A 1,153,433-nucleotide genomic window follows, 5' to 3' on the forward strand; every position below is an offset into this window, starting at 1 on the left:
TGGGCAGTTGTTCATCAGTATCCTTGATGAATTTGCTCCAGGATCCCCAACAGGTATGCAACTCTACATATGCTCAAGTCCCTTATATAAAATGTTATATTTGCAATAAATTACACACATTTTCCTATATATAAAAACCTCTGTATTCTTACAATACCTAACACAATGTAAAATATTACATCAATAGATATTATTCTATATTATATATATTATATTATATTGCTTAGGGAATAATCACAAGTAAAAAAAATCTATGCATACTCAATATGATGCAATTAGAAATATTTCTGTTTCCTCATCCACCCCTTGCATTCTTTGTAACCCAACCTTGTCTATAACTTGTGGCAATCCTCCCACTTTAGGCTCCTGAATGCTGGCATTACAAGCGCATGCCACCGCTCACAACTAAAAAGAGTAGATTTCTTCGTAAATTGAATTGTGGGATTATGAGATCTGCAGATGTAGAAGTCTGATTGGAGTTTTAATTCACATTTCTCCAGTAATTAAAGATGTTAAATACTTTTCAGTGTGTTTGGCGGCCATTTGTATTGGGATGCTGTAGCACGAATTGCTAGAAGGTCTTGTTAACAAAATCAAACCTGGAGCCAGGTATTGTGGTGAACACTGGAAGATCAGAGAAACAGAACAAGCCACAGCCACCTCACCTTGCCAATTCCCCAGCTGATCTCGTTTCCTCAGACTGGAAGTTTCTGAATTGTCATCCAAATGGATCTCAGCTGAACTGCTACTCAAAAGCCTAAAAGCTTAACCAGCCAAATGCTTCTAGTTTCTGGTCTTCATGCATTATATACCTTTATACTTTCTGCCATCACTCCCTGGGACTAAAGGCTCACTTTCTGGGATTAAAGGCATGAGTCACCATGCTTGGCTGCATCCTTGAATACACAGAGATCCAGGTAGATCTCTGCCTCTGGAATGCTAGGATTAAAGGCATGTGCTACCACTGCCTATCCTCTATGCTTAATATTGTGGCTGTTCTGTTCTCTGACCCCAGATAAGTTTATTAGCGTGCACAATATTTTGGGGAGCACAATACCACCACAGGAATCCATTAATAATGAAGATTACCACTAACTAAAGATAGAAACTCATGAAGGGAATAAAACTGTTTATGTAAAGTTTATTATATGTATTTATTTAATATTTTGTTGAGTTTGTAGCTCTCTCAGTGTATGTTTGTCTGTATGCGTGCATGTGTTATGGTGATCATGTAGAAGTCAGAAGACAACTTGTACCTTCCACCAAGTAGGCCCCAGGGAATGCACTCAGTTTATCAGCCTTGGCACCAAACACCTTCACCCACTAAGATATTTTCTTGGTCCCTGTTACTTAGAAAGAAATAAAAGTTTCAGATACAAATCCATAATGGCAATTCATCAACAAACATTATTGTAAAAGGACCAGGCAAAACAAAAACCATTTGCTGGGTGATGGTGATTCAGCCTTTAATTTCAGCATTTGGGAGGCAGGGACAGGTGGATCTCTGTGAGTTCAAGCCCAGATTGGTCTATAGAGCAAGTTCAAGGACAGCCATAGTTACACAGAGAAACCCTATTTCAAAAACCTAAAAAAACAAAACAAAACAAAAACAACCAATTAAAAACAAAATTATTGATTTGATATTTCCAAATCCGTAAGTCCCTAAATCAAAGTTATCAGCTATGTGCCTTTGGACAAGTTACCCAGCCTCCCAATTCCACACTTGTAAAACAAGATTTGTGACTACCTCAGATCAGCACGAGGGGTTGCTGTGGAGGCTGGGGGATTGTGACTGTGCAGTAAACAACAGTGGCAGTTGGAAAAGGACACAAACTTATGTCCACACAGAGTTTTGCATGTCAGTAGCACCTCTATTCATAACCGACAAACTTGGTAGCATCAAAATATCCTTCAGGGCGAAACAGGGAAGCATCGGGAACAGCTTAGCAGACCGGGATGCTCCTTGACTTGGGCTATACCCATGTCATTCTGCAAACTTAGGACCCATTCCTGAGTAAAGCCACGGAAACAAACCACTGATATAAGTAATTCCCATTAGCAACCTTTCACATCACCATTTCTTTCTTTAAACAATATTTTGTGTTGATTTTCTGAAAATTTCATACAACTTATTTTGAACATATTTACCTTCCTCCATCAACTCCTCCCATAACTGCCCTCTTACCCTCCATGCTTTCCCACCCAACTTTGAGATTCCTTTTCCCCCCAATTAAGCCCAGTTTGTATTGTCCCACTAGTCTTGAGCATGGGCCTGCTCTGATGTGGGGTCAGCCTGCCAGGGTCACGTCATTAAAGGAAACTGACTCTCCCTGTCCCGGCAGCTATTGAGTGCCAGTCGCTCCTCAGCTGGTGATGGGGTTTTGTGCCTACCTTCCATGCTCCCCTCATGTTGGATTTTGTCTAATCAAAGCTTGCACAGACCCCCTACATATCACAGTCTCTGTGAGTTCCTATGGACACCTGCCCTGCTGTGCCCAGAAAACACTATTCCCTTGTTTTGACCTTTATAAAGGAAGCCCAAAACAATAATCAGGGTCCTTGAGTATCTTTACTCATGTGGTCTGCTGTTATTCTTGACAGTTTATCTGACCTGTTCCAGTACTTTGCTTTCAATGAAGGTTCCTTACTACATTTCAACCTGTGTGGACTTTGATTTCACTCTTGTATAAGAGCCAAGAACCTGGAAATACCTGGTCTAGATCACTGGTAAAAAGGGGATGAGTAAACTATGGTAACATGATAGAAGATTATTTAATAATAATAAAAAGAGCTATAAAAATGTGAAAAGAGGTAGAGAATTCTTTTAAAGTTTTATTATCAAATAATGTGTGTGATATATTGGTCTATGTGTGGGTATGTGCATGTGAGTGAGTACAGGGAACAAATTCAAAGTTTGTAGTTTTTAAAAATCAGCTCCCCTCCTCCCTCTCTCCCTCCCCCTCCCTTGTGTGTGTGTGTGTGTGTGTGTGTGTGTGTGTGTGTGTGTGTGTGTGTGTACCTGTGAAGACCAGAAGAGGACCCCTAACAGGTAGATGTGAGCCCTCGATGCGGGTGCTAAGAACTCAACTTTGATCTGAAAGAGTAGCAAGCTTTCTTAGCTGCTGAGCCATCTCTCCAGCCACAGGAGACATCATAAGTATATTTTTATAAGGAAAAGAAGGTAATCTGAAAAGCTCCATATTGTAAGTTTACAACCATATGAGATTCTAGAAGGAGCAAAACTATTGATAGTAGAAAGATAAGCAGTCCTCTTAGGTTAGTGGTGAGGGGTGGATAGATAAGGGGTTGTATCCTGCATGACCCTGCAAGGGTGAGTACCTGACATTATGCATTTGGTAAAATTCCATGGAATGTACAAAACTGAGAGAAACCTACTTGGAATTATGAATTTTAATTAATAATTGTATATGAAAACCGGTTCAGTAGTTGTAACAAATGCACCACATTAATGCAAGGTATTAATAGCAGGAACTTGTGCTAAGAGGAAGAGGGAATATTTGAGAACTTTCTGAAGCCTAAAACTGCCCTGAAGAAAAAAAAAGTCTGAGAAAGCTGAGGCAGGAGGATTGAAATTCAAGATGTACCCTGGCTACAAGAGTGAGTTCAAGTATAAAGTTAAAAAAGAAAGCTGGGGACATAGCTTGTTGGTAGGGTGCTTGCCTCACTTGTGTGAGGCCCTGGGTTCAATTCCTGGTACAGGGAAAGAACAAATGAATACAAACCCTACTGAAAAATGCTTAAATTAAATGCTTTCTTAGTTTGTATTATATTATTCCCTAACTGTGTGCTTGCTATCTATGAACATTAACCCCAGGACACATTATAAAACTGCTTTTATTTTCAAACCACTGAGGTTGTGGCAGGTGTGTGAGTGGCCATATGGATCCACCTATGCCAAGTTTTAACGAGCTGTGGAATCATTAGGGATCTTGTTAGCAAGGGACCTTGCTGTAGCAGGTCTCAGATGGGGCCTGAGATTTTGTATTTCTAAGCAGCTCCCAGGGATGCCGCTGCTGCTGTTCAACAAATCACCTTTCCGGGAGCAACTGTATAAACAAAAACAGCTATGTTTGTTGCCTGGCTCAAGGTGAAGACCTTTCTGTTGTCTCAGCCAAGTTCTGGCACTGGATATTCATATCTCTCATGCAGAAAGATGGCTGGTTGTCATTGCCCATGACATGTCTGTTTCCAAACTGAAGATCCGGGTCCCAAGCCCTGTTGGCAGCTTCAGATTATACTTTCTGTACACAAGTCAGCTAGAACCTCAGTAATGCCAAATAACAAACAACTCCAAAGCTCAGAGGTTTCAAAGGACTTGAATGTATTCCACAGGCAAACAGGGGGGTTGTTGTTTGGCGGACCAAAGTTGGGTTCTGTTGGATTTGGGCTAGACCAGCTCCATGGATCTCTTCCCTGTGCTCACAGCTGCCCAGGAAACAATATTCTAATTATCACATCAAAAACAGAAGGGTACAAGCCCAGTTACCTTGACACATTTCAAGCTTCTACTCACTTGATGTCACAAGCATCCCACTACCCACAGCAGGTCTCACAGCTATGCCCAGCTCCAAAGTGGTGGGGCCATGTCCCCACGTACAGTGAAAGCCATTGCAAGACTGTGGATGAATAACTGTTTTAGCTACGTGCAAAGTTGAGACCTGCAATTTGCTCTGGCACATTCTTTCAACAGAGTGGGAGAATTCTGTTCAGATAACCATCCCACCTACTACATGCAATCTTGTCATTTCCTAAAGCTATATCTAACATAGCAAAGTTGTTCCCCATATCTCTGAATAGGCTTTCTGTCACAGTTGTCTGTCTCAGAATTAAAAGACACGTGGGCTACATACCTATTAGACAACTAAAACAAACGCACCAACTCCCCCACGCCAAGCCAGATGTGTATGTGGAGTGTGTTTGCTTTCTTGGGCTATTGTAACAAAATGACAGTCTAAGAAATGGGATATGTCACCACAGCCTCTGCTCTGAGCCCTTGTGATGAATTCTAGGCGTTCTACATGCTTTCGCACATGTAATTTTCACTACAACCTCTGAGCTAGGTACCCTTTTACTGCAGTTTAATGGATGAGAAAACTGGTGGAAATCAGTAAACAAGAACTAAGCAAGCTAGTAATGTGGCCAGGTTTGAACAGAGGCAAAATGACTCCAGAATCCTTTGTAAAAATAATGTCTGCAGATCTGGCATCCAGCTTCCCCAATGTTAGCATCTCACATACCTACAGCATGAGGATCCAATCTAAGAAATTAACATTGAGAATTTCTTGACATTGCTAATTGAACTAGAACCAACATGTGAGTTCTGCCTAGTCACCCACTAATACCCATATTCTGATCCAGAGTTCAGATTCTGGCCCAGATTTCCATATTGACTTTGGTTGTGTATTACCCTAGTACTCTGAAATCTGTAACAATTCTTTAGTTTTGTCTATCATGACCTTTACACATTGGAGAAGTACCTGCTAATTATCCCACAAAGTGTCTTTTGTTTGAGATCTGTCTAATGTTTTCCCATAGTTATATTGAGCTTATAAATTTTCTTGGTTATGTACATGGGTGATCATGTGTCCTCCCTAGGGCAACATATCAGATATACATGATGTTAGGTCATTTTTCTGCTGGCATTAACCTTGACCACTTGGTTAAAATTGTTTCTGTTAAAGTTGCTGGGTGGTTGTTGTTGCTGCTGGTTTTTTTTTTTGTTGTTGTTCTTTTTTTTTTGTTTTGTGTGCGTGTATGTGTGTTCGTATGCGTGTGCGTGTGCGTGTGTGCGTGTGTGTGTCTGGTGCATGCACATGAGTGTGAAGGTACAGTGCCTAGCACATGCAGCACTAACAGGAAGACATTGGGTATCTTCATCATTCTCCACCTTATTCTCTTGAGGCAGATTTTCTCACTAATCTCAAAGCTCACCACTTCAGCTAGGCTGGTGGTCAGTGAGTGCCTGGGACCTGCCTGTCTCCAGCCTGCAATGGTGGGGCTATGGACATGTGAAGCTTATGTCTTGCTTTAGTGAGTGTAGGAGAGTCAAATTCAGGTCCTCATGCTTTCTCAGCAAGTGGTTTGACTGATGGAGCCATCTCCCCATCCCCTGAGTTTTTTTTTTTTCTTTTTATAAATAGTACATGTAAATAGCAATTTGAGATTTTTCAAATGTCATGCTTTGCCCGTTCCTCTTTGCATCTACATTTGGCCCACACTTGCAACTGTGTGATGGTGCCAAGTGGCCATTTGATGTGTTCGTTGTTCTCATCCCTTTTTTTTTGAGGCTTGATAATTGGATTTCTGCTGTTGGGAGGAGCTGCTTCTTTCTCATGTCTTCTTTTGTTCAATTCCTTATCTCTTTACTGTCCTGCTAGGACCCAGGGAGCATCCCAGGGTATTTTTCCCTCTTTGCTTCTCCCTCTTTTTTCTCTATTTTCCCCTCTACTAGTAGCCTGATAAAACAAATCTACCACCAGCATTTGTGATTTAGGAGTTATGTACTTTTAAAGGACTCAAAAATCTCACCAGGGCTGAAACCTGGGAGAAGCCTGCTTTGGAAAGATACAGTTGTTCACGTCACTAAAGAGCAATCTGGGGCCAGGTTTCCTGATCCTCACCTTGTGGCAAGCCACAGGAATATGAAATAGAAGTCCAGCTGTATATTATAAGCTGTTCCTTGACCAGACCAAGGGTCAGTCAAGTGGGAAGCCAATTAGTAGGGGCTATTGGTGTTAGGCAGCTTAATATTCAGTTGTGCCTTGCGATGAACTCCTTGTGCTCATAATTCTCCTAAAATATGTATGTGCATGTGAACCTCCATTTCAAAGTACCTGGATAGTCATGTAGACAGAACATTCTTCCACTGAGCTCCAGGCCCCTCTTTAGCATTTGTTTTGGGTATCTGCCTTTTGCAAATACCCTCCCTGAGCTACTTCCCAAGATAGAGTTAACCCCAAACAAAGCCTTAAAAGACAAGCAAGGAACAGAGAGCTACTAGGCCATCTGTTAGATGCCTGAACAGCACCCACCCCCAACTTAGGTAAAATGTCCTTTCTGAGACAACCAGTCTCACAGGCCAAGTGCCTGCCCACTAGATGAACAAGCTTTGTTTCTTGTGCAAATCAAGCCCCCCTCCCAACTTCTTAGATCAAAGGGATTTTCCTCTCAGCAGGCGCTTCAAGCTGTGATGCAGAGTGACTCACTATCAGTACTCCTTCCCCACGCTGTCAGGAAACTGGCGGCAGAGGAAAAAAGTGACAGTTTTAACTTTTAGTGACCCACAGACTTTCCCTACCCTATCACCCATAAGTGTATAGTTGAACACATTTATGATAGACTCGTTATGCTTTCAACCTAACCACAGTAAGGATATATTTCTAGCACATAAATTTTTTTCCTGATTTATTCCAACTGCTAACTGACTCCACTCATCTCTCTCCTTTGGGGTTGCAAATAAAATGGCCAGGAAGCCTCTAGTGGGGACCCTACAATCTCGTGTTGTATACAAAACATGAGGTGTTGCTGCTTGGGATAGGATATAGACCAGTTCTGAGAGAAGGAGGTGGAAATTAAGGGAACCAAGGGAATTAAGAGAAATGAGAGAGTTGAACAGGTGTCTGAATGATGATGACTGACGAATAAACGAATTGTAAGAAAGAGCTCCGTGCAACTGGATTCATTCCCGCACTGATGGTAGTGTCTCTCCTGGAATTGTGTAATATTAAGGCTGGACCCTTAACTATTATACAAAGTCACCTGAAGAGTTCAGACCTCTGGCCTAGTGGCCCCAGAAGTTCTAGCTGGTCGGGAGCGGTGGTGGTGGTACTGTGTGTGTGTGTGAGGGTATGATATATTTCTGCCTCACAATTACTTGTCTGAGCTCCCACCCTATGTCATATTTTAGGATTTGTTTGGCCAATAAGATTGCAGCACACACTCTGGCCTCAGTCCCTGCTTGAGCCTTGCCTTTGATGTCACAATCTGACCTACAGACATTAATCTGGCCACAGCCACTCATAGACCAGACGGCAAGGTCAAGAGGACCATAGTAAGATGTGGAAGAGAACTGATCCTCAAGCCAAGATCAAAGCTGGGGATAGGCCTCAGACTTGCCATTCTCTGGCTCTAGGACCGGCCACAGAGACGGCACTGCCACACCCTCTAGAACTGTCAGACTTCCAGGGCTTCTCCTTGTTTGAGGACATTAGCCATCACATCAAAGAAGTAGGAGCCCAACTGGTAAAGAAAGTGAATGCCATCTTTCAGCTGGACATCACCAAAGACGGGAAGACTGTTCTGCAGTGGACCATTGACCTCAAGAATGGTTCTGGGGACACATACCTGGGATCTGCCCGGCTTCCAGCAGACACTGTCTTCATCATCCCTGACTCTGTCTTCATGGAGTTAGTTGTGGGTAAGATGAACCCACAGAAGGCTTTCCTGGCTGGCAAGTTCAAAGTGAGAGGCAAAGTTTTCCTTAGCCAGAAGCTAGAGAGGATCTTCAGAGACTGGGGCAAATTTTAAGCATGCAGAATACCCAGGCAAGATAAAGACTTCTGGCATCTTATAATATTGAGTGGCAATCATGCTTAAACTGAAGATTAAAGGAAACAATAGCCAATATTTTTACTCATATTCTTCCTATTCAAGTTCGATTGATTTCCTGCTGATGTGTGTACATTTGCTGGGTTCTGGGACAGTAAAAAGTGTTGGAGTGCAACACCTAAAACCTTTGTCCTTTCATTTTCTTAGCTGTGTTTATTCTTTGATTGAGGTGGAAGCTGCAGAGCTGGTGAGGTAGGGTTGGTTGGTATGTGTCTCTCACTATTTCCCTGATCTCTAAGGCTTTCACCCCTGTATTTGGCTCCGTGTTTTTTATTTAATAAGACTGCCTAGAAATTCTGCTGCATTTGATATGTCAAGGTGAGGGCCACATGGAGCTGAATGGATGGTTCTGTTTGGATTTTAATGCTGATGATTTTCTAAGGTATATATCTTAATATATATATGTATATATCATTATTATATATATTATACATATATTAAAAATATAGAGCTTTTTTTAGTAGTTTGGAACTTTGGGAGAAAGAAGTGAGCATATGGGCACTATGTGTGGTAATTTGGTTCCAGGAGGAGAGCTTAACTCGGTCTTAGGGTGATCCCCACCTGAGATCACCTGAGAAGTTGATCCCCACAGCTTTGTGCATGGAACCTGGCAATAGTGTAATGGTGTTCCTGGCATAGTGTAATCCTTTGATGGAATCAAGTGAGGAAAGTTGAAGGACATGAAAGATATTCAAGGTCAGTGGTTTTTAGGCCTGATCATGTAGCAGAATTGTCCAGAGGTGTAGTTCAAATTCAGATGATGAGAAACTCAGTTTCTTCTCAGTTGGTCTGGCTTGGGGAGATGTGAATTTCTTTTATGTTTCCATTTCGATTAAACTTTTGCCTTTGAAGAACTTTTGTCCTCCTTTGTTTCATGGGAAGGTTTTGGTATTGAGCATTGTTGTTCTATGCAAAACCAGTGAGATGCTGTCATTATTTAAAGACAGGTTATATAGTTCTTTCTGAGCCATTTCTAAAGCATTCATGTTATTGGGAGTTTGTGCATTGAGCATTTTAATAATCAAGTTCATGCAAAGGTTTTCCTCTTTCTGGTAGCTTTTCCCATATGTTTTCATGGACTGGTATGAAGCCAACTACAGCTGATGTGGTCTCCTTGTGAGTGAGTGTGTGTATATCATTGGTTCACATGTGGTCTGGGCATATCTTTAAATATGTGCAACACAGACATTCTGGGGCTCATATGAAAGATATGTCAGAACTTTTCTTATTGATCAGGTTTGCCTTCTTAGTCTATTTTACACTGCTATAATGAAACACCTGAGATTGAACACTTTATACAGAAGAGAGGCTTATTTGACTCATGGTCTCAAAGGCTAGAAATTCTCGGAGCATGGTACTGGAATATTCTTACCATCTAAGAGGGGCTTTCTGCTGTGTTGCAAAATGGAAAAGGGCATCACATGGTGAGATAGAGGTTTGCTAGATCAGGTGAATTTTGTCTCTTATAAAGCCACTAGTAACATCTCGATGGTCCTACACTTATGACCTCATCTCATCCCGATCATCTCCCAAATATTCTACTTCCTAAGACCAGTATCATAAACTTGGGGATTCAGTTTCCAGGGCATGAATTTTTGGAGACACATTAAAACCATGGTACCTACCCAGTGTCATTTCATTTTAAAGTAATATCCCAAGGCAAACACACACACACACACACACACACACACACACACACACACACACACACACGTATAGGTACAAAAATGCATGTGTGAGCCAGTGAGATGGCTCAGTGAGTAAGAGAGACTGCTACAGGGTTAACAACCAGAGTTTGATTTTTAGAACTCACACAGTGGAAGAAGAGAACCAAACCTACTCCTACAAATTGTCCTGTCGTCTCTACACACAAATAAGAATAACCATTTTTAAACTTAAAAACATTGGCTAAATGTAGAGAATAAGTGATTGAGGGGTGTCTAACCCCAATGGGTACAGCTACAATGCAACCTATATAGGGAATGTTGCAGAAGGGGTGTGTGTGGAAAGACTGTTAAGGGCCAGGGGACTGGGACTCCTGCCACAAGGTAGGTGTCTTCTATATATGATGTGGAAGTTGCACCCGTGAAAGCTCAACCATGTGGCCACCCAAACAAGACCTGCACAGTGATAATACTAGTTGACTTGATGATGTGGATGGAGAAAATTTCATAAGGTCCCACTCCCAGATGAAGAGCTATAGGTAACCAAAGGCTACTGAGAGAGGAAAATTCAGTCTTCTTCAGAAATCAGCCCTCTGAATTAGGTTATCTAATCCCATGTGGTCAGCCTTAACTAGACACAGGTATATATAACACTAAATGGACTCAGTTATATATACTTAGTGTACACACACACACACACACACACACATACACACACACACCACAATAATTAAAAAGAGGTCATGAGTTTGAGAGGGAGTGGGGGACATTGAAAGAGTTGGAGGGGTAGGGGAGGAGTGAAATGGTATAAATATAGTACTCACATATGAAATTCTCCAAAAAAATTAAATAAAAAAGGAAAATAAAAAGCATAAAAGCTTGGTTTAAACATTAACTGTAGCTATATTGGTAATTACTTAAAATTGAAAGTAAAGCAAACGTCCATCATTAGGTGATGGGATGAACAAATTTTGGTATGCCATACTATGGAATACTACTTAGCAATAAAAAGAAATGAATTATTGTTGCACACCCAGCAAAGCAGATGGAAATAAGAAAATAATTATGTTGATGAGAAAAAGCCAGAGAGAACTGAGTAAATACTATACTATTATAAAATACTAGAAAATATGAGAAAAATAACCATTAGAAAATGCAAACTGTGGTGACAGAATGACCAGTTTGCCAGGAGATGAGAATGGGGTGGGGAAGCAAGGGGGGAGGTGTTATAAATGGTCCTGAGGAAACGGGATGATGGATGTAGTCATTATCTTTGCGTGGCGATGGCTTACAGATGATCTATAGACCAATACACCCAATTGTACACTTTATATATGCAATGTACAGGTACTTACATTGTCCATATCTCAGTGCAAGCTGGTAAAGCTGCCTTTAAAGGCAGCCTTTGTTCACAGTAAGGATATTTCTGAAGAGGACTCAGGATTAGCCCTGTCTTGGGGAAATGAGACCTTTGACTTCCTCATGTGGAGGAGAAGGTAAAGTAATGGCTGGTGCTCACAGAGCATCTCATCCTTGTGGGAAGGAAAGGTGGTTTGTCCAACTGATGCTCTCTCTGTTGAATAGAGTCCACCCCATGGTAAGAAACTGCTAAGGGTCTGGGTGGTCACCTGGCATACATCTTGGCTTCTTTTCAACCGGGGATCATGCAATGATAACTACGTGGTGGTGTTCCTGCTGTGTCCTGCTCTCATGGCAGCTGTGGAGATCTTGGAGGCTTCGCTCTGTGAATTCTTGGTTCAGAAAGGCCAGGCTTCCTCCAGCCAGGCCATATGAAGGTGGGCAGATGTATGCGATACTGTGTGTTTACCTTCCCTTGAAAGGGAAATGGCCAACCCAAGCTCAGGTACTCTGAGAACCTTTCTCATGCTGTTGAGTTGGCATTAGCCTCCACTGATTGGTCCTGAGGCAAGAGCTGCATAGGACAGCTAGAGGAGAGTCTATGCTTGGAGTGGCATCTGACCCATGGCCCACTCTAACTTGAGAGAAATAAAACCAAAAATGAACCTGACTCAATTAGGATCCTTCTTCGAGAATCTGGAATTGAGCAAACGAGAGACTGCGCTGTAAACAAGCAGTGAGAATGGATCCGAAAGGCTGGGGTATGCGAGACAGACGAACTCTCATGGCAGACGCTGGAGACAGGAGCAAACAGGAGCCTTGAGTAAGCAGAGGGAGCAGGTCAGGGCTTAGGAAACACTGCAGGAAGCCCTTTGGAATTAACGAGAAATAGTGTCATGTCCTATCTGTGTCACCGACGGTTACTGAACCACTCCTTGTCCCAGATGCCTCATCTGGAAGCTGTAGCCCATGCACTGCCAGATTGCCAGGGAGCTACAGTCAGGACATGCCTAGCATGGCCACTCACCAAGCTGTATGTATTTTCCATAAGTGTGAACTCCCTTCTCTTCTTAATGAGAAGCAAGGTGGGTGAGTGGGGGCTTTCACTGGCTCCCTTTCCTCTCTAAAAGAGCCCATGCTTGGGGTTTCTCATGCTGTGCTCCAGGGACCTCTCTGCTTTTTGTCTTTGCTCAGACAGTGCTCTCAGAAGGTCACATCTGGCAGGAGTAGACATCTGTTTTGTTTGGTCAGCACAAAGTTGGCCAGGGCAGTGTTTTTAAAGATTAAGACATAAAAATGAAAAAATTAGAATTTGTCCACATTGAGCCCATGTTTCTGCCAGGCAACAACTCAGGGGTAGTGGGAGGGGGTGTGGGGGTGGGTGGGGTGGGGTGGGGAGGATAGTCCTCCAGAAAGACCCAGCCCCACTCTGCTTGCTGCATCCTTGGTGCCGAGGCTGCGTTAGTGGTCTGGTGCAACAATGTTCACACTGCCATTTCCTCAAGCTGTGCCTACTCCCTGGGACCCTGACAGGGTTCATTTATGGAATAGAACACAATGGGATTGCGTCTTGGGAAGTGTTAAGCCCCCCCCCCCCAAAAAAAAAGCTTGGCCAAGATAGAGAATGAAGAGAGAGTTGCCATTTGCAGCAGGTCTAGAGAGCCCAGGAGTCATTCAAAGCAATGCCCTCCTCCAATAGAGGAAACTGGGGATCTTATTCTGGGGGCACTGAGCCTACTCACATACCCCTGGGGCCCATTCCTGAGCATGCTCAGTTTAAGGTCATAATTTTTTTAAAGATTTATTTATTTATTTAAATTTATTTGTGTGCGTTGTGCTTGTATGGTGTGTGTGTGTGTGTGTGTATGTGTGTGTGTGTGTTTGTATTTGTGTGTGTTAAATCTGTATGCATGTGTGGTGTGTCTGTGTGTCTGTGTATGTGTGTGTGGTATATGTGTATGTAGTATGTGTGTGTGTGTGTGTGTGTGTGTGTGTGTGTGTGGTATGGTGTATGTGTGTGTATGTGTAATGTAATCACACAACTGTACGAGTATTCATACCCGAGTATAGGCGTGCAGAGGCCAGAGAAAGACACTGGGTGTCTTGCTCTCTGCTCCCCATCTTATTGCTTTGAGACAGGGTTTCTTAGTGGTAGTTTATTATCACCATGGTTGGCCAGTGAACTCTCAGGATTCATTTGTCTCTGTCCTCCCAATTTGGGATTACAGGTGCTTACAAGCATGCCTGACTTTTTACATTGACAGTGGAGACCAAAACTCAGGTCCTCATACTTGCTCAGCAAAGTGCTCTTACTCATGAAGCTATCTTTCTGCCCTTATTTTTGAATTTTTGAAAATAGGTGTGTGTCTGTGTGTCATCTGTGTATGGGTTTGTGGACATGAGTGCAATGCTTTTGGAGCCATGAATGTTAGCTACCTAGACACTGGAGTTACAAGTGCTTATGCACTGCCTGGCATGGGTTCTGGGAACTAAACTTGGGTCCTCAGGAAGAACAGCAAGCACTCTAACCATTGAGCAACCTCTCCAGCTGCTTATGGAAAAGCAAACAAAAACAAACCTGAACCCAAAACAGTAGATACATTTTGGGGCATGCTTAACTCAAGGCCCTGGGACATGTTTCAAAGATTAAGATGGCAGACAGGGCTGTGTGTTGGGCCATGCTAAATTCTGAAATTTAGCATGAATTTAGCTGAAAATATATAAAAATTTATAGCTGAAAATAAAGGACAAGACCCTTTAAAGAGGCATTGTTATGGTGGGTCTGTCCCCGTAGGGATCTGTCTTGCTCAGTTGCTAACACAGCTCCCTACAGTAAGTGGCCTTATTTTTCCCTTAACTGAAACACTCTGCTTGAGTTTTTTTCCCATGGCCATATAACAAACACTGCAAACTTAATGGCTCAAAACAATATCCATGCATTAAGTCACAATTCTTGCTGACGAGAAGTCCAGGTGGGCTCAGCTCCCAAGGATGACATCGGGGAATTGGCTAGGCTGTGTGTGCCTTGAGTGAGACTTCATAGGAAAATGAACACTGCACTCACTCAGATTAGGCAGGACCAGCTTTTGGGGGGTTCTCATCTGCAGAGTGAAAAGTGCTGTGTGGAGTCCTCATGCTCCAAATTTCTCTGAGTAGTTCCACCCCAGCCTTCTTTGTCTACTTTACAGGGCTCATGTGGTTACATTGGGCCACTGTAGTTCCACGATAATCTCCCTTTTTTAGTCTCCACTGAAAAGTCAATTGTATCCTTGGAATCCCTTTGGCCTATAAGGGAACACTTATCCAGACCCTCTCCATTTCATGCAAAGCATATGGTTGGGGGTTATAGCTCAAGGATAGAAGTGTCACTCTGATTGGTTTAATAAAAAGCTGAAAGACCAATAGCGAAGCAGGATTTCCAGGCACAGAGGATGCTGGGAAGAAGAAGAGTGGAGACTCTGGGAGATGTGAAGACACCCAGAGCAAACAGGATGAGCACTACGGAGATGAGGTAATAAAGCCATGAGGCAGAAAGTAAATGAATAGAAATGGGTTAATTTAAGTTAGAAATAAGCCTAAGCTATTGGCCAAGCTTTCATAATTAAAATAAGTCTCCATGTCATTACTGGGGATCTGACTGGCCAAAAAGTCCGTCTACATTACAGACCATTGTCTTAGGGTTTCTATTGGTGTGAAGAGACACCATGACCACAGCAACTCTTATAAAGGAAAATATTTAATAGAGACTGGCTTACAGTTTCAGAAGTTTAGTCCATTATCATCATGCTAGAAAACAGTGGTATATGGGCAGACATGGTGCTGGGGAAGGAGCTGAGAGTTCAACATCTTGGTCCACAGGCAGCAGGAGACTGTGAGCCACACAAGATGTAGCTTGAACATGTATGAGACCTCAAAGCCTACCTCCACAGTGACACTTCCTCCAACAAGGCCATACCTCCTAATAGTGCCACTCCCTATGGGCCAAGCACTCAAACACACGAGTCTATGTGGGCATTCCCATTCAAACTATTACAAACATTTAGGGAAAATTTAGTTTTTTTACTTCATCCCTTCCTTCTCACCCTTCTCCTCAAAGCATTCTGTCTTTGCTTCTATATAATCCCACAAGGGCCAACATATAGGTTGGGTATGTTCAGCCCTCCTTTTGCTGTTTTTATTTTGTTTTGTTTTTCCACCAGAATAAATGTTGATCATAGCTGCTATTCCCTACCTTGTGTTTTGACTTATTTCATGGAGTACCACATAAATCTCTATTTTAAAAAAAATGCTCCCCTCAGAGGGTCAGGAGTGGGTGACTTGACCATGTGGAAATTTGTTCCCATTTGCTGATATTCTTTGGAAAATTTGTCATGAGGTGCTGCTTCCAAACTGAAGGAACAAGATCAGCCCCTTTTGCTTGGGGATGGTGAGTATTTTCTCTTACTGTGTTCTTTGGGTTGTCAGTGTTCTGGGATACAGGATGTGGAGAAGATGCCTGCTAAGGGGCAGAAAAACAGTGGGGTCCCTGGAGGTGCCTGGGACATTGCTGCCTTTGATCCTCTTGTCTTATGTGTGTGTGTGTGGGGCGGGGGGGGGGGGGGGCGTGTTCCTCTCTGTCCACAGACCAACAGAGAACTCTGTGGTCTGGTAGACTTAAGGTGAGGGTGGTGGGAAGCGCCTGTCAGTCATTGGCCCTTCCTTCTGGTGACCTCGGAGTGTTCTGGTGTCTGAGTGGGAACCCAGGCTGCAAGCAGGAGTCAGCAGGTAGAAGAACTACATCATCCATTATATCTGCCCTGTGAGGAACTGGCTGGAGCAGCAGAGCATGCAGTTGATTCTTAGATCTCTTCACAGGAATCTGGAGTTTTCTCAGGCCAGGGATATTCTGTTTATTTGCCTAAGGCAGGAAATGAAGGAAATTTTATTCTGATGAAGGATAAAATTTTGTCACTCTGTCAAAGAAAGGCACAGGGTGCCCTTTGGGAGCCACCTCCTTCCCTGTATGCCCAGTTTGCTGTTAATGAGGTTCACACTGGACAGTTTTTCTCTTTTTCTGCTGAGGGGTAGGGAGAGGGAAATCTGGCTTGGGTGATTACCCTGTGCTAAATAGGAGGCTCAGAGGTGTGTGTGTGTGTGTGTGTGTGTGTGTGTGTGTGTGTGTGTGTGTGTGTGTATCATTGAAAAATAGCTCCTCATTACCTGTTTTTAGCTTGTACTAATTTCTTTTCTGTTGTGATAAAAATACCCCAGCAATAGCACCAATTTAAAGGAAAAAAAAGATTTATTTTGGCTTACAGTTCTGGGGGGATAAAGTCCATCATGGTGGGGCAGACATGGCAACAGGAACAGTAGCAGGAGCAAGAAGCTGGTTAATCCCAGTGCATCTGCACACAGAAGCAAAGAGCCAACAGCAGGTAGGGTCAGGCTACAAAACCTCAAATCCCTCTTCCAGTAATGGACTTCCTTCAATAAAGCTCCATCTCCCAAAGGTTCTGTAGTCTTCCCAAATAGTGCTGCCAGCTGGGGATTTTCATATTGAGACCACTACACAGTTGCTTCATGCCTACCACAGACCATGCACCATCAATTCAATGAAGAGGACCTGGGAAACATTTTGGAGGATGAGATCTGGACACTGCAAGAACCTAATTCAATCCACAATCGACCTGTCATCGTTGTATAGATTGACTCGATCATTTAGCAAACACTGATGAATCTTCCAGTGTCAGGTCTGTGTTGGCAACAGCATGTAATGGTGCTAAAATCCTTTCTCTCACCCAGGGTGGCAGTGCAGCCCTGAAAGGAAAGGGGAAGCCAAGCTCAGAGAGGCTAAAGGTCCATGTGGACTATGAGTTAAGAACAGAGCTTAGAATACATCTTCCTTCCTCCCTGCATCACCTCATTTCTCTCTCTCTCTCTCTCTCTCTCTCTCTCTCTCTCTCTCTCTCTCTCCATATATATATATATATATATATATGTGTGTGTGTGTGTGTGTGTGTGTGTGTGTGTGTGTGTGTGTGTGTGTTGTGTGTGTATAAAATCAGATGGGACCTTCAGAAAGTGATTGGGCATGTGGTCTTTGCTTATGACTGGTGGGGTATCCAAGCAGTGATTCATGTAGCTTATTCTGTAAAGTCCTCATTGACAAGAAGGACCTCACTAGAGGCCTTGGACTTCCCAGCTTCTAAAACTGTGAGTTGAACAAAACTTTGTTACTCAGTCTATGGTTTTCAGTTATGGTGGTAAATGATTGATTCAAGACCAGGGGCTCCTTGGATTTGATGCTCTTGTAGCTGGTACCTGGGTCAAGACTTGAATGTTAGCAGTTAATCTGGAAGGTGATTCCAGGAAGCACGTGTTCAGAAGTTGGCATGAGAGGGGGGAGAAGGCAGGTGACAAAGGGCTCTTTGCTGAACAGTGTAACTGGGACTCAGTCCCATAACAAGACCTAGCACAAACACACCCCTGGATCCTCTCACCAAAACACACCCCTGGATCCTCTCACCAAGGTAAAAGAAAGGTGCAGAATTTTGATACCAATTCTCACAAGTCTTCTACTGTGACAGTTGCTGATTTACATGCTTTGGGGATCTGCCACATATGCAGAGTGGGCTTCAAGCCCTGGGAAAAGCCCAGGAAGGTAGAAGAAAGCTGGGGTAGAAAGAAATGTTGAAGTCCAAAGAAGAATCAAAACAAGTGGTAGATTAAGGCCAAACCTCAGCAGAGCTCTGACATGCAGATGCAGATGCTTTAGTGTGAGGACTATGGGTGAAGGCTGCCAGGCTGGACCTTGTTCTGACCCCTTCCTAGCTATGGAACATGGGCAAGCTGTGTGTGTGTGTGTGTGTGTGTGTGTGTGTGTGTGTGTGTTGGTGGAAGTATTAAGGCAACTTCATGTAGTTAAAAGGGAGGTTTATTTTTTGGGGGTAACTTACAAGTAAAGGGATAGTTTACAGGGTCTGGGAAAGGTGTAGTGCATTCTAGCAGTGTTCTCTGGAGAACTCTGCTCAGTCTACCTCCAGTGTCCAGGATCCAGGAACTGGCACATCTGGATCTCAGGTCTTAAGGGCTCCTCTCTCAGCCCCGCCTTGTAGGCATGACAGTTACTGGAAGCCTGAATGGGGGTAGTACTTCCAGGTCAAAGCTGGAACAGCTACCCACTATATCTCCCCCTTTTGTCTAAATAAAGAAGTTCTAACCTAATGCAAAATTATATGCAATAGGAATGATTATTAAATATTGTCCAGAAGGAATAAGGGATAATGGCCTAGACAAGATGGAACTACAACCAACACAATATCAAACAAGGGACACATACTAAAATCCAGAGAAGTCTGGAGCATGGGTAAATGGCACATTACAGAGATCATTCCAAAAGGTGCCCTATCCTGAAGAACCTGAATCTAATACTTAATATGTTCTAGCTAAGATAGAAGATTGTAACTATAACTGTTAAGTCTTCAATCCCATCAAAGACCTGAGAAGGAATATAATAATACCTGAGAAATGGGAGAAGGGTGCAAGCAACTTTTGGGAGTCTTGTGAGAGTAGACAGAGAATGCTGGCAGCCTGGACAGTCACCTAATGTTTCTCAGCATCGTTGGTGCATTCAAATTGGCTACAGGCCTAGAATATCTGGCAGACTACTTTCAGAAGCAGGAATTCTGAAAGACCATCTTACCCTGTCTTGGCAGAGTTCAGTAGTCGCTTTTTCTTGTGTCCCACTTGTCCAGAAAGGACAGCATTTGTATTGTCAGCAGTTGAGGCAAGAGCAGTTCTTTGCCCAGTAGGCCATTTTGTGCCAAGAAGAAGACAAATTTCCAAATGGAAATGTCTTAGAAGCCCAACTTTCTCTTGGGATAAAATTGGTGCAGCCAGGAGCAATCTCACATCAACAGGATTCTAAGTTATTTAAATGTCATATTCTCTAGGTCCATGAAGTGTTTGAAGATTACCTGTCTATCCAACCTATGTATCTGTAAATCTAGATAACCTAACTAACATAACTATAGAGATGACAAGTATAGGTGACTATAAATCTCTAAGTCTTATCTACCTAAATAACCTAAGGACTAAGGCTTCATGTAAACAAGGTAAACAGTCTATAAACAAATGTATGGTAAAAGGACAATGACTTCAAAATTGTGACAATACACAAAATATCTTAAACAGAGGTAGGAATGTATAGTTCAATATGAAATATGACAATAATCCTAAATATATATATCCATATACAAAATATCCTAAACAGAGGTAGAACAGAACATACATACAGTATGACATATAAATTTACATTTGTATCAATATACAAAATATTTCAAATAAGAGTAGAAATATATGTACATTACAACAAATATAGTTCTGTATTTGTATCAATATACAAATTATCTTAAACAGGAATATAAAAATAGTGTGTGTGTGTGTGTGTGTGTGTGTGTGTGTGTGTGTGTGTATCCATTCACCCATCTACCTACCTACTCATCTGTCTTTGTTATTTGGTCTTTTAAAACAAGGTCTTACCATAGAGCCTACACTAGTTTTGAACTTACAGTCCTATCTCCAACTCCTGAGTGCTGGGATTTCAGGCATGCACCACTGCACCCAGCATCCCTCTCTCCCTCCCTACCCTCCCTCTGTTTCTTTCTTCCTTCTTTTCTTTTTGTATTTATTTGCTTATTGGATTTTTTGAAAGGGGTGATAATGGGACTTCCTGGAGCCCTGGTCTTGTCCTATTTTTTTGAGCCTATCATGTAAGTGTGTCCTGAGATATATAGCAGACTTGTACTTGTGGATACTCACCTTCAATAAAAAGTCAAAAGAAATAGAACTATACATGGGTGCATACTCCTGTAATACCAGCACTTAGGCAATTGAGACAGGAGGAATGCTGAAAGTTCAAGCCAGCCTAGGCTACAGTGAGTTCTTGGCCAGCCTGGGCTACAGATGGGGAGACTCTGAGGCAAGTATCAGTGCAGAGGCGAAGAACCAGGAAGGAGTTCCTTAGAGGGCCACATGCTGAACCATGGCAGGACGTGCCCATGAGTGACTGCTGAGGTTTCTTATTTACTTTTCGTTGGAGAAAAAATTCTTGTAGACCTGTGACTTGGCTAATCACACAAAACATCTGTGACTGCCTAAAAATATGTTTTGTACCATTTTGTGGAGCACAATATTTATATAGTCTAGCAGTGTAATTAAATTGATGTTTGGTTAACTCTTGAAAACAGCTGGAGGCTCCCAAAGGCCAGATGAGATTTATAGGCGGCCCAGGCAATGGGCTGGAAGGGGGCTCTCGTGAGTCATTCCCACAGGCTCGTGGTTGGAGCAGCTACAGAGATGATGCCAAACAGCTGAGGAAAACACCAGGCTGGAGGGCTGCTTGGCTGCCTCCAGGGCAGATGGGTGAATGATGGTTATTTCCATGTTCCTGCCTATAACCTTGTTTCCTAAAGAGAAAAGGCTAGAAGAATCTCACCTTCAAGTGCCTTTTTTGTTGTTTTTTTTTTTTTTTTTTTCTAAGGAGGCTGAAGGGATGGGCATTGGTGATGCTAGATTTTTCTGGAGATGGCCACTGGCCTTCAGATGAGTTCTATGTACTGATAGTTTAGCCAGTGGTGTTAGGGCTGGTGTGCTGGCCCTTGCTACCCACCTGGAAAATGCTTTTTAAGTTAGAGGGTCACATAGCTTCTCAGCTGAATGAGTTTCTCATTTGAGCTCTTGTTGGCCTGCAAAACATGATTGGAGTCTGCTGTGGGCACACTGAAGATGGGATCTCCATTGAGGCCTGGGACTCTGTGAAGACATTGGAGCTCTTGTAAGGTCACCAAACATGAGCCCAGAGAGTGTGGGATTCAGGGGTATCCTGTCGTGGGTGGTTTTGGCTTTTTTTGGGGTCCACCACCCAGCTCCCAAATAAATTACACATGGAGGCTTATTCTTAATTATGAATGCCCGGCCTTATCTTGGCTTATTTCTAGCCAGCTTTCCTTAACCTATCTCGTCTACCTTGTGCCTCTGGGCTTTTCCTGTTCTCTTACTTCTGTAAATCTTACTCTTACTCTCATTCCATAGCTTGCTATGTAGCTGGGTGGCTGGCCCCTGGAGTTCCCTCCTTCTTTGGCTACTTCATCTCTCACTCTTCCATCTTTTTTTTCTTCTTCGTCCCCTCCCAGATTTCTCTTTCTATATATTCTCTCTGCCTGCCAGCCCCGCCTATCTCTCTCTTGCCTTGTTATTGGCTGTTCAGTTCTGTATTAGACCATCAGGTATTTTACACAGGCACAGTAACACAGCTTCACAGAGTTAAACAAATGCAACACAAACAAAAGTAACACACCTTAAAATAATATTCCCCAACAGTATCCTCTGGGAAGACTAAGAAGCCTGGAATTAGGAAGGAAGTCCAGGGATAGTGATGTTCCTTTTGGCCACCATTTTCCTTTGGGATTTTAGCTTTTGCTTGAAGAAAAGGGACAAGTCACTGATGCCCCCCAGCTCCTTACCATTCAATCATTTGCTTATCCATGCACTCTGTGATAGTTATCAAGCACATACTGCCTAATGTATCTGTCCTTTGCCATATCTCAGGGTACATTAGTGGGCAAAAGGAACATTTCCCTCTCTCAGGGAACTTCCTCTGCGGCTCCCAGCTACACACTATATGAGGGTTCAGAACGAATTGCTGTGGGATGTTCTGTATGTCCTGTGGGAGCCCGTTCTTGGGTTCCTCATGGCTTTACCCAGCAGGTCTGCATAGAGGATGATTAGGACCACGGGCCTGAGTGCAGGTGTCTGAGATGATCTGCACTTGGCTGTGCTGGGGGATGGTCTGTATGTTAAGTTGCTTTGATTGGTCAATAAATAAAACACTGATTGGCTGTGGCTAGGCAGGAAGTATAGGCAGGACTAACAGGAGAAATAAAAGAACAGGAAGGCAGAAGGAGTCACTGCCTGCAGCAGCCGCCAGGACAAGGAAGATATAAAGTACAGGTAAGCCACGAGCCGCGTGGCAAGGTATAGATTTATGGAAATGGGTTAATTTAAGATATAAGAACAGTTAGTAAGAAGCCTGCCACGGCCATACAGTTTGTAAAGCAATATAAGTCTCTGTGTTTACTTCGTTGGGTCTAAGCGGCTGTGGGACTGGCGGGTGACAAAGATTTGTCCTGACTGTGGGCCAGGCAGGAAAACTCTAGCTACAACGAATAGCTTGGGGGGTCAGTCTACCTCATAGTCCAGGAGGGAATCAGGTCAAATTTCCTGAAGGATAAGGTCCTAGAAAAGACAGGGAGATAACACAAGGTGGGGCAAAGGTGATAAAATTCCAGGCAGAGGAAACAGAATGCATGTCTTACCTGATGGTTCGTAGAAATGGATAAATTCTGGGAACCCAAGAAAAGGTCAGTGAGACTGGATAATGGAGACATGGTGGTTAAGCATCATTGCCATTTTAGTAAGACTGAGATGCTTGGGAGATCAGTAAAGAGCTGGGTGTGTCTGTGACGGCTTTTCCAAGACAACAAGATCACAAGAGCCAACGAATAATCAATCCCATTACTGATTCATAATATGATAACATTATTAGGAGGTGAGAGGTAGGAGGTGGGGGTCACTGAGGGCATGTCGTTGGGAGTTACATCTTGTCATGGTTCTTTCCTATATTCCCTCTGCTTGCATCCTGTTTGCTTTAAGATCAAGATGCTCCTCTCTCACATTTTTCCCCATTGCCCCAATGTTCTGCTCAAGTACATGGTGTCAAGCTACTGTGAACTGAACCTATGAAACCATGGGCCAAAATAAAACTTTCTCTCTTAAGATTATGTTGAATATTTTGTCACAGTAACAGGTGCGATGACTAATCCTGGAAGTCAAAGACAGAAGAAACAGAAGGCTGGGGAGGGCCAAGAGTCAGCCATGCACGGGCTTTCAGTGTAGGGAAATGACTAGCAGTTATCTTCTTATGGTCTGGGCTAGGAAGCCCCTTCAAAGCTCTGAACCTCACTCAGATTTTGTATTCTGGAGGAGATCATTGGAGTAAGGGGTGGATAGCTCCAATTTGGATCAAAGACCCTTAAAGCTGAAAGTTCCAGAATGGTTTAGGCTTCTTTTGTTCTATTTTGACATCTGTGATCCTAGATTCCCCCAAGCCCTGGAGATCAGTGTCGTGATGGAGAGGAGTCTGTGACTTCGCTGAAAGGACAGTGATAAAGGAGGTAAGCTTGAGACTGTGCTCTCAGAAACCCAGGGCTGTATTTGGGTGTCCAGGCAGCAGCCAATAGGCTCTGAAATGGAGAGTCACGAGTGATCACTTGGTAAGAGATAGAGCACATGCATCCATACCAATCTAGTCCCTCACTCTCTTTTTGTAAAATAACCAGTATGCAATTACAAAGGCTTCACTCTAATGAGTTTATTTAATCCGCATTATCTCCTGAAGGTCTCATCTCTAATCCGCATGGTTATATTAGACTTCAACCCTTTTGATAACTCACCAAGTTATTAAGAAATGAACATGAGTTTTGAAGGGGATAGCCTATATTCTAACCATGCTCTTGCTTACCTTGGGGTCAAGGCCCATCTCTCTTTGGGATTTAGTTAAAATGGATTAGTAAACACTTTCATTCCTCTAAGCCAGTGGTTCTCAACCTTCCTAATGCTGTGACCCTTTAATACAGTTCTTCATGTTGGGGTAACCTCCAACCATAAAATTATCTCATTGCTACTTCATAAGTGTAATTTTGCTAACTGTTATGAATCATAATGTAAATATCTGATATGCAGGAATCTGATATGTGACTCCCCCAAAGGGGTCGTGGCACACAGGTTGAGAACACTGTTCTAAGCTTTAAAGTTCTTTAATTCTAGTCCAATCTCTTGGAGTCCCTTTTCCTTGTCCTTCAGAGAGGAAGTTGGGGTGGTGGCTGGTGAGGGCAGGCTCCATATAAAATAAACTGCCATAAATGATCATGTCTAGAGACAATCATTCATCCATTCTTTCTTTCTTTCTTTCTTTCTTTCTTTCTTTCTTTCTTTCTTTCTTTCTTTCTTTCTTTCTTTCTTTCTTTCTTTCTTTCTTTCTTTTCTTCCTGACCAAAGTTTCCCCTTCATCCTCTCCTCCCAGTCCCCCCACCTTTCCCCTGCCTTCCCCCATCTACTCCTCCTCTGTTTCTATTCAGAAAAGGGCAGGCCTCCCATGGGTATCGACAAAACATGTCATATCAAGATACAGTAAGACTAAACACCTGCCTTGTATTAAGGTTGGGCAAGACAGCACAGTATGAGGAATAGGGTCCCAAAAGCCAGTAAAGAGTCAGAGACAGCCCCTGCTCCCACTGTTAGGAGTCCCATAAGAAGACCAAGCTGCACAACTGCCACATACATGCAGAGGGCCTAGGTCAGTCCCCTGCAGGCTCCCCGGTTGTTGGTTCAGTCTCTGTGAGCTCCTATGAGCCCAGGTTAATTGATTCTGTGGGTTTTCTCATGGTGTCCTTGACCCCTCTGGCTCCTACAACCCTTCCTTCCTCTCTTCAGCAGGATTCCCTGAGCTCGACTTAATGTTTGACTGTGGGTCTCTGCTTCTGTTTCCACCAGCTGCTGGATGAAGCCTCTCTAATGACAATTGGGCTAGGCACCACTCTATCAGTACAGAAGAGCATCATTAGGCATCATTACATTGACATTTTTCCCCTTCAGTCATGTTTGGTTCTAGTCCAGGCCTTTCAGCCTCTGGGGTCTGGTGCTCCACACAGTGTCGGGGTGGGCTCACTGGTGACATTGTCTCAGGCTGGACCAGTCATTGTTTGGCCACTCTCTCTACCTCTGTGCCCCCCTTACCCCTTACCAGCCTTTGCAGCAAATCCCCTAGGCTGGACAGACTGTAGGTTGAAGGTGATGTGGCTGGGCTGGTGACCCAGTCCCTCCACTGGAGTCTTGCCTCATCTCAGGAGATGACCAGTTCAGGCTACATAACTGCAATTGCTTGGAGTCTTAGCCAGGGTCATCCTTGTAGATTCCCTTGCACCAGGTTTCTACTTGACCCTGAAATGCCCCCCTTTACCAGTCATGTCTTTTAGTACTCTCATCACCTCACCCCACCCTGACCTGATCCCTCATGTTCCTATTCCCACCCGCCCCCAGTCCACCTATGAAATCTCTTCTATTTCCTCTTCCCATGGAGATCCAAGTGTACCCTTTAGGCCTTCCTGGTTACCTAGCCTCTCTCGATCTGCAGCAAGTTATCTTCTATTTTACATCTAATATCCACTTATGAGTGAGTACATACCATGTTTGCCCTTTTTGGTCTGGATTACCTCACTCAGGCTGATTTTTTTCTAGTTCCATCCATTTGCCTACAAATCTCTCTCTCTCTCTCTCTCTCTCTCTCTCTCTCTCTCTCTCTCTCTCTCTCTCTCTCTTTTGAGATAGGGTTTCTCTGTGTAGCTTTGCGCCTTTCCTGGAGCTTGCTTTGTAGACCAGACTGGCCTCGAACTCACAGAGATCCGCCTGCCTCTGCCTCCCAAGTGCTGGGATTAAAGGCATGTGCCACCACCGCCCGGCTTGCCTACAAATTTCTTGATGTCATTGTTTTTAACAGCTAAGTAATCCTCCATTGTGTAAATGTCCCTCATTTTCTTTATCTGTTCTTCAGTTGAGGGACATCTAGGTTGTTTCCAAGTTCTTGTGCAGGTCTCATGCAGCAACCACAGCTGCTGAGCTCATGAGAAAAACTTCCTGGCATATAGAGAAGTCGTTGCTCTGCTGTAATCCTCCAGGACCTCTGGCTCCTACAAGCTTTTCCTCCTCTCCTCTGCCATGTTCTCTGAGCCTTTGGGAGGAGGGAAGACACAGGCATCTCATTCAGGTGCGGTGAGGTTGTATTTGTGCGCTAATAAAGCTTGCCTGGAGATCAGAGGAAAAAGGGAAGCCATTATAAGTAAACAAAGAATCAGGCAGTGGTGGCACATGCCCTTAATCCTATCACTTAGCAGGCAGGATCTCTGTGTGTTCAAGGCCACAGTGGAAACAGAGCCAGGTGTGGTGGCGCACGCCTTAATTCCAACACTAGTTAACCATGGAGGTCTGTAGGTCTGTACAGACAGACAGAAAGTGACAGAGCTGTGTAGGAAGAGGAAGTGATGTAGCTGGACAGAGAGAGCAAATCAGATGGCAGAACAGCAAGGCATATGTGCGTGGGTAGACACTCGCATTTGGAAGTAACTCGCATTTGGAAGCTGCAGAGTTGGTGAGGTAAGGTTGGCTGGTGGCTCTCATGATTTCCCTGATCTCTCTAAGGTTTTCAGCCCTATATTTGGCTCCATGTTTTTTATTTAATAAGACCATTTAGAAATCCATCTACATTTGGTATTGAGCACACCACTGTCACTTATTCTCTGTACTTTGATCATTTGTGTTTCTGTGTGATGACCTCTGCCTATTGCAAAGAGAAGTTTCTCTGAGGATGAGAGAGAGCTTCACTCATCCAACAGTGTCCATGAACGACATTTCTTAATGCTGCATTCTTAATGCGGTAGTGGGCAGGTGCTGTCAGGATGAGCAGAATCCTATGACCTGCTTTCAGGCAAGTTACATAGGTTGGAGAATTTCTTTGTGGCCAGCTAAAGGTGGGAGAATATTAGAGTTTGTATGACCTGTCTTGAGGGAGTTAAAGAGGAAGTGGATGAAAACCAATAAATACATATCACCATCTCACAACCACAGTTTGTTTGCTCTGTCTCAGGTGAGTACTTTCTATATTCGCTTTCCATTTATGTATCTCCTCAATTGGTGGTTCACAATTATCCCAAATGCATGCAACATGTGCTTGAGACATAAGGGGAAGAAGAAAAAAAAAGTTTTGCAAGTCCTAATTCATTCTCCATGGGTCTGCACTGGATACTCCAGGTTTCTGCTGATGTGGCTTGCAAGTTCCTAGGAGTTGTGAGAGGAGAACTGTCTCCCTCATCTCACCTAGCTGCCAGGGCTTGAAATTCCATCCTCAGAGCCCTCTTTCACATCCTCTGTTAAAATGATTCTCACTCCCCTCTTCATTAGAGATAGCTCCAGGATTTTCATCCACAATACTGATACCCAGTGTTTAGGTTTTGTTGTTGGTATTTTGATATTCAGGTGTGTATAGGCGACAGAAACTAAACATTTGATGATAATAGGAAGCTCAAGTTCAAGACTGCTGGGATGGGAGAAAAGCATGTTGTAGAATCAGTGCAAGGCCATGTCTGCTAGGCATATGCTCTATTACTTAATGACATTCTTACTCCTAAATGTGGGGACTTTGACTATGAACTCAATGAGTTTAGGATTATGACTCTCACTAACACACATCTGTCCCAGGACAAGAGCCTTCAGAAGCTCTTGTCTTGACACAGGAAGTAATCTCTGTTTAAACACTAGAATTTCCACCATCTTTATGCAAGCCTTATATGTAAATGGAATGCATTGATCCATTCCCCACACCTCAGTAAAGCATGCAATATGACTAGTTTTTTTTTTTTTAAACCTAGAGGAAAAAAAAGAGAGAACTGTGTCAGCATTCAGATTCAAGATAGCTGTGGATGTGTTCACTGTCTGTTGGTCACGAGCTCACTCAACTTCAAAGCAGGCCCTGCAAAGGGAAGACTCTAGGCCACCATTGTCTCTATTCCTCATCTTTGGCACACTTGTTCTTCGGGATGTGTGCCAAAGTTCTTGACTGGTGAGGACTGAGCCTGGAAGAAGAGTCAGAGGCAAGGCTCAGTTTCCTCCATGCACCTGGGGATAAGCTTTAGCTCTGGGAGACGAGACTCAAAGATCTTCATTGCCCCTCCATTAAAGAGATGCCCATGAGACCCCTCTGAAAAGGATTTGTTTCGTTTTCTGGACAGAGGATCATTCTGAAAAAGGCACAGAAAATACCCCAGGGGACTTCATTTTTAATGGCATAAAAACCTCAATGTCCAATATTCATCTTTCTGAATGCAGAGTTTAGGTAAGAACTGTGCTGGCTAGTTTTATGTCAACTTGACACAAGCTATAGTCATGTGAGAGGAAGGAACTTAAACTGAGAAAATGCCTTCATGAAATAGGACTGTAGGTAAGCCTGGGGGCATTTTCTAATTAGTGATTGATGTGAGAGGGCCCAGTCCATTGTGGGTGGGGCTACTCCTGGGCTGGTGGTCCTGGGTTCTATACAAAGCAGGCTAAGCAAGTCCTGATGAGCAAGCCAGGAAGCAGCATACCTCCGCGACCTCTGCATCAACTCCTGCCTCCAGATTCCTGCCCTATTTGAATTCCTGTCTTGGCTTCTTGTTCCCTTGGACTGTGATATGTAAGCAAAATAAACATTTTCCTCTCCAAGTTACTTTGGTCATGGTGGTTCATCACAGCAATAGAAACCCTAACTAAGATAAGAATATTGCAAAAAATGGCTACCGTGTCTTACAGTGTAACTGTGTGGCTTCTCCCACCAATATAGGGGCTGGGCTGTTGTCCCCACCCCTTTGATTCTGGCTATCCAGTCTGGGCTGTGTCTTCTGTAGTGGTGCACACCTCTGCATGCTCTCTTTAGGACTCTGCCTCCAGCATGTCATTTTGCCAGGCTACCCTTTGAAAGGATGACAGAGTCAGTTTGTCAGAGACAGAGAGTCATCTTAGTTTTCCCTTTTGTTGCTGTGATAAAATACCCTGACAAAATAAACCGAAGAGGGAATGGGGTTATTTCAGTTCACAGTTCTTAGTTACAGTCCATCACTGCAGGGCATTCACAAAGCTTGAGATAGCTGGTCACACTGCATCTATAGTCAAAAAAACAGAGGGCAAAGGGTGTATGCACACATGATAGTGCTCAGCTTACTCTCCTTTTCATTCGGTGTAGGACCCAGTCCATGAAAGAGTGCTGCTCACACTGAGGGTGGTCTTCCCACTTCAGTTAACCTGATTAAGAAAATCTCTAACCAGCTCATCCACAGGCTAACCTAATCTAGACAATTCCTCACTGAGACTCCTTTCTATTGTGTCAAATAACTTATCATTGCATCCTTGTTGAGACCTTTACATGAGAAGCCCAGACAAGATCAGCAAAACCAACTTGAAGATGAAAAGAAAAATAGCCCAGTGAGCATAGCCTGAACTCGTGATTCGTAGAATTGTGAGCTAGATAAGTTGCTATTGTTTTAGAGTAATATGTGTACTTGTCGGCTTTCTGTTACTGTGACAAAACGCTAGAGGCAACTTAAAAGTAAAGCAAAATCTTTGGCTCATGGTTTTGGAAGCTTCAGCTTGCAGTTGCTTGGCCCTCTTACCTTTGGGGCAGTGGTGAGGCAGGGAATGTATGATGATAGAGCAATGCTGTTCTCATCATGGCCAGGAAGCAAGGAAGTAGGAAGAGGCAAGAGTTCCAACATTCCATTCAAGAGTTGCCCCCGCGGTCCCCCCCCCCCCCCCCCCCGCCCCCAGTGACCTTATTCTCTTCTACTCCTTTTAAAGGCTCCATCATTTCCCAAACACACCATAGCCTAGGAATCAAACTTTAACAAGCAGGTGTTTACAGGACCCTTATCCAAACCATAGCCCAGAGCTGTAGGTGGGTGATGATACTGCCATTTGGGTGGGAGCAATGTATTCCAAAGGCTAGTGGATGGGTGGTCATGGTAGTCACACCAGGCTATTCACAAATCTCTGTCACTAACCCTATTTCTTATAGGAGGCAAAAAATAAAAGCTTAACAGAAAGAGGAAAGTAGAAAGGAGCCCCCTCTGCTCTCAGGTCGGTCTCTGAGCTAAGAGCCCACACCAGTGCCCTGCCTTGTACTTCTCCTTCAGCTGTGCATCCTCCGTTCTGACTCCCACCTTTTGCATTTTTTACAGAAGCATCTGCTCCTCAGCTTTGGGCGCCTGCATTTCAAAGCTAATACTGTTTCACAAAAGGCAGACTCTAGAAGCAGAGAATTCATGTGTCTTAGCTGTTCAGCTGGCTTCTGAGCCATCCAGGAAGCAGTGGAAACCTGCCTCCATGTTGCTCTAAATAGGAAATTAGCACACACAATGTAATGAAATTGCCCCAAATTGGAAGGATTAATGTAAGGATGCAAGATGGACGGGAGCAAAAACCGTAATCAGGGACAATGGCAGGTGATGAATGGAGGAAAATGAGAACTCCTTGGGCGACACCCAGAACTGCTTCTATATTGCTGTTCCCTCCCTACATTCCTCTCCTCCAGGCTCCTAAGCAGATTAGGTTTATCAACTACTTGTCACTGCCTGTCTTGCACCCCATTCGCAGACATAGGATTGGCTGAACTCACAGAGCCTTCAGTTCCCCATGCTTTGAGCTTTACAGACCTCTGATTTCAATACTGGGATGGTCCTGACCTTGGTTGACTCCCAAGTGGCCTGTCATCATCTTCCAAGCTTGTAAAAGCCAGGCCCTGTATCTGCAGGGTTTTCTTCCTGTGCATGCAAGAACCAGGGTGATGACGTTGGTTGTTGTTTCCCTGGGAGGACATAATGTCTACAAGACTATTGACACGCAAAGCTATTTTCAACCTCAATCCTAAGATGGGGGAGGGAAGTCTGCACCCATAGTTACCATAGAGAGAAGTGGGTTTTGGATAACACATAGGAAAGAGGGCTTTTTTTTTTCTTTTTTTTTTTGAGTTTTAGTGTCTGGGGAGTCCTGACCTTTATGACTTTTCAAAGTTAGTATTAGACTCTTTAGGAGATAGTTATGAACATGGTAACAGGAATTTAGGGGTGAGGCCCAACACAGGAGTTTTGTCTGAGTTGCACTGGGATGAAATGATGAACCATTTTATATTCAATGGATTGATTAGGCTTATAACATGACTCAAATTGCTCTTCAGAGAAATGGACCAACTCTTGTCCTTACAGCTGTGTCCCCGTGTGTTCACTTGCTTACCTCTGTCTCAGCATCAGGAGTTACATGGGCATCACTGTTGAAATCTGTGTGTCAGTTTCCCAGAAATAGTAAACTGGCCAAATTTGATATCTGTGTTTTGATTTTGTGGCTTACTTACTTGCCTTTTTTTCCCTTTGGGAGTATTAAAGGTTGAGTTTTCAATGTCTGTATGTGGTATCTATTGTTTTTATGCTCTTGACTATACCTAAATGGAAGTATTAATTAGTAGGACATTGGTCAGTTGAATTATCCTTAAAAATATAGTGACTGTTTTTTTCTATAGGTTGTATATAATTTTCCCTGGGTTGAACTTGTCTTTTAATTTTGAGGTTGTGACAGTACTTTTTCCATTTAAAAACTTAAACAATTGATATTATTAAATATTATTGTAAGATTTTTCTTTTACAGTGCATAGAGCAATTATATTCCCTCCCACGATTTTGTGAATCTGAACTCTTCATTTTAGTTTTATCTATGAAATCTAACTCTTTGCAGCAGCTGCAATTTATTTTGGGGCTTACTGTAAGGTAGACACCTAACTGTAATTTTAGGATGTAGCATTTAGATTCTTTGATAGGAACATGGTTTCACGCTTCCTGGGTAGACAAAAGAAAGAAATGGACTGCAGGTACTGCCAGTGAGCTGAGGATTAGCTATGTGCTAAATTGGTCCCAAACATCATCTATGTTGGAAGTTGGGTGCATATCCAACTATTAACAAAATGTGACAACCAGATCAACCAGCAGACCAGGACCTCAGAGAACAGGTAGGGTAACCATACTGTACAAACCACTCTGGACAACTTGAGGGTAAATCGGTACCATTCTTGGATTATCACACTGCCTACAGAGGACTGATTTACCAGCCTTTTAAGACTGAGGATTAAAGTCTCAAGCAGTGACTTTCTCTCAGGAAACTCAGGATCCTGGGTGAGCAGAAGGTGGTTTAGCTTTTCAATGAGTATTCTCTCTTTCTGGAGTGGAAGCAGAAATGGGGAAGAATTAAAGAAGAATGAACATTGTTCCCCTCGAGATAGGCATGATTCCCTAGAGAAAGATGCTAATCAGCTTTTCCTCCTGTAACAGAACAATCCAGATAATCAACTTAGAAAGATTTTGGTCCATGGTTTCAGTCCATGGTCATTTGGAGGGAGGGAACCACAAAATGGAATTCCAATATCCTCTTCAAGGCCAGACTCCCAATGACCTAATTTTCTCCCACTAGATTCCCACCTCCTGGAGCTTTCACCAACTCCCCACAGTGCCATGGGCTAGTGACCAAATCTTTCACAATGAACCTTTGGGTAATATTTCAGATCCCAGGTGTAGCAAAGGAGACTTGAAAACATGACCCATTTGGGAGGAACCTGTTTGGGATTAGTTACTTAGGGCATCTATGTGCATTTTAAGGAGCCCGTTTGCACACACATAGATCTCGGCTACTTCTGAACACACCAATGGATTTCCCAGAATGTAGTAGTCTCACTTAAATAAAAAGTCAATTGGATCAGTGTGCATATACTCATGTGTGTGTGTGTGGAGGTGTACATCTGGAGTACTTGTATGGTGCTCTATGTGCACACTGAGGCCAGAAGTCTACTTCAGATTTCTTCAGGAGCAGTCCACCTTGTCTTTTGACAGTCTCTCACTGGTCTGGATCTCACTGACTACATTAGGCTGGCTGGCAGTAAGACCCAGGGATCTACTGGTCTCTTCCTCCCCAGAGTCAGGGTTATAAGAATGTAACACCTCTACCCAATCTTTTACGTGGACTGTGGGGATGGGATACAGGACCTCATGCTTACACAGCCAGCATCTTACTGATTGAGCCATTTATTCAGGCCCTGATTGTCTTTGGAAGTGGTGATTGCTTCGAAGATGCTTCTGTGTCTCTTTCCCTCTCAGGTCTGGAGCCCAGAAGCCACAGTAAGATGGTGTAGGAAATGCAAACATGACCATCAGCATTTGGCCTGCAGGCTGCTCAGCAATATGCCCATTTGAGTTTTTCTACAGAAATACTGCTGCTGCCAGGCTCTCAGTGTGGAAGTCACTGTATCCCCACTACTACAGTGGATGACGAGAAGGGGTGGGGATGACAGCATCATGACTGGCGTATAAAACGAAGACAGATTTATGCTTTTAAAGTCAACTTACTGATCAGGGTAAGGTTGTAAAGTTGTTTTTGATATATGACAGCTTTCCACCTATTTTCATCATATGGTAGATATGGAAGTTCACTTCACTGCCCCAAGATACCCTTACCTTTTGCTTTGAAGGGTATAATTGTAAAATGAGTACCATCTGAGGAGGAAAGGTCTCCATGAAGAACAGAGTTTAAAAAATTTTTATTTTGTGTATATGACATTTTGATTGAATGTATGTAAGTGAACTAAAGGTATTCCTGTATCCCATGAAGGCAGAAGAGGGTACTAGATCCCCTGGAACTGTAGTTACAGGTGGTTGAGTGCCCAGTGCATGCTGGGAACTGAACTTGGGTTGTTTGTAAGATCCACAAGTGCTTTTAACCTCTGAGTCCCCTCTCTAGCCCTCAAAACAAAGGATTTTGTTGGATTTCCATGGCTACTGTGATGACTTTAAATAACATAAATGTTTTTTCTAAGACTTCTGGTAGTCAGGAGTCTAATACCAGTCAGGGCAGGGTCTTTTTATAGGCATGAATGGAAATTCCAGGAAAAATGGCAAAATGTGTTTAAATTAGTATGGTACTCTCTCTTCTACTCCATGCCCCATCTGCCCCCACCTGCTCCATATACATGTCCCTTCTGGTCATCTTGGTAGACTTACAACAATAGTTCAGTCATTGAGACATTATTTTTTACATGCATGGTGCTACACATGATATGTAGCATGTAGGACATGAAGTGTTCCTCCCCAAAGACTCCATGTGCTAAAGGTGGGAAGTGATTGGATCATAAAGGATCTGACCTCACTAGTGGATTATTGCATCAATAGAGTCATAATGGGAGGGGGTGAAAGCTAGGTGATAAAGAAATGTGTCACTGAAAGAATACCCTGGGAGGGCACAGCTTATCCCTGGCTGCTTCATCCAGTGCTTTATTTGATTTATGATTTGAGCAGTTTTGCTCCATCATGCCCTCTCATCTCCTTGCCTTAGACACAAAAATGATGGAACCAGCTGACCATGGACTCAGACCTCTGAAACCATGAGTTCAAATTCTCTTTTAAGTTGTTTGCCAATATTTTGTCATAGTGACAAAATTGAATAATACATCCATAATCCCAGTCAGTATTTGAGAGACTGAGACAGAAAGATTATGAGTTTGAGGTCAGTCTAGGCTACATATCAAGACTGTTTCAAAAAAAGATCAGAACCCAGGAAGATATTATCTAAATAATTTGCTTTCTCTTGCTATAACAAAGTTCTTGAGTCTGATGAGTGTATAAAGATAAAATGGTTTTTTAGGCTCACAGTTTTGAAGATTTGATGGTTTAGCTCTGATATTTGTTGGGCTGTAGTACAGGATCTTACAACAGGTGGCATCATGATTGAAGTGTTTCCAAGAGGGAAAGATTATATGGTGAGACAGGAAGACAGAGAACCAGGAGCCCACTGCCTATGGTGGGACACCTTGCACAGCCTTGGTGCAGCAAGAGGGGCTTGGACCTGCCTCAACTGAGTATGTCAGGCTCTACTGACTCCCCATGGGAGGCCTTGCCTTGGAGGAGTAGGAAATGGGGGGTGGGTTGGGGGGGAGACTGAGGGGTGGGAGGAGGGAGGAGAGGGGAAATCTGTGCTTGGTATGTAAAACAAATAGAAAATTTTGTAATTAAAAAATATGATGGGAATAAAAAGAGATGCAAAATCTTGAAGTTATTTGTATCTGCTGGGTGGCTTTGCAGCACAGTAAAGTTTGAGAGCCACTGGAATAGAACATGCTATAGAGCTGACCCATGGGAGAAGGAGCAGGGAGAAAGATGGGGTGATCATCCGCCAACTCTCTTCTCTTACTGATTGAGGTCATTTGGCACCATGGACTGCAGCTCCCCTATGCATGGTTTTGAGCAATGTTCCCTGGTTCTAGAGAAAGCTTTTAGAGAAACTACAAGATGAAGATGCTTTGGGTGGGGGTGCTCTCATTGTACCTGGGAGCTCTTCAGAATGATTGCTAGTAAACTGAAGAGGTTAGCTGAGGGTGCAATGGGGACAGCAGTGGAATATGCTACAAAAACTAAGAATTCCCACTCATGACCAGGCTGTTCATGTAGATCTCATCCATTTCTCCGTGTCTTTTTTGGGGTCCCGTTTTCCAGGTAGCCTCACTGGTGATGTGAGTAGCAGTCCAGTCATCCTTGTTCCACATCTAGCATCTTCCTATGAGTGAGTACATACCATATTTGTCTTTCTGAGTCTGGGTCACCTCACTCAGGATGATTTTTTCTAGATCCATCCATTTGTCTGCAAACCGTATGATGTCATTGTTTTTCTCTGCTGCGTAGTGGGAACAATGAAGGGCGACGGTCGAGGGAAAGAGAGTGGGAGATCCTAGCTGGATCAAGAAAAGAGAGGGAGAACAAGGAATAGGAGACCATGGTAAATGAAGACCACATGAGAAGGGGAGGAAGCAGAGAGCTAGGGAGGCCCACGGAGATCCACAAAGATACCCCCACAAAAGACTGCTGGCAATGGTCGAGAGACAGCAGGAACTGACCCACTCTGGTGATGGGATGGCCAGACACCCTGTTAGTTGTGCCATAAACCCCATCCAAGGAAGGTCTGAGGAATCTGGATGCAGACATCCACGGCTGGGCCCCTGGTGGAGCACTGGGAGTCTAATTAGTGAGAAAGAAGAGGATTTATATGAGCGAGAATTGTTGAAGCCAAGGTTGGATAAAGCACAGGGACAAATAACCAAATGAATGGAAGCACAGGATCTATGAACCAAAGGCTGAGGGGCCCCCAACTGGATCAGGCCCCCTGAATGGGTGAGACAGTCATTTGGCTTGATCTGTTTGGGAGGCAGCTGTGTGTTGGTGCCGGGTCCTGGGCTCATTGCATGAGTTGGCTGTTTGAATCCTGGGACCTATGCAGGGACACTTGGCTTGGTCTGGGAGTGGGGGACTGGACCTGGCTGGACTGAGTCTACCAGGTCGATCCTGGTCCTTGGGGGAGACCTTGATCTGGAGGAGGTGGGAATGGGGGGTGCGGTGGGGGAAGGGGGAGGGGGCAAGAGTGGGAGAACAGGGGAATCTGTGGCTATTATGTGGAACTGAATGATGTTGTAAAATAAATTTACTAAAAAAAAAGTGTAAAAAAAAGATGATGTAATTAAAAAAAAACTAAGAATTCAGTTGTTTCTATATATACTAGAGGTGCGCGTGCGCGCGCGCACACACACACACACACACACACACACACTGTGCAAAGCCATATGATTATTTTTTTAAAGCTAACTTTGGAAAGACTATTTAGACCCCTTTCACATTTGAATCAGCGTAGGATAGACTTTGCACACGCATTTCCTAGGCAGATGGTTGCAGGGTAACATCATTTTGCCTCGTCACCTATGCTGTAACTTGTGCAGGGAGACATGAGCTTTATTTGTCTGCAGAAGGTGTCTCAAGGCAGGTCAGGTTGGGCATGAAGGTGGAGAGAAGGCGAGTGTTCTAAGGGGAACATAAGCAATGTCCCAGTGGTGAAGGGTTTGCAGGGCTGGGCAGCACAGAGCGTTGTGCTGTGCTGTGGCTTTTCGCATGTCAAGATCTGCTGGCCCATGTGCTTATTCTTTAACACTGATCCTCCCTAAATAGCTTAGCAAAGGAGCTGGCAGAATTATTCAGGGTCCTAGCACAGCTCTTGTTACAACCGAACTGAAGTGCCAAATGGGAAATTGAGGCAAAAGTATAGCTCTCTGTAGCTGTGGGAAAAACCTAGGTGAAGTTCAGTGAACTTTGAGATATGGGGTCTCCTCCAAGTAGGACATTCTAGGTCTTCCATCTGTCTATGTAAAAGGCAAGTTGAGGTACACTAAGTATGATGACTAACTCAAGGGGTGGCATATCCTAATTGTCTAGAGTTAGTGCTCCCCAAATGGCATCTGAGGACTTTGGTTTTTATAGATGAAAAGAAAACAAGTAAAGAAGGAGTTGACAGCAAACTAATTGTTACAATTGTATTGGTTAACAACAAACTAGTTGTAGCAATTGCATTGGTTAACAACAAACTAGTTGTAGCAATTGCATTGGTTAACAACAAACTAGTTATTGCAATTGCATTGCTTGACAAGACCAACCTAGGACACTGATGGGTAGCCAGTTGTTAATGTGCATTCAAGGATAGAATTTAAGTAGTAGGAAAAATATTTTTTTGTGTGTGCAAGGACAAAGACTTTTGGGACATTTCAACTTTGTTGCATGTGGCTTGAGAAAAATATTTTCTCAATTTCCTTGTCAAATTGCTGGTGGTGGGGATGGATTCTCACAAGGCCGGATGACAGTAAAACTCACCACTATAGTGTTCCTGTCACCTCACATCATAACCCCTTGCTCCAACTCTGACAACTCTCAGATGTGGTCGTTCGGAAGAAGATGCTGAGGCAAAGTGAGGATGGGGAAGGCTTCCTGGTAATGAGCGCCTGACAAGGAGAGAGGAAGGAAGAGGGTTGGGTAGCAAAGCTGTGAGACCCCGAAGAAGACCTCATGAATTCTGTACTGGCCAAGGCTGCCCATGAGAGGATTCTTACATTAGATGGAGGTCCTAGGACCTTCCTCTATCACTGTCTTCTCAGACTTTGGCCAGCCTTGCCCTGAGAAGAATATGACTCGCCTTGACAGTCATGGTGGATGCTGAGCAGCAACAGGGGGTGATTCTCAGCTGGGCCAGTGACACAATTTGCAGTGCCCCCTGCAAAAGGAAAGCAAGGGTATTTTGTATGAAAATTAAGAATGTTACAGTAGTGACAGCAGCATTGACAACTCAAGTCTGGGCTCTTTTGATTATGGAGCCCAGAATGACTGTGTGTACCACATGCCCATCGCTGAAGGCAGCCTTCCCGTCAGCTGACTATATGGCTGATGTGGTGCAGCGTGCCCTGTCTGCCACCCCACATCTGTACGTTGGGCCCTGCTCTCTGATGTCTCAAGAGGTATTTCAGGCTACCCTTTAGTGTCACCCCTAATGTGGGGCTGTCAGACTACCAGGGGAACCTTTTGGCAGGGCAGGACAGTTCTCAAGTCTGCTTTGTGCAGCTCCTCAGGGGATTTCTGGTGATGCTGAGATGCAGTTGTGTACAGAGATCTATGTTCTGTCAAATTCATTCTATTGGTTTTCCCTGCTCCACTTCCTTCTTTCGTTCAGTCTTCATAAGATCCCCAAGTAAGCCTCAGGGATGCCCAGCATCTGAAGGATGCCTAACAATGAGAATGTAAGCCACTGACTAAGAGATCCAAAGATCCCTTTTGGAGCCCAAGTCTAAATAATGCCCTCATTTCTCCTAGAAGGGGTTTGTGTTGGTTATTAATTAATCAATGATTAATTCTTTTAGTTCCCTGATCCATTTCAAGAGGACATTAGTAATCTTTGCAAGCAATATCAGCTTCTTCGTTCTCAGGCCCATGGCCAGCCAGAGACACCAACTCTGGAGTGAGTTTTCCACAGAGCCATGCGTCATCTTTGGGTTTGTTTGGCAGCTGGACCAGAGGTAAAGAGGGTCCCTTATTGAGAATACATATGGCTTTTTGTCCACTTCTGCTTCCCTCTCTCCCTTCCACAAACTCTGTTCCGAAGAATACCTCATAAAATGTCAACCCCAAATTGACACCTCCTGACTCTGCTTCATACAGGACCTAGCATTGCATGGTAAGATGACAATGTGTATTACCAGCATACCACAACTGGGGGCTCTTACTGCATCTTAAAATCCTAGGTTTAAAGATGAGAGTTTTCTGTGTAATAGCCCTTTAGCAGCAGCCTCACAAAGCATGCAAGGTTCAGAGCGATGCCTGCCCTCATTTCCCAGTGACATCTCCATTCAGCAGGTGAGAGTTTTTGTTTCCCTTTGCATTGGTGTATAATTTATATAGAGTAACACACACAGATTTAAACACAGTTCCATGAGTTTTGACACATACATAGGCTTGTGTGAACACCCTCCTCATGATAGGAACTATCTCCTCACATCAGAACACTCTTTTGTTCTTTTTTTTTTTTCCCCAGGTAACCACACATGCTCCTTTGGGGCAATCCCTGTTCTGATTGCCATCTCCACAGCTTTGCATGGCCTCTTCTATGATCACACATGAGCAGAATCCTGCCACATGCACTCCAGTGTGTCTGGCTTCTCTTATTTAGCATGATTTTGAGATTCATTCAAGTTGCTGCATGTATCATTAGTTCTGCCCCCTTATGATTGAGGATTATTCCAGTATGGGTGGTATACTGTGCTTTTCCTTTTGGTGGACATTTGGATTATTTTTATCTTACATCTACAATAAGCATCCATGTATAACCAATTATATGGATGCATGAAGATGTTTGTATGTATGGATAGAAAAAACACACCATTTACTTTAGGCCAGGAGTAGTTACTGGGCCATAGGTAAACATGTTTAACTTGATAAGAGGCTATAAAGCAGGTTTCCAAAGGGATTCTATTTATTTACCTTCCCCTTTGTGAGAGTTTGGTCCTCCTTCCTTCTTCTCCCCTTCCTCCCTCCCTTCTCTCTGAAACAGGATATCACCATATAGCCCAGTATGGCCTTGAACTCATGGTTCTCCTGCCTCAACTTCCCAAATTCTGGGAATTGAAGATTGGCAGCAATTACTTGATTGCCTATTAACCAGGTACACATTAGAGCAGGTGGTACTCTTGGAGTTTCTCATTCTTTCCTATCAAGTTTCTCCAGTTCCATGGAAAAAGAGGAAGAAGGAGGAGGAGGAGAGAATAAGAATAAGAATAATGATAATAATAATAATAATAATAATAAGAAGAAGAAGAAGAAGAAGAAAAGAAAGAAAGGAAGAAAGAAAAAGAAAAGAAGGAAGGAAGGAAGGAAGGAAGGAAGAAAATCAGCAGCACACATTGGGAATAGAGAGTAACCAGAAATAGCTGTCTGAATACCAATGAAGTCTCATTGTCTATCCCAGAGGCTGAAGGAAACTTCTCCATGGTGTTTGATGCTAAAAACTAAGTCTGAAAGTTAAATTGAAGTCCATAAAGATGCTACACCTGTGCCCCAAGGCAATGAGGCCTACTCCTCCTGCCTAGATACTTCAATCCATGACTCTAAGGGACTTCAGCCTGTCCCTGAGAAGCTTGGATCTAGTCATAGCCCTTGTTGAGAGTCCAACTCAGGTACAGAGCAAAATAAGGTCGTGATAGCAGTCAGTTACTAGAACCTTATTTCCTTAAGCAGCAGCCAAGAAAAATTAAATTACACAGAGCAGGGAGCCTGGGTCACTTGCTCCCTGGTGATGAGAATTTGGCCGAACACACTCTTCTTTGCCAAGGGGAGTTTTGTAATGTTTTGTGCCTCTACCATGTGTCCCTTTCCATGGATGAAGCAGTAGCTGGCTGTTCCTTAGATGGAAGAAGGAAGTTTGAATTTTCCAGGAAAATAATACTTCACCTTTCACTTTAAGCAGTTGCAGGAGATGAGCACACACAGCATTCACATGAAGGCAACTGCTCACATACCAAAGAGGGTGCCAGCAAGCGGCAATCATGATTAGAAATATAAGCATCAAACTGTAGGAAACCGTCCAGAAGTAGCAGTTCCTCCACTACCCGACACGGAGATTAGCACGAGAGGGCTGACGAGGTGATGATGAAGTGGGGGAGACTTTTGGCTTTGTATCACATCCATTGGCAGAGTGAGCTGCTTGTCCTGTCTATTTATTTTGCGAGAGGTTAGCAAGGGGTTACCGAGATCTGTACCTCAGACCCTTTCACAGCCCCACAGCTGCCCACTGGGCCCTGCTGTGTAGGAGCTATGAGATGGCCTGCAGGAGTTTGCCCCTGACATCTGTCTTCAGTAGATCTATGCAGCAGAGGGTGGGTGCAAAATTGTGGAAAGATGCTACACAAAATGATAATGGGGAGGACACAGACCTTGGAGTATAGGGGCTATGACAGTGGCTTTGCTAACTGTTCATGCTGTCAAATTTCCTTCTCAATATCTGTGTTCGCATTGGTGTATTAATGTTTCTCTCAGCCTTGGTCAGAGAAACTTATTTTGCAGTGGGCAGTGATGAATGTAGAGACTCATAACTATTTATAACTAAATGAAGGGCTGAGATATCTCAAGCAATTAGACATTCAAATAGTAGTGGGGTTAATACTCTGATAGAGGTAAACAAAGACAGGGAGGTAAAGGTGGACTGGAGTTCCTAGACACTTACGTAGCTTGTTGTGGTCCCAGGACTGGTTCTTTCTAGTCTCCTGTGGGGCATTTTCTTAACTAGTGATCAATGGGGGAGGGTCCAGCCCATTGTGGGTGGGGCCACCCCGGGCTGATGGTCCTGGATTTTATAAGACAGCAGGCTGAGCAAGCCATGAAGGAACAAGCCACTAAACAGTATCCCTTCATGGCCTCTGCATCAACTTTTGCCCCCAGGTTCCTGCCCTGGTTGAATTCTTATCTGACTTCCTTCAATGATGGTGAAAGGCAATATGGAAGAGTAAGTAAAATAAACTTACCCTCCCAAGTTGTTTATGGTCATGGTGTTTTGTCATAGCAACAGTAACCTGAGCTAAGACAGAAATTGGTACCAGGATCATGGAGTATTGCTGTGACAGATCTGACCATATCGTTTGGGGGAGGGTTAGAAGGACTTTGGAGCTTGAGTTGGAAAAGCCAGCGGATATTCAGAGTTGAATGACTTAAGACAAATCTGAGAGCAATGCAGACAATGGAGGCCTGACTTGTGAAGTTTCAAAAGGAATACTCTATTGAGATATTTTGTGTTAAGAATCTGTGGTATCTGCTCAGCCAGAGCTGAAGAATCAGCTGTGATTAACAAGAGACCAGAACCACTAAAATAAAACTTTTGCTTCCCTGGAGCAGTGGGTGCTGGTCAGCTGGGCCTGGAGAATGACTGTGATTACCAAGAGAGCAGCAGCATTGAGGAAGACTCTGCTGGAAAGTGTTTCCTCAGGGTCAGCAAGCAGAAGCTGTGGTCTAGAAGCAACCGAACTTGGTAGTGTAAAAACCAGGTGGTGCTAGTTTTGAGGGGATGAAGGGATCATAGTGAGCAGCTGAGGCTTGGCACAGTGTGGCAGGGCTGGAGTCTCTGAGTTGAGTCCAGGAGAGGCTATCGGTGAAAGGGCAGCACAGTTGCAGTAGAAGACCCCAGCATTTTGGAGATGCCAGTACCATGGGATAACTGCCTAGAAGAGCATCAGCCATGGACTGGAGCAGTGCTGAGCCTAGGAGACAAGCTGTGTGGGTGAAGAGGGTGGAGCCAGAGAAGTGACCCAAGCCCTGGATAGGTCAATAAAATGGCGAGTGAATCTTAGACTTTGGACACTGAGTTATTTACACTATTGAAATTTGGTTTTGCTTTGCTTTGATTGTGGCTGTGACCTGCTTCTTCACTCTTAGAATTAAAGTATTTAATTTATTTTTGAATTTACAGGAGCCCACAGTTAAGAGACTGAACTTCTAAAGTGTCTGAAATTTTAGACAGTGGGACTTTTAAAGTTTGTAATATGTCTTATGTTGGAACATTAATGTTAACATTGATATTAAAAATAATATGAGAGCTTGGGGGCAACAAGAAAGAAAAGGTGATGTCTTAATAAGTGGTGTGTTTGTATGTCAAGTAGAGAGAGGGGTCAATTGTACTGGCTGGTTTTTATGTCAACTTTACACAAGCTAAAGTCATCTGAGAGGAGTGTAGCCTCAATAGAGAAAATGACATCATAAGATCTGGTTGTAGACAAGCCTGTGGGGCACTTTCTTGATTAATGACTGATGTAGGAGGGTCCTATCTCCTTGTGGGTGGGGCCACCCCTGGGCTGGTAGTCTTGGATTCTATAAGAAAGTGGACTGAGCAAGCCATGAGAGTCAGTTCGGTAAACAGCCCTCCTTCATGGCCTTTGCATCAGCTCCTGCCTCCAGGTTCCTGCCCTGGTGCTTTTAGTGATGGACTGTGATGTGAAAGAGTAGGTAAAATGAACCCTTTCCTCCCCATGTTGTTTTTGGTGATGCTGTTTTATAACAGCAATAGAAACCCCAGGATACCTAGATAGCTTGCCTACTGTGGTGTTGTGTCTATAGAGGCCCATTAAGTACTCAAGCGGCTGATAGACCCTAAAGGATGCCAGACTCCTGAGTCTCTCTACTCCTAACCCTGTTCTGGTCATTCTGAAGACCACGGTGTAGAGAGAAAGATATTCTCTTCTTCTGTATAATTGATTCTGTAATGCTTCTTCACAGTGCTTTACAGATCCATGTGTCAGTTCTCCATCTTGTCTACACATTGGATGTTGTGGGTGGGGTGGAAAAAAGGAGAACGAGAAAGGGAGATTTTGAGGAACTGGCTTATGCAACTATGGGGCTGGAAAGTCTAACCAAGACAGAAGACTGGATATTCAGGTAGGAATTGATGTTACCTTCATGAATGCAAATCTCAGAGAGCAAAACACTGGACTGGACCTTCAGATAGGACTTCTGTGTTGCAGATGTTAGATCAAATTTCTGCTTCCTTGGGAAACTTTGCTGTATGCTCAAGGCTTTCAGCTTATTGGACTCAGCCCTCTCTTATTGTGGAAGAAAATTTCTTCTACTTAGAATCTATTTCTCCAAAGGTTAACTATATCTAAAATATGCTTCCAGAGCAAATAGCATCTAGATAAGTGTTTTAATAAACAAGTGGGCACTACAGTCCAGTGGTGTTGACATATAACATTATTCTTTACCACTGAGGACTCTTAAAAGTGTGGAATTGGAACTAGATGTGAGCCAGTCATTTTGGGATTTTTAGCCATCTTTTTGTTATTGAGTTTCAGTTAGATTCTGCTGTTATCTGAAAGAAGATGTATGATTTATATTTTCTTAAATGTGTCAGGGTTTTTTTATGGCCCAAAATGTGATCTATGTCCCATGTGAGCTGGAGAATATGTATTCTGTTCTTGTTGGATGGACTACTCTACAGATGTCAATTCCATCGTGCTGATTGATGGTGCTGTTGAGTTCAATTATGTCCCTACTGATTTTCTGCCTGCTGGATCTGATCACTTCTGCAGAGAGGAGTGTTGAGATCTCCAATGAAGCTGTGGATCCTTCTGTTTCTCCTTGAAGTTCTATCAGCTTCTGCTTCATGTTGTAATATTCTGTTGTTAGGCACACACATGTTAAGGATTATTATCTCTTTTTGGATCATAGACCTCTTTTTCATTATGCAATGTTTCCCTTTAACTTTTATAACTTTCTTTTCACTAAAGTCTGCCTTTTTTGAAATTAATATAGTCACTCCATCCTTTTCATCAGTGTTAGCACGATACTATTCTCAATTTATATACTTATAAATACAGATAGTTACATACATATATCTGGAGTGGGATTTTTGTAGAAAACATGCAGATAGGTCTTTATTTTTGATCCATTTTATCCAGTTTTATTCTTTAACATACTTAGACCATGGACATTCAAGGTTATTATTAATAGAATTAGATTAGAATCTACCATGTTTGCCTTCTATTAGTCTATTTTTGAATTTTTATATAAAATGAGCTTTCTTTTAAAGATTTTTGATTAATACATAATAAAATATGTATTTATGGAGTACAGTGGGTATTTCAGTGTGTGGACACAATGCATGATGATCAGGGTAATCAGCATATCTATTACTTCAATCATTGATCATTTCTTTTTGGGAAGACACTGAAATCCTCTCTACAAGCTATTTCGAAATGTACAATTAATTGTCAAGCCACAGTCACAGTTATCCTACCATGCTATAGGATGTTAGACATGATTCCAGTTACACTCTGTACCCATTAACTCTTCCTTCTCCGAGCTCCCCTCTACTTCCCAGCCTCAGATAACCAGTTATACTCTAGAAAATGGTTTGTGTTTCATGTCTTTTTCTCATCCCAGTATTTTTTAGAGTCGTGTGTTATTGTGGATATTATTAATTAGTTTTTTTATACTGATGGTTATTATTTGTGTACTCAGGTATACCACACTTTATCTTTCTGTTAAAGTGTTTTAGTTATTTCCAGATCTGAGCTACTGTGAGGAAATGTACTCTGCACAGCCTGCTGCTTATCTTTGGGGAATACACTATGCTAGCAAATTCGATGTCAACTTGACATCAGCTAGAGCCATTTTGGAAGAGAATCTCAACTGAGAAAGTGCCCCCACCAAATTGGCCTGTGGACAAGGCTGTGGTACCTTTTCTGGATTGACGATTAATGTGTCCAATTCACTATTGGCAACACTACCCCTTGGCTGGTGATCCTTGGTACTGTAAAGAAGCAGGCTGAGCTAGCCACGGGGCAAAGGCCAGTATTCCTCCATGACCTCTGTATCATCTCCTTCCTCCCAGGTTCTTGTCTCGCTTGAGTTTCTGCCCTGATTTCTTTGCTGATGAACTATGATGTAGAAGTATAAGAGAAATAAACCCTTTCCTTCCCAAATTACTTATGGTCATGATGCTTTACCATAGCAATAGGAACCCTAACTAAGACACACATTTATTTATCTAGGAGTAGACTTGCTGGGTCCAACTGACAGTTAATCCTCATGATACATGATTTTGTATTTCTGAATTTACTCATTTGCTAACACAGGTTTGCAGCCCCTACATCAATGCCTGTGGCACTCTTGTGGTCATTTGTGGGCATGTGCAGAGGGGTAGAAATTTTGAGTTCCTTGAATTACCTCAGCTGAGGTTGAACAAGGCAGTCCTCTGTCTTGTTTCAGCACTCAAACTGTAGGCAAAGTCCCTTTCAGTGCACTTAATGACACTGGTTACATTTTCTGATGACTCTGCAGTTTAGAAGGTCCCCAAACGCAGTTTGTATTAAGGTCCTGAATAGTGTTTCCATGAGCAAGAAGGCTGGGATATTACTTATGGAGAAAATGTATGTTGAGCTAGATAAGTTATGTCCAGGCATGAATTACAAAAACATATACAAGACAAAGTTATTTATGACTGGCTGACCAAAATATTACTGCTAGAAGCTATCAGGAACCCAAACCTGTGTTTCCCGAAGGAACAATGGTACAATATTTTCAAATTCATTATTCAAAGTGACTTTACAGAACACAAGCACTATGAATATTAAGAACCAACTATAAATTCAGTAGTTTTCTCAGGTCATTGTACTATCCCAGGAGCTCTTAAATTTCCCTTTATTTTTAAGCCATACCCACATCAAGTAAATCATCATTTCTAGTAGGTGGATGCCTTAAAACTTCTTGTGTGGCCATAAATCACAACTGACACTCATTACCATTGATGAAAATCTAGAGACAGAGGGTAGGATACAAACAGCCAGGAACCTGCATGTGTGCACAGCTGTCACTCAGCAAATATCAATTTGACTTGATTGTGCTCTCTTCTGTCTCATTATATTCAATTTTACCTTATGTATGACCCATGCTTATAAAACACAACCAGTTGGAGAAACAGCATTCTCTTTCCTGGAGTATAAATGATAGGGACTACCACCAAGTTGGAACTCATTCACGAGCCAGACTTAGCAAATAAATAAATAAATAAATAAATAAATAAATAAATAAATAAATAAATAAATAAATAAATAAAATAGATGACAGGTTGGGAAAGAGAAGAAGGATTACTGAGCAGGCACACACGCATTTCTCATCACCTGTGATCTCCAGCAAAGGTGGGACGGAACCTCTGCAGCAATGAGAAACTCACACAGGGAAACAAATGTGGGGATTGATTGCCAGATGCAAATGAACAGCCTGTTGTCATCAGTAACTCAGCATCTCCTACTCACAAATGCAGCAGTTCCAATTTCCATGACTGTTGGCATGAACTCAGCCAAAGAAACAAAACTTCCAGTCTCTTAAGACTTTTTGGTTGTTGCAATGATTATAATCACTCAAGCAGTGAGTTTTTAAGAGCCACCTCCCATTCACCATGATGTGCCAGCACTATCCATGTTTCATGACCTTCAAACATCTCATGAAATGATCTGTGTATTTGCCAAGTATCTCCAATGTAGACAGATTTTTATTTGAGCCACCAGCTCACAGATAACAACACGGAGACTTGTTATTAATTATGAAAGCTCAACTTTAGCTTAGGCTTGTTCCTATTTCTTATAACTTAAATTAATCCTTATCTTTTCATCTATATTCTTTTATATGGCTCCATTACCTTTACTCTGTACTGCCCATCCTGCTTCCTCTATGCCTGGCCGAAGAATTTGCCCTTCTTCTTCCCAGAGTTCTCTCTCTGCCTGGAAGTCCCATCTATACCTCCTGCCTACCTGTTGGCTGTTCAGCTTTTTATTACACCAATCACAGTAATAATACATCTTCACACAGTGTACAACTCTCCCACAACTCTCCCAGCTTTAGTACTCAGTCTAGAATTGGATATGGCTAAAGCAGAAGGTCTGTATTGCCCAGTGATTCTCAAAGTGAAGAACCCGGGGCAGTAGCATCATTACAACACTACACATGGTTAGACATAGCAGTACTTGGAATTCACTCCAATAAAGTTAGACGACATACAGGATTCTCTGTTAAATTAAGTTTCACATGAAAAAGAATTTTTCAGAATAAGTACATCCTATGCAGTGTTTATGACTAAAATTTTTACCTGTTCAGGTGAAATTAAAACTTCATATATGTTTAGAAATATGATAACAATATACTGTACAGAGATATGGATTCAGAGCCCCTTGGGATGATGTTTGGCAGTGTTTTTCTTAAATTTTGCTTTAATAATTTGTTTTTGTATGTATGAGGGTTTTCCCCAAATGTATGTTCACCATATTTGTGCATGGTGACTGGAGAAGGCATTGGATCCTCTGGAACTATAGTTACAGGCAGTTGTGAATCACTATATGGGTTCTGGGAACTAAAGCAAAGTCCTGTGCAAGAGAAGCCAATGCTCTTAATGGGAAGCTCAGCTGTGTTTCAAAGAGCCTTCTTGGTGATTCTGACACATGCTAAGGCTTGAAACCTCAAGCTCTATATTTAGCTTCCTACCTTGTCTAGGTGATACAAGAAAGAGTTAATTCTGTTGTGGTCTCTTCTAGGGGGTCGATTTTTTTTTTTTTTTTAAATAAAATGACACATCTGTAAATCTTTTTTTTTAAAACTCAAGTTAAAACTAAATTGTTCATTATACAGTTTATTTCTAATTCATGTTTGGCAGAGCCCCAAGTATAGAATCTTCAGAATTGGCCTTCTTTCCAGATACAAAGGAGAGCCCCGGTTTGTAGTGACTGTGCCTTTTGCAGCTCACTGCTGCCACCTGGGACCTCAGACCACATATGATGAGGCCCTCTGTTCGCGGCTCATGGTGAGACTAGGGCATGGTACTCCTGGTCTTTACCACTGCTGTACAACAGTGTCTAGTGATTCTCTTAGCTGTAGGAGTGTGCCCAAGTCTTCTGCCTACTGGATAAAGCGAAAAACGCTCTGCCCCAGACCATTCTTGATATCAGGATGCCTCCTTTTTAATAAATTTAAAACAATGAGATTATAATGTAATTACATTTCTCCCTTCCCTTTCCTCCCCCCAGACCTTCTCATAGCCTCTCCTTGCCCTTTTTCAAATTCATGGCTTCTTTTTGCTCATTAATTGTTATTGCATGCATATATTCATACATTCCTAAGTGTAAACTGCCTAGTCTGCATAGTATTAATTGCACCTATGTTTTCAGGACTGACCATTTGGTACCATGTAACTAGTTGATGTACTCATTCTTTCATTATTTCTTCCACTCTCAGCATTCCATAGTTGCTTGTGGCTCTTTATGTAGGGTTGAGTCCTCGTGGTCTTTCCTCTGTGCACTTTGGCATGTCTCTTGATGTCATCCTTGTTTTACTCATTTTGTGGCAGTCATATTGTTGAGATTTTATGGTTATAGCTTTTGGCATTCCTAGGAGACACAGTCTCACAGCAAACTCTCTGATCTTCTGCATCTTACAATCGTATCCCTCTTCCACAATGTTCCCCAAGCCTTATGTGTGGGAGTGTTTTGTAGATGGATCCAATGGGCCTGGGCTCCATAACTCTGCATTTTGATTGGTTATGGTTTTCTGTTGTGGTATTCATCTATTGTAAAGAGATGTTTCCTTGATGGGGTGGGGATGAAGGATGCACTTATCTTTGGGTACAAGGATAAATGGCTAGGCTATTGTTAAGAGATTATGCTGGTTTAATCAAGTAGTGGTTGTGGGTTCTCATCCAACATCCATGACTTCACCAGCACTGAGTACTTAACTAAGCATTCAGGATCAGATATGTTTTCCCTCTTGTGCAGAGGGTTTTAAGTCCAGTTAGAGAGTGGCTGATTGCTGCCAAGGTTTGCATGCCACCATTGCACCCTTAGGATTACTGTGCCATGCTGGCTGCTGATGTGATTCATAGACATCATAGCTAGGTAGGGCTCTTGGTTGCCTCCCTCTTTGAAAGCTTGCATGGCACCTTCTGGTACCATGAAAGCTCGTCCTTAGGAAAGAGATATTCCTGTCAGTTCCATCTCAGGGGTACCTGGGATCTGTTTCTGTAGTGCATGATGTCTTCAGAGATAGGGACTTACCTTTCACCTCTGTGGGGCAATTAAGGGCAATAGCAATAGGCTGTATGTTTTGGGCATCTCTTGGACAGCCTTGGCCAACAACTCACAAGAGGACTTCTCATGTTTAGCATTTGGAATTTTGTTAGTTGGCCTTTAGTTTTTTAAGGGATCATTATCAGCCTAAATGAGAAAAGTTTATTAAAATTATATATGTATGTTTATACACAGAAATGTATGTATTATAGTTTTTAAAAGGTAAATAGTTAATAGCATGATTCCTTATGCCTTTTCATTCTTAGTATAATTTTACCCCCTTTTCTCCTTCTCCTTTATTTACCATCCCTTCCACTCCCTAAAGAGGCCCCGCTTTCATTTCCCTGATAGGATCACTTGCACAGTGTTATTCTCCTCTCTATTGCCTCCCCTCTCCTGGCAATGGTCCTTCCCCGGTTTCTGTTATTACTCCAGCTTATATGCTCATATCTGAAGATTTGAAGCTAGGAGCCTCCAGTGAGAGAGAACATGTGATATTTCCCTCTAGGTCTGGGTTATCTCACTCAGTATGAGCTTTTCTAATTCCATTTATTTACCTGAAAAATTAATGATTTCATTTTTCTTTACAGCTGAATAGCATTTCATGGTGTATATGTACCATATTTTCATTATTACCATTCATTAGTAGAAGGGCATTTAGGTTGTTTGCATTTCCTAGCTATTGTGAATGGAACAGCAACAAACATGGCTGAACAAGTATCTGTGAAGTAGGATGTTGAATCCTTTGGATGTCCACCATGGACAGGTATAGCTGTGTCATATGGTGGATTTATTTTTAGTATTTTGAGACTTCTCCACACTTATTTCCATGGCTGCACCAGTTTGCAATCCCCACAATAGCGATGAGGGGCTCCCCTTTCCCTGCACCCCCAGCTTGCAATCCCCATGATAGCAATGAGGGCCTCCCTTTCCCCTGCCCCCTCCAGCATTTGTTGCCAGTTGTTTGACTTTGCCATTTTGACTGGGATGAGATGAAATATCAAAGTGGTTTTGATTTTTCATTTCCCTGATTGCTGGGGACAATACACACGTTTTGGAGATATTGCTTAGCCATTTTTTACTAATCTTTTGAGAACTCTCTGTTCAGGTTCCACACCCATTTTTGAATGGGTCATGTTTTTGACTCTTTGTTTTTTGAGTTCTTTGAATATTCTGGAAATTAATCCTATGTTAGATGTATATCTGGCAAAGAGCCTCTCATTCTGTGGATTTCTCCTTTGTTTGGTTGATTCTTTAGCTGTGCAGAAACTTCTTAGTTTTATGAAGTCCCACCTGTCAATTGTTGGCCTTAATTCTTGGACAAATGGAATCCTATCCAGAAAGTCCTTTCCTACACTTTTATCATATAGAGTACTGCCTATGCTTTTCCCCAACAGTTTCAGGTTTAACTTTTAGGTCTTTGATTAATCTGGAGTTAGTTTTTGTGCAAGGTAATAGATACAGGTCTAATTTCATTACTCTGTGTGTGGGCATCCAGTTTTCCCATTACTATTAATAGAAGGTGATTTCCTTTCTACAGCTTATGTTTTTGGCATCTTTTTCAAATATCAAGTGGCTAAATTTATGAGTAAATTATGTTTGGGTCTTCAATTTTGTTCCATTGGTCTACATGTTTGGTTTTGTACCAGTACCATATTGTTTTATTACTATGGCTCTGTAATATGTATTTATTAAAAAGAATTCATCCCTTTTATTAAATATAGATTTTTTCCTCATTCTCATACAATATATCCTGATTACGGTTTCCCCTCCCTCTACTCCTCCCAGCTCTTCCCCACCTCCCCTCCCATCCAGATCTACTCTCATTAGAAAAGAACAGGCTTCTAAGACATAAGAACAAAACATAACAAAATAAAATATAATAAGATAAAACAAAAACCATCATACTGAAGTTGAACAAGGCAAACCAACAGAAGGAACAGCACCCCAAGAGAAGGCACAAGAATCAGAGACCCATTCATTCACACACTCAGGAGTCCCATAAGAATACTAAACTGAAAGCTATGATATATACACAGAGGATCTGGAGCAGACCCGTGCAGGCCCTGTGCTTGCTGCTTCAGTCTCTGTGAGTTCCTATGAACTTCATTCAGTTGATTTAGAGGGCCTTGTTCTCTGGTGTCCTCTATCCCCAATGACTCTTACACTCTTTCCACATCCTCTTATGTGGGATTCCCTGAGCTGTGAGGGAAGAGACTTTATGGAAACATTCTGTAACGTTTTTCTCTTTGTGTAATGTCTGGCTCTGGGTCTCTGTATTTGTTTTCATCTGCTACAGGAGGAAGCTTCTCTGTTGAAAGCTGAATAAGGCACTGATCTATGAGTATAACAGAATATCATTGGGAGTTCTTTCATTGTTACTTTTTAAAAGACAAGTATTATTTGGCTTTACCCTAGGTCTCTGAGCCATCTAGTCTCCAGTTCTTGGTCACCCAAGCACTGTCAGATAGTCCATCTCATGGAACAATACTTAAGCCAAGTCAGACATTGGTTGATTATACCCACAAGCTTTGTGTTGCCATTGTCCTAGCATATTTTGCAGGCAGGACAGATTGTAGATCAAAGGTTTTATGGCTGGTTTAGTGTTTATGTTTCTCTTGGTAGCCTGCAGAATATCTTCCCACACCAAAGACATAGAACATGGGGATGAAGGTTCTGTGTAGACACCACCTTGACTACTCCATGTTCAATGAGTTGTGTGGGTGTTGTCTTCAGTACAATGGGGCCTTTCTATTACTTGGTGGAGAGCAACCTATTGGCAACATCCTGGGTTGTTTAGTGATTTCCACGAACCCCTTTGGCCAAGAACTCAATTGGCTATAACCCAGTCCCCATTCTGGAAGCTTCATTTGGTGACAAGAGATGGACTCGATTTCCCTCATTATTTGGAGACTTCATTAGAATCACCTTTATGTATTTTAGGAACTTTCCACTGTACTAGGTTTCCATACCACTCCACAAATACCTCTCAATTCTGTCTTTTCCCTCATTCCCTCCCTCAACCCCATCTCCCCTCCTCTCCCTACCTGATTTTCCTATTCCTATCTCCCCTGCCCCTAGTCCATCCATAAAATCTATTCTGTTTCCCCCATGAGTGAGATCCACATGTGCCCCACCCCCAGTCCCAGTCTCTTCCTCTACTTAACCTCTCTGGTTCTATGTACCTTGTACCTTGGTTTTCATTTATTTAATGGCTAATATCCACATATAAGTGAATACATACCATAGTTATCTTTTTAGGTCTGAGTTACCTCACTCCAGATGATTTTTTCTAGTTCCATTAATTTGCCTGCAAATATCATGATGTCATTTTCTTAAACAGTTGAGAAATATTCCATTGTGTAAACGTACCACATTTTCTTTATCCATTCTTCTATTGAGAGATATCTAGGTTGTTTCCAATTTCTGGATAGTGTGAATAGAGCAGCAATGAACATGGCTGAGCAAGTGTCTCTGTGGTAGGATATAGCATCCTTTGGGTATATGCCCAAGAGTGGTATAGCTGGATCTTGAGGTAGATCAATTCCCATCTTTCTGAGGAAGTGCCACACTGACTTCCAGAGTGTCTATACAAGCTTGCACTTCCACCAGCAATGGAGGAATTTTCCACTTATTCCATATCTTCACCAGCAAGAGCTGTCATTTGATTCTGATCTTAGTCATTCCAACAGGTGTAAGATAAAATCTCAACATAGTTATGATTTACATTTCCTTGATGGCTAAGGATGTTGGACATTTCTTTAAATGTTTTTCAGCCATTAGAGATTCCTCTATTGAGAATTTTCTGTTTAGATCTGTATCCCATTTAAAAAATTGTATTATTCTTTTATATATAGATTCTTGAGTTCTTTATATATTTTGTATATTAGTCCTCTATCAGATGTGGAGTTGGTAAAAAAATCTTTTCCCGTTCTGTAGGCTATTGCTTTGTCCGAATGACTGTGTCCTTTGTCTTACAGAAGCTTCTCAGTTTCATGAGGTCCCATTTATTGATTGTTGACCTTAGTGCCTGGTAGATTACATTTATTGACCTTTGTATGTTGAACTATCCCTTCATCTCTGGGATGAAGCCTATTTGATCATGGTGAATGATCTTTTTGATGTGTTCTTGGGTTAGGTTTGCAAGTATTTTATTGAGTATTTTTGCATCTATATCCATAAGGGAAATTGGTCCATAATTCTCTTTCTTTGTTGGGTCTTTATATGTGGTTTGGGTATCAGAGTAACTATGTCCACATAAGATGAATTTGGCTATGTTCCACTGTTTCCATTTTGTGGAATAATTTGAGGAGTATTAACTCATCTTTCAAAGTCTGGTAGAATTCTGTGCTAAAACCATCTGGCCCTTGGTTTTTATTTTTTTGGTTGGGAGACTTTTAATGAATGCTTCTATTTCCTTAGGGGTTATATGTCTGTTTAAATTGCTTATCTGATCTTGATTTAATTATTAAGAAAATTATCTATTTCTTTTAGATTTTTTCCAATTTGGTTGAATATAGGTTTTTAAAGTATGTCCTTATGAATTTCCTTGGTATTTCTTGTTAATGTTTCCCCTTTTTAATTTCTGATTTTGTTAATTTGAATATTCTTGCTCTGTCTTTTAGTTAGTTTGGATAAAGGTTTGTGGATCTTACTGATTTTTCTCAAAGAACAAACTCTTTGTTTCATTGATTCTTTGTATTGTTCTCTTTATTTCTATCTTATTAATTTCAGCCTGGATTTGATTATTTCTTGCCACCTACTCCTTTGGGTGTGATTTCTTCTTTTTGTTCTAGAGATTTCAGGTATATTGTTACATTGCTAGCATGAGATATCTCCAGTTTTTATGTAGACACTTAGTGCTATGAACTTGCATCTTAGAACCACTTTAATTATGTCCCATAAGTTTGGGTATGTTGTGTATTAATTTTTATTCCATTATAGAAAGTTCTTAATTTTTTTATTTCTGTATTGATCCATTTTTGATTCAGTAGAGAGTTACTCAGTTTCCATGAATTTGTAAGCTTTCTGTTGTTGTTAATATCCAGCTTCAATCTGTAGCAGTCTGATAGGATGCAGGAAGTTATCTCGATTTTCTTGTATTTGTTGAGACTTGCTTTATGTCTGGGTATGTGGTCACTTTTAGAGACAGTTCTATGAGGTGCAGAAAAGAAGGTATATTCTTTTGTGTTTGGGTGAAATGTTGTGTAAATATCTGTTTAGGTTCATTTGGTTTATAAAGTCTGTTAGCACCATTATTTCTTTCTTACTTTCTGTTTGGTTCACCTATTAGTGAGAGTGGGGTATTGAAATTTCCCACTATCAATGAGTGAGAGTCAATATGTATTTTAAGCTGTAAAAATGTTTCTTTTAAAACTTGAGTGTTTTTGTGTTTGGGGCATTTATGTTAAGAACTGAAATGTCATCTTCATGGATTTTTTTCCTCCCTATCTCTTCTTACTAGTTTTGGTTTGAAGTCCGTTTTGTTAGGTATTAAAATGGCTGTACCAGCTTGCTTCTTAGGTCCATTTGCTTGGAATATCTTTTTCCAACCCATTACCCTGAAGTAATGTCTGTCTTTGATGTTGAGGTGTGTTTCTTTGTTGTAGCAGAAGAATAGATCCTGTTTTCTCATCCATTCTGTTAGTCTGTATTTTTTTACTGGGGAATTAAGACCATATTGTTTGGTAATTGTGAATTTCATTTGCATCTTCACATTCTAGCCTTCCCTCTCTTTGAGTGTTTACTTTCATTTCAAAGCATCTGTATTCTCTAAAGTCTGGTTTAGTACATGAATTTTATATTTTCTTCTCTTTAAAACTGTTTGCGCCGGGCGGTGGTGGCGCACGCCTTTAATCCCAGCACTCGGGAGGCAGAGCCAGGTGGATCTCTGTGAGTTCGAGGCCAGCCTGGGTTACCAAGTGAGCTCCAGGAAAGGCGCAAAGCTACACAGAGAAACCCTGTATCGAAAAACCAAAAAACAAAACAAAACAAAACAAAACAAAACAAAACAAAACAAAACAAAACAAAAAAACTGTTTGCAATGACTATTTCAACATGGAATAGTTGAGCTAGTGCCTACCTAGATCCTTCATCCCTATAGACTAGTGTTTATATGGTACTGGAAGGGACTCTACATTGCCACCAAAGGAGAAAGATCAACACCAACACAGATACAAACTCTTCAGTCTACAATGATAACATGCCTGCAAGATGTGTTCGTTCAATAATAGCACAAAACTTATGGGAATAACCAACAAGTATCTGATTGGATTTAAGGCCCACTGCATGAGATAGGACCCATTCCCATCACTGCGTGCATAGCTAAGAACCAGAGACCAGAAAGGCCAGGGACCTAGCACAAAACTGGCACAAAACAGTAGCATACTACTGTTATGCTGATGGAATGTAGCCATACAATGACTTTTAACAGCATTCTGATATACTCAATAGATTTCAAGATGTTACAATAGAAATAAATCCTGGCACTCAAATGTCAGACATATCAATGATTCTCAATTAAGATATATGCACAATGATTTTCAATTAAGGACAGACTGAGTTATAAAAGATAAAAAGGAAAACAATATGGAGAGATCTCTGGAAAAAAATAATTGCAGGTGATCTCTACAACACCCCAGTAAGCCTTGAAAGAACTAGTGATTGATTGCTAAATGTAATGAAAATAGTTAGTGGAAATTGTCAACCAGATTTTACAATATAATATGAAGGAAGTCTTGAGTAGCAATCAGGATTCAGTAAAAATTCAAATCAGAGGAAAAGTTTCAGGCTTAAAAAAACTATTTGAGTCATCAACAGATTGAGAAAAATGAAATCTGTGAAGAATAAGCAATATTTCAAAAAGTAGAACTGTTTCAAGAGGGTAAGTGGAGACAGTTTATGCTTACAATTGACTTATATTTTAAGCCCTGTTTGTCTCAGTGCTGACACTAAACATATTATTTTGTTAGCTTAGTTAATCCTCACAGCAACTCTGACAGATGGTTATGAATATCATCTCTATTTACAGAAAGAAAACCAAAGCAACTGGTCAATTGATCACATTTACTGTTGCAGATCACAGTTGCTATTTGGTAGAGTCAGAATTAAATATGAGGTTATAAAACACTCAGCTGATGTAGTCTGGTATATAATTGGAAATTATGTGTCCTTACAGAACTCATGTAGGGGCTTAATTTCCAGTGGAAGGTATTTTACTATTAATGTTGAAACTTCAGCTCATTATTTGATAGAGGTGGAAATGTTGGGAAAGATTTAGAGAGATTTAGTCATCAGGATGGAGGTTGAATCACTGAACATCAATACTCACGGCTGGATCCTAGTAGCTTTATAAGATGAGGGGGAGGATAATGATAGTCACACTCTCTATATCTTGGCATATGGTGCCTGCCATTACCCACAAACCATGTCTGCAAAAGGCCATTGTCATACAGCCTATTAGCTTTTGTGCTTCCTGAACTGTAAGTCAACATCAATCTCTCTTCTTTATAACAGTCTGTGATATGGTGTTATTAGTCACAGAAAATGAAGCAAAATACCGTACTTCACCAAGAAAAATGAACAGCAATATGCATGTCATAATTAATTTAAAATAGCTACACTTAATTTATATTTATTAATTTAAGCAAACAATAAACCCAAATTTAAATATTTATATGCATTTGTATATTCTTCAGGTATTTATAATAATCCAGGAATATAAAGAATATAGAAAGAAATGTGTGTGTATATATATACAAAAATACTTAAACATTTCAGCAATAAGATATTTCTTTCCATGACATTAATAAAGAGAAGATATTTCTACCAATGAATTTGTAACAAAGCCAAGTGTATACAAATTATATGAGGAATATACTGTTGGGCATGTAACAGTGAAAAATATATATTTGTGAATGTTTATGATGATATTAAAAAAAAGACCATATTGTGAGGTATCAATGACCAATGATTGTTGATTCCTGTTATTTTGTTGTTGTTGTTGTTGTTTTTTGTTATTGTTGTTGTTGTTTTTTGTTATTGTTGTTGTTGTTGTTGTTGGTGGTGTGTGTGTGTGTGTGTGTGTGTGTGTGTGTGTATGTTTCTCTTCTTTTAATTTTTCTGGCTTGAGATTTTTTTATTCTCTGTATTCTCATAGATGTAGTTAACCTCCTTAGGTTGGAGCTTTCCTTCTATCACCTTCTGTAGAGCTGGATTTGTAGATAAATATTGTTTAAATTCAGCCTTATCATGGAATTTCTTATTTTCTCCATATGTGGTGATTGAAGGTTTTGCTGGGTATAGTAGTCTGGGCTGACATTTGTGGTCTCTGAGTCTACAGCACATCTGTCCAGGCCTTTCTGGCCTTAAGAGTTTTCATTGAGAAGTCATTTGTACTTCTAATAGGTCTTCCCTTATATGTTACTTGAAATGCTCTTTTTACCTTGCAGCTTTTAATATTCTTTTCTTTGTTCTGTACATTTAGTGTTTTGATTATTATGTGCTGAGGGAACTGTCTTTTCAGTTCCAATCTATTTGATGTTCCATATGATTCTTGTACCTTACTAGCATCTCCTCTTTTAGGTTAGGAAATATTTCTCTTATGATTTTGTTGAAAGTATTTACTAGGCCTTTGAGCTGTGTTTCTTCTTCTTCCTCTATTACTATTATTCTTAGATTTGATCTTCTCACAGTGTCACAGATTTCCTGAATATATTGTGCCAGGAGTTTTTTAGATTTAACATCTTATTTGAGCAATGTATCCATTTATTCTATTATATCTTCGGTGTCTGAGAATTGTAGAGGTAACCAATCGTATTATTAAAATAAGAAACACAGAGCCAAGGTAAAAGAGAAAAGCCGAGAGGTCAGAGCTCAGAGATAATCTTACCTCCTGCAGTGCTCCTAGCTTCCCCGAGAGAGGGAGGTACTTCCTGTGTCCCTGTTTAAATAATCTTTCTGTTCTGCCTTCTCATTGGTTGTAAACCCAACCACATGACTGCCTCATCACTGCCTGTAAGTACCGCCCTCCAGGTCTTAAAGGCGTATGTCTCCAATACTGGCTGTATCCCTGAACACACAGAAATCTACCTAGCTCTTCTAACCACCACGCTCTTACTATGGCTCTAATAGCTCTGACCCCAGGGCAACTTTATTTATTAACATAAAATTAAAATAACATTTCAGTACAAATAAAATATCACCACATTTCCCCTTTTCTATTTTAATAAAAAGAAAAAAGGCAAAAGGTTATAACTAACAAAAGAAAAACTATATACAAAAGTACAATAACTATATACAATATATACAAGTAACAAATACCTAAACGATATCTAGTCCATTTGTATTTGACAAATCAGAGAAAATAATTCCCTTATCTATCCTATTTTAGTAAGTCCAAAATGTATCTAATTCACTTTCTATCCTAATTAATCTTCAACTATAACTAACTAATCTTCAACTCCCTCAGAGACCCAAGAAGGAAATAATATTAGCTAACAAAAATAAAAACAAGAAGTGCACAAAAGCAGCTTCCAAAAATTTTGTGAGTTGACAGAAACAGCCAGCTGCCTGGACAGTCACCTGAGGTTTCTCTGCAGTGTTGGGGCATCATCTTCAGCCTATAGGCTTATGGTATCTGACAGACTCATTTGTGAAGTAGGTTGTACACAAGGTCAACAGTTCAACCTCACACTGGGTGAGAGCAGTCCATGTACCAGAAACACCTGAATTCCACTAGTGTCATGTCATGATTCAGGATTGTAAATTCTGGAAATTGTTGATGGTTTTTGAATTCAGCTGTCCATTCTTCTTGGCTGTGTATATATGGCTTCATCTCAGCATCCCCTTCTTCTCCACATCCCTCTATTAAATGCCAGTCTACTATTGAGAGGCATGAGCTTTCAGTTGTTGTTCCATTGCACACCAGAAGCCATCGGCCCACTGCCTGTTCAGCTGTCTTTGAAGAAAAGGACACTGTACCTTTTCTGGATTGTGAGGGCCACTTCAGGGATGGTGCCATATTGTCCTGGCCTCAGAAGATGCCGTCTGATAAAGCCATAACCACACTTGTTTTGGCAGGAATCGGTAGTCCTTTGTTTCATGTTCTGTCTGTCCATTTTGTCCTGTTGATACGAGGATACTTTGTTGTCCAGTGGCTAACTTTTGCCACAATGAAAATTAACTCCATATGCAGTTTCTTCAATGCCCATATTTTCTCTGAAGTAGATTGGTACTGCCAGGAGCCGACATGTCTCAAAAAAGAAAAATTTCTAAGTTATTAAAACATTTTAAATGCCATATTCGGTAGATTTCTGAAGGGTTTGAAGATGACCTGTCTAAAATATATCTGCTCAATTTTTAAAACATATCTAATATGACTACAATTTCTATTGTAATGTCTAATTACTAACTTTCATTTCTTTATATCCTAATAGTTGGTAATAATGTAAAGTATTTAAAACTAGTAATTGTCTTTTTCTTTTCTTTTCTTTCTTTCTTTTTTTTTTTTTTTAAAACAAGAACCTTAAATCTAATCTCCTTTGCTTAGCCTTTTTCCTAACCCTTGACAACTTGTAACCAACCCCCCTAAACAATGAAAATTATCCCAGACCCAAAACCCATTAAAAGAACCAAAAAACCACCCGCCCCACACCACTTCTTTGGCAATGTGGGTGTCATATTCTTAAAATTGCTTCCTGCTGGGTATGGGCGAAGTTATCTTTATCCTGAAAGAAAAATTTAGGTTAATTGTCAAATTCTAGGAAAGGTAACTATATCCTTCATTATTATCCAGTCCGTGTGTATTGCCAAAGTTCAGGGTTTATCTCAAGTCCTTATTCAAGTAGTCTGTGAGACTGGATCATCTCAGCTAGTCATCTCAAAATTGCTCTGAGCACCTTGTAGTTCAAAGCTGATCTGTAGATGATGTTTGTCAGTTTAGTGATATTATTATTGTCCACGTGGAATTGTTGTTGTTGTTGTTGTTGTGGGGCCCCATTTTCTTCCTGGAGACTTCAGTTGATGTTAGGCCTGGCCATGATTTCCTGCAGAAAACTGATAAGAGACTCGAACAGAAAGACATATATATGCAGCTAATTGAAGCCTTTTTTTCTAGAATTAGTTAGTACTCTATATGACCATTCATATCTTAACAAAGTTTAAAATGTATATATCTATATATATTAATCTTGTAAATTTTGATATAAAATTTATACTTTAAGAAAAGTTTAAAGAATCAGAATAGAATCAAAGAGTTGAGATTAGTAATAGAATAGTCCCTTAATTAATTTGGCTTTTGTCCTGTCCCATAGCAGAAAATGGCTCTTTTATTCTGGCATGATACAGGGAGTTTGTATTTTCATTTTAACAACATGCTTGAGTTTAAAGAAGGAGAGAGCCATTCTCCAACTCCAAAGTCAGCTTTAAATTTTAATTGAATTGGGACTATTAGAAAACCAATAGTGTTAAATCTTTAGAGAAAAGCACAAACAAACATTTAAGAAGACATAAAATTTTTTAGATAATATATACCCATATGTCATATACTCCCATATACTCTGTTTCCTGGGATAGATGATTTGTCCCTTTTCTTCAGTTGTCTCATTTGTCTTGTGTCCTTCAGATTCCTTAACCTTCATTCTCCTAAAAGACAAAAACAAAAACCTTCCCCCAAGACTAATTTTGGGGATGTTCCTTTTTGGCAAGTTATTATCTGATTAAATGAAAAGACATGTGTTACAGGTACAAGTTAGTTTAAATTGGATGTTCATGCTGGTTGATGAACTATCACCTCCTCTAATTAAGAGGTTTTTCTTGTTCAAATCGAACCTTGATCAATTTTGATGGTATCCACAGCTTATCTTCTCCTGTAGAAACAAAAGCAAAACCTCGTCCCCAACGTAATACATACCCTGGCTTCCATTCTGAGGTCAGCACATCCTTAAAGTATATAGGCTGATTTAATTCTGTAGTTTTTTCTATTACCCAATGTCTCTCTGCAGCTGTTGTTCCTTTCTCATTGGCATTCAGAAAATTCAAAGTTAATAGAGCATTATGCAGTCTATTTCTGGGGGTTTTTGTTACTCCTTTCTGTTTATTTAGCATATCCTTTAGAGTTCTGTTTGACCTTTCTATAACTGCTTGACCTGTAGGATTATGTGGTATACCTGTAATATGCTTTATATTGTAATAAGCAAAAAACTGTTTCATTTTAACAGAGACATATGATGGAGCATTGTCAGTTTTGATTTGTGAAGGTATACCCATGATGGCCATAACTTCTAGCAAATGAGTGATTACAGAATCAGCTTTTTCAGAACTCAAAGCAGTTGCCCATTGAAATCCTGAATAAGTATCAATGGTGTGGTGTACATATTTCAATTTTCCAAATTCTGCAAAGTGAAACACGTCCATCTGCCAGATTTCATTCCTCTGAGTACCCTTTGGGTTACATCCTGCTGGTAATGGTGTTTGATTATAGAAAGAACAAGTAGGACATTTCTTTACTATTTCTTTGGCTTGTTGCCAGGTTATGGGAAAATCCTTTTTTAAACCTTTACTATTGACATGATGTTTTTTATGAAATTCTGAGGCCTCCAGCACATTTCCTATCAATAATTTATCAATCTCATCATTGCCTTGTGCTAGAGGGCCTGGCAGACCAGTATGAGATCGGATGTGAGTTATATATAAAGGATGACTCCTTTTCCTGATTGTATCTTGTAATTGAATAAATAGTGAAGTTAATTCTGAAGCATCAGGGATAAATTCTGCAGTCTCAATATGTAATACCACTCTTTCAGCATACTGAGAGTCAGTTACTATGTTGAGAGGTTCTGAAAAATCCATTAATACCAACAGAATAGCATACAATTCTGATTTTTGCACTGAATTATAAGGACTTTGTACCACTTTACTTAAATTTTCTGATTTGTAACCTGCCTTTCCTTGTTTATTGGCATCTGTATAAAATGTACGAACTCCAGATATGGGTTTTTGCCGTACAATTCGAGGCAAGATCCAATCAGCTCTCTTTATAAAATCAATTCTGTTGCTTTTGGGATATTTGCTGTTAATTTCTCCCAAAAAATTACTGCAAGCTCTTTGCCAAGGTTCACTTTCTGTCCATAATTTTTCAATGTCCTCCTTAGTTAAAGGTACGACAATTTCTGCTGGGTCTATTCCTGCTAATTGACGAAGTCTCAATTTTCCTTTCCAAATCAAGTCAGAGATTTTTTCCCCATAAGTTTTTAATTTTTTATTTGGTTTATTTGGTAAAAATATCCATTCCAATATAATATCTTCCCTCTGCATTAATATTCCAGTAGGGGAATGCCTAGAAGGTAAAATAACCAAAATGCAATCCAGCTTTGGATCAATACGATCCACGTGCCCTTCATGTACTTTCTTTTCTACCAAGGCCAATTCTTTCTCAGCTTCAGGTGATAATTCTCTTGGACTATTTAAGTCCTTGTCACCTTCTAAGGTTTTGAACAAATTAGTCAGTTCATCATTTTTTACCCCAACAATAGTTCGTAGATGAGAAATATCTCCAAATAATCTTTGAAAGTCATTAAGAGTCTGTAGTCTATCTCTCCTAATTTGCACCTTTTGGGGTCTAATTTTTTGTAGCTCTATTTTATATCCTAAATAATTAATAGAATCTCCTCTTTGTATTTTTTCAGGAGCAATTTGTAATCCCCAGCAAGGCAAAATTTTCTTTACTTCTTCAAACATTCTTTCTAAAGTATCTGCATTTGAGTCAGCTAGTAAAATATCATCCATATAATGATAAATTATAGATTTAGGAAATTTTTTACGTATCACTTCCAATGGCTGTTGTACAAAATATTGGCACAGAGTTGGGCTATTTAACATTCCCTGTGGGAGGACCCTCCATTGAAATCTTTTAACCGGTTGAGAATTATTATAAGTAGGCACTGTGAAAGCAAATCTTTCTCTGTCTTTTTCTTGTAAGGGTATTGAAAAGAAACAGTCTTTTAAATCAATAACTATGAGAGGCCATCCTTTTGGTAACAGAGTAGGCAAAGGAATTCCAGATTGTAGAGAGCCCATCGGCTGAATTACTTTGTTAATTGCTCTAAGGTCTGTTACCATTCTCCATTTACCAGATTTCTTTTTAATAACAAATACAGGAGAATTCCAAGGGCTGGTTGACTGTTCAATATGCTGAGCATTTAACTGTTCTTCTACCAGCTCTTCTAAAGCCTGGAGTTTCTCTGTTGTTAAAGGCCATTGCTGAACCCATACAGGCTTGTCTGTTAACCATTTTAAAGGTAGAGCTGTTGGTATTTTTGGAAGATTATCAGTTGTTGTGCCCTGTTCTTGTATAATATGGATGGCTGGTGACCACTCAAAATAATGCCTTCTAATATTTCTCTCAGAAACATGTGCTAGTTTATGATTTGTTTCTGAGATTGGAGGGATTTTAATCTGAGTATTCCATTGTTGCAACAAGTCTCGACCCCACAGGTTCATAGCTATGTTAGCCACATATGGTTTTAATTTTCCTCTCTGTCCTTCTGGACCTATACATTCGAGCCATCTTGCACTCTGTTTCACTCCAGATAATGTCCCAATTCCTAACAGTTGAACGTTTACCTCTTGAAGAGGCCAAGCTGGATGCCAAAATTCTGGTGCAATTATGGTAATGTCCGCACCTGTGTCTACCAGACCAGACAACAAAACACCATTTATTTTTATCGTTAATTTTGGTCTCTGTTCATTAATAGAAGTTTGCCAAAAAATTTTCTTTATGTTTTCTCCTGAATTTTCTATTCTCTCTTTTTCATCATCCTGACCAGCATGATTTATTCCAATAGTCATTTGGTTATTTAATCGCTCAGAGCAGGGATTTCCTCTACAGCTGCAGGAAAGGTTTGAACTGGTTTTGCTATGGGGGCCTGCATGAGGCCCCTCCGGGAGTTTCCCGAAAACTGAGGCAAAGGATTACCCTGTCTGTCCTTTGTTGATCTACATTCGTTGGTCCAGTGTTTTCCCTTACCACACCTTCTGCATACTCCAGAAGGAAGGGGCATTCTGTTGCCATTGTTCCTTGAAGAAACATTGCTTCTAGGAAGGACCTGTTTACAGTCCCTTTTAAAATGTCCTTGCTTTCCACACCCAAAACATCTAACACTCCTCAAACCTTTTGAAATTACTTCTCCTACCCACGTATCATCATGCTCATCAGCTTCAACATTAATTGTTTCTCTAATCCAATCTTCCAAAGGTGCAGATCTTGCCCTTAATGGCCTGATTATTCTTTTACATGCTGCATTCGCATTCTCAAATGCCAAAGCTTCAATTATTGCCTTACTAGCTTCTGATCCTGAGACCATTCTGTTTACTGCTGAAGCCAGTCTTTCTAAAAAATCTGTGAAAGATTCTTTTGGGCCTTGCATAACCTTTGTGAATGACTCAGATTTTTTTCCTGGTTCATCAACTCTGTCCCATGCATTCAAGGCTGCCATTCGACATAAAATTACGGTTTGAACATCATATAAACATTGTGTTTGTATTGAAGCATATTGGCCTTCTCCAATAAGCTGATCCTGACAAACTTGTATTCCTTTATCCCTCCATTGTGTTTCTACGTTTCTAGCTTCCTCCTTAAACCACGTTAGAAATTGAATTCTCTGGCTGGGTTCCAGAACAGCTTGTGCAAGGTCCCGCCAGTCCTGTGGTATAATCCTATTATATGTTGACCAAGAGTTTAACATTTGCTTTACATATGGGGAATGCATGCCATAAGATACTATTGCCTCCTTAAACCTTTTAAAATCCATCAGTTCAATTGGAGCCCAGATATTTTGTGTAGCCATTTGATCAGGCATCTGCTGTACGGTTACAGGATAAATTAAGGATGACTGTGTGAAAACAGGCTTTCTTTCTGTAACCTTATGATCCAAACTTGAACCAACTTCACTGTTAAAATTAACAGGTTTTTCTAAAGCTGTTATCCTGGCACTTAAATCGACTATCTTTTTAAATAGTAAAATGAGAATAAGCATGGTGATAAACTGCATAATTCCCATAATACTAATCTTTTCATATAGTTGTTCCATTGTCAGACTGCCTAAAATTTCAAACAAAACCCAATTTTCTTCCAATGTACACAGGAAACCCATTTTTTTTAAATGTGGAAAAAATTTGTCTTTTAAATAGTTTCCTTTATGACTTACCAAATCTGCGTAGAACAGTAGAAATCCGAGCGAATTTCAAAACAGCCACCTAGAGTCCTAGGTGTAAATCCAGAGAGAGAGAGAGAGAGAGAGAGAGACAGACAGACAGACAGACAGAAACAGAGAGACAGAGAGAAAGCAAGAGAGAAAGCGAAAGTGAAAGTGAAAGTGAAAGTGAAAGCGAAGGGGTAGCCGGCTAAAGCTTAAAGCCAGCCACTTGTTCCCTCTTGAGCCGAGTCAAGGCTTGGCTTTACAGGCAGGGGCCCTGTTTAGCAGGGCAGGCCTGAGCTGTTTGTAGCACTGGCTTTAAGCAAGCAGCTCACAGTCCAGCCTGAGCCCAGACCTGGGCCGGGGCTAGGGAGCCGGCTGCTCCGGCTAGGGAGCCGGACCCAAGCAGTTTTTAATGGATTCTTGTCACGTTGGGCGCCAGATGTAGATGTAACCAATCGTATTATTAAAATAAGAAACACAGAGCCAAGGTAAAAGAGAAAAGCCGAGAGGTCAGAGCTCAGAGATTATCTTACCTCCTGCAGTGCTCCTAGCTTCCCCGAGAGAGGGAGGTACTTCCTGTGTCCCTGTTTAAATAATCTTTCTGTTCTGCCTTCTCATTGGTTGTAAACCCAACCACATGACTGCCTCATCACTGCCTGTAAGTACCGCCCTCCAGGTCTTAAAGGCGTATGTCTCCAATACTGGCTGTATCCCTGAACACACAGAAATCTACCTAGCTCTTCTAACCACCACGCTCTTACTATGGCTCTAATAGCTCTGACCCCAGGGCAACTTTATTTATTAACATAAAATTAAAATAACATTTCAGTACAAATAAAATATCACCACAGAGAATCTCTCTTCTTTCTCTTGAATTCTGTTCATGAAGCTTGCCTCTGAAGTACCTGTTTGCATGTATAAATTTTTCATTTCCAGAATTGGGTTTTCTTTATTGATTCTATTTCCATTTCCAAGTCTTAAACAGTTTTATTCATTCTACCACGTTGCTTGTTTATATTTTCCTGGATTGATGTAAGGGATTTATTCATTTTCCCTTAAGGACCTCCATTTCTTCATACAGGCTGTTTTAAGGTCTTTTTCTTCCACTTCAGCTATGTTAGAGTATTCAGGGCCTGCTGTGGTAGGGTTGTTGGGCTCTGGTTCCCTAACAGGAGTCTGTAATATACCTTCAGATCTGGAATTGTAATCCCTACAACATTGTTCTTTTTGTTCAGAATTGTTTTGGCTATTCAGGTTTTTTTTTGTGGTCTCCTATGAACTTTAGAATATATATGATTTCTGAGAAGAATGAGATTGGGATATTGATTGGTATTGTGTTGTATCTGTAAATAACTTTTTGTAAAATGGTCATTTTGGGTTGTTAATTCAATCAATCTCTGAGCATGGGATGTCTTTCCATTTTCTAGTGTCTTTTTCTAACTTTCTTCAGAGATTTAAAGTTTTCATTGTAGATGTCTTTCACTTCCTTGGTTACATTTATTTCTAGATATTTTATTTTCTTTGAGAATATTGTGAATGGGAATGTGTCCACAATCTTCTTCTCTGTGTATATTTGTTGGTGCTATGCAGAGAAACTATCGATTTGTGCCAGTTGATTCTGTATCCTGTTATGTTACTAAAGTCTTAGAACTATTAGTCTGTGTAATAGTAATAACAGTAATAATACTCATCATTTATTGAGCACTTACTACATACCAACCATTGAATAATATCTTTTCTATAATTTGAATACGTTCCCAGCAGGCATATGGGATTTAACACTTGATGCAACAATGTTAAGAGGTTGGAAAATTTGATAGTGAGTAGTTTGAAATTTTTGGCATTATGAAAAATTAATGCTAAAAACAAATGGAGTTGAGGCTACACTTTGCTGCTTTTCATTGTCTTGTCTTTGTGGCATCTTCCTCTATGTATGGCACAGCAAGAAGGTAGTCAGCAGATGCTGTGTGAGAAGTATGTTTTTTGTTTTTGTTGTTAATTACCCAGTCTCTGGAAATTCCACTATCACAGCTCAACATGGACTAAGGCGGCCTCATTCTCCAAGAATTCTTCAGGACAACCTTGTGGACTCAGGACATTTTTTCTCATGTTGAATCAATAAAGCTAAGACTTGTCAAGGGTTTGTAATTTGTCCACTGCCTCACAACTAGCCAATGGAAGGGCTAAGACTTGAACCCTATTTGGCCAACTCCACAGCAGTGCTGAACCACAATGCCAACTGATTCGCCTTTGACAGAAAGTTCCCTGAGAATCGGTGCTTCACTGAAGGCATTGTGACAAAGTGAAGGAGCATTAGGAGTAAGGCAAGGGTTTTTTCACGCAGAGCAGGAACAAGGCAAGGGTATTCTCTCATACACCCATTTCAACATATTAGAAATACAAAGGTATGCAATAAGACAAGAAAGGGAAAGCAAAAGTATACAGACTGGAAGACAGAAAGAAAACTACCTTTGATCATGGATAAGTGATTATCTACAATAAGTAAAAGAAAAAAAGAGAAAAACACCTGGAACTAATATTACAGCAAGGTTGCAGGACACGTGGTTAATACACCGTTGCTTATATAGTTGCAACAAATGAGGAGAATTTGAAATTAAACACATATTATCATTATATCAATAACCACTTAAATGACATGCTTAATTTTAAAAAAAATTAGGAAATTTATTTGGAAAACACTTGATTTACTATTTTGTATTGATACCGTGTTAAAAAGAAAAGATAAAGACTCTGCCCTTAAGATTAGACTAGAACGTGGAAGACAGGGGAAAGAAGTCATGCAGAAATGCACAGTTGATTCAGATGCTGTGCAAAGATGAGTTTGCTGGAGCTGGTCATCTCTCCTCAGTATCCAAACTCCCTGCCTCTTACAGAGCCCATGTAGTGCAGTACAAAGCAATGCCATATGTCCATTTGTCTGACTTCAGTGAACCAGGGGATAGACCTAACACTTAAGCCAACTGGAACACCTTTTTGTCTTCTACACATAAAGTCATCTAATGTGATTACTGTGTTCCTTGCTGTTTGGGTAGATTGTAATACTGTTGAATATTTGTAGTGAAATGACCTCATAAATAGTGAAATGACTTAAGACAAAGGAACGGAAAAGGGATCTTACAAACAAACAAATGGTGCTGGAACTACAGGACAACCCCACATTAAAAAATTCTCTAGGAAAGCCTCATTCAAGAAATTTGTTTTCCTGATTAGAATAAGTTGCAGACATGATACCTGCTGCAGACTCAATGTCTGCGCGCTCCCCAGAATTTATGTTCTTAAATCCTAGCCCTAGTGCAATGGTACCGGGAGATGAGGCTCTTAAGAGGTGGGTAGGTCAGAAGGGTCAAGTCCTGTGAATGCTGTGACATGATGGCCCTGCCACTTGTACATTTGCTTCATGAAATAAAAAAGAGAGTGATCCTGGTAGGAGAGCTGACCAGACAGTGCCTCTTCCAGCACCTTGATCTTGGACTTGCATTTCTAGAAGCGCGAGAGACACGTTGTTTAAAAACCACTTCAGCTATGGTGTTCGAGCAGTAGCCATCACAGACAAAGACAAAACCCCTCATCCATTCCTCTTCCCTCTTTTGTTATTTAACAAAAGTCTCCTTACATAACTACTGTATAATTATAAAAACCAGGAAGTGGGATATTTATAGAATATTGTTTTATAACCCATAGACATTATTTAGATGTTGGTCCTTTGTGGCCAAACTGAAAACAAAGCAAAACCCCAAGCAGATCCTGGCTCGCACACTGCGTTTAGCTGTCACATCTTCTTAAGTCTCCTACGATCAGAAACTGTGCCTCAGACTTTATCTTTCATCACCTTGACTTTTTTTGAGGTGTTCAGGCCAATTATGTTGTAGACTCTCTCTTTATTTGACTTTGTCTGATGTCTCCCTGTGATTAGATTCCGGTTGTGCAATTTTGACAGGGATAGATGGAAAGGCCCTTGTCTTCCTCTGAGCATCCTGCGAGAGAGCACAAGCTGTTGATTTGTGGTGTTGTGGAGGGGCTAGCTTCAGTTGCTTGGTTAAGTGGCCATTTCCAGGTTTCTTCTTTGCAAAGTCACTGTTTATAACATCTGAAGATGGAGGTATTTTGAGACAAAGCAAATATCCTATTACTTAAACTTTCAGCATGGTAGTGAATTTTTACCTCACATTTCATAAAGACTTGAATGCTCTGAGAGGTGGAACAGCTTGTCTGCTCATGATGACCCATGAAACTCAAGGCAGGAATTAGTCACTCTGGAGTGTGCCTCTTCAGCTAGTTACCAATCTCCTCTGAGCAGTGGAGTTCTGAAAAGCTTTCCTCTGTGGGATAGATCTGCTGTCGGTGTCTCATTCATATACCTTCAGCCCTTCTGAGTGCAGCACCTGACAACCTGGATGACTGCTGCTGCCTGATCTGTCACTCTGTGGCTATAATAAGTGCCTAGCAGTGGCACCCCTTGGGGCAGAAGCCCTCACTGACTTCTATCCCTTCTATATAAAGTATTCAAATCACTGATTCATACCAAGCTTTCTTAAAAAGTTTTGTGTTTTCTCCCCATTCTGGTTTCTTCTCTCAGTTGATCACAGATCCATCTACCAAACATATTGCTATAGAAATTCCTCAGCAGCATTGATCTGTAGGTGGGAAGCTCTTGTGTGTGTTCTACAACCTCAGAAGGACCCCCACAGGATGCAGGTGAAAGTGCCCATGGCAGTGACCTGCTCAGTATCTGCCTTCATTGACTTCTATCACATTCCTTCTAAATAAGGTATTCAAATCACTGATCCATACTAATCAGTTTAAGGTTTCTTAAAAATTTTGTGTTTTCTCTCCATTCTGGTTCCTTCTCTCAGTGTTCCTTAAAAAAACCATAGTCCCTCTAGATGAACACAGTCTGCAGCTTGAGTTTGAACAGGCTAGGATAGAACCTGAGTTTTTAGAGGGTAACCAGAGCCCATGTACATAACATCACTAAGTTCTGAGGAGCAGACCCGAGATTAGATCTTTTGATGCATGAGAAACACGATTGAGAGCATGTACGTGTCAGAACAGGGAGTTTGAAATGTCTGAAGCCAGCATGGTGGGTGTTCAGGAAGAGCAGTAATAAATGGGATGTAGAATATTAAGTTGGCTTTATGTCATGACATTGGGGTGCATCTCAAGTAGGGCCCCTGGGAAGCAGAACCTCAGATGACGACCTGTGTACATGTTTTATTAAGGTAGGTCTCTAGAGAGAATGGAGAAGGGAGTAAAGTGATCATAATGGAGAGTGAAGCAAGGGTAGGACAAGTTCCAGTCTTAGCTTTTACCATGAAAAGTTATGGAGTATGACTCACACTATGGTCTTGTACCACCTTAAGCCAGGAAGTGGGGTTTTCCTACTCTGTAGTAGATGAGGACTGGTACACAAATATCAAGGTGTTCCTTGATTTCTTTTCACCAAGTACTGCTTTTTGGAGTACATGGGCACTGAAATAGGTTGCAGGTTTGAGCAATAGAAGTGAGAAGAGGTGCTGACATCCAGAAATAGTATATCAATTTGGTTGGGTTGCCATAGCAAAACAGCACAGTTTAGGAGATTTGAATAGCATAATTTATTGCTCACAGTTCAGAAGTATGGAAGTCTGAGATCAAGGTTCTAGGAGTAGTTTTGTGAGCTCTCTAAGTTACACATGACTGTCTTCCCACAGTGTCCTCATTTGCCACCCCCTGTAGATGAAATTCTAAACGGACTTATTAAATAAGAAACACAGAGCCGAATACCAAGTTAGAAGTCCAAGAGATCAGAGTACTAGCCAATAGTCTTTAGCTTACCCGTCACTGCCATCCTTCCTCTGAGAGAGAGCCTTTCTCCTGTGTGACCTGTCTTTTTATTGCCTTTCTATTCTACCTTCTCATTGGCTCTAAACCTAACCACATGATTTCCTCATTACTGCCTGTCTATACAGACCTCCAGGTCTCTATGGTTCGTACTGGGATTAAAGGTTGGGGTCACCAGCTTGGCTGTGTCCTTGACTATGCAGAGACTCTGCCTGCCATGTCATCAGATTAAAGGCATGTGCCACCACCGCCGGACTTCTGCTAAATGGCTTGCTTTTAGCTCTGATCCCCAGGCAACTTTATTTATTAACATACAAATAAAATCACATTTCAGCACAAATAAAATATCACCATAACTGCCCCCCCTTCTGAGCACATGCTTCCTTTGTGTCTTTCCTCCCCCTCATAAAGATGCTGATTAGAATGGACAAGGGTCTCATCCTAACAGCCTCATTTAACATTAGTCAGACATTTAAAGGCTCTAATCCTTCAAACAGTCACATGAGGAGTTGGACCCTCTACTCACAAATTTTAGGAAGATACAACTTGGTCCATAACAGATGTAAAAAGTTCTGAAGGCATTTGGATAGAAGTCCAACAGTATCAGAATGAACATATGTTTGGGCTTTTGGTAGTGGCTTCACACTGTGACCACTTGACACTGTGGACTCATAGTGAGTGTTCCCTATGTCTGATCTATGCCTGCACAGACTACCATGGCCAAGTTCTCAGTCCTTAGCCATTGTCTGGGACTGGGGACTCTATTACAGTAGAGGGGCTGCTGAAAGAGCCTTGCCCATAACTTTGCAGGTGGGGAAAACTGAGGCTGCTGCAGATAGAAAACCTCCATGGAAACCAGGTTCTTCATGGTAGAACTAGGCTTGCCTTCCAGTTCAGCAGGGGCAAAGCTATGGCTTCCTTTGGATGCATTTCCTCCTCCTCCTCCTCCTCTTCCTCTCTCCTCTCTCTTCTCTCCTCTCTCCTCTCTTTTTTCTTTTTGGTCTGAAAGTGTGGGTGGTTTCTTTCTCCCACTGGATTTAAGCATTCCTTCTCTGGCTGCTGAGAATGCAGCCTTTTTTCTTGGGGTTAATGGTATTTACAGCAGCCTGAGACACCCACAGGAACTTGACACTCAGCTGTTGTAATTAAGCAGCCCCATAAGCAAAGCTTGTGGAACTTTCTTGACTGGTTGAATATTTATAAGCAGGCTTATCTTAATTAAGATTGCTGAGTGGCTGAGCTGGAATGGGTTTTCCTTTTTCATGTATTTACTTTGAGCTGGGAGGCAATGGCTATTCAGGTTTCTGGAGGGACAGGTAGGAAGCTGAGTGATCAGAAGGGCCACCTGCTAAAGATGGGAAGGGGCAGTAGCTCACTTGCAGGCAGCCCCAAGGGGCTGCTCCTGAGAAGTGGTTTTACGTGACCAGAGAACTTCTGCTTAGCTTTGAACTTGTCTCAGATTTCCTTTTGAAAGAGGCAACTTCTGTGATAGCTGTGGCTCTGGGACCTCCTTTGTCCACTGGGGATAAAGCCCTCTGCTCAGCAGAGTCAGCTTTTCTCCCTCCATCTTGACAATCACAGCAAATGCCCTATGAGAAGGTCTTAGGCAGAGCAACCAGCTCATTCATCCTGGCCTGCCTGGGAGTTCTTGTTCTTAATTTTAAAATAATTACCTTTATTCTAGAAATTCCTTTAGCTCTGTTTGGCTACTCTATACTTAAGCCAAGAGAATGAGACTCAACACTGGAGAGTCAATCACCCTTTTGACAGTCTCCAATCCCTGTCCCAAAGGGAAACTGATGCATAATAATTATATATGTTTATTTGTTACAATGTGGTGTTTTGATATATGTACAAATTATTGAATGATTAAACCAAGCTAATTAACATATCCATCACCTCCATACTTAGTTCTATGGTAGGGTTGAAATCCATGATTTAAGAAGCTCTAGAGAACCCTGACCATACAGATTCTTAGTTTTAGTTGATGACCTAAATCTGGGTAAATTCTAGATTCTGCATTTTAACAAGCTCCCAAATAAATTCTGGGCCTATGACTACACAAATCTAAACCAATCAGCAAAAACAGGGCACTAAGGTTTGTAGTGTTTGTGTTAGTGGACATTTCTTCCCTACCCACCAGTTCCCCAATAACCGGCATGAAGACTTAATATTAATTATAAATGCTCAGCCAATAGCTCAAGCTTGTTACTTGCTAACTCTTATGTTTAAATTAACCCACATTTCTTATTTATGCTTTGCCATGTGGCTTGGTACCTTTTCTCAGTACAGCATGCCCATCTTTCTTTTCTTTGCATCTGCTTGCTAGTCCAGACTCTATTCTCTTTCCCAGAATTCTCAGTTTGGCTCTCCAACCTAACTTTATTCTGTTTAGCTATTGGCTGGTCAGCTTCTTTATTAAACCAATCACAGTGACATATATTCACACAATATAAAGGAAAATTCTACATTTCCCCCTTTTTGTTTAATTAAAAGGGAAGGCTTTAACTTTCACATAGTAAAATTATATACAATAAAAGCAGTTATTAAGTAAGAATTATAGTTACAATATCGAGTCCATTTGTACTTGGCAAATTTAGAGAAAATATTCTATGACATATCTTTGTGAGTCTGAAGTTTTATACCTAATTTCTTTTTATCATAACTAAGGAAAACTTTAACTATAACTATCTAGTCTTCAACTCCATCAAAGACCCCAGAAGGGTGAAATGTTACTAATGACAGGGACATGTGGCTGCTTGGACAGTCACCCAAAGTTCTTGGGTGATGTTGAGGCATCCATCTTTGGCCTACAGGCCTAATATATCTGACAGACTTTTCTGTGAAGCAAGAATTTTGAAGGACTGTCCTACTTTGTCTTGCCAAAGTTCAGCAGTCACTTTTTTTGTGTTCTGCTTGTCTAATTTGGACAGCATATTGTCAGTAGTCAAGGTAAGGATAGCTTCTTGCCCAAATGGCTAGCTTTTGCCATAAGGAAAGCAAACTCCATGTGGAGGCTTCTTGATGCCCGTCATCTTTTCTGAAGTAGATTGGTGCTGTTAGGAGCAGATATGTCTTTCTGTCATGAAAAGTCTTATGTTATTAAAACATTTTAAATGCCATATTCTGTAGGTTTTTGAAGTGTTTGAAGACAACCTATCTAAGTATATCTGTGTATGACCTTGAAAACATACCTAGTATGACTATAAGCTTGACTATTTTTTATTTAATTATACATTACATTTTTAAATGAATAGCATAAGCACAAGAGTAGAAATATACATACAGTATAACAAAATTAAATTTGTATCAATATACCAAAATCCATACCAATGTGAAATATTTAAGACTAGTAGTGGATTTTTTTTTTTTTGGTTTAAAAGTAGATTCAATAATCTACCTTTTATCCTGTTTCTAAATCTCCCCTTTTTCTTTTCAGAATGAGATCCCTGAGATCTTATCTCCTTTGTTTAGTTTTTGTTTTTTTAACCAACCCTACTTAAATGATAATAAATATTCATAATCCATCTTTTGGGAATGTGTGCATCATTCTCTAGATTACTTCCTGTTGTTTGGGGCTGCTAGTTATCTTTGGGGGAACCTTAAGAAAATCAGGATAATTGCCTGGAGTATTCTGTGAGGGTAGATGATCTTAGTCAACAGCATTGAAGCTGTTCTGGATGTTGGGTCACCCATGCCACCCGTTTTTATTTGTGTCTGGTCCCCTTGTTCTGAAAATACATAAACTTTTAAAGGTGACATACAATCTGTATTAATACAAGTATAGACTGTGCATTGTACACAAGTCAGCCAAAGATGATTTATGTTTGAGCAGGTAAAATATATGTTACATGTTTTGTAGTTTTTCTAGGTTTATTTCTTTATGACTGTAGCCAGGATTTCAGGGCTCTTCCTCGATCATATCTGATCATCTTTAACCTTGAATGAATCCACAGCCTTTTATTTTCTGTGGGAACAAAGGCATAACATCTTCCCCAAAGTAATACATTTTATTGATTTACTTTTTGAAGTTAAGACATTTTAATAATATATAGGTTGGTTTAATCTAGCAGTTATCATAATCTAATGTGTGTTAGCAGCTTTTGTTTTTTTAATTAGCAACCAGAAAATCTAAAGACTACACAATAACATACAGAATTTAGACTCTCTGTGTATTTTCAATCTTTACATGGCTTATTATTTTTTTTTTACTCTGTTCCTTTTTTAAGGACTTTACTATCATTTTTAAACTTTTTAAAAAAATCTATGACTGTATCTATCTTTTCTCTTTTCTATCCCAAGCCTATGCATATTTTTAAACACACTGTAATCCATTTAGAGGTTTTTTCCATCTGGAACTGTCTTTACTGCCTAACTATAACCTTGTCTGTCTGTAAAAGCAAAACCCCAAACCTGCCATGCAACGTGCTGGTAGAGCTTGTACTGGTGGCTCAAGCCCACAAGCAACAGCTGCGAGATGACTCTCTGTACCACAGCCCATGTGTGAGACTATGGGAACCCACCATGCGGCTTAGCTCATCACATGCTGGCAGCTGCCAGAAGACATGTCTATATTACAACTGGCATGAGACTGTGAGAGTACGAAGCTGTAGCACAAATCCTAATTGATCTTAATAATAAAAACCTGGAGTCAGATATCAGGGTGAAAGCTGAAAGATCAGAGAAGCAGAGCAGCCAGCCACTAGAAAGACTTCTTATCTCTAGGACAGATCAGGGAAACAGAGCAGCCAGCCATTAGAAAGGCTTCTTACCTCTAGGAATCCTCAGACTAAAAGGACCTGAGCTCCTGTCTCTTCCTGCTTTATATTCCTCTCTTCACCTAGTCATATCACTTCCTGTGTCCACCTCCCTAGTGCTGGGATTAAAGACATGAGATACCAAGTGTTGGAATTAAATGTGTGTGCCACCACTGCCTGGCTCTGTTTCTCTTTTAGACTGGATCAATCTTATCTAGCCCATGGTGGCCCTGAACTCTGATCTTATTCAGGCAAGCTTTACTTATTAGATCACAAAATATCACCACAGGAAGTCATGCTTGGCTCTGTTTTTGTATGTTTGGAACCTTTAAAAAAAAGCTTTCTCAGATCTTATGTGGAAATTCTGGCTCCACATTGGACACCATTTATTGGTGGACATCTATTTCCCACCTGCTAGATCCCAAATAACCAACACAAAGACTTAATATTAATTACAAATGTTCAGCCAATAGCTCAGGCTTGTTACTTGCTAACTCTTACATTTAATTTAACCCATATTTCTTATCTATGCTTTGCCACATTACTTGGTACCTTTATCAGCATGGCATGCCCATCTTGCTTCTCTCTGCATCTGCTTACTAGTTCAGACTCCACCCTTCTCTTTCCCAGGATTTTCAGTTTGGCTCTCCCACCTAACCTTATTCTGTTCAGTTATTGGCCAGTCATCTGCTTTATTAAACCTGTAACTGTGACATATATTCACATAGTGTATAGGAATATTCCACAGTGTTTGTGCATGGAGGATGCTTTTTCACACTTTTCAAGGGTTGAAAGCAAAGAACCGAGGTGTAAAAAAACAAATCCTTCATGTCTTCTTTCAGATGTGGATTCTAGCTTCTAAGTTTTAGATTTGTGTGTTTAAGCTGGAGTACATATAGAAGCCAGTTGACTAGAAAGTTGCTCCTGGGACATGTGCATTAAGAGGGGTTTGATAGAACACAAGTGATATGGAAGCAGAGAGGGAGAATACTGAGAGTAGTTATGTTTAATCAGGAGAGTTGTGGAGGCAGTGGGGGAGCACTGTATTTGAAAATGATATGGAAAATTACTGCTTTTAAAGCCAATTAAAAAATGTAAGCTAACAAAAGAGTTAGAAGAGAATACCATACATAGCTGGGTGTGCTGTGGGATGTTCTGTATGTCCTGTGGGAGCCCTTCTTGGGTTCTTTGTGGCATTACCCAGCAGGTCCGCATAGAGGATGATTAGGACCATGGGCCTGAGTGCAGGTGTCTGAGATGGTCTGCACTTGGCTGTGCTGGGGGATGGTCTGTATGTCAAGTTGTTCTGATTGATCAATAAATAAAACCTGATCGGCTGTGGCTAGGCAGGAAGGATAGGCGGGACTAACAGAGAGGAGAAATAAAAGGACAGGAAGGCAGAAGGACTGACTGCCAGCCGCCGCCATGACCAGCAGCATGTGAAGTCACCGGGAAGCCACCAGCCACGTGGCAAGGTATAGATTTATGGAAATGGATTAATTTAAGATAAAAGAACAGTTAGCAAGAAGCCTGCCACGGCCATACAGTTTGTAAGCAATATAAGTCTCTGTGTTTACTTGGTTGGGTCTGAGTGGCTGTGGGACTGGCGGGTGACAAAGATTTGTCCTGACTGTGGGCAAGGCAGAAAAACTCAAGCAACATGGGTGTTCTTCTTAAAACCCAAGGATTATTAAATAAAAATCCTATATATTGTTGTTCAGGAAATCCCCAAAGGCCCCAAAAGAATAACGCTCTTATAATTCCTCTTGATTGCCCATCCTATCTTGCTGATAAGACTTTTTCTGAAAACATCCCAAACTCTACAAGACACAGAGAAATCAAGCTGGAACTGAGTTGTAAGGAAGTCTCCTTCCTGATGGCTAGCTTTCATTGTTCTGGAAGGTGCTGTGTAGGCTGATAGGGGAGAAAAGGCATCAATGGTCTTAACCAGTTGTGAACCCTATGAACTGCAATGTCAAAGTTGCAGGCAAGATTTACCTACCTGCGCAATAGTGGCACAGTTATGTGGGTAGCCAACCAGCCTCTGATTAGGTCTGAGGCCTGTATCATAGGAGGGCATTGATGCCTAGCACCGTAAATCTTGTCAAAAGCCCATGGATGAGGAGATCCTAGGCCATAATAGGAATGTACTATTGTGTAGCTTAATTGATACGGCCCCAAATTGCCTATTAAATATTTTTTATTTATGCCCACAGACAAATGGTACTCTCAGCCTTAGCTAGAGGTTACTCTTTCAAATGAATGGCAGTGAATGTAGAGACTCACTGTTGCTATAGGTGCTGAGAATAAGATGATTGTGGGTGAACCCTATACCACCTAATCTAGGTCTCAGGGAACACTGTAGAAGAGAGGATGGGAAGAATGTAAGACAGAAGACAGAGAGAATGGTTGCTGTGGGAAGCCAGCTGAGAGAACAGCTTCCACATATTACCCCAGCATACTCTTGAGGAGAGAGGGATAAGAGATTTCGATGGAAGGATAGAAGGGAGAGAAACAGATAGAAACAGGATAGCTCCAGAGGGCCTGGATCCTTATCCACCGGTTCCTCCTGTCTCTTCTAAAGGGCTATTTTTAGGAATGCCAAGGGGTGGAGCAAAGACCTCCCCCTAGCTCAGCCAAGTGTAGACCCTTGTAATCACCTAGTAACCATGCACATGGTCAAGCAATCCTCTAATGCAGCTCTACGGGGTAAATCAAGCTCGGATCTCACTAGGAAACCTTTGTGGGCCTCCAGAGGTTGCAAAGTACTGCCTTCTGGTTCTGACACAACCATTGTAGTATTAATACTATAGCAGCTGGGATTGCCTCTGATGAGCGCATGCAAGACTGAGCCTGCCACTGGTTAGTCATTGATTCAGGAGGGGCTCATGGGACCCTACTCCTCCATATTGAACTATTGGATACAGATGGAGTTTGGGTACAGGACAGTCATTGTCTTCAGTTGTGTACCCAAGGGTGAGCCCACCAGCTGCCAATGGACAATTCCAAACCTATGGTCATGCAACAGATTAAAATCAGTTGGTCACAAAACAAAGGCATGAATGTGAGAAAGGGACTTTGTAGACGAAATTCTAAACAGTCTTAGTAAATAAGAAACACAGAGCTAAATACAGAGGAAATAGCCAAAGAGATCAGAACAAGAACCATGACTACCTTTAGCTTACACCAGCAGTAGCTTCCCCCAAGAGAGAGTTTCTTCCTGTCTGACTTGTCTTTTTATTGCCTTTTTGTTCTGCCTTCTCATTGGCTCTAGACCCAGCCACATGACTTCCTCATCACTGCCTGTCTATACAGACCTCCTGGTCTCTATGGTTGGTATTAGGATTAAAGGCTCGTCTCACCAAGCTTGGCTGTGTCCTTGACCACACAGAGACTCTGCCTGCCATGTGATCGGATTAAGGGCGTGGGCTACCACTACCTAACTTCTGCTTAATGGTTCACTATGACCTCCGATCTCCAGGCAAACTTCATTTATTAACATACAAATACAATCACATTTCAGCACAAATAAAATATCACCATAAGTAGGCCAGCCTAGGACATCACCAGCATCCATTTCTTCTACATGCATCCCCCATACTTAGCTGTGGCAGCAATAAAGCCACCAATTGTTGCTGCCTCCTCCACTGGGAAGGATGTCTATGTTTGTTCCCCCCGAACTTGGGTTCTATGACTGCAGAGAGGATGTGGTGCTGGCTTTTCCCTATGTCTTGGGATGTTCTCTACTGTACTATATCTACTATTCACTGAGGAAGCCCACCTGGCCTACAAGAGGCCCACGACAGGAGAAATCAAAGTCCCAGGCTACAGCCTGCCTAAGCTCCTCACTGACAGGTAGTCCACATGGGAGCCAAGGGCTGAAGTCATATTACCTTATGTCCTTTGTCCCCAGTGACCTGATCCCATAGGGAGAGAGATGAGCTGGGTACACCCTGCCTAGGCCACAGATTTGTAAGCAAAATAACTGCCTGTGGTGACTTTATGTCACTAATGTTTACTCTAGGGTATTTTTCTCGGCATCAGTCAGTAATTGGGGGTTCTAGGACAAAGGAGCAATCACTTCTTTCTCCATAGTGGCTCACATGAAGCCCTCCTAGGTTTAGGGTGTCTGGAACTTAAGGAACCCAAGACAATGGGAGAAAACATAAACATGTCCTGCAGCAGCTGGATGGGAGGACCCCTTGGAGAGCATTCACACACACTTTGCAATTTCCTACTTGATTCAGAGTTGCTTTTGCCAGGGGTAGAGTACTTAAAGGCAAGTGTAGAGAATATTTGTTACACTGTAAGAAAAAGTCAACACCTGGCCTTGTGAGCTTTAGATGGAAGCCATTACTCCTGATGCCACTAACAGCCAAACAGCATGGACGACTTTCCTCTTATGAATGTGCTGTGTAAGAGTTGTTTCATGGCTTTTTCTTTTAGAACTCAGGGATTTGGGGTATGTCCTCTCATATTCCAATGTTTTGGGTTTTTTTTTGTTTTTTGTTTTGTTTTTGTTTTTTGCCCTGAAACTGTTCCTCAGGTAGTCGGTCTGCTAAAGACTACATACAACTCCCAGGGAATTCCCCAAATTCTGCTCCCTTATACACAGCAGTCAGCTGTAATATCCTATTTGCAAAATGGGATCCCACCTTTCTGGCTGTGTTTAATAGGAAGGGGAGTTAAGGTTGAGCTTGAAGGCAGCCTTTATCTTAGAGTAGAATCCTCCAGTGAGGACCAGAAAGCTGCAAGAGAAGGATGTAAACAACATGTAGAGCAAGGGCCTGGGACTAGGACAATTTCCTTTACCTATGACTGATGCTTCCTGGATTCTGACTGCTGTTGTTGTTGAGGTCTTTCTAGATCCTAAGAATGAGCTTCTGGTATTATATAAGCTATCTGATCCTATCCTTGTTTCCCAACACATTGTAGTTTGCAGAACTGCTGGCTCGGTGGATCCTACCTCTTGATTTATAAATGTAAAACAGGCTGTAAGAGGATGCCTGAGCCCATATTTCTGTTAGCCCTCAGGTAGGCTCTAGGGAGAGAGAATGGCACGAGTGTGCCTCCATCTGTCCAAGCCCCAGTAGTCTGCAGAGAACTACATCATGGGACAATCCCAGTCTCCTCACAAGGTACCATGGCAACCATGGATCTCAGCTCCCCTGTGTACTAAGCTTCAACACTTTTAGTTCCAAACAAGGAAGGAAAAGAAATCTACCCAAATTTATTTTCTCTCTTCAAAGGTCATTTTTTTATTAGAGGGAAAATAATAACAAAGACACAGAATTCTTCTAAAACAGATCTGAAGGCACAGTGACCTTTAAAGCAAGGTGGAGAGACCCAAATAAAAACAGAAACAAGTGAGTTCAACTTCAAGATGTTCATTACCGGAACCTAGTAATGCTTTTACCAGTGCCAAAGATGGCCTCTGAGTGGTGAATTAATTACTTTACCAGACAGACATGTGATTATCAAGTACCTACTATGTCTCCTGGGTCAAGCAAATATGAGAGAGGAGTTTCTGCTAAATGCACCCATAGAATCTCATTTCCCACTGTATGCCTGCTCTCTATCTGCCAGGAACACCAAAAGGCAAAAGGAAGTGTGAGATGCTATCCATGCTCACACCGGGCTAGGAAAGTGTTCATAAAACAATATGTTCTAGCAAAAGTGGTACATCCATTGTCCTTGTGGACGGTACTGATAAAGTCTGTCTGTGACTCTGAAGAGAGAAAGGGGTCTTGGGCTGGAGTCTAAAGGAAGGCTTCATGAAGGAGGTAATACTTGACTTGTCTCTTAAATGAGAAATTATTGCTGAGTGGAAAGATATAGGGAGAGTGCTCTAAGGTGAGGGTAACTGGTCCAGCGAGTTCAGAGATTGCGCCTGTGTATGCAAGGGCATGATAGCACACAGACATCACTCTCTTAGTAGCTGAATTGGCTGCATGCCTGGACTGGAAATGCAGGCTGGATTGTAGAAACCTAAAAGATTATGCAGGTTTCATGTCACTCTTCATACAAAGTGAAGCCACATGAAATTTTGGAATTAGGAGTGACACATGCAAAATATTGTTCCATAAAAGCTCCAAGAGCTGAGAGGGAGTCCACAGAGCATTTGATATGATATTATAGAAATCCCAGGGTAGAGGGCCTGGCTCTGGAGGCAACAGAATAGAGAGTGAACCTAGCTTGAACAGGTTATTGCTTAGATCCAAGCAGAGTCCAAGAAATGGCATTGAACTGTATCTATCTAAGGGAAAAGAGAAGATATATAAGCAAGAGAGCCCACAATAATCTCCCATCAAATCTCCAAAGAGAGAAAGGACAGGGCCACACATGTTGTTGGTGTCCTGTACAACTGCCCTGGACACACAGGCCATGCCAAGTGCTTGCTGGTATAAGTACTTCCGCTTTCTACTTGAGGGTACTCTTCGGTATGTTGGGTCAAAGTTGAGCAGGTTGGTTATTATCCCTAAGGATGATGGTATTCGATGGGTAAATATCCTCAGCCCTTTGTCCGTGCCTCAAGGTGGGAAAAACCCTGAGCTGTGTTATGTACTGTCTCCTAGTATCTCCAGTATGGCTAATCCTCAGAAGTTTCTGATAGCTAACACAATTGATCCTGAATCTCCCATTGACTGTCTTCCCTCACTTCCCACTTTCCCACCACTCTCATGGTGCTTTTAGGGATCACTTGTTAAATAAACTGTTCACATTCAACTTTTTTCTGGTCTTTTTTTTTTTTTTTTAACATCTCAATGTTCATAAGATCATAAGTGTGCTGGTTAGTTTTTGTCAATTTGACACAAGGTAGAGTTATCTGGGAAGAGGGAACCTCAATTGAGAAAATGTTGCCCTCGGATTCATCTGTAGGCAAGTCTCTGTGGTATTTTCTTGACTAATGATTGATGTGGGAGGGCCCAACCCACTGTGGGCGGTATCACCCTGGACAGATGGTCCTGAGTAGTATAAGAAAGTAAACTGAGCAAGTCATGGAGAGCAAGTCAGTAAGTAGCATGCATCCATGGCCTCTGCCTCAGTTCTTGCCTCCAGGTTGAGCTCCTGTTCTGACTTCTCTTCACGAGGGACTGTAAGCTGTAAGATGAAATAACCCTTTTTGTTCACACAGAGCTTTTGGCTATGGTGTTTATCAAGCAACAGGAAGCACACTAGGACACTCACACTCTGCAACTCTCTATCTAGACATTCTCCTTCAGCACGAAACAAGTTTACATCACTGCTCTTCAGAGCAGGAGCTCATAGCCTCTGCCATCTGGGTAGGGAGCTCCCTGAGTACAGGGTACAGCTAACATGCTGTGTGGTGCCTCTGAGTTCCATGCATGTTTTGGCTTACTATCCCCCTTTGAATGTTGTAGTGGTGGTGGTGGGGTCTGCTTTTCATTCACCAGAAGATGCAGTGTAGCAGGAATCTTAAAAGTTCTTATTAATAAAATCAAACCCGAGGCCAGTTATTGGTGTGAATACTGGAAGGTCAGAGAGACAGAACAAGCCACAGCTATCTCACCTCACCAGTTCCTCAGCCGGTCCTGTTTCTTCAGACTGGAAGCCTCTGAGTCCTCATCCAGAATGAATCCCAGCTGAACTGTGCTGCTTCAAGGCCTGAAAGCTTAACCAGCTGAATGCTTAAACAGCCACATGCTTAACCAGCCAAATGCTTCTAGTTTCTGGTCCTCATGCCTTATATACTTTTCTGCTTTCTACCATCACTCCCTAGGATTAAAGGCTTGCTTCCTGGGATTAAAGGCATGAGTCACCATGCCTAGCTGTTTCCAATGTGGCCTTGAACTCACAGAGATCCCAGATGGATTTCTGCCTCTGGAATGCTAGGATTAAAGGCATGTGCTATCACTGCCTAACTAGTTGCTTTTCTGTTCTCTGAACCCAAATAAGTTTATTAAGGTACACAATATTTTGAGGAACACAATACTACCACAATGCAGGGATGTACTCTTGTCAGATTGACACACTTGGTAGCTCAGTGGCTAGAAGAGGGTGGCACATGGCTGCTTTTTGGCATTTGGGAGTGATGTCAGATTTCAGAGTAGGTGGCAGCAGAGTCCTGGTCATATCTGTTGAAACGACTACACTCCTGTCTTCAGTGTTGGAGGTGAACCTTAGCCCCGTTCTCTGGGGGTTTGAAACTCTTTTCAAGCCCTGACTGTTTGCCAACTAGCTAGTGTCCTCACCATCGAACTTGGTTCCTTCTATTGTCATGTTGCTCCTGAAAACACTCTCATAGGTTTGAACACTTAAAGCTGACAAAGAGATGACTCACAAACATCAGAAATCCTCTTGTGGGCACACTTCAGAGAAGTAATTTAAAAATATTTTTATTAATTCTTTGAGAATTTCATGTAACATATTTTGGTCATATTTAACTCATAGTCCTTCCCTTAGCTCCTCCCAGATCCATCTCCATTTTCCTACACTCTCCTAACTCTGCATCTCTTTAAAAATTCCACTAGGTCTAATTTGTACTAACAATATACTCCTAGGTGTGGGGACATCTACAGGAGTGTAGTTGGCAATCAGGGGCCACACCCTTGAAGAAAACTATCAAGTGCAGTAATTTTTAGCTTACCTGTGTAAAGGTTACTTTAACTCCTGTCTTTTCTTGATTATTTTATCTGAACCTGACCCAGCCGTGGTTCCCTGGAGTTGGAGGCTGATAGGATTGAGATGATTTCTAATAAATGATCTTAGTAACTCTGCTCAGACCAGTGGGGCATTCACACACCTAATAGACACCAAAATGTCAAGTGGGATGTAATTATGGATTTTGAATTACGAAAAGTAGTTCCAAATAACTACAAATGTACTCGATTATTGTCCTTTGGGTAGTGCAGTTTACTGCTAAAAGGCCAGTGGGAGCACTTTTCTTAGGCAATTTCAATCCCACGAATGTTTTGAAGTTTCTTTGTCAGGTTACTATGAAGCTCAAATCTCACCTTGTGTGGGTGTAAAGTAGACCTTTGTGACCACAACCACCAGAGGGAAATCTTCACTGTTTCTTTTCATGTTCTCTCTGCAGCAGAGCTTATTGAGAAGGTGACTTTGAGTGCCAAGGACAGCCATAGCATAAATAACAAGCCATATGTGATGAGCTTTCATAACAGTCAAGTGAGTCTCGACAGCCTTTTCCATCGCAGAGACCTGAGGGGGCTTAGAGAAGGTGTTCCACTCCAGTGGCCATTGTTAGCATCAGAGATGAAGGAATCCCTCTGTGGATTAGCTGAACCCTTTGATGGAGCGACAGAAAGGGGAAAGGAAAGGGACCGGGTAAAGACACCAGATAGGGCAGTCCTACAAAAACATCTTCATCTAGATTGTTCTTTGGACTTTCTATGTAGGACAAGACATATTTATTGAAGTTCCTGAAAACTGGAACTTTCTTAGAGGTAAAATAATGAAGGTATGAGAGCCAGAGGGAGATATCAAGGTGAAAGGGGAGCTCACCAATCACAGCATGTACAGGCAAGATACTCAAAAGGTGGGATGAGGCAGTGGGTGTAACACATGAGGGGTCAGCTTAGTCTCACTTGTCCACATTGAAGACATACTGCCAGGTGGCATGTTACCATCTTGTGCCAAACAACAGCAAGCAGAGACATTCTAGGTGGGATCAGTAATCATGGCTACTTGGGAAAGAGACAGAGTAGTGTACCAGGTAGCTGATGACATCAGGGGTTTGATTAGCTACTGATACATCTAAGGTAACATCTTGGTACCAAGGAGCTAATCAGCACAACAGAATCTCCATCCAATCTGCTGACAAGGCAAAGGCAGCACACTGCCACTGCTGCTCAACATTGTATCACCACAAATGGTATGAGAGTTGGGTGACCAAGTGACTAGTTAGGAAAAGCTAAGAAAACTAAGTGACAAGTTATTAGAATTTAGACTTCTAAAAGGGGTCTGATAGAAAATACTCAGGGAAAAGTCAAAAGATTTCTCAAACATCAGCAGCAGTGGGTGAGAAAATGTAATATACAATAGGATTCCTTAGCCATAAAACTATAAAATACCTGATAACAAGTATAATGGCTGATGTTTAAGATGTGCAGACAATGAGTCCTTCCTAAGTGCAGAGTTCCCGGCAAGTGAAGAGCTGAGCTGTGTTTCGAGACAATGTGTTTTTTAATTCTCACTAAATTAATCCATAAAATTCCAGTGGTATTTTTTATAAAGCACATCATGAACAGAATAAATTGGCCAATTTCTTTTTAAAAGCTGAGCAATACAAGATTCTTGTCTTGGCAGGTATACAGGTAAACCATGAGATCACGCACAACAAATGAACAGATGCACAAGGTGCTACTATAAAACAGGAGAGTAGAAACACATGGTTGATAATCCTGGGGAAGAAAATTTTTCTTAGTAAAACACAACATGCAGAAAACATATCTGACAAATTTTGACGAGCTTGTATCGAAATGATGTCTTCTATGTAAAAGCGATGATATAAAAGTCAATGTAACACAAATAACCAGAACATATTTATAGTGATACAGTTTTATGAAAATATCTGTTACATTAAAAGAATGGGACTTTGCGGGATCTCACAGTTGAGTTAATAATACACCATGTCATCACTTAAGATTTAGCCTGACAGCCTACTCTGTACTCAGCCTAATTGTTTAACATGCCTTTAAGAGAACAATGTAACAACCTACCTGACTTGCCTTGGACTTCCAATGTAATCAGCTTTTAAGTCCTAAGCTAACTCATACCTGTAATCTTAAATTATGTGCCCTCCCATGCCCCTGACCCAGGGTGATGTACATGTGTATGCTGTGGTACTCATTTCCTGAAAGCAGCTGACAGGTTGGAAGCAATCTTATACAACAAATATCCCGTATAAACGTTAAAAGCAACATGGATATAACTTCATCATGGTATGTCTGCAGAACTGTGTGATATCTGGGTCAGTTGGGATCAGTGACTTCTGCTGTAAAACTCCATTAAGTATTTCTGTAAAAAATTCTTCATTCCTTTTCCGTGTGATGTTTGCTGGTCAATAAACACAGAGCAAAGCCCTTTTGTTAGGGACAGAGGGATAGCCAGACAACAACAGGGACATAGACAGGTCAGATAAACAACAGATAGATTATAGACAGGCTGGTAATTGCACTACTGACGGATAGAAAAAGATATGGTGGGAAGGGAGAGTGGAGAATTCAAACTGAAGTTGGCAGTCAAACTAATCTAAGAGAAAGTGTTGTGTTTTTATTCCTTAAAGTGACACTGACAGACTTTGGTGCCTCTGAAATTATCTTTAACATATTTAACTAAGCACAGATAATCGCAACATATGTCTTAGTTAGGGTTTCTATTGCTGTGAAGAGACACCATGACCATGGCAACTCTTATAAAGGGAACATTTAATTGTGATGGCTAACTTACAGTTTCATAGGTTTAGTCCGTTATCATCATGGCTGGACATGGTGGCATGCCGGCAGACATGATGCCAGAGAAGGAGCTGAGTGTTCTACATCTTGATCAGCAAGCAACAGGAAGTGAACTGTGTCACTGGGCATAGCTTGAACAAAGGAGACCTCAAAGCCCACCCCTACTGTGACACACTTCCTCCAACAAGGCCATACTTACTCCAACAAAACATATCTCCTAAATAGTACCACTCCCTATGGGGGCCATTTTCTTTCAAATCTTTACAATGAGTTTAAAGGTTGTAAAAATGAACATGTCTGAATCATAAACTCCCAACTACAAATGAAACATCTGTTTTGCTTCTCTTATTTTGAACTCATCTCTTCCAGGCTTCTATAAGCCTACTTATGGTAGTAAACTTACTATGATGTACTATATTAATCAGTTTCTTTAGGTTTATTTTTGGTGCTAATTTTCTAATATGTGTTGTTCTTCATTTCTCCAAGATGCTACTAGCAGTGGGGAGAGGCTGCAGCATGTGTGGGCTGCAGTGGACAGGTAGAGGGTTCATTTGTTGTTTTCCAGATTTTCCCTCAGGTTCATATCAGTTAGGGGATTGTTGGTGCCCAGATACAGCTGGTCTTATGACCACCAGTCTGTTGTAGTTGGCATCTGTGGCTGGGCCTAGGTTCTGGTTTGGTCATAGGTTCTGGACTCCCATACAGTGACCTTTTCTGGCTGACCCAGCTCCACAGATGTCCTCACCATGGCTTCATCTGAGGTTTACTATTTCCCAAGCTGTGCGGTCCATCTTGCATCCCTCATCAATGCGACCATTTGGAAAATTCTGTGTCTGCTTCCTAGAGGCTGTAGAGGATTCTAAGTTTTATCACTTTGGATTGGTGGCAGATAAAACAAAACAAAACAAAACAAAACAAAACAAAACAAAACAAAACAAAACAAACAGAATGTTCAGGTAAATTGCAACTTTGGTTAAACATAACTAACCTTTTTAGTTCAAGAACTTCCCAATTGTTGCATGTCTCAGATATTGGGACATTATTACACTATAAAACCTGTTCAATATTTTTTGAGCCAGGAGTCTTGCAGTTTTGTTTGCTCAAATCTACCAACACTAGGCAGGTAGGATTTCGAGGCTTCTTTGGAGTGTTTGACTCAAGTCTTCCATTATTCTGCCTAGGTATTCTGCATATTGGGTTGATTCACATGGACACTTTTCAGCTGGGGCAGAGGGCTGAGAAAGCAGCATCTCCTCCCATACTTTGGTTGGGAAGTGAGGCTGAGGATCTGCTGTCATTTCTCTGCCCTCCATTTCTACGCTGCTTTTAACTCCTTCAGCCCAGAGCAATGAAGCTAAGACGGACATCTATGACAGATACAAGGACTCTGTCCTTCCCTCCCATCTGGCTGGGCTTGTCTTAGCTCTTCCAGGATCTTTAAAAGGCAAGAGACAAAAGAATTCAGAAAACCTCCTTCTGTCTTCAAAGACTGGATTGAGAGTCTATTATCTTACTGTGAGTTCAATCCCTCCTTTGAAGGTCAGAAGCTGAACATTAATTCTTGGAATTATTGCTACAGATAATTCTAAACTCCCGTCCTGGTCTCCAGCTCCAAGGGCAGCTGAATTCCTCTGATCAATTAGGAAAAGACTGAGAAGTTATCGTTTTCAAGAAGTCAGAAAGTGGCTTGTTACACAAAATTAAAGTGGAGCTGCATCCAAGATTTTATTTAGCTCATTAATTATTGAAGGAGCCAGTCGGTTGTTAAAAGAGATTCAAACCAGAACTTGGGTTACAGAGAGTTGTATTATTTGAGATAAAATTCATGTACATTGCTTAAGATATAAAATATTTACATTGTTACTAGTTGTTTGTCTTCAAAATAATTGATACCTCTGTACACATAAAATATCCTCATTAATAAGAAGTCAGTCAAACACATACATACATGCAAGCAAGTGCACCCCCTACACACATCTGTAAAATTAGATAATTCCTTCAGGTTGCCCTAAGTCACCCAGTGCTCATCACTCTGCTAAAGTAATATCCAGGTATTCCTTTCTCCTAGTCTTCCACATTTTATTCTGACAAAGTATAACCTCAAAAATTGGTGTAGCCCATTACAGTTACTAAAAGGTAATTCAAAGAAGAGCTGTGGGTGACCAATAAATAAAAGATAATGCTCAACCTCATGAGCACATGAATAGAAAACATTAAAACAACATTGGAGTTTTACTGGTTAATATGCTGCATGGGGAGGTAGAGACTCCTGTGCATGGACGTTGAAAGAGTAAATTGGTAACATCTTTTGGAATATGATTGCTGTGTCTGTGAAACTTTAAGTGTTGGTACATTTGAGCTAGGAAATACATTTACAGGCATATCTTCCAGAGAAAGAGACACAAGCATGTAATTGAGTAAGTGTGAAAGTGTGGAGGAAGATTGCAAGTTCAAGGCTGAACTCAGCTTCCCAGGCAGTGGGATTATGGATGTGTACCACCAAACTTTGCTTCATTTCACTTTTGGATTATGCAAACTACTTCACTGAAGTATAACAAAATTTGAAAGCTGCCCCAAAGCATAAAGTCAAGTGTCAACTTTTCCCCAAAGTATAGGGTCAAGTATTATTGGGAGATAATCTTTGTTTGTATGTTGGTATATTTTTTCCCACCCTCCATTCTCTCCATACATATGTAGGTAAAGAAGTGTTCTAACACTGTGATAACAGTAATGAAGATTTTATTCATGGCTAATGTTATGGTTGCCAAGGATATAGACAGTCATAACAAGATGCAAAGAACAAATTCAACTGATAGTGCATGGCCAACAGGGGATTCTTAGAAAAGAACAGATTGAGGGAGTGAGTAGATGAAAAATTACTTGGATTAGACATCAAAGGTAGCAGGATGCTGTAGTTTGAACATTTGTCCCCTAATGGTGCATGCCATGGAGTCTTGGGCTTCAGGGCAGTTCTATTGGCAGGTAATGGAGTCTTTATAAGAAGTGTATCCTACTGGGAGGCCTTTGGGTCATTGAGAATGTGGCACTTTGGTTTAGTCCTACTTCTCTTTGCTTTTTGTCTCATGACATTAGTGGTTGGCTCCCATGGCATGTCCCCTACCTGTTCCCATCAGTACCCTACTAGAGTTCTAAAGTAATGGGCCTGCCTGATTATGAACTAGAAATTCTGGAACTATGAACCATAAACCTTCCATTTTTATAATCTAATTGCCTCAGCTACTTCATTATAATAATGGGAAATTGACTAACACATAATTCTTTTTTTTATTAAGAAATTTTTTAATTCATTCTACATACCAATCACAGATCCCCCCTCTTACCTTCTCCTACCTCTCCAACCTCCCCCTGCAACCCACCCCCATTCCATCCTACAAGAAGGTAAGGCCTCCCATGCCGAGTCACTAACACATAATTCTTAATGAACCAACTTAAGATCTTTTTAAAGGGAGGCTAGGGGATCAGATATGAGAATTATTTCTAAACTGCTTCTTTGTGCATGAATATTGTACTGTGCAGGTCTGGTATAGAGGAGGGCTCAGGAGGATCTGCCTACAGTTTATCCAAGGACAGTCTTTTGTCAAAGTAATAGAAACAAACAATGTATTTATTTATAGAAGACTACCACTTCTTGACCTAGCTCTCTATATAGTCTTATAGTATAATATTAAAAAGAAAAATAGAAAATAAGAGTTGAAAGAGCAAGAAATAGCAAGCCATTTTTTTTTAAATGTCAAGGTCTCTCTATGTACCTAGGTTAACCTCAAATTTGTGATTCTCCTGTCGCAGCATCCCAAGTGCTGGGATTATAGGTGTACACCACCATGCCCAATTAAGCTATCTTGAGAAGGTAAAGAAAATTGAGTATAAGGAAAAACTTTCCCTTGAGAGAAAGAGAGAATGTTGTGTCAGAGAGGAAAGGCTGATAATAGGAATATTAGATACACAGTTTTCTCATAGTCCTGCTCACAATACAGTGGTTCTCAACCTGTGGGATGAGACCCATTTGGGGTCACATATCAGATATCTTGCATATCAGATATTTACATTATGATTTATAAGAGTAGCAAAATTACATTTATGAAGTAGCAATGAATTTTGTGGCTGGGAGTCACCACAAAATGAAGAGCTGTATTAAAGGGTCATAGCATTAGGAAGGTTGAGAACCATATAGTACCTCTTGATAAAAAGGGAGAAAATAGCCTACTTTTTTTCCTGGCTACAATACTCATCTCTAAAACCTCTATAACAACAACAACAGACCCAAACCAACCAACCAACTAACCAACCAACCAACCAACCAACCAACCAACCAACCAACCAACCAACAAAAAGCCAGGCTAATAAGCGAAAGACATAGGAACCTTCAGAACTGAAGATCACAGGGAAAATGTGTTCTTACACCTGAGTACTGAAAAGTGGGAAGCTACCCAGTAGCCTAAGTAGGCAGAGATTTGATGAGTGGAATGAACTGGTGTGGTAAAAAGCAGGGCCTGTCTGTTTAGAATCTTCTTGGCATGCATGTGTCTGGCTCTTTTCTTCGTCTGAAAGGAGGGTTTTATGACCCACTTGGAAGGAAAGTCAGCAAGCTCTTTCATGGAGCATGTGAGAAAGGGGCAAAGATCTGCTTCCTTTGGCTGCTTCTTGAGTGCCCAGGTGTCATGTTGGGGTAATGTGTTACCATTCCTGTCAGGACGTAATATTAAACACTGGGATTAGGTTTTTTAGGTTCCCCGAAGAAGCATTACATTTTTACAGTTGATGCCATATAGAGCCTATACTCCAAAGAAGGCAGCATTTAAATTATTGAGACAGAAAAGAAACTTGGTGTTGGAGGTAAGAGGCTCTGTGTTTAGTTTGTTGGTCTGAACCAATTTGTTGGACAGCCTTGAACAAGCCACTCTGATTTCTGGTCTTCACTCCACTTACCAGCATGGCATTGGCTTATTCTCAAGCACCTCTGGGCTTATGTCAAGTTATCATAAATGAGCTCAGCTCTCCTCTGGTCTTGGGCAGTCTTAACATCATTGCAGCTGGGCCAGTGCATCTGTTGTTGCACGCATCCAAGAGGAAGGCTATCTTTTTGGTATCTCTTCACTCAGTTCTATCTGGTAGAATCCTTCCTGTTTCCCCATCCCTCCAGCCTTGGATTTCCAAGTTGATGGGTGCTAGTGTTTACCTGGATGAACTATGGTGCTTGGAAGGTTTTGAATGGGGAAGGATTAACCTGAGGGAAAGAGCACTATGATGACTTAGTGTGGGCAGCAGGACAAACTATATGCAGATAGGTAGAACTTAATGGAGGTGGTCCCTCCTCCCTCCATTTTCCCTACCTTCTCCCCTAGGCTGGCTCCCCAACCCAAACTGTGCAGTTCAATTATCTTTGCTGATAAAGACAGACGACAGTCATTCCACTCCGGAGGAGTGAAAGGAGAAACTGCTGGTGAGTCATCCACAGACTTCTAAACCTCCCTGGAAGCTAAGCCATGGTTTTATGACTCCTGTGCTCTGCAGAGACTCATTTCCCCCACTGGCGACCATTACAGTGCTTTATATAGCACAGTGAAACAACACAGCACATTAACCTTTGCGGATGACAGTCAGACCATGCCTACGTAAGCAGAGGGCTCTGATGCCAACGTGCGACAATGAGACTATTTTAGTGCAGATTTCTTCATATAGCTCACTCCCTGGGGCCTCGGGGATACTCGGGAAGAATCATAGATAACAGTACTGGCTTTGTCTCTTTCTCGTGGAGGTGGTGACGGCTTATCACTCATCGATGGACAGTACAGCAGGATGCCAGCAGCTTATCTATCTGGTAGCCACTTCTGCAGCCATCTTGCTTATCATTTCTCCCTGGGGTTTTTGCATTAGCTTTATGGCTTGGTTCCCTGTACTGACTTTGGCCTTGTGTCCTATTTCTAATTCATCAACCAGTGGGACCCTTTGAAATTAAAGTTAGATCACGTCGCTGATGCCACTTACTCAGAGAAGGAGACAAAGTCTTTCCAATGCCAAGTGGGCTCAGGCTGGCTGCCTCAGCAACTTTTTCTCTCTCTTCGCCTGGCCCACGCTTCTTCGAAGGACCTTGGCACTGTACAGAATATTCTTCAGGAGCCTTCTGCAGGATTCCCTCCCTGACCTACTTCAGGCTGTATAATTTTTCCCTCACTGTGACTAAATACAGACAGAAACAACTGAGGGGAGGAAAGGCATGGTCATCACAGGGGCTGTGTTGGCCTTGGCAGAGCATGAAGTAGAGACTTGATCTCATGAGGCTGATGGGATATAGAAAAAGCAGGCAGAAAGGAAGCAGATATAGCCCTCAAAGGCCCACACAGCTAAGCTAAGCCTTCTGAAGGCCCCACAGGCTAAACATAGCACTGCAAGCTAGGGACAGAGATTTGACAACAGGGGCCTGTGGGAGACTCTTCAGGTGCAAATGGCACCAGGGCCTTCCTTCAAATGTTGCCTTATCAGTGCAACATGTTCAGTCTTCCCTGAGCTCCCTACTAATGGAGCAAACCTATCCCTTACTCCTTCTTTTCATGTCTACCCACATCTCACAAGCTAGTTTTTAAACAGAAAAGAAACAATCCACCGGATGCTGTCACAATCACCAGTTTTACACACCACATTTAAACAAACAGCATTGTTAGTGTTACATACACTTTCCCATACACTTCCACTGTTGCAAGTGGAGACTGCACCGGGCGGTGGTGGCACACGCCTTTAATCCCAGCACTCGGGAGGCAGAGGCAGGCGGATCTCTGTGAGTTTGAGGCCAGCCTGGGCTACCAAGTGAGTTCCAGGAAAGGCGCAAAGCTACGCAAGAGAAACCCTGTCTGGAAAAAACAAAAACAAACAAACAAAAAAAAAACCAACCAACCAAACAAACAAACAAAAGAAAGTGGAGAATGCTGTCCATTTTCTTCTTTGCTATTTGGAGCATATTCTTTAGATCAGCACTTCTCAGACTTTATCGTACCCAGGAATCAGCTGGGGATCTTTTAAAAGCGTGTATTAGTAGAAGGAAAGAATGAATGTCATTGCCACTCTCCCACACATGTACACGGTGTACTGGGAGCACTTCTACGCCCTCTACTTATACACTCTCTGCCCTCCCTCCTTTCCCCCCCATACCCACAGCGTCTTCCTTTTGATTTTATAACCTTTCCTTCCTCTTAAGTCCATACACAGGAAAAGATATATAACGCTTGATTTTGTGAGGAGAATGGCTTACCTCAATACAATTGTGTCAAGTTTCACACATTTTCCTATACATTTTTAGTTTATAATAGTTTTATTATTTAATAGTTTTATTTTTAATAATTTTAGTCTTATTTATGGCTGAAAAAAATTCTACTAGCTATATAATGGAATTTGTGTGTGTGTGTGTGTGTGTGTGTGTGTGTGTGTGTGTGTGTGTGTATCATATTTTCTTCATCCATTCATCCACTGATGGGCACTTAGGTTGATGGTATAGCTTGGCTAGTACAAACAATGCCTTGATAAGCAGGGAGGACTCTCTAGACTAAGTGGACTTTGATTTGAATGGGAATTTGAAGCTTGTTAAGCTTTGGGATGGGACCTGAGGATCTTTAGCAAGCGATGCCGGTGTCTTTGGTCCATGACCTACCTGTACCTGAAATCACAGGGCTGGAGACCATGTGGATCTGCATTTGGAGATAGGTTAACCAACTGTCTTCTTTACAAAGCCAATTTAAAACCACAGGACTGAGCCATCAGTGAACCAGAGAAGAACTTTCAGTGACAGATTCTTGGGCATCTCCCTCACAAGTTATAATTCAGTAGATCAGAAATGCTCTTCAGGAGTCTTGCTTTTAATAAAACCTGTCTAGTGGGTCAGGCGGTGGTGGCGCACACCTTTAATCCCAGCACTTGGGAGGCAGAGGCAGGCGGATCTCTGTGAGTTGGAGGCCAGCCTGGTTTACAAAGCAAGTTCCAGGAAAGGTGCAAAGCTACACAGAGAAACCCTGTCTCAGAAAAACAAAACAAAACAAAACAAAACAAAACAAAACAAAACAAAACAAAACAAAACAACCAAAAACCTGTCATGTGATTGAACAAGTGGTCAGGATGGGTCACAATTGATGGTGAGAAATAAAAATTTTCTAATGTATACAAATTTCATTCTGATTTTGCTAAATTATTACTTAATGAGCACAAGATGAAATTGGCATCTCAATTGAAAATAAAAGAAATTCTCATTGATGTCATTTGGTTGGCCTCTAATAATTTAATGATTTCAACAGATAAAAAAGAAAAATGTGTATAATCACTTCAAACTTCTCATTTGCCACTTCAGATTTCTCTTTAGGGTTATGGAAACGATACCAGCACAGGACAAACAATTCCAAGAGCAAAGTAGTCAGTGACAAGAGCATTTTCCTTCCCACTGGATGTCCAGCCTCATTGCTTGGAGGGCACTGCCAACTCTGTCATGTGAATATTTTTCAGAACACGTTCACATACCCACTCTAAAAAATAAACATGTTTAACACTTTCTACCCATCTTTTTCTTGTCACTGTGGTCTTGATTAGTCATGCTTGCAAGATGTGTTTTGACCTTGGTATCTCCAATTCCACCTGCTTTGACACCTTCCCCTTGAGTGGTGGGAGTTATGGTTCTTTCCCTTCAATCCAGGTGGTTTTGTGACTTATTGGAAGTGACACAGTATATATTCCAAGGCTTGATTATAAAATTGCATACAGCTTCTAGCTGGTTCTTGGGGAGATGTTTGCTCATGAAAACAAGTCTATGCTGTAAGAAAATAGACCACACAGAGATGCTATATTTAGAGTTTTGTCCAACAGCTCTAGCGGAACAGCCAGCATCAATTTCTAGAAATTTGAGTAGGTAAACTTTGGGTGATTTTGGCCTTCATCATTTCGGGCTGCTCCAACATGAAGCAGAGATGGGCCACTGTTGGGCCCCAGCAAACAGTACCCCAAACGATAGTGCTTTCACATGATAAGTTCTGGCACATTAAAGCACATGAGGAAGACCTTTGATGCTGTCTCAGAAGCAAGGGCTTTCTGACCTTCTCTTGTTTCCCCAACCTAAGTGCAGGGAGGGATCGCCTTTGAAGTTCCCTTATCTGACTTAGGAAACATCTTCTAAAAGAAATGCAATTGTTTTAAACTCCTTTCCAGGAATGATTATCCACAGAAGAGACGGAAAGTCTCCACATCCAGACAGACTTTTCATCTATTCTTCTGAGGCAGCTTTGAGAGCTCACCCCTGGGATATTCCACATACATATGCATGGCATTTGCCTTCCTTTAACTCTACCAGGACCTAGAACAGCTTTGTCCCCAGCTGTCGTCTGGTCTCTGGGCTTATTCACAAACCATTTATTGTCTATCAAGATTGACTACACCTCTCTCCATTTTCTTTTCCTCTGTGAAGAAGGGTCTTTAAGTTTCTGAATCTCATTGGACTATTGGATAACGGCTCTTTTTTGTGATGCTGTTAATAAATCTGTATATCTCTTCTTGTGACCCTGTCTAGTGTCCCCTAATTTCAGCAAACTTCTGGAGCTTTCCCTTTTACCATGCTGCAATGAATCTGGTGACAGAATTCCCTGATCTCATTTGAAGATAGATGAAGGGGTTAACAGAAGGATGGAGGTCTTGAACCTGCTGCTTTGTACTAGGCTAGTCTGTGCAGTGCTACAATAGCAAACAGATCTTCACAGCATGCAACCACATCATCCATCTTTATTTCTTACATTATTGTTCAACGAAGGTCAAGAGGTTTCTCTCCAAACTGTGGCTCTGTGATCCAGTTTTCTTCTATGTGATGGCTGTGTTTATCTTTGAGAGTCTTCTGAGTCTTGTTCTATAGTTTATCTGATCAATGCAATAAAACATGTACTCCAAGACTTGATCCAGCTGTTTTTTGGGAGATGTTTGCTCATGAAACCAAGTCTATCCTTTAAGAAAATAGAGAGACCACACAGAGGCATCATATTTAGAATTTTGTCAAACAACCCTAGCTGAGTTGCATCCAGCTAGGATGGATAGAGGATAGAGGACCTGATAGGAATTTGTGTAGCATGGTTTTGAGCGAGCTACATCACTTTTGCTAACAATCCATTAGCTAAGGCTCAACTCTAGGTTCAATTCATTAGCTAGAGTTCCATCCTAACTGCAAGGAAGTCTGGGAAGTGTAGTTCACCTAGGTACCTAAGGAAAGAAAACTAGCTTGGCTAGCAACTAGCCAGTTTCTGTTACCCAATCTCTAAATTTCTTTGCTGTGGACAGAGACAACATTACCAACCTCATTAGGTTGTTCTAAGAATTAAAACAGGAGAAATTCTCTCATCTCTAAAGGTTTTGAAAGGACTACATTTTTAGTTACAATCCTGCAACACATAGTGAAATGCCAGTCAGCAATGTACCACATCTACCATAATCCCATTAGATTCATAATGGAGCTGAAAATTCTGCTTAGCTAATATTTTTACTGTATGTTTAGGTACACAAATGCTGTGTTGCAATTGCCTACAATAGACAGTACAGGAGCGTGTATATGTTTATAGCCTAGAAGCAACAAATTATATACTATATCCAGGTTTATAGAGGTAGGCTGTATTATCTATTCAAATAAATATGTTCTATGATGTTGACATAATGACAAAATCATGTAATGATGAATTTCTCAGATATATTCTAGCCATCTAAGCTCTGTACAGCTGTATCATGATGTCTCCTGTCAGAGGCAAAACCTAAGGTGATGGAACTCTTCATCATCAGTCAGGGTTTTCATAGATAATGGATGATGATATGCCACTGGCCCATACCTGGGCAAATCTGAACATTAGATGGGAACTCCTGGAAATGGTATTAACCCACAATTGTTTTTGGCTCAGGAGGCAGAACAATGAAGTACCAAAATCAGCCTCTGCCTGATGTTATTCAAGCTCTCAGAGCAGAGTCTCAGGAACACAGCTGGTCCCTCACCAGGCAACGCTCAAGTGGGACATTAGGCAGAGATCACTTCTTTCTCCCTAGTTTCCTATGATAATGGTTTCCATGGCAGCCTGTGTGCCTCATGTAAACAAGAGCAAGAAAGAAAGACCAGCTCAAGGAACTGAAAACATGATGACTCTTTCAATTCCAGTAGCCACAAGGTCTTCAAGTCTATGCCCTCCATGAAGTACTTACACTCTGAGGAACCATGGCCGAACTACTGTTAAAATAGACATGATGCTGGCAGAGTGGTCCCGTGGAAGCCATGTGTGGCTCAGGGAAGGAACGACTCTGAAGTGGCTCTCTCAGCTGTCTAAATCGTGAAGTGGAGACAGAGGTGCTTCTCCTGTGACTGCTTGAGAAGCAATGAGCTACAGTCTCATCATTATGCAGCTTAAAAATTTCAAAGTCGTTTTTCTGATGGCAAAGTTTCTAGGTAAAATTTGTAAAAATATGAGAAAGCATATATATATATATATATATATATATATATATATATATATATATACCTTCTAAATATAAAAATAATTTCTATGTCTAACTTACTTACCCTTATTGATGGTGGGGAGGCTGTGCCTTCTTGGCTGGATAAGATACCCAAGTATGCTTCCCAAACCTGAAGTTGCTCACAGTACTTGCTCTGTCTGAATGTTGAGCAAGCATCTCTGCAGCTTCATAGAACATATTAGAGGACTTAAAAATGTCAATTCTCTTTGACCTTATAAATCTCCCATGATTCTCTTCTAGAGATAGAATCTTTGCTCAGGTACAATACCTGCTCCAGTATTCATGAGGCCCTGGGTTTTATCTCCAATATATAAAAATATATATAATCCTAACCACAGTCTAGATTTATAGCCAACCCGTTAAGACTGTTTCAAAGTTATTTATAAAGGCAAAGAGTTGAAAATTTAAATATAAGCTTTTATTGGTAAGTAAATCACACAGCATTCATGTAGAAGAATATTTTGTGACATGGAAGAATAATATTTATGTTGTATTTTTAATGACATAGAAAATTCCGTCCTAAAAACATACAGGATAAGGAATGGCATTTATGGTTTTATCAAAGCTGAGTTCAAGTATACAAAATAATAACAAAAAAGACATAATTCCAAACAAACTGCATTGTACCTGGGAGACAGAGTGTGAGAAACTTCTTTTCTGTGCATTTATGTGTATTTGAAAGTAATATGGAGACAGATAAGAAAAGCAACTTCTTGGTCCCTAGTCTGAAGGGGAAGAAGCCTTCTTCTGAGTAGTATAACTGAGAAAAGACAGACATTCAAAACTTACCCAATGCTATCTGGATTTTAAGATGGAAATAGATTCTGAAAATACCACAAATGAATCAGATTTTAAGGCAAAAGTTGTCTTTCTTTCTTTCTTTCTTTTTTTTTTTTTTTTTTTTTTTTTTTTTGTTAAACTTTGTCCTTTCAGTTAGAAATTATGATGGGCTAGTAAAGGGGCAGTAGCAGATTCTCTTTGAAGATCCATGACTTTACCAGCCTCGGGTAGTTGATTAGATTTCTAGTACTAAGCATGATTTCCCTCTGACTGAGCAGACCTTAAGTCCAATTAGACTTGGTTACTGCCAGGATATGAGTGCCACAATTTCACCTTAGGGATATCTTGCCATGCTGATCATTGCTGTGATTCATAGGTATCACAGCTGGATAGGACTATTAACTACTTCCCTCCTTTGGCAGCTTTCATAGCACCTTCTGGTACTAAGAGAGCTAGACCACAGGAAGGGGGATTCTAGGTTTGATCCAGGTTGAATATTCAGAGTCCCATGTTTAAAGTGTCTGGGGCCATTAGCTACTCCTGAGAGGCAATTAGGGGCAACAGCAATAACCTATATTGTTTCAGGAGTCACTTGGACTATCTTGACCAAAATTTGGAGATGTCTCATGCTTTGTATTGGCATTTTTGTTAGTCTGTGACATTTGTGTGGGGCATTGTCAGCCCTAGTGATTCACTCATTATACCCATAGATAAGTGAAGTTATCACTCTATTTCAGAGCAGGTTCTCTTCATAGCAAACAAAGACCATTACAGAAAACCACAACTGGTCATAATGTAGAGATCAATTGGTTGTGAGGTGCTCAGCCCTAATAGATATATCCACAATACAACTTTTGCACCAAAGACTCAGGGGACATCATGGAACAGGGGACAGAAGGATTGTAGGAGCCAGAGAACTTGTAAGTCTTTTGAGAGATTGTGTCCCCTAGAAATGACAGGGAAGCTACATAATGAACAATAAAGCTGTCTAAACAAGACTTGAACAATGACAATAGCAATAGATAGATAGGCTAACACAGAAGGGGAAATAATCTCATAGGGTCCTACCCCTAAACAAAGAACTACAGATCACTAGTCACTGCTGAGAGAGGGAAAATTTGTCTTTCCCTAGGATGATTCCAATACAAATTTTTCAACTCAGAAATCACATACATGGCCCTCTGGATAGTTGAGACAATTGTTTGGCTTGAACTGTATAGGGAGTCCCCAGGCAGTGGGATCAGAACCTGTCCCTAGTGCATGAGCTGGCTTTTTGGAACCTAGTGCCTATGGTGGGACACTTTGCACAGCCTTGGTGCAGGAAGGAGGGGCTTGGACCTGCCTCAACTAAATGTACCAGGCTCTCCTGACTCCCTATGAGAGACCTTGCCTTGGAGGAGGTGGGAATTGGGGGTGAGTTGGGGAGAGAAGGCTGGGGGTGGGAGGAGGGAGGACAGGGGAATCTGTGGTTGATATGTAAAATGAATAGAAAAATCTCTTAAAAATTTATTAAAATAACAAATCAAAAAAATCACATACACACTAGCAACACTAAACAGATTCAGCAGTGTATGTGTTATATGTAGCAATAAAAAAGAAAAAGGACAATCAATTTGAGAAAGCATGAGGATGGGTATTAGAGGGCCTAAAGGGAAGAAAGGGAATGGGGGAAGTTATAGTGATATAATTATATTTTAATTAAGACTTAAAAAAGAAAAAATATGCTAGGCGGTGGTGGTGTACACCTTTAATCCCAGCACTTGGGAGACAGAGCCAGGTAGATCTCTGTGAGTCTGAGGCCAGCCTGGTCTGTAGAGCAAGATCCAGGACAGGCACCAAAACTACACAGAGAAACCCTGTCTCAAAAAAACAAAAAAGAAAAAATATTCTTTACTTGGAATATTCTGTAGAGAATTCACCTTAGTCCCTGGATTGCTGTTATATCAGACTGTGGCTGAATGTTGGATTGTAGCTGGAGTTTTCTCCAGTCCCACTTGGGCCTGCAGCCGCTCAGACCCAAGTAAACACACAGAAACTTATATTACTTATAAACTGTATGGCCATGGCAGGCTTCTTGATATCTAGTTATATCTTAAATTAACCCATTTCTATTAATCTATAAGTTGCCACTGGCTTGTGGCTTACTGGTACTTTACATCTTGCTTCTCATGGCAGTGGTGGCTGGCAGTGTCTCCTGACTCAGCCTTCCACTTCCCAGAATTCTCCTCTCTTCTTGTCCCTTCTATACTATACTTCTTGCCTGGCTACTGGCCAATCAGTGTTTTATTTATCAATCAATTAGAGCAACACATTCACAGCATACAGAGCGATTGATATACACAGCATTGGATAGTCTGTAGATAGATATTACCAAGATTCATGGCTCTCCTAAAATTGTAATTCAGTGTATCCATGCACATACATTTTACTGGGACTGAAATCCATAGCTTTTATGGGATTCTCTAAGATGCCTTTGTATCTCCAAAAGTATTTGAGGCTCTATAAGTGAGTTCCATGCATCTGGGCTCTTAAGCTCTTCAAAGCCAAGTGATTATACTTAGGAGACAGAGGATAGAAGCTCTCTCTAGCTCCTGTCTTTGGATGACTGATGCCAAGGATGACCCCCTAGTACAAATGAATCAAATTGCAATGAGAGCAAACTCATGTTTAGCTGCAATGCAAACGACATCATAGTATTTGAGACTGTGTTTTACCACAAAGTCAACCTCCCCCTGGCTCTGGGAAAGCTGCCTTGTAAACCAAGTTCTTAACTGTATATGGTAAAACAAGAGAGCAGGAGAAAATCTTCCCCAGGGAAGAGCCCTCTAAGTGGTCATCCCAGAAATCCTGAATACACAGTAATATTATGAGGGCTGGGCAGGTTGTATTTATATATTTAGGAATATACATATATATATGTATATTTATATATTTAATGAATTTAAATTAATAAACAATTTTGTTAAAAACTCTCATAGCTTTTCTTTCTGGACCTCAGTTGGATGGGTTTTAGCTGAACAAATTTTGCCTTTATATCCAATCAGTGGGGAAAATTTTAATTTGTTTTATGTTTGCAGAAGGTTAGGATAATTAATATTGTGGAAATAATTTCATATATGATTTGAGGGATTGCTGTAAATATAAGATGATGCATTAGCTTAATTTTCTCCAGTGAATGGCTTACCACCCATGCCAGCAGATGTGGCTCATAGGTAATCAGTGCAGATGCTTCGCTAAAGAATTCATAGTGGGTTATGAGAGGTCAGTGGCAAAACACCTCCATTAGTTCTGGCTTGATTGACCCATGTTTACAGTGACTTGTGGATAGTTGTAGACAGTTTTACTATCCGATTACTACAGCTTGAATTTGTCCCTCAGAAGTTCATACTTGGGAAACTTAATTCTCAAATGTATATGTTAATGTTTTTGGAAGTCCTTTAGGAAGCATTTCTGATTGGATGAAGTCATGAGGGGCAGCTCCTGTGATGGCACTGATGGCTTTCTAAGATAAAGAGAACTGAACTAGCATGCTTGCTATGTCATGCCCTTTGATCCTGCCACTGTGTTACGATGCAGGAAGATGGCCCTCACCACATGCCAATCAGACAACAGTGCCATACTCTTGGACTTCCTGACTCTGTAAGAGCAAACCAAATAAACTTCTATTTCAGAAAATGCATGATCTCATTTCAAATATCTGAAAGCAGGCTAAAGTACTTTACGGAGAAAATACTATTCAGAATGGAGAGGCCAGAGTTTTAGAGCTGCACTGGGCACCAAGGATATGTGCAAACAGATTAAATCACCGTTTCTACTGGGATAATTATCTGGATTCTTATCTATATAAAAGCACTCTGAAGTTTGTTTTGATTTCTCTGACTCTATTAACTGCAGAAGTTTGAATGACCCTGAAGAAGTCTTGAGGAAGTCTTGGAGGCAACCCAAAAGTATCTATGTCAGGGAAACACTTTTTTTTCCCTTAATACGTGGCTCCACATTGTGGGTAGAGTAACAGATACATGAAAAGGTCTTCAGTCAACAGCACTGAAGCATCTCCATGTCAGTGTGCCATGTTAGGTGCACAGTTCTCTTACTTTTCAATAGATAACTTACAGTTCACAAAATCCAAAGCAGATTTACCGCAGTGGCAATCTGGCAAAAAGTTTATTGTCTCCTTCAGTTGCTTACCAGCAAATTTTGCTTTGAGCTACAGAGTGTTCTTGGTGGATGAAATATACAGCAACCCTGTAAACCATGACCCAAGATCAGACACTATTTATAATCATTTCTCAGTGGAGCAAAGGAGAGAGGACCACAGAAGGGGGATACTTTTGTGAAAAATGAAGCTCGCTAATGAAGGTTTTGTTGAGTCCAAGCCAATGATCTTAGACACTATTTGACTAGAAAGTGAATATTCCACAGTGTTTCTGAGTAATATAATTTCCATCATGAATTATCATCCAGCACAAGTATTGTGCTCATCAGGAAAGAAAAGCATGAGGAGCTTCAGGGCTGGTGGAGGTCTCCAGTGGCCAGGATGTTCTCAGGAGACCCACATAATCACTGGACTGTCATTCAAAAATCTGAGATAATCATTAAATATCTCCTATGTTTGTTTTTTTTAAAGCTCCATGAAACATTAAAAAGAGATGCTAAAATTGTTCATGTCCTAGTTTCATTTCCTGTCTCTGTGATAAAATACCTTGACAAGGGCAACTTCAGGGAGAAATAATTTGTCTTGCAATTTCAGGTTACAGTCCATCATAACAGGTAATCACAATGGCAGCGGCTTTGAAGAAGCCGTAGTCAAGTGCAGAGAATAAAGAATCAACACGTGCAAACCCAGGTTCAGCTCACTTCCTCCACTCTTTCACAGTTCAGGGTCTCTGTCTGAGGGACCAGTGCCACCTTGACTTTTGAGACAGTGTCTCTCGCCAGCCTGGAGACCACTGAATAGGTAAGGTTGGCTGGCCTTACAAGACAAGTACTTTTGGCTGACTGAGCTATCTCCCCAGTCCTGTGAGTTCATTTTTAATTGAAATAAAAAACTGTAGGAGCTATATCTTAAAATGACAGCACTCAACAAAGGGCAAGCATTTTAGAACACATTCAAATACTAATCCATAGCATTGGTGGGGATGCAGGCCCACTCAGATACTACCATTATAACAACAAATGACACAATTATTTTTGGAACTTGGCAAGGCAATGAATAGCAAATACTTTACAGCTTAAAAACTCTTTGTGTCCTAGCCTTTATTTGCCCAATAATTTATATCAAGGAAATTACTAAAGACTTAGTTCCAAGGTTATCACCAAAAAGATAGATTTTTTTAAAAATATAAAATGTGAAAGAGATGCAACACAAAATGGGTTGAATAAATAACTTTTGTGAAAGTCATGCACAGGAAATAATTGGCAAGCATTGAAAAGATGTTATTAAAAAAGGATTTTTTAGCTTTATGAAAGATGAAGTATTAACAGAGACCCAGCCCTATACAAGGAACTACAGGCAACTAATGAGTGCTGAGAGAGAGAATTAGCTTCTCCCAGTGATGATCACATTAATTTGTTACCAGATAAATAACAAAATGGATTCAGCAGGTTGTATTTGTGTGTGTGTGTGTGTGTGTGTGTGTGTGTGCCCACGTGTGTGTGTGTGTGTGTGTGTGTGTGTGTTGTGTGTAACAATAATAAAGAAAAAGAGGCCATCAATTTGAGAGGGAGATGGGGTGGGGGAGACCATGGGAGAAATTGGAGAGGGGGAAAAGGAGGAAGGAAATGACATCACTATATTTTAATTAAAGTATATTAATACAAAAAGTTTAGATAATAGTTTGCTGCATGAGTGGACAGTGCTGCTCTAGGAAGCCATAGGTTATTAAGTGAAAAGCCAAGTGACAGATGTAGAATAACTTTCTAGGAGTTAGAGGCCTTGCAAGATTTTCAGAAATCCCCAGAACAATGCAGGCTATGGCCATTCTCCTTGGCTGCCAACCAGAACTGTGATGCCAGTGCCCTATTTCTGATGATATCACATAGTTTGGTTACATAACACATAGGAATCCACCTGAAACTGAGCAATAGGCTTCCTGTGCGGTCACTGGTTTTCATAGCACCAGAAGATGCTGTGCAGGCTGCTGGGTGAGAAGAGCCATCAACAAACTTACTATGTTGTGATGCCTTCATACACAACATCAACCTGCCAGGCGGGATGTGCCCACAGGTTAAAAAGAAATACAGGGTGACCTCACTTTATAGTATATGGGACTTGGCAGTGGGTAGAGATGGAAGAAAGCTGTTAGACTTGTGTCTAGGGAGGTCACATGGCATGGAGGCAACATGTCTAGAATGCAGTCCTCCAAAGGCTGGCACTTTCTCACCCTTCCCTCCCACCCTACTCCAATTTAACCCCTCTAGTTCCATTGTTTCCTTCAAAGTCTTTATAACATGGATTTCTTTCTCCTTTCCCTTGAAAGCCCCGAATATAGGGACTAACTACTTCCCTGACATCTACATGGCTTCTAAATACATATAAAAACTTGAAGATTCAGAGCTAACATCACATTAATTTGTTACCAGATAAATAACAAAATGGATTCAGCAGGTTGTATTTGTGTGTGTGTGTGTATGTGTGTGTGTGTGTGTGTGTAACAATAATAATAATAAGAGGCCATCAATTTGAGAGGGAGATGGGGTGGGGGAGACCATGGGAGGAGGAGATGAGAGGAAATGCGAAGTCTGTCTTTCTGGGTCTGAATGAAACACTCAGAATGATTGTTTCCAGCTCTATTCATGTACCTGCAACTTTCATAATTTTGTTTTTCTTAACAACTGAATAATATTTCATGTTTGTAAATGTACCACATTTTCATTATCCATTCATCAGTTGATGGACATCTATGCTGTTTCCATTACCAGCTCTTGATTTTTTCCCTGAGGATATACTTTTTTTAATTAAGAATTTTTCTATTCATCTTACATATCAACCACAGATCCCCCTCTCATCCCTCATCCTGCTCCCCACTAGCCTCCCCCTCAGCCCACCTCTCATCCTCTCATCCAAAAAGGTAAGGCCTACCATGGGGAGTCAGCAAAGCCTGGTACATTCAGTTGAGGTATTACCAGCTGTTGTAAACAGCAGCAATAAACATGAGTACTTGTCTCTGCAGTAGAAGATAGAGTATTTGGTGTTAGATGCCCAAGAGTGGTATAGATGGATCATGTGGTAAATCTATTTCTAGCTTTTTGAGGACTCGCTCCACTGATCTCCATAGTGGCTACACTAGTTTCCCACCAACAGTGAATAAATGTTTTCATTTTCTTGCATTCACACCAGTATTTGTTGTCATTTTTTAATTAGTCATTCTAATTAGAGTCAGATGAAATCTCAAAGTAGTTTTAATTTGCATTTCTCTGATGGATAAGGTTGTTGAACATTTAAAGAAAAATGTTTCTCACCCATTTGTATTTCATCTTTTGAAAAAAAAAATCTCTGTTTAGTTATATGCTCCCCTTTTAATTGGGCCATTTATTTTTATTAATATTTAGTGTTTTAGTTCTTTGTATATTATAGATACTCTCTGTCAAATATCTAGCCAGTAAAGCCATTTCCCATTCAATAGACTGACTCTTCACTCAACATGGATTATATTTTGAAAGCTCCTGTGGACAATTCTCCCTTTCAGTCCCATATATATGCAATAAAATATACTTGGTGTGACTGATTTCTTGGGGAAAACATGTGGGACATAGTTTTATACTGTGTCACCCTGGACAAGGGGCTTATTATCTATTACTTTGTAACAAATTGTCCCTAGGATTACAGCATTGGTTATTTCACATCGTTTCTGAGAGTTTGGCAGAGATTTAGCTTGACTTTGATAACTCAGGGTCTCTTATGTTGCCCAAGCTTGGCTGGCAGGAGTCTGCTTCTAAGCTCATTCATGCTGCGGCGAGAGGAGGATTAGCTTCTCACTATGTGATGTTCTCCATGAAGTTTCTTAATACATAACTCATAGCCCTGACTATAGCGCGAAAAGAGAGGGAGCAAGGGAGTGAGGGAGTGAGACAGAGGAGATACACAAAGAGAGATCTCAAGACCAAAATCATGGTGTTTCATGAAGCAACCACAGAAGTGGCAAGCTAGTTTTCTGCTGTGGCACACAGATTAACCCTAGTGCAGTGTCAGAGGGAACTTCACAAAGATAAGGTTTTTGGAGGCACAAGGTCAAGGGTCATCTTGGAAGCTGGATAGAAGAGAAAGCTGTATAAGGTAAGGGAGGAAGTGAACCATGATGTCCTGAGAATAGAAATTTGGAGATCTCCTTCACCAACCCCACATCTGACAGAGGACTGATATCCAGAATATATAAGGAACTCAAGAAATTAGACATCAAAAGGACCAACAGTCCAATTGAGAAATGGGCTTTAGAACTAAACAGAGAATTCTCAACAGAGGAATCCCAAATGGCTGAAAGACATTTAAGGAATTGCTCAACTTCCCTAATCATCAGGGAAATGCAAATCAAGACAACTCTGAGATACCACCTTACGCCTGTCAGAGTGGCTAAGATCAAAAACACTGAAGACACTTTATGCTGGAGAGGATGTGGAACTAGGGGAACTCTCCTCCACTGCTGGTGGGAATGCAAGCTTGTACAACCACTTTGGAAATCAATATGGCGCTTTCTTAGAAAATTGGGAATCAATCTCCCCCAAGATCCAGCTATACCACTCCTGGGCATATACCCAAGAAATGCTCAATCATACCACAAGAGCACTTGCTCAGCTATGTTCATATCAGCATTGTTTGTAATAGCCAAAACCTGGAAACAACCTAGATGCCCTTCAACTGAAGAATGGATAAATAAATTGTGGCACATATACACAATGGAATACTACTCAGCAGAGAAAAACAACGACATCACACGGTTTGCAGGCAAATGGATGGATCTAGAAAAAATCATCCTGAGTGAGGTAACCCAGACTCAGAAAGACAAATATGGTATGTACTCACTCATAGGAAGATGCTAGATGTGGAACAAGGATGACTAGACTGCTACTCACATCACCAGTGAGGCTACCTGGAAAACGGGACCCCAAAAAAGACACGGAGAAATGGACAAGATCTACATGAATAGCCTGGTCATGAGTGGGAACAATGAAGGGCGACAGTCGAGGGAAAGAGTGGGAGATCCTAGCTGGATCAAGAAAAGAGAGGGAGAACAAGGAATAGGAGACCATGGTAAATGAAGACCACATGGGACGGTGAGAAGGGGAGGAAGCAGAGAGCTAGGGAGGCCCACGGAGATCCACAAAGATACCCCCTCAAAAGACTGCTGGCAATGGTCGCGAGACGGCAGGAACTGACCTACTCTGGTGATGGAATGGCCAGACACCCAAATAGTGATGCCATAAACCCCATCCAAGGACTGAGGAATCTGAAGGCAGACATCCACGGCTGGGCCCCTGGTAGAGCACTGGGAGTCTAATTAGTGAGTATGAAGAGGATTTATATGAGCGAGAATTGTTGAAGCCAAGGTTGGATAAAGCACCGGGATAAATAACCAAATGAATGGAAGCACAGGATCTATGAACCAAAGGCTGAGGGGCCCCCAACTGGATCAGGCCACCTGAACGGGTGAGACAGTCAGTTGGCTTGATCTGTTTGGGAGGCAGCTGTGCATTGGTGCCAGGTCCTGGGCTCGTTGCATGAGTTGGCTGTTTGAATCCTGGGACTTATGCAGGGACACTTGGCTCGGTCTGGGAGGGGGGAATGGACCTGCCTGGACTGAGTCTACCAGGTCAACCCCGGTCCTCGGGGGAGACCTTGATCTGGAGGAAGTGGGAATGGGGGGTGGGCTGGGGGGAGGGGTGGGCGAGAGGGGGAGAACAGGGGATTCTGTGGCTATTATGTTGAACTGAATGGTGTTGTAAAATAATAATAATAATAATAATAAAAAAAACCAAAAAAAAAAAAAAAAAAAAAAAAAAGAAATTTGGAGATCTCGGGATTGAATGGTGGGATCAACAGTGCTTGAAGTTTCAGTTTGGAGCTGATTTTACCTATATTTTTGAGGGTCACGTGGGCTAGATTAACACATATAAAGGACATGGGATTAGACTAAACATCTCACTGCCCATAGAGAAAAACTGGGCTGTTAGAGGAAACCAATTTACTAATGGCCACTTAAGTAAGACATGTAGCCTGGTGTTCAGCTTTATTATTTTAAAGGGGCCATGTCAGTGCTTGTCAAAATCCAGAAAATTACTAATCTGGCTCACCTACCCCAGATAAACTCTATTTTTTCTTTAAGCTGCCCTTTTAAGGTATTTTTTGCCGTAGCAACGAGAAAAGTAACCAATAAAGGTGGTTTTTTTTTTTTAATGTTGCTCTGCCTCGTGATATCAGGGAAAGAAACAAAGTAAGATGGCATCAATAAGTAGGAGAGAAATTGTAAAAAAAAATGATGTAATTACAAAGTTATATTTTTAGTTGGGAATATTTAAAAGGGATAATATTTTGGATAAGAAATAAGTTTATTTGATAAAATAAGATTTTTGTCCCATGGTGAAATGACTGGATTTTTCTTTTCTGAAGTAAAATAAGAAAAGATAAAGACAAAATCAAAATGCTTAAGGACACCTCAAAAGGTCTGTGCGAGTCACAGAAGGCTGTGGAGGATGAAACTTAAAGGTTACATTGTGTGTGTGTGTGTGTGTGTGTGTGTGTGTGTGTGTGTATATATATATATATATATATATATATATATATATATATATATATATATATATATATGTTTGAAAGTTGTTAAAATATCCAAGGTCAAAATTCAGTACACTAGAATCTAAAATCTCATTCTCTGTTTAAAACAATGTAATTTTCTTAAGATACTGAATTGTTCTTGGTAACATTTATGAGAACTGATTTAAAAAATTTTTTATGTTCTATTGAGATAATTTCTTGTTTTCTGCTAAGCTTGTCAGACTTTTAACTACTTGGTACAGTAGTTGAAATAAAGGTTTATTTCAAATCGATTTGTTTTTGTCTAAGCTTCATCTAAATGTTAGTTATACAAGAGTTAAAATTAAAATCCATTGCTTATTCTTCAAGACTGATAAAACTGTCCTTCTGGGTGTCCAAAATGTGGAGGCCAAGACAAAAGAGGACAATGGAAATAAAGTATCAACCAATATCTTGGCTCTTTCCTTTCCAGATCATCCAAGATCCAGGGCATGAGGGAATCCCATTAAGATGGCCATACAACCCACTCTCTTGATCTGAGAGACCATAGAAACCCAAGAGTTTGGGAAAGTCACACGGTCAACAAGACCCTGATTCATATCAACAGGTGATATACTATGTGGAGGAGAAATTAAAAGAGCCAAGAGGCTCCCTAACAATCCTATAGGCTCCCTGAATCAACTTTGAATGAACTTAACAGTATTTTAAAAAAAAAAACCCAAATCAATGTTGTTTTAAAACTTCCATTAAGAAAAGTATAATTACAAAACTAAATTTGACTATCACCTCCCAACCAGGATTCTCATCCTGACCTGGTCCAGCTATGGAACCCAGTATCCAGCTTTATGGTTTTAAAGGGACTATACCAGTGCCTGTCAATATCAGGGAATTACTTACATGGTTCACCTGCCCAGGACAAAACTCTTTTTTTTTTTTTTTTTTTTTTTTTTTTTTTTTTTTTTTTTTTTTTTTTTTAGGAAATACTCAAGAGAGCACTGCTGGAACAGTAAACCAATTGAGGTTTCTCTTCAAAAGGGACCCCAGGGGTCAACTTCAGATAAGCAACTCTATGGACACAGGCTACATGACTCTTGCTTTTAACATTGACCTCATAGAAGGAGTCTGAATAACACAGCTGTGCTCACTTGTGCATTAAGGTAAAACTTCTGTTGACTGCCATAAAAACCTTTCAAAGTGTTCTGTTCTTCCATCAGAACTCATTCACCTTGCTCTTAAATAAATAAAAACCAACTCTCCTCTTAGTGATCCCTCTATTATTACTGGAAATATCCCAACGGTCAGATAGGCCTGTCATAGTAATTTTTAGATTTTACCTCCATTATCTGTACTTTAATCTTAATCTTCAAAAAAGGTCCCCTAATTCTTCCTATTATTATTATTGCATCTTAAAGACCTCTCACAGTATCAACAAGCAATTGGTCTACATTAATTGGCAATATCTAAATTTGCCTTCTAGCATGCCACTTTCTGTCTCATGGAGGCTTCCAAACCACCACCACCACCACCAACACCACCACCACCACCACCACCACCATCACCACCACCTCCCTTCACCCAATGGCACAACAGGCTCTTACCTTCTTACTGTTTCTCTTCATGAGTGGAACACTTATTTCATGACAGGCCTGCGTCCCTTCAATGGTTAGTAAGATTGGATTCTTCTAGAATTCTTCAAATAGCTATTCAGTAAAGATAAAAGCCTGTCTCTCCTGGACAAGATCTTGAGACATCCCTGGATCCAATGGAACAAAACTGTGGGGCTTCTGGTCACTGTCACTTGTTATTTATACCAATAGGCACCCATCCTCAATCTACCCAGTCTTGGTTTTCCCATCAATATTAATACTGTAGTTTTCTCTCTCTCTCTCTTCTCTCTCTCTCTCTCTCTCTCTCTCTCTCTCTCTCTCTCTCTCTCTCATAAAAACACACACCAACATGCACACATATATTCAAACACACATATGTATATATGATATACATGATAACATATGGGTCATTTTAATTTCATATAATTGATATAAAATCCATGGCTATATTTGAAGAAATAACCTATAAAACTAGGAAATTAAAATAATAAGTATTTTTCAGCTTTTCCAAGGATGTGGTTACATTTACTATGGTATTACATCTCATTTGACTTATCATAAATGGAAACTATCCTAAGTAGAAAACACATTGAGTTCAGCAAATACATTGGATGTCACAGTTTGGCAACATAGTATACTGTAGGGTGCTCCCTTTCCTCCTCATAACTGAGGGGATGGTGATGGTGGGTGGGGCTGACAGGGAGCTGAAACTTGCTCCTTTATGTCCTATTGGAGCTCAGGAAAAAGTCCAGATTATAAAAGGAAAGTTTCAAAAAACATAGTATAGACTGAGCAGGTCTTATGTACTGATGTATTTAAAAATATGTATGCATGCATGTATGTAACAAAAATGATAAAAAAACATTAATCTGAAAAAAAGAGGGGTATATGAGAGGGTTTGGGGGGAAGGAAGAAAAGAGGAAATGATGTAATTATATTTTATTTTCAATAAAGAATAGAAATAACTTTTTTAAAAAAGAAATTCTCTCTATTCTCCCAAAAGGACACTTTCTATTAAATGTATTTTGCTTTTGTACCAATGTAAAGTCCAAATCTTGAAAAACCATACACTCAATATGGAATGGTCTTTTTCTTTCAAATAGCATTAAATGGGGATTCAGTTTTTACCCACAGAAGTTAGTTTTATTTCTCCTCCTCCATTCTCAGCATTTCACACCCTACAACCTGCCTCTCCTAATTCCTGATCTCTCTTTAATGTTAGCTTCTTCTTTAATTTCTTCTTTCTCTCTTTTAAATTCATTTTTCCAGGACTGTGTATGGTGGTTGGGGGGCGGGGAAGGCCTCCCATTGGCCCACAGGGAGTGGCACTATTGGAGGTGTGGCCTTGTGGGAGTAGGTATGGCTTTGTTAGAGGGGGTGTGGGCTTTGAGGTCTCAGAAGCTCAAACCAGTTCACTTCCTGCTGTGGGCAGATGAAGATGTAGAACTCTCAGCTCCTTCTTCAGCACCATGTCTGCCTGCATGCTGCCATGCTTCCCACCATGTTAATAATGGACTAAACCTCTGAAACTGTAAGCCAGCCCCAGTTAAATGTTTTCCTTTAGAAGAGTTGCCGGGGTCATGGTATCTCTTCATAGCAATAAAATCTTGACTAGGACACTAAGTCTCTCCACTTTCCATTCTTTTTTTTTTCTCTTTTAAAATAAAATATTAAAATATAATTACATAATTTCTCCTTCCTTATTTCCATCCAGTCCCTTCTGTGTACTGGTGCCCTTTGCTCCTTCTTGAAATCATGGTCTATTTTTCTTTAATTGTTATTGTTACATGTTATTGCAAAGAGACATTTCTTTGATGAAGGGAGAGAAGTACAATTATCCGTGCAAATAAGGATAAATATTTAGAATGTAGTCAGGAATTATAGCGTTAGTAAAGCGGTAGTAGTAGGTCTCCTCTGTGATCTATGACTGCTTCAGTAGGTTTCCAACACCAGACATGACGTTCCTCCTGTTGAATGGGCCTTAAGTCCCCAGGACTCCTTGGAGCTGGGATCACAGTCTCCAGATGTCAAAGGTAAGTGGAAGAAAACGTCAGGAACTTACTGGATTATGTAAGGTCACATTGCAGGGTTCGTGGTGGCTCTCCTGGCCCCTCCCCTCTTTCATATCTTGCACTTTGGTATATAATTCAGGGCAGCCCATCACCAAAGATACTACTGGAAAATTCTCTTGTTCTTCTTTTACTCGGGTCCAGCTGTGCCTTTCTCCTGCTCTCCCCTGTCACTTACCTTTGACATTTAGAGACTGCCATTGGAGTACCAGTCAGTGGTCTAAATGTTTGCTTCTCGAAGGCCTCTAATGAAAGGCTCAGAGAACATTCAAGGATATTAAAAGATTAATGCTTTAAAAACCCAATTTAATACATGGACGAGCAGGTGCTTGCCTGTCCTCCAGCTTGAAAAGAAGTGAGTCATTGTGCTCCCCAGCAGTCAATTTCCTGAGAGATTATCTTGCAGGGACAGATCAATCAGCTTCTGGGGACACACCAGGATTCAGGACTGTTTTCCCAGCTCCAAGGAATCCTAGGGATGTTTGATTTTTTTTTTTCCTTACTGTAACCCAAAATTTATCTCTGAATGTCCCGTGTCATCAGTCCTGAGAAACCACTAGTAATTCTAGGTAACATGTAATTCTAGAATTTTAGTATTTTAGAAAACATTTCCAGATGCAGTTTGGGATGTAAACATCCAGGATAAGCCTAAGCAGGCTCACTGTGAGGAAAGGCTATGCAGGAGGCTGAGAATGCTTTCACACATACTCAGCACCCTCCACCCTGTTCCCACCCCCATGCCATTCACTTCTATGGTATCTGTGCTTTCATGCAGTCCTGATGTGGCCCAAGGGAATTCCTGGGTTCACCTCTGTCTCCCAACTCCCCAAATAATGCCCTGACTTGGTATTCCAGCCTTAGTTTAAAGTCTGCAGTGCCAGGAGCAGGCCCTGATGGGAGGAGGAAGGCTGCCATGATGAAAGTCTAGGTTGGTTCTGTCCAGCAGCTATCCCACAGTAGCATCCCCTAGATGCCCTCACTGCTAGATCTAAACAGAAGAGTAAGTGAGATCTAAAAGACAGGCCATAGGCTGTAATGAGTGTGCCCCATTGAGACAGGCCATAGGCTGTAATGAGTGTGCCCCATTGAAACAGGCCATAACCTGTAATGAGTGTGCCCTATTGAGAAAGTACCACGGGCTGTAATGAGTGTGCCCCATTAAGACGGACCATAGGCTGTAATGAGTGTGCCCCATTGAGACAGGGTCATGTCCAGCTGAAGCTCAAAGCTCTTCTTTATAAATGGGTGAGGTGGGGACATTGGGTCTCAAATATTTTCTAGCAGAGTGTTCCTACTGTGGAGACTTTTAAAACTTAGGAGATTTTTAGAGCATTATTTTGAAGTGATGGAGCCCACACCATGAGACCAGACACACAGTTTACATGAACGTTTTAAGCAGTTAATTTAAATTATGACTCTACACAGGAATGTACACAAATTTTCAAGAGGTCCCAGAAGAATGCATGCTCCATGTCGCACTTGTAAAAAGATTAAATACAACTAAAATGGAGGGCGGACACTGGGGAGATCTCAGTGGATAAGGGCATTTGCTTTGCAAGCAAGCACGAGGAACTTGAGTTAGAATGCCCAACACTTGATTTTAGCCGAACATGGCTGTAAACCCAGCATTGGGGGGCAGAGATCGGTGGATCTTGAGAGATCTGACCCAAAAGGCAAATTTCTGGTTCAAGTGAGAGAACTTGTCTCAAGGCAACCAGGTGGAGAGCCATGGGGAAGATATTTACTGTCTTTTTCTGGCATTTGTATGTGCAGCATATATGGGCATGTATCCCTCTCCTTGTTAATGTACTCTCACATTCAACATGCATGCAACACACACACACACGCACACACACACACACACACACACACTTATCTAAATAAATAATCAATATAGTTTTGGAAATAAATATGAGTTAAAATTATATGTAGCATAAGAAAGTAGTTGTTTTCTCTCATATGTGGAGTCTAGGTATAAAATCTGTATGAATATGGAAAATGAAGGTAGAAGGGAGAATATGTGAGGAAAGGAAGGGGTCTAAGTAGGAAGGGTGGACAAGATGGGGTAATGGGGGAAAAGAAGGAACAATATATTTACAATATATTTTCTCTCATATGCAGAATTCAGATTTGGCTCTATACAGACATGCACACTTGTCCCCAGGACATGAAAGCAGAGGGTAACTGATAGGGGAAAGAAAAGGGGCCCATGGGAAGAAGAAAGAGGAAGAAGGGAGAAAGATGAGGAGACGAATATGAACAAAGTACAATGATATATATTTATTAAAATGGATAATTAAACTCATTTTTATGCTAATTAAAATTAATAGTAGAGTATTTCCCAGCACCCAGCCAACAGGTGAGAGACCTGTAGACAGGCTGCACGAACACCCTTGACACCCACTAGACTCTGTAACCTCTACAACTCACTCTGCCACCTACACCCACTGATTCTATCATGCTCCCCTTGGCCAAACATCCACCACAACATCAGCAGCCCCTATACAAGCATCACCTACACCAGTTGGAAGAACAGTCTCAGCGGCACAGGCACAACCCACACCAGTAGGAAGAACAGACTCCTTAGGCATAAGTAAAGCCCACACAAGCCAGAAGAACTAAAGGATATGCTTCATTAGGCGCTCAAACCCTGACAAACCTCTGCTGAGACAACCCTCCTGGACCTGAGGACCAGGCAACCACTAGAACACTTGGCCGTTCAGGCCAAAAGACAATAAAGGAATAAAAGACCCATCCAACAAAGACATTACAAGAATTAACACCTGTATCTGTAACTATCCCAAACCTAGATGGGTAAACGACAGTGTAAGAATACATGCAACAACATAAAGAGCAATATGGCACCACCAGAACCCAGTGGTCCTACAACAGCAAGAAATGAACATCCCAACACAGATGAAGCAGAAAAAAAAACAACCTTAAAAATAACTTCATGAAGATGATAGAGGCCCTTAAAGAGGAAATGGAAAATTCTCTTAAAGAAATCAAAGAAAAGACAAACAAAAATTTGAAAGAAATCAATAAATCTCTTAAAGAAAGCCAAGAAAAACAAAACAAAACAAAACAGTTGAACAGGTGAAGGAAACAGTTCAAGACTTGAAAATTGAAATAGAAGCAATAAAGAAAATATAAATTAAGGGAATTCTGGAAGTGGACAATCTGGGTAAGTGAACAGAAACTACAGATACAAGCATCATCAACAGAATAAAAGAAATGGAAGAGAGAATCTCGGGTGTTAAAGATATGACAGAGGAAATAGATTCATCAGTCAAAGAAAATGTTAAATCCAACAAATTCTTAAGAGAAAATATCCAGGAAATCTGGGACACTATGAAAAGACCAAACCTAAGAATAATAGGGATAGAAGAATTCCAGCTCAAAGGTACAGAAAATATATTCAACAAAATCATAGAAGAAAACTTTCCTACCCTAAAGAAGGACATGGCTCTGAAGGTACAAGTAGCTTACAGAACACCAAATAGACTGGATCACAAAAAGTCTCCTATCCACATAATAATCAAACCACCTAACATACAGAATAAAGACTATTAATAGCTGCAAAGCAAAAAGGACAAGTAACATGTAAAGGCAGATTCATCAGAATTATACCAGAGTTCTCAATGGAGACTATGAAAGCCACAAGGTCCTGAACAGATGTTTGACAGACACTAAGAGACCATGGATGCCAGCCCAGACTACTATTCCCAGCAAAATTTTCAACCACCATAGATGGAGAAAACAAGATATTCCACAACAAAACCAGATTAAACAATACCTATCCACAAATCCAGTCCTACATGAAGTATTAGAAGGAAAACTTGAAACCAAGGAAGTTAGATGCATCGCAGAAACACAGGCAATAGATAATCTCATATCAGCAAAACCCAAAGAAGGGAAACACACACACACACACACACACACACACACACACACACACACACACACACACTACCACCACTACCCCCCAAACTAAAAAATAACAGGAAATAACAATCACTTGTTGCTGTAGGGCTTCTCTCCAGGTTCCACCAAGCCCCGCAGTCCCACAATCCACATATAAAATAATCACTCAGACGCTTATATTACTTATAAACTGTATGGCCATGGCAGGCTTCTTGCTAACTGTTCTTATATCTTAAATTAACCCATTTCTATAAATCTATACCTTGCCACGTGACTGATGGCTTACTGGTGTCTTTACATGTTGCTTGTCCTGGCGGTGGCTGCAGTGTCTCTCCCTCCTTCTTCCTGTTTCCCCAATTCTCCTCTCTCCTTGTCCCGCCTATACTTCCTGTCTGGTCACTGGCCATCAGTGTTTTATTTATATAGAGCGATATCCACAGCAATCACTGGTCATTAATATCTCTTAATCTCAATGGACTCAATTCACCTATAAAAAGACACAGGCTAACAGGATGGGTATGAAAACAGGATCTATCCTTTTGCAGCATATAAGAAACACACCTCAACCTCAAAGACAAACATTACCTCAGAGTAAAGGGTTGGGAAAAGATTTTCCAATCAATGGACCTAAGAAGTAAGCTGGTGTAGTTGTCCTAGTATCTCATAAAATAGACTTCGAACTAAAATTAATCAAAAGAGATGAAGAAGGATATTTCATATTCATCATAGGAAAAATCCACCAAGATGAAGTCTTGATTCTGAACATTTATGCCCCAAATACAAGTACACCAACTTTTGTAAAAAAAAAAAATTACTAGAGCTTAAATCATACATCAAACTCCACACATTAGTAGTGGGAGACTTCAACACCCCACTCAAACCAATAGACAGGTCTGCCAGACAGAAACTTAACAGAGAAATAAAGGAACTAACAGATATTATGACTCAAATGGACTTAACAGGTATCTACAGAATATTTCACCCAAACACAAAAGAATATACCTTCTCAGCACCTCATGGAACCTTCTCTAAAATTCATCACATACTTGGACATAAACCAAATCTCAACAGATAAAAAAATTCAGAATAACCCCATGTATCTTATCAGATCAGCAGGGAATAAAGTTAGAATTCAACAACACAAACTACAGAAAGCCTACAAACTTATGGAAACTGAACAACTCTCACCTGAATCACCATTGGGTAAAGGAAGAAATAAATAAAAAAAGACTTCCTAGAATTCAACGAAAATGAATGCACAACATATCCAAACTAATGAGACACTATGAAAGCAGTGCTAAGAGGAAAGTTCATAACACTAAGTGCCTACAAAAAGGATTTAGAGGAATCTCACACTAGTGACTTAACAGAACACCTGAAAGCTCTAGAACAAAAAGAAGCAAACTCAGGAGGAACAGGCAGCAGGAAATAATCAAACTCAGGGCTGAAGTCAATAAAATAGAAACACAGAGAACAATACAAAGAATCAATGAAACAAAGAGTTGGTTCTTTGAGAAAAACAGCAAGATAGACAAACCCTTATCCAAACTACCCAAAAGGCAGAGAGAGAATATCCAAATAAACAAAATTAGAAATGAAAATGGAGACATAACAACAGACACTGGGGAAATCCAGAGACTTATGAGATCATACTTCAAAAACCTGTACTATGCAAAATTAGAAAATTTAAAAGAAATGGACAGTTTCTTGATAGGTACCACATACCAAAATTAAATCAAGACCAGATAAACAATAGACCTACTACCCCTAAGGAAATAGAAGCAATCATTAAAAGTCTTCCAACAACAACAACAAAAAAAAAAAAAAAAAAAAAAAAAAAAAAAGCCCAGGGCCAGATGGTTTCAGTGCAGAATTTCAAAGAAGAGCTAATACCAATACTCCCCAAATTATTTCACACAATAGAAAAAGAAGGAACATTGCCAAATTCTGTCTATGAGGCTACAGTTACCCTGATACCCAAACCACACAAAAATATAACAAAGAAAGAGAATCAAGACCAATCTCCCTCATTAACATTGATGAAAACATACTTTAAAAAAAAAAAACTGGCAAACTGAATCTAAGAACACATAAAAAAATCATTTGCCATGACCAAGTAGGCTTCATCTCAGAGATGCAGGAATGGTTCAACATATGAAAGTCTGTCAATGTAATCTACCACATAAACAAACTGAAAGAAAAAAACCACATGAAAGAAAAAAAACACATGATCATCTCATTAGATGTTGAGAAAGCCTTTGAGAAAATTCAACACCCCTTCATGATAAAGGTCTTGGAGAAATCAGGGATACAAGGAACATACATAAAAGTAATATCCAGCAAGCTGACAGTCAACATCAAATTAAATGGAGAGAATCTCAAAGTGATTCCACTAAAATCAGGAACAAGACAAGGCTGTCCACTCTCCCCATACTTATTCAATATAGTACTTGAAGTTGTAGCCAAAGCTATAAGACAACAAAAGGAGATCAGGAGGATGTAAATGGAAAGAAAGAAGTCCAACTTTTGCTATTTGCAGATATGATAGTATACATGAGTGACCTCAAAAATTCTACCAGGGAACTCCTACAGTTGATAAACACCTTCAGTAATGTGGCAGGATAAAGATTAACTGAAAATAATCAGTAGCCCTCCTATATACAAATGATAAATGGGCAGAGAAAGAATCAGAGAAACAATATCCTTTACAATAGCCACAAATAATATAAAATATCTTGGGGTAACTCTAACCAAACAAGTGAAAAACCTGTATGACAAGAACTTTAAGTCTTTGAAGAAAGAAATTGAAGATATCAGAAAATGGAAAGATCTCCCATGCTCATGGAGAGGTAGGATTACCAGTAAACATGGCAATCTTACCAAAAGCAATCTACAGATTCAATGCAATCCCCATCAAAATTCCAGCACAATTCTTCACAGTCCTCAAAAGAACAGTACTCAACTTTGTATGGAAAAACAAAAATCCCAGGATAGCTAAAGGAATCCTGTACAATAAAGGAACTTCTGGAGGCATTATGATTGCTGACTTCAAGCTCTACTATAGAGCTATAGAAATAAAAATAGCTTGGTATTGGCATAAAAACAGACATGTGGATCAATGGAATCAAATTGAAGACCCTGACATTAACTCACACACCTATGAACAACTGATTTTTGACAAAGAAGCCAAAATTATACAACGGAAAAAAGAAAGCACCTTCAACAAATAGTGCTGGAATAATTGAATGTCAACATGTAGAAGAATTCAAATAGATCTATATCTATCACCATGCACAATACTCAAGTCCAAGTGGATCAAAGACCTCAAAATACATCCAGTTACACTGAACCTGATGGAAGAGAAAATGGGAAGTAGCTTTGAACACATTGGCACAGGAGACTACTTCCTGAATATAAAACCAGAAGCACAGAAACTGAGATTGACAATTAATAAATGGGACCTCCTGAAACTGAAGAGCTCTGTAGGGTAAAGGACATGGTCAATAAAACAAAATGATAGCCTATAGAATGGGAAAAGTTCTTCACCAACCCCACATCTGACAGAGGGCTGATCTCCAAATATATATAAAGAATTCCAAAACTAGACTCAAAATACCAAATAATCCAATTAAAAATGGACTACCGACCTAAATAGAGAATTCTTAACAGAAGAATCTCAAATGACCAAAAGACATTTAAGGAATTGCTCAACATCCTTAGTCATCAGGGAAATGTAAATCAAAATGACTCTGGGATACCATCTTACACCTGTCAGAATGGCTAAGATCCAGTATTGTAGCTGAAGTTTTCCTGTGCCTGCTTGGCTCCCATGGCCCCTGCAGCTGTTCAGACCCAAGTAAACACACAGAGGCTTATATTATTTGCAAACTGTATGGCCATTAGCTCAAGCTTATTACTGACTAGCTCTTACACTTAAATTAACCCATAATTCTTATTTATGTTTAGCCACGTGGCTTGGTACCTTTTTGTTGCTGGAGGGCTTCTCTCTAGGTTCCACCAAGCCCCGCAGTCCCAAAATTCACATATAAAATAATCACTCAGATGCTTATATTACTTATAAACTGTATGGCCATGGCAGGCTTCTTGCTAACTGTTCTTATATCTTAAATTAACCCATTTCTATAAATCTATACCTTGCCACGTGGCTGGTGGCTTACTGGCGTCTTTACATGTTGCTTGTCCTGGCGGTGGCTGCAGTGTCTCTCCCTCCTTCTTCCTGTTTCCCCAATTCTCCTCTCTCCTTGTCCCGCCTATACTTCCTGTCTGGTCACTGGCCATCAGTGTTTTATTTATATAGAGCGATATCCACAGCACCTTTTCCTAGTTCTGCCTTCACATCTTGCTTCTCATGGCAGCGGCTTGCAGCGGCTCCTGGCTCAGCCTACCTGTTTCCAGAATTCTCCTCTCCTTTTGTCCCGCCTATACTTCCTGCCTGGCTACTGGCCAATCAGCACTTTATTTATTAACCAATCAGAGCAACACATTCACAGCATACATATATCTACAGCACAGTATCTATCTTAGCATTACCTGGCTGAGCTGTCCATCTTAAGTCTTGTTCTCAAAATCACAATGCAATAGATAATGCTCTCTTGTGAACCTGAGGTCTACAAAGAAAGAGGGAAAAGTTTACTGATGGGGCAGGTATCTATAGAAAACAAGACCAAGTGTGCAGGGAAAGGGGCAGGAGGCTGTGTTCAGGATAATGTTTCTATGGGTTACCATAGCTAATCTGTCAGGCATAATGTGTGCACACTAGCAATGTCTATATGTATTGATTCTAATAGTGGGGAACTTGGAATGACTGTTTGCTGAATGACTTTTTTCAGATGCCTTCACACTACAGTGATGAACTGACTGGTTAGATGGAGTTCATTCATTTCTATTTTGCCTCAAGATTTATTGTCTATTGAGCAAATATTGACTTCTTGAATTACACTGTAATGTCTTCTAAAATAGAAGCCATTGATGTATCTGGTGACTTAATGTATGGAGGAAGTCTATCCATCAGTAGGAAGACCAAGCACAAAAGCTTCCTTTCCTTTAGAGGGTGGTCTCTGGTAGCAGGACCAATGTTCTTGGAGCTTTTTAGAGTCTTACCTCTGTTCCATAGAGTCTGGAGCTGGGAGACAGGGCAGACAATGGTGTGCTGGTGAGTGTTCAACAACTGGATCTCTGGAAAAATTAATAGATTTATATATATGTATACATTTGTATATATTTTTTGCTGGTGTCTAGGATGTATAGTATGCAATTTAGAAACAACAATAAAATATTTAATGGTCTTTTCTACAAGTTTCATGCAGTCAGTTGGTTTTCACAGATTGTTTTTATTGCCCATTGCAAAACTCTTACATTAGAAGCAACTTGTGGGTGAAGTGATAAATAAGTCTAGCTCCCGCATGAGTATTAGTCGATATTTGTGGTTATATTAAAAGTAAGATGAAAACAAGGCCAAAGAAAGATGCATGGCAGAATGTCACCGGCTTATTGATGGTGAGCATCTTCTTTGCTGAATCAGATCAGTTTTTAAATCTTGAAAGACGACTGGCCTGGTGGTGATGAGTTATCATTCAAATCATGAAAGATGGCTTCCTTAACCTCTTTTCAAAAAATGTTTCTTTCTATTACACTGTGATAGCTCCAAATAGACACACTTCAAGCTTAATCTGTACTATTAATATTTCTGTTCATCATTGCTTAAATCCAGACAGGTGACAGGCCCAGAAGTGTAGAACTCACCTATTTCTGTGGTGTAAATACATCCAACATGGCAAATTTTCAGCCACAGCATCACACCAGTGAGAGAGGCATGAAGAAGATGTCTACAGTAGCACACTCTCTACCCTGTGTCCATGGTGTAAGTCCAATAGAAATGAATAGCCACAAGATGGCAGTAATGGAAATGTATGATAAGACAATTAGGAAGTGCTTTTTTGTAACTTTTATTTTGCACGTGCGCACGTGCGTGTGTGATGTGCATGCATGTATGCATGTTTGTTTGTATTGGTGCATATGCATGTGATAGCCTGAGGTTGATGTCAGGGGTCTTCCTTGGTGGCTCTTTGTCTTATATATTGAGATAGGTCTCTTGCTGAACCCAGAAATTGCCATTTGGGTTATTCTAGCTAGCCAGTTGGCTGTAGGATCTCTTGTCTATGCCTCTCTAGAGCTGGGATTGCAGAGTGAAGCTGTAACCACTGGGCCTTTATTTGGGTTCTGGGGATCTAAACTCCAGTCCTCAGGTTTGCATAGCAAGTTCTTTGCCCACTGAGCCATTTCCAAAGCCCTATAGCTTATTTTAGTGCATTGTCCTTGGTCATAAATTTCATTGTTAAACTATGATTGTGTTTCATAACTGGTTTGCAAATTCCTGAAAACTTGACAGTGAGTTTATGAGCTGATAGGAATCTCTCCAGGGCACCCATGAAGCCCAGAAATCTGTTTTCTCAAAAGCCTTCCAGCAAAAATTCTCAGGATGTGGAATTGGGTTTTCTCACTGCATCTTTGATAGACTTTTATTCAAATAAGCAGTCTCAGTTTGACCTTTACGGCATAAAACAGATCCTAATGGTTATGCAGAAGGCTTCTTTCCTTCTAGCTGTTGCATTTTGGTAGCTGTGGGCTTCCTGCCCTCGAAGGTTTCTATGGCTTCTTAACACTCCCTGCCCCCTGCCAACATGCTTTTCTTACTTTCCACAGGCTTTTCACCTACATCCCCTGCTCATCTGATGCTTTGTTCACATTGGTTCTCTGACTTCCAGCCAGGTTAAGAAATACTCCTGAGAACATGGGTGTTGCATGTAGGTCTGGCTTCAACAGGATTCCCAGGTTCTTCTGTGAATTCTTCTGCAGGACTTTATGGTGGTGTTTTATTTGTACTGAAATGTGATTTTAATTGTATGTTAATAAATAAAGTTGCCTGGGGGTCAGAGCTATTAGAGCCATAACAAGAGCATGGTGGTGGTGGCGGCGGCGGCGGCGGCGGCGGCGGCGGCGGCGGCGGCGGCGGCGCACGCCTTTAATCCCAGCACTTTGTAGACAGAGCTAGGTAGATCTCTGTGTGTTCAAGGATATAGCCAGCATTGGAGACACACACCTTTAATCTCAATCCCAACCATAGAAGACCTGGAAGTCTCTACAGACAGGCAGTGACGAGGCAGTCATGTGTTTGGGTTTACAACCAATGAGAAGGCAGAACAGAAAGACTATATAAAGACAAACACACAGGAAGTAGCTCTCTTTCGGAGAGATCTCTTGTCTCATACAATACATCATGACCACAGCCTACCCTCCCTCCACCCCTCCCACTCCTCTCCCCCTTTTCCCTCAGATCTACTCCTCCTCCATTTCCTTTTAGAAAAAAAACAAACATGGCATAACAAGATGCAATAAGATTAGGCACAAACCCTTATATCAAGGCTGGACAAGGCAACTCAGTAGGAGGAAAAGGGTCCTAAGAGCAGGAAAAAGAGTCAGAGACAACCCCCACTCCCATTGTTAGGAGTCCCACAAGAACAAGCCAAGCTAAACAACCAGAATGTATGCAGAGGACCTAGAGCATCTCCATGCAGGCTTCATGGTTTCTGCTCTAGTCCTTGTGAGCCCCAGTGAGCCCTGCTTAGTTGATTCTGTGGGCCGTGTTCTCCTGGTATCCTTGACTCCTCTAGTTCCTACAACCTTTTTTCCCCTCTGCAGAGTTCCCTGAGTGCCGCCTAATGTTTGGGTGTAGTTCTCTGCATTTTGCTCCCATTACCTGCTAGAAGAAGCCTTTATGATGAGGATTGGGCTAGGCTATAAGTATAGTAGAATATCATTAAGAATTATTTCAAAAGCTTTTTTTCTTTTCTTTTTTCTTTTCTTTCCTTTTCTCCCTACGATCCTCGGTCAGTCATGTTTGGTTCTATCCTAGGTCTCTGAGCCATCCATCTTCCTGTTCCTGGACATCCAGGCAGTGTCTGGCATGGGCTCATGGGCTTACTCTTGTGGCTTGGGCCTCAAGTATGGATTGCCCAGAGTCTGGGGAAGATGCTATGTTCAGCATGGGATATCTGAGGGAAAAAAAATCTATGTACACTATGACCTTATGTCTGTTAACTTTATTCCTCTAAGACAAAATTTTATCTTTACAGCTACAGCTCTGTCAGGCATTTGGAGCAGGAATAAATCTAGATACACCAAGCTCTTTGTCCATCTACTTTATTTCTCTGGAATGAAATCCTGTCTCCATAGCTTCAGTTCTGTCCTGACACTGAGTTCTTTGTCCTCTTTTACTGCCCTCTTATAGTCCTGCTAACAACTAAGCTCTTATGCTTCCAGCCTCATCTTTATCCTCTGTTTCTTCACCCTCCATCTCTACTTGCTCTCTACTCATGGGTCTGATGAACTTTACAAGAGTTCTGCCTAACCATCTACAAAACTTCTGTGTTCTTCTCTTCTCCCTGGTCTAGCCATTCTATCTGCACTACAGAAAATGCTAGTTTCTTCTTCCCCTGGCCAAGGAGTTCTCTACCTCCTCAGGAATGTTGCTCCACCCTACTTTTCACCTTGATATTTAAAAACCCCTTTTGCTCTCAGTCACTTGCTCTGGAGAGCCACTAGGTCTCAAGACAAGGGGATGGTCTGAGCTTCATTTGCACAAGAAACAAAGCTATGCAACTCCAGCCAGCATGTCTTTGCCTACATGACCTTATCCAAGTACTGGCTCAAGCAGGAAGTTCACACACACATTCTATAGGAATTGTGAGCACAAGAAATTCATAACAAGGCACAGCTGAATATTAAGCTGTGTAACACCAAATAGTCCATACTAGATGGCTTGCCACTTGAATGGCCCTTGGCCTGGTCAAGGTATAACTTTAATATACAGCTGGACTCCTTATAACCTATTCTTGTGGCTCACCACACTCAAGTTAGGCCAGTCATTAAACTGGCCACTCGCACAAGCTCTGAGCCACCTTTGCTGTTGCCCCTGTATATCTTGCAGGGACCAAGGCAACTCTTATAAAGGAAAGCATTTAACTGGGGACCTCTTACAATTTCAGAGGTTTAGTCAGTTATCACAATGGCAGGGAGCGTGGTAGCATGCAGGCAGACATGGTGCTAGAGAAATAGCAGAGAGTTCTACATCAGATCTGAAGGCAACAGGAAAAGAGAGAGCCACTGGGCCTGGCTTGGGCTTTTGAAACCACAAAGCCCATCCCCAGTGATACACTTCCTCCAACAAGGCCATACTTATTCCAATATGGTCACACCTCCTAATTGCTCCCAAGTGGTACCACTCTCTGATGACTAAGCATTTATACTTATGAGCCTTTGGGGTTAATTCTTATTTAAGCCATCTGTGATGACAGGGGTCTCATTGGCATTTCAGGATTCTGCTAAGGTCTGCATTCAGCATCTCATGCATGGGGTGTTTATAATTACTTTTAGGGAAGCAGCTTTATGTGCCATACAGTTCATCAAATGTCTCATATACTCAACAGGAGCAGATTTCAAATCATTCAGTTTGCTCTCATTAAGCAGAGTAGTTCCAATGATGATTCCAAAGGCCCTGATGATTGTGGAGTCATATAGGTGATGTAGAGTTGCCTGTGCTGGATGTGATGACATCTCTGCTGGGTGTGACAATAGTCTCATTTTGCCATTGCCAGTTCTCATTTACTGACATTTGAGCCTACTTTTGTGGGATTCCAGCATCTACTGAAGAGCAGCTGAGGCATCCAGCCTCATGGATTGAGCAACTTCTAGATTCTTGGACTTTCTGTTCATATCCAGCCATTGTTTGATTAGCTGGACCACAGAATATCATTCTAATAAAATCATTCTAATAAATTCCATTTCTCTCTATATATATATAGAAAAAGAAATTCATTCTATAAATTCTGCTACTCTAGAGAACTCTGACTAATATAAACCATTCCTCTCAAAGTTCAGAGATCTATGTAGAAGAGGATTAGAGCCAGAGAGGATGAGGACTCTAAGAAAACAGTGTCTTGCAGACACAAGAGGACTGATGCACACGCAAACCTACAGAGTCTGTGGCAGCATGCACAGGGCCTGAACAGGTTCAAGCCCAGCACTGAGACAGGGAAGTGGACATGGGCTCCTACCCCAACCAAGAAAAATTAACTGTAGTTGATAACTGTCTGGAGAAGGGAAAATCAGTTTTTTTTTTTCCAATGGAATGTCTCTGGGTATATCTACCACACTCCATATCCAGGAGTATTTGGCCAAAGCAAAATGAACTCGGTATTTTTGTCGACTTTTAGCTTTACTTTATTTTGGCATTATTTTTATCTTATTGGTCTTTCCCCATTTGTTTTAGTGTTTGGGGTTTGTTTTGTTTGTTTCTTGGTTTTTGGCCTTTCCTTTTTTTTTTTTTTTTTTTTTTTTTTTTTTTTTTTTTTTTTTTTTTAGTATGGAGGTTGGGAGGATCTGGGAGGAACTGGGGGAGGGAAAAACATGATAATATATATTGCAAGAGGGTTTTTTTTCTTTTTTCTTTTTTCTTTTTTTAAGTCAGGGACTTGTAAAAAATTTTCCTAGGTGGACATAGTGGTATACATTCGTAACCCTAGCATACCAGGAGGCTGAGGCAGGATAAGCTTGAGGCCAGCCTGGGCTACATAGTTACTTCCAAGCTGCTATAAGCGGTTTAATGAGACCCTTTCTTAAAATAACACCATCAAGGTATAGCATTTGAATTTGATTCTAAGCCTATAGAAGGCTTAAGCCAGGAAAACTGCTGTGCAAAGATCCTTGGTTGCTATGTGGAGAGTGGCTGTAACAAGCAAGAATGGGAACAGGGAAATGTTTAGAGCAATCTGAAGTATCGCATCACAGTCACATCAGAATGGAAGTGACTGGGTTTGGGAGACATCATGGATATAGAGGAGCTTGGACTGTCTGAGAGATTGTGGTAAACTATAACATCAATAGAATACACTGTCATCTTTAAGAGAAGCACACTGGGGTCCTTTATTGCTATGTCTGCTAATATCTCATCAGTGTTGGCCAATCTACCATTTTCTGCCTTTCTTAAAGACTCATGAATGCAGGAAGTACCCAGAATCTGTGCTCTAGGAAGGTGGCTTCTTACCTAAATAGGTAGCTGTGGAAATGTCACTCAGAAGGCACTCCATAGAGACTGTGTATTATCCTCTGACCAAGCTCTATGAGTTTAGATTGATAATCGTTGATCACAAATTAAGAATTAAGAATAGAGAATACTCTTCTGGTCATTGTTTTTACATTGAAATAAATGCAGCTCTTATGCTATACCCTCATAAACTTTCATCCTGTTGGGACTAGGTGATTGGATCACCTGCAGGAACCTGCAACCCCAGTTGTCCTCACCAGATTTGGTGTGTGTGCTTTGTTATAAGTCTCAAGATAACTTTCCATGGGCTGCAGCCTGCAGGTTGCTTGGCCCATGGTTAAGTTGTACATATTCTTTCAGAATATACAGAATAGGAAAAATAATAGTGGGGTTGTTATTCTGGACCATATATTTTTATTATTAATTACAATTGTTTATCAATAATTTATATATATATATCATTATGATTACTTAACACTTCACTTTCTCTACCTCTTTCCCTCTTCTGTCTATCACCCATCCTCCAGACAAATTTGTTTCCAACATTCAGGTTTTTTGTCTGGTTTCATAACCCACTGAATTGGAGGCACCTATGTGGCCATGGTTTTGGAACTATTCACTGGAGCATGGTAGACTCAACATTGCATATGCAACTGAAGACATCAATGCTTCCTCTTCCAGAATATATCTGTAGCCACCAGTTAAACAGTAAGTAGTAGGGCCCTATAAGCTGCCCCTCATTCATGACTAACTGTTGGCAATAAAGTCTTGTATGAGCTTCACTGCTGAGAATTCATGATTTCAATGACCGTGTTGTGCCCAGAAAATAGCATTCTATAGCTCTCCCCATCTTTTGTCTATTACATTCTTTCTGATTTCTCTTTTACCATGTTCTCTGAGCCTTAGAGAAGGAGGTATAGATGTCTTATTATGGTATGTCTTAGTACCTTGAATGGCCATGAGATTGACTCCCATTCATTGCAAAGAGAAGCTTCTCTAGTTGAGGTTGAGAGTAGCATTTGCCCATGCTTGCAAGGCAATTTTATGCTATATTTTTTTTTTTGCTAAACAGTATTAGAAAATTCCTTCCTAGGATCTATACCTTCCCCAGTCATGTGTTTTTGACTGGATTTTATAATACCAGACACAAATTCTGTCCAGCAGCCATCAAATCCAATCAGAGAGTAGTTGGTTACTCCCACAACCATCAAGCCACTATTGCACAAATGGGCATGTTGTAGGTTAGGATTATAGTTAGTATGGTTCACCTTTTCTTCCGCAGTAGCCTGCACAACACCTCTGGCACTACAAATGATAGCCAGCACAAAGAAAGTTTCCAGCTCATTTCTAGCTTGATTTCTCTGTATCTTGCAACCAAGGTGCATGGTGTCTTCAGCAATGGGCTCTTATCTAGTTCTGCTAGACAGCCAAGAGGAAAGAGCCTGTATTGTTCTGGGGACTTCTGGGGCCTCCTTGAAGGTATCTTATCCAGCCTTTACTGTGCAGTTACTTGTGATTTTTAGGAACAGCATTACCCAGCCATATAGGGTATTTCACTTCTGTATCTTTGCTCTTTGATATACCCTTCATTTTAGCTAATTCTCTTCTCATCCCTTTGTCTCCTCTCCTCAACTTCCCTCTCTGCTTAAACATTTTCACCCAAGTATTCTCCCTCTTTCATTTTGCTTATCCTTTGCTATCTTCTACCATAAAGTCCGATGGTTCCTATCCATTTTCTTGACTTCTATCATTTACTTCAAGTTAAACACATAAAACTAAAGAGTTGATAGGATTTGCATATGAGTAAGAATAAGTAGTATTTGTCCTTCTGGGCCTGGGTTACCTCACCCAGCATATTTTTTTCCAGTTCTGTCCACTTATCCAAAGATTTTATAAATTGATTTTTTTTAGCCAAATAAAATTCCATTGTGTGTGTATACTACATTTTTATTACCTATTCATCAGTTGATGGACATCAAAGCTGGTTCAATTTCCTAGCTCTTGGGAATAGAGCAATAATGAACATGGATGCACAAGTACTTTAGTAGGATACAGAGTACTTTTGTGTATGTCCAGGAGTGATAGAGTTAGATCACATAGTATTTGTCCTATTCTATTTCTAGGTTTTAAAACATTTTCTTACATCTATTTATCCCTCTGTGTGTACACGGGTAAGTGGAGGTTGGAGAAAAACTGTGGGTGTTGGTTCATTTCCCTTACCATGTGAGTCTCTGGGTTTAAACTCAGGTTGTTAGACTTGGTGGCAGTGCCCTTATGTACTGAGCCAATCACACTGTTCCTATTTCTAGTTTTTTTTTTTTTTTTAGAAACCAGAGAACTAATTTCCAAAGTGGTTACACAAGCTTTTACTCCATCCAATAGTGTTTAAGGGTTCCCCTGTCCTTATAACCACACCTAAACTTATTGACACTTGTATTCTTAATGATGACCGTTGAAATGGAATGTTAGTTTTAATCTGCATTTCTTTGATGGCTAAGAATGTCTGACTCTTATTTTAAGTATTAACTGGCCATTTGTATTTCTTTTTTTTTAACAACTCTCTGTTAAGATTCATAGCCCATTTTAAAATTGGGTTCATATATGCCTTTTAATGTTAAGGCAATCTTAATGTCACAAAACACTGTGAGCAGGTGGAGGAGAAGGCTTTGGAGAAATGTGAAAATAGAGCATCGATCAGGTATAAACTTTTTTTTTTTTTTAAGATTTATTTATTTATTTTGTATACAGCATGTATGACCAGAAGAGGGCACCAGATCTCATTACAGATGGTTGTAAGCCACCATGTGGTTGCTGGGAATTGAACTCAGGACCTCTGGAAGAGCAGTCAGTGCTCTTAACCTCTGAGCCATCTCTCCAGCTCCAGGTATAAACTTTTTATTTAGAAGCAGATACAGAAAAAAATTTATTAAGTGGAAGTTAGACTTATTTCAAGGTAATTAGCCAATTCCAATGCATCTAAATTTGTGTATGTGGACACTATAGAAATCAGAATGCTCTTACTGAAAGACCTGTGTTCTGGCTTGGTTTGTGCCACTGCAAGCCAAGGGTAGAACCATTATGCAGAGTCGGTATAGGTTAATGATGATGTCAGACGAGACTGGCAACACCATATTGGTTGTTATAGCTAAGCATTAAAGAACATGAAATCCAAAGACCAGAAGACTGTCTCTAAAGGGTTCTTACTCTGTGCCTGTCCTTCTACTACCTGCTTTGAGTACCACCCAGCAAATCCTCCCCTTTGGGGGAACTGGGGCTCCTTGCTGTGTCACATACATGGAAACGGGCCATACATCTCGTAAACATTTGCTGGTCCTCTTGATGCCCATCCTAAGTGGATAGTAGCCATCCCCTTGGCTGCTTAACTGGTTAAGCAGTTCGACTGGTGTGAACATTTTCTTTGTAAATCTTGAAGCTGGAAATTTCCTTCTTTTCCAATTAGCACTAGTTTATTTTAAAGTATTTCCTGGTGTTAAACCTTAGTAAAGGTTTTGTAAAACTAACATAACAGAGTCCAGAACAACAATATAATGAATGAATGAATGAATAAATAAATAACTGTTTTAAACAATAGCATTTAGCAAAACAACACCATCGAAACATTCGACAATGTAATAAAATTTGGCAAGGAGCATGGCTGAGGAACAGTCTCAGAAAAGGCTTGTCAACCTGAACCTCTAGGCAGTATTTACAGTCAAAAAAGTATTCAGAAATGGAGTATCAGAACATCTGGATTTGGCTAAAAGTCATGTAAAAAAGACAGGTCGCTCCTCCCCCACTAACTTCTAACTAGGTAGTAAACATGTCCAGAATGACCTTATACTGGGTTTAGAAGTGTGTTTTCCCATGTTTTACAAACAGCCTAGAAACTTCAACAGACACATAAGAGAACAGAACAGCAGAGAAATGGGGTGCATTTCCTCACTGTCAGCTGGAGGAAAGAATGCTGGAAGGATGGAGGAGGGAAGGATGCTGGAGGGATGTAGGAGGGAAGAATGCTGGAAGGATGGAGGAGGGAAGGATGCTGGAGGGATGTAGGAGGGAAGGATGCTGGAGGGATGGAGGAGGGAAGGATGCTGGAGGGATGGAGTAAGCACTGAAGGGGAAAGACCTATTATCAGTGAGAAAGGTTGCATGAAAACACCTATCAGCATGGAGGGCTGAAGAAATTTGGGTATATTCTATACAGATTTTTCAAAATATAAGTGATATTCTCCATGTAATTTTGAAACAAAATCAACTATTTCCCTTGTCAAATAATATTTTTATGTCTTGTTCTTTGAAACTACAACCTAAACCTGTTAAAGAACACTTCTCACCCTCTGATTGGATTAAGAATTACCATGACAAACAGACCTGGGCCACCTTTAGCCAATGCAATATTAACTTTCTACAGTTTTGTTTGCCTGCTTATTGTTATTATTTCCCAGTGCCAGGGACTGAACCCAGGCTCTCACACATGCCAGGTAAGTGCTCTAGCTCTGACCCACGTCCCTGGCCCTTATTTACCTGTTAATCCAGTGTTACTAAAGCATCCATCTTAAGAACTGGGCACCATTTATGAGTGGTCCCCTCTCAGGCAGTAGGCATATCCTTCTTATCCACTGTACTGACTAGCTTTGTTTTTGAGCCTCGAGTTTCAGATGGAAGTCTGGATGCACTGTCTTGAAACAATCAGAAACAAAAACAAAGGTACCACAAACCCTTATGAGGATTTGCATTCTCATGTATTTTGAATAATCTGTAGTTGTGGTAAGTCTCTATGAAAAAAAGTACTTGGATTTGATATAAATATACATGTTTCTCTTTGGAAGTGCACAGTTTACAATTTTATTCATTCATTCATTATTAAAGATTTTTTTTAAGGAAAAAATGTACTTACCCCTGAAATGATGGCAAGATTGTCCCTTAAAAGACAGACTCTACATATGCCAGGCAGCATTGCCACAGTGCCTTCAATTAGTGTCTGTCCATACTCACAGTTGCAATCTAACACCAGAGGACTACTTCCCGGGCTTCAGTTTGGCCTTTGTTTTTTTTTTTATCAGACATTATGAGCTTCCTATAGACAGTGTTCCCACTAACTGCCCCACTTTAAATATTTGGCAACTTTACATATATATGTATACACACACACACACACACACACACACACACACACACACACAGAGAGAGAGAGAGAGAGAGAGAGAGAGAGAGAGAGAGAGAGAGAGAGAGAGAGAGAGAGAGAGAGAGAGATGGAAGTTTTCCTGTGTCCTGCCCTGTCCTACAGCCGTTCAGTCCCAAATTAACACATGGAGGCTTATATTAATTACAAACTGTATGGCCAATGGCTCGAGCTTATTGCTAGCTAACTCTTTCATCTCAAATTAACCCATTTCTATAAATCTATATGTTGCCATGTGGCCATGGCGTTAGTGGTCTGCTGACATCTTGTTGCTCCTTGGGTGGCGGCTGGTGTCTCTCCCAACTCTGCCCTTCTTCTCTCTGTATCTCTGCTTGGATTTCCTGCCTGGCTGTAAGCTTTCTTGTCATTGGCCAAAACAGCTTTATTTATTATCCAGTGGGAGCCACACATACTCACAACATACAGAAAGACCTCCTGCAGCACATATAAGATTTGGTGTAGAAAACAATTCAAAAGATGGCTTACCACTAACAGCAGAGTATTCTTAAGCCCCACCACTAAGGGCAACAGAGGATCTGCAGCTAATATTCTCCTCTCCCAGCCCCTTCATTTGCAACCAATGGCCTCAGGCCACCTGGCATTTGTTTTTGATGATAGTCTTGAACCCTTTGGGACCTAGTCAGTATTTTCTTACCCTGAGTTCTTCTATGCTTATAGGACATTGATATGAAATAGTTTGGAAAAATATACTAAAATATACTAGTTAACCCATAGAATGTTTAAGAGGCTGACTACAGTCTAACCATTAATTACAAAAATAGGACTTTTAGGGGCACTGTAGGAAAATATATAATAATGTAATGTTTATACTTTATATGACCTACAGGCCTGACTCATTTTTACATCTAGGGTATTTTTAGTTATGGAAGTCATGAAGTTAGTATGCTTTGGGAAATATCATGTGCTTTCTGAAATATCTAGATTGTGGCAGGGTCCTGTGCTATTGTTCCCTTTGCGGGAGGGGGCCAAGTAGATTCAGAGTCAACAACACAGACTCTGGTAGAGTGTTGAAACAACAAGCTCAGTTTATTCAGGAAGAAGTAAGCCTTATGGACCCTTCACTCCACCCTGGGGGAAGGTCTGATGAATATGCATCTGCTGTCTGCTGGTGTGACATGGCTGCCTCTCATTGATCCAGGTCATCTCCAGATAATGTCTCAGCTGCTGTTGCTAAGACCCTTAGGAAGACGCAGGTTGGTTCTCAGAAAGTATCTTATTACTGGTTTGGGCTGCCTGTCTCTCAAGGCTGTTAAGGATGAGTCATCCCACACTAGATATCATCTGAAGCTCTCATCTAGTAAACAGTTTCCCCAGTTGGGACACCAGAAGTGAAGCTGTCATACAGGGATTGATCATGTCATGTCATAACCACTGACTTCCAATAAGAATATAGAGAAAAGACCTAAAAACTAATCCGTTGGATTGTAATCTGTCAAGTTAGGCATTCTTCCCCCATTTGGGGATGGATCTCTGAGGGGTAACTCAAATCCAAGAGTAGCTGCAAACCCTCAATGCACCTTTTTTCCATTTTGTCTTGTTACCTACGCCTGAAACAAGGGATGGGGATATCCTGGGGTGGGGATATCTTGGGTTAAAGAATGAACATTTAACAATGAAAACAGATTGAAGTAGTTTTGCTTTCTAGAGATAGAAAACAGGAGCAATAGGCCCTCCTTCATCAGACAGTGAAGGACAATCTCAATCTCACATTCAAGTCATAAACTTTCTTTGATGGCTCATGATCATCATTATGAATATCAATGACTACTTTGTCCTCTAAAGTAGTGAACCAAACTGTTGCAAAAGTTCCATTCTCTTTTTTGTTCTCTTTGAAGAATCAGGTTCTAATGGTACCCAGGGGGAGAAGCACACATGGGAAGGGATCATCCTTAATGCCATTGTTGCTTGTTAGAAAATGGGCATTCTCAAGAAGATAGTTCTTATGTGAGAGATGTTGTCTAGTTATTTAGTTACCTGTCTGATGCTACCGGAAGTTGAAGTCTTCAGAAGACAGGTCCTTGTTTTTCTACCCATTTGGACAGTGTACAACATATGTACTTCACACCCATTTGAATATTACTTACCAATAAACATGTGTTATATGAACCATTTAGTCCTGACTCATCTGAAGCATTCTTTATATCTGGGAATAAAGAAACATCATCAGTAAGATAAATATTAGATGCCTCTTGGCTAGCAAGGAGAAGCCAGAAGGACAGAATTGACTGGAGCAGACCTAGAACCCCCAGCACATGAAACAATATCAGTGGAACCTGTGCAACCAGTCCCTATTGGTGAGGCCTTTACTCTGACCCCATTCCAGTAATAATTAATGAGTGGAAGTTAACTGGATTCTGAGTCAAATGCACAGCTGCAGCACACTTCAAGCTCTACAACTGGTTTGTGCACTAAGAAGAGCCTGACTCTAGAGGAAGTTACATCATGGAATGTTCTTGAGGACCTTGTACCCTGTTGTGATGTATAGTAGCTGCATTGCTCCAGAATTTATGACAAGGAGCATCTGTTGCAGACATTTACACTAAAATATAAATGATGTCTTCCTTCCAGTCTTGGCAATCAAAGGCTGTTTTGACTGTTCCATGGTATTGCCTGTATCTTCAGCAGTCTTTGAGCCTGAACAGAAAAATTTCACAAACATAGATATATTTCTCTTGACAGGCTGGATACCAACATGTAGGTGGGAAGTTTAAGGCTGCCCTTTGAAGTGACAGAAGAAAAATGAAAGGAACATGTCCATATTTTGTCTGCTGTTTGCTTCCTTCCTTTATGAACACATGCAATGACTTTCTGTCTACTTATACACAGACACATATCATTTTTCCTTCTTCCCCTTTTAAAGAGAAAGGTCTAAGATTGTCATTTTCCATGTCACATCACACTGAGATGGTTCTGGCCCCTCCCTCTATTTCTGTGCTAATTGGCTCCCTGAGCTACAACACACCAGATGTGTACTGAATAGAATGAGTGCATCTGGAGCAGTCTAAACATGTCCCTTCCGGAATGGAAACCAGCAGAGGACTGCCTTGGATGGTTGGCTCTGGCTTGAAGAGAAGCCCATGAATGAAAGAATTTCCATTGCTGTTTGTCACATAGACCCAAGGAGCAGGAACCTACCTGTCCTGAGTCTGGCAAAGTCTTTGGGTTGCGTAAACCATCAAACTGGATGCTCTGCCATTGCTGACAAAAACTTATAGACCTTTATGACCTCTTGGTTAGTCAGTCTGGGCATAAAGTGCTTAATATCCATGGGGCCATCCTTCAGTGGACTTGCAATTTGGTTAGAGAAATCACTTAAATCTAAAAGCAAAACATGGTTAAACAAAGACAAAGCCCAAACCAAACAACAAAGTAACCGGTCACCCTACCAAAATACAAACCAAAAGCCAACTGTACACCAACCGCCATTCTACTGTTCCCCGCTTCTTCCTGTAATATAAACAGTTTCTTCCATTCATTTGTGAGGGATGGGTCTAGGGACTTGTGGATCCTCGAGCTGGAGATCATTAGCACAGTATGACATGCAGAGAAGATCCTGCTGTAGGTGCAGGGGCATTTTCACAAATCACAGCACACAGTGAAAGTTTTACAACCAGCTTTCTCAACACCACATTTTCTTCGTGGAAGGGGAAAATGCCTGTATTTAACTTCTGCCTCCTAATCTTAGGTTGACAGAAACCAGGAAACTGCTCAATTTCATGTGTTTACTTCTAAATGTTCCATCTTAGCCAAGTGTCTGGCTGTTCCATTCTGTAAAAGCAGAGTTCTACCATCATGCCTCATATTTCTTTTCTCTCTCACTGGGTTGGCTGATGTTCATGTGCAAAATGCAGGCTTTCGACAAATTGCATTCTGATTGACTGACCTGGATTTCTGCTGGGGAGCTGAACAGGAAAGCCAAAGGAATTTGACCAAACTCAATTTCCTGGGCTCTTCTCGTGTTTTTCAGAAGTAGCCTAGACCTGTTTTATTAGAGAAAAAAGGAATATTATTTGAGAAGAATGGTACAAGCCAAAAATCACAGTGAAGAAGGTTTTGGAATTGGATGGGATCTCAGCTTATTTACTCTAAACTTTAAAAAAAAAATTCAATTCATGATCTTCTTTGGACAATATCTGTTGAGGGCAAGCTACTAAGTTCATAAAACCCCAGACTTTTAAATGTCTTGAGCTGGCTTTTTGACTTTCTCTTCATCCTGGTATTTGATAGTTTGAATCCCTCCAGAGTTCATATTAAGATCTACTGCTGTATTGGGGCTGGAAAGATGGCTCAGCAGTTAACAGCACTGGTTACTCTTCCAAAGGGCCTGGTTCAATTTCCAGTACCCATAGGGGAGCTCACAACCATCTGTAAGTCCAGTTCCAGGGGATCTGATGCTCTCTTCTGGTATTCATGGGTGCCAGGCATCCACATACATACATGTAGACATACATGAACACAAAATACTCACATACATAAACAATAAATCTAAAAATCTAATGCTGTATTAACAGGTAGGATCTTTAAGAGGTGATGAGGTCATGAAGACTCTATCCTCATGAATGGATTAATGCTGTTATTGTGGAGTGGGTTAGGTGCTATGAAAATGAGTTTTCTTTAAGAGCATACTTTCTCTTGCTCCATCTCTCTTGAAAGTACTTGCTTGCCCTTCTGCTAAATTATGATGTAACATGAACACTCTCACTGGATGTTGTTGAACATCTTAGCTTTCAGAACCATGAGCAAAATACACTCCCATTGTTTACATTACCCAGTCTCTGGTGCCCTGTTATAGCAGAAGACACCTTATGAATCGGGATCCTAGTAGTCAAGGTGAGTTCTATAGACTTCATAATGATTCATGCTAGAGCTGTGGTAATACAGTTTTACAAAAGTGGGGAGTTGGTGAAACACAGAGACTTCTGACCTCCTGGCTGTTGAGTGGACCCTGTTCTGAGCCATTACCATTTCAGCCTTCCCTCACCACAATGGTTTCTTAAGATTTTAGACCCAAGAAATCTAATAGTACTGTTTCCCTTGGGACTATTAATGATGTTTCCCCTAATATCAATGCTTTTATGCTCTCCTTATTTTTGAAATAGCCTTTTCATTTTATAATTACTTAAATTTGAGTGGAAAGTACAAAGATATAATTGAGTTTTCATGTGTCCTAAACCCAGTCTCCCCTAGTATTAATTTTCAATATTAGTATGGCTACTTGACACAATGACAACTCAATACTTACACATTATTTATAAAGTCTATACTTTATTCAGGCTTTAACCAGAAGTCTTTTTCCCCTGTCTAAGGATCTTACAAAAGATACCACAGCACACTTAGCCTTCACGTCTCCTTACCTTCTCTTGCCTATAACAGTTTCTTGGGCTTCTTTTGCTTTTGATACTCTTGACAATTCTGATGAGTATTGATGGGCATTTTAATGGAATTCTTCCTCTATAGTTATTTGTCTGGTTTCTTGTCCTCATGGCTAGATGGAAGCGGTATGTTCTCAGGAGGAACACAACAGAGGTAGGTGATGTTGACTTCACATTGTATCAAGGGTACATACTCTCAAATTTACCTCTCATTGTTGATGTGAACAATTATCACCTGTCCAGGGGATCATTTGTTGAGCTTTTTCTTCATTCCATTAGTCTTTCTTCTTGTTTCTCCTCCAGTGGAAGGAAGCCACCATGACCTAACTCAGCAAGTGGAGAGGTATGCTTCATTTCCTTGAAATTGGAGTGTCTACATAAACTATTTGAGTTTGTTTTAACACAGATATTTGTCTCTTCCCCTTATTTTAATTGTTCACACATTTATTTATATCACTGTGGATGCATGGATGTTTATTTTATATGTTTAGCTTTAATTCAATACTGGTTTCTGTGATGGCTCCAATTGTTTCAGTTTTGGCGACTGGGTGCTTTCGTTGACTCTTGTGTTTCTTTGATATTTCACTATCACTGTGGATTGTTTTTTATTATGTATTTTTTGAGAACACCTTACTTTTCGGTGGTAATATGGTACTGCCAGTTCGTCTTGTATATTTCCTGCTCTACCCCTCGAATCAGCCACTTTTCTAAGGCTCTTGCTTCTCTGTTTGTTCTCAAAGACACATAGAGGAGCACCCTGTCTTTCCAACTGCTTTATTGCAGACATCTCATAGGTTCCTAATACAGTTAGATATTTTTCATCATGTCGTGCATTGCGTGCTGTACCCTCCTGACATCTGAGTTTTGAAATTTGCATAACATCTCAACGTTTGTGCTCTAAGATTTTATGGAATTTGTTTATAACAGTGCTGTGCACTCATCATTAAGCACGGTGGTCTGCTTAATGATGCCTCCTAAAGATGCCCATTTCTTTATCTCTGGAATCTATAAGTAGATTATTGCCTAATATGGTGAAAGTGATCTTGCATATGTGAATAAGGTAAGGATTATGAGATGAAGGTATTATCCTGGATTATATAAATGAAATACAACATAATTCTGAGATCTCCTACAGAAAGCCAGACTCAGCACCTAGTGTGTGACTACAGATTGCCTCCAGCACCTGGGAAGGTAGGAAAATTGAATCTACCCTGAAACTTCCTGAGAGAAACCTGTGCATGATACTCTGTCGCCATGATAATTTTACTCTTGTAATGCCAAGAATCAGAAGGGAGTCAAGTTGTGTCCTTTTAAGTTTGTGGCCATTGATTTTAAGTTTGTGGCCATTTGTTTTCAAAGAGATTGGCATTAATATACATTTGTAGAACTTGAAAATGAGATGCTACTCATGACTTGATTACTAAGAAGCATTATCCAACAGAACTTGTTTTCTGACTCCGTGCTGTTCAATATGGTAACCAATAGCCACATTTGACTTTTGAGTCCTGAAAATGTTGCAAATGCAATGTAGAAAAACTGGATTTTAAATCTAGTCACACACATCTAGGAATTGCCATATTGCATAGAACATTTCTAGTCTCAGCTCTCATGACTTTAACATTATTCTTAGCCTTGGACCAATTCCTATGGCTAATCCCAACCCATGTCAGCTACACTTCATCAAAATGCAAGTGTAGGAATGAGAAATAAATTCTTACTGATCTATGCCACTGTGATTTTCAGAGTGATATTTGGTTCCATATGACTAATGCACACTTCTGATTGAATCTTCCCACTGCCAAAGTCACTGTTGTGAAATACACATTGTGAAATATATTGCATTATGGCATCTGATTCATCCCGCAGAATACAGCTCCAAATATTTATCCTGAGTATAAGCCCTGCCTTGTCAGCCTACGTCTCTCACTCCCTTCTCATTCTGCCATGCCTCTGACTCACTTGACATCCAGAGCACTCAAAGATGCAAAGCCTGCTTTACCCACTCCTTCCCTCTAATTGGACTCTCAACTGATGCCCACTTCTTGTTTTGTTGATTTCTGCTTATTCTCTAAAGTCAGCTCAAATGATACTGCTGTGCTTCATTCTCCTAAAAGCAGCCCATTTGTGTCTTGCCAGGCTTCAGAGATGATGCTGTTAGGGTACTTGCCTCATCACACTGTATCAGGTTGTTTCTATAACCTGACCCATGATGACACACTATTTGATTCGTGCTTGGGTCACTTATGTCTATGTCATACTCATTTCCTGGCACAGAGTTGTACAGCCTCAAAGCAGGTGTACTGAACAATTCAAAGGGTGTCACCTGGAAAGCTGCCCTTCCAGGCAGTGTAATAAGCTTGAGGACATCAGATCAACTCTTAAGATGTGTTGCTGAGTTCCCAGAGCCGCTTCGCCAGAGAAGGACTTTATGTCTGGCAGATTCTATGCTGAAGACTTTGCTCTGCTCCAGAGCAGATGGATGGCAAGTTGAGTTACACCTGGAGCAGGGGACTGAGAGTCAAGGGAGCTAACTCCAGGGGTGTACCAACTTTCCTCTTTACTCTTCGAGCTTCATGGTTTTTTTTGTTAGTTTGTTTTGTTTTTGTATAATGGCTTGTACAATGCAGCTCTTGGGGTTTGGGAGTTTTCTCAGCCTTTGCCAACAATTGTTCCAATACACACACACTCTATAGGCATCTTTCTAGAATCCTCCACATCTACCACCCCCCCCCCCCAGGAAGTGAGGAGCCATGAAGTAAAGGCTGGTGGGTTAAAAGAGTCAGTCCCTTACTAAGGACACAGGACTTTGTTCTCACCAGTTTTTCTTAAGCATGTGCTTTTATTATTACTGGATAAAAAGCACACACCAAGCATGAGCACTTATAACAATAGTTTGTGATTGTTCTTATGCTTTTATGGGTTGGCTGATATTGTGTGAGCAAGCGTCACTCAGGGTCTCTTGTACAGGTGCAATCAGATGGTGACTGGGTTGTAGTTGTCTGGGCGCTAAGCTAGGCTGAATGTCTGACATTATTTATAAGGCTGAGAGATGATGCAGGAAGATGGCTGGTACTTCCAACAAAGCACCAAAGACTTCTGTGTGGCTTCTCCATGTGGCATGGGTCTGTTACTATACAGTGGCTGGATTCTGAGTGGGAGTATCCTAAGAAGAGAATCAACCAGAAGCTGGGTGACTTCTAGTGCTCAAGTCTCAGAACTCTGAAAATCTCATTGAGTCACATTCTTGAAGGACTCAGTCACCAAGACTTACCACCCTTGTGGGACAAGGCTGAGACCTCATCTCCTGAGAAGAGGAATATTGAAGCATATGCACACACCTTTAATCTGTTTCAGCATGGCAATGTACAGATACATATTGGACTTGAGAAATCTTTTAAGACCTAGAAAGGTCTAGGTAAATATATTGAAATATTTGGGGCTGCCATGGGATAATCCCAAGGGCAGAGAGGGTGAGGGTCTCCATTTCCTCCCATCTTTAATCAGAACATCTCTCGGAGACTTATCTTCAGATATTAAAAAAAAAATGAAAGCGTCCCAGGGCTAATAAGTGCAACATTGAGCCTGGCACTGGTGAGGTATGGGTTACACATCTATTGCAAATGAATGTATGCTAAGCGAGTTGCTCCCTGAGTCACCCTAGGCCAGCCTAGGTGAAGACACAGTGGTGGGCTTAACTTGACCTTATAGATTGAGGCCTAGAGCACAGGCAGAATCCTAGTCTGTTTCCTGTTGCTATAACAGAATATCATAGACTGAGTAATTAATAAAAAAAAAAAAAAGTTTACTTGGCTCCCAGTTCAAGTACGATGAAAGTCTAAGTTTGGTCAACCATATCTGGTTGTCCTCTGGTGAGTGTTTTGTGGCAGAGGCCAAGCAGACAGGTTGGGAAGAAAACAAAGGGGCTGAATTCACACACTGGCTAACAACTCATGCCTTCAAGGAAGACATTAGTCAGTGTATACCCTCCTGACTCAAACACCACTTAATACATCCCACCTCTTTATCTTGCCATATTGAAGAGTTAAACCACCAATGAGTTTTCACGGGGGGGAAAAACAATTTAAACCATATTCTAGCTACAGCCATAGAACTGGAGGTCACTGGAGGGAGCTGTCTTTGCAAACAAAACAAAACTCCAATCAACAAACGAACCCATAGTTGAAGGCTTTGTTGAATTTTTCACTATTCTTTATGTTCCTCACTGTCTCATTAGCTTAGTTTTCCACTTGGAACTGGTCTGCAGGCACACCAGAAGCTCTTGTCTCTCATCTGCTCTCTGGAGTATCATGACCTGAAAGGATGCTAGCAGAAAGCCCTTTGTAGAAGCCCAAGAGTATTAACTTCTTGTGATGTTCATAATCATTCACCCATTTGACTGTGAACTCACTGAGTCTAGGGCTGGATTTCCCTCACTGCTGTGTCCCGCTTGGTGTTGGATATGCATGCAGGAGACTCAATAAGAGGTGAAGGAATTGGAAAGCTCCAAATTGCCCTGTTGTTTCCTTAGAAAGTCTGCAAGCAGCTCTGAAGTCAGTGCTTTGAAGATGTTTTGTTCCTAAAAGGGAGAGGATGTCTCTTTTCCTTTGATGGATTGGTGGCCATGCAGGAGGGAGAAGGGGTGACTCACTTGCAGAGGTCAGGATGGGTAGGGAGGGGAGGAAGCCTTGGCTGGCTGTGTGCTTGGGGAACTGCTCCAAGGCTGGGCTTGTTGTGATCCTTGCCTGCTTTTAGTCATAGGGGTCATTAAGTCAAGGCACATGGACCTAGCTCTCTCCCCTAAAAATCATACGAAGGATTGTCAGGGACAGTCCAGGTCCAAAATATGTCTTAAATTTGTCATGATTCAATTTCCATTTTTAGGTGCTCTCTCTCTGCATATGTATATTTTATGTGTCTGAAGGAGGCCTGGGAATTAGATAACTTGAGGACTCTTGGCTGGCTGGCCACATGCTCTTGGCTCTTCAGTGTTAATGTCAGTGGAAAAAATGCAAAAGCAATAACCAGTCCCCGGGATGACAGTCTTCACCCGGTCTCTTCCATCTCCCTGCAGTTAGTGGCTTGTTTCTTTTTTAAGGATGACCAAACCAAAGGCTTGGGAAGCTCAGTTGTAGACTACTTACTGTGCACAAGGCCCTGACTTCAACCATCCCAAATGACCAAGTTGAAAGTTCGATCTGGTGTACGTGACTATTCCAGTGAAAGATCAGGAGCAAGAATAATGGCTATTTCTGTCCTGGCAGGAAATTATGAGATCTGGCGTCTATCTTGAGCCTAAGGCAAGAGACTTGGGGTGCAGAGGCTTTTCTGGGAGGTGAACCTTACAGGCAGTCATGAGGAACAGGCAAGATAAGAGAACGAAATTGAGAATGTGTTGCTGTGAGGAGCAGGGCGTGGCTTTGTTCAGATTTCTGAGAAGCACAGAGAATGACCCTGAAAGATGGGGAGGCTGACATGCTTACCATTTGGTCCTCACTTTCCTGTTGATTGTGGTCTTCTCAGGCAGGGTACTACCTTTCTGGCTACCTCACTGCTCTTGGGTATGGTTGAGAAGGTTCTTGCATTGTTGTAGATCACTCTTTGGGAAATCAAAGCTCACATGGTATATGCTTGAGGTGAGCATTTTCAGTTTGAGGGAGTCTTGTGATCAAGGGCTTGTCCACCAAGCTGTCTAGGTCAGAGGTGGACTGAGTAGCTCTAACCATGTAGAATCTTACTTTCTGACACTGTCTTGAACCATCAGAAATAAAGGTTCTTTGCTTGGATGCCAAGATTACCCAATTTTATGGTGTTTAAGATAGAATTTTAACCAGAAGACTCACTTCTATTTGTCTCCTGTAGGCTCTAATTAGATTATATTTAGATTTCTGAGGCCAAAAGCTGCCCACAGTCTATTATCCAAAAGAGACATTGCAGGTCATGCTTGTTTTTTTTCTCAACTTCCCCCTCTCTCTCCTCTCTCCCTTCCCACCTCTCCTCTTTTTCTTTCTTTTTACTTCACCCATTTCTCCTTTTTCCCTCCAACCATCTATTTTTTTGCAAGCTATTGTTTATCCAATCTCCAAATATGCAGAGAATTTCAAGATTTCCTTTAGCTGCTTTTAGTTAACTTCCATTGTTAGCATATAGATTTTGCATGTAGAACACAAAATTCATATGCATTGAATTATTTTACATTTTCTTGTTTATGGCCCAGAACATGCTCTTTTTGGTAAATATCTCATGCATGCATGCAAATAATGTATATTTTTGCTATTGTTGGAAGTTTGCAAAGTTCAATTAAGTTAGATTCACCTGCATGCTCTCTAGGTCTTCCGTGCCCTCAACTGCTCTCATACCTACTTGTGTTCATTTCTGAGGTAAGACTGATAATGTATCCATGTGTAATTGGTATTGGTCTAGTCTCCCTAACTATTGTTTGGTTTGGTAAATTTGATTTTGTATTCTTAGGTAAATACATATTTAGGATTCTTTTGTCTTCTCAATGAATTGTTCTTGTTGTCATTATATAATGATCCTCTTGATCCTTGACAATGGTACTGTTCTATGTCTATATATTAGCAATATATTAGCCTCACCTTTTAATGTTTTGGCTAGGGTTTTGATTTGCTCTAGACATTTTTATTAGTTCTTTGAGAGCTTATATGTGTTTTGATTATATATTTCTCCCATCCCTCAACACTTCCCAGATCCACCCCTCTTCCCTACCCACCTAACTTTGTGTCCTTTTAAAAATTAAACTCTTCAAGACCAATTTGGGTTGAGCAAATATTCTCTGATGTTCACTCCTCCACTGGAGCACAGTCAACTTATCAGAGGCTGCGCTCTTAGATAAAAAGGCAACTGTCTCTTCCTCTCCCAGAAGCTTCAGGGCTAGTGATGCCCAACTCACCTCTTCATGCTAAGATTTTGTCTGACTTGGGCTTGCCGAGGCTGTGTGCATGCTGTTGCAATTACTGTGAAGTCATGTGTGCAGATGCCCTACTGTATTCTGAAGATAACATTTCCTTTTAGTCATCTACTGCCTCTGGCTTTTACTCTCCTTTTGTTCCCCTTTCCACAAGGATCCACAAGAGTGAGGTATAGGATATAGATTACTTTCAGGGCTAAGAGTTCTGAAGTCTCTTAACCTCTGTACCATGGTCAATTGTGGGTCTATGTGTTAATCACCATCTACTGCAAACAGAAGCATCTCAGATGAGGGTAGAAAGATGTGTTAATGACAAGTCATCAGGAGTCAGTTTCATACTGTGTCCTTTCAGCAGCATAGTAGTAGTGGGTTTTCCCCTAGGTGCTATGACTTGTCATCAGTTCTTGGCCCAGTAATGGTGCTAGGCATAGTGTTCCATCTTGTGGAGCAGAACTTAAATCTAATAAGAAATCACGGTTACTGCCATGATATTCATGCCATTATTGCACCACTGGGCATGTCTTCCTAGGGCAGACTCTATTATAGTTCACAGGGTTCACAGCTGGGCATTACTGATGAGCAGTTCTCTCCTCCAGTAGCTTGCATAACATCTCCAGCAGTGTAATAGTAGTAGGTTCTCCCCTGGGCCTAGGGCCTGTCTAGCCATAGGTTCTTTCCCTTTTATTGCCTTTTTGGATTTATTTAGCAGTTATATGATTCCATTGTATCTCTTATTAGCTTATTTTTGTATTTCTTGTTAGATAGTTACTCTAATTTTTATATATCCTTACTTTATTACAGACTATCTGATGTTATGTTATACCAATTCAAGTACAAACCAAATGATAAATAATTTACTCTCTGTATTCTCTTGTTTTACTTCTGTATCTACTTTATAAACTTCAAAATACCATTAATTTTTATCATGATATTTAAAGATATTAAAAATAATATCCTTCATATTTATTCTTTGCTTTTAACATTTTTACCCCCTTATGTATTTGTGAACCCAAATTTCCATGTTCTAGCATATCATTTTAGCTTCATGAATTTCTCTTTAACATTCATTATATGGACAGTATACTGGTGATGAATTCCCTCATCAATGATGAGCTGGTATCATCAACTGATAAAGTTGGCTTTGCTCCAGTGAAAGGCCGCATATCTGAGAATATTTTCACAGCACAAATGTATCTTGAAGACTTTTTTTTTTTTTGGTTTTTCGAGACAGGGTTTCTCTGTGTAGCTTTGGTGCCTTTCCTGGAACTCACTTGGTAGCCCAGGCTGGCCTCGAACTCACAGAAATCCGCCTGCCTCTGCCTCCCGAGTGCTGGGATTAAAGGCGTGCGCCACCACCGCCCGGCGAAGACTTTTTAAAAGAACACAAAATTGGGTGGGTAGGGAAGAGGGGTAGATCTGGGAAGTGTTGAGGAAGGGGATTCATGTCTAAAATTCCTGATGTTCCTCCTTTAGTCCTTCAATGTTATCATCCACTGATTTCCTCTTTGTATAGTTTTTGATGACAAGTTGTAATTACCTTTATTTCTTCTTTGCTTCTTTTCTCTGTTTTTGCAGTATAATTTTTTAATCTCAACAATTTTCTCTGCTTGTACATGGATGTGTGGGTGTGTTGTCCTATGTGTGCTGTGTTGTCTTAATCGGGGTATAAAGAGCCTCTTGCAGCCACAGTTTCTAGTCCTTCATTATGTTTTAGAGTCTTCTTCACCATTTTCTTTCTGTCTTTTCTCTTCTTGGGATTTCAACTTCATCCATGTTAGACGGCTTGACATTGCCCTGTAGATTGGCATGCTTTGCTCACGTTTTCATTCTTTTTTCTTTTTGTGTTTTAGGCATGTGGAAATTTAACTGACCTGTCTTCAATTCATTGGTTCCTTGCTTGGCTGAGCCCAGTTTACAATAAGACCACAGAAGGAATTAATACCTGACATCTTGTCTTAAATTGCCAGCATTTATATTTGATTATTTTTAAAAACTCTGGTGAAATTTCCCATTTCCTCTTGCATGCTGATTACTTTGATTATTTTATTAAAAGAATCATAGTCAATTTAAAATGTCTATGTCCGATAGTTCCAACAGCTAAGTCATCATCTTTCCATTGGGTTTTATGTTCTTTCTCATTTTTTAATGCATTATGTGTCAGATATGGGTTACATAGAAACAGCAGAGATTGAAGTAGATAGTATTTGCATGAGAAATGGACATGCCTCTCCACTGAGCTCTTGGCTTGAGTGGTTGTTGACTCATCTACTCAGTGACATAGTTTGGAATTTAACTTGTTGAATTTCCTTCACAGGCCTAAAATTTCTTCATCACGGCGCTGCCGTGATCTTGTGTTTAATGTGGGGGTTGGAGTTCTTAAGGGGTTGTTTCAATGTTGCTGTTTTCCATGCAGCTTCCAACAGTCCCTGTGGCATCCATCTTCTTTTAGACTTTGAACTTCTAGTAACATTCTTTGTTGTTTTTTTACTTGGTGTTCATTCTTGGGTTGGGAGTCAGAAGTATCTCACTTTTCCTTCTCTTGCCTTAGACATAGGCATAGGCTTTACACCTGAGCATGAGGGATAGATTTTCTTTTCAGTGACTCTTCCTATGGAACTTACCTGTAGTTTGTATCTGGGTTGAGTCTTGGTTGAGAGAGAATTTCCTGTTAACATCCTCTGCTTTGGATTGGTGAGGGATCATGAGCTTAAGAGTATTTTAGTCTCCAATCTGGCAATTGAGAAGTATTGTTTCCTGTGAAAGGATGATCAGGGAAGTGGATACTGTCTTGTTCTATACTCAGTGGCAGGAGCTCAATACCCATGCACCTGTGCCATCCTGAGGACTACATTCTGTTTTCTCTTGTCACTTATTTTCTTGTAAGACTATGGTGAAAGTCCATGGCAAAGAACTCAACCTACCCCATGTCTGGGGATCCCAGCAGCTCAAATGGATATGTTAGGATCCATAAACATTTAGCTGATTTCATCTTACATACTTTTGTGGCCACCTCTTCTTTCTGTGCTCTGACAAAGGTGAAACATTTGTGTCCTGTCTCTCTTCAGAGCATCTTTTCACCCTTTGGGATCTAGTTTCCTCACTAGTCATGTGACCTTGGCACTGATAGACTCAAACCAAGGTGTGGTGTTGTAGATTTTTACATATCCCAAACTGTTAAACAAGGGACGAGTTTCTCTGGTGGCTTTCTACATCTTCAATGGAAATAGGGCAACTGTTAATTTAATGTCAATTACAAGCAGAAAACTGTGTCAGGGGACACATTGCTTGTCTCCTTAGTTGGGCCATAGCAAGTCTCCTTAATTGGACAGCTTTGGGCATGCTTTTTTTGACTTTCGTACAAAAGCACTTCCAGGGTTTATCTTTTAACTCTAAGTATACATACTCATTGAGAAAACACGGTGGTATTCCAGTTCTTTACTCAGCTTTCTAGGGCACTGTCACCCTGGCCCCAGTCCACAACCTTCCCCCAAGGAGGCAGATGGTATGTGTAATTTTGCTTCCTCGGGTCAACAAGGTAGAGTGGAAAAGCTCAAGTATGTGCCCTGCCTGCTATCTCCTCGGTGGTGTAAATAAGGTCAAATGCACCTTTTTCACTCAGGATTGGTTGTGCCTTCTAATAGTGTGACTTGAAGCCTGATCTCTTCAATTCTGGGTCCCAATTTCTTGACTGTGGGTGGTAATTAACACAGAGACCGACAACTTGCTAAGGTGCAGAAAATAAGAGCCTGTGGCATGCTCAGCCCCAAATGGGACATCTATCTTATCTTCTTCTCCCAAGGCTCAGGGGTTAAGAACCAGAGAAGGTGAATGAGTACAAGGAGTCATTGGCAGTTAATAGCTGCTGGGAGAAAGTCAGTTTTCTTTAAGAGTGGTGCCTCTGATAGGTCAGTCATGTTCCAGTGGAAGGCCACACATCTATGAATGTATGGACAGCACAAACTGAACATCTATATTATACTTCTCCCAAGGTTCAGGGATCATCACTGAAGATGGCGTGAGAGATTGGTAAAGATAGGTGGGGGAAAAAGAGGATAGAGTTAGATGACTGGGAAAGGGTGTGGTTATGGAAGCAGTTGTGGCAGGAGTGAAATCACATGCTATAAAATTTTCAAAGAACTAATAAAAATGAAACAAAAATTATCCAAGTATTAATTAAAATATTTTTATAAATATTTTTGTTTTATAATTAATTTAATTTTACATATCAGCCACAGATTCCCCTGTCCTCCCTTCTCCCACCCCCAGCCTTCCCCCCAATCCACCCCCCATTCCCACCTCCTCCAAGGCAAGGTCTCCCTTGGGGAGTCAGCCCAGCCTGGTAGATTCAGATGAGGCAGGTCCAGTCCCCTCCTTCCTGCACCAAAGTGTCTCAGCATAGGCCCTAGGTTCCAAAAAGCCAGATCATGCACCAAGGGACGGGTCCCAGTCCCACTGCCTGGGGGCCTCCTAAACAGTTCAAACTCATCAATTGTCTCACTTATCCAGAAGGCCTGGTCCAGTTCGATGGGGGTGCCTCAGCTACTGGTTCCCAGTTCATGTGTTTCCACTAGTTTGACTATTTGTCCCTGTGCTTTTTCCAATTATGGTCTCAATATCTCTTGCTCATATAATCCCTCCTCTCTCTTGCCGATTGGACTCCTGGAGCTCCACCTGGGGTTTGGCCATGGATCTCTGCATCTGCTTCCACCAGTCACTGGTTGAGAGGTCTATCATGACAGTTAGGGTGTTTGGCATACAAAAAACACACCTCAGTTTCAAAAATAGACACTACCTCAGAATAAAAGGCTAGGAATAGTCTTTCCAATCAAATGGTCTTAAGAAGCAAGCTGGTGTAGCTACCCTAATATCCAGCAAAATAGACTTCAAACTAAAATCAATCAAAAGAGATCAAGAAGGACATTACATAATTAAAATATTTTAAAAGAAATTTTATTTTTTGAAAAAGCTTCCATTTAAATATCATGATGAATATACTGTCTTAATGATTTTAATGATGATCTTCCAAGTCTTGGCGATTGTCTTTTAATTTTGAGGAGCCCAGAAAGAGTGACAACAGATAGCTTTTAGGAGAGTGGGAGGGGTATGAGTAAAATCTTAGCAATGAATGACAACAAGCTAGAATGATCTGAATTAAGGGAACCTCAATTGAGAAAAATGCCTCCATGAGATCCAGCTGTAGGGCATTTTCTTAATTAGTGATCGATGGAGGAGGGCTCAGCCTGTTGGTGGTGGTGCCATTTCTGGGCTGATGGCCCCAGGTTCTATAAGAAAGGAGGCCGAGCAGGACATGAGGAGCAAGCCAGTAAGCATCAGCCTCTGTGGCCTCTGCATCAGCTCCTGCCTCCGGGTTCCTGCTCTGCTTGAGCTCCTGCCCTCACTGCTTTTGATGATGAACGGGTATATGGAACTGTGAGTGAAGTAAGCCCTTTTCCTCCCCAAGTTGCTTTTGATCATGTTTCATTGCAGCAGGAGCAACCCTAACCACGACAGCAAATCATGTAAATCCACTGATGGTGGTATAAGTGGGGCAGGCAGAAATGGTAAGAATAATTAAGAGAACAATTGGTGCAGATGGATTGAGTGGATGAGCTTATCCTTTAAAGCAATTTCTCTGAAGATAATTAGTGAAAAGCATCCCATGAGCTGCAGAGACAATGGGGTTAGTGAGGTAATGTGTTATGTGTAAATTCTGTTTAAATAAAGTTGATTTCAGAATCAAAAGCTATTGTTTCAGAGCAGAAGTTCTCAAACTTTAGATATTTGTGCTCTTTTTGATTAGATTAAAATCTCATGGTGTTCTTTAGAAGTTCAAAAATTTTAAAATAAATTAAGCTAGTGAGAGCACATCAAAACCCTGGCAGTTCTAGAACACGCTGTCTCAAATTCAGAGGCCAGAATCATAAAACAAGTACCTGGTTTTTAATTAGAATATGTATTAACTCTTTTCCTTTTGTGTGTGTGTGTGTGTGTCTGTGTCTGTGTCTGTGTGTGTGTCTGTGTCTGTGTCTGCGTGTCTGTGTGTTTTAAAGACAAAATATTGTTGATTTACAGGTGGTGCTTTTTTGGCTACCCACATTTCATTTAGTCTTGTTTATCAACTCACTCTATATTCTTACTTCAGTTCGATTTTGTCTCTCTTTACTTTTTGTCCCAGAGGAAGTTTTTGGTATATATAGTTTATTTAGTTTATTGAGCTTCATTCTCTCTCTCTCTCTCTCTCTCTCTCTCTCTCTCTCTCTCTCTCTCTCTCTCATACATACACACACACACACACCTCTAATAAAAACATATGATGTCATTTTGAAATTTCATTGGCAAATTTATATAAACAGTTTTTAAAATTTGTTGAATACTCTGAATATTCTGTTTTCAACCAGCATTATGTTTTTAAATTTATTTTTGAGATTGTAATATAATTACCGCTGTCCATTTTGGTAAGTCTATTGTATTGTCCTTGTTTTGCCCATGCTTGGAAGTCATATTGGTGAGACTTTATGGGCATACCTTCTGATATTACTAGGAAGCATAATCTCAAGCAAACTCCCTGATCCTCTGGCTCTTAGAATCTTTCTGACCCCTTTTCCACAATGTTCTCTGAGCCTGAGGTTCAGAAGTATTCTTGTGCCCACAGATAAGTGTAGTCTTTACCTTTATCAAGGAAACTTCTCTTTGCAACAAGTGGATACTACTACAGAAAACCACAACCAATCAAAATGCAGAGTTGTGGAACCCAGTCCCAATGGACACAAGTACAAATTATGTTTTTGTATGTTGATATTTATCTTGGTTTAGGTAATTTTTCTTATTATCATCTAAATTCTCATCCTACTAAAGTGCTACAAATTAATTTTAACTTTCTATTTTTGCTACTGTTCAATGAGATCTGTCCACAGTAATCTTCATTAATGTTTCAAGGATTCTCTTGTCTATGGCTGTAACTAAAGGTCCTAGATTATAGGCCAGATTGTATGTTCTCAGCCACCTAAGTCTATCCTAACGGCTACTCAAAGATTATGATGTTCCCTTCTGTTATTTTGGTTCCATTAAGAGTCGTTGCTCTGAAACATGGGTTGGCAATGGTTTCCTAAGAAAGGTCAAGAACAAATATTTCAGGTTTTGCTCGCCAAGGAGCACAGTGATTAATATTATGCACGCACTTATCTGACCATCTAAAATGCAAGCATTCAAATGTGTGAAAATAAATTATTTTGATCTATTTTTTTCTGTCCCTGTAACTGAATACCCCAGAATGAATAATTCATAATGATAAGGAGCATCTTGGACTTGGGGTTCTAGAGCCTATAAAGTCCAAGATGGTGGCACTAGGTCTCCTTGGCACCTGGTATGGGCCTGCTTATTGCATTATGACATTGCAGAGGATATGACAGGTGAGGTTGAGCAAGGATGTTGGATGAGGCCTCTCTGCTGTAGATATCGTTCTGTATGCTGTGAATGTGCTGCTCTGATTTTGTTGATAAATAAAACACTGATTGGCCAGTAGCCAGGCAGGAAGTATAGTATAGGCAGAACAAGCAGATTCCATTCGTCATATATCACTGACACATGAAATCCTGCAGATTGAGTCCCGATATGTGAACTTTGGGGGCATATTCAAACCTTATCCTTATTATTAGCTTTCTCAGAGTGCAAAGGTAGAAACTGGATGGATTTGGCTTGTGTGCTATAGTTTACTTAACCTTCTTCTAGTATGAATTTAATACTTAATAGCTAAATCAATACACATACCAATACATTCACATGGGGACTTTGGCAATGTGAGAAATTGGTTTGTTAGATAATTTTTTGGCATAATTGGCTAGGGGACATCATGGTCCACTTCTATATGGCTACTGTGACACTGGGTGTTAGCAGCACAGAGATGAGACCAATGCCAGTTCCTACCCAAGGCAGTCTCCACTGCTGTGGATATTGCTCTATATAATAAAACACTGATGGCCTGTGACCAGACAGGAAGTATAGATGGGACAAGGAGAGAGGAGAATTGGGGAAACAGGAAGAAGGAGGGAGAGACACTGCCAGCCACCGCCAGGACAAGCAACATGTAAAGATGCCGGTAAGACACCAGCCACTTGACAAGGTATAGATTTATAAAAATGGGTTAATTTAAGATAAAAGAACAGTTAGCAAGAAGCCTGCCATGGCCATACAGTTTATAAGTAATATAAGCATCTGAGTGATTATTTTATATGTGGATTGTGGGACTGCGGGGTTTGGTGGAACCTGGAGAGAAGCCCTCCAGCAACACTCCACCGCTTTTCCCTTTTAGTGGGTGCTGTGGTCCTTCTTTGGTGAATGGACACATGGCAGTTGTATCTCCATCAGGTGTTTGCAGAGTCTTATCTCCTATACTTCTCTCTAGTGCAGCATTACAATGAATGTGAAACAGTCATTGGATAGGGTCTCTCTAGGATTCTCAAGGACAGAGGCTGGAGGTGTTTGGAGACACAGTAGAAGATGGAAACATAAAAAGTGGACAGTCAGGGAAACATAAAATCAGGGGTTGTCAAGGATTTGGCTTCTTCTTTCTAAAGATCAGGTCAATGTGAACTATGGGCAAGGCTGATATGGCAGAAAGAACCCATGCCAGGCAAATTCCTAAGACAACAGGAAGTGTTAGGGTTAATAAAGTAGGTGGAAAAAGTTAAAGACTGGGTAAAAGCAGTTTTCCACTAAACCCTGTTCCCAGGCATGATTTGGTCTGGTCAATTTCCATCATTTCAATGGGTCTGGCATCATCCTTTCTATGACACTTCACTATTTCTGGATAAGGCAGCTCTAGAATTTCTTTCTCCAGTCACTCAGAAGGTACCTGGTGGGAGGTGGCTGTCTTGGAGGACCGTCAGTCTTTTATGGGTATGAGAACAACTGTTTAGGGGATGGTTGGTTGCAAGGAGGGCAAAGTGTAGATGTCTTGTTAAATAAGAAGCACAGAGCCAAATACAGAGTTAAAAGCCAAGAGGTCAGAGCAATAGCTAAGAGCTGAGATTAAAAACCTTACCCTTCACTGCCACTGCTGTCCTACCTCTCCGCAAGAGACCTACTTCCTGTGTGTTTGTGCTTTTTATTGACTTTCTATTCTGCCTTCTCATTGGTTGTAAACCCAACCACATGACCTCCTCGTCACTGCCCATCTATACAGACCTCCAGATCTTCTATGGTTGGTATTGAGATTAAAGGCGTGTGTCTCCATGCTGATGGTATCCTTGAACACACAGAGATCTGCCTGTCATGTGATTGGGATTAAGGGTGCTACTACTGCCAGACTTCTGCTATGGCTTGCTATTAGCTCTGTCCCCCAGGAAACTTTATTTATTAACATACAAATAAAATCACATTTCAGTACAAATAAAATATCACCATAGCAAAGTGTGTGTGTATATGTGTGTGTGCCTCTTTGTATCTCTGCCTACCCCCCCCTCTCTCTCTGTATATGTGTTTGTAGGGATTAAGAAAAACTCCCCCTTTTAAAGATTGTCAAATTTGTATAGAAAATGCCCTTCTAAAGCTTGTTGTCTACTCAGATTCTCACCAGTGTGGATGAGCCCGGCACTCATCTTCTGCTCTCTCTCACCATCTCACCAGTGTGGATAAGCCCAGCACTCATCTTCTGCCATCTCTCACCATCTCACCAGCATGGATGAGCCCGGCACTCATCTTCTGCTCTCTCTCACCATCTCACCAGTGTGGATTATCCCGGCACTCATCTTCTGTCATCTCTCACCATCTCACCAGCATGGATGAGCCTGGCACTCATCTTTTGGCGTCTTCACTGACTCTTGCTGTTTCCTCACCTGGATGATGAGATTCCACCTTGTGCTTCTCCCTGGGGAGCACACTTCCCACTCCTTTCAGCATCACTCCTATGACAGAAAGCAGACATGACAGAGAAGAAGGAATGGCAAGTCACCCGAATTCTTCAGACCCAGTGTCCTCCCGAGTTGTTTCTTGAGGAGTCCTGAGGAGTGTCTGGCAGGCCCCACCTCTGAGGGACAGACTTATCTCATGGCTGGAGCTGTTAGAGATGTTGGTGTAAGTGGGGCTTCCTTTCTAGGGGTTTCTTGTTTACCACCTGCCTTTGTGTTTGTGACTTTATAACTATGGTGTTTCACTAGTGGAGCAAGTCATTAAGTGGGGGTCCTCTCTGCTGGTTTTCTAATCGACTGACTCAAATATTCTAGCCTTTACCTAGAGCAATGACTCAGGAATGAAATCCCATGATGCCCTGAAGCTCAGACTTTTTTTTCTTTGCCACCAACATACAGAAGGCTCAATGAAACTATTGTACTGTTCCAATGTCTTCAAAGTGGTTCTGTGGATAATAGTGTTCATCCTCTGCAGAAAAGGGGCACTGTGGAGGGAGAAGCTCAGAGATAAGATTCTCTGTATAAACAAAGCTTACGAGGGAGCTAACCAACCATCTACATGCTGTGGGATGTTCTGTATGGCAAATGTGTTGCTCTGATTGGTCAATAAATAAAACACTGATTGGCCAGTGGCTAGGCAGGAAGTATAGGTGGGACTAACAGAGAGGAGAAAAGAAAGAACAGGAAGGCAGAAAGAGTCACTGCCAGCCTCTGCCAGGACAAGCAGTATGTAAAGGTGCTGGTAAGCCACGAGCCACGTGGCAAGGTATAGATTTGTAGAAATGGATTAATTTAAGATATAAGAACAGTTAGCAAGAAGCCTACCATGGCCATACAGTTTGTAAGCAATATAAGTCTCTGTGTTTACTTGGTTGGGTCTGAGCGGCTGTGGGACTAGCAGGTGACAAAGATTTGTCCTGACTGTGGGCAAGGCAGGAAAACTCCAGCTACATTTACATGCTTAAATATTTAAATTCTAGCCTCAGCAGAAAGAAGAACATATTATGAGACGTTGATAACCTCTTGCATTACTACAATCTGTGTAATATGGTGCTCACTGAAAGGTGTTTTATGCCCCTCTGGCCTTTGATGATGGTGCTTTCTGAACTAGAAACTCCTTCCACCGCACTCTTTCTAGACAATTCTTCATACAGGTTTTATATCATTCTTATATGCCTCATGTTTGTTCCTATGGTCCTCTGTACTTCCCCATCATGGGGCTTGTCCCATTGGGTATTGCTTTGCACTGACCAAAATCCTCAAATAGATCAGAAATAGCTGCTTTATTGCTAAGCTTACAACCTGGAGCCACATCTGAATCAGGCTGAATGGAGTGGAAATGACCAAAGGCAAATAGCCTCAGTGAGCGTCCTTCTAGAGGATCCAGGTCAGAAGACAAGAGCAATCTTCAAGCCAGGGAGACCATGGAGGAGTGAGGAGAAACAGAGGGGCATTAGTGGAGGACTGGTTGAATTCCAGATGTTGACTGTTAACCTTGTTAGGATGTCCCAAATCCCTCCCTCCTGCTAAATGAGGATGAGGAAAGATAGGCAGGGTTTTCATGGCAGTGGTATAGGACAAAGCATCATTATCAGGGATGAGGAGGAACCAAACTGGCTTTAGAAGCTCACTATAGGTTACTTGGCCTTAACAGTACTGGTTCAGGAGATGTAGCAAACTCAGAATTAGTGAGTTGCTAGACACTAGGTGGGTTCAGATTACAGCAAGGTTAATCCAGGGATTGGGTTGTGACATGCAGGAGCCAGGCCCCTTTAGTAAAGTAAGAGGTTTTCAGGGTTCAAGAGAAAGAAAAAATCATTTAAAAAAATTAGGTTGAGTTATCCCCAGAAGACTCTGTTAGAAGGATATCAAGGCAAGTGCTTTACTTGAGAGGTAAAAACACAGCTGTAGGGGTGTGGGAGGTAGGCCAGGAAGAAGGGTTAAGAAATAAGTCTCCACTGTGGGTACCTGGAGCTTTGTTCTGCTGGGGGCTCTGGCAGCCAATGTGAAGCATGCATCAAGGCTGATCCCCTGGGTGAGGGAGGGATTATTTCAGTGGCCACTGGTAGAGAGTGTTCTCCAAGAACACTAATTTCTTCTCTTTTGTATAGAGCAAAGTGGCTTTAGCTCTAAAGCCAGTCCCCAGAGTAGTGGGGTTTCTGGCAACAGGGTGTTGGCATCCTAAATGGATGAAGCTTGGGGCTAGAGATGGGATCAATGCAGCTGCTAAAGGCTTTGGTGTAAAAGACTCATCTCTTGGTGCACTCAACAGGGCCAGACTTGAGTATTTGCATACAGCATGTCTATGAGACTGCCTGAGTGGCCTGCTTCTATCATTCTCACTGATTTGAGTGTGGCTGATTTTGCCCAGGATTCTCACTCAACTGTGACTTCAGTAGAGAACCACCTGATTACTCTGCAATTCTTTTTTTTCCAGGGGCTGCTGAATAGAAGGCTCTTAGGGATATTGGCCAAATGGAACTAAAGTCCAGTCTGGGAGCATGAGAAATCTAGTTTCATTCTTCTACACAGTTCAATTTGACCAGTACCATTTGTTGAAGATACTTTTTCCACCCAAAATATATTGTTGACTTCTTTGAAAAATATCAGGTGGTTGTATGACTATGGGTTTATATATAGGTCCTCACTTCTATTCTGTTGATCTATGTGTCTATTTTATGCTTGTACGAAGCTATTTTCATTACTATAGCTCTGTAATATAACTTAAAATCTGGGATGCTGATACCTCTAGCATGTTTTTTTTTAATTGTTCAGATTTGATTTTGGCTATGCTAGGTCTTTTAAGATTATGTCCATCACTTGATGGACAGATAATGGAAATGTGGTACATTTACAGAGTAGACTTTTACTCAGATAGTAAGAGAAACAAAACTATGAAATTCTCTGGTAAATGGATAGAACTGAAAACAGTTATTCTTAGTGAGGCAATTCAGACCCCAAAAGGCAAATGTCACATGTTATTTTTTCATTTGTGTATTCTAACTTTGATATTTAGATGTGTGTGTTTTACTTGGAAAACTCATAGAGGTCAGGAAGCTACTAAGGGACCATGGGAGGAGTGGGGTGGCTTTCACAGGAGTGGAGATAGAGACAGTGATATAAAGGGGAAGAATGGAACAGGAAGGAGTAAATGTGGTATGGGAGGACAGTGAAGAAGAGGGAAGTGGAGAGGGATAAGTAACACTAAAGACCTTTTGAAAAAGTAATATAAAATTCACTATTATAGAAGTTTCCTAAAATATATACATATTCATATATAAAAAGTCTAATGGAGCTACCTTATCTAGTAGATTACCCTATCTAGTAGGACCATGTTCCTACTAGCCATCCAGACAAACAAATATAAAGAACAGTGCCAGAAATTGGTTACCTTTTTGAAGCTGTTGCACAGTGGAGTTCCATAGACCATCAAATATAACCAGGCTACTGCCAGTGCTCTTTTGTTACCTTCTGGAACTTGATGATAAGACGCCATCGCTGAAGACACCACAATCTTAAATCATAGGATGTAGAGAGATTCATTTGGTATTCAGCTGTAAGCTTCATCCCTACATGGTAGGGATACTGGTTGAAGATGCTGTGCACACTACTAGAGAAGAAAAGTAATCACCACTCTTACCCAGCTGTTAACTCTGAGAGAGGGCATGCTACACTTACGACTAGCCTGACAATACATGTCTATTGTGCAATAATGGCATGAATGTTATAGGAGTAACCAACCAATTTTAAAAAATAGGACAATACATAACCAGCACTAGTATTGGGGTCAAGAACCTATGGCTAGAAATTCATAGGCCCCAGGGGATAACATACCACTAAGTGGACATAATATTAAATCTACCCCTAATAACTTATTGTTATATCCATAGGTTAGTACATCTTGCAGTCTTCATTAGAGAAACTTCTTTTTGGAGTAGATGGTGATTAACACAGAGATGCATAACAGGCCAAGGTATAGCAAGTAAGAGACTGTGGAGTGCTCAGCCCTAACTGGTACATCTACATCATAGCTCCCCCTCCATAGGCTCAGAGGTCATCGTAGAAGGGCAAGGGACTACCCAAGCCAAAGGGAGTGTATGACCTCATTGAAACAGTGTTTTCTGGACACAACAGGGCAAGTGCACAGATGAACTCTGTGCTGTTAAGATTTGTCAACTTGACACAATTAGAGTCACCTGGGAAGATGGAAGTTCAGTTGAGAAATTGTCTTCAAGGGATTGGCCTGTGAGAATATCTATGGTGGAGCATTTTCTCAATCGCCAATTGATGTAGGAGGTCCCAGACCAGTGTGGGTGGTCATCCCTAGCCATGTGGTTCTGGACTGTATAAGAACAGTATCTGAGCAAGTCAGGGAAAGCAACCCCGGAGACAGCATTCTTCTGTGGTTGCTGCTTCAGTTCTTGCCTCCAGCTTTCTGTCTTGAGTTCCTGCCATGACTTCCCTTAGTGATGAACTGCTACCTGAAAGAGTAAGATAAAATTAGCCCTTTCCTTCCTAAGTTGCTTTTTGTCAGGATTTTATCACAACAGCAAAAAACAAACTAAGATAAACAGCAGCTGAGACAGCATGTAAAAAACCTGCACGAGCTCAAGCTAGACAAAAATCCCAGCATGTCGAGGGAATGTGGGTACTAAGTTCTACTTTATTTAATTGACTATTAGCAATTGATAGTTGCTGGGAGAGGGCTAGTCAATTTTATTTAAGGGTGTTGTCTAAAGTAGACCAACTATAATCCAGCAAATGGTGATACACCTAGAAGAGCATGGGCCATATAAGTTGGAATTTATTCTTTTGTATTTTTTAAGGGGCCAAAGAGATGGACCTCATCTGTCTCTTGGATTAACCTGGGAAATACCAAACCCTGGAGCAGTTTAGCATTTATAGGCACTATTTTCTGTGGAAACTGAATACAAGGGCATCCTTTACACTCTGTGTCCCCTCAGCAAGGTCACAACTGGGCCACATGATGACATTTTCAGGAAAGGCAATAAGAGCTTATAGTAATGGAAGCAAACCTACCACAAGGTCTTAGACCTTACTATACCATCAAATATGACTGAAGAATGCCTGGCAACTATAAAATCTTGTGTCTTTATCAGGTGCTGCTCCAGAAATGACTTCAAGTCTCCATGGCTTGATTTGCTAAGAGAATAGATCTCTGGTTCTCTACACACACACAAACACACACAAAACAAACAAACAAACAAAACCCCACAAACACAAATGAGCAGCAATGCCATGTTAGTTTGTTGATAGTTTTGATCATATCACTAAGAATAAAAATATCATGAGCATCTAAATAAAAGCCCCATGAACCTAATGGCTTAAAACAACCATTTATTTATTTAGCTCAAAATTTTCTGGCTCAGTTGGAGGGTGCCTTGGGCATGCTCAATTAGATACTATTGTCAGCTCTTAGGATGGACAAATTCTGGCTAGTCTAGGACATTGGTTGGAATGATCCAACAAAAAGACAAGGCTACATGTTTCATTCGTGGCCTGCTTAGTCTCATTAGCATGGCATCTCAGAGGACCAGCACCTCATCAGTCTCTGTGTGTGACACTTGCTGATACACTGTGGGTCAAAGCAGTCACATGGAAGCCCAGGGAAACATGAGGTGGTGTCATATAAGGGTGTAGATACCGAGAGCAGTGAACAAACTGGAAAGAGTGGTACAACCGTGAATGGCTATGGAGATAATTTAGAAACCTCTAGTTTTAATGACTTCCCAGATTAATTCTCATAACTGCTCCATAGCACAAGCAACACTGCCATGAAGTAGGGAGTCAAGAACCCACAGAACCAGATAGTTTCCATAAATGCATGAATCAGAGCTATAAAATGAGAGGGAATGCTTGGAAGGAATTCAGGCTCCATTTTCTCAACATATTTTTAGTCCATCCTCTTTTGGTAATAACAAAACTATTGACTGTGTAAGGGGCTGAGGAAACAATGTAATGGTGGAGCACTTGACCATGAGATCATAAGTTTGAACTCCAGTACCACAGAACAAAGCCCTCATGGACTGGCTAAGTTATAACAAAAAGAGGCTCTCTGTCTCTATCTCTGTGTCTCTGTGTCTCTGTGTCTCTGTGTCTGTCTCTGTCTCTGTCTCTGTCTCTGTCTCTCTCTCTCTCTCTCTCTCTCTCTCTCTCTCTCTCTCTCTCTCTCTCTGTGTGTGTGTGTGTGTGTGTGTGTGTGTGTGTGTACAGTTGCATTTGGTGTGCATGGGTGTGGAGGCCAGAAGTCAATGTTGGCTATCTTCTTCAATTGCTTCCACCTTCCCAGAACTAGGATTATAAACACTGCTGTGACCAACTTTTTGTGTGGGCACTGGGATCTAAACCCAGGTTTCTACGCTTGTGCAACAAGAGCGGTGTCCTGTCTGAAAGAAATTTATTTTGGCATGGCTCAGGGTCAAAGGGTTGTATCTGATGATGGTCTTGATAGAGTTCTGAGGTGATAGAGAGTGTCACATGTCAAGAATCAGAAACAATGCATCCCCTTCCTCTCTGTGTGTGTGTGTGTGTGTGTGTGTGAGAGAGAGAGAGGGGGGGGGGGGAGAGAGAGAGAGAGAGAGAGAGAGAGAGAGAGAGAGAGAGAGAGAGAGAGAGAGAGTCCTTTTTTATTAAGCCACCAGTGGTCAATCATAGGGTCTCCATCCTCATTTTATTTCATTATAATCACTTTTTAAAAGTCTCATTTCTTAACATCATAGTTGGACTAAGTTTCTTCCTTCTCAATTTCTTACCGTGGCAATTAAATGCCAATATGATTTTGATTTTCTTAGGGGATAATTCATGTTCAAATCTTATTTACACATTGACTATTCCCAGCCCCCATGTCTGAATGGCATGCAGCTTTAAACCAGTGTCTCTGCTGGAACAATTACTATTACTATGAATATTTCCTTAACTCTAAGAAAGACAGGTAGCCCTGGAATGAGGACCCACACCACTATAAAGAACACTGTTTTCACTCCAGGCTCTGTAACCATCAATGCTAACACAGGGCAACCTAGACTTGGGAGTCTCCCTTCCTTCCAGCTCTGACTTCAGTTCCACTAACAATTTTCTGTCTCCTCCTTCACTTCATTACTGTATGTTTCCATTTGTCACCATCTGACATGGGTTGTCCTTGCTTATTGCTTTTCTGTCTGTCCCATGAAAACAAAAGCTCCATGGACTTTTGTCTGTTTTTGTAGCTCCAGTCACCTGCTGAGCATTTAATGAATACTTCCTCAGTGAATGACATTTTCTATCATTGTTTTCTTGATTATTGAAGTCAATGTGGTACAAGGAATGGCTTCAACATGGTCTCCAGCCTCTCTCTCAGCTTCCTCTGGTTTTTCTGTGAACAGAAGCTGTGTTGATAGAATGGAGCTTCCTCCCATGAATGGCTATCTTTCCCCCACTCTATTTCTATTATTAGAATTTCTCTTGGCCAATCTGAAAGATGGGCAAAATTTCATCATCTGGGGAAGGAAGGTAGAGGATGGGAATATAGGTCCAAAGTTTAGGAAGGTTTGGGGAGACCTTTGTTCAGGGACCTCCCACCACTGAGTCTAGAACATGAAGCACTGAAACTAGAAAGACACTTGGTCCATGGCAGATTAGAGAGGAAAGCTCTCTGTGTGTGGTCGGTGTGAGGTAGGCAGCTCAACACACCTCAGGAGGCCTTACCTGAGGGTGTTTGGATTTGTTCCTCACACCTTGCAGGTAAGGGGGGGTAGAGGCCCCAGAGAACGCTGCTCTGTGCCCAGGAACTAGTATATATCCCCACCTTCTCCATTCCCAGTCAGTTGACGACCCACCAAGCCTTCCTATGCTGCTCTCGTTTCAAAAGCATGAGCAAATGTTTCTTTACTAGACCAAAGTTTAACTTAACAACTCCTGAAATATAACACACACAAGTCCCCAAACACCTAGAAAACAGAGGAAAAGATTAAAGATTCATAAAAAACAAACAGACAGACAAAAGCTATTGGGAGGCTAGAGTTCAAATTGTTCACTAGAGTGTAAGGTTCCCAGGCATCCTCTTGATAAGCCAGCTTAAAGTATATAGACCAGGGGGACATAATGCATAGACCTGATAAGCCCAGTAGTCAGAGAAGAAATGACATTTAGTGGGACTGAATCTCACGTGTGGATCTTGTTGGAGCTGGGGTAGGGTGGGGGTGATTCTGTAGCTTGTTTTTGGCTCCACAACCCGCTCCCAAAACTGATTATTTTTCATCTTTCTAGAGGAAAGTGGGAGCAGCCCAGGCTGTTTTAGATCAGGGTTTACAGACTGGAGATACAGAGTGTCTCCAAGGGCCAAATGTTTGAGGCAGACTTTGTTCCTGTTTGGAAAACCAGGGCTTTTTGGATGCGAGTATTTCTCATAAAATACCAATTCAGTGGTTCTAACTCTCAGAGAAGTTACAGGCTTGGATTCTTTCTTGATATGCCTCAAAACTCATCCAGATGACTAGCTGAGAATGGCGCATGGCTTTCTCAAGCCAGGAGGTTAGTCTGGTTAACTCTCCCATGTCCTTATGGGGTAGGTGGTATGTCACCACTAGGGCTCTCCAAAGGGTCCTGATGCAGACAGTGTTTCTCTGAAGGAGATGCTCTGTCCTTCATCTGTGGGTTGATGAGTCTCCCATCCCAGCTCCATCCCTGGAACCTGGCAGAGAGTGAGGCTTACCCTCAATGTTAGAGCATCTGGGAATGTGACTACATCTTCAGACTGAGTTCTGTGTTACATAAGGACACTGCTCAACTTGCTTTCCTGAAATGCCTTGGTTTAAAGCGTCTAAGACCAGAGGGACATGATTCTCAGGAGGGACTTACTGGAAACAAACATGTTTTTCACAGGTATCTCTCAGGCATCCATCATCCAGGGGACACCTACTAAGCAAGGAGGCTGAGGAGAAGGGAGAGATGGTCATATGACTGGATGCTCAGCCCTCAGAACTAGAAGCTGACCGTCTTGGAATGGCTCTACTTCTGAAGGCAATCTGCTGGGTTATCCAAAGAACAAGAAAGGGATGGCATAGAGATGTCAAAAGGATTCACTGTCAACTCCAAAGTCACCTCTCTAAACCCAGTGATGATCACCAGGGAGGCAGAGATACCTTCCTCTGAGGGGAATTATTTTTACCCTATTCACGACATGTCCCAAACTTTCTGAACTTGTCCAACTGCCTTATCAGTCTCTCCTAATGTCCAACAGCATCTTACCCTTCATACATCCTAACACAAGCCTCTGACCCTTCCCATTGCATCTCCTCTTCTGTGTCTTTCTTGTCTTAGCCAGCAGCAAATCAACCCTTTCAGGAGTTCAAGCCAAATACTTTTCAGGCACCCTGGACTTTTCCCTTTTATCCATGCAATGTGTCAGCAAAATTCTAGTGGCTTGACCTTCAAAATACACTAGGATATGCTCACTTTCTTATGGTTTCTACAGCCACCATCCTGGTACAAGCCATCTACTGTCATCTCTGCTGAGGAGTGTTGAATTGTAATGGTCTCCTATCTGGTCAGCAGAGCAGTTAAACCACTTCACATAGAAGCACAGGTGGGATTGTCTGTTCAGCCACTACTATGCAATAGCTTCTCATTTTATTCAGGGTAATATCAAATTCCTAGCCATGGCCTAGAAGGCTTTGTATGCCTTGTCTCTGACTTCACCCCTCAACCTGCTTTGAGATTGCCTCCTTCAGGATCTTTGTGTTCAATGTATATTCTGATGCTGCTAATTCTCCTGGAACAGGCATGTGGTAGTTCTTATTTCCTTCATGGCAGCAGAGACCTTGGTGTTTTGCTCAGTCTCATGGAGGCCAGGCAGACTGTGCTTAACTCCTTAGTCTTTACTTTTTTATCACTTGCTTATGGATTCTCAGTGCAAAACCTGCCATGCTCTCTTGATATGATTATGGCTTTCATGTAACAGGCCAGGTGGAGCTTGGAGATATTTGTAGATTCTTGTTTCACATATGGAGTTCTAGTGGACCATGGTGTTAACTAACTTAATGACACATGTGTATTTATACCCCCTCTGTTTTTGTTAGCACTTCTCTGCTGTTCCATGTATTTACTGGGGGTGGGGTTAGGGTTGCCTTCCAAATAAATTACTTGCTCTAAAAATCCTCATTCGTACTGGCTTCTAGGGTGCCAAATGCAGATAATGTCTTTAAGTCTCTGCAAGTGTGTGACTGCTCAGGGTCTAGTTGATGAGACCCTATCATTTGGTGACCAGAAGCACAGCCTGCCAAATTCCTCTTTTCCAGAGAGACGATTTCTCTTGTCTCCTGCATGGGTAAATAAATATGGTAGGCTTTGAATATGAAAATGGATACTTTATGTAGACCATGTGATCACTTTCTCTTTCTCAGCTGATTCAAATGGACCATCCTCCTTGGAATGAAAGATTTATGTGTTCATCATTCAGTGAAGAGAAAGTTACTCCTCATTCTCAAAGAAACTTGGGACCTCAGAGCCCAGGCTTTGAATAGGATGTTGGCGACCATGGCTGACATGAGTCATCTTAAATTCAGTGGCTAGGAACAATGACTCTCTTCGTTCATTAGTTAGTGATCTGGGGAGGGTTTCGCAGGGCATGCTGCCTCATTTCATGTCAAGTTGATTAACACAAGTCAGAGTCATTTGCCAAGAGGGAACTTCAGCTGAGGAAATACCCTGACTAGACTGGCCTGTGGGGCAAGCCTGCAGTACATTTTCTTGGCTGATGATTGATGTGGAAGGGCCCAGCTTGAGTTCCAGCCCTGACTTCCTTTGATGATGGACTGTGATGTAGAAGTATAAGCCAAGTAATCTCCTCCCTCCTCCCCAAGTTGCTTTTAGTCATTGTGATTTATTACAGCAATAGAGACCCCAAGACACAGGGACAGCACATTTCTGCTCCCAAAGCTTCAGCTGGAGCAAGCACTTCAAAGCTGGAGACGTGGATTTCTTCCTCATTCCCATGACCAGAAGCAAGCGCTGGGAGACTTGAGCAGCTGGGGTGGGGACATCAGGTCCCTTTGGGCATCTCTTGGTCTACCTATGTAGTAACGTCAGCGTGCGGACTTGATAGTGATCAGACACCCTACAGCAGCCCTTGGCTCAAAAGGTGAATGTCTTAATGAGAGACAGCTTCATAGAAGCTGGATGACATTTTATGACTTGGTCTAGATAATTACAGTGTCTCTTTTGTTACATCCTGATGGAGGGTGTTCCTTGTGGCCAAAGGCTTATTTGTCTGTTGTGAAAAAATACCATGCAAATGGAAAGATTCACTGGGCAAAGATAATGGAAGAGTCTTTGCTGGTCTATAGCTGAAACCCACTTTTCTCTCTTTTTAGGAGATTGGGCACATCTTAAGCCTTATGTTTAAATGAGCCTTCACACATGCCTTGATATCGATGTTGTTGAAGACAAAGAACTGCTATAGTTTGGGTTCATGTGTTAAAGGTGTGATCCCCAGCCTATGGTACTATTGGAGGGTAGTGGAACATTTAGGAGACTGAGCCCATTGGAAGGAAATGAAGTCACTGGTGGTGTGCCCTTGAAGGAGCTATCGTAACCCCAGTCTCACTTTTCTTCATTTCCTGAGAAGCTTCCTTATCACATGGCATCTTGTCATGCTTCCACACAGACTCCAAAGCAACAGGCTGAGTGAGAATGGGCTAAACCTTCAGACTGCGAGACAAATAAACTTTTCCTCATTTGAAGTTAAATTGCCTCCGGTATCTTGTTACAGAAATGAGAAGTTGACTTATACAAGAAGATTTGGGGTAGTAAGAAGAAGGAGGGAGGGACGAGGGAGGGGTGGCTTCAAGCTGGCTCTGTGTCGTGTCTGTGCTCTGGGATCATTTGGCACATCTATCTGGAGATCTAGAGACACAGGCAAAAGATTTTGTTTTCCCAAGGACCTTGTGTGAGAGGCTGAGCACAAACCATCACAGTTAAGGCTCCCAGCAATTGAAACACAACACCACCTATGAAAGTGTGGGACCTTGTCAACTAGGTTTGGGCATCTTTGGGAGGAGGGACATGCATGGGCTATGTGTAGAAGGCCATACCTAATAGTGATGGCCAGGGAGTGTTGCAGGTGGATACAACAGAGAGGTAGGGTTGTTCCTTTTAGCCTGTAAAATAGTTTGTGACCTTCCCAAAATTACAGAATGAGATTGGGGTGTGTGTGTGTGTGTGCATTCCTGCAGCACCAGGTCTACGGCCGAAGCTGGAAGGACTGGCGATGTGCAGACCTCGTGGTCAGCCATGGGTGTTCGGGAAGGGAATGCTAAAAATGCAATTACCGCGTGGCCATGTTTGGTAATCATGTTGACAGAGGTGTGTGTGTGTGTGTGTGTGTGTGTGTGTGTGTGTGTGCGCGCGCGTGTGTGCGCGCGCGCGAGCGTGCGTGCACTTGCGCACATGCGCCTGTGTGCCTGTGTGCATACGCGTGTAGTTAAAAAAGTAGAAGACAAAAACTGAGCAGGTAAGATGAACATTTTTACTGAGAATCCACATCCTTCCAAAGTAGGTTGCCTAGCACACAGAATGCCCTAATAAGGAAGACCCTCTCTCATAGCATGATGGCTACATCAGAAGCCTGCAATCTCTGTGGCTGCTGTGTGAATCTCAGTAAGAGAGGAGATGGGAATCTGGGTCTGTAAAAAAACCAAATGGCTTTGGCATTTCCCTAAGGAAGATGCATTGCTCTGGAGATATCCTGGAGACATTGCACCAGTCCTGAGACTCTCTGGAAGGCAGGCATTACCATTGCGCAGCATGATTTTTTAACAACACACACAGTGGAATTTGTAATTCTTCCAGGGAAAAGCATCAGATTTCTAAAATGCTATAGTGTTCCATATATTTTTATTATTAAAGGTTAATTTTTCTGAAGGCTGGAGATGTGGCTCAGTGACTGATCACTCATTTAGAATGTATGAGGCCATGGGTTCCCCCCACCCAGTACCAAAAACAAGAACAAATAAGCAAATTACATACATACTTTTGGATATCAGTGAGAAAACTGACTGAGCAATAAGATCAAATCTCTCTAGATCCCAACACTCAGATGTCTCTAATAGTAGAGTACATAGGAGAGGTATGTTACCATGTCAAACCCAAGCATTTGCATTTCCTTCCTCTTTCTGTGAAGGGTCGTCATCCTCCTCAGTAGAGAGAATGGTGGGAAAGAAGTTTGGACAAACTGAGAATGAGCAAGATGATGTGTATAAGAGAGGGTGAGGGCTACCTCTCTGTGAAGGGGAGAAAAGAGAGGAAGCTAGTGAGGAGAGAGAGAGTGGTAAGAGAGGCCGGAAAGGAGGAGAAAAGACTCAGGTGCTGGGAAACCTGGGTGTGGTGAGCAATTGTAAAGAAGACAAGGATTTCCAAGAACCTGTAACGTGGAGTAGAATGTTGAGGAAAGGAATGGACAGCAACAGACGATTATGAAAAAGTATTTGTCACCACAAATTCTCAGAAAATTGTAAAAGTATACATCCAATTCTGGCTTGATGGTGAGAGCAATTTGACAGCTGAAGAGGACTTGGTTTTATTTGGGATATTTCTATTCCCTATATAGCCCAGCATTACTGTAAAGCCAAAGCAGATCTTATTCTCTATGTTGTTTTATGACCTGATTTATTTCATTTAACAATACATGTGGAGCATGACCTTTAATGATCATATAATACCCTAGTGTATGAACAAATCATAATTTACTAAGTTGATTTCTCACTGGCCATTTAGATCATTGTCAGAATTAATATCATGAGCATGGCTACATGACCAAGGTTAACCTAGAGTCTCTGTATAATGCCATCAAAATTCTGGGTCATATTTCATGGCACTAAAAAAATTCATTGAAAATTTCATGTGGAGCCACAAAAAGACCTTTCTTAAATATTGACTATTCTAAGAAATAAGAATGACAAGGACACATGCTCAACTATGTTCATAGCAGCGTTATTCATAATAGTCAGAACCTGGAAACAATCTAGATACCCCTCAACCAAAGACTGGATAAAGAAAATGTGGTACATATACACAATGGTGTAAAAAAAAATCACATCATGGAATTTGCAGGCAGATAGATGGAACTAGAAAATATCCTGAGTGAGGTAACCCAGACTCAGGAGGACAAATATGGCATGTACTCACTCATAAGTGGATACTAGATGTAAAGAAAAGGATAACCAGATGGCAACCCAAAGCTCCGGAGAAGCTAGCTAATAAGGAGGACCCTAAGAGGGACACATGGATTGCCCTGGAAAGGGAAAATAGATGAGATATCCATGAGTAAACTGGGGGTGGGGGGCAATGGAGGGTGAGGGATGAGGGATGAGAACATGAGGGATCAGGATGGTCGAGCTGAAGCAGGGATGCAGTGGGGGAGCAGTGAGGGAGATACCATGATGGAGGGAGATGTCATGGGGATGGGGAGAGGCTGGGTGCTGGGAAGGTTCCCAGGAATCCACAAGGATGATCCCAGCTTAGACTACTAGCAATAGTGGAGAGGATGCCTGAACATTCAGATCAGTGAATACCCTGTCATCACAGAGCCTTTGTCCAGTAACTGATGGAAGCAGATGCAGAGATCCACAGCCAATCATCAAGCTGAGCTCCAGGAGTCTAGCCGAAGAGAGAGAGACAAGGGATTCTATGAGCAAGGGGCATCAAGATCATGATGGGGAAACCTACAGAGACAACTAAACCAAACTAGTGGGAACTCATAAACTTAAATCAACAGCTGTGGAGTCTCCATGGGACTGGACTAGGACCTCTGCATAATTGAGAAAGTTGTGTAGCTTGATCTGCTTAAGGGACCCCCTGGCAGTAGGATCAAGATCCAACCCTGGTGCATAAAGCTGGCTTTTTGGAGCTCATTACCTATGGTGGGACACCCTGATGCAGGGAGAAGGGGCTTGGACCTGTCTTTACTGAATGTACCAGGCTCTTTGGACTCCCCATGGGAGATCTTGCCTTGTTGGAGGAGGGAATTGGGGGCAGGTTAGGGGGTGCAGGAGGGGCAGAAGAAGGGAGATGTGATTGGTATGTAAAATGAATAAAACAATTCATTAATAAAAATAGGAAAAAAAAGCCTAACCAAAAGAAAAGAAATAAGAATGAATAGCTCACAAGTACATTTTATGCACATTTATAGTAGTTTAAACATACAACAGTTTTGCTCAGATACACTTGAAATTTATACACATGCATGCCTGCTTGTGTATATGTGCACAATGTGCATACAGTGCTTACGGAAGCCAGAAGAGGATGTTAGATTCCCTGGAGCTGGAGTTACAGATGATTGTGAGTCACTTTATGTGGGTCCTGGGAATTAAGCCTGGGTCATCTGCAAGAGCAGGATGTGCTCTTAATTGCCCAGCCATCTCTTCAGCTCCCACATATATTTCTTGAGATAGAATCACTGAGTCAAATAAGAATAGTTTTAACATATAGAGCTGGACTTGCAAAAATCTTATTCCTTAGTGTAAGTCTAGAATACTGATTCCAAATTACCTTCTCTTATTCTGTTATGTCCTTACAATTTGAGTGTATGCTCCAAAAGGTGCAGCCCTTACTGGGCTTTTGTATAGCATAGATCCAAACACATGACAGGAACTCAGTATGTCTGATTAATGAGTGATCAAATATATTTGAATGGCTATTAGATGGATGATAGGTGAATCACAAGGTTTCTACATATTTATACCTTTTGAAGGCTGGCATACTGCCAAACACAGGGTCAACACCTGATGCTAACCATCATGAAGAGGTGTCTGTTCATCTATGGCAGTACTAGAAGTTAGTAATTCTCTAAGATTCAAGAAATCATTAAGAATCTTTTCACTTGAAAATATCTAATCCTATTATTTTGTGAGTGGTTATTCTTCTTGGAGGATTGACTGCCAGTGTTCTGCACACCACTCATCCCAAGGACCTCTGTTGGTAAGTTTCTCTTTAAGGAGAGACAGCACAAATAAATATTTATCTTCTTTGATATTGGAGCATTTAATCTTTTGGATCTCCCTTTACCACTCTTTGCTGTGAAGACTGAGGTAGGGAGTGGGTGGGAGACATCTAGCCTGGACTCTGGTGTAGAGCTGACCCTGAAAATGGTGGACACACTTGAGATTGAGCCTATCCCTGCTCACTATCACCTTGATCTGATCTGTCACCCTTCAGAAAAGTGGTAAATAATAACATGCTGTTAGGTTTTGAGTTTAGTATTCTCTGTGCTGTTTTGATATATAAAGTTTCCATCTTACTCAGGAAACAGGACAAGGTAAGGAGACAAGCAGAGGTAAAGTAATGTTCCTGACATCTCACAGTTCTGAGTAGTTACCTGGTTGGGGAAAGTATGCATACAACTTCATTTCTTGTCATTGGGAATATTCTACCCAAGTGTCACAGCCTTTCTGTCCAAGCAGCACAGAAATGGAAGCACATAGATGCTCTGTCTAATGGGGACTGCCAATTTTCCTGGACATTTGTGACATTCTTGGTAAAGGCAGGAGTCATTTCATCACAGTCTTTATGACATCGAGGCTGGGAAAGGCCAACTATGCTTAAGAAAGTCCTCTGAGGTCAGCTGGACAAAGTGTGTTACTGCTGCCAGACACTACTATAAGCATGAAGCTAGTTCATAAAAATTCTCTTACCCACATGAGGACAGAGCCTTACTGAAGAGGAGTCAGAGGGACATAGGTGACAAGTGAAAGCAGAACTGGTGGGAAGACACAGTGGTTATCTAAACAGGGTCAACACGGGGAAAGGAGGACCAAGGGTCCCTTTAAAATACTCAATCCAACATCAAGTCTGCTGATTCCCAACTTTGAGGGACCCTCCCATCCCCAGGGGTTAAAAGCTGTTATTTTTGCTTCCTCCAAGGTTTAGCCGTCTCTTTACTGGCTGTTCAAATCTTTGTTTGTCCCAGGGAATAAGCCTAGGAATTCCACAGATGACTACCAGCAGCCCTGGTTACACCGTGAAGCAAGGACAGTCGCCAAGGTAGAAAATCAGGTTGACAGTAAGTGTAAGCCCTTCTATTGAAAAGCTTCCCATCTATCCCCACTTAGTCTGCTCAACGCTGAAATCTGAAAGAAGGGCCAAAAGCTTGTTTTCTCCACTATCCAAAGAAGATAAAAGGCTTATGTGATGGCTCTCCTCCAAGAGAAACTTATCAACTGTGGTCCTTGGAATGAGTGGTGTGCAGAACACTGGGAGCCAATTCTCTGGGAACTATAACCCAGTCTCAGGACAATAAATCTCGTCTAGATCAGGTATTTTCAAGTGAGCAACTACTTTCTTGGATGCTTGTTGAGTCTAAATATGGATGCAATCCTTTATTTGGTTTGTATTTGTATATACATTTATCCCCCAGTATCCAGGAGGAGTTGGCTTCAAGACCCTCTGACACCAAACTTAACAAAATGCTCACTTTTATATTAAATAAAGTATTTGGATAAATGCATAAATCCCTCCAATACTTTAAAACATCTCTAGATTACGTAGGATACTTCATACAACATAGATGCTATGAAAATAGCTGTATATGCTATTATGTAGGGGACAATGACAAGAAATATCTGTTCCTGTCAGGCTTTTCAAAAGTACAGTGGTGTGAGTGTGAGGGTGTGTGTGTGTGTGTGTGTGTGTGTGTGTGTGTGTGTGTGTGTGTGTATTAGAGTCATTTTTTGATGTTGGCTGAATCTGTGGATGTGGAAATCAAAGATCTGGGGGATCAACTTCAGATTCAAAGAAATGTAGCAAGTTCCCCCAGCCAAGCACAAACATTGGTTCTGCCCTTTTAAACCCCTTCATTCCGATTCTCTTTCCATTTTCCCCAGCTATGCTGGCAGCAAAGAAGAGTGAATGAGCTCAAGTTGATGAGTTTTTCCATTGAACATAGAGCTTTTGCTCTTAGCTTCTTCCTTGTGATCCAGACCTCAAGTCTAAATAGCAGCTGCATGCAGCCTGCTGTGAAGGATAGCCGGTAGTATTTAGGGAAAGGGTTTTTTTATTTTCTGAGAGATTGTGCCTATTGCCAGTGGCTTACCTGGAGGACCACAAGGTACACAGAGCAGAGCCCTGAAGGAGCTATGGCAGGCACACATGGGAGCCTGCAGACATCAAATGCACACCCCAAGAGAGCAGTTCACTTTCACATCTCTTCGAACAGTTTCTTCATGTGAGTCTGAATAGAAGCTTGAAAAATGACATCTGTGTGGCAGATACCATGCTTGCAGCCTCTGGAAGATCACGACAAAAATGCCTGGTCCTTGACCAGACATGTGACTTTGAGTGAGTCACTTAACCACAAAGAACTTCATCATCTAAAGTACACAATGGAGACCAAAGGTAAGCTAGGTTGTGTTAGTATGCCTCTATGTCCAGCACCTACTGGGCATACAGTAACTTTCCTATCCACATGCTTCACCATCACGTTCTTTGCCTTTGCTCTGGGTTACCTACATGGATGCCTGTCAGGCAGCCGATGGGAAGGACTGTCCTAGCAATTTGTGCTGGTTTGAATTGTTGCCTTTTTTCCTAAGGCATCCAAGGTCATCTTCTTAGGAAGTCTGAGAGACAAACCTCAGACTGTGTTCATTCTTTTCCAGATGAGAAATGGAAAAATGTGACCAAGCATCCAAGTGTTTGGTCTATAAAACACTCAAAACATTCAGATGTTTGGTGTTGGGAGAACTAGGGGCCATCTAAGCACGTGAGTGTCGCAAAATCAACTGACCTTGGGGTCTTTGGTTTCAATCCAGTTACCGAGAAGTAACTCAAGAATTGTAGTTTAATCTGCTTCTTCTCTTTCATGGAAACATTCGAATTTTATTCTCATTGTAAAAGGTTAAAAAGAAGAAGTTTTTTTTGAAGTTAGTTGATTTGCAGTGGCTAGGTGAGATTCTTAGAAACTTTATAAAGATTCAAATTTTGAGACTGTCTTCTTAGTTTGACCAAACATGGTCCTAAGGAAATTCAGAACCTATTTTAAGGAAAAAATTAGTTATTTGTTTTCAAGATAACACTATTTTTTAAAAGTTACATCTTTTATTTACCTGTTAGCATATATATATATATGCTAACATATATAGAACATGTATGCTTTCAGTACATTACAAAATAGGATGCCATAATATTAAATTTTCTCTCTTAAAAACTAATTTCCTCCAAAAAGCCAGTTCATATGTTGGGGACAGATCTTGACCCCACTGCTATAGGCCACAAACAGACCAAGCTACACAACTGTCACCCACATGTAGAGGGCTTAGATTGGTCCCATGCAGGCTCCATAGCTGTTGGTCTAGAGATGCTTTGCTTAGCTTTGATGCAGGGGGCAGGAGCTTGGTACTGCCTCAACTTGGTAGGCTATGCTTTGTTGACTGCATGGGAGGCCTTACTCTTTCTCAGAAGTAGATGAGGGGGTAGGAAGGAGGTAGGGGAAGGAAATGGAATGAGAGGAAAGAGGGGAAACTGTGGTTGGTATGTAAAGCAAATAAAAAATTAGTGAAAAAAGAAAAAGCAAAAAAAAAAGTTAGAAATTTCTATTAACTCTTCTTGATTTGAGACAAGGCAAAGTTGGAGTTTTTAAATGACCATTTCATAGCATTCTAGGGTATTGAGGTATATTCTGAACCCAGGAGTTTAGTCCTTGGCCAAGACAGTACGATAGTCGTTTTTGTTTATTTGCTTGTTTGGTTTGGTATTTGTAGATCTATCATCTCACTTTGAAAATTATTTTTGATTAAATGACACTTCTTTTAGCGGAGGCTTCTAATTTACAAAACACATCCATTCTTTGATCAGTATGTAAATATTTCCTTGTATAAGTTTACTTTCTTCTTGTATATAGTATTCATAGATTGTATTCTATTGAATAAAAATAAGTGGTGTCAGCAAAAAAAAATCTACTTTGCCTTCATCCATGGGGGTAGAAAGTGACTTGAACACCTGAGACCCACCTGATAACTTTCCACTCATCCAACTGCTGGTAGCGTTTCTGTCCATTCCTTAACTCCTGCCTCATCCATGTAACTTACTTTGGTCAATGAGATGTTAACACAGCTGATGTATGACTCATAAATGTGTAAACAATGGGGGCGAGGTACATGTGGAGGTCAGAGTGGAAACAGTATTAGGGGGGGAACAGAAGCAATCATGGCTGCCAAAGTATTTGAGTCCATTGGAAAGTTCGGCCTAGCTTTAGCGGTTGCAGGAGGCGTGGTGAACTCTGCCTTATATAACGTGGATGCTGGGCACAGAGCTGTCATCTTTGACCGATTCCGTGGAGTGCAGGACATTGTGGTAGGGGAAGGGACTCACTTTCTCATCCCTTGGGTACAGAAACCCATTATCTTTGATTGCCGCTCACAACCCCGGAATGTACCAGTCATCACTGGTAGCAAAGATTTGCAGAATGTCAACATCACACTACGCATCCTCTTCCGGCCGGTGGCCAGCCAGCTTCCTCGCATTACACCAGCATCGGTGAGGACTATGATAACCGGGTGCTGCCATCCATCACCACAGAGATCCTCAAGTCGGTAGTGGCTCGCTTTGATGCTGGAGAATTGATCACCCAGCGAGAGGTGGTCTCGAGGCAGGTGAGCGATGACCTCACAGAGAGAGCAGCAACATTTGGGCTCATCCTGGATGACGTGTCCCTGACACATCTGACCTTTGGGAAGGAGTTCACAGAGGCAGTGGAAGCCAAACAGGTGGCTCAGCAGGAAGCCGAGAGGGCCAGATTTATGGTGGAAAAGGCTGAGCAGCAGAAGAGGGCAGCCATCATCTCTGCTGAGGGTGACTCCAAGGCAGCCGCGCTGATAGCCAACTCACTGGCCACGGCAGGTGACGGCTTGATTGAGCTGCGCAAGCTGGAAGCTGCTGAGGACATTGCTTACCAGCTCTCCCGCTCTCCGAACGTCACCTACCTGCCATCTGGGCACTCGGTGCTCCTCCAGCTTCCCCAGTGAGGCCTCCCCTGCTTGCACCTTCTTGGGCCAACCAGGCCAGGGCCTCCATTATTCTGAATATACTTTCCTTCTGCCCCACCCCAGAAATCACTGTGAAATTTCATGATTGGTTAACATGGAGGAAATAAAAGCAAAATCACTCAGATCTCTAATTATCAAATGAAGCTTTTGTTGTTCTACTTTTTTTTTAACCCATTTTCATATTCAAAATTGTCAAGTGCTTATGCAGACTGGCTCTGAGCCTTTTGGAGCCTGCTGGCCTTCCACCCTAGGCATTGACAGTTGGCAGAAGAAAGGGCAGTATGTGTGATCGATGGGAACACAGCTGGCAGCCTGAGTAGACCCATAGCCTCCATCCTGTCGTATATTGAAGATTCGAGGACAGTGGCACACACAGTTGAACCAAAAAGGCAAGCCCTCAATTTTTCCAGCCATTTGAACACAGATGCAGCTGGGGAGGGCCAGAGGAAGTGGTCTATCTTAACCATAAGGCCCATTCCCCCTAACTGTGACCAGCAGAAGCAGGTGTGTACAAACAGGGTATGGAGTGAAGAATCTGCCTATCAAGGTGAGTGGGCCTGATTTTGCCACCCTCACCAGAGTCCTAAAACTGGGATGGACTTGGAATAGTACAAGAGGCCTGGATTGAGATATGAGTCCTGTTGGAGACTTCCTGTCCACTCCCCACATTGGTCCTCTCAGATACCCAATGGGATTCCAACTTGAAGGATTGCATCCTGCCGGGGCTGAGCACACCTACCAAGGACTTGTGCATCTGCCTTCCCACGCCTGCTCTAAAAGATTGTCCTTCCTTCTGGAAGGCTAGAGGCCGGTGCTCCAAAGGAAGCAATCAAGGGAAGAAAAGAGTGTAAGAGGCTGCCAATAAATGACACCCAGACCTTAAAAAAAATGTAAACAATGTTTACACATTGTAGCTTGTTCTTTTTCTGCTCTTTGGATAAACACAAGGACTTGCCTGGCCTTCCTGCTAGAATGCTGCACTGGAAATGGACTCACATCATCCTTGACACCAACCAAGACTGACAGACACAAAACCTGCCAATCTACAGTAGTCCAGTTTCATGGACAGAACAAGACAAAGATTGACATCAAAATTCATCTGACCAACAGCCCCAGGAACAACAGTAGCTGTTTGAAATGGCTGAATCTGGAGGTGTTTTGTTCTGGGCACAAGGGTAGCAACTGACAACTGATACATGTGAACCTTCTTCTGGCTGTGTGACAAGGTGCAAGCTACTTAATCCCCTAGAGCACCATTTTTCTCATCTGAAGTGTGGAGAAAGTCATTCTTATGTGGCAGGATGGCTGAATAATTTGATGCATATTATTACTGCCTAATTAATAAAAAGTTTCTTTGTTATTGTTCTACCATCATCTTTATCAATAGAAAGGGAAAGAGTGAAGTAGCTGATACCTTATTACACTAACATGACTTCTGGGGAGACTCTTGTTTAAGGTCCTTGAGTCTCAGAGATCTATCCACAGATAGCCCTGGGATGTCTTGCCTGGAACGTAATTTTGCTGCTAGGAAAACTTTTTCAATGAATTTTGATCTCATTCATCATCATATATATATAAAAGTATCAACAACCAAAGACATCTAGAGATTGTTCTAGACCAAGTTAGTCTTTCTAATCCAAAACTTCAGATAGGCAGGCAAAATCACTGATAATCTCTTAGTGGAACATTTGACGAGAAGGGCACACTCCATAATCCAGGTTTATAACCCCCCTGCTTCATTGGATCAGTTGAAGTAGATATAAGAAATTGATTGTACTTGATTGATGGAATTGTGGAATTCTCCTTTTGGATCAAGGTTGTGTTTGTGTTTAAGAAATAAAAGATCTAGTCATTGAGAAGTAAGATCATATCTACACTATCTAAATGTGATCCTGTGCTGAGACTTCTTTATTTCAAAGATCTTCTTCAAAAGAAATCTTATCCCCGCATCCAGTGTTAGAACAAGGCTGAATACATAAATAAAGTAAGTGGATGAATAAAGGAATGGATGAATGAACTAGCTTATCCTTTCTACTTGGTGGTACGTTTTCTCAAAATAGACAAGACCATGGATGATGCAGGCTTAGACATGGAGAATATCTACACAGAAAAGAGCTTGAGGAACCACGTTGTGACTTCTCTCACTGATAAAGTCTTGACACACTAATGTAGTTTGACCACACAGGTGTTGTGGTCTGAATGTGAAATGTCCCCCATAAGCCCCCATGTTCAAATACTCAGTTCCCAGCTCCTGGTGCAGTTTTGGAAGATTATAGAACCTTTAGAAGGTGGAACTTCATTGGGAGAGACAGGTTGATGAAGACCGGCCTTGAACTTACATAACCTAGCCCCACTTTCTGCTGGCTTTCCCCTTCCTGACTGTGGGCACAAAGTGACCAGCAGCCTTGTATTCTTGACTCTGTCTTTCCTGCCATGATGGACTGGATCTCTTGAATGGTGAGCCAAATGTAAGATCCCTTCCTTCTGTTGTTTTCGTCAGGAAGTCTGTCACCACAAGAAGAACCGTGCCACACAAAGCGGGAATCTAGCTGTTGTATCTGCTATGCCAGCACTCTGCATTCTGGCCTGCTGCTCCCTCACCAACTATTCCCTTCTTATGCACCAAGTTGTAAGTCATAGCCAAGGCAGTGTGTGACACTGATCCCACATTCCCTGCCTTTCAAGTGTGCTTTTCCTTTGAAAAATTCGAGTTTTCTCTAAAGTCCAAATTTCATAATTATACATGGGCATATACTTATAGAGTTGCCTATTTACATGAAGTGATATAAAATGGGAGTATATGTAATATACAACTACCTCATAAAATAACTTTCTATACTCGTGAATTAGGCCCTGCCCATCTCACTGAGGCTGTATTGTTTCCATGGTAACTCATGCACTGCAAAGTGGAAGGGGAAAAGAGAAACTTGAGAGATTTTTTTAAGCCCAGGCACTAACATACAAATGTAAATAGCCTATGCCACTAGGTGCAGTATGGAAAGGATCATAACAATTTTAATTGACACTTGCTTCGGAAAACCCATATAGGTCACTTTGCAGCATCCCTGGTTGCAGAATTCTCTCTGAAGGTACAGAATGGTCCAAAGACCAATGGCTACCTGCTACTGGCAGACACTGAACTGATATGATTAGGTTTCCAATATTCTGTCTGGAAAGACTTCAAAGACTACTGGGAACTTTCAGCTTTCCACCCCCCCCCCCCCAATCTGCCTGCTTACATCAGTCAAGCAAACTAAGCTCCACCCACTTGCCTGGGGCTCATCCCAGAGCTAGTCAGATTAGCAGAAAACTGAGCTAGAGACTTTCTCACTCCTGTTATTTTCCATTGCCTTGCTATTCTCCACCTTTGCTCTCCACCCTCTTCTTTTGCTTCCCTCATGCTTTGATCCCCCCTCCTCTGTTTTGCTGAGGTTTCTAGCGTTCACTTTCCTGAGACTTTTTCCTTTAGTATAGATTATCCACATAACTCGTTCTTCGCAGGCTTTTGTTGCCATAGACACTTGCTTTCCCATCCCTGCCACATCCTAACATTCCAGAGGACAGAAAACATCCATGTCTTTCCAGCTCCAGGCACAGTGGGTAACACAGGCCTGATTAACCAGCTTAAGTCAGGAAACCTCACATTTCAACATACATAAGAACTCATTCCTAGATATTCTCAGTGTGTAAGCCTAGGTTTAGATAGACCAAGAACTGGCATTTCTAGTAAGCACCCAGGCGATGCTGATGTGGTTGGACCAGAGGCCACACTTGTAGACCACTGGCATAAGTTAAATGTGGACCACTGATCAGATGTCATCTGTTATTTATTCCTCTAGTACACCTCTTTCAGTCTCTCTTTGTCCCAGCCCCCATCCTCCATTTACCTTCTAAGCATGCTGCATGCACAGCTTTGCATTCTGTTGGCTTAACCTACCCACAGGAACATATCCCAATGATGATTGTTCTCAAGCTTTGAAGGGTAACATTTTCTTGAGGACAACTTTGAAGGGGAAAGAGAGTTTCACTTCTTCTGAATGAAATGGAAGTGAGTCTGAGCATTCTAGCTGGAAAAGCTGTATTGTCTTCAGCAGGTTCCGTGAACCTCCCAGGAATTCTCAAGACAAGGCACGGCACAACTGCTTATGTGCTTGCCCACTACTGACTTCTGTAATAAACTCCTCTTCTCCTTCCCACCATCGCACAAACCTGCCCCCTGCTTCTCTGGGATTATCCTCTTGAAGAAATGTCCTACACTCAAGTCCCTAACTCAAAAGTCTTTCTTTTGAGGTAGCCCTCCCTAAGAGATGTGACATGATTTTTTTGTTGTCCTCTTCTGAGAAGTCATGGCCCACAATGATAAATCTATGGAGCCATCATTAGCTTTCCAGATAAAGCTCTGAACATTGTATAAGTCACAGAGCAGCAGAGAAGGCAACCCAAACTGAGAACAATTTATGGAATTGGGTTTTATGGAAGACTACATTCTAAGCAAGGGCTCAAGTGTTTGGGTTGGAATGGGTTGGGTTGGAAGAGCATGCAGAAGATATCTAGTATCAACCATGGAAGTTCTTTGTATCTAGCAGAGGTGTGGAACTTTCAGTTAAGTAAATTTAAAACTTGGTTCTGTTGCTAAGAAGGCTTCAAAGCTACTGGGTTAGGACCTAATGCCTTTTCCCAAAGGAGGTGTGAGCAACACATCCTTCTTCCACATATATGTACTATGTTTGTCCCTATCTTGGCAAGAGGAAGTGGGCAATGTATATGTAGTTCTAAACAGTCTTATTAAATAAGAAACACAGAGCCAAATAAAGAGTTAAAAGCCCAAGAGGTCAGAGCACTAGCAAATAGCCTTTAGCTTGCCAGCCGCTGCTGTCCTTCCCCTGAGAAAGAGACCTACTTCCTGTGTGTCTGTATTTTTTATTGACTTTCTATTCTACCTTCTCATTGGTTCTAAACCCAACCACATGACTTCTTTGTCACTGCCTGTCTATACAGACCTCCAGGTCTCTGTGGTTGGTACTTGGATTAAAGGCATGTGTCACCAAGCTGGCTATGTCCTTGACCACACAGACTCTGTCTGCCATGTGGTCAGATTAAGGGCATATGCTACCACTGCCAGACTTCTGCTAAATGGCTTGCTATTAGCTCTGACCCCCAGGCAACTTTATTTATTAACATACAAATAAAATCACATTTCAGCACAAATAAAATATTACCATATTTCCCCTTCTATTCTAATAAAAAGAAAAAAGGAAAAAAGTTATAGCTAATATAAGAAAAACTATATCCAATAAGTACAATAACTATATACAATATATACAAGCAATAAATACCTAAACAATGTCTAGTCCATTTGCATTTGACAAACTCAGAGAAAAAAATTCCATTATCTCTCCTATTTTGGTAAGTCCAAAATGTACCTGATTCACCTTCTATCCTAACTTATATTACTAACAGAACTATTTTATAATGTCTTTCAAATTTATACACTTACACCTCTTTAGTGAGTTTCTTTTCTAAAATTCTTAATAAGGAAAACTATAACTATCTAATCTTCAACTATAACTATAACTATCTAATCTTCAACTCTAACAATAACTAATCTTCAACTATAACTATAACTATCTAATCTTCAACTATAACAATAACTATCTAATCTTCAGCTATAACTATAACTATCTAATCTTCAACTATAACGATAACTATCTAATCTTCAACTATAACTATAATTATCTAACCTTCGACTCCCTCAGAGACCCAAGAAGGAAATAACATTACCTAATAAAACAGGGAGTGCAAACAAGCAACTTCCAAAAAAGTTGTGAGTTGACAGAAACAGCCAGCTGCCTGGACAGTCACCCGAGGTTTCTCCACAGCACTGGGGCATCATAAAACAGCAGGGCTACAGTGTCCTTGGCATGGAGATGGAACATTGAGGCTCTGTGCTTCAAGGCATCGGCCTCTCTTCTTTTATGGAGTTGGAGGGAGCTGAGGCCCAGTAATGGACATGCACAGAGCCAGCCAGCCCTGTTGGGTGAGGCCAGCAAAGAACCATCACTGTTTCCTCTACTCTAACAGCAGTTTAGAGTAACCTTGAGAGGAAACACAGAAGGGAGACAGGAGTCAGGGAGCAGACCTCGCTGTCTAACTTGGAGCTGGGTAAAGTCTGCCTGAATGGAATGCTTGGGACTTCTCCATGATATGCTTTGTTTGTGTTTTTTCCTGCTTATTACACACACACACACACACACACACACACACACACACACACACACACACACACTGATGATTGTGTAGAAAATATGGATGAAATTAAAAAGGCCTTTCTGTGAGTCAGGGTTCAATGCCTTGTCATTTTTAGATGCTAACTATCTTCAGGGCACTGGTTCTCAGTGATCACGGAAGGGTGGGGGAAGATTTTTAGGTTGCATTCTTATATTCTACCTCTAGAGAATTTGGTTCAATATATCCAGGGTAAGTCCTGGCATCGGGATACTTTTTATGTGATCCTTGGGTTACTTTGTTCCGATGGTATTCCCATGCTAGGGCACATTGGCCTGCATGGTAGGGCACTCACAGCAGGAGCCACTGTGGCTAATTCTGGCGTTTTGAAGACTAAAGGACAGCCAGCAAAGCGTACCTGAATCCCTTTGGGGTTGTAGATACAACAGCCCACATGCTTGCAAAATGGAGAAAAGACCAGAAATCTCTAATGTGAGCTCCCCATGATGGGAACAGAGGAGCAGGCAAAAGCCCAGCTAGACTGAAATAGCTGTAAAGACCTTGCCTGCAGCTCTTTCATATGAACTTGAAATGCCCCAAGTTCTAAAGTTCCTCAGGGGAGTAATCAAGGCAACTGCTCTCCTTTTTTCTATAAAGCCATGTATCATCCCTCCTCCCCGATGAGATTTTCAAGGACACCCCTGCTCTTAGCCCTATTTCATCTTGGAAAAAAAAAAAAGAGAAAGAAACAGAGACCAAGGAAGGATTTGCACAAAGTAGAGGTGATGTCCCAGGACAGGAAGAACTTGGAAGAAAAGGGGAAGCCTGGGAGAAGATGCAGCAGGAGAAAAGCTGGATGTGGAAGAATGAAAAGAGGGAGGAATGGAGAGGATGCAAAGGGATCGGAGGGCGGGTGAGGCATGGAGAAGCTCTCATGACTTACTCAAAATTCCCCAGGCAGATACAAGCAGAGCAGAGCTGTCATCTTAGGAGCCCAAGAGTGGCAATTCTACCAGGTGAAAAGCAGATCAACTGCTAACATCTCCCGACTAGATTGTCACCCATGTCACCTTTGGAGGAAACTTCCCTTCTTCTGGTCTTTGATTCATTTCACATTCATAGATGCTTTGCTTGGGTTTAGCCTTGACACCCACATTCATCTCTGTATCATAACCTTGCTTTTGACTACTGACCTCTGCCTGTTCCTCCTTGCCTACAGTGTCATCTACAGATGGCTCACCAAGGCCCATGCGTTATTTCTGTTCATGCATTCTCTTATATGTACATTTATTTCACGACCACCACACACAGATCCAACACATCTTTATTGAGCCAGGAGTGGTCCACACAGCACTGCTCTTTTGTGACTTATGATCTTGTGTACCAGTTTGGAAAATCATCTGCATGATAAAGTCACTTCAATATACCCTCATCCAGGTTCTCTGCCAGATTACATCAGAGTCTCAGAACTGAGTCCAGCTGGTATGGCAGTCATCTGGGCTTGAGGACTGAGGAAAGTCACTTTCTAAGTGCTGCTATTCTTTGGATCCTTATTATCCCCACCTCCTGTGCAATAAAGGCATGGAACGTACCTGAGTTTCAATTTCTTCCCTGGTAGCATCTCTCTTGCTCCTACAGCTGCTGGACAGCTCCTTCCATGGCTTCTGATACACTACTTTAGCCATGGTTTTAACCTCTGCAGCTGTAGTAATGTCAATTCCCCTCTGCACTTCTATCACTGGAGGTGGAGTGGCCTCACACTGAAACTGTGCTGGTTAGTTTTTGTTAGCTTGACACAAATGAGGCTCCTCTGGGAAGAGGAAACCTCAGTTCAGGAATTTTCCTCCATCAGACTGGCATGTAGAAAGGCCTGTGGTGGCATTTTCATGGTTAATGATTATGTGGAAGTGTTCAGACCATTGTGGGTTAGTGTCATGCCTGGGTGGGTATAAAAGAACACACTGAAAATCAAAACAACGTTGAGATTTCATCTCCCCGGTCAGAATGCTGGAGGGGCTCTGGGGAAAGGGAGTCCTTTCACTGTTGGTGGGATGCAAACTTGTACAGTCACTCTGGGAATCAGTGTGGAGAATTCTCAGAGAGATAAAAGGAAGTCTACATATGACACAGCTGCTATACTACGCTACTTTGGGCCCAAAGGGCTCGACATCTTATTCCACAGATACTCGTTCAGTCACGTTCATTGCTGCTCTGTTCAGAATACATAAGAAATAGAAACAACATGCAGGTCCTTCAGTTGATGAATGAATAATGAAAATGTGGTACATATGGAATACTATTTGGATGTAAAGAAAAATGAAATCAGGAACTCTGCAGGTAAATGGATAGAACTAGAAATGATCATTTTTAATGAGATAACCCAGACTCAGAAAATTAAACATCTCATGTTCTCTCTCATTGGAGGCTTCTAGCTTCAAATCTTCAGATGTGAGTACATATCATATAGTAACTACAGAAACCAGAAATGTAAACTGGAAATAATGCCAGGATAGTGGGGTTGGGGAGCAACAGAAGGGAATAGCAGTATATGAGACCCGATGTGGGAAATGGGAAAGGGGGGGGTCTATAATTAAGGAGAGTGGATGGAGTTAAATACAGAAGGAGAGAGAGGAGGGCAAAATATCAGTAAAGGTGTCTGAAAAAGTCATAAGGAATCATACTATTAACTATCTACCTAAAAATAGTCTAACACACACACACACACACACACACACACACACACACACACACACACACACACCACACTGTTTAAATGAAGATTTCTCATCTGGGCTGGCAATGCTCCCTCTAAGAGCCAAAGAAATAAAGAAGCCATATTTTGAGTTGTTGGTCTGGGTTGTCAAGAGACTTCTAAAACACACAGGCTGTTGCTATTGCCTTTGGTTGTCCCACATGAAGGTAAGTAAGTACCCACTGTTGAAGACACCATGCACTTCAGATGCAGAGCCCAGAGGCCCCTGGGCTGAATCTAATCTGAATGCCTACTTCCTGAGGACCAGCTTTCATGGTACCAGAAGGTTCCATGCAAGCCTCCAAAGAAGGAAGCAACCAACTGTTCCACTCTGCTATGACAACTATTAAACACAACAATGACCTGTATGGCACTATTACTGTAAGGGTGCAGTAGTGGCATGTATCCTTGGTGGCAACCAATAGTTCTTTAATTGAATTTCAGACTGGCTCAAAAAGGGGGAAATCATACTTGATATTGGAAATATAGTCAACCACCTATGGCTAGTGAAGTCATGGATCTTGAAGGAGAACCTACAACTACCAATTTGCTAAATAAACATAATTCCTAACTACATTTTACATATTTGACCTTGTACCCACAGATAAGTGTTGTCTTCAACCCTCAACAAGAAAACTTCTCTTTGCAACTGACAAAGACAAAAGCCACAACCAATTAAAATGTAGAGTTGTGAAGACCAATGCCAATAGATACACCTACAAAACAACTCCTACATCGAAGTCTCAGGAACATTGTGGAAGAGGGGACAGAAAAGTTGTAAGAAGCAGAGGATCAGGGAGTTTGTTGTTAGACTGTATCTCCTAGTAATGCCAGAAGCTACACCAATAAAGCCTCACCAACATGACTGCCTAAACATGAGCTGAACAAGGACAACACCCATAGACTGCCAGAGTGGATGGGGAAAGCCCATGAGGCCTCAAGCCTATATACAAAGGACTACAGACGACTGAGGAGTGCTGATAGCAGGAGAAACAATCTTCCCCAGAGTAGAACACGTCAATTGGTTATCTAATACCAAATGGATAGCCCTGAAAACACATATACAAATAACTTTATACAGGTTGATACCTGAATGCATGTAACAATAATTCATGAAAAAAGAGGCCATGAATTTGAAAGAGAGCAAGGAGGAGTATAAGGGGTCGGAAGGAGGAAAAGAAAGGGGGAAATGATACAATTATATTATAATTTCACAAAACAAAAGAAGAAAAAAAGAGGAAAAGTTATAGCCTTCATTTTATGACTTACCCTTTTATTTTCCCCAATTTTTAGCTAAAAAAAAAAAAAGCCAAATTCTTTCTGTATAGATCAAGCAATAGAAACAAAAACAATATTCTTAAGTTAAAAACAAAAAAAGCAAGCTGAGGAAGCCACGGGGAGCAAGCCACCAAGCAGCACTCCTCCGTGTCCCCTGCTTTGGTTTCCGTCTCCAGGTCTCTGCCTTGGCTTCCTTGCCCTGGCTTCTCTCAACAATGGACTGGGATCAGGACATGTAAGCCAAGTTAACCCTTCCCCTCACCAGGTTGTTTTTGGTCATAGTGTCTTAGGCTTGTGTTTCTGTGATAAAGACCTTGACCAAAAACAGCTTGGGAAGAAAAGGGTTATTTCAGCTTACAACTCTCAGGTCACATCCCATCAGCAGGGACGTCAGGGTATGGACTCAGTTAAGGAACCAGGAGGTAGGAACTGAAGCAGAGGCCATGGAGGATCACTGCTTACTGATTTGTAACCCTGGCATGCTCGGCCTGCTTTCTTATATAACTCAGGACCACCTGCCCAGGGGATGATACCACCGACAGGGGACCTGACCTTCCCACATCAGTCATTAAATCAAGAAAATGCCCACAGATTTGCCTATGGGCAATCTGATGGAGGTATTTTCTCAATTGAGGTTCATCTTTCTAGATAACTCTAGCTTGTATCAAGTGGACAAAAAGAAAAATGCCACTCTATTCCATCCTCCTGCAAAAAGCAACCAACCAGGACATGGAGTTTATCACAACAAATGGCAGTAACTAGGACAGTCACTAATGTTTATGTGGATTCCAAGCTGTTCATCATCTTGTAAACAGCCCCCTGTAATGAATTCCCTCTGTTAGAAAGAATGTGCTTGTGGTGGTTCCTGTTTTCCAGAGGGGCTTGCCTGGCACAGAGTCCACTGTAATGAATGACACCTGTGTCTTAGCAACTCCCCATCCCTTGTGAGGTGGTACACAAGGTATCCAGGGAGGCAGCACAGGAGAGTGCTGGAAGATGATGTTGTCCTCCTGCACTGGAAATACCCAGATTAGGTATGGTAATAGGTAGTCCTTATTTGCACCCACACCACCTGTCGAGTGACTCCTGGCTGCCACTTTCCACCTGCTGAACTGAATTCTCTGGTTCAGAAACTGTAAATGTAAAGAAACTCCTCCAAAGCTCCACTTTTATCCTCGTATAACCATGTAGCTATAACCACACAGAGGGATGAGTGGATTTCTTGTGGGTGCAATTACAGCTCCACCTATAAGATATGGTTTAAAGAAAAGGGAGAATGTCCCCTCACCACATGGGAAAGTGCCAGAAAGAACAACCTGCCCATTGGAAAAGCACCAGCTTACATGTACTGCCCTCAAAAATCATAGTGGCTTTGGAATTAGGATGTAGGTCAGTGAATGAAGCATTGTGGCTCGTCAGAGAGTGAAGGACATGGGCCTTTGACTTTTAGAATTTAGGATTTTGTGAGGATCCACACTCAGTAACTATGGTTCAGTACTTAACTTCCAAGTCAAGTAGCATTTTTGTGTGCGGTAGCTGCAGAAGGTAAAGCTTTCATGAAATGAAAGCTGCCACAGACGCAGCATGTCTCAGGCACTCAAAAGCAGAACATTTACCTGGATCCTTTCCTCTTTCTTTCCCTTCATCCCCCAACTTGAGATAAGAGTCCAGCAGAGGAAACAGAACCAAGACCTGTTTGGGTTTCCAAGTAGCTTTGTGTTCCTTTATCTCTTTCCTTTCCCACTAAGCCAGGGGCCTGGCTGCTGGCTGTGGGTATTTACTTTCTGCAACTCTAAAAACATGTGGCTGTTACCATCTTTCCTTTATGTATTTATCTTCAGACAAGCTCCTTCAGGACAGGGACTTCCCTTTCCCATAATTCCTAAGCTTCTTCCTGAACCCTTCATAGATGAGCAATACATATGGCTTTATTTCAATATTTCCAGTGATGACTCTAACTTTTGAATATGCACAAGTTTTCCAAGGTGGAGATTCTCTGGGGTACTTTGCCTGCAATTGAGATCCTGGCCAGCAGATGGTGGTAGAATACTGGGAAATGCTGTTGGAATTATTTCTAGCCTCAGTCACAAGGATCTGAAGTTGTATCATTCACTTGACCTGGAGCAAAGAAAAGAATCCTTTATCAAAACTACATTGTAAAATATCAAAGCCATCCTCAATTAACAGCATAACCTGTGATCCCTCTACCTAGCACTTGGTATCCTATCTGTCTGTCTTATCTATCTATCTATCTATCTATCTATCTATCTATCTATCTATCTATCTATCATCTATCTATCTATCTACCTACCTAACTACCTACCTAACTACTTACCTACCTATCTACCAGGAAAGAGAGAGCAAGAGGGAGAACATCTTTCTGTGCTGCTAGGTTACCCAGACTGGCCTTAAACTCCTAGACTTAAGCAATCCTCATGCTTTAGCCTCCTGAGTAGCTAGGAATATAGGTAAGTGCTACCATACCCGGCTCAGAATAAACTCTTTCTCTTCTTCCTTCTCTTTCTTCCTTCCTCCATTTCTGCCTCCATTGCTGGGGATAAGACCAAGGGCTTTGTGTATGCTCGACAAATGCTTATCTTGTTCACCCAGAAGTGTGTGTGTGTGTGTGTGTGTGTGTGTGTGTGTGTGTGTGTGTGTTGTATGTTTTGGAGACAGGGTTTCTCTTTGTTGCCCTTGCTAGCCTTGAACTTGAACTTGTTCCTGTCTCAGCCTTCTCAGCTCTGGAATTACAGATAAGCACCACCACACCTATTGTGCTTGATATTTTAAATTAATCCTTTTCACTTTTGCCTTTATTTTTATCCCATTCACATTTACAAATGCCCTTTGTTATCCTATGACCTTTAACCTTTACTTGGGATGCCTACTTGAGTTCATTTACTTTCTACTTTAATTCTGTAGGTCATTTAGTAAGATTTTGCTTTCTGTGGACCATTTAATCAATTAATGTAACATTCTTTTACTTGCCTCAAAAAAAAAAAAACTTTAGAATTTGCTGGTCTGCAAATTTTTACTGCCCCCCTCGAGAGGTTGTATTTTTTTCATATGACTGGAACTGTGCAAAATGGAGGATAAGAAGAGAAGGAGGAGTAGGAGAGAGAGAGAGAGAGAGAGAGAGAGAGAGAGAGAGAGAGAGAGAGAGAAGTGGGGGAGGGAGGGAGGAAGGGAGAAATGGAGGAGGAGAGAGAAAGGAAAAGAGAAAGGGAGAGAGCACATTGTGGTTGTTTCTCTGAGTAACACAGGATGATGCTTACCTGTGAAATCTCTCTGCTTTTCTGAGAGCAGTCTGTCAATGCTGGGGTCTGAGAAGGTAAGATTGGTGGGAAAGAGCAAGCACATCAGCCAGTGTCTGCTGATAGCCTTCCCTTCACTGAAGTGCTCTCAAGTTTTGAAGCTGGAGCCCCTCAACATCTTCTTCCTTGGGACATCATCCCCATGAAGAGGAGTAGAATGTGCTCCCCACAAATAAGAGCTGGGGCTTTGAAGTGGTTCTTGGTGAAAGGAGGCAAGATTAGTGGGGGAAAAAAGGATTAACAAAGAATAGTAGGATGTGATGCCATCCTGTGGCAGATGGCCTGGGGTGTTCTGTACACTATAGCCAGGCGCTCAAATCACCATCTCCCGCTATGTAACAGCTCATTCTAAAATTTAGCAGCTGAAAGCAACCATCATTTTGTGTCTCATGATTTTGTGGGTCAGCTGAGACCAAACTCAGCCTGGCTGGTCTTTTGAAGCACACTCACCAATTCAGATCACTTAGTTGTATTCAGCTTCTGGGTAGGCTGGTCCTGAGCTTGCGGCTTGACACCATTGTTGAGCCTTGGCAGGGATGGCTGGAGGATGGGGCAGGAAGATGGCAAAGCAGAGATCGCCATGTGATCTCTCCAACATGGTACAATGGAGAAGTCAGACTTACCACATGGGACTTCTGGGGTTTCCTGAAAGGAAGTTCCAAGAGTTCCAGAAAGAAGCTTACAGTCCCCTGGCCCTGCCTTGGGCTCCCAGAGTATCACCCTGCTGCTCAGTCCTGCCCCTCACTGAGAGGAGTGGGAAAGGGGAGTTGTGGCCATCTTTCCTCTACTTCACCTGCTCTATAGAGGCTCTTTAACACCATCCCCACCTCTCCATATTAGCCCATTTACATATTTGATTTTCTGCAGATTCTTAATCTCTCCACACCTGAACAGAATTCCTCGAGAGCAGCGAGTATTACTTTCTTCATTAAAGGACCCGCTAAGCACATAGAAATTGGTCCTGAAACATTGTAAGTACCCAACTAATCATTGCTGAGTGCCTTATCTTGCTTAATCCTCTTACTACTTTTTGAAAAACTTCTATTATCTCAATTTTACAGATGAGAAAATGAGGCAGAAAGAGGTTAATATACTCACCCAGTCACATAGTTATTGACTGGCAGAGCTACTGTTTGAACCCAGGTCTTTCTGATGTATTTTCAAGGTCATGAACAAGGTTTTTTTTTTTCCCCCCAGCAAAAAATTCACTGCATAAGAGGGCCTGCTCAGAATGGTGGATGTGGCCTTTCCTAGGCTCTTAATCCGAAGCAGTGGTTGGCCGTGGGAATAAAAGGTCCTGGCAACGGATTTATCTTCCATTCTAGCTTTGCTTTCCACCCCTCCACCACGATCTATTTTGAGAAAACACACGTGAAGGAGAAAATCTGAGGGGCAACAGTGTTGCCTCTGTGTTTGTGCCGCTGAGCCTCGGTAGTCAATGCAGGACTTGAGGGCGTGAGAATGCCTCCTCTCTGGACTGTGGGCTCAGCCAGGTTGAGCGGTGAGGAGCATGGAGACAGCCTTCGACACCACCGTTGAATAATTCTGGGTAATCTCTTGGCTATATTTAGACACGATCCATGGTCTCTGTGTTTGCTAAGTAGATGACACACCAGAGGGACAATGCCTCCTCAGCCACCCCACACAGGCAGAGCATTGTGTCTATAACCATGCCTTTCCTGTCCCTTCTGTCTCTTCTCTATTCTGGATGTCAAGCTCCCTGGACACTTTTATTCTGTCATCCCTGCAAACTCTTCAGCGGTATGACATCATATGACCTTGTCAAATCTGATGAAATCTTTCCTCTGTCTTTGGGTGCATGTGTTTTTCTTCAGGATGGGGGATTGGGATTCTAGCAGCTGTAGAAGTTCTCTGCAGACTGTCATCTGCTTCTCCTTTCTCCTTGCCCACTGTCTCCTTCACTACAGTGCATCGCTACATAGAGAAATGGCCTGAAGGTGAGGTTGGTGACCGGTGATGCTGGAGTTCCAGGAGGGGGGCTTGGTAGAGTAGACAGGGATGACAACAGCTGGCCAACACAAGCCATGTTAGTCGTTTCTCAAGAGTGAGAAGTCAGAGAGAAAGGAGTATTCTGGATCAACAGTTCAGGGTCATAGTTGTGGGACCATCTCTTTTCCACGGTGGGGGAGGGAGTGTGAGGCTGTTTGTTCACATGTCGGTAGAACAGGAAGCAAAGAGCTTAGACAGTCCAGGCTACCACCCATAAGGCCTGTCATCTAGTGACTCAACTTCCTCCTAGTAGTTTTCATAACTTCCCCCCAGAGTACCATCAAGTGTTCAAACATCTAGGCCATCACACAAGCCATGATTCACGGGGGATGGGATGAGGCTGTGCTGTGGGTGGTGGTAAGCTATTCTGAGGCAGAGGGGGGCAAAATTCACAAAACCAAGGATGGGGAACAGAATTAGGTTTGACCAGAAGATTAGAACATGTTAGGCAGAGCTGAGGTCTTGGGGAAGGGCTCATTCATTACAGACCCCTTCTTTTGGTGAGTATTTACTGAGTATCTATTGAGTGTACCCAACTCTGCACCAGGCACTGGGAATGAAGAGTGAGGACAACAGCAAACAGCCATGATTTCCTAGTGTGTGGGAACCGGAGTTAACCAGCTGACAAGAACGCAATCACAGTGTGATGTGTGACAAGAGGAGGGCTTGAGAGGCATGACTTGGGAAGGGGGACTTCTGAAAGAGGTGAAATAAGGCTGAGTCAGGGGCAGAGCTCCAAGCAGACAAAGGGGGGTTTAGGAAGGCCAAGAGGGCAGAGAGAGCTGGTATGTTTAAAGGACTGGGTGGAGGCCCTTAACACAGTGATTTCTCAGCAGGATCCTGCGTACCCAGCAGCAACTGTTGTAATTCCTATCTCAAAACTTCTCAAATGTGCTGTGTGGCTTCTGACTCTGGGGAGAGGACGCTGCCACGCTTACTTAATCCCATGCTTCTGGAAGCTTCTTCCAGGAAGACTGCCTGGATTCTTCTACTGGAACCAGCCATGCCAAGATGCTATGTACACAGCACCAGTAACCATCATTTGTGTGTGACATGACTGCTCTCATGACCACAGGGCTCTATCATTAAAGATAGGTTTGCTTTTCCTTCATCTTTATAGTCTCAATGCCCAGAACAGGGCCAGGCACATCCTACAGTGAAATAAGTAGTTATGACTAGTGGCTGGAAATACGGCTTCAGTAGTTCGGAGTACTTGCTTCTCTGGCAGAGGACTCAGATTTGGCTCCCAGAACTCACACTGGGCAGCTAACAGCCTTCTGTAACTCCAGCTCCAGTGGGATCAGATGCCTCTGGCCTTGGCAGGTTCCTATACTCCTGTGTACATATTACCACATAATGTATATGCATACACATAATTTAAAATAAAAGTAAATCTTTAAAAGTTGTTATGACTAAAGGGAGTTTCAGAGTCAATTGCTTCATTTGGTAGCTTAGTACCTTGCAGGGCTTGAGAATTTAGACAGGCCATAGTGAGAATGGCTTGTGTCTGCTGTATGGTGGTCCTTAGTTTGGAAGAATTGATGTTTAGGTGAGCCAAAAGCTTGTGTCTGGAATCATTTGAAGCTGTTGATTCCAGCTGTTGGTTGGGATCTCAGCTAAAGTCACCAACTGCAATGTCTACATGTGGCCTGTCCTTGTAGCTTGGGCTTCCTCATAAGACAGCGGCTTCACATAACGCAAGGCTCCAGAGTTAAGGGTCCTCGAAGGACCTTTAATCATAAAAGTTGTGTGAGCTTTTCTCAGTGTGTCCTGAGAATTGCCTTATGTGACCACTTTGAGATCTAATTGAGCCTCTGCTCAATCCAGATATAAATACCACTTATCCAAGAAGGAGTAGGGTTTCCACGGGTCTGGCATCCCTGGTGATTAGTTGTAATAGATTGGCTCTGGGTTCTGCCGTACCCATCCTTTGTTCTGTGGATGCTGCTGTGATCCTTTCCTGGAGGAGTGCTTACAGCATCAGACCAGCAGGAGGAAAGGAGGCTCAAACATCTGTCCGATAGACTTATAGACACAGAGGACAAGGGAATCTTTCAGGGCGCCATCATCCTCAAGGGGGAGAAGCAGTTTGGGGTCCGGGTACATTACGGAGGGAGGGAGCCTCCTAACGTGATGAAATTTTACAAACAGAAAAGACAGTGCTGAGAAGTCAGCTCATTTTCCATTACCTCGGGGGAGTTAGAGTTGAGTCCACTCCTGCAGCTGCTAGGGCCGCGGGAACTGGAGCCTGTGTGTTTTCTGAACAGTTGAGTTAGAGAAGGAGAGAGGCCTCTGTGCCTGGAGTTCAGGCAAAGCCACTCACATCCTGGCCTTGAACAGCAGCAGTGACCTCATTGTGTCTGAGTCAATCAGAGAGAGGCAGCATCTGGCCATGGAGTGTGGAGAGGTCAGCCACACTGTTCCACATCAACCCTGCATCACGGCTAGAGATTCTGAGGTGTCAGTCCAAGGGAAGGTCTGGGCTTTCTCTAGAGTAAATGTTTCTGGTTGTGCTGGGGAAGCTCAAAGCCTCGCCCTTATGTGCAGTCTTCTGTCATTAAGGCTCCTATCAACTCACCTTTCTTCTATTGATGTAAAATTTATGTAACATAAAACTCACTCTCAGCTAAAATGACTATCCAATTCCACATAGGAGCACTGTTAGAATTATTATCCCTCACCAAGCCCTAAGCCAGCACTGATCTGCAAACTCTGCCTTAGCCTGTTCTGGGTGTTTCCTGTAGGTGGAGTCATATAGTATACACAAGCCACTTTCCATAGCTCTATGAGAGAAGATGGGAAGGTGATCAGCTGTTACATGCTCAACATGCCAGGGTCAGCCCTTGAGCAGTGGGAGCCTGGGCCAGGGATGGCTTTCCATCTTCCTTATTTCACACAAGTCCTCTGACAGTCCCTTGGGAAAAGAGCTAGCTGCTCCCAGAAGTGGCCAGCCCATAATTCATCATCCTTGGATTTTCTTTCTTCCTTCTTAGCCCCACCAACCCTGTTCTGTGAGAACCTTCCTCTAGCCCCAAATAAAAGCAAGCAACTTAACACGACTTACTGCAAATAAAGCCTCCCTCTTCAGACTGTCTGCCAGAAAAACATTTGGGAAGGGCTCTGTGGCCTTTGCAGGTTGGTGACTGGGGCAGGTTTGTCCTGGGAGAGGGGCAAAAGGCCTTAAGATCTGGATTCTGCTTCAAACTTAGCTTTGCCTTTCAGTGCCCTTCCTAAACACTATTCTCTTTGTGCCTTGGTCTGCTCATCAATAGACTGGGGTTAATGCCAGGACCCACTTACAAGGACACTGGAAAGTTTAGTGGTTGTATGGCAGTGCTGGATTGAGGACCAGGATGGAGTCAGTGTCATGTGATCATAATGAATGAACCCTTCCCCTCAAAAGTTTCACCAAAGGGTCTGGTTACTTTCACATCATCTTTCTTCATTCTTAACACCCCAGATGCATGCTATCATTGTGGCAGCTGTTCTGGCTCCATGGGACTCATTTTAATAAATATTTTTGCTAATGCAATATATTTTGATCATATTCATCCCAATTCTTTTCTCTAACTCTTCCAAGATGTACCCCTACCTCTCCACTGGAAAGTATCCTGCAGCCTGCTGGGAAAAAAGAAAGTTATCCACAGTCTTACTCAGCCGTGAACCCTGTGAACTACAATAAGGACCACAGTGGCAAGATCTAACCATGGATGTAATAGTGGCAGGTCAGTGATGGGGTAAGTAACTGCTTTCTAAAGCCAATGGCTTTAAGGCCTGCTCCACAGGAGAAAACATATGCCGGATACTGGAAATCTGGCAAAGAATAAGTATCAGTGGAGTGCTCAGCCACAAATGGGACATCTATCATGCCCCCAAGGCACAAGCCAGTCAATATAGAGAGGGATGCAATTGACTAGCTCCCACCTCAACTGAGGAACTACTGACAGTTGATGGCTTCAGTGGGGGAGTGGTTAGTTTTCTTTAAGGATGTGGACAATGGTCGGCAAACCATACTCTGTAGTATATGGACAACACAAATTGGAGTCAATGGGTTTTTAACAACAACAAAAGAGGATAAGAGGCTTCTTGTACAGGCAACCACAGCTGCTGTGAGTTCATGGTTTTAGTGGTCCTGTCATGACCAGAAGACACTGTTTTGCTCTGGTTCTTCCCAAGCTTTGGCTTTTACAATCCTTCTGCCTCCTCTTCTCTAAAGGTGTCTGAGCCTTGGGGACATAACAGATGTCCCATTTGTGGCTGAGCACTCCATGGACACTTATTCTCTATACTTTGACCAGTTGTGAGTTTCTGCATTAACCATTGTATAAAGAGACACTGTATAAAGAGACTTCTCTGATAATGTCTGAAAGTGGTATTAATCTACCATAGAGATATAAATTTAGAGGGCAGCTAGATACTATCTTCATTAAACAAGATAATAGTGGTAGGTTCACCCCTGGGTCCTGTGACTCTCCAACTACAGGCTCTTGGCCAGATTTCCAGTACCGGGCATGTGTTTTCTCCTATGCAGCAGGCCTTAAAAGCCATTGGCTTTAGAAAGCAGTTATTTACCTGTCTCACCACTATTACATCCAGGGTTATATCTTGCCACTATTGTCATTATTATAGTTCACAGGGTTCGTGGCTGGGTAAGACCATGGATGAATTTTTTTTTTTAAATTCCAGCAGGCTGCAGGATACTTTTCAGTACTATGAATGCTAGACACCATGGAGGAAGCTTCTTGGTCAGTACTGATTTGATTTTCCCATGACCAATTTATGCAGTGTCTTTAACAAAAGAGTTTTATTATCAAATTTTGGTGGACAACCAAGAGCAATGGCAGCAGCCTTATTGTTTTGGGCATTTCGAGGACACCTCTGACCAATGACTCTAGATGAGGTATCCTACATCTGCACTAGGCTTTTTATTTGGCAGCCTATGACTTCTGGGATGAGCAGAACCCTCCATGTATAGTAGCTCCAAGTAAAGCATTTAATAAGAACACCTACACACAGACTGTATAAAGCAATAGGTTTCCATATGCCCTTTCAAACATCCTTAGTGTTAGTTATTCCTTCTCCAATTTTCTCTTCTGCCATACCCTCCCACTTATGACTCTTAAAGATCAAATACTAAATAAAATAAAATAAAAATTCATTTCCTCAGCAGCCCTGTCACATCTCAGGTGCTCAAAGGACCCCAGGGAACTTGTGACTCCAGCACAATGGCAGTGCAGACAGAGGACATTGCTAAGCTCATCAAATTCTGGGAGATGGCACTGCTCCTGCTGCTCGGAGATGCCCCTTGCTCTTTGAATTTGTGTTACCCCTCCCCATCGATGCCTTTGTTCATCATCTTCCTCATGTCTGAATTCATCATCCACTGGTGGCTTCCATTCTTCAAACCTTAACCATGCCTTTGGAAGGGAAGGTACAATCCCAGGCTCTAATCTTCCTCCTCCTGCTTCCTGTGCCTCACACTGTTAGTTGGCCTGTCTATAGTCTTGGTTCTACTCTGGGGGGTCTGGCTGCATTGGGCTCCTTATATTTGCCTGGGTTTGAATTCACTCTACTTGGATTTACTCTGCATGGCTGTTAGGCAATAGCAGCTGCCTTGGGGTAGTTCTTCTCATGGTGATGGCTGTGAACAAACACATGTTTCTGCTTTAGCCCATTGACCACAGCAAGGCACCTGGGGAAGCCCAAATCCAAAGGTAGAGGGGAGTCATCTCTACATTAGTGTGAGAGACCAGAATTTAGTAAGGCTAGGGATGGGTGCAAGGAAGGATGGTCTTGAAGCCAGTAACTGGATCCACCCCTGATAAGGAAGTTTACCGTTCTGCTCTCAGCCACCTTTTCTTTCATTCCCTGGTGGTAAGGTGTCAAGTCCTCTGGTTTTTCCACAATTAACTGTGTTCCACAAGGGACTCTTCACAGCTTCCCCTGTACTCACTACTTTCTATGAATACCACCAACCTCAGTCCAGTTTTGAGGAAGGTACTACCTGAAGTCTCAGTAGTATAGCCAGAAGCCTGCTTCTTCAGATTGGTGAATTTTTTTTTTTTTTTTTTTTTTTTTGGTTTTTCAAGACAGGGTTTCTTTGTGTAGCTTTGCGCCTTTCCTGGATCTTGCTCTGTAGACCAGACTGGCCTCAAACTCACAAAGATTCGCCTGCCTCTGCCTCCCGAGTGCTGGGATTAAAGGCGTGCGCCGCCGCCGCCGCCGCCGCCGCCGCCGCCGCCGCCGCCGCCGCCTCCACCACCGCCCCGCCAGATCGGTGAATCTTTAATGATGGTGTTTGGGGCAGTGTGAGAGCTACATTTGGAGCTCATTTATCCTTATTAATATGCACAAACAGAAGTTGGCTAATAATGTTTCCTGTGTGAGTCATGGAATACACCTGCTTAGAAGGAGCCTTGCTAGGTCTAGACGTCAGGAGGCCTGGGATAAGGGCATGCCCTTTCATGGGTCCCTTTGCAGAAGCTCTCCCTGTTTCTGGGCCTCTCAGTGTTCTCATATTCAATAGATAATCAGGTTTATGGTTTCTGGGACCCTGGCTGGCTCTGAGACATTATGGCCCCAAATCATCACCATCCCTGCTCAAAGCAGCAGTTGGTCTTGCTTTTTGGTCTCTATCTCTATCTCTAAAACCTTTCCAACCTCTAATCCTTGTTTTCTGCCAGCAGAATTGATGTAAAGGTTCTGAGGGAGAAGGCCGACTTTAAGGCGTGCCTACTTCTTCCAGAAGGTGTATCTATGGAAACCTGCATACAGACTCAGGTGTGGAATCCTAGAACATCAATACCAGGTTGTAAATACAAGTCAAACTCAATCAGATATCAGGGATATTGCCAGAACAAATTTAGGATTACCTCAAAGGTACAGGGCTTTGGCAATTTTAAAGGCTCTGATATTGCCTCCTGGGGCCCATGCCCAACTCATCTACACCCACCTGAGTATCAGAACAATGTGGACTTTAATTTTCTGCAGAGAAACCATGTGTTTTTCTCCCCCAGGAACCAAATTGACTAGCATTTACCCAGAATGATTTGCTGCAGTTTTAGCAGCTCCTGTTTGAAGATAAGGATGTTTCTGAAAGAGGCCCAGAAATAGCTGGAGAAAACAATCTGTTTGGTTGCTTGCCTGCAACAACAATAGAAGCAGGTGGAGTGATTCATAGCTCGCAGGGAGACTGCTCCCCGTGGGATCCTGCCTGGGCAGCTCTACTCTGAAAGCGTTTTCCAGGTCAGGGTATCTGAAAAAAAGGTTGGGAACTAGATGGGGGGAGAGTTGGAAAGGGAGGTTGTGAAACATGGTTGGGGGTAGCGAGGGCTGCAGGTGTACTGCAGGCAGATGGGCAACAGGGTGGTTGATGGTTTTCAGACACACACACTAGAGGGAGAAGATCTACCCTGAAGAAAGTATCTCCCAGAGCTAGGGTTCTTGCAAATGAGCCAGTCTATAGGCTGTTACTGGGGTCTGCCTTTTTAGATTCTGTGCCTGAAGTATTTACTGTGGATCAAGTGCAATGTGAGACTCTAGGCATCTGGAATGAATATGCTGTCCTGGTTGATTTTATTTATTTATTTATTTATTTATTTATTTATTTATTTATTTATTTATTTATTTATTCATTTATTTATTCATTTATTTATTGTCAACCTGATATAAGTTACAGTTATTTGGAAAGAGGAATCTCAATTGGGGAAATGCCTCCATCAGATTGCCTGTAGGCAAGTCTGTATTTTCTTGATTAATGATTGATGTGGGATGGCCCAGCTTATTGTGTATGGTGCTAATCTGGGGCAGGTAGTCTTGGGTTGTACTGAGAAAGCTATGAGGAGCAAGCCAGTAGGCAGCATTCTTTCATTGTTTCTGCTTCAGTCCCTGCATCTAGGTTTCCACCCTGACTTTTTTGATGGTGGACTTTGATATGGAAATGTAGGGAAAATAGACCCTTTCTTCTTGTCTTAGTCAGGCTTTTTATTGCTTTGAAGAGACACCATGATCACAGCAGCTCTTATAAAGGAAAACATTTAATTGAGGCTGGCTTGGAGTTTCAGAGGTTTAGTTCATTTTATTATCATGGTGGGAAGCATGGCAGCATGCAGGCAGACATAGTGCTGGAGGAGGAGATGAGAGCTCTACATCTTGATCCTCAGGCAGCAGAAGGAGACTGCCACATTAGTCCTAGCTTGAGTGTATAAGACCTCAAAGTCCACCTCCATAGTGACACACTTCCTCCAACAAGGCCATACCTGCTCTAATGAGGCCATACCTCCTAATAGTTCCATTTCCTATGGGCTACTCAGTCAAACACATGAGTCTGTGAGGGCCATTCCTATTTGAACTACCACACCTCTCCAGGTTGATTTTTGTCCTGGTGTTTCATCACAGCAATAAAAACCTAAATGAGACAATGCCCTTGAAGCACTAAGGTCTCTGATCCTAATTCTTTCTGATATGATTTGTGACACAGTGACAGAGGTTTTGCACCGTGCTGGTGTCTGCTCTTCTTTCCTCACTAAACCTTAGCAGGTAGGCCTTACAGTCCTTATTTTGCAGAGAAAGAGCGTCAAAAAGTGTCCTTTAGGTTATAGCCAGTTAAGTGAGGTCCTGGAAAATCATCCTTGAGGCCTACACAATCTATCAGTGAGCACACGAGCAATTGTTAAGTATTTGAGCAATTGTTAAGTATTTAGTAGCCACATGTGGACTTTAAGTTTTGCAGAGAGACCATGTATTTTTCTCCCCCAGGTGGTAAACTGACCAGTCACATCCCCCTCCTCTGACGACAGAAAGACCACTGCATACCTTGGTTCTGGGCTGCAGAAACTCAAGTGTGTGAGCCTTCTACAGCTGGGAAAGGTAGTATCTGCCAAACTCACTGCAGAAGTTGTTGAAAGACTCAGGGATATTGATAAAATATACTACATTGAAATAGAGCGATTTTCTTCAAATCTTTGCTCGTTGTAACTTCTAAAAGAATACAAGATGAAACAAAATAAAAGAGTGAGTGCTTGAGTTAGCTGCCACACATATGCCACTACTTATAGAGTGGCACAAGGGAAATTTGTTCTGGCCTGTGTCCCCTGGTATGGCTGGCCTGGAAGTCTCTGTTGGTGCCACGGCTACATGCTGGCAGCAGCTGTTTGAACTTATGGGTGCCTTGCTGATAAATTGGGAAGACAAGACACCCTGAGTGTGGTTACACAGCTCCTGAAGCTTTACTAGATGAGTAAAGACCACAGCACTGGCTCTGTGTACAGAATGCTGCTGCTCTCTCTAGAGCAAGCTCATGGTGCTTTCCACCAGCATCATCCAGTGCTCAGCATCCCGCAGAGGAGGGAGTCCAGGCAAGGGACTCCTGAGGGAGGGAGGCCATCAGGGGGAGGACTGCAGATAGTTCTGGACATATCCTGGCTCTAACTGGCATCACTGAAAAGGCCCACACTAGTGCCCTGATCCAGAGGTTCCAGTGAACTTAGTCTTGGGGTGACCTGGGCATAAGGAAGGCTTTACAGCTCTTCACATGATTGTATTTGTGATCATATTCAGGGACACTGCAGAGTTATAACTCCCCTCAATGTACAGGATAATTTCAGGCTTGAGTCTTTAGCCAGATTATTGTTGGGAAGAAGATCGGCATATCTAACCTCAGATGCCCCCCAGGAATGGAAATCTGTCAGCTGTTTATCCACCAGGGAACTCATATCTAGAATATACGAAGAACTTAAAACTGAAACACTAGAAGCACAAGAAACCCAATCAACAGAGGGGAAGTGAACTGAATAGACAAAAGAAGAAACAGAAATGACAAATAAACCCATAGAAATATTCAGCATTCTTAGTCATTAGCGAAATGAAAACTATACAAGTGGCTACCATAAGGGAACCAAAATCATGCTGGCCACGGTGGGGGCAGAAAGACCATCTCCACAGCTGATGGCAGTGTTTATTAGTACAGCCTCCATGGGAACTGGTATGTAGGCCCTTCAGACAAATTAAAAATAGAAATACTGTATGACCCAGCTGTGCCAGTCCTGGGAATGTACACAAAGAGAACAAACAGCATAAAATAAGATATTTGCACATCCAATTTAAGGTGGCAATATTCATAACTCTGTGCTACAGCATCAGCCTCATTGCCCATCAGTGAATGATTGGATAAAAAAAATGAAATGCAATGTATATACACCATTGAGTATATAGTATTCAGCCATAAAGAATAAAATCATGTCAATTTCATGACACAGAACACAAATGTCACTTCAGCAGCTACATGAATGATGCTGTTGATTTCACTGGCAATGCCATTTTATCCACAGAACAAATTTTACTTAAATTAACAGTAGTAAAACTTCAATTTCAAACATAAAAATATGTAACAACAAAGGAAAAAGCAAGAAGTATCTTGCTAGCAAACAGATGAGCAAGTTCTCTGGCACTCAGACACTGGCTGAGACATAGAGAAGCTGTGTTTCTGTTAAGATACAAAGTGCGGCTTAGGCTTTATTTCTATTTAATAAGGCCTTCTACCATCGATTAAATGAAGGAATGTATCTTTTTGAAGAGATTTATATTCTATAAATAAACATTGGTTGTAACAATAAACTTGAGTTCTAACTATAAAAAAAGGACTAAAATCATGTCATTGGAAGGAAAATAAATAGAACCATCACATCAATTGAAATAAGGCAGATTCAGAAAAACAAGTACACACATTTCTCTCTCACATGTAGAGTCCAGGAGAGAGAAACAAGCAAGCAGGAAGGAAAAGTTCTAGGTCAAAGGGAGAAGGATAAACAAGAGATGGCAGAGGGGTCGATATGAACTAAGTTCATGATATGCATGTGTGAAATAGCCCAACAAAATGTTCCTATTGTTAACATACACCAGGAATAAAGAGAAAGAAGATGCTTAGCCTTGGCAAATTGCTTATTTTCCTGGGAACTCTGAATACACACACACACACACACACACACACACACACACACACACACACACACACACACACACACCATGTCCCAGTGATTTATATATATATATAAATATTTATGCATACACACAGACACATACCTATCTATCTATCTATCTATCTATCTATCTATCTATCTATCTATCTATCTATCTATCTGAAACTCAGTAGCCTTTCAGAGGTTTTTTTTTTTTTTTTGCATTTACGGAAGGATACCATAACCCCCAGGACAGCCTTGGCTTTGAATGATCTTTGTCCATGCCCCACTCAGGTGCTGCAGAACTCACATACCACCAGACCAGAGCGCACCGGTCAGTGGAGGATGCTGTTTGGGTACAGGATCAGCCTTGTGTGCTCCGGAGTGGCACCTGAATTGCATTTCTCACATATTCCCATGGACCTGCTGGTCTCCACCTTAACCCTAAGAGCACAAATGTAGCCTGTGTACAGCCTATGACTACCTGGCTTGGCCTACAAGCACAGTGGTTATGTTCCCAGTTTGGAGTCAGGGCTTCTGGGTATGATTACCCACAATTTCCCCCTGGTCCTGCCTATTATCTCCGTAAATCAATGGGTCACATTCGAATTCCTGAAGTGCTCTTATGCCTAGATGAACACCATACAGAGATGTCTTTGATTGACTAGGACTGGCCTGGATGCTGGGAATCTTTAGAGCCCAGTTTCTCTATTTGTCCCTCGTTCAGCAGCAGCCTTGGGATTCAGAATTCAACAGAGTTAGAGACTCTAGTGGGGAGTCCAGAAATGGGTGTACCAAGTGCTCCCGGTGATTCTAATATGACTCTGACAGCCACTTGTGTAAGAGGGAGGGGTGGATCAGCCCTTGTTGGTTACCTCTTGACCACGGCTGAGCCAGTGGAGGGGTGAAAATGGCTGCCATTTCTCAGGTGTCCCTAAGTAATAGCAGGTGTGTCTGAGGAGGCCCCACAAAGCAGAAGTCCACAGGGCCTCAGAATCTGGGAGCTCCCACACTTTAGGGCTGGCTGCTCTGGTGGGGCTACCTTTCAGCTCCCAATGTAGCCACTGGCCATTTAAAATCGCGGATGCATACTTTTTTCCATTGTGTGGTGTGGTGCAGACTTCCCTTCAGAGTCCCTTTAGGTGCCAGGAGCCATGTCTCTTGGCTTATCTAGGACTGTCTGGGACTCATTTCCCTGGGACAGATCTCTTATCGCTGTCTCCTCATCTCCTAATTGCAGCCTAATTGTGTAGAAGTTGGAAGGGACTTGAATTTTCTCTACCCTCACAGTGAATCCCCCAGAGTATATATAGTATTCACAATTCCATTTCCTCCTGATAGGGTATGGCCAGAGACAGCGAGCCAGACACCTGGAATCACACAGCTTTTCCATAACTGACTCAAGTCTCAAAAACCTATCTCTGGTCCCAGTGGGCTGATTGTACTACATTACATTTCAGGGGAGGCTTCTTAGCTTGTCCCTCATGAGCCATTAGTCTGCTACCTTGAGGATTTAGTCTGGATTCCAGGCTAGAGAGTGATCACTGCTGGGGATATCTACTATTCAAGACCTGCGAAGTGAAGTTTGTAAATGTGTCTTGAGATGCTGAGGCCACGGGATCCAGCAGCATCCCCTGTGATGGGCAGGCTCCTAGCTGTGGCTGGCATATTGTTTCCTCCTCAGGTCTAGTAAGAAGCAACCCCAGGCAGATGGCCAGCTTCCCAGCCACCCCTAGAGAAAGACTGCTCACTTGCGTAATCATTATCTCCAGACTGTCCTGGAGACACAGCTCTGGGAAGGAGGGAAATGTTTTTCCAGGATAGCACCTGTCAGGGATGGACTTGGATAGAGGGGTATGTTGATCTTTTCAAAGTCATTGAAGGCCTTGGCCAGTTGCCTGGGGGTTCTTTGTTGTCTCAATGGAAGCAAAATGGCTATGTTTTCTTCTGTACTTTCACCTTATCTAGGTTGGTAGCAGTAGACGGGCAGAGAGCAGCATCCAGCAGAAGCTTCTAGATGCTCCGAGGCCACAGGGCAACGCATGCCTTGACCTGAGGGGGATCTGGACTGGCACCTGGTAGGCACCATAGGCACACACTGGTGATTCCGGTCTGCTAAGGGTAGCGATGGGCTGAGGGACTGTGTTGTGGCTGCGGAGCTAGCACAGCCACTAAGAACAAGGCAGGCACATGTCCAGACTCCAGTCTTTCTTCCTACATAGGAGCTGTGGGAAGTTAGGAAGCTATATAGTTGCTTGATGACTGTTTCCTCAATAGTAAAATGGAAATACTAATATTTTGTTGTGATGAGTAAATTAACTACTGGATACAAAATCTTTAGCTCAGTGGTTGGCAAAGAGCTTAGCAATGAGCATTTTGCTTCTAGATAAGGGTGCGGTTTGCTGTGAACCTTCCCTAAAGAAAGACTGCCAACTGACATGACAGCTGTCGACTTTTGGGGTGGGCTGCTCATAACAAACCCCCTAGTATACACTCAGCTCTTGGGGAGGAAGTGTGGTGGCAGAAAGAATTGTAGGAATTAATGTTCAGATCTGAGTTTTTAATCAAACCTTTGAATCAAACCATGAGAAACATGGGGACCCAAGGGCAGGTGAGAATCAGCCCTGCAAGAGAAACCTATTTAATGCTGCAGGCTCTTGAGGATTTTCTGAGTGGAGGTCACTAGTGTTTTTTCTAATTGTGTCCAATTTCTCTGCTCACAAAATCCTGAAAATGTTTCATGTCATGGCTCTGCCGAGCAAAAGCAGGAGATTAAATAGCCCTCAAGGAAGTCATATTTGATAACTTCTCAAATCATTGCCTTTTGTTTGTTTGCTTCTCGGCTATTAATAATATTCAGTGTAGGTCCTTGTGGGAGGACTCACCATGCTAGACACAGCGTGAAGATGCTGCATTATCCCTAGTCCTCTGTTGAAGAACATGGTTCATAAGATGCAGGATCCCAATGTGAATTAAGGGGGTTATGGGCGATTGGAACTAGAATGCCTATGGCTTCTAACAGAAAGCTGTTTCTACTGGGATACCACTTTCTAGCTCAAGGACCCATATTCTGTGCCTCCTTCAGATGACTCTCTGATGACTCAGGTCCTCCTCTGAATGCAGAACTCTTCATGGCTATATCCTCAGCTCTGAATATCACCTCAGTAATAAAATATTACTTTGCATTCATTTCTTATGTACATGCTATGTGTATAAATAAGTTTAGGGATATGTGTGCATACGCACACACGTGCGTGTATACACATGCACACTTAACCTCTGTTCCCAGAACACATCACCAATGCTTCCACTTAGTAATAATTTACTTCCTCTTTATTAAGAGTATTTGTGTGTATCCCTTCCCTCCCTCATCATCGTCATCGTCGTCTGCTTGATAATAAGGTCATGGTATTTATAAACCTTGCAGTTCCAAGAGCACCCCACAAATGCTGGTTAGATACATGACATTTGTCTTTAGACCCTTGACACCTATAAACAATGATTAGGGACCCTACATGATTACTGAGCTCTTATGCATATTTGTGAGGACACAGAGATACAGCCCAGGCCTTGGCTCTCAATGTGGAGAGTGTCATCAGCAGGTGGCCATAAGCTCTTGACCTGTCAGAGACTCACCTTTCTGAGCATGATCTGTGTCAACCAGCCATGGGACAGCTTTGCAAGCAACATTTATTCCAGAACTCCCTGCCAGATTCTCAGGCTTTGCTGGATATGCCTTGGGGTTTGGCTTCTTGGGTCCAATCCTACATCTTTGCCTTTCCTTTTATGGAATTAGTCTCCAGGAAGAATGCAGCTTTCCAAATTCCATGGTGTTGACTACCTCCTCTGTAAAGTTAAGCCTATGAAGTTTTCAGAAGAAGGAAGGCTGAAGAAAACTAACTACCAATACATGTTTGAGAAAATATTGTCAGGAGATATGTGGCTTACAGGTAAGTAATAACGGTTCTGAGCTAAGGGTGTAGCCACCAAGAGAAATCCCCATTCAGCTCTTTTTTTCCCTATCCGAAAGAAAAGGGAAGCCTGATAAAACTAGTCAGCAAGTCTCCTTTCTGGGAACTCTCTCTTTCCTCTCTTTCTTCAGGGATTATCTCTTTCTAATACTCCCCCATGTATCAGTAAGCTATTGGAGAGTAACAAGTCATACCAAGCTCAGCCTTCTGGTTATAAGCCTTTGGACCTCATGTCTTTATCTGTCTTCTTCAGATTGGATAGGCAGTGTGTGTATGACCCTAGCTGAGTATTTTCACTTGGTTGGTGGGAGGTCTTGAGTATAAAATCTCCTCAGTTAGTACAAGTGCTGAATGTCTGATCCTTAGCTATTGGAGCTACTTTGGGAAGTTCTGGAAACTTTAGGAGGTGGGACCTGGTTGGAGGAAGTGGGTCATTAGGGGAATGCTTTGAGGATTACTCCTGGTTTCCCGGACTTTCTTAGCTTTTTGGTTCTTGTTCGCCACAAGGTAAAGATCCTCCTCTACCACATACTCTCGCTGTCATGGCGTCCTACCCAGTGTTTGCAGCCAAGCAACCATAAACCAAACACTCCAAAACTATGGGAGAAGATGGGGCTTTTGAGCGGCATCCTCCAACTCTCCAAGACTCGTTTCCTTCTTAGTTTTTTGTTTCTCATTCTTTCCTTCTTTGATTTTTGAAATATAATTTTTATTGGTCTGCTTTCAAGGTCATTAACTCTTTTTCCATCTTTGTTTGACTATATAGCCCATGCAGTGAGTTTTTAAAAAATTGGTTATTTTATTTTTCAGTTATAAAATTTGCATCTAGTGCTTCTGTTTATTTGCTGATTTCCTGCCTTCCCTTTCACTTCAGCAATGTTCAGTCTTGTTTTGAGGAGTTAAATGACTACCAAGTTTCTGTCAGATGAGACCAGCATCTTTGTTTTCTTACTATTATTGTTGGATGTTGCCATTAAGAGGCATCATGAGGCATGGTGGCACAAGCCTCTAAACCCAGCACGTGGAGGCAGAGGCAAATGGATCTCTGTGAGTTTGAGGCCAGCCTGGTCTACATAGAGAGTTCCAGGACATCCAGGGCTACACAGAGAGACACCGCCCCCCCCGCCCCGCCCCAAATTGTAATTTTCTTGATTTTTCATATGCTAAGAAATTTTGAATTAAATTTTGGAAACTTGGAATATTTGTATTGTGAAACTCTGGATTTAGTTTTATTTTCCTCATGAAAATATGAAATAGAGGCAGGGGGAATACTTCTCAATTTATTGTATGAAATCACTATTCCCTTGACACCAACACCACAAAAAGAATAATTCAATAAAGAAGATGACAGATCAATATCCATTGTAAATATACATGCAGAGATACCCGGCCCAATATTATCAAATAGAATTAAGCAGCACTTAATACAAAGCATATTCCTCAACAGAGCTTTGTTTCTGGGATTCGAGGCTGATTTCACATTTGAGAAGTAACTTAACCCACCCATATTAATGGGCTGATGAGGGAAACAATAAGAACCTCTGAAGACGAAGCATCTGGGAAGAGTCAGCACTTCCGGTGAAGAATGAGAAAAATGAGAGCAGTGCGGAGCTTCCTAAAATCCATACACAAAGCCCGCAGCTAGCATGGTAGAGCTCGCCCGAGGAAGACTGGATGTTTCCACCCAGGTTCTAGGCACAAGGCAAGGGCGCTCTTGTACCCCGACTCCTACTCAGCATTACAGGAAATCCCAGTGAGCCCCAAGGTAAGAACAGGAAACCCAAAGCAAAGACCAGAAGAAAGAACAGACTCTCTTATCCAAAGACTACACGGGTACCTTATTTATTTTTAAAACGTATTTGGTGCTGCCATGCACAAGTCAGGTTTCATTATGGTACTCTTCAAATGAACTTCATTTGTGTTTCTTTTACTCCCCTCCTCCTGCTCTCCACGCGAGACTTTCCTTTGTGTTCTCACATCACGTGTGCCATTTGCTCCCACCCACTTCTCAACACCCCTTGTTTTTTTCTTAGGTCTCCTCTCTAATTTCCCAACTGATCCCCATATTCATAACCTATTCTTTAAGAACATGCAAATGTTAAAAATTAGGACCTGGAGCTGGCGCACGCCTTTAATCCTAACACTATGGAGGCAGAGGCAGGTGGATCTCTGTGAGTTCAAGGCCAGCCTAAACTCATAGAGCTAGTTCCAGGACAGCCAAGGCTACACAGAGAAGCCCTGTCTCAAAAAACCAGAAATAGATGAAAATTAGGATCTGCATATGAGATAGAAAAATAGTTTTATTTTTGTGAGATTTTGGTCATCTCAAGATAACCACTTTCCTGCAAAATTCGTAATTTCATTTTCCTGTATAACTGTATGTGTTCCCCACTTTTATTATCCAGAATTATTGATGAATAGTGCAGCAACAAACATGGATATGCAAGGGTCTCTATGATAAGGTACAGGGTCCTTTGGGCATATGCTCAACACTGCTCTAGCTGGGTCTAGCTGGTAGCTCTATCTTCTGATTTTCTATGGACCCTGAATATTATTTCCATAACGGCTGTGCTAGTTTACAGTAAACAAGGGCATCACATCCTTGTCAGCATTTTTTTTGTTGTTGTTGTTTTGTTTTGTCATTTCCTTTCTTCTTCTTTCTTTTTACTTTTAATGTTTTAAAATAATGGTTTTATGTGTTCTTTGATAATTTCATACAATACGTCTTGGCTATACTCATTCCCTTCCCCACAAACACCCCCAGATCCTTGCCCACCTCCATCATTTGTTTTATTGATAATAGTCGTTTTTAATGTGGGTGAGATCAAATCTTCAAGTAGTTTCAATTTTTGTTTCCCGTATGGTGAAGGATGCTGAGCACTTACAAGAATATTGGCCATTTGCATTTCTTCTTTTGAGAACTGTCTGCTCATTTCCTTAGCCCATTTATTGATTGCCAGTTTTTGGCTTTGTGTTTAATTTTTTTAGTTCTTCAAATATTCTAGACATCAACCCCCGCCTGAGGTTTTCTCTCATCCCAATGGCTACCGCCCTTTCTGCCCACACTTTCCTTTGCTGTGTGGAAGAAGCTGCTGAATTTCATGGAGTCTCATTTGCTGATTCCTGCAGCTGTTTCCTTTGCTACTGAAATTGTGCTCTGAAAGTTACTACCTAAACTTGGAACCTGATTGTATTTTCATGTTTCTTCCAGCAATTTCAGCATATCAGGTTTTTAAGTTCAGGTCATTTGGATTTAGCTTCATTGTGTACATAGTGCTTAATATGTATTGTACTAGGAAATCAATCTTCTGAGGCTACAAGAGCTATCTCTGGATCTCAATGTCTATTACATGTTAAGATTTTTGAAGACTTGTGTCTGTCCCATGTTTAGCTTTCCATCCATCAGGCATCTGATTAGCAGTCCATCTCTTAGTTGAGTTCTCCAAGTCTGTGGGGTACCAGCAGCCTATGTGTGACAGCTTGTGACTGAGCCCAAGAGCCAAACTACCTGATGTGGTTGCTCTTCTGAACTCTGCTCTGTCTATGACCTCCTTAGTATTTTCTAATTCCCTGGAGATTACCTTTTTTAATTCTACTCCCCACCCCCCACTTCCCCCAAAAAAATCCTCCACCCCTAGTGCTGTGTTTATTTTGCACTGCTGCTTCCTCCTCCTAAAAGAACGCCTATCTAGAGTCAAGCAGATTGGAAGGAGGGAAGAGAGAAGAAGAAAAGGGAAAATGAGAAAGAAAGAGACCGCCAGGGTTAACTTCCCCATCCTGGGATTACAGTTCCTAAAACTGGTAAGGAAGTTCTCTGGCTAGGACTTCCAGGCTCCTGCAGGGTCTCTGTTTGCACCGGTGCCAACCACTGGCATTTGACTATTCTGAAGCTGGTACAAGACTCCCTTTTCTTCCCGCAGGTCAGACTAGAGAGCTGATCCTAGAGTGAGCCATGCCCTGTTGGTTTGAAAGAGCAATGAACACTTGATCTCAGTGGCTGATGCTGTTTGGGGAGGCACTGCAACCTTTAGGGGGTGGAGACTTGCTGGTGGAAGCACATCACTGGGGATGGGTTCTGAGGGGTTATAGCCTCACTGTATTTCCTGTCTTTCTCTGTGCTTTCTACTTCCTGTTCTCCCTTTCTACTTCTTCTCTGCTTCCTACTTTTAACTGAGATGTGATCTCTCAGCTTCCTGCTGCTGCCACCATACCATGCCTTTCCCACCATGATGCCTCTGGAACCATAAGCCAAAAGGAGCTCTTTGTCCCTTAAGTTGCTTCTGGTCATGTTATTTTATCACAGAAGCAGAAAAGTAACTAATACACATGCCATTTTATACATTCAGACTTCGGGGTGATAGAGTTCGGATCAAGTGTGGTGATATATTGTGTACCCTAATAAAATTTGCCTGAAGATCAGAAGACAGAACAAGCCACTAGATTAAACATAGATGCTAGGCAGTGGTGGCACACACCTTTAATCCCAGCACTTGGGAGTCACATGCCCTTAATCCCAGCACTTGGGAGTCACATGCCCTTAATCCCAGCACTTGAGATCTCATGCCTTTGCTTGGGAAGCACACATGCCTTTAAGCCCAGCACTAGAAAAATTGAAACAGGAAATGATATGGCTGGGTGGAGAAAGGTATATAAGGTGTGAAGAGACAGGAACTAAAGGCTTTTTCAGGCTGAGGAGTCCTAGAAGTATGAGGTGACTTCTTCCTTTGTCTCTCTGATCTTTCAGCAATTACCCCAATATCTGCTCTGGGTTTTCTATTATAAGACCATTTAGCAATTCGTGTTACAATCAAGAAATCCTGGAGGAAACCAAAAATAGAACTGCCAGCTTGATAGCACTTGAATTCCAGTCCCCTTCCCCAATCTGTCCATTACTGTTTGCTTTTGAAATCAGGAAGCACATGCTCCATGGATTCTTTACAGGGAACACTGCTTTCAGAACAGGCTGGGTGTATGTTCTCTATTTTATACCTACTTGGGACCTATCTTGGATCCTTCATGCCTTTTAAGGGTGACATTCATTTATACCCCTCTCCTTAAAAAAAAGATGCTTTGGCCCTTTCATCTAATCCAAAGTGTCATCCAACAACTACTAAATTCCGGTAGAGAATGGAATGTAGTAAAGGTCAACAAAAGCATTGTGAGTCACAGACTCTCTTCTGCTAAGGATAGAACAGAATCTCCAGTCCCTTCCCCCGTGACTATTTGTCAGGCAAGGCCCTAAGCCTAACATCTGCTCAGCAAGATTTATATAGCCAGTATGATACCATATATATAAATATAAAGAATTAGAGTCTCTGTTGGTGACTGAGTATTTTCCAACTCTTTAGAGAGATAACAGAAACAAAATAAGGACAATGATGAAACACAGTTGTGATAAACTGCCCAATTAGAGCAGGAAAGAGAAATATTCAAGCAGCATTTGCTTGAATAATTGCAGTCCATATTGATATTACATTTTAGGAAATGAATTTGGAGGGGAAAAGCACCAAAGAAATACTAAAATATTCATACATACTTGTGAATTTATGCTAAGACAATAACTTTAAAATGAAGTCATATGCTCAAAGGGATTTCTTAAAGGATCATTTCTAGCCATCAGATATTAGACATCAAGCCCAATGTTCCCTAACTGAGGAACATTTTATTAAATTAAGGCTCATAAATATTGTGTTATGGGATGAAGCAACTTCAACTGAATATTTAAGTATGTGAAGGGATGCAAATATTTGCAACACCTTGATGGGTCAATACTATGCAATTTTAGTATTTCTCTGTATTGGAATAAATGCTACCCAAATGAAATACACATGAAAGAGAGTTTTAACAGAACATTACCAATTATGTAAAAATAAAAACACTTCATGTTTGTATTTCACCCAGTCTCAATTAATAACATATATTCATCTTTTACATTGCTGCATTATGTAGTAGTTTTGAACAGAGTTTTCTTTTTCTTTCTTTCTTTTTTTTGGTACCAAATTACTATGTAGTCTCAGCTAGTCTTGAACTTCCTATGGAATCCAGGCTTCTCTTTAACTCATGATTCTCTCTCTTTAAGCTCTGGAGCACTAGGATTACAAACGTATGTACCACCAGGCCCAAAATTTTTGAGATTTTTAAAGCACACATATAAATTTGAAATTAAATTAATTTTGCACCCCCTCCCCCAATCTGTAGTGCTGGAGACCAAACTAAAACTCAGATCCCAACACATGCTAGGAAAATACTCCATGACTTGGCTACATCCCCACGGCTCGGTGCTTCATCTTTAGGCTTTGTTTCATAGCAGTAGGAGAGTTCCAGAGGAGAATGGAACGGTAGTAGTGGAAGGTGAGTATCTGCTGTTCTGGGATCTTTAACACAGCTTATTACAGGAACACTGTAAAAGAGAAAATGGTGTGCTCATCACTAACCACATTTAGCAAATGCTGCAAAGGCAGTTTATGTACCTCTATACTCAACCCTTTCAAAGGGTCTAAGGATAATTGGACAAAGAGGGCAAAAATGCAATGAAAGAAAAAGCATTTCCCTGAAACTTCTGAAAGACATCCTCATTTTTTTATCACCAAAATCATATTCCAACAGTGATTTTTAAATGACTATATATGGTAACAATATAGTATGTTTTATATTACATATAATTACATGTTAAATTATAATATATAGTTATAATTCATCAAATTTAGTTCAGGAATTATTGTATTGCGTTGACTCTCCTTATCAAGTCTCTTTATATATTTTTTTAAAGTTCAGAGGAACTTTAAGTTGGTGCCCTGTCTGAAACTTTTGAATAATCCTAGATTTTGATGATTTTTTTTGTCTAGTTTCTTAAAGTTTCTTTTGTTTTGTTTTGTTTCCGAGACAGGGTTTTTCTGTGTAATAGCTCTAGATGTCCTGGAACTAGCCCTGTAGACCAGGCTGGCCTCAAACTTGCAAAGATCTGCCTCTCTCTACCTCCTGAGTGCTGGGATTAAAGGTGTGTGCTACCACAGCCTGGCTTAGTTTCTTAAAGTTTTAGATTTACGCCTTTAATTCATTCTTTGAGAATTTTGTACAATATATTTTGGTCTCCTGCCAGACCCAGACCCATCCACTTATGTTCTCTCTCTCTCTCTCTCTCTCTCTCTCTCTCTCTCTCTCTCTCTCTCTCGCTCTCGCTCTCGCTCTCGCTCTCGCTCTCGCTCTCGCTCTCGCTCTCGCTCTCTCGCTCGCTCTCTCGCTCTCTCGCTCTCGCTCTCGCTCTCGCTCTCCCCTTTCAAAGTCCTTGAAATCTAGTTTCTGCTGTTCATATACTCTCTTGGATGTGTGGCTATCCACTTGTACATCTTTGACCTATGAGTGCTATACCCTTAAAGAAAACCGAGCCTTCCTGTTCCAGTATTCATTTTATATTTAATAATTATGATCAGTTTTAAGTTATATTTTGTATGAGGGGTATTGCTTAGGTTGAAGTTGATCTTTTGTGAATGAATGTCAAACTGTCATTTGAAAAAGCGGCCTCTCTTCCTTTGGATTTCTGTTGTACCTTTTGTAAGTATTGATTCCCTATGATTGTGTCAATACACTTTTGGAGACTCTGTTCTACTGTATTAATTGCTGTAGTTTTATTAAGAGTGAGTTATGGTGATATTTTATTTGTACTGAAATGTGATTTTATTTGTATGTTAATAAATAAAGTTGCCTGGGGGTCAGAGCTAATAGCAAGCCATAGCAGAGCTGGGCATTCGTGGCACACGCCTTTAATCCCAGCACTTGGTAGGCAGAGCTAGGTAGATCTCTGTGTGGTCAAGGATACAGCCAGCATTGGAGACACACACCTTTAATCTCAATACCAACCAAAGAAGATCTGGAGGTCTGTACAAACAGGCAGTGACGAGAAGGTCATGTGGTTGGGTTTACAACCAATGAGAAGGCAGAACAGAAAGTCTATATAAAGATAAACACTCAGGAAGTAAATCTCTCTTGGCTGAAGAGGCTAGCTGCAGCAGATGGGTAAGGCTCTTAGCTCTGATCTCTTGGCTTTTTTTCTTTGCATTGGTTCTGTGTTTCTTATTTAATAAGACAGTTGGTTACATCCACAGTGAGTCAGCCAGGTAAGCTGGTATCTGCATGTAATCCCATCACTCAGGAGACTAAGGCAGAAGAATTGGGAATCCCAGGCCACTGTGGCCTACATAGTGAGACTCTGGTTAAAGAATCAAAACTAAATGTAAGTCTAAATATCAGAAAGTTTGTAAAGCTTCCACCTTAGAAAAATTATGTCAACTATTCCAGCTCCTTCAGCTTCTGTATATGAAGGCTGGAATTTGACTATACTATATATTTTTCAAAAATTATTTGAAAAAATCCCATGAATTATAACTATCAAATATGTATTCACTTGTAGAAATGAACCTTCTACAGTCTTTTGATAAACTTCACCAGGTCATAAAATGCAATCCTTGAAATATACTTATTTATTCAATTTACCTTTAAAACTATTTTTAAACATATGTATTGATATATAAAGCTAACTAAGAGTAGTGTCTTTTTTTTGTAATTTTATACACAGGTTTTCCAGTTATGGTTAAACTAGCTTCATTGAATGGATTTGAAAAGCTTTCATCATTTTTTATGGTCTGGGAGAGTTTAATATAGGAATTATCTGTATTTTTCTACTGACTGAGTCTCTGCATGTCTAAAAATATCTTTCTTTTGCCTTGACAGGTGATGGATATTGTGTCTGGGCTGGGAGTCTTGGAATACTGGCCTCATTCAATCATCTTTAAGCATTTTTTTACAATCTTACCTCAAAGTATCCATGTCTATCCCATTCCTTTCCCATTGCATTAATCTCTCTCTCTGTCTCTCTCTCTCTCTCTCTCTCTCTCTCCCTCCCTCCCTCCCTCCCTCCCTCCCTCCTCTCTCTCTCTCTCTCTCTCTCTCTCTCTCTCTCTCTCTCTCTCTCTGTGTGTGTGTGTGTGTGTGTGTGTGTGTGTGTAATATTTTCTCTTTCATAATGAGAATTCAGGAATTTCATCAGGAAATGTCATGAGAGGGTCTAGTTTTTTTTTTTTAAACATATGATTAATTCTGCTTGGGTTCCATTCCTTTTTACCTGAAAAATGAAAAACTTTTTCCTACTAAGACAACTTTTCTTTTATGATTTCCTTATTTATGACTTCTCCATGTGTTCCCTTCTCTCCATTTAGTAAAAATTTATTATTAACACTCAGATACCCTAGATCTGTCTTCTGGGTCTCTTTTCTTAATTCCTCATGAATTCCATTTGTCAGGTATTCCTTCCACTTGACCTTCAAGTAGTCACTGGGTTCTTAGCGAAGAATTTTCTCTTTTCACTGAAATCTTTTGAATTTTTAATTTAAGAAATAAGCATCTCAGTTCTAGAAAAAGCCTTTTGTTCTGTGTTTAATTAAGTGCCCTTTGGGAGTTCTCATTTGTTTTTCGTGTAAGTTCGTCTGTCCCTTCCATTAACTCTAATAAGTCATCTGCTCTCCCTGTTAGCTCACACTGCTCCCCTAGCTTGCTGAATTTCCCTAATTTAGAGGCTCTCAACCCTGACCACACAAGAACAGCCCACTAGGGGGGCCTTGCAGTCTCAGTGCCTCTGACACAGTGCAACTAATTAATGAGGAATTTCTCATAGTAGAACTTGGGCACTGGTACATTTGAAAATTCCCCAGATGGTCCCAGGAAAGCAGCTGCAGGTAGGCAGCCCTCTTTTAAATGGGTCTCATTCCATTTGCCCGCTCATGGGTGTGAATTATCACCCATAGAAAGGCGAGCAGGGAAAGCCAGTGACTCTCTTCATAGGCGATTGTGCCTTTCAAGTTGTGGAGTTGTTCCAGATGGAGAGTAGGGAAGGGGAAGTCAGCAGGCGAGCATGCAAAGCAGCCATACGCAATCCCAGAGTCCCCTCTGAGGCTCCACTTGGCAACTAAAGACTTAGTCATAATTTAAGCTTTGCATGGATCAGATCACTAGTATAAATGTAAATCGTTCACAGTCATAAATCAAGTGCACTGCGAATCTGACACACATCGACGTACCAGCATGGGCAAATCTCAAATGTAAAATAGTAAGTGAAAGTAGGCGGGCTCAGAAGACTGTGCGCAGTATAATTCCATTTATATGTCATTCTGGAAGATATACACCATGGGGACAGAAAACAGATCTGTGGTTACCAAGGCTTAAAGTCAGAGGGAGAGATTGGCCACAGAGGGGTACTGGAGGAAATTGGGTGATATGAAATTCTATAGCTCGATTGTGGTAGTGGTTATACATTAGATGCATCTGTCAAAACTCATAGAACTGTGTATTAAAAATGGCACATTTTGCTACATGTGAATTATACCTTTAACTCTATTGGGAAGGAAAATAAAATTCCTGTACTTCCTCTATTTGCCATACCCTATAGCTTCCCTAAAGCCTTTTGGGCTTCTCAACTTTTGTCCACTGCATGGGCTATACCAAGAAATTCCCCTTTAACGTTTGTGATTTGGGCTGGATACCATCTCTCCCCGGAAAGCCATTTCCTTGCTGGAGTCTCCCTGTGTTTCTCTTAACACAACAGTTCGAGCTCTCCCACCTCTCCTAATGTGGTTCTGAGGCACTTGTCCCTTTGTTTTGACAGCCTGTTTAGAACATATAATCATATTTACCTATCCACCAGCAAATACAGCCTTGGAAATTTTACTGGAAGCCCCTTTAAAACCATCAACAAATAAGCCAGCTATGTTACTCAGTCATAGAATGTTTGCTTAATATATATAAAACCTGGCTTCTGTCTCCAGAGAAAACCCATATTCTCTCTCTCTCTCTCTTACATACACACACCAAAATCATGAAGTGTTCTTGCTATTAATTGCCAAACCCTCAAACTAGACAACATTAGAACATGTGTGCTGCCTCACTTACAAACCCATATGGTGGACACCTAGAGGGAGATATTTAAAGACGGTGCAAGTCCATGGTCCATAGCACCTCATCCATTTTTATGGGTACATTCAGCAAGAATAGTCGCTCTCTTTCCTTTCTGTGCTTGACAATATAATTTCAGAGACTGGTGAAAAATGTCTTCAGCTCTAGAATCAATACTTCTGATTATGGCTGCCTTTGTGCTCATCTCTCCCCAGTGGAAATACTGCCAGGGAAGATGGGAAGATGTATGGAAGCCTCCTGTCTCCTGATATTTTAGCTCTTGAAAATCTGTCTGTTCTAATCAAAAGCTGCATTTATCTTCAAGACTTTGAAGGCAGGAGTGTGGGTTAAGAAAAGAGCGATGATAATTTTTAGGCGTTTGCTCGAAAGCTCTTCTGAACAAATAAGAAGCCGCCGCCGTCACCTACCTCTATTTCAGAATCACATCTCTTTCCCTCCATTGATTGCCAGGTATCTGTACAAGCACTCAGTATAGCTAGGAAATGCCTCACTTCCTTTTAATTTATACAACTCTCAAAGAATTTGCCTTCAAGATTGAAGATGGGCTACCTCCTCTGGGAGGAGGGGCTTCTCTCACTCCTGGTGGATGACGTCATTGAAATGTTGCCATCCTGGCTGCACCTTCAGGCTTGCAGGAAGAGTCACTTTTTCTGTTTTTATACTGATTTACTTTTTGTCTTAAAAATTAATTTCTTTACATCCCTACAATGGTGTCCTCTCCCTCCTCTCCTCCCAGTCTCACCTCCCCACCTTTGCCTGCCCAACCCACCCCTTCTCCTTTCTAGTCAGAAAAGGGCAGCCCTCCCATGGATATCAACAAAACATGGCATATCAAGTTACAGTAAGACTAAGCGCCTCCCCTTGTATTAAGGCTGGACAAGGCAACCCAGTATGAAGAATAGGGCCCCACAAGGCAGTAAAAGAGTCAGAGACAGCCCCTGCTCCCACTGTTAGGAGTCCCACAAGAAAACCAAGCTGCACAACTGTCACATATATGCATAGGTCAGTCCCATGTAGGGTCCCTGGTTGTTGGTTCTGTCTCTGTGAGCTCCTAAGAGTCCAGGTTAGTTGATTCTGTAGTTTTTCTTGTGCTGTCCTTGACCCCTCAGGCTCCTACAATCCTTCCTCCCCATCTTCTGCAGGATTCTCCAAGCACAGCCTAATGTTTGACTGTTTCCATCAGTTACTGGATGAAGCCTCTCTGATGACAATTGGGTTAGGCACCAATATATGAGTATAACAGAATATCGTTAGGCATCATTACACTGACATTTCTTTTTCCTCCAGTCGCATTTTGTTCTATCCTAGGTCTCTGGGCCATCCAGTCTCTGGGTCCTGGCACTCTAGACAGTGTCAGGGGTTGGCTCAGTCTTGTGGCATGGGTCTTAGGCTAGACCAGTCATTGGTTAGCCACTCCCCCAATCTCTCTACCACTCTTACTCCAGCACATCCCGTAGGCAGGATAAACTATAGGTGGAAGGTTTTTGTTTTATTTTGATGGAGCTGTGGAAGCTTGTTATTGTTTCAGGCTTTTTCTTCATTTTTTTTTCAGAGTTGCATCTAAGTTCTGAGAAGCTGCAGAGGGTCACAGTGTTCAGGGGTGGAGGAATAAAAGTGTATCTCAGTCTGGATTGTTCTCACCACATACCTTATTTTAGCTCTGGGTCATTCACTCATGTGGATTGCTTCTCTGATTCCACCATCATATTCTTCAACCCAGTTAATCTTCTGTCCCATCTCTCTGCCACTCAAACAGTTTTGGGGGGCCTTTGTTCTTACAATCTCTGAGATTATCTTAACCCATCCTCTTAGAAGCCCTTTGTGACATCTTTTCTATCTTAGGTCCCCGAGGTATGGGATAAGTCTGTGCAGCTTTGGGGTCATCAGAAATTGAAGCATCCAGTTCTTGGCTCCCTGGAGCTCCAGGTACAACCTTGAATGCCTAATCTAGCCAAATGGAGATGGGTGAGTTGTGGTCTTAAAATGCCTTTCTTGGAGCCTAGTAAGAGGAATCAGGCCACTGGGTTTTTGGGTCAATCTCTTGCTCTGGTCCTTCATGGATAGCTCTGTCTTGACTTCCTGCTGTCAGACAGACACAGGGTAAAGAAGCCCCTCTGTACACACTGCTACCACATGGGCTCAAGTATGTGAGGGCCAAGTGACCATAGACTGGACCTGCTGCAGCCATGTGTCAAATGAATCTTTCCTCCCTCAAGTACTCTGTACCAGGCATTTTGATCACTGTTGAAAACTATGTCAAAGTTGAACGATACTAAGTCACCACTGTTGTTGGCTCAAATGGGTTTATTAGTTCACACTAAATTGGCATGAGAATGTGTGTGCATGCTTTTGTGTGTGTGTGTGTGTGTGTGTGTGTGTGTGTGTGTGTGTGTGTGTGTGTCTGTGGGGTAGTAGTAGGAGTAGACTATACTATCAAAATCATAATAGATATTTCTCATTCTATCTACCAACTTTGTAAAGCTTATGTTGAAAATTTTTTTAGAACAGTCACCATTCCTTCCTGATGACCTGTAGTTGGTTTTGCAAACCACTTAAAAGCCCTTGCATTTGAACATTGCAGAGCAATTGTTGCTAAACCACTGCTAAATCCTTCATTTGCAAGATTGTTTAACACGTCAGGAAAATGCTCCCAAATGTTACCATATAACACACATTTATGGATAAAACACTTAGTCTGGTAGGACAAATGCACATACACTGGGGATATCTACTTTGGAAATGCCCTCTTCAGGGATGGAGGTATTCCTCAGTGGTAGAGTGCTTTCTTAACATGCAAATGCCCCCAGTTCCATCCCAAGTACTGAAAAATAAAAGCTGTTTTCATAGCATGCCTTAAAATGTTTTCATTTTATTTTATGTGCATGGGTATTTCTCTGCATATATGTCTGTGCACCATGTGTGTGCAGTTTTCACAAAGTCTAAAAGAAGGTGTTGGATCAACTGGGACTGGAGTTACAAACAGTTGTGAGCCACTATGTACATGCTAGGAATTGAACCCAGGTCCTACAGAAGAGCAGACAGAGCTCTTAATCATGGAACCATCTTTGCAGCCCCGAGCATGCTTATTTAAACAACAGGGTTTTTTTTTTCCCACTTTTGCTTAAAATGTCATCTTTACCATGAATAGACAGGTAAGACACTTCTCAAAAGAAAGTATTTGTTAAATGGCAAAATTGTGATAGACATTTGTCATCACATGAAGGGAGAGAAAAGTTAGTATACTTGTCTTTTTTAAAGCAATGTTTCTTATTAATTTTTTTTGAGACTTTCATGCAATGTTTTAGGAAATCATGCAAATAATTTAAAATCAGACATATATTTTAAGTCCTTTGCCATGAGAAAAGCTACCATCTTTATGTAGCTCACACGAAAGAGCTTCGTGGGCAGTCTCCTCTGATTATGAAATAGAGTACAAATTCTATTTGACCTCATGGGCATTCATTAATAAATTTTCTAACACTGTTGACATTCTATAGTCCTTGGTGCATTTTGAGATGCAAAGGTATTTGTCACAAGCCTTTACCTATGAGCAATGGTCTACGTGTTTTATACCAAATACTCTTTTGGTAACTTTACCCCAGAATTCCTGCATAATCTCATAAGACTGTGTATTTAACTAAGACATCAATTGCTAAGATTATCCTTCCATGCACATCTCTATTATAGTGACTCACCCAAAGTGTCTCTTTGTGGCTTTCATTAATGAAGGCAATCTGGTAAATCTCATAAGCTAAAACTTGTTAGAAACATCTGTACTTGATCTGCTTATAATCTCCCACACGGAACGCTGGTTCAGATGCTCCGCTCTTCCAGTCTTCCTGTGAGCAGTCCAGTGGTGTTTGCTGACCAAAGGATCCATGTTTGTCGGTTGCCATGTTGTCTTCTGTCCATTCTCTTAGCCACTTTTTCTTTGTCAAGGAAGACAAAGTTATTCCAAGTCGGGTTACTTTGTTCAGTCACTGGTATGTTTTCAATTTATGAAGCAGTGGATGGAGATTTTAAACACCACAAGAAACAAAACCTTCATGCTCACTCCTTGGTTTTGATGTTGTTTTTTTTTTCCCCCCAACAACTGTCTTGTTAAACACGATGGTTCTGTGCAGCTATTCTCAACAGAGTGTGGCCCTACAGAAAGTACCTTGAATATTTTCCTTGTATTTCTAAGGGAAATGAATGTATGGGGAGAACACAGTGCATTAAACCCAGTGGATGGTGTTTTAGGTCATTAGGACTTAATGTCCTGGAATTCCAATTAAGGGAGTGTTTGTGGAAAAAAGCCACCGTCAAATCCTTTGGATTTCAGGGTTTGTAGTCTTCCTTCATTTACCTAGTAAATTTAATAGACTATACATTCATTGTAATCCTGTGCCATTCCTTTTATTAACTATAAGAAGACTAAGGTTTTTCTGTGTGTTTTTGATAAAAATAATATATAAACACAGATTTCAATATTTAATTACTTAAAATATATATATATATATATATATATATATATATATATATATATATATATATATAATTTTTACCCCAGTGAAGTGCCTGTCTTGTGTCCTGTGTGTGGACACCTTACTGTAGAGATGGTCACAACATAGCATGGATCTTTATTTATAGCTTTCATGGTAGCAAAGCTTTTTCATTGAGAACTGAGGAACTGTAGAGAGGGGTAATTATGAAGCCTAATTTATATCATGATTTCAAATGGGTTCAGTGCACACAGAATTCAGTGGCAGTGGTAGATTGTTCTCTTTGTTACACAGCATTAATATAGTAGAGCCTGACTAATTCTGAGGGGCATGCCCCAGGTCCCTATAGGTCCTTCATCCTAGCTTATGGGAAATATCAACATAGACCTGAACCAAGCTCAACCTGTAGCCTGTAGTTGAGTCTGGTTGAATCCAACAGAGTTATTGTTGACCTTCAGAATCATGAGTGATATTTAATGGCAGATAAACTTTAGCATGTGACTGTGTAAATTTTTCATCAGCTTCGAGTACCATAGTACCATAGTACTCTCTTAACCTAAGTCCTGTGCAGTTAAGAATATAGATAGTTGGAGGCACTTGAACATTCTCTGAACAATTGTGCCCCAAATTATCTGATTGTGGCTTTGTTTCCCATGAGACAATCCTCACATTCTATGAACCAGTCCCCAAATACACCATCCTTTTTCATTTATATCTTTGGGGTAGAAAATGGATACATGTGAAGTTGGTCAGAGAACAAAGTTACAAAATGTGTTATAGAAATAAAGGGATTGATATAGGAATTGAGACGTCCATGAACACGGAAGGAAATGGGAAATCAGTCTTCTGAGGGCTGCAGCTTCAGGATGGAAGAAGCAGTCATAACTCAGGATGAAAAGGCTAGAACTCTTGAGGATGTCTGTGAAGCCTAGTGTCTAACATGTGAGATCCAAACAAGGTTTGCTAAGCACTCATTTTTGATAACACCATTCCAGATGCCTTCCCAGGAACTCTCACCTCGTGCTTACTGGTTTACTGCTGCCTTCCTACTCATAGTCTTCTCATTGGTCTTGAGAGTTTCTCATGAAAATCCGAAGGCCTCAGGGAAGCACTAGAAGACGAGGCTCTTCATCCTTGGTGGAACCCTTGGTGGTGCAAGCAGACAGAAGATGGTTCTGTGCTCAGTCTGCCAAGGCTTTGCGGACCTAGTCTGTTCGGTTCATTCAGTTCCTGGATCTACTCAGATGTTAGCTGGTTGTGACAGAGGGGATGTCCAGAGCCCCATCATGCTCACAGCTACCCATGGACTTTCCTCCTCAGCGTGTGGTGCCATGCTAGGTCTCACATCTGTCTCCTCAGTTTGGCTTCAGGTTCCCTGGGGGAGGCGGGGGCACTCTCTTTTATCTATCTTTGCTTCTTCAAAGACTAGCATTTTTGTGTAATTTAGTACACCATCTGTACATAGAAATAATTGGATGTTTTTCTTTTTAAATTAACTTGTTTTGATTTGTAAAGAAGAGGAGGTTGGGAAGGTCTTTACCAAATTACACTAAAACCATGAACGTGATCCCCCCTCCTCCCTGGCATTAAGGTCATGCATATTTTGCATCAGAGATTTTTGCCATCCTCATCAAAGCTGTTTCCTTGAGAGGCATGGGTCTGGTTTGTCTCCTCGACTCCAGGCAGGGCTGCACTCCAACCAGATGGAAGATCGTCTTTCACTACTTATTTATTTAAATTGAAAGATTTCACTCTGGCTTTTGAATTTGCTTGAGGATATGAAGAAAAGAGATAGTGGTCCAATGTTGTTGCAGCACTACAATCTCCAGTCCACACAACTTCCCTGGGATCTGGTGGAATATTTGCATTTAAGAGCAGCCCTCTTGGGCTGGTTGCTGGAATTTGCTTTTACTCTCAACCCGTCCAATCCGTCTCTCCCAGCTTCTAAAAATACACTCTTATTTTTTGCACTCCTTTCAACTTGAAACGGACATAGAACGCAGACATCTCACACTATTTACACTCCCAGAAAGCTGTCAGCAGAGGCGCTGGGGAGACAGTGCTTAATCTTGGGAAGAAAATAGAATGTATACACACCCGGCCGAGTGAAATGTTGTACATTGGCCTTGGCTCTGACTGCCCCTATGTGTGGTAGCAGCTACCATGGCAAGGCTATGAATCTCTGCTGTTGTCACAGACTCCTGTCATCTGGGACAAGTACTAAGGTTTTCCTGCTCCACAGTCTCTGAGACCAGCCAACCCAGCAAATCACTGTTAGTCTGAGTTTCTGGATCGGCCCTGTTTGTTGACTCCATTATTGAGGAAAACTATTTCCTTCAGCCTCCTTTCTTGGTCTCTTGTCTCTGCTAGCCTAAGATGGCTGTTTAGCAGGAGTTATGTGGCATCGTGGACAATGGTGTCTTTGCAAAACCTCATGAATGCAGCTGGGCATTTGCTTCAAGCGTGTGTCAGAGGGTCATTGGCAACCTTGGGGGCCAGGGCGCATTTTGTTATAGCCTTGGATGTAAGTGCAATTGCTGGAGCAGGATAGTCCCAGCAAAGTCAGACAATTCAGCCCTGCTCCAGATGTATGTGTGAGTCAGGGCAAGAAGAGCCTGTGGCAGTGAGCATATTTGTGCATCAAACAGTGTAGACCAGAACGACCCTAGTAGCAGTATTCATCAGCCTCTCTGCTTTAGTTTAGATCTTGACTATCCCCCAAACCCATATTTTGAAGGGTTGGCACCTCTGTTCTATGGTGCCATTGTGAACAATGGGACTTTTATAAGGCAGGGCCCAGTGAAAGGTTATTGGAGGCATGCCTTGAAGGGGATAGTGGGATCCCCAGTCCCTTCTCTTTCTCTCTGTTTCCTGGCTGCTCTGAGTAGCCTCTTCTGCATGCTCTTCCCACTGCTTTGCTACAGGCCCAACAGCAATGGAGCTAAGTGGCATGGACGGAAGCCTCCCAAACCGTGAGATGTAGCCAAGAGCTTTTCCTTGGGTGTTTTGTTACAGTAATGGACAGTTGACTAGTCCAGGCCCCACCTGGAAGTATTATAAATATTCATCAACAGTAGAATTGATTGATTATCTGAGCTGATATTAATGTGCTCTATTATCACCACGAAGATAATGAACACAACTTAGCTTCATGTCACAACAGGAAACACTCTAAGAGCCTAATGCAGAACATGGAAACCAGGCATGTAAGCTTCATCCGGATGTTTTTGTGCTCGAGTCCATCCTAGGGTGTCGGAGAGAAGAAACAGTGTGTGCTGTTCCGAAGGTAGGGTGGGGGTGGTTGGAGCATGAGCAGCTCAGAGGAGGGGTATGCGACGTCCTTCTGTCCTGATGGCAGCTACACTTGCGTGTCTGTTTTATGTAAATCCATTCTCACTTGTGTACAATCCTGTGAAAATGTTACACTCCACTAAGAAAACAGTATAAACAATAAAAATACAAGCCCGTGACAGCCCAGCTCACTTTCCTGCCCCCACCCCCTTCTGCTTTTTCACAGATTGGCTCTCCACTGACAAGAGGAGCTGTTGACAAGCACTCTGCTCGCTCTTGGTGCCTGGCAGGATCTTCCAACTAGTGAGTTCCACCCACCCCACCAGTCCTCAGTCCTCAATCCAAACTCCGTACCCCCCTTTTCTTTCTAATCTTACCATTGCAAATGCGCACCAGCCCACTCCAGTTCCCCTGCCGGATTCTTCGCCCACTTCAGACCCATTGCTCTGACTGCTATCCTGCAGACAGGACCCTCAGGAGGCTGGCCTCGTGTCTCAGCAGCTCTTGGTTCCTACTGGACCTCTAACCAACAGCATCTCCTCTTCCTCTTTGGCATCTGAAATTTCTAGACTGCTTACGACTTTCAGACGATAGCATTGAACATTCCTACTACAATGTTACAATGGAAGAGGCAGGCAAATATTACTTGTAATCCATCCATCAAGCAGACCTTTTATTAAGGGCCCCTGTGATCCAGAGAAGCTTCATCTAGTGTCCCCTTGGGAGTAGTCTTCAGACTTGACCTTAAACTTTTGAAGAATGGGTTACACATTTTGTTTTCCCTTTTGGTTTAATAATCATATTCCGTCATTTCTTGACACAAAACCATGAAATAAGAGACTTATTTAGTTCAGTTGTTTTTCAAACTTAAAAAAAGATTCTCCCCAAACTCTGCTGTCTAAATTAAAAGAAAAAACACTTAAGAGAAATTAATTGTTGGGCAATGGGGACAGGAGACTTCTGAGGCCTTCTCAGTGTCCCCCAGACAGTCCTCATCTTGGTGACAATGAGGTTCTGAGGAGCTCATGTTTGGGAATTGGGTGTTTTGTGTAATCTTCTCATCTTCTGGTCATGATTTGGGCTCACCCTGGTTGTACTGGCAGAGACTGACTGACGCTCTCCCTGCCAGAGAAGAGCTCTTTCCTCTATGGCATGGAAGCCATTCCTATTTCCATTTCTCCTCAGTATTTGCAAAACACACCTCTTTCTCTGTTTCCCTCTGAGACGCTCCTGCCTGTTATACACATGTATGATCAGGTGTATGTTTGCATTCTGAAGACTTGAAGGCCAGTTTCTCCTCAGGCATATGTCATCCCTGCTTTAGGTCTAAAGGTTTGTCAGGGAACATTGCTGGGAAAATTAGTCTGGATCTCTGGGCCTTCACCAAGGAAACTGAGTGTTGACTTCCCAGATCAGGGGACCTGGTTTAGGTTCAGATAGAGGATATAGGGGCCATCTGAGCTTAGATACTGCAGTTGCCTCTATTCTGAATTAGTTCATGAACCTGTTGAGTTTGGGGGATATGCATACATCACTGGACACATGAGCATTTTCAAATGGTGTATGTGATCTGGGGCTGGCATAGCAGATCTGTAATACCAGTGACCTGAGAAGCCAAGGTAGAAAAATGCAAGTTCAAGGCTTACCTGAACTACAGAATGAGTTCAAGTCCAGCCATGGAATATTTAATGCACCCTCATCTCAAATAAAAATGAAAAAAGAATTGAGGATGTAATTCAGTGGTGGAGTACTTGCCTAATGTGGGAAGACCCTGGTCCAGTCCTTAATACCACAAAAGTATGTACATGCATGTGCATGTACCTGTTCATGTGCCCCCCCCCTCTCTCTCTCTGTGTGTTGAAGGCCTCACCAGCCAAAATCTCCAGGCATACACCTGGAGTCAAACAAGATTAGGCAAGCTTCTGTAGCATTGACAAGAGCACACAGGGAGCCAGGTGTCTCAGAAAGAGGACACAGGCATGGCCCTACAGAATATGTGCCTTTTGAGCTTAGATAACTTGTTGCTTTAGAGCCACCATGGAAACACACCTCTGAATGGATGAGTGAGGAGAATTTCAGAAAGCCTTAACTGAGGAGAGAAGACCCACCTTGGATATAGGTAGCACTATCCCATGGGCTGGGGTGCTTGAGGTACTCAGTTGAGTAAGAATGAGAAGTGAGAGTCAATAAAATGGCTCAGCAGGTGAAGGTGCTTGCCAGACAGGTCTGGTGACAGGAGTTCAAACCCTGAACTCCTGTAAAGGTAGAAGGAGAGAACTGATTCCTGAAAAGTGTCTTCTAGCCTGCACATGAACAGCATGGCATGTGCACTCACACATACATCCTTTCATCCATATGCAGAATAATAATAATTTTTGGGAAAAAAAAAGGAGAAAACGAGCTGACCACCACCATTGCTCTCTCTCTTTCCTAGTGCTCCTGCTGACACGTCTTTTCTGTTATAGCAGATAAACCCTTCCTTCCTTCCTTCATTCCAAGTTGTTTTTGTTGGTTATTTTGCACAGCAATAAGGGAAGTGACTCATATTCAGGTCTTGAGGATGTTGAGGCTAGCTCTGGGTTGAGTGTTATCGGGAAGAAGGAACAGCTCTGATGTTGAAGGTATCTGGACAATTGTTACCTAGGCAACATGAGGATTAAAATGGGACTTGTCACTGATAAAGAAACAGAAGATGCTTATTGGTTAATTTTGTGTCCCTGGGTGTCCGTAGCTCTAATTAGCTTTACACACAATTATAAAAGGCTCTTGTATTTCACTCTGGTCCTCAAGTGGCCTACTCTAAGTATCATTTATAGTTTGTGAAACTTGTTCATACTCAACTGGAAGCATTACAATTTTCTTGCTGCTTGGTGTCAACTAGAGTGGTCATTAAAAAATACATTAGTTCTTTGAGAATTTCATACAAGGTGTTTTATTTATATTCATCCCCTCAGCGCTTCCCAGGTCCACCCTCCTTCCATACTCATCCAGTTTTGTGTCTCTTCTTCCTCCCTTTTAACCCATCAAGACCAATTTGTGCTGCCCAAATATTTTTGCTATGTGGTCTTCCACTGGAGCATTGTCAACTTACCAGGGGCTACACTCTTGGAGAAAGCTGATCTCACTCTCCCAGAAACTAGCAATTATCAATAGCTTCCTCACTAGGGGTAGGACTTCCTGCCTAACTCCCTTCTCAATGCTTGGGTTTGGTTTGTCTTTGAGCTAGCACAGGTCTTGTGTATGCTGTCACAAATGCAGTTAAGTTCATATGTGCAATTGATATGTCCAGAAGCCACCATCTCCTTGTAGTCATCCACTGCCTCAGGCTATTACACTCTTTCTTCCCCCTCTTCCACTATGATCCCTGAGCCTTTGGAGGAGTTGGTGTGGCATAGGTTCCATTTAGGGCTGAGTATTCTGCTGTCTCTTATTCTCTGTGCCTTGCCTAGTCGTGGGCCACTGTATAATCAATCACTATCTACTGCAAACAGAAGCTTCTCTGATGGGGGTTGAGAAATGCATTAATCTATGGGTAGAGTGATAGGTCGTCAGGAACCAGTCTAACACTATGTCCATTTAGCAGCATAACAATGGTGGGTTCTTCCCTGGAACCTATGACCTGTCTAGACATAGGTACTTAGCCTGATAATAGTGCCAGGTGTGGATTTTATCCTTTGGACTAGGCCTTAAATCCAATCAGAAAGTGATTGGATTCTCTCATGATGTTTGAGCCACTATTGTACCAGTGGGCATGTCTTGCCAATCCAGTTATTACTGTAACTCCCAGAGTTCACAGCCAGGTATAACTGATGATCACATTTCTCTTCCAGTAGCAGGAATAGCACCTCCCAGCACTGTGAAAGCTGAAAGGGATGAAGCTTCCCAGATGAGTACCAGCTTTATATCTTCGTGTTCTATGACTCAAGCATGTGGTGTCTTCAGCAATAGGGACTTACCATTGAGTTCTGGAGGGTAGCCAAGAGCATTGGCAATAGCATGAATTATCTGAGGGTCTGTGGGCTCTCTGGCCAACAATTCCAGAAGAAGTCACCTATTCCTGAAACTAGGCTTTTTATTTGTTATTCTTTGATATCTTCTAGGGGCTTTATTGTCTCATTATAGGGTAAGGAGTGGCCATTTTAACTTCCACCCATATTTTGCTGTATCCACGTCCATATTCATTCACATATATAATATAATGCAAGTATGGTATTAAATGATAGAATGTGCATGCCAATATATAGTATAGTGTATTTAGCACATATAATCAGGAGGGGCAGCCCCACATAGACACTAGTACTAGGGGCTTTGGAGCAGAAGCCTGGGTTTCTAATTCTTTAAGCAAATTTCTTGATTGTGCAAGTTACTTTCCTGTTGCTGCGATAAAATGTCCCTAATAAAAGCAACTTAAGGGAAGAAGAGTTTTTTGGCTCACACTTTGAAGGTAAAGTCCATCATCATGGAGATTTGGCAGCAGGAGCTTGAGGTGTCTGGTCACATTGCATCCACAGTTAGGAAACAAGGAGTAATGAATGTTCACTCTCAGCTTCCTTCCTCCTTTTCCTTCAGTCCAGGACCCTGCCCATGAAATGATGCTACCCACAGTTAAGGTGGATCTTGCTACCTCACTTAACCTAATTTAGATAATCATTCATTGGTTTGCCCATAGGTTCTTCTCCCAGGTGAGTCTAGATCCCAATACATTGATAATATTAGCCACCACAAATATTAAGTGGTAATGCCATGAAGCAAGAGGTGAACTCCTGTTCTTACATGCTAGAAGGAAGGAGTTAAGCCCAGTTTTCAGAGTGTGTGTATGTGGGGGGAGGGGAGGGAGAGGTAATCTCTAGAAGAGCTTTAGTCAAAGAATTAGATAGGAACTTGTCCCTTTGATTTGCAGATAAGGTGAAGGGATGTTGTAGTTGGCTAGGACTTAGGATTTGTGAGCAAGCATGAAGACCAGAAAGGAGAGGGGCAAGGTGTATGTCTATAGACAGAAGCAATGACATTACCTGAGGACCTGTGGGACACACAGATTACCAGACCTCACCTGAGACCCATGGAATCTGAAACTATGAAAATGGAAGCAGTACAAGAGCCATCACAAATGCTTCAGGTGACTTAGGTGCTCCTTAAGGTTGGAAACCTCTGCTGTGAATGTGCAGGGCTCTTCAGTACTGGGCTGGAGGGAGGACCCTGTGAAGGTATGTCCACACTGTCTCCATGTCACTTTAGAGCATAGCTAGCCGCCAGGCCTATTTATTCTCTGCTCTTGTCATGAGGGGGAAACACCATGGTGTGTATCCATGAAGAGGCTTCAGGCCATATAGAGGACTTACTGCTGTGTCTCCCACTATACCTGTTTCTGTGAGGGTCAAAAGTAAAGAAAAGAAGTAAAAAGAAGTTTACATCAATTTTACATAGATCTAGATATTTCTGGGAAGAGGAACTCTCAGCTGGGGGATAGCCTCCACCAGACTGGCCTGTGAGCATGTCTGAGGGGGTATTGTATTGATTCCTGATTGATGTGGGAGGACCCATGTCATGGAAGGTAGTGCATTCCCTGGGCAGATGGGTCTGAGTTGCATAAGAAGGGTAGCTGAGTAAGCCAGGGGATTACACCAGCAATCAGCCTTTCTCCATGGTCTCTACTTCAGTTCCTGCCTCCAAGGTCCTGCCTTGAGTTCCTGCCTTGGCTTCCCTAGAGGATGGACTGTGACTTATAAGCTCTTTCCCCCACTAAGTTGTTTTTGATTGGTGTTTTATCACAGAAACAGAAAACTATCTGAGATGCGTAGAGACAAATCTTCAAACCAAAAGGTTTTTTATTAGGTATAATAGAATATTAGGGTCATCTGAGATTATGGCGAGAGACCAGAATGACGTAGAAGTATGCCTGAATTATGTAGGAAAGAGGCCGTTGAGGGAAGATGTAGGAACAATACAGAACATTTCGAGAATGGGCTTATTTTTCTTTGGAGCTCTTCACAGAAGCTTCCAAGCCCTGATTGGCAGGTAGAGTATCTATGGAATATAGTTAGTCTTAATGTCATAGTAGGCTGCTTTGTGGTCAGCTGCTGGTTATGATGATTTGAATTAGAACAGCTCCCATAGGTTCATATATTTGAATACTTGGTCCCTAGTTGGTGGGCCTGTTTGGAAAGGATTAGGAGGTGTGGCCTTATTGGAGGAGGTATGGCCTTGTTGGAGTATCACTTGGCATGTCACTGGGGGTGGGCTTTGAGGTTTCAAAAGCCTACACCACTCCCAGTTAGCTCTCTCTCTGCCTCATGGTTGTTGTCTTAACTTGTAAGCTCTTAACTACTGCTCCTATGCTATGCCTTCCTGTCTGCTGCCATGTTCCTCTACACGATGGTCATGGAACTGTCAGCAAATGCTCAATAAACTCTTCCAGAAGTTACATTGGTCACGGTGTCTCTTTACAGCAGTATATTGTAAATAAGACACTGGGTAAAGCTATGTTGTGGTTTGAATGAGTCCCATAGGCTCATATGTTTGAATGTTTGGCCCCAGTTGGTAGAACTGTTTGGGAGTGATTAGGAGGTGTTACTGGGGGTGGGATTTGGGGTTTCAAAAGCCAATGCCAGGCTTAGTGTGTGTATCTTTCTTTCTGCCTGCTGCCTGTGGATCAGGATGTAACACTCTTAGCTGATGCTCCAGTGCCATGCCCGTCTGCTTCCTGGCATGATGATCATAGACCAACCCTCTGAAACTGTAAGCAAGCCCCAGTGAAATATTTTCTTTTTTAAGAGTTGCCTTGGTCATGATGACTCTTCACAGCAATAGAATATTAACTAAGAAAAGCTAGATTTCCTAAAAGTCACAGCCGGTCTCCTCACTGGAGTAGTGACTTAGGAGGCAGTGTCTGAAACAATCTGTTATGACCTAAGCATTTTTGCTGTGGCTTCTTACTTGTTTTATATAGGTATAACAAGAATGTATTTGCTTCTGTGCTCAACTTCAAATGTTGATTTTTCAACTGGATCCCTGATCCTGGGAAACATGTGAGGATAGCATGCCTTCAGGCTTATGGTAGAACCTAGGAGTTCCACTTTTAGTGCAAATTAAGCCCAGTGAGACCTCTGTATTGTGAGAGTGAATAAGTCCATAAGAAAGCTGTGGCTCTGGGTGCCCCTGGAACACAGTCTCACTCAGCTCCCAGTTACTGGAAGACATTGTACAAAGCACTTCTTTGCATCTCCATTAGCCCATGCTGTCTCCCTGGGGTCTCCACAATTAGGAAACAGATGTAGAAAGAAATGAAGTTTATTATGTTTGGGGGCAGCCAATTTCTAGATGGCTTTGGGAAAACATGGACTAACTGATGGTAAAAAAACAAAAAAACAAAAAAAACCTCATTTTTACTTTTTCATGCCAAGCTTCTCATTGTATTGGATTTAGTTATTTATTTAAAGTATCTTTCATTGGTGCGTATTCACTGTACAAAGTGACAGGTTCCATATGACATTTTGACCACACATATGTCATTTGATGACATTCATTCCCCACTACTCTCTTCTGTATCTCCTTCCCCCGTTTCCTTCCATTCCTTTTCTCTTCCATTTTCCTGTTTACATATACATGTCTATGTGCACACACATATGTGTATATATAAAGTAATCTATATTCCACAGATGATAAAAGGCATGAAATACTTGTCTTTCTGTGTCTAGCTTATTTTGCCAAATATGATAGTTTTCAAAGCAATCCATTTTCCTGCAAATGACGGTTTTCTTATTTATGGCTGAATAAATCTCTATGTGCTTATACACCACATTTTTCTTTATCCATTAATCTGATGATGGACACCCATGCTGATTCCATAACTTGCTTATGGTGAACAGTGTCAAAAGCAACATGGAGGAAGGCATCTCTATACTATACTAATTTCTCTAGGTTCTGTAAGGTGTCCCCAAGGTGATTCAAACTTGTACCCACTCTCTGAAAACCCAGTGCTCTTCTCTGGGTTTTAGAAACTTCAGACAAACTAATATTCACTACCATGTTTCTGCCTAAAATTCCTTTTTGGTTAAATATAGTGAAAACATCAAATATCCTTATCTTACAGAAAAACAAACCAAACACACAAAACACAAAGCAAAGCACTAAATATACTTAGTTTGAAGTCAAAGTAACATGGTCTTATGTGCATTATTTGTTTGTTTTAAGTGTGTGCGTGTGTGTGTGTGTGTGTGTGTGTGTGTGTGTGTGTATGTGTGTGTGTGTGTTCCCAAGTTGCAGGTACCCTCAGAGGCCAGAGATGTCTAGAGTCACAAGTTGTTATGAACTATGACACATGGGTCTTGGGAACAGAATTCAGATCCTCTACAAGAGCAGTATGTATTTTTAACTGCTGATCCTTCTCTCCAGCTCCAGTCACTTTGATTTTTTTGAAAGACATCTGTTCAGTGTTTTTGTAAAAACTTTAATATTGTCATTTATACTAGAGCCAAACTAACATGAAAAGAAAAACTTAAGTTTAATGCTCACAAAATATATTCAGGAACTATAAACAGAAAATTGCAGATCACCATAGACATTTAAAACAAATCTAATATTGGTAATGGAGAAGTATACTATATCTATACATTATAAAATTTATTATTAAGGAGTACATTTTTTTCTCAGTGTTGAAATTGTGTTGAATCTGCATTGATCCACAGAGTCAATGTAATCACAATGAAAATCTCAGAAAGCTTTTTTATTTTTTGTAGATGTTGACGAACTGATCCTCTATTTTGCATGGAAAGCTACAAACAAACCAAGAAAGTGGCATACAGCAGCATTGCCAACACAAATAATGAAGAAGAAAGATGGAGGACTAAGGTTACCTCACTAGAAAGCTACAACTATCAAGAAATGTGATGTTGGTTGAAGAGGAGACAGATCATAGGGGGAGAACGAGAAGCCCAGAAAGACTATATAAATGCAATGGGAGTGTGGAAAGTTAGTCTGGTAAATGGCACAGGAACAAAACACAGAAGCTTGTATATGAAAAATAAGATAGTAAGTAAAGACACACATACACACAGAGACAGAGAGACACAGAGAGAGACAGAGGAAGAAAGATACAGAGATATACACCGAGAGAAGTTAGTATACGCACAAACCCTACATATTTCCCAAATTACCTCAAAATGAATCAAAGTCCTAAATGTAAAGCACAGAACTAAAAATTCCAAGAAAAATAATGAGAATTAAAACTTGTTTGTTTTGTGATAAAACAACAAAAGCATATTAATATATTAAAAGAAATACCAATAAATTGGACTTTATTGAAATAAAATTTGTCACATAAAAAACATTGCTGATAGAATATAAAGATGGGAAAAAAACCTTTGCAATGCAGATATCTGACTAAAACTTATTTCTAAACCATGAAAGAACTCTTAATGCTTGCCCATGTAAGTGAAAAAACTCATTTAAAATGAACAAAAGACCTGAACAGATACCTCACCAAAGAAGATAATAGATGGGAAATAAGCCAGTAGAAAGAAGTCAATAATGTGTATTATTACAGAACTTAAAGTCAAAATATCCTTGATGTGCCATGGCGTATCTATTAGAATGGTTAAAATCTAAAATCAGACAATGCCGAATGCTAAAGAGACATTGAACAACATGAACTATCATTGCTGGTGTAACTGAAAAATGATAAGCTGCTTTAAGACAGTTTGTTCACTTATTAAAAGATAAAGATTGTTTTTCATATGATTCAACAGTTATGATCATTGGAATATACCCGAGTGTATTGAAAAGTGTCCACACAAAACCTGCTCCTGAATACTTACGGCAACTTTACCTTTAATGGCCAATATATGGAAACAATTGGACCTCCTTCACAGGCTTCAGGGATAAAAAAAGTCATAGTGCATCCCTATGGAGAGTAAAAAGTCTCATTCATTCAAAGGGAATCTGCAGCTGGGCAGTGGGGATGTACACCTTCAATCCCAGCACTCAGGAGGCAGAAGCAGGAGGATCTCTATGAGTTCAAGGCCAACCTGGTCTACAAAGTGAGTTCCAGGACAGCCAGGTAAAGAACCCGGGAAGCCTTAAATGCACACTAGTAAGTGGAGGAAGACAGTCTGCAAGGTTATAATATGATTGCAACTATACATCATTCAGGAAAAGACAAAGCTATGAGGACACAGTGGTCACCAAGGGATCAGGCAGAGGGGGTGAAGTAATTTTGTCAAATACAGCAAAGATATTAGAGCAGTTTAAGTATTATGGTAGTGATACAATATACCTGACACTGACATCATGTAATGGTTTACATGGATAGACTTTTACAGCACAAACCATGAACCCTAATATAACCCTACCCCTTTTTGTAATTTTTTTTTGAGCTATGGTCTTACTATGTTGCCTTGGCTGGCCTGGAACTTGCTATGTAGACCAGGCTGGCCTTGGGCCAGAGATGCCTGCCTCTGCCTCCAGGGTACTGGGATTAAAGGTGAGTGCCATTATAGCTTTCCCTTTTTAAGTTGAGTATCAACACCTCTCCAGAGTCCCCTGGTGGAGTGTTTTAAGTTGGTTATGTAAAAGCCTATTCTCTAGGCTGTTTTTAATTTGGCTTCTCTGTCATTGTCCTGCCTTCTGACAACATCAAGCGCTGTCTATCATCAAGTTACCAGACCTACCAATAAGTTGCTAACCCTGTCTGTTTTTCAGTCCAGTGATCCAAACTAGGGTAGCAGGCCCATCTGGTTGGGACTTTTCATATCAAGAGTGGTCAGAGGAGCATCACATGTAGCTATAAATTGAAGCTGGAGAACCATTGGGGTTATCGTTTTCATTATTCAACAACCCCAGTGAGCAGTGTTTTCAGTGTTTGGCTTAGAACTGCTGGGAACTCCTTGTGGGTGAGGTCTTTCCCACCATATTACGTACACAAGTAATGATGGAAATCTGGTACTGTGTTCATGCATCACACAGGTAGAGCACTTGAAGGTAGAAGATCCTCCTTGATGTTGCACAGACTCACTGTCCCCTGCCGTGGATATGTAGAAAGCAGTTGGTAGTTGTCAGAAAGACAATCATTTCCACAAGGGGATATGGGACTACAAAGGTCCATCAAACAGAAATAGCTCTTTTTATTTGATTTAGGCAAGAACCAAGGAGTGGAGAGAAGAAAACATTTGAGGAAGTCTTAGTTTGTGTTTGTTGAGCATTTATGAATCAAGGTCTTTGGGGGAATAAGACACTTAGCCAGAGGGTGCTGGCTTTGACACTGTCTGCCTCTTTGCTATGGTCTGCATGTGTCTCCCAGAATACATGTGCTAGATCTTTTATCCCTAGAGTGACAGTGTTTGGAGATGAGGCCTTATGGAAAATGATTAGGTCATGAGGGCTTAGATCTCATAAGGTATTGATGCCTTATAGATAGGACTTTTGTGGATTGGCTCATTCTCTTATTTTCTTCTACCACATAAGGATGCAAATTTTGTCTCTCTCTTTCCCTGTCTTCCACTGTATGGGGACTGAACAAGAAGCCCTTCATAAGACAGCAGCAACTTAATCGTGAACATCAAAGACTCCAGAACCATCAAGAAATAAAGTTCTGGTCTCACAAATTAGTTAGCTTGTGGTAGTTATAGCAGTACAAAATGAACAGAGACACTCCCAAAGTCCAGCCTATTTCTGCAGTTAGAAAGCCTCCAGGCTGGGGCCCTACAAGGTCTTCACTGAGCACAGGCTGCCGAGGGGCAGACCCAGGGGCTCTGGGCAGCACTGAGGATGCAGCTTTAGAACTCCAGTCTGAATGTGGTGGGAACTGGAGGAGAGGCAGATGGAGGCAAACCTTTCCCATGTTGCTTCTGAAAACAAATTTTCTACATCTTCCACGTACCACTCTTTCTGTTAGCAAGTTCTCCATGCTTTTTCTAAAGTTTTGCTTACATGTTTCCTCAACTAAAATTGGTCTCCTTTCAATTTTAGAGTCAACGGGTGTTCTCTTTCCTGTATTTTCTTTTGGACCAACCCTACCCCAAGTAGCATATTTGAAGTTAAAGTTTCAATATTAGAATTTTGATGAGACACAAATATTACATCCAAAGTGCTGTCTCACAGCAATGAAATTTAAATATGGATGATATGAATCTTATACATAAAGTATATTCAATTTTTTCTTTGAATTGATAGTCCTTGACTAAACTATTTTTGAGAAATTAGAAAGTTTACAATCTTAAGGCAATTCTACAATTTATTTTCCATTTCTCTGCAGCATTTATCAATCTAAGAAGGATGTTGGGGAAGTGTATAAGAAAGACCAGGGTAGGGAAAGCCCTAAGAGTAGTGTAGGAGCCTGGGATTAGAAAGCCAGGGCAGGCCGGGCGGTGGTGGCGCACCCCTTTAATCCCAGCACTCGGGAGGCAGAGCCAGGCGGATCTCTGTGAGTTCGAGGCCAGCCTGGGCTACCAAGTGAGTTCCAGGAAAGGCGCAAAGCTACGCAGAGAAACCCTGTCTCGAAAAACAAACAAAACAAAGAAAGAAAGAAAGAAAGAAAGAAAGAAAGGAAGGAAGGAAGGAAGGAAGGAAGGAAGGAAGGAAGGAAGGAAGGAAGAAAGAAAGAAAGAAAGAAAGAAAGAAAGAAAGAAAGAAAGAAAGAAAGAAAGAAAGAAAGAAAGAAAGCCAGGGCATTATACCCTTTGGCTTGATTGGCAAGAAGAGCAGTTTCCAGAAACTGGAAGGAGAAGGTCTATGCAGAGAGGAACTCTAAGAGAAGGTATGACCTTCTGTAGGAAGACATTGCCAGCTTGAGGGGGAGGACTTTGATATTCCTTTCCTGTAAGCTCCTGCTGACTTTCTATGTTGGTCAAATGCAAAAACACAAGATGGATGCAGTAGCACATGCCTATAATCACAGCACTCTGCAGTCCCAGGCAGGGGGATAGCAAGTTTGAAGATATCCTGGGGTACATCCTAAGTTTGAAGTCAGTTTGAACTGTATAGTGACCCTGTCTCACTGTTCAACATATTCGTGTATATAAGCCAGAAGACAAAGGAGTCAGTAGCTTTGATCCAAAGAGGTCAACCTCTTGAACAGAGATCTGGAGGAGATGTGGCAACCGACTGTATCCCTCCAAATATCATATGTTCAATGCTAACATTTAATTTCATGCTACTGGGGACTTGGGCCTCTAGAAAGCAATTAGGTCAGGATCATGGAGCCCTTGAAAATGGAACTATGGGCCCCCAAAGCACCCATTTGACCTTTTTCTGTCGTGAGAACACAGCCCAGCATGATACCAGGTATGGTCTAGAAAAGGGTTCTCCCTGGCACAAAACATGCCAGCATCTTGAACATAGGCTTCTCAATTCCAAAAGTATGCAATAGAAATGCTTGTTGTTTTAACCATCAAGCCTGATACTTTGGTTATGTCAGCCCCAAGGACTCAGACAAGGCTAGTAGAGAGAGAATCTAGAGAAGTGAGCAGAAGGCGTTTGACAAAGGCCCTCTTTTGTCTCTTAACACACATTCTCATCTGTCATCTGGGTGAAGTGTTCAAAGAATACGCAGAGTCCTACTGCCAATTACATTATATGAGGTGACATTCGTTTGGCTGCCTGCCCAGTTGAAATCCTAAATGTTAGACACTTACTGGTATCTGTTTTCAATTCAGTAGGACCATGATGCATTTCTGAAGGAATCATTCCTCCTTTGGTGCTTCTAAACCCAGAAAGACTATGAACATGGTGCTAATAAGCAAAAGTTTTTCAAGTGGTTTATGAAGAGTAACCATGAGATGGGACATTTTTTTTTTCATTTTGGCTGTGACAGAGGGAATATTACATTTAGATGTTGTTTTAAATTAGATCACAGAGAACACCATCACAATTTCATATAATGTAGGCTCCTGGCCAGTGGTATACATGGGCATCATTTCAACATGTAGCAAGGCAGCATCTAGGTGATGAGACATGTTGAGAAGCCAGGGAATCCTGTGTGCATGGCCAGTGGCACTTCTGCAATGAAACTAGATTTCTAAGCAAAAACAACACTGTGTAGGAAACCATGGCATAAACAACAGATTCCCTAAGTCTAGGAACAGTAGCTCTGGAAGATACATTGCTAGAAAAGAAGATAGATTCTTGCCTGCCATAAGTATGTGTTCCCATGAGAACAGAGCACTGTTCCCACCATTATGGAACATTCTAATGTGATCAAATTGCTACCAAGTAGTTGCCATATCCAGCATAGCTGAGGCCAGGTGAAAGCCAGGGGTAAAGCAGTTGTATTGCTGCTCTCCATACATGATCATCTTCTAATTGAGAGCCATTTGGAGAGGGGAGGAGGATTGAACATTGGTTAATGAATTCACAACTCAAGGGTTCCCGCTCTCAGACCACTGAGCTACTTAAGCCTGTGATATATCTAGATTCTTCTGGCCGTTTCTGCTGTCAAAACAGAGTTCCTGAGATAATTTCTATCTCGGTGAGAATATGGAGTATCCCTTGTCTCTTCTGGGTGTGTTTGCATTTAACAACCAGTGTTTCTGCTTATGTAGAATTTCCTGTTCGATCATTTGGAAAGTGGGAGACAACATACTTATGCACCAACTGCTGGAATAACGTGAGACTAGGTGGAGAGCAGCCGTTCTCTGAGGTGGTGGGTGAAGGAGGAAAGACATTTTAGTAGCAAAGGAAAAAGAAAGCTTAAGAGAGCAGGAGAGTGCCAGAGAGAGTCCATTCAAGAGGGCCTGGCGCCAGGTGGGCAGTGCTCACTTCCAGGTGGGGCATGTACAGCAACTCCCAAGGAGAGGACCAAGGCTCAGGTAAAGTCTTAGAAAAACAGGCCTTGTATTTTCAGTACCAGAAAATTTAGAGAGCAGAACATGGTGAAGAAAGGAGAGAGGGAGAGAGGAAAAGAAAATAAGTGATGTAAGGGACAGAATCTGTGAGTAGCAGATAAAAACCAAAGAGAGAAAACACAGTTAATGCTGGACTTGACCTTAAGCATAACTGCATGGACACCTGAACTTCTCCACATATATACACACAGAGAAACACATACAGCTTACAGACACACACACACACACACACACACACACACACACACACACACACACACCAAGTGATCTCAAGTAAATGATTTAATGGCACAACTCAAATTTTAGAAAGAGATAAACAATCCAAAACTTAGAAAAGTCCATGGAAAGAAATAATAAAGATTAGGGTAGAAGCTGATAATAATAATAATAATAATAATAATAATTACAAAAACAGAATCAGAGAAACAAAAGATTCCTTCTTTGAAAAGATAAACAAGATTCACAAACCCTTTACCAAACTAGACAAAACCAGAAAGATATGAGATTGAAGGTATAACAGCAGGTACTAATGGAATTCAGAGTGTTATTAGGGGAAGGTCTGAAAAACCATCTTCTAGTAAATTATAAAATCTAGACTAAATGGGCAAGTTTCTAGACACTTATGAACTACCAAAATTAAACCAAGAGAATATAAAAATTTAAATAAATCTGTGATGAGTAATGACATTGCAACAGTAATAAAACGTCTCCCAACTAAAATGTCCAGGCCCAGATGGACTCACAGTTGGATTTTACTGGATCTTTAAAGAAGAACAAACATTGGTGTTCTTCAAACTATTCCACAAATCAGAAAGAGAGAGAGTACTACCAAGCTCATTTTGTAGAGCCAGGATTATCCTGGAACCAATACTGGGTCAGGCCACATCAAAGAAAGAAAATTTCAGGCCAGTCTACCAGATGAACGTACATGCAAAAATTCTCAATAAAAGACTTGCAAATTGAATTCAGCAACACATTAAAAAGATCATTCACAATGACCAAATTGACTTCAGTCTACGGATATAAGGATGGTTCCGTGCATGCAAATCTGTAAATACAATACAGCGTATAAATAGGATCAAGAACAGAAATTACACGATCATTTCAACATATACAGAAAAAGCCTTTGACAAACTCTAACATCCCCTCATGATGAAAAGCCCCAAAGAAACCTGAAATAGAAGGAGCATACGTCAACTTAATAGAGGCTGTATATGACAAGCTTAAAGCCAATGTGATATTACGCAGGAGAAAGAGATCACCCCTCAGATCTGGACCAAGACTGGGTTGCCCTTTCTCCCCACTCTTATTCACCATAGTTCTTGAATCTTTAGCTAGAGCAGTAAGACAAGAGAATGAAATGAAAAGGGTGCCGATAACAAAAGTAGATGGGAAATTATCTATATCTGCAGACTCTGAGAACTTCCAGCCGAGCAGCAGGACACAAAAATCAACACATAAAATCAGTATTCTTATATACCAATAATGAACCTGCCATGAAGGAAATAATGAAAGCAATTTCATTTTCAGTAGCTTCAAAACACCCATAATAAACAATGTTAACCACTGCAGCCAAGTCTTGACTTTCAGAGACAGACACAAGCAAAGGTATTCTGAAAAGGATTCCAAAAACTAGGAAACCATTTCAAGACTTGACAGCTAGGAATGCATACAATTAACAGCTCCTGCACAGCAAAGGAAACAATTACTGAAGAGAGAGCTCACAGAACGAAGTTCTTCGCTAGCCATTCATCTGACATAGGATATTCAGTTTCTAGGTTATACAAAGAAGTGCAAGAGTTAAATAACAAATAATCCAACCAATCAATGGGCAGGGGCCATCAGTAAGCAGTTCTCAAAAGAGGAAATACAAATGGCCAATAGACATATGAAAGATGTTTATCATCCATAGTTATTAGAAAAATGCAAATTAAAACTACATTGACATTTCTTCTCACCACAGTCTGATTGGCAATCATCGTATGCTGTTAGGATAATGTAAACCAATTCAACCCAGTGTGGCCATCAGTATGGGGGTTCTCCAAATAACAGAAAATAGAACTGTCATGTGATCTACCTAAGCTAGCATTCTGCAGAGATTTTTGCACAGACCTGCTTATTGTAGCATTACTTACAATAACCAAGTTACTGATAAGGCCAAAGAAAAAGTGTACAGCATTGAAGTAAAAGCTGGACTATCTGGTAGTGGGACAAAGGAGAAAGAGGAAGGAGCGGGTGTGGGGGTGAACGTGGTTTAAGTTCATGACATAGCTTAATGAAAAAGACTATGTAACCCACCACTCTGTGTAATGAATGTACACACCAACTAAAGGCAAAAGCAAGTCACAATTGTACTAAGTCTGACTCATCCCTTGGCCATAAAGGTAACCACTAAAGCACTGAGTGGTATTTAATTTGGGTTCTTTTTTTTTTTTTTTTTTTTTTTGAGACAGGGTTTCTCAGTGTAGCTTTGCACCTTTCCTGGAACTCACTTGGTAGCCCAGGCTGGCCTTGAACTCACAGAGATCCGTCTGCCTCTGCCTCCCGAGTGCTGGTATTAAAGGCGTGCACCACCACTGCCCGGCCTAATTTAGGTTCTTGTCTCTTAAAATTTTTATTTCAAGTGTCTAGTTATAGAGGAACTTGAAGGAGACTGAATTGTAGACATTATCAACCAATATCTCTAACATGAGCAATGGAGAAAGATCGGGCCTGTGGGATCAGGAAACTCAGTGTTCAAAGTTAAAATCTCCTAGGTCCCAGAGGTCTCCTAGGTTGACTTGGGGCAACTTGTAGACTGGCAAGATCCAACTTTCTTCTTCTGTAGTTGAGGGACAAGAGAGACTGTCCCCCGGGACTTGGGATGTTAAGTGTGCTTGCAGGTGAATGGAACAGTCCTGTGGGCACTACCCTGCCCTCTGGGAATGCTGTGCCATCCATCCCTTTCCCTTCACTGACCTAGAGTTCATATGTATGTGTTTTGTCAAAGGGTTTCAAGGTCCAGGCCTCAAAAGGGAAGCTGAACATTAAAAAGCAGAGATGTTAGATAAAGCTGTGGCTTTTTCTCAGTGAAACCCATCACATCATTCTGTGAAGATGTGGTTCATTATTCTCAGGGTGCTGTAATTAGTCTTAATGATCTGACAGGAACTTCTGAGCAATGATTCCTAATAAAGCTTCCAGGACTAAGGTCAAAACCACCCACAGCCTGGGCTATTCATCTTGCTCTCAAGCTCATCCATGTGTATCTAGTCTATACGTGCGGTTCTTAAACCCATCTTCAGGGGACTAATGTAGTGATATTCTATTATGAACAACCTTGTTTTTAGCTGAGAACTATGTTTGCCTCATTTCACAAGAAAAATAGGAGCTGATATCCCTCAAGATACATGGATGGACCAATGGCTTACAATAGCTTGAACTGAATGAGAGATTTGTATGCTTCACGCATATAGTTTAATCAGTTACTCAGAGGATTCATTTGGTGTCCCAGCTGAGTAATTGTGTGATGGTACACTTGGCTTTTTACCTGAACCTTTCTCTGACCAGCACAGCCTCACGAAGAGCTCTCTATTCTGAATTATCTTAATACTCACTGTAGCTCCATAATTGCTCATGTACCTGTTATAGACATACCTTGACCTTCTTCTTGATGGCACAGGGATAGCAGAGTGCCCTGAAAAGGCCAGTTACCATTTTCTCAGATGTCCTTTCTGCTAAGACTTAAATATGCAACTGATCTTGGCTTTTGGAGTCAGGCATGGGAACAGGGAGTCACCTGAGAGCTTTAGAAATTCTCTGCACCATGCTTGTGTTTGCATAGTATACATGAGCGTGCAGTGCCAGCAATCTAATGACCAAAGGGATAAAGAACAGATAACCACAGAGAAGCCAGAACAGTCCCTATAACAAAGTTTCAGACTTTGATGGGCCTTTTGTAATTATGATACCATAAGAGTACAGTGGAAGTGTTGGCATCAATTACTGATGTCATAGTTATCACACAATACATCACTCACATGTTTTTGTAGAAGAAAGAAATTTCTGTGCATGCAATTATTTATAGTTCACATTGTATTATAGTTCATATTATACTTCATAATAGTAAATAACTATTTTCCTAGTTTATGTATCTAGTATACTATATATTTTATTATCATTTTGAAATATATGTCTACTTATTTAAAAAGCAAGGGGAAGATGGGGGAAAATGGGAGAATAACATTAACTGGTGATGGGAGAGGCAGGGTGATACAAAAGAAGAGGGAGATGGGAGGGATATAGGATATTAAGATAAAATAATGTAGTTTCCCTATGGATTTTTCAAAAAATAACACCCCAAAGTGCTATTCATGCTACCTAGGGAGAAAGGCAAACAATAGTCCTATCTACCTGTAAAGCCTGTAGACTACAATAGACTATAGGTACCTCCGAAGTACCTTCAGTGATGCAGTAGTGGCACTTCTACCTTAGGAGTAACCAACAGCTGTCTAATTGGACATAAGGCCTGCATTGTGGGGGAATTCATGCCTGATACTGTAAACCTAGGCAACCATCCGTGACTGATGAGATCATGGAACCCAGAGGAGAACCTACAACAGTCACATTGCTGAACCAGTGTGATTTCTAATTCCATTCTAAAAACGTATCCTTATACCTGAAGATAAACACAGACTAGGGTCACCCAGGGAGAAGGAACCTCAAATAAAGAATTGTCTCCACCGGATAGATCAGCCTGTAGGCATGTCTATGGGTGACTTTCCTAATTATGTCTGATGGCGGAGGGCCCAACCCACTCTGGGGGATGCTACCCCTGGGCAGGTGGTCCTGGGTTGTATAAGAAAGCAATCTGAGCAAGCCAGATTATACCTCCACCAAAGAAGCTTCTTTCTGTAGCAGATAGGGACTATTACAGTAATCTTCAGTTGGTCAAAATGCAGAAAACAAGAGACTGTCTGCAGCATTCAACCCCAGTTGATACATCTACAACAGAGCCCCTATGCCCAAGACTCATAAAAACTTGTGGAAGAGGGGATGGTAAGATTGTAAAAGGACCAGGATATCTGCTGAGAGATAGTGTCTTTTAGATATTATAGGAAATCTGCATCTAAGAGGTAAAAAGTCATCTAAACAATATATGCATAAGGACAAGCTCCCTGAGAAATTTTTCAATCCCAAGTGGTCAAGTGGTCAGCTCTAAACACATGCACATAGGAGCAACATTTAATGGATTCAGTAGGTTCTCTCTCTCTCTCTCTCTCTCTCTCTCTCTCTCTCTCTCTCTCTCTCTCTCTCTCTCGTGTGTGTGTGTGTGTGTGTGTGTGTGTGTGTGTGTATGTGTGTGTATTTAAAGAAGAAATGGTCATGAATTTGAAAGAGAATGGGAGGAGCTTGAGTGTGGAAAGAGAAGTATTGGAATGGTGTAAATATATAGTATGAATGTAGGGAATTCTCAAAAAAAAAAAACCTAAAACTTAAAAAAGCAATTTAAAAAAGTTTATAGCATTCTACTTATGTGTATTCATTTCTGTGATAGCATTCCTGAACAAAGCAACTTCAGGCAGGAAGAGTGCATTTTGGCTCAAGGATTCCTCATTTCCTTCCTTTTGCCGCTATGATAAACACCATGACAAAAAACAGCTTGGGAAGGAAAGGGCCTATTTCATCTTATGCCTCCAGTTAACAGTTTGTCACTGAGGGAAGTTAGAGAAGGATCGAAGGATCTGGAAGCAGGAACCTGGAGGCAGGAACTGAAACAGAAACCATGGAGAAATGCTGCCTACTGGCTTGCTCTCCATGGCTTGCTCAAATGGTTTTCTTATACAACCCAGGACCACCTGCCCAGGGGTAGCATCCCCCAGAGTGGGTTGGGCCCTCCGCCATCAGACATAGTTAGGAAAGTCACCCATAGACATGCCTACAGGCTGATCTATCCGGTGGAGACAATTCTTTATTTGAGGTTCCTTCTCCCTGGGTGACCCTAGTCTGTGTTAAGTTGAAAGAAACGATTCCCACAGAGGAGTCACCATGTCACCATGACAGGGAAGGCACGACAGGCAGGAACATAAGGTGACTGGTCACATCACAGCTGCTGTCAGAAAGTCGAGAGAAACGAATGCTGACTCAGCTCAGTGTCCTTCCGTTTAGTAAGGACTCCTGCCTACAGGATAGTGTAGTATGTTTAGAGTGGCTCTTCCCATTTCAATTAACTCGGTCTTTAAACTCCCTTGCATACATTCCAATAGATGACTCTAGATCCTGTCAAGATGACAGTCAATAGAAACCATCACAGGAAGTATACTTCTTCTACTTAATAATAGCAGTATGTCCTGTTACATTGGCAATGGCCTCAAACATCTGGTATTTACTGTATTTCTTGATCGCATCAAGTGTCCATGTTGTTAAAAACCTTTACCTTCTATGTTTCTGTAATAATGTTCATACAATGCCATGATCCTAAAGAAACACTTCTCAGAATGTATCCCTATTAATGAAGGAGATGAGATTGTAGTTTGGTTGGTCAGCTGACAGGGCCTAGCATTGCCCCCTCCAAACCTCTTGTTATATAATCAGTGCCCTTAGTTGTAGCCACTTTTGATCGATGCTAGCATTTGATAATAATTTCAAAATATTACTCCTCATTCCTTGTTAAAAGAATACAATTCTGTTCATTGAGGAAACCCTCTGTCCTTGGTGGAGTTGAGTCCAGTCTCCATGCTAAGCTATGCTGGACAATGGAGTAGAAAGTGAGGACTTTTGGGGGGCTGTGGGAAGTATTCCCCTTCCCTGATAAGTGAGGAGCACATAAACACAGAGGCTCTGTCCAAGTCTTCCTCATGAAGAAGACAGTTGCATAGGATATATTGCCGAGGAGCAAAGTGCCCTCAAAGCAATGGCAGAGAGGACATCTTTGAGTTTCTGAAATGAATCCTGAACTATCTGCATTTAAAGTTTTAACAAGAACCATTTACAACTATTTGATTTGTAGCCATAGGTTGGGAGATCCCTGCTAAAGAGACTTTTAAAGTGCTCAGGCCTTGTCTAGGGCTCTAGCAGGTGGTAGGGGCCAGGTAAATTTTCACAGTGATGTTGACCAGTTTTCCCCTTTAAACAAAGAGAATGCATATCATGTTTTTAGAGTGATGGGGAAATTCAATGAACTAAAATGTTCAACCAAGTAAGAGAGCTATTGCCTTGATTGGGACAACTTAAAACTATGGTTTGGCCATGATGTGATACAAAATAATAGAAATATCCTAGATGATCATGGGAGTTGATGAGGACAGGAGAATAGTGGCTTCAGCATAGTCAGGGAGAGCCTGAGCACCTCATGATTGGATTCACATGCTATGGGATGCCTTTCTGTATGCTGTGAATATATGTTGCTCCCATTGGATAATAAATAAAGCTGTTGCAAGGCAGCTTAGAGGCAGGCATGAAATCCAAGCAGAGATACAGAGAGAAGAAAGGAGAGTGGGGAGAGCCACTGAGCCACAGCCCAAGGAGCAGCAAGATGCCAGCAGACCCGTAATGCCACGGCCATGTGGAAAAACATAAATTGATAGAAATGGGTTACTTTAAGATAAAAAGAGCTAGCTAGCAAGAAGCCTGCCATAGGCCATACAGTTTATAAATAATATTAAGCCTCTGAATGATTATTTTATAAGTGGCTGCAGGACCGTGGGGCCAGGTGGGACCAGAGAAAATGTACCACTACACCCACACCATAAATGGCAGGAGAGAGGAACTTTTGATATTACTAAGAGGATGGACAGGGCCACTGTTAGAAAACAGATGGGAAAACAGTAGAGATTGATCCCTGTGATTTGCTGGTGAAGTATACCAGTGACTATTTTTTTTTAATCACTGAGCTCAAGAGATTGGTATGACTTGGGGAAAAAACTGTTGTGTAATTGTGTGTTTGGTTGTTGCCAGCACCTCCTTAGCCAACTTGTCTGCACCTGTTAGTAACTGCCTTACATTTATCTGTTCTCCATGTATAGGCAACCAATATGGTGTTTAACACTGAATTGGACAGATAGTCAATGAGTCCATACTCTGTGCCAGGCATGGTGCTAGGTATTGGAGGATTAGCAATGAACGTTGCTGAAAGGCTACTTACATGAATCAGGGCAAGCATCAGATAACCCTTGGCAGGTCATTGAGGCTCTACCCAAAGAGACTTCCTGCTGATCCGTGTTAACCACTAGAGGGCAGAAGAGGAGACACTTGCAAGTTCTTGTACTTTCAAGAGTTGGAGACCAGGCTCTGGACACCTGAGACCTAAGAGGGAGATAGGGGTGGGACTAGGACTCCTTGGAACTGTTTCTGAGTGCTGTTCTTGCTTTTGGTGTCCTTCTCAAGGCATTCCATAAACTGGAAAATATCACCCAGTCATGTTAATTATGACAACAAGAGACCGCTCTCAAATTACCCCTGTGTCCAAGTTCTGGGAAACACAAACTTTTAAGCTGTAAAATATTTTCTTTTTTATAGCAATGAACCACTTTTATAAAAACCCCCAGTGCACCCATAGGTTCCCAGGAAAATGGAATAGGTGGCTTCTCAGAGGTAGCTTCTTTTCCTTGCCCTTGATTTGGTTCAGGGTATTTATGAAATGGTAGATTTACCCCAGTTGATGAGAGAGTGGTCAAGTTTGGTTAACATACAGCGTTTCAGCTGCATCAGCTTCTCAGTCCTCAGGGACCCATAGCCGAATAACTAATTAAATGGCTCTGTGTATTGGGAGATGGCCTCATGCCTTTATGTTACACTGAACTTTCTCTTTTATGTTTGTTAACCTTTAAGCATGGTCACTCCACAATAAACAGAAAGCCTCACAACAGGAAATCGTTTCCTCTTGTGGGGCTTGAAGTGGTACCCGTCTTCAGCAGAGAGCCCAAGTGTGCCACCAGGTTCTAGTGGGCAGAGGTGTCCAGGGTACCAACATAATGTAGAGGACTTGGCATGTGAGACAGGAGAGAGCGGAACTCCAAGACATGAAAAATCCTACAGTCTTGTTTGTGAGGAGCCTTGTGAGCAATGTGCTGTTCAAATAGCCTATGGAATTGCTTGCATGAATCACTGGCTCCATCATTCAGGAGTTACATCCTAAGCATTTTAAAAAGATGCCAGAGGGATGGGCAGAATTGAAAACTGCTTATCTCCCAGTATTAGTTGCCCAGTGACTAAGTCCTAAACATTCCTTGTTTAGATTCTGGGAGAAGCAAGTATCAGCTGATTAAGAGTGAGGGGCTATGAAATTAGGTTACCTGGCCATGTGTTTATGCAGGGTGTAGGGTCAAGGGAGCGAGTGATTAAAACCTTGAGTTTATTTCTGCAATCAGAGATGTGCTTTGCAGTTGGAAATCTTTTCGTGTTCTCAGGGAAAGTGAGAGACATGTGGAAAGTATAGATAGAAAGTTTTATGATGATTGCTAAGGAATTTCTTCTGAAAAGCCATTTCAAGAGGAAAGTGGTGTTATGTGTTCAGGTTGGAACAAGAAAATGAAATCTTCTGCTGCCTAAGATAAAAATCAACCTGTGGAGAACAAAGAAGAATTACTTGTATTTGTGGCTTAACAGGATTGCAATTCTGGGGTAACAAAATTCAGGCCATCTTGAAAATGTGTTTTGGGTTTTAAAAACAATATCTGTGCTTATTCCTCAAATAGCAAGGGGGGGTGTTAATTACATCTATTGTTTGTCAAGAATGGGGATTGCTGCTGCAAAGGTCAAGCTGTTCTGTAGAGAAAGGACTGGGCATGATCTCAGCAGTGTAGGAGACAGGGTTAGGGGGCCGAGGGGTGGGAGGCTTAGGGAGGTGTATGTGTGTGTGTGGGGGGGACACTTTGAACAAAGGCCATGAGTTCTGTACTGACCTAACAAGACAGTCACAAGGCTAGGAGGGAGCTTCTGTCCAGCTCAGATGATGGCTAGGGGCTTTGAGTCCATGGTTTGAAAAGCTTGACTTTGCCAGCAGTAGCAATGTCCAAATAACAAGAATGATTATGGTATGATTAGAAATCCTGAAGCTTTTTCCAAAGGCTGAACCATTTATACAGATGCCAGGTTCAGTGCAAGAGCGGAAGGGAAACTATGCAACAGTAGGTATTGTATCTCTCTCTAACTGTGAAACTTGGCAAAAAGCAAGTAGCCAGTAACAGTAAAGTGTGTGGGGGAATTATGGCAAGTGCAGACTTGAAAATGTTTACTTCGAACAGTTTTTGGTGACAATGCAAAGTGTTCATGATATGGTGTTGACACAAACTTACACAAACAATATAATTCTACCCCTATTTTTAAAGCCTTTCTTTGCAGATAAAAGAGATTGGAATGAAATATGCCAAATGTAATATGTTGGGTGGTGTGATTATGAATGATTCTAATTGTCTTTTTATCCTCACTCTATTTTTCCAAAGCATTTTTTTTCTTCTTCCATGATTAGAAGAACAGTACAGTTTTGTTAAAGCCAGGGAAACAGAAGCCCAGTGCCGTGCTCTAGCTGAGATCTGAATGTTCTCACCCAAGTCCGAAATGTGTTCAGTGTGTGTCGCTTTAGCACCGACTCAAGCAGTTGGACCAGTTTAGCGTGGACCAGCGTCTCCAAACCCATTAGCCAAAACGAACCTGTCCCTTTTGCAAGTTGGTTGTCTCAGATCTTTTGTTTCAATAACAGAAAGCTGAACACATCCCTAGCGATGATTTTGAATCTCTTTCTCTTTAAGTTAAACTGCCTTTCCCTGATCATAGCCCCCCGGGCATTCTCCTGTAATCATCCTCCTCTATCTAGACTCTTCTTGATGGCTGGAATTGGGTTTCTCTTTGATAGAGCCCCCACCGTGGGCCTTTCTGATCCCTGTAATGTCCTGTCTTGGACATATGTGGTACCTCACACCTACTTACAGAACTGGATTATAAATACAAGACTTGGATATGATATTAGGGGCCACAGGGAGAGAAGTGAAAAGATAAAAAGCTAGTGACTCATGATTTTCTGGCAGGGTGTAAGAGCATTTTTTTTTTCTTTACCTGGTCCTCTATGGTGTGAGAATAAAGATGCCCCCTTTGTGACACAAAGCTTTCAGTGGGTTAGCGGAAGTAGAGTGTGTTGGATGGCTTTGGATGTGGAGAAGCCACTTATTACTGGTGCTCTCCCTCAAACCCTGCCACTCTGTAATTCCTTACCAGCCCCACTATGGGGACCATCTTCGTGAGTGTGGACTGAGCCAGTTTGGAGCATCTGATTTCTTCCCATGGTGTACCTTCCATCTGCTTGTTGCAAATTTCTTTACTGTCTGGGATCATAAATCCTCCTGAACTGGGAGATTTATTAAAGTTTGTATTCCCTTCGATGCATTGCCCTTGGAAGGTACTAAATAAAACATGTTTAATGAACTTTAATTTCCCTTCCTAGATAACCTTTTTTTTTTTTTTCCTTTTTAATCACAGCAATTCCTAAACTCCAATGCAAATGCTTCCTGTTTACTCTAAAGCCAGGTCCTGAGGGTTGGCATCTGGAAGGTTAAACCAGGACAGGACTTGGAGACAGAGGCAGAGGCTTTCTGTAAGTGAGTGGGGGAGGGAGGGTGAAGGGATGCTGGCATTCACCGGGACCATTCACTGTTTGGCAGGTGTCAGCTCATCTTCAATGGTGAGGAGAAGATGTGAGTTTATCCCTCACTTTGAGTCACTCATTGAGATATATCCTTATATTTGCACAGCTCCTGGCACCCAAGAAATGTTGAAATATTTATTTACCATAAGATTCACCCATATATCCAGGCCACTTGATTGCTCTCATCTAAGTTTGTTAACAGATATGGAAGGATGGAACAGAAGCCAATTTTTAAGTTATTCATAGATCTGGAGTTCAAGGACACTTTCAGGATAGTAGTGTGGCAGCCTTCTATGCTATATTCAGAGCCTTAGAGAAACAAGACTTATTCTCCTGGTTCTGGAGCTAAACCCTAGCTAATACTGCACAGTGAAGCAAACAGAACCCATTCAGGAGGTAATCATGAATTCTGAGCCAGCCCAGAATTTAAGGTTTGTCTGTCCGTGGCCCTGGCCATGTAATGGTGTAGCATTAAGTCATCCCGCTTACTTGTCTCTAATCATTGTCCTCCTGCCTGGGGATAAGTCAGAGGCTTGTGACCTTGGTTTCCTTCTGGAGCAAGGTGAGAATTTGTGTTTTTATGTAAATCAATCCTTGTGTTTTTCTAGCATAAATGCTAATTGGTAATAACCAGTTGATAATAAGTCTGTTGATTTAGAAGCCTCTGGAGAAAGCTCCCTCTTTTAATCTGCAAATAGAGCATGTCACATTTGACGGTGAGGTTGCTTGTCATCTCATAGTGGTGTTGGGCTGTGTGTGTCTTGCTGGAGCATGACTCACAGGATGAGTTTGCCTGCCACCGGATGTCACAAATAATGCTGCTATTCAAATGAGGAGGGATGCTAGAAGCAGGATTCAGAAATTTTATTATTTTTTTAATTGAAAACCTTATTTATGTGTCCTCAAGAATATCCCAAGCCCCCTCCAGGAGAATATACAATGCTCTCTATTTAGCTGGTGAGGCAGAGGCAACAAAAACCCCATTATGTGTAATACCTCTGAAGCCAAATTACAATATTTACCTCTGCATGTGAACTTGACATGCATAATTATCTCTGCTTAGAACAGAAAATGGGGGAAAAAAAAGTTCAATGAACAGCCATGTGTGTGCTGAATAATGTTGTTCCAACAGAAGCCAAGTTGTGGGGGAGGACTGGAGAGGAGGAGGAGAATGGGGAGGAGGCAGGGAGCACAGCTCAGGGGTATCCTGGGGAGAGGGAAGAGCAAGAGGGAGTCTCTGGGCATGGGAACAAGACTGGAGAATCACCGCCTGGAGCAGAAGGGTCTCTCTTGTCCCATCAATGGCAATGGGATGTCCATCAGCAGTCACACAGCTTTCCCCCTCCAAACCATCCAGTGTCCCCACCATTCTGCTATCAAAATCAATGTAAATGACAGCAAGAGAGCCAGACAAGCCCAGTGCAGTCCAGTCCCACTGCAGATTTGGAGCTGATTCTCTCTCAAACGCTCGATGACCAGCAGATAATAAGAAAGAGTGCTTCAAATACTCCTGTCTGAGTGTACTGCCCCTCAGCCAGCTCTGGCCTCCCCACTTCCTAGACCAGCCCCCAAAGGGTCAAAAGTGTGGATTGTCAAGATCTCTCCATTTTTTTCCCTGGCTGGCCACACAGAGGAAGGGATCTAAGGTAAAGGAGGAAACTCACAATGGCTCATTTTTTTTAGAATAGACTCTGTCTTGGTCTCTTACACAGCACCAAGCAGGTAACAAGAGTGACGACCTGACCCAAAGCATCACCAAACAGATGTCCACACCAAAGCAACAGCAGCATTGATCCCTGAAAGAGGAAGGCTAAGTGCTCAAAGTTTTTACTAGTGTGTAATTGACTGATGGGTAACGCTGGCGTAAGTATTGATTTTTAATTAGCTATCACCTCAAGACACTGCCATCCAGATAGCATCTTCAGAGAATCATGAAGTTTTGCTCTTACTTCATCTATCACCCTATCCCTGAAAGGAAAGCTCCGGGGACAGAAGATAGAACATTCTAACACAACCTAGAAATAAGCTCAGCTTTCTCAGCTTGGAGGCTGCTTGCTTCAAGTGCTGAAAAAGACACCCTCTGGGGACACGGTCTCTTGAAGGCAAGCCAAGGCTCCAGTTCCCAGCTAACGCTTGCTATGCCTCAGCCCCTAATAACTTTCAGGTGCTACCTTGGACGTGAAGGAGGCTGTGGTTTCTTTGCAGGCCTTTCTTCTTCTGTTTTGCGTTCACGCCTGACCTAGCCTCTTAGGCACTATAGAAACCAACTCCCCAAGACCCAATTGTTGAACATGAGTTTCACTGCTGGGAATCAGCTGGATAATGCTCAGGACTTGAAGGCAGTTTTTACACACCGCCATCACCATAAGTTAAGTTATGTTAAGTTGAAAGTAATACATCACATGAAAAACCAAGAAAAATAACATTAACTCGTGATATCCTTACTTTAGCGCACTTCCTGTTGCATCTAACTGTGAGGTTACTAGTGTCTCTTGAATATAAACGCATATCACTATGGATGCTGCATCATAACTCTTCCTAACTGTGACATCACCGTGCAGCTTGGACTTGTCCACCCCAGGAGTATTCACACCACAGAATGGCAATTATGACATTCACTGCTGCTCGGGCTTCTCAGGGAGACAGATACTCAACAATGAGAAACACAGTTGTGATGTTGCACACCTCCAACCAATACACGGCAAGAAATCCCTGGACCCATGTTTTGGTTGTCATCTTCTTGGGGTGCTTACTGTCACTCATGGGTAAAGGCTGGGTGGGCTAATAAATAGTCCACAGTGAGCACAGTTGCCCCCACAACAAGGAATTCTCCATCCCCAAATGTCAGTAAGGCCATTTTAAGAAATGCTAAGCTAAGCAGGCAACACAGGTCAGCCTTCCGGTGCTGAGACCATGAGCGTACAAGGAAGTCCAACCACGAGCTTATAGGGAAACAGGACAAAGAGAGAGTGTGCTGTCTGAATGGTGGCACTGGGAAAACCAGAGGTGGGTTCTGCATGGAAGTTTTGAGGAGTTCAGTGTGTTTGTATCACCCCTGAAAAGGTGTTGGCAGCAACTGACTTACCAACTCTCAGGATGCTCCCCCACCCCAAGCCAAAGGATCAAGGAAAGCAGCCAGGCAGGCCAGGGGCTAGAACATTCAGAAGAGGTTAGTATCTCCCAGTAGACTGTGAACTAGGTAAACTGATATTACCTGCAGAAAGACCCTGCTTCCTGCATGCTTGGAGTCATTTGTTCTTGGAAATGCACAAATGCAATCTAAACTAGCAGTGCTGACATCACTTCCTATGTGTCTGAACATATGGAACCCTGGAACCCTCTTTCTGTGGTGAGTCCTACAGTAAGGGCACACTGGAAGAATGTGGGCTCCTTGTCCAGTGGCTCACCACAAGCCTTTCCATGTATCCCATGTATACAATTTCAGTAAACTGTATACCTCACCTGTTGCTTTGGTCTCTTGACAACCTACCCCTCTGCCCTGTGGATGCTCAGACATTTGTAGCTCAATCATTATCAGCCAGCTAGCTGAGGTTCTTTGATTATGCCTGAACAGAGATCATGGGTAGGTGAGGAGAACCTGGCAAACCCTGGGCCCTTGAGTATTCAAAGCCTAGGGACTGTATTTGCAGACCCAGAGGCTCAGTGCTCAAAACTCTGAGAACTAAGGGCCTGCTCTTACAAGGCTTTAGATACCAAAGCTTTAAGCTCTAGACACTCAGGTTGGGGCTTATCACTCTGGCTCTAACCACCAGCAGTTCTGGTGCCTGTCAGTTATTATAATCCTCAGCTTCCAATAGCAGGAGGCATTGATAAGAGCCACAAGTAACAGTGGGTGGTGCCATCTAATGCTCAGATAGACATTAAGTGCTGGAGTCTCTGGCTTTGACAATGACATGTTTTATAATGCTCAGGCTAGAGTGTCTGAGACCCTTGGCCCTTAAACTTTGATACATCCATTGAACTCTTCATGGGCATGTACCTTAACTTCTCTGGCTCTCCATAACCTTCTATATTCCTTCTGTTTCTATTCTCTACCCCATCTTTCTGTTTCTCTACTTCTACTGTCCTTCATCTTTGCCACCTCTATTCCCTATTGTTTTTGTCCTAGCTGCTTTCTCTTTGTCACTACTAGGGTGGCAGCCACTGTCACCACCACTGATGTTGCCTCTTTTGCTCTGCTGCTGCTGCTGCTGTTCACTCTTCATGTTACCAGATCAACCTGTTCTACTAAGGATGATGATCAAAAACAGGCAAGAAAAAGGCATTCAAGAGAAGGCTTTTGGTCAGCCTGATGGTGGACACCAGGTGGCGTGCTGGAGGGCCGCGCCGGAGGTTTGAAAAGTGAATTGAACAGCATGCTTACGTAGGCAGAAGGGCAGCGCAGTGGCAAGGTTATCTTTTCCACCAAGCAGAGCAGAACCTCGTGCAAATGGAAGGCTTTATACGCACCAGTCATAGGTCTGTGCTGGGCCAGCAGCCTGAGAAACTGCTGTTCCGATAGCTTGGGCAAATGGCTACAGAGTTCTGCAGAATTCATTGCAATTTGAATGGTTAACAAAAGCGCAGTGCAAGCCATTCAAATCAGTCATAGTTGGTAGAGTCCCTTTCAGCGCTGTACATTAGCAGCAAGCAGCTGTGCTTGCCACGTGGTTTCCTCAAGGTGTCTGTGAAACGTTCCAAGCAGCGGATGCACTAGTATGACAATAGTCTGACTGGCTGTTTGGTTTTAGCCTTTTGGTTAAGGTGGCTGGGACACCACCACCAGATTTTCTCAAATCTGGTGGAACACAGAGACCGCGGTGATGCCTGGCAGGTACTAAGAGTACTGAATGAATGAATGAGTGCATTAATGAACTCTAACTGGATAAAATAACTTTCTCAGTATCCCATGGTGGAATAGTAGAATCCTGCCTCTCCTCCTCCTTATGCCCCTGCCAGTGTTCAAGCCCAGCTGGAATCCTTGTGGTACTGGCCTCTCCCGTGCCCAGCACCACCAGGGCAGGGGCTTTGTCCTTCATGGGAGCAAGTGTGTGCTGGTCACCATGTAGGGAGGTTAGCCAAGGGCTTTTCACTTGGTAGGAAGTCAGCAATACTGAGTCAACAATATGTGTCTCCCCCCGCCATGCTGTCTGCTTAGGTTTTTGAGTTGGCATATGGAGTTTTGTGTGGCTGTCCCTATTGTTTCTGTAAGTTATCGATCTTTGTTCTTGCTGATAATTTTAATTTGTAGTTTTAGTCTTCCATAGTCAAGAAGTCCAGTTCACATGTACAATTAAAGACAGGGAGCTGATTCTCACTCATGCCACTTATGTCCAATAGAGTCACTGGGACACTAAATTAGTACCAAGCCTTCATTCCTGGAGAAAATAGAACTGGCCTCCCATGAGTTTGTGGTCTCAAGTCAGAGGCATCCAGCCCCAGTGGTGGAGCAAGGGCTACAGGGCTCTGAGCTGTGGCAGTGTGGTCCAACCCTAATCTACTTTTGGTTATTGAAATTTTAAGCCAGCAAGCAACTCAAGCCAGTTTGAATCACCTTTATTATTGCCATTTTCATGCAAATGACCCCTGATTAACTTATCCATTTAGTGAAATGCATTTTTACTGTATTGCAGAAATAAAATGCAACTGGTGCTATTTTATTTCTGATAGCGGGAAACTCTCCATCTAATGCCATGTTTTTACAAAAGAATGCTTTTATGAAAGCAGCCTTCCTGACAGACAGGCAGAAACATGTATTGAGTACCAACCGTACCCCAGGAACTAGAGCAGGCTTATAAGGTACTCATCTTACAAAATGAATACCCTCCAAGGTTTCATGGCTTAAGAGAACTTCAACTTTTTAAAAATCGTTCTCTGTGACATGGGAAAGTAATTTTATTGTTAATGTTTGATGTGCTTAGCTATCACTACAGTAATACTGCATTTTCTTAAAGCAAGTAAAAAGCCTGGTGGTACGAAATAGCAATTTATACACAGGCTGGGGGGTGGCTTTGAAGGTCTCAGCTGATCACTGTCTTGTGTCTAGAGTGGGCTAGGGTTTGGCTGGTCTGGAGTGGCTATGGCTCGGTGATTGGATTATTCCCTTGATGTATGCAGGTTGGTTAGAGTGGTTCGGCTCCAGGCTCCAGCAGCTGGGTGTCTGGGCTACATCATCTTTTTCAGCTTAGTCTAGCTGCACATGTCCTTTTCACAGTGACAACAGAACTATAGCACGGGAAGGGGAACATAGGTGAGTCACCAAAGGTGTAGGCTACTTCCACCTCCTTCTATTAGTTGAAATAAATCACATGGGTAAAGTCAAGTCAGGGGGATGATAGCTCTTTGGTGAAAGATATTACAAAGCATATGGATACAGAGAGAGCAAAGAGTTGAAATTAATACTATAATCTGCTGTGCTGTTTCTCTTAGGTCTCCTGGAAATCCAGCTGAATATGGCTGGAAATCACTTGAGTGTCCACTTCTTTTGGTTGCTTAGCTGAACTTGGCATTCTTGTCATGACTTTTTTCTCTCCGGGTCTTGCTTTTCTCAAATGGGGTGCATGGCAGGCACAATCTGTCTGTGATGGGGACTGAAAAGCTGGAGCTGGTACTTTCATAATGGGCTCTTATCGTAAGCTCTCTGGGGGCACAGCTTACATCATTCCAAGTTGCACTCTGCAAATTGCTAAGTTCCAGAGAAGTGAATATTAATGGAAACACATTAGGCACGAGGTTGTCTTGAAGTTGAGCGCTTGTTCCCAAAACCACCCTGAGAAACTGTTTGCATGAAGCTGATTTTGTTCATTCTTTTGGTGGGAGGACATTCTGGTAATAGGATTGGACAGGCTACATTATTTCCTTTAATGCCTTGCTGGAGAGAGATTGATTTTTCTTGATGTAAAGTACTGATGCATCTCTTCCATTAAACAAATTAAACTGCTTAGGTCAGGAGGGCTACAAGAAGGAGCAGTGGTGTGTTGATAAATGTTTAACAACCAGCTCTCTGCAAGAAAATGCCCCAGTTTGTAGGATTTGTCAATTCCCATGGCATAGATCTGTTCACTGTTCAGCTGATGTAAGGCTGCCAACCTTCTGATGGCTCTGATTGGAGACTGGTGAGTAGATACATCTGTATGAGCCTGCTCTACCGTCACTGCCTCTGATACTGTGACAACAAGGTGGGAAAGAATGGACTCGCTTGCTGGACAGTCAAGGGGCGGAACAGACAATACAAGGGCTCTGTGTAGACTTTCTTGGAGGTAAAGCCAGCACAGGATGAGTCAGGCTGTATCTAGAGTGCTGATGGAAGAGGGGTTTTCCAGGATGAGGCTATTTGTTGCTACAAAGCTGCTGTTTCTCTTAGCACTTCACCCCCATGAACACAATTCCTCTTTATACAAGCATGTAAGCAGGACTATACTGGAAATACGGGGCAAGAACTAAACTTGTAGTAAGACTCCAGTTGAAATCCAGGCACTTTAATCTCAAGTCCCTCTTCGAAATGAAGCTGAGTCTTCCATGGTACCTGAAGAAATTAAAATTAGAACAGCTCTAATTTCTTCTTCTTCCCAAAGATACCCCACCACTCTGCCAGGTTATCCACACCTACATTCTGCATTTGACAGGTGGATATTTCTGCAAGAAGTCGTGAGCATTGGCATCTCTGAGGCTGAGTGTTGCCCTGCCTACCCGTGTCATGACTTCTACCTGACGCCCCAGCCAAAGGTTCTATACAAGGGTAGAAGTCTAGCTTGCACTTGCTCACAAAAAACGTGTGGAAAATCTTCAGGGATTTCTCAAGCCTTTATGAAAAATTAAGTAACACAAATATACAACTAAACACTTTATGAAAGATAAAAGGAATAAATACTCACCACTCATCTCTTCTGAGGTGCGTGTTCTGCAATTTGTGCTCTTGGGGTTATTTATATCTGTGGCACCTGTCTAGAAATGCTTACAGGAGGGTGGTCACTGAGTATCCTTTCTAACTTCATGTGTAGGACATCACAGAGGTAGCAGAAAGTCACCAACTGGCAGGAAGATTTGCACCATGGAGACCATCAAAGCAAAGCTTGGTTTATGATTTTGTTGTTGGCTGGAGTTGAGAAGGTACTGGAGAAGACGTCACTAATGCAGATTAAACTTCAAAGTCTTGGCCATGTGTGTGTGGCAGTAATAGCCCAACATTGTGTGAATATGGATGTTCCCAATATTTGAAATTATGATTTTATATAGTCAAGAAGTCTCTCATGTTACCAATGAATAGGTGACATCCCAAAACTTTGTATCACCTCTGTCTTTTTTGTTAGCAAAAAATTACCAACAGTGGACCTATATTCAGATAGCAATTGTAATAAGTTGACTACAAATCCAAGAATTAGAAATTTGATGAAAAACTCAAACCAATGAAAGAATTTTTATTTTTAGCCAAGATGAAGTAACTAGACAATTCCATAATTATAATATGAATATAATATATAAAAACAGCTTCTTTAATGTAAAGAAAGTAAAGAAACAGGAGGATTTCATGACTGCGCAAGATTGTTGTGAAGCAAAACAGCAGGAGGTTGTAGTAGTGGGACAAGACAGAACCTGGCAGAATCCTTGAGTTAAGGAGCTAGAGATGCTGGGTAGAGAGGTCAATGTGGCTTTGATATCAAAGAGCTTCAGGGAGGAGACAGCTCTTCAGAGGCAGCATCCTTCCACAGGTGTGCCCAAGTGTCCACTGGTATATTCACGAGCACAGCAGCTCTGCAGTAGCTATTCTTTACCCACCTGGCAGGTTTAAACATGTAGGGCTATGTATATACACTTGTTATAGGCTCTCAGTACATTGGTATGATAGGCTAAACTAGATACGTGTGGCTTGAAAGGCCCTTCTTTTGATTTTGAAAACACAATAGTAGATCAGACTTATCTATCAGTTGACACCCACACACCTTTAAAACTATCTCACCTGGACAGTATGTTTTAGTTTGCTTTCTATCACTGTGATAAACACCATGACCAAAAGTAACTTGGGTGAGGAGAGTTCATTTGGCTTACACTTTCGCATCACTGTACATCACTGAGGGAAGTCAAGGCAGGAACTCAAAGCAGGAGCCTAGAGGCAGGAGATATAACAGAAGCCATGGAGGAGCACTGCTTACCGGCTTGCTCCTTCTCACTTGCTCAGCCTGCTTTCTTATTCAGTCCAGGACCACCTGCCCAATGGTGGCATGGCCCACAATGATCTGGATCCTCCCATATCAATCATCAATAAAGAAAATGCCCCACAGGCCAGTATGATAAAGAAATTTTCTTAATTTAGCTTCCTTATCTTAGCTTGTATCAAGTTGACAAAAGACTAACCAACATACAATGAAAGAGCTCATCTTCATTTATTCATAGCTTTGGATGCAGCCATCAAAATGATGGAGGCAGAATGACGTGCATTGTTTTGCAATGTACCAACAGCTAATAAGAGATACACTTGGAATAGGTGTCAATCAGGACCAGGTAGCTGAAGCTAAAGTTGCACTGTCATTAGGTTCAGATATGTGGACAAACTGAACCAAATTAGCATTTCTCAAATGTACAATCATTTAGAAACTTTTAATGAGTATTTCAAATTATAACTCAAAATGAACAAGCCCTTGCCTGAAACTCAGTATTCTCATCTGTACTATAGGATTGCAGATGCCCGTGTGACTTAAAAGTCTCGAGCAAGCAAATAACAATTCCATTTAGTGATGTAAATGTAAGCACCACTCTATAGCATGAAAGTTACCCAGGCAAGCTTTGGAATCAGACAGGCATGGCAGGAAAATCTCAGATGTGGGGCCGTTGCTATTTTTGAGCCTTCATTTTCATATAAAACATCCACAGCCCCTCTAAGAACAATGGTGTATGTAAAGGTCTCAGCACAGGTGAAACTGAAGTAGAACTCACTCTGTGTGGGGCACACCTCCACATACCAGGGTATGGCTTAGACAGAATCAAAAGCATAGTCGTTTTTATTTTTATTTTTATTTATCACACATCCTAATCTCTTCTCATCCAACCACTAGATGAGAATATTTGTATTGAAAAGATCGAACCAAATTTTGTTGAAATGTACTCAGCAGGACGTTGGGATATTAAATGCAACACTGTTCTCAGCAGCAGCAGAAAGCAGAGGTGTGGTGTGTGTGTGTGTGTGTGTGTGTGTGTGTGTGTGTGTGTGTGTGTGTTGTTTCACTGTGCCATGTACTGGAAAAGGTCATTTCAAACTCTGTAAGTTGAGCAGGGCCATAGCACATGGCTGGTGGTTCACTGCATTGCTAACAAAGACTCACACGTTCAAATCTGGGAGATTTTCTTTGTCCTCCCAAAGGACAAAGAACTGGGCTGACTCAACATTTTTTATTTTAATTGTCTTTCCACAATAGTGCAAATATGCCTCAACCATTTGAGTGTGTGATGGAGTTTTCCATATGAGTGTGTGATGGAGTTTTATATTTATAACCTTCAAGGGTGTGATAGGTGCCCACTCCCTGCCCTCCGTTGATCAACTCATACATACAGTTCAGCTTCCACACCCCGGATTATGGTGATATTTTATTTGTATTAAAATGTTATTTGTATGTTAATAAATAAAGTTGCCCGGAGGTCAGAGCTATTAGCAAGACATAGGAAAGCAGGGTAGTGGTGGCATACGCTTGTAATCCCAGCACTAGGTAGGCAGAGCTAGGTAAGTCTCTGTGTGTTCAGGGATACAGCCAGTATTGGATACACATGCCTTTAATCTCAATACCAATCATAGAAAACCTGGGGGTCTATACAGACAGGCCGTGACGAGGTGGTCATGTGGTTGGTTGGGTTTACAGCCAATGAGAAGGCAGAACAGAAACATTATAAAAAGACAGACACACAGGAAGTAGCTCTGGTTCGGAGAGGTAGGACCACTGCAGGAGGAAGGGTAAGGTTTTAGCTCTTAGCTCTGACCTCCTGGCTTTCTTCTTTGCATTGGTTCTGTGTTTCTTATTTAATAAGATGTTTGGTTACATCTACACCAGATTTGCATGTCCTTCTCAGATTCATTATTTTAAGGAGAGGATTCTGTTAGGAGTTTTAAGGAGCAGTCTGCAAACCCAGGGTGCTAGGAAACCTGAACAGGAGACCCCAAGTATTTTAACTCAGAAATAATAAAGCTTTAGATGCTAAAAATACTCTACAGTGTAAACACTTGGGATTTTAATTGGCCTTCCAGCGCGTCACAAATCTATCACAGCCATTTCAATCTGCTGTGGAGTGCCATGCATCATCTCTGAGCATCTCATGACAGTGATCCATTCATGGCTCAGAAATCCATGAGGAAGGCAAATTAGATCTCTGCATCTGGTTAAACAAAGTGCCTTTAGAGAGTCCATTGCCAACCTCTTAAGTTTTAGGGTTTAAAATTAAATAGGTATAAGATAACTTTCACAATAAGAATGACAAATGGATGAGACCCTGGTGTTACCACCAAGCTTAAGAATCAGAATTCTGTGGGTCCTTCAGAAGCTCTGTGGATCCTGTTCTGATACAGCCTCCCTCCAGGCCTGCAGAGGGATAGCCTTGAAGTCTGTGCTTGTAGCTACCCTACCCACACTCAGATTGTATGAAGTGTGTATGTACCTTTCCCAACATGTTCAGCTCTGCAGGCTTCTTCACTTGGTAATGTGAGTCATTGTCTATGTTTTCCTTTAAGACTCGCTGTTTAACATTGCTCTCAAGCCCTCCCACTTCATTTTGGGTTGCAGTAGGTCACACATTTGAGTTACTGTGTAGTTGGTAGTTGTCCTCTATATGGCTACAGCATTCACTGCCTAATGCTATGGTTTCCATTTCCCGGTTCTTTCTTGTTTCTTCTTCTTCTTTTTTTTACATTTATATTCTTATTTTTTTGGATTTTTTCTTTTTCTCTTCCTTCCTTCCTTCCTTCCTTCCTTCCTTCCTTCCTTCCTTCCTTCCTTCCTTTCTTAGCTTCTCAAATGACTTGGAAGTTTTGTACTTTATATAATTTGGGTTCACACTGTATATCTTACTTTTTTCCCCATTGCTATAATGAAGTACCAGAGACTTTGTATTAGTTAATCAGAGTATTTAACTCACAGTTTTTGAGAGTAAAAGTATAAACAGGATGATATCAGCTCTGGAAAATGCCTCTCTTGTTCATACCACATCATGCTGAATGACATGGAGATGCTTGGACTGATGTTTCCATTCCTTCATTGCCTAGATTGTGGAAAACATTTCAACATGCTGGGGAAAATAGGCCTATAAGTATATGCAGAGTGAACCTTACTTTAGGAACTTAGTCAAATGGGGATGGGGGCACTGAGAAGGGCCACTTTTTCTTTCTTATAGGAACCCCTCATACAGTACCTAACCAGATTCCAAGAAAGGTATCTTTTGCTCTCCCACTTGTGGCCCTCCCAATGGCTCAATCACTTCCCATTAGGCTTAACCTCTTAGAGGTTCCTCAGCACAGCCGTACTGAGCACCAAAGCTCCCTATACAAGAGGCCTTGATAACGAATTCAAACCATATCCAAACCATAGCACTGTGGGGATGCTAATACCCATTCTAACCTTTAGAAGGCTTGACATTATTTATATCTTCAAGGCTTCTCCTAGCAGTGCAGATTTGAACACATTGACTCAGCTTACTTCCCTTAAATGCACTGGATTTTTGCAGTTTTAATTCAAGCTTGGTTTTTAGTTACCCCCATCCCCCACTGTATATTTGAAAACATATTGCTTTTTGTATGCTTGGCTTGACTTACTCATATTTTCCTCATGTTTGCCCACCCCTCTTTTGTGTATTTCCTGCCTTCTTTCTGGATTTTTTTTTTTTGCCTAATGTATATCCTTTGGAATTTTTTCTTTTTGAACATCTAATTATTTTTATTTTATGTGTATGGGTGCTTTGCCTGCATGTATGTCTGTCTAGCAACTGTGTTCAGTGTCTGCAGAGGCCAGAAGAGGGGATTGGATGCCCTGGAACTGGAGCTTCCATATGGGAGCTGGGAAGCAACCCAACTCCTCTGCATAAGTACTCGGTGCCTTGAACCACAGAGGCATGTCCAGCCTCATATCCTTTGGAATTTTATTTAGTGAATCCGTATCCATGTGTCTGTAACCATGTTTATTCTGTCTTCTCAGAGTAAGTTTTACTACACTTATAATCCTAGGCTGTCTTTTCCTTAGCAGATGAAAAACGTTTAGGTCCTGTTTGTACTACATAGTTTCTTATGGGACCTGAAACATCAGCCTAAAGATCTTTGTGGGTAACTTTCTCAGGTTTAATTTCAGACTGTGTCCTTGATGTTTCTATAACTTTACCATGTACATGATTTTCTTCCAATGATCCTGTCTGGATTTTTTTTCTTTGTTGACTCTCTACATGAGCTCTAGAAAAGCTTGGGTATGGTATCTTTGACTATTGCTCCATCCTTGCTCTCTCTAGCAGGGCTGAGGCTGTGTCAGGGTGTGTAGGACACTCATGTTGAGCACAGAATTAAAAAAGAGGAGCTAAAATATTATGTAATTGAAGCAAATCATATTTTAATGTGGCAATTCTAGAAATAAAATCCAATTCTGGAAGCAGCATTGTCTACCCATGCAGGGTACCTCCACTCAAATACACACACACACACACACACACACACACACACACACACACACACACACACTGTTATATGTGTGTTACATATGTGTATATGTGTATGTATTATATATATGTATGTGCATAACAATAATTACTAAAGGAAAAAAGGAAAAGAGGGCATGCATTTGAGAGCAATCAGTGTATAAAGAGAAGTAAGAGCGGTTGGAGAGAGGAAAGGGAGGAAGGATAAATGTAATACAATATATGAAATTCTCAAAACAAAATAAATAATTTAAAAAATTATATTTTGGAATTGGCTTACAAACTAGTGAGTTTCCACAGTCTCTTCCCATACATCCTTAGTTTATGTTGGCACACCTTGTAAACCCCTTCTCTCTCCTTAAACATTTAATCTCTAGTATCCCCTACCTCTCCTTTTGTATCACATGTACCACTCTCCCTTCCAATGACACTCTTAAACTGGGTTGCAAGGCAACAGGTTTCCATGTTATTTTTTTCATACACCCTTCAGTTCCGTTAAACCTCCACTCTGTCATTTTCTTCATCTCCCCAATTCTCCCTGCTAAAACTTCCCCTCCCTCAGTAGTGCCCCTCCCTACTTGTTTAACCTATATTCTACTCTCCTGTATAGTGTCCTGGCTTCCTATGTATTCCAAGCTAAACACACAAAGGTTCCAAAGCTAGAATCCACATATAAGAGAGATCATGTGGCTTTTTTTTTTTTTTGGCCTGGAAGCCCTAATGGCCTCCAAAACAAAACAGGCTATTACCACTGCTCTTAGCTGTCCATCATAACTAGATGACAAGGCTCTATTCCTGAAAACATCACACATTTTTGTTGCAAGACATAGAAAAATCAATCTTGAAGTGACCTGGAAACTTCCTTCCTGCTGGCTAACACTCATAGTGCTAAATGCTATGCAGGTCACTGAGGAGAAAAGGCATTAATGGTCTTACACAGTGCCAGACCTGCTATACCACACTATGGAGCTTCCACGCAAGATGTGCCCACTGGTACAACACTGGCATGACTGTTATGAGGGTCATCAATTGCTTTCTTGTTGGATCTGAGTCCTGCTCTGTAGGAGGCAATTGTAGTACTGTAAACCTAGCCAAACGACTAAAGGACACTTACTACTATTTTTTTTTAAATGGTCATGTTGTCAAACTGCTTTCTAAATATTTATATTTATATTTATACCCATAAATCTACTCTTAACTTTTTCAGAGAAGCTCCTTTTTGCAGTAGGTGGTGTTAATGCAGAAACTCATAATTGTTCAAAATTATAATAGGCAATTGAAGGTATTGCATGATGTACCTACCCACTGTAATGAACTGGTCCACTTTTCAATTGACTATTAAGTAAGTGCATGATGAATGGGCCTTGTGTTTAATGCCAGTTCTCAGTCTTGTCAAGGGAAATAACACCAAGAAGCTGGTCCAGGCTTTGTAGCTCACATGCTGAAATATGGAGGAAGATGCTGAAATGGCATGAAGATGGTCAGATTTTCACACTTTGGTGCAAACAAAGGACATATATTAAAAGTTAAAGGAACATCTCTAGGCTAGCACTCCATTACCAAGCCACATTCCTACCCCACAGGCATTTCTCCCATCCAACTGCTAACCAGGCCTGACCTGGCTTAACTTCAGAGCATATTCATGATGGTAGCGCTGTAGAGCCAAAAGACATTTCTAAGAGAAACTTCAAAAAATTGAGATGATTTACCTTACCTTCTTTTCTGCAGGTCCTATTATTTGATTGTCAAATGTCTGGTCTAGCTGGAGCTCCCTGGAGGCATAGTTTGAGATAGTTGCCAGGTTGCATCTTCTTCAGCTTCATTCCTTGATGAGAAGTAAAGACAGCCTTGAGGGCCGCTTGATTGGAAATGTGATCCCGGAGGCTCAGATTCCCACAAAATCTCCTGTGTGGCCTAAAAATAGTCTCCATCTATGTATATACACATGGACACCTTTAACCATGCATGGCATGTGTGGTATGGCATTCATGTGCAGTGTATATGCATGTGTGTATGGGAGGGAGGAAGGAAAGAAGGCAACTTTGAACAGATGCTTTCTGAGACCTTCCATTTTAAGTCTTCAGGGATGGTGAGACAAAATTAAACAATTAGGCTTCTTGGCACTTGCTTCTGTGAGAATTCAATTAATATTGGACAGTCATGTGAATCACAGCTTATATACAGCCCAGTTCTGCACTGTTTTTTTTTCTTAATGGTCACTGATATATGTACTATTCATGACTAGAATTTTCTTGAGCTAGAGACTGGTCCACAAATTTATCACAAACATAGGAAGAAATCTGTTCCAGCCACATGATCACGGGTACTTGCTTTATCTTTATTTTTCAGATTGAGATACTGACATTTTGTAAGATACTTCAGTTGTGTTAAAAATTTATATGATGGCCAGCATGATGGTTCATCAGATAAAGACACTTGCTCCAAGGCTAATAACCTGGGTTCAATTCCCAGAACCCACACAGTGGAAGGAGAGAACCAACAAGTTGTCTCCTATCTTTACACACATACTGATGCATGTGGGCCTGTGTACACACACACACACACACACACACACACACACACACACACACACACACACAAAACACATACATGCAGTAAATAAGTGCAGGAAAAATTGATAAGGCAACTGAAGAAGAAAACTGAGGTCATTATTGTATAGAAGGGAAGTCAGACAGTCCTTAAACATTTGTCACTGGAGACAGAAACAAATTTTAGATAAACCATTGTGAGTCCTGGTCAAGTTCACTCACTCTATTGCTTCAGTGGCTCAAGTTAATACATCTTCCAGACAAGCCCCACAGTCTAGGTTTTATATGATGGGTTTAAAACAAAGAAACAACAGCCATTGCCCACAGTAACTTTAGAGAGCTTCTATTCTGCTATCCTTTGGAAAGCCAACCATATCCCCTAAGAATGGGATTGCAAGCCTAAACCATCACTGTGTGCTCCAAGAGGCTGCTGTAGTTCATCTTCAGGCCTCTTTGTCCTTCAGGCAAGCTGAGAAGATACAAGGCAACAACAGGTCATTCTGCCTCATTAGTCCATATTCATCTTACTCACTACACCCAGAGTTGCATTTCCTCCATAAAATATTATTGAAAAAATCTCCATGTATGTTATCAAATGTTATGGATACTAGGCTTAGTTGATTATTTAGATTCATAGAAAACCAAAACAACATCCAACATCCAGTGGTTACCATGCCAGACAACAGAGCTAGGGAACATTTATCACATGGAGTCCTAATGGAGAACACCAGTCTCCACTACACATAACACGTTTGCCAATGTCGAGGAGTGGAAAGAAGTTCTTGAAGTCCTGGCTTCGGGCTCTTACTAATCCTCTTCTAATAAATCCATATTTTTATGGATTGTAAGCTTTCTTACTTGGCTATTCCCTTTGGCTCTGTAACACAATGGTCCTCTGAAGCCCCACTGTGGCCTTGGCACTTTCATTGCTTTAGCAGGAATCATCATTTTAGCATCCCTGTTTCCATTTTGTCATAGAATACGCCCTCCAGCCAGTTTCGAGGTGTTGGATGAATCTGCACGGCCTGGTGTTTAATTTTATATAAATGACCATAGTAAGTCTTGCCAGTTGGCTGTGTATGCCCAGGGCTGGCAATAGGTGCCAAGCAGGTGCAGTTTTCAGCCGGGTTGGACATGCAATGAGTGTGGAAGGAGAGCCAGGGCCTGGATTTGCTGATAGAAATAGCCGAGTTCAGACCTGTTTTTTCTGAGTCGCTTGACTGCTTTTATCATATGAGCAGATCAGAAGATAGGGCAGAGACCTCTGAAAATGATTTGTGGTGATTTTGAAAAAAAAAAAAAAGAGTTTTTCAGTTCACTGTCACTGCTTCTACTAGAGGATATGAACCTTGCTCTTCTCCTTGGATCTTGTGGGTTCCCATGTTTTTATTGCTATGTAATAAGTTTCCATCCACTTAGCCTTATAGAACCACACTTGTTTCTTCACTCTGTAGGTCAGAAGCCCAACCCTGCCCTCCACGTTCTCCGAGTGCATTCTAAGGTTAATCCTGACATTGACCAGCAGAGTGTATTGTCTGGAAACTGCTTTCAAGATCCTTCCGGCTTTTGACAGAATTCAGTTCTTTGTGATGATAGGACTGAGTCCCTGTTTCCTCACTGACTGAACTAGGGGACTCCCCCTGCTACTAAAGGCCACCTCCAAGCCTTTCCACGAGGCTCCTGCCACCTTTAAGGAGCAGAGGTACACTGGGTCCATTCATTCTTCAGGTTTCCAGATTCTCCATCTTCTTCCATCAGCTAGAACATTAGAGCTCATGGGATTATATCATGCCCATTTGGACAATATTCCCATCTTAAGGTCACTTATGCCAGAGAACAGAGCTTAAGCATACTCTTGGTTTTCATTAAGGTGGGACAACTTTGAGATGTCATCTGAGAAGCTTTACCACAGCTTGTGACAGATTGACTGCAGAATCTGGCAGGAATGAACCAGTGTGGTTTCTAAACCTACATTATAACAGATGCTCCATCTTTTTCTGAGCTCACATTATTATGTGTATTTGTGGCCTGCTGAACACGAGGTCTACTACTCCATGAAGTGAGGAGGCAATCCACATATATATGACTGCCTGACAGCCCTCAATTCTGACTCAGCTCAGATTAGGTTCTAGGCCCAGAAGTGACTATCCTTAGATAAATCTGTCCCTCACTCAGAGACATTCCCAGTTGAGGTCCTAGACAGGAAAGGCGAAAGAGGCAATTCCTGCTGTACCCTTCTCTGGTCAGTTCCTGATACATGAGTAGAGAACCATAATAATATGATTGTCGCAGTCTCTATGTTAGGATACAATTTATTATGCAGCAATAATTACCAGCACAAGTAGAGGTAGAATGAAATCACCATTTTCTCATTGCCCCTTTATGGAGTGAAGAGCTGGTATAGAGTGAAATCACTATTTTCTCATTGCCCCTCTATGGAGTGAAGAGCTGGCATAGAGTGAAATCACCATTTTCTCATTGCCCCTCTATGGAGTGAAGAGCTGGTGTAAGGTGGTGTGTTAGCTACTGTCACCACTGTAAAAGAAATAATTGAAGGAAGAATGGTCTCTTCCAGTTTCCACTTTCAGAGGGCTCAGTCTGTTATCGCTTGGCTCTGTGTTTCTAAGTTAGTGTTGAAGAAGAACATTTTTGTGCCAGGAGTATGTGGCAGAGGCCATTTACTTCCAAGAAGAAAGGAGGCAGGACCAAACTATAGCAGGGAGGAGCCCGGGCATGATACAGCCCCAAGGGCATGCCCTAGGTGACCACTTCCTCTAAGTAGGTCCTGCTTTCCACAGTCCACCACCTCCCAGCAGTCAAGCTTAAATCCATAATTAGATTAAGTTATGAGCCCTTCATTAAACCAGAGCCCTTGTAATCTAATTATCTCTGGGAATGTCCTCATAGACACAAAAAGATGTGATGGCTAATATTCTGAGTATTTCTCAAGTCAATGACGTTAACAACCAAGATTAACCTTCATCAGCTTGCTTAGACATGTACAAAAGGCACACAGGTCTCCAAAACCCACCAGCCACCACCATCAGTTCACAGGAGGTGTGAGAGGCATACATGCCCATCCAGGTCTGCGAGCAGAAGAACTCAAATTCCAGGTATGGCAATTTGCCAGGCACAACTCTCGATGTATTTCTACTAGCAGACTTCAGGCCATTTTTAGACCCGGGTACAGTTTTGTCATGTTTATTTCTTCTCTGACTAAAATTCTGCTACCATTTTTAAAACTAAATTTGTTTTTAATTTTTTTATTTTTGAGATTATAACAATATCATTTCCTGCTTCCCTTTCCTCCTTGCAAACCCCCCTATATAACCTCCTTAATCTGTTCCAAATCCATGACCTCTTTTTTCATTAATAGTTGTCACATGCATATATGTACACATGTACATATGTACACACACACACACATATATATTCCCATTTTTTAAAGGACAACATCTTATACAGTCAAGCCTGGCCTCTAAATATACATACACACATATATATGTATATATATATATATATACATATATATGTGTGTATATGTTTATATTTATTTTTATTATTTATTATATTTATTTATTTTTATATTTGTATGTATTTTATATATATAAAAATCTGGGCTGTACTTAAACTCTTGATCTTCCTGCCTCGGCCTCCTCAGTTCTGTGAAGACAGGTTTGTTCCACCATACCTGACCTATCTGCCATTTTTTATTGGCTTTTAACTTATTTCAAGTGTGTCACTAGCGATGCAGATGCTTCTGAATGCTGTACCCTTACCGAACTTTTTGCAGCACTCCCCGTGGGTTTTTGTTTTGCATGATTCTGCATAGCAGGGTGATTTAGGAACACATAGGCCATACTATTGAAGATCTGACTTTAAGATCCTGGGGGATCTTAGAGCCACAGGTACATTGTCTTAGAGGCAGAAACAAGCCTATTGTCTGAGGAACTGCGGCACCTGAACAGCAAAAAGGACAGAAAAGAGATGGCGAGACAGACAGCCCTGAGGGCTGGGTCATAGGAGCCTTAGAGTTGGATAGAACTTGGTGGTAAAGTGATTCATACCTGCTGCATTGATATAGAGCCATTGGAGAGGAGAAAGAAGGGAAAGACCATGACCAGTGTCTTCTCACCATGCTACCTGCTGTGGCTGAGTGATGGTAGGTCCTTACAGGAACAAGGGGAATATGAAACTGGGTTTCTTCAACAATTTTAATTTACTTTTTTTTTTTTTTTCATTACCTCAGATCCCAGTACAGTGCTCAGGGGTTGATTAGGGATATCTCAGTGTTAGTCCTGAGGGCTTTTCACCATCTCACTTCTACCTCCACCCTGAGGGAAGAGAACTGTGTGTGTTCTGCTGTGCTGAAATGTTGTATGATATTATGTTGATCATGGCAGAGCTGAATGGGAAACCATGTCTAATTTTTGATTGATTGCTTGGCAGTGGATGAAGGCATACATTTTCAATTTCTGGGGGAGTGATGCTTACATTTCTAGATATTTAATGATCCCCACATTGGAGGGATTTGAAGAAATCATCCCTTTCTCCCTAGCAATGCCTGCTCGTGAGCATTACAAACTCTCTTGCCTGCATGCTGGGAATTTTCCATTGTGGCATTGTTGCCCCTCAGAAAATTTTGAGTCCTTGGCATGCTAATGCTTCCGACGACAAAGTGGAGCTTTCCTCTTTGATCTCCTTTGATCCCTCCTGGGATGTCTTTTCTTGGCACTAGGATGAGGTTTTAACAGTCTGGATGTGGAAGCAGTGGGGAGACTTCACTTGGCCTATGGATGGTCAAAGGGAAGTAACTGTGCTCGGCTTAGTGGATGGGGAAACTGAGGCAAGTGGGAGGAGGCTGTGACAGCAGCAGAACTCCAGACATCCTCATATGTTCATGAATTAATTGCACTTCACTTCTCTAGCTGTTGTAAACTATAAAGATATCAGCTCTGCACAGGCCTTAGCCATCAGCCCCAGGGGACTGCTGGTATACTGTCGTTATGCTGATGGTGTATTGATGGTATGCTGATGGTGTATTGTTGATATAATGATGGCATACTGTTGGTATACTGATGGTGTATTGATGGTATGTTGATGATGTATTGTTGATATAATGATGGCATACTGTTGGTATACTGATGGTGTATTGATGTATACTGAAGATATATTGTTGGTATAATGATGGGTACACTGTTGGTGTACTGATGGTATACTGATGGTATATTGTTGATATACTGGCAGGATACTGATGGACTGCTTCTTAGGACTTTCATGTCTTCATTTTCTGTGACTACTATTTAGAGATCATGTGGTGAAATGGAAATCCCTTTTATTCTTCTTAGAGTTTCCTTTCCCCAAGCATCACTATTTCTTTCTCTTGGGATAGAAATATGATAAAGAAACTCACAGGGATCTTCTCTCAGACATGCCAAGCTCAGTCCATCATCTTCTCACCACTATCATTCAAGTACCAGGTATCTTCTAAGATCTGGGTGCTTCTGGCCTCATTCTCCTGAATCTTAAGCAACATTGGATATCCTACATGTTTGGTTTGGATGTAAAATGTCCCCCACAGGTTCATGTGTTTGAACATGTATTCCTCAGTTAGTAGTGCTGTATGGGGGAGTATATGGAACCATTGAAAGGTAGAGACTAGCTGGAGGATGTGGATCTCTGATAGATCTGCTTCTAGATCTATCAAGATGTGAGGGAGGAACTCCAAGTTCCTGCTCTCACAGATAATCTGTGAGGTCAAAATGAATGCCACCTTTCTTGGGTTGCTTCTGTTAGATGTTCTATCACAATGAAGAGAAAGGCAACTGATTACCCTGTCTCTATAGTTTCATGATCTTTCCATTTATGTATAAAAAGAAATAGATTCTCACAGTCATGTGGGTAAATATAAAGAAAAATGAAGTGGGGGTAGAATAAGGGAAATGTACTCAAGAATACAGAAAGGTCTCAAAATGGCTGAAGAACTAAGCTTCAGAAATGGGGATAAGCTAGTTAGTTCTAAGAATGGGGCTGGTACAAAATGTATATCCACCTACTTCTCTGCTTCTCCCTGTCCCTCATCTTCTTCCTCCTTTTCCCTCACCCTCACCTCCTCTTCCCCCTTTTCTTCCCTTTCTTTCCTCCCTGTTGTTTCTATTCAGTAACTGTTTTCCAACTAGCACCCTCCAGAGTTCACTTACTCATTTCTGTATGCAAAAATGGTCCCAGTGGGGAGGCCCTCTCTTCAACCCATCATGCCCATTGGCCCGTGTAGTGGATCAGATACTTACCGTTCAGTTCTGGGGTAAGAAGGCTGGGTTTTTGAAACAGGTACAAAACCCTTAAGTTGGTATCCACCAAGGATCAATCGACTGTGACACGAAATATTGATAAAATGTGATTGATGCCCATCCCTCTTGGGTGCATGAAAAATGTGTTCGGGGTGGAGAAGAAATTGGCCTTTTTAATACAACTTAAGTTCAGCCCTACAGAGCTTAAAATCTAATCATTCTTGTGTTACTATCTATGTCTGAATCTCATCTCCTTTCTGAGATGGATCCCTGTCAGTCCATCTCTCAAACAGTCCCTGTTTGACCTGCCTTCTCCAACAATGTCTGCCTGAAGAGATCAAAGGCATCAGTGTCTATGGTGCTGCTTTAAATATGAAATCTCAATCTGAACATTTCATGAAGGACATTTGATTCAGTTAAATCATGCCAGAGCTGTGCAGAGGAACACCATCCCACCAATAAAGTGTGGTTTCAGTAAAATATTTATGTGGCAAGATGTTTAAGACACTGTTAAATGGAAAAAGTGAATTCTAAATGGTTCACACATTATTATTCTGCCTGTGAGTGCACATGTATATGTGAACACACACACACACACACACACACACACACACACACACACACACACACGAGTCTTTGTATTTGGGAATACGCTCACTAAAAAACCACCAACAGTACAACATAGATGCTAAGATTATCATTAGTGTGTGTGTGTGTGTGTGTGTGTGTGTGTGTGTTCTTTTGTGTGGGTGTATGAGTGTATATGTGCATGTGGAAAACAGAGATTGCTGTAGGGTGTCTTCCTGGATCTCCTTATTTACTGAGGCAGGGTCTTTCAACAAACCCAGAGCTATACTTATCCAGCTTGCTGGGTCACATGTATTCACCTCCCAACAGCTGGGTGGGATTACCAGCTGGCTGCCACACCTGCCTCGCTTTTGCATGGTTGCTAGGGATCCAGACTTGTAGGACAAGTATTTTATCCACTGATCTGTCTCTCCAACTCCAGGTGGTAAGATTATTGGTGATAAAAATTTTATTCTGTTTGCTGAGCTTTAATTCTTATATTTTCAAGCATCAGATATAAGGATAAACTACAGTTTTTAAAGAGTCTGCCACACTAAGTATGTACAAGAGGCTTAGTAAATAATTGTGAGTCCCCTTAAATCCTATGTGGAAAGTTTTGGGTAAGTTCATAGACGCCCGTGTCTGTGTCTGTGAGCATGAGTGAAGTGATTGCATTGTACTGAATGGCTTTCTTGGGTACAACCCTGTAGGAAGAAGTAGTTTATTTGAGAAGTGGTCTCAGGAAAGAGAAAAGGGAAATAAGACAGAGAATAGAAGAAAGCCAACAGTGGGTATGCTGCTTACCACACTTTGGGGCAACTGGGACTTCTCTCTTAGGGGCATCTAGAGTACAGGACTGTTTCCATCTATATTGGTTTAAGGCTGTTCCAAAGTGGTGTTGACTCTATAGTCCTTCCAGTCTCCATGTGCCCAGGCACAGGAGTTCTGACGACCAGATAGGGCCTTTGTCTTGGTAAAGACCCACAGCACTTGCAATTGGATAGCACCAGTATGCATAGGAATTATGAATTTTGAGAGGCTATGGCAGGTATCACCAACATTCACTGCCATTGCACTCTGCCTCTTCTTTTCCTTAATTTTTGAGTCTTGCTATGCACCCAAGGCTGGCTTAGAACTCACAATTCTCCTGAATGAGCCTTTTATAATTACAGTTGGATACCACCATGCCTGACCATTCTGTCCACCCTACCTCCACCTTACCTTTGAGACAGGGTCTCCCTACTTAGTCATAAATGTCCTAGAACTCATCATGTAGACCAGGCTGGCGTCAAACTTGTGACAATAGTGCTGCTTTTATCTCTTGAGTGCTGGGATTACAGGCACCCAGCACCGCTCCCAACAGTACTCTGCCTTCTTGGTAAGCACCTTCCTACCAAGTTTTACCCACAGTTTTTCTTGATAGGTATAGAACTGAGATTATTGGGTTTACTTATAATGGTCCATGTGATATTGTTATTGACAACCACTTAAGCCAATTAAAAGTTTTAAGTCCATTTTATTGATGGCCAAACCAAGAGTGGGCTTGTGCCTCTGAAAGTGTCTTGGTGCTCAAGTTCAGGGATATGGAATTTTTAAAGGCAAAACCCACAAAGACCACAATCTATATCAAAGTTATATGAGGGTCAGAGTAATCTAGAAATGTCCATTCCTGGCTGAGCATAGTAGTTATTTTAGATACAACTTGACAATTATTTTGGTTAATACATCTGGACCTTGGCCAAGACTATGAACATCTCAAATGTGTTGCTAAGGCAGATATGACCATTGGGTGCGAGGGAGGCAGAGGGATGAGAACTATCTAAGTAAACACAAAAATTGAGTCAGAACATGATAGTGTTACCTTAGTCATTTCATACTGACAGAATATGAGTGAAGGGTTGCTTACAGAAATGTGGATGCCCCCCAAACATCCATGTTTTAAAGTCTTCTCTCCTCACAGATCATGGCTTCTCCATAGTCACATAGAAGGAGGTCACAGCTCTACTTAACCATTACCAGTTTATATACTTTACCACCTCCAAAGGCCCTGAGGACATCTGGTGTTAGGTCAAAATGCATATTAATGGCTGGAATCCCAGGTGAGGGTCCAATGACCCTCTTTATCCCTTCCTTCTTGGAGGCATCAATTGCCAACTGGTCAGCTCATGACTGTCTTTTATAAGCAGCTGACTTGATAAAGGTGGAGACCGTTTTTGATGGGAGAAACCTGTAATACAGTACCTGGGCTTGGTATAACTCTGTTGTTGAAGACTTAAACAACTCCCATGATGATTCTGGGAACATCCAAAGCAAAGGTGTAAAATCTGGGCCAGTGAAACTGAAAAATGCACCACGAACACATGATAGCAGAAACTGAGAGATGTTTATTTATGCATTTGGCAAGGTCTTTTTATTTTAATGGAGCATTTGAACTCTTCTACATATAAGGCAGAATTTTATCAGCCCAACAAGTCTATAAAATCCTTCACAACTCATTTTATGGTGTGTTTGAAATACTTCAGGCTAAGTTATTTGTTGATAATTTGTCTTTTCTTTTTGATGTCTCAGCCAGGGATCATCTTCCCCAAAATAGGATTCCTAACTTCTTGGAGACCTGTGACCATTGTTTGTTAGCAGGACACATAAATATTTATTTATTGGTGCCATCCTAGTAGCAGCAGAAGTCTGTATCTTAGGTTTAGTAGAAACAAAGTCTTTCAGAAGGAGAATCCCAATTGTAAGGTGTAAGTTTTCATTTTACAATTCAGAAGACAGTCCCATGTCATCCATCTAGTTCAGGGTGAAACTCTGCCATTTCTTCCAGTAAAGTAGCCTATGTGAATGTTGACTGGTGTCTTTTCCTGCTTGGGTGGTAAATGATTCAGTGAGTCATGCTAATCATCAGCTCAGACTCCTGTGGTCAGACTCCATGGAATCTCTTTCATTGACCATGATGTGATTGGAGGGGTTCTCAACCTCAATAGCTTTCCTGGGCCTTTTAAATTCATTGTATTCTTTCAGAAAAGCAAGGACAATTAATTACTTAAAGACAATTCCAATTAACTAGAACAAATCATTATGAGTTCCTAAAATAAAGTTTTGCTGTGTCATAGAGCCAGCACACTCCAGTTCTCAAACCAGGCTATCTGCCTCCTCTATGGGGGCAATTTTGAGGATAAATTAAATGATATGTGTAATGAAACCACTCTGTGGTCAGGTTTAATTTTTAAGAGATTAGATGTTCAGAGAAAGAAAGGGCAAGTGGCCATTTAGAGAATTAATGAAGAATGCTGGCTAAGGCATATCTAAAACATGCTAAGGCTACCTGCTAGCCAAGAAAGGCAAGCTTTAATAGCAGAGTCTGAAGACAGAGTCCTGTGCTCAGAAGAGCTATATAAAAGCACTTTGTACATGTATTGTTTAATTTAAGATGGAAAAGCATGCTGAAGGCACGGGGACCCTTTATTTTCTACTGGTGAATACATGTGTTCCTTTGTTTAAGGAACTCGGGTAGAAGGTGGAAAAGGAAGAGGACAATCTCCTGCTTGCTGATGTAACTCCTGAAACTCAGGTGGAGAGAGGCCAGTGGTCTTTATTATTATCACATCAGTGTATCATGTTCTATCCCACACTGACTCCCTTGTAGTACATCAGTTACCTTCCCCAACTCAAGCTCTGTACTTCTGCCTGCTCCTATCACATTGGTGCCATGGGGCAGTGAGGATGGTGGTGGATGCCTTTAAAGGAAGAAGAAACTGGATCTATCCTATAGCCAGAGAGGCCATTTGCCATCTACCCTCTCCCTATCCACTCCTCCTCCATCTCCATTCAGAAAGGATCAGGCTTAAACTATGCTTGCAGATATGTGAACATGTGTGTGTATGTGCATGTTGCTTGTCTCCAAATGAAGTTTGTATTTTTGTTGAGGTCTGTGCCAAATGTGGATACTATTGGCTTCCAGTAGTAAATTTTCGTCTTTTACGTTTTCAGACATCTTTAGTTTATATCTCCCCTGTTTTCTTCTTCACTTCCTTTCCTTCTCTTCCCCTCCCCTCCTCTCCTGCTTCTTCTCTTTTCTTTTTCTTCTTTCTTCTCATCCTTCTTTTTTATTGCCCATTAAGGATTTCTGTATCCAAAATCAACCCAGATGACATAACTTCTAGAATATCTGCCATCTGGTAAGTGCTTTGTGTCAATGGGAAGAATCTTATAGTAGGCCTATAGAGTAAAGTGCTGGTGGCAGTTGATATTTGAGATAGAAATGAAATCAGATGCTATTATTAGCATCTCTCCAGGGTCTCATGACCACACATATCCACACCCAGTGTGTGTTTACAACAGCTAGTACCTCACTTCTCTGGTGGAAGACTGCCCTAGGCCTCTGGACAGTTCTGTCTGTATGCCAAGACATGGAAGTACTTGAGAGTATGTTTTGGTTTTAATGAAACTAACAATGAACAAGAAGATTTGACAGGAAGCCAGTGTGGTGAGAAGCCAAGTTTTTAATAGGATTCTGCTACCTTCCAACTTAGATTTTAATATATTGAGACATCATTTGTATTCAGCCCAACATACCCCCATGAAGATAGTGAATGTTCCCATTATCATGAACGTGTCCTTGTACCCATTTCCACTTAATTCCAACCTCTCCAGTACCACAGATGACTGCTTTCTCGGGTACATTAGCACTGTTGACATTTCCCTGCTCTAGAACTTTATGAAACTGACATCATTTATTTCCTCTGTGTCTATACTATTTCCTTCAACACTGTTTGTAAAACTCTGCCACATCTTTCTTCACAGTGATAATCAACACTCCTGCTATAAAGTAGCATTTTACTGCACCAACAGACTACAACTTCTACGTTCTTCCTTCTGTTAATGGACATCGGGGTCATATACAGTTTGGAGCTTTCATGAATAAAGCTGCTATGAACATTCATGCATGAGTCTTTCTGTAGACGATAATGTTCCACATAGCTTTTCTTCCTCCCTGCCCTACTGCATTTAAATACCTACTTCATGTTGGTTTGGAATAGAAAATACTTTATTCCTCTTTCAGTGTGTCCTGTACAAGACCTTGCAGATTCAGCCTTTAGAAAAGGGCTACTCAGAAAGCCAGCCTTTCTCCCACAGGCCACCTCTTCCTTCAGTCAACCCCACAGTCCTTATGTTAGCCTAGATCCTTCCCTCAGGAGATTTCAGCTCTTCCCCTCCCACCAACTTACCAGCACGACTGTGCAAAGTGTTAATTGGCATTTTATTTCCTCATTGCTGGGAATGGAACCTGGGCTTCACACATGCTTTCTCTGCCCCTCAACCATGTCTCCAGTGCAGTCTCTTTGCTGAGCCTCACACCTGTCAGCCTGACTCTGCCGCTGCTGCTTGTCGTCCCCCTTTATCTAGGTGGAAGCCCTAGACTCAGTCAGATCCTTTCTCCTCTGTTTAGTTTCCCCAGCCCATTGCTCACAGCCTGCAAACCTGAGACCAACGGAAGGTAAATGACCTGTCCAAGGTTCCAAACCTGTCGAGAGGGAAGCCAGAGTATGAACTTGGTGTTGCCTTGCTTCATAGGCCACTTGCTTTCTACCCTCATGTTTTAGAAAAAGTTATAAATAAACCCTTGAGGTTAAGAAGAAGGAAACTGCAGATCAGAAGTCTCTGACTCCATACATTTTATTATAATTACAATGAAAAGCAGATACCCTCAGGGCACAAGCAGCCTGTGTGGGAAGAGAGATAAATGACTGGACCTAGATTCGCAAGGGGGCTGCTTCTACAGCGGGCAGTGTGAGAAGTACAGCCATGCAAAAGCGTGGCTGCCTAGAGTGCCCTGCAAGGACAAACGGCCAGGAAGATGAAGTGGGGGTGGGGGGTGTTTTATTCTGTCCTAGTCTTACAAAAGAAAAGTTCTTTTTAGTAAAATGTAACCTGGGAAAGCAGAACAGAGGTCAAACAAGGAGAGCTGGAAGTTGAGACTTACTGAGAGATGATGGCCTTCTTTTCTGCACCACCCCGTGACAAAATGGAAAAGGCTGTAGTAAAACATCTGGCTGATGTAACTACAGTCACAGAACAACGTTCTTTAGAGCCTGGAGAAGCCCCAGGCTCTAGGAACACCTGGTAGATGCACTTAAAAGTTGAATATACTCTTCGGCAGGCTCCCCTGGTTACCTGGCTTAACTGTCATGCTGTGGACATGTCTGGCCTGACTACCTCTCAGCTTTCTGCCAGTCTTTCTGAGGACTGGGAGCAGGTGGAGACAGCCCAGCTGCTGAGGAAGGCAGGACCACCTGCATTATCTGGACAGACCTCTCCTATAGCAGTGTGCGGTTGAGAGGGGTGCAAATGTCTTAGGGGTGAGTGAGCGCATGTGGAGACTTGCTATGGTGTGTTAAATTGCCAAATGGAATACTGAGGATATATAGTCTGTCCGTGTGATATGATGATTGTGTTTCTTCATCCAAGAATCAATGTAACCTAAATACTTCTGAAGAAATGTGTCGAAACTTGAATCACCTCTATTTTTAAATTTTCATTTCTGTTCCCCAATATTCACCAGTAGACATCTCTCAAAACTAGCCAACTGAAGAAAGATGAAAATGAAACTTAAGAAAGTGGGTTTGAAGCAAGTCCCGACTGACAGAGACAGAATAAAGGCACCATAGAAATAAGAAAGGAGAAGGTTGAATAATGGGGGACTCATTGACTGTGCATCATGATTTTCCTGGCCCTGGTCAGGGAAAAACATAGAGGCAGAAGGACACTGGCCATGTGTTCCACTTTGAGTTTTAGTTGTTCTGATTGGGCAAAGAGGGAGAAGAGAATCTAAGTTTTCTCCTCTATAGTCTTACTGTTCCTGTGTAGCTCGATAATCATACAGATGGATTTTTTGGACCCACAGGATGGAAAGTCAGTGAGAAAGTCCTGGAAGATGACAGAATTTCCATATTAAATCATAGTGACTTGTAGCCAACTGTTACAGAGAAAGTCACCCAATAACTTGGGACTAGATTCTGCACCAGGAAGTATTGGGTTAAGAGGTCAAAATGAGAAAATGAGACCTCAGGCTCTAATGGGTTCAAGAAAATGGACCATGGCTTCACCATCCACTGCAGCCACCAATGGAAGTAGATAGCCTGAGAGCAGATGGACTAGAGGTTTCCTAGAGAGGCCAGAGAGATACAGCAGTACCCATGTTACCAGGGCTTGGAGTCTGGGCTAAGTCTTTTCAGGTTACTAGCCTCTTATTTAAAAAAATTAAATAAAACCCCACACAGACTGCAAAGTATTGAGAAGACTTCATTTAAGTCAAAGAGATAGAATAGATTGGAAGGCACCGCAGGAGAGCAGAAGGCCATGGGAGTGAAGATGCTCATGGTCCCCAGGTGGGCCTTTTTATGGGGTATAAAGGAAGGGAGGCTGGTAACGAAGGTTCTCTATTTTGAATAATAGATTAGATCATATAGTTATTTTTCCATTGCCCGTATACCTTCCCATAATGCATCTGATTTTAATCATATGCATACTGGATTATGCATTGGCATAAGATAGCAAACGGGGATTTGCCTTAAAAGCTTGCTTGAGGATCAAGTTATGCCTTACTGTAAATGCATCCAAAACTAATTTAGACTGCACTGGCCTTTATTTTCTTCTACTTGGACACAAGCATGGTACGGTTGAATAAAATCTGTTGAAGTTATGTACTTTCTAAGGAAAGCAAACATCCATTTCATTGTTAGAGAGTGTATATGTAGGCTGATACAAGTGAAGGTCCTAGGTTTCTAACACACTTCAAGGTGCATTGTTCAGTGTGTGTGTGTGTGTGTGTGTGTGTGTGTGTGTGTGTGTGTGTAGTACATGCAGGCAAGGGATCTATGATTCCAAGTGCATTACTATTAGCAGATAGGAGTGCATATAGTCCAAACCAAGTGAGGTCCGAGGTTAATAAAATATTCCCTATGCTGGGCTGCCTCACCTGGATCTATGTGCATGGATTGGAGATGTTCTCTCTCTCATCACCAAGGAACTCTCACCTTAAATATCATGAGACTCTGAGATAGACTAGTGAAGCAGAAGAATAAGCATTCACTTGGGGCATACTGAGTCAACTAAGAGTTTTTAGTGGGAAAATAAGCGATGAGATGTGGGTATCCTGACCTATGTTCTCTGGCTTTGGTCTGAAGGTAAGGCTGAAGATGGAGAGGCACTTAGCAATTTCCCTTGGGAGATATGGAAGGGGCTGCTTCACAGGAGGTAGCTGGATCAACACCGAAGACATTTGAACAGATTTAGACAAAAAGAGAGTTCAGGTCTATCCCCTAGGTTCTCCTCTTCTTCCCTGTGGCACTGAAGTGAAGGCGAAGTCCCACAGTTTGTGGAAGCTAATGGTGGTGAGGAGTTGACTATAGGAGTGAGTTACCACGGCAGGAGCTTGAGAGTCAGTTCCATAAGAGGCAAACATCACTGTGTCCAAGTCTCTTAGATCAGAACTAGTCACAGATCTGGATGCAAAGAACACTGGGAAATGCAGGCTTTGCTGAAGGTAAATGGAATGGTTAGTGAATGCCTAGCAAGGTTGTGGCTGACTATCTTAGTTGTAGGAAAAGCAGTTGCTTCTTTGAAGGTAGAGACTTAGAATTTTTCAGTTTATGAATGAGTTATGTGCATGGATGCTGAGTCAAAGAAGTGGAATCTGCTTCTTACAGAGCCAGGGATCTTGTGTGGAACCAGCATGAGCTGAGATGGAGTCAGGTAAGCATGGAAACCCTTCAGGTCCTACAGAGTCAGCAAATGTAGACATAAGCAAAGATGCCCACTGGAGATATTTTTTTATCTGAAAGGACAAAGTCAAATAATTGAACATGCAGGTATATATAGAAGTATCAATATAGTCATATATGAAAATATTGGAGTGAGGTCCATTACTTTATATAGCTAATGCATATTAATAACTATAATTAAAAATAAAATAAAGGCAAACACTGAAGGCCAAATTAATAGAATGCTCATCATCAAGGATGTTTTTCATTTACCTCTTAGAGTGGAGATATGTCAAGTCCCTAGGGAGGTTAAATTTGTTATTATTGATAAGAAATATATGCTTTACCTGGTCAATCATGAAATGAATTAGATAATTTGTTTAGCTGAGCTGAAAATCCATAATAACTAAGTCTTGGGATTCCTCTTGATGTGCTTGTCATCCACATCCATTGAGCTGTTCTTGTCTGAAGTTCTGATATGATGACTTCAGGAGACAGAGCACCTTTATAACTGTGCTTTGTTGAGAGACATAAATTGCATTCTATTTGAAGGTCGGAGGGCTATATGTCTTCTAGTTTCATGAATCTATATTTGGCAATAGCTTGCCTTTAAAAGAAAAAAGAGTGCTGATCAATATTAATTTAGCTGAAAAACCTGCATGGAAATAACACACAGGTAGATAGTGTGCACTGGCTGAATGGGACATTAGGGCCTGGTGGTGACTAGAAACTGAAGGCCACATGTCCAACAGGGACATTTGAACATTTTTTTTAAATAGTGATGAGAGATAATTTAGTTGGGAAAGAGCTTGCCATGCAAATGTGAAGATCTGGATTAGATTCCCCCATTCACATAAAAAGTCAAGTGTGGCTTGTAAATTCAGAACAGGGGAGGCAGACAGTCGGATCCAATTATCCACTAACCAGTCATCCTGGACTAACTGTCAAGCTTCAGAGTCCAGGAACCAGTCTCAATAAACAAGGTGGACAACCACTGGAGAATGACACAAGAGATCGACTTTTAAATTCTACACATGTGCACACACGTACAAAGATACACAACACAACACACACACACACACACACACACACACACACACACACACACAGAGGAGGGAGGGAATGAGGGAGGAAGGGAAGGAAGGAAAGAAGGAAGGGAGGGCAGGAGCCAGGAAGGCAGGCATTATACTCAGCAAACAAAAATGCCAGGAAGCAGGCTTCCAGTTTGTAGTCTCACTTTAACAGCTGATCCTTTGAAATGTTAAATGTACATTATGTAGAAATAACTTTTAAAAATATTTGCTGTTGGAGAATGACTTCTTTTCCATTTTCCTTTCATGAACCACTCTGAAGTTCCAAGGGGGCTCAGCAGACACCGGTACCTCAGATTACCTTAGAAAAGAATCAGTTAACTATTCAAAATGTTGCCAAAAGAGAGGTGAATTCACAGTTGGGCATTCCAGCCCCACATTTTTCTTCACCAGGAGATATGGGCAATGAGAATTTTTTCACAGGTATAAATTAAAGTATTCCTCACTGGTCTCTGAATTTAGTAAAAAGCAGATGGAGAATTGCCAAGAAGAACATTAGAATTGTATATAAAAAGTTCTCAAGATAAAATGACCCCTTGGCAAATGTCTCCCAGGTAGTTTTGAGCAATGTGGCCTGGCCTGTCAGGGTTCTGGTTTCAGACCTCTCAGAGAGGGACACAGTGATACTTTGGGCTCAGTGCTCCTTATCTTTGGAGAAAGTCAGGTGTCTGGGGAGTATGGCAGTGGCTTCTAGGGTATATTTACAGAGTCCCAAGTCCAAGTATGGGATGTGTAGGAGGATCTGTGCAGATGTTAGACTGAGAAGATGTGGGCTGTACTAGTTACAAGCTGCTGTCTCCCACCCTTCCATACTCAGGTGTGTGGATGGGACCTGGCTCAGGACTACCCCACCGCCTGCTTTCTGGTACTCTCCATCAGTGGCGCGCCAGCAGAAAACACAGAACTGGAGGAGAAGGGCCTGCTCTTTCCTGTTTGCTTCTTGCTCTAGCCTTGCATCTCCATGCTGGCAGAACTGTTTGTTTCTATATAGCAACAGCTGGGTGTATTTTGCAGTTTTCCCAACAGTTATACAACCACCCCAGACAGCACCCCCAGCCAGTCAGTGGCCCCTTCAGAGTCCATCAGAGTCCAGAGCCAGGGTGACCCCCTCTGATCTCAGAGGCACCAACACTGATTTCCAATGCCCCCCCCCCCAGTACTACAGTAGGGATCCCTTCCTTAGTCCTTTAGGTTTCTGTCATCCCAGCCTCTTTTCTATGTTCCTATGGTCCTAATGGCATTGTCTCTGCTTCCTGTTGCTCCGCTTCATGACAAGACACCTTGGTGTCCTGTTTGGGTCCTGTTGCATCTTCAGTATGTGATTAATCATTCTTAATAGTTCGTTATCTTTGTGAAGGGAACTAGTTTGTGTTTTGTCTCCTGACTGAATAATAACAGATAGGATGAGCATTCAGAGGGACAGGCGAGGGTACAGTTACAGAATTGCCTCCCCTGTGTTTGTACTTAGAGACATCCAACTCAGGTGCGTGGTCCATCCTTTGGGTATTCTGATGGGTGTTTCCCATCAGCTACCACTTAAGGGGCCCGCTCATTTCTCCATAATGAGAATGGACTTTAGTCTTATGGGCATTTGGTTACAATCACAAGACCCCAAAAAGAAAAACATTCTTCTATTAATCCCAGTGTAAGGCCCATCTTGACAGATAATAAATTCCATCTAATGTAAATCTCTTTTTAGTAGTTTAGTTTGAGAGAACTTCCCAGATAAAACAGTAACTCTGCCCGAGGGAGTATGAGCCTCTGCCTGCATCCCATGGACAATAACAGTGGGAGAAAGTAGACTGATCTCTGGACACTGGCCCATCCTTTTTAACATGAAGTGATAGACAGGCTATCCAGGATATGTTTGTTTCCCTGGGGCACTTCATTTTTATTTCTTCCCTTAGTGTGAGATACAAAGAGGCTGTATTGGTACTTTCTTCCTTGATGTGACAAAATGCCTGGTAAAAGCAACTTGAGAAAGAAAGGTTATTTAGTCTCACAGTTCAGGGGAGACAGTCTAATGTGGTGATATTTTATTTGTGCAACCCAATAAAGTTTATCTGATAATCAGAGGAAAAAGCCAGCCACTATATTAAACATAGAAGTCAGGCAATGGTAGCACACACCTTTAATCCTATCACTCGGGAGGCAGGGATCTCTATGCTATACTGAGAACAGAGCCAGGTGTGGTGGCACATGCCTTAAATTCTAATACTAGTTAACCATGGAGGTCTGGAGCTCTGTACAGATAGACAGGAAGTGACACAGCTGGGCAGGAAGAGGAAGTGATGCAGCTGGACAGGAGAGCAAATGAGATAGCAGAACAGAAAGGCATATAGGTGTGGGTATACAGGAAGTAGGTCTCTTTGGAGACTATCAGTGAGGTGAGGTTAGCTTGTGGCTTTCCTATTCCTCTGATCTCTCAGGTTTTCACCCCTATATCTGGCTCTGGGTTTTTATTTAATAAGACCATTTAGAAATTCGTCTACAGTCTAACATGATGGGAAGATAACTGTCAGCTGCAGGAGGTGGTTGGTTACATTGTATCCATGGTCAGGAAGCAGAGAATAATGGATGTGTGTGCTCAGCATCTTCTATTTATTTAATCTGGGACCACAACCCACGGATCAGTATCACCCACATTTAGGATGAGTTTTCACCTCAATGATCTAATCTAGATAACCTCTCACGTTCATGCCCATGTCTCCAAAGTGGTGCTAGCTACTCAAATTAACAATCAATTTAAATCATCACACATATTCACCCCTCGTGGCAAATCCTCCTTGCCTGCCCAGAGGAAGCCATACACAATTCTGGAAGTACAAACAATAATATGAGTCAGATTAATCCATACTGGGATCACACATTTCATTTAAGTAATAGGACTTACAGGCAAAGCTTGCTAGAGCATACCAAACTAGCCATAGTGGTGATCATCTGTATTCCTGGCACAAGGAAGGCTGACAGAGGAGGATTATGAGTTCAAAATCTGTTTAGGCTACTTAACAAGACTTTGTATCAAAACAAAAACAAAAACAAAACAAAATATCAGCAGAAAATGTAAGTCAATTTCATACTCATGAAAGAATATGTGACAGCTCACTCCTAATGTCCACACTCAAATTAACAGTAATACTACCCAAGAATAGGACTTATTTTTACTAATTTATATACTAATACTAATTTATATCAAGTTTCACTTATAAGTAAAATCAAGAGTGTTTCATGTAAGTTGTAATGTGCCTGAGAACTTTGCATCACCTTTTTGGGGTTCCTTGGGAACAAAGGTGGTGCTCTCAAGTCTGGCTATAATTTAAGCAAGTTGGCTTAAGATAATGGCAGAATTCTTTGAGAGAATCACACCATAATTTATTTCAATAATCCTAATGGGAGTTTGTCTGTAGTAAATAATATCTCCCTAAAATTCAGGTTCACTCAGAACCTCAAAACATGACCTTATTTGGAATTGGGGCTTGCAGAAGTTATGAATCACAATGAGGTCACATTGGCTAGGCTGAGTCCTGATCCCGTGATGCAGCAACTTCAAAGATCCTTTGTCCCTGCTTTGTTTTCTGTAGTCTCCCCCCCTCCCCCAGGGGACTGTATCAAAGGCTTGCTAGATGAGCACTCTACCACTGAGTAAATCCCCAAGCCTTGATGTCATCATAAGAAGCAGAAACAAACACAGAGAGAGGAAAGAGCAGCTTGTAATAATGGGGACAAAGAATCAGGTGAGGATCACACTAACCAAGGGATGCCCTTTGTAGTTTATAATACTTTATTAAGAATTTTATAGATAACTGAAAGAGTTTGAAAGTTCTCCACACAAACAAGCGATAAATGTCCAAGCAGATGGAAATGCTGGTCACCTGGTATGATCTGCACATTGTGCACATGTCAAATTATCACCCTACCCCTTACACATGCGTGAATAAACATAAAAACTTTTGACGAGAAAGGGCATATATAACACTTTTACACTGAAGACTACAAATACTGGTGTTAGAAGTCAAACACATCGCGGTAAGAGGAGAGATGTATTATGGAGTTTAAAAGTTCAATAAAGTGGAAACACAAACTCTACCTAAATTTACCTCTTGAGTTACAAATCACAAGAATGCAGTTAACCCAGTTCCTTCTCATTGTTTTGATGTTGACCATGTTAACAGGAGGCAACCTGTGTTCATCCCCTATAAAAGCCATGTTCCCCACCTCCACCTTCCTCCTTGCCTCACCCTCTCCCTGTCTCCCTCGGTCCTCTTTTCTCCCTGATTGGTCTTTTCAGAGGCTTGACAATTTTGTCAATCTGTTTTTTTTAAAAAAACAAACAAACAAACAACAACAACAACAACAAAAAAAAAAAACCACCTACTTCTGGCCCAAATGATTGTCTTGACTATGTCTCTGCTTAAAAATTTATGCATTTTCATTCTTTCATACTTATTTCTATCTCATTTAATATTACATTCTTTTAATAAGCTTTTAAAATTGGCTTTTTGGTTCATTTCTTTTCAACATGGTTACTTAAATAAGTGTTTAAAGTATTTTATTACTGCTTATCTAGGTATATCCATATTTACATTTCTTTTTGGTATCTCTATTATCTTATTGTATGTCAGTCAAGGCTGTCTCCTTCAAATCTTCTCATCTGTGGTTTGTAACTTAGTGTAATAATTATAGGAAAAGGTATAGTAAAATTGGACAATTTGGGAATGGATTATAGTTAAAACAGTAAATTTGAGGTTGTGGCATGTTTTAGATTATTACATTTCAGTCTAAAACTTTTTTTTCTGAGAGCAATATAATATTTCTAAACATGACTGTGAGGCTATGAGAAACAAGGAGTTTCATTAGAATACTAATTAAAGAAATGAGAAGCAGAAAGATTCCAAACATTTATAAAATCAACAAACGGTAGGAATTAAGGCACACCTTCCACTAAGGACTATTTTTTTTTTTTTGCCTTTATCTGCTACAGACACCAGATAAAGGTAAAAAAGAAAATTATAGGCCAATATCCATGATGAACATAAATGCAGTTTCTCAACTGACTATTTGCAAATCAAATTTAACACGCCATCAAAAATACCATTCACCACGATCAAATTGGCTTCATTTCAGAAATCACACAATCATTATAATAAATGCAGAAAAGGCTTTTGACAAAAGTCCAATATCACTTTGTAATAAAAGCTTTAAAGAAGACAGGAATAGAAAGAAAAAAGCTCAAATAACAAAGACCATATACAACAAACCACCAGTCAACATTACACCAAATGAAGGAAAATCTCAATGCTTTTCCAACTTAAGAATAAGACAAGGGTACCCATGCTCTTCACCTTTATTCAAAGTAGTCCTTGAGGATTTACAACAATAAAACAAGAGAAAGAATAAATAAAAAGGATACAAAAAAGAGAGGAAGATCTTAAAGTATCCCTCCTTGTAAATGATATGACCCTGTACCTAAGAAACTCTAACGTTCTACCATAGGACTCTTAGAACTGACATACACTTCCAGAAATTTGGCAGGATGCAATTATCAACATAAAGAGACCACCCAGTAGCCTTGCTAGATAGCAGGCAGTAACAAACATACTAAAAAGAAATCAAGAAAAAAATATCATTCATAATATCCTCAAAAACACCTTACAATAAACCCAACAAAGGAAAGGAAATGCCTCTATTATTAAATATATAACATAATATATAAATAGAATATAAATATATTATTAATAGAAATAAATATATTATTCAATATATGTTAAATATATTAAAAATATTGAAGAAATTGAAAAAGGCAGTTGGAATTGGAAAGACATTCCAATGAGTCATGAGTCAGCAGAATCAATATTATGAAAATTGCTGCATCACCAGAAGCAATCTACAGAATCAGTGCAATTATCCCCACCCAAATTCATGATATTCTTCACAGAAATAGAGAAAACAACCCTAAAATTCATACGGAAGCACAAAAGTCCCAAGGTAGTCAAAACCAAAGCAAAAGAGCAAAGCAGGAGATATCACCACTTCTGTTTTCAAATTGGACACCAGAGCCAGAGCAATGACAATAGAAATACAGAACAATAGTATAAAGGACAAGTATACAAGCCCACATGGCTACATCTGCTTGGCTATTGACTAATATGCCAAAAATACACATCAGAGAAAGACAGCCCTTTTAGTAAACAATGCTAGGGAAATAGTACTTGGTTATCCACAAATAGAACAATGAAACTAGATCTACATCTCTCACCATGTACAAAAATCAACTCCAAACCATCAAAATCCTTCCAGTAAAACCTGAAATCCTGTTACTGTTGGGAAAACACTTCAGAACATAGCCACAGGTAAGGAGTTTCAAAAAAGGATTCTGGAAACAATCCCCACAACTGAGAAATGAGATGGCATTAAAGCAAAAACATTTCTGTACAACAAAGGAAACCACTGAATGCAGAGACAAACTCTGCAGTGGGAGAGAGCCTGTGCTAACTGTATACCTGACAGAGGGTTGATATCTCTAAAATACACCAGAAACTCACAACACTACATAGCAATGAATCAAATACCTTCAACAAGAATGAGGCTGATAAAATGAGCAGACAGTGTTCAAAAGTATGGTACTAATGTCCAATAAATATATGAAAAAAATCCAACATCAACAGCCAACAAATGCAAATTATATCTCAGTCAGAATGACAACCATTATGAAAACCAGTCAGAACAAAGGCTGACAAGGGTTCAGGGAAGAGGGAGGGAGCCCTTTAAGTGACAATGAGGATGCAAATTCGTTTACCCATTATGAAGTCATTGTGGTGATTTCCTAAAACCTAAAACCTTATTTACTATTTCACCCAGATATATTCCTGGTCACGTACCCAGAGGACTCCAAGTGAGCATATCACAACAGCACTTAAACTTCGATGTATATTGTAGCATCGTTCTTGACAGCTAAGTTATAGAATCAGCCCAGATGTGTTTCAAGAATGAAATGGATAAAAATGTAGTATATAATGGAATTTCTTATCCATAAAAAAGAATGAAATTAAGTTGTTTGCAGGAAAATGCATGCAACTAAGGATTATTATGATAAGCAAATAAAGGCAGAGCAAAACTGACAAACTGCATATTTTCTCTCATTTGTAAATCCTATATTTTATACACATATGCAAAGTTTTATGTATCTATGACATGAAAAAAATGTCTAGGACCCCAGGAAGAGGAGGGGTACTCGTGGAATAAAAAAGGGAAGGAAAATAGAGGTGAATAATATGGTTAAAGCATGTCATGTGCTTGTATGAACAGATTCTCGTGAAACCTAGCAATATATACAATGGATACTAGCAATAAAAATATTTATGAGCTCAGTAGATAATAATGTAACTATATCAATAATCAGGACATGTGAATACACTAAATTTACTAAATTAATTAGGTTGGGTTAAAAAAACCTAACCCAAATATGCATTGTCTACCAGAAACAATATAGAACGCACAAGCTCATATAGGCTAAAAGCAAAGGGATGGAAAAAGATATTTCATATTAACTCAAGCAAGGAAACAAAGGTAATTGTTAATTTCAAACATATTATTCTTTAGGGCAAGAAAAATTATTAGATATTGTAAAGACATTTCAAAATGATAAGTGGATAAATTCTCTAAGAATTAAGTTTTTATTCACCTAATAAAAAGGCTTCAGTCGGGATATATTATATGAGAGAAGAATAAATTAAAAAATAAGGTAAAACTTTTAGAACTATAAAGGGAAATAGAGAAAATCACAGAGTACACAGAAATCAGACAGGATATGACTGATCTGAGTAGGGTCATCAGTCAACCTGATATTTATAGAATATTCCATCAAATAATAGCAGAATATACATTTTTCCCTCTGGCTCATATGACATTTTTACCACACTGACCATAAAACATTCCTTAGTAAATGAAAAGAAATAGAAATCACATAAAATATGCTTAGGAATCAAGTTAGAAATCAATCACAGAAAGATTTCTATAAAGCTGTAAAAAATTTCAGAACATAAATTAAGATTACTTAAAAATGATATTATATTTCTTGGTAATTTCTGAGCCTCTGGTTCATATATTTGTTTAATTTAATTGGGCTTTTGTCTGCTTGCTTGAGGAGTGTGTGTGTGTGTGTGTGTGTGTGTGTGTGTGTGTGTGTGCACAAGCACAGAGGATCAACCCCAAAGCCTTGTGCATGACCCATAAGCACCCTACCACTGAGCTACAGCCTCAGTCCAAATTGATTTAACATAAAGTGTTGGCACAAAATTTCAGGTTTCATTAAATTTCAGCTTTGGCCTCAGTGTTGTATTCTGACCTATTATTTGGCTTTGCTGGATCTCAGTCTTTGGAAATGAAGTCTGTTCCCTGTCTTATCACTCTGTTTTACAAAGTCCAGTAACCAGTTTACCACAAACATATGATTACATAAGTAACCCTTATATCTCATTGGAAACAATGGTGTTGCTTGAAACTTAAGTAGTCAATAATAATAATAATAATAATAATAATAATAATGATTATTATTATTATTATAAAAAGCCCGGAGCCAGATATTGGGGTGAAAACTGAAAGATCAGAGAAGCAGAGCAAGCCATAGCTAACCTCACCTCACCAACTCCTCAGCTGATCCTGTTTCCACAAATTCTCAGACTGAAAGCCTCTGAGTCCTCACCCAAAAGGGTCTCAGCTGAACTGCCTTTTTCCTATCTCCTCACATCTTATATACCTTTCTCTGCCCAGCCATGTTACTTCCTGGAATTAAAGGTGTGTGTGCTTCCCAGTACTGGGATGAAAGGTACGTGCTACCACTGCCTGGCTCTGTTTCCAGTGTGGCCTTAAACTCACAGAGACTCAGACAGATCTCTGCCTCTTGAATGAGAGTGATCGGATTAAGGGTGTGTGCCACTACTGCCTGACCTCTATGTCTAATCTAGTAGCTGGCTCTTTCTTCTGATCCTCAGGCAAGTTTATTAGGGTACACAATATATCACCACACAATGGCACCAATTAAAAGAAAGCATGCTGTTTAGATTTCTTCTTATTATCTGAATTTCTATTTCCAAATACAGCTACATATGCTAGCGATAACTTAGGGCAAAAAGTATGTACATGATGAAATTCCATTAAAGTATGGATGCATATTAATTATTATGAGAGTAAGATGTTGCAGTTAATTATTATGATTTTTAATATTTTTATTAGTGTATATTAATTGCACACAATAATGGTTTTTGTGCTATTTTCATGGGTGTTTGTAATGTATTTTGGTCATAGTCTCATCCCTCTATTAGCCTTCTTTTGTCTCTCTCCCACTCTTGCTAATAACCTTGTTCTTCAAGGAGCTCAATTTTTACTTTTGTGTGAGCCTTTTTTTGGGTGTGTGTGTGTGAGACTCATTGACAGGAGCCTTTTACCATTAGCTACGCCACTGAAGAAAATGTCTCCCCCGTCCCACCTATTAACTGGCTACAGATCCTCAGGGCAGAGTAATTATGATTTTTCAAAGAGGATGTTAGGACTGGGAACCGACAGGCCACTCCGGCCAAGGAAGCAGGTAGGCTAACTGCATATCTTCACCTCTCATCAGCATGCCAGATTCTAGGTCCATCTGCTGTGGATATCACTCTATATAAATAAAACACTGATTGGCCAGTGACCAGGCAGGAAGTAGAGATGGGACTAACAGAAAGGAGAAAGAGGAAACAGGAAGGCAAAGGAGAGACACTGCCAGCCACCACCAGGACAAGCAGCATGTAAAGATGCCAGTAAGCCATGAGTCACGTGGCAAGGTATAGATTTATAAAAATGGGTTAATTTAAGATATAAGAACAGTTAGCAAAAAGCCTGCCACGGCTATACAGTTTATAAGTAATATAAGCGTCTGAGTGATTATTTTATACGTGGGTTGTGGGACTGCTGGGCTTGGTGGGACCTGGAGAGAAGCTCTCCAGCAACATCCATCTTCCAGTTTTGTGTTCAAAAATGAATAAAGCAGAAGGCAATGGAGGGACATTACTAGCTAGAAGGAGTAAAGCTATAGTCAGCATTCTTTTGGGGGTGGAGTGGGGGAGAGGTGCTTCTTTCAGCTTAAAGTTTATAGTCCATTACTTAGGGACACCAAGTAGGTGTCTGGAAGTCAAGCAGGAATCTGGAGGCGGGAACTGAAGCAGGAGACCATGGTAGAATACTGCTTACTGGCCTGCTTACATCATTTGCTTAGTTTTCCTTTCCTTCTTTCTTTCCCTCCTTCCTTCATTCCTTTCTTTCTTTTTAATTAATTTATTCTCTCATTATTACATCCCAACCACAGTTTCCGCTCCTTCTTCTCCTTCCAGTCCCTCCTTCCCATCCCCACTCCCCATCCACTCCTCCTCCTCTGTTCCCCTTCAGAAAAGGGCAGGCCTCCCAGAGATATCAACCAAACATTGCATATCAAGTTGCAATAAGATTAGGCACCTCCCAGAAGAAGGGGAGGAAGGATTGGAGGAGCCAGAAGGGTTAAGGACACCACAAAACCCCCACAGAATCGACAAACCTGGATTCATAGGGGCTCACTGAGCCTGAACTGACAACCAGGGAGCCTGCGTGGGTCTGACCATATATGCTATGGTTGTGTAGCTCATTGTTTTGTGGGACTCCTAACAGAGGGAGCAGGGGCTATTTCTGACTTTGGGGACCCTTTTCCTCCTACTGGTTGCTTCATCCAGCCTTAATATAGTCAGCATTCTTTAGCCACCCTCAGACTACAAGATACACAAGAGGCTCACGGAGGACCTTGTCAGACACTGACAACAGACATTCACGTAAGCAGCAGTGACATGCTAAAAAGTCTGCTCCGAAAGAAACAAAACGGCAAGCCAAAGCCCTTCCTGCTTCAGCACTGGGTTTTGCCGCATGTTAATGGATCGAATCAGTAAGAGCCATGGTTACTTTCAGAGAAAATTGGTGGAAGTTGCTAGAAAAGGGACCAAATGGTTTATCTTAAAATGTAAGTTTCTTTAGTAGCTCAAGGGAAGAATGAAAGTAGAAGAGGCCAATGGAAATCCAGAGATCATTTTGTGCTGTGGGAAGCTATTTGTGTCTCCCCCACTGTTTCCATAGTCATGATGGAGAAAGACTTTTTTCTAGTATTTTTGCAATACAGAAATTTCGTGTAGAACCAATTCTGACATATATTCCCTTCATCTTTGCTTCTATCTGCATAAATATCACCATGTTACCTGTCTCAGAAAATATTTATTCTCTTTACAGCAGAGAAAGTTTTAAGTTTGTTAGATTGTTTTGATAACTGGGTTAAATAAATAAATAAATAAATAATATAACATAATTATATAATATAAATTAATTACATTATGTATATAACTATATAAATGTCTTTACAATATTGAATAATTTTCCTTTCCCTAAAGAAAAATGTTTGAAATTAACAATTACCTTTATTTCCTTGATTATGTTAATATGAATTATCTTTTTCTATCCCTTTACTTTTTGTCTACATGAGTCTTCATATTTAAATATGGTTTCTCAAAATGAATGAATCAATTAATTAACCTGGTGGTGCTGTCACATGCATTACCAAGTCCAGCCAGGTGTTTGTACTTTTCACTTAACAGAAGAAATCTTTTTACTATCACTACATGCAGTATAATGAATGTAATAAACTGGCAGCTGAAGCCCATCACGATTCCAACAAACTTTTAAAATATGGTATCAAAATTCCAACCAACAACAATTATACTGATGACTGAATTTTTTGGTCAGTGTTTCTGATTTATTTGTCTGTGAAGAAGTTCATTTAAAATTCTGTGATCTTTGTTTGCCTTGATTGAAAGAATGATTTAGCATCTAGTCTGTTGAATTTGGCCACGTGTAATGTTTGATGTTCTCCCTCCAATACTCCTTGAAAGGATGAGAAGATAAGTGAAGGGATAAAATAAACCCTAACTACCATCATGTTCAATATCAATATCATTGGGGGCTTGGTTTTAGCTGAAACAGAAGGAATCATTTCAAAACAAAAATATAAAAACAACACATGACAGACAAAACTGCTTAAGCATAAAACTGCCCCAGAAGCACCCCTAAGCACTGAAAATTAGCATTCACCTATGCCCATTCAACTAAGTTCTCAGTCTGCTTAGGTCCTGTGTGACTGACTTGTGTGTGAACTCCTAAGAGTTGGATGTGCATCCATTGCAATTCATTTGCTAAGTGAAACTGCAGACTTGTAAAGTATGCATGCCTATAAGAGGTTAAGGGAGCAGTAGTAGGGCATGGGTGGGGTGTTCACAAGACTTGGAAAATGAAGACCTGGCAGAGTGTGTGAAGTTAACAGCCAGGAATGAGAAAACAGCCAGACAGACGGCAGGAGGCACACCTTGATAAAGAATGGTCTCAGTCTCATGGGAAGGAAAAAGGCTCTCAAAAATCTGATGAGGCTGTGATATATTTATTAAATCTCTTCTTATTATGATTATAAACATTGTATAAATACAGTTGCTAATAATGCAGACTATGTGTTCAATATTTATTATGTGGCAGACACTGCCTTAAGTATTTTTTTATGCATTAATCTAACTTTGCTCACAACTCTTTGAAGTAAGGGCTCTAACTGTTCTCATTTCATACATGAGTGAACTAAGTTGAAGAAAGGCTTAAGCCACTCTCCCAAAGTCACACAGCTAGTGAGTGACTAAATGGATCAATTAAGGATATTATAGCAGAATTCTATTGAAAAATTTACAACTAAGTAGTCAACATGTTCATTATCTATTTTAAGAACCGTGTGTTGTTATAATTAGCTGAAATGTTTTAATACTTTTATACCATTGTGTGTGTGATATATAGTTTTAGTACAAGTGTGTGTGTGTGTATGCATATGTAGATGGATAAATGTCTATATCAGGTGTCCTCTATCATTCTCCACCTTATTTTTTGAGATGAGATCTTCAGTGAACCCAGGGCTCATGGATTCATGTAATTGGTAGGCCAGTGAGCTCCAGGGATTCACCTGTCTCTTCCTCCCCAGCTAGGATTGCAGGTACATGCCACTTCACTTGGCTTTTTATGAGGGTTCTGGTAGTATGAACTCAAGTCCCCATGTGCCAGGCTCAGTTAGAAACATTTCATATATCTTATTTAATTTTTACAATTCCATCAGTAGGTAATATTATCTCATTATTCAGATATGAAAACTGTTGGCTCCTGAATGTCAAAGATTTGCTCAGAGTTATGATATGCAGTGAAGTTGTGGTCAGGTGGTGTCTTAGTAGGATTTTTGTTGCTGTGAAGAGACACCATGACCATAGCAACTCATATAAAGAAGACATTTAATTGGGGCTGGCTTACAGTTGTTAAGGTTTAGTCCATTATCATCATGGTGGAACATGGCGACATATAGGCAGACCTGGTGCTAAAGAAGGAGCTGAGAATGGAAAAGGAGCTATATCTTGACTTGCAGGCAACAGGAAGTGGTCTGAGATACTGGGTGTGGCTTGAGCATATAGATGAGACCTCAAAGCCCATTTCCATAGTGACACACTTTCTCCAAAAAGGCCATACAAACTCAAACAAAGCTATACCTCCTAATAGTGCCACTCCTCATGAGCTTATGGGGGCCAATTACATTCAAACTACCACATAGCACTCCCTGGTCCCCATCAGTTTGTAACAATATCATAATGCAAAATGCATTTAGTCCAACTTCAAAAGTCCCCATAGTCTATCACAAAATCTTTTCTGAGATTCATGCAATCTCTTAACTGTAATCCCTTATAAAACAAACAAAACAAAACCAAAAACCAAATCACAATCTTCCAACATATAATGGCACAGGATATACATTACTGTTCCAAAACATAGGGAAGGGAGAATATTAAGGAAACACTGGACCAAAACAAGACCGTGTCAAAAAGCTCTTCAGATCTCCAAATCCTTTCATCTTTGTTGACTACAAGATACTTCTTTCTCTTGGGCTGGATCCATTCTTTGTTATCAGCTTCTTGAGCAGGCATCCCATGGCTCTGGCATCTCTAACATCTCAGGGCCCCCTAAGGCAATCCAGGTTCATACAATGGCCTCTCTAGACCTCTATTCAGGGACACCTCTGACACATGCCTGGCCTCAGGAGCTTTCCTAACAGAGGCAAATTCCATAACCTCCTTTTTCTATCCTTAACTCTGAAGCCATGACCACATGGCCGAAGTTGCCAAGTTCTGTTTACTGGGGCTGGAACATGGCCCCCTTGTTCAATTACATCTTCATCAGCTTTCTGTTTTTGATGGTTTCCTTCTATTGTTTTAATATTATTTTAAGGTGCTTTTTTTTTTTTAATGTTGCAATTGTTTAACTCTATGAAGCTGTGTTACTGTGCCTATCTAAACACCTTGGTCTAATAAAGAACTGAACAACCAATAGCAAGGCAGGAGAAAGGATAGGTAGGGCTGGAAGGCAGAGAGAATATATAGAGGGAGAAAACTGGGAGAAAAGAATAAGCAGCCAGAGAAAGAAGAGGACTCTAGGGGCCAGCTACACAGCCAGTCAAGGAGTAAGAAACAATGGTATACAGGAAGAGAAAAGGCAAAACCCAAAGGCAAAAGGTAGATGGGATAATTTAAGTTAAGGAAAGCTGGCAGGAAACAAGCCAAGCAAGGCCAGACATTTATAATTAAGAATAAGACTCCATGAGTGATTTATTTGGGAGCTTGATGGTGGGCCTCCTAACAGAGCCAGAAAACAAACAACAGCATCCATCACTGCCTAAGCTTGTCTGTCCTGAAACTGGATCTGTAGACAAAGCTGGTCTCAGACTCAGAGATCTGCCAGCTTCTGCCTTTGGAGTGATGGGATTAAAGGTGTGAGCCACACCCAGCTCTAAGCTCTTCTTTAATTTGTTTTCACAAATTGGAAACTTAGCTGGGTGAGATCTTGCCCTGAGGTTACCACTCCCTTTACTCCATTTCTTAATCTTTTTATCTCATTGAACAGGACTTAGCTCCATTCCACTTCCTGGTATCTTTTTTTTCTCCTCAATCTGTACATTTCGTTTTTCACTTGCTCAACTTGCTCCTTTTTATTATAAATCTGTATAAGAGTGATCAGTAATGCTGGGCGGTGGTGGCGCATGCCTTTAATCCTGGCACTCGGGAGGCAGAGCCAGGTGGATCTCTGTGAGTTTGAGGCCAGCCTGGTCTACAGAATGAGATTCAGGACAGGCACCAAAACTATACAGAGAAACCCTGTCTTGAAAAATGCCCCCCCCAAAGAATGATCAGTAATAACCACACAACAGAGTCGATACTAGACTGTTTTGAGATTTCCTCTGACAACAGAATTAATCCAAATCTCTTCACACTTTAGCCTCAGGTAGACTCTTCAGACAAAGGTAAAAATGATCCACATTTTTTCCAATTACTAAGAATGATCTCTAGGCCACATATTAATATTCTTCTCCTCTGAAACCTCTTGAGCCATCCCCCAAGTTCAAACCATTCTTAGCACCATTGTCTTCCATGCTCCTACTAGTATGGCCCATTAAGGAATGCTTAAAACATTCCACTGCTTTCCTAATCCAAAGTACCAAAGTCCAAAATCCTCCAATGGTCAAGGTTATCATAGTAATATCCCACTCCTGGTACCAACTTCTCTGTCTTAGGGTTTCTATTGCTGTGAAGAGACACCATGACCATGGCAACTCTTATAAAGGAAAACATTTAATTGGGTGGCTTATGGTTTCAGAGGTTTAGTCCATTATCATCACGGTGGGACATGGCATCATGCACACAGACATGCTGATAGAGAAGGAGCTGAGAGTAGAGAAGGACCTATATCTTGACTTGCAGACAACAGGAAGTATTCTGAGAGAGTGGGTGTGGCTTGAGCATATATAAAACCTCAAAGCCCACTTCTACAGTGACACACTTGCTCCAACAAAGCCATACAAACTCCAACAAAGCCACACTTCCTAATAGTCTTACTCTCTATGAGTTTATGGGGGCCAATTATGTTCAACTACCACAGGCAGGCAGGCTCTAGACTGCTTTGCTATCACTCTATCACTTCTCATGTAACAATACATTTTCATGTAATACATGTACATGTATACATGTAGAAAGATATAGAACAGATGCAGATCTGAAAATAGGTGGATAGTAAAGTACAGTTTCATATTATATCCTTAGGACAAAGTAAAAATAAGATCTTTCTTTTCATTTTTCGCTATGAAATAGTCTCCACTTTAGGAAGAATCACCTGATCTTGGATAGTGAGGACCAGCCAGACTAAGTTATCCAAAGGTCAGCACAGCAATCATGTGGTGGCTCCACACCTAGAGTACTATCCACCTGGGACCCTCCATCCCTGAACTGCAGGTACCCAAATGTGAGAAGACAGCAGTTAGAAGGTGCTTTGTTGTGGCCTTGTGGAAAAGAACATCAACAACTATTGTGTAGTCTGAGTGGATCCTCATCATATGGGACTCTTGTTCTCTTTTGCAATTTATATTTTTCAGTTAGTTTTAAAATCAAGATAGAATTCATGCATCATAAATTTCAACTCAGTCAAAAGTGTGGGACAGAGGGGATGGCTTGGTGTATAACCATGAGGACCTGGTTATTCAGATCCCCAGAACCCACCTAAAAGCTGATTATGGCAGCACCCACCTATAACCCCAACACTTGCAGGGCAGACAGGAGGCTCTTGAGGGTGCACTGTTCAGCCAGTCTAGCCAAATTGGTGCGCTCCAGGTCTAGTGAGGGATCCTGTCTCAAAAAAACAAAAAAGGTGATAGGTGGTAGGAAGAGATACTCCATACCAATCCCTGGTCTCCATTAGGATACACACAGGGAAAAGCCTCTTAGCCTACATATACACACATTCAGACACACACTTTTTTAAAAATTAAAGTATGATTGAGTGGTTTCTAGCATATTCACAAGGATATGGCAATATTTCCTCTACTTAATTCTGTAACATGTCATTATCCCCTATGGAAAGCCTGTCTTTAGCATTCACTATCCCTCATCTATCCAGTAAGCCTCTGTCAACTGTAGATCTCTGTGTCTGTGTAGAGTCCCATTTTCTGACTATTTCATGAAAATTAAGCCATATGATATATGAATTTCTCTGTTTTCAAGGTTTACCTAGCATTGTAAACACATATTACTCTTCACTGCTGATTAGTCTTCCACTGGATGGATATACTATCTTTTCTTTATTCATGTGTCAGTTTGTATAAAATTAGATTATTTTTACTTCTTTAGTAACCATGAATTGTCCATTTAGATGAATTTGCATACAATATCTTAGATGTATTTAAGATTGAAAGTCTTCTGGCACAGGATCCCCCTGCATATGGAGAGAAGGCCAAACTTTTCTCCTTTAACATTGCCACCAATGATACAAGAAGGTTCCAATTCCTCTGCCTCCTCAGAGCACTTGTTACTGTTTGTGATTTGATCATAGCCACCCCAGTGGTTGAGAAATCTTATCACATTTATGACTTCGAGTTGTGGTTTCCTAGCAGCTGAAGGTATTTAAATTTTCTTTTGTTTATTTTCCATTAGAATTTTAATAATTCTTTAATTTCTTTTTGGGGGAGGGGGTTTGGCTTTTTGAGACAGGTTTTTTTTATGCAGCTTTGGAGCCTGTCCTGGAACTCACTCTGTTGACCAGGTTAGCCTCGAACTCATAGAGATCCGCCTGGCTCTGCCTCTCGAGTGCTGGGATTAAAGGCGTGCACCACTACCGCCCGGCTTGAATTTCAGTAATTCTTTAAGAATTTCATACATGAATAAAATGTTCTGATCAAATCTGCCCCTGCCCCTTTCCTCTGGCTCCTCTGATCCCATTCCTCACCATTACTACGTCTCCCTTCCAACTTCATGTACTCTATAAACCCCCGGTCCCATTTTAGCCAGCAGTCTCCGGCTGTGAGTTCATGTGTGAACTGTGCTAGCACTTCTGGAAAACAATTGTTTACCACAGTCTTCTGCCACCTCTGGCTCTTACAATATTGTTGTCACTCTTAGGCAATGATGTCTGAGCTTTGGGGAGAGGGGATGTGATAAGGTCCCATTCGGGGCTGAGTGCTCCACAGTCTCCTTTTCTCTGTACTGTGACCATTAAATGTATTTTTTTTTTTAATATTTAGTTTTAAATTCCCCCCTTTTGGGGGAAATTTTGCCTTTTAAAGACTGAACAGTAAGAAATTTTTATGTATTAGGGATACTAGTTCCTTCTTAGTGATAGAATTTAGAAATATTTTCCCATTCTGTAAGTTTGTCTTGATAGTTTCCTTTGAAGCAGAGTTATTTTTCCATTTTGATAAAGTACAGTTGGCCATCTTTATGTTGCTGTGCTTTGGCGTTGCCCTGGTTAGCCTTGATTGTCAACTTGACACAGTCTAGAGACATCTAAGGAAAAACCTCAATGGAAGAATTGCCTGTGGGTGAATCTGCAGCCACTCTTTCAATTGATAATGGATGTAGGAGGACCTAGACCACTGTGAGCAACTCCATTCTTGGAAAGGGGGTTCTGGGGAAACTAGCTAATCATGAGCCTGAGAATAAGCTACAGAGGGAGCCAAAAAGCAGAGTTCCTCCACAGTTCCTGCCTGGAGTTGCTGTCCCAACTTTCCATGGTGGTAGATTTTTGATCTGGAAGGATAAGCCAGATTAACTTTTTCCTCTCCAAGTTGCTTCTGGTCAGAGTGTTTCTTCAGAGCAACAGAAAAGTAGCCAACACAGGTGTTACCAAAGAAATTATTAGTCTGAAAGATTTGTAACTATATTTTTTTAAGAGTTTTATCTTCTTACCTCTTTTATTCAAGCGTGATTAATTTTGAGTTAGTTATTGCATCTGATGTAAAGTCTGGCTTCAGTCACCACTTTCAGTATACAATTATTCCAGTACCATCTGTTACAAAGGCTCTTCTTTAGTTACTGGCTATTTGATACTTTTAGTAAAATAAATTCATTGAAAATGTGTGCATTTATTTAGACTATCAATTATATCCCATTGATCTGTATGTTTACAGTTTTGTCAATGCCACATAGTGTGGATTACTGTAGCTTTGTAGTAAGTTTTCAAATCAAGAAGTGTGAGTTCTCCAACTTTTTATTTTTCAAGTTGGTTTTGGCTAGTTCAGTCCATCTCACAACCATACAATTTTAATAATAAACCTTATTTTACTTTTATTAATTTAAAATTTTAAATATATTTACACCATTTCCCCTTCCCTTTTCTCCCTCCAATGTCTTCTGTATACCACCTCCTTGCTCACTCTCAAAACCATGGCCTCTTTTTCTTTAATTGTTATATGCCTAAATATTTATTGGTCTGCTTAGTGTTATTTGTATGTCTATGATTTTAGGGCAGACCATTTGGTATTGGATAACCAAAGAGGAGACTCATCTCTGGGGAAGACCATTTCTTCTACTCTCAGCAAATTCCTCAGTAGTCCCTTGTCTGTGGGTGGGGCCTAATGAGATTTCCCCCTTCCATGTTAGGAGGTCAATTGACATTACTTCTTAGGTAGACCTTAATTTTCAGAGCTGCTTAGATTGGAGAAAAATGGAGCAGAAGGCAAAGAGCATCCCCATATAGCCCTTTCCCTGCGATATGCGAATCCTCCCTCACGTAGAAGCCCCATACCAGAAGAGTACATTTGCTGCATTTGATGAACCTATATTGACACATCATAATGCAGCCTAGTGTTTATTATATTTGGGTTCACTCTCAGTGCTGTACATCCCATGGATTTGGACAAATATGTAATGACATGAATCACTACTATTGCATCAAGCAAAGTAGATTCTCTGCCCTGAAATTCTTCCATGTGCCACTCGCTACCACTGACAACCACTAATCTTTTTACTGTCTATGTAGTTTTGCCGTTTCAAGAGTGTCATGTGTGGCTTCTTCAGATGGTCTGCTTTCACTTGGGAACATATTTAAGTTTTCCTGTATGTCATCTCCTTATTTGATCGCTTAATTGCTTTATGTACTGAATAATGTTCCACCGTCTGGATGTGCCACAGCTTATTTATGCTCTTTACGGGGACAGAAGATTCCTAGATTGCTTCCAAGTTTTGACAGTTTTGAATAAAGCTGCCATCAAACCTTCCTGTGTAGATTTGGTGGGGGCATCAGTGTTTGACTCACTTACACCACTGATGCTGTTTTTTATTAAATTCAGTAGCTGCCCCTTAAGCCACTGCTGTCCTAATTGGCCATTGCAAATCCACAGCTACCAGGAGCAGATTGGCCACCCTGGCCATAGTCAGGCAGGAATTCTGTTCCCTCAGAAACCAGCTCGATCACAGCTGCTAAAGGGAACTTTATTTAGATCTCTATCCCTCTACAGAACTCATCAATGGTTGAGGTGAAATTCTGCTTGCTTTGAGAGGCTGAATAGCAAGGAGCTAACCTTCTTTCCTAGCTCACGGCTCCCTAAAAAACAGAGCATCCTTCTGCTCAGCCCCCACTTAAGGACCCTAACTACACCTGGGTTCTCTCTACCACTTTCTGTCAGCTACTTGCTGGCTCAGCCTTCTGACCCCAGATTAATTTTACTTCATCAAACAAGTTTAAGACGTCTTTGCACCACGAGACAAATATTTCACAGCATAATCAAATGTAACACATTTTAAATTAATATTCCACAACACATTTAGGCAGACGCATTAGATAGGGTGGTTGTGGTTTGAATATGAAGTACACCCCGGGAGCTCCTGTCTTTAAACAACAACTTCCCAGCTGGTAGTTTGGGAAGACTGCAGAGCCAGTGGGAAACGGGGCCTAGCTGGTGCATGTAGGCCACTGGGCCAGTCCTTTGAAGGTTGTCTGTCACTCCGGTTGTGGTGTACTTCTCTCTGCGCCATGATCAACAATGATGTGAGAAGCAGCGGCCGCACATGCCTACTGGCACACGCCTACTCTGCCATGCCTGCCCTACTATGATGCATTGTGCTCTCTTAAAATAGGAGCCAAAACAAGGCCTTTTCTCCCATAAGTTATCTCTGCCAGGGGTCTGTGTTACAGTGACAAGTAGCTAACAAGAGTGTACAATTTCTGCCGGGCGGTGGTGGCGCAGGTTGAGCCAGGCGGATCTCTGTGAATTCCAGGCCAGTCCGGTCTACAGAGCGAGATCCAGGACAGGCACCAAAACAACACAGAGAAACCCTGTCTCAAAAAACAAAAAAACAAACAAACAAAAAAAAAAGAGTGTACAATTTCTGAAATGTATGGAATGAATATGTTCAGTTTTGCTTGCACCTGCTCATCAGTCTCCCGATGAGGCCATACCATTTTGTATTCACACCATTAATGGAAGAGAACTAATGGTTCCCGTCATCATCGGTGTTTAGAATCAACTTTGGGATTTTTTATTTGAGCCGTTCTAACAGCTGATAGTAGTATCTTATTGTTTTAATTTGCAATTTTATGATGACAAATGATAGTCAACACATTTTCTATGCGTAATTTACATCTGTGTGTCTTTGGTGAGGGGCCTGTTCAGGTTTATTGCCCATTTTAAAAATGTTATTTCTTACTGTTAAGTTTTAAGAGTTGGCATATTTCTGACAGCAATTCTCCCCCTCCCCCTCCTGTTTCTTTCCCCCTTCTTGTTTATCCTCTTTCTCCCTCTCCCTTTTATAGCTTCCTCCTTTTCCTCTTCCTTTTGAGACAGGGACTTGCTGTGTGGCCTCAGTTGGCCTCAAACTCATGACCCTCAGTCTGAATACTACAATTACATATGTGTACCACAACATGGGGCTAGACCACACTTCTTTATCAGCTATGTCGTCCCCAAATGTGACTTGTTATCTCATTCTCTTGACAGTGTCTCTCACAGAGCAGTTTTCCATTTTGATAAAGTTCAACTTATCAACTATTTCTCTCCTGAATCATACTTTTAGTCACTATTTCCTGGGTCACATAGACTTTCTCCTGTGTTACTTTCCAAGCATTTAGAGTTACGTATTCTACATTTAGGGCATTGCCCTGCTTTGGATATCCTCTAAAATCCACACTGAAATTTCACAGCCCTCCTAATGGGGCTAAGGAGGCAGAGTCTTTAAGTGATGAACTGGTCTGAGGGCTTTGCCCTAACGAATGGATCTTGCTGTCAGTGGGAGGGGCTTCCTGATAAGAATGTGCTCCCATTTCTTCTCACTTGTTCACTGCCAAGGCTGACTCAGTACAAAGACCCTCCGCAGATCTCAGTGACATGTTGTCAGGCTTCTCAGCTTTCCAGAACAGCACACTAAAGACACTTCCATGGTTTATAATTTATTCAGTCTTCGCTAGTCAGACACAGCGGCAGAAATGCTAATAATCATGTGGGACTTCATTTCTGTGAGAAGGCTGAGGCCCCTGTTCAGATTCACCTATTTTCACTCAGATATTCTGCTATTTAAATACCGTTTATTGAAAACACCCTCCTTTCTCCACTGGTCTGCCTTTGTCCTTTCCTTGGAGATCAGTTGAGTATATTTATGTGAATCTATTTATGGTTTCTTTGTTACATTCCAGTGAGCTCTCTATTCCTTTGCCAGCACCATGTTGTGAGGATTATTGTATGATTATTTCAGTTCTTCATGTCAGGTATTGTGGGTTCCCTGACTTTGTAGCCCTTCAATATTTGGTTGGATATTCTGGATCTTAACCTTTCAAAATAGTTTAAGACTTAGTTCCTTTAGAGCCACAAAATAACTATCTAGATTTAAATTGGACTTGATTTGCAAAATTAGATCTAGTCAAAAAGAACTGACATTCTAGCCATCACAGTTCTTTTTTGTGTGACAAGGACAGCTAATGTTTCTTTTTTAAATGAAATCCTGAACACACTACACCTGTTCAGATATCTGGCCACCAGGAGTCCTCTGTATTTGTGGTTCCTACACATCTCCCACTTCCTTCTCACCTTCCATCTCTGGCAGCCATTCTTTAATTTTATATCTCTATGCATTTACACCTTGGTTTTGAAATTCTGCATATAAACATATTAAGAGCATATGGCATTTTCTTTTTGGCATCTGCCTTCTTTTATTGTACATAATATCCTCCAGGTCCAACAATATTATTACAAATGGAAGGATATCCTGACAAGTCATATTCATAGAGGTACACACACATACATACATTTCCCCACCCCTCATCAGTAAAGGATACATTCCAATACCACCTTCAGTACCTGAAACCACAATAGTGCTGAGCACTATGTGTAGCTAGAGTTTTCCTGCTTTGCCCACAGTCAGGACAAATCTTTGTCACCCGCCAGTCCCACAGCCGCTCAGACCCAACCAAGTAAACACAGAGACTTATATTGCTTACAAACTGTATGGCCGTGGCAGGCTTCTTGCTAACTGTTCTTTTATCTTAAATTAACCATTTCCATAAATCTATACCTTGCCACGTGGCTGGTGGCTTACCGGCAACTTCACATGCTGCTGGTCATGGCGGCTGCTGCAGTGTCTCTCTCTGCCTTCCTGTTCTTTTATTTCTCCTCTGTTAGTCCCGCCTATACTTCCTGCCTAGCCACGACCAATCAGGTTTTATTTATTGATCAATCAGAGCAACTTGACATACAGACCATCCCCCAGTACAGCCAAGTGCAGACCATCTCAGACACCTGCACTCAGGCCCATGGTCCTAATCATCCTCTATGCAAACCTGCTGGGCAACGCCACAAGGAACCCAAGAAGGGCTCCCACAGGACATACATTAACATCCCACAGCAACTATGTGTAATAATTCATAGACTATATGTATACACTGTAACTGTTGTATGTAGGACTCTGTACTGGTGATGGAGATGGCCACTAAGTGGCTAATAGGAAGATAGTGTGCATTGCATAGGCATTTTGGACAGCAAGGTGAGTTGTCTTCCCTACTAGACAGAAGGATGTTTTAAAATTCCATCATCTACTTAGTATAGCACACAATTCAGACAAAAATTGTTTTCTAAAAGTTTCCATTCAATATTGTCAGGCTGGTTAATTATATAACCTGCACAAAGTGAAACCAAATATAAAAACACAATATTGTTTAATGTTCTATTAATTCCTTCATCCATTTATAGACAGTAGGGTTGTTTACAAATCTTGGTTCTTGTGAGTAAAGCCACAATGGTGCCAGACATAATCATATGGACATACAGATGTCTTTTTGAGGTGGTAATTTCATTTTCTTTGAGTATGTAGTAAGAAGAGTGATAACTGATTCATTACTCATTCTGTTATTGTGTGGGAAACTCCGTACTGTTTTCTACAATGGGTATATCTATTTACATTCCCACCAACTACCTGCTAGGATTCCTTTTTCTGTCAGTTCATTATCTCTTATCTTTTGAGATTATAATATAATTTCACAGTATATAATGCATTCTAAGTTCGTCTGTTTTCCTGCAAATATTGTGAGCTGAGTGATATTCCATTGTCTATGTGTACCAGAGTCTCATTACCTGTCCTCCTCTTGATGGACAAGTAGTTTGGTTCTATTTCCTTGAAGCAGTAGGCATAGGGCTTCAAATATCTCTGTGACAGGGCACAGAGTTCTCTGGATGTATGTCCAAAAGTAGCTGGGTCAGATGGCAGCTCTATTTTTAATTTTTTGAGGAGCCTTCAAATTGTTTTCCATAATGGCTGTATTAATTTGCACCCCTACAGTGAGTACTTGCAATGTATGATAGAATTCTATTGCTAATATTTTATTAAGGATTTTTTTTTTTGCATCAGAAATACTGGCCTGTCATTTTCCTTGCTTGTGATGTCTCTGTCGGGATCAGATGTCAGGTGATAGTGGACATGTAAAATACACAGGGAAACATTCCCTTTTGCTCTGGTTTTGGAAGGTTTAATAATTCCCTTTTGGATGCTTGATCAAATATAGAGATAAATTCTTGCCAACCTTGGCTTTTCTTTATTGGAAGACTTCAGTTACTTCTTCAATCTCTTTATTTGTTACTATTCTTTCTAAAATTTTACTTTTTCTTGATTCAATCTTGGTAGACCATGTTTTTCTGGAGAAAAAAAAAAGAAGCAAAACATTTATCCTCAGTTATCCATTTTCTGGCCAGTCATTGTTCACAACAGCCCCTCATGATTCTTTTCATTTTCTAAGTGTCTTCGTGTGTTTCCACTTAGGATTTTAGGTGTGTGGGCTTTGGCTCTTCTCATCCTGGTCTCACTGTGGGTTTGTTCTGTGACTTCAAAGATGTGCTCTTGGTTTCTTTGACTTCTTAATGGTTCTTCTGTTCTTGATTTATTTCCATTCTCATGTTTATTAGCTCCCTCCTTCTGCTAATGTTTGCTTTGGCTTGCTTGCCTTCTTCTAGCACCTAGAGGCACAGTGTTAGACTATTTATTTGGAAGCTTTTCCTGTTAATGGAGGCATTAACCACCATGAACTTGGCCTCTAGGAATGGCTTTTGCTGCCTAATACAGATCTGACTATTGGGTTCCCATTGTTATTTATCTAAATATAATTTTAATTTTTTCACTTTTTCTTTCTCCATTTGCTTTTGAAGGACATGTTTAATTTTTATATATTTAACTTTATCCTGATATTCCTCTTATTATTATTATTACTATTATTTCTCTTATTATTGGAGTTGGAAATAATTCTCAACATGAGTCAATTTTGAATTTATCTTAGGCATGTTTTGTGGCCTAACATATAGTTTATCCTGAAGGACATTGCATATGTGCTTGAAAAGAGTATGTATTCTGCTAGTGATGAATATAACACACTATATGTGTTTTTAGACTTATTTTGTCTGTCTAAAGTACATCTCTAGTTCAATGTTTCCTTTCTTATTCCTAACTTTTAAACTAACCACTGTTCAAGACGAGTTATTAAAGTCCCTTTGTTGAATTGTTTTATTATTTTTTCCTTTATGTTGGTTAATATTTGTGTATTTAGGTAGTCATATGCTGTTTGCATCTGTATTTACAACTATTACATCCTCTGGATGATTAACCTCTTTATCATAAAATCTGGCCTTCTTTCTCTCTTGTAAAAGCTTAAAGTATATCTTATCTGATACATGTATAGTCATTCCTGGCCTGCTTTAGGTTACTGTTTACATGGACCATCTTTCTCTATCTTTCAACTCTACCTACTGTGTTGTTCTTAAAGTGTGTCTACTGTTGGCAACATTTAGTTGGACTTTGTTTCTCATTATTAGTTCTGTGTCTTTAAATTGGAGCATTTAATTCATTTACATTCAGGTTTGCAGACAGGCAAAGACTTACTTCTACTACTACCTTGTTAATTGGTAGTAGTCTGGATTATGCATTTTATTGTGCTTTCTTTAAATTTTTTGACTATTAATGAGCTAACTGCAGAAAGACATTTGATTGTAAAGGCTGCTAAGTTAAACCAACATATATATTTTTAAAGGTATCTTGACTTCAAAATTTGGGTCTAAGGATACACTGCTTTGGAAAAAAGGTTCTGCTTTTATTTCCACAGGAAATTAGAGGCTGTGAATTCATTGTGTGTTAAGAAAAATCAGATTTGCCGGGCGGTGGTGGCGCACGCCTTTAATCCCAGCACTCGGGAGGCAGAGCCAGGCGGATCTCTGTGAGTTCGAGGCCAGCCTGGGCTACCAAGTGAGTTCCAGGAAAAGGCGCAAAGCTACACAGAGAAACCCTGTCTCGAAAAACCGAAAAAAAAAAAAAAAAAAAGAAAAATCAGATTTGATTGAGTAAGACTCCTGAAAAATCTCCAATGGGAATAGATGGCCCAGATGATCCAATGTTTCAGAGTGCCTCTGTTGCAGTTTCCTCTGAGTTCTGCATCTAGAAAGGCTTCAAGGCTGCTGGCTGAGATGATCCAGCCTCACAGACTACTCCAGTCAGGACTTGACCATAATCCTAAATTTTTTTAGGGTCCCCTAAAGATTACTAGTGCCCCCAATCAGCAGGAAGTAGCCTAGAAAACTATGCCTACATTCTCAAAAAACAGATTATGGATGTTTTCTTTGTTTAGGGGATTTGGTTACAAATTGTTATTGGTCATAGTCAATCTCTTTCTAAAAGAAAAAAGAGGGATATGATATAGAAATTATAAAAAAGATAGATTATTGAATCTACTTTGATAAAAAAACAACTGTTAATCTCAAAATACTTTACATTGATATAGATTTAATTCATTAATACAAATTTAAAGTTAATTTTGGTATACTGTATGTATATTTCTACTCTTGTTTAAGGTATTATGTTTATGCAACTCATTTAAAATTGTAATGTATAATTAAGAAATACAGATTAATAATTAGTCATCTATGATCATCAAACTTATAGTTATGTTAGTTAATTTTCTAGGTACACAAAGATATTTTTTAATTAGATTAGTAATCTTCAAACACTTCAAAGACTGACATAATATGGCATTTAAAATGTTTTAATAACTTAGACCTTTCTGAACAGTGAGATATATCTGCTCCTGGCAGAACCAATTATTTCAAAGGAGATGATGGTCATTGAAGAAACTCATTTTAGAGTTTGCTTACAACATGGAAAAGGCTAGCCATTTGGGCAAGAAACTGCTCTTGCCTGAATTGTGTGACAATGTGTTGTATAAACTAGACATGCAGGACCCATGAGAAAATGACCATTGAACTTTGACAAAACAGGGTGAGAGGGTCCTTTAGGTTCCTGCTTCACAGAAGAAACTGTCAGACATTCTGCAGGACACAGAGAAAAGTGACTGGCAAACTTAGTGACTTGCCAAAATAGGCAAAACGGTCCTTCAAATTTCTTACTTCACTGAAAATATGCCAGAGACTCTAGGCCTGTGGATTGAAGATAGATGTCCCAACATTACAAAGGAACTTTGGATGACTGTCTAGGCAGTCAGATGTCTCTGACATTTATAGAATTTTGAAAGTTGTTTGCAATACACTTCCTGTTTACTCAGATAATACCCTTCTGGGATCTTTGATGAAGACTAGATAGTTATAATTATAGTTTTCTTTGGTTATGATAAGAGGTAAATTAGATATGAAAGTTTAGACTCACAAATATAAGATAGATGATAGAATATTTTCTTTAATTTTGCCAAATACAAATAGACTATATATTATAACTAATTCTTAATTATAATTTTGATAAAATTGATAATTTTTTTGTTATTTATAATTTTACTATGTTAAAATGAAAACCTTCCTCTTTGATTAGACAGAAAAGGGGAAGTGCTGTAGGATGGTCTTTCTGTACGCTGTGAATATGTGTTGCTACCATTGGTTAATAAATAAAGCTGTGTTAGCCTATGGCAGGGCAGGAGGGAGCCAAGTGGGAAATCCAAGAGAGATAGAGAGAGAAGAAAGGTTGAGTCAGGGGGACACGATCTAGCCACCCAAGGAGAAACAAGATGACAGCAGATAGGTAATGCCATGGCCATGTGGCAAAACATAGAATAATAGAAATGAGCTAACTTAAGATGAAAGAGCTAGCTAGCAAGAAGTCTGAACCATAGACCAAATAGTTTGTGATTAATATAAGCCTCTGTGTTTATTTGGGACTGAATGGCTGAGGGATTAGGCAGGATAGAAACTTCTGTCTACATAGCACTGTGTACTCCTTAACTGTATATCTAGCTACAGTTTATTTTGACCAGAAATTCTGAAGATTCACACAATACCATCATAGTCAATGTCTATCCTGAATCCGAATTTGACTGTGGATTTACTCCAACTAGTGAGTTTCATAACTCAATATGCTTTCATGATAATAATGACCACTCCTTTGTTCTAGAACTGAGGTAAACCTTCCCAGGAAGTCAATACTGTTGCTACTCAGAGCAGTCACCCCAGCTGGCTTTTCCTTTATATTTATGCAGTCAAGTCAATCAGTCATGAAAGGGCTTAGATTCATTTTGTCTGTCTAAAGTATAACTTTAGCCCAATGTTTTCTTCCTTATACCTATTTTGTTAAACTACCCACTGTTCAAAATGATATGTTAAAGTCCCTTTGTTGAATTGCTATTTTTTCTTTCTTCATGTTGATTAATATTTGCATATTTAGACACTCCGATATTGTTTGCATCTGTATTTACAACTGTTAAATCCTCTGGATGATTAACCTCTTCATCATAAATCCTGGCCTTCTTTCTCTCTTGTAAAAGCTTGAAGTATATCTTATCTGATACATGTATAGTCATTTCTGGCCTGCTTTAGGTCACTGTTTACATGGACCGTCTTTCTCTATCTTTCAACTCTACCTACTGTGTTGTTCTTAAAGCTTGGGGTTGTCTCCATTCTTTACTCGTCATGAACATAGCCTTGAACATACACACAGCTCTGCACATGCATGTGGCTTTCTATATTCCCATGAATGCTGGTGTTTTCAAAATCCCTTATGGACATCTCTTTGTCTAGTTCTTATTTTTAAATTTTTGGTTAGCCTACTTTTATCCATCTGTTATTCACTGCCTTGGGCATGATGTTAAACAATTGCTGTTGATTAGTTCCAACAAATTCCCACAAGCAAAGGGCAATCTGTATTGGTTGAGCTCTGAGTCAGGTTAAAATGAAGAGGAATTTTTCCGAGAATGTGTGCCATGATGGTCGTTTGCCCCTTCCTGTGGCTGCTAGTTTTACATGGCACTTGGTCACAGGCTATTGGTTGTCAAAGGCTTCCATGGAGGTAGAAAGCGTGAGTATGAAGGGGGCAAGCTAAAAATCCTGCTAAACACATTGTTCTTTCCCTGTTCAAGCCACTTTTTCTTGACCAAATGCTCCATGTATTGATAGAAATCTTTGATTGGTTTCTCAGAGGCCCATCGAAGTAGCTTCTGTCTCTCTAAGTTCCCCTTGTTGCTATGGAGGGAGATATTTTAGGGCAGACTCACTTTATTCTTGGTAGAAGCTAATGGAACTTTGAGCAAGAGGTGAAAGCTGGTTCACATGAGGCTTTGAGGTGCAGCAGGCATCTGCTAATCAGCCTCTCACAGTTCTGGCTACTGCTGAGTGGGGACTCGGAGAGCTTGCTGTTGTGAGCACACAGACCTCATAATTTCAGTGCCTCGGAAGTTTCTCTTAAATATACAGAGAGCAGAAGTCATGCTTTAAGAACAAAACAAAACACTTGAGCACCATGACATTTTTGAAACTGCACTCCATCAGTATCATGATACTCAATATATCTGACTAAGGATGTCTTCATGGAGCCCCTTGAGTCATCAGAAACATACTGCATACCAAGACTCTGTTATGTTTATAGGATATGGTGATTTAAAAGGTTACAGATGCAAATCTATTTGATTACAGATAACTGGCTCTGCTTGATTTATGTATTTTGCTAACAGTAGGATTGGCACATGGATTGCTGTGTGGTTTTCTACTCTGAATGGCAACTAAGGTTACTCGCAGATACAGCTTAAAGTCTTATAATCCTTGAGGCCTTGTCTGGTAGATTTATGTTTATGGATTGGAAATATCCACTGGAAATAAGAAAGTTCTGAAGTTGAACAATGCACTTAAACACGCAATTTCCTGCAGATGGGGCATCTGCTCTCCTTTCTACACTGCTCACTGCTTATTGCTTGAACACAGCCTACTTACTTTCTCAAATCCCCAGCCTACACACACACACACACACACACACACACACACACACACACACACACACACACCCTCTGTTAGTCATTCTCCAACTCAGGAACATGGCAAGTAACTTCACCAAATAGGTGAATCTTACATTAGTCATCCTTGTAGAAAAAAAAATCCACCAATGCTACTAAAATTATTAGGTAGAATTTTTATGAGAGGTATATAGTTTCGAAGTACCCTCAAATATTTAGTTCTAGTGATCAAGATTGATATCACCAATAAGACATAGTAGTGGCATCAGAAATCACTCTGTAGGGTGCACTTGGAAGGACATGCCATCTTTCCATTGCCCCAAATGTATAACATCAGTCAAATCATGGGAATAAAGCAGAGAAATTTAAACCAAGTCTACAAAATAAATTCTCAGTGTGCATCAAATGTGTCAAAGTCACAGAGAGAAAAGACTAAAGAACCATCACAGAATGGAAGAAATTAAGGAGAATTAGAACTAAATGAAACATGGGGTCCTGGGCAGGATACTGAATCAGAAAAATGGATGGGAGAACATTACATAAAAGTTTGTTGAGGCCGGGCGGTGGTGGCGCATGCCTTTAATCCCAGCACTCGGGAGGCAGAGCCAGGCGGATCGCTGTGAGTTCGAGGCCAGCCTGGGCTACCAAGTGAGCTCCAGGAAAGGCGCAAAACTACACAGAGAAACCCTGTCTCGAAAAACCAAAAAAAAAAAAAAAAAAAAAAAAAGTTTGTTGAGTACTGTTGTATCTATGCCTGTTTAATTGCTTTGATTTTGATGCTGAAGATGCCCAAGGTAGTATCATTCTATGAACACTGATGAACAGCTGTCAGCAAATCTCTACCACTCCTGCCACTTTCTTCTGTAAGTCTCAAATTATCTTTAAAAAAAAAAAACCACCCAAAACTGAACAATCAGTGGCTGCACCCATTTTTACCAGTTCAATGGACTTTTATTCCTTTAGTATTCCTTGTCAGTATAAACTCAAAAATTGACATTTTTGAACTTAATTCAATGAGAATATGACTTGTGTAGACTAAGGGTTGGAGCACATTGAGAAATAAGGATAATGTGGAGGCAGGATTGTATTCTCCTAGTCTCATGATACTTTTTCAAAGGCTAAGTTACATACTGCTTTGTGTTTGAAATGCATTATACACCGATGTGATGTTGTCAAATCAACATGGTTTACAATGGATGTGGGATTTTACTTGGATACTTTTTTCCTTCTCAATGCTGTGTATAGCTAGAGTTTTCCTGCCTTGCCCACAGTCCGGACAAATCTCTGTCACCTGCCAGTCCCACAGCCACTCAGATCCAACTGAGTAAACACAGAGACTTATATTGCTTACAAACTGTATGGCCGTGGCAGGCTTCTTGCTAACTGTTCTTATAGCTTAAATTAATCCATTTCCATAAATCTATACCTTGCCACATGGCTCGTGGCTTACTGGCATCTTCACATGCTGCTTGTCATGGTGGCGGCTGGCAGTGACTCCTTCTGCCTTCCTGTTCTTTCTTTTCTCCTCTCTGTTAGTCCTGCCTATACTTCCTGCCTAGCTACTGGGCCAATCAGTGTTTTATTTATTGACCAATCAGAGTAATTTGACATATAGACCATCCCACAGCGGAATAGAAGCCTTGCTATTTACCCCTACATGTTTGATGATGTAGCTGGAATTCTTCCTTGGGGACTTCTGAATCTATTGCCTAGAGTTCACTTTAAGATCTTAAACCCCGGGGATTTATATTTAAGAGGTGTTTGGATACATATGAGATGTAGAAAGTTGGAACAACAGAATGGTCCATGTAATCTTGAATGAGCCACGAACATGGGCAGTTATTGGTATGGTTTGGCTGTCTTTTGAATCTGTTTTCCCCAAAGCTTGGGGGACACATGCTAGAAATGTGCTCTCTTTGATGAAGCTGAAATGACAGGATGTTTCAGTGGAGGTCATGGTGGCGCCAACCTTGTAATGGGTTGTGCTGGCTCTTTGGAGTGCTGGCTCTTGAGGGATTGGAGAAGCACCATGAGAGTAAGTGTTCATAAAAGGAAGTCAGCCTGCACGGTTGACCTTGTCTTCACCTGATTGGTTCTCATTTTGCTTCTCCACCATGTTGCCACACAGTCAGGGACCTCATCAAGGACACTGATACATCTGTTTGAACCTCCAGCCACATACTTACAAACCAAACAAATTACTTTATAACTTTCTTAGCCTCTGGCATTTATGTTGTAGCAATGCCGAATGAACTAAAAACACTTACAAAGCATCATTTGTCTAACCTATGAGTGCATATAAACCTAATCCATGTGTCTCAATCTTTAGTGTGTAAAAGAACCCACTATAAGTTTCGCTAAAAATGAAGTTGGTGAACCCAAGAGCCATTTCTAACAGTCTCTCTTGTGATGCTGCCTCTAACTGTTGTTGGTCCTTGTTAGTTCTGTGATCGTGTCTTGAAAGGAAGGAATTTCATTTTCAATAGGGGGGAATATTAGGTACCTACAGGCTATATGGCTTGATCATAAACATCTGAGGAAATGTTGCCAATGAAGCAGACTCGGGAACCCTGAAAAGCTGCTGTGACGTTGTGTCATTTTAACCTTGCCTTAAAGGCAGCATGAGAACCAAGGAGCCTGGATTTCACCTCAGTTTAGCCTAAGCCAGTCTAGGGCAGATACCCCGAGTAGGGAACACCTTCTAGGAATACAGATCCCCGCAGGAGGATGGTTACCACGGCCACCAGGGGGCGCACCACCATAGCATTTCCAGGCCTGCAGCATCTGGTTTGAGTCAATTTGAGAGACTACTAACATGTGAATGAGACGGGATTTAAAACAAACAAACAAACAAACAAACAAAACCTATACAGCACAGCACTGGATAATGTGAAGCCATCCAATTGTCTCCAGGTGTCTCTAATAATGAAGACTTTAGGTAGGTTGCATATTTACAACTCTCAGATACCTGACAGCTGTGCTGGTCTTGTGTTAAAATAAATTGGGAAGGCAGGTTGGAATTGCAGTTAAGAGCACTTTCCAGTGATTATTCTTCTTAAAATAACCTAGAGCTGTGCCAGAGGCAATTGACTTGGGTGCTCCTTTGCTTTGAAAGTTTTACGTTTCCAAAATGCTTCACTGCTGCCTGTAAAATGTTTTACTGAGGAAGGGCCATGGTTGGTCTAATAATCAGCAGGGAAACTGAGGCACACGGGGAAGAAGTGAACCATGCTTTAGATCTGTACCTGGATTAGAACCAGAAGTTCAGCTTCCTGACTAGGCAGCCTGGCTGACGTAGCTGCTTGACACCCTAGGGCTCCTTGGAATGGGAGTTTCCAGCCACAGAGCAACCCAGTTAAGGCTGAGAGAATGAATCGCTGGTGTTGGAAGGCTGGCTAGAAGGTCCCACTGAGTCTCCTGCTGTCCTGCCAAACTGAAGCCTTGTTGGCTGTATAATTTATCTGCCTTAACTGCTTGCCTGTGAACCGATAATTTTAATTATTTTGTAAACTAAAAACTAGGACATATTGATGGGAGAAGAATTACCAAACTACAGGAGCATATAGAGACAAAAGTGAAAGTCTCTTTGCATTCTTCAGTTCTCATCCAAATCCTGTACTCCATGAATAAACACCTAATATCCATCATGTATATTCATATACAATATACACACGATATAGATTGCATTTTATATACCCACATGTGCACATATATACATTATAGATCTGTGTTTTAAACTTTCAGAGGACAGAAATTAAGTGGGTACAATTTGATCAATTTGTTCATTATGTCAGGAATGTTTTTAGACACACAAATATATAAACTCACATATATAGGGAGAGAAGTGCTTTTGCTGAACCTTAAAGGAATGGGATTATGCAACGCATACTATGGCTTCTGATTTTCACTTATATATATCATAACCTGTCAAGATGAGATACTGAAAAAACATCTTGATTAAAAGCATGAGATTCTTAGCTGGGCACAGTGGCCACACCTGCAGCCACAGCACTTAGGGGAGCAAATAAGGAGGATTGCAGGTTTGAGACTGGCCAGGGCTATGTAAAAGAGTGTCTGAAAACATAAACATAAATCCCAAGGGACTCCTAAATCCAGTGTTCTGAGGACAACAGTATGCTTTGAGGCCCACCCTGGTCTTCTCTACACACATAACATCATGTCTGCTTGAGCTTACATAGCCAAAATAAAGAGACGTTGATGTGTTTTCCTTCTAAATCAGTGGTTCTCAACCTTCTTTATGCTGTGACCCTTTAGTACAGTTCCTCATGCTGTGGTGACCCCCAATCATAAAATTATTTTTTATTGCTATTTCATAATTATGATTTTGCTGCTGTTATGCATTATAAGGTAATTATCTGTGTTTTCAGGTGGTCTTATGTAACCCCTGTGAATGGGTCATATGACTCCCAGAGGGGTCGCCACCCACAGGTTGAAAACCAAATGATCTTAAGAGTGCTCAAAGGGCTCAAATTGTGAATGCTTAATTTTTCCTTCTGAGCATTTCAATCTCTTATTTCCATGATTCTGGATTATTTTATGGAGCTTATTTTTCACATTCAGGTGAAACAAGGGATGCAGACATCTCCATAGAGTATGCTGGTGTGTGGTCCTCAGTTCTTCAAAACACTCCAAACAAGTCAATTGAAAATATTGACAAGGAGGAGCTAGGTCTTTCCTTTTTAGATTTTCTTCCAGGACCCACACAAAGTGCCCACCTAACTGTTGCTTTCTCACAGCAGCAGGTCTCAGCCTTCTGAAGAGTCCCAGGAAGCATGAGAATAATACAGCTGACTAGGTAGGCCTGTACCCCACTGCCCAGGGTGGCTGGGTGGACATCTCTGACATACTCACATGGACCTGTAACACAGGCTAACATTGGATTACAGGGAAGGTCTATGATTATGAGGGACGGAGTGTGCATTTTTGCTGAAGGCATCTGTTCTATTTTCCTCTCCTCCCCCATCTCTCCTCTCTTAAAATAAAAGGGGTAGAACACACAGGGGAAATGATTGTACTGACTTTCCCCATGAAAAGCAACTTCTAACGCGGATGTACTTCTTGAGAATTCCTCCATGCTCATCTTTAAAAGTATGGCACCCCGTTATCCGCCAACCCATCTGTTGACATGTGTCACTGAAGTGACCCTTTTGCCAATCCTCATGTGGTACAACAGGTTTGAGAAGCAGCCAGTGACTGCTTTCAATTTTAGCTAAAGTTCCTTGCAAAACTAGCTGGCCCGGGAGGTCATTTGTCTCTGGTCCAGAGGCGGTGGTTTGATTATTCTTGGCTCGAACTGAACTTGGAAGGGAACTGAAGCATCAGGTAGGAAAAAAAAAAAGAAAAAAGAAAAGAAAAAAGAAAAAGAAATCCTCCATACCTACAGAGCATGAGGAAGAACAAACAAATGCGTGCCACCAGTGTGGACAGATTTCATGGAAACAAAGCAGAGTGACTGAAGTTCAAGGACAGGTAACAGTGACCTAAAGTGACAGGAATAGGGAGGAAGGTTGTCTTGTGGAAGGATTATTGCTTTCAAAAGAGATGGTGGGGAAAAAATGCCCCGGGCTCTATTTTGGTACTTATTTAGCAGGGCGCATGTACACATCTGACTTTGTGGAGTAAAGAATTAAGCTGTGCACATTCTGATGTGTGTGTGTGTGTGTGTGTGTGTGTGTGTGTGTGTGTGTGTGTGTAATACCTCATTAAAGTCCTTTTTATAAAGAAGAAAGCTGTGGTTTAGGCCATGAGCCAAGGGAAGAAAACTATAGTCATCCATGTGGTGAGTCAAAATTCACCAAACAAATGCATACAATTGGAGAAAGAATGAAAAAAAATTAACACTTAAATTAATGATAAAATAAGAGGTCTCTTTTGACTCCAGTAGTAAGCTGAGCACCTAACACAGGAGGAGCCCATGCTGTGGACATGGCATTCTCGATATCCACACACCACAGAGGAGTTTTTGTACTTAAAAATTGCTGTTGTACAGCTTTTTTTTTTAAAAAAAAAAAAATAAAGGCAGAGGGCAAGGAAAGTACAGTGTCTTCCTCAGTAAAAGTGAGGAAATGTGTGTGATGGGCAATATGAAGAACACATGTGACCCACACGTGAAGGGTAAACTGGTCAGTCCTACCCATACAATATACATACAAATGGCATATCCTTAATTCCCAAGACCCATAGAAGGTCCTACATCCAAGGTCTGTCGCAGAAAGTTTTTTTTTTTTTTTTTTTTGTTTTTTTTTTTGCCTTTTTCTCCTTCTCCCTAAAATGACCCCCGTGGACAGCTTGTGAACTTCCTTGCTCCAGCCAGGCCTCTGTGTTCCTGGGCAGCACAGGGAGGAGTCATTTCTTCATGCAGGTGGCTGCTTTTCTTATTTCTCCTCCCCTCCCTTCTAAATCCTGGCTTGTCTGTTGAACACCACTGGCAATGTTTGGTGTTATGGAGACACAACCTCACTTTGTTGTGGAGACTGCTCCGTCAGGTCTGGGCACTGTGGGTGAGGGGAGATCAGAGAGCTTGGTAAGGCTGCAAAGAGCCCAGAACAATCTGCCTTGTCTTGGAACAGTGGAGGCCCCACCTCACTGGCTGAGGAATGATACCAAGCCAGTGTTATCATAGGAGGGACTGTTGTCTGCTACTGTTGTTTATTACTGTTGCTGTTTTGTTTCAGATGGAGTTTCACGGTGTAGCTCAGGCTGGCCTGGAACTATGTTTATAGCCCAAAACAGACTTCAGATTTGTGATCCTTCTGTCTCCATCTCTTTTTAGGGTTTGGGATCACAGAAGTGTGTCAGCATGCTCAGTTTTCTGGGAAGGCTTTTGATTTTTGTTGTTGTTGGTAGTGCAATGGCGGGGCTGTGAAAACAGTGAATTACTTCTATTCCCTCTTCAACACTGCACGCAACTGCACGTGAAGGACTTTATTCTGAGTCCTGCTCCTTCCAAACTTCTGTTTCCCGAGGAGAATTCCTGCACAGATGCTCTCACCCTAGGAATTAGGGGGCCTCTCTGAGCTAAGGCACTGTCAGGAGGGGGACCAGAGATCTCTGCCTTTCGTTCCCAGTGATGATTGGCAGCTCCAGAAGCTATTTTTCAGTGTGCTTAGCCTCCCCACCTCCTTTTACGCTGAGATTTCTCAGAACAAGTATCAACTAGCCAAGCCCTCTCTGTGGGCCACAAGAGTCTCCTCTCTCTTCCAGGGACTCATCAGTTCCTAGTCCTTCTCCCTCCCTCCCTCCCTCCCTCCCTCCCTCCCTCCCTCCCTCCCTCCCTCCCTCCCTCCCTCCCTCCCTCCCTTCCTCCCTCCCTCCCTCCCTCCCACCCCCTAACCATACCCAGATCACACAATTCCTCCTGCCTATGGTGTTTTCTGCCCCCAAGATGACTTAGTGTTCATTCCCTGACTCAGTAAATTCCAGGTCGCGCGCCCCCCCCCCCCCCCGCCCCCACTCCTGCTTTTCATACAGACACCATAAGAGTGTCTTTCCTAGCACAATGAATTACTCTGAACTCCTCAAGGGTCTCAGAATGCTTGACGGAGGTGGCCTAACTAGAGAATTCTCCATCACATTCCAACTTTGGATGGACCTGAATAGTTTGAATTCCTCCTTTGGTCCCTGGCAACTTAAGCAAAGGTAGGCTCACCTAGGCATTTCAGGGAAGGTGTGCTGGACACGGGGCAGCCAGCGGAGAGTAGGAGGGAATAAACTACACAATGGGAAATTAAATCTTCCGCTCTTGGTGTGTGTGTGTGTGTGTGTGTGTGTGTGTGTGTGTGTGTGTGTGTGTAAAATGGCCCTTCCGTGGAAAGGAGACCAACTGTGGCCACTCCCCATTTCCCCAGATGTTATCAGGGAAGCTTCTGACAGTATGTGGGGTGGAAGGTCACCTACTGCTGATTCTGTGGGTCCTTTGGGACCTAGGCATGGAGAAACCTGTTCACAAGTTCCCTCCTCCCTTCCAACCTCCCAGGGCTAGACTGCTCAGTCCCAGGAGCTTCCACACCGCCATCCAAGCTATGCATCTGGTTTCTAGGGTCATCCCTTTTAGAATAAGACTTAGGTTTTCAGCACCACGTGTAAAACACATCTCTTCCTCCTTTCTTCTGGGGCTGTGTGTCTTCCAGTCTGCAGGCACCTGGGAGGAGGAGGCAAAGGAAGTCCAAGCATGGAGAGTGAGCTGTGCCTGGGATCACTAAGTGTCCTGTTCAATGGTCACCTGCTGTAGATGGAGGCGGAGACGTTAGCTTCCACACCTTAAACAGGCAAGGGTAGAAGAGCCCAAATGAGGGGAATAGGGGCCTAGGGCTTAATCTTGTGAGATAGGCTGATGATCCTTATAGAAGACCAGGAGCCTCCTTCCCAGGGATCTTGCCAGGGCCCCCTTTTCTTCAGCCACACATTGGACTTGCTTCAGTTCCTCAGAGAGCGAAATGTGAACCTGAGCCAGAGGGGGGAGCCAGGACACCCCTAATAAGCCAAAAGCCCCCAGGAGACCAGTTTTAGAACTTGAGCCTGGCTCACGGGGATCCCCACCAGGGGGCAGAGGGGAACCCCGGAGGCCCTCGGGAGGAGGCAGGACCCAGTGGTTAGTAGTGGCCACCTAGCACACTCTCACGCTCTAGCTGAAGGCAGCGGATGGAAGAGGGCCAAGGGAACCCTCCTTTTCTCTGAAAGTTTCAGGCGAATCCTTCTTGGTAGAGATCTGTCTACCCGAATCTCGCCTTGCAGGGCTCAGTCCGGCACCACCGCTTTCTCTGGGCACCAAAGGGTTGAAAGGCTGTGCACTGGGCTCCCTCCGCAGCCCAGTCTCCTCCCTGCGCCCCCTCCTCGCAGAGCTGGCCAGAGACCCATAGCCTCCCGGGCGCTGCCCCCCACCCAACCCCGTGAACCCCACCCCCCTGCCGTCGACCCGCTGGGGAGGGCTACGGGAAGCTGCTCTCGCCGGTGCCGCGGACGCTCTCCGGCCGCCGCTGGGCTCCGAGTCCCCCGCGCGTGGACCGTGGAGTAGGGGGGCGGCCCCGCAACGCGCTCCCGAAGCCCGAGGCCAGGGCCTGCTCAGGGTGGCCAGCGGCTGGCCCTCCTCTCGCCGGTCCTTCCCCGCTCCTCCTCCCCAGCCCCCGCCACCCCCGCCTCCCGGCCGCCCCCGCCGCCGCCGCCCCAGGCCGAGCGCGGGCGCGGAGCGTGGGAGCCATGGTGCGCGAGCAGGAGAGGGACCCTGAGCGCAAGGAGGCGGCGGCGCGGGCGAGCGGCGTGGAGGAGGAGGAGGAGGAGGCGGCGGGGGAGGAGGGACTGAGCGATAGCGACGAGGGCGACGGCGTGGAGACGGGCAGCGGCCGGGAGGAGGGAGAGCAGGAGGCGGCGGCCGGGTGGGAACGCAGCGAGGACGCGCGGCTGCTGCGCGCAGGGCTGCCTCCCGCCGCCGTCCCCGCCGCGGCCGCCCGCGACCCGAGCGGACGCCGCCCGCCGGGGACGCCGCCCGGCCGCCCGAGGATGCCGCCGCCGGGCGACCAGGACCGCGCGCGCCGCCGCCGCCGCCGCCGCCGGAGGGACCTTCTGCTGAGCCAGCTCTGCTTCCTGGCCTCAGTGGCGCTGCTGCTCTGGTCGCTGTCGAGCCTGCGAGAGCAGAAGGGTGAGTGCTCCGCCGCCTGCCCCGAGTGGGCGCTGCGGCTCCAGCGGCTCAGGCTCCCCGGGCTCAGCGCTGGGCGGCTGCGCTTCGGCTCCGGTCACACCGAACAAGCACGAGGACACCCAGGTCTCTCGTAGGGCTGGGGAGGAAGGGGTCTGGGCGCTAGGACGGCTGCGGTGGAAGAGCGGCCGACCCCCTCGGGCACCCTGAAGACCTTTACTTGTGATTCTTGCCTTCTGCCCATTTCCCACAACCTGAGGACTGGTGGTGGCGGTGGTGACAGGGAGTCTCACCCTAAGCAAAAACCCTGTCACCACCAAGGCCAGTAATAAAGTTGTTCTGGCAGCAGTCAGTACCTGTGCAGGTAACCAACCACCTGTACTCCTGGCTTGCTGAGGGCTTGCAGGGCTGGCTGACCGGCTCACACCCGGTTCTCCACGTGTTCCCCACAGAGAACAGGTGGGGTGGACAGCAGAGAATGCTCCTTGCCACCGTTTCAGTCCAAGAACAGGTGCTGGGAACTTCGGACAGGAGAAAGTGAGAGCTACCAGCTGGGGTTTAGGAAAGGGCATGTTCTCTTAAAGGGTCGCTCAACAGGAACACATGGATTCATTTCTCAAGGCTGGCTTCCTTCCCCGGACTTGATGCTGGGGATGGACCACTCTATGCTGTCCACTTTTTCCTGGTGCCTTGGCTGGCGGTACACACACACACACACACACACACACACACACACACACACACACACACACACACACACACACACGAGACTTTGGTCTTATCTTTGCCCTTGGCTTTTCTGGAGCTAAAATAGATATCGAGGAGAAATGTGCTCCAAACAGTTGTCTATTGGAAACAATTTGGACTCTGGGATGCAGCTGTGTAAAAGAACAAAATAACACCACGGAAAGGAAAGACTTGGGAGAAAAAAAAAACGGTTGTAAAATGATTTTGTATCCTGGCTTTTCAAGTGTCAGGGTTTGTGGGGAAGCAGACAAATAAATGGTTGTGGGTGGACTAAAACAGTTACGGATATATGCTGTACTGTTGAGATAGACACCGATCTGATAAGCTGTGCTTTGAAGCACACAATAAAGGCATTTTGATAGTGATGGTGACATTTTAAAAGATGCCATCAATCAAGACAGGGATTCCCCTCACATTGGCTGGTGTGTGCTTCATGGTGAAACTCGAGGGTCATTCTAGACTTAGCAGATCTCTCTACAGACTTCATCATATATGGTAATAGGAGAGAGGCAGTCCTGGTTTTCAGTGAAGCCTGTAGACTTGACGAGCCTCTCCATTGCTTTGGAATCTCAGATTTTCTGGCCCTGGGTGCTGATACGGGGGTGGGGGTGGGGGGTGGCTGTGTTGTTGGAATGAATTGAGACTTCTCTCCAAGGGCAGATTCAGACCTACTAAGCAGTGTCCACTGACGGTCACCAAGAGGCTTGGTAGTTTTTCTGAGTGAAAGCCAGCAGATAGTTTATGCCTCCCTTGGCAAGAGCTATTCCAAGTCAATTACTTGGTGGCCGTTTCCCTACAGGTTGGGGCCCTTGTGAGTGACAGGCTTCTCAGCACTTTCCAGGACATAAAAGACATTGTTTTTTCCTGGATGGTGACTGTGACTGACTCACACAGTGAAGTGGATCCATTGCAGGGGGCTTCAATTCCTAACCACCACCAGGAGCTGGAATGGCTGGGCTGATGGGGTAGCGCGCATTGCAAACTTGGAACCTGATGACTAGACTTTCATTTTGAAGTAGTTTCCCTGACAATGACATTTCTGTCTGGGTGCTACTGACTCAGATTTTATTCTGTAGCATACCCCCATCTCTACCCTTTTCTTATTAATCTTTCATATTCTCTTTCTCACTGTCACTTTCTCTCTAACCCCCCTGTCAATGTCTAGTTTGGGGACCCTTGGTTCCCAGCCCTTGAAAGACTTAGTTGGGAGAAACCCACCAGTTCTAAGGACCCTGCTACCCAGGCTCTGCTTATCCCCTCCACCCCCAGCTCTATGGCTTGCTGGTCCTAATTCTTTCTCTAATCACCTTCTCTTCCATTAGATGCTGCTGTTTTCAATAGGGGAGGCACAGTCGTGTTGCAGCAGCAAGGCATAGTTTTCTTTCAAGATAATTTTAAACAGATTAATTACTGCATAGGACTCTTCCACTGATATCTTGCTTGGGATATGCCATTGAGGATTATAAACATCTGAGTAGTGACTCTTACCCCGAAAACTTCAGGACCATCCTACATAATGTCCTTTCAGCATGGGCAAAAGGTTCATAATTTTGCCCCACTTTAAAGACACTGGGACTCACAAAAGGGCGATTGAGTAAAGTCACATAGGAGTTGAGAAGTGGAGGGACAAACCAACTTGAGGTGACCTGCTCTTTGTTCCCAGTTGTGTTCCTTGCTTTGGGGTGCAGCAGTGTGATGTTTATATGGTCATGTGGGGTATGGTCCTAATGACCAAAGGTAATATTTTACCTTTAAAGGCAATTATTAAAGGTAATTATTAAAGATAACAAGATGACCCTCCAGAGGCTTGTTCCCCAAGGGTCTCCCCTATTCTTGTTCTTTTTCTTTCTTAATAAAAAGGGCAGTTAGTTCTTTTTATAAGAAAGTTCAAATAGAGGTGTGTGGAAGTTATGTTACATAATGTCTAACATTTCTAATCATGGAATTTGGGCTCTCTTTCTTGATTTCTAAGTAAATGCGGATTGGGTTATATACTGAAAAGTTTGGTTCTATTTGCAAAGGTTTTTTTGGTGCTCAGTATTTGGTTAGAAGAAGTATAGCAAATAATCTATACTGGTTCTTTTTTTTTTCCCTGTGTAGCTAGGACATGAGGATTGTTTAATTTAGGTCAGGAAGAGTTAGTGCTGGAATGAAGGGAATTCTTAATTCTAACTACAACAAAAGCAATAATAATAATAACAACTACAGTTTGGGCATCTCAAGTGCCAGGAACTGTGCCAAGCATACTTTATGTGCATTTACCTCATCTGCAAATACTGTCTTCAGTCCTGTGAGCCTTCAGCAGGGGAGACACAGGCCCCAGGTGCCCTGTTTAGTTGTTACTGATGAAGATCTCCTTTTTGATCTCTGTGTTCAAAGCCAATTTAAATAAGGTGTTAGATTTGCTAATGAGGGTTTTCATTTATTCTTGCCATGAGAATGGATTATGTTTGTATATATCGAATAGCTTAGAAGTGTTTCACTTTTCTTGATATAAACTACATGGCCATCTTTCTCCAGAAGTAGGGGTTCTAACTCAGGAGCAATTATATACATCTTATCTAGAAAGTTCTCAGGGTGTAACTAAGAAAAAATAAACATTTGCACACACACATACACACATTTGTGTACACACACACACATACATATATGGCTATATATTTTGTAGTTCAGTTACTCTTGCTATTTAACAAATTAGCCCCAAAGTTGATAACAACAACTGTTTAACTTTTTTGCCCATGGATGCTTCGGTTCAGGGATTTGGATGGGCATGTTTGGGATGGCTTTTCTCTACTTCATTATGTCATAGGCCATGGCTTGGAAGAGTGCAAGACTGAGCACCTTGACAGTTGGCTCTGGAATAATCTGAGACAACATCGCTCCCATTTATCGGGGTTGATGTGGATGTTGACCTAGACCAACATGTGACCTTTCCATGGGACTCAGTTTGAACTTCCTCAGAGCATGGCAACCAGGTTCCCAGAGATAGCACCCCTGACAGCAAGATGGAAGTGCCTGGCAATTTTATGCTCTAGCAGAAACCACAGAGTGCTGCTGCCATGCTGGCCTTCTGCTGGTCAAGGCAGGAACAAATGCCACCCAGGTTGAAAAGGTGAGGACAAAGAGTCACTGTTTTCTCAGTTTAATGGGAGATATGATTTTGGAAAAATCTGGAGATCTGGGAGGATCGTAACGTAGGAGTGAGTGAAGGCATTTCCCCAAGTGGCCAGTTGTGAATAAAGGAAGAATATACATATACATTTGCATGTAGACATTTGTATGTGCACCCATGTGGACATACACTGTATATACATGCATATGTATAATGCCTTTGAATGTCCACCAGTCATGAGAGTATTGCCATTAATCTTATGTGGGATGAAGACAGGAGGTAACCTTTGAAGAAGGAGCTACAGTATGGATTTGAACTGCAAATTGAGAACCCATCTTTGCTTCCTGGAATCCCTCATCAGAGGGCTTGGGGTGAGCCTACAGAGTCCCTCCCTTGATGTCCCCTTCCTTAGCCTTCTCTTTTCTGATCTCACTTGGACTTTTCTGTTGCGTCACAAGGGTGTGACCTTTTTGGGCCCAGATTTCTCACATATGCTGGTCCCACTGTACTGCTGTGTCCACCACAACCAGCTAGTCCTTCACTCTGCAGTTACTTAATCTTCCTGCAAGGCCAACATCTTCTGGACTGTATTAGATTCCCACTGTGTTCTGTTGATTATATTTATCAAAGACGGCAGCTATCTATTTGTTTGGTCGAGTAACATTCCTCTTCACTGGATTCTGAGCTCCAGGAGGTCAGAGACCCTGTGATCTAGTCTGACATCTGTCACCCCCATCATCCAGCCCATAATAAGAGCTCAAAATGTATTTGTTAGAGAGAAGTCCTTCTGATTTCTGAACTTCAATGCCTGCGATAAAAATAAAAAAGCAAAAACAAAACAAAACCCACCATGTTTTAGGGCCCCACTTGCTGGCATGTGCTTAGTTTCTTAATTTCTAATCCTGTAAATTTGATGTTGTTTGCCCGTTTTTCTTTGGAGAGCACTGAGCTGGCAAAAAGTGGCAGGCTGTACCCAGTATCAGTTGGAAAGGGGTAGGATTTGAACCTAGGGATGCCTGTGTCAGAGCTGCATATGGCTGCATTTTCAGCACTGGCAGAGAGGAACACAAGCCAGGGATTCACCCTGCCTTTTTCAGTCAGCCAAGGAGTAAGGAGTAACAGAAGGTTGGTTTCATAGAAGCAGTATTTTAGAAACACGTTGCTTTCAACCTTTTCTATTTTCCGCACAAACATATATAGAAGTGTTTCTTTCCTCCTGCCTTTTCTTAGCTGCTCATCAACCCAGATTTTTCTCAAAGATTTCCTCTCCTCAGAAGCCTCGAATCCTTGTGGGAAGATTTTTTTTTTTTTACCCCGGAGGGTTGGCAAAGCCAAAAGAATTGCAAAACTAGCTGTTTGCTGAACATTCCAAGGCCTGGTGGAAGCCGGCTGATAGTGCAGGACTTTGGCAACTCTCGCTTCTACAAGGAGTGTTCCATGCGCACAAGGAAAATCTTTGTGTATGTGTTTGGGTAATGGAGGGGAGGCTACTACATAGACTGTCCGAATGGAGAAACTGAGGTATAGGGGATTAAAAGAAAATGTCCCCGGAGTCACTCTGCGAGTGAGTTATGATCTCAAGAGGGTGACTTGAGGATTTCTGGTTGATGGCTGCCAGTTTCTGATTCTGTAGCGTTTATTTGACAGCCTGTTTTAGTCATTGCTTGCAGTAGTTTCAAATGAGGTCCTGCTGTGTAGGATCTGAGAATGTGAAGTTTTGAGGACACAAATGAAGGAAGGTTTGTTGTGATCCAAGGGGGTGGTGGGCTGAGGGCTTCCAGCATTCCGCTTGCTCTTCTCTCAGTCTGCTTCTGGCTTGGGGTTGGCCATGCTCCTCACTGTGGCTCATGTTGGGTGCCACCATTCTTCGATGGCTTCCTGGTCCCCATCACTGCCTTGGTTAGCTGTCTTTGTGAACTTCTTTTCAGTGGATTCCTTGGAAGGGGCCCTTCCCAAGATCCCAAGGGCATCAGATCCAGGGATCTCTGCCTATGCCTTCTTTAATCAGGCATTTTGCTAGTTGTTGGGGTGACAGTCCTATCTGAGATTGACACCCAATGTTAGTCTTCGGGCTTTGTGGGAAGAGGGGCACAGAATGGCTATTTATTTATTTATTTGTTTATTTATTTATTTATTTATTTATTTATTTATTTATTTATTTAGGTTTTTCGAGACAGGATTTCTCTGTGTAGCTTTGTGCCTTTCCTGGAACTCGCTTTGGAGACCAGGCTGGCCTCGAACTCACAGAGATCCACCTGCCTCTGCCTCCCGAGTGCTGGGATTAAAGGTGTGCGCCACCACCGCCCAGCCAAATGGCTATTTTTGAGAAACCGTTGGCGATATGAATGAGACCTACAGCATGCCCTGGAGGAGTATGTGGTGCTTCAGAGGTGCTAGGACCTGAAAACTCATTTCTATGAGTTAGGAAGACAAACACTCCTAGAAAACTGAGAAAGTACTGTGGGCAGGCAGCAGACAGAGATGTAGCTGCAGAGGGCCAATAGCCACAGATAACATTTTCCACCCTCAATTGTCAAGTGGAGAATTGGAATTTAAAAATAGTGGAGATGTCATTTCTTTTTAATAGTTGGATTGGCAAAAATTAATGGATCCAAGTGTAGTTAACCACAGCGTGGAGGCTGTGCGGCTAAGCTGTCGTTTGCTGTTGTTTTTGAACCACATACATGCTTATGGAGTTAGAGCAGCTGCATGTATTTTTGAACCCTGGGTACAAACTTAGTGGACTCTGACCCAGATGTGGACCATGGGGCTGGTTGGCTGAGGCCCTTTAAAGTCTGGGGTTTAGGATTAGAAGGGAACTCTGGGAGTCAGGAAAGACCGGTGCTGGTTGCTTATTTAAACCCTGCAATCTAGCACCCATTCTTTGCTTTTCAGTAGCTATGTGTTCCTGAGAGGGTGAGCAAGTAAGATCAGCTCAGCTGCTACCCAGCTTGGAGAGTTTCCCATCTGTGGCTTTTGAAGTGTTGACAGTGCTCCTTTTCATTTTTCCCTTTACGTGTCCACGTTGTTCTGGCTTAGGAAGGGGTAGCTTTACCTTAGGGACCTGGTCTGCAACCAGAATTTGAATCCCCACAGGGCACAAAGGAACAAAGGGTGGCGGGGAGGCCTTGGCAACCCGACTGGCCTTACACGTCTGCACCAGGAGGTCAATAATGCCACTTTCTAGACGGAACGTGAAGTGTTCATTTTTGGATAGTTTGAGGTGGCGAGCTGGTGGGACATGATGAAGCTGACAGTTGAAAATCGGGATTATTAGCAGTTGCAACCACAGACAAGGACTTGTGAGGAGTATACTGGAAGGTGAGAATTACCTCTTCGGCAAGCTCATGTTCTTCAGACTTCTCTGCAGTGCCACCTGGGAAACTCTGAGCTTCACTTGTGTCAGAATCTTACCCAGAGATACTGATGGAATGTTCCAGGGTATGGTGTGGACATTGGTTTTTAAATGGTAATACAGTTGATGCCAGTGTATAGCCAAGACTGAGCCCTGCTGGGGTAGGTTCAGATGCAGCACTCACTGTATTATGACTATGTAAAGGCCCATTGTCTCTGATCTGTGAAATACACTGAACTCCATTTTTTCTGTTCTGGATGAAAATCAATATTCTTTTGCTTAGTTTTCTAAACCGTTGTCACAATTTCATCCTGAACTCTCTTCCCCTGGCCTCATCTCATGTTCATATGTACGCTGACATTAAATGCTCCATCAGAGTTTCTTTGGGAAGCGATCTGCACATGGGTTCTTCTGGCCTTTTCTTGTCTGCCAGGTGACTTGGTAAGCCTGCTATCCAGATGTCATCTTGCCACCTCCCTTCAGCTCTCTGCCGGTGTCATCTTCCTAGAAGCCATGCCTGCATCTCTCTTGGATTATCCCCAATTGTTCTTTTGGATCTCAAACATTCCAAGTGCCTCTGCACCAAGGCAGGAAAGCACAGGTTTGACTCCTTGTATGCTTGATCCTTCTTCTGACCCATGTGCCAGATGGATTGGGCTCATAACTTAGGTTACACACCTGTAATCCTAGAACTTGGGAGGGCTGAGCAGGAGGGTTAGGGTTTTGAGGCTAGCCTTAAATCTAAAAATAAAAGGAAAATAATTTAGGATGGGCTTCATTTTCCCCTGGGGTCTGATGATGTTGCTTGGCTATCTTTCTTCATTGATGTCTCTAAGAAGCCTGATGGTGTCCTGTTTTTTCATTGTTTTTAGACTCTGTTTCCTTTTTCTGAGACAGTTGCTTGGCTCCTCCTGTGTTATTTTCTCGAAGTGTCAGTGAGTTAGAAGACTAGTACGGGTGTGTGTCTGTCCAGTCCCTTAGGTCTTCCACCAGATTCTTCTAATCTGGACGTGCATGTCACCCAGGCCTAGGAACTTCCCCTCGGTAGTGTTCTCATCCTTGTTCACTCCCTTTCTGGGTTGTCTGTTACTGGGTGTATGAGTTCCTGAAAGCATCTCCTTTTCTACCTTTCCCTCCCTCCCTCCCTCCCTCCCTCCCTCCCTCCCTCCCTCCCTCCCTCCCTCCCTCCCTCCCTCCCTCCCCCTCCTCCTCCTCCTCCTCCTTCTCCTCCTCCTCCTTCTTTTTTTCGAGACAGGGTTTCTCTGTGTAGCTTTGGAGGCTGTTCTGGATCTCACTCTGTAGCCCAGGCTGGCCTCTAACTCACAGAGATCCGCTTGCCTCTGCCTCCCGAGTGCTGGGATTAAAGGCATGCGCCGCCGCCGCCGCCGCCGCCGCCGCCACCGTGGCCGCCGCCACCACCACCTGGCTCCTCCCTACTTTTTTCACCCTTTTGACTGAGCTTTTCTTTGTGTTTTGAGATAGTTTTGTTATACAGCTCAGGCTGGCCTTGGATTCATGATCCTTCTGCTTTAGCTTCTCAAGTGCTGAGTGTACAGTCACTCAAGTGCTGAGTGTACCCTGGACTTTTGGTCTGATTTCTATTAATGTTATTTATTTAATTATATTAACACATGTGGGTATTTTGACTACATGTATGTCTGTGCATCACATGTGTTCCTGGTGCCTGAGGAGACCAGAAGAGAAATATGGATCCCCTAGGATTGGAGTTACAGAAAATTGTGAGTTGTCATATGGGTGCTGGGAATCAAACCCAGGTCCTCTGGCAGATTCTTAATCTCTGTGTTCTTAATCTCTAGTTCTTAATCTAGTGTTATTAATCTATGACCCATCTCTCTAGCCCCTCCACAAATTTCCCTATCCAAGAATTTCCCTCTCGCTTAAACAATCTTGGTTTAATTATTCACTATGGTGTGTGTGTCTGCGTGTATGATGTGTGGTGGGGAAGCCTGCATGTGGATTCATTGGTAACCTTATGGAATTAGTTCTCTGCTTCGACCTTTAATGGGTTCTGAGGATCTCACTCAGGTCATCAGGCTTGCACGGCAAGTGCTTTCAGCCACTGGGACATCTTGTGGTCCAGGTTTCCAACTCTTACAATGGCTTCAATCCCAAGAGCTGTATTTCCTGTGGGAATGACTTTAGTAGCTCCTTCTTCTTTTATCCATCTGAATCATCTCTCCCACTTCTAAGTATCCACGTACTAGTTTTGAAGATTCCCTTTGTCTCTGTGGACTCTTCTATAAGTGGTTCTTGTCCATCTGCTTTGTTCCATTTTCCTTACCGGTGTCTTTCAATGTCAGAAGAACTTTGGTGTCTGAGCCTGCCTTGTGTGTGGGTGGAGCTGTTTCCCTGGAAGCTCACCTGACTGGGCCATGTCACTGGGAAGGGCTTTATGTGTCTCATTTTCCATCTTTGTCAGGGGTTAGTCGGATTTATTACAGTAAGATCACTGTGTCCTGCCATCAGCGAGGAGACCTGTTCTCTCAGGGAGTCCAGTGAGAGAAGAGGTTTTCTTCAGCCAAAGCACTTTCTCTTACTCCAGGACTTAGGTCCTCCCAACCATGACTGTGAAGGGGTTCTATAACTTATTTGATGACAGAACCCAGGCTATCCCAAGTTATTTAAGTCAGCATGCCTTCCTCCCTCCCTCCTCTTCTCTTTCAATTTTAGCTACTATACATAAGAAAACTAAAGGTGGTGGGTAGGAGGAATGGAAAACCTTTTCTAATAGAATTTTTTAATTGAGTGAATTGAAGAGTCTCAGATAGGTGGAAAACAAGATACAGAGACCCCATCGTATATGTTTTCTAGTTAGCTTCACTGTAATAGTTTGCAAAATTATGGCATAATATTATCAGGAGGATGATGACCTCCATCCAATCCACCTCTCTTACTCTGACTATCTTTATTGTGCATGCAGGTGCATGCTTTCATGTGTGTGTGCATGTGTGTGTGTGTGTGTGTGTGTGTGTGTGTGTGCGCGCGTGCACGCATGCTCACGTGCATGTGCACACTGGATTCTGCACAATTGTATAACTCATGTGGGTTTGTGTATCTACCACCAACAGTCAAGGTAATGGAGAAGGATCCCTCTTATGACAGCACCATCCATACCTATTAGTACAAAAGGACCAGTGGCATTAAGTAATTGATAATCACCTACACTCAAATAAAGTCAACTTTAAAAATCAAGATTTTTAAGAATGAGGGAAAATCACCACCAAGACTATTACATTCTGCACAAAATTTTGATTATACATTGGGGCAGAGAAATGATCACCAAGTTCATTTACATTTGAGAACTGAAGATGTAGACTGCCTCCTGTGTTTGCAGAGTTACCAATCTGGGAAGTGGAAATCAGAACTGAATGTGAGGGGAAGGTTGTTCTTGGCTTGTTGAGGGTTTCTTTAATGGATAGTTATTTTCTGTCATTTGTACAATATTTTTGAATGAAGGACGCATGAAAATGGCTTCTTCAGATAGATGGACCATTCAGGCAGTTTTTCCATATTGCTTTCCTTGGTATTTGTTTTCTGGAATATTAGACATGGAGGCACTCTTAGGGGCCACTGAGTCTTAACATCTGATTTTGTTAGAAGTGACACGAAAGAAAATTGCCAATTTCACTCTTTGCTTGAAAAAAATAGAAGCCACTTAAGAAAACAGCACAGTTAAGGGAAGAGTATAATGAATGAAGATCAACTTTTGGCGAATTGTCTCACATTCTGAAATGTTACTGAAGTGCTGGAGTCTCCTGGGAAACTGTTTGACATTCAGGAAAGTCAGTTCATGGGAAAAAAAGGGGGAGTCACTGGACGAGCTGCTTCATGTAACAAGTAAAAGATGTGCTGACGGAGGAACAGTGGCTCTCAGGGCACTCCTTGTTTAGCTTTCTGCGAGTTTGTGTTATTGTTTCACTTCCGTCTATCTTGATGTAATCAATAGGATAATGGGCTCTTTGGAAAATGAGTCGCCCTGGATTTTCTTTTTCTAGTGAGCAATGTTTGAGTTTATAACTTTCCAACTTTGTTTTGTCCTTGGACATTGATCTGAACACCGGTTGCTAAGGAGAGCGTCCTAGGACCTTAGCAACGAAGGATTTGAAAATCAAACCTATAGCCTTTGGAATGGGATTTCAGGTTGATGTTTAAAATCAGATAGTTTTGGGGCTGTGAAGAGAGAGTAAACTCATTGCACCCACTTTAAACAAAGCTAGGCAAATTTAGATCAGTCCTATTATTTTCTAACATTGTGATATTATTACCTCCCTTCAATATGTCAAAATTGAGATTAAACATATATAATGGTTTAGATCTTTAAAATTTTTGTTTGTTTGTTTGTTTGTTTTACAATATAGGGTTTGTCTGTGTTTGCCCTGGCTGTCCTGAAACTTGCTCTGTAGACCAGCCTGGCCTTAAACCCAGAGATCTTTCTACCTCTGCCTCCCGAATGCTGGGATTAAAGGCATTTGCCATCACCACCCATCAGATCTTTAAATTTAAAAAATCTATCACCTATATATCTATCTACCTATCCATCCATCCACCCACCCATATCTATCTATCTATCTATCTATCTATCTATCTATCTATCTATCTATCTATCTACCTACCTACCTACCTATCCACCCACCCATATCTATCTATCTATCTATCTATCTATCTATCTATCTATCTATCTATCTATCTATCTATCTATCTTCTATATATATCTATATATCTATTGTGTGTATATGTAAGTATGTACGTGTGTACATGTATTCATGCCACAGCATAGGTGGAGAGGTCAGAGGATAACTGGGAAGCTTGAATTGTCTCCTTTTACCATATGGGCGGGTCCTAGAGATCAAACTTAGGCTATCAGGCTTAGAGTCAAGTGCCCATACTCACTAAATCATCTTGCAGGTTCCTACATTTTAAAAATAAATTAGTATGTTTTAACTTAAAATTGCGTACAGTAAAACTGATCGACAGTCAGGACACAGATAATATGTAACTCTCCCTGCAGGACTCCAGATTGTCCCTTTGTAGGCACGTTCTCCTTTCATCCACTACCCTGATTCATTGCCTGTCACTGGAGTATTTGATTTTTTTAAGAATGTAGCCAAATGTAACGACACACACCTGTAATGCTAGCCCCAGGGAAGTGTAGACAGAAAGATCATGAGTTTGAAGCTAGTTGAGGCTAAACAGGGAGACCCATCTCAAAAGAAAAAGTAAAATAAAAATTCACGTTTTGCAAACGGAATCCAACACTCTAATAACAGTTTGTTTCTTTTACTGAATATCATGACTTCACCTAAGTTGTCTTCTGAATCGGGAACTCACGTGTCCACTTCTTGTGGCCGAGTAACCTTCCGTTTGCAGGTGTTGGAGGGTTTATGCCGTTACCTGTTGTAAGGCACTTGAGTTGCTTCCAGCATGATGTTTACTGTAGTTTTTCATAGTTATATTTTACAGTGTGAAGGGATGTCATGTCTCATTTTCATTTGGTGAGAAGCTATTTTTTTTCTTTTTAAATAAGGGATAGGTATTGAAACTTCTCGAATGCCTTTCCTGTAGGAATGAATTGCCTATCTGAATTTTTTCCTTAGTTAACATACAATGGTTATTCAGAATGGACTGTGTGGAGTGGCCTCTGAACACAACAGAGCCAGTCTCGTACACCAAGGATAAGCCACAGTAGCTCAAGAAATGGTTTGCAGTTTATATTTCTTGGATTTGATTTGCTAAAATTTTAGTGAGAACTTTTATGGTATGATTGCACAAGAAAATAGTCTACGATTTTCTTTCTTGGTGCTGCCTTTGTCTGGTTTTGCTGTCAGGGTAATACTGGCCCACAGAATGAGTAGGGAAATGCACCCCCGCACCGCCCCGCCCCACCCCCTCGCTCTTCTGTCTGCTGGAAAAGATTGGAATGGACAGAGCGTTTCTTTTAGCTTGTCATCAGCATTTCTTCAGGACATTAAAGTTAAGATACAATTTTAACATCTGCATAATTGTAATAAAATAGCATTTTGTTTATTTGAGAAAGGGCCTTGCTATGTAGCTCAGGTTAGTCCTCTAGCCTCAACCTCCTAAGTGCTAGAGTTATAGGTGTGTGTATCTGCCATAAAACTCATGCTACTTTGGTTTGGTTTGTTATGGAAACCAGTGTTTCTGGAGCACTTAGCAGGCCTGAGAGAGACATTGTTCCAGGTGCTTTTTCTGTCTTAACTTCCTTACCTTCCCCCATAACCCTATGGAATGGGAAACATTTTCTTTCTGTTTTACAAGCAAAGGAAAACAGGAGACAAAAAAATTGAAGTAAAATTATTGATGTTCACAGCGTTTCTATATAACCAATTTAGATTAGAACCCAGCCTGTTTGATTCAAAACCACATCACATACCACACATGGTATAATCTCTTTTGATTATACTATGCCATACCTGATTCATTTGAGTTTCTATTTGATAACATTTTATTTCTGAGATAGGGTCTCACTCTGTAACCCTGGCTGCTTTGGAACTTGCTATGTAGATCAAGCTGGCCTCAAACTCATAGAGATGTCCCTGCCTCTGCCTTCTGATTGCTGGGATTAGAAGTGTGTGCCCCTACACCTGGCTTTCTTAGGTTCTCTATTTGACATCATGAGGCATTTTCCATAGGCCCTCTGTGGTGAGAGTCTGGTGCAGAATCTTTGCCAGTATCTGACAGTTTCTTTAACTAGAATCTTAGAAACGGTATTTCCTCGTTAACAGACATGTCTGTCAGAGAGGCTCATAGTAACTGCTCTGTCAGCTTCCAGGAATGTGAACAGGTTTGAAATCCCTACAACCATGCTTGACAGCTTTGGATTCAATGTCCACTTGCCAAAAGTGAGTGTTATAATTATTGTGCGGTGCATTTCTTCAGCACTGGGAATCAAACCAAAGCCTCTTATGGATGCTAGGCAAGTGCTCTGTCACTGAGCTACATACATCCCAGCACTTACATAGTTCTCATTCACTTTACTGTGGAAGAATGGAATCTCACTTCTTTTGTTTGCCTTTCTCCTCTATATTTTATCCATTTATATCATTTTATTTCCTTGTGGAAAAGATTTGTTTATGTGCCATCTCAATTTTCTTTTTTCTTTTAAGAAAACAAATTCCAGGTCAGGATTATATGTTTGTGTCACCACATTCAGGTCTGCATTTCTATTTAGGGGATAATAGTTTTTCAAAGATAATCTATAAGAGTTTTATATGTATCCTGTATATCTTATCCTCTCAGAAGTTTTTATGGCTTACTGGTGTCATTTTCATCCAGTTCAAGTTCTCTCTCTTTTGCATATATTTATCTTTATTTTATTCTTAGATTCAAGATCTGAATCATATTTATCCCACATAATCCTTCCTGTTTTTTTCTTCCAACCTGTATGGTTTAACTTAAAAAAAAATTACTCTGTACTTCATTTGGGGTTCATCATGGTTGAGCTGAAGATGTGAACACATCCACAGGCTTGCCTGTTAATTCTAGTATTGTTTGTGGAATCATCTTGACCCACGCATTTCTCGAATCACTTCGGTCTGTGTTTATTCCTCCTGTGCTGCTGCTGGCTGTTTTTAAGACATTTATTTCACTCCACTTCCTCATTAATTAATGCTGTAGTTTATTAACATGTTAATTATCTGGCAGGGTGAGGCTCCTGTCCTCTTGTTTTGGAAAAAGTCATTTGCTGCTATCATCCGTTTATCTTTCTAAGTGAACTTTAGAATCTCTGTGAAATTTCCATGAAATCCCTTTAGGATTGGGCAAATCTATAAATAGTGTGTGGAAAAATGGCATTTTGCAGTGCAGATTTCTCTCACCCCTGCTGCGCTGTTTTGTTTGATCAGGCTTTAAGGAAGTTAGCTGGGAGTCATGATTACTTCCCTATTTCTTTCCTGCATTTGTTTGTGAAAGTTATTCTGCTGTGTATTGATTTATCATTGCCATTGTTTCATTCTGTGTACATTTAAAATGTTTCTTCATAACATTTTATTCTTTTAAAGGTTTACTTTTGTTTATGTGTATGTGTTTCTGTATAAGTGCATGCCACGTGTGTGCAAGTGCCTGTGTAGGCCAGAAGAGAGCATTCTATGCTCTGGATCTAGACTTCATAGAAGGTAGTGAGCTGCCTGATGGGGGTGCTGGGGACTGAACTCGTGTCCTCTGCAGGAACAGTATGCACTCTTAATAACTAAGCTATCTCTCCAGGCCCTGCATTGTATTCTTAAGATTTAAAAATTATGTAAATATAATTATTCTACTAAAGCAGTAGTTATCAGCCTTCCTAACACTGTGACCCTTTAATACAGTTTTAAACAGTTCCTCATGTTGTGGTGACCCCCCAGCCACAAATTTATTTTCATTGCTACTTCATAAGTGTAATTTTGTTATTGTTTTGAATTATAATGTAAATATCTGTGTTTTCCAATGTTCAGAACTGCTGTGCTAACAGAACATAGCAATAAAATGCCTTCTGATGTGATTCTGTTATACCTATACATCAGTGCCTCACCCAACCCTCATCAGAGAAACTTCTTGCAGTAGATGGGAGCTAACACAGAGACCCACAAATAAACTATGTACAGAGAGTGAGAGACTTGGCAGCCTTTGGTCCTAATGGAGATGACTTCATCAAAGCCCTCCCTTCAGAGCTCAGGGGTCTATGGGAAAGAGGAGGCAGAAAGACTGTAAGAACCAGGAATGATTGGATGACTCCAAGGCAACAGTGTCTTCCATACACAACGGGATTGATAAGCATATGTACTCACAGGGACTGTGGCAGGATGCACAGGGTCTGCACAGGTTCAAGCCACAGGGGGACCCAGCACTGAGAGGGAGAAGTAGACATAGACTCCCATCCCTAACCAAGAAGCTATGTGCAATTGATACCCAATGGCAAAGGAAAGATTAGTATGCTCCAGTGAAGTTTCATTGGGTACGTTAACCACACTGCAGGACAAGGCAGCATGCCGAGGAGTAGTTGGCCAATACAAATCGGTATTTTAATAAACTTTTCATCTCATTTTGCTTTGTTTGGGTATTTTTTGCTTTATTGGTCTTTTGTTTTGACTTCTATTTTTATGCAGTTTTTTTGTTTCTTTGTGTGTATTTGTTTCAGTTTGATGTTTGTTTAAATAGAGAGATAAGAACATAAAGTTGGGGTGGATAGGAAGGTGGGGAGGACCTGGCAGGAATTAGGAGAGGGGAAAACATGGTCAAAATATATTGTATGGAATTATTTTTCCAAAAAAAATTATGTAAATATAGTAGAATTAATTTCTTATGCAAAGCAATGACATCAAATTTTGTGGTAATTTGCTATCAGCTAAGGAACTTTTGGACCAGTTCACGACTGAGTATTTATTGATCTGTTACAGAGTTTTGTGTCCAGTTCTAGTGTCTCTGATGTTTATGATCAGTCATGGACATTGAATGTGAATAAATGCCTGGGTAATGCCTATTGAAGTGTTTAGTACAGCATGATGTAAGTACATCTCCACAGTAAGCCAAGACTAGATGGCCATGATAGATGTTTTTTCCTTTGAATTTGATTTGTTGGGACCTTCTCTGAAAAAAGTACGCTCTTATATTAATGAGTTTATATATTTATTGACTAGACTTGGGTGTCAAAATAACATTAACTTTATAAAATGAATTGACAACTTCTGTGTTTGTTTATGTCACAGAATATGTTGTCAAGCATGGAAATGAGCTTGATAGTTAGAATGAGCCTGTCCTGGGGGTCTTCTTTGGTAGCAATTTTGTATAAACTGCAGTTTCTTCCATCTGTATTTTCCTATGTGGGCAATTTCCATTTTCCCAAAGAATTCTCAATTTCATTAAGATTTTAAAAATGATCAAAATTATGCATTCTTATTTGCTTTGCTATTGTAGTTATGATTGTATGATCTTCCCTCAGCACTGAGGTAAGCTTTTCTGTTTCCCTTGATTCAATCCAATGCTATTTGACTGACTTTATTAATTTTTAAAGATTGGCTGATTATAGTGATCAGCTTTGCTTTTCTAATTTTGCTGACTCAGTTTCAGCTGCCATATTTCTGTAAAATCTTCTCTTAATCCCTTTATCTCTTAATATGTTGAATTATGAGTATTGTCTTGATTAGTGGTCCATTCGATTTTATGAGTAATCAGACTTTTGATATATATATATATATATATATATATACATATATATATATATATAACTATCTTGTAGTTATTGTTTGTTCTTTGCAAATAGTAGTATGATTTCCATTTTATTTCCTCTGTAATTATTTAATATACTGATTCCTCAGTTGTCATGGTAAAAAATATATATATATATATATATATATATATATATATATATATTCCAAGTTCTAGTTTTTTCTCATTTTTGTCTGGAGAATATGGCCATTATATCTTCTCATCTGTTTCAATTCCTCCTTTTTTTTCAAACAAACAAAAAAACTTTTTATTTTTATTAAGCATGTGTCCCACTCTTTACTCAAATATTTTTATTTTAATATATACATTCATGATAGCTGCTGCTGAATTAGATAGATGGATTATAAAATAAAGACATAAGTATAATTTGTTCAGTGGGTACATGTTAAATGAATGAATGAGAAACAGAAAGTCCTCAGATTAACTCAGTATATGTTAATAAATCAGAATAGAAAACTGTTGCTGTTCTTAATCTGTATGAGAAAGATGTAGTAATTAATACTATAAGACCATTATTAACAATTTTCAAAGTCAAACTTGAAAATGATACAGCAGAGTCTATTCCATCCCCTTAGGACTCATCCTTATGGTGGGGACCCAGAGTCCCCTAGTTTTTTTTCTTTTTAAGTTTAGTTTATTTATTTTACATCCCAACCAAAGTTTTCCCTCCCTCTTCCTCTTCCATTTCCTCCCCATCCCCTCTGTCCCTGCCCCCATCCACTCCTCCTCTGTTTCTGTTCAGAAAGAGGCAGGCCTTCTATGGGTACCAACAAAACATGGCATATCAAGTTGTGGTAGGACTAAGCACCTCCCCTTGCATAAAGGCTGGCAAGCAACCCAGTATGAGGAGTAGGTTCCCAAGAGCCAGCCAAAGCATTAGGGACAGCCCCTGTTTCCACTTTTAGAAGCCCCAGAAGTAGAACAAGCTATACAACTGTCACATATATGCAGAGGGCCTAGGTTGGTAACATGCAGGCTCCCGGTTGTTGTTTCCGACTCTGTGAGTTCCTATGAACCAGGTTAGTTGTTTCTGTGGGTTTTCTTGTGATGACCTTGACCCCTCTGGTTCCTACAATCCTTCCTCCCCTCGTCAGCAGGATCCCCCAAGCTTTGGCTAATGTTTGGGTATCTGCATCTGTCTCCATCAGTTACTGGATGAAGACTCTCTGATGATAATTGGGGTAGTCACCAATTGATCCCTGGAGAAGGCCAGTTCAGGCTATGTTGGCATTATTGTTAGGAGTCTTAACTGGGGTCATCCTTGTAGATTCCTGACCCCCAAATGCCCCCCTTTCCAATCATCTTTTTCAGTACTGTCCCCTCCACCCACCCCCTAACCCGATCCCTCAAGTTCCCATCCCCACCCAGCCCTATCCACCCAGGAGATCTCTTCTATTTCCCCTTCCTAGAGAGATCCATGAGTCCCCCCTTGGGTCCTCCTTGTGACCTAGTCTCTCTGAGTCTGTGGATTATAGCATGGTTATCATTTTCTTCAATTCTTAAAAATACGAACTGTTTGTAATTCAGAAAACTATTTGTTTGTCTATCATATCAATCACTTTCTCTGTTACTTTTTTCTTTTTAAGACAGTCTCACTATGTAGCCCTGGCTAGCCTGGATCTTACTATGTAGACCAGGCTGGCCTCAAATTCTCAGAGATTCACCTGCCTCTACCTCCCATGTGCCACCATGCCTGGCTCTGGTTTTTCCCTGCTCATGTTCTAGGAGGCTCTGCATTATTTTTCTGCTCGGTGATGGGATTTCCAGCATAACTGTGACTTCTCTTTCATTTCTCTTTATGCTGTATGGTTGCATTTCTTTTATCCATCTTATGCCTGTCCACCTCTAAGTTAGCCAACTCCATGATAATCTTAGCCTCACTGTTTTGTGATCGATTTTTTTTTCTTATAGCTCCTGTTTCTTGAACAGCATTGAGACTCCATTTAGGTTCTCTTTAGAAGTTTCTTTCTATACAATACATTCTTCTCTGTGGAAAATATTACTTTTCCTTTTTTTTTTTTTTTTTGATGCAAGGCATTTTCAGGAGACTCAAGGCCATTGTCCTCTGACTGAGGAAGTCCAGGCCATCCTTTGAAAAACTCTCCTGTGCCTCCAGTGTCCTTCTCCACCCTCACATGGCTCCAACAGTCCATTTACTTGAGCATCAGTGATGCTGAAAGACTGACTGGTTGGTGGGTGTGGCTTGGCCAGCTGTCCAGCGTTTGAGGATCCCTGCCCTACTCTGAAGTCTGTTCCTTCTGCCTAGTGTTGTGAGTATGTGGTTGGGACTTTGTTCTCTTTATTATTTTCATCAAGAACTAATTCTTCCTAGTTCTTAAACCAGAAACAGTGTATGAAAGTTCCGCCTCTTCTCTGGTTTACAACTCCCTAGCGCTCTCCATTCCTCCTCTTTTCTCTTAATCTCTGGAAAGCAATATATCAGCATCCTGTTTTCTGTCTGGTTAATTTGCATTTCCAGGAAATGGGGTCTCTGAATAGATGAGTCTAAAATGCTATGCTGATAGGGGTGGAGGTGCCCTTGGAATCATTTCCTTTCAGTCGCAAAGCCTGCATTTTCTGAGCTTACACCTGGGGGTCAGTGTGTTCTCTATGGTCCACCTGTCACATCCCATTTTTATGTCTCAGGGCCTTCACACTCAGCATCTTTTTATGTTTTTCTATATCCCATTCATTGGGAATGTGGAGAAAGTGAACTATTTGCTACAAGCTAGCTGACATTATATTCCAGAATGCTTCTTCAGGCTTCAGCTTGAAAATGTCTGCTCATTAGAAAGAAAATTATCTCTGCAGAACCCCAGGGGAGGCCCCACTCCATCATCTGAGTTAACGTCAGTGGTCATTTTGAATTTACACTTAATGATTAAAAGGTGTTTGAATGTTTACCCTGGTCCAGCAGTTCTCATCTTTCCTAGTGCTGTGACCCTTTAATACAGTTCCTTGTGTTGTGGTGACTCTCTAGCCATAAAATTATTCCATTGTTACTTCATAACTGTAATTTTGCTACTGTCATGAATCGTAATGTAAATATCTGATATGCAACCCAAAGGGGTCATGGTCCACAGGTTGAGGACTTCGGTCCTATTCTAAGTATCTCTGAAGACAAATCACTAAACATTGCTGCCTGGGGACCTGGACAAGAGGTTATTTCAGTGTGTTATTCAGGGTTCTCCCGAACTGATAGGAAAAATAAATAAAAAATAAAAATGTATGTACCTATATACATATTTTATTTATAATATTTTTAATTTTTTACATGGTCTGGGCAGTGCAATGATAGCTATCTCACACTGGATAGACCAAGAACCCAGTAGTTGTCCAGTCTACAGTTCTGAGTGTCTTGCCAGTCATGATCAGTGCTGAAAGCCCGGAGGACTCTTGGAGAATTACTGTCTTTAGTCTATACTGGAAGGCGAAGAAGCTTATTCTAGCATCAGTGAAGGAATGTAGCAGTGGCAGTCACAGCAGAGATAAACTTGCCAGCAAGAGGGAAAGTAAGCAGGCAAAAAAGAAAGCTTTCCTTTGTCCATACCCTGTTTTCTCGACTGTCTCCATTTTATGGTAAGTCTTCCCACTTCAAATCATCAAATGTAGAAAGCTCCTCACAGGAGTGCCCAGGGGCTTGCACTGTAGCTGATTTAAGACATAGTCAAGATAGCCAGCTGTGGTGGTACACATCTTTATCCCTTGCATTAGGGAGGTAGAAGCAGGCAGATCTTTGTTAATTTGAGGTCAGCTTGGTCTACACAGGGTGGCCATGGATGCATGGTGAAACCCTGTCTCAAAAAAAAAAAAGTCAAATTGACAACTAAAATTATCCACTACACCTAGCATGTTAGGTGCAATAATGGCCCTTCATAGATGTCTGTGCCCTGGTCCCTAGACCCTGTCATTTTGTTGTGCTGCACGGCAGTTAAGGGGAAGTCAGTTTCCAGATGGAATTAAGGTTGACAGCTGATCCTGAAGTGCTGAGATTATCATGATTATCAAGATGCTCTAATGTCATTACACAGATGCTTTTTGGCAAAAGGGGAGGAGGGAGAATCTGCGTCAGAGAAGGGGATGTGATGGCCCAAGCAGAAGTCAGAGTGGTGTGACTCTTGGCTTGAAGATGGAAGGGGACCACAGGCCAAGCACGGCAGGCAGCAGCTGGGAGCAGCGGAACACAAAGGATTCTGTTGTGTAGCTTCCGGAAAGAACATAGTGTCGGGCATGTGGAGACCTGCTGTGGATTCTGTGTTCTAGAACTGTAGTATCGGAGGCTGTGCAAAGGCTCCAAATTAATGATAACTTCTTAGAGCAGTGATGCAAACTCCTCTACTCAGTGTATTAAATATTGACCACAGTATAACTTAATGCAGACACCAGAAGTCCGTGTGGGACTACGTGCACATTTCATGGGGCTTTTGTGTTACCATCTCTGTAGTGGGTAGCCATTCCAGCTTGGATCTGGAAGTTCCAACCCCATTGAGACTCTGGCAACTGTCATGCCTACGAGGTGGGGCCAGGGGAGGCGCCTGGAGACCCGAGAGCTGGATGGGCCAGCGCTCTCTCTGTGTGCTCAGATTCAAGATCCAAGCTGGAATGGCTACCCACTACACATCTCTGTGTAACTACTTGAGGGCCATATAGATATTGTTTCTTCAGCTGTTACTTTCCCCCAACTAGAATACCAGCTCCCTAGGAAACGGCACCCCTACACAAATCAATAATAAGATTAATACTTGAAAATAAGGATTTCCACATCACAGACTGGTCATTCTATTAACTAGCTCCCTCACAATTGTCTGTGGTTGATTCTTGAAATTGTGTCGGTTGTTGCCGCTGTTATTAGACACTTGTTCACGACTCTGTTCGAATCCCTTCATCTTTTACCTTGCCATTGTTTTTGCAGTAATTCCACAGACCTGCACAGCCCAGTCCAGCTCTCGATGGGTGGCGCTGACAGGTTCCAGGACTTTCACACAGTACAGATCTTGCTCCACTAGACCACCCTCTGTAGAGTTTCTGAATGGCTGGCAAGTTTCCTGTGCATCTGTTGTCAAGTGTCCCCATATTGTCTCTTCAGCCTCAGCTGATGCTTCTCCCTAGAACTGTTCTTCAGTAGGCATCTCCAGAAGCTCTCCAACAGATGGAGATAGGAACAGAACAGGAGGGACACAGTGAAGGCTAAGATGAACATCCAGTGTGGATGGCAAAGCGGAAGGCTTGTTGATAGCAGGCTGAGGCGTCTCCTTCCAGTGTGTCACGTGACATACTTCCCCTTTGCAGTAGCCACTTTGCTTCCCTTATCGGCTCCTCTTGAAGGCTGCTTTGGCGTCCTCACACACTAACTGCTTCTGGGATGACAAAATCGGAAGGGAAACACAATTTTACCCCTTGCCTCCGTCTTGCAAAGATCAGCGAGAAGTTGGGGTGGGGGAAATAATGGTTCCCCATGGTTGTACAAAACTGCAGTGTTAATTGAATTAAAAACCACAGTGCTGAGGGAGGAGAAGCATGTTTGGGCTAAGACAGATCTGGACAGTCTTTTCGCCTAAGATGGCAAAAAACATCTTTTAATCTTGATCCAAGAAAAACATAAATGGATGCATCTTGTCCTGCTGGGTTGGGATGCTCATGTGGGTGTCTGGGTGCTGTAAGTGTCCCTTGGTGAATTTTTTCCACCCTTGGACTTTATCTTTTGGGGAGTGGGGGGTGAATGGTGTGGGGGAGGAAGGGGAGACACAGGAAGCACACTTGCCTGGCGCTCTCTCCTGATGAGCATTCCAAGTGTCAGCATGGAAGGAAGGTTTCCTTTAGGAGAGTTGAGGAATGAAATCTTTTATGTTGCCATTGTACAGGGCTGGCTGGGACCATTCTGCTCTTGCATCTTCACAGAAACACCCAGGTACAGGAAACTTAGCCCATTAATTCAGTGGCATTGCCCAGCACAGAAGTACTTGACAGAGAGCTAGGAGGCAGGAGGTTCTAACCCCTTTCTGGAAGTGGTCTTCTACGTGTTCTCTTTTGTCCTCATCTGTCTAGTGTGAACCTGTGTGTTCAACTGTGTTGTGTTCACAACACTACATTGCTCAAATTCTATCTTTAATTTGAATCCATTAGCCTCCTGGATGATGTGGGAAATGTGCTTCCTTCTCAGGTGAATTTACAGCCAGAGCAGTAATGCTTTGCCCCCCAGCATGCCCCTGATTCATCCTTCATTTTTATTTCACAAGAATTACTCTTGTAAATGTGATCTTCTGTTGGTTTCACAGGGCCATTGAGATTGTATGGCTCAATGGATTCCTTCTGTATGCCATAAATTTTTGCTCAGTGGTTTTTGAAGTGAGATCCCAGGACAGCAGATGGCATCTCCTGGGGGCTTTGTTAGTGTAGGTTCTTGGGTCCCACCCTGGCCTGCTGAATCTCTGGGGGGAACTAGGCAGCTTTGTTCTCTGTGGTCTTATGTCGTATCAGAGAAGTGTGAGAAGTGTTGCTGGTAAACCAGGGGAATAGAATTCTGCCCTTTGTCCTCCCAACTCCAATAAACACATGTTTGTTCTTTTTTTCCTTTGAGTGGCTGTTACAGTTTGGATCTAGACTGTAGTGCAGAGGTTTATATTTTGAAAGTTTAGCCCAGTCTCCTTTAGGGAGACTGGAAGCTTCAGGTGGTCAGACTTATTGGAAAAGAGGGAAGTCATTGGAGGAACCCTCAGGAAGGAGATGTTGAGACCACTGGCCCCTCTGGTCTCTCCTTTTGCTTTCCAACCACCATGAGGAATGCCCTCCTCTAGAGGCATTCAGGCTGTGATACCACAGGCCCAAAGAATCAGGTCCAAAAGGTCATGGAGTGAAACCTTTAAAACCATAGGCTAAAATCAACTCCTCCTCCTTGTAAGTGGTTTACCTCAGGTAATTTTTCACAGTAACGAAACTTATTAACATGATTCAGATCCATCTGTGTTAGAGAAACAACCGTGGCTTCCTTAAGAACTTAATGATACCAAGAGAGAAAAAAAAATGTGAACCTGCTTCAGGTAAAACAGAGAATAAGTCTCTCTCTTTAACTTCTTGAATAACAGGATCAAATCTGGAATTTCCCAGGAAAGGCTCCTTTGCTGACCTCATGGGACCTGTAGGTTCATAGGTACACCCTGAAATGAGGCGCTGGACCTAGTATTTCTCAGGGACCTGGGGGAAAACAACAGCCACGATTAGTCTGCCATTTATGTGTGTGGCATCTATTTTGATATGTGTTCCTGGGTTTTGATCCCAATCCCCATGATTATGATAGACACCATCCAGTTGGGAGCATGGTTCTGAGACCTATGTAGGCTTCAGTCCTACCTACAGGGATTTGTTCTTAGAGTGACCAGTCTGAGCCTAGGAGAGGCCAGAGTTTCCATCCCTGGTCATTTCTGCAAAAGTTAACTAAGCATTGTGCATTGATGGACAGATGCTTACATGCACACATACACACCCCTTGTCATCATCTGTCCCCAGTGGAAGGTGTTGAAGTGTCTGTGTATCCAGCCCTAACTGGCACTTCTCTGAAGAATGCCATGACAGCTTGAGAGCCACCATAGCCTTCTCCTTATTGTGAACATCTCACACTGAGTTAAACACTGAGAGGTTCACATTCCCATTCTTTAAGTGCTTTTCACCCATAGAACACTTGACTCATTTCTTACATCCTTTGATACCTAGTAAAGCTCATTAGTGTTCCATCAGGACCATAAGATGCCCTGGCACAAACATGCATTGTCAGGATGTCCAGCCTTGGTGGCCACAGGATGGAGACCCTGGCCCAGAGCTATAGCCACTTAGGAAGGGCTGTCCTTTGCACATGTACTTGTCATTCTGTATATTTGCTTGGCCTCCTCTTCGTGCAGACATCTATCTGGGGACTCTGGGTCCCTAAAAGGTGGAGGGTAAACCTGAGTTTTCACTTATAAGCTGTGTCTCCATCTCTAAGTGTGAATATTGCTGAAGAAAAACTTCTGGGACAGCCTCTTATACTATGTTTCTTTCCTCTTTGGTTACCTAGGTTTAATATCTGAGCATCCTAGATTCCTGTGTCTTTACTATGCCACACCCTGGAAGCTGGGTCTCTGATTCTGTTTCTGTCCTTCATACTGTCCCTCTCTCAGCTGTCTCTTGTGTATACTCTTACCTTATCTTTCATCAGGTCTAGATCTTGTCACCTCTGCATCTCAGATTGCATTCCTCCTGATTGTTGGACACATCACACAGCATCCTAAAGCAGTGATGTGCTGGAGGCACATTCTTATGCTGAATACCCTGTCATAGCCCCTTCCTCCCCCATTACATGAAACTAGAACCATGTTGCCTGTACTTGAAGCGTCCATCATTCAGTTCTAGCCGACACTGTTGATGCCCATCCCATCCCATAAACTGTAGGGTCAAGGTGCACCTGGGTGTTTGATAATAAAAGTATCGGGTGACAGACCAGATGACAACATGCAGAAAGAACTAACAGAACAGCAGGCTGGAAGACGTTTATTGTCTACCTTCTTTTATAGCCTGACTCAGCTCCCGTCTTCTTGACACCTACTCCAGTAGTCAGCTTCTTTGGGGGAAGGGCTTGGTCATTATTTAATATAGTTAAGCTGACTTTGAGAGTAGGAGCCACTCATTTCTGATCCCATGGTGGTAGTGCTCAGACACAGTGCTTGTTCTGGAGATGCTCAGAGTCCAGTGAGAAGATAGACATGTGTAAGCAAAAGGCTCCTAATGCCATGTGTAAAGTCCCCTAAAGAGTAACATGGGAAGGCACTAGTCTGACTGTCAGGGTTAGGATCTGACACATAGAAGAGCTGCTTTGTGTTTCCACTTTTCAATGTGATATTTTCAAATTAAAATATTTAATCAAAAAATGTAAGTTATTTTCATTAAAGATGCACAATGTGATATATATAAAATATAATGATGACATATGTATATACATAGTGAATATATACATACACACATACATACATACATAGGTATTTAACAACACAGTCATCCAACACTACTCGTAGTAACTACTTGTGCTACTGTGAAGAAAACACACCATAATCAGTTGGGCGTGTCCTGGTATATATACAATTTATTTATCCATTGTAAACATATGGTGTTTCATTGTATTTAGGCAGTAGCAACCTGTACCTTTCATTTGGTATGTTACTTATTATCATTCAGTTATTATGAGAGCGTTTTAAAAGAGTGGTTCCCCAGGATATCCTATGCACCCTCAGCTGTGCCCTTCACCCCTCCTCCACACTACTCTATGCAAGAAAATGCATTTCCCAGAACCCTTACCTTCCATTTTCTAGGTTGATTTGGTCAACATGATGTATGGAGTTGGGGAAAAGGAAGGTCCTCTCTCTCTTATCCCCTCCATTTCTTTCTACTCTTTTTCAGGGAATAGCCCTGACAGTGACTGTGACTCCTTTTATGCTAGAGAGCCCTGGCCCTCATAGCTTGGTTTTCTGAGCTCCTATAACATTGTAACAGTTAATCATTGTCAACATGACAGGATCTAGAATAACCATGGAAACAAGCCTTTGTAGATGTCTGCAAAGAATTATGTAGATTATATTAATTGGAGTGGGAAGACTTACCCTAAATGTGGGAGGTACCATTCCATGGGATGGGGTCCTAGACGACACAAAACGAAGGAAGGTAGCTGAACATGAACATTTTTCACTGCTTTCTGGTTGCAGATGATGGACTCCTGCTCCTCCCAGCATGCCTTCCCCACCGTGATATGTCCCCTTGAAGCATAAGTCAGCATAAACCTTCCTTTGAGTTCTTTCTCGCCAGACATTTTGTCACAGCAATGAGAAAAGAACACGATAAAGCACCTTCTTAGTTCACCTCTTTCACCACAGTGGAGATGTTGACAGTTTTCTCCCATTGATAGCTCTGGATATGCATCCCCTTTGGTCATGCTCTCACTTATCAGTACAAATCCCCTGAGTTCAATTCCTGCCATTTGAAATGCCTACTGTGATTTTGATGTTCGTTACTAATGTCCGCCTCATTCATATGGAAATAACAGATCATTTTGGTTTTCGGTTCTTCCCATCCACGGTGAACACTTGAGTTACGTTTTACTATTTTCTCAATCACAAATGGCATGGGTGTTGAGCACCACTGTGCAGAGCCCTTAGTGCACATGCCTGAGAGCAGTTTCTCCAGGTAACACCAAGCAGTAAGATCACCAGGGTTAGCATTGAATTCTCCTCGGGTGCATTCTGTCTTCAGTCTCTATCAAGTTCATCTACAGGAAGAAGTCTGCTAAGCAGCTGTGGACTGAGTAAAATGAATGGATTTCTACTTACAGAAGGAGAAAGCATTGGCCAGGTGATCTCCAATGAAAGACTCCCTGGCTTTTTAGCTTACCTTTTCACTGTTCTTCCTGATCATAGTGTACATTACTTTGGGGGCTCATACCCTGGAGAGATTGGAATGAGACTCAGGGCCTGCTGCTTTATATAGGATCCAGATTAGCATGGATGCTTATAGTGAGTCCTGTGGCTGGTCTAAGTAGAATGTTACAGAGAAGTCCTGTTTTCTTCTTCTGGGAACCCAGTGTACATTGTGATAGAGGAAAGTATTGTGACTATGGGGGTAGGCATAGGTATTGGTAGAAATCAATATAGGTTAGGACCACTAGTATCCCAGGAGAGGTAAGCAGCTGTTGCCTGGAGAATCATGGAGTCTCCATCCCTCTCTAGGGGTTGATAAACCAACCAGTCCCTGTTTCATTATGTACTTCTATCCTCTACCTTATAAAATTTCTAGATAAGGAGAAATCTTAAAATGTGTATTCGGGACACATTGAAAGGTCAATAGTTATGACAGCCAACCCACTGTTGGACAGGGATACATATGTTGAAGAGAGAGAATATTCCTTGGGGGTTATATTATTGTATTAGCCCTTTCTTGCTGTAAGAATATACCCAAGGCTTGGTACTTTATAAAGAAAAATGGGTTTGGGAGCCTGATCCAAATAGCATAGTTTTATCTCTGGTAGACAGCCCCAGCTTCAGGATGTCATGGCAGATGTACACTCAAGAGGAAGAGACCACAGAGGAAGACAAGAAGCCAGAGAGCAAGATGGGCTCAGTCTTGTTCTTCTTGGAACAACTCACCTTCATATGACACTTCATTGTCTACAAAAGTGTTTCCAAGGGTGGCTGCTCCAAGGACCTGACCGCTTCTTAAAGTTCCCATTGTCTTCTAATGTCACCATCCTGGACACCAGGAATCCAAAACATGAGTCCTGAGAGGACACACCACATCCAAACACTGGCAAGAAAGGTCAGTGTCTCAGCAGAGGGGGCTGAAATGTTGGCAAGGAAACATGCTGGCCACACAGCAGACATTTGATGCATATAGTCTTTATAAACACAGCACTTGCCAATTGTACACATGTCCTTCTTCCTTAAGGTCTGACTTTAGAGAACTCCAAGTCTCAGGTATGCACATTCATTCACTTGTCCCTTCCTACCCAAAGTGAAGGTCTTTCTGTGGTCAGACGTCTAGGGACTTGTGTGCCTGCTGCTGGGACAGGCAGGTGTGAGGCAAACCTTGGAGTTAGATGGAGCGAGTGGTCAGGGACAGCAGAGCCGCCTGCTTTTGTCCTGCTTCTTCAGTCTGCCTTTAGCCACTTTGGCATCTGCAAGTCACCTTGAAAGGGATTTCATGAGAGCTGCCTTCTGAGAAGGCCTGGTGTGGGGTCCCTGTACAGTCTGAGGGAACTTCTCTCTGGGGTCAGCCTCTATTCATGCCACATGCTGGCCCAGCCTGAAATACCTGCAAACTGGAATGGCCAGGCTGGAGCTCAGGGCATCAAGTAGATCTTGCATATGTTCTCCTTGAGTAGTTCAGCTGGCTCCCCCTATATCCATATCCATGGATTCAGTTACCCATGATTTAAAAAAAAGATCTAGAAAAAATATGATGTCTGTGCTAAAGTATATGGCTTTTAATGTAGTATAACCAATGCTTTCTGTAGAATTCATGGTATTCACTGTTACAAGTAAAACAGTGACTTAAATTTTATGGGGAAATGTGCATAGGTTGTAAGGACTTGGTACTTCTTTGTCTTTTAGTACCTGCAGGGGGTCCTGGAACCAGTCCACCATGGATACTGACGGGTGATGGCTGTCTGTCCCTGGTCTAATGTTAATGTGGACATGAGAATGGCTGGGTTGAGAGAGAAGTTGGGGAGGACAGATGTGCTGCTCTCATGTGGGACTCTTGGTTCTGCCTGTTCCATCAGTCCCTCCAGCCTCCACCTCTCCCTCTGCTGGAAGCATTCGGCTTCAGCTGATTTTACTTTGGGTAGATTCTATGAAAGCCTGAGCTGCCGAACGTTTCCTGTGGCTTTTCTATTTTCAACTTGAATAGGAAGTGACAAGGACAACTTCAGAGGAGGGAGAGCATGATTCACTCTGTTTCTTTAAAACTGCTTGTGGAAAGAGAGAAGAGAGAGGAGAGAAAAGAGAGGGAGACAGAGACAGAGCGAGGGAGGGAGGGCATGATTCACTCAGTTTCTTTAAAACTGCTTGTGGAAAGAGAGAAGAGGGAGGGGAGAAAAGAGAGAGAGAAGAGAGGAGAGAAAAGAGAGAGAAACAGCGAGGGAGGGAGAGCATGATTCACTCTGTTTCTTTAAAACTGTTCGTGGAAAGAGAAGAGAGAGGAGAGAAAAGAAAGAGAGAGATAGAGACAGTGAGGGAGGGAGGGAGGGAAGGAGGGAGGGAGGAGGGAGGGAAGGAGGGAGGCAGAGTAAGATAGAGAAATGTTATGTACACACAAGAAATGCACCTAGCGTAAGTGTATAGATGCATTTTTTAAACCAAGCACACCCTTGATAGGCATAGATTTATTCTACCCAGTATTGTGTTATTTCAATGTAATCTGGGGGTACTCCTTTGCTGAGTGTCATGTATGAGAGATTCATCCATGTCCTCATTGGTGGTAGATGATTCCCGATAATTGTCATTTACTCATGAGAACTGATGAGCAGCTGGTGACTTCCTGTGGTTTTATGTTATGAGCTGTGCTGCTCAGAACATTCTTGCACACGTCTTTCCATCTTTCCATGGACACATGTCTGCATATCTACCTATCTCTGCAAAGTGGAGCTGTGCCTGCCTGCACTCTGATGCGGTGCCTCAGCAGTCCCTTTCCTCAGTTTCCTGTCATGTTTGCTGCATGGAAGGCCTCGTGAGAAAAACACAGCCAAGAGTGGATCAAAGTGTGTGTGGGGTGTGGGGGGTGGCATCCAGCACTATGGTGCCATAGCCTCTCACTCTTGATGAATCCTAGCACCATGCAAGGAAATGCCTAGACAAGGGACACACCAGAGGCACATGAATTGCCTTATGGAGGCAAAACAATGATTATTATTATTATTTGATGCTCCTATCCTCTTCCTATTCTTACACACACACACACACACACACACACACACACACACACACACACACACACACACACCCCTTGCCCTGTGGTAGTAAGGCAGGCAGGGAAATTACAGTGAGGATAAAAGTGTTAATTATCCCAGAGAAAGTGCGATCACAGTAGCCACAGCTCTTCAGAGAAATGCTTATTAAAGGGAAATGGCAAGTATGAGTCTTCCCAAAATGACTGTATCTAGGGTCTTCCCTGTAAATACCGCCTCTCTCATGGTCTCTGTGCAGGATTAGAAAGGTGCTAAACTCATAATAAGTGGTGTGAGGACCAGACACCCGGAGTAGAAATAACAGGGCAGCACTTTCTCCAAATGCAGCACCCTCTTTTTAGCCACACCCTCTGTGACTGGGGATCCCACCGCTTGCTTGCTGTCTGTCTCTAAGGTAGCTTTGAGATGGGGTGAAGGCTTGTTCCTCACCTGAGGCCCTGTTATACACAGGGAGGGCAGGGTGTGGCTGGTAGGAAAGACATTTACTTGAGACATTTGTTACATTGCTAGAGAACAATGTCCTTTGGTCAACAATGTCCTGTTGACCCCTCTCTCTTCCATTTGGTTCAGCTCAGGCATGGGTAGCATCTTGAGAAGTCAGTATGTATCTGTGGAGGGCTGGGATGTCCCAGGTAAATTGGTTTGATTTTGACACAATAATCCTATTGTATTTTTTTTTCTCACCCTACCTGTTGATCAGAGTGTGAGAACTTACTCAGGGTCAGAGGATCTGAGCTTGCTTTACCCAGCAGGGCTGCATAGTGGATGATTTGGCCACAGGTGTGGGTGTGTTTACCAAATGTTTGGAAGGGTCTGCACTTGTCTGTGCAGTGTGCTTTGATCTTGTAAGGGGGAAGTCTTTTGCCTCTCCCCTTGGCATATTATAAAAAGCCCCTTTGAATAAACTTTGAGGCTGTTGGGTATTGACCCAGGCCTTCCCAAAGCTAATCTGTGTTTTTGTCTTTCCTCTGGTCAGCTAGGTCTCTCTTTCTATCTATCATTTCTTAATTCCTCTCTCCTCCACCTAAGAACCCTTCAAAACATAGGAGTAGGTTGGAATTGGTCTCCCACAGACCCCCACATCAGAAGTTTGTGAATTTGGTCTGAGATCACAGAACATGGGGTGGAAGGGAAGGATCTGAAAGCCTATTTTGTTGTATACCACGTGGCTCCATCCTCAGGGCCTTGTGGAACATCATAGCAGCTGCTGGAGCCTAGTGGTTCAGTGTCTCTAGAAATGGAGGCAACACCTGCTGTGCCTTTCTATGTGCAGTGTCTCATGGCCTGTTCTTGTACAGAGCCTTGCTCCCAGCCAGACCTGGAGACTCCCAGATGCTGGCTAGAGGGAAATCACAGGTCCCTCTACCAAAGTGGCTACCAAAGTGGCTGGACATTGGTGTGAGATTCCATGCAAGCAGCTTTGACATAAATCGTGGGCTCTAGCACATAAAGCTATTCTGGGAGAGGTCCCAGACTGGCTGGGTTTAGCACTCAGATCCAAGGAAGTGAGGGAACTGGGTTTTATGTCACCATCAACCTCCCCTTCTCTATCTTTTGACCCTGGACAGCCTCCTGTCCTTGAAAACTCGAATGGCTAGGGCTGGGAAGCTGCCATCTTGATGGCAGACCATCCCTTGGACTGTGTGGGGTGATGTGTTAGCTGGTATGGAAAGTGATTTCGGGCTGACCTGCATCTCTTCTCTCTGGCTGTCTTCTCACTCGCTGGCCCAACTCCAAGGGCCTAACAAAGGATCAATTTACAAGGTATAAAAAGGCTGGTTTATTAGGACCCTTCAGTGAGTATCTCCAAAAAATCCAAGGTCTTGGAAGATTATGTGAATCAATCAATAAATCCATATATTAATAAAGCACCATTTCTTCCTTTTCCTCTGAAATCCATCCTCGACCTACACAGCTAATTGCTAGGGCTTTCTGTCAGCTCAAGTACTGATGTGGCCACTTGAGCTTACATCGTTAGGGATGGAAGCAGAGGCTTACAGGTTGCAGTTCATCATTACAGCCATATTCAGAGGAGGTCTGAGGTTTGTGATGTATTTCAATAGCACATAGCCCCTCAAAGCCACACTGTCTTGTCACTGGGCAGAGGAGCAATGGCTCAGCAGCACATATTTGCATTGTGGACACAGACTATCTTCCTGGTAGGTTCCACATCCCAAGTTACTGGGAACTCTAAGGACATGCAAACTCTTCACAGTAAACCAAACTGTACATGTGCAGACAGGTGCCAGGAAGCCAGGGAGGCAAGCATAGGTGCTTATACAGGTGTTTACCTCCCCACCCCACCCCTTGATGGGTGCCAAATAGGATAGAACCCTGACCTCCTCCCAGGGAGTCATCTGCTGCCTCTGGTTAGCACCACTGTATTCTTAACACTTAAAAGCAGGAGAGACAGCTGGGAATGTTGTCTTGGCTAGAGTCTAGTAAATCCCACTGGAAACTCCAGAACACAAGGATGTCATAGAGTTGATCTAATCCTGAAGCAAAGGGTCACCTCTTGTATTTCCCAGCCTTCTGCTCACCATTTCCTAGTCCCTGGCTATTCCTGGCATGGGGTGAATGCCTCTGAAAGAAGGCAGATTCTCTGGAAGACAGGGATAGCTGGAAGCCATGAGCAGCCAGTGATCATTGCAGCAGGATGGTGTCTGGACAGGGAATGGATTCTAGTTGACACCGGTTGACACAGGAGCCCCTGTGGGCCTGGCCTGCCTTAGGTTTTCATCTACTGTCATTGTGAATCGTTTTGTGAACTCCCCTGGACCAACCAGTTTACACAGTACCATTCAGTAGGTTTGGGGAAAGCAGACCTTCCATAACCAAGAGCACTAGGCAAGTGGACAAAGCAGCTTGAGATATGGCTGTTGGGTAGGGCAGGATGTGGTAGCCCCAGATGTCTGGTGACCCTGTTTGAGGCCCATCAAAGCTTAGTCATACACCCCAGCTTAGAATAGCTACTATGAGACACCAGGGTTGTATGGACACCATGCAGGTCTGGGCAATTCCTCAGGTGCCACCAGAACTGTGGATTTTCCACCCCTAGTTCTCCCCTCTGGCCCAGGACCATTTTCTGCAGATGGCCTGGATCTTCTTCCACCAACTCCATCACTCCATTCTTGGGATCAGGCTGTTGATTAGGAAAAGCATACTGGTCTCACACAGATCAGATGAGGCATCCAGGTCTGAATTCTGAAACAGTGAAAAGTACTCCCTGAGCATGCCCAGGAGCATTTCCCAAAGCCAACAGGGATGAATTGGGAAGAATGGATTGTCAATAGCAATCATGGCATGGTTGGTGCTTATGGTGAAAACTTTAGCTCTTGGCCGTCTTGGCGGAGTTGGAGACACTCCTCCCAGGCTGGTGGCTCTGCATTCATTTCAGAATCTTTGACAATATGCAGAGAAATGGCGATGAAGAGTGAATCAGCACCTCCCAGATACTGGGGTTTATATTACTGCAGAGTGGCTGCTTTTTGTCTCTATGGCAAAGGGGTGATGAGAAATGAGTAATAAGGACAGTAGAAATGCTGAATAACAAGTGAACTTGAGCCCAGCAGGCCGCACCTTTGAATGGCTCCCTTTGATTGGCCCAGGATACCCAAGGTTCCTGGACGGGTCCTTTGGAAAAAGTGATTGGCTTCAGCTTATCTCTCTACCTCAGTGGGATCAGATCTCCTTGCAGGCTCTCATCCTCACAGGGGGTTTTCGTTTTGAGTATAATAATAATTTGGTGGAAAAGCAAGAGGAGGTGAGGTGAAGTGTGAGGTTGTGAGTTGGATGTACTGAACCCAGATCCATCCAAGAGGAAGATTAATTTACAACTCAAAGGGAGGGGTGCTGGCAGTATCTGGAGCCAGTCTGTGTGCCCTGATAGGAGGAAATGAAAACCTCAGGTTTTGTCTGTGTTTCGGCTTCATTCATCCACTTCCACATTCACAAGGTTGAGAGGTGTGAGGTGAGACCAGTTCTGCTTGTGTTATGTTGGAGATGCCCCATATAGATTGGGGTTTGGACAATAGAGGGCTGGGTAATGGAAAGAAGCAATTTTTCCACTCTTTTTCTCAAAACCGTACCCAAAGCAGCTGGGATTGAAACTGACATTTCCCACACACGGCAGTGTTTGCTAGTCAGTACTCACTCAAGGGGCACATTCTCTCATTCCTTGCTAAATAAAAATGTTCAGAAATGGTGAACCATGGCTACTATATATATATATGTCTAAAGAATTCATTTACTTCATTTTTAATGAGGAAACTGGTAAAGTGATGCAAACATGTCCAAAAAGAGTACAAAGAGCAGGTGGTTACCAGCCAGGGAGAGTAATCAGTGTGCAAATGGAGGCAGAATTGCTTTCCTCTTCAGTGGGGGAGGGAAAGTTAATTAAATGTACTCTATGAAATTAGCAAGTCCAGGTAATTATTTTGCGTCATCAATTTACAATGTTGTAAAATAGCTCAAGGGTAATGAAAAGTTAGAATCATATAATTTGGAAAATGTACTGTCAACAATACATGATTTTTCTATTGAAGCATGAGATTTTTCCCCTCAGTAAAATCCAGAAAATATGCTAAGGAACTACCTCTCTGTTTATTTTTTAAATGTATAGATAGAAATAATGTTTTTAAAAATAAAAATTTGATATTTTCTCTTGTTCCCTGGCGGTGTTGCCAAGTTCAGGCTTACCTTGAACTTCAGACTTTCCTGGGAGAGACTTATACTAGAATAAAGGCATATGCTTAAGTAACTTGAAGAGTTATTTAAAAGAGAATTACTGGATTTATCTTGCATGCTTTCCCAGGATTTGTATTGATGAGTCTAGAGTATGGTCATAAGAATATATGTATGTATGAAGTACATAAGATGCTGAGCATGGGACTGGCCTCAGAGTAGCTCTCCATGAGCCAGAAGTGAAGAGTGTCATACAGCCTGAAGAGCCTCACATCAACAGCTGCTATGGTAGATGCTGGGAGATGTGGGGAACAGCACGTTTGGAAACATCTAAATAGTTGCAGAACATGATCTCAGCACTCCCAGTGACCACCCGGTTTTGTACCTGATCTTTTTGTGCTTTATCCTCAGCATGGGTAAAATGACAATAACCAAATTCCTCCCAGGGAAATGTGACTCCTTTTCAAATGTATCATCCTTTACTTTCATTTACCAAGCCCTTCAATTCCTTTTGCTCTTATCTGATGTTTCCTTTCATTCTATTATTATTATCTGATGCTGGCCTTCCTCCCTCCATCTGCAGTGACTCTGCATTCATCTTAGCTCTGTAAGCATTCCTTTACTGCTTTCTGAGGATCATAAGCCAGATGCTGTGGGAGATCTGATGCTGAGCTTGAAGATGGACATCAATTAGAAACTTGCACTGTTAAGTGTATGATAATAAATAGAGGAAAGTTTTAGAAGGAGTATACTACATGACTATGCAAGAGGAAACGTCAATTTAGTCTGGGAGCCAAATGAAGCTTTCCTGAGGAAACAGTAGTTGGGACAAAAAAGGTGTCTGAGGAACAAATAGTAGTGACATTCATAAAGGCAAGGTGGTGGCTTTTGCCAAGGACAGTGGGTTGCAGGAGGCTTGGTGCACACAAGAAAGACTGAGTATGGAAGGTCTGTGTGCTAGCAGGAAGTAGATGAAACCTAGAGTGACCTGGATGAGATGGGGGCAGGGAGGCATAAATAAGCAGTTCTAAGTTGCAGTAAGCAGTTGAGTGTCTATTGTCAGGGTGAAGGGAGATCCTTGAGGATTTTAAGCAGGCAGGGAAATGACATAACCAGCCAAATCTTTTGTAAAGATCATTGTGACAGCTATGTGATGTAAACAAGACACCCTGAAATTGCTCCTAATCTAAAAGCAAGAAATACTGGAGAATATCATAGCATGGGTAGGACTAAGCTTACAGAGAAGGAGAAGATATTCCTGGAACTGAAACCAAATTGAAAGACCAACATTCATGGAAGAAACATGCTGTCACTGACTGCTTCATTTTTCTGGTGGTATGTTGTCAATAGACAAGAGATATACCTTTAATTAAATGACTAGGGATAAAAGGTAAGGGTGGGGTCCTCATGGATTGAGGACCTAGATACAGTACAGTCATCTAAGAGAGGGATACTTTCATTAGTAAAAAAATGCCATATAGTAACTTTTCCTTCAAAAGAAAATGTTGGGAAACTTCTCCCTTTTGACCTGGGCTTTGGTTGGGAATGGAAGTGAATGGAAGTGCTTTGTTCTAAAAATGTCTTGCCATGGACCTGTCACGTGGGTTTGAAATTCCCCTTTACTCTATTTTCACGACTCTAGATATCCCATGCCAAGACCTAAACATAATAATAGGCCCAACATCTCTGAAATTCTCTTAATTCTAAAGAACTTAATCCAACAGCATGCATAAACTAAATAAAAACATTTTAAGCTGCATAGAGCAATAGTGATGGTATAATTAATTTGAGTAGATAGTCAGAATTAAAACACATTCTTGTGCTTTGAGGGGAAGAGAGTAGATATTTTCATGAAAATATAAATTTATTAAGTTAAATGTGTAAGTGTACATTAAAATTATGAGGTGTTACTGAAGTCTAAGAATAGGGAATGTGATTTCCAAATGCAAAGAGGATAACAGTTGGCATATAGAACTTTGTTGGTCCAAAGAAGAGAGCAAAAAACAATGAGAAGAAGAAATATAGGATAAGAAAAGTGAAGATATAAAACCAGAAGGTAAAACCAAATTCAATCAATAAATAATAATTGTAAATGGATTAAATTTAGAACAATTTCCTACTGAATCATAAAAAAATAAATTTCATATCTATATTCTTTACTACAGATAGATATAATATAAGGACATAAATGACACCTCTTCCTATAATTATCCCAAACCCAGATGGGTAAATGGCAGTGTAAGAATATATTCAACAACATAAAGAGCAATATGGCACCACCAGAACCTAGTGATTCTACAACAGCAAGACCTGAACATCTCAACACAGATGAAGCAGAAGAAAATGACTTTAAAAATAACATTATGAAGGTGATAGAGGCCCTTAAAGAGGAAATGAAAAATTCTCTTAAAGAAATCAAAGAAAAGACAAAAAATTGAAAGAAATCAACAAATACCCTTTTTAAAAAGCCAAGAAAGCCAAGAAAAAACAAACAAACAGGTGAAGGAAACAGTTCAAGACTTGAAAATTGAAATAGAGGCAATGAAGAAAACACAAACCAAGAGAATTCTGGAAATGGAAAATCCGGGTAAATGATCAGGAAGTACAGATGCAAGTATAACCAACAGAGTTAATACAGGAGATGGAAGAAAGAATCTCAGGCATTGAAGATACAATAGAGGAAACAGATTCATCAGTCAAAAAAAATGTTAAATCTAACAAATTCTTTTTTTTTTTTTTTTTTTTTTTTTGGTTTTTCGAGACAGGGTTTCTCTGTGTAGCTTTGCGCCTTTTCCTGGAATTCACTTGGTAGTCCAGGCTGGCCTTGAACTCACAGAGATCCGCCTGGCTCTGCCTCCCAAGTGCTGGGATTAAAGGCGTGCGCCACCACTGCCCGGCTAAATCTAACAAATTCTTAACACAAACCATCCAGGAAATCTGGGACACCATGAAAATACCAAACCTAAGAATAATAGGGATAGAAGGGAAGAATTCCAGCAAAAAGGCACAGAAAATATATTCGACAAAATCATAGAAGAAATCTTTCCCAACCTAAAGAAGGAAATGCCTATGAAAGTACAAGAAGCTTACAGAATACCAAATAGACTGGACCAAAACAAAACAAAACAAAACAATACAAAACAAAAGTCCCCTATCCACATAATAATCGAACCACTAAACATACAGAGTAAAGAGAGAATATTAAGAGCTGAAAGGAAAAAGGCCAAGTAACATACAAAGGCAGACCTATCAGAATTATACCTGACTTCTCAATGGAGACTCTGAAAGCCAGAAGGTCCTGGACAGATGTAATGCAGACACTAAGGGGTTTTTCTTGTTATTGCTAATTGTCCTCCATCTTTCTCTCTTGAGTCTGTTCTTAAATTATTTTATTAATGAGACTAAGAATCCTGAGAGGGGACCCTGATTTCCCACAGTAACATGTGGCACTCCAGATGAGGCTCCCCCAAATTTTCAGAATCAGGAGTGGTTTTGTGCCAACCAGAGGGTGAGCGATGAGTAAATGTGAAGACAGCACCGACTGCCCTCCGCAGAGGGCTTTATGGTGTTCTGCTCTTAAGCCATGCCAAATTTAGAAAGAATTAATCCTAGCTACTATAACTTACAAACCGTATCTTCTAAGATTTTTGATCCTTTTATGATAACACGTAGAACACAAACACATGGTAGTTTTGTAAAAATATTCTTTCTTCCCCCATGTCTTGCTTTGTAGCCCAGGCTGTTCTCAAACTCACAATTCTGCCTCTGCCTTTTTAAGTATGACATTAGAGGCCTACCTCACTTTGTCTGGCCTCAAAATGCTTTCTTTATATTCTTGTTACTGTTTTTAAATGTTTTTTTCTAAGCCCAAGCACAAATATACACACTAGCCTAGGCTGACAGAGCACCAAGAGTCTCAAAGTCACCCTCTACCACCTCTACAGCTGTCCCACTGGAAAGTCTCCAGGGCTGGCCCTTTCCCAGGATGTTTTATACTTAACCCTTTAAAGAATGGATAAGAGTGACAGTTCTCAAAAGAAAATCACAAATGGCCAAGAAGGATTTTGGTTTTGTTTGTTTTTATGTTCAATATCCCTAGCTATTGGGAAAATGTAAATTTAAAGTACTTTGAGTTACCACCTTATTCTGATCAGAATGTCTGTCACCGAGAAATCTGACGAGAAATGCTGGCAAGCATATGGAGAAACGGGAACCCTCTGCACGGCTGGTAGGAGTGCAAACTGGCCTAGCCATTGGGAAAATCAGTATGGAGAAACCCAAAAAATTAAAAGTAGAACCGCCATATGACCACTTACACCATTCCTTGGTATGTACTTAAGGGATCTCCGTGTTCATATTTGCTCCATTCACAATAGCAAGGAATTGGAATAAATGCAGATGCCCCTCAACAGATGAATACAAAATGGGATACATAGTCACAGTGTAATTTTATTAACTGTAATGAAAAATAAAATTATGGGAATTTCAGGACAGTGGGTCTAGAAAGTATTATATTAAGCAAAGTGACCTGAACTCAGAAAGACAAAAACTGCATGGTCTCTCTCATATGTAAATTACTTGTAATATATGCATGAGTGTGTATAAATGAGTACAGAAGAAGGTAAAGCACACAAGAGCTTGAATGGAGACCAAGACAGAGTGAAAAGAAGTGATGAGAAAGGGGGTTGGAGCCAAAGGACACATGTGATATGAGCATGGGAAGGAGACCTGGCTGGGGGTATTGGTGGAGTGGAGGGCAGGAGATGAGTGGGGAGGAGAATCTGCTAAGACACACTTTGTTCACTTTGTTTGAAAATGCCATCATGATAGCTAATATTTTGTATGCAAATTAAAAAATTAAAAACCCTGTAGTATGTCCAATAGGGAAACTAGTGGTGGTGGTCCATCATTGTTGCCAGCTTCAGACATCATGCGTAGTTGTAAACTCTGGGCTCTCTGCAGTGGGCAGCACAGCAGACTTTTCTACTATCAGCATCAGCATAGTTCTGGGCGAAGCACTACACTATCTTCATGATAGCTAGGGATGTGCCCAGCTCTATTATAATCTTAGGGGACTTTATCAAGTGGAGTCTGTTGTTGACTGAGGTCATTATGCAGTGCACAACTGTAGTTTACTACGCCACAGTACAGAAAGACTAAAAATAAATGTGTCAATTATTCACTGTAAGAAGTTAGAGGAAAGAACAATCAAACCCAGAGACATTCAAAGGGAGGGACTAATCCATGTGAGTACATCCAGTTAACTAGGAAGCAGAGCTTGCAATCCATAGAATCATCAAAAACAAACCTGGTTCTTCATAAAGAGCAGTGAAATACACTCCTTGGTAAGTTTAGTCAACAGAAATGGCTGGTATTAGACAAGAGCAGTGGGTCATAGATGTCACTGTTCAAAGAGGTCATTGTCAGTGTGGTAGGGAGACCCAGGCAAAGCTGGAATTGTTCTAGACAAACATATGCTGACAGTGTGATCCAAGAAGGAACTGAACATTTATAGGAATGTGCAATGTTAAAATTTTTATCAGTAGTGTAAAATACCTTTATGTGTTTGTTTAAATTTATTAATGGGGTTTACCTCACAAATAGCTCAAAGAATAAAAGATGTGATTTGCAGAATAAATGTAGAAAGACATTTCAGAAATTCAAATGTTCTCTTCTCTCTCTCTCTCTCTCTCTCTCTCTCTCTCTCTCTCTCTCGCTCTCTAGCTCTCCCACATCCTCCCATCCCCCCTCTCTTTCTGCAAAGCAGGGCTACTAAAAAGTAGAAGTAGACTATCAAAACCAGAAAAGAAATATAGCTATTAGTTTCATATTAAATAAATACTTATTTTAAAGTCAAGAACAGGCAACATTGATCATACTATTCCTCTTAATCAGTATTTTATGTGTTTGTAAGTGATGTAATATGTCAAGACAAGTTAAAGATAAAACCATTTCCTCAGGCTGATTAGGAGCACTGGTTGCTCCTTCAGGAGACCTAGGTTCAGTTCCCAGCACCCACAACCAGTCTGTTTCCAATGACTTACAACCATCTGTAACTCCGGCTCGGGGATTTGTCTTTCCCCTTCTGTGGGCTCCAGGCACACACACGGTGAGCATACATACGTGCAAGCAAAACAGTCACCACTAAGGCAATCAGTAAACAAAAATAAGTTGAATGTCTACACATCAGTCATGTTCAATAGGCAGATATGTACCATTTAGAAAGGAGGGGCATATGCCCCCTTGGCTGCCATTTCTTAGCATGGGGTCTTTCCTGATTAGCTGCCCTTCCCATTCAGGCACACCCATACCCTGCACCTAATTCTGACCTTTCATACCAAAACTGCCTCCTCAGTTGCTTCGCTCAGTGTTTGTCTGACTAAAGGGAAATTAAGGAGGGGAAAAGGAAGAGAATCTAAGTCCAATTCCTGAATGTCTTCAACACTTTCTAGTGATCTGTGACTTTCTCAGAACACTCTTTCAGAGGGAAGGGTATAATCCAGAGGTAATAATTTTGTGGCTAAAAATATGAGGCTCCCAGCCACTGAAATGTTCAATCCTGGCAGCAGTAGACAGCTCCCAGCTCTGTGTGGAGCAGCAGCCAACAGTCACATGTAGCTGAGTGAGAACTTGAACGGCGGAATCCAGATTGTAATATGTCCATCAGACTTTGAAGACAGAACACAGGAATATGAATATTTCAATAATAATCTTGTACTGATTATGTGTTACAAGGCTATTTTTGAGGTACATGGGTTGTTTACATTTTTCTTTTAGAAAAACTTGACATTCTAAGTGCTAGGCAATGTAAGGTTCTATGTAGGGCTTGCCTCTGTTCACATTTTGTTTCTATTGGCCGACAGGGCCTAGAGCTGCTTTTCCTAATTGTATGGTTTGGGGTGAGTGTCTTATTTCTTTGTGTCTCCCTTTTCTGTTTTGTAGGCAAGGATGGTAAGTCTCATGTGCTCCACAGGAGGTTGAGAGAAGTGGGGTAACTCATCTTACAAGGGCCTATTTAAGTCATGGTAAAGCATTACAGAATGTACACTGGATGCTTTTGTTTCTTATCTGCCTGTCAACTTTTGTTCGGGAACACAGCAGACTTCTACAAATGGAGAAAAACAGAGGGGCTTGGAAAAAAACTAACCACAGTTCTGGGATCTTGCTTCATTGATTGGACCCAGCCATGTGAACCAGCCTCTAAGCAAGCTTTGATATTGGTCTTCCTCACAGACTTCTACATTTACAGAGAATCAATTCTCTATGCCCAGTGTCCCACACTCCTAGTGGGCTGGGAGGATAGGCTAGTGGTAGAGTACTTGCCTGCCATGTATGAGGGCTCTAGGTCACAGCCCTAGCACATAAACTAAATAACAACAAAGGCTTTTAGTACTGGTTATACATGCAGAGTGCAATGAAACATAAAAATACAAATATATAGATAGCACACTTAACTTTAAACATTTTAAATACTGAGGACCAAGTGTCTTCTTTGTAAATACAAAATAAAAATTAAAAAATACCAGAAAAAAAGAGCAAACAATAACTTAGAGTTGAATGAATAGGACTTATGGCATGGAGCAAGCATCGTTTGGATGTTTCTGCTGCTGCTCATACTCTGTGTCAGTTTGTGTTTTGTGCTTTTAGTTACATGAAACATTTCCAAGAGCTCCTCAGATGCAACACTCTTTTTCCTCATGGCTGCTTTCATTGGGTGTGTTGATAAGTTTGCCTTTGCTAATTCCTGGCGCTGCAGTCTAGCCTGACCAACCGTACCATGTCATCATTCCCATGGGCAGCCATGTCTTCCACAGCTCCATCACCTTGTGGCCACATCTCCCTTCTGTGGCACCACTTTCCACTGCTTTGCTTCACTTCTATCTGGTGGGCAACATCTTAACATTATCCATCTTGCAAAATGTCACATGGGCTTAATGCCTGGGAGATGGGAGGAAACACAGCTTCCTAATCTGCTGCCCGGTTGTAATGGGTAAGCTGATGCAGTGCCCCTTCAAGACCAACTTGGAAAACTTGGATGTGTGGGTCACTGATCAAGAGGCACGTGCTATTTGAATGATGATTTGAGTTAGCAAATGCTGAGCTTTTGGTTGATGTACAGTAGGAGTGAAAGTAGAACTGTGGTATTGGGGTACTAATGTGATCTAGATCATAGTCACTGACACTGGCATCTTTCAGGACTGCAAAGTGAGGGCTGTGTATACTGAGCATGTTTATTGGAAGAGAGACCCCTCCATATCTTTCATCCCTCATCTGCACTACAAGGGCTCCTTTCCTAATTGCATTCTTCTAATGCTATCCTGTGCAAATTCTGAGCATGTGAGGGTGATGTGCGGGGCCAGCCGTCGTTGAGTCACTCAGCAGCCATGTGCCCAGGCCCCATTCTACACTGGGCTAAGGGCTGGCCTCTGGTACATTTTCTGGCAACTGAAAGTGCCTGAAATTGCTCTCATTTTTGGTTTTTGGCAGCTAACTTTCCAGCATATTTTCCAAACCACTGCTTATACCATTTGCAGAAGGTTTTAAAGTTGCTCCTCACTTGCACAACTTTTCCAGTATCTTGATGGTTGAGATATACACGTTAGGAACATCAGCTCTTGAGATTGGGCTACAGGCCCATTTTCTAAATAGGACAATCAGCTAATGGACAGGGTCTAAACTTGCATCGCTGCTGGTTAATTATTCAAAGCAGTGTTTCATCAAAGCCAGTGCTATTTCTCAGCACCATCTTTCCTCCGTGTTTTTTAATTGACCTAGGAATTATGGCCACCATGGTCTACAGGGTGTGTTTGGGTTTACTTAAGATCAGATGTCTTTGCCTGGAGGGTTAAATTCCACTACAGAACTACCCCAACCAGAATAGAGGTGTGGCCAGAGGGAAAAGTTCAACTTAGAGAAAAGAAAGAAAGAAAGAAAGAAAGAAAGAAAGAAAGAAAGAAAGAAAGAAAGAAAGAAAGAAAGAAAGAAAGAAAGGAAGAAAAGACCAACCAACCAACCAACCAAAACCAGAACTGTTGCAATAGCAAAAAGGTTTTAATCATTTTATGGTCCTTCACCATTAGATGCTTTAAGTTGTGTTGGCAAATAATGCATTTGCTTAAGATATTTGAAACTCATTTTAAGTGAGCCTCTCTGGCTTTCAGTGTGAAGGGAACTGAACTTTCATTGAGCAATGACTATGATGGAGGCTTCTGCATATCCTACATGGTCCTAACAGTAGCCTTCTAGTTAGGAGTTATTAACTTCATAGAGAAAACTAAAGCCTAGGCTGGAAAATAAAAATGCTGAAGGTCAGTCTCATATCTTTATATATTGGAATTGAGTTTTAATATATTAGTTTATCTAGTCTCAAATTCCTTATACCTTTCCTTGTGGCATAGTAAATGCTTTAGCGTATGGCTACCAGTCTCCTATCTTGGCACTATTGCAGACATCACTAATTGATAGCCTATCTATTATCTCTACCTTATGACATGCTGCTGCCTTTGAAGGTGTTGAATAGTGCTCAGAATAGAAATTCCATTTGACCCCCTTAAAGGATAGATAAGGCAAGCAAAGAGATTTTAGGGAAAGTTATCCTAAAGAACCAGTGGGATATTGATGGCAGGCAGCTTTCAGGCCAATGTGATCCCTCATTGCTGGAGAGAGCACTCCTCCTGCCTGGCATTTTCTTAGTCCCATTATTTCTATATTAGGGGTAGTAAGGGAGAGCTAAAGTATTCCCTGAGGAATAAGCCACAGCCAGCAAAGGAAAACAAGCACTTGTGAATTTAAATCCTGCATGTTCAGCCAATGTCTTGGCTTGGGTTTCCCTAAAAACAGACATTCAGATAAGTGCTTCAGTACAAGGAGGTGACCCAAGAAGCAGACCGAGGGAATGAGATGAGTGAGGCAGAAGGACAAATAAATACCATTATACTAATGTGGGCATGCAACACACACACACACACACACACACACACACACACACACACACACACACACATATGGGGAGTGTGCAAGCATCTGTGTGCATACATGCATATATGTATATACATACATATACATATATACAGATCACATGCTCCCCAATTAATATGGAAAGCAAGTAGACACCTGTGTGCATACATGTGATTCACATGCATGGAGAGGCCAAAGGTCAAGTTCAGGCAATTTCCATGGTTATTCTTCACCTTAGTTTTTGAGACAAGGTTTGCCATTGAATCCAGCAGGCTGTCTGATAAGTTCCAGGGATTCATCTGCCTCTGCCTTCCCAGCACTGGCATCACAAACACATGCTGTTATAACTGTCTCTTACAATGTCCTCATGCTTTCAAAGCCAGCATTTATATTCTTAAGCTGAGTACTGCAGTGGGCTTGTGAGACTGAACCTTAGTGGGATCTCAGAATATATATATTCTGAGCTTCAAGATCATCCCATTGCAAAGCAAAGAAGATGGGGGATTTCTCCACCAAACTAGTCCCCTACAGGTTGAGGGGGCTTCTCATCCCCCCCATGCCCCTGATGAAATCTCCTTTTAATTCACAGATGCTGGGGACAGTCCTTGTGAGAAAGGTGCTGGGAAGCAGGAGCAAAACATGGAATAGAAGTGACATGGGCCCCCATATGGCTACAGAGGCTGCTTCTCCAGTGTCTGTCTTCTCTCCCTGTGGCTCGGAGGGATGCTTTTCTAAATGGCCTGCAAAGAGCCAGGCTCGCCCCACCTCCCTTGATATAGAACGTCACCAAGAGTTTCCATGTTCTGAACTGCGAATGCCATGTACACACCCCTTAATGGCTTTTCTCTACACCTAGGCAGCATGCCGAGTGGTCGCAGCCAGCTCTGTGGATTTGTAGCTTATGGTGACGGTTGATTCCATCAAAGACAGCACAGAGTGCTGCGTGTAACTCCTAATAAATTCCTCGTTATCTTTTACAACCATTATGGGAGAGCATCATTCCTCTGGCTACAGCGGGCCATGTCAGCCAGAGCAAATGTTACCCTAGATAGCCGTGGATCCAAGATTAAAGAGGTGTCAGAGCCAAAATAACTGCCTTTGAGATGGAGCCAAATAGTTTTGTACGGCAGAAGGGCAGATTGAAGGCAGGATGAACTCAGATGGTTTTTGTGTTGGGGATACCCTCAGCTTTGGAGGGTCCCGGCAGCTATGGGTAGCAATATCTTTGCCACCAAGGCTTGGAACAAGAAGAAAAAGCCATGGTGGTGACAGGGCAGTAATCCACGCATGGTAATAGGCGCTAATTAACCCAGACAGCTGATTTTAATAATTTTCGTCATCTGTGGAGACCAGCTAGCTGGCAGAGTAGCTCCATTCCATCTTTTCCAATGAACGGATGCTTAGAGCTGTTCTTTTATCCTGCCTTACCTCTCTCCTAGCTTTAAATTTTTCCTACAGATGGAATAGGGGGTATGCCTCCCAGAAACCCCTGCTCCTTCCCTTCAAGTTGTTTGGGTGTGTTTGTTTGCATGGGACATTGTCCCATTTGATGGTGAAAACTAGCAGCCAGCAGCTCCATGGATTTTTCAGTAACTTTTGTCTGGAGTTCTTGTGATACATTTCTGTGGCTCCTCCAGTTTGGGGATGTTAGCTTCTATCTAAAGTAGGTATGTGCACAGCTTTGTACCACACTCCAAAGCCATAGGCAGAGGTGGCACTTGTTTCTTCAGTGACCTGGTAGGAGCAGTGTGCGCGCTTAGGTTTCTGTCATTATGCAATAGGTACGTTGCCTCTTAGAGTCAGGCGAGGTCAGTCATGCGGCAACATGTGGAGCAATTCCTGGATGTTTGGTCTTCCCACAGGATTAGGCAATGGCCCTGTTCCTCATGCATCCCTCAGGGCCGCAGCTGGAATGGTGCCATTTATAGAAGGTATTGGCCATTGTCCCAGGTGGCCTATGGACTCATCTGCCTGTTCCTGTAGGTGGAGGAGGGGCTGTAATTAAATTTCACATCTCCTGGGGACTTGTTGGGCTATCTCAAGGAGCAGGCCATGTCCTGCTAATTTCAACCAGTGACCCCCAAACGTTGAGGGTAAATGACATCTCTATCACTCTTGGTTATGGAAACCAGCCATTTTTAGGGCCTTTCCAGCTCAGGAGAGGAAAGACATGCAAGAAAGTGTTTGGGATCTGAGGAAAGCCTATGTGTAGCACATGTAAACAACTTTCTTGCCAGGTGTCACCTTGACACTGCTCGCTTCTACCCTTGGGGCCTGAGTGCTCTCGGGAGTCAAGTCATAAAATCCTCTGGGTTTTCAGTATCCTTCCCTGTAGTCTGACCTTCACTGCTCTGATTATTTCATTAATGTTAATTTGGACTCATCAGTGTCTTTGCCTGTAGGAATCAGGTGTATACCAACCATGACCTTCCAAGGTCTTGGCACAGGTTTGAGCATGGCAGATCTGTGTGAGCTCACCTATGCCTTGCTCAGTCTGGCAGGAAGAGAGCTGAGCTGATGGAATGACTCTGCTGTTTCAAGCTGCTAGACAAGATGGAAAAACCAAGCATGCATGTGGGAGAGGAAAGCATGATCCTCCATTCTGGGCCAAAGAAGGGGCCTTGAGTCCTAAGGGAGGCCCTCACAGGTGAGGGATGTCTGGATGGTCTGCTCCTGGTATGGTATGGGTGGGGCTTAAATAAGAGAGAAAGGAGACCGGATCAGCTGGGGCTTGCCCATGGCCAACTGCAGTGTGCGTGTTTTGTGTCTATGTCCCATGGCTTTGTGAGTAGTAGGAGGGAGTGGTTGGGACTCCGAGAGCTTAGAACTTCTCTTGTCTAATACACAGTCCACGTTCTCCTCCATTCCAGAGTGGCATGAACTCTGGACTATTTTGCCAGGTCTTCTTGGTTCTCAAGGTAAAATTGCTTTTTGTATAAACTTGAGAAATTTTTACACTGTATGAACAAACTCCACATGTGCATGCCTGTATCTAGCCTGACTTTGGCTAGCTTCCAGCCAGGACTCTCCTAGTGTACTCTAGTGGGGTAATGTTCCCCAGGCACCCTGCTGTCTGTCCACAAATGATGTGACACTAGAGCCTGTCTGCTTCTGTCTAGTCACCCAGATGTTCATGAATAGATCCCAAGAACCTCTTTCAGTCTTAATCCTTTTTTTCTTATATTGGTGAATGAACCCAGAACTTCATGCTTGCTCAGTGAACATTCTACCACTGAGCTTTTATTTTGAAACAAGGTTTCACCAAGTTACCCAAGCAAGCCTTGAACTCCCTCTGTAGCCCAGGCAGTCCTGGATTTTGTTGTCCTGTGGTCTCATCCTCCCAGGTATCTGGAGTTACAGGCCTTCAGGATCGGTCTGGCTCTCTCTTACTCATCCCTGAGCTGAGACTGGAGCAGAGAGACCTGAACTTCAGTGGGAAAGCCACCTGCCAGGCTGTACCAGATGAGGATTTCTGAGAAAGCATTTCAGGCACGGGTTCGGGGCATGGTTTGGGGACAAAGCCAGTGGATCTGAGCATCGTGGAGTCTTGTCATTCCTCAGTGACAGACTCAGCAGCCCCTTCCAGTTCAATAAAACCAGAGCCCCGTGGCTCATGCAAGTGATGACAAGTAGTAATAATTCACAAACAAAAGGAAGGAATTCTTTTGTCTTCCTGTCTCATGCTTTGTAGGCAGGGTGGCCACAAATGTTGTTTGGAGTGAGGAGACCCAGGAGGACACTCGCATGTCATGGGAACTCTTTGGGTTCTGTTGTGGAGAGGTAATGGGGTGAGGTTGGGTTCCCTGTGCCATCCAGTCTTTTCAAAAGTAGCCTCGTGGTCAGAAACTTGAATTTTGAAGACAACTACCTGGGATGTGGGCTGTGCCACTAGCCCTGTGGCTTCCAGGAGTTTATTTAACCTCTCAGTGTGTCAGGTTTTCTCTTTAAATGCAGATCATGATAATAATAGCAATAATAATAATGCTTACACTTCCCACACTGGTTGTGATGAGCTACATACCATATCTAAATCTACCCTATGAAAACCACTCAGAGGACTATCTGGTACATAATTACTGCCATATAAGGGTCATCTGTTACTATTAATTATTCCTATATGCTGGAGAAAGGATGTATCTGCTCTTACCCGGAAATAGTAAATGTCTTTGATCCACTGAGTGGGGATTTACGGGGCATTATTATTTCTAAGGGATGAAAGTTCATTGGTGATTACTCAGCAAGTCTCCCATTCACAGGTGTATTTGCATCTGGTTTCCATAACTACCCTCTAAAGCAGGGGATATGTGTATTGTTTTTCTGCCTAAGGACTTCAGTTCCATTATTTCTGTGTGGTGACTGGTCAGTTTAACCTTTGCAGACACTACTGGAATTCAGCTGTCTGAAGAATGGAGAGGCCCTCCCTTCTTCCTCCCTCCCTCCCTCCCTCCCTCCCTCCCTCCCTCCCTCCCTCCCTCCCTCCCTCCCTGTCTTCTTTCCTTTGGCTCTTCAAATGCAGCCCTCTTTAGGGTGGTTCTCGATGATTTCCACCTTGTCTCAGGGCCTGAGCCTTGGATGAAAACAGAATGTCAGCTATGGTGTAGAAAGCTGTTCAGGGAGAATAATGGATCTTTGGATGGATTTTCATCTTTGTCTTCTCCATGTGACGCCCCCCTCCCCCAAGTAGGTAAGAATAAAGCATGTTGCATAGGATGGGCCCATAAACATGGGTTTAAAGTCAGATGTAGCCACTGGCAGGCATGTAACCTTGGACAGGTAACTCTGCACTAACTTTATTTAGGGAGGGAGGGAGGGAGAGAGAGAGGGGGAGGGGGAGAGGGAGAGGGAGAGGGAGAGGGAGAGGGAGAGGGAGAGGGAGAGGGAGAGGGAGAGGGAGAGGGAGAGGGAGAGGGAGAGAGAGAGAGAGAGAGAGAGAGAGAGAGAGAGAGAGAGAGAGAGAGAGAGAGAGAGGCTGTGTGCATTCAGTATGGAAGGCAGGACCACACTCAGCATGGAGTACATGGAATTCAGCTGGTCCACAGGATGTTTGCTTTTTGGAAGCTTCATTCAAATGTAAAATATCTCCTTAGTGAATTTTTATCCATTGATGGATTCAGCATCTAAAAGGAGTGTTGAGCTGATGCATGCAGCAACACTGAACATTCCATGTTAAGTTAAACCAGCCATTCACCAGAGACCATGGGTAGGAGTAGGCTGTGTCCAGTGTAGACACATCTGTGAGCTCAGGAGGCAGGTTAGTGGTCACCAGGGTGCACAAGTAGGTGGCAAAGAGGGGTTGCTGCTAGGTGCCTTTTTGCCATGATGAAAATATTCTTAAATTAGATGTTGGTGAAGCAACCTTCCACAACTCTGAAATACTTTTAAACAGGTTTAATTGTGTGCTTTTGCCTGAGTGAAAATCACATGAGTAAATTTTATATCATAAGTTCATAATTTATATAATAAATCATATATAAGTAAAGTTGATAGAATGATTTTTATAATTACAACACATTGAAATGATAGTATTTTTGGTATGCCAGGCTAAACAAATATGTATTAGAATTAATTTCCCCTGTTTGGTATTCCCTTTTAATATTTCTGCTGGAGGCTCTGGAATTACTTACATGGCTCACATTATATTTTTTTGGCGTTACCACACCCTCCCAAAGGACTATCCAAGCTCCAGAATTGTATTCCTCCATGAAACCTGTCCCCAGGTTTGAACTTCTGATGACTCATCTGGCATAATGATTAAAACTCAATTTTGGGGAAAAAGTCACTTAGGTCTGTTTTTTTTTTCTCCTTCTTTTTAAACATCATTTGCAAAAGTAGGTTTTAAAAGAGAAATCCTGGAAGGAGTGAGCCTCAGAGCTGGGCTCTCACTTTGTCCTGTTCTGTGAGCCGTTCGAAGAGTTGTCTATAACCATGGACAGGGCTGATTTAAAAAATTCATAGTCTGAGCTAAACAAAGGTTTCTTTAATTGATCCTCCCCTGAGCTCCAGGCTGAGAGAAATAGGCAATTGATTCCTTGGTGGCCAATGGGCTCTGTTGATGCCTGGGATTCCTCTGTCCTGCCTACTTTTTCTGGAGACCATAGGAATATCATGTTTTCCTCTAAAAGGTCAAACCTTGACCCTCAAGTACACCTGCAGTGAGGGCTGAAAATGACCTCACTTTTTGAGTGGGTCCTCCTGTAGAATTTATTTTTCTAACTGTTTCTTCTACCAGCTGCCCTTGCTGGGCATTGTGGGAACACTCAGAAGTCTGTCCATCTGTGGAACCAAGCAACGTAGCCATATTACTCCAAGAAACATACCTGGATTGCCTTTCTCCTGATGTGACAGAATACCTGGAAGAAATGAACTTAGGGAAGAAAAGGTTTCTTGGACTCCTTCCTGGCTTGAGGGTGTAGTCCATCATGGCAGGATGTCATGGTAGCTGGTCACCTTGCATCTATAGTCAGGAAGCAGAGAGGAGCGAATGCCAATGCTCAGCTCTCTCTCTCTTTGGTAGTCAGTCCAGGACCCCATTCCAAGGGATGGCGCTGCCCACATGTGGCTTCCTACATCCATTTCCCAATCTATATTTCTTCATAGATATCCACAGAGGCTTGTCCCCTGGGTGAGGGTGGACAATACTGAGCATCAATCCAGAGCTCTGGGCGTGGTTCTCATTTCTGCTGTGAGAGTATGTTTCCTCTGCCTTCTGCTTGTACCTTAAAGGACGATCAGTCTGAGGCTGGGCCAGGAGCCCTCTGCACTCCTCTGTTCCTGATACACTTGGGAAGGTGTCTGCACTGGTACCAGTGTTCACAGTCTTGGGGACCCACGCTTCCAGGAGCTGGCATGCAGCTCTTCTCCAGCCAGTTGCCTCCTATCCTATGAGTCCTTCCTGCTCATGGCAAAGCCATAGAACAAAACAAATACCAAAGTTTTTGGTAGTCCCAGTCACAGAGGTTCAGTCGGAGAAGCAGGGATGAGGAGGGAGATAGGAATGAGCTTTAACTTACTGAAACTTTCTCACTATGCACAAAAGCTTTCAGGGATCTCCAGAGAAAAACAGGCAGGCATGGAGGCTACATGGCCATGATCAAGCACAAGGTCAGGGCAGATCAGACTGATTTGTGGAATACTATGCAGATTGCATCCAGGCCCATCTGGTGCTTGTAATAAATCACCAGTGAAATAATCCAGCTCACCAGAAGGCTTCCATTTTAATGTGAGTGCAGGGATAGAACCCAAATCACAAGCAAACTAACTCGATGATTTTCCTAGGCACAGCGATATCCTGAGGACATATTGAAAATAGAGCTGCACAGAGGGAATTTGCCCCTGGGCAGGATTATTTGATGGCCAGAGAGGACTTTTGTCCATGTGGCTTTGCTACTAAGGCTAAGCCCTCTAACACCTCTGATGAGAAGATGGGATAAACTCCTCTAGAAGAGGGCCTGAAGCCAAGATACAGCTTGAGATGCTGGAGGAGTGGCATGTCCCTTGAGTAAGGATTCAAGTAGGCATGGTTATGGAGCAGGATGCCCCCTACTGCCTGATGCCACCAGCATGTCTGTTTCTTGGTGAGGGGTATGTTCAGGGTGCTTGGCTACAGTGGGTACCAGAACATGGTCACCACAAGACCCTGAGGCAGAGTAAACATTTTAGAAGTGCTTCTGAATGGCGGTACGCTCTTTGCTCTCATCAGAAACCCTTCTGGCAAGGGGTAGACACACTCCTCTGACTCAGTGAGTGCCTGTCTGTCATGCCTGTCATCAGCAGAGAGGTCAGCCAGAGACATAGATCAGGGTAGCCTTGGGAGTAGGGCACAGCAAGGAATGACTTTCTATATAGTACCTCAGATGCCCTCAGCCCCTCATGTGGCTTCAGGATGCTACAGAAAACAGAAATTCATAATACCATCATGGCTTCAGTGAGCATCTCTGAGGCAAATGTTTCTTTCAGAGAGCATCCCTTTCCAGTCTCCTTCTTCTCTTCTGCTGAGGTAGTGTGGAGCTGCCTGCTAGGCTGCCCTGATGGACAAGGTGCTCTCCTCATCCAACAGACGGTCACAATTTGACCTGATGTGGGCCCTGAGAAGGAGGAGAGAGACTTTGGAGCGAGTATTTACTACTGTTATGAAAACTCTTCTTGTCTGAGAAGGCAGACTTGTGGGACAGTTCACACATGGAGGGCCAGCTTCTCAGAAGCTCCCGTGGCAGTAAGGTCACAAAGGTCAGAAATAAACAGGTGCCAGATAGGAAACAAAGTGTGCTAGTTCATGGCAATGCTATGCCAGAGCAGAAGGCATGGTACTTCATATTGTCAAAAATAAAACAACTGACATGCTCGCTTTACCTGGTGATTCCGTCACAGCTGTTTGTAGTAGCGTATGGGGGCATCAAGGCTGGAGTAGTGGAACAGATCCGTGGTCACATCAAGAACCCAGTTTTATTTTCTCTTCCCTTTCCCTTGTGTTTGCTTCATCTCAAAGCCAGCTTCTCTCTAATGGCAAAATGGTTCCAGGCCTCACCTCTTCACATAGAAAGGGAGCGGTACATGGCATCAGCAATTCTGTCTGAAAAGCCAGAGGACCTTCCTTCCTTCCTAGATGCTATCAGCAGACTTCCTTTCATGTCTCACTGGGGGTTACTTATCACTCCCAGACCAGAGATGCAAATCCCTCCGACTCAAACAATAGTGGCCCTCCGATGAAGTTGAGGCCAAGCCACCCCATCTCCTCAATAACCTCCTGCTGGTACAACAGGGATGGGTAGAAGTGATCTTGAGAAAAAGGCAATGTCCATGATATCTCCCATGGGGGTTACCAAGTACCAACCCCACCCTGTGCCTGACATATCTGTGCTGTCACCACCCACTCACCTTTCTGCCTTGGAGAGAGAATATGTAATTCCAAAAGAGACAACATGCTCCATTCATTGCCAGAATCCCTTTTGTTACTACCCCTTTATAATGTGGTGTGGTGTGGTGTGATGTGTGTGTGTGTGTGTGTGTGTGTGTGTGTGTGTGTGTGTGTGTGTGTGTCTGTCTGTCTGTCCGTCCATCCATCCTTTGTTTCCTCTTATTTCTTGGCCATGGAAGCTGTGATGGACAGGGTGTCTCACAGTATTCAGGACTGGCCCAGTGTAGCTTTGGGAAACAGAATGTGAGCTAGAAAGCAGGAAACAGGCAGCCTGCAAACAACAAACCACACTGAGTGGGACCAGGAGCTCACGGCTAGGTGCAGATGGCAGAAACCCAATACTAAGTATTGAGTTTCATTTTCAATGAGCATTTTCCAAGGGGAAGTCATTGGAAGCCTGCCGCAGAGACTTGTCAGAATTCTGGGAAACAAGCGGTAGAATGTAGGGGTCCTCTTAAAGTCAGCATAGGGGAGGTATTGCCCCCTGGGTGAATTGTGAGTTCTAATCAATCATGCTTTCAGTTCAGACAGTATGTGGTGGTGGGTAGCACCTTGCTTTCCCCAGCCTGTCACTGTCGGGCTCAGAAGTGTCCCCATTCCCCAGCTTGCCTTTCCTCTTGATGGACCTGGGACTCAGGCTGAGGCAGGAGGGCCTGGAGCTGATCTTTTTTTTCCATTAGCCCCGAGTGTTCTCCTGTTGCTGGCTTCAGTTTCCAGCTTGGATAGGTGTGTGTGTGTGTGTGTGTGTGTGTGTGTGTGTGTGTGTGTGTGTGTGTGTCCCAAAGAGAATGGAACGGTGAGAGCAAAGTGACTTTTTGTTTAAACAGAAAGTGCACCACCAGTCCCTTCCTCCACTGTCCTGGCCTCTTTGTAAGGTGTCAAGGGGGTTATTTCTCTTCTGGAGTCAAGTTCCATGGTAAGAGGAGTGAAGGAGGAAAACATCATTAGGATGTCCATCATGGCTCAGCACCAATTGAATCTTCCACTTGCTTCAAGAGACTTTGCATCCAAAACAAGGCCAAGGTTACCTTTTAGTCGATGACATCATTTGGATTCCCTCTAGACACCCTGTCTGCTCTCCTTGGGTTCCAGTCACAGCGGTAGTGGGCAGGTCACTATGAATTCAGACTCTCATTGAAATGACAGGGTATGCCTTGTTTCATTCTGATAAACCCTTTCTAGATGCGTTGGCCCCCCACAGCAGGAGCTGGCTTGACCCACTCAAAATACAGGCTGGAATTGGTGGAGTTCATGATGTTAGGGGTAATTCTACACTGGTGGGATTCTAGAAACACAACATTTATCCTTCAGATGGACAAATTGGGAAGGCTTTCTGGATACATCACCGAGTGTCTGGGGGCTTATGCCTTAGGAGTCAGGGCCTCCGTGATGCATCATGGTCTGTTTTCCCCCTTGTCTTGACTTCCAGTCTTTCTCAGCCTCCTCTTCCCTTCCCTCCCCCTCAAAATAAACTACATCCATGTCTTTGTCTTCTTAAATTTGGCTTTTGTGGAACTCAAACCAGGGCACTTCCCGGTGTCGCCAGCACTGTGTTGCCATCTAAAGCATTCCCGCACCACCACCATGGCGTTTGAGGCGTCCCATCACTTGAACGTGCTGGCCCCTGGCTGTCAGCTGCCCAGGCTGGCTGAGTATTTGAGGAGCTCTGCTTGGACTAAGTCAATCCACTTTCAGTGGCCCAGCTTCGCCTGGAGTTGATCTCTTTATCCCCTATAGTCATCTTAATCCACAGTAGCCCAGTGCTCTTACAGATCTATTCCTTTGTTTTATAGATGGCATTTGAAAGGCTTACCATTCATGACAGAATGAGGAACATTTGTTCAGGAAAAAAAAAAGAGCTCTCTGCACCATGGTAGATGTAGGATGAAGGCAAGTTGGTTTAGACAAGAACAGTGCTGGTTTATTCTTTTAGTTTTCCTCAGATTTTACATGAAATGGGACTTTGAAAAAATGAATCATGGATCAGATGGGAGCCTTTCCATTGCTCTTACAGAAAGACCAACCTAGGCTGGTTTAGGCTGCAGACAGAAATCATTGAAACATGTGACTGAAAAGCTCACGATTGTCTTGGATTCATTGTCCAAGCCAACATATGATGTCATCTGGACCTTGGCTGCCTGCCTCTTGTTCTTGTCTCTGGTCACCTTTGTGTGCCTGATGTGTTCTTGCACTCAGAGCCTCTGGGATTTCCTAGCATCATGTTCATGTTCACTGAGAAAGAGTGGATGAAGATCTGTTCGGGGACTGGCCTGGTTCAGTTATAGCCATTGATCAGAACCAATCGTCATGGCCTTTTATTGGTGTGTTAGTCAGTTTTCTACTACTATAGCAGAACAACTGAGGCGATTAACTTGTGAAGAGGAAAGGTTTATTGTGCCTCCTAAGTTTGGAACTTTCTGTTATCAGTTGACTAGTTGCTTTGATTCTGTGGTGAGGTAATTCAGCATGGTGGGACAGACATGGGACAGCAAAGCTGCTCACTCATGGTAGCTGAGAACCAAAAGAGAGAAGAGGGGACCAGCATCCTAGGTCTCTTTTAAAGCATGCATCTAGTCTCCTAAAAACTCCCACTGGGCCTCACCTCCTCAAGTATCAACACATGGGCTCTAGGAGGACATCCAACATCCAAACTGTTGCAGTTGCTCATGCATTCCATGCAGGCTGCACGGGTGGATGGAGCTTCCTGTCAGAATTTGTAGACTGGATGTGGTAAAGGGTTGCTTTCAGAATGGAAATCTTAGGTTGATTCAAATTAAGGGAGAAGAGATGTGAAAGGGGCGTGGTGAGTATAAACCTCAAATTTCCAGTGTAGTTAGCTTTGTGTATTTCTCAATAGAGATTGATTGAATCATTCTGTGTAAGACCTTCCTAGAGCCCAATGAGAAAAGGATAACCCTGTCAGGAAGCCCATGACCTAAGTACGGTGATGAAAAATATATGTGGCTGGCACTCATGCAATCATTCAGATGCGTTTCTTACACTCTGTGAGGCTGTGAACTGTTCTTCCTCACTATTAATGTTCTGTCCTTTTGTCCCTAGTCCCTGTCATCCCCCACCACCCCCAGGGAGAGTCCTGATACTTCCTGTCTTTGAAGAGCCTTGTCCTCAGGACCACAGAGGAAAAAGTGCCTTTCATTTCTCCTCCCTCAGCCCGATTCTCTCGTGATGCTTTTATCATTGGTGTGAATTAAGAAGAGCCCAGGGTGAGGGGGCGTCTTAGTCCCTCCCCTCTTCTGCAGCAGGGGGATGGCGCTGCCTGAGAGGAGATGCAGGCAATTTTGTACTTGTACCCGACAATAAATTGGAGTTTATTCAAGCACAGATGATGGAAAAGGCCATGCTTTTGAGGAGCCAAATGATGTAGTGTGACCAAATTCTACTCAATTGGAAGCAAAATGTGAGTTTTAAGAGAAACGAAGGAACGTATTAGTCAGAATTTCAGGGGTCAAATGTGTTCTCTGTATGGAAAAAACAGTCACGGGGTACACCAGCAGTGCATGACTTAGCTGGGATGGATGGGATCATTTGAAGCCAGAATCTGCAAATTCTTCTGAACAATGTGAATGCATGTGTCTTCAATACTTTATTATGTGTGAAAATGATGTATTTTACTGGGGCCTTGTACCTAATTTTGTATTTCTATTTTACATTTTTAAAGAAGGAAGCTTATATAACTTTAGGCCCTATAAAATCCAGAAACATAAATTTAAGAGGTAAAAATAAAAAAGTGATTTTAAAATTGTTTTATTTTTTTCATAGAACAAAATATCTAGATTTTAATGAATACCATAACATGAATGAACATTGTTTTATTGAGTAGACATGACTCAATACACTTAATCATTTTTGAACATGCGCCTTTCCAGAAACATGTGTTTGGAGCTCTACTTTGTGTTCCAGTTAGAATCGAAGCTTAATGGCTAAGATAAGTTGGCAAGGCACACGCATGTGAATGGCAGAAGCACACTGTAAGTGAGATCTACTAAGTTGTGACACTGATTCTTCAATCACAGCCAGTTATGCGAAGAATCTTCATCCTGGCTCAGCTGATTAATCTTATAGTTTTTCAGGTGGTACATTTATACACTGTTAGCACATGTGTTCAAAACTCTTTGTCTTGGAATGTTTATGAGCAGATTACACAGTTCTTCCTAATTTATGGTGGGTGGGACATACAAACTTTTTTAAGAGTCTGCTGATCCTTATCTTCCAGTAAGGGGACACAAAACTTCTTGATACTTGTTCTTCAAATGACCTTTCCATAGAGTGAGTTACTTTAGAAAAGCATCAACATTCTCACTAGCTATTCAAATGTCATTTTGAAAGACGCATGTGTGTCTGTAGGTGTCTGTGTGTGCTCTCTGGAAATAGCTAGGAGCTATTTTACCTGCTACTTACCTGGTAATCATGTTCTTCCCAGAAAATTTTATTATATTTATAGTAGTTGTTATTTTGTAATAGGGAAATACACACTTTATATTTAAAAATAATTTTTACATGTACTTACTGCATATGTGAACTCAAGAATGCATTTACATGACACTTATGGAACATGTGTGGAGGTCAGAGGACACCTTGCAGGAGTCAGTTCTCTCCTTTCACCAGGTAGGTCCCAGGGCTTGAACTCGGGCTATCAGGCTGGGTGGAAAGCACTCTTACCACTGATCCATCTCACTGGCCCAAAGTCACCAGTTAAAAAATTAGTTATACATCTATGAAGTAAAAAAAAAAAAATGGTCTGGGATCATATCCCCATTTCATCTCAAAGTAGCGTACAGAATTTTTTTAAGTAATAATTTGTCATTTCATTAAACCGAACTTGTTCAAAGAGCACCATGCTATAATTCTATGAAAGCAAGGGAGCTAGGGATGGCACCATGTCTGTCCTGTGCTCTTCCTTTAGGATCACCCCCTGCCTTTTGGTTATAGTAATTATTACTATTGGATGTGTAGACTCAGTGTGATGCTGCCGCTTTATATGTTAAATATTAAATCAATATGTGTTTTTCTGACTTTAGATTGATGTGTGATGAATATATGCCATTTCTAATAGTTCCTTCTCTCCTGAAAGCTATGTGGCCCCTCCACAAAGCTCTGGAGGCCAACGGTCCTATTAGCCATCAGATAACTCTGCCCTAGATAAAAGATGAACTTAGAATCTAGCTAAATGGGCATTAGAGGTCAGATTACTCATGCCTTTCAAGGCTCAGATCAGTAACAGAGATGAGATGATTCAGCTTCTACAGACAAAAGCTATTGGCAGATCTGGGGCTAGAACTCCAAATCACCATATGCCCAGGATAACAAGGTGCTAGGTCCCTTCCCCAGAGGACCTCATGTCTCCATCGACTAGATTTTGTTTGAGTTTAAATCAGATTTGGGAATGTTTGTGTGCTACAGAGCAAAATGACCATGTGAGAGGGCTTGGGGCTGGTTTTGAGTGTTGAAAACTCGTCCCCTCTCTTCTGCCATTAAAATGGTGGTCTTTCTTTTGCCCATGAAAATAAGAAACTGAAAGAAAAGCAAAATTGAGCAGACTCCATCTCTTTTGTCCCCCTGTAAAGCTTGGCCAGCTTTATCTGAAGGCCAGTGCCTTTCCCCTTGCCTCCTACAGGTGAAGCTTCATGATGGAATTGGGATTCTACCTTGATTCTTGGCCTTGGAATGAAACATTTTATTGAAGAGATGCAACCAGCCCTTAAATAGCCAGCCCTTCTACAGTCGAAGAACCCACAGTGCATTTCTCTTCTTCTCGGGTCAAGAAGGCACATGGGTTTGATTTTAGTATTTGATCCTGAGTTCTATACAATAATTGATAGAGCCAGCAGGCTCTTGCTCATGGAGGGGACTAACTGTAGGTCTTCAGGGCTGCCCCATGAAGAGAAGAATGCCCCTCAGACCTCCATCCTGCAATATGTAACCTACAACTGGTAGAACCACAGCCCTTTTATTTCCAGTCTGGCCATTTCACTTCCAAAGACCCACATTCCTCTTGGGACTGCTTAACCCTTCCTCCAAACTGGGACTCTCTGGGGAATGCTTGGAGATCCTACAGAAGTCACTTCCAAGACATGTGCAGTTTCCTTTCTGAATCACATCTTGGGGCAAACTGGTCCACAGCTACTCAGACCCTTTCCCGAACATATATGTGCATCATTTAAAGATGTGTGAAACTCCTGCTTCTTGAAGTGGTGTTTGGACCAGCAGAACTAGTCTTCCTGGAAAATAATTAAAAAGACAGAATTTTAAAACTCATTCTAAAATCTGTATTTGCACACAATTATATTAAAAATTGAGAAGTATCTTAAATATAACATAATACTACAAATTTACATGGCTTAAGCAGTAAAAGTTCTTCCTCATAGTTCTTAGATTGCAATTCTGAGATCAAGGTATCAGGTCATGGTCTGGTGAGGATTTCTTCTGAGTTGCAGGCTACTGTCTTCTTGAATCTTTATCTTTTGGGAAAAGAGCTAGAAGGCTCTCCAGGGTCCCTTTATAAGGACACTAATACTATCCCTGTGATTCAGTGATGACATCTTAGCCTCATAAACTAATTACCTCCTGAAGAACCCATGTCCTGATGCTGTCACACTCAATATAGGAATTTGGGGGAGGCACAGTAAATATATTATAACAAGAATCTTCATATCAAACATTGTGTGTGTGTGTGTGTGTGTGTGTGTGTGTGTGTATGTGTGTGTCTGTGTGTCTGTGTCTGGAGGGGGGTCCTATTTTGTGGGGCCAGTCAGGACAACCATCATGAAGAGCCTGAACTTCCAGCTCTGCAGACAATAGAATCTAGAAAATAATCCTCAGTAGGCAGGAGGTGGTGAAGGAGCTTCTCTAGTATGGTGAAGTGATGAGCAAAGAGAGACTAAGGGGAAAGGGAGCTATTTGGTGCTAAGCTTGGATCCCTGACAGGTCAATGGACCATCAAGAGGAAGTTGGGCTGTGGGCAGGATGCATGGGTCATTAGAAAAATCCCATTTGCTTTGTTTAGTATTTGAGTGTATGTCATGAAGAGAGAAAGCTGCCTGCACTTTCCATCCCTGTATCAGCCTCACAGCTACCCTACCTTGACCTTCCCAACATCTTCAGCAGTTTGGACTTTTTCTCGTGCCTTTGCTCTCACGCTCTGGGCAGTAGTCCTTTCTTCCTTGCCAGGGACTCATCCAACTTGCTCCTTCCCATGCCACACTTCTTCAGGACTGGTGAATTGGGTGTGGATGTATAAGGTGGGACAATGGAGTGGCCAGCATCAGGCTGGACCAGAAATTAAAATGATTTTGATGGGGAGTCAGGAGAAATATGGGCCTTCCCTTTCATTTGCTATGGTGAGTTTGCGTCTTGTCTTGAGATGGGCACAATTTCTATAGAGAGATGACAGGGCTGTATACCATCAGTCTCACAGCTTGCTTAGATCCTCATCCTCCCTGCCTCCATCAAAGCTTGAGTTTACTGTGCTCCGTGTCCCTACACCAGCAATAATACCAGGTTCTAACAGGCCCTTTGAACCTTTGCCTCTGGTGCTGAGAGGATGGCCTCTCAGAGTCTGGGAGGAGCCTGCATAACTGGTATGGCCAGGGAGCTCCGTGAGCATTAGATACAGAATCCAATATCTAGCCCCAGGGCATCTGAAAGTGCTCCTGACTCCTAGAACCCCACTTTAAGTGGAATCGTGACTAATATATTATGGGTTGGTTATCTGTTCCCCTCTACTCTGAGCAAAAGGGAACCCCCTCAAACTGACTGAGACCCTCAACTGGATTCAAATTCAACATACGTTTTCTCTTGGAGTAGAGACAAGAGGAAGAAGTTTAAATTGAGCATGAAAGCTGCAGCCAGAGGTGACTGGGGGACACTGGAGCTGTGACTCAGCCCATCAGACTCTCAGGGTCCTGTCACCTGCCAGACACAATGTGCACATGGCCTGAGGAAGAGGAGCTAATGGAATCCATGGCTTCTATAGGCTTTGGAGTTCTTCTCTTCCATACCTCTGGATCTCACCCGAACTTTTTCTGGAAACTTGCACATAGTTGACAGAAACCAGTGTGCACTTTCCACTTAGCCTCAACCTCTCCCTCTCTGCTGGGTTTGGAGGTCTCACTTCATTGAGTTATGGCTTCGCTACACATTTCCTTCCCGAGGACCAGGAAACAATGCAGAAGCAAGTTCTTGTTTCAAAACTCTGGGAGATTTTGTATTGGAGGTGGAGCAGATACAGAAAAAAGTGGAAAGAGAAGGATGGAGTGAGGAGGGGAGGGCAAGGAGATGAGAGGGGAGAGAATTGGCCCCAATGAATATGTATAGAAGTCCCATATGGAAACCTGCTACTTTGTAAGCTGATTTATGAAATAAGAATAAAGTGTTTAAAAAATTCATTGGAAAAAAATCCTCATGTATAAACCCCCTTCACTTAGAGAAGATAAAAATTGCCTGGCCACTCTCTTGGGATATAAGGGGTGGGCCAGAAAAGGGGCCGTGTGGAGAGTGGTGGTGCTGATCACTGGAGGCTGCAGAAGGAGGTCTGCAGGCTGCTGGCTTATGCAAACTCGACCTCCAACCTTGGGGTGAAGACCTGGAGTGCATAGAGTGGAGGCAGCTGTGTAAACTGCAGAGTGGGTATTTATAGCCCTGGCGAGGCTTACAGGGCCAGCCTAGAGTCTGTCAGTGGCCATCACCATCATATTGAACCTTGTGCCCTGGACTGAGTTTTCTGCTCCTTCCTTCTTGAGGGATGCAGGAGGTTCCATAACTTAGTTCCTGCACCTGCAAGGGAGAGGCTGTTGCTATGGTGTTTTGGATATTTGGGAATGGTGGCTCTCCATGCTCATTTTCAAAAAGCAGGACAGCATTCCAGTTCTCCAGAGGTTGTATGTGCTCTCAGAGAGGGGCTGTTGTTCGTGTGAGGCTACTCCCCTGCCTCCCCTAACACTCTGGGACAAGGTGGGAACATGCATGCCTAGACTATGGACTCAGATGTGAACTTGGGTTCCAGCTCAGCTGATCAATGTCTGAAGCAAAAGGGTCACAGGGTATAGTGACATGGCACAGGAAGGGGGCTTGGTGCGCAGCTGAGGGACATACAAGGTACATTTTACATTCTCCTATTTTCCATTTTTTATGAAGATATATTAATTGCACACAACTGTTATATTGTGACATTTTTGCGCACGCAAGTGTGTGTGTGTGTGTGTGTGTGTGTGTGTGTGTGTGTGTGTGTACACTTTGATCACATTTATTTCCCTGATCACTCTCACTTCTCCCTCCCTCTCCTACTGTTCTACTCTCACCGATGATGCCATCTTCAACCTGTCCAGGTCTCTGAGGAGTTAATTTCTTGGCAGAGAACAAACAGACCCCCTTCTCTTCTGAGCCTAAGACCAGCCTCTGAGGAGGGATAGAAGGCCTGTGAGTCGGGCTAGCAGACAAGAGGCAGCGTGTTAGGAGTCAAGGCTGTGAGCTGAGGATCTGGGTCATGGGGCTCCCGAGAAGATCCATTATTGGTATGAGAAATCCTTGGGCTCCCTATGCTTTGGTCATGGGAAGGAGAGGAGGAGAGAGACAGAGAATGAGAGGGAGGGGGGAGGAGACAGTGCTAGAGTGCAAAAGGGTGAACACACAGCTCTGTAATGGAAACTTGGCACCCAGCCTCCACTCTCTCTGCTTCCTCAGTGCAGGCAGCTTGGATCTCAGATTGAGAACCGAGTTCCCTCCTCCGCCAGCAGCAGCCCACAGCATCTCTATGGCCCCCTCTTGTCGCTCCTTCTCAGAGACCGCAGCCCTACACGCTTCCTCTGCTGGTGACATGTGACAGGAGAGCCTGCTGCTTCCCCTGCTCACCCCCTGCCTCCTCCCCTTTCCCTGACTAATTAGGCCAACATGCAACGTCCAGGGCCTGGCAGATGAGAAGCCAAGAATGCCATGGACTGGGGCCAAGTGTTTTTGTTGACATTGCTCGAGTGTAGCTTTGTGGAGCAGCCTCTTTGCTGTAGCAGAGAAGTCCGAGGAGCCAGGGAAGCTCGTTAGGAGAGAGAAATGAAAGGAGCAAGTGTTGGCACCCTTTGCTTACCTGCTTCACTTCCCCCTGCATCCCAGCTTCCCCCCTGCCCACACTTGGCCTTTTCTCTCTCAATCCAGGAATGCAGCAGCCCATGTCCTAGATAGCCAGGTTCTTGAGTAGAGTGCCGTGTGGAGAATGGGATTCTACAAGTGTTTGAGTCTTTGGTCTGTGATGTTTTCCAGGTGTGCTGCTCAGCTTCAGAATAGTTTCTGGGGACTGTTTGATAGGTCTAGCAAGACAGTCTTCACCCACACCTACTATAAGATGCGGGCTGCTTTCCCAATCTACCTTACTATTAGCTGTGCATTGCAACTAGGGTGAGCTTCTTCCATCCAGGAATCTGCCAGGAAACTGGCCTTTGAAACCATTAATCCTGGGTTCAAATCTCTCCTCTGCTACTTGTTCACTGTGCAATGCAGGGCAAGTTGCTTAACCAAGGTATGCTTCCATTTCATTTACTTATTCACAAAAATAAAGCTAGTATTTCCACACAGGTTTATTATGAAGATGAAACATATTGAAGAATGGAAAATTGTTTGCACATAATAGACACTCAATATGCACAATGACAAAAAAGCTATGGAAAGTATTTGATATGGCCATAGATTATCTATGCTCTTAGGCAAGTCAGTTTCACTCTGACTTACTTACTTCAGAGATACATAGGCCCTGAAGCCTTCTCTTCCTACCAGGAGATTTTTGAGGAAATCAAACTGAGCTACAGCACCATCAAACTTTGTTCTCCCTGGATGTTGTTACTATTTTTATTATTAATATTTTCTCAGACTCTGAACATCATTGTTGTATCAGTGGTCGGTGGTCAAGTCTGTTTTTGTTGAGATAAAAGTTTGTAGGTTTTGGAAGGCTGAGGTGCTGTCTTAATAGTGTCTAATTCCTGAAGATATTGAATCATTATGTTAAAAAATCCTCTAATTTTCTGCTACAATAGCTGGCTTTGCTTTTACATCTCTTAATTGGTATCAGCTTTGCTCTTAGAGTCACAGAACCATGGAAACTTGGCAAAAGAGCCTTGGGAGTCATTGGAAGGAATACTTTTGCCTCTTTTCAAGTCTTTGGGGTCTGCCTGAACCTTATGACTGCAGGTCCACAGAGCCCCCTTCCCTGACCCACATTATGAGGGCAGACAGTAGAGTGGCCACTCTGCTGGCCACAGCATGACTGTTTCTTTAGATGCCATGTGGACCGACAGATAACATGGTACTCTGCCCATATCTGTTGTTCTGACTCTTTCTTGCTCACTGGCACTGTACAGCTTCCAGAACCTGCATCTCATTGTCTAAAGCCTTTGCTGTGCACCAGAGCTTACTTTGGAGCTTCATGTCAGAGGTTAGAGAATCTGGAGAGGGTGATAAAGAAATGGCCCAGCAATGAAGAGCATGTACTGCTCCTGCAGAGGACCTGAGTTCAATTCTCAGCTCCCACATCTAGTGGAGCACAACAAGCTAGAATCCCAGCTTTGACCTCCATGGGCACTTGCACTCAAGCACACACACACCCACAACACGTACACACACATGTATACCTCCCACACATACACAAGTACACACACAACTTTAAAAATAAATAAAAGAAAAACAGGAGAATTCATGTTTGTGGGAATAACCTCAAGCCTATGGCAGAGGAGTGGGTAGACCAGTACCCATGTTCCCTCCCATCTTGTGGGTCTGAGATGCTTTCTCTCTGGCTTGTAGCACTTTCAACGGGGCCCAGTGCTCTTCACGTATTTTGGCAGCTGACTTGACACATATCTCTCCTATCCTACTTCTCTATTCCCTAGCACGTTCTTCTTGGGATCACATCTGTCAGCCAGTGGTGCTCAAGTCTTCCTTAGGAGCCACTCCTGACCCCTAGCCTGGGACAAAGTGAATGCCTCTCCCCACACTTGATAGTTTTAATATGGTACATTTATGCTTGAAGACTGCTTATTGGAGTTTAAGGCTTTATTCTTTGTTCATAGTTCTTGGAGGATTTTTTTCTGCTTGACATCAGTTTTAGTCATAGGACCCAGGTTAAATAAGCTACCCAGATAACTTGATTGAACTTTGAACCCTTTCTTAAGTGTTGTTCTGGTAATTTTGGCCAAGTGAATACGTGTAGCTACCATAGAGGTTTTTTATATTTTGGAGTTGAAGCAATGGTTTATTGGACTGTCCCACATCTTCTCTGACTAGGGGTGCTTTTCTGGCTAAATACCTAAGTTCTAATTAGGTATCTTGACAATTTTACATTCAGGACTAGGGATATATTTGGGGAAAACCTAAATTCACAAGCTGCTGATACGATCAGTAGATTTTGAAGTGAGATGTACATGAGCACTACACTTTTCAGAAAGGTCTAGGACTCTAATTTATCCATGTATAAGGTGGGAATGGTGATTTCAGCTCGTGCTTACTGAATACCTCCTGTGATATTTTAGCAGTTTGTTGCTGGAGAGATAATGTTCATACTCTCCTGTGTAGTATTGTGAGAATCAAACTCCATAATGAAGGTAAAATGGTTTAGAAAATTGAGAATCACTGTAAAAATAGAGACTAGGAGATGGTGGCTTTTAGCTCTACATTGACAATTTCAGAATATCACATTGTATAGGCGTGCACTCTGTGGTCTACGTGAAAGCCACTGGGCCCAAGAATTAAGTCCTTGTCTTGTATTTAGAACCATTTTTCTTTATATTTTTATGAAGATAATTTTAAAAATTAAATATATTTTATTATATTCTTGCCCTCCCCCAAGTCCATCTAGATCCTCTCCCATCTATACCCACCCAACTTTAAGTTCTTTCTAAAAAAAAAAGAACCTAACAAAAACCCAAAGCAACCATTTTTCCATTTTGGAGGTGATCTCCCATAATTTCTTTCCTTCATGCCAGGCCACTAGAATGAACTACCATGTCTGACCACCTCCATCTCCAATAACCCCTGCATGACCTCCAGTAACCCCCTCATGGCAAACTCAAGCTATCATTTCTCTGTTTGTCTCGCTTGATTTTTCCATGGCGTTGAAGACCGTTAATCTTTCTTCCTTGGATTCATTCTTCCTACTTTTCATTCTACTTGCTCCCTTCTTTCCCTTCCTCTCCTTATCTTTTGTTGAATTCTTTTAACTGCCTGCTCCCTGGAGAAACGTTAGGTTCTCAAAGATTTTCTTTTTCTGTTTCTTCTCATTACTCATCACTAATGTATGTATGCATGGTGTCTCCCTCCAGTCATGAAACCTACAGAGACCCCATCTGGTCTATATCCCAAGGCCTTCCCTGGGATCTCTTTTGTATTTGCTCTCTTGCCTGAGGTATCATTACCAAGAAGCTATATGATTTCCTCCTGATAATCTTATCTGTGGAAACTTCAGACTCAGCATCCCCTAAGCCGGATGGAGAGCCTCTTCCCTCATGTGCCCTTTCCTCTTTGTTCTTTGTATTGACATTTTCATCTCCATAGTCATCCCACCCAGAGACTAGGCATTGTTATGCTCACCCTCTAACATGCCTTCTGTAGCCTTCTTTTTCCTTCATCTCTTGTTTTATGGACTCTTATGCTGGGTCTCTTATAGGCTACTGCTTTGGGGTTGGTGAAATGGTGCCTTAGCTTGGGTAATCCCCAAGAAGTATATTTGAGCATACATTCAACTGCAGTTGGTTATGTGAGAGATGATTTAAGCAAATATGGTGGAGGTATATACATTGGTAGGCTAATGCAGCTCACACTGACTCAGTAGAGTCCATTCTTCCCAGATTGGTATTAATGGTGTTATATTTGTAGCTTGATTTTAGCTCTTGTGAGAGTATTGGTGCCATGGAAATCATCCATTGACTACAAGTCTAGACTGCTTCCCTCACTATTATTGATTGTTAAACATTTCTTAGCATCATTGTGTGTAGGGGATTGAAAAACAGAGGCGATAGCCATCAAATATACTTTATCAAGAGATTTGTCTTGTAGACAACATTAGTTTGTTCACACTGTGGGAAACTCTGGAATCCGGTATAGAATGCATACCTCACTGTCATCCTTCTCAAGCAATGAAGTATTTATATATGAGTTCCTTCCTGTCATTAGATTCAAGATGTCTTAAAGGCATCTATGCAGTGCAGAGGAAAACAGTAGCTGATTAAGACACAGGCCAGCATGGGTAAAGATTGACATTATATTTAGTTGTTAGTGATGCATGGTGATTCTCTTTTTTTGCTCTCTAGAACTTGACCTCATGGATCTCATCGGAGAAGATAGAAAATGGATGGTAGGGAGGAAGCTGATGCAGGTGAATGATACGCTGACTTCTGAAGATGCAGGACTCCGGAGCAGCAAGAACTGCACTGAGCCAGGTAATAGTGGTGACCTTTTCCTGGCAATGGCTGCCATTTTCCATGGTCATGGCTGAGGATGAGCTGGGTGATGTCTCTTCTTTAAATTCTAATCTAGAGAGATTTTAAAGATGTTGAGGGCATATGTTCCAGAAATTCATGTTTGATTCTCTCAAAGGCCTCAGAGCTCAATAACGTGAAGATCATGTGTCTAAAGATGGAGACAGACAGTTGCCATTGTGCTCCCAAAGGACTTAGATCTTTTGATATGGAAAGTGTTTCAAGAAGTCATGTATCTATTCGTTTTTGGAAAGATGAGTAGAAAGATCTTTCCCTACTATGCCAAGCATCTTAATAATCATTTCTCAAACGTATATGGAAAGAATGAAGACCAGATACTTGTATGTCTACCCCAAAATACTATATAACCTATGGTTCTCAGGTTGGAGGACTCATGGTTATAGTGAGCTGTAACCATGCTCACAAGGAACATTTTCAAAGGTCAGTGAAGCATGTGGAAGCTACCTTAATTATAAATGAAAATGGCCATGAAGGGCTTGTGTGTTCTTGCTGAGTGGATAGTCACATATGACCTGAAAAGCACAGACATGTCAAGGACTGGCCTGAATAGACAGGAGAGGGAAAGTACAGGCTCTACTCCAAAGACTCTGTTGATGATCTTGTCTGGCAGTCAGTTTTCAATGTATTTCTTCAATTAGCAGGCAAATGGTAAGTGGGATATAGGAAGAGAGGAATCACAGTAGTAGAAATCTCATTTTTATCTCTGTAGAAAGAGTGGAGAGCGTGGTGATGACAACCTTTCATTGAGTTTGTCTACATGTAGGGTTGGTGGAGATGGAAGGATTCTATTTCCTGCTAGTGTGGCTTTGTTTGTGGGGAGAAGATAGGCAATCTTGCTGTGAATGACATTACTCACTCTATTAGGAATGTCTTCTTCACAGAGATAGGGGTAGAAACTTCAGGTACATTGAAAGCCATTCCCAGGGAAGAAATGACTCGACTTCATAGGTAGCAGCAAAAATGTCTGGTTGATTAAAAACAAAATCCACAAACATAGCATCTACAGAGTTGTTAAAGGAGTGTCCAGAGAAGAGATAAAAGGTTCTATGAAGAAGATAGGAGGCAATGAAAGAGAGCTCAGGTGTGCTATACAGGAAAGACTCTGATGTGCATGTATGGAAATATTAGCCCACTATTAGGAACAATTAATATATGCTCATAAAACATTACAAATAATGGTTACAAAGGAATATGATGCCAGAATTGATACTCTTACGTTACTCATCTGTAGACTCAAGGGACTAGGATTCACTTTGGGACCTTGGCTCTGGACTAAACAACAGGGAAGATTTTCATGCCTGAAGCAGAGAACCCTGTTCACATTCTAGCATGTTGGAGCCTGCATTCTTCAACTCCCCCACCCCACAAACTGTGGGGACCCTTTCTTTCCCAAATACTGATGTTATGAAATGTCTCTACACCCTGGATGATAATATTCAGTGACAATTTAAATCAAATAAATAGGGCTAGAGAGATGCCTCAGTGATAAAGAGTACTGACTGCTCTTCCGGAGGCCCAGAGTTTTGATTCCTTGCACTCACATGTCTGTAACCCCAGTGCTGGGAATTCAGTACATTCTTAATGACATTTATATGCACTAGGCATATCTATGGTACACAGGCATACATGTAAACTAAATACCCATATACATAAAATTAATTAAAATTAAATCAAATGAGCCAAATAACATAAAATAAAACATGCAGATGTTCTAGATGTTCAGTTGTGTTAGCCATGTGACTGGCAGCTGCTGTAACTGGGCAGCACAGGTCCCAGAACATGTTTATTAGCATGAGAGGGATTACTGGACCGGCTGATCTAAAACTTCCAGTGGTCTCTGGATACATTTTCTGTCTTACTAGCTCACTTGCAGACATTTCAAGAACTAAGAGTAGATGTGTGTCTCTGTGATCTCCATTTCCAACCTTCCAACCTAGATCTTGGAGTCACATCTATGTTTGAATTCTAGCTTGGAACCTATGGGCTGTGGGCAATGTAACCAGGTTATCTTAGTCCACCAGCTCCTCAGAAATTATAGCAATTATTCTGATCTTTCACGAGTGAATATCGGTACTGAAGTCATAGAATATGTACAGTTTAGGACTGCTTGTATGATAGTAGTTTTGTAAGAGTTGACTTGTAAACCCCCCATGTTTGCTGGAAGGTGTCCCTCTCTCCCTTTCAGGTGAGTCATGATGCAAGGTTCCTAGAGCCACAATTCCATAGCTACTTCTCCATAAGAGGTAGTCAGTCGAGATCTATCAACAACCCACACTCTCTAATAGTCCAGAGCTGAGCATCCAGTCAGCTGGACTGTGAGAACCAAGTAGCATTATCTGTCAGACAAGCGCTGAGGATCCTGTGCTGATAATGAGCACCGTCATCTCTGCTGACCTCTATGACTAATAGTGATGTGCTCAAAACATGCTGGGCATGACCAAAACATGACACAGCTGGCTCAGGGCCTTCCTAAGAGGAACAGGTATTTTATGAGACAAAAATTAAAAGCCGAATCACAGGTAGGGCTGTGATTTAATGTTATAACTTTAATTGTATCATCAGCTCCCATTCCATGGGGGCATTCTGAAGACCCCTAGTGGATATCTGAAACCACAGAAAGTGCTGAGGGCATATATGTACATATACATGTACATATACATATATATATATGCATACCTACAATAACCTTTAATTTAATAGAGATGAATAGTAATGACTACTAATAAAATAGAGCAATCATATCAATATACTATAATAAAAGTTACAAATTGCTCACGTCTGGAATTTTCCATTTAATATTTTTGGACCACGGTGAACTGCAGGAAACCAAAGTAAATGAAACTGTGGGTAAGGGTAGGGAGCTGCTGTGTTATCTCTACCTCTGACTCGAGTGGGAGCACTTAGCTGGCGTGAGCTGTGGCGGGTCCATTCACCAATCCTTGTCTGGTTTCCTTTAAGAGGCTCTGAGCACAATGGATATCATTGTGCTGGCTGAATACAGTGGTGTCTGCTCTCAGAAGTCTAAATGTAGGGGCAAGGAAGGGAGCCTGCGGTTTCTGGACTCTTTCCTTTCTTATTTGTGATGCCAACAGTGGCCGTGCATTGACAGAGACGATGGACTGGGGTTCCTCTGTGCTTGGACAGGGTGATTATTTGCACAGGAACATGAGCGTGCTGGGTGCCAGTTGAGCTGTAGCCATGTGAGCCATGGTGTCAAGGTCACAGGCAGGAGTTAGTGTGACATTTGTCCTGAAGCACAGTCTGATTACCACTTACGTTGTCACAGTTTTCAGTTCCAAGACCGTGTCCTTGGAAACTCTAGTTTTAGATGCTGTTAGGGGAAGCCTATAGATTTGGGCTCTAGCAGGAGAATTAGGGTGTTTATTTCCTCCTCTTGTCATGGAACCGGTTTGTTTCTCAGAGCTCCATTTCTTCAACTATGAAGTAGAACTCCAGCTTTCATCCCTTCCATCACACAAACCCACTAATTCAGAGAAATTTCCAGAATAGATCTAGACTGACAAAACTTCTACTCCAAGTTAGCCTCCTGCTAGTAACTTCCTTGCATTTACGTAATTCCACATCATTTCAAACTTCTTCTCCCTTTCCCTCCCCCACTTCCTCACCTCTCCCTCTCCTCCTCTTCTCTCTCTGCTTCTCTTTCCTTCTCCCTGAGGGGCAACAGCCTAGAACACCCCTTTTGTAGGCCATGAGAAGCAAGGTACAGGGCCTCTGATGAAATAATAGTGTTTTATGTGACTGGTCTGGCAGTATTGGAGTGTCTTACTCTTTATATGATACATGCCACTTTAAGAATATATTATTTTTCAGATGGCAGTGGCACACGCCTTTAATCCCAGCACTCGGGAGGCAGAGCCAGGCAGATCTCTGTGAGTTTGAGGCCAGCTTGGTCTACAGAGTGAGATCCAGGACAGGCTCCAAAGCTACACAGAGAAACCCTGTCTTGGAAAAAGCAAAGGAAAAAAATAATATATTATTTTAGGCACTCTTTATTTTTACAAGAATGGCATATTTCATCTCCCCTGGTTTAGTAGAAGCCTATCATTTTTTTCCCTCCAGAACTGAGTGAAAAGATTGACCTCCAGGCTCCAATTTTTTTGTGCAATTGTTCCAGCTCTCTGTGAATTTTTGAGGCTGTTTTCTTAGCCTGACACTGCCGATTTCATCTGAAGCCTGGAAACATATTGTTTTTTTGGCAAATAACACTTGAAATTGTTTATTCAGATGACCTATTAAGAGAAATTTCACTTTGAATAAATCTGATCCACAGAAAATTAAGTTAACTTAATGTAATATTGAGGGTGGTGGACAACTGCAGCAGAAATGCATTCTTTATAATAATTCTGTGTACACTTGGCAGAATTTTATTCATACACTTTGCAGTTTGTCTCCCAAAGCCTCTATCATCCCCCTGTTTTCAGTTCTTCGATATTTTAAGGAAATGAGTTTCTTCGTAGGGCACCTCTCTGAAATAAACTTTGGAAGGAGGAAAATAGCTGAAGTGATAGGCTTTGGAGTGAGGCCCTTTGGATGGAGAGGTTCAGCTCATGGCTCACTCCATCCCTTAGCTTAGTTGGGTCTAATGTCTATAGAGGTAAGAAAGATACCTGGACCTGTGTTGCAAAACCAAGGTGAGGTTGTCCTAAGGAAATGTATCAAGAAGGTCTATCAGATCGATTGTTTATGGAATGATCAGAAACCACGTAATTAGGAGGTAAGTGGTGATCAGAACAGCGGAGGGAAGCTGGAGGTAATTGTGAAGGAAACTGGATGAAGTAGGTTCAAGGAGAAAGTATGGTGGGAGAAAAGCAAGAACTTAGATGTAAGTGGGCAAAATCCACACAAGGTTCCGGCTGTGAACAGCATGCCAAGATTCCACTGTTGAGGGATTTGAACAGTAACACCAGAGCTGACTAGTTTAATGTAGGGCTGGATGTGACCAATCTACAAAGCATGAGAAGGCTCAACTTCTAAGCTTTTACATGAAAGATCAAGATGCAGATCGGAGAAACAACCTACCCAAGGTGATGGAACTGAGCAGAAGCAAGGTGGGACTCCTGCTCTGTAGACACTCAGCATGCACACAAGTGCATAGACAGCCTGAGCTGCACATTATCTAGAATAGAACAATGGGAACGTAAATCAGACTCAAAGGCAAACTTAGATTTTTCTAGTGACTACCTTGCAAAAGAAAGGTTGAACAGGTAAAAAAAAAAATATGTTGACTATATTTCTATCAAATACATGAAAACATTAGAAATAACCAGTTGCAATGACCTCAGTGTCATCATTGCTGGTTTTGAATCCAGGAAAAAATGATGTTTAAAGACTTAAAAGCCATACATTATGTAGCATGAATTGCTAAATGGTCTTATAAAATGAAATAACCAGAGCCAGGTCTTAGGGGTGAACGCTGAAAGACCAGAGAAACAGAACAAACCACCTCACCTCGCCAGTTCCTCAGCTGATCCTGTTTCCTCAAACTGGAAGCCTCTGTGTCCTCTCCAAATGGATTTCAGCTTAACTGCTGCTAAAAGCCTAAAAGCTTAAAAAGGCTCTAGTTCCTGGTCCTCACGCCTTATATACCTTTCTGCTTCCTGCCATCACTTCCTGGGATTAAAGGTGTGTGTCACCATGCCTGGCTGTATCCAGTGTGGCTTTGACCTCACAGAGATCCGGATGGATCTCGGCCTCCAGAAGGCTAGGATTAAAGGTGTGTGTGCCACCATTTTCTGGCCTCTATGTCTGTCTACTGGCTGTTCTGTTCTCTGACCCCAGATAAGTTTATTAGGGTGCACCATTTCACCACAACATTATTACTCAAGGTCACACACCTTCCACTAACTTCTCTTTGCAGTTGCATTTTTTTCTGCTCTCTGGTGTATATGCATGTTGTATGAGTGTGTGTGCTTGTAGGGAGGGTTGCCCATACCCACAGGCACACTATAGAGACCAAAGAAGGACATTGGGTGTCCTACCCTATCACTCTCAACTATATTCCCTTGAGAGAGGGTCTCTCATGGAACTGAAGCTTGCCACTTGGACTAAGCTAGCTGGCCAGAGAACTCTCCAGGCCCCTCCCATCTCTACCCTGAATGCTTGGTTTCCAGGTATACAGGGCAATGCCTGGCTTTTTACATGGGGGCTGGGGACTCAAACTCATGTCCCAGGGCTTATGCAGCAAGCCCTTGTCCCCACTGAGCCATCTTCCCAGCACTGTAGCTGCAGTTCTCTTAATGATTCAAAATAACAGCTGCTTACCTTCTTATATGGAGCAAATTAGAAACTAATGTGATCTGCTTTTTAATTTGTGTCAAACTTCTCTGCTGAAGTAGTTAGATGGGGAAATAGCTGCTATAATAACAGATACGAGGGCTTTACATCAGAAACTTTCTTTCTTAGGCAGAATTTTGGTCCATGGCGCCGTTATTGTAAGAAGTGGTCCATGAACTTCTGATCCTAGTGCCTAGGGGCTTATGTATCCCCATATCTGGCTTCCAAGGCCCTGTGCTTCTTTTTGTTGAGAGTTCAAACATGGAAATTGGACATAGCAGGATTGATCACTTCTGTTCAAATTCCACTGGCTAGAATTCAGACACATGACAACTTCTAAGTCCAAGGGAGGCTAGTGCATGGATATTAGAAGAATGTAGAAAAAAAAGAGAGAGAGAGAGAAAATGAATCTGGTAAATAGCTAGCTGGGTCTTACTCCATTCATTTCTTCCAAGGTGTTTTTTGTTTGTTTGTTTGTTTTTTAAATGTTCTGTATGCTTTTTATTACAATGGTGTGCTGGCTAGCTTTATCTTAACATGACACAAGTTAATTATTGGAGAGGAGGGCACCTCAGTTGAGAAAATGCCTCCCCTCCATCAGATCAGGCTGCAGGGAAGCCAGTAGGGCACTTTTTCAATTAGTGATTAATGTGGGAAGGCCCAGCCCATTGTGGGTGGTGCTGTACCTAACTGGTGGTCCTAGGTTCTATGAGAAAGCAGGCTGAGCAAGCCAGGGGAGCAAGCCAGTAAGCAGCACCCTCCATGGCCTCTGCATCAGCTCCTGTCTCCAGGTCCCAGCACTGTTTGAGTTCCTGTCCTGACTTCCTTCAGTGATGGACTGTGGTATGAAGTGTAAGTCAAATAAATCCTTCCTCCCCAACTTGCTTTTGGTCATATTGTTTCATGATAGCAATAGTACCGATAACTAGGATAAAAGGCAATGTATGCCACTGTGGAAAAATCATAATTCAAATCTTTCAAGCTTAGCTTCGGCTCCTGGCTTCACCTGATCAAGGTGATAGTGCTGATTCTCTTTTTACCCTGGGAAGATTATCACTGAGGTAGAAATTCCCCAAGTTGCAAATCACAGTTTTTCACTGGAAGAAAACAATGATTATTTTTCTATAGATGAGGTCATTAATAGTATGGAAAGAATCTGAGTTCTGGAGGAAATCCTAAATCCCAGTCCATCGTTTTCAGCCTCTTTGATGTTCTATGAGGTTTCTAAATTCTCTGAGCTCCATTGCCCCCTTCTGTAAGGGGCAGATTAAAGTGTCTTCTTTACAGGCTGCACAATTACTAATGGCGTGAACTTTGTAGAATTGTTGGGTCCTCAGTGGTCATTGTGTGCATGTCATGAGTTTCATCTGCCTTTATCTTCTTTACAGACATGGAAAAAAGGGCAGGCTGACAGGAACCATTTGCAGTCTATTTGATTCTGCAGACACATTAGAACACAGCCAGATACTCAGCTTATTCGAAGGATAACTACAGTATTCAGGCTAGTTCAGCAACAAGGCACCATTCTCACAGTCTAGCAGTGAGGAGACAGCAGATAGAAGAATTACTCAATGGACTTCTGACTTCAGAAGGCCAAAGAGGCCAGTTTGTAGACAAATATGATGGAAGGTAGTAGGGGACTTTCTACTTCATAGACATCACAAGTTTAAAAGACTTGGGTTCTGCCAGGAAAGGGCCAGCTATACTGCATTTCTTTTAACTTTGACATCCCTTTAAGACCTTCAAGACATTTTATTGAGACCTTTCTTAAAAAAAAAAAAACTATTCTCTAACATAATCTGGTAAGTGGTGTCTGGAATTCTTCTGAAAGGCAGACAAAGGATGATAAACTGTCCTTTGATGTAAGGCTTTGGGGGGTTATTTGTAAAGCACATTTGGCTTTTCAGAGTATTTCATGTTCATTAGCTTACTGGAACAGTTTGGCCCTTGGAACAAATCCATCCAGCTCAGACCTCCAGCTTAAGAATGGCTATCCTATAATGCCCAGTTGATAAGTAAATAATTACAAATCCAGAGTCACAATTGTGAGTAGAATTTGAGGGATTACTACTTCTAGTCTCCTCCAAATCCCTTTCCTTAAAGTCAGTCTTCAGTCTCAACAAACTAGAGCCCTTGGATAAAACAGCACTGTTAACTGTATTTTATGAATAAAGTTTTATCAGAAAACAATCAAATACATACCTATTTATGTGTGGTCAATGACTATTCTTGTCTATTAAGGCTTAATTGAGTAGTTGCAGACAATAGAGTATGCGAAGCTGAAATTATTCTCTGGCCCTTCATAGAAATACTTATTACTGTTCCCTGTGCTAGACCCTGATACCAAGACCTCATGTGGCCTGGAAAGGAGATTAAATCAAGAATGACTTTTTAAACTTCCTCCCTGTACCCAGCCCTGACCATCCCTGTGCCACATTAAATATATATAATGTAATCCTCAGTATTAGAAGGATTTGAGCTACATATTTTTCCTTTCCTGTCCCCTCTAGTCAACACATGATATAAAACTCCCTGTCCTTCAACATTTCTCTGTTCTTGTATTGGGAATATGTTTAAAATTTTACTTTAAGAACAATTTTCTACTGCCTAGAAACCCTTCAGAATCACTGTTCTGGACTGCCTCAAAATTCGTAGCATCTGCTTTTCGATACTCATTAGTCCCTGCATTTGTTTTTCTCTTGGGTCTAAGAGTGAAGTCTCAATGCAGGTTGAATCCAGGCATACAAGCCCATGTCATACATGAACAGCTTCACTAAAGCTTGCCTCTCAAGCAACTCCAGAATGGGCAGCATCCCTCACCTACGCAAAGAGTCCACAAGAACAGGAATGGAGTGGTTGGCAGCACCTACTTTTGGACCCAACCAAGGGAAGACCACTTCCTGGCCCCATTGTACCTCTTGACTGGACCTGTGTTGCCTACAACAGTGATGGTCATGTGTCACTGCTGGCTAAGGATCTAATGCTAGTTCGTGTGTCTAGCCCTGTGGATCTTACTTCTCTCTCCTTTGTCATTTCTGTAGCAGTAATATATCCAGTGTTACTGGGGTACTCATTTGAATCTTTCACTCAGAATTCATCTTTTTGCACAGATTACCTCATTGTTCAGATAAAGCCAAGCTGAGGTTTCAGTGTGTGAAGGAACCTCTCTGGAATCCACCACTAGAAGGTGCTAGAATGAGGACAGACTAGCCACAATGATAGTCTGACACTCCTAGCTTTGTTGAGGTGTACTTTTAAGTCATACCTGCAATCGGGATTGGCAAAGAGCACCAATTTGCCCTCATCTACATGTTCTCTGGTGCCTCAAAATCATGAGTAGTATAGGCCTCAGGGATTGCCTGAAGTGGTCATTTCTTGGCCAGATTTGAGATCTGTTAGGTCAGAACTTCCTGGAAGAAGACTCGGACATCTGGATTTTCATAAGTTTTCTGGGGCTTGTTGGGTGCACTCAGGTATGAGGTCCCTTAGTCTAGCTCAAGTGGAAGTCACTTGAGGAGACTGAAGTTTATGACTTTCCTTAGGCTCAGAAGCTGGGGTGGCTTAGGTAAGGGACTCAGGGCAGGGCCTTAGTATAGCTAGAGACTTTCTTTCCAGCTTCCACCAAGCCCCGCCAGTCCCAGAGCCCACTTATAAAATAAACACACTCACTCTTATATTATTTAAAAATGCTCAGCCATTAGCTCAGGCCTACCATTGTCTAGCTCTTACTCTTATACTAAGCCCATTTTTGGTAATCTATATGTTGCCACGTGTTCCGTGGCTTTATCTGTTGCCTCTACATGATGCTCCCTGGATGGCAGCTGGTGTCTCCCCTGTCTGCCTTCCTGTCCTTTCCTTTTTTCTCTCTGTTAGTCTCACCTATACTTCCTGCCTGGCTACTGGCCAATCAGTGTTTTGTTTATCAAACAATCATCCACAGCACCTTAGGGTGTAAGCAGCTCTCCTACCACACTTTGACCTGGAATGTGATGCTATGAGCCTGGGAGAAGATGAGACCCAGCTTCTTCCCAGAGGCTCTCTGCATTTTCTCCAGAATCCCCAAATCAGTCTAGGCTGCCTGCCTGAGGGATGCAAAGAGGGCAGAGCTGAGTTATGCACCACGTGAATTCAGATACAGAGACTTCCCTCAGTGGGATTCCTGTGGCCAATAGGCTGATGGCCTTCATTACAGTCTACTTAGGGACAAGGCCCTAGCTAGGTTGAGAATCGTGCTCACATTGCACTTCAGAGAATCCATTAAATATGAATGTGTCTAGTTTGTTGTATGGCTCTTGTGAGCCTTCTGATATGATCCCATTCATTTCTATGATAGAAAAATAAAATCCCTGAATTAAATATGAACATCCCCTTTCAGGAACACAGAACAAAAATGATTTTTATGTTAATCTAGTGTCTTATCTGTCTATATCAAGACCCAAAGCTCATCCTTTGGGCTTCTAGTCCTGGGCCAGCAGTGAGACTTCAAGATACCACACATCTTTGGGATTAGAGACAAGGAATCGAGGAAATATGACAGGATACAGACCACTTAGTACAGCAGACTGTGCTGGAAGAGATGGGTTTGGGAGCCAAAGAGTAGGCTGGATTTGTCAGTGGTTTTGTTAATCATTTGTCTTGGAGTCATGAGGAAACCTGAAGATAAGGGATGCTCAATTTTTGTTTTGTTTTGTTTTTGTTTTGAGACAGCATTTCTTTGTGTAACAGCCCTGGCTGTCCTGGTACTCACTCTGTAGACCAGGCTGGCCTCGAATTCACAGAGATCCACCTGCCTCTGCCTTCTGAGTGCTGGGGTTAAAGGTGTGCACCAACATGCCAGCAGTATGCTCACATTTTATAACTCCTTGGTACCACTAGGGATACAGGCATGAATCCTATAAACCTGAGTAGGAAGCCTGACTTTGACAATCATACAAACCAGCTATTTAACATCCCAGAGACTCTGATTTCTCCTCTGTGCAACAGAGACGATTCACAGGAGTGAGTTTATAAAGAGCACCAAGTACTTTACACCCAGCACATGCTCAGCGTTGAATAGATGCCCATTTCCTGGGCACATGCTGTGAAGATTCTAAGTGATCTCACAAACCAGGACTCAGTGAGTGACACATAAGGAACTGTGATTACTATTCATGCTATTGATTCTTTTCTCTGACTTGGGGGAGATGAGAAGCAAATTTGACAGATATTAATATAAAAATCCAGGAATAAAATAGAAATAGCTTTAACTGCCCAAGTATTTGTGCAGGGCACAAGAACACCCTATTGGTATAAAAATAAGCCATTAATTTGCTCTTGGCAATTCCAGAGAGTGACCACTGTTGACAGGGATTTGGAGCTTTGGATGGAGTCTGCTAAGTTGTGTGTATGGAATGAATCTTATGGGATGAAGAAGAGTTGAAAGGCTGTGGACAGGTGCAAATGATGTTGGGCTTTTTCTGTGCAGGACTCTGCTTCCTGTTGTCTTAGCTCATTTGGCTGCTGTAACAAATACTGTAGACTGCTTGGGTCTAAAGAAAAGGAATTTGTTGCTCACATTTCTAAAAAGTAAAAAGTAATGTAAAAAGTAAAAAGAAGAGGTACCCACAGATTTGGTGTATGGTAAGGGCATTCTAGTTTTTTACAGATGCCACCTGCTCACTCTAATGTCCTCTGGTGTTAAGGGCTGAGTTCTTTTTCAAACACTCTTTTAAGATTTATTTATTTCATTTTGATGTGTATGAGTATTTTGTCAGAATGTCTATCTGGGCATCAAGTATATATCTGGTGCCTGTTGAGGTCAAAAGAAGGGGTTGGATATCCTGAAAGGAGTTATGAGTGGTTGTGACCACCACGTGGGTCCTCAGCGTTGACCTCTGCATGGTAAACAATTGCTCTTAACCACTGAGCTATCTCCCTAGCTATCTTTCTGATGATGAAGCCCCACCCATGGTAACAGCTGAAGAAGCACAATGCTTTGGGTACCTTCCTTCCCATATTGCCTGCTCATTCCCTCCTTGTGTTTCCTGGGATAGCCTCCTAAATAAACACACTCAGATCCTTGTCTTGGCATCTGTTTCTGAGGGAGCCTAAAGTAAGCCGAGGCACTGGGTGGATACAGCAGTGTTTATGTGTTATCTTTATATAAGTCATTTACAAATCACAAGTTATCTACTAAAAAAATCACACTGTAAGGGACTGAAAAATAGGAAAATAAATAAATGACATCTCAGGGAGTTTTTCAGGGACAGAATTTGTTGGGAATCATGGCTCTTACTACATTCAAAGACCCTAATACACACAATTCTCACCTTAGTGCAAGGGCCTGGGTTTCTTACCTCTATTAGCATCTAGGTCTCAGTGGAGGCAAGTGTAGAATTCTTTCATCTCTCTGATACTATGACTGTTGACTGTAATAAGGAATCTGCCCAACTCTAGCAGGATGCTGCCTAGGCCTCCTGGCTCCCAGCAGCTTCTATAGCAGAATCACATGGCTGTTTACACAGTGGATCCAATCACTCCCTCCAATCCCTTAGCTTCCCCCTCATTCTTACTATAGCTGAATTTCTTTCATTACACTCAGAGAGATTGGAGTGGCAATAAGCCCTTAAGAACCACATAGACGTCTCCCATGCCCCACCCCTTTCCCAGTCCAGCCCACAGTTCCACTTTGGAGAGACATGAGAGGGGAGATTATGGGAAACTGGTCTTTGCTAAATTTCTTTCTTGATGAAGTTTTTAGATACCACAAAAGTGTAAGTATCTGAGAAAAAAAAATGACCAAAATTTACAAGGCTTTTCCCAGAGAGAAACCCAGCCAATTCGCTAACATTTACCCAGAGAGTTCATCATTGTGTATGTCTTATCTACATGTGTTGATATATGTTTATGTGTATATACATATAGCCAAGAATGTATCTATGCTCCAAAATATGGATGGATCTCAATATGGATCTTCTTAGCCTGGGTGCTAAGAAGGCTTATATCAAAGAACATGCTTCTACACAGAGTTCTAGAACAAGCATGAACTATTATCTGTGGTGATAGAAATAAGATGTGTGGTTGTGGGAAAGCAAGATGGGATGGAGTATTCTAAGAAACTGCACAAGAGAACTTTTCTGGGATCATGGTGCATCTTTATCCTCACAGTAGTTGGATGTACAGGTGTATAGTTGTGACCAGCTCACTAATGGTAGACTTGTGGACTTGGGTCTGTGGGTAAATGTAGCCCCCAAAGAAGGGCAATAATAAACTTTATTTAGTTAATGATATATTTATTAGCCTATGCATTGGGGGGGGGGGGTAGAGTATAGCTTTAGTTTGTCTGACATCTGGTCTCAATATGTAGTCCAAGCTGGCCTTGAAGTCCTGATTCTCCAATCTTAGCCTCTCGAATGCAGGGATTACATGAGGTGATACATTGATTTCTGTAAATTGCTTTGAAACACTAAAATATGACAGATTAATGAATGGAGGCCGGCCTGGCTACATGGAAAAAAAAAAACCCGATAAAGTAAAATACAAATTGCAGTCCTTCTGTGCCGGCTCTGTGGTCTGTAGGTGGTCACTCTAAAATTCTTCCTGTTTTCCTGGCTGTTTGCAAATGTTCACAATAAAATGATCGAGAAAACAAATTTGAAGACAATATTCTTAAAACTGAAAGGGGAGATTGGGGATAGAAATTTTCATATAAATAACATGTAAAATTGTAGCATTTTTGCACAACAGTTGTAGACTTCTAATGATAATTATTAAGAGACTGCATTCCCTAGGAACTGCTAAGCTGAGCCAACAGGCAGTCAGACATTTGGTCTTGGCATCTTAAAGAAACTATCCTTTTCTAGCTGGAAACATAAAATAATTCTGTAACGGGGCCAGTGTCCTGCCTGAAACCAGGATCAAGGGATACAATCTACTGGCCAAGGAAGAGGGGCAGCTGTGCGGCTACTTCTAATGCAGCTTTAAATAATTCAGTTTAATAAGGCAGCCTGGGACTTGAGGTTAAAATGGAACAGGCAATGGAGAAACCGAGAAGATCAGTAACTTCTGTGTCCATGGAACACAGGTCACCTCTTTTGGAGAGGTCTGACTGAGGTGACATTCAGAAGACAGGCATCCATGCCAGTACTCAGAATGGAGGAAGTGGGGTATCATATGAACGCTTATGTCTCTCCTGAATTCACATACTGAAGTCCTAGCCCCCAAGGAATTAGAAATCGGAAATGGGATTACAGTCCTTATAAAAGATAATCCACAGGTACAGCAGAGAAGACATACTGTGGAGTTCTTCCACCAAGAAGGGAGAGAGGCCAGCATTCATTCATTAGTCGTGCCTTGAGGGAAGTCGTGCCGTGTGCGGGTTCTGGTGGTTGGAAGTTGGGCCAGTGTGTTCCCAAGAGCTAAAGGTAGAGAAGGGCAAGCAGGCCACTGGCAACCATTGGCTAGGTTGCTTCTTCTCTCTCCCCACATGTCTTAATATCCTGGGAAGTACATCCTAACCCCAGAGATTCTGTCATCTTCCACCCCCTTCCTCTGAATGTGCCCATTTGTGTTTGTCTCCCTAAGGGCAAGTGCTCAGACTTGGCCCTCTAGATTTTCCAGCCTCACATGTGTTTGCACAGTCACTGATAGAGGCTCACAATCAGCAGTAGGTTCAGGTCTGTAAGGGGGGGGGGGCACTTTCGTGAAAATCAGAAGCCATCCCCACCTTCTTCATTCTATCTGTTACCACTCTTCCCTGTGTCAGACATCTGGGGACCCAGGAGGAAGCTGCCAACTTGTCACTGTTGCAAAAATGGAAGCTATAAGAGAATTCTTCCCCAAATTCTTCTGCCAGGAAGCAGAGGATTAGATGTCAACAGAACAAATCCTTGTATTTTGCAATCCAGGAAAGTAAGCAAGTCATGTCTAGAAGTGTTGTTGGGACCTGAGCCTGGGACTTACATAAACTCGAGTAGAAAACTCCATGAGGACTGAGTAGATGTTAGGGATGGTACTACTGGAAGCATCCTGCCCACCCCGTGGCCCATGGCGGGTGTGAGATTTTAGGGACACACACTGCTTTTCTGGCTCCAGAGTTCAAAGCAAATGGATGCCTATCTTCAGGCAACACTTTAATCTCTCACCAGGCTCTGCCTTGTGTGAAATGGAATTTGTATTTCATACTAAATCATTTTTCAAAGAGAGTCGGTATGTTTAAAGTGAGGAACCCTGTACTCCTGTTGTTCAGCTCTTCTGTGGTTTTCTATTTCTAAAGATTCTCAAAGGTGGAGTACATCTATGTTAGCGATGCTCTTCAGCCCAAAGCTTGGCGCAGAGGAGGGAGTCCCCAGGCTAGAAGGTGGTGTGTGGATCCCTCAGAGGAACTAGAGTGTGATTTCTAGGGAGGGATTTTACTTCATGGAACTTTAGTCAGGCTCACCAATGCTAACGGTTGGCCTGCTGGCTATCTCTGTGAATGTAGCAGGTCTTTGTGACTTGTGTCTGATAGGTAAGATATAGCAGAAGCTGTGTACCTTCTATATCTGAGTTATTACAGGCAGTGCAGCCTCCATCCGGCTCTCTCCCTTGGGATGAGTTGATCTTGGAATCTGGCCACCACACTGGGTGAAAGCCAAGGTGTCAGGGAAAGCCACATGCAGGCTCTTCAGTCAGCAGTCCAGTCCCAGCTGGCTCAACAACTGAACATGTGAGTATAGTCCCTTCCTGGATGACCCGGCCACAGCCCCTGTCTGATAGCAACTTCAGAAGAGACTCTGAGGAGGCGTTGTGCACCAGAGCCCAGGTGCTTCCAGAACCAGGAAGGAGAAAAACCAAACAGAACTGTGGTTCTTTGGTGCTGCCAACTTGGGTTGGTTTGTTCTGTAGCCACAGTGTGTGATGCAGTCATACATCCACTCTACCACTGCTGAGGAACCTCCATGGCCAAGAAAGGATCTCCACTGCCCATCACTCTCCTTCGGCTGTAGTGACTGTTCACTTCTTGTTTCCCCCAGAAGTCATGGTCAGGGAAGAAAGGACAGAAGGAACATCTCTCTTTCCTATGATTCTCAATCTCCAGATTTCTGATACTGTTTGTATCTTAGAGGCAGACATAAGGTTTTCACTGTACTAATTAGTCAATTGATTGTCTTTTTGGTGTTTGTCTGTTAACAGTTGTTGTCTTTCTTTCTACAGACAGGATCACCATGATGATGGCAGCTATGACCCACAGTTCTCCACTTACATACTCTGGCCTCTGGCCTCCATTGGCCAAATTTGCTTTCATTTTTTAAATTATATGTATGTGTTGGTAAGGGCTTGTGCATGCTTATGGAGGCCAGAAGAGGGTCTCGGAGCTTCTGGAGCTGTGGTTACAAGTGGCTGTGAGAGAACCGATGTGGGTGCTGGAAACTGAACTCAGGTCCTCTGTAGGAATAGTATGTGTTCTTAACCACTAAGTCATATGTACAGCCCTGATAACTTGATTTCTGGTCATGACCTCCATAACCAAAACAGGGGTCTTAGGATGTAGCCAGCTGCAGGATTCACAGCAGAGGCTCAGGTGTCCCTCCCAGTTTTTTAGTTCTTTCCTCTATGAATCCTTGTGGGACCTTTACACCCTCTTTCTCCCTGACATCACTTTATGTTCAGTCCAGAAATAGCCAACTCCACTGGCTTCTTGGGAGAAATGAGGAGGGAAATCGGCAAAGGCAGAAGCTGTCATTAAGGGGTTAATAAGCCACTAGCGGGGGGGGGGGGGGGGGGGCGGGTAGGAGTGGCGCACCTTTGTGGCCATTTGATCACCTCTCCACACAAGAGAGAGTTAGAGTCCTAAGCTGTTAACACTCACAGACTTAAAAATTCCTGTGGCCTAGGTAATGCCGGACTTACCTTTATAGCATCATTCTGAGGTGCTGTACCTTCACGTCCTTGGATACCTGTAGTGACAGGAAGTTCACTCTTTACCTCCTTGCAAAGGCCTTTTATTGCTAGCTGCCTGGGGTTTTTAATATTGTCATCCTTTTGAAGAGCCAAAGTTAGTTGCTTTTATGTCATTCTGAGTTTGTACAATACATCTTAAGCCCTTTTCACTTGTATCTCTTTGAAGGCAGCTATCTTCATTTCTTCCATTTACAGGTTTCCCTTTCTTTGGTCTTTCAGCCACATCTTATTGTGGCATGGTTTGGAGAGCCTCCATCTCTTAACACCATTGCCTCCCTGTTCACCTTTGGTCCTCAACACTATCCTTCCGGGTCGCCTTCTTGCTCAGATGTTCAAATGTTCATCCTCTTCTCAGTTCTTAAAAGTCAGTTTACTGGTGTGTTTGAACATGTGAAGAGATGGAAACTGACTGACTCTATGATCAGTTCTTAGATGCAGTTGTTTCAAATGCACATTTAGCACTCTTACAGTAGTATTCAAGCCCACGGGTTCTGTCCAAGGAAGAGACGAGGGAACCAGGCACTTCTTAAGTGCCCCCTTGAAGCCAAGGCTGGGCTAAGTGCCCTGCCTACAGAATCTTCTTAATTCTGGTACCATGCTTATGAGTCAGACATTCCAGAACACCTAGGGAGAGCTGGGTGGTGCTAGAACTACAGCCCAGCCATGCCTAAGTGCTGCTTCCCAACACCTCACCCCTCACTAAGCCATGCCAGGGAAAGTCTTGTAAGGATGCATTATTTCTCCAAGTTCTGACCATTTCACAGCAGATGATAAGCCCTGGACCAGGGCTGCTTTGCTCACTATCACATCCTTAGGATATAGATTTTTTTACCTGTCGTGTGGAAAGAAACCTTTGCTGAATGAAGAATTGCATGGATGAATCTGTGAAATTCCCATGTGGCAGTTTTTTCTTTTTTTAATTGAAGCCAAACAGCAACAACAAAACCCTACTGAAATAACCAAACTTCCAGTATCTACTCTCAGAATTAATGAACTTGGACATTTAATATAGCCTTGGGTCTGGAAGAGCTTCTGACCTTAGCTTATTCTTGCAATATTTGCATACACTAAATGAGGTATCTTAGGGTTGGGACCCACAGCTAAAGTTCATTCATGTTCATATGCAGGTTTTGAAAATGCCTGAAGATGATTTCATATGATATATGATATTTTAAAATTTTTTGTCCATGAAACAAAGTCATGTGCATTGAACCATCAGAAGTTAGGTATGGAATTTCTCTCTGTAGTTTTATACTAATAGGTACTCATAAAGCTTCAGATTTCAGATTTATAGTTTGTTCTCTGTGTTTAATCTTTTCTACTACAAGTAATAAAATATTTTTATTTATCCTTTATATTCAATTACCCAGGTCTTTGACCTTAATAAGCAACCACCCTTCTATTTTGAAAGTATCTGGCTTGTATTTAGTATTTTTAACCTCATGTGTATGTAACATGTGATTTTGGTATCATTTTCAAATTAATGTAAATGTTATTTTACTTTATTAGCATTAACATTCTGTGATTCTCCTCTCATGTTTGAGCTGAGCTCTAAGTATAGACTCTAGCTCATTTTTCTGCTATGCTTATTTACACATTGTCCAGTAATCAATACGAGGGTTGTTGTCTATTCTCAGCTGTGGGCATTAACATTATCACCATCGTCCCAACAGGTAAATGACCCATCTAAGGTGAGAGAGCTTTAGTGATTGTGCAGCCAGAGAATCAGCCCAGTCTTTCCACCTCAGCCTGGTGGCCTTTCTCCCTGTTAACAAGATCTCCCTTCAGGGAATGATAGTACAAGAGGGATCCCTACATCAGCTGAAAGTTTTAGGAAGGGCATGATCACTTTGAGAGTTGAGTGTAAATATGCTGTTGAAAAGATCACTTCTGTGTGCTAGCAGGGGCTGTTCATGGCGTGGAGTTTCCCTTCTGTTGTCACCGCCAGATGCGGACAGCATTGTCACCAAGTCTCTGACCTAGTAGGTGCTGAGCATAGTACCCACTCCTGACTCCTGCACATAGGGCAAGGATTATGTTCACCATAGAAGATCCAGGTAGCCAGGTGGCGGTGGTGGCACACGCCTTTAATCCCAGCACTCGGGAGGCAGAGCCAGGTGGATCTCTGAGTTTGAGGCCAGCCTGATCTACAGAGCGAGATCCAGGACAGGCACTAAAGCTACACAGAGAAACCCTGTCTCGAAAAACAAAAAAACAAACAAAAAAAAATCCAGGTATCTATCAGAGAGAGTATCTCCAAATGCCATCAAGATGGGACCACTGTTGTCTTGAGTTAACATCCTTTTTATTTCTCATTTAAACTGAATATGGTGTCTCACTGAGCAAAGTCTCAAAACCAGTTACCACCAAAAGGGACTGATCATGTCTTCCCTTATTTCTCTTTAAAATTCAGCACTGAGCATTAGTCAAGGTTTACAAGTTTCTCAGCAGATGTTCCTGTAACACGGGATAAAAGAGCATCAACTCCCAAAAGTTGTTCTCTGACCTCCATATATGCCAAGGCTTGCACACGCACACACGACTCTGAAGACACTGCCTGGAGTGAGCTGCCGATCAAGGAAGTTCGTCTCTTTCCTTCCTTCATTAGGCAGAAGACACAGGCACCCTGTAGGATTTCTTTTGTTGGCTTGGGTACTGGGACTGCCTTCTCCAAATGCCACATAAAGTTGAGTGTGTGAATTCATGACTGAAGTACAGAAGAAACTTGTAATAAACCTCACAGAATAAGAAAAAAAAAAAAAAAAAAAAGCTACCTTTTACTTTCTCAAGGCATGGTATAGTGTAACATTCTTCAAACCACGTGGCTCAGTTCCTTTCCACTAAGAGACCCATGGGCAGTTTGTGTTTCCAAGCACATGATATTAAGCTAGGTATATGGTACAGGCTTTTCATCCTACTTACTCTAGAGGCAGGAGGATCATGAATTCAAGGCCAGTGTGGTCTCAAAAATGAAATTTCTCACGTATGATGCTTATTTATTTAGTGGGAAATATGTATTGGAGTTCCTGTACAGTCACCCTGCCAAGATCTGTCTAATCTCCTATTCATGACTTGGTAGGCTTTTCAATAAAGAAACTCATTTGGATTATGTGAGCTCTGACCATCCACACTGGGGACCCACTTCCTTCTACATGAGGTTGTCACAAGGAGGATGCTGGCACCCATGGGCCTGTTGCGTCATGTGTGAATAGTGATTGTTAGTCATTGTTAGGATAGTCATTTCATTAATGGCCTGAAGGACGAGTGATTGTCCTGTCATTGCCTGGACTGAACTGAGTGCTCCACCAAGAAAATTATGGCAACTTAATTTTCCCATTCTCCTGTGACTTGGCTTCGTTGGGGTCTTCAAGGACACCGTGGAGAGGACTAGACATGTTAGACCCTGCCCACCTGATGCCCCAAGATTTTTGTGGCCTAGTAGACAGAAATGCATTCATTCCCAAGAACCTTCCTCCCATAATTCTTCCACTGTTCTTTGTCCAAAGGAGACAGCGAGGTTCTGAGGCATCCATTCCTGTGCTTTCTTTTCTGTTCTTGAAAGAAAATGAAAATGAAAATCTCCCAAGTTAAAGCCAATGACAAAGAATTGTAGAAGGAAAGAAGTGTGTGAGAAAACACTCATCATCAACAAAACATGAAGTGGGTGTTTGGGAGGAAGATGGGCTGTGGAAGAGGGAAGTGATAGGAGTTTATTTTGGGGGCATGCTCACTGCCTGACTCCCCAAATAACCCACATCCTTCAAACCTGGACCAGCATATTTTGGCTCCATCTGTGTTTTGAGATTTGGTTTTATTTTTTCCCCTTTATTTTTTCTATAAGCAAAATGATAGTCGTGCTGCAAAATTTCCCTCTTCTAGTTGACTGCCTCTGATTGTTTGTTCACATATGATATGTGTGGGTTGTTAGCAGCTTTCTGTTGTAGATCAACATGACCAGGAGCTATCACATTTCTGGAGAAGCACTGTCCCATGGGGGCCCCATAGAGTTAGTGAATCTCAAATGTCACATTTCTTTCTATATAATTATGTTCTTTCCCCAGAGGTAGGTTTTTGTTTTTATTTTTTTTTCATTCTATTTCTAGACCTTCCTGGTATTCTCAGTTTTTATGGGAGAAATAAAAAATACTATAGCCTAGCCACACCCATGAGAAACTGTAAGAAGGTGATTGTTGTCCTTGACTAACTCTGAAAGCTTATTTGTGTTGGTCAATTTTCTGCTACTATAACAAAATATCTGAGATAATCAGCTTATAAGAAAAAAATGGGGCTGGAGAGATATCTCAGTGGTTAAGAGCACTGGTTGCTCTTTCAGAGGCCCTGAGTTCAATTCCTAGCACCCACATGGTGACTCACAACCATCTATAATGGGATCCAGTGCCCCCTTCTGGTGTGCAGATGTACATGAAGACAGAGCAAATCATATACATAAAATGTATAAGTAAATAAATCTTTCAAAAAAGAAAAAGCTAAAAACCATTTACAGAGTGAAAAAAAAAAGATTTATTTTGGCTCACTGTTTCAGAAACTTCAGTCTGTTATCAGTTGGCTTTGTTAACTTTGGGCCTGTGATGAAGTAGAGCATCATGGTGGGAACACCATACACAGTGGTAGGAAGCAATGGTGTGTGAAAAGAGGACCAGGGTCCCAGTATCCCATTCCGAGATATTCCCCCAGTGACCTAACTTCATCCTGCTATGCCTGATTTCCTAAAGGTTCTGCCACCTGACAATAGCACACAGCCTGGAGATCCTTTAAAACATGGGCCTTTGGGGCAAAGTTAAGATCCAAACTCCAGCACCATTTACCAAACCTTCTAGCCTCTCCCCTCTTGGAACACCGTCTTAGCACTCACCATGTGCAGTGCTGGTGCACAAACCAACTGGAGGTAAAGGTTTGTGGTGAGTGGCAGCCCCTGCTTAAGAGTGGATGCATGCTGTGAGTTGGGATGCTGCTCTTACTTGAACCCTGTTCTTGGTCCTCATTCTATTTTTATTAATTTTTAAAAATTCTATAGGATTTTTTCATGCATGAGTACTGTATTTACATAATTTCACGCATACCCTTTGCCCCTCCAACTCCTCCCACTCCCTTGACTCCTTGTCAAATTCATGACCTCCTCTCCTCCAGTTCTTATTCTCTCTCTCTCTCTCTCTCTCTCTCTCTCTCTCTCTCTCTCTCTCTCTCTCTCTCTCACACACACACACACACACACACACACACACACACACACACACCACTCAGCCCGCTCAGTCCATTTAGTGTTGCTTATGTGTGCATGTGTTTAGGGTTGACCACTTTTGATTGCATAGCCTATCTAGGGAATCCATCCCTGGGAAAAGTGAATTCTTCTTTTCTTGGCAGTCATTGTTTGCCTTTATGTCTTCATCAGTGGGTGGGCTTTATGAAATTTTCCCCCTACACACTGACATGACAACTAGTGGTCTTATTAAGCAGGTCTTGTTTAAGTGATCAAATTGTAGAGATTTCATTGGGGCAGCTACCCTGTCATGTCTAGAAGATACTAACAGCAGACATCCTGGTCCTCTGGCTCTTACAGTATTTCAAGCTTTCTTCAAAGATGTTCTTTGAGCCTTGGGTATAGGCATTGCATTGTAGGTATCAGTTGGGATTGGGTACCACAAGGCCTCTTGTTCTCTCTGTATTTTGGCCAATTGTAGATCTCTGCAAATAGTCACTATCTATTTGTAGAAAAAGCTTCTTTGATGGGGACTGAGAGCTACACTTATATATGTGTATTAAGGATAAGTATTTAGAATACTTCTAGGAATTATTTGGATTTAGGAGAATGGCAGTTGTAAGTTCTCCTCTAGGGCCCATGACCTCTCCAGCCATGGGCAGTTGGCTGAGTTCACAGTAACAGGCAGGATTACATCCTAATGAGTGGGCCTTTATGTCTAAGTAGACAGTTGTTCGTTACCCCAATATAAGTTCTACTATCGCACTATTAGAGATATCTTGTTGGACCAGGCATTGTTATGATTCTGAGGCTTTACAGTGGGGTAGGACTATTGATTGATGTTTTCTCTTTGCAGCTTGTATATCACATTCAGATATATCAGGAGCTAGTCCTCGGGGAAGAGGCTTCTAGAATAGCTGAAGCTCATTCCCTCCAAGTCTTATATTTGAAACACATTATGTCATCAGCAATAGGTCTTACCTTTAAGATTTTAGGGACAACTGGGGGCACTGGAAATAGTTTATATTGTTTTGATGAGTTAAGTAAGGCAGCATCTGCTTGAGCAAGACTGATGAATGGTTGGTTCTGAGGTTCTAGGGGCTTGTGCTGTGTGCTGTGTACTGGCTGTCCACAATGAGAAGCCTCAGAGAATCTTAATCTGGAAGCATGTGGAGGTCTAGGTCCTAGACAGGAAACATGGATCTACACCTTCCTGGACGGGCATGTCTCCAGGCATGTTTTACAGAATCCCAGATTCCCAGATTCCCAGGAAGTTAACAGAGATTAATAGAAAGATGCTCCATTGGTTTGGGAAAGGGGAACTTAGAAGGATCAGACAGATCTGACCCCATGTCTCTCAGAAGCTCTGGAAGTGAAATAGCATTAGATCTCTCACAGGATATGATGCTCTGTGTTCTCTAAGCATAGTGAATGACAGAAGTTTCTTCTCTGGGCTTTATCCAAAGTTATTTCCAAACAAAACACATTTTCAGCATCCATCTGCCACATCTAATTTTCAAGCAAGTGCTATCAGTTATTTAATTCAAGATCAATGAATCTTAGGGTGGGATCCTTCTGATAGTTAAACACAAACAGCTCTTCATCCAAGAATCTTCCCTCTACTGTCCCCAAATGTTTATCATTATAGCTCACTGAACCCATAAATGCTGGGGTTGCATGTAGGTCCTGCCTACAACAACAGTCATTATCCCCTTCATTCATTCATTCATGCACCAAATACCTACTGAAACCTACTCCATACCAAGTCCTGGTCTAGGCCCTAGAAAAAAACAGGACACATGCTAGATAGACAAAAGGCCAGTTCTCAGAGGGCTCCCTCCCTGGATAGCTCTGTACAAAGAATTTTTCAAACAATATGTCTATTTTTCTTAAATTTTATCCTTCTTTTCCATGTGAGCCTTTTAATCTATTTGGGGACATTTTTATGTATCTTCTTAAAAAATAAAAGCATTCTCTTTCACATAAGTAGGAGCTTTAACAAATCATCTAGTTTATTTGTGTATTTCATGCACAAAATACATGCTTCAGAGGAGAGGGTCCATGAAGTATTTCAGGTACATTGGGCACTAGTCAATATTGGGCACAATTACAAACACTGTCTAATTTGTCCTTTATAGTAAGCTCATTGTGAAACTGGAAAACCATTTAACTGAGTCATGGACTAGCTAGTATCAAAATCTAGTCTACAGAATGCCACATTGATGCAGTGTCTGTGCCAAAATGTTCTTTAAATTCTTCTCCATGGTTTTGCCTGGTTTTAATGGAAACAAAGGCAATTACAAAAATGAATTTTCATCTTTATTTTCCAACATTGAGTTAGTATCTATGTGACAGTGAGGTCCTTCCTATGGACCTTAGGAAACGTATAGAGAAGGATGAGTCTTTTCTTTCATGAGGACGTGTCATATTAAGGGTATTTGACATCACTGCTGTGAAATTTTCTAATGAACTGATGAAGATGCTGTAGAAGGGAAAGGCCTCTCTAAAGATGCACTGGTCAACACTGAACTGATGAAGATGCTGTAGAAGGGAAAGGCCTCTCTAAAGATGTACTGGTCAACACTGAACTGATGAAGATGCTGTAGAAGGGAAAGGCCTCTCTAAAGATATACTGGTCAACACTGAACTGATGAAGATGCTGTAGAAGAGAAAGGTCAGCAATGACGTTAATGACTCTGTGGCTTTTGGTTCCCTTCAACCCCACATTTATGAATATTGCTTGGATCACCCTTGCAAAAAGAAATCTCCAACTTAGACCCAGCATGGCTTCATTATCAAATGTGGGAAAAATAAACATATAACTCTAATTTTGTTACACATTTTGTTGTGAAAAATTCAGAAGCTAGGCTATGACTCTGCCTTTGTAGTCCCCAAGCAACTGGCTGGAGTCAGGTGACATCTGTGTTGCCCTCAGGGAGCAGGTGCTGTAGAGATAGATCACCACAAGCCCCCTGTCCACCTGTCTGTCATGTGTTTGGCTGAGGGCCTCTAAAGATAGATTTTATCCCTGATACACTCTGCAAACCTTTATTGAGCTATTTGTTATTAAAGTACCCCCAATCAGCGATGTCATTTGCAACTCATGGTAGAGAAATAGTAAGCTGGCTGCACTAGTGGCTTTATTTCATTATTAAGGAGCCTGAATTATGACTCAGGCATCTCATTTATCCAGCATCATGGAGAAATCATTTCTACCTAAGTGGCTGCTGTTGGTAGTGCAGTTCCTTATAGCTGGAGGAGCTCAGTGAATGTTTGTTGAATATAGTTGAATGAATGAAATACAGCATCTCTTCAAATGCCACAGCGTTTACAAAGAGATAAGCATGTGGCCTATATCTTTCTAAAGTAAATTCTATCCATTCTTGTCTCCTTAGTTACTCAGTGTATGCTAGATTGCCTTTCTGGTGACACACTAAAGCCATGATTTTGTTGAGGATACATTTACTGTTCTGTTATGTAATCCATCCCTGTACCCCTTGTTCTTTTGCTGTTGTTTCTACCGGTTTCTAGGTTTGCCTTTAAATTGTCCACACCTCCTGGTCTTGTAAAGATCCATCCTGGCAGGTATCACAGAAACATGAGGACAGGCAAATGTACTGTAAGTCTGGCCCCTCCTGTTCCCTGGCTGCAGAACTCCATTCGGTCTCTTAGTTTCCATGAATATGATCTTTTGGTCTGTCTGCCACGTGGTCTGTGCTTGACCTGAGAGTGGGACTAGAATATTCCATTAATTAACTCGGACAAAGGGCCTAATGTGGTGGCTTGATCATTTCTTAACCTCCTGCTACTCAGTTTGGTCCAGGGACCAGCCCAGCAGCACCAGTAGCACCCAGGAGTACTTTATAAATGCATGTCTTAGGGCTGGAGAGATGGCACAGTGGTTACCAGCAGTTGCTGCTCTTGAAGAGGTTCAGTTTCATCACCTACTGAGTGATGCACATCCATCCTTAACTCTGTCTAGTTCCAGGTGACTTGATGACAACCTCTTTTGACCTCCACACATGTATCAGACACATGTGTTATACATACATTCATGCAGGTGAAGCACACACATAAAAATCTAAAAACATGGTGCAGATTATAGGTCCCAGCTACCTAGATCAACTGAATCACAATCTATAGGTGAGCACCCTCCCCAGGTGTTCCCTGTGCATAGTAAGTATGGCTTCCCTTTCCTCTTCTGGTGAAGAAAAAACAGTCACTCCAACTTAGGCATTCAGGGTCTTCCCTTTGCAGAGGGTGCATGTATCTAAGCTTCACGAGCAAAGCCTCCACAGAACAATAGAACTTTTTTCTAGATTCTTTTTGTATAGGAGGGCTATAGACAGCCTTTTGTCATTCCTTCTTAGCCATACAAATACAGATGCAGGATCTTATGGGAGGACAAAAGATGCCCAAACATTAACCCAAGGAAGTCAGAGCTTCCCTTCTGTGCCCTATGCACTCTCCTGGACCCTGGGGACAAGCTGGGTCACTAGGCAATATTAAGGTAGCTGAACACTGTTCTAACTCAGTGCCTGGCATCCAACCTGCTTCTGGAGTCCTAGCCCTGCCTAAACCTAGGGTCCTGAGCAGAAAAAGCTATATCATCAAAAGGAATTGACATATGATCACCCACTCTTCAGTTTTTCAAACACATAGGCCCTTGCCTTCCCAGTGTGCCCTGTGACATCTTTGCATCATAGTCTAGACTCTTGCCACTCAGAATGTAGTATGAGGAGTAGAGGTATAATCCTGCTCCTCAGTTAAGTGACTGTGTAGAAGCTCAGGCTAAGTCTGGGCCCACTGAAACTGAAAGTTTATTCTAGTCTCAGGTGACCATGCACACAGTAAATGTTGGACAGTGTGGGCTACTGTGTGTTCAGTAAATATTCTCTCTTCCTTTGTTAAATATGGCATACAAAATAAAAAAATCAATAATCCACTATAGGAGAGTAATGAGTAGGCCATGAGCAGGCTACATAGTTCTCTGTGAGGTCAGGGGTGCCCCTGGACTGACCTGTGCCTTCCTGGGGATGAAATGTACTGCCTCAGCCACTGTTCTCCTTCATGGATGTCTGCAGCCCACGAAGCCCTGGCTGGAGATAGCTCTTGTCTATGTTGCAATAGCCCAGGCTGCAGGAGCAGAAAGAGAGCCCCGCATAGCTCTTTCTCTGCTCTGCTTCCATGATTTGCTCTTTAGTAATACTTCCAGATGTTGTGTAAGGGAATGCTCTCCTATTCTTGGACTACCTGTTCCTTTAACTGCATATAGTTTTGCTAGAGAAAGACAAATGCCAATTCCAAGGACAGCCAAGGTGCTTGGAATCTGGGAACATGCCTTTTTGAGATCATTCTAGGTTGTTCTTATTTTTTCTGGACTTTTTAAAAGCTTTTGTTTTCCCTTCCCTCAGTAGACCCAACATTCCTTCATTTCCTGACCCCCTTCCCTTCTATTGAGATGGACAGTTTGGGGTCATTGGACCTTCAGTTTTATTTGCTTACTTATGTGTATCACTTTGAGCTCAGATAAATGAAGTGTTACAGCATGAACCTAACACGTGTTTTCAAAGGCTCCAGATAGAGAATTCCACACTTGCAGTGGGCAGTTTCAACCAGCAGGGTATGCTCAGAGGTTCTTCTTCCATGGTGGATCCTTTCAGGGCCACATACAGGAAATCAAAAAGAAGTTTGCTATACTCAACAGTCCCACGTTCCCTGAGGGTTTATGAGGGCCAGGCATTCTTCCCCATGTGAAGAGGCATGAAGATAGGAGAGTTCAGCCCTCAGGAACCACATGGTAAGGAGCCAGGGGGAGAAATAGTTACTTCTACTAGAGGTATCCATGCTGATCTTGGCTAGGGACCAGGGGAGGATGGATAAAAGGTGTGGCGCAAAGAAAGTTTGCCTGTGGAAGGCCATTTTTAGTCAGCAAGTATCCTCAAAGGAAAATAGGTAATTTAGCACTCACTTGGGAAGCAAATGGTCCTGTAAAGTGGTGGATGTCACAAAGTCAGGACTGTGTGTGTGTGTGTGTGTGTGTGTGTGTGTGTGTGTGTGTGTGTGACTTCTTTTACCTCACATCTGCAAAAATATTCATTTTGTTTCGTGTGCTCGTTAAAATCCATCTTTCAAAAGGATTGCACAAATTATATATGTTATACATGGCCAATGTAATGACATGGCAGCCCATGTCCAAAACCGTAGGAGGGGGGGGGGAGATTTGTTTTTCCTATGCATTCTCTCTTGTTCCTCTGTCACAAGTGCTATGTAATTTCTTCCTCTCCTTCACACTCATTCTTCACTTTGGGGTATGCATGTGTTTATTCATGTGAGTGCAAGTGCACATGCATTTGCAGGTGTGAATTCACATGTGGAGAACAGAGAACAGCCTTAGGTGCCATTTCTCAGATACTGTCCACATTTTTACCTTCTTGGACACAAGGTCTCTCACTGGCCTGGAACTTGCCAAGCAGGCCAGGCTAGCTGGCCAGGGAACCTTGGGAGCCCTGGTCCACTTCCCTAATAGGATTACAAGCACATGCTGTCACTCACAGCTTTGTTCTTTATTTTTTTCATACATACATATATGGCTTTATTTTTATTTTTTAACTTGGATTCTGGTGATGAACTCTGTTTGCAAGGCAAGCACTTTGCTTCCTGAACTATCTTTTGTTGATATAACTAACTGTCTTATTAAATAAGAAACACAGAAACAATGTAAAGGAGAAACCTGAGAGGTCAGAGCTCAGAGCTAAAATCTCACCCTTCTGCCTGCGGTGTCCCAGCTTCCTGAAAGAGAGCTACTTCCTGTCTGTAAGTGGATTTTCCAGTCATTCTGCCTTCTCATTGGTTGTAAACCCAAACACGTGACTGCCTCGTCACTGTCTGAATGTACAGCCCCCTAGGTCTTAAAGGCATATGTCTCCAATGCTGGCTGTATCCCTGAACACATAGAGATCTATGGGATTAAAGGCGTGTGCCACCACTGCCACACTTTGTCTATGGGTCTAATAGCTCTGACCCCCGGACAACTTTATTTATTAACATACAATCAAAATCACATTTCAGTACAATTAGATTACCACCACAATCTTTCCATTCCTCAAATTCAGTTTTGAAACCCTGGAAGGGTGAATGGAAGTGAACATGTAACAGGAACTCTTGGAATGGGATATTTTGCTTTGAACCGAGATGGCATTTGCTGGGTTTATTAGTGAGCTAATGTAATTGTTAAGTTACAGTAGGCATGCTTCTGTTAGATCACTGTCTTGGAAGTGTTCCTTAGGCCTGGAAGACACTGAGCCCTGTTTTCTCTTTACTAAAAGGCTTCATTTATGTTTCTAAGAAAGGTCACATGGCTGGGTACAGTAGAGCACATCTTTGATCTTAGCATCCAGGAGGTGGACACAAGCCAGTCTCTATGAGTTCAAGGACAGCATGGTCTACATAGTGAGTTCCAGGCCAGTCAAGGCTACATGATAAAACCCTGTCTCAAAACAGGGGGAGAGGGGAGGGACAGTGTGTACCATATCAGTGTGCCAGGAATTATCAACGGGTGACCCAAAATAGGGACAGATATAAAGGAGAACTCTAGAAAACTATTCACAGTCCTACTTACATAGAAATTTAGAACAGTTTAATGTCTTTAGATTTTAGATTCATATGGTTGATTTTAAATTAGCTGAGTCATTTAGGCACACATATGTCCTTAAGAAATCCAAATGGAACCACAAAAAGCATAAAATTAAACTCCTTCTGGGGTAGGGTGTAAGGTGATGGCTCAATAGTTAGAGTGTTTGCTGTTGAAATGTGAAGACAGGAGTTCATATTTTCAGAACTCATGCAGTCTCCTCCAGGCACAGCCCCACAAGCCTAGAATCTCAACACTGGAGGTTAGAGACAGGCAGATCCCAGGGGCTCCCTGGCCAGTCGGTCTAGCCAAAAGAGGGAGGAGCTCCACGTTCCAAAAGAGGCTCTGTCTCAAAACAGTGAGATAGACAAGTGATGAAAGATCCCAGTGTTCATCTCTGACCTGCACAAATTCCTGCATTGGAAGAATATCCTCACACACATGTACACACACACACACACACACACACACACACACACACACGAACGTACACACATGTATGCATGCACACATACACACATACACAAACTTATACACACACACACACACACACACGAACATACACATATGTGTATGCATGCACACATACACACATTCACAAACTTATACACACATACATACACACACACACACACGAATGTACACACACATGTATACATGCACACATACACACATACACAAACTTATACACACATACACACACACACACACACACACACACACACTCAAAATACACATAGACACACACACTCCTCTGCTTATACTACATTGCCTTCACCTGTGCTGCACAAGGACCCGAGCCACTCTGAACAGGGTTCTGAGAGGGTGGAATTGCTGACCTCTTACTCACTCACAAGTTCTTGCATGCATTATGAGGTAGCACCAGGGAGGCACAGCTTACGTTCACTGAATGTGTAAGTGTGAAAACTTGCACAACTCCTGGGAGCTTGGGATCCCCTCCTTTGGTTTTTCATTTGATTGTTGATATGGTGGCGTCTTGGTTTCTATGTATCTATCTAGACTTTGTAACTAGAGATGGAGAAGGACCTTTGGGTTGTGTCTTAGAGTTTCTATTGCTAAACACTGTGACAGAAGCCAACCTGGGGAAAAAAGGGTTTATTCCTGCTTACAATTCTCGGGTCACATGTATCACTGATGGAAGTCAGAGCAAGGACTCTGGAGGTCATGGAGGATTGCTGTTTACAGACTTGCTCCTTGTAGCTTGCTGGGCCTGCTTTTTCATAGTACCCAGGACCACCCACCCAGGAGTAGTACCACCATCAGTGAGTTAGGCCCTCCCACATCAATCATCAGGCAAGAAAATGCCCCACGGGCTTGTCCACAGACCAATTGGTAGAGGCTTTTTTTTTTTTTTTCCAGTTGAGCTTCTATTTTTCCAAATGACTCTACCTGTGTCAGGATGACATAAAACTAGCCAGCACAAGTTGTGATGGATTGATTTATTAATTTATTTTTGGTTTTGGTTTTTCGAGAGACAGGGCTTCTCTGTATAGTCCTGGCTTTCATGGAACTCTCTCAGTTGCTGTGAATTAATCCTTCTGTACACTGTGAATATATGTCACTATGACTGGTTTAATAAACAAGCTGACTGTCCAGTAGCTGAACAGGATAAAGTTAGGTGGGAAAGCCAAACTGAGAATGATGGGATGAGGAAGGGTTGACTCGGGAGAGATGCCAGCCATCCAGCTGCCGAGGAAGCAGGACATGTAGAAGATGAGCTAACAAACAATAAGCCATGTGGCAAAGCATAGATAAGAAATATGGGTTAATTTAAATGAAAGAGTTAGGTAGTGACAAGCCTGAGATATTGGCGGAGCATTTCAAATTAATATAAGCCTCTGTGTGGTAATTTGGAAGCAGCTGCTGGGACTAGAAAACTTTGACTACACTTTGTAGACCAGGCTGGCCTCAGACTCAGAGATCCACCTGCCTCTATCTCCCAACTGCTGGGATTAAAGGTATGCACCACCACTGCCCAGCATAGGGTGTGATTTTTATTTTGGCTCTTGAATGAAGTTTGGAGGTTGCCAGATACTCTTACAGACTTGGCAGCCCAGCACTCTACTGACCAGCTAAAGCCAATGTAGTATCATTGTGGATTTTGATGATCAGAGGGAACTGCTAGCATAGCCGGGCTTCCTGTGTTCCCTGGACTGATAGTTTGCATGCACATAGGTAGGTCACTCTTATTTACCATCCCCTCATTTACTGTCCTTCGTATAGACAGCAGAGTCAGGAACCATGAAATGAGGACATACAAGGATGCCCCTCAACATTTCCATTTACTTCCCCTTTTTGGTTATCTTTCCATGACCGCTGCTTCTCAGAAAAGTAAGATAGAGTGGAACCGAGTATTCTGGCTGCTGCATATCCTCTCAGAGGCAGACTAGAATCAGAGCATCCTAGAGGGAGCAGCGGGTGAGTGACTGGTTCCTCCCGTGCATTCCCCTGGGGCTCTGTACCTAAGTGACACTAAAACAGCAGCAGACAGCAGATCCAGGATCCAGCCACGTGCTGCGCCATTTCAAGGGCAAGGCTTGACCTTGTGTCTTCTCAGTCTTCCTTTTCTTCTTGTTTAACAAGTCAGATTTTAAGCTCTATCCAAGAATCCACAGCATGGAGACCACGTGGCTTCAGAATTCTGCTGCTTATCATGAATGGACAGGTAACAAACTTCCTGTTTCGGAGGAGGTTCAGCGGGCTGTGGTGACATGTTTTTCTTGTGCTTGTACCCTTTCTTCTTTCCCTTTCCAGCCAGTGCTACGGAAATGCCACACGGACCAGTATAGCCCTTTCAGGGTGCTTCAAGCTCATGCTACTCTGTCTTCCTACACTGATGTGTTTCCATGTCCAGGCCAAGAGGCAACAATGCCATACACCTAGGCAGAACTGTAGACTTTCAGCTACTAGGGTATGGGGACACATGCTGTACATTCTCTCTGACGTAACTCCTATGCACTTACTCAGCTTACATGGGTAGCACCTGGGTGCTCCTGGCTAATGTACCATAAAAGCTTTTCCACTGGACAGTCTGTCTCCAGGCTCATCTGTGGCTTTGCTATAGGATCTGTGGCCTGCAGACCCGCTTCTTTGGAACAATAGTTTGGGGTGAAGTATTGCGTTAAAAGAATGATTGGACTAAAGGTGTCTGTTTCTATTCTAAAACTTTCCCCATGTTGTTTTGGGCACTTGAGTGATCTATCTCACTAGGCCCTGAAGCTTTCTTTGCTGCTAGATAGAAGAGAGGTGCCGTGGAAGGTTCTTGGCTATGTAGGCATCCTGGAATCCCTGCCTCCTCGGCATGCTGCCCAGCCTCACAGTCTTCCAGGAGAAGAGTCAGCAGAGGCTTGTCACAACACACCTTGGTGCCTACCAGGCCTTGGCCTGCCGATGTGTCTGGACATGGGTTGCTGATTGCAGGCTGGAGGCCTGATGTGTCAGATGTGGGATTTACGCATGATGTCTGCAACACACAGACCCGTGGTATCACCCTGTCATCTGCAAACGCTGACTGTCTGTCTTGGCATTCCAGCAAAGGCAACCTCAGAGGAAAGTGCCTAAGAAGAAATCCACTTTGATCTTACAGGTCACTGAGCCAGCAGGATGGCAGTCAAGTCACTGCCTCTGGGACATGCCTCCTTCTGTCCCAGCTCTAGAAACCCATCTGCTCCTGTTTGCTGCCTTTGCAAAGAAAGGGTCCTCTGTGTTGCTGTCCTCAGACCTACTTATCCTTGTTCCCACACCTGTTCCTAAATCCCCACATGTTGCTAGTTTTCTCCCTACCAAGCAGGGTTATTTGGTCTTTCCCACCAGATTAGGAGCATTGAAATGGGAATGGGAAGGGAGCTGTGTGCAGCAGACTGCTGTGCCCCCACAGTGGGTTTTCCATGGCATGCTTATCTCAGGATCTGCGTGGACACAGAACTGAGGCCTCAGATAGTCACTTAAATAATTAGGAGGCAGTATACATTTGAAGGGTTTTTGTTTTTTGTTTCTGGACCAACCCAGCACCATATAGGAATGGAATGTTCTGGAGAGGAACCATACTTATGCAGGGATCCTAGCATTGTAGTCCTCCACGGAGTTCTGTCTGAAGACAGATCCTTCAAACTGTGGGACCATGGAAACTTCAGACAAAGCTAGGGTGTGGAAGTAGTCGCGGTGATTTCATGGTGCTGGGCTCTGCATGCCTTGTTTGGATGTTTCCAAGAACATCTGAATTGGTGATCATCGTGCTCTTTGTGTGGCCAGTGGCTCTGGGGAAGGTTGTCACCTCGCTGGAGGCTCAGCACTATAGCCAGTTCTCACTTACCCTGCTAAAAACTAGGAAAACAATAGGTTTGCTGGAAAGATGAGACCACAGTTCCCACCACTGTGTGCTTGCTGGAGGGGGTCAGTAGACACCAGTGTGCCATCCAAGCCACAGAGGAGACAAACAGGTCCCTAGGACTGACATGGAAGGGGGGGAGAAGGTAGTTGGCCTACAGTCACATTGTGTCATTGGGCTGTAAGACATCAGTGGCTGCCCCTCCCAGGAGCAGGTGCAGGGGTCCATTTGACAGGGCTGGGGTTTCCTGTTTAATCTGAGCTATGACTCATAAATCAGTTAAATGAAAAAATCCAATATTGAATATCTGGCAGTTCAAAAATTCTGGGATTAAGTTCTGAACAGGGCGGGCAGTAAATCAGCCAGAAGAGAAGTCATCTTGAACCCCACTGGATAGAAGAGGGGAGTGTGGAGGCCAGGGTGGCCACAGTGGAGGAAGGTCACCCGAGCTGAGATAGAACTTGCAGAGGAGAAGATGAGAACAATGTTATGATCTTTGCTGAGTAGGTGAACTTCAGCTATTCCCAGATTTCTGATTTTTATTAGTGCATATTAATTGTGTTTGCCGTTCTTAGTTAACTGGCTTTCCTTGATTTCCAAGAGAGCTCACGCTGGGTTGGTGTGCTCATTCATGGGTGTCAGGATCCTCTTGTTTCCATTTCTCCTCTAATGCTTTTGTTTCTACCCTACTTCCCACAAGGGCTCCCTGGCCACCTGCTGTATCCACATCTGCACCCACATCTGTATCCACAGAAAAGACAAAATGAGAAAAGAGCCTGGGTGTAACAGCAATAACGTGGCTGTGGGTCACCCATAAAGGTCTCCTCATCATTCACAAATGGTCAGACAAATTTGGGTCCCCAACCACATGCCAGTTTGCCTTGAGATGCTTCTTTTTGGGTTTCTGAGACAGGGTTTCTCTATGTAACAGCGTTGGCTGTCCTGGAACTCTCTTTGTAGACCACGTTGGCCTTGAACTCACAGAGATCCACCCACCTCTGAGAGCTGGGATTAAAGGCATGTGCCATCGCTACCTGGCTTTAAGATGCCTCTTTAGAAGCTGACAAGGAAGATGGCCTGGATGTGCACTCTCTTAGTTAGGGTTTCTATTGCTGTGAAGAAATACCATGACCATGGCAACTCTTATAAATGAAAACATTTAATTGGGGTGGCTTACATTTTCAGAGGTTTAGTTCATTATCATCATGGTGGGACATGGTGGCATTCAGGCAGACATGGTGCTGAAGAAGTACCTGAGTGTCCTACATCTTGACTTGCAGGCAACAGGATGTGAACTGTTTCACTGGGTGTGGCTTGAGCATATATGAGACCTCAAAGCCCACCTCCACAATGACACAGTTCTTCCAATACCACACCTACTCTAACAAGCCACACCTTCTAATAGTGCCACTCACTCCCTTTGGACACCATTTTCTTTCAAACCATCACCTATACCTTCCTCCTTTGAGCTGGAGGTATGTCTAGACTCCTTTGAGAGGTATCGTTGGCCCCCCACCTATACCCTTCATGTCCAAATTGAATTACTTTGTTGGCTGAATGTACATGCCTTGGGTTTGCAGTAGCCCCTTATCCCAAGAAGCGTAAACCTTTTGTTTGAAAAGTGATCTGCATCCCTGATGCTGAGCAGTAACAGCTGCATTCTGGGTCATGTCTGTAGCAGACACTGACCGTGCCTTGCCTCTGGTTCCTTGTTCTTACCTCTTTAGTGCACTTGGGGAGGTGCCACCTACTCCTACCTGCGTTCCTTTATTAAAAGACTTTCTCTGGAGGCCAGAGTCTACTTATTTCTCTACTTTGTCATAGCAACCTTGTGATATCCCTCAGCAAGTGGTCCCTCTCTGTGGGTTGGAAAGTCTCAGGTGGGAAGTCTTCAGTAGGATTAGGCTCTGGTCTCCCCTGGTGGTGACCTGCTGTATAGCATGTTTCATTGACCAGCTTTCCCTTCCCCTCTTCACTTTTTGAATAATTTACTTGCACTCAACATTTGTCCCAGGGTCTGTTCCATTCACCATCTTTGCAGGTAGCTGTGGTAGAAAGAACTTACTGTGATGAACAGAAGCGACCCGGAAAAGGCTAGTGCCTGAAGAAACAGGCATTTTAGCTACAGAAGCCACAGTATATCCTCATCTCTGGCACAGATGTCTGAAGCTTTCCAAAAGTACTCAATTGTCTCCTTGAGTGCCTATTTCCCAAGGTCTGCTGCTGTCACCACCAGGTGTGAGATCAAGGATAGGAGACACTGGCTGCTCTCTATTTGAAGTCCCCAGAAGTTCCTTCTGGAAGCACCAGTCTCTTGTGGGGTTCCATGAGTGAAAGGAGTCACAGATATATACCCAGACAAGTGACAGTGAGAAAACAGCACAAGGCTAAAAGTATGTCCTTCATGTCTCAGAGATAGTCTGGTCATGCCCATGTCCCAGAGCCCTACCTTAGGGCCGTTCACCTGTAAGAACCTCCCTGCAAGGGGAGTGAAGCATTTTATCTAGCTTCATGCAGAATGACTGCCTCAGTATAAATGATGGATTTCTTTCTCCATTAGACAAAACAGCTTTCATTCTATGTAGTGTATTCCCCCTTTTAGGCACTGTCCAGACCTCAGAGGGACCTGGTATTAGGATGTAGGAAGCTCCCCATAACATGTGTCAAGTTAATCTGCTTCTTTTGGTTTGTTGGAATATTAGCCTTATACTATCCCCTCTTTCCCCAGTCATTACAACTCATTGAAGGTGAGACTCAGATACATTTGGGGATTGGAAACAAGAGCAAAGTGAATCTCACAGGATTGTCCTGTCTCATTAACATGTTGGGGGGGGGGGACACTACTCTCAATAGGGCAATTCCTTGCTGTGTGTGTGTGTGTTTTCTTAAAAGTATGTCCTGGGGCTGGAGAGATAGCCCCATCAATAAAGTAGTTGCCTCATAAGCATAAGGATCTGAGTTTATATTTCCAGCTACCATATAAAATGCCAGGTATACCAGTATATGACTGTAATCCCTGGGCTAGGGCTTAGGAGGCAGAGATCAAAGGATCTCCAAGGCTTGCTGGCCAGCCAGTCTAGCTTAGTCTGAGCTCCAGGTGCCATGTGAGGATGTCTCTAAATACACAAACAAGCAGATGAAGAGAGACTGTGGAAGATGCACAACATTGACCTCAGGCTTACACCCACATACACACACATGCATGTACACTCCACACACACAAACAGACACATGCGCACACATGCATGTACACACCATACACACAAACAGACACATGCACACACAAGTATGAGGAGAGAAGAGAGAGAGAGAGAGAGAGAGAGAGAGAGAGAGAGAGAGAGAGAGAGAGAGAGAGAGAGAGAGAGAATCTCAAGCATTTTCCAGCAGAACTAAACAGAGACTCAGGTGTCTTACTGTTCCAAGTCCCTGCCATCGAAACTTGGGTGTGCCTCAGAAATGGTGCAGTGTGTACTCTACCTTCTTTCTCAGTTCCTGTGTTTACTCATACTCATGTAGACAGACCTGGCACAGCAGAGACCATTTCATTCCTCAGTCGATTCCTTTGGATGTGCTTGCTGGTATCCCTGCATGCATGGCTCTGGGAGACATGTAGGGGTGCAGAGATAAATAGCCTCCTTGCCCTGAAGAACAGGGTTCTGGAAGGCATAGTGCTGTTTAAAGTATCCATCAACAGCAGAACACAAGTATTGACAATTTGGAACTGTCCTAGGTTGAAGGGAGTTAGGTGTTGGGAGAGTTATGGGGAGGAGGTGATGGAGTGGACCTTCAGAGCAGGGTCACAAAGTAGGAAGTTCTGGGGGTGGGGTTTAGAGGGAAGTTATTCACCAAATGGTACAGAATAGGTCAGTATTTGAACAAGTGATAAGTCCATACTGGTTTTATAACAGCTGACCTGTGCCCTGTTGACTATGGGGTTTTGGCATACTCACACCTCCTGCTGATCAGCTTCTCACTGCACTAGGGAGAGATCACCAGAGCTTTTATGGATGGCCAGGAGAATTCTTTGGCTGCAGCACAGATCAGAGCTGGGCCTGTACAGCTTGCTCACCTATAATTACATCTGTTTAAATCTGTTGGATGTCAAGCTGCATCCGGAGCCCAATGTGCTTAAATAAAAGCTGGGCCAAAGGAGCACTGATGCCCTGTGTACTGTATGACAGGCATCTTGTGGCTTTGTTTTCTCTTGAGCACTGATAGGGCCAAGCTTTGTTGTTTAGAGGAGTGGTGTGCATGCATCATGTGTTTTTGCTCCCATCAAAATATGCTAATGTACTAACATCATAAAGGTTGAGTTATAAAATTAACATGAGGGGATGCCTGAGTGGAACTTAAAAGATTATTTCTACCTCATTTAGGAGATTCTTGCTGAGTTGCTGTTCTGGAGCTCTTGAGTTTGAGCATCTGCTCATTTTTTTCTGGGACAGATGTTGTCCATTGCTTGATTCATGCTACAGTCATTGTGCCTTGAGTGAGTTGACCTTTTTGATATGGTATATTTCTGGCCTAGTCTCAACATCTTATACAGGGGATTATCACATTTGCTTAATCTCCCCATACCCATACTATCTGCTACATATACATAGTGCTACATTATACCACATGTATTATTACTGTATAAACAAGTGTATGATGATACAGGTATATGTATTTTACATATCAGTATATGTATATTGTATATGTATTTAAATATATTTGAAAATGCATTGAGGATCGGCATTTGCTTGTAAACACTTGAACATAACCAAGTACAATGATAATGTATAAAAATATCACAATTATACCCAGCTCCCAGCTTTCTCATCAGAGAAGCTTCTTTTTTTTTTTTTTTTTTTTTTTTTTTTTTTTTTTTTTTTGCAGTAGACTATGGATAATACAGAGTCACAATTATTCAAAGTATGGAAAAAAAGTGACTGTGGAATCTCTGGCCCTAAAAGGACATCTGTATTACACATCTCTCCTACAGCTCAGAAAACATTGTAGAAGAAGGGCTGGGAAGGATAGAAGAGCTAGAGGTTGGGGAGGAGCACTGTGAAGTACATGGCCAGCACACTCATGAACTCACTGCAGCTGTGGTTACTTACACACGGTCGGGCTGGTCAACATTTTAGCATGGAAGCAGGAAGGGCTTATGAGGCTACACCCCTCCCTAAAGAACTAGTGACAGTTAATGGTGTCTGGGGGAAGGGCTGTCCCTTCCCTTGGTGGTATAGCCACTGATATTTCCCATGCCTCAGTAAATAACCTCCCATCCATGCTTATGTACACAACTCTAGTTAGATGTGCACTGTGTCAGATGTGCACAAAAACATGGATGTAGAAGTGGGACTTGTTGGGAAAAAGGGTTTGGGGGAGGAAAAGGATAATAGGGGGTGAACGGGTCTAAAGGTCATTACATGCATATGTCAGATTGCCAAAGAATAAATAATTAATTAATTTAAAGTATAATTAAAACCATTGTTTTATATGTAACGATATTAATAAAACATAGTTTTATTAGTATACACACATAAAAACAAACATATTAAGAAAACAATATAAGCCTGATCTCCTAGGGATGTTCCTAACTACCAACATTGTCACACTAAAGAAATGGGGTGGTTATCTTGAAATTTCATAAAGAAACATCAGTTCCATGTCAACTTGAAACTTGAGTGTTGGAAGCAGGAGGAATAATAACTAACTTATCAAGTGGACATGGACTTTGTACTGAGCACCATCACTGGCATTGAGGAAACAAGGAACAGAAAGAATAGGAAAATAAATAATGGAGAGAAAAGACATTTGAAGGAACAAAGTTAAAAGCCACTTGCACTTGTAAGCTTGGAAATTAATACAGATCATCTAAGATGATCTAAACTCCTTGTCATCTTATATATGCCCCATTCAAATCCTTCCCAGTTGTCTCCCAAATTCTTTCTTAGATGTGTTTTCCTCACCTACAGCAGTCATTACACCAATTTAAACAGTGGTTTTCCTATTCGGCCAATCCTACATTAGCTGGTATTCTTCTCTATAGAATTTTCCTCTTTTAGTATGTAGATTCAGGATGTCTTCCTAATTATCCTTTTCCACTCCAACAATTCATTATCAACATTGTTCTTTCAGAGCTCAGATTGTCTCCATTTGGCTCGTGTGACATGAGCCTGTTCGAGATGACATGTTTCTAGTGGCCTTCCCAATTGCCCCACCTTGTCTTTTCCTTGGGGGTGTTTTGAACTTCCTGTGTCCTGGAATTGCTCCTCCCAGAGTGAACTTTACCAGTTCTGTGAGATCTACTTAGAGTGTGGCCATTTCTTTTGGTTGCTATTACTGTGTATTATTCTGCTGAATTCCTTGTGTCTACTGGGAACAATCAGGAGATGCCATCCACACATCAGTCTCGGACTCAGCAGCCTTAAGCTCACAGAACACAGCAAACTGTGGCTGTGTTAAGCTCTTCCCCGAGCTTTCCAGGATTAGCTTTCCTTGTCAGCTGGAGCTGATGAAAGAACACAGTCATGGGCAGAAAGGAGCCCACTTTGGGTGAACAAGTTCTCCTTTGAGGATAAACATAATCCTCTTTATTCCTTAAGCTTTTATGGTATCGAGCATAGAGCTTTATAAGCAGGATGACCCTGAGTAGAGTTTAACTGTATATGTGGTAACTGGGGTTAAAGTGCCAGGGGCACAGTGGCATAGACACTTTTGGAGAGACCAGCCTGAAATTTCTAGGACCAAGAAATTTAGCCTTGAGTTCCTTCTGGCAGAGCTTATCATGTCATTTTTATTCAAGATATTCTTACATATAAGTAGGCCTTGTGAACCAATGAAATCAGGCCCTGTGGAGATGACAGGGAGTTCCCTAGACATTCAGGCCACTTTGTGCTATTGAAGGCTGCTTGTCTTCAGCCCACTACCTATGAGGCCTTCACCATGAATCTCACATGCAATTGAATCACCAGGAGGTCAATAGGGGAGATAAAGGGAGGTTGCTACAGTTTATACAGTGTATGGCATCTACTGTCACAGAAGGGCTAGAAATGGCACCCATGAGGGTAATAAAGCATTACCCTTTTATCTGCCAAGGTGGCTGAAGAATTGTTCCCTTAAAACCCTGCTTCATTTAAAGAATTTCTCTGTGTAGCTCTGCAAGACATTTAGATGACATTGCTATCAACACCACCATTGGCATTTAAAAAATCTACTAAGTTAATAATATTTACTTTCTGGCCTGTCATAAACTAGAAGAGTGTCTGCCCGGGTCATTGAGAGATAAGCCAGACCATGCATAGAGAGCTCCTAGCATAATATCTGTAGGTAGGCTAAGGGTTCCGAGACGCTGGCTTGGAACCTGTTAGCTGGCCAAGATGATGTGATCTTGGGCTACTTCAGAATGAAAAATGTTCTCCCGAAGCCATTAAATATTCCTCTTATTTCAGTCATCTGAGATCTCCAGACTATCTTTTGCGGTACTTGGAAGGCTATAAATGGACACCTGCGAGAGAACTTGACTGTCTTTTTTCCTTCACTAGAACAGGAGAAATTACCTCAAATGCTGCATGTCTCGGTTCTTAAAATCCACCCACATCCATTTGAAATCATTTTGACTTTAATTAGTTTTCTTATCTATAGAGATATGGGGCCACAAACATGAGTCTTGTCTGAATTATAAACCTGATGGTGTTTATTATGAACCAACTACTGCCCCAATTAATTCTGCCTTTAAGAAGGTTCATTTCCTAGAGGTGTACACCAAGATATCATGACCCCACATGCCCTGGCCCATGTAGCCTAGGGCTTCCTGGTGCTGTGGCCAGAGCAGCATTGGTCACTGTACTCTTCTGACTCCACAGATGGGTAGTTTAACATCTGTATCCAATGGTTAAGTCATAGAAAGTCAAGTTATTGGTTTAGGAGTGTGATTTTCTTGAACTATGTCTGTGGAATACCCAATTAAGCAGCTGAATGGAAAAGCCAAGTGCCTGATAAGTTCCCAAAGAATTTAATGCACTCTGATGTTTGGATTAATATTGTGACATCTGCCATCCTGGGAAATGCCTCAGACTGGTACAGGAAGTTAATCCTGGTGATATCTTCAGTTTGCAGTTTTCACCCTGGAAACTGATATTTAAGAATACAACTTCTCTGTGATGGCAGCTCAGAGGTGAATGGAAGGTGGAGTTGTTTTTTTTTTTTTTTTTTTCATGAGGTGACATCATCTTATTCTTACTCATGCTGATCATTTTTCTACATTCCTAAAATACTCTGAGTGACCTTCAGGTCAGAATGTGTCACCCCACGAAGAGGAGAAATCTAGATTACCACCCCAGGTGCTGACATGGGTAAACAGCCTCAGCCTGACTCAGAATGGATGGTGGTGGTCTCTTTCAATGCCCTTCACCACCCTGACCATTCCCATGGACAAAGAGGCAACTACCAGGGCTGTGGGACCGTATTTTCTTCTGAGTGTGGCTGTTCCATTGGTACACGCATTATTCCTTCATCCAGAGCCGAGTCTGGAAAGTGTGGTGGGATGCTCAGAGCAGGGGAGAGTTCCATGAAGAAGCTATTAACCATGATGAGAACTGTGAGAGAATCGAGAGGAGATTATGCAGCCATCAGTCTTAAGAGCCATGGGAGGAGCCATTACCAGGACCATTGTGCTACTGGAGTAAAGGCAGTAGGGACAACACTGGGAGAGCTGTTTACATCAGGGACTTGAGAGCAGCGATCAGTAAAACAGAACCTGTGAAAAGAGGATCCTGCCCTCTCTTTCCTCCCACTCTTTGATCTGCCACTCATCTGGTCCCCAAAGGACAAGTGGTCCAGGCTAGGCTTCCTGTGGCACAGAGGAGGCAGGGGTAAGTGGAGACCGGATCAGGAGGGAAAAAGGGAGAATTGACAGCACATTCTAACCCCCCTTTCTTTTCTTTAAAAAAATACAGAACAAGGCTTGTTTCCTTTGGTTTACAGAAATGGATTCTTAGTTTTTACAACAAGGAAAAATAATCTTGCACACAATTAAGTACTGTTTAGAGATTCATTAAAACAAGACCTTGAGCCAGGAAGAGACGTAGTCTGTCTCTTCCTCAGGTTTGGTGTTCACCACATTAATTTGGTTCATGTTTCATATTTCTTTAATTTTATTTTTAATGCTCATTAATATTTAGCTGCCCAGTCTTGGATTGTTTTGTTCTGTTCTGCTTCACACAGTGGGAGGAGCATACTTAGGGCCCTCTCCTGTTCTGATTGGCAGAATGCTGGACTAATGGGAAAGCCATGAACTTACCAGATGTTAAGATGTTCCTTGTAGACTCTGTCTGTGGCAGGGTTCAGTTACTGTTAGAACACCTGATAGCTATATCCACTCTCTTTCCAAATAAGTCACCAAGAGAAAAGACTCATGCATAAGTTCCCCAGGTGAAGATGCTTATGATGAGCATATAAGATGACGTGGATATACACCACACAGTTTGTTACCTATGAAGACTACAGTGGGATAAATAAGAAAAACATCAGTGTTTTGTCATTGTGATACTTTAAAAAAGAAAAATCATAAATTCATGTATTTGTGTACTTGGTCCCCAAGTGTTTAGGGCAATACTCTTTAGGGAGGTTATAGAACTTTTAGGTCACGGGATCTTGCTGGAGAAAGTACATCACGGGTGTCAGATTTGATAGTTTATAGCCTTGCCCTGCTTTCTGCTTATTCACTCTACATCTTATGTGTGAGCCCACAGCTTCCTGGTCTTGCCACCATGCCTGCCTGTGACCATACCTTCCCACCATTATGGACCTTAGCCCTCTGGAACTGCTTGACAAAGTAAGCATTCTTCTTGGTCATGGTATTTTATCACAACAACATAAAAAGTAATGAATACAGCCATATTTACTTATTCCTCTGAGGCTTGGTGTTAACATAGTCCATCACTCTGGAACTAAATGGAGTCCTCTACTCCTGTATCCCAAGTAGAGCTCACCCAGGACAGATTGTCTCACTTCTTTGAGTACCCGCTTTATACACAGCAGCATATAGCTTTAGGAATGAACTGATTTGGATGAATATGTTCCTAACCTCAAGACCTATTGAATTCTCAGCTCACTGTCTTCAGTGTTCCAAATGTGTTTCTGTGCTCTTTTGTCTGCTTTTCTATGAGACTTTATACAAATGTCTCTATATACATGAAGGTTCCATAGGGACTAAAAAGTGGTGGAAAGGACAAATAATGGGCAATAAAGTTATCTGTAAAATAAATAGAAAGGATGTTAGAAAAGCACAGATGGTAATGGGGGAAATTAACAAGGACAGAGATTAATTGGGGGGAATATGTGGTAGGTTGCAATTTTAATTCAAGGTAGAACTCTCTGAGAAGGTGGCATTTGAGCAATTAAATAGAGGGAGGGATGGGGGAAGAAAATAGAGAGATATCTAAGCAACAGCATGTGGGCAGAAAGGATGTAAGAGCAAGGTGCCAAAGAGGAAGGAAGCATGATCGGCATATGTGTGGGGCAGTATAGAGGTTGCTGAAGTGGAATAAAGGAAGAGGGGGTAGGAGAGAGGGCAAGGGAGATGGGAAAACCAGACCCTGGAGGTCACTGGAGTTCTCCTACTTTCAGAATGAAGATCCCTTTCTTGCCTAGTGACAGGACAAGGCTTGGGTTTCTAAAGGGTCAGTCAGAATAGTAGATTGATAAAATATAAATAAGGGCAAGTGGAAAGTTAAAGGACTGTTAAGAAGTCATGGCTCACAATAGGTTGGTGACAAGGGAGAACATAAATAAGTGTTAAATTCTAGATGTAATTTGAAGATTATGGCATCATCCTGAAAGAATAAATGTAGTGAGACGTCCATAGAGAAGTCTAAGGCTCTTGATCTGAGCAAGTGCAAAAATAGTTGAGAAGGCTGGTGTAAAGCAAGGTCTACAAGAATCTCAGATGTTCTGTTCTGGAACTATGCTCTCGAACTACACATAGGTTGAGGCCATGAAAAGGCAGATGATTGTGAGAAGTATTCATCTGGTGTATCATCATGTCAGGCACCAGGTCAGGGCTGAAGATGGAACAGGAGACTGAGCTAGTAAGACACTTATGTTTATAGCTATGGAGAGGCCCCATAGGAAAGTGTGGACAGGGTTTGATCAAGGACTTAGCCCAGGCACCTCAGAGAGCAGTCAAAGGGAACTGAGAAGAGCCAGAAATGTGTTCCTGGGAGCTGGGTACCCAGGATGGAGGAAGGCAGGCACCAGAGTACAGACTGTTGACCAATCAGGTGGCACAGAGGCCATTAATGATATGGATGAGAAAATGATGTGGTGCTGATGAGAGCAAAATGTTGACCGGAATGGTTACAGAAGAGGATTCCAGGAGAACTGGAGACAGATCAGATAGGTAACTCTTGGCACAAATTTTATACAAATGAATGAAACACAGTAGCACACAGAAGGGGGGAAAATATGATTTTTTACTTGATTAAAGAATGTAGAATGTCTATTCTAATGGAATAATCTTTGTTCCCCTGAATATACTGACTTTTAGTCTTTTATCTTTTTACTAACTGATGTTAATCTTTTATTCTACAAATGTGGTTTCCTTTCCATCAATAGAAACTGGTAACTATTACTTCTATAGCTTACTAGGCATGTATAAGCCATTCTATAGCTTATCAAATAAGTTTTGATTTACCTTAGTCATCCAGTTATTTAATTGTTGCAGTCTATCTTATAGATATGAAGATGATTTTATATATACTATTTTTCATGCTTGTTTAACTTGTAAGTTAATGAGATGGGCTGTGAAATCTTTAGGAAAATATAGCATCACTCTATCTGAATTTTTATCCCCCTTAAAAGATTAATTAGTTTGTGGTTGAAAATATGTTTATTGGCCCTGGGTTTGCTGTTGGCTTTATTTGGTCTAATTAATACAGAGTAAGTTCAGTACTGTTATTCATGATAGTTCAAGGTTGTAGTTTTTACCATGGCAGTAGTATAACTGCACCCAGAATCTTGGGATTCTCGATGATACAACTTATGTGAAATATCTCTTGTTCCAGGATGGAGGCTTGTGTGGTCCTGGATACCCATTGAGATAGTTCATATCTAGAGTCTCTTAACATGGCTTTAAGTGCAGAACTCCTTAACCCTCATCACATGCCATTTTGCCCCACATTTAGTGTAATTAAGGACTAACACACTATCTTTTGAAACATGATTATGCCTTAACATAGAACTGCCTTAGTTAATTTCAAGGGTATGTGATGGTTCATGTCTCTTTGGCCAAAAGTTGTCTAGGTGAAGTTGGATTGAAAAGTGTCTTTCAAATGCGATGTGTGAACATTTTCATGAGACCAGTGTGATGGTTTGAATGAGAATGTTCCCCAATAGTTCAGATTCTGAATTAAACACCAAAATACTTAAGGGCAGAAATTAATTGTATACCTGAAAACCATAAGAATCCACATTTCTCATAACATATTCTCGACACGCAGAGAAGCAAGTGGTAGGGGAGGGAGAGTTTTCCCTACAGTAGATGGTGAGCAGAGCCTGCTGGATGTGCAGGAGCTCCTGGGCTTGGAAATTCTTTATTTTGTAGCCATCACGGGAAGGGTCAGGTCAGATAAAATCACTAGTTCAAGTAAAATCTAGGGGCAGGTTCTGATGAGGAAGAAGACATTTACATCACCTTCAGATACCTCTCCAGTTAACAAGAGGAAAAGTATTAACTGTAGAGTAATCAGATAGTACTTTGACTGAAATGACCTAGATCAAAGTCAGTGTCACTAGTGAGACTAGGTGACCATGGTGTCTCCCAGAGGTGATGGTACAAGAAGGAAGGATGCATCTTCTCTGTAGTATTCTGGCCAGATATGCACAGTCTGAATATTATTACTAGGAAATACCAGATAAAAATCTTATAAGAAACATCTCCATGGAAACAAGGGGTTACTGTGCCTTCAACAATGTTGGTGTTGGGCTGGGGAGGTAGCTTTTGAGGTAAAGGTGCTTGCTGCTAAGCTTGATGACCAGAGTCCAATTCCTAGAACCTACATGGTAGAAGATGACCAACTCCCACAGCTGTCCTCTGACACACGAGATGCATGCAGGAGTATGCATACAAGCACACAGATATACTTACACTCTAAATAAGTAAATAAATATTAAAACATGAAGAACCAATATCAGTGCCATGCAACATAAGAAGGCTGTGGAATCGCTCCAGATAACCATAAACTAGACAGGGGAGGGGGGACAGTTGGACAATGGGTTATGACAAGACTCTATTGAAAAAAGAAAGCTCCAATGGCTGCTGTTGGACTAAGTGATAAGATATAGGTATAAATGATAGATTAAATAAAGTTTATCATTATGTCAATGATAAACTTACAGAAATTGATAATTATGTTGCAGTTTTATAGGAGAATGTTGTTGTTCTGCAAAAGTTAGCAATGAAGTATTTCAGGATGAAGGCTAACCCTACATACAATCAAACTGCCTGGATCCAGATAGAAATTGTCCAGACAGATAAATAAAATACTGGAACAGATGGGGCACAAATCAACTATAGGTGACCCTGGGTAATCTATAGGAGTTGCATATAATGTTGGGTTTTGTTTTTCTGTTAAGCTTGACTTCTCCCCAAAACTTCCTTTTAAAAAATGCCTGTGTTCATGATTGTTCATAGAGGCACTTGGGGAATCACTATAGCCCCCACATAGGAGAAGGTAGAATTGGCCTCATAGAAACCTTAGTGCTACATGGCTTATCTTAAATGAAGCAAAATTTGTGGTTTTTCTTGCCTACTTGTGGATTCCCATCTGTGCTTCTACCTGATGCCTCCAGCTACCCTTTCTAGAACTTCAAATTCAGACATTTAGGAAGCCGAGATGATTTATGCACAACATGCAAAAACTGTTTAATTTTGCCTCCTCTAGTGTCCGATGGACTGAGGGTGGTTTGTAGCAAGCTGGAAGGGCTAGTGGCTGGCATCCTGTGGCTTGTTGATAGCTGTTTTGTTGAGATTCCATTTTGTCAAAAAGTGAAAGTGACATGTGTCCTCCTATACTGTGACTCCTTACAATGGACAGCTCTTGACAGCCCCTTTAATTTAATTTTATTTGTGGGGTGTGTGTGTGTGTGAGTGTGTGTGTGTGTGTGTGTGTGTGTGTGTGTGTGTGTGTGTGTGTATGTGTGTGTGTGTGAAGTGTGTATTTGTGCATATGCATGACAAGATACTCATGTGGTTGTATATCAGAACCAGCCCTTGGGGGTTGGTTCTCTCCTTCCACCAGAGGATCTGGTGATCAAACTTAGGTCATCAGGCTTGTGTGGCAAGTACTTTTATCTGTTATATCATCATGCTGGTTCAGACCCTTTAAACTTCAGGGTGTGTGTGTGTGTGTGTCAGAGAGAGAGAGAGAGAGAGAGAGAGAGAGAGAGAGAGAGAGAGAGAGAGAGAGGGAGGGAGGGAGGGAGGGAGGGAGGGAGGGAGGGAGGGAGGGAGGGAGGGAAAGAGAGAGAGAGAGAGAGAGAGAGAGAGAGAGAGAGAGAGAGAGAGAGAGAGAGAGAGAGAGAGTAGGACATTGGCTGTCCATAGAAAGACATATGCAGTTGCGTATGGGTTGTGAAAATACTGCCCTTTTTTTCTCCCATCTGAGTCTAATGTTTGGCTATGCTAACGCACACTTCCACTACCATCAAAATTCTCAAACAAGGGCCTATGAAACACATTTGGTTGGTGACTTAAATGGCCCCAGATGTGTGGGGTCTGAAGGGAAGGTGTTGAGCCGAATTGTTGACCAAAGAGGGAACTGGGGAGAAAGAATGAAAGTTTAGGAAGGAATATATTTTTGTGTGTGAATTTGAATTTTGTTGAGCAAATAAAATGTTATTGATGAGTTTTGCTGTTTTTTTGCAGTAAAAAATCATGGATGTGGTTGAACACTGAACACCATGTTAATTTATAAAAATGGAAAGAAAGAAGCACTAATGTGATTATTGTTTGTTATTTTGTCATTTTCATTGGTAGCTAATTAACCTTCAGTGCATATGACTCTGATTGTTGGATATGGGAATATGTGAGATCACAATGCATGAAACCACTTAGAGTGAAACAACACACCCAGTGGATTTTATTCTAAAACCAAAAAGAGGCCAAGAGAGAAAGTGACTCTAAAGAAAAGTAAACAAAATTGCCTGCCACTAATATTTTCAGTAATGAGTATCCAACCAACCCCATGAATACACTGGAAAATGACCAAATCACATGCTTTCAGTGGTTGAATTGTATGGGATGGGAACTATATCTGAACAAAAAGGTAGCAAGAGAAATACGCAGATAGAGTTGACCATGAAGAAATCAGACTTTAGAAGTCACACAGGAAATAAGGGAAATGAGCAGCCATGGCCTCCATGGCCGTGCTCCATTTATTCTAATGACTTGCTATTGGCTAAAGGGCCTGAGAACTGGACTGTGGGAATTGCTCTCAGAACGCAGGACATGTTCTTTTCAGTATTCTCAATGGGGGCCAGATGTCACTGAAGAGCGGCTTGCTTTTTGGAAACAGCTAAATGTTCTAAAAGTAGAACTGGCAATTAAGCAAATGATCAAGCTGAGAAATATCAACACAGTAAAAAAAAAATGTACAAGAGTGCTGCAAAGCGTAGAAAATATAGAAAGTATATACACACAGTAAGAAAGTTAAAGAAATACATTTTCTGAGATCTTATATGCTAATTTCACAAATGATGATCATTTTTACCAGTGAAATTAGCTATGTTTCAGACTGTGAGATTTAGTGCCAAGATAAATGTGACTGTCTTACTGACATAATTGTCTTAGTTAGGTTTCCTCAGAACCCAAGTTGAGCCAGTAAGAGCAGTGTGAGCCAATAGGCAATCATGTGGGTAACCTGTGTTTGCTGTTACCAGGCAACTCTGGAAGCCTCAAGAGACTATGTCTCTCAGAGTTTCCCAAGCTAGACCACATGGAAGCTGAGGTGCATGTTCACTGATCCCTACCTGTCATTTGTAGGTGCTGCTGCTCTGGCCTTCATGGGGCCCAGTGTGTCCTCCAAACCAGGGACCATGCACTCAGGTAGAGAGTTGGGATATCCATGGCAAACAGTTTCTTTGACAGCAGCTTTACAGTGTCTCCAAACAATGAATACTCTGTTTGGAATTTCTGTGATGGTAGACATTTTCTCTGTCTGTACCATAGAGTGATATAGTTGGTAATGGTACTGATATGGCTGAAGAAATAAATTTCAAATTTTACTTAATTGTGATTTTCATGACTACATAGTGTTAGTAGCTACTATCTTGACAATGTCATTGCCAATAGCGTATAAGACAATAAAGCCCTCCACATCTCCTTCTCTCAAACTAAAGAATTAAGAAGAAAGTGAGTGGTGTCTAAAGGTGTGCTTTCACTAATCCCTAAGTCCTTTCAGTCCTTTGTGCTTCAGCCACATAGGTTTTCAGTCTTTCTTAGCTAATAGACAAGACTGTACTCAACTAAAGATAGTGGTGAATTAATTATTCAAATTTTTAAAAAGACATTTGTAGGAAATCTCTGTGTCCATGCACCCTACTCTAGTACACAGAAGAGGAATAGCTGGGGTCTCCATTGATGGGGAATCCATGCCTGTCAGAATGCTTGATGCTTGACTGCCTAGATAAGGGATGGTCAGGTCTGTATTGTTATAAGGGAGTTCCTGGAGTTATCATTTGACTGATTTGATTGATAGTGGCTACAGAGAAATACTAGTGGTAGGCAGTTTTGTTTAGTCTTTATCTTCACTCTACTAGCCAACTAAAAAAAAAACTAATATAGATAAATATGTCAACAAATCACTTGGTGAAGGGAATTTAGAAGTTTACTAACACCTGTTTCTGAAGCCTGAATTACCATCAACTGATTTTTGTTGTAAATGAGCATTGGCACAATAGAACATAAATGACAACCATGAGGGATGTTTGACTTACCTCATGCCATCTTTCTTCATGTCTTTGCTCAGGGCAGGCATTACTAATCAACTAGAGTGCTTTTTCTTATGCACTGATATATAGCCTCTCATGTTCTCTTAACACTGAGCTGGGAGCTCATATACAGCAAGTAAATCAAGATGAGTCCATTCATTAAGAAACAATTAGTCATCTCTGTCACATAAAGATGGTGGATGATTCAGATACTATTAATATTAAGACACTTTAAATAGACTTTTTATTATTGTTTTCTAACTCCAGGGAATAAGGGCATTAATGTTTCCATATATTTCTCCTCTCCTGGTCCATCCTGCAGGCTATGGCTTAATAAACTGTATCTACTTGTATAGAGAAAATGCTATGGGATTCAACTACACCCTCTCATTTATATGTTTCTGTGGCTGGTTGTGTGATAGAACCAGACTATATGGACTATAACTGCTGAAAGAGTGCCTGTCTGACTCTTTGTAGGTTAAGCTTTCTAAGCCTATTGTAGATACATCTCCTCACTTACATACAGAGAGAATACCCCTCCTTCCTGGACAACAGAAAGAACTGGGTAGTCTCTGCTTGTCCTCTGGCACTGAGGGAACCTGGAAAGTGTGTTGCTCTCACACTGGTAAAATACACGTGAACTTGCTGTCTGCCCATGGTGGAGACTTTTCAATCATTACATAGCTTAATTAATTAATTAATTAATTAATTAATTAATTAATTAATTATAGAACCAGAACTTCCTAAGCATGTGAACTTGGGATAAGTTGGCCTAAGATTCACTTTTTGGATTAGTCAAATATTGTAGCTGGAAGTTTTCCTGTGTCCTACCCAGTCTTCAGCCACTCAGACCCAAGTAAACATACAGAGGCTTATATTAATTAAAACTGCTTGGCCATTAGCTTAGGTTTACTACTGACTAGCCCTTACACTTAAACTCAGCCCATTTCTGTTAATCTATATGTCACCACATTTTCTGTGGCTTTACCTGTGTGCCATTACATGCTGCTCCCTGGACAGTGGGCTGGCGTCTCCTGACTCAGCCTTCCTCTTCCCAGAATTCTCCTTGTCTGCTTATCTCGCCTATACTTCCTGCCTGGCTATTGGCCAATCAGCTTTTATTAAACCAGTGTAAAAAAGATTTATCCCACTGCAACATATCATGTGACTTTTGTTCACTCAACCTTTCTGAGTTTCTAATATGAAAATATTAAATCTTGATTTGTCTGTGTGGCTACTGAGAGAATTTGCTACCAGAATTAAATAAGGAAATGGAACAAAAGAAGTGCCCTCTCCAGCATCTAATATGTATTAAAATAACAGACATGTAGTATCTTTTTTCTTGAGAACAGATACTAGAACAGAAAGGTTGAGTGAACAAAAGTCACAAGATACGTTGCAGTGGGATAAATCTTTTTTACACTGGTTTAATAAAAAGCTGATTGGCCAGGAGCCAGGCAGGAAGTATAGGTGAGATAAGCAGACAAGGAGAATTCTGGGAAGAGGAGGGCTGAGTCAGGAGACGCCAGCCCACCGTTCAGGGAGCAGCATGTAATGGCACACAGGTAAAGCCGTGGTGACATATAGATTAACAGAAATGGGCTGAGTTTAAGTGTAAGAGCCAGTCAGTAGTAAGCCTGAGCTAATGGCCAAGCAGTTTTTATTTTTTATTTTTTTATTTTATAATACAATTCAATTCTACATATCAGCCACGGATTCCCTTCTTCTCCACTCTTCCGCCCCCTTCCCCTTCCCCCCAGCGCACCCCCCATTCCCACATCCTCCAGGGCAAAGCCCCCCCCCGCCAAGGACTGAGATCAACCTGGTAGACTCAGTCCAGGCAGGTCCAGTCCCCTCCTCCCAGGCCGAGCCTAGCATAGCGACCCTGCATAAGCCTCAGGTTTCAAACAGCCAACTCATGCAATGAGCACAGGACCTGGTCCCACTGCCTGGATGCCTCCCAAACAGATCAAGCCAATCAACTGTCTCACCCATTTAGAGCCCGATCCAGTTGGGGCCCCTCAGCCATTGGTTTATAGTTCATGTATTTCCATTCATTTGGCTATTTGTCCCTGTGCTTTATACAACCTTGGTTTCAACAATTCTCACTCATATAAACCCTCCTCTTTCTCGCTAATTAGACTCCTGGAGCTCCACCCTGGGCCTAGCCTTGGATCTCTGCATCCAGATCCCTCAGTCTTTGGATGGGGTTTCTAGCATGACAATTAGGGTGTTTGGCCATCCCATCACCAGAGTAGGTCAGTTTTGGCTGTCTCTCAACCATTGCCATCAGTCCATTGTGGGGGTATCTTTGTGGATTTCTGTGGGCTTCTTTGTCTTTCTGAGTCTGAGTTATCTCACTCAGGATGATTTTTTTTCTAGATCCATCCATTTGGCACACGCCTTTAATCCCAGCACTTAGGAGGCAGAGCCAGGTGGATCTCTGTGAGTTCAAGGCCAGCCTGGGCTACCAAGTGAGCTCCAGGGAAAGCGCAAAGCTACACAGAAAAGCCCTGTCTCAAAAAACAAAAAACAAAAACAAACAAAAAAAATTAGCCGGCCTGTGGTAGCTGGCCAAGTGGTTTTAATTAATATAAGCCTCTGTGTGCTTATTTGGGTCTGAGTGGCTGTGAACTGGGTGGGACACAAGAAAACTTCCAGCTACATAGATGATTTTTAAAAAATAATAAATGAGGAGGTCACCAATAAAATATACCTTTTAACCTTATGAAATATTAAAATCAAATATCCAAATATTTTCAGTTACAGCTTTAAAATATTTTTATAAACTTTATTAAAAAAAAACCTTACAAGTAACACCCATCACACTCACTGATATTATTTAGACCCTAAGTCTACATCTCAGCAAATTGTATAGGCATTTTGAAGCTTCTGCTACAGCTTGTAGCTTTATAGAGAGAAATGAGTATACGTTCTTAGCTAAAGCTGCTTATTAGGTTGTTCTTGGAAAAGCTCAAGATCTCCTCTGACCTGCCAGTCTTGCTATAAAATGTGGTCAAGGAAGCTTATGGCATGTCCAGATGCTAATTTGGGTCTTGTCTCTCATAGTTTGTCTCTCATATAACAGGGTTACAGACCTCCAGGACCAGTTGGCTGGCTGTATATCAGTTTTCTTTCATTCAAATTTCCTACAGCATCATAGCCCTCAGATTCTCTTAGGAGGGGACCCAAAAGACCCTTACTTCTCAGACTAGAAATTCCATAAGCTGTGAATTCTCCCAGAGGCTCCTTTAAAAGTGAACTGCAGGGCAGACAGGGTGCCATTTTGGTACCTGGGATTGGGCCCTCCTGATGGACTGCCAGCTTGGTCTCATTGGCTATTCAGCGTCAGCCTGTTGTTAGGGCGAAGTGTGGGGAAGCATAAGGAGTTGTGTTTGTCCTCTGGAGTTCATAAACAGTGTATGAACTTGGGTCCTACTCTTGCAGGTATGACCTTGGACAACATGCTGACCTTGAGAGGCTTCAGGTTTATTTCAGTTCAATGGGAGTAATAATGGCCTTTCATATACCAGCTGTGAAGATTGCCCATGTCCCTCATGGTGATACACCTGGCTTCTGTGTACAAAACAAGCCCCCACTCCCTGAGAGCTCTTATTACCACCATTGTTTTATAGGTATGTACCCAGTACCTTGGCAAGGCTAAGATATGGGCCTAGTCTGTCCTCTTCAAAGGGTTCTCCACTGTCGTTTTAAGGCCAGATCTGGAAGACCCATTTTGAATTGGGAACATCTATGTGTTGCTATGGTGATGTCATTTTTTATTCACAAGGCACTTTCTGTGTTTTGAAGGGGATAACTTCTCCTCAGCACAGGGATATTTGCCAAGCTTTGAAAGAGCCATAAACTTAGTGAATTGTGGAAAGGCATTCTTCGGCACTGAGCTCCCAATAACCATGTTTGTAATTATTCTGAATGCTCTTGGGGCTTCCTGTTGTAGCTTCCCTGGTGTATTCCCATGGGAAATGCCTCAGGCTGTAGCAGCATGTGGATGTTTGAGTTCTGTCTTCATTCTCATCCAGGAAGCCACATTTCAGCAGAGGGCTGTTAAGTTTTGTCTTCAGGTGTCTGTTGGATTTTTTTTTCTCTTCCACTTAGCATGTATGTGGGTGTTCATTCTGCAGAAAGGAGAAACACATTCAGTGAGTGAAGAATCCATGACAATATTTATTCATAACCATCAACGAGTCTATATAACAAGATCTTTCAAAGAGTCATTTCAGTTACTTAGCTGTTCTAAACTTCTTACATGTCCTGCTTTGTTTGGAAAAGTAAAAGGAACACATTAGGAAAACGTAACCTAATGCATGTCAGTGTCAGAAGAGACAGAAATTGTTAAATAACTGTTGGAGTCTCATTTCACTTTGCTTCCCACATGGTGTTTTAGAGAGGGCCCGCCCTGGTATACCTGCTGGGTAGAATTGTATTCTTAACCCAGGGCTGCAGGGTTTGCCAAGACTGGGGGCTGAGGTTCAGGAACCAAGAGGGAATGAGGGGCAAGTACTAAACTCAAGAGTCTTCCCAAATTTCAAGCCAGTAGCAAGTCACCTGAATGCAGCTCAGAGTTAGTAGCACATTGCTTACCATTTGATGAATCTTGCTTAGTCAGAAGTAAATTAGACAGGGGAAGAAGGGGAGGACGCAGGCCCATTGCAGAGAGAGAGTTCCACATGATCTCTAAAGGATTTCCTTGTGATAGTTTCTGAAGCAAGAGGTGTTGGATGAAGTACTCTTCTACTTGGAGCTACTCACCCTTTTCAATGTTCCACACTCTGTTCTCTGTCACTGAGTCTTAGGGAATGGGGAGGACCAGGAAGTAGGTCTTTCATTTGGGGTGGTGCTGTGGATTGAACTGCCACCTCACAAAATGATATGTGGGCATCCCTCCCACCTCCCTGAGAATGGAGACTTCCTTGGAAATAGGGTCTTTGTAGAAGCAGCTACATTAAGTTGACAGCATTAAGACAAGATAAAGCAGACATGATGCCCTGGGTCCTTGTAAAATGAGGACATTGAGACGTTGTCTTAGTTTGGTTTCTGTTGCAACAATAAACAACATGACCAAGAGCAATATGGGAAGGATTTATTTCAGCTTACTCTTGTTTCCACCATGAATGGAAGTCAGGGTCTAGGTGGAAACAAACCAAACAAAAATCAAGACTCAAAAATGTAACAAGCATCTGGGACTCATTCATGATCCTCTGGGCTCCAAAGGGTCGGGGGCAGCTCCACTTCTTCAGCTCTGCCATCTGCAGCACACACAGCTTGTCTTACAGGCTCAGGTGAGTCCCATTCTACAGCTACTGCTGTCCTTGGAGGTCATCCCACACTCCTGGCATCTCCAATATTCTGGTGTCTGCACCATAAACAATAGCATTTCCTGGGCTCCCTTCAGGGACTCTAACCCTGCCACATAGTGTCAAGCCTCAGCATCTCTCCCTGATATTTTCAATCCTGGATTTTCCACTACAACTGAGGCTATATCCTCACCAATAGCCTCTCCTGGCCTCTCACAGTGCCAAGCCTCAGCAATCCTCCATGACCCATTCATGCCTTCAGAACAAGTACCACATGGGAAACTCTTATACATTACCAAGTTTAGCTGCCATCATGAGATGCAGCTTTGACCTCAGCTTCTGTGGGATGGCTCCAAAGAAATACTTCCCAGAAAATTTTACCTCTATAGTGCTAGTCTCTTCTTAACCACCACTCATTTCTCAGTCCCAGCCAACTAGGATATATTGTCCCAATAAAGCAAAGATTTCAGTTTAGTGGTTCTGACCTCTTGTTAACCACAGCTGAGAATGTGAAGATGCATGCAGACATTTGGGCAAGGTGTCTACAATCCAGGGACACGGAAGGTTAGCAAATTGCTGGGATGTGGGAAGAAGCTGAAACAGATTGCCCCTCACAGGCGTTGGATGGAGCTAGTGCTGCCTACTTCTTGATCTTGGATGTTTGCCCCAAGAACTGTGAGACGATGGGCTTCTGTTGTTGAAGCCACACAATCTGTACTGCTGAATCGCAGAAGCTGTAGCAAACTCACACAGATGCTTCCTTCTGAAGGGCATGAGTGTTCTTTCTCAATGGCCCTACTGTCTTGTTTCTACCATCTCATAGTCTGGGCAGTTGGATAGAATGGAGTGAGGAGAGAATAAGACACAATTCAATGTCCAGACATTGCCAGGTCCCCTTAAAAAATTCTGGGGATCACCTAGCAATGCACTACTACACACCCAGAAACTAGAGCATGGATTGAAGTTGTTTCTCTCTAATCTTGCCGTGTAGATTTTCTGTTTAGAACAAAATTACTAATATAAAAAGTACCTTTGTGTAGTACTCCTCCTTTGTGGAATGTCACAATAACACAAGGAAATTTGAATTCACAGCATATTCAGTGTTTGCCACAGCAAGTGAGTTAGCTCTCCCCGCTCCTTTACTGTGAACAAACTGAGACTCTGGGCATAAGATCACAAATACAGGTAAATGACAGAACCAGAGATCAAATTCAAGACACCTAACTCACTGGCTCTATGCTTTCCCTGCTACTCTGTAGGGCAAGCACACCAAAGCCAGGATGGTGGCTGAGTCCCCTGGTCTTGGTGGGGTGTAAGCATGGGGATTTCTCAGCTGTCTCACACCGAGACCTTCCAATGAATTATTTAAGATTGGTGGATGCTTTAAGATCTTTATCTTGTTCAGAGACACTCACAGAGACCTGTGACAACCACCTGGGGAGTTGCTCCTTATGTGCAGATTCTGAGATCCAACCCATGCATACAGATCAGGGTTTCTAGAACTGAAGTTCAAGGAATAGTATTTTACAAAATATTCAACAGTTATTCATGGACCATAGTGGTTTGGGAACGGGTTCTAGTTTGTCCCCTTCAGAGTACATTCTGGAATCTAGCTAATGACTGGACTCTATTGTCTTCCCATAAAATCCATGCTAAAAAAAAATGAGAGATACAGTCCTTCTATTGTTTTAGATAAATATCCCAAAGATAAATATTAGAATGCCACATTCAAAGCATTCCAGAGGGACCAGGATGTAAAGAGAGTAGCCACTCCTTCATTCAACAACCACATATAACTTCCAGTCACCAGGAACTCTGGCATAAAATGCAACAACTCTTCATAATCCCTTGTATAGAAGTCATTTTTCCATTCCACATATGCACAGGTAACAGATATTTTGATGTGATCTAGCCAAATTCTTTATTCTGCAAATGAACCTGAAGTCTGTATTCCATGTACTCCCTTCAAAGGACAGGTCTGGGATTGAAGACTCCTAATGTCAGTTGTTATATCCTTCTCATTGTCTCTGTTTCTGGCCATGGGTGTGAATGCTTCTAACTGAATTGCCAGTCGGCATTTTCTGAGATAGTGGTGGCCCAGATTAAGCACTTGCTTTAGAGGAACCATGATGTGTGACAAATGAAGCTTTCTTGGAAAGATTGTAAGCTAGGGACTTGAGGAGCATATCTGAGAAGAAATATATCCCATTTTGCATGCACAGCTTAAGTGAAATGTTTCTGAGTTTTATTGCACCGTGTTCTAGAACAGTATTCTCAAACCTATGGGTGCAGTCCACCACATTTGTAAACAACTGTCATATTGCATTATCAAAAGTTGGATACCCATGTTCTAGAAAGAATAGCACAGCCTTCACTGGAAGGTTGCCTTAATGCTGAGGAGCACCTAGTCTGAATCCTGTAGACAAAAATGGGTATCACTTACTTCCTTTATGGAACCCTTGCCCTAGAGTGGTTTATTGTCCGTGGAGCAGAGATCTTGGAGAGGTAGCATGGTGTGACAAAAATGAGCATAATGTTTAGGGTTGGAAGCCTGAGACCTAAGGGTTAACTTACCACTTGGCTGCAGGGGATAAACTCCCGAGGCTTTCTGGGCTTCTGTTTTGCATCTCTAATAATATCTGTGTTTGAAGTATTTTTGAAAAGCAAATAGGGTGGTGAGTGTTCAAACATTACATTTTTTATAAAGCATTGATTGTTATTACTGTGGTAATGGGACATTAGTTCACCTGAGGGGAAACTGAAAATGGGGTACCAACTTTGATTTGGACCTACAAAAATGAAGTGTTAAGAACCTATATCTGTTTGTGAGTCTAATTTTCCCTGGCTATCCTTTAAACAGTTAACTAATGCAATGCCCTATATGGTAAGTTAATCTGATTATTCTTCAGTTCTAGAGCTTAACATCCATGCCAGAAAATATTGGCAGTAATGAAGTTGACTGGGATGTTGGCCAATGCAGGTCCATTAGTAAATCAGTCCTTACATCTTGCCTAGGCACTGTGGGAAACTGGTGTAGAGCCACAGAACTGCACTCTGCCAGTGTTCCAAAAATTTGCCCCTTGGTATCTGTCACGACAAATTTCTGCTGAATTGGCCATGTTAATCTTTGGACAGATTTGATGTTTAAAATCATATTCAATTATAATACCCAATGCATTGGAAGGTTGGGCAATCACAAATTATGCTGTTAATGTTGAATGACATGGGAACATGTTTACAGTAACTATTTTTGCGCAGTGTGGAAATATGTATACCAAGTGTTAAGAATGTGTTCCTGTTGGCAAAAGGAAGCTATTTTTATTTTCATCTTTATATCTATTGGATTTTTTTAAAAAGAAATAGTAATTCTGCTGGTGAATGTGACTTCATAGGCGATGTTACACTTGAGGGTCTTAATGGGTGTACAAAAGTTGAGAAGGGTGAAGGTGCCCGTGGAGTGGGAGTAGCGTGGATTAACTGATGTCTGTGGTTTGTTCTGAACGGGTGGCGTTTAGGGCAGTCCACATTCGGGTTGACAGTTATTAAAACGTTACAATGCCGTGGCCCCTACATACTCCAAGTTTGAATTTTGGCTTTACCATATTTACTGTGTGACTTCAGGAGAGTCAGCTTACATTATCCATCCTCAGTGCCTCCACTTGTAAAATGCAAGAAGAAGCATTAGGACCAAGGAATGGGGGAATGAGTGAATGATTAACATGTTAAGCAACCAAGCTTATGCCTAAGCATGGATGATGCTTAGCATGGGTCAGCAATGGTATGAGTTCGTGTCACATGTCTCATTGTTATATTAGATATTGTGCTGGGTCCCGCAGAAGTATAAATGAGGTTATCATTTATTTGACAGCTGGAGAGATCACAAGGAGGACAAGTGCTCTGTGGGATTTCTGAAATCATTCAGATGGAGGGAAGAATGGTGGGTATTACACTAGCCTGGTTGCCACCAGGTGAGAACATTCAAAGTGTAAGATGAGTTCTACCTGGAGTAGAGAGAAGGGATGAGCAATGCTGGGAGACAATACTGAATACATTCAGTGAAACACAAAATGGAGAAAGGCCACAAAGGAAAACAGATTAGGATGTGAGTTTACAGGTGTAGCATGCTTAGTGGAAATCTTAGAGTAAATGTGGTGTGGGCCCAGCCATATTTCCTAGTTGTGGGATTGTATTTCTCATAGACCTCACCTATGACTAGTACTGATCGAGAAGTATTTTGGTCTCTCTTTTCCCACAGTGGTACTAATAAACTCTGATTGCTGAGCCAAGAAGGAATCATGGTAGACTTCCCTCCTGAGTGTTGGGGTCTTGGCTAGAGAGAGCAGAAATCTATAGATCCCTACTCCTTTGATAGACAGGCAGGACCATGGTTAGTTATGAAGGAGCAGTGAACATGAGAAGGCCACAGCAAAGTGCATGGCTATCTCACTTTTTAAAAGTTTATTTGCTTTTTAACTTTTCTTAATTTTTGGATACCTCATTATTCTTTAATTTTAATGATATGTTTAAGATACACTTGAATGGGTTTGGAACAATGATTGTACCTCTAAGCCAGCATTCTGAACGCTAATTTTACATGTGTAGATAAACTGAACTGGCTTATAACTTTACAGTTCTTCCCAAATTGATAGGTAGATTCAGAGAAATCCCAATCAAAAACCCATCCAGGTTTATGGATATTAACAGAGTGACTCTAATATTCATATTCAGAGGCAAAAGTTCAGCTATAAGTTTCTAATAATGGTTAGAACAGCCAGGAAAGTGATAATACCTGACTTCAACAGTTACCACAAAGTGATAGAAATCAAGTCAATGTGGAACTAGAGAAAATAATACACACACACAAAAAAAGATGGCATAAGGCAATGCCTCATTGACCCATATTGGAATTACTAAGATACCATCAGTAGGTGTATGATGAATGAAATGTGGCAATTCATTAAATAGGATTAAACCACAAAAGGACACATGAAAGTGCTAAGTGAAACACGCCAATCTGAAAAGTTATGCCCTGTCTGACTCCCAAGTGCATGATTTAGGTCAGACTATAAAAAAAGAAGGACTCAGTAGTGACCTGGAGTTTCAGGGGTCTGAGAAATGGAGGTGGGGCACAGAGGAGTTTCAGGGAAAGGGAACTAGTCTATATAATACTCTAATAGTGGGTATATGATGTTGTGCCTTACCAAATCCCAGAGATCACATCAAGGATGGACCCTAATACAAACCGTGGGCCACAGGGAATTAGCAATGTTGGTTACTTACTTGTTACAACAAAAACACCCCATCAAGGCAAGAGGGCAGGGGCACATTTGGGAAGATTATAAATTCTGTTCAGTTGTTCTGTGAACTCAAAGCTTCTCTGGAAAAAAAGTCTAGAAACATGAATACAATAAAATAAACCCAGAAATTGGGAATTTTAAGTTAATGTTTGTGACTAGCTAACTTTTAAAATCTATTAAAATAGATTCTGGGCTGTTCCCACAGCAGTATGTCTAGTACAGAAGATGAGAGGTTAATGTCATGGCATCAAGAACTGTATGTTTAGGGAGATGTGTGGTCTTGGAGGCCATGTGGGGTTGGAGATCAGTCGATTTGAGTCCTATCTCAGAACATCTCTAAAATGCAGTATACTTACTGTACTTTTGCATCCACAAAATGAGGGTGACCAGACCTACCCCTTGGGGTTGTAATAAAGATGAAAGCAGATAAGGTCTGCAAAGTGGTTGGACAGCAGGGCACATGGAGCTGAACTTCCACCCACACTAGCTTTGTCTTCAGACCTTCCTGGTGCCGAACAGAACGTTTCTCCTTGATTCAATCAAGAGTCATGCCATCTTTGGCTTGTGTTCTGTGGTGGGGTTGCCAATCGATGACAGACAGCTCCTCTGGCAGGTCACAACAAGGTGGTAATTGACCTTGCTTCTCCCAGGACATCTGTTCAGGCTCTGCTAGAAGCCAAGGAGTCCCCAATGTGGGTTCTGGTTTCACATTGTGGCAGTCCAAACATTCTTTATGGGCTGGCAAAAAGCATTTCACACTTCAGATGGGACTCGGGAGGGTGATTCGCTTTCTTCAAGGAGGGCTGGGAATTTCCAGATGATTGGAAGTTTCCACCCTGTTCATTTTAATGCCTCAGATAGACTCCCCTCAATGCACGCAGTCCTATCAGAGAAGGGATCACGCAGTAACAGGAGGTGAACTGTCACTATGTTGGACAATACAGATATAGAATATTTCCACTGCTGCACAAGGTTCTGCTGTGGCACAGAACAGACATAGAATGTTCTGTCCCTTTGCTGGTCACCCCTTTTATCTCCTACTTGCATCTCTCCATTGCTGTTAGTGTGGTCACCACCCCAGTTCTGTTTGAACATTCCATTTGACCGTTATCTTTCAGCAGGCTGCCTGTAACCCCGAGGCTATAGCTTCCCAGTGGCAGGCTTACAGCTCTGCTCAGTATTCAGACTTTTGCCAGGATCCCAGGGCATCAAGAGGACGTTTTTCTTACCCACTCCTCAAGACATGCGTAAGAGCGCATGCAGAGTAAACACTGGCCACTTGTTGTTTCAGGAGCCACGTGGCCCTAGTCCCACCTCTAGGCTTAAGGTCTTCTAAGAGCAGATTCCCTTCTTATCTGTCTGCCCTGGCCCAAATCCTCCATTAGAAGGCACATTCCTTCACTATCACCTCTGCAAAGAAGGCTCCATGATCACTCACACATAGACAGTTTTTCCTTAGGGAGATCATCCTAATATTTTAGGTTTAACTCACACACAATGTCCAGTCCATCCTGTTTCACATGCTGTAAGTGTTGGTATTTCCTGACTCCACTTCTTCATGAGAAATATGGGCCTCTAAGGCCCTGGTTCTCAACCTGTGGGTCATGACCGCAGGAGGGGTTACATATCAGGTATTTACATTACAGTTATTAACAGTACAAATTTTCAGTTATAAAGCAGCAACTGGAATAATGTTATGGTCGGAGGTCATCCTAACATGAGCAACTGTGTTAATGGGTCACAGCATTAGGAAGATCGAGAAACACTGCTCTAAGCACCGATGCTCTGGTGCCTTTATCTGTGTCATTCCTTGGGCAACATGTCTTTGGTGCGTGGTAAAGCAGCCTCTTTCCAAAGAGCGCTGCCGTTTTTTTATTATTTAAGTGTATGTGTGTGTCTGTGTGTGACTATGTGCATGTGAGTACAGGCATCTGAGGAGGCCAGAGACATCAGATGCTCTTGAGCTAGAGTTACAGTCAGTTGGTGGCCTGATATGGGTGCTGATGATTGACCTGGAGTCCTCTGCAAGTGTGGCATTCACTGCTATGGGCCAGTCCCCATAGCAACTTATAAAGTCATTTCTCCAAGAAAATTGTCTTTAAACCTCCATAGCAACAAGCCATCAATCCTGCATTGATTCCACCTAGGAAGAGCCATAAAGTCTCCGCCTCATCGCTGGTCTCTCTGTCTTTGCATCATCCCCTCCCTATCTGCATGCCTTAGAGGAGCACACACACAAGCCATATGCCCCCTTATGAGGGAGATGGGCTGTGTCTTAGACACTGTCCTTGCTCACTTCATACCCTTCAAGTTGTATTACTGGAGTGATTATTTCCCAAGCTTCTTACTGCCTGATCCTGAGTCTTTCTGCCTGAGGTTTGGGAGATTTGGAAATACATGGAAGGAGCACTCTGCCTACTCCACAAAGTAGACTAGGAGTTCCAGGGGAATACAGCCCTGGGACCAGTCTTCAACCAAAAACCAGCGAGTGGCAGAATGGAGATGCCCTCTGGGTGGCCTGGCTGTAAGTGTGCATGCTTCATCTGGCTTTCTAGAGTTCTCAACTGAGCTCAGTTGTCCATAGTAGGGTTGGTGTTTTACCTTTTATGGGTTCCCAGTGCCCATCCCACCTTTTCTATTATGATCCTCCTTATCTCAATATAGCCACTTGCCTTAAGTCTCTAGGTCCTGTTTTTGGAGAACCCAAATACAGATTGAATGGCAGTCAGACAATCTTCATTTCTGACATCCTGGCTCTTTTAGCTTTATCACCTTTTCATCTTTCATAGACAGCGTTTTGTCTGTGTAGTTTATCACTGTGTGGCAGATGTCCCTCTGCACTTAGCTGGAATGATTGTCTTGCTCATGTCTCAAGACTAATCCTGGAAAATGCCATGTCCAAGAGCAGACCCAGGAGGGTGGAGAACAGGCCGTGAAAGCTGTAGACCTTTTTGAGGTATCCAGGAGCCACACAGGGAACAGTGCAGAGAGGTTCTTGGCTGCCATAGCTCTCTCTTAAGACAGGGGTTATTGAGGGTAACCAGCTCTGCTCTTTATAAGGAATGAATTCATAGCTGGGGGCTGTAAATGAAAAGTGGGAAATATTGTTTTAATGTGAAATTTCATTTGTTCTGTAGCTGATAAAAAAAGAACATTTGTTTAAAATGGAATTTTTTGGAAGATAGCAGTTACTTCATAAAATTACTTGGTTTAATTCTCTCTAATTCTTTCTTTCTTGGGTCTCCTATCTTCTTTTTACATTCTTCTTCTTTCTCCTTTTAACTATTATTATTTGTAGTATTGTGTTTAGAAAATATTAACTTTTTAAAATGCATATACACATAATTTGGCTTAACTATCAGTATTTGAACTTACCAGAAGTTTCTAAATGGAAAAGAGCAAATGTAGGGCTAATGTGCTACCATCATATATCTATTATACTTTCCAGGCATCAGTAGTCAATCACAGCACATTGTGAGCTTCCAGTAGACATTGTCAGTTGATAGGCATTAGTTGTGAGCTGGTATAAACTGGTTAGATTGGGGACATCAACTGAAGCAGGTGCTTGGTATGCTGGTCCTTTCATTTGCCATGTGTTACAAGAATGAAGTTAAATGATTGGCTCACCATCATTTAGAATCAGGCAGGAGGGTTCTTTAATTCCCATGGTGTTTGAATCAGTTTGTGATGTTTGACTTCAGCTGAGGAAAATTGCAAGGAAGAGAGGAATTACAAGTCTGTTTTTCCATCCACCTCCCTTCTGACCCTGATGACAGTTTAATATAGACCTTCAAGAATATGTACAGATAGGATTCTTGCTTTTCATCTCCTCCTATGAATTTTACACTCATTAATGCCACTGGGGTTCCCCATGACCCAGCTGTAGATCCCGTTAGTCATTGGCCTCTCCCTTCCTTGAATTCCTTGATATTTGTGGTCATCAACAGTTCAGGTTCAGGAATGGTCCCCACTGCGTCTCTTTGGGGATAGATGAGAAGGGATGCCACTCCTCTCTTGGATCATCTCAGTCTTTCCAAGAAACTTAGTACCACATTATAGACATCTCCACCTGGTTTTCTGTCAGTTCCATCCATAGGTGTCTTTAACCTTTAAATATTTTAGTCGTTTCAGATGCCATGTATGGGATCATCTTCCCCTCCCATATCAACTTTCCCAAATGGAAATCCAGTCTTGATATTTTTTTCCATCTCATCTTCACATTACTGACTAAATATAATCCTAGCCAACCCATGGAGATGATAAATCTCCTCATCCAAGAAACTTAATGACTATCTCTCCCTTCTCAGAACCCTTTGTTCTCTTATCCTTATTTTGTTAAAGATCAATCAACTTGGAGAACTTCTTTAGGGTCTGCTATCCAACCGAAGCCCAGTGTTAAACTGGTTGTCAGCCATCATCTGTGTGACCAAGAAACTGTATTGTGGTACTTTGAATGTAATTGACCTCCATAATCTCATAAGGAGTGGCACCATTAGGAGGTGTGGCCTTGTTGGAGGAAGGGTGTCACTATGGGGACAGGCTTTGAGGTCTCCTTTGCTCAAGCTTCATTCAGTGTGACACCCACACCACTTCCTGTTGCCTGCAAGATGTAGTACTCTCAGCTACTTCTCCAGCACCACATCTGCCTGCATTCCACCATGCTCCCTGCCATGATAATGGACTGAACCTCTGAAACTGTAAGCTGCCACCTCAATTATATGTTTTCCTTCTAAGAGTTGCCACAGTCATGGTGTCTTTTCATAGCAATGAAGACCCTACAATGGTAATTTTTGCCTCCCTCAGATTCTGTGAAATTTCTTCCCTGGAATACTTTCCAATTCTTTTTATATCACTAACGTGTAGACTGGAGATTTGTCTTTGTGAGTTCCTCCTTGTGCACCCCTAAGGCTTCAGGAAATGTCTCCCATTTGATAGCTCATTTATTTCACTTTGCCCAGGTAGACTGAACATAATAATAGACTCCATGGGTTCCAGAAAGCACAGAAAGTATGAAATTTTATTTTAGGTTTGAGTCTTTGCAACTCCTGAAGTCAGCAAGCACAACTTCAAAAAATATTACCCTAGTTATCATCAATAAATCATAAAAGAAGTTGTATCTCAGATATTTTGGGTATCTTAAGTGGGATTGCCAGTTGGAAACTCTGTGGCAGTGATTCATGGCATGTGCTTTGTTGGGAACAGAACTCAAGAGAGACTTGTGAGAGAGGGAGGGATATAGTGTTGAGCAGGGATAGAACCAAAAATGGGTATGGGGTCAACCTTAGCCCGGTCTGTTGTAGACAGTGCTGATTTTACAGCTGACATCACACCTAGACTCTCCCTTACAAGTCAAGGGGTCAACCAGCTGCATCTATTTTTGTTTGTTTGTTTGTTTGTTTTGTTTTGTTTTTTTGAGACAGGGTTTCTCTGTGTAGCTTTGCACCTGTCCTGGATCTTGCTCTGTAGACCAGGCTGGCCTCAAACTCACAGATCTGCCTCTGCCTCCCAAGAGCTGGGATTAAAGGTGTGCGCCACCACTGCCCGGCCAGCTGCATCTATTAATTGGTCAGTGAATCCCCCTGGAAGTGAGGAGGAGGTACAGCATTCTGGGGACTCTACTGACAAAGGACAGTTCTGCACAGAGCTCTTGAACTTCAGTATCATCCTTCAACAACTGGGAGATGATGGTAGCAGCTGTTAAGAGATGGGAGGTGGATTCTGGGCATCGGAATAGGGCATGTTTGTGCTAGGCAAGCTCTCTACAACTGAACTTCCTCTCTACCCTGTTTCCCTGGTTCTCAAATGAGGAGTCTGAAACTCAGTGAGATCCAGGCGTTTCTTAAATCTGGGAAGTACTAAACAGAAGACTCAGGATTTGAACCCAGACCTCACTTTCTTGTTTCCTTCTCCGCAGCACTGACCCAAGTTACTTCATAGCTCCATGTTTCAACCTGTTAATCCCCAGCCTGTCAAGAAAGGCACTGTGTCAGAGGCCTTACGGCCCCAACTCAGACTCATTCTCATTTATTTATTCAGTTGTGAGCTTATGAACAAGCTCATAGTCAATTCAAATTGCCTGTTTGAAAGGTAGGTCATCTACAGGCAGGGGGAAATTTGAGATCCGAAGTGGAGAAAGGGACAATTTAATTACAGCAATTTAAAAAATGATCAGTCTTGAGCCAATCACCCTAGAGAAGCCTTCTGCTTAGCCTCTTCAGCAGGATCCAAGAATGTCATTAAATTATATTCTACAATTAACTAGAATTTGTCCACTTTTTTTTCTAGCAGAGTTCAATTGAACACCTTCCATGTGTCAGATATGATGCCAGGGATATAAAAATATGGTTCTTGTGCATAAAGAGTTTCCATCTTAAATACTGCTTGGCTACAAAGAGGATAAAGAGGAAGTAAGAGTTAAGATTGGGTGTCTTCTCTGTATAGGAGGCTTTATCTCATTAACCAGACTCAGAAAATTGCACTTCTCAATAAGCTCATGGAGGATGCTTAACAATGCAGTAGTCATTGTAAAATAAAAACAAAAAAAATACCACAAGATACTACTGTATGCTTACATGAATGGCACAAAGTTGAAAGCTGACAATACCAAATATTGGGAAAGATATAGAGCAACTGGAATGTCTTATAAATGGAAATATAAAATGTAAAGAAGCCACTTCAGGAAACAATTCAGTTTCTTCTTACAGATAAACGTGCACTTACCATATGATTCACCTATTCTGCCTCTGTGGGAATTAATCCAAGAAAGATGAAAAAATATAGTCACAAAACATTATACACATGAGGCAGATGTGTGGGGGTATACCTGAAGTCCTAGTTATTTGGGAGGCTGAGACAGGAAGATACCTTGAGCCCAGGAATTTGAAACCCACCTGTGTAACAGCAAAACTTTGTCTCAAATGAAAACTACATTTAAAAATGAAAGATATGGATGTGAATGTGCTTATTAGTTTTATTCATAATTTTCTCAATCTAGAAAAATCCAAATGCCCATAAACTTGCAAATGAATAAACAAATAAGGATGTATCTGTGCAGTGGAATATTGTGCAGCAGTGAGCCTTCGAAACACAAAGGATCTCAGAAAACACCACACTGAATGAAAGAAACTAGACACAAAAGAATGCATCCCATATGCTAATTCCATTTTTAAGCATGCTAAACTATGAAAGTAAAGCGAATCTGTAGTTATGGGGGGGTGCAGGTATGGGGCTTGGGGTATGAGAGGGAAACATTAATGACTACAGCTCATTGTATAGAAATTACACCTAGGAGCATACATAGCCCATAGCACACAGTCCGTAAATGATGGACATGTAAATAGCTATTTGATCATTTGGTGCTTGGGTTACTTTCTTCACTCAAGAAACTGATGATAATGATGAAAATAATGCAAATAGATGCTTTAACAAATGGATGCATTTTTCTAATTACAGTTTATTTATTCAACAATATTTATGCACAAGCTACACTTCTAGCCGCAAAGGCAAGACAATGACAGGAGACTGTATATTAGTCCCTAGTCCATACCTTTACTTGAATTCTTTTTTAAATCAGTATGCAAAGGTAATGGGTTTTATTGGGGTATTCCATACATTTGTGTTGTTTTACTTGCTCATATTCACCCCATCACCCTTTTTTCTTCATAGATCCCTTCCTACCCCAAAATAGTTGCTCTTGTGCTTTCGTGTCATAAATATATGAATTTTTACATATATATACACATGTATATATATACTTAAATCTGAACTCTTTATTACATGTTTCTTATAGTTTGCTTCAACATTACTGTAAGAGCTGAATTAAAGCTATTGTATAATATAAGTAAATCAAGTTACTTTGTCCAAATTCTTATTGGTTCCTGTGTCAAGAGTCAGGTTTCTACTGTGGAACTGTCTGAGTGGCTTTAGCTCTGCAGGAATAAGTCAGTAAGGGGTAGGTGTCATGAAAAGATGTTTGTAGGTCCTTGATAGCCTGTCATCTTGGGCAGATAATGGCGTCTTGTTCTAGAGGTACAGACATCTCCACTCTCCCTTCAAGTGGGGCAGCAAGGCCCACCTCCTCTTCCTGTGGGGATAGTTGTATAGTGGTTGCCAATGAGATTCCCTTCTGCTATGAGCAATTGTGCCTCTTTTCTGTCTTGGTCTATTATGGCCCTGGGCAGATTCCCAAGGCCTTTGTCCTGGTTTGATTTTCTGTTGCTGTTATAAACTACATGTCCAAAAGTAACTTGGGAGAGAAAGGGTTTATTTCAGATTACAGTTTACAGTCCTTTGTGAAGGGAAGTCAAGGAGGAGCTCGAGGCAGGAACTGAAGCAGAGACCATGGAGGAACACTGTTTCATTGCTTGCTCCCCATGGCTTGCTCAGTTTGCTCTCTTTTACAACCCAGGACTACCTGCAATTGTGGTACCACCCACAGAGGGCTAGGCCTTCCCATATCAATCATCAACCAAGAAAATGTCCCATAGATATGTCCACAGGACAATCTGATGGTGGCAATTCCTCAATTGAGATTTCCTCTCCAGATATGTCTAAATGTGTGTCAAGTTGACAAAAACTGATCAGAGCCTGTTTGCTACACCCCAGGTCCCTAAGCCAAGCAGAGTCAGGACATCCTAAATGGCCAGAGGGAGACAGCCACATGTGGTTCTCATCACAGAATGGGGAGTGCTGTCGCTTCTCTTCTGTTTGGAGACTCCACCCACTAGCTCAGTTCTTGTGTTGAATTTATGACAGTTCAGACCACTTCACAAGATAGTTCCTGATTAAAATCCAATAAAACAAGTCAGGGAGTAAATGAGTTAGCAAAGATGGCATGTCCAAAAATAGCTTGTCTTAATTTATGAGTTATGCAAGCAACATCTGTTAAGACAAGCAAGTGTCACTTCCTGGAATCCAGATTGAGTCTCACCTCTGGTTTCTTTGACTCAGAGCTGTGGGGTCCTCCAGGGACCTTTAGTAGCACTGACCTGGTCCTTTAGTAATTCCAGCTCTCCATTTCCAGTGACTCTGAACAGGGTAGTGAACGAATTCTTTTTAAGCATACAGGCACCAAAGGGTGCCTTTCATTATTGCAATCTGGTTATCAGTACAGTAAATAAAGAGGCAGCTAGTGGAGGGATAAATGGGTTTCTTTATTGCTGCATTGAGTAGTGAGATCTGGTGGTAGATGACATTTTGAATTGCTGATGTGCATGTATCCTATTTGGGGATGCCTGTCATACTACAATGTGCCATAGAATGCTCAAGTGCCTTTTTTCATAAAGTCATGATAACTACTGATTTTTGCTCAAGCCTTGGTGGTGGGCAGAGCCTTGTAGGTTCCCCCAAAAGCCTATGAGAAAATTGCACTAAATGATAATCTTGGCTACATCTTCAAACACTGTTGTAACCAAATGGCCATGCTAATTACTTTGATGCTGAATTTCGTAGTTGTCAATTCCTGTACCTTTTAGTGATGACTTGGTCTTTCCTATTCAGTGACCACCACTAGGGAATCCAACTCTGACACATGTGGCCCTCTAGCTCAGTTGAGTTAGCAGGGCTGTTCTCATCCTGCTCCTGCATTCATTATGGTTTTTTTTTTTTATTTCAGCCAAAGTTTTATTTAGTATGTTCCTTATTTTTCTTCCAATAATTTAGATTAGTAACAAAGACTTTGCAAAGACCTACGAGGTGTGGCAGGTGATGGAGGAGCAAGGAGATGGGCTGTATAAGGGCAGCTTCTGCTCTAAATTGGAAATGGGCCAGACAGATGTTGCCTTCACAGCCTCTCCAGGCCCTGGAGGGTTGTGGAGCCTCAGAGCAATTGACCAGAGAAAATGGTGTCGTCGTTGTCAGTATCTTGCCAGGCACAAACATCACTGTCAAGCCAGACACAACTGAGGATATTCCAAAAGACAACCGTGTCACTCACTTTTGTCCACTGAAACAGTAGACCCCAAGAAATTAGAATTTCCTTAGGAATCCAATGCTGGGAGAAGAAAAAGACAAAAACTTGAGTGAGTCAGAGTCTGGAGGGAGGACCTTTTCTCAAGGAATTGCAGGGAAGGATAGTGCAGGTAACGACGGGCTAATGATGGGTGATCCTGTCCCTTACCATGGACTGTGTAGCTATGCATGACTCTGGCCCTATACTTCAATCTCACCTTTGTGCCAATAACCCAAAGATGAAGTTGGTAGGAAGCAAGGGTCACTGGATCACTTTGTAATGCTTCTCAATGTGACCAAATTTAATAAGTCTTTCCTTTTTAAATATTATTTGTTTGTTTAATTGACTTATTAAGGATGATGACCAAACATAGCTTATTAGGGCTGTGAGGGCACAGGCTCTTGACCATTAATTATTAAGATAATAGATATATACCCCTGCATTCCTATGTAGATGCCAAGCCTCATCCTGGACCAAAGAACAAACTCAAACAGATATCCAGGAGTCTACTATGCACAGATAAAAAGACTCCAAGGATTTAATGAATGTTTACTGTAGGGAAAAGGATGTGGAAGAATATTTGACCGATACTAAGGAGAAGGAGTAAGAATTTACATCTTTCCCAAAATGTTTGAATGTCCAGCACATGTGTGAGAAGATCCAAACGTCTCCACATGCAAACCTCTCCATGAGTCAACATTAAAACCACCTCCACATCTGAATCTCAGTGCTTTATCACCTGTGGATGTCTCAGAGCTTGAGGTTGATAATGTCCCATCATCTCACCATGTGACTGGCTCAGCATGTCCCATCAGCCTCTCAACTTGTAATGCTTTAACATTTCAACATGCTAATGTGTCAACATGCAAGATTCATATTCAACAGGTTCAGGAGTGTCTCAATGCCTCAGTAGCTAAAACCATCTTGACATAATGCAACACCATCTGAACCAAATGTCTTGACCTAAGGGCATGAAAATATCTTTATTAGAGCACATGATTTATTGAGGGAGACATCATCTTCCTTACTCATCCAGTTCCTCAAAACTTTATTTAAATACTAATTGTTGGAGGGTTCTGCTCTTTTGTAGATGGCAAAGCTGGCCTGACTTTATAACAATTCAACAGCACTGAACTTATATGGAAATCAGGATGCTGGCTCTCTCAGATGCTTCCAAATCTTTCAAAGACAACCCTGATACCTTTGCACTTTCCCAAAAGTGGCTTTAAGCTTACCCCCATGATCCCTAACAAAATAAGTGCAGATAACATAAACTTACAGATTGAGAACACCACTGAGTCTACCTGTCAAGTGACAGCTAACTGTGATGAAAGAAGCTGGAAAGTGAGTATCTCAGGAAGTGTAGGTGTGTCCACTGGGAAAGGGTAGGGGGCTTTCCAAGCACATGGTCAGAGAGTGGATAAGGCTTTAGAATACACAGGGTATTCACTTGCCAAACCATGTGAATGCATACTTGAGATTTGTGCATTTTATTATGTAGTTTTAATTATATTTCAAGGAGCAGATATCATAAACAAATGATGTGTTCCTGAAATACTTAGGGAGAAGTATGTAGATTATGTTTGCAATATATTTTTCAAGTTTTATGTATTGTTGTTGGGAGTAGGGGGCATGTTATAAGACCCATGTGTGGAGGTCAAAGGACAACCTTATGGAGTTCCACTTTTAGAAGGGTTTCAGGGATGGAACTCAGGTTACCAAGATTTCAAAGCAGGCTCTCTTACCTACTTAGCCGTCTCAATGGCCCCTGTAATAGAATTTTAAATGTGTTTTAAAAATCACAGGTTTATTGATGGGTACATGAATGAAGATGTGATAAAACAAGTGTTTTACAACATTGTCGTAAAATCTAAGAGGTGGTATAGCTTAGAAAAATGTGAAAATTACTCTAGTAAAATATTCCAGAAAAAAAAAATAGTAGGCTGAAAAAACCAGCAAGTCTAGCCATTAGGAGTCACTCTGCCAATGTCACAGACTAATACTATTGCCTAGTTGTATCTTACTTTCATACTTGATACTCATTAATATCAGAGGCTATTTTTAGAAATCTTTAGAAATTCTAGTTCATGTGTATTTAAGACAGAAAAAAAGCATAATTACTTTTGGAAATTTTCCATTAAAAAAATCTCTGCACTAAAAAAGGAGTTGGTTCTTAATTAAAGGTAAGCTTTATATACCTGGAAAATCCCATTTAACTGAAGCCTTGTAGAAATGTCATGTTAATTAGCATTTCTGGTTTGTGGGTAGTCATATCCCCTTAACTTTCACTTGGTTTCATCATTTCCAGGACATTTTTATATTATGTATCATTTCAGGGGGTCAGAGAAAGAACCTTTGAGTTAGAGTCATCTTAATTTGAATTCTACTTTGACTGCTTGCTGGGCCAGGAACCAAAAGACCCTTAATTTGTTTGAGCTCAGTGCTTTCCAGTGACAAGTGGAAATGATGATACTTAAGCCACTTAAGTGCCTTTGATCCCAGCACTCGGGAACCTGAAGCAGGAAGATCAGGAATTCCAGTCCAGCCTGGGCTACACCGTGAGTCCCTGTCTCAAACACCAAACCTAGAAATGCCTCAACAAACTTGATGTGAGTGTTGTGAAAACAATTATCCATTTGGGCTTCACAGATGTCACCCAAAGAAACTTAGGCTTGAGCTGTCACTGCCATGGATCTCTGAGTCATAGGGTAGCACGCACAGAAGTCTTCCTGGCTCTGAGCTCTCTAGGTGGGCCACCATTTTCATTCTGTGGCTCATTACTCTGGTCCTTCAATAACATCCCTTCCCTTCCTACCTGGAGCCCAAACCAAATGAGAAGATAGAGAGGCAGGCTCAGGAGTGGGCACACAGGGCAGCAATAGCCGAAAAAATGCTCATGTGTCCTCTCAAGCATACTACCTTGGTTCCCTTTCTTTGGTGGAAACGATAGAATTTCTTACCCACAAGATAGCTTTATGTCAGATAGCTAAGGTTTTATTTATTTTTCCTTTGTAAAAAGGACCCTCTGGATTTCAGGCTGGTACTGAACTATGTTCCTCCTTCCTCTACTTCCAGAGTGCTCGCACTTGAGATATATATCATCATGCCTGACCATATACCTAAGTTATAGTGAAGCCTAGCACATCTTAATGTCATCATCAAGAACTGACAATAAGCCTTATTGATAGTGTGAATGGATAAGAGAACTGTCCACTAGAGAGTCTTACTGGCTTTTTGGGCTTTGAGTGCTCTGTTGATTCGAAAGGGAGAGTCCAGGAGCCCAGCCAGCATGTGTCTGGCTGGGGATGCCCATTCAGGGTGCTTTGTGGCATGTCAGAACACATGGAAGGAACAAAGTACACTGGGACCAACCCCAGGAGAGAAGCTGAGGCCAAAGAACACACACCCTCATGTGGCTTATTGTTTTTAGAGCATGCTAGGGAATTACAACAGACTGCTTGGAGCCTTAACAATCGCTTGTTTTGTATTGGATGCTTTAAAAAAAAAAAAAAAAAGCAAAGGTTTTTTTTTTTTTTCTTTGTGTGTTACACATATGCCAGGAAAAATAGTTCCTGGTGAATGAAAATAACTTAAGGGTCAGTTTGTAACTTGAGAGGGCCCATTGGGTCCAGTTTCGAAGATGCCATTTTCTCTGGAATAATGAGGCTTAGTGTCCTGCGGGGAGACAGATTCCACATTAGGTGCATAGGCTTGAAGGCGAATGGTTTCTGTCTCTTGGGAGAACCCAGCTGAGTCTTAAGGGAAGCCTTAAGGTGCAGTAAAGGCTCTGCCTCCTCTGGCTGATAGGAATATGGGCTCCTGAACAACTCTTGTCCAAAAGTTAATGGGGAACAGATCTCCGGCATGATATTCCAGCCCCGATGTCCATACATGGCCCTAGGCTTCCTCAGGGGGCAGTTTGCTTTTAAACTGTGTGTTGCCTCAGCATCTCCAGGGCTGGCTTGGGAAACTCACCCAGACCCTGGTTTTCTTTGGGCTGTGCTGTTCTCTGCAGGGCCAAGACTCTGCCAATCAGCAGCTGCAAGGGTGTGCAGCAGCAGAGACCTGGGAAGAGGGGAGATGCAAACAGTCCAACTTGCAAGTTAACCAAGGCTGCGGTGTACAGCCTCCCTGAAGACCACAGAGAGGAGATCTCTGGGGTGTGCACACATAGTGTGTTTAGAATGGCGCTCTCAGCATGGAGCCATGCCACCCGGCTGGGTGATGACAGATTTGGTCCCACTGACCACTTCAGCTGACTTCCCTTCATACCAACTTCTAGGAACATTGGGAGTCATTCAAGCAGTGCGCCTCAGAGACTGATCCCACGACCATTAGCTTCCTGTAGGAGCACATGGGAAATGTAGATTCTTAGGCTCCATCCCAGACCTACCAAATTGGGAATTTGGGGGTAGCATGGGAGTCTGAGTCTTCATAAGACCCTCACGGGAGCCTGATCAGCACTCCTAGTTCAAATCCCAGGCTGTGGCAAAGCCACAATGACTTTTGCAGAAAACAAACTGAAGGAGGTAAGAAGGGCCCCCATTGTGGGTGTTTCTTTAGTCTCTCCCATTCTGCACTTGATGCCAGCTGCAGTTAGGTTTCTATAAGGGAGCTGCCCGGGGATAGCTGAGGCAAAGATCTGCTAGAGTGGTAATTTGGAACTTTTAAAATTTCTATGTCAGAGTTAATAATTTAGATGATATGGATCAGTACTCTAGTACTTTTGTTCATACTTTACATAAGAGTAAGCAACTTTCAAGGTTAGGGTTTGCTTCTAAGGCTACTTTTGTAATTGCTGGTGGCAGGAGGTGGCACTGTGACTGCCCTCCAGCCCTCCACTCTAAGGCTCCAGCAGCAGCATGCATGCATCTTCTGGACACTGGTGTGTCAAAAGTGAAGACTTTTTTTTCCTTCCTGACTTTCCTCTGACACGTGGGTTCAGGTATTGTTTATTATCTGGTTTTTCTCCTTGCCTCCAGGCTAGGACTATATTTAAGCCAATTCAAACTTTGCAGGTCTTAAAAATAGCTCTCCCCTTGCTAACATCTTCTGGGTTTGGCAGGGGCTTCTTTGGGACAGGAAGTCCATCTTCCTACCTGCCCATCCCCTGTGATTAACACACCCTGTGACCCTTTCTAACATTTCCAAACTGTTATAATACTATTTGACAAAGCCTTTTCTTTTGGTGGTTGGTGGTCGGCGTGAGTATGGGGTCCTGATTCCCCTGCTCTGTAGCTGAAGATCCTGATTTTTCAGTGGCAAAACTAAAAAAGATGAACGTCTTTGAAGGCAAACAGTCCTCTGTACCTGTGATGAATGTCAAGTTCATCTTCGTGTCGCTGTTCTGAAAGTCGCTCTCATCTCTGGAACTGAAAATGGCTGAGATGATTTAAATCCTTCCTGCCCATGGCATAAGTAAGCTGATAATTATCTCCAAAGAGAATTACTTCCATACAGAAAGGAGGCCCTAGGAGAATTTTTATTCTCCTGTGGTTCCTCCATTTAATTGTGTGTGTGTGTGTGTGTGTGTGTGTGTGTGTGTGTGTGTGTGTTTGTGAGTCCTAGATCCTATTCTCCAACAGGTTTCCACTTATTCTTTTTTGTTTTTTCCACTGATTTATTTTTACAACCCAACCACTATTTCCCCTCCTTCCTCTCTTCCCAGTCCCCCTATCTTCCTTCTGCCTCACCCCCATTTATTCTTAACGACTAAAGCTTATCTGAAGACTTTTTCCCTGTCCTTAAAAACAAAACAAAATTGCAACAGTCAAACCCACCATCCCCTGAATGAGTGCCACCCCCCCACCCCCCACCCCCGCCCACATTTCTCTATTCATGAAAACTTGAAAAATATGAAGTGGGTATATTAGCCCTTGAGGGTTTGGGTAGATTTAAACTGACTTGCTTAATAATTCAGTTAACATAGGGGCTAGTGATGCAGCACCACATTGAAGCAGGTTTTCCCTTGCTGAAGCATGAAGAGTGGGACATCTTGGGAAGGTAGGTGTAGTAGATGAAAGAAAGAGTCAGTCTCCCACCCCCATCCCTCATAGAAGCTTACATATCCTGGAACTTACTATCACCCACGGTCATGTGAAAATGACATTCTGAGAAGTCACTGGGTGGTTCAAACCCAGGCCTCCTCTGCTTTGACTTATGTACCTTTTGGTTAGCGCCAGCATCCATTACAGCATCTTACAATAACACATAGTATTCTTTGTCCCGTTTAGTTTAATTGCCACTTGCCAGTGTGTCTATTGTACACTTGACACATGGACAGCCAGCGTGATTAAATTTAAGACTACATTTTGAAATTTATTTAATTAGCATTTACTTCTAAATAGTCACATGTCGCTAGTGTCTACCATGTTGGGCAGCTGGAAGGAAAGAAGTGGAATTAGCCGAACAGAGCCTGTTTCCTTATGTCCTGACAATTCCACTAGACAGAGAGGTCCGAGGAGCAAACTGGCTTCTTAAAGAGCAGTTGTTTCTGAACTCTAAGTCTGGAGGCTGAAAGGAGAAGAGGCAACTGTTTCCTAGACTACTGGAGAAAATCAGGGCTTTAAGTTTTCACACTGGTAAAACAGAGCCTCTCCTTGGCTAGGGAAGGGTGGAGTGAGTCGGCGTCTGATCAGATGCCCAGGCTTTCAATTAGCCTTGCACACTCTCTTCCAGTTTCCCCACCCTGCTGAGCCTCCCCTCGTTTGAGAAGGGACAAAGGAAGGAAAGAGAACTAACTGATGTTGCCCTGACTGACCAGAGTCATGAGATGAGTGGCAGGGAATTTTTGGAAACATCCCAGACAAAGGCTGGGAGATATCAGGTGGTGTCTGGGACCATCTGCAGTCAGTGTGGGGGCCATGTTTATCTGAGAAAGCAGTTCTATTTGGGAATGTTCCTTAGCAGTGATTGGCTAATTGCCACTCTTGATATCTGCTGTATGCTTTGTCTATGCGAGTCAATGCAACATCATTACATTTGTTCGTTTGTTTGTTGTGGTACTAAGGATTCAGCCTAAGGCCCCACACATTCCAGGCAAGTGCTCTGCTACTGGGCTGTACTCTGAGAAGCGCCCCCTTTTAAACATTTTATCTTGAACCAGTCTTTCTTAGTTGACTAAATTGGCCTTGCACTGGTTCTTCAGTAGACAGGTTTTGAACTCGTGTTCATTCCGCCTCAGCCTCCAGTACCTGTTCACAGAGAAGCATCATTTTTACCCATAGAACAAAGAAACATGGGATTGGGGAGCTAAATTATGCTGTCTTTTTAACATGTAGATTTTTGAGGCTATCACCTGAGTACTATATTTGTACAATTCCCACCCCTCACTCTTCCTCTCCAACTCTTCTCATGCCACCTCAACCTCAGTAGTGGGACTTCTTTGATTATTAGAGTTATACACTCACTCATACACACATGCGTGTGCATGCACACGCGCGCGCACGCACACACACACGCACACACACACAAATACAACCTGTAACCTGCTCAATCCATTTAATGTTGCTCATATGTATATGTGCACAGGGACATGCAAACACTGGAATAAATGACAGGAAAAATTGTAAGACGTATTGCTCAATGATCTTATTAATAAAAAAACCCGGAGCCAGATACTGGGGTAAAAACCGAGAGATCAGAGGAATAGGACAAGCCACAGCCAACCTCACCTTACCAGCTCTCAGCCTCCAAAGAGACCTACTTCCTGTATACTCACACCTATATGCCTTTCTGTCTTACCATCTCTCTTCCTCTCTCCACCCATCAACATCACTTTCTCTTTCTGCCCAGCTCTATCACTACCTGTCTGTCTCTACAGACCTACAGACCTCCATGGTTCACTAGTGTTAGAATTTAAGGCGTGTACCACCACGCCTGGCTCTGTTCTCAGTGTGGCCTTGAACTCACAGAGATTTGGATGAATCTTTGCCTCCCGAATGCTAGGATTAAAGGCGTGTGCTACCATTGCCTGACTTCTGTGTTTAATATAGTGGCTGGCTTTTTCCTCTGATCTTCAGATAAGCTTTATTAGGGTACACAATATATTGGGGGACACAATAGTTTTCAAAGTGTTAATTTTGGGGTGCAGAATATGGATAGGAATGAATGTGTATACACAGATTCACTGATGCCATGGTGGCAATAAGTCAGCAAAACCTGTTAGATGGATTTGGGAATGTTTTGAATCTGAGAACAATCATGGCTGATATACTAATGCAGGACAGTCCAGCAATTCATGATGATGAATGGGGCAAGGTATAGCCAGAGTGAAAAACAGGACAATCAGAGTCAAAAACAGCAAACCAGGGCCAGAAGATTATCCTGGGAAGCTGGCACTTCCACTCCATGTTCATACATCCACATCATCTTTCTTCCTCTGATCTTGACTTGCCATCATACCTCTTGGTTTGGGTCTTGGAGGGGTCTCATTCCCTCGAAACTTTCTCTGCCTGGTTGTGGCTTTGGAGCCTGCTGTGGGCCCTTTGTTTACACTGTTGACGGTCCCTCCTACAGTATCTGCTGAATCCAACTGAGGTTCTGGCATTGAAACTCCTTCCTGGGTCCTCATAGGAGTCATCTCCAGTCCCCCCACAGTCCCAAGCTCCTATTAGCTTCACTTTTTTTGTGTAACAAACAGCCATGGCTGCCATTTTCTCCAATATAAATAAGTATAGCAAATGAAGTCTTAATTAAAGGCAGGCACTGAAGAACAGTTAAAGCAATTTGGAAACAAAAATGAGACCTGTGGTCCCACAGGATAGGCTGTCACTGACCAAATCTGGCATAATTTTAATATAAAAAATATAGACATTAACAAGTTACAATCCAGAGAATAAAACCAGAATCTATGAGTCTTTGTTAGAAGGAATGGGTGAGGGAAAGAAGGAATAGGACAATGTGAGTGGACAAAATGATTAAATTGAAGTAGTAGCCATTTAGCAGGCATTGTGATGGTACAACATGTGTAGTTATGTTTGTCAGTTTTCTTTCATTCTATCAAATCTTCTGAGATGATTAACTTATAAAGAGAAAGATTGGTTTTGTTCCACAACACTAATGGTTCTGGGCCCTTGCCAGGCTGATCCATTGCTTGAGGCCTCTGATGGGCATGGAGGATAGCAATGGTGGGGATCAGATGTAGAACAAAGTGTCCAGCTCATGCTCAGGAAGCAAAAGTGGAAAACACTGCCAGCCCAGATCTCCCTTGAGGCACACCCACAATGTTCTAAAGACCGCCTACTAAGTCTTATATCTTAATGCCTTAAATGATACAGCTCTCAGTAGCACTATCCAAGGGACCAAGACTTCCATACATGGACCTTTGGGAACATCCAAGGTCCAAGGGGTGTCTACCATGTGACATCTCAGTCAGTTATGGGCTGCATAGTGACAGTGGTTCTATAGAATTATAAGAGATTTGAAAGATTTCCTGTTGCTGACATTTATGGTCATCATAACAACTTAGTGTAACACACTCACATGTTTGAGTGATGACGATATGGACACCTGAACTTCCAGGAGTATGAAAGCACAGCACACTGTCATATACAGAACATAGTACTTGGTGCTAATAAATGACTGCTAATGGTTTTATTTACCACTTCAAACTTATTTTTCAACCATGGTCCTTCTATTTATAAAAAAATAAGTCACTGTAAAGCAGTATGCCATGGTACTCTGGCAGGAGCCACACATACCTTATGTTTACTTTTTCCTTTGGTTGTATCATTTTCTATTGTGCTTGATTTATCCTGTGTGACTTTGTTTATCATGGCCCTAGGATAGTGTATCTGTGAGTGTGCGCATGTGTATGTGTGTATATAAATATATATGTATATATAATATATATATGAGCCTATTGCTCCTAAGCTATGATATATGTGTATGTCTTTGTATATGTATGTAGCTATATACCATATATCATAAGTGCCTAGTTACAGATTATCTAGGTTTCTGTAAGTGCTTCTGATGCTTGTACAATAAATTAATTAAGCCAGCCTTCCTTCCTTTTTTTTAATTTCCTTCCTCTCTCCCTCCCTTCCCCCCTCCCTCCCTCCTTTTTTCCTTTTTGGGATGGAAAGTGAACTCAGTGTCTCATGCATACTAAGCAAGCACCCTACCACCAATCTACACCTCAGCCCTTAAGGATATATTTATGAGAACATATTCCTGTCATAAAGCAATACAGAACTGTAATTATTTCAAACAAGCACCGTAAATGAATCCTAGACCTAGTGCTAACAACTTGGTAAACAGGACATTAGCATATTCTCAAAGTGAATACCACAGAATAGTTAGTGATTACAAAGGGAAACATGGTTGCTTCACAGCCTGGCTAACTCCTGCCACTCGTGAGGGTTTGTTGTTGACGTCTTCAGTGAAGGCAGACATAGGAATATGCTGTCTGATGAAGGGTGAGCAATGTGCCTGGGATAGCCATGGCCTCACTTCTGGACTCTTCTGCCTAACGTGTGTGGCAAGAAAATAATCACAAGCTGTCACCAGGCATGCTCAAATTGAGACATTCTAACAAATTTCCAGCTTGTAGTCTTCTAGAACGAGGAGGACATGAAAGGCAACACAAGACTGAGGAACTGTCCCAGATTGGCGGCAATGGGACAGTTGAGCAGGGGAGGGGACAGTTATGGAGAGGAGGGGACAGTTAAGGAGGGGAGGGGACAGTTAAGGAGGGGAGGGGACAGTTATGGAGGGGAGGGGACAGTTAAGGAGGGGAGGGGACAGTTGAGCAGGGGAGGGGACAGTTAAGGAGGGGAGGGGACAGTTAAGGAGGGGAGGGGACAGTTAAGGAGGGGAGGGGACAGTTATGGAGGGGAGGGGACAGTTAAGGAGGGGAGGGGACAGTTGAGCAGGGGAGGGGACAGTTAAGGAGGGGAGGGGACAGTTAAGGAGGGGAGGGACAGTTATGGAGGGGAGGGGACAGTTATGGAGGGGAGGGGACAGTTAAGGAGGGGAGGGACAGTTAAGGAGGGGACAGTTATGGAGGGGAGGGGACAGTTAAGGAGGGGAGGGACAGTTAAGGAGGGGAGGGGACAGTTAAGGAGGGGAGGGGACAGTTAAGGAGGGGACAGTTAAGGAGGGGACAGTTAAGGAGGGGAGGGGACAGTTAAGGAGGGGAGGGACAGTTAAGGAGGGGACAGTTAAGGAGGGGAGGAGACAGTTATGGAGGGGAGGGACAGTTAAGGAGGGGAGGGGACAGTTAAGGAGGGGAGGGACAGTTAAGGAGGGGAGGGGACAGTTAAGGAGGGGAGGGGACAGTTAAGGAGGGACAGTTAAGGAGGGGAGGGGACGACAGTTAAGGAGGGGAGGAGACAGTTAAGGAGGGGACAGTTAAGGAGGGGACAGTTAAGGAGGGGAGGGACAGTTAAGGAGGGGAGGAGACAGTTATGGAGGGGAGGGGACAGTTAAGGAGGGGAGGGACAGTTAAGGAGGGGAGGGACAGTTATGGAGGGGAGGGGACAGTTAAGGAGGGACAGTTAAGGAGGAGACAGTTAAGGAGGGGAGGGGACAGTTGAGGAGGGGACAGTTAAGGAGGAGACAGTTAAGGAGGAGACAGTTAAGGAGGGGAGGGGACAGTTGAGGAGGGGACAGTTAAGGAGGGGAGGGGACAGTTGAGGAGGGGACAGTTAAGGAGGGACAGTTAAGGAGGGGACAGTTAAGGAGGGGAGGGACAGTTAAGGAGGGGAGGGGACAGTTAAGGAGGGGAGGGGACAGTTGAGGAGGGGAGGGGACAGTTAAGGAGGGGAGGGGACAGTTGAGGAGGGGAGGAGACAGTTAAGTACAACATGTGGCTGGTTGGAATCCTGACCCATAAATGGCCATTTTTCCTATAAATGTCATTAGTGTCCTAATGAGCAAAATAGGGAATATCTGAAGACTAGATAAATAGTAATGCTATCCCTGTTCATTTCCATGTTTTGACAAGTTTGTGTTAGTTATGGAAGGGAATGGCCTCATTCCTAGGAAATATACTAAAATGTTTGGACATTCAAGGGCATGGTATCTGACTGACTGGAATGGACACAGAGAACCAGCTGGGTGGGGAAATACTCTTTAGCTTTATGGGTTGTGGTTTACAAAGAAATTCACATTTGACAAATTTCATTAACCTTACACTGGAAAGCTGCATGTTTTCCTGTAGTCAAATTATGCCTCAGTGAAAACTTAAATCAAAATAAAAATAAGTACTCAAATGATTCCAAAAGAGCTTAATGTGTAAGTCATTACAGTGGGTGTGTAAATCTCTCACAGTGGGTACTCCAGCATTTCAGTGAAATCTCTCATCAGTACATACTACTTTTTAAAATTAATTTACTTTTTTTCTATATATATTTTCCATTTAGTGACACATGGAGCAGCATAAATATTTGTCAATTGATTGGTGACCATGATTGGCATTTTTATAGAGTGTGTTGTATTTGAGATCTAGCAGATGGGAAAGACATGAGTGTTGACTGGGAGGAACAAAGGTTGACCCTAAAGGTGACTTTCCAGGAAACTCTTAACCTCTGTGGGAAGATCTTCTGTCTTGAAAAATGCCCCTGCCCTGGTGGAGCAGCAATCAGAAGGATGGCATCTCTACCACTCCATGAGGTGGAGCTGGCCAAGCCACTGACGGGGATTTCCTTGTAAGGCGTGTCTGTCAGCTTCCTGCCTTGTCAAAATTTGGAGAAATTATTTGTGGTTTCTCAAATCACACTCCCATGACAGGATATTATAAGTCTTTGGCCTACAAATTAGTTGGAGTGAAACTCTGCAGCTAGCCCAGCCCAGCGGGATGGAAAGATGTGCAAATATGGCAGGTCAGGGAAGCAGAGTCAGGATTTTGATCTGGCAACTGAGGCTTGACCTTGGCTCAGAATGCTCGAGCATTGAAGCATGCCTCTCACACTGAACCAACACGAGGCTCTTGGGATCTTGGAAGGTCATGATGCTGGTTCCACCCTTCAGCCTGTGCTGGAGGCAGGCACTATTCTGACCCTTATTTGCAGATGATAATACAGAGGCAATTTTAAGTTGAATCTGAAACGTTCTCTACATGCTTATATGATTGAAACACTTGGTCCCAGTCTGCTACAACTCTTTTGAGAGATTCTGGGAACTTGGTTATATATATATCCTACCTTTGGTATATACAGTCTACCTTTATAATATACTGGGAGGCTAAAGATGCAGCTTAGTTGGTAGAGTCCTTGCCTAGCATGCGCAAAATCCTGGATTTGATCCCCCAGTACTACATGAGCTGGATACTGTATACCTGTTCTACTGTACATGGTATTATGTACCTCTAATCTTAGCACTTGGGACAATTCCAAGGTCTTCCTTGGTTATATAGTGAGTCCAAGGCCAGCCTAGAATATATGAGACCTTTTCTAAAGAGAAATAAAGAAAATGAGAACTGGGGGCATGAGGTGAGTCTTTAAAGACGTCATTCTGTCGTTCTCTCTGCTTCTAGTCTGCTGTGACTGAACAGCTGCTCTCTGACATATGCTTCCACTGGCATGATGCTCAGCCTGAGCACCTGGGGCCAAGCAATCACAGACCGAGATCCCAGAGACTGTGAGCCAAAATAAATCTGTCTTCTCTCAAGTTGTTTCTGTCCGCTGTTTTGGTCAGAGTGGTATAAAAATAATGCATGTAGAGGCTGGGGGATAAGAGCTCACTAGAAACTGGACTGTCTTGCTCCCTTCTTTTCCAAGGCCTGTCTTATTGTGGGTTCTCTCAGAAGCAGATTCTGAGCAAAGATTTGAGGCTAGGTCATCTACAAGGTAGATGAACCAGGGGAAGGAAGGGATTTCTGGAAGCCCCTGGGCTGACGTGTACTCTGCTGGGGATTCTGTAAAATTTATCTCTGCATATTTACTCCTCCAAGAAGGTGGGAACCAGGCTATGGTTACTGTGGCAACCGTCTGTAGTTCCTGGCCAAAGGATGAGGTTGCAGATTCCTCACTCTTCTGCCCCTTGCCCATGTAGGCAAATAGATGCCAGTGCTGAGTGCTGGCAAGCACCGAAAGAGCCAGGGCAGAGGAGGAGCAGCAGCAGTGTGCCAACAGGGTCTGCCATGCTACCTTTTGTGTGCTGGACCAAGTGGAATAGAACAAGAGTCCTGAGCAGAAAATGAACATTCTGGAATGGACTTCAGGCCTGTCTTTGGAAAACAGATACACCTTTCCCCCCCCTCCCCTCTCCTCCCCTTCCCTCCCCTCCCCTCCCTTCCCTCTCCCCTCCCCTCCCCCCTCCCCCTTCCCCTTCCCCCTCCCCCTTCCCCCTCCTCCTCCCCTTCCCTCCCCTCCCCCCTCTCCTCCCCCCTCCTCTCTCCCTCCTCTTCTCCCTCCCCTCCCCTCCCCCCTCCCCTCCCCCCTCCCCTCCCCCCTCCCCTCCCCCCTCCCCTCCCCCCTTCCCTCTCCCTCCTCTTCCCTCCTCCCCTCCCCTTCTCTCCTCCCCCCTCTTCCTCTTTCTCCTTCCCCCTCCCCCTTCTTCCTTCCCCCTTCTCCCCTCCCCCTCTCCCCTCCCCCTTCCCCTTCCCCCTCTTCCTTCCCCCTCCCTCTTCTTCCTCCCCCTTCCCCCTTCCTTTTCCCCTTCCCTTTCTCTCCCCTTCCTCTTTCTTTTTCCTGTCCCTGATGGGGTAGGAATATCTAAGCCTTGTGGGGTCAAGTTCTTGAGCGCCTTCATGTCCATTCCTCGTGTGCTTCTAACTTGGAGGAAGACACATGGTAGTGAGGCTTGAGGAGACAGGAAGGAAGTGTTGTGAACAAGTGAACCATCCTGAGGTACAGGGAGAGGGCAAAGATGTCTCCAGGCCACTAGTGCTGGCTCTTGGTGCCACAACTGAATCATCTGTGCGGTTCACCTGAAGGATGATGCTCTTAAGGAAAAGTTGAAGACTGAAAACAGGTGGTAGTAGTGGAGGCTCATGGGGAATAAAGGCGTGGTTCTGTCCCCTTAGTGCTGTATGGCATAGGTCCTGTGTGTCATTCTCTCTCTCTCTCTCTCTCTCTCTCTCTCTCTCTCTCTCTCTCTCTCTCTCTCTCGTGTGTGTGTGTGTGTGTGTGTGTGTGTGTGTGTGTGTGTGTGTGTGTGTTAAACCAAAAGGGGCAAACATGACAAAACAGAGGAAGGAATCAACACAGGCGTCATATGACCAAGGCTTGGAGAAGCTTCCAGCCTCTGTACCAAGAATCTCGTGTAGCTAGAGGAGAGCCCTGCGAGTAATCTTGCTCCTGAGCTCCACTGGCCTTCTCAGTGGCTAAGAGAGGCAGTTGGGGCAGGAAGTGGGGCAGATTCCAGAGAGAAGCTTGAAAACGTGCAAGGCAAAGCTTTCCCTCCACCTGCTCAGGGCCAAGCCAAGGACACGGAATACCCACTAAATCCTATTGCTCTGGCGGGCAGAAGTTGAGATTTCATCAGATGGCATCAGAGGGCAAATATTTGTGCCTGTCTATGGAAAGTTCTTCTGATTCACCATTTCCTGTGGCAGCCTGAGGCTGGATGAGACCGCAAGGAAAATGAGCTACACTGAGAGCGTATATGCTTAGGCTGGGTGGTCAGGGGCGGGGGGTGGGGAGGGTGGGGGGGGGTGGGTAGCACCAGCACAAGTACATGTACATGGCTCAAACTTTGTGATCTCTGGGGGCCCCTTTTATTAAAGGGCTGTTACTTTGCCATCTCCAGGACCTACAAGCTGGCTCTGTGCCGTCACCTCATTTTGTCCTTTCATGGGGATGCTTTCAGGCCTGGTTTTGGTTTGTTACTGTTCCTCAGGAGACTCTGACTTATACGACCCAGTTTCTCCCTTGGCAGACCCAAAGGAAACTAGACCTTTACTGGAATGCTCTGGTCATGCTGGCCAGTGTCAGCCCCACTGCCACCTCTTCTGCAAAGGCAGGACCCTACTGGGGCTGAGCTCATCTTTCACCTGCTGGGGAGTTGAATGGACATTGCTAGTCTGTGAGAAATTAAGCACCATGTTGGCTTATGGTGTTAAAAGTTCAGACAATGAAAGATAAATGACATGAGAAAGAGTGGGGGTAGAAAGATGGAAAGAGAAGAGTGCAAGAAATAAAAAGAGAATTCCCAAATCTTAGAGAAGAACGTCGGCAGCCCCCCACGGGGTGGGGGGGCGGCTGGTAGGGACTCTTGGTCATTACATTCCTGTCCAGTTCTCCACATGACTTTGAAAAGTCCTTCCAAGTTTCAAGAGCCAATCTCTTCATTGCAAGAACAAAGGCCTACGGTGAGATGACATACAGAACCCCCAGAGAAGGCAAAGAACAGCGAGGACCAAAGCCAATGGTCCAGAAAGGACATGGGCTGCTCTGCTTCCAGCAGTGAGCAGGTTACTCAACTGCCCAGAGTGCTGGGGGCTACCCTTCCATCTCCCCCAGGTGCCATGGGGGACATCTCAAACTCCTCTGCAGGGCTGTCTTTCTGTCCTTCATTGGGTACCAAATTCAATAAGCTCATACTGACATATAGGGATGGCACATCAATTTTACTTATGGTTTTATGGGGGGGGGGAGGGAAATAGTTACTTCTTATGCTAAAACTAACATGGATATATCATCATGCTTCTTGGGGAAAGTGAGCTTTGATTTTAAAGATACTTTTAAGGTGGTGACTCTAAACAGCAGGTTCTGTGTGTGTACAACTGTGATATCAAACCTGTGGCCAGGGCTGCCCAGGTGTAACACTTAAGAGATGATCCTTCTTTTTTTTTTTTTCTTAGTTATTAGAATAGCCTGTGTGCCACTTAGGGCCCTATAAATGATCCTTTCCATCTTGATGTCTGTTCTCAGTGTTGTTTTATACTAGAATGGTGGTTCCCAACTTCTGGGGACCTCATAAAGAAACTGATTATTATGGCTAGAAATTTGGACTTAAATTTTGCACAATACTTAGGAGTATTCAATTTATTATATAGATCCCCAGGCTCTGTATCCTAGGTTAGAAAAGTATTGTCTAGACAGATATGAGGGAGAAGATAAGTTGAAGAAAGACCTTTATCTCCTGCCAAGTGCCTTTTTTTTTGTAGAGGGTGGATTTCTAGATGTAGAAGTGTCTGCTGAAGTCATTTCCAAATCCACAAAAGTCTGAAGCTGTGTGAGGTAGTGAGGGTGGTGTGTGTAGAAGGAGTATTGTCTAATCTAGAAATCCAAGACTCCTCTTGGGTTAGTCATAGCTTCTTTTAGAATCTCCTTGGATGGGTTTGATTCTCAGCTTAAATAATTATTCATCCATCCACATTGTTGTTACCTACCTATTGGAATCAGATTTTCATGCCATTTTTTTCCCTAAGGAAGTTGGGACACTTTAATGCTAAAATGCCCTTGCTTAAGGACCTAGTAAAGAAGGAGCCTCAGAAGCTGTCTACCATGACACATGGCCAGAGAGAATCACAAGTTCAAGGCCATCTTGGACTGCATAGTTTCTTGTTCTGGGCTATACAGCTTTTTGTCCTGTGCTAACCTGAGCTACTCAGTGAACTACTTTGCACACTCGCACACACGTACAACCTCAGCCTAAAGAAGTATGATGTGACACTTGAGTCCTGTAGTCTGAGAACAAAGCAATGACTCTCAGTCAGACTTCAAAATCAGCAAAGTCTCCCAGTTGATCTGATTATCTAACTCCAACATAGGATTCAAATGTCACGCTGGAGCAGACTGAAAGATAGCAAGATGGACTGGTGGTCTCCACGCTGCTCAAGTATCTTTTCTTTCTGGTCACACATGAGTAAACATAACTCTGTTAGAGTGACACATTTTCTCTGAGCTGGTACTCTGATAAAGCAGGTTGGATTTACCTGAGCTCTTCAAAAAGTAGGCTGAGCAGTGAGCTGGTAGTTAGCTCTTTGAAAATTATGCTGAGTACCTACTTGCTCTGTTCTCAGTCAAGTGGAATCCTGAATGGTGAATAAGCCTCCTTTTTATGCCATGTTGTAAGATATGGAAGGCCAATGCCTGCATCTAATCTCCCTTAGAGCCCCTGGTGGGCTCCCAGCACCCCTGCAGGTCTGAGCAGTTAGCAAGATTACCATGCTTTCTCATTTGCACAGCAGGTTCAGGACATCATCTGACTTAATTCTGTCCATGTCCATATGGAGGAGGTATGCTGGCACTATTTTCTAGATGAGAACATAGGTGCATGTTACAGAAGGTAAGAAATATGGCTGTCACAGCTCTGTTCAATGAACAGATGTCAGACTCAGGAGCTACCACTGCCCTGTGGATTTCCTTCAACCATAACCTTCAGGGCAGCAGCAGTCCTTTTGCCTGAAGACTTCCTCTGGCCACATGTCTTAGTTACTTTTATATGGCTATGAAGAGACATCATGAAGAAAGAGTTTATTGGAAGCTTGCTTACTACTTCAGAGAGTAAGTCCATAGTCATCATGGCAGGAAGCATGGCGGCAGGCAGGCATGGCGGTGGGGTAGTAACTGAGAGCTTACATCCTTCTCTGCACATAGAAGGCAAAGAGAGGGCTAACTGGGAATGGTGTCGACTTTTGGAAGCTCAAAGCTCATCCCCAATGACACATCTTCTCCAACAAAGTCACACCTCCTAAGCCTTCCCAAACAGTTCTGCCACCTGGAGACCAAGTATTCAAATATATGAATGTATAGTGGCCATTCTTATTCAAACAAGCACACCTGTTAAAGGTATCTTTCCTGCCTTTGTAGTAAACCAGAAAGGGTAAATGCTTCCTGAGGCAGCCACATTGTGATAGAAGGGCAAAGGTGTACATCTAACCCTTGGGTGAGAGAAGGCTTGAGGTGCAAGAGGCTTTCAGTCTTGCATTTTCTACAGGTTTTTTGCTGAAAGTTAATCTATTGCTATCATGCTCCATAACTCTGGGACACGTGCCTCACTGGATCTCTTCCCTTCCCAGTATCATCTCCCCATTTCTGTGTTGGTATGCCTTCACCTGTCCTGAAACACTTTCAGAGTCTGTAACTGGGAGAACTCATTGAGACTGCAGATTCTTGATCAACATGGCCTGGCTTTTTCCTTCTAAGGGCAAATGTTCTGTGAAGACAGGACAGAGCATGCTCCAGTGGAAGAACAACCCATATCTATCAATCCTGTGGTGCAAGAGTATGCAGTGAAGTAGGTGGAGAAAGAAAATCAGAGGGGCCTGGAGTTACCTTGCAAGCTTAACCAGCCAGCCTTTCAGAGGCTACACTCCTTTCCCATAAAGAGAAGTTGCCTACCAGAGGCAGGGTGGGCAGAGACCAAAGAGAATATCCAGTGTCAGAACTTCTGGCCTGGGAACAAGATTGCACCAAGATAGGTTACAGAGTTCATGATGTTGTTCCATTTGTTTGGCAGATAGCCTTGGTATGTGAGGGGAGGAAGCACCATGTCCAGCTCTGTGACAGCCTTTGTAAATCTTGGGAAGTATATGTGGCCACCTCCTCATGGAAGCTTGGAAGTGAAACTGTATGTCAAACCAGGAATCGGGCCTGCATTTATCCTCAGCCACCTTGGCTGGACCTCTGGCTAACAGGATATGGGAGCGACTACTGAGGTGTGTCCATCATGAGTTGGGGCTCGGCACATCCTCTCAACATGCTTGAAGATCACAGAAGCCCAGAAAAGCACAAGTATTTTAGAGTAGCTTTTCCCCTTTGCTGAGGTGATCCATAATTTGCCACATGAGCAATGAAGGGCTTTTAAAATGAGGCCAGATCTCCAAAATTATTGCTTCTGTCTAGAAAGCTCTTTTGAGTGTGTGGGAAGAGGTTGAAATGAAGAGAAGATGTTGAATACAGCCTGCCCTTCTTATTCAGATCTGATAATCAAAGCCCAATCATTTTACCCTCCCACAAATGTGTATTTATGAGGATGAAAAGGAGCACACACAGCTGTGTGTAGGTATATGCAAACAGACACGATTGGTCAAGAGTGTGTTTTCATTTAAGTATACATTGTAAGATATACAAGAGTGAGAGGAGGGAGCCTTGTGGAGGACATTGCTTATTATTTTACTTATAACTCTATTCTCTGTTACTGAAACTGCCAATTTGAGGACACTGTTTTAGGCTCTAAGTGGCCACATTGAATAAGAAGCCAAAAAGAGAAAGGGCAGATGGAGGGTTCTCTGTCTTTCAAGATTGCCCCTTGGTTAGTGTGCTGGTGAATATTATTAGAACATAAAGATTAGTTGCGAGGATCCACTGAGACCGATAAATGAGACCCCAGTCTTCTCCAGATTGCCCTCTGCTTTGCATGAGGTCTCCATGTGTCCCCAGAGTGGACATTCATGGCAACATATTGCCGTAAGTTTGCTGGGAGGCTAATTCCTAGTCATTTTCCTCTCTACCACAAGCAAGCCAAGGGAAGGATATTCCTAGAGCCAGAGCGTTCCAAGCGTTCTGAAAGGTCATTGCCACTTTTTCTTTGGTAGCTCTTAGCAAGGCAGAAATGCTTAGATGTCAACCCTGTCTCTTTAATACGGCTGTGAGCTGACTCCATTTGTTAGAGATAAAACTTCCTTCTTGGTCCAGGAGCGTTCACGGCTGAGTTGGCCACGAGACAGAGGACCCTGTGTTCCTAATTATTTCTGGATGAAAAGTCCTGCAGGCAACTGGAGATTCGGGGCAAGGATGGCCAGGTGGAGCCATCACAAGTGTGCAGTGAATTGTAGAAATGGAAAGATAATTAAATTAAGAGAGGCAGGTGCAGGCATTGAAAAATAACCATGGGTGTTAATTATGCAGTCCAGCCTCGCTGTCCAGTGTTAGCAAAGGAAATGCCACAGGCCTGTCCATCACGTGGCTTGTGAAAAGCTTGGGAGAAACACATTCATGGTCTCTAGAGGATTTGCCAGGGCAGCCTACTTGGGATTCTAGCGACACGGGAATTATTTATTAGTGGCACTGTGCTGCACATTTCCCTCTGAGCCAAGATGGCCATTTTGGTGTGTATGTGTAGATGGTGTGGGGGGTTAACCTCAATCACATAGAAGTCTGAATGCTGTGCAGATGTTTGAATGTGTTCTCAATTTAGGCTTTTCTGCGAGCATTTCTTCTCTTTTTTTACTTGAAATGATTTTATGGGCCAGGGGCAATGCGCCCTTGTTGGGAAAAGGTAGAGATAGATGGCGGAATGTCTGCACAAGTGTGGAGCATAGCAATCAAAGGGAATGGCTGCTAAGAGCTGTAACAGCACATGGCTTGATTACAAATCCAGTAAACTGAGTGATGGACCGCACAATGCCTCAGAATCCAAGGCGTGTCGTTCCATTTTGATGCACTCCATAATGGGTTAAACTAAGCCGTAGTGGGTTGGGAATGTAGCTAAAGGCTAGAGTGCTTGCTTAGCATGCATGGGGCTCTAGGTTTCATTCACAGGAGGACATGAACTGGTGTGAAGGTACATGTTTATAATCTTAGCATCAGGGCTGTGTAGATGGGAGAATTAGGAGTTCGAGGTCTTTCTTGGTTACACAGAGTTGGAGGCCATCCTGGGTTACAGGAGACTCTGTCTCAAATAAACAAATAAACAGTCTAAGCCACAGAGATAGGTACCCCCAGACTTCATGGGGTACACAGGAATGTCACAGGATGGTGGGAATGTTCTCTGTTTCTTGGGTGAGGGGTATGTGGGTGTAAAGAGTTTTCAAAATTTGTCTAATGTGCCTATTGGAGAAATTATTTTGGCCACTCCACGTAGTTAAAAGGATATTTATTTAATGGTGTAACTCACAAATTAAGTAATGGGTAGGTCGCAGGGTCTGGGGAAGGTGTAATGCAGTCCAGCGGTGTTCTCCGGAGCTCTGCACAGTCAATCTGCACCGATCAGCGTTCCGGCACCGAGCGCGCACCCAGAGCGAGCGCTGGCCCATCCAGCTCTCGGGTCCCCAGGCGCCTCCCCTCGCCCCGCCTCGTAGGCGTGACAGTTGCCAGAGTCTCAATGGGGGTTGGAACTTCCAGAACCAAGCTGGAATGGCTACCCACTACATCTCCCCCTTTTTGTCTAAATAAGAAGGTTCTAAACTAATACAAGACTATATACAAAGGAATGGTTATCAAATATTGTCCAGAAATAATGAGAGATAATGACCTAGATAAGATGTAACTACAACCAATGCAAACAATATCAAGCAAGAAACACATACTAAAATCCAGAGAAGTATAGAGCATAGGTAAACAGCATGTTATAAAGATCATTCAAAGGTGTCCTATCCTAAAGAACCTGAACCTAATACTTAATATGTTCTATCTAAGATATTATATATACTAAGTTGTAACTATAACTACTAGTCTTCAATCCCATTAAAGTAAAGCAAAATCAGAGACGGTGGATAGCAAACTGCAGCCCTTGGCCGGATTCATTCACCTACATTTTTCTATGTAAAGTAGTCTTGGGGCACAGCCATGCCCACTCGTCTCTGTGTCTTGACTGACATTGCTCTCTTGTCCCAGTGGCAGGTAGGTAATCTGGCCCTAAGCCCTCCTGGACCACAAGTCTGAAGGGTGTACTCTCTGTCCCTTTATAGAAAAAGATTGTGAATATGGGAGTAAAGAACCATTTCTGTTTGGAACATCTCACTTCACTGTTTATGGATGAAGTTTTTTATAGAGTGTGCTACCCAGGGAAAAGAACTTTCTAGAAGAGACAGGATAGGACAGCTCCAGAGTGTGTGCACTCTTTGAGATCAGTTGTTCAACCCATAGAGTTTGCTGGACACATGGTGCCAAGGACCTGCACAGCTTGGCCTATATAAAGTCTAAATAAACATTTTCTGGGTCATCTTCGTTAGAAGAGGAGAAATAAATCTGGCCTGGAAGCTATCTGAGGCCAAAGCTAGACTCCCTTTTTAAGCTTTGAGCTGTTGGCTGGGAATTACCCCTTCACAGAAAATAAAGCCAAGCTAATTGAGGGTGATGAAGGTGAATGTGATCTGGTTAAGCATCGTCAACACAGTTGGCAGTGTTTGTTCAGTAAATGAAGGAACAAAATGAACCAATATAAAAACTCAGGTTTGAATTTGGGGCTAAGTGAGTCATTTAGTGGGAGATCTTCAGTATTGTTACTTCCTTTAATAAGGAAGGGTTAAACCTCCTCTCTCTCCTTGACCTTCCACCTGAGATGAGTGCTCAGGACAGGAAGTCCCTGGAGGATTTGGTAATAAGACACACGAGTCCCAAAGTTCCATCTTTCTTCGTTTAACAGGGACTTAGCTTCCTCATCTCTCTGTTTTGTCTTTAAAGGATTTCATCTTAGGCAAGAAGGGTCAATAGCTATTGTAATGGAAAAGGCAAAAACTGATAAGTACTAGTACCCAAAGACAGAGAGATATACCCTCACTTTCTAACAAAACAAAACAAGCCATCAAATGGCGGGAGCTGACTATGACCTGGCACCTTGGCCCACACCTTGCAGAGACTCCATTTCTTTATATGGCTGTTCTCGAAGCACCCCAGGTTACAGTGGCTGTGAGCAGGGAAGTAGCCGTACCTCCCTGAGACATGACAGGAACAGGATGAAGAATCACGGTTGTGTTCAGTGCAACACAGGTATTGCTGATTTGATCATCTGGTTGAATATTTGTGGTTTTAATCTGTTCCATATGCTTAAAATCCCTGGGGTACCCGACCCTACACTAGAAGCTGGCACTGCCCGAGGAGCACCCTGATTTGTTCCTGGTTCATGGGCCCTTTTTAGGGTGAGAGCAGAAGGGGGAAGATGACGGTATGTGGCAGTCGTTATCTTCCTGGGTTTGATGTTGAGTCCACAATCAATGAGGAGTCAGTTTCTTTTTTTCTTTAAGATGAAGGGACTTGGTGAGCGCCGGCTCAGCAGTTGGTGGAGAACCTGAACTGGAGTATGTTGCTGTTTGTGTTGGTGAAGGTATCTCTGTGGGCCCTGGGGTAGGGATTGGGGTTGGCCAGGTTATCAGCCACCCACGTTTACTTTGTCATCTAGGAGACAGTCAGGATCTCCCGAGATGTTCCACAGAAAATGCTACTCTCAGCTTCTACTGCAAATAGTGTAAGAAATAATTAAATCCTCATAACACCCCCGCACCATCCCTTAGGCCACTGAACCTGACAATAACAAAAACAATGCATGTACCATAATTAGATTTCCTCCCTTATACCTTCAGCTCTGGATTGGGGACTGAGAGAGAATATGATTTTTAATACTTGTTTCAAATATGTATAAAGTATTTCATAGGTATTTTCATAGAATTGCTAATAAGCCTATGAGTAGGAATGCTGTATTCCCAACACAATCTGGTGAATATTCTCTGTGCGTTTGTTCATTCATCTAATAAGTCATGAGCTCATCTTTATGAAGCCTATCTCCATATGTGAAGTTTGCTACTTATTGGTAGGAAGTTAACAGTAAGCACAAACTTATTCCCTGCAGCTTAGTAAAGGAGGCAGATGATTATGTCATCACGTGCAAATCTGTGCTTGCAAGTTTGGAAAAACATTGTAAAAGATGTGGATTGATTAATGGATCTGGGGAACAGGAAAGACCTTTTAGATGAAAATGACACTGAGTTTGGGATCTACAGCCATCCTTACCAGGTGGATATTAGAGGAAGCTGAGCATTGGCAAGCCACACCCAACTCCCCAGGATAAAACCATAACAGTAGCATTGATAGGTTGCCTTCTGGAAAGATGAAGACGTTGCCTAATCTCAATTGTTATGATGCTTATGAAAAAAATAACTCTCTTTCTTTTACTGTTCAGACTGTTTTCTTATTCCTCCCACTAAATTTCCTATGTCAATAGTCATCAGTTCGTTAGCCCTTGCCCCACACTCAAACCATGCCCTGTGCAACATCAGGCTTCTGGATTGTGCACTTCTACTCCTATTCTCCCACCACGTTTGCAGCCCCGGGAGGCGAGTCAATCAGGAAAAGTCATGGCATATTCACATGTAATGAGTCACAAATTGCTGACAATTTTACCAAAATGTTGACATGCTAAGAATGCTCCCCGGTCCCCAGCCAAGAACTGACATGTGGCAGACATCCATATTGATGTCAGGAGCAATGTTCATGGCAGAGAACACCATCCCTGGAATGGAGAACAGATTGTATCAATGCTACTGGTGGGACATTTCAGCTACAGGATGTGTTCCTTTCAAATTCTGCTTCAGTGTGTCAACCCCTAACACTTATTTCCATGTTCTATGCTTAAGAGTATGCCTGCCTCTCCAGTCACCATGAGGCTGGATAAATGCAGAAATGTATGAATCTTGAATATTGTCTAAAAGGAGATGCAATGGTACTGTGACTCATTAACACTCTTGAGGCAGCTCTCCTGGAGACCTTTGCCCAGTGAATGAATGGCTTCAGCCTTAACCTGTCAGGGGAAAGCAGAAATCAAAGCATTGGGGACAAAGACAGAAGAATGAGAGTGGATATCAGTCACTCTATTGGAGTTGCCTACTACTCCGCCTGGAAAGGAGTCTACTTTTGTCAGTAAAAGTTAGTGGTTATTATAGCAGTGGCCCTGGACACATAGCAGATACAGCAGAGAATGTGTCTCAAGTCCTGAGAGCACATAGTAGTCCAGGGCCTTCACACCCACTGTTCTCATAAGCTCCTCCCCATTTGTACCCTCTCCCCTTTCAAGGCAACACCAAAAGTCCCAGAATACATTGAAACTGCATGACCAAACTGCATCAACATGAAGGTCTGGGGTGCATCATCTTTCATTGCCCATCTCCTTCCACCTAGAAAGTAATTTATAAAGCACCCACATGGCCTGCAAGTGCTGGGGGACTTGGGCCAGAGGCTGGTGCAGCCTTGCTAGGGGTGAAGTGGCAGTTTGCTCTGGTCTTGCCATGTATTCACTCCCGTCTAGCCTGGCTGCCTGGTGTCTCTATGGTGAAGCCTACAAAATTATGAGCTCTGTACAATTGCCACTGACTCAGCTGCCAAAACATATTTTTCTGTCTGTATCTGACAGAGGCTCTGTCTGGATAGAAGAAGAGGGATCATCTCTTTGCAAAGTGACTCTTGCCTGATTCTCAAAACACAAGTGGTCAAGTCACCAAGTCCAATTGGAATGAATTGATTTATCCTGATCAAAACCCTCCCCAGAGGCTACTCTGTAAATGGGAGGTAATCATAATGATATACATATTTCTTTGTGCTGCCTGACTAAGCCAGTCCATTTTCTACAGATATCACTTCAGACAGCTGCTGTACCGTTGTGGGTCTTGGGAGTTTTCAGCTGAACCCCATGCTTCAAGAGGAATCTGGTAGTTTTGTGGATGCCCTTGAGTTGCCAGAAAAGCTTGGGATGGAGCAGAGTGTCCTCCTCTGTGCTTTTACATTTTTTTTTCTATAGAAATTGCATCTTTTACCCCTTTCTCCTTGGGCAAAAGTTGAATAACTCATTTATCTTGTACAATGATATAACCACATGATGCTGTAGACGTGATAATCCATGCACATTTACTGATGTTCCATGTCTACCCACCATCAGGCTTTGCATTATCATGTTACATGTTTGTTTTGTTTGGCACACTCATTGTTCTGGGCTTCACTACAGCAAAACTTGGTATATTTGCATGGCTGTCCCATGTGCCAACTGGCTCTGCAGCTGGAAATCTGGGGAACTGTTTCTGTTTTGACCTGTTCATCCAACACCATTTGCTTTACCTCTCAAAGCTGAATGCTTTCTTCAGCCATCAATTATTGTCTGCTTATGAACTCGACGTTTACCTAGGTAATACTTCACTTTTAGTTTCTTCCCTTTTGGGTCCAAACTAAGGGTTCTACTGGGATTGGGATGGTATCCTTGTCCATTGCTGGAATTGCCTTACTCCAACAGCAAGTTTAGTATGCATGGATTTCTTTATATTACTACTTTTTAAAAAAAGTGCTGAGTCAGGGTCTTATTAGGCAGCTCAGGTTAGACTAGAATTGTAATCTTCCTGCCTCAGTCTCCTGAGTGTTGGGATTTCAGGCTCATGCCACCATGACTGGCTCATCTGTTTTTAATTTTTAAGGGCACTCCATACTGTTCTCCACAGCAGCTAAACTAATCTACATCCCTGCTGTGTTCAGGAATCTCTGCTTCTCTGTGTCTTTCCCAACACTTGCAGTTCATCTTATAGTAATAATTACTCTAATAGCTATAAGGTAATATGTCATTTTATTTTCATTGGAATGTCTCTGATAATTAGATTTTTTTTCATATACTTGTTGGCCATTTATCTTCCCTTCAGGAATGTATAATCAGGGTCCTTGTCCATCTTTAAATCAGGTTATCTTCTTGCTATTGAGTGCTCAAATTCCTTACATGTTTTCAGTATTCACCCCTTATGCAAATATTGTCCTTCATTCTATAACATGTTTCTTCTCAATGTTGTTTGTTTCATTTGTTGCATAGATGGTTCTTAGTTTGAAGTAATCTGATGTGTCTACTACTTTTGTTGTTATTTTGTGGGTTATTGCCAAAAATTCACTGCCTAGACCAATATCAAGGAACTTTCCCCCATAAATGCTTCTAATAACTATAGTTTTATATCTCAGTCTCTATTACATTCTCATCTGACTTTGAAAGTGGTATATGATAGGGATCCAATCTGAATTCTTACCATGTGGATATCAATGAGTGATGTTCCCAACACAATTTATTGGAAAGACTGTTCTTTTCTGTGTGCTCTTGACAACTACATTGAAGTTCAATTAACTGTACATGCCAGCATTTTTTCTGTATCTAATATCTTCTAATGGTCTGTTTGTCTATTTTTATCTAAGTACCTGATTCTAGTTACTGGCTTCTTTGCTGTATATCTAAATCTGGTAGTGTGATACCTCTAGCTCTGCTGTTATTGTTCAATGATGGCTTTTAGGAATTTTAATGGTTTTGTGCTAATTTTAGGGTTGATATTTGTTCCTAAATTCTCTGAAATATTCCACTGTAATTTTAATAAGAATTTCATCAAGTCTTTGATTGATTTGGCTAGTATGGGCATTTCAACAAAATCAATTCTTCCAATAAATTGGGAATATGTTTCTATTTACCCAATTCCATTCAGTGTCAAAGCTTTCTATGTACAGTTCCCACCTCAGTCAAGTTTATTTCTAGGTATTTCTATGTTACTATAAATGTATTATTTCCTTGATTTTTTTCCAGATAACTAGTATCCTAGTGCAGAAAAACTCTATTGGCTTCTGTATGTGGATTATAAACATACCCTCAAGTTTATTGAATTGACTTATGAGTAGGTTTTGGTGGAGTAAGGTATTCTGTATATAAAATTAATGCATCTACAGAAACAAACAGTTTAATTTCTTCCTTGTTAATGTGGAAATATTTCACTTATTTTTTGCTAATAGCTTTGGATACCACTTCTAGTACTACAATGAACAGAATTGGTGAGAGTTATTTTGTAACAGAAGGATGAGGAAAAGCACGTTTTTCTCCCATTGACTATAAAGTCAGTTTAGAGTATTTGATTGTAAAAGGTTTTCTTTATGTTGATAAAATTTCTGTTTATCCCTAACTTATTTGGGCATCTTTATCTTGAAAGAATTTTAATTTTGTTGAATATATCATTTTCATTGATTTCTCACATGCTAAACAAAATTTGCTTCCTAATGCAACTTGTTGTTATATAGCTATTTATTCTAATCCATATCATCTCTGATATTTCTGTAATGTCAGTTATAATGTCCTCTCATTCATTAATAATTTTGAGTCTTCTTTCTGTTTTCTTAGTTTGGCTAATACCTGCTAACAATTTCTAAAAAAAATAAAATAAAAATAAACTTACTTTCAGTGATCTTTTACATTTTCTGTTCTATTTTTTTTCTGCTTATGATTCTACTTTTTCTTTCCTTTTGGTATTGAGGTCTAAATTGTCTTCTTTTTGGTTCCTTGAGGTGTAAGGCCAAGCTGTTTATTCCAGAACAGTCTCCCATCACAGTGAGCTTCTCCAATAGAATCAGTTTTGTTACAGTTGTTAGTATTTTATGTTTCATTTGTTTCAAGATATGTTTTGATTTCTTCCTTGGCTCATTGATTGTTCAGCAATGTGTTGTTTAATTTTCACATATTTGTGTATTTTCCATTTTTTCTTGTTTTATATTTCCAGTTTCACTGTGGTTGGAAAAGATACTTGATATGATTTTAGTTTCCTTGAATTTGTTAAGACTTTTGTGGCCTAGCATATGATTTTTACTTGAGAACTTTTATATTTGTGCTTAAAATAAATCTGTATTTTAAGATGGGTATAGTGGTTCATGCTTTAATCCCAGTACTCAGGAGGCAGAAGCAGGCAGATCTCAGATGTTCAAGGTCAGCCTGTTCTACAAAGTGGGTTCCAGGACAGTCAGGGCTACACAGAGAAACTCTGTCTTCAAAAATAGATAGATGCATGGATGGGTAGAAGGAGGGAGGGAGGGAAGGAGGGTAGGAGGGAGAGAGAGGGGGCTGTATTTTGCTGCTGTTGAGTGGAGTGTTCTGTATATATACACTAGGTGATTTTGGTCTGTAGTGTTATTTAAGCTTGATGTTTCCATACTGATTTTCTGTATCAATGATCTATCTGTTGTTAAAAGTAGAGTATGCAAGTCCTACACTATTATTGTACTGTGCCTATTTTGCCTTTAATTCTAATAATTTTCTATATATATTTAAATGATTCTTATTGGGTAATTGCTATAGAATCTTGATGAGCCAACTCTTATTAGATAATGGCTTTCTTCATTCCTTATGATACTTTCTGACTTAAGAACAATTTTGCCTGAGACATTGCCAGCTTGTTCTCTTCTAATTACCGCTCATATGGAATATCGTTTTTTTACTACCTTCTATTTCAGCCTATGTGTGTCATTCAAGTTGGTATAAATCTTTTATGGCATGGCTGGTTTTTAATAAAGAAAAAGAGGTCACCAGCTTGAGTTGTGGGTGGTGGGAAGACATGAGAGAGATTGAAGGGAGGAAAGAAGAAGGTGAACATGATGTACTTATTTTTAATTAAAGTTAAAAAGTACTTGTTGAGGAAAAATCCATCCATTCTATGTCTGTTGATTTGAGAATTCAGTAGTCCACATTTAATTAACCATTTTAAAAGAACAATGTACCACTTACATTGTATTGGTGGTTTCTGTTTCATACTTCCCTCCCAGCTTGCTTCCTTCTTATTTCTTAGTGATTTGGTGGCTTTTATAATGATATTCATTGGTTCATTTCTCTTAATGGTTTCTGGTTACCATGAAACTTATACAAAACATATTATGGTTGTTCAGTCTGTTTAAATCTGACCACAACTTACCATTGCCTACATAAAACAAAATCCCCTTCTAACATATCCTCTTCCTACATGTATTACCAGTACAGCTGTTTGCATCTTTTATGTGGCATTTATCTACCACCAAGTAAATTCAGTGTCTCTATTTTTTAATATAGTTGTGTTTTAACTTTTTTTTCGGTGTTAGGAGTTAATCCAAGGATTTGGCCGCGGCAAGCAGGCACCTTACTACTGAGCCACTCCCTCAACCGTCATCTAACTTTTATAATAGACTTAAAAGTGATTTATATACTGCCATTATAATGTTGGAGCATTCTCATCTAATTCCAACTTTTAAGTTTTGTGGTTTTATATGCTTTCCTACTGCCTCTGTCCTTTTGTTTCAGTTTTAAGAATTACCTTTAAACTTCTAGTGTTAATAAACTTGTACCGTGTTTGTTTGCCTGGGAAAGTCTTGCCCATTCACTTCTGAAGGACGGCTTTACTAGATAAAAGCATTTGTGGCTTGTGAATATTTTGTTTCACTAGTTTAATATTTTTGCCTATACTTCACTGGCATTCCAGGTTCCTACTGAAAAGTCTGTTGATAGTCCTAGAGAAGTTCCCTTGTGTGTGTAATTGGCTTTTCTCTTGCTGTTTTCAAAATTCCTTTTGTCATTGCTGTTTGAGAATTTTATTATATAACCTGTGGGGGGGGGACATCTCTTTATATTTAATCTTCTAGGGATTCTTTGGGTTTTATGGGTTTAAATGGGCAGAAATCTCTTTACAGATTTTAGAAACTTTCATTGCTGTTTCTTTACATGAAATTCCAGCTACTCTGTCTTTCTCCAGACCTTCTGGAACTTATAGAATGCACACATCGGTTCATTGATAGTGTCTCCTGGCTCTTAAAGGCTTTTTAAAATCCCCTTACCATTCTGTTTTCTTTTTGCTTCTCTGATTGTGAAATTTCACTACTTCTAGCTTTTGCTTGATCAACTCAGCTGTTAAAAACCCTTATGGAATTTTTCAGTTCAGTCATTGTAATTTTTATTTTCAATGTTTTTCTTGGTTCTTTTATTTCTCAAGCCTCTTTGTTAAACTCATCATTTACTTTGTGTTTTATTTTACTTCTTTTTTTGGTCTAGTCTCCCTTTTTTTGTTTTGTTGTTGTCTTGAGACATAGCAAGTTCTAGGTCAGCCATATAGTAATACCTGCACATTAGAAGAAGCCGGCTCCTATCCTAATCTTCACAAACTAGCATTGACAAGAAAAGCCCTTTACCAGTCAACTGATTTAAATATTCTGGGGCTGGGCATGGTGACACACACTTTTAATTCTAGCACTTGGGCAGCAGAGGCAGGAAGATCTCTGTGAGTTCAAGGTGATTCTGGTCTACATAGTGGGTTCTAAGACAGCCAGGACTATAGAGAGAGACTCAATAATAATAATAATAATAGTAGTAGTAGTAATAATAATAATAATAATAATAACAATAATGAAGATTTTGGGACGGCCATTTGGCAGGGTTATAGAAGACTTTCTTTTTTCTGAAGTCATTGGGTATGCCAAGTATGGAAGGTCTATGATAGTAACCTACGTCTGGGAATATAGAGGCTGGGCCTAAAGCCACGTTTACTGTGTTCATTGCAGCTGGGAGGCCAGCCTAGCTATAAGAGGCATAGGGAATGGCCTAGAAGTTGTATCTGCAGGGGATATTGAGGTCCATCTCTAGGGCCATAGGAGCATGGGTGGAGTATGTGGAAGCCTGGAGGCCCTATTGGTGTGATCTTGGAACCTTGGGTTATAGAAATGCATCTATGCATCTGCAGTGAGTGATGCTGAAGACTTGCTTTGCAGGAGCTAACCCAGTAGTAGGGCTGGTTTGGATACTGGCCTAGAACCAGGAGAACTTGAATCTTGGAGTGAATGGTGTAGTGGTAGCTGTTCCAACTTTGACCTTGAAGCACAGCCCCTAGTGAGGCAGCAGGTAACTGCTACATCTGCCTGTGACCTGCCCCTGGGGCATGGCTGAGACAGGGACCCCTTAAGACCCAAAATGCATACGTGCCTACTCTCTCTTGGCTACCTCATGATCCTGGATAAGGGATTGCTGACCAAGTCAGAGTTCTCCAGAGAACCACATTGGACTGTACCTCACCCTCTCCCAGATCCTATAACCAACCCCTTTACTGGTTGTAAGTCACCCCAAAATAAACCTCTTTTAACTACCAAATAAACTATGTGGAATTCCTCATTAATTGCTGCTTTAGAATGGGGCTTACTCATTGCTAGAATGTGTCTGAAGCTTAGAATTGCAGAGCCATCCCAGAGCCTGGTTATATGGGGACTGGCCTGTTGCTGGGGTCTACAGCAAAGTAAAGTGCTTAATATAGTCTTCTTACCCCATGTTGAGAGGATCACTACCTTACACTGCTTGGGTTTGGGTGGAGGTTAACAGCCAAATTGAACCTGTCTTTCTAACTTCATAAGTGGGTCTGTCTTATTCTGCACTATGGGTGTTATAGTCTCACATCTGTATTTCTCAGCTTTCACAAAAATGGCTATTTTCCTTCACGGGATGGTGTTCAGATTGATGCTTCTGTGAGAGGATGAGCACTGCTAATGTGATTGCACTGCTCTCCTGATGGCATGCCCCAGTGTCTCGTGTATTTATTTGATAATTTTCTGCATCTCCTACTACATGCTCTGTGACAAATCTAGGAATTTATTTTATTTATTGTTGAGTTTCTAGCCAAAGATTGAGTCTGAGAATTTAATCAATAGAAAAAAAACTGCACTTAATTATAATTTGTCCTACACATCTTTCCCTTTGAGCTCTTATTACACGCTCTAAGTTCTTCAACCTCTGTTCCAAAACTATAGACTTCCTTTTCTGTCACTATTTTGTTGTGGGAATTTTCAGTCAAATGAAGAGCACTTCATTAATATTCATGTACATACTACCTAGATCTTACTATTGGCATTTACTAGACTTGCCTCATTGCCCATTTCTCTGTTCATCTAAATTGCAGAATACCCTTTAAATTAAAAGTAGGAGAATGAATGAGGATAGGAAGCTTCAAACCTTGCCGCGTTCATTCCAATCTGATTGTCCTAATCTGAGGTTTGTAACCACTGCAGCCAACCTCAGAAAGACAGGCTATCTGGGATGGGGATAGCAGGTGTGCCCATTGACTCCCTTGGGATCTTCCTTTGTCTGCCTGTCTAACTAATGAGAACTGGTAACCATAAGGTCATGCATCACTGGATAAGCTTCTCCCCCAGGCCTGAGCACTGCATATTTGCTTGGAGAACTTCTACCCTAATCAAACCTTCAGATACGTGCAGGAGAGGATGTGTCCATGGTATATTGTTGTCACTGTTCACCTGGCATATAACCCTCAGGCTATCTTGTTTAACTGATCTGAGGGAGGCTCCTCCCACACCCAACAAGACCCTGAGCATCCTAGGTCAGACTCCAAATGTATTTTCTTTTTATATCCCACATTAGCTTCAGGCTATAGTGGATATATTAGTCAGGGGTCTCCAGAGGGACAGAATCAATAGAATGTATACAACTATAAGAATGGATTTATTAGGCTGTCTCTTATGATTAAAGGCTAAATCATCTTACAATGGCTGCCTGTAAGCAGGAAAGCCTGGTAAGCCAGGAGCTATTCAGTGCAAGAAGCCAGGAATCTCAAAACAAAATAGACCAATTGATGCAGCCTTAGTTAGAGGCTGAAGGCCTGAGAGCTCCTGGAAGAGTTGCTGGTACAAATCCAGGCTCAGAGCCTGATGAATCTGGAATCTGAGGTACACAGGTAACACATCAGCATAATTCAGACTTGCTCAGCAGGGCCATACACACATGTGAGCTTCCCTCCTCTGCTGCTGTGTGTTCCACCTGCGTGAGCCTATTGGGCAGTGCTGCCCACACTCATGGCAGAGCTTTCACACTTAGTTTACTGGCCCCCATACAGTTCATCTCTGGCAGCATTTCCATGAACACACCCCATAGCATGTTCTGGATAGCTCTTGATCCCTTTAATGTTGACAACCAACACAAACCATCACAAGGAGACTCCTTAGTGACTAAAATATTGAAGGATCATTGGTGACTCAAGATGTCTCCCTAGCCATGAATCCCAGACCCGTGTCACTGAAGAATGTTAATGGACTCTAGAGAAAGGATTTCTTGCATTCTTTCCAAGGTGTTGGATCCTGCAGCTTAGGTTTCTTTATGTGCATAAATATAAAGCCATAACCAATGCTTCCTGGAGTTGGGTCATCATCCGGCAACAGAGGCATCAATCAGTAGACTCAGAGCAAATCTCAGTTCCCAAATCAGAACCCCTGGGATGGTGCTCTACAGTGTATTCTGTAGTCAGCCCACCAGGATTCTAGAGTCCTCTCCAAGTGTGAGGAACAATGGGCCAAGCCACAATGCATCTGGCTAACCTCAGTCTTTGGGAAAGGTATTGCTGACTATCAAGAAGACTTTTCCAGGCTCTGTGTCTAGAGAGGCATGTCCCAGAAATAATACAGAAGTTTTTATTTTGTTACTGCTTTTCTTGTTTTGTATGTGCTAAGAGTCACTCCTCCATTCTCCAAGGCCTACATCTGAGGCTAAGCATGAGGACATACTGAGAACTTCTGCACCTACTGTGTGGGTCATAGGTCATCTGGCATGTGGTAGCACTGCAACTCTAGTGCATGGAGAAAGGATAGATGTTTTAGCCACTGGTGTTTACAGTCTGTCTCCCTTGGAATAACTGAACCTATGAGTCCAAGGCTGGGGCATCTCATCATTTGTCTTTGTGTAGCCCTAACTCAGAATAGTTATGTAACAAATATCCTAAAAAGAGGAAAGGTCCATGGAGCTTAGATGTCTAGAGGTCGGGAAAGGAATTAATATCCATGTTTCATCAGTTTTCTTAGGCTAAGCTGTGGCCTTTTGGGGATAAATAAGCAACAGCCACACCTAGTGGCCTCTACTATTAGGCCTCCAAGTTACCTGAACGTTGGGCAAGTAGAAAGGAGGCCACAGAGGGGACACAAGAGCTTACAATGCGTCAGTTTGCCACAAATGCCCTCAAATCACTTAACACTGAATTCCATCATTTTCTATTACCTTCCTTGAGAGTAGAGGCTGTATGAATCCCCCTCTCCTCCTTGATGTACAGAGTTTTGGAGAAGACTTTTAAAAATGATGAGAAACATTTTAACAAGGCACCCAGTTTTTCAAGCATGACTGTGAGTTTCTCTGTGACTTTGCTGACCGAAAAGCTGTCTTTGTGAAGCCACATCCCAAAATCCCTGGCACCCACGGTTATGATCATGTAGAGTATTCTCAGGGCTATTGAAATTGGTGGTCATCTCTGTCTTCTGGGGTAAAGACCTCCTTTGAATTATCCTTGAATGCCATCCTTAAGTCAGAGTGCAAGTTTCTCACCCATGGTCCTTAACATACAGGTGTGCCATGCATCTTAATTTCAAATGACAATGTGAGTGTGGCATCATGGGAGATTGTCCGCCTAGTGTGCATAAAGCTCTGTTTCAATCTTCAGTACCACCAAGTAAAAAAAATAAATATGTAACTCTAAAATGTGAATGTGCCCTGTGGATAAATCATCAGAGACAAACTGCCACTGTGACATGTGACCTCATAATAGTAATTAAGTAGATAACCCCTGTTGAGGGAAGAGGTGTTTGCCATCAAAAGGGGAGCTCTCTTTCTCTATTACCCAGATTATTGCGTTCTTTTAGTCAGAACCAAACTATGCCACACTTCCTGTTTATCTCTTATTTCTGATCACATCTAGGTATATTTAAGCAAAGAATCGATTTTCTTTGATGAAGTAACTCAGTCATAATATGCCCAATAAATTCTTGTTTGTTAAATGAATTTTTATTGGATTATAAAAATTATACATGATTTCTGCCTAATGCTTATAAGAAATTTATAATAAATATATAAAAAGATCATCAGTATCCAAAGTTAGCATACTCAGTAGTGAAAGGTTAAAAGTTGTTTTTTTTCCTAAGGCAAAGAACATGATCAGTATGCCATTTGTATTCAGCATAGCCTTGAAAGGCCTAGTAGCGCAATCAGATGGTTATTTTTAAATCCAAATTTAGATGAAATGATAAAATTGTTCCGTAGGAAATATGATTCTATATTAAAAAACCTAAGATTACATATATAAACACATGTATAGGCAACACACAAAAATCAATTCTATAAACCATTAATAAGTAATATGAAAAAATCCAAGAAAGTAATTACATTTAAATATTATCCAAATTATTGCTGAAAGAAAATTTATAACTCATAGAATATTGCTAAGATGACAGTCCTATTCAAAATAGTCTTTATATTTCATGCAGTCTATATCAAAGTCATAATATTTTTACATAAATAGAAAAACATATTATAAAATTCATGTAGAATCTTAAAAGAATCCCAAATAGATATAACAATCATGACAAAATGAAGACTTTACACTGACTGGTTTTAAAATTTGCCAAAGCCACAGGCGTCCGGAGACCATGGCAGGACTACAAAGGCTGACATGTGGCCCCATGGAACCAAACAGGAAGTTTAGACATACAGTCTCATCCATATGAGGAAATGATTTTCAACAGGCTGCCAAGACTATTCAAAAGGAAAAGGACTTTCTCTCGACCATTGCTAGTAGTCTATTGTGGAGGTATCTTTGTGGATTTCTGGGGACCTCTCTAGCACTTTGCTTCTTCCTATTCTCATGTGGTCTTCATTTATCATGGTCTCTTTTTCCTTGTTCTCCCTCTGTGTTCTTGATATAGCTGGGATCTCCAGCTCCCCTAAGCTCTCTTTCCCTCCAACCTTGCCCTTCATTACCCCCACTCACGTCCAGGTTGTTCACTTAGATCTCATCCATTTCTCTGTCACTAGGTGATCCCTGTGTCTTTCTTAGGGTCCTGTTTTCTAGGTAGCCTCCCTGGAGTTGTGAGTAGCAGTCTAGTCATCTTTGTTTTACATCTAGTATCCACCTATGAGTAAGTACATACCATGTTTGTCTTTCTGAGTTTGGGTTACCTCACTCAGGATGATTTTTTCTAGATCCATCCATTTGCCTGCAAACCTCATGATGTCATTGTTTTTCTCTGAACTGACCTACTCTGGTGATAGGATAGCCAAACACCCTAACTGTCGTGCTAGAAATCTCATCCAATGACTGAGGGAAGTGGATGCAAAGATCCACGGCCAGGCTCCAGGTGGAGCTCCAGGAGTCCAATTGGCAAGAAAGAGGAGGGATTGTATGAACAAGAATTGTTGAGACCAAGATTGGAAAAAGCACAGGGACAAATAGCCAAACTAATGGAAACATATGAATTATGAACCAATAGCTGAGGAGCCCCCAACTGGATCAGACCCTCTGGATAAGTGAGACAGTTGATTAGCTTGAACTGTTTGGGAGGCACCCAGGCAGTGGGATCAGGGCCTGTCCTTAGTGCATGAGCTGGCTGTTTGGAACCTGGGGCTTATGCAGGGACACTTAGTTCAGCCTGGGAGGACGGGACTGGATCTGCCTGGACTGAATCTACCAGGTTGAGCTGAATCCCCAGGGGAGGCTTTGCCCTGGAGGAGATGGGAATGAGGGATGGACTGGGAAGAAGGCAGGGGGAGGCGGGAGGCGGGAGGACAAGGGAATCCATGGCTGATATGTAAAATTAAATTAAATTATAAAATAAAAAAATGTTTTAATAACTTAAAAAAAAACAAAAGGAAAAGGACAATATTCAACAAATAATGTCAGGGAAAACTCGTGTACACATAAAAGAATGAAATCTTTGCCCCAGATTTAAAAACTAGCTCAAAATTGATCAAGGGTTAGAGTTCAAGGTCTAAAACTCTAGAAAGGCACCTTGCACAGTGGTACATGCCTGTAATTCCATAGGTGGAATTGTGGACTAAAGGCTTGGGTGAGCTACATGGCGGTGTCCTGTCTCAAAGCAACAAACTGACAGAAACAAACACAAAGTATAAGACTTTAATATAAAACCATTGAGGGAAAGTTCATGACATTGGATTATTGGATTTAGCAGTGATTCCTCAGATATAGGGCCAAAATATAGGCAATCAAAGTCAAAACAGATAAATTGAATTATATCAAAGTTAAAAGTCTGCATTAATGAAATGACATTACAAATAGAGTAAAAAGAGAATGGAAGAAAATATTTCAAATTTATCTGATAAGCAGTTTATATATAAGATATAGAAAGCACTTCTAAAATACACAGATTATAAACAAACCACAATAACTCAATGTAAAGTGGGCAAAGGACTTAGATGGACATTTCTTCAAAGATGATCTATAAGTTACCAGCAACTGCATAGAGATGTTTAATGCCAGAAGTCACTAAGAAAGTCCCAACCCATCAATCACCCCACCCCAGGGGCCTGGATGATCCATCACATACACACAAAAAAGAAAGAAAAAGAAAATAACTGGTAAGTCTCTGGATAAATTGGAACATGTGTAATGGGGGAAGAGGTATACAATGATGTTGTCACCGTTGAAATTTCTCTAAAATTCAAAATGGAATTGCCATGTCACCAAGCAACTCTACTTCTAGGCATATTCCTAAGGAATGGAAAGCAGGGACTGTATCCTGTATGCCTGCCTGATCCTGGATCCTCACATCCACAGTGACATTTTCACAGTAGCCAAAGGTAGAGGCAGTCATTATGTCCACTGATGGGTGAATAAAAACACATTGTAGCATCTATATACAATAATGTTCTGATCTATGCAGCAATGTATATGAACCTTGGAGAATAAGCCAATTATGAAAAGACAAATACTATATGATTTCTCTTATAAGAGGTACCTTGTGTGGCTCTGCTCATAGGGACAGGAAATTGAACACTGGTTGCCAGGGGCTGGAAGGAAGAATCATGAAGAACTACAGTTTGATGGACCTAGAGTTTCAGTTCTGAGAGATGAAAACTTCTGGAAATGTGTTGGACAATGTGACTGCAGTTAACCCTACTGAAGTGTCCACTTCAAATGGTTGTGATGGAAAATTTTATGTATGTGTATTTTACCACATTTTTAAAAAATCACCCATTATCTATCTAGTCATAGATACGCACCAAAATATCTGATATGTAACCCTCTTAGATTTCTCCTTCCTGTGTATATGTGTTTGCAAGTGTTCACACAGGCACATGCATGAACACATGTGCACATACACAGACACACCAGCACAACGCTGATTGATGGTTTTACAGTGTTGGAGGCACAGAGAATGGTACAGATTATGTGACCCGGGCTCTGCTTACAGGAACAAACAATTGCAATGAAACCTGGCTGCATGGCAGTGGTTAGATAAAAATGGAAACTACACGATCAGAACAGATTTCTTTTACATGGGGGGGGGAGGTGACTGTGTTATGTTAATATATGAGTAGGAGTTTTACAGACAAACAAAGGAAGTCATATTCTAAGAAGTAGGAAATATGTGAAAAGGATATGGAAGCATGAAAGTTGTGATGCGTTTGGGGACTATTGAAAAATATGTTTGGAGCATTGGAGTGTGGTAAGGGGTGGCAAGGCATGAGCTAATGGCTTGAGTCTGTCTATTCAAAAAATGTTCCACCTACAAACCCCCAAAATGATATGCTGGTTTTAAAAAATGAGAATGGTATTTTGGTAGCAATAGCAGCCTTAGTGGTCATCAGCAATTGGTAGTCACTGAAGAAAGTTGTACAGTGAGCCCTGAAGGTAACTATTTATAGCTCTGAAAAGGGAAACTCCAAATATCTTGGTTCCTGCAGGGATTATATTTCTTACACATGTGAAAATTGACTTAGTAATGTGGTCTTCCTGTTGCTTTTAAAATAGACTAAGTATTGAGGTCATAAAAGCTCTCCATTCCTACCACTTAGGACAGCTCTGTCCAGGAGATAGAATGCAAGGCATACAATGTACTTATACGTTTTCTTTCTTTCTTAAAATATAAACTTTACTTATCTCAGTGCAGTTTCCCCTCCCTCCCCTCCCCCCAGTCTCCTCTCCCCACCTTCTGCTTTGTTCCTACCCCCAATTCCACTCTCACCCTGTTTCTGTTAGGACAGGGCAGATCTCCCATGGGTATCAACAAAACATGGCATAGCAAGTTGCAGTAAGACTAAGCGCCTCCCCATGTATTAAGGCTGGGCAAGGCGACCCAGTATGAGGAGTAGGGTCCCAAAAGGCAGTCAAACAGTTAGAGACAGCCACTGTTCCGATTGTTAGGAGTTCCACAAGAGGACTGAGCTACACAACTGTAACAGATGCAGACCCACCAGCCAAGCATTATTCGTTTTTCTAATAGCTGCCTTAAATAAAATAAAAGGCAGCAGAGAAAGTGACCTGAACAGAATATTTGATTTCTCCCATTATTAAAATTATTTCATTTCGACATGAAACTAATATAAGATTTATTAATGATGCTTTTAAGTCCTCTTTTTATCTCTGGTTTTCAAACTCCAGTGTGTGTTTTGCACATCCAACTATCTCAAGGCAGACTGGCAGCATCATGAGTACCACGTGCTTCAGTGGCTACATCCACACTTGAATACAACATACTGAAGATACTTCAAGACAGTCACAAGAGCCATGCATTGTGCATAACTTTGTTGGAATAAAACAGGGTCAGTATGAGTATCTTCTACTCAGCCTCTCCTCATAGGTACAGATCTAATTACTAGGAGTTAAGCTGATGGACTGTAATCTTAACTGATGCCTTAGTTTGCCAGAATCCTTTATAGTGTCTAAAAATCGTTCAGTCATGTTAAATCATGGTAAGTGTTGTCAGAAGGAACTTGTCAGGGACATGCATGAAGGCTCTTAGCACCTCTACTTGCCAACCTTGACAATGGATTTTTTTCTTTTGCATTTTCATTCTGGTCAATAGAGCTCAATTACTCTACAGAATATGTATACCTGGCTGAGTATTAATACAGATGGGACTTACTTTAGAGGATAATGGACTGAAGAATCCATGAGAAAGTGTCCATTCACAAGATTACATGGTAGACATTACAAACACATTCAACACATAAACATATGTAAGACATGCTAGTAATCATTTGCATCTTTCTGTACATCTCAACCCAACCTATAGAATTGACTCTTTAGGTCTTAGTTTGAATACAGTCTAGATATACCTTTCATATTTCCCCTCCTCTCACATCTGGCCTATTTTTAATCTGTAGATTTGGAACCTTTAAACTGTACATTTCCTTTCCTTTTTTCCTCATTACCCAAACTTCTCCTATAAGCTATATGCTTTTATTCTTTCAAGTTAAGATTTGTTTTCATCATAACCAGTTAGATACTGGCCAACAGGAGGTTATAACCTGTGAGGTAACATCAAAGCCCAACCCTCCAATCAAGATAACAGATTAATTGGAAACTACAGCATTTGGAAAGCAAACTAGACTTGAGCCCAGGAGTTTACAAAGGTTTAGTAGGGTTTACAAACATCGAGAGAAAATAAAATCCTAAAAACAATTTATTAGGCAAGCATTTGTTGCTTTCAAAAGCTTTTCCCCTATGTCTTGCTTCTTTTTACTTTAAAAATGTTAGCCTTTCAAGTGGTTATCAAGGGAAATGATGTGCCTTTTCTTTACAATGGAAATTAGGATGAGAAAGGAGGCAGGGTAAAGATGGTAAAGTTAAAGGTTGGCAAACATAGCCAGGCTCTTTCATCTGTTATATAAGTTGGAAGCTTCCAGGAAATAACCTACTTTGGAACCATCTCCATGATGTGGCAAGAGCTTGTGAGTCTTTACGTTATGTAAGCTTCAGCAGGGGCAAGGATGGTACACTGTACCTTTGCTCCCTGAGGTTCCAGGGGAGCAATAGGAAGTGAAATCTCAGAAGGAAGTGAGATGCTAACAGGAAGTAAGAATCATGGTTGCTCTCCCTCAAGGAGCAAGGGAAAGAGCCGTGTGTGTGTGTGTGTGTGTGTGTGTGTGTGTGTGTGTGTGTGTTGGGGCAAGGGAGCACATTTTTCTTATACACCGTTTTATTAAATTCAAGCTGTTGCATGATTCTGATGTCTTGGCCTCTTTCAAATCTTTATGTTTCATTTATTTTTTGAGCCTTCTCTCCATTCCCCCAATAATCATTTTCTTTTGGCTTATGATATAGTTTATAAAAATTTATTGTTGGTTTGCCTCATCATTTAATTTAACTTAAGGGACTGAATCATTTATTTTAAAAAAAAAAGCCTGTTGGGATTTAGATTGAGGTTGTCTTAAATATATAAATTGAATTAGAGAGGACTGACAGCAACCTAATTCTGAGCTTTCTGACACTAAGTATGGCACAGCTGTCCATTGCTTAGGTGTTTAGCATCTCTCTGCAATCTTTTGTAATTTTCAGTACGCATATTTTGTATACATTCTATCAGACTTATCCCTAATTATAAAGTTTTAGGGCTAAATATACTGCTTTTAAACTTTCTTTTTTTAGTTTTGACATTTTAATTTTTTTGTTGATAGCATGAAGGCACAGTAGATTTTGTGTATTTACTTTGTGTTCTGTAACCTTGAAAAACTTGTGTGTTACTTCTAATTGATTTCCATTCATTCACTGTATTAGGTTTTCTATATAGAGGGCCACAATGTCTGTAAATAATGAGCATTCTTTTACTTTGTCCTTGTAATTATATTTATTTTATTTTCTGTATTGTAAGTATATAAATATCCTGCATATTATTCTAATTTTATTTTCTTGTCTACTGCCCTAGCTTAAGGAGAAAGAATAGATAAGCTTGTCTTGCCTATTCTTTTTGAGAAATGGATACATTCTTATCTTTTTAATAAGATATAAGCTGTAGGAATTTTTGTAGGTATCATTTATCAAGTGAGGGAGTTCCCCTCTATTCCTAGATTGAGAATTTTTTGTTGAAAATGAATATTGATTTCATCAGGTATTTTTTACTAGTCTGTTAAGATGATTGTGTATCTTTTGTTTATTTATAGTTTGTTGATATTGTCTAACAGCTGGATATCGGGCAAATGTTTAAACTTCTGCCTTGGTTTTTCAACTTTCAGACCTATTTCATAGGACTGATGTGAGAGTGTATAAGCTGATGGATGTCAAGTACTTAGAACATTTCAGTCACATAGCACATGTCTTCTTCTTTCAGGTCTGAGCTCTAAAAGAGACAATGACCTTAATTGTTTTTCCAGTGATGGCCTCACAGTTGCCTGAATTCCATAGAGGTGCCATAGATGGCTTTAGTTTCTGTCATCTCTCAGAGTACTCTCCACCGTGAAAACAGACTGCACCTCAAGCTTTCCTGAAGTGACAGGGGAACCCAGACACTCAAACAAATGAATTATAGGTCAAGAAGCTTGTTGTATCTGATGGCATATTGTTAGGTAGAGATGCTGTAGGGTATCTACTTGGATACCTGGTTGAAACTAATCCAAACCGTAAAGAAGCCACATTCTTCAGAGCCTTGGAAATCATGTACTTTGTCCCTTCATTAGGCAATGGAAAAGTTAAGTGTCTTTTCCCAAGGATTCTCAATACAGATAGATTAGGAACCTGTTTGAGGGTATCATAGTATGATCAGGGCCCTGGCCAGAGCCTTTTACTCTTACCAGTTCAGGGCATCACCATCCATGTCCTGACTCACAGCACTTGCACTTTTTTCATTAGCATGAATTAATTGTACATATTTATGGGGTCCAGTTTGCTATTTTTATCCATGCATAGAAGGCTGCCCTCTGTGATTAACAAAGCACACTATGCCTGTCCAGTGGAGTGTGGGAAAGTGCCACGGGGTCCAGGAATCACCCTCCCTGAATGCCTCTGGGAGTTGGTGTATACCCCAGCTCCTTTCATCTGTGTCTGGGCAGAGACAGCTGGTTTCCTAACATGCCTTTCATTGACTGCCTTCACTTTACTTCCTTCTTCTTCTGTTCTCTGGTAGTATTTCTTCATCTCAGCCCCCATCGCACATTGTTTGCCTATAAATCTTTGTCTTGGTGTCTGCTTCTGAGAGAACCGAAGCTAAGACAGAGGCTACATGGGAACAAGTTACAACTCTTAGGAAAGGCAAAAATCCCCTTTTAATGTACTGTTATGAAGAGGAAAGAAAGAATTAATGCTCTAAAGTTCTAATCTAAAGATTAGACAGAAGCCTTGAAAGAAGTAATCACAAAATAATCAAATCCATGATGATCTCAACCAGAATAGGCAGCAAATGAAGAAGGCTCAGTCTGGGAAAGCAGATTTGCTAGGTTTTTCTCACCCAAGTCATTCCCCATCATCTTGTGACTGTGGGAGATAAATACAGATGCTAGAGCAATGGATTGGCAACCCAGAGCTTGCCTCCCAAAAGAACCTAACCAGGGGCCTTAGAATGGAACTCAATTGGTTGATCTCCAGCACTGCATAAAACCAGGCATGATGATGCATACCAGTTGTCCTAGCACTCGGGAGGTGGCGGCAAAAGGAAGAGAAATTCAAGGCTGACCTGGGTTACATGTGATCCTGTCTCAAAAATTTACAGAAAGGAACTAACCATGGTCTCAGAAGGATAGACATGGTGAGAAGCCAACCAAGCATTCACTGTGGACTCCACATAGTCTGGACAGCTCAAAAAGGAGACTGCATCCTCAAAGAGACTTCAGATGAATCAGGCCAGTGATGGAAAGACAGTAGTGAGAGGACCAACTTTGAATGCAGGTTGTTTTCAGCAAAAAACATGAAAACAACAGTGATGGGTGGGGCATCTAAATCTGTTGGGCACAAGGAAAAATCAGAGAGCTTGATTTATTTGACAGAAGAACAGTTTAAAAATCTTTCTTGTTCCTACCTTTTTAGAAAAGATCAATGATGTCTATTTGGTTGTAAAAAAAAAAAAAAAGCTGCAATTATGACGTTAGAAAGGAGAAAAACCCAAATAGGGAACAATGTGGCTGTCCCCAAACATGGAATGTGCAAAGCTGAGGAGGGCCCAGAACAGTGTCTATGTGTATTGGCAGAAATGATCTATGTAGTGTGGGCAGGATGGTAACATCTACAGCCACGGCTGACTCTTTGAGGACTAAAAGAAGGGATGGTGTGAGTGAACTGAGTTTTTATCTCATTTAATCAGTGTAAATTCCTTTAACACATGTGGCTTGGAGACTCAAATTATGCAACCCAGGATGTATCCCAGGATTCTTTGAGATGCTTCAGAGGAGCCACTGGACTGACATTGTGAGACACCTATGACAGAGCGAGCTCTATCAAAGAGCCAGTGTTGTTTCTTCCTCTTTTCTAAGATAAAGGAGTCACTGAAAAGAGTTGGTTTATCCAACAGCATAAGCTGTGTGCAATGGAGTCCTCATAGCAATCCAGTGCAACCCATATTTATCTCTTCCCGTCTCTGAACCACTCCCTGCACGTGCCTCTGTGTGTGTGGGGGGGGGGGGTGTGCGTGCATGTGTGTGTGTGTGTGTGTGTGTGTGTGTGTGTGTGTGTGTGTGTGTGTGTGTGTGTGTGGTGTGTTTTACTGGATACTGAGCCTAGGGCATTACATGCACTACTCTTTACCCACACTCTACTGTTGAGCTATGCCTACAGCCTTCCATTTTATCTTTCACTTTTAGTTTTGAAGCAGAGGTCTCAGAAAGTATTCAACTTTGGCCTCAAGCCCACTACGTAGTCTGGGCTGGTTTTCACTTATGGTAGTTGTTCTCAGCCTCCTGAGTGGCTCGGATTACAGGCCTATGCTACCAGAATGCCTGTTACTTTGCCGTTCATTTATTTCTTCAGGAAATAGTCATTAAAACATGAGTTCACCTTTGAGGACACAGACACCGTCTGCATCTTCATGCTCAGGAAGATGAGGAGATGGTAATTTAGCAAGAGGAACAGACGTCAGACCAATAATTACATTGATTTACTTAATTATGACTATGCAAGTACCATCATTAAAAGGGCAGAGTACTGTGAGAACCAGTAGCAAGGCTCAGACTCACCTGAAGGTGGCAGGTGGCCTTCCCGAGGAAATAACTTTGAGTAGAAATTAGTCTGGCAGAGATACAGCAGTGAGTGGGCAGGAAAGAACATTCCAGAGATCGAGGGAACAGCATGGATGCTGGCCCTGGGGAATCAAAGATATTGGTTTATTTCTGGAGCTATAAGACTAACAATGTAAGACTGTAGGTCAATCCCTTACCATGCAAGCATGAAGACTGAGTTTGTTGAATCCCCAGAACCAAAGTAGATGCTGAGTGGAGGCTCCCATGTAATCCCTGAGTTCAGGATGTGAAGTCAGAGATCTCTGGGGCAAGCTGACCAGCAAGAGAGACTGAAACAGAGACAGACAGACAAATGGGGGGGGGACACATACACCTCCACATATGTGAACATGCATATATGCATGCAACACACACACACACACACACACACACACACACACACACACACACAGCCAGAATAAACCTTAAGAGATTATTTTTAGCCCTGTAGTAGAGCCTATAGGGACAAGAGACCCCAGTTATTTTTCCAGCCTTTTGCTGTTAACAGTGGAATTTCATAGTCAAACAGTCTTTTAGATAACTGCCACAGCACAGTGGATGAAGGCAAGCTTGCTCGGTTTTCCCAAGGGAAGAGGCTCCAGTAAGTTTTGGGTCTGAACATCAAGTTAGGTAGAAAATGCTGCTGGAGTCAATCCTTATCTCACATGTGAGGAACTGGAAGTGCAAAGCACATACGGGAAATGGCGAAGATTGCATATCTCACCCAAAGCAAAGCAAATCAGTACCATATCACATTTTGCAGAAGGAAAACTCCAAATCTCAATTCAGAATTCAGTTTTGCCCATCAGGTATTTCTGGGACGACAAGCACATGTCAAGTATGCTCCTGGAAGCTGGGAACATACCAATTAACAGAGTAAGGCATAACCTCTTCTGTGGCTCAATTTTATGAGCTCACACTCACGGTGACCGTTGGGTTAGACAAGCTTGTCGACACTCTAGTTTTGGAAATCTGTAAGTTCTTATGACAGGACTGTGGATCAAAATAACTATTTTTATAGCTTGCTTTATCCAGTTGTCATGGCCACGTAAAAGGGGAAATGATTATGGAGTCACTGCGTGTTAAGTACTTGGTGAATACAGCCTTGAACTACATTACCAAAAGAAAACCCACCTGTGCCTTAGGGGTGTGGTAGTTTTCTGTAGTTCTTTCTGTTCCTCCCGCCAGCCTCCTCCTTTATGCATTTGTGAATCACAGTCTCTTGTTGAAATCTCAAGCAGAGATTTCAGTTTAGTTCCGTGTGGACTTCAGTCTGACCCAGTGTGGCTGCTGCTGGTGACCAGTCAGGTGTGGTCTGTTGCTCACCTGAGCTTGTCTCCTTCTTTGTATGCCGGTCTTCACCTGAGCCTTGGCATAGCGGAAGCAGTGAAGGCCGCCTGCTCAGGAGATGGGCTTTTCCCAGTTGGGTGGCTATTCTTTCACCAGACATGAAAGAAAAGTGGTCATGGTTTTTCCTAAGCCTGTTAGTGGTGAAGTGTTTTTTTTTTTATTTTTATTTTTATTTTTTGAGCCTTCATCTTGGGGTGAGCGACATGGCTCTGTGACTAAGAATCACTTACTGTTCTTGCAGAGGGCTGGGTTTAGTTCCCAGAACCCGCAAGGTAGTTTATAAGCTCCTGTAAATTCAGCTCCATGGGATCTGATGCCCTCTTCTGGCCTCTGGGGGCAACAGGCACACATGTGCTACACATACATACATATATACATACAGATAGACAAAACACTAATAAACATAAAATAAAAGATACAAATTAAAAAGAGCCTCAATCTCTTCTTATAAAATTCTCAGAGTATGTAGAACAGATAGATAGTAAAGACATCCTTCCCCGGGGACTACTAATTGGCACACATAGGGTGACCAAGAGTCCTCTGCATGTAGAGTGGTTTCTAGCTGAAAGTTGGGAATCACCTTTGTGTATGTCACCAACTTCAGTGTGTCTATAGTCTTTTCTTTTTTCTTTTCTTTTTTGGTTTTTCGAGACAGGGTTTCTCTGTGTAGCTTTGCGCCTTTCCTGGAACTCACTTGGTAGCCCAGGCTAGCCTCGAACTCACAGAGATCCACCTGCCTCTGCCTCCCGAGTGCTGGTATTAAAGGTGTGTGCCACCACCGCCCGGCGGTCTATAATCTTAATTACAAGATTCAGTGTGTTTCTCCATGGACCCTGGTCATGGAGTCTTTGGCATTCTCCATGAATGGTGCTTTAATAAAAAGTTTCCTTCATTCAGTTGGTATGACTGAACTGAGGCCTTGGAACCTACTCTTCCCAAATCTTCCAACAGCTCTGTAGGAAAACCAGATACCCCACATGCCACCTCCAGTCAATCTCAGCTCCCTCTTTGCCTTCATTCCCTCTGCAAAGTAAAACTTACAGTTAAGAGTGAAAGATCTGTATCTTAGAAAACAAAACGTTGTTGAGTGGCATCCTACCTGCTTTAAGCACCTTTTCATTTTGAGGCAGAAAATGGAGAAATGGGCAAAATGCCACTGGTGATCCATCGTGTGTGGAAGCATCAGGGAAGCTAAACAGCTAGAGAGGTAGTTTGGCCATGAGCTCACTGAAGCAGAACTGTGTATACCCTTATAGTTGCTATCTCCTTTGAATTTTCATTGACCACCACTCCGACACAAATCAGCTAATTCCTAGTGTATCAGAAGCATTGTTTCCAGTCAGTTTAAGATAAAAATGAAAACCAGGGAAGTCTTTGAAGAACTGCAATTTTATTTCTACTCAAATAAAATTCTACTTATTGGAAGACACAGCTCCAAGCTAATGGGAATGTGCATATTGGGTTAGGAGAACATGAAGGTGTGGTTTAATTTTTTTGTAGAGGCAACTTTGGGTAGAATAATGAAGTGGTTTTAACACATGGATTTGGAACTGCATTCAGGTTTGTTCAGTGAATGATTTCCTGTGCTGAGGATTATATTAATAAAGACTCTGTCAGCAAATGGATTTCAAAAGGGAACTTTTGAAAATCTGATTTTAAATTGCTTCAAGGAAGCTGCTAAAATCTTGTGTCTATCCTTCCTTTCTTATTTGATTGCTTTGAAAAGTTCTTCAAATTCAGTGTGAGGCTTACCTAGCTTTGAGAACATTGGGGTGCTCAACCAACAGGGCTTAGTATTTTAGCAGAATACCTGGTATTCTTAACTATGTGTTACTATTTATATGGGGAGGTGGAGAGAAAGAGGGAGGGGGAAGAAGAAAGGGGGTATAGAGAGAACTTGACTGTTGATACCAAATCATAGCCCATCTGGAAGATTTCTTCTTAGAAATTCTACATAAGTATTCTTGTACTTGCATGTGAGAGCAATTGTGAAATTACAGAGGATTAGCAAAGTTGATTTAGAATTGAGGAACGTGGAGTTGGATTTTATAGCTCTTCTGCCTCTCCCTTCCTTTAATATCTATGCAAAGACTAAAATAATTGACTTTTCAATCTTCATCTGGAGAGTCAGTTCAACTCAATTCAAAAATGCTTATTAAGAATCATGCCAGCTCTGTCTACAGCCAAACAACCCTGAGTACATCTGAACAGAAGCTAAGCAGGGTTATGTCTGGCTAGTATTTAGATGGGAGAACCTTCTCGGTACATTTTGAACAAAAAGGATTTGACTCCTTCCTTTGAAAAAATTTTAGTCTAGCAAGGGATGAAAACATTGCAGTACAGAGCATTGAGATGAGTAGGGCTAGAGTACAGGAGTATGGCAAGAAAGTGGAAACAATAAGAGAAGGAAAAATAAATGTAAGGACCTGAGGGTTAAGCAATAGTCACAGCCTTCTGCTTGTCTTCGGTGGCCAAGTCATCCCTGCAACCTTCCAGTGGGATGAGGCAGGGCTCTGTTGTTTGCATCCAAATGCACACATAAAATGAGTCATTTTCTATCTGTAGTGTATGTTACAGAAGTACTCCACTTCTGTGACAAGGTGCCAAGTTACAGCGATACCAATACAAGCCCTGGAAAGTAAGGGGGTAGATCCAGTAAAGGATGGCAGCTGTCAGATTTGTGGTATTCGCTTGCCCTTCTTCCAAGACCAATGGCATCAGACATCAAAGATCAGTCATGGTACTCTTCCCTGTTGACTCTCACAACAAGGTCAACCAGAGAGTGGTCATTAGCAGGATACCTTTATTTGTCAGGGGCTTGTCACCATGAGAAATACCTGAGAGTGTTTTTAAAAGTACGTGTATTTTATTTTGGCTCACGAGTTCATTCCACTGTTTCTTGCCTCTGTAATACCTATTACCTGTGACCGAGGGGTGGGTTTCTGGAAGCTGCACAGGCAAGTGGAACTCAGTGAATTTGTTAATAAAGAATGGTGGAGGCTCCCAAGGACCAGCATCTATTCTTTTTAGAGCCCATAGGTATAAAAGCAGGACATACTGGGGGGAACTCGCACAGTAGCATTGAAAAGTGGGAAGCGCAAGGCTTAGAGAGAGGAAGGTTAGAGGGATGGACAGTTAAAATAACGGAGGTGAGAAATTTCTGGAGAGTTGGAAATGCCCTTCAGATGGGAAGTAGTTGTTGTTTTCACATGTTCTGCTTCCCAAAGCTCTGTCCCCGTTTCTGTCTGTCTCCTGGGAGTTGAGGAAGGGACAGGCTATGCTCTGATGGAGCCTGCTCCAGCTGCTCCAGGCATTGAGGGAGGCCACCTGGCAGGGTGGAGATGGCTTTCATGTCAGAAACAGAGAAAAGGAAAATAACAGCAAAGCTCCCCTGGCTTCAGAGAACTGCAGGAAGGATGCAGCAGATGAAGAACTTCAAGGAAAATGAACGAACTACACAAATGTCTATTTTAAGAGATTTTTACTTTTGATTACTCTCAGGCCTAAAATGAAAAAAAAAAAAAAAACAACACCACCTAAAGACCAACAATGATAATGGTCATTGTCATTATGTGCTAGGTTTCCCTCTTGCTTCACAAAAAAAAATATACTTTTTATTTTATTGATGAGTCTTCTGTATTTAGGTAAAGATATAATGACAAGGATATGTTTCTTTTTAAAATTTCTTGTTAATATGTAAGTAACTGTATGAAACTAGGTTTCCTTATGACATATTCATATATGTATATAATGTACTTTGATCATAGTCACCCTCCATTGTCCCCTCTCATAGCCCCCCTCCTCATGTCCCCCTTATTTTCGAACTGTTCTCTACTTCTATTTGTTTTTATATGCATTCAGATTGTAAGAGAAAATATGCAACACTTGTCTTTCTATATCTGTTTAATTCCACTTAATGTGGTGATTCCAGTTCTGCTATATTCCTGAAAATATTTATGGCCCAATAAAACTCCATTGTGTGTATACATATGTGTACACATACACACACATACATATGCCATGTACAATATAATATATCTTACTTTTTAAAAATCTAGTCATCTGTTGGATGCATCTGGATTGGTTCCATTCTTTGGCTATTACATTGGTGCCATAGTAGGCATTAGTGTGCAAGCATCTCTATATGCTGACTTGAATTCATTTGGATATACCCAGAAGTGGAAATAGCCAGATCGTCTGGTAGTTCTGCTTGTCATTGTGTTGTGGAACCTTCCTACTGATTTCTATAGTGGCTACTTTAACTTATTTTACCCACAGTAGGACAGGTTTCTTTCTCCCCAGCATTGTTTTTTGTTTGTTTTCTAACTATAGTAAGGTGGGATCTGAGCATAGTTTTCAGTTGCATTTTCAATTGCTGATGGCTGAGGATGTTGTGAACATTGCTTCACATATTTATTATCTGTTTGTACTTGCCTTGAGAACTCTCTATTGACTTCATTTGTCCCGCTAATAATAGATTCCATCATTGTATGTGGAGTCCATGCCCACTTAGACACTGCTATAGACTTGGCAAAGGGTATCAGTGAAAGAGAAGTCCTGATACTTTTTTTTTTTTCACTTTACTGGAAATTGGGTATACCAAGAATAAAGGCTGCTATCAACTCCATGTTTGCATATAGGAGTAAACTTTCAAAACTAGTACCTCCATTGAACATTCTGTAACACTTTAAAAAAGAGCTACTGCTTGCAAAACCATTCCTAAGATTGGAAGAGAAAGCCAACTTTCAGTACCTAAAAAAAGTGAAGGAAAATGTTGATTATCAATACCCAAGAAATTGAAGATTTTTTTATATTATACTTTTGTCTAATTATAAAACAAATGCATGCTGCTTGGGCAAAGATTACAAAATACTGAAAATATATGAAAAGTAAATTTTATTGCTCAGGTATACCGCTTACATTTGGTACATTTATTATCATCTTCATAATTCTTTTTGTGTGTATGTCTATGTGTATACATGTGTGTGCATTTACCTGTGTGCACAGGCATATGGCTGTCAATGTCAGGATGCCATCCTCAATTGTTCTCCACCTTATATTTTGAAACAGCATCTTTTTCTGAGTCTAGAACTTACTGCTTCAACTAGACTGGCTCTCCAGTGAGCCCCTCAGAGACTCCTGTCTCCACATACCCAGTGCTAAGATTCCAAGGCCACTTCACCATGCCCAGGTTTTTACTTGGTTGCTGAGGATCTGAATTCAAATCTTCATTCTTGTGCTTGTATAAGCACTCTACTCACTGAGCCATTTCCCTACTTTTGTTCACAATTCTTTATACCCACGTTTTATTGACTGCACCTTTGTATGCATGTTTTTATTGACTATATCATATTTTGCCACCCATATGAGATTAGTGTGTACAATAATTGTCACATTTTTATATTAGCATTTCTTTTGATTCTTAATAAAAGTTATGATCTCATTATATCCTTGTGTCAAAATTAGTGGCTCCACTTTTGTCTGTGTCATCAGGAAAGATTCCTAGAAGCAAAATACTGCACAAAGAGTGATGGTTTCGAGATTTAAGAAATCCTCCAAGCATAAAATACATCCTGACAATGTGGCAAATAAAATATAGAACATTTCCCCAAGGAAATGGGACTTGCCATTGCTATGGTTTTTGTCTGATTGGGGGTTCACATGAGTAAAAGCTTGGTTTTTGTAGTTGAGATAGTGGGAAATACTGTGGACCCTCTAAGATGGGAGGTCCTTAGGTCCTGAGAGTGCATCTTAGATGGTTCCTTTTGTGAAACCCTTGAGATCTCCCAGGAGGCTTATTATAAAAAGAGACAGCCTGGAACAACCAATTCTCACTGCTTCCTAGCCCTCCCTGTCATCTTTCTCTGCACATGTTCCCACTGCTTGCCTTTGGGCATGATCCTTGCTAGAGTTTGCACACATGCTCAACCATGTCCAGGTTTGCTCCAGTCCTAAGAACATATCCTGGTACATAATAGGTGATCAGCAAATGCTAAAAACAAGTAAATGAAGTAGTCCAGTACACCATGAGTTTTAGGTGTCTCAAGGTCGCACCAGAAACATTTTTACTCACAAATCCACCCATTTTTCCTGGAAATGTTTATCAAATAGTTCTCTGTGTAAGAAGATATCATCTACAAAATGGCAAGAATACACAAGTGTTGACTAATGATTTGGACAAATGTGCTAATGAAACAGTGTCTTTGTACTCACTACGTTAATGAGTCTACATTTGACAGTGAAAGGGAGGTGGGACGTAGTTCTAGAAACATTCTTGTCATTTTGAAATGGAGTCTCAAGAAAGGCCACATAGTTTTTCCAGGCTTTCCTCAGTGCCTCGGCATGACCACGCAACTACTGATTTGACTCCTGCTTACCTGTCCTCCCCGACGAGTGGACATGTTCCTCTCTGATGTTCAAGGCAACCATGACTTATTCACTGTCTCATGTAGAGGAGGTCTGGTGGGCCCCTGGCACAGTGGGCTAGGAGTGACATGAGTCTTAGACACCCCCTTGCTTCAGGAAGCCCCTATTCCCATCTCTTCCATAGGTGATGAGTCTATCCTAAGTATCTGAAATTGAGCCCACCCACTGTGGATCTGGAAATGTCATTTCCTTAGGTTTCTGTTTCAGTAGAGAGTATGGGAAAACAAGGGCTCTATGCATTGATACCTTTTATTTTTCTAGTACAAGTGTTTAGAATTCTACAATAGCCTCCCAGTTGGCAGGACAATGAAGTCAATATTTGGACTTGAAGAGTATATTTAGACTTTTCTTTGGACGTCACTTAGCAGATTGATGATCCATCATTCTGATTCTGCGATTGGGACCTTTTAAGCACCAGCAGAAGCAAGAAGTGAGTTGGATTTCTTAAGCAACTGAAAGTGTTGGCAGTCAGTGTTTGTCTGTGTTTGTCAATGTATGAGTCAAGCAATGCTGACGTGGGAGTGATTTGAGGAGAACAAATAGGGAGCAGCAGGGTATCACTTATGGAGTGTCTCATGTGCTTCTCTTTCAAGGATCTGACCACCTCTCTGTCAGTTTGACTAATTGTGGGTTATGCTTTGAGGATGCAAGCATTTTGCTGTAGCAGCCTCTAGCACTTGATCTCCAGGGGCTGCACTCTGTAACTAAGGACATGGGGACATTGAATTTCCTTTGCTGCTTCCAAAATAGTTGATGTTGTTTCTTACATATTTGTTGGACATTGTGTTCTTCTCAGAACCTGCCATGGGATAAGAAACTCACGGTGTGAGCTTAAGAAAAGCTCCTCAATAGCCCCTCCCAACTCTGTAACTAAACACTTATTCTTCATGTATTTTAACTGAGCATTCACAGTGCTTTAAGCCCTTTCTTACACAATAATCTAGGTTTGCACAAGGCAAACTTCCAACCCCAGTAACTCTAAGAATTTCATGCATTTGACCTGTGAATTTACCTCCTGCCATTTTTTTTATTCATACTCGTCAAATGCATCATTGTTTAAAACTTGATAAAATTAAGCCCTAATGAAATTATATAGACAGAGGAGGGGGGTATGGATTGGAAAAAGAGTTCTATTGATGTAGTGAGACAGCTATAGATTCCTGAAGAAAACCCTTCTGTAGGGTAAAACTGGGGAAAGTGATGAGAAGATTGTGCTTGTTCAGTTTCCCTTGTGGGTAAAATGTCAAATTGAACATGAAGAGGGAGAGAAAGAACAATGAAATGTAAAAGCAGGAGCCATGTCCTGATGAAATGCTCCCAGACTCTCCCACAGCACATCCTAATCAATTATGGTGCATAAAAGGAGGGAATGCATTGTCCTCTAATGACCTGGACCCCCTGTATGTTTCCACATGCAAATAACAACTGAACCATTTGCCAGCCGTTCCCTTATTGGTTTCCTGCCCCCCTCACCAATGCCCAGGCTCTGGCCAGCTGATATTATTTTGTAGACATCCATCTCTTTGATGTGTCTCTGCTGAACACACTGCCATGTTTTCAGGATAAATATGACAATAATAATCAGGACTGGAAACCTGGGAACAAGATAGGCCAGAGCATCCAAACTTGCTACTGAAATGTCCCATCTTTCTGGGAGTGCTCTAATTAGCAGCCACCTGGGACATTCTCACCATCTGTTAGTGCCGGAAGTAATGTTCCCTTTTGCTTCCTTTTGTTCTAAATCATCAAGAATGGCCAAACTCGGTTTAGTGCTGGGGCTAGCCTTCTCCCAGAACAGGCCTGGATCTATAGGTAATTACATAAGTGAGAACATGGGTGGTTCTGTGGTTTATGGTGTTTCATGATATTTCTTGGATTAAACCAAGATAGACTGAGCATTTGCTGCATAAATAAACAAGTGGCCTCAGACTTGTTTTTTTATGTTTAGGATTTTGTATCGATGTCTCTTTGTCTCTATGATGGGGGTGGGGTGGGAGAACTGGGGGAATTGATGGAAAAGTTGGAACAATTTTCCAAATCCTCTTTAATAAGAAAAGTGTTAGGCTCAAGGAGCACCTTTTAAGGAGTCCATCTGGAAAGATGCCTCAAGTTGAACATTCTAGTCTCTAGCAAGGACACTCAGTCTTCCTCTTTTCCCTTGATGTTCAACTCCAATTTATAATACAGACTGTCTCAACTATCCATCAGTACAACATGCATCTGAGATGAACAACTCATAGAGAAAAGGTACATTTTGGCTCACAGTTTTAAAGGTTTCAGTGTATAATTAGTTGGTCTCATGTCTTGGCCTTGCAGTGAGACAGCCCACCATACCAGAGTAAAACTGCTCACCTCATCACTAGGAAGCTGAGAGCTGGGACAGGGTTCCACAGTCCCCTACAAGAAGAGCACACCCCCAATAGCCTAAAGACCTCCCATTAGGTTCCACCTCCTAAAGGATCAACTACCTTCCAATCTACCTTAGGGATCACGCACATGCGTTCTGAGGGACACACAAGATCCAACTATAATCTCAATGACCATATTTGCAACTTCCCCTTTGATGCAGTAAAACATAAGGAAAAGCAAACAGCTTGGTGCTATTCTACTTTAGTTCCTGAGAAGACTATTCTAGGAAAGCTTTGTGATGGAATTGCTAAAAGTAAATGCATGGAATGAAAGCATAATGTAAATGATTAATAGGTGTGACTTCATTGCAGGTTAACATTTTATCTGTAATACCCAAAGACAGAATTAACAGACCAGCTTTGGGAAAGATTTGAAACAAACATGACAGAATAAAAATATGAATATTTCTAATAGATCAAGTATTCATACAAATCAATAAGAAAAACATTAGGACCCAAAATATATATCCAGACAAAGGGCAACAGACCTCTAAAGAATAACTGCAAATGGAAAAATAAACACAGCATAGAAGCTCTAGCCTCTGTGCTGTTTTGAAAAATGCAGATTGAAATGGCAGAGAGACTCACATCCTTTATTGACTTAGCCAAGGTTCAAAAGTGGTGCTCTAGAGGAAGGTGCAGTGAGATAAAGTGCCATGTGTCACGCAGCAGCTCAAAAGGTCTAAAAGACAGCACACTAATATGTATAAAGATCCAGGAATTCAGTTTCTTGAATAAGTCACCGGGCATTGAGATCTCATTAATACACTGGATGCTCATGAGAGAAGCATGATTTATTTAAATGGACCAAAGTGCACCAAAAGACAGGTCAGCAAATATGGTTCACCCAGCCCATGGACTGTAGAGCCATTAAATATGAGAGTGGGTACCAAGTTCTTCCTGACATGAGAAACTCAGAAGAAAACCAGGAGAACACCACAGTTGACTGTTTTAATAGATTTTCATGGAAAGAGACTGATAGAGGATTCCCCAAATCTTCATGTCAGTTATCTCAGGGCAGCAAGATCATAGAGAGTTACTGTTTGCTTCTCAAATATTTTATCTCAGGTTTCCCAGAAGAGATATCCTTTCTCCTTAAAATAGAAAAAGAATAATGACCCTCCTAGATGCCCTTTTCCAGATCAATGCCTTCTTGGTTTAACATTATCTCATATATTCCACAGATAGATAAATGACACAGTACATCAGAGCATGTTTCCATTTCTTCTCTGAGTGCCAGAGAGCTAAGATTAAATGGGTTACTTTTATCAAATAAATGATTATTTGAACAGCATACATAAATGACATGAAACACACACACACACACACACACACACACACACACACACACACACCTACCTAGATTATTTTGGGAGGCATCAAATATATTAACACATTTCCTTAGAAGAAGCAGATCCAAGGTTAGCTGATGCACAGAGACAAGGTCACAGGAAGCTGGAAACAGAGATGCTTCATAAAGCAAGAACACCCAAAGCCTGGAAAAGGGAAGATAGATTCTCCCCTCCTGGTCCCAAAAAATGTAAGAGGATTCTTATCTGTTGTTTGTGGTGATGTGCGATAGTGATCTTAGGAAGCTGACTCAGTGCCCCATGCCCTAGTGGACTGAGATTGTTTCTACCCATTTCTCTGAAGACAACTACAGCCATCTGCACATGTTCCTGTCATGGTGAAAGGATTTGTCCAGGATTTTCTAAAATAAGAGCCCTATATGGAATGGGCAACAGAAAGTGTTCTAATTGCATTAACATGTGAATTCTAGAAGGTTTTGTACATCATTTTGGAAGATACTTGGAACTTTATTTGAACATCTAGAGATTTCCCTTTCACAAACTTTTAACACTCGATCTTGACAACTAATGTTGAATCAACTCCATCCTTGTCACCATTTTACCAAGCAAACCCCAGGAGACAGACTGGTTAGCTCATTTGCCCACTTGCCTCTGCTGAGAACTGGAAGAACATTCAGTATGGACAAGGCCATCCTATGTAATTATGAAATGTTCTATTGGAGCAGCAGAAAGAAGGTCATTTTGCTCATGGAAGAGAAATTGTAATTTCATTTGTGCCCTGAAGTATCCACTGTGGGTGGCATCTGCCAGCACTGTATCGAGTTAGGCTGGAGGGATTCAGAGGTGTCACCGTTTCTGTGTCTGCCATCACGGAATTCACTAGGGAGATGAGCTATTTGCATAGAAATGATTCGGAGCTAAGACAAATGTTTGTGTGTGGCAAATAATGTCAATTTTGAAGGACTTAAAACAAAGAGTTGTTTGGTTTTGACACAGAAAACTTTCTGGGGTCAAGAAGCTATTATATTGCCCAGCTAAGCCTGGAAGTCCCTGGGCACATTCCTTACTTCGGTGCCCTTGCCTGACAATTCTTATTTCTTGTGCAGATTCTTGCCTGTGAGATGATAGGACGCTGTGGGCTCAGTGACAACTGTGGTCCCTTCTGGCTCAGTTGAGATATGTGTATCATACATATGTGCTCCAGAAATCAAACCTGTGACCATTTTGACTTCCTAGTCAGATGGGACACCACCTTAGCACCATCTAGTTCCATTCTGTTGCTGTGATAAAATGCTATGACCAAAATCATCTTAGAGGGGAAAGAGTTTATTCTGCTTATAATTCCAGATCACAGTCTGTCATTGAGGGAAGGCAAGACAGGAGCACAAGGCAGGAACCTGAAGGCAAGCCTTCTTGCTATTCCACACAACATTACCTCCAACCAAGGAACTCATTTCACAGGCAGAGAAGGTACAGCAGAAGCCACGAAGAATGTTGTTTGCTGGGCTTATGTCAGATGTTTCTTCTGTAGCTCAGGTTCACCTGCCTAGGGATTGTACCTCCCACAGTGGGCTGGACTCTCCTATACCAATTCTCAATCAAGACAATCCTCCATTGACATGACCTCAGGCCAATCTGATCTAGGCAATTCTACAGTCATGGCTCTCCTTTTGGATGACTCTACACTGTGTCATGTGGACAGTTAAAGCTAACTGGTACTGCACCCAAAACTCCATTTGAACCTTTCTTTTTTTAATTTAATTTTTTTATTTTATATACCAACTGCTGTTCCTCCTCCTTCCCCTACTCCCACTCTCCTCCACCTCCCCCATCCCACATTTGAATCTTTCTCAAAGCACAGCCCAGTTATTTGTGAACTCATCTTACATCCATATACTTAAGGCAATGGTGTGTTACACTTTAGAAAGAAGCACCAGCCATGTTGCAAGTTTTCATTGTATTGCTCACCAGCATCTGAATTCATTTCTATCTAGTTGAGGTACTTCCCTGGTAAAAGGCTTCATCACCAACACTCAAAATCACATAAAAGGCCAGTGCTGGGGTTCTGCCTCCCTAGTGTATGTACACTTGACCTTGGCCACTCAGATATTCCCACCTGCACTTGCAAGGACAGGAGAAAAGGAGGAAGACTGGTTCTGGAAGCAGCTTCTCCCAGTCTCCAGCTTCAGTAGGTAGTACTGACATGTCATGTCCACTCTGTAAGCTATGATAATAATGCCAAGTTAATGGCAGTGGGCCACTGGCAGGCAGGTTTAGTAGTGTGATTTTGATTATATTCTAGCCACTGCACTGGCATGTATCCATGTTTTTGGAGTCTGGGTTTTCATTGTCATGGAAGTTCTGTGAGAAGAACAATATCTACTCAGCTTCAAAGGATGTCAAGGGGATAGAAGCAGGACACCTCACCAGTGGGCTACATACAGTTGGACTCCTGCTTCTGCATGATGCATGGGGGAGAGGAGGGCCAGCTAGAAGCAAATGATTAATTTTAGAAAACATTTAAAAGCTTATAAATCAAGACAAAGTCTTGGGGAGAGATGAGAACAGAAGGATCTTTACATTAGGAACAGACTTTTAACTTCCTCCTGCCATATTTTGTAATCAGAAACCCAGCCCCACCCTAACCTCAAGAGATCTGTGAAGATACCTCCTCTGATATAATCCAGAAACTTTCTCACTGAGGTATGAGGCAGGGTGAGGGAGTGGGGTGAGGCATGCCACTTACAAAAGTGGAAGGGAATTGTTTTCATTCTGCATGGTAAGACTCCAGCATGACACCCTGAAGTGGAAGCCAGACCTGTGCTCCCCAAGCATAAAATTAGAGAACCCCAATCAGTTCAGGAGAAGAGGCACACATAACATTGGCCTTGTAAATCCCAAGAAAGACTGCTTTGAACTTGTGTGACCTCTCTTCAATGAGGCTTACTGGGAGACAGACTTCTTCCTTCAGCACTTTAGCCCACTCCTTAAACATAAGTGATCCACAAAGAACCATTGGGTATTTAAAGGGGAGAAACAGAAAACAAGACAGAAATTTGTAAGAAAGAGATGGTGTGGTTACACCCAGGAAGATCAGAAAATGATAAAGGAGGAATGAAAAGGGAGGAGGAAAAGAAAATGATGAGCACTAATCTTGGGTTTAAGAGAAGTTATTTCATCATGGAACAAGAATAGCATGCTATGAAAAAGGGACAATTAGAGAATGCAGTAGAGCCCTTGGGGGAAAAAAGATGGAATAGCGATATTAAAAGTTTCCATAGCATAGTGGCAACATAAAGTTGAAATCTCCCAGAAAGAAAAAAAAATCAGTGAGAACTTAGAATATTGTTTTAAAAAACTTAACATCAAGATACATGTTTCCTAAACAAAATATAAAAAGGAAAGAAATCATCAAATAAAAACACCAAGTGTCCTGCTCATAACCATGGATTGTTTACTCTGAAAGGGCTCTTAAGTGTCCATCCCAATGACTTTTAAGAGACCCTCATGTACAAACTATTCTACTTAAAAGGAACCAGAAGTCACTGGGGAAGATGGTTGATTTGAGGGCCAAGACAGGAAGTATTCAAGGTGGGACACCATGTCAAGTGAAACAAGAAAATACTCACTGAAGTCTGGGTTGGCAAGGACTTGGGAGCCAGTTTGGAGCAGTTCCCTCTAACCAGGGTGCAGTGACTCCAGCATCCCATAAAGTAATGACTGTGGTGTGCCAGGTGTGTTTCAAGCCAGGCGTCTGTAACCAGTCTTCAGAACAGGAGAGCCCGTTGGCTTGGAAGATGCCAGCAATCCAACCTATTATTTTGAAAGCTAATAAATAACAAGAAAGAATCAAGATTCTTTATTTCGTTCCTGAAAAACTGTAGCCGTGGTTACCACACAGTTGATAAGAGAAGCTTTTCTTTAGCTCAGTATTTCAGCTAAGAAACAAGCAAGGATGAAAGCAAAGGAGAGCTTTGCCGTGCATCTCCCAGTGAAATGAAGGACCCAGGCCAAGGCCTCGGATGCTGCTAACACCATGGTGGCAATTGGACATTTTGTGCCTCCTAATGAAAGCACACCACCACCTGGGAGGGCCTTTTGCCAGATGTCCTCTCCTGCTGGCACAAACCCAGCAATAAAAACCTAGTTTCCCTGTTCCTGGCTATTTAAGAGAGGAGAGAGTATTTTAGACCAAGTCCCGGCTTACAATGTGTGCAGGGACTAGGGAACTGGTGTAATCTTTGGGATGTGATAGGCTTAATATGTAACAGGTGACCTGGTGCCTCCAAGAGAAAATTCCTGACTCTCTCCACAGAAGGATGTTAGAAGTTAAGGTCAGCTGTCTATCAAATTCATCACTTGTTCTGTCCTTCAGGTCACCTTAGGGCAGTAGTCCTCAACCTTCCTAATGCTGTGACCCTTTAATACAGTTCCTCACATTGTGGTGACCCCTAGTCATAAGATTATATCATTGCTGCTCCATAACTGTAATTTTGCTACTGTTAGGAATCGTATTATAAATAGCTGATAGGATATCTGATGTGTGACCCCTGTAAAAGGAGTAATTCATCCCCCCAAAGGGGTTATGGCCCACATGTTGAGAACCACTGCCTTAGGGGAAAGGCTGTAAAGGAACCAGGAATGGAGGTAAAGCTTGCCAAGTTGGATCTTCCCAGTAGCTGCCCTCTGTTGTCTCCTCTGTTGGTGGGGAGTGGCAATGTGTATACCTCCCTCAGTTCTGATTATTGAGTTGTTTGTTAAAGATGGAGGTCAATAGGCTAAGACATTAACTCCAGGGTTTATGATGCTTTCTTCAGTTTCCTTCTTACTTGACCCTGAACCAGAGTTTAAGTCTAGGAGAGCATCCCAGGAAGCCAGGAAAGGAATGCAGGAAGAGAGATGAGAAAGCCAATCAAGATGCGCTGATGTCGGGGAAGAATTCCTCCAGTAGACAGCTGGGGCTCAGTCCCTCTGAGAACCTCTGGGTATCTGTGGGGAACACGACTTGGTGTTTTCTCATACAGAGGCAAGGAAACTGTCACCCCAATTAGTTGAGTCATTCTTGGTGTAGTGCTGAGCATGCTCACAGAGGTCATGTGCAGACAGGATCAAATTGTCTGTAGGCAAGTCAAGGCCTCCCGCATCCAGCCAGTGCATGGCAGGGCTCCAAGCAGAACCACACCAACATAGCCCCAATTCTAAGCATGTAACTGTCACACTAAGTCACTCTTCGAGGGTCTTTTATAAAGCTCACATTTGGAACTTGGAGAGCGAGGAGCTGGAAGATCCAGGAAATATTTGCCTAGATTGAACATGTATCAGGTATGATACCGATATCATGTATCAGAAAAGCAAGGATTTAGGTGGGTAGGGCCAGAGTATTCCAGAAAGAAATGAGACTCTCATGCTCAGTGTGCCCGCAGGGGTCTGGATTCTGACTGGGGCAGCCCTCCAGAGTTCAACATCCTTTGCAGCCAGCTCTTAATCAGATCTAATCCTGTCCCTGTCCAGGCAGCTTTGGTGAAAATGCTGACAGTAATCACAGGCCCTGGCTGCACAATTAGGTCACCAGGAGACTTTGAAAAACACTGATGCCTCTGCACTCAACCCAGAGCAAGGAAGATAACTGGTCTGCAGTGAGTCCCGGAGCTGTAAAAATGCCCCCAGGTGACCTAATGAGCATCCACACACCCCTAAGAAAGTTCGAAATGCTTAAGCAGGAAGTCCCTGTTGCAAGCAAGTATTGTTTTAGCAATCAAGAAGGAATTTCTCACTTCCTATAAAGCCCAATGGAACTGGGAGGAGAATGAGACTCCATGGAGGAAAATGTGAACAGGTTATTTTGCCTACAGATCTAAGGTGGAATGATTGTCACTGTGCCATTGAATAGTGATGATTAATAATTCTTGTCATCTCCTACCCATAAAATCCCACTGACCAGCCACATCACTTCAGATCCTCTGGCTTCAGTCTCCACATTTATGAAGTGGGCGTATTTGTAAATGAAGCATGGAATTAGTACACACAGGGCAGTTACACCAGAGGCCTTGGTTCCACATTCAGCTAGACTGGCCACAAGGAAGCTACTTTGGCAGATAAGGGAACATTCTATTTCTTCTGCTGTGTGCAGGTCAGCCAGGCTCCATGTGAGAGAAACATTTAAGAAGCCAAACATCTCTCTTCCTCCAGCTTTTCCTGCCCAGCCCATGCAACCCCAAACCACAGAAACTGCAAGCCAGCAGCCAGCCACAGGGCCAAGTGATAAAGGGCCTCCATGGCTGAAAGAGATGCTGTGGTCAACAGGACAGAAGAAAATGTAGCTGGACCACTTACACACTTGGCGCTTGCTTGCTTTCCCAAAGAATGAGCAAAGGAAGAACCCCATCCACCAGGCATTTTAATGGGCCTGAGCAGCAGAAGGGTGGCACAGTTGTGTTCCCAGCTCCAAGTGCTTCCACTGCTGTTTGAACCTAGGCACCGAATGGTTTTGGTCTGTGAGGACTAAGCTGTTACTATTAACAACAGCATCATTCAGAGCTTAGCCCAAGGCTGGCATCAAGAAAAACAGAAGCCCGCTATCTAGGGAGGGCAGCATCCCTGTTCATGCCCCCAGTGGGTAGTATCTGTAGATTCTTGGGGGACAGGGGTTTCCCAGTAGGCAGCTAGGACTCAGCCCCTCAGGGGACCTCCAGGAGACTATGATAGACACAACTTGGAATTATCTCATCCTGGGCCAGAAAAACAGAAATCTCTTTCCCCACATTATTTGAGGGTCAGTGCTGGGCTGCTGCTGGACAGAATGGCCAGACATTGTGTGCAGACAGGGCCAAGTATCTGCAGGTGATGGTCAGGTGAGTCAGTGTCTCCCACCCACAGCCAGAAAGTGGCAAGGCACAGAGCAGAACTAGACCAATGTGGCTCCAATGCCAGGCATACTAGTGCCACATGAATGGCTCTTGGGGGTCTTTCATAAAGATTAGATCTAAAGGCTAGGGAAAGAGGCAAGTGGATCCTGGCTAGACTTGCCTAGATTAAACAGGTATCATGTTCCCAGAGAGTAGGTCTTTTGGTGGCCAGGGATGATAATGCGGTAGTAGTGTAATCACAAAAAAGCCAGTTCTACCTGGAGATTTTACTGGTTACAGAAGGATGACAATGTTGAGTTCATTTCAAAACACAACCTAGTACCTGATATTAAAAAAAAAAAAGCAGGTACCTGAGCCTTGAGTGGGGAGAGGAAGGTGTTGCAGTGATACACAGAAAAGGCCTTGGTCCTATGGAGACTCTTGTCTGTGGTGGGTTTAAATGAAAGGAATGCATTTTAATGGTGGGTGGAAGTAACTGAGCTGCAGGAGAGATAGGAATGCAGGCATGGTGTATTGAGAAACAGCAGCCAGCTGGGTGTGGCTGGGGCAAAAAGGCACAAGGGAGATAAAAATGAGTAAGACGTTATCCAGGGGAAAGCTGAAATAGACCAAACACACAGGACCATTTCCCTTGTCAAAGAGCGAAGGATCATTACTCACACTGGCTCCAGCTCTTTACTCTGAAACTTCCAGTCCTCGGGAGTCTTACAGTCAGTCAATAACTGTGTACTCCACACACGAATCCCCAACTTATTAACATGCATCTGCATGTTAGCAGATGCCCGATTGCCTTTCTCCATTCGGACTCTTTTTTCAGAAGCTTTGAAGGAAGGTTATAGGCATCAAGACTAAATGCTTGACCATCCATCCATAGGAGGAAAGGACATTGTCCTACACAAACGCATTGCAATTGTCACACCTGTGGAAACAAACATTCGATGGTAGATTGTATCTGTTTTTAACCTTTTAAAGGCATTTTAGACTGGATTCCCTGTAGGACCAATGCCTTTTCCCAGAATTATCTAAATGAACGTCTTAGTTCTCTTGTTCTTTGTCTAGAGTGTGACAAGGGAGACATTGCAGTTAGGACAGTGGCTTTTATCTCTTTTAATGTAGAATAATCTCCCACTTCTTTCTTGTTTTGTTTTTCTTGACATGACCACTTGACAGCCTGGTGTAGTGGTCCCAGTCTGCAGTCTCAGGCCACAAAATCCAGTAAGATCCTGATTCAAATGAACATTTTGTAAAGGTCTGGGGAATGTAGGTCAGTGGTAGAGCACTTGGCAACCAAGTGGGACATGTGGGTTTGATCCCTAGTATCACAAAAAAACAAACAAATAGCAAAAAGTTAGTTTGTAGAGAACCCCATAGTATTAATGTATATGTATTCCCTCACTGTTAGAGTGTGATAAGTGTTTTTGGCAAAAGGGCGATGTAATATGTAAAAGGGAGCATGTCCTTCCCATTGTATCACAGTGAGAGACTGGGGATATCGGTTTTGTCCCCAAACTGCTATGCTAAGTGGTTCACTTGGCTGTGCTGCTGTAGTCTCTCCACTTTAAAGATGCATTTGAACCTTTCTAATTAAGGGCAATTCTACAATACTTCCATCCCATTTGCTGCTTGAAATTCTTCTGTAAAGAAAAGCTCCCACTGCACCCCTTCAAATCATCATTGTAGATTCATGGGCTCATCTTGTATTATTTGCTACATTGTACTCTAATTCATGGACATTGTTATGCTTCTTGGTGCCCACATTGCCCCAGATTGGGCCAATGGGAGCCCTTCAAAGACAGCTCCTGTGCCCGTGCTTGGCTCTGAGTACTCATAGGCTTTCTGCCTTGCTTTGTACTTCCCCGATCTAGTCTTGAAGTTAACTTCTCAGAGGAACACAATGTCTTCACTGAAAATTGACAGTGGAAACTAAGGTACCCATGGCTGCAGACATGTCCTCACTTCAGGACGTCTGTGTGGAGAGTCTTAGGGATATCTACTTTTTAAATACTGGCAAATTTATATAATTAACAAAAACTAAAAGTTGTTCTTTCTTCTCTCCTCTTCCATGTTGATTCTGAAGTATTAATATATGAATACATGCACTTGTTTCCTCTGTCCTACAATATGAACAGTCTTTCCAGATGACTTTGAAGGTACATTACTAACCACAGTAGCTTAAAATAAAAATGTGAGATTTCTTTGTGTCTCTTCCTTTTTAGAGTATGGTGTCCTATAGGTAAATGTTCAGAGCATTTAATTAAGAATTGATGGAATATATTATTTGTGTCTGTGGTTATACATGTGGACAATTAGATTCATTTGTTTATAACTTGAGGGTTATTAATCTTAATTTTATTCTTTGGAAATAAAATACATTTCTAAAGTTAATACTGCATCAAATTATGCCCCTAACCTGTCTCCTAGCGATGCAAATTTGGGTTATTTCCAATAATTTTCTCTCACAAATAATGCTGTGGTGAATTATTTCAGTTTAGTGCATATGCATCTTCTGGATAAATTCCTGAAAATGTGATTGCAGTGTTGAAAGATAAAGCCATATGCACTTCTGTAAGCTGTTGTCACATTCTCCTCCATGCAGGTCAGGCCACTTGGGTTTTCATTGGCTCTGTGACAGAATGGTTTTGAGAGGAAATGACGTCAGACATAGAGGGCTGGGTCAGGAGGGCCTAGTGTGGTCCAGGTGGTGGCCAGGCTCCTGGTGGTGGGACTAGGGAGAGAAGAGAGGTGATTGATTAGAAGCTATGCTGTTGATTGGCAAAAGGAGAGGAGAAAAGCAGAAAGGTAAAGAAAACCCAGGATTCCTGGGTGAAAAGGATGAGGAATGAATGTCTGCATGTTCATGCCTCTGAGTGCATGCACATTTATTTTGTTTATATTTGCTCTGTATGCCTTAGTCAACATGTGTGTGTACATATGTCTTTGTGTATATGTCTGTTTGTATGGGTGGGCATGTGTGTACATACCTATGTTATAATGTGATATATACACACATGTCCCCACGCAGGCACTGGAATCAGTTCAGTCTGGACATGCAGTGTTGGGGAACAGACTCCCACAAGCCTACATACCCAATAGAGTAGGCTGGCACCATGAAGAGGGCACTAAATACAGTGCTCATGGGTGAGATTAGTAAATCATCGCAGTGTGCCCCCAGGCTGCATGCACAGATATCAGCACATTGTGTTTGCTTTTCTTGTATGAACGAGGGTACTTCTTGGCTTGAGTTTAGGGGCATTTCATCAGAAGAAACATCTAGAGGACTGAAGAACAATAAATATAGCAAGCCTATCAAGTGAAGATGTAACCTGGCACCACTAAAAATAAGTTGACTCTGTTTCCCAACTTTTAGGATGGCACATATGTTATAGTATTCCACTCAGGGGCAGGCAGCACAGCCCTGGTCCCAGGAGAGTCACTGGGAAAAGGGATGCTGTTTAGGGCCTTCACGAGGCTGTGCATGATGCTGCTTTCTGCTAAAAGCTCCCACTCTTCTTCATGGCTCTCTCTCTCTCTCTCTCTCTCTCTCTCTCTCTCTCTCTCTCTCTCTCTCGTTCTGAAAAATCCTAGGGAAGATAAAGATCTCTCTTGGAAGTCCTTACCAGAGGCAGAGAGGACTCCAAGGCAGGGATTCCTCTCTCTTGACATGGTCCTGTGAGATCCTCAAGTTCCCTGGAAAATGACCCCATCTGCTATCAGAGGACATCCATGTTCATGTCCTCAGCCAAAGGTGGAACCTGCGCATTCAAGGACACCTTTAATTTCAGTGAACACATTTTAGGAGTCAGCAAAAATTCTGCTACCTTTTGGTGGTTTGAATAAGAATGGCCCCCATAAGCTCATAAACTCTTTGATAGGGTTAGAAGGATCGGGAGGTGTGGCCTTGTTGGAGGAAGTATGTCACTGAGGGTGGGCTTTGAGGTTTCAAAAGCCCACACCAGACCCTCTTGCTCCCTCCCCCTTCCTGTGGATCAGATATAGCTTTCAGTTACTTCTCTAGGACCATGGCTGCCATACCCACCACCATGCTCCCCACCATAATGATAATGGATTAAGTCTCTGAACTGTATGCAAGCCCCCAATTAAATGCTTCCTCTTATAAGAGTTGTAACGTGTGAAATCCATGGAGTCTATTTAATAAGCAAAGGAATTTATTTGGGGGTTAACTCACTACCATGGGAGATTTATTGTAGGATCCAGGAAAACTGAGCTATGTCCTACACTGATTTGCCTGGTCCAAGATCTCAGCATCCAATACCACAAGGAGGCAAAGAGAGAGCAGTGTACACGCATCTCAGATCTTAAGAGTCCCTACTGGCCATGCCCCAGGGACATGTACTTCAAGGTCATAGGTAGGTATAACAGTTACCACCTATCTCACTAGGGGCAGTGCTTCAAGGTCAAAGCTAGAACAGCTACCCACTACAGAGTTGCCATGGTCATGGTGTCTCTTTAGAGCAATAGAACAGTGACTAAGAGATACCTGTACATGCGCAAAACAGCTGATGACACACGTATGAAACAACCACTCATTCAACATACTGCTAAAACTGTGTGTTTGCAGAAACATGCCTGGGATCTAGCATTGGCATATTCCTGGTATTCACACTCACAAATAATTGAAATATTCCTTCAGACACCAATTCAGCAGCAGTAAAGCATGGTCTTCTCTAGGTTTTATTTCAATGTCATCTTTTAAGTTTTAAATGTGCTGCGTCCAGTGTACATTACTTTACCACTCTCTAACTCTAGTCACATTGGCAGAAGCCTGGGGTTGGAGTCAGGGTGAGAGTAAGGGCTGGGGCTGGATGAAAGGCTAGGATTAGGGTCAAAGTAAGAACTGTGGTTCAGGTGAGAGTTAACACTTGAGTGAAGGTCAGGATGAACATTGGGTTTGCACATGCTCATGGGTCCCCTGAGGGGTGGCTGCAGCTCTTGCTTCTGCTGTCTTATGATTGCAACAGCAGTTTTTACACCACTGAAATGTAGCCCTTTTCCTTGTTTGTTTACTGCTGGAATAGTGAGTGAGCTTGGACTCTGATATTTATTTGGCCTGCTGCTAGTACTATGCATTGAGTGGCTATCAGAAAACTCTGACTTCCTGAAAGTAACCATCTGACTAAGGTCCAGGAAATAAAGAAATGAGAGATTATTTTGGACCAAATATGAGGTATCAAAATCCAAGAACATAGATTCAAATCACCCTGAATTAACATGTTCTTTTGTGAAAGATTTTACATTAGCTTTTATAGTTGGAAGAAACAACCATAAGTCATCGCATTTACCAGTTACAATAGTGAACACCAGGTGGGCCAGCTACAGCCATGAGGGGCAGTCTATTAAGTCTATTTCTGATGCTTGCTTCTGCTTTTCATGGCTGACAAGTTGATGGAGCTTGATGAGTATGAAGCTTCATGCTATATTCTATGAAGTTTAAACCAAGGATGGTAGGTCAGATAAGAAAGTTAATGTAATATATTAAAGGGCTTAAGATAGCCCAAGATAATTTGGGTTGGTGACCTGCAACATTCCATCTCTCCAAAACCACAATGTTCTAGCCAAGCCCAACCATTCTCCAGACTGTTAAGCATAGATGTATCATCTTCAGAGAACTTGATTAACAAGAGCACCACTAGCCAGGGCAGAGAAATTCTCAATTTGAAGACAGGATGTGGAAGAACTTTGACTCCTAGATAGTAGTGTCTTACTGCTGGCATTTGTATGTAGATACTCCATTTCCTCAAAACTGTAGATCTGACAGTACAGATGACTAAGCTACAGTTCCATCACTCATCTGAATTCTTTCCTTAAGTGGGTAGGGGTGGCATGGACCATCCACAGTCTTTACTTTGAAGACAGAAGTAAGGGAGCCCTAGCCTCAAGGTTTGAGTTCTGACCCATTCCATATACCATCATCCCTGAGTCATATGGTCTTGGGCAACTTGGAACCTACTTGTATACATCTCCTTATCTCTTAAAATTGAGATATCATGTGCTCTGCTCAAGTGCTGGCTACAAGAAAGCTTTACTCATTCAATTCAGTCTTCAAATTAGTGTATGTATATCCTTAACTGAACCATGGGGAGATTTTAGATATAGAGAAGACAAGGTCCTAAGCATTGTTATTTTCCTCAGCTGTAATGGCCATGTGGTACTTTCCTTTCCTCTTGAAGATCTTCTCCCTAGTGTTTTCCACTGCCCCACTGCTAAGCTGTAATCGTTATCAGAAAGTTTCGTTTCTCTGAAGATTACTGAATGCAGGGAGGAATGTGGAAACATGGACAAAGCAAGCACCTCCACTGTCCGCCACCGTTCTCACCTTTGTCTCTGTTAAGCTGACCCATAGAAAGCGGTCAATATTTGATCCCTTTTGAAAATACAAGCACGACAGTTTCCTGTGCTCAACCTGACAACTTCTAAGAAAAGAGAATTTAATCTTGGCTGGGGGTTATCCAAAGCAGCATGTGCAGTGTTGTGACCCTCATGTTTATGGTGGAAATGCTAGAGAGGAAAAACCATATAGACTGTCATGTAAATTAAGTGCCCAGGTAGAACTAACTGTACCGTGCCTATAGCTGTTGCCCTGGTCTCTAGACCTTTGTTCCCCTTTGAATGCAATTCAGCCTAGGAACAAGGCATGATCATGGGCAAGACTATGGGAATTAGAGTTGCATTTGCTGTGTCATTTTAGTATTAGGCCTCCTTTACGTTACAGGGAGGTTCTCGGAGCGTTACCTCTGACACTCTACTGAGCCTCTAAATAAATAATGCCCCTGGCCTTCGGTCCTACATATGCTTCATCTGAGGGCATTTTAAATCTATGGTCATTGGTCACCAGCTATCCAGTCATCCAGTCTTTATTTTTCACTGACCCATATAAAGCATCTTCCATGAACCTGCTTAGAAATCCCTCATTTGATTTCAGATTATGTCACCCTAAAGCATGGAGAATTTCCTCACAGCAAATCTCTCTTCTAATCTGAGGTAGGCAGATAGTGATGAAATGGGGTCAGGGACAGGGAGAGGGCCACTTTCCAGCTGCCTGGGGTGGGGGGCATTCTACAAGGTTGCAGTGGGAGCTGAAGGCTTGATGGGGACAAGCAGAAGGGGCCTGTGTGGTCCCACTTCACCACCCCTCAGTCTGTATGAATCCCATCAGCTCAGATTCAGCTGTGGCTAAGGTAGAGCCCACCTTTTGACTGGGGTCTCTGCTAGCAGTAGCTTTACAGACATGGCCAACGGCATCCTGGTTGCACCGGGGACTCGCAGAATAGAGCAAGCGGGACTAAAACTGAGGAGGAGGAGGAGGAGGAGGAGGAGGAGGAGGAGGAGGAGGAGGAGGAGGAGGAGGAGGAGGAGGAGGAGGAGAAGGAGGCGAGTAATCAAGAGAGAACCTCCCAGCTCAGCATTATGTGTCAACATTATGTGTCAGGGTGCCTGGTGCCAAAAGAAGGGAAGTAGAGGAAGGAGGGAAGTTCAGGGTGAGGGAGACCAAGGATGGATGTAGAGAAGAAGGAGGAAATAGAGGAGGAAAGCAAAGTAACACAGAAGGAGGGGCCATTCTCTCAGTTCATTTGGGTGGAAACTAAAACCTAAACCTGTGCTGAAGGATTTTTGTAGCCTTCAGGGAGAACGATAATGGGCAAAATAGTGCATAAAAACACAGCTGATCCATGCTGGCAGCTCTGCTCCCTCGAGATGCCCCTGCCTCAGGTGGTGACCGCACAGTGTACACGCAGACATACACACACGTGCATGTATACACATGCAAACCACTCACAATACCTGTATGCTCAGATGTGGATACACAATGCATTCATATATGTGCACACACAGAGATGCACATGCACACCTAGGCACACATGTACATACATACACACAGGGGTGGGGGGAGCACTGTCCCACACTACTCCATGCCTCCTGATTTGACCCTGGTCAGTAGTGAAGTCCCCTCAGGGTTATACCCTTTCCTCCTGCTTAGCTTCAGAACCCCAGGCCAGCCAGATGTTCTTGCTAGGAATAAATGGAGCAATTACTTCTAGCTTTGGGGCCAGGGTCATAGAGCCAACTACCTGCAGTTGGTGAAGGTCTCAACTGACTGGTTGGCCAGCAGAAAGGGGGTGTGGAGGACGTCAGCTGTGTCTTTTTCTCTGTCTTTAGTTGACCTAGGAAGACCATCCATTCTGCAAGCTTGGGTCCTCTAAGAAGTAGATACAAATATAAGATGAAATAGTCAAGGGTTTTGTTAGGAAATTGCCTGTAAAGAGCAGCAGGGAGCTGAGGAAGGCAGGGAGAGGTGACAAGCCACTGTGTTGGCTGATCTTGAAGGAAAGAGGGTGCAATATTGATATTCTGGAAGCATCCTTTGGGGGGTGGAAGTGCAGTCTAGGGAATGTTCAGCAAGATCACCGGGGAGTCAGCGAGCTCTCAGCAGGGATGCATTTGAACATGGGCTAGAAATGGCCCATCCATGGAGTTAGTTATGAGCTTCTTGACCCTTGGCCCATGGGTGAGATGTGTATCTCCTGCAAGGGGAGCTGTTGGAGCCTCCTTGCTTTGATTCCATTGAAGCTGCCCATGAAGAAACTGAGAAGCAAGAAGATGCAACACAGTCCCAGTCCACAGCAGTGGGCCCAGTCAGCCTTAGACCGGAAATAGGAAATCAGCAGTTCACTCAAGAACAGGCTTGTTTTAAACATTAAAAGGCAAATGCAGTCAAACAATCATTTGCTCACAAGATGTACTATCTGTCTAAATTCAAGGATACTTCTCTCTACATCCAGCTGGGAAACACATGGCATTCTGCTGTCTATACTTAGGACTGTGGATCTAAGCTGTGACAGGGAGCTGTCTGAGGGGAGACACACTGAAACCCCTGCTTCTCCTGGTATCTGGTGGAGCTGAGCAAAAGTCACGCAGTGCTGAGAGGGAATGGTGTGGCTCCTGAGGTCACAGAAATGGCAAAGATGTTTGCACTCAGCATCTTTAGCAAAAGCCAAACCCAAAGATAGGTGTTCTGGGAACAGTTACTCTACATCGTTTTCCACTAGATGAAACTGATATGTATGTGTGCTCTTGTCAATCATCCTACTAACCAGTGGAAATTTCAAAGCCCCAATTCATCAAAGAAATGGCCCCTGAATATTTCTGAAGCATTCTGTTGCTTTTCCTCTGCTCATCTTTCAGTTGGCCTGTGGAGCTTATTCTCAGTGTCCGTATGCATTTAAGGATCCCATGGAGAATTTCAACCTGATGTCAGATTCCATGGCTACCTCACCTCTCTCAAGCTCTAAGACATGCATAATAAAATGAGCAACAAAAGCCAACAGGGAAAGCCAGAGGCCTTCCATCCTAAGCGTGGGAATCTCTTCTCACAGAATTAGGAAACATGGAGTGTTGTGCCACAGAGCTGCTCAGCTGTGTGACCTTGACTGGGAAGACCGCTTTGCCTGCTGTTCATAGCCAGATACATTATTTAGCATGTGTTCACTGGAGCCTCTTAAAACACTGCTGTAAGTTCACTGCTGTAAATTGTGAAAAGGAAAAATTCATGGGAATGTTTAGAGTTCCCCATGATCCTTCTGTGGATGATGGTGGTTGTAATTGCCCTCATCTTATGTAACTTACAAGGCAGTGGCAAAGCTCCATTCTTCAGGTAGTTTCAATTAAGGGCCAGATGTTTTCTCCGATGCAAACAGCTATCTCTCCAGGAAATTGCTTCCTTCAGGACTTAATGGAGCCTGCCTCTTCTTTTCGATATATCACCTAAAACATTTCAGGTTCTATGTGGGGCAATAGCACCCACTTTTTTTTCAGCAGCCTAATGATAGATGACCAAATCCTTGTGCATAAAACATTTCTATTTTATTTTCAGAGTTTGGGAATTGAAACTGGGTCAAATCACAGAATGCTCTTCCACAAACTAATGAGCTTACAAAATCCACAGATCCTCAGAAATCATGCTTGTGGTGGTTTTAATGAATGCTCCATAGGGAAAACACACCGAGATTTTTCATTTGAATCAGGCAATGACTAAACTTGGGTCACTTTAGGTAAAATTTCTGTATTATGGAGACTATTAAACTTTTATCTGTGTGGCTTTGATTCTTTGGATTCTTTCTTCCGTCTTTGAGAAGGCATATAAAGGTGAAGCCATGAAAATGTTTCTGCCGGCCTGGGGGTGGTGAGCATGCTATAAAATCTGGTGAGTGTGCTGGTTCATGTTTTCTCAACTTGACATTGGGTTGCCTGGGAAGAAGCCATTTCAATTGAGGGAGTGCCTCCAATAGACTGGTCTTTGGGGAGGTCTGTGGACATTTTCTTGACTAATGATTGATGTGGGAGGGACCACCCTGAGGCAGGTGGTCCTGACTTGTATATGAAAGCAAACTGAGTAGGCCATGGGGAGCTAGCCAGTAAGCAGTGTTTCTCTGGGGTCTCTGTTTCAGTTCGAGCACTGCCTGAGTTCTACATTGGCTTCCATTTATGATGGAATACAAATATAAGCTGAAATAAACCTTCGCCCCTGATGCTGCTTTTGGTCATGGTGTTTATCACAGCAATAGAAATCTAACTAGAACAGTGAGTGACTCAGATGGCAATTTTGTCTGTGTTGATAGAAAAGCTAAGGCATGGCAAGGCAACAAATAGGATGACCACCACTGAACAGTTTGTTACTCAGTTCTGAGAAGAGGGGGCATGTGCCATTCAGGACCACACAGGGAAGAACCAGAGTTGGCCAGTTGGGAGAATGGTGGGAAAAGCCTTTACTGTGGTTTCCATGGGAAGAAATAGATGAGGCAGAATGGATAGGTAAAGGGCTATAGTTTAAATGACTCTTGTAACTCTGGGACATAGAACTATCCCATAGGATTTTGCTACCCAGTTCAGAACAGGTGGATAGTAGCCCAAGATGAAATGTAAAAACTCAGGCAAAGTGGTTGGGTGTGGACTGTAGATTGGTTGGTTTGTATATAACTTCTAGACAAATTATTCACTGTCATTAGGGATTGCTGACCCTAAGACTGACAGTCTCTTCCAGAGTCAACAAGTACTCTGATATCAAAGCATCAAAATGCAGAAATTGAGAGGCAGAAATCCCTATATATGTTCTTCTTTGTGGGAGTGAAATTAAGGAACCCTTCTTCTCCCATAGAAGCCTATGACCCTGGAGACCATTGGCCCCACTAGTCACTCTATAGTGACGGCCTGGACTGCTTTATAGGGAGGAACAGAAAGCTGAACAAAGTATGAGGAAAAAGACCTGTGACTGAGCACATAATAGAAAGTATGTCTTAGGTGACCCCAGCCCAAAAATGTTTATACTGTAGGAACAACATTTCCACTGCCAGCTATGATGGAGAACTTTGTGGAAGCCTGGTCTCTACTGTGACAAATGACATTTGAGGGGAACTCATGATTTGTTTAGAAAAAGACAAAGGCCAGCTGTTCATAGTACCTATAGTATAGTGTGGGAGCTACCATTCTCTCTGTTGCTCCATGTGCTATAGTGAGTTACACAGGTGTCTCTGGGTCTTATTTATTCTTGGCTAATTATAGTGTAAAGAGACTTTACGGTCTTACCTAAAAGAATTTACAATTAAAACTCTCTTTTCATTTATCCTAGAAAAGAAAAGTAAGTCTAACATAATGCCTAATTAGAAAATTATGTATACAGGTAGAAGAAAATGCCAGCTGTGCATTGGAAAGGCAGTCTATATTCCTTCTGGCCAATGCCACACTGTAATGCCATCTCCTACCCTATAACATATCAAACAACCCCGTTATCCTGGCAGTAACCAAGGGTTTGTCTTTCCTTCATGTTGCTTACAGGAGCTAGTCTGCACCCTCCAGGAGGTGTGTTTTCACCACCTGATCTGATGAGTCCGGCGTTGGATTTTTCAGAACCATGACAAGATGCTGCCATCTCTCTTTTAGGCTAACATATCAGTTTGCTTTCTCTTGTGATAAAATGCTGACCAGGAACAATTTGTGGGAGGAAGGGTTTATTTTAGCTTATAGGTTATAGTCCACCATAAATTAAAGCCAAGGTAGGAATCTTATGCAGAAGCTTGAAGCAGAAACTAATGGAGAAACCCTACTTACTTGGCTTTCTCCCAAGTCCACATTTAGCTACTTTTCTTAGACAGCCCAGGCCTGTCTGCCTAGGGATGGTACTGCCACCAGTCTGAAAGGTCAACCTACATCCATAGCAATCAAGAAAATGTCCCCACAGACAGGCTCACAGGCCAACTTGATGGAGGCAATTCCTCAACTAAGGTTCCCTCTTCCCAAGCATATTAAGTTGGCTACTTAGAACAGCCATCACAGACAGTCTGTAATGGGAAGTAACAGGCAAAGCCTTGCTGCAGTTATCTGCATTTTCAACCCAGTATTCCATGCACTACCAGCCAGCCAATGAGAGCACAGTAGTTTTCCCTGTAGGGCTCTGGCAGGGGTACACCCAGTGTGCTCCTCAGTTCAGGACTGAACCAGTAGCCCCTGTGTTAGGAAGGAAGAAAGTCAGCAGAGTTGTGCATGTCCCCAGAGAATGCTTGTCTTCCCACTTACAAAAGGCATCTGGTAGAGTTAGAGTGAAATGACTTTTGAGGAACGGAACTTTCAAATGAGGCTTTGAGACTGGAGAGATGGCTCAGTGGTTAAGAACTCTTGCTGCTCTTCCAGAGGACCTCAGTTTAGTTCCCAGTACCCACATCAGACAGCTTACGACTGCCTATAACTCCAGCTTTGGGAGGTGTGATGCCTTCTTCTGCCCTTTGTGGACAACTGTACTGATACGGCTTCCCTTAAAATTCAGCTTACTGCTTTCACTTGGGTGCCCTCTGCACTGTGTGGCTATTATGTGCACCTTGACTATGGTCCTTTAGATGTGGCATCACAGTCACTTTGTGATGCTATTGTGATAATGACCCATAGTGAACAGTGCATGATGTCGCTGGGCAGCCCTCCAGGTCTGAAGATCAGGCTTCACTCACCTCCTAGTATGTCCCTTTACTTACAGCCCAGCACTGGAAGAACATGGCACCAAAGTTTTCTTCCTTGACTTAAACGTCTTTTATCTTCTGTAGAAAACAAGCCCACACTCAAACAAAAATCAGATGTCCTGAGTAGCCTGCCCAAACAAAATACAGCAACCAAACCAGCAGAAAAACAAAACAAGGGGCCCAACAGCTGTATTTGGACAGAGTCCCTTGGATAAGAGATGTATTTGAAACGTACTTGGAATGATTTTCATCTATATAATTCCATACCAATTTGATTGCCACGTGTAAGTGACTCCTTAAAGACCCTATTCATGGTTATTAGTAATGGACAAAATTTACCTTAAGCAGCCCAAACTTGTTTCCTCCCAGTATCTCCAAGTCTTTTGTACTCCTCTTTTTCATTTCTCCATAAATTGCCTCTACATGAAGTCAAAACACTTAGACTTGATCTGTTCAAGAGGCCTTTGAACAACTAAGAATGGAGTCCCTGGATGATCTGTGGGGTTCAGCAAGACCAACTAGGCCTCTTCTAGTGGACATCCCAGCTCACCATATCCTTGATTTTGCATGTAGCCAGCTTTGGGAGGTTAGGAGATGCTAGTGACTGGCTTTCTGATTGTGCACAGGAGATTTGGTCCTACATGAGAAGTATATAATTATACAGGTGGATTATGATCCACGCTTTCAAATATAGAGGGGAGAATCAGACATAATCTTGACCATTTGTTTCTGCTGAAACACAATGATCTACAAATCCTTGGGTATTAGAACTGCCATACAATTCACTTTTCCATCTATCTTAGTGAATTTACCTGGAAGCTCAGAGATATAGAAAGCCAATCTATGGGCAAAACCACATTCAAAATTTAGCATTTTAAAGCTGATCCTCCCTTCTGTCCCCCCACTACATTTACCTGCACCTAGTTATCAAACAGTCTGTATAGTGTTTCTTCAGATAGGAAAGTTTCAGTCTGTATTCTCAGAAGGAGCTGTGAGGTCTGGTGGGGAGAGAGAAGCAGGCATATTTCCATCTATCTGTTCTCTCTCTTGCTATTATCAAAAGACTTTCAAAAAGCCATTTGAAGTGGCACAGCTATCAGGGAGTCATTACCAAGCCCCCCTTGGGTCCCCATGAAGGCAAACTGCTTTAGCATCACTGAGGCAAGAGAAAGATTGTGGCCAGAATTGCCATGCCCATATTTTTCTAAGCTGGAGATATTTGCTTTGAATAATGTAGATAGAGTTCATAAAGGAAAAGCCATCCTGGGTTACTCTTTAAAGCATTAGTAGAATGTCAAGAACCAGAATTAGGTTCAGAGTCAAGGAGCCATGCTCTCAGAGGAAGGATGGTGGTGAGGCTAGTAGCCAGGGATCAACAAGGCATCAGAGAGGATGGAGAGCCTTTCAGGATGTTGAGGAGCACATGACCTGTGTTCTCCTCAGTGTGACTGGTGGATATTTAGATAGATAGATTCAAAGTTTGCTAAGTGAGAAGCAGGCTGCTACAGACTCCACAATCACCAGGGTTTCATATCACGTACCTATAGCCATGCTTCTCCTGAGGCTCTGGAATCCTGCTTGGGTAAGGCCATTTTTGAAACTTTGGATGGAGACATTCATCAACCAGCTGTCTCACCAAACTAGGGATGGGCTGGACTTTTTATGAGGCTGTCCCCTCCTTGCAAAGTAGTTGCCTATTTTTACTTTAAACTCCGAAAGTAACAAACATTGTGGCCTTGATTAAGTTTCCCCATCGTCCTTGACACATTTCTGGGCTGGAGGTGATGACAGCTAGTACCCCAATGCAAGCACAAGGCACCACAGCTTGATCTGAGCCTGTCATCTTGTGTCCAGGTCGGGAGCCATGTGCATCTAAAGGCAGAGGAGTCCACAGCAGTGGAGGCACAGTTTGCATGGACCTAACTCACACAGATTTGCCAACCAGACCACACTTCCTTTAATTTCATAAAGTAACTCACTCTCTCTCTCTCTCTCTCTCTCTCTCTCTCTCTCTCTCTCTCTCTCTCTCTCTCTCTCACACACACACACACACACACACACACACACACACACACACACACACGAGACATTTTAAATTAATTTTAGAACAGTTTTAAGCTTCATGGAAAAGTGGAAATAAAGTACAAAAAGTTCCTATGCATCCATCTTCCCCAGTCCAGGTTCCCCTGTAATTTTCATTCTACATTAGTGTGATATGTTAGTTACAACTGATGAACAAATGGAGATGCAATGTTTGGTGCTAAACTCCATAGTCTACCTCAGGGCTTATTCCTGATGTACAGCTCCATGGATTTACTAGATGGTTAGTGTCTGGTGTCTACAATGCAGTGCACTACAGTGTGTATCTTAGCTGCCCTGAAAACCGTCTGTGCTTTGTCCATGGCAAGCTCATTCCATCCCCTACTCACTAATCCTGGAAACCAATGATCTCTCCTCTTTCTCCATGATGCTGCTTCTTCCAACATGTCATGTAATTACAATCATGCAGCCCTTGGTCAATTCAGGTTGGTTTCTTTTACTTGGCAATATTCATTTCAGCTCCCTCCATAAGTGAGTGTGTGTGTGAGTGTGTGTGTCTGTGTCTGTGTGTGACTTGCTAGCTCATTTCTTTTTATCACTGACTAAGACTCCATTGTGTTGTTGTAACACAATGAGTTTATCTGTTCACTTCCTGAAGAACACCTGGTCACTTCCAAGTTTTGGCAAATCAGAATAAGCTGCTGTAATCATTCATGTGCAAGTTTTGGGTGAGCTCAAGTTTTGAACTCATTTGAGTCGATTCCAAGGAGCACACACCTCCTGAAGCCAGCAGCAGGATTATGTTTAGCTTTGCGATTAACGGCAGACTTTCAAAATAGCTGTACTATTTTGCAGCCCCATGAGCAAATAACTGGCCAGCCTTCTGTTTGTCCTCACTAGCATTTGGAGCTGTCTGTGTTTGGATCTGGACCACTCTAATTTGCATGGATGTATAATTGTTGTTTTTATTTTATTTGCATTTTCCTAGTGACATATGATGCAGAGTGCCATTTTATATGCTTACATGCCATCGGGGCATCCTCCTTGGTAAGGTGTCTTTTCAGGTCCTTTGATAGTTTTTAAATTTTTGTTATTTCCTTATTGGTGAGTTTTAAGAATTCTTTGGACATTTCACTACTAAATCTTCTGTTAGAGATTTGTTCTGCAAATGTTTTCTCCCGGTCTGTGCTTTGTCTGGCTGTGCTCTGAGCATCTTTTGTAGACCAGTTTTCAGTTTGACCAATGTTTAACTTGGAACTTTAAGTTTCTTTTCTGTTAAGTCAGGAAACTCATCTTCTAGACTCTTCTCTTGTGTTAGAGGTTCTTGGCTTTGCAGTTTACACTTATCCTGTGGTCCATTCCAGATCAACTTTGTGAAAGATGTGACATCGGTGTCCATTAGTCAGTTTTCTTTTTGCATTTGCATACTTCGTCTTCCCTACATGATTTATTGACAAACCTCTTTTCCATCGAATTGCTTTTGACACCTTGTCAAGGTTGGTTTGCTGTGTTTGTGAGGATGTGGTTTTGAACCCCCTATTATGTTGTGTTGACTTTTTGAGCCATTTCTTCACCAACAGTGCATTGTAATGGTCACTGCAGCATGGTGAGAAGTGCTGAAGTTGGATAATGTCAGAATCCTGCCTTGTTCTTCCCCAGCATTGTACTGGATCAGCTGTGGTTTTGCCTTAGGAACCCAGGAATCATTTTGTTCATATTTAAAGAATGGCTTGCTATGATTTTGGTTGGTCTTGCATTGCATTCACATATCAAATGTGGAGGAAGTGACACATTAGTAATATTGACCCCTCCATCCATGTAGATAATACATTTGCCCTCCCCTTCTGTATTTTTTCTTTTTATTTATTCTATGTATCTTTTACATCATGTGTCTTGATCCCATTCATTTCCCCATCCCTTGGCTTTCATGCTTCGCCCCTGTATAACCCCCCTCCCCACAAATAAAACAAAATTTAAGAGGAAAAAATAAAAAACAGAAAAAATTTAAAAATCTCTTCATGGAAGCTGCAGTGTGTGACAGTGTGAATCACGCAGTAAACCCCTTTGTCCATGTATCTTTACTTGCAAGTGTTCATTGCAAAGAGTCATTGATCTGGTTTGAGGCCTCAGGTTTCTACTATACTATCAAATACTTTTTTTCTGGGTGTATCAATATGATTATATTTTTTTTCCTTTAGACTATTGATATCAGGAGCTGTAGTAATTGATTTTGAACATTAATTTTTCCTTGCAGATTTGGGACAAATCTCCCTTGGTCATTATTTTCATTTTTATATATTGTTGAATTTAACTTGCTTTTATTTTATAGAGGAGTTTTTGTGACCAATATTGTGTGAAATACTACCCTATAGTAGGAAAATTTAATTTCTCTGTCTGTTTTGGGGCTTATGGTACAGGTTAAGAAGCATCCCCTCTGGAATGCTTCCACTTTCTGGAAAAGATCACAGAGAATTGGTGTGATCTCTTCCTTAAATACTTGTACAACTTACTAGTGCATTATCTGTGCCTTGTGCTCCTTTAAAGGTCATTAATTCCTCTATTAGAATACTAATTATTGATTTGATTTCTAGTGATCAAATAGTGATATAAATCTATTCATATTATGTACTTCTCCTTGACAGAGTTTTTGGTAGATTATATTTTTAAAGAAATCGATCCATTTCATCTAAGTGTTCAACTTTATGGGCATAGGGTTTTGCATAATATTCTTTATTATTATTTTAATGCCCATGAAATTGACAGTGTAGATGATCTTTCATTTTTTATTTTAATAATTTGCATTTTTTAATATTTTATATTTTCAGCTAAATAGAACTACAAATTTTATTGATCATTTCACAACAAATAAAAGCCTCATGGTTTTAGTGATCAATTTTTCTATTTTCTATTTTAATGATTTCTGCTCAAGCCCTTGTGATCTTTCTATTCTTATCTGTAATTTAATTATTTTAGTTTTAAAGCTAGAAACTTCTCTTACTGAGTTTAGACCTTTCTTTTTTCTGATACATATATACTCTTTATTTGTATATTGTTGTATGTTATTAGCGACATCATTTAAAATTACATTTTATTCATTTATTGGGGTGGGCACATGACAGGTCATGCAAGTGGAGGTCAATAGACAATGTGTAGGAGTCAGTTCTCTTTCCCCACTGTGGGTCCTAGGGATTTAACTCAAGCCATTAAGCTTAGTGGTAAGCATTTTTACTCTCTCAGCCATCTCACCATCCATGGGACTTTTTTTTAATTGCCAAAGAGCACAAAGATAATTTAACATACTCTGTGTTACCATTAACCAGAACCAACCTTGTCAATAACCTCATATTTGTTTTGTTGCTTTATAATAAAATCTGCCATAGTACTATATGTAATGTGACATTGTTCTTTGGCCACGGTCAGTTCTCATAACCTCTGCCCTTTTTCTCCATGACTATCATGGAAGCAATGTGCTTGCTTGTAGCCAGAAGTTTTCCTGTGAACCACCTGGCCCATGGTCAGGACAAATCTCTAACCCACCGTACCACAGTCATTTATAAAATAGTCACAAAGAGGTTTATATTAATTACAAACTGTATGACCATGGCCTATGGCTCAATTTTCTTGCTAGCTAGCTCTTACAACTAAACTCAGCCCATTTCTATTAATCTATATGTCGCCATGTGTTCCATGGTTTTACCTGTGTGTCATTACATGCTGCTCTCTGGATGGCAGGATGGCATCTCCTCCACCTCTGCCTTTCTTGTTCCTGTCTCTCTCTTGGACTTTCTGCCTGTCTCTAAGCTGCCTTGCCATAGGCCAAAGCAGCTTATTTATTAACTAGTGGGAACAACATATATTCACAGCATGCAGAAAGACATCTCACAGCACTTGCTCACATCCCAGCTACCTATACTGACTTAATCAAGGCCACCTTGATTATTCCTCTATCAATGGTATGGACTTCATGAAACTAGAAAGGAGAAAACTCATTGTGTTGAAACAGAGTAGAAGCAGAACTCATAGGTCCGATCCAGAATCCAATCTAGAATACATAAATATGTATGCATACACAGGTATTTCTCTTTGTTTGAGATGTCTGGAAAGCAAACCCAGGGTCAAGGATTCATATTGTGTAGGTTATGTGACAGTGTAGGTCAAGGGGAGGGAATGTGAGACATGGAAAAGAACATGTGGAAAGGTCACATTATCAACTTGATAATGTAGGCGGCTGGAGCCTAATTCTTCTGAGAACTTGGTTACCCATGAGAAAAGAAGCCCTGGCATTTCTGGACATTGACAAAGTCAGGTCTCAAAGCCAGAATGGCCCCTCAAGAAAGAAGGGCAGGTGTGGGCAGGCCGAAGTTGTGCAGCTGTATACTGTAATGGCCAAGGGAAGGGAATGTACTAAGTCTACTAACAACATCTGCTGATACTTACTGCCAAAAGTTCCTTTTCTGGAGTCATACTTCCTTCATGGATATATAAAAGAAAAGCAGAATGCCACCTCTACTGACTGTGTGCTGTGTGCCAGGTCCTGGTATCTCATTCCATCCTTTCCAGACCCTCAAAGGAACTTAACTGTTACCTTCATCCCCTTTGTCCAGGTGAGGGTTGCAGGTGTTCAGCATTTATCTCTAGCATGTGCTAGCACCAGAACTCTGATAAACTTGCACTGGCTCTGGGTTTCAGAATGTGGCTTCAATGGGTTATGCTAAAGAACATCTAAAAGGAAATAGCTGCAATGGCAAAGAATGCTTGTGCTTAGCCAACTTTTGGAGGGCAGAATATAATGAGTTCTGGGAGACTTTTAATTAAACATTGAAAGTACAAGAGGTTGAAAGCAAGCTGCTGCAATGGGGAAGCTAATATTTACAGATAAAAATGTAAAAGCCTAGAAGCCCAGGTCTCTTCTTAGGTGTAATATAATTACTGAAGCTCCTCTGTTTCCTAGCAATAAGGAAATATGTTAATTCACTGCCCACTGGTGGCATTTAAGGCAGGTCTCGGGCTTGGTCACAGACTGAAGGCAGTACCAGGGGACATGTCTTTGTTTTCATGGATGTGTGTGCTCTAGAAAAATCACCCTGTAAAGGAAACCATTGTTTTCACTTGAAGGATTTGGGGACAGTAAATGTCAGAAGAGAGGCGTGTTCTTCAGGCGACCTTGAGTCACCTTAAAAAACCAGAGCCCTCACTCAGCTTTGCTATCAGCCCACTGTAAGACTTATAGCAAGTCCACAGAACTCTCTGGATTTCAAGTAATTTTGTTTGTTGGTTAGGTCCCTTTAGGGATTGTTCATTGCATATGGCAGGCAGGTAAACAAATGGACCATGAACCCTTTGCCAAAAGATCTTTGCATGAGCTCACAGTGTGTGGGGGAAGTTGCAGCCCACGTTTATCACTAGCTCATGCCACTTCTGCCAAGTCTGATGGTTCCCTGTGGTTTCCAGCATCTCCTAACTGATTAGTATCAAGCTGCTGAAACTATAAAAGCCTGCCTTATGGATACCATAAACCTAGAAGGAAGGACAAACCAAAAGAACCTTGTTGACCCATGGTAATCATAGGTGGCATAATGGACTTTAGTAGTTTATCAACACAGAACTCTACTTATCACTGTTGCAAAGTTCCACGACTACACAGAATTCAGCCTGCACCCATCCACACAGTGACTCAGAAGCCCAACAACATTCTACCCTCAGCTCACCACTTGCTGGGACCTCAGGAATTCTCTTATGCCTAGCAGATAGGGAAAGAGAGAAAGCAGAGGATAGGATGGCAATGGAAATTTGAAGGCTTAGACCAAGAAGGCATGCATATCATTTCTGTCCCTGCATCACTGGCCAGAATTGAACTACCTTGCTAAGCATGATGGGCGGTGGCTTAGGTATGTAGTACATGGATTTTGGTGAAATCATAGCTAATTCTGTCTTAATTATATGAGAGTGAAATGGACACAAAAGTCTGACACACTGAAATGAGATATATCTTGAAAGTGGGTCTTGATGGCAATGAATATAATTCCAAGGTCTTAGCTGAGGGAAAGCCTTTTTTTCAGAAGCATGGGATAGATACATGTCTTAAGAGCACCATACATATGAGTGACTCGGGGCTTCCTTGGGTCTGCAGCTCGTATACTGATGAGCTCTCTTATCAACATAATTTCCTAAAGCTATCTGCAGCTAGTGTAGTGATGGGCTCTCTTATCAACATAGTTTCCTAATGCTGAGGCAGTGGTGAGTTAGACAAGGTCTCACTCACTCAGGGGCTGTGGGGCTGGGTACACACCATCTATGAATCCATTGTGGACCCCACCATATAGTAGTACAACATTCAGAAGTCAGATGCCTCTTTTCACAGGGAGGCGCTATTTGTATCCATTTTTCCAGGAAGTTGCCAAGGAATTGATGACATAATCTGTGTGTATTAGTCTGTTTTGTATAGCAGGAATCTTAAAAGTTCTTATTAATAAAATCAAACCCAGGGCCAGTTATTGGGGTGAACACTGGAAGATCAGAGAGACAGAACAAGCCACAGTTAACCTCACCTCGCCAGATGCTCAGCTGGTCTTGTTTCCTCAGACTGGAAGCTTCTGTGTCTTCATATCTGAATGGCTCTCAGCTGAACTGTGCTGCTAGAAGCGCGAAAGCTTAACCAGGCCAAATGCTTAAGCAGGCCAAATGCTTCTAGTGTCTGGTCTTCATGCCTTATATATCTTTCTGCCTTCTACCATCACTCCCTGAGATTAAAGACTCACTCCCTGGGATTAAAGGCATGTGTCACCATGCCTGGCTCTTTCCAATGTGGCCTTGAACTCACACAGATCCCAGATGGATTTCTCCCTCTGGAATGCTAGGATTAAAGGTGTATGCTACCACTGCCTATCCTTTATGTTTTATATTGTGGCTGCTCTGCCTCTGACCCCAGAAAAGTTTATTAGCATGCACAATATTTGGGGGAATACAATACCACAGTTTTGTGCTGCTATAACAGAATACCACAGACCAGAGCATTTATAAAGAAATGTATTTCCTCTAATTCTCACAGCTGAGAAATCTAAGATAAAGAGACTGGCATCTGGCAAGGGCCTTGGGATGCAACATCCATGACTGCAGGGAGAAAGAAGATCAAGAGAAGATAACAGGGAGGATGGGTAGGGAGGAAAGAATTCAGAGGGGAAGGGGAGAGAGAGAGAGAGAGAGAGAGAGAGAGAGAGAGAGAGAGAGAGAGAGAGAGAGAGAGAGAGAGACTTTCGTAATTTAAATACCCCCTAACACTGTTACATTGGGATGAAGTTTCCAACATGTTTCTCAGGGACACACTCAAACCATAACATTGTGCAAACCAGCTTAGCTCAGTCCTGGCACCTAGTCAACACTCCATGAATTGCTAATATTTTAGAGAGCTCAGGCCTTGGAGCCATTTTCTCCTTTTCTACTCATAAAGAAAAGGAAATCCACACTTCCTGGGCAGGGAAGTGCAATCAAATAGCAGTTACTCAGCACCTCCTGGGGTGCAGCTCTAAGTTGAATACATTATAGGGGCGCTGCTGCCCATTTTGTTTGGGAGTCCCTGAGAACAGCAGTAGCATCCAGACTCAAGCAGTTTCTCAGGTAAGTGATGACAGGAAAGGAGGGAGCCGAGTGGGCAGCAAAGTGCGCTGGGCAGGGAGAAGCTCCAACCAAAGATGCCGTATTGAATATGTTCCTGCTTGGGGCAGGAGGGACGGTGGCTAGCACTGGGCAGAACCCTAGTTCTGTCTCTACTACCCCTGTGGCTGCTGGCTGGGAACCAACTCCCTGCATTTAAGGGGCTAAGCAGCTTTGCTAGGAGAGAGCCTAGAGGTAGATAGGCTAAAAGCCATAGCCAGTGCTGGCTGGGAGACTCCACTCTGGACTATGAGAAGTCTCCTCCTAGTTACAGTGAGACAGGGGATCCCAGGGGTGGAGCCTGTGGTGAACCAGAGCTGATGTACCTTTTCATGAAAATCAAATCTGGTGGAATGGTAGATGGCAGCCTTGTGCTGGGACTGTTGAAGGGCCTTGGCCCAGACCCACAGTCTTGCCCTGAAGTCCCCACTTTTGCAGTCATTGAGCATGAACATTCTATGGACAAAAGCAAATGACAGACAAAATGACGAAAAATGGGATTCTTTTTTTTTAAATGACCTTTGTAATTCACACACCTGTTGTATCCAGGATGTTCCCGACTTTTCCCAAGGAACCAAGCTGAAGGCTCCAAACATTAAGACATTTATTTTCTTGGGAGACAAGGGCAGAAGGCATATTATATCTGTAGACCATCTTGGAGAGTCCCTCCTCTGTGCCAGGTGAGAGCATCATGGTTCAGATAACCTGGGTCTGACCACAGCACACCTTGCCCTCCACGCAGAAGGAGTTATGTGAGGATACTTCAGAGGACATGATGGAGATCACTTGGACCCACCAGAGTAAACTTTTTTCCACCATTCCAGCTTGGCTGATGAGCAACATCCAGTCTCCAGATAGCTCTCTACAAAGGATGGGAGTTCTCTGTGGTTTACACCTTCTGTCTATTCTGTCCCCTGAGCCAATACTATTCTCACTCTTGGCTTGTCTCCCCTGCCCTGATCATATATGTTGTGGTCTATTCTGTAAGAAGGAGAAGCTGGCAGAGGGAAGGAAAAGAGGAGACAGAACGTGCTCCCTCTTGCCACGCCCTTCAGCACCCAGTTGTAATTTCTTTTTGTTTGTTTGCTTTTTTTTTTGTTTGTTTTTACATCCCAACCAAAGTTTCTTCTCCCTCCTTGCCTCCCAGCTCCTCCCTCCCCTACCCCCAACCTCTCCTCCTCCTCTGTTTCTCTTCAGAAGAAGTCAGGCCTCCCATGGATATCATCTAATCATGGCATATCAAGTTGCAGTGAGACTAGTCACCTCCTCTTCTATTAAGACTGGATGAGGCAATCCAGTAGGAGGAATGGGTCCCAAAAGCAGGCAACAGAGTCAGAGACAGCCCCAGCACCCACTGTTAGGAGTCCCACAAGAAGACCAAGTTACACAATTGAGACATACTTGCAGAGGATCTAGTTTAGTCCCATGAGGCTCCCTGGTTGTTGGTTTAGTCTCTGTAAGCTCCTATGAGCCAAGGTTAGTTGGTTCTGTGGGTTTTCTTGTGGTGTCCTTGACCCCACTGGCTCCTACAATCCTTCTTCCCAGTCTTCCACAGGCTTGCCTAATGTTTGGCTGTGGGTCTCTGCATCTCTTGCCATCAGTTGCTGGATGAAGCCTCTCCAATGACAGTTGGGCTAGGCACCAATCTATGTGTATAGAAGAATGTCATTAGGAATCATTTTTTTCCAGTCATGTTTGGTTCTATCCTAAGTCTCTGGGATCTGGTCACTTTCTCTAGATTCTACTGTTCCATAGAGGGCTTTTGTGCAGACCTAAAGAAAACAAGAATCCTTATGGCACTCACAGCCTCATGGGCAATGGCTTAATGAGCAGTTGGTACCTTGTTTCAAACCTTTTAAAGGATGTCCATTGGAGGGACACCCCTGGGGATCCGCTAGCATTAAATGTCTTTCCCTGTAGTTGAATATATGAGTATGTTTAGTTAACTAGAAGTGATCAAGCCAGGACTTATGACTTAGGCTCTTCACATGTATGTATTCTATATTTTGAAGATATTTACTTAAAAGAAATATATGTAATCTGCCCACCAGAATGGCTTGGCAAGAGGATGGTATGGTAGGATTATAGCACTCAGTCCCCTCTTCATCCAAGGACCCTTACTCATTGCACATCCTACACAACCATAAATGGCCATCCTTACCTTAACTGATAGTGGGGGAGGTGGGCTTCCTGTTTCATCTTAGGTACCCAGATCTTTATTGCTAGTTAGAGCTATACCATGTGACTCAGTGGAGAGGTGGCTGGTACACACTGAAAAGCTCAGAACTAATCTGCTGGTTTTTTTTTTTTTTCTTGCTACAACAAAGGAAAAGTTTGATGGCAGTTCCCTGCGGCAGAGACATTTTGGAGTTGGCTGCAAATACATGTAGGTGTGGGAGACTCTTGAGGTCATTGGGGAGATGACCTTTTGAGCTGTTGATAAATACCAGTCACTGGTTTTGTAGCCTCTATCCCTTTGGAATGGGATATTCGTCCTTCTTCTCAGCCCACCTGTACTGGGAGGGGACCACACAGTTCTTATCATGCAACTGGCATCAGGTCCTAGACTGTGAAAAAGCAATCAACTTAGTCTCTGCTTTCTTAACCCCCAGTAGTATTTGAGTGGTCTGCCTGCCTCAACTGAGTGAAAGATGAACGTGTTTTCCCAGAGCTTCCCTCTCTTCTTGCTTGCTTTTCTAGATGCCTCTGTCCATCCACACATTGTAAGGCAGGATTCTTTCTGTGGTTGTTTTCAGATGTCCAGACCATAGCTCATCACAGGTGGAGAATGTTAAGTCCAAAGAGGCCCAGCTCCACTCCTGGGAAGCATTGCCTGTGAACGATAAGATGCCCAAGCCTTATCCTGGACGTGCACTGGGGCTGCTGCAGCCCCAGACTCACATCTAAAGAGCCCTAGGGAAGAAATGGCATGCTTTGTAAAGAAAAGAATTAAAATTTCCCTGGAGGCAGGAGCCATTTATCAAAGGTTCACATTGAAACCTGCTTTCTTGCCATCAGCTTCTAGCTTCTAGCAATATTTCTGTCCCAGTTGTCACACTGCATCATTGGCAAAATTTTAAAAATGGAAAGAAGGTTGCTAATGTGAGAGCACGTGTGTGTGTGTGTGTGTGTGTGTGTGTGTGTGTGTGTGTGTGTGTGTGTGTGTGTGTGTGTTTAAAATGGGATGGGAATGGATATGATTGAGAAAGAAGCAATACTACTCTACATTTCCCTGAGGACAGTTAAGAAGGTAAGCAGGGCTGAGGAACAGCCAAAGAAAGCAGGTACCCTTCTCAAGAAGGTACTGTGGATCACTGTACTTTTTGACCTTCCACAGAGCATTGTCTATGACAAGATTTGATTGCCCACACACCTTCTTCTGGCCCTTGGTTCGGGAAGAGACTCTATTGGTGGCACAGGGAACATCCAGTTAGCTACTAAAGTCCTTTGGAAATCTGATGAAGTTCTTGTGCTATTGACTCCTGATCCCAGATGGAAAGCTGCCAAGTATCCAAAGATACTGGGTCCTGGGACCAGAGATGGTCATGGTTCTGGGATGATGGATATATGCTTGCCAAATTTGCTCAACTGTGGCTATCACTATATGCTCTCCCCCAGCACATGCTCCCTTGCTCCCTGTTAGGAACTTCTGTGCTTTCTCACTCCCATCCAAGCTGGCTCTCCTTCCCCAGGTCACTTGCAGGCTCTACCAACTGATAAAGTAAGGGAACACATGGAAATACAAACAACAGAAAAGAACTGAGAATGTTCCCAAACTACCCTGTATGACTTTTAAAATATATTGATACCTATCCCCCACCCCTCAAGGCTTCATTTATTCCAAGTATTTCTTGGAACTAACACCACTGACAAAAGCCATTTTTCTATTTTATAAACTGATATCTCCAACTATCTCCAATATTTTTAGGTGATTGTCACCAAATTTTAGAATTGAATTCATCTGGCCACCAAAGAATTAGTATATGTACCACTTCAGTTCATGAGACATAGATGCTGGGGTTGAAACACATAACCAAAGCGAGTAATTTAGAGGCAAGCCTGATGTATATGATAGTTGTGGTCCATTATTGAGAGGAGAGGCTACAAAGTTGGTATTGTTCACCTCCCACCCATCTGTGGCGTTCCCTGTCATCGAACTAGTGAGGAAGAAGACCTATCCTTATATTCTACAACATATAAACCTGATCCTTATACAAGTTTCATTAAGGGCATCATTGGCAATGATTTCTTAAAGTGGTTTGCAAGTGGGTAACTCTGAACAATGAGATAGATAGCTTTGTTCTTGATTTCCATATAGGATTTGCAAGATCTAGTGTTGGCCAGACACATGACATGCAACAGATGGGAATGCCACTGGTAAGTTAGTAGCTGTTTGAAAACTGCTTCAGAATGTAACTAATGGCCTCAGAGAGGGGCCCTCTATATTAGCATATCTACACTTGACCCCAGCAAGCTCAACATTTTTTACAAGTGATAGAGAATTAGAAAAGTCAAGCCATGAAGAACTCCAGCAAAGACATAAAATGCATAATTATCAGATTTGCAAAAGGCCAAAGGGTTGTAGGAGTATCCACGAAGTATAATGAAGAGCAAACATTCTAGGCCCTCTCTCCAGTCTGCAAGTGAATGGGAGGAAATTTAATTGGTGTATATATCAGCTCCCATATGTCAATTCCTCATACCAACTGTACAAACCGGGGTGAGTGAACTCTGGCTAAAGAGCACATTCTCTAGAAAATGCTTGCACTTGTACGTACTAACTCTGTAATATTAGAGTGATCACATATGACTGGGAGTGTACAAATAGAAACAGAGTATAGAAGATAGTGTGTCACTGTCAGAACTCCAGCCACCCTACCTCTTCTTATATATATCATTAGCAATGAGGTAGACTTTGGTGTTTTAGTACCATCATCCTTAAAGACTCTCTTTTCATGACTCATGCTGTTTCCCAAGCCCATCATTTGCATGGAAAATGGAGATGCTCCTATGGACCAGGATGAATGGACATCTGGTCAAGAGAAAAACAGATTAAATGGGCAAAATTGGACCTTGTCAGAAAGAAGCAAGGGGAGAGATGGTGTCAGGTGGGCAGCAGAAAGTTTCAGGTATAGATGGGGAACAATAACTATGAGATTTTCTGATTCTTTGTTATTTCCCAGTAAGCCTGGTATATTGTTTTCAGTGGGTTGACTGAGTTTATTATGTTCATTTCTGATCATTATAACTTAGGCAGATGGAGAAATATACCAGGTAGATGGGATTGTAGCAAATACTGCCAGTGCCTGGGCCCTATCCCCTAAACCAACACTGAGTATGAGTATTTTTCATGAATGCACCTAAGATTTCTTACATCTCTCTTCCGCCTGCTGTTAATTGACCATGGAACTGTGCTCAATCTGAATTTAGAACAAGCTAAAAATGCCTAGGAATGAGTGCCCTAAAAGCAATCTTCAATTCATGAGAGATGAGAGTGAATGAATAGCATCTTCCCATCTTCGTGGACCAATCCAGAGCTGATTCCATGGCATCTTTCAGAGGACCACTGTGAGACTGAGCCCAGGTTGCCCAGTGACGTAAAGCTCACAAACATGTCCTGCATGGCTCTCTTCCCTCCCTACCTTGCCTCCCACTTCCAGATTGAAGTTTCCTGGAACCATCCTCAAACTCCCTGTCTCAGGGCTAGTTTCTGAGGGAGGGCAGCATATGAAGATAGGGACTACACAATTAGAACTACTTGATTGTGAGAACAAAATTGCAAGTGTCTTTGTAATACATAGTAGGTTCCCTTATGTAGCATGTATTAGGCACTCATTGAATCCACGAGGTACAGGCATTTAGTCAGGCATTTTTGTATTTTGAGTGACCTGTGTATTTGTAGTGTGTGATGAAGTAAAGCAGTTACATCCTACTTAGTTAATTCTCTAGTCTACCAGGAATGAGATCTCTTGTGTGAATCATCCCTCTGTATCAATAAAACCTTTCCTTAACCTTACAGGCTCATCATTTAGGAAAAAAAAAAGCATGCAGGTCTCCCAATCAGGTAGCCTTTGAAGGAAGACCCATGGGAAAGGAGAAGTCAGGTGCTTGAAGCTATCCTTCCAGCAGGAACCTGGGTTCACAAGTCTCGACCGTCTTCCCAAGTTGATACTCAGATTTACAAAGCACTGTAACTCCCACCCAGTCTTACCAACCCAGGTGTGCAAAAGCTATGGGTAGAAAGACATTATGTAAGTGCAGAGCTATTACAACCTAGAATTTCCAGAACTATCAAGAGAACAAACACATCAGTGACTCCCAACCCGTATTCTGGTCCCCCTGCAGCCACCTAGCCCTAGATCTTCCATGTCTGAGCCTGCTTGTGTAGATGTGATCAAGGACCAGCAGTCACTCTGAGGTCCTTTCCCTGGGAACTTTTAGCTAAGGAGTTGATCCCCTTGCCCTCCTCCAGATGGGATGCAAACCAGGCCAGTATCCCAGGCCAGGGAAGGACAATGTTGAAAAGAACTGTAGGTCAGGGCACAGTGCCATGAGGAGAGAGCTGAAGTTGTGAGGATAATAGAGCTTTGCCTGGCTTCACATTCCAGCTTAGGGACCTTATAGGAGCTGCACCTTAAAAAAGCTTTTCCCATTACAACATTCCCAAATGCACCCCAGCATCTCCGAGGCTGAAAAACAATGTTAACTTTTTCATTAACATTCTCCTATTCAGTAGAGCCAACCTTATAAATTGTAAGAAATATCCATATTTTCCTTCATATAATTCAACAAGGTATTCTCATTTTGCGTTCAGAAAGTAGCATAAAAGTAATTTTTATCTTTGAATTTGAATTATGAAAAAAAAAAAAAAAACGTTGCCTGAAAATGGCCTAGTCTTTCTCCTTCATTCTAAAGTTAAGGTTCAAAGGGGTCAAGTGATTTACCCAGGTCACATAGTGGAAATGACAACAGAACCCCATCCTTACTAATCCTTTCTGTCACATCTAGACTCCTATTAAAATGAGAGACTGCAGGGTTGACAGATCCAAGGTCCTTACATTAGGGTTTCCCTGAAGGCCCTGGGCCAGATGTTGGCAATGCCTACACTACTCATTTCCCCTGGTGCAGATGTTTTTCTGTATGCCCCCTCACAGTGTTTCTTTATTTAGCAGCAGGGAGTTAATGCAGGAGCCATATCTGGCATGTGTCCCATCTTTATTCATCCTAAGAAAAAGCTCTAATATTTAAGCCCCCAAGCCACTGGCAGGGAGGTCTGGGGCAAAGGATCAGTAGTATTGCCTTTTGTATCTGTGACTACACAGTGTCTACCTGAGTTTTGTGGAGTGTTAGATGCCCAGGCAGCGGATGGTGTGTTACACTGACTCCCAGGTCAGAGCAATCTGTATTAGCTTCCTCATTGTTCTGACCAGATACCTGAGAGCAAAATTTAAAGGAAGGAGTTATTTGTTTTGATTCATGGTTTTAGAGGACTCATTCCATTTCACTGGCCCAGTGTGATGTGATTGGCAGAATATCATAATGGTAGGAGTATGTTCTAGTATGTTCTCATCTCACATGGACCAGGAAACATAGAGAATAAAACAGGCAAGGGCTAGGGACATTCCCCCAATGATATACTTCTCCTAGCAAGGCACTCCCTCCTGAAGTTTCTTGAAGCTCTCCAAATAGTACCACCAGCTTGACACTAAACATGAGCTTTTAGGGGTGAGATTTCATATCCAAATGATAACACTGACTTCAAGTCATCCAGTCAATTGTGTGCCTTTGGCAGTGTTTCCTAAGCAGACCAGAATTTGGGATTTGTGGTTGACAGAGGATCTCTGAGGCATGGCTGGCTGTAGAAGGACAGGGTTAGGAGAGGATTTGAGTGCTCCTCGATGTTGTTACTGCCCATGTATGGAAACCAAAGTTCTTAGGATCTGCTCAGTATAATGAAACAGTCAGAACCTGGAGTGGTGGTGTAGGAGTGCAACCATTACTTGCTAGGAGGAGGAAGGAAGACCAGGTGTCTGAGGCCAGCCTGGGATATGTGGTGGAACCCTGTCTCAATCACCAAGAAGCATAAAAATGAAGAGCAAGGCTGGGGTAAGGTGAGGGAGACACCTAGGAAATCCAAGAAGCCACTAAGTGGATCTTAGGGAGAGTCTCCCTCTCTGGGGACTCTAGTGCATAGGTGGCATGATGCTGAGAGCAGGTGGCTCTGTATATGTTGTCCCACCCACCTTGTCCTAGTCTTGGCTCTCAAAGGAAATTTTTGGTTCAGGGAATTCATAGCTCATTGTTTGACCTAGAAGCCAATGTGCCAGAAACCTCTGCCCATCTGAGTAGAGACACACAGTCTTCGCTGATCTCTAGGTAGTCTTTGGACCAAGAAGATGGGTCATCTATGTGGTGGTCATGGTCTGCCGTGATTCCATGGGAGCAAGATTCCAGCAGCCATGAACCCTTGGCTGCCTGGCTGGTGAGGTACAATCCAAGTCAGTACGGTAACATGTTGGATGAGTGCTCCAGGATGTAATGTGTGTGATGCCCCCACAGCAGCACCGTGAGTTAGCTGTGGAGTCACAGCATGTACCTCAGTAGCTCCCCGACTTGCTGTGAGGGCATATCCCAATGGCGCACGCTCTGTGCACGCTTTATTTTGATGATGGCGCCTCAGGGTGCTAATTAAGGATCATTGTGTTCTCCTCAGCATGGAAGGAAAGACTGCAAAGCCTTCTACTGCAGGCCTGCCATTGTCCTTTGCCTACTTCCTCTTCTCAGCAAGTCTCTAATGATCCAATAATGTTCAATTAAAAAAAGAAAGAGACAAGAAAAGAAGAATGAGGTGATAGCTGACAAATGCCCAGACCTCCTCCTGCTTTGGAATGTGGGGGAGGTCCCGGTGTGTAGTCTGCAGAGTGTAAAATTCTTAGCTAAGCCATATCCCAGAGCAGACCAGATTGTTCTTGTTTTAAAGATTGGGATTCATTTCTGGGCTGGGGAGGAAATTGAAGGATGCCCTCTCATATCACTCCTGAGGTTCCCAGGTCCTGGAAGAGATGGTGACACACACATGGGGTGCCTCAAGTGAGCATCCAGCCCTTCTGAACACTCTCCTTAGCAAGCTCACTGTGTTTGCTGCATTCAGAAGTTAACCAACTCTCATGGGCATATCTTGGCATGCTAAGTCAAGCTTATTTCATGGCCTCCGAAAGCTCCCAAACAAGCTAGCTGTCACCTACTTTGAGTTTGAATTCTGTCCCAGTAGAGCTATAGGTCCGATTTCCTCAATTAAATGAACAATAGAAGAAGAATAGAAAATTGAGGGGATGGGGGAGATTACCTTCTGATGAAATACCAGGTTGGCCTTGAACTTATGATCCTCCTGTCTCCACCTACTTCTCCAAATCCTACCAGCATGCACCACCACAACCAGCTACCAATCTGTGGAAGTTCAAGTTCCTTAAATTGTGTATTATTTATATTGTTTATTTATACATTAAATTTATCTTTATTATACTTTAAGTCACCTCTAAATTACTTATAATTCCTAATATAATGTAAGTACTATATAAATTGTTACTATGTTATATTTTTAGGGAATAGTGATAGGGAAGAATACCTTATAGATGTTCAGTACAAATGCACTTTTTCTCAAGATATTCTTGATCCATAGCTGGTTCAATCCATCCATGAATATGGAACCTATGTGTAAGAAGGGATGACTTACATATACTGAGACATATATATATACATATATACATATATACATAAACATATATATCCATATATACAAACATATGTTTTATATAGTATGTGATATACATACATTGAGAATTTATTTCCATACATTTGCTGTGTACTTTGCCTATACTAACTCACTTATTCTTAGCAATAATATTCAGAAGAAAGCTATGTAAATTATTATAGGTCAGATAAATGTTGTTGGCTGATCCTGGATTTGAATCCAGGTATTCCAACTAAATGTCTTAAGCCTTAATCACAGGAACAGTCTTTCTCAAACTTGAGCACCCATGAGATTCCTTTGGAGAGGTGCTATATCATTGCTGTCAACTTTTCATAGCTGTAGAAACATCAGGGATTAACCAGGTAAGGAAGGATGTAGGCTGATTCACATCATTAGAGGTTTCAACCCATCATGACAGGAGGGCGTGATGGGGCAGTGGAACACTATCAGCAGCCTTGAACATGTCCATTTTTTCTTCAGTTTTGGTTGAATCTCATGCTATTTTGTTCTGGGAACACAACCCTACACCCTATACCACATAGCCTAAGAGTGCAGTAGGCTGAATCATATATGTTTATCTGTTTACATGCTCTGATGTTCCTATGGCAATGCAATCACATAAATTACATCTCTCACATAATATCACATCTCTCACCATGAAGCCCTGTGATTGATGTCCATGAGTTGGTTGTTTCTGGAAGTCCATGTAGAACAGTGCATAGGGATATCCATCAGCCTAAATGATAAGGCCTCAGACATGGTCAGGGCTTCTCATTGGCCAGGAAGTCTGTGAGACAAAAGTTTGGAAGTTGGGGAGGCCCAGTCAGTACACGTCAGATTGGATGAGACTCCCGAGACCCCAGCCCCATGCTTCCACCTTAACTGCCAATGTTTCTGTTTTCTCCTTTAGAAAATATGTGGGCTACCCTGGTTTAGAGGCTGAAGCCTGTAATCCCAGCTTCTTGAGAGGCAGAGGAGAGAAGAGAACAAGTTCAAGGTCAGCCTGGGTAACTTAGTTAACCTTATCTCAAAAACAATTTTTTTTAAGTTAGAGCTTTAGGTCCACATTAGAGTACTTGCCTATCACATGCAAGCAAATCAGAGATAGGAAACCTGAAGAGAAAAGAAAAGGGGAAGTGAGGAGGGGAAGAGGAAAAGGAAAGACTGGTCTGCCTATCCCTAGCAGTTTGACTTGAGATTTGATATCTGTCTGGTACAGCTCTTTTCAAAGTGTCTCAACCACTCTTTCTACCCAGAGTCTGGCCTTGGTCCCTCCTCCACAGGGTCAGGAATATTTCCAAAGGAAAGGACCGCCGCCCGTTGTGAGGCCTTGCCACAGAGCATGGAGACAGAGGAGAGAGAGAGAGTTGACCTGTGGCTTGTTGCTGATTGGCTTGGAAGACTGGCATCTGTGTAGAAGCCTAGATCAGCAACCACACTTGGAGGCCTTCATTCATGTGGCTCTGTGATTGATTTCCAGGGCTAGCTTAAATCTAGGTATGGGAAGAATTCTTGGAACAAAAATCTCAGTTTCCTTTATCATGTAGCACTAGGAAAATCTCAACCAAAAGGACTGGTGCTTTGGGCTGTTTGCTGTTGCTCTGACAGATGACCACAGACTGGGTAAATTGTGAATGATCAAAATTCTCTTTCCCTCATGGTTCTGGAAGATGGGATGCCCAAGAGCATGGTACCAGCACCTGGTGAGGGCCTTCGTGCTGCATCATGATGTGAGAGGGCAGATAAGTTCATGCAAGGCGCTTGGGGATGTGCAGCCTCTGGTTTCCATAAAGCCACTAATCGCATCATGAGGCCCCAACTTCCTGGTGTTTTCTAACCCTAATTACCTCCTAAAGGTTCTTCCATTAACATAAGAATTCAAAGAGTAAGTTTGCAGCCCATAACTTTAAAAAAAAAACACTAAGCATATTTAATCCTGTATATCAAATATCATACAATCAAAAGACAAAACATTTGTGAAAGATATGATAATTTCATAGGGCTTGTTTATGAATATGTATGTAACATGTGAGCTTTTAACATAGCAAATGAGGCTATGGAAATGGAGTCCCATTACTTCTCTGTGAATCTGGATTAAAACCCTAACATTTGGGTTTAGATACAAACAGATATTTAGGAGCTGACTCAAGTAAGACAAGGCAGCCAAAGAATGCCACTTTATGTGCCCAAGTTGCCTCTTTGGGCAACTGAAATGCAACCCCACTTGGAAAGCGGAGTTGGGGACCAGGAGATAGAGCAGAGCACACCTCATTTATCCCACTGAGGGGAGAGGGAGCTAGGATACTTGCCCACCACCACTAGGCAGTGCTAATTCTTGGGCCCATCCAGTGGGCATGTGCACAACAGAGGAAGCAGGTGAAGGCACTGACACACTGGGGATGGTCTCAGGTGCAGCGTGATAGCATATGTCTGCTTTTATCCCCCAGAGCCCTAAAGATGAGGATGGTGTCAGCACCCTTCCTTCTCTTATTTTCAAGAGTAGAAATGACAGACCTAGCTCTTTGTTGAACCTTGAGAACAGAAGCCTAGAGTCTACTCTAGCCTTTGGAGGCAGCTAGACTCTAACCCCCAGGGTACCCAAAACTTCCTGTTTTGTCATATTTACTTAAGTATGCTAGGCATACAGACAGAGCCCTAGTCACCAATGTCACCAGTGGAATCCCAGATCAGCTGCAGTAGGAATTGTGGGAGACTGAGGAAGACAAGGTGGCTGTTTGCAGATGATCAGCAATGGGGGGCATCTGGGAAGCTACATCACTTGATAATTCAGCTTTGCCAGCAGGGTGGCAAATCCAGAGTGGGAGAGAAGAACAGAGTTCTTCACCCCTACTCACAACTATTGGAGTAGGAGTTGCTGTTTACATCTTATAGCAGTGAAGGCAGCATGCCCTGGGTCTGAGACACACCCGAGCTTTCAGGATATGTCTTGTCATCACAACATATTCACCTGGCTCTTAGGACTTGATGATGAAAGTCAGTGGTGCCTTCATCTGCAACAGCCTAAGTTCCTTTGGGTTGCCAAAGGCTTCTGTGTAAGATTCATTGTTCAGCTAGCAGCATTCTATGAGCCCTTTACCTTCTCAAAAGTGTCCTGTAACTTTTAATAACTGGGCCATTTACTGATGCCCCATCTTTACCCTGGCTCCTCTTCCAAGATGCTAAGGGGGCTCCTAGATTTTTGTCATCCTACACACAGTGCATCCATTCATGCTAACTCACTTTTCCTTATGACACATTTCTGGGAGAGTATTTTCTAGATGTGCTAATGCCACTAGCTTGTCTTAACACAACCCTGCAAGTGAAAGTGATGTAAAGAATCAGTAAGAGTCTGTCACCAGTGAGACAGAATTAGAGGTATGGACCATCTGAGTCACACGGGTGAACTCAGTCCAGGCACAAACATTGAAAGCATCCTGTGCAACATTGACCATCCTGCCTAAAAGTGAGGGCTTGGCAAATCGAGAGGGTCTTCCACACTGAATGTTTGGACAGCTAAGTTCAGAAGAAAATGTGGTTGTAGAGACAATTGGCATGTGGACTAAGGGCTATGACAGGAGAGAGGGCAGCTCTAAGGGACTCCTCTATGCTGGTTTGAGGTCTTGCGAGGGGCAAGGGAGCACAGTGCAGACTAGACTTCCCGTGTCACATTTTCAGAGGCTCTCCCAGGAGCTTGAAGGGAACCTAGCTAGGAAGAGGAATGCATCCCCGACACCTTTCCCACTCACTAGTAAAGCTCTGTTGAGAGTAGAAAGCTGTTCACACCCAGCATTGCCAGCCCTGAATGCCCACTTCTGGCTTGAGAAGCATGGAGAATGAAATCTCCCTGCACTGTCATGAGGCCTCAGGGAAGTTAATGGTTTTTATTGACCTGTAAAAAGGTCAATAGAACCTGTGAAAAGGTGCCATGAGAAGTTCTTCATCACAGGGGCTGACAGGGCCTGTCTGGCCTACTGAATGACCCTAGCTGGCAGTGGGAAGGGAGAGGGGCTCTTCAGTGTCATCTCAGGGCTGGAGGAGCAAGGGCCTGGCTCTGCCTCTCCTGCCACGTAGCTATGGCTCTGTGGTTTGCTTGTAACTTACTTTCCCTCTTCTTTGTTCCTGAGGTTCTCAAGACACACACATGCATGTACACATAGCTACATGTATATACACATATACACAGTCATACATGGTGTGTATTTGTATGGAGGGGGGTGTCTGTGTCTGTCTGTCTGTCTGTCTGTCTGTCTTCCAGCCTATTCATGCATGTATTGGCAAAAACTAGAGTATCGACGAAAGAAAGACTATAGTGTTCTGTGTGCGATTATTCACTTACTCTCTGATTTTTCAACCTGGGTCTAATCATGAGTGGTTTTTGTTAGTGTTTAATGTTATTAAGATTAACAACAATTGTAACCCATCCTGTGTACACAGTTCATTTGTCTCAGGAATTAAAGTTTCTCCTTTTTTAGCAAGCCTTCAAATACATTGGTATCATGAGAGATAGGAAAGCCTATACTCTCTATAAAGATGAAGCCATGAAACCCCCTTTATACATAATGACCTTTTTCCCAGAAAGTCAGAGATTACACTGTTTCCCCTAAGTCCTTTGGTGAGACACTGCAGGACTTCATCAATGCTGTCTACTAGAACTTTCTATGATGATAGAAATGGCCTGGATACCCAATATGATAGCAGTTTCTACCTATGACTCTCCAGTACTTAAAATGTGGCTAATGCAACTGAGAGTAAGGTTTTAAATTATTGATTTAAAACCTTTAAATTTCAATAACATACTAAATAACCTTGGCTATTAACATATCTATGAAGAGGGACCCCATTATTGAGGACTTGTTCCCATCATACCAGCCCGTAGGCATGTCTTTGGGAATTTTCTTGGTCACTAATGCATGGAGGAGGGCCAGCCCACTGTGGGTAATGCTATCCCTGTGCACCAGGGCCTGTGCTGTATAAGAGAAGTGGTTGAATGTGGGCCTAACAGCATTCCTTCATGGTTTCTGCTTCAGTTCCTGACTTAGCATCCCTCAATGATGGACTATAAAGTACGAGATAAAATATGCCCTTCTTCCCCTAGTTGTTTTTGTTCAATGTTTTATCACAGCAACAGAGAGCAAATTCAAACAGATGGCAACATGTGGCCAGTGGCCACCATGTTGAACAGAGCTCAGACCTGGGAAAGCACATAGTGAGGCAACATTCCATGAAGTTGAATAGCCACCTGTCCTCTGCTCCTTTTACTCCCATGATTCCATCATAGGAGCAGATTGGACAGGTGGAGAGGTATGAGCACCTGAGGGGCCTCAAGCCTGAGAGCATCATGGCTCATGGTTATAGAAGCTTATGCAGAGTCTGGTCCTCTGAGAATCACTTCTCATTTGGGGATAGTCTCTGCTAAAGGGCTGGGGATTTTGTCTTTACATTAAGACACGCAAAGAGATTGCTACCAAAGTTCTTTCCTCATGTCTTGCTAGAACACACATTTGTTTGCTGAAATCCAGCCAATAGACAGTGAAATTTAGTGAAGACAGTCCTCAAATGATGTGCCTGTTGGGTTAGGTTACTTGTGGGGAGGTGGTGGAGGGGGATGGGGGGACTCATGCATTATTCTGAGGTCTTCCAGGAAAATGGGCCATCTTATCTCTGCAGGCCAACTTGTGGTGTGCTCTAAGCAGAAAATGAAATTGGCATGGCTCAGCATGTTTTCCCTTCGTCACAGATGTCAGAAAATGTACCCGCGACTTTGTCACTGGCTAGTTGCTCATCTTGGGGCGTAATAGAATCTAGCGCTCCTTCCTTTGGGCTGATGCCTTGGAATCAGTGGTGAGCTTTAAAAATAACACAGTGAAGCCCGGGCTGCATCCTGGGACAATTAAACTGGAGTTCCTAGGTGTACTTAAGAACTGACCATTTTTTAAAGCACCCTGGTGACCCCACACTTCAGGTGGCCCTGCTCCCCTTAGCCAATTTTGTTTGGTTTTGTTTTTCTTATACAGATCTCAAGTATACTGAGTATAAAGTAGACTGAGTATAAACCTTAGATACAATTCTATACTTTGCTCATGAAAGTACAAGCACATATTTATTATAAATGTGGATGTTTGACTCTTCGAAAGTATAGAGCTCCAAATAATAAATCCATATCGAATTTCTATCCAGTGTCAAATGATATTATTATTTAAATTCAATACTCTCTATCCCTACATCTTTCCATAGTACCCTGGGCCAGAAGTTTGATTCAGTAAAATACACCAGAGAGAAAAGGACAGTGAAGAAGAGTGACCTGAAGTCCCTTCCTCTAGCTAATGTGCAGTGGAGGTGGTGTGTGGCAGTTTAGTGTTTGCATTGGAGAACAAAGTGTGATCCCTGCTCTGAGGGAAGCCTCTCTGGTGCCTCTGGAATATTTCCCTGGTCAGACTTCCCTCAAAAGGTAATAAAATATGTGCATGCGTTGATTAGGAACAAATGTCAAAGTACCCACTATGATGGAAGTCTCGATTTCCATGGCTCTGATAAATCACAGCAGGCTCTCATGAATCTTTAATGGATGGTCTATATTTAGGGGCTTTCAGTTTCTGTAAAGATAACGTTCTCCCAGTGCCTGGCTTCTGCCAGGGCTGGTACCTATTTAAAGCACATCTTGTCTTTTTAAACACAGGCAGATTTTATGCTGACAAGAAGCTTTCCTAGACCTGAGATCAAATGATAAGACCTCCGACCTGAAAGATGTTCACTAATTTCTTCCAAAATATGATATGTATTGTCTACTATATGTCAGGCTTTGTGCTGGGCATGTTGAGGAAATAATATAGAACCCCCGACTTCCGAGTTTGCACTCTAGTTGGGGAAGACAGCCGGTAGATACGAAAACAAATCATCAGGGTAATTACAGGCTGTGGTAATTGCAGTGAAAGAAATAAGCAGGGTGGCATGGTGTGTTTTTAAGCAGGGAAGTGACATGAGCTGATTTGCATTTTGAAAGATCATTCTAGCTGCTGGATGGGAAATGGATTGTAGAGGCCAAAGGTGAAAGCCAGGGCACCAATTAAAAAACCACTTCAGTGGTCCAGGGACCAGCTGGTAATGACAGAAGAGGTGGGAGGCAAAGAGCAGATTTGCAATGCATGTCTGTCTGTCTGTCTGTCTGTCTGTGTGTCTCTGTGTGTGTCTGTATCTGTGTATGTTTGTGTGTGTGTCTGTGTGTATGTGTGTGTGTCTACATCTGTGTGTGTATTACTAGAGATCAAAACCCAGCCCCTTGTGCATGCTAAGCAAACCTGTTACCACTGAACTATGTATCCTCTGTTGTCCAACAGATTTTTGAGTCAAAGAGAAAAAAAAAAAAAACAACTTGATGATAATGGAAGAGAATTGCCAGAAGAAAAGAGATAAGGACAGCTGAGCTTGTGGCTTAATGAGTTAGTGGACTGTCATGTATTCTTGGAGCCATAGAGGAACAGAATCTAGGTAGAAGGGTATGTTTGAGGGGTAATATGGAGTGGGGTGTCACTAGAACGATCTAAATATGAATATGGTTGAAGTGCAGGTATCAGTAGTGAGAGTCCTGGTTATGGGTCAAGCCCAGAGACCCTTCCTTAGGAGACAGAAAGTGAAGAGTGACGTTGACAGCCTTTAACTGGCCTAGGAAGATAGCCCACTGGATAGTGAGTCCTCTGGACCTTTGCCGTTTACAATCAAGGAACAGAGGTACCATCAAGGATGGCCAAAATTGTGGCCAATGGAGCACATCCTAGAAGCTGCCATAGTAAAACTAGCTCGTAAAGGAGGAAGAAGAGGAAAGAGAATACAGGGCTGTACTCTGACCTCCACACACATGCTATGATATGCACACACCCACATGCATACATCAAACACATGCAGCAGTAACAGATTTTTTTAATTGTAGCTGAATGCGTGTGACCAGTTTATCTTCCATGCCCAAATTTCAGCCTAATTGTGTAAAAAATAAACCAACAATTGAAAATCAAAAACTCACCAATAAAGCTAGACCTATAATCCTAGTTAAACATGTGAGGCTGAGGTAAGATTCTAGAACTGCCTGAGTTACAGAGTGACCACACAGTCAACCTGGGCAATGTAGCAAGACCCTGTCTCAAAATAAAAGGAAAATAAATAAAGGGCTGGTCATATAGCTCAGTGGAAAAAGGCTTACCTATCACATGTGAGTCTTGGGTTCAATGTCCAGTGCCAATTACTTACTTGTATAATTAAAATAATAGTATGCAAATCTCTGCCCAACAGAGAAATCATTGCTTTACAAAGGAATTTGCTATGTAGTCATTTAAATACTGAGTTCTCCTGGGGTTTTAAAACTACTCAATTTTTGCTGAAACTTAATTTACCATTTTATTTTTATTCCTGTTAGATAAACAGTGTGTGTGTGTGTGTGTGTGTGTGTGTGTGTGTGTGTGTGTGTGTGTGTGTGTACAATGTGCATGTGAGTCCGTGGCACATGATGACAGAAGATAACCTGGGATGTCAGTCTTCACTCTCCACCTTGATCAAAACAGATCATCTTGCTGTTCACCACCAAATACACCAGACGATCTGACTCACTTGCTTCTAGGGGTCCTCACTGCACTAGGGCAATGAGAGACAGTTCATGATCCTATGAATTCCATGCTGGGGTTCTCACAAAACATTACCATCTCCTAGGTAACTGGAGACAAAGCTTTCCTAACCTGACTAGCCCAAGAACTATAGGATTTCCTACTTGAAGAAGAGGACTGTGGATGGATGTGCCCCTCCTATTGTTCACTGCCCTTTTCCAATCACACACATTCATATCCATGGGCATCCAGGCCTAGCAGACCTCCAACAAGGGTTTCCAGTCAACTTCATTCTTTCATGTCTCTGCAGTACTGGAGTCAGTGGTAAGGGAAGTGTCTTGTACCAACCCCACAGGTGGCCAAGGAGGATGCAAGGAGTCTTCAGCCAACTGAACACAGCACTTATTGGCTACCATCACTAGATGGTGGTTCAGGGCACATTGGGCAAGGCTGGATTAGAAGCCCCTACTGCATCTGGCCCCAGCGTTGGTCCTTCTGTCCTCTGACTGTCTCTCTCAGCCCCAGAAACCCAACTTTGATATTTTTAAGACCAGAAATACTGCTTCAGAGGTTTTTGATGGGTTAGAGTGCTAGTTGAGAACCCCAACCCTCTCATATGCAGAAGATAGGTTCTGTATGAATGCCTGTCCAACTCTGTGCACATCCACTGCAGTCCTGCAACTGTAGATCTGATGTCAGATGGTCTCCCCAGTGACCAGTGGATGGGGAGCACTATGTATATACTGGATACACTGGAATAAGAGATGATTCAGGCCACTCCAAAAAAAAAAAAAAAATAGGTTTAAAACCTTATGAATTGTTTACCTCAGAAATCTTCTATTTAATACTTTCAGATTGTAGTTGGTCACAGATGACTGAAACTGTAGACAGCAAAACTATGGATAAGAGCTAGCTTTTGTCTATTAACTATAGTTATACATTCAGTAGAACATGAAGCTTATATCTGTATGAGTCTTGAGAATTGTAAAACATGTGTTACTTGTTCTGGAGAATAATTTATTCTGGAGAATAAATATATAATAGGTCTTATATATTTACACATGTTTTTTAAAAAAATAAATAAATAGACTTGGGGTTTATAGAATTGGCTCAGGGCAGAGCCTTAGGCTCCCAGCTTCTAACCAGCCACATTGTCACTGCAGCAATAATAATAGCAGCCATAGTAGTAAGGAGAGCAACAGCAACTGTCCTTGGAAACACTTATGCAACTGTGTTCACTCCTTACTGCGGCTTTCTCTTTCCATCCCACACAACCCACTGCATGCAACAGCGCAGTTAACTTTCCCATTTCTGAGGTCACTTGGGTAAATCGCTCACCCACATCACAGGGCTGCTGAGCTGGAGAGCCACCATCTGAACCCTGGTGGCTGAACTCCAGATGTGAAATTTTTCTCATTGTCTTCAGACAAGCTTCTGTCATTCTGACCAGTCTCTCCCCGGGGGACTCTTGTCACCTGTAATGGCAATGTGATCGCTTCTTTGCAGGGGCTGAACAAGAGCTCCAGTCAGTGCCCCTCCCAGGATAGGAGGAATGGGGATAACTCTGGCCTTTGAACTCATGGCTACTCACTGTCCTTTGCAATCAGATCAGTCCTTAATTTGGTGGTTTAGTCTGCAGGAACTTCTAATTAAAAGATGGATTTTGTAATGAACTTTTATTAATTCAGCAATCTGTCTGGATGCTGAATTGTCATTTTTCCTAATAGAGAAAATTGGTTTGGTTTATTTTCCTGAACAGTGGAAGTCATTCAACTTAATTAAACTGTCTAAGGAGATTTTCTACTTGTCTTACTCAACATGGCCCAGGAGAGAGCTCCCTTCATGAGGCCTCAGTGGTGACTGGAGACTGGCTTTCTTTCTGAAGACAGTGTGGAACTGGAGTCAGCTATTTCTAAAATCCCTATAGTCCAAATCAGGGCAAGTGGGGGCTCCTCTGTGTGGGGGGGCACATGCCTGTAATTCCAGCACTCCAGTGGAGGAAACATGAGGGTTGCTAGTTCAAAGCCACCTAGGAGGCCCTGTTTAAAAATAGATTGATGCCTGTTACATGGTTTCAGGTTATCAGGAAGGTCCCCCTGCAGCCCTGTGCCTAGTCTGCACAGAAAGGTCGAGAGTGTCTCACATTCCCTAATGCAAAATGACAGCACAGCCAGAATTTGAAATCCTTCAGACTACCTTAAAAGGGAACTTACTAAAGTTTGCACACTGTCAAAGAGACTGCTAACCATATTTGGTAGTACATTAAAGAATCATCCCTTGCCAGCAGGTAGGGATTTTTCTCAAGGATGCAAAGCTTGAATAATAATAAAATATCAGGCAGTGGAATACAGCATAGAGATGGGACGCTAGAGAAAAGCACCTAGATATTTTCCTAGAGGAAATCGTGTTTTTTAAAAAAAGTGTTTGCCTGTTTATGGTATGTATAGTATTTATGGGCTATTTTAGTAGATATTATCATATTATGGAAAGATTGAGGTAATAAATGTCTATCACCCCACACACTCACATGTTGTGGCCAAAGTATTTAAAATCTATCAGAGAGCTGTCTCAACAGTTTCCAGTCTCATGGTATATTAACTATCACAATTTACCATTATTTGTTATGGATTATATATTACAATATATTACTATTAGCTATAGATAGCCACCATGCTGGAGAATAGAGTCAAAGAACTTATCCTTCTGCCTAACTGAACATTATGCCCTTTAACCTATGGCCCATTCAGCTCCCTCACCAACTACCATTGTGTTCTCTGCTTCTGTGAGTTCGTTTGCAAAGCCCTTGAGGTTTCAGGGAAGAATACTTCCTGATGACAATTCTCTGACAGGAGGGAGAGCACCACAGATGACCAGGAGATAAGTCCATATGCCCTGTAAAAGTCACAGCCAACACAGAAAATAGCTACCATCACAGTTTTCTTTTTCTTTATTGTCTAAAATTCTACTTCATTGCCCTGTGCATAGGATCACATTTATTTGCAGATAACATGACAGTGAAACTAGATGATCATGAGCATATATTGATACCCTCTTGAAATATATAAGAAGGTTTCAAATGATCAGAAAGAAGGTAAGTACTCAGAGACCAGCGACTTCCAAAAATTACAAGTGAATTTTATTTGTATATAATAAAATAATAGAATTAGCTTTAACCATGTACCACCTGTGTAAAAAGAAACTTCTAACATATATCTAGATATGCATTTAGGTGTTTAAATGAATAGATATTCTTGGGTAGAAAATGAGACTTATTTTTAAATCATATTTCCAATATCATTAAAAACTCAGAAGATTGTTGGATTTACCGATAGACCTGAAAACATTTGCATGAAGAACATTTTGCTCTGCTCTATACTGAAATGTCTTTACATGTTATTTAAATTCCAGCATTAAGCCAGGCAGAAGAGTGGAACAAAATAAATTGTCCAAAACTGGCTCAATGAACCATTTCTGTAGTCAAAGAAACAGGCTGGACCAAGACAGCAGAAAGGATTATTTAGCAAAATGTCTGGGAAATGGAAAAATTACTTGGGAAAGCTCAGCTTCTGTCTCCTCACCACATTGCCTCCTCACCACTCTCTCTCCCCTCAGCCCCACATAGTCCATGGACAGCCACTTTCTTGCTGGTCTTACAGCTCTTTTTGTAAATGCACCCAAAGGTTCATTCTGATGAGTACTTGGTATTCATCCAAGATGTTGGTAATTAAAAAAAAGAAAAGCCTGGGTTGACCTTAGGGTGAAAATCCTGGAATTGATTAAATTCAAAAATATAAGGAACCCTGATGACCTTATTTAGCAAGTGACTTTTTGTCCATGAAAAGTAATATAAAACATAGACCCAAGTGCAATATGCAAGATAACATGGAAGAAAGTCCAAGTAGCCTTGGATTTTCAGTGATGGTTTATATGTAATGCTGAAAGCATCCTTAAAAGGAAAGAAATTGGTGAGCTGAACTTCATTAAAATTAAACCATTTTGCCTTTGAAAGATAATATTGAGGTTCTAAAAATCAAGCCACAGAGTGGTAGAAGAATCTGTGCAAATCACATCCCTAATGAAGTGTAGAAATGCCCAACATATTCTTAAAGAATAAAGTGACTGCTTAGAGATGATTGTCTCAGAGGAGGAGGGAAGAGCTACGGTTTGATAGTTCATATGTATTAAAACCATATTCCCCAGTTTATGATATTTACACCTTGTGGGCTTTTTGGATTGTAACCCAGTCGTAAGTCAAGGGGCATTGACATAAACTCTGTGTTTACTATCTATACTCTCTAGCACAAAACCATTTAGACTTAATGCAAAGAGGAGTTAAATACAGGGTTTGGGATGAGAGAATGTGGTTGTCATTCTCACAAGAGGCAGCCTGTACAGATGGACGAGAAGCTCTATAGTGAAACGGAACATACAGGTCCCTGGACATAGATTCCCCGCGTTGGAGACCTTTGACAATCTCATCCATGCTGCCAGCCGGGAGTCCTTGATGATTCTCATTTATTCCCATCTGTCATCTTGATTATTTCTGGGGATTTCATTTGGGGATGTGATCTGAATCCAGAGACTGCCATCAGCAACAGAAGCAGCCTGGGGCAGGGGTGTGTGCAACCTTGTATTCCTGCTCTGGTCCTGTCCCAGCCTTCCTGAAATTGATAAACAGCACAGCCTCTCTCTTCCCCTGAGAGAAATGAAGTGCAGACTCAGGGCCTCATTGATTTCCCAGGACACCCAATGCCACTTTAGGGCTCTATTTTTATTTCCAAAGTGGCCTTCTGACCTGACTCAGGTCTGTAAATCAGCTGGCAAAATGCTTTGCTGCTGCTGTTCCCAGCGTGATCCTTCATGCTATAGTTTTTCACTTTTATCTAACAAGGAGAATATCCTTGAGAGTTCAGACACATCCCCTTCTTTGGGTGGGTGAGATTTTCTGAACTCTGACCGCAGAGATATTTTTTTTTGAAGGCTTGCAAAGGCATAGGCCTAGATCCATTGCAGCTTGGCTAGTCTAGATCAGAAAGATGTGGTGTTCCTAAATGCCTTCATGACCTGTTTTGGTTTGGGTTTTTTTTTTTTTTTTTTTTGTTTTTGTTTTTGTTTTTTTTTTTGCCCCTGGGTGAATGAGAGTGGACACGTCACAGTAGAATCTGAATTGATTCTTCTCACTCACTTTTTTAAACCACACTCAGTACTAAGCACCCCCGCAAGAGCTTTTACACTGAAAAAAAAAAAAAAACATATCTCTCAGTGTCCAATAAACAACTTCAGGATTATCAATCCACTAAAATCCGTATTGCTTGTTCACTTTCCTGTCATCATCACATAGCTGTGGCTCTGTTTCCTGTGGCTTTAGTGACCCATGGTCAAATGGAAAATTCTAGAGAACAGTAATTCATTTTAAACTGCACTCTGAATGTCATGATAAAATCTTGTGCCAGAATACTGTCCCACCTGGGATGTGAAATGACACTTTTATCCAGGGTAGCCATGCTGTATATGCTACCCTCCTGATAGACATCTGGCCACCGGACTAACTGCTGCAGGATCAGAGCATTTGGGTTTAAGTAATCCTTATTTTACTTTAAAATGACCCCCAAGCACAAGAATAATTATGATGGCAATTCAGATATGACAAACAGAAGCTATAAGATACCTCCTTTAAACACAATACTTTGAGAAAGACACCACAATAATAAAACTTTATTGTGGTGTATTGTTACAATTATTATTCTACTTTATTGCCAGTTATCTTATACTTCACTGTATCTAATTTTTAATCGAACTTTACCATAGATGTGCGTGTAGAGAAAACAGTGGGGTTCAGTATATGCATCATTTCGGATAGCCATGGAGGGTCTTATGCTCATTTCCCTGAGGATAAGTAGAGGCTACTGTGTACCATGAGAAACTGCAAAGCCAGACTATTGAAGACAAAAGTCGTCTCAAAGTCATGTCTCATAAACGCAGCTCCATCTCTGACACAATTACTTGTCATCAGTGAATTCCAGTGGGTTGGATGAATAGCTAGAGGCCTTGCTGGCCCCACACTAGTTGTCTTTGGGAAGCAAAACACTGTCCATATTCTAGCTGATAACTTTGTCCCTTCTCTAGGAAAAAAGAAAACAAACAAAAAACCAAAATAAAACACTTTTAGGATGCCTCAGGTCTCTAGAGTGGTGTAGAATACTCCAGGTTTCTAACAGACCGCAGGCCAGGTTCAGTGACTAGTCACTCCCAAGTGGAAAGCTGAAAGAGATCAAGAGACTCATAGCATGTGTCGTCTTAGACCTCCACTAACAGTCCTCACATACACATGCAGCTCCTTTCCCTTTAGTAGTGTCTGTGCTGCCCTCAGGAGCATCTGCGGTTCAGCAAATCCACAGGCTGGCTTCGTGCTGCCAGCATCCTTCCCTTCACCCATTTTGCATGTGTCTTTGCTGTTTGCTTTGAAGTTGTTATGAATCTGTATTCCTGGGAGGAGGAAGCTTTTCTAAAGGTTCTCTTAATGGCTCCTCCAGGGCTTCCTAGACTTTGCATTCTTCTTGCAGTTCTGGAATGGGAGGAGGTATATGTTGCTCTTACCTCACATTGCCTTCAACTGGTTTCCCCAAGGAGCAGACCCTGAGCAGAGAATTATGTGCTGGTGGCTTATTTGGGAAGCGATCCAGGAAAAATTTGGTGGGTGAATGGGGAGGAAAGGGAATCTAGATGTGGTATGTTAACAAGCAGGCTGTTTTCGTGGTTAATTAGCACCCAGTCCCCCTAAAGAGCTCAAGGAGATGGAGTACATGAAGTAGGATGCAGGTTTTTATTTCAAGTTCCTAGACTTGTGTCACTGAACTACATCTAGGGATATTAGTTAGTTCCCAGCTCTTCTGGTTTGTTCCATTGCCCTCAAGATAAGAGAAAAATCTAGACAAACCTATGACCACTATGGACACCTTGAGTACATGATCAGAACCTTGTCAGCCCTGGCTACCCTCAGGGTTAAAAGGTTCATTAAAAAAAAAAAATCTAAGGGGATTTGACTCAAAACATTTGCTCACATAGGAGACACAGGCAAACTCACAGAGATTCAGTTCTTTGTGCGGTGAATAGGGATTTCTATGAGACATGCTTCATTACAGTTGTTTTGAAACATTACGAGATGTACATAATGTACTTAATATGGTACCTGGCTGAGAAAGTACAAAAATATCTGAGCTATTAACAGCAGTATAATCATACTTGTCTTTCAGATAGTTAATGTGTTCAGGACAGTGTGATATGCAGTAGATCATTGCAATTCCAGGTGGCTAAGGGCTTGGGTATCTGTAATGAAGATGAGTGAGCTAAAACTCCACTCTTTGGGATCCTTTGAACAAGAGCAGAGGCTCTCAATGAGAATTCAATGAGACAGTAGTACACAGGAAAAGGCTTATATTTCACAGTACTCTTAGAACTCCAAATACCCACCTTTGCCAAGCTTAGAATCCTTACCTTCAGAACTATGCTAGCATCACAGGACATCCTAAATTTCAGCTTTTGTTTTAAAGGAAACAGTGTTCAGTTTGAGGTACATAATTGCAGTAACTAATTGAGAACCGTAATGTCTTACTTCCTGCCTGATAAATGGTTCTGGGCCTTTGTTAGACAAGTAATGCATTTTGCTTCTGAGGTGCTGTTCATAGAATAGTCTAGAACATTCTGTGTATTCTGCATGTCTATCACCACATTCAATTGGGAAAGCCATTCTGTGTGCTGACCTTATAAAAGGGAAAATATGTAAAAGAATTGTTTTCTTATTTGAGTCCCTTTGGTAACTGAACTCCAGTTCCATTCTCAGTTCATCAGTCTTGTGTTTGTATTTCTGGGAGATTCATCCTTCCCTACTTTTCTGTCCTTCAGGAAGGATCAAATAGCACAACTGACTGTAGTCATGAAAGAAAATCCCAGTAGAATTCCACAGGTATATAATGATCATCCTGTTTAATGCAGGGACCCTGGGGTCTTGATAGCAACATTATACATGTTCATTCTCATAGCTGCTCATTATATGGCTGAACTTATAAAAAGTTTTTTATAGCTGTGTGTTCACTGAAGAGGCCATCACTTATTAAGCACATTTAGGACATTGTGACTGGAACTTGGGAATAAACATGAATGAGAAATCACCCCTACCTGTGAGGAGGTGCCAAACAGAAAACAAAAACAGATGTTTTAGGTAACACCCAAGAGAGGGTAGTATGTTTGGGGGAATTAGGGTATGTAAAGTATATAGAATAAGATAGTAAAAATAACTAAAATTTATTGAGAAATTACTACCTGCTAGACATCAAGTTTAGCACTTAGAGTCTTAATGGTTAGTTTTATACAACTTTGTGAAGTCTATGAGACTATAGTCACAGATTTTAGGAGTAAATCAAGTCTTAGCTGCCCAAATGATGCTCAGCTGGTAAGTGGTAAAGTCTGAATGGGAATCTAGGAGACCTGACTTTAGACTTAACTAAAATTCCATCGGGGAAAAGTATGACATGGATGCAGAGGAAAGGCTTGGGGGCAGAAATCAAGTCTAAGCCATGAAGCATTCAGGAGCAAGAACATTCACAATGGTGATTATTTTTCAGTAGGGTACCAGAAGAAATAGTGATTCCAACCATCCTTAGAAAGGACACAGGACAAGTACCTGGTAGATTGCTTTGAGACAGGAGAGAACAGAGTGAGTCTGACTTGGGATGTATGGAGTCAGATATTGGTGAGATAGTGTCCAAGGGAACTCTCTGGAGAAGCCAGGAAAATTGGGCCAGTATTTCCCTCAATACAGGCTTTGATTCACGAAGCATCCCTTGAGGAAACCTTTCCACCCACCCATGACATTCTTCTCTGTATCACGGGGCCCCCAAGATTCTCCTTGATCTTTAGACCCATTCATTTCCATGGGCATTTCCTTCTGGGAAACCATAGGTTCTTCCAACTCTACGTGTCCAAATTGACCTTTTGACCCATCCACCAGACTGGGGCCTGCTCCCTAGGTCCCGCTTACTATCCACATACCTCCTGCCAAGGGGCTCTCAGCAGTTCCTCCTCTCTCCTGCACTGTTCCCAAGTGTAGCAGGGATCTTAAAAGTTCTTCTTAATAAAATCAAACCTGAGGCAGGTATTGGGGTAAATGCTGGAAGATCAGAAAGACAGAACAGTCCACAGCCATCTCACTTTGCCAGTTCCTCAGCTGGTCCTGTTTCCTCAGACTAGAAGTCTCTGAGTTCTCCTCCAGAATGAATCTCAGCTGAACTGTGCTGCTCGAAAGCCTGAAAGCTTAACCAGCCAAATGCTTCTAGTTTCTGGTCTTCACACCGTATATATCTTTCCTTTCTACCATCACTCCCTGGGATTAAAGGCTTGCTTTCTGGGATTAAAGGCGTGAGTCACCATGCTTAGCTGTATCCTTGAACAGATGAATTTCTGCCTCTGGAATGCTAGGATTAAAGGTGTGAGTGCCACCATTTTCTAGCCTTTGTATCTAGTAGCTATTCTGTCTCTGACCCCAGATAAGTTTATTAGTGTGCACAATATTTTGGGGAACACAATACCACCATGCCCAAGTCCATGTTGTTCCGTTCCTCTCCAGTGTTCCCTATACAACAGACAAGGAGATCCTTCTACAAACTTAACCAGGTTGTGCACCCTCTTATTAAAAGTAAATAAAGGGCTTCCCATTGTTGTAAAGGTAAAGGCCTATATGTCTACCCTGGCTCTTTCAGCCCACCTGGCTCCAGCTCCCTGTCCTGTTGGTTGGAGCTGTCTAGCATCCCCCCATCCCCCACCTCCACACACGCGCGCACACGCGCACACACACACACACACACACTTCTCCCCTCCCTGATTTCCTTAGCTCTCACCTTGCTCTCCTTCTTCAATTATGCAAACACTATGTCACCCTTCCCTGCTCAACCTCTCAACCTCTCTAGACTTATCCTCTTCCTAGACCAGTCTGTTTCTACTCATCACCTACTTCATGCCTATACCTTTTACCTTCCAACAAGGCCAAGGGGATCAGGCCTCCTTTGACAGGCACTGAGAGTCCTCAGAGAGACTTTCCATTCATTAATGAAATTAAATCTACAATTGCTCCTCATTGCACAGTAATCTCTCTGGATCCACAGTGTCTAGCAATTGATAGATAAAATGCTAGTGCTTCCCACTTGCTCTCTGAATGAAAGAATGAAGAAATGATGCAAGCCAGGTAAAGCATCATTCTCTAGGAAGTAATCATGCCCTCCATGATGATTACTCCTGCCTCTGTGACCTGTGACACTTACCTTATAGAAATTGTCTCAAATGTGAGAACCCTGGTGGCTTTGACATTTCCTTCAAATATCCCTCTGATATTCCCCTGCTTTTGTGGAATCAGGAAAGTCTTTAGACAGAATTAAAGAATGCTCCAAGGAGTAGAGGCCTAGGCATGCAGAGCCTTTGCACTCTGCCCTGAATTCAATTCCAGGGCTTCTGATTCACTGTGAAAACTAGTTTAAGCATGTAGAAAGGTGTTAAGTCACAAACATGTGCCAGGACATGGTCATGATCTTGTCCTCTCAGCGATGGTGCAGCCAGCACAGCCTTCTGGAAGAGTCTGCTTGTCAACATACCCTCTGTCTCCAGTCCAGACATCAAGGCTCTATACCAACAAATGACCTAGAAAATTCCCTGCTTCCTTAGTTAATGGTGGCTGAAGGCTGGTGAATTAGGGTCCACCATCAGTTGGGGTGCATTGATCAAACTTTGCACTGACAGTAGACCAACCCCAGGGGGCAGCGGCACTTGGTCACTGCTAATTCTCCTCCTACCCACCCCATGGAGACTGACATTTAACCAACAATAGCTCCTTGGCAGATTTCATCTTCTCTAAACAGTGAAAGGGAGACTTAAATTTTTCACTTTGCAACTGAAACAAATGGAAAATAATTTTTGGCAACTGCTAGCTAAGGATCCTGGACACAGAATTTGACTTTCGCATTCCAGTGGCTTGTGGGGCTGTGGATGTAGATTTTAACCATGCTTTGAAATTTAGGGTTTAGAATGCCTGGAAGATCTTTAGTATAAGTGGCATTTTATCAGCTGTACCAGCTATTTTTCTCAACCCATGTCAAATGATGATTTTCCCTCCCTTGTTGGGGACACCAGATGGGCTGCAGTTAGGAGCAAAAGAGAAGCTAACAGGTCTACACAGTCAGAAGGTTCACCCAGGTGCCCCCAAGGACTAGCCTGTGTGACCCCGGCATCGGGCACTTTGCAAGACTAGCTTCAGCAGACTAGGAAGGCTAAATTGCTTCCACCATGATAGGACTGGTTTCTAGTTCTATTGGGGTCACATTGGAAGGCAAAGTCCCAGGCTCTCAGAGGGAGCTGAATCTCCTTAAGGGAAAAATTCTATGCTAGACTTGAATATTCAAGAGAGGCTTCCTGGGAACAGAGGTCAGGTAGTGTTTAAGATTCAGCCAGAAATAAAATGGTGTTAACACATGCTAAAAGAATTAATCATAGAGTTCCAGTTTGGATTATATATCCAAATGAATTGAAAGCAGGGTCTTGAAGAGATATTTGCTTGCCTGTGTTCATAAAAGCTTTATTCACAATAGCCAAGAGGTAGAAACAAGCCAGGCATGGTGTAATTAAAGGATTTGGGAGGACAAAGTCTGGAAGATTGTGAGACCAGCCTGGGCAATATAGTGAGTTTAAGGTTATCCAGGGATATGGATAGATAGATAGATAGATAGATAGATAGATAGATAGATAGATAGATAGATAGATAGATATAGATATAGATATAGATATAGATATAGATATAGATATAGATATAGATATAGATATAGATACACCTTGCCTCGAAAATATACAAAGCAGGCTGGAGAGATGGTGCAGTGGTTAAGAGCATTAGCTGCTCTTCCAGAGGACCTGGGTTCAATTCCCAGCACCCACATGACAGCTAACAAGTGTCTGTAACTCCACTTGTAGGGGACCTGACACCCTCATACAGACAAACATACTCATAAATAAATTAATTAAATTAAATTTAAAAATATACAAAGCAGAGAATACCAAAAAGAGGAAGAAGAATATGAAGTGCTTACAGACCAATGAATGATTAACAAAACATGGTATATCCATGTAAGGGATATTATTTAGCCTAAAAAAAAGGAAAGAATTTCTGACCCATGCTGTAATATGGAATAATTCTGTAATGCTGCTAAACAGAAAGTCCAGTCACAAAAATGATACTGTATGATTCCATTCGCATGAGGTTTCTAGACTATTTGGATTCTTGAGGAAGAATAGAGTGATATTTCCCTAGGCTGAGGAAAAAGAGATTAGAGTTATTGATTTATAGATGCAGGGTAACAGTGCTCCAAAATCTTCCAGATAGTAGTTGCACAATGTAAATATATTTAACGTTATTGAACTTTGCATTTAGACATTCCTGTTAGGATGAAATTTTTATGTTATATATATTTTGTCATATAACTGAAAAAATATAACTAAAACCCAGCCTTTATTAATATTATACTGGACGCATACTCTGCGACCCTGGCACTCAGGAGTCTCAAGTGGGAAGATCATGATGCCAGCTTGGGCCACAAAGTGAGATTCTATCTCAAAAAGAAATATTAAAGTATACTGAAAGAAACTCGGTCTTAACTGTTAGAAAGGGAAATGCAGGTTACAGCTGCTGACACTGTTTTTCTTCTGTCCATGGTCAGGTTTACAAAGTTATTCAATATGTTGGCAAAAGTCTTGGGTCAGACACCAGGCATCTCTAGTGGGTATTAAAAGATGAGGAGAAGCCATTTGGATGGTCAAAGTAGACACATATAACCCAAAACACCAAAACCTAAAATACTTCCAACTTTGAAACTTTGTTTGTGCTCACATGACACTCTAAGAGGAAAATTCTACACCTGACCTCATGTGGCATTTTTCAGTCAAAACACAGATGTACTAAAAGCAGTGTTTAAAATTACCTTCAGGCTGAGTATATAAGGTGTATGCCAAGGCTAAGTCAATTTCATAATTAGGTTTGAGTCCTATCCCTTGATGCCTCATTATTCATAAGAATTCCCTCTGATCCCAAGCAGTTTGGAGAAGGACTACTCAATTCACATGATATTTTGATGAAAACATCCAAAATATACATTGCTTTTCTCCATCAGTTCCCATGCTGAGGTTCTTATCCCAGTATACAAGGAATTATGCACAGGATAATGGGACAACTCAGTATCCAGAGCAAGTAACTAGTAGCAGGCTGGATGTCAACCATGCTGGTATTGTTAAATGAGTCATCCTATGTCCAGTAAATGAATGAGGCAGCTGGATCTGCAGGCCCACGTGGAGAGATTTTCAAGATATAGCAAGGGAAAGAAATATCATGCAGATCACTGTGTATAATTAGCCACCTTTTGTGTAAAGAGAAAGGCAGTTATATTATACCCAAGTGCTTGATATGTATAAGAATATACATGCCAGGATTCTCAGGATGCAGCAACTTGCTTATATCTGGACCAGGATTAGGTGACTGGGAGGTTCCATTTCTTCTTAACTGTTCCAGGGTTACTTTAAAACACAAACTGCTTATTCTGTATAAATGCATGCATGCATAAAATGTCTCCCAAAACATATATAAGCTTTTTAATAGTTGTCTGTGGTGGTAAAGGTCCCAGCCCATCAGGCTAGATGGACCTCTGATCAAGGATTAAACCATTCAACTTCATCCACTTCTAGAAAATACCTTCCCTAACTATCTTCCTCACAATGATTGTTATAACTCTAATATAGAGGGAAAGAAAAAGCCCCTCTAAGTGACAAAGAACCCCCTCTGTGCAGGTAGAAAAACATTCATTGTCTTTCATCATTGTCCCTCAAAGCCAATGGCTAACTTGGAGGGTGCCCCCAGGTCTTGAGCCATTTAGGACCTTAGATGCTGCCATCCGTGAACATTGTTACCTTTCTGGAGTCTGGCATAGGCAGGTACAGAAATGTGGGAAAAGAGGTTGTTTGTGGGCCGTGAACAAGTGGAGGACAGTATAACTCAGCCTCCAAGCTCATTCACTACGTCCCCTCACTGCATCCTTAGACTTGGTGTGTCCTTCTTGACCAAGGAAGAGATTCTCCCCTGAAGGCATGGCACTAATTAAGGAAACATAATTCATAAGGCCTAAAAACAATCATTATCATCATAAATTGGGTTCTGAAATTCTAAGAACAGAAAAACAGATCAGCATTTGCCAAGGGCTAAGAGTTGACTACTAGAGAATTTGGAATATGACAATGTTCTGCAACTTGACCTTGAAAGGGATCCTTGGTCACACCTCACATTATTGAATATACATTTTTAAAGTAAATGAACATTTCCAAAAGTCAATATCTGTCTGCTCCTGAAATCAACTAGGAAAAAAATGCTATAAATATGTAGGTAATCTGGATTTATGACTTCCAAGCTTTTACTTAAGAACCATGGCCCAAAATTCCACCCAGCATATCCCTTTTACAATCACATTTTGGGGTTTACATTCTTCTCCCTCTGTCTTTGCCTAACACTATCAACACCACTGCACGAAAGTGTTTTTGTCTGTTTTACGTATGCATGCATTAACTATCCAATGGCTTCATCATGGGGACCAAACACCTAAGAAATGAAGGGGTGAGGTGTGGTGTAGGCTGTAGCTGAAGAAGAAACTCACTGTCCACCAGGTACACTGGTCTCTGTAGAACTGTTAATGATGTAGTGCTCAGCAGGAAGCCAGGGAACAGACATACATCAGCCTTTGATGTGGATATGGGCAAGCTGTGTCTGTACCATGAAGTCTTGACCAGTGGGAAAATTATTAAATATACTATTGAAGGAGGTCAGTCAAGCATGAGATTGGGTGAGAGTTTCAGTTTCTTGAACAGCTATCAAAATTCATAACCAAAGTTCTATCATCTCTCAAATGGGGATCATAATACCACCTTCACTAGAGAGTTTGGAAGACCTGGTAAGTAAATGTGAAACACTATTTCTTTGTGACATTCCTCTGTCATCTCTTACAGAACCAACTGCTCAGGATACAGAAAATACAAAAGTAACTCCTCTTGAATTGAACTAATATTCTATCATATAATAATGAGTTGAGGCTAGAGGCTCCAGTGCCATAGGGAATTGGTTTCTTACTTTTTCATTTCTTTTTCTATTTTGATAGTGGGAACCAGACCCATGGTTTCCCACCTGCTAGGCCAAGTTCCACCATGGAGCTTCAGCTCTGCCTGGATCTAGGCTTCCTTCTAAGGATGTAAGACACTGCCCTGTTTCCTCAGCACCTTTGTTCTCTTCCTATTACAGTCCATTGTTTTCATATGTGATTCTCTTTTTCCTCACTGGACTTTGACCAAAACTTCATTGGTTTTCTTACATCTGAAGTGGTGCTCCCACAATATCACAGTGATAACACCAGCATTTTATAATTCTACAGCAAAACATCTTTTGCCTCCTTGGAAAAGTAAAGCAATCACCTTTCAGGGAAAAACCATGTTTCACGTGTCATCCTTAAATTCATATGTGTTGAGGGACCCAAAAGTCTTTGAAGTACTAAATCCCAGATTGTTGCTCCATATTATAAGGACATAATAGCACCCATACCCTATGCCATGGAGAAATTCAGTTTGAGTCTATTAAAGCACATTTACCTAGCCAAATGCTGTGGAGCATGAAGAGACAAAGGTCTGTGCACTGTATCAGTTGCCCAGTGGACTCACAAGGGAAGACAGGGCTGTTCTATTCAGAAATATTTGCTGATCTCCAAGGTACTGACACCACAGAAAGACATCAAGCTGTGCTGTCAGCCTTCCTAGGACCTTTGTGGTTTGCTGCTGCCTCTAATAATGTATTGTTATACTCCTTTGCCTCCGTTTGTATTGTTCCACACGAAACTGTATCTGTGGACTATTTCCTTTAAATTTGAGCCAAATTAGAATACATGGTGATAGTTTTCTCTTTGTCTTTGTGACACTACATTCCAAGCAGACTCTTACATTGCACCCCTATTTCCAAAGACCATTTGGAATGGTCAAGAGAGACCCCCTTATGCAAAACAAGAGCAGTATGGACATGCTCTGTGTAATGTGAAAGTTACAAATTACCCTGGCATCTGTTCTATAACCACTCTGTAGTCATGGGACATGAGACATGTAGTGGGTAGCCATTCCAGCTTGGTTCTGGAAGTTCCAACCCCCATTGAGACTCTGGCAACTGTCACGCCTACGAGGCGGGGCGAGGGGAGGCGCCTGGGGACCCGAGAGCTGGATGGGCCAGCGCTCGCTCTGGGCGCGCGCTCGGTGCCGGAACGCTGACCGGTACAGATTGACTGTGCAGAGCTCCGGAGAACACCGCTGGACTGCATTACACCTTCCCCAGACCCTGCGACCTAACCATTACTTAATTTGTGAGTTACGCCATTAAATAAATATCCTTTTAACTACGTGGAGTGGCCAAAATAATTTCTCCAATAGAGACAGTTATCAGGTTATTTCTTTGAGTCAAATGAAGTTGGAGGGTGTGTTCTTGGAGCACCAACTTGAATGTCTCATCCCAGCATGCTCCCTGCTCACCTCTAAGGACCACACCTCCTTTCTGACTAGAATACTTGAAGTCTGAGAGGTTCAGAAAAATATCCATCTATTACAAAATTAAAGACGACTAGGGATGTGCTTTATGAGCAAACCTCATGTCAGGAGCTCTGTTTTCCTCCTCCAGGAGGCCAAGAGACAGATCTAAGAATGTGTCTTCTGTTAGACAGGGAAAATAGGAGCCCAGCTCTACCCAGCCTAACAGTGTCCTGCAGGTGAACAACACATCTGGGACTTTTAGCTCAGCTCCCCTTTGCATGTGCCAGCGGGAAATGGTCTTTTCCTAGAATTCCCATTTCTGAAGTTCCTATGGATCAGTGCAGTGCAATTGGGAATTTGGCCCAGTTGTTGTTTAGCCTCATTGCTAGTAAGCACAAGCAGCTTGTTGGAGCTACACTTGCTGAGAATACTACCAGAACATACATACCATGTTACCTAGCTCCTTTTCCCCCTTCTTTGCATTCTAGAAAGGAATGTGTAAGCCATTCTTAGACTTTCTGGGGAATGTAGGTGGCCTAGTACAATCTTTAAAACTACTGCATGTAATTTCCTGACACAGAAGGGTGTCATCCTTTGATGAGATGGAGAATCAGTAGATTTCAGGGCCACTCACAGGGAACGGTACACAAATGGGGCCACATTTGTATGTGGCTGACCCTGTCTTAACCCATTCTCCAAGAGTTGAGAAAAATCAACCGAAAAGAAAGAAAGGTTCATTTGTGACTTGTCAATTCAGAGATATCAGTTCATGGTTGTTTCCTTCATCATTTTGCGGGGCTGTGGTGAGGAAGCACATTATGGTAGAAGAACTTACTAAAGCAAAGCTAGTTCTCAGGATGGCTAAAAAGCAACACAAGGAAGAGAAAGAGGCAGAGGCCAAGACCCCTATACCCCCTGAAGGATACTTCCCCATGATCTAACTTCCTTCCACTAGGCTCCTGCCCCTAAGGGTCCCACAACTTCCTTATAGTACCACAGGTTGAGCAAGGATTGGATGCCTGAGCCTTTAAGAGACGCTCTACAACAAAACCATAGAAGATCTATCCCTAAAACCCTTCACCTACCCCTTAGGTGGCTTCTGGGCAGAATAAAATGTCCTTGCTCTTTACATGTGTGTTTTCTTGTCCCGATTTCTGTTGATCGCTGTGTTTTCCTATGTGTTGATTTCCCCTTGTTAGATATTGAGTCTACATCTAACCTATACAATGATGGTTCCTTCCATGCACTTTCTCCCAAGTACCTGCCTCTGTTGCTCACCACGGTCCTGAGTTAATAGAACAAAAGTGCCCACTGTCTTCCATGCCCTTTGATGTATTAATGACCTCCAGGAGAAAAAAAATGACCTCCAGTCACTGTTCTGTATGGCAAAAGGTAGCCTGATGGGGATTGAGCTTCTGGTCATCTTCAACTTCTCCAGAACTTTAGCTTCAAGTGTCTGGTTTGAACCTCTGCAGGCCCTGTTCATGCTGCCACAGTCTCTATGAGTTCATATGTGCATCTGTCCTGTTGTGTCTGTGCACACTATTGCCTTGGTTTCCGCTATCCCCTCTGGCTCTTATAATCTCTCTGCTTTCTTTTCTGCATAGCTCCTGAGCCCTGGGGTGAGGGCTTTAATAAAAACATCCTATTTATGACCAAATGTTCCAAAATCTTTCATTCTCTGTACATTGTCCAGTTATGGGCCTCAGTGTTAGTTCCCATCTTGTGCAAGAGAAAGCTTCTCTGATGATGACTGAATGAGTCACTGATCTATAGGTAGAGCAAAATGGCACTAGGAATCATTTTATTGCTATGTTCCTTTAGCAGAATAATAGTATTTGATTTTCCTCTGATTCCATGACCAATCTAGTCTCAGATTCTTGGCCACCCAAGGAATGCCAATCATGGGTTCCATCTCATGGAGTGGGCCTTAAATATAATCAAAGAGTAGTTGGTTACCCCTATGATATCTGTGACACTATTACACCAGTATATCATGCAGGCGGGTTACTGTTGTAGAACATAGGATTTGTAGCTGGGTTAGTAGTTACTATTCCTCTCTCGTAGGGCACAGAGTACCTTCCAGTACCATGAACACTAGTCAGTAGGGATGAAGGCTCTAGTTAGGCACCAGCTTGATTTATCTGCGTTCAGTGAGATTTGTAAGTGTTGTCTTCAGAAATAATACCTTCCCATACTTGTGGAGAGCAACCAGTAGCCTTGGCAATTGCCTGCCAAACTTGTTTTTCAATTTGGTTCTGGTATGGGAACTATGTGGTCTTGGTCAGATTATTTATTTACCTTTTTCTTTTTTTATTTTAATTAATTTATTTATTTTGCATCCCAACCATGCCTCCCCTCCTTCTCCCTCTCCCCCTCTCTTCTGCTCATCCAATCCACCCCTCTTCCATATTCACTCAGAAAGGGTCAGGCCTCCCATGGGCATCATCAAAGCATGGCTTATCAAGTGGCCTTAAGATGCAAGACCCTCTCCCTGTATTGAGGCTGGGCAAGGCCACCCAACAGGAGAAATAGATTCCTGAGAGCCAGCCAAAGCACCATGGACAGCCCCTGCTCCCATTGCCAGGAATCTCACAAAATACCAAACTACACAACTGTCTCATATATGTTGAGGGCCTACATAAGTTCCATGCAGGCTCCCTGGTTGTTGGTTCACTGTGTAAGTTCCCATGAGCCAGGATAGCTATTTCTGTGGGTTTTCTTGCAATGTCCTTGACACCCCCACGCTCCTACAGTTCTTCCTCCCTCTCCTCAGTAGGACTCCCTGAGCTTTACCCAATGTGTGGCCATGTTACCCTTTCCAGTGGAATTTCTACAGCTTGAATTGATGACACTTCTATGTATCTACCAGGGTTGTTGAAGAATGGATTAAGGCAACATATGGCTGTCAGGGCACCAACCTCTGCCTTAGAAACCTACCCAACACAGGGGTGGCTTTAAGGTCACCCATACTTCCCATTCCAAAAGCAGAGAATTCTGAGAAGTTGATGGTATGGTAGGAACATACCTTCTACCTCTTCACTCATTATGGGAATTTGACCCTTTAATACTGAAGCCAGGATTCCTGATTCCATATGGGCATCATAGTCATAGACTATAGAAAATTATATACTTAATGTTTATTAAATTCATTGTAAAATACATTTTAAAAGTGAATTTATTACATATCTCTAGTAAACAGAAATAAATATTTTATTATAATACTTAAGCACCATCATAAAACTGTCAACATTTTTGAAAAGTTTGTTCTCACATGGCCTCACATTAATGTCACATTGGTACACAGAGCAGTGATTTAGGATTCCACCAAGCCACATTTACTTCCTATTTCTTAAAGCTATTAGCCATGTCCAACTGTAATTGTGTGGCTTGCACAGCCCTGTAGTTTAGGAAGCATTTAAGACTATGATGTATCTTTCTTTTTTTATCGTATTTTATTTTTTGAAAATGTCAAACATGTATACAATGTGTCTTAGTCATATCCATCCCCCACTCCCTCCCTTCAGTGCCTCCTGGTCTACTCTCAACTATTTCTAATCTTTCCAATAACATCTCCTATTTCTGACTGCCAATGTCTGAATTGAGGCATAGAATTATTTCTGACCTTGAGGCTGCCTGGGGGGTCTGATGGTAGCTCTCTGAATTAAATGGATTGGTTCTGACTTTGTTGCCATGGTGACAGAAAGCTGCACAAGCTGACCAGGTGACCAGCTGGATGGCAAAGCCTTCCAGGTGTGAGACATTTCTTTTTCAGCCATCCCAGTGACTGTCAGCCCTACCCCCCCAAGCTAGTCATAAAATCATTCAGATTGTACCCCTGGCATCTTAGTTTGGGGGGGGGAGGTGCCCAAAACCCATGATCTAATGTGTATGCTTACAAGGTGCATGTAGTGTCATAATATATGAAAGGGAAATAAATATAAAAATGACAAGCACACAGGGGAAACACGACCTCTTTACTTACAGATGACTAGGCTACTCGGTGTAGCATAGGCACTAAAACTTCTGTGGGAGAATAGACCAACAGTTAAAACCACACTAAAGCAGTCACCAGGCAGTGCCCCCTTCAGTTGGCATTTATTGGCTTCTTTCTGCACTCTTAAGACCGTCGTAAGGATCCAGGAATGGAATGACCTAGAAATGAGAGGCACCGGTGTAATATAAGGGGGTTCGGTGTAGGGAAGGAGTGTCAGAGCACATTATGCAGAAAAAAATGATGGACACTTGGGTAGAGGGTCAGAATCTGAGTTGAGATGCAGAGGGGCTACAATACAGACATCAGACATAAATCTTTCAGGCCAACTGTCAATTCATCAGCTGTTCCTCCCCCAAAGGGAAGATGCCTTAGTGTTCCATACCCACAAACACCAGAAACAAAACAGACTTTCTGGGTGTGTGCTACAAATGATTGCCCACTCCATGTTTTGACTCTTTGAAAAGTTCTATCTTAACTATGTTTGCTGTGTATTATGTCTTTTGTCTCTGAGGCTCTTAGCTTAGCTAGTTGCATTCCAGACTGTAATAAACAGCCCTCTCCTTGTCAGGACCCAGCAGGTTCCCTGGGGCCATGAGACTTGCATGAAGCGGAAGAGTCCGTAGCTGACTTTTACTGAGTGTGTCTATGGGGAGTGAACCTTAGCCCCTATCTGCATGTGATCAACAGAGATGCCCCTGGTGTTACCTGAATGTCTATCTGTAACCTATGTCCAACTGTCAGCCATAAAGTGAAAAATTTTTAAACATTATCAGTTTTTGGAAGAAAAAAAAGGGGAGGTCAAATTTTCCCTCAAAAAGTCAACTTGGGGATCCTTCATGGGGCTCCTTCCTCAGAACAATGACCCCATAGTAAGAAAGCTCAGCCTAAAAGAGAGAAAAACCAGTGAAGGAAAGTTCTACAGATTTGAACATTTGAGGTGTCTCAACAAGGATGGCTGGTTTGGTTCAAGCTAATTCTCTTCCAAGTGATGGACTCACATAGAAAAGAAATTTTGTCAAAACATGAACACCCCACCCACCCACAACCCCTGTTCAGACTTTAAAGGAAGATTTGGGAAATAAAAACCATACTCAATTTTAACTGTCACAGGCATGTTTAGTGGGAAAAAGCAGCAGAGTTATTTACTTTTTAAAAAATTGGCTAGAGTCTTTTAATTCACTGGGCAATCAATGAAACACCAATCATTTAATGATGTCTGGGTATACGTAGGTATGGGACCATCTATTGATATGGCTACCCATGCTTTTCAGGGCCTGCATTTCTGAAGAAAACTGACTCCCTCTCCTAGCAGCCATCAATTGCCAATGCCAATAACTACTCAAATAGATGTGGGGCTTCATGAGCTTGTCCCCAACAATTCTGGAATTTGGGGTGGCTTGATCTAGTGTAGCTCTTGTGTGTGTGCAGTCACAGCTCACACAAGTGTGAGCTCGTGTGTACAACAGTGCTATTGTTTCTGGCAAATGCTATTTCAATGCAGATGTCTTCTCTTTCTGGTTCTTACAATCTTTTTTTTTTTTTTTTCCGGAGCTGAGGACCGAACCCAGGGCCTTGTGCTTGCTAGGCAAGCATTCTACCACTGAGCTAAATCCCCAACCCAGGTTCTTACAATCTTTCTGCCATCTCTTCCATAATAATCCCTGAGCCTCTTTTCTAGTCATTGATCAGTGAAGTCCCATAGACACCCTCACAAACATCACAAGCTATTGTTGCTGCTCTTGGTTACTATTTAAAGCCTGATGATAGTGTCTGTGCCAGCTAATTTTATGACAACTTATCAAAAGCTGGAGTTACCTGAAAGGAGGGCTCAATTGAGAAAATTCTTCCATAAGCCCTAGCTGTAGAGCATGTTCTTAAGTAGTGATTAATGGGGGAAGGCCCAGTCCATTGTGAGTGGTGCCACCTCGAGGCTGGTGGTCGTGGGTTCTGTAAGAAAGCAGGCTGAGCAAGCCAGTAATCAGCATTCCTCCATGACCTCTGCATCTGCTCCTGCCTCCAGGTTACTGCCCTGATTGAGTTCCTGTCCTGACTTCCTTTGATGATGAACAGTGATGTGGAAGTGTAAGCCAAATAAACCCTTTCCTCCCCAGTTTGCTTTTGGTCATGCTGTTTCACCACAGCAATAATAACTCTAATTAAGATGTCATACTAGACAGTTTTATGTCAACTCAACACAAGCTAAGATCATCTGGGAGGAGGGAACCTCAATTCGGAAAATGCCTCTACAAGATCAGACTGTAGGCAAGCCTGTAGAATATTTTTCTTAATTAGTGATTGATGAGGGAGGGCTCAGCCCATTGTAGGAGGTGCTGTTGCTGGGCTGGTGCTCCTGGGTTCTATAAGAAAGCAGACTGAGTAATCATGGGAAGCAAGCCAGTAAGCAACAACCCTCCATGGCCTCTGCGTCAGCTCCTGCCTCTAGATTCCTGCCCTGTTGAAGTTCCTATCCTGGCTTCCTTCTGTGGTTAACTACAATGTAGAAGTGTAAGCCAAATTAACCCTTTTCTCCCCAAGTTGCTTTGGTCATGGTGTTTCATCACAGCGGTAGTACCCCCAACTAAGTAGGTAGTATCCTGTTAGTGAAGACACACATGCTTGAGTTATAGGACAAGGAGAAATCAGGCTAGTCCCAACCTGTAGCCTTCAACCCTACTGGCTAGTTTTCATAGTTCTGTAAGTTTCTGTGCATACTGCCTGCAAATAAAGCCATCAACAGTCTTGCCCAGCTGTGAACTGTAGTAGCAACTGTCTTGGCAAGATGTGTACACTGGTGCAACAGTGGTATGAATGTTAGGGAACTAACCAACCACTGTCTGGTGGGATTTAAAGCCCAAAACACCAGATGGAACCCATGCCTGTTACCATTTTCTGGGCCCAAAAGCCCATGTGTGGCTAGATCATAGTCCCTAGGGAGAAATCTAATACTATTATTCAGATAAATTGACGTAATAATGAACTGTTCCCTAAATTCTTATCTTTATAATCATAGATTGGTGCATCCCTCAACCCACAAAAGAGAATCTTTTTGCATTAGATAGTGATTAATACAGAGACTCACAACTGTACCGTGTACTGAGAATAAGAGATTGTGGAATGATCAGTAATAACTGGGACATCTATAAAACACTTGTTTCTCAATGACAAATCCAATTTTTGATCTGTGCTGCCAGTTTCTAGGATACAGCCTGGATGGCAGCTATTCTCAGACTGGGAATTTTGACTGGATCAGAAAGAGCTGGAATTACTGGACCAGTTCTGGGCCACAGTGATTTGGAAGGATTCTGGAGGCAAAGCTTGCTCTGATTACTCCTAAGTAGCCACTTCTAACACATTTTACATTTCATTCTACATTCCTTTGGAGGCTTAGAACAATTGTCAACCAAAGGGGTTATCTCAGGTTGGGTTCATAAAGACCAGGAAGGGGAATTGCCACCAAAGCTGTCCAACCTCAATGCATGAATTGGCCTTTACATTCTTGCATTAGTCACACATTGACTGCACCATCCTCTTGGAGCAAGGACTTAATAGTGCAGGTGTTTGTGGCTGAAGTAGAACATGTTAGCTAAGGGTAATTAACTGAAGAAAAGTGTGCACGGGGCTGTTAACAGACAGCATGCCAGCATTGAGTGGCAGAGCATCAGTCAGTGAAGAGCTTCTAGGAAGGTGCCAGCAACTTCTACTGCAAGATTAAACAGTCATATTGTTGTCTTACTGTATTTGGACAAGTTATATGAGCTCTTGCCACTTTTATGGAAAAGCATCATTCACTCTTCTATGAGAGCTCCCTTTACTTTCCAAGCTGTATACAATACCGGGTCTTAGACACGTTTTATAGAGGCATGAAGAATAGTGTGGTTACATAAGCTAAGGTAACTGGTCAAACATGAACAGCTTCTCCTGTATAGAACATTGCCAGCATGGACGTAGCCACTCAGCTATTCAGTCAGGCTTATTAAAATATGAGGGCATAAAAAGAGCTGATTCCAATCATTTTATGGCAGGACAGTTTCCCTCGGGAAAACAAGGCTGGCCAAAATGTGTGTGGTCCATACCTTTTATGTGGAAGATATTTGGAAGACTTCCCTCACTTGGACATGCCCAGTCTTGCTTCTGACCGTTCACTTGAGCGCCACACCTTTTCTCTCTGCCACTTGCCTTTCTGGTATTTGGAAACAGTCAACATAAATTACAAATTTTCCATTGCCAAACTCAAGTTGCCAAGTTCTTTTATCCCATGTGGTTCTAATATCCAAAGAAATCCCCTGCCTCCTTCCAGATTGGGACTGGGTATCATATTGTCACCTGAGTGGAGTGTACCTATTTCCAAAGCACAAAAACATAACCATTTGGATTTGAAATTCCCAGTAAAAGCGAGGTTTGAGACAAAGGATGTGATGAGGAAACCCAGGAATACATGGACCGTGTTCAAGACTAGTGAAGTGCTGTGAGAAGACAATTCCATAGCTGCCTCTCAATTCAAACTAGTCAGACATGCCTCTGGGACACCCCTGGCTTCATTCTGCTGGCACAGGGAATGGAAACTTTGGCCATGGGTAGTTGTTTCTGTGGCTTCTCCACTCCATGCCTCATCCCCAAGCCTCCCTCCTTCTCACTGACAATTTCCTAAAGCAAGTCCAGTCTAGCATCCATCCGCCCTAAATACCAGCCAGCAGAGATGCAGAGGCATGTATGAGGCTGGGCAGAAAGAATGTTCTTCCCCTGAAAACCAATAGACAGACACCCCTTAGGGAATGATGGGCCATGGAGCCGTGTGTATGGCTCACTTGGGAACCCCTTGTTTGAAGGGAAAGCATAGCGTTCTAGATCCATATCCCAGTTGTATCCACCACCCACTTCACCAGCCTACACTCATGAGGTTTGTGTCCTGATCCTTGTAGTAATCTAATGCAGAATTCCTCTGTGCTGACCAGGGAAATGGTGGAGGAAGAAGTAGTGTCCCTGTGCTTTCTGGGTTAGCCTGGAAGTAAGCATTCATGAGAAAGTGACATTGAAACTGCAGCCTGGAATAATGAGTGAGAAATCAGCATGGGACAGGGCAGGAGGGCAATGTACCAAGCAGTGCTTCATGGCGGGGAGTCTCAGTTCAGGGGAGCCCTAGGGATAGACTTGTACTTGGGCTGGAATGGGCACTTAGGAAAGTGACAGAGCACCTCAGGACCTGCTCCTGTGTGTACTAGCAGTTTTCAGGGGAGATTTTAGGAACAGTGGCTGCACCAGGCCAGCTTTCCCCCAGTGCCAGAACCTGGCTCTGTTGTAAATTGGGGTCTTTCATAAGCCCCGATACCAACCTTTTCTGCCTTACCTAAGCAGATTGTGAAAAGCCAGCATCCCGTGACCCTGAAGTGTCCAAATGATAACATGAGGTCCTGAGCTTTCTGGAAAGTGTCACTGCTCAAGGTGCCAAAATGCTTTGCATCAAAAGCATGTCAGTCAATAGAGATTCACAGTCAACTCCTTGCTTATGCTTAGCCCAAGACAAATAACAAGATCGAGAGAACATGGCCAGCACTTAAAGTGGAGGAAAAACTCCCAAACCCGTTCTTTATAAAGTGGTTGGGAGTGGGGCTGGGACTCTTCCATCTCAAGAGCAGACACTAGATGAGATAAGGAAATTCACTACAAGGGCCATGAATGTAGGTCAGTTGATAAAGGGCTTGCCTGGCAAACCCAGAGCCCTGGGCTCAACCCCTAGCCCTGCAACTGGCACGCTGTAATCGCAGCACTCAGGAATATCAGGAGCTAAGTAAGGGTCGCCCTAATTACACAGAGAGTTTGAGGATAGCCAGTATTACTTGAGACCCATAAGGAAAGAAAGGAAAAGGAAAGAAAAGAAGGAAGAAAAGGAGAAAGGACAGAAGGACAGACACAGGCTCAAGATCTGCAGTGAGGATCCGTGCCCCAGAATCTACATGCCATAGGGATGTATCTCTCTAGCTGAGACTGGCTAATCAGGACATTGACCAGTTCTAGTGTTGGATTTCATGTTAGATTTTAATGAGATTTCGTGCCACTCTACATGTCCTTTCAGTTCTTGGTGAAGACTTTTCTTTTAGGAAAAACACACAAAGGCTATAGGATTGGCACAGGCATTTGCTTACTTCTCTGAGCCAAGAGAAATACAAACTCAGGCATGCCCAAGGTGGGTTATGAAGATGCTACTGCAGTAGAATCAAAGGGGGTACCTGGCTTAGAAGACCTGGCCCAAGAGGCATACTTGTTTTGTAAGCTGGGCCTCAGTTTCCCACAGAGTTCTCAGGGGTATTCTGAGAGTCAGGAAGATCATGGACAGGGAACAATGGCATGAGAATGCATGAAGTAATGCCCCTGTTTTCACTGGAAAGCTTGTCTGTTCATTCACATTACACAGAGCACCTACCACAGAGGACACTGGGTAGCCTGTTCCCTCTTGCCCCCACCCTTCCTTCTCTACATTCTCTTCATCTGGGCAGCCTCCTCTGGGCCGTGTAAGCCTATCCTGTCTACAAGGTTCCACTCAAATCGTCTGTCTCTTTCATGAGGTATTTATCCACTGCCTTGGCTTAGAGTCACCTCTTTCTCCCTGACTTCACAAACTACACACTGATCCTCATTAATAGCTATCGATTAGCTGTAAAAAAAAAAAAAAAAAAAAAAAAAGTCATAGATAAACCTATCATTTCAAATGGGGCAAATTGATTGCAGCTTCCTATCTACTCACTACAATAACTCTCTTCTAGAATCTTGTTCCTCCCTGACCAGACACTTAGAGGGATAGTTCATTCTCCTGCCCCTTAACACCATGCAGACCTTAGTCACTTCCCTGATGCACAGAACACAATAAGCTGTTGTCTGTGGCTTCCTGGGTTAGGTTATTAAAGGCCTCTGTCTTGGAAGATAAATACATAGCTATAAGCCACTGGATAAGATGTTCCCGTGCAGGAAAGCCCGTATAGAAAGAACATAGGGAGATAGAGAGGGAGGCCAAAAAGCTTTAGCTGTATTGGTCCCCAGGCATTAGAGTCTCTCCAGACCGGGTGTCAGACAGATACTATGAGCTTGAACCTCCGTGTATGTGCAGATCTACTGTGATTGCAATTGTGGAGTAACTGAGCTAGGAGCCACCGACTGAGCCTGGTAAACCATTAGAAATGTAAGACCAAATACAGAAATGCCAGTGTTACCTTAGACCGTTATGTGTGAAACTGGTTATTATACAGATATTGATGTGCAGAATGTACATACATCCTGTCCAGGTCTCTTTTGGGTACTACATTGAAGTGCTAACCTGGATATCTCATAAACAGAAATTGTTTTTCACAGTTTGGGAAGCTAGATGTCTGAAATGAGGGTGCAAGCATCGCTGTGTTCTGGTGAGGCTTTTTCTTCTGGGTAGATGTCTACCTTGTATTCAGGCATGCCATGGAAGAGAACAGATAGGCAGCTCTCTCATGACATTTATAAGGGTCCTAATCCTTCTCTAGCAATTACTCCCAAGAACCCTGCATCACAATGCCATCACATTGGGAATTAAAAATATTCAGACCATTAAATTTACATTTACCTATTTACATGAAGGCACATGTATGTATGCATATAAAAATATACACATTCAGGTATAAAGCCTCTGTGCACATATACACATGCACACATTATGCACACCTAAATGTGCATATACATTTGTGGTTCTGGACATTGGCTCCCTTCTATCCTGACATCCTTGGACTTGTGTTTCTTGTATATTATACACTTAACTCTGGCTTCCTCAGCTGATCAATTGACTGCATGGGTCCAAGAATGTGTTGCACACTCCCTTGCCATCCTCGGCCAGCCTTAGAAAGACATGGCTAATGTAGCAACTATACCCTGAGTCCTTAAGTTCAGTAGACAGGGAACATATATACATCTGGGCCCCTACAGTGCTCATTAAAGCATGTTACTGGGGTCATAAAGAAAGTGGATTCATTTTGATATTTGAATCTCTCTTGGAGCAAATTGGAGCCATTGACATGAAATCACTGAGAATAAGTCTCTTGATTTGCTTCTGTGCCACAGACTTAGAGAAAGACAAGCTGCCCCCTCATTACCCCTCCCCACTACAGATTCCAGTTCCAGGACACAGGAAACTCAGGCCAGGCCCTGCTTCCTCCATCCTGGCTCCTCACAAGCTCTGCCCTTTTCCATCATCAGATGAAAAGAAGCCCCTTTCCTCTCTCCTCATCCGATTGTCACATAGGAGATACAAGCTTTGATGCAGATATATTTGATTCTGTGGTGATTCTGAACTATGAAAGAAAATGTAATCCTTAGGCTCCCTCACAGAATATGTTATTTGTATTTAAAAAGTGCCTTCAAGTCTGGGGGTGGCGACACATGCCTTTCTTTAATTCCAGAACTTGGGATTCAGAGGTAGGTGGATCTCTGTGAGTTCGAGACCAGCCTCTGCAAAGTGGGTTCCAAAGCAGGTAGGGCTTCATAGAAAGACAGACCCTAACTTTTAAGAAATAGTGGTTCCAACAGTGAAAGGATTGTGTTTTGAAATGATAATTTAAGTAAAGTTTCTTAGTAGAGCTACATGAAATGCCCTGAAGCTTAATGTTCACGAGAAATGATCAGAAATAATGATATGGAATTCTTTTCTAGCCTTCCAAAGTCAGCTGTATTGTTTTATTCCACCTCCTTCATGAATTCAAACAGACCAGCATGACATGTAATGACAGTGTCATGGCTCAAACTGAAATGTCCCCCACAGGTTCATGTTTTTGATGCTTCCCCTCCCCAGCTTATGGCACACTCTATTGAAGGCTGCAGAACCTCTGGGAGTTAGGGCCTAGATGTTCTAAACAGACCACTGTAGGTGGACATCTGAAGGTTTCACAAGCCCTTAGTCCCAGCCTATTCTCCATGCCTCCTAGGCCACTACTGTGTAAGGAATCCCACCACATTACCTTCCCCAGCATGGTGGACTGAGGCACTCTGAACCCATATACAAAATAAATATATCATCCTCTGAGTTGTTTCCACTTGGCATTTTGTCCCAGCAGTGAAAAGGTGACTAATGCATGCTGCAGTCCAGCATCTTCAAAGACATACAACAATGGTTCTTTGATGCTGAGGCTGCCAGAGAACTCATTTCTTGGATCAGCCTTACTGAATTGAGCCCAGGATCCATCCTGGATCATGGTGTCAGTATGCACATTAGCATATGACCTCTGTGACATCATGACCTAGGTCATTACATCTCAGAGATTAGGAGGCTGCCATGACTTCAGCATATTTTTTTCTCAGAAGAATGGTGTCTTAGTTGCTTTAAAGATTTCTTTCAATCTGTCTTCAACTGAAGTCAATTCTACAATGAAATATAACCACCGAGAAAGATGCAAAGACAGCCAGCCAATGACACAGAGCCCTGAGTTCTGAGGGGACCCAGAGGTCAGTGGAATGGGAGAGAGTCTATGACACAAAGGTGATCTGGAACCTTTCCCTCCCACCAGGTGGTGCTTTTTCCTCTTTCCTTTGAACCACAACACACAAAAAGGTAGCATTTATTATCTATGTCTCAACTAAATCAAGAATGAAGCAGAATTTTTCTCTAAAAGATTCAAACTAACTCCTTTATGTGCTTTATGTGGTGGCTGGACTTTGTCATCGGCTTCCTGTCTCTGTTTGCTTTGTATCAGGCTTCGCAGATTTGTCTGGACTTGAAAAACATTTATTAAACACCTGCCTTCTGTTGCTGTAGATTTCAATTTGCCAACCTCACGTGGGACATCAAAATATGACACTTACAGGAAACACAGAAGAAAGCCTTCAGATTCCAAAAGAACTCAACTCTATTTCCTTCACGATAGATGGTGGCCAACACTGTTTTGCCTTTGAACACAAGATCTTGCCTCTAAGCCTTGGGGCATTGCCTGCCAAAGACGTCCGAATTTCCACAGATGCTTGTTGGGATGGCTTGACCTTGAAATATTTATAGCCAAGGACTTTGGAGTGCCGCAGTGTCTCTTCCTATAACCCCTCCCCAAGCCAAATCTTGCTTCTGTCTAGTCCTCAGTTTAGCTACATAATGCAGTATGAAACTAGGTTATCATCCAGGCCTCCCATTCTATCTTGACAGCCCAACCATCAACATCATTTTTCTCCTACACCTCTACAGCCTTACTTAGCATTGGGTCAGACAGTTGCTCCAAGCAGCACACTGACTTAATCTGTGACTAACAACAGATTTTTGGAATCTTATGTATATTGGTCTTATTATAATTTGATTTGCAGCAGGCAATGATGACAAATATAATCTGGGCTTCTGACTTGCAGTTGTTGTAGAGTGGGTAGCAGCATATCAAGTCTCCTGTAGGAGCTGTTATTAACATTGTACAAAATGCTGAAATGATCATTATTTAAATTATCTGGATGGTAAACAAAGAAAGCAGAGGGAATAGGAAGGCTGAAAGAAGAAAGCCATGTCAGGTTGGAATATCAGTTGGCTTTTCCCCTTAATCGATTCCCCTCTATATGTGATATGTGGGGTACCAAACTCAAGCAGAGATCAGTCATCTTACTGAGTCAAAACATGAGAGATTACAGTTTGGCGCCCCCAGAACTGTTGTCAATTAAGGGAAATGTCAGAATAGGGGAGTCACCAAAATGTTCTTGAATAAGCATATTCTCCTTATACATAGACCCCTGACTGCCTGGGGAGTTTCCAAACATCCTGGGGAAGTTCAAAGCAGCCAGGGGAGGTGGAGGGAGAGGGCAGAAGCAACATTCGAAAGACTGATTGACTGGGCAAACAAAAGTAATAAATCCTCAAGTTAAGTCTCTTAATGGCTTAGCCCAGTGGTTCTTAACCTTCCTAATGCTGTAACCGTTTAATACAGTTTTTCATACTGTGGTTACCCCCAACCATAATGTTTTTTTCATTGCTATTTTATAACTATTGTTTTGTTACTGTTATGACTCATAATGTAAACAAACATCTGCTATGCAAATGGTCTTAGGTGACCTCTGTGAAAAGGTTGTTCAGTCCCCAAAGGGGTCATGACCCACACAGGTTGAGAACTTCTTATACTTTTCTTCATAATCTTAACAATGACCATATCCCAAGATCAAGAGCACAGTCAAAGCAGATTTATTAGAATAAAGTCTATATTACCACAAGATATGAGCCCTCCAGAAATTCTACCAGAGCCTATAATCCCAAAACTACCACAAGAGCCAGCCTCCAGTAATCCAACTTCCTTTTAGAACAAAATTCTGTGCTCTTTAGGGGAAGATTACAGAGCCCAAAGTCTCCTCAATACATCACCTGTGAAGTCATACACACAGTCTAAACTCACTAGCCATCCATCAAGTATATTCTAAACCCTCCCATTTTGATCTTGTCTATCTGACACTGTAATTAGACGTGGCCTTCCCAAAGCATTTCCTTTGTCATTAGTTCCTACTCTTGGTCCACACCTATGAAACCTAACTGGAGACACAAACTTGTAGTCAAAGCAAGAGGCACTTAGTCTGTTTCATTCAAAGTGATCATATACCATTGCCAGAGCCCAGTGGTGATCCAAGGATTTGGAAAACAACTACGAAAGAATACTTTTAGCTTGGGTTAATTACTATCTTTGTTTAGTATCCAACCGCATTGAGTGACAGGTGTTTTCTAACAGATAGATGCATGGTATTTGGAATATACATTTTGAACACAGAAACTTATCTAACAAAAATAAATATCTTGAGTTCAAATCTCCTCTGAGAAGAATTGCACATGTGACTGGTAGATTGGATGTTTTGGTCCACAACTGTATGCAAGTGATCAAGAGATATATAAGGGGGCAGATGGTCTCCTTCAGGCAACAGCTACATTTTCCCATGAAGGAACAGGCCAGAGGATGCCAAGTATGAAATTAAGGTGTAAGCTGTGTGTAAGCACAGCTTAATTCATTGATATTTTGTCTTCCTCTAACTCGATATGAGTTTTCTTAGACATTTCCTTTATTATCATAAATTTCAAGCAACTATTGTGGGTAGTAATAACCCATTCCATATGCTTGGATATGCTTGGTATCTCTAGGGATCATATACAAATACCTTTAGGCTTTTTTCTCGTATTAAGTAAATTGTGTTCTTTTAAGAAGTGCCCAGCAAAAGAAGTGGCAGAAAACACTGTTATCAGGACTAAGGGCAGCCAGTCATCCCTGCATTTTAGGACTCTGTCTATACACCTTCAGCGTAAAAGAGCACTCATGACCTCATTCCCATTCCCATAACCATAGCAGATACTGTTAATGCATTGGATCTATCAAACATGCTCAGCCAGTCACTGCTAGTCAGCTGATGGTAACAGCTGAGCCCTGGCTTCTATCCCTGAAACAACATGGAGAAACAAAAAGAGCAGGCTTTGAAGGGAGACAGAGGGAAACCTTTGTGCTTATCACCAAATTTTCTGGTTCTCAGTTCCCCATCTGTAGACCAATAGAACACTAAAGGTTACTCTTAGCTCTGAGATTTGGCGATTTAACATTTAAAAATGTCACTGGTTTGAAACCTCCAGTCACTTGACCTATGCACTTCATCTTCTACAAATCAAATGCTTAAAGAGAGAAAATGTTAAATGTGGGTTCCTGCAGAGAAGTATTACTTCCTAAAAGAACTAATTTAAGCATGTTTTTCCTTAAAAAAAAAAAATCATTCAATCTCCCCCTTTCCAACAATGCCGAGGGCCTAGGCAAGCTTCTAACCATAATGGACTCTTTAAAAGAACTATTAAGCAGGTTTATGGGTACATCAGCTGTTAGGAATTATGCACACATGGGAAACCCCCAGCTGGCCAGGCCAGGGTATCCCGAGCATGCAGGGAACCATACTGGCATGCTGAACAGATGCCTCAGCGGTCTGTCGGGTGACCAACTCCATGTGGGAATGGCAGCCATGGGCCGACAGGTGGACATTCACAACCCAGACACTACATCCGCACAGAAATGGTTTATTATAATAGAGAGACAAAGAGAAAATAGGAAAGAAGAGAAAAAGAGAGTGGGAAAGAGAGAGGGGTGGGGGTCGAGGGGTGCACACCTCATGTGAGTGGAGAAAGGGGGCAGAGTTTTTCCTTAAAAAGAGGCTTCTATGTCAGGATGCATGGTGGCCCCAAGGGGCTGGTCAGAATATTTACATCAACTTCCTGGCCTGAGTGTCTCTAGATCACTAAACAAATGTAAGAACAGCAGGAACACAGAACCCAGACTGGACCTTGAGATCATCCATTCAAACATTGTCTTTGACATTGGCACCAAAGAACATTTGAGGAACAAGGAAGTCCAAGAAAGAGACAGCATTCTGAATTCCACTGGGATGTTTACTTTTAATATTTCATTTCCTTTAATGAGAATTCTTTATGGACACAGAATTGATAGTCCCACATGATCAACAAAATGCAAGCTGTCACCTGCAAATAGGCCTCCTTCCTGCTACCATGTTTATGACCTTTGAATGGTACATTATTCATGAGATCACTGTATTTTCTGCGGTAGCTGCTGGCTCAGAGATACAACCAGCACTAATGTTGTTTGTTAATATTATTTATAAAAAATATGTTTCTTGTTCATCAAATTAGATTTCATTGCTCTGCCAGACCAAATGTCTACGTAACGAATGATCAAAGTTCTTCGGTTCCAAAGAATGCCTGTTCCCTTCCAGAAGAAAAGTTTGTGGGATGATTATTTAAAATCTTTTGCCAATGTGGACATGAAAAGAAGAACTCTGAAGTAGAAACCAAGTTTGTCATGAGTGTTAAGTCAACTTCAGCACCATGAAAAAAAAAAAAAATGACCGAAGATGGTTTTCCAGCCTGCAGTTAGTGATCTGATTATCAAATGGGGATTAGATTGTGTACGTCCATGAACATGTAGAATAAGCCCAAGGAAAATTGCTCATGAGACTAGTCATTTGAACACAAATGAGTTCTTTGATGGAAAAGTGAATCTTTGTTGAATTGTAAAAGTGCAAGAACTCCTAGCTCTCCATGTTTATTCTGGACCTTCCTGGGGCCAACTCAGGTACAAATGCATTGTTTAGCAGGTGAACCTAGGTAGATGAATCTTCAAGTAACATTGTGAGATAGAGAAAGGAAGGCAGCCAATCAGCTCAAGCAAGTCGATCAAGCCAGGGACCAGCAGCAGCTGCTTCATTCTGTTGAGAACTCTGACCATGTAAATCACAACTAACTTGTCATAAAATGTGGAGGGGTGCATCCTGCTTTCATCAGACTTTGACTGAAGCCTTTCTAGGAGAAAGAGAACCATTACTGCCTGGCACTGCACTTAGCTCAGATGTGGAGAAAGCCCTCAGACTAAGAGATATGAGTGCTGATGTTTCATGTGACAGTGGTAGATGCCAGGCTTGTGGACACTAATGACTTAGGAAATACCCATTTGTCCTTATTTCTCTCTCTCTCTAATACTATTCAATTAAAAGGGACCTATTATTTGATAAGTACTTAACCAATTCTATGTATTGCATATTTCATAAGCATCTTCACAATTAATCTTCATAATAACCACATAAATTAATATTGTGTTCATTATCCTACTTTGCATATTAAGAAACTAAGACTCAAAGAGATTAAGACATTTCCCCAAGGCTGCACACCTCCAAGTTGGTGAAGAATGAATTCTAATTCAGGCATTTATATAACCCTTGTCAGCTGTGGTAAGCAAATGTCATATCACAATGTAGATAGATAGATCATAGACAGACAAACAGACAGGTAGGTAGGATCTTGCTACAGAGCCCAGGCTACAATGAAACTTGTGATCCCTCTGCTGCCTGTTCCCAAGTTCTAAGATCTCTTAAACATTTAACTACTGATCGTAACTCAGCCAGTTTGATTGGCAATGTCATTTTGATAGCTGGATGCACTCTCCATTGTAGCTCTTCTAGAACCAGGTGCTGATTTCTCTTCATGGAGATGCTTTTTTTTTTTTCATTCAAAACTAATGTTTCTGGTTTTTTTTAAATAAACTTTATTATTTAAGAAATTTGAAAAAAACAAACAAACCACACACTGATGTTAACCAGACCCAAGGTGTATAAATGTCAACAAACATCTGTACAGTTATAATAACCACTGAAGATATGGAGCTTTACATATAGATACTTTTGCTTTAAATATATTTCTATGCACTTAGCCATCACAAAAAGCAAAAAAAAAAAAGACAATATTAGAACTAGAAAACAATTAGCTTTATGTCCTCCTTAATAACTCGTGTCTATCAATGGCATTCAGTCTTTCCTCGTCCCCTTATATTGAACCTTTCTTACTCTCTTTTCTACATGTCATATTATATCCACATGTATACAATATGTGTAATATATACATATATTATTGACTAGATTCCACATATGGGGATGTGTCACCTTGCTTTATGTGATACATTCTAAATCCATCCATTTTGGTTTTTTGAAGGAAAGAATTAGGCTCTTAAAAGTCAGGAAAAGCCAGATGTGATGGTGATGAACATCTGTAATCCCAGAACTTCAGAAGTTCATGCAGGGGGATCAAGGCTAGCCTAGGCTACATGGGGAGGCCTTGTATCAGAAACAAAATAATATCATAACAATAGCAATCATAATATAAATTTAAGGAAATGGTAGTGGTGTGCCCTTAGTAGTACTGTGGAAAGGAACATGCTAGAATCAGCAAAGCTAGTCACACCCTGCTTAAATCTTCTGTCTCCTCTGACATCTGAGTGGACTTAGGCTGATTACTTTGCCTTCTTGGGCCTTAGACAACTTGTATGAAATTGAGGATAATGATTCTTACCATATAGAAGCAATGGAGAATATATATTTGCATGTTTTAAAAGGTTGCTTTGGTCCTTAAATTAAGGATACTGAAATTAGCAGGATGAGTTCATGGACTTGCGCACACCCTTTCTCTCAGCTTGGCCTTATCTCCGCCCAACTTCGGTGGTGAGGACCTTGAATCATTTGCTTCTTCTTAACTAGGTTTCTTCGAGATGTTAACTCGATACACATTTGCATGGTATCAATTTCTCAATTAACTAGTCAAAGCAATTAAGAGAGAATCCTTAGAACCAAATCCAAATCCAAAAGATCTCAAATTAATCTGTAGCCCCTGGCTATCCAGTGCCACCCTTTGCCTGAATCTCTCCTCTTGTGTTCGTTCCTGAAGCTTGCATAATCTGGGAATAAGAAAATAGAATTCCAAGGAGTTGGTTCAGTCAGTGAAGCCCTTGCCCTGCAAACACAAGGACCCAAGTTAGAGTCCCCAAAGCCCACATAAAAATACCTGGGTGTAATAGCGGGCACTTGCAGCCACAGCTTTGAGGAGGCAGAGGCAGTTGATCCCTGGGGCTCAGTGTCCAGCCAGCCTAGCCTACTTGGCAGATTTCAGGTCAGCAAGAGACTCAGTCTCCAACCAACCAACCAACCCGCAAAACAAAACAAATGTAGTGACCTCTGAGAAATAACACCCGAAGTTATTCTCTGCTCCGCAGGCATACAAGTGCACATGCACCCACCTCCCACCTGTATACACAAAGGAATACATCAAACTCTCCCTAATGCACTCACAGAGACTAAACATTCAGAAAATTAATTTGTGCATATACAGGTTGAGAACTTCCAATCCAAACACCAAATCTGAACACTCTTAAGCAATGAGGTGATGTGGAAATTTTCCCGCTACAAAACTTTATTTCACACATCAGTTTAAAATACTTATAAAATTTGTTCCATGATGTGTGTCTAAGGTGCTTATGGAAGCATAAGTGAATTTTGTGTTCTGATTGGGGTCCTAACACCAACATATCTCATTATACACAGGTGAGTATTCCAAAGTCCAAAATAATACAAAACCTCCATGGCCCCCGAGCATTTCAGATCAAGGATGTTCAGACTGCGTGTCCTTGCACACGGTTCTCTCGTGAATATTTTGTTCGGGGACCCTTGGTTATGAACAATGTATTGGTTTCTAAAGTGAACATTTGCGAAGTACTGGGGATACTGAGAAGAATAAATATTCTGTAATCTAACCATCTTCCCGGTCTAGTAAAGAAGACAAGAAAACAGTCACATTTTTCTGCCAGCCAAGATCTTACTAGAAAAGTCACAGGGTGCTGAGAGCCTTATTAACTTCCTGTTGCTCACAACAGCTTAGGATGTTCTGGGTAACAAGGAGCTCCAAAAATCTCAGTGAGGACAAAAAACCAAGATGTAACTTTCATGCCTGCTGCTTAGACAAAATATGTGCATCAAGAGGAATGGGGACTCTGATGTGCCACAAGAAAATCTAGTTGAATGGAAGATTCCCCCTGCTGTATTTTCAGGATCTCCAAGGCAAGAAAATGCAAGCTGGTGAGTTGAATGCTGACTTTCAAAGCCACATACAACTGGTATTGTGCTCCAATTTCACTAGCCAGACTAGTTTCCTGGTCCCACCCACCCTTGAAGGGATTGTAAAAAGGCCCCCTTCCAAGTCTTTGGAACAGAAAGAAAAGGGATATTTATGAACAGTCCTAATGGGCAGTGGGGTTGGGATGGAGTTGTTGAGAGTTTTACTGAACCGTCCAACAACATTTCCCAGTTAGTAATTTTGTCCTGTGTTTATACAAAAGCCACCTCCTGGGAAAAGGGCCCTCTATGTTTATTCACACTTAAATTCACTTGACATTTAGTCCATTTTCATGGATCCTTGCCTGGTGGGTGTTGGCAATAGAGTGAGAAATGGCAGGGTTCCTGTCCTCAGGGAGCTCACAGTGTCCCTAAAGTAAAGATATACATTCATGAGCAAGAAGTACAATGTGGCTGGAAAAGCATTTAATTGATGCTGCCATGGTGCAATGGGGCTACAGAAAGTCAGAGAAGTCTTTGTGGGAAGCCAAATAAATACCACACCTGGCAGAGTTCAGAATGTTCAAGCCAGGAAATGTGGAAATAGTAGATTTTCCTGGGTTAAGGAGGGAGAATCATTAAGAGACACAAAAGTGTCTGATGGTAGTATGAAGTCACCTGTCATTGTATGGAAGAGGTAGGCAGCATTCAGACCCCCACTTTGGTGGGTAATCAATGGGCTTGCACTAGGTATTCTGTCACGAGAAGATTGTTTGTGAGAGTCTGATGTTCTGATGAGTACAGGGGCCAAGATTCTATTTGCCCAGACATGGTGAAGGATCTGGCCTCTTGTGAGACTTTGCCTGGAAAGTCTTTCTATTTACGCCCAGAAAAAGAAGACAATAACAGACCAAAGAAATAATTGTGTCCAAAAACAGCTTGGTGCACCAATGAGTTTATTGGGGTTACTGCAAGAATAGGAATGTCTCTTGGGCAGCTGTATCACCAAAAAGTTCCATCTGAGCATGGATGACAACTCACCAAAGCTGCATTAGTAGACCTACCAGGAAGCTTGCAGACAAGTGTATATATGAAAGAGTTTCTTCTCCTCCAGCAGTTTTCTGCTGCTAATGTAACCTCTGGGAGGTCTGTGTCCATCCTAGGCTGTTTCTTGATCAATATATGACAAAGTTGTCTGAAGACGATGTTCGTGTCTAAACTCATTTTTTTTTCTTTCAAACAAAACAAAACATGATCTACCTCTTTGCAATCCTCCATTTAGATTTATCACTCTTAGGCCTCATGAATTTGCCCCAGGAGATGGACATAAGGACACTGATTGCTGTTGCCTTGGAAAGAGGGATCCACTCCATTCAGGACTCTGTGGTTTCCATGGGAACAGCACTGATACTGTTGCTGGCCCCCAGACTGGCAGGATATACTGCAAAGAAAATTGCAGGGAAGAAAGAAAGGAGCTGAAACCAATGGGAGTTATGAGGGGGAAGCTCTCAGCTGGATGAGGCTACAGCCCTACATAAGTAGGTGTTCTCAGCATGCCACGTGTACCATGGGGTCCCCATAGCCTTACCATAGGAATCACATGCATACCTCTCATGGACTCACCATCATCCTTGGAAACAGATGAAAAGGCAAGCTGGAATTAGTAATAGGTGGATTTCCATACCAAAATCCAGAGATGAATGCACTCTCTGCCTCATGCCCTACCAGAAACTTGTTATCATTGTATTAAGGATAGGCTATATAGACCCAGGAAGCTTGGTAATAGGTGTTTCACATACATTGCTTATACGCATCACAGAAATTATACAGAGGTGACACCAATGTCCCCATCTACTGATGAAGGAGATATGACTCTATGGAGCATGGATGGGATCGAATCCTAGTCTCCATTCCATACTGTAGACCCTTATGCAAACTATAGCTATCTGTCTGTTGTGTTACCAAAGGCAGTGAGTATCCTACTCCATCCACAAGAAATGTTTTCAGTTCTTTTAGATTTGGCATGAGAAATACACCCTCACAGGATGCCTAGCACCAGACATCAACTTTCTGGGTGCCCTGGAGGGTCTGCACTGTCTGGTCTCTTATTTACAGATAAGGCAACTGAGGCCAGAGACCACTGGCAGAGCCTTCCAGCTGAGTGTGTCCCTCTGCTTCCATATGTTCCTTGTGGAAAACTGACGTTGTTCTGCAAACATCATTTCCCACACACACATATACAAGGCACCAGAGTGTTGTCCACATGGATATTTTCCCTGGCCTACATGGAAGGAGCTCAGTTACCATTGGCCACTCTTCCCTGAAGAATGGGGCAAAGCTGACCTACTCTCTCCCTATGCATAAGTCCCCTGTCCATTCTCTTCTAGGAATTGGTATCATAGTAGTATCCTGAGCCTGATCTCTGATCTGTCACCAGCTACAAGCTCCAGGCTATTGGTTAAAGATGTCTTTCCTTTTAGAAGACCTGATTGGTCATGAGAAAATGTATGTAAATTCCCTGTGGAGTGATAGCTGGCACCATTCCATCACAACACACACTTAAGTCTGGGAGCAGAGCAACTGGCTTCTGGTGGAGCTTTCTTATCACCCAGTAGCTATTTGCTGACTTTCAAGGAGGTTGAAAGTCAAAATGCTAAGCATTCAAAACCAAAGTTCTATCTTACTGACATGGAGCCCTCGATGAAACTCTTCCACTCTGCTCGCTTACCACATCCATGTGGTAGTAAAGCAGGAGAATGGACAGAACTTGTGCTGGTCTGGGCACATGACAGATACAGACTCACAACTACTTCTTCCTTTCTCATGGTATCTCCCATGTGGCCTCAGCTCCCTTTATATGCTGCCCTAAGCCTGCTCTTGACTAAAGCCATATTATTTCTTCTGGGCAATGAGAAAAGAAATAGATGGCTGCCACACATTTATGACAAAATTACCCTTACCATCTGTCTATCTCTACTGTCTACTCAGCAGCTCCCACATGTGATTTTTTTTGGTTGCCTTCCAGGGTAATCTACTGGCTTTTTAACTCTTCTATGATAGCTGTTGTGATCAATAAGTTAACTTGGCATCTTATCAGTCTGAGGATGGGAAGACTGTAAGTTGTGATCCTTAGCCAATGTTGAAACATCTGGTGTCAATGACATTGAAGAGAGAAAAGCCAATGGAGAATCAACCTATCTGTTGCTCTCTGCTGCTATGGCAATATATAATTTATATCAGCTCATACCTGAAGGAGGAAGTTGTGAGAAGAAAGATCACTGAGAAAGACCACAAGTGTCAGAAGTGGAGAAGAAGACAGCCTTTTGGGATATATTGGCTTTAAGTTAACTAAAGTATGGCACTTCTTTGACAGATGTGAGTCCCCACATATGTCACCTGATGTCATTGTCCTTTAGGTTTCTTAGGTACAGAATGCAGATGATGGCTTTTGTGGGGATGAAAAAGGATGGTGGTGGTATGGTGACATGTAGAGCCTGCCTGAGGCAGGTGATCAATAAATGTGAACCACCATCATCTTTGAATGCCTTTAGTCCTCCCGCCTGGCCCCAGAGCTATGGTCTTGACCCATTTGGGTTCATCACTAGCCAACCCAACACAAGCCCCAGCTGCCACAGACTTTATATGAAGCAAAGTAAGCCTAAGAAAAGCAATGGGGACCTAGGGGAGGAGGAGCTGTAATGGTATGGACAATGACTGGCATCTCTTCAGAGCCCCAAATTGGAGCCTGGACAAGCAGAAAACATGGGAGCTGGTCACTATGCAAAAAGGGTCTAAACTTTGCAGGAAAGGATGGACAGGATGTCTTTGAAGGACTTTTCCTCTCCCTGCTCCCCTCTCAATCTCCTGAGTTTGGACAATGGGCATAAAGGAACATTTCTCATCATTTATGACTCACGCTTTTATACCTTTAATAGAAATCAGGGGAATATAGAAGCTACCAGGTGGGTTAAGGCTCAACTCTGTCTACCTTGGGAGAGCTCAAAAAAAAAAAATAAAAGTCAAAGGTCAGGACTAAAGATGGCATCAGAAAACTTCCATGCAGACACTGTCATCAGCAGAGAGGTTTCAGAGCTAACCACTTCCTCGACCTCCGAGGGACCATTTAGTGTGGCATGTTTAAAAGAGTGTCCTTATAGAAACACACAGTTTGGGGTATCCAGGACACTCTTGTCTTTCCTAATCTCACCATTTCATTATCGTAAGGACAGGATACAAGTAGCAAGTGTGATTAACCAGCAACATACAGGCAAGCCTAAAAACAGTAAAACTTCATCAAGGTCATTGACGTACACAAACATGTAACAACTGTGTGTTTATTGTATGTGTTTGAGCTCAAAAATACCTTAATCTGTTGCTGTGTGTGTGTGTGTGTGTGTGTGTGTGTGTGTGTGTGTGTGTGCCTCACATTGATAGCCCAGGATCTAACCAACATTCAGAATTCAAAGTATAGTTTTGCTGAAATGTGTGAAGCTTTTGTACCATTGCTAATGGGAGGTCAGCTATAAATTATGAAATGATTCATACAGCCAAGCTAATTAATATCTCTTATCTATATAGTTATCATAAGGAAGATAATAAGAGAATGGACAGATTGCAAATAAGTACTTTTAACTCTTCTCCTTGCTATGCTTCAGAAGGTGAGGCTTACTCTCTGTATAGATAGATGTACTCTCTGGCACAAATACCCGAGGTCACAGGGTGCCTCACCCTGATACTATCTTGGAAACAGAAAACTGAATATTTGGAAGAAATGGCCAGTGACTTGTGTCTCCGGCAGATGCGCTAGCTAGTGAGCCATGATCCTGAGATATTTTCTATGAGAGCTTTGGGGTTGCCCACAGGACTGAGCCCTGACATCCTCTATAGTCTTCTTCATCTCCCCTTCCTAGTCTCATCACCATCTTCATTCACAATGTACACCGCAGACATTTGCCAGATAAGCTGCACACCCCTACATCCTTGTTTCTCACTCTGCTTGGTGGAGAACTCAAGACAAGATGAGTGGCAAACCTATGTTCATGATACCTGGCCTACAATCCTTGCCCTCTGGTGATGATGATTACCTTGACTACTCACTCACTAGAGAAACAGTAGGAGACATCATCAAGCTCCAGGGGAGATGCTGTCATTGGCTGGTAATATCTGCCAAAGGTTGGATGAAGGCAGGCAGGGTGTCTGCTGCCTCCTGAGTTACGTGGTCGCATGGCAAATGTAGGTCAGATTGGAAAGAAGGGCAGAGTTCCAGAGCAGGGTAGAGGTGCTGGAGTGCCCCAAGCCAGAGGAGTGTGAGGGATGGGGCAGTGAGGAAGTGAAGTGCAGCTTAGATCTGCCCCTTCACCAGCCGATGAGGTGAACCTTGCGTACCCTGCTCAGAAAAACTCTTTTCTCTGCATGCAACCAAGTTTAAGATTACAAATAAAAACTGGCCATATTGAATGAAAGTATATTACAATACTATAAAACAAGTTTGTAATACTAATTTCATGCTTCCTCATTTAATTATTTTTTTGAGACAAAGTTCCCCCCATGTAGCCCCAGCTAGTCTAGAACTCACTATACAGGCCAGGCTAACCTCAAACTCGCAGAGATCTACCTGCATTCGCTGAGATGGTTAAAGGTGTGTACCACCACACTCATCTTCCTTACTTAAGTCACAAGTGATACTCTATAAACTACCATAGCACTGAAGTGATGAGGGAATGCTGCACAAGGTAGTGAAATGGAGTGGAGGGCACCTTCTATATTTATGCGTCTATACCACAGACCAACCAGCTACAGTTGAAAATATTTTTTTTTTTTTTTTGGTTTTTCGAGACAGGGTTTCTCTGTAGCTTTGCGCCTTTCCTGGAGCTCACTTGGTAGCCCAGGCTGGCCTTGAACTCACAGAGATCCGCCTGGCTCTGCCTCCCGAGTGCTGGGATTAAAGGCGTGCGCCACCAACGCCCGGCTTTACAGTTGAAAATATTTAATTGTTCCTGTCTGCAGACTTTTCTTATCATTCCCTAAACATCACAGTGTGACAGCTATTTAATTTGTAGGGAAAGTTATGAGTCATCTAGTGATGATATGCAAATACCATGTCATTGTTCCAGAAGGGACATGAACATGCCAGATTCAGTGTCCTGGGAATCCCAGGTTCAGTGTCTCATAGACGCCACAGGAAAAATCTAGATGAAAATTTGTATTGGCAGCTGGGGCTGAGGTCATGCTAACGCTACCATAGTTTGTCACTTCATGTTTGGAGGGAATACTAAATTCTAGTTAGAGGTTTATGAACTTCAAGTCCTTTAGTTTCTTTCGTTTTGTTCTTAGGCAAGTTTTTAGACTCAGAATAAACAGGACCCTAAAGTCAGAAATGGGGGTGTTATCTTAGATCAACTGTACTCAAAATGTCATCTGTACTGAGCTGGTTCTCTCTCTCTGTTCTCTAGCCCTGCATGAATTCCCCAGGGACATCTTCTCCAATGAAGACCGACGACAAGGAGCGGTGGTCCTCCACGTGCTCTGTGTAAGTAGTCCCTCCTGCGCCTTGGCCTGAAGGGCTTGAAGGACAGAAGGTAGGTAGACAGAGGAAATGCCCACAGAGGCTGCACCCCCTCCTGCCTACCTGCCTGGTCATACACCATCTCCAAATGCACCATCTCTTAAAGACTGGCTGGCAGACATCTGCTGTAGTCCTTCATTTTAGTGCCCAAGAGTGATCTCTCAAGTCACATTCTTTTCCCAGCTAACCTGATCCTGTCAGTACTTACACGGCACTCTTTGGGGAAAGAGGGAGCCATTTTGTAACTAGCCTGTCCACATGTCACATGTTTCCCCGCCATGCTTTATTTTCCTCTGTGTAATCTGTTGTTAGACAGTTACTTTTTCATTGCCTGTCAGCATTGCACATAAGCCCTGTGAGAACGGGCACTGGATTCTGTACCTGACTTCATTCTTGGCACGTAGTGGGGACTCGGTCAGCAGATTAAACGTAATGACAGCCAGTGTCTGGCCCTTAATAGGTGATCAACTCTAGCTTGTGCTTCCTCTGGTTTTGTAATTCCCACCATTGCCCCGCATCATCCTCTAAAGGATACAGTGACTCTAAGGTCTTTGCCTCACCTTGTTCCCATTTGGAGAGTTTTTGGGGGCGGTTGTTTGTTTTTGGTGTGTGTGTGTGTATCTAAGGAAGTGGTTGCAGAACAAGAAAACTCCAGCCAAAGTCTAGACTGGGCATGTTACTACCTCCAAACGCTCTTAATGCCATCTACTTTGTTTTTATTTATTGCTATGAAATGAGCTTCCTGGGTTTAGTGAATCCTGCTCACATCTATTGTTCTTGGGTTCTGTGTGTCAACCATTTGGAAAGAGCATGGAGCGGATGACTTTCCTCCATGTGGGTGGGACAACCTAACATGGGTAGCTTAGGATACATGGTACACTTCCAGAGTGCTTCTTCACTCTGAGGTCTGGGGCCGGGGCTTTGCAGGGCTCCTCTGGACCCATCAGTCAAGGCTCCTTCATGTGGTCTCTGCAGTGCAGTAGCCTCCAGGAGTTGGATTTCCACATGGAAGCCATGGAATGGTTTTGACAAGCAAGAAAGAAGTATCATAGTCTTTAGAATTGGGCCTCAGGAGCCACACTGTATCATTTCTGTTGTATTAGTTTTAGTCACAAGCCCACAGTGGTCCCAAAAAAAGAGGATTCAGTAACTAATTCTCAGTCTACACCTGAAGGTGATCTGTAGGCAATCCTGGGCTCTGGAGTCACATCAGACATGAGTTTGAGTCTCTAATGTCTTTGCTTTGCATATGGTTTCTGACAAGACAGTTCACTTCTCTAGACCCATGAGTCATTGAGCTGACCCCTTTTCTGGAAAAAGCAATCATCGACTCCTCAACTCTCTTTCTACTGCACTCCTACCTGGGGACAAAAGAAAAAATTACTTTTAGCAAAGACTGTCTCTGAAAACACCAAATAAACAAGACTCCTGGAAACCTGCCAGTCCTTCCTGCCCTTCCAGAGTCGTGTGCACGGAGCAATTAATGTGGGTGCCATCTTTGGCACCACAGAGGCTCCCCTGTCACAAGGCTGAGGCATCCCAGGCACTGAGTGGGATCCAGACTTTCCCAGCAGCTAACAGCACCCTGCTGCTTTGACATCTGAGGTATGGGATTCCTGGTCCTGGCCCAAACAGTGAGGCCTTTCAGCCTCCCACAGCAGTGCTGGTAACTGCACATGGCAGGGCCCTCCTCTCCAACTCTACATCCCAGTTGAAGGCCAAGGGTTCGGAGTTTCCCTTGCCCTTCGCAAGGTCAGGTTACTCACAAAGGCTCCTCACAAAGTGGGCAACATGTGCTATTACTGTTAGACACTTCCTTACAAGAATGGATGTGAGTCATGAGTCCACAGAATAACATTTAGATATAGTTCCTGATATCTAATGTTCTTTTTTTTTTTTTTTTTTTTTTTGGTTTTTTTGAGACAGGGTTTCTCTGTGTAGCTTTGCACCTTTCCTGGAACTCACTCTGTAGCCCAGGCTGGACTCAAACTCACTGAGATCCGCCTGGCTCTGCCTCCCGAGTGCTGGGGTTAAAGGCGTGTGCCACCACCGCCCGGCTCTAATGTTTCTTTTGGCCCCCGTCCTGGATCCTGCACTTTAGAATCTATAAGGCAAGAAATCCAGAGATCAAGGTCAGTGCCCATCCCTTCACAATCCTACTCTACACGCATAGAGTCCAAGAGCTATCTACCCACATAGCTTGTGCTGGTTTGAATGAGAAATGTGCTCACATGATGTGAACCTTTGGTCCCTGTAGTTGGTGGCACTGCTAGAAAGTAGAGCCTTCTGGGAGGAAGTGAGTCACAGGAGGCGGGCTTTGAGAGTTCATTCACTTTCTCTGCTTCCTGTCTGTGACTGAAGATGTCTTCTCTCAGCTTCCTGCACTGGCTACCTGCTGCCATGCCTCCCCTGCCATAAGCCTACAAAACTCTTCGTTCCTTAATTTGCCTTTGGTCGTGTTGTTTTGTCATGACAGAAAAGTAACTAATACATAGCCTCCAGCTGGCTACCAAGGTCTACACAGGCTCCTTTCCAGAGTCCTAATCTTGGAAGGAAGAGACCCTGGTGGATTAATCCTGAACTCGCCACCTGTACTCCACATGCATGTGGTAGCCCCAGGCAGAGTCAGGTGGGCAGGATGAGGGGAAAATCTTTCTGCATGGCAGACAGAAATGACCTGCTGATGCAGCTGCATTGTCAAGGACCTCCTCTGACCTATTGGAGACTCTGCGAAAGAAACATGCCTCCTGAGAGGAACCCTTTACATCACATTTGACTCACTGCACAACATGAGTTGTATAGTTATTACTTATTCAATGCAGGGCAGATCCTTTTATGCCCACGTAACTAGCATATTATCCAGCAAGTTTAGCTTGCTCAGGAAGTTTTCAGTGACCACCTTAGGGTGTAAGAATAATTGCTATAAGGACAGAGAGTGTTTTAGGGGCCAGCATAGACACATGAATGCACCAGTCAAAACTGCAAAGATGTTAAATGACCACACATCTGGAAGTACTCCCTAAGCTCTTGACGGGGCCCTTCTGAATGAATGAAAGACAGCTTTGCCCTGCAGGAGGTCAGTATGTTGTGAGAAGAACTGCCAGAGATGGACTCTGACATGTGCACAGCACTAACCATGGCTTGTTCTGTCTGTTGACGGAGTTCAGCACAGTTGGGACCAAGATGGTGCTGGTCTCGAAGAGTAGACAGAAAGTCACTCAAGGAGACCTAGGAAGAAAAAGGGGTATAATTCCAGACAAGAGAGGGAAATCGAGTGGTTGGGGATAGGGATGTGTCTAGGAGACCTAGTCATGGGTCTCGGGCAGAGTGGCACACACTTTCAGGTCCTCCTGTGAAACCCAGTCACACCTACTAGCACTTGCACCCAAACCCACACTGCCCATTGGTGGTGCACGTGCCACACGTGGTTGCTTCCTACGTGATGTCTGTAGCCTTTGGCTGGTAGAGGTCTATGGATGCAAGTGGAAGACACCCCCAGAGCAAACTTTCAGAGCTTGCTTCTCTTGCTCTTTCCTGGAAATACTTCTCTTTTTGTGTGATTTGAGGAACACAGGGCAGCCCTTTCTGGCTCAGTTGCTGAACACCCAGAGCTCTAATTTCCCATCTTGGATCCTTTTGGTTTAGAACGCCTAAACTCTGAGATTACACTTCAAAAAGCATTTCTATTTCTTCCAACTGTGTGCATATGCCTCCCCTGCAGGTGGGCAAATCCACCATCTTTATACAGTTTCAGTCAACAGTGAATATTCCTAGGAAAGCACATGTCTTAGAAATCCTTTGTTATTCTATCTTTTCTAATGCAGAGGTGTTAGAAGCAGGATTTCCTGTCTCTGAAGAAATCTGTGTCCTTTGTGAACTCATTGAGTCTGCCCCCAAATAGAGGGAGAAGCCCAGGGATTATTTTCTAGGGCTGTGATTTGTTTGTGGTTTGAAAATACCTGGCAAATGTTTGCTAATTATCCTGCCTGACATGGAAAGCTGAATCTCTGGGATGATCAACCAAGCCAGGCATTTTCTCTGCCAGGGGAGGGAGAAAAGCTGTAAATAATCAATACTTGAGATTCTCAAAATGAATTTGGGATGCTGTCTCTCTTTGGTGGATCAAACTCCTCTGGGCACCTTGTCAGCTTTCAAAGGACCTTTCATGAGTGGTGAGGCTGCCCTGCTTTTGTTTCCCACGTTCTTGTTTTCTTCTGTTTCTTCCTCCTATATTACATCCCAACCACACTTTCCCCTCCCTCCTCTCCCCCCAGTCCCTCCCCAACACTCCCCTCTCCCCCAGATCCACTCCTTCTCAGTTTCCCTTTGGAAAAGAGCAGGTCTTCCAGGGATATCGACGGAATATGGCAGAACAAGTTACAATAAGACTAGGCCCATACCCTCATATCAAGCCTGGATGAGGCAATCCAATAAGAGGAAAGGGGTCCCCAAAGCAGGCACAGAGTTAGAGATAGCCCCCATTCCCACTGTTAGGAGCCCCACAAGAACACCAAGCTACGCAATCATAACATATATGCAGAGGACTTAGGTCAGAGCCATACAGGCTCCTGCTTTCAATGTAGCTCTTTCCTACAGACAGCTCTCTCTCTCTTCCTCTCCCTCTCCCTCTCCCTCTCCCTCTCCCTCTCCCTCCCCCCTCCCTCCCCCCCTCTGTGTGTGTGTGTGTGTGTGTGTGTGTGTGTGTGTGTGTGTGTGAAGTATCACATAAAGTGATTCTCTCCCTTGTTAAGGCAATTTCTCATTAAATGAGTCTAAGAAAAGGGTTACCAACTCGTCCAGCAGCCCACACCTGGCAAGTGGATTGCCTCAGACAGGTACCACAATGAGTAGGCTGTGGGAGCTGTTGGTGGTACAGCACAAGATGTTAGGTGTGAGCTCCAGGGCTGTAAAACTTAACCAAAAGGCACATCATTGAGAATGCTTCTTCTCCTGGGTATTTTCATAGTCTAAACCTGGACATGCTTCAGGAGTTTCACAGGAACCTCAGGGGTTTGCCCAGAAAATAATTTTCCTCCACTGAACTGCTAGCCTATACACTAGTCAGTGTTGATCATCACTGTGACCAAATACCACAGAGGAAACAATTAGCTGTCAGTTTCAGTGGTTTAGAGCATCAGAGCAAGGAAGGTTTGAGATGGAATAATGATCAGCTTACGTCACCGTAGGAGAGAGGTGGGAGCAGAGATAGAAAGACAGATAGGGGAGAACTGGGAACTTTGTATAGCTTTGAAAGGCATACCCCATTGGTTAACCTTTCTCAGGTAAGCCCCACCTCCCAAAGTTTCCACAGTCCTCCAAAATAGTGCCACTAGGTGGGAGCCAAGTGTTCAAAGATGTGAACCTGTGGAAGATGTTTCATTCAAATCTTAACGGGGAAGCTTCTATCTGTATCCTCCTAGCTGGCCTCTCAAGATAGCAAAATAGCTATGTGGACCCTGGAGGGGATCGATCCCTACCCATCTGCCTTAGCCTACTCCATCAAATCATGGGGGTCTTCTTGTCCACATTCCAGCTTCCCTGCACTCCAGTGCCCAGTGCCCTTTAGGACCTCATAATAAGGGGTGTGGGTTCCATATAGAGCAGCCCTTCCTGGAAGTCAATACAGGATCCTGTGCTGGGCTATCAAGCCTGAACTTCCACAGAGGAAGGCCCTCCAGGACTGGCAAGGAAGACCACTGACGTCACTCCTTTGCCATCCCCAGGTGACGGTTCACAGGTTTGAGTCAAAGTTTGGTGGTCTCCTCTGCCACATTACCTGCTGCCCACATTTATTTCTCCTTCCTTTAGTTTAAGGGGTTACTGTGGTCTGTGGGGATTGGAGAAATCCACCCTCTATGAGTCCATATCCATTCTCTCTAATTCCTCCATTACCTTTTAAGTTTAAGAATGGGCTAATTCCAGCCTCGGGATTCTACTATGACCTTACCTTGTTCCCCAAAGGTGCAGAGGAAATCACTGTCAGTGGAAGCAGCCTCTGGGGTGGATGTGCTGGAATGTCACTGGGTAATGGGAGGGAACACTCAAATAGCATCTCCTTCTGGTGTCGCCGCTGTAGCTCGTTTCCTCCACATTCGGTGTTCTCATCCTAGCTTAGATGATGTGCTTCCCTTCTTCCCACACAACCTGTGTTCTTTCTGAAGATGTGGGGCTCTGCTTCTCTTCTGGCCCTGACTTCCTGCTGTGTTCTTCTGACTGCCTGCCCTGCTTGTTCATCACCTGCCAGCACTGTTCACAGCCTCTCTGGGCTGGCTGCCATGGGCCCGGCTCACATTTTTCTCACCTGGCTATGAATCGCCAGCCCATGTAAGTTTGCCTCTTCTGAGTCAGGTCTCCAGCACTTAATCAAGAAGCCACCTTGTATCTCCCTTTTCATTCTTTGGGGAAAGGGAACAGCTTTGCCCTGGATGGGACTTCTAAATGGATGGTATTCCCAGGTATTTCTGCTATTTATTTAAAATCTAAAGGATGGATTCCTGGAATGTGCTCCTCTGGGCCCAGATTGCTTTTGAGATGAGTCCAAGATTATCTCCATTCATTAGCTAGTTGTTAGGGAACCAAGGAGCTGGGGTCCTAGTAGGTGGTGGAGACAACTCCTCCCCCATCTTCCACATCCCCTAGCTAGCACTTTCAAGGTTCTATCAAAGCTCACATTCCATTTCAGCCTTGTATTTCCAGGTCTATCATTTTGTAGTCCAAAAGAACTTCCTGTATTAAGTCTATCTGTGTTCTCTAATACGCTGGCCACTTACCACTCATGGTTACTGAGCCCCTGAAATATAGCTATTGTGAGTGAGGAACTAGGTTTTTGTTTGTCTGTTTCATGTTTTAACTAGCATAAATGTAAAAACCCACATATGGCTACAGGTTACCCTGGAAGTCCTAACCATGAATTCTCATTCAGCATCTAGCCTCCATTCCCATATTTTCTGTTTGACATGATAAGTTAGATCTCTCACTGGAAAAGAGGTTCTGCTTTTCTCCTTGGTCCTTTCAAGAGGGTCCTGGGCTTGGCCATCCCAGGAGGCAAGGTGCAAGGGAGGTACCACCTAACCATTAGACTTACCAAAACCAGGATGTAAGGTGCTGGAGAGACCGGGGTAGGAGACAGGAAATGTGTGTTATTAAGTGTTTACTGTTTTGGAACAAGTACCCTATGTCTCCTGGCACATGGTAGGTGTTCTGTGGGGTTTGGGTCTTAGGTCTTTACCCTCTTCTTCCCCTATGTCCTTCGGAAGGTGCATGTCACAGATTCTGTCACAGTGTATCTTCTACCATAGAACAAAAGCCAGGTCCATTCAGAAGCCACAATTCTTATGAGCAAACAGTCAAGGTGCCAAGGCAGATCTATCTGCGTGGGCATTTCCTTCAAGCCTAGGGCTCAGACTCAAGAGGTGTTGCCATTTGCTGGGAAGGAGGTTAATTTTTTAATTGACAAGTAACAACTAATTGCATATATTCATGGGGTATGATGTAAGGTTTTGATACATTATGGAGTGATCAAACGTGGGCTAATTAACATATCTGTCACTTTTCACACTTACATTTTCTTTGTGTCAAGAATACCAAGAATGCAATTATTTGGGAATTGTGGGTATAGCTCAGAAGTAGAATGTTTGCTTAGTGTACACAGGCCCTGTGTACCACCAAAAGTATAAGTAAATAAAATCCATTCATTTGGCTTTTTAAAATTTACATCTTTATTAACTAAAAGGTGGGAAAGAACAAAGTGGAAGAATCTTCTGCTCTACAGAAGACCCTAAAGACTCCACCAGAAAAACTTAGGAAGCTAAGAAATGAATTCTGAAGTTGCAGGTGACAAAACCAACCTGCAAAAATGAGTACCACTTCTATACAGTAGCAGTAAAGCTATCCCCAAAGAAATTTAGAGCACAGTCCTATTTGTAGGACTGATAAAATAGGAATAAATTTAGTCAACAGCGTTTTGCAACTGAAGAGAACCTTCGTGGTCTGGTCAAAAGGGTTCCAGCCACAACTCACTCTCTGGACAGACATGTTTGGTTAAGGGATTTCACCCTGGAAGAGGAAAAATGATTAAAACAGCATGTGGAATGTGCTGTTTACTCTTGGAAAAGTGTTGAGCATGTCCCTAATTTGTCAGTGTCAACACGGAGCTAAAGCTGGTGTCCAGAGAGGATGAGAACAAGGACTGTAAATTATGTTCCAGTGGATCTGAAGTCATTCCTCCCCTTGCTCATGAGATTCAATTCCCCAGGCCCACGTCAAACCACTGGGCCTCTTAGTCTCCCTTAGGCTTGCTGCAAGGTCCGTTCCTCTCTGAGCTGATGACAAAGCATGGTGACAAGAGCTTGCACTTTCCATGGAGCGTACCTGAATCTCAGTCCTGGCCTTACTGCTTCCAGGCCAGTAGTCACGGGCAAACTATTTTGCCTTTGCAGACTCTTGGCTTCCTTACCTGTCAGCGGAGACAAATGTCACAGTCACCTCCTTGGGTTGTGTTGGAGGGTACCTGCAAACAGATGTGTGATGCTCTTGGCAGGGTGTCTGACACTGGCTAGAACACACCCTTCTACCTGTGTCTTCTAAGTACTGCTGATTGTGTGTGCTCCCCCAGTCACTAATAGCCAACACCCCTACAAGTCTGAGCTTTTCCTAGTTCCTAAATCCCATTCTTCTAGAATTCAGGACAGCCTCTAGTAAGTTCCAGAAAATCAACATCCCTGTAAGTAGCCCCTGGAGAGGGCTTTGGTGGTAGATAAATATTTCAGTTCCACCATGCCTCTTTTGGGCTAAACAGATCACAAGTTCTATTTTGCCCCCCCCCCCCCCCTCCTGTGACCTAATGGGATAAGCTTTCCTCACCATCCCAGTATCTCACTTGGCTATATTCCTTTACGCTCAGCCTCTGTTCCTGAGCCCTCTTCCCACTTCCTGGGAACCCCCCACCCCCACCCTTAGCCCACCCCATTCAGTAACCTGCTCTGGAATTTTAGTGCTGTTTCTGAGGCACCAGCCCACCAGGTTTGACCTACTATTGTTATGCAAATTAGCCCCACCTCCTCAGACTCCAGGAGATACAGAAACTCTGACTGTCCTACAACGTGAGACTGAGGCTACCCCTTCAGATTCTAAGCGTCGTTAATATAATAATTTAGAATGGGCTCAAAAGGAAGCTTGAGGACAATTACATTAAAGTTCCAGAGAGAAACAGTGGTGCAGGCTAGTTGAAAACCCCAGCAACTCCCAGGAGAGATAAAGAAAAAGACATGCCTTTTAAATGGAATAGAAATAGAGACAGCTTCCTAAGAAAGGAAAAAAAAAATCACTCCCCAGAACGGAAGTGGGCTAGTGGCTGAGGAAAGTACCCGAAGCCTCTGGCCTTGCAGCCTACAGCTGTCTTAAACTGCCCCCCTACCCTGGCCTCTTTGCTTTGTATTTCATGGACTTTTTTTTTTCTTAGATGATGCTAGGGCAAGGGAAGGCTTCCAATACCCCTCTGCAAAGTGACTTCTTTCGTGTATTAATCTTGATGTAGCTTTTTCCCATCTCCATTCCCCTGTCACAGAGAAAAAGGTCTGCTGTAAATTGATCTCTCTCTACTTCTGTTCAGGTCCTGACCCCACGCCAACACAGAAAAGCATTTGGAGAAGTGAGCTTTGTGGGGGACATAGTTTTAAAATTCATTTCCTGAGAGTCCAGGTGGAGGCAGGAGAAAGGAAATGTCCATTAGCTCATTCTTCTGCAATAAGGAGCTGGCATGGTGCTTAGATGCCTTGCGTTTACATACGAAGACCAGATACCTGCAGTGAGAACTGCTTCCTTGTCTCCTGCTCCCCACTGAAGTATTTAATTTACTTCTCTTTTTTAAATAATTTATTTATTTTTATTTTATGTGTATTGGTGTTTTGTCTACATACATGTCTGTGTGTGAGGGTGTCAGAGTCCCTGGAACTGCAGTTACTGGCAGTTGTTAGCTGCCTTGTGGGCGCTAGGAATTGAACCTGGGTCCTCTGTAAGAGCAACCAGTGGTCTTAACCACTGAGCCATCTCTCGAGCCCCAGTATTTTATTTCTTACATATTGATATTTAATAAATAAACAATCTCTCTGTTCTCTTGAGACGCTGTTGCCAACCATGAGAGAAGTCGCTTAGTAGTTCTCTGCTGATTGCAATGTATAGAAGGATTGTTTTTCCCACTGAAAAAATGTAGATACAAAAGCTAAGCCAACAATGAGGTACTGCCCTCTGGATTCATCATATTTCATTATTTAAGAATTAGCCATTAGCAGATATTCAGAAAATCACTTTGAATAAAATAATCAAATACTGTAACTTATGAGAAAATACCCGTATGTGTTAAATGATGTGCTCAATACATTTTGTTTTTTAATGATAATTTCTTGACTCTTATGTTCTCTGGAAAATCTTAGTACAAGACCCATGTTTATAAGGCCTTGAGACTGCAGGACTGGCTATCCTGGGTTTTTGTCTTCTCTTTTCTTTACTCACCCCACTGCCCTGGTGTAAAACATAGTACAAGTTATAGTTTCTAGTGTGACTTAAAAAAAAAATCTGACCATATAGCAAAGAAGTTTCTGCACCCCCCAGGAACCCAAAGGAATATTAAAGTCAGTTTTCCCAGGCATCATTTCTTCCCCCAGGAATTTGCAGGGGAAGAGTTCCTGCAGCCAAGAGCCCTGATGGGGAATCCAGGGCAGGCATTTCCTTGGGGATGGATGTCCTCAGGAAGTGTCCTGTCAGGATAAGGCATAGAGTGGTGGCAGCCGAGAAAGAGGGTTCGGTGAAGCCAGGTACTCCTGAGCAGACCCGCTGGAGGGCAGCCCTGTTGGAAAACTGGCATGACAGGAGTTAAAGGACAGCATCTCATATGTTCCAAGCTGGATTAAGGGGACTGGGCGTTGAACTCCATGTCATCTATTGGCTGAAGCAGCCTTGTCTCCTTACATTTCCACTCAGCCCTACATCCAGAGTAGCCAGGCAGCCTCCAAAGCCCTCATGCAAATGCCTAGTGTTGGGGTGCTCAGAACCATAAGTGCCCAGGGATTATGATGCCACCAGAATACCTGCTACATGTTCCAGACCTTTCTAACGGGTCTGCCCAAGCAGGAATCCACCCATATCTGTCCCACATGCTGAATTCAGCCTGTAGAACTCAGACAGGTAACTTCCTCTGTATCTTCTTCCTGTCTCCGTGTGCCATAAGTATAGAGTATCAGAGAATACTCAGATACAGCAGGTATGCCCTGGAACCTCCCAAGGCCAATAGTTTAGGCAGACTCTCAGTGCTTTTTGCACAGTGTCTTAGAGGTAGAGAAGGAGAAAAGATGCCATGCCTCTCATCAAGTGAGCGGTGGGGAGTCTGGGGCTACCCAGCTCTAACACTGACACACAGATGGAAGAGCTGTCAACACTCTCTTCAGGTGTATGATGTGATGTCTTGCTGGCCATCCTCTCCCAGACAGCTTTTCTTCCATGTAGCCCACACATTTCCTCTCCTAATTCATGAGCTGTGAACAGTAAGGATCTTGCCTCATTTTAAAACATCTGTTCCCTTCAGTGCGTTTCCTCCAGCCATGTGTTGTACTTTGTAACCCAGAAAATGCCATTCATTCTAACATCATATGCAGTGTTAGTGTGAGGGTCAGGAGCGCTGTGCCATGTAATTCCTGTTTGACCTTTAATACTGTGGATATCAGTTTCCCTCCCTGTGTTTGGGAATGAAGCTAGCACCTACCTCAAAGAGACAAACAAAGAATTGCAGTGGATGCTAAATTCAGTGTCTGGTGCATAATAACTCTCAACCATGTTCATAGCTCCTACCATGGACTAAGCTGTGATCATCTCTTAGCCAGACTGTGGCCATCTAAGGTATCTTCCTAGATTCAGTCTATTCCCTTCCCTTTAAAATTTAGCTCACCAGCACCAGATCAATCTCTGGAGAGCAATGTCTAAAACATGCTTTGCCTAGAACTCTCCTCCAACAATCTTGCCATCAATGAGTTAACGTGCATATTAGGGAGGGGCTGGATTGTTTGTGGAGTCAGACTGCCTGGACTCAGACCCCAGACTTCTCACCTTTAGGACTAGAAAGCTGACAGTTGTGGTCTCTCCAGACTTTGGGACCCCACTCAGTGAAGGCCCTGGGAGGTCACATGCTAGATGACTCTTCCATATCCCTGTAATCTCAACTGCCTCTTGTTCTATTCAGAGTTCCTGAAGACTTTTTCAGATTTTTCACATTTCTGGGGAATCTCCTCTCACATTAAGGAATGTCCTTTTAGTCTATTCAACTCCTTTTCTTGAGGAATTAGGAGCCATACCCAAAGGAAGTGGTGGAGGAAGGACATTGGGAGTAACTGTCAGCCACCAATTCTTCCACTGCCATGAGATAAGACCCAAGATGGGATGGGATGTCATGGGATGAGGCCCACGTGTTCATTGTTTTGATCAGTATCTATGTACTTGGCTAACGATGGCACTCTTAGTTGGAGACATGTCCTAAGGTTCCTTTGACCACTTCTGAAAACACTTGCAAACAGATCCCTTGATAACATGCTCTTTTATTCTACCGAGAAATCACCAAGCATAAATGCTAATTAGGTCCAAAGGTGGCTCTCACTCTCAGGCTTATCCTTGATTCTCCTGACTTAGCCTGATAATACTGAAAGGCTGCCTGGCTCCCCACTGCTTCCCCTATGATTCCAAAGGTAATCATGGGATCTGTCTTGTCAGCTACTTCATTAGCATTCTGATTGCTGTTGTTTTATGCACAAAGGTGGAAGCCTGCAGATTTCCCTCCCTTCTTGAACTTGTTAAAACTGCCTTTTCTCTGCTGTGACCATGGGGATTCGGCAGAGGTATATTTTTGGCAGTTAGCATAATGCTTCTCAGCGTCTGAAGCTGTAACGGAATCAGCCGTTTTGGCTGGTCCTGAGCCCTCCCATGCTCTCCTGGACACAGCCTAGTTTATTTGATTTCATCACCTTGGTTTGACAGAGTCTGCTTGAGGAAAGACTAGTTAGTGTATCCTCTATAGAGGGAGGTCCTAGAGGACAATTTTATGCTCATGCTTAGATGTGAATGTACATGTCACACACAATATACATGTACATCTATGGTGTTCTAACCTTTTTGTGAAACACATCAGACCATAACTGTAGTGTATGAAAAATAACTGTATACATTGAGTGTATGAGGTATGTGCATGCATATGTATGTGTGTGTGTGTGTGTGTGTGTGTGTGTGTGTACATGCGTGTGTGCATGTATGTCCCCTAGCAACGCAAATAATTTTTCCTGGATCTGCTTATCTGCATGGAGTCAGATGTAATCTAAAATAGAGTTGTGAGGTTTCAAAGGCAAAAAGCTTTTCTTCCTGCAAAACTCCTGATGCTTTGGCCTTGCCGTCTTAGCATTGGGTTGCTTGGGCTGGAAACTTCCAAAGCAGGACCGACTGTCTTTCTGTCTTCCCACACAACAGGAAGTTCTATGTATTGATCCGGTTTTTTCTCTCCATTTCTATTGTTTTGCCCCTTGTTTAGGCCACTGCCATCTCTTCTGGGCCACAGTGAGAGTGGATAGTTCTCTCCATCGTGTCCATATTTCATGAAGAAATCCAGTGTGTTTTAAAAGCATACCTGAAAATCAGAACTGCATGATCTGGTCCTGCCAAGGTCTCCAACTTCATTTATGGTCCCGTGACCTTCCTCCTCTTCCTCAATTGACCCACTTTGGTCCGTACTTTAGACACCTGGACAACATCCGCTCCTTTGATTCCCCTTTAACTCTGAGGAGTGCGGTCATGTGACCTTTGTGACACATGACCCAGTTCTTGTTTTCTTGAGAACCCTCACCAACAGCCAGACACTCTGCCCTACTCTTTGTCCTACTGACAAAGGAATCTGACTTTTCTATGCTAAAAATGACAAAACAAAAAAAAATATTCTCTGTGTCCCTTCCTATAGTAAACAGACAAATCAATAAGGGGAGGAATCTGTTCAAACCAGAAAAACCCCAGTGTGACTAAATACGTGGCATGGCTCATAAGATATTCTGGCCCTTAGCAGAAGGGGTGTCAGAAAGGAAGTAGAAAGCTGTTCTGTGAATATGTTCATATGGACTTGGTTTAGTGATCATGTTGGCATGGAGACATAGCAAGAAAAGAGAAGGAAGAAAGTGTCCTCTTTAAGCTGTGGGAAGTCTGCTACTGTGTTCCATCTGATCTGTCTATTAACAAGCTACAACAAAATTCTATCTGCTGGGCATCCAGGGAAGAATCTCAGAAGCTCTCTCTCTCTCTCTCTCTCTCTCTCTCTCTCTCTCTCTCTCTCTCTCTCTCTCTCTCTCTCTGTGTGTGTGTGTGTGTGTGTGTGTGTATCTGTTTCTCTGTCTGTCTCTGTCTCTTCCTTTCCTTCTATGATTCTGCAATCAAATTCAAAGCCTCATGCATGCTAAGAAAGCATTCTACTGAGCTATATCCATGCTGCTTGGAATGTCTTCAAATCAACTGAGCATTTTCCAAGGGTCTCTTGCTCTTGTTTTTTGGGGGTACAGTTCTGACTGTAAGCCCATTCATTAGAAGAGAAAGAATATGGCTATGTGAGGATATTAGTCTTGTTGGTTTCTGTGCTAGCTAATGGTGTTGGATCTTTCTATCCAAAATCTCCTACTGGCCAGCTCCATGACCATGATCAAGTCCCCTGCCCTTTAGTATCATGGTTTCTCCATCTGTTAAATAGAGGAAACTTCATTCATGGTTTATACAGTTGAAGAAGAAAGGGTCTGATCACCTGAATATCCCATCATAAGACAACTATGATCTGGTATGATTCAGCAGGGCACAGCCCCCTCAAGAGGCTGGAGTTCTGACAATACAACAAAAGACTTAATATTGCCCAACTCCAACCTCCTAGGGATCTTAGGCACTACCAGGGATTTTAAGCACTCAGGTATGGCCAGCACATGGAGAGGAAGACTCTATACCTTTTTGTTCTAAGTAGATGAGACATCTCCAAGGCCCTGGAGCTACATGACCAGTAAAAGCAGAGCAAAGGCTCTACTGTGTAAGGAGCAGGACTTCTGTCATATATAAGAAAAACTGCCAAAAAAAATAGTAATAATCTTGAAAGCAAGAAGCAAAATGCTGGCCAGTGCTTCACTTTGATTGCCTTTGACCTTACTGATTCACCTACTACAGTTACACTAGCTCCTTACTGCTCTATATGTATCAAGATGGGAGGTGAACAGAAAGGGCTGCATGTTTATTGTCTCTCTGTGAACTCTGCCCAAACCAAACCATGTGTCTTCTGCTTCACTTGACAGCCACAAAGACACTAGGAGTGCACCAGAGGCTTCCTAAAGTTTCCAGAATAAACAATCAAATAATTAGAAATTTATCTCTCCTATGAGATGCTTATAAGAGAGAGCAGAATAAAGGTATATGTGGCTTGTAGAATTATATGGGCATCAATACCTCAAGTTCAATCAAGTAATGAAATATAATCTGAGGTCATTATAACTGGGAGAGTGGGATAGATTGCAGACAAAAAGGGAGCTATAAGACAAAGTCCTCTCTGTCAATGAGTCCTGCCTTTCCCAGTCAGAAGCTGGAAATGTTATCAACAGGAGGTTTCAGATCTCTAGGCAATGACATGGGTGCCTGTTGTCCTATCATGTAGCTTGTGACATACCCCATTTTACAGAGGGATAATTAAGGCTCAGAGATGTCAAATAATTCTTCCCCTGTTGTGCAGATATGATTTTGTCCTTAATACTATGGAGATGGAAACTGAAACCCAAAGAAATTGAGCAAGATCAGGTAGACCAGGTGCCTTTCTGGCTCACTCACATTCCAAAAGGGAGAATCATCAGGCTGGACCCCAGTTACATATCAGGCCTTGACTCTGCCCAAGGCCTTGGCTCTCATCTAAGTATATGGGCCACATAAAAGACCAAGAGCCCAGGGTGGTGGTTTCTGTAGAGCTCAGCCAGTTATCTGTTAGACTAACTTGTCTGAGGTTCCGGAAGCCATTGGATAGCACTTGTGATAATTACAGAATCCCCACATATATTGATGAGCAACAGCTACATAAATAGCACAGCTTGGTATTTACAAGTGCCAGTTTTCTGCAAATATAGAATCTTGGCAGTTACTTCAGGCAATGTGTCCAAATCTGAGAGCTAGCATTTGTCTTCTTACAGCTTTTCCAAGGGAAGCATAAGGTCACTTCCACCTATGACCAGACCAGTCATCTCATGGAGTACCATTCAATGAGGCAATTTGCAATCTGAAACTGAGAGCAGCAATCTTCAATGTCATTTGAATATAGAGACTCTTTTCTGACACCCAAAAATTGTTTCAATGATTCTCATCATCTGTGTAAAGACTTCTGACTCCCTCCAAAATGAGCTGGAGTTCCTTCAGCAATTCTATAGAGTACAGAAGAAGCCAAAGCTTGGTTAACAATGTAAACCAACACTTCCCAAAGTATTTTCTTTGGATGCTAGTAAAAGAAAGACACATAGGTATCATGCACAAACTAAGGATTCCTTAAAAATACCAATGGCTAAGATGAAAGACAGTCAATACCAAGTGTTGAGAAGGATCTTCTCTGTTGATGGTAGATTATAAATAGATCGCTCTGTAAAATCATTTGGCAGTATGAAACTGAACTTGTTCATCTTCTGTGACCCAGAAACTCCATTCCTGCACATCAATAGAAGTGTGCATATAGGCCCACCAAACATATTAAGATAGTCAAGGTGGTACTGATCACAGTAGCCAGACACTGATGGCTACTATGGAACTGTATGTGTATCCATACCTCAAGTTCAATCAAGTAATGAAGTATCAACTGGTGTCATTATATACAAATATAATAGAAATGATAAACTGTATTATGTTCATATAAACACTGACACAGTGATAGTAATCGATAACATAAAATACAGTTGAATCCCACACAGTATTGTGGCTGGAACAGAAGAGTCCAGACTATAGGATCCAGGTATAGTAATGCACACAAACAGGCAGAATTTAGAGCAGAAATAGAAGGTGGCACACTTGTCACTGTTCTGTGACTGTAATAAACAGCTGGGACAACTTACAAAGGGAAAAAGGGTTATCCTGGCTCATAGTTTTATCAAGGTTCCAATCCACAATCAATTGGCCCTGTTATTTTTGGACCTATGGAAGACAACACATCCTGGTGGGGGCGTGTGGTATAGCAAGGCTTGTTCACCTAATGTTCAGGATGTACCAGGACCCCAAATCTCCCTTTGAGAGTATACCCTCAGTGATTAGAAGATAGACCACTAGATCCACCTCTCAAAGTCTCCATCATCCCCTGGTAACACTAGCCTGGGTACCAAGCCTTTAACATGGGGGCTTTGGGAGACATCCCAAAGCTAAACAGAGCAGTTAGGATGATGGCAAGCCTCAGGTGTTGGTAACTGCAATAGGGTCCTTAGCCATGTTATGCTATTTTGGTTATTAGTTGCATAGGAGTATTCTCTAGTATGAGTTCATTCAAACTGCTAATTTGTAATATAAGTAATGTGCTCATTCTAATTAAAAAAGGGAAATATGGAATCAGCTCAGCACATCTCTGTTATCACGGTACACATAGAGACACATAGAGCCCTGTCTGCTTCCCACCGCTTGTCACCTCTGGGAAACAGCCTAGGGTGAAAGACCATGCCATGGGCAGGGGTATTTCACATACAGGTGGGCAGGTACATGGTGGAGCATGTGGCCACATGCTTGTGATTGTGTACTTTGGAGCCCACCTAGGTGCAGTTCTGATGGCTGACACACATCTGTCCTGGAAGCAGTATAGCCCAGCTGGCCCCAGGGACACAGCCGTTCTTAGCTCCTGCTCTATTATAGATTGAACACCAGAGGCCCAGAGGCCTGAAGGTTTACCCAGGGCACAGAGTTGCACCTGGACCAATGTCTCCCAAGCTCCAGACTTATCTTCTAAAGGATATGGCCTTTTAGCCAGAAAGAGAACTCAGCATGCGGTGCTCCCGTGAGGATGCTTCCTAGCACAACCTGAGCCACCCACTGCTAAGGGAAGCCCTGAGTACACACAGTGCCTCTGTCTGAGCACCCATCTTAAATGCAAATGAGTTCTGCCATCTGCCCTAAATTTCGAACATATCATTCCAGAAGGTTCTCAGAGGCCAATAACACAAACTGCCTCATATAAATCCTGCATTCCAGGCTGTGAGGGGTAGAGGCAGTGCCATGGTAAGGAATACACATCACATGTGTTATATGTGGGCGTACTAATACTGTGTGAAGGCTGGGCGAGGCCTGTTTCCTGACTTTCCGTTCTACATTTTAATCACGGCTGCATTAATGGGCAAGTTTGCCTTGGATTCACTTCATTTCCAAAATTATTCTCAGCAGTGGAAAAGGAAATTGAGGGAAGGAAGAGAAACAAAACATCACTGGTGTTTCCTCCCTTCAATGGACAGTCCTTGGAGATTTGTCATGGTCCCCAAAGACCAATTACAAGGATTAAGGATAAGAGAATCTATTTTAATAAAATGTCACTTTAAATGGATTTACAACATATAGACCTTGAAGCAATTTAAAACTAATATTCTCCCCCACTTCTTCCTGCTTCTTGTGAGATAACCTTCCAAACCTATCGTTGTTAGGAACTGGGGAGACAGGTGAAGACTTGGAAGGGGCTCCTTTAAAAACCTCATGCACATGTAGCTCACATGCTCTTCTGATTTAGAAGCAGCTTTTTGCTCTATACTTCCTTAATAGGGAACACATTCTGCTTCAACCTTTTAGGCTAAACCCTATGATGGAATCCTTTTATACAGCAAAGAACAGCCTGTGTGAAAGACTTTACAATAATAGCAGTACCCAAGATGCCCAAGCTCCTGCCTCCAGAGTATACGCTGGAGCTGCTTTGAAGCCAAGAGGTCCCACATCTTACTTTGAGTGCTCTGGAAAATGGGTCTCCTGTCCCACCCATCCTGGCAATGCTGGCTTCTCTCTCCTTTTTTCTCCTTCCTTTTGCCCTTTAGTGGTAAAGTTAAAATGTAGATGAATTTCTAAACAGTCTTATTAAATAAGAAACACAGAGCCAAATACAGAGGTATAAGCTGTAGAGATCAAGGCTTACCACCTTGCCACTGTAGCTTCCCAAGAGAGAGCCTATTCTGCCTTCTCATTGGCTCTAAGCCCAGCCACATCACTTCCTCGTCACTACCTGTCTACACAGACCTCCAGGTCTCTATGGTTGGTACTGGGATTAAAGGCATGTGTCACCACTCTTGCCTGTGTCCTTGACCACACAGACTCTGCCTGCCATGTGATCAGATTAAGGGAGTGTGCTACCATTGCCTGACTTCTATTTATGGCTATGACCTCTGATCTCCAGGCAAGCTTTATTTATTAACATACAAATAAAATATCACATTTCAGCACAAATAATATATCACCATATTAAAACTTTAAGACTTCTTTAAAAATATGAATGTGTATGTGTGTAAATGTAAGTACAAGTCCCACTGAATCCAGAAGAGAATGTTGGATACTCTGGAGCTGGACTTAAAAGTAGTTGTAAGCTGTGGATGCTGGGAACTGAACTTGAGTCCTGTACAAGAGGAGCAATTATCATTTTCAACCTTCAAGTTTCAGCTTAAAAATGTATCTGCCCAATAGCAGTGCCCCCTCCATCACTTTGCAGGCCCATACCAGTGATGGGATTCATTTATGCTACAAGTGCCAAGAATGGGTGCGGATGCCTTCATCTCCCCTCTCAGTTCCCACTTCAGCCAGAACCACAGACCCCTAGCACCTCAGATCTAGGAAGGCTCTTAGTATACACAGTTTCAAGAGCCTGAATTTGTTATTTCCAGAAGGCCTCCATTCAAATAAAAAGTATGACCTGTTTTGGATTTTTGTTTGCTCATTTTATTTTGAGCAGAAACCAGATAGGCTTCCCACCTGGGACATCAGGAGGCTATGTGCTGCAATTGATCCTGCTTTAGGTTCTTCCCACTCTCTCTTAGCTTTGAGATCAGCAGCTGCAACATGCCTTGTGGTGTCTCTACCATGCAGAGGCTGCTGAGCTTGCCTGTGGATTCAGGGAGCAAGGATAGGAGGAAAAACCTTCAATTACTGCCTCCAAACAGTATACACCCTGATCCATAGGAATCCGAACCTATGGATCCAAGCCCATGGCAATACCATATGAGAATCCAAGAGACCCCTCCCACCAAAGCATCTGCCAATCAATAAAGAAAGACTTCATAGTAATAGGGATATTCATATTCTGCACCTGCAGCCAGGTGGAAGGGGGCATGGAGAAAAGGGAAAGACTGGGTCAGGCAATATCCAAACACAATGCCCAGAAAAAGAAATGTACCTTAGCAGGTGTGAAACATTGAAACTAAAGTGAAAATTGCCCTCCAGTCTATTCAGAAACCTTAGGGATTGGAAGTTGTTAGACACTGAAAATGCATGCAGCAGTTCCCTTTATTACCAATTTCACTTCCCGAGTTATTCAAGGACAATCAGGATCCAAAAATATGAGCTGGAAACATTAACTATTTGCTGCACAAACAAGTTATGAGGTATAAATATCAGGGTGTTTTGCAATATGGGGAAAATCTGGAGCCATCCCACTGCATCCTGCTAAGAACATGAATCAACTATGTAGTGTATCAATGTTATATGTGTTACCCACCCTTCGAGACTTAGCCTTTTGGGTTAGCAGATGGGCCACCTTGTTACTTGAGGGTTTATGTTCAAGAGTACCCATTTTAATGCCCCCAAAGTGCAAGAGTAGTGAAGCTGGTGATTTGGGTTCACCAAAAGAAAGCCATAAAGTGCTTCCTTTAAGTAAAAAAAAAAAGGTAAATTTTCTTGGCTTAACGGTATACTATAGAGCAGTGTTTGTCAACCTTCCTAATGCTATATGACCTTTTATTCCTCATGTTGTAGTGACCCCCAACCATAAAATTATTTCATTGCTACTTCGTAACTAATTTTGTTACTGTTATGAATCATAAACTAAATATCTACTATGCAGGATATCTGGTATACAACCCCCAATGGGGTAGCAACCCCCAGGTTAAGAACTGCCACTATAGAGGGGTGACCAGTTTATTGAGTACACTGGTGGAGCACAGTGGGCAGGCAGTGACAGGTCATGGCCACTTTTATTTGGAAACTGTCTTCAGTGGGTTAAAGTAGCTAATTGATCAAGCTCAAATTCTGCTTTGAGACTGGGTTTACTGGACAGCAGCACTGTGGTACCAAGTCCTGGTTCATTTTGATTGGCTGCACTCGGTCACATCATGCTAATTCATGGCTTGCCTAGAAAGGAGCAACTGTCTTCTCCTGGGGGGAGGTGCTCTCTGGACCAGTCTTGTACTGATGAAGTTCCCTGACAGGGACTTGATAACCTTTCGCTTCTCTCTGCATTCCCCACTGACAGAACAACAAACCTAATCCAGAAGTTGGTTGGAAGCCTTTTCTTCAGTAGCTTCTTCAAGCTTAATAAGAGTGACACATAGACAATGCCTACCTGTCATGTGTTATTGTACTAGCAGTCTTGTGGGGTGTAGTCTAAAGATTTTCTGTGTCCCAACCTCAGGCAGTGCAATCTCTTTCTAAAGAAGCAAAGAGGATATTATAGATATATAGATAGGATGAAATTGATTATTGAATTATTGAATCTACTTTTAAAGAACAGCAACTTGTTTAAAATGTTTTACATTGCTATGGATTTGGGTTTATTGATACAAATTTAAAAGTTAATTCTGTTATACTGCATATATATTTCTGCTCTTGTTTAAGGTATTATGTTTATGCAACTCATTTAAAATTGTAACATATAACTAAGAAATACAGATTAATAATTACTCATCTATGATAATCAAACTTAATAGTCATGTTAGTTAAGTTTTCTAGGTATACATAGATATAATTCTATTAGGTTAATTGGTTATTATTGGTTAATCTTCAAACACTTCAAAGACCTACAGACTATGTCATTTAAAATGTTTTAAGAAGTTTGACTTTTCTGGACAATGAGACATATCTGCTCCTGGCAGCACCAATCTACTTCAGATAAAATGATGGTTCAGCACCATATGGAGCTTGCTTTCTTTATGGCAAAAGTTGGCCATTTGGGCAAGAAACTGCTCTTGCCTGGACTGCTTGACAGTATGTTGTATAAGCTGGACATGCAGGACCCATGAGAAAATGACCACTGAACTTTGCCAAAACAGGGTGAGATGGTCCTTCAGGCTCCTGCTTTGCAGAGGAAACTGCCAGACATTCTATAGGACACAGAGAAAAGCAACTGAGAGACTCTAGGCTTAAAGGCTAAAGATGGATGCCCCAACATTGCAGAGGAACTCTGGGTGACTGTCCAGGCAACTCTATCATTTCTAGAATTATGGAAGTTGCTTGCAATGCATTTCCTGTTTGCTTAGTTAATATTATATCCTTCTGGGGTCTTTGATGTAGTTGAAGACTAGATAGTTATAATTTGCTTTGGTTATGATAAAAGATAAATATGAAACTTTAGACTCATAAATATAGGATAGATGATAGAATATTTTCTTTAATTTTGCCAAATACAAATACACTAGATATTATAACTGTAATTCTTGCTTGATAGCTGTTCTGTTATATGTAATTTTACTATGTTAAAGTAAAAATCTTCCTTTTTTATTAGACAGAAAAGGGGAAGTGCTGTGGGATGTCTTTCTGTATGCTGTGATTATATGTTGCTATGACTGGTTAATAAAGAAGCTGCTCTGGCCTATTGTGAGTCAGGTTATAGCCAGGCAGGAAATTCAAGAGAGGCAGGAAGAAGAAAGGCAGAGGAGAGGAGACTCTAGCCACCAATGAAGGAGCAACAAGATGCCAGCAGATCAGTAACACTATGACCATGTGGCAACATATAGATTAATAGGAATGGGTTAATTTAAGATGAAAGAATTAGCAAGCCAGAAGCTGAATCCATAGGCCATATAGTTTGTACTTAACATAAGCTTCAGAGTGATTATTTTCTAAGTATCTGCAGGTCTGCAGACTGGGCAGGATTGAAAAATTTCCGGCTACAGAGGAGGATGCTATGAAAAGAGAACCATAATTAGAAGAGATTTTGGTAGAAGGTCCATGTTGCTTAATCTAGAAGATTAAAGGAATTGGGACTTCTGATGGTAGAGACCAAAAGCCTTGTTAAAGCGTCATTTGGTGATGGAACTATTGAACCCTAGGGAAGACAATTTGATGAATAGATCAAAATACAAGGACCAAATGCAAGTAGTAGACAGATAGCTGTAAGTGGTCCCAGGAAGGGGAGTAACAAGGTTACCACAATCAGATATTTGTTTTAAAATCCCACCTGGCCGATCCTCCCTCTGTTCCTTTCTCCCCAAATCCTCCACACAGTTGATGATGATTTATTTGGAAATCTGACAGTGCTTGTCCATATCTTTTGAAGTGAAAGCAGCATTCTTACTTGAGTGTGGCACAGGTTCTACCATGAGCAGCAGTCTAGATCAAGAGAGAGCCTGGCGAATCTAAACTAAAACTACCACTGTACATGAATTAACTATGCTATTGAAAGTTCTTGGGTGGGTGGCAAGATGGCTCCATGGATAAAGTACTTGCCATGCAAACATAAAGACCTGAGCTTTGGTCACTGGACTCCATTGTGGCATGCAGCTATAATCCTGGGGCTTGGAGGGTAGTCATACATAGACAGGTGTTGAGGATTTGCTGGCTAGTCACTCTGCCAAAACAGCAAGCTTTAGGTTCAGTGACAGAACTGTCTCAGAAGAAAATAAGATAGATGACTGATTGAGACACACATCCTGAATTCAACCTCTAATCTCTCCATGCAGCCATATGGGCTATTGCACCATATGATACGTGTGCATGCGTGTGCGCATGCACGTGTGTGCGCACACACACACACACACACACACACACACACACACATACACATACACATACACACATGGACACACATGAGTATAGCACACACAGTTAAAAGAAAGGAAATTTGTTCTTGCGTTAGTGTAGTTACTTTGTGATGGCCTTTGGGCAGAAAAACTTGCTTCATAAACCCTTCGTCTCTGATGAAGGTAAGGCCAAAAGCTACCAACAATGAAATAAAAATTGTTCTTTTAGTTCAGGACAGACAGAAATATAATGATAACAGATGTTAAATGTCATTTGAGGAAGTGTAGCTGCCAGGATTTACACTCTTAACTAGTCGGCTGGAAGGTAGAAACAGGCCTGCGTATACATGGTCTCGGCATTTAACTAAACAGCTAAAACAAGGGTGAACTATGGGATGCCTCCAGTAACCCAGAAAGGTGGGACCACTGATGCTCCCTACGAGGTTCAAGGCATCCTATAAAAGAGGAGGGCATAGAAGGGATTTTTGCCCAGATGAGCAGTTTTTCAATAGAGTCCAAACCCAGATCTCCATGGGAAATATTCATAACCATTTCATGTTGTATCTGTTTAATTGTGGAAGAAGTAAACATGATTAGCCATTGAAGAGGGCAAGGATCAAAATAAACAGTCCTGTTAGATGGATATTGGAGACCATCCATGGCCACACCCACTAAATAATGACCTGAAAGGTCAGTAATGAGAAACAAACACAGAATGGAAGGCTTGTAGTAAGGAAAATGTTCTGCCTATTAGGAAAGACAACAGGAAGGCAAGATCCTGTTGTATCTGGGAGCAGAGAGTTTAGGTTCCTGGAAGCCCCCATGAAACAATAACAACAACAACAAAAAAACCAAGATTAGAGGAAGATGTGGTGTTCTAGGGGTCCTCAGTGACCTGGGACTTGTAAGAGAGCTGTGTTTTAAAGGAATAGACTGTGTTATGTTTTGAAGACAGGGTAAAGTACAGTGTAGGTGGAGTCTAAGGATCAGTGTGACAGACCCAGCTATGAGAAAGATGCTTTTAGTAATAAGAGAAGAGACAGGAAATGGAGAGTTAGACTTTTTTTTTTATTCAGAGGCAGACAAATTGGTTTCATCAGAAAGGTAGAATACCTTTAAAGGGGTTTGATAGTAGTCTGGAGAGGGTTTGTGTGGAGACCAGGGCAATGTGGGTCTAAGTGTCATTGAGTTACTTCTCATGAAAGAAGGCCAGGAACAGAAGCCCCAAGTCCTGGATTTATAGATTCACATCCCTGAGGTTGGCTCTGGAAGTCCCTTCAGAGGGGAAGTATAAGTCCTTAACTAGTTTTGTTTCTTGGTTTTTTTTTGTTGTTGTTTTTTGGTTTTTTTTTTTATTTTATTTTGCTGTGTAAGAGGGAGCTTTATCTCAATCATGTGAACCCAGTGAGTAATTGCCTGGAATGTGATAGTCATCGGAGTACTTAATAAGACCAAATGTGGTCCATTTTAAATGAACTAAACTTGTCTACTTGAATGACAGGATATGCAGGTCTTTAGGAGTTCTGGGTCACCCAGTTGAACCAAATCAGGATGAGAGGTCTGAGGCTGAAAGAAATCTATTTGTAACACTAATTATTTTGCTATTCTGGTGAGGTCATGTATGTGGCCCAAAATGAACCTCTTTTTTTCACAGTTTAGGTCATTTGGGAAGCTTTTGGGGGTAGATATGGGGCCCTTGGCTCTTTTAGGTTTTTTCTATTATATTTTTTTCTGTATTATGTCACCTGCAGGGATGCCTCAGCTTCTTGTTGACCATGCTGTTGCATTTTAAGCTCCAGGGACATTTCCTCTGTAATGGAGCTACTCTTTGGAGAATGAAAACCTTTTAGAGTCTAATTTATGGGGTCTCCATGGCCTCTCTGAGCAAGAGGACATGTTGCTTATCAAAGTTGTAAGGCCCTTTAAATGCGTTCCATTGTCCCCTGTAACCTGGCTGGCCTGTGTCAGTAGACAAAATATTGGCTGTCCTGTTAGCCCCATACTCTCATTAGCTTTGGCCTCCAAATACCCAGAAGGTCAGTTACACCAGTTGGAGGGAATGAATAGTAAGTCAAAACTTACCTATTCTTGAACATTTAGATAAAGTTTGACAAAAGAAATAAATTGAAATTCTGTTAAGACTCAATTCTCTATGAACTTTTAAGGCTGACAACTTTGCAAAAAATGATATTAGTAATATCTTGATTAAAATACAAAATCTTTGCTTTTTAAGCCTATCCTTGTATATGGTACCAAAAGCAGATCAATAACTTGATAGTTTAATGAAAACTCAGGAATCTGTATTTGAAATATAAAAATAGACAGTATCTTAAATATCTAGCAACAATATGGGCAAAATATGTTAACATTACTAAAGACATATTTAAAAAACAAACTTAAAATAGTAACTAATTTATTACACTTGTTTAAATCTGGTAAATTAAAAGGGCCTTGGACTGAGTTTGCATGCATACTTATAAGGTTCCTCGAATCTAGCTCTTTTGCAGGGGGTGGGGAGTGGGGGGACAGGGGGGGCTTAATCATGTAAACATACTATATAACACACACATATATGGGGTATATAAAAGCACACACACATATATATATATATATATATATATATATATATATATATATATATATATATATATATAAAATAAGCCAAGATGAAGTAGGGTTCAAAATTTATAAAAGACTGACATGAGTGAAGACAACCTATTTATATCTATTTATATTGTCAAATTAAATCTAAAGCCTGTTCTTATTGTTGTATTAAGTGAATGTCATTGCTGCTTAGATTTTAAATGTTTTTTCTTTTGTTTTTTCCTTAGTCCTAACCAGTTTGGTCATTGGCTCTTAGATGTCTGCTCTCAGATAAGATAGGGCTTAGGATAGAAATCTTGAATAACATATTTTCTTCAAAGCAGCAGCAGGGAAAAAAAGTAAGAATGAGAGGTGAGATACTGAGATCATGATTGGAAAAAGTACAGAGACAACTAGCCAAACACTATTGGGAACACATGAAGTGTGGACCAGTATCTGAGGAGCCCCCATGGTACTGGACTGGGCCCTCTGGATAAGCAAGACAGTTGTTTAGCTTGTACTGTTTAGGGGGCCCCCAGGTAGTGGGACAAGGACCTGTCCCTGGTGCATGAGCTGGCTTTTTGGAGCCTTGTGCCTGTGTTGGGACACTTTGCACAGCCTTGAAGGAGCTGGGAGTTGGGGGTGGGTTGGAGGGGAGGGATGGGGGTGGGAAGAGGGAGGACAAGGGAATCTGTGGTTGATATGTAGAATGAATGGAAATATCTCTTAATAAAAAGAAGAATTTATAAACGTGTAAAAAAAAACACACAAACTAAAATACCAAATTGTAGACACAGGCTAACAGCTGGACCAGCAGACAAAAAGTCACACCAACTTGAAAAAGTTGTTTCAAGTTCCATAAAAACAACAATGAACAACAAGAAGTCACACAAAGTTACATGGAAACAACTCTTACATAATTGCATGTAATCAGAGTCCACTGTGCAAAACTAATTTACATCTCAAAGACATAGATTTTAACCTAAATGTTAAGTATGGAACCAAGGAAAGCAAAGTGACAATATAAGAAAGACTTTCTGTGTGGGACTGTGGTAAGGAAGGAAGCCTTTTAGTGCTAGTGGGAAATGGTGAGGCAAAGAGCTAGAATTGGGGCCAAAGAGCTGTATTGTGATGAGAGGATTGATACCATTTTAAGGAATAGAAGACCTTCCTTATCTGGGTTAAAAGATGGAATTTACACTAGTTCTTCAGGCCTTATTCAAATGCTGTCTGAAGGGATAGATGGGGCCTGTTCTATGTTGAGATAGGTCTATGACCCTAGTTCCTAATAAGTCATCCTTTTAGAAGAGAGAGATCCAGGTATTCAAAGGGGCTCATGGTATTACTTTCAAAAGAGAACATCCCACCTCTTTGAAAGAACTTCCTGACAAGGCATCCCCAAAGGACTTCTAAAGGGGATATCTCATCTTTTGAAAGGATCTCATGGCACTGGGGACAAGAACACTGTGCCTACATTTCAGATTTGGAAAAAGAAAGGCACAATCTGCTGTTACAGCAAAGTCTTCAGGTGATTGATATTAGTCTTTGGAGCCCTAGCCTAAAGAGAAGGAAAACACCCAGATGTTGTTGTTGTTGTTGCTGCTGCTGATGATGATGATGATGATGATTGTGATGATGATGATGATGACGGTGACGATGATGACGATGATGCTTGGTATAGGCTGGGAACAGGGTCTGAGCTAAGAAAAACTAAATAGTCCTTTCTCTCTTATGGTTAAGCAGTTCAGCTACCCAGCCCCAGACCTTCAGATCCTGCCAAAGTGTTGCCTTGGCCAGAGATCCTTGGTTGCCAGGGAATGAGTAGCCTTCCACTGAAAGGTCTGTTGAAGAAGTGGATCCCTTGTCCTCAAGCGCTGTAGGAGTTTATACAAAAACCCGGAAGACTCTCAGGATCTCTTTGAAGAGGGATGCTGAACTGATTAGATTCCAGGCCTAGGTAAATGCACCAGTGTTTGGTTCTTCATTGTTGTTGTTTGTTTTTGTTTTGTTTTGTTTTCTTTGAGGATGCAAAATTTTGCTTCTTTCTTCTTTTTCTGTTGTTCCTTATTACAACAAGATGAACATGAAAATTTGGGTAAGATCTGGGTTTAGGACCTCATAATCACCCCAAAAGGAGGGCTGCCTCCCAAAATGAGAGTGAGAGAAGTATTTGAGTAAATAGATGTTTGTTGTGCCTTCATTGCTATAATTATGTGACAGTTCAGCCTGGACTCTGGTTATGTCTGAAGAAAAGTAAATGAAATGCACCAGATGACTGTTGCATTTCACTATAACAGAATACTGACGGGCTACTTAAGAAGTGAAGTTCTACCTGCTGTGGTTCTAGAGAGTTCAGTCCCAAGACTGGGCAGCCTTATAGTGATGGGCCTTTGAGGATAATGGCACACTATGGCAAGAGCACATGTTGGAGAGGGTACTCACATAGTGAAAGAGGAAGCAGAGCAAAACCGAGGTCCCCTGAGCACAGCCTCTAATGACCTAAGAACCTTCCACAAAGCCCCTCTTCTTAAAATCCATGGTGTATCTCAATACCATTCTCCCGTGGACCAGGTCTTTCCATATAGACCTCTAATGAACCCTGTCCACATTCAGATTCCAGCAGAGAGGGGATGGAGCACAAAGGGGTCCTTCACACTAAGCATATGGGAAAGAAGAACAGACTATTATTGAAATGACATCCTGTGGCAGGAGTTAGACGGTATGTGAAGTGAACTGTGTTCAGTCTGACCAAGTCCTCCACAGCAGGGTAAACCACTGGAATCACTAATGTCCCCCAGGTTCAGTTTTCCTCATCTATAAAAAGGGGATGATGGTACCTACTGTGAGCCTTAGGAGAATGAGGAAAAGTTTGCATTTAAGGCACTTAGCACCATGCCTGAGATAAAGTGTTAGATACATGGGAGTTTTGTTATAATTATCCTGATCTTATTCTTCAAATGAGACAGCAATTTTTTCTCACTCTCACCATTGCATGGGTTAAAAGGCAAAAGTTCTGTTAGATGAACTCTAGTCTTCAGGTTCATAGGTAGTGTGACAATGACAAGATGTTGTGAATAGGTGTCTCAGCCTCACATGGGTATTATATTTTGAGAGGCACTCTAACATGAAGAGTGAGAATAATGCATGCATACTGGTAGCTTTTTCAGAGAGGAGTAAGAGTTTGACTCTGAAATTCTGTACCATGAACAAGGATGTTGAGCTATAACTTTGAGCCTCTAGTAAGACCCAGACCATGTGCCCTTCATTCTCTGAGTATATATATGGGGGTCCTATGATGAGCCAAGCTGTGACAGTGTTAGGGATACAAAAGCCAATGAAACTTCAGATTGAGCCAGAATGCTGCTGACATGGGAGACTATATGACAGGTCTCTCTTGCAGGACCGCAATGAGGGGATGATCTAACCTGGCTGGGTGGGTGAGAATTCTTCTTCCAAGTGATGAGATGAGGCACAGCATTCTACATTCTAGATGGTGCTTAAATTGCTTACAAACCTGATCTAAAGGTTGTCTATTACCTTTTGCAAAGAGCTTAGCAAACCTCTAAACAGCACAATCAATTCCTGCCAGGTATAATAGCTGATGGCCATAGCTGATACAGAATGAGTTCATATTGAAAAGAAATGGGCTGCCTTTATGCACTGTCCCAAGAGGTCAAGGGTTTGTTCTGCATTGCCATCATCTAGAACACCTCTGAAGTTCTTTATTGTCAAGTAAAGAGCTCTGATGTTTCTGAGACCCATCAGAAAGTCAAAATCACTATGTTATGGCAATCATGCTTCATTTCCAACCAAAGACAATTTCATTACTCAGCTCAACCACCCACATGAGTCAAGTCCTTTACCTCCAAATGGTTTGGGGCTCCTTCCCAAAATCAAAACCACCCTTTAAATATCTGGTTTTCCATGTCTGAAGTTGTTGGAATGCATAAGCTGGGCCCTGAAGCAAAGTGCAATATTAGCAAGGACTTCTGAGACACCTCAGTTTACATTTGGTCCCTTAAGAGACCCATAAGAGATAAGAAATGGACCAACCAGGAGAAGGTACTTCCCATTCTCTGTCTTGATTTTGAGAGTCTGCTGTGGCACTGCAGTAGAATCAATGGATAGCTTGAAGGAAAACATGAAAGAAGCGTGCAAGGATCTGCTGAAATTCTAACTCTTCTACGCTGAAGTAGGAAGGGCAGTCTCCGAGTGGCATCACTCTCACACTAGACTAAAACTCATAAGGCTAAAGGTGGTGGGAAGAGACTGGTAAGCATCACATCTGATCCTCCAGATGCAGAGCATTTCTTAGTAAAGGATAATAGCGCGCTTTGAAATTAGATTTGCATCTGATGTACATCAGTGCAAAATGTTGATGAAAGCTGGATTAATGTGCCCAAGCCAAGGCTCAGATGTGTTTCACTGTAGCCACCATATCCAAGCAGTCAGCAAAATGAACCTTGAATAGAAAGATGTAAGAGGGTCATTTCAAGGAAGCACTATGCACTTGGCCTCTGACCTCAGATTCACTTTGGAAAATAGAAGCATGGGGAAGAGATGTACTTGCTGCATCTTGGCACTAGATCCAAAAATTAAGAGCAAGTGAAAAATGAATGGGTGCTTCACAATCTTTTTTTCAGACATCTGATGAAAAAAAAAAATTACATGGAGTTTAAGAACAATGCAGCCCTATTGTTTGGCTCTGATTGCTCACTGGGTTCCAAGAGGTGAGAAGTGGGAAACACTATGGAAAATGCAGGCCAAAGCTTTATCTCAGGATGTAGTAAGGAGAGGGTCTATACTGAGAGGAACTCTGTAGGAGCAGATCCTGAGCTGGCAAGCAGTGGAGAGACCTTGTGTGAACACATGCAAGTAGGAAGAAAGGAATTCTCCCCTGCTGGCCTGGCTTCCCCATTTGCACAGAGTCAGAGTCACTATCCTCTCTGCAGATCTTGTTTAATTAAGATCAGATAAAATGGCTGGGTTTTTTTTTTTTTTGTTGGTGGTGGTGGTTTTTTTTTTTTTTCCTGGCTCTTGCTCCCATGTGGAGTTGTGAGGAATCAAACAACTAGGTCAGCCCATGCACCTGCGCCCTGAAAGGGGAGTGATGTTAGCAGGTTTCCCTGAGACAGGGGGATGGGGTAAGTCTATGGGTCCCAATGCTATGCCAACCCTCCCCCATCCCCCTGTATTTCTAAGACCCCTTATCCCCCCTGGGGTACATCATGCAGTATTTCTGTGGCTCTGGACCAAAGGCAATGACAGGTTTGGAGGCATGTGCCCTTTTAGAGTCACAGAGACTGGTGCTATGCGAGTTCCGTTTTCACCGTCGCCAATACGATTTAGTTGATTATCGAGATGTCTTCCAACCCTTCAGTGCTTCCTTTTTGCTATTGTTGCTTTGAAAACATAGCTTATAGGCCAAATCTCATCGATTGTATCAAATAGAACTCTCAGCCAGAACAAGAGACACACTCACTACACCTCATCACTTCTCACCTCTACCTGACCCACCCACCCATCTATGGTTGGGAAACTACATTCCATAGTAGTTTCATGGAATGTTAAGAATGGGTGATCATAGTTTGAAAATCATGCTTTTCTAGAATGTCAGACTAATGACTTCCTTAGTTTACTTTATTTTTAGAGCTTCACTCTGAGATTCTCACTATCTTTCCTAGTGGTGGGATGATAAGCATGCACTGTTCCACCCAGCCATACTAGTGCTTTTTAAGGCACTTCCCAGCTTGGCAGTTTCCATGTGTCATAATTGCACAAAACTCAAGCCATCTGGCTCCTAGCCTGGCCCCTTTACAGCTTCTCCTTGCTCTACAATTGGGCTTCCCATCCTGAAATCACAGAACCTTAAAACCTCTGTAATATCAACATCTTGCTTGGTCTATCAGTGGGTTTTCTCAGTGTGGTTCCTAGACCACTGAGTTGCATATTATCTGAGGGCTGAATAGAATACAAAATTTCAGACTCCACTCTGATCTTCAAGGTCTCCAGGTGGCATGTGTACATGTGGCAGTATGAGAGCAAGTGGCTATCTCTTTCCTTCTCCTGCTGCCCACACCCTAGGACAGGTGTTCTCAACCTTCCTAATGCTGCAACCCTTTGATGCAGTTCTTTATGTTGTGGTGACTCCCAACAATAAATTATTTGTGTTGCTACTTCATAACTGTAATTTTGCTACTGTTAAACATTATAATGTAAATATCTGACATGCAGAATATCTGATATGTGACCCACCACGGGGGTCACAACCCACAGGTTGAGAACCACTGTCCTAGGGGCTCTTGCTGAGTCCACCGTAGTGGGGCAGCTCTGGTGCAATTCACACTCCAAGTCTACCAGGGGATCAGGTTGAGGAAGAACCCCCCCACCTCCTCTCTTTCCACCTACCTGCTGGGCCTCAAACTGAGTACTAATACCCCTGACCTTCTATTTCTTCTGACATTCATTCTCTCTGGAATGTTATCCTCAGCTCATCTCTAAGATCTCAGCTGAGAGGTTACTTCCTCCCTGTAGCCACCACTGACTGCCCATGTCTAACCACACCTCTTGTTGATTTGAGCTGGTAGCATTCTGTACCTTTCCTGTAGTATCTATGATTACCATGTGAAATTATACATGTTTTATAGGAAATTTTTGATTAATGTGTCTTTCCCCATTAGTCTTAATTTCCTTAATAATATGGACCCTATCAGTTTCATTCAACATTTCCTGCCTAGGGTTTGGCAGGAGGCCTGATACATCATGCATGAGTGCCTCGTAAGCTTTGAGCTAAGTGAAAGAAACCAAGTACAAAGTATGAGATCTACTTGACTCCAGTGACTGAAATTTTTCTAGAAAAGAAAAGTAATGAGAAAAAAGCATTTCAGTGGTTGGGGCTGGTAGTGAGGATTTGTTGCAAATAGATATGGGGAAATTGGAAAAATGGTGGAAATATTCTAGGACTGTGGTCATAGTTTCATTATTGTATAGATTTATTAAAAATCATAACTACATAGTTACAGTTATAACATGCAAAGCATAACTCAGGAAAACTGCTAGAAAGTGAATGCAGTACAAGGAACCAGAGTCCCATAGGTGACTGCGGCCACATGGCCACTGTCATATCCGCTGCTCTTTTCTTCCCAGTGAAGGGTTGCCTGTGCTCAGCAGCAGCTGGATGAATGACCAGCCAAAAACAATGACTTCCCCAACCCTCCCCTGCCATGAGCCTGTAGCAGATGCAGATGCTGAAAGTGCAATTCCTTTGATGATGTCCCAGAGCCCTGGCAAGAGAAAGATTCATGATTTCTAATAACCCTCGGCTCAGGCTATAGCTCTCAACTTTCTCTAATTAGAGTGGTCTCCTTTGGGCTCAGCCTGGAGTTAGAGCATCTTTGTAGCTATCGCTGCAGACTTTAGCAAACTAAGTATTGGAACTATGATGTGGTTCATCCCTGACCCTCCCAACATCATCAAAAAGGAATTCCCAGCTAAGTTTGTACTTTAGAATTATTCTTTCTTCATTCTTTTATCCTCTGAAGGTAGTTTCAGGCCAAGGTGATGGGGTTGTAGCACTTTTAAGCATTTTCTGAGTCCTTTTAGACATTTGTTAGGAGTAAAGCATGAAGGTATATGATATAAAAGATCTCTTTATAGACCAAGCCTGAGAATGTCACCCATCACTTCTGCTTGCTCTTTTTTGGTTGGTTGTAACTCAATCATATGGTGGTTCATAACTTCAGGGGATGCTGAAATATCTTTCATGTGTCTGGGTAACCACTTCTCACTGAGATCTTTTTCCATGTTTAAGGGAGCACAAGAACTTGAAAGATAGCTAAATAGGTCTGTACCTCAACTGGATTCAAACTAACAATCCAGAATGAATGCATTCAAATGAAACATATTATTCTCCTATGTCAAAAGTTAACACAGCAGAACTAATTCATCAGCCATGACCAAAAGACACAATGTATTTACTGAAGTCAACCTCAATTCCTTTTTGTAAGAAGTGTGCGCACGTGAGTGAGTGAGTGAGTGAGTGAGTGTGTGTGTGTGTGTGTGTGTGTGTGTGTGTGTGTGTGTGATGTATATGTATGTATAATATGTGAGGGAGCGGACCTACATGTTGTGCCATGGTGTGGCAGTCAGAGTACAACCTCAAGTGTCACTCCTTGCTTTCCACCTCATTTGAGACAGGGTCTTTCTCATGTTTGACACTGCATACATGAAGCCAACTAGCCCGCCAGCTTCTGGGACGTCTCCTAGCTTCAGTGTCTCTTGTTGTAGGTGTCCTGGGGTTGCAGATCAGTAGGACCGTGCCCGGCTGGCTTTATGTAGGTTCTTGGAGCTTGAACTCAGATCCTCATGCTTGCATGGCAAGCATTTTACCCAGTGAGCCATCTCCCCGGTGAAGCCTCAAAAACCACGGACTCCTAAAAATTCATTTCAACTAAGGTCGTTTCAGATGGTATGAGACAAGCCATCAAAATATGACTCCTGAACCCATTTTGAAAAAATAAACAAGGGCTGGGGAGATGCCTCAGATGGTAAAGTACTTGTTTCACAAGCATGAGGACCTAGGTTAGGATTCCCCAGCACTAACACAAAATTATGGACAGAGATGCACATGTCTGTTACCCAGGCCACAAAGACAGATCCCCAGAACTCACTGGACAGCCAGTTTTAGACAAATTGAGGAGAACCGATGAGTTTCGAGTTCAGTTAAAAGACTATCTCAAGAAAAAGAAAAAGGCTAGGTAAAGACCAGTAGAGGAAGATAGCCAGGGTGGATCTCTGGCCTCCACAGACACTTTCTAGTGTCCACATATGCATACACATTTACATGCACATGAATATATATATATATATATATATATATATATATATATATATATATATATATATATAGCACATACACAATACATAGAGCAAAACAGAAAATGTGAGAAAATTTGAACAACCTTCCAGAATGGCTAGTTTGAATCATGACAGTTACTGAGAACGTGTTCGAAGTTCTATCAGGAGAGCACAGTTAGTCAAATACCCTTGGCCTAAGACTTGGTCCTCTTCCATGTAGGATGGTCCTCCTCTTCCACTGAAGTCACAGCATTGGAAGGGATGATTGGAGTGATGGGACAAGAAGGGCTTAGCCAGCCAGATCAGCAGAATCAACCCTGGCCATCAATGTGCAGGCATCATTAGCCAGATTGTCCTCACATCCATAACATTTGCTTGATATCTTCTTTCAAACATCTTAGGTTGTTAGTCACAATTATTGCTTTCCTACTTACCAAAGTAAAGTGTGGTTGAGAGGAATACAAATAAATAAAATCACCAAGACAGCGATCACTGAATTTGGCCTTGAAATTTTTCTGAAAGTTATTTTCCCTGTGCTATTCTAGATGAACCCCATGAATTACAGTGATTTCCTTCCCTCCCCCAACTCATTCTTTTCTTCCTCGTGTATCTCTTTTTGGTTCTTTAAAAGGAACAGACATGCTGTGTGTTAGAGTGCATGCCTGTGATCCCTGAACTCAGAAAGCTGAACCATGAGGATTGTCATGTTTGAGCTATCCTGGACTACATTGCAAGTGATGGGACAGCCAGAGCTACAGAGTAAAACCCTGTCTCTAAATAAGTAAATATGCAACAGGTGGAACATTGTAGAAGAAAAGCATTTGTTTCATGTGTAGTCACTTCAAAACACCAAGTAACACACATAGGATCCTTGAGGTGAAATTTCGTGAGAGCTATAGAACTTGACAAGTCTCAAGAGGAAAGAAGATTGGATCTCTCTGAGAGACTGCAAGGCAGCAGATTTGAAGAATTTTCCTTAGTTCATAAAATGAGACCAAAAGACAGCCAGAAATGGAAAGAAAGTCTACCTTCTTGGTATGTGTCTCACAACAAAAATCACAACTGGATTGTGTGTGTGTGTGTGTGTGTGTGTGTGTGTGTGTGTGTGTGTGTGTGTGTATTGGGGGAAAGATGTTCATGTGTAGAAAGAAAAGATGCATTTTTCCTTTTATTTCCATTTAAACCCTAGCAGAATGATGTCATGATATCATAATCAGATTTAGAATCGATGCAGTGTCTTTCTGCCATTATATAAGATATAGCCACTGCCCTTCAATTTGTGTCCTGCTGAACCCTTCTGTTGTACCTGGTAGGAAAAGTGCCCCTAAGTCTACTTAAGAGAGGAAATGCCTTCATAGCTATGACCAATTAAGAAGCAATATTGAAAAAAATTAAAGAGAAATAGTAATTAAGAGAAGATGAGGCGGGGCGGCGGGGGGTGGGGTGGGGGGGGAATGTAAAGTGGCCTCAAGTGAGCTGTGAAGTCCAAGCACAAGAGTGGCAAGGCAAGAGACATGTGCTGAGCGGACTCTGTCTGGAGATGTCATTGGGCTTCAGGCAACTCAAACTCAACTGTCAGCAGCCTTATCTCGCAGGGTGGGAAGGAGGCCAGGGGAGTCAGCTCAAGGGTCAGTGCATGGCCTTCATGGATTCTTGACTTCCCACTCTATCCATCTGTCCAGTGACCACAGCTCCCCTTGGCTCTCATGGTTTCCAAATGGAGGGCAAGAGGATTATTGAATTTGGAACATCAGACCCAGTAATCTGAGTGAGCAAGGTATAGGAGTCAAGGGTCTTGATCATCCTACCTCAGACCCTCACCTGACAGCAGCAGATGCCACTGTGACAAGAGGCCCTACAGAAAGACTAGAGAAAGGCTTATGTTGGCTCATGGTGGAGGGTGGCACTTTCACTTTATGTGGTAGAATGGCTCTGTGGTGAGCTTCACAGTGTTCCTCGTCTGGTGGGCCAGATCAGAAAGCAGAGCTTTGGGAAGCAAAGCTACCAGAAGTAGATAGAACCTTCAGACCCTCCTCCAGGGAGTGACCCACCTCTGGTAGCCAGGCCCATCATCTCAAAGGCTCCATAACCTCCCAAACAGAACCACCCGCTGGCTCTTGGGTTCCACTGTCTCTCCCTTCCATAGTTTTGTCAACAATCTTATCACAGCAAGGAGAGCAGTAACTAAGGCAAGGGCATGATGAGTATTAATAATAAGGTCTCCCGAGGTGTGACTATGGATGTGATCATCTTATGTATGATGAATGGCAAGATCCTTGTGCAAGAAGAACTCATGAAACTGAAATGATCAATACCAAGAATAACAAAATGCTCAGAAATCAAAACAGACGTATTATTTTAAAATGTTCTCCTCACACTTGCCCCCTGTCCCACATTCATATGGCCTTCTGTTGTGTTCATGGTGGTCATAGGAAAATTCTTTGGTGGAGTTGCTAATAACATGCCCTGAGTCTTTTGTGGGTTCTTCCCAATCTCCTCCAGAGAATACACATCCCCCTGTGCTGGAGGCACCTGAGGGAAGATGTTCCTTTGACTCCTGGGGGTGATACACACCCACATAAGGCTCTTCTGCTCCTCACCTCCTGTGCGACACACTCTAGACTATCCTGCTTCCCAAGCCCTGGAATCAATTTCAAGCTCTGCCCAATGATCTTCATTCTACTTCGCTTCACTCCCCCAGAGGGCCAAAACAGCTGATCTCAGCTGCCAGATCTGTTCCCAGGGCTCAGAATATATCAGAATCTCTCCAAAGCCAAAACGTTTTAAAAAATAAAAACAAAACCTTGGAAGCCGCCTTTTGCTGACTGTGCACAGTGCTCCTCCTGTGTTGTTTGCACTTACATTTGCCTGCAAACTATTTTCAATTTAGTTACCTCTCGCCTAAGAGACTCCTTTCCAAGTCCATCTCTAGGGAAACCTTTCATTGTACCTTTCTGAATCTTACCAAAGTCTGTACCTAAGAACATTCCTCTCCCTAGGAAGCCAGTCAGGGTTGGCCCATTCTCAGGCTTCAGCCAAGGTAAGAAGGCGAGCCAGTTCTTTAAGTCACTGCATCCAGCAGAAGGAAGAAGCAGTGAAACGATAGGAGCATCTCTCCTCCCACGTCACTGGATCTCCACCTCCAGCCCTGCTTCTCTTGCTGTCTTTGTAGGTCTTTACACCTCTGCCTGGGGGAGCCATCAAACCCATTCTGCTGGTGTGATGTCATTCAACCACCAAATCATCCAGGTTTTGAGACTTCAGCCCTCCTCAGAATGTCCTTGGCATCATGACTCTCAGTAACTAGTAACAGAATGGTAGGGAGGGTGTGCAAAACTAATGCTGATTTAAGCATTTGGGTGGCTTTGCTGGTCCTTGACGCTTTCCATCCCTTCAGAAACTCCAGTCCTTCTAAGTGGCATTATGAAGTCAAAGGCAACACCTGAGACTTGGAGCATTGAAACATAAATGTCTGTCTGGAGCTGTTTTCAGAAATGTAAATATTAGAACACAAAATATTAGACGCACCAAGAAAGGAAACAATATGTGGGGCTTTGGGTGGTGGAGTAGCAGGCTGGATGGAGGGTAGTAGAAAGTTCTCAGTGTGGGGCAGTAGGATTTTTAAAAAGGGGGGGGAAATGATTCAGAAAAAGCAGAAAGCAACTCTGTGGCACTGAATGCAGAGAGTAATGGTTTGAGTGAGAATAATATCTAAAAGAGACAACCCAGAGAAAGAACATTGGCTATACTCGTTCCACTGTTTAGAATGGCACGCACGCACGCATGCACGCACGCATGCAAGCAGAAAACACAAAGCGAGAAAATTCTAAACAGGATTTGGTATGGTTTTTTTTTTTCTCCTCCTTGATGGTCTTGCTCTGGAACTTCTTCTAGCAGAGCTTTCTAGAGGAGAAGAGGAAGTTGAGGAGGAAGAATGTTATGATGCTAGAAGTTACATTATGTTTGAGTTCACTTCCTGGTGATTGGTGTCTGTGCAAATGATGTCAGCTCAGAAGGTTTCATGTTCTCCATTTCTATGACAGACAGTGCTTGCTGATGACATCGATTTAAACCGACAATTGTCAAACTAAGCAGGGATCCATGCAAGGCCCCTACTGAAACACCTTGCAAACAGCAAGAAATTCTGAAAGGGTGGTTCTTTCTTCCCTTCCTTTCCCTCTCCCAGGATAACATTTGGGGCCCTCAGGACAAGAAGGGAAAAATGAAGTAAGTGTCGTGAGCTCTGACTTGTTCTTCCTCTTGCCGCATGTTGGAGATGTCAGCCTTTGGAGCAAGTGGCAAAAGGAGCAGAGAGCTCAGCAGAGGAGCCAAACAGCTAAGCAAGAACTGCAGCCAGCCCACAGTGGCTAAGCCATCCATCCAATCGAGAGGGGGAAGGAAGAGCAGGACAGAAGCATCCTACCCATAGTTGGTAGGACTTGGAGATGCCTTCCCAGCTCTGCTAAAACATTGCTCTCAGATCCCTTGTATCTGTTCCCACTGATAAAGGGATGGATTTTTTTTTAATTCTTTACAATTTTGTAAAACTTGCCTTGAGTTAGCCATCACCTCAATAACTGATAGCATTAATGTATTTCCTCCCCCAAACAAAGAACATAGCATTTCAAAAACTAAAACAAACAATGAAACTCTTTCTTATTCTTCAGATCAGTAACTCATGAGAAGAGCCTGTTCCTTGGGGACTCATAAATAAGTCACCTGCCAAAGAGTCATCAAATAACAATGAATGTCCCAACATCCCAGAGAGGCTCCATGGTAAGAGCAAGAGTAGATTATTTCAGAGACCCTGGAGGTGATTTGACATTTCTTAAAGGAAAATGAAACCAGGGAGAATTGATGGATGAGAATTGCATTCTCTACTTCCAATCCATTGAATTCCTACTTCGAGAATAGCCATATTTCATCCTCTATTGGTTGTCTCAAGAACAGGAAGGAAAAATAGTTGGATGGCTAACTGGGGACAATGGCAGATCATTCTCAAATTGCTTTAGGCAGAGCTGTAAAATCAACTGGTTTAGAACTGTAAGGAAAGCTGTGTCTGCTGCCACAGCTCCAACATGTTCCCTCCCCTTAGGAATATCAAGTCAAGGGGCCTCAGCTTTTCACATATAAAATGAAGAAGACATCGTGGGACAAGCTATCATAAAAACTAGCTCCTTTACTTTATGCTTAGGGAAATAATCTCCACAATTCATCTTGTAAAGAATTGGAAGGAGATAATGAATGCCTGAGTTTTAAAGGACTTCTCTGGGACAAATAACATCACACTGAGAGTTTCAATAGCCCAGATAGAGAAGGTGCTAGTAATCACAGGAATGCGCAGAAAGGCTCACCATGAGGCTTAGTCTCTTCATGTCCTGGGAACAGAATAGCTAGATTGGCAACTTATAAATAACAGAAAATCTAGTTCTTTGGTTCTTCTTGTGGAAGCTGACAAGTTCAAGATTAAGGCACCATCAATTCTGTCTGCTGAGGGCTTTCTGGAACATGAAGAGCTGGATGTGTCCTCATGTGGTAGAGTGAGCAAGGTAGCTTCTAGGGTGTCTTTCTTTAGCATTAAAAGTCTTCTTTTAGATTATAATGTAATTACATCATTTCTTCCTTTCCTTTCCTCCCTCCTAACTCTCCCATATAGCTGTCCTTGCTTTCATTCCAATTCATGGCCTCTGTTTTTCATTAATTGCTGTTACATACATATATGTATTTATATATGCAAATATACTCCTAAATATATAAATACAACTGGCGAAGTACATATAATGTTACTTGTATGTATGTTTTCAGGGCTCACCACTTGGTATTAGATAACCAAGTGGTGTGCTCTTCCCTAGGGAAGATTATTTCTCCAACACTCAGCATTTCTTAGTTGATTGTAGTTCTTCGTGTAGGGTTGAGGCTTTGTGAGCTTTGTCAGTCTACTTTGGCATGTCTGTTATCCTTGTTCAGCTCATGTTTAGGCAGTCATGTTGGTGAGACTTTATTAGTGTAGCTTCTGATGTTACTTGGAAACACAGTCTTATAGCAAATTCCCCGATTCTCTGGCTTTTATGATCTTTCCACCACCTCTTCAGAAATCATCCCTGAGCCTTAGATGCAGATGTGCTGTAGATGTATCCATTGGGACTGGGTCCCACGAGTGCATTTTGATTGGTTAAGGTTTTCTGTAATAGTCTTCATCTGATTCAAAGAGACATCTTCTTGATGAGGGATGAAGACTCCCCTTATCTGTGGGTTTAAGGACAAATAGTTAGACTATAGTTAGGGATGATGCTGGTTTAATAAAGTGGCAGTTGTGGTGGTATTGTGTTCCCCAAAATATTGTGTACCCTAATAAACTTATCTGGGGTCAGAGAAAAGAAAAGCCACTAGATCCTTAGTTAAGCAATGGTAGCACATGCCTTTAATCCTAGCATTCCAGAGGCAGAAATCCATCTGTTCAAGGATACAGCCAAGCATGGTGACTCACGCCTTTAATCTCAGAAAATGAGCCTTTAATCCCAGGGAATGATGGCAGATTACAGAAAGGTATATAAGGCGTGAAGACCAGGAACTAGAAGCATTTGGCTGGTTAAGCTTTTAGCTGGTTAAGCTTCAGGCTTTCGAGCAGCAGTTCAGCTGAGAGCCATTGGGATGAGGACATAGAAGCTTCCAGTCTGAGGAAACAGCATCAGCTGAGGAACTGTCGAGGTGAGGTAGCTGTGGCTTGTTCTGTCTCTCTGATTTTCCAGCGTTCACCCCAATACCTGGCTCCAGGTTTGATTTTATTAATAAGACCATCTAAGATTTCTGCTACAGGCAGTTGTAGGTTCTCCTCAAGATCCATGACTTCACTGGCCCTGGGTAATTAGTTGGCATGGTTTCCAGCACCAGACATGGTTTCCCTCTTGGTGAGCAGATATTAAGTCCAATTAAAGAGCTATTGGTTATCACAAAGGTGTACATACCACTAATGCACCCTTAGGGTTATTGAGTCATGCTCATCATTGATGTAGTTCATAGGCATCACACCTGGGTAAAACTGTTGGTTGCTTCCATCCTTTGGAAGCTTGTGTGGTGCCTTCTGGTACCATGAAAGCTAGTCCTCAGGGAGGTAACATTCAGGTTAGTTCTAGCTCAGAGCCTTCTAAGCCCTGTTTCTGAAGTGCATGGTGTCTTCAGCAATAGGGAATCATCTTCCACCTTTAATGGGGAAGGGCAGTCAAGGGAAATAGTAATAGCCTGTAATGGTTTGGGAGTCCCATGGGCACCCTCCATAATTAGAACTCAAAAGAGGCCTTCTCATTCCTGGTATTGGGGTTTTTGTTAGGTTGTCTTTGGCCCTTGGCAGGATATCATCAGCCCATATGGGAACATTTTATTTAAATTATATATGTACATTTAAACACCAACTTATATATAAGTACTTTCAAGTATATAGTTAATAGTGTGTTTCCTTATGACTTTTTCAGACATTCTTATAGTCATTTTACACTCTTCTTTCTTTTTTTCTTTCTTTCTTTCTTTCTTTCTTTCTTTCTTTCTTTCTTTCTTTCTTTCCTCTGTATTTCTCTCCTTCACCCTCCATAATTAGAACTCCTCCATTTTTTTTTCATTTTATAAGAACACTAGTCCCATTATTAAATGATTCTCCATTATGAACTAATCACTTCCTAAAGACTTCATCGCTGAATAGTGTCACATTAGTGATTAATGACACCAAAAGTTCCCTGTTAGGACAAGAAATTCAGCTCTCAATGGGAGATTTCTGCCTAGCTTGCAGGCCCCAGGTCTGATCCACAGCACTGGGGCGGGGGGGGGGGGGGGGGGGGGGCGTCTGTTGCATATTATCCTTTCTGTTTTTGCTCTCTACTGCTATAAATACCTTGACCAGGGGCAACTTGAGGAGGAAAAAGTTTGTCTTTCACATCCCAGGTATCACTGAAGGAAGTCACAGCAGAAATTCAAGACAGGAACCAAAGAGAAGCCATGAAAAACTACTGTGTAACTAGCTTGTGTCTCATAGGTTGCTTATACAATTTTATACAGTTCTTATACAACCCAAGAACACCTACCCAGGAGTTGGAAATACCCATAGTGGGCTGGGCCCTCCCACATCAAACATTAATCAGGAAAATTGCCCTGCACTCTGCAAGCTGGTCTGAGGAGGCACTTCCTCAATCCCCTTTTCCTGAGGGTCCTTTTTCCCAGTTGGCTCTAACTTGGGTCAAGTTGACAAAAAAACTAACCAGCACGGTTATACATTTCCCAGTGTGTTTTGGGCATAAAGAAATCCAAAATAAAATTCCTTTCTTGCTAACAAAATAGTCTACTGGGAAAATTGTTCACAGTGTTAATAATCAGCTTGTCTTATTAAATTGTCTTTTCCCCCACCCTATCATCCAAACTAGTAGAGAATTTGGAGTCAGCTGAATAATTTCACCATTGAGTTAAGTAATTTAATAAGAGTGGGTTTTCTTCTGGCAAACCCCAAACAATGATGTCAAATTGAGAAGGAGGCATTGTTATTAGGTAGAGTGTAAAAATGTTGCTGTCGTGGACAGTATGGCTTCTTTTTTTTTTTAAAAAAGACAATCTCACCACTTAACAGTAACTCATTTCTACAAGTACATTTCTGCAAAGTTTATGATACAATTCCCAGTTGAGACAACTTCTCAGTTTTCAGTAACTAATTTAGTATAATACAACCTCCAGATAGTAGTTCCCTCTCACCACACAGACAGTATATGCTGTGTATTTTTACTGGCCTCAAAAACCAAAGTTTTCTGAAAGGTAGACCAAACTGGAATATTTTGGAATATAATACTATGGAAGGTTTAAGAGCTATTATGGTTAGTATTCCCTCTTTGTAATGAAGCCATAAACAATACAGTACATGAGTACATGTATAGCTAAAATGTTGGAATGGAACATAAACAAAGCATCATGGGTAGGGGATAGGAGGTAAATGAGGATGGAACATCCAGGCTATAACATTTCCTTATCTTAGGTTCTTTGGAGAACCATCAGGTTCTCTGGGTCAGTTTGAGAAAAACTGACATAGTAATTTCCAATCAGCTTAATTAAGTTATACTTTCCTACAAAAATTCAGGTTTTAAAACTATTTTTAAATAATTTATGTTTATTGAAAATAGTATAGAGAATTCCTACATACCCTTCACGTACTCTCCCCTAATGCTAACATCTTAAATAACAATAGTATCACGGTCAAAATGGTGAACTGACTTTGCTACAATACTATGGACCATACAATACTACAGACCATATTCAGTTCTCATCAGTTTCCCCATTGATCTGCTTTTCTCTTCCAACCCAAGAGTCCATAATGCATTTAAGTCACTGTGACTCATTTCCTTTATTTCATGACAGCTATTCAACAGTTACAGTTTTGTGACCTGAACAGTTGCCATCTGGTGTTTGTCCCCTGGTTTCTTGTAGTTGGATTGATGTTATTTTTTAGTGAAATATTACATGACATTATAAATTTTGGGTGTTATCATACTGTAAATGTGAGTTATGGATACACTTCCTTACTTTTGAGATCTAGCCATATAGTTTGTGCATGTGCTGTATGGAAGCGGAGGGCTTGTTCCTTTTTATTTGCTGAGCAGAGTTCAATTATATGTGTATGTTAAAGTTTGCCTGTTCATTCACTAGTTGGAAGACATCTGGATTATGAATAAAACTGCTATGAACATTCATGTACAGTCTTGTCTACAAATGTTTTGCTGTCTTTAGGGTAAATATTGGAAGTGGTAAGTACATAATATGCTGAGTTTTATGAGATGCTGCCAAACCGCTTCTTAACAATGTGACTGAACCTTTGGATACTCAAATTAGCAACATATGAGAGTTCAAGCTGTATACAATTCTTGTCAATACTTGACGTGATTGTATGATCAGTATTTGTATATTAATTTACGTGTTTATTTGGGGTTGTTTGACTGGAGACAGTCTTACTAGTAGCCCAGGCTATCCTCCAGCTCACAATCCTGCATGTGCTGCCATATTTCAGTCTTGTTAATCTTGTTCATGTTATTCTAACTTTCTAACAGAAGCTCTGTGTGGTTTTGATTTGCATTTCCCCGATGACTGATGATTTTGATTGTGTCTTTGTTAGCTTCTTTTCCCTCCATTTGTCTTCTTTCAGGAAGTGTCCGCTGAACTATTTGGCTCACTTTTCATTGTGTTACTCTTGTTTTGGACTCATCCGTGGTCTCCATGTGTAGTGAATAAAAGTACTTCATGAGATATACATTTCACCACTATTTTCTCCCACTTTAGACCTTCCTTTTTCATTTTCTTAGGGTCTTCTAAAAAGTAAAGGTTTCGCTGTGTTGTATTGTTATGTTTTACATAATCTGATTTGTTTTATCCATCATTTTTTTTCTTTTCTGGTGCTTTCTTTTCTGTGTCCTATCTAACAAGTCTTTGTGTAACTCAAGGTCATAAATGTTTTCTTGTATGTTTTCTTCTCGAATGATACTCCAGTGGCCAGAACTCCTAGCACCTCTCTCTTCCTTTTAATTTACCTTCCTGCTCACTTAATTCTAAATCTCAGAGCCAACTGTCTTCTACGGCTCGCTGCACTTAGAATCATTAATCGTTAGCCCATGAAGAAATGTTTGTAATAACCCTGGAAACTTCTAATTCTCTCCTGGGAAATGACTCCAGTTGCTCCTGACACTCTTAATTTGCAAACTCTAGACAAGGGCTTGGACAGAGACAGGAGTGAGCTAGGAAATACATAAGTACTAACTCCCTTAAAAAGCTCAGACTGTCTTAAAAGCCCTAAGTATTAGTGTTCATGACTTTCCGGGGTGTAAATGCAACATGCCAATTTCAAGGTATTGATGTTATAGCAACTAACAAAATTTCTGAAATCTTGATGATTGGCTTTCCTGAAATGATCCAAGCCTGCTCCAGCACACCACCACATAAAGCTTGTTTGTTTGAACTAATCTCCATAAATCAAATTGGAGAGATTGAGAAAAAAGAGACAAAGAATGGAAGAAAGGGAAAGCCAAAAAGTGGGAAATTAAATAGCTGGCTAACTGTGGGGAACTGGACTTGATCCCACTGAGAACTCTCTGGGGCATACTTTCTACAGACCACAACTTGGAACTCACCCAATGAGGGCTAAGAAGACTGGGTCACTGATTCACTGACGCCTACTTCACTTTGGTGATAATTGTCCCTAGGTTGTTAAGACATTGGCACTTTTAGACTTCCCTAGAGATGAACTGAGGGACATTTTAGAGCATTGGTAGAAGTCTTAGGCAGAAAAACAGAACCATAGGTGAGGTGGGAAGCTCTTCATTGTCTGAAATGGGCCAAGAGGTATATCCACTCCACACATCACACAACTTTTCAGGCCTTGGATTATCACCCATATGTCCTCACTACTTCCCAAGAGCCACAGTCAAAGACATCAGTCCCTGTCTGTACAAACCCACTGAGAATTGTAATTGAGAAGAGGCACCTTTGGTGTCCATTAAATAATGTAAAACACTCTCTCCAGCAACCATGACAATCATCCTTCCATCAATTAGTAGACTGTTTCAAAGAAGGAAGATTCCTACTATGTTGTTTTGAAATAGTATTGGTATCAGTAACAGAATCTAATGAAACTAATGAAATAGTTTTCCCACCTAAGCTCCTTGATTATCAAAATTCTATGTAATAAAGGGATGAGGCAAGGAACATGTAACAAACTGGTAGACCAGTCATATTTGCACACTTTCCCCCCTCACTGTCAATATTGTGAGCTGTGGTAGTAGTGAGTTGAGTTCTACTGTCTTTACACATCTGACCCAGTGTTTCTGTGGCTGGGTAGATTAGAGAAAATCTTATCATGACAAGGAAGATGATTTCTTCAATTCAATAGTCCAATCTTTCTTGGAGCAAAATAGAAATTGGCCACAGCTCTGTCTTCTCCCCTGGGACCACATCCCACAGATGTGGAGCAGATGGATCTAGATTTAGACACCATCTGTTTCTCAGTTGCAATTAACATTGGATCCAGGATGGGTTGGATTTTACCATTGAGTTGGCCATCTCCATTGACCACTGGGGACTCTTAAATCATGTGTTTGTTGGAATGTGAAAGTTGGGCTGGATTTCTTTGGATGGGCATCAACTCTTATGAGACAAAGGAGGAAAAGGAAACCAAACTCTCTGGCAAACCATTCATTCATGTGTGGTTGCTCCTATGGAAGTAGACACCACAACCAGAGAGCAACAAGCCTCTTGGTCTTTCCTTGTGAGGAAAGGGAGTATAAGGGAGAACACAAACACTTCTCAGAGTCTCTTCTAGTCTGTGGGCTCCACTTTTCTAAAATATTAAGATAATAATGCCCTCCCCCATCAGCAGTACTGTCTAGAATTCTTACAGAATTCTAACTATTATGCTAAGAATTTTACATGCATTATCTAGTTTCAAAACCACCAAATAATGCAGATAATATTTTTTTTCCCATTTTACAGACAAGGAAAGAGTGAAAGCCTAGTAAGTATCATACAGCCGAAGAATGAGCCAGGCTTCTGATTCCATCTTTGTGAGTGTGGCGTCCTCCTGCTTGGTGACTGTGGTACCCTCGATGCCTCCTGTAACTTCCTTACAATAAGCAAGAGCAGCACTCAGCCAGCAAGTTCCCTCTATTGTGGTTTTGTAAAGCATAAGCAAGAACTGTTAAATCTCAAAGATACAGCTGTCTTCCAGTAGGCTTCATAACCTCTCTACCCTCCGCATTCCTCTCTCTTGTGCCCTAGTGGGCTCTATCTCTATATGCCTTCCAAAGATCTCCTGGCTTCCTGCTTGCAACACTGATTCTTGCTTTCTCTGAGCCCTGGGGACGGTAACTGAATGCCTGATTAAGTCTTAGCACTCCACCTTGCAGCCATGTCTCCAGTTGCTGGTGTCAGCATCTACAAACTACAGAAACTCCATCCTTCTCATTAACCACGAGAACACCTCCAAGTGCCTCGCTGACAACAGAGAGGGTTTAAGTAGAGAGGTTTAGGAGCACTTTTCTCTTGAACCTTGATTGCTTCTTAAGGTTACACCATCCACACAGATTGTAAGGACGTAGTGAGAGCAGAAATCGTGCACTGAGTTACCAGTTTCCCTGAACTCTTGCTGAGTTTCAGCCAGCCAACATCAACCAGAGGAGAAAGGAGTCCATGTGCCCAGCCAAGCTAATTGCCTGACAAGAGAGATTTTGAATCTTCTACTTAAAAGTCCATAGTAATTATCTGGTAATTATTCTAATGCATTGTCATTGAAGTAGTGTGATGTTGGAAGTGCTGTAAGAGGAAGTGTAGCGGAACACTCTAGCTGCCCTAACTGCTGGATCCTGCCAATATCCTACAGAATAAAAAGCCCAATCCATGGGCATAAAATTCCACCAATCTCCACCCTGGAAAGCTCCACCCTGAAAAGTTCCACCCCCTTCCCAAGAAGCTCTATATGAGCCCTGTATCCTGTTAAGTTTGATGCTGTTTCTTGCAGAGGCAGCCACCCTCCTGTTTTTTTCCCACCCAATAATCTCTTGTGTGGGGAAAAAGAGAGAGAGGGCGGGAAGAGATAGATAGATAGATAGATAGATAGATAGATAGATAGATAGATAGATAGATAGATAGATAGATAGATAGAGAATGGGTCTGGCTTAATTTGCTATACTAGATGCTAAGCAGCAAGGTGAAAGTAAGAATTTATGCCCCCCACAAATCAGGACTGTTGACTTTATTCATTTACACACCGAGCTTGAGGCTGGACCCCCACCCACCGGAACCATCCAGCTTGTTAGTTCTTTGTACCCATCTCAGGAAGGATCTGGGTATATTCCCAGCGTGGTTCAATGTAGCTCATTAACGCTATTGCAAGTACATCCTATGGGACAAGTTTGGACATACTAAAGATGCACAGATAAGGAGGTGGTTCTACCCTGAGAAAGCTCTTGTGGCTCCTAACTAGCTGTCCAAATCTAAGTTCAGGGTACCAGTCTGCTAGGGCATTTAGCCACCACCATAATGAGGCCGATTAACTTGGATTCCGAGTCCTTACACAGTAAAAGGCAGAACAGGAAAGAGGGGAAGTAGAAAGATAGGTTGATAAGGCAACCAGCAAAAATTGTTTGGGTGCCCAGAGCCTTGCAGTTGTGGGGAGCTCTTACCTTGGCCTGAATCATGTGCAAGCAGCAGGAGGGGAGTTGCTCGAGTGTGGTGAGTGCCAGGAAGGGGATTCGTAGCAGATATTTAATCACAGAGCAAGAAGGGGAGCCTGGGATCCTATAGGAGCAGAGAGTACACTGTGTTTCCTTGGACTACCTGCTACTGGTTAGAAATGCAGATTCCTGGGCCTCGGCTTAGGCTTCACAAAATAGACCTCCTAAGATCTACTGGGAGACAGGTGGGAGAGCTAGCTCTGAGGTCATAAGAGCTGGAGAGCTGTCCCTGCTCCTCCCGCCCCCTCCCCGCACACACCAGCTGCAACACCCAGGAGAGCAGGCCCTGCACCTCACCTGGGCAGAACAATAGAGTCAAACCTACAGGCAGAGATGTGGGTGAGCCAGCCCCAAAGTTGTAAGTGTGGGAGAGTTGTCCCCACTACTCATCTGTCGTGTAGTGGCGTAGGTAGGAGAGAGATGTACCCTCTTATCCCTTACCCCGTTCTGCTCAAGACAGACTAGCAAGCTCACCCTCCCCTTTACCAGCTGCAGCTCTTAGGAAAGTGGACCTTGCATCTCTCCTGGGCAGCACAGTAGAGCTGACCTTGTTGGTGGAGGTGTGAGTGAGACAGCCCTGAAGTTGTGAGCATGGGAGAGCTGTCATGTGGTGGCATGGGTAGGGAGAGATCCACCCCCAATCAATGCCTGAGGGAGGTGGGAGAGTTGGCCCTGAAGTAATAAGATTGAGAGAGCTGTCCCTGCTCTTCCTCAGCTCCAGCACTCAGGAGAATGGCCCCTACACCTCACCTGAACAACACAGAAGAGGTGGCCCTGAAGGCATAAGTGTGGGAGAACCAACCCTGAGGATGTGAAAATGGGAGAACTGGCCCTGCCCCTTGCTCATCTCTGCAAAGGGTGAACAAACCAGGGCAATGCTGGAGAGCTCACTCTGGTGGTGAAGTCACTCTGGTGGTGAAGAGCTGGAGGGCTGACCAACTCTGCAACTTCCCAGGCCCAGAGTATCCACCCCATCTGTGATCTGGCTGGAGCATGGGGGTGGGGGTGGGGGTCAGGTCTGTCCTGTGGACCCAGGGCTGCAGGATCTCCATGACACAGGGCAGCAACAGGATGTCCAGGAAGAGTCCCAGTGAGGACCCAACATCAGTGATTGTAGCAGAGACCAGGGGCCTTGAACCAGATCAATGAGTCTTCACGATGAACACTTGAATGTAAAAATAGATGGATAAAGGAGTTTACTGTGTGACACTACAGCTTCCATGATGAGATTTTTCCCTTTCTCCCCCACCCCCTTTTTTTCCCCTTTTTTTCCTCTTAAATTTTATTTTGTTTTATTCTGGGGAAGGGGGAGGCAGGGAGATGAGTGGGATTGGGAGGTATGATATAAAAGATACAAAGAATAAATAAATAGATAGATAGATAAATAGATAGATAAATAAATAAATAAATAAATAAATAAATAAATAAATAAATAAATAAATAAATAAATAAATTTGCCCCAGCTGAAATCTAGGACATCTAAGCATACTGAAATTCCTTTAAAGTAAAATAGTCATAGAATTTGTGTTAATGGAGCAAGTGTCTTAACATACACTCCCTTCCATTAGAATCCAAGCCCATCCCCCCCCTTTTTTTAATCTTTTTTTTTTTTTTTTTTTTTTTTTTTGGTTTTTCGAGACAGGGTTTCTCTGTGTAGCTTTGCGCCTTTCCTGGGACTCACTTGGTAGCCCAGGCTGGCCTCGAACTCACAGAGATCCGCCTGGCTCTGCCTCCCGAGTGCTGGGATTAAAGGCGTGCGCCACCACCGCCCGGCCCTTTTTTTAATCTTACAAGTCTTTTTTACTTAAATATTAGAGTTTTGGATGTAGTGTCTTTTGTGGAATTTCTATGTGTGGGGATGTGTGTGTCTCTGTGTCTGTATGTGTTTCTTAGGCTTTTTTTTGACTTCTTTTTTGTTTTGTCCTTTTGGTTTGTTTGTTTGTTTAGTTGTATGTTTGTTTTCTCATGAGAGAAAGAGAGAAAGGGTGTGGGTTTATGGAGGTGGGGAGAATCTGGGAGAAGTTTTGGGGAGGACTGTGATCAGATATGAAAAAAATCATTTTCAATAAAATTATTGAAGAATAAGAAGGAGAATCATCATCATCATCATCATCATCATTATCATCATCATCATCATCATGATCCAAGGCCCTGAATGGCTTCAAAGACCTTCCAAATGCCAGCTGACTAATGACCATGGGTGACATTCAGAAGAGTCCTCTAGACTTTAGGGAAGACCTTGTTTCGGAAAGTGGCCCGCCTTGATGTCCCTTGAATTTTATTCCTCCCACATTCTCCCTTACCTCACTCCCCTTTCACTTTAATTTGGACTGTCTGGAAACAACCTTGAGACAAAGATTTGAATATAAATTGTTATTTGTGGTGGAAGTTGATGTTGCTGGGGACTAGGAAGTGGAGCAAGGAAAGGAAGGATGCTGATGAATGGTACATGAACAAGCATACAACCCTCTGGGCATGTGACACTCCATCCATCTGGGAACTGGTCACCTAGTTATCCTACCCAGAGCATGAGGGAGCTAGGCACTGATATACCAATTCCCATAAGTTTTGTGGGCTTGAGGGCTTCACAGGGGGTTAATTAATTATCCAGCACTTCTTATCCACACTGAAGCAGAGTCTGATGTTGGAAAATTAAGTGGTGTTCTACATTATGCTTGAAGAAAATAGCAAGATAAGGAAGGAACACCAGTGTCCATTAGCTGTATTCTCCTTCCCTGCAAAACTACTTCCTTATCCCTCCTATTTGGAACTTGCATCTATTCTGTGAGGCTAAGTCTGTCTCTTTGTGGTCACTAGAGTCCCAGAGTCAACAGTAGACACAGGATCAGGTCTACTTTAGTTTCATGAGTCCAAGAGACAAAAAGCTTGTTATGAGAAAACTATTTCATGTATTTAGTTATTTTTGTGTGTATGCATACAGTGTATGTGTACATGGGCATATGGGTGTGTGCACATAAGTATGCAGGTATGCATATACATGTGTGCACAAACAAGTTGAAGCCAGGGGTCAATGTCAGATATCGTCTCCCAGCCTTCTCCACCTTATTTTTGAGGCCACTGAACCTGGAGCTCACTGATTCCACTAGCCCGGTGGGCAAAAATCTCCAGGATTCCACCTATTCGCGCGCGCGTGCGCGCGCACACACACACACACACACACACACACACACACACACACTGACCCCAGTGCTAGGATTGCAGATGTGCACTGACATGCGCAACCTTTACATACTTGCTGGGGATCTGAACTCAGGTCCTGTGTTTGCACATCAGTCACTTCACTGACTGAGCCGTCTTGCCAACCCCACAACACCAAGAAAATGCTTTCAAAAGAAATCATATTCTCTTTCAAATCTCAACCCTGTGAGCACTTGAAACGGGAGCGGGGAGAGGAAAACTACTTTTTATTAGTGAACCACAGTCCCTGGGAGGTTTAGAGCAATTTCTAGCCAGGCAAGAGCTCCGCAGACCAGCCCTCTGAAGTGTTCCCCAGTTCTCCATTCATGGGATGGAGAGACAGAGACAGGAGAGCAGCTGATGTGGTGAAAGGAAATTATCTGTGAAATCTGCTGACTGGAGACGCCACATAAAACAGCAGGGTGAAAGTCACACTGCTCAGATACATTTTCCCCACGATTCAGAAACACTTATGGATATCAACATTTCAGCTACAGCCTGTTCACCTCCATTAAGTCACAATCCACAAATATCTCTTGTTATGTTGGGCATTTTTTTAAGTTTAACCACTGTAGCCAAAGTTCTTCAGTTGTTTGTTGTTGTTGTTGTTGCTGCTGCTGCAGTTAGTGGTGTGTGTGTGTGTGTGTGTGTGTGTGTGTGTGTAGAGGGGGTGGATGTGAATATGTGAGCATGAGTGTGATCATATGTATATACAGGTACACACACAGAGGCCAGAGGGGGATACCCAGTAGCCTGCCCTATCCCTCTCCACCTTATTCCCTTGAGCTGAATTTCTCGCTGATCCTGCAGCTGAGCTCGCAGTCAGCAAGCCCCTCCCTGTGGTTTTTCTGCCTTACCTCTACCCACACCCCCATATCCACTGTCAGCCCCACAGCATGACTTACAAGCACATGCCACACATGACTTTTTATGTGAGATCTGGGGTCCAAACCTAGTTCCTCATACTTGTGTGATGAGTTCTCTTACCTACTAAGGTGTGTCTCCAACCTCTAGTTCTCTGATTTTATTAGTCCTGGTCAACTTTGAGATTATCTGACGAGACAGTACTTACCTTTATCTTTTTCAGCTCAGGGACTGCCTCTTCTGTGGGGACTCCTCCAGCCTCCTTCACCTTCCCTGCTCAGCTTCTGTCCCCATGTAAGTTAGAGAAATATGGCTGCAATGATGGAAACCTCAACTAATGGGGACCAAAACAAAGGGGTTCTATCTTTCACAAAGTAAATACAAAGGGAATTAGTTCTGGTGGTCCCTGGTGCCCTTGGGTCTTGGCTATCCTTATCATGTTGGTATATATCATTGTGCTTGTTACCTCATAGTTATACAATGGCTGCTGCCACTCCGGACATCAAATTAAATTTAAAGGAAGAAAAAAAGGATGACTTCAATTGGATCTGTGCCCTTTTCAAATTGACCAAAGTAGCATCATATGGACATGGCTAGTTCTAGGGACACTAGAAAGCAAAAGATATTAATCAGCACAGCATTGATATTATATTTTCAAGATTAAAACCTGAATGGCCTATGGATGGGCCATCAACACTGATAACCATGTTACAGAGCTCAACCCTATGGTTCTCTCAGCTTGAGTTTAGGGGAGCCACTAATCTTCTCTCCAAACTGGACCTCAAGTCATTCATGTTTGCCCAAGGACAATGACTCATTAAATCTTAGAGCTCCTACCTGCCAGGCCATCTGGCTTTGAGTTGGTGACCCCACACAATACTGTTAAATTAATAAAGAACTCTTTAAAGCCTAAAGTTTGATGTCCTCAGCACAAATTCACTTTGGGTGGTCTCTCAGTAGTATATTCTTTAAGCACATGAATATCATGTCAGTGAGAAGGAAAACCTGTGGTCTTCGCTGCCCCTGGAAGTTCTTCTCTGTCATTTTGTCTCGTAAGAAATTTGAAAATGTGCCTTCTGGGTAATCGGTCATGATTTTGTGTTCACTGTGACTGTCTTTGTCACCTTATCTGTGTCTATTGCCACATACAAAAAAAAACTTGACTCAAATGTCCTCAGTTGGTTTGTTGAACTTGGGTTGGGTTTGGCCAGTTGCAGCTGGTCTGTACCAGAGAGTTACCTTTTTGTCACCCGATCTCTGACAGGCTTGGCAAGAACAAGTAGAATGAAGGGCAATGTTGCATGTGCTTTTTCCTCCAGAGGGCCAGCTGGCTTAGCCATATACCCACATCATGGCCAACATTGCAACAGTAATAATGGTATATGAGATGTATCACTACATCCAGGCACCTTTGACCATTTTTCCCCATGTACTTCCCAAAACAACCTTGTAAGCCACCTACATGGCACACTGATTGGTCCCATACTGGTGGCTACATAGGATAAGAAGAATCACTTGAATTCTCACAATGTGGAAGTGTCATATCTGAAAGTTGATGTGGCCCTTCACCTCTCGGGGTTATCCTCCAAGGCTCCAGACATTTCTTCTGCTAGATCTCAGTGGTGACACCAGCTGTTTCGGGATCCATTCGCTTCACAGAAGTCATTCTGTGCCAGCCCAGCCTGGAATATGGCAGATACAAATATATGATGCATATGGCAGACATTCAGGAAAAGTGAAGCTAGATACATGAGCAAAACTCATTCATACTCCCAGACTGTGCACAATCAATGCCAACATGTAGATTCCCACTGTGACAGCTCTCCCAGACACCAAGGAAAAGACCCTGTGATCTACAGACTCAAGCTAAAGTTCTAGAGATGATCTGCCTCTTGACTAGACACACCCATTATCTCTACTCCAGACCTCACATTGAGTTGTTCAGATTTCAGATCTGTCTTGTATTTTACCTTGTAAAAGAAATAGTACTAAAAAGTGTCAGTGACTCTGACAGGCAGCCCTAGATTAGATGGCTGGGACTCATGTTTCTCTCTCTACAAGGTTGGATAGACAGAAAAACAGAAGGTGAGCTGGCAATCAGAAGAAGGGGTAGAGGCAACCTGAGTGAGAATGGACCTGTACAGAGAGAGCTGGGTTCAGGGAAGGGTGGAAAGGGTCCTGAGGTTCAATATAAGCCTTGCCATTTGCTTATTATGTCTCCCTGAATTATCTGAGAAATGGACCCACAGACTGCCTGCCTCCCACAAGTACCAAAAGAACTAAGGGAGATAGTTCTGTAAAGGACCTGGGGTGGGATTGCACACAGTGGTAAATATCATTATTCTCCTCTTCGATGATATCCTCTATCTTTTGGAAATGTAGGCCTGGGCAAATGAATATCAACGTCCTTTAGTCTTCTGCAAAGATTTGTGCCAGTTGCATGGACAGCCCCATAGATGCCACACTTGCTGTAAGAGCTCTGCACCATACATCTAGACTTCGAGCCTTTGTTTGGGTTCTTTGTTCTTTTAGTTCATGTATTTTGTTTATTTTCCTGGTAGGGACCTGTTTTCCTGTGAGCCTCATGGGAAAGATGTACAGGGAATTATAACCAGAGAAGCAGTCCCCCACACAAACACAGAGAGATGCCAGAAAGTGCCCTAGGACAGGCAAGGCGCCTCCACACATCTCTTAGGCTTCATAGCATCTCTTGATGTGCTGGCCCAGGGTGATTGACAGGGGGTATCCTCACCTCGCCTCACCCTATCTTGTGAACCGAAATCAGTGTGGCTTTCCATAGCCATCGCCCTTGAAAACACTGAGAGCTTGGCAGATCTGTTCATTTCTCATCCTAGCCAAAGCGTCAGTGTTACAATATTGGATGGAGGTTCTTGTCTTGAAACGAGATCAATACTTAATATGGGAACATGCTCTTACTGAGAGGACGCATGGACTTCTAAGCAGCACCAGCTGCTCCAGTGAGCTGACTGTGTCAGTGATAGACAGCTTATTTAGATCTTGGTTAATCCACAGATGTGTTGATCTGTATTTCAATTACTTAATTTGGATGTCCTTTCAAGGATAATGTTAAAACCTCCATGTCATTGGATCAGCCAAGTCACACAGCAAAAGGAGGTTTGAGTTTATTACAGTTTGAGGATGTATTTCTGGCAGATCCAGAGTGCTATAAAATATAGCATTAATTTTTTTTGTTTGACATATTCAAAAATGCCATGGGCAAATGATTTTGTGTAGATTATGAATATATCAAGCAATAAAAAATGATTTTAGAGACTTCTCAGGGTACCACTCTTTCTGGCTTCTCAGAGGTTAGAAAAGTATTAAAAATTACCTCTAAAATTTCCCTCCACCTACACAAATCACACAAGAAATGTAAATTTAGGGAGAAAATATAGCTAATGATTATAAAATACGGATATCTTGATTCCAATGAAGAAACATGGCTATTACTTTGACAGCATGGCCAACTCATATGCAAATGTACTTATGTTTGTGGGTTGGTCCACACCTACACCTAAACAGTTTAACAAAAGAGAGACTGTATAATTTTTAACATTTTCGTGTAACAGTGGAGTGTAGATGCGTTTTCTTACCACTAAGTGTGCATTCACACAATCTCTTTGGAAAGCATTGCACCAAATGAGTCATAGCTGTTCTAACCATCCCCTGTGGTGTATTTTGGTAGGTTTTGATAATTTAGCGTAGTCTGCAGTTTAGGACACATCATCTTTGTGCTTTTGTGTAACATTTCCACAGAATGGGGTGTTACATTGTTCTTGAGAATCTCCAGGTCCTCTGGGAGAGAACAAACACATACACACGGAAAGAAATCAAGTGCATACAAAGGGACGCTGGGGACTAAATTAGTACACTGGCCAGGACTCAAAAGCCTGAGCTCATTTCTAGCTAGGACTGCAGAAGAGGGCCCCAGGAAGGAAAGCTGTGAGCAACAGAAACTCCATTAACAGGTGAAGTGCAAAAGCAAAGCATCGGTCCATGAAACTGGAGCATCCGCTTGGCTTCAAACTGAGCTGAGACAAGTGTTCTCATGATGTTGTTGTTGGTGTTGTGTGTGTGTGTGTGTGTGTGTGTGTGTGTGTGTGTGTGTGTGTGTGTATGCCATACACATGAACCTGTTGCATCTTTTGATTCAGCTTCTTAATGTGGTAGCACCGTTATCGGGCTCTCTTCTATGTGACTGCTGCTTCTGGCAGTTACAGGCTTGAGGGGTATTTATATTCTCTATTAATCTCTGCCTGGCCCTTTAAAACAGTCTTTCTGCCCACCTATCATTCTGAGACAAGAAATGGCATGTTCTGGCAGCTGGCCTGTGTCTTATGCTTGTGCCCTTTCTGACTGGGGGCCCATGCTGCAGAGTAGTAATCAGTGGGAAAATATAGTAGAAGTCAAGAATGAGTCTACTAGGGAAGGTGCTGGAAACTGGGCAGGCACTGGTGAATACTTTAGGCTACAAACACTGGGGAATTCTAAATCTAACTGCACAAGCAATGCTGCTGGTATGCCATGATGCCCAGAGGCATGGTGGGCGCTAATGTCACGTGATCCATAGCTCCATGATGGCAATGAGGACTCTGCTGCTTTCCAACTCAGAATCAACTTCACTCTAAGAATCCCATACTTCCTCTCCAAAGCTAGCAACAGAGGGGAGAAACGACCCTCTTTGGAAAGTTGGTAACACTTTCCTTTCATCTGATTGGACAAGCCTAAGTCACATGCCTACCTCTAAACCAATAGCCACCTCTACTAGGAATACTACACACTGATTGGCCAATCAGTAATCCTGGAGAAAGGGTGAGACACCTTCTGCCTGAGGCACTGTGAATATGTGAAAGTGCTGGGGTCCCCTGAAGAAGTGAGAGGTGTATGTTGGGTGGTCTTTCAACACTGGAATCCAAACCCATGGTCATTGCTTCACTGATACCTTGGATAAGGAAAAAGACAATCTCTGGCTAGATGGTGAAATTCTAGGGATACCCTAGTGTGATAACTGACCACAGTGTGGAAGCAAGTTTGCACAGGGACAAAGTAGTAAGGAAGCTCACTGGGATATGGTCAGCTATTCATGCCTTCAGGGGGCAGCCTTGGGGTGACTTCTGAGAACATAAGTACAAGAGGACATTCATCTCCCCAAGAACTTCTGGTGGTGGGCACTGACAACAGCCTAATAGAGCTAACGTGGAATCTATCCCAAAAAGTCAAGGTGAGAGGGTATAGAGAAAAAGGTGGTCAGGGAGTCAGGTTGGCATTTGAAAAGCATGGCCGAGTGAGACAATGGTATATCCGAGGGGAAGAGTGCTCTGGGTAGAAGCAGCAAGTGCAAAGGTCCTGAAGCCGGTGCCCACCATCTTTTTTGGAGTTTTCGAAGGGGGACAAGAGGCCATTAGTAGGTACTCAGGTCAAAAATGGAGCTAAAGCCAGGCCACAGGTCTTTCAGGAATTGCAAAGACTCTGTACTTACTCTGAATAAGAAGTTAAATTTATGATAACAGATGATATTAATTGGAGGAGATAGTGATCCAGCCCTTCCCCCCTGGCTCTGCCTGACTCTTAATTCTTTCTCCTCTCCTTTCTTCCAGGCCATGTACATGTTCTATGCGCTCGCCATCGTGTGTGATGATTTCTTTGTCCCATCCTTGGAAAAGATCTGTGAGGTATGTGGGGGCACATTCCTATTGTGCTTGAGAGGGGCGTGGGGTGGGGACTCTGTCCTGCCATGTTCTAGCCTCTTCTCTGAGGTCCTGGGGAGTCTCAGAGGTAGTAAGCACCTGAATGCTTGAGAGAGAAGAACTGTATTAGCTAAGTCTGCATGACATTTGGTAACCTGGGGAATGGTCAGACTTTAACCCACATTACATCTGCTATTACTGCTAGTTCTACAGTCCCCTCTGGGTGTCTGTGGGGATACTTCAGAATGTCCTGCAGCAACATAATGTGTGGATGCTCCAGTGCATAAACTGTGTGTAGTAAGGTGTAGTGTTCGCAAACAACCCGCATATACCCCCCTGTGTGCTTTACTATGGTGTTTTAAGTCCTGTGGAGACAGATGTTCACTGTGTTGTTCAGGGAATAATGACAAGACCAAAGATGTGTGTTCCTTGCAGATACAAATAGTTTTTCAAATAATTCTGGTTCCATGAGTGTTAAACCCACAGTCGGCCCCCCAGACATGGAGGGTCATACTTTATGTCCTGTTCCCCCCCCCCTTTTTTTTTTTCAATTCTGCTGCTTCTTGGTCCCTATCCTTCCCACCACCTTCCTTTCCTCCATTTCTTCCTTCTGGGATCCTGTTATGGTGAGAACCTACCACCACCACATGTTTCCCTCACACTGGGTGGAGACCTGGCAGGCTCTGGGGTAAGAGAGCTGGGCAAAGAGGAGAAAAGAGACTCCAGCAAGTTGTCCTCCTGCCTCCACATGTGTGCCCTGGATTCCTCACCTATGCATAGGTATGCACACGAATACAAGCACACACAAATACACACATATGCACATGCTCACGCACACACATGCAATAAATAAATAAACCTAAAAAGGCTTCTTTAATGCTCACCCTACCTAGAAAGCTCTCATTTCTTGTTGCTTTCATCTTGCTGTCTGCCCTGAAATGTATCTTTCTTAGATGCAAGCTTTGCATTTTGTTTTATCTACTGTTTTTATTTCATTATCTGAGTTTTCAGAAGGCAGTCTCCAGATACAGATCCTGCCTCAAAGTCCAGTAACATGCCTTGTGACCTCTTCTTGCTTCACCCACAGTACCTGATTCCATAGGTCCCAAAGACCAACATAAAAGGCAGTCAGAATCTATATTTCTAATTGGGTCACAGGTATTACTGAGGATGCTAGTCTAGAAATCTTACTTGGAAAATTAGAGCCAGGCGGTGGTGGCGCATGCCTTTAATCCCAGCACTTGGGAGGCAGAGCCAGACGGATCTCTGTGAGTTCGAGGCCAGCCTGAACTACCAAGTGAGTTCCAGGAAAAGGCACAAAGCTACACAGAGAAACCCTGTCTCAAAAAAACAAAACAAAAAAAAAAAAACAAAAAAAAAAAGGAAAATTATTAACTGAAGCAGTTTCTTCTAAGCCGTGGACATCGGTTTGCTCTTGTATTTGGAAATGAACCATCATTGCACAGTAACCCTAGACAGGTCCTAGGAGCGTGTTCTCTTTGCAATGGCAGTAGATTAAGGAAAGTAGGGTGGTGTCTGGCATGCACAGCTCTCTAATGCAGAAGCAATTGTCACAGTGATCCAGCCCAGGAACAGGCACACCTTGTGTCAAAGGCAAGGAAGCATTCAGCCCTGTAGTAGAGGCATCTGTGATCCCTCAGTCTCCATGGCAGATTGGTTCCAAATCCTTGGTTGTTCAACTCCCTTCTTTTTTTTTTTTTCATGAAGTAGCCAACTTTATTCAGAGCATCAGACAATTTATACTCTGAGGGTTAATAGTCACATGAGTAAAGTGTTCAGTCGCAAGCTGCAGGTGGTGAAAACATGTTTTCTGTAGAGGCATATAAACAAATAACAATAGCCAGTTGTAATGAATAATCCCTTCTTGAAGTAGTGGAGGGCTATAGAGCTTAAACCTTCTCTAGACTATACCTAGTACAATGTCAGTATTATGTAAATATCTGTCAGAGTATCCTTTTCAAAGAGAAATGATGAGGAAAAAGACAGTATGTGTTTGGTAAGGATACAGGTTTATGTTGGGATTTTTCCCTGAGTACTTTCCATCTGAGATTAGTTGAGTCAGTGATTGAGGATAAAGAAGGCCCACTTACCACCGGTTGGTACTTTATTCTTATGCAAAGCCAATTTGTTCTGCCTCTTTCCATGTGACATGTTTGTTGTTAATGGCAGAGGTATTTATTGTGTCCTGTAAATACAAATACAGATATCAACGTGTGTCCTCCATTGAAGAAACCCATAGAACCTTTGAGAACATGCATAGCCTCGGGGAAAAAAGCTAGAGAACAGCTAGCAGAACAGAAGAGGGTGGAGTAAGCCTTTAACAAAAAACTTAAGAAGGAAAGAGAACATTTAATGGGATTAAGATGCTATCTTTTCTGGGTCGTTGAGGTGCAGGAAACTGGCTGTGTTGCTGTCAGTGTGGTGTGACTGTACCCGTCCTCCATCCACGTCTAAGACTCTGCCAGGTGACCACAGTCAACCTCTTTCTAGGAATCAAGAAACTGAGGCTCAGAGACTTAGAGTATCCTGCCCCAGGTTACACAGGTGTTTAGGAGTGGAGTTATGATCTGAGGCCAGGTCAGTCTGAGCCTACCACTGGGTCATCATCATACCTGTTGGCAATTCTGCAACAACTTATATCAGGTTTGTTCAGAACTAGGATCCACAGCTATCTAGGGAGGAGGAATGCAGATGAGGGGCCTCCCTTCCCAGAATGCTCTCTGTTCCCAATCAAGTCCAGTTTTAGAAGCAAAATACGTTACAAGAAAGCATGCCATGCTACATGCCCCTCTCTGTGAGTACAGCTCCATGTACTTCAAGCCACCCTAGTTACTGAGCAAATGGCGTGTCTGTAGAAATGGGTAGGATGAGGACAGAGTTTGTATCTCCTTGGAGACCCCATGTTTATGTTCCTCAGAATCTGTGCTCAATCTCCCTGGGGTTCCATTCTTTCACAGGATCCCGGAGCCATGATGTAGGACTACCCATTGTGGCCTGGCAGGGCTTCCTAACCACACCCCGTTGTTACTTTTCCTAATCTCTTTGTACAGAGGTGATGCTGTGTGCTCAGTGCTTGCTCCCAGATTAACTCTAGAGCTAAGCAGAGATGCTCAAAAGGGATGTTGTTTGGACTTTGGTGAAAAATGATTCTAGAAAGAAATCCACATTACTCAAAAAATCATAGCTGAATCGGGGGAGGGGAGTTCAAGTTCAAGCCAGGAAAAATGTTGGCCAGGGAAGAGAAAGGAGTGCCAATATAATGACCCAGCCTGCCAGCCACAGGTCAGATAAGTCACTAAATCTTAGACGGCCTCGAAGTTACATCATGGAACATACAAAAGTGTTGGAATGTTGAGAAGTCCCTTGTCTGACGAAGATAAACAAACTCAGATTCTCCTACACTGAATCAAAGTTGGGAGAGAGGTGTTTCAAAGACTCAGCAAGGGGAAGATGTGGAATTCCTGGGGATCAGGAGGTAACAGCCTTAGGTTGGTCAGAGCTTATGCATAAATGAAGATATTGGATGTCGAGAGCAGAAAGGCTTTAGGACCATGTACAAGTTGAAAAACGCAGCAGAGTAGCCTCCTAGGCTGTGGAAGAGGGTGACAGGCCTTGCTTCAAGTACTGTAAACACTGAACTAGACTCTGTCCCAGCCAGAGTGTGCCCTGGCTTGTAGACCACTGATAAAATGAAGCATCCCACCTTTTATATGCAGGTTCCACATCTAAGCATTCAACCTTGGATCAAACATTTCTTAAGTTGCATCAGTATGGGACAGATATAGACTTTCTTCCTTGTCGTTATGCCCTGGACAATACAGTATTTGATGTGGCATTTACATTGTATTAGGAATTGTAAGCGATGTAGGGATGATTTGCAGTATATGGGAGAATGTATATAAGTTATATGCAAACACTGCACTGTTTTATATGAAACTTGAACAATGCTTGGATTTGAGTATCTGGGTCCTAGCAGGGAAAGGAGGCATTCCTGGAACTAATCCCCACTGATCCCAAAGGCTGACTGTATTCACAGAAGATTGCATGAGCCCAGTGGGGACTTCGTGCAGCGAGAAGGGAGCAAGTGATGGATTCTGCCATGGTGCCAGGGCAGGGCTGTTTGGAGGGAAAGACCAAAAGAACCTCATCTAAAGAAAAGGTCTTGTTGACAAAGCATTCCAGAAAAAGACAGAGAATGCCTGAGCCACTGAACCTAAATGGGAACAGCAGGACCTATTGTTCATGGAGAGCCCAGAGTGTCCAGCTGTGGTGAGGGGATGCAGGAATTATTCTCTGCTAAGGATGAAGCTAAGGAAGACTCTCCTTCCCCCCTCCCTCCCATATAGCAGCTAGCAATGTAGAGGCACGGGGGCTTCATGACTAGTGATTCTAAGAGTCCAGCGAGGTATTGCCAGGTCAGAGTGAATTAGGTATGAAGTAGGGAGGAAAGGAAGGAGATTTGGAAACAAGAGAGAAACCGGACATAAAAACAAGCTTCAACCAAGCTTCATAAGCAACAAGGAAAACCAGCTAGTGGAGCTCGGCAGGGAAGTGCAGCAACTCAGGGCTTTCCTGGGAGCTGAACTTCCTGGACTCCTGGTTCAGGTGTCAAGTTGCCTTCTATCCATCCCCACCCATTGAGACTCAAGTGCCCAGGGCTTCCCCACCAGCCACCAGCCACAGTTGTTAGTGTTGACTACCATCTCATGGCCTCCTCATTACCCTATGTGAACCTTAACTGTGAATGCAGAGCCAAGGAACCCAGGATCCCAAAGAGAATGCCTCTTTCAGAGGCTCCTCCAAGGCCATGCTGCCTCTTTGTGGCCAAACAGGGAAGTGCAACCACTGTTTCTACTGAGCCCAAGAGGGGGTGGCATTGGAAACTGGAAAGGAAGTCCCTGCCCTGACACCAGAAGGGAACGGGTGCTTACCAACAGCCAGCAGCTTACTTTCTGAGGCATGGTAGAATACCAAAAAGCTAAACACACCAACCAGCCACCAAGGTGCATTTGTATTCTGCTCTTGAAAATCACCTTCTGGCTCAACACATAGGGTGACTTGAGGACTGAGGAGTGTCCCCAAAGATCTGGAACTTCACCCTTTTCTACTCAGTCTCAAGTCTTCTCTCCTGCTGTGCCACCTGGAGTTTGAAGGTCAAGGGTTGGGACTGTGCTTCAAGAGGGTGACTCCAGAGGCACATGTACGGGCTTGAAAATGGGCTGCTGTGAGCCCGAGGTAGCCGAAGCGCTGCAACAGCCATGATCTTTGCACACAGCTCTGGATTATCCACTTCTCTTCTAAAATCAGAGTGCCTGCCAACACTCTAGGGAGCTGAGCAGAGCTGCCATTAGAAAGGGTATCACTACCCACCACTGCCCATGGTGCTCTCACCTCCCCACGCCACCCTCCTGCTCGTTGGCACAACAGCCCCCTGGGTACATCTGAGTTGTGGACCCCTAAGTCTTCTGTAGAGCCTTTGGCTAATGAAGTCTTATAGCCAGCTGACCCTGCAAGTGAGGGTAGTGAGCTGATTGCAGAAATGGCCAGGCTCTGAATGAAGAACAGTGAGAGGGACTGAACCCAGCCCCTGGGTCCCTCTGAAGCCCTAGTGCTGCTGCTGCCCTTCTCAAGGCTTAGGACCCAGGGAGCCACAGTCACCTGTATTCCCAGGTAAAATCCCAACTCACCTGTCTTGTCTTTGTTCCTGCACAGCGCCTCCACCTCAGTGAAGATGTGGCAGGAGCTACATTCATGGCAGCAGGCAGCTCAGCCCCAGAGCTCTTCACATCAGTTATAGGTAGGTGATGCTAGAAGGCTATCTCAGCCCTTCCCTTTGCGAGAGAAAAGGGCTCTGGGGAAGAAGGCCCTCAAATTTGGGTTGTTGGCCATTCACAAAAAAAAAAAAAAAAATGAAGTTCACAGACCCCAAGCAGAGCCTCCCACTTTGCTGTGGCCATTCAACCCTTTTACTGTGTGTGAACTTGTCCTAGACCCAAAGCCAGTGCTACTGAGGGAAAGTCTCACCTCTAGATTGAGACGCTCCCCCCCACCAATGGTCAGCTGTTTCCTGTGGGTCCTGAGCATAGTCTAGAACTAGGAAGTGATCTTTAGGTTCTTCATGGAATGCAGCTGGACCACTACAACCAGACTGGTTTTGGTCTGTGTTTCAGGAGTCTTCATTACTAAGGGTGATGTGGGAGTCGGCACCATCGTGGGCTCTGCTGTGTTCAACATCCTGTGTATCATCGGTGTCTGTGGGCTCTTTGCAGGGCAGGTAAGACTGATGACTTCTTGGTGATGGTTGTACATGACATGTGGAGAAGATAGAAATGTGGAGCTGAGGCAGGAGATTGTCATGTTAGAATTCACCCACATTGGAACCTTGAGTGGTAGAATTGAAGATTTCCATTAGACACCTGAAGCCACTGTTATTTGGTTTCCGGATTGATGGAAAGTAGACCTTGCAGCTCCACAAAGGAAATTAACCAGCCTGACAATGCTAACTGCGAACTTGAAAATGGGACACCCACTCCCATTTTGAGAGCTACTGATCTGCACTAGAATGATTTCCAATGTGATGGTTGCCTCAGAGGAAATAAGATAAATGAGAAAGAGGGAGAAGAAAAGAGACAAAGTTTTTCAGCTTAAAGAACTCATAGTTGGGCCTGGCAGTGGTAGTGCATGCTTTTAATCCTAGCACTCAGGAGGCAGAGGCAGGTGGATCTCTGTGAGTTCGAGGCCAGCCTGGTCTACAGAGCAAGATCCAGGACAGGCTCCAAAGATACCCAGAGAAACCCTGTCTCAGAGGGAAAAAAAAAAAAGAGTTCATAGTTGTTGCCATTCAGGATGTTGCCTTTCTTCTTGCCACTAAATCTTTTGTAGTCTAGAGGATCCCTGTAGTCCTCAGTTAACCTAATGCCAGAGATATCCTGAGGGGCGACTGTCCTTTATCAATGTAGTGTCTCTTGGATAATCTCAGGAATGTATCCAGAAGTCACAGTGTGAGGCTATTGGGCAGCCAAGGTCAGAGCCTAAAGATTCACAGGACATGCAGCTTCCCTGTGGCTCTCACATCCTAGTTTCCTCAGAGAAATGACCATCAGAAATGACAACCTTACTTCTCTGCCTAAAATGCCAAGACTCAGTAGCTTCTATTTTTAGTGTTCCAGAGGTGACTATTTATAATATTGAAGGACCTGGTAATCCATTTTACCTGATCAGTAACCTGACCGAGGTCTGTGCCATGCCCTGCTGAAAGTGGCTGGTGGGTATAAAGGGCTAAGACAGACGCTGCTGTCCTTGTCCCTCATGTGAGTCAGGCCTCTTTGTCTCTCAGAAGCTGCTGAGCATGCCACGTTGTCTGCCCCTCAAATGTACACTCAAGAGTTCCTATAGAGTTCACCGCTATTCTCTGTGGCCCATTTGCACTGCCCCCATTTCCATGCCAGCTGATTTGTCCAGTTGGCCTGCTTGTGTTTATTCCTTCCAAGGGACGGGCAGAAGAACACCTTGATCTTGCCAGACATCAGCTCCAGGGCTCCCCAGTGGACAGGCTGCCTCTCACGGGGCTCCGGGGCAGGTGCTTTGGTCATGAAGATTGAGGTCTGTCCCACTCTCTGGACTGAATAGTTTCTGCTTTCTTGATGATCCATTGTGTTCAATGTAACGAGTCCACACTGTACTGGTCTTGAACTCTCCTACGTAAGTAGCACCACTGAAAGAATGCGCCCCATGCCTGCCTGCCTTTGGTGCTGTCACTCTCCCCTGCCTGACCGACTCAACGTTGCCTTCCAGAGATGAATAGTCACACCAGTGGAAGCTGTTGCTGTTCGCACTTTCTTAATTAGCATCGTCACCATTAGCTGTATGATTATTAGCCCGGCCGTTATTAGTGTTGTCATTGGTTCATTAGTCATTTGTACCTGCAGCTTGATTCTGAAGCAAGCCCGAGGGGGAAGAGATAATGTAAAGAAATGAAACAAATGACTGGGTGATGTCTACTCAGTGCCACACAGCTAATTACTTATGAAATGACTGCAGCGTGTTGGTGGCGTGTAATTCATCAGCAGTGCCGCTCATCACGAGCTTGGCTAGAACACCTGTTCATGGCTGATGTACCGGTTGTTGGCATCCATCTTTCTACCTTCTCCAGGTCCTTGCTGGCTGGTTTCACAGCCCCATGTGACTGGAGAGAGGTAGCAATCAGAGCTGCTCCTGGAAGCAGCCATCAGGGTGATCCTAGATGTACCCTTCCTTTCTTCTTATTATTCTTTTCTTATCCCCTGCCTACTTGGAGATTTCCAAAGCCATCCACACTTGCCTTCTTTGTAGATTCTCTCACATCTTTGCAGAAGACACAGAATTATATTTGGGGAGGAACATGGGCCAAAGAATCAGATTGGCCTGGGATCACATACTTGCTCTGCTGTTTGCTGAGTGATTTTGGAGAAGTTATTTTAGCTACGGAAGCCTGATCCTTCTCATCTATAGAGTGGGTACAAGCATGCCTTCTTCTGAGTGTTGCCATGGTGATGAAACCTATCATGTTTGATATTAATAATAGTACTTGGTCTGCAGGGACAGTCAAAACCAGTTAGACACTTTTATCAACTCTTGGTATACTCCTCCTGAGGTCCGTACTACCAGAATCCACCCTAGGTCACTGGGAAAGTTTGGCCTCTCAGCTGATGGACTGATTGACAAGGGTGTCTGTGGCTCCCATCAGAGACATGGCGGGGAGCAGAGAGGCCAGGAAGAAGGTCTTGTAAATGAGAATGAAATGATATATTGACATAATGAGATCAGAGGACTAGTGCTTGGTCCTAGGCGGTCTCATGAGTAGTAGAAAAGAACAATCAGCAAGAAGTGTGAGTTGTCTAGCCTCACACAGGGGGACACATTCCCAGACAGCAGAGCTGGTGCCATGGGATGTCACAACAAAGAACAGGAATTGGGAAATGGGTGATTAATAAATCTAATCACGGGTATCACTTGGCATTATTATTTATATTGTTCTGCACTTTCACTGGCTGCGAATTATAGCAAGCACCCATGGGCCTCTCTTTAATGCATTTCAGCTTAAAGGGCAGTACATGAGGAAGTCTGTCACCCATCTAAAATTAAAGTAATTAAGCTGTAAGGTTTGAGCTCCTGTCTCAATTAGGGTTTTGATGAATTCAGTGTAATTGAATGTCTGCTGTATTAGGAGTTTACAAACATACCCGATGCCTCCTTGTTCGCCTGAGGTGCTTTGTGGAGTTTTTATGGGACAGGAGGAAATTGCCTCTCAGAAAATGGCTTGGAAGGAGGTTCTGGGTATCTCACAAGACATTTACAGAGCTGTGGTCCTCTCAATGTTTCCTTAAGAACAAAGAAGGATAACAATGAAGTGAAAATATCCAGGTCTTGACGTAACCTTCTAATATATTCTGCATATTGCATTAAAAAGACTTCATGCCAATTTTGTAAAACAATGTGCTTATGAATTTAAATCCACCATTCAGAGCATGTTAAGCTTTAAATACATAACCACAAACAGAGAGTAAACAGTTTAACTGCATCCCAGATTAGGACCTTCATATTCTGGTTATTACAGGCTGGCAGATGGCTCCAGTTTGTTATAAAAGCTCCCACATTGGCTCCTGGCATCCTTATTATGTCCCTGATGTTCTTTGGCGGGGTCCATCTAATCTTGGCTACATTTGCCTTTCTTCAAATAGCACCCTGTCTGCGCTGGCTCGTTTACACAAAACAGAGCAGCACCAAGAGTTGAAGCCTGCCTTCATTTGAATATCCCCAGAAGAAGACTCTAGGCAAGGAGTCAAGTGCAAGTAGTTAATTTGAAAGGTTGCCCCAGGGAACACTAGCAAGACATTGAGGAGGTGAGACAGGGAAGAGAAAGCCACAGACAAAAACATTAATGAGCAAGTTATCACTACCAGCAACTGGGATTTGATTCATCTTTGGGGGATGGTTTACAGATATGCAGTGATCTCACATAGAAGGTAAGAGAGCTGGGGCACTTATACACCAACTTCCACTTTCCATTCCATGTGACTCCAGGTACAAAACATGAACCCCTCACCATTTCCAGCTTGTTGGGTGACCACAGTCAGGGTGGACCTTGGCACTCAGAGAAAACTCTAGACAAAGGGATGCAAGGGTTGACTACTGGGAGGACCTGAGAAGGTGGAGAGATGTGAATGGGCCCATGGGGTGTGTGGCAAGCACAAGACTAAGGCTTCCGAATAAGCTAGCTGTTTAGACCCCATCTTCAGCTCCACTCCACAAACATGAGGACCAGGTGGACAATTAAGAAATTACAGATGTGGATCTGTGGCAATACAGTGCTTGCCCAGTGTGTGAGAGACCCTGCCTTTGATCCCTAGCACTAAAGAAAGAAAGAATTATTTTTAAAGGGTTTTAAAAGGTTATTTATAATTTTCCAAAAGTGACTGATCCCACTTTCAAGTATATCAATTTAGTATGAATTTGCTGAAACTATGATTCTCATGATATAATTGGTAATTTTACATAAAAGCCAGAACAATCTTGGGATTTAAAAAGGTATAATATTCATGCAGTGCTACTTGTACATTATATAACGCTTAAAAACATTGTTTAGTATGTATATGTTTGTCATTCCTCATGTATCTTTATCATTTTGGACTATGTTATATAAATAGTAATGTTTTGCATGTATGGATTTGTGTGTGTGTGTGTGTGCGTGCGCGTGTGCGTGCATTGTGTATAGTGTACGTATGTGTCTCTGTGGGTGTGTACACATGTGTGAGGTTTGGGTGTATGTGGAAGCCAGAGGTCAACATCAGGGGTCTCAATCCCTCTCCACCTGATTCTCTCACTGAACCCAGAGCACATCAACTCAGCGAAACTGTCTGCCTCTGCTCTCCCAGTGCTGAGGTTATAGATGTGCACAGCCACACACAGTAACTACCCAGACCCGGGTCTGCATGCTTATGAGGAGGACCTTTATCCACCAAGCTATCTCCTCAGCCCAAATAATAAAACATTTAAAGGAAATCCAATACATACCACATGTACTGTAACCTCTGGGGAGAAAAGTACAAGTTAACAGTGACTCTGATAGTTAATTCTGCCCCAGGTCATAGCTTCATTAAATAGAAAACCTTTCATTTAAAACTGCATGCTTCACAACTCATTGCATGATGGGGTGGGGGGAAGTAGCTACTATTCAATAAGTATTCAGACACCACACCCACCAGAAGTCTGTGAGTATTGGTACAAATGCACTCACTGAGTTTTAAGGTACAAGATGGTACTATCCTCGTCAACAGAAATGGAAATGGACCCTAGAGATTGGGAAAGGGGGTCTGCTGAGATAGTTAAGACTAGAACAGACATATCTCCTGAGATTTTGTATGCCCTTTAGAAGTTTGGAGTGGAAGACTTGGAACAATGCAAGGGATGGTCATATCAGCAAGATAGTGGTGGCCCAAAATGCATGGTGGAAGCACTCAGTGTAGCTGAGGGACATCTAGAAGCTTCTATTATAATCTGAAAAGCATCTTCCACAGCTGAGCTTTTGATTCACCAATAATGGAGACTCGAGCTAATGAACATAATAGAAGACTCACTGGTCTCCTGTATACATTAATTCCCGGGTTATTGCTCTCCAGACAAAACTGAACATGTCATCTGTCACAATCCAATTCTTGGAATCAATTCAGATCCCCAAATTGGCTGGGGACTATGAAAAGTGAGAATGAAAACCACACACCACCAATTCCAAGCTGGTGTTGGAAGTCAACTATCCACTGTAAATCGGGAGATGATAGGACAAGAATGAGGTGGACTGACCCATGGAAAACTAAGGATCAGTGGCTTCCCCCAGGCAGGATGCATCCATGTTTGGTACTGTCGGAAGCAAGACAGCAGCATGCATGGGGTGAAGATGAGCCTGGGCTAGGGTTGACCCACGGAGCAGTCAGTCTACCCGCTGGATTTCAGGATTTTGTCACCTGGGAAAGCAGAGGTTCTGGCCCTCTGCAGGCTGCCCGCATCGGAGGACAGAGTGCAGATCCAGTCCAGTTACATCAGAGGAGGGGCTTAAACTGTGAAAGCCCCATCTTCAGGCTTAGCTCCACTCATACCAGCACCAGCTCTGGGGGGCAGGGAACCTCTGGCCTGAGCAGCCCTTGAGGGACGTCCCAGTCCCATAGCAGGCTGTGTCCCGGGGTGTTTTCTCTCTACTCTTGGTGCTTTCATCTCCCTGGCTGGTCCAATCTCTTGAAATCAGACCTATCGTCAGTGCCACATGCAGATGAGTGCAGAGGCTTTCGGTTTCTGCTAGCAAAGCACCGAACTTAATTACATTATAAGGAAAGAGAATTCAGTGGGGGTCTCTGAAAACTGCACAGGAAAGCATATGGTTTGGCCAAGGCTCTGACCCCATTGCTGTTCCCTTACCTCTAATCACCTCTGTCCTCGTCCTCAGATTAGTTTTCTTTGATGGAAAAAAATAAAGACTATACCTGTTTCAGGCCTCATATACACAAAACCACATGGGCCAAGAAAAGAAAAAGAAAATGTCACCTTGCCCCCACTAATACTGTTCAGCCCCTACTTCGTGTCATCAAACAAAAATCTGGATGGGCCCATCAGATTTGACCAGCTATTCTGACTAGAGTTAGCAGATTAGCTTCAGTTAGCAAGAACCACCCACCCATGTCTTCTCTCTAGAGATAAGAATCTGATCTACTCCATGCCAAAAACAAGGCTTCTGCTCCTTCCTTGTCATGCAGTGAAGAGCCTGCGCTGGATCTCAACCTGTCTCCCTGGCTTTCTTTTCTGACCACATAACCAAGGAAGATGACTACATCAAGGTGTGTGTGTGTGTGTGTGTGTGTGTGTGTGTGTGTGTGTGTGTGTGATTTTTGTGTTACTATGGCCAAATAACTGACAAAAACCTCACCTGGAGAAAGGATTTACTTTGAGTCAGGGTTTCAGAGTTCGTGGTCTCTTGACCCCATGTAGCTGAGCAGAGAGAGCATCATGGTGATGGGGACAGGTGGCAGAGACTCTTCTCTACTTCTTAATGCACAGAAACCAGAGGGTGAGTCTGGAAGGGAACAGGGATAATCCACACCTGAGAATCTGCCCAGTGACCTATATTCTCTAGATGGATGTCAGCCCTAGAATTTCTAGAACCTCCCAAAGTAGCACCACCTGCATGGAGACCAGGCATGCAAACCATGGGCCCCTTGTGGGAGCATTTCACATTCAGGCTTTCACAGTATATTTGTGGTTGGTTTTTTTTTAATCAGAAGTTTCCAAACTGCTTTTCAAAGCGGGTGCCCGTGCTCCCTCTCCCTCCCCTGATCAGTGAGATGTCAGTGATTTGCATCATCACCAGCACTTGGTGTGACCAGTTTCACTTTGCGTTGTTACCTCACGATCATAAGCATTCCAGCAAATGTGAAGAGTGCCTCTCTGTATGTTTAGTTTGCAGTTAGAAGCATGGCTCTGAGCATCTGAGATTACGTGCCATCTTCTTTAGTGAAAAGTGTTCAAATCTCCATCGGTGCTATCATTTGGACCTTGTTCTTTCCTTGCTCTCTTGTCCTGGCAGTCTCTAAATCATGGCACTCAACTACTCCTCCGAGTCCTTCTGTCCAATTTGTTTTAATTTCCAAATCAATAGAGAGTAGGGTCATTAGAAATTATTTAGAATGGCCATAGAGATGTTTTATTAGTGCTGTTGCTCTCATTTAGGTTTGCAAGGGAGGTACTCAGAAACCACACTCTTCAACCGTGCCAAAGAAAATGAAGAGGTTGGTGCCCTTGTGCCCAGCAAAGCAAACTTAGCAATAACTGAGATCCAAGATGCATATTTTCAGAAATGTGAAGTGGAAAGCTGGAGTCGCTGGAAGGTGGGGTGAGCATTCCTTCCATGTTAAGCCTCACATTGCTCCTGGAAAGTGAGTTTCAGGTCACTGCCTGCCCTTGGAATGGCCGTCTTAAGGGCTGGCTGACGGCCAATGCAAAGGGAGCCCAGACCTTCTCTCCATTGCCACAGAGCATCCTTTCAAGAGGAGAGACCAACTTTGAGACCTAAAGACATTTCTTCCCAGGACACTTTATTGTTCCTGTGGCAAAAAGACCTAACAAAAGCAACTTAAGAAGGAAGGGTTTATTTCAACTCTCAGTTTGAGGGTGTAGTCTGTCGTGGCAAGGAAATCATGCTAGCAGAAGCATTGGATAGTTGGCCATATTGTGTCCACAATCAGAAAGCAGAGAGAGAGATGAATGCTGATGTTCAGATGTTCCTCTTCATATTCAGTCCAGAACCTCAACCCATGGAACAAGCACATGCTGATCATGCACTGGACACTGTCTGTACATTTTTAGCTATAGGCACTATTTGTCCTCAGATAACTCTGAGGAGAACACTGTTTTTAAAAGAATAAACTGAGGCTCCGAAATGTTTAATAATCTCACCACACTAGTGTGTCCAAGGCTTTGGGACTGCAGGGTCCAGCCCGTGGTATAGAAATGTCTGCTGCTTTCTCCATTTCGATAAGAAGTCTAACACCCTAAGCTGCCACGCCCATGACGGCCATTCCCATCGCTCCTTCACAGATCAGTGCCTTTCTAATCATGACACCCATAGGAAGCAGAGAACAAGCCGGTTGAAGGGGGGCTGTGGGGTGGGTTTCCTCCTTCACCTGGATGTCTTTACAGCACCAGTTGCATTCACATGCCTTGGGCTATCTCGGCTGTAGGGACTCTGGCTCTTGTTACCGAGATGCCTCAGCTCCTGTATGACCCTTAGGTACCAGCACGCGCCCACAGCAACAAGGGGTGGCTCATTCTGATCATGGCCTTGTAACTCCACCTCAGACAAAATGGCACAAGAAACCTCCCTGATGGAGGGGAGCACAGGCATTGGCAAGCCCTGGGAATATGCAGAGCAAAACTGTGAACCTGCTTCCTCAGTTCCTTAGGCTGGCCTCCAGACTACATCCCGTTCTCACTTCTTGTAACCACAATACACACACACACACACACACACACACACACACACACACACACAAACACACACACATACACACAAACACACAAACACACACACACACACACACACACACACACACACACACACACGACTGTGTGAGCTATAACATAATAAACCAGATTTCATGACTTGAGTGTAAGCAGCTACAGTCTAGATACCTGTGGAAAAATCTGTTGCCACACCTGAGGCTACCCAGTACTTGAAATTATGTACCTGTTTATATACAATATTTCTGAGAAGATGTTTGTCTGGCATCTATGGATGTAAAGCGAGAGTAATAATCCACTTAAGAATGAACCATACCTGAATTAAAATTCCATCTCAGTAAGTTCTGGATTTGACAAGGTTCACTGAGTGCTCACTGCACCCTGAGCACTGTTCAGCACCAGAGAGATGCTAGTGAAAAGAAATGCAGACTAGAATTTGACCACAAGCTATAGCATGCAACAAATATCCAACAAATGCAACAATTGGTAGGTAGGAATGTAGAAAGATGGATAAATGATGGATGACAGATGGATAGATAGGGTGCAAGAGAAAGCGAGATGAAGTATTACACTTGTTTTGGGGGCCTAGGAATAAGATGCATAGTGTCAATTATGAGTCAATGCTATGAAGGAAGGAAACAGTCTAGGAATGTAGAGGATATATGAGAATAGAAGGTGCAAGCTTCGAAAGAACTTCCAGGAAAATCACTATCACAAATGCTGATAGTTCAATGAAGTGGAAAATACCTCCTTCCACTCTAAAGAAAATGGTACCACTTAAAAGCTAGACTGATTCAGATGATGCTCTGAATGTGAGTCACTTTGAACAGAGGAATATACATACCATCTGAACAGACACACAACTGCTGTCCCTAGAAATAATCTAGAATGCTGGTCTACTAGCCTCACCAGCCAGAGCAAGGAAACAGCAATGCTAAGGGTCCTAGGAAGATGCATGCCCAGTGGTTACTGCTGCTTCCAGCAACAGTGAAACGTTTGACGTGACTATAAGGACACAGAAGTCTCTGTTCTGTGAGGATAGAAAAAAGAGTGATAGGCTGTGAGCTCTCCAGAGGTGTCTCTGCCTGCCTCCTAAGGTAAGACTAGAATCAGAGACCTGAGGAGATGGATTAGTTCATAAAGTGCTTGCCATGCATGCATGAGGAGCTGAGTTTGGCTCCCAAACATCTATATAAAAGTAGGTACGGCAGCATGCATGTATAACCCCAGTGAAAGGGAGAGGAAGATATAAAGAGAGGCAAGCTCCTTGAACTCTCTGGCCAGCCATTCTAGTCAATAAGACCCTGTCTCAAAATATAAAGTGAAAAGGGAAAGACACCTGACTCTGACCTCTGACATGCATCCACAAGAATATGCATCTACATGAACATGTACACATACATACAATACACAGGGTAGCATCAACCCCTGATAAACACTCACTTGACCTTTGATCAAAGACTAACTGAATTGCCGTTGGCACAGCACATGAGGGGAAGGCTCATATATGATCTTAGAGAGCTCACAGTTTCCCCAAAGTCTGGTACACACTGTATACGGAAGTTTCTCTGTCCAGCCAGTCAACTCTGTCCCTCCAGCCAGCTCCCAAATAACCACACAGAGAATCATTATTAATTATAAATGCATGTCCAAGTGGGTGTCCAGACATGAAGCAGTTAGATGGGGATGAGGGTCATAGAAAAGGCCAGTTTGGAACCTGGTGGAGAAGGATGAGTATGAGAGAGACACGACAGACAGACGTTGGCAGGGACAGATCAGGTCTGGCCAGGGTTCTTGGGCGGGATTTGGGAAATTGGAAGCCACTGAAAAGTTCTGAAGCCCACAGTGATGTTGTCTGATTTGTACTGAGACAATAATTCCAGCTACTCACTAGAGAAAGGTTCTATGGAGAAAGGACAGCAGCAGGGAACCAGTAAGAATGCTATGAGAGACTTGAGTAGATTCTGTAGTTGGAGAGATAGTGAAAGTGGCTGCTGGATTTAGAGGACAGCCCAGAGGTGACACTAAGAGGATGATGAATTGAAAATGGCAGTAAAGGAAAGTGATAAATCACAGAAGACACTGGAACTTTTAGTGTGCACAATGTAAGTGGGCTACAGAATATTTATTGACTCTATTAGTGATGATAGATTGGTCATAAGAAATTAGGGTCTGTCTCCACTGAATATGTTGTAAAGTCAGCAATTCTGTGTCAGATCCAGAATCATGGGAGGGTCACTGAAATAGCAAAATGAATCTATTAATCAAAAATTAGCTTTTACTTTTTAAATTATTATCTGTTTTAAATTTTTAAATTAAAATATAATTATATAATTCTCCTCTTCCCTTTCCTCCCTCCAGCCCCTCCCACATATCTCTCATTGCTCCCTCTCAATTCACATCCTCTTTTTCTTTGTTATATTTATATTAATGCCTAAATACATAAATACTACCTACTCAGTCTGTTCAGTGTTCCTTGTATATGATTTCAGGCCTGACCATTTGGTATTGGATAACCAATTAGGAAGCTCATCACTATGGAAGACTATTTCTACTGTTCTCACCATTCCTTAGATGCCTGTGTGGGGCCCCATGCCTAAATAAATTGACTTTTAACTTAATTTTAACTATAAACCCCACATTTTTAACTAAAAGCTCTATGACCTATGTACTACTCCCTGGCCATTTTTACTTGGTAGCCATTGTCACTACCAGTCCAACATAACCTCTCTAAACAACCCAACTATCAAGGAGATGTGACTCCCATTGGTGGAGCTTATAGTTAAAATGCTGGCTGATTGGCTTCTAATGGGACCAGGACCAGTGACATACAAACCCTGGGTAGCACTGCCCATCTCAAAAATCAATGTATATGAATTTCAAATTGACAAAGTTTCACAGACTCCTATCAGTCATGGTTTGGCCAATGGCAAAGCAGGAAATGAACAATGGTAATCTGCACATTTACTACGGTGTCACTTGGCCCCTCCATTCTCATCTGGTTTTTCCCCCAGACACCTGTTTGCCCAATTAAAGCTAGGCTAGTTCATCATCCCATACTAGACTGCAGTACCATCAGGCTATCTTTACTTCAGGTTCTGGAATGCCATCAGAGAGTAAGGATTTGTTTTATGATTTTAAAATGAAGAAGCAGTGGAAAGAACCATGGGGAGGCCTGTGAGCTTCCTGGGTTTCTTTTTCTAGTGTGACAAAACCCTTTTCTAGTAGTTATTCTCATTGTGGGCCAATCTCCCTTGACCTATGTGAAGTAAGTCGCCTACGCCCCTCTGATCCAGCAGCTCTTTCCTGCCCAGTAGATCTAACTCTGCATTTAAATGAAAGTCTTAAGCCTGGACCTGATTCTGACTCTCCAAGTGAGAAATATAAGTGCTATTCATTAGCTTTTCCAGCTCATGTGTGGAACACATGGACAGTGGCGTCTGTTAACCAAATATCTGGTTTCCACTAGCAAAGCAAGATGTTTTGTCCCTACCCAGACCCAACCAAGGGGCCACTTGGCTTGTAGATGGCAGGAAGGGGGATGATGTCTCCTTTTCCTGTAAGGAGGCATACGTAAGTGGCCACTCCCTAGGAGATGAGGAAGAAATCTGGTCTGTGTATGTTTTACTTGTTTGTGACTCTTTTTCCTCCAATATGAAGCTTTGGCTACAGTTGTAGCATGGAAAATTAGAGCTGGGGCATGTGGTGTACTGGCCAGCAGCTGAGAGACTCAGGATGAGGTGGAGTGGCTAGTCACCATTATCCCCATGGCCTTCCTCATTCTCAGACCTCTGTCACGATGCAGTAAACCTGATTTTTTTCCACTGTCTTGCTGTCTTTGATTACTGCAACATGCAGCTTTCAAAGGCACGTGTCCTGCCTCCCCACCGAATCATTTATTTTTCCTCTTTAAAAAACAATACACAACTGTCTCCTGCTCCCAGTTATTCTCTGTTTTTATTGTAAATTAAAAACAGCTTTTGTGTTAATCACTAATCATTTGGGGGGAATCTCAGCTGAGTTAATGCAGAATTGTATGTATTAGCTCATTTCATCCTTAGATCAACCCCATGGTGTAGATAATGTTTGTCTCGTTTTATAGATAAGAAAACAGAAGGGGTGGGGGGACTTGCCCCAGGCAACACATTCAGGAAGAGCAGAGCTAGGATTTGGAGCCTGGCAGTTTGATCACAGAATGTGCATTCCTTATCTCTGGAGAGGGAGCGGAAGCTGGGGGCACAAAACAGTGCAGAGGAACCTGCATGCAGGAGGCTCCAGAGCACACATCTCAGGAAGGAAGAGGTGGCCTAGATATCATGCACTTCTCTGTGGTCTAGATGATTTCTCTGGGGTGCCCTTGAACCTCTTTGTTGGAGAACCTCCTGCAAAAAAATGCTGAGGCTGGCTACCCAGGTGGCCAGTCATCTCTTGAGTGAAAAACAGGATCACGTTTCCTTTTAGATCTCAGACTCCATCCCGAGCTACATTTATATGTGCCCTGGTGGTGGAATTTCGGAGTGACTGAAATATGGTATTAGATAAAAAGGGACTTTTGAAGCCATTTCTGATACTGATACTTAATTCTGCTCTGCTCTGCTCTGGTGCTTTGAAAGTCTGTTGAGAAGAGCTGTGGAGTCCCCACCTCCCCTTGCCTCGTGTTAATGATGGCGGCCCAGGATTGATTTAGTCAGCTCTTCTTGCTGGTGGACAGAGTCTCTTAGGAGAGTCAGCTCTGCTCTAGGAATATGGAGAAAAGACTAGAAAGGGGCAGACAGGTGGTTCTTAGATTAGCTGGGGAGCCAAAGCCCATGGAGGCCCCTGGTAATGTCGTTTCTTTCTCAAATCCTCCAGAGCCCTGGGATGCTTTGACCATACTCTGTGTGGAGGCTGGGGCCCGGAGGAGTATTGCTGAGGGAATGCCTCACTGCTCCTGGAATAAAGTGGTAAACCAAATCAAAAAAGGAAATAGTTACTTTTATGGAAAGAGGGTAGGCCCCCACCCTGACAGCTTTGCGTCCCCGGAGCCCTGGCTATTGGCTCTGCCAGCTTAGCCTAGGTGAACCATACACAGTGGAGATCACAGCACTTCTGAGACTTGTATAAATTCTCTGTGGGCAGTTAAGCCCCAGCAGAGCCCCAGTAAAGGGCTTTATAGTCACTTGAAAGCTCCCAAGGACCTCAAGACCATTCTTTAACACCATCATAAAAACCCAGATCTACAGTTTCGTATATAACAAAATAAGAATATCAAGCTAAAATTTATTTTCTTAATTTCTCTGACAATAAAATAATTTTGTTCATCTGTCATCTCCCATAAATGAAAGTGCATTTTAATGAAATGTGACTCTCCAAGTTTTAATGGAAACAAGTATTGAAGATGTATGGCTCCAATTCTAGCCCTCGGCAGAGAGAATGATTGTAAATATCAGTCATCTTGTATTAAATGTACAAGCACTGAGCCAGGGTTTTGATATGCTTCTTAACCCTGACTCCTAATTCTGACCTCCCTCAATCTTGACTATGTGGCCTGTGGAAGTTATTTGACCTCATTATGACTTAGATCCTTGACTATTAAGTGAAAATAATAATAATATTATAATATCTACCAAATAGAGTTGTTGTGATGCTCAGATATGTTTAGATGTGTGTAGCACACTGCCTTGTGGGGCAGGTCTATAAACAGTCTGCTCAGTACCAGAGAATACTGTCCTCACCCTCTCTTGGGGACTGTTATGAGTGTGAAATGCCCTCCTCAAGCTCAAGTGTCTGAACATTTGTTCCTCAGCTGGTGGCACTGAGAAATTGTGAAACTTCTTAGGGGGTTGGGCCTAGGTAGGAAGTAGGTCACTAGTGGTGGTTGACCTCAGCACAGATAGCCTTGGCCTCCCATCCAAGCACTCTGTGTTTCTTGGCCCACGCCATGTAACAAGCTGGACTTCAGGCTTTCATCACCATAGCCAGGAGCTGAAGAACTATGCCATGCCTTTCTTGCCATGACAAGCTGTAGCTCCTCAGCCATGAGCCCAAATCAATCCAACCTAAGTTGCTCTGTCATGTATTTGGTCAAAGCAGTGAGAAAAGTTACTAACAAATGGTGTGGCCAAGTAAAGTTTCTAGGCAAGAGGAGAATTATTCAAAAACCTGCAGCAAGGAATAGCAAAGCTGACCTCCACACTCAGGTATGACTGGCTCCAACTCCCATGCCTTTCACCTCCACCTGGAAGACCCTTGGAACTTGAGCATGAACATGAACATGTGAATTAATATGACCATAAACGTAGTGTCAGGCCTCTGCAAGGCTTCCCTGGTCTGTCTTTGTCTCAGTCTTCCTCAGTTTCCACCCCACAATGTAGCTCACCAAGATCGTCTGCTCCTGAACTTCTACCTAGCAGCCCCACCATCCCAGCCTTGTTGCCCCTCCCCCAAACCTTGGCCTGGCCTTCCTGCCCAGTGTGGGAGCAGGGATTTAGACCAGCTCGATGCTCCATAGTCAGCATCTCTAGCTGCCCTCTCAAGCATCCCCTGTCCCTTTGACACCCAGATTTGTGGCTCTGCTCTGAGAATACTTAATCCTTGGCTAGCAAAAGGCAAGGACTGGAAACTCCTCCATCTTGGATTGGCAGAAAAGGAGACACACCCAGCTCCTAGCTATCTATACTGTCCTCTACTCCTGTGACTCTTACAGCCCAATTGAAGTCTCATCTCCTAAACCAAAGAAGTCATAAGTATCATGCCGGCTATTCAACAGGAATCCAGCTTTGATTTGACCCTTTCTAGTCTCAGAGCTCCTGGATTCCAGAATGTCTGGCTTGTGATCCAAGTATACACTGTAAATTTGAGCATTGTTCAAGTTGGAGTTCATGAAGTGTGAAGTGCTTGAATTTTCATGGGAGGAGGGTCTGAGTTAGTTTTTCTTAGCCTGAACAATATTCACGATTCCACATGAATAATTTTGTTTCATAAAATTGTATCACTGTGTGGGTATATAAATCTAGATTGTACTTAACAGAATTTACTTTAAATAGAATTATCAAAGTGTGATTAAGAGCAGGTGAGTTTTAGTCATACTCTCTACTAGTAATAAAAATTGAAATAACCATATTAATGATGATATTTAAAGTTATAATTATTTGTACTACACCGGGGGCCATTGTGTTCTGCTGTGCTGTGTTCTTTTCATACATTCTTTTAATTGATCTTTCTAGAATGGTCTTCTAGACTATGAGGCAGTCCTGTCATTACTCCTAGTTTATATATGGGGAAACAGAGAGCTCAACGATGACAGTGGCAGTGGTTACTCTGGGGGCACTTTCGCCCACCCATTCAGCACCAAGTCCCCACAATGCCCTTGCTGTAAACACGGGACTTCAGAAAGCCATTGAGTGTCTTTATCCAGAGGATCTTCTTACAAAACCGAAGTCCACTTGCTTTTCAGTGTCAGCTGGGTAGAGTGTCCAGTTCAAGCTTCAGACCCAAATCTGGACAACCCTAGAATCCAGGCCACTGCCACCCTTCTCTCTTTGTCCTAAAACAATCACCTACACTAAGCATAGATGACTTGAATATTCCCACTTCGCAGTCTCTCTCTTCCTCCTCCCCTCCCTCCCTCTCTTCGAATACACAGAATCCCTGCCCCTGCTCTGTAACACAATAAGCATGTCCAGTAGTGATGGGGGAGCTCGCAGTAGGTTCCCATCTTTCTCCCCACAGGCAATGCCTGGCAAAACGGTGAGTGGTTAGTTGAGGTCCAGTTCTCATGTCCTTCCAGAAGACTATTTTCTGCTATCAATAGGAGCATCATCCAGCCTAGGTAGATTTACCACACCCTCACCGTGGTTCACCTAAGACCGTTTCTCAGGAAAAACCCAGTACACCTAATAGTATATGTACAGTTAGGGGGTTCTGTCTCTTTGGAAAAGCCATCTGCTCTTTGCAACCCTGTAATTGGAACTCATGACCCTAGTCAAAGAAATGAAGTTTACCCAGTGAAGCCCCAAGTTTGAGTTTGAGGCAAAGGGATCTACTCATAATTGATCTCTGACCTTGATTTGGCAGGAGCTGGACATGACTCACTAAAACTTTGGGATTAGGTTTAAATTCTGAGTAGGCTTCGATCTGAATGCGTCTGGCTACACCATGGCAGCTGCCCACTGAAGAGATAAACAAAACAGAGCACAATGTGCCCAAACTCTGAAAGGCATAGGAAACAGTTTTCCTTTGGGTGGAGAGAGAGGCTCTGGGCAGCCTTGCTGAGAACGATGATGTATGTTCAGTTTTGTATCTCTGAATGTCTCTCCTTTCCCAAAGAAAAGAAATCAATGTGGAATGGAGTTGGTATCGGGTATTTCTGAGGTGGTTTGCCTGTTTATAGCACTCCTGTATCAAGTGGGCCTCATCATCAGAGATGAGATCAATAGATACCAGAAATAGTGACTTCAGAAACGTGACTAAATCCTTCACTAAGTCCGCAGGCTTGTTTACCAGCAGGCTGTCTATTGTCAAACCTCTTAGTTGTGTGGAAGCAGGAAACCTCTGTCTGGAAAAAAATGAGATTTCCTATAGATGTTAGAATTGGGGTACATATTTCCCTTTGGGTTTTTTTTTTGTTTGTTTGTTTTTTAGTATCTTAAATTCTTTGTGCATTTCGAAATGAAGTATTTTGAAACTAGGTATGCACATGACCTATATAAAATGCCTGTGGCCCTCTGGGGTGCCGACTGCATCTGTCCTGGTACTCAGGTTCCCACTGTGCCTGATACATAGGAAGACAACTGAGCCAGCTGTTGTCTCGGTTGCTTGTGGGCTACCCTGTGCCCCATTGTTCACAGGTCTGGGAGGATTCTCAAGGAAAGCTTGAGGCTAGGGTGCCTTTATGTTGCCAAGATAGGAAGAGGTCTTCACACATCCCCAGACAGCACCAATTGGTCTAATCACTTAGTCAGTGAGTATTTACTGAGGACCAGTTCTAACAGTGGGTCTATAACAGTGATTAAGGAAAGGACAGACTTCTCATGGCCTGGTTCTTCTGTGATGTGAAGGATCAAAAAGTAAACACAAGGCTGGGAGTGTAGCTCAGTGGCTCATTGGCAAAGTACTTGTTTATCATGCGCAAGGCCCTGTGCTTAATTACTGAAGCTGCCAAAAGGAGGAGAAAGAAGAAAGAAGAAAAAGAAAAGGATAAACAAGAAAATCAATAAAGAAACTTCAAAAAGAAGTGGGCTGAAGATAGTAAAATTAGAATCTTATATATGTACACACACACACACACACACACACACACACACACACACTAAATATCTATAACACTACCCAAGGATGATTCTATCAGCTGTTAATACGTTTTGTTGTTAGTTCAAAACCCTTCATTACTGACATCAAAAAATGTCCACAGTTGCTCTTCCTCATCTCTCCCTGGCCCTGTGGCCTCTGACTCTGACCAGAAAGCATAACCCAACTGTCGCCCATAGTTTTGTGGCTTAAGTCAGTTTAGAGATAGTCTAAATCCTAATGTAATAGGACAGGCCTTTTGGGAAGATCGGAGCTACACACACACACACACACACACACACACAGAGAGAGAGAGAGAGAGAGAGAGAGAGAGAGAGAGAGAGAGAGAGAGAGAGATGCATATTTTTTCTTGAGAAATTAGACTATTTGACCAATATGATGGCCACCCTCCAAGATGGCAGCTCGTCTACTCCAACCTTCAGTATTAAATTTTTTTGTTCCCTCCTACACCAAACACTAATCTGTATCACTAGCAGTATATTGGAAAAATAGTGGTGTGTGGTTCTCAAGGCTGGCCATGAAAGGTGGTGTAGCTTCTGCTTGCCTTTCTCTGTTGGATCATTTTCTCTTGGGGGAAGCAGCAGCAGCCACTGACTGCTGTGAGAACACTTGAGTATCCCTGTAGAGAGATCTGCATGCAGAGAAACAAGACCTCCTGCTGACAACACAACTCACCAGCTGTGCACAAGAGGCTCCTTAGAAGCCAACAGTACCACCCTATCATGTCACCATCACATGACTGTGGGCCCCAGCCTGTAGTACGAATCTTCAAAGTTCTTATTAATAAAATCAAACCTGAGGCCAGTTATTGGGGTGAATGCTGGAAGATCAGAGAGACAGAACAAGCCACAGCTAGCCTCACCTGGCCAACTTCTCAGCTGATCCTGTTTCCTCAGACTGGAAGCCTCTGTGCCCTCATATCCAAATAGCTCTCAGCTGAACTGTGCTGCTCAAAACCTAAAAGCTTAACCAGCCAAATGCTTCTAGTTTCTGGTCCTCATGCCTATGTACCTTTCTGCTTTCTACCATCACTCCCTGGGATTAAAGGCTCACTTTCTGGGATTAAACCCACGTTGGGTGCCAGATGTAGATGTAACCGTCTTATTAAATAAGAAACACAGAGCCAATGCAGAGATGAAAGCCCAAGAGGTCAGAGCTAAGAGCTAAAAACCTTACCCTTCACTGCTGCTGCTGTCCTCTTCAGCCAAGAGACCTACATCCTGTGTATCTGTCTTTATATAGACTTTCTGTTCTGCCTTCTCATTGGTTGTAAACCCAACCACATGACCTCCTCGTCACTGCCCATCCATACAGACCTCCAGGTCTTCTATGGCTGGTATTGAGATTAAAGGCATGTGTCTCCATGCTGGCTGTATCCTTGAACACATGGATTTCTGCCTCTGGAATGCTAGGATTAAAGAAGTGTGCTACCACTGCCTAACCTTTATGTTTAATATTGTGGTTGTTCTGTCTCTGACCCCAGATAAGTTTATTAGGGTGCACAGTATTTTGGGGAACACAATACCACTACACCAGCCAGTATCTTTACTGCAGTCTGATGAGACATTGGACCCAACATTGGAACCCAGCTAAGCCATTCAAAATGTCCAGTCTTCAGAAACTGCGAGACAGTCAATGTTTACCGTTTGGCATGAATAAGTGTTACAAAGTAGGTAATTGATATGGTAAAACTTTCCCCATTTGATGAATGAGAATGCAGACTCTAAGGTGCCAGGGTGAATGAAAGGCTAGGAAGCAGACAAACCTATTTCATGCACACAGTCCTCCTCCCTCCAATCATTACTCCCCATAGCATACAACTATTTTAACAAGCAGATCATACTAGGAAGAAACAAGAGGCCATGTTGACTTCATCTTGATCTTAGAATAGCTTTGGATGTGGGGCATCTCCTGCTGATTTTGAATCACAACAGCCGAGTAAAGGAGATGCCTTCTACCATTTGTATAAGGTGTCTGATTGATCAACTCCAATTAGAGCTCACTGCTCACCGTGTTCACCAACAGCTGTCTGGTTTTTAAAGGTTTTTACATTTCCTTTTTTATTTCCAGTCCCCCCTCTTGGGATTTTTCAAGATCACTTAAACTTGCTACCTAAATAATTCTGTTTCCATTCAGAACTTTCACTAAACTTCCTCACAAAAGAGCTATTTTCTTTCCTTTGTGTTTAAAATAAAATGTGGCTTTCCTGGTAGAATACAATAGCAACCTGTGAGTTCTTCTGACTGTTGACAATCTATATTGACTGCTATTGAGAGAACACAAGGCAGCCAGCCCCACACTTCTGTACCAAGTCATCTGCTTGCCCATGTGCTACCTTCTTTCTAGGGAGATTTTTCCCTACAGTGTAGGCTGCCTCTGCCTGTGGAGTATCTGTTGAGTGACCTGATTCTTCAGCCCCCACCCCCTTGTGTTCAGCAGACCACAATCAGGACACAAACTCTGTTCATTCTGCATCACACCCCCAATTCTGTAATTGCAAGTCGTTTCAGTTCCTCAAGACTGTATTCAGTATTACCTCCCGCTGCAAGCATTCTCTGACTTCACCAGCTAGATGTAATCTTCTCTTCTTCAGACTCCAGTATCAATTTTCAGTTTTATTTTCCTATTTGGGTGTAGATGATAATCTCTCTGCTCCTGCTATTGGCGCCCTTTGGTGATGGTGATGCGAGAGTAAGGGTACTGAGAAAAACACACAAGTGTGTGAGTATTGAAGTGGACACTAACAGAAACTCAGAGTGTGATGTTAGATGTTGGTGAGGGATCAAGTGCCAGATGAATGATGGAGACCTCAAGATCCTGATGCATCTGCAGAAGGAGCCAAGCTGGCTCACTGACAATGCTCCATTTGCTGCTGTGTTCCCATGGAGCACACGCCACAGACCTATAACAGAGTCAGCAACTCTCTTTGCAGGTTAGCTCCACTGTTCTAGTGTGTTTTTGTTGCCCCTGGAGAATCACCAGGTCACAGTATGACCCGAGAAATGAATAACAATATTTTTCAGTGTGCCAATAGAATGTCGTGTGTGATGGATCTCACTGACCTAAGTACAGTGTTCTTTATATGAGTCACTGCTGTTGGCACATTATATAGGGATGCCACTCAGTGAACATACTCCGTGTTCTCTAATGAACCAACTACTTTAGAAAGCTAGGTGCCCTCATCCATCTTCCCTTCCTTAACAATAGCATCTCTTCCCTTCAATTACATCAGCCTCTCTGTCCTTTCACGGCAATTTGTTGGAGGTTGTTACATCCTATGAAAATGTGACCTGACTGCACACTGAAGCTGAAAGTCTGGCAGATATGCAGCATTGCATGAAGTGGATGTGCTGGGGAAAGACACACCCTCCATACATGGAGGCACTGATAAAGAGGCAAGAAGGGAGGACAAGGTGCCCCATCCTTCCAGAAGGGGCATTAGAAAATTAGGGGATTGGGACAAAGGTTTGGAAAACCTGATGAAACCCTTGCATTTCCCCCAAGCTTTCTTTATAAAGCCACAGAAAGGGCAATAGCATCCCATGCCCTTTTCTACCAATCTGTGGGGCAGTGACATCAAGGGGCAATCAGCACTTGCTGCCTTGTTATTGGCGGGGTGTGGTTGTTCCTCCAACCTGAATTGTTTAGGACACATTGTCTTCACTTATTTTGGAGGATAAAATTTCAATGCAATCATTTTGTTACTTGTGAAACTTACCCTCATTTCAAGCAGATTATAGAAAGCTTTCTCATCTTTGCCAGTTGTCCTCACATTTATTAGAATAATGGGAGAATGGGAGTAGGTTTTTTTTTCCTCAAACAGAATAAAACAAAACTTTGGGATTAAGGGAGTTTGGATTGAGGGGGTCTCTATATCCCTGTTAAATTGAGAGCAGAGACTTGAACTTTGCAGTGTTTCCTGTCACATTGAACTTGTCCCTCTGAGTCACAGTCACAAATCCCCTAATTGTGCTCACTGGGTCAGTGTGTTGATTTGGATTGCCTATGAGGGAACCTGGGGAGGAAACTGTGCATTTGTATTCCTGGTAAGCCCCTTACTCTAATTCCAACCAAACGGGGCTTTTCCTGGATGTTCCTGTCTTGTTCTCTATTTTTCCTTGCCTTTTTCTTTCCTCCCTCTCCCCGTCTCTTCTCCTCCTCCTCCTTCTTCTCTAGTCTCCCTTCTTTTTTTGCTTTCTGACTTTAATGCAGAGTTTACCAAATGTCATTATACCTACAACAGAGAAGCACTGGGATAATAAGCTTACAGCTCTCTCCTAGAAGATGCTAGAACTGAACCTTAGAAATGCTCCAGATCACTCCTCTTTGTAGCTGGAAGTTTTCCTGTGTCCCACCTGTCCCTGAGATCCCACAGCCACTTATAAAATAACCATTCAGAGGCTTATATTAATTACCAACTGTATGGCCTGTGTCAGGCTTCTTGCTAACTAGCTCTTTCATCTTAAATCTATTAGTCTATGAATCTCCATGTGTTCCATGGCTTTACCTGCACTGCATTACATGTTGTTCCTTGGGCAGTGGTTTGGTGTCTCCCCCCATTCTCCTTTCTCCTCTCACTATCTCTCTTGGATTTTCCCATCTGGCTCCATCCTGCCCTTCCATAGGCCAATGCAGCTTTATTTATTAGCCAATGGGAGAAACACATATTCACAGCATACAGAAAGACATCCCATAGCACCTCTTGGACTCAGAGACAGAATAGGAGGCCTGGGCTGGCCCTCTACACTGCTCCAGGCCACAGTTCATTGTCAGTTAACCTGCCTGCCTCCTGGTGAGGATGGCCACAGAGAAAAATGACAAGAATCTGAAGATGCCACATCTTTTTAAATTTTATTTAATTAATATTTTTCATTTATTTTACATACTAACCACAGTTTCCCCTCCCTCCTCACCTCCCGTTCCCTCCCCTGACTCCCCTCTACCCCTTCCCCAACCACTCCTCCTTCCTCTCTATTCAGAAAGGGACAGGCCTCCCATGGGCTTGAACAAAGCATGGCACCTCAAGTTCAGGTAGGACCAAGCTCCTCCCCCTGCTAACAGCTGGGCGAGGTAATCCAGTATGGGAAACAGGTTCCCAAAAACCTGATCTCACTGCTAGGAGCCTTACAAACAGAACAAGCTACATAACTGTGAGAGTCTGCCAGAGTTCAGCTCCAACCTTCTCCCACCTTTCAAAGGGTTCTTAGGTGGAGGAGAGAGGAATGAGGAAATATTAGGTAGAAAGATACAAAGAGACAGTAAGAAAGACAGAGACACCAGATAGCTTTGGGAGGACCCTGGGTCAATACCCAGCTGCCCAGAGCTTTATTCAAAAGGGCTTTTTATAATATGCCAAGGGGAGAGGCAAAAGACCTCCCCTTGCAAAATCAAAGCACACTATACAGCCAAGTGTAGACCCTTTAAAACACCTGGTACCCATGCCTGTGGCCAAATCATCTCATTATGCAGCCCTGCTGGGTAAAGCAAGCTCAGATTCTCTAACTCTGAGTAAGGTCTCACTAGGAAGGTTCTGTGGGCTACCACACACAACTGAAGATGCCACATCTTGAACTCCTCCTTCCATGTCCAATTTTGTATTCCCTAGGAGCAGATGCCCTACCCCAAAAAAAGATTAAAAAATAAGTCATTTATTTAGTAAAGGTCTTAAGAAACACTGGGTCAGGATGGGAGACAGAGACAAAAAGGGAAAGAAGACAACCTGTGGTGTATTGCCAAGCAGATTTCTGCTCTGGACCTAGGAGACTCGGTCCCATAGAACTCTGGGAAAGGGCAGGTAACACCTACTTCAGAGACACTCCCTGAAGTATTGTCAACTTCATGAAATATAGTCACCCTCTGGCCAAGCTGCCATTGTTCCTCTCTGAGATGACTCAGCCTCTCCTAAATGGTCTCCCCACTTCTTTCCTCATCCCCCTGTTCTCTGTGTCCTGCCAGCCTGCCAAAGTGGAAGCCCAAATTAGAGCATGTCACCACTCTCCTTAAACCAACAGGGCCCCATCGCACCCAGAGTAGAAGCCAAACAGATCTTCATGGGAATCTTCTAGGTATTATGCTGAATGTACACAACAGGTTACATTTCTGTTTTCTCTGCTGAGGCAGAATGTATCCATTCCCTGTTTAATTGATCATGAAGTCTGACTTCAGCTTAACAACCCAGTGGGAACTGATCCCTGACTCATTATTTCTCTTAACGCTATTTTTGCCATTTGACTTCAAGACTTTTGTCTCTACTTGGTCTCTATCCAGGGTGGTCCAAATCTGGAAGACATTGTTCTCTTGATGTGGTAGAATGACAAGCACTGAGCCCAAAGAGATGCCCATCTCTTTCCAGTCACATGAAGGACTCTTTTACCCAGCTGCAGGCTCTATTGGTTCTTACACTCAGCCCACAGAAGCTTTTGAGCAGTTCTGATGTTCTTCTCACATGCCACTCTTTTCTAATTTTGCCCCCATCCCTTTAAATGACCCTTGTTTATCTTGGCAATTGACATCTTAAATCTTGACCGACTCACACAGTGAGAGATCTGCCTTCCCACTGTGTTGCCCACAGATGTGATCAGGAGTTGCAACGATGTGGTGACAGTAGAGCCAGTCTTCATGTGCTGAATATCTGACTAAAACTGTCTATCTCAAAATGACAGATAAGGATGCTGATGACAATGAAGCCAGAGCAGCTGGCTCACTAAAACCCACCATTAATGATCGATCGCCTTTGTAGATGTACCAGCAAAGAGAATGAGCCTCCCAGATTTCCAAATGTAGAAGATGGAGATTGACACACCACCATGATTGCTATGTTCTGAAATCCACCACAGTGTTTGAGGCAATGCAGTATATTCCCCGTGGGTAGTTTACAGCCAATGGCTTTATGGTCCAAGAGTCGTAGGTACACCTGGGGGACCCAGAAATCCTCTCCTAGGTGAGTGGCTTAGAATCTACTTGACAACCAAGATTTCTTAGAATTTAGACTAAAGCTTGGAATTCAGAATGCCAACTAAGATGCTTCTACTATGCCCAGTCTGTCTGTGACTTCCCCCTCAATCTGGTGACCCTCACAAGAGTCTGCAGCAAAGCATGAAATTAGATCTTATATTGTGAGCTGCCCCTGTATAATTACAGGAATTGGCATCTTGGAAAGATGGTGATTGGCAGCATGATGTAGAACTTGAGATTTGGAGCCCAAATACTGGGACTGAGTCTCATCTGTGCCCCCTGCTGCCTATATGACATTGAGCAAATTACTTCTCTCTGAATTAGCTGGGTCATCTATATGATAGACTAATGATAATCTTACCTTGTGGGACCATTGCAATGATTCGATAAGAGAATACATGTCAAGTACTTAGACTAGCATCACATAGCCGGGAACTCCTCAGTGAGAATGATCTAGTATTCTGTCTATGCAGTCCCTTTCTCCTAGAAAGTACTTACTGTAGGACCCACGCAAAACTGTCCCAGAGTGCCTCAGACCCTCTGGCTTGCTTTCTTCACTGCAGAGACTAGTAGAAAACCCACTCTTATGCTATTCTGCCTTTCTTACCCACTTTGTGCCTGTTAATCTGGGCCACCAAGCTGGGCTGTGGCACAAGCTGGGCAAATATCACTTATACAGCAAGATCCTCTTAACAAACCCTCCACCCAAATTGTCGAACTGAGAAAGTGTGATATGTGATGCTGAGGCCCCTGTGGATGCTCTGTGGACTTGGATTAAAATGGCACCAGATTTACAGCTCCTGAGGCCTTGTCTTGTTCCCAGGCAGGCCTCTGACATGGGTTAGCCTGCTTAGAGCATCATGGCTGAGAATGAATAATGATCTGTATTCGAAGACATCTGAGGAAGACCCGGTATCTACTAGTTGACAACTCAAATGGAACTGGGTGCTCTCTCTCTCTCTCTCTCTCTCTCTCTCTCTCTCTCTCTCTCTCTCTCTCTCTCTCTCTGTGTGTGTGTGTGTGTGTGTGTGTGTGTGTGTGTGTATGTGTGTGTGTGTGAGATTAGTAAATCTCTTCTGTTTACTGATCATCTAAGCCATAATCTCTTGTTTAAACCTTAATCTTTTAAGCTTTAATTTCATAGACTCTGTGGAATTTAGCTTCATCCTTGAACAGACCTCAATGAGATAGAGGATCTTTCCTAGCCTATTATTTAATGTCTTTTCTGGTTGATTTTGTTATTATTGTTTGTTTGGGTTTTCCCTTTTTTTTAATTAGGAAAGGACAAAAACCAGTCCAGAAATGTAAAAGGAATGAATTCTAGGCTATTAGTGAGTAAGGGTTCTGGAAAAAGATGCTGAGACGGGGTTTAAGTTGCAGGATACAGTTTTGGGATCAATGCCTGTGAAGGAGAGAAGAGGAAAATAAGGTAAAGCTATGATACCGGCTCGGTAAAGACCCCAGCGAAGCCCCCAGAGAGCTCTGGAACCAGTCTGGCCCACATTTGGCCTGAACTACCATGACCTTATGTTGTTGACCTTGTAGTCTACAGGGCTGACTGTGGGCTTCCCCAAAAGGGTCTGACCCTGTAATGCTGCTGTCTTCAGCTCAGCTGACTCGGATCGCAGGTGGAGACCATTGTTGGCCACACCCCTGCAGTTCAGCAGTCAGTGTTTCCATGTGAGGGTTTTCATGTCACATCCATCCCTGCTGTGTCTGCTGTACCACACTCTGGATAGGGACATCCAGGAGCACTGTGCATGCATGGGCACCTAGAAAACAGGAAGCTTATTGGGTGCTGGGTGAGGAGTTGACAGCATTTAACAAGAGCTGGATCTCCCTACTTCCTGGACCCATTGTCTATCTGAGACAGTTTATCTACATCTACCCACTTATTCCAGGGCCACCAAATAAGCACTTTGGGCTTTGAATGAATAGTTTCTATGGTCAAAAATCACCCCTGAGGAAGTGAACTACAGAAAGTGTAAAATATCCCTCAAAAGGCATTGAAAAGCACAGGAGCCATTGAGAAGTTATAATCCAAAAATGGTGAGCCCTTTCTGTCCCATTACTCCTAAAACTGACTCAGTCAAGAACAGGAGCCTGGCTCTGTCCAGGGTCCTGCTTGGGCAGCCTCATACCCTCTTCTGGGTCTGTTGGAAGGAAAGGAGGGAGGGAGAAAAGGGAGATGGGAGGGAAGGAATAGACATTCCTGCAAAAACCATGAGTTCCCACACACGAGAGTTCTATGAACCAAACACCTACTCTCCCTTTCCTATATTCAGTCTTATTGAATATCTCCTTGTAAAGGAAGCAGATGAGCCCACTGCCCTCATGGGCGTCTTATACACACGTGTGTGAACATCACACTGGGATTGCACACCAAATCATATGAACATGGTCCTACCCTTCAGAGCTCAACATGAATCTGCATCCATAGCCTCCTGAGGAGAATGGCACTGGGCTATTTCATCTGAACTCTAGAGTTTAGTGAGATTGGAGAATCTAGACACAGAGCCTGAAAGGCTCTGTGTCAAGGTGTGCCCACTCATTTCTGCCAATGGGTAAGGACATGTCCCTAGAACATCTCAGGAATGTTGGATAAGAAACTCCCAGGACAGTGGAGCCAAGAAAATGTGCCTAATTCTTCTGTCAGGCTCTATCCAGTGAGGATTGACTCCAGCACCCCACAGCTGCAAGGTTTTGAAGCATCCAGTAAAACTAATCTCAGTGTTGAGGTCTCTTTTCACATGGCACAAATGACCCAGTCTGTAGCATCTATTCCAGGGCAGATTAGGGGAAATACAGTGAAACTTTAGCAGATACAAACCAAGTCAGGCTTCAGAGGGTGATCTCTGGGACTTGGAGCCAGGGCCTTGACCTGAGGACTCTGTCCATAGTCTTGATCCCAGGCCACCCACATACTTCAAGAATTTACTCTCAGCCTATACCTTCTCCCTGTCACAGCCACAGCTGTAAGATAAGATAACAAAACAAAAGACTTAACAGAAAGAAGGGAGGCATCCAGCAGGGACTTCAGGCCTACAGTTCAGCCGTGGCTGCCTATTGCATAACTGTGGGAGTAATGAACAGACAGGAAGCTCTCAAGGCCCTATGCTTTCCTTTTTGATCTCCAACTTCCAAGCCAGATCCCAGGGAGCTTTAAAACTGCCCTAATCCTATTTGAAAAAAGCTAGCTTCAGGCTCAGTGAGGGAGGGCTCCATCTTCAGTGAACTGGCTTCTCCTCCTAGCTTCTTCCACAGAGCACCTACCGTGAAATTTGTAGGGCAGGAGTACCAGCCTGATTTGTTACTAGTGGTGGGAAATGTTACTAGCAGGTTACAAATGGGGACCCACATTCTAACTGCAGGAACAGGGTGGGTCCCCACCTGCACTCCAGGTCCACATCACTGCTGCAAAGCCAGCTGGGACCACCACAGCAAAATACCAGAGATAGACTGGCATATAGAAGATAGAAGAGGTCCTCCTCCCTCTTCTGCCATCTAGAAATGTCAGCTGAAGATGTCACCAGGCTTGCTCTCTTCCAAGCCTCTCCTCGACACCTAGATGACTGTCCTTTCGCTTTGCCTTGATGCCTTCTTCCCTCTGGGTGACTCTGTGCCCTAATATCTCATGAGGACACTAGTTACATTATCTCCTTTTACCTTAATGATCTCTTTCAAGACCCTGTTTCCAAATACAGCTACATTATGGAGCTATACTGAGGTTGGAAGACTTCAGCATAGAAATTTTAAAGGGGTACAGTTCACTCTGACAACCCTGTACAAGAAATCCTAAGGAAGTAGTTTTGAAGCTCAGCTCTTAGTTTGTGTTTCCTCACCTGAAAATTAGGGCATAGTAACATTACCTCTGTGTCTGTTGGGGTGGGGTATAGACCAGTAGTTAAAGCAGTGAAGAGGGGCTAACGATCAAGTAGTTGAAATAGTGCAGAGGAGCTAATTCTCAAGCATAGGCCTTTCATTCTTGTGATCCATGGGGACCAAAGCACTCCCAGCTCTGCCCTGAAATTCAAGAAGTATGGTCAGCTCTTTTCACTGGTTGAGAGTATAGCATGGTTTACTTGTTCGCAAACCAACTGTGAAAGTGGTTAGCTAAGGGCCAGAGCCACCTCGCCAGCACCACTTCTGCTCACCTGTGATACCTCAAAACACAGCAATAAGCCCTTCTCTATCTTGACTTCTGCTGGCAAGCTCAGCTACCCTGAGGCCACCATGTTAGACAGACCTTACTAGCACCCAGAGTGATGCTGGAGGGACCTAATATGTCCCTAACTGAATGCTTCCAGCCCAGAAGCCAGACATGAGAATCAGCAGTTATCATCTGACTCCAGTCCCCAGTCTTCAAGCCAACTAGAGCAGAGACAAGCTGTCCCTGAGGATCAATGGTGGTTTCATGTCACCACATTTTCGAGTGACGTGTTTAAAGTTACACAGCAGGAAAAGCAACACAGTTAAAATCCAACTGCCTTGGGGCAGGCTTTGTAGAGTAGTGCTTAGGTTTCTAACAAGGTGGGGGCTATAGCCTGTCCTTTTAGTGCTGAGCAACAGGTCTGTACAGTGAGTGTTATCTACGTCGTTGAAAACTGCCAGAAGGAACATCTGTTAAAGATAATTAATAACTTTAAAAGGCCAAGTCAGCCTTGGGATAATAGTGAGGGTAGAAAGTTACAAATTAAATTATGGTCAGAGAAGATTTTGGCAAAGAGGCTTGACCAAGAAGAGAAAAAATAAAAATAGATGTGGGACACATGTGTAGGTTCAAGATACCATATTCTGCAAGCAAGAGAAAATTCTCTGGGACACACTGAAAGGGCCAGAAAACTTATCCACACCCACCCAAGGCTCCCCTTTGTATTTCCAGGGGAATATGGCCAGGCTTTTACTTGGACTACTTACCCTACAAGCCTCAGTGTTAATGCAGCCATTGGCAGCCTTTGGAGATCCTGGCCAGCCTATCTCCCAGAACAAGGAGACCATAATGCTGTACCCCCTGCCTCATTAGCCATACTGTTCAGCAGATCTTTTTATCAGGGAAGCTTCCCACACTCTTGAAATGAAATTAAGCCATGGTTCTTATTCCTTCGGGATAAAGGAATGATGGTCAGGGAGTCCTGTGGGTTATTGGTCTATCAATCCTCTTTGACCTGAGAAAGCTTGAAGAAATGACTACATTTGAGCATCTCAAGTTCATGTCTCTTTCAAAACCCAGCTATTTGGCAGAGCTCTCTTAAAGGAAACATGATACGTAGCGATGGCTTCAGCATTGTTGGTGGGGGTGGCTGAGAGAAGTTCCTCAGCAGTTTAACAGTATAGCCTGGTGACAAGGAAGAGATTCATTGGGAGCAAGAATTGGGAATGCTCACACCAGCTGTCCAAGGATGTCAGTGAGATGCCAGCTCATCATATCAATGGGGCAGCATCCAAGAGTCCACCTGCTAGGGCATTAGCAAATCTCCTGTCTGGTTTTTGCAGAGAAGGCAAATGGGGAAGCTAATGTGTTCCACACCTGGGAAATAGATCTTAGGTTTCTGTCATAGGGTGTGAGATCAGAAAGGACAGTGGGTGTGTGTGGCGCCCTAAGAAGTTGCATCCCTGGCTGCGTTTTGAGTCTGCCTTGCCACAGCAGAAGAGAGACTGGTGAGGTCTCCAAGCTCGCATTCCCTCTGCCAAAGAGGCATTGGCAAAGCCCAGACCGTTTTCACGGGACTTGCTTCTTACTTTCCTGCAAAATAACAATCTCACTAGCTCTGCAAACATGTCTGACTTGAGAAGGAAAACTTTGTGAGCTGCCTGGTGCTTACTGGCAGTATTTATGCCTGTTTGGATTCTCCCTTCTCTCCCTTCCGTAGCCAATTGAGGGTTCATTTTCCATACCATGTACTGGAAGCATCTGAAGATAGCAAAAAAAAAAAGAGGCAAATAACATAATTTCTAGCAAACACAGAGAAAACCACCATATTTTCTGCCCTCTTCATTAACATCTTAGCTGTCTGCTTGACAACAACAATACATGGTGCTTGAGTGGGTTTCCAGAAGTTCACATCCTCAACCCCTAGGTAGATTCAGAGTCAACAAATTTCCCCCTGGACCTCTTACTTAACCCACTCCTGCCCAGTCACAGTACCCCACTACCCTTAGACATAATTTCCTCTGGTTGTGTATGAGTTTTCTGGCTTAGTTCTTAGTACAGATATTTTGTTCACCTAGATAAAAATCTGAATCCAAATACTCTTGCTCAATGTATTAGGCCAGATCCCCTCAGAAATAATATCAAATCACCAAATATGCTCAGTGAGACATTCCTCTTTATTTTATTTTATTATTTATTTATTTGGTTTTTCGAGACAGGGTTTCTCTATGTAGCTTTGTGCCTTTCCTGGAACTCACTCTGTAGCCCAGGCTGGCCTCGAACTCACAGAAATCCACCTGCCTCTGCCTCCCAAGTGCTGGGAGGCATGCGCCACCACCGCCTGGCGAGACATTCTGCTTTAATGGAGGAATCACAACCCTTGTGTATGGCCCAAGTGCTTGTTCAATTTTTGTTATTTGAATATGAATTTCCCCCACAGGCTCACATTTTAAGTATTTAGTCTTTGGGTGGTGGAGTTTTGGTAGGTTGTGGAAACTTTGAAAGGTTGGAAATTGGTCACTGGAGACAGATCCTGGGGAGTGTGTTATCCCTGGCTGCTTACTGTCTTTTTCTCTAATACCTGGTCAGGCAAAAGGTGAACTACTCTCCTCCACCACACATTCCTAGTATCCTAGTGTACACCCACACATATGGAGTGAAGCAGCCATCTACTCAATCCTCTGATACTGTGAGTCAAGTTAAATCCACCCTCTTAAAAGAGGTCCCCATGAGAAATTCTCCACAATAATAACTAATCCACTGAGATTCCACATATCAATGATAGTGTGGGGGCCAATCACTGAGGACCTATGGGCCTTGCAGCTTCTGATTTTAGTAGGTCTGGGGTGAGGCCTTAGAATCTGTATTTCTAGCATCTCCCAGAAGATGCTGCTGCAACTATATCCCATGGCACCCACATCGCAGAGCCAGTCCAGAGGGCCACCCAGTCTTCTGCTCTCCACTTTCTGCAGAGCCCCATGTTCCATCTGCTCACCTTCAGAGACATTCCTCCCAGCTGGTCTGCTTGTGGAAGATCATTACCACGAGGCCTTAAATCCCTGAAACACCAATGCAGAGCAGTCCCTCTCAACAGTATTCCACCTACCCAATGTCAACATCACATTGTGCTTCTTCTCTGAGTCAGCATCAGGTGAGATGTTGGGAGGCGATGAACTCCAGGAAACGCCTTGTGGAGTTCTTAGGCACTGGCAAAGTTGAGGATCTGGAAAGAAAGGCAGCTGAGTGAGGCAGAAGGGAAGTATGTAAGTGCTGGAGCACACTGCGCCTTCACTGAGAGTCCTTGGGGGTCAAGAGACTCTACAGGAGCAGTCAGAGGGGCTTGGTGGCAGGTGAGGACCTGGAGTGAGGGTCTGAAAAGTTGTTTCAAGGAGGAAATGTGCTGGCCTGTGTGAACACAGCCTCAGCAAAGGAGCAAGCATTGGGCCATCAAGGATGAAACTGCTGAGAACTGAAAGTCCAGCAGACATAAGCAGATACAGAAGGTGCCAACCAGGGTGATAGAGATGGGAAATATCCAGAGCATTGCTTCAGGAGCTGGGACATTAGAAAAAGATATTTTCCACTGGTCACTACACTAGCGGCCACTATTTAGAGCCTTGAAGGTTGAGTATCTGATTCAAAAGAGCTGCGAAATGGAAAATCTCTGTTAAGGATCATGGCCTGACAGGTTTTCACTCTCTGAGTACAATTTGGAGAGTGAGAAGGGCCTTCACAGCACTCAATGCTTTGGGCTGAACTGTGGTCTAATGCATCTAAGGGGAGACTTGACATTCGAGCTGTGCTAGAACATTTTCCAGCCCTGGAGCATGAAGGTGAGTTCATGTGAGTTCAGTGGTGTTTTTTGGATTTTGTTTGGTTTCATTTTTAAACAATAAGAACTAACAAATGTAGTGACTTGAATTCAGAGTCTTTAATTGAGCAAGAAAAGGTTATTCCTTTAGTTCACTTTTGCTCTGGACTTTTGGATACCTTGCCCAAGGGAGTTGAAAAACAGCACCACACCATCACATTGCTATCTATTTATTTGGATGTTATCAACCTTCACACCATCAAGTGTTTCTCAACAGTGGCCCCTGACATGGGAACTTGGCACACTGATTGTCAGCGTCCAGTGTGTTTGGCCTGGAGTGAGAGCCACTAAAGGAACCATAAAGCCTGCAGCTATTTTTGCATAGGTTTCATCTTCCAATAGCTTTAGGTATTACATCAATGATATTTATTAGAGGTTCATAATGACCTATAGAATTATGCTGGCCAAAGTGGTAGCCACTAGATGCATGGGGCCATTCAAATTTAAATTAATGAAAACTAATTGAAATTAAAAATTGGGCATTCAAGTTACACTTCAAGTGCTCATAACTACATATGGTCAGTGGCTACCATGCTAAACAGCACAATGTAGACCATGCCAGTATTATAGAATGTCCCAATGTACAACTCAATCATACACATTATCTTGGCTTTTGCAGTGGTGGACAGAAATAAACCGACCTAGAGATGAGTCAAGTACCTACAGAAGAAGAGCAATAATGTGTTCTCGGGGACAGGGATGCACCTGTATAACCCACAGTGGACTGAGCTATGTACTAACAGACACAAACACCTGGTGTCTAGACACATCCCACATCCTTGTGTCTCACAAAGAAGATAGGGGTTAAGGATTAGGCTTCATTCCCCACAAATGCCTCTTTTGATGAACTAGCCTGATAATTCATTCTCTTGTAGATGCCACTGCATAAACGAGAAATCTTTTCAGATTTCACCTCATATTATTTCTATTCAAGAACTGCCATTGCTTGGGTGCATCTATGCTCCTATTTGGAGGAATTTTTGCTTGGCACTTGCCTTTCCAGGCATTGCATTCTCTAATGTCTTGATTGCACTCTCTTCTTTGTGCAATCAGGCCTTAGCTTCAGAAGCCTTTTTTTTTTTTTTTTTTTTTTACATAATCATTCCATCACTGATTTACAGAAACGGATCCCTGAACCTGGCATCCTAGAACCCAAGCCTAGAATAGCCTACAAGCTGTCCCCCATCTGAGGATAAGGTTCAGACATTTTAGTGAAGTAAAAAAATAAAGTGGTATGTGTCAGTTAGCTGTGTAACAAACAGGCCCTAAATCTCAGTTACATACAACAATGAGCATTTATTCCTCATCTACTGTTCATTTGGGTGCCAGTTTGAAGTGGCATCAGCTACTCAATGGAAGATCTCCAAGATGGCAGAAATATAAGAGAGCAAATGAAACTTGTCAGGTTCCTTAAAGCTGGATTCAGAGCTGGTGAGCCATCACATCTCCTCTCATCAAAGTAACCATATTGCCATGCCCAAATCCAAGGCACAGGAAGGGGCATTCTGTATCATATAAGAATAGTTACAAATAGTTACCTAGACTGTTATTTGAGTCCAGGGTAAAGTGAGAATTGCATCCTATAATTCAACCCATTGCATTAGACAGATTATGCAGTTGTTAGGGAAGGAAAGTGAGCAGATAATCAATTATAGCTCCCACTTTTAACTCAGTGAATGAGCTCTGAAGTATCATGTATCTGTTGCTATGTAACAGTCTGCTCCAAGATTCCATGACATCAAAGAACTGCCATATCATTTTGCTTATAATTTTGTGGGTGAGAAATCTGAGCTTGACTCAGTGGGATGTTGGAATGGGTTGGGGATGTTGCTGTCTAGCTTTACTGAAATGTTTCAAGTAAGAAACCTATGCTTCTCTTTCTCCACCAGGCTAACCAAGCTTGTTCACACGATGGTAAAAAGCAACCCTAGCATAAAACTAAACACATAAGGCCTCCTAAGATGAAGACTTAGAATTGGCACCTACCAGTTTGTTGCATCCTATCTATGCCTCAAGGAAAGTCATGTCAGATTTGAGAGTCATGAAAAATAGAATCATCTTCTAGGATAGTGGCTCTCAACTTTCCTAATGCTGTGACCTTTTAATACAATTCCTCATGTTGTGTGACCCCCCCAACCATAAAATTATTATGTTGCTACTTCATAACTGTAATTATGATACTGTTATAAATTATAATGTAAATATCTAATATGCAGGATATCTGATATGTGACTCCCAAAGGGATCACGACCCACAGGCTAAGAAATGCTGTTCTAGATGGTACAAGTGCAAAGGAATCTCATATTATTTCAGCAATCTACTAGATAGAGCCGGAATATATGTCTTATAATTGTAAATAAAATTATAATGTTTGTTCCCATGTAGAATTTTCCAGAGGCAGCCCAAAGAGTAGAAAATAATGTGTGATATAGTTTAGAGAAGAAATATTCATCAATGATGCTCTTTACAGTGAGACACCATTCAACGCCCTGTTAATTGATGAGACAATATTAAAAGTATTCTGGTGTCATATTTTGACTTCATCCAGTTATTATCAATCCCACATAACACCATCAGTTCTCTGGTGGAAATCTACAGGATTGAATTTACTAAGAAAGTCCCCATTTACATCCATCGTAGGTCAGTCCCACCTGTTAGCCCTTTTCTAAAGGATAGGGTTGCAGCTGTCAGTAACAGCTGCAACAATAACACTAAGTTTCTATAGTTTCATTCTGTATGCGAGCCAAAGTGAACACAAATGATACACTATGTCATTTATCCTTTGGGGGGTGTATTTATTCAGGAACAGCTGGCCACTAGTGAATGCAAGTGTGTAATTCCCTAAAATATATATCTTCTCTATGTACTTCCAATTTGCCATTTCATCCTACCAAGATTTTCAAAGCAGCACATTCCCTTGTAGCATTTAAAATATATTCTAAATTCCATTTTCTTCCTATTTATCTGTAAGAGTCCTTTTTTAACTTTCCTTCAATTTTGTACAGCTAACCATAACTTCGCAGGATACCTTTGCACTTATTTTAGTAATGACTATTATACTTCTGTATTATTTGGATTTCTAAAGCATTGATTTTCAAATTATGATAGTCACCAAGTCCAATTCACATATGTCAGAACTAAGAAAGAAAAGACCATGCCAGACTCCATATCAAGGACTTGAACTTAGTGTGGTCATGTCAGTCCAAAAGGGGCTGAATTTTTCTGTTTTAGCTGAGAAATCTCATTTTTTATTCCATGTTTATAGTAAGTAACCTCCAAATTTGATGTTGAATTGGACAAAATCAAATCCATCTTTAAAATAACTGCAACTTGTTCCAATAGTACTTGAATATTTCCTAGTTTTGTCCTTTGGGGATCTAAGCATGTTTTCTTGAGGACACATAAGCTTAAATAATTAATCTCTCTCCTAAATCTTTATTCCTCTGTACGAGCATGCTGCTTCTACCACAACTTGAAGTGTTTAATGTGAACTTACTCTGCTGTCTTATTTTTTTCTTTTTTTTCTTTTTTTTTTTTTTTTTTTTTTTTTGGTTTTTTGATTTTTTGAGACAGGGTTTCTCTGTGTAGCTTTGCGCCTTTCCTGGAACTCGCTTTGTAGACCAGGCTAGCCTTGAACTCACAGAGATTCGCCTGCCTCTGCCTCCCAAGTGCTGGGATTAAAGGCGTGCTCCACCAACGCCCAGCACTCTGCTGTCTTACTACATCTCCTGAGAATGTATTCCACCAAACACCAGGAAAGACAATGAGCAAAGCAGGAAGAAAATTAGTTTGCATGGTCTAAGTCCCCAGCCCTGCTGAGAAAGCATGGAGTATTTCTGTGTCTAGCAATACGCCCATTTGATCACCCAGCCCCTTCTCAGTATAAATGTGGGCCATCATCTAGAGCCAGTTGGGGCTGGAGAGATGGCTCAGAGGTTAAGATCACTGGCTGCTCTTCCAGAGGTCCTGAGTTCAATTCCCAGCCCCCAATTGGTGGCTCACAACCATCTGTAATGAGATCTGGTGCCCTCTTCTAGCCTGCAGGCATGCATGCAGGCAGAACACTGTATAAATAATAAATGAATGAATGAATGAATGAATGAATGAATGAATGAATGAATCTTTAAAAAAAATCATGTCAGGATGGCCAAGTGGTCTAAGTTGCCAGACTCAAGCTCAGCTTCCTCTAAAAACAAAAACAAAAAGATCCCATAGAAAGTCTTAGAGGAGTTTTGGACAAGAAAAAGGTCCCTTCTACTTCTATTGAAAATTCATCCACATGGTTTTATGAACTGGTGTGAAATGCCTGACCTAGCAAGGGCTACAGGTTAAGCCCATCAGACTCTAGCATATCAAACTTCCTTATTATCTGAAAATCAGAAGTGAGTTGTGTCCTGGGGGCATTAGTTAAGATCTAGCAAAACAAAAGTTACATTCTTGTGAACTTATGCTATTCACAGATGACCCATCTCCCAGATACACTCATCTGGTTCAACCATGTCATAATTAATTACATCTGAGGACCTTTCTCACTCACCATGGCTTCCCATTTTAGCAACTATAAGTGTTTTGTTGTTTGGGGGGAGGGGTTGGTTTGTTGTTGTTGTTGTTTTTAGATGCTCTGTCTTCTGTATTTTCCCACTATCATTATATATCCCACATTGAACATTTGGGATTTTATGAGAGGGAAAAGTATTTCAATTAATTTCATCATTCAATAGCCTAATAAAACTTTTGACCATTGTCTATTTAAGAACACTATGTGGTTACCCCTTCAATAGACATAAAAGTACATTGAGTCCTTTGTTTACTTGTAGCATGGGTTAAGGATACAGGAAAACACACATGTTGAAAACTGGTAAATATTCTAGATGTCAAGAGAAATAATAAAACAAATCCAAGAATAGTTAACATATTAGGCAAAGAAGGAAAGACTATGATATGTCTGACCAATATTAGATTGTCCAACTTTATTAGTTAGTGTATCTGGAACAACACAGTGGCTTCTCTTGATGGATGTTCACTGATTAATGAAAAAAATAGAAGAATGGGAAACCTCGCATGCTTCTTTACCCACTGGACTCCATAAAAAATATATGGACCAGGTCTCTTCTGAGAGAACCTCAAAAATCATTTGAAACATAACCCTACATGGGCACAAGGCCAAAGAGAAAGGCAGTGGAGGAGGGAAGAAATTCTGCCATGCTTAAGGCACTGAATTCCATCCTGCCAGAATAGCGTGCTGAAATTGGAATGAAAGGCACAACTTGTGGCCTCTCCCCCAACAGGGAAAAAGGGTAGGACATCCTGCACTGGCTGTGGGGGGCTGAGCAGGGATCTAGTTCCTGTCTTGTCTGACAAAGAGAACTGAAGAAGAAAGATGACAATGTGCTATGTGTGTTTATGGACCTCTAAGGACAGACAATGCTGCAAACCCCTTTTCGTTGTCAGCAGCACCAGAGAGAGTATATTATCACAGCTGACACCAGAGGGAGCACTTGAGTAGAAACAGGCTGAGCTGTGCATCCAGCTCAGACAAGATGCAAGAGGCGTGGGGGTGATAGACAGATGAGCATGCTCCCCTTGGTGAAGACAGTCCACGGCCTGGGAACAAGCGGCTTTCTCTCAATGTCTGAATCCCAACAAAACATTAAAAGATAATATTAAAATTTCAAAATGTAACCCAGTCAAAGGCACAAAACATCTCAGAAATAGATCCTGGGAAGAGGATGCAGAAGTCAACAAAGGCAAGAAAATGACGTGAGCAAAAAGAGAAACGGTGTGTGTGTTTGTGTGTGTGTGTGTGTGTGTGTGTGTGTGTGTGTGTGTGTGTGTGTGTGTGTGTAATCATCTAATCATCCCTGGGGGGAATCAATAGGAAGTTGTCCTTAGAGAGTTCATTTGAGACCGTGGAACTAGAGGAGCCCAAAAGAAAAAGAGACCTGGCAGCACCAGCCTGTAATCCGAGCTTCTAGAGAGACTGAGGCAGGAGGATGGCAAGTTCAAGACTCATCTCTACTGAAGAGCAAGTTGAAACCTCATGAATTTAGTGAAGCCCTGTCTCAAAACTAAAAGTTTAAAAACATGTGTGAGACCCTAGATTCAACCCCAGTACCATACAAAAAGGGGGGAAAAACTGAAGACAATCTGAGACTTCTAAGGTATAAATGCACCAATATACACATTATAGAAAAATCAAAGAGACAATTTGAATAATGTCCAAAATTTTCTTTCAAATTGAGGAAGTGTATGTACAAATTTAGGAAGTTTGAATAATTAATTATCACATAATTAATCAAATCAGGAGCTGAGATGTAGGTCAGTGGTAGAGCACTTGACTAGCATTGTAAGCCCCTAAATCTGAATTGCAAACAATGAAAAATCAATCAACTTGTGATCTGCCCCAGTGACTTATGCATGGTAGGCAAGTAAGTGCTCTACCAGCTGAAATACATGCTAGCCACTATGATCTGTTAGAGATTGCTTACTGCAATTCTCAAGCTCAGAAGGGCTTGGTCCCCAGCTGTTGGTACTACTGGAAGTTTTGGGACTCTTTGACTGGGGTCCCATTCAGAGGAAGTGAAGTCATCATATACCTTGATGTACCTTAAAAGTGATATTGAGACCTCACACCTCTTTCTGCTCTCTTTCTGCCCTGTGGTGCTTTGAATAGGTGTGACCCCCATAGATTCAAGTGTTTGGAGGCTTGGCCCGTAGGGAGTAGGTGTGGCTTTGTTGGAGGAAGTATGTCACCGTGGGGGGCAGGCTTTGAGGTCTCATATGCTCAAATTACACCCCGAATGGGACACAGGTCTCTTCTTTTTCCTTTGGATCCAGATGTAGAACTCTCAGCTCTGTCTCCAGCACCATGTCTGCCTGCGTGCCTCCATGCTTCCCACCATGATGATAATGGACTAAATCTCTGAAACTGTAAGCCAGCCCCAGCTAAATGGTTTCCTTTATAAGAGTTGCCTCAGTCATGGTATCTCCTCACAGCAACAGAACCATAACTAAGATATGCCCCAGGTTATCAAGAGATAAGCAGCTTTGCCCTATCACCTGCCCACCCCCGTGGTATATTGCTTTGTCAAAGGCCCAAAAAGAGGGGCATAATGACCATAGATTGAACCCTCTAAACCCGTGAGCCAAAACCAAATCTTTCAATTGACTCTTCTCTGGTGTCTTGTAGCTCTGATAGGAAGCTGAGCTACCACAGAAAAAGACTGGTATTGCTGAGGTTGTATACAGCATGACATATTCCGTGAGGGTTGACATTTTTTGCATTGGAGTTCATATTATCAAATTTTTAATTATCAAATGTTTCTTAATTTTCCATGTTTTTGTATGAAAATGAAACTCAATACATGTCAAAATCTGAATAGGTTTAGAGTTCTACTGAATAAAACAAAATGAAATTGACGATGAAATAAAAACTTTTTTAAAGTTAAAACAAAGCCTCTTTCAAGCAGTAGGCAAAAAGTGACTCGCTATATACAGGGGCACTTCCGTGAGCCTGCTGGTGGATTATTTCTCACAGAGCCTTGTAGATTAGAAAGGAGTGAGATAAGATACTCAAAGGGCTAAAAGAAACTGCCAATCAGGAATAATCTGCAGCAAAATTCTCCTAAAAAAACTGAAAACTGTAAAGACTTTCCCAGATAAGGCTGAGAGTTTGTTAGCATCAGACCTGCCAACAAATGCTAATAGAGGCCCTTCAAGCTGAACCAGGTAAGTTGGACAGCACCATGGAGGTTAGCAATTACGAAGCTGCACACACAGCTATATACCCCATAATATTCTAATGTCAGTACATAAACTTTAATTCAAGTAAATACCTTAAGAACTTATCAGGGCAAAATTAATTATAAATTACTAATAGATGATAACAGAAGTTCATCGTGTAACACAGGAGACTGTGGAAAGCCACTTGGTTTATAACTCACAGAAGGTTCTTGCTATGGGGTGTCCTGTATGTTCTGTGGGAGCCCATTCTTGGGTTCCTCGTGGCTTTACCCAGCAGGTCCACATAGAGGATGATTAGGACCACAGGCCTGAGTGCAGGTGTCTGAGATGGTCTACATTTGGCTGTGCTGGGGAATGGTCTGTATGTCAAGTTGTTCTGATTGGTCAATAAATAAAACCCGATTGGCCAGTGGCTAGGCAGGAAGTATAGGCAGGACTAACAGAGAGGAGAAATAAAAGAACAGGAAGGCAGAAGGAGTCACTGCCAGCCGCCACCCTGACAAGCAGCATGAAAAGATGCCGGTAAGCGACGAGCCGCATGGCAGGTTATAGATTCGTGGAAATGGATTAATTTAAGCTATAAGAACAGTTAGCAAAAAGCCTGCCACGGCCATCCAGTTTGTAAGCAATATAAGTCTCTGTGTTTACTTGGTTGGGTCTGAGCGGCTGTGGGACTGGCGAGTGACAAAGATTTGTCCTGACTGTGGGCAAGGCGGAAAACTCTAGCTACAGGTTCTATTCTGTATGTCAAAGTTAGCCAGCTGAAGCTTGAGGAGACCATCAGGTGTAAGTGTCAGACAGAGTTGGAAACAAGACTAAGACAGCCTGTGACTTAGAATGTTCTTGTTTAATGACAATGTGAGTATCCATAGGTGTGTGGTAAACAGAAGCCAGTGCCCCACCATATTTGATTTTAATTGTCTAAATGATGGGAGAATTTGGTAGAAAATAAATGTCCAGAATCCTCAGCTTCTTTGCCACTTAAAATGGCCAGGTAACCTGTATTCTGAAAGAGATTCTGATGATGAAAATAAATAACAAGCTAGGATAAAGACCACTGGAGAAAGTAAAAAAAAAAGCATCAATTCTAATTCTAAATTAGAACACAGACACTAGGAAAATACATCTCCTCAAGTCTTCTCCAAAAGCAGGGTATCCTTTCCTGTAACCAGATAACAGCTACCCCTTTTCATTTGGTTCAGTAATATATAACCCCGTTTTCTTATTTAGCATAGTTTTCATAGCTTGCACATAAATTCCATTATGCCAAAAGGATTTTAAGTGTTGAATTAGGCTACAGTGGGAAAGGACTGGCTGTCCATAGGTCAGCCAGGGAGGCATGTCCCAAGGAAAACATGTCTTCCACATCCAGAACAGCAAGAAGGGACAGATCTCCATGGAGGTGCTCTGAAACAGCATCATAGAAGTTCATTCTGGCCCTAGAGCAGCCAGTGTGTGGAAGCAACATGGTAGCTGGCTAGGAATGAAAGCAATTACATGAACAACCCCATCATTGTGTAGAACAAAATGGGCATGACCATGTCAGTATGTGTGTGGAATACAGATGCCAGTGACTTTAAAAGTATTGAGAGTGATGATTTAAAATGTTGTTTTACAAAGTCTCCTAGGGACATATCCATCAAAGAATATTTAAAATAAAGCCAAAACAAAGTCGACTTTCAATTTGCAGAGTGGTGATACTTCCCTCTACCACCTTTTTATGATCAGGAAGAACAGGCAGAAAGAAATGTGCTGGAAGTAGCATTCTGTGTGACTTGGTGTTGGTATGGTGTACATAAAGGAAGATTATGTAAATGATGGAGAGGAACTTTTAAAAGAATTTTGCAGATGTCTGTCATTCTTTTGTAATTATTAAGCTTCTCCACAGACAATGCAGGGGCTGCCTGTCTACACTTTGTTCTCATAATTCAGCATTATGGTATTGCTTAAAAACCGAGCAGGAGTGCCACACCTTCGTAAATCTGAGGTGCGGAGGATGCTGAGATGTCCTGTAAAAACATGACTGCCACCCTAATCCAGGCTAAAGCTCCCTTGAGGGTCAGTGGAGGAAAATACAAATGTTACAAGCTTGGATTTCATGCATGGAGGAATTTGGGGGCCGTTTTGCCGAGTGAAACATGGCAGCTACAAAAGAACCAATACTCTATGTTTCCACTTCCAGGGGGTACCTAGGTCAATCAAGCTGAGAGACAGAGAATAATGATGGTTGTCAGCACGTGGGGCAAATAGAAAATGGGGAATTCTAGTTAAGCATATGGCAGTGATGGTTAACAGTGGTTACCGATGGCCGAAGATTTTGTAAGAAAAAAGTGAATGGGCATAACATATTTTGTGCCTTTGAGGTTAACTGCAGCACGATTCATAGTGGCTAAGTTACAGGACCGAGCTGGATGTCCGTCAACAGAGGAGTGGATAAAGAAACTGGGGTATGTGGACACAGTGGAATTCTTGTCCACCATAAAGAAGAATGGAATGATGTCACTGGCAGGAAAGTTGATGAAGCTGAAGATAATCACATTAAGTAAATTAAATTAGTCTGAGAAAGACAAATGTTGTGTGTTTCCATTCATTTGTGATTCCTGGACCTTTTATATAGATATATAAAACCAGGTATGTATATATGACACGAAATAGAAATGATGCTATCTAGGAAAACAGAAGTAACTAACAGGAGAGGGCGGGGCATGATAGGGGAGGGAGTGGTGGTGTGAGAGAACATGCTCAACATACAAGAAATAATTTGTATGAAAAAATGTAAAGGAAATGTAAAAGGAAAATATGTATATCCATATATGTATAGTATGTATGAATAAATATACACCTGTGTATTTGGTGGCAACCACACACTTAAAATGGTTAAGATGGTAAATCATACATCTAATTTTTTAAAGATTTATTTTATTTTAAATTATATGTTAAGTGTGTGGGTCTGTGTGTGTGAATTCACACTCACTGTGCTTGTGAATACAGGTGCCCATGGATGCCAGAGGCACCAGGTTCCTTGGAGCTGGAGTTGCAGGCAGTGCTGGGCTGCCCGGCTTGAGTCTGGGAGCAGCATCCAGGTCCTTTGCAAAAGCAGTATGCACCCCTAACTGCTGAGCCCCCTCTACAACCTTTGTCCTAACAGTCCTTCAAGCTTGTGAAAATGTTGTCTCCAGATTTTGGTAAATATGGCTCTGGGAATCTCTCTGTCCCTCTCAGCTGTGGGACCTGGAGAAGCATATCTAAGCTTCCACTCCCTCTTTGGAAAACAAGATAGCCGTGTGTACCTACCAGGACTATGGGAACAGTTAGGCCTTATGGTGGATCCATTAAAGACACAGCATACCCAGCACACAGCCTCACGTGCAGGACTTCGGGGCCCCAGTAGGCCTTAGAACAGCAGGACATTTTTATTCCAGGATTCAGAGCATCTGTCAGCTTGGAGCTGGTGGAGCTCAGCAGCATCTGACCCCTGGCATGACCTCCTCAGCAGGACAGGTGTGGGACTTTCCCTTTGACTCTGCCACTCATTACTAAGAGCTTAATCACTTCGAACGACCTGAGTTGATTTTCTGACAGTTCTGGAGGTTAGAAGTCAAACATCAAGATGTTGGGAAGGCTGAGTTTCTTCTAGAAGCATCAGAGGGGCTCTGCCTTTCTCAGCTCCTAGAGGCTGCCTAGTTTCCTTGAGCATGGGGCCCTTCCTTATAACACCTGAGCCTCTTGCTACCATCACCTCATCCCCTGTCACTCCCTCTGGCCCTCATTCCTAGCCCTTTTAAGGACCTTTATGGCTATTTAGGGACTTCTGCGAAGTACTCCTCACCATTCTCAGCTTCTGGGGTCACGAGCTTAGCTGACTGCCCCAGATATCTTTCCCCATAGGAAACTATCAGACAACCACTGAGTCCATACCAGGGACAAGAGGCAATCATGTCATAGGTTAGGCATCCTTGACAATGGGTCTGGGGTAGTGAACCCATCTTAGACAATCCTTCACAAGACACTCATCCTTATCTGCACCTTCTTGGACTCTGCTTGCTAACGGAGCTTTGCAGACTGCCTACCCTGCTGATTATCTTCACAGTGGGGTGTAAGTGCACATTAAGAAATGACACGCTTTTCATTTAACTGGGTGGAGTGGGAAAGGGATTTTTTTTTATCTCTTTAGAGCAGTGGTTCTCAACCTTCCTAATGCTGTGACCCTTTAACGCAGTTCCCCATGCTGTGGTGACCACGCCCCTAACCATGAAATTATTTTCCTTGCTACTTTGTAACTGTAATTTTTGCAACTGTTATGAATCGTCCTGTAAATATTTCTGTTTTCTGATGGTCTTAGGCAACCCCTGTGAAAGGGTGGTTTGACCCCTAAAGGGTTTGCGACCCACAGGTTGGGAACCACCGGCTTAGAGCATTGGTTTTTGTGTCATTTGGCTGCCTTGGGTCTGGGCCATGCACTTCCAGCAGGTTACCGTAACCTTCCATGGCCCTCATCTGTGGAATAGAGATTAGAGCATGTCTTCATTGTACCAGTCAGCGAGGCCCAGCAGAAGAAAACACCACCCATGTGGTGGCTTAACCAGCACAGCTTGGTGTTTTTTCCTCACAGTTTGGAAGGCTGGAAGACGGAGTCAAGGTATTGGGGGGGGGGGGGATTCTTTTGAGATCACTCTTCCAGGTGTGGCGGTGGCCATCATATCCAGGTGTTTTCACCTAGTCTCCTTTGGCTAGCTTTGCATCCTAAGCTCCATTTCTTCCAAAGATAGCCATCTGTGAGTTGAGGTCCATTCTAAATGACCACATCTCATCCCATTACCTATTTCCAGACCTTGTCTCCAAATGCAGTTTACCCTGTGAGGTACCAGGGTCAAGACTGCACTCCTAAGTTCTGAGGAAATACAGTTGAGCTGAATAGCAGCAAGCACACATCTCAGAAAAACTGCAGGAGAGTTAACATTAGTTAAAGCATGCAGGGGAACAGCTTCAGAAGGCCTTGGCAATTGAATTCATTCAATGCTGCTGCAGCTATTGTTTTTGAAGGAAGTTGTCCAATACACTGCCATACTTTCTCTATCTGCTATAGAATCGTGTGTGTATTTATGAAGGAGAGAAAAGGCTTCCTGTACCTTTCACTTCCTTTCAAGTTCCCTACTCAGCACTTACTTTTACAGGCATGGCCATTCCTAGAGGCAGAAACATCACCGTCAAAGGGGGAGCATTGCAGTTCCTTGCTCTCTGGCCCTGTTTATATGCTGTTTGAAGGGAGGCTGCCTGTCTCTTTGAAATGCTCATTACCACAGCACTCCCAGCACACCCGAGTCAAGTTTTCCAGTTCAGCAATCCAGGCTTTGATTTTCACAGGACGCTTTTGATATGCTTAACTCCTTCCCCGTAACTACTGGAAGCCAGAATTTTATGTTTGTTGGAAAACCAAGAAAAAGAGACTCATTTACACATTTCAGTTGCCCAGCTGGTACCAGAAATTCTGCTGGGGAGACTCCAGTCCTTTTACAGAGAAACAAAGGATTTTTTAAAATATGAATCTAAAGCATCCTGATAGTGTCCGTGAAGAAATTTATTCCACCTTGAGCAGCCAAGTGTCTCTCTGCATTTGCCTACTTTCTTTATAAAGGAAAGTATCCCCGGTTAAAGCTGGGAGTAGCGTTGTCTATGGCTATAAACATAAATGTTTAAAAGGCCACTTGAAACCCTGACAATTTCACTGAGCATCAGTAATAAGTTCAATGCTGGGGCCTAAGACCTCCTCAGCCACAGGGTTTTGATGGGCTTGATGATAGATAGCAAGCAGGAATTCTCTGATGTGTAGCAGGCTTCTCCTGTCAACAGCCAGTCTTGGGGACAGGAAGGAGCTCATGGGGCCCTCCCCATCCCTGCTGAACTACTGAGGTTCTGGGAAAAGGAAGGTCAGTGTTCTCAATTGTGTATCCACAAAGAGCCCACCAGGCTCCAGACTCCAATGTTGGTTCCAAGCCACACAGAGGATCCTGGTTAAATTCAATGGATCTAAAAAGACCAAAACAAAACAAAAGATATAAGGGAGGGGAGAGATGGGGGTAGGAGGGAGAAGTTTAGAGAGACTGGAGGAATTGCAATAATCAGAATGCACTTTATTCATGTATGAAATTGTCAATAAATTCAATAGAAGTTTTTTTGAAAGATTTATTCCATGATGTTAATAGCAGTTTCTCCAAAGTGCTGCCATCTGAAATATCCATTAGCCAGTAAATAGGTGAACAAATGGAATACAGCTCAGCGGTGAAAGGGAACAAATCATTGCCACTAACAGCAGTGAATGAAGATAGAGATGAAGGTCAAGGATGCAGAGCGAAAGGAGCAGACAGGGAAGTGTGAACACTGCACAAATCCACTATGTGAAGTCCCGGATGAGGGAGACTGCTCTGTGGAGCTAGAAATTAGGTGTTCTCTATCATGTTGAGGGTATAAACACATGGATGTGCTATTTTTTTAATGACTCATTGAGCTACAGATTTTATGTGGGTGCATCTTATAGCCTATAAGCTGAACTTCAAAACTTTTACTGAGAAGCCAATTAGTAAATGTGATGTGGTTTGAATGAAAACAGCCCTCAAAGGGAGTGACACTATTAGGTGCGACCTTGTTGGAATAGGTGTAGTATTGTTGGAGGAATCGTGTCACTGTGGAGGCAGGCTTTGAGGTCTCCTATATGCTCAAGCCACACCCAGGATCTCAGTCCACTTCTGTTGCCTTTTGATAAAGGTACAGAATTCTGCAGCACCATGTCTGCCTGCATGCTGCCATACTCGCAGCCACCATGCTCCCCGCCATGATGATAATGGACTAAACCTCTGAGACTGTAAGCTACCATCTCAATGAAATGTTTTCCTTTTTAAGAGTTGCCATGGTCAAAGTGTCTTTTCACAGCAATAGAAACCCTAGCTAAGACAGTAAATCAAAGAGCATTAATCTAAAATAGAAGAAAATTAATCTCATGTTCACAGGGAGAGGGATTAGAAAGAAAGGCTTTTGACTTTTCATATTGGGCCACGTGTTCTGTCCTCCAGCACAGCCTACATCTAACTCATGAATGGTGTGGAACGTCCCCCTTTGGGGATAGGGGACATCTCTTTTTTGAAGTACTGCACTGATGCTTCTCACAAGGGACATTTACTGCCCATATCTACAAGCTCTTTAAAACAACAGCCATGTCACAAAGGGGATTAATCCATCATTGCGTAAAGAGACAGGGAAGGCATCCCAGAGTGACCTGAAAATCTTAATGAACTTCTAGAGGACAGAAAAAAAGATGTGACTCTGCTGACCAGGAACCCAGAAATCTTTAATCCAGAGCACTTACAGGAAAATATTCAAGAGGAGATAGGGGACATTATTTTAGATACTTGTAGAACATTAACCATAGACTAAAGGGGGTGTGATATAGGAGTCTGTTGTTAGAGAAGAAGGAATTGGGACAATTAATTGGAGGATAAGTACTGGGCCCTGAGTGTCTCTTGTTGTGTAACTAGCCACCCACAACTTAATACTATTAAACAAGAGTGATGTAATTCAATTCAGTGATTCTGTGGTCTCGGAATATAGACAGAGCACAGCAAGACAATTATACCTGTTCCACAATGTCTAGGGACTGTACTGAAAATCTCAGCATATTGGGTGACTGGCAAGCAGACTGGATGACTACAAAGCCAGGAACCACTGGCACTCATCTGGAGTGCCTGCAAGTAGTCTTTTTATGTGTCTTGGACCATCTCACGTCATGGTTGCTTTGGCTATCAGATTACCTTCATGGCAGCTTAGGACTCTGAGGTTTACCTGAGGAAGATGGGCAGTTGTTGCATGATCTTTCCTGACCTCTCCTCAGAAGTGTAATTTCACTTCTGACAACCTCTACTAAGTCACCTAGTCCACAGAAGTCAGCCCTTCCCCTATCAACAGACTAGTGGCTTTCCCAAGAAAGAACCAGAAGAATCATTCTAACAAATAAAGGTGTACCTAAGAAAGTAGGTGACTGAGCCTGGAGGTTCTCTGGACCTTTCTGATGCCCAAAATCATAAAGAGACTCTTGACCAGGAGAAAAATATTACACCCTCTTATGTTTTGGTTCTGTGGACTCTGAGTCTGCCTACAACCCTGACTGCATACTCTAACATGAAGCTCACCTGTCTGAATACCTATGAAGCTTTACAGAGCCAGCAAGCAGGATTACTGTTGAAGAACTCTGGGTAGGTAGCCTGTACATATAGAAAACCAAGAAAGGCAAGTTCCCAGTACATTCATATGTATAGGAATGCTTTCTGAGACCAGCAGGCATTTGGGAATCCTTCCTCAAAAGAGGACCAAAATGGATAAACAGAACAGCTGTCCACCAAGTAACCAAAGATAATTCTAATGATAGAAATGATGTGGGGGTTTTGTTGGTGTTGTTGAAGGCCAGCCTGGTCTATAGAGTAAGTTCCAAGACAGTCAAGGATACACAGAGAAACCCTGTCTCAAAAAAAAAAAGAAAAGAAAAGAAAGAAGGAAGGAAGGAAGGAAGGAAGGAAGGAAGGAAGGAAGGAAGGAAAAAAAGAAATTATTTTTTGAACATTTTAATTAGTGTTTTCAGAGAGCTCCACAAAGATATTGAAGCCATAAAATAAGAACAGGCTGTTATTTTTAATTTTTTCAGAGACATGCAGCACATAAATAAGTGTTTAAAATATATAAATATATATTTTAAAATATATAAAAAAGTGTTGACAATGTAAAAGTCAATTTAACTATACATAAGAGACTTTGAAAAGTATAAAGTAGGGGCTAAGAATGTAGCTATTAGTAGACTTCATGCTTGGTCACATAAAGCCCTAGGTTCAGTCCTAAAACTGGATCTGGTGATACATGCCTGCAATCCCAGCACACAGCAAGTAGAGACAGAAAACTCAGAAGTTCAAAATTATCCTCAGCTACATAGCCAGGTTGAGATCAGTCAAGGCTACATGATACTCTGTGCATGGAGTTTTCTGTCATGTCTGCCAGTTCCCAAATAGCTGACACAGAGACTTAATTATAAATGCTCAGCTAGTAACTCAGACTTATTACTAACCAGCTCTTACAACTTAAATTAACCAATTTATATTAGTCTACATTCTGCCACAGGGTATTACCTCTCTTTTATCTTGTACCTCCTGTTTCCTCTCCATGTCTCACTGGTAACTCCTCTGACTCCACCTTTCTTCTTTCCAGTGTTCTGAGTCTGGTTCTACCACCTAACTTTATCCTGTCCAGCTATTGGCCAGTCAGTTTCTTTATTAAACCAATCACAATGACATGTATTCACACAGTGTAAAAGAATATTCCACAAGACTCTGTCTTAATAAATAAAGTAGAAGGTGGGACAAGAGGATGGCAGGAAAATACTGATCTGAACAACCTTGCTCAAACTACCATGGAATCCAGAGCTGTTCCAGAAAGTTCTGTGGGAACAGTGTAGTAGAACAAGGTGAGGAATGAAGGAACATGACTGTGGATCCTCTGAATTTTGTGACTGTGACCCCTGTTGTCTGCCTGGCTGTATTCTGAAGTCTGGAGTTTATTGTTTACTAGAGTTTACTGGGCCATGTTGTATTGTGTGCCACATCCTTCCTGCCTCTGGGCACTCTGTGGAGAATATAGGAGAATGAATGTGATCTCTCAGAGTGGTGCAGTGGAACTTCATGTGAGTATCCTGAGGATGTGTTTGTTCAGGATGGGACCCCGTGAAGGGCTGTTGGCTACTACTATGAAAAAAAAGATGCAAATATGATGACCAGTGATGGGAGCTAGGGGTGCATCTGGCAGTTGCTACAGGGAAATCAACACTTATGTTGATCATTTTGGTAACTGTTGAATCATGGACAATACATATATGAGATGTCATAGCTCAGACATCTTCTGTGAGAGTTCAGTGTGAAAAAGTGACAGATCTTTCCTTTTTGAGAAGTCATCATACTGAACATTGAACTTACGTTAATGGTGTCACTTGCTAGGGTACTGACTACCATTTGGAGATGGCCATCCCTGATGTTGGTGACCTGAAAGATGGCACAGGCCATGGTCCAGAGCATGTGTACATTCACAAGAAGTGTGTCCATAAGTCAATTTGAACAAGTGATTGTTCACCAAAGACCTACCCTACGAACCTTCACCTGAGCCAGCAACCAGCCTAACTATTAAGGGAATCTGGGCAGGTAGCCTGTACATATGTAAGTCCAAGGCAGAGAAGTCCCCACTTTACTGCTCTCAGTACATTCATATGTATAGGTCTGATTATAAACACCACTGCCATTGTGAATATGGGTGGGGCCCAGCACACGGCCAGGTAGGTGGCCCTGGAAGGAGTGTTGACAGTGGTCCATCTCCTATGAGAAAAAGGGGAAAGAAGAAGCTACAATATAATGACAAAAGATTACAGAGAGAGGGGGGGGGTTCCAGAAGATAATGGAATGTGAAATAGAAGGAGAGCCATCAAATATATGGTAGGCATACTAACTATCACTGTCACATACTACATGTGACATGAGAGGAAATAGGGAGTAATCTCATGGTGGGACTCAACAGATTGCTGAAGAAGCTAAATCAGGAGTCATTAAGATCTTTTGATTTGTCATATATAAATTAGAACTAAAAGATCCCAAAATGAAAATAATTCCAAGTATATATATAGTTCTGGGCCACTGGAGAGGTTAATTAAGAAGTGGATGTATTTCACTATAGAACTCCAAGTACCATTTAGTTTTCAGTATGTCAATTTAATTTTTAATATAAGAATAAAGTCTTCAAGATGACCCTCAGTTATAAATTTTAAATGTCCAAGGAAGGAAGAAGGAAGAGAGAGAAGAGAATCAGAGGCAATAGATATGGCTTGTTGTGTAGACATGGCATGCTGGCCATGTTCTAAAGCTATTAGATGTCATGACACTTGATCCTCAGGACAGACCTTGATGGAGAAGCTGCTAATATGGTTATTCTTATTTTGTAGATGAGGAAAATGTGATACCAAGTCATGACATAATAGCTGCCCTAAGGCCAGACAACTTGTAACTGTTACCGATGAGATTTCCTTTGTGTTGGGGTCTTGCCCTAGGTCCTTGTGTTTCCTGGTACTGCCACCATACCTCAGTCCTGCTAGCACCATATACCATTTCCTCATCTTCTTCAATGAGAAAATCAGATATGAAGAAAGGAGCAAGTTCTTTAGTTTGGTGACACCTGAAGTGACCGCAGCAGAAGGTGGAGTGGTTACCCACTGTGAGGGAGACATGGTGGATAAGACTGTTGCTCCTGTCAGACTCAGTTTGAGTTCCTTTTACTTTTAAAAATGTTTTCTTTTTGAAGTTATGTATCTGCACGTGTGTCTGTGTGGAGGGGGGTGCACATGAGAGCAGGTATCTGGGACACCTAGACTCTGATCCTCTGCAAGAAGACTCTGGTCTCTACTGTATGCTCTTAGAACGGAGGCATCTTTCCAGCCACTTGAGTTTTTTCTAATCATAATTGCACATTTTTTTTGGTTTTTCCAGACAGGGTTTCTCTGTATAGTTTGGTACCTTCCCTGGAACTCACTCTGTAGCCCAGGCTGGCCTCAAACTCACAGAGATCCGCCTGCCTCTGCCTCTCTTTGAGTGCTGGGATTAAAGACGTGCGTCACCACCGCCCAGCAATTGCACATATTTTTAATAAAATTTATTTTTGAGATTTATGTTATATAAAACCTGCATATTTCAGTGGCTTTTTGTTGTTTGTTTGCTTGTATTTGGGGTTGTTTGTTTGTTTGTTTGTTTTTTCTGAGGCAAGGTCTCTACATAGCCCTGGCTTTCTTGGAACTCACTATGTAGACTAGGCTGAGCTCAAACTCACAGAGGTTCCCCTGCCTCTGCCTCCCAAGTGCTGGAGTTAAAGGCATGTGCCACCATGCTTGGCTGCAGTGGACTTTTAACTTAAAAATTACATAGAACCAGGAAGAAATTTATGAAAATTCCATTTTGTCTCCAGGATTAGAGGTAGTTTGTATATAAATATAAGTGGGGTTCTGGAGCATGGGGTTGGTTTGTTTGTTTGTTGGCAAATACATTTAGATGTTCTAGCTTATTCTTCTATCTTATTTGAAACTTCCTGGCTTGTGACAAAGGCCCTTCCGAGGCTCAGCTGAAAGACCTTCCTTGTCTGGTCTCAGAAGTTGCTGTTATCAAACAGATACAAGTGACTTCTATGATAAGTAAAATGGGTACTTACCAGCAAAGAACTGAGTGCCCCTATGCAGCCACATGACTCAAAAACCCCGAGCCTCAAAGTGTCAGCCTAGACATCTGTAAAATGACAATGTTAAAAAATTGTAAGGAAAATAAAAAAAAAAAAAAAACATGAAGGTGATTGGCATCTAAGAAGGAAGTTTTTAAAGGATTTATTTATTTTTATTTTGTGTGTATGTTTTTGCCTGCATGTATGTCTGCATCACATGTGTGCAGTACCTGTAGAGGCCACTACAAGAGGGCATTGGAGCCCCCTGGAACTGGAGTTACAGACAGCTGTGGCTGACCATGTGGATGCTTGGAATGGAACCCAGTCCCTCTAGAAGAGCAGCCAGTGCTCTTAACTGCTGAGCCATTGCTCCAGGCCCTAATGTTAATGTTAACTACTACAGTATAAGGAGGAGTTTGACAGCCCAGTATACCAGATCCCCAAAGACCTCACATCATCAGAGATGCCGTTTCTTTCTGGAAATGAGATGGGGAGCTATAATTAAGACCTCTGATTGCAAATATTCTTTATTTCTAATAGAGTGTCACACAAGATCCCTTTCTTCCCACAATCTTTGGTACATCTCGTCAACTTTTCTATGGGTTTTCACACATTACTATGGATCTAGTACTGGTGAATATTACCACTCCAGATGAAAGCTGAAGTAAAGCAGAGAGACACAAATTGTGTACTGCTGATCACACAGGACTGTAACGGTAATAGTGGGGAGAATCTCACCTCTTCCAGCCACATGCTTTGAAAGTGATAGGATGGGAGAAAGGGAAGATACTGCCTTGGGATCTCATCTTCTTTCTCTCAGCTCTTTCCATTAATTATAATAGAAGCCACATACTCCTGTTGCCGGACTTCCCACCTGCTGGTGATTGCAGTTACAGTCCCATGCAAAGCTAAAGTATTAGCTACTCTCTGCTTATACAGCCTTCAGATGTATACTGGAAAATGGTCATCAGTATTTAGATAATACAATGTCTCTTATGTTTTTGTTTAAAAAGCATTCAACTCTTCAGGGAGGGATTTTTGGTTTTGGTTTTGGCTCGTTGTTATTGTTTGTTGATTTGGTTTTAGGTTCAGATTTTGTTTTGGGGTGTTTTGTAGCTGGCTTATTTATTGATTGCATTAGTCACCCCGTTCCCTCAACTTTCTGCCTAATTATTTAATACTGACAAAGCCTGGGAGTTTCTGGTGTACCACTGTGTTTTAATTCTTGATTCATTTAATGTGAGAGGATCTTCTAAGTACACATTATGAAATGCCCTTGCGTTCAATTTGCCCTGGCTGCAGGACTGATTCATGAGCGTCACCTGCTCTCCCCACCCTGCATCTCAAAAATGACTTAAAATAGATTGGCTGCAAGTCAACTGGAGCCAGATGAGCCACAGACATAGCAACTGGTATTGTTTAGTATAAAAATATCACCATACACCTCTAAGGGAGGAACACAGCCTGAATCCTCACCCCACGGAGGATGGATAGATGCCTCCCTCCCACATGGAGCTCCCACCAAATATCCGGAAGAGTTTGGGCTGAGCATTGGGATCAACCACATTTATTCTTTAAACACAAGCTCCATTTTAAGTCAGATTAGCATCTACTATGGCAACAAGCCCATGCTTTTGCAAACACTATTGTAAATATACACAAATCCCACTTCTGGTGCTTTAAAGGATGAAATCAGAGAACCTTGGATTTTTCAGGTATGGAATGGAAACTTGTAAATCCAAATCCGTATCTAGCTTGTATTTTAAAAAATAGCTGGTCCTCCTCTTTTTCTGTTTTGTTTGTTCTAGGCTCTTAATTTTCAGCTCAAGTGAAGGTAAGAGGACCTTCAGGCCCCCAGGATACCTTTATCCACCCTCTAACACCAGGGAAAGCCCCCTCCTCCAACCTGATAATGCAGTAGACAGTGAATGCTAATGGAACAGTGTGTATCATTTGAGGGAGGGCTCTTTTCCAGAAGCTTAAACTCCCATCCTGTATGTGGTCTAGCTGTCTGATTACTCAAGTCACATGATCTAGATGAATGACCCATTTTGCCCCACTTTGAATGCATAGAAGCTGCATGCCCTCTTGAAGACCAAGCCCTCTAATGACCTGTTACAGATCAGGGCACCATAATGGTCCCTCAAGCTTGAGATTGTCGCATTATATTATGTAAGTGAGAATACATTATATTATGTAAAATGAGAATACATTTACCATGTAAAATATATCTGATGCTAACTTGAAGGGTGTCCATTTTTAAATAAGTTCTAGTCTGGATCTTTCCTGTTCTCTTTTTAGTGGAAGGGACTTAAAAAGGAGTAGCAATTTTTTTTACATGGAACTATACATAGTAAAAAGGGACGCCTCCTCAACAGGACTGGGACCTACACCAGATGAAGTAAGAAACCCCCATACAAGCGGAACCTCCCATTTGTAGTGTCATCCTTCCTAAACACACACACACACACACACACACACACACACACACACACACACACACACACACACACACACACCATGGTTGTTCTCTAGCCTGAAGATCCTCATTAGTTTTCTATGCCCAATGTATCATGTCTAGACCCTACTGTGTGAGTCAAGGGCTGGAGGGCTATGGTCCCCGCGCCAGCTCCTTACTCTCTGTATTTTCCATTCTGTCTGTGACTCTGACTTAGGTACCCCCTGTCCTCCAGCCAACATTGTAAGTGCGAATACATCACTGTGCTAGTGAGAAGCAGGTTTGGATGGTTCTTCAGTGATCCTGAGGGGTGACTGCCAACACCAACAATTAAATCACCAAACACTGACAGCTAAGGAGCCCGGCCTCAAGGCTTCCACCTCCAAAGGGTAGATGAGGGCATCGATGAATTTTGATGAGAAAAAAAAAAATACATACTTGGTTTTACTAAGCACTTCAGTCCAGCATTTCATCTCATTATCCAGGAGATAGCGAATGAAGGCAGACTTGGCAGACATAGTCAGTCGTGGGAATCCAGATGTTTTCATGATGCAGTACAGTTATTGCAGATGCCTCCAAACCCTTTCCCCATCCAGCCTGACTCCCAAACAGTTAACTCTGCCCATAAAGAAACTTGCTTACTCTTGATTACAAAGACGTGGAGGGGGGTGCTGTGTTCATTGACTTCTTGTGTAAAGTCACATTTTTAGGTAGAGGAGACATAGCCAGTGCCCCACCCGTGACCCCTTACCTTTACCAGTTCAATTCCCCTGGCCTGATTTCCAACTGTAAAGCTTCATTTCTTTTTCTAGGGGCTCTCCCTTGCCACGGAGGCCTGTTTTGCCCTTCTGGGTTAAAAGGTATCAGGAAATGTCACACTCGAGTGGCTGATAGGGTCAGAGGCTGCGTAGCCCAGATGCTCTTGCTCTGCCTGCCTCCCAATGGGCCTGAGCCTCACTTGCCCATTACCACAATTTTTTTTGTCTCCCTTCTGCTATCTGCCTCACTTCTCCAACGTCCCAAAAATGTTTCCTAGAATCATCTCACCACATTCAATAATAGCATTTCTTGTTTCTTTCGTTGAGCACATGATAGTTAATAAGGTACCCTAAACATGCTACTTTTATTCAAGAAACTTATATCAAATAACTAGCACTAACAAATGCTGAGCTAAGTGTTGGTACATCAGTGCCCAGCGGTGAAGGCAGATGCCCCTACACCTGGTCCTTTAATGGGTTAAGGGTCCCAGGGACACAGCAGGAAATAGCCCTGTGGATTAGCATTGTCTTCTTTGCTGCTGCAGAGCAAACTCTGTGCATCCTGTGGGTGAACTGAAATATCAGGCGGTGGCTTACATAATGTTATATGAGATGGAGAAGGCCCTTCTTAACCCCTCGGAAACCCAGGTCATATGAATGGCCACGTTCGTCACTCAGCATGCTCGATGGAGAGCATTCAAAAGATCATTCTCTGTGCCCACTGTCCTGAGGTGGCCTCTTTATTTAAACACATCTCGGGCAGAAGCTTGTTGACTGCCAATTGTTTTTCTTGTGTAAAACTAGATCCCAAAACGATTTTTTTTTTTAGAAAAAAATTAAATATGAATTCACTTTATGTTCCCATCATGAGGATTAACAAATAAGCCACAGTTGATTGGCTGGAGAAGTGGCTCAGTGGACAAAGTGTCTGCTGCTCCAGTGTGACAACCTGGGTTAGGGGACCCAAAAGCTCAGATAGGCAGCACATGCCCATAACATAAGCTCTGGGAGGAAGAGATGGGAGGGCTCCAGGGGACTGCTAGCCAGTCCAGCCTCTCAGTGAGCTTCAGCTTCAGTGAGAGATGCTGTTTCAAAAAGTAAAGTGGCTAATGACAGAGGAAGACATACACACAAATAAAAAGACAAGAAAAAGATAAATATTCAGAAGCTCATGTGTTTTGAAAAACCATGGCATAGCAAACTTCTAGAAAGCAAAGCCATTTAGAATCTGATTGTTTTCCCCAGTGTAGAAATATTCTGCAGCAAATCTGAAGAGTGGACATTTGGTAGCACCAAGACTTCCTGGTGGAGGAAAAGCCTACCCTAGTCCCTCTTCTGTCCAGACATGAGTGCCGGTGTCTTCGAGCCTTGTCCTAGCTCCAGACTGTATGGCTGTGTTTCCTGCCTGAGATAGGAATTGGCTGTGGAAATTGTGTCAGCTCAAAAGCTTGGAACAAGCTGGGCAGTGGTGGTGCACGCCTTTAGTCCCAGCACTCAGAAGGCAGAGCCAGGTGGATCTCTGTGAGTTGGAGGCCAGCCTGGGCTACAGAGCAAGTTCCAGGAAAGGTGCAAAGCTACACAAAGAGAAACCCTGTCTTGAAAAAAAAAGAAAAAGAAAGAAGAAAGGAAGGAAAGGAGGGAGGGCGGGAGGGAGGAAAGAAGGAAGCAAGCAAGCAAGCAAGCAAGCTTGAAACAAAACCCATCTTATGGTCTTCTTCTTAATCTTTGTTCCATGAAGTTTGTATGAAATAGCATTTCTCTGAGACAACAGAAACTTCATGTTGTGCAATTATTGTGGTGTTTGGTCTGTCTTGATATTTTTATTTAAAAATAAAAACACTAACAAAATAAGAGGATTTGACTTTTTAAAATGTGTCTGACATGTCATATAGCTATCAAGAAAAATTGGTCGTACATATTATATTGAATTATATGCACATATACATTATATTTCCAAAGATACTCTATTTATATCATATATATACACAGCTGTGTGGAGAGTTATAATATATATCCATATACAGAAGGCATAATTTTGTTGTAAACAATTACTTTTAACTTCTTTGAAGAATCTAGAATCCCAAAAGAGAGAAGAATGTGTTTTCCTGTGTTTGGGAAGTGTGATTTTCTTTTTCTCATTTATACCACTCTGAAATGAAATGGAATTATAGGAAGGAAATCGAAGCTGCATATTCAGTGGAGAATGTGTGAAATGCTCTTCAGAAATAGCAAGGAAATATCAAGATGAAATTCCAGCTGGGAGGGATTCCTAGAGCTCTGGGGGTGGGGCAGAGCCTCTGGCTGGATGGCGGAGGAGTTTGCCATCCGTCCGTCCGTCCGTCTGTCCGTCGGGTGGCCTTTTGCAATCCCCACCATCTGTGCCACTGAAAAATGAGGGCAAGGGCAGAATTCCTGTCTGTGGGGTTCCTCCCAGGACCCCTGTTCTGGTCACTTCTCCAGGATGACTTGTCTTGCCTCCTGTCGGTCACTGTGTGACAGAAGCTGAGCTATGTGCTTGTCAGCCTGCTCTGGGTTGGGTGACACCTGCAGACAGATGCACAGGACCTTCCCTGTTTGCTCGGGGATACTGATCTATCTATCTCGACCAATAAATATGTTCAGGATGTGAGTCAGGTGGATCCTGCCTCCATCTTCCTCAGAGAAGCAAAGGGAACTGTGTGGACCCTATAGGGTTCCTGTATCCATGTTTAAGGAAAATGAACCAATTACCAAGCAATGGCAGGGATGTTCTTTTTGCGAAGTGGACAAATGGACCGGTAGTTCCAGTATGCATTGAATCAACTCTCTCCCTCTTAGTACATCCACATCCATACCTGCAGACATGCTTCAACCACTTGTCATTGCATCTCCTTAAAATACTTCATTTCTAAATTGAACTGTGGCCGATGCCGTCTTGTGCTTTAAGCTCCAACTACTTCCCCTTCTAGCTACATTTCTCATACTCTTGTCCTAAAAGCTTAAAGTAATGGAGGAAGGAGACTCCCTCCCTAGAGAAGGAATACGATGGCAAGGGGGCATCTGGTTTTGATTTTTGGTTTTTTTTTTTTTTTTTTTTTCAGTCTTGCCTCCCGTGAGGTAATGTATAGCACGCTGTGCAGGTACAGGGACTCAAAACCCAAGCTTCCTGGGTTTGGATATTAATTCTACACACACACGCCCCATTCTCCTGGCATAACCCTGGTCAAATCTTTCAGTCTTGCCCAGCTCTGATAGCTGGCAAAAGAGGGCAAGCCCTCACATACTCGGACATCGTGCAGATTGCATGAAATAACCCTTTGCACCCCTTAGCTGCAGGGTCAGGTAAAAATGGTCATTACCAGTGAATGGTGGGACCAGAACATTAGGCAGAAGGGACAAGAGTCCCTGATGGAGTCTTCACCTTATCTCCGGCAGAGCTGTGGAAGGTTTGGGGGTGTGTCTTCCCCCAGTTACCTCTTGAGGGGAAAGAGTTATTCTCCGGTTTGATGCCTTCTTACTATGCTCCAAGTTCACCCCATCTGTAGCGGGGAAATTGTTTTTGTAACATGTTACATCTTAATCTGAAGCTGAAGTTTGTCCACAGTCCAGATGCTAAAGACAATTCATAATGAGAAAAAATATATTACAGTCTGCTCGATTTTGACATCTGGACTTGGCGCGGGGTTCATTTCCTGCATTAGTAAATCTCAGTGGATAATTTGTATTACACTTTCCTGTTTTTATTAAGGTTATATATGCACAGAGCTTAAGCAGGGAACCAGTTATTAGCGACCTGTTATGGAAAACAGCCATCTTCCAGCCCCATCAGTACCAATTTCCCACTACTTTCCACTAATGTGACTGCTCTCGATATCTGCTATGAAATCCCTAAATAACATGCTGAGCTGGCAGCGATTGGATTTTCAGTTGCAAGCATTCTGTATTGACTTCACAGCATGGGAGAGGAGCCTTTAGCCCCAGCCCTCCCTGAATTATCCTCAAAGACTTGTATCCTAAGTTTGTTTATACATCATCAGGCTTAATTTATTATGACTCTGCAGCCTCTCTTTCTAACTGGGCCATTAATATGTAATGGTTCACAATCTTTCTGGAACACTTCTGTTTTCCTGGTAGTTTATAACTATCTTTTTATTTGTTTCAGTTTGACCGGGGCATGAGTTTTTAAGAGATGGGGTCTTGCCATGTAGCTCAGGCTGGCCTCGAACTCACTCTCCTCCAGCCTTAGCCTCCCAAGTGCTAGGATTGCAGCTGTGTGTCACAAGTAGGCACCCTCTAAACTTGCTGCAAATATTTTATAAAATTTTGTCTCCCTCCTATAATTTCCTCTTGCCACCATTCTAGAAATGTCCTTCAGTTTTTATGACAGAGTCTAGTTGCTGTGTTCCTGGTGTTTTGTAGCCTGCTCTCTGTGTGATTCTGGTTTTGAAGGCGTGCATCCTCCAGTGATGTCTACTCAGGAATGAAGCATCAGAGAGAAATGTTTAATGGAGCTAAACTTTAGTACTTACTCTTGTCTCACTGTTAACTGATAAGTCGGTTGTACAAACTTTCAGTTAAAATAATTTCCCTCTCTAATCTTAAAGATATTACCCATTTCTTTTCTGGTTTCCAGTATTTGTTGAGATATCAGTTGTTGATCTGTTTGGGTCATTTATATTCTCTCTCTCTCTCTCTCTCTCTCTCTCTCTCTCTCTCTCTCTCTCTCTCTCATTCTCTCTCTCCCTCTCCCTCTCCCTCTCCCTCTCCCTCTCCCTCTCCCTCTCCCCTCCCTCCACCTCCCCTGGCCCCTCGTTCCCCTCACTCCTTCTTCTGTCTCTGTCTCAATTTTCAGGTCTGTTCTTAGCTGACCGTTGTGAAATTCTGTGGCTATGTGGTGTTTTGTATCGTTAACCTAAATGAATAATTTAGATTATAGTTTTGGTTTTTGACCTTGTTTTGCCACACACTTGAGGGCCTCTTGACTCTGAAGATGTGTAAGTCCCTGGCTTCCAGAAGTCACTCCTAGACTACACACATGGTTATCTCCTCCCTCTGCAGCTCTCTCTGCAGAACTGCTGTTGCTCAGGCACCTCCGCTCTTACCTTCTGCTAAGGTGAGGGATAGACTGTGGCTGGGCTGTAAAAATGAGGGAGGAAGCCTAGGAATGAAATTCTTAAATTGTCTTTTAGTTGTATTTCAAGGCCTATCTGCCACCTGGCTTCTGAATTTTCTACAAAGCCAAGTGAGTGACCCTGCTTTCCAGATTCCAAAATTGTATTGCTCGGATTATCTCTTCTCTTCTTTTTCTACTTGTGGGTTTTGTCTTGTTTTAAGAATATTTGTATTGTCATATGGCCACGGAATAATAAGAAAGAGGAATGGCAATAGTGTGATTCAGTCTGCCATCTAAAAAGCCCAAGTGATTTGCTTGAGGTTCAGAACTGGTATTTGTCTCCTGTTGTAAATTCATTTGCTTGATTATAATAAATTGAATAAATATCCAAGACCTTTTGCAACCTGCTGACAAATGAGCAGTTTAGTTCAATTTATTCTATTCCATCCATGGTGAGTGATGACCACGGCTTCTAAGAGTCCACAATCCAAGGGAGAATGATGAAAGGGTAAAGAAAGCTCTGTAATCACTCTGCAGCAATTGCCGTGGAGTGGGTCTCTTCTGGACAACCCTGTCATCATTAACTTAAATCAGCCAGTACAAAGACCTAATGAGGCAAAATTAGCCATGGAAAATATCTGCATGTCAGTGTGCCACGTAGAAGGATGTACTAATGGAAAGAGGCTGGCCTGTCTTTCGTGTTAGCTGAATATAAAAAGCCTTCTCGCGTTTTCCTCTGCCTGGTCTTTGTAGCTGACCCAGCGGTCAGGATCAGCAGAGGTAGGAGAGGCCACCTTCCCTTTGAAATCCCTTTTCCACGAGCGCTTGGTGCAGCGCGTGCCTGTCACTGGCCTACCCGCGAGTGTTGGCATTTGTGACACCCTTTTCCACCCACTAGGCCAAAGGTGAAAGCAGCCAAACAGATGTCCCGTGGCCGTGAGCTAAGGGAAGAGGCTAATCTAACGACCTGCGGACGTGGTTCTGTGGGCTTTTCCGGATAGCTCTATGCAAGTCTGCCAAAGTACCCCCTAAAAAGAGACTTCAAAGGATTTACAGGGGGAGCAATGGCTTGCCCACACCTCCCCATATCTGTAGCCATGGCTCAGTAAAGCCAACATCTCCTTAAAGTGGCATCGACCAACCACTAAAGTAACTTTCTTTCCAAATTGCTAGGTAAATCCATTTAGTTTTTAATTCTAATTAAGTTTGGTCAGTTGCTAACAGATCTAGCCACATGATAGAAATGAGGCCAGAAAACCTGGAGGGTCTACAGGGGCCTGCCTGCCTTCTGAAGGGCAGCAGCTGCCCAGGCCAGGTGCTCATTCCGTGTTGACTCCGGCATGAGTTCACACCTGTCCCTCCCTTCACATGAAAGGTGCTAAGCAACTCAAATGCCTGGTGATGTAAGACTCCCTTCATAAGCACCTTTGCCCCAGGGCCCACCTTGACCTTACCTATGCAGTTCTGGAACCACTCAGCAGCCAGACACATCAGCCCTCCTTCTCTCCTTCTCAGAGGTCAGACCACAGTCACGGAGGTACAAATCCCCGACCCCTCCCGTTTTCTGTCACTAGTCATTTCCTGTCAGTCCACCTGCTGTGTCATCTTATGGGAAGAACCCAGACTCATAGCCCTAAAGCCTTTACCCATTGATGGACAGATTGATCAGGGTCACACGGCAAACATATGTGAGTCTATGTCTCTGGTTTACCACTGGCCAAGAATACAGATGGCTCTTCTGAAGTAGAAAGGGGAGACACCCCCTTCCCTTCTCTTCTGTCTGGGTCCTCATGGAGGACAAGTGCTGGCAAGAGCCACACTGTCTTGTGTGACTAGCCTGACAGCCTGTTTCCTGTTTGTCTCCCACTTCCTGTAGGTCGTGGCTCTTTCCTCCTGGTGCCTGCTGAGGGATTCCATCTACTACACACTGTCTGTGGTCGCGCTCATTGTGGTAAGTTGCTTTTACCATTTTAGTTCAGTCTTACCACGATACTTCTCAGCACAGGACAGTGTGGGACTTGTCAGTGTGGAGTTTCTCTCAAGGACATAGCCACTAATGAGCAAGTTTGTGTCTTTGTGTGGATAAGTGTTCCTTTCTCCAAGTTACTGTGGTTACCCAGAACACTGCTTGCTCACTGGGTATGCAGAACAGTGGTCTTAGATGGCCTGAATCTAAGTGTCCTGCAGCTCTTCTGTGATCCTTTGACTCTTCTTTCTTGCTAGCCTCATGGCTCCTGACTCCCCTCCCTGATGCCCCCCAACTCTTCCCCTCTCAATGTTCCCTCGTCATCGTCTTCATCACACAGCCTGCCTTCCATGACCACACCCACACCCACTCCTGTGCTCTCAGAAGTAGATCTCCCTGAGGACCGTTGTGGGTAAATAACTCTGGACTACACAGCTGCGCATCTCTACTAACTCTTGAAATGTCTAACGAAAGTGGACTCGCTTTGCTGTATTTCTGCCCTCATGTCTATCCTGACTACCCAACCTGGAAATTACATTAAGTCCCCCTTTTCTCCAACTCCCCTATACCTGTTTGACCTAACTGTCCTGTAGATTTCACCTCATAAAAATGTCCCAAGCACGTCCCCACTTCACTTGGGGCTATGGTCTTAGCCTGAATGGATGCGTCAGCCATGCTACGGTTCTTGGTGGGTCAGATTACAACATTTCTGTCACCCACTACCCTCCCCTCTCTGTCCCCAGTAAATCCTCAGAGTCATCCAAGTCTCCACCAAGAAATCCCTTGTTTAACTGACCAGAGGTGACCAAACTCCTTAGCCTGGCAGGCAGAGCCACGTGGAAGTGTATAGTTCCAAATAAGGAAAACAAAGAGGAATTTGGAGACCTGACCCCTAATACCAGTCCCTCTTGTGATAGTTAATTCTACATGTCAACTTGACTGGCTGAGGAGGGCCCGGTTCTCAGTGGTACATTATTTCAGGGTGTTTCTGTGTATTGGTTACTTGGTCTCATTGCCACAATACCTGACAGACACAACTTAAAGGAGAAAAGGTTTGTTTGGACTCAAAGTCTCAGAGGGATTCAGGCCATCATGGCAAGGAGGGATGGTGGAATAGTTAAGGCCAGGGTGCTGGGAACATGTGGCAGAGACCATCAACCTCATGATGGACTTGGATGCAGAGAATGAGACAGGAGCAAATGGCTAGGCTGCCCCCCTCCAAGGCCTGCCTCTGATGTCATATTTCTACCAGCTGGGCCTCACTTCCTGAATCAGCTGGAGAACAAATAATCAAAACTTGTGAGATAGTTCAGATTCAAGCCGAATATATAGTCTGTCCTATAACACTAGTTGCTAAATGATCTTATTAATTAAAAAAAATGGAGCCAGATATTGGGGTGAAAGCTGAAAGATCAGAGAATCCCCAGGCAAGCTTTATTTGTTAGAGTACAAATAAAATATCACCTCACTGTCCAGACAGAGCATTTATATCAATATTAAAAGAGAAGACCTCTCTCAGCAAAGTGAGTGGGTATCAGCCAACCCCTCAGCACCTAAAGGGACATGGTAGAGAGTGGTAGTGTGTTCTCCCTGCTTAGGTGGAGTCATTCATGTTCCTGTGCCCTTGGACCCTCCAACTCAGAGAGGGAGCTGAGCCAGTGGCTCCCTGGTTATCATGTCTTTAGGCTTGGTCCAGAATTATATTGCCAGCTTTACAGATGGCAGATGTGAGCCACCACTTCATTAGTAATCTGATGTACGTGTATGATGCATGTATATTGGCTCTGAGTGTCTAGAAAACTGTGCCTATCACACCTTCTTACTAGCAAAATTGATTTTGGAGAAATCACTCTCTCTGGGTTTTCATTTGCTTATCTGTGCATCAGGACTGTATGGCCTGCTTTACACAACACTTTCCTGTGGGTTGTCCTGGAAACTAAGTTACATATGTTCTCAAGTATGTCCTCTGAGCTCTGGGGCTTAAGCAGGAACCTCGGGCAGGATCAAGAGCAGAATTATGTTCATCATTTGAAGTCATAGGCGATAGACTTTCGAACACATATGAACTCTATGCTTATTCTCAGCCATTACCTTTAAGAAAGGGTTAGTCACTTCAAACTGAGAAGATTCTTTTTGACTTCAACCCAGACTTTCCAAACATAGTTTCTGGTGAGCTTTGCCCTGCAAGGGACCAACACACATTGCTCCTGTACATTCCACTATTCTGCCTTTTTAGGGCATTGTCTTAGTTAGGGTTTATATTGCTGTGAAGAGACACTATGACCACAGCAACTCTTATTAAGGAAAACATTTAACTGGGCTGGCTTACAGTTCAGAGATTTAGTCCACTATCTTCATGGCAGGTGGCATGCAAGCAGGCACAATGCTGGAGAAGGAGCTGAGAGTCCTGCATCCTGATCCATAGGCAACAGGAAGCAACTGTGTGCCACACTGAGTGTAGCTTGAGCGTAGGAGATCTCAAAGCCCACCCCCACAGTGACAGACTTTCTCCAACAAGGCCACACCTACTCCAACAAAGCCACACCTCCTAATAGTGCCACTCCCTTTGGGGGCCTTTATCTTTCAAACCACCACAGGTAATTTTCTCATGCTTTTTGAAAATTACGGGTTTTTTTCTCAAGAGACATGTGAGTAAGGGATGCCAACCCTAAACGAATGCAACTGTCTACTTCTGCTGAAGTGCAGAGAGATGACTAGGCTTACAAACACAAGACAGTGGCATGTAAAGTAGACAGACAAGGTCTCCCGGACCACAAACTCAGCCATATCCACTCCCAGAGCAGTCTTGTGAGTGTTGGCTTTCTGCATAGATGCCTCCTGGACAGTGTGTGGAAGAACTTTTCTTCAGTCCAATTTATCTGGACCTGTCCAAGATAAATCAGATACAATTGCTGCTAATGGTGTGTGAAGAAGTAAAGAGGTTTGGCTTCTCTGGGTCACAGATGACACACCCTCCTGAACTTGGTCTTTGGGCCAAGCAACCATCTGCCCTGGGGCCGTGGTATATAAATCACAGAGCTGAGACAGCTGGACATGCTGGCTGCTGATGCTGCCCTGTGTTTCCTTCAGCAAGCAACAGACTGCAGCATCAAATGATGCCTTAGCATCAGCTGGAGACTTGGGTATTTACAGATGGGTTGTCAAAATTAGGGTTTTATGACTTTGAGAGAAATTGCATATGTTTATTCTTAAGATGGGAGTCTTCAATGATGAATATTGCTTCATTGTATGTTAAACGACATTCCTCTAACTTTGGTGAATATCCAAAACAATTAGCACTCTTATCTAAAATGTGGAAGCCAGAGATTTTTACTCTTTGGATTTTGGAGTGGAACCCAGGAAACTGCAACTGCAGCCTGCATCATCTTCCACTAGGGGCTCTGGACTTTGAAAAGCATAACTTCTGACTGTGGAAAGGAAATCCTTTGGGATTATTGATCTCTGATATATCCACGATCATTTCCAGAGTCAATTTTGAAATTCGAGAGAAACAAGATCATGTTCGTCTGTGCAGGCTTAGTTTGTCTACAATTTTGAGTTCTGTTAGTGAGTGTGGACCATATTTTCATAGTCTCTATCTATCTGATATCTATCTATCTATCTATCTATCTATCTATCTATCTATCTATCTATCATCTATATCTGAGTGTATGTGTGTGTGCTCTCGCACATGTGTGGGTGTGGGTGTGGGTGCCTGCTCACCCCTGTGAAGGCAAAAGCCTGATATTGGAATGTCTTCCTTAATCACTTCTCCACTTTAGTGTTTGGGCCAGGATCTCTCACGGAATGGGGAGCTTTTTGTTTTGACTCAACTAGCTAATCGGGGAGCCCAGGATCCACTGGTCTCTGAGACCCCGAAAACATGTGTTCCCACCCCCAGTGTTGACTTGGATGCTGAGAATCCACACCCAGTCCCTTCTGCTTGAACAGCAAGTACTTTACTAACGGAGCGATCTCCCTAATCCAACCATCTGGGATCATTTTCACATGACTGTGTGAGGAATAAAATACATCCTCAGTCCAGAAGGGCAGCACTTAGCAAAGTAGCTTTTACAGCATCCCCATATCTATTCCTCACCCCAGCCTTAGACCAAAACTCACAAACTCTCTGGAGCTTTTTGTCAGTACTTTTTTTAAATTCCTCTATTTTATGACCACATATATAATAACAAAAACATTTTCATTCAGTTTTCTTTAGGTAATGCCTAGCTTCCTACAGGACGGCGCCATGGCCACATAAAATGCCTCTGTTAAAAAGCCCTTTCCTCAGCCCACAAAATAATCACCAAGCTTCCCAAACAATTTAATTTGATTATTAATTTTTTTAAGTTCTGAAATGTTCAGCTGACCCCCTGAGGTTGTACAAGGAGTACCCATTCACTCACAGGGCAAGCGTGGGTTAAGTGGGACCAGATGCTATTTCCATGTATCTTCTCATCAAGACACCCTGAAGGGTCACACAACAGAGCCCCAAGGACAAACCAGGAGGCCTAGAGATCCAAAGATGGCCAGAACAGATTCTCCAGGGATGCTGCTTGCTGTGAGAGAACAGAGGGCGATGAGTCCGGCCAGGAGAATGCAAAGAGCTTCCTTATTGCTTGGAATCTAAGACGGCTGAGACATAACAGTGAAGGGGGGACACAGACAGGGCAGAAAGCAAGAACATACGAGTGAGACAGGTGTGTGCATTCCACACACAGTCCCCCAAAACAAAGACCGTTCATCAACAGACTCAAAGTCAGTTCACGCCGGTACTTAGGCCCCATCTAAATCTTCCTCAGTGCTATTTTATGATTAGCCTGAAATGATGATATACCACTGTCTAAAGCAATCCTTCTTTCAAAAACACACAGTACTTTGTTCCCATTGCCCTCCCCTCAGGAATACAGCCTCCCTTTAGCCTCATACACCCTCTGGATTGGAATCTCTGGCCATGGGAAAGCGAGACAATGCCTGGAAGCAGGAGAGATGCCACTCTTAAGTCCTGAGAATACTCTGTGTTCTTTGCAGCGCCTCCCATTGTGTGTCTGCTCACATATGCAACAGCTGTCCACACATCAGCGCAGGCCTCCCTGCCTCTCCTCCACACCCAGGAGCACTTAGTTCATGGGCATAGCAGGCCTCCCAGTCCTGCCCTTTTTCCAAATTCCAGCCAGCCTGTCAAGTTTCTTGCATTGAAATGTTGCTGTGATTTACATAATCATGAAATTTACATAAATGCAAATGATCCATCACATCATCAGTCTAACAGCTGCCCAAAAGGAACTACTTTATTTTTACATTTCATCTCAGTTGTAGTCAGGGATTGTGAACATGAAGAGGAGAGAACCTTCGTGGGAGATGGAAAGCTCTGTGGAATAGCTTTCCCATAACTTGGGCTGGTACAGAAATCCAATTCAGAGTGTTGTCTGTCTGGATGACAGAGCGGAGAAGCCACTGATCCTGGTTGGCACAGTCCTCAAGCCACTCTGGGTGCGGGCACAGCAAAGAGGCTTGAGTTCAAGAGACTACTTCTGCTTCCGTCACTGGGAAAGCGCTTCGCAGAGCCCCTGGGTAAAGAGATCCCATGGGGGCAAAGAAACAGCTGAGGTGACGCACTCTTGCCAGAGACGGGCACTGACTCTGCCTTAGTTACCTTGTCATTGCCGCGACAAAATACTTGAGGCACTTATAAATAGAAAGGTGTGTTTAGCTCATGGACCCAGGAGCCCAAGTTCAAATTCCAGTAACCCTGTTGCTTTGAACCCATTATGACAGGTGTGTGTGGTGGAACAAAGTGACAACCTCACAAGCCAAAACAACAAGAAAGAAAAGAGAAGACAGAGATCCAGGTGTCACCTTCAAGGACATGCCCCAATGGCCTAAAGACCTTTCGTTTGGTTCCTCTCCACAAAGATTTCACCAACCTTCTAATAGGGTCAACCCAAGCACCAAGCTTTCAACATGACCCCTGGGAGACACTTTCCTGGCTGAACTCAGAGCTTTCTGTCCCTTTTCATTGTCTCATACAGTAGCCATGGTAGCCATATGGGCATGTGCAGCTACGGAACACCTGAAATGCAGCTAGCAAGAGCAAACAACGAAATTTTATTGTTTGTTAAGTTCAGTTGCATTATACAGCCATAGATGGCTAGTAACGACCGTATTGAATAGTGTGGTTCTAGTGAGGCAACAAGAGTCCTGCAGAAACTATGAACACTCCTACAGGCATCCATGCCTGTCAGGCATTCGGAGAAGGTATCTAAGATGGTTCAGCTACACCATGCCAGTGTAGCTCCAGCTGTACAGTACAGCTATATAGAATCCAGATTTTTCCTTCCAATAAAATCTGCCTCTGAGAGTCTGAAATATTCCTTATTCTGTGAGCATGTTGTTAGAAAAAAAAAAAAGAGTTTTACCTTACACACCCTAGAACTCATGAAGGTAGCTGTTTTAGTTTTATTTCTGTTGCTGTGATTCACAAAAAAAAAAAAAGGCTGATAAAAAAAAAGCAGTATAGGGGAAGAGGGGCTTCTTTGGCTTACACTTCCAGGTTACAGTCTATTATTGGGGGCAGGGGGGGAGTCAAGATAGGATCTTCAAACCACAAGTCACATCATATCCATAGTCTAGAACAGAGAGAGGTCAATGCACATATGATCACTTCCCGCTTGTGCTCAGTTCAATCCCTCTACCCTGACACAGTTCAAAACTCCTTGCTTAGGGAATGTTGCTGCTCACACTGGGCTGGGCTTTCCCACAGCAGTTAACTTGACGATCCCCACAGACACACCCATAAACCAACCCAATGGAGACAATCCTCCTTCAAGCCTCTTCCCAAGTGTCAAGTTGACAATAAGTTATCCACCACAGCAGATAATCTTAAATACTCCAGAAATGGTTTGGTCCTGTTCCTCCTGTGGTAGAAAAGCAATCTTTTTTTTTTTTTTTTTTTGGTTTTTCGAGACAGGGTTTCTCTGTGTAGCTTTGCGCCTTTCCTGGAGCTCACTTGGTAGCCCAGGCTGGCCTCGAACTCACAGAGATCCGCCTGGCTCTGCCTCCCGAGTGCTGGGATTAAAGGCGTGCGCCACCACCGCCCGGCTGAAAAGCAATCTTAATGGTCATGGTGAAACTTGGTCCTCTGCCTTCCAGGTGGCCTTCTCTCTGGCCAGTCCCCTTTCCCTCTTAATCCCATTCTTCACTGAGAATTAACTGATTCTTTCATGATTCCCTAGCATTAACTGGACTCCATTTCATTCCAACTCTTCTTCTGGCCAAGGGGAAATGACGATGATAGCTAGAAGCTTTCCAGGGGAACGATTGTGACAGAAATGTCAAGCCCTGAAATGAATTGACTGTGGCCGCAGAGAAGTTAGCTGGTTTTACCATCACTGTGGTGGCTGTATGGAAGGAACCATGTGGTGCTGGGAATATTGGGAGGCTGGAGTCATCTCTGCGTTTGCTCACTCCAGAGGGAGGGGTGTCTGTCAGCTGTTCTGGAGGAGGCAGCTTGCTCTCAAGGGGCCACTCAGCTTTGCAAGGAAAATGACTTTAAATTCTTAGTTTGTGCCTTGCATTTGCTTTTGTGCCACCCGGCTACCTTCCAGTCCTTTATTTTCACCACCCTTTTCTCCTATGTACTTCAGCCGTCTCCTCGCCCTCTTCTGCCTCAGAGCAGGTTCTTCCAGGTTTCTGTGAGAGGATCAGCGCTTCTCAAACTCCTGCTCTCTGGTCCTCCTTCCTGCAGCCGCTGATGTCATGCCCGTTACCTTCCTGCATGCCCCATTAGCCTTAAAGCACAAGCCATGGTGCAGCACAGCTTTCGAGTACATCCCATTGGATTCTTCCCCTTATTCCTCCCCTAGCTACGCCGCTTGCTCTGCCTGCTCCTGGACCCCGAGAAGTGAGTGTTCTAAATACAGAGCAGCTGGGGTGGGGGTGGGGTGAGGGGGTCCCAGTGCTGTCTATGGGGGGAGGCTGGCTTGATTTGATAGTTAAGGAAGAAAGATTTTCAAGTTTGAGCCTCTTGAAAGAAAACGAGGCTCTTGATTTTCCCGTCATTTTCACTACTTAAAATTCTCGCAGTGCCGATGAGCTTAATACAGATTATAAATGGCAGCAATGTGGTCATTCCCGTTTTTTTGTGGTTATAGCTTATAGGATTCAAACACTGGGACTGGTATGGTGATGCCAAGGCAGTTCCCTCCCTTTCTCCTGGCTACACCTAAGCCACTCCGGCTTGTCTTTGCCGTGTTTTTCCATCTTGACGGAGCCATTCCCTTGGCAGTTCCCTGGGAAGCTCTGGCATGGGGGGGGGGGGGGGGAGATCCACCTGCCTGGAGGCAGCCCGACTTTTGTGGGAGAATTCTAGAGCAGACACCAGGATTGACAAGCCTGTTTCCATGGTTCCCAACCACTTCTCTGAAGCCTAGAGGAAGGGAGTGCCTTTGTCAAATTCATTTCTGTTTGTTCACATTTAGCCCGGCGGCAGAATATGTGGGAACCTAAGAGAAAGCCAAGTATAGCTTTGGATGAGCCACATGTAAGTAGGTTAGAGGTCAGGACCCCAGGGGAGCCCTTGCTCAGCAAATCTGAGGCCGGGCTCTCAGCACCGGTGGCTGGCTCTCAGCACTGTGAGTTATCTCAGCTCCTAACCTCAACACACCAAATACATGCAGCAGAGGGTATCTAAGGCTTGCTTTCTATTGGGAGAAGGTTGGGGAACTTGCTTGCTTGCAGCTCACAAGAAGATTCAGTGTTGGCACAGATGACTTATTCCCTGGCCCCGTCCAGTAGTGAACATCCAGCAGGAACCACTGCCACCTGCCACCTGCCGCTGTAGGCCGGCTGCAGGCGCTTCAGTGGGCTGCCTGCCTGGTGGTGCTTGCTCTCCTTCCTGCAGGTTTCACCAGAGCTTTGAAAAAGGGCTTGGACCACGTCATTTTAACTTCACTGCCTAAACCAGGGTGGAGGGCTGGGGTGTGAGCGCCACCTAGTGGTAACAAAGTGGAACTACATTGGCATTTCTTAAGAGTGTGCATGTTTTTCAATTTCCTCCAGTCCCCACTATTCCTATGGTGGTGTGGGCGCGGCGGCGGGGGGGGGGGGTCCCTCTTACAGCCTGTGCACAAAACCAGAAGTATTTACATTACTTCCCTCAGGAGAATGAAATTAAATGATATCTGTAAGCAATAACTAACCCATTCTCCACAGCCATTAGAAGACCCCAGTCTGTCCTTTTAACTTTCTACACAGAATGATTCCAGGCCTCCATCAGGATGGCCCCGTGGTCCTTTCCGAAAGAACATTTGCCATTGATTTCCTCATTCTCAGTCTTCCAGGAAGGGATGGCCAGGCCACACTGCCTCCCCCAAGAACCAGCTCTGACCTCCCCTGATGCATCTTCTTATTGCTCTACACAGTCCTCTGAAGGTACAGGGATAAACTGCACCGTGTTTCTGCATCAGCCACAGGGCAGCTGCGTCCCCTGGCCTTGTGGAAGGCCTTATCCTCAGTAGCAGACCCAGCAGTTGTTACCCCTAAGGAACGGGGTGTCCCCGGGTCATACAGAAGGAAAACTCTCGGGTATTTTGACTGTTTCCAGATCACTACCGTGTATTAGAACTTGCAGGAAGATGACATCCATTTCTCGGAAGTGTCTGCCGCCCAACAACACCTCCACACATTACACAGCACTCCTGGAGGCTCATCCGCTCGGCCTCTGGCCGGCAGTTTACCTGATCTCACCATGGTTTTCCTGCTGTTTCTCTGATCTTTTAGGCTCTCTGTAAACTCTATCCCTCCCCCCACCCCCGCCCGCACACCCATTTGGGGCTATATTAGTTACTTTTCACTATGATAAAATGTATGATAGGCTCAAAGGAGACGCTTATAGCAGCTCACAGTTTTGGAGGGAGTGCGGGCCAGCATGGCAGGGGAGGCACAGGCAGGGGCGCACTCCTGTCTGGGACAGAGGGAGCCTGAGGTGGCTCCTCACAGGAAGCAGAAAGCTTGGGCCAGAACAAAAGCAGACATTCCCTGCAAGGCCAGTGACTCACTTCTGCTAGCTGGGCCACCACGCAAAGGCTCTGTACCCTCTCGGTGTTCAAGAATATACATCTGTGGGGGACGTTTCACATTCAAGCCACAGCGAGGACTTTTGTACAGTTAAGCCCATTGTTATTATTTTTATTGTTTAAATAATCAATAGTTAAAGGCCTGCCGACCCACAGCTGTTCCTAGAAAGTACACAAAGGATGCCTTTGCCTCTGTACCAAGACGAGTCAACTGGTCACAGTGACTCCTTTTGTAGGACCTATGGCCCCATCTACGGTGAATCTCACCCAGAGTGCAGGCTCCCTAAACGCTACGTTCATATATGGCATCACTTGCCTTCTCTGATGGAAGAGAATTAAATAGTTCTGGTTTAATAAACTCTCCTGGAGTCTCAGATTCTCTTGAGTGACTGTGAAGCAATTGTTCCTTCCCCATTGCTAAGACTAATATTGAATTAAGCACTTAATAAAAAATTTTTCCATCTTAAATAATTGGTTCTGTTCCATTATTTCATGATAACAATTTGTTAATGCTAGTGATTATGTAAAACAACCGTGAATCTTTCCAGGGGGTGGATTCCATACTATCTAGCTCACATCCTGGGACTGTTTCCTTGATTCCTCAAATCCTTTTCCCATTCTGGCTTGGCGTTTTCATCCAGATGTACTTGTTGAATTTGATGGCAGAGACAGAGTAACAAGACAATGAAGCAACATTCTTTTTTTTTTTAACAGCTTGTTAAAAAGAACCTGTTACAAGTAAACATGACTCCTGCCTCCTGCTCCTTCTCCTTAGACCTTTATGATGACAGGAAGAGCTCCTTGTGAGTCATGTAGGCTGTCTTTGAGGTATCGTTTGTGTCGCTGCACAACTGGAGATTATTAGACTCGCTGGGGACCAAGGCAATGCCGGCATTGTTAGTTACATTCACCATCTTGCTGTACGGTGGTCTGGCATTGTCTACCAGCCCTGAAGCCTCTGCCTTAGAGTCTCCAGAGGCCTCTGCCTCCATGGGGAATGCCAATCAGAGATCACCATGCTCAGAGAAGCCTTAAAACCATTTCTATGACTTCTTGCCTCCATAACAGATATACCCTTTGTGGGTCCTATGAGTCTTGTGGGCTTGAAAAAAGGTCCAAAATAAGAGCCAGACCTGAGTCCTGGAATCAGTTCCATGATGGGTTGAACAACCCCAGAAATTATTTCTACTTTCTGAAATTTGGTTGCCCTATATATGTCAAAAGATTTTACCACTTCGCTTGGTTGTTTGTTTGTTTGTTGTTTTGTTTCCCCCAAATAGGAATTGATCTGAGGTCATGTTGGGCTGGAAGTTAACTGGTTAAACTTTGTGATAGATGCTCTATTGGTCCCAATAGATAAGATTAAAATCTCAGTTTGTCACTTTTTTCCTTCACTGCTTCTGACCTTCTCTAGCCTCCTTCCTTGACAGAAGGCAGGCCGTGGCACAGGGCATGGGCAGCCAACAGTGCCAGGATCGGCAAACATATTTTGATGCCATTGTATTCACTTGTCTCAAGGTCATTTTCTGTGTGAGATGCTAAGGGGTGCTGATCCCCTCACTTCTGGTGGTGATAGAACATCTCCCTTGAGAACAAAAGGAGACAGTTAAAAGGACAATGTCGAGTGTGTGGAATATCAGTTGCTTACATCAAATCTGAGATGTACAGAAATGTCATTTGTGGTACCTAAAGGATCAGAACTTGAAAGCACCAGCCAAGTTCCTACCTCCCCTTGTAAACCTAAATTCCATGATGTGTCTTGCTTTATAAAGCAGAATCATCTCTCCCAGTCCTCCATTTTGGGGCAGAAACTGAAGGATCACCTTGCTTCTCCTTCCCACCCACACCCACCCCAATCTTCACACAACTTGTCCTTTCACTATCAGTAGTCAGACTACAGAAAGAGTTTGCCCACAGGTGCCTGACATTCCAGCCCCGCCGTGAATGTCCCCATGCCAGCGGGGAGCACCGACAGCACACCATCGGAAAACACTGTATGTGCACATGTGTAACGGCCTTTCTTTTTTCATTTTTTTCACAGTTCATTTATGATGAAAAAGTTTCTTGGTAAGTACCTTTCTGTCCCTTTTAACTGTCCCTTTCCATGACGCAGAACCAAATGCACTGCAGGCTGGAGGTGAGGTTTAGAACAGACACGGGGCAGCAAGATGGCTCAGCAGGTAAAGGCACTTGCTGCCAAGGCCAACAACCTGGGCTTAATCTCTGGAAACCACATGATCAAAGGAGAGAACTGAGGGCCACAAGTTGTTCTCTGACCTTCACATTCATACTTGGAGCATGTGCGCGCGCGCGCGCACGTGTGCGCACACATACACACACACACACACACATACACACACGCACAACAAATAAGTAAATCTAAGTTAGAAAAGGAAGGAAATGTCGTGACAACTTGGAACAAACCGAATTCTTAGGACCTGCCCATTCCCCCTCAACAAAGACATCAAATTATCTTTTACCTAGCTTTTCCCTTGGGTTAGGGTGATGGGATTCGTATCTTCATATCTGGATGTCTTTATTGTGGCGGTTGGATGCTATCCAAGTTTCTGTGTCTTTCTATAGTCAGCCATAGCTGGACCATGGTTGTGGTTTGGCTAATCTTTTTAAAGCAGTCAGCTTTCCATTACTATAACAAAGTAATATAAATGATCAACTTATAAAGAGAAAAAGTTCATTTTTTTTACCCCCGGTTTGAAAGGTTTCAGTCCATGTTCTGCTAGCACATCTGCTCGTAAAAGAAATGTTTGGCAAAAACAAAACCACTCACCCCATGACCATAAAGCAAGGGAAAGAGGGGTCCCACTGTTTTCTTTAAGGGCATACTCCTAATGACCCAAAAACCTCTCATGGGACCCCTTCCTCTTTGAGTTTTCACCAATTCCCAATAGCACCAAGCTGGGAACCAGTTCTTTTAACACTCTGGCCATTGGAAAAACATTTTGGATCTGAGCTGTATGTAGCAGGAGATACACCTAGTACAATATTCCAAACCCCAGTGACATCTTAGGAGTCAGGATCCAAGCACATCACTGACGGTTATCCCATTAAAGTGCCGCTGAGACTCTAAAAGGAATTTAATGGCTCTGAGTCTGTGGTGATTTAGATAGAAGATGTTGTTCAACTAAATATATTGAGGGTTATTTACATTTTGACCAACTGTCCAAACCGCCATTCTTGAAATGAGTTCTGAGCAAGTCCAATATGTTTGAAATGGAAATAGAAATTGGGTGTCCTATGCATTCTAGTTAGTTTTTTTCCCAAATGTTTGATCTGCATAAGTAGAAGGAAATGAAAAACTTCTTAGAAAGAGGGGTGACTCTGGAGCTAGAAACTTTCATGGCATTACCTTGAGTTAGGAATGAGCTAGAAAAAGAGGCAGAGAATTCCTGTGGCTTCACTTTCAGTGAAACATTTTCAGCTGCATTCTAACCCTTCGTTGGGGGCTGTGTCTCTGTCTAAGAATAGCTCTCTGGCCTCCAGAACTTTGGGGTGGCAAGGACCTACCTCAGTATGAGGACTGTCATGGCAGGGGAGCTATACCAGCACATAGAGATACAATGTTAACTCCCTCAAGACCTCTCTCTCCTTTCCTTAAAAAATAGCTTGTGAAATGTTTGAAAACCCAACTGTTAAAAATGCAGCTTATAATAAAGTACACATATTCTATTTTCTTAAAAGACCCATGCTCTCCATCCTGATTCTCTCTCTCTCTCTCTCTCTCTCTCTCTCTCTCTCTCTCTCTCTCTCTCTCTCTCTCTCTCTCTCACACACACACACACACACACACACACACACACACACATACACACACAAGTCTTTTTAAGTACTAGTGATCAAAAGCCTAAGGAGGTCAGAATGTCTGGGAGCACCCCAGGTCCCGGGTCTGCTAAGGATGCTGATCTAGAAGGAAGCACACTAGGGTTGCGGCTGATCTCAGCAGCTGTCCACCACTGCTGGAAAGGGCCAGCCCAGGGCTAGAGTCGCGGCTGATCTCAGCAGCTGTCCACCACTGCTGGAAAGGGTCATCTCAGGGCTAGGATCGCGGCTGATCTTAGCAGCTGTCCACCACTGCTGGAAAGGGCCAGCCCAGGGTGGGGTGCTACCATCTTGGGGGAGCTCTCACTTATGCTCACATAGCATTGCATTGCTGCATGAGAACCATGGCAGAGAGAGATGACTGAAGACATCCTGATGAAAGAGCTTGGGTTGGGACCCTCACAGAACCCTTTAAGATACCTAACGTGTCTTAGAGCCAGAAAGGGAAGTTAATCTCCTCTTCATCCCAAAGGTGTCTTAGTCACCAATCTATTGCTGTGCTGAAACACTATGACCGAGGCAACTCTTATAAAAGAAAGCATTGAATTGGGGCTTGCTTATAGTTTCAGAGGTTTTAGTCCATTATCATCGGGGCAGGACTCATGGTGGCACACAGGTAGACGTGGTAGCTGAGAGTTCTACATCTGGATCTGAAGGCAGAAGGAAAAAAAGAGAGATCCACTGGGCTTCTTAGCTTGGGCTTCTGAACCTATCCCCCTACCCCACCCCCACCCCCACCCTGTGACACACTTCCTCCAATAAGGGTACACCTTCTAATCCCTCTAAAGTAGTAACACTCCCCAATGAGCAAGCATTCAAATATATGAGCCTATGGGGGCCCTTCCTAGTCAAACCACCACAAAAAGCTTCTCTCTGTGTCTCTGTCTCTCACCATCTGTGTGTGTGAGAGAGAGAGAGGTGGGGGAGGGGGGGGTTAGGTAAACTTATGCTGTGATAAAGCCCAAATCCTATCTCAGGAGATTCTAGATTCTGCAAAGAAATGGGCCATAAGTGCCTACAGTCTGAGAACTAACAGTCCTGTACTTGGAGTCCGGAGTGTGTGGAGCCAAGAGGGCCACAGATGCATGAGTTACAAAGGGAATTCGACTTGATGCTAGCCCTGGGAGGTGTCTTTGCTTCCATAGAGCTGAGCCAAGGGCTCCTAGGGCCCAGAGTCCCATCATTCTCAGAGCACTGGCCTGTTGTGTAATCACTGTTATTGCATGCATGGGCTGACAGAAAGAATTTCTCATATGAGTGAGGCCAAGAAATTAAAACCTACACCACTGGCCCTTTGGTACTCTGGGGCTTCCAGAAATCTTAATTCCTCATTTAAGGGGATGCAGAATACATTGAACTTGAAGATGCTTTTTACTGTTTGCTTCTCCTGTCTTCCTACCTACCAAGCATTGATTTTTTTTTTTCTGGATGGGTGTGGGCAGGAGCTGATCTCACTCTGTAAAATCAGACTCTTCAGTATGCACAGTGAAAACACAGCAGGGTTTTGGTGACCCTCACAAGCTGAGTTCCATCCTTGCTACAGGAGGGTCTAGCAGCTCTTGGAGAGGTTAAGACAGGTGATTAACTCACTTCACATCTTCAGAAGGAAACTGATTGCAACTGTGTTGATTTTGAAACAAGAGTGCTCTTTAGGAAATGAATATTCCAAATACAAATGCAGAGGTTTCTCAGGATTTGTGAAGAATTCATTTCAGGACTGCTGAGGATGCCAGAATCTTTTGTTCCAGCCCGTATGTAAAATGTCATGTTATTTACACACCTTCTTTTGTATGCTTTAAGACACCTCCAGATCACTAATGCCCAAAGCAACGCAAATGCTGTTTAAATAGCAGCATTGGAGTGTTTCATGTATTGCATGGTGTCACACTAGATTGTTCAGGGAATTGTCTTTGTTTAATTTCCCATTGCTGTGATGAAATACCCTGACCAAAGCAAACTTTGGGGAGAAATGGGTTTATTTTAGCTTACAGTTCCAGTACGGACTAGCAGGGAAGTCACAGCATCAGAGTCCTAAGAGAGTTGGTCACGTTACATTTATAATTGGAAGCAGAGAACAATTAATAAATGAAGGCATTCTAGTGTTAAGCTCACTTTCTCCATTCTTATACAGTCCAGGGTCTACTGCCCAGGGGATGATGCCACCCACAGTGGACATCTCTTCTTATAAATCAGATAATCCTTCCCACAGACCAAACTAGACATCCTTCCCAGGTGATTGTAGATTGTGTCATGGATCCTAAAAGTAACCATGACAAGAATGATGGTCAAAAGCATTTGTATATGTTCATTAAAAACTTTTCAACCTATAGTTGGTTGAGTACAGATGCAGACAAGCAGGGCTAGCTGTATACAAAAGCAAGGTGTCCCTGTTATACCTGAATGAGATTTCTTCACCATTCTTAAAGCCCATTGTGCCATGTGTTCACATTGAAACAAGAAGTGGGAGCCAGCAATCAGTTGGGAGGCTTTTAGTAGAAGATGATTTTAAAAAACAAAGCAACCATCATGAATCTCAGATGCACCACCCCTGTTTCTGCAACCCTTCCCCTGATAGCCCTAAAATGGCTCCTGTGGTTCTAGCCATCATGTCTGTGTTGAAGACAAGAGGGAAGAATGAGAGGCTTTAATGCCTTTCTGAGACCCTTCCGTCTTACGTATCTTTGGTAAGATGATGGCCAGGCCAGGATTGACCATTACAACTTCAGACCAATCACTACTAATCCTGGGAACTGAAGGTGGGATTTATGTTTCTGGAGGTCATTTGTTGCCTTGGTCCAGTAGAGTTCTATCCCTGGGCAAGGGATATAGACAACTTTCTATTAGGTAACATTCCCAAGACACTTAAACTGAAAACATGAGCGATCCATCTGTTAGGTCATCCTGCAGGACAAAGCCAGTGGGTTCATGGCAACAGGTCAGCCAGGGTCACAGTGTCAGAAGGAAGCTGAAATGCATGTCGTGATTCCAAAGGCTGGAGAAGAAACTAAAATATGCAGAGTGCGGTGTTTTAGTTTCTTCCTTTGAGTCCCTCAAGTTGTGTCTATGGGAGACAGAAGTAGCTCTGGGAAACTGTTGGAGAACACCTCTTGCTCCACCTGGGGACCTGTCAGGAGCTGGAGCCAGCAAGGAGCTGCAGACAGTACTGGCCTTCAGGTTCTCACTGGCTGGTGGACAGACAGTGGACATGTTATCAAAGGTCATTTGGAGATGCTCACAGTCGCTAAGGAAAGGTGTATGTAGAGAACACCATGCAGACCCCTGGCGATCAGCTAGGCAAAGGAACCAAGGAAATGGTGGGAGGTCACAGAGGCCTCAACAACCCAGTGTGTTAGAGTGGAAAAGGCTGTGGCAAGCACACAAAGGAAACCAGCAATGTAGACAGGAATTATTGAGTCTCTCTCACCCTTGGGTGATCCTGAGAAATGGCCAACAACCAACTTAAGAAGGGCTTGCTTTGTGGGGGGGGAAAAAAAAAAAGAATGAGAAAGATTGTAAGTAGAAGTGTTTAGAAAGTATTGGATTTAAGCTGGGCATCATGGCCACACCCGTTAGCCCAGTATGCTGGAGGCCGAGGTAGGAAGGTTGCAAATTTGAGGGCAGTCTGGGATACAACATAAAAAAAAAAAAAAGGAAAAGGAAAAGGAAAAAAGAAGGAAGAGAAAGAGGAGAGGTAACTGGCCACTGAATTTGGTTCTTTTCCAGTGATCTTACACTGTGTTTATTAAAATGCAGCTTTCTTTAGAATGACTTAACCATGAAGTTCCTTTCACATATATGCCTGCTTAGGAGAGATGCAGTAAGGGTCAGACTAAAGCACCTTCCTGGAAACCAAAACCCAAAACATTCCTTAAGGAGGCATGGGAGAACTCTGTGTGGACACAGAGTTTTCGTGACCAGTCCCATTTTAGTTAGTTTGTATTGGTTGTATAAGACAATGGTCTTCATTACTACTTTCCCATACTTGTATATCATACACTTCTATCACATTTATCTCATTATAATCTGTTGCTCCTCCTGCTCTCTATCGCCCCCTTCCCAACTGTTAGTTTCCCCTCACTTTTTTTTTTTTTTTTTTTTTTTGGTTTTTTTTTTTTTTTTTTTGGTTTTTTCGAGACAGGGTTTCTCTGTGTAGCTTTGCGCCTTTCCTGGAGCTCACTTGGTAGCCCAGGCTGGCCTCGAACTCACAGAGATCCTCCTGCCTCTGCCTCCCGAGTGCTGGGATTAAAGGCGTGCGCCACCACGCCCGGCTTTCCCCTCACTTTTATGTCTTACTTTTCATCTATATTCCATGTATGAGAAAAAACATGATATTTATCTTTTTGAGTATGACTTGTTTTTCTTGATATGACCTCTATTCTCATCCATTTTTGCAAACAACACAATTATATTCATGTTTATGGCTAAATAATTTGCACATATATATGTATGTACACACACACACACACACACACACACACACACACACACATATACTTATATAGATGCAGCACAATTTCTTTATCTATTCTTCTGCCGGTGGGCAGACAGCTGGTTTCTATGATGTGTCACAGTAAACATGAGTGTATAGGTGTCTCTGGTGTATCCTATTGTATCCTAGCCCCTCCCCCAGGCAGAAACCACCATCTTTTCCATTTTGTAAACATAACAGCACAAATCCCTGTATATCCTTTATATAATAGACCAGACAGTTTCTCTGGGATCAAAGAAAGGCTAAGGGACCTGGAACGTCCTCCTCAGACCTCCCCAGTCCCCTTCTCTCCAAACCAAACATGCTCCTTCAACTAGCTTAATCCTGGGGCTAAATGGGGGTCCAAGAGCCAAGTCTCCTGAGCTTCAGCTGGAAGTTACTAAGTGAAGAAAATGAAAAAGATTCCCATCCTAAGAGGCAAGGACATTCCCCTTCCTTTCTCGTGATTGTCTCACCTCTTCCCCATTTTTGCTTTGGTTTGGGTTTTCTATTTTTATGTTTTTTGGGTGCAGGGTCTACTCTGTAGCCTAAGCTGACCTAGAACTCACTATGTAGTGCACTTTCCTGGATTGTAGGCACAAGCCACTGTCCACCATGCCCAGCTCCCTCTCACTCAGTCTTACTCTCCCTAGCACCTTCCCGCCCGAGAAGGTTCTGGATCTCTGTCCTGCTCTCCTTGACACTACATGACTCTCTCCTTAACTCTGCTTATCTCTCTGTCTCTTTCTTCTTCCTGTCTCTTTCTGGCCACACCCTTCTGCATCCAACCCCTCCCCAGTTCACACCACTGCCACTATCCAGTTCCTGATCAGTTCCTCTGGTGTGTCTGCTCTTAGTGACTAGATCTGGGTAACCCCAGTGAGTAATTAAACTACAGCAGATTTATGCAAACACTTGTATGCTTAAGGGCCTGTCACTTTTCCATAGCACTCTTTGTGGTAAGAAAATAGCAGAGAGGCGTCTTCCCTTCAGGTGAGAAGAAAAGATCTATGCAACGTAAAATACTTGCATAGACTAGGAATGCGTGTAACTGGTCTACCTTGCCATCCTGGCCATTGACATCAGATGCCTCCAGCACAGACTGACATGGCTTAGCTGCTGGGCTTGCCTTCTCTAACTCTTCTTTGTCCTGTGCAGGTGGGAATCCCTAGTCCTTGTGCTGATGTACCTCATCTACATCATCATCATGAAGTAAGTAAAACACTTGCTGTGTTGTGTAAGGATATAGAAGGAGGAGTCGGGGGAGGGAGAGGCCTGACTTGTCATCAGTGTCCACCACCACATACTCAGTGACTGTCGGGAGGAGTCATTTTGATTAGGAATCATAAAAATGACCCTTCAACTCATATTTGATGACAAAATCAATACTTCTATATTTCATTCAAGAACCCTCTAGAACCCATCTCTCTCTTTAGGATCTGGCAGCTGTGCTTTTAGCTTTTATTAGAATGAAGGTAAAACCCAACAAGTTGTACTGGGTGTGGGAAAATGGAATGAGAGCTAGCTAAGGGCCTGAAACCATATAGACTTCCATTACTCCAGATGTATCAGTCATCTGTTGCCATGTAACAAATTATCCCTGAACTTAATGGCATAAAAACCACAAATATATATTATCTGAGAATTAGAAATCCCAGAGCAGCTTCACTGGGAGGATCCTGACTCAGAGTCTCTCATGAGATTCCAGGTTGGACACTGACTAGGGCTGAAGCCATGAAGTTGACTGAGGCTGGTTGACTCTTCCTTGGAGATGGCCCACTCACATGGCTGGGAAGCTGATGCAGGCTATTGGCAGAAGGACTCAGTTCCTCACTACATGACTGCCTGAGTGGCTCCCTATAGAGCTAGTGATTCCAGAGAGTGAGGCAGAGAGCAGGGTATCCTTCCTTCTCTAATCCCTGCGCAGACATGCACATCATCACTCTGCCATGTCCTATTTATAAAACTTGAGTCACTGAGGGCAGCTCTTGCTCAGGACTGTACTTCAGCTATGGAAGAATAGAGAAGCCAATAATTTCCCATGCTCTCTCCTCTCCTGGAGGTCAAGGCAGCTTACTTTTTTTCAAATTTAATCAAGAGTGATAGTCCTTCTTGCTGTTCTCTAAGTAAAATGAAATCGCATTTTTTTTAACTTGCTGCTTCAGGTCATCATGTGGTGTTGCTGAGATGAGAAGCTTGTAAATAGAGCAGAGCTGTAGATCCCATCCCCCTGGAGTGGTCTCTAACTCGGCCGTCCCCTCCACTTCCCCAGCAGAGGTAACCACCTCTAGGGGAAGGAAACTAGAAAACTCTCAGCACTTGTCAGTTTGGATATGCCAGACAGCAGTCTAGAATGGACACAGTATTTTTTTATGAGATGTAGGAAAGAGGTAATTTTCACCACCAGAACTTGAGAGACCAGCTAGGAGATATTAACCAGTTTGAACAAAGCCAAGCATCACATGAGCAGCAAAATCAGGTGCTGGCCTGACTGGTGTCCAGGGTGTCCCGTAAGTGGCTCACTGCCTGTCTATTCAATATTGTGTCCAGCATTTACTGGAGGAGCTGTCCAGAAGTCAGATCTGGATCTTCTCATCAGGCTTGACATTTCTAGAGTAGGACCCCCATATCCTGGCTTGGAATTGCTACAAAGAAATGAATGAGGGAGCTAGAAGTCACAAACCATGTAACTAATCCCCTGATCTCCCAGTAAGACTATAGCTGACCCAAAAGTCTTTCCAAAGCTTATGGCCTCCAAAGAGAAAGCCTTGAGGTGGGACAGCCATCTTACTTTTCCTGGCTTCAAATGGCAAAACTGTCTGGAGTCAGTGCCACAGTGGGGATGTCTTCAATGATTCTCACTGCTTCCTTCCACAATCTCTAATTATTTCACCTTCTTTAAAAACTGTTTTGGAAGCTCTAAGTTTGGGTTCCTAGGGTCAAGAATTCTCTTCTTTTTGAGAAGCTGATCCTGGGATGATCCATGCAGTATCTCTTCTGTGCTGAGCATTTGGGTTCTCCAATACTGGTTTTGACGGTTGCGTGTACCATCATGAATTTAATGGAGACTTTTGCAAAATGAGGTGGTCTTCAAACACAGATGGGATCTAAAAGAAAGGGGAGTTGAGGAATTTTGCTAGCAGGCTTTCTACAGCCACTACAGCTTTGACCTGGTCACCATAAAGCCTACAAGTTGCAGATCACACATGTAGGCATTAAGGTAAGAAGCGAACATCTACCCCAAGTCACACCACATAGAGCAGCTAGGGAGGTTCGTTTCTGCTGAGGCCTCAGCTTTCCCACCATTCCAGATGTTCAAACCAGCAGGACACAAATAAAACGGCGAATAACAGCTCCTGCTCTCACAGAATTCTCTGCATAATTCCATCCCAAGTTCTAAATTGAAATCTCTGCTCTTTAGCCGTCCCTCTCTGCAATCAGAGGCTCTGATCATTGGGTTTTATAAAATCTGATTTATAAAATTGCATGCTTCACAATAAAATAGCCTCAGGGTGCAAGCACAAAATTTAAAACATTCAATTAAAAATATAAAACAGAGCCGCAGCCATGGGAGGAGGGAAAAAAAAAACACAACAGCATATATTAGACTCTTCAGCTGCCTCCTGAGTAGATAGCTTTCAAATGACTTTAAACATTCTGCTTGAAAATTCAAAAGCCATTTTTGACTGGCCAGATAGGTAGAAACGTTCCAGGCTACATGGCACATGCAGCTTTGGCAAAGGCCGACCTTTATTGATCCTGGTCACTTCTTTGGGATGAATTTTGTAGGTGAGGCCATACAGTCTTGTGGGTAAGAGTTAAGCACTTCCCATTCATCCCTAGGAGCAGCTCTTACCAGCCACTGAGTAGCCTTGGAATGTGGCTAAATTATTCAGCCATTTTAACCTTGGTTTCCTCCTCTGCAAAATAAAATGAATAATAGTTTCTACTTCAGTGGGTTCTTTATCAGGACAGAATGTAACCAGTTAGTTATCAGTGTAATATCTGGTTTTAAGAAAGCCATCACTGAATGCTAAATTTTTTAAAAGCCTTCATTGCATGGTGCTGTTATCCTACTATTAAAACACCAAAAACATTAATAAGATATTATCCTTTGAGAGCAAACCCTTGTGGGAGTTGGTATCTTTGTGGGAAAAATAGTTTCTGACTTAAGAAGGCACAAACACTGCTTCTGGCTAGATGTGGTGGAGTTGGTTTTAATTCCAGCACTTCTGAAGCAGGAGGGTTGCAAGCCCAGAGTAGTGTGCTCTACATAGAACATTCCAGATTACCCTCAGAATATACAGTGAGACCTTGAAAAAAAGCCACTGCTTGTCTCCCTGTCATAGGGAAAGGAAGTCATACTAAACCTAGAAAGCCTTTCTATTAGGTGAATGTTGAATATAAGCAAAAGTCGGCAGAATGACAAGCCCCACGTGTTCACCTTCGGCCCCCAAGCCATCCACCCAAACTTGCTCCACGTGGCTCTGTTTTCCTCCCTCCATATCATTTTGAAGTCCCTTGGTTCATCCATGAATATTTCTGCATGTGTTTCTTAAAGGACTTACCTTTATGCTAGCCACAATTATTATTGTACCTAAAACGAATGCTAATTCCTCAATATCCCAAATGCTCACTCAGTATTTCAACTTCCATAAATGTCAATCGGTCCTGTTTTTCAGTTTTCTTTGGGTCTCATAACTATCATAAATGTTCTTCAAGTCAGAATCCAAATGAATGATGTTCAAAATTATTATCCTTGGGAGCAGCATGCTTTGGAGCGCTCTCTGCCTATAACCACTCCCCTGGGCTCTGTGTGTGTGCATGTGTGCTCATGCATGCGTGCGTGCGCGCACGTGTGTGTGTGTGTGTGTGTGTGTGTGTGTGTGTGTGTGTGTGTGTGTCTGTGTGTGTGTCTGTGTGTGTGTCTCTGTGTGTGTGTGTGTGTGTGCGCGTGCGTGTGTCCTTGCAATTTTTTCTTAGGCAGAGTTTAGTTGTTAGCCTGCAGAGCTACCCATGGTTTGGAAATTGTTACTGCATTCCAATACCATGACATAGCAAAGCCAGTTCCTTTGCTCTCTGTGTATCCTGTATGCCCACATTTGATTTGAGTCAGGCTGAACTGTGTCGACATGAGTTATACCATCAGGAGGCACGTCTAGGTCACCTTTCCCTCTGTGGTGGTGTCTGCCATTGATGCTTGACATCTGGAGCTGTTATTTCACAAAGGTTACAATGTAGTGACATTCTGATTCTATCCCACTTAGGAATCCCAAGAATCTAGGATTGTCTGTCTGGGTCCCTTTTCAGAGCCTCCATCCATCACTTTTGATTGGTTCCCTGTTTTCCCTTGTGCCAAAAAGGAACAGTCACAGGCTTCAAAGAATTCAGGAAGGGATTCATGGGAGAGGAGGTTCAAACACAGAGCATCCTCACCCGTTCCCACCACACCACACCCTATCTCTACCAGGTAGTTATGAAGTTCCCACGGTTAATGCCCCCACAGAGGCACTGACTGAAAAGCTGAGCACAAGAATATAGCAGGAGGAGACTGCAAGGGGCCTCCTGTCTTGGAGCAAAAGGAATGAGGGACAGAATGAAACAGGCTTCTAGCCCAGCCTGAGTCCCAGTGGGAGGCTAGAAGTCAAGCTGGGTGGAGGTGCAGCTTCAGTAGGTAATATCATAGCCAATGAGCATCAAGATCTTTGAGTGAGAGAAAGTGCAATAGTGGCCCAAGGTGCTCTGAAATCCCTGTCCCTGCCTTGGCCCTTGGGATTTTGAGAATTCCTCTGGGAAACTTCAGAGGAAAGGGACCAGAACGTTTCCAAGCCATTCTAGGAACCTTCAAATACAGCTTCCCTTCAATGCTAGTCTACCTGAGCATGTCAAATGCACTGCTTGGTGTTTTGCCTCACCATCACTCCAGAGCACTGGAGCCCAGAATGTTATCATAAAGCCACACACCACCTGGACCTGAAGCGAGGGCACACAGTAACAGCAATGCTAGCAAAAAAAAAAAAAAAAAATCTCTGACTGGGGGAAACCAAAGTCGGTCTAGATAACCAGGCAGCTGTAGCATGCAGACTGGGAGGTTCAGGCATGGAGCCTCACCAGCTGTATCCAGATGGAAAGATCTCAGAGAGGATGCTGTGGAGTCAGTAAAAGGAGAGCACAGGCACTGATAGATTCTCTCTGCTTATGCTTGCCCAGATACAACGCGTGCATACATCAGTGCTTCGAAAGGAGGACGAAGGGTGCTGGGAACATGGTCAATGGATTGGCCAACAATGCAGAAATCGATGACAGCAGCAACTGTGACGCAACTGTGGTGCTCCTTAAGAAAGGTAAATAGCAGATCCTGAGTCCAGGATGGGTGCTGCGGTGTGTCTGTCTGCCGAGCATACATCAACAGCCAGGCCCTGAGAAAACAGAGAAGAGCCTGCTCTCCTGCCATGCCTGGGTCCATTCAAATTCCCAGGGAACCCGTTCTATGAAGGTTCTATGGGAACACGGGGCCAGCAGAGCCAGGAGAGAAGACCATGGATTTTGAGGCAGTGGATTAAGGGTGTGTGACCATGAAAAGTTCCTTGACCTCGCTGAGCCTGAGAGATGGACATCATTTCTGTAATGAGTAGGTCAGTTAAATATGCAGAAAGGCTTAATACAATGCTTCATAGTGACAGGCATTGCTAATCATTATCACATATATCCAAATTCTCTTTCAGACTACATTAACTCAGGTTAATGTAGCTACAGAAGCAGAGAAAAAAACTACCTTTGTTTTCAAAGTAATTTTTCTACTTGACAGGCTCTTATGAAACTGTCTTTATGCTAGGGGAAGCAACATGGTACTCTCTGATAAATACCATGTAATTTTGCCATGAATGTATTTCATTTTTCATTTAACTTTTTTAATTTTCTCTTTGAAATGTGTCTCGTATGATCACTATGAAGGGAAACAACAATGAATAAATTAGAAACTTTACAGGTTATTTTCAACTATATCTCTAACTTTAGACTCTTGACAATTTATTGTATTTTGAAATTAGATATTTGATATACTTTTTCTGAAGGACTATGTGGATGTTTAATGGGAGACTTGGATGTTATTTAGTACCATTCCACATGAGGATTTTCTTTAGTTTCTCTCTTCTGAGTACTTGATAACCATCAAAGGAACTCTTGGGAGAAGCTAAATAATATTAGTGCTGGGCCTGGGCAGATGGCTTGGTGGACAAAGTGTTTGCCACAGTGTGAGGACCTGAGTTTGGTTCCCCAGCACGCGCGCACACACACACACACACACACACACACACACACACACACACACACACACACACAGTATGCATCTGTAACACCGGTGCTGGAGGATGCAGACAAGAAGATCCTAGGGGCCTATTGGCCTGCCAGTCTAGCCGAAACTCCAAGCTCCAGATTCAGTAAGAGGTCCTCTCTAAAAACATAAAGTGCAAAGGGAATCGAGGAAAGCATCCTGACATCAACTCCTGGCCTCCACACCCACATGGGCAAGTGAACCCACACATGCACACACTACACCCACACAAGCACACATAGCAGGGAAGGTTAATGATGATGACATGACAGATCATTTCATGGTTTCATGGCCTGGAAAATAGGAGTGAGACCTGGTAGAAGCTACAGGCATGTACCTACGAGTGATGGGTGTGGAGTGTTCTTCCAAAGAGAGAGAACTCAGGCGTGAATGGACTGTTTCATGTTGTATAAGGCTTGTCTGAAGTCTTCTCCCGAACACTGGTCCTCTGCGTGTGGATAGCTCACCCCTTGTCCACTCTGCTTGTGGGATGCATGCAGGAGTGTGTACATATCCACACAATGACCTCCACCTGGAACATAAGTCAGCTCTACAGCATTTACCAGTGCATTTGGGTTACCGTGTATGGGCATGATGGGTTACCAAAGGTTATTGGGGTCTTTCCTGTGACCCAGATCTCCGTGGTGGGAAAATAACTCTTTGGTGACAAGGAGGAATTCTCTTACTCTGTTCATTCTTGCCACATTGATGAGTGGTGTTTCAATAGTCTCAAGTCATTTCAAATGAATTATTAAATATGACCCATGATTTAAATATGACCCCTAATTTTGATCATTGTAATCTTCAATAGATAGAAGGAAGGAAAAAAAGGAAAAAGGGAGGAAGAGGATGATGGGAAAGGAGGAGAGGGAGAGTGATGAGAAAGGAAGGAAAAGAGGGAGGGAGAGGAAGAGAAGAAAGGGGAGGGGAGGTAAGTGGATGGATGGATGGATGGATGGATGGACAGACCAATAGACAGATGCATGAACAGGTTCAAAGATGTGAAAGAGTAGGATAGGAAAGAAGTAAAGGGAAGAGGAATGGATGAATGCCTCTCTCCTGAGCTCCATGCTATTGTATTTTCTCTTTCACATTTCCCTAGCCAATTTCCACCGCAAAGCGTCAGTGATCATGGTGGATGAGCTGCTGTCCGCCTACCCACACCAGCTCTCTTTCTCTGAGGCTGGCCTTCGAATTATGATCACAAGCCACTTTCCTCCCAAGACCCGGCTCTCCATGGCCAGTCGCATGTTGATCAATGAGGTATCTGGAAAAGCACAGTGAAGAAAGGAAGGGAAAGGAAAGGAAGGGGAGGGGAGGGGAGGGGAGGGGAGGGGAGAGGGAAGAAGGGGGAGGGGGACAGTGCTTTCTGATTTAAAAGATGCAGCACCTGACTGAGAGTTTAACAGAAGCCTATCCCTCAGCCCCTTCCCAGCATCTTTGAGCACTGAACCATCTGTGCCCCAGTCTTCTCCCCGTCCTCACTGTATTGAGGGACACAGCCTAGTCCCCTCTACTTACTTTTTTTTTTTTTCAAAAAAAATTTTTTGAAACAGGATCTCACATAGCCCCAGCTGGCCTCAAACCCACTATGTAGCCAAGGAGTATCTTGAACTTGCAAGTACTGGGTCTACAGGCATGTGCTATCACTTTCAGTCTATGGAGTACTAGGGATTATATCCAGCGTCTCATGTTTGCTAGACAAATCCTCTACCAGCAAAGCTGTATCCCCAGCCAGGACCTGTTTTCTTCCATTTAAATAAACCTCCATCTTGTAAACTTGTATCAAAGTTGCTAAGTAAAAGTTACCATAGTTTAAAACAAGCCAGAGTCCCTGGCCTTTGCCCTTCCCTGGGGTGGCAACCTCGCAAACATGCTAGTCTAAGCACAGTGCTGTAGCTTCTTGAATATAGAAAAGGGCTTCCCACAGTCTGGAGAAGAAAGATAATTTCACCGGGCATAGATGTCAAAGAACTCACACCCCAGATGTAGATATTTTCCCAAAGGGAATTTCAAAGTTCCAGTGGGTCGTAAAAGGTTAATTCTCCCTCCCAAAGGGAAAGTGTGTGAATCTGTTATTGCTTTGAGGAAGTTCTTAACACTTGGCTCCGGAGTCTTCTGGATGCACCTCTGGTCACCGCTAGGGAAGACCTACCTGCCCATGTTTTCCATCCCTCTGACTACAGTGACAGGTCACTTTCTATTTTCAGAGACAAAGACTGATAAACAGCAGGGCTTATGCCAATGGGGAATCTGAAGTGGCCATCAAAATCCCAATTAAGCACACTGTGGAGAATGGAACAGGACCCAGCAGTGCCCCAGACAGGGGTGTGAATGGGACCCGGAGGGATGACATCATTGCTGAGGCTGATAATGAGACAGAGAATGAGAATGAAGACAATGAGAACAACGAGAATGATGAGGAGGAAGAGGAGGATGACGATGACGATGAAGGACCCTACACGCCGTTCGACCCCCCCTGTAAGAGGTCCTTGATCTGGCCTTGGGAAGGGAGATATCTGGGGATGCTTGGGTAGATGTCTTCACTTGGCTTTTTACTCTTCATTTCCAAAAGAGTCTCTTGATAAGCAGAAACATATCTGTATGAAGTGTCTGCAGTGGGCAGGGCTCTGTTGTGAAAGGTCCAAAAATGAGGGCATGTGAGTGTGGGAGCCTGTGGAAGTCCAGCTCCAACCTGCTCCCACCTATCAAAGGGTTCTTGGGTGGAGAGGAGAGGAATGAAGAAATGATAGGAAGATAGAAGGAGACGATAAGAAAGACAGAGACACGGGATAGCTTCGGGAGGACTCTGGGTCAATACCCAGCCACCCATAGCTTTATTCAAAAGAGCTTTTTATAATATGCCAAGGGGAGAGGCAAAAAACCTTCCCCTTGCAAGATCAAAGCATACCATACAGCCAAGTGTAGACCCTTCCAAACACCTGGTAAACATGCCCATGGCAAAATCATCTCATTATGCAGCCCTGCTAAGTAAAGCAAGCTCAGATTCTTGGACCTTGAGTAAGGTCTCACTAGGAAGCCTCTGTGGGCCACCACAAGTGGGCAGGGGTTGAAATGAGAGCACTTTCAGCAAATGCATTTTGTGGATGAAGGTCCTCTCTTAGCCTCTTAGCCATACTGCAGGACATTTTGTTCTAAGGTAGAAATGCACATGACCCATGTCAACAAGACAGTGTGGTGCCCACAGGCAGAGACACTTCACTGGTGTTTCATCCTGGCTGGAAACACCCTGCCCAAGATGGCTCTGGCGGATGCATCCCTGGTTCCTTTGTTCTCACTTCCTCCCCTTTCCCTCTAGTCAGGACCCTGTATCTTCCACATCCTGCTCTCTGCAGAGCAGCATCCACAGGAGACACAGACTCATGTGAAAGCTAGTCCTTGGGGCCTTAGCCCATGACACTGGCCAGGGACTCTCCCTGGCATGTTGGAAGAGGAGAGGCAAGACATATAAAAGCTTTCAGGACCTTGGCTTGTAGGGCATGCCCTTCAATGTTCCTGTAACCATGTCTCTCATCCCCACCCATTAGCAGAACATGAGGACCAAACCCAAAGAATTCTGTGTCCTTGGCTAGACTGTCAAGAAGTTTCTACCAGTTTCACAAAGCCTGTCTTGGTCCAGTTCCCATTCATTCACAGTCATTCGGATATTAACTAGTGTGTGCGATTCCCCAGGGCCAACTGAGCTTGCTTGAGGACTGCCTAAGCAAGTATTGTGTGATCGGCCTGAATGCCTATTTAGTAGTGATAGGAGTCTAGAGTTCCCAGTCCTGTGCTGTTTTCAGGTGCAAGGCCTAGCTGTGCTTCTCCCTGTATCCAGGGGGAGGGGCGGGTAACAAGTCCAACTCCAAGCGGAACTGCTCGTGAGTCCCCACCCCTTCCCCAAGACAGGAGCCTTGATGGGCACTTACCAACTCTTATAAAGAAATGCCGTCCAGATTCCTGTACACCTGCTAAAGTTAAATCATTAGTAGTTAGTAGACTGTCTCAATAGAAAAAAAGTATGCCCCCCCCACCCCACCAATCTGTAGTTTCACTTTCTGTAGCTTCACTCATTCGAGGTTAATTGTGGTCAGCCACAGCTACCATCCATGATCTGAAAATATTAAATGGAAAATTACAGAAACAGTACATAGATTTGAAATCAAGCTCAGTTCTGAAACCTCACACCATCTTGCTCTGTCCCACCTGAACTATCCTTCAGCAATTCATCCTGTATACACTACTCTGTGCCTGTTTCTTAGTAGTCACTAAGACTATCACATGCATATACATTTGTATTAAATAACTGTTTATCGATGCAAATGGAGTTTATGTATGCATTAAATACATATGCATTATATATATATATATACCTATGTATAGTGCATGTATCTACACACCTATACATAAGAATACATATATTCTTGAGTGAAGAAAAATCTTACTACTTGGAGAAAGATATGTGAACGTAGATAAACACCTTTCCATAAAATAACACACTGGAAGAAAATCCACCAAAATAAAGCTGTATTTTGTTAGATGGATTTTTTTCTATTGTAAATGTGTGTTTTTGTTTTCTATACAATCAAAACAAAAATGAATGTTTATTATAGGTCTAAAACATTGCACAGTTTCTTTTTCTCTCTGCCTGATCTAAGCATTCCTAAAAGCTTAGTCAGCAATAGAACTCCAAAGCAAGCCTTGGAAAGGACCCTGACACTTGTCACCCCGACTTTGCCTCCTGTCACTGGCTGACATCTGTGAAGCTGCGTCATCGCAAGTACATGGCCCCCACAAGAAAAAAAAATGTGTGCTTTCTAATTCATGCTGTGACCTAGCCTGGAACAAAATGGCTTAGAGGGCACCCAACACATATGCTCTAAGTGAACAAATAAACATATCCCCTTGGGCTCTATTTGGAGCAAAAGATGATAGAACAAAATCTAGAAATGTCCAGAAATTCTGCTGACTCAGGAGAGGAAACATCTGCCCTCCTACTCAGAACTACACATTAAAGCTAGCTAAAACGTGCACCTCCTCCTTTATTCCTCCTCTTCGAGTCATTTTCAAAGCCTTTTCTGGGTTGCTTGCTTTGCTCAAGGAATTGAATCTGCTGTCTTGTGTAGAAAGTCATATTTCAGACGCTGCTGCCTGTATTTCTACCTTTAGGGTTGGTGTTACTAAGGAACAAGAATGTACAGTGTGACTGTATGGCTTCATGTCTTTAGAGCCAAAGCAGAACAGCTGAGCAGGGCCTTGGGCCTTGGTGGTACCTGCTCACACTGTATGCAGCTTTCTCTAATCAATCCCATGCTCCCCGCTCTCTGGGTGCCATGTCATGACCTCATCTTCCTTCTCATTTTTAGTTTCTGAGGAATAGTAGAGATCCAAGTTGAGGTCATTTCTTGTCCTATTCACTTGTTTCTTTGTAACCCTTGATTGGGGGTTCATTTTAAATCGATCTCATCGATTTCTTTCTCTGTCTCTGTGGCGACCTTCCCAGATGTAATGCCAGCAAAGGGATTCCCCCAGAGCTCCAGCTAGGTAAAGCCTTGGTGTCCAACTGAAGGACTCACATGGGACCCAAAGATCTGGCCTTATTCTGAATCCTGCGGCACTCCAAGCCCATCACAAAACAACCTGCAGAGCTGTCATCTTCTTGATAAGCAATCTAGCTGGGCTCTAGGTTCTCGTTGTCCCCTTTACCTTCCCCAAGTTAAATCTAACAAGATGAGTACACCCAATCAGAAAATACCCTCATTTTTAATACGACTTTGTCTTCACTGGCAGGCTATGTTTAGAGTCTTAAAACCGAGTAAGTTTTTTTGACATTTCTGGTTATACTATAAATCATTATATTGTTGTTAATATTCTACTAGTAGTATCATTAATACTTTTTAGCTTCCTTGAGGCAGAAGAATGCTTAGGGTGTCTGAAGAGTGGGTGGATGGTGTCAGAGCAGGGAAAATGGGAGGCAGCGTCAAATTAGGCAAAGCTTCATTGGTCATGATATGGAGGTGTGGTGTAAAGATGGTAGACAGCAGGGGAATTTTCTAAACCAGGTTTCTCCTTAAAATTCTCTCCCTTGGCCTACAAGTAGCAAACAGATGGAGCTAAGGTAGGCACTGCTGTGGGAGTCCCTTTAGGAAGCCAGGCCACCTTGCAGGGAGTTGGTGTGGAGGAAATGGCCTGGGCAGGTGTCAAGTTCAGGCCTAAGAATGAAAGAGGGGGAAGAATCAAGAATGACTTATGCATTTTGACTAGAGCAACCTACAACGTTGCCAACAACTAGCCCCGTCCTAATGTTGCCAGTCAGCCGGCTGGGGTCCTTTTGCTCTTCCTGGCTAGGAATCATGGGTAGGCCTGGAGAAGATTTCCTCCTGCTAGTCCTTGACACTTTTGTATCTCTTCAGTGCTTGCAGCAGCAACCAGCAGCACTAGGCAGGTGGAAGCCGTTGCAGGGAGCGCCCTCTAGTGTTGCAAGTCTCATGCTGGCCTCAGTATTGGTGATTTCTCAGCATCCAGAGTTACAGTTCTCCGGCCTGGTTGTCTGAGACTCTTGGCCCGAAGGGCTTGACAGATCACTCTTCTGCCCCCAGGGCCTTGGGTTTCTCTTCTCTGGCTCTCTCCATCTTCTTATCCTTCGTCAGGCTCAGTCCTATGTTCTCTCTATTCCTACTGTGCACCATGTTCCTTGTTCTTTCCGAATCTCCAGCTGCCTCTTCTTTAGCTGTTAAGAAGCCTCTTGCCTTACCCCCTTTGCCTGCTGATGGCTCCACTGTCAGCGATCATGCCACTGGTGCTCGTTGTCTCTGCTACTTCCTGTTACCAGCTCAGTCTACGCTACTGAGTGTAGGCAAGAAAAGAGCCCTTGAGAGAAGCCTTTCCTTGAGCCTGATGTTAAAATAGCAGGGGAGGACAGTGGTGTTTGCTCTAATCACAGTCTGCCTCACATGCAGATTGAAGGTACTTGCACCAACCATGGCCCAACTTGCATGCAATTAGGAGGGTTCATGCTTGTGCCAGTCACAGCAGCCCCTTTTGCTAGATCTGCAGATTATGTGCTCCCCTTCTGGCCTGGGCAGAAATGTCTACATTATCGTCTCATGTTCAGGGAGGCTTATAATAGCACAATGTCTGTGCAAACTATTTGAAAGAGCCCTATCACAGCTGTATCTTCAGGAGCTGCAGCTGTGACCATTGTGTGGTTTCCTCAAGGTGTCTGGTTGTCTGAATAACTGATGCTACCTGCCATCAAGGCAGCCAGAACAGCACAGAGAGACCAGGAGCTGCTAGTTGACAGGTGGACTTGCCCCCTCCCCTCCCTGTATTTGCTTATGTACAGGAAAATGAACCCTGAAGGACAGCTTACAATAAGAGTTTCATGGACACAAAGAGTGAGACCCTCATCTGTCTCACTAATATCTCATCTGTAATCCTCCCAAGAACTCTGTGAGCTCAGTGTTATTGGATCCACACTTTACAAATAATAAAAGTAAGATTTGGTGACTTGGAGTAACTGTTCTAGTTTGGTTTCTATTGCTGTGATAAAATGCTAATTGAAACCAACTTGAGGGGGAACGGGTTTATTTGGTTTACGTGTCCCAGTCAGAGTCCACCATTACAGGAAACAAAAGCAAGAACCCAAGCAGGACAAGAATCTAGAGGCAGAAACTAAAGCAGAAGCCAGGGGGAAACAGTTCTTTGCCCCCTAGAGTAGGACTCTCTTTGGACTGCCAGCTCCCAAATAATGACATGGACATTTTTATTAATTATGAAAGCTTGACCTTAGCTTAGGCTTGTTCTCAACCAGCTCTTATAACTTAAATTAACAAATTTATATTATTCTATACTCTGCCACGTAGAATGCTCTTTACCTCTTCTCAGTACTTATGTCCAACTTCTGTGTGACTGGTTGGTGAATCCCCCCATTTCAGATTCTTTTTCAGAATTCCTATCACTATCCTGAAGTCCTGCCTACCTATTGGCTGTTTAGCTCTTTATTAAACCAATCAGAAGGTGCCTTAGGCAGGTGAGGTAAACAGAGACATCTTCATACAGTATACAAGATTATGCCAACACCCCCCTCCCCATGGCCAGGACTACCTATCCAAGGGTGGCAATGCCCACAGTGTGCTGGACCCTCCCACATCAGTAATTAATCATGAAAGTACCCCACAAGAAAAGACTTGCCTGCAAACTAATCTGAAAGAGGCATTTTCTCAGTTGAAGTTACTGATTCTCATGTGACTCTACCGTGTGTCAAGTTGAAAACAGACAAGCAACTAACACAGAGATGCAACAACCTAACTCCTGGGGCAAGCTGCTGCCAGCAATGATAGGTACTTTTTCTATGTAGTTTAAAGAAAAAACAGTTCAGAAATTAGTAAGAGGTAATATGAAATAGACTGCACATTGGTTTGAGGAGATGAAATGAATTGTATTGAGCTTCATATTAAGTACTGTTCACAGTAAGGAGGTAAGAAATTACCTCTTTAACTCTGATGGGGATATGAGACTGCTGAATCATTTTGGAAAACTATTTTTAATTCCTTAGTAAAAAGGTAAACACTCACCTCACGACTTGGCAGCTTCACCCCCAAATCTTCAGCTGGAACAAAGCCGTGCTCTCCAGAAGACCCATACAAGGGGATTAATAGGCACTGTCATTATTATGCTCTACAACCGGCCACCACCCAATGCCCAACCCCAGGAGAATGGATAAGCAACACCAGAATATTCCAGGCAATTAAAAGGAATAAGCGAATGGCACTTTAATCAGTCTAAAAGCAAATATGTGGTATGCAAAAGGAACAGCTACTCAACGATGAATTCCTTTGAAAATGGGGATGAACAAGAGCTAATCTGTGGTGGTCAGAGTGAGGGTTGACTAGAAAGAGGCACAGAGAGCATCTGGAACATGGCAATGTTCTGTGTCTCAGTTGACATGGATACCACACGTGTGCATATGTGTTTCTGCCCCCACCCCATAGGCTAATTAGAAGTTGAGTAGGACTGTAAAGAAAACCAAAGGATTGGAGTTAATGTATTTGTCAAATCTGAGGTTATAAGGAATTCATGGCAGAATAGTCACCCTAACAAGTATTTCCGGGTGTTTGTGGTATGAAAGTACTCAGGTAACCCAGGATGGTAGAAGCAAGCCTCCCTGGCAGATCCAACATCTTGGCCTTTTCCTTGTTAAATCTGCAAATGCTCATTTGCAAACCCATTTCAGCTCATGATGCAACACTAAGAACTTCCATTAGGTGGCGCTGTGTCAGCTGGCACCACAGTTTGGGACCGATAAGTGGAGAACAGACGCCTACTGGTGGTCTTCCCAGCACCCCACACTGACACACCTACACACACACCTCCCTTTTGTGAGTACCTTCCTCATCTTTTCCCACCTGGCCCATTTCTTAGAGCCCCGCCCCCAGTATTATCTGGACTGACTCAGGTATTTACAGGAAGGAGCTAACCAGCAGGTGGGCTGTACATGACCTCTCTTTTTCTGTTTGGTTTTGTGTGTCCGGCTTGGGACGTGGTGGACTACTATTTAAGACTTTTATGAACAGAGATATATGGTAAGACTTAGTTCTGGGGGAAGCAGCCTGAAGGCTACCAGAGCAAAGAAATAAAGCTTTTTTTTTTTTCTTTTCTTTTCTTCCTTTTTGTTTGTTTCTCCCTGCAGCTGGCAAACTGGAAACCGTGAAATGGGCATTCACCTGGCCACTGAGTTTCGTCCTGTACTTCACTGTCCCCAATTGTAACAAACCCCACTGGGAGAAATGGTTTATGGTGACATTTGCTTCCTCTACACTGTGGATCGCAGCCTTCTCCTACATGATGGTGTGGATGGTGAGTGTGTAAGGGACCCTGTGCATTGCTGGGTCTCTTTAGAGCGGAAATGTATACTGAACCAGAGATGAAGAAGAGCTGGAGTTACACCTGGTAACGCTCTCAGCCAGTTATTGCTGCAGCAGGTTACATAACACCCCCCACCTTTGCTCAGAGGGCTGAAATCACAAGCGTTCCTTCTGCTCACATAGCCGTAGGCTGGCTTGGTTCAGTTACGCCGTGACTACCTCTGCAACTCTGCCGCTGCTCCAGGGTGGCTAGCTTTGATTCAGGAGCGGGCTGGGGTCCCATCTCCTCTTTCGTTGACTCTTTCCTTGGGGCTGGTGCTATCCCGGGAAGGGTAAAGTGGAAACATTAGGTGCCTCTGGGGGTCCTCACTGGTGATCGATCTGCCTTCTTCTCCACACTCTAGTGGCCAAGTCCAGCATGCACGAGTGGGAGAAGTAATTCCCCAGCTGTGGTGGGGTAACAGCAGCAGAATCACGGGCGGAGGACATGTTGCATTAGGTGACTGCTCAAGGGTCTCTTCCAAGCTAAAATAATGACCCATTGACTGGGCTTGGTTGTGGGGCCTCAGGGGAGCTCTGTCCCAAGGTCATTTTTAGAAATGCAGACAGCTCATTTATATACTCCTTAACTGGGGAGCAAACCTAATCCACTAGAGGTGGAGTTGGGCAGAAATTAAAAGGCGTGACAAATTATGCAAATCCAAATTAACCTCACTTGGATGTTTGACAGAAGGGCAATATAAATTCAGGAGAATTCAACTTAAAGCTCAAAAAAAGAAAACCTCTGGAAAGATTATTTTGGCGGTAATAGCAAACTTGTAGAGCTGGCATGAGAAAGTCACAGTTACTCCTGGCCTCAACCTCACGGGCGAATGAAGTTTTAAAACGGAAAGTATTGTGGCCAGGGGCTTCTCACTCAGTGACTCAGACTCCCACAGCATGTCCTCTTCAGTCCGGGTTTGGGAGATAGGATCGCTGTCCCTGACCTCGAGGTCTGAAGTTCACTATTCATGGAACTGACTCATCTGGATTCAGTTCCTGATAGTGAGTGACAACTTCAGGAGAAGCCAGGGGCCTGGGCTGGGCTTCCAGAGCCCATCAGTTCCCCAGAATCCCAGGCTGGACCACGGTATCCTAACAATGAAAGAGCAGTCCCCGCGGAGCCAGGCCACAGTCCTGCGGGACCCGAGGCCGGGTCAGGCTGCTGCAGCTTGGTTTACAACGGCTGAAAACAGCAACACAGAAAGGTGTGTTTCCGGACCCTCCTTTCCTCCCTGGAGACAGCCGTCAGAAGCCTGAGGCCACCGTGAGGTACATGCGGCACTGAGTGGAAATGAGAGCTTTTTCTGGTTTGGATCTGAATGAAGTGAACTCACATCCCCCAGCCTTTCACCTCTGGCCTAGGAGTGCTGTGAATGGACTCCCTGAGACACATGGTTTACATTTTCTCAAGATGTTACAGAAAGTGTGACTGCCCCGGTGGCACCCTGAGATGGCCTAAGAGTTCCAGGTGTTGCGAGCCCGTTCCTTAAGCCCACATACAACGGATTGGTCTCCTTTTCTACCTGCTCGGCAAAGAATCCTGGCTCTGCCGCCATCTTGCCAGATTCCCTGCTACTGTTTTTCCCTCTTGAAATCTGGGGGCAGCCGTGGACTCCTCTGGGTCACTGAGCAATGCCTCCGGAGAGGGCAGCCCACCCTCTGCATTCCACCTCCCTTTAAACCCAGAAGCTACCTTGCAGGTGAGCCCACCTGCCTAACACAGAGCCCTCTCTGCCCCTTACCAGCCGCGTGGGACTGGGGCAGATGCCTCTCTGTTCTCAGTTTCCTCCTCTGAGGAACGGGAAGAGCAGAGCGCTCGGACCAGATGGTTGTGAGAGTGAGGAAAGTTAAAACTGAACATTTAGCCCAGTGCCTAAGTCCTAACAAGAAAGCAAGCAATGGTGGAGAAGTTCATGCTGACGACGAGAGCTACCCAGTGTTCTCTTGTTTCTTCTGTTGCTGTGATACACATCATGACCAAGAGCAACTTGGGGAGGAGAGGCTTATTTCGTGTTCCGTTTCCAGAGCACAGTTCATCTTTGGGGGAAGTCAGGAGGAAACTCACAGCAGGAGCTCGGAGGCAGGACCCCTGGAAGAATGCCACTTACCACCTTGTTCCCAAACCCACATTCACCTACTTATACATCCCTGGGCCAACCACTAGGGATGGTACTGCCCACTATGGACAGGACCCTCCTACATCAATTATCCATCAAGAAAATGGCCCCACATGCCAATCTGATGGAGGCAATTTTCTCAGCTGAGATTCATCTTCCCAAGTGTGTCAAGTTGACAAGCAAAATCAGCTATCACACTGGCTTCTAGGAAATAGGGGTGAGAAAAGCTAGATAGGACCTCCATGACAAGACCAGATGTGAAGCCAACCACTTTCCAGGTCTTATCAATCCCACCACAGATCTGCGAGCATGCTGTTTACATTCCTAGCACAGCCTGGCAGCCTGGATCATTCAGGGCCATCTTGTTTTTAAGTGTTTTGTTTCAATATTGTCTTTTCTCTTAAATTCTAGTTTTTTCCAATGTGCAAGTATCAACAGAAAGGAGCAAATGATAGATTCACCTTTCATTGAAAAGTCTGGGTTCTGTCAAAGCATCATCCTATAACCAGCAACCCAGGTCTCATTCACACAATCCTCACGCCCCATCCCCCACCCCCAAGATGGCCCAAAATGGAGACTTTCTACTCTTGATCAGAGGGAACCTGTGCAGGTAGTTCACTGTGTTTCCTGGCTCACTGCCTCTTCCTGCTTCCTCCAAGGTCACCATCATCGGTTACACTTTGGGGATCCCTGATGTCATCATGGGAATCACCTTCCTGGCTGCTGGAACCAGTGTGCCCGACTGCATGGCCAGCCTTATCGTGGCCAGACAAGGTGGGATCCCCAGGGACAGTGAAGATAGGGAAGGAAGGAAGGAAGGAAGGATTCTCTGCCTGGTGGGGGCTGCCCCATGTGGCAAGGAAGGGGGCAGCAGATCCTTCTTAGAAGGAGAGATGGGTGATGTCAACCTCAGTGCCATGTTGGCCAGATGGCTTCCTGAGATCAAAGGAGTAAGGAATATAGGCAGAAGACATCTCTGTGTAAGGCACAGATGCCTGCTCAGGCAGCCACAGCCCCTTCTGGTCATTATTATCATCCATTAATTATAAAGTAACAGTGAATATAGAAAAAAAAAAAAGCTAACCTGGAGTGAGTGAGGCATTGGACTGAGTGAGGCACCTTATTAAGAAGCAGTGAATTCAGGATGGGACAGGAGGAAAACAGTGCTATGATGTATGTGTTGACAAGCTTGTGGGACCATGTTTATGCTGTGGGGTTTATTTCTTCTGGAAGGATGACTCAGAAGTTCCAGTATTCTTGGAACCAAGTCTGGATTTTTTGATCACTTACACTGTCATCATATCTGAAGTGAAGTCAGGAGTCAGCAGAATGTGGGTTCTCTGTGTTGTAATCTGTTATTTTTCACACCACTGATGGGCTAAGAGAGAACCAAGTATGTGGTCCAGCAAAACTACTACTACCAGGAAGCCAGACCAAAGACTCAGGAGAGTCCCATGTGGGTGCTTCCTACTGAGGTCCCCTCCCTCATTAATGGTCTCTTGTCCTTGCAGGGATGGGGGATATGGCTGTGTCCAATTCCATTGGGAGCAATGTGTTTGACATCTTGATCGGGCTTGGTCTTCCCTGGGCTCTGCAGACTCTGGCTGTGGACTACGGATCCTACGTGAGTGCTTTCCTCCATAACTTCTTAAATTCCGACTAAACAGACTTTTTCAGTAGCCTTGGTCACTGAGCTGCTGTCTCCTAGTATTGGGGGTATGAAAATATTAATGTTGCAAGGGAAGCAAATTCTTCTAGTACAGATCTTCAAAGTCACACATGTGTAGAACAGAGGTTGGCAAACTTTCTCTCTTAAACAGGATCTAAGTATAGGCTGGTGTGGAGAGAGAGATGGTCTCTGTCACAGCTAACTCTGCTGATGCAACAGAAGAGCAGCCGCAGAACTTGATAGAAACTGAAATTGGAATGCTCAAAGCTTTCATGCTGTCATACATTGTGCTTATTTCTTTTCAACCGTTTGAAGATGTAGAGATGATCTTACTTCATGAGCTGTGTAGAACCAGTCAGTGGACCAGAGTGGGCTGCAACCTCCAGCTAGTGATCTGATTGCACGTAAAAAGCGATGGTAGAAAGAGGCCATCTAGGTGGAGTATCTTAAACAGGTGTTATCCATTGGGTGCTCTCAGATTCCAAATAACCCTCCTAAATTCTGCAGTTCGGTGAGTCACATAGCTGTCAGTCAGCTCCTATGATTGGCCCGCATCAGCCACATTCACAAGCATTTGATGCATAAGCTAAAATATTGGCAGTTGCCAGTAGGCTACATAAGGACCATACAAAGGCATACTTGTTTTTGAGTGTTTGTTTTCCTCTGCATTCCTGGAGGAAAATCTTATGTGGAAGATATTGGGGGTGGATGGGAGTGGGGGTCCAGTGAACATCTTTTAAGTTAGATGATCCATCCATCAGAAATGCTGACAAGAACCAGTAACAGATTATACTCCCAGCTAAGATGTATTATAGCAAAGGATATGGAGAAAAAGGCAACGGGAAAATGAAGTGTATCTGCAGTCCAGAGAGTCTGGTATAGGTTTCCAGGTCCTTCCCTACTAGGCTGCACAGGCCCTGCTTTCTCTCTTTCTGACAGTGAACTCCAGGGACATGGGTGAGTTGTCTTGTGCAAGGAAGTCCCCTGGAATCTGAAGCATCTATGGAGAGCTGGTCAGGCAGGCACATTTCTACTCTAAGAACAGCTATGATAATAGCATCTTAGCACCCAGGTGCACATCATCAAGCTTGCCTAGCATGCCCCTTTATGCTCATGAACAAAACACCATCAACCAGCAGCATCCCGAGAGCAAGGATTGGCAGAAGCTTCCTGTGGGGCCTGCTGTGTTAACACCTGCTGCACAGAAGGTCAACTTACTCTTTTATTTGTTAGAGTAGTATTGCTAAGTACTATTAATATTCTGCAGACAATTCAAAAAACTTCACTGGAGTAACCCAGCAACGGCTAATTTCCTACTAAAATTCCACAGCAGATGTTCCCACTTTGACAGCGCCTATGAGTACTTCCAAAAGGAAACCCTGGGAGTGTGGCAAATTCTATCATGTGGCTCTGCTAGCTCTGAGACCTTCTCTAGTGTAGGGAAAGGAAGGGTACAGGAGACAGTGCACAGAGGTGACTAATGTCAGGTCTGTCCCCATCCCTTCGTCCAGATAAATCTCATTTGCCCACCACCTTGCAGGAAGGGTCTTGTTCATTTGTTTAACTGTGTGCCCAGGAAGGAGAGGCGAAGCTAATGGCCACCACCTGGAGCAGGCTCCCCCAGCAGCTTTTCTGCATGACCCAGGGCCCAGCTCCCCACTTAACATCATTCTTGTTCTTACAGTGGGGATGATAGTATTAAGTTTATTTAAGCTCAGTCATTAAGGCTGGCTTGTCACCTCCTTCAAATGCAAGGCTTGCCAATGCTAAAGCCATCTGCTGGGGTTGGTTGACGCCTGAGCCTTTACTTTCTTACAGACTTTTTTCTTCCTGGGACAAACGATGCATGTGATTCAGAGGAGATCACAGCAGACTTTTCTGCAGTGCTGGCAGATCTGGGCATCAGCACTGGCTGATGGACTAGCCCTTGGCCATACGTGACATCTAGGCACTTGGTGTGGGGCTGGTGCAAATGAAGAAGGAATTTTTCATTTTTATTCCACTTTAATTACTTTAAGTTTATACAGCTACATGGGGTTTAGGGCTGCCTGTGGGACACCTTAGCTCCAGAAGATGAAATTTAAATTACCCACAGTATAGCCCAGAGAAGAGCATTGTTAGCATTTTGGCTTATTTTCTCCTTCTAGTGTGTTTTAGACAGCAGAGACCCACTATACGGATATTTCATATGTTGCCCTTTTTACTTATTAGATGAAACACATTTTGCTTAAAATCTCATTAGAAATTTCATTTTTCAAAGGTGGCCTGGTATTGTAGCATCTGGATTTCCCAGAAGGCACTTTGCCATGCTGCTGTTCAGGGACACTCACATGGCTTTGAGTCTCACTGTCATGATTAGTGAAGCCTAGGACATCTTTGTGCACCAGTCTGTGACGTTTAGAGATCTATAAGGATTGCACAGAAATCTGATGGTTTAGAATAATGATATGGTTTTAATGACATTTTATATGAAGTTACACTTTAATGTTAATTAATTAGATAATTAACCTTTATTTTTGCAGTCCCGGAGAGTGAACCCAGGGCCCTGTACATACTAGGTGTGAGCTCTACACTGGGCTGCATCTCCAATTCCTGACTTTTTTAGTCAGTGTCTCACTATGTAACCCAAGCTGACTTTGAACCCAAAATCATCCTGGCTAGGCCTCTTAAATTCCTGAATCACAAGCCTACAACACAATCCCTAGCTTATCCTTCATATTTTAATTTGTCAAATGTTATGCCTGAGGTTTGAAGAAAGCTTCATGCTACCTGCAAATACCGACCACAGGAACTTCATGGGAGCAAACACTGTCCCTCATAAACCCAGTTTCCTCAGATCCCAGCATGGGAGGCAGACACTTACTTGACCAGTGAAACAAAACAAAACAAAACCTGTGTTGAATATAGCAGAGCCTACTCCTGGAACTTATTCATTTTCATTGGTGTTCACCAGACACTTCCCTTTCATCAACAGTAGGGCCATCTCAGGTCCAGGTGAGGCCCAAAGGCCTGGGTGGCTCATCATTTAGTATCCTTTCCAACTGACACTAGAAATAAACAATGACCCTTTTTTTTAAAGGCAGGGTCTCACTATGTAACCCTGGCTGACCTAGAACTCAATGTGTAGACCAGGCTGGCCTCAAAGTCATAGAAATCCACTTGTCTCTGCCTCTGGAGTGCTGGGATTAAAGACATAGGCCACTGCTCCCTGTCTAACATTTTTTTTTAAGAATGATGCATGGAAATGAGATCTCTGCTCCTCTCATTCAGTCTTTTCTCATCACTAGAAAAAAAAAGATCTGGCCTTGAAGAGACTTACTATTCTCCAAACATTAGTGCTGCAGTTGATATGACTTGACATCCCTAGAAAAGATTTAGTATCTGCTGGTGATTGGTTTTCCTTGGCAAGAAAAGCAATAAAGACCCCTCAGGCCAGCTAAGCACCAGCTACCCAGATCTACAACTCTCAGTGTTTATTCTGGTTTCTTTCACACTCTCCCTCCTCCCTCTTATCCAAGTTATAAAGAAGTTTTTAAAAAATGACTTTTCTCTGAATTCCAACTGCTTCTGGTCTCCTCTGTTGAGAACTAGAAAACAGTGGCTAAAAACCAGGCATACAAGAAGAACAGAAATTGTACTCTACATAACTCTTAAAAATCAATTCCTGACTATGGATTTTTACCCCATCAACTCACTTGCTGAGACAGACAGGAACAGGACACGGAACCCTTACAGTGTAAGAGCCATTGTATACATCAGCTTTGTGTTACTATAATGAAGTAACAGAGACAACTAACTTGTAGAGAGAAAAGATTCATTTTCGTTCACAATCCTCTTCAAGGGCATGCTTTCAGTGACCTAAGGATTTCCCCTGTGGCACACCCTTAAGGGTCCACACTACCCCCATTAGCACCATCCTCTTAACACACAAACCTTTGGAGAATGCTACCTATTTTCAAACCATAGCATCCTGTGTTTGTTGGGGGTATGTTTGTGTTTATATTTTTAATTAAAAATTGTTTTCATACATATATGTTGATTGTGTTTTCCTCTCTCAACTCCTCCCAGACACCCATACAACTTCATATTCCCACCCTCTCTATATCTCTGTCTTTCTCAAAACAAACAAACAAATACCCAATAAAAAAAAAGCCAAATTTATTTTGTTTTGTTTTGTTTTGTTTTGTTTTTACTGGAATAACAGGATGTGAGCATGGAAGATAAAATCTCTAAAACAGAGCCAGGCGTTGGTGGCGCACGCCTTTAATCCCAGCACTCGGGAGGCAGAGGCAGGCGGATCTCTGTGCGTTCGAGGCCAGCCTGGGCTACCAAGTGAGCTCCAGGAAAGGCGCAAAGCTACACAGAGAAACCCTGTCTCGAAAAACCAAAAAAAAAAAAAAAAAAATCTCTAAAACAGGTATAGTTCATCCCAAGAGTAAAATAAACAAGGTCCTTTTACCCACCTTGGAGTCTTCCTTGACCAAACATGGACATCAGGCCTGAAACTGAAACTCAGTCCGGCAAGCCTTCTACCACAGATCACCACTAGTCATCGCCCACCTTCCCTCTCCTCTGACATTCCCCCAACGGTGTAGAGAATAGAAAATGAGACACCCTCACAGCTATGAAGCATACCTTTTCCAAGTCTCAATACCTAGTGACAGGATCACGTCCTAAAGACAAACATCGAGGCCCAAACTCATGTAAAGATGACACAATTTGGGTAGCTTTGGCCATTCTGCTGAAGTGTACAACCGTGACTAGGCCTGTGGTGAAAACCTCCTCCATCTTTAATAGAGGAGAAGACAGCCCAGCCAGGCTTCTCTGTGAACAGCAGCCAGGCATGCAAGGGAAAGGTTGTAGAAGAAGGTGCATTAGGTTGCTTTGTATCTAAAGGCAGCAGTCTCAACAGCCAGTACAAGAAAGACCTCTGTTTAATTTCAGAAATACAGACATCCAAGGGCCTTTCCCAAGACCTCTCTTTGGAAAGAAACTCAGCATTATTTACAAGGCCCAGGAAAACCAAGATTTCATTCTGTGTATGGAGGGAGGCTGAGGTCTGAATTCATTCTCTTCTGTACGGAGGTTATCTAAGTGTGTCATCACTGCTTGTTGAAAACGAGACTTCAGTTTGAATTTTAAAAGTTCAAAAGAAGAGTGATAGGCTAATTTTGTAATACTATTGACAGCATAAGAACTGCTTAGAAGCTGAGGTGGTACCATTTTTTGAAGTGTGTATTCTGGAAACTCTCTTCCACGGCAGCGATCATCTTCATGATGGGGAAGCCTTCATCCTGAATCAGGATGCAAAGGTAAATGGGCCAGAAATGAGGTCAGGAAAACTGCAAGCTGACTCAGTAGAGGAGCCATCATCAAGCCGGCCTTGGATCGTAGGCCCAAGCTTAATGTGCTGCATTTAAACCTATTTTCCTCAAATAATTTGCTTTTCATGTAATAGAACTTTTAAAAAAATGCCTAAGTCTTACCCAAGAACCCCCATAGGCAGAACACTCTATCAGCATAGATGTGCTGCCCACTGAGCTTCATGCTGCACACAGCCTCGTCCCCACCTTTTTGTACAGCCCCAGCCATGAACCATGGCTGCTGGAGTCTGAGTTTAGTGGCTAATGCACCACCTCAGCGCCGATTGTCATTTACACACGGCAGGAAGTTCTCCTTGTTGAAATGGCGAACACTTTGATATTCCTGGTTGAACTGGCACACAGTCCCTTTGTGTGGGATAGCTCCTGAGAGCTTTGCTACATTCTGGCTGTGTGACAGTATTTGTGTTCATGGAGTTGATCTTGAGTTTCTAAGGAAAAGTTAGATCTCCATTCCTAGACCTGGGATGAGCTTCAAGGTTAGGCTCTATCCCAGATGAAATAGCTTCATCACCAGCAGATGAGCATCTTGACAAGGGTGGACTTTAATTACGTGGCAAACACAGGAAACATGCTTGTACTGATACTCTGGGTAGTGATGCTTGGACAAAATAATGGTGCAGCATTTGGGCCTCCTAAGCTGCATCTTTGTGTTGCCTAGAAGCCTGGGATCCACAAAAGAGCAGGGACTTCTATTCTTTCTTCCCTCCAGGAGCTTCTGTTCTTTCATTCTGAGGGTTATCTTGCAGGTATCAGCTTAGATGTCAGGGGTGATCTCCCGAGCCTGAATCGAGCATCACTCCCATGCTCTTTTCAGCATCCAGCTGTGCAAGTGGTGGGTGTCTAGAGAAAGAGGGAGCATACTAGGAAAAGGAGACCACTGATGCAGAGATGTGGAGGAAGGTTATGCTCAAGAAGAGAAGGTAGTCCAGGTTGTGGGAGCGCAGGATGCGGTAAGTAGGAGCTACGCCAGTGACCTCGGCTGGACGGAGGGCCCTCGTTTCTCACTTAAGTGAGATGCAGTTCTGATCCCATTCTGCAGATCAGAGAGCCAAGACCCAGGGAAGTTATATCCCACACGCAGAAAGACATCATTGCAAACACACAGAGTGCCGCAGCAGTGGGCAGAGGCACGGTGTGGTGAAGGGGTGGAAATCTAGGCTGATTCAGCCCTGTGTTTGAATCTTTGCTGAAAGACAGAGTGGGATCTACTTGTTAAAGCTAAGGTGGCTTCATATACACCGTATGAGGAGAGAAGGAAACGGAAGGGGCAAGCACTCCTGACTCTATCTATGTTCACCTCTCTGTGTTCCACAGACTCTATGGGGGCTCCAGTCTCCACTACCTCCCTTGGCAAAGTGAGTGGTTTCTCTATAGTAGGTTTCTGTCTCAGGGTTGGAATGTCCTGGGTCCTTTCATGAGGAAAATCGCTGTTCAATCACTGTCTTTTCCTAGCTTTCATGGGGTTCCTTAAGTGGTCAGTACCCCAAGCCCATGTGTTCCGGGGGCATCACTATGAGGCTTTGTGCTGAGGCACAGGCTCAGTTGGAAGATGCCATGGATCCATGGAAAGGCAAATGTAGGACTTACTTATTACAAGCATTGGGTCTGCCCTCAGCTCCACCCTGAGTTCTTCCCGAGAGGCTTCATTTCAGAAAGGACACTCAAGGGCCTCCTTTCATTTAGCATGACAGTAACCCCGGGACATCTTTCCACGTCTCTGACATCAGAAGCGAGCAGCCTGTGTGGGTTTAATGACCTCTCCTAACCTCTAGAGAGACCTACTGACAATTCTGAAGCAATTTTTCCATCTTGTCCAGATGGGATTTCCAAGTCATAATTCTGGGATAATTACCATTCAGGCATCTGCTCCATGGCTGACATTAGGTTCTCACACTCAACAGTGAGGAACGAATGCCCTTTGACAGATTTTGACATGTCTATACTCTGCGGCTTGCTCGGAAGCACTTAGTTACCTAAGTGCCCAGAATAAATAACCCTAAGAGTCAAAGTTGGGGACCTGAGTGCTTCTTGTACCATTATGGTGATGTTCAGCCATGGAGTGAGATTGACCGAACCCAGGAAGTCAATAGTCGGCCTCCAGGAAATCAGGGCAGAACTCCATTTCTGAGCTAGGGTTTAGAAATGTACAATAAATCTTACAAGCAGCAGCAGAAAGAAGAAGGTCTGTCCTTCTCTCCATGCAAGAGTTGAGCTTGCTCCAGAATCCACAGGGGTAAGAAGACCTTAAGGCTAGACCAGTCTTTCTTGCAACAAGCACCAGATGAACGAACACCTGCTGTGCACTGAGGTGCTATGGTAAGCAAGCCAGGCACTCCTGGGTTTCTGGAATGACAGCCTGTGGGAGGAGCCAAGTATACCATAAATCCAAACAAAGCATGTGGCGCTTGCCCTTCAGAGGGTAATTGTTCAGGACACACGACAGTGTGAGGTTGGGGCCAGAGGACCTGAAACCCTGGTAAGAAAATGGCATTTGTTCTGAGTCTGAGATTATCTGAGCAAGCATTTTGAGAAGACGTTTCCAAGCAGACTGGCGGGGGGGGGGGGGCAGCTTGTAAAAACCCAAGATGTGAGAAGGCTTGCCACACTGCTGGACCCCATACCACCCAGGGTAGCTCCGATGGTTGTGGCAGAGGGAGGGGTAGAATTGAAGGTGAAAGACAGGAATGAAAGTAGAGACGGAGCCTCCACGTGTCCAATAACATTGTAAACCATAGTAACAGAGAGAATGATGGGTATTTGAGAGGTAAAGATGTGGTCATGTTGCTCTTCAGAAAGATTATGAGCTGGGCATGGTGGCACACGCCTTTATTAGTCCCAGCATTTAGGAGGAGGCAGAAGCAGGCAGATCTCTGTGAGTTCAGCCAGCCTGGACTACAGAGTAAGTTCCAGGTCAGCCAGGCCTACACAGTGAGACTCTGTCTAAGAAAAAGAAAAAAAAAAAAAAAAGAAATAAGATTATGAGAACTACAGAGAGGGGGCTGGAACCAGACAAAACTGGCGGCAGCGAGACTAGGGGGAACATTTGCGCTGGAGACAAACTAGCAGGATGCTGTCTGTGTAACAAAAGGTCCTGGAAGTTAATAGCATAATTCTGTTAATACCTGTTCCTCAGCCATGCACCTGTGTGTTGACAAGTGTTTGACTGATCTGGCCTTGGCTCTAAGCTTCACAGGACTCTGCTCCAAGTGTCTCTGACCCTTGTTGGACCAGTGACCTGATAAGACACATTCTTATGATTAAAAAAAAAAAAAAACAGAAACATAAGAAGTCATGCCCAACTCAGGTCAGGCCTACTCATGTTGTATTGGCTAAAGCATATCACCAACCAGACTCCAAATCAGAAAGGTAGGGAAATACTTGTGCCCACTGTGAGGCCGTAGGAGTAGGGACCTGTAACCCTAATGCAGGGGAGAGGGAGGGAGACCATCAGTTCCCTCTTTATCAATTATAGCCCTAAGCTAGAGAATGGCAGATGCTAAGCAAAAGACACAGAAACATTGCACACCAGCCCTTGAGTGTTGGTGAGGGTGAGCTGGGAGAGACGAGGGCAGAGTCATCCAGTGCTGGGTTGGCTATTATGAACAGTTTGGGTTTTACAGTAAGTGCTATTGAGGATTTTAGTAAGGTATCTCACTTTAAATTTGGGGTTTCATTTGATGCTGCTTGAAAATAGACTGGAAGAAGTCAAGAGAGGAAGATGGAAGGCAAGTCAGGAAGCTGAAGATGAGATGCTAGTGTAGCTTGATTTTTCCGCCTTGCCCACAGTCAGGACAAACCTCTGTCACCTGCCAGTCCCACAGCCGCTCAGACCCAACCAAGTAAACACAGACACTTATATTGCTTTCAAACCGTATGGCCGTGGCAGGCCTCTTGCCAACTGTCCTTATCTTGCTAACTGTGCTTTTATCTTAAATTGATCCATTTCCATACATCTATACCTTGCCATGTGGCTGGTGGCTTACTGGCGTCTTCACATGCTGCTGGTCATTGCGGCGGCTGCTGCCTCTCTGGTCATTGCGGCGGCTGCAGCGTCTCCTTCTGCCTTTCTGTCCTTTTTATATCTCCTCTCTGTTAGTCCCACCTATCTTTCCTGCCTAGCCACGGCCGATCAGGTTTTATTTATTAACCAATCAGAGCAACTTGACATACAGACCATCCCCCAGCACAGCCAAGTGCAGACCATCTCAAACACCTGCACTCAGGCCCATGGTCCTAATCATCCTCTATACGGACCTGCTGGGTAACGCCACAAAGAACCTGAGAATGGGCTCCCACAGGACCTACAGAACATCCCACAGCACTTCCCCTTTCTTTTTTTTTAAAAAGAAAGGTTTTAACTTTTACACATCTCCAAAGCCAGCTTGGTATATTTGGGAATTTGGGCATAGCTTCTCTTAACTACTTCCTGCTGGAGGGGGGCGCTGTATCTTATGGGGATGCAAAGAAAATTTTAGGATCATGGAGTAGTCCGTGAGACCGTATCGTCTGAGCCAGTTGCCTTGAAACGATTCTGGATGTTGGATCATCTGGGCCATGGTGTCATCGGAGACCTTTCAGGTGGTCTTGGCTGATCAAACCTGATGTATCTCAATCTGGAAAAAATCCATAGCCTCTGGCTTTCTGTAGAGATAAAAGCAGAGTCTCCTTTCCAAAGTAACACAAACTTATATCCAAATTTTAAAGTCAAGATATCTTTAATATATACATATTGGTTTAACTCAACATCTTTTACGATCAAATGTTTTTCTGCAGTTAAAAATCCCAAAGACAATATAATCCAAACTCTCTGTGTGATATCCATCTTTACATGGCTTATTTTTTATATTACTTTTACTTTCTCTTTAACGACTTTATTTTTTTAAACTTTCTATTTCTTTATATAACTGTCTATGTTCCTTTTCCTCTCTCTTCCAAGCCCCAGGAACCCGCCAGTAACTCAAACCGGCGGCTGCCGCTCATTTGAGAGAGAGAATTAGGAACTGTGGGGCGTTTACCGATGTCACCGTTCCTGGAGAACTTACCGACGTCACCGCTCCGTGTGTTGAGTTCTGAATCCTCTTTACCACCACGCGAGGATTCTTCTCAGATCACACTTTATTGGAGCGCCTCTTGGTTAAGGGACTTTGTCTTTAGTATTTTTTTTTTCATAACACCGGCCTTTATCCCTGTTCATTTGTCCTTTTTCTTTAGTCCCTTTTTTTTTTTCTTCCCTTTTTTTCTTTAGCCCTTTTTTTCTTTAGCCCCACGTTCGGGCGCCATTTGTAGCTTGATTTTTCCGCCTTGCCCACAGTCAGGACAAACCTCTGTCACCTGCCAGTCCCACAGCCGCTCAGACCCAACCAAGTAAACACAGACACTTATATTGCTTTCAAACCGTATGGCCGTGGCAGGCCTCTTGCCAACTGTCCTTATCTTGCTAACTGTGCTTTTATCTTAAATTGATCCATTTCCATACATCTATACCTTGCCATGTGGCTGGTGGCTTACTGGCGTCTTCACATGCTGCTGGTCATGGCAGCGGCTGCAGCCTCTCTGGTCATTGCGGCGGCTGCTGCCTCTCTGGTCATTGCGGCGGCTGCAGCGTCTCCTTCTGCCTTTCTGTCCTTTTTATATCTCCTCTCTGTTAGTCCCACCTATCTTTCCTGCCTAGCCACGGCCGATCAGGTTTTATTTATTAACCAATCAGAGCAACTTGACATACAGACCATCCCCCAGCACAGCCAAGTGCAGACCATCTCAAACACCTGCACTCAGGCCCATGGTCCTAATCATCCTCTATACGGACCTGCTGGGTAACGCCACAAAGAACCTGAGAATGGGCTCCCACAGGACCTACAGAACATCCCACAGCATGCTAGTGACTTGATCTGGTTGGAGTATAAATGGGGATAAACTGGGTTTTTTAAGGAAGAGGCAATAATTAACTTTTCTAACAGCTGCATGGTGATATAAGAGGAAAACAAAGGATGCTTATTGTGGTGCCGCTCATGGAGAGGGAAGACGAGATGAGGGACTCACTCAAGAGAAAGAGAGCATTCCCATTAAAATGGGTCAAGTTTGATGGGTTTCAATGTCGTCCTGGTGGAAATGTCCAGCAGGTTGTGGCCTGGTGTGGAGTACGTGAGAAGTTCCACAGAAAGGCTTCTGTGGCTGGGAATACTTGCAAGTCAACAGCAGTAAAATGCCTTTTTAGAGGCTAAAACTAATAAAGGAAATAAATATAGATAGAGAAGAAAGCCAGAGCTGTGTCCTAGTAATGTAGAAAAAGAAATCACTGGGCAAAAGAGGGTGAGGTCATCCAGAGAGGAGGAAAACCACGAGAAAACCAGTCAGGGGAGCCAGAAGGATGCCTCAGGCCTCTCCCAGTTCCCCCTAGGCCAGCTGCCATCCACCATCATCTTCTCCTTGTCTTCTAGAAGAGCATGGGACTGATGTCTCTGATGTGTCTTCCCTTTACTCTCCAGTTGAGCTCAGAAGCTGTGTCTCCCTCCCAGAAGAGAGCTTCTGTGGGATGGGTCAATAATCCAATCAGTTCTTGATGTCTTCTCACCATTCTTGCCTACCTTCCTCAGCAAGGATTCCGAATATAATTCCCAATACCTGGAATCTGACTCTGTTTTCTGGAACCAGCCTCCCCTTTCTTAATAGTCCCTAACCCAACCCCCAGAGTTACCTGAGTGCTGGAGTTGGTTCATATGAGCTTGAGAGAAGCAACTACTTACAGTACTTCAACCCCCCTGTTGGCATTTTGAAATTGGCTGAGATGAATGTATTTCCACCACAGAACTCAGCAAAATGAGAAAGCCAATGGTAGGGACAGTCCACATTTTTACATGACCTAAACAGACAACTTGGAAGTGGTGGGGTAGCATTTTAATGGATGACACATGTCACAGTTGTTGTAACAGGGCCCCTGGGATCTATAGAAACATCACCAATCCCCATACATTTGTTTCTTGGATTCCAAGCTTTGTGTTAGAAAGCTTCAGTGACGTGTGGGAAAGGGAAGGTCTCTGATGATCCTGCTGCACAAAGGCTGACGTGGAAAGCTGTTGGATCTCAATATTCATTAGTTGAAGTGTCTTGGAGATGATATAGTCCTGAGGCAAGATTGAGATGAGTTGATTCAGGCCAGGAAACTCCACTATGGGAGTGGAGAAGTAGACAGAATGAGGAGGCAGCCAACAGCAGCTGTATTAACAGTCCAGTTGTCATACAAACAACTAGAGCTACATCCCCAACAGAGGGACACTGTGTGAGACTCTCCTGGGGAGACATGAACAAATGTCTACCTACTCTAGATATGGCAGCAATGACAGACCAAAGTAACAGTTACATCGGAGTCCAACCTGATGACCCACTGAGTCTCAGTGTATAGGAATGTGGATGAGGGGCTACTTAAAGGAACCTGGATGATTCAAGGACAGTTGCATTACTGGAAGCCCACTGCTAACCCACAAAAATGATAGCCTGGAGCTCTCCAAATATCCAGGCAGTTGGGCAGATCAAGGAGTCTCCTTTCCCAGGCAATCCTTATGCTTATATAATACTGGAGAGAGGGGTTTTGTGAGCCTTCCAAGTTTCAGCTCTCCCAGACTTCTAAGTATTGTTTACTTCCTGAATCTCATAAGTGTCCTCCTCCCCCGAAGAGAGATGTTTCATCATTGATGGACAACAAGGGAATTCTGGGAAACTGAACAGCCTTGTCTCTGAATGGCCCATCTGAGGGGCAGGCAAGTTGTGGTTGTACCTTTTCCTGGGAGTCACTGTGGAGATTAGCTGCCTGGCAGCTGAGCAGTTCAGGAAGATGTCTGCAGATTCAGAGCAGGCACTGGATACTGAGAGGTAGCTGGTACGCCCCTAGACATCCAGAGTGGAATATGTGATCAGTGCAGTGCTTTGAATGTGTTCCCCAATCCTTATTATTAGAAATGTAATCCTCTAAGTCATGTGTAATGGTGTTTGGAAGTGGGGGCGTTTCAAAGGCAATGAACGGGGCTAGATAAGGCCAAGAAGATGGTGGCATTTGTAGCTGTATAAGAACAGGAAGGGAACTGGAGAAATAGCTCAGCAGTTAAGAGCACTGCCTGCTCTTCCAGAGGACCCTTGTTTGACTCCCAGCACCCACAGGGGGCTCACAACCTTCTGTAACTCCAATCCCAGGAGATCTGAAACCCCTTCTGGCCTCAGTGGGTACTGCCTAACATGGTGCACAGACATACACGCAGGCAGAACACCCATGCCTATGAAATACTACATGAAAAAAATTAAAGAAAAGGGAAAGAAGGGAGACTTGAACAGCATGATTGCTCTGTCCCACCATTTGATAAGCTACACACAGAGCCAGGGTCAAGTGCAGACTTGACCCTTTGCCTTGTTTGTAAGCTGCAATCTAAGTTGTCCGATCTTCAGATAAGAATCAAAACCTCCACTTAGCTCACGGGTCAATCCCTAGAGTAAAGAGCACTGTCTGTGAGTGCACTTCGGGCAGGTCAGGATGCTAGTGCTCATTAACTTGTTTCTTTTCTGGGGCTTGTTCACTTTTTCACCCCAGTACACTATTCAAGGAAAGACACCCCAACCCCAATGATATCACTTAGTATAAAACCATGGTTAGTAACATCCACCTGGAAACTACATCCAAACAAATGTTAGAACTGTCCAGTAAGAAAACCCAAAGCCCTGGGGAGGCTGAGGCAAGAATACAGGACTGCGAGTCCAGCCTGAGCTGCGTAGTGAGAGTCTGTTTCAGAAAACAGGGAAGGAGTGGGGGTGGGGATGACAATGTGTTCCCAATGCTAATGAACAGAAAGAAAGAAAGTAAAGACTTTGATATTTTTCCAAGAGAATTCATGGATTAGGTAGGGCTGACATCAGACCATCAGGATGCCTTAGCTGCCGTGGTGGTGGTGGTGGGGGCGGTGGTTGGGAGGATGGGGAACAGAATCTTTTTAGACTCCCGTTCTTGGATCCCTGAATACGGTGAGGCTCCAGGAACTGTTTCTTGTGTGGCATAAATACATGAAACTTAGTGTGAATGAGTCTCTGTGTGCATCCACACTAAAAAATATGCATGTGCTGTGGGCTGCGCTCCTGTTGACTTTGGAAGCAGCCAGACTTCTGTTTCCTCCCTCACAACTTGCCAAAAAAAGGAATTGGAAAAGGAAAATGGGTGTTTCTGAAGGCCAGCAATGAAAACAGCACTAAACTTCAGGACTGAATGATCTGAAATGGGCCTCACACCATCTCGGCTCATCCTTGCCATGAAAACACTCTGCATTTGAACTTGCTGTGCCTTGCTTCTGTGAGGCAGGGCCTGGGGGATGACTAAACTTCAGCTCTGGGCAGAGTTGAGGCCCAAAGGCTTTGTTCAAAGCTAATGTGCAAATGACAAAAGTTTGATACTCAGGTCTGTCTACAGATCCCAGAGACCAGTTCTGCTGCCCTCAGAGACATCCACCAAGGTTACCTGTGTGATAGAAGTGAGACAGATGATACATAGGCAGATATGTAGATAACAGGTAGATAGACAGGCAGGCAGGCAGGCAGACAGACGGGTGGATGTTTCTATTTATATATGTGAACATGAGTTGATTTTACATAGTGGTGAGTTTCATAAGGACGTTTCACTCAGGTATGTCATGTAGTGTGAACATACTTCCCCTACTAAACCCTCTCCCTTTTCTACCTCCCGACTCCTGCTGCTCTTCTTGTGTTTCTCAGATAGGCCCCCCTCTATTTTCATGTCCTATATAAAATTTTTAAAATTATAATTTACTATTTGTATTTACATATGTAATTGACACATGAGTTGCATGTAAGAGAAAACATGTAGGCTACACAAAAACATGCATTTGTCAAAACTCATCTGGTAGTATGTACACTTAAGATCTGTGTGAGTGACTATATGAAAGGTATGCCTTAACTTGAAACAACTGGGGAGCTGGGGAGCTGGATTGGCAGTTAAGAGTGCTGCCTTGCAATTGTGAGGGAGGACGGGGGTTCAGGTCCCAGCAACTATGGAACAAGCCAGTGGTCTGCTGATGTCTGTGACTCCAGCTCTAAGGAATCCAATGCCTTTCTTCTGACCTACACACACACACACACACACACACACACACAGAGAGAGAGAGAGAGAGAGAGAGAGAGAGAGAGAGAGAGAGAGACCCCTGCACCCATGCATATACATATAAAATACTCATATAGACTCACACACATAAATAAAATATTTTGAATATATCATCATGCTCTATGAAGAGAAGCCGAGAGCTGCCCTCTCCTTGCTTGGCCTTTCTCTCTAATGAAATGTCAACTCTCGCCTCCCACTATTCAGCATGCACACACATGTACCCCTATAGACACATTTGGCATCACAGGCAGATGGTGGGAACTAGAGTTCTGGAATAAAGAAATACCTAGAGTCCAGCCATCTGTCCCCAGAGTCTTTGTCCTGACTGAGGGGGTGAGATGGTCCCTCACAGGTAGGAGGAGATCAGTACCAGACAGAAGAAACAAACAAATTTAAGGCAGGATGTTCAGAGTGGGAAGGGGTGAACATACCACCTGCCTGAGCTGAAGGCTCCATGAGGGCACAGAACTCTCCTAAACTGAAAGAGGTGAATTGTGCCACTTTGGAGAAATTCCAAGTGCCCAGCTGCAGGGAGTGAAGCTAGGAAATAGGATGGTGAGGAAGCTCTTTTGACATCGTTTTAGAGTTATGAAGGAAACACACACTAATAGTTCAAAACTGGAAGCAGTCTAGGTGTCCATTGATGGGACAATAATGAAATCATGCTATATTACACTATTGTTGCATAAAAGTAAATGACCTGTTGACCGTGTGGACTAATAAAAACCATGAAGGAATCTCTAAACATTATGCTAAATGAAAGAATGTTTGTGTAGGGCTGAGGTCATTAGGAGAAGCGGCTGCTCGTGCAGAGGTGGCTTACAACCATCCATGGCTCCAGTTCCAGTAGATCTGGTGACCTCTTCTGACCTCTGTAAAGATTGTTCATTTAAAAAGACAACACACCACAGGATTCCATTCATATGAAGTTCTAGAATGGCCTAAACCGATGAGATTCCTTGGCTATCTCTGGCAGCAAGAAAGCCTTGTGTGGCTCCTCGTGCTCTCGGTCATGAGGAGGCTTGTGTTACAGAGATAGATATATTTCTCAGAACTCATTTAATGGTGCAATAATGATGATGAATTTCACTACGTGAAAATTGCATGTAAATAGAAAAGATCATGAACTAACACTGAGCATGCTTAGTGCGATGTGAGCGGGAATGTTCAGGGATAAATCTTGGTGTCTGCAGCTTGTTCTCAGGGTCTTTAGAAATATCAGTATAACTCTTTGAACTTTTCTGAATGCTTGAAAACTTTTGTATATGGTGTTGGGATTTGGTAAAAAGTTATATGTTTATAAAAATGGAAAGGAAAATGGGGGCAGGGAAGACTGGGCAGAGGTCATAGTGCTTCTAGAAAATTATCTAGAAACTGGTCATTTATTTCCTTCTAACTGAGAAGTTTTGACTGAGATTGACACACAAAACCTAAAATGCTGGCTGCCTCTGGTCCTTCACAGAAAGGTCAACCAGTCCTTAGCTTAGGGCCCAGGTTCCTGATGCCACTTTCTCTATTTTAAATCCCTACTTGGTGGCTCACTTGCTTTGGACAGACCAGTCATTTGACTTCCTTAAACCTCAGTTTTATGACATGCAAAATGGGGATAAGATGGTTCCAATTTTATGTGTACTTGGTAGACCCACAGTCTCCCTGCTGCCAAGTTCTCTCTAGCCAGTCCCCATTGCCCTACTGAAAAGAGCCTTCTTAGAGTCCGCATGTGACGTGAGACCTCATGACCATTCTTTATTCGTTCATCAGTTCCATATCAAACACTGGGTCTGTGGATGGTAAAAATAAGACACAAACTTCCTCCCCTGGTATCTGTACCATTGGTTTAGATTTTTACCATTGGCAGAAACCAGAGAGGCAGCTTGTACTAGCTAGGAGCAAATGACCCACCATGGTTAAGAATGCATTACATTCTAGGCTCTGTTCCAAAGCTTTAATGTAGGTGAACACAACCCTCCCAAGCATGCATCAAGATAACAATGCACAGATGTGTGAGCCAACGTCCACTCACCTGTTTTCAAAAGCAGGTAACAGGGCCAGATGTGGCTCAACAATCTCAGTTCACAAAGCGTGGCCCCACCCACATACAGCCTTAAGAGAAGTTAAGCCAAGAACCAAGCTAAGGGGTCCTGACTCCTGACTACCACGTTTGTATGGACGAGCCAGGAGTCAGCCAACCAGGAACAAATACAAGCTATAAGAGCTCAGTTCTCTAACAAGGAAAAACTGACAGTGTCTGCTGGGTGCAAAGAAGACTCCACCAAAAGAAGATTGAAAAGAAAAATGGAGAAAGGAGAAACCCCATAGAAGGATCCATCATCTTTCATTTTTGAAGCCAGAATTGGTATTTTGGCAGTATTATTTATTCCTTGAGACTCTGTGAATGCAAGGGTGAAGTTCAAAAACTTGAGTATAGCATGATTCATTTTGAAAGTGATTAGCCAGACAGAATCTTCCTGCTTAGACCTTTATACTCATTGGTCCTTGGCTACTGAAGGGTAAGAAATCACTCAATTCTTACTAGAGATTAGACCCTAGAGCTGAAGGGATAAGTAAGACTGGGAACACGTGGCTCACATTTTAAGAAGAATGCATATGGTGTTGAAAATTAAGATCTCAAAGGATTTATTTGAGTGTTTAGTCACAGTTTGTTAATGTTTATGCACAACTCCAGGACTGTGCAGCTAAAGACATGAGCAAAGACAGTTCTTCCCTATAGCTAGAGTTTTCCTGCCTGGCCCACAGTCAGGACAAATCTCTGTCACCCGCCAGTCCCACAGCCACTCAGACCCAACCAAGTAAACACAGAGACTTATATTGCTTACAAACTGTATGGTCGTGCCAGGCTTCTTGCTAACTATTCTTATATCTTAAATTAATCCACTTCTATAAATCTATACCTTGCCATGTGGCTTGTGGCTTACCGGCGTCTTCACATGCTGCTTGTCATGGCAGCGGCTGGCAGTGTCTCCTCCCACCTTCCTGTTCTCTCAATTCTCCTCTCTGTTAGTCCTGCCTATACTTCCTGCCTGGCCACTGGTCAATTAGTGTTTTATTTATTGACCACTCAGAGCTTTTGACATACAGACCATCCCACAGCACTTCCCCCTGCTGGCCACTGTGGTGTTCTGGAGAACCCTCTGCTCCACAGAACTATACAGAATGGGAGAACCATCATAGAGTTAGCAGGTGGTACATTTAGAGAAAAGAATCTTTTTTTTTTTTTTTTTTCTTAAGATGGTCCCACTGTGTATTGCAGGCTGGCCTCAAACTCGAAATCCTCCTGAGTGCTGGAATTATAGGCATGTGCCACCTCACCCAGCAAGACTGTCCTCATCATTATGATACATTTGCAATGTACCCCTAAACCAATCAGTTGATAAGAGAGAGGAAATCTGTCTATACCAGGTTGAGGGTACAAGTCAGATTACCAGCCAGCCTGAGATGGGGCCCATCTTCCATCTTTCTGCTCTGAATTAGTAACATGAACCTGTGGCCCTTGGGTCAGTTACAACCTGGTTTCCCTTTGTTGTCAAGAAGCCATGTGGTTGTTGGTAACTATTTCCCAGCCAAGGACCAGCAGATGGAGAACTCGAGATGGTCGCTGTAGTAGGAAGTTTAATGGATTGACGAAAGACTTCAGCACTTAGCCAGGATAGAAAGAAAACCAATTAATTTGGTATCCTGCCCAGAGAGAAAGTGGCATGGCAATTACAGAACAACAGGCTGCAAACGGCCATGAGCTGTGGAGAGACTCCATTTCAGAAGAATCCTCATTTGGTTAGAAGAAGCCACTTGGCCTGCGATTTCCTGGCATGTATTTCCAGTCATACAAATGAGAGGAGTCCTGATTGGCCTGTTTGGTTCTGGGGAGTTAGAGTGAATCACTATGCATACCGTTCCCCTCTCCGGCCATGGAGTTCTTACCATGCAAATGAAGCATCTCTGTTGTGTTCAGGTGTATCTGGTTTTGATTGGCTTTGCCATCTGTTGTTAGATGTTTTGTTTGTTTGTTTTGGTGGATACTTCCTAGACCAGGTTTATAGTGGTCCCTTTCTGATCTCTTCATCACAACCCTCCCTCTACAATCCAGCCAATTTGTCCTCCGACAGACTTCGCTTAGTGAGGTTATCGTGCTATAGGTCTCTCCAGAAAGGATTGGCTAGTTAGAGTATCTGGTAAAAGATGGACTGACACACTCATCTGTAGAGACCCATGCTGTTCCCATATGTGTATCTCAGTGGGAAACATTGACATGAGGGAAACAAGTAGCTTGGACCTTGCTAAGAGGCCCCGAGCCACTCCTCTGCACAGTGAGCCTTATTAGAAAATAGTTGACAAACAGGGGCATGATGGGATTACAGACCTATAATCCCAGCACTTGGCAGACTGAGGCATAAAGGATTGTGAATTTGAGGCCAACTTGGTCCATGTAGCAAAATTACTGTCTCAAGAAGAAAAACAAAATAAGGAGAAGGAAAGCAATAGAGAAATCAACCAGTCTTATTCCCTCTTTCCATGAGCACAGGTTAACTTTTCATCCCCTTCAGGACCATGTATTATATTGGCTGGGGGTGGAATAGGGGTTAGATGGAGGTGGAAATGGAGTCCTCAAACTTGAATCCACATGCCTACTTCTTCCCATCAAATAAGCACAAAAACATATGGGTGTTGGCTTTGCACACAGTTTGGTAGGTGACACAGTGGGACAGAAGAAGCAGACTTTGAAATTATATTTCTCTAAATGGCCTGAACTTGGTAACAGTATTGGTTACAGGGCCTCCAAGGACTAAATGACTGATGGTGTATCTCAACCGAGGCATGGAGAGTCTTAGCTGGAAGTCCTGCATGGGAACCAGTGCTGATGGCTCATGAAAGGATATGAGCTCTATTTCTATAGTTCTTAGGCTCAGGCTCCTTTGGAACTAGTCCACTAGTTTCTGGAGGCCTCTTCTGTGATTGGACTGGAGGGGAGTTTCCTTTGAAGCTGGTGCTGATGGTGCTGAGGGCAGTTTACAGATTCTTCATCCTTAGTTCTCTTCAGCTGAGATGCAGAATCCACCAAGATATCTTTAGACTCCAAGGGAGTATATGATTTCATAGCAAAGTTTGGCATTGGAGTCCTACACTTGGTGATATGTATCTCAGCTGGCTTTGGCTTCGAGTCTGTCAAGTAGAAGATGCATGACAGGTGCTGAGGAGGAACTTTCTCTTTCATATGGAGGTCCAGACAGTGACAGCCAGACTCAGTTAAACTCTCAACCTAGTTGTAAATCAAGTAGCTCAATATCTCTCTCAAACGAACTTTATGTAAAAAAATAAATTAAAAAAAAATAAAGTTTATACAAATTTTTCCCATCACTTACGTGATATAATTCACCCTAAAAATAGTATGAGTCTGAGAAAGATAAACCTCACCAGAGATCAGGTCAACAGGATGTTTGTTGACAAGAATCCTAACATGATAGAGGATCTGAGTATTTGTGGACTGGTGTGGCTAGGGCCCTGCCTTTGAAGTAAGAATAGGATTGGGCTGAGAGCTGCCAAAGACAGCTGTATGTGTCTGGGAAAGCACGTATCCCATGAACAGGGCGCACTGTCTGCCTCCATCCTAAAGGAGAAACTTGGAATCACTGCTCCTCCAACTTGCTTGAAAGGCCACGCTGAGCAGGTGTCTGGTATGGAAGCCTGATGTTATCCAATCCTTCCTTACAGATTCGGCTGAACAGCAGAGGGCTCATCTACTCTGTCGGCTTGCTCCTGGCCTCTGTCTTTGTCACGGTAAGTCTGCAGCTTCCTTCATCCTTGGGAAGAGCATCCTTCCTTCATGTTCAACCCTTCCCCTCTCTTACTTTGGAGAGCAGGTGGGTGTGGCCTCCATTAAATGGTGACAGTAGACATCCAGATGTGCCGTCTATCCAGATGTGCCGTCTCCTGGCTGTTTTTTCTAAAGAAAGATCCTAGTGACCCACTGGAATTCCTCCTCCCTTTCTAAAAGGAGCTAGCCTCTTCTTAGAAGCTGGTACTGTCTCATGTCAAACCTAAAATATTTTTTTTGCAAAAGCTAGAGAAGAGTGCTGGGGCGGGGGGGATAGCTCAGTAGTAGGGCACCTGCCTAGAGTGCCTTGTGTTGGGTCCTCAGTCAGACAATAAAAAGCAAAGAGTTGGGATGGGAAGATGGCTCAGTGGGTAGAGTGCTTTGTGTAAGCATTTGAACCTGAATTCACATAAAAGCCAGACATGGTAACATATGCCTGTGACCCCAGCACAATGAGTAAGCAGAGACAGGCAGATCCAAAGGGCTCCCTGGCCAGTCAGCTTAGCCAGGAAACAGTGAGCTCTAGGTTCAGTGAGAGACCTTGTCTCAAAAAAAAAAAAAAAAAAGCCAAGGTGAAGAAGTAATGAGGGAAAACATCCCAACATCAACCTCCCACTTCTACACATGCACAAACCAGCATGTGCACTGCATGAGCACATGCACATGCACACGCGCGTGCACACACACACACACACACACACACACACACACACACACACACAGCAAAGGTGTTTCCTCTTTTGTACTAGATTAGCCACCAAAGGGCAGATTCCATTTCACTGATTCTTCCAGATTATAAAAACTTCCCCACGATTCCTCGTCTTTGACCAGTATTCAGTATTCAGTCAGAGCCTTGCATGGAGCTAGGCAAGGGCTATCACTAAACCATATCCCTGCTCTCATTTGACTTAATGTTTCACAGTGGGGTCACAGTAAGTCGTACAGATCTAGCTTGTGGTCCTCCTGCCTCAGCCTCCCAAGTAACTGAGACTACAAGCCTACACCGCTCGGTCTAGCAGAGTTATAATGCTTCTCATAGCCACACACTGGGCTCACTTCTTTGTGTATTTTCCCGTATGGAGCTCCCTCTGGAGTCACTGTTACAACCCAATTATACAGAGGAAGGAGAATGTCTAGAGAAATTAAGTGACTCATGTTTCTTGATACCCAGTAATCTCTAGGGCCAGCCAGATGACAGCACAGTGTTTGCTTGTCGGTCTTCTATATCTCCTTAAGACTTTCTATAGTTGTGCAGGGCTATAGGAGGCTGAGATAACCACCTGTTCCGTTATCAAAATGGAATTAATCAAAGAGAAGTAGTGTAGGGAAGAACAAAAAAAAATCCAAACATCTTAAGTTTGAAATGTCTCTTAGACCTCCAAGAAGAAAGAGCAAGAAAGGTAGTGGAGACAAGTCTACATTTAGCAGCAATGTCCTATATAGGGACATGTGGCGTGGCTATAGATAGAAGCTCTGCTGTTTGATGAGCTCCCCAAGACAGTGAATGTAGTCAGAAAACACAAGAGGCCCGTGACTGGAGTCGTGGAGGGCTCCAACACTTGAAGACCAAAATGATGAGGATAAAATACCTAAAAAAAACAGAGAGGGAGCCAGGAGGGTTGGCACATAAAGCATTCAGGAAACTGAGGAGGCAGGGGATCAAGTGTTTAAGGCCAGCCTGCGCTACATAATGTGACCCTACCTGGAAATAAACAGAAGGACGGTAGTTGAATATGAAAGAAAACAGTAGGATGCAGCATCTTAGAAGCCAAGTAGACATGATGGTTCAAGATAGAAAAAGGGATCAGCTGTGCCAAGCAAGACACACCCAAAATATTGGCCATTAAAGTTAGAAATAGTGCTTGTCTCATTGGTGGTTGATGGGGGGGTTTGCAATGGGGCAAGTTAAATGAAACAAGCTAGGGAAAAGATGCAATGAGAGGGTAGAGATACACCCTGTATTCATAACTCTTTCAGATTGTCAGTAAGATGATTTGTTTAGGATGAAGAGAAATGGAAAAATTTGGAAAACATTGCTTTTACAGTAAAGGTGCAGTGACCTTCCCCAAACCAATCAAAATAATCCAGGGGTGGCGAAGGGAATGTAACAAAAAGGGAGAGAGAAGAAACTTTCCAGGGACACAGATTTAAGCACTATGATGGACGAGATCTAGTATATAAATGGAGTTGGCCGTGAATGAGGATAGGAAAGAATCCTCCCGAATAGGAAAGAAGCTTGGCAGATAGATGGTGAGGAGAGCCCTGTGAAATGAGAGTGAGTAAAGGTAGAGATGGGACTGAGGTAGAATATGAGATATAAAACAGCCATCTGAGGACAGGGTAAGCTGGGTCCTAGGGAGGCCAGGGTGATAATTTTAAAGCATTTACAACCAACCTAAGGTCAGTGAGCCCTCTCAGTATGGGTGGGCATTGCTTATCCAGCCAAGATGGTGAGTTGTGTATATCCAGCATGAGCAAATGACTTGAACTGAAGGCTCCTGGATTAGCCAAGCAAGGACACCAAATGAAAGAGAAACCAGAGACTTTTGCAAAAGCAGTAACAGACGAAATGAAAAAAGAGTCAGGAAAGAGACAAGATGGGTACAGCCATGGGGCTCTGGTTGTCTTAGTTACTTTTCTATTGCTAAGACAAAACACCAGGACCAAAGCAACTTATAAAAGAAATTGTTTTAATTGGGGACTCACTGTTCCAGAGGGTTAGAGTCCATGACCATCATGGGTAGAGAGCATGGCAGCAGGCAGGCAAGCAGGCATGGTGCTGGAGCCTTAACTGGTTCCTTGCATCTGCTTCACAAGCGAGAAGCAGAGAGAGAGCCAAATACTGGGAATGGCATAGGCTTTCAAAACCTTAAAGCCCACCCCGAGTGACACACTTCTTCCAACAAGGCCACACCTCCTAATCCTTCCTAAATAGCACCACGAACTGGGGACCAAGTATTCAAATATATGAGCCTTTGGGGGCCATTTTCATTCAAACCACCACAGTGATGGTGTCCAAAAATTTTAGGTCCTGGGGGTTTGCAGAGTTGTGAGAGTTGTGGTACCCAAGGAAATGAGATGGAAAGAAAGGAATATAGGAATGTTGGCATCAGGTGTTTCTGCTACTGATAGTAAAAAGGTCAATGCTGCAACACTGGCCCCTAGAACTTGCCCAAATGAAAGAGCTGTATATATACCATATGATAAAAACTAGATGTGTGGTATTAAGCACCTGAAGTGAAGCAAGGCAGCTGAGAGTGTGCACTTTGTACCTTATTTCACTTTCATGTAGCTAACAGGCACAGCAGGGAACTCAGTCACCAGTGGGTGACTGATGCAGAATGCAAGAACTTAAGAGTATTAAAATCGTTAAAAGGACAGTGAGAGTGCAGTGGTCGACTGAGGATGAGCCAGGACATAAATCTACAGAGATGGGGGTAGCTGGGGTAACATGATTGACAGCAACCAAGCCAGTTGGGAAATGAGAGATTTCACTCATAGTTTTTAGAGGGGAGAGAAATAATTCTTTGGAAGCAGCAAATTGTGGACAACGTCCTCACCTTCATCCACAGCAATGGGAAGAGATTCATGGGTAGTAGAGAACTGTCTAGGTGAAGCCACCACCTTAAGGATGTAGAGGTGTCCTCGGGCACTAGCTAGGGGTGGAAAAAGATGGAAGAAGCCTATCTTGAGCATAGAGGACTATGGGGCTGGAGCCCAGGGATGAACCCAGAGCACTCTGGGCTTGGGGACCTGATATTTTTATTTGTTAACAAGATGACCACTGCCTTCAGGTCCTGGCTCCCTCTCTTTTTAACTTTAATGTTCCTACTTTCCAAGGATGTTGCAGGCTCAGGCCCCCCTTTCCCCAACCTCACCCCCGTGCGCCCCTCCACGCACCCTCTGATCTATTCTTCCTGTTACAGGTATTTGGAGTTCACCTGAACAAATGGCAGCTGGACAAGAAGCTGGGGTGTGGGTGCCTCTTCCTGTACGGCGTGTTCCTCTGCTTCTCCATCATGACGGAGTTCAACGTGTTCACCTTTGTGAACTTGCCCATGTGTGGGGACTAACGATTGGCCAGGCCACCTGCCGAGGCTCAGGTCCTCCTTTTCTGTGCAATACGAGACCCGGCCGCACCCGAGTCATGCGGCCCCTCGAGGGCCGCGCGCGTGGCGTCCGTCTCTCCCATGCTGTCCACAGGCCTCCGCTCCTGTCCTGGTGGCCTAGGCTCTCCCTGCCACCTCCTTTGCTCCCAGTTCCCTTGGTCCTACCTCCCACCCAGCCCCCCTCACCTGCCCACCCCCTTCCCGCCCCTCCTCTTCCGTGTGAAGACCCAACATCCACATGAATTTTCGAGCTCCATTTTCGAACAGTGACTGAGATTCTAGACAAAACTGGCTGCTAACTGGCCCGAGCCAGGCACAACTTACTCCAATCCTCCCTCCTTTTTTAAGTTATTTCACAGAAGATACCCTAATTTATGACCAGAGACTCTGAGGAAACAGGAGAGGGTCCGCTGATGGCAGGAAACTTGGCGTTATTTTGTTTGGGGGTGACTCCTAGGTTACTGAGTTTAGGGAATTATTTTACTTGAGGGGGCTCTTCATTTCTTTTCTTTTCTTTTCAGAGATGGAGGGGTCCCCTGTGTCTTCTCTCACTGGGCTCTGGATGAATAGGTGATCCACAGATTGTAGTGAGTCTCCTGGGGGGGGGCAAACCCCAGGAATGTTGGGAATGTAACAATTAGTCGGGAAACCACTGAGCAAGACCACCAGGAATAAATGCATGACATGACATTTTTCTGCCCAAGGACACCTCACTAAAGTCCTGAAGGCGTCACCTGGGGGTGGGAGGGGTACGGTGTTAGAGAAGGAAGCCTGCTTCACACATGTTCACTATGACCATCCTCTCTCTCTCTCTCTCTCTCTCTCTCTCTCTCTCTCTCTCTCTCTCTCTCTCTCTCTCTCACTAGATTCTTTCTAGTTTTTCAAGCAATAGTTCTAGCCTGCCTGAGGCCTTTGACAGGGAGGGCCTGGCTCACTGTCCATCTAAAAGGCACCAGGCAGTCAACAACAGACACTTCCCCAGCGTGTGGGTCCTTGAAATGTGCTCTTGTTGCTTGGCATTTGTGGTGACAGGGGATGACCCAAGAGGCTATCACTGTTCTCTGGACAGAAGTTACAGACACTGGTTTCTTGGAAAATGGAGAGAAGCACACTTTGCACAGATGTCGTCAATGAAGTCCCAATTTGCCACTTGGTATCGAGTACACTGGACCCTGACGGCTGGCCCTTGAGCAAACGTCCTTCCTCACGGGATGCCACCACCAAGCTGGCCAGTTTCACCCCTCCCCTCACGGAGGGATGGCCAGGGAGGGAGAAAGCAGAGAACTGATGCCTTGGAACCCACAGAATGCATTAACTGCAGACTGGCTGGAGGGTACAAGTTATCGTGAACATTTCGCCAATCACTGCTCAGCCGCCCTGCTAGATTTTTCTATGATGCTGAATTATTATGCAGACTAATTCCACCAAGTTGAGACACACCCATGCTTGTTACACTTGTATTTATTGAAACTGTGGATTCTTGCCCGCCCGTGCTGTCCCTTGTATTACTTTAAGCACTGATCACTTATCATCCATTCGGTATGGTTTTTCCCAGTCCCTTGTACACATCCTGGTTTGAATTGTAAAAATAACCTGCTACAAATTGGTTGACTGTTTCTGTCTGAGGTTCAAGCTGAGGGGCAGCGTCCACCAAGGACCGGGAGAGGAAATCACCAATTTGGGCTCTCCGAGCTAAGACACACTTATTGATTTGGTTGCACATTTTGCACTGGTTTATGGCAATTGTTTTCTTGGACGGATGGTGTAAAATAAACTTCTCTCTTCTGTATCCTCCCTGAAACACAGCGTGTTGCTTTCTTGGTTGGACTGGTGGTGTTTTCTAGCAGGGAGAATGGCAGGAGGTGCTGTGGAGCAGGTACACGTAGTCTCTGCGTCTGGACTCACCTGGAAGACGGATATGGCTAGCAAGTAACAGGCACTAACTGCAAATAATGGGTCCTGTCTAACTAAAGTTTGAAGGGATTTTGAATCTGTGTCATGTCACGGAATTCTATCTAGAATTCTGCCTGTGGTAGAAGACATGTGACATTGTGGTAGGAATCCCTTCTTTATGACAGACACAACAGGAAGATCCTCAGGGTCCTGATGCTGTTCAGCAGGGGGCAAGTTCTCCATCCTGACGTTAGAAGGTTTCAATTGGGAAAATTGACAGCTTTCTGGGTTGGCCGTGGTATCTGGAATCCCAGCCCTCAGGAGACTGAGGCAGGCTGATCTGAATTCAAGGGCTACACAGAGAGACTCTGCCTCAAAAAAGCAAGCACTGTGCACCTCCTGCAAAGCCAATTCCTCAAAAGAGACAATAACATATAGTTACAGTAAGCCATGTTCTGATCCAAAGAACTCTCTAGAAATAATTATCCAGATCTACTATTGTGCCTGAAAATCAACACAACTTATATAGGAACCAGAAGGAAAAAAAAATGGGTCCTGAATCATAGCAACAACTTCACTGCTTAAAATATATATTCCCAGGGTAGGAATGTGGAAGGTACCTGGCTTTGTTTTTTGTATTTATTGTCTTAAGATGTCTGACTACCATAGTTGTATGTCTCACAAATAACCTGTGGATGTGGGTTAGAATATTCTGTTACACCTGTTGGTATTGAAAAGCTTATTGCTTACTTAGCTGTCCTAATCATCAACAAATGACATGTGATCAGAAGCCTTGCTTTATTTTATTTGCCTCTTCTACAGTGCTGAGGATGGAGCCCAGGGCACTGTACAAAGTAGGCCAGCACACTCAGCTACATCCCCATCCCGCAGAAGCTTGATTTAAAAACAACAATTTCTGTGAAGTCTCTAGAAACTACATTTCAGCTCCCAATGCCTCAAAGTAAAAATCCCAGGATGAACCCCTGGCGCACTGCTCACACCTAAGCCCAGCCCTCAGGAGACAATTGGGAAGACGGAGAGATCAAGGCTAGGCCGGACTACTTAGCAAGTTCCAGGCCAGCCTGAGCAGCATAGTGAGACCCTGTCTCAAAAGAAGAGAGGAAGAAAGAGAGAGAGAGAGAGAGAGAGAGAGAGAGAGAGAGAGAGAGAGAGAGAGAGAGAGAGAGAGAGAGAGAAACCCAGCCAGCCAGCCAGCCAGCCAGCCACGCAGCCTGGTCTGAGTCACTTTTCCTATTTCAGCCATGAGGTCTGCTGGTCTAGGCACTCTGGGGGCTTCCTTTCTGAAATGAGAATTTAGCATACTTGTGCCTGGATTCCAGCCATGCACAATTATTTCTTGGGTTGTCCATTGAGAGTGTGGTTTCCAATGAGCCAGCTGTCCTGTGAGGTAAAATTGTGATGTCAGCCATTTCCATGCTCCTGATGTGGTGGTGCTTGAAAAAGGCGGGAGTGGTAGGGAAGGATGTAAAAAAAAAAAAAAAAACTTAAGATATCTCACACTTCACATTGTCAACAGAGACCCTTACCACAGTGTTCTGACATGACCTGTCCTTTCCCAGATGACTATCTCCCATTCTCACAGCCTTTACCAAGGAAAGATGCGTGCTAGAACCTGTGTATCCTCCTGAACACATCCTGCCTGGCCCTGTTAGGAGGTGCCTGAAGAAGGGCCGCCTTTCCTTCCCAATCTGGCCCAGCTTGCATGTGGTCCCTTGCCAGCATGCCTGCCTTCATTAGAACAGTCTCCTCTGTGCACCCTTAGTGCCTCTGAAGCCACCTAGGAGACTAAGTCATGCTGGAAATGTGGTAGCTGCTCCTTGGATAAAGAGAGTGCTAGCCGGACCTCTGGGAGGACATGCACTTTCCAGTACATGCATGTTTGCTATTTACTGCAAAAAGATGTAATGATATGGGCTGGGGAGGTGGCTCACTGGGTAAAGTGCTTGCTGAACAAGTGTGAGGACCTGCGTTTGAATCTCCAGCATGTACGTGGGGGAGGGGAGCGGGGGGGGGGGGGGGGGGGGGGAAGCCACATATGGCAGTGTGTGCCTGTAACCAGCACTAGGGAAGAGGAGATTGGTGGATCTTCAGGTTTGCTCACAGCAAGTCGAACTGATCAACAAGCTCCAGGTTCAGTGAGAGACTTTCTCAAAGGACAAGGTGGTGAGCAGTAAGGGAAGACACTCCGTACGCATGCACATGCCCAAAAGCAGGGAGAGACATGATCATGGGAGCGGAATGAAGGTGGTGGTCGGATTTCCCTGAAGGATTTTGCTGCCACCGACATTTATAATTCACAGTCATAATTTTGCATCCTAGGGATCCGAGACTCTGTATATCCCAAACAGTAAGTCTGAGCTGATTTTTAAGCACTCAAGTTTCCAAGAAAAATCTAAACATTTAAATAAAGATAGTAGCTAAGAATACTGTAAAGTCTGGTCCGTTTTCAAGTTGTGGTATGAAATAGAAACAAAATGTAGTTCTAATTACTGGTCAAACGTGGGGTGGCCTTCAAGTTTACCAAACTGTTCGTGCAAATATTCAATTGTTGTAAAAAAAAAAAATGTAGAGGAGGAAAACTGGTGATGATTGTTTTTATTAAAATTTATTTTTTGCGGGGCAGAGGTGGCGCACACCTTTAATCCCAGCAGTCAGGAGGCAGAGGCAGGTGGATCTCTGTGAGTTTGAGGCCAGCCTGGGCTACAGAGCGAGATCCAGGAAAGGCGCAAAGCTACACAGAGAAACCCTGTCTCGAAAAAAACAAAAAAAAAAAAAATTATTTTCACCTTTTCAAAATGGCGTGGTTATCTGATTAATAGGATGTTCCGACAACAGCTGTGACCATTTCAGTTAAGTACTTTGTAAGAGTTAGCACATTGCATTGTTGGATTTAAGAGTCATGTTAACACAATACACATGTATGCATACAAACAGACACACACACAGTCTACCTAATATCAAAACAGTCCAATAGATTTCATTATTGAGATATCAAACTGTCTGTTTTCATAAGATTACAGGAATGAAGAAAATTAAGCAAACCTGTTTCTGATGAATAAAAAGTATTCATTGAATCATTACTGAAAGATGGGAGACACTGCCCTGCTATTTAAAAGGCCAGGGGCTAAGATGTGAAGAAAAGAGGCCAAGAGCATGCACAAGATAAATTATGCCGTGGCCAGAACTGACTTCACACTGAACTTTTCGATTGGCTTTTGAACACAGAGTGAAGGGCAAGAAATGTAACCAACATTTTCCAGGTGAAGTGTTGTAATCAGGGTAATACATGATCATGATATCCTTAATAAACTACACTCAGTCATCCCATTTACTTACATAGTTTTATTCAACCTTGATATAGCAAACATTCTTACCAAGTTCTAGACATTTTAAACAGTATATATAGTTAATTCTCATTTTATTTTATTTTGGGTTTGTGTTTCTGTAACAGAAAGAATGGGGAAGATTTAAAATTACAATTTTGGCATACATGCCACTGAATGTTTTTTCTACTTAATCTACATAAACATATGCGTCTACAAATACATTAAATTTATTTTTCTCAAATTAGGCATAATGATACAAGCCTGTAGTTCTATAGTTTTGGAAGAAGAGGCAAGAGGATTAGGAGTTCAAGGTCATCCTCAGCTTCAAAGTGAGTTTGACACCAGCCTAAGAGACTTGAAATTTCTTTTTTCATTATAACTGACAGATTATTCTGCTTATCTAAAGCTGTTTTGATGATGCTGTGGCATCTAGTTTGTTAGGATAAACCACCCAAGAATTCTGGGAAACTGCACACAGATCTAGGAGTAAAATGAAATGAGGAATTGCAGAATCTCTGCAGGTACTTCTGGCCCATGCCTATTGGTTACACTGAAAACGCACTTGTATATGAAAATGCTTTTGCCTAAAATTTGTATTTTGTACTTGTTTTAGAAAAAAATGGAGCACCATTCAGTGCCATCTCTCTCTCTTTTTTTTTAAAGATACAATAGGCATTTCATCACCCTGCCATAATGAAGGAGGGAGAAATTTTCACATGTGAGTTAGGAAAGCTGAACTCCTCAGTCTGCACCACCCTCACCACCAGTGGGTGTGGACAAAATTGCCTCGTGCTTCAGACATAAAATATGTTTTTTTCTCCTAGATACAGGTTTCTTATGTATCAGTCATACCATCTCATCCCTGTTGTTACCACAGTTAATCACTGTCTTAATTAGGGTTTACTATTGCTGTGAAGAGACACCATGACCACGGCAACTCCTATAAGAAAAACATTTCATTGAGTGTGGCTTGCTTACAGAGGTTTCAGAGGTTCAGTCCATCATGATCATGAAGGGGAGCATGGCAGCACGCAGGTAGATGTGGTGCTGAGCTGAGAGTGCTGCATCTTGCAGGCAACAGGAAATCCACTGACTATCACACTGAGTGAAGCTTGAGAAAAAGAGACCTCAAAGCCTGCCCCCACACCTCCTAATAGTGCCACTCCCTTTGGGGGTCATTTTCTTTCAAGCCACTGCAGTCTCCCTACAGTTACTTAAATAATCTATGCAATATCCATCTATTAAAGAAAAGAGAGAGCTCAGTTTGTATGCATTCCTCTACCTTGTTGTCCACATTAGTGTCCCAAGCTCTTAACCCACTACAAAATTGCCTGGAGACTTACTAAATGGATATTTCTGCAGGCCTGTGGATAGGCCCAAGAGCTCTCCTTTCTTACAACTCCCAGATACTAATTGCTGCTGCAATGGAACCCACTTTGGAAACTCCTGCCCTAAAATAACATGGACTCCTAAAGGCACATTTGTCCTACACCAGCCCCTACCATTATCAGTTTGACAGAGATAGATGTATTTCTTTTTTCATCCTTCCAACACTCTCTTTTCTTTCTGTTTCCATTGAGATCTATCAGTGGCTGAAAGTGGACAACTGCACACACATCCAGTTCTTCATTAACTGTACTGTCTAATCCCACAGCAGGCTCTACTTCTATGGAACTAAAGAATAATTTTTAAATTAAAACCCACCTAGATCAAAGAAAATGGCTAAAGATGAAGATAAAGCCACCATTCTGGATGGAGACCATCACGTTCACTCAAGAAGTTAGTCACAAATGACAAGAGAAAGAAATAGTGAATCCAGGAAGAGGATTTTCCTTCACAGGAACCTGTATTTGTACGTTAGGATCATGGATAGCTAGGATGCATATATAGCTATGTTCTTTTCTGTGTGTTTTTGATTTATGTTTTTGTGTGTTTCTTGCAATGTTCAGGGATCACACACATGGCCTTGAACATGCTGGGGAAGCACTCTAGCCCTGAGCTACCTCCCCAGCTTGTGGGTTTTGATACAGAGTCTGACTATATAGCCTAAGATAGCCTCCAACTTGCAATTCTCCTGCCTCTACCCCTTAAGTTCTGAGGTTATAGGCAGGCACTTCCATGCCTGGCACTGAATGTGTTACTTTGATTTAAATTTGTCTAGCAAAGAGGTCACATCTCAGAAAAAAATTAATAAAAAGCTTGTTCCAGAATGGACTATTAAGTGTATGGGATTCTAGTACATACTCCATTGTGTTCTTGCCTGAGACCCAAGAGCAAAATGCATCCAACCATACATCTAAATAGCTTCTGTGCTCAGATGGTGACTCCCAAATGTTAAATGATCAAAGTTCCCAAGAAAGAAACATAGACACACAGACACGGGGCTTGTGCCTGTAGACAGTACTCTCTTCAGACGTGGGCTCTTGGCTAATCCACAAAGGCTCAAAGGACACACTGTGTTCCCACATAATGTGGTAAAAACCACATTTTACAAGCCCACTGAAAATACTCCTCTGAGTCAGGAAGTGGCTTTAAATGTTAGCAAGCACAATCCAGGGTGGGCTGGGCAAGGAGGAAGAATGAGACCTTCCACTTCAGAGGGAGAACACTATGTGTGGTCCACACCAGCCCACAGGCAAGTATATAGACGCTCCATTACCCGCAAAGCCTCCACACTCTTAAGAAGCCCTCTCTCTCCCTGGAGGTGGCGTCTCTAGGCTGGAATGTGTTCCTGTGGTAGCATTGTCAGCTGTGAGACCCGCCTGAGTCACCACGCTTCCTATTTCCAAGATACTCTTTATACTTCTGACAGAATTTAATCAGCCAACTAAATGCTAAAACTCTTCTCAGGAGGAAACCAAGGATTTGGAAGAAACAAAAACTTGAGATCTAGGCCAGGAAATCTATTCATTTCTAACACATATGCAAATCAGTGACTCTGAGGCACTGGAAGTCAGTGTGCCTTGGATGAACGTGACACCCAAATTAGCTGCATTGCTCTCAAAGGAAACTTAACACAGTTCCAAAGTTGCAACTCCGATTATTTTTTCTGGAACAGTCTTATGCCCACTTGGTGTTTTAACACGGATCGACTGGCTACATGGAAAGTTTCACAGTGTATGTGTGTGGTTACTGGGCCAAAGCAGCCTTGTAGAATGAGTGGTCAGATTTTCCCTGCTCTTCATCAGGAAGTGACAAACCATGCAGCCTGCATCTCCTGAGGGTTACAGGCTGTCCGCAGGCAGTTGTTCAAGTGTGCTTTCTCTTGCTGTGATTAAAAAGACTGACCAAGCTGGGCGGTGGTGGCGCACACCTTTAATCCCTGCACTCGGGAGGCAGAGGCAGGCGAATCTCTGTGAGTTCAAGGCCAGCCTGGGCTACCAAGTGAGTTCCAGGAAAGGTGCAAAGCTATGCAGAGAAACCCTGTCTCAAAAAAAAAAAAAAAAAAAAAAAAAAAAAGACTGACCAAAAGTGGTTTAGAGAAGGAAAGGATGTATCTGGCCTAACTCTTCCGGGTCACAGGCTATCACTGAGGGAAATCAAGGCAGAAAGGCAAGGCAAGAAGCCTGAAGGCAAGATTGTTGGTCCACCCAGCATAACCTCTGGTGAGGAAGCTCACTCACCGCCAAAGCACAGTAGACATCTTGGAGGCATGCTGCTTCCTGGCTCACTCCCAGGTTCACACTTAGCTAGCCTTCTGATGTAGCTCAGAAACACTTGTGTAGGCATGGTGCCACCCACAGTACTGGGGCTCCTACAGACACTGTCCTCGTTAGCTTTCTGCTCTTGTGATAAACAACATGACCAAAGCGACTTGGAGAAGATTTATTTCATCTTCTACTTTATAGTCCATCATCTAGGGAACTCAAGAGGAGGACTCAAGGCAAGAACCTGGAGGCAGGAAGTGAAACAGGGACCATGGACAAATGATGCTTACTGGATTGCTTCCCTTGGCTTGCTCATCTATCTTTCTTTCTTTTTTGTTTTTGTTGTTGTTGTTTTTTTGTTTTGTTTTTGTTTTTCGAGACAGGGTTTCTTTGTGCAGTTTTGATGCCTGTCCTGGATCTCACTCTGTAGCCCAGCCTGGCCTCGAACTCACAGAGACCCACCTGGCTCTGCCTCCCAAGTGCTGGGATTAAAGGCATTAGCCACTACCGCCCAGCCTCATCCATCTTTCTTATATAACCCAGACCCATCTGCCCAGGGATGACACCATCCTGAGTAGACTTGACCCTCCCACATCAATCAACAATTAAGAAAAGGTTCCACAGACATGTCCACAGACCAGTCTGATAGAGGAAATTACTCAGTTGAGGCCTTTTTTTCTCATATGACTCAAGGCTGTATCAAGCTGACAGTTAAAATTAACCAGGACAGTAGTCCAGGAAGTAATGAGGTGTTGCGGGATACTTGTACACTGTGGGAAGATGTGTTGCTGTGATTGGTGTAATACAAAGGTGAATGGCCAATAGCTAGGCAGGAGAGATAGGCAGGCCTTCTGAGCAGAGAGAAAGGATGAGGAAGAGTGGAACGAGGTGTGTAGGAGATGCCCTTTTATTGCCTTAGAAGTGGTCAGAGGTGGTGTGATAGTGTTGACTGTCATCTTGTCAGGATCTGTTTTCACCTAGTTGTTGTGTGACCCTCTTGCTGAGGAAGGTGTGGACAAACACCTACTCACCCTACATAAAGGTGGGGTGACAATAGACCAACCATGGATACCAACAAAGTCCAGCTTGGTGAACCATTGAGTTTTATTGATGTTAAGTGAATATGGGTGAAGAGTTAACTTACGGGAGCAGAAATAACTCAAAGGCAGCTGTATCACACCCAGTATACATAACAATTCACAAAAGCTGGGCACATGAAGCTGGACAACCAACCTACAGTCAGCTCAACAGGTTGGAGAGGATCCTTTTCTGGTGGTTCAGTTGGTCTGAGCCTCTTCCAGACAGCTCAGCTTGCCTGAGAGTCTTCTAGGAATCTTGGCTTCTTCCAGGTTGCTTCTCTGTTCTTGGCTTCTTCCAGGTGGCTGGGCTTGTCTGGGTGTCTTCTTTGCAGCTTTTCTTGTTTGAGAGTGACTCTCAGCAGTCTTTATTGCTTCTATACTCTTGGAGAAGGAGGGTCTCCATGAATCTGGTCAGTTTTAGGGACTTCCTGGGGATATTTTGAGTTTTATATGTCCTGTCTTAAAGAGCATCCCTTCAGAGAAGAGTGCATCCATCTTGGGGGAAACTGTTACACAGCACTAGAGAGCAAGTCTCCAGGTATACCTGCTATGGGTTATTTAGGTTATGTTAGCCTCCAGACATGTTTGTGAGGGATTTTCTTGATTAAGTTAATTAAGGTGGGAAAACCCACCCTAAAGGACCGAACATTGCCCCATTCCTAGGCTTGGGTTGATCCTGGACTCCATACAAAGGGGGAAGTTAGCTGAAAATAGCATTCATTGATGCAATATGACCAGATGCTTCAAACTTCTGCAACCTTGACTTCCCTTCTGTGATAGATTACAGTCCTGAACTGTGAACTGATTCCTTATGCTGCTTTTGTCTGGGACTTTGTTACAATGACAGAAGTAACTAGCACAGGTGGATTTCCTCCTTTTGCATGTTTATGTGTATACAGTGTGTATGCATGATTGTATTCATGTTTGTGGGAGGCTCACATGTGTGCAAGTGGATGTGCATAGGTGTGCATGTGAATGTAGAGCCAGGGTTCTGACACTGGGAATCTTCTTTGATTGTTCTTTGTCAGATTCATTGAGGCAGGATCTCTCCATTGAACCCAGAGCTCACTGATAGAGCTGGGATAGGTAACCAGCTTGATCTGGGGATCATTGATGGCTGCTTTCTAAGTGGTGGGGTTACAGACAGGGTCCTCTGTCTACCCAGGATTTACATGGTTCTGGAGATCCAAACTCTGGTCCTTCACAACCCCTTAACTGAGCCATCTCCCCAGCTCCCTACTGGTGAAGTTTTCAAGGTTTTTTCTTGCCCATATTGAGAACTCCCTCCATGATACCTCAGAACAGGGATGGCTGGGCTTGTGGCTTACCCAGACTCTATGATACATGCTAAATAAAAACAAAGACCATTTCCATTACACTTTTCAACTCTAGATGAGCTCATGATGGCCATAAGTCTCCTCATTTACAGCCCCAACTCAAAGGTGTCAGCAGACTGTCAACTCAAGAGAGGAATCCTGATCTGTCCTCTTCTCCCTCTGAATGAAGGCCTTAGATCATATGGTCACTGCCTGTGCCGATGTTCTATTTAGACAGGAGAGAAGATGGTGGTTTCCACTCAGAAATTGAGAATGTGTGAAGACAGTGGGGCTTCTGAGTTTTTTGTTTGTTTGTTTTTTGTTTTTGTTTGTTTGTTTTGGTTTTTCAAGACAGGGTTTCTGTGTGTAGCTTTGGAGCCTGTCCTGGAACTCACTCTGTAGCCTAGGCTGGCCTCAAACTCACAGAGATCTGCCTGGCTCTGCCTCCTAAGTGCTGGGATTAAAGGGGTGCGCCACTACCACCCGGCCGACTTCTGAGTTTTTGTGTAAGAGAATCATGAGTTATTCTGCTTTGCTTCCTCCAGGCCTGGAATCCATCTTTATTGTTGTTGGGTTTGCTAACATATATTGTAAGGCCCTCTAGCCACAGGAGTGTCCAGGTGAGCTCCCACCAAGGACCTCTAACTGCCCGGTTCCACCCACAGAATACTCTAACCGCCCTAACTGCTGGACCCTGCGCCCACCCTACAGAGTAAAAATCCCAGTCTCTAGACATGAGATCCTACCAATCTCCACCCTGGAAAGCTCCACCCTGAAAAGTTCCACCTTCTTCCCAAGAAACTCTACATAAGCCTTGTATCCTGTTCAGTTTGCTGCTGTTTCTCACTCGAGCAGAGGCAGCCGCCTTCCTGGTTTTTTTTTCCCCTCCCAATAAATCTCTTGTGTGAGGTTTGTTGTGCAGTGTGACTTTGTGGTATTCTTTGACTTCCAGCTGCCAGGGTCCCTTTCCGTCCGAGCTGTAACCCTTACATATATGATTTAGACATTAATCCGTAAGGAAAAAGAGCTTGCGTGGTCTTACTCCCTTGTCATTCTCAGGAAGAAGTTTTGGAGTTCCAGGGACAAAATACTCAAGTTTTTCCCCCCTGGTGCTGGCAGTTGAACCCAGGCCTCAGATAATCTAGGGAAGCACTCTGCAAACTCCCTAGGCCTAAATCTATTCATTTTAAAGGAGACGTGGGTATATGCTTGTTGCCTGGCAATAGCTACAGACAGATTTACCCTTTCTAACATCATGTATATATGCCTACAAAGGAAAAATAGAATCTCTAAGGAGCCTATCTTCTAGGGGATGGATGAGAAGATAAACAGGATGCAAAGACTGCCGGGACTAAAGGAGTCCACAGGGGTCACCCCATGACAAGCGGCTCTCAGCCAACCACCTGCTGAGGTTTCCTGAAGATCTGCTGGCTTTCAGAAGAAGCCAAGCACCTGTAATGAATCCCATGAGCCACACTGGCACAGAGGAGTATTTGAATGGTTATGAAACACAGAGCAAAGAAAATAACAATTCCATTTTAGTTAGAGGTTACTTGTTTGGTGGTGGTGGTGGTGGTGGTGGTGGTGGTGGTGGTGGTGATGGTGGTGGTGGTTGGGGTGGTGTGATGTCCTGTTGGTGGGGGATGGGGGCGGGTGGTGGTGGTGGTGGTGGTGGTGGTGGTGGTGGTGGTGGTGGTGTGGTGTCCTGTTGGTGGGGGATGGGGGCAGGGTGGTGGTGGTGGTGGTGGTGGTGGTGGTGGTGGTGGTGGTGATAGTGGTGGTGTGGATGGTGGTGGTGGTGTGGTGTCCTGTTGGTGGGGTATGGGGGCAGGGTGGTGGTGGTGGTGGTGGTGGTGGTGGTGGTGGTGGTGGTGGTGGTGGTGTAGATGGTCGTGGTGGTGTGGTGTCCTGTTGGTGGGGTATGGGGGCAGGGAGGTGGTGGTGGTGGTGGTGGTGGTGGTGGTGGTGGTGATGGTAGTGATAGTAGTGTGATGATGGTTGCCACTCTTTTTGTTAGGGGAAACAGGTGCTTTTTTGATACAGGGCCTCGTAGCCTAGGCTGATTCTCCTGCCTCAGCCTCTGTACTGGCTGGTTTTGGGTCAACTTGACACAAGCTCTAGTCATCAAAGAAGGAACTTCAATTGAGGCAATGCCTCTAGGAGATCCAACTGTAAGGCATTTTCCCAATTAGTGATCAATGTGGGAAGGCCAGCCCATGGTGGGTGGTGCCATCCCTGGGCTGGTGGTCCTGGGTTCTGTAAGAAAGAAGGCTGAGAAAGCCAGGGGAAACAAGCCAGTGAGCAACTCTCCTACGTGGCCTCTGAATCAGCTCCTGCCTCCAGATCCCTGCCTGTTTGATTTCCTTTCCTGACTTCTTTCAGTGATGAGCAGTGGTATGGAAGTGTAAGGTAACAAACCCTTTCCTCCCTGAGTTGCTTTTGGTCGTGGTGTTTCATCACAGCAATAGCAACCCTAAGACAGCCTCTGAAGTCTTGGAATTAGAGGTATGTACCACCTACCATCCTAGCTCAGGTTTCTTGTTTTCCTAAGGTTCCTCTCAGCTGTCTTATGACCATCAAAATGTCTGAATTGTTTTTTTTTTTCTTTTATGACACCAAAAGTTCACTAGTTTTGATATAGTTGAAAGATTAAGTTAGGAGCCATAACAAGGCAAAAATGGTTAATGTAACTATTTTTCATAATACCTGGAAGGCTTGTTGTAGTAGGTAGCCATTCCAGCTTGGATCTGGAAGTTCCAACCCCCATTGAGACTCTGGCAACTGTCACACCTATGAGGCGGAGCCAGGGGAGGCACCTAGAGACCCGAGAGCGGGATGGGTGATTGCTCTCTTGGTGCCAGGACCCTGAACAGTGGAGGTGGACCGAGCAGAGCTCCAGAGAATACCGCTGGACTGTGATACACCTTCCCCAGACCTTGTGACCTACCTATCCTTTAATTTGTGAGTTACGCCATTAAATAATATCCTTTTAACTATGTGGAGTGGCCTTAATAATTTCACCAATATCTGGCACCCAACGTGGGGCCAGAGTTTCTAACCTAAAACCTGAGAAAAGATTCTAAAATGGAGCTAAAAACAGCTTCCTAATTGTCTCTCTCAAATGAGCGGCAGCCTGCAGGTTTGAGCTACTGGCAGGTTCCTAGTGTGCGAGCTCGATCTGCAGTATGGCAGGAATGAGGCCTCTGCAAGTGGCACATTAAGCTGTGTGGTGGATTTAGCCTTTGCTAGTACAAAAAAAAAAAAAAAAAAGAGGTTTCTGGGCTACACGCTGCTTGGATAAAAGCATAGACCCATGATGGCTCTCAGAGTTGGCGGAAAACATACCACTGCCATGTTTAGAAGCTGAAGTGGACAGAGGCAGCAGCCACAGCACCATTTCAGGCTTAAAAGGCTGCAGTTTAAAGCAATAGGCTCAAGGTAATATAAAAAATAAGCCACATAAAGATGGCTACCACACAGAGAATCTGGATTATGTTCTCTTTGATATTCGTAACTGAAGAAAAACATTTGATTGCAAAAGCTGTTGAGTTATGCCAAAATGTGTATTTTAAAGGTACCTTGACTTCAAAATCTGGATGTAAGGATATGTTGCTTTGGAAAAGAGGCTTTGCTTTTGTTTCTACAGAAAGCCAGAGGCTATGGATTTGTTCCAGATTAAGATGCATCAGATTTGACCAGCCAAGACCACCTGAAAGGTCTCTGATGACACCATGGCCCAGATGATCCAACATCCAGAATCGTTTCAAGGCAACTAGCTCAGACGATACAGCCTCACGGACTACTCCATGATCCTTAAATTTTCTTTGTGTCCCCATAAGATATAGTGCCCCCCTCCAGCAGGAAGTAGTAAGAGAAGCTACGCCCAAATTACCAAATATACCAAGCTGGCTTTGGAGATGTGTAAAAGTTAAAACCTTCCTTTTTGAAAAAAAAAAATAGGGGAAGTACTGTGGGATGGTCTGTATGTCAAATCTGTTACTCTGATTGGTCAATAAATAAAACACTGATTGGCCAGTGGCCAGGCAGGAAGTATAGACAGGACTAACAGAGAGGAGAAAAGAAAGAACAGGAAGGCAGAAGGAGTCACTGCCAGCCGCCACCATGACAAGCTGCATGTGAAGATGCCGGTAAGCCACGTGGCAAGGTATAGATTTATGGAAATGGATTAATTTAAGATATAAGAACAGTTAGCAAGAAGCCTGCCACGGCCATACAGTTTGTAAGCAATATAAGTCTCTGTGTTTACTTGGTTGGGTCTGAGCGGCTGTGGGACTGGGGGGTGACAGATTTGTCCTGGCTGTGGGCAAGGCAGGAAAACTCTAGCTACAGCTTGTGATTGAAGGAGTAGCTATCCACCTATCACTTATGTATCCATGCTCTGTCTAGGCAAGATCAGGCCTGCAGGAAGCAACAATTCTCACTAAACTTGGAGTTTTATTCCTGTAAAGAAAATCAACTCATCAGCAAAAAAATCTGTAGAGTATTTTCCAAATATGTTGTCAATGGACTTCTAATGAGTTCCTAGTATATTTTTTAAGTGTCTACATCCTTACACCAGCCTGGCCTGAGGGGGGTAAACAGCAATGAGAGGAAAACAATTTCGAAGACCTACCCACACTTGCCACATGTAATGGTTTGAATGAGAATGGCCCCATAGGCTCATATATTTGAATGCTTTTTCTGAAGTTGATGAAACTATTTGGGAAGGATTTGGAGGTATGGCCTTGTTGGAGGAGGTCACTGGAGTTTGAGCTCATTTGAGGTTTAAAAACCCGTGCCTCTCCTAGTGAGTCTCTCTCTTCCTGTGGTTCTTGTTTTCTCAACATGTGAGCTTTCAGCTGCCTTTTCAGCCATGTCTGCTTGTTGCCATGCTCATTGATGTTGTGGGGTATCCACCAGAGAAGACTGCTCAGACTTGGGTTTATGACAGTAAAAAGTCTTTATTAGCCAGCCAGCAACTACACTGGGTGACTGGGATCCCAGTGTAGCCCTGAGCCTTTCTCAGGGTGAGCTTAAAAAGCACAAAAGCCCTATCATGGGTTGACAAACTTCAGTTAGCAAGAACAGTTAGCCAGAAGTAGAACTACAGAAGCAAAAAAGCAAGCAAGGTTAGTATGTTTAGAGACTTTCCCTGAACTGTGGGCTTTGATGGATTAGGTCTTTGCTTTAGTTTGGGCAAGTGGTACTGTCTACATGCTGAATTTTATGGCATGAATGGTACTTACTTCCATCCTGGAGTTAGTTGTGCTAAGGTCTGGGAGCCTGTTACATTAACATGATAGTCATGGACTCACCCTCTGAAACTGTAAGCAATCCCCTAGTTAATTGCTTTGTTTTATTAAATTGCCTTGGTCATGGTGTCTCTTCACAGCAATACAAAAGTAACTAAGACGCAAAGCAAACAAAGCCACGCAAGCCAGTGGAAAATGGACATTCCTTTTGGATTGATAAGCAAGGCACAATATTAAATAAACCATGTCACTGGTATATTTCCAACAAACTGCCAGGAAAGATCTCCAAAGTAACAGCTGGCCAACTGATCATGGAAGGAACTTAAAATAGAGAAGTAGGGGAAAAACCTCCAAGAGATATGGTGGGTGTAAATGGACCTGTGACTCAGCTCAGACACTCACCCTGACCAGATCAGCCGTCATTACGGTGGGGTCCTGCAGCATGAATGCCAGTTCTGTCGAAAGCATAAGCCGTCATTTTTAAAATTAGTGTTTATATTACTGCATTTTTAATTACTGTAATGAAATACTTGAGGCAGACTTCCTAAATTATGAGAAGAGGTTTATACTTTTGGGAGTGTGAGATACTGAGTTTGCATCAGGCAATGGCTTGCTTTTTATCCAAATCTCAAGGCTGTGTCGGTTAGCACCTGGCACAAGTTTGTATGGGTGTGTCCTCTCTCTCTCTCTCTCTCTCTCTCTCTCTCTCTCTCTCTCTCTCTCTCTCTCTCTCTCTCTCTCTCTCCCCCCTTACCACTGTCAGGACCCAACCATGGGAGCTCTATCTGCATGGCTTTATCTAATCTAACCTCTTGAAGCTCCACCTCTGAATACCACTGCCAGGTTGTTTCTACTCTCTGGACATCATTGATAGAGGACTTCAGAGGTTACATGCCTTGCTTTAAATGACTGCCTTCAGAGCCAAGCATCCTACACTTAGGGAAGTTCAGCTGTGCCTCCTTCTTTGCAAAAGGCCATCCCAGCTGGGCACACTCATGGCCTGCATCCTCCCCTCCGAGCCCCCCCCACACACACACACACGCAGAAGGGCAGAGTAAGGCACAAGCCCCTCACCTGAGGATCCAGCTGCACCCATCACCTGGCACCACTGCACATGGCTTTGACAGGGGCAGAGTTTATAGAGGCTGGGGAGACTAGAGCAAAGGCTCCATCTAGGTGGGTACTAAAAAGCCCTGAGTGGGGTGATGCTTTTCAGGTCTAGCTGGTTCAAAGAGGAATGCCCACACCCCTGTAAGTAACCAGTCCTTCCCCTAGTTCTGCAAGGAAGCCCAATACATTCATTGGTTCCCCAAAGTGAACTTTGGTGAACTCATATCTCAGTTTATCCTCGGGAGCTTAGGAGGAGAGAGAGATAGGCCTTTCCCCAGGGAAGGAACTTCAGTGACACCCCTGCATGAGCTTAGGCGGACAGTTACTGTTCCGAAAGGGTTCTTTTATTCCATCTCTATTTTTCTAAATGCAATTATGGAAGCAGAAAACAGAAATCAGGAATATTTGCTTTTATTTCTTTTTAAAACATAGTTTCAATTTAAAGATTTTTGTTGTTGTATTAAGACAGGGCCTCTTTGTTAATATAACTCTAAATGCCCTGGAACTCATATCCCAAGCACTAGGATTAAAGGTGTGGGCCACCAGGACTCCATTTAAAAGATTTTGTTTTAAGTAGTATACAAAATAAAGGGTTTTGTTGTAACACTTGCATACATATACATCCCTATACTTTTTCTTATCCATCCTTCTCCTTTAGCTCCTGTCTCCATTCGCTCTACCATCCTTGTAGGGGTCCTTCATTTCCTTCCTTCCAAATACATCCCCATTCTGTATTCATGGCATATGTATTTCATACTTTCTCATTTTTCTCCCCCTCCCCCCTTAAGATCTCTACCCCGGGCAGTGGTGGCACACGCCTTTAATCCCAGCACTTAGGAGGCAGAGCCAGGCAGATCTCTGTGAGTTCAAGGCCAGCCTGGGCTACAGAGTGAGTTCCAGGACAGGCTCCAAAGCTACGCATAGAAACCCTGTCTCGAAAAAAAAAAAAAAAAGAAAGATCTCTACCTCACCTCTCACAGACCCCTTTCTACCTTCATCTCTCTCTCTCTCTCTCTCTCTCTCTCTCTCTCTCTCTCTCTCTCTCTCTCTCTCTCTCACACACACACACACACACACACACACACACTTAAATCTGGAGTCTGCAACAGAGAAAAATGTGTTGTATTTACCTGTCTGAGTCTGGTTTATTTTACTTATCATACTTATCTCCAAATGTTATGATTTCAGTTTTCTTTATGGCTAAATAAAATGTATTGTGCTTATATGTTTTGTTTTCTCTATCAATTCATTTGTTAGTGGACATGTGGGCTGCTTCTGTTTCTTTACATTGAGAATAGTGCAGCAGTCACCTGGGTGTGCAAGGGTCTCTGTGGCTTATTGACTTTGAGTTCTTCAAGTAGAAACCAAGGAGTGGTGTAGCTGAGTGATATGTTAATTCTATTTTTAATATCTGGAAGAACCTCCAGCTGAGGTCCATTGTGACTGCACTGGTTTCCTTTCTTACAACATTTTTCCTTCAGTCAGAATTTTTGAACTTAATAGCTAAGGAATTATGGCCTTTTATAGATGTCACGGGGCCTTGGCATTTCATATTTCTTGTGTTTCCATGGTGCAATTTGTACACTTGTTGGTCTGAATATCTCTTCGGTCTTTATTTTAGGAGCTTCTCATTGAGCAGCCTATTTTTGAGGCCTCAATCTCCAGTGTCACTGAGGACAAAATGAACTGTTATAACAGCAACAACATCAAACTTACACACAGAAAGAAACACACTCAGAATCCTTTAAAGCATGCTCACATATGACCAATTGTGGTAGTCTGAAAAAGAATGGACTTCATAGGCCCAAGAGTTTGAATACTTGGTCCCCAGTTAGTGGAACTGTTTAGGAAGGATTAGGGTGTGTGGCCTTGTTAGAAGAGGTCTGTCAATGGGGGTGGGACTTGAGAATTCAAGACTTGAGTCATATTCCCACTGTGTTCTCTCCCTCCCTCTCCCAATCCATCCCTTCTTCTCCCTCCCTCCTACTTTTATATCAAGATATGAGTTCTCAGCTGTTCCTGATGCTGCCATGACTTTGTTCCACCAGCATAGACTCTGACAACCTGAATCAGGAGCCCAATTAAATGCTTTAGTTTATAAGCTGTCTTGATCAGTTTTGTCACAGCAAAAGAAAAATAACTAATACACCAGTGAACATAAACCAGAAAACAGGAAAATGAATGTAGACTGTTCTGTGAAACTTTCAATTATTCAGGCTGGATGCAATGATACACATCTTTAATCCCAGCCCTCAGAGATCTGTGTGAGTTTCAGGCCTGCCTTGTCTACATAGAGAGCTCCAGGACAGCCAGAGCCATGTAGAAAGAACCTGTCTCAAAAAAAAATTATTCAGGATAAATGTAGAAGTAGTAAATGAATAAGACAAAGGAAGCAGGTGCAGGGGGAAATGGATACGGAGCATAGCTAAACCGTAAAAAGTAAAAGTAGTGGAAAAGGATGTTATAGAGAGAACAAAAGATGAACAAGAGATTAGGGAAGACAGAAAAGGGACAAAAATGGTTTCTCAATATTAAGAAGGTTTGTAAACAAAATTAGATAAATTATAGGGGAGAATTAAAAACAAAAGCATGTATTTAAATACAAAGCACATGAGAAAGAAAAAGGGAAAACATAGGAGCAATGAAGAAAGAAAAGATATTTTAAAAATATTGCCCTCCCATGAAAATACTGTGTGGTTGCTGGGAATTGAACTCAGTACCTCTGGAAGAGCACAGTACTCTTAACTGCTGAGCCATCTCTCCAGCCCAAGTGGATCAATTTCAAACACCAGGTTTCCTCTCAATATGGTGCCCTGCCTCTATCTTTGGAGTTACAGGGATTGAGAGAACAGGGTTCCTCTCTATTACTGACTCTCCTGCTGAAGAACTCACTGTCTCGCCAAATACAGCTCATTTTGAGGCTGGTAAATGCTTTGGACTTGTCCTGAAGGCAGGACTCCTGGTCCTCTTCCACCAGGGTCACCTGGCTGGCTTTTTTGGAGGAAATGCCTGCTTCCCTCCCCACACCTTGGAGCTGCATGGCTGGAGCTGTGCTGGGATTTGCTTGCTTTCCCCGGATCACCCGTATTGTCCTAGCTCTCTTCAGGTGAGTTATTAATAACTCGTTAGAGATCAGCAGCCTTGGAAATCATTGAGAATGGACCCCTCCCTCATAGTCAACACCTTATAAAACCAGGAACTGAAATCACAGAATTTGACTGGTCAAAAGAATGGAGTCTGAGTCATATTTTTGGCCCTGGGTCTAGACATGGCATTCTAAACTATGCAGCTAATCATAAGATTACCGTCTAGACAAAGGCATTCTGGCGCAGAACAAAGACACACTGTAGTTTCCTCCCATAGCAGTCAATACAAATGGGCCTGTCAGCCACCTGGGTAGGAAAACATAATACTTCAAGGAAATCTGTTGGAGACTTGAGAACTACTAATAAAGCTTATCTCAAGTACAGGTCAGCACACGGATCAGAGGTCACAAGGACCAGGCTGCTAAAGAGTAGCCAAAGATCTTGGTGACACTACTATCATTTGCCTTTATGAGTTTTCAAAGCTCTCCTCTCTGACTTTGGAATTGAGTTTATTTTTTCATGTTGTGACTAGCTGCTTCATTGGGTTCCATGGAGACAGCTTCTGGACTGCCATCTTACCTGGAACTCTAGACTACAGAAGATATTTTCTTAACTTATGCATCAAGCATAGAGAAGTCAAACCTTCACAAGCAGTCCCAGGATACCACCTACATACAAATAGAGACCAGAGGGAGACACAAATTACCTACTTGACTGGTTTCCTGATTCCAGGCTTGAACACTAGCTACTTTCCATTGATGGTAGTGTTTTTGAGGACATTGATGGGTATAAGAAGCATATTAACATAAAAATGTTTTACTTTTCCAGCTTGATCCTTATATATGGATCAGGAGTCAGTCCTTAAAAAATGAACTGTCAAAAGGAAGTTCAGCTTACCTTATATGATAGTTAGGTTGATTAGTTGCGTTTTTCCAGAGTGGTCTCCAAATGTTATAAAGAGATATTTATTTGATGAGGGGTGATATCTGTACTTATCTCTAGGTATAAGGATAAATGCTTAGAATGTATTTCAGAACTGTGCTGGTTTAGTAAAGTAGCAGTTGTAGATTTTCCTCCAAGATCTATGATATTACTAGTCATTACCAGGCACGATTTCTGTCTTTGAGTGGGTCTTAAGTTCAATGAGAGAGCTGTTTGATTATCACCCAGGTTTGTGCCACTGCTGTACCCTTAGGGACCAGGGTCACACTGGTCATTGCATCATAGCCGGGAAGAATTATTGGTTGCTTCCCTCCCTTGGAAACTTTCAAGGCACCATGAAAGCTAGTCCTCAGGAAAGAGGCTTTTGGGTCAGATGCATCTTGGATCCTCTGGGTTCTGTGTCTGAAGTGTATGGTGTCTTCAGCAATAGGTACTTACCTTCTGCCTCTGGGAGGCAACCAAAGAGAGCAATAGCCTTTCATATTTGGGGGGGTCTCTTGTAAAGGTGTGAGGAAAGGGTTGCCTTTTAACTTTGGGGGTTCTTATAGCAAAGTTTTTTCCAGAAGAGCTATGCCATCCAATATGACAATGACTGGATGCATATAATTATTGGGCACTTGAAATATGGCTCATGCAACTGATGAAAAAAAATTAAACTTGTTTATCTTTAATTAGTTTATATTTTTCTTTAAAGAGCTGCATATGATTCATAGCTACAATACTACACAAGATCAGTGGAGGGCAGATGTAGAGAGGTCCACTTGGCCAACAGAGACCCCAGAGTCTCTTCCAAAGTGTAGAGAAGACCATGCTTCTTTAGCCATTCTGGTGAGAGATAAGATACTCTCAAGAGAGAGCCTTCACCCCACCCTCTGGCAATCAGACTATTGAAACAGGGCATCCCAAGGAATTGAAATTTCTCTGGAAATCTTCTGCTGGAAAAAGGGAAGAGCTGAGGGCCTGGTCCCACTCAAAGGAGGAACTTGTTTTCTAGAAGATATTTCACAACTTAACAGATCACACTGTAGACTGCAGCTAAGGCAAAGATGGATCAGCAATGGGGGAGCCACGCCTTGCCCAGGACTGCTTAGTGATGTATACTTCTTGCTCTCTATTTAAACCTAAACCTCCTGCTAGTCACCTGATAACAGACTTGGAGAGTAAGGGAGCCCTTTTCATTTGTTCCACTTCCCAATGTGGCCACAATGAATAAATCTTTCTCTGCTTTTTGCTGTGGCTCGTCCCTTTAAGCAGACAGAGCTTCTGTCTTGGAGCTGGATTTTGAGACTGCTCTGGAATACAGGGGATGTCCCAGAACAGCGATTCTCGAAACAGGGTTCCATGACAGCAACAACAGCAGCATCTTGGGGCCTTGTTAGAAATGCATAATCTCAAGTCCACCCAGACCACAACTGAGTAAGAGCCCACATTCCTAACAAGATCCCTACATGACTTGTAATGAGCACTCAGGTTGGAGACATGCTGCCAGGAGCTCTCCACTCTATGCATGGTGAAGACAAGAAGCCATTTGCACAGCCCTTTCCACAAGGTCCCTGTATGCTGCCATCTGTGTCCGAGTACACTGCCGGAATTGCCAAATGTGGGCAGGCATCAGACCTACAGATAAACCTCTTAAAACCGGGACTCCATCAATGAAGTAGAGGAAATAAGAGTCATAGCTTCATCCCCACAAGCTTTCATGTCTATGGGATCAAAGGGGAAAATATAGAGAATTGTGAGTACAAAAGCATAGCTCCCATCTCAAAGGAAAGAAGAGATGGTTTATTCTGGAGCCACATATGAGTGACCATGTCAGAGGAACACAGATTTATGTTTCCCCAGATGTCATATTCCAATACGGTAACAGTGTTATGGAGGTTTTACAGAACAAACTCATAAAGAAAGGTGCTTTCAATACATTAGTAGAAACAGAAAGAGCAGGCTAGAGCAAAGTGGAGAAGGCTCTGTCCACTACGGACCTCAGGTACTGTCTGGTGACACTCATAGCCCTAGGAGGCTGTCTGCACATTCCAAAAGGATTTTATCTGGCAGTCACGAGGATGATCCACTTAAAACGGAGGTGAGCAGTACGTGACTATGTTTTCCAGTGTGTGGGTGTGTGTACTTGTGTGCCAGCATGTGGAAGACACTGGATGTCCTGCTCTATCACTTTCTTGCCTTTTTCTCACTGAACTCTCTCTCTCTGAACCTGGAACTTGCCATTTTGGCTAGCCTGGCCACCAGCAAGCTCCAGTGATCTTCCAATGTCCACCCCAACTGTGTGTGTGTGTGTGTGTGTGTGTGTGTGTGTGTGATACCTTTGGCCAAAGCTAAGTTTTTACCTGGCTCCTGGGTATTAAATTCAGGTTTTCTCACTTCTGTAACAAGCCCTCTTACCCCTGAGCCATCTCCTCAGCCTGATAAATAGCGAAAAATAGTTTAAGATAACTTGGTTCTAGAGCTGCAACATTCCAACCCTCACAATGACTAGTGTTAATCCATCAATCAGCCTTACAAAGTATTTAACACACTTGCAACCTGGATCCAGCTGAAAGGCAAAGCTCTATCTCAAGGTGGATCTCACCTGATTTTCAAATTCCTCCCACGCCCTGCTTTAGACGTGCACACACACCAGAGGTGCGGCTAGACACTTTAAGCTAGGGGTGGGTGGATGGCAAACTCAAGAAAGGCATTGCATTTAGCCAAAAATAGGCAGAAAACAGAACAGGGAGCAGGGAAGGTATTTGTGAGAAAAGTCCCCCCGGAGGACATTTAGGCTATTGGTTTTTATAGGACAATTGGGATGCATCCAGATAGCAGTAAGAGTCAAAACACAGTCATGACACAAGGAGCAGAAGACTGGGTAATTACTAACCTGTGGAGTGGCTGTCTTCACCAGCATTGGTTATTTGACATCATGAAATCCAATGTGTGAGCAAAGATGGAAGTCTATGCTTCTTATAAAGCAAATGTAGTCACAGCTCTTGGCATGGCAAAGAGCTTCGTATGAAACCCAGGCAGACCCTGTATTTTTCTTTTTCTTTTCTGGGGATTTTTGCTATTCTTGACTCCATCTTGAACTCTCCCTTCCTTATTCTGCATCTCCAAGCCAAATAGAAACCAGAACAATTGGGAATTAGCTGGTGCGAAGTGCTCTTCTGCACTTTCCTAGCTGCTGAAGCCATCATTACAGAACTGCCTTTGTAGAAAGAACAGGGTTAAAACAAATAAGCTATCTTATGCTGGCATTTTAATTTTCATTCTGCTCACACAGGCTAGAATGATGGGTGGAAGAGATAGCTCAGTGCTTAAGTGACCATGTAACTCTTCCAGAGGACCCAAGTTACATTCCCAGGACCCATGTCCCAGTTATAGGTCCCAGGACCTATAACTCCAGCCCTATGAGAGTCAATGCCCTCTTCTTGACTCTGGGCACTGAACACACACATATACACACACACACACACACACACACACACACACGCACACACACACGCACACACACACGCACACACACACGTACACACACGCATACACACACGTGTACACACACACACGTACACACACGTGCACATGTGTAAAAATAACAACAAAAACACCTTTTTAAAGAAGTGAATTAGAAAGGGGTCTTGGTGTGTGTTCTCCTTCCAGTACTAGCAATAGCCTGACAGGAAAACACAACTTGGTACTTTCATAAGCACCTCATATAATCGCCTGTCAACACAGATATAGTGTGTCCAACTACAATATCTAAAATCTTTCTAAAATGACACTTTAAAAATAGAATGGACATACATGTGTGATTTATCAATTCATTGATGAGAGACTCAGTAAGGTACTATACATCATTTCAGAAACAATTTGACAAGCTAGAGCCAAATACTGTGGTAGATGATCTCCAGGTCAACAGGCCCAGCCTACAGCAATCTTTCAGCATGTGCAAAAATGATAGGCTCTTCTCAGACAAGGCCCACAAGTTAACATGCAATGCCATAATACTAGGCCCTTAACCAACACCAGGGAATCAAAGGTTTACTCCTGTAGCTCATGATAATCCTTGGGTGGGCCTTCTGAGCTACATTCCATAATGCTAACCCTAACACTCCCTTGGCATTATTTCTGATTTTTAGCTAGCTACGTGGACCTCTTGTGAGTTTATTTGGAAATCATCCATCGCACATGCGCTCAACAGCCCAAACTCCCTGCAGGTTCCCAGAAGTTTCATTAACTTCCCTTCACCTTGCTGAAATGTCCTCTTTTGAAGCACTCTAGGCACACTGTAAGACAGTAATTCAAGCTGGACAATGTGGTCCACACCCCTGTAGTTAAAGTACTATAGAAGCTGAGGCAGGAGGATGGAGAGTACACAGCCTGGGCTGTGGGGTTCAGACCAGATTGGGAAACATAGTGAGATGCTGTCTCAAAATAAGAATTAAAAGGGTTGGGAAAATAGCCCCCTGGTAGAACACTTGCCAAGCATGCACAAAGCCCTGGGTTCAATCTCTAAGACCACATACACAGAGAAATCAAAGCAGGCAGCTAAACACTTGTTTTTATCTACAGAGTTAATTTCTTCCCCATAGTATCTACATTTGATTCAAAGTTTCCAGAAAAACCTGAGCTAAGTGTGTTCACAGGTCACATCTTATGGGATTAAAATAAAAGGTTTCCACTTCATTTGCCAGAGTTGAAAGTCACGTGATGCTTCCTTAAGTGCAACATTTACATGAAACTGAAAAGTGTGGGAGAGACACATGCTATATTTTTAAACTTCTGTTCTTTGGAACGCTTAAGATTAAAAAAAATAATAAAAGGGAGGAAAGAATTAGGAGGGTAGAAATTTATTCTCAAAAAGTGTTTTCCACTAATGAGGATTGATTTTTTTTTTTTTATCTTAAAAGAAGTAACAAGATTAGACCAGGCATGGTGTGATGTATGATTTTAATCTCTTCACTTGGGAGGCAGAGACAGGCAGAGCTCCATGAGCTGGAGGCCAGCCTGGTATACATAGGGAGACCTTGTCTCTAAAAGAAAAACAAAACACAAACCAACAAAACACCCACTCTGACTCCTTTCTTAAAGAGATAGCTGTACTTTCTCACAGCTGTGCCGTAGGTTTCCCCACCTTTGTTTTCTCTTGTTGGGGGGCCTTTACGACTTTTTTCTCCTGGTGATTTCCTTAGGAGTGTAATGGAGGTGAGAGAATTTTGTTCCCACTTTTGGGTAATCTAAATATTTATACACCACTCCTTCTGCATTTCATAAAGGTATAGCTATTAATAAGCCTAAGAAAATTCACAATACCATTGTTCAGAGAATAATAGGATTCATCATGCTCTGTTCCAGTTCCAGCTAGCTTTTGATTTACTTGGGTAATTGTTACAGGTTGAATTGTATCCCGTCAAGAATATATGTGAGCCGGGCGGTGGTGGCGCACACCTTTAATCCCAGCACTCAGGAGGCAGAGGTAGGTGGATCTCTGTGAGTTTGAGGCCAGCCTGGTCTACAGAGCAAGCTCCAGGATAGGCACCAAAATTACACAGAGGAATTCTGTCTCGGAAAAAAAAAAAAATGTTCACTGGACCTAAGGGGCCAAGGTGTTCTAGAAGAAAATTCGGAGGAGAAGCACACATCCCTTATAATGAAGCTATTACCCTGGTAAAAGGTAGTAGGCAGGGGCACCACAATTTTTAAAATGCAATGCCATGATGTCTAGTCCCTCCTAACCAACACATAGGGAATCAGTGGTTCACAAAGTCCTGGGATAGATGTTAGTTCATGAAGAGGAGACATCGTCACTGCTTTTTGGTTGGCTGGTTGTAAGCACAGATTGCAATATGGTCTTGACAGGCTCTCTTCAAAACATGAGGGAGGAGAGTAGAGCAGGCTTTTTCTTTGTCCAGTTAGCAAGTTAAAACACAATTCTCTGAGTGATTTCCTCCCTCCAGCCTCTGCCCTGTAATGTGACTTAGGACATCTCAGGATTCTCTCCTAAGTGGCCTTATTTGGAAATTGAGGCCTTGCAGACATGATCAAGTTAAGATGAAATCATCCAGGCTTTCGGTGTTTCCTAATCTAGTAACTGGAGCACTTACGAGGAAGAGAAACGTGGCCCTAGACGTGTGCACATACAGAGAGAAGGTCATGCTCCTGTGGCAGTAGATTAGCATTAGGCTGCCACAGGCTCAGGGCTGCCAGAAAGGAAAGGGGTAGGACACTCTGAGTGCCCAAAAAGCCACAGACCCTCCTTGACTGAACTTCTGACTTCAAGCACTGTGAGAGAACAATGATCTGCTGCTGTAAGGAGCTGGCAGGATGGCTCAGTGGTTAAGAGCACTTGCTGCTCTTCCAGAGGACTCAGGTTTGATTCCCAGCACCCATGCTGGGCAGCTCACAACCACCTGTAACTCTAATTATAGGGATTGAATGGCTTCTCCTGGCTTCAGTAGGCACCCATACACATTTGCTGCATGTGTGCAAGCACACACGCACACACACACACACACAATAAACAAACAAATACAGGCAAAAATAATTTTTTAAAAAATCTGTTGAGCTGAGGCATGGAACTTCACTGAAACAATGTGGTCCCTTTACTTTGATTTCACCTATTTACAAGACGAGTTATGACCATGGGCCAGCATGAGGAAATATTACAACACAATATTGTCTCTTCTCACAGTTGGGTCACAGCACCAACCAGGCAAACAAGTAGTCTTTGATTTTCTACCTCTGAAAGCATTTCTGTGGCAGATCCATTCCACATGGCATCTGGAATTGCCCAGACACAAGTCCACTACTTAGAATTTGAACACACACACACACACACACACACACACACACACACACACACACACAGAGAGAGAAAGAGAGAGAGAAAGAGAGAGAGAGAGAAAGAGAGAGAGAGAGAGAGAGAGAGAGAGAGAGAGAGAGAGAGAGAGAGAGAGAGATCTGTTCTAGTTTCATTCTGTTCCTGTGACAAACACCATGAACAAAAGTAATACAGGGGAGGAAAAAACTGATTTTCGGCCTGCAGAGTCCATCGCTGAGGGAAGGCAGGGCAGGAACTCAAGCGGAAACCCTGGGAGAATGCTGCTTGCTGACATGCTCACAGGCCAATATCCTCTAGGCAATTCATCAATTGAGGAGTTCCTCTCAGAAGTTTCTAGGTGATGTCAAGGTGATAATTACAGCTAACTAGAATGTGATCCCTCCACAATTCTGCCAGAGGCTTGATAAAATGGAGTTTAGATTTGGGAGTGCTGGAGATACTGTCTAGGGGAAATGTGGTACAGTACTCATGGCCTGGCCAAAATCATTACAAGGTGATTTTTTTTTCTATATTTCATGCTTGAATAACTGATATAATCATTTTGCTAAGGATGCAATTCATACATCAACTGTAAATTGCTCTGGAATATAAGAATAGTAAATCATGTTCATCCAGCAGCAGGAGGCATGATCTAGAAGTACTGGGAGTCTAGAGCTGTACGGTGAGCTGCCTTTCTATTTCTCTGCCCACTGTGCTCTGACCTATATGGTCCAGAAGATAACAGTATTCCAAATCATTTTCATTCAACTAGAAAGGTGATGTCTCTGTTCGCTTAAGGGAAGAGCATATGGAAATCATATTGATGTCACTTTTTTGTTTAAGCCACCAGGAACCCTCGTGAGAGCTGCTGTTCACACCATAAAAGCTCCCTCAGTCCTTGGTCTTCCGGGGTCCTTTTTGTTTGACCTCCAAGTAAAGGGCTTAGGGGAACAAAGCTTCAACAGTAAGCTAATCCTATGAGTTTGCTCTCTCTATCCTCCCCGAAACCCTTAAAATGAAGTAATCTGTTCCAGGACAAAGATCTGTGACGACCTCTTGGGTTGTCTGAACCTCAGGCAAACCTAGTGAAGACCCAGCAAATGGGAAGGAATTAATGAGGACGAGGCAGTGAAAGAGAGGCCGGGTCTGGCACATCCCAATGACTACTCAAACGTGGACAATGAGGAAACCTTTCACCCGGCAATGAAATGAGATGGGTTAGTGTCGGTTAGCTGTTTTCCACAGTACTGAGACCTGCACACCTTTAGGACTGATCTGACTTGGGTATCAGAAAATGAGGAAATGACAGATGTGTATTGAAAAAAAGCTGTGTACTGAAAAAAAGCTGAGATTGGGTGGGCTGTGCGTTCTGATAGTGAGGCACCAGTAGCCCAGAAATGCAGTAAGTTTATTGTCTATGGAAAGACAGGTTGGATAATCTCAGTAGGGGATCTGTGTAGGAGAGCAGAGTCAGGCTGCAGTCATCTGCGGGGAGGAAGCTATGCTTGATACTTTCTGCACACTGTCAACATCCATACTGTGACCAGGGGAAAGCCTTGTCCTTCCTGTAGGTCCTGCAGTTCCTGTGGGCCTGACCTAGGGAAGGCCTTGCCATTCCAATGGGTCTGAGGCATTAGTGTCCTTGACATGGCTGTGCTCATGTCAACATTACACATTTGCTTAGGACTACATCTTCTCCCCACACCACAGCACCAGATGCAACACTCATTGGAGGCGGGAGGGACATCCTACCAATTAAAATGAAGAGTGTTTTGAACCAAAATGCCAGTTAGCTGAAATATCCACCAAGCATGAGGGCAAAGTAAAATTGTTTTCAGATATGCATAGACTCTGAAAGTGAGCCTTCTGGAACTCTTTCTTTCTGTTTTTCTGTGTGGGAACACTTTTTTGTATATCATTTTAAAAAGTTTAGTCAACATAACTGTACAGTTACAGAATTCAACATGTTCCTATGTGTGTACATGGTAATAACCACATTGATGTAATTACCACATCCATGCTCGCTCTTCATGGTGCAACAGTCAAAATCCCCTCTCCTTGGTGTTCTGATACAGATGGTGCACTATTGTTAATTAGAGTTACCCTACAATGTAATAGGAGGGCAGGACTTGTTTCTTGGAAGCTTTCTAGGAGAAAATGGATAAAGAAAAAATGCATAGAAGAAAGGGGGCCCCTAAATCTAGTTCCTAGCAGTACTAGAATGAAGTCATCCTGAGACATGGAGAAGTCTCTGGAAGCATGTCTATTCAAAGAGAAATTGGACCCCTAAAGATAATGTAGTGGGAAGTCTGGACTTTCCTGAAGATCTTTAATGGAAATAAAAATTATTTTTAAAGAAGGAAAGAAGAAATATGTACTATCAAAGGAAGAAAAAGAAGTGAGGGAAGATAAAAATGAAAAAAAGAAAGAGGAAAGAGAAAAAGCAAGAATGAGAAGGAGAGGAGGAGAAAGAGTAAATGAGAGAGAGGGAGGGAGAGAGTGGAGAAAGAAGGGACGAAGGGGAGAGGAAAAAGAGATGTAGTTAGACACTTTTAGCTGTCTTTTCAGAAAAAGTTTAAATATATAGAGCAAGCTTTAAAAAAAAACCCACAGGTTGTGATTTTGGAAAAATGAGGCAAGAAAATAATCCATTGGTCTTTGATGTTACACTAATCTGGGAATAAAGATATTCAATTCACAGAGAAGGAAAAGAAATCCCTGGCTACTCCAAGGCTTTTTAGTAAACAGCCACTGCCTTGGTAGTGATGTAATTTAATGATCTTCTATCTCAGAGTCAACTAGAAACAAGGTCTAGAAAAGGGAATCTGGATTGTAGAGCAGGATGACCCATAAAATTAAATATGTAGCTAATGGAGACAATAGGAAGAAAAAATTCTGTCACTGAGGTAGTTAGAAGATGCTTGGTTTCCCTTGAGCCCTCTCCTTTCCTGTATCCTTTGAGAGGTGTTGTCTACTGTAGCTGGAAGTTTTCTTGTGTCCTGCCCGGTCCCAGAGCTGCTCAGTCCCAAGTAAACACACAGAGGCGTATATTAATTACAAACTGTATGGCCTATGGCTCAGGCTCATTATTAACTAGCTTTTATAATTTAATTCAACCCATTTCTATTCATCTATGTTTTGCCACGTGGCTTCATGGCGTTACCTGTTCTCTCACATCTTGCTTCTCCTGTCAGTGGCTCACAGCATCTCTACTAACTAAGCCCTTCTTCTCTCTGTATCTCTGTTTGGATTTCCTGCCTACTTCTAAGCTGCCTTACCATAGGCCAAAGTAGCTTATTTATTAGCCAATGAGAGCAACATATATTCACAGCACACAGCAAGAAATCCCACAGCAGTCTACTGTTCAACACACTGATATACAAATCCCCTCCACGCCTTTGGTCTTGATGTGACCTCTGCTGTACCTCAGCTTCTTCATACAATCTGATGACACCTTCTCCTTATGCCCCAGTTCATGCATCTAGTTCTCTATGCACAAGGCCTTTGGCAAACCCCATCAACAGTGACCTCACAGCTGAAACCAAAGCCACATTTGGGGACTATGCTATAAACTCAAACTGCTATGAAGCAGAGGCTATGAATATCACTTTCTTGATACTGCTCATGAAAGCAAAACACAGGCAAAATGTGGTAACAAGGGGGAAATGTCATGCTTGTTTGGAAAAATGTTCCTAAAATAGGGAAAGTGATCTTTCCATGAAGAACATTCTTGAGGTTTTCGGTGTTCTGAGTAAAAGCAACACAAATCCTAAGTTTCTGGCCCCCATTATTCTTTTAATAACAACATTAATTTTATAATGAGCACCCAATGCTTGGGGTGGGGGTGTGCTTATGTGTGCAGGCACAAATGTATGTGGAGACCAGAGATCAGCCTCACCATGTTGCCCCTCACTGGCTGAGGGCTCACCTAGTAAGCTAAGCTGGCGGAGCTCCTGGATCTGGCTGACTCCACCTCGTCAGTGCTGAGATACCAAGCATGCTCCACCATGGCTGGCTTTTGCATATAGGTTCTGGAGATCAGACTCAGATGAATTCAGCTGAAGTCATCTTGTTGGGACCGTGGTCACGCAATAATGGGGGACACACCGCCGAAGTCTATTAAACCAGAAGCAAACTTTATTCCAGAAAAATAAAAATAAAACACGGTGGGGCACAAAAGCTTATCAGCTAGCTGAGACCACAGCCAGTGTTGGAATTCTGGGGCTGTGGCAATGGAGGCAGGTACTGGTCCCCTTTTATAGTGTCAGGCACAGGGTGCATGCTAGGAGTCACACAGAAACATCAGGCATGGGATGTATTCTAGAAGTCATGTAGAAACAACTATTAAAAGTTAACTTTGGTTCAGGCAGTTGTTGGCTATAAGGGGCAAGGGGGTTAAAAGTTAACCCCTGACTGTTGACAGAGGAGCTGGCTGTAAACCAGATAGCCATTGTTAGCAGTTAACCTTTAGAGCTGATGTTTGTCAGTTTTTATCTCTTAAGCTTATGATTTTATATATCTATATTCCTGGACCCTTCAGTCTCTTTCTTCCACTATAAAGCCTTTCAACTCCACTGCCTGCCTTGGAGCTTCAGAGGAAGCACAAAGACCCCTTGCTATGGAAGCTTTGAGTTCACACCCTTTGCTTAAGTTCACTTGACTTGGCTTCATTCACTTTCAAAGAGCCACAGCCTCAGTCACACAGCCCCAAGAAAGTGAGTTCTTCCAACAGCCACAAGAGCTTAGAAGTGAACCTGGATAGGAGTCCAGAGGCCCTGCGGTACTGAGGTGGAAACCCCACCAGTCCCTAAACTGTACCCCTATAAGATACGAGGTAGAGGATCCAGCTAAGCTCCATTCAGATCCTCTTTTAATTTACTGCACTGTGTAAATTTGTTGTGCAAAACATGTATATTGTAATCATACATCCACAGAGTACAACTGCAAAACAAACAAAAAACTGCAGCAAGGGAAATAACCTCTACCACCTGAATAAGAACCTGAATTAGAATCATTAAAATAGCCGGGTTTAAAAACTTAAATAACATAATAAAAGAGTAAAGTAGTGGATGGAATTAGCATATTAAGCATCTGGAAATTGCATGGGAAAAAAAGCAAGTGGAAATTACATCAGTGTAAGCTCAGTAATATAGAGTGTAGTTAATTAACACGCACAAGGCTTCAATCCCCAACACCTGCCCCAAATATATGTTAAATATTATATATCATAAACTGTGTATTATTATTAGAATACATAATTATATTAATTACTACAAGTATGTAAATACAACCAAAGAGACAGTGAGTAGGACGATGTGACCCAGAGCCTCTCAAAGAAGGTGACGGAAAGAGGTAGAATATGGAGATGTTAAAGGACATGGATAAAGGGCAGAACTAATGTGCACTTCCCAGGAATAGGAGAGAAAGGAGAAATGGAGAAGAGAAAATATTTCAAGAGATAATGAAGTTTACCTAGAACCCAAAAGGATGAAGTTCTACAGCTGAGAGAGGTGTGCAAGGCATATCCTTTATGAGACTAGGAAAAGCATTGCATCAGAGTGGAATTTAAAGACACTGAAGAAAAAGCTGGTCCTCAAGAGTTCCCAGATTTCCAAAGCAGATCAAATTAACTCCATTCTCCTCAATTTGGCTGGGCGGGGGGGGGGGGGGGGGGGGGGGGGGGGGGGGGGGTTGCTAGTGGCAAAAGGTCAGCATTTTCAAAGTACAAGAGAACTCTAACTCAGATACTAGAGCCTTCTAACTCCTCAAAGTGTCACTGAACAGAGGATGTGAAAGCAAATACCTTCAAGCCTATCAGGTCATTGAAACGACACCCCTGGAAGATGCTCAGAGATGCAGAGCACCAGGAGGAGGGAGCTTCACCAGGAAGAAACAGCAGATGCAAAGGCCAGCCTTGAAGCTGGGAGTCGCTTGGCGTGCTCAAGGAACAGGTAAAGAAGGCAGAAGCAGAATGTTGAGGGAGAGGATGGTGGCAATGGAGTTAAAGAGGAGGCATGGGCTAGAACATGGGGACCATGTGGGTCATGAGGATTTCTTCTAAGAATAACTGATGAAAAGCCCTGGTATCGGTGAGCAGCAAGCAACCTGATGGAATTTCTCTTCCGAGTCCATCATCTGCCAACTGTGTGGAAAATGACCAGCAGGGTACAGGAGCAGCTGCAATATTCTATCAGAAAGTCTCACTGTGGTGGTTGCAGGCAGTGAGGGTAGAGAGAGGAAGTGGGATTGGGGCTGAGATTTGAAGATGATGAACGTTCTTGATGGCTTGACTTACGTGGGTGGCAGTGGATGTGGAGAAAAGATTCATTATATATTCTGCAGGGAGGACAGACAGGTGCTACTGCTGTGTTTATGAACCAAAGAAAGGCAGAAAACTAAGACTATCAGTAAGGAAGTCTGAAAGAGAAACAGTCTAGAGAGAAAGCTTTAAAACAGATGTCAGGTTTCCAAGTGCGAAGCTGAAAGATGACAGTCAAATGTAGAGGCTTGGTGGCCAGCAGTGAGGTCAAGGCTAGGGTGACAGATTTGCAACTGTTTGTAGAGGTAGCGTTTAAAGTCAAGTGGAGAAGAGAACTGTCCACAAAGGATGTGTCCAGAGGGTAGCAGAGCAACGGTCGATAGGGAGGAAGAGAGAAAGTAACTCCAGTCTGGAGGCAGAGGTAGATCTTGCCAAGGAGGATAAAGAGAACCATGGGAGGTAGGAACAGATCCACAGAAGGTAGTGGTGGCCTAGAAGTCAAGAGAAAATGGGACAAAATAGGTTGGAGAAATAGTAAGTAGGGAATAAAATGAAGAGAGGAATTGGCCACAACCTGGGCAATAGTGCTGTCAAGGGATGCCATTTGCAGTGCAGAGTTGGGGGCAGATCAGAGCAGGCTGGCAGTCAGTGAGGAGCCTAAGACACCCACTGAAGGCTAAGTGTCATAATCTAAGAATTATATGTGGGGTCCTGGGAGTGGCTCAGTGTGGAAACATTTACCTAGCATCAAAGAATTTCTGAAGCCCTGAAAAGAGAAAGAGGAGGAGAAAGAAAAGAGAAAGGAATATAGCCTAATGTAGGGGTCAGCAAAGTGTGTGTGTGTGTGTGTGTGTGTGTGTGTGTGTGTGTGTGTGTGTGTGTGCGCGCGCGCGCGCGCAAGCATATGAGTGTGTCCTCCAATTAGTTTAGTTAAAGTTACTTACAGGCACATGGGCAACTTGGCCACACCACTGAGAAAAAAATGTTTCTCCCTCTCTCAGCAACCATTCAGTGCTTACAGATCCTCAGGGAGGGGTGGAGCCTCATAATCCCCTCTGGTCTTCATGGTGGAAAGGTGAAAGGTCATCTTGTGTAGATCTTGTCAGTAATGGTTTTATAAAGAACCAAATGATGATATAGTGTTTTTTTTTTTTTTTTTTTTTTTTTTTTGAGACAGGCTTTCTCTGCGTAGCTTTGTGCCTTTCCTGGGGCTCACTTGGTAGCCCAGGCTGGCCTCGAACTCACAGAGATCCGCCTGGCTCTGCCTCCCCAGTGCTGGGATTAAAGGCGTGCGCCACCACTGCCCGGCGATATAGTGTTTTTAATGTACACTGTATAATTATTCATTTATGGTAAAGCCACTGAGTGACATGATTGCCCTTGTAAAGACCAGTCTGTTTCCCAAGAGGATGGGTGTATCAGACCATCAGTATAACAAAATGCTTGAAATAATTATATAGATAAAAGGGTTAATTTGGGTCATGCCTCTAGAGGTTTCAAAGATGGGGGTTGTGTTTTCTCTGGGTCTATAACAAGGTAGGATATCAGGGTAAGAACAAAACCATTCACCTCATTCCCACAGGACTCAGAAAAAAAAAAAAAGTCTCATATTCCCCTTAGAGTGCATGCTTACAGTGACTAAAAGTCTCACTATGCTCCATCTCCTGAAAGTTCTAGAACCCACTGCCCCACATTGCTCTTAGGAAGCCCAAGACTCCAAACATGAATCCTGGGGAATATACTCAAATCCTTTCCAAACACAGCCATAATGAAGCAATGTCTATAGGGTTTTGAAAAGCAATTATGGCCATAATATTGGTGTGTAACAAATGACTCTGGAATTTAGTGGCTTAAAACTGTTATGCCCAGATCGCAGAGACCCCCAAAAGACCACCATGGAGAACGAATACCACATGTAAAAGCAAAGAGCCTTTATTACCTTCAAGCTCCAGGGCTTGGTCTCTCTGTCTGATGCAGCTGTAGGAGCAGAAAGCCCTGAGGCCAGGCGGGGTAGAGTTTTTATCATAGCAGTGGCTGGGATGAGGGGATTTCCAGGGTTAAGGACCCTGATTGACTGACATTTGTCTAGGGTTATCTGTAAAACAAACATAGGTGTGTGCTAGACTCAGGGACATCTGGCCATCTTATCTAATAGTTGGAATGTTTGGGACGTCAGGTACTTCCCCTTGGAGGTAGGCCTTCCCTGGGTGGTGTCAGCTTATGGCTTTTCCTGGGTCTGGGTGTTGCCTGCCAGTAAGCCTGTCACAGAAGCTGTCATGGCAGCTGTGTGGTCAAGCTGTTTTGGGTCCCCTCTACAAAAACAACCCTTGGCTGACAAGCTACAAACTGTCCAGGGCTCTCTTTCCACTCCGTGTCCCACCATTCAGTAGGCTGTCTCTGTTAGTGACTTTTCTCATCACTATGGCTGAATACATGAAAACACAGCATAAGAAGGCAAGAGTTAATTTGGCTAATGGTTCTAGAAGGGATGCATCAGAGCAGGAAAGGCGTGGTGGCAGACCCATGAAATAGCTGGTCACACTGCAGCATCCACCGTCAGGAAACAGAGAGAAGGGAATACTGGTGCTCAACTCGCTTCCATCATTTTCCTTTTTATTCAGTCTGGGAGCCCAGCCCATAGAGTGGTGCCGCCCAATCATGGAGGGTCCTATCCCCTTGTTAAACAAAAACACGCTCACAGACACTCTCAGGTGTTTCCTATATAATTCTAAATCCCACCAAGTGGACAGTGGAGACCAACCATCATACTATCTCAAGATTTTTATCTGGCATTGGGTCCATGAAGCAAACAATGGGGCCACAGAAACTTTTTAAATCCTAAGACAACAGTTACACATTACTTTTTTCGAATTCTTTTGGTCAAACAGGTCAGAAGATTGGACTAAAGTTAAGTGGGGGACGGGGGGGGGGGGGGGAGAAGGTGGGAGGGTGGAATGACTGGCCTCTTGATGGGAAAGTGACAACCATCCACACACAGGGATGAGAGAACCCTCTGAGGGAACTGTCACAGTCTACTACAGAAAATAAGAATCCTACACAGTTTGTGCTTAAAGAGATGAGAAGGATTTTCTCAGAAACACAAACACATAGAGAACATTCAAGTCCTTTGTGTCCTGTTAGGGAAAATTATTTTAAGTTATGATATAAGAAATAGCAAAAACATCATGCATGGCAAAGGTATGATATGAATGCTCTGTGAGTAAAAACTGAAACAAGTTTAAACAGAATTAAATCAAATTGTTATAAATAGAATTGGTATGTGAAGACAGAAAACCGGTTCTTGAAAGATGAGTCATATTGCCTAAAAATAATGATTCACTAATGGACTATGTGTCCAAAGTTGAGTGTACATAAAGGAAGAGTGGATAGACAGAATATGAAGGTTGTGTCTGGGGATAAGCAGAGGATTGGTCAGCAGCTAAACTCCACATTGGATGGGGACATACAGGTAGGCCAAACACCCATCCACATAAAATAATAACAATTTCTAAAACATCCATACACATAAAATAATTTTAAAAATTATATCCGGGCGGTGGTGGCGCACGCCTTTAATCCCAGCACTCGGGAGGCAGAGCCAGGCGGATCTCTGTGAGTTCGAGGCCAGCCTGGGCTACCAAGTGAGTTCCAGGAAAGGCGCAAAGCTACACAGAGAAACCCTGTCTCGAAAAACCAAAAAAAAAAAAAAAAAAAAAAAAAAAAAAAAAAAAAAAATTAGAAAGTATGTTCCTTCTGCAGAACTCATTGAGCATAAAGTGACTCAGAGAACTTCAAAACAGACAGACAGATTTTTATCAGGTGGCTGCAAATACAAAAGCAGGGGTCATGATAGGAACTTTGTCCAAGGATAACTGCAGGCGAACACTGAATGGGGCAAAGGTTAATCACATTGTCCTGGTGATTAACACAATCCACAATCCATAGTAAAGATGTGGTACACAGAAATCCTGCCTGCAGTGTATAACAAGACATGGAAATGCCAGGATACAGGGTTGGGGATTTAGCTCCCTGGTAGAGCGCTTGCCTAGAAAGCGCAGGGCCCTGGGTTTGATCCTCAGCTCTAGAAAAAAAAAAGACAAAGTAACAAAAATGCCAGGATGCAAACAGTTGAAAGTCAAAGATGAAAAGTGTCAGAACATATTGACCAGAGTTCCAGGGATCCTCCTGTCTCTGTCTCCCCAGCACTGGGACTCGAGTTCTCATGCTTGGATGACAAACCCTTGACCCACTGAGCTCTCTCCCCAGCCCTGGTTTCTGAGACAGAGTCTCACTATGCAGGCCTGGCTGACCTGGAACTCTCTCTGTAGCCTTGGCTAGCCTGGAACTTGCTAAGTAGCCAAGGCTTCCTTGGAACTCACAGAGACCAACCTGCCTCTGCCTCCTGAGTGATAGACACGGGCCACCATTGTCTGGTTCTAACTTGGGTAGTTCTAACAAACTGAAACAGCTACTAACTTGGGTAGTTCTAACTGAAACAGCTACTTTCATCAAATAATCTCCATTTGTCTCCTGGGGGTGTGCAGAGCAAAGTTTGAGGAATGTGCAATCACCCCTTCTTGGCACAGATCATTAAACAACTACATCATCATAATCATCATCAATTATTATTTTGCAGCTTAAACTGTTCTTTTCCAGGCATTTTATGAGCCCATGACATTCATCTTTACTTACCCTGCTACCCAGGGGAAAGAAACAGTGTTGTGGTGTCAGTTCTAGAGGGCAGTTCTAGACCCAGGGCCGCTTGATCAAGTCAAAGGTAAAACTTCAGTAGAAATGACATCATCTTGGCTAGCTGGTTCCTTGTTGACAACAGTGACCTGAGAGTGTGCATTGAAAGGGCCCCTGGGTGGTGAGCCAAACCTGCCAAACAGGAAGCAAATGCATGAGAGGAACTAAGGGCAGGCATCACACTGCTCCATCCCTTCTCTCTCTCCTTCTCCCCCCACCCCCTCACAGAATTTGGACAGGTCCCAGTATAGTCGGATTTGTTACTGAAGCCTAAGTATTCACAGCGGTATTTAGAATGTAGCACTATAGGAAAGTCTTGTGTTCTCTTTTCCCTCTGAAGCTTCAGCAATTTGGGCCCACAAAATTAACTAGTGATAAACACGCTAATGAGAAAAAAGCATATGGATTTATGAATGTGTAGAAACATGTCCCATGTACCAAGTGCAAGACTCGCAGAAAGAGGTAGGCAGTAGAAGCTACAGTAATAGCTTCTTAGCCAGTGGACCAAGGTCAGAGCTCACTGGAAAGAAGGCAGAAGAGATCTAAATGCACTGAAGAAGTTCTTCTGGTTAGTTACGCTCCCCCAACTGACAGTCATCAAAAAGCCACTCTGGGCCAGGTGTCAACCTGCTCTCCTCTTCCAGTGAAAAGGTCCTTTGCAACGACTCTATACCCACATTATAGATGCAAGTTCCCCCCACAGTGCAGCTTTTCAGAGCTATCCCCCCCACACCCCGTATATGCTGGCAATGGTCCATTTAGAATTCCCCGTGTAGGGATTCCATAGGTAGACAGATTCCTACACTAAAACATATTTTCCAGATTGAGGGAAGAGCAGGACAAAATGGACCCCAGGACCCTGAAGAGCCCCATAAGGGTGGTTCAGGAAGCACTGTCCAAGGAACTTCGTAAGAGGGTAAGCAGGAAGAATGTGTGTGGGGTGGAAGCCAGCACTAACCTGGGGCTCACTGTTTATTAAAGTAGACCCTCTGAGGCTGAATGAGGCCGAGAAAGGGAGGGACACTCACTTTGTTCACACCTTCCTTTTGCTCACATATCCAACCTCTTAGGGCAGTGCTTCTCAACTCTTCCTAATGCTCTGACCTTTTAATACAGTTCCTCATGTTGTGGTGACCCCTAACCATAAAAGTATGTCGTTGCTACTTTGTAATTTTGCTACTGTTATCAATCGTAATGTAAATATCTGCTATGCAAAACCCTCCACGGGGTCGCGACCCAAATGTTGAGAACCTCTGTCCTAGGACCTTTCAATGCTCCCTTCAAAATCCGTGGGATTCCAGGTGCCTCTCTCCCACTTGCGAGCTGCAAGCCTGCTCCGTGCTACCTGCCTCTCTCTCTAGCCTGTTTCCTTCTCTGTTTTCTATTTTGGGGGTTTCAGCTGCATCAGTTGTGGAACCCACTGCTCAAATTTGCTTCAGCTTCCATCTTTCCCCTCAGAGCCTCTGCTCCACACATCTCCTCGCAGAGAATCTTTGCTCAGCTCCCCCCCTTTTTTTTTCCCAAGCACCACCTGCAGGCGGGGTCATATGCAGCCCAACCTATTTCATTCTATAACCTGGGCCGTTCACGAGGGCTCCAGCTATCCATGACGTCCTTTGTCTTTTTCTTCAGCGCTGGTCTCTGAGTGTCACATCCCAGTGATTTGCCTGTGGTGTGCACGGCTTTCCTCCTGTCAGCCCACCCTTAGCCCTCTGCATATCATAGCCACCAGAGCAGGGCAGATGACTTATTGTCCCACACATCTCAAGCTTGGAACACACCGGGTGCACCGCGGCTACTAAATTATTAAACGGGATTTGCACACAAAGAGGAGTGCAGTCGGTGTCTTAGGTTTTGCTGGTGCTAGATTCCTGGTGATTGATAAGTACTTAAAAAAAATTTTTATAAGCCTCCTTTCACCAATACCCATCCTTTGCCGTAGGAGGAAGGAAACAAACATAAAGATTCCTTTCCAATTCTGAGCAAAACACGGGTCTCTTTGAACACCCTAGCTGTTCCCTTTGTGACACGTGACACCGGCCACTTAGCACTTCGGTAATTGCCAGCTAGGCACACAGGATCACCGTCTCCGGCACTGTCCCTTTCCTCCTTGGTCTCCAGCGAGGTTTAGACTTCGGAGTGCAGGGCCAACTCCACCCCACCTCCCCATGGTGCGTGCCCAGAGTGGCCAGCACACATTCAAACCTGGGCGGCAGTGGCCAGCGCTGACCCCAGGCTGGGCCCACACTATAACTACCCCACCCCTACCCCCATCCCCGGGACCCTGGCAGCTGAACTTCTCCAGTCCGTGCGGCCCCTTCCCGCAATCCAAAATTGGTCTAAAGGGAGGTGCTTGCACGCATCTGAGAAAGAAAGGAGAAAGGGGAAACCTCCCAGAAACAAACTCTGGCAGTGGCGGGGAGCGCAGGAGGGAACGGAGTGGAGCCAGGACGGTCGGGGTGGGTCCAGGCAAGTTTGCTCTGGGTTAGGTAAACTTTTCGATTCAGTCCTACACGTCCCAGCCTGAGAGTTCCTGGTAACCCGATTAGTGCCCGAGGGTGGGCGGGACCAGGGGTCGCGCAGGCGCCTTGCTCTTCACCTCCAACCGGCTCGCCCCCACTGGGTCTCAGAGAAGCTGGGAGGAGACCTGGGAGGAGGGGATCTTTGAAGGGGCAGGGCGGAGGCAGACACAAAGCTTTTCCCTCCCCCCTCCTAGTCCTCCCCCCCAGCCACGCCCCTCCGCCCCTTGGCCTTCTCTTCCTCCTCCAGGGCGGGGAATCCTAGCCCCGCTCAGTCACCGACCTGCCGGTCACCCCCGCCTCCGGGATCTGCACCAAGGGCGCGAGGTAAGGGGCGGCGGCATTGGAGACCCCACCTCCAGTGGGGAGAACCGGGTATCAGCCGCGAGGTGCAGTGCCCCAATATTCTGCTGTCTCTTGAGATTAGGAGGAGAGAACCAACCAACTGGCGTCCTCAGCGGTCCTGCAGGACCAGTGGAGGGCCGGGGTAGCAAAGGCGAGTCAGGACGCTAGAACTTGAGGCAGGGTGACATTCCGGGGTCGGAACCAGGGAGGAGCACTGGGTGTCCTCGACTGACCTTTGCAGCCACCGAGGGTGTGGGCGAGATGACTGGTGGCGCAGGTGCGTGCGTGCGTGGTGTGTGTCTGTGTGTGCGTGTCACGCCCGCGCACACCGGAGCTGGGAGGTGGGGACCTTTGTTAAACTCTACCTGCGACGCCACCTGCCGGGTGTCAAATATGCCTGCGCTGGCAAGTCAAACCGCAACGGTCACACTGCTGCGGTGTGGAGCTCACTCTGTGATCCGACGCTTTCCCCCTACAGTGGAGCAGAGGGGTCAGCAAGTCCTGGCAGAAGAAGCTTAGGGGGTCTCTCTTTGGGCTGGTACTCCACTCTTAGCCAGGGCTCTCAGGAGCGTGGCATCTACCTTCCTGCTATGGCAACGGCCCCGGGATTGCAGGGTTCGCAGAAGTTCAGCTGGAAAGCGGATGAAGTATTGCCAAGAAATACAAGGCAAGGTCGGCCTTTGGGCCTTGAGAGGCGCCTCTCTTCTCAGAGCCCTGGAGTCCCTGGGGTTTTCCTAGTTCTGCAGAGGCAACCAGCAATCTGCACACACAGTGCAGCCGCGCTTCCTTGCAGAGCTTAGAGGCATTGTGGTTTCTTAGGAACATGGTCTGTCCACCAACAGGACTTTGTAAATATTGAAGAAATGTAAACACTTGGCAACACTCGGAAATTAAGATAAATAGTAACTTCAGCACAATGCTTTTAAAAAGAAACTTGTTTTAAAAGATCCTTGATGAGCAAAATGTCAACATTTTAAATACAGATGCTGGTTATGTCTGGGCATTATTGTTCAGTAGGACCAGTATCCCTGTTTGTCCCTGTTCTGTGGTTTATGAGGGTTGACAATGGCATGCATCATTTGGGGCAGCTTGGGCTTTCGGCATAGTCTTGTTTATTGACTGCAGAGCTTTTATTAACCTTTCCCCTACTTCAGGATAGGGAGGATGTTTTGATAAGGGACTCATTTTTCTCCTGGCCTCAGGCTCCCTGTGTCTCTGGACTTTCACATTCTTCATGCTTTTGCCTCCTTTAGGGGACAAGGGGATTTGGGGAGGGTGGAGCGGGACAGCAAGGAACCTTTATATTTAGGACTTGGGAAGAAGGTTGTTGACAGGAGCTTTTGGGTTAGGGTTTGTTCTAGGTCATTGAGGTTGGGGGACATGATGGAGAGGAACGGCCAGCAACCAGGAATTCCCTCATGTGCAGATAGGTTCTCAGAGTAATGAGTTCCCTCTAGGGGATGCAAGTGCTTATTGAGAGATGATGCCAGTGAAGGTTTGAATACAAGTGGACCCCACAGACTCATATGTTTGAATACTTGGTCCCTAGTTGGTGGAACTGTTTAGGAAGGATTCAGAAGAGGTGTGACCTGTTAGCGGAGGTGTGTCCAAAGGATGGGCTTTGAGGTTTTAAAGGTCATGCCATTCCCAGGGTGCTCTTTGCTTCCTGTTTGTGGATCAGGATGTGAGTTCTCAGCTGCTGCCCCAGCACCATGTCTGCCTGCCTGCCTCCATGCTCCCTGAATTGTGGTGATGGACTCCTATCCCTCTAGAACTGTAAGCCCCAAATAAGCCCTTCCTTCTGTAATTTGCCTTGGCCATGGCATTTTATCACAACATTAGAAAAGCAACCAAGATACTACCCCAGCAGCTCTCGTCCTCCAAGGAGACCCTTCCCGTTACCTCTCCAAAGTCATGGCCCATAGCTACTGTAAAGAGTTGTTTTGGCGCGGTGGTGGTAGCACATGCCTTTAATCCCAGAACTCGGGAGGCAGAGCCAGGTGGATCTCTGTGAGTTTGAGGCTAGCCTGGTCTACAGAGTGAGATCCAGGACAGGCACCAAAACTACACAGAGAAACCCTGTCTTGAAAAAACAAACAAACAAACAAACAAAATAGTTGTTTTGCTCCCTCCTTACTTAACTCAGCCCTTCTCCTCTTCTTCTTGGAGACAGAGCTACATGCTTTTCTTTATCAGAGGACCTTTAAGAGGACCCCATCGTTAGGCCCATTCTTCATGTGCATCCTATAACATAACATGTCCAACCCCTGTTGGTCTATCCAAGATGTCTAATGATTCTTCAAGGATCTTAATGGTTTCAGTAAGGAAGTTTGCCCTGCCTTCTTCCTTCTTTGCCTGGTGAGCCCTCTAATGCATATGCCATGAATTCTACTTGTTCACTGCCCCCAGTGAGCTTCCCAAAGCCAAATCCTAACCCTTGTGACTTGCCACTAAAGGAGTGTGGGTTGAATGAATGAATGAGTGAATGAATGAATGAGCCAGAGTATCCCTTTTTTTAAAGCACTTTGAGGAGTACACAGCAGGAAGTATACCTTAGGAGGGTAATGGCTCTGAAGGAAGCAGATAATGTTTTCATAGACCTTTATTTTTATAGATAGCAACTCAATTGTTTCTCACACAATCCAAATCACATTTTGTAGATGAGGATATGGAGGCCCAAAAGGGTCAGAGCACCAAGGGAAGCCAGCCTCCAGGTCCAGCTGCACCCCAAAGGGTTTGCCCAGACTGCAACGTCACGACCTAGAGCAGGAGACTCACTAGAGTGACAATGGCTTGGTAACTATTAGGGAAATGCTCACAGGGACTCTAGGATGATACCATCATGTGGCATGTGTGCAAACTCCCTGTGGTGACAGAGGATCTTCTGGAAACAACTGTGTTCCAAGGAGTCTCACTGGAGAGACGCTCCTTACTTTTAACCCCAGACCTGCTGCCAGCTTTGTCAGTTTCCAAGGGTAGCTTCCATCCAGTGTTCGCAGTGGTGATAAGGATGTACATTCTGGATGTCAGGAAAGCCTAGTAACCACTCACTCTGGAAGCTGCTGTTTTTACCTGCTCTGTACTTCTGACTGATGGGAGTCGAGTCCCCAGGGTTCAGTTAGATCTGAGGCTCTGGAGCTGCCTTGTGAGACTGCCTGGAAGCCTTCTCAACTCAGCTAGACTGCCCAGCTCTAAGCATTCATAAAGGCAGCTGCACTGTATTAACTACTTTCCTACTGGTTATGTCTCAGAGGTTTAGAGTCCATGATGGTGGATGAAGACGTAGTGGAAGGAGCCAGAAGCTGGGGGCTCACATCTTAAACCTTAAACATGAATCAGAGAAGTGTGAACTCAACTCTGGCAGAAGTCTTTAAACTCTCAAAGCTGACCTCCTGTGACACTTCCTTCAACAATGCCACAGCTCTTAAGCCTTCCCAAGCATCTAGAGCAAGTGTTCAAATGCCTAAGACACCCCCTTTAAACCACCACATATGCATCTGAGCTGGCTACCCCAGAGTTCTTATACTGAACATATTTTTTGAAGTGCTGGGGGTGAACCGGGGACACACACACACACACACACACACACACACACACACACACACACACACACACACACACACACACACTGAGCCACTATTCAGCCAGAAAGTGCTTTCATTGAGGTTTATCAAATCTCTGAGTCAGAAGATGCACCCACTCAGTGAGTTTTCACTTCACTCACTTGCTCATGTGGATTTTCTAGGATGTCAGCGCCAGCCTTTACTTATGTAAAAGTAGTAGCAGCCTTCTACGGGGGAAGTTCAGACTTGGAACAAAGGGTTTCCAGCTGCTATTCCTCACCTGGGAGGTGCAGCCTTTAGTTCCTGTGAATCCATTGTTGGAGGGCAGGTGTTTCTAAATCAAAGTTAGTCTGAACTATACTCTTGGGGAACTTTTCACAGACTTATAAGCCCTCCATTCAGCCTCCATCGCAACTTAAGAGACCTAAAGAGAGGATAGTATTTTAGACTCAAAGGGGAGCTATGGACTGACACCATGGTAAAGATGGATATGGTGACATTTCTGTATCTCCAATAAGTACTGAGCCTTGTCACTTGTCTGTTAAGAGTGACATTTGTATGCATTCAGCAGAGTGACATCACTAAAGTCAAGAGTAAGAATGAGCTTCCCTGTCAGGTGGGGTGGGTACCCAGATGAGGTCAAGAAAATGCCTCAAAGGATAAGGACTCATCTGCTAAGTTCATGGCGTGTGTGTGTGTGTGTGTGTGTGTGTGTGTGTGTGTGTGTGTGTGTGTTAGGGTAGGGTGTGCGTGCACACAGGCATGTGTTTAGATGCTCTTGGATGTTTGACAGGGAGCATGGTAGGGAAGAAATACTGAATGTGATTTTATTGACCCCAGCACTAGCAGCTGAATCCAGGCGCTTGAGTATGAGGCCGGTGTTGTACCACTGAGTTGCAGCAGCAGCCTGTCTTATTTTGCTGTCACTAAGTTGCCTTGAATTGAATCATCCTGCCTTAGCCTCTCAGTGCTGGGATCATAGACATATGCCACCAGGGTGTGTGGCTCTTAGCATGATTTTCAAACTGTTGTGTTCTCTTTCACCCTTTTTAAAAGTGTGTGTGTGTGTGTGTGTGTGTGTGTGTCTAGGCCATTTCCTTTAAGAAGTTCACCAGTTAGGCTAGATCAGTTGGCCAGGGAGCCCTAAGGACTCTACTTACATTTTCACATGTATCCTGGGGATCAAACTCAGGCTTGTGTTTGCAAGGTGTTACCTTACTGACTGAGCAATCCCTCAAGTCCTAACCTGCTGAGTTAAAGAGCCTGTCTACCACCCAGCTATACAGAAACACTCAGTGAGCAGTCGGAAGCACAGGAGTTACCAGGACACAGTGAGTCACTGGGGCACAGTGAGTTGAGAAACTTCTCCAGGGTGAAACTCCAGGTCAGACAGGAAGAAGGTCAAAGCAGAGTTCTGGACGCTCATGTCCAAGGTGTGTGTGGAAAAGGACAGGAAGAGCCTGTGCTGATCAGAACATTCGACCTGCTAGTTACCAGCATCTGTAGGGATTGTTTAGGACCCAGGCTCTCCCTGGCTAGGCATTTTTAATATCCACCAAGAGAAGCGTCGAGAGTCTGGGAACAAGTTGATACAGCCATTGGCAAAAGGTTGATATGATAAATATTGATTATTAATGAATGGTTGATTTATAATGAATGGTTGATTAAACAACTTTTTGTTTTGTTTTTCAAGACAGAATTTCTCTGTGTAATAGTCCTGGCTGTCCTGGAACTCGCTTTGTAGACTGGGTTGGCCTTGAATTCACGGAGATATGCCTGCCTCTGCCTCCTAAGTGCTAGGATCAAAGGCATGCACCACCGCTGCCTGGCTAAACAACCTTTTTATTTCACAGCAGAAATGTTTTCAACTTCCTAGTAGTTTGGTAAAAGTTTACACATAGCTGTTTTATGGACAAGGCCAAGAAAATAAAGTTAGATCTTGTTTTAAAATGAGGCTCTAGACATTCCAGCCTGTGGTAAGATAGCTTGCTTGTCATCAGGAATCCATGGTTTCAAGGATCTCTGAATGCCGGCCAGGCTGATGGACTCTGCTTGGGCATCCCTGATTTGGTTTTGTGTAGGAACAGTTATAAAGACATATTGTGTTTTGTTTAAATCATCAGTAAGAGTGATTTAAATGATGTTGATGAGCTTTTAGTTTCCAAATGGGAAACAAACTCAAAAACTATTCTGATTTCTGCTATGAACTTAGGTCTGATGGTGGTCTGGCTGAGTGACAGTGCAGAGTGTTAGTATGTAATCTTCCAATTGCCTGAACTCTCAGAATTTGAGTCATTTTTAAGTTCCAACTGGGAAACTTTTGTTGTTATACTTGTCAATGAATGAAGTCTTCATGCTTGCGTTCCTGAAGTTGTTCAGGTTAAAGTCTGGACCCTGGGAGCCCTTACAGCCTAGGCTTCGCTACAAGCCAATTAAAGAGACATAACGGAAAGTAGAGATAGATTTATTCTACACGGTCACTTTGAGAAGAGAAACAAAGAAGTCATGTGACTCCCAAAACCATGCTTTTACTGACATGTTTCAGTTTAAATAGACTAGAAAGAGGTATGCATAACTAAGCCGCCTTGGTGAGGTATGGTCCTGCCCTTGGTGACTGCCATTGTCTTAGCTCAGGTCTCTCTTGCAGGCTGGCGTGGAAAGTTGTCAAACACTGTAAGATCTCTTCCTGGGAGACAAATTCCTCCTCTGGTTGGCCCTAGAGCCTCTTCCTTTCCCCTTCTCCCAGCATGAGATTCCTGGGATATTCCAAATTCCAAATTTCAGCAGTCAATGACAACCATGCTGTTTTCATTAGTGGGCAAGCAACAGGGTTGGGGTAGGGAGCAGAGCAATAGAAGGCCCCTTGCTCTTGGCTAGACCGATGTTGGAAGGACAGCACTCCACCCCTGTGGACACCAGACCTGCCTGACAGGCCTGTGGAGGGAAGGGGAGGAAAGGATTGGCAATTGGTGAGGCTGCGGACAGGGGGGCACCCTTCCAATTGTGACAATGTTTCATTTAGAGTGGCTTCCATAAAGTTTCTTGGCTCCCCATTAAGGTTAACTGAGGTCTGGTATATGACCTGCGGCCAGCTCTCCTGCTGTCCCTCTCCCATGTAGAGTACCTTTCGTGGCCATCTGTCCATGGGGAACCCTATCCCATTCTTCCTATATTCTGAGGTTCCTGCCTTAACAGATGGTGTGTATCCAGTATTATTAACAGTTTTCCTCCAGGACATCTCATACTTCAATTATGCCTAATGCATTTCTCCCTAAACAGTGTACGGAGTGACCTTAGACTACACCAATGACATACACAAGACAGGAAACTACAGTTTGTTATGGCACCAATGATCCCCCTTTCTTAAACTGTTTCCACAGGACTCTGAGGTTAGAGGCAGAGTTGTTTCTAAGAGCAAAGCTAAGAAAGGGTGGGTACTCAGATCACTTTTATTTTAAGAGTAATGTGACTTTTTACAAAAGGGGGGTACTTAATCCTGTCCTGAGCATCCGAGAAGGATCACAGGGAAGATGTCTAAGATAGAAGATGGATTCATTGGTTTTACTTTAACAGCAAGCATTGTGCCTGGGGCGAGGGGCTGTGGGGGGGTGAGGGGGAGACAGCTTATCAGGGTTCTTCTTAGAACGCCGGACTCCAGCTGGCCTCTGTGAAGCATGTAGAAAGATAAGGAGGATGTGGGCTAGGCCCTCTGAGGGTTTTTAGGCCAGGGAGGGAGGCAATAACTTATGTGTGCATGATAAACAGAGGACAGTGTTGGGCAACATCATTCCTTGAACAGTAGATACACATTATCCTTCTGGGAAATAGTTCCTGGTTTCTGTTTTTTTTTTTTTTTTTGCTTTTTTTTTTATTACATTTTTATTGCATGGGGAGGAGGTGAAAGTCTGTAAAGGAACAGTCTAGTCCACAAACAGATGCTCAGAGTCCTATACAGATGTGTGTCTTTAAAATTATACATGAAGGATCAGCCTTCTTTACCTAGAACAAGTTGGCAGAAGTTTCTGTCTTAGACCAGGTTCTCTAGAAGTAGGCTCCAAGGTGAAGATGGACTAAGAAATGTTCTATGGACAGAAAAAAATAGGGAGGAAAGAAAAGGAGTGGAGTGGGAAAGAAGCCTGATAAGGATGCACATCTAGCCAGCTGCACAGAGGGAGAATTTGCTGTGTGCCATAGGAAAGTTCTGGAAACAGTATAGGCCCATGAGCACAACCAGAGCAGAGGGGCTTCCTGGAGTACTCCATCAGACTTTGGCTGAGGGCTGTGCCCAGCTCTTCACCTCTCTTCTCGGTACTGGCAAAGGGAATCCCATAGTGGGAGGGCCGTTCCCCAGCAGAGATGTACCATGAAGATGTGCAGGAGTGGGCGTGGCAGAGAGACCTGAGGGTGTGTGGGCTGACCACAGCAGCACCTGCCATAGCGAAGTTCTTAGAGTCCGAATTGGGGCCCTGGCAACCCTTAAGAGACAAACAATGGTGAAAAGAAGAGAAACTAGATTTATCCATTGTGGCCACTTTGAGAAGAGTGAAGAGGTCCATCGATGACTCACGCACCTGGCTTCAGTCATGATGCAAGATTCAGATTTAAATAAAATAACAGGAGGTGTGTTTAAGCAGTTCTGGTCAAGGGGTGGTCCCTCCCACCCATCGTTGTCACAGATATAGTCTCTCTGGAAAGGTAGTCTGACAAGTGAGAACTGTATGGAATTTCTTCCTTCAGCTGGGCTGGCACCCTTTCCTTCTGGTGTGTGAGACTCCTGGGGAAGTTCCAGTTTCTTGGGGTACATTGTTTTCAATAATGGGATAGCTAAAGAGAGATGGAAGTGTCTCTTCTCTTTGAGTATCTTTATTCCTGCTGAGATCCTGCCAGAGTTTATGGTGCCTGGCTTTAGCCTTGTTTAATGGGACAGGGTGGGTAGTCACCAATAGTTCTTCTTCGTCTCTTCTGACTGACCCCCTGCTGGTACAAGATGCAGGACCTTCTTCCTACCAGCTGTCTGTCGCTGTGACAAATAGCCCGAGAGTCAACTTAGGAGAAAAAGTTTATTTTGGCTTATGATTTCCAAGGTTCCAGGCCATGATTGGTTGGCCCCATCATTTAGGTCTGGGGCAAGACAGTACTCACATTGTAAAGCAAAGCTGCTCACTTTGTAGAAGACAGAAAGTGTGCATGAGGACATGCGGGCATGCATGGATGCATGCATGCAAGTGTGTGTATACGTGTGGGGTGTGTGTGTGTGTGTGTGTGTAGTGGAGTAGGGGAGTTGATTGAGATTAAGGCAGTAGCTGGGGACCTAATACTCCTCCTTTCAAGAAGATAACCTTAGTGACTTACCTGCCTGTCACTAAGTTCCACTCCTAAAGCTTCCACTGTAGCACGGATTCTAATTGGTCTTAATAATAAAAACCTGGAGTCAGATATCAGGGTGAAAGCTAAAAGATCAGAGAAGCAGAGCAGCAGCCACTAGAGACTTCTTAAGTCTAGGAATCCTCAGAATGAAAGAGACTGAGCTCCAGTCTCCTCCTACCTTATATTCCTCCTAATAGCATTAGGGGCTAGGAACTAAGTCATTATTAGTACATAGATCTTGGGGAAAGTACTAAGTCATTAGTACATAAGTCTTGGGGAAAGTGAAGATCCAAATCATGACAACATAGATGGCTTCCTGGTGCCTGAATGGCTACACTAGGCAGCCAGAGACTAATCTTTCTAGGCTATGTTTGTTTCTGACAAATCTGATACAGATTTGTATCCCTTTAGTGTAATATATATATATATATATATATATATATATATATATATATATATATAAATTCCCACTATGTATAAAATGAGATGACTATGGGTATGCAGATATCCTTCTGGGAAACAGCATCTGTTTTGCTTTCTAATTTAGTTTGATTTTTATTTCTTTATTTTGTGTGGATGTATGTAGGCATGTGTAGTCATGTGAAGGTCAAAGAACAACCTGGGGAAGTTGGTTATGTCCTTCCACCATGGATTGCTAGGCTGGTGGCGAGTGCCTTTTCCCTGTTGAGCTGCCACACAGAGTGGAGGAGGAGGAGGGTGGTGGTGGTGGTGGTGGTGGTGGTGGTGGTGGTGGTGGTGGTGGTGATTGGTACTGGAGATCAAACGCAGGTCCTTACTCAAACCAGGCAGGTGTTTCACCACTGAACCACACACCAGCTCTCTCTCCATTTCTATTTCTATTGGCTCCATTTTCCCTGAAACTTAACCGATGAGGTATAAAACAGAGGCATTGAGAACTATAGATCTATCTAAGATACCAGAGAATGTAAAGATCAAAAGGAGAGCTTTGTAATCATGCCAGGACTTAGTAGTACACACCTTCACCCCCCAGGCCAGTTCCTGCCAGGTCTTTACTCCATGCATTCGCATGATCCTCTGAGTCTGTATTTGTTTTCCTGCCTCCATCCTCTCTGCGTTGTTCTCCTGTTACCCTCTTCATCTCTGATAGGCTCTGGTAATAGGAGCCAGATATGCAAATTGCTTTAAAGTAACCAATCACAGGAGGCTTCAGAAATGAAGCACATTGTTACCAAGGGATGTTGATTGAACATGAAGAGTATACCAGTAATAAAGTATTAGTAAGAATTTCATGCATCTGCTATTTTGAGCCTGCAGCAGCTGGAGTAATTCTTGAGACACAGAGGGCAGAATAATGTGGCAGAATACACAGAGTCAGATGAGATTTAAAATACTGTCTTTCAGGGAAAACTCCATGATAAGGTATAATTAGGGCCATTGATATAATGTAGGAATCCATCCCTTCTTCATTCTTCACCAGTGTGTGTGGGTTTTTTTTGTTTTGTTTTGTTTTGTTTTAGTTTGGTTTTTTGTTTTTTTTACTTAGCTTAAGAATCAAGAACCATACAAATAGGAATTGCAAAAGGAAGAAAACTAGCAACTACAAGGAGAGAGTGTTGAGAGCCCAGGAGGATGGGATGATGTTTTAGCTACGGTTTCCCCACAGCCTACAATTGATTGGAATCTTCCTGGAGGATTATTTATTTTTTTCCGTGAAAGACAGTACAGTGAAAGTATAAAAAGCTTCCAGGAAAAGTGCACTCAGGTCTCCCAGAAAGAGTCTGACTAGACCCTAACGCTTCATATTTCTCGGGAATTATGATGTTAGGGGAAGTGCTGGGAACAGAACCCAGGGCTTTGTGTCTGCTCAGGGTACGTCCTGTTACTGAGCTGCACTCACAACTTCAAGACTGTTATGTTTGTTTTTGATATGGTTGTTTGTTTGAGATAGGGTCTTGCTATGTAGCATGCAGGCTGGCCTTGGACTCCTAATCCTCCTGCCTCAGCTTCCTGAGTGCTGGGATTACCAGTGCGTGCCATCACACTGGGCTATGATGTTTTCATTTATTGAGGGGCTTTTTTTGCACTGAGCATTGAATCTAGGACTTCATACATATTAAGTGCTCTCCCCCAGAGCTAAGTCCATAGGCCCTTGATTACTTAATTAAGCAATCATTTCAGAAGCAGAAATAAAAGTTTTTAAACTTTACTAACTGAAGATAGCATAAGTATATAATCAGCTATATGGTTAAATGTTATCATAATTTAACATAACTGCCTTTGAGGAAACTGCTTGTTTTGTTTTTGTTTTTTTGAGACAGGATGTCATTATGCAGACCAAACTGGCCTGGAACTCATACACCTGCCTCTGTTCCGAGTGAGTTCTGGGACTGAAGTTGTGCCCTCCTGCTTGTCTGAGGAAACTGGTATGTGTGTGTACTGGGAAAATTGCCAAAACTATGATACAATTTTGTTTCAGAATCTTCACAGACTGTGTTAGTTACGTTCCTGGTACCACCAAATACCCTACGAAAGGTGCTTAAGGAAGGAAGGAAGGGTTATTTGGCTCACAGTTTCCGGGGACACATCATGACAAGGATCTGTTCCAGCGGATGCATCATGACAAGGGTCAGGAAGTGATCGGTCCATCAGTAGGAAGCAGAACGAGACAAATACTGACATTCAGCCACCTTTCTCTTTCACATGCAGTCCTGGACCCCCACACGGAGTGGTGCCGCTCACCTTCAGGGTTGTCATTATTTTACCCTGACTCCTCTTGCTCAAACACCTGTTGCCTTTCGCCCTCTCCACTCTCATTTTGTTGAGCAACAAAAATTCACTTAGGGCATTGGTTCTCAACCTGTGGGTCTTGACCCCTTTGGAGTCCCATATCAGATATCCTGCATATCAGATATTTACATTAGGATTCATAACTGTAGCAAAAAATCCCAGTTATAAAGTAGCAACCAGATATTATCATTGGGGTTACCACAACATGAGGAAGTATATTAAAGGGTTGTAGCATTAGGAAGGTTGAGAACCACTGATTTAGAGGACCATCAGTCACTCCCACCATTATAGGACTGTCTCTGATTTGCATGCATACTTATGCTCTGCCTCCCTCCTTTCTCAGTGGATGGGAAGTTGGTGTTCCTGTCTAGGGTCAAGGACTTTCCTGCAGCAATTGTCATTCGATTTCCTGAATCACAAATCCCTCACCTTCTCTAGTCAGGAACAATCACAATTTAATATCATCCATCTTTACAGAAACTTCTTTTGGCACAGCATCCATCTCTCACCTCTTTTCTCAGCTTCAGTTTCCACCACAGCTCTTCACGGGAAGGTCTGTGCCCAGCTGCCTCCAAGTCCTTTCCATCCATCCTTTGGAGCCCTGCTCCAGGCCGAATGCTCTGCCTGGAACGACCTGTCAGGCTCACCCAGGCCTTCCTTGCTGTTAACCCTCAGTTGTTTTGAGTCTCACCTCATTAGGTTTTCTAATGAGGACCCCCCCACGCCCCCCCAGTGGGATCCCTTTTAAACTCTGAGCCCTGTGTGAAGGCCAGGGTTGTAGGGCATAAAGCTGAGCTTGGAGCCATGCAGGTTCACATGACACTTCAAATGAGATAGATGTGCCGCTGAGGAGCACTTCATGATCCCAGGTAGTAGTTGCAGCAGTTGAGGGTACTTACTGACTGCATGAACTGGCCTCTCTCCTCGGGCCTTCTCCCCTGATGGCCTCATTTCAGCATGCTAACAAACCCACGAAGTGGCGACCTCATGTGTCATCCCTATGGAACTCGTGAAATAGTTCTATTTTCCCCTTTTCTCAAGTTGTTGTAGAAATCCAGGCATGGAAAGGTAGAGAAACTTGTTTACAATGGAAAAGTTTAAGAAAGTAGGCCTACAATTCAACTCTCGCCTGTCTCTCTGCTCTTAGCAATGGCTTTCATATCTGTAGAATATCTCTTTGTGTGTATACACGCACACACACACACACACACACACACACACACACACACACACACACACACAAAGTGTATTTATATGTACATAAAACTGTGGCTACCAGAATCTGGGAGACACGACAGGAACCCATTCTTCCCTGGCATCTTTAGACAAGTGTGACCTTGCTGGCATCCCGACATCTAACTTCTCTGCTCTAGAACTGTAAGACAAGACATTTCGCACGTTCAGTTGGTGGTCTTTTGTTGTACCGTCCCTGTCTTTAATGGACAAACAATGTGGGTGGTTCTTGATCTTGTGACAGGCTGCTCATTAAACTGGTGGCTGGTTTCCATATCTGCCTCTTAATGACACTTCTCTGGCTCAGGTTAATGTCCCCCGAGACGTTACCACTTATCTTTGCTAAAGGCTTCAGCTATACTAGAGGGCAAATGACTGTCTGGGAGGTCAGCCGAATTTCAAAATTCCTACTAATACAGAGACTCTGATAATGATCATTCATATCAAATCATACCATAGACTGTGATAATGAAAATAAGAAATAACTCAGTGTTGATTTGTAAAATTAAACTATAAAATGTGATCAGCACAAAGGGGGTAGTTTTAGCTGGTTCATAACTTCTTGTTACACCCTTGATGTGCTCCTGACCAGCCCAATTCCCTGACCTTCATTTGAATCCTGAAGTTCATCCCATGAAATGACTTCCCTAGGTGGCTGCCACGCAGCTATCAAAGGCAGCGTCTGGAGACCTGTGCCTCTAGAGACGTATTAAGAAAAGAGCCCCAGCATCCAAATACAGACTGTACGGAATATGGTACAAAAAGAGCGACTTGAATATCAATCTTCTTTGTTCCCACTCTCAGGTAGCCAAGCCTCAGTTTCTTAGAGCAGGAAAGAGTCTTGGGATTGCTTGAGACCAGGATCCTGGAATCACATAAGGTGCCTAATCCAATCCAACCCTGATGTCTTTTTCCAAGAACAGCCAGATTAAGACTGTTGACTGGGCATATTTTCTTGTTCTTCAAGTAGCCTATGATAAAACGTGTAATTTTGTGCAGCTAGAGAAGTGGGGGAGAGATGAAGAGCAAAAGATTGCGGAAATACAGGGGACTTTTTCCCATCAGGAAAAGCCATGGTTCTCCCCTCTCAGCAACACGTGAAGGGATCAAAAATGCCTATAAAATAGTTCCAACTCTAGAAGAAGACAGAAGGAAGTGAAATCCAGTTGCTTAACCATCCAATTGCTGTGGAATGCCAACAAGGTTGGTTCAACTATGTTGAATGGTTACGTGTTTCCTGAGTTTCCACGGCTATTGCTCTACAAGCCCTTGGGGGATGCTATAGCAGGATATAGTATTTCGAAGATCTCGCTGCTTGCTGATTACAGACAGGATTTCAGTGGCAAGAGAGTGGCCTCAGCAACAGATGGGAAAGACTGAGATTGTTGTGGGGCTGGACCATGATAAGTTTGGTGTGAAGAGTGTGCAAGAGGGAGATTTCTCATGACCTCCTGTATCAATGGAGGTGCTGTGTTGCCAAATCAGGAAGGAACAATGTGTGTCAGTGAAATCTTCCATTTTGTATGTGTTAGGTTTGATGGCCGTATAAGAGCCCAAGAGGAGTTGCCAAATAGTCTGTCTAGAAAGATCTGGAGCTTAAATGGGAGCTTTGGGCTACACCTGCATGGTTAGCAGTTTCCATAGAAAGCCAGGGGAAGTTGATGCTGGCCTAGGGCTAGCAGTGTGGCAGTGAATGCAGAATTTTATTTTTCTAAACATGGCATCCAAAGTCCTCGGACACATTGCAGTTTAAAGGTTGGCTGCTGGTTCATTCTCTTTAACTGCCTAGTTTTCCTGAAAACAGAGCCTACTTAAAAAACAAGAACAACTTTGGGGCAGGAGAGATGGCTCAGTGGTTAAGAGCACTGACTATTCTTCCAGAGGACCTGGGCTCAAGTGTTAGCTCCCACATGGCATATCACAATTGTCTGCAACTCCAAGATCTGACACCCTCACACAGTCAATGCAAATACAATAAAAATACATTATATTTAAAAAATCTTCTATGTCATGATTTATTATTTTCTTTAGATTTTTATTTATTTCATACATTAGAGTGTTTTGCCCATATGTATCTAAGTGTACCACCTGCATTCCTAGTGCTCTTGGGGGTCAGAAGAGGGCTTGGGATTCCTTGGAACTGGAGTTACAGATGGGTGTGAGCTGCCACGTGGGTGCTGGGAATTGAATCTGGATCTTCTGCCACAGCAGCAGGTGCCCCTAACCTGTCTTTTCACCCCCCAAACGAAATCTACTTTGAATTTGTGATTTTGAACATAAGCATCCCGTTGTCTATAACAGGGAGGGTTTCTGAACCTGGTGCAGGTAAACCTGCCTTCTAATCTGTAACCGAGGACATCACTTGATTTTTTTTTTTTTTTTGCAAAAGATTATAGGTAGTATACAGAAACAAGATCACAAGTGCTCATCATAAGAACCACATTGAGCATGCATGCTCGTGTGTGTGTGTGTGTGTGTGTGTGTGTGTGTGTCTGTGTGTCTGTGTGTCTGTGTGTCTGTGTTTTTTGTTTTTTATTTATCTTATTAAATCTTCCCTTTTAAGATGGGTGTTCTGTACCATTCCACACTGTGAAAACCGAGGTCTGGAGACGAGGCATCTTGTCATATTAGCTGGAGGTGGAACAGGGCCCAGGGCCCAGGTCTATCCACTGGCAGAGCCTCACTACCTAAGTGCCGAGCCATGGTGTTTGTAGAAGTGGTTAAGAAACACCTCCATCCCTTGGTCATCTACATGTGAGACTCCTCATTCAGGAGTTGCATCCCCCAAGGGCTGACCAACCCTCCAGCTCTACCCCAGGTGCAACTTTAGGGGAATACTCAGGAAAGCCAGCTCTAAGGTTTCCCACGGAAATAGAAATAATAATAGTTTTTGCAATGTTTAGAGCTTCTTGGAGACATTTCCAGACATTCTCAGCCCTAATGTCTACTGTTCGCTTCTCTACAGCTACAGGAGTTTCCTCTTGGGTATGATTTCATTTTGTACAATGTTTAGTTACCTACAATCTAAGAATGCTATGTGGAAAATTCCAGACACAGTCCATAAGTTTTTACTTCTGAAATGTCATATACCTTGTTCTGTCCTACGTGAACACAAATCACCCCTTTGTCTTATGTGTCCATGCTGCGTTCAGTATCTACCAATTAGTCCCCTGGAAGCCTTCTTGGTCATTAGAGTCATTGAGCTTTCTCAGTAAGTCATAGTGTTCTGTGTTATCATTCGTCATTGTTGGTAAGCTCTTGCTGGGCCTCATAGATAAATTGACTTTTATTAGGTAAAGAGGAGATAAAGGTTGTCCGAGCTGCCCCTAGTTCGTATGTGGGTTCTTGAACTGGGTCTGGGAACCTAATTACTTCAAGAGCTGATTTACAAGAGAAAACATGTGGCCTTTCTTAATTGTAAATGTATACAGGGACCTTCATGAGAGAGTGAAGTCCAAACTAAAGGCTGCTTTCCTGCCTTGGCATAAGGGAGGACATTCCTCCCCAAAGATTCTTCATGATTTGCTGTACATAGGAAAGGACAGCCCAGATGGCCCTTTCTGAAGTCACAGTTCCTTAATCATTTTAGCTTCAAATACCAATTTGACCTATTTTGAGGTGACACCACTTAATCCCTTCGCGTGTGTAAAAAACTTCAGACTATAAGGATTTGAGGTTGCCTGTGGTTTCAGGAATTCACTGGGAGTCCGGGAATGTAGCCCCTCCGATAATGAAGGAATGCTTGCAATAGATGAAAGGATGAGAAGTGGGGGGTCCTTTGGGAGTTTGTCTATCAGGGAAGGGAAGTTTTTATCCTGACCTTTGTCTCTGTTCTCAGTGGCTGGTGGATTGTTGTTAAAGGGCCCCAAGCTCAGAGGGAGGGTGTGGGGGAGGGGAGATCCTGGAGATCCCATTCCATCCCGAGGAATCCCTTTTATCCTTGCCCCACCAGCCTTCGGCTTCGGCTTCCTGCCACTTGCCCTGTTGGCCTCCGAAAAATGAGAGCCTGGATTCTGATTCAGGGAGGCCTGGTGGTGGGGTGGTGGTGGGGTGGTGGTGGGGTGGTGGTGGTGGTGGTGGTGGTGGTGGTGGTGGTGGTGGTGGTGGTGGTGGTGGTGGAGGCTAGCCTTAAGTCTCTCTTTTAGAAGAAGCTGGAGGTCTCTGTATTCTCCCTCATATTTCCTACCCGTCTCAGCACCACAGGTTAAAAACTCCGCACTCCAGTTACTGTTTAGCCTCATCAAGGGATTTAACAGGCCTTGAGAATGTATTGATTAGGTCTGAGCTCACCTAGCTTCGGGTTCTGTGAAAGAGTATTTAAAGCTACACCTTCAAGTTAACTGGCCCTTTTTCCTCAGAGCAAAATAGACACTCTTATTTTTTTTTCTGCAAACTTTGTATTAGTTTCTGGTTGAGACTGTATCTACTTTATAGACGACTTCTTATTCACATGAACTCTTGAATTTTCTTGTATTTTCATTCTATATAAATTTAAAATCCAAAGGTTACTGTGAATAAACAAACAGAATGCTCAAGTGGAACCAGGCCTTTCCTTTTGACATTCCCAGCTTTACTTTTGGATTAGTTATCATCACATTTCACACTCCTAGGAGCAAATGCAGTTTAATTGAATTTTGAGAAGTTACTCACAGTCTTACTGGAGTGTGATTTCTCTCTGAAAATATGGAAAATCCTAGAAAGGCAAATACTGTTATGGAAGCTGCATTTGCAGGGGGAGCAGAGAGCATGCCTTTTGTTTGTGGGCTACCTGAATGCATCTTATTGGCTTGTATTTCTGGATAGGAATTGGGGTGGGGGTTGGGGGTCACCAGAGTCAACACATGCTAACTGGGGAAATAGATGTTTCCCTTTCTGCTTCTTAGTCTTGTTAATCAAAGAATTTAAGAATAGACTCAAAAGGAAATTTAAGGACAATTTTATTAGTGTTTAAAAGAAAAACCCTGAAGTAGGTAAGCTTTAATCTCAGCAGCTGCCCCAAAGGAACTAGATGAGAAAAAGAGAAAAAGCATGAAGTAGACATGGGGGGTCAGCACATGGTGGACGAGCAACCACCGGTGAGGAGGGACGCTTCAGAGAAAGAGTGAAGCCACAGTGTTGAGAAGGCGTTCTTAGAGGAGAGACAGAAAGAGAAAGCAAAAGGATGCTTTTCTGAGCAGTTCAGGGCAGCAGCAGACTCAAGGGTCTGCAAGACTGTGTCTGTGTAGGCTACTGCCCAAGGGGTTAGGAATCCCGGAAGGAAAAGTGAGTCATCTTATTAAAGGGCTGATTTTTCCTGTCAATTTAGAATGGCTTACGGTGAACTCACCCTGGAGGGAAAGAGGGGTCCTTTGGCTAGGATATTATTAGCCTAACTCACTGGATTAATTTTTTTTTTTTTTTTTTTTTGAGACAGGGTTTCTCTGTGTAGCTTTGGAGCCTTTCCTGGAACTCACTCTGTAGCCCAGGCTGGCCTCGAACTCACAGAGATCCACCTGCCTCTGCCTCCCGAGTGCTGGGATTAAAGGTATGCACCACCACCTGCTGGCTGGATTAATTTTTATAGTTCCCCACTCAGGCCAGAAAAGTAGGTTTTCCTGAAGGGCCTCCACGGAGCCCTGGCCAAAGCTACTGTAACACTTGGACAGGAAAGCTAAAGTCTTCGGATGAAGAAGACACACTTTCCCAGGGTTGGTGGCACACGGCCTTAGTCTTAGTCCAGCATGTGGGAAGCAGATCTCTGTGAGTGAGTAGCTTGGAACTGAAATCTAGTCCTCTGAAAGAGAAGCAAGCACTCTAAGCTGCTGAGCCCTCTACACACACACACACACACACACACACACACACACACACACACACACACCACATGTATGTATACATACCTCTATGTGTATATGTACATATTCTATTTTAAAGTTCAGACTCTGCATAAGAGAAAACATATCATATGCATGTCTTTCCTCTGTTACCCTCTTTTACTCCCCTGTCCTTTGTCCCTTTAGTCCTCTTCCCCTGCCCAACATAATCTCCCTTCTATTTTGATATCCTGTGTATGTGTGCATTCACTTATTTGTGTGCATATGCAGGGATGTGTGTGTGTGTGTGTGTGTGTGTGTGTGTGTGTGTGTGCATTCACTTATTTGTGTGCATATGCAGGGATGTATGTGTGGCATTCACATGGAAGCCAAAGGTCAACCTCAGGTGCTGTTCCTCTGAAGCCGTCCATGTTTTTTTTTTTGAGACAATTTCTCTGACTGGAATCTGGGGTTCACCAATTAGGCTTGACTGGCTGGCCATCAAAGCCCCAGGAATCCTCATCTTCCTTCTTCCTCAGCATGTACCACCATGCCCAGCTTTTCCCCATAGGTGCTGGTGATAAAACTTGGATCCTCATATTATGCAGCAAGCACTATACTGACTGAACTGTTTTCCAAGTGCCTGTGTGTGTGTGTGTGTGTGTGTGTGTGTGTGTGTGTGTGTGTGTGTGTGTGTATCAAATTCAATATGTTAGAGAAATCTTACTTGTCTTTCTGAGGGCATGGTTTATTTCACTTATCATGATCTCCAGTTCTATCTGCAAATGATATAATTTCATTGTTCTTTATAGGATGGACAAACTCCACTGCCTGTATATACCACATTTTCCTTATCCACTTATCCATTAATTAGCAACTAAAGACTGGTTCCGTGTCTTGACTGGTATGAATCATGCTGCAATAGCCATGGATGTACAAGCATCTCTGTTGATCTCTGTGGAATGCTGACTTAAGAGTCCTTCAGGTACATACCCAAGAGGGATAGCTGTATCAAATGGTAGTTTTATTTTTCAATTTGAGAGGAACAGATATCAGTGTTACCAGGGAATCCAAAGTTCCATTCTGAGTTCTTAGACTCATTGATAAAAGAAATTTACAATGGACTTGGCAAGAATTTAAGGACAGTTTTATTAGAGTTTAAAAGAAAAACAACAGGACAGGAGAGTTGTGAACCTTGGCAGCTTTGGGGGAGGTTGACAAAGGAGAAGAAGAGAGTCCTGCCTTTTGAGTATAAGAAAGTCAGCACATTCAGCAAACACCTCTATCATAGGACGGGATCGGGGCTTCAGAAAGACAGTGAGGAAGACCAGCCTCCAGGGAGGCATGTTTGGCTTTTACCCAGAATCTGAAGAAGAGATAAAGAGAAGGCAAAGCTTGCTTAGGGTCCCCAGACAAAGGTTTGCACTAGGGATACATGGTTAGAAATAGAATTTATTAAAAAAGGGAAAACATTGCCGGGCTTGGTGGCACACGCCTTGAATCCCAGCACACTGGAGGGAGGCAGAGGCAGGTCGATGTTTGTGAGATCAAGGCCACCCTGGTCTATATAGTGAGTTCCAGGACAGTCATTACATAGTGAGACCCAGTTTTGATAAAAGAAAAGTAGTCCAGAGAGTATGATTATGCTGGTGAGCTGAAGGGACAGCCTCCAAGAGCTGGGCCACAGGGTGCAGAGCCCTTTATGGGACATTTCTAAGGCACCAGTCTCTCCTGTTTGTTGAGCCCAGGCTTTCCTTGTGTATTTTCTGTTCCTTAGGGGAGGCCCAGGGAGGGAAGGGCTTCTAGCCTTTAACTGACCTGAGCATGCTCCGTTTGTCCTCTGAAGCCCAGGTGGGGAAGAGATTGCCAGACTTTCTCTGCCACCTTCCATATGTTCATCTTAACATATCAATCTACAGTTCTTACTCTTCCCTGCCACACTGGGGTCCAGAGTGCACCTCTGAAGGGATTCCAGGTTCTTGTGACCCTAAACAAGGAAGTGAGTAGAGACACACGGTTGTAGCCGAGCCAGAGACTGTCATTATTGAAGAAGGACTCTGGGTGGAGGAGGGCTCTGCGGATGTGGTGGCACAAAAGATGGGGTTTTTATGTCACCAGGGTGCATGTTTCTGGCTCATTTTCATAGCACGAGCTTTATTGCGTACACTCTGTTACGTGTTGTTCTAGATACAGCATCCTGCATCACGTCCTGCATCTCCACCCAACTGTGTACCGTTTATCATTATGGCAAATCATAGGTCACCTTCAGACACCCTGTGGTTTCCTGTCTTCCCCAGGGCTACGTGGTTTCTGCAATAGGCCGGTTTTGTGGCCCTTACCTGAGGCTCTCCTGATCCTCATTCTCTCGCCTCAGAATTTCTATGTTGGTTTCCACAGAGGCAGCACAAGTTTACATTCCCACCAGCCGTGCATCAAGCCGTGCATCAAGGTTTCTCTTTGCTCACATGCTCAGCAGCATCTGTTGTTATTTGTTTTCTTGATGTAGCCATTTTAACTGAGATAGAATGGAATGTCAGTATAGATCAAATGTGAATTTCCCCAATGGCTAAGGATACTGGGCATCTGTAGTTCTTCTTTTGAAAACTATCTGTTCAATAGATTTTTTTTTTTCCATTTATTGACTGGATGTTTTTTTTTTTTTTGAGCTTTCATTTTTGGAGTTTTGATTGTCTTTTTTCAAGACAGGGTCTCTCTACATAACCCTGACTGTCCTGGAACTCACTATATAGACCAGATTGGCATTGAACTCACAGATATCCACCTGCTTCTGCCTCCCTAGTGCTAAGATTAAAGGCATGCAGTAGCATGCCTGACTATGAAAGTTCTCTATATGTTCTAGATATTAATCCCCTATCTGATATGTAGTTGACAAAGATGTTCCCCTAGGTGATCTCTTTACTCTCTACTGATTGTTTGCCTTTGCTGTATAGCAGCATTTTTTTTTTTTTTTTTTTTTTTGAGATAAGGTCTCTCTTTCTATGCAGTCCTAGAATTCACTATACAGATCGGGATGGCCTGAAACTCACTGCTGTCTCTGCCTCCTGAGTACTGGGATTAAAGGCAATGTACCACCACACCTGGCCATGATTGCCTTTACTATACAAAAGCCTTTTAATTTCAAGTAATGCCATTGGTCAAATCTCGTTATTATTTTTAAGCTGTTAGAGTGCTCAGGGAACCCTTGCCTGTGCCTCTATCTTACAGTGTTAGACTGTGTTTTCCACTAGCAATTTCAGCATTTTAGATCTTACATGAAGCTCTTTGAGCCATTTTGAATTGATTTCTGGGCAGGGTTTCTATTCAGGGGCTCTCATGTGCCCGTATCCACTTTAGGACTGCTCTGTCTAGTGTTGTGATCAATGACATTGGGATTTTGAAGGGGATGCATTGGATGTGGGCATTGCTTTTGGTAATAGCCATTTTCACAAAACTAATCCTGCTGATTCATGACAAAAGGGGTCTTTTCTTCTTCTAATGGCCTCCTAATTTTTCTTCTTCCATATTTTACAGTTTTCATTGTGGAAGTATTTTTACCTCCTTGGTTAAATTTATTCCTAGTCATTTTATTTTTATATTTAGTTTTATAAATGAAATTTTTCTCTGACTTTGTTCTCAGTAAGTTCATTATTGGTATGTAAAAAAGCTACTGATTTGAAAAAAAGTCTTCCATGTATGGTATGCAGGCATGTACATATGTGTGCAGGTCACATGTATGTGTATGGAGGCCAAGGTTGACATTAAGAGCCTTCCTTAACCACATTCGATCATATTCATTGCATAGGGGTTTTCAGCTGAAAAGACTAGTGTAGTTAGCCAGATTGTTTCTGCCTTCTGAGCTCTGGGCTTGTGGGTGGGCTGCTATACCCACTGGGTAACTGCTTCTGTTTTTGGGAATTTAATGTGTTGGTTTTGTATCCTGATACTTTGCTGAAAGTATATATCAGGTTTAAGAATTTTCTGGTCAAGCCGGGCGGTGGTGGTGCACGCCTTTAATCCCAGCACTTGGGAGGCAGAGGCAGGCGGATCTCTGTGAGTTCGAGGCCAGCCTGGGCTACCAAGTGAGTTCCAGGAAAGGTGCAAAGCTACACAGAGAAACCCTGTCTTAAAAAACCAAAAAAAAAAAAAGAATTTTCTGGTCAAATGGGTAGGGTTCTTTAAGTATAGAACCACATTGTCTTTAAATAGGCATAATTTGACTTCTTTTTCTGTTTCTACCTCTTCTATATCTTTCTATTGTCTTATCGCTCTTGTTAAAACCTGAAACACAATGGGTGGTGGTGCTACATGCCCTTAATCCCAGCACAGAAGCAGGTGGATCTCTATGAGTTCGAGGCCAGCCTGGTCTACAAAGCGAGTTCCAGGATAGCCAGGACTGTTACACAGAGAAACCCTGTCTTGAAACAAAAACAAAAAACCAACCAACCAAACAAAATGCCAGAAATTACCCTCAAACAAAACAACAACCCCAAACCCTGAGACACGATGTTGAGTAAGAGAGAGGAGAATGGACAAAGTTGTCTCAGTCTTGATTTTAGAGGAAGTGCTTTCCCCACGTAGAATGATGTTGGCTAGAGCCTTATTGTGTTAATCTAGATTATTTCTGTTCCTAGTTTTTCCTAGGCATTTTAGTATGAAGGAATACTGAACTTTGTCATAGTCCTTTGCTGCATCCTTTGAGGCCATCATGTGCTTTTCTGTCTCTGGGTCTATTCAAGTGACATCTTTCACTTATTAATTTGGGTAAGTCAAACTTTGCACCTTGGGACTGAACCAAAGGTGACCATGGAGAATAATCTTTTAAAGGTTTACTGAATTCAGTTTGCAAATATTTGACCGAGAGTTTTTGCATTTGCGCTCACTAGCTAAATTGGCCTATGGTTTTCTTTTTTGTTGTTGTGTCCTTCTCTGGTTTGGGTATAAGGAAAATACTAGCTTTATGGTATTGAAGGAGTTTGGTCATATTCCCTTCTGGTTATGGAGGTTTTTTGTTCTTCTTCAAATGTCTGATAGAATTTTATGGTGAATCCCCCAGGCCTGCTCTTTCCTTTGTTGGGAGATTATTGTTGCTTCATTCTCCTGATCATGGATCTGTTTGCCTTATCTCTCTATTGTTTAATTTGGCTAGGTTATGTGTCTGGGAGTTGATCCACATCTAGTTTTTGGAATAATTTGGAACAATTCCCCGCTGTTCCTAAGAGCCTCTGGGTTTTGTTGGTATGTATTGCTATGGCTTCTTTTTCATTTCTAATTTTATAATTTGGGTCTTTTCTTTCATTCTGTGGCTTGTGGTTTAGTTTTCAGCTAGCCTGTAGTATGCAGTAGTGAGAAGAAAGAATCTCTATCTTAAACAAGTACAAGGTGACAATTGACACTTGACATTGTCCTCTGACCTTCATCTGTGTGCTATGGCACTTGCACGTCTGCACTCACACACATAAGTGTGCATGTGTACATGCACATAACACACATACACACAAACAGAAATAGTCAAAATACTTCTAAAAGTAAGCAATCAAAAAGGGACATGCAATGAGGAAATGAATATTTCTGGGCTGTGTGAAATTGGAGTCTGTTGAAGTCAGAGACTCTTGTCTTTCACACTGTCTGGGCTGGTGCTGAGCCAGACCATCAAGGGCCAGGTGTCCCCAGAGCTGTCTACCCTTTTGAGACTTCCCTTTGTATACCGAGAGCCTTTACTGGCCACAGATAGCTTTGTAGTCTGTGCACTGGGCGGGTTCTCACGCCTCCCAGTACAGACACTTTGGGGTGGCCGGTGTTCCAGTCAGGAGATGGCTTCCGAGAGCATTTGGAGTAAGACAAAGTGCGGAGACCTGTACAGAAGGACAGATGCCCCTGCTTTCAAAACTCACTCAGCATCCATCCAAGAGCCAGCCGGAGGGCTGATGGTTCAGAAGTCAAGTACTCTAGTGCAGCTTTGGAGTTCAGTCTCAATGGCAGTAAACTACATGTCCAATAGGTGGCACCAGAAGATGGCACCTGTTGACCTCAGACTCTTGACTCTCAAGACTTTGCCATTATCTTGGGTTGATGGGCTCAGCATTAGGCTCCGAAGACTGGGCTACTACCTGTTGTACCCCTCACTCCCCTGAGATGCCCCTCTCTCCTGCTACTTTACCTCCTCATGATGTCTGTATCCAGCCATCTTCCCCTCCATGATAGCCTACCATGCTGTCTTCTGCCTGGGGATGTGGCAAGTTGTCTCCAGGCTCCCTAACTTGTTGTTATTCCCTGTCGTGAGGCCCCCAGTGTACATCAGTTTTAAACAACAGGCTCCTTTTCAAGATGGTAGTGTCCACAGCTCTCTGAGTCACTCGAAGTAACAACAAAAGGAACTTCTGTAGAATACAGCCCCCACTTATCCTGGTGCCATTGTTCATTCTGTCACATGAGAACACAACAGATGGCATTCGAGTTGTAACTGACAAACATCGTCCATACTAAACAGGGTTCCCAATAATGTGATTTTCTCAAACTAAATCTGTTACCTTTCAATGCATTCAATATGCATTACCAGAGAAGATACTGTACTCAAGCTTTTTTGTTTTGTTGTTTTGTTTTTCCAGACAGGGTTTCTCTGTGTATCCATGACTCTCCTGGAACTCACTCTGGAGACCAGGCTGGCATCAAACTCAGAGATCCGCCTGCCTCAGCCTCTTGAGTGCTGGGATTAAAAGCATGCGCCACTATTGGGATAAAATCACTAGCAATCCATGGAGCCTGCTTAATGAGCAAAGGAATTTATTTGGGGGTTAATTTATAAGACAGAATAAAAGAATTTGTCACAGGATCCTGGAAGGGTGAGGCACGGTCCAACATGGTTCGCTGGCGGGCTCTGCCCTGGTCTGTACCAGCATCCAAAACCATGAGAAGTGTAGTGCATCCCACAGCTCTTAAGGGTTCCCCAGCGGCCATGCCCCAGGGGCAGGTACCTCAAGGTGATAGGCAGATGTAACAGCTACCTGCTACCTCACTAGGGGCCGTGCTTCAGGACAGGGCTCAAACAGCCTGCAACACCCTGCTTGGACTCAAGTTTTTGTCACAGACTGCAGAGTCCCTTTCCTCACATCTACCTGAGTACCTTTCAGTCATGACCATTGTACTCAGACGTTCTCCACCAGGACTGTCTCGGGGCCTTCCTTGAGCCCCTGCGTCTTTGGGCTTCACATCCAAAGCCTCACCTTATTCTTGCCCTGTTTGGATGGGCTCCCAGCTTGGGGTCTGTCTTTCTATCCCCGACCTTAAGGATTCCAGTCCAAGTAAGGTTCTAGGAGGCTAGAAGCAAGGGCCCAGATGGGGAGCTGTCAGCTATCTTTATCCAAGTTCCCTCTAGAAGCAAACCAGAACAAGGATAATTGGAAGTTGTTTACTTGGGATGGTCTCCAGAACCCCATGGAGATGCGGATGTGAGAGGAGAGGGAAACAGAGGCATGGAGTATATTGTGCCTCACATGGACCACATCCTTCTCATTTAAGGACGAGAGAGTGTGGAGCTGGTCTTCATAGGCCATCTCCCCTCAGTCACAGGGTGCAGGCTATCAGGGGTTGGAGGGATTGATGCCTAGTACTTCAGGCCCACTGGAAGAGGGTCAAACAATGCAGATTCTGGCAGTGTGAAGCAGAGTCGGTGGGTTGGTGCTAAAGATAGGGCCCAGGCACATCGCCATCGTTTTCTCCAGGGCTGAGGCTCCAGGTTAATACAGTGACTGACATGCTGTCCTGTGTCTGAACCATATGATCCCAGACAGCTTTGCTCAAACTCTGCAAATGTCTCCTATCCACAAGACAGCTTGAAAACCAGATGTGGTGCTCCTGATATCTCTGTAACCTTTTATTTCATTCCAGAAATAAGATGCCTTCAAGGGCATGCCACGTTTGGGATAGGAGGGTTCTCTGTCTTGGCAATGGCTGATGAAATTAATGAATTTTGGCTTTAAATATGTTTTAGTAGTCATAATGGAATTTAAATAGTTGTATACATACAAGTGAGTGTTATTATAAAAAGTTACTTATTTAGAACATTATATATATATATATATATATATATATATATATATATATATATATATATATATATATATATTCATGTACAGTTGACACTCCATACTGGCTGGTTTTGCTTGGATCCAAAAATCTGAATAACTCTGCATAGAAAATATTTGATGGGGGAGATGTGGCTCAGTGGTTAAGAGCAGGAGCTGCCCTCAAAGTGGGCTGGGATTTGATTTCCAGCACCCACATGGCAGTTCAGAACAATCTGCAACTCCAGTTCCAGGGGATCCAGCACCCTCTCCTGGCCTCTGCAGGGTTGGCAGAGACATACATGCAGGTGAAACACCCAGACATGTAAAATAATAAAAAATACATTAAAAAATAAAGTATTTGAGGAAAAGAAGTCTGTATTGAATGTGCACATACATGACCCCAGAAATAGTGCAGTCTAGAACAGATTATTGTTGTTGTAGTGTGTCCGTTATACCATCTAGAGGTGACGTAAGTTATACAAGAGGGTGTGCATAGATTAGCTGCAGGGCACCATTTATGCAAGAGTATTGTGAATGTGAGTTTGGGTGACTTGTGAGGTCCTGGAACCTACTCTCCTAAGGATACTGAACTAAGAAATGACTGTATATGAAAGCAAATAGGTTAGGAGAAATTGTATTCTTGTTTTGTTTTGTTGTTGTTGTTTTTTTTTTGGGGGGGGGGGGTGTAGTTTTGTGTAGTTTTGGTTCCTGTTCTGGATCTCACTTTGTAGACCAGGCTGACCTCGAACTCACAGAGATCCACCTGGCTCTGCCTCCCAAGTGCTGGGATTAAAGCTGTGAGCCACTGCCATGCGATGGGAAATTGTATTGTTAAATGTAGTAAATGGCATTTTTATTATTTTAGCATTTAAAACTCTGAATTGGAATAGAAATATGGTCTTTGCCTAGATCCAGATCTCTTCTCAAAACGTATAGAAAAATTACCCTAATAAGAAAGCAAATACAGTAATCACTTACATACTCGCTAAGAAACAGAATTCTACAAACTTCAGATTTACTGTACAAGGTGAAGACAGTCTTGAGGAAGGGGGCTCTGGGAGAGATGGAGGGTGCTAGGGACACTTGTCTCTGAAGACTTAATGATGTTGTAAAGTCAACAAAAGAAATAAAATTGAGGATCTTACAGAAAACAAAGGGAATCGCAGCAGAGGACAGCCCCGAGAGCAGACCCAGCCTAAAGAAACGACACAATTTTAACACTAGAGGGCGTATTTGAATCAGGAAACCCAGTTAGTCACCCAAGTACTGCCCTTGCGTGCACCCGCTCTAACTAGTGGTATAGAAAAGGAAACACAGTGCAAACCCAGAAAATAGAGAGCATGCAAGCAGAGCTACAGCCTGAAGAAAAAGGAGCTTAAGAGTCCAAGCATTTCCCATCATAAATATCATAAATGTCCTCATTGCCTCATAGATGTGTGAGTGTGCATGCACTCGCGTATGCATGGGCACACACACACACACAACCAATCAATCAGTCAATCGGTCTTTTTTTTTTTAAAGTGAGGGTGGAGAGATGACTCAGTGGTTAAGTGCTTTTCTAGAGAACCCAGGTTTGATTCCCAGCACCCAAGGAGCAGTCCCCAACTATCTGTAACTCCAGTTTCAGGGTATCCAAGGTCCTCTTCTGTCCTCTGCAGGTACCAGGCATGCACATGATGCACAGACATATATGCAAGCAAAACATTCATACACATAAATAATGATGCTGATTCTGATGACATACATGCAGGCAAAACATTAATACACATAATAATGGTGGTGGTGGTGGTGGTGGTGGTGGTGGTGGTGATGATGGTGCTGATAATAGATTTAAAAAGAAAAGAAAAATGAGAGTGTACTTGCATGCAGCACTTTGCAACCTTTTTAAACTTTAGACTGCGAGGAAGATAGTATTTTTCCAACAAAGTTAAAAGCCAGCAGCACACATTTAGCCTATGTGCTCTCCAGGCTACCATCCCATCATGATAAAAAAGGCGTATCCATTCCCCTCAACCTTGTGTGGCTTCGTGTCTCACTTGTATCCACTAGAATGGGACAGAAATTTTGCCACATTTCTGAGGATTGTTGCTCAAATCTAAGATGGTCTTATAATAAAAAACCCAGAGCCAGATATCAGGAGGGAAAGCTGAAAGATCAGAGAAGCAGAGCAGCCAACCACTGGTTCTTACCCTTGCAGAAATCCTCAGCCTAAAGAGAGTGAGTTCCTGTTTCCTGTACCTTATATACCTTTTTCTGCCAAGACATCACTTGCTGGGATTAAAGGCACGTGTGCTTCCCAAGCAAAGGCATGAGATCTCAAGTGCTAGGATTAATGGTATGTGCCACCACTGCCTGGCTCTGTTTTCAGTGTGGCCTTGAACCCACAGAGATCTAGACAGATCTCTGCCTCCTGAGCAATAGGATTAAGGGTGTGTGCCACCACTGCCTGACCTTTATGTCTAATCTTGTGGCTGGCTCTGTCCTCTGATCCTCAGGCATGTTTATTAGGGTACACGATATATCACCACAGAGGATAAATTGGAAAGGAAAAGATCATGTGATGCCTATTTTGCTTTCTGCTTCATTCTTCCTGGGTCTGTGAGCTGCATCATCTAAGCAGATAGGCTGTTCTGAGGCTACCATGCTATGGGGAAGGCTAAATTAGCCAGAGAGACCAATGATAAAGCCCCGAACCACATGGAGACATGACCTACTACTCCAGGCCAGCTGCCCGGCCACACCTCCTCCCATCCCCCAGCCTTAGATCCCAGCTCCAGCTACAATCTGGCCGCAGCCTCATTTGATACTCTCAGCCAGAACAGCTCTGCCAAATTCTTCTGGAATTCCAGACCCTCAGAAACCATGGCAATGAGAAAATGAGTATTGTTTGAAGCCACCGAGCCTTGTGGTCTTATTACACAACAATGGATACTTAGGATGAATACATCCTTAAGTAATAACAATGAATTCCAGAGAAAAACAGCAGCTTGCTTCACTGCTTTTCATGTTGGGTTTTGTTTTGGACACTTTTCGAAGAAGCTGACAGTCGGGAACGTGGTTTTTGAGAAGAATTGTGTCCCTCTGAGAGTCAGCTCATAAACTAACCTTTCCCATGGAGAAGAATTGAGATATTTTTAGACGCCGTCCTTTTCCTTTTGTCTTTCTGTTTTGTAGCTCGGAAGCTGTAGCTCTCCCTGGCTTTTGGCAAAAGCTGTGGGGCAGACTGTTAGGACTGTCTCCATTGTCCTCGGATGGGACAGAGCTCAGAGGATGCAGGGATTCACAGTGCATTGCACAGAGGGGTGAAACTGCTGTTTGTTTTTTCAGACTGGATGTGAGATTTACTACTGAACATAATTTGGTGGGGTATAGGAGAGTATAGTGGAAGCCCTCAGGGAGGCAGGGCCTGCCACTTGCCCAGGGGACCACAGTTGAGAACATCTTTTGACTCCATGGCTATCAGGAATGAGCCGCTTTTTAGCTACCTTGCCTTCAAATCCATCTGCCTTAAACTTAGTGAAGCCTCCACTTCTTTGAGATGTGGAGCTTCTGGTGGCCAGGGGAATTGAACTTGGTTCTAGGCGGGCCCTTAATCACACGTTCTTTATTCTGCAGCTCGGTACAGATGGACCTGATGACCAGGTGGGTGTGAACCCTGGCCACTGTGCACTGGTGCTCCCTGTCTGGAGCCTAGACTGGGGCCAGCATTGAGATCAGGGACATGAATAGCTGCCAGGAAATTGTCTTGAAGGTCCCTTAGGGTAACAGGCTGTGTACCTGCCCAAGGAGGCTGCTGTTTGCCACCATTGCACACCAGGTCTCCATGGAGCATTTTATTTTTTAAGTTAGTGTTACAACTGAAAGTGAAAGTTCCCCTCAGTTGTGTGAAACAAGAGAGAAAACTGTAAGGGATTCATGAAATCTCATGCAAAATAATCACCCATTTTACAAAACAGAGTTGGAGAATTAAGAACTGCTCCCCTCCCAAGGGTTTCTGATGAAGCCCAGCACTGTGTAGCTCCCAGCAACCAAGCATATCTAACAGCTTAAGGTGCAAGAAAGAGAAGTAACTTTACAGGGAGTGTAAGATTTCACTCTTCCTAGTACGGAGTCTAATGCTACAGAGCTAGAGTCTGTTTTCATTTCTCTTCCTGTTGCTGGGATAAAATGTCCAACAAAAGCAACTTCAGGGAGCAAGGGTTTGCTCTGGCTCACAGTTCAAGGGTGTAGTCAATCATGGCGGGGAGTCAAGGCAGAGAGCTTGAAGGAGTTTGTCACGGCACATCCACCGTCAGAAAGCAGAGAGAAGAGAGTGGATGCTACTGCTGGGTACCTTCTCCATTGCAGCCCAGGATGCCAGCCAAGAAAGGGGGACACCCATGGTGGGTGGATCTTTTCACCTCAATTAATGCAATCAAGATATTCCTCCACAGACACAGAGACCCCCATCTCTCAGGAGATTCTAGACTTCGTCAAGTTGACAGATAACGATACCATCACAACCCTACACTTTGTCCACTTGATACTCAAACACATCATTTTTAAGCTATACTCTTCCATCCCTTGTCCCCGTAGTTGCCTGATTGTGTTATAATAGAAAATGTATTTAGTGCAACTTTAAAAGTCCCCATAGTCTTCAACAATTCCAACACTTTAAAAGTCCAACGTCTCTTACCCATGAGCTCCTATAAAATAAAAAGCAAGTTGCATGCTTCCAATACATGACAGCACAGAGTAAAAATTCCTATTCCAAAAGGGAGGAATCAGGGCACAGCAAAGAAAGGCCAGACCAAAGCCAGATCAAAATCCAGCAGGGAAAACATCAAATCCTGTAGCTCAGAATCCAGCATCTGGGGGCCATAATGCAATAAACTGGGCTTCAAAGGTTTGGCCAGCTCCGCTCCCGCCACCTGCAACACACACAGTCTCCTTCTTAAGCCAGCTCCACTCCATGCCTGCAGCTTTACTCAGTGGGCATCCCATGGTCCTGATGTCTCTAATATCCTGTGGTCTCCATTGCACCTTAGACTTCGGCTTCATTCAGTGTCTTCCAAAAGGCTCCTTCTGGGATCCCAACCCTGCCATACAGTGTCTGGCCCCAGTTTCTCTCTGCATCCATGAGCAGAATTCCATGACACCCTTAAACTTGTATTTCCTATGCCTAACACCAGTACCACGTGGGCAATGCTGCCAAGTTTTGCTGCCAGCTTTAGATGCCACTCGGCCCCCTTGGGTATGAGCTGAATCAGCATCCGTGTGCTAATCCTGGGGAAACACTTGTCTTTGAGGATCAGAGAACCCCTTCGACTTGGCCTTTTTCCTTTAAGTGGATTTGGATCTTCGGAGGATGGAGCCTCCACTGGGTAGAGTTTTGCCCTCATACAGGAGGCCAGTGACACTAACCACTTTAGTGGTTACAGTCCCTTTCTCAGCACGCGCCTGACTGCTCTCCTGGCTTCAATTTACCTCTGCTAAACGAGTTAGTCTGTTACTTTTAAATTCAACTTGGCTCTTGTTTTAAGGACACACAGGCATAATTAAACGAGATTCTTGACCAAAATATCACGTGAATGGCCCCGATCTGAGTTCCTGATAGAGTCCTTGCTCACCTGTGAACAATGATGAACACTTGTTATAAAGCTAGATAATTATGACTGTCTCATCAGAACAAAGGTAAAAAAATAAATACATGTAGCAGAATTCAGAGTCCGGAAGTAGATGTACAAGATATGTAGTCACTTGGTTTGTTGCAGAGGCCACACCACAGTGTAATTGAGGAAGGAAAGTCTTTCCCACAGCTGAAGCTAACTGAGCAGACAGTCTAATAGGAAGAAAAAACTCATGGCAGATCATGGACTTGTTAAGACTAAAATGAGCAGATACACATGAATGTCTGTGACATTTTCACTTGAGATCTGATGTTAATATACTTCAGTAAAGCTTCCTATTCTTGTTTTTGCTGTCTCAATCTTTCACCTGGCTTCCTAGTCCTTTCTGAAGTGTCCATCTCTACTCCTCCTTCCTCTTGTTTTACTCAGTATCCTATCCGCAGTCCACTTATTTCCTCACACTACCCCCTGCATCTTGGGACATTTTACCAGGTTTCACCTGCCTGCTCTCTGAAAAGGTCCTCTCACCATCTCTCCATGTCTCCGATCTGTTTTCTCCTGTAGGGTCACAAGAGTGACAGGACATTTTACTGTTTCCATGTCCTCACCATACACTTCCATCCCACCTGTAACATCCTCTGGGACTGAGACCCAGTCTGTACTTCAATCTTTGATGAGAAAGTGCTGATCCAGGATTCCTCACCTTGAAGTCTCAAGTCCCCAACCTCCAGTTGCAGCCTCTTGGTTCCAGGTCAACCTCTTCATGTTTCAGCCCAAGTATAATTCCATTTCACTGACTAAGGAAGCGTTTTATTTTTCTTGATTTTGAAGCAAACCATTTGAGTAGCCATCAGATCTGTTTCTCTAAATATGGCCGCATGTTTTGTTTCTGTACACTTCTGGATAGGTGCCAATTTTATCATGTTCTTATTAAATGTGGTACCCTGAATTTCTGAACAGAAGGCCCAAGAGTGACCTGGCTTCTCTAGACCTCTAGTTTCCTCATTGTTCATATTCTGTTTTCCAGATATGGCATTATCTATTTGTCTCTGGTAATTCCCCAGCCATCTTCTGGGTTCTAGATCTACTGTGGAACCTCACAGTCAGCTCATTCATGAATGTAGTGATTGCACACACTGACACCAGCGCCCCCAGCCTCACACTGACACCAGCGCCCCCAGCCTTAATGAGGCTAGTAGGTCAGAGCGCCTGTATCTCATATATCTAGATCCCAGGCATTCTGAACTAGGAAGGGCTGGATGTTTTCCTTTTCTTCCTTCATTATCTGTTTGAGAATGTGAGTTTTAGGGTAGAGTACATTTTATTCATCACAGAATTGCCCATTTGTTTCTGTTAATTTTTCAGCCAGTGTTGGGTTTTCCAAGTTAGACTCAACTTGCCCCAAATGTCATAATCATCCCCCTGCCCCACCCTCCTGACTTCTTCATGCTCCACCTGATAACCATATCTGATTCCCTTCCTCACGTCTGACATAGTTGGACATAGATCCTTCCTCTAGTTTGAGTCCATAGTTCCCCAGTTTAGGCCCCTGTTGTCTGACCTAAGTGTCTCTTCTGCTCCTGCACCTGGCCCTTATCAGATTGTCAACCTTTATCAGATTGTCAACCCTTATCAGATTGTCGGTGGCTACTGTGGGTTTGCCTGATAAATAGCAATCATTTGCCCAGTCCTTATCTGACTTGCCTTTCCCTGATAATCCCCAGTTTTCTGGGGCTGACTAGAATTCTACAGTACTTTTGTTTTATTACATCCTCTCGTAGCCAACCTGTTCTGTCTACATTAAAGTGCCTTTCCCCACCACATCCCAACTAAAGCAGCACACACTTTTTGCAGCCCCGGAAGATGGTCCATGTCTAAAACAGGACTCCCTTTCTGTTCTTGTACTCTCCAGCTTAGACTTGGAACAGTCAACAGGTATTGGCTAAATTGAGTAAACAAATAAATTTCTTGTCCCATTTCTTTACTTATAAAGATGGAATTAGGAACTATTGAAAAATCTCTAAGAGCCAGGAATAGTGGCACATGCCTTTAATGCTAGGACTTGGGAGGCAGGGGCAGGCTGATCTCTGTGAGTTCGAGGCCAGCCTGGTCTACATAGTGAGTTCCAGGACAGCCAAAACTACATAGTGAGACCCTGTCTCAAAAACAAACAAACAAATGAAAAGAAAAAAGAAGAAAACTACCTATGTTATGTAAGCATTTGTAGAAGTATTGATTATTCTTGAATAGGTTAACGCAAAAACACAGTCCTCACATCAAAGAAAATGAGAGATAGGTTTTTTCAAGAGCCAACATGAATGGCCATGTCCCAGGAACACAGATTTAAGTTAGCCCAAATGTTGTGTTCCAACATGGGAAGACTTTCATGTAGTTTCTAGTAACAGAAAAAAACATCAATCAAGATACATTAAAAAATATATAGGTAGAGGGGCTGGAGAGATGGCTCAGAGGGTAAGAGTAGTTACTGCAGAGGAGCTGGGTTTGATTCCCAGCACCTACATGGTAGCTTACAACCATCTGTGACTCCTACTCTAGAGGATCTGACACCCTCTTCTGGCCTCCTTTCGCATTGCCTGTACACAGACATACACGCAGGCAAAACACCCATCATATAAAATAAAAAATGAAAATATATAAATTTTAAAAAAAAGTTGATGGAACTGGATGTGATGATGGACATCTTTAATCCCACCACTCAAGAGACAGGTAGGCAGACTGTGAGTTCAAGGCTAACCTGGTCTACATAATGAGATCCAGTCCAGTCAGGGATACACAGTGAGACCATGAATTTAGAAACTGGTATGAACAGTTAGGTTATAGCAATAGAAAAAGGGAGAACCTCTGTTGATAGGCCTCACATGTATCTGATGACATTTGCAGCCTTTAGGTTTGTGGAAGCTAGGGATCTGCTTGTACATTTCAAAGAGATTTTCCCTGATAGTCACAAAAATGTTAGGTCAAACACAGAAGTAAACAGTAAATGACTCTTGGGGCCACCAGTACAACTAGGTTTCTTCATTCTGTTACACTGTATCCATTTCACACAGTAGCTAAGGGATATAAAGAGTCTTCTAAAGTTGACAGAAATGTTCATTTTCAGAATTATCCCCAACTGTTCTCTTTGTTCCTGCTGTAACATTGAAAAGGAAAATGCATTTCCTTCCATTCTTCCTTGTCTGCTTTCTTCTAGAGTTATGGCCAGAGATATTGACAAGGTCAAGTTGACAAGGTCAAGTGGACAGTTTGAGCTAGAAGAGGAAGCACCCAGGAAAGGTCTTTGGAGGTGGAGCATAAAGGAATGTTCTTTATAACATGCCCGCTTGGCATGCTTGCTTTTTATGTCCCACCTGTCGGCAGCTAACGCAACCCCAAGTTGAAGAGCAAAAGTCTAGTTTTGAAAGGTGTGGAGAGGGCCAGCCAAATGGCTTAATGGGTAAAGTCACTTACTACGAAGCCTGAGGGCCTGAGTTTGATCCCGTGGGCTTACTTGGTGGAAGGAGAGTTTCCCTCAGACCTCCACATGCATGCCTCTACCTGTGTGTGTGCGTGCAACCAACCAATGAACCCACATTGAAAAATAAAAATGTAAAAGTATGGAGCGGTCCAAGCATGGGGGCTCACATCTATCCCAAGTTTGATTCCATTTTGAGCGATCTGGGAAGTTCAGGTCAGTCAGGGCTTTATTGTGGGAACCTGTCTGAAAAACAAAACAAAACAAAAAAAGATAGGGAGAGCAGAGTTCAATTATGAAACATGTTTTAGCATATTTTACATCAATCAAATATTGGCTGAAGCCTTAGAGTGTGACTCCCTGAGACTTTGAATAAGAATAGATCCCATCACATTTTGCAGTGGTAAAAATGCATCATGCTGAGTAACACACACTGAGGAAAGTACACAGACTAAGATCTGGGAACACAGGGCAACAAAGGCTCAAAGGAGTAGAGATGGATGTGGCTAGGGAAGGACAGCAGACTTGGGAATGGTGGCAAGGACCGCTATAGGAGACAGAGGTGGGACCAAGGTGACCGATTTAGCAAAGAACATCTGGGCTTTGCTACCAACCAGCTCCTGGGATTGTTCAGGGCTCACATTCTCCAGCTGCAGAGCAGTGACAGGAGACTGTGAGTTCCTCGGCTACAGGGTTCCTTTGAGAGAAAAGAGTTCATCTCTAATAAAGGATGAATAGGATGGTAACGGAAGGTGGCGGCAGAGGGCAAGGTGTCCCAGGTGGAAGAGCACACCTCTGTATGTGTGCCATACATCTAGAATGTATGTGTTTGGGATGCACCACTGTAGTGGGGGGGGGGGGTTTGGTGTGTGGGTGTGTGTAGTCAGGAAATAGCATTATATCCACGTGTTTGAGTGTGTTTCTGCGTGTGTGTGTGTGTGTGTGTGTGTGTGTGTGTGTGTGTGTGTGTCTGGTGTGTGTGTGTGTGTGTGTGTGTGTGTGTGTGTGTGTGTGTTAAAAATGTAGCAAATACCCTGGTCCAGCCAAGGAGGACTGAGGTCCAGAAAAGTTTTGAGAATGATTACAGAGCAGGAGTGACACTGTCTAATAGAAATACAGTGTAAAGGACATATGCAAATTTATGCTTTTTATAGTCCCGTGCTAAAAAGTTAAATAGATACATAGTTTTGATAAATATTTAAGACAGAATTTCAAGGTATTTTCAGCTTGATCATTATGAACATATATTGTTGAAGTAATCCATGGTTTTGTTTTGTTTTTTAATTAAGTCTTTAAAATACATAAATTTTCTACTCACTGTATATTGCTATTTTGGACATGCAAAAGTTCAAGTGACCAAAAGCCACCTGGGGCTACTGGCTGTCATAGTGTGCAGTCCAGCTATAAAGGGTCTTAACTCTTGAAGCAGTTACTAATTTTTCTCTGAATATTACTTTTGCTCTTTAGTCTTTGGCCCAGAGATAAGTGGTGCTGTAGTATGGATCTTGAAAGTCTCAAGGGCCCAGAGTTAAGGTTAGACCCCCAGGGTGGCATGTTTGGAGGCAGTAGAATCTGTGGGGCGTGAGGTTTGTTTGTTTGTTTGTTTGTTTGTTTTTGTTTTTTGAGACAGGGTTTCTCTGTGTAGCTTTGAGCCTCTCCTGGAACTCACTTGGTAGCCAAGCCTGGCCTCAAACTCACAGAGATCCACCTGCCTCTGCCTCCCAAGTGTTGGGATTAAAGGCATGTGCCACCACTGCCTGGCGGGAAGTGAGGTCTATTGAGAGGTCCTTAGGTCACTGGGGTGTATCCTTAGAGGTTAGGGACACTGGTCCCCTCTTTTATTCTCCACAGTGAGTTATATGGCCACCTGATCATGACTGAAGCTCCAAAACTGTCAGCCAAGAGTTTTCTAAGTTGGTTATCTTGGGAATTTGTTATAGTATAGCTGTTCTCAACCCGGGGGTCCAACGACCCTTTTACAGGGGTCTCCTAAGACCATTGGAAAACACGGATTTACTTTACAAGTCATAACAGTAGCAAAATTACAGTTATAAAATAGCAACAAAAACAATTTTATGCTTGGGGGTCACCACAACATGAGGAACTGTATTAAAGGGTTGCAGCATTAAGAAGGTTGAGGACCACTGTTACAGTAACAGAAAACAAAGAGATATGGCCCCGTGGTTAAGAGGGCTGGCTGCTCTCCCAGGGGACCTCAGTTTGATTCCCAGCACCCACATGGTGGCTTCCAACTATCTGTAACTCACGTTTTAGGGGATCCAATACCCTCTTCTGGCCTCCCAAGTCACTACATACATGTATGTGGTGCACAGACATATGTGCAGGCAAAATACCCACTTACACAAAATAAAATAAAAAATAAAATAAAAGGTTAAATTTAAACAAAAGAAAGAAAAGTACCTCTTTCTAATACAATTAATTCAAATGAACAAATAAGCAAACAAAACTAGAAAATGAAAGACAGGGAAAAGGGAAGTGTAAGAGGCTGGCTGTCTTTCACAGCAAGAAAAAGCTCCAAAGATGGAGGGAGCTCATGTAACATCCCTTAACCCTTGCAAATACTCAGAATCTTGTGGCAAAAAAAACAAAACAAAACCTGTTTCACCCTGTTTAATTCCACAATTCTTAATTAAGTGTATGGAAAAATACTGTAATCCTTCTTAAACCCAAGAGTCTAGATTTTGTAAGAAAAGCTGTGGGAAAGGCTAAAAAGGCTAGATTTGCCTCCCAAATGGTAGTTGCTATAGATTTTCTAGGAACTGCATACTGGTAATTGGTAATGAGTGGATCGTTAAAATTTTATTTATTTACTTATTTACTTACTGGTTTTGTTTTGTTTTGAGACAGGGTTTCTCTGTGTAGCCCTGGCTGTCCTGGAACTTGCTCTGTAGACCAGGCTGGCTTCAAACTCAGATATCAGCCTGCCTCTGCCTCCTGAGAGCTGGGATTAAAGGCGAGTGCCTCCACTGCCCAGCAAGAGTGAATAGATTCTAAGACTGAGCCAGTACCAAAGATTTGGTCCACCCATGAAGATGCCATGGGCAGTGTTTAGTACCAACAGAAACTTAGATACACAAAGGTAGAACCTACCTAACTTTACTTTTTGTAGGAAAATATCAGGGAAACCAGTTGTCTTAATCCATTCTCTGTTGCTTATCACAAAACAGAGTATCCTAGTTGGAGTGTGTGTGTGTGTATTTTAAAGGAGGTTTATTGAACTCATGCTTCTAGGGACTGGAAAGTCCAGGAGTCTGGTGCTAGCATCCGGCTGGTGTCTGGTTGGAGCATTTTCACTTCATTGTAACCTGGTGGAGGGCATCCATGATGAGTCAGCAGCTGTGGCAGAGAGAACTTCTTTAGAACAAAGCCAGTCTGCTTGATAATCCATGAATGGAGCCTCTCAGTACAAAATCACAACCCAAAGGTCCCACCTCTGAATACTTTTGCTTTAGAAGCTAAATGTGCAATATGTGAAGTTTTAGGGGCACATTCAAACCACGTCAATAATACACCCCAAACCACAGTTGATGGCAGTACACCCATAGTCAGTGTATATGGAGTGTGATAAAAGAGTTGTTAGATACTTCCCCAAGAAGGTTTTTCAAAATCACTGATCCTGTTGTCTGCATTCTGCCAGTTAATCACATTCAGTGGCGGGAACAACATGGTATAACCTTTTAGGTGACTTTGTCAGAATACATGGGGAAATAAGCAACAACCTCGATTTCCGGATTAGCTACAACTGTGTTGAAAAACAAAACCTGATTGGTATCTTATCCTCTTCAACTTGCTTTTACCTTTAGGATGTTGTTGTTTGGGGTCCTAGGAATTGAACCCAAGGCCTTGCACATGCTAGGCAAGTGTCATTCCACTGAGCTACATTCCCAGCTCCCTTTTTACTTCCTATTTTGAGACAGGGTATCACTAAGTTACCCACGCTGGTTTTACATTTGTTTTGTAGCCCAGGCTAGTCTTGAACTCAAGATCTTCTTGCTTCAGCATCCTAAGTGGCTGGGATTATGGGGCTGTGCCACCAGACCTGGCTACTTTATGAGTTTTAATTTATACATTTCTTTAGAAGTAAGTGAAGGTTTCCTATGAGAATCACAACACAGAATTTCCCACAGTGCACACTACCTAATAGACAACATTTCTTTATCTAACATGTAGTTGTGATTAGGAAAATGCTCTCTAATCCCATAAAGTTGGCTTTCCTACATTCAGAAATTAAACTAAAAGTTAAAAGAACTTAAAATCTTGAAGTCATTGACAGCCATTAGACAATTTCACATGTGTTGAGGAACTCATGTAAGTAGGGAAGAAGTGTTTGTTCCTTTTGAGAACACGGCTTTGTTCAAGTTCGGTAACAAATTACCACAGCTGTCCTTCGCTGAGAAAATGCTGGGACACTACCCAGAAGGGCCAGGCCACTTTCCCAAGTTGTTCCAGCTGCTTCCCCTTGCCTCATAGGAGCCACAGGCAACCTGTTTCTCATTTCAGTGGACAGTCTGTTTTTTTCTACAAAGGTCTATTTTAAGTGACTGGTGCTTTGTATTTCTGTATAAAATTTTACAGCATGTCATACCTCTTCAGTGTAAATTCAGTTTGGTGTTTCTACTTTCAATACTTTGGTTTTGGCTACTTCAATCATGGTGGTTTTCAATGTCAGGTACCTTTGGAAGCTGTCTAGTAACATTTTACCTGATGGATAATCCTCCCCACCCCCTGCCCTGGGTCCTCAAAAGACTGTTTGAAATCCTTCTGTATGATCCCACCATGGTATTCATGTAAATTGGGTCACGTGGAACAGTATTTAATTCTCTGTGGTGCCCATGGGGAAAAGATGTTGGAAACCTAGAACTACAGAGTGTGTGTTGTAAGGGCTCCATGCTAGACTGTAGTGAACTATTAGACACCCCAGTGACAGCCAGCCTCCTCCTCTGAGAGCCATGTGCTCCTTCTGTCACTTCCCCTAGAGTGCCATTTTATTAAATCCAAATGACAAACGTGTGCCAGAATTCTAAAACTGGGACAAAAGGTCCTGATGCAAAGACCTGTCTCATGATCCATTTGGTGGTCCTCAGACAACCGATGACGCGGGGCCCTGAACAGCACCCAGGGAGGTGGCGGCATCACTAAGGAAAGTGATGAGCTCTAGGTGTTAGGATCTACAGCAGAGCCATTTGAGTGCAGTACCCAAGGAGTCCAGAAGAGGGTGTTGGATCTGATGGAGTTATAGACAGTTGTGAGCTGCCTGATAAGGCACTGGGATCTGAGCTCAGGCCCCCTGCAGGTACTCTTGACCACTCTATTCCAGCCCCTGAAGTAAGTTTTGATTTCCAGGGTAATCTTTAATAATTTATTGAAGTATATTCTGGAGACTGAGAAGATGTCTTGGTATAGTGGTACATACCCTTGTAACCCCAGTACTGCAGGGAGGAGACAGGCGTGTCCCCAGGGCTCGTTGACTAGCCAGTCTAATTGACAGGCTCTAGGTCCAGTGAAAAGATCTGTTTCAACGAAAAGGTAGAGAGCCATAGAGGAGGATACCCAAGGTCAACCTCTGGCCTCCACAAATGCACTTAAAGGTAAATACTCACATGTACGTTCCACATACACACACGATCATATTCTGGGTTGTCTGAAGCACTCTTATTAAGTGTGGCACATGGGTGAAGATGAGCATCTAGCATGGTTTTAAATAAAAGTGAAGGAGGTATGAGAAAGTGTGACTGGTGGTATTTCATGAAGTATTTTGCTTCTGTCTTACATATGTGGGCATTGGTAGAGATCATGATGGAAGATACATGTACTGTGGGTGGAAATCAGGTGAGTATGGAGTTCATTAATCACAAGGTGATGGATTCTCAGCCTTCACTGTGTGCCAGAATGGTATGAAGGGCTTTGAAGGCAGGACTGCATGGGTGCCCCTGTGTAGGTGTGAAGGATGGATGGACGTGATACCTACATTGGAGTAAAGAGCCAGTCTGAGGTCAGATAGAGGGCCTGTTGAAGAAGTGGGACAGTGAAATTGTATGAAAGTGTAAAGGCATAGGAATAAACCAACCTTGGTGAGTCATCCTAAGATGGTGATGAGCAAGGGGAATGGGCACATGATTAGCATTTATTTAGAAAAGTACTATTTGGGTGTTTACCAGTTAACATTGGACTGCAGAGAACAATCGAGAAAGAATCTGAGTGAAAACTGTCCACCTGTGCCAGGAATACAGGTATTGGTGGCAACAGTGAAAGTCCTCTCAGCTGTGATCTGTGTTGTGCTTTTCTTCATGAGTGTGACGGCTGTATGTGTGGACTAAGGCGATTTTGAAATGGTAGGGTGTTGACAGGGACAGTTGACAATGGATGGGTGGGAATCCACCCCAGAATCCCCAAGTGGAAGATCAAAGCCCCTTTAGCAGGAGCTGGTGATGTACTGCAAAGAGTAAGGAAGAAAACATGTCACACAATAGTGACAACAGGGTGGATGTTGATCCGTCCTTTGTTTGAGGAAGACTATTTGAAGTCTTTGCATTCTGAGCAGCAGCTGGGAATTTGGAGGGCATTTCTGGATCAGCAGATGCCCTCCCTGTTTCCTGGTCCAGAGGTGGGCCTGGGGTCAGCATAGGCAGGAAACCATCCCTGTACTCCCGTCTATTAATGTCCCTCCAGAGCAGGCAGGGAACAAGTCACCCGTGTGGTTACAGGCGGTGCATTTAACTGTATTCAAATCCTAAACAGGGAATTCTGTGTGTTGCAGATGGAGACCTGAGATAGAGACTTCTGAGTTTCCACCAGGCAAGATCAAATGTGCGAGCCTTCAGGATTCTATAGCAGCCAGGCCTGAACTGAAGTGAGAGGAGAGAGAGAGATGCTGGCCTGACGGGGTATGTAAAAATGAGATGATGAAGCCCAGTACTCAGCAGCCCCGGGAGTTGGTTCATTTCCAGGCCTGTCATTGAGGTTGGGGAGATATTCTGGGCCAGCTTTGGAAAATCGCTGTGGAAACTGTTTGCAGGGGGATTCCATCCATGATGTAGCAGGAGCAGAGCCACCCCAGAATCAGGACATTTTAGGAACCCCAAGAATGTAACATTAATCCATGCACATTGTAGGGAGCATTGACCATACTCCAGGCACAGCTTTAATGGTAAGTTAACTGATTTAATTTTCACAAGAGCTGAATGGGGCAGGCCTTGCTATTAGTATTGATAGTACCATCCAGAGCATAAAGAACATAAAGTTAGTCCAGGGTCTTCCCAACAGAAACTATGTCACTTTTCCTTCTGCCTGCCCCAATGTTTCTTTCTTTTTTCTTTTTTCATAGAAATTGTAAACTTCTACCTTCTACCTTTCAGGAAATAAGCATAGAAGAGAATCAGTTGAGATCATCGTAACATAGTCCAACAAAAGGTCACAATGGCATTACTGCTCTTCCAGAGTCTTGCTACTCCTCCATCAATTAGAAGGTCTAATTTCATCCTGGGCAGGACTTAGTGATTGAATTGACACACAACACAAGGAAGAATGGACACCAAGCAACTTTAAAGCAAGGGAGACATGGCTTTTGCTTGGCTTACTAATTATCTTGGGACCTATGGTCTTGAGAGGCAGCCATCATGCTATAGGGAAAACAGATCCCAGTTCCAAGGCTACCGGCGTATGAGTGAAGCTCTAGAAGGCTGACCCAGCCTCAGGTCTGTTCCACTGATGTCTAGTAAGATGGAGACAAGCTGTTCTTGATGACCCATCCTTGCTGAGCCCTTGCTCTTGGGGCAGATTGTGAGCAAAGCAAGCACAGCCATTTGGGGCTATTCTTTTCAATTCCTAGTCACACCATTTAAGGTAGTTATCATAACATTCATGTACAACGAAGGAAGCCAAGATCACATGACATTAAGTGATGCACCCAAGACCACACAGCTAGCTAATGAGTAGCTTGGATTGACCTAAGGTTTTCTACTTTTTCAGCTTGCTGCTCCTTACTGTGGACCCTAGTTAGATGCCCCCTATTCTGGCCTAAACATAGAGTTCTCCATGCACTAGATCTGGTATCTGTTCATGTTATGCAATATGAGTTTTGTCTTTCATGCAGAAGAACTGTTGTATGACACGTTGATCAATGTTTTTATCCATGTCTGACCTGGTGAAAGTCAAGGGTGGGTTTGTCTCAGATGTGTTATCTCTTTTCTTTTTTTCCATTTTTATTTATTTATGTATTTATGTATGTATGTATGTATGTATTTATTTATTTATTTTCTATTATCAACTTGATACAGTAAAAATTCTTATCCTAATAGTGAAACGTTTCATTGAGGCTTGCCCAGTAATTGAGTAAAACCAAAATTTATTATAAGCCACAGTCATCCTAGGGTCCCCCTGCTATATATCCTCTCTGGTTCTGTGGGTTGCAGTCTGATTGTTCTTTGCTTTATATCTGGTATCCACTTATGAGTGAGAACATACCATGTTTGTCCTTCTGGGTTTGGGTTACCTCACTCAGGATGATATTTTCTAGTTCCATTCATTTGCGTGCAAATTTCATGCTGTCATTGTTTTTCTCTGCTGTGTAGTACTCCATTGTGTATATGTATCACATTTTCTTAATCCATTCTTCAGTTGATCCTCCACTGTTGGTGGGAATGCAAACTTGTACAACCACTGTGGAAATCAGTATGGCAGTTTCTCAGAAAATTGGGAATCGATCTACCTCAAGACCCAGCCATACCACTCTTGGGCATATGCTCAGTCATGCCACAAAGATACATGCTCAACTATGTTCATAGCAGCACTGTTCATAATAGCCAGAACCTGAAAACAACCTAGATGCCTTTCTCTTTTCTTCTACTATAGCTCTGGACCTAGTAGAGAAGGGCAGAGTGCACATGAAAGCCACACCAAAGGATAGTAATGTGGCTTCTCGTGATGGCGACAGGGTAAGCGTTCTAGCTGCTGGTTCCATGTCTTCTCCTGGCAGCAGAAACTTGTCTTTTGAGGATGTTCAGAATCACCTGAGACCAGACATGGTAGTGCATGCCTATAACCCCAGCATTTAGAAGACCAAGTAGATGGAGCATGAATTCAAGGCTGACCTTGTCTGTGGGTATTGCTCAGTGGTAGAGAGCCTGCCTAGTATGTACAAGGCTCAATCCCTAGAACACCCCCAAACAAAACAAACAAAAAAGTAAACAGCAACAACAAAAAGTCATTTTTAATTTTACATTTAGTGTGTGTGTGTGTGTGTGTGTGTGTGTGTGTGTGTGTGTGTGTGTGTAGGGGGTTAGAACACCTTATAAGAGTCAGTTCTTTTTTTCTACCATGTGGGTTCCAGGAACTCAAGTTCTCTAGCTTGGTGGCAAGTGCTTTTACCTTGTGAGTCATCACCATCTTGCTGGCTCCACAATAACATCTTAGACATCAGGCAACTGAATCATGTAGTTCCTCAGAAGTAATGCTGGGGCTCCGCTGACAGAGGCAAGAAGAGTCCCCGGTGTGTGTGTGTGTGTGTGTGTGTGTGTGTGTGTGTGTGTGTGTGTGTGTGTGTGTGTGAGTGTGTGGTGTGTGGGGGGGTGTTTTTATAGTTACAGAAGTAAAGCAAAGAAAATATTTGGTTATGAGCGTGAGGCGGCCGTATTTAGTTTCTCCCACTGGAAATACAAGAAACAACTGACGTTTGCAAATCAAACAAAGCTTAGGTCACTTCTAAGGCCCAACTGGTTTTGTCTGCTCAGGATATGTTAATTCCCGCCTCCGTTTTAATTAACTTCAACAAAGCTGAAGCTGTCTTTCTTGCTTCCTTGGTCTTTCCTCTTAGATAAAACATCTTCCTTTTGGACTTGTATAAATAAACATCGTCAATAAAGTGTAGCTGTAAAGTAAACAATAACAGGAACTGCCACAGGACACCCTGTGTTTCATTAACTTGTTAAAATAGTGAAAACATTTTTAATGGGGAAGAGCAAATGTCTACCACTGGAAAGACACTGGGATGCGCTGTGGCTCATGTATTTACTTTTTCTATTATTAGGATGAAACACCTGATGAAGTGATTTAAGAAAGGAAGGGTTTATGTGGGCTCATGGTTGAGGATACAGTTCACCATGGCAACCAGGGAGCAAAGGCAGCTGATCACATTGTGTACACAGTCAGAAAGCCAAGAGAGGTGATTGCTGGTGCTCCCCCACTTCTCATTCAACCTGAGACCCCAGCCCATGCTATGGCTACATTCAGTGTGAATCTTTCCTCCTCAATTAAACTTCTTTGAAAACATCCTCATAGACACAATAGGTGAGTTTCCTAGGTATTTCCAAATCCTTTTTAAGGAGTAGTCAAGATTAATATCTGCTGTCAGTCATCATCAAAACTCAGGGAGCTTGACCTACAATGTAGCATGGCTAGGTATTCGTGAGACCTTTAAGAGAGGCTAGATTGTTGGAACAGAGGTTTCCTGCATAGGTTGATGCTTTCCTTGCAGGACTGAGTTCTCATTCATATGGGACTGGGTTGGCTACCACAAGGGTGGGTATTATGCTACAAGCCCGACATGCCTGCTCTCTCAGATGTGCGCTTCTCTTCCATACGCTCCTGTTTGTGTTTCTATCATGAGGCCCTTGGCAGAAGCCAATGGTATAGTCTGCTCAGTTGTACGTGTTGTGTTGTAGCATCAGTAGAGTGCTGGGAGTTGTGCAAATAACAAGTATGTTGTTTCAGTTGACCTTGACACTGCCCAGAATAGCCAGTACTTATCTCTATACTTAGAACTGTAAGAACCCAGAAATAATGCAGGTGTCAGCAGAACCAGAATATGGGAGTTGTTTATATTACAAAACATGGAAAAATTTGTCAAAAATGTTAGATAACTGTAACTCTTTAATTGTATTTTGCATTAGCTAATCTATTAATTAGTTGGCTTTGATGCTTAAAAACCTACCCCAAGTTCTGGAGAGACGGTTCAGCAATTAAGAGCACTGGCTGTTCTTCCAGAGGACCCGGGTTCAATTCCAAACATCCACATGACGGCTAACCACCATCTGTAATTCCAGTCTGGGTGATCTGATGTTACCTTCTGGCTTCCATGGGCACTGTACATACATGGTACATGGATATACATGCACTAAAAATACACATAAAATTTAAAAAATATCCCTACTCCCAAACTTACAAAGGGTTGAATATCTCTTCTAAAAATGCTTAAGGTCAATAGTTTAGCATCAGCAGTGTTTCAGACTTTATTTTTTTTTCTTCAAATTTTCAAATATTTGTATTGGTTTTACTGGTTAGGCATCCCTAACATGAAAGCTGAAACACTTCAAAAAGTTTTCAATTTTCATTAATAGGGATGTTCAGTTTGTAGCTTAAGTTTGTAGTCATTTATTTAGCTCATAATTCTGTGGGGTGATAATTTCAGCATGATCCAGCTGGTATATCTAGACCAGTTTAGCTGCATTTTTGCATCACGGTCCTCTGCCAGTTGGTTAGGGGAAGATGGAAATACCATCAACGGAGTGACTGCTCTCTGTTCTGCCTGTCTCCATCCTCTAGTCTGAGCTTCTTGACATGGAAGCATGACTTGAAGAAATGGAGCAAGTGGGGCCCTGTGAGGCTTGGGCTTGAAATTAACCATGTGACTCCCTCACATCCTACTAGGCAAAGCAAATAGCAGGATGGACCAAATTCAAGAGGTAAGAAAGAAAGATTCAGCCCTTGATGCGGGGAGGAGTACCTAAGCCACCTTGCAAAGGGAGGTAGCATGGGGTACAAGGTTGCGAACGAGAGCACATCTTCGAAACCTGCAGTACCACAGCAAAAGTAAATAGTTTACTGAGAGAACTAACAGCATTCCAAAGAGGGACGCTGGAAGGGAAGCCATTTGTGTGGTTTACAACACATGACAGAAATCGAATGGGCTTGAGAGAAAAGGATGCTGAGATGCTGAGATGGTCCTAGACTAGAACAGCTGCACACGAACCCAGGGCACTGTCTGCGAGGGCAGGACTAGGATGCAGACAGTGGAGCAGAGTCGGTGACAGGTTTTCCCTCTTTGTTCTTTTATCTTCTTATTGATGGGGGTGAGAGTAGTGGTGACCAATGAGGGTTTGGCAGACGGAATGGAGGTAAAATATAAGAATGTAATTTCATCTGTCACAATGCCATTAGTCCTGCATGCTTCTTGACATTGCAGCAAGCTCTATGCAGGTTTTTTGTTTTTTGTTTTTTTTAAGAGTACAGAGTTGTGGGGAAGTGCTAATGGTCTGTCTCCTGTATCCTTCTTTTCTAATTGAAGTTAAGGAAGGCTCCAGCTTACAAATGCTTGGCCTCTTAACATCCCCACTCTATCTGTTATCACACTAGTAACTGCAGCCTTATAAGGGTGGGATTATAGTCAACCTTCCACATCTCTGAACCTGTATTCTAACCAGTAGTGGTTAGAAAATAGAAAACACAAAAAAACTCAGATTAACCCACTGGTTAATAATACAAGATTTAACTATCTGTTATGTCCAAGAAACTCATATGCAAAGACATTCCTAAACTGGGAGTCACAGGTTGGAAATCAGTCTACCATGCAAACAGGAACTAAAAATGGTGGTATAATGATTCTGTATCGGATAAAGAAGACTTGAAACCAACACTAGTCAAAAGAGATAAAGAGGCAACTACCTACTAATAAAGGCAACGGTTCATCAAGAAGATATAACTATTGTAAATATTTATGCACTGAGTCATGGGCCGCCCAGTTTCACAAAGCAGATGCTACAAAGCTTAGAAAGTCATGATACATTAAGAGCAAGGGACTTTAATACCCGGTTCTCATATCTACATGGGGCTTCCCCACTAAAAATCAGCAAAGAAATTTCAAAGTTAAATTATACATAGACCACCTGGACTTAACAGGTATCTACAGAAAACATTCTGTTGGAGCCCATCTAGGGTTCCTAGTGGCTTTACCCAGGGGGACTTACAGCTATAAGTGCTCACATTAAAACATCAGATCTTGATAAGTAACTTAATTATGCACTTCAGGGTTCTCAAAACACAGAAAATAAACCCCAAGTGCATTAGATGGGAAGAAATGATAAGGATTAGAGCAGAAATTAATGAGATAGAAACTGAAAGAACAATGTAGATAATTGAAGAGTTGGTTATTTGAAAAGATTAGTAAAATTGATGAACCCATAGCTAAACTAACCAAAAAAGAAAGGGAAGGTATGGATCACTAAAATTAGAAATGAAAAGGAAATTGTCATAACAAGATTATAATGAAATCCAGAGGATCACTAGGGAATACTTCAAAAACTTATATTCCCCAGAGCCTGAAGAACCTAAAAGAAATGGAGACATTTCTAAATACATTTTACCTACAAAATTAAAGCCAGGAGATATAAACAATTTAAATAGAATCATAGTAAGCAATGAGATTGAGGTAGTAATTAGAAGACTCCCCACAGAGAAAAGCACAGGGCCAGACAGATTCACCCCTGAGCTGGTTAAGGTATGTGGTCTACCATCTTCTCAAGAAGTCTAGCAGCAACACTTGTCACGCTGTCCCACAAAATATAAAGAGAGTGACAACACCAGCCTCATTCTGTGGAGCTAAAGTCAGATAAAAACACAGACTAATGATGAATATAGGAGAGAATTATAATCCCTGATGAACATAGAAGCAAAAATGCTCAACAAAATATACATAAATCAAGTTAAAGAACACATCATGACTAAGTTGATTTATCCCAAGGATGAATGATTGTTTTGCTATATATACATTAATAAATTTATTTACATATATAAAAACAAACTTAAGGACAGAAATTACATGATCACTTTAATACATGCAGACCAAGGTACTTGAGAAAGTTCAATCTTCCTTTGTGATCAGAATTCTGGAGAAATTAGGAATAGACAAAGCATATTATCTTAATTAAAGCTACATATAACAAAGCTACAGCCAACATTATACTAAGTGAAAAAAACTGAGAGTGTTTCCTCTAAAACTGGAACAAGACAAGAGTGGCCTCCACTCTTATTCAATACAGGACTGGTGGTCTCAGCTAGAACAGATAGACAAGAGAAACATATAAAGAGGATAAACCAGGAAATGAAGTCAAAGTACCCCCTCTTTGCAGATGGCATGAGTCTATACATAAAGGACCCTAAAGACTCCGTCAGAAAACTTTCAGACCTGATAAACACTTACAGTCATGTTACAAGATAAAAGAGCAGCATATAAAAATCAGTAGAATTTATACCAATAATGGACTTACTGAGGAAGAAATTAGGAAATCAGACCATTCACAATGGCTTCAAAAAATAAATAACCAGGAATAAACCTAATCAAGGAGGTGAAAGCCCTCTACAATGAACTCTTTAGATACTGAGAAAAGATATTACAGAAGGTACTGGGTCGTAGTAAACCTTCCATAGTCCTGGATTGGCAGAATTATTGCATTGGAAGTGGCTATATTACCAAATAAATATCTAGATCCAATAGTCTCCATCAAAATTTCAATGACATTCTTCATAGAATAAGAAGCAAATATCCTGAAACTCATGTGGAAACACAAAAGGACATAGATTCCCCAGTGCAACCCTAAGCAGAAAGAGCACTGGCATTTTATCAGAACTATCCTACAAACCCTAGTAACCAAGACAGAGTGGTACTGGGACAAAAACAGACATGTAACCAGTGGAGCACAATAGATAACATATATATATATATATATATATATATATATATATATATATATATATATATATATATATAACCAATGTGTCAAAAACACACTCATGGAAAAAAAATCTGTTTAGCAAACAGTACTGGTAAAATTGGATCCATGTCTCTCATCCTACCAAAAATCAAGTCAAAATGGACCAAAGACCTTAGTTTAAGGCCCCCAAAAATATCAAGACTATAAGAGGAAAATATGGGGCAAACACTTGAAATACAGGCCAAACATAAGCCAAACATTTCTGAATAGAACCTCTCAGAAGCACAGGAAATAACCTGAAGAGTTGGCCAGTGGGATTCCATGAAATCAGAACGCCTCTCTGCAGCAAAGGAAACCATCCGCAGAGTTCACAGGCAGCCTGAAGAGTGGACAACAGAGCCATGCTTACATCAGATCGAACCAGTGTCTACATACGGAACTGCGCCAACAGGGCCTGGGGAGGTGACGCAGAGGTTAAGAGCCCATACTGCTCTTGCAGAGAACTTGAGGTAGGGTCCCAGCACCCACACTGGGTGGCTCACAATGGCCTGTAGCTCCAGCTCCAGTAGTGGCACTGCCCTCTTCTGGACTCCAAGGGCACACACACAAATGCACTTAATATAAAAATAAATCTATAAAAGAAAGAACTGCAGAATTTAAACTTCAAAAATATTTACAGCTGCCCACAAATAAATGGAACAGACAGTTCTCAAAAGAAGAAACACGACTGAACACTAAATGTTTTTAAAGTGTTCAACATCTTTAGCCATCAGTGAGATGCGATTAAAAGTATGTTAATATTCCATCTCACTCCTATCAAAATGTCTGTCGCCAAGAAAAAAGTGATAATCAATGCTGGGGAGAATGTGGGGAAATAGGAGCCCATACCCACTGTCGTAATAGTGTTTCGTGGTGCAGCCACTGTGGGAATCAGTGAGGAGGTTTCTCAGAAAACTAAAAATAGAACTACCACATGAGCCATCTCTATCCTCATGATCTCTTGAACATGTACTCAGAAGACTCTATCTTACCAAAGAGGAATTGGGATATGTTTATTGCTGCTCTATTCACAATTACAAGGCAATTGAATCAGCCTAGATATGCATCAACAGAAGTGGTCCTTGTACATACGGCATTTTATTTCACTGTAAAGGAAAACAAAATTGCAAAATTATGGAACTATGTGGGAAGCAGATAAAATCCTGAGTGAATATATATTGTTGACATGACCATGGCCATGTCAAGGACCCCAGTGCCTCAGACCATGGGGACTGCAAAGCCTGGGTCAGGCTCAGACGTACTATTTGGAGTTGGTCCCCTACTCTACCTGTGCAATTAGGATGTGTAATTTTTAATGCTAACTTGGCATTCCTCCCCTGGCGGAGGCCTGGAGGCCCCTCCCACAGTTTAAGTGCTGTATTTTGCATACCTCAGACAGTGCTCTGGTGCTGTTCAGTGCTAAACTGCCCATCAGAGGAAAGTCCCTGGGCCACTCTTGGGCTATTTAAAACAGTTCCTCACTCTGGACACTGTCCCTGGGGGGATCTCCCCAAGCCGCAGCTCTGTACACATAGGAGTGCAGCCTGCCCCGTGGACACCCCTCTTTCCTCAGTGCAGTTGAATCTCATAAATCCGTGCTTCTTGCTCTCAGTTCACTGCAGATGAAGGCGTGTGCTGCCATCAGCTGGCTGAAAAGTCTTAAGAGGTTTAGTGACAATTCATTTCTTTTCTCTGCATCCTTTTTCTTCCCCTGCCCCAACCCTGTCCCCATTCTTTTCAAAGGTGGCTTAGAATCTTTAATAGGATAATAATATGCTTGAAATAAATATTATTGTTGGAAAGGTTGCTGTGAGTCAGGTCCTCTCAAGCAGGTTGTATCCCCTTACCCCACTTGAGGTTGGTAGGTGCTATTCTTGCATCCATTTCAGGGTTGAAAGTGAGTCGTGGCATCTGGCACAGTCTGGTGTTCAATAAGTATTGCTCATCATTTCTAAAAGTGACATCACATCTTATTTTATGTCAAGAATTGGAATGTAGCGCCAGTGAGATGGCTCAGTGGTCAAAGACACATACCTGGATACCTGAGCAACCTGAGTTTGGTCCCTGGGGCCCAGATGGTAGAAGGAGAGAACTGACCCCTGTAGGTTGTCCTCTGACCTCCCTGTGTGCACCCTGGCATGTGTACACCACCCACATAAAATAATTAGTTAAAACATTGTGGAATGAAAGCATGTGTAGGAGTAGTGATACCAGAAGCACAGGGCACTAATTTGGTGTCTGTTGCTGAGATAGAACACTGGCCCCCAACCAACTCGGGATGGAAAGGGCTTATTTTCTTACAGGTTAGTCTATCATTAAGAGACGCCAAGGCAGGAGCTTGAAGCAGAACCACACTTACTGGCTTGGTCCCAGGCACATGTTCAGCTACCTTTCTTATACAGCCCAGGCCCACCTGCCTAGAATGGCAACCCCCCCCCCCATAGTGGGGGTAGGCCCTCCGATATCAATTACTGATCAAAAAAATATCCCAGGGCTGAAGAGATGGCTCAGAGCTTAAGCACACTGATTGCTTTTTCAGAAGAACAAGGATCAATTCCCAGCACCCATGTGGCTGCTCACCACCATCTGTAACTCCAGTCCCGGGAGGCTAACACCTTCTTCTGGCTTCCATGAGTACCAGGCATGCAAATGCTTCACAAGCATACATGTAGGCAAAGCGCTCATACATGTACTATTAGGAAGTATGGCTTTGTTGGAGTGGGTATAGTTTTGTTGGAAGAAGTGTGTCACTGTGGGTGCAGGCTTTGAGGTTTCCTATGTTCAGGATACTGCCCAGTGTCTCAGTAGACTTCCTGTTGCCTGCAAGATCTAAGACTCTCAGCTACTCCTCCAGTACCACATCTGTCTGACTTCTGCCATGCTCCCTGTCGTGATAATGGACTGAACCTCTGGAACTGTAAACAAGCCTACCCCACACTAACTAAATGTTTTCCTTTATAAGAGTTGCCACAGTCATGGTGTCTCTCATGGTAATAGAAACGCTAACTAAGACACACATGAAATAAATTTCTACAAAGAAAAAAAAAAAAGTCCCACAGACGCACCCCCAGGCCAGTCTGAGGGAGGCAGTTCCTCAGTTGAGGCTCTCTCTTCCCAGGTGTTCTGAGGAGATTGTCTGGATTGTCTATCACACAGAGGAAGTGGGAAGTGAGAAAGGGAAGGAAAAGAGCCATGTAGTACCACTAGGATGTGGCTTAGTTTATTTCTATTGTTAAACACCATGGTGATAAAAGACCATGAGCAAAAGCAGTGTAGGGAGGAGAGGGTTTCTTCCATCTTACACTTGCAGGTAAATCTATCACTAAAGGAAGTCAGGACAGGAACACAAGCAGGACAAGGACCTGGAGATGAGAACCAGAGCAGAGGCTGTGGAGAAGAGCTGCTTTCTGGCTTGCTTGCTCAGCCTGCTTCTTAGTACATCCCAGGACCACTTGCCCAGGATGTCCCTGTCTATAACGGGCTTACTAGTCACCAATTAAGAAAATGTCTGACAAGCTTGCCTACAACCTGATCTTCCAGAGACTTTTTCTGAATTGAGGTTCCCTCTGCTCAAATAACTCTGGCTTGTGTCAAGTTGACAAAAAAACTATCCAGCACAGGGTATGTGGGGTTCAGTTCCACTGGGGATCTGTGGCAGATTACATAACATATATTTTGTCATTGTTCCATTATGGGGCACAGAAGTTAGACTTTTCTTAGGAAAAAGAACTTCTTTTTTTGGGGGGGGGGACTTCTTAAAGCAATCGTGAACATAATTATATCCTGTGCATTGTTACTTCCCATTTTTCCAGATAAGAAGCAAAGGAAAGCCTACCACACCCAATTTATTTGGCTTCTTATATGGCCCTATTGCCTCCTGGGTCAGCACTTACATGTACTTATATCCCCAAACTCGGCAAGAAAGTAGACTTTACACATCTGTGTAGCTCACGGAATAGATTGGCTGTAGTTGGGCAGAGTGAGGCTGGACGGAGCTAGGCAGAACCTGGTTGTATCACTCACACATCTGGGGCTTGGCTGATGTGGGCTGAGCTTCCCTGGCAGACTGCTTTCTAAGCTCTGGCTCAGCTGGGCTCCTTGCTGAAAGCTGTTCAGACTGGCAGCTTCCAGTCACACCCAAAGAGCAGAATGGGAGCAGGAGCCGCCAGAGGAAGCCTCTCTCCTATCATGGTCCCCTGTCATGGTCCAGGGAGAGTACAAGTAGAAACACAGGGACCTCTTCCGACCTAGGCTTGGCACTTCCCTGTCATTCAATTGGCTGAAAAGCATGTCATGTGCCCAAACCTGAGTCAAGAGAGTTTCTAATATTGACCTTAAGACTAACAGGGCAGGCTACCCTCCTGCCTCTGCCTTCTGCCAGATCGGGCAGCCAGAGTGTGTCATTTGAAAGCCCTTACTTTACCATTGCCAATTTTAGTAGTCCCTGTGGTTATCCTTAGTGATCTGCTAATTGCTATTAGTGGGATGCTGTATACATTTATATTCCAGAAACCTCTTCAGTACCTCTGACATTGACTGGGACTTTTTGCCTTATTTTCTGTGATGGTTTTGTTCATCTTGGACTCATGATGCCCTCAGAATATGCAGCGTGCTCCACTCACAATGGCAACCTGTCACTGTAGCCCAGAAGCTGCATAAAATGGTTTGATGTGGAATCCACAGGTACCAGTGGCTCTTGCTTGTCAGGAGATAAGAGCGGTGAGGGCCCTGGAGAAATTTCCAGTCTTATAGATGCCTGTGTTTTCCCATCTTTCAGACGAAGCCTTTGAACGCTGTGAAAGATGCCATTTCTTTGCTTCTCCGGATACCATGGCTCTCTCAGCTGGCAAGGATACAGTTTAGCTGGAAGGAGAAGAGGCAGAGCTTTCACACTGGTTATAAATTTACAGGACTTTTTCCAAGCTAGCATGGAAAAGACTCGCTGTTTTATGCCTTTTCTGAGTTCTAAGTCATAAAGCATATGCTAGGGCTGGCATGACTGTTGAGTTCCTGGCTGTGTATAGAAGGTCTGCGGAAGAAATCTAAGCTTTGCATGATGGAGTGTCTTTCCAACTCAACGTTATGTATACTGTATCCATGCTTTGTCCAAGCAGGCCAGACAGGCAAGCAAGTAAACTAACACAAGAACCTGATGCTGGTATCACAGTGACATCCCTTTATTTGTCCTGATTGAGCATTCAGTTAAGGTATTAGTGAAATTATATTCCCTATTAACACTATCAGAGTGTCTGTGTCCTGGGGGATGGAGGGGTGGCAAGGCAGTTAAGAGCATTACTGTAGAGGACTCATTAGGTTCCCAGGATTGTTATAGGGGTAGGGGTTCACAGCTGTCTGTAATTCCAGCTCCAGGAGATCCATCACCCACTTCTGGCCTCCAAGGCACCCACACTCACATGCACAAACACACACGATGTAACAGGAACCTTAAAAGTTCTTATTAATGGGGCTGGAGAGATGGCTCAGAGGTTAAGAGCACCAACTGCTCTTCCAGAGATCCTGAGTTCAATTCCCAGCACCCACATGGTGGCTCACAACCATCTGTAATGAGATCTGGCACCCTCTCCTGTATACATAATAAATAAATAAATCTTTTAAAAAAAAGTTCTTATTAATAAGAATGAACCTGGGGCCAGTTATTGGAGTAAACTGGAAGATCAGAGAACCAGAACAAGCCACAGCTACCTCACCTCGCCGGATCCTCAGCTGGTCTTGTTTCCTCAGACTGGAGGCCTCTGAGTCCTCGTCCAGAATGGCTCTCGGCTGAACTGCTGCTCGAAAGCCTGAAAGCTTAACCAGCCAAATGCTTCTAGTTTCTGGTCCTCACGCCTTATATACCTTTCTGCTTTCTACCATCACTCTCTGGGATTAAAGGCTTGCTTTCTGGGATTAAAGGCGTGTGTCACCATCCTGGCTGTTTCCAATGTGCCCTTGAACTCACAGAGATCCAGAGGGATTTCTGTCTCTGGAATGCTAGGATTAAAGGCATGAGTGCCACCATTTTCTAGCCTCTGTATATAGTGGCTGTCTGTTCTCTGACCCCAGATAAATGTATTAGGGTGCACAATATTTTGGGGAACACAATACCACCACAACACACAGACACAAATGTACACACACAGTTAAAAATAACAAAAATAAATATTTTTTAAATGTCTGTATAGTTGGTGGCATGTTTCTGCAGTATAACCCAAGGAAAGGAAAACAAATGTGTACATTGATTAGTAAGTGTCACCTTGTGCTGGCTAGATTTATGTCAGCTAGACACAAACTATAGTCATCTGAGAGGAGGAAGCCTTGATTGAGAAAATGCCTCCATAAGATGAAACTGTGGGCCAGTCTGTAGGGCATTTTCTTAACTAGTGATTGAGGGGGGAGGGCCCAGCCCATTGTGGGTGGTGCCACCCATGGGCTGGTGGCCCTGGGTTCTATAAGAAAGCAGGCTGAGCAAGCCATGGCAAACAAGCCAGTAAGCAGCACTCCTCCATGGCCTCTGCATCAGCTCCTGCCTCCAGGTTCCTTCCCTGTTTGAGTTCCTGTCCTGACTTCCTTCTATTATGAACAGTGATATGGAAGTGTAAGCCAAATAAACCCTTTCCTCCCCAACTTGCTTTTTGGTTTCATCACAGCAATAGAAACCCTAAGATACACCTCTCGACTGTCTGATTTGGGACCCCCCCCCCCAAATCAGACCCTGGGATCAAGATGCCAGTCCTCATTTGGGTGGGTGACTCTAGGAAGGATGGCGGGAGTGAGGGGACAGGAAAATAAATGGAACAGAGAGAAAAGTAGTTGGCAATCCCTGAGTTGTGATGGTAGGAAAGCGAGATACATTTAGTAGAAACCACCCATTGAAATTTGAGTGTTTTTATTTTGTTGTTGTTGTTGTTTTTTTTTTTTTTTGGTTTTTTTTTTTTTTTTTTGGTTTTTCGAGACAGGGTTTCTCTGTGTAGCTTTGCACCTTTCCTGGGACTCACTTGGTAGACCAGGCTGGCCTCGAACTCACAGAGATCCACCTGGCTCTGCCTCCTGAGTGCTAGGATTAAAGGCGTGTGCCACCATCGCCCAGCAAAATTTGAGTTTTGAACCTTTCCTTGGCTAGCAGTGTGCAGGGCTGGCTGGCAATGTTCAGGCTCCTAGGGAACAGCTGTGAGCCATAGCTTGTGACCAGCCACGTGATTACAAGATAGAGCCACCCATCTTACACAGCAGACCGCGTGCTAAGCTAGGGTGTTCGTGGGCTAGGAGTATGCAGTACAATATTTTTAATTCACGGTGGGTTTATGAAGACATAACCCTACTTGGTAAACTGAGAGACAGTTACTGTGTAAACGAGCAGCTTCGTACTATGGACACTTGGACTTAGTCCTTTGGGGCCATGTGGGAGCTGTTGTTGACCTCACCCAAGAGGAGAGGGAGCTGGGATGTGTATCCACACTCCTGTCCTCTGTTGAAGAGGAATGTTCCATGGGCTAATGACTCTTTTGGTACTTCTCACCTACCCATGAGTGATTCAGGAATACTTCTGTCCTGAGTAAGTTTTCAGTAAAAGTCACAGGGACCCAAAATGGGAATGGTTGGCACTAAACGGGACATTTGCATAAGTGATGCCCTGATGGTTAGGGCATCTTGACTGGATTAGGAAACACCTAAGAGCACCTGAATAAAGCATTCCTTTGGGTGTGTCTGTGAGGACATTGCTAGAGACAGTTAGTTGGTTAAGGATCTGACCTTATCAATGGGTTAACCATTTGAAAGGTACATGATATGATTCATTATGGGAGGTGGTGAAAGGCAGACATAGGGCCTAATTTTCATAGTAGCTAACGGGAGGTATGTCCTTGGGGGCTATAACTTGCCCTGGCCTCTTCCTCTGTCCTTCTTTCTCTTCTTCCTATTTGCCAACATGTGAAGAGCATCTTCTTCTGCACACACCTGATGCCATGGCTTCCTGCCCGAGTACATGGGGCTAAGCACTTATGGACAGAGCCCTCTGAAATCATGGTCCAAATAAATCCTTCCTTCCTTGGGTTGTGTCTGTGGAGCATTTGATTACAGCAATGAAAAAAAAAGTGACTCCCACAGCTGCTGTTAGCATCTGCTAGAGTACATTCAAGAGATTCTGAGGAAAGGGGGATATGGCACAACAGAAACTAAGTGTCTTTGATCATTATGTAACCACTTTTTAAAGGAGCATAAATGAAACTCCACAACTTAATTTTCAGCAGAAAAACATGTTTGAAGGAAACTCCATTTTTTTATATTTTTGGTTGTGAGCCTAGCTCTTTAACAGCTGAGCTATCCCTCCAGCCCTGAAACTCCATTTTTTAAAGACTGGGTCTCACTATGTAGACTAGACTAGCGTCATAGAAATTCATCTGCCTCCATCCTGTAAGTGCTGGGATTAAAGACATATGCTACTGCTCTCTGCCTAAGATCCTAAGATTAAAAAATGGTTTTAAGTATAATGTATATGCCATAAATTTTAAGTATATACATATGAGTGTTTTGGTTCTTTATACAACTTACTAGATATTTCATAAAATGGACTGATATAGCAGATGGACTTTTGTGCTAAACTACTTTCTCTCAAATATAAAGTTATTAAAGTAACCCACAGGTCACCAGTTCATTCCCTTTTATATCTTAACTAGATTTCATTGTATAAATGTCTTATATTTTATGTATGTATCCTGTATTGGTAGAGATTATGATTGTTTTTTTGGTTTTATTAGAACGCACAGGCTGTTATAAACATCCTCATGCAAGATTTTTATGGACATTCATTTTGTTTCATTTTAAGTGGGATTTCCAGGTGATATAAGTATGTACTTATTTCTTCATGAAATGGCTAAATTGTTTTTCCAAGGAGGATGCAGTCATTTGTATTCCCCACCCCCCAGTAGCCTTTGAGCTTCACCATTGTCCTCTGTCCTCCCCGACAGCTCATAGCACAGATCTCCTATCTTATCCCTTGGGGAGCTCTGCCATGGTGAGTGGTGGTGTGAGCGCTTCCCTGATGGTTCATGGTGCCAAGCATCTCTCCACGTGTGATCTGTCATTTGCATTCCCTACTTGGTTTAACATGAGTTCGTATATCTGGTTTGTTTTGTGTTTCGTTGCTTTCTTTTTATCAAATGGCAATAGTTACTGAGCATTACAGGTTGGTTTTGTTTTGTTTTGCAAGTTCAAAATTACTTCCACATAAAAAAGTAAACACTATTCTAGCACATATCATTCGCCTGTCATAATGGCACACTCAGGAATAATTTCATAAAATGGACATCTTCACCACAAGCATCTAAAGGAAGGTCAAGAGTGGAGTGTAAGTTGTTGGCCAGAGACAGTGATCGTTGGGCAGGAGCTCAGTGGATCTTTTTAAATGGAGAAAAGCCTCCGTAACTGCTGGTGATTAGAAAGACGTGGAGGGGCTTCTTCCTGGCTTCCTCCCGCCAGCTCCTACAGATGTCATTCAGGTTCCTCTATCCTTTCCCTTTAAGTATGATGGAGAATTGCTTGCCATACAAAGTTCACCTGACAGTGGGGTATCAGACCATGAAGGGACTGAGCATGAGCAATGACGTGTGTGCTCCACGGCAGGCTTCTCAGCACGTTCCCCTCCACAGTGGCCTCTGCAATCACCCCATTTGCCCATCTGTCCTCTCTTTCACTCACCACCAAACCCACTCCTTCCTACTATTTCTCCTAGAACAAAATGAGTCAAATCCATGCCTGTAACTAGCTGATTGAATTAAAACAGCAACCAATAGAAGAATCAGCCAATATCAGATGGCTTTTTTTTTTCCCAATGAGGCAGAAAAAAAAAATCTATTTCAGTTTTCCAAATGCTCAGTGAAAGCTGACTTTTCATTCATGAAATCCTATGGAGCCCACAGTGTACAGAATACTGCATGAGGCTAAGAGGAGTTAATCATGAACAGAAGTCCTAAGACACATTTCTCCAAGAGCCTTCCACCGTGGCAGGAGAAATGCATGATGATAATTAAGTACACTGTGTAGTTTTGGTTATAATAAGCTGCAAGATGAAGTAATATGCAGTGAAGGGGGAGAAGTTGGTGAGGGCATACAGATTCTAGAATCACACACTCCAGAAGAGTATTAACCAACAGGGCTGAGATTTTAAAATTCACTCTTCTATGTTTTCTATGACTTTGTTTTGCTTCTGTGATAAAAATGTTACTATATTTTTCACTATAAAAAAGATTTAAATTCACCTACAATGAGCTATTACATCATAATTCTGTAACCAAAAATATTGACAAATTTAACCAGAAAAATATTATCTTTATTGTCTAGGGTGCAGTTTTAACATGTTTTAAGGGAGCTTGGTATTTGGAAACATAGATAAATCATAGAAAGCTAGACACGTTGATAAAATGATCCCTAGTGTTTCATGTGAAATGATCAATAATATCGTTGTGTCTTACTAAGTGATGAAATGTGCTGTGTAGGTCAGAATAAAATATGGAATTATTAAAAACTGAACACAGAAAGCAAATATTTTAGCCCCAGATGTTGTTTCTCATATTGTTCTGTAACGTTTCTCGGCAAGTGGAGTGTAAATGTGTGCTTGAGAAGTCACAAGTGGAATGTAAAGCAGCAATTTCTAAGAATTGATTAGCCCAGCAGACTCCCAACCTTGGGGAAGAAATTTGCACAAAAGTCAGTCACTCTGAAGCTATTCCCAGGCTATCTGCTGTGAGCTCTGCTCTGTGGAGCCTTTAGGAATGTGAGTGGTGTGTGAATGGGTGATCATGTTGTACACCTGCTCCATCCTCTTTCTCTCCCTTCCTCTGTGCCTCCACCAGCCTGAGGCTGTCTCACAGTTCTCCAAGAGTGACGCGTTTGTTTCCTAACATTGCTAATGATTACAATGATTGTTCACAACACCTGCTGCAGTCATATAACATTCCACCCAAGACTGCTACCCCTTCCCACCCACACTGTTACAATCACTCAATCCCTGATTTTAAAGTCTGCTTGGCCATCTGTAGGGCCAGAATAAACCAAATCCTCTCCAAACATTAACTCAGTAGTATGTTTTATGAAATTGGTTATGTCTTATTTTTCTACCCACAAAAAGACACAGTTTATTTCTACATGGCATTAGTAGGCTCATACGTCAAGTCTGAGTTGCATGGCTTTATGCGTTCATTTCCAGAAGGTTCCCAAGTGATGGATTCCATTAACTTTGAGGCTCGCTTCTGGTTCAATTTTGTTTGTTTGTTTCACTTGCCTGTTGATTTGATTTGAATGAGTTTAATTTTATCCTCTTATTGGAGATTATTAGGTAATTTATTTTTGAGAAATTAAATTATGCTAGAGAAAAGACTTAACGAGGCAAAAACTCTTATTTGTAAAGGTAAAGTAATTTAAGCAAAAAGTTAAAGTTTAAAAAGTTTGATGGTATTCCAAAGAAATTGGAGAAGGCCTATAAAGGAATATTGAAGATTAGCCAAAGATATTACATTACCTTGGGTCACTTTTTCTTCTAACAAATACTAGGGTTACTAAGAAGAATTCAGTTCTTGGGTGTAGCTGCATTTGAGATGACTCGAGTTCGCTGTTGCCATCATTAGATGTATGAGGCTTTGCTTTGGAAAGCTGCTTTTCTGCTGCTGCTTTGCACTTCATAAAAGCAGAAGTTACGATGGCATGCTCACCGTGGCATTTGCTGCTCTGTGAGTGCGTTTATGTGGTTTTAATCTGGAGTTGACCCCCACCCCCTAACCTTTTCTTTTGGTTAATGTGAATCACGGTTGTTACTTTATTTTTTACCCTCGGCACTGTGATTCATTGCCCTCCACTTCCTCTGGATCACCAAACTGCCCCACACAGCCCTCTGGGAAGCTGATTTGTCAGTGCTGAGCAAGCTACCTTGCGTGCCATTGGCCAGCCTCAGCTGAGCAGCTGCCCTCAGGGAACGGGATGAAGGAGGCCACCACATCCTGCTTTAGGGAAGTAACAAATGCCTCCGGGCCTTGAGAGTGTGTATGGTTTGTAGCAATGCATGGGTTCCTCTTTATTTTGTAACATAGAGATAAATCTGATATTTCGAAAAGGTGAATTTGTCTCATCTGGGGGCTCACTTCTACCCTCAAGACACAGACATACGAGGCGGGCATCACCATCCCCACCCATGGTGCATGCGTCATGCTTAGGTGGGTTGAATTTTGCTATGTGGATGCAGTTTTGATAAACTTGGAACAGATTCATATACCTCACACACATCCTAAGCTACTTGAGTCTAATTTTAGGGCATTTCAAGCCAAGGGATTTTTGTTGTTGTTGTTGTTCCTTACACAAGACTTACAAAGTCATTCTGAAAGCCATGCCTTAGTCAAATTGTTTTCAGGAGGCTTCCACTCCATGTAATCTTGTCCATGGAAAACTTCAATGTAGTTGGAATTTTCTTTGAGCCACCAACCAGCTCTCAAATAAAAACATGGAGACTTATTAATTATGAATGCTTGGCCTTAGCTTAGGCTTGTCCCACTAGCTCTTTTACCTTAATTTAACCTGTTTCTATTCAGCTATATTTTGCCTCAGGGCTGTTTACCTTTCTTTCATTCTGTATGTCTTTCTTTCCTCCTTCCTCCGTGTCTGTCTGGCATCTTCTTTTCTTACTTCTCCAAGCCTAAATTCCTCCTCCTACTAAATTACTCCCCCTGCCCGGAAGTTCCACCTATACCTCCTCCCTTGCCATTCAGTTTTTTATTTGACCAGTCAGGTGCTTAGGCAGGCAAGGTAAAATAGCAACACATCTTTTCATAGTTAAACAATCTGCAACATAAACAAATGCAATGTATCTTTGCATAAACAAGGCTGGGGATTAAGTTCTTATGGTTTGGCTTTAGAATCTGAGCTCCAGTCATTAATTAAATGCAGTCATTGTCAATCAAAATCAGATTAATGTGACTTTAAGTACGACTGAAGAGTAACGTTTTTACCTGTCTGACTAATAAAGATTTAAATGATTGTTAATGCTCATAGTTGACAAGAATGTGAGGTCAAAGACGCAAAAGCTGCACATAGAAGATGGCTCAGTGGGTAAAGAATTTGCCATGCAAGCATGAAGACCTGAGTTCGGATCCCCAGCACTCCTGTAATTCTAGTGTTCCTACGGCAAGATGGAAGCAGAGACATGTGACACCCCACCCCACACCCCCCACCCCCTGCCCCCGATGATCAAAAACCTGCTAGCCTGGTGTTCAAGCCACAAATATAGATCCTGTCTCAAACAAGGTAGAATGTGAGATCTGACACCTGAGATTGTCCTCTGGTTGTGGCACACAGGTACTCATAAACACACACACACACACACACACACACACACACACACACACACACACATCATATAAACACACACAAAGAGAAGAGATTAAAAAGACAAAAATAAAACTGCACATTCCCTGTCCTAGCATTTTCAGCTAAGGAATTTTATTTAAGACAAACTAGCAGGACATGGATCACAAGAGATTTGAAAAATGAAAGAAATTTTAAAAAAGGTTGTGACGTGGTTTAAAATACCAAAGATAAACTAAAAGCAAAGTTGTTTAGTTGGCTGAAGAATTATGATATGTCTTTCTTGGAAGGAATTTTATACATCTGTGAAAGGGACAGGGTAGATATGTCTGAAAAGATGTCCATGCTCTATGATATAATGTAAAATACACACAGGTTTACAATATGTGCAATGATTTCTTTACATACAAAATGTGGGCTGGGCGGTGGTAGCGCACATCTTTAATCCTAGCACTTGAGAGGCAGAGTCAGGCAGATCTCTGTGACTTCGAGGCCAGCCTGGGCTACAGAGTGAGTTCCAGGAAAGGCACAAAGCTACACAGAGAAACCCTGTCTCAAAAAACAAAACAAAAACAAAACAAAAAAACAAAAAAAACAAAAACAAAAACAAAAAAAGTGTGTGCAGGTACCTCACATATGAACACATATGAGCATACATATACATTCTGGAAATGCGTTCTCAGCACTTAGTGAGATTTATTTCTCGGTGAGAAAAGATTAGAATGTGCTTCGATCAGCTGGCGCTGCCATGACAAATACCGCAGAACCAGTAGCTCCTGCAGCAGGGATGCACTACTCACAGTTCGGAAAGCCAGGGAGGTCGGAGACCAGAGTGCCTACATGGTTGGGTTCTGGTGAGGGCTGCTTCCTGACTTGCAGCTGCCTTCCTTCCCCTTCCACCCTCGGATGGTGGAGAGTGTGAGCCAGCCCCGAGGCCACTAACCCCTTCGTGAGGGACCCTGAATGAAACAGAAGCACTCAGTCCACAACACAGTACTCTCTATTTACATACATTTATTTTCAATTTTTCCAACGAATATTTATAATTTAATCATCAACATTGTGTTTTCGTTTGTAAACTAAAGCAGAGAACTGTAAGTAACTGGGAATTATATCTAACTCAAGATTTTCAGTTTTTATTTTTATGCATTAGTAACTTTTTGAGGTGGGGGCTATTGATGTGAGTATGTGGTACTGAGAACTGGTCCTAGGCCTTCAGGTATATAAGATAAGCAGTCTACCATTGAGCTCTATCTCCAGCAGCCAACTTCAGTTTCTGTAGATAATGAAGTTGGATGGCTTTGCAGGGTCACGTGAGTGTAAATGTATAGGAAACCCCACAGTTTCTAGTCCCATGTTCTTCTTGCTAGAACGTGTTGCAAATAAATCATACTCAAGTAAGGCAAGGGCATTCGATATAATTCTAATTAAATTTGAAGTCCAAAACAGACTGTGGGAACCGTGTCCCCAGCAGCCCCCTCCCACCGTCACCACCACCACCACCAGGCCATTCGTCACATTCACAGCAGCCAGCCCTACTTGTCACTGCTAATTCTGTAGGTTGTCAGTAAGGCTAATAAAGTCAGGCGGCCAGAGTTCGATTGTTGCTGCTAAGGTATGACCAGAAGACTTGGGCTGGTTTTAAGACAGGCTTTTGGAATGGGAAATGACCAGGTGCTACTTTTAGTCTGTCCCAGACTTTCTCAGTGAGAGACAGAGATGGGGGAGGGGGACCTCTAATACAAATGTATTAGTTCTGAAGAAAAACCTCCAGGCAGGCAAACTGTAAACCTCTGCTGCTCTCCAGAGGAGAATAGAGAAGAGAAGTGGGAGTAGCCATGTTATTTTGAATTAAGCCAGCCTGAGGATTAACCTTATGACAGGGAGAGGAGCTTTAGAGAAAGAACTGCTTGTTGCTTACCCCAAAGTGTTAGGGGGAAGATGCTGGAAACAGAGACATAAAGTAGAAAAGGGGAAGATAGCCTTTTCTGAGGAAATGTGCACCAGCTTATGAAGCTGCATGACTGCAACCCTGTAAGCTATCTTCCTAAGGGCTGGGAATTCTGGGAAGGAAAACAACATTACCTCATTAAAGGAATGATTATTCCACCCATCTCTTTAGACTGGCTTATGGTGACAGCCTACGTTATGGTGGTCCAGGTCATTGACATTGCCCAACTAGAATTTAGGTCTTTATATAGGCCTGATATTTTAATCCTCTTGACTATTTTCTTAATGACCTTTTAATACTGTTATATCACACACACCCCATCCCACCCTCAAGCAGTAACTCTAAAATCATTTAGTAGGCGGACTGAAGTTGGGGATTAGATAGAGCCCATTTTCACCATGAAAATCTAGAGATCCATTTCCAAAGCTGTTCACAAGAGGGATATTCATGTCTGGGCTGGACTGTTAATGTCTACTCTCATGTGCAGCCTCCAAGCAGATGCTCAGTGAGAAAGGGCTAAGGAGCCAGAACTCCATCAGGCATTTCTGGACAGAGAACTAAGGGTATTGTTGGAACCTGGCACCAAAGGTGAAGAAGTACAAGACTCAGACTCTTAAACTGTCATATTTCTTCCTAAAAAGTAACAGTGACAATAACAACAACAATAATAATACATTTTAGGAAATATATGAGCATGACCAAGTACACTGGTTTAGAGTCCAGCAAGCGCAGACCAGGTGTCTTTCTGAGCCAACCCAGCCTTGGGGATCTTTCCACTGCCTTATAGACCATTCTAGCCCTCATGGGCCAGTGGTAAATCTGTGTGTCTACAACTGGATCTTTCACCTTCACTCTTGAATCCAAGTCTATGGGTGAAGGCAGCACTGTGAAAACTATCCCAATACCTTTGGATCAATAATTCTGGGGCGGAGCTAGTGAATTTACACTTATTCTTAGTTATCATCGAGAGTATGTCTAGGTAGCTGGCACTGGGCATGAGCTCCAGGAGAAAGAGACCTAATCTCTAGCATTTGCTGATTTCTATGTGGTAGCACAGAGCTACCAAGCATTTAACAAAAAGCTGGCATGACTCCTGTGTATTTAACAATTAGTTCTTGTGAGCTGAGGTGGGTCCAGAATGTTGCTGGTGGTGATCCTGACACTGCTGGGCTAGATGGCTGGTGTTGGCTTCATACTGGGAAGGCATCGCTGGACCTCAGCACTTTTTCACCACTGACTGGTGATGGTTGGCTTAGGTTCCACACCGCCAACCATCTCTGGTGCCCCACGGCTCCTCATGCTCGGCTGGTGCCCACTGCTCCCACCATCACTGCTGTCTGTCTAGATGCCATTAATTTTGTGAATTTACTATTTACCCAGTTTCTTAAGAGAGAAACCTGAATTTTATCTTAGACGGTTTTTCCTCTTCCCACCTCCCACATGCATTCAAATTTTATGCCCTAAATAGATCTTACATATATGCCCCCTTCTTTGTATTTATCTCTTATGCATACTATCCCCTATATGGTTGACCTTCCACCATTTGGATACTCCAGCTCAGAAGTACTTAGTGGTTAAAACTCTGAGTTTTGGGTTCAGTAAGTCAGGAACAGAACCTGAGAACGTATTTGTCACTAATTTTCAGGTTTGTGAGCAGGTGGCCGCCAGCTTTAGGGCTGGGCCTCATTGTCCACTGTAGTGTGGAAACTAAATGTGTTTTCATGGCCCACAAGACAGTTCTGTCTGCCTGACCAGATTCTAATCCCCTTCCACAGAGTGCTCGAGGCTCCTGCAGTGGTGTCAACATTGGATCTGTGGTTTCCCCAGAGCCTGTGATTGTCTCTCATTGATGGCCACTTCCCATGCTCTTCTTCCTGCCTGGTCTGTCGATCCATTCTCCCAGGCTTACCTTAGAGGTCACCTTCTTTGTCAAGCCTCCCTTGGAATAACCTCTACTTTCCACCCTCTGTTCCAAGTCACCATTCTCAATTTTAGTCATGATCTTGTAAGTGTCTGGGGGCAGAGAATGGTATTTATGTATGTCTTTACTCATCGACTAAGTGTGTTGTAGATCCTAAATCATATAAGTGAATTGTGAGTATGCATTACCCACATAGTACATAAACCAAGGAAAGTCAGACCCAAAACAAGAGAAGTGAGTTTTTAAATTTAAGATCATGACTATGAAGAACAGACAATCAACACTTAGGAAAGAGACAATTTGGAAATCAAGGTTGTCCTAGTAACAGGGCCTGGGGGCATGTGCATACCATGCCTTGGGCTGTGTGTGTGTGTGTGTGTGTGTGTGTGTGCGCGCACACGTGTGCATGCCTGTGCACGCATGTATGTGTATGTGTATGTGTATGTGTATGTGTATGTGTATGTGTATGTGTATGTGTATGTGTATGTGTATGTGTATGTGTGACAGAGCCCTGCTTCTGGCAGAAGAAAACTCAGCCAATATTCAAAACAGATACGGCAACAATGTAAATTTGTAAGGATTCACTCCACAGTTATTAGAACTGGTTTATCTCTCTCCCACAGTCTTAGAGGATGTTTACAGGTGAGGTAGGGTTATGGTCTCCAGAATGAATATGAGAGAGAGAGAGAGAGAGAGAGAGAGAGAGAGAGAGAGAACCTTGCTTCTGGCAGAAGAAAACCCAGCCAATATTCAAAATGGATATAGCAACAATGTAAAATTGTAAGGATTCACTCCACAGCGATTAGAACTGGTTTATCTCTCTCCCACAGTCTTAGAGGATGTTTACAGGAGAGGTAGGATTATGGTCTCCAGAATGGAAGAGAGAGAGAGAGAGAGAGAGAGAGAGAGAGAGAGAGAGAGAGAGAAGAGAAGAGAAGAGAAGAGAAGAGAAGAGAAGAGAAGAGAAGAGAAGAGAAGAGAAGAGAAGAGAAGAGAAGAGAAGAGAAGAGAAGAAAAGAGAACAGAGAGAGGGGGAGGGAGGGAGGGAGGGAGGGAGGGAGGGAGAGCACCGACGAGTGTGTTCCTGGTGTTAGCCAAACATTTCTGTGACAGCTTTCATGAGTGTGTTCAGAGCAAGAAGACATGAATTCCAAGAGGTCACACTGAGACTCAGAGTCTTTCACCATGGCCTCTCTGCAAAGCCCATGTGGGGATGGGGGCTCAGAAGAACCAAGTGGGTTGCATCTTACTGTCCCACAGGGAAGTGGTCTCCAGAAAGTGGTTTGTAGAAGGCAGATGTCTGGATCAACCACATTGAGGAACTAGAAGGCGGTAAAGGCTGGAGATTGTGTCGGAGGTGACAGAGCCCTGCTTCTGGCAGAAAACAAAAAACAAAAAACACAGCCTATGATCAAAATGGATGCAGCAACAATGTAAAATTGTAAGAATTCACTCCACAGCGATTAGAGCTGGTTTATCTCTCTCCCACAGAGTCATAGAGGATGTTTGCAGGTGAGGTAGGGTTATGGTCTCCAGAATCTTCGAGCCGTGAAATCTGTTCTCTGGGACGTGTTCCACCTTAGGACAGACCAAGCACTTACTACTTCTGGGCAGCTCAGTGGTCTAAGCTTCCTGGGAGACTTTGCAGACTAGAAATGGTGTTGGGCTTGGTGGCACAGGTTGACCTGCTGCCTGACACTGAGGGTGAGACCCGTATAGATTGGACCAATGCGGGTGGCTGCTTCTCAAAGCCTACGAATGAGATCTTTTGGTAAATGAATCCCAGGACTGACACAAGTCTCCAGGAACTAGATGATGGGATTGATAGAAGAGCTCATATTCATATGAAGAGACACAGAACTAAGGAATGCAAAAGCCAGAGCAGATACACCCACTGCTCAACTTTATTCTCACAGTTCTGGCTCAGCCTCTCTGACTCTCCCTAAGGGCCTTCGGTCCCTCGGGTGTTGGAATTATGACCAACACCCATATTGCCTCTGCTAATGGTACTTCTCTCAGGTGCAGCAGATACCTGCTGGCTTACACTGGTAACCCCTACACATCTACAAATCCAGATGCTAAAGCACCAAGACATTGATTTGGATGAGCATAACCACGTTTTAATTGTTTATGGCCAGTCTTTCCTGCTCACATTAACATGTGCATCAGAATTCGCATTTTAAGCTATAATTTAGCCTGTGAGGTACCTGTATGCATTGAATATGCTATCATCACTTTTTCACTGTGGACTCTGTAATAGAAAGTGGTGATTGCATACATTTTTTAGATTTTTTTAAAATTATTTTTAATTATGTGTAAGTATGTGCTCATGAGTGCAGGTACCCACAGAGACTCAGGCCTAGAACTAGAGTTACTGGTATTTGTGAGCCACCTGATGTGGATGCTGGGAATCAAACTCCAATCCTCTGCTCTTAACCACTGAGCCATCTTTCCAGCCCTACATAAACACTTTTATCTTGGCCTAGCAATGTAGTAGATCAAATTTCTAAAAATAACTCTGTGGGCTGAATATTCATTTTCTCACTGAGGAGACTGAGGCACCACAATCATTCCCTGGAACAGATGGCGTTTTAATAGTCATCCAACTGAAACAGTAAGAATTTGCCGGTCGTTGGGGATCCTTACCTCAAAGTTGAAGCTCCCTGGTGATGAGCGTGACAGAAAGCAGGAAGTGGTGAAAACGCTTGCACACTGACAGCTGAAGACTGAGTCAAGTTTGTGTTTCACGCTGGGTGGTGATTTGACCTCGCCTGAGTGGTGGTGAGACCTGATCTGCTCACCTCTGCACTCACACTGAGGGCTTCTGTAGAGCGCCGGCTGAGTTAGTGATTGTGCTTTGAAAGCCAGACCAGTGAGGTCTTAACTGGGTCTATCCTCAGTGACCTCTCTCTTTCCTTCCTGGAAAACTAACCCTTGAGGCAGAGCCTTGAGCTTCTGAGACCCCTTATCAAAGGGAGGCACATTCCCCATTGGCCAAACATGAGATGGATATAAAGGTGTGTCAATTTATATGTACCCAGCATATCAGACTGATTTTACCATGAACATTTCTTAGGATGAATCGGATATATTTGTTACTCAGTAGATTACATTAGTGTTCTAATGATGTGGCAAAGATTAATGAGGTGAGTGTAGGCTTACATTGTATCCAGGTCCTTTCCCTCACTGAGGCCTGTGGATACTTCACATGGATGATTTCATGTTCTTTCTCACACCAGATTTCTAAAATGGACTAATCATCAGGCTCCCTAAAGCATAGATCTGCCCTTCTATGGCAAAGCGTTTGTTTTGGGGGGTGGTCTCTTTGAAATAGAAGCTCTTTGCCAAAGCCCAAGCTTGCCCGGGATTCACTGTGTAGCCCAGGCTGACCTCGAGCTCACAAATCTCCTGCCTCAGCCTGGGTTGACACCCCAGCATTTGTCCCATTGCTGTCCAACACCAGCTCAATTATTTCAAGCACTTAGAGAGGATCCCAAACAATGCTACATGATTTCTTTTTTCACCTCAGCTTGCCATGTGACAGCTCCAGAGTGGCTGTGGGACTGCCTAAAGAGCGTCCAGCTTCTTTGCAGCTGCCTCAGTGACCTTAGAATTTAACCTATGAAGTGATGCTGGCTTCCTTTACAGTCTTGCCATCTTTATTTGATCCTCTTGTGTAAAGTAGACACTCTCATGAGCAAAGCGTTTAGATTTGCTTTTCCGGTTGCTGCAGTTGACCTGATCTTGGACCAAAAGTATCTTTACAAAAATCATTTTAGCTTTACTGAAGCTTGTTTTTTGTTTGTTTTATTTCAGAAGATACCCCCTTTTTTTGGGTGCTTCTTTCCTACATATAATCCACCTGTTCCACTACAATGCTTGGGGTCTGCCAGTGTCTCTGGAACCCTTACTGGTCTTTCATCCTGTGAGTTCATTGTGTTGTCTGTGAGGACACAATAGCTGGGTACTGTGCCCCTCCCTCCCGTAGGGATTTGCTTCAGTGTGTGTGTGTGTGTGTGTGTGTGTGTGTGTGTGTGTGTGTGTGATCCAAACCCATGAGCAAGAACTTCCCATCCTGCCTGGTGGAATGGACACTTTGATGGGCTCCAGGCCCTTCAAGGTTTAAGTCTCTGCTCATATACACAACGTTCCCAGCCTGCCTAGGTTTCCCACTCTCAGCTATCAGCAGCAGATAGATGAAGGAAGAATCCACCCTCACAAAGCCTATCGCTTCTGCTTCTGCAGGAGGTTCCTCCTTGTTCACTGGAAAGAAGTCAAGAATAGCACTTCTCTTATTCCCCCCCTCAACCTTGAGGATTGGGTCTGTCAGTGAGTTAGGTCAAGGGTGTGTCATATGTATTTTTTTTTTTAATTATATCAGTGGCGTGAGAACATGTAGGGACAGTTGGATCCCACTTCCATTTGTATCTTCTGTCTTTGAGACTGACTTACACAGCAGGGTGAATCACTTACTTCCTATATTTACAGTGACAGTGACGTCTTGTCATTTTTTCTTTGGCAATACAAGGAATTAAACCTAGGGCCTACCACTGGACTCCAGACCCAGCCTGTTTTTCAACTTTTTACTTTGAGACAGGGTCATACTAAGTTGCCTCGGCTCTCCTTCAACTAACTCTGCAGCCCCTTTCGACCTCACTGACTTCTATGAGGAGCTGTTGAGTTGGTCGTTTACTCCTCCATCCCTAGAAACATTCTTGCTTTGCTTAAACCCTACACTGTGTGGCCATTGGGCTGCCTTAACCAATCTTCTTATCTCAGTTTCCCTTTGCTAATTAGCTTCTTGGTAAGTTTAGCTGAGGCGAAGCCCTGGCAGATCTTGTAGGTGGAAGGAAGGGTAAAGCCTGGGAAACTCAATTTGGTGTATTAATGATTTAGGATGTGTACTCATCAAAATTACAGAGTACCTGGCGTCATAATGGGGGAATACTTAATCTAGGAAAGGAGTGACCATGTGTGCTGAGTGACCCCTGAAAGGATCACCCATGAAATGGGGAGATCTATCAGTAAGAAGTTCACAGAGGTTATGACTGAGCTGCTTCTTGAATTGGCATTTTCCTGTCAGACACTTATGATGGACATACATGGAAGAAAGAGTAAGCAAATGGCTATGGAGACCTTAAGTAGGTGTGCTTGCAAGTAAGAGGGACTTGTTAGGGCTGTACAACAGGAGACATGATGAGATGAAGCCTCTCCCCAAACCCTGGAGAGAAAAAAAATCAAGAAAAAAGTCTGGGTTCAGCAATGATGGACCCCCTTTAATAGCCTCATGAAGGACATTGTGCCTCTTGCTAAGAGTGAAGTCACTGGAGTCCTAGAGTTCTAGATCCTGAAGAGTGAGACGATCACTCCGTATCAGAGTGACTATAATCTACTTAGTATACTGGGCTTCCAGAGAATACAGATAGTCCTGACATACAAGTGATTTGATTTTCATCTTTTCGCTTTGTAATAGCATAAGAGTGATATAATTTCAGTAGAAATAATACTTTAGATTTTGAAGTTTGATATTTTCCTAGGCTACCAATATACACAAGTCCTGGACTGTTAATAGTCCAGCTGTTGGCTGCTTGCAGTCAGTGTCCCCAGCATGCTAAAGGTAGGCTGGCCTGCTGTGTTGTGTTAAGCAGTTTAGATATGTTTGATACATTTTCAATGTGACATTTTCAGCTTGCAGTGGACTTATTGGACTATAACTCTATTGTTAAGTTGAGAAATGTCTATATTGTGTTTAATAAAAGGGTGCTAGGACTTTAAAAAGTGAATGAAAGGCTGTGTATTGGTCAGGGTTTGGGGTACATGCAGATGAATTGCCTCTAGTTGGTTTAGATAAGTAATGATACCAAAGATTAGGATGGACCATGGACTGAGCATCCTAAGTGACTCCCGCAATAACAAAGCAGAATTGCCCTACCCAGAGGCCAGGGGCAGGAGATTGCTGTTAGGATCACTTCCTTAGCTGTTATGCAAAGCCACACCAGCTCTGTCCTGGCCTCTGACCACCACATGGATGCTGGTGCTTATCCCAGATATATGGACCCGTTTCCAACAAAGCTTTTCATGGACCCATCTGCTTAGCCAGAGCCCAGAGCACGTGACCACACCCCAGCGATGAAGCAAAGAGACAACGAGTCTGTTGTCTGATTTTGACATTCTGGATTGGAAGTCTGGGAATTACCCTTCAAGATCCTGAAAAGGTGTGGGACTAGGCTCAAAAGATTTGGGATATGGACAAATGGCAGGAGTCCACCTTCAGAAAATACATATTATTGAGGGAAAAAAAGGGAGTAGAGGATGAAATTTTGTATTTTTAAGTATCATTTTGATGAAACCACTTTTTTTTTTAGTCAAGGCCAACCTTCATGACTTCATATGGGTCCATGAGACGGCTGGTTTCTTCAGCCACCCCATAATAAGCCTCCTGTAGTCTAACCTCAGTCTTAGTCTGCTTCCTGGAGCCCCAGCCTGCTGTCCCCAGCATCTGTGGGAGCCCACAAGCAGATGCCCACATGCCACATTCCACGCCAAGAATGCGCAGCTGCCGATTGCTCCCAACCAGGTAATGTCTGGTGTCTGGTGCTTGGAAATGGTTTCAGTCATCTAAAAACTTGGTATAAATTTTTACATTAAACTTTTTTTTAACCAAGTAAAAAAAAACTGAACTCTAGTTAAAGATGCACATGGTAAAGTACTTAGGGGGAAGTACAGACATGTGCCGTTTTCTTTGAAATGCACCAAAAATAGGATGAACTGACAAATATCTGCATCCCAGCCTAATGGCTTCCCCAGCTGCCCGAGCTGCCCTCCCCATCCACCCCTCCGACATTTCTTGAAGTGAAAGTTTCACACATTTAATCCTTCTTGATGCCTCATGGAGGATTCAGAGGAATGTGCTACTGTCCTCAGTGTCACCAAGGATCCAGAGGAACGGGCTACCGTCCTGAGTGATGCTTTTACTGTCTTCGTCTTTCTAGATGAGGAGACAGCGCAAGGTTGCCGAGCTGAACTGGAATTCTGACCTCTGTCTCCAGCTCTATCTCATTTCCTAAGAAGCTGACACCTCTAAGACAGCTTTTGATTGGCATGATGGCATCTAAGGGTCTTTGTTAATAATAATCAGAGCATTGGTAACCCAGATCCATCATGCAGGTGGGCACTGCAAGGCTTCACACACCTTGTGCAGTATAATCTGCAAAACCACCTTGTGGATAAGTATTATTACTATCAGCTCTCTTTCCTGGGTTTTTTGTTGTTGTTTTGTTTTGGTGTTTGTTTGTTTTCACCAGTGCTCGTGGTTGTCTGACAGTTTGCTACAGGTTTGGAGGCACATGGTAGGCAAGTGTTCCACCACTGAGCTACACTCCTATCTCCCTTGTTCAAAGCAGGCTTTAAAGGGCCCATAATTTCTCAATAATTCATACTAAAAGCTGCTAAAAGCAAGCAGGATCACCCTCCATGCATCCACTCTGAAGTCTTCCTTTTGATGTGATTTGTGCCACTGGCACATGTACAAAAGATCTTATGTTTGAAGGACCTCACCCATTCAAAGCACATGCCACCGAGAAAAGCTATGCTCAAAGTAGCTATTCATTGGACTTTGATGCAGTAATATCACTCATGTGGAGCTGAACTCAAACTCAGTGAAAAATGTCTACGTGTCATTTTCAGGGAAGGCGTTCTCTCCACAACTATAGAAAACCTTGTGTTTGTGGGGTTGAGAGGACATAGAGAAAGAGGCTGTGGTTAGCAGGTTTACAGATCAAGTTTCATGGGCTGTTCTTGATACCCCCACTTCCAAGATGGCACCTTATTGCGGAGTCCTTTGGAGGGGGGCGGAAATAAGTGTCTTCCCATGGTGGAAGGGATGGTGAAGCTGACTCTCATTCCCTCAAAACCTTCAACAAGGCAGAGACTTTCTGGCCTCTCTTCTTAATGCTGTTATACTGGGATTTCAATTTTCAATAAGAAATTTGGATGACACAACTATTCAGACAATAGCAGCTCCTATGTTCAGGAGCCTGCTCGCATCATGAGAACTAAAATTATAAAATGCATGTTGGTGAGAGACGTCACCTGCTGTTCTGTCTTTGTTCCTTTGGTATGATTGGGTTATCTGGTGTACAGGACAACCAGACAGGTCCATCCCACACCCATAGGAGTACCTCACTCTGCATGAGCCAGATAGAGGCCACGCCACTAGCTTAGCCTCAGTCTGTGATGTCACCATGGTTCTACACATCCATGCTGATTGTGCCAACCACTCAGAATGGCTATAGAATGTATTGGAAGCACCCAGCAGTCAGACACTGAGTGGGATAGACGCCAGTTCATTCAGATGAATTCTTGTTTCATTCCACTAAAATTAGAGTTAAAGGCTATTTCCTAATTATGCTTTACACCAAAACTAAAGGATTTATCCTCAATTCCCACATCAACAACTTATAAATGAGCAGATGATATTGGCAGTTTTCATTATACCATAGAATCCCAGTCTTTAGAAAAACTGACCTAACTAGATTTAATTTAATTTCTCATGATTATGTTATCTACTTCAATTGGAATTACATTGCATCATTATATTAAATAATATTTTCCTTGTTAGTATTTCTAATTTACCAACTAGGAAACCATGGTTTTTCTCTCCATTTCTTTCAATCTTACCTCATTTCTCCTATTAGGGATTCATAATTTTGACTGTCTCTTATGGTTATTGCACCACATAATTCACATCTTTAATTTTTATAGGTACTGGGATAAAGAAGATAATGAATTTCTATTCCATTAGGAGACTAAATAATATAGCTGATTTTTTTTTGTGTTTATAAGTAACACTAGTTAATTTTGATGAACATAACTATTTCCTCAAAGAAACCTATTGTGAATTTTTGATGAACTTTATGCCATCGTAGTCATTTCATAACACAATGACAATGAGTTAATCATGCAACGATTAAAAACAGCAAGCCCTGGGCAAGCTGCCCTTTTGGTAGGCAGCAGTGTGGGGTTTGGTTGGTAATCTCCTAGTAAAGTACAGTTTCCCCACTGTGGCAGTGGCAGGAAACACGGATACATGTTTTGTTTTTAACATGCTCTTACAATCATTCCTTCTCTGTGCAGAGCCCTTCCCCACGATGCACAGGGGTATGTTGTATGATTGACACAGGAGCTGAGGTGTAGCTCGAAGGTGGAGTTCAGGTCCAGCATACGTGAAGCCCTGTGTTCAATCCTTAACACTGTAAAAATATAAAAATAAAATGATTTTAAGAAATTGTTGGCAGACCCACTCATAAGTTCCTTTCAAAGGTTAACTTTCCATGGCCCTTGTCCCACCTCCCCCCAGTACTTGTAACTGTAAAGATGTCTTTCCATTAGGTCATACCTTAGGGTGCTGGGGAACATCTTGACCCAGCACAGTAAGGGAGAGAGGGGAACAGGGCCTTGGGAGAGCCCAGTGGAGTCATTTCCTGTGCAGGCTCCTCCATGGTTTGCTGCAGGCTTCTCCGGCTCCTCCCATGGACACCTCATTGTGCTTGGAGTTGTCCAAAGTAATTGATAACAAACTCTTCTTTCTAGGAGTTCACAGGACTGAGTTCTTGCCATTGGTTACAGCGTTTTGTTGTTAGAAACTGAAGTATCAGTTAAACCTAAGCATGCCCCCCCATCCTCACCATTGGACTTCCCGTCCCTCCCCTCTTCATTCTTCAGCTCCTCTCACTTCCTTAAAGATTCCCTAGGTATATGACAGGCAAGGACTTTCTCACAATGGATTTTATATATGGCGCCGTGGTTTGAACATGAATGGCTTTTGTTCTTCTAGTTCTGTTGAACTGAACTGAATTTATTTGTTCTTCTGTTGAACTGAACTGAATTATCAGCTCCCCTGGCTTTGGGAGTAACAGGTGCCAAGGTTGGACCATAGATTCATAGAATTCAGAGAACCATAGATTGTAAACAGAATGTCCTCTTCCTCTATTGGAAGGAAGAGTTTCTGTTTACTTTGGAGGATGATCTCTGTGTCCTCATGGCTTATTTGGTGTGGTGGTTTGAATGAAAATGTCCTCAATAGGCTCATGAATTTGAACACTCGGTCCCCAGCTGGTGGCATTGTTTGGGGCCATTTTGAAGGTGTGGCCTTGTTATAGGGAGTATGTCACTGGAGGCTGGCTTCCAGAATTTAAAGACTCAGCAATTCCAGTTTGTCCTCTCTGTTTCATGCTCAGAGTTCAAGACGTGCACTCTCAGCTTGCTGTTCCAGGCCACCACGCCTGCCTCCTTGCTCCCATGCTGTCCCCACCATCATAGACTCTTATTCCTCTGGAACTGGAACTTTCTTCTACAAGTTGCCTTGGTTATGGTGTTTTATCGCAGCAGTAGAAAGATAGATACAGACACCAGGATGCCAGTGACCCTCAAACCTCTGAAAACCTCCCACTATTAAAAATCAGGACAAGGCACAGGGTCAACCCCAGGAACAGGAAACCAATGAAGGAAGCAGGCAGAGGAGACTGGGCAGCCATATAGTTTGAATTTGAAATCTCCCTTACAGGACCGTGTTTGGAGTGCTCCTTATCCAGAGTGGCATGGGCATAGGGCAGTAGTGGGGAGCCTTGGGGAGTTATTATCCCTAGTTCTGGCCACTCTCTCTGCTTCCTGGCAAGGTACAATGTGAGGTGCCACACGCCCCTGCCACCATGAGCTCTGTCATGGTGGACTGAGACCTCTGAAACAGCCAAAGAAAATCTTGGCTCTCATAAATGGGTTCTGTGGGTATTATGTATGTGAAGTTCATCATTTTGTCTATCTATCCCAAGTTAGATGCAGGGAAACTGAGGCTCAGGAGTTAGGCAACTTGTTTCTAGATCACACAGAGGACCAGAGACAACATAATGTGGTAGCAATGTTTCCTTTTACTTCCAGAAACTCATATTGAGATTTGTTTGGCATTGCTGCTGTAGAGAGAGGCGGAGCCTTTGGGAAGGGATGTCAATGAGAGGGATCAATGCCTTCCTTTTGGGAATATAGGTTAGCGATTGCAAGAGTAGGCTATCATAGGGTTGGGCTGCCTTTTGTTTTACAGTTGTTGTATGCACTTAATTGTCTATCATCTTCAACCATGCTGTGGTTCTCTGGACAGCTATTGTTGCCTTACCACTGAACTCCAAAGCCATGACCCAAAAATGAATCTCTTTGCCCTTCAGAAACTACCCAGTCTCAACTATTCTTTTGTAGTAACAGAAAACAAACAGCGTTATGTACAATGCCATCATGATAGGCTAATCTTTACACATTCTGTCCCTTCAGTATACTCAAAGGACAAACATCAAGTCACTTTGAAAAAGACTTTGGGTTTCTTTTCAGAAGGGACGATCTCATTGAAAGTAGCAAATTATTCTAAGTGTAATTTAGGCTTTCCATGACTATAATGAAATACCGGAGGCTGGGCCTCGAATTAGTGTCAGTTATCAACCTGACATGGTCCAGAGTCAACTGAGGGAGTCTCCGATGGGGAATTATCCCTTATCACACCAGCCTGTGGGCATGTCTATGGGGTATTCTCTTGATTGTTAGTTGATATAAGAGGGCCCAGTCCATTCAAGGCAGTATGGTCAGGTAATCTTGGGTTACAAGACAAAGCTAACTGAGTATGAACCAGAGAGCAAGCCTGTAAGCAGAGTTCCCCTGTGGTTTCCGTTTCAGCACCCACTTCAATTCTTGCCCAGGCTTCTATCACTGATGGGCTGGAAGTGCAAGTCGAAATGAAGTCTTTCCTCCCCAAGTTGCCTTTGCTCAGAATGTTTTAGCACAGCAACAGATAGTAAATAGAGCACCAGGCAGCATTATGAAGCTAACAGGTTTGTTTTAATTCACTGTTTTGGGACTGAAAGTCCAAGATCAGGTTGCTCCATTGATTCAGCCTCTGGTGAGGGTCTGATGGCAGGTGACATCACGTGACAGAAGGGAGTGAGGGAGACTCCCGTGGCAAGACAGTAAGCCAAGGAAAACCAAACCCTCATAATAGCTCATTCTCAAGAGAATTAGCTCAGCACCTCCGCCCCCAGAACCTCCAGAATCTCTTCCCAGGACAGTACCCCCAATACTAACTCCCTCAAGGTCTCACCCTTAAAGGACCCACCGCCTCTCACATGGCCACACTAAGGACCAAACTTCTAGCCCATGAGCTGTTGGGAAATGAGCCATATTCAAACCATCAGCCATCAAAACGTTTTTAAATGAAAGATGCTGGCTTTATGAAGCATGAATGTTCCAGCTCTGTAAAACACACTGTGCCCTGGCTCGTGAACTATTAGTAAACTTTAAGACAATTGAATTTAGGCAAAATAACAAGCCTTGGGGTGCAGAGATACCTTAATGGAATGTCAGAGAAGAAACCATTAATTTCATGGTTGTCAGTTGTAGTTAAATCTTCGAGTGTGTCAAATTCCAATGTCACAATCATTTAAGCAAGAATAAGGCTGGCAATGTGGCCGGTGGGGTCCCAGTTGGTGATCACAAGCAAGGCCTTAGAAGGTGCTTGTTACACACTTCATTGCCTGAGACATTTGGAGCATACAGACACCACTTGCCTCTGACTCTGGGTCCAAGTATGCCCCTAAGATGTGAGTTAAACAATCAAAGATGGGAAAGGTTCATCTGATACCACTGAAACTCATATATGATAAACTGTAGCTTTACTTCCACTGAAGTTCGTACGCATGTGGAAAGCATATGACTATATTGCATCCAATATTAGTCTATCAGAACTCACAAAGGCCATCACAGGGTCCCAGAAGTATGTCTACTGAAGGAGACAGAGGGTGAAAACCCAGGTAATTATGTGAACAGGTGAATGATGGCTGGGAACAGTGGGTGCTGGGGCCATCTGAAGATAACCTTCTTCTGTACAGGAGGCAGCATGAGCTACTCCAGGCAGCCACCTGATGTCATGGGGCAGATGGCTGTGTTTCTAGCTCCTTGGACTTCCCAAAAGATGCCAGGAATCCAGTTTTTTTGTAATCTTTTCATTTTTCTACATTAGCAGCTGTCTAGTTTGTTGGTGTTTGTTTGTTTTTGTAGACGTGTATTAATGCGGTGTTTTGCTTTGCTAAATACAATTTTGGGGTGGCTGAGCTGCCAGACATAACCCTTATGTGGTAAGTACAAGGCCTTTTGTCCCATCCTCATCCAAGTGTGCAGCATTCATGTGCAGCCTCTGTTTTGCCCTTCACAAAAGCACATGTACGCTTGCTGCCTTCTGCCGCCACTGTGCCCAGCTGGTAGACTTGTGAGGCTGTGAGAGTACACCCTTCTAGCATCCTCTAGGTTTTGGAATTCATTGCAGCTAGGACCTGGACAATCTACCCTCCCACACCCACCCCCCAGCCCTGTGTGTGTGTGTGTGTGTGTGTGTGTGTGTGTGTGTGTGTGTGTGTGTGTGTGTGTGTGTTAGTGTCTATGCCTATATGCAATTCACTTTGTGCACATATACTAGAAGGCTAAATACCTGAGCTAGAAATAGGATCAGCAACAAGGTAGTGTTCTGTTCTGTTGTCTGCCAGCCTCTGAGACCTAGAGCAGATTCCAGACCTGTGCTATTCAGTGTCATCTCTAGCCCCAAGAGACATCTGAGAAGGACTGCTGAAGTACAGTAAGAGTGAGTCCAGATGTGCTTGTCAAGGCAAAATGAACTCTGGATTTGAAAACTGTGGAAAGAGATCAAATATCCCATTTTTAAAATGGTGATTGCAAGTTGAACTATTTTAGATGTATTGATTAAATAAAATGTGATTGTAGAAGTCACTTAACTTGTTTAGTTTTAATATGGTTACCAGAAAATTTTAAATTGCATCTGCTACTCATATTCTCTTCTGTTGAGGGTTGCTCTGGAGCAGTGTTCTGGAAATTTTTGTAAAGGTTCAAATAGCCCTTGAGACTCCATGGGCTAGGTAGTCTCTGCTGCAAATAATCACTGGGCTGGTCTTGTACAAAACCAGCCACAGAGGGCATGAAAAGGGATGAGTATGGCCATGTTGCAATAAAACTTTATTCACAAAATCAGGCAGGGCCTAGATTGTTGCCTCCTGCTTGCTAAGACACAGTAGGAAGAAGGTGATGGGGATTTTGAGGGCTGATGATGCTCTGTTCCTTGATCTTTCACTGGTTAATTGGGGTGCTAACTTTTTTTTTTAGAAATTCATGGAGCTAGCCCTACAAGATGATGTGTGTACCTCTCTGTACATTTGTTGCCCTTCAGTGGATAGTTGACTTAACAAGAGCTTGTGTGGATCAGCTCTCTTCCTGTCTCAGGTGTACAGCCATTTTATCGATTCTCTGTCAGTGGTGAACAGTTTAGCTGTCCAGACTCTTTGTCTTTGTTCCAAGTCTCTGTGGCTTTTGCCCAACACCTGCTTTCTGTCCAGTGACAATTACTTTGGAGAAAAGTGTACAGGGCAAAATGGGAATGGTGGGCTGTTTAGAGAATGGTAAGGGAATGGCATTCATGGGACACCATAAGTGTAAACTGCATTAAAGATGAATGCGAGTATAAGCCACCGAATTTGCCAGTTAAAACAAAATCCTTGATCCCCATGAGCTCATCATGTCTGCACAGTGAATAAACGAGTTTCAGTATTTTGCCATCAGAATATAGATACTGCTGGCTGGAGCTATGCAGACTGAAGGAGAAAACTTGGCTAGAGGTTAGAAGACCTGACACCCATGAAACCAGGCTCCCAAGGTCAAGCCATGTGACCTCAGACTCAGCCAGTCCCGGTAGCTGGAAAAGCATCCTCCAAAAGCACCCCAGCTCTTGCTCCCCATCAGCAGAGAGGTTGCAAAAGGGAGCTTCCAAAAGTGGAAACATTTTCAAATAAGTCTTTTAACTTTTCGCCTGTGGATACAGCTGCGTTGACACAAAGCCACGTTTGAGGCACGATGCCTCGGAAGCCTGGCACCACGGAGTGTTTTTCTACTGGGACCCATAATTGTTGGCTTTTAAGAGTGGTCCTGTGTTCAGTTTTATCAATGTGGTACTTGAACTGGACTTTCAGCTGACCTCCAAAAGGAAATAGTTTTAAAAGGAAGAATTTTAAGTCTGCCAAAAGCCAGATAATGGCACAGCACAGAGAAAAGCCAGCGTTCTGTGGTTTTTATATTAAAATACAAGTCTCTTAATGCCTCAAAACAGTGGCCAGAAAATGTGAAGTTTAATACAGGAGGCTCGAAGGGACCATTTTATTTTCCCTTTGTCCTTTGTGATTCCCCTAGAAGGAGCAAACATCTTTCTCCTGGTCCTCCTTCTCCTCCTCTTTTTGCTTTTATACAAGTGACTGTTTTCATTAAAGTAATTTCAAAACACACTGAAAATATCAATGCCTAACTCAAGGCCTCATACCTTGAGGAGTTTTCAGCTGCAGGCTCTGCAATGTGTCCTGGGGACCAAAGCCGACAGCATCCGGCTTGTCCAGCATCATGAATTACTGTTCCCATAAGGCCCCATTAAGACACCTCACTTCCCGTTGCTTTGTCTGAGGCACATCTTGCAGGTTTGTTTTACCATTTGTTTTTATGTGTTCATAAGGTACCATGTGAGAAGCCAAAACACACACACACACACACACACACACACACACACACACACATTGTACAATGATAAATTGGGGGTACTTAGCATTTCTACTTCCTCACTAGGTACTTTGAAATATACTGGGCTGGGAGTGGAATCAGTGGTAGAACCTGTGCTTAGCATGCACAGAGTTCTGGTTTCAATATCTTGTGTAAAGAAAGGGGAGGGGAGGAAGGGAGGAAAGGAAGGAATGTCGTCATTGTCCTGTCCCCGTGTCCCCTGTCCTCCCCCACAGCCCTGTTTATCCAGGCTCAGTAGAGCTGTGTCTCTAGAAGCTGATGGTCTGTAATGAGAATGCTTCAGCTGGGTACTAGTGTGGACTCTGGGATGGAACACACCTAGCAAGTCAGTTCACAGCAAGTGTGACTCACAGGCCAGTTGGCTTTGACGGCCATCTTGCTGTCCACTCACAGTAGTCACATAAATGGGGTGGGAAACTATAACACGAATTGCTAAATGGTCTAATTAATAATAAAAAAAAAGAGCCAGATATTGGGGTAAAAGTTGGAAGATCAGAGAGGCAGAACAGCAAGCCATTAGTTCTTACTCCTACAAATCCTCCGCCGAAAGAGAGAGACTTCCTGTGTACTCATGCCTTATATATCTTCTGTGCCCTGCCATCTTCCTTCCTTCCTTCCTAGTGCTGGGATTAAAGGAGTATGCCACCACACCCAGCTCTGTTCCAGTGTGGCCTTGAACTCACAGAGATATAAATGGATCTCTGCCTCCCGAATGCTAGGATTAAAGGTGTGTACCACCCCTGACCTCTATGTTTAATATAGTGGCTGGCTTTTTCCTCTGATCCCCAGGCAAGCTTTATTGGAGTGCATAATATATCACCACAGGAAACACTAGCAGACTGCTAACAGAGGTTTGACCTACTGGCAGCATAAGATCCCCAACATTCTGTATCTTTGCCAGGGCTTGATACGGTCAGCCTTAAGTTTCATACACCGAAGTGGATGCATGAGGTATTTCACTAGAGTTTTCAGTTGGATTTTCCTGATAAGTAGTGATGTTTTCACACACCTTAGGATGGGGACTCTCTATAGTGAAGATTTCATTCAAGTAATTTGTTCTTTAAAAAAAAAGTCTTTTTCTCATTCTCATGGTTCTTTATATTGTTAGCGCATGTGTCCTTAGACAGACAAACAGGCAGACAGACAGACAGACAGACACACACACACACACACACACACACACACACACACACACACATACACACATACACAGATGTAGTTGTAATTCCAGTATATGGGAAGCTTGAGGCAGGTCAGTTGTCTGAACCCAAGTGTTCCAAGTTACACATAACAAGAACATATCTCAAAAACAAAGACTTGGGCCTCGTGGCACAGACACAATTCCAGCCCCTCAGGAAGCTGAGGCAGGTGTATTGTAAGTTCAAGGCCAGCCTGAGCCATTGTGTTCATTGCTTTTAAATGCTATCTCTTGTTAAACAAAACCTTTTCATTTAAATGAATTTTGCTTTTTAATTTTACTGAATTATCTTAAGGGCTTATCTTTTTAAAAACATATTACAAGTATTTACTATTTATTTTGGTGTGTGTGTCTGCACATGTGCCATAGCACACGTGTGTGGTCAGAGGACAACTTACAGAAGTCAGTTCTCTCCTTACACCATGTGGATTCCGGAGTCCAAACTTAGGTCCTTGGGCCTGGTGACAAGTGTCTTACCCCTTGAGCTATCCCATCTTTCTAAATGCTTTGATCTTTTATGTGTTATTTTATTGAGATGGTGGTATGTTTACGTCCTTTTAAAGACATCTATGCCCCTCCCTCTTTGCCTTGCATCCTAACAATATCTCTTGGCAATTCTTGATTGAAAAGCACGGAAACCAGGTGTGCTGGTTATCTTTCATCAACTTGACATCAGCTAGAACCATCAGGGAAGAGGGAAACTCAGTTGAAACAATGCTTCCATCAAGTGGACCTGTAGCAAGTCTGTGGGACGTTTTCTTGGCTAATGATGTTGGAGGGCCCAGCCTATTATGGATGGTGCTACCCTCCTTAGGTGGTCCTGGGTTGTAATAAAAAAAAAAAAAAGCAAACAGCAATGTAAGCAGCATTCCTTCTTGGCCTCATCTTCAGTTCCTGCCTTTAGGTTCCTCCTTGAAGTTTCTGCCTGGACTCCCTTCAAAACTGTCAGATGAAATAAAGCCTTTTCTGCCAAAGTGGCTTTTGGTCACAGTGTTTATCACAGCAAATTAGGACACTGTGTGTCTTAGTCCCTGTTCTGTTGCTGTGAGGAGCCACCATGACCAAGGGAACTTGTAAAAGAAATCATTTAATTGCAACCTTGCTTACATGCAGAGGTTTAGTCCATTGTCATCACGGTGGAGTGTGGCAGCACACAAGCAGACATGGTGCTGGAGAAGGAGCGGAAAGTTCTACATCCTGATCCACAGGCAGCATCAGCAGAGAGAGAAGACAGAGACAGAGACAGAGACAGACAGACTGGGCCTGGAATGGGCTTTTGAAACTTCAAAGCCCACCCCCAGTGATACACTTCTCCCAACAAGGCCACACCTCCTAACCCTTCTAATCCCATTACAGTGTTCTGCTCCCTAGTGACTAAGCATCTAAATATATGAGCCAATGAGAGTCGTTCTCATTCAGACCACCACACCAGTCTGGCTAAATCTAGGTGAGGGGTAGGCCAGCAAGTGTGTGGCACACACTGAAGCAGGAAGGGCCTATCAGATTGTTGATCCATGGGACTGAGGAGGAAAGCTATGCTCCAGAGGCTTTGGCTGGGGACCAGATGACTAACTCTTCGTTCTGCACTGTTCACACCTATGCTCTTTCTTATATGTGTTCACACACACTGTTCACACCTATGTTCTCCCTTACATGTGTACACACACACTGTTCACACACATGCTCTCCCTTAGGGGTGCTTTGGAAGACTTGTCTTCCTTAGGAAACTGTTCTCTTGTATATCAACAGCTTCTGACTTATTGCCTAGAAACATTAAAAAGTTAGTAAAGTTCATGTTTTAGAGACCTCTTGTTAGTGTCCGGGTAGCCATCACTTTTAAGAGCCCAAAGACCATCATCTGAATAATCCTCTCCTAACCATATCCAGGAAGTCAAACCTCTACTGGAATAACATTTACTCATCCCTAATCCTCTGACTGTTCCCCAACTTTCCATAAGCCTTCCTAAAAAAGACCCATGTCAATGATTCCATGATCTCACTTGTTTTCCTACCATCCTGGGCAAGTGTTTGGGTCTGCATTTCATAATGAGACCCTGGCAGGGCCAGGATGGAGCTGCCCAGGCAATGAGGACCAGAGCCAAGTGGGCAGGAACCAGGAGGCACAGGACATACAGCAAGAAGGCAGGACTTGTCACTGAGTGACAGGTCTGGAGGCCATGACTGGGAGGCCTCCATTCGAAGGCAGAGTGGCTCAGCAAGCATGGTTCCATGGTGGGCCATCCTGCTTTGTGTTCAGATTGAACAGCGACAGGGCAGAGTGGAATCTCCTAAGAGGGAGGAACTGGAGGAAGACAGTGTGAGGTTGATGGTGTGGTAGGAGAATGGAGGAATCACACATTCTGGCTCCTTCTGAGCGCCACTCCTGTTGACCCTGTAACATCAGGGCGATCACACCATCCTAAGAGCAATGAAGGGATGCAATAGGATGCTGGTGTAGGATGATGCTCTTCTGATTTCCCTCTCATTCGTTTGGCTCTTCCTTCCTGTTGCTATGTCAACAAGTAGCTTTCAGTCCTTATCTTTCAAGTCCACTTTCCAGTGCTGGCTCCGCCCCCACTGAATAGCTACAATGCCTTACACCTTCCCTGGACGTGCACGCAGATACCATCTGTTCCATGGTAACAGCTTGCAGATATGGGCTTGTAACTCCTCCTGTCTCTCCAGCACGTATGTCTTTCTCAAGAGTTGGATCTGTGGATGGCCTGTCTCCTGAACTGTCCACGTGGTTGTCTAGCCCATAAGCTTAGGACTCCCAAATTCAACTCATTAGCTTTTCCCCAAACCCTTTTCTCCCTCACTTGCGCTCTCCATTCTGAGAACCCAGTCACTGAGTCCCAAATAGGGGACTCATGGATTCAAGTGCAGGTGCTTTATTTGGGAGATGATCCCTAAATGATCTGGATGCCCCCAGACAGTCACCAGTTATCCAGTGGAAAGAGGAGCTTGGGAGTCTCATCAGCCCTGTCAGTCACTGGCTTCCTCCATCACAGGCTGCCTCCTCCTGGCACTTCCTGTTTGCCTTATACATGTAGCCATAGGTCCTTTGGGATGAGCCAGGTATAGCCCACATCCAAAATGACCTCAGTGCTGACATTTGTAAGTCATAAAGGAAGATACGCTTTGCGAAGTGGACTGCACCTTTTCTTGGGTAATTCTTCAGTTTTGGGTATGGTGCTATATTTGTAATCTAAGAAATAAAGCTTGCCTGAAGATCAGCGGACAGAGCCAGCCCAGAGTTAGCCACAGAGGTCAGGCAGTGGTGTCACACACCTTTAATCCTAGCACTCAGGAGGCAAAGGCAGAGATCCGTCTGGATCTCTATAAGTTCAAGGCCATGCTGGGCTAAAAAAAGAAACAGAGCCAGGCAGTGGTGGCACTCACCTTTAATTCCAGCACTTGGGATCACACACCTTTAATCTCAGCACTAGAAAGGTTGAAACAGGAAGTGATATGACTGGGCAGAGAAAGGAATATAAGGCGGGAGGAGACAGGAATTCACTCTCTTGCAGAGGCTCTGTCAGGCTGAGGAGTTGGTGAGGTTAGAGGTGGTAGCTGTGGCTTGCTCTGCTTCTCTGATCTTTCAGCTGTCACCCTGATGTCTAGCTCCAGGTTTTTATTATAAGACCATTTAGGATTCGTGCATCATTTGGGTAACTTCATGTTGCCTGGTTATCTGCTTCCGTACAAGCCTTTGTTCTCTATTACCCACCTCCCCTTTCTCAGAGTGGGTATGGATACATCCCTCTCCATTAGCATTGATGCTTTGGTATTTTGTCTCTTTAATTGTGGCCCTTGCTGAAGTTCAAACATCTGATGAACAGAGACCAAGCCTCCTCTCATCTTCATATCTCTGTCGTTGAGTGAACAAAGGAGCAAGTGAGGGAACCACAGATGCAGTGGTGCAGTGAGCAGACTCCTTTGGGCTTGCTCAGGTAACCTAGGCATACAGTGGCATGAAGCCAGAGATGAGTGCCTTTCTTTCAGGACTACAGACCCCTAAAGATAGCATCCCATCACTTCCAAATCAGCAACCACTTGTTCCTTGTTGAGTTCAGGGGTGACAGTTCCACATATGGCTGTATCTGTCTTCTGGGGTGAAGTATGGTCAACAGAGTAAATGAAGAATTTGTTCAGTGGGAGCACATATATATAATCCCAGCTCTTTGGAAGCTGAGGCAGACAGACAAGTTCAATTCCAGTCCAGTGAATCCATAGAGAAGTCAAAATCAACCTGAATTACATAGCAAGACTTTAATCTCAAAACAACAGCCAAGGCTGCTCTATTCGCTGCTTTAAACCCACTGAATCTCCCAGAAGATATGGAACTGTTCCCCTCCAAAACACTAGTCATCTTTGTCTGGACCTTGGAGAAAAGTAAATTCTCCATATCTCTATATACTCAATTCTCATCAGCTTTTACCCAGCATGCTATTGTGTCAAGCCAGACTTTAATCAGACTCCTGAACCTTCTCCCGGGTCCCACTGTGTACTTCTTTACACAAGTCTGCTTTAACAAAGAACCTTAGCAAATTAGCCAGAACCTCCACCCTCCAGTTCCTCAACCTCCACCACTGTTCCAGTGATGTCTGCTCACGTGGCCTGTCTTCAGCAAGATTTCTGATAGGTTGTTCTTCCCAGAATCCTCCTCACATTGGATGTTTCCTTTTGGTCATTTTCCATCCACCACTCCCATCCTGCTCTCCACTGTAAATCCCCATCTGCTCATGCTGTACTGAGAGTTTAGTCCCATCTCTCTTCCTGAATGTAAAATCCCCACTGCCATGGCCACCGTGTGCACTCCAGTGGGCTTGACTAAAGCCTGTGCCCCTGTGCTTTTAACACAGCTCATGATGCATTTTTTTCTTTTCCTTCCAGACTCTATGTGGACTATGAGTTCTTCAAATTAGAGCCAGGGCGGGTCTCACTCACCCTTGGGTCCCCAGTGTTTGTATCCTTGTGTTTTCTCTCTGCATGGGAGCTCAGTGGCAGCGCTGAGTTCTTGACAAACGTGTGCTTACTGACTTCTACCCTCCTTCACTGCTAGGCTTTCCCTCTAGGAAGCCAAGGCTCTCAGCTGTGGAGGAGCCAGCAGCCACTTCTCTGAGCCTCCTTCATCTTCCCAAACTGGGTGTTGATATAAGGTGGGCTATATCTCATAGGTCAGTAATTTGCTGGCCCCATTTGAAGAGGGAGAATGAAGCCCCATTGCATGGATGTGCTAGAGGACCAGCTGTGTAAGCATGTAGCCTGGGGCACGAGCGTGCAAACTCTGGAGTCCCCATTTCTTTAACCTCAACTGCTGACCTTGCAAACATTGTTTTAACTTGTGTGTCTTGTTGCTGTATCTGTAGGATTCATGCTAACCAGAGACCAACTTCTCATGGATGCTATCAGGACTATATGAGACTCTATGCCAGCTTGACTTGCAGCTACTGGAATCTGTAGATCTCTCCTAAAGAGTATTGGGAAATTCGTGTGCCCAGGTGCAGCCTTCCACCAATGACTGGTAAGGGCTGCTATGGGGATATTTCAGACCCCACTCCCTTTTCCGGTCTCTGAAGCTTGTGTAGTTGTTTTGTTTTGTTTTTTAAGTCTTTAATGTTTATGGGGCCTGCCACCTGGCTCCCAAATAAATACACAGAAGCTTATTCTTTCTTATGAATGTTCAGCCTTAGCTTGGCTTATTTCTGGCCAACTTTTCTTAAATGATTCCGTCTATCTTTTTTCTCTGGGCTTTTACCTTTTTATATACCTTTCTTTACTTCTTACTCAGTGGCTTGCTGTGTAGCCGAGTGGCTGGCCCATGGAGTCCTCCTCTCCTCTTTTTGCTCCTTGATCTTCTCTTTCTCCTTCTATTTATTCTCTCTCTCTGACAGCCCCACCTATCCTTTCCCTGCCTACCTATTGGCCGTTCTGCTCTTTATTAGACCAATGAGGTGTTTTAGACAGGCAACATAACACAGGTTCACAGAGTTAAAGAAATGTACCATAAAAGAATGCAGCACATCTTGGCATCATTAAACAGATGTTCCACAGCATAAACAAATGTAACACATCTTCAACACTTATTCCACAACACTCATGAGACTGAACTGCACTTGACTGTGGTGGTAATTGGCTTGGATACCGTCCTGCTCTTTCCCCACTTACCTACCAGTATTTCCTAGGATTACCTCCCAAGAAATCACCTGCCTTCTTGTTCTAGCTCCAAAGTTTCTCCCAGGAGAACCATCTGTGGTAGGATATAGAGCACTGGCTCCAGGGCTAGCATCTAGCAAGCCTCAGGATGTCACTGCTTCTGCTGTTAGTAGGAAACAAGGTGTTCATAGAAAGGAGAACCAGCTCATCTATCATGTGCTACAGGAAGATCCTATTGTGGGAGGTGCCAGGCTGTGAGAACATGGTCAATAACAGTCAGTTTAGAGCCTCCATGCTCAGTGGCTAGATTACCTTCAGGGAAGAATAGAGGAAAATGACAAAATTTGCTATTTTAAAGTGTAGAGTTGCAAGTATATGTGAGATACATAAACAAATATACAATAATATCTGTGGTATTTAAGTTCACTAAAGGACATTCAAGTAGAAAAATATGTCTGAGCCAAGCACTGTGGCTCGCACCTGTAATCATGGGGCTCAGGAGGCCAGTGATGGAGGATATCAAGTGTGAGGAAAGTGTGGTTCATGTAGTGAGTTTAGGGCTAGCCAGGACAACACAGCAAAACCATTCCTCAAAGAAAACCCAAACAAAGAGACAGAAGATGCAGGAAGAAGCTAGGAAACACCGGTTCACAAAAGGCTTGAAAACTCTTTGATGTTGCTCTGGCTTTTGGCCACCTCGAGTTGCTCTGTTTAGTTTGTAGGGTTCATGTCCTCTTTTCTGGGTTGGGGAGTTAATAGTTGAACTTTCATTAGAATTCCTTGGTTAAGTTTGCCCAGCGAGTCGCCAGGTTTTTTGGCAAAACAACCATCTGCTTGTGGTTAAGATTTTCCTGGTTCTGTTACAGCCAGACTTGGTTATGTTTGGGGGAATCATGAGGCTTGGCTCTCTGGGCAAGCAAAGCGCACAGGCTACCAAACAAGATGGCCTTTAGTTCTTTCCTTTCTGACTCTTCTAAGCCTTCTCCTTCAGGACATTGAATTTGACAACAAGGAAAAAGTATCAAATCCTTCAGCTCTTGAAGTCTGATCACTAAAGAATTTAGAAATAGAGGCATTAAAGACTGGAGATAGCTCATTTCAGCAAAGGGCTTGCTGGGCAAGCACAAGGACATTCAGTACCCACATAAAACAGTCGAGCATGGGGGTATACACTTATAATCCCTGCACTGCACAGGCAGAGTCAAGGGGACCCCTAGGGCTCCTGGCCAGCCCATTTAGGCTATTCTGTGAGCCCCAAGCCAAGGAGAAACCTTGTACAAAGTGGCTGGCATCTAAAATAGAAAGACACCTGGGGTAGATCTTTGGCCTCCACATTCATGCCCACATACATTTGTGTACATGACATGTACACAGAGAGAGGGGGGGAGGGAGGGAGGGAGGGAGGGAGGGAGGGAGGGAGGGAGGGAGGGAGGGAGGGAGGGAGGGAGGGAAAAGAAAAGGACAAACAAGAGGTATCCTGTAGACATGATGAGTATAGGAAACCTTGGTAGACAGAAACAAAGAAGATTGGTGTGTGTGTATATTAAGCCCCAGGGGGCTGCTGAACCACACAGTCCCCTTGCCCATTGGAATACACCACAGCTTACCACCCTCACTGGGCCAGGAGATCATAACCTTTGGAGTGGCGCCTATCCCACCAACGCTATTTGGAAGTTGTATTTTGGGAGTTATGCATAGTTATTTTGTATTCTTTTTTCAAAAGACAAGTGATGGGCACTTTTCAAACAGGGCATCTGGCTTCAGCTTCATACTTTCTCTTGTAGTCTCTCTGGCCATAAGTTCTCAATGAGCTTTATGTCTTCCTTTTAAACCTTTGGGGTTTAAAGAAACCTATATTAAGAACTCAAATTAACCTTTCCCTTCAGATCAAAGATAGGTGTGCCCAGTAGCTTGCTGTCTTAGTTAGGGTTTCTATTGCTGTGAAGAGACACCATGATCTCAACAACTCTTATAAAGGAAGATATTGAATGGAGGTGGCGGTTTACAGTTCAGAGGTTCAGTCCATTACTCTCATAGCAGGGAGCATGACGGCTTGCAGGCAGACGTGGTGCTGACTACATCTTGTAGGCAACAGGAAATGGACCATGACACTCAGTGACGCTTAAGCAAAAGAGACCTCAAAGCCCACCCCCACAGTGACATACTACCTCCAATAAGTCCATACCTACTCCAACGAAGCCACACCTCCTAGTAAAGCCACTCCCTGTGAGCTTATGGGGGCCAATGGCATTCAAACCACCACACTTGCTGTACACATCTACCACACCCTCCTGTGCAGCATTTGTCAGTTTCATGTATATGGTCAGTTGCAAATGCCCAGTGTAATTCCGTTGAAAGTGGAGTTGGATAGATGTATGTAGTAAGTATTGTGTGTGTATGTATGTGTGTATATGTGCACTGACATATATTCTATGCATGTCAGTCATGGGGTGCAGCTGCCTCCCAAAGAAGTTCTACCTCTGAAAAATGCGATAAAAATGCACCTAATCCATATGGTATGCAGCAAATGTGTAAGGAAATGTATTAGTCAGGGTTCTCTAGAATAGCAGATCCTATAGAATGAATAGGCTCCACCCTTCTCCATATATATATATATATATATATATATATATATATATATATATATATATGGGGGGGTTTATTAGGGTCATAGGCTATGGTCCAACTACTCCAACAATGGTGGGCTATGAACAAAGTTCAAGAATCCACATGTTGCTCAACTTACACAGCTGGATGTCTCAGCTAGTCTTCAGTAGACTCTGGAGTTCCAAAGTAGGAGTGAACTTGCAAGCACAGACAGGGCAAGCAGTCCAAGAGTGGAAGCTTCCTTCTCCATGTCCTTATATAGGCTTCCAGCAGAAGGTGTGGCCCAGATTGTGTCCTCCCCAACTCAAGATCTGGATTAAAGATGTGTGTCTGCCTACCTCAAGGGTCTAGAGTAGAAGTGGATTCACCCACTTCAAACCAAGCAAAATAATCTCTCACAGGTGTGCCCTCCATTTCTGGATTGTACTTCATTTCAGACATAGTCAAGTTGACAACCAAAAATAGCCATCCCAGGAAGTATGTGGGACTAAAGCATATTTAAATCCCTGTACCATTTGAGAAGGGGGTGTGAAAAGGGCTTGTCCATAGGGATGGGAAGGGATAGATGTATGGGATGGATCTTTAAATCACTATGTCTGTCCTTTTCTTTATTTCTTTGCTTCTTGGGGGTGCTAAAGAGTTGGGATCTTATACACACTAAACACATCCCTTGTCTAAGGTCTTATACACGCTAAGCACATGCTTTTCACTGAACTATACTCCTCGCCACATCTAGCACCTCCTAAATACTACATACTAATTATCAAAACATATGCTCACAAATAAGTTCTCTAACAAATCTTATACCTTTAAAAATCATTAATAATTAGGAATCATTTCATTGACTTTTTTTTTCCAGTTGTGTTTGGTTCTACCCTAGGTCCCTAGGCTATCTTGCCTCTGGGTCCTGGCCTTCAAGGGTGAGCTATATATAGTGAAGGTCTCAAGCTGAGCCAGTCACTGTTTGGACACTCCCACAGAGGTGTCTAGTCTAACTGCAACTTGATATACCAAGGCTGGCTGATATCCATGGGAGGCCCGCCCTTTTCTGAAGAGAAACAGAGGAGGAGTGAATGGGGTGGGGGGAGGGACTTGGATGAGAGGGAGGAGGGGAAGCTTTGGTAGGGATGTAGAAACAAAACAAAAAACAAATGCCATTGCTAAGGGGCTAGGAAGATAGCTTAGTTGGTAAAGTGTTTGCCACATAAACATGAGGCCTTGAGTTCGATACCCAGCACACAAATGGCCATGTAAAAAGCCAGGCATCATAGCATGTGCCTATAACCCTGGCAGCATCAGGAGGCTGTCTTTGTTGCTTGGTGGGTTTTTCTGACTCTGATGGCTTCTTTCTGGAGGTGTCCTGCACAGTTTCCTGCAGTGGGAGATTTTCTTTTTCTTTCTTCTCCTACCCCCCCCCCCTTTTGAGCGTAGTGTTTTAAACACAAGAGAATAATCAAGCCATACATGGCTGGTAGACTCTACCTGCAATCCTGTCACTCGGGAGGCAGAGATGGGGGGAATAGGAACTCGAAGTTTCCTCAGCTACATAAGTTCAAGGACAGCCTGGGATGCCTGTGTCCCTTTCTCAAAATAAGTAAACAAGGAGAACGGAGGGAGAAGGAGAAAAGAGAGGAGGAGATCGAGGAAGGGGGACCTAAAGGGGGGTTCCTCTGGCCTTTTCTGGTTGCTGCTCTGAAGCCTCTCCGCAGATTATCATGTAGCCAGGGCCCTCACTAAGCTGTGGGCACTTCTGCGGTCTGAAGAAAAGAGCAGTGTCAGCAACTCCAGGCTGCTGAAGCTGTCGGTGTCAGGATGTCTGGGGTGTGGTACCAGCTGCAAGGAGAGCCCAACCAAGTCTCCATCAGGAGCTGGCACCAGACAAGGTCTGGGTCCTGATCAGAATTCTTACTTCCCTGTTTGGTGATGTGATATTTGTGTGGTGTGGCTTTTCTCGGTATTCCCCACCTTGCCATATGCAGTGAACATGATCTTTCTTCTCACCCAGGACTGCTGATGTACTGAGCCACAAACTACCCACTGCCTGACCCAGGCTGGGGCACAGGCTCTCAGGCAAAAACAGGAAATAACATATGCACTTTCCACATTTGGCTCTGTTCTACATTTCTCAGTACTTCCATGTGTCTTGAATAACAGGATAATTTTCCTTTGTAGGAAAATACCTACATGAATTAAGCTGCCTTATGTTGAATAACATTTTATTTCAGTAAATTATTTTGTGTTCTTCACTATTTTAAGGCCTGTTACAGATTCCCACTAATTCTTGCCAGAAACTTCCCAGGCCAGGAAACATGTAGATGGGTGGAACAGGTAACACGATGTCCTCCATGTTTTAGAGTGATGTCGGGTGCCCTGCCCCAGGGGACTCTATGACTTGTGGATTAAAAACAGAACCTGTAGTCATGGTGTCATAGCATTCTGTCAGAAGGGACGGTAGGTACCCAGAAACTCTTAGTGGCAGAGCTGGAGATTGGGCAAAGTGTCACAAATAGGGTTATCATTTAGCTGAGTCTTGAGAGATAAGGACATGTAGATTATTAGTTAGATTGTTGTTACTGTGTTCAAAATACTTGACAGAGACAACTTAATGGAGAATGGATTTGTTTTGGTTCATGATTTTAGAGGGTTCAATCCATGACCCCTTGGCCCCATATACTTGAGCAAAACATCACAGTGGTGGGAGCCTGTGGAAGAGGAGAGCTGTGCTCTTGACAAGCTGGAAGCAGAGAATCAAGGACATACAGGACAGGGCCAGTGTAAGCTAGAGCTCCAGGGACACGCCCCCAGTCACCTGTTTCCTCCAGTTAGCCCTCACCTCCTGCTTCCCACCGCCCCCAATGCCGTCATAGTATGAGTTCATCATCCATCAATTAAGACAAGAGTCATCGTAATCTAGTGGTCTCCTGAGCCTCCGTCTCAGACATAACCAGAAGAGGGCTTCCCTGGCCTTCTAGATGTTTCTCAATCCAATCAAATGATAATGAAGACAGATCCCTCAGAAGGGACCCAGGCCATTCACCACCAAACACACCAAGGACAGATGGACACTGATCTGGGAAAGGCAAACAAAGACCAAAGCTGGGAAATGAGGAGTCAAGAAACCATTAGATGACCTACACCACCAACATGAAGCCCCACCATGGGGCCTCAAGATCTCCTGTAACACTCTAACCACTTCTTAAAAAAGGTTTCTATATGGAAGTAATGTCAAGCTTCTAGAACAGTTGCAAGCATATTCCAGAGGACTCCCCATGACACACAGACTTGTACCATTTTGTCTCCTTTATTTCATCATTCACCTCATGCGTTGAAAGCAGATCACAGACATCAAATTCTTTGCCACTTGCTACATCTGTGTGAAACTTTGGAGAGCTATCCTTTTTAAAAGTCTTTCCCTTATTTTTATGTGTATGAGTGTTCTGCCTGCATGTATATATATGTACCACTTGGGTGCCAGTGACCAAGGAGACCAGAAGCATCAGATTCCCTGGAACTGGCATTATGGACTATGGTGAGCATCCATGTGGGTACTGGGAACCAAACCCAGGTCCTCTGCAAGAGCAACAGATGCTCTTAACCATGCACCATCTCTCTAGCCCTTGAAGGGCTGTCTTACATTCCTATAGTCTTGTGACCTTAAGACTGTTACCTTAAACTTGGAGTTTAAATCTATACCATGTGTGGGGTAGGGGTGAGAGGCTGGGACTTGAACTCAGAACTTTGCACCCTCCAAGTAAGTGTTTTACCACCATGCTATATACTAAGCCCTGCAATAAATACCAGGTTATTGTTTTGGCTTTGTTTTTTTTAAAAATCAGTTTCCCCAAGAATAGCCTAGGTATGGTGGCTCCTAACTTAGGACAATTTGACTATTTTGTTTGCTTGTTTTACTTTACATTGATTCAGAATTATTCACCCTCAGTAGAAAACATATTTGAGCTGCACACCTTTAATCCCAGCACTCAGGAGGCAGAGCCAGGCAGATCTCTGAGTTTGAGGCCAGCCTGATCTACAGAGTGAGATCCAGGACAGGCACCAAAACTACACAGAGAAACCCTGTCTCGAGAAAAAAAAAAAAAAAAAAAAAAAAAAGAAGAGAAAAGAAAACATATTTGAATTTTAAATTTTGCCCCTTGCAGAAGAAAGCAGAGCTGGACCATAACTCATGGATGGCCTAAGAGGATATTCATTTGGGAATATCTGTTCTTTGAATGTATCTCTTATGGGCTGAACAGGGAGAAGAGGGTGGAAGAGGGAAGGAAGAGGGAAAGGAGAGAGAGATGGAGAGCATGTATTAATAAAAATTATACCTTCTGCTCAAAGGTGCTTCATTTTCATTGATCTGTACTTTGCAATGTTTCATTTCCTTATTTTCATCAGTTTCAAATGGATAGAGATGGTTGTTACATTAGGAACAGGGAGCATATTTAAACTCTATGTCTGCAACTTTGTTTCTGGATTTTCATTGACAATATTATTTCTATTTGTTGTAAATATGGTAGTAATTAAGCAAGTTTCCCTTTTATGATTCCTTAAAATAGCTGTGAATCAGGCTGTGTAGACCAGGCTGTGTGAATCAGGCTGTGTGGACCAGGCTGTGTGAATCAGGCTGTGTGGACCAGGCTGTGTGAATCAGGCTGTGTGGACCAGGCTATGTGAATCAGGCTGTGTGGACCAGGCTGTGTGAATCAGGCTGTGTGGACCAGGCTGTATGAATCAGGCTGTGTGGACCAGGCTGTATGAATTAGGCTGTGTGGACCAGGCTGTATGAATCAGGCTGTGAAAAGATTTAAGTTCAAGTAATTTATAAGGGGATGGTCTGAGGTAACAAACAACAAAGGAGACAGGAGGCAGGGGAATGGTGCTGACATTGAAGAGATCAAGCAAGTGTGTGTGTGTGTGTGTGTGTGTGTGTGTGTGTGTGTGTGTGTGTGTCCTTGACTGTCTGACTGTCCCAGTTAGCATTCTGTGGAAGAGAGCTCTGAGCTGTCAGTTCATAAAGGCAGCCAGTGAAAGCTTTGTATGCAGTCAGTCCCCAGCTGGCCCTCAGTCTTATGGAGAACCTTTGAACAGTATTGAATGTGTGTCTCCGAGTCAACCCCCTGGTTTGCTGTTTAACTTCTTGGTATGTGGTGTGAGAGTTGGGTCATCTGAGGGACGGTGGTGTCGGGACAATGCATGGTGAAGGTAGCCTTGAGAGAGTCTCTGCAAATTGGATGAGATTTGGCTAAGCTAAGCTAAGCTAAGCAAAGATGCAGGGAAGGCACTCTGATCAGAATGCAAAGGTGGCTGTGGATGGGAAAGGCTCGGTGGGGTAGCTTGTGGTCCTGCCCCATCCACCCTGCGCCTGCTCTCATGGGCTTGTTTGTTCATTTTTGTCTTTGAGACAAAGTCTCATTATATAGCCAAAATGGGCCTTGAATTCACATCCTCCTGCTTCTGACCCAAGGAGGTGTCTTTTTAAAGGTGAAAATCTTTGGCTGAGGGAGTAACAGTGCTTACACAAGGTTCTGGCTTCAAGCCTCAGCACTGACAAGGGAAAGTTATGCAAAAAGATAAAGTGAAGGCTTTAACTTCAGAGTTTCAACATTTGTTTAGCATGTTTAGAACTCTAGGTTCAGTCCCTAGTACTTCCAATGAAACAAAACAAAAACATACAAACCAGGCATTTATAAAACTATTCAAAAACAAACAAACAAACAAACAAAAAGAACTATATCCAGACTTTTTAAAGCCCACATCTGTAATCTGAGCATATGGGAAGTAGAGGAAAGAGAATTGTGAATCAGGACTAGCCTGGGCTAATATATGATGTGTTCTAGAACAGTGCAGGCTACGAGAGCCTATCTCAAAAGGAAAAATAAGATTATTTTTAAATATCGCAAGTAGTTTTTAAATGTAATCACATACATATAATCATATAACAAAACTTTTCAGGAAATAACCGGATAATAGATAACTTAGGGTTTGCAGGCCATGTGGTCTTATTACTACTGTACCCAGAAGCAAATATAGGAGTCATTTATGTCAATAAAACTTTATATATAAATGCATATGGGTGGTGCATTTGGCCCATGATCAACTTTATAGACAGCTGGTATAGGAAACTCATAATACTAGAATTAGCCGGGTGTGGTGGCACACACCTATTATCCTAGCACTGAGAATCGAGGTCATCATCAGTTACATAGTGAGTTTGAGGCCAGCCTAGATTATGTGAGACTATGAAAAAGCAATATTGAAAATGCAATGATTACAGAGCATGTCAATATCCACGGGACAGCAACAGCTGCATCTCACAGAACAAAAGCACCCTCCCTATTAGCTTTTGTTTTTCACTATTTACAGAGTTGAAAATGCACATGGTTGTTTTTATTGGCAGTCTCTGCCTTAGCAGATTTGTCTCCCTCCACGAAATCTAAACCAATCATGATAGAGCCCTTTTGGCCACTGGGACACATGCACAGGGAGCCAGAAACTTTGGTTCCCCTGACATGCCTTTCAGCATCAGCATCTTGTCCATCTCCTACAGCAAACAAGGGTCATTTTTGTGGTATCCTGAGTGCTGCATTTTTCACATTTTTGTGCTCTGCTGTGCGCCTGTGCGTGACTGTCCCATTTTAAGTGGCCCCTGAGTGTGACACTGAAGTGCTGTCTAGCATTCCTCTGCACAGGAGGGCTAAAATATGCCCTGTGGAGAAAGTCCATGTGCTGGATCTATTGGACATAAGCTAGAGCACCGTTGACTCTGAGCACAATGTTAATGAGCCAGCAATGTGCTGAATCAGGTGATTTTAAATTGAAATATATATAAGGCAAGGCCAGGTATTGATCTGTCAGTAATTAGATCAATTGTGACTAGAGACTGGTGGAAACATAACCAGTAGGTATTAACCAGAGAATGTAATGCCGTGAGCACAAGAATTACTTGTTGCTCAAAGACAAAGAAAGGCAGAGATAACCCAGGACGGCTTGAGACAGCACACTGGTCACCCTGGAGAACATTTCTGGGATGCCTTCTCCTCCCCTTATGGTGCCTGTCTCCTTTCCTAAGAGTGTTTCTTCCCAAATAAGGCACTTGTTTCAGGATACCTGGGAAACTGAAAGGACATGGTAACAATGACAGAGGGGCCCATGAGATTTGAGGGATGCAGGGGCAGGCATAACTTCCTTGGGAAGTCTGGAAACTTGGATTTCATTGATACAGGACAAAAGGAGCCCTGGATACCCAAGGAGGGAACAGGAACAGGTCATTAAATTCCAAAACCTGCATTTCCAACAGGGAAGTGGAATGCCGGAAAACAGCCAGTCTTAGTCTGTTTTCTGTTGCTAATAACATAACATCACAGTCTGAGTAAATTACAAAGAAAAGAGGTTTATTTTGGCGTGCAGTCCTGGTTCAGAGTCAAACAGCCTCCATCTGGTAAAGACCTTCATGGCTAGCAAAGTAGCAAAGGCAGGGCAGTATATATGGCCAGACAGGGAGGCTGTGTATGTGTGCGAGCGTGTGTGTGTGTGTGTGTATGTGTGTGTGTGTGTGTGTGTGTGTGTGTGTGTGTGTGTGTGTGTGTGTGTATGTGTGTGTGTTGTTCTTGTTGTTGTGGCTGGAAGCCAGGGCCTCACACTGGCTCTCCCACTGAGTAACCCCTTCAGTCTTTTTTCTGACTATATGACCACCAGGATTCAACCACAGGCGATCTCATGAGTGTAGCCAATTTTATCACCTCCCAAAGCCCACCTCTAAAGTTCACATCTTCCTAACGTACTTTCCCAAAGTGGGAATTAATTTTCAATAACGGGAACCTTTGGGGGGTTTGCTCGACCTATCCAAGCTATAGCAAGGTCGTCCCTTTGGGGCGGGCTGTCAGAATTACAGGGTAGCACTGCACAGACAGACACTGACGAAGCCATCGAGGCAGCCTTGTCCAAGGCCAAGTGGCTGTGCAGACTGGGAGGAAGACAGGGGCTTGAAAACTCAGCAGAGGTGCGGACAGATTGGCATGCAGGGCGGAGAGAGGAAGAGCCGGCTCCCACTCTGAGCCTTCAAGCCTGGGGTTGCCATTAACAGAAGAGAGAGCGAGGACTTCAGGGGAACGGAATGTGAAGTGGAAAATCGGCGTCTGAAGCTAAATTTGAGAGGAAGAAACCAGAAATGAATGCTTTTTGGCTCCTTTTTGTAGACAGATATTCCTGAGTCTGGAAAAGGAGGTGGGAGAGCAGAAAGAAAAACTCACAAACCCGGGGGGTGGGGATGGAGGGGTGGGGAGTGTGGGGGGGTTGTTTTGTCCCATTTTTGTTTGAACCAGGAAAAGGAAACAGTTGCAACCCAGAAATAATGTGTAAATCTGACTTCAGGATGAGTTGATTTCTGTCTGCTGTCTTTGTCTAACTTGATGAAGTACTGAAGGGGGAGAAAATAATAATTTTAGAAACAGGAAACAGGAGGAAAACGTGTTTGTAGGGAAATACTTCCAAGTAATGGAATAAAGCCTAGCTGACGGTCTAGGGAGAAAGCTTTGGTTAAAATAGAAGCTTCTCGCACTGTAGGGGAATGCCATGTTCCAAACAAAGACAACATGCAGCGGTGATCTCCAAGGAGACAGGTAATATGGGGGTTTATATATAAAAGCACCTTGTAAGTCAGAATACCAGGAAGCAACCAGTTGGCCGTATTAAGGACTTTGCTTGTCGCCATGACAACATACCTGCTAAAAGCAGCTTAAGAACGGAAGGGCTTATCTTAGCTCACACTTTGAGGGTCCAGTCCCTCCTGTGGGGAAGCGTGAAGGCTGGCTCATGAGGTAGCTAGTCACTTTCCATCTGCAGTCAGCAAGCAAAAAGAGGTAAACATTGGCGTTCAGCTCACTTTTCCTTTTATTCAGTCTGGGACCCCAGTCCATGGGATAGTGCCACCCACATTCAGGGTGTGCCTTCTTTCCTCTGTTGAACTACTCTGGACTGTCGTAGACATGCCCATGATGTGATCCTAAGTCCCATCAAGTTGGCAGTCAAGCTTAGCCACTATAACTATTGTCTCTAGAGCAAGAGGGCATTAACTCTGAATTATCCAGACCCCTCCCTACATCATTTCAGTGAAGACCATGAAAGGGTTGGTTTGGCCCATCACTGAAGCTGATAGAAACTGTCCTTCCTACAGAAGAGTAAGAGGCTGAGCAAAGCATTAGCTTACAACCTCTTCTTTCCTTTGCTGAAGATTACAGCCACCCAAAGAGAAGGCCTTGATTTATCAATATAATCAGATAGTGTTACCCACAGTTTATTATCTGCAGTAACTTGAAGCTAGGAGGAGACAGTTGTGGAAAGACTGAGACCATTATCCTAGAGCCAAGACAGTGAATATGGCAATTTGGTTGCAGATGCAAGGTAGAAGGGGTTTTCAAGGCTAATGTATTTTGACTTCCAACATGAAGATGCTTGGAGGGACATGGCAGCTGGTTTTGGATGTACTGGGGAGTAATCTGAAAAGGTGGGCCCACAGTGGAGAGGCTATAGAAAGAGCCATAGACAAAGAAAAGAGCCCAGCAGCCAGGATGCTTTCAAGGACCTGTCAGGAAGAAACTTGGATCCCTCTTGGCTCTCGAACCCATGCTGCCTACTTTCTCCAAATGTCACAGAAGTATAAACTGGGCCACTCAGGTCTGAATTCTATACTTCTGCAAGCCAAGATTGATTAAGGCTGAGGAGGAGCGAAGCAGTAGGGGAAGGTGGGCCTTTTCTTCTGTGAGCCCTGAGGTAACATTGCCCACCACCCCTCTGTGCCCTGAGACCTGGGCTCTGCACACTGTTCCTCTTTCACCACTCTCCTCTCCGTGGAGGGACAAGTCTATGAGACAGAAGGGTTGAGCCACTCTTGAGCTCATAGTCCCTCAAAATCTTGGCCATGTCCTATAAGCCCAGTGTTCTGGAATCTCTGCCTGCAAGATCTGAGCTTGCTCCTGCTGTTTGCACAAGCTGCCTCCGGATCGTGCCACCCAAAGGTGTAGCATCTCCAGGCTACAAGACAGACAAGGCAGAGAGGCTGGGCTGTGAGAGGGAAGAGAGGCATGACGCCCCGTGAGGCAGCTTCACAACTATCCCATGTCCCCTCCTTCAGGCATAAAGCACCACAGAGTATGAAATGCCACATAACTGGGCCTTCAAGGTCCTTGCAAAGGTATACCTGTCATGGAAGAATGGAATGGAACTTACTCAACAGTCTTGGGTTCATGACTGTTAAACATTTAGACATTCAAAGTATATATGGACATCCACCTGTCCTCTTGCCCCAGCATCCCCTTGAGTAGCAGGAGAACCCAGGCTCTAGCTCTGTTATCTACATAGACTGCCCATGCATGGACCCATCGGATCCTATGCCATTTTCTTTTCTTCTTCCAGAAGTCTGACTCCTTGACATAAAGTGACCTCCTCAGACACGATGTGTCCTCTTGCTCAGACAGTCCGTGATAGCACCAAAACCTGCTACCTCCCTCCACCCTAGGCTCCACACTAGCTCCACCTACCCTGTCTAACCTCCCTTTGAAAGAGGGGGAGGGACATACACCTGAACAGGAGGATAGGAATGGGGCTGACTATGAAAAGGAAAACACCACACTTCGAAGAGAGAGTCCGAGAGCTCAACAGATGTCCTGGCAGTTGCCACCTGTGCTAAACTGAGTAGTATGTGATGAGATCCGTGTATTACCCTAAAACTGTATGCTTGCCTCTCTCAGTGATGGACATGAATGCCATTGACCAACCAAGAAACATGCTGAAAATCTGAGGCACCATCACTGACGTCACACCACCTGTTTGGTGATGGCAGCAGACAGCACTGAAAGCGTTGTGTGGGCTCCCATGACTCTGGTAGACACAGACTGTTTTGTAGGCCTGCTTCTTTATGCATCTCCTTTGCTAATCTCCAGACTCTGACTGTAGGACAGGGTGGCTACATTTGCCCTGATTGCATTAACTGATGTGGGAAGACCTAGCCTACAAGTGGGTGGGAGACATCATTCCCTGCGTTTGGGTCCCGGGTTGTATAACAGTGGAAAGGAGCGTAGCAGTAGCCATGCACGCATCCTTGTCTCTGCTTTTGACTGTGGATGTGATTGGCTACTTCAAGGTCCTGCTGCCTTGATTTCCCTGTAGTGATGGACTCTAACTTGGAATCATGAGCTAAAACAAACCCCTTATCCCCTAGGTTGCTTATGTTAGGGTATTTTGTCACAGCAACCGTGAACAAAACTAAGTAAATGCCCTTAAAGGATGCCTAAACACATACAGAGAACCCGTGTGTGCCCTGTATTTCCATATATGCACCAGATGTTCTTCCATCTTAACTAAGCACTCATCACACGCTATGGCCATTGATTTTGCACTTTGAGATATGACTGCGGAATTACCACATTTCCCCCTTCTTCCCAATTAGAAAATGTATTGATTTTTGTTTAATTTATAAGCTGCAGATCTTCACTTTTTCACTTAAATGCAACACTTCATGGCTTCTCTTTGCCAGGATCACTTATGCTTTGAGACCATTGTTAAGTAAAATAAGAATTACTGGAATACACTTGCTGGTCTCCAAACCAAGGCAGCTACAGAATGGCAGATGGGCAGGCGGCACACAGGGGCACTGGATACTGCAAGTCCCAGGTGGGAAGATATCCATCCATCATGCTGTGCAGAATGATGCACAAAGTGAAATGTATAAACAGTTTATTTCTGGAATTTTCTATTTAATATTTCAAACCAGAGTTGACCTTGAGTAACTGAAACATAGATGAGGGAGGAATAGAGTCCTGTTGGTATGTTAATTTATGTGTTGTATACATGCATGTGTATATGCATGTTTGTATGTATTGATGCACATGAGTGTGCATGCATGTGGAGTTTAAGGTTAATGTTGAATTCCTCCCTCAATCATGCTCCACTTTATGTTAGAGGCAGGATCTCTCACTTGAGCTCAGAGCTCACCTATTCATCCAGTCTAGTTGGCTTGTTCCTGGTATCCCCTGTCTGTACCTCCCAATTCTCCTGGAATTGCAGATGGGCCACCATACCCACCTTGCATTTATGTGGGTGCCAGAGATCTAGGCTCTTGTCCTCACACCTGAGCAGCAAGCACTTTTCCCATGGACTCACCTCTCCAGCCTCTATGGTATTGCTTTCTTTTTTTTTAATGTATGTGGATATTTCGCCTTTGTACCACATGTGTGCAGTTCCCATAGAAGATCAGATCCTCTTGAACTGGAGTTGCAGGTGGTTGTAAGATGCCATGTGGGTGCTGGGAATCAAACCTAGATCCTCTGGAAGAGCAGCCGTTGCGCTTAAGCTCTGAGCCATCTCCCCAGCCCCTACAGTAATACTTTTAATAAGTAGATAGGCTTCCCATTGTCTTCCTGTCTAACCTCTAAGAAAATGGAGCTCACAAAGCCTAAGATAACAGACTAAACACATGAATTCCTTAAAGCATCCTAATGGCACCATTTAACTTGGTTAGGATAATAGCCAGAAGCAGTTGTGTCCAACTGGTGACAAATACATGATTTGTGGATCAAGCATGGTCTCAGTCTTCGGATCTAATTTCCGACATTTGCTATAGTTTACTACTTCAGTGTCTGAAGAATCAAATTATGAAACCTCTTCAGAGACTTTGTGGCCTAGACTTGGTGAGCGAAGTGCAATGGTGCACTGGTTTTGGTTCTGCCTGCTCGCCAGAGCTGATTATTAAATTCCTGTGTCTTTTGCCAGTCTGTTGAAGTCATTTTGGAAGGTTAGAGTCAGCTATGGTAGCAGTATTTATACCACAAAACAAGCAAATGTTAAAACTTGGGGCTTTGAGTCCCCAGCAAGGCAGTTGCTGAACATTTTTCAGCACTTTACTGATTTAAAGGGGAGAATAAATGTCTTAATGATAGATTTCCAGTTTTGTTAAATCCTCAATACACACAGTAGAAAAAGAAGAAAGTGGGTGGAGTGTGTGGGTTGGTGAAAGTTTATTTTCACAGACCTTGGATCCAGTTAGCAAGGAGGAGGAGACAGAGGAGGAGGCAGCAATCACGTGACTTTTTGTTGCTCTGCCAAAATTTAAATGATTTTCAAAGAGGGAAGCCCCTTTCTCTTTAGGCCCATGGCACTATAGAACATCGTGGCAGAAGAGCATCAGAGAGATTGGCTGCTCACCTCCCGGCAGCCAGGAAGCAGAGAGAGAGGAGGGGGTGAGCTAGAGATAAGCTCTACCCTCCAACCAGGCCCCACCTCTTGATACTCCATTCAGCTGTGAATTGCATTAATGAGATTAGTGTCTTCATGATCTAATCACCTTTCAATAGCACCACCAGCTAAATAACAAGCCTTCAAAAAAGGAGTTATGTTTTGACTCAGGACATTTTGGGGGGGGGGTTGGGGTATAGTTACGTAGGCTAGGCTGAACTTGGACTCTGGTTCCTCTAGCTTCAGTCTCTCAAATGCTGGGAAAATGTGTGCATCACCATTCCCAGTGATGCAGGACACTTTTATGTATTAAACTCAATCTGTTCATTACTTTTTATAAATAATAAAGCTGTTAGTAAATAAGATAAAAATATTAAAGAATAAAGAGTACTTTGTCCTTAAAATTATTCTCTTTAATTTTTAAATTTAAATGAATTTCTGTCTGGAAAAATCCTCTCAACTTTCTATACTTCATATCCTGCACAAGAGCCAGTTTGATATGGATCATAGACCTATGCATGGAAGTAAAAACTATTAAGCATGTAAAACATAAGAAAGCTGGAGGTGCAGCCCAGTGACTAAACACTTAGCAAGCAGGCATTAGGCCCTGGATTCAATATCCAGCACTACACAAAAACACAACAACAACAACAACAACAACAAACAGAATAAAATATATTCTTCAATAGTTTAACAATTGACATTAAAAAGAGGAAAATGATGCAAGAACTAAATTTTAGAACTGAAGAGGGATGTTAAGCATGTTAACTGTACTGTATAGAAAAATTAGCCAAGTAATTAAAATGACCTAATGTAGTTTGCTCTAGAAAATATTTACTGTATGAAATGATTGGTATTGGGATCATTCCAGTGAAAATATTTGTGTTTATTAAACATGGAGTTGAAACTTCCTCAGGGGTCACAAAGACCAGATTTTAAAAAGCAGGGCAAAAACATCTTCCAATGTCCGTGACTGCATCCTATGATCTAATTCTGAACCAAGAGAGAGCAGGGTGGTAGAGGAGAGGTAGAGAAAGGGTGGGTGGGACGGGGGGAGGAGGAGGACAATGAGGATGAACGCATGCAGGTCTCCTTGCATTTGCAGTCATACAGAAGAGCAGGTACTGACCAGGGCTCTGATGAAATCTTCATCAAAGGTGTCATCATATGCTGTTCTTGTCAAGGGGCCTTTTTCTGTCCCAGAGCCTTGGTTAGTTTATTCTAACATCTTTGCACTAAAGACCTGTCTTGAGAATAACATCCTCAACTTCATCCTGTTTCTGAGAAGCCATGGTTGCCTCAGTCCCCTGTGGCTTCTCAAGCCAAAGAATATGAATCTATCGGACTGCTCAAGACTCAGGTGCACATCTTGCCCCTATCGTCCAGGGGCCTCTTATATCCATTCATGCTATGTTCTCCCCATGCTCCAGATCCCTGTTGGACTCTTATATCCATTCATGCTACATTCTCCCCATACTCTGGATCTCTGCCAGACTTTTATATCCATTTATGCTACGTTCTCCTCATGCTCCAGATCTCTGTTGGACTCTTATATCCATTCATGCTACTTTCTCCCCGTGCTCCAGATCTCTGCTTCCCATGCTACATGAGCTGCTACATGTGTCAAATCCAGCTTTCTAGTGTAAGTGCCTACTGTGTGCCTCTCCAGCTCCTCAGCAGAAGAGCTTACTCATCTGAGAGCCACTAGTTGGTTACTGGCCTGAGTCAGTGTCCGTCCGGGGACACTCAGCAGAGGGGAGGTGGTGGGCAGATTCACTCAGGTGGCACATCAGATACAAGATGCAGGTTATGGTCTCCTCTGGGTGTGCCCTGGTGTCAGGGTGGTCACACCCAGCACAGAAGTAAGAGAAGCCAGCATGAGCTCTGGTAAACAGAAGAACTTGTATGCTGTCTAAAACACTCAGAGCTGTGGCCATGCTGGAATGAGGACAGTGTGTCAGAGATGTTCTCCACCAACACTTCTAAAATGGGGCATGGTGTAAGATTGCTACTACAGTATACATACATAGTTCTCCCCCCCACAAGGTCTGTCTTTAAAAATATATCATTTCCTGGGACAGTATGGCTCAGCGGGTAAAGGTGACTGTTGCCAATCCTGATGACCGGAGTTGGATCCCTAAAATCCACACAGTAAAAGGAAAGTGCTTACTCCTGCCGGTTGTGTGTCTGTGACTACTATGTGTGTGCACCATGTTTGTGAAGGAGCCCATGGGGGTCAGAAGAGGGCATCAGCTCCCCCGAGGGACCTGAGTCACAGGTGGATGTGAGCCACCATGTGGCTGCTGGGAATCAAACCCAGGTCCTCTACAAGAGCTGTAAGCCCTCTTAACCAGTGAGCCACCTCTCCGGCCCCTGTTTCTCTTGTAAATGAAAAATCTTCATGATCTCAAAACCATGTAAGAGCTGGGTATGATGATGAACACTTGTAATCTCATTGCTTAAGAGGCTGGAGCAGGAAAATTGAGAGTTCAGTGCCAACCAGGGCTATAGTGGGAGAGCCTGTCTTAAAACAAAACAAAAGATACAGCTTTTCTTAAAAAATAAAAATAAAAAATAAAATAAAATAAAACAAGTTTGAAAGCTGGGCGGTGGCAGCACATGCCTTTAATCCCAGTACTTGGGAGGCAGAGGCAGGTGGACCTCTGAGTTGGAGGCCAGCCTGGTCTATAGAGTTTCGGGACAGCCAGGGCTATACAGAGAAACCCTGTCTCCAAAAAAGAAAGAAAAAAAGAAGAAGAAGTTGTTTAACTGCTGAGTGAAAGATAAAACACTGAAAACTGTTTTTGAATCCACATAACTTGAATTGTTGAACCAGAATCTGGAATAACATTTTCCTGTCCAACTTGAAAAATCCCTGGCAATATGAAGGCAGTTATGGAAATGCTCAGAGACCTTTCCAGGACATAGACAGGAGCTCCCATGCTCTCAAAGAAGACAAAAGCCAGGGGAGAAAGGCCCACCACAGCAGGAGCTGTTTAAAGGGCCAGCGGGGGGGGGGGGGGGGGGGGCGCGGGGGCAGGGGACCTTGGTCAGGTTTGGACTTAGCCTAACTGGTCCCCTGGGCTGAGTCATTCTGAGTCATTCAGCAGTAAATAATTATAATAATGAGATCTTATTTACTAAGATAAACCAAGTTATTATGCTTCACTCAGCTACTAAAAGAAAAGTATTGAGTAGAAATTTTTGTTTATGATTAGATCTGGGGGTAGGAACTCAGGGCTTGCAAAGTTATGTGTTTTCTTCCTTTCTTTTCTTCCTTCCTTCCTTCCTTCCTTCCTTCCTTCCTTCCTTCCTTCCTTCCTTCCTTCCTCTCTGTCTTTCTTTTTTGTTTTTTTTTTTTAAGATTTATTTTATTTTATATGTAAGAGTGTTTTGCTCACATGTATGTCTGATGTCTGTATCATGTGTGTCCTGGAACTAGAGTTAAAGACGGTTGTAATCTGCTGTGTGTGTGTTGGGAATCGAAGCCAGGTCCTCTGCAAGAACAAGTATTCTTAACCACTGGACCATCTCCCTAGCCCCTGAATTGTTTGTTTTAGTCTTGACTGTGAGTGATAGATTCCCACCTGTTGCATCTGCTGTTCTTTGGTGGGGTTTGCACTCGTGACCTAAAGCAAATAAATAGCAGAGGAGACAGGATTAGGGTGAGGTTGAGCAAAGCCTACAAAATTTCAGTCAGACAAGAGAGACAAATCTGGAAGATCTATTGTACAACACAATGACTGTAATTAATAATAATGTGTATTTGCTGGGAATGGTGGTACGTGCCTCTAATCCCAGCACTCAGGAGGTGGAAGTAGATGGATCTTTGTGAGTTCGAGACCAGCCTGATCTATATAGCAGGTTCTACATCACATAGATCCTGTCTTGGGAAATAAAGTTTGAACTCTGCTGCGACTTTTAAGTGTTGTCCCAAATAAACAAGCACAAGCTGACAGACATGCCAGTTGGCATGAGTTAGCTATTCATAGTGTTTACAGATTTAAAAAACATATTGTATACCATAAACATCCTCTTATTTTTTTCAAATAGAGAGGATGCATTTTGGATAAGTTAAGAGGAAGGGAAAAGAGAGGCATGGAAGGGAAATGCCTGCCTCTCAATAGCTCAGATGCCACACAGCAGCATTTCTGTCAGCAACAGACCAAGCATAGCGCTGTGGTCCCCTGGGCTGTGGCACCATGTGATTCAGGAGTCATCTTCGTTTGTGTTTGGACCGTGTATGATGCTCACACAGAACATACCCCATATAGTCCTTAAACAATACATGACTGCAGGCTCCAGGCCTTTCCCAGATCTGCCGCCCAGCAAGGCAGCCCAAAAGATGGAAGCGTGCTGGACTGAAGAGCTCCATTAATCAGCCAGCCATACACCAGAACCTCTCTCTGCCTTTGTCTCTGCATTTAACTTCACAGAGGCCGGCCTGTGGCCATGCCCAGGCAGAAGTGGTGGCCTCAGTGCCTGCCCAGGGGCCTCCTAGGACTTGGAGCAGCACTCTTGTTCAGCAGGCTGCCAGGACAGCTGGCACCCAGCCAGAGGACAGGGGTGTCGTTTGCACTTTCAAGAGCAGACCTTCAGTACCTCAGAAGTCACTCACAGAACCACCTGGAAAGCCACAGAGGCCAACTGTAGAGGGCCAGCCCGGGGTGGGAGATTGAGGAACACCTGCTTCCTGCCTTTGTCCTCTGTCTCCGACTGTCGCTCCATTTACATCCTCTCAGTGACTGATGGAAAGGCCTGGCTACTCCAAACTGCCGCAGTGGCTTTTTGCTAGTTTTTGGTGGTGTCTGCAAAGAGGGAACACTAGACAGACGGGGCTCATTTGTCAAGAATCTGATGACTTACCCTTCACAGAAACCAGGCAAGGTCTTCAGCAGTCCAAATCGGGAGGAACTTTATTGTGTCTCAAGCTACGGTACAGTTTTGTTTTGTTGTCCAGCTGTAACTGGGTAGTTTGGGGATCCCCCTGCTGGATGATATCTCCAGGAAGAATGGGAGCTGAAAAGCGGGGAAACTTGACTCCAGTCACCTCGATATTGTGCTATGGATGTTGAGACAAGGTATTGGAAAAATTAAGGGTTGGGAAGAAAACCATTGCATTGAATGAACTAAAACTTCCAGGCACCAAAAGCCATATACACATCTGTGCACATACATGCACAGCCTAGTCTGGGTCGACTGTGGTACCGTCCCTATCTCCCGTTATGTGACATGTACCTGCTGTGGCACTTGTCAAGATGTTTTGCCTTGGAGAAGCATTACAAATAAGAAAGAACATCACCTTCATCCTTTAAAGAAACAGAACAATCTGCCAGCTCCACAGAATCCAGCTGGATGTTTAATCTGGACTGCCTGAGGTACAGGTGTATTCAGGTATCAGCAGCTAATTAAACCAGCAGTGGACTTCAGGGGTTCTGACGACTTCATTGCCAAAAGCAAAATTCCTTGTGTGCTTTACCTCATCAGCAAAGGTTTGTAGATGGAAAACCCTGGAGCCGAACAAAGAAACTGTTCTGGATGAGGAATGAAGTCTTGGCTCTCTCTTAGCAATTCCTGAATTGCCAGGCTATGTGGAATCTCCTGCCAGGAAAACGTCCAGAAGAAAAAAAGATGACAGGCCTCAGGTTTGTTTAAAGTGTACACTTTGTTAAAGTGCCTGTGTCTCTGGGTCTCAACAGTTAATCGTCTGCTGCCCAAGGTTCCTATCCCGCTCCAGTTCTGAACACAGCGCTGTGTTTTCCCTCTGGAGTGATGCCAGTCTGTGGACGTCGCTAATAAGGATGGACTTCAGAAGCCTTGGAGCTGGGCTCCCACTTAGATGCTGAGCCGGGAACCTGGACCTCTGGAGTCAGCGGGATTGCCATGAAGCTTGCCACCTCTCCAGGAGGGTTTTGGAACACTGGCCTTCATCCTAGCAGGGTCACAAATGGAACAGAGTTCAGGAGAGACTTCAAGTGACCAAGACATGTAGCAACACCTCCACTAGAGGAGGTTTTGGAAGGAAGGCTGGGTATGGGAGAGATGTTTTCCTAGACGAGATTACACGTGAGTCCAACCAAACAGCTCACTGTGGGTGTGAGTAGAGAGGCAGTTTGGGGCCAGAGGAGTCTCTGCAAAGATTCTCGCTTCCACACCTGTGCATTGCTCCGTGGTAGACTTTGCTTTTCCCCTTACTAGACCACCACTAACACCGGCCTCACCGTTCAGTGTCTGACTCTTGGCTCTGTCCCCCCGGCTTTGGTACCTCCCCACCTCATGCCTGCAGCCCAACCACTTTTAATATTCCCTAATGATTCAAGTGATGTTTCACTTCCTCCTTCCTGTGTTGTTCATGTCTGCAGTGTGCTCTGGCCTGTGCATGTTATAGCAAGTAGGGATGTCGGTGTACGGTTGAGAGGGAGAGGGAAGCCGGGGAGAAGGGGGAGGGGGTGGAGAGAACACTTCATTGTTCTCTGTTTAAACCTGTACAGTTTCACTGGATAAGTAAAGCTTTTGGGGACTTCCTTTGCCACCTCAGTGCACACCTGTCTCAGCCGGGTCTATTGCACCAGGTGTGTGTACCCATTTAACTTAGAAGCGAAGGTGGAAGAGTTTGTAGTTTATGTGTGGCTATTACTGGTTTCTGTGCTGTGGTCTAGGAGGGGAAATTCCAAGCAAGATAGTCTTGGTGATGATTCAGGACCATGCTGTTATCCTGCCTTTAAATTTTCCTCTGAGTTCCAAAGTGAGCCCAACCCCCAAGCCCCTGGGTGATCAGAGCTGTTTACATGCGTCCTTTTACACAAATGAGCTCTGTAAACAGTGACTCTCTGGGCTGCATCCAACCCCACTGGCTTCTAAGGGGGAAAACAGAGGGATTTCTCCCTAGTGCCCTTCTGCTGACCTTGCTTGCCCGGGAGGAGAGCTAACTGAGGGAATGCTGACCTCACCCCCTAACAGCAGGATTTCCTGGGACATAGAGAACTCCATTCTTCTGTCATCTGCCATATGAAATCTATAAACTTTCAGAGCAGATTATGGGGACAACTAATATTGGTTCCTTTTGGACTTCAGCATGGGGTCAAGCAAACACACAAAGCCATCATTATGCTCCCTGGAGTCCTAAGGACCTTCGACGTCAGCTGCTGGCAGAGGGGGTGGGGCAGCGAGGTGGGGCACCGTCTAGGAAGAGTGCTGGCTGCGGCAGGAAACCGGGCTGAAAGGAGATGTAAGGGCTTTGGTGGGAAATAAATGGCACAATGTTGTTGACGGAAAAAGATCTTGGCAGGACTGTTGTTGTGAGTGTTCTGTGGCTTAGAAAGGAATTTCCTACAGGCTGGACTAACCATTGAAAATGTCTCTACCTTCAGGAGTCCCGGGCGCGCAGTAGAACCTCGCTGGGGGAAATGTCAGCTTGGACCATGGGCGCCCGCAGTCTGGACAAGCGAGGAAGTTTCTTTAAGGTAAAAGGAAGCCGGATTTGGGATCGCATCTCTGCTTCCTCTGCGTGGATGCCTGGGGAGCTGCAGGCACCCGAAACTGCAGGCTTGGAAGCCTGCTGGCTGAGCCAGCTGGGGCCAGGGGAGCTTGCCTGTGAGCAGGGTTGGTGTTTACAGCCGGCCGGCCGGGGCTTTTGTGAGTTAACACTTCCTCACTAGCTGGGGCTGGGGTAGAGATGCCACAGCAGGACCCTGGAGGGACTCTGTACTGGTGAGCTGTCCCGGCTTTTTCAGCTGGGCAATTTTAGGATGAAAGCTGGACTTTGCTTTCCAGAAAACTAATGGTGTGAGACCAGTGTATTCGCCTGACTGAGTCATTAAAGTGTAGAAGAAAAAGAAAACCAAACCAAAAACACAAACGATTCCTGGACCTCACCATAGGCTGATTAAATATTAGTTCCTGGTGTGTTTTTCCAAACACCCAAAGGTTTCCTATGGTGGGGCAAGGGTAAGACAAGATTCAAACCATACAACTTTTCTGTATCATGTGGGCATTGCTGGGGCCAAAGAAACTTTCTGGCTTAATGAGGGAAGATTTTAAAAGAGTATTTTATATATATTATATACATATATGTGTGTGCATATATATACATATATATGTATATATACATATATATAGAGAGAGAGAAAAAGAGAGAGTTTATATATTTAAAATTAGATCATCATTTCTAATTTTAACTTGCAAATTAGTTTCCCTTTTGTGGCTTTTTGACTTGTTTACTTACACCGTCAAATAAATGCAAATTTCTTTTGCAAAATCCTGAATCATGGTCCCCTCCCTGAAAAAAGCAGAATAAAGAAGATTAAATGTACACACTTGAAATGTATTATAGTCAGGTGTTCCAAACAATGGCCCTTGTCCCCAGAGGAGGAACACCAAAGAAACTTTATCGCTTTATTACCGAGGGGAAAAAGTGCTTATGTTTAGTAATTCTAAAGCCCTCAAGTGTTAATAAGGAGGTATTTGCTCTATCTGTGTTCCCTGTTTCCAAAGAGATTGTGACTGATACCATGTCAAAGACTGACTGTAGAAAAATCCCACTGAAAGTCTTGTTGCTGGAGCAAAGCTGGGTTTATTGCTGAAGTGAGGGCACCACCAGGACAATAGTATTGGTGTCTAGGAGAGGGACCACAGGACAGTGTATTGATAGGGTTTGAATGTCAAGTCCCAAGTCCTCTAAGCCACCGTTTTCAAGACAGAGTGCCATCGGATTTTAGCAAAGCTTGGTAGGTAGCACCCCAGAATTGGTGGACAGAGGCTCTTGAGGGGAATCTTGTTAAGTAAATCATTGAAAAGCAAGCTGTTCTCCCAAGTGAGCCAACTGTTAGGATTTCCTGCAGCAAATAGAAAAGCTATTTATTGGTTTATTGCCTTGACTCTATGGGCAAGAAGATCCTAGAAGATTTAAGTTATATTGGCACAAATGACCTCCGTCCTCAGTCCAGGTAGTTAAGCTATGTCCGCATAAGTAATCTCAATCCTCAACTGGTTTCCTCAGCTTTCATCAGACCCACATGAGACGACAGATGGGAGGAGGTGAGTCTTGTAGTCTCTTGGGGACCTGGAGCCGAACCCCAGAACTCTAGATTGTATCTTACACTGAGATATGTTTGCAGAGGCACCGTCTCTCAAGCCCTGCTTTATCCCAAAGCATTGCCTAAATTAGCCTAAATATTGGCTAGTCCTTAATTACCATCTTGGGATGTACAGGGAGCCCTGTGGAATCATAGCTTACATAGTAGTTAGACTTCAAAGTCAAGGCGGAAGAAGGAAATAGAGTGTGGTCAAAACTGCGTTTGAAAATCTCTGAGGAAGATGTCCTGTTGGACCCAATGAACTGTCCGTCTTAAAGTTGGCTTTGGTCGGTTGTTTGTTTGTTTGTTTTCAGCCCTGGGAATGTAGTGGTTTTTACTTTTAATTTTCAGTGGAGAAGCAGGCACAGCAATTGGCTGGTAATACTGCCTGATGTTATATGAAGGAATAAGCCAGGGAAGAAATGAAAGGTAGCTAAGCACACTGGGAGTCCTGGTTCTTTACCTCTCCTGGGTCAGATGCTTTGGGAAATTCTAGCAAAGATGTCTGAGCCATTTATTATTATTTTTGACACAACTTAAATTATATACTTTCTCTAAGTTAGATGTTTGTGTAAATGAGTCACTTTTATGTAGTTTTTTTTTCCCCTTTCCTCATGTTGACACACACTGTTGGCCTGTGTTCTTCACCAGCCTTAGTCGTGAAGTTATCTGCATGGATAAAGTAATGCCTTCTGAACATTTATTAATAACAAGCTGGAATCCAGTGGCCCATATGATATGCTCCCCATGGCCTCTTCCGGTTATGCCTCATGTTTTATTTGGAGCTATGTCTTTTAAACACGAATGATTCCACCAAGCTCTGACCCAGGCCAGCTGGGGAAAAACCAAAAGCCATTCCTGACTTCACGGAACTTTTAGTCTGGTAGCAAAGAAAGATAACTACCAAAATCAGCACATCTCCAGACAGAGTATTATCAGTCATGAAGAAGGCAGTCCTTGGAATGAGAAGTAAATGGGGCCTCTGAGAATAGGCAGCCTACCCTGGGGTTCCAGAGAAATCGCTGTTAAGGAAGTGAATGTTTACTTGACAGCTGAGATTGGAAGGTAGGGGTGGACCTAAATTTCAGAATGGCGCTTATACAGTGGTAAAGCACTTCTCCATAGACATGGTAAAGGATGAAGATTCTTGGTCCTTAGCTAAATTCCACATTAGGCTTATCATCCTTCATGGTTTATTGGTGCTCTGTGGTTTTGTACAGCTCAGTCATTGAAAGACACTCAGCAACCTCTTCTTCATCACAACTCGCCCTATCCAGCATGGGCTCTCAGCCAGAGCTGCTGACCACCAGTGTCAAGCTTTGATTTGTGGTTCCTCATGTGTCCTGGCTTAGGAAGCAACTTAGCTTAGAGAACATGAGGCACGTGGAAAAGGCCCAGATGGTCTGTCCTGGAATAACTGTGGATGCCCTAGGTCATTGTTCCTGTAGGGTCACATCCTGGAAGCCACATAAATCCTATGCTGGACACACATGTTTTCCAGTTGTTTACAGCACCGTGATTAATTTTCCTTAGCTACCTGTGACAAATACTGTCTTCCTGCTCTATAAGGTCACTGTGAAAACATGGGGAGATGGAGAGACATGGAGCCCTAGACAGAATAACCAGATATCTGTAGTATATCTGTAACAGATCTGTACACCGACTACCACCAGATTTGAAGGGTGAATTGGATGAATGAGTTTATATAAGATGAAAGAGTTATATAAGAAAGTCTTCTTCCAGCTGGACCTCACTTAGGACCATGGATGCTCAGTCATCATGACCCCTTCTTTTCCTGGACCTTTTCCTCCAAACTGCCCCTACCCAATTCAGGGACCCAGTACTGACAGATATTTTACAGGTCTCCCAAGTCCATACCCTTCTTCTACTATATCTACCATCTGCTTAGGACCTCATTCTTTCATGAGTAGATGTCATGGATGATGCTCACCATCCAGCTACACTACCACCAAACACAATTTGTCGATCTAAGTTACCTGCTTCAGATCAAGTCAGCAGGTTTTACCTTCACACTCTCGGGTTGTAGCTGCCTTTTCCTCAACTCTCTATCACCTGTTCTGCCGCAGCAGCTTGTGTCTAAGGCCAAACCTTTGACTGCCGGTCTCTAAGGTTTGCCCTCGTACCACCTGTCCCACCTGTCCCACCCCCTCTGCCTCTGAGCTATCCGTTCAGGCTGAGTAGAACCACTTTACCCACTGGTAGCAGAGCTCACACAGGCTGAGTGAGTGGGGTTCTGCCTTCACTTTTATCTGAAGATAAAATCGAAGTAGAAATGGGGTGTGTGTGAGTGTGTGAAGGGCCTGGGCCTGGGTCGGGGGAGCCTGGTGGATGCCTTGGTGGATAAAGCACTTGCCTCACATGCATTTGTTCAATCCCCAGAACCAGATAGAAAGCTGAGTGCAGTGTCCCACACTTGTAATTCCAGGGATGGCAAGATGGGAGGCACAGACAGGTAGGGCCCTAGAGTTCACGGCCAGATAACTTATCTTATTTGAAAAAGTTTCAGGCCAGTGAAAGATCCTGCCTCGAGACAAAAAAGGGGAAGGTACCTAAGGAACAACATCCAAGGCCGACTATCCCCTGACCTCCAAGTTCACACACACATACACACAAGCCTGTATGTGCACATGTAGAAATGGTATGAAGAAAGGCATAGCTGTGGTCCCAATATAGTTCCAGGATTTCAACTTCAATCCACAACTTCAGTTCCATCAGAAGAAGTTTTTCCTGTTCTTTTGTCATTGTGACTCAGCCCTTCAGAGGAAGTTCTTTACTCACATAGTGGAGGATGATGCCAGGTGACCAGCACATACCACCCACGTGTATAGGAATGCCTTTGAGCTTCCTTGGCTGGCCCACCCTCGCCTGCCTGGACTTGTGTGTAGTTTCCCCATACAAAGTGGGACTTTCTCACCTGCCTGAGCCTAAGGGACAAGGTGAAAGTTGATCTTAGTTAACCAGGAATAAATGTGTTTGGATCACAGAGACCCTGCTCACCTTTGCCTCACAAGTGCTTTGGCCTTTCAGGCATCCCTGAACCCATCACAAACCAGCTGAGAATCCTTGGAAGTGTGGCACATTGGTAGACTTACCTAGCACGCTTAAGACTCTGAGTTCCATCCTCATCCTCAGCTGGCTTCATTCAAGGGCCCTAATCACTGCAGAGACTCCATTTCAGAGGCCCTTCAGTGTGCTTGGTTTGTACAGGTTAAACAAGATGGTGAGCTGTGCTTATCTGTTAGAAATGGAAACCCTGCAGTTACATGTCAGAGAAGCCCCAGGGGAGCACTCTGGCATGGTAAAGGATGGGGATGCTTTGGCTGAAGTCTGGCTCTACCAAGTGGCTGATTGATTCTCTTCATCTCATATTGGTGAAATTATTAAGGCCACTCCACGTAGTTAAAAGGAAGATTTATTTAGTGGGTAGCTTACAAAAAAGGTATAGGTAGGTCTCAGGGTCTGGGGAAGGTGTATCGCAGTCCAGCGGTGTTCTCTGGAGCTCTGCTCAGTCAACCTCCACCGCCAAGGGTCCAGGAACAGAGAGAGCGCTGGCCCATCCAGATCTCAGGTCTCCAGGTGCCTCCCTTGGCCCTGCCTTGTAGGCGTGACAGTTCAATGCGGGTTGGAACTTCCAGATCAAAGCTGGAATGGATACCCACTACAATCTCAACTGAGTCCCCTTGACTGGCAGTCTTTCCTGGACACCTGAGATGGTATTCAGTCTTCAGGAATCCCGTCTACAGAGCAAACCCTTAGTCATCCAGAACTGGACCAGCCTCACTGCAGCTTGGACCTCAGAGGCTCTCCCTGCATTTGCGTTCTCAGAATTGCCTTTGTATAGCAGTCCATTTCTCCACATGCACAAGCAAAGACAATTCACTGTTGCATAATAGTGGAAAGATACGACAGAGGGATTAAAATGACAGATAGAACTCCAAATCCCATTTTAACCAAAATTTGATTGAGCAGATCCTTTTGTGGATATGTGGACTATTAAAAGCCATAGAGAAGAGTGTCGCTGTCTCTTTGACCTCCTTGCATGTCCCTTAGAATGTGAATAGATGGCATCATATGGTGTCGCCAAACACACCAAAATACCTTGTGGTAGAAACAATGGTGATTAGAAATTTAGTCAGAGCAACAGTTTACTTGTGATATTGCAAAGCTTTGTATTTGGTTTCTGCTTTCCATAATTTTTTTTTTCACAGACAGTGGCTGGTAGAATATCATTGTCCCATGGAAACATATGCAAGCTACAGATGTAATTTAAGATTTTCTGGAGCCACATGAAAAATGTTTGTTTTTGTTGTGTTTTTGTTAATTAAAAAACACACACACACAAGTAAAGTTAATCACAAAAAACAACTTTATTTGGCTCTGTGTATTTATAATATCTCATGAAAATAAAAATTATTAAGAATTTTTTCATTTTTGTACTTTATTTTTTAATTGGCAGTAGTTTATTTTACCAGATACAGCATGTCATTCTGAATTATGTGCCAAAATACGTTTTAAGAATCCACTTTGTGTTTTATATGCAAGCATGTTTCAGTTTGTATCAGCTACATCTTGAGTGCTCAGCAGCCATACATGGCTAGTGGCTGCCACACTGGGCAGCAAAGACTCAATGTTTTTCTGGCCTAAATATCTCCTTTACAGGTGGGGAAACAGCCTAGAGCTAGAGATTGTAGAGCATGGGGGTCAGCCTGGCCTGACTCTGCCCCGAGGTATATAACCATCCTGGCAAGAGAAAAGGCAGCCTAAGGGAGACAGGTGGGCCCTTCTCTTCAGCTATTAAACCGCTGAGACAATGGACCCCAAGAAATTGGTGTTACCCAAGGAATCTTGTGCTTGGAGAAAAACAAGGATGAAGCCTGATGCCAGCCAACTGGGGAAAATTCACACAGTTCTGACCGGGGGATCTGAGACAGTGAAGTTTCAGGGATGGGGACAACCACATCTTGAGCGTGACGGTGTAGTCTCACAAACCACTTACCTTCTGCTTAAGCATAAACCTCGAGTTAGATCACACAGGGTCACTGGACTCCTTTATTTTTTTTTTCTTCCCAGTGTTCTGGGCTTTGACTCCAACACCCCTGAGACCCTGGTACTTCCACCCCACATGGCTCTGGCAATCTGACTGGATTTTCAGTTTTTCTGGATTGCCCACCCCAGAAATTCCATAGGGAGCAGTCACAGGGACAGTGGCCTTCTCTGGAGATGACACTTTTTAGGTGTACAGACAGGCCTCTCACCAGTGGTTCCAAAGCCTTTAGATCCCAGGTTAGCCCCCAGGATGTGCCTCTCCAGCAGTGAGTGTACTGGGGAGTGGTTTGAAGGACCATTTCCAGCACACCGCGGCCAGTGGTGTCTGAAACTGAATGTTGCCTGCTGATCTCCACGAATGCTTCAGGGGACTTCATAAACAAAAGCCTTGAAGTGCCTGCTGACAAATACCTAATCCTAGCAAAAGGGTCACTCACTTGAGCACATGCGTACAAGAACAGCCTGGGTAATGTAGACCCAGTCTCAAAAACTAAACATCAAGGCTAAGACAGGTATGGCAGTAGAACCTGTGAGATCTAAGTTACTTGTGAAGGTGAGACAACGGGACACAGTGAGCTCACAGATTCAGGACCAGGAAAGAAGGAAGGGAGTGAGAGAGAGAGGCAGATGGAAGACCGAGGTTCACCTTCCCCTTTGGAAAAGGGAGTGATGTCTGTCACCTTCCTGCCTGGGCTGTAAAATGAATCGGTTCCAGTGTGTACTCTGAAGATATCAACCCATGGCTATGGAAGTCGTGGTGTTCCTGCTGCTGTCCGACCCTCTGCCGTGAACACACTTCTGTGTCGGGAGAAGGGGCCATTTAGTGTGTGTGTGGTGTGACTGTCTCGGTTTCTGTCTTGTGTCAGACCTGTGCTCTAGCGGCCTGGGTAATCTGTGATTGCTCTCTCTCTGTGTTAGTTATGTGGGGGAAATTCTCATTCTTGCTTTCTGTGTTTCCGGAGTCACGGCTTATCTCAGAGTCTTGAAGGTGCAGGTCAGCTGGTTCAGTCTTGACCTCTTGGTCTCCTGCGATAGTCTTGGCAGCTACCACTTGCATGGGGGAGCTACTGGCCTCTAGTGGTCAGAGGCCAGAAGTACTGCCAAACTCCCTACAGTACACAGGACCAGTAAACCAACCCTAAACTTTAGTAGTGCTGGGCTTGAGAGATTCTAATGTACTGTAAATTAGGAGATAATCCTTGCCTGAGGTTTCTCTAGCTGGGTCTGCATCAGGCCTTCTGGAAGCAAAGGAGATGACAGGAAGAAAGTGTACTCATATGTTTAGCACCTTGTCAGAGATTTTCTCACTGACTTGATGCTGCATAGCTTGGCTAATCAGTGGTCTGTACCCTCAAGTTTTCAGTAAATTGGCTGGGTGAGTGGAGGATGTGCAGACCATATGCGCATATGTTTACATGCAGGATTCAGGTATCCTCCCGGAAGGGAATCAGCACCCAAGATGGCCGTGTGCAGTACCTGGGAAGTTCATAACAGAGAAACCTTGGGGAATGGGAGGGGGTGCAGAGCTCCCTGTGTGGGTGCTGGGAAGCCCCCTTGGGGAGCCGAAAGGAAGGTTGAACTGTGTGGGAGTAAAGATACAGAAGAGCCTTTCCAAACAGTGCAGCGGCAATGCTGGGTCCTGGAGCAGCAGCCTCAGAGGCTCTGCATAGAACCAGGAGTCAGGGCAGCAGACAATGAAGAGAGGAGGGAGGCGGGGCCAGTTTTGCAGCTAGGTAAGCATGTTGAGATTCCATTTTTTTTTTTTTTTTTATGTGCCTTGCCTCTATGTGTGTCTGTGTGAGGGTATCAGATCTTGGAGTCACAGACAGTTGTGAGCTGCAGTGTGACTTCTGGGAATTGAACCCGAGTCCTCTGGAAGAGCAGTCAGTGCTCTTAACCACTGAGCTATCTCTCCAGCCCAAGATTCCATTCTTAATGCAGTTGAGAATTGAGGAAGACTTTGAGAAGCCGGGGACAGACACAGAGTGCTGCCTTTATAAAAGTCACCCCCAAAAGCCAAAGTATAACTATCTTCCCGAATTCCCTCAGAGGACAGCAGCCATTTGAGACCTGCCTGATGGCCCTCTGCACGTGGTTCTTCGTGTGCCTGGCAGATGTTGCCAGAGGTGCCCCCTTTGTCCCAGTTTCCCACCACCTGGTCTTTACAGAGTATTTGGAGGGTAACAACGGATGAGTATTGAAAACTCCTGTCTTTTTTTTTTTTTTAAGATTGTCCCACGGCTGGGGTGCATTTCATCCACAGACCATATGTTTAGCATGCCTTGAGCCCTCCCCCCGAAAAGACGAGCCTCAAACTCCTTGTAGCCGAGGATGGCATTGAACTTCCAAGCATCCTGCCTCTTCCCTCCTGAGTGCTGGGATTTCAGACATGTCTACCTCACCCACTTTATGTGGTATTGGGGATCAAACCCAGGGCTTCCTGTAGGATAGGCAAGCACTCTGCCACCTCAGCTACACCCCCCAGGCAATTTTATTAAAGAAATTAAATTAAAAAATAAATTCATGGAACGCCATGTGTGGAGTGGAAGAGAAGCGGCGGGAGAGAGGACCGAGTCACTGAGGACAGTCAGCAAACTGCATCCCTCAAAAATAGAGAGCTGCGGGCTCAGTTACAGAGTTCAGTCCACAGCGAGGCACCAAACAAACGAGAGGGGAGGGGTCCCGTCCGCAGGAGCAGGGGTTTGAGAGGGATGTTACCTTCTTGGCTCTTGGTGAGTTTAAGTTGAGGAACTAGTGTGCTAGATGATCAAGGGGCATTCAAGGCACCCCGAGCCATTGGCTTCCATATTTGTGGTTTCACGCCTACCCAAAAAGAATAAGAAAACAAAGAGTGAGCAAAGCAAATGCAGATTTATTAAGGGAAGGTGAGAATGAACAGCGAGAGTGGGAGGGATTCCAACGGAGAAATGCTGCATTGCAGTGCAGCCCTGCCCGGGGGACATTTATGAGTCTTTTAGTGGGAAATGGGTGGGAACGGGGGTTATTTCTACTGAAATTGGTAGTTTTCGAGGTCATCAAAAGCCAAGCCGGTAAAAAATCCTATGCACGCTCCCTCAAGCTAACCAGAGAGGTGTTCATGCGTTACACATCCAGTCGGGAGTGGTCACGTGTGCTGCATGACAAGCTCATACTCTCCCTTGGGCCCTGGCTTCTTGCAGGACCTACATCTTGTCTTACCGTGTTGGTCATTCAGGACACATAATACTGCAGAAATGACCGCTTTGACGATAACACAGGGGCTTCAGTAAGCAATGAAGATGAGGCCAAGGGTCTGCTGTCACCCACCTAGTTACAAGGCAGCATGCAGGCTTGTGGTCCAGAATTGCATCTGATGCAGGCAGTATTGCATGATTCTCTGGTGTGTGTAAATATTAATTAAAATATAAAAATACTACTCCAAAAATAAAGAAGACAGCAACATAATGACTCAGTGCTGTGATCTGTAAGAAGCCGGAAGTCTAAATTTGTGTGTACATTTCCTGTTTATTTTATTTATTTATTTATTTTGGCATATAATAGCTTTCTACTTAAATGTTAGAACGATCTTCACCGTGGACAACAGGAGAAGCCCATGTGAGTCAAGATGCACAAGGTCCCATAGGCCACCCGAAAACGACCTCTGACCTATGACACTGGAACTGCTGTGACTGATAGCTTCCTGGGGAAGGAGCTATAAGGCTGTAAGGAAGCTCAGGGCTGCTCCCAGGAACTGCACTAGGCTCTCAGCAGAAAAATAAACTTCCTGGCTTTTCTGGCTTCCTGACTAGTCCTCAGCCCTGGACAGAGCTCCTGGCCCTCTCTTATCACCAGAGGGAAGGAAATGCCCACCAGCCAGGGAGGATGTGCAGAGGCAGGGCGGGTGAGCTGGAGAGGAAGAGGGTGGTGTGGGTTTGCACAGCCTCCAGGACTGAGGGCTGAGGAGATTTTCCCACCTCCTCCAGTCCCACAGCAGCTTTTCAAAAGTCAGAGCCTACGGTTGCTTTAGTGCCTCAGAGCTGTGTGCGGCCTGCTTCATGGAACGGCCCCGGCCTGGTCAGTCGGTCATCCCCTACTACACCGCTCCTCACACACTCAGAGCCTCAGTTTCTTCATCCACGAGGTGGGGTTAACAGCAGTCTCTGCTGCACAGTGTTCAAGGAGACATGTGAATTGAGTGGGATGGTGGATAGTGCCTGCTGTGCACATGGCCTCACTCTAAGGGGCAGCTGTTGTCCTCCTCCTCCTCTTCTCTCTCTATCTCTCCCTCCCTCCCTTCTTATTTATTTTGACAAAGTCTCATTGTGAAGCCCAGCTAGCCTCAAACTCCCAGAGAGCCTCCTGCCTCAGCCTCCCGAGCACAACGCTGTGATCACAGATGCGAACAACCATGTCTGGCAATGGTTTACTATTTATAAACAGAGTTTTTAGGATGTGCCTAGCCTAAAATTACTTTATCTCTGTTGCTTCAAGAAGTGGTCTGTTGTTAATGATAGTGATGATATTGTTGTTGTTGAGACGGGACCTCATTTGGTGCAGGCTGGCTTTGAACTCACTGTGTATTGAGGATGACATTGAGTTTATGACTTCCTGCCTCCACCTCCTGAGTGCTGAGATTACAAAGCTGCGCCACCACCCCTGGTCTGTGCGGTGCTGGGGATGAATTCACAGCTTTGTGCATGTTGGGCAAGCACTCTACAACTGAGCTGCATCCTCCATCCTCAAGCAGTCTTGCTTGGGTTTTTTTTTTTGTTGTTGTTTGTTTGTTGTTTTTTTTTTATTTTTATTTTGACTGTTTGGTTTTGTTTCTGAGACAGGGTCTACCTAGATAGCCCAAACTAGTCTTGAAATCGCTATGTAGCCCAGGATGGCCTCCAACTGCTAGCAGCTTCATTGGTATGAGAGTCGAGTGTCATCGTGTTCAGCTCAGAGTGTACTTTTGAACCTTCCTGTGCCTGTGGCATTGGCTTCCTGAGATGTCCCTAAAGTCAGGACAGTATAATCCTGTCTCCACCCATCACATCTGCAGAGCTATGGCTTCAAGGCTTGGTGAGAGCCATCCCAGAAACATTATGTTCTCCTCTATATGTACGGTCTTTATAAAAGGTTTGCGTAACAAAGAGGGGTGACTAATACGAATCCTTGGGTAAATAAATGACTGCTGGAAAGAACGGCTCATCACCAACAGGAAGCTTTCATGAGAGCTGAGAAAATGTCAGGCAACCCAGAGACAGCTTCATTTATCTGCTCACTAACTCAGCCTTCTAGTTTGAATTTTCAAAACTCTTCAAAATCGGACTGGAGGGGGAGTAATTACAGACAGTGGGAGCTGGAGGCCTCCCCTCTATTCAGACATTGTGGCTGTGTGTTGCATACCTACTATTCTATTTGAAAAGAGCTGACTTAGGGGACAGTGATGGGAATTACACGCAGGATGCAACATGCCTGCCCTCAGGGTTTCAGTGTTGGTCTACTGAAGGAGATAAAACAAGTGCACCTGTCACCAGAGCAGCTTGGCTTGTGGCTTAATAATCTCCTGGCTTGGATGTCCCCTGCCATGTTTCCCAGTTACAAACTCAAACTCAGAAAAGTTGGAGTTCTGCAATCACTATTTATATGGCACATTTTTTTTTAAATTTTTTACTCTTTATCCTTGTTTGTGTGCGTGTATGTATGGAGGCCAGAAGTTGGCATCCAGTGCCATCTTCCTCTATTGTTTTTGAACATCATTATTATTATTAATTATTGTTGTTGTCGTTGTTGCTTTTGTTTTTGGTTTTTGTTTTGTTTTGTTTTTCTCTTAGAGAGGGATTTCTCTGTGTAACAGCTCTGGCTGTCTTGGAACTCACTTTGCAGACCAGGCTGGCCTCAAACTCACAAAGATTCAAATGCCTCTGCCTCCCAAGTGCTAGGATTAAAGGTGTGTACCACTATGCCCAGCTCAACTTCAAAACAAAAAACAAAAGGACAGTGTCTCACTATGTAGTCTTGACTGTCCTAGAACTCACTTTGTTGACCAAGCTGGCCTCAGATTCCCAGAGATCCTCCTGCTTCTGCCCCCGGAATGCTGGGGTTAAAGGTGTGCACCACCATGCCTGGCTCTCCCTGTTTTGAACAGTATCTAATTGAACCTAACATTTAGACTGGCTGGCCAGTGAGATCCCTTCCTCACCCGTCCCCTCTTCTTCTCTCAGTCCCCCATCACTGAGCTTCACACCGGGCTTTTTAGATGGGGGTTGGGAATCTAAACTCAGGCAGCTTGTGCCCACTCAGCAAACACTTTACCCACAGAACTGCCTCTCCAATCCCACTAAATAAAATTTCTAGTTTTCTCAAGTGACACCAAAGTTAACGAAGTCACTCCTTTCTGGAACCGCTGATAGTGAAATCCTCTGGGTGAGTTCAGTAAAGACAGATGTTTATGTTGGCTGTGGTGATGCACACCTGTAATCTCAGCATTTGGGAGGTGGAGGCGGGAATATCAGGAGTTCAAGGTCATCCTCTTTGGCTACACATTGAATTTGAGACCAGCTGTCACAAACAAAACCAAACAACTGCATATATGTGTGTGCTTATGTGTGTGTATGTGTGTATATATGTGTCTGTATGTGTATATATGTGAATGTATATGTGTATGAATGTATATGGTACGTGTGTATGCATGTTATATGCATGTGTATACATTTATATGTGTGTGTCAGTGTGTATTTATGTATATGTCTATATGTGTGTATGTAAATATGCCAGTGTATATCTATATAAATGTGTATGTGTGATATATGTGTATACATGTGTTTGTGTCAATGTGTGTGCATGAGAGTGTGTGTGGGTATGCACTCACATACACTCCTGTGTGCTAATGTTCTCACTCAATCAGTGGCTGTCCCCACCAGTGGCATTGGCTGACTTTGACTGGGGCCTTGTGCCCACAGAGTGCTGGATATATTCCTCAGGCTAGCTCCCTTCATTTCCCCATAAACTACCATTGTCCATCACCCCTTTTACAGGTAAGCAAACTGAGGCCTAGGGCAGTTACAGTCCTGCCCCAGGGGTGCCACAGGAGCAAGAGCCAGAGAAGACTTCAAACCATAGCTGTGGGTCCCAGACTCATCAGGAAACTAAAGGTTAACCTCTCCCTGGAACAAGAAGTCCAGCCTGGTGGACACTGGCACTGGTCCCCATGCCCCAGAACTGCCAGTCTGAGCAGGAAGGGTGCGGCTCCCAGAGCAGCTGGCCTCACTTCCACTGTTCCAAGTGTATATTATTACAGATTTTGAGGGCAAAGGAACAGAGCTGACAGAACTTTCCAGAAGAAAGAGCTCCCAACAAGAATGTGCAAAGTAAGTTTTGGAGACACACTAAAAATCAAAGAAGGGGTCCCCAGCAGCCTACTGTCATTCCTGGGTGCCTTGTTGGGAGGAGTTTTCATTTCCTGAGAGGGGAGTGGTTTTTACCGATAGAGTTTTAAATTTCATAAAAGTTGCCGTCATAGCATGACAATTCCTGTAAACCCATTCATTACCCTAGTTCCAGCTCCCTAATTGCTTACACTTGTTCCCACTTGCTCTATCACTGACTCTCTTCATAAACACACAAGAGTGCAATGATATCAAGGTGTGTGTGTGTGTGATATTTCTTCTTTCTATAAGGAGTTACATTCACACAGTAGTATATTTTCTGAGCCACTAGAGAATATACTGAAGACCCCAACTATGTAGCTCTAAATCCTGGGAACAATGGCATTTATTTATTTATTTATTTATTTATTTATTTATTATTTATTTATTTATTTATTTATTTATTATTTTGAGGCAAGGTGTTACTGTGAACCTAAGCTGGGCTTGAACTCAAAATCCTCCTGTCTCTGCTTCTAGATTTCTGGGAATGCAGGTGTGTGTCACCACATCTGGCTCTAAACTTTCCATTCTTTCAGCACAGTCCATGATGAAAACTAAGAAATTAAACATTGATCAAAGAATCTTCTGTAGCCCATCCTCTGGGTTTGTTGATGGCTCCAGCCATGTCCTTCAGTAACTTCTTTCTCCATCTTCCTAGATCCAGTCAAGATCTCCAAAGATTCATGTGTCATGAATGATTTTTTTGCATTTGTTTTGCTGACTAACTGCTTAATTTCCCACTAAAATGCCACGTGTTATAGAAAGTACTCCCGTCAATGTCCAGTCTAATGAATTTTCACTAAGTTCATCTACTTGGTACTGATTTTAAATGGTGTTTATGTGTGAAGACAAGAAATAAATGCTGTGACTCTTAGAATAGCTGATTGTTGTGAGTGAGTCAAGAGCTGCTGGCATGCTTCAATGTTAGCAAGCTTCCCAGCATGTGTAAGGGCCAAGGTTCCATCACCAACATCACCCATATGATGGGTCTTCTTCAGTGTCAACGTGGCTGGGTTTAGAATTATTATGACATTAGAGAACACCCATCTCTGATTCCAGAGGATTAACTGAGAGGGAAAGACCCACCCCCACCCCCATCTCATGGGCTGGAAACACAGGTGGAATAAAGGAGAACAAGGGATAAGGGGACAAAGGCCGGTACCCACCCCCTCACCACTGCGTGCCTGCTTCCTGCTTCCTGGTTTGTCATGATGTGAGATGGTGTGTCTGCCATGCCTTTCCCAGTACAGCAGACTGACCCCTGTGAAACTGTGAGCCAAAATCAGTCCTTCCTTCCACAAGATGTTTCTCCAGGCATTTTGATCACAGTGATAATAAAAATAACCAATACAACTAAAAACTAAACAAACAAACAAAAACTGTGAATGAGCCTGCTGTGTGGATATACAGCCAGCCAGCCATGGCCTTGGGACCACACAATGGAAGAAGGCTATATATATAGCCCTCTGAGAGCATGTCAGAACTTACTTCTAAGGCTGACTGTTATCCCATTGTATGCATATATCACATTTTATTTGTGTGTTCTTCCATCCGTGGGCCCTGGACTTGCTTCCACTTCTTGGCTATTGTGCATAGTGATGCTATGAACAGGAGCTGGATTCCCACAGCAGCTTGCACCTATTTCTGACTATCCACTCTGAGTGTTTTGAATTTAGATTAAGCTGAGCATTAAAAACTGATTCCAAAGCTCAGCCTAGAACTTCAGCTCTAAGAGTCTTTCTACAGTATGTGTCAGCTTGATTCAGACAAAAGTCATCTGGCCACAGAAAATTTTCTCAGCTGAAGCAAAATGCTGTAAGTCAGAATAAAACAGGGGCTTCCCGCCCTTCTCCATAGACACAAGGAGAAAGGTATGGGGTTTAAGCTTGTCAGGTTTGTCATCCCTATCACATCAGATGGGCCCTCCTGGCATATCCCAGCCCAGCTGCTTGATCCCAGAAGGCCGGTTACACCAGAAAGATCCTGGCATGGTCACCTGGGGTGGTAATCCCTCACCGCTCTGCTGACTGTGAGCAGCTGGCCTTGCTTCACAGTCCTGGCTAGTTGATGCTCCAGTAAATAGAAGAGGTCAAGGTGTAGGAAAGCATTTTGTCCTCAGCATCTGAGTGTGTCCCACACAGAGATGACCTCATCCTGTGTGCAAAGAACCATTGAAAATGTGTGTGGGGGGAGGCTACTTCACACTTGGGATCCTCTAGAGCTTGGCATCAAGACTTGTGTTATTATGATTATTTCTACAAAAGTTAAGTCTCTACAGCATGGGTTTATAAACAAACATCTATTCAATAGCAACAGCAAACCCACAACAAAAATGGTCTTCTACTATGTTATGTTTTTGTTTTTTTTTTTAATTGCAGCTAAGCATGAGTAACATAAAATATATAACTTTAACCCCTTTAAAATGTCCGCATTGCTGGGCAGTGGTGGCCCACACCTTTAATCCCAGCACTCGGGAGGCAGAGCCAGGCGGATCTCTGTGAGTTCGAGGCCAGTCTGGTCTTAAAAAAAAAAAAAAAAAAAAAAAAAAAAAAAAGTCCACGTCTATGGCATTAAGTACATTTACATTATTGTGCAACCATCACCATCCTTCAGCTCCCAAATTCTTTTCATCTTGCAAAACTGGAACTATTCTCACCAAACTGCCCCTCCATTTCCCCTCATCTTGGTCACCAACATTCTCTGCTTCTGTGAATATGACCACTTTAGGTTCCTCCTGTAAGTGGGTTCATGATAGTTATCCTTCTCTGACTGGCTTCTTTCACTTAGCGTAATATCCTCAGGATCCGTCCAATGTTGTAGCCTGCATCAGAGTGTCCTTCCTTATTCAGGATGAGTAATAATACTCCATCATCACACTGTACTTACCCATTCATCTATGCATAGATAATTGCAGCATTTAAATCTTCTGATGGCCACAGACACTTCTACTATTCACTCTGCAGTCTACATCCCATTTTTTTTTTTTTTTAAAGAATGCTATGCAGTTCCCTTGCCCTGGATGGGAATAGTAAAACTCTGATTAAGGAAACCCACTCACTTACAAGAAGCATGAACCAGTATGTTGCAGTGAGCCTGTGTTGAATTCAATGGGACTGAAGTTGAATCTGAGTCCCTATTTTGAAATGAAAATCCCAGTGTTTGCTGGCTAGGAGAGGTGGACTACTAAGAAGTGTGCCATTGATTCAGGACGTAGTCTGAGATTCTAGAAACTTCCATATTGTTTTCCATGATGGCTATACTAAGCCATATTCCTGCAGGTGGTCAATACGAGTTGGTGTATTCTCCAGGTCCAGGACAGCTACCTTTGTTGTTTTGAGGGGAAGGGATGTTTTCCTTCTAGTGGCCATTCTGATTAGATAAAGTGAACTCATTTTGATTCTCATTTCCCTGAGGATTAATGATGTTAAACATCATTGTTTATATTGTTCTTATATGCCCATTGACCACTTGTATATTGTAGTTTAGAGGTATATCTATTTGGGTCCCCCTTGCTCATTTAAAAAAAAATGTTTTTTAGCTGTTGAGTTATTTGAGTTTCTTATATAGTCTGTGTATTAACCCTTTGCCATATTCAAAACTCAAATGCTTTCTCTTCTCATTTCCTTTGCTGTGCAGAGACTTTTAGTTTGAAGCAATCCTATTTTCTATTTCTTTTTTTTTGCCTTTGTTGTCTGTGTTTTTGAGATCTTGTCCAAAAATATGAGTGGCCTGAAAAATGTGATGGAGAAGTCTCCTATGCTATCATCTAGTAGCTTCATAGTTTTGTTTCTTACATTTAAGTCTTTAATCCATTTGAGGTCATTTTTACATATGGTTAGAGTTAGGGACCTAGTTTCATTCTTGAGCATGTAGATATCCAGTTTTCTCAGCACCACTCCTTAAAGACACCACCCTTTGCCACTCTGAAGGTCTGTCAGCATACTGGTCACAAATCTGTTTTCTGTAAGCATGAGGGTTTGTTTCTGTTCCCTCTATTTGGTTCTATTGGCCTATGTGACTTTTTTTTTTATGCTAGTGCCATATTGTTCTGATTTCTGTAGCTTTGTAGAATATTCTGAAGTTCTTTTGTTTGATGATTCCTGCTTTGTTCTTCTTGCTCAAGATTGCTTTGGTTATTCAGTGCATTCTGTTTTCAAATTAATTTTAGGATTTTTTTCTATTATTATGAAGAATGCCATTGGAATTTTAATACAGATTGCCTTGAATTGGTGGATTACTTTGGGTAGTGTAGATATTTTAATGATATAAATTTTACAATTCATACGTGTGAGTTAGCTTTTCATTTATTTGTATTTTTTTTCTTCCATCATTGTTATATGGTTTTCTCTGTAAATATCTCTCCTACTCTTGGGTATATATCCAAAAAAAATTACCTCAGTATGTCCAAGACTGTGTGTTCTCCCCGTTTGCTGCACCACTATCCATGATAGCCCATAGACTTAAGAACCAAACTATTGAATGGCAATAGGAAGGTAGATAAAGAAAAGCCAGTCAGCCGGGCGGTGGTGGCGCATGCCTTTAATCCCAGCACTTGGGAGGCAGAGCCAGGCGGATCTCTGTGAGTTCGAGGCCAGCCTGGGCTACTAAGTGAGTTCCAGGAAAGGCGCAAAGCTACACAGAGAAACCCTGTCTCGAAAAAAAAAAAAAAGAAAGAAAGAAAAAAAAAAGGAAAAGAAAAAAAGAAAAGCCAGTCTACAGTGAGTCCTCGTATCTGTGCATTACACATCTATGAATGCAACCAAACATAGCTGAAAACTATCAAGGGTAATGATTACATCTGTGCTGAGCATATATCGACTTTATCAACTTTCTTGCCATTATTTTTGAAATGACACACTATAAGAACAACTTACCCAGTGCTTACCCTGTATGGGGAATTCTAAGTGATCCAGGGTGACTTAAGATGCATAGGCAGATTGTGTAGGTAATGTGAACATTCTACACCATTTTATGAAGATAGATCTGAGCATCTGAGTACCTGGGGGGTCCTAACACCCATCTTGTCTAGAGGGTGGGCACAGGGAACTCAAGCAGGGGACCAGGAAGTGAGGCAAGGAGAGGCAGCCAGGACCAGGCTCATCCAGTCTCAGAAGTTCTGGGGGGCTGTGAGCTGCTGGGGAAGCTGAGTTGTTCCTGTACCAACCCCTAACTGTCCCAGCTGGGAGCTATCCTGGGCTATTGACTCTCCAATGTTTGAGGATTGTTCTGTACAGAGACTTCAGGTGCTTGCTGTAGAAAATTAGCACAGTAAGGGGACAATGACTTGTGGGGCCTGTGCAGGCACTGACAGTACCTGCTATGAAAGTCCTGTCTGAAGCAGCCTCCAGATGAGGAACAAGGCCTGTGTGTTGCACTAAGTTTCACATATCAGTGATTCATCCCCTGGGGCTGCTGATGGTCTGCCTGAAAATGAAAATAACCATGCTGCACATTTGCTTACAGTGCAAATTCCCTTTTCAACATCTCCCCACCTCACCCCTTCTCTTAAACTGAGAATATATGCTCAGAAGACATGATCATCCTGGGCTTACAGAAAGTACCTCTGTGTTGCAAAATTCTCATCCCGATTTTGCAAATTGCAGATTCATGCCTCCACTCCAGTTCTTCCCCTTTGAACATTTGGTCTATTCTTTTTATTACGATTATTATTAAAACCTGAACTACAAATACTGCAGTTAGCATCCCCGGGGGCACTGCTCTAAGTTCACATCTCACCATGCTGTTCTGGCAGACCACTCCCAGAAGATGATTGCCAACAGAGAGCCTATGGTCAGCAGGTCTGGTGGACCCGGCACACTCTGTTCCCTCCCTGGACGCATACTGCTCATGGGTTCACTGTGTGTCTACAAGGTTCTGTGGAGTCTGTGGCAGTTTTATGTAATCATGTTGAACAGGTTGTCATCATGGGTGCTCCCAGTGTCATTGAAGCAGTGACCTCTTTATTGAAGTTACCCCAGATCACATCCCATGTTACTCAGGCTGGGTTAGAAACATCTGAGGAAATGATACTTTGCTCATAAATAATGATGCTTAGTGAATTTGAAATTACAGGGATTTGGCGTGGGTTGGGTAGAACCAATAAGGCACAAGGAAAATTATAGAGTTTGCTTGTACTTTTTAACTAGGGAGAAAAAAAATATGTTCCACATAACTAGTGCTTGGGATACAGAATGTGACTCCATATTAAAGTCAAACCTGGTATGTAATTGAGATTCATGAAGGAAGAAAGGGAGGAAGAAGGAAGGAAGGAAGGGAGGAAGGAAGGAAGGAAGGGAGGGAGGAAGGAAGGAAGGAAGGAAGGAAGGAAGGAAGGAAGGAAGGAAGGAAGAAAAGAAGGAAGAAAAAAGGAAGAAGGAAGGGAGGAAAGACAGGACCTAAAGCTAGGTGTGGTGGTTGGTGTAGACCTGTGATCTCAGCACTCAGGATGCGGGGCTATAGGCATCCCACATTCCAGGGCAGCCTGGGCTGCATAGCAAGTCTGAATGAGCCTGGGTCGTATAATGAGACTGTGTGGAGGAGAGATAGGTGAGTACCGCAATGACTAGCAGCTAACTCCCTGGCTCCAGGAAAGAGAGGAAGATGACTCACTAGCTCCACCATGGCCACTGACAGAACATCCTAGAATCCTCAAGGCCTGCACCAGTAGAGGAACCTGGGGTTTCCATTTGCATAAAGCAGAATTAAGCCCCTGTCACCAAAGTACTAAATAGTAGAGACCAGGGGCTCTGAAAACAAGATGACTAGTTGATCTCTCCGCTGTGCAGGTCAGGCTTGCTGTGTCCCACCCACTGAATTAGTCATTTGCTAGTGAAGATACCTGTTTGTTGTTTGAGGAAAAAAAAGTGAATCAATTTAGAAACATTTACTGAAGTATAAGAAGGAAAAAGGCCACCACCTGTATTGTGTTGTGCCTACAGTTGCTCCAACAGAATGAGCCCAGAGAACAGTGAGTGTCCAGGTTTTTGCTTTGTTAATTTATAATTCTATGACGTCATTCCATACACAAATACATACATATATATTACCAAGTGGGCTCAGAGGACACATACTGTACTGCAGTATCCTTATCTTAGTAACACATACCAGATTCACCATTTGTTGGCTGCATAGTATTCCATTATGTTGCTGTACCACAGTGTTTACCCAGGTCCTCAGTTGCTAGACATCTAGTCCCTTTTCCATCACTCAGTGTTATAAATGCTGCTGCTGAGCACATTGTTTCATGTGTCTTTCTTTGGGTCAGTTCCTTGGGTCGGAAACATCAAATCCGATAGGTTTCATATTTAAAATGATGACCTATGTATTCAGACTGCCTTCCAGAAAGAGTGAGTCAGTCATTCCTTTTCCTCTGGTGCTTGGAGAAAGCCCACTCAAGACAGCTGCTCAGCAGGAAGTCAAAAAAAAAAGAGGAAGTGAGTGACAGCAAAGAGCTCAGGGAAGGCCCAGTGGGGCAGCTGGGGACACCAGATTTGAGTTAGAAAGAGCATCAGAATGCTGCTCAACTCCTTACTCTTTGTGGAAACTGAAGTCTCCAGATTTTAAGCAACCCCAACATCACGACCCAAGACCAAGTCTGCACTACTGATAAGCCTCAGAACAGATAACCCCAAACTTCAGGTCTAATTTCGGCTAAGTTGGGGGGGGGGGGAGTGGTGCTATGGTTGGACTGTGTCCCCCGTGGTTCATGCGTTGGAGATGTAATCCACATTGCAATGGTGCTGAAGTGGAGACCTTGAAGAGGTACTGAGGTCTCTGGGACCCTGTTCTGGAGAATGTATCCAGGCTGTTAGCTTGGTTATCTGAAGGGTAGGCTCTGGTGGAAGGATCGGTGTGACCTCCTTCCTCTCTCACACACATGCATGTCCTGTCTTTCCACCTTCTTCCATGGCCTGGCACAGCAATGCCTCTGCTCAGTGTGACTCCTGATTCTGGACTTCCTGCACTGCAGAACTGTACGAAATAAATCTCTGTTCTTTATAAATGACCCAACTATGGGTATTCTGTTATAATATAAATCAGTGTATAATAGATTGTTTTAATTCGTTGATGAAAAAATTATTTATTTTATGTGTGTGAGTGTTTTGCCTGCGTGAATGGCTTTGTACCATGTGTGTACAGTGCCTATGAAGGTCAGAAGAGGGCGTTGGATGCCTTGGAACTGGAGTTATGAATGGTGAGCCACTGTGCGGCTGCTAAAACCAGGTCCTCTGCAAAAGCAGTAAGTGCTGAGCCATTTCTCCAGTCCCAGATCAACAGCTTATAAAAGCTGTTTCCAGGTAGCAGAAACTATGAAATGAGGAGTCAGTGGGAGACCAGGATGGTGGGAGACTGAGGCAGTAAGATCTTGAGTTAGAGGCCAGCCTAGGCTATATACTGAGACCTTGTCTCAAAAACAAAGAAACAGGGGGCTGGAGAGATGGCTCTGTGGTTAAGAGCACTGGCTGTTCTTCCAGATTCTTCCAGAGGACCTGGGTTCAATTCCCAGTACCCACATGGCAGTTCACAACTGTTTGTGACTCCAAGATCTGACTGACACCTTCATACATACAGACAGACATGCAGGCAAAACACCAATGCACATAAAATAAAAATAAATTATGAACAAACAAACAAAACCAAGCACACAACACATATAAAAGGCAAACGTAGCCGGGCGGTGGTGGCGCACGCCTTTAATCCCAGCACTTGGGAGGCAGAGCCAGGCGGATCTCTGTGAGTTCGAGGCCAGCCTGGTCTACCAAGTGAGCTCCAGGAAAGGCGCAAAGCTACACAGAGAAACCCTGTCTCGAAAAACCAAAAAAAAAAAAAAAAAAAAAAAAAAAAAAAAAAAAAAAAGGCAAACGTATCAGTGTATGAAAAGACACTCCTTCCTTCCTTCCTCCCCCTCTTCCTCACCCTTGCCCCCCCCCCCCCCGCTTTGCCTCCTCCCTATTTCTGAACCCTTTTCCTCTCCTCTCTACTTCCCCCTCCCTCCATTCTTTTCTTTCCTTCCTTTCCTTCTTCCTTTCCTCTTTGAGATACTATATCCCAGGCTGGTCTTAAAATCAATCCCCCTGCCTCAACCTCCAGAGTGCTGGGATTACAGGCATACATCTCTGCACTGTTCCTAAGAACAGCATCTTCAACTAGATTTAACATCGTCTGTGAGTCAGTGTGTGTGTGTGTATACCAACCTTGATATTACCAATATTTAACAATTATTTGGCCCATAAACAGCACGACTCCATACAGCTCAATCTAATACAAAACTGCTTGAAGACATAAGAAAGGAGAAAACTAAAACTGTTGATGTTCTGTTTTCTACTAAATAAATATTTGGTATTTTTCTTTCCCAAGTTAGCGTTCGGTTTTATAGTCTGGGCCTTCATCTAAATAAGAGTCAAATGAATTGATATCCAAGATGTGATGAGCTTGACTTACTTGTTGGTACCCAAATGGCAACTTTGTCTATTACATTTTTGATTTATTTTATGTGTATGGTGTTTTGCCTACATGTATGTCTGCATGCCATTTGCATGCCCAGTGCCCACAGAGCCCAGAAGAGGGTACCACATCCCCTAGAACTGTTGGGAGTTGTTATATGGGTGCTGGGAATCAAACTCGAATCCTCTAAAGAAGTAGCCAGTGCTCTTAACCACCGAACTATGTCTCCAGTCCCAACCCACCCCTCAGTGCTAACTTTGACAGAAAACTTTTTTTTCTTCCAGTTTTGCGTTGTTCTCTTAGCTGTAGAAATGGGCTCCGAGGGCTGAACTGATGTGTGGATGAGAAACCTCGATGTTAACTCTGAAAATCCTCAAGCTGCCTTCTGACAGGGTTCATCTGAAGGCTGGAGAGCTGGCAGAGCCCCACTCGGTTTTCATTTTCATTTCCCAGGCTTTGTGTTTCCTCCAGGGCCTTGTACGCTATGCAGATATCTGCTTGCTCAGACTTCCAGCTCAGCCACAACAGGATGCCTCCACAAAGGCTTGGCCATGCCCACAGTAGCAAAAGCACTGGATTGGGAAACAGGGTGGCCACCCTGTCAGTCAGGGCCAGTTTTGTAACCCCAGGATGCTAGTACTGCAAACAGTGTGTCTGTTACTAACAAGGCAACCAAACAAGCCACTGGTACTTAACTCATTCAACCACAGGCCTCTTCATCCTAAGCTTCATAAGTCAGGCGTCCCAGGTCTGAGATTTGCAGAATTTCAGAGTTGCTCACTCTGAAATCCTATGTGGCTTGCACTCCATGGTATGTGCAATTCCTGGTGGTCTGCAACATAGAAGTGCATCTTATAATTGGAAATAAATTTGATGGAACATATGATGACTTATTGTTCTTCCTCCTTGTAACCTGGAACCTTAGGCCTTTTTATTCTTCTTTAAGATGGATCTCACTACATATACAATCCAGGCTGGCCTGGAACTCACTATGTGTCTAGTCTACTCTAGTCTCAAAGTCAAGTGCTGCCCATCTCTGCCTCCAGAGTGCTGCTGGCATTATAGGCATGGATCACTGTACCTGGAAATATAAAGCAAAAAATACAAAATCAAGCTTAAAATTCAATTGCTAAAGCAAATCAGTGCTGTAGAAAAGGTGAAAACACATAGAATTCTGTTCTTCAAAGTACTTCTGTTCTGTAGCATATCATTTAACCTGTAAACATAGCCACAGGCAAAAATGAGGACCGGGGCTCTAGCAGTGACACTGAGTTTGTGACACCCCCAATCATGATCCCCCTGGCCTCCATCACGTTGGTGAGCCATATCTGGCAACATGGAACCAATTTGGGTCTCTTTGACCTGTTGGCACATATGGCTTATAATATAAGTTATTGCGAGAAGCATGTTTTAAAGCAAATGGTACCGCATCTACTTTGTGATGGTGAAGAAGGGAACAGACATGAGCATAATGCTTGAAGAAAATTCTTTAAGTTAGCTTAAAAAATAATGGGTTGATTGTGGCATTAAATGCATATGCATATATTGTTGTATTTTTGTTCATGTTACCCTCCACTGTCCTCCCCTCCCCCTCCTGCTAGTCTCTTCCCTCAGTCCAGATAGTCCCCCTTCTGATTTCATGTTCCATATGTATGTGGGGTTTGGAGTAGGTAGGTAAGTAGATAGATAGATAGATAGATAGATAGATAGATAGATAGATAGATAGATAGATAGATAGATAGACAGATCTAGATTACATAGGCGAGAAGCCAGGTAATGTGTAGTGTTTCTGCCCTTCATTACCCTCTTATTCTCTCCTCCCTTTGGACCTCTTCCTGACTGTCATCTTTGCCTTTTTTACTTTCATGTTACACAAACACATATATGTGTGTATGATGTATGCATACACGCACATACGTGTATTTGTGTTGAAATCTATATTCCACATATAAAAATGAGGTAGTCATCCTTCTGAGTCTTCAGTCTAAGACCCTTTTCAGTAGATATCACAATTTCTCCTACTTCCCCATCCTGTCCAGCTGAGGATAAAGGACTGTTTGGAGCTCTAGCTCCTCGCTGTCCTGGTTTACCCCCTGTCTGGAAGGCAAGCAAACAGGGAAGTTACCAAGAGGAAGATGGGAGAAGGAAGAGCAGTCGGTTCACTCGTGGGGACAGCTCTGAGCTTGGAGAATACAGCGCTATACAAAAAGACGTGGGGAAGTTACATTCGATGGAGGACACTTACCTCAGGCAAGAAATTACCCCAGGCAAATCCAGCAGCGAGAATGGTCAAGGGGTGGGTCCAAGCAGGAAGGCCAGAGGGTTTCTTAGGATGTGTTCTTCGGAAACAAGTCCAGAGCTGAAGATTTTCATGGAAGTACCTTACCTAGAAATACTCCCACAGAACCCCATGAGGAGTCAGGGTTGAGTTGAGGGAAGGAGAAACCTCCCACGGGTCTCAGATACCAAGCAGTCCCTTAAGTGTGGCTTTGGGTCCATCTGAAAGAAGCATGAGGACATGATGTTGCTTCAGAGTAGTCCTGTAGGGGACGAGGGAGCTGGGTGGGCTAGTTATACTTCATCAGGAGCTGGTTGAAGACTGACCCTGCGGGTCCTTCTTGGTCTTTGTTTTAACAGACAAAACAGGTTCCAGCAGCAACATGTCTCCTATAACAAGACATGAGGGCTGGCTTCGAGGGCAAGGTCTTTTCCTGAGCATCCTCCCAAGGTGTGAGAGGTCCCAGTGATGGAAGGGCAGATCTTAAACAGAGCTACCAGCAGTCTGGTCTGTACAGGGATTTTCAGGTCTGAGGAAGATCTAGCATACTAAAGTAATGTCATCAATAGCTTGTGATGCCATCACATATAGGAGACACAGTCTCTTTAATTTTCTGGGCTTAATTTTGTGGGGACAAATGTAGTCATCTCAGGGTACAGGGCTTTGTGGTTTAGGGTTGTAGGTCTGACAATATTTTATTTGCTTTGTTAATTTTGGAGTGGCTTTATTTAGTTCCTTAAGACAGAGTCTTGCCCTATAGCCCAGACAAATTCCTGACTTTACATTACACACAAAATTAAATTCCAGAGGAATGAAAGAGTTACAAACAATGTATATAAATAAATAGACCTGTAGAAAAGTCCAAGTAGAAAATATGTGGACTCTATGGCTTCAAGATAAGCCATAACCATAACGAAAAGTTGGATGGTTTTTATTCTACTTTCTGGCCTGGTGGTATATCCCTGTGTGCCTCATTACTTGGAAGGCTGAGGCAGGACACTTGATAGTTCAAAGCTTGCCTGGGCAGCAGAGTGACAGGGCAACCTAGGCCATTTAGTAAGGCCTTGTCTTGAAGTTCTTTCTCTTCCTTCCTTCCTTCCTTCCTTCCTTCCTTCCTTCCTTCCTTCCTTCCTTCCTTCCTTCCTTCCTTCCTTTCCCCCCTCCCTCCCTCCCTCCCTCCCTCCCTCCCTCCCTCCCTCCTTCCTTCCTTTCTTTCTCCCTCTCTTTCTTTCTTGCTTTTTTCTTTCCTTCCTTTCTTTCCTCCTCTCCCTTCTTCCTCTTCCTCTTTCCTCTTCTTCCTTTTCCCCTTCCTCCTCCTCCTTCTACAAGTAAAAAGTACCCCCAAAAGGCTGGGTGTGGTGGCACACACCTTTAATACCAACACTTTGGAGCCAGAGTCAGGGAGATATCTATGAGTTAAAGGCAGCATACATATCAAATTCCAGGCTTGATTGGGCTTCATAGTGAGATCCTATCTAAAATAAGTAGATAGATAGATAGATAGATAGATAGATAGATAGATAGATAGATAGATAGATAGATAGATAGATAGATAGATAGATAGATAGAGACAGGCAGGCAGGCAGGCAGGCAGGCAGACAGACAGATAATATTAGGGATAGGATAGAGCTCAGTGGTAGTTTGGCTACCATGTACATTGCCCTCAGTTCAAGCACCATCATTAAATGTTTAAGAAAAACATTAATTCAAAATAGTCTGAAAGAAAGTATTTGAAATATATGGGACAAAGGCCACATCTTTGTACAACTTAACAAGAAAAGTAAAGAAACCCCCCAACTGAGAACAACAGATACATGAACAGTCAAAGAGAAATACACATAGATAACAAAAATATACTTGGAGCCAGCAAACCACAGCAAAAAAGGAAAAAGAATCACTTCATTAGAGTGAATGAAATTTAAAAATTAGATATTGGATATGTATGTGGTGGCACACCTTTAATCCTAGCCCTTAGGAAAAAGAGGCAGGCAGATCTCTGTGAGTTTGAGGACATCCTGAACCAGTCCCAGGCCAGCCTACATATCTAATTCCAGGTCAAGTGACTGAGTCCTGGTCTAAATAAAATATCAAAATTGGATATTGGGATAGGGAAGTGCTCCCCTCAATGTGTTTGATACCCAGCCCCAGAATGTTTTTGTTAAAATTAGGTAAGTGGCTAGGGAGATGGTTCAGTGGATAGAGCACTTATTATGCAAGCTTGAGTTACTAGTGTTCAGATTCCCCAGGACCCATGGAGAGTCCGGTGCAGTCACCTACACTTGCACTCCTAGTGTTCCTACTGTGAGATGTGAGGGGGAGACAAGAGAACCTCCACAAATTTGTGGCACAGCTAGCCTGGCATACCCAGCACTGAATAACTAGAGGCCCTGGCTAAGTAAGTTGAAAGCAAAGACCCATGCCCTAGATTGTTTTGTGACGTGCACATGCACGCACACACAGAGACTTTTAAAAGTAGTACATCAAAGCCGGACGGTGGTGGCGCACGCCTTTAATCCCAGCACTCGGGAGGCAGAGTCAGGCGGATCTCTGTGAGTTTGAGGCCAGCCTGGTCTACAGAGCGAGTTTCAGGACAGGTTCCAAAGCTACACAAAGAAACCCTGTCTCGAAAAACAAAAACGAACAAACAAACAAAAGAAAAGAAAAAGTAATACACCAATGAAGTTGGAGAAATCCTTCAGTGGTTAAGAACACTAGCTGCTCTTCCAGAGGACACAGGTTCAATTCCCAGTACCGGTACAGCAACTCAACCATCTATAACTCCAGTTCCAGGGCATCCACTGCCTTCTTTTGGCCCCTGAGGGAGTCAAGGCACAAATGTGTTGCACAGACATACATACAAGCATCATGCCCCCCCAACATTTTTTTTTTTTGAAAAATAGAATATCAAATTCAGACAAGTGCCATGGACACTTTCTTCTTTTGTTGTTTTGTTTTCTGAGACAGAGTTTCCCTGTGTAGCCTTGGCTGTCCTGGAAGACAGCCCCTGTAAACCAGGCTGGCTTTGCCCCTGTTTTTTACTGCCTCTGCCTCCCAAGTGCTGAGATTAACGGTGTGTGCCACCACTACCCGTGACACATTCAAATATGGCAGAGGCAGTAAATAGGGGGGAGCAGCAAAGCCACCTGTATAACTGTGACACCACTGATAGCCTGAATACATGGGTGCTGGTATTCCTCTGAGCCTGCACATGTTACCCAGGGAGAACTGGGACGTTTGGCCCAGCACTGCTCGTGATAGCAAAGCATTGAAGTTGACCCCGGGATCTATCAAAGTCGAGTGGAAGTGGGAGTCATGGTGCATGCCTGTAACCCAGCACTGGAGACACTGAGGCTAGGGGATTGCCACAGGTTCCACACCAGCTTGAGCCACACTGTGAATATTAGGCCAACTAGGGCTATAGCACGTCCCTTCTAAAAATAGAGAAATAAGCAAAGGAAATTATGATGGTGGTGCTTCCTTAGGTGATTCCTGCCAGATTCTATTTGATTGATCTCACAACGTTAACATTAGTAAGCCATGACGCACATCAGTTTGACTCATTCCTTTGGGTGAAAATACAGAGTACTAACATTCAAGAATGATCCGGCTGAGCGTCGTCACCAGCTTCTATAATCCCAGCACTTAGGAGGCTGAGGCAGGAGGATTGCCTCAAGTTTGAGGCCAGCCTGGGCTACATAGTCCCAGGCCAGGTTGGGATACAAGTGAGACCTTGTCCCAAACAAAACAAAACAAAAACAAAGAAAATAGCTGATCATAGCGGCACATGTTTATAATTCTGGTACTCAGGGGCGGGAAGATCAGAAGTTCAAGGCCAGCCTTGACTGCATAGTGAGTTTGAGGCCAGCATAGGCTATAGGAGATGTTGTTTCAAAACAACAATAATGACAAATACATCTCTACAAATGAAGATGGCAGCCCTAGGCTACATTTTACTCCCTGGTGAGAGTTCAGTAGCAAAGATTGTTGGCAAGTGTGGAAGAGGTCCAGCATTTTCAAAGTCGGCTTTGAAAAACCCCCGATGTGGGATGTACCCACCAGACCCAGGAAGCAACTCCAGGTCAACCAAATCAGACAGGGGAGGGAATTGTTTGGGTCATATGATTTCTCAGGTCCCAGAGTTAGTCCTTTCCCACACAGTTGATTCCCAGAATGCAGAAGCCCACCAGACTCCAAGGCCAAGCTGATGAATCGGGGTATAGAAGAGATTCTGAAACTGGCAGCCAAGTGCCTGACTTTTCCCACACCCTGGGTTTGCATCCTTCACCCTATCAGCTGCACATCCCTTCTCAGACGCTGATAACATTCCTGAGTGACACCAGGCATGTCCAGCCTTGCTCTCTAAGCACTTTCTTGTTTTATTTTTACTTGACCTTCAGGAGAATTATTCTTTTATCTAACCCCAAAAAAAGAAAAGATTTGGGGTCCCTCCCTTTTCCCTCCTCCCTCCTGTGTTTACAGGATTACATACAGTGGCTTTCCTTCCCATTAGAGGAAAATAGGTGCCGGGTAGATGAGAGACTTCTGGGCAGGGAGACAGAGATGCCCCTGCCCCAGGTCCGTGCTGCTGGTGATCAGGGCCTCTTCAGGACTGAGTGGTGAATGGGCCTCCCTTAATTGTTGTCTGGCATTAGCTCTCTGTAATCTTTACTGCCAGAAATAAAGAGGCAATATATATAGGAGGAGGGCAGAGAACACATAGGCATCCATGGCAGTATTTCGTCCCCCAGTACCATTCTCATAGCATCAATCCTCTGGAACCTTAAGGATAAGGCCAAGACACTTTGACTTGGGACTGGCCCAAGGTGACCTCACCCACAGAAGAAGAGGAGGTGAGATTTAAAGGCTGGCCCTCCTGAGTCCCCAGATGGTCCAGTTCCCACTGCTCTAAACTACCAAGCTGTAGACCTCCTCAGGCTGGAACTGCACAAGCTGATGCGGATGAGGTTCTGCCTGCAGGGAAACTGCAGGGTGATGAATGATTAGAGTGGTGTGAACTAGTGTGAACTCATGCACCACACCTGAGCGCACAGGTGAGATCTCAAAGGACTGGGGAAAAACTGCGTCCTCATCAGTTACTCTCCCACTCTGGGCAGGGATGTCATGTATGTGCCAAGTCACCCAGGTGAATACCCCATGGGGGCTAGGTTTCTGAGTCCTAGAATGGGGGAGGGGACCACAGACCCAAGCCCTGGCCTGCCTTCCTCTCTCCTCCTATGATCACCCTAGCCCGCCCCTCTGGCCTCCTGGTCCAAGTACCCAGTCATGCCAGCAACACTTGTTTTCCAAGTTTATTTAATTTGTAAGTTTGCACATGCTGAGGGGCAAACCCAGGGTCTCAGATGTGGCAGTGCCCCCCACTCCCCACATGGTGTCACGGTCCCAGCCACGCTCCCAGCTTCAGAGTAGATGTGTCTCACCACTTTGCCCTGAGCCTTGTGGCATAGCCCTGCAGGGAAAAGAAAACTAAGCTAGGCATGGTGGCACATGCCTTGAATCCCAGCACTTTCGAGGCAGAGGCAGGCCAGTCTGTGAGTTCAAGGCCAGCCTGGTCTACAGAGCAAATTCTAGGACAGCCAGGGCTATGCCGAGAAACCCTATGTCAAAAAACAAACAAACAAAAACATAAGAAAGAGAGAAAAAGAAAAGAACCCAATATTGTCCTATCTTTCACAGTGGAACTCTGCCATGCTCTACCTTGGAGGTGACCATCTGCTGGGCTCAAATCTTAGTTACTGTGTGCTGTTTTGGGGATGACAGCTATTCTTGGGTTTGTGGGTAAGAACCATTATCTCCCCATCTTTATGCTATGACAACCTGATGTCCCAACAGACCCTCTGACTGCACCAGGATAACAGCTACTGTTGCCCCCTTCCCTAGGGTCTGCAGGCTTCCTGTGTGACCAGAGTGGTATGAAGCCACACTCCAGGACAAGCTTTGCAGATGCTCTGGCATCCGGTCCTCTCAGGGCCATGGCCTCAGCATGGTAGAGCTTCAGCAGAGGTGGTCAGACTTCTAGACTGGCACTTGTGTTTGGGGTTGTGTAAGTTGTAGAAACTGGTTAATAGCACCAGGTTTATGCAGGAGCTCCTGGTGGCTTTCACATGGGTCCCTGCAGTCGGTTAATGAATTATCTCTGTCCTCAAAGGATGGATTTAGGAAGAACCAAATGTAAGAGATTAGAACGAAGGCTTTTAAGAATTAAAAGTAAACAAATAAATGCAAATTTATCAAAGAACAAGGTGGGTAACTCCCAAAGCCCAATCCATAGGACTTTAGAGAGGAAGGAATGACTTTCGGTGATACATTTGCTGGTGGAGGAACCTGTTGTGTATAAAAACATAACACTTAGAACAGGCCTGGCCCAGTTCTTGAGGGATTTCCTCTATGCTGTCAAGTGGGTACGTTGAAGAGGGATTAGATGGAGGAGGAGGAGGGTCGTACCCTTCTCTGGCAGGGAACCAGCCAGGAGCAACGTTTGCATTCATCCACTTCATACCTTCAGGTCACCGTGCAGAGAAATGATGTGCTGAGTGATTAGCCAGCTTGGTACCACGATAGGATCTTGTGCTTGACTAGGTCTAGAGAAGGGAGCAGAGACGAGGCCTCGGGGTGTGGTCAGAAGTGCAGCGGTGGGAGCATTGCCTGAAGGAGACAGCTTAGCTGGAAGGGTCGGTTGCTTCTTCTGGAGAAGGCCATTGGGGACCCAGGAATCGAACTCAGGTCTCCAGCCATCTCATCGGCCTGCCTTGGGGGAATTTTATGTTCAAATCAGTGTGGTGGTAAGAGAGTGGTGAGTGGGGAGGTGAATGGAGACATGGTGATCTGCTGGGGTGGGAATCTTCTCTGTGAGGTTTGCCTAAGGCTCTAACAAGTTGTCCTTTGGATGGGGCCCTCTGCTTCCCAGGGGGCTGTGGTACAGCTCTTCTGTCTAGACCATAGCCTCAGCAGAACCATTCATCTCGTTCCTCTGTTCTTCACATTTAAATCACACCTTCTCTTTCTATTCACATCGGCACTTTCTACATACATGTGTATAATGTATCTTGAGCATGTCCAATCCAGCTCCCCTTCCCTCTCCCTGGAATGTATCCCTTCTACCTTCATGTTCTCCCTCCTTCTATCTCTAGTATGCATGAGGCTCTGGGTTTAATTTTGAATATCAGCAAACAAAGCTTTTTTTGTGACAGGGTCTCACTAAGGCCCTCTGGCTGTCTAGGAACTCACTCTGTAGACCAGGCTGGCCTCGAACTCACAAAGATCCACCTGCCTCAATCTCCTGAGGGCTGGGATTCAAAGTGTGTGCCACCATGACCAGTCTACTTTTCTGTACACACACATATGTACATAATTTGTGTGTGTGTGCATGCACATATGTGTGCTCATGCCACATGCCTACCCATGGAGGCCAGAAAGAGGTGTTAGATCCCCTAGAGCTGTAGTTAGAGGCTTTCGCGAGTCACCCAGTGTGAGTGCTAGGATCTGAACCCTGGTCCTCGGATAGAGCCGTAGTAAGTGCTCTTAACTGTTGAGCCATCCTGCAGTCCTTTGTTTGTTTGAGTTTGAGGTGATCTCCTTATTCCAGGCTGTTCCCTGAACTTACTCTGTAGTTCAATGATCTTGAATTATTGATTCTCTTGCCTCTTTGCAAGCACCGGGGTTACAGGCATGCACCCTCTCACACCAGCAGCTTAATTTTTAATTCTTCTTTTCTATAATTGCATACACAACCATCAGTTCATAGCCATTTCTGGCAAATTATTCCTGGATCTTCCTCCTCCTGTTCTCACTGCTCCCAAGAGGGCCCAGATGGTCTCTTGTCCGGGCCAGGCAGTTGCCCCTCACTAGTTAACTTGTTCCTCCTCCAGCATCTACAAGCATCTACAGCCCAAAGAGATGTTCTTGTTTTTTTTTTTCCCCCTTGACAGTGCTGTAGATCAATCTCTGGACCTTGTGTTGGTTAGACAAATGTTACAGCTATTGAGATGCACCCCCAAATAGATAATCTCTGTAGATCATAAAACATAAGCCTCGTAATCTCCACAATTCAAAACTTCCAGTGCAGAGAGGGGTACTGGAGAGATGGCTCGGTGGTTAGGAGCACTTACTGCTCTTCCAGAGGACACAGATTTGATTCCCAGCATCTTCATGGTAGCTCACAACTGTCTCTAACTCCAGTACTAGAGGATTCAGACATACATGCAAGCAAAATACCCATACACATAAAATAATTTTTAAAAAACTTCCAGTGGCTTTTACTGTGCGAAACTCAAATTCATAAAGACTGTGATATTTGGCAAACATGACCTGGTACCTACCTGCTTCTTTTCCCAGGTTCTAGAACTTTCTGAATTATAGACTGTTCCTTTTGTCTTTTTATGTCATTCAGGGCTCTATTACCTGTGCAAACACCTGTCCGGATAGGCCACACTAGGTAGCAAAGCCCCTTAGCTGCCCCCTAAGCATCCCAATCTACCTTCATTCCAGAAAAGCTCAGCCTTCAATGCTAGAGTCCGTCTGTCCCACCAGAATGCTAGCCCAGTGAAAACGGAGACCTGCCAGCCTTCCTCTCCACCTCATACTTGGCATGATGTGGGTGCCTATAAAGGTTTGAAACTGAATGGATGGATAAATGAAGTTGAACTTTTCAAACAGCTTATCAATAGACACATTGAGGGTTAACATAAGCCACATGTATATGAAAAATAACTGCACTTTTGAACATCTGAAGCACAGTAGCAACCCTAAGCACATTCTATGCATTTACCATGGCTACTAAGTACCAGTAAAGCTGGCCTAGCATACACAGACCCTGAGCTCAATTCAGTACTGCCAGAAAAAGAGGGGAAGAAAGGAAAACCCAGGTGAATGGATGAGCTGGAGACTTACAGCCTTTGGAGTGAGATGAAGCCTCTTCATAGTAGGCGAGAGACGAGACAGCAAAAGCCTTGGCCAGAAGGGGCCATGTTTTTTCCCTAGATATCTCTGGGGCTTACCTACCCACCATTCACCCATTCCTTTCTCTCCTCTTACCCTCTCTTCTTGCTTTTATTTTTTAGTTTTTAGATTTTATATTCATTCATTTATTCATCTGGGAATAAGTTCTGCCCATGTTGTCCACTGTGGTCTCATTCTTCTGTGCTCAAATGACCCACCCGCCTTTACCTTCCATGTAGCCAGGAGTCCAAGTATGACCCACGGGTTCTCATTTATCAGTCTTAAAAAACTAAGCTACATGGCATAGTAGCACATGCCTATAATCCCAGTGCTCAGGAGGCTAAGGCAGGAGGGTTGCCTTGAGTTCTAGGACAGCTATGGTATACACAGTGAGTTCCAGGCCAGCCTGGACTACATAGCAAAATCCTTTCTCAGAATACCAAAACAAAAACTCCAGTGTGAGAGAGAAGCTGAAGCAGGAGGATCTCAAGTTCAAGGCCAAATTGCCATACATAGTGAGTTCAAGGCCAGCCTGAGCCCGGCTCTACTCAGTGGCTCATGAAACATCAGTCAATAAGTCAATGCTGGAGATGTCATTCTGGAAGAATATTTACTTAGTGTGTGTGAGGCCTGAGTCTGATCCCTCGAACCACACAGAAATTTAATCTGTAAGTAGTACATTCTTTACTCACTTGTTTGTTTTTGAACCAGTGTCTTACTATGTAGCTCAAATTCTTTATACTCTGTAGCAGGCTTTCTTGGACTACCAGCCCCCAAATCAAGTCACAGAGATTTATTATTAATTATTAATGCTCAGCCTTTTTTATGCTTGTCCCGCTAGCTCTTATAACTTATTTTAACCTATTTCTCTTCATCTACATTTTGCCTTGGGGTTTTTTACCTTTCTTTCCTTCTGTATGTCCTTTTATTCTGTACAGCTGGTGGCTGCCTGGCTGGCTGGTCCCAAGCATCTCCCTTTCTTTCTCCTTCGTTTCTTACTCTCCTCTCAAACCTAGATTCCTTCTCCTACTCATTCTCTCTGCCCACCAACCCCACCTATCCCCCCACTGCCTAGCTATTGCCCATTCAGCTCTTTATTAGACCAATCAGGTTCTTTAGGCAGGCAAAGCAACGCATCTTTACATTGTTAAACAAATGCGGCATAAACAAATGTAACACATCTTTACATAATTAAAGTAATATTCCACAACAGAAACAATTGTAACACATCTTTTTTTTTTTTTTTTTTTCTTTTGGTTTTTCGAGACAGGGTTTCTCTGTGTAGCTTTGCGCCTTTCCTGGAACTCGCTATGGAGACCAGACTGGCCTCGAACTCACAGAGATCCGCCTGCCTCTGCCTCCCGAGTGCTGGGATTAAAGGCGTGCGCCACCACCGCCCGGCGTAACACATCTTTAAATCATTAAATATTCTACAACAATACCCCTTTCAGCTTCTTGAGTATAAGGATTATAGTTGTGTACCACCATGCCTTGTAACATGTTTTTGTTTTCTGAAAGAGGATCTCACTCGGTAGCCCTGGCTGGTCTAGAACTCATTATGTAGACCAAGCTGGCTTCCAACTCACAGAGATCCTCCTGCCTCTGCCTCTGCATCCTGAGTGCTGGGACTAAAAGGAGTAGGCCACCACAACTGGCTATTTGGGTTTTTTGAGAAAGAGCCACATATAGCCCAGGCTGACCTCAAACTCACCATTTAGCCAAGGCTGGCCTTGACCTTCTGTTGAACCTCCTACTTCTGTCTCTAAAGTGTTTGGCTGACAGGCATGCACTATTGGCCTAGCTAGTGTATCTTTAAAATGAGTTTATTTACATAACATAACCCAAATACTGTTTGTCTCATACAGGATCTCATGTATCCCAGCTGGCTTTGAATCCCCTATGTATCTGACGATGAATTTCGCTCTTGATCTTTTAGCTCCTACTTCCTAAGTACTGGGATGCCTGTGTGCACCACCATGCCCAGTGTGTACAGTGCTGGGAGTCAAACCCAAGGCCCCATGCACGCACTTTGCCACTGAACTACCTCCTACCCTCTTTTGGACACTTCTGTGACAGGATCTCACTCTGTAGCCCTGGCTTGCCTGGAACTCACTAGTAGCCTAGGCTGGCCTCAAACCCAAAACAGTCCTTCTGCCTCTGCCTTCTGAATGTTGGAATTACAGATGTGTACCACCACTCCGAGGTCTTGATTACAAACATTTAATGCAGAGAATCCCTTGAAATATTTCTTTTGACAAAAATGAATTTGGAGACCTGGTTCAAGTAGCACTTATTTATTCTTCTATATTCATGTTGAGCAACCAAACCTGGGTGTCAGAACTTTTTCCTTATTACAATACTGAAACTCAAGCTCTTTCCCAATACCAAAACCCAAGTTCTTCCTCTTTTTAAAGGGGAGTCACTCCCTCCCCCTTTATGTTTTCCTCTGTTTAGAGGAAATTCACAGAGCCAAGATTTAAAACAGGGCTGGGGGGGGGGAGTTCATCTGTTGAGGGCAGGAGCTCCCTGGCTTTAGGAACATGGCCCGCCTCTTCACTTCCTGACGTCATGCTATTTTTGTCTTTGAATAGCTCATCGACACGATCGCCTCGGAGATCGGAGAACTGAAACGGGAGATGGTGCAGACAGATATCAGCCTGGGAAATGGCCTGGAACCTTCTGAAACCCACAGGTGATCAAAGGCGAAGTTAGGTGCTGGGTGCGAGTTGGGGGACTCCATGAATGAAGTTGGTGAATGAGGAGAGCTGACACTTGGTCACCCCTTCCAAGTTTGGGAACTGGAAGTGCGGTGACAATACCAGGTGGCATTCTCTGTAGGAGGTGGGAGTGGCCTAGAAGCTCCTTGTCTGCTTGTTTATTTTAATTGCTTTGAAGGCACTTGAACTTTATACCCTCTCGATTCCTCCTGGCACCAGAACCAGGAAACCTAGACTTGCCGGTGCCATGTCACAGTGATGGACAGAGTAACACAGCGGATCCTCCGTGCACGAAGTAGAATTCAGTATAGCCCTGTCAGTCTCCAGAAGGTTTAAAGGGGAGCAGCTAAAGAGGATGGACCCATTTTGCATTCTCAGGTCAGAAATTCCCCAGACCTACATAGCTATTAACCTGAAAAACCATCCGGGGGTTTGGAACTGAATGAGGCTATAAAGGCTCGAAACGGGAGGCAATAGCTTGTGCCAGTTTGACATGCTGCATACTCTTTGAATATGGAGAAGGGGCTGGTTTTGATCTGGAACATGGGGGTGCAGGGCTCAGAGGTGGGGTTGTAGGTTGAAGGTCAAGTCTTTTAGCTCTTTGATATAGCCTTTGCTGTTGACACAGAAAGCAGAACAACGTTGCCCCAAAATGACGCAGCAACTGTTGCCTCGGAAACAGATTCATCATCAGGTTTCCCCCCGCTTTTCCCTGGTTGAGGCTTCCTGGAGCAGAACAAAGTTTAAGATTTGTGGTGTGGGTTCTGCTTACAAGTTACTAGACACGCAGGCAAACTAGGTGCCGCTGGTTGCCCAAGCCAGTTTGAAACCAGCCTGACTTGTTCTCTGCCTAAGCTGAGGGAGAGAAAACCGCGTCCAGAGAGGCAGGTGCTAGGTTAGAGAGACAGTAGGGCTGCCATGCCATGCTTCTCAGGAGGAGCTGCATTTGCCTTAACGGGGCACGTTCTAGGTGCCCTCCACTTCCCGGCCTTCTCTGCAAAGCCATGGGGCTAGCCCAGGTGTTCCTCCGTGCTTCTTGGCTTTGGGGGCTTTTCTTTATACCCTAATGTGAAGGACTTTGATTAGTTAAATTGTTTTCACCCATAAACTTGGCACACATGCACAGTGCGTAGTGGTTTTCAGTTACAGATTTTTTTTTTTTCCCCATCTCATATCCGGAGTAGTTCAAAGGCTCTTCTTGAAACTTTAGCCCAGGGTTGACCATTACTCTTTGCACTGTTATGCTTAAGCAAAACTGGAGTCCAGCCGGGCGGTGGTGGTACACGCCTTTAATCCCAGCACTCGGGAGGCAGAGCCAGGCGGATCTCTGTGAGTTCGAGGCCAGCCTGGACTACCAAGTGAGTCCCAGGAAAGGCGCAAAGCTACACAGAGAAACCCTGTCTCGAAAAAACAAACAACAACAAAAAAAAACTGGAGTCCAGGCTGATAAGGAATAGGATTTAGTGACATCGGTTTCTTCCACGTCCAGGAAATCCAGTGCGGGAAGACAAACCCCCACGCTCTGCAGGTGACAGACACAGAGTGAAGGGAACCCCTCTGCTGAGTGGAAGGCATAGATAGGTTTGGGGATCTTGCTCGCTGACCTCAGCACCCCTGTCACCTTCCGCTGACATCCCTCTCCACAAGCCTGAGTCTGATGGGGCCTCTCCTGTCCCAGCCATAGCCATTGCAAAATGCCTGAACTTCCTCAGTTGATGGAACCTGCCGTTAAATACCAAGCTGGTTCCCTGGCAGCTTTACTCCCTGGCTTGTGTTAGCATTTGCTCACTCCATGGTTAACTCTGGAATGTACTTGCAATCTTAATGTTTTCTTATGCCCTGGACTCCTTTTCAGAATAACATTGTAAATGTATTAAACAAAGCCAATAGGATGTCATGGGGAAAACAACTGTGTTGAAACACAAGGGCAAAAGGTTTAAAAGGTAGGGTTCCATGGTGTAGACATTTCTTTACTAACGCGAGTGGGACCGGCAACCACTGTCATCTGAAGAGGGGAATAGAAGGGGGCTCTGTCCCTGGTGCTGCTGCAAGAGAAGTACCTCTGGGTTCTGTTGGCAGCACAGGCACAGGCCCTGGGCACACTCTTGCAGTCCTGTTAACCCCATTCCAGATGGAAGGAGGTTCGTGTGCTCACCCCACCCCCACCCTGACCCCCACCCCCATGTATGTGTGTGAGCAGGTGCAGAGGCACACCTGTAGAGGCCAGAAGCCAACTCTAGGGGTCTTCCTCCATTGCTCTCCACCTTTTTTTTTGGGGGGGGGGGAGCTGGCCTGATGAAGCTGAAGTTCATCGTTTCAGCTAGACTAGCCAGCCATTGAGCTCTCAGTACCTCTCCACCTCCTAGCACCAGGGAGACAGGTACAAGCCACCATGTCCAACTTTTACATAGGTTCTGGACATCCAAACCCAGGTCCTTGTATTTGCACAGCAAGAACTTTGCCCACGGAGCCATCTCTTCCACAGAAAGCTCATTTCAAAGTGAGATTAAAGAAGGCTGGGACGTATCGTAGCTGTGTTCCACCCCTACCACTGCGTATAACCTGCAAACACCCTTCTAGATACGTTAAATCATCTCTAAGCAGGATACGGGGGCACACGCCCTAACAGTGGCATTGGGAGGTGGAGGCAAGAGCATCAGAAGTTGGTGTCTGGACCTCACACCTACTGAGGCTCTCCCCTCCCCTCCCCTCCCCTGTAGCTGCTTCTTGCCTCTAGTCTGTGCTTTCTTGTTCCCTGACCCCCTTCACCTTGGAAAACCCAGAACTTTTGGACGTCTTCTCTTCATTTGCTCCTCTTTATCCAGTTGACCTTATTGAAGATATCTGGAAATGTCTGTACTCATCAGGGAATAATACTAGAGCAACTTCATAGCATTCTCATGTGGCCACTGGCCATAAAGGATTTAGCACAGTTCCTGACCTGGGCAGATACAATGTATGATATTTACAAAGGAAGACTCTAGAGTCTGAAGTCAACCCCATCTGCCCTTGTGACCTTGGATCCCTTGGCTGATCCTCTTTAGGAGTTCAGAGGTGTGCATCAAATTTATAGAGAACATGACTGAACCCGTGGGGTCCCTGGGCAAAGCCACTCTGGCCTAGTCCTGCTTTACCCCACTCACACAAGAACCTTCCTGCCATTCTTGAAGCCTCTCTCTCATAATCCCACTCCCATCCACTTTCAAATCCTAGCAGGTTCATAAAGGGACCACTTCTCACCAGCACCATTGGTACCCTGGCTGCCACTCTTTCCATTTTTCTGGGCTGTTACCTAAGCAGCAATCAATCTAATCCTAACTCACATCACTGCTGTGTTCAAAACTCTTCAGAGGATTTTCATCAGAAACTAAAATCCTGACCACAGCCTTCAAGACCCTGTGGGGTCTCTCTGCCTTCCCTGGCCCCTCTTACACCACCGTATCTTCAATCTCTCTCTCTCTCTCTCTCTCTCTCTCTCTCTCTCTCTCTCTCTCTCTCTCTCTCTCTCTCTCTCTCTCTCTCTCATTCGCTCACCCAGTGCGAGCCGCACTGACTTCTTCACGGGGTCTCCTAACCGGGCCTTGTCCTTGCTGTTCCTTTGCCTGGAATGTGCTTCTCCCAAAGCACTGTCGCCCCCCCAACCCTCCTTTCCTTCTGCCACCTTCCTTGGCTTGCTTAATTTTTTTTCAAAGAACTTGTAAGGATGGAGATAAGCAGCCTTCCAAACTGATGGGCTCTGCATCCATGGAGTCACACAACCACAGGCAGAAAATACTACCTAAAAACTGCATCTTTACTGAACATATTTTTTCTTGTCATTATTCCCTAAACAACTCAAAATAATAACTATTTACAGTGTGTTAGGTATTAGAAATAATCCAGAGATAGTTTTGTCTGTTTGTTTGTTTGGGCCAGTCTTGCTAGACAGCCTAAGTTAACCTCCAAACCCATGATCCCTCTGCCTCAGCCTCTCAAATGTTCAGATTATAGTGTACACTGCTGTGTCTCACTTATAGGAGATAAATGTATGTTATTAGCATTTATGATTCCAGTTTATATAAGAGATTTCCATATCCACAGATTTGGGTATTCTCAAGGGTCCTTGAACCAGGACTGAGGGATTTGTGTACCTTACTTAATCATCTTCTACCTCCAAACACTAGCAGGCCCAGCTCCATGAGAGCAGGGGTTTTACTCCTTATTTGGGGCCAAGAGTGGTGTCTGGCATGTGGCATATCATCCTTAACTGTGGGAGAATAGGTGTCCGACAGCCCTGTGAAGAGTCTCATTAGTTTGTCAGAAGCCAATCACAAGCATAAGATGCCCCCTGTACTAGTGCACAAAGAAAGGAAAGCTGTGCTGAGCACGGCAGTGAACACGTGTAATCCTAGCATTGCGGAGGCTGAGGCAGGAGTATTGCATGTCCCAGGCCAGCCTGGGCTATATAGTGAGTTCAAATAGTACTTAGATCGCTTAGTCAGGGCCTGTCTTGAAAGGAGGAAAGCAAGAAAGCAAGGAAGGAAGGAAAGACACAAGGGAGGATGGAAGGAAGGAAGGAAGGAAGGAAGGAAGGAAGGAAGGAAGGAAGGAAGGAAGGAAGGAAGGAAGCAAGCAAGCAAGCAAGGGGATAAAATTGAAATATGTGGTCAACCTTAGACTTCTTCCCTGACCACAAAAGGGGGCCTGAGTCCCTTCCCTTCTGTCTCTGTCTGTGCTTCCTCCATCAGTACTGAGGTCTGGATTGTTGGGATCCTTTGCTTTTAGATTAAGAGCGGATTGAATCTACTTCCACCCTCTACCAAAAAGAAACTGAACAACCAGGAAGAAGATGGCAGTCAGCCCTCTCTTTGTGGTATTTCTAGTTTCTTCTCTCTGTGTCTTTCTGAAGGCTAAGGGGCATGGGAACATAACAGCCTTTGCTCCACATCCCTCCTGGTGAAAGTTGTCTGTGTTGGGGAGCATCCTCCGGGACTGAAGTGGGCCCATCTCCATCCTCATCTTCCCTGGGCCATCATTGTGAGCTGACAGTCTATGTATTCCTCTGTCCGATGACAGAGAAGAGGGATCCAAAAATACAGCTACATAAATATTCTCTGGACTCAGACTGGACTTTCAGGAGTCCTGAGGATCCTGGCTGGACACAGTCATTGAGGGACATTGCTCCCGCTGCCATCTTGCTGGTGCCCTGTGGCTCAGGTGGAAGCCTGGGTGATGTCTGTAGTCCTAACAGCTCCTCTCTTCTCACCCTGCCCCCAGGTCAGACAGGAATTTAAAGCTTCCTTGGCCAGCTCTAGTTAGTACTGTTAGAATGTAGCAGTTGCCCTCTGCCGTTGGCCTGGCCTGGAAGTCGGGGCTTCACAGTAGCAGTGACATCAAAACCACCGCTCTCTTCCCTTGAAGCTCCAGAATGCAAGAGAGAAGTGTGGCTTCCATCAAGGGCAGTGCTTCTCAACCTTCCTATCACGACGATGATGACGACGACGACCCTTTAATACAGTTCTGCATGTTGTGGTGACCCCAAACCATGAAGTTCTTTTGGCTGCTACTCCTTAACTGTAATTTTGCTATTGTTATGAGTTGTAATGAAAATCTCTATATTTTTTGTTGGTCTTTGGGGATCACAACCCACAAGTTGAGAACTACAGATCTAGGGAAAAGGGAATTCTATCAGAACATGTCTCTAATGAGACAGCTGTGGCCATATCTACTGCTCTGTGCCCTTCGCAAAGAATTCCACCCCGTCTGGTACCACTTTTAAAACAATCCACCAGTTACGTTAAACACAATTCAGCAAAAGTGAGTACCTAAGTATATAGTTAAGGTGAGTTTTCACAGAGAGACCACACAGTCTGCACCTCGGTCCCAAAACAGCTTCTCAACCTGCCCCAAGAGTTTCCTAGTCACATCCACTTCATGCTGAGCCAGTGTCCTGACTGGCATTGAGCTAGACAGTTCTGATTGAAAGGTTTTTGATTGATTATTGTTTGTCTTTGTTTTGATGCTGGGAATTGAACCCAGTTTGTAGCACACATGTTCTATGTACCCTAGCTTTGCCCATTTCCCAACTCTATGTAATTGAAATCATAGCAGTATATGCTTCTAAAAGTGACTTCTTTTATTCAACTTTTAAAAATAATATTGCATCCTATAAACACACCAAAACATTAAATCCATTCTACTATTGGTAGATATTTGACATGGTTCCAGTTCAGAGTCGGATTTGTTGTTTTACATTTTTGTATTTTGAGACAGAGTCTCATGTAGCCCAGGCTGGTCTCCAGCTCACCATGTAGCTGAACATTTTGAACTCTTTTTGGGGGGGAGGGAAGGGGTCACCTCACTAAGTATCTCTGGCTGGCCTGGAACCTGCTATGTAGACCAGGCTGGCCTCTAACTCACAGAGATCTGCCTGACTCTGCCTCCAAAGTGCTGGGATTAAAGTCCTGGGCCTCTGTGCTGAGCCACCTTGAACTCTTGATCTTGCAGTCACTACCTCCTGACCAATGGGATTACAGGTATGCTTCAACACAAGGTCCATTTGTCTGAAGACATGTTCAGCATTTCCTGAACTAATTTGGTTCAGGCCACTAACAACATCATAACTGTAAATATTATACAGATATATTTATAGTTCTGCCTTAAGATTATTTTATCCAGTACAATTTCCCATATTTAAAAATCTTAGGTCCTCAATATTAGTAACTTCAAATACAGGATTCAAAGCCATCTCAGTTTATTCCTTCCCATTTTTTTTTCTTCAAGAGACAGATAACAAAGAGACTGAATTCTCTGATGCTCTTCTAAAGATTTTAGAGAATTCATTCATGATATCCCCGGAAAGGCAGTCAGGCCACTGGATGCAAAGTCATTGAGTATTTTGACTTCTTACACCATCTGTGTCATGTACAGTGTTAGCCAGTAAACAGTTTCTTCTCATATCACATCTGGAAACCTGTTTAAACCATAGGTCACTGTTGCTGTAGACTTGGGGCACATGCTGGAGCATCAGTGAAAAACTTGAGCCAAGCTCATCTTTAAAAGAAGGGTTGGCTTGGGAGCTGGGAGGTACAGCTCTGTGGTAGAACTCTTGACTGGCATTTGCAAAGCTCTGGGTTCCATTACCAGCATTGCAAAAATGGGGGGAAAGGCAAGTGGTTTTCTTCCTTTATTATGACTTCCGCTCTGGTTTCTGCAGAAAGTAGGAGGCTCGTAGGAGCCATGTGCTGCAGAGCACTATGCTTCTCTTGTAGTATCTTAGGCTCTTTGCAAAAAGTGTTTGATGTTCACAGTTTGTAGTTCCTACTTAGACCTTGTCTATTTGAAGAAGTAAACACATATCCCTCCCATGTCTTGGGCGTTCACATTTCCTCTCAAAGATATCAGAAAGAGAAGCTTTTCAAGTGGGTCAAGATTGAAAGGCAGCAGAAAACGGACTGTGTGGAGCTGGCTTATGAGGAGTGCTCACTCCTGTGGGCACATGCTCTATTCAACAGAACAAGTCTTTTGGAATTAAAAGTTTGGTGATGACATTTTCTGTTGTGCCTGTAGTGGGTATAAACATGCCAATCTGATCCATTTCTCTCCAGACATTCCCTTAGATGGCAGCTTATTTCAAGCCACTGAGTGTTCTCAATATGGCTTCCAAGAATTCTGTAAGGATTGTCTAACCCTCTGCTCATACTGTTGACAGCATGATGATTAAGTTCAGCCTAAGGGTAGTATTTACTAAGTGGGTACACTTTGTTATGGTTCCCCCAGTGGAGCCTGAAGATTTACATGACATAGAAAGGAGAGAATGGTAAATGAATGAGTGTCATATAATGGGAGGAATACAGATGGACACAGGAATGTGCCAGGTTCCAAATGAGGAGAGCAGGGGAATTCCAGGTCATTGGTGGTTTTAGGAAAAGTAAGACCTGACATCACTCCATTAAAGAATTAAACAGGTAAGAACAGACAAATGCCCCAAAGAGACATTTAGTCTGTCTCAATTTTTGGTATCCAGAATTTTTTTTTTTCAAAGAGAATTTAACTTTTCATTTTTCTTGATTACTAATGGTTGGTATGTATATTGTGAAGAAAACACACAGCAGGAAATGAACATAATTTGATGAACCTGGGAATGGTGGTGCATAGGTTCTTTCCATCCATCACTAGGGATGCTGAGACAGGAGGGTGGAGAAAGACCTATCTAAAAAACAAAACAAACAAAAACCCAACAGCTGGCTGTGGTACCACACGCCTATAATCCTAGCGCTTAGATATGGAGGCAGGAGGATCACAAGTTCAAGGTTATCCTTTGCTATAGAGTAAGTTGGTGGTCAGTCTGTGCTACAGAAGAGACCCTGTCTCAAAAAACCAAACCCAACCAAATACGAAACAAGCATGAGTTCACCCACTGAGGTAGGACTCGGGGCTGTTCTCTCTTTGCTGTTTTATCTCTTCAGTGAATAACCCTCCGCTTTTGTTTTACTTTGCTAAATATGCAAGTGGTAAGTCACGAATGAATATTTGCCAAATGACAAAGTTTTCTTTTGTTTGTTTGTTTGTTTTTAACATTCTGAGGCCTAGAAATTGGTTCTATTTTGGTTTTTGTTGTTGTTGTTGTTTTTGTTTTAGGGTGTTAGTGGGGTTTGTAATTTTCTTCCTTTGTTTTGTGACTGCTTTTTCATTTGTTTTCAATGTCTCTCTGTGTTGCTGGACTATTCCTGGATCCATATGCTGCAGTCATCCTCTTACTTCAGCTTCCCCAACATCTAGGACTCCAGGCCTGTGCCAGGGCAACTGTTGAGTTGGCATCCCTGTTTTGATCAGTGGCACCGTTCTGTTTCCTGGTTGGCATCTCTGTCAACAGTAGACTTTGGCCCTGTAGGTATAACATTGGCCATACTCTAGGGTTAGAGTCACCCTACACTTTAATTTTTTTATTTGTCTGATGTTAGGGATCAAGCACAGGGCCTCGTGCGTGCTATAGAGGTAGGTGCCAACTACGCAGCTGTACCCCAGCCTCCCCCCCCCCTTTTTTTTTTTAATCTGGCAGCTTTGCCTGCTGCTAGCTTGGCTCTGCCACAAGGTATCTGCTTAGTTAGAATTCTGCTAGTGAACTGGTCCAGCTAGGCAATAGCATCTCACAGCCAAAAGCACTTAAGTAGTAGAAACCATGAATGCAAAGAATGCATGCCTTCCCGTGAAGCTGCGGATTGGAGGGCCGCGGCAGACTGAGCCCGCCTGGCTCCTTCTTCTCTCTGTTCTCAGCTCCAAGGGCAACCAAGACAACAGGTTCTTTGTTCCCACTTCTTATTTTTACAGGAACAAATGAAAGCCTCTGCCAGCACTGACTCCATATCTGGCCTTTTCATCTCGAGCTGGAGAGGAAGCTCCAGGGTGAAATCACCCCCCCTCCCCACCGCTGCTGCCACCACTGTCCCCCACCCCCAGTCTTTCTTGTGTGCAAATGGCCGCCTTGGGTGACAGCCATCAGGTTTTGTCGCCATTTCTAAATACTTTCCTCCTGGGCCTCAGGAAATAGAAATTTAAAAAAATTAAATGAAAGCCCTAAAAAAAAAAATATGTGTTTCCCCCGCCTCATAAAATTCCTCCTGCTACATATCATTAGAAATCACTTTCAGGAAGTTGTGGCTTCCTCCTGCAAGAAGCAATAGCCCTCAGCCACTTGGAAACCTAATCCATAACCCAAAATATAGTAGAGTTTCGTTTTCCTTTTAGAGTTTGAAAGGATAAGAGGTCCCTGGGGAAATAAAGCATCAACTTCATGGCTGCTGGGAAACTTCCGAAGTTGGAAATGTGGAACTAGGACCTGTAATGCACTTGCCTAGAGTGTACAAGGCTCTGGCTTTGACCTCAGCACCACAAAAATCAACAAAATGGCAGCCACAACTCAGGAAACTGGACTTGTGTGGGTTCTGTTTGGGTTTTGTTTTGTTACATCATTTTCACCTCGAATAAGGAGTTAAGTTGGATGGCTTAACCATCCCTTCCATCTCAGCTAAACACGCAGAGATCTTACAAGAACGCGGTTCCCTAGTCCTCAGCCATCACCCTTCCTGTCTTGACCAGTGGGTAGAAGGTTCCTCAGGTCATCTGCCGACGTTTATGCTGGAAACAGAATTTGTGTTCTAGGGCCTTATGCCATCTGGAATGGATCTGGGCCTCCTTTCGTCTCCAGACCTTATGGTTACCCACAGGGGTTTGATTTAGCCTGGAGAGTCGGGACTGTTGCAGTGCCTGGAGGTATTAAGCAATCATCAAACATCAACCAACCACTAGGTGTTTTTGAAACGGAAGGTTTCTGGGAAGTTTTGTTTGCTTGGCATATGTGTGAGGTATTGTTATTTGTGCCGGAAATATTTCTATTAGGTGCATTTTTTTTTCTGTATAGGACCTTTATTTGTTTGTCTTCATAAGGAGCCTACATTTTCTGAAACACGATTGACCCTCAGCCCTGCCACCTGCTACCACCACCCCCAACTCTAAGAAACCCTGGACTCATTTCCCACGAAACATGGTATCTGATTGGCCACTGCCAGGCATTTTGCTACTGGTTCGAGGATTTGCTACTCCCAACAGCAAAATCATGATATACACAAGACTCCACCCTCTGTCTGGTCCTTACTTCTGAAGACAGCCCAAGAGCTAAAGTCTCAGAAGCAAGAAGCCTGGGCCCGGCAGTGAGGCATATTCGTATGTGCCAGGGACAGGTAGTTAGATTACAGATGAATAAGAACTCATGGGATGAATGCTAAAGCCCCTTTGGTATATGTCCCTCAGTGTTTCTTTCTTTCTTTCTTTCTTTCTTTCTTTCTTTCTTTCTTTCTTTCTTTCTTTCTTTCTTTCTTTCTTTCTTTCTTTCTCTCTCTCTCTCTCTCTCTCTCTCTCTCTTTCTTTCTTTCTTTCTTAAATTTACTTATTATGTACGCAGTATTCTTCCTGCATGTGTCCCTGCAGGCCAAAAGAGGGCACCAGATCTCATTACAGGTGGTTGTGAGCCACCATGTGGTTGCTGGGAGTTGAACTCAGGACCTTTGGAAGAGCAGCCAGTGCTCTTAACCTCTGAGCCATCTCTCCAGCCCCTCCCTCAGTGTTTCTACGAGCCTCCTGCAAGGCACCTACCTTAACTGAAGGGTAGGTCCACCAATACTACCTACTTTCTGGTTTCTCCCTTGGGCACCAAGCTCCTGCTGTTGGAATAATCTGCTCTAAGTACTGAAATAAGCACTCTAGATTCGGTACTCTTAGAATATTTGTCACCAGTGTTCTACTCTGTCCTTGTAAATCTAGGCTAAAGGTCATCATTGGCTTTTTACCCTAAGACTAGAAAGCCCATCTGTGAGAGGAATCCATGAGCAATGAGGAAAGAGCTGCTAAAACCTCAGACTGGTTAGTCTGCAAGGGAGGAAGCCACTTCCTTGCCCAAGGCTCCAAAATGGCCAAAAGCTTGATAGCTGTGGTGACTCTGGCCAACCATTTCCTGATAAACACACAAACAAAAACCCTTTGTCTCCTGAGGCTAGAACTAAGCAGCCAGAGTAGACTCCTCTGAGCCTGGCTGAGGGAAAGCCTGAGCCTAAGATTGAACATAGGGGCCTCAGAATGAAGCTCAGACCAAATGCTCCTGAGTGTCCCCGCTTCCTCAGGAGCAAGGGCTATCTGAATACCGTCTCCTACTCATGCCTGCTCTGGACTGAGTCTGAGCATGGTTCATGTGAGGTCAGCCTGTGAAGGAATTAATGCCTTGGAGATATGCAGATGGCAGTGAGGAGATCCAAGCCCTGGGTTCCTTGTAGCTGAAGGAGAGTGGGGAGGAGAGTTGGATTTGAGCTCAGTTTTGACAGTTTGGAGGAGTCTGATTGAGCATTTACTTAGACCTTTCCAATGTCTCCAAGTGACTAGATTTCCATGGCTCATCAGTAAATTTGTAAGTAGAAGCAAAACAAAAACCTTGATCAAGCATAAAGATGTCTTTGTCCATGAAGGTGGACCTTGAACACACCAGATTCCAAGGCAGATATGTGAACATTTGTGCTGGGTGGACACAGGCTCTCACACATAAGCACCGGGAAAGCAAGGGGCCAGTTGTTTTCAGTTAATTCCATTAAGGACTTGTCATTCCATTTTTTAAAAAGTTTATTTTGTGAGTGTGTGTGTGTGTATGTGTGTGTGTGTGTGTGCGCGCGCTCATGTGCATACATGTGGAGGTCAACGTTTCCGAGTCTTGCCTTCTATCTTATTTTTGCTGCTGTGCTGAGTACTCCGGGCTAGTTGGCCTTTGGCCTTTTGGGAAATTCTTCTGTTGGGAGAGCTTTCTGTCTTGGCCTCTCATTTCACCATAGGGATGCTAGGATTACTCTGTACTTTTTACCTGGGATGCAGGGACTCAGTGCAGGTTGTGAGGCTTGTGTGACCAGTGCTTTTACTAGCTGAGACATCTCCCTGGCCTGAAATGTTTAATTTAAAAACAAACAAACCTTTTAGTCTTAAAAGAAAAATGAGATACATACTATTTTAAATGACAAAAGGTGCCCAATTAATTCAATTAATTGAGTTATTTAACTCAATAGAGATGTTTCTTACACACAAAGAGAAGGTCTAGGGATCTTTTTGTTTTATTTGTTTATATAAGCTTACTGCACTTTGTTCAGACAAAGGGAAGACAAAATTAGAATTTAGTTTAAAGATCTTATCAATTGTAGGATGGAACAATGTATCATTCCGTAAATCAGAATGAGTGTAGTAAGGAGCCAAGGACAGAGGTTGTTGTATAGCCAGAAACCAGAAAGATTTCTAAAACTGGTTTGGTTGTTTCAAAGTTGCTTTCTCTGTAAGGTGGGAAGAGGAAGAGAGTAATAGAAGGAGATCTAAGGGAAGGTCTCCTGAGGGTGCCTAACCCTGGCATCCAGGAGGTGGGCTGTGAGGAATGGAGATAGGGGAATTACAAATTGAGCCAGCCTGGGCTACATAATAAAACCTTGTCTTAAACAAGGAGAGAGGGCCAGATGGTGGTGATGGCACTCGCCTTTAATCTCAGCTCTCAGGAGGAAGAGGCAGGCAGAGGCAGGCAGATCTCTGTGAGTTTGAGGCCAGCCTGGGCTACAGAGTGAGTTCCAGGACAGTCAAAGCTGTAATACAAAGAACCCCTGTACTGAAGAAACAAAAATAAAAACAAAAAAGAGAGAGGGCTTGGGTGTGGTGGTGGCGCACAACTTTAATCCCCGCACTCGGGAGGCAGAGGCAGGCGGATCTCTGTGAGTTTGAGGTCAGCTTGGTCTGTATATCAAGTCCTAGGACAGCCAGAGATACATAGAAAAACACTGTCTCAAAAACAAAACAAAACAAACAAGCAAAAAAACCACATAAGTAACTGGTTAGCATAGGGCTGCTTCCAGTTACCTTTTTACTTAATTAAGGCAGAGGGAATGTTAAGTCAATTGAAACCTTTTTGTTTGGGAATTGGCTGTTATCTCTCTCTCTCTCTTGATTCCATGTTGGGAATTGTCTATTCTTAGAATTCTTTGGAGGACAGATATCAACTTGACTTGGGTTTGGCCATGAGCAGCAGTGACTCCATTTTTATTTCAGGCTCCCCATTGAGGCCTGGGGCAGGAATTTAGTCTATAACAATGGAGTCCTATAATTTTTATTTGGCAGTACCTACACTCCAAGGCTGAAGGCTGAACCGTCCAGAGCACTGCACATCTGCTGAGACGTAACAGCCAGGTGGACACGGACTGTTCTTGATTGACAGTAAGAACTCGGCATTTTGCTCTTTTTTTTTTTTTTTTTTTATTGTTATTAACACCCGAACTAGGATTCTTACATCTGGAAAATTATGGACTGAATTTACTGTGCTAATATTTTTCCCATAGAAACAACCTCACATCAATTTTAATTAACTAATTAGTTAATTAATTAACATATCTATTTTGGGCTATGCTGGGAATCAAACCCAAGATTATGCCCATCCTCGACTATACCTCTAGGTTATACACCCCAACCTCTAATTTTTTATATATTTTTACTTTACTATCTCATGTTTGATTGAAAAAGACAAAAATTATAAAGTCAGAATAAACACTTTAGATATGTTGTTTTGGATGGTATATGGTAGAGAGAGCAGTGTAGTGGAATGTTCAAGAAAACCTCTGGATATACTGTGGACACTAGGACTGGCCATCAGGGGCTGCACTGTGGTCTCTTCTGACTCCCAGGGTCTGATCAGAAAGTGAAAGAACATCTGTCCTTTGGAATCTGCGGTTTCTCAGGACTGAACCTAATCCTGCTGATTCTAATAAAACTAAGTCAAGTGTCAGCCTGGCTGTTCCGCTGAGGGTTCACTTGATGTCCTCACTGACCCTTCCACCTCCTCCAGCTACTAATGTCTGGTACCTAGAAATGAAGAAAGTGGAAAGACCCCTTCATCCTATGCTCCAGAGCCTTAAATCACGTGTGACCCAGGGGCATCAGGTGCTAGAGAGCCCTAACTCAGAGTCATGATGCTGGGCTGTTGTTTCCACGACAACAGATGCAGGCTATGAGTTTCCCAGTGGGTGTTTATTCTCTTCCCTCCATCCTCTCCTCTGTCCTTATTTGATAAACCTCTCCTCCCTTCAGATATTCCCTTTTGCTTTCACATCATATATGTTCACTATTAATGTAGAGCCTGCATATTTTGACTCTCCCCTGTTCCTCTTTCTTATTCCCTTCTGTGTTTAAGCCCCTTCTTTGCCACCATGGTCCTTTGGTCTTTCCTTATGGTCTTTTATCAACTGGACTTAGCACAAGGTCACAATCCTTGCTTGCTCTCAGGCAAGTGAGCCTTAAGGCATAATCACCACCTGGTGTTGGAGGTACCATTTACAAACGAGAAAAATGAGGCTCAGAACTGGTCAAGGTCTCACATGCCTGGACCAATCAGAAGAGGGATACCATGCTTCCATCCTTGAGGCTGGCCCTGGGACACCTCACTGGGACCATGTCATTATTATAAATGCCTGGATTGTATCATGGGATGCCTTATTACCTTTCTAAGCCACTCAGCCTTTGCCAGCACTGATTTACATAGAGATAGCTGTCTGTCTTAGAAATCAATGGCTTCTGTTCCTCTCGGTGGCTCGGTCTTAGGTGGAGCTCCCTAGAAGCAGAGCCTGATGCACAAATTCCTGTGCAGATAGTTTCTAGAAGGAGGCACTCGGGAGCAGGGTGATAGACAGAAAGGGAAGCAAGGCAAAAATCTGGGCTCTGCCAAATCCCACTCTAAAATGCCCCACCTTGAGAGAAGGCCACTCCCTTCTCCAGCCACATCTGTATGTCGTGGGCAGTGGTTGTTTCCCAGGGGAAGAGCAGACATAACTTCCCAGGAATTTCCAGGAGAATGAAGAGGCTATCAGCTGTTGGTGGAAAGTGCCCCCAACAACTAGAGTGTGGACTCCTGTCCTGGAAAGGAGGCTCTGGAGGGGGTGAGAGCATCCACCTGACAGTCCATATGTCATCTGTCAGCTCTTTCCTGAAGATTATTCCTGATAAAAGCCACCACTTGGTCCTCTAATAATACACTATAAACCTCACGTGGCTGGCTGGATCAAGACTGTGCCAAAGACTAATTGCAAGGTCTAATTTATGGTTTCTTCTTTATGAGGCTCCATGAATCTTACTCACCATCTTCCTGTCTGGGCCCTGGCTGCTTAGGCTGAGGCCAATCATCAGAACAAAGAGCATTTTTAAAAACAACAACTTCAAACCAGGGAGGATTTGTGGGATGTGACCTTCTAAGAAGAAGTGAAATGCTTTCTTACTTGCTCAGAACACCTGGGAGGAACACCATTGTCAGATACTGTCAGATTTGGACTTGATAATATATGGCAGATTGGAGACGGTGGGGAAATGTGGCGCTATGGTTTTTCTGGTTTGGTTTGGTTTGGTTTGAAGTGCTGAGGAGCCAGCCTTGAAGATACTAGGCCAGCGCTATACTACCGTGTATCTGTGGCTCTAAAGTACCTGTTTTGAACTTTTGGCATTCCTTCAGTAGCGTGTCACCACTCCCCTCCTCCAGCCCTCGAAGAAAACCAGTTAACTGATCAGAATCCACAGTTCACATTCCCTACCTAGTTCGCCAGCCTCGCGTTCCTTACAGTGACATCCTCAAGTGGACTGGATCAGTGTTCCCCAGAGCATGAGGGAACCGGGTGGCTCTGACTCACCAGGACCCACAAAATCAGAATCTTGGGGGTCAAAACCAGGAGTCTGCAGCTTCACCAGTCCCCAGAGGATTCCTACACAGGCTCACAAATTTGGCAAGTTATAGTCTTCCAGTATGGTTTCCATTGTGATCCCCATACCCACATCCCACCTCAAAGTCTCATTGACTTTATCTGGTGTGCAGTCTCACCTCTGACCCTGTCTGAGTTTCTCGGATGACATTTGTAGATGGGTGGGGTGGAGAGGCAATGGTCTTCAGTTGGCTCACTTGTGTGATAGGAGTCTTCACCCCTGCTTCAAGAGTTTGCTCTTTGACCCCCATGAGGAGTCACTGTAGAACACCCAGAGGGACTGTGGTGGCTTTTGCAGAAGGGGCAGCACCTTCCCTTATTCTGACACAGACTCCTCTTTCTGAAAACTGACAACAAAATTAAAAGAAAACTTTCATGTATTTGAGCAAAAACAACACAAAAAGCAAGGCTTCTCTTTGATTTTGTGTGTGTGTGTGTGTGTGTGTGTGTGTGTGTGTGTGTGTGTGTGTGTGTGTGTGTGCTGGGACGACCTCACTGGCTTGCCAGAGCTGGCCTTGGTCTCCTGGGTTCAGGTGATCCTTCTGCCTAAGCTTCTTGTGTAGCTGGTGCTTGAGGTACGCATCTAGATGATAAATGAAACTTGAAGCTGTTTAGATCTGTATAAAACCAAGACACTGGGGAAAGGGGTGGGATGGGTTCCCTGGGGGTCCTAGTGTTCTCCTTTTGTTTCCATGACAGTGACAGAGATGGACAATCTCATGTTTCCTTTCAGCAGTCTTCCATTCTCCATCCTTCCCAGTCTTAGGGCTTTATCCAGGACACACACTGGGCATGTTTGATGACTGGATGTACCCCACACTAAGCCTGTGCCTTTGGACACAAGGATCAAGTGTGACATTCCTGCTGGCTACTCTGGGACCATGGTGGGGACCTGGTCCCTTAGAGCCAGGGAAGGTGTCAGTGCTGAGTGTGAGAGAGGAAGAGGGTCCCCAGAACCAAGCAATCTTGGACTAGAATTTCAATACTCTCCCTCTGAGCAAGGACATGCCCTCGATCAAGATCTGACTTCCTGATCCTTTCGTTTGTGATTTGTTTTGCTTTTTGTTTACTTTTGTTTTTGAAACAGGATCTCACCTGTAGCCTTGGCTGGCCTGGAACTCCCTATGTACATCAATCAGACTTCCAACTCAAAGAGATCCAACTGTCTCTGCTGGGATCAAAGGCCTGGACTCCACACCTGGCTACCTTGAAATCTTGATCCTTCTACCTCCATTTCCAAGTGCTAGAATTATACATGTAATACACATGTAATACACATGTGTACCTAGACCAACACTATAGTACTCACAGTGTAGTGCTTCAAGGAGTGCTTGTGAAGAAACCAGCAGCTCCATGCATCCTCAAGCCTCAGTTTTCTCATTTCTCACCTAGAGTTAGGTGTTGGTACCAAAGGAGGTCGATATGGCTTGTCTGTTGCTATGATCTACGGACCACAAAACCTCCCCATTTGAAAGACATGAGTCATTCAGGGGTTTTCAATGTATTCATGATGTTGTGCATTCCTTGCTGTTACCGTATACCACACTCCTGGAGTTACCTGGTACCTGTTTGTAGTCCCTGCTCATTTCTCCCTCCCCTTTATTCTCAGTCAACCACTAACCTACTTTCTCTCCCTGGGTCTCTTCCTACTCGGAACTTGTGTAATAGAGTCATACAATACCCAATACCATGACCTTAGCTCAGTGACCCCTTATCCCCCACCACAAAATGGGATGGACTTACTTACCTGGCTCTTCTCATTTAGCATGCTATTTTCCAGATTGACCCTGTGGGAGCATTTCATATTGTAGCTGAGTAATATAATGCACCCATTTGTTGTTTATTTGTGGGTCTGGGGTTGTTCGTTTGTTGTTCAAACAGGGTCTCACTATGTAGCCCTGACTGGCCTTGAATTCACAGAGATCTGCCTCCTGACTGCTGAGATAAAAGGCTTGTGCCACCACACCACACCCAACTATAAAAAGCTTTTAGGGCATACATTTGTTGGCTTTTATGAATAGCACAGCACCATTGAATTATGATATTTTTATTATTCCTAATGTTGGGGATAAAGAATGCTTAGGTTTGTAAGAAGAAAAGAAAACCAGTCATTTATATACAGAACAAATATCCCCAAGTGTGATTTGCCTATAAAGGGCAACAGTACTTGTGTTTGTGACAAATGTCTTTAAGCATTGAGACCTCAGGTTTATGGTGGTATTTTATTTGTACTGAAATGTGATTTTATTTGTATGTTAATAAATAAAGTTGCCTGGGGGTCAGAGCTATTAGCAAGCCATAGGAAAGCAGGGCAGTGGTGGTGTATGCTTGTAATCCCAGCACTTGGTAGGCAGAGCTAGGTAAGTCTCTGTGTTTACTTGGTTAGGTCTAAGCGGCTGTGGTACTAACGGGGTGACAAAGATTTGTCCTGACTGTGGGCAAGGCAGGAAAACTCTAGCTACAACTGTATCTGAAGTTTAGCAGTTTAAAGGTCTGTCCTCCAAGTAAGAAATACTTTATGCCCAAAGACAAACAAACCTAAGTCAAATAATAATAGTCTTTATAGTATTTAGAACCTTTTGAAAATAGGGGTAGAGGCAGAGGGCTGGGCCATTGCATACAAAGTGCTTCCTTTTATATTGGTGGATAAAACATGTTTGTCCTCAAGATCTTTAGATAGAAGGGTGATGTCCTTAGGATGCTACACATTCTATGACAGGTCTGCCCAGTATGTTCCTAGGGGTGGGATCAGTCCTTTGAGCCCTGTCCTTTTCTTTTTTCTAGCATGGTGAGACACAAGGATGATGGCTATTCTGAAGACAAGGATGGGAAGACGTGTCCCCGAGACTCTGGCTATGACAGCCTCTCCAATAGGCTCAGCATTCTGGACCGGCTCCTCCACACCCATCCCATATGGCTGCAGCTGAGTCTTAGTGAGGAGGAGGCAGCAGAGGTTCTGCAGAACCAGCCTCCAGGGGTAAGACCCAAGACTCGGGGGAGGTTGAGGCAGGCATGCTGCTACCTGACAGAGAAACACTTAGAGATAGTTCCAGAAAGTTCTTCCCGGCTTCTAGGTGGCTTCCAGTGTAGACCTCAAATACAATGCAGGGGAATTCTGGGGTCCACAAGGCAGTTTCTGAGAGCAGACCTTTTCCAGGTCTGTCTTCCTGTTTTCATCTGCTCAATGATCAGACTGTATGGCTCAGCAGGGGACCAGGGCATCAAAGGAAGGAAGAGCCCTGGCCAGAGGTCCTGGGCCTGACCTTCGGGGCCTGGTTCTGGCTCCCTGCCTGCCCTGATGCTCTCCCTTCATTCTGAGTCAGAGGACCCTATGGGGCCCAACCATACATCTGGGGCCATAACCTTAAGAAGTTGTGTGAGCCACAGACTTGTCTTCTCAGGCTACCAGTGTTGGGTTTTATAGTTGTTGTTTTGTTTGTTTGTTTTGTTTTTGGTCTTTCTCAGTCACTTTCCATGTGAATCTAAGTCAGATTCTGTTTCAGCAGCTACTACCTATCCAGGACCATTGGTTCCTCTTATTCAGCATGCTTACCCTACCAATAGCCACTGTAGCCCATGTCTGCAATCCTAACACTGGATGGCTGAGGCAGGAGGATCTGGGTTCAAGACCAGCCTGGGCTATGTAGAAAGACTCTCTTTGAAAAGAGAAAAAAGAAAGATGGAGAATGGCTGAGTAGATAATGCACTGGTCATACAAAGTATGAGGACTAAACTTCGGCTCCCCCAACCAATCTGTGAGCTCTGGATTCAATTGAGAGGCCTCAATAAATGAAGTATAGAGTAATTGACAAAGATACCTGATGTCAACTTTAGATATAAATACATACATACATACATACATACATACATACATACATACATACCATTCTACTGCTCTATAGACGTTCCTTAAAAACAAAACAAAACAAAAAAACCATTATTCCATGACTGGCATACCTGGTGCTGTCATTATGGTAGGGTCTCGCCTGCATAAAGCTATTTAGACTCTCTCACATTGGAGTGAATGAAATTAGCAACGTGGTTATTGAGTTTCACTAACTCCATTTTTTTGTACTTAGGACCTCCATGTTACTGCCATAGCGGGTGGCCCAGGATAGCAACTCTCTCCATCACTGTAGACCGTTCTGGTGGACAGCACTTTGTGCAATGTCCAAACAAAAGACAAACAGAGAAAATCACAGATAAAATAAGGCTTAAAGCGTATGCTAGATACAAAGTAACTAAGCCATACGTGTATAGTAAGGAGAAAATTCTGTCAATAGTCAGCTGAGGAATGCCATAGCAGCGTCAGAGTCCTGCAGCAGCCAGGGCCTATCTGTGCCATTATCTGTCCATACAAGTGAGTCTGTCTGTCTGTGAATCTGTCTGTCTTTGCTTCTTCTTTTCCTTCCTGAAAACAGAAACAGACAGGACTAAGAATTCCATTAGAACAAGCTCGGTGCCATGAGGCACAATATTTGATCATCTTTGGAGAGAATTCCTTGGCTAGCAGACTAGACTGTTGCCTCTAGCCTTGGTCTGTATGGTCAGAAACTTCTTCCTGTGAGGCTTTCCTGTCTACCAGTTGAATTACGTGCTTGTGCATTTCTGCCAAAAATTCTGAAGCCGGACATTGCCAGGCAGGTGTTCCCACCCTGCCCTGCTTCCCTCCTGGGGTGGAGCATAAGCCATTTCTGCTGAGACCTGCATGAGGAATAAGCTAGAAGAATAGTCTCTCTATCCACCTACCTGAACTCTTGACAGGGCCTATCCTGACAAGATGGGGCAGGCAGAGGACAGGCACCATGTGGACCAGAGAAGAGAATGAGGATGGAGGAAAAGCAAGTGGCTAGAAGCCTGGCCCTGGTGGCATGAATGTATTAAGGATGATATTGCATCCTTAATTAGGCAACTGCCCAAGACAGAGGTCTGTGGACTACTCTGGAAGGAACCAGAGTATAGATATTGTTGGGTTTTCTGGTCATACAGTATTTGCCACATCTACTCGGCACAGGCTCCGTCAGGCAAAGCAGCCACAGACAACATGTAAAGGAATGTGCTTCTGGGCATCAACACAGAGTTACTCACAGAAGCAGGCTCAGGATGGATGTGCTCTGTAGGCTTGACTTTGTCAGCCTCCCCAATAAGGCCACAATGTTTTAGGAATCAAGGCCCAGGGGTGCACTACTCATCCCTAATTGTTCCCCACTTCTTAAGGAAGCTGCCTCTCAGAGTTTGGGCCCTTTATCCCAAACACATGCACCCAGGATGCTATTTGGGAAGCATTTGCCTCAATTTTAATCTGTCCCAGAGCCTGAGTGCTCAGATGTGTGAACCAGATGAGTTCCATGGATGCCCCATGGGAACTATGGGAAAAATAAAGCTCAAGAGGCTTTTTCAGTCACTCCTTTCCCGATAAGCATCATGGGTACTGTAGGAAGAGAAAAGCAAAGATCAGCTGGAGTGGGGGTGTGAAATGCTGTAGCGAGAGAGAAGCAGAGAGTATAAGGTGTTCCAATCCAGAGGACAGAGAATTAAAGAACAGGACAGTGTAGCTCCTTAAAGAAGGGCCATTCACTATAGTAGGGGACCAGAACTTAACCAAGGCCACCCACAAACTACACACCCCATTTGATTTATAGGCCAGGTGGATGATGCTAGAGAGCTGTGAGCACTTGACCTACACAGCAGCACATGGCAGGCCTGCCTCTGCACCGACCGAGGCCCAGTGGCCTTGACATCATTCCTGGAAATTGGTTTGGTGTAAAACATGTATGTGAAGACAGTGTATGTATTTGGTGTAAAAAAAAAAAATGTATGTGAAACCTGGAGGAAGCAGCCTCAGTGTTGGCTGGGGTGAACCTCAGAGTATACCCACCCACCTCCCAAATGCAGCAGCCATTTTTTTTTCTCCTGAGGGTTTTTTCCATGTGTCTGACCTGACCCATTAAGTCATTTTTCAAAAGAAGTTAGAAAGTCATACTCAAAAGCAAAAACTAAAACTTCAAAACAACTGCTTTTTCACTCTTAACAAATTCAAGTTCCTCTCGTAAATATGCCATGAGTCACCTTAGCCAATGAAGTCCCAGCTTACCATCTACAGTTTGATTATGTGAACTTCTCTGTGATTTAAGTTCACCCACCAAGACACCTGTTTGAGACAGGGGCTAAGGCATATACTTACCACAGTGAAAGAGTCACCAGCCTGCCATTGCCTCTGCAGACAAGGGACATTTTGAGCTTTGTGGATAAAGTTGGGTCGGGTGGATGTAGGGTTCTTCTAAGCCCCTTTTGAAAGCAAGGGGGTCTTCAATAAGCTCTGAGCTTTCTCTGTGGAGTGTTGATGGGGGAATGTCTTTCTGTATGCTGTGAATATGTGTTTCTCTGATTGGTTGATAAATAAAGCCGTTTGGCCTATGGCAAGGCAGATTAGAGGCGGGTGGGAAATTCAAAGAGAGAGACAGGAAGAAGGCTGAGAGAGAAGCCAGTCAGCTGCCCAAGGAGCAACATGTAATGGGACCACAGGTAAAGCCACGGAACATGTGGCGATACAGAGATTAATAGTTATGGGCTGATATAAGACAAAAGTGCTAGCTAGCAAAAAGCTGGAGCCATGGCCATACAGTTATAACTAATATAAGCCTCTGTGTGTTTACTTGGGGGACGAAAGTGGGAGAGATTTGTCCCGACTGCTGGCAGGCCAGGACACAGGAAAACTTCAGCTACAGCGTGTTTTTCACCAAGCTGTATAGTTCTGTTGGGAAGGCTGTTCTATGCATGTGGTATCATATGTAAGGAAAATTATGTACCCAGGTTTTCATCTTCTTAACTTGAGTTTTCCTTCCTTCTACTAGATCTTTTTGGTTCGTAAATCCTCCAAAATGCAGAAGAAAGTCCTCTCCCTTCGCCTGCCCTGTGAATTTGGAGCACCGCTCAAGGAGTTTGCTATAAAGGAAAGCACATACAGTAAGTGTTTGTCAGCGAGCGAGGGCAGGCCTGATGGGAGGGAGCCCAGACTTTGATGCCCACAGACATCTAGTCCTGGCATTCGGCTTTGGCTTTCTCATCTGTACAGTGAGGTGGTGTTAGCCTCTGAGTAATTCAGAGGCCTGTTAAACAACCTGCGCATACTGTGTGCATCCTGGGGTTTGGCACATGAGAGGGGCTGAGTGTAGATTGTCTTTTCTTGCCCTGTCCCCAGTTAGGCCCAGTGTAGGTTTGGGGCCCTGGTTTGCTGATGACTAAGCCACAGAGAAGCTGTAGCAACACAGCCCTTTTACAAGATCTCATGCCAAAGCATGTGTCTACACATCTTCCTGAATAAATAAGCCTCAAGCACATGAGTTCCCTGCAGGTAGTCACTGTTCAGTCTTCCATGAAAGGCAGTTAATCCGAGATGAATCTAGCCCCGTGGGCAGATGACGAGCTGCAGATTTTCAGGGAGTTGAGGCTCAGCCATGTTGCTTTCCTTTTTGTTGTCTACTTTCTGGTCACTGAAAATGTGGAGTGTCAGTCGGGAGGCCAAGTTTTAAATAAAAGAGGGAACACACAGTTCTGAGGTACTGCCAGTCTCCAAGAAAAGATCAGGAAATGGATCTGCACAACAAAGTGGGGGGATCTGAAAATTCTAGGTTAGCAAGCTGAGGGGTGAAGGCCAGGAGAGTTGAGTTAGGAAGCCTGCAGGATGGAGCATGACTCAGTCCCTGCATCTGAAGGTACTGAGGTTAACTGAAGGACAGGCATGAGAGTCTCTCACCCTGGTGTCCAGTCTCCTTGAGCCAATGACCTTACATAGAATACAAGGAAGTGATATTTCTGGCACAGGAAAACCTTGCCTGCATCCATGATCTGCTTCCGGTTCAAGTGTAAACCTGGAATACACACGATCAAGGGTACCTGGGAAGCAGAAGCACCTGAGCAGGCTGATCTTGGAGAACAAGTAAATACAGTGAGAGATAACCTGAAGTCACGTTGTCAGAGCCACCGCCATTTTAAAGATAGTGAAGGTATAGTAAGTTAATAAATAATGAATTTATGTTAATTTGATTCCGTTATTCTGAGGTGGCTTTTGAAAGGCTGCTGGCCCAACCAGCACCGAGTTCTCCTGGCTTTTAAATCCCTCCCAGTTTCCAAAGTTCACCATGGCAAGGGAACCTCTTCCTTTCTTCCGGAGCACAGTCACTATCAGTGAGCCTAGGACCCCCCACACACACACTCCCTGCAACCACCACTACCATACACACCTGTTTATTGAGTTTCCTGAAGCCAGAAGGATTTTTTTCCCTCCATAAGATTCTAGGATTTCAACCACTCCCCCTAGTCCTACCTCAAGGGACTTCCAAGTCATTGAAAGAGCTAGTTTGTGCAAAGCCTTATCCTATCTATAATGACTTACTGCAGGCCGAGTACTACCATAATGATATCTACCCAGCAGGCTGGTCTTCTATACAGATATGGGTGGGAGAGGGCTTGCTACAATAGCAGATATTTTAGCATTATTTCTGGATGATGCAATAGACACCGCCATACCTTTGTATACACTTCTTTCACATAAGATAGTTCATTAAAAACAAATGATATTCTACTCCAATCCTCCTGGCAGGCAAGAAACTGTTATTGTCCATTTTCTGGGTGAGAGGAAGGTGGTTGGCCCATGAGGATTGGAAACCAAGACACTGCCTACCCCTACCATTTGGGAGCTGTACATGTGGCAACAGCTTCCTGTCTGACTGCGTCTTTCATTTGGAAGCTTGTGTGATGCGGCCAGGCAAGAAGACAGGATTTTAGAATCTTTATATGGAACATAACCCAGAACTGATTTCTAGAGCCCTTGAACTGACCTCTAGGTTCATTCATGTCCCTCTGCCCTATGCCTATATGAGAGGGCTCTGACTCATCAAAAGGGAGTATGGCCCTGACGGTCCATGATGTAGGAAGAAAGGGCCTGGGACAATGGGACCTTTGACCCATTGCATTGGTGCCGAGGGCTAGTGGCCTCTCGCTCCAGCCAGATGAGCCCTCTTGGCCCTGCCCTACTCTGTGCTCTGAACTTCAAAACAAACAGAGAGGTTGTTGTGTAAGTGTGTGTCTGTTTACTAAGTGTGGAGCGTGTGCTGAGAGTGAGTCAGGGAAGCCGCCCTTGCCTGGCTGGTTAAAGCTGTGTCTGGCTGGCAGACAGCCCCCTCACAGCTGGTTTGGATAAGCTACACAGTAGTCTGAGAGCGTGGAGATGGGGCCACATATCCTGTGTTAGAGACCGTTCCTTCCCAGACACTCAGGAAGACTCAGCCGCCTTCTGGAACCTCTCTCTCTCACTTTTTTTTTTTTTCTAGCCTTTTCCCTGGAAGGCTCAGGAATCAGCTTTGCAGATTTATTCCGGCTCATTGCTTTCTACTGCATCAGCAGGTAAGGATTCTGAACGTCTCATGACTTGAAGGACTGCTTGGTGTGTGTGATGATCTGGACTTCAGTCAGGAGAAGGGATCTGGAAGGCTGCTCACCTATGAGCTACCAGGGAAGGGTTTGCTACTTAAATAAGATGTTCACCCCCCATTCCATTATTAGGCTTAGGATGGAAACAGCTGTCTGGCCCTCCAGAAGCAAATTCTCATCAATATGGTTATTTCTTCAAGCTGGTCTCATGGTTCTTGATGGCTAGACCCATTGAACAGAAAACATATTCACATACATACATAAACACACACCCACAAAGCAATATATCCACCTGTATAAACACATGCATGAGCATGCACACACATACAGAGACAGACAGACAGGCAGGCAGACTGACAGACAGAAGAAACTGATACTTAAACCTGTAACTTTTCAAGGTCCCTGACAATGTTGTTGAAAACTCCAGAGGACAGAGTCCATTCTCAAATGTGGATTCTTTAAGGCAACCTTAAATCCTGCACAGTTCTTCTTCTTCAGGCCAGCTGGGGCTTACATCCTCTCTCTAGGACTGAATTAATGGTTGAAATTAAGCCCCAGATCAGAATGTGAACCAGTGTGGAAAGGATGTGAGTTGTAGGTTTCTATTGTTATTCTTTTCTTTGCAGCAATAACAACTTTTCAAAGTCAATGTTCTTGTGCAAGGGGCTGTAGCTGCGTGGTAAAGCATTTGCTTACAAAGCATGAGGCACTCACTGGGTTTGATCCCCAGCATTGCCAACAAACAAAACAAAAACAGCCAAATGAAGCCAGCATTCTTGAAGTAATTAAGCAAAGAAATCTTGCTGCCTGTCGAGGTTGGCCTTGCCTGCTCTCTTTTCTTTCTTCCTTCTTTCTTCCCTCCCTCCCTTCCCTCCTTTCTTTCCTGTTTTTAGATTTTTTTTTCCGTTTTATTTTATGCATATGAGCATTTGCCTGAACGCATGCCTCTGTGCTGCCTGCACACCTGGTGCCCTCAGAAACAGAAGAGGAAGTCAGATTCCTCTGGAACTAGAGTTACAGATGGTTATGAACCACCATGTGGATGCTAGGAACCGAACCCAGGTCCTCTGCAGAGCAGTAAGTACTCAATGGTTGAGACAGCTCTCCTGCTTGGGCCTTGCCTATTCTAATCAGGCAGAGCCCAGCCTGGCTTCCTTGGCTTCTCTGTTTGCTCACTGCAGTAGCTACGAGAAATATCTTTTCAGTGATCACAGCTCACGGCGGTCTCACCGAGACTGGGGAGTCATTTGGGTTTGGCTCCGTTTATTTTAAGGATTAGATTGTTTAGCATTCATCATACCTGTTGACTTTCTCTGCCTGGCATGGCAACTAAGCTCTCAGGCTAGCTGACGCTGCGCAGTAACTGGCCTGAGGAAGAGGAGGCATCTACAGAGGAGACCCTAGCACTGTTCATCAGCAGGAAGAGAGAGCAGCTCCCAGAATGGACAGTGCCTGCCTGGTGACCCGACCCCTCCACCTGCCTGACAGGTTAGGGTCACAGTCCTTGGAGCCTGTGTGCTTCGCTTCTAAACATCTGAAGTACACATAGTTACAACACATCACTTTTTTTTTTCCAAGACAGGGTTTTGGTGCCTGTTCTGGATCCCACTCGGTAGACCAGGCTGGCCTGGAACTCACAGAGATCCGCCTGCCTCTGCCTCCCGAGTGCTGGGATTAAAGGAGTGCTGGGTTAAAGGCATGTGCCACCATCACCCGGCCATAACACATCATTTTAGATTAAGAGAATGAAGTCATTACTTACCTGACTATGATATCACTTCTCTTTCTTTGGCATTTTAAAATTTGGCTAAATATATTCCAATTTATCGCACACATATAATAACCCAAATGCAGGCAAAAGTCACACAAACCACTATGTGGAGCTACTTCACGCAAATATGACACTTTGGGGCTAAGGTTTAGATCGAAGTACAAATCTTTTTTTTTTTCCCATGTAATTATATTCTGACTATTCAGGATTATGTTGAAATTGTGCACAAAATACCTCTAAAAAAGACTTTAGGGATCCAAGATGATTCCATTCTGTGTGAGGCATTGTCTTGGGAAACGAGATTATCTAACTTCCCAGCACCGCATCACTAAATTCCAGTAGCTCCCGGATAAAATAAATGCCAGTAGCACCCCAAAAATATGACAAATTGCAATCCCCATCTTTAAAAGTTTAACAGAAATGTGTTGCCCGAAGACAGAAGATCTTTGTAGCCCCCAGGACACATCCCCGGAAGCGTCCACCCTTCCCTCAGCCCCCCTCCCCACCCAGGACACCACACCTGGTCTAGTCTAAAGCCAACCAGGTTAGAGATGATGTCAGGACTGACATGTCAGCTGGAGGTGAAGTTAGCTGACAGCTCACCTTCCCCCCACAAATACTTGGCAACTACACAGAGAAGATTCCATCTCTGTCCTCCACACTCTAAGCAGGCCAGGCTGGTGATTAAAGGTCATAAAGTAGATGAAGGCCATTGGCAAATTACTAAGCACAGCACTCGCTTGAGGTGCTTACAGGAAGAGCCCAGCATCATCATTTTTTTAAGTAAAGGGGCCTAAGAGTCTTTTTTTTTTTTTTCTTCAAAATGCCAAGGCACTTGACGGTTTGATTTCTTCTCTAACGCTCCTCATTGGCATTCGTGGTCATCAGTGGGTGACAGGAGCCTGTCTTACCAAAGTATTTCTGAAATCTTCTACCTGGTGGCTAGTAGAGAATTCATCACAGAGACTACGGTGGGTTCCCACACAGAACGTGTCAAGTATATATGGACAAGAGAATCCATAGTTAGCGGGCACCTGATTTGTCATGTTGGATCAGCTCAACGAAAAGCACAGTTGGGAATAGAAGTAGTGAGTGCCACTGGTCAGCAGCACCACAGAGCTCCCCGTTGCTTGGGTGTTGTCAAGACAGTATAGAGAACCAGCCGCCTTTCAAGCTCATTTGTGCCCCAGAATCACGTGTAATCCTGTTGAGAGGCAGAACTGAGTTCAGGGGATCTGGGCTGTGCCACATCCTGCATGCTCAACAAGCCCCCAGGTGATGGCGATACTGCTCCTGGGCTTGGACCACACTTTTTAATATTGAAACAGTAACTGGAGTCTTCCATATTTGTGACAGGCACATTATCCCTAGCCCTTCTGGCAGCCTTGTGAATTAGAAATACAGGAGTGAGGTGCTTGCTTACCACCATATAATCAAAAACCAGCAGTTATGGGGGGCTGGAGAAATCGCTCAGTAGGGAAGAACACTGGCTGTTCTTCTAGAGGACTGGGGTTCGAGTCTCAGCTCACAACTGTAACTCCAGTCCCAGGTGATCTGACATACTCTTCTGGGCTCTAAGGGGTACCAGGCATACATGTGGTATGAGACATACATGCAGGCAAAACATACATATAAGGAAAAGAAAGAAATCTAAAAAAACAAAGCTAGCAAGTATAGAACACACCTGTAGCCCCAGCAGTCAAGAAGCTAAAGAAGAAAGATTGAGAGTCCCAGGCCAGCCTGGGTCACAAAGACAACCCTGTCTTGAGAAACTAACTACACACACACACACACACACACACACACACACACACACACATACACACACACTCACTCACACACACACATACACACACTCACACACACACACACTCACACACACACACTCACACACACACACTCACACACACACACACACACACACACACAGGTGGGGGAGGGATGGGGAAAGGGAGAGACAGACACACAGAGAATTCGAATCCATTCTTACCTTGATGCCAAAGCCCATATTTCCCCCACTCTATTCCGCCAACTACACACACCTGAGTTTCAGCACAGCTGGTTCCAATCCCAGCTTTGCTGCCATGAGTTCTACGGGGTGCATCAAGGACTGCACCAGTCAGTGTGGTTGCATGATCCTGATGTCAAGAAATGAGGGACATGAGAGCTTCTTCCCAGCATGGTCAGCAGGCCCCACAGGGGTTCACATGCTTGCTGCATTGCAGCAGTAGCTGCTGAACAATGTTAGTCTCTCCCTCTTTAGAAACAGAACACACAGAGCAAAGATCAAGTAAATCTAGATCATGCATATACTGAAACCCTTGGGAGAAAGTTCTGTAGTAAGGTGTTGGCTCTATTTTGTTCATTATGTGCAAACTTTAACATCAGGGCTCTTTTTTTTTAATGTGGTATAGATAAGAAGGAAGTGTGTGTGTGTGTGTGTGTGTGTGTGTGTGTGTGTGTGTGTGTGTGTGTGTGTGAAGATGCTGGGTACTCCTGGCTGGCACAATGTGAGGCAGCTCATATACAACATCTAATTGTCTAAATAAGTCAAAACCTACAACCATCTATTAATGAATGTCAGGTATAGCTTCCTGTCCTATGTCATTAAGAACACCCAAGCCAGTCAGATGATATTTAAACTCTGGGTAGCATGCTGAGCTAGGTAAAAGCTTAAAATAAGCATAGGTTGGTTTTGTTATGTGTTACTTTTCTCCACATTGGATAAAGAAAGTAGATTTGAATGGACTGAGTGTGGTTTTACAAACGTGGGTTTGTGATACACTTTGATGTTATAGCATTCCATTCCCATTAGTCTCCACTTCAGATTAGAGTCAGGATCACAGCCCCTGCCAGGATACAGAAGGTGTTCACAGTCTTAGGTCAGGTCTGAAGGCCTCGTGGAAGCAGAAGTTGACCAGGGCTTGACTTCACATGAGAGCACGGTAGAGCTTTGGTGACACTATCAGGTGTTGGGACACCCATGCTTTGTTATTTTCATTGACTCTGCAGCTTTGTCATTGACTGTCAACAGCTTTAAGGGTTCCAAGATTCTCCAGTCATCCAGATTTGATCTAGTTCATTCCAGAATGTTGTCCAATCTTACCATAAACAACAGGATAATTTGGTATATGATTTTCTTCAACAGAAATTTTCAAGACATTTTTTGATGACAAAATACAGGCAGAAGCTTCCACGTGTGTCCTTCACCAACTCCACCCTAGCCACAATGACCCACTTTATGTTCTCCACATGTGCCAGACCCTCTCCATCCTAGGCCCTTTTCACATACCGCTCCCACACCTTGAAATTGTCTTCCCTGTGTGATTTACTCACTGGATACATCTTTTTCTATTTTTTTTTGTGTGTGTGTTTTACATGTATGTGGGTGGGGTGCACATGCATATATGTGCATGTGCACATGGAGGCCTGAGGTTGGTGTCAGGAATCACCCTCCATGGCACTTCCACCTATTCATTGAGGCAGGGTCTTTCGGTCAAACCCAGAGCTCACTGATAGGGCTATTCTCTAGTCAGCTTGCTCTAGGAATCCCTTATCTCTATCTTATGAGGCTGGTATTACAGGGGTCACCTCATCCACCTGGCATGTAGATGGGTTCTGAGGTTCCTCAGGCTTGTGAGGCAAGTGCTTTAACTACTGAGCCGTCTCCTGAGCCCCTAGACCATAGTTATAGCTGAATAACTATCAAGGAATCCTGGCCTAAGCCAATATCACCTTCAAGTACTCTTTGTTTGGCTTACATGGTTTTTATGTGTGTGTGTGTGTGTGCAAGTGCATGCATGTGTGTGTGTGTGTGTGTGTGTGTGTGTGTGTGTGTGTGTGTGTTATGTGACAGGGGGCACGCTGGTGTCATAGTGTGCTTGTGCATGCCAGAGGACAACCTCTGGAGTCAGCTCCCTCTTCACCTTTCCATGGGTTCCAGGAATCAAGCTCCAGCGGCCAGGTTTGCACAAGCACCTTTATTCACCGAGCCAACTCACTGCTGGCCCTCTTATTTTATTTTTTTCAGCCAGCTCTTCTGGAATTTGCTGTGTAGCCCCAGCTGGCCTGGACCTTCTAATCTCCTGCTTAAGCCTCCCTATCAGGGACAGTGCCAAGATTACAGGTGTGGACCGCCACACCTGCGGGCTTCCAAGAGTCTTTATTTCCTCCTCACACATGTTTCTCCACGGCTTGTGACCCTTCCCGTAAACTCTATCCATGGCTTACTTGTTTATATCCTGTTGATGTTCATTGGCATGATGCTCCTTTCTGAAGGAACTCAGGTTTTGTTCCTGGCCCAGAACAATGTCTGTTTATTGTAGATGATAGTAAACATTTGTGGAGGGAAGGAGTGGATAATTATCCCCCCCCCCCCAACGGCCAAAACCAATACCAAAAAAAAATTGACCACACCTTTTTGTTCAGGTTACCATTGTCATTGAATATGACATTCCCCTGGGCAGCGGTTTATGCTGAGCCCTGGGCTAATGTTCCGAGTTTTTAGAGCTTGGTTCTCAGCCTTGCATATGAAAATGAACCACTGTTTATTCCATCTGCCTCTACCCTTCCTAAGAAACACACCATGGCCCATGCATTTGCCCCAGAAGACTTTATGCCCTGATTGTGCTGGATCCTGATGTCAGCTTGGCACTTTCCTAGTAGGCTTGTTGCTCTCTGGAGCCCCTCTGCAAATGGCTTATCAGCACCTGGTACCACCCTCTTTAGCAGTTATTGGCATGGGACACCTGAAACTTGCCTTCAAAGATTGTTCCAGTGGCAAGTGGCATTCATGGCCTAAGAGCTCCATCCAGACCTCCTGAATCGAAGTATGCAGTGTGTAATATGAGATCTCCAGGGATCCCTGTGTACATCCAGGTTAGGTACACCAGTCCCAAAACACATAGAGACTTTCATCTCTAGCACACAGGGGCCACATGAGTGATCTCCACTTGGAAAATGGCACAATGAAACTGTATTTGAGACCAGCAGATACTTGCTGAGCACCGCTGTCTGTAAAATAGTGGGGATTAAGGACTGAACATTCCTGTCTAGAGAGTGAGGGCCCAACATTAAGATGGGCATCTAGCTAAGTGGGACATGCTGCTTTAGAGGGGTGATGGACCTACCAGCATAGTCAGACATCCTGATATGGACTCCACACACTCAATGCTACTCAGCAGGGAACCTTGACCCTTGGCACAGATTCAGTCAGGCAGCCTTGTGTCTTGGCTTGTCCCCAATGTTATAATTCAGATGAGAGTTGCCAGAAGAGAGAAGCTCTGGTTGGATGTGGTGTGGTGTCAACTTGCGATGTTGTAGACAGCTTAATATGAAACATCTCTAGAATGAAAATGAATGCATGAGAGAGTCACCAGCCATATAATTACAAACATTCTCTTTCTTTTTTCTTCATATTAGGGATGTTCTACCATTCACCTTGAAGTTGCCTTATGCTATTTCAACAGCCAAGACGGAGTCTCAGCTTGAAGAACTAGCCCAGCTGGGACTAAGTAAGTGGGTACCCCTGCCTGGGTCCATCTTAAAGTGAATCCAAGTAGTATCCCGGTGGGGCTGCCCACGGCTCCATTACTACATCAAACTCACTTGTAATAAAAAAGAATCCCACTTCCATGGCAAAATGCAGCTCTCAGAACCCTGAGGTCCCTGAATCACACTTTCTGGGGTTCTTTACCCAAGTCAAATAAATGTTCATCCCACTCTCAAATACTGGAGCTAAGTGTGCCTGGGTAAGCCATAAATCTCCTAGCTTGTCCCTTCAAACTATTAAGGCTCTCCAGATGTAGACAGCCCAGCACGAGACCTGCCAGGGTCTTGTCTTTCAGTGGCATCTTGCTGGGGAAAGGCGGCACTAACAAAAAGAGAGGTCCAGTGTTGTGCATCTCAGCATTCACATCCATGGCGTTTATCTTGAGTGGCACATAGACACTGGTGACACTCTGGTGCTGTGAGGAGTGATCAGGTCATCTCACTGACATCTGTCTCTTCCCTCTTACTCAGCTCCCACCCTGCTGCTGTGGGCCATGTCCCTCATCCTACCAAAGGTCCTCACTCTGGCAGCTGGCACCTACTTCCACAGTCTGCCTGTTTGCTGATTTTCCCCCAAAGCCCCACAGTCCTGCCGGAGTGTGTCTGACAGTGAACCAATACACACAGTTCACCTACTTTGACTTTATCCCAGTGCTCAGGCAGAATCAGCATGGGTTCAACTCCAGTGAAATATTTTCCTCCTAGATGGAAAAGGCAATTTCTTTTAAGATTTTAAGACTTCAGTCTTTGGATAGGTTGACAATCAGACCACACTCTTTGAATGGAAATTTGAGATTTTTAAAACCTCATACCTAGGTGTCTAGAACCTAGCAAACTCACACACACACACACACACACACACACACACACACACACACACACACACACTGCACCCCCACCCCATCCCACCCCTGCAAGGATGGGACCCTTGAATGCAGTTTTCCTCTGGGTTGGGTTTTAATGCTGAGTGTGTAAAACCTCAAGTAGATTGTGTAACATCCCCGAGGCCCAGCTGCTGGTCCTACCTCATAAAGGGGAACTTGGAGGCCAGATGAATTCCTTGGCTGGCAGCCGCCTCCTTGGAGAGGGCACCCGGGAGGAGTTGATTGGAAAGGGTGGTGGTGCTCTCTGGGCTGAGTGAGATTTTGAAAAGCAAGCTCAGTAGCCCTGTGCCCTTTACGAGCTTATCCTGGATCCATTCCAGTTCTCCTTGTCCTTACCTGTGTGAAGGGCTGGGCTGGAGCTGTCTGTTGGCTCGGCCAACCTTTCTCAAAGGCTTTGAAGGTGAGAGGGCCCTGGAGTTTTCCTGGGAGCCTATACCTGGGCCTGGCTGCCTTTCTGCCCTTTCCAGTAAGGGAACATAGTGAAAGGGGGTGGTTGGGGGCAGGGGAGTGTCCAAGAAAAAAAAGCAGACCCCAAGTTAAGCCTCTGTTGCCCTGCAGACTCGTGTGTGTGTGTGTGTGTGTGTGTGTGTGTGTGTGACTTGTAAAGGAATGGCCCAAGTACACTATATTTACATTCTTGTCTTCACTGATAATGACTTTCAGATTTTTGGAGCTCCTCAGCTGACAAGAAACCCCCAAACTCCCCACCTCCCCATAGGCCTCTCTCCTCAGCCGGCATCTGTCCTGCCTCCTTGCGTCAGCTCTGCCTTATAAATGGAGTGCATTCTATAAAAACCAGGACGCCTTCGGAGCTGGAGTGCAGCCAGACCAACGGAGCCTTGTGTTTTATTAATCCTCTTTTCTTGAAAGTGCACAGCCAGGACCTCAGCACAGGCCCAAAGCGGCCGAGCACAAGGACTCCCAACGCGAATGGCACCGAGAGGCCTCGGTCCCCCCCACCCAGGCCCCCGCCACCCGCTATTAATAGTCTGCACACAAGCCCTGGGCTATCCAGGACTGAACCCCAGACGAGCATGCCAGAAACAGTCAACCATAGCAAACATGGGAACGTAGCTCTGCTTGGAACAAAACCAACTCCCATCCCTCCACCCCGGCTGAAGAAGCAGGCTTCTTTTTTGGAAGCGGAAGGCAGCACTAAGACCTTGACCGCCTGCCGGCCCAGCCGGAGCCCGGAGTCAGAGCCGGAGCCGGAGGAGCCGGAGCTGGGCACAGCTGGGCACGCAGGTGGAGCCCCGCCTAGGGACGCCCCCGGGGATTGCACAAGGGCGCCGCCGCCCGACTCTGAATCACAGCCACCACCGTGCCATGGAGGCAGGCAGAGGCTGAGCGACATGAGCCTTTCCACTTCCTCCTCCGACTCGCTGGAGTTCGACCGGAGCATGCCCCTGTATGGCTACGAGGCTGACACCACCAGCAGTCTGGAGGACTACGAAGGGGAGAGTGACCAGGAGACCATGGCACCTCCCATCAAGTCCAAAAAGAAGAGGAACAGCTCCTTTGTGCTGCCCAAGCTCGTCAAGTCCCAGTTGCGAAAGATGAGCGGGGTATTCAGCTCCTTCATGACCCCTGAGAAGCGGATGGTCCGCAGGATCGCTGAGCTGTCCCGGGACAAATGCACCTATTTCGGGTGCCTGGTGCAAGACTACGTGAGCTTCCTGAAGGAGAACAAGGAATGCCATGTGTCCAGCACTGACATGCTGCAGACCATCCGACAGTTTATGACCCAGGTCAAGAACTATTTGTCTCAGAGCTCCGAACTGGACCCCCCTATTGAGTCGCTGATCCCTGAAGACCAAATTGGTAAGTGCCGTTCTCTCCACCCTCAAATGTAAGATCAGCTGTGCCCCTTGTCAGATGGTGCGTCCTGTTAGACGTTTTAAAGTTTACTCTGTAGTTACAAATGACACCATCTCCCACCCGAGGTGAATGGAAAGATCTCCCTTTTAAGGCAGATGCTACACAGCAAGCTACAAGTGTTTGTACCACTTTGCAGGGTCCCAGCTGCTGCCTGCTCTCGCCCTCTCTCTGTGTGTGACACATCTGTTGAGCATTTTCTGAGTGTGCATCTCTCTGTAAGCCGCGTGCTCATAGACAGTATTTTTTGCTGTCTTTTGCGAGGCTGTGGTGTTTTGTTTTGTAGCATGTGTTAGAAGCATGAAGACTAGGTGGGAAGAGCACACCTGTGTACAAGCCCCAGGCCAGAAGTCAGAGCACATACCAATACTTGGGACCCTGGGACCTTGTCTTGCCTCAAGAGTAACCTCAGTGCTGTCTTTCACCCTACAGAGTCTGTATCCGGCACAGTGTGGGAATAAACAAGAAATGGGAAAGACAAGTTTATTAGGTGTACCTTAACAATAAGGGGCATACTTTGGAGATCACATGAAAGGCATTCTGTCCAGAGTCAAGGGGAAATGCTTTCTCTGTGACCTCACAGAAGGGCTGAATTGTTAATAGTTACTTTGGTAAGCAGCTTGCCAAGGCAAAGTTGAATTTGGCAAGCAGTCTTTTTTTTTTCCAGGGCGAGAGTATCCAAGAGTTTTTTTTTTTTAATTGTTTTGTTTTGTGTTGATTTCAGAAGGTTGACTCTAAAAGGTTAATTTCAGAAGCTTCATTCAGTGGGTAGCAACAGCCAAGAGTTTGCAAACATTTCCGTGGTTTAGCTAAACTCAGATTTCTTCTTTCTGATTGGGTGTGTTTCTTGAAAGTAGTAAACAGTGTGTGGTGGAGCATGTCTCTCTCTCTCTCTCTCTCTCTCTCTCTCTCTCTCTCTCTCTCTCTCTCTCTCTCTCTCCTCTCTCTCCTCTCTCCCCTCTCTCCTCTCTCTCCTCTCTCCCCTCTCTCTTTCTCTCTCTCCTACTTTGAATTTGAGCAGCTCTTTGATTTGGTCACAAAAGACTCAAAGCCCTGTTTGTTTTCTTGTGGTGCTCTGACCTAGCCCAGGGTTGTTTGGGCGTGGCTAGAGGAGCTGGGGTGCCCCGAGAGAGTAGTTGAAAGGAATGTGTCTTTGTGATGTGTCTCAGAATTGAAAGCGCTTCGGGAGACTTACTCAGAATGCAAAATGTCCACAGAAGTTGCCCTTTTCCCCTAGAGTCTTCCCTCTCCTGAAGATCAGCTCCAAATTCATAGTCACAGAGACCCCCTACCTGGATGAGACACTTCCTCCCAGGACTAGGGGAAGCTCAGAGGCTGTCGGCAGGAATCAGCCACGTTTTCAGACAGTACCAGCAAGCCCACAGGGGAGGAGCTCCTTGGGGAACAGGGCCTCAGCCTGGGCTTCCCTGCTGATGTCTTAACACCAATACAAGGTCTTGGGAAGGTTACCTGTCAGAGGTGTGTGTGTGTGTGTGTGTGTGTGTGTGTGTGTGTGTGTGTGTGTGTGTGTGTGTGTTTAGAGCTCAAAGCTCATTGCCTCCAAAGGCATCCTGAAAGTTGCAATTCTTATTTTAAAATTGAAGTTCCTAACAAGAAGGGAAGCCCACATCTCTAGAGTCTCCCAGACAAGCTGGGCAGCCTGAACAAGCTACTTCAGTGAGTGCTCCCCACTCCCTCTCCACATACACCCCCCCTTCAAAATATATCCTATCCCTTGAGGGATGGAGGAAGGCAGGTGATATGTCAACCCACACCCCTAGTAGCTGGCAAGTTCAGAACTTGAACTGGTATGAAGCTGTCCTATGTGGCACAGAGCAGCCTTGAACCCTTTCAGTCCTCCTGCCTCAGCCTTCTTAGTGCTGGGATTGATGTAGGCATGAGCCACCATGTGTGGCAAGTCTCTGTTGTGCCAGCCTAACCCCTCAGCTACTGCTTGTGTTTCTGTTTTGTCGTAGAGGAATTGTGACAGTTTGCTGGCCATGTGCTGTGGCTAAGACCGACCTATAGAAATATCGTCTTGCTTTGTATTGGTTTTGCTGTTTGTTTGTTTGGTTGGTTGGTTGGTTTTGTTTATTTAAGTCAGAAGTCTGTCTAGCTAGACTGCTTAGTCTGTTTGTACAGTCTGGCTTCCAGCAGTCCTTCTACTCAGTTTCAGGAATAGCCGGGACTACAAGAGTGTGCTGCCATGCCCAGCCTGGTTTGGGGTGTTTTGTAATTTTTTTTGTATTTGCATTTGCCTGAAGGAAGGCAGCTTTTCCTGTTGCTTCATGAATGAAAAACATAGTGTTTTGAAAGGACATTGAAAAGTGCCAGACTTTGAAAGTAAGGGGAAGGCTACTGTAGCAGAGGTCAGCCTGCGAAACTGCATCAAGGGGAAGAAGCGATCCGAGTTATTAGAAAGCCAGTCCCCTTCGATGTGGACGTGACTAAATTACGACTCTGGTGAGAACATTGGTTTAACCCAGTTGTCAGTGTTTTACATTTCGCTGGGTGGCCTACTGAGGACTTGTTGGTACAGTGACACTTTTGAGACTCATAACTCCAGAACAAGTATATTTCTGCGTATATTATCCATCATTTGCCAGTTCAGAGAGAGGCCAAGTTATGGAGAGCTATGGGCAGAGGGTGAGCCTGAGCCTGTAGGGGAGTGGCATGCAGCCCAGAGCTCCTGATCTCTATTGTATGTGTGCTCATTCCCACATCTCCCTTCCCGGAAGGAATACTGGAATCTTCACTGCTCTGAAGCACTCATACTTTAATGCTATCTACAGAATCCCAAGCCTCGAGTTTGTTCTGAACAGGTGTCTGTGAGTGCTGGGAAGGCTTTTCAAGAATGCCATTTGGGTTTCTCTGCTTGAAAAGAATTTCATCCAGTCTTTCCCTCTGGAGGACTGAACTTAGGAGACAGGAATTTGAATTAAATCCCATACTTACAGAACATCCATTCGGAAGCCACGGAAGTGGGAGGAGACATTTCATGAGTTAACCCCAGTAGAATTAGAGAGGTCATTCACAGGTAAAAGTGACCTCATGAACAGGCACACAAGGATCTCTTCACTACATGTAGATGGTGATGCCATTATCTTCCAAGGATCTTAAGTTACACAGAGCAAAGGAGTTGGGTTGGGAGAAGAGTTCTTGCTCACGTGCTGACTCTGCTCTTCTTTCTAGTGCTTTCTAGTCAAGTGTAAATTGTATGTGGTGAGTCAGTCTCAAAATAAAAAGCTGCCACTGTTGATGGTCATGTCCTGCCATGGGGCATTTTCATCCTATTGAGACTGTCGCTCTGGAGAACTTCCATCCCAAAGTCCTGCCATTTAGAGGTTCTTGAATACATGGAGTTGCCTAGCATCAGCTTGGCCAGTCTATTGAACAATGAAGTCAGTGAGTCAGATAGGCCAGTTCCTTGTGAACCCCTCCCACTTTATTCCAGGCCCACCAATGGGCTTCCTTGCTGGACAGCTGTCACTCATCTTCACCTCTCCAAGGTGAAGAACAAGCCAGTGTTTGAACAGAACAGAACACACTTGGAGGCTTTCCGCAAAGCTCTGTAGTCAGTCCCTGGCTGGCAGAGTGAATTAGACTCTTAACTGTATCCCTTGATATGAAGTACCAGGACAGATGGGTGTGACAATACTTTAATCCCAACATTCATTCCTTGTTCACATCCTTGCTTTGGTCTCTGACAACCAATGAGATAGAGTCCAGATTTTCTTGTTTAAAAAATAAAAATCTCCACTTTGCCAAACTTGTTGCAGTATTCGATGTTTAATTTTAGTAGAACTCTTTTTCCCCTTTGATTTGATATCAGCCTTAGGAGATCCTCCTGTTTTCAAGTCTTGCTCTGAGAAAAGCAAAAATTCTCTAACTCTGAAAATGGTAGCAGCCCTCAGAGTCTCTATTTCATGTAAACTGTTCACCACAGATGACTAATAGTGGCAAAGCACCCAATTCCACATTCCTAGCAATTAGTAGTGAAAAATAAGACAATATTATTTTTTTCTGTAATTGCTATAAACCAAAACACGATTTCTTCCCAAGAGCATTTTAATTCTTTGAAGAAGCATCCTTAAATTCAATTCCCACATTTGTCAAAGAGCACATTAATTTATGTACTCAAGCTTTTTGGTTTTTTTTTTTTAATCTTTGTTGTTTCTTGTTTGTTTTACTGGAAAAATGGTACTAAAATGTGGTTGAATACCACAGAATAAAGCACTTATAAAAAAAGAGGACATTGAGAGCCTGGTGCAGGAGTGAATGACTACAGGCCCAGCTAGTCAAGAGGTTGAGGATAACTTGAGCCCAGGAGTCTGAGGCAACATAGTGAGAAACCCTACCTTTAAAAAAAGGTAAGGCCACATGTAATTTGTCCAAGTTAAACAATCACTGCTACTTTGGTTCAGGTTACAGTGAAGGTTTTTGGATTTGGGGGTTGTTTTATTTTTGTTTTTGAGTGAACTTGTTGAGTTTTCTCTTGTTTTTAATGGGTGTTTGTTTTGTTTTATATAGAGGTTCTTTTTTGTTGTTGATTTTGGGGCTTTTGGAGGGGGGAGGGTGATCTCCATTGGCCCGGAACTTGCTCTGTAGACCAGGCTGGAGCTCATTAGGTAGACAAGGCTGGAGCTCACTGTGTAGAAGAGGCTGGCCTCAAACTTGTGGCCTCTGCCTCTCAAGTGCTGCAGACTAAGTGTTGTTTTTAATGAGTGTCTAAGTCGGGCTCAAGCTCCAGGATCTGATAGCATTTGTATTAAATTCACAACGTGATTTAAGTCCTTAATTATTGGCTTTTTGAAAAGCCATTCTTAGGCATGTGGCCAGAGAGATGCTGGTGCCAAACTGAGATTGAAACCTGCATCTTTTGACTGCTAATCTAGGTCATGTGACTCTGCCACCCGAAAGGACTGGGTCTCCCAGTAGAGTTAAAGAGCTGATCATGGGAGAAAGAGTGGTCACTTCTAGAATGTGAAAAGAATGCCTATATTATTGTTGAAAATTAATTTAAATGCTAAATAATTTTTATTTTCCCCCTCTTAGTACTGAGGATTGAACCTAGAGCCTGGCACATAGTAGGCAAGCATGAACATACCCTTAGCCTTCATTTTTTTTTTCTGTTTCGAGACAAGGTCTTACTAAGTTGTCCAGATTGGTCTTGACTTATGACCCTCTTGTCTCAACTTCCCAAGTAGCTGGGATTACAGGCATCCACTACCAAGTCCGGCTTCATTCTTACTTCAGAATATCAAAATTGGGTCAGTTGTATTATATCAGCCACAAGAAGGTCCACCACCCTGTAGCTGAGAACCTCTGAGTCACTGACTCCATGATATTCCACCCAAGGAGCCGCCAGTCCTACCATTCCCAAAGCCCTATTCAGAGGTTGAAAGTGGAGATGGCATTACAAACAAGGGTGTCTATGCTAGGCTCTTTGCTGTGCTAGACGATTATTCCATGTCCTAGGCAGGAAATACCAGGGGAAAGAGAAGTTTATGCCCAAACTCAAGAGCGACTCATGGGGCCCCAAGGTTCACACTGATTGACTAGAAGAATGTGGGTGTCTCTAGGAGTCCAGCTCCAGCCTGCTTCTGCCTATCCAAGGGTTCTTGGGTGGAAGAGAGAGGAATGAGGAAAATTAGGTGGAAAGATAGACCTAGATGATGAAGAAAAAGACAGAGACACAGGATAGCTTCGGGAGGGCCCTGGGTCAATACCCAGCCACCCAGAGATTTATTCAAAAGGGCTTTTTATAATATGCCAAAGGAAGAGGCCAAAGACCTCCCCGTTGCAAGATGAAAGCATACCATACAGCCAAGTGTAGACCCTTCCAGACACCTGATAAACATGCCCATGGCCAAATCATCTCCTTATACAGCCCTGCTGGGTAAAGCAAGCTCAGATTCTCTGACTCTGAGTAAGGTCTTACTAGATAGCCTCTGTGGGCCAGCATAGAAGAATTAGTTTGCTTTCCTACTGCACTACTCCCAGAAGGAATTCCAGTTGAATGTCTAGACTAAGTGGGTAGTATATAGGATGAGATTTTAGTGGTCTACAGGTCTGACTTTCAGCCCAGGTCTATAAGCTCAATGTCTGAACAAAGGCCAAGCTCACTTCCTCTTCTTCCCTGCCTTAAAAAAAAAAAACAAAAAAAAACTGGTCTTTTACTGGAAGGCACTGAAATCAGCTGTAGAGATTCCTTGTGTAAGACAATACATGAATAAAGCCCATATGTTTTCATGATGGCCTTCCCTGAAACTCACCAAAATGAGCAAAACTGAAAGTGAGAGGCTGGAGAGAGCGGTTAAAAGCATGTGTTACTCCTTCAGTGGACCCAAGTTCAGTTCCCAGAACCCATCTTGGGTTGTTCACAACCTCCTGTAACTCTAGTCCAAGGCATCTGATGCCATCTTCTGGGCTCCTCAGGTACCCGTACTCATGTGCGTATACCCATACTCAGATATATATGCATACACATAATTAAAAATAAGAAATGTAAGTGATTCACAATGCCAGTGCTTGCCATCTGTATATTGATACTGGTATATTGGGCTGGTAATACCTTTCTTAAAATGATAAAGCATCATTGTTGATGAGCCAAAGTGTGTGTGGGTGACATGCCCCCAGCAAATGTATGTTCCAAGCCATCCCAGCAGAGCTTCAGCGGAGACAATCCCACACCTGGCCATGATGTCCTCACTAGTTAGGTGTCTGTGATCTGCACAGGTAAGGAAACACATCATCTTCATGCTGGTACCCAAAGGAAGGGTTTTCTGTTTAATGCTTGGGATATGTGCTACCTGGAAGATCTCTGCTGGAGTCTGGGTCAGTTCCGGGGATCTCCCCGAGGTGAGATTTTTCAGAAGACTTCCTGTTGAGGAAAAATATCTAATGTGCCCCGTGTCTTGGCAGTGGCAACAAAGAACACCAAAGTGTGAGGCTCTTACAGGGGAGGCAATGAAAGGTGGACCAATGGAAAGCTTCATTGGAATCATGTTAGAAAAAGCAGAGCAGACCCAGGAGGAGCTTGTGAGACGGCACAGAAGCATGGAGAGAGGTCCTGTCAGGTCCTAGAGTAGACAGAATGAAGTAGGCCAGTGATGTGATCTGGTCTTCTCCAATCAGCAGACCCAGACCTCCATTAAGGATAGCTTGAACCCACCCTTCATGCCACACTCAGCAGGAGGCCTGGGTATTCTCCTAGCCCCTGCCTACGCCATGTTTTCTCATCTGAAGTAGGGCTGGGGCTTTTTTCCTCTTGTAGTTCCTCTGCTGTGATGGCTACAGGACCACTCAAGATATCCAGCTCTCTGTGCTTTCTGGGCTCTTAGACAGGAATAGAACGAGGCTGTGTTGAAACTCTAGAGGAACTGAAGCATGGCTAGAAAGCCTTGGATCCTCAATCTTTGAACCAAAGGGAAGGAGCTGGCAGATGTGAGTACCCAAGCCAGGAAAGGTGACTGTCTGGAAACCAGAGGGCTCTGAATCTACCCATAATTCATACTGAAAAGCAAAACAAAGACCTTGACCTGGATCATTAAACCTGGGGTCTCTTTTCAGAGGCACCATCATTGGTTCTGAGGAGGGAAGCAGTAACTTCAGGGTTCTTAGTAGGTGTCAGGCGCACCCTGGGTACTCAGGGCAAGAGACCTCACCAAGTCCTCTCCTCAGGCCCTGAGTGAGGTTGGAGGCAGCTCTAGCGGATGAGGGAACTGAGCCAGGGGAAGGCCACCCCACATTTAAAAAGTGGTCATTTATTCTTTATGTCTGACTCTGGTACCCTCTGTAAACAGCATCCTGCTTCCCTCAGCTACCCACTCTGCTGAGAGAAACGTCTCTGCTGGGATGTGTCCCAGGAAGAGCCGAGGCTGGACCACTGAATATGAGGTCTCAGCTTGGCTGCTGATAACGTGTATGCACATGTATGTCAGTGCATGAAAAAAAAAAAAAAGAAGAAGTGTAAACTCACTGTCAACTTTTTACACAGTGGAAGGCCCAGGATTTCTCTAGCCCCGACTGTCCTGGAACTCTCTATGTAGACCAGACTAGCCTCAGAGTCACAGAGATCCACCAGTCTTTGCCTCCCAAGTACTGGGATTAGAGGCATGTACCACCAAGCCTGGCTGTTCTAGTATTTACTTGTTACCGGAAAAAATAGAAGGAAAATGTAATGAGCATCAGGAAGAGCAGTCACCTATCCTTGCCCATGAAGGGATATTTGCACTCTTCCGAGACATGTGTTCTCTGTTGACGGAGTGCAGCTGACTTCCTACCTAGAAGCCCTGAAGCAGGTGTTCGGGGTTAGCATCCCGGCTTCCTCTCTTGCTTGCTGCATGGCACGATTTCTTCCTGTGTGGAGTGATTGTGTCATAGTCCTCCTTGTATGGGGTTTGTTTAAGGATTTGAAGAGTTGGTGGACCCAAGATGGCTAGGATAGTGTTGCTATTCTTAGTTGAAAAGATTTGGGTTTCTTGCGTTGGAGTTAAAGCAACCAGATATGACGGAAAAGCAGCAGAAAGGAGCAAAATTGGTAATCTTCCAGAAGTGTGAGCACTGCTGCCATTTGGTTTTGGTTTTGGTCTGAGCTAGCCCTCATTCTGAAAGGTCCCATTTCTTATGTTCCTCAAACAATTTTTCTCTCTTTCTTAAGAGCAGAAGCTTGAGTTTCTTGTTGGAGAGAAGCAATGGGGGATCACTCAGTGGGGTCACTGGTCCTTCTTTTTATTTCAAACCTTCCCCCCATTCTTTATTGAGGATTTAATAGGGGTGGTCAGTAAGAGTACATGTCCAGAAAACAAACTGAAGAGACCAGTCCTAGTTTTAAAGCGTGGTCTTTAAAAAAGAATAAACAAACAAACAAAACCTGGATAAACTACCTAGCACTGTCCACAAACATCACCTGCTCTGCACACCACATGTGTGTCTGACGCCACTGTGCTTGGCACAAGAGTTTGCTCACTGGGTTGCCAAATATGAGGAGATGGAAAGTCCCAAGTCTCAAACCCACCTTGGGGAGGCTAGAAAGGGCTTGGGGGTATGTATGAATAGGGTGCTCTGAGCTGTCGGGAGAGGTGTTTACAGACAAGGAAAAGGAAGTCGTTGGTCACCTACACAGAAAACAGCAGCTGTGCTGAGAGCGAACGGTTCCCCCATCAAACACCTGGCATGCCCAGGTAATGAGTCACTGGTTTCAACCGATTTGAGCTGGACACAATTTGGACAAATTCCTAGACCAATTTCAGATTCCTGAAAACAAGGTCAAAAGTTGCACCCAAGTGACCGCACTTCTTCATGTTATCCATTGTGAAGCTACCAGAGGCCTTTTTCTCTACTACATAGCTGAGTGACTTCTTTTTTAATATAATCGTTTTATTAATTGTTAGAGAATTTTTGAGAATTTTCTCCAAGTCCTCTAAAAACCACCATTTCCTCCGTCATACTTACCTCTATTCTGTGTCTTTTTTTTTTTTTTTTTTTTTTTTTTTTTTTTTTTTTTAAGAAGACACTATCTCTAGGCAGATGCTCTGGTCTCTTACAAGCTTTATACCATTGAGTGACTTTTTTTTGTTTGTTTGTTTGGTTTTTTTTTTTGTTGTTGTTGTTGTTGTTGTTGTTCTTTTTAGACAGGGTTTCTCTGTATAGTTTTGCTGCCTGCCCTGGATCTTACACTGTGGAACCCCCAGAGATCCGCCTGACTCTGCCTCCTGAGTGCTGGGATTAAAGACGTGTGCCACCACCACCCAGCCTGCGTGACTTCTAAAATGAACAAGGAGTCAGCCAACCATAGAAGCTGAGGGAGGAAGATTGCTGTGAGTTTGGAGCAAGATTGGTCTACATAGTAACTCCCAGGACAGCCTGGGCTACTAGCTAGAATCAAGTGAAATTAGAGGGTTGATTCAAGTTTCCCCTCCATTTCAATACCAGAAATTATTTTTACTTTTGTGTTTTAAGAAAATGGGCTACTCCTAACAGACTGCCACAGTCTCACCACACCAAGGCCAGCACTGGTCCCTGGCCTTATAGATAGAAGAATGGAAGAGGGAACCTGCTCAATTTGCTGGGCATGAAACCCTCCATTATTCTTACCCTCTGTGAACAGCCCAGCACATTTTGGAGATGGTTTGTGTAACTCTTGGGTACAGAAGTGACTGGGCTCATTCTGAAGTTACACATTGTTCTGAGAATTCCAGGTAAAAGCCCCATGCTGGTCTTCAATTGTCTTTTGTCTACATGTGTTTTGGAGGGAGTTTCTGTACTACCAGCCAGCTCCCAAATAACAACACAGAGACTTATTATCAGCTATAAATGCTCTGCTGATAGCTTAAACTAGCTCTTATAACTTAAATTAATCCATTTCTACTAATTTACATGTTGCTACATGGCTCATGGCTTGTTACCTCATTTTTCACACATCCTGTTCCCTCTGCGTCTAGCTGGCAACTCCACTCTTCTTCTTCCCAGAGTTCTCTCAGTCTGACTCTCCCACCTAACCTCTTCCTGCCTAGCTATTGGCCAGCTGGCTATTTATTAAACCAAGGAGAACAATACATCTTCATAGTATACAAAAGGATTATTCCACAGCACTTGGGTATTTGCATACTTGGGTATTTGCATACATAAAGTGCATAAAGTCTTAAGCATTGAGTCTAATATATGGACACTCATATAGGACCACCTAAATCTGGAAGCAGAACTTCTTCATCCTCCTCACATACACCAAAGTGGCCCTGTGACCCTTGGTTCCTTCCCAAGGGCAACTGCCAACCTGTGTTAGACTTTATAGAGATGAAAGGCTGTGGGAGATTTGCGTATCATGCCTCTTTCACTCCCAGTGTGGCGTCTGGAGTTTCACACATACTGCACGTGGAACAGTGTGCTTCTTCACTGAATGAATGTGTCCCATTGTCTGAGACCCATTGTAGTACACTACAGTGTGAATATATCCCATGCAGCCATTATGTTGAAGTAGGTTTTGGATTCTCTCCAATTTGGAGCAATAATGAAAAGCACTGCTCCAAACATTTATATGCATTCCTAATTAATGATTGGCATGACCCATCCACTTCTTTGGAGACCTGTTCTACCAAGGTGCAGGTGAGTGATATTCATGAATGCCGCTTTCAGAACGCTTGAATGAGATAAACAAATTGGTTAGTGCTTACAAAGTGACTTGAAATTTAAAATCACTTACTTAGGGGCTGGTGGAGAGTGCCGCTCAGTGTTAGAAAACTTGTTCAATATGCTCAAGGCCCTGAGTTTGATCCCTAGCACACCAAAAAGGAGAGAAAGAAAAAAAATAGATGATTTACCTTGAAAAGCTGTCTAAGTGCTTGTTCCAAGTAGCCACGTCTCCTCAAGCAAGCCATTTATGTACTTCTGCTTCGTCATCTGTAAAATATGCATAGTATTAATGTTATGCAAAAGTAAGGAGCTGTTACAAGGATTAGATTATTATTAAGTGAAGTATCTGCATAGGGCTTAGCTCATCTAAGCACTCAGTTGCTGTTATTGATTTTTTTTATGGTAATGATCATGCAGGATAAAGTCAAAGAAGCTATGAAGTCACACAAGCTTATTAACACAAACCAAGTGACCTGTTTAATGTCTGACGTGAAGTGAGAGTGTTGTTCTGCTTTTTCTTCTTTCTATTAACCCCTTGAGCATCTATTTTAATCTTTAAAAAAAGATAGAGTGTGGAAGTGGAGGAACAAAGGAAACCAAGGCTGAGGAAATCTGGTCACTATGGGATCAACATTAACCTCTAGATTCAGTTCTGACTTGGAGGTACAGTCAAGTTGTTCGTGATTTGCACATCTGACTTAGATTATTCTCCACCCCCAGACTTCTAATAATAGACAGTAATCTGAATTCAATATGACCTAACCCAATATCAAGAATTTCAGAGGCCAGAGAAAGAACCCAACTCTTTCCAGTCTTAGAAATAAGTGGATCCGTGCACTTGCAAAATGGAACCATATTAGTGTCATATATCAGTTAGTCACCACAGTATGACTCAGGTGGAATTGATGAGAACTGCAGCATGTTAGATGAAAAAGCTGGCACTGAAAAAGCAGAGAATTTATCATTGGGCAAATTCTCTTCAGCCTGGAAACACAGATTTATATTACTGTCCATTTTAGTATCGGCAATGGAAACTGGGTGACCATTCAAAGAAGGAAAAAGTAACTCCACCCACACGTAAAGGTTTTCCTAACTCCATAGGAATGTAAATGTTTCAACTTTTCATTTTGAAATAGTATCAGACTTACAGGAAAATTGCACAAATAATACAAAGAAATGCCCCGCCTCCACCCAGATTCCCCAGTGTTAGCCCTTTGTCACAGTCCCTTTGTTCTTCTTTCTCATTGTACACACACACACACACACACACACACACACACACACACACACCTTCCTTGTTTCTGAATCATTATGGCCCCTTTGCCCCGATTTTCATTGTGTTTCCTAAAACCCAAGCAAACTATGGTATAGTTATCAAACTTGAAAAAACAATATTGAAGCTGTGTTTACACAGTTACCAAAGCTGCAGGCTGTATTCAGATCTCACCTAATACCCCACTGATGCCCCCTGTTGCAAATGAGATGAGGTGTTTGGTTCCAAATCCAATCCAAGATCACACCTTCAGTATTAGAACCCCTTTAGCTTGTAAACCAGCTAGCCTGACGTACACAGCAGTGGACCACAACAGAGAAGAGACCCTGCCTCAAATAAGGTATGAGATGAGACTAGATGCCTGCAGTAGTCCTCTGGCTGCCATGTTCTTGCCATAGCATATATCCACCCTCGCCCTCTCACACACACGCATTTTTTTAAAAGGAAGAAAATCCTATAAACTAACATAGTAACAGGAAGGGACAGTAGTACACCTGGATCAGAAGAAGGTCTTCTGAAATATTTACTTGTATGTAGGGAGATTAAAATAAGCCTGCTTGTTTTTTTTTTTTTTTTTTGGTTTTTCGAGACAGGGTTTCTCTGTGTAGCTTTGCGCCTTTCCTGGAACTCACTTGGTAGCCCAGGCTGGCCTCGAACTCACAGAGATCCGCCTGCCTCTGCCTCCCGAGTGCTGGGATTAAAGGCGTGCGCCACCACCGCCCGGCTAAGCCTGCTTGTTTTATTGATTGTGCGTAAGGAAGGTATGACCAGGGAAAGGTCACTTTTCCTGGCATGTGAGTCCTGGTGGTTCTGTGTGTAGTCTGTTGCATGTTAAATATCCTGATGACATGTTTGCCTTCTCCTCTGAAGGCACAGATGTGCATCCCGAGAGAGCGCCAGTTGCAATTCTCTCTTCAGACAATGGTCACAGTAGCTGCGTTTTCTTTGGCAGATGTGGTGTTGGAGAAGGCTATGCACAAATGCATCTTGAAGCCCCTCAAGGGCCACGTGGAGGCCATGCTGAAGGACTTCCACACAGCTGACGGCTCGTGGAAACAACTCAAGGAAAACCTGCAACTCGTGCGCCAGAGGAACCCACAGGAGCTGGGGGTCTTTGCCCCGACCCCTGACTTGGTGGACCTGGAGAAAATCAAAGTGAAATTCATGACCATGCAGAAGATGTATTCGCCAGAAAAGAAAGTCATGCTTCTGCTTCGGGTCTGCAAGCTCATCTACACTGTCATGGAGAACAACTCAGGTGAGGCAGCCTATCTGTCACTCTGTGTCCAGACTTCCAGTCGAGCCCCAGTGTCCCTTCCCTTCCGGCTCTCAGTTTCCTCTATCAGCCTATAGAAATGTAAGCGCTGCTGGTGGAATTTGTCAAATGAGCCTTGTGCAACAGAGTCATCTCAGTCAGTGGTCTCGGATAAGGACAAAGTAAGAGTTGCCTACAGTGCTGAGGTAAATAACAGCGTTAGTGCGATGGAGTGCTTATGACCACGTTGCCCTCCCACTGTGAAGGTGTTTCTTTACTGGGGTCTTCACCGCCTTAATCTTCTGCCCTGCAGTTTCCACATCTGTTTTTACATATGACCCTCTCCTTCATAACTGAGAATTATGTGAGACAACTCAATCTGAACCCCAAGTGCAATGAGAATATTAGTGAGAACCTCTACCACACACAGGCCCATGAGGGCTTATGCTGATAATCTACAGCACGTGTATGAGAAATCTGGAATGTTTGGTAAAAGTGAGGCTGCGTTAGTCAGTTCTTTAGTATGGGCTGAAGCATTGAGATCGGAACTCATCAAAGAATTACAAAGTAGGAAATAAGTCCTCAGATTTCCCCAGGCTCTTTCCTCAAGATGCAGAAGTACCCCATGATTCATGGTTAGTGACCAAATCCGCCCTGTTCTGGCCTTCAGAGAGCTTCCTGTAATACAGCGGTCAATTATCAACTTTTTCCTGACAGAAATTGCCTTAGTAGAGAAGCCATGGACTCTGTTACCCATTGCTAGATTAGATAAGAATGTATGTGCACTGCAGACTGCTGAGTGAGGACCTTAACCTCTGAGCTCTTGGGACCAGGGAGATGGTTCCCCAGGCAAAGCATTTGTCAGGCAAGCATAAGGACCAGAGTTCAGATTCCCAGCATCCACAGAAATGCTGGGTGGATGTGTGTAGTAGCCTACCCACAGTCCCACACCAGGAGACAGGGACAGGATCCCCGTGGTAAGGTGAATAGCTAGAATAGCCGAATAGGTGAACTCCAGGTTCAGGAGAGACTCTGCCTCAGTAAATACAGAAAAGAGCAAGTGAGGAAGATACCTAACTAATGTCAACCTCTGGCCCCTACATGCATGCACACACTTGTGCATGTACACACACACACACACACACACACACACACACACACACACACACACACCAGAGCCCATAAACTGTTGCCAGTCTGTGGCTAGACATGGCCTCTGAAATTTGAAGCACATATCTCTATAGTGCATGAGATCATTTATAAAATTTTCCAGAATAATACCTGCTCAGCATTGCATTGTTCTGCAGCACCGTCTCTCCACCTGCACACTAGCGACGGTTCAGTCATGACCGACTTCATTGTGCGGGCTGTCCTGCTCCCTGTGGGGAAGCCGAGCGGCCTCCTGGATACCGTTCCCACTCTCACCTTCCAGCTGTGATCTGAAAAATGTTTCCAGATACTGTACATGTTCTCTTGGTCAGCAAAGTAACCACAGTTAAGAACCACCATTGCAGGCCGGGTGGTGGTGGCACACGCCTTTAATCCCAGCACTTGGGAGACAGAGCCAGGTGGATCTCTGTGAGTTCGAGGCCAGCCTGGTCTATAGAACAAGATCCAGGACAGGCACCAAAGCTACAGAGAAACCCTGTCTCAAAAAACCAAAACCAACCAAACAAACAAACAAAGAGCCACCATCGCAAAGAACATGAGAAATAAGGACTGTTTTATTTGTTTGTTTGTTTACTATATATTGCTATTAATCAGGTGCTATCATCAACACACATTTAAATAAATTAAATTAAATGAACATTGAGCAGAGAGCAAAATCTTTTCCTGGTTTAAGTTTGATCTGTCATTGCATTTGTGATCAGTAAGTGAGCTAGAAAGAGTTAGCCCAAGGAAAGATTTTATTAAGGGTTTATATCATACCTTGCTAACAGTTTAAAACACAGGCACTTTGTTCTAGTGTATAAATCTTAAAAATGGGAAGAAAATCTGAACTGGGTTGACTGTCCCATAGGCATTCATTCTGAGACTGTGAGCAAGGGCTGGTCTCAGTAAACAGTAGAGGAAGAGTCTAGGGCCACGTAGGTAGAATTCCAGAAACTCCTACGCCTGTTTATAAGTAGCACATTTCCCCAGCATGACTCCTTGGTGGCTAATAATAGCAGCAAATAGGATGTGAAAAAAAAAGAGACATTGATAAAAATATCCTACTTTGCCCTCTCTTCCTGATCCTAGGGAGGATGTATGGTGCGGATGACTTCTTGCCTGTGCTGACCTATGTCATAGCCCAGTGTGACATGCTTGAATTGGACACTGAGATCGAGTACATGATGGAGCTCTTAGACCCGTCACTGCTGCATGGAGAAGGTAATGTACCCTGGTGTGTCAGAGGAACTAGGCAGCTAGGGGGCCAGTTAGCAGGGGTTACACATTTTAAAACTGACATGAGATTCATGGAATGTAAAATTAGCCATTTTGAAACTGGGCACGGTGGTCCACACCTGTCACCAGCATTTAGGAGGTAGAAGCAGCAAGGTTATAGGACCCAGACAGGCCTGAGCTACATAGCAAAGGCCTATCTCAGAAAGCACAATGAGAGTTGGGAAAAGAGCTCAGCCAGTGAAGTGCTTGTGGACCTGAGTTCAAGCCCCCAGCATGCACATCAAAAAGCTCGACATGGAGGTGTACATCAGCAATCCCAACAGTGGGGAAGCCCAGATGTAACACTGGAGACGGGTGGAATGCTAGGGCTGACTAGCCAGGCAGCCTGACAAATCAGTGAGCTCCAGGCCAATGAGAGATCCTTTCTCAAAAAACAAGGTGTATGGCATCTGAGGAATAACACCCAAGGTTGTCCTCTGGTGTCCACCTTCATGCACAAACACACACACACACACACACACACACACACACACACACACACACACGAATGCCCACATGCACAGAGAGCAGTCTAGCAATGGATAGTACATATTGGCTGTTGATGCCGGGTGGCAGTGGTGGCACACGCCTTTAATCCCAGCACTGGGGAGGCTGAACCAGGTGGATCTCTGTGAGTTCAAGGCCAGCCTGGTCTACAGAGCGAGATCCAGGACAGGCACCAAAACTACACAGAGAAACTCTGTCTCGAAAAACAAAAACAAGAAAACAAAACGTATAGTCTGTTGAACAACCACCACCTCTATCTAGCTCCAAAGCATCTTTATAACCCCAAATACAATCCTGTGGCTGGAAAACCAGTTATGGGGACAGGGGGAGTTGGTCCTTGTCATCTTACTGGTTAACCATAGGACTAATTGTTTTTTTAATTTAAAACTATGTACTTGTCTGGGTATTTTAGTGCATGCCTGTAATCCTAGCACTTGTGGGGAGGGGATCAGAAATTCAAGGTTATCCTTGATTAAATAGTGAGTTTGAGACAGCATGATATCTATTGAAACAAACAAAAATGTACTATACCAACTTTTTAAAATCACAGTAGTAATAGTATTTCATTGTAGAAAAATAAAAATTTAGAAAGGAGAAAATGCAACCAAGCCCGACAATAGAAATTTAATTTAGTAGAATTAAACATTTAATAGATTATCTTTTTCTTTTGGTATGTGTTTGTTTTTTTCAGTACTAAGAATTGACCCTAGGGCCTCATACATGCAAGGCAAGCAGCCGACCACTGAGTTATAGCCCCTGCCCTTTGAATGGTACATTTTTTAAAAAAGATATAGCTCCTTTTTTTATATATAGCTTCTTTTATTTAGGAAGCTACTGACTTTCTATTAAAGAATACTTATACTGCTAGAAAAATAACTTGCTATTGTTATCACTAAAAATTAATGAAAAGCTGCACCTTTTTAAAAAAGAATTGTTTTAAACATACAAACAGCATTGGTTTGCTTCCCGTTGACCTCGGTGTTCAGGTTCAGTCTTGTCCTGCCTGTGTCTTCGCAGAGGAAATTCTTTCTCCTTCTGCATCAGTTAGAGGTTGAATCATGAAAATCTTTTGGATGCTTGACTACATAGCTCACAACCTTGAAAGGCGGCAAGAAGTGGGACTCACCTGTGAACTGCTCCTTCTGCAAGGAGACAAATCAGGGCCTGTGTGCCCAGCTGTCAATCATTTTCAGAAATTCCTAGGACACCCAGACAGACTCTGAGGGTGCAGCTGTGTTTTTCCTGTTCCTGTCGAGTTTCGGTCTGGGCTTGAGTACAAAGGTCCACCTGCGCTTGGGATTCCCCAGGGCATTCATCACCTAGGCATCTCCCATGGAGGAAAGCAAATGCATTATCATCCCCAGAATGTCCTGGACTGTCCTCAGTCCTCTAATGTGAATCTGCTAGGCTTGGGTTTCCTATCAAAGACCTACTGGCCCTTGTCTCCAAGGCATGCCCTCCCTCTCCCTTTCTGGTCAGTGCCAACTTTGGATAAGTATCCTCCATCCTGTCTCCAACCAGAGGCAGATATGAACGAGCTCTTCCTGTCTTTATCTCCCTCTGGTTCATACCCTCTCAGTGGAATTCTCAGCCAGGGACTCATAGGCTCTATTAGGAGCCCATAAGACCCACTGTGTCTTTTCACTTTCCTGGAACTGGGCCGGAGAGAGAAAATGAATGTGGCTTTGTCCAGGCACCGAGGTAGATGTTTTAGGTCCAGTGGCAAGCCTTCCCTTTCCCCACCATGGGATTATTGTAGCTTAGGGTTTATTTTGGTGGTTTCTGGTAGCAAGAAGACCCCTTGAGGCTTTGAGGAAAAGAGGGTGCCAGTCTCCCTTAGAAAATCACCCTTCTCTTACTGACAGTATGTACTTAGGACAGACAGATGCTTACGTCTTGTGGTCTGAGGACAGAGACAACCATTTCCTGCCCCTTTTTCTGGCCCCGTGTTTCAAGCTTTTCTTCTTAAAGGAGAACATCATAAGTACTGTGGGTGACAGATGGGCAGGATTGTCTTCCCCTGCAGGAATCCCCGTGAGGGAAAACAAAAACAAAAACAAGGTCACACTGCACACTGACATAAGAACAGCCGGTGTGCTCCTCTGCATGAACTATGACACTGCTTACCTTCCTTCCTCAGGAGGGCATGGCCCAGGCAAGCTGGCCGTAGCTCTAGAGTAAACGGCAGGGCATTGAACTTCAGCTCCTCCAATCCAGATCTAGAGGAGCTGCGGTCATGTGTCACAGATCCTTGCTTTCTGTGGCCTGTCCAAAGCTCCCTTGGGTTGGCTTTACAGCAGTCACATGCTTTTTCTGCTGTGTAAGCAGGTATTCTCATTTACAGACCCAGCACCGTAGATGCCCTTGCAAGCTCAGAGCTCTCGCTTATGGTGGGATATAGTTTTGCTGAAACGTAAAACCTTCCTCTAATTGTATCCACATGTTTCAGAATATGGTCAAGTCTGTGTTTCCAGCATTTGAGGTTTTCTCCTTAGTGGCCTGAGCACATCAGGGCCATGGTATCAAATTGAAAGTCCAGGGAACCCTTCACCATCCCACAGGGATTGTAGCTCCCAGAGCCACAGTTAAATGCTGACATGCAGGACAGAGTCCGTTGAGATTCCTGAAGTCCTTATAGATTCCCTGAACTCCATTGTGTGGCGATTCACGCTTTATCTAGCATTTTACACTGAGTCATGTGTGATTTGCTCATGGGGCAAATACTAAGATCAATAATTTATAGCAGAGGTTGCCCTAGAGTTCTTAAATCATGGGTGGTAGGGTCAGGAAAACTCTAAACAAAAAGCCGTGGGCTGTCCTGGGTTGGGGGTGTGTTCACATGATAAAGCACTTGCCTGGTGTACATGAGGCCCAGCACCATAAAGCTCTGCTAAGAAAGCAAGAGAGAAATCTCCATTAGTGACTGTAAACAACAAAGCCTCTTTGCCAAGTTCAACCCAGCGCAGGCTCACAGGCCTGCTATCCATGCTCCTTGAGTGGTAAACCATTTAATTCCTGCACATTGATTAGAGAGGGTTCTGCAAGGCCCAGTGTGAGCAATTCATTGCTTTGGCCACGAAAGTGACACTTCGGGAAATAACTCGCTTAATTGCAATGAATGTCTGGTCCTATGCATTAATGAACCATCAGTGCCTATTTTCTTTAATATGTGTCTCCATGACGGGTGCTGGGGGTGCATGCCTTTAATCCCAGCACTTGAAAAGGCAAGCGGATCTCTGTGAGTTCAAGACCAGCCTGGTCTACAGAGCGAGTTCCAGGATAGCCTCCAAAAGCTACACAATGAAGCCCTGTCTCAAAAAAAGACCAATATATATGTGTGTGTGTGTGTGTGTGTGTGTGTGTGTGTGTGTGTGTGTGTGTGTACACTTCTGGGGAGCAGGGATTCTCCACTTCTGAGGAGCAGGGATGCAGGGATTTAGGTCCTTTTTCTTAAGCTCTCCCTCCCCCCAACTCTGTCTTGGACACATAATAGAACTTCAATTGATATTTTGACAAAGAATGCCTTTAATCATAAAATGTGCCATGAGAATTCTTGCTACACATTTAAGGTGCCCCCTAGTGTCACCCAAGCACATTTACACATTCTGCTGCAAACAACTAATTATTTTTAAGACAAACCTAGGAAAATACATAGGCACCTTACAATGTAGTATGCCTATTAGCACTCCCCACAAACACAAGAGATAATTTTAGGGTACTCCTAGAGGTACACCCCTCTCTTTAACATGTTAATCATTTTTCTTAAATGTGGAAACAGAAATGATCAGCTTTTCAGTGCTCCCTGGTCCCAGCACAGGCTTGGATAACTCCATGAATCTGGTTGAGATGAGGGCTTGAACAGAGGGATGAAGATGTGAGGGATGTGCTCTTTGATGTATGCCTCTGTGGAAGTGATGGGGAAATCACAATCTCCTTCCACATGCAAAGGTTCTGCGCCTATGGATTCAACCAACCATGGGCGGTAAATATTTAGGGAAAAAATGAAATGAACATATACAACTTTTTTCATTGTCCTTTTTCTTTCCGGAGCTGAGGACCAAACCCAGAGCCTTGCGCTGAGCTAACTCCCCAACCCCTTCTTCAGTTCTTGATGTAGTGTTTCTATTGTATGGGGTATAATAAGTCACCCAGCCATGATTTAAGATTTACAGGAGTAGCCGGGTGGTGGTAGCACATGCCTTTAATCCCAGTACTCGGGAGGCAGAGCCAGGCAGATCTCTGTGAGTTCGAGGCCAACCTGGTCTACAGAGCGAGATCCAGGACAAGCACCAAAACTACACAGAGAAACCCTGTCTCGAAAAACAAAACAAAAATAAATAAATAAATAAATAAATAAATAAAAGATTTACAGGAGTATTGTGTAGATTGTATGCAAATACTGTGCCATTGTATATGAATATTTAAGCATCCATAGATTTTAGTGCACAGGGGTCAGATCCTAGACTCCACCCCCTCCAAGGACACCCAAGGACAACTGTGTACAATATGCCCTTAACACTAGTGCACCTCCACTGTCCTCACCAGCGTGACACTCTTGAGGACCCACTTTCTCTGCCCTTCCAGGAGGCTATTACTTGACAAGCGCCTATGGAGCCCTGTCTCTGATAAAGAATTTCCAAGAAGAACAGGCTGCGAGGCTGCTCAGCTCAGAGGCCAGGGACACCCTGAGGCAGTGGCACAAGCGGAGAACCACCAACCGGACCATCCCCTCTGTAGATGACTTTCAGGTACGTCCCCCAGTCCCCTCCATATTTCCCTCTTCTAGGAAGGCGGGGCTGTCTCCTGCAGCACATGGGCTCAGGGCCTGAGTCCCAGCTCAGATGAATCATCTGGTGGAATAGAATAATGAAGCCATTCTCTGGCCCTGCTGTATCACTTCTGTTTCTTTCAACATGTACAGAGATGCACCGCAGCTTTCAACAGGCCATGTCCCCACTGACTACACTATAATAATAAAAAAGAAAAAAAATGCATTGACCGTGTCTAACCCATCAAATACCCTGACTCAGAAAAACAGAAGGATGATGGGGAGGACTTTTTGTGTCAAGATTGTGGTCTTGTGGCTGATTGGCTGTGCCAGCTCATTACTGCTGCCCAGCATCACAAGGAGGATGATATCGAATATAGCTAGCCTGGGGAAAAGTACAGATTCAAAACCCGGCTGGTAGTATAGTTCGGTGGTAGACTGAATGTACAAGGCCCTGGGGTTCCATCCCTAGCACTTACAGAAAATTTCGCAAGTCAAGGTACACTTTCTACTCAGTGTGAATCACTTTAGCACCAGCATAAGTATAAATATACAAACAGGCGTGGCCCACAGTTAGCTGCAGTTAGGACAACCAAGTCAAATTAGGGCAGGATTCCTCCTAAAACATTTGGCCTGCTGTTAAAGACCTAACCTGACAGGATGTCCGAAGGAGCAGCCCAGGCAAAGGCATCGGATATCCAGCTTCCTCAGAAAACAGTGGACATTTACCCTGCAGCCCACCTGGTCGCCCTTTGGGGAGGTACAACAGGGTATCTTTCCATCTCTCCTCCCCCCTTTCCTCCCTCACTTGCCAAACAGAATCCCCTGGTGTCTCAGCTCAGCACTTTGGGCAGCGACTGAGTTTGAGAGTGAACATTGCAACCAGGACCCACTTAGGTTTCCAGGCTGGGCTGCTGGGCATGTGTGCTTCCCGATGAGTTTATTCCCTGGAGGAGAACTAGGGCTACAGAAGCCTTTTCCTGACCCGGCAACTCCCGATTTACTTTTGCCCGGTGTCAGTGATAATGAACCAGTCTGCAACCATCTTTGGGTAGTCATCTGAAGGCTTCTGTGGAACTCTGAAACCTGGCTGTGCTTTATTTCTAAGTGACACACAGCAGTTCCCTAGCAGGAGCCTGGAAAGGCAGGATGAATTTGCCTCTGTGTCCGGATTCACCTCCCTTGCCTTTTCTCTCCCATTTCTTATTGCTTTGAAAATAACCTTTGGTTCAAAGTCAGCCCATACTTGAAAAGCAAGGTCAGCACGTTTTTCTCCAAGATTGCAATTTTCTCAGAAATTCCATCCAGATGCACAAACTACAAAGCAAGAACACATGCTGTGCCCTGTCCCCGCCCCACCCCCACACACCCCTGCTTGGGTTGTTCAAGAGCATCCACGTGGTAAGTTATTTAGCTCATGCAGACCACTGGACTACTGCCATATAGGCTATGCATGGAGAAGGTCCTGAGGGGCTGCACCCTCTGAGATCAGAGAAAATGAGAAAAGTACATTCTTCCTTCAGTAGGCATCTCTGCCTGCTTATGTTACCACCACTGACTACCAGAAGTTCCTAACCTAGAGACCCATGGTACCCAATCCCCACACACCACAGAGCCCTTCCTTTGGCACATGCTCTACCCGCTGACCTCACTCACTTTAAAGAGGCATGTCTTCCCACAGTACCACCCAAGAGAGAGATTTTTGAGCACCCAGATCATGGATGAAAACAAAAATACAGAAATGGAATGCCAGTACTGCAGGTCATCAATACAAACACCCCTAACGCTCCCTTTTACTGGAAGAAAAAGACTCCTTAGTAGCCAACACAGTGAAATGCTGACTGTGTCTCAGTTTCCTATGTAGGCTACTCTCTTCAGGAGTCCTTGAATAAGCAAAAAGTGTCGGCAGGGATGGGAGAAGAGAGGCATGGTCTGATGGCACGTGCTCTGAAGACAGATGTTCAAATCTGAGAGCATGGCACTCCAGCTGAGTGCCACTTGACCTGGCCTCTCCTCTGCAAAGTCACCAGGTTGGCCAATGTCCTCCCTACACATGACATGAAACATCCACAGTACACAAGAGCCCGCCTCGCCCCCCATTCCTGTATGCCTGCTAAGCCTTATGGCAGCCATAGGAGACAAAAGGCTGGGCCCTCTCAACCAGGGGCGCCAGAACTAAGAAGCAAAAATGTGTGCGTTCTCTGGATGCAGCTGGAATTTGACTAGGACTGCTCTGTTTTGTGTGTAACTGTTCTTATCGTTTTGATTGTGAGCCTAGCTTTTAATGGCTGAGCCATCTCGCCAGCCTGTGTATAACCATTCTTAAGGACCTGGAAATAATGGAGCTACAAGAATAACAAAATCTTGGCAACTGCCTGGGCTTGTGTTGTAGGAGTCGACAGGCTTACTTACAGCTTGCAGGGTGGCGAGCACCTACATGATTCCCAATGCCAAGCTTACAGCCATCTCCTTTGGCTTCCCGCAGCACCACGTTGTGTTTAGTCAGCTCCATCTCCAAAGTTTTCTTGCAGAATCAACATCTCCTCCCTCTGGTTCTCCCCACATCACACCCTGGGCTGCTGGGAGCCTTTTGTAAGGTTGCATCACATGAGATCGCCATCTGGGTAGAATGGTCAGACATCAGCAGTTTGCCCAGGCGTTAATGTCTTTGCTTAGGCTTCCTAGAAGAGCACAAAGTGAGCATCCTATGTGCTGGTGTGTCTCAGTGTTTTTAATCCCCTCCTGCTAACTCCTGGACCAGACCCTTCTGCTGTTTAGGGTTATTTTTCAAGCTGGGAAAACCCCCCAGCTTTGGATGTAGTTCATACTCTTACTCCGGATTTTTTTTCAGCAGCTGGTTTTATAGTGGACAAAGAAAGATGAAAACCAGGGCTCACGGGACTTCCTGTTGCTTCTCTTTGCAATGAGCTAAACATGGTAGCTCAGTCCTTGCCGAGTTCCAGTCAGAGTCTTCCCTGGCAGTCTGAGCTACGTGGCCTAGCTAGACGTCAGGAAAAACCCAAGCCTTGAAGTAGTTCTCAGCCTCTCAACTATGTTTGCTTTCTCGTCTGCCCTTGCCCCTGACATCTCTGTTTCCACTTGCAGAATTACCTCCGAGTTGCCTTTCAAGAGGTCAACAGCGGATGCACAGGGAAGACCCTCCTTGTGAGACCGTACATCACCACAGAGGATGTGTGTCAGCTCTGTGCGGAGAAGTTTAAGGTGGAGGACCCTGAGGAGTATAGCCTCTTTCTCTTCGTGGATGAAACATGGCAGCAGTTGGCAGAGGACACTTATCCTCAAAAGATCAAGGCTGAGCTTCACAGCCGGCCTCAACCCCATATATTCCACTTTGTCTACAAGCGAATCAAGAATGATCCTTACGGTGTGATTTTCCAGAATGGGGAAGACCTCACTCCCTCATAGAGGACACATGGGACTTCCCATTGATGCATCCAAAAGGGAGCTAGGAGTCAAGCCTTCTGGCTGCCACATGTTTGAGCTTGAAAGACAGTCACTTCCTCAAGGACCCCTCAGATCAGTGACTAAGCCATCCATCCATAGGCTGACTTAGCCAAGGGCAGCTTTTAGATACATTGCCCAAATGAGGTATCTGGGGTTCACAAAGTAGTAAGATTCTCCTCTAGAAATGGAGAATTGCATTTGATGGTTCAGGTGTCCAGAGATCACTGGCTGCTTAGCCTTGGCCAGCTTCTGGGCTGGCTTACATGTTTGTATATGTGCTGAGGAAACACTTAAGGTACAAGCTCTTCTCTTGGGTTCCATAGCAGGTGTTGACAAGACTGTCCGATGCAGTGCGTCAGGTACCTCTCAGCTCTGTGGACGGCTCCATCCTTCCCTCTTTCCCCTCTTTCCTCCTTCGTTCATTCTATACTTTTTTTTTTTTTTACAAAGAGCCTTTGTGTTTTTTTTATATTTCATAGAAAAATTTATAGCAGTTGCAGGTAAACTGTCAGGATTGGTTTTTAAGATATTTTTGTAACTTTAAAATATTCTATAAGTATGCATGTGATTTAACATTTAATATTTGAAGATAAATCTCTTGCTGGATCTGAGAGTATTGCGTTTTAGGGGTCTCTCTTCTGTAACTGGACGTTTCGGCAATTTTGTGGGGAGAGGCTGCTGGTTGTCGTAAAGCAATCCTTGACACTGGCCCCAGACCGCCTTGGAAGAATCTGATGTACTGTTTGTTGCCTTGCTCACTTTTAGTGCTGTCGTACTATTTGTTGTTTGCTTATATTTTTAAGCAATTGATGCTGAGGATTAGGAGAGACATGAATGTAGAGAGAGGTAGAGAGAGAAACACAGACTCTAAGGAGGGGTTGAGGAATGTAGTCTGCAGGTTCAGGCTTTGGAGGACATAGGAAAAGGAGTCGGTACTGTAAATACATGCTGCAGTGAGGTTTGACAAAGGTCTGTTCCATATGCTATCTGCTTTGGGAAACACTTTTAAAAATCCCTACAAGGGAAAGCAAATCAAGGATAACGCTCCCTGTGCCCATTTTGTAAGCCAAAAACTGATGGCATCCAACTATTTGGAGGCAGAAACCAAGTAATGTATAATATGGCTTTTGTTGAGGTCAGTAAGATGCTGGTGGGAAAAGAATGCACCAAAAAGACAAAAACAAAAACAAACCAAAAACTCCTCTTTATTGTAATAATGGACAGTGGCTGGGATGTGACTCTGGTAGAACTGGCATGCACCAACTAGCATACTGGGTTCCATCCTCAGCATGACAAACAAAACAAAGAGAAAACACACAAACAACATGGATATACGGTGAAGTTAGATAGATGTTGTATAAAACGAATTTCTGGGCACACATAGTAGAAGGGTCGTGTATCGGTGTAATACAGGTCATTGCAGAAACAAAAAACAAAAACATGTTACTGTACTGTGTAAGGACGCACAGGCATCTGGTTTGGGGAGGCCTTGTAACTGTATCCTTGGCTTTTGTTATACTAGAACCCTCAGCACATACTGTGTTGTTCTTTTTTGTAAATGATTTTCAATGGAATTTTGCACATAAATACATTGTAATACTGTACAATAATCCTGTGTAAAATAATTTTTTCAATATTCTTCAGTTGTGTTTTTTGTGGGGGATTTGTTTTAGAGTCAGAATATAATCAGGTACCCAAAGATGTTGGGTAAATGTACATGACAGTGGCTGGGCTTGGTGACCTGTGCCTTTCATCATAGCACTTGGGACACTTGGGAGGCAGAGGCAGAGGCAGGTGGATCTCTGTGAGTTTCAGGTTCACCTGGAATGAAGGTTCACCTAATGAGACCCTGTTTCAAATAACATACACACGCACGCACGCACGCACGCACGCACGCACGCACGCACAAACGCACATGCAAAGTACATGGCAATAAACTTCACATTGATCTGGTAGTTGTAAAGAGCAAACATAAAGACCTAGCTCAGAAGTTTATGGACTGATAGAACAAAAATTAAGAAGCAGGAAGAGAAAACAGATGGCCTGTGACCTGCAGGTGTTGGCAGGGTTAGCCAGCACAGTACTTGGCTCAGATGACTCTAGGGCAAATCACAGCTAATCTGAACCCAGAGCCAGTCAGGGCCCTGCAGACAACTCCTCCCTGTCCTTAGGCAACCCTGCTCTGTCCTGGCTGAGAGTTCAGGACTATTGCAAAATCCACAATCCAGGCCGGCTCTTCTGCAGACTAGTGAGTGTTGTGGTGATTGCAGCCATGCCTGACTGCTAAGGCAGCATTGCATTCCTGCTGACAGACAGAAGGGAGGGAGTTAAGAGGGCTTCTGAGACATCCATAGGATAGCTGCTTAGAGACCAGGAGAGCTGGATGAACTTGCTTTTGATGTTTGGAGTGAAGAGTTGCCCCCTCATCTCTACAGCTGCCCCCCCAGCTCCCTGCAAAGTTAGACCATTATGCTGTCCTTGTGCTGAGGAATTGGTACTCCTCTTAGATTGGAAGCAGGTCACAGCATCTGAATTAGGCAGTTTGAGCAGGCCCTGTGAGAGCAGAATCAGTCAAACTAGAGTGAGCAGAGGAAAACATCACAAGACTTTCCCTAGTTTGTCATTGGGCAATGCTTCCCTGGCAGAGTTTCAACACATGTGTCTTCATTTTTCCCCCCACGCAGGCATTTCTCACTTCTCAGTTTGCCAGGAAACAGACCCTGGTGGGGTTTGGATAGACAAAGAGCAGAGTAAAAATATACATGCCGGGTGGAGGGAGAGGAGAATGCACTTCCAGACCTAAAAATATCTTGAACACTAGCCAGAGGAAGGGATTTTGTTTTTGATGTTGGACCTCCTGCCAAATATGACCCCCTTAGGGACACAGGAAAAAAATGGAAATTGGTGAAGTTGTTTGTATCATGTGGAAGTTACTTTAGATCTACAAGCAAATGCAAAAGACAGGAAGCTGAGCCTGACTGCCTCCATTCACAAATGTGGTCTCTCCTCCCCAACAGCTCTGACTTTCATCTGCTGTAAGAAATATAAAATAAGCAAGGCCAGTGGTGTTTAATAGCCTAGTTATACCCCCAAATGTCTGTGAAAACTAACACAGGAAGGGCTCTATGTACATGGGACACGTGTTGTAATTGCCTGCAGACTCTGAGAACAAAATGCCAACTCTCCTTGATTTTTTTTTCCAGACCATTTTCATATGGGTGAATTTGAGACCCAAAATGTTATTTGCCATTCGGTGATCCTTAGTCAAGCTGGAAAAAGGACCTCCTCCCCAAATCATATTACAGGACAGAATCACAAGCAGATGATGCGAAGGAGAGAGAGGAAAGAGCTGGTGTGTTTCAGAAAGCAGGTTCTGTTTTAAAGAGTATGTCTTAGTGTCAAAGAGTGAGTGACAGCTGACCCACACTTGCCACATGAATATTGACTTTAGTGGAAAAGGAACCATGGGAATTGAAAGAAAGAAAGAAAGAGAGAGAGAGAGAGAGAGAGAGAGAGAGAGAGAGAGAGAGAGAGAGAGAAAGGAAAGAAAGAAAGAAAGAAAGAAAGAAAGAAAGAAAGAAAGAAAGAAAGAAAGAAGGAAGGAAGGAAGGAAGGAAGGAAGGAAGGAAGGAAGGAAGGAAGGAAGGAAGGAAGGAAGGAAAGAAAGAAAGAAAGAAAGAAAGAAAGAAAGAAAGAAAGAAAGAAAGAAAGAAAGAAAGAAAGAAAGAAAGAAAGAGGGAGGGAGGGAGGAAGGAAGGAAGAAAGAGAGAAAGAAAGGCGGTGGTGGCGCACACCTTTAATCCCAGCACTCGGGAGGCAGAGACAAGCGGAAAGGAAGGGAGAGAGAGAGATATAAACAGAGACAGAGAAAGAAGCATATTTGGAGGTAGGAGCATAGCTCTGTAATATAGTACTTTCCTAGCACACTCTTGGTCCTGTGTTTGATACCCAGCATGCAGTGCACACACACACTTACCCCTCCACCTCTCACCCCACCCATACCCACCCTTCCAGAAAGACAGATACACTCACAGACATCTGAAGGGTATCAATACTCTTCCTTCTACATTTTTTATTGCTGTGGTTTGATTTTTAAGACAAGTTTCACTATGTAGCTGAAAACTGGCCTTAAACTTGCCATGATCCTCCTGTCTCTGACTGCTGGGTCAATGGGTCAATACTCTAAGATTTTTTTTTTCCAGAGTAGGAGATAAAACACAGATGAGACCAGTGCTTTATTATTGAGCCACACCCCCAGTACTGGGTCAATACTTTCATTATTGTTGCTGTGAGACCGAGTCCTATGTAGCCCAGGCTGGTCTCAAGCTCCATGTAAAGCCAAGTATGATCTTGACCTCCTGATCCTGAGTGCTGGGTTTACATGCCTGTGACATCAAGTCCAGCCAGTGAGCCAATGCTCTTATTAGAGGGATAACCAAGGTCTGTTCAAAGGATTCTCCATGGAAAATCTCCAAGTGGGGTGAAGTGACTAGGGGGCTGGGAGAGCTTCTTTTCTTGATTCTAATAAGAACTTGCAGCCATGCGGTGGTGGTGCACACCTGTGGTGATATTTTGTTTGTGCTCTAACAAAGCTTGCCTCCAGAGTGCAGAGCTAACCACCAGCACCCAGCTGGTGGCATACACCTTTAACCCCAGCACTTGGGAGGAGGAAACAGGAAGTGATATGACTGGGCAGAGAGAGGAAGTGATAAGGCCGGGTGGAGACAGGCGCTCAGCCCTTTCAGTCTGAGGATTCAGTAGAGGTAAGAAGTCTCTCTAGTGGCTAGTTCCTTTGCTTCTCTGATCTTTCAGCTGTTACCCTATATCTGACTCCAGGCTTTTGTTATTAAGACCAATTAGAATTCGCCTTTAACCCCAGCACTCAGGAGGCAGAGGCAGGTAGATCTCTGTGAATTTCAGCCAGGGCTGTTACACAGAGAAACACTGTCTTCAAAAACCAAAATCCAGCCAGGCACACGCCTTTAATCCCAGCACTTGGGAGGCAGAGCCAGGCGAATCTCTGTGAGTTCGAGACCAGCCTGGTCTACAAAGTGAGTTTCAGGACAGGCCCCAAAGCTACACAGAGAAATCCTGTCTCAACGCTCCCCCCCCCCCAAAAAAAAAATCTAAAACGAAACAAAACAAAAGCAGAGTTTTCTAAAATTCATATTCTCTACATTAAAAGCACTTAGAATAGTGTTATATGAATGACTCAGTATTTCTTCTGACAGATATATTAGATATACACACTTATATCTAATATGTTAATATATAATATGTTAGAATTAATGTAGCGGAATCTTTCACAGCTTGCCATGTGAGGATGATGTCCACAGATAGCCAGGGAGGGCATTCAGCACACCCCTTACCCCTCTGTAAGCAACATTTAGGTTTCTAGGGCACATGTCGCTCACGCTGTAGGTGTTGTCACCTGCTCTTTCCTCTTCCCTTTAAGATGACCATCCTTCTAGTCTCATGCCCCCACAGGATCGGTAGGGCGTCTCTCTCTCACAAAAAGTCTTAAAATACTTCTACTCCAGTGCTCCCAATCAAAACACAGGCTCTGACACGCCTTGCCCTCTTTTGGCTCCCGCTGAAGACGAGAATGTGAATGGACTCCAGGACTCTTCACGCACCCACCCTCAGCTGTCACTGAGACTCGTGTCCACCGCTGCTGGGTTTTGGTTTTGGTTTTTGGTTTTTTTTGAGACTCGGTCCCTCTGTATAGCCCTGATGCCTGTCTTGGAACTGGCTTTGTAGACCAGGCTGGCCTTGAACTCACAGAGATCCACCTGCCTCTGCTTCCCTTGCAGCATCAGCAAGACACAGTTCTTAAAGTGACAATACACCTGGGAGTCAGCCTCTTGCTTGTCTGCTAACACCTGAATAGGGCAGATTCCTTATTTGGTTGGCAGAAGACCATAAAGAATTTTAACCTCTTGTATGGCTTTGTCTAACATAAACATAAAGCTGATTGTAAATTTTCTAGAAGCCACTTTTTTTTTTTTAAAAAAAAGGATTGATTTATTTATTATATATATAGTGTTCTGCCTGCATGTATGCCTGCAGGCCAGAAGAGGGAACCAGATCTCATTACAGATGGTTGTGAGCCGCTATATGGTTGATGGGAATTGAACTCAGAAGCTCTGGAAGAGTAGCCAGTGCTCTTAACTACTGAGCCATCTCTCCACTTTTTAACCCTGACAGTTCAAATTAACTTTAATTATATTTTTAACCCATGAGATTCCAAATATATTTCAATAATCTGAAACATTAAAGAGACATTTTACATTCTTTTTTAAATGCTAATTCTTCAAAATCTTAGCTATATTTTACACATTTTACACATCTAATTTCACATGGACTTCATCTCAAACAATCTATAAGCCCCTGTGCCTAGTGCTCACCAATCTGGATAATGAAGTTCTAATATATTAGCAGAAATGATTTTAAGTGTGTGTGTGTGTGTGTGTGTGTGTGTGTGTGTGTGTGTGTGTGTCTGTGTCTGTGTCTCTGAGTGTGTCTGTGTCTGTGTCTCTGAGTTTATGTCTAATTGGGTGTGGTAGGTCATTCCTACAATCTTAATACATGAAAGGCTGAGGCCCCAGGGTGATACGAGAGCTCACAGAGAATACAAAGCAAGATACATGGGCTGCTGATCCAGCTTCCTTCCATTCTCATGGCCAATGGGGACCAACTGCAAGTCTCTTTCTGCTGCCTGAACTGGTCTCCTCACCAGGGTTGCTGAAAATTCAAAGCAGCCTGATCTATGTGTACCAGGCCAGCCAGGTCTATATAGCAAGACATGGTCTCAAAAAGTGTAGATAAATAAATAACTTTGCATATATCAAATAGAGTTATATCCACAGATTAAATCTACAAAGAAAAGTGCATATTTATGTAGTTAAACAGCTGAGGATAAGACCAGCATCTTGTTGCATGCTATGGTTTAGATCTTAAATATCCCTCCAAAGGCTTGATCCCCAGGGAGGTGCTATAGGGAAATGTTGGGGTCTTTAACGGTTAGAGCCAAATAGGTTCAAGATCTTTAGGTTCTGGGGTGCGTGGGGTGAGGGTGTCTTTAAAAATTGTGGAACCTGGCTCCTTCCCCCTCCCTTCTTTTGCTTCCCAATTGTGAGTGGTTTTGCTATGCTATGTTCCCCCCACCATTGCTACCCGGCAACGCCCAGCAGAGGCCTAACAGCAATGGAATCCCTAAAACTGCAAAACAAAGCAACCATGTTTTCTTTAGAAGTTGATACTTTGGTATTTGCAGTGGTGACTGGAGGCTGATTAACACACCTCACCAGGGTGCAGAAGGCCAACATGAACCCATGCCGAGTGTTCAGAACAGCACCCAGCACTCCATTGCTAGGCTGCTGTATGGTGGCTCTTCTCATTACTAGGCGGTCTACTGCTTTGACATTTTCCCTCTGTGATTTTTTTTCTGTTTATCCATCCACATTATCACCAGCTAGTGAACTTCACATCAACTAGCAGAATGACGGTAGTGATGGGTATGGAATGTCAAAGAGAATGTACTGAAATGGGATGTATTTGCTGCTGCTGGTGGTGGTGAGTGTGTGTGTGTGTGTGTGTGTGTGTGTGTGTGTGTGTGTGTGTGTGTGTGAGAGAGAGAGAGAGACAGAGAGACAGAGAGACAGAGAGACAGAGAGACAGACACAGAGAGAGGCAGACAGACAGACAGACAGAGACAGAGAGATTGGGAGTAGCCCATTGTTCCCAGCATTTCCTACTAGCTAAGAGCTCTATCAGGAGCCTAGTTAGAGCTTTTTCCAGGAAAGGGAAAATAACTGGAGAAAGGAGGCTGCAAAGACAAGCCTTGCTGATTTCCCATTCACTGCCAAAATGAAATCCTGAGATGAGCCATCTCCGCCCCCACAGTGGTCTTACTAGAACTTCCGGAAAGGAATTACTGAGGAGCTAAAATTGCAGCCTTAATCAGTGATTATCCCAGCAACGTCCCCCCTTTTAATTTTATTTATTTATTATATTCATTTACTTATTTAGATATTAACATTTACATTTAAAAATCATCCAACAGTGCTATCTTTCTTTTTTTTTAATGTGCATTGGTGTTCTGCCTGCATGTATGTCTGTGTGAGGGTGAGAAGTCCCCTGGAACTGGAGTTACTGACAGCTGTGAGCTGCCATGTGGGTGCTGGGAATTGAACCCAGGCCCTCTGGAAGAGCAGTCAGTGCTCTTAACCATGAAGCCATCTCTCCAGCCCAGCAGTGCTGCTCTTAACTTACTTTGAAGAAAAGAAATACAGTGTGTGACGTGGTTCATTATTATTTCTTTTGTCCAGACTTCGTATTTGCTATGGCTGTGGTAGAATAGGCCTCTTTGACAGACTGCCATTTCAGTTCATTTTACTTTCACCTTCCTTGCTTGGCCATTTACGGATGCGTGGTTGCATGCAGAATGAACACATCAGTATGAACTGGAAAAAAAAATAAAACCTGGCATGAAGTTAAGCTGCTGACAGCTCTTTCACCAACCTGGAGTGATTAAGCTAACCATCGTCAACACAGAAAGAAGCCTTTTCCGTCCTAACAGACAGTAGAAGGCCTTGCAGCTGAACTATAGCACTGAAATACAGGGTCTTTCAAGCCGCTCTCAGACTTAATGAATTAGAATCTACTTTTGGAAATAGTGGTGTAGCATTTGCCTTCCATGTGCAAGGTCCTAGATCCAGTTCCCAGCACTGCATGAAAAGGGGAGAGGAAAAACCTAAACAAAGCCATCGAGAATGTGTGTCTCTGCAGTTTAACCCAACTCCTCACATGGCTTTATGTTCAATACACGATGGCTTGATTGCAAAGCACTGCCAAGTGTGTTTGAGACAGGATTGGGGCAGCTGATGTAAATAAACAAATACGATGCCATGCTATCCCTCAGAGAGGAGACTTGTGAGTAGGCAGCTTGTGATGCCTACTAGAAATAAGGCACCCAGTTTTGCTTAAAATCATCTATGTTTCCTACAAAAGGCTGAAAGTACATATGTCAAAAGCAAGTGTTTATCTCATGGTTAGCCATGATATTTTTCCTTTTTTAGGCTAAAGGGTCCTCTGGACCTGGATCAAAGATTCTAATAATGAGGAGGGGACAGTGGGGGCAGACATAATGACTTTGCTGGAGGCTGTGTGTCAGGAGGGCCAGTGTCTGGGGCTGTTTGCAGGCCTGTGTGTGTGTGTGTGTGTGTGTGTGTGTGTGTGTGTGTGTGTGTGTGTGTAGTATGATCATGTAGCCCTTCTAATTAACTAGTCACACCATCCGCATCTGATGTGAGAAGTTTATGAGCTTTTTGGTTTTTTTAGGAGACAGCGTTCCTTTAAAAACTCAATTACAGGACAGTCTTACTCATCAGTTTTGAAGAATGAAGAAGATATATTAAAATCAAATATATTTGCTAGCTAAAGAGTGAATAATGAGAATGAGAACATTTTGGAAACGCAAACTGTGAAAGGTGCTCCATCTTAACCTCCACTTCTCCAGAGAGCCAGCCTGGACAACCCTGAGCCATTATTTGCCAATGATATTTTTCATTCATAAGGTTTACCCTCTCTTTGGAGGGAGGGATTTCAAGATAAAAATAACTGCATGATTTAATAACTCAAACATTGGAAGACTTTAACAGAGAGTGATAGTTCCTTGCTCTCCACTCAAACTTATTTCCAGTGTCCCTTTCCAAAACACCTCTCTGAAGGGGTTAAACTCTCTCACCCTCACAATTGAATTTAGGTTTCAGTTCTCTGAGAAGGACAAAACAGGTGTGTCTCCCAACCAAGGCCCATTTATCCACAATGCCCTTACTTTCAGAGTCGAGGGAGAAGACAAACACAAGATCTAAGTCAGCCTCACAGTGTCCCAAGGACAAATCCAGCACGTCCTTCTGAGTCACGTCTGGACTTGCCCAAGCTTGTGCAAGTATGTTCAAAAATGATAAGACTAAACCTCAGCCAATTTTAAAATATACTAATATAACTGCTGCTTGTTCAACCAATCATTTGAGATGACCTCACTGTCCCTGAAACTCCCCTTAGCTGTACTTAAAAGGAGCCTACACACTCCTCTCAGGGTCGTCTCCATTTTGTACAGGTGAACAACCCCACGTGCATGCTGGAATATTAACAAACACTCTTTGCTCTTACATACTATTTGAGTCTGCGGTCTTCCTTCAGCATTTTCTCAGACCCTACACCTCCAGCTCTGACCCCATAATTAGCCTCCATGTTTCTAAAAACATGCTTACATTGTAGTTTATAATTACTTCCAGTGTTACTTTGGGGAGGAAGACCCTGTGGACAGAACACAGGGCGTGTACATGCTAGAAAAGCCTCTCCCATGAGTTAGGCTCTTGCTGTACGTTAGGTTTTATTTCATTATGGATGGTAAAGATGTAACTACCTCTTTGATGGTGCCCCCTCCATGTGCAACCTGTCATTTTATGGAGGCCTATAGAATGTGACTAGTTGTGAGACGTTTCTCTTGGGTCAAGCTGTTCCACTACTACCTCCAACAAAATTTTCCTATATCCTGCTGGGAGTGGACAGAGGGATCAGTCTAGCTGTCAGCATCCTGGGACGTCTGTCTTTCAGATACTCCACTTCCAAGAGAAGGTTGCTGCCTCTTTGTCCTTCATAGTATGTGTACTGAGTGGTGGTCGCAGTCAGAGAGGGTCAGGATATAGCTCCACATTTCCATCCATAGCAGCCTGAGAAGTTATTTCAGAAACCTCTACACCATAGACTAGAACCTGAGGACCAGCCAGTGTGAAGGAGGCCTTATTGAAGGTTTTAGGGGATGAAGAGCTAGCTCTACAGTTAAGAGCTTACTTACTGCTTACCTTACTGCTCTTGCAGAGGACCCAAGTTCTATTCTCAGAACCTGTTGCTCCAGTTCTAGGAGCTCCAATCCCTTTTTAACCAACTCGGGCACCTGCATGCATATGGTGCATACACTCATGCAGGCATGCATACATACATATAAATACATAAGAGTTTTTCCTGAAGGAGGGGCAGAAGCTGGAGAGATGGCTCCGTGGTTAAAAGCTCTGGCTGCTCTTCTAGATAACCCAGGTTCAATTCCTAGCACCCATATAGTAGCTCATGACCACCTGTAAATTCAGTCCCAGAGGATCTGGCACCCTTTATGGCCTCTGAGAACACTGCATGTGTGTGGTCTGTAGATATGCATGCAGGTAAAACACCCATATGCATAAAATAAAAGGTGAGGTGACATAGATTTAAGCACTGAGTTTAATAAGAAGACAAGTGCTCGGGGAAAGAGTAGTGAGCATCCAAGCATAGGTGTGGGGGTGGGTCTCCCAAAGAGTCCATTTTAAGTGCCTTGGCAGGAGCCACATTTGCTATTTTGGCAGCCTCTGAAGTTACATATCAAAGCATTTTTTAAAGGAACATCATTCCCCTCCCCCCTTTTATGAGGTTATAGGTGTTCCTTATTGCCCTGGGTAGGACTACAATCTGATACAATAAAACCATGACTCATAAAGGTTACACAAGGGGGTTAAGACATCTTTTGCTGTAAATGAAGTTTATGATCTTGCTTGTGAGATTACTAGAAAATTGCCCCTTTACAGTTGGAAAGAGAAAAGCTGTCCTTGGTCATATACGATTAGGTCTTGAGAATGACTCACTGCTATTTTAACATTCTTATTGAAGTGTCTCTGTATAAAGGCAGTATCGGCCTAGGCAACCTTCACAACACATTTTGTTAACTGTGCTGGACTTCTTAACTCCAAGCTAGTGAGAGACTTCCACCAGATTCCAAGGCAAGGAGGCTCCTTTCCATTCCACTCTCCCTTTATCTTCTTGTCCTTCCATTCTTCCTCCTGAGTACTTCGGCACAGCCTCCTGGTCTCCCTAGGGAGTCACATGTGCTGTGCCTATTCCCTGGGTCCTCCATATTTGGACAGGAAATGTGCCACTTTTCTTCTTGTTGGCTTTTTCTCCTGCACTTAACCATCGCTTTCTCCTGCCTGATAAATAAGTTTTCTGGAATCCAAAATTTTGTTGTCAGTTCCCATTAGCTCTTGGCTTCTCATCCAACCTCTTTGTCCAAAGGGGTTAGGATCTTTTAAATTTCATTCTATTTTAAAATTTTGTTACATTACTCTGTGTGTGTGTGTGTGTGTGTGTGTGTGTGTGTGTGTGTGTGTGTGTGTGTTTGTGTGTATGTGTATGAGTGTGTTCGTGTAAAAGTGTGTGGATAAGGCCAGGCATGATGACACATGCCTTTGATCCCGGCACTCAGTAGGCAGAGGCAGGCGGATCTCTGTGAGCTAGAGACCAGCCTCCTCTACATAGCAAGTTCCAGGACAGCCAGGGCTACATCACAGAGAGACCCTATCTCAAACAAACAAACAAAAAGTGTGTGGATTTCAGAGGGCAATTTGTAGGAGTTGGTTCTCTCTACCATGTGGGTCCCAGGGATCAAACTCAGGCAGTCAGGGTTGGAGGCATCACCTTGACTAGATAAACCACTTAGGATTTACTTATTTTTTGCTCCATTGAGGGATTAAACCTAGGAATTCCTGCATGCAGGCGCTCTACCACAATGTAACTACCACTAAGTTACATTGCCCAGTGGTTTTAGGCCCTTTAAAAAAAATGTTTTAAACAAAAAAACCAAGTAAGAAAACAAACAAGCAGCAACACTCCTCCATCTTTCCTGCCTCTGCATCACCTCTTCCTTCGTCTTAGTGACATTGGGAGTTGCAGTGTGTCATGCGGTATGCCCTTTGAACCAAAGAGTTTTACTTGCAAATGTTCGTTGTGTAGTGTAGTGTAGTGTGGTGTGGTGTGGTGTGGTGTGGTGTGGTGTGGTGTGTGTGGTGTGGTGTGGTGTGGTGTGGTGTGGTGTGGTGTGGTGTGGTGTGGTGTGGTGTTGGTTAGGTTCAAGGCCACTGGCTTCTCACCCCTCGGATACGCTGCTGTTGTCCCGATTCATGGAGATCCTGTCGCTATGTTTCTTCAGACCACTACAGCAGGTCATAGATGGGGTAGATGCTGGGGAGGACCAACTTGTTTGGGGTGTTTTGTTTGTTTGTTTTCTTTAATTAATACTCTTATTTGTATTTATTTTATTTTTATTATTTCTTTTTACGTTTTCCTTGTGGGGAGCACTACAAGGGAGAAAAGTGGATACAGAGGGACTGGGAGATGGGTGGGATTGGGATGTTTTAGCACTTTAAAAATCTGAAAAAAATCTGTTTTATTTTTATTTTTGTGTGAGAGAGTAGGGAACAGATATATCTGGTCTTCTTTGATTAATCGAAAGCCATGGTCAGGTTTAATTGCAGTGGCAAATGCCTTTATATATTCTAGTTAACAAAACAGAAGAGAGATAGTTAAATTAACAGACAGGGCCAATGCTTCCATCCTGTCCAGTCATTATTTGATTAAAAAAATTTTTTTAAGCAATGATACCTACCCAGGCAGGTTGTTTGTCAAGCCTGTTGCCTAGGACATATCAATATGTCTATTTACTTGTGTCCTCTTGCTTCCTCATAACCAGGAGAACAAGAAAGAGAGCAGTAACAGATGGATCATCAAGACATTGGCTTGTTTTAAATGTGGACGACTGCAACGATGGATGGGAATCTAGGTCAGCACTGTTTACGGAGAGCACATGGTGTTTTGTTTCAATGAGCAGGAAAATGTTTTGTGATTAAATGTGGTAAAAAAGCTGGTCATTTTTTCCAACTAAGCAGTAAAAGGAATTACTCACTGTAAAATGATAAATCAAAAGTCCTCCGAGTCATTGCTAAGGCAAGGAAAATGTGCAGCTGTGACAGAAACTGTGTTTTCCTGGGTGTTAAAAATAAAACCAAATGCACTGAACTGGAAATCAATAAAGCATGCCCTGGAACTGCAAACGATTCTGGGGTGCTCAGGGAGTTAAATGCAGTTTATGTGTTTCAGTAAATTCCTTCAAATGGCGGCACATGTCTTAAACTCGAGGCAACGTTTAGGCCCTCAGACTTCTTTGAGCATGGGAATCTCTTCAGCTTTATTTTATTTTGTTTGCTTTTGCTGGTTTGTTTGAGACAGGTCTGACTATGTAGCCCTAGTTGATCTAGAACTCACCTTGATCCACCTGCCTCTGCCTCCTGAGTGCTGGGATTAAAGGTGTGGGCCACCATGCCTGTTGAATTTGTTTTTTTGAAATATGGTCTCACATAGTCCAGGGTGGCCTCAAGCTCTTGAAGTGGCAGAGGGATGACCTTGAACTGGTTCTCCTGCTTCCACCTCCCAAGTGCTGGAACTGTAGGTATTCACTACCACACCCAACTTTCCTTCAGTTTTAATTTGCTTCTTTTTTTCTTATGATAAATTTAAGGACAATTAAAGTAACACAATTTATTTGATACTAACATATATAATCTAAAATAATAATGAATTGTCTTCTAAATAAATCCTTCTCTCACTACCCCTAAACTAGGTAGAGAGGTATCTAGTTATCTAGTTATGACTTATTTTTGGGTGGTAGAATTTTGAGTCATCGTTTCTTTCTTGTTTGTATATTTCCACAAGTCTATAATGTGTTAATGTGCACATAATCCTTTTATTAAAATAAGGCTGGCTTCGCTTGCCTAGCAAGCGCAAGGCCCTGGGTTCGGTCCTCAGCTCCGGAAAAAAAAAAAGAAAAGAAAAAAGAAAAAAAAAAGGCAGGCTTTAAAATTTAAACAAACCTTAGATATATTGGCTCGAAAAAGCCAAACAAAAACCCTGAAAACCAAAACCAAACAAAAAACAAACACAAACAAAGAAAACTAAAACTAAAAACAAGCATGTGGGCGTGTAGGCTGAGACTGCCTTCTGCTGTAGGCTGTTCACAAGGGGACAGAGGCATGCCGATGCCCCTGCAGTAAGTTTCCTATGGTGTCTGTGGTTGAGAGCATTCACAGTCTTAAATATGCGAAGTACTCCATTTCATTGGTTTTCCTTAACCAGCACTTCTATGGCTTGAAAAGGTGGCAGGTACCATTCTGCAGCCAGGCATGAGTCCTCCAAATAACCCACAGGAGGGGGAAAATTATGACCATGTTCCTTCCGTGAGCCCAGAGATTATTTGAAGATAAATGTCTGTAAATACCCTGTTGCACGAGATGGTAGCCTCTTCCCCCAGAACCTGTAGACCACCCTTCTTTCAGCTGTTCACCTGGCACTGTTGAACAGACCTGTACCAGCCCCTTTTCAGATAGTAACTGATTGAAGGTGTTCAGCCACAAAATTGGTCTGGGGGAGAGAAGGGATGTCTCTGTCTTTGCTATGCTTTTCTCTGTGTTACTGTGCCCTGTCATCTCTTTCTACTGCTCTGTAGCTACTGGGTAGTGCTTATTTGTGACTCAAGATGTCTCTGTGTTTTGTTTTTGTTTTGAGACAGAATCTCACTAAGTCCATGAGGCTGCCCTCCAGCTTGCAATCCTCCTGCCCCAGCCTTCCAAGAGCTGGGTTACATGTATCAGCCACCATGAGCCATCTCTCATCGGTTGCAAATTAAGTAGCCTATAGTAACTATTACCTGCGTGGGTCAAATGATGCCTCTGTGTTAAACTCACAATGTTTAAAAAAACTAAACTAAGCTACACTAAAATTTTATTCTACTTAAATACTTATAAACCTGATGGTTATAGTTCTTATAAATCAGAACTAGAAGAAAATTATGAATACCACCCAAACTTTATAATCAAATTCAAGTCAACATTAGTTCATGTCAGAAAACGGTTACAAAATATTCCGAAATGACCAATTTAAACAAAAAGAATACTGGACATTCTAAGTAGTGAACTCTTCTGATTTAATTTTTATTATCTCCCACTGGTTTTTACAACTCCGTGAGATGTAGCAAAGTGATAGTAATGAAAATGATTCTTGACCTTAAAAATATGAACGCACCATGTCCTGCGCAGTGGAGAAGGGATTACTGCCCTGTGGACACTGACTCACTTTATCCCTGTCTGCACATATATTTTATTAGTTTTGAGCACCTTGGCCATTTATTTACTCCTTTTTTATTTGTTGTTGTTTGAGACAGGGTCTTGCTATGTAACCCAGGCTGGCCTAGGAGTCAAGATTCTCCTTTAGCCCCCTAAGTCCTAGGATCACGTTCTAACATGCCTGGAGGCCCTGTGCATTTTACTTGTATTTTTTTCTTTGTATAATAATTTATCTATTTGTGAAAAAAAGCAATTTTACTTACATTCACAGACTTAAAACTTTTTTAGTTCTTGAGAATTTTATATACATATCCAGTGAAATATGATTATATATATATGTATATATATACATATATATTCATCTCCTCCCTTCAAATTCTCCCATATCTCCCCGAATGTTCCCCTCCAAATCAAATATACATTTAAATTTTTCCTTGAGTAGACTATCATATTTGTCTTACTGATTAGTTCAGACTCTCTCTCTCTGATTTCATCTGTTTTTCCATTTGTATAAGCATTGTAACATCAACTTTCCTCAAAAATGCCTTTTATCATTCATTTCATGGCATATTTTGCTGATAAGAAATTGTTTCAATGATTTCTTGTGTAAGTGAATGAAGGACAGAAGCTTAACTCCTGGTGTCAAATTCTACCTCTCTACTTTAGTGGTCGATAGACACTTGAGAGTGCCGGGACCTGTCACACCCTCCTTTACACTTGTTTATTGTATTATTTATCAGGTTTAGAAACAAAGCTTGAAGCCAACTTTTGGGGGCTACCTGCTTTTTCAAACATTTGCTTTCTTCCCTGCCACACCTGGTCCGCAGGCTTGGCCAAAGAGTTTCCAAGACACCCGTGGAGCAATTTGGGCCCCAGAGGAGTTAGGAATGTGAATCTGCTGGAATTTAGATGTCTTGATCGGTGGAACTGGTTTGAGCTCTGCATCGTGTTTCTCAAGACCACCCCAATAGCTGTTTAGTAAGGAGGTGAGGGGAACGCAGCTCCTCAATCTGACAGTGTATGCTCTCCTCACTCACTGGATCTACACTGTCTGCTATGGTAGCCACTACCCACTGGGATGCTCTTGTGCTTAAAAATGGAGAATGTAATTCCTAATGTTTAGTATTAACTAATTTAAATTTAGACGTGAAAATAATGTTTCATTTGGTTATTTTGAAACACATTTAGATTACTCGGATGACTCAATCATCTTTATTATTTATTTAAGACAGGGTCACACTCGGTACCCTTGGCTGGCCTGGAACTCACTGGTTTCCAGCTCATTTAGAGATCTGCTGGCTTCTGCCTCCCTAAAGCTGGGATTGAAGGCATGAGGCACCATTCTTTGCTTATCTGCTCTTTAATCACACAATTTAATAAAATCAGTATCAGAAACAAATATTTCCAGTCATTTCCCTCTCAGATTAAAATATTATGTAAATGAACACACCAGATTTCAAAGTCTTATTACCAAAAAAAGGTAACCTAATTTTTTTCTTTTTTGCTACAGATAACACATTGGAATGATATTTTAGATACAATAGGTATACACATTTTTCTTTTCTTTTCTTTTTTCCTTTTTTTGACTTTTTGAGACAGGGTTTCTTTATGTAGCCTTGGCTGTCCTGGAACTAGCTCTGTAGACCAGGCTGGCCTCTCCCTCACGAGTGCTGGGATTAAAGGTGTGCCCACCCCCCACTATTAATTTTTCTTTTTTTAGACAAAGTTTCTCTGTTTAGTCTTGGCTGTCTTGTAACTTGTTCTGTAGACCAGACTGGCCTTGAACTCAGAGATCCGCCTGTCTCTGCCTCCCGAGTGCTGGGATTAAAGACGAGAGCCACCACCACTCATTATACACCATTTTCATCTTTGTTTTTTATCATTTTAATGTGGTACCATAAAATTTAAGATCACATCCCTGGTTGATGCTGGTGGTTGAGAAATGAGGCCCTGAGCCATCCTTTTTGGGACTACTTCCTGGCTAATACTGTAAAGCATCTTCGTGGTTTTGAAGCTCGTTTTTTATGATTTGGCTTCCTGACCCCAGGTTCTTCCTCCTTGCTAGATGATTCTGCCTACTTTCTGGAAAAGGTCTGCAGGTTAGGAGCACCCAGGCAATTGCTGATTTCCGCCGCCAGAGAGAGCTGCGTCGCTATCCTTGTTGCCCGGCAACCTCTAGTCCGGAAGTACTTCTTTGTCCCGCCCCATGGCGGCCGCGCGCGCGAGCACTTCCGGCAGTGCGGGCGCGGGGTCGCGCTGAGCGGGCTTGGAAATCTGGCTGCGGCGCGATGACCACGCTCCGGGCCTTCACCTGCGACGACCTCTTCCGCTTCAACAACATGTGAGTGAGGCACAGGGCAGCCGCTCCCTTCGCAGCGCGGCCCGGGGTCAGCCCCGCGGGGCCGTGGGCCGGGTGGGCGCTGCGCGGGGGCGCTGGCCGGTGACCTTGGCCGAGGCTCGGCGTTCGGGGGGCGCCGGGGAGACGCCGAGCTGGGCTGGACACCCTGCGCCCGCTCCCCGACCCGGGCTCACAGCGGAGGGTGGGCCGGGAACCGGCGCCGTGCTGGTTAAATTGTATCCCAGTGAAGTAACCTTGCTGTGCTCCGGGCCCCTGCAGCAAGTTGTGGTTTGTGCTTGGTGGTTACTGTAGCTGAGCGCCCCAAAGCCGAGCGCTTTAAAATAATAATAATGATAAAAATAAAAAAAGGTGTCTCATTTTGTATTCCTGGCTTCCTGGAACTCACTGTTAGACCAGGCTGGCCTCGAACTCCCAGATCCTTCTGCCTCTGCCTTCCTAGTGCTGGGATTAGAGGAGTGTGCCACCACTATACTTGACTACATTTTTGTGTGTGTGTGTGTGGGGGGGGGGGGTCCACTGTGCCCAGGAAACCCCGGTGCTGTGGTCTCTATCAATCCAAGTTTAAAAGACATGTGATTTGCCGTTCTCCCTCTCTCGCTTTTTAAAAGAAAAAAATATATTAGTTTGGAAATTTATGTTCATTTAAAAAGCTAAACATTTCACCGTGACCTCCTGTGGACACATCACCTGCATTATTCGCTTGACGTAAGTTTCATCACTTATTGTATGTAGGACAGAGCAATGAGAACTACAGACCAGGTGGTTCAGGTTTCATTTGGGAAAGAACTCTGGGGTGAGATAACTGGATGAACCTTGATGAAGAAAATATGGTGAGGAGGAAGTTTGGGGGAAGGGCACAGGTGAGAAACCGGGAATGTAAAGCAAGGGTAGCAGGTGAAACTAGTTTTAGGTACCATGTTGAGAAGTTCAGATCCAGTCTTGTGCGATTTCTATTAGGCCCAGCCTGTGTTGAATCCTCATGGCATGTAACACCTCTGGCAAGCGCTCATGTAATAATAAGCCATTTAATCTTCACACATGCTGTCGTGTGCTGATGTCCTTCCTCAGTTTATGGGTAAAGGAAGGCATTGCACACGCACAGAGCCCTTACGAGGGAGTAGGTGGAGAAAGGAATCTTATCCTAGGAGATTCACCCTGGTGGTTGTTAAATTGGTCCCATGGAGCTAGAGAGAGATGGTTCCATAGTTAAAACACTGGCTGCTCTTTCAGAGGACAGGGGTTCACTGCACATGGAGGCTCACACCTGGCTGTAATACCCGTTCCAGAGCCTCTGATGTCCTTCCCTGGCTTCCATGGGCACCCCACACACATGTAGTGCACAGACACATATGCAGGCAAAATACCACACCTATTAGATGATGAAAACAGTTAATCCTGGCACTCAGGAGGCTAAGGCTGGAGGATCTCAAGTCTGAGGTTCTTTGGTATCTACGGGTGATTGCTTCTAGTTCCCACCAGACACCAAAATCCAGTGATGTGCACCCCCCTTATTACAGTGGTGTGGTATGCAAATAACCCAAGCACTTCCCATGTACTGTAAGTCACTATTAGGTTACTTATATAATGCAATGTACATGTTTTATAAATAGTCTCAATACTGTTGTTTAGGGAATATGATGGGGGGATCTATAAAGGTAGAGACACGTGGTGTTTAAGAATACTTCAATCTGAGTTCTGAGCCGGTGAGTACATGGTGATTGATTAGAGGAGGTAGAGCAGACAGGTAAGCCATTGAGGAGTCCTTGGCAGTGGCCTAGAAGGATGGGAGATGCTGTGTATATGATACAGTGCCTGAAGTATTCAGAATAGACAGGAGAATCAGTTTTGAATACTTAGGAGAAGACTGTGGTTTAATATGGGAATGGATAAAGTAGAAGAAAATGCACATGAACACTTTTTAAACATTAGATTTTAGCTCACCTGGCTTGGTAACGCCTCTTCTTGTTAATGCCAACAAAGGAGCCTACTTTTCTCATTTCTGATAATAGGCCGTGTTAGGAAACAGTGAGTCACGGGTTAGGTGGTGGAGAAGGGACTGAAAGAAGCAACCAGTGCAGATCATTTCACATATGTGCTGTTGCTGGAGACACAGCAGTGAGAAGAACAGAAATCACTTGGTGTCTATGGAATTTATATTTTAGAGAACAGGTAGCTGAATAATATATAACAATAGAGGTTTTATACACACACACACACACACACACACACACACATCTATATGTATGTATATATGCACACACAAGAAGCAGGGAATAGAAACTTTAGTGAGAAGGGATACAGCTTCTGGTATTGAAGGAAAAGGTCACTGAAAAGGGTGTCGGGGAATAAGATGGATCGTGGATACCTGGGCTGGGTATCTGTTTATCTGGGTAGGAGGTGGTAGCCTATGCAGCTGGAGTCTAGTCAGTGCTAAAGCCTAAGAGATAGGTCTGAGAGTGTAAAGGCCTGGATCTTGGAGTCTTCTCTGACAAGTGCACTGAGATGCTCAGTGGGTCAAAAGATTGGGTTTTAAGGATCAGCACTCTGAGGATAGTGACAGTTGGCCAGGAAGCTAGATGACAATGACATCAACGATGGAAGGAATGTTTTTAAAAAATGAAAACAAAACTCTACACTGTCCCCTCAGAGTGCCAAATGCTAGAGTAAGTGAGACTGATAGGCCAAACCAGGTGGGAGGAAATCTGGGGTGGGGTTCCAGAAGCCAGCTAACAAGAGGACTCCAAGTAGAGTGGTGGTGGCTGAGTGTGTGCCACATCTGTACATTCCTTTCAGGGAGAGGCAGACCTGCACATACAGGAGTAAGTGTGTGCCACATCTGTACACTCCTTTCAGGGAGAGGCAGACCTGCACATACAGGAGTGTGTGTGTGCCACATCTGTACACTCCTTTCAGAGAGAAGCAGACCTGCACATACAGGAGTGTGTGTGTGCCACATCTGTACACTCCTTTCAGGGAGAGGCAGACCTGCACATACAGGAGAGGAAGAGTTGAGGGAGGTGTCCTGAATGGTGAGGAGGGTGTGGTCAGTCACCTGTGTAATGGCAGAAGAGAAGCAGCATCGGGGTGCAGGTGCTTTTAGGTAGGTGGGTGAAGTCAGCCTTAGGCCTTTGGCAGTTTCCTTATGATTTATTGCATTTGTGTAGAAAGAGATGAGGAAGGGCAGCCTGTTGGAGAGTTGAGGTGAGCCAAAGATGTGAAGGAGTTAAGTGGAGGGTACCGACTCCACAGGGCAGGGCCACAGCACCCAGAGGTCCTCAGGATTAGTTCATGACTTCCGTCAAGTCAAAGCTGTTCTCTCTCACAGTGCTAAGAAGGAGGTTTTGTAGGCATCCAGTCTCTTCAATAGCAAGCATTACAAGCACTAGAGGAGTCAACTGTTTTTCTTTTCAGTCAGACACTGAAAAACTACAATGCCACTGTCACTTGTTTTTTGTTTACATCACTAGATTTCTTGGTAAAATTATTCATGTCAACATGTATTTACTTTTAAATGAAGAACTTAAAATTGGAAATATTTACATAGCCCGTATAGGTTAAGGTTTCTATTGCTGTAATAAACACAGACCACAGATATCCTGGGTCAGTCAACTGAGGGAAGCCGAGGCAGGAACCTGGAGGCAGGAAGTGAAGCAGAACCCATGTAGGAGTGCTGGTTGCCGCCACCTTCCCTGGCTTGCTCAGTTTGCTTTCTTAGACACACTAGAATGACCTGCCCAGGGATGGCACCACCCACAGTGGACTGGGCCCTCCCACATCAGCCATTCATTGGTCAAGAAAATGCCTCATAGACTTGTCTACAGACCAGTTTTGTGGAGGCACTTTCTCAAATGAGATTGCCTCTTCCCAGATGTCTAGGTTTAGATTGACAAAAAACCAACCAGTACACTTTATAAATAAATACACTATCTTTATAAATAAATTCACTCTGTCTTTATGGAACAGCACAGAAAACATCACATGGGGAAAGAGTGGGATACTTCACAGAAATCTGTAACAGATTTTACAAGGGATTCCATCTCTTGCTCCAACTGATCCTAACTGGCCAAGACAACAAACAGCATCACACATACCATTGTTTATCAGCCAATATCCAAACACTGTATTTGACCTTTGTGGAGGATATTCATTTTAGGGGACTGCTTCAACCTCTGTGTCTGCTGCTTCCTGCAAGTGATGCACATGCATTGTTCTCGGTCAGGGGCATGAAAGAGTATGTAACTTAAGGTTACAGCTATGTATTAGGTTCTAAAAATTGATTACATGGGTGATCCAAGGCAAGTAAGGTTGATTGTTACATTGTTCTTTTAAAGGCAGGTTAAACAAACAGGATGAGTATACATACAGTAGGCTAACAGTCAAGTGATTTCAAGTGTGTTAACAGCTCTGGCCCGGAGGTCTGGCAAAAGTTCCATTCTCTTAGGAAGTAAGAGATATTTTCATAATACTCCACTGGCACAGGTTTTGAAACCCAAAAGGTTGAGAATCGTTGGACTAGAGGAATGTCTACCTGATGTCCTTCAGAGTTCAAAGATTGACAAGAAAGGGAAATAGTTGAAATAGCTGCTTTTGAGCCTGGCAAAAGACTGACTAGGAAAGTGAAGGGTGAGAGATGGTTGGAGATGTTTTCAAGAATGCTCAGTTTGGGGTTGTGTGATGGGACATGTTGGGTAGTTGCCGCCAGCACCAGGGCTTGGTTAACAGGAGGAAGCAGGATGAAGTCCAGTGAAATTGGGTTGAAAGTGCACGGGGTCAGTGAGGATTTGTAGTAGTGGGGAAAAGTGAAGGTGGGAAGTACTCATTGAGAAGGGTAAAGTGTAAGGAAGGCCCAGAGGTAGGCGGGGTGGCGCAGTAGGGAGCAGGGGAGTTGACTGGCTGTACTAGGAGACACATGCCTAACTGGTCCTCATGTCTACAGAAGTACAAGAGTCGGTGGAGTTAGCTGTAATTCTGCTTGTAAAGAAGCAGTTCAATGAAAATGTACAGATCCCTTTATTGGGGCCACATGTGGCTACTGGGTCATTTAAATCATTTTCATTGGTTCTCAGGTTAGTTTCAGAGTTGTACAAGAAACACATTTTGTTTTTTGTTTGTTTGGGTTTTGAGACAGGGTGTAATCCTGGCTGTCCTGGAACTCTCTGTAGACCAGGCTGGCAGAGAGCCGCTTGTCTCTGTTCCCATGAGTGCTGGGGTTAAAGGTGTGTGCCACCACGCCCAGCCCATATTTTGTTTTGATTAACATAATCTCTGTAGTTTTCACAAGTTTACTTAAATTGAATTCAGGAATTCTTATTCTTGCCATTTCTTGTTTCTTTCAGTAACTTGGATCCACTTACAGAAACTGTATCCTTTTTTGAGAAAAAAGTAAAACTAAGGATTATTTATGAAGAAAAAGAAAATTGGAGAAACAGAAGGAAAAAACAGATGAGTACTGAAAAAGGTTGAAACATGTAGGTTTTGAACAGCATAAGCAACATTGGAAGTGATCACAAAAATGAGAGTGGAGTGGCCTTGGGCTTGCCCACACCCTGTTAACACAATGACTTTGTATGAATCAGGACTACCGTAGCTCTGCTGCTCCCCTTGGCCAGCCACAGTAAACCTGGCTGTACACAGCAGTAACACAACAGTGACTGGGGGCCTCCGTCTGCTGTGAACCAAGTCTAGAGGGGCGGGTAGCTCAGGTACACCTACTCCGTGATGTCTCCAGCAGCCATGCTCATGAGCACCTGGGTCTTTGAGTCTAGATAGCTTCCAGAACACACCTTTGTGTCTGTGTTTCTGGCTGTGCAGTCAGCAGAGGGGAGGTGATCTCTTTGGGAAGCACTACACAGCCTCTCTCACTGCCCAGTATCTGTCTCCTGATGTGTTGCTGAAGTGAATAAAGGATTCTGGTAATAGCAGTTTCTCTCATCTCAGTAGAAAATGAGCAAAAAGTGTGGTAAATAAATTAGGGTATTCTTGATTCCGCTGCAGTAAGATTGGTGGCTTACAACACAAACAGGATTTCTAGACCATGTTCCACTGACTACTGCTAGTAGGTTGGGGAATTAACTGGTAGCTTACAAGGGCAGAGGAGGCTAATGAAGATTTAACTCAGTCTCACCAGTCAAAAGACAAAGTACAATCATGTGAGCACCCAGTTTAATGTATCAGATCATCCAGAATTGTAAAAGGTTGTTTTTTTTTTTTTTTTTCCAAATGACCCAGGTGTCCCCTGGCAGAGGGAGGGGTATGTAAGCTGTGTTCCCATGCAAAGGAATGCTGTGCAGCAACACAGTTAACAAGTACAAGCACCAAGGGGCCACATCAGGAATGGTGTAGAAAAAGCAAAAAGGCTCAGAGTATTGAATGGTCTATCTAGGTTTTTGAAGAGTTGTATCACGAAAACTTCCATTGTATAGTAAAATAGGGGAAATAGTGGACTGCAAGTCAACTTACTTTGAACGTATAAGCCTTAGTGTTTATGTAGGGAGTGGGAATATTTATGGGAGATCTCTGGGTTTCTCCATCAAGCAGAAGAGAGATGGTTGTAGTGTCAGTTGCTGGATGGCAGGAAGACCAGCTGGCTTGCCCTGTTGAGTTCTGGAAGAAATGACTGCCCTTTAGAGGAGAGTTTGAAGACTAACCCTGAGGGGGTCTTTCTGGGAACTTCTTAGTAAAAGTGTATTATTAATAAGGTCGTCTTATTAATTGCACCAGGAAGCTGACACCAAGGTGAAGCAAACACAGTAGTGGATCATAGCAGTAAGGACCCCAGGTTGAAGAGTAACTATTCCCTTACCCTTGCCAAGCCATAGCGTCTCGCTCTGTCCCAGGCTGGCTTGAACTAGAGCTGCTTCTGCTGTCGTGCTGGGGTTACAGGCACAGGCCAGGCCAGTCAGGCATTTCCTTTCAACATAACTGATTCCTTAATACATTTAATAGTGGCACAGCAGCAGTCAAAGTAGAAACTAGCTATTGATTTTCCAGTGCAATCCAGGAAATAAAAATGTGCTGAGCAGCTATGTGCCAAGTAGTTGAGAGAATCTGAGAGAAACTCAATTTCCAGTCACAGGGTGGGCGGATTAAGAAGTGATCTCAGATGGTGAATGGCATACATAGCCTTAGGTAACAATCTGATCAGCATGGAGGCATACTGCGTATTAGATTCTGCTTTTTACTAGATGGTACCATATCCATGCTGCATTTCCAGGCAGTTTTGCTAAAGATTAGTGTTAATGTAAATATTCCATTTCATAGTATATTTAGAGAAATTACAATGTTCTAAGCAGATGATAAAATGACAATGCTTTTTCATGTGTGTGTGGAGAGTGTATGTAGATGCTAGAGGTTGATGTCAGCTGTCTTTCTTAATCACTCTCTACTTTATTTACACACCCTCCCCGAGTGCTGGCATTCCAAGCAGGTAGCCATGCCCATCCAGCTTTTATGTGGGAGATAGGTATCTGAGCTCCAGTCCTCACAACTATGCAGCAAGCACTTGATCTACCAAGCCACCTCTTCATTTTTTGTTTTGTTCCTCTACAGAGCCCTGGCTGTCCTGGAACTCACTATATAGACCAGGCTGGCTTCAGACTCAGAGATCCTAATGCCTCTCTCTGCCTCCTGAGTGCTGGGATTAAAGGCACACACTACCGTACCTGGCTATCTGATAATATATATTTTAAATGAACCCCCTCCTACACACACCCCAAAATATCCTGTAATGAAGAACCTTTTGCTGCTTATTACGCCTCATATTCCTTAACAGGTCTAGTATGGGATTCCTTTTTACTTACAGTACCTTGCCCACTGGCCAGAGTATTTCATCGTTGCAGAGGCACCTGGCGGAGAACTAATGGGTTATAGTAAGTACAGAACCACTAGTACTTTTTTTTGGGTGAGTAGAGATTTTAATACAGGTTTCAGTCTGCTTTACTCTATAGAATTTGAAGCAAACCGTGAAGGATGGGATTTTATGTTCTGATCACTTACCAACACTTTACCACATCTCTGTGTCCAGCCTTGTGCTAGGCCAAGAGCTCCAGCAGTGAACCTAACAAACATGATTTAAGTCTTTTTGGATCTTTCATTCCATGTTAGATTCCTATAGTTTGCTTGGTATATAATGCAGCGATTAAAGCATATGCACTTAACTAATTTCTAAAGAAAACTTGAAAGCCGGGCGTGGTGGCGCACGCCTTTAATCCCAGCACTCGGGAGGCAGAGCCAGGCGGATCTCTGTGAGTTCGAGGCCAGCCTGGGCTACCAAGTGAGCTCCAGGAAAGGCGCAAAGCTACACAGAGGAACCCTGTCTCGAAAAAACCAAAAAAAAAAAAAAAAGAAAAGAAAACTTGAGCTATGAATTGCTATGATTATATATACATTGTGAATGTAACTTCAAATGTAGCTTATTCAGACAAAAAGTATCCTTAGTTGTCTTTCTTGGTTTTTAGTTTATCATTTTTAAATATTTGAAGTCTGACTTTAGAAGTAAGTATAGAATATTTGCAAGTGGAGTTTCAAATCAAAGTATTAAAACTTTGGTACATTCTTATTATAAAAGATGAATGACAAACTGTAATTCTACATTTATGTGCAAACTAGTGGATTAATTACTGATGCAATTCTCTGTTGGCAGTTATGGGCAAAGCAGAAGGCTCAGTAGCTAGGGAAGAGTGGCATGGACACGTCACAGCTCTGTCTGTCGCCCCTGAATTCCGCCGTCTTGGTTTGGCTGCTAAACTCATGGAGTTACTAGAGGAGATTTCAGAAAGGTGAGAGCCATTTTTCAAATACACCTAGTGATTTATGAACCCTGTTTTGCTGTTGAATATCTGAAGGGTGTTTTCATCTTGTGAGTGTGTGGAACTGACTTAGTAATTTCATTTTCAGCTTGTAGTAGTTCCTACAGTTCTGTTAGATTCATAGTGGTATCGTTGCTGCTCCTTTGCTGTTGAGGAAAACTAACACAGTGTGACCGGCTGTGGACCTCTGATCTAGCTGACGGGTTGGAATCAAACATGACCAACCTTTCAAGGAAGGTCTTTGGTGATCTTGACACTATGGGAGATGTCTCTAGGCATATAAAGTAGTTGAGTTTTAAGTTCGTTTCTGTTCTAACAGCTAGTAGCCATTTATAGAAAAAGAAATAAAATGCTAAGTCCTTTATTTTTAACTATGGCCATCCACTAATGAAGGAGAAGTATACTATTGAGCACTGAATGACTTCTTAAACCTTGAAACACATGCAACATAGCCCATTTCCACTGGTTTTCATGTAAGTACTAGTTTAATCATAGCAAGTGTTAGAAGCCCATTTCATAAAAATTCTGTCATCAAAAGGAAATGTAGCAGTAATGGGTGTGTAGAATTTTGATGTTTTCCCTCAACATCTAAAATAGCCTGTGGCCAGAGCTAAGCACACCTGGCAACAGAATAGTTTTGCTGAAAAAGAAGGTTTTTTTTTTTTTTTTTTTTTGGGGGGGGGGGGTTTGAGACAGGGTTTCTCTGTGTAGTTTTGGTGCCTGTCCTGGATCTCGCTCTGTAGACCAGACTGGCCTCGAACTCAGAGATCCACCTGGCTCTGCCTCCCGAGTGCTGGGATTAAAGGTGTGTGCCACCACTGCCCGGCTTTTTTTTTTTTTTTTTTAAAGAACATATGCAGTGTTCTGCCTGCAAGCCAGAAGAGGCCGCCAGTTCTCATTACAGATGGCTGTGAGCCACCATGTGGTTACTGGGAATTGAACTCAGGACCTCTGTAAGAACAGCCAGTGCTCTTAACCTCTGAGCCATCTCTCCAGCCTTTGTGATGTTCTGAAAGTTCTCCCTGGACTGAATATTAGGAGGAAGATGGAACACACACATTTATTAATGACATTACTATATGATAGACAGGCAAAGAGGAAATGGGTTCTGATGAGCTGTAACCTTAGCATATGTATTTATGGATTTTATTAATAGGTCTTATATTCTGTCTGTTTAGGTAAGAAAATTACTAATCTGTCTTCCTTTTCAATTTCTGAGACTTCATTATTTTGTGTGAAGTATACACACATAAGCATTATATTCATGTCTTTTTGGATGCATGTTAAATCGTGTAGAAAATAATACTCATATAGGAGTAAAGAATAAAAATCAAGTTAAAAGAGAAAGTAAGTAGCAATGAATGACTAATGACTGCAGTGCCATGGGCTACAGATGCAGCTCAGTAGTCAAGTACAAGACCCTGGGCTCCATCCCCAGCAGTACCAAAAAGAAAAATAATACATATTCCGTTTATAGGACATATATGTAAGATTATAAAGATTGAAAATAAAATATTAAATTATCTTACAAAGTATAGCCAAAAGGCAGCTGATTTTTTCATACTGTAAGGGGCCACTGCATACAGATAAAGGACTTAGCTGGGAATCTGGCATGATGCAAGCCTGAGGGCCAGAGTTCAGATCCCCAGAACCTATGTGAAAAGCTCAACATGGTAATATACCTCTTGGCTCAGTTGCTCATAAGGTAAGATAGAAGTTAGAGACAAGAATCCCCAGAAGCCCAGTTGATGTACACAGTGGAGAACAGGCGAAGCAGGAAGACAAATCCATGGTGGTTCTCTGTCTGCCACACGTGCACCATGGCATGCTCACACTCAAAAGATTTTTCAAAATTTTAATCCACCAAGTGTAACAATGTTATACATCCTGGAAACTACAAAAAAATGGATAAATTGTTACGGAGAGCCGAACCTGCCTCTCTGTAAAAACTGTCAGGTGGCAGGAAGTCAAGTAGGGTACAGAACATAGGTCAGCAAACCTTTTCCAGGGCAGAGGGGGCAGACTGCAGCCACACAGATCTGTTACATAAATTTGCTATCTAGGCAAACAGTTTAAAAGCCATTCTTAGCATGAGGGTGGTACAAAAGGAAATAGTTTGCAAGTCAACCCTATCTTAAGAGTAGCTAGACTTTTTCTACAACAAAAGCCATGTCAGATTTCCAGGCCAGGAATCCTATCACGCAGGAGGATTGCTGTGAATCCAAGGCCAGTTTGGGCTATCCACAGTAAAAAGACTGGACAAAGTGTGTGTGTGTGTGTGTGTGTGTGTGTAGGGAGTCACTTAAAGTAAGGTCAGTTTTAGAAAAGCAAAACCAGTCTTTAGGCTAAGATACCCTTGCCAATGTAAGGACAGAGATCTGAGGAAATGTCACCAGCGTGCACAAGCTGCAGAAAAACTGCTGGTAGATAGCTTCAGAGTCAAAAGAATACACCAGGAGCCAAGGTGTTTGATTATTCATTAGCTATAGTGTAGATAACTAACTAGAAAATAGGTGAGGAGAGTATCTTAACCTGAAAAAAGTTTGTACAAAACCTTGTAGAGTGTTTGATGACAGTCTGCAGCCAGGGACAAAGGTCAGTCAGCCCCTCTTCAAAATAGACTGGAAATCCACATAGCAAAGGAAAGTAAGAAAAAATGGAAAAGGACTGAGAGGCAAGCATTCTATCTGCGACAGCAGTTTTGTTAAGTACTTAGAATTAATTAAAAACAATAGATTTTAATATACCAACAGTAAAACCTAGAAAGAGGTGAGGTGTCATTAAAATTGGCATCAAAGCATTAATATGCTTGAGAAAAATCTAAGCAAAACCATGTGAGAGTACTCTTAACATTTATAGTAGTGGACCGAGATGGAAAGAAAGTACTGTGAGTTTTGGGACCAGCCTTAAGGCCAAAGTAATTATAGCCAGAATCCTACTGGGGGCGGGGGTGTTAAGATATAAACAGGGGAAAAAGAAACAGCAACAAGCCGGGCGTTGGTGGCGCACGCCTTTAATCCCAGCACTCGGGAGGCAGAGGCAGGCGGATCTTTGTGAGTTCGAGGCCAGCCTGGGCTACCAAGTGAGTTCCAGGAAAGGCGCAAAGCTACACAGAGAAACCCTGTCTCGAAAAAACCAAAAAAAAAAAAAAAAAAAAAAAAAGAAACAGCAACAAAAATATGACAAAATACTCTTGAACAGTGGGTAGATTTGCCCTATCAGGTCAGGTCGAATGTGTAGTGTAGATTTGGTGCTGGAGCAGCTATGAATAAAGAAAGCGAATCTTGGCATACCTGAGGCTGCATTGTAGATCAGAATGGAAAGGTAGATTTTTTTTGGTAAAGATGATGAGACAAGTGGATGGGCAAAATGTCTCCCTGGTTACTTCTTTATTACATACACATTCTAGATTTATTAAAAACATGGATGTGGAGAGGAACTGAGTATAACATGGAAAGTGTCTCTATGACCTCAGTGTAGAGAACTTAAGCAGGCTGTAACCAGTGCTAGCCATACAGGGAAGGCTCATTACTCCACATTTAACTAAGTGGAGTAGCTTCGCTCACCCAAAGATAACCAACCTGAAAGTTTGCAGAAAACCCAAAACATTGTAGAATATTCAGCACACAAGGGAATATAGTGACTAGGAAAAAACAGAAAGGTCACTAAGTGCTGTACAAAAGGAGACGACTTAAGTGGTCAATAGGCATAATCATCTCAGTAGTTAATGTCACACCAAGATACCATGTCTGGCCAGGCGGTGGTGGTGCACACCTTTAATCCCAGCATTTGGGAGGTAGAGGCAGGTGGATCTCTGTGAGTTCGAGGCCGTCCTGAGCTACCGAGTGAGTTCCAGGAAAGGCACAAAGCTACACAGAGAAACTCTGTCTTGAAAAACCAAAAAAAAAGAAAGAAAGAAAAGAAAAAGAAACCATGTCTCATGTACTAGGCATGTACTTGGTACAAACAGGTTAGAATCTAATCAAGCTTACAGTGTACATACACCAGTAAGACAGCAATGATATCCCTAATAAGACATTGTATCAGGAGATGTTCAACAAAAGTATATCCATAACTAATAGAACAGCTATACTTGGGTCATTTGTTATAAAAGATGTCAGCTGCAAGGTTATCACCATTAGTCAATAATGATAATAATTTGATGTCATTTTGTAGCCTAGGCTGGCCTTGAGCCCACAGTTCTCTCAGCTCAGTCCCAACTGCTAGGATTACAGGCATGAGCCCTAATGCCTGTCACAAGTATTTTTAAAGATCTATGCCAGTTACTGCCTAGAGTTCTCAACAGTTTTAACATTTTCTCTCTCTTTTTTTTTTTTTTTTTTAAAGAAAAGGTGGATTTTTTGTTGATCTCTTCGTAAGAGTGTCCAATCAAGTTGCAGTCAACATGTACAAGCAGCTGGGTTATAGTGTCTACAGGACAGTCATCGAGTACTACTCAGCCAGCAACGGGGAGCCTGACGAGGATGCCTATGGTAAGCAAGCTCCATGCCATGGCAGTAACTTTCCAAGAGAAAGTCAAAATAGTTATTTCCCTCACGGGCCTAAATACTCATTTTAATAAATCCAAAAGAATCACGTTTATGAACTTAGTAATAGTTAACCACTGGTTGGTTAGTCTAAATTAATTTATATAAATGATCATTTTGTGGTAAAGAACGTTTCTATTGGTTGACTCGGAGGTGGGGTTTGGTTAGTACCTGCATACTTGCAGTTGGGAGTCTCCTAAGTACATACCACTTAGGTAGGATTGCAAGGAGGGCACAAAACCTGATGGGAACCTAACCCATACACTCCAGTTGATTCTAAAAGTTCGGTATTGGTTGCTTACATTAACCTTTGCTTCCTAACAGATATGAGGAAAGCACTTTCCAGAGACACCGAGAAGAAATCCATCATACCGTTACCTCATCCTGTGAGGCCTGAGGACATTGAATAACCATAGGCAGTGGTTCTTAGGCAGGCGTTCCAGACAAGTTTGTGGACATAATTATTTTCATAGGATGATCTTGGAGCTCTATTAGGAGGAAACTGATCATTTAGGTCTTAAAGACTTTATGAAAATACAGGCTATAAACTTCAAATCTCATCGTTCCAATGAGCAATAGCATACATGTTCAAACTGTTTGCCATAGTAAAATTCAATCAAGGCAGCTAAGTCAGAAGGACACGTTCCTCTCTCATGGTTGACAGTATGCAACAAACAGTACATGCCAAGGAAAGACTCCCTCCATCCTCCTAACTCCAGTGCCTGAGAACCACTGCTGCACATATATAAATATATATATATATTTTATTTTGTATTGAACTGTTAATTGAAGCTTTAAAAGCATATATGAAATGTATAAATCTGAGATGTATAGTAAAATACATTGTTGACTATGAATGTTTTCTGAAGTTTGTTGTCTTTTAATCATGATTATGGAGGGTTATTGTTTAGGATATGGTGCCTCTCTCTGTTTTGACTTTTATATAAAACATTTTTTAATGCACATCTGAAATCATCCCTGTCTGGCATACTTAAGCTTCCTTCTTACTGTGTGAAAGTCTTCCCAAATAACACCTTTCCTACTGCTGGTCCCAGATCGTTTCTGCTAACACTGGTCAATCCTGTCTTTGAATGTGAGTCTATAAAGGGGAAACAATCTAACTCCTAAAAGCCATGTAATTAGATCACAGGCATGTATTGAATTATTCCCGCAGTAAAGAACAACAACAACAACAAAAAAAAACCCAAAACCAAATACCCCATGTGAAATGACCATTAAAATGCATGTGTGTTAGCATTCTTTTTTCTTTGAGATAAGGTCTTGTTTCTGTTGCCCAGGCTGGCCTTGAACTTGCCTCCAGTAATCTTCCATCTTGCCCTCAAGTGGTAGCACCTGATTTAAAAGCATTTTCTTTAGAAAGGTCTTATTTTGGGATATTAAAGTTGGGGAGAATGAATTTGTTCTCCTGAGAGGAATAGCACTGCCTTAAGCCTTTCATACTGGCGCACATTTGTTACCTGTGAACTTGAAGAGCAAAGTCACTAATTTTTGTCTTAATGTATAAACAACATAAGCAGAACAGCTCTAGGAAGACTTCGTTATGGAACTAGCATTCTGATCTGCTTTCACCTCCATCTTGAATCTGCACCACTCAAAGGATAGTCAATGACAGATTTCCTTCCTGACTAGCAGACTTCAACTGACACCTGAGCCTGGTGCTGGTCTGGTGGCTGGCTAGAAACATCTATCGTTTGTTTACTCAGTAGTACTGTTTTCTTCTAAAAATTATCTTGTTTTCAAGACCAAATTTAGTAATAATACTAAGTTGCTTTTTTAATAATAATCAGTTGTTTACTAATGGTTCTTATAGGTAAAAACCAGTTCTAGGAATTGGGTAGTGAGCAACACAAGAAAATATGGCTGTGAAGTACAGATAAAAAACAGTGCCTCCAAGACCAGGCAAATACTACGTCACAATGTGAGCTGCACCAACAAGTATGTTCCTGTGCTCTTTCAGCGTCCTCACTGAGCACACAGTCACTATGGGTCCTTTGGACATCTGCTGTTTATGACAACTGTTAAGCATCAGTTAGGAGCTCCCATGTTCTACAGCATGCTGGAAGATGCATTTTCTCAGGCAGACGGAAGTGTAGATTCATGAAGCCTGGGACACTGGCAGCAGTGCTGTGGTGAGTCATGCCCCAGCAGCATATGGAAGGCTCCAAGCACTCTCCAGAGACTCCATTAACAAAGACTAACAGAGACCTAGACTTCCCAAACTTATCTGAACACAGGACGCTGTGCCTGAGAGCATCTGCATAGACCAGGGTTTTCTAAACAAGCTACCACTTTTAGAAAGTGTAAGAGCAAAGCCGAAGCCAAACTAAAATGTTCCTGGCAAATAACATGGTCCAAAAACACAGTCATTACAAATTACCTCAAGATATTCAGAGGTTAAACTAGCCCAAGTCCATTTAATTCTGTAAGAAGTGGACACAATGCTAAAAAAGAAAAGAGGGTGGGAACAAGATTGACATCAGCACTTTCCTTTCATAATGGAATCACCAAAATGAGGTACCATGACACTACCCCGTGGTTGAGGAAACTGAAAGCAGACTAAGCTATCTATACAGCCACCACACAGAGGTGCCAAGACTGAACTCGGGGTGTGTGGTTTTAAAGACACAGAAGACAGTGACAGGCTTCACAGGAACATACCATAGAGACAGACCCGTGACTTCACAGTTTTCCTACAGAATGAACTGTGAACACTTTTAAGAGGCAAGGTACCTGCGCCTGGCATGGTGGCTCCAGTACTTAGGAGGCAGGCAGATCTGAGTTCAAGGCTAGCCTAGTCTACAGAGTGAGCTCCAGGACAGCCAAGACTATATACAGAGAAACCCTGTCTTGAAGAACAAAAACAAAACAAAAAAGTCTGCAGTTGCACCTAGAATAGGTGCTTAGCAAATTAATTTCATGTAATAGACAATATGGGCAAATAGTAGGAAAGTTAAGACTCAGGTAACAAAATTATTAGAAAAATTCCTTTACTTGCAATTTCCCATCCACATTTAACCCAAGAGTGTTTTAAAAAATAATTTGAAAGGTAGCTATCAAAGATGCCAAACAACTCCTTACTGGGTAAATATACAAAAACGTTCAGAAGTCAAAGTTCTAAACTATTAATTTATATAAAAAAAAATTACAACATTTTAAAAGATGAGGATTCACTCTCATCAATGTCCTTATCTGGATCCTGTTCGGCAGCTTCTTTTTCTTGTTGCTGTTTCTTCCAAAGCTTGGCCATTGCCAGAAGCTTGAGGTTAGGCTGGTTGGCAGCATCCTCTGGAAAGATGTAATCATAGTATTCTTCCCACCCGGCATCAGACTGTAAAATTAAATACATCAATTATAAGGTGAGCAGACAGCTGGAACAGGCTGTACTCAGAAGGGAGAGGGAAGAATTTGTCTGGGAAACCTGGAGTTCAAACCCAACTATGTTCACTGAACAAAGCAACATCAAATCCTGCTGAAGAAGGAAAAGGCTGGGTCCAAATGAGCGACTGAACATCTGCTCAAACCATGTTGTAGCTCACTGAAAATGACAGCCCAAGTGGAAGAGAGCTAAACTTGTAGGCACAGTTTTTCCCCAGGCAATCAAGACACTCAGCACCTCAACTCCACCCTGCAGTCATGTTTAAGGCTAAGGTTCTGAGTTTTATGGGCTAGAGAGATGGCTCAGCTGTTAAGAGCATTTGTTGCTCTTGCAGAGGACCCAGATTAGGTTCCCAGCACCCACATGGTAGCTCACAAACACCTGTAACTCCAGTTCCAGGGGATCCAATGCTGCCTTCTGACCTCCAAGGGCACCAGGCATGCACATGGTGCAATATACACACGCAGGCAAACCACTCTTAAAATAATCTTAAATTTGAGTCTTACTCAATTCTCAGTAGCAGAGAACACATGTGTGTATATTGGGACTCCTAGCTCTCATCTTTTCATTTCTAATTGATCATAGATTTAACTTGTAAATACTGTCCTGAAATTCAGGCTCTCCTCTCATCTCCCACCTTCTCCCCAGTTGCTAGACTTATGAAAACCATCCAATAGATGATCATCTTCAACCCAAGTCCCTCAAGTCCACAGGTATGAGATGCCAACAATCTAGCTAGTCATGTAAAAAAGTCTTCAATGGTTCCCAAACTTGCTCTACCCTACAAAGCCTTCTCAGGATTGGCTCTTCTCTAAAGGGTGAAGGGATGCCCCTGCTTCCCATGCTTACTGACTTTCCACTTGCCACTCTACAAATACCACACTTCATGTAACTCCTAGACTGCACCTTCACTAAGTAAGGTGTTTTTGCCAACCCCCACCCCCACCCCATTTTCCACTCCTGGCTGTGTTCCTAGTAGCCAGACTACAAATGGTCCTTACCCAGGCATCTACTTCTGCTTTTAAGAATGTTCAAATCCTCCTTCAAAGCACACATTTCAAAGTCACATGCATTTCTACTCCTTTGACATGAGATGAATAAGCTCTAGTGCTCAGCCCTTACCCCATCGTCGGCCTGGACCTTTCTTCTCTTCTTGACCTTTTCTGGCATGAGTTTGTCTACTCTTTCCTTGTCTGATAGTGTTCCAAATTCATCTTCAAAACCTCGCCAGGATTCCAGCAACATGAGTCTCTCTTCTTTTTCTTCACAGTTTCTCATGGTTTTATTAGCCTCTTCATAAATCTGTCTGCATTTAGTCACACTTCCTTCTTTCCCCGAGGATAACTCAAACTGAGCAAAACTGATCCATACCTTTAAAAAATTAACAGAACCAAATTAACCATATCACCCTGAAGATAGTAACATAATGGTTGTAAACCTAATTTCTCCAGTTCATGACATCTGATGATGGATCACTGACCGCATTCTAGACTAATACAGTGAACATATGTGAACATACATGGAACTTCACTGTCAGTACCAAAGCACTCTCCTGCTTTCAAGTGTCTGACAGTTTTAAAATCTTGAAACCTGTGATTCCAAGAGATTCATGTGCAGCATAAACAATGACCTGGTATGAACTTAATATTCTTAAGTCTTCTGAGAATGACAGAGTCTAAGAACAAGAAAGTCATTTAAAATAATTTGTCTAAAAAAACCAAAACTGCTGCACAAAATAAAATGAAAGATCATTGACAAAGTCAGGATACCTTGACATGCTGTGTTCTCTGAAGCAACTGTCGGTAAAGGTTTCGTGTTCTTTCCGTTTCTTCCTGCTCAATCTCAAAATCAATATATGATTTCCAAAGTACCTAAGAAAAACAACAGGTCAATCTTAGCACTAAGAAGCCACATTGTAGCATGAATCTTAAAAGTTCTTATTAATAAAATCAAACCTGAGGCCAGTTATTTGGGTCAATGCTGGTAGATCAGAGAGACAGAACAAGCCACAGCTATCTCACCTCGCCGGATCCTCAGCTGGTCTTGTCTCCTCAGACTGGAGGCCTCTGAGTCCTCATCCGGAATGGGTCTCAGCTGAATTAGTGCTCAAAAGCCTGAATGCTTAACCAGCCAAAATCTTAACCAGCCAAAAACTTCTAGTTTCTGGTCCTCATGCCTTAATATATCTTTCTGCTTTCTACCACCACTCTCTGGGATTAAAGGCTGGCTTTCTGGGATTAAAGGCATGTGTCACCATGCTTGGCTTTTTCCAATGTGGCCTTGAACTCACAGAGATCCAGAGGGATTTCTATCTCTGGAATGCTAGGATTAAAGGTGTGAGTGCCACCATTTTCTAGCCTTTGTATCTAGTGGTTGTCTGTTCTCTGACCCCAGATAAATTTATTAGAGTACACAATATTTTGGGGAACACAATACCACCATACCACATGCCCCTATGGTTCAACCATCCTGACCTACATCCAAGAACCTAAGACTTTCACTCAATAGTTAAGGCAGCATGTGGATGAAATAATACAGCATTTACAAGCTTGCCAAAATGTGATTAGAACTGAAGAGAAAAAAAGGCTTTGGATTTAGTTTTACATTTCTTTTAGAGTTATTCAAATGTTCAACACAACCAAAATTTGTCAAGAATTCCAGGTACTTTCCTGATCTTGTTACATGCAGTTCCCTTTTAGGGAGAAAATAAACCAGATTCCTAACCCCAGTGCCAATTTCTTGTTATTTGAGTTCAAAAACTATTAACTGCCCACCACAGACAGGGGCCCGGACACTGGAGCTGGCAGTCTACTGGAGGACGGAGGACAGGTGCTAGCAGCAGTCCAGGAAGCTCTGCCCTGACAGGGTCATGTTAGTACAAGACTGACCAGAGGCTCAGAGAGTTCTGTGGCTCCTGGGAGACTCCAATCAGTCCTAGCTATGGTTCAGTGCCACCTTGTGGCTTAACTACTAAAGGCGGGCCAGTACTTCACCCCCCATTTCCTGTGTTCCAGATTTTGGCGGGGGAGGCTGCAGCTGTTTCCTTACCCAGCCTTCTCCACCTCATCCCTTTAACCTGTCCTGTCAGCTGTGTGGGGGCTGCTGCTGACACTCCCCTAGCCCACTTTCCTATTCAACAAACAGAAGAATCCTAATTAGTGGAAAAGTCTATAGGTTAGTTGGGTCATAGGGGGAATACTTGATAAGTATTTAAAATATATCCAACTTGGGATCCTTACCTCTGGCATGTCTAAGCGTGGCTGGCTGATGGCTAATTCATAGATTGCCCGGGCTCTATCAATATCACCAAGGATTGTCTCTAATTCTGCAAACTTAATCCATGAGGTACAATTCTCAGGTCCAAATTCCAAGAACTTTTCATAAAGCTTCCGGCATCTGTCAAATTCTCGAAGCTGTAGTTCCAGTTCTATATAACCTTTGAATAACTTGTTCTTTGGACATTTGCCTATGGAAGTCCCCTGAAGAATAAAATGGCCAAGAGTATTGTTATACTTAGGGTTTAATTTTAGTCACTGTCAATCTGTCCTAGAAGCTACCTTCTGCTGGAGTCAAACATGACAGATGACATGGAGGCTGGTCAGCCACAGGCAATATTGCAGAATTACACAACCATTGGATTTTAGACCCTTCAGGATCCCCTAGAAAATATGGTGTTAAGCATACAAACTTCCTTTAAATAAAAAGGTAACCAAACCTGACATACTACCCACAGGAAGCAAATAGTTCATTTGAAGGAAAACTGTGTATACACAATTTTATCCTACTGAGACACTTTATGACAAATTATGAGGAAGGTATATTTCAAAAATTTTGCACAAGATCAGACTACTAATTCCAGACTCCTAATCTGGCAACTGGTAGCTATAGATATTTCCAGTGTTTAAGTAGAATGTTTACAATGAAAGCATTATTGTTTTTGTTTGTATCTCTTGACAGTTTCATACACATATACAATGTATCTTGATCATATCCACCTCCAATTCCCCTCGCCCACTCCCCTAGATGCTCTCCCCACCTTCCTGTTACACTGAGTCCAGTTAGTTTTGATGCATGAGCATGGGCAACCTTTCAGCGGCTACACCCTTGAAGAAAAATGACTGTTTCCCCTCAGCAGCCACCAGCTGCCAATGGCTCCCCAGCTGGAGGTGGAGTCTCGTGAGCCCCTCCCTCCTTCATGCTGGAGGGCTTCACCTGGAACAAATCCCCTGCAGGCCACTACTGCTGCTGTTGAGTTTGAGTGTAACAGCCAGGCAAGGTCCAGAAGACACTTCAGGACCCTCCTCCCCACCCTCCTGTTCCTATTCTTCCTCACCGGTCTCTGAGCCTTGCAGGGAGGGAGAAGGGTTACGTTTATGTCCCTCTTAGAAGAGCACTCAGTAGTCACTTACTCTCCAAGCACTATCTACCAGCTTTCTAACATGTCCCAGGCTATAAAAGATACATTTCTGTTGCCACCCACCCCTTATTATTTTTTTCAAGACAAGGTCTTGCTATGTAGCCCAAGCAAGGCTGGCCTTACTGGTACGTGCGGCTTTTTTCAATAGGAACCATTCCAATTGTAAGCATGAAGATCTTAACCTTCTCCTAAGACAGTGAACCTGCTGCTCCTTTACTTACCAAAGCTCTTCTGGCAAATGGCAGATTTTTCTGTCGTATTTCAAACTGTGCATAATATAACCACATTTTGGCAAACGTGAACTACAAAACAAAAGCACAAAAAGATCTGGCTTAAGATGCTCATTTAAATTAACCAAAGGCCACTGGTAAGATTTCAGGGTGAAGAGGGATGTATTTTGTTTGTCTGTAAGCAAAGAGGGCATTTACCAACAGTTAGAAATACACCAAGAGGCCGGAGAAAGGGCTCAGGGAATGATGGCACCAGCTGTCAGGCTAGACCCTGTGTTTAATCTCCAGGACACACACGGTGGACAGAACCAACTCCCCAAGCTGTCTTCTGACTTCACATGTGTGCTATGGCATATGTACTGCCCTCCCCCACAAATAAAAGTGTAATAAAATTTATACACACACACACACCCATGACCACCTAGACTGATACTGTATTATATATACTTCATGGCATGGCAGCCTCTACTTAGAATGTTTTGTGGGATGCTTGTAAATTGGCAGGGCATCCTATTTCTAAGAACAACTCACCACTTCTAAAGCAGAACTTTGTTTCTCTTGGTGGGAAATGTGGTAGAGCAACATTTTAACAGCTCCAAAGAAGCCACATGTTCAACCACACAAGCATGCTCCATTATCAAAAGGCCCATTTGGAGTTTCTTAAGCATGTGCTCTGTCTCCTTTCTTCCGGTCTGTCTCTGAATTCCTACACTGCATTCCTTACTTGTCACACTGCAGGCTGCTCTATGAACTCGACAGCAGGGCAAAGTTCCCTCAGGCAAAGACTGTACCTGTCTTGATTCTCATGGTGCCACTCACTTGAAAGTTTCCAATTGATACATACTATTTTACAAGTAATAAAAGAGGATTTTGATCCAGCAAGTGTACCTTTTTGTGAGGAATCAGTTCCAAAGACGCTTGATATACCTGTCTTGTCCTCTCAGGATCCTGTATTAAGATTAAAATAGTTTTTTAAAGATTATGTTAATACTTACTTTACTAGTTAACTTCATGACTACTAGTAGAAATAGACACTCCATTTCTCAAGAGCTATTTTTAAATATTGATTTCATTTATGATCAAAAATAGCAATTACTTTTTTTTGGGGGGGGGAGTGGGGGTGGTGGGGGTGGTGGTGGGGGGGGGTGGTGTCTGAGACAGGCTTTCTCTGTGTAGTTTTGGTGCCTGTCCTGGAGCTCGCTCGGTAGCCCAGGCTGGCCTTGAACTCACAGAGAACTCACAGTGATCCACCTGGCTCTGCCTCCCGAGTGCTGGGATTACAGGCGTGCACCACTGCTGCCTGGCATAATTACCTTTCATTATCAGACTTTGGTTTAAGAATAAAAATGTGGCCATCAAAGTCTGAATTCGTCCTTGTAGAAAGGCCTGACAGCAGAAAGAAAGACCTTACGGTCTCAGATCAACAGAGGGTAGTCTTTCTCTGTTAACTTACACATACATAACCCGGAAATGCCACTTGATTTTTATCAAAAGCAAAAATGTACAATCTGGCCATGATCCTTCTTTGTGACAAACACATTACTAGGCAACTGTGTGTAATTAAACTGCTTCATTAGTCATTGTTTCAAGTTTTAAATGCGATCTATCTAAGTGTACCTCAAGGTTTTAAAACAACACACCATGCCTCAACAGGCACACAGTTTCAACGATGGACATGGTGGACAGAGTCCTAAGAGAATTTAAACTAAGTCTGTCTCAAAGACTGAAACTATGAGTTACTATCCACCACCATGAGACTAGGGTTAAGAAAGCCATTCATGGCTGACCCACAGTCGAGCCTCTCACCTTGGCTTCCAGCTCTTCGTAGAGTGCATAGTTGATCCAGAGATAGATGTAGCGCTTCCAGTGCCTCTTCTCCTGGATGGGCGGCACGTTGGCAATGGCCCTCTCGTAGACTTCCCGCACAGTGTCAGCTTCGGCATCACTTTCCACCAAGCGCAAGTAATCAAACCATGCGTCGTAATTGTGTGGATTAGCCTAGAAAAAACAGCTTAATCTATCAAAACAGAACCAAGAGCTAGACTTGACAGGCTGTCAGAACTATAAGGAAACACTAAACTTGCTCTTTTTTAGCTTTTATTCCCTTAGTTTTTACCCATTATCTCATGTTTAGAACACCATCCCTGAGACTACAGGACTGTAAAAGGGCATTGGCTGGCACCTCGAAGCAAAGTCTCTTTCCTCTACTGCTTGGTAATGATATCTCATTTTTTTCTTTGTTTCTGAGACTAGGTCTCACCCCATAGCCTAGGCTGGCCTTGAACTCATAATTATCTTGCCTTAGCCAGTCCTGGGACTATAGGCTTGAGCCACTACACACAGCTTCCAGCTTCTATAAATGTATTTTTTACACGTGACTGTATACCATTATATTGATAATGAAATTACAATGGGTTTATATCCGACTCTAAATCAGGAAACACCTTTTCAAACAAACAGTAATTTATTATGAACACATCTTACCAACCTATCACTTCATTTAACACCAAACTTGGTTCTTTGTTAGGAGCTACCTCAACCTGACTAAGCAAAAGATAAAAGAACCATGAGAGAAAACACTGCTATCTAAACCTGAAATGGCCTATCTGATAAGAACAGAACTGTCTACCGTAGATCTCTTGCTCATGCAAAGCAGGTGTTTGGATCCATCTCTGACCTTTCCATCCTTTTCAAAAAATGAGCTCAAATAGATGTCACATATCTTTTGAGGCATGGACTTGATATACCTAGGCTGGCCTCAAACTAACAATTTTTCTGCCTCTATCTCCCAAATGCTGGGATTAAAGGTATGACCCATCCTGCCCAGTCCCACATTAGTTCAGCTTGCTGTCAATGAAAGGACTTCCCACAAAGGAATGGCATAGCAAATCCAAGTATGGCTTACTCTCTTTTTTTTACGCCACATTTTTTCCACCTTGCGTGAAAGAGTTGCCTAGTCTATCAGACACACCATCACGAGAGTAATCACTCGCCCCAACCCAGTCTTATTGGCGAGCTCTGACAACACTAGCCATTTTCAGTAGCACCCACCTTCACTTCTTCTTCATACTGGAATCTCCGTTTGCTCACGATGATGTCTTCAATACCCCTCCGGTCACCAAACTTCTTCTCAAAGATGGTATAGTTTTTAAAGAGTTCTTGGGCCTCTTGTTTTGAAATTCTGTCCAGGGCATATTTGTAGATAACTCGTACCCTTTCAAACTAAAAAGAGATAGGAAGATCATCATCTAAAACATAATCTCATTTTAGCCACACCTTGAGAATAACTATAACCTACTACTTGTAAATTAAAATTTGAGGCCTCGATCAGAAAGGACTAATGCTTAGTTTTAGTTCCACATTTAATACTGTCTCAAAACTGAGCTATTTTCTCCTCACCCATCTTGGGTCCTTCCCAGGCAGGCACCACCACCACGGCACACCTGCTCACACCCAAAGCCCCACAAGTCTGCCTTGGTTCCTCCTCTCCAGTTCTCCTTCCCTTTACTGATTCTTTCATCAAGTGCTGCTATTTTTATTTCTTCACTACTGCCTTTTCTCCTCTACCTTGTTGCTGACCCACCTCCTCCATTTCTAACTGAGAACATTCCAGAAACCTCCTTGTTGTACTCTCTGGTTTTATCACCTGCCTCCTTCTTACTGATGATCAAACCCAGAGCTTCACCCACGCTCGCAAGCACTCTCCAAATGAGCTTTATCCTCAGGCCTCCCCTGGTTCTACTCTTGCTGTGTCCTACCCTGCTCCACAATACCTCCATGAACTAGTCAGAAGATCAATAATTATAATCCAGTCACTGTCCCACTTAAAACCCTCTAACCCTTGCCTCTCAGAGGGAATCTGACCCCTCCAATTCTATTATTTTCTGTGTATACTAAGGAAGAAAGGAACTGGCTTATTTGTGGGGCAATCTGTGTTTCCACTCCACACTGTTTCCTCTGGTTGAGGGCACTGCTTCTTTGCCTCCCTAGCTTATTATCTATAAAGCCTTTGAACCAGTATACCAAAAGACTCATCAGTTTACACATGTACTTTTGTGTTTCTGAGATAAGGTGTATGTATTCTAAGCTGGCTCCAAACTAAGCTCCACCTGCCTCAGCCTTAGAGTCAATCCTCAATTTTCTGAGTGCTGGGATTATAGATGTGTGCCACAACACCTAACTCCAGGTATTCTTATTTAAAAGGCGTAATTTTCAAACACAGCAGAATGAAATCAAGACAGTTAGCATACATAACCACTCAGCTCCAATCTATAGCTCAGCAATACATGCACACTGTTCTGTATGAAATTATGTTTTTGAATACAGAAAACATTCTCTGTGGATAAAACAGAAATGAACTCATCATGCACTTACTTCTTTCTGATTTTCCTCAAATTTGGCAAAGGCCACATACAGGTGTTCATCCATATGCTCATCTCCAAAGAACTCCACTGCTCTCTCGTAGACTTTCCGTGCATGGGCAAAGTAAGCGTGCTTCTCCTCGAATCGGGCGTACTTGATCCAGTTCTTCACAGCAGGGTGCACGAGCACAAGTGCAGCCAGTGAGTCAAGGAAAGGGCTTGCAAGACAGCACAGCACAACCCACAGAGGCTGGGGGAGCTCGCGGGACAGCGCCTGCACAGCAGACAAAGGCTCCGTGCCCAAATGGGCCGGAACCCCACTAACCTCCCAAACCCCAACAATGCAAACCACAAGTGAGAGGCAACAAAGCACACACTGAGGAGTCTAACCACTAACCTGCAGCCTGAGGTCAGGGCCACGCTACCCACTCTGATCGGCCTCCAGTGCCAACTCCGCAGTGGGTACAGACGTCTGAAGCCAATGAAAACCCTCAACCTGGTTATCAGCCATGGGATCTCCAACAAGTCATCTGACTCAGTTTTTTAGGGTGTGAAAGGGGAAAATAGTGCCAACCTCACCCATCACTTAGCACTTTCTGGTCAAAGAACATGGTCAATAAAAAGCTCCTATTACATTAAAGGCTCAGTAACAGCAGCCTACCTACCCACAGTGAATGGAGTAATTTGCCACAAAGAAAGCAGCTAGCCAAAGCTAAAGAGAACACATTTTCACTTGCCATTTAATTAGCAGGGCACATCAACCTTCCTTGAGGAAGCTGAAACTTTGCAGTGATGAATCCAGTCAGCTGTACCAAAGATACTAAGAGAACTGATAGTTCAGAGGCTGACTTCCGGGTCAGACACACCTGCACCTCCACCTGGGACCCTAGTGACCTAGTCAGCTTACTTGTCAACGTGTCTCGGTTTCCCGGGCAATGGAGCAGTTGCTGCCCTGCAGGGTTTCCGAGTGCTGGCAGGCAGCATCAAGGGTTAGAATACCATCTGCTACAAACCAGGTGCTCCTCTAGCCTCTGGGAAACCACCAGCAAACAGATCTTCATGTTGCACAGTAAGGTTCTCATTGTTCTGTAGAGCCGGTAAGAACTCTCAATTACTGAATGTCAAACCACTGATCCTAGGAGGAACGTGGACATATATCTCTCCCACGGACCACAGTTTTAAATTCTAAAAACAGCACACCCTAGCTATTTTGTGTGTGTACATGTTCCTGTGTGTGCACACATGAAAATATGTGCATGGTGTAAGAGGCCAGAGGCTGAAATCATTCATCTTTTTTTTTTCCATCCGAGACAGGGTTTCTCTGTGTAACAGTCTTGACTATCCTAGAATTCACTGTGTGGACCAGGGTGGCCCGAACTCACAGAGATCCACCTGCCCCTGCCTCCCAAGTGCTGGGATTAAAGGCGTGCACCACCACCAGGCTGAAATCGTTTATCTTATTCAATTGCTCTCTACCTTATCTTTTGAGACAGGGCCTCTCACTGAATCTGGAGCTTACCTAGTCAACTCAACTGAGTGGCCTAACAATGCCATCAAACCTCCTGCCTCCATCTCCCCAGGACTGGGATTACAGATATAAAAGCTAGTGAGCCCAGTGTGGGGGCTAGGGGTTCGAACACAGGTCTTCACGCTTGTGCATCAAGCACTGGTGGTCAACTAAGCCATCTACTCAGATGGGCATCAAGCGACTAGCCTCAGGCTGCTCCACTACAGGTGTCAGAACCCTATGCTACTGGCTGCAGAGAGGCAGAAAGCTCCTTGTGGACACAGAATGGGCCCCTCCTGCCTTCATACTCGGGCATCACTACACACTACACACTACACACACACACACACACACACACACCTGAAATGGACTTCAGCTAGGAACTGCATGCTGAGGGACACAAAATGTTCACTGTTTTATACATGTTTACAAATGGCTGCTGAAGCATAGCAATTATCAATCTGGGAATTCCAAACACATTTTAACAAGTGTGGCGGTCTGCAAACAGGGTGCCTCTGGGTGATGAGGATCACAGGGCCGTCTCTAACAGTGCTTTCCCAAATCCCATCTTCTAGCTAGGGACATCAGCCTGTCACAGGTGGCTGCTCAATCTTCTACAGTGCAGAGGCCGAAACTCAAAATATGCCAGCAAGGGCCCTATCAGTGAGTACACACTTAGCTGCACCATGTTGAGTTTTCATTTTTCTGGTATAGAAAGGACACAAGGCTCAAGGGACTAAGTGACTCTGGAGTCACTTACTAGCGGGAGTCACAGCTAGTGCTAATGTTAAACACAGACCTCTGGTTCTGGCAGCCAGGATTTAGTGCAAAAAAACAAAAATGAACCCGTATCATTGAAAAGACTCAAATCACCTAGACCACAATTTTTTTATCTGAACAATTAATTTCTATCCCTATAAGAAATGTGAAAGTGAGCCGGGCGTTGGTGGCGCACGCCTTTAATCCCAGCACTCGGGAGGCAGAGCCAGGCGGATCTCTGTGAGTTCGAGGCCAGCCTGGGCTACCAAGTGAGCTCCAGGAAAGGCGCAAAGCTACACAGAGAAACCCTGTCTCGAAAAACCAAAAAAAAAAAAAAAAAAAAAAAAAAAAAAAAAGAAATGTGAAAGTGATGGAATCTGCCTTCCTGACCTTCAATGTCGCCGTAATAGCTACATGTCTTGACTGTGATATCTTTCTGGGAGGTAGACACCCACGACAACAACATACCACTTACACCTCATTCAAAGGATATAGCGTTCATAAATGGTACGGGCCCGCTCCACCTCTTTGTATCTCAGCTCGAAGTTGATGTAGGAGTGCCAGGCCTGCTCCTCAGGCTGCCATTCCATCCAGCGCTCAAACACCTGACGGGCACCGGCAACATTGCCCAACATCTCCTCCATGTATGTGTACTTGTACCTGATGATACAGAATCATCCAAAGATGCCTGCTGTGGTCAAAATGACTTCAACATTTCCAATGCTTTGTTACATTTAAGTTTTAATTACATAGCTACGGACCATTTAGGATTATGACTCACAGATTATGTGACATTAAAAAACTGTATTTTAAGGGAAAGTAGAATGTAAAGTTCAATATATAAAAGCATTATAACTGCAAATAAAACCAATACACAGCAAGTGGTACTTTCCTAATTCACGGAAGGAAGGCTGCTGTGTACAACCAGAGGCTTACCAGAACTGGTTGACTCGGGGCAGGGTTGTTATGGCTCGGTCCCAGATATTTCGGGCATGGTTGACCTGGCGGTTCTTCATTTCCATTTCCGCGTATTTCAGCCAGAGTGTAATATTCCGATAGTCTACATCTAAGGCACGCTCGTATATGGATCGAGCCCTTGACAAACAAGACATGGAGAACATCAAAAGCAGTACCTTTAAGATATGCAGTAGTCACTTCAAACTAGCTGCAATCCCCTACTGTTTGTTGGATATCTACCCTGAGTCAAGTTCTGGTCATAAAAAGAGAAGAACTAAGTTACTATATAATCTTAGAGAGAAGCACGCAATTATTTCATAATGTCACAAACATTATAGTCAAGGTCTGCACAGGAAGCAGAGAGAGAAATGGCAATGTTTGGAGGAAAGGCTAAGTAGGAGGAATTCCAAACTGAGAATATAAGAGAGAGTTCCAGTTTGTTCAAAGTCAAGGCTGGTGGAGAAGGGTGCTTTCGAGGGGTCAAGGCAGAGAGTAGACAAATGTCACAGTCAAGAGCAATGGTGTGCTTAGGAATTGGCAAGGACATGGTCACTGCAGAGCAGGGCTATGAGGGAGAGTGCAGAGAGGCTGGTCAAGAGGAAGTGAAGGCCACAATTTTTATCTTGACAACAGATTTCAGCGGAACCCTTTTATTTTTGAAATATGAACAGAGATAAAACACTGCTTCTTTAGTTACAGGAGTACTAGCGGCAATACCCACACACAGAACCTCCTGCAACAACACTCCATGACTGTGCTTCCGAGTGCCCTGAGGAGCCTCAGAAGAACCTTAAGATGCCATGGAGCAGAAGCTGGAAAGCACTAACACAGCACAGTCCTGTGCTTTACTTGTCCTAGTTTTCACATGACAGTTTATCGTATTTTTATATATAAATATTATACTTATGGCAATGTTACCTTTGAATTTCCTTTAGACTTTCTTCCCATTGTGCATACTTTATCCAGTTACTAATCACAGTCCTGTTTTTCCTTATGTTATCTTCAAAAGTCTGAAAGGCAAGGGAGGGTGGAGGTATATTAAAGAGAAACTGACTTTGCCTTTTGCCTTGTAATAAAAGTTACTCATTTCATTCTTTTTAAGAGACATTATGTCCTAGATGCTGAAAAACAGGAGGCTCTCTACAGGAGGTTACAATGACAAGTGTTTCTCTCGTTTACGAAGACAACAAAATACTGGAGACGTATGAACTACTGGAAGAATTATTGGTAATTTCTGCTGTTGCCCATAATGATAACTAGTACTTTAATACACTCTACTCTCATTCCTAATAAGAAAACAATTTTTAACATTACCTTCACGTGTTCTCAGTAATTCCCAGAATGTGACATGTAACTTCCACAGTATTGGTGGATTAAGTAATCCCAAATCTTAGCCTGAGGTCAAGTCACCTAGGTTCTCTCTGAGTTCTCTCCTGGCCCTAGCTCCTGCTGTGGGTAGGACATGGACAGGTGTGCACGGTGCACTTCAACACTCACCTTCCTCTTCCGCAGTTTGTAATCATTGAGCTCCTCTTCGTCTGTGATCTTCTGCTGAGGCGGGGGTGGAAGGAGCTCGAGCTCTCTCTCTTTAGCCTCTCTTAAGAGCTGCTCGGCAGTTATCTGTACCTCGGCTGGCGCTTTGTTTTTCACCTTTTAAGAAAAAAAGACATTTCTGTTTTGGGTAGTGTAGTGTTCTCCACACAAGATCTTAAAACCCATGAACATCTTCCAGGATGTGAACTTCGTAAGTATGAGGACAAGAGGACCTCTTTGAATGACATGTTCAATTCTCCATGAGACAGAATGGGGGTGGGGGTGGGGGTGGGGGGATGACCCTGCATTTTCTATCTAATACACGGCATCTACGATAATGGGAATGGGGGTGGGGGGACAACCCTGCATTTTCTATCTAATACACGGCATCTACGATAATGAGTCCATAGTGAAAATCTCAAGAGAAAAAGGTGACAAAATAACATCAATTTTTCCCTTTTAGGAGAGTAGACTAAGCACTACTTCCTGGCATTATAACTTGTTTACAGGATTCCTCTACTTATTTTAACCCACCTAGTGGGCAGGTTGGTTTTCCACGACATTTGAAGTCAACTGAAACTTACTAAGTTCTCATCATCAGCCTGGAAGCTGCTTGAGAACACACAGCTGTGTTGCTCAACACACTCAACACAGTAGCTCCAAGCCAAACGTGTTCTGAGTTAGATGGACCCTACGTGCAAGCACTGCTCTAATTTGCTTTTTCCTTTCTTTCTTTCTTTCTCTCTCTCTCTCTCTCTCTCTCTCTCTCTCTCTTTCTTTCTTTTTTGGTTTTTCGAGACAGGGTTTCTCTGTGTAGCTTTGTGCCTTTCCTGGTACTCGCTTTGTAGACAAGGCTGGCCTCGAACTCACAGAGATCTGCCTGGCTCTGCCTCCCCAGTGCTGGGATTAAAGGCGTATGCCACCACTGCCTGGCCTAATTTGCTTTTTTACTTCTGTGATCAAAGACTTAACGGCGCACGCCTTTAATCCCAGCACTCCAGAGGCAGAGCCAGGCAGATCTCTGTGAGTTCGAGGCCAGCCTGGTCTACAGAGAGAATTCCAGGACAGGCTCCAAAGCTACACAGAGAAACCCTGTCTCCAAAAACCAAAAACAACCAACCAAACAAAACCACCAACCAACCAACCAACCAAACAAACAAAAAAAACTCTAACAAAAGCAACTCAGGGAAGGAAGACTTGATTTGGCTTACACAACCGGGTCACAACCCATCATGAAGGGAAGTCGAGGCAGGAACTGATACAGAAGCCATGTAGGAGCACTGCCCACTGGACTGATTGCTCAGCCTGCTTTCTTATAGTACTGAGGACCACCTGCCCAGGTGTGACACTCCCTGAGAAGGCTGGGACATCCACATCTATCATTAGTCAAGAAAATGCCTTACAAGCGACCTGATGGAGGGATGTTATCAATTGATGTTCCTCTTCCCAGATAACTGTAGCTTATGTCAAGTGGATAAAACCTAGCCAGCACACACAGCCTGGCTTTTATGACTCGGTATAAAGGCTACCACATTAGACTTTTACAATAAATACACGTGGAAATGAGAACTTGTCTTAAAACAAAAATGCCACGTAGAAGAATCGGACCAGAGAAAGACTGCATGTAAAGACATGTCAGTTGTCCAGCACTGGTGACATATTAGCCACCGTTGGAAATATAACAATGCACTGTTTAATTTAAATTATGCCATTGCACAGAGCCCATTCCTCCCATCCCCTCCACTGTCTAACTTTCAGCCTGCAAGTTTTAGCTTCCTCCACCAAGTTTACCTTCAAGTTTACTGGCACCCCTCTGGTGCTTGACCATGGCATGGTCTACAGTGCCTGGGTACATCTATCAAGGTTGCCATTTCGCCCTTCTTGTTTTACTCCAGCAGTGCTACCCCGAGTGAACGTGTATGGGGGGGGGGGGGATACCGGGGGATCCCCAGAGTCTAGCAAAGCTAAGAGTTTGCTTAACCGAACTGATCACTCGCATTACAAAAACACCACCCTGGAACGAAGGCTGGGCAGCCGCGAGACAAGCTCGGAGGGACAAGACCCCGCACCACGCCACCGACTACCTGTCTTCTTGGACCTAGGGGCCGAGCTCGCTGTCCCAAGTCTCCGGTGCAAGACACCGCAGATGCTGAGCTGGGGCCCTTCGCGGTTGCCTACCTTGGCCACTTTGGGGATCCGCTGTTTCCCGGCCGCTGTAGATGCCGCCATGTCTGCAGCCGCTGAACCGGAGCAACCCCGACACACACCTGAACCTCAGAAGACCGGCTTCAAAAATGAGCTCACACCAGAGAGCCGGCCCACAACAAACTAGATCCCGGAACCGGAACCGGAACTCTCCAGGGCGACCTTTGACCGCCGCACGAATCGGGCGAAACGTCACGTCGTTTCCGTTAGCAACCGTTTGCGCGTCCTCTGTGTAGCGGGGCTGCGTGCAGGAGCTGCAGGTGAGGTGGGTATGGCGGGCGGCGCCGCTGGGACGCAGGACCCGGGAGGCGAGGGCGCAGTCAGGTGTGTCTTCGGGATGCGTGCAGCTGTGAGCAGTGGCACCTGCGAGGGACGTGGGAGCTCCTCTCGGATGTGGAAACTCGGTGGAGGAGGAAAGAGCGGCGAAGGAAACCACGACCCGGCTCGCAGCTGCTGACCCAGCGGTGCATGCTGGGCTTTATAGTCCCTGAGTTCACGCCCCCTCGTCTTGGGCTTCTCTCTGATTGGGCCAAGATAATGATCTCTGGAACGCGGACTTTTAAATAAACAGAGGTACTTTTGAAACAAGATGTTAAGGAAAGCTGGAAATAAGTCAGTAACAAAACACCTAACCCTATGGTCAGAAACTGATGTGTAAATTTGTAGTCTGTGAATTTGTTTTCATTATTTCAATTCTGTTATCTTTAATGCCCTTGACTATAAAAAGACAGAAATAACTATTAGTCCTTAAGATTGAAAAGTATATGTAAAGTGCTCACGCTGGGCGGTGGTGGCGCACACCTTTAATCCCAGCACTCCCGGAAGCAGAGCCAGGCGGATCTCTGTGAGTTCAAGGCCAGCCTGGGCTACAGTGAGTTCCAGGAAAGGCACAAAGCTACACAGAGAAACCCTGTCTCGAAAAACCAAAAAAAAAAAAAAGAAAAAGAAAGAAAGAAAGAAAGAAAGAAAGAAAGAAGGAAGGAAGGAAGGAAGGAAGGAAGGAAGAAAGAAAGAAGAGAAAGAAAAAGAAAGAAAGAGAAAAAGAAAAAGAAAGAAAGAAACCCAAAACAACAACAAAAAACAAAACCAAACCAAACAACAACAGCAAAAAACCCACAAAAATAAAGTGCATGTTGGTAAGTATAATACCTGACGTTACTTCAAAACAGAGTGACCGTATAATTAAGAGAATTCTTTTAATTAAAATAAAATTTTAAGAGAAGTTTGGGGTTGACAGTAAAATTTAGGGGAGGGTGAGATTCCCCTACTCCGTGCTTCCCCACCTCCAAAGGCCTCTCCACTATCCATTCCCCACCTGGTTCATTGTCAGCACTGGTATTGATGCATTATCAGTTAAAGGTGACTGTTTATGTAACATACAATTCACCCTTGTACAGTCTGCTGTTTAGGACAAAGGCAAAGCTGTCTGTATCTGCTGTTTCAATAATCTACAGAGTTCCAAGCCTCCAAAATCCACTGGGTACCACCTTTTCATCCTTCTCTCTTAAGCATCTGTCAGTACTCATCTTTGTTTGTTTGTTTGTTTTCTGAAAGACAGAGTTCCTCTGTGTAACAACTGTGTAGAACTTACTCTGTAGACCAAGCTGGCCTTGAACTCAGGATTTTCTGCCTCCCAGTGCTGGACATTTTTTTAACCGCTTTTTTATTATTCCTTTGAGAGTTTTGTACAATGTGTTTTTGTTTGTTTGTTTGTTTGTGTTTTTGGTTTTTGTTTTCTCGAGACAGGGTTTCTCTGTAGCTTTGCACCTTTCCTGGAACTCGCTCTGTAGACCAGTCTGGCCTCAAACTCACAGAGATCCGCCTGCCTCTGCCTCCTGAGTGCTGGGATTAAAGGCGTGCGCCGCCGCCGCCGCCGCCGCCGCCGCCGCCGCCGCCACGCAGCAGTGTGTTTTAACTATATTCACTCCCGCCAACTTTTCCCAGCTCCACCTCACTTCCCCATCCACCCAACTTTGTGTCTATTTTTTTTTTTTTAATCTTTTAGGACCTATTTGTGTTGCCCAAATATTCCTCACTGTGTGGTCTTCCACTAGAGTAGTCAGCTTACCAGGGACTACACTCTTAGAGAAAACTAATCCTTTCCAGCAGCTAATTGCTAATTTCTCCACTGTCAGGTATGGGGTTGTATGCCTCACTCTCCATTTGGGGATTTGGTCTGGCTTGAGTTTGCACAGGTTTTGTGCATGCTGTCCCAGATGTTCATATGTGCAGCTGTCCTGCTGTGTCCAGATGTTTTCTGTAGTCACCCACTGCCTCTGGCTCTTACACTCTTTGTGTCTCCTCTTCAATGATGATCCCTGAGCGTTGGGGTAGGGACTTGAGGCTAAGGCACTGGTATTTAAGCAGGTAGCAGGTATGGGTGCAATACTCATTTTTTCAAATATCTCTGTAGCTTTATTCTATGGTGATATTTTATTTGTGCTGAAATGTGATTTTATTTGTATGTTAATGAAGTTGCCTGGAGATCAGAAGTCACAGCGAGCCATAAGTGGGAGTCTGGCAGTGGTAGCACACGCCCTTAATCTGATCACATGGCAGGCAGAGTCTCTGTGGTCAAGGATACATCCAAAGCAAGGTGACCTGAACTTTTAATCCCAGTATCAACCATAGAGACCTGGAGGTCTGTAAAGACAGGCAGCGATGAGGAAGTCATGTGGTTGGGTTTACAGCCAATGAGAAGGCAGAATGGAAAGGCAATAAAAAGACAGTACACAGGAAGAAGGTCTCTCTTTAGGAGGAAGGATGGAGGCGAGTGGTAAGATAAGGAGTTCTTAGCTTTTGGCTACTGCTCTGATCTCTGGGCTTTTAGCTCTTTATTTGGCTCTGTGTTTCTTCTTTAATAAAACCGTTTCATCTACATTACTCTTTGTAGATGATTGGAGTCATGTCTTTTCAGATTGGTGCCTTTCATTTAGTAACATGAGTTTAAGTTTCTGTTTCACAAAACATTTCAAGATTGCTGTCTTCCAGGGTTTCAGGTTCCATATAGGTAAGCTCTTGTTTGGAATGTAGCCACAGCTGTAGCTGACACAGAGCCTTATTATTAATTATGAAAGTTTAGCCTTAGCTTAGGCTTTTCCTCCAACTAGCTCTTAAAACTCAAATCAACCTGTCTCTATTAGTCTACATTCTGCCCTGTGGCTCGGTTACCTCTCCTCTGTACAGTATGTCCAACTTGTCCCACATCTCAGTAGCATCTCTCTGCACCTAGATTCCTTCTCCTCTTCCTTTCTCTTCCTGGAAATCCCGCCTGTCCTCTCCTGCCCAGCTATTGGCCGTTCGTCTTTTTCTTACACCAAACACAGCAACATATCTTCACACAGTGAAATATTTCAAATATTCCACAACACACAGCTGTTGATATTTTCTTTATATTACGACTGTATGCCACCATTGTGGGTTGGGTCAGTCAATGAGCCCTTTCAATATCTAAAGCAGTTTTCAAATAGTTATGGAAAGTTCTAGACAGGCCAGTTCTCAGTTAATTTTCTAGAAGAGTGGTATCTTAGCAGGTTTGAAGTGACAATTGTTGAAGCCAACCACCTGGGAAAACGTGTCCCCTGAGTCCCCCTAGACGTGTTTACTCTGACCATAAGACATTAACTGCCCAGTGTTGTGTGTAATTGAACCCATCATCTCAGATTTATAATGGACTTTTCTCTCTCTTGGGGACAGGAGAAAAAATGTCTGTCCTCACTTCTCCCAGAGGGAAGGCTGAAGTGGTTCATTGCCGAAGAACAGAATCCCAGGATATCTTTTGTATCAAAAGCCTCATTAGAAAATTTACTCAGAAGCTGTTTGGGAGGCTCAATATCATCTATCTTCTGTAAGTACACAGCTGAGTGAGTTCGGCTTGGTTGGGCTGGAGAGATGCCTCAGCAGTAAGGGTCCCGAGTTCAATTCCTAGCAATTCCATGATGGTTCACAATCATCTGTGATGAGATCTGGTCCCCTCTTCTGGTGTGCAGGCATATATGCAGGCAGAATACTGTATACATAATAAATAAACCTTAAAAAAAAAAAAAGGAGTCCCATTGAAAAAAATAAATAATGCTTGGTAGTTTTACTACAGGGCTGGGGAATGGAGCTTAGAGACGGAGCTTTTGCCTAGCTTGCATAAGGCCCTGGGCCCAGCAAGAAAACAACCACCACTACCACCATTTTAAAACTTTATCAAAAAGGGTGCATTCATCTCATGGAACTTAGAGTGGGCAGTTCAGTGCACAGTTGAGAAATGTGTAGCAGGAAATCTAGGGGACAACCAACCTCTGTGTCCTCTAACAGTGTGTAAATTGAAGACTTCTCATGGGCTTTAGAGTCAAGCAAACTTGAATTGAAACCTCAAGTGTCCCACTCACTAGTACAACCTATTGGGGCACAATATTAACATGACCACATTTTGAGAACTTACTGCATATCGGGTGCTATGCCTCCCTCCTATCAGCATTGTGTTACTGAATCACTCCCCTACTTCTGTGAGGTTCCTGCTGTTGTTCCCATTTTATGGATGAGAGTGGAAAGTGGTACCCCTGTACCACCCCCTGTGATATCATCCTGCTGTTAATGTTCTCCTGTTGTCTCTTTTTACATGGAGTCAGGGACAGTTTGTGTGAGTCATAGAAAGCAGCCGAAGTGATACTTTGTGACTTCAAGTCTATGGTGCACAGAGGCTTGCAGCTTTTCCCAGGCTTCTTGTATTGCTCCCTCTCAGAACTCAGCTGCCATGCCGATCCAAGTTTGCGTCCCTTAGCTACAGGCCAGTGTTCAAAACAGCTTCAACCGAACTCTCGGCCGACGGCCACCATCTGCTGCCAGCCACGAGTGTCAGTCATTCCAGCCACAGAGTCTTCACAGCTTCCAGCCACAGCCACGTTTGACTCTTATCACAAAACCTGTTCATCTGAACTCAGTGAACTCACAGAATCACAGGCCCATCACAAGTCTTTACCTTAAGCCAGTAAGTTCTTTGAGGTGGTTTGTTACATGTGCAGAAGGTAAATGTTTTGTTTGAAATGCATAATTCATTCCTTTGGTTAGGATCATCATAAGAAGAATAGGCCTAGAGGTCTGTAGAGGAGAAAGTGGAATAGAATTTAAACCCCAGGTCTAAAAGAGGGCAAGTGTGGTCGTTCCTTTTCTTGTCTGTGTGACGAAATACCAGGCAGAAGAGACCTAAGAGAGATTTATCTGGGCTCAGTTCTAGAGGCACGTCTACCATGGCAGGAGGGGCGTGGAGTGAGAGCTTGAAGGATGACTTGTTCACATCTCAGCAGATCAGGAAGCAGACAACTCCGGCTGGACCCAATGGCAGAGAGAACCTCCAAGGCCTATGCCCAGCAACCCACTTCTCCTAGCTAAGCAAAATGTCTCAACGGTCCCACAGTCTCCCAGAAATGTAAACAGCTTCCCAAATTACCACACAGAGGCTTGTATTAATTACAAATGCTTGGCCAGTAGCTCAGAATTATTAGTAACTCTTGTACTTAACCCATAATTCTTATCTATGTTTAGCCACGTGGCTTGGTACCTTTTCTCAGTATGGCATTCTCATCTTGCTTCCTCTGCTGTCTGGTTGGTGACTCTGACTCCACCCTTCCTCTTCCCAGCATTTTTAGTTTGGTCGCCCCACCTATACTTCCTGCCTGGCCACTGGCCAATCAGCATTTTATTAAACCAATTTGAGGGACAAATCTTTACAGTGTACAAGAGGGTTATTTTATAGCCCAGAACGATACTACTAGCTGGTAGCGAGTGTTCAGAACAAGAGCCCCAGGGACTCTTATTCATTCAGACCACAACAAGAAAAGAAAAAAATAAAATGGAGGACGTATTAAAATCACATAAGATATAGCCAGGTGGCGGTAGCCGGGCGGCGGTGGCACACACCTTTAATCCCAGCACTTGGGAGGCAGATCTCTGTAAGTTCGAGGCCAGCCTGGTCTACAGAGCAAGATTCAGGACAGGCACCAAAACTACACAGAGAAACCCTGTCTCGAAAAACCAAAACAAACAAACAAGCAAACAAACAAACAAAAATCACATGAGAGGAAAATCTCCCCTATGTCAAAACTCAGAAGTAAATGTGGACACAACTCTTCACTACAAAAGTTAAGATGTGCATGTTGTTAAAAAAAAAATGATAGCACATAAAAGATTTAAAGTAAAAGTATTGGGGAAAAGAGATTTGCCATCCATAATCTCTTCCAAAACCTGTTAGAATCGTTATATTAATAGTAGACATTAATCTAGACATCACTACAAATTAAAAGCCACTGCATAGTTACAGAAGATTACATTCTTAAAGGTGCTGTGACAGCTGTAAACCTACGTGTTTCTAATGGAGTCCTTTTGTTGTTGTTGTTGTGTTTTTCTTTTTTGAGACAGCCTCTCATTATGTAGCCCTGGCCGGCATGGAACTTACTATGTAGACCAGGCTGGCCTCGAACTCACAGATAACTACCTGCCCTTCCCTCCTGAGTGCTGTGATTTCAGGTGTGCAGCACTATGCCTGGCTTTCTGTGTTTTCAGGGGCACCATCCCAAATTCTTTATAGCAAAAATCACCAGAACCAGAGGAAATCTAGTTATTCTGCTGGAGTATCTTGAAGAAACTACTTAGAGAGGCCCTATCACACGGGAGAAGGGGGTGGATCTGGAGGAAAATTAAGGAGCTAGCCTATGGCACAGTAGTCCTCAGGTTCTAGTAGACTTGGGTGCAAATGAGCCCACCGAGGCCTAAGACAGATAAGGGCTGGACAGATGCCCCAGCAGTTGAGAGTACTTGAAACACAGGCATGAAGATTGGTGTTGGATCTTAGCACACACATAAAACCTGGACCTGGTGTCATGAACCCCAACACTGAGAAGGTCCATGGGGCTTGCTGAGCTCCAGCTTTATCGAGGGACCCCTACCTCAAAGGAGCAAGGTGAGGAATGATAGTCACTAATGCCTTCTGGTTTCTGCATATGCACACATGCATACACCACACATACATGTTACAAACACACCCATAGTACATCATGATCAAGGTGAAGCAACTCCAGAACCCAAGGTTAGTTTATTATTAGAAAATGGATTAATTGGGGCTGGAGAGATGACTGAGTGACCAAAGTGCTGCCACACAAACGTGAAGTCCTGAGTTCCTATCTCCTCCCTCACATAAAAAAGCTGGGTGTGGTGGTTCGCCCATAGTGCCAGTACTGGGGAGGAGACGGGAGGACCCCTGGAGCTGCAAAGATGGCAAGCTCCAGGTTCAGTGAGAGGCCATGTCTCAAAAAGTAAGATGGAGCATGACTGAAGAAGACACCTGACATCAGCCTGTGGCGCGCGCACGCACACACACACACACACACACACATGCACACACACACACATACACACACACACACACACACACACACACACACACACACACACACGCACACACACACCATGAATCTTAAATGGTCTTATTATTAAAAACAAATCTGGAGCCAAGTATTGGGGTGAATGCTGAAAGATCAGAGAAACAGAACAAGCCACATCCAACCTCACCTCGCCAATTCCTCAGCTGATCTTGTTTCCTCAGACTGAAAGCCTCTAAATCCTCATCCGAATGGATCTGAGCTGAACTGCTGCTAAAAGCTAAAAGCTTAAAAAGGCTCTAGTTCCTGGTCTTATGCCGTATATACCTTTCTGCTTCCTGCCATAATTTCCTGGGATTAAAGGCATGTGGCTTTCCTAAGCAAGACATATGATCTCAAGTGCTGGGATTAAAGGTGTGTGTCACCATGCCTGGTTGTTTCCAGTGTGGCTTTCAACTCAGAGATCCAGATGGATCTCTGCCTCCAGAAGGCTAGGATTAAAGGTGTGTGTGCCACCATTTTCTGGCCTCTATGTCTGTCTAGTGGCTGTTCTGTTCTCTGGCCCCAGATAAGTTTATTAGGGTGCACAATATATGGCGGACACTATCACCACACACACACACACACACACACACACACACGCACGCACGCACGCACGCACGCACGCACGCACGCACGCACTCACTCACTCACTCACTCTGGGGGGATACTATTAATTTACTACAGATTAAAGGAAGAAAACGTATAAAGTTATCTCAAAGAAACCAAAGCATCTGATAAAATTTAATGGTTAATCTTAGTTATAATGCAATATAAGAGAGCTCCTTTAACATGCTGTGGTGGTTTTAATAAAAATGGCTCCCGCCGGGCGTGGTGGCGCACGCCTTTAATCCCAGCACTCGGGAGGCAGAGGCAGGCGGATCTTTGTGAGTTCGAGGCCAGCCTGGGCTACCAAGTGAGCTCCAGGAAAGGCGCAAAGCTACACAGAGAAACCCTGTCTCGAAAAAACCAAAAAAAAAAAAAAAAAAAAAAAAAAAAAAAATGGCTCCCATAGGCACATCAGGTGTGTCAGTGTTAGGAGGTGTGGCCTTCTTGGAGTAGGAGTGGCTTTGTTGGAGAAAGCACATCGCTAGGAGGTGGGCCTTGAGGTCTCCAGTGCTTGTGGCAGTTTTATTCCCGTTGCCTGTGGGTCAAGATGGAGGACTCTCAGCTCCTTCTCCAGCACCATGTCTGCCTGCATGCCGCCATGGTCCCTGCCTTGATGACAATGGACTAACCTCTGAACTGTAAGCCAGCCCCTCCCCCCCATTAAATGTTTTCCTTTATGAGAGTTGCTGTGGTCATGGTGTCTTCTCACAGCAATAAAACCCTAACTAAGACACATGCTAAAGTTACAAAACTAATGTCATGATAATGATAAGATACTAGAAGAATTCCTTTTACTGTAATAAACAGGGTGAAGTTACCTATCACCATGGCTTCTATTTGACATTGAGCTGGACATCTTAACTATTGTAGTAAGAAATAAAATATGCCATGTGTGATGGTACACACCTGTAATCCCAGCACTTAGGAGACAAAGACAGAATTGTGAGCTCAAGGCCAGCCTGGGCTACATAATAAGACCTTTTCTCAAAACAACAAAAACTAAAGTAAAATAAAATGGTACCTGTTGCTGGTTGAAAGAACAAAATAGATTACTTACCAGCAAATGATTTATCCTTTGTTTTGTGTCAATATGTATTCTTTGACAATTTTGTACATGTATACAATATATCTTTGTCCTGTATACCCCCGCCTCCTCTTCCTCCTAGAACATCCCTTCCCACCTTCATGTCCCCCATTACCCTCTCCAGTTTTAACCCACTGAGTCCACTTACTCATGCCTGCTGGAATGTTGACTCATCTTGTTGACTTGACCCTGTATAGTTAATCATAGCTGCAGGAAGTTCATGAGTACAGTGGCATTGTCCAGTCTAAAAGACAGTATTTCTGAGAACCTCTCCCCATTCTGCGTACATTAAATTTTATTTTCTGTGTCTGAGCATTTTGTCTGGAACTGAGATCACAGAGGATTGTGAGCTTCCATGTGGGTGCTGGGAATTTAACTTGGGTCCTCTATAAGAGCAATGAGTGGTAACCATTGAGCCGTCTTTCCAGCCCTCATATTTTCCCACCCCTTCTTGCATGGTGTTCCTTGAGTCTGGGGTGATTTATTCATTCATTGTGTAGAGAATCTGTAGCTAGAGTTTTCCTGCCTGGCCCACAGTCAGGACAAATCTTTGTCACCTGCCAGTCCCACAGCCGCTCAGACCCAACCAAGTAAACACAGAGACTTATTTTGCTTACAAACTGTATGGCCATGGCAGGCTTCTTGCTAACTGTTCTTATAGCTTAAATTAATTCATTTCTACAAATCTATACTTTGCCACGTGGCTTGTGGCTTACCGACATTTTCACATGCTGCTTGTCCTGGCGGGTGGCTGGCAGTCTCCTTCTGCCTTCCTGTTCTTTTATTTCTCTCTGTTAGCCTGCCTATACTTCTTGCCTAGCCACGGGCCAATCAGGTTTTATTTATTAACCAATCAGAACAATTTGACATACAGACCATCCCCCAGCACAGCCAAGTGCAGACCATCTCAGACACCTGCACCCAGGCCCGTGGTCCTAATCATCCTCTATGCGGACCTGCTGGGTAAAGCCATGAGGAACCCAAGAACAGGCTTCCACAGGACATACAGAACATCCCACAGCAGAAGAATATGTAAAGAATCAGAAGGAATATGTAAAAATAATCATTAGACTTAATATGAAAATTTATAGTTGCCAACTACTAAGTCATTAAATTAAAGCAGAACTAGCTGTAGATAGTTTGGAAATGTTAGGAATTCACTCTTATGTCAAAGAACATAAAGTGCCTAGTCTGAAACTGACATAATCACACCAGTGCTCATGGGGGACATTGTTAATGTCTGAAAGCTGTGAAGGAAAAATTACATAAATCAAGAGGTAGAAGCCGGGCAGTGGTGGTGCACACCTTTAATCCCAGCACTCTGGAGGCAGAGCCAGGCAGATCTCTGTGAGTTCAAGGCCAGCCTGGTCTACAAAGTGAGTTCCAGGACAGGCCCCAAAGCTACACAGAGAAACCCTGTCTTGAAAAACCGGGGGATGGGGGTGGGGGGGGGAGATAGATCATCTTTTAGATGTGAAGATCTAAAATCATAAATGAGTAAAGCCAACCATCTCCCTAATCTCTCTCGAGATCATTTATTGAACTTGATAACACAAATCTAAATTCATGTGGGAAAGCAAAAGACCTAGACAATCTGGAAGAAGGAAAACACAATATAGAGACATGTTCAAATAAAGATTGCTGGGTATATTTTCACACAGTGTAAAGGAAATTCCACAACACCATTTCATAAGTGGTGCTGTGACCACTCTTCAAACCAGTACAGATAAGACAATAGATGTATATGGCAGCTTCTCATCTTATAAAGTCTCTAATTAGTTTTGAATGCATTTGTGGCTCCAATGTGGTTAGTATCTGACATTGATGACAGACCTGGAACCAAGTCCATTTATCTGTCTTCCTGGGGAACAGGACTCCTCCTTTTAGACTTAGTGTAACATTTGCCTGCTTTCATCTCCTTCTGCCTCAGTCATTCCAACAACTCCATCCTCCCCTCCAAACCTAGGTCCATCTTCACTCTGCCTCACTTCCTACAACTGCAGAGTTGGCTCCATCTGCCTGGAGTAGGTTGTGCAGAGAATGCAGCCGCCTCTTCCTTGGTCCTCAAGGGCAGGTTCATCGTGGGGTGTTCAGACAAGGACGGAAGAGGGGGTGTGTCTTACAATTGAGGCCCACCTACGGATTTTTCTTCTTCAAAAAGCTTCCACAAACCTATTATCTCAAATCCTGTGCTAATTAAGTCAATGTGCTAATTGCCTGAAGGCGTGACATCAGCGGCCAGTTAGTTCGGAAGGCAAGCTTGGGTCTTGGAGCAGTTTTGAAGGTAATTTTTACTCCCTTGGTTGGCAGGTAGGAAAGTACAGCTGTGCTATTTGGAAAAGGTAGTGAAAAGATAATTCTTTAAGTCAGGCAAGGTGGCACAATGCCTGTGATCCCAGTGTTTGGGAGACTGAGACAAGTGTACTGTGGAGTTCAAGGCCAGAACCAACAATTGTGTTAAAATGGGATCCTTATACACGGAGCCATTGTGACCAGCCTTAGAAATGAGTGGGGTTTTTTTTTTGTTTTGTTTTGTTTTGTTTTGTTTTGTTTTGAGACAGGGTTTCTCTGTGTAGCTTTGGAGCCTGTCCTGGAACTCACTCTGTAGCCCAGACTGGCCTCGAACTCACAGAGATCCGCCTGGCTCTGCCTCCAGAGTGCTGGGATTAAAGGCGCGCACCACAATTGCCGGAACTCCCTTTTGTTTTCCAGGCCAACTCCTGGCCCTTTGCCAGGCTGATCTAGGGCTTAATGACTGATTCTGTTTTGAAACATTCTAAAAATAGTGATTTCTTTCTTTCTTTCTTTTTTTTTTTTTTTTTCTCTTTACTAGATTGCTCATTCACAGAGATGCAGAAATGAGTAAAGCTGATCTCATTTAAAAACTGGTCGGTCGGGTGGTGGTGGCACACACCTTTAATCCCAGCACTCTGGAGGCAGAGCCAGGCAGATCTCTGTGAGTTCGAGGCTAGATCTACAAAGCGAGTTCCAGGAAGGGCGCAAAGCTACACAGAGAAACCCTGTCTTGAAAAACAAAAACAAAAACAACTGGTCGGGATAAAAATGAGCAAACCAGGCAAGATAAATAAGGGCAGAACTGAAGCTCCCATGCTGAGAGCAGGCGCCACATAGTAGCCAGGATGGACAGAGCCCTGCCCTGACTTTCCATCTGTGTGTGTGGTGAATTCAAGAGAACACTGAGGCCTCTCCAGCACTCATTTAAACAAAGCAGAAAGGATGCTGCCTCACCAAGATTCCCACCAAGTGCATTTGAAAAGATGTTTTGCCTACATTTGGAAAGTTCCTTAAACCAGTGGAACAAATGAGACATTTGTTACTCCAAAGAAAGGAGTTCTGGTTTCCATTGCTGGGCAAATATCTTTGAGCTTTAATGTAATTTGTGTGAAGTACATACAGTATTTGCATCTATCACGTATACATACACACAGACATGCTACGTACATGTATCTAAGGGCCCTACAGCTTGCGTTTGAATTTTTACAAAGAACAGCTTAAAATCCACCTTTTAAAAGCATGCCTTCTTCTACCTTTTTCCTCCCCACTCTGCCTTCCCAGAATGGGTTTTATCTGCCCTCCTTACCCCCCTTTGGGTCCCAGAATGGTTTTTATCTGCCCCTAGAAGGGCACAATGACTAAGGGGCAATAACAAATGGAAATTATGTACACAAAAGGATAATGCTGCAGAAGTCACTTTTTATTATAGCAGCTTTTGGGAAATTGTAGCACATTTTCCCCATTGAAACAAAGTTGTTCCTGGCTGGCTTCCCAGGCCAACCCATAAAAGCTTATTTAATCCATAATGTCTGTGCAGTATGGTACCGTGTTAATTGTGCCATAGAGCCCAGCCGCCACCCTAAGGTTCCCATGGATAAATGCATTTCAAGTTAAAATTGAGATTCCAGGAACACATTGTCCCTTGGTTCCCTGGGGCGATTGCAGCTCTCTGTCCCCAGTTCTTGCCCACCTCTTCCTTCCCACTCCTACTGTGATCCTCATAGCTGATGTGTGCGGGGTCTTGTGTGGTGGCTCTTTTCTCATGTATACTAGAGGGATGGTTCTCAGTCATAGGTTATGGCCTAGGGCAGAAAAGTCCAGAAGACAAGGAGAGAGAGAGAGACAGACAGACAGACACACACACACACACACACACACACACACACACACACACACACACACACACACACACACGGAGACAGACAGACAGACAGAGGTAGAGACAGAGAGACAGAGGCACAAAGTCTTTGCTGAATTGAGAAGCTGTGGGCCTTCATTTTCTTATCAGTGGATCCTTTGTGTGGATGCTATGTCCTAGAAGTCTACAGGGCCTTTCTTTCATTAGGCTTGGCTTGGGTAGAGCTTTTGGACCATGTGTGTCCTGGTTCATTTCCCAGTGGCTGAGGGGAAGGTCTGTGTTACTATCTGTAACTTCCCACGAGGAGGGACAGAAACTGTGGATGCCGAGATCAATATCCCAAGGACCATGTTTCCTAAAGATTTCCATGTACATAGTAGAATCCAAAGAGATTTTACCTGGTACACACTTAGGTAATTTTAGTTTGAAATGTCTTGTCTTTGTTTTTATAGTTACTCCTACTGATAACAGAGGAAACTGGTTTCTCATTTGTGATGTAAATTTCCTGCTAAAATATTCAAGTCCAATGTGAATTGATTTAGAGAAAGTTATGAAGCGAAAGTACAATGTGTGTGTGTGTGTGTGTGTGTGTGTGTGTGTGTGTGTGAAAGACTGCTGTTTGATGAACTGTTTCAGTCAAATGATTTGAGATCAAGTGGAAAAAGTAAGGCTACACTCCGAACATCCATTTCTTTTTCTTTTGTTTTTTTAAATTTATTTATTTTGTGTGTGTGAGTGTTTTTCCTACATGTATGTATGTGCACCACATGCATGCCTGTTCCCCTTAGATGTCAGAAGAGGGCATTGGATCGTCTGGCGCTGGAGTGAGTGTTGGTTGTAAACTACCATGGGGGCTGAAAACTGATCCTGGATCCTCTACAAGAGCAAAAGTGTTCTTAACTGCTGAGCATCTCTCCAGCCCCTGCATTTACATTTTAAAAACACACAAAGTACGCATTCCAATGTAAAATTACCCTCAACACAGAGAAGTCTGCCAAGGGTACTGAGGCACACTTGTTATCCCAGCACTGAGAAGCTAAGGCAAGAGGATGGTGAGCTTGAGGTCAACCTGGGCCAAATATGAGAATTTATCAGAGAAAGGGAGTACAAGATTGGGAAGGGAAATGTTGACAATTATCAGTTATCTGTGGGATGCAGTAACTCCTGACACCTGATTTTTAAAGTGTCTTTAAGATAATACTTAATTCTATTCAGCTAAGCAAGTGAAAATTGCCTTTCATTTATATGCAAATGTCCTTCATGTGATTAATTGTATACTGGCTCTGAGTCATATCTTTTGTTGTCTCGGGTGTTCCACAAGGTAGGCTGGCAGGTAGGTAGAATCGTTGAGATAGTCCCTTGGGGACAGCCAACCACAGGAAGAGCTGGAAGACTGCTGCTTCTCATCCTATGGTTGATGAACGTGCCAGGAAACTTTAGCTTCCACAAGACCCCTCTGGGTATCTGTAGCTGGAAGTTTCCCTGTGTCCCAGCTGACTGGCGGTCAGGACAAATCTCTCCACTCATGTCCCCCAAGTAAACACACAGAAGTGTGTTTTTAACTGCTTGGCCATTAGCTCAGGCTTATTACTGACTAACTCTTACACTTAAATTAACCCATAATTCTTATCTATGCTTAGCCACATGGCTTGGTACCTTTTCTCAGTTCTACCTTGTCATCTTGCTTTCCCTGTATTTGGCTGGCAACTCCTGACTCTGTCCTTCTCTTCCCAGCATTCTCCTCCTCTGCTTGCCTGCTTATACTTCCTGCCTGGCTACTGGCCTATCAGCATTTTATTTATCATCCAATCAGAGCAACACATATTCATAGCATACAGAATGACATTCCACAGCACTTCCCCTTTTCTGTCTAATCAAAAAGGAAGGTTTTAACTTTAACATAGTAAATAACATAGTAATAGAACAGTTATCAAGCAAGAATTACAGTTACAATATCTAGTCTATTTGTATTTGGTAAAATTAAAGAAAATATTCTATCCTATATTTGTGAGTCTAAAGTTTCATATCTAATTTATCTTTTATCATAACCAAGGAAAATTATAACTATCTAGTCTTCAACTACATCAAAGACCCCAGAAGGATATAATAATACTTAAGTAAACAGGAAGTACATTGTAAACAACTTCCAAAAGTCTACCTAGACAGTTACCAAAATTCCTACCAAAATTCCTCTGTAATGTTGAGGTATCCTTCTTTGGCCCATAGGCCTAGAGTCTCTCAGTCACTTCTCTGTGTCCTGTAGAATGTCTGGCAGTTTCTTCTGCAAAGCAGGAACCTGAAGGACCATCTCGCCTTGTAAAGTTCAGTGGTCACCTTCCTATGGGTCCTGCATGTACAGTTTATATAACATCCTGTCAAGCCATCCAGGCAAGAGCAGTTTCTTGCCCAAATGGTAATTTTGTGCCAAGAAGATGATAAACTCCATATATTGTATATAGTTATTGTACTTATTCTATATAGTTTTTCTTATGTTGGTTATAACTTTTTGAAAATTTTTATTAGACCAAAAAAAGGGGAAATGTGGTGATATTTTGTGTGCTAATAAATAAAGCTTGCCTGGAGATCAGAGGAAAAACCCAGCCATTAGAAGTAAACGCAAAAGTCATGCAATGTTAGCACATGTCTTTAATCCTATCACTTGGGAGGCAGGGATCTGTCTGGATCTATGGAGTTCAAGGCTACACTGGGAACAGAGCCAGGCATGCACGCCTTAAATTCCAACACTAGTTAACCACGCAGGTCTGGAGGTTTGTACAGACAGATAGGAAGTAACAGCTGGGCAGGAAGAGGAAGTGGTGTAGCTGTACAGAGAGAGCAAATCAGATGGCAGAACAGCAAGGCATACAAGCGTGGGTAGGCAGGACGTATCTCACCTTTTGGAAGCTGCAGAGTTGGTGAGGTGAGGTTAGCAAGTGGCTGTTCCTATTCCTCTGATCTCTCTCAGGTTTTCACCCCTATATCTGGCTCCATGTTTTCTATTAATAAGATCGTTTAGAAATTCATCTCCAGGTCTCTATGTCTGCAGCTATTTCAGGTGATGCTGCATGTGATGGCTGATCTTTGTTGTCAAGTTGATGCATCTGGAAGTTGAGGGACTGCCTCCCTCCAGCACCTTGGCCTGGGTGCATGTCTGTGGGCATTTTCTTGATTCCTAATTGATAAAGAAGAGTACACAACACTGAGTGGTGCCATTCATCCACAGGCGGGGCCCAGAATGAGAACGGTAGTTTGGGGCTGGAGAGATAGTTCATCAGTTAAGAGCACTTGTTGCTCTTCCAGAGACCCAGTTAAGTTCCTAGCACCTATATGAGGTGGTCCACAGCCATCTCTAACTCCATTTTCTGGGGATCCAACACCTCTGGTTTCCACACGCACACACATTATTCAAAACAAAACAAAACAATAAAAATAAACTTTAAACCAAAGGGAGGTAGCTGAGGGGGCTAGAGATATAGCTTGGTGATACAGTACTTGCCTAGCATTGCTGAGGCTCCAGAGTCAAAAGCTCCATCCCTAGGAAGAGAAAGGGGGTAGGGGAGAGGGGGGCTGGGAGAAGAGAGGAGAGAAAACTCAGGGTGCACCTGAGTTTAGGTGCATACTGGACGTGAGCCCGGCAGCATGCTAGTAAGTACCATTCCTCTGTGATTTCTCCTCTTGAGTTCCTGCTCTGACGTCCCTTATTGACGGTCTCTGACCTGGAAGTGTAAGATGAAATAAACCCTTCCGTCCCCAGGTTGCTTTTGGTCCTGGTGTTTATCACAGCCATAGAAAGCCAACTGGTGTCTCCAGGTGCTCAGACTCCATGTGACTCAGCATTGGGACCCGGGCTCAGGGTTTGGAAAGACTGCTTCAGAATGCCAGTAAGGCGGGAACTAAATGCAGCTTTGCCGCTGTGCACAGGAGACCAGCCCATCCAGTTTGCCCAGGATCTTGCTGGCTTTTAGCATGAAGTCTTAAGTCCCGAGTATCACCTCGGTCTCAAGCAAAGGACGGTTGGGCACTGTAACTGTGTGAGTGTAGATGTCACACGGTGGTATTGCTACCTTGGAGAAGGTGGAGGGAGTGTGCAGTAGGATGGTATTCTGCCCGGTGTGCAAAGGAAGGCTATACAGATATTTACAAACCTAACACTTGTAGTGGAAACGTATTTTAAATAACAGCTTGGTTGATGACTTCATATACCCTGAGCCAACACACCCAAACTTTGAGCGCCATCATTCTCGTGACTCCAGGTATCCTCAGAGCTCATGCAGCAGCTCCAGAGCTCCAGTAGCCCCAGGAATAAGAGGATGGCCTGCCATCGCCTCGCTTTGCTTGTCTCTACTCATGTGTGTATTTTCGTCATTTTCACAGAGAAAAGGCAAACCTTGCTGTTACCCTCTGCAATGACAAGGAGGAGATCATGGCCCATGCCATCTTCTTGGACTATCCCAACTGGAATGTTGCCAAGCAGGATGACTGGGTGTCATTGTTCCAGGAACTTGACAATGAAATCCCGTGCACAGTAAGAGAAGCACACGTCCTGTTTATTAGAACAACCCAACTGTGGAAGGGAGGGCCTGGCGTCAGACCGGTATCATCTGAGTTGCTGAGAAATCCAACACTCATACACAAAGCATCATAACAGTTAAAAGCAAAGTGATAGGATGTTGGAGGCAAGGGGGGCCAGAGTATATAGGATGGGTACATGGTGGCCCCATCAGCCAGCTGCCCCCAAGGCCCACCTTGTGCTCATAAATTAACAAGAGCTGCAAGCAAAGAATTGGTGTGTCAGATATGTATATCTAGATATCCCCAGGATGTCTGTGTGTCCTTGAGTGAGGTCTGTGATAGCCTCAGAAGGCCTCTGTCACCTAGCAGTTGCCCTAGGAATGATAACAGAGCCTCAGACTTAGTCATGTTTTACAATGTTTAAAGTGCCCTGGTGGAGTGTGGCGCCTTTGATATCAGGTAGCTATTATGGATTTGACGTTAGCTAGTCCAAATTGGGATGTGCTGTAAATAAAAAACATACACTAGATTTGAAGTACTTAGTAGGAAAAACTGTGTGAAGTATGCCATTAGTGATTTTTTTTAATATTAATAATCCAGGTAATAGTTGAAAGGCTGAAGCGGTAGGATTGCTGTGAGTTCAAATTAGTCGGTGTTATGTAGTGAGTAACTGACCAGCCAGGTCACTGTTACAAGACTTTGTTTCAAAGTAAATAAATAATCAAGTACAACAGTTCTCATATGTTAATTATATAATGAACATATTAGGTTAAATAAAACATTTAAAATTAACATACTCATCCTTATTTTGTGTGTATGTATGCTTATGGCTTTGCTGTAGATGTGGATGCTCATTCATATGTGTGAATGTGGGTGCACACATGCCGTAGCATGTCTGTGGAGGCCAGGCCATCTCAGGCGTCAGTCCTTGCCTCCCACCTTATTTGTGCCAGGGTCTTATTTTGTTATTTTTCTGCTGCATATGCCAAGCCCCTGGGCCTCAAGCTCCAGGAATTTGCCTTTCTCTACCTCTCATGCTCCTGTAGGAATGCCAGGATTATAGACAGCTGTGCTACATGTCTGGCTTTTTTCTGTGGGCTTTGGGGATTTGAACCCAGAGCCTCACACTTAACACAGCAGGCACTTTTGCCCACTGAACCTTCTCCCCAGCTCCAAGTCTATTCTTTTTAAACATAGTTGCCAGAAAGTGTAGAGTTACATTTTGGTTTGCATTTGTAAGTTACATTATTTTTCTGCTGAGCCACACTGATTAATCCTTAATTAGTCCTCAGTGTCTTTTCTATCCCATTAGCATTTGGAACTGAAGTAATGGTTTTTGTCTTAAAGATGTCTAGAGAGTAAGTCCTAAATTATCTAGATAAATCAAGCAAGTAGTAATTCACATGCTCCAAGGCCAGCCCTGTTCAGTGCAAAGCAGTTGCTGAGCTGAGAGAGGTTATGGATTAAAGCATCCATACATAGAAAGTGCTTAGGACCCTGTAGTCTGTTGTTATCTGGAGTTTGTGCTGTACGCTTTTTGATAATTGTTTGTTTGTTTGTTTGTTTTTGTTTTTCGAGACAGGGTTTCTCTGTGTAGCTTTGGAGCCTGTCCTGGAACTTACTCTGTAGCCCAGGCTGGCCTCGAACTCAAAGAGATCCACCTGCCTCTGCCTCCGAGTGCTGGGATTAAAGGCATGTGCCACCACCGCCCAACTAATTTTTGAGAATTTTCAAGGCCACTGGTCAAACTCATGATTCTTTTCTTGCCAGTTCCTGCTGAGTGTTTCCAAGTCACAGGCTAGCCAACAGAGGTGGAGATAGCACATGGCTTTGTAGTTAGTAACCCAAAGTTACCTAGAAAACTACAGTCCGCTCTCTCCATGTACAGGTTCCACACCATAAATTCAGCTGACTAACAGTGGAAAGCGTTTTAAAAATTGTACATGTGTTGAACACATGCCGAGCTTCTCCCTGTCATTCCCAAACAGCACAGTAGAACAACCCCTCAGGTCATGCGTACACTCTCTTAAACCCGAAAAGGAATGTACATGGGAGGGAGACATGTGTCGGCTGTACACAGATCCTACACCATTGGATACAGGGGCCAGAGTTGAGCATTCATCAGTTTTGGTATCCGCAGAGGTCCTGGAACCAACACCCCAAACTGACACTGAGGGAGGGGCAGCTTTATTAAGAAATCAAGGAATAGGAGGTTCCCACTTCCTAGTGGAAATGCATGTACTGGACTCACCACGCAGCTACATCTTCATTATTTCTAGAATGCTCATGAATACTGGGACTGAGAGATGGCTATACGGGAGGCTGCATGGTTATTATTTAGGTCAGTTAATCTCCAAAAATCAGAGGACAAAGTCCTTTAAAAACTTGGATGCCGAAAGCCACGTGAGAATCTTGCTTCTGTGCATTTTTAACGTCCAGGTTTTCTGGATCGCAGGGGTAATAATTAGATTTGGACTCTGGGAATGTTGAATAAAAAAGCCTTTGGATCCTAATGCAGCATCTGCCTTCCATCCTTCAATTTCATAAGAGAATCTCTCCCTCGTGTCCCACGAATAGAGCAGCAGCTGCTGGCCCAGGAGCCCCAGGGAAAGGGTGATTGTTTTTCACTTGGCGTAGACACCCCCAAAGGCAAGAATGGAGTCCATAATCGATTTCACTCCCCTGGAGGCTCTTCCCTACCCACAATTCATCCATGAGGGCAGGAGCCAGGGCTGGGCACTCTAGACTCGCAATCCTCATTTCCTTAAATAATTCCGAGCCAGTGAGACAGAAGGCAGTGGATGAAGTGACAAGAGAGCTGAAGCTGCTACCTGGGTGTCTTGTCACTTTGACATGAGCTGACTGTCACCCACAGGTGCCGGCCAGCGCTGCCCTGGGGCTGCCCTGAGCCCTGCTCTGCCTGGTCCGGTGTTTTACCCGTGTTCGCTTTTCTCCCACAGCCCCTGAATACACTGTTTATGCACTTCTTTGTGGCCGTGGACGAGTATTCCACCGGCTGCCTCAAAGAGATCATTCGGTGAGTAGACAGAGCCTTACAGACGGTGGTCATGAAAGATGCCTTATGGAATATTTTTCAAATGACATAAAGTTCTTTGGAGCCTTTAATTTGCTTATAGTTTATTGTAACATTAATCCTCTTTAATAGCAACAGTATTTCCGAAAGAAAATAATCTAATTCTTTAAATCCATTCTCCATTGAGCCCGTTTTTAACTATCATTTGAGGCCAACGGGTAGTGTACTAATTTAAAGAAATGGAACAGGGTGGTCGGGAAAGGGTAAAGACGCACAGACTTAAGTGTTTTCAATGTAATCTTTCCTCAGTCTTCTCTTTAGAAGTTCGTATTGACCTGACAGCCTGCAGAAGTATCCTGAATAATGGGGTGTGGGGAAGGATGATGAGCAGGGCCATTGAGTCGTGGCGATGCGTCTCTGACAGCCTGTACAGACCGTGGGGTGGGGGTGGGGGGCTCAGCTTTCAAGTCACTTTGTAATGTCACACCAGACCATCCAGATGCCAGGTCAAAGGTTAATGTCGGCAGAAATCTGGTGTGCTGCTTGCACATCATGCCCTTTATTCTCTCGACTTCCACCAGACAGACAGGAGGGGAGCTCTTTAGAATCGAAGGAAAAGTAGAGAGGAAGGAAATTGCCTAGGAGATGCTCTGGCCTGACAGGCAGGGAGCAACTGAGTCCATGTGACTTTCCAGACACCTCATTTCTCAGGGGCAGGGAATGCGATTATTTTGTTATTAACACTATCCCACCCTGTCTTTCCTCCCCAGGACTGTGTTCAAGGCAGTACCAGAACTGTACTTCATATTCCTTATAGTGCCAACATATGTGAGCCTAGGTAAGGTCCCCAACAGCCCAGGGTCCTCAGAAGCTGACAGGGAACTTAAGCTTAAAGGAGCACTCTTGGGAATGGGAAAGAAGATTGGTCACCAGACTTTAAGCATGTCAAGTTTGAACTTGATGACAGCCAGTAAGTCTCCAAGTGGACTGGGGACCATATTTTGTTCCTATTTTAATCCTAAGGTTATCCCTTGATTAAAGGATACCTTTCTTTCTGTGATTTAGGTTCAACTCTGATAACCGTATTTGACCAAGTGGGGAATATCCCGTGTTTAACCTATGACGAAGACTTTGCAGTGCACATATGTCACAGGCATGACCACTACCCTCAGCTGCACATTCGCAAAGCCAGGTACAGTTGGCACGGTGCCTGGGTGACGTAAACTCCACGGGATGATCTTGGCTTTTCCAGACAGGGTTTCTCTGTGTAGCCCTGGCTGTCCTGGAACTCACTCTGTAAACCAGGCAGGCTTCAAACTCACAGAGATCTGCTTGCCTCTGCCTCCCGAGTGCTGGGATTAAAGGCGTGCGCCACCACCGCCTGGCTATAAAAGACTTTTTAAGGGATCCTCAGTGAGTTAGACTAAACTTTTATGATACTCATAATGTTTGTTTGGAGATTCTGAGCATCCCCCTGGATGGCATAATTAGCAAGAGTATCTGGTGATTCTCATTGGGTTTCGTGTGGCCGGGGAGTTGTGCATTTACTACTAGGGCGTTCTAAAATAGACCCTAATTCTGCAGCAAGTAAGAAAACTTTCAAATAAAACAACTTGAAAATGAACCTGCCTATTTAGTTTTCCTTGTAAAACCCACCTGTGTTCTAACACTTACGAATAAGGATGTTGTTGACTCTAAAAGGAGTTTTCCGGTCTTTACCTTCAGTGTCCTCATGACATTCCCCAAGTGTAGCAGTTTAAGGGTATACCTGTGGCAAAATATGTTTTCCAAGATAGCCCTATACCACCTTTCACCATGCCTCCTCCCCTACGGTGTGATGTCACCAGTCCTCTGGTTAGCTGTTGAGCTGTGTGTGTCCTCTGTGTGACTCTGGGCAGTTGTGAACGCTCTCACTAGCACAGCTTGGTGGAAGGGCACACTAAGTCTTGGAAGCTTCTGTCTGGCTCTCTTGGGATGCTTGCTCTGAAGGTAGTCAGCTGTGCGCCTGAGATGGCTGTGATGGAGAGGCCTCATGTTGGTGTGGGTGTCATCCCCAACCCAGCTCAATGTGACCATCAGCACCACACAGCTATGTGTGTGAGCCATTGTGCACAGCCAGTGAGGGGGGCGGGGTCCCTTCAGGTGTAGGCAGGTGGGGAAATGACCGCAAAGAAGTGAAAATGAAAACATAGGGGAATCTGAGGTCAGGCAGTTTGTGGCTAGTATATTTAAACCCAGCATAATTTTGGGGAATGTTTCCAGGTGTAATACAATCCCTGGTGCCCAAGGAAACATACTTACATCGAAACTCAACTCAGGGTACATCATTTCCTCCAAGAAGATGGGTTCTGGAGATAGGCTACCTGCATTAGCTTAAGAGCCTAAGAAAGGATCTGGGCTGGTCTTGGTCATACAGATAGTGTAGAGGTCATTTGGGCTATTAGCCACCTCTGGTCCTGGTTGTAGGGTCTTAGAGGAGCCCCTGGTTATATAGATAATGTAAGGATCATTTAGACTATTAGACATCTCTGGTCCTGGTTGTGGGAGCTTAATATGGCCCGACCCAACAGAAAATGTAGATCACTGGGCTATGAATCACGTCCAATTCCCCGCTTTCTGAAAAAACAGTTGATACGTCTTTCCCTTTCTGGGTTCTTAACATCCCTGGTTTCCCTGGAATCTGTGGGCACAAGGACCTTTGTGCTTCCAACAAGCCAGCCTAAGGAAGGGGACACCTTACTACAGCATCCTGAGGCCCCAAGCAAGGATACTTGCCTGCCCCATTTGAGTTCTAACTTCAAAGTATGAGGACAAGATAGCCTGCTTTGAAATAAGAGTGTGTTGAGAAGTCATTTCACACAGATGATTGCTCCTTTGTGAAGAATAAATGGAACCCTCTTCAGCCCATTTCCATATTTGGTAAGTGTCTACTTTAGAAAAGTGTCACTTTTCGCCGTCTTTAAAAAGCAAGAGCATGTAGTATTACAACATAGTTTTTAAGAGTGTGTGACGATGTCATTCTAGATCTAGATTCTGATCTTGGCTCTGCCACTCACCAGATGAGTTAATTTGCAAAAACGAATTGATGCTTTGGGGGCCACATGTCTCTGTTAGCAGTGTAGTGTGTGGTTCATAGCACAGAACTCTTGGCAACAGTCTATTTGTAAGTCTGACACTTAGTGTACCTCTGATTGCACGTAACAATCCAAGAAGTACTAAATAGTATTTATTGCAGGGGCTGGGGGCTTGCCTACCTTGTGCAATTTCCTGTGGTTAATCCCAGCACCATATATATCACAAAGGTGCTGAGAGTTCAGTGAAGGCGTGGGTGTCTGCAATAAACTAAGGACATTAGTTTATAAGAGGGAAGGACACAGAGAAATAAATGCAGCCTCATGAACCCTCCCCCCTTAAGAATAGCCCTCTGAGTGTTTGCTCATACACACTGTGGTACATCCATACTGTGGATGATACTATCTCATTCAAGAGAATGAGCTGCTTCTGTAGCAGTCGATCTCAGAAGAGTCATGCTAAATTAAAGAAGGCAGATGGAGAAAAAAAAAATATACAGATTACCCCAGTTTTATAATGTATACAGCAGGTAAAGCCAACCTGTAGAAATCAGGTTGGTGGTACTGTGCTTAGAGGCGGAGTGAGGCTGGGAGGGACAAGAGAGAATTCTGCAGGGCACAGGTGGCAGTGCTGAATGCGTGATGGAAATGTGCAGTTGTCTGAGCTCATCAAACGCTAGCTGAAGATCACACACTTTCTTATATGTCAGGACACCTCCATGAAGAAATAAAAGCTTCCCAAAGTAGGTGGCCTCTTGAGTTTGGTCTTGGGGGATGAGTCATAATTTATCCAAAGAGGCAGAGTGGGCAAAGGTGCGGAGGCAGGAAGTCCCTGGAATGGCCATCACCAGGCAGACAGGCAAATGTGACTGTTCTTCCATGTGTGGAAGGGAAGGCAGCCCCCTGGGCAGGGACACCTGTAGCCGTTCAGGAAGTTACATTCTTTAAAGACATTTTTACTGACAATGTAGTTACAAGTTGGCAGTTTTGTTTTTTTATGGGAAATTTCCATAAATGAAAATCATAGGATATTTTAGGAAACCTAATAGTTATTATACCTTTAATCTTAATATTAAAATCTCTCAGGTTTTCCCTGCCATTTTTACTACCTATTTGAAGGATAGGTTCTCTTAGTAAATGAATCATATTTCCAGATCAGAAAACTATTAGGAATCAAAGTTATTTATAGATAGGTACACATGCAAGTACTGTTGACCCCCACAGAGCTGTTCTGCATCCAAGGATTCAATCAAAATACTTCCCCCACAAACAACAACAAAACACACTGACAGGCAGAATGCTTGCTTGGTGTGTGTAAGGTCCTGGGTTCAAGCCCTGGTTCTGCAAAGAACAACAAAAGCACTAAAATATTTTAGGAAAAAACTATACCTCTGAGCCTGGCATGTTGCCACATGCCTGTACTCTCGGCACTTGGGAAGCAGTAACCGAAGGACCCTAAGTCACACCCATCCTGAGCTACATGGAGAGACCCAGCCTCAAAAAACAAATATACTGGGGTTGGGATGGGGTGCGGGTGGGGGAACTGGAGACGTGCCTCAGCAGTTAAGACCACTTGCTGCTCTTGCAAAGGACCCAGGCTTAGTTCTTAGCACCTACATGACAGCTTATAACTGTATCTCCAGTTCCAGGGGATCTGATTCCTCCCTCTGGCCTCTGTGGGCACTGTATGTATGTGGGCACAGTATTGTGTTCATATGCTTTGTTAATTATGCACTTAATATAGCAGCTTGCTATCTGTATAGTAGCTGGAGGCGCGAGACTCCTGAGGCTCCACTTTCCCCAGGGATCTATAGGCAGGTAATGGTTACGGAGGGAGGGAGAGACATTTTCTTCCACTAGTAGATTGCCCGTGCTCCTATGGCTGTTCTCTTCCTCATGCTTCTGTAAACAACCCCAGTGAAAGTCACTGGGTCCTCAATTAAAAATAAAAAGGAAAAGGTGGAGGGTGGACTTAGTGGGGAACAGGAAGACAATGAGCAGGAGGAGTAGCATGGGGACGAGAGGAGGTAATAAGAATATGGGACACATAGGACCCACGTTCATCACATACATGTTTGAAAATGTCACATCCAATCATTGTCATCTATCACTTATGATAATAAAACCATTAAAAATGAATCTTGTTCTTTCTGATGACTGCCTCTTTCAAGATGGCCTGGCTGTTGTGTGACTATAATTCATTTAGTTGTTATTTATAGGAATATTGATGGTGGTTGGTCTTGATTCCTGCCTTGATCATGTTGATAAGTACATAGGAGACTGCATTTGTGAGCGAGTCTTCAGAGAGGATTAACTGAGGTGAAGACATCCTGAATTTGGGCAGCGCCAAGCTGTAGTCTGGATGCTTGATTGGAATAAAGGGAAAAGCAGGGAAAATCCAGAGAGCTCTTGCATTGTCTCTGCTTCCTGATGGACATGTTCCTGGTGGGCATGTTCCTGGTTGCCATGCTCCTGATGGGCATGCTCCTGGTGGTCATGTTCCTGAAGGTCACATTCCTGATGGTCACACTCCTGATGGTCATGTGTCTGATGGGTGTGTTCCTGATGGGCATGTTCTTGGTGGTCATGTCTGATGGGTGTGTTCCTTGTAGGCATGTTCCGATCAGCCCATCACAGCCTCCCCACCAAGACACACCGAAGCCCTTGCACCTGTGAGCCAGAATATAATTTGCCTGTCGGAAGTTGTTTTTTTCAGGTATTTCTCACAAGGACAGAACACACTGACTAACACAGAAATTTAGTTGTTTTCAAGTTTTTCTATAAAACAAACACCTTGGGAAAATATTAATCATGGTATTTTATTTTCAATAAGATAGGTACCTAAAAAGGAATTTTTGAATAATAAATACTGACTTAAGAATAGTTATCAAATTGTTCAGCCAAAATATGTCAGTTTATATTATAACCAATAGAACTCTGTTTCCTTAGACCTAGCGATTTTGTAGATTTTTAGATAAGATCCTTTTAATTTTTTTCAGAGCTAGACGATTGATGAACTATATATACCTCCAGACCCTGGACATTTTCAGTTACTAAAACGTTTTTAATCTGTTAGAGCAAAATTGTATTTAGTTGTTTTAAATTGCACTCAGTGTGTGGTGTGAGTGCCGTTTTACAAGTTCCATTTTAAATGAGTGAACTGCTTAAACTTAAAGGCGTTTTCAGCATAGAGATTATCCTGGTGGATGATTAAATGTATGGACAGTTCTCTAGTTAGGTTGAATGTGGGGGAACAAATTACCTATAAACAAAGGAGGTACATTTGCAAAAGTATTTTTTAAATGTTTTGTTATATTTATTTGTTTGTATGTATGTATGTATGCATGCATTAGTTCACATACTACATAGCACATGTGTGGAGGTCAGAAGACAGCTTGTGGGAGTCAGTTTTCTCCTTCCACCATGTGGATCCCAGGGATTGAAACCAGGTTGTCATGTTGGCAGCAAGGCTGTTACCCACAGAGCCATCTTACTGCCCACCCCCCCCCCCCGCAAGTTGTGTTTTTTTAAATTTTGTTTTAAATGTATAGTTAATACACCCACTTGTATCCTATGAATGATCATTTTCCAGAGGAATAGTAAGACTTAAATGCCTTCAACACGGACATTCTGCAAGACATTGTTGTATTAGAAAAATTGCTTATAAATGCAATGCTGAATGTGACATATGCAGAAGCAGCCCATCAAAAAACCATCTATTTACATTTTGTAAGATGATTCCTTTGTTAGCTTGCTCGCCGATGCCCTAACAGGAGAAAAGACAGAAGATGTGCTCAGTCCAGTACCTGGCTCCCAGGAAGCATTTGCTTACTGTGTTAGCTGCTTTCCTGTTGTGGTGGTAAAATGCCTGATGAAGCAGCTTAGGGGAGGAAGTTTATTCCGACTCATAGTTCCAGACTACAGCCCATCATGATGGAGAAGTAAGGCAGCAGGGCCTTGAAGCAGCGGTCACACCACATGTCATCTTCAGAAGAGAGCCATGGATGCTTGTTGCTGCTTGGCTCCCTCTCTCTAGGTTTATACAATCCAGGACCCCAAGCAGGGAATGGTGCCACCCACAGTGGGCAGATCTTCCCACCTCAAAAGACAAGATAACCCTCCACAGTTGTGTCCAGAGACTAACCGGCCTGGATCATCCCTCCCAGGTGTGCCCAGACTGCCTCCTTGTGATTCTAGGTCCTGTCAGGTTGACAACACTAACCCTCATGTACAGCACTTGATAGTTCTTATTCAGCCTCGGTTTCTTCTGTTCTCCCTCAGTTTCTCCTTTCTCACCCCTTCCTGTTGTTTTTCCTCTCTTAAGACTTAGTAGGATGGGCTATGGCCTTCCACTGATCGGGGTCCCACAAATAAACCCCTGGACAACTCAACCCAGGGGCTTGATCATGCAGCCTTCGATGGCTAACTGTTGTCTTTGCTCACACCACAGAAAATCCAAGGAACAAATACCAAGAGGGATGTTGTCCCAATGCCAAGAGATGAGGAAGGGGCATTTATGTTAAGGAGGGCATAATAGGGAATTCAGGTGGTGAGTGTGACATGAAATAATGTCTTTGCCGGAAGAAGATACAGAAGTGTAACATTTTAAAGCCTTTTATCCAAAATTGATACATTGGAGTTTTAGAACTTGGGGGTCTAAAATTGCCTGCATCTTGAAACTTGGGTGGACTTTCCTTAAGAGTGCTAGAAACACAAAGACACTGCATGGTCTCATGGAATAGGCGTGGCTGCAGGCCTCTTAGGCTGCCACTTTACACCTATTTCCCCCATTTGACATCTGTTCCATCAGTAGTTACTTGCATTGATAATTAATGGTGATGAACACAGCTCTTAAGACACTAAACCAGGGAAGGGTTGGGGATGTAATTATCCCCCAACTATTTAACTAGCAACATATTCAGAACCAAATGAATTAACACCATAATCCCTTCTCCCATTTCTTTCCTTTAGCCACGTGGAAAACGATGCTGTAATCTGCTCTTCTGCTCAGACACTAATTAACGAAGTTACTCTTCCCTGTCTTTCATTATGTCCGAAACAAAGCATAGCTGTTACTGGACACACCTTTAAAAAAAAAAAAACCACAGTGCGCTTAATTAATCTTCAGTGGAGGATGCGAGATGTTCATGGCTTAGAAACTATTGGCATGATCTGGGGTGGGTGAGGGCCTCTTTTCCAAGTTCTCATGGATGGAGGGAAGACTAAGCCAAGGGAAGGGTGATGTACTGTCCAATAGTGTTGTTACATAAGCCGAGTTCCCCTACATGGCATCCTGCCTATTTACAGGTGACTACAGTTAATCACGTTAGCTCAATTATTGTTTTTCAAAATAGATGAAAAATTTCTTTTGTTAGAAGAGAGGAAATCAGGAACTCCATAAATGTTTAAGGACATGGAAATGCTAATTGCTCAAATTTGATTGTTATAGCTTAATACTTGTATCAAGTCATCATGCATACCTCACGAATATGTACAATAAAGAATGCATTAATAAAGGATTTAAAACTTTAACCTTTAAAAAATGAAAAGAAAACTAGTATTTAAAACAAGGTCTTTGTAAAAACACCTACTTTTCGCAAGGCCAGCCTGGTCCACAAAGTGAGTTCCATGACAGGTGGGGCTGTCACACAGAGAAACCCTATCTCAAAAAACCCAAACCAGCCAAAACAAAAACAAACAACAACAACAAAAACCTGCCTTTTGGGGTTGGGGATTTAGCTCAGTGGTAGAGCACTTGCCTAGCAAGCGCAAGGCCCTGGGTTCAGTCCTCAGCTCTGAAAACAACAACAACAACAACAACAACCTGCCTTTCATTCTGTGAGGCAGTTACTTTTTAATATAATTCTAAATTTGTTTTTACTTATTTATGTGTATGGGTGTTTTGTTTGCATGTGTGTCTATGTACCACATGCGTACCTGGTACCAGAAGAAGGCATTGGATCCCCTGGAGCTGAAGTTACAGCCAGTTGTGAGCAGCAGTGTGAGTGTTTGGAATTGAACCCAGGTCCTCTGGAAGAACAGCCAATACTTTTAACCACTGAGCCATCTTTCCTGCCCCAGCAGTTAATTTTATGAGACATCTGATAGTTTCTTGCTCTTTTCAATTTGACTTCTAAGCAGTTCATAGGAATTACGAAGTTATGAAGATCCTGAAGCATTTAAAAAGGAGATATAGAACAATTACAGCATTTAGCTGGGGACTTTCTTTTCACCAAATTTGGAACATTTGTCACCAAAACCCCCACCAGAGATGTTTTGTTTGCCGATCCTCTGGGAGCAATGGATTACCATTGCCAAGATGGGCACATGGATCCAGTCCCAGCAGTATGGATGGTAGGGACTTACATGACCTGGTGAGTCATGTAATGCATAGAAGTCTTTCTAATGCATAGAAAAGTTGGGTTTAAGAATCCCCCGTAACTTTAAAAGTTACATTTCCCAGTGATTGTAAGTTAAATGGCTCTAAAGTTCTAGAAAGGAGCATTTAGAAAGGATGGATTTAATTTCATAAGGCAGACCACTAGAGGGCACAAGAGATCTTGGAAAGAAAAGGGTACTTCATTTTCGACAAGTGGATGAAAAGAAAAATCTAGTTGCCAACAACTCCGTGTTGGCCTGTCCTCTGTTGAGACAGTGTTCTTGATAAAAAGCATGATTTGACAAAGCAATCTGTGTTCTTTAGAACTAAATTTAATTCTCCATCATTTTTTTTAAATACACTACATAAAATGTACTTGTGATATTTAAAGTGACAACTTTTTAGTAGTATATTTTTAAGTCTAATTGGAGAAATGCAGAACCTTTAACTATGGAAGATGATTTGAGGCTAGCGAGGGGTCTGGGAAGTCTTCTGGATGTGCAGGCTGCCTCTGTGCAGTCTCGCTGTGCTGAGGTGACTTTCCCCACCCGAGGATTTGTACAGTCACTTTGCTAGCAGCACGTGACACACACATCTCTCTGACTCGAGGGAAGCCAGCCAGCCTGTGCTTTTCCCTCTAGGGTGGTGGTCATATAGAGCAGACAGGATGTTGCATCAGTGAGGCGATCTGACAAACTGTGTCACCTAGAGACTTGGCCAAGCTGCCGGGAAGAGTTCTGTGGGATCCGGGGCACCACCGTGCACCTCCTGGCTAAATGACATCTCTCCATCGTCCAGAAAGTCAGTTACAGCCACCACACAGGCCATCCTTAGTTTTTCCGTGCCCTAGGGTTAGAAGATACCCACTTCCCCAAGTGAGATATCCTCGACAGCCTGTGGGTTTTAGGGCTTGAATTCAACTCCATTTTTGTCGGGCATGGCTTCCAAAGTCTGATGGACATTTGAGTGCCAAAGAGAACAACAAATCTTTATGGATTGGACTTTCTGTTCTCCAAAGAAATTAAAATATTTTATAGTTGATAGCATCGACAAACACATGGCTTCTCCTTCCAAGCCACATTCTGAATGGAGATATAAAGGAACGCTACTTCTCGGAGAATTGTGTTTCTATTGTCCTTTCGGTGATGGACTTTGTAACCCCAGAGCGGTCACCACTGTGGGGATGCTCTATAGCCTGCAAATGGCAGGATGTGCCTGCTGAGTGTGCCTGCCACCCTTGAGCTGAGATGGCACTGTCGTCTCATCTGACCCTGATAAGGTGATGCTCACAGCTTCACAGAGGGAGGGAGGAGAGAGAGAGAGAGAGAGAGAGAGAGAGAGAGAGAGAGAGAGAGAGAGAGAGAGAGAGAGAGAGAGAGAGAGAGAGAGCGCTCTTAGACATTTTACTGCATGGTTGGCTCTCCTTAGCCAGAGGCATTCTTGCCATGAGGCTGGGCTTTGTCATATGCCATTTGAGACTTGGAGGCTGATGTCATCCGTTAGCATTAGCGCTTAGGGTGATGCAAGATCTTAAATTATCGATTACCCCAAGGAATGCATTTAGTGTGTTGAACAAGTTCCTCTCTATCCATTTTGGAGAAGGGCTTAAGGGACAGTGTTCAGAACTCCAAGGCTTGAATGTTTATTTCTTGTTTTTTCTCAGGAGAATTGTTATTGAGGTCTGATTTTGGACAACTTTGTTAATGGGCTGTGGCAGGTTCATGGCTAGGCTTAGGGCTCTGTGTCTCTCGAGATCTTTATTCCTGATTTCAATATCTAGAGTATTATTTTTTTTTAGTTTAAAATTATTACTATGTGTTTATTGTATGAAACATTTATGCACATATACATACACAGTCTCTCTCTCTCTCTCTCTCTCTCTCTCTCTCTCTCTCTCTCTCTCTCTCACACACACACACACACATACACACACACATTTACATACTCGTGAAAATTGGGGGCCACAATTTTATTAGGTGTTTATAAATATACAGCATATAATGATCAAATCTATGTACATTAATGTAGTTAACATTGCCATCTCAAACTATTTTTTTCTGTTTTATTTTGTTTTGTTTTTGAGACAGGGTCTTACTATATAGCCTTGGCTGGCCTGAAACTCACTATGTAGACCAGGTTGGCTTCATAAAGATCTGCCTGCTCCCCACCCAACCCCTTACCCTGTGCTTGGGTTAAAGTTATGTTCCACCATTTCCAGCCTTGAACTTTTAAACAATAGTATTTTCATTTACTCTTTGGGAATTTCATATGATCTGTTTGATCATGTTCATCCCCTCCTGCAGCGCCTCCCAGATTGCCCCTCTTGTTCTCAACTCCATGCTCTTTCCCTTCTTTAAAACCCATGTAGTCTAGTTTGTGTTGGCTGACTACCCTGGGGGGTGGGGGGGAGGCTTCCCTGAGTGTTACTCTAGTGAAGAGAACTGTCAGTCCCTCTCCCGGCTGCAGTGAAATGTGGACAGCTCCTGAGCTAAAGGTGGGACTCCATGTCTGCTTCCCCTCCTCCGTGCTGGGATTTTTGTCTGGCTTGCATTTGTGCAAGTCCTGTGCATACTGTCACAGTCTTCATGAGTTGATATGGACATCGGCCCTGTGTATGGAAAACTCTGCCCCCTTGAAGTCACCTACCATCTTCGGCTTCTACAATATTTCTGCCCCCTCTTCCATGTAGGTCCCTGAGCCTCTGGGGGAGGGATATGCTATAGACATCCTCTTTGGGGCTGACCATTCTGATGTCAGTCATCCTCTGTCCATTGACCAGTTGTGCATTTCTGTGTTAATTGCCATCTACTAAGAGACGCTTCAACCTGATGAGGGTTGAGCTGTGTGCTGACCTCAAGTTCTAGTTTGGACTCTGGGTTCAGACTCCTGGCCTAGAGTAATATTTTGTATTCATTGTATAAATAAAATTGAGTTTGGACTTACTTATATGAATCCTGTCTTAATCCATTTGTCTTAGGCATCGTTCTGTTGCTGTGAAGAGACATCATGACCATGGCAACTCTTATAAAGGAAAGCATTTAATTGGGGGTGGCTTACAGTTCCAGAGGCTTAGTCCATTATCATCATAGTGAGGAGGAGCATGGCAGCAGGCATGGCTGGCCTGGTGCTAGAGAGGAGCTGAGAGCTACATTCTGATCTGCAGGCAGATACAGAGAGCAATGCTGAGCATGGTGTGAGCTTTCTGAAACTTCAAACCTTGCCCCCAGTGACACACTACTCCAACAAGGCCACGCCTCCTAATCCCTCTCAAATAGTGCCACTCACTAGTGACTAAGCATGCAAATATATGAGCCTATGGGGGCCATTCTTATTCAAACCACCATACCACTTAGAAGTGATTAGAATACTAAATTATTTTTCTAATTGTGTGAAATAACATCTGTTAATGTGTATTGGTAAAACCTTAATTTTTGGTAAAAATGCTCAAAAATGGAATCACAGGCTGTTTTCTTTTAGAATGTTATTTCTCTGAACAGTGTTACCAAGGATTATTTTTACAGAGAAAAAAAAAAGCCTCTGTGGACAGGAGGTTAAGTGGAAGTTGAATAGAGTTCTAGGTTCTTTTTGCTGAGGGTGTGAGGCCTCACTCAGAGAGCAGACTCTTGCTGTGTGCAGGGGGTATGCTAAAGCACATGTTTGTGCCACCTCACTGCGTGTTTCCAGTATTCACACCCCACTCCTTTTGGAAATGAGAACACTAAGTCTTGTTGGTGAAGTACCTTTGCAGGCTTCTCAGTAGGGAGTGGCAGAAGGCTATGTAGAGGGTTATGGAGTGGCCAGTGTTGTACTGTGTCCAGATTTCCAGAGGCACCCCTTGGGATGGAGTAGTAGTCACTTCCCCTCAGAGCTGCCAGTGGGGGCCCTGGTCCTTACTGCCTCTCACTGCTGCACCACAGTTCAGAGCTGTTTCAGAACTTCTGTGTCCCCCAGAACCAATTACTTGGTTATTAAGATGCCACATCTTGCTTGAAATAAATCAATACTATAAATAGACACCGTATATCCAGTGATGATCCCAATGTTGAGGGTTTTTTTTTGGAAGAGAGGCTGGAAGGAAGTGTTAATGGAGGGCAGATGGTGGAGGTAGCCTTGAAAGATGCTGGAATTAGGAATAGGCAATTGGATCGGAGTGCTGAGTAGAAACAGAGGTAAGACGCATTCTATGAACAAGATATATATATATATATATATATATATATATATATATATATATATATATATAAGCTCACATATGGTTGGGATAAGGTTGACATGAGGAGGCAAGGGCCCTTGTACCCATCCAGAAACAGCAGAGAGCTCATAAATGTTTTCAGGTAAATAATTGAGTTGAGGAAGGCAGAGCTGTAAGATTACTGATGGTGGATGGAATAGCATTGGTTGTACCTGCCAATGGGATGTCAGGGTGGTGATTCAGCCTTCTGGAATAAAAAAAACCTCTGCTCTGCCTGCTGATTATGGATGTTCTCCAGTTCTTACTGGTTCTTCCCACTTAAGTAATAATTGTAGTCTGATTTATGATTACACATGTATCGTGACATGGCATAGTAGATGTAGTTCAGAGATAGACTATTTCATCTTTGGCAGTCACAAGTGGCAGATACTGGGTCCAGACCAAGGTGGGCTGGCTTTTCAGCTCAGGTTTTGGACACTATGCTGTATTTTTGTTTTTCTTCTAGTCTTTTCAAAAGAACACCTAACAAGCCTTTGATGGATTTATGGTGGAACTTCACTACACCTGGCCACAGATGAC

General features: G+C 43.1%; 6 protein-coding genes, 4 long non-coding RNA genes and 2 pseudogenes across 22 annotated transcripts in view; 7 read left to right on the forward strand and 5 right to left on the reverse strand.

The window, feature by feature from the left end:
• Positions 1-8,016: 8,016 nt before the first annotated feature.
• On the forward strand, positions 8,017-8,752 carry Scp2d1 (SCP2 sterol binding domain containing 1). The gene has a single exon (XM_006984473.3). It carries the CDS (start codon positions 8,077-8,079, stop codon positions 8,545-8,547), a length of 471 nt encoding a protein of 156 aa, XP_006984535.1. The 5' UTR covers positions 8,017-8,076; the 3' UTR covers positions 8,548-8,752.
• Positions 8,753-175,747: 166,995 nt separating this feature from the next.
• LOC143273008 (uncharacterized) lies at positions 175,748-176,777 on the reverse strand. The gene is made up of 2 exons (XR_013050809.1): positions 176,495-176,777; positions 175,748-176,026 (listed from the first exon to the last, which is right to left on the reverse strand). It is a non-coding gene; the product is annotated as an uncharacterized LOC143273008 (long non-coding RNA).
• A 1,121-nt stretch (positions 176,778-177,898) lies between these two features.
• On the forward strand, positions 177,899-180,111 carry LOC102910686 (prohibitin 1 pseudogene; annotated as a pseudogene). The gene has a single exon (XR_442953.4). The product of XR_442953.4 is annotated as a prohibitin 1 pseudogene (transcript).
• A 147,200-nt stretch (positions 180,112-327,311) lies between these two features.
• Slc24a3 (solute carrier family 24 member 3) lies at positions 327,312-814,534 on the forward strand. 2 transcript variants are annotated; one of them, XM_006984474.4, is made up of 17 exons: positions 327,313-327,629; positions 396,414-396,542; positions 618,709-618,785; positions 678,156-678,230; positions 683,979-684,063; positions 684,437-684,540; positions 747,775-747,849; positions 759,982-760,007; positions 767,404-767,457; positions 772,456-772,589; positions 774,681-774,841; positions 775,789-776,059; positions 783,270-783,436; positions 786,263-786,377; positions 787,115-787,227; positions 808,534-808,599; positions 812,563-814,534. In XM_006984474.4, the coding sequence occupies exons 1-17, from the start codon at positions 327,491-327,493 to the stop codon at positions 812,707-812,709; spliced, it is 1,938 nt and encodes a 645-aa protein (XP_006984536.2). In that variant the 5' UTR covers positions 327,313-327,490; the 3' UTR covers positions 812,710-814,534. The 2 variants fall into 2 exon arrangements, with proteins under 2 accessions (XP_076426890.1, XP_006984536.2); XM_076570775.1 differs by lacking the exon at positions 747,775-747,849 and having other exon boundaries at positions 327,312-327,629.
• LOC143273010 (uncharacterized) lies at positions 594,855-604,172 on the reverse strand. The gene is made up of 3 exons (XR_013050811.1): positions 603,856-604,172; positions 598,963-599,069; positions 594,855-595,047 (listed from the first exon to the last, which is right to left on the reverse strand). It is a non-coding gene; the product is annotated as an uncharacterized LOC143273010 (long non-coding RNA).
• On the forward strand, positions 603,282-609,402 carry LOC143273009 (uncharacterized). The gene is made up of 2 exons (XR_013050810.1): positions 603,282-604,445; positions 604,588-609,402. It is a non-coding gene; the product is annotated as an uncharacterized LOC143273009 (long non-coding RNA).
• Positions 814,535-851,040: 36,506 nt separating the features above from the next.
• On the reverse strand, positions 851,041-855,343 carry LOC121828879 (uncharacterized). The gene is made up of 3 exons (XR_006071527.2): positions 855,039-855,343; positions 852,180-852,368; positions 851,041-851,568 (listed from the first exon to the last, which is right to left on the reverse strand). It is a non-coding gene; the product is annotated as an uncharacterized LOC121828879 (long non-coding RNA).
• On the forward strand, positions 854,937-1,068,988 carry Rin2 (Ras and Rab interactor 2). Of its 7 annotated transcripts, XM_076570778.1 has the most exons (15): positions 854,937-855,082; positions 897,747-897,873; positions 969,171-969,263; positions 1,006,604-1,006,704; positions 1,006,949-1,007,107; positions 1,020,395-1,020,490; positions 1,025,797-1,025,989; positions 1,029,867-1,029,978; positions 1,032,345-1,032,417; positions 1,039,637-1,039,728; positions 1,041,313-1,042,470; positions 1,055,883-1,056,188; positions 1,058,427-1,058,558; positions 1,063,704-1,063,867; positions 1,066,993-1,068,988. In XM_076570778.1, exons 7-15 carry the CDS (start codon positions 1,025,798-1,025,800, stop codon positions 1,067,311-1,067,313), a joined length of 2,550 nt encoding a protein of 849 aa, XP_076426893.1. In that variant the 5' UTR covers positions 854,937-855,082; positions 897,747-897,873; positions 969,171-969,263; positions 1,006,604-1,006,704; positions 1,006,949-1,007,107; positions 1,020,395-1,020,490; position 1,025,797; the 3' UTR covers positions 1,067,314-1,068,988. The 7 variants fall into 7 exon arrangements, with proteins under 7 accessions (XP_076426893.1, XP_015858470.1, XP_015858471.1 ...); XM_016002984.3 differs by lacking the exons at positions 1,006,949-1,007,107; positions 1,020,395-1,020,490; XM_076570776.1 differs by lacking the exons at positions 854,937-855,082; positions 897,747-897,873; positions 1,020,395-1,020,490 and adding an exon at positions 968,935-969,028.
• On the reverse strand, positions 885,626-885,744 carry LOC121829220 (small nucleolar RNA SNORA70; annotated as a pseudogene).
• A 16,421-nt stretch (positions 1,068,989-1,085,409) lies between the features above and the next one.
• Naa20 (N-alpha-acetyltransferase 20, NatB catalytic subunit) lies at positions 1,085,410-1,099,908 on the forward strand. The gene is made up of 6 exons (XM_006984476.4): positions 1,085,410-1,085,679; positions 1,091,034-1,091,058; positions 1,093,475-1,093,565; positions 1,094,339-1,094,474; positions 1,098,852-1,098,997; positions 1,099,376-1,099,908. The coding sequence occupies exons 1-6, from the start codon at positions 1,085,627-1,085,629 to the stop codon at positions 1,099,459-1,099,461; spliced, it is 537 nt and encodes a 178-aa protein (XP_006984538.1). The 5' UTR covers positions 1,085,410-1,085,626; the 3' UTR covers positions 1,099,462-1,099,908.
• A 2,134-nt stretch (positions 1,099,909-1,102,042) lies between these two features.
• Crnkl1 (crooked neck pre-mRNA splicing factor 1) lies at positions 1,102,043-1,118,529 on the reverse strand. The gene is made up of 14 exons (XM_006984477.4): positions 1,118,391-1,118,529; positions 1,116,177-1,116,329; positions 1,115,598-1,115,689; positions 1,114,659-1,114,817; positions 1,114,216-1,114,382; positions 1,111,470-1,111,648; positions 1,110,147-1,110,317; positions 1,108,902-1,109,093; positions 1,107,984-1,108,043; positions 1,107,087-1,107,167; positions 1,105,688-1,105,927; positions 1,104,218-1,104,319; positions 1,103,571-1,103,819; positions 1,102,043-1,102,400 (listed from the first exon to the last, which is right to left on the reverse strand). The coding sequence occupies exons 1-14, from the start codon at positions 1,118,439-1,118,441 to the stop codon at positions 1,102,215-1,102,217; spliced, it is 2,082 nt and encodes a 693-aa protein (XP_006984539.1). The 5' UTR covers positions 1,118,442-1,118,529; the 3' UTR covers positions 1,102,043-1,102,214.
• A 54-nt stretch (positions 1,118,530-1,118,583) lies between these two features.
• The window catches only part of Cfap61 (cilia and flagella associated protein 61), a 302,729-nt gene continuing 267,879 nt past the window's right edge, over positions 1,118,584-1,153,433 (forward strand). The window contains exons 1-6 of one of the 5 annotated variants that reach the window (XM_076570780.1): positions 1,118,584-1,118,682; positions 1,122,114-1,122,264; positions 1,136,041-1,136,191; positions 1,139,139-1,139,215; positions 1,139,983-1,140,050; positions 1,140,278-1,140,404. In XM_076570780.1, coding sequence (XP_076426895.1) covers positions 1,122,122-1,122,264; positions 1,136,041-1,136,191; positions 1,139,139-1,139,215; positions 1,139,983-1,140,050; positions 1,140,278-1,140,404 — 566 coding nt within the window. In that variant the 5' untranslated portion in view covers positions 1,118,584-1,118,682; positions 1,122,114-1,122,121. Of the gene's footprint in view, positions 1,118,683-1,118,857; positions 1,119,554-1,122,113; positions 1,122,265-1,136,040; positions 1,136,192-1,139,138; positions 1,139,216-1,139,982; positions 1,140,051-1,140,277; positions 1,140,405-1,153,433 lie in introns of those variants that run through there. The other 4 variants (XM_076570781.1, XM_076570783.1, XM_076570782.1 and 1 more) reach the window with 4 other exon arrangements.

This window comes from Peromyscus maniculatus, chromosome 4 (genome assembly GCF_049852395.1).
Source record: "Peromyscus maniculatus bairdii isolate BWxNUB_F1_BW_parent chromosome 4, HU_Pman_BW_mat_3.1, whole genome shotgun sequence".
In the NCBI taxonomy this organism is placed as follows: domain Eukaryota; kingdom Metazoa; phylum Chordata; class Mammalia; order Rodentia; family Cricetidae; genus Peromyscus; species Peromyscus maniculatus.

Bases quoted from the DNA above. Each gene is read 5' to 3' on its own strand.
- Rin2 (XM_016002984.3), top strand. From the start codon at position 969,207: ATGTCAGCTTGGACCATGGGCGCCCGCAGTCTGGACAAGCGAGGAAGT. The intron at 1,025,990-1,029,866 runs GTAAGACCCAAG...TCCTTCTACTAG, and splicing joins TGCAGAACCAGCCTCCAGGG to ATCTTTTTGGTTCGTAAATC. The intron at 1,032,418-1,039,636 runs GTAAGGATTCTG...TCTTCATATTAG, and splicing joins GCTTTCTACTGCATCAGCAG to GGATGTTCTACCATTCACCT.
- Crnkl1 (XM_006984477.4), bottom strand. From the start codon at position 1,118,441: ATGGCGGCATCTACAGCGGCCGGGAAACAGCGGATCCCCAAAGTGGCC. The intron at 1,115,690-1,116,176 runs GTGAGTGTTGAA...CTTGCCTTTCAG, and splicing joins ACAAACTGCGGAAGAGGAAG to ACTTTTGAAGATAACATAAG. The intron at 1,104,320-1,105,687 runs GTAAGGATCCCA...TGTTTTTCTTAG, and splicing joins CACGCTTAGACATGCCAGAG to GTACTTTGGAAATCATATAT.
- Naa20 (XM_006984476.4), top strand. From the start codon at position 1,085,627: ATGACCACGCTCCGGGCCTTCACCTGCGACGACCTCTTCCGCTTCAAC. The intron at 1,085,680-1,091,033 runs GTGAGTGAGGCA...TGTTTCTTTCAG, and splicing joins CTCTTCCGCTTCAACAACAT to TAACTTGGATCCACTTACAG. The intron at 1,094,475-1,098,851 runs GTGAGAGCCATT...TTTTTTTTAAAG, and splicing joins CTAGAGGAGATTTCAGAAAG to AAAAGGTGGATTTTTTGTTG.
- Scp2d1 (XM_006984473.3), top strand. From the start codon at position 8,077: ATGTGGAAGAGAACTGATCCTCAAGCCAAGATCAAAGCTGGGGATAGG.
- Slc24a3 (XM_006984474.4), top strand. From the start codon at position 327,491: ATGCCGCCGCCGGGCGACCAGGACCGCGCGCGCCGCCGCCGCCGCCGC. The intron at 678,231-683,978 runs GTATGTGGGGGC...GTTCCTGCACAG, and splicing joins CCTTGGAAAAGATCTGTGAG to CGCCTCCACCTCAGTGAAGA. The intron at 767,458-772,455 runs GTAAGTAAAACA...ATGCTTGCCCAG, and splicing joins ATCTACATCATCATCATGAA to ATACAACGCGTGCATACATC.